General features: G+C 44.9%; 1 protein-coding gene, 1 long non-coding RNA gene and 1 other non-coding gene across 3 annotated transcripts; 2 read left to right on the top strand and 1 right to left on the bottom strand.

The window, feature by feature from the left end:
- The first annotated feature begins 83237 nt into the window (after nt 1–83237).
- LOC138448171 (U1 spliceosomal RNA) lies at nt 83238–83399 on the top strand. The gene has a single exon (XR_011260022.1). It is a non-coding gene; the product is annotated as a U1 spliceosomal RNA (small nuclear RNA).
- A 172031-nt stretch (nt 83400–255430) lies between these two features.
- On the bottom strand, nt 255431–791407 carry WWC1 (WW and C2 domain containing 1). The gene is made up of 23 exons (XM_069654296.1): nt 790401–791407; nt 578225–578334; nt 500381–500584; nt 497072–497148; nt 495621–495700; nt 468132–468261; nt 457935–458081; nt 450294–450367; nt 439960–440202; nt 397504–397593; nt 395411–395943; nt 369482–369575; nt 354614–354694; nt 353077–353163; nt 351082–351274; nt 345368–345514; nt 314416–314516; nt 313574–313706; nt 308727–308891; nt 307430–307522; nt 306950–307180; nt 279710–279831; nt 255431–256801 (listed from the first exon to the last, which is right to left on the bottom strand). The coding sequence occupies exons 1-23, from the start codon at nt 790517–790519 to the stop codon at nt 256735–256737; spliced, it is 3321 nt and encodes a 1106-aa protein (XP_069510397.1). The 5' UTR covers nt 790520–791407; the 3' UTR covers nt 255431–256734.
- Nucleotides 791329–807217, top strand: LOC138582717 (uncharacterized). The gene is made up of 2 exons (XR_011305064.1): nt 791329–791466; nt 806447–807217. It is a non-coding gene; the product is annotated as an uncharacterized lncRNA (long non-coding RNA).
- Nucleotides 807218–842046: the final 34829 nt, after the last annotated feature.

Genomic DNA, 842046 nt, shown 5'->3' with positions numbered 1-842046 from the left:
TTCAAAAATAGCAATGGTCATAATGATGACAACACAGGAAATGTCACATGTACTTTGACCAAATGACATCAAGTGAGATATGGCCTTCAAGAGATCACTGGAAAAGGACTGCCTGGTGTGGCATATGCCAGATCCTCTGACCCATCATTAGAAAGAAATGTACCAAATAAGTGAGCTCTGAGCATTGTGACTAGCTTCTTCCTCATTAACACATATTTTCCTCTTCAAACATGCCTGCTGATTATCACAAGAAGTCCAGCCAGCAGGGGGTTGAAACACGAAATACGCACTGAAAATCTATAAATCCTTCTATTTCAACAAGTTCCTGCTGTGGAGGAGCCAGTGTGAAAAGGCAACAAGGTGATACCACATCTGTATACCCCAAGGGAAGTGATGGCCACAAGTGCTCCCACAAATGCAGCTTTTAAGACAAACCCAGAACAAAAGTAATAGAGAAATATATTGCTGTGTTATAAGGCTGCTGACTGGCTATCTGGGGCAGTTGTTGGGAGCCTCCCTGAGGCTCATGGGCCTTTTCAACTGAAAGGCCCGGATGCGGCCCTGCCCTTGACACATCAAATATTTCAAAAAGTAACTAAATCTGCCTCATCCCAATGGAAGAGACAGCCGCAAGGGCTTCTGCAAATACAGAACAAAAGTAATATAGAGATAAATATATTGTCATGTTGGAAACATGGGGTAGTTGCTGTGCGCCTCCCTGAATTGCTGCTTGGCTTTTTGGCTGTTTTTCTCATGTCCCCTCTGGGCATCCTGTCCTCCCTTCACCATTCTTATGACACTGGTTGTTTTTTCGCCAGTCCCCTTTGTGCCTCCTGACTTCCTTTCATCTTTCTCATCCACTTCCTGTCTCCTCTCCCTTTCCCTCGCTGTCTCATTCACTACTTTCATTTTTCCCATCGTTTTGCCTGACTTCCAGATGTCTTCTCTTCCCTCCCTCTATTGAGGCTTCTCTTGTCCCCTCCCTCGCTTACTGCCTTCCTAAAGAACCCGTACTTACCTCTCGCCCCTCCCACACTCTCCCTCTCCCCAATGTGCACTTACCTGTCCCAGATCGCGTTGCTCTGATCCTTCAATCGAGCGTTAGTGCTTACTGCTGTTTTCAGTTTCAATCTGCGTCGATGCTAATGGAACCGGCCGGGGCCCCGGAGGGAACGCAGCACTGACATGATTTTAATATGGCTGTGATATGTTTTCCAGACAGAGCTTAACGTTGCAAGAGCAATGTTTTTTTCTATTTTTTTTTATTAAAAAAACCTTTCACATTCCAACATTTAATAAAAAAACAAGACAACTCAAAAAATCAGACAAACATATTACATAGTGAAACTTGTGTGTGTATGATTCCTAATTTTAAATATGTAAATGCATTATGGCAATAGATCATATGCCCTAACCAATGTCATCTATTCTCCTGAATGTTTCCTACAAAAAGCCATGTAGTGCTATTATCAATGATACACTATCTCCCCACATCAAACAAGTCCATAAGGTCTCCCCCACATGATTGAAGTCTGAGGGGACTACTGATCAAAAGTATTTCATTCTAGTGGCTTCTAAGCAACTACAGTCTAGGATCAAATGTTTCAAAGTTTTTTGAATGGACGTAACGTCACACAATCTACAGGTTCTAAATTCCATGAACTGCTCTAAAGTAGGAAAAAGATTGAGACAACATTAATTGTATGTTTACCGCACATATTTTGTGATGTGGAAACAGATGCACGTATGTTGGAATATTCTCCTTTTCTATGAAATTTAGCATATTAACTGTAGGGCTTATATGGTAATGTCCATCAATCGTAATGCACCAGCCCGTGGCAAATATTGTTTTCTTTTCTTTTAGCAGCAGATGGTCTCGAGTTCATCTCTGAGGAGTTAATAACTAATAACATCTAGAGTATCCCTGCACATAGCTCTAAGTGGAAAAATCATGTTTTTTATAGTTGGACAGTTGCCTACGTTGGATCTTTACCTTTTAGAGAAATTAAACCAAGCTCATACCTAATTATTCAATTCGGAACAGAGTTAGGGAAGCGCAAAGCCACTTTCCATACCACCCCCTGCATAGTGTTTAGATATATACCCAGATCAAGGGTGGACGAGTCTAACCCAAACAACATTGATGATTCCACTTTTGCCAAATAATACTTGATCACCAGGAGGAGGGAGAATTTATACAGATGACATCAATCTTTTCACCTGGCAGATCAAAGGCCTAGATTTCTCTATAAGGCACATTTTGCTTGCTGTCAATGAATGAGAATGTTTAAGAACATAGCGTAGGTAGCGTATTAAAGCCACCCTCTCCAGAATCTATTCTCCCACCTTCTATGTCATTGTTTTCGTTCTTGCTTTATTAGAGAACATAACGATCTTCAATTTCTCTCTGTTAATCAAAACATTGTTTCCGATGGGTGATAGGTGAACAGTCGGTCTGTCTTTGAAGACCTATGGGGGTTTTATCAAAGAAAATCAAATTGTCAGCAAATGTCAAGCTGTTTAACTACACATGTCCCAGCTTTACTGGAAATGTGATTTCCCGGACTGAAGGGTTTCTAAATCACTAATGTACAAGTTAAAGAGTGTGGGTGCCAAGACACAACCTTGTCTAAGGCCCACGAAGGTCTGAATCTGACCCGACACTGCACCCTCTATCATCATCCTAAATTTTAACTGAGATATTTCTGTGTAAGCTAGCCATTAGTTGTACTAATTTAGGCAGAACTGACCATCCCAGTACCTTATTCCATATTACAGATCTATTTACTCTGTTGAATGTGCTGCTCCTTTCGAGGGAGGCCATATGAATAAGTCCCAAGGCCCCCCTTTTTCACTGATTCCAGCAAGTGTCCCATGACACTGGCATTGAGGGCAGTACTTGTTCGTGATCTAAAACCCACCTGGCATCGATGTAGCACTCCCAGATGCGCCAGCGAGTGATTTAAGTCTCGTAATAAAAGAGAGGAGAATAGCTTACTGGCTGCAGCCATCAGTTTAATAGGCCTGTAGTTATTAGGATCACTGACCAACCCCTTCCTAAAGATGGGTACAATAATGGATTCGTGCTAAGAAGGAAACAAGACCTGGGTAGCATATATGGATGAAAACAAAACACCTAAAGGGAATACCCAAGCCTGTGGATAGCTCTTAAAAAGAACTGGTGCCAAACCGTTTGGGGCAGGTGCACAAGAAGCCTTGGTCTTTGAGATTGCCTAGAGAAAATCCTCCTTCCCCCACGGATATATTCCTGTTTCAGGAGCACCCCTTAGTAGAGAATCCTCCAAAACGACCCAATTTGTTCCTGTAAACGTATCCGAATAATATTTAGTCCAGGTTGATTCTGTAATCAAACTGGCCAGGGGAGATTGTACTGATCCCAGCCTGGACCCCACAGTCGCCTAAAATTCTGCAGTGTTAGAGTGAGTCAACTGTTGAATAATGGTTTGATAATCTTTATTGTAAATTTGAAATGTAAGTCTTTTAACCGCTTTCTTATAACTCTGCAGTATGTGTAGTTTGCCCTCTTAAAAGGCTTCTCTCATCGTGGATTTTATCTGAAGTTTTCTCAAAATGTTCTCCAATTTCCTTGCCCCTACTAAGCTTTTGTTATAGGCATGAGCATGTGTCTTGGCCTGCTGAAACATGTCCTTATCTAATTGAGCTATTAAGTTGTGTGTCGTGGTTATGTTAAAGTTATCGTTGGTGAAAAGTTTACAGCTGTTGCCATTCTGCTGATCTTCTAGTTCTATCATTCTTTGAAGTTACGACATGCTGTAATGTTCCACAGTCCTCCCCTATCAATATAAAGCGGAACCAGTGCTGGAGACATCATATGTGATTTTCACTTTTGCATCTAAAGTAAAATATAGAGGTGAATGGTCCCTAACACCAAGATCCTGAATTGACAAGGAACCACACAAAGGGCCTCATTACGACCCAGGCGGTAAGGGGTTAACGGCACCGTAAAAGGTGCTGGTGCCGTTAAACCCTTACTGCCTAATTACGGGGTCCCTTTGCGGGTCCCGACCTTAACGGCTGGTTTTACCAGCCGTTAAGGAAGGAACCCGCAAAGGGACTTTCGAGGTAATTACCGTACCGCAATTTGCTGTACCGTAATTACCGCCTTCCCCATTCCCATTGAGCCCTATGGGGCAAAAATGGGAATGGGGAATTACCGGCCTGCCAACATTGGAATGGGGCGGTAATTCCGCCATTCACCATGACGGAGTTGGTAAAATACCGGCGTCAACCATGGCGCTAATAGCACCATGGTTAACGCCAGGGTCATAATTAGGCCCAAAGACTGTACGTGGTGAGTAACTTAGATGTAATCTATGCAGGAGGACGAAGAACCTCTACTCCAAGATGACAGCTCCCCCATGTCCGATGTAGATGCTGGCAATAACAAGTGAAGACCCCATCATAGCCCACTAGGAATATAACACAACTTCTTCCTGACCACAGAAGCCGAGTGGAGGACGACCCTCCTACCTTGGTTGGCATGGGTGATTGTTTGCGAATAACGAGTCACCATGTGGCGGCCAGTGTGGGTAAGAGGCTTAGGGAGAAGTTATGGATAGGGAGGGGGGGGTTTAGGAACACCCCGGAAGGAGGGTTAGGTAAGGGGAGTTTAGGAAAATACATGGGATATAATATTAACATGAACATATATAGACTGACCCATGCCTTGTTTCTTCAATTAGGCTCTTGCGTCTTTCTGTAACACCGGATTCTCAGTAAGCCCTTCCTTAATCAAGGACATGAATTCCAAGCCACATGGTTGCTACCTCCTACCCACATATCCCTACCACCTTCGTAACAACACATAATTTAGCATAACCACATAGAAGCACATTTAGACACATAGAATAGTTATGGTAGCCACCAACAGTATTTTGCCACATATATTCGTCCCTTGGCACTCAAAAGCCAGCAGGCTGTGTGACCTAATAGCCCCAGAAAACATGCAAGCAAGCCAGCAATCTATATGTTCCCTTAAGCATGTTTAACCATGATACACAGTCCAGTCCTCTGTATCTAGCACTTTCATATTAGGGTCATATTAGTTAGGGTAGCTGACTCTAGGCCCAACTATGCTCGTACTCCAAACACATTCAGGCTCAAATTGCAATGTTCTGTTCTGTTTCCCCCGTTCATTTATCAGAAGCCTGAGGAGCCGACCTGCTCTATTCAGGCTTTGCAGTGTGCACATGGAAGCAGCAAACGCTGACTGGCTTCAACTCTGTGCCAGCGGTGAAATGCAGCGCAGTGTATGCAAGTCCCTGCTTGTGAGCGCAATGGAGCGTGAAGCTTCTTGAACGTCTCCGCCTCACCCACGTCTTCTTCCCATAGACGCCTTGCACCAGGTCTGTCAATCAGCCTGTGCAACCCTTGGCCCGTGCCTGCATCCTCCAGAAATCACCAGCAAGTGGCAGAGGTTGCGCTTAAGAGGCACACACATCAATGTTGCGTGCATGTTCAACATCACATGACCGGCCCCAGACCGCTTGCCCCATGAGATTTGTAGATCCAGGCCCCAAAAATCCATACAATTGGTGCATGAAGCTATCCAACATTTGACCCCTCAACATAGGGCCAACAAGAGTCCCAACTGGGACAGATTGTTGTTTAGTCTTGCCCCTTCTATACAGCTTGCGTTGAAGTTGACACCTACAAAAACATTCAAAGGGTATCCTAAATCAAGTCCCTGTGTGAATATATCTGAAAAACCCTGCGAGAATGTCGTTCAATGTCGTCTTCCTGGATTCCAGTAAAAACTATCAATCAATACAACCAATTTTGGATTTTCTGTTAAAATCACAGCCAGTAAACCGTCCGAAGTTGTCACAAGTTCCTCGTAATTCACTTGTAGACGAAGATTGATCACAATTGCAAGGCCTCTGGACGGCTGTCCTGTAATTCCTCTGGTAGCTGGTTTTGTAGAGGTAAAAAAAGATGTGTCCTACACATTGTCTCTTGAAGAAATAGAATCTGTTTGGCCTGGAATAATTTTGTCGAATTAGAAGCCTTATCTAGATTGTTAAAGCCACAATAATTCCAGGGAGTGAGAGATAACGTAAAAGCTGCTAAGGTGCTTGTCTTGTACTTGCAAACATGGAAATGCAGCCTCCAACCATGACCAATCTTGATTTAACCCTGTGATAACCCCTTGGTTTAAATTGCAGATTTGAGGCAATAATTGTGACAGGGACATTTAGATTTTTTTAAAAAAAATTTTGTGCATTTTTATAAACAACAAACAGCAACCATAAAACATTGTTCAACACATATCTCTGCATATGTGCTTATTAACAACTTCTAAGTCTACCCCCCCTAAACATAGCCTATGTGACCCCTCCAGTTTGTATAATCTAGCATGTCGCTTCTCTCTTTTCCAGTGCCCCACTTCCCCTCCTTTGCTCAAATTCGCAAGCAGTGTTACAGTCAACGCTATCCATCGCTGTATGTCCATGCTCCTATCTGCCCTTTGCTCTCTCAGAGCCTTCTCCCATGCCACCGTTTCCGCTCTGATCCTTTTTCCTAACTCCCTCCACCAACTAGCTGTGCTCGGCTCTTTATTGTCTTTCCACTTCATAGCTATACACCGCTTGTTCAGTATGTTCATCAAATCTTAAAGTTTATTCAACGGATTATCTTTCACGTTCTTCTTTTAACAACCTAGCATGCAAGCCTACGGTGTCTGGATATCCAACTCTATGCCGCCCTGGGCTGCCTTATATGCAATCCCTTTCCAGAGCCCTTGCATCCTCAAAACATATGTATAAGTCCAGCATTTTCCACCCTGAATTCTTGGGCATTCTTGCCTTTGAATGTTGCAATAACAGCAGGTGTGAGGTATGCTTTATGTGTGATGTACAATTGTATTAGCTGCAGCTACCATTCCTAGAGACCTTTTTATGGTACAATGTTAACTTTCCCCATTCACTATCCTCCAAAGACCTCCCCAGGTCCCTTTCCCATTTCTCTTTGCACTTCAGTTCCGATCACGAGGTTTAGCCTATCAATATCTCATACATTCTTGAAATGGCATGTCCGCCCTCCGCCACAGTGAGCAACAGCTCAACGTCCTCCTGACCTATAGTTTCCCCTGTGGTGTTTGGCCATCTGTCGCACTATCGCCATTAGTGTGTTGTACAACAGGAACTCGCCTGCGGGTAGGCCTGTCACTTCTTGTAATTCTCCAAACGTCTTCCACCCTCCCTCCTTCCACAGGTCCCCCACTCTGGCTACTCCACACATTTCCCATCGCGCCTTCACCGTGGCTCTGCTGCCCAGTTTCCCATTTAGTGCTGCTATCGGTATCTGTGGCGAAAGCGGATATTCTAGTCCCATGACTTTACAAGTCATATTCCAAATCTGGATGCCTAACTCCACCAGATACGGAATACTAGCTTGTTCCTTAGTGGGGATCCAAACAAGGTCCCTCATGTATCTCCCTTTTACCGTTGGTTGCAGCTGCATAGTTTCCGTCGTGGTATCGTCTGCCATCCATTGTAATACATGTTACAGCTGGCATGCCAGAAAATACAGCTAAAATATGGGTATCTTCAGCTCCCCCTGCACATACGTTCTTTGCAGTGTACTCAAGGCAGCGTTGTTCCTCCCGTCCTGCCATAGGAACCCTCGACATATTTTTTTCTAGGTCCTGGAACTACTTCCTCTCAATATAGTATGGGACGTTTCCAAAGCAATGCATGAGTTTCGGTAGTGTGACCATCTTCAGCAATGCTGCTCGACTCAATACTGACAAGGGTAGCTTACTCCAAAACTCCATAGACTTTACCAGCCCGAGCTTGACTCGCACGTGTTACATTCATGTTCTTGCTTCGGGTCCTGATAAATACTAATTCCCAGGTATCTAAAGGAGTTCCTGCTCCAAGGCAAGGGAAGGACTGGCAAGTCCTCCTCAGCCCGCTTTGCTGTAGCAGCTAGCGGAAATTGGCATGACTTATTTCTATTTATTTTAATTCCCGTTAACCTGCTTGAATTATCTAACACATCCATGATATATGGTAGGTTAATTGCTGGATCACTTGGATACAATAGCACATAGTCTACATACATGGATACTACATGCCTTACTCCTCCTATGTCTATTCCCATATCTCTACATTCCTGCTGCAAATATGCCGCCATAGGTTCAGCCGCTATGATGTATAGCATTGGGGACAGTTGGCACCCTTGTCTCATGCCTTTGTGCAACTGCAACGCTTCCGAGTATGTGCTCCCTGTCCTGACTCTGGCCATTGGCTCAGTATATATCAACCTCACCCATCTCATGTACTGCGGCCCAATCCCCATCCTCTTCATGGTGGCATATAACAACTCCCACTGCACTGAGTCACGTCTAAGGAAGCCACAGCACATTCTGTGGTGATATCCTTTGTACTGTGAATTACATGGTGTAATCTTCTGAGGGTCTCTGAAATATACCTGCCAGGTACATACCCTGTTTGGTCTGGATGTATCAATACGTGTATAACCTTGCGAAGTCTATTTTCTAAGATGGCTGTAAGAATCTTGCTGTCCTGGTTCAATAGCGACAGTGGCCTATAAGAAGCACAATCTGTGTCTATTTTATCTGGTTTGAGCAGTGGAATTATCAGGGCTTCTCTCATGCTTCCGGGAAGGATATTGTCTTCATACGCCTCCATTATACGCTCTAGCCAGTAATGGTGCTAGTACCTCTTCATAAGCTTTATAATATTTGCTTGGGAGCCTGTCCGTTCCAGGTGCTTTCCCCGTAGGCAGTGTCCTAATAGTAGCTATGACCTCTTCTGAACTGATGGGTGCCTCCAACAGCTCCACCTGGCTAGCGTCTAATCGGGGCAGTGCTATCAATTCAAAGACCTCCTGTATGTCTTCTCCCTCCCTCCCTTCATCCCTCCCTCCCTCACTCCCCTGAGGGTCTGCGTATAATGCCTTATAGTATTCAGTGAACACCTAATTTATGCTTGCCTGCATTTTCACCTCCTCTTGGTCTGTATTTTGAATGGAGCAAATTGGGGTTTTTGTGTCATTTTACCTGCACAGCCAGGCCAACATTCTCCCAGGTTTATCCCCTTGCGCATGACTTCTTTCCAGGTAGGTACTTTGCATAATTGAGCTTCCCCCGCCTGTCCCATTGTGCGTAGCATGCCTTTTTTTATATTTGATTACCTCGTCTACGTATTCTTTGTCATGACTGGCTTCCTTCTCCCGTGCCCTCAATTTCTCTTCTTTTTTCTCCAATTCCCTGACAATTACTTTCTGTATCCCCCCCTGATTCCGCTATCATTTCTCTCCTAATTACCACTTTATACGCCTCCCAAACTGTGCCTACCCTCTGCACACTCCCCTCATTTACCTTAATGTATTCTATTGTGCTCTTCCTCATATGCTCAGTGAATGCTGATTCCTTCAATGCTTCACTCCTCAGCCTCCAGGTGGGGATGGGCAGCCTCGATGCGCACACTCTCCACTGCGCCACAAGCAGTGAGTGGTCGAACAGTACTCTAAGTATTCCAACTCTGTGAATTCTAGCTCGTGTTCTCCCCCAGAGAACATGTATTCAATTTGTGTGTACACTTTGTGAGGGGCCGAGTAATGTGCGTATACTCTGTCCTCCCCATGATTCGCCCTGCACAGATCTTTCAGTTGGAAGTGCTGCAGTAGCGAGTTGAGCACCTTGGCTGAGGGGGTATAGGGGATGGCCGCGTGTGCATCTCATCTGACCTGTCCTCTGTGGGATCCACCGTACAATTAAAATCAACTCTCTAGAGCAACCTCTCATCTCTGTAGGGCCCCAGCCACACATACAGTGACCTGAAGAATACAGACGCATCATGGTTCGGGGCATAGGTGTTCACTATACAAGTCTCCTTGTTCTCCATTATCCCATGCAGCATTGCCATCCTTCCTTCATTATCTGTCTTTGTGGCAAGCACTTTGAATGGTATGGTAGGGTCCGCCCAAATAAGGACCCCCCCTTGTGTATGTCAAATATGTGGAGCCCACGCCCTCTCCAAGTTATTTTGTGTAACCAAGTGTGTCTCGTGCAGCAAAGCTATCCCCACTTTATTCCCCTTAATATACATATTTACTCTCCTCCGTTTCATATAGTTATTGAGCCCTCTGACATTCAGGTCATAATTTTAACCCTACTCACCATTGGATGCGATGTCTAAGGTTTTAGTGGGGCTTCCAGCCTGTAGCCAACCTTGGTAAGAGTTTAATGCACCATGCAGTCATATATGTTAGGCTCTCTTCCTCCCTCCCCCCCCCCCCACCCCACTGCAAACACACTCCAAACATAACTCGCCCCGATATGCCGTGCATGCAAGGACTTTCCCGTTTCCGCTCCATTCAACCTGGTCTTGAGACTAGTTTCCTGGTGCCCTGCAGGCAGGCCCTGTACTGCAGCCCCTAAACCTCTTCTCAGGGGGGGGATATTGAGTTCGCTCTGAGCGTTCCCTCTACCGGGTTTCTGTTACTCACGCTTTTGCTCCTGCTACTTCATCACTTATCTTATAGATTCCATGTTACTTGCAATTCCTACTCCTACATAGCATAGGTACATTTATCACTCAGTATATACATAAGTTCTCTGTCACTTCTGCTGCCTCTGTCTGCACCCGGATTCTGTCCACTGCATAGACGCGTTGGCTCGATTCTGCTGCCTCCGGAATCTGCACACTATCCATCCACTCCTGTGCTTCCCTTGGTGTCTCAAAGAAGAGGGCCTTTCCGTTGTGTTGCACCTTGAGCTTGGCTGGATATATTACCATGTATTTTAGTTCTGCTTTCCTGAGCCTGGCCTTTATCACGATATACTGGGCTCTCCTCTTCTGCACTTGGAAGGTATAGTCCGGATACAATGAAATCTTTGCTGACGCCCTTTGTATCATCCCTACCGATCTGGAGAAGGCCAGGATCTTCTCTCGGTCCTTATAGTTCAATACCTTGGCTATCACAGGTCTTGGTGGGGCACCCGGCGGCATGCTTCTCACCAGGGAGCGGTGCGCTCTTTCAATCGTGAACCCCTGCGTGAGTTGACCAGCCCATATTTCTTGCAGTAACGTGTTCAATATAGGTGGTCGGGTCCGACCCTTCAGTTCCTTCCGGCTTTCCGGTACGTTCTGCTATGGCACGGACATTTTGTCTCAATAATCCCACATCAATGCCCACCGCGTCAATCTTGGTTTCCAACGTTATTTGCAGCGCTACAATGGCTTCTAGGATTTGTCGGTTTCCCTCGTCCGCAATGTCTCCTGTGGGGGCTATATGCTCCTTTTCTTTATCGCCAATGCTTGCTTCCTGTCGACTGGACAGACCCTTTGTGAAGGTATCTAATATGGCTTGCTTGTTTTGGTTCTTGTTTGACTTGGTCGCCATTTTTCCTATTTGCCATGTTGTGCCCCCTACGTACCCTTGATCTCCAGGGTCCACTCCCTTATTGCAATCTTCTGATCCTTTTCTCATATAGCGTTTCCAACTCAACGTGCCAGGTGTGTTATGCTGTGCCACCCTTGTCTCCTGTTATTGCGACCTGCTTCATCCTTGATTTGATGAAGTCTTTTTTGTAGCCACCTTCCTTGCTGACCTTTTTCCCTGTGTGCCCAGGTCTATAACTCCTGGGTTCTTGTGTTGACTCTGTTGCGCCGGCTTTCTTGTCTTCCGACTTTTAGGGACAAATCACAGTGAGCCTCTCTGCCTCTACACTCGGGGGGGGGGGGGGGGGGGGTGTTCCTTCGGTTGATGGACTCAGCCAGTGTCCAGTCTTCTTCCCCTTGCTGTCTCCCGATCAGTCTAGTGCGGATGGGAGGGGGAATCGGAGTTCATCTGGCCTGCGAGTAGGGTTCCCCGTCTTTTTTCCGCCCTTTGCTTCCCTGCCCCCTGTCCGCTGTTTTGAACTGCAGGGTTCCTGTCTCCCAAACTGTTCTTGCCCCGCTCCAGCGGAAGAGAAGCCACCCTCTCATGGGGTATTGTTTATTGTGGGGCATGCGCTGTTGGATCTACTGCCTCGTAATCTCCCTCCCACCTCTGTTGTAGATGAACTCTGAAATGTTGTGTCCTGCACACGGTGGACCCTTTGCTTCAGTATGTGGGGGGGGGCGTGTTGTCCCTTTTCCGGAGCTTTAGCCGGTACGTCTTTCACCTTGTGACTCCTTATGCAGGGCCTGCTTGCCCACAGTCTCTGTTGAGGAGGCGCCTCTATCCTTTATTGCAATGTTCCCTGGACCTGGCGTCACCCAGAGGCCCCAGGCGTTATACACAATGTTGTCTATATAGGAGTGGTGGTGATGGGGGGCACCCTGCTTCATTGTTATCGTGCTGCCCAGTCTTGCTCAGGGCCCCCCCCACCCTCCACTCCTTACCGTGTGCTCCAGCATCCTGCATCACCTCCGCTCCTTGTGTGACGCGTCCAGCTCCAGCCGAGGGACGCGCAATGTATGGTCACCACTGTCCGGCAGCTCCACCGCTTGCGTCCGATGGCAGCCACCCGTAATGAGCCATGCTTCGCTCACAATATCCCCAGCCTCCTACTTAATTCTGCCGCTGTGAGTCCCTTGCTCTGCATCGTCCCGCAACGGCCACTGCTATACTGCGGCTGGTGTGGTTGTTTCTCGCTTCCCTCTGTGACTCCCCTGTTCACTGCATTCTACTCCGCACTAAGGTCTGCTGATTTGCTCATCAGCGTTGTTTTCAGCGGACTACGAATTACAAGGCTTCAATTCCTTACTGATGGGGCTCCCCAGCATCAGGAGTTCCGCCCCTGCCTGTGACTCGGCCGAGCGTCCCCAGTGGCTGTCTCTTGCCGATGCGTGTTTTACCCGCCAGGGGCGTCTCGTCACTCTGTTGTTGCCCTCCGGACCTGCCGCACCGCCGGTTATTGGCGTCCTTTGTTCTCCGTGTACCCCAACTCGCACGGCCAGCTAGCCCTCCACATCTGGTCCTCTGTCCCTCTGCTCTCTGCCACACTTTCCACGCAATGTTCCAGGGCAGCTAGGTGCAGTGCTAATCACGCAGCTTCACACAGGCGCTCCGGAGCTTCACCAGTTCTGCTGCGTCTCTCACAGCACTGCCGCCATTTTCTAACTTTCCGCTTCGGCGCTCCCGCAGCTCAGAGTTTCGTGTTGATCTGAGTCCTTTCAGGCAGTTTCACTCGGTGTGTAGCATCCCCATAGTTTCATACTGCAATTCACTTATTATTGCATGTTTCTTCGTCGTTGGTTCAGTTTACGGAGATTATCATTGTCCGGATCCGCAGGAGCTCGTAGAGAGCACATCCACCTCACATGGCTGTTTAGCCATACCCCCAAGGACAGTTCAGATGTTGTTGCTCATTATTTGCTTTAACTGTCTTTGTAGGAATTGTCTCTACGAAGGGCCTTGCCTCTGCCGTGTTGTTGATTTCATAGTGGTCAAATCCCAGGGATGTTAAAGTACCTTGGTTCTTCAAATACCTGTTTCGTTAGCAGATTAGAATAAAAATGACATACCAAGCTATCTTGGTTAGAAAACTCCATAGTCTGTCTCCAGAACGCAATGATCTCAAGGCTTGTATTACTTGAAACTGGTCAAGTACTTTCCTGTTCATGATTATCTCTCCATTGATATGTATAATGTTGGCCCGTCCAATTGATTAAGCCATGGACCTAATGAGTGTCCTTAAATCTTTCATCGTTTGTTCTTGGTTGACTAGCAGTTCGACGGACATCAAACATGTTGGATCAGTTAGTGGTATGGGACCATTTTGGGCCGATGCACCTGATTAACCCCCCATGTTTTGCCATTAGAAATGATGTTGACAGGGTCTGGAGTCAGATGCTCTGAAATAGGCAGGTCTGTGAGGCATACCAAAACCTCTGCTTGAGGATCCAAGAAAGATGTTATCTTTTGTTGATTGCTTTTATTTGCCTTTTTAGAGGTCACTGGTTGTGAATCTTGACTCATTGGGGCTACTTGTGGCTCCAATTGCAAGCTTCCAATTTCCTTGATAGTCATTGGAAAGTTCCTCCACCATCAGCAATGATCTTAAATTGTTGCTTCTGTTATTTTTTGCTGTCAAATATTTGGTTTTTTTCTTTTGTTGGCATATTTTTTTTTTATTTGATTTTCCGTCCCGAGGTTTGCCCAAGATGTTGTAGGAAGTTGAATTTTCCAAAGCAACTATGACACTTCGATCATCGTGAGTAGTGTCGATGATAGCCCTATGGGTTAGCAACAAAGGACTACTCCCAAGTTGACACTCAATTTGTGGAGATGGACTATTAGGTGTCAGACGTTGTGTTACCTACCACACTCCCAACAAGTATCCATGCCTGACATTAAAAGCAAACTTCCATTGTTCGGATCATTGATTTCAGACTGCGTCACCTTCTTATTCGTGGTGACTATATTCAACACTTTTTGAAGCTTACTATCAGTCTGTAAGATTGGACTATGATTATCTTGAACTGATTCCTTGATGTTATCATATAGTCAGAGGAATGACTCCAGCACCAGTTAGAGAGCTGAGATTGATACTGGACCCAGCGTATCCACATTAGAAAGGATGTTAGACGCTTGTCTATTTTGACTATTCTTTGGAGAGAAGAAATCGGAGGACTTGGGCCTGTCCAAGGTAGATGGCCTTTGTGTTTTGGTTGTCATCCGCCATTTGGACTTCATGTTGCTGCCATACAACTGATTAAGTTGATTTAGTTAGTGAACATTCCAAGCCACCTACTTCCTTATCCTTCAAATTGCCCATGTCCCTGCACAAATGCAAGAATGATTTGTCCAAGAGTCCACAAGGTCATGTTTAGCAGAGTTCAGGGCACACAATACCTCACTGGCAGTTTCTGCTCACAAAACCGCTCTATGCATATCATCAACCTCATGAATCTTAGCTGTAGTAGTACAAGAAGCAATGGACAATTGTACGTGCAGGTTTGAGTGGTGTTCCAATTGGTATCCATCCTCAAGTAGGAAAGTGGATTCCACAAGGGCTCCACCATCAGTGTTAGACAGCACTGAATTTGGTTGATTTAGTGGCCCTTTAATTGACATGGTGCCTGTATCCTCTGCCACACACAGATCTTGCCACAGTTTTGCTGCAAATGTAATTTTTGTTTGTTTTGTTTGGGGCGGATTGCTTTTCATGGGGATTTGACAGTGTGCTATTGAATTTAACCAATATCAGCGTTGTCATTGTTTATTTTTTTCATAGAAGATTTTTTGCATGCTCCTCTGGTCCATGTGGGGTGATAGTTTACTCCTCGAAGCTGTATCCATTTAATCACTGAAAAAGGCACTGTGGCATGATAACCACCTAAGTTTCTAAACTTAATAAAAATGATCTGCCCATACAATATTCAGAAAGAGAGGAGATTTTTTATCTTTGTTGATTCAACCCTCTTATCAGACTGTGACACAGTTTTATTGGACAAACTCGTAGAGCAAGCAAAAGTTTGTACATACAAAATGCACAGAGATCAAAGAAAAGTCTGTCAAAACGCAAGGCCTGCAGCAGCCCCACCGCCCCAGCAGTCACACAGCAAAGGCCTTACTCCCTACTACTTCGCAATAACACACAGCAATGTGGCTACACAAATCAAAACACTTGGAGCAACAATAATCACTGCTCCAATGATCCAAATAGTGTTTCTTCGATGTACAGGACACTTACTCAATTTGGTGAGATTCGAACAACCATCGGCTCTCCCGTTACTTCCATGCCCGGTCTTATGTTTAACAGGTAATGTGATCAGCGCGATTCAATGTGTGTGCCCTCTATGCCCTAAATCTACGGAACACGGGAACACACTCCGCCATGCTCCGCTCTTGTAGAGGAGTATTTGACCGTCTTCAGTAGAAGCAAGGATGAAAGACTGAGAATTCTGCAGTATTAGTACAATAATAGTGCTCACAAACGGGAACACACTCTCTTCACGCACTGCCGTGCTCCGCTCTTGTAAGGGAGTATTTGTTAGATCAGGACCGCCTCCAGTAGCAGCAATTGTTTTTCAACCACGTTTTAGAAAGCTCTCTAATGCTTTAAATATTGATTGTAGCTATGTCTTTGAAGCACTGACTTTACTTTGAAAATGGCAACCACATAATACAATTCTAGTATTAATTAACTAAACAGGAATTAATTGCATTTGAAGTCTTAATGTGTCCATGCAAAATATTCAATTAACACTTATTTTTAAATCTGGTATCGAGAATGGGGGTTCAGCAGTAGCGGAACAATTTCATGTTCTTTTTTATTGCCTCTCCGCTTCCCCAAAATGTGTGTTTGAAGGAGACAAATTGACCTTTCCTGCGCTACTGATCGTAGACCCATCAGGCACTCGCCATTCTGAAAGTGCTAGTGCACAGGTGGGCTCTGAATTACGTCAGGTCTGTCACAGAGTTGTCGATCAAATACATTACGGCTTCACACCCAGCCGAAATCGCACATGTTAACTCCTTATTCGTAAGCACTGCAGCTACTGGCTCTGTGCCAGATCTCACTTCGAGGCATCAGCACCTGAGGGAGACATAAAGCAACTTGATAGACACACGAAAGCGAAAGGATCAAACACCCAAATCTGTAGGCGGAAGGAGTGCTTAAAAAGCCATAGCCTACCAGCTAAATCGGTAGGTGTCATGCCCGCGCCGCTGGCGCACGCATTGGCAACCAGCATGGACTACTTGGTACTCATTTATCCTCCTAATACTCTTTGAACAACTCCAATTCACGCCTTGGTCTTTAATTTCCATTTGCTCGACTTTGGTTCTTTCTTATTTTATTCAACTAACTACACTTACCATAATGCACCTTGCTACAGTCCTCAATTCCTGGCTATACTCATTCATCGTTATTGGGACCACTATCCCCAGAAGTCCTAGCTGCCCGTGCTACTTCCACCTGCTCAGGACCAGAGAGGGAGGAGGCAGATTGTCTTCAGGTGTGCTGCTCCCGGTGCTGTCAATTAGCCTGCCTCAGAACAGGGCAGGGCTGTATATAAGCAGCTGCCTGCAGGAGCCACAGTGTCCTGCATCTTGAGATCTCCCCGTTCCTGTTTGCCTTGACCCTCGACTTTGTATGCTGTTCCTGTTGCTGCATTATCCTGTTTTTGATCCAGTGCCCTTCCGGGCTCCCTGCATTGCAGCCGATCACGCTCTGCTGCCTTCTACCTACAGCCCTTGTCCTCTTAGCTTCCTGCCTTGCAGCCTACTACAGTTATCTGCAGCCCTCTACAGTCAGCAGCCCTGCTACTCTGGGCTCCTTTCCTTGCAGCCTGCCTCACTCTGGCTGCCTACAGTCCTTGTCCTCTGGGCTCCCTGCCCTGCAGCCTTTCTCACTCTGGCTGCCTACAGTCCTTGTCCTCTGGGCTCCCTGCCTTGCAGCCTGCCTCACTCCGGCTGCCTACAGTCCTTGTCCTCTGGGCTCCCTGCCCTGCAGCCTGCCTCACTCCGGCTGCCTACAGTCCTTGTCCTCTGGGCTCCCTGCCCTGCAGCTTGCCTCACTCCGGCTGCCTACAGTCCTTGTCCTCTGGGCTCCCTGCCCTGCAGCCTGCCTCACTCCGGCTGCCTATAGTCCTTGTCCTCTGGGCTCCCTACCTTGCAGCCTGCACCTCTTCGCTGCCTACAGCCTTTGTCCTCTGGGCTCCTTTCTTGCAGCCTGTCTCCCTCCGCTGCCGACAGCCCTTGTCCTCTGGGCTCCCTGACTTGCGGCTTGCTACACTCCTCTGCCTCACAGCCTGTATTACACTTAGCTGCCTACAGCCCTGCTCCTCTGGGCTCCCGACCTCGTGGCCCTATTCTTTTGGGCTGTCTGTCTGTCGCCTACTACTAATCTCTCTCTGTCCTGTTCCTCTGGACTCCCTGCGTTGCTGCCTACTACAGTCCTCTGCAGTCCGCTACAGTTTGCCTGCACCTAGTGCCACTCTTGACTGCAGACCTGCTTCCTACTTTGCAGCCCTTCTGTTTTCCTGACTGCTGCTCCCTTGTTCTCTTCCTTGAGTCCTCTGTACTCCACCTTAGGTTATCTACTTCAGTCTAACTGCCTTTCCTTCATTTCCTTCTGCTAGATTGGTCATTGACTTCCTTTTCGCTGGATATTTCTGTTCTTGTCTTCTCATGTGTCTTTTGTAATCCCTTTGTACATAGCTTGCCCGTTGGTTTCCGGCAGGCAACCTCTGCCTCTTCCCTTGTCACGTTTTCAGTGTTACAGACACACACTACTGTTGTTCCCAGCCATGAGCATACAGCGTGGGCCTCTGTTATAGCAATCTGTGCAGAAGGCTGGAGTTTCCTAAGGTTCGTGGAACACTCTTTCCCATTTCAGCATACACTTCAAGAGGGAATCCAGTTTGTTTGTACCTTTGTATCTTTTGCCCGTTTTTGCTCACTGCTACAGTTTCCTACTCTTCTTTCTTGTTGAACTTCCTGCTGTGTGTGCTTATCTGCTACCTTTCTTCAGCACAGCCACCCAAAACCTACTGGGATGCCCTGTGCCACTCTTGACAGAGTGCCATTCCTGACAGAATGCAAGACCCAAAAGATTCTTGTTCCATTGGCAGGAAAGGCACACACAGACCAAAGATGCTTTCTTTTCGGTTCAAGAAACCTCTACAAAAATCTAAAGTTTTCCTAAGGACAGCAAACGAAAACCCTAGTTTAAAAGACAGACTCGTCCTAATAAACAAAAGTTTACAAGCACAGTACTACACTCACTGGCTCTCTGACGCTTCTATGTATAACTACTATGACATTTGCAACTATGATCCACAGTCTCTATCTGTAGAAGAACTACAGCAAGATAACAAATTCTTGCAGATTTTGTTAGACCAACCAGTGGAAAACACTCATGCGCTTTCTGGCATTACATTTGACACTGCTTCAACCAAAGATGTTGCACTCATTGTGGCAAACTCTCAACCAGAGTACGTTATTGCCAAAGTGACATCCTCAAGATCAGCTTGGCAAGCTACACAACCTCCCCAGACTACCGATACCACTCATTTAACAGGACAAGACATTCAGTATCCTGAAGTGAGAGCAGCTAGTCCTGGGTACAAAAGACCAATACTGACCATCGGTTGTCCTAATGCTTCCCCTGTAACTACTAACCACTATAACTCTAAGGTCAGTCTTCAGATTGTAACACCTGGCTTTTCTGCTACACCAGATTCCGAAGTTGTAGAACTGGCTAATGGAACATACCAGTTTCAAGAACAGCTCTTGAGCCTTAAAAGACAAACCCAAGACCTCTATGATGAATTTGTCTATCTGTATCATAAGAATCTAGCAAAGGGACACAATTTACCGGACCATCTGACACTATGTCCAACACCCGACATTCTGTCTTTAGAGTTTAACAGATTAATGCCTGTACTGGTAACACAGAAAAGGATAGACTTATACAGAGCAGATGGAAGACCTGAACTTGGCATATACATACCAGTTAAAGCTTGACACCGCTCATTCACTTACTAGCCACAGTAACTCAGGCGGTCGTTCAGATAGTGAAGAATTGACTCCTCCAGTGGGCCAGATCGCTCACACGGCCATTACACCAAAAATCAAGTGTAATCCTCTGACTGGAGATTCCGCTGAGTCAAAGGATTGTTCCGTTCTTGCCCTTGATGTCGGTCCTTTACTTCCATTTACAGCCTCTACTGAAGTGACCAGATCAGAGATGTACTCTGCTTCTATGAACATTGGTACTCCTGACCATGCGTCAGATCCTGAACCATACCCAGTACCTGTCTGGAATCCAACTTTGCCTACTGTCAATACCCCAGATCCATGTATCAACTTGGGCACACAAGACTTTGCAGTCCAGCCTTCGGGAAGCTTACCCTTTCCTGGTCCTACATCCACCATGCTACTTGTTACAAGATCTGCAAACCCAATCTCTGCTGCTCCTCCTGCTAGTACTCCTGAATCTGCTACTGATGCCGCATCTCAAATCACTCCTACTGCAGTCGAAGCACCCCCTTCCTCTCTGCCTGCAAGGACAGTACCTGTTGCAAAGCCAGTTAAAAGTTCTCCTATTAAGGCTACAGCTCCGGTAGATCCTGTTGGTGCCTCGGCAGCACCTAAACTACCAGTAACAACGCCATCAGTCTCAGTTGCGTCCCTGTCCGCTGGTGCTCCTGTGACACCTATACTTCCAGCTGTTACAGCATCTGAACTTTCTACTGCCATTCCTGATCTCCCTGCAACTCAAGGAGTTCCTGCAACATTTGTTACTCCTGAAGTCTCTGTCGCAAATCTTAATGTTGCCATTGCTGCTTCTATAGAACCTACCGCGGTGACTCCTGAAGTCTCTGCTGCATATCTTGAATTTGCTATTGCTGCTTCTGACTATTTGGACGACCGTCCTAGAGCAACCAATTCAGCTGAATCTCTGGTTCCACCTTTCAGCACTGTACCGTTGCCAGTCCTAAGGAAGACCACTTCTTTCAAAGCAATATATCCCATGGAGCCTGCAGCACATCTCCACAGTTCCTCAGTTCATGAACGCACTGTTTGGTTTTGGGTCCCTAAGAAGTTGTCTTTTCTGAATTCTACCTCAAAGGTTCGAAACATTGGTAATGTCTCCTCCCTTCAAGACTCTCACCTTGCAGCATTAAACAGTTTTTCGTGCTTCATGATGTGCCTTTTTGGTATAAGACTCTCTCGAGGTGTGACAGGCCTTGGACGTGCTCTTCTTGTTGGTCAGTCTTCAGGGGGCCTGGAGAGGGGCATACTGTCATGCCCGCGCCGCTGGCGCACGCATTGGCAACCAGCATGGACTACTTGGTACACATTTATCCTCCTAATACTCTTTGAACAATTCCAATTCACGCCTTGGTCTTTAATTTCCATTTGCTCGACTTTGGTTCTTTCTTATTTTATTCAACTAACTACACTTACCATAATGCACCTTGCTACAGTCCTCAATTCCTGGCTATACTCATTCATCGTTATTGGGACCACTATTCCCAGAAGTCCTAGTGGCCCGTGCTGCTTCCACCTGCTCAGGACCAGAGAGGGAGGAGGCAGATTGTCTTCAGGTGTGCTGCTCCAGGTGCTGTCAATTAGCCTGCCTCAGAACAGGGCTGTATATAAGCAGCTGCCTGCAGGAGCACAGTGTCTTGCATCTTGAGATCTCCCCGTTCCTGTTTGCCTTGACCCTCGACTTTGTATGCTGTTCCTGTTGCTGCATTATCCTGTTTTTGATCCAGTGCCCTTCCGGGCTCCCTGCATTGCAGCCGATCACGCTCTGCTGCCTTCTACCTACAGCCCTTGTCCTCTGAGCTTCCTGCCTTGCAGCCTACTACAGTCCTCTGCAGCCCTCTACAGACAGCAGCCCTGCTACTCTGGGCTCCTTTCCTTGCAGCCTGCCTCACTCCGGCTGCCTACAGTCCTTGTCCTTCTGGGCTCCCTGCCCTGCACCCTGCTTCACTCCGGCTGCCTACAGTCCTTGTCCTCTGGGCTCCCTGCCTTGCAGCCTGCCTCACTCCGGCTGCCTACAGTCCTTGTCCTCTGGGCTCCCTGCCCTGCAGCCTGCCTCACTCCGGCAGCTTACAGTCCTTGTCCTCTGGGCTTCCTGCCTTGCAGCCTGCCTCACTCCGGCTGCCTACAGTCCTTTTCCTCTGGGCTCCCTGCCCTGCAGCCTGCCTCACTCCGGCTGCCTACAGTCCTTGTCCTCTGGGCTCCCTACCTTGCAGCCTGCACCTCTTCGCTGCCTACAGCCCTTGTCCTCTGGGCTCCTTTCTTGCAGCCTCTCTCCCTCCGCTGCCTACAGCCCTTGTCCTCTGGGCTCCCTGACTTGCGGCTTGCTACACTCCTCTGCCTCACAGCCTGTTTTACACTTAGCTGCCTACAGCCCTGCTCCTCTGGGCTCCCTACCTTGTGGCCCTATTCTTTTGGGCTCTCTGTCTGTCGCCTACTACAAATCTCTCTCTGTCCTGTTCCTCTGGACTCCCTGCGTTGCTGCCTACTACAGTCCTCTGCAGTCCGCTACAGTTTGCCTGACCTAATGCCACTCTTGACTGCAGACCTGCTTCCTACTTTGCAGCCCTTCTGTTTTCCTGACTGCTGCTCCCTTGTTCTCTTCCTTGAGTCCTCTGTACTCCACCTTATGTTATCTACTTCAGTCTAACTGCCTTTCCTTCATTTCCTTCTGCTAGATTGGTCATTGACTTCCTTTTCGCTGGATATTTCTGTTCTTGTCTTCTCATGTGTCTTTTGTAATCCCTTTGTACAGAGCTTGCCCGTTGGTTTCCGGCAGGCAACCTCTGCCCCTTCCCTTGTCGCGTTTTCAGTGTTACAGACACCCACTGCTGTTGTTCCCAGCCATGAGCATACAGCGTGGGCCTCTGTTATCGCAATCTGTGCAGAAGGCTGGAGTTTCCTAAGGTTCGTGGAACACTCTTTCCCATTTCAGCATACACCCCAAGAGGGAATCCAGTTTGTTTGTACCTTTTGTATCTTTTGCCCGTTTTTGCTCACTGCTACAGTTTCCTACTCTTCTTTCTTGTTGAACTTCCTGCTGTGTGTGCTTATCTGATACCTTTCTTCAGCACAGCCACCCAAAACCTACCGGGTTGCCCTGTGCCACTCTTGACAGAGTGCCATTCCTGACAGTAGGGTTGGCAAGTATGTTCTAGTGCAGCTTCAATGTTCCAAGCAGGTGACGCTCTCTTTCACGTCTGAAAACACACAGTTAAGGACTGCTGTGAGAAAGAACGGGATCATGCCACCACCCTACCAATCGCTCCCCTGACATGAAGTACTAAAACCCCATCACAATTTCAATGGCCTAAAAATGTATGCATACAAATGCAGTTGGTAACAATGACATCCTTTACATTAGTAATTTTCAGGTATTCATTAACTGTGCAGCAGGAGGCACCGTTTATTGTCTATGCCCAATCCTGCCTTAGCTGTGTAGTCAGCCAGGTCATATCAACATGACCCACGTTTTTGACTGGGGGGAATTGGGGGTCTAAAGCCCAATCTCCCCAATGGCCGTTTTTGCCACTAGTATAAACAAGAGATCGATAGCTCTATTCAACAGTTATCAACATTAAACACATTGATATTCAATTAGCAATTTATTAAGACATTAAAAAATACATTTTATCAAAACACCATTATTTAAAACACTGTATAAAAAATACAATTCATAAATTGTGACAAACCCCACCTTCTAAACTAGGCAACGATCTTAATTGATCGATTTTCAGTGCAGTTTTAAAGGATCAAATAGCATCTCTTAAACACCATAGTCAATCTCTTGACGTATAACTGTTCTCAATAGTTATTTTTATAAACCATTGTCATATGCTCAACATGTTTCGGTTCTATAAAATTGTTAATGGAACCTTCATCAGGCGTACTGTCAAGATATACTATTAATGTATAGTGCTGGAGAATTCCCACAGCTTCTTGTAAACAGTGTAACCGTTGTTTTCTTCGTACAATAAAACCGTTGTAACTGTTGGTAAAAACAACAAAAGAGAAAATAAGCTCTAATTGCTATATTAGATCTCTAAGAATATTGACTATTCTAGAACGGGCCTAAAGGTAACTATACCTGGTCTATTCTGTGGAGTTCTTTAGGAAGCAGTCTTGAATATAGCAAGAGATGTCTTCACTTTGGTCTATTTCCCTCAGTTTGTAGAGATAATCCACCTGCAAAAAAAACATTTTGCTTATAGTATCCTGAGTGTTTATACTCTTAGGGACCACCAGTGGGGCACAGTAGCTCGTTTAACTACGTTTACTCTAAGTTTAAAATATATGATTCCGAATTATTAGTTAAAAGTTAATAAGGAAAATGTCAGTACCTGTAGCTGATGATACAGGTCTCAGCTCTGTTTATCCATGATCTGCTTGCTGATCAGAAAAAGGGATCTAGGGACTGTCTTGGTGGATCACTATTGGTTCTGTCTTTATTTTGCACCCATCAACAGAACAGCATAATGACCCTTTATTAGAGGACTGTTTATGCTAATTTAAGCTTGTTATAGCTTCTCGTTTCTTTTAAAGAAATGTCTTACCTCGATGCTGTATTTCAATGAAAATATAGTTATTAATAGAGAGAGATACATGAGGTCGTCTGGCCTACTAATGGTCATCTGTTTCCATCCGCCGGTCCCCGTGTGTATCTGTATCAAAGCAGAGTGAAAGGGTTCCTTATAATCGGATGTCTCGAAATCACGATAACACGGTCTAAATTCTACTTTTTATCGTGGCATTGTTGTATAAATCCGCAGTTACTTCATGCCCTTAGTTCTTACCTCGGGTATAGGGACTGGAAGGATTAAATCCGTTGTTAGGAGTTTCTTCGATTACTCGGTCATCCTGTTAGTTGTAAGTAGCTTCTAGTTGTTGGTCGCCATCTTTGGAGGACCTAATAAGGACACAAAGTCCTTTTTTGTGTCTACCGCGGGTACGAAAGATCGCCCGCTTGTATTTGAGAATACTCTCTATACATTATTACGCCTTCTGCGTGATAAAAGGAACATCCTTCCTCTCATTTGCAGTTCACCATGTGTCGATGGGAACACAATGCCCTCTAGGTACGGATGGTTCATTCTGTCGCTATAAGTTTATGTTAAACATAGCCGCCATCTTGAATGTGGATAGCAATAGTCCTATTATGGTTTTTACTCCCGAGTCCTATCTACTTCAGTTACCTAGGATAAGCACTCCTCCTAGGTTCATTCCAATTGTCAAAAAATGCCTGGCTCACATCTAATTGAACCTTCATGTAAATTGTCAGTCAGATCTCTGTTCACTTTATTGACCATGGCTCTACATTAGGACATTGATACAGATCAAGGATCATACTAGGGCTGCTCGTTCCTAACTATACTAGAATTTATGCCATTCAATGGCCTCATTAAGCCATAGCTTATCACTTTTAGTGAGGAATATAAGTCTTTGTTCTTTTTCTATTAAGACTTTTTTCTTTTTCATGATATCAGGGCCAGTCATAGTAAAAAGGATGGTCCATCTCAAATAATCTGCAGTGTGTTGGTTGTCCATAAAATGTTTAACCATAGGTGCTGACAAGATTTTGTTATTCAAACAGCTTCGGTGTTCAATAATATGTGTTTTGATTTTTCTGTTGGTTTTACCTATATATCTTTTACCACAAGAGCAAGTGATGATATAGATCACAAATTCAGTGTTGCAATTAGAAAATGTGTTTTGCATCCATTTCTTATCTAGAGCAATCTCTATTTCATTTGATTTTGTAGTATATTTACATGCACTGCAGTGCCCACATGGGTAATGTCCTATTACGGGACCTTAACCCCAGTTTTCTGTTAGTGTTTCTCTTTGTTTCTGGATCTATTTGAGTTTGCTGCTGCTGATGTGGTTCCCTATAGTAGTGGACTTTCTATAGGCAAAAAGGGGACAGGGTAACTGTACTTGTTCTTTTTCAAAGATTTTCCACTGTTTCCAGACTATATTAGTGATAGTTAAACTCAAGTTTGTGAAGGTATTAACACAAACTATTCAATCTTCAGGAGGTTTTTTAACTTTGTCTTCCAACAGTGATCCTCGATTATTATTGAACGCTCTTTTAGCTGCTCTCTGTGTTAACTTGTTGGGATAGTCTCTGTCTTTGAGTTTTCCTGAGAGTTCTTGCGCATCTGTCTCATATGCTTCTTTTAGGCTACTATTCCGTTCTAGCCGTAAAAATTGGCCGTACGGTAGATTTGTCTTTTAAGTGTTTTACATGATGACTAGTGTAATGTAGTAGCGAATTTCTATCAGTACTTTTAATGGTACGGTTTTACCAACAGGACTCCCTCTTGATGAAAAATAGTTAGGTCTAAAAATGTCATACTGTTTTTGTTAATAGTCATAGTGAAGAGCAAATGTCGATTACATTGGTTCAACCAAATAAGGCAACTGTCTGCTTCTTGAATCGTACCTTTCCATATAACAATAATGTCATCTATGTAGCGAGCCCATGAGATGAGGTTCGCTACAAAAGGGTGCATAGTATAGATGAATGCTTTCTCGAAATGTTCTACATAGAGATTGGCCACACTAGGAGCTATTGTGGCTCCCATTGCGGTACCCTCTATTTGCTGGTAGTAGACTTCCTGGAATTCAAAGAAATATTGTGTAAGTGCCATCTCAAGACACCATAATATGAACAACGTCGGTACCGGGTCATTGTCAGTCCGGGCCAGTAGTATTTCTTCAATAGTATCTAGTGTTGCCCTCTGTGGTATGTTCGTATATAGTGAAACTATATAGAACGTAATCAGAAAGTGAGAGGTGTTGTCGTATGGCTGATGTTCAAACCTCTTGATTACTTCTTTAGTATCTTTTAGGTACAATTTCATTTGGGATACATATATTTTTAAGTAATGGTCTACATATTTAGACAGGGGTTCTAGGATTGAATTAATCCCTGCCACTATAGGTCGTCCAGGGGGTTTGGATAAGGTTTTGTGTATCTTTGGAAAACAATAGAAAGTTGGTGTAATAGCTTCGTTGTTGACCAAAAATTCACCCTCTTGTCTACTTATCCAGTTCCTCTCTTTGACTTTTGTCACTTTAGATTCTATTGCTTCCAGGAGTTTACCACTCGGGTTTCCCGTTAATTTCTTATAGTACATAGTATTGTTTAGTTGGGTGAGGCACTCCTCTATGTAGTCTTTTTTTTTTGTCTTGAATTACTATGCTCCCGCCCTTATCAGCTCTCTTTATTATGATTTTATCAATTTTTGATAATGCAGTTAGGGCATCTGTTTCCCTCCGGCTTAGATTGTGGAAAGTCCGGCTGTTCTTCATTTCTAATTTCTCAATTTCCTGTAGAACTCTTTTTTTCAAAAATCTTAGATTCGGTAGAGAAGGGAGAGCTATGTGGGCAGAATGAGGAAGGATTCTTTAAGCCTGAATGATTAGTCATTTGTACAGATTCTCTTTCATTTGTAGAATCGGCAAAAAATTCTTTAAGATGTATTTTACGCATTAATTTATTGAAATCAACCCGAAATTGGAAAGGGTCGTGCTGTTTGCTGATCACATATCCAAGACCTTTATTAAGAACTTGTTCCTCAATTGCAGTGGGTTTGTATTGGGAAATATTGACTACCAGGGATTCCCGCTCCTGAGTTGGTGTTGATCGCTGTTCCATTGGCCTCGATCTATTGCCTTGATTATTTGGTCCTCTTCTAGGGTTCCCTCTGCCTCTTTTGTTGGTAGGAGTACAGTTATCTGGGTCATTGCTTGAACTGAATGAAGTCGCTCAACCGGACTCTCCGATTTTGTTTAGGTACATTTGCCATCTGGTTACCTGTGGTTTTATATCCCTCCGCTGTATAGGGGTAAGCTTTTTCAGGGGGCGTGGTCTGCACGCATGCTGTAAGGACAGGCTCCCATGGAGCTCCATCCGAGATCCTTGTAAGCGGAACTAATATTGCTTCAACTGGTCTGCGAACCGTGAATAAACCAAATAATATTGAAGGGGAACCACTTCCCAACACTCGACCTGATCCTTGGGACGAACCGGAGCGGGGAAGGCAGAAAACGAGGACCCTGAAGCTGAGCCCCTGGGACCCAAAAGATGGCAGCGCCCGCCGCGGAGTAAGACCAAAGCCGCGGCCGACCGAAATCACCGTGCTGAGCGCCGCTACAAAGGACACGTTCCCACAAAGAAGCTGACGGGGTGGACCGCTTGATCCCCAGCTCCACCCCAGCTCCTGTGGCTGTGCGGAGGATCCGCGGGGTCTGAGACTGAAGCCCAGCGGCAACAGCACATAAAGCAGCCCGAGGCGGGGCTGACTTGCGGCGCAGGACATCACGAACACCGGCAAACCCCGCGAAAAGGACGGGAGAGGAGGTGCAACACCTGCGGTGCAGAAATGGACCACGGGTAGACGGAACCTGCGGTGGTCACCCTGTCGAACTGAGCGAAGGGGGAGATTGCTGAGGACCTCGAGAGTGGTTGGCAGGCACGCCGGAGGAATATCCCCCCCCAGATCACCCGGATTAGGGGTACGGGAAACTTGCGGGAGGGGGAGGCGTACTGGATCCACGGCCCGACACCCTCCGATCAAGGAACGAACGAGGGGACAGCCCAAAAGGAACGTGGGGCTCACGCGTAGCAGAGAGGCCCCCTAAGGCTGAGGGAGCACTCTGGGGAACCATCCACAACCGCATTACTAAAGCTTTCAGAAAAGCTTCCAGCGAACAGGGAACACCTGGAAGCCTGATTCATAAGCGGCTGGGAAATACCAACCCGCCGGCAGCCCAGCGACAACGTAGGCGGGAGCTAGAAGACACCTGATCATACATTTAGGACCCACACAAGCTCATAGGAGAGCGCCATTTTTGACCGGTGCCTTTAAACAGCCTACGGCCACACTCACTGATAAAGGGACCGAAGATTGGCCCCTGGGGACATTCATTGCCGGATATAGAGGCAGAGGTGGGGCTTGATCCCCGAGGACAGTGAACCGCTGATGCCTATACCTGTCCAGATCAAACAATCAGAGCAGCTGAGGTTATACCCCAACTAATTGTCCTGAAAGCAAGGGAAGCAGGGTTGGGTGGTTAATGTCACATCTGAGCCACCTGACACTGATCTGCTAGGGGATCGTGATTAATGGGACATATCTGGTGCTTGAAGCACTGAAGAACGAAATAGGGGCCGCAGGACAGATCTGCATACCACACGGAACCAAACCTGCAGATCTAGAAGCAGGGGATGTCTCCCCCCAAAAGCAAACCGGAATTGGTCACAATGGATTCCTTCACGACAGTCAGACCCCAAAGACAGTCACAACAAGACCGGGAAGCCTCTGAAGAACCGTCCCTACAGGGGGAGGACCTCAGACATGCGCAAGTCCTACAAGTAATAGCGGCCCTCCGCACATCACTTGAAGGAAGGATAGAACAGGTGGAATCGGACATAGAGCTCATGCGCCAGGACGCCCGCAACCTAACAAAGGGTCACGGCGATGGAAACCACCCTGCAGGATAACGTAGAGAGTACCCGAGATCTAAAGATAATGGTCCAAGACTTGGAACAGAAAGTAGCAAGGCTGGAGGCACGCTCTGAGGATGCCGAAGGGTGAGCCCGCCGTAATAACATTCGTATGCTAGGGGTCCCTGAAGACTTGGAAGGCCCAGACCCGACAGACTTTATCGAAACATTGCTGCAACAGGAAATGGGGCTGGGGAATCTCTCCCAGGGGTTCTCCGTGGAAAGGGCCCACAGATCCCTCCAGAAACGTCCCCCGCCCGGATCCCACCCACGCCCAATCAAAGCCAAAATTCTAAATTTCCGGGACCGGGAAACTATATTGCGGTACTCCAGAGAAGGTGGAGAGATCAGGAGAAAAGATTCGACAATAGTTATATGCCCTGATTATACCCCTGCAGTGCAGCGAGCGAGAAACTCCTTCATCCCAATAAAAGCTCGACTAAGGAAACTCAACTTAAAATACATGCTACTCTACCTGTCACGCCTTAAGATTCTCTATAAAGGAAAAGCGATATTCCTGGAGACCCCAGCCGCAGCAAACATGTGGCTTGAACATAATAACCTGGCTGATGACAAGGAAGATCCACCAAGATCAGACCTGGGTTGACTACGCACCTGCCGTGGAGTGAAAGAAATTAGTTTTTCCCCACATAAAGAAAGACAGCAGGCAAATACACCACAACGAAGTCCTACTGTAATGTAAGCTAAATCGGACGCGAGCTCGGAGGAACACACGAGCGAAACAAAGGCAACCCATCCCACCAGAAACTGTGTAGGCAGCTTGCTTACACACAACCTGATCCGGAGGCCAGGAGTGGCCTGGAAGGCTAGGGACCCCCTGAGCGCTGCAAGTTAAAAGCAAGTGCTAGGGACAGTTCAAGTTGTTTTGTTTGTTTTCCCCATTCAATGCAATGGTAGTTATTCAAGTTAAAAAATCTCCAACAAGGGAAGCGGAAGATGCCGGGAGAGGGGAACAGGAGGGGAGAAAGCCAGGACCAGGTGAGCGTGCAGAAGAAACTGTTAGGTGCCGGACTGAAGCTGATGAAATCCTATTAATCCGATATGGCATCTAACGTTAAAATAAAGATAATGACTTGGAATGTGAGGGGCTTGGGAACTTACTTACGTCGGAACAGAATCAAGTCCTATTTGAACAGAAAAAGAGTGCAAATAGCACTGCTGCAAGAGACACGCTGCACGGCGGACTCCCTGGCTAAATTGGGGGAACATTGGGGAGGGCAGGGTATTGGCACCACTTACTCCAGATATGCTAGAGGAGTGTACACTTGGATCCACCCCCAACGCCCATTCCACTTAATCAGGTCCGAGATAGATCCTGAGGGCAGGTTTGCAATAATGTGGGGCCGATTGGAACAGGAAGAGGTATGTATAGTGAATTCCTACCTCCCCAATACTAACATTCCTGTACACTTAAACTCTATGTATGCCAAAATCGCACCATACAGACACGGTATCTTTTTCTGGGGGGGAGACTTCAATTCTGTCCGCGACCCGAAACTTGACAGGTCCTTGCCCCACCCGAAAGGTCCCTCAGCAGCAACGATAGCCCTATCCATATTAATAGACCGATTGAACCTTGCCGACACATGGAGAGAGCATCCTACCGACGCCCAGGGTTACTCATACTTCTCCTCCCCGCATGATCTTCACACAAGGCTAGACTATGTTTTCATAGGCAAGGAACACCTGTCACAAATAGAAGGAGCACAACACCTAGGGAGAACCATCTCTGACCATTTGCCACTCCTAGTAGAATGGAACCACGCCGGCCCTAGACCCCCCTATTCCTGTGTGGAGAATGCCGATAGACGCCCTGGGAGACCTGGCGCTCAGGGAGGAGCTACATGAATTCATAGATAGCTTCATTGAGAGGAACACTGGAAGTGTTGACCACCTGAGCACGATGTGGGACGCCCTAAAAGTAGCGACGAGGGGGGAAATCATAACGAAAGCAGGAGGCATTAGGAAACTACTGCGGGGAGAATTAGACCAATGGGAACAAGAGATTGAACAACTTGAGGCCACCCCGGACACTTACCAGAGAGAGGACAACCTCAAAGAACTTAGAGTTAAATGTGCTTCGGCATGGGATAGGCTAGCTAAATTCGACTATGCCACCAAGACTAATAGAATGCACAAAGAAGCCGACAGACCAACTAGAATGGTGGCCTGGCTGTGCAAGAAAGAACACCCCAGGCACACAATCACCACTATACAGGATGAAGAAGGTAAGGTAGTGCAAACACAGCAAGATATAAACGTAACCTTCAAGGGCTTTTATGAACACCTCTACTCTCACAGGAACCAGGTTCCCCGAGAACAAATCATAGACACCCTGGAGGAGATGGGGCTCCTCACACTGACCCCCGAACAGTCTGAGGCCCTGGACGCAGATATTACAGCTGAGGATATAACGGAGGCAATTAAGTCACTGGCCACCGGTAGGACCCGTGGGAATGATGGGCTACCCACTGAGTTCTATAAAGCATATGAGACCTCCCTAACACCCCTATTACACAAGGTTTTTCAAGAAGCACATGAGAGAGGGATACTGCCTGACAGTATGAGGGAGACCCTATTGATCCCGATCATCAAGCCTAATAAACCTGTTGACAAATGTGACTCGTACCGCCCAATAGCTATGCTTAATTACGATGTGAAAATATTGACAACGGTATTAGCAGACAGATTGGCCAGAATCATAGGGGACGTAGTGCTCGAAGATCAGTGTGGCTTCATACCAGGCCGGAACACGGCCATGAACTTACGCAGAGTGCAACAGGTTATTGTTTAGACTGAGGCTAGCACGGAGACATGTGCACTGTTGTCTCTCGATGCCATTAAGGCGTTTGATTCTCTATTTTGGGAATGGCTCGTAGCGGTTCTAGAGGGTTTCGGCTTCGGCCTGGGGTTCATTAGGTGGATTAAGATACTTTATACCAAACCTAGGGTCAGAGTAAAAACTGGAAAATACATATCTAAGGCCTGGGACATATGCAGGGGCACCAGACATGGATGCCCACTTTCCTCCATGCTTTATGTACTGGGACTGGAACCTATTGCTATCTATTTTCGAAAACAATTCTTCGACGCTGGGGTACGGCTGGAGGATATAGACCACATTATCTCTCTCTATGCTGACGACGTATTACTATATGTCAGGGACCCACACAACAACGTGCCCACGATGCTAGACGTCTTAGATAACTTTGCGAATGTTTCAGGCATACCATTTAGCAGGGCGAAGTCCTGCCTATTCCCTCTGGCAGGCCTCAAGGACAAGGATGTAGCAGAACCTCCTTTAGTGGGAATACAGTGGGAGCTGACCTCGTTCAAATACTTAGGGATACACATAATGCACACCCCCACACTAATGCACGAACATAACATGAAGGCCGCAATCCCTGTCTTGAGAAAATCCATGAACTTCTGGGGACGAAACTGCCCCTATCCAGGATGGGCAGAGCCTCAATAATTAAAATGATTGTCCTTCCCAGATTCCTGTACGGGTTCCAAAATGTACATTACTACATCAATGCGCCTTTTTTCCGCCTGTTAGAAAGGATACTCCGGGATTTCCTATGGCGGAAAGGAAGACGTAAAATAGCACTCACCACCTACCGTACAGCCAGGGGGGAATACAACTTTGAAAAATATTATTTGGCAGCACAGCTCAGCTTTGTCACCAAATGGTTAGCAGACGACGCCACATCCGAGATGCCCCTGCTGCAGTCCCTGATCTCCCCGTTGCATTTAAGGGAACTTATCTGGGCCCCCAGCCACCTGATGCGCGACGCCCCCTTCATGGCTGCCCTAGGACGAAAAATTTGGCACAGAACAGAAATACTTGCCTATGCAAAGCACCAGTACTCCCCGGACATACCATTGATCTCGGACCTATGCAAATCCGGCGTGGATCTACAACACCTCAGACACTGGGAAAAGAAAGGGAGATATTTATGGGGGGACCTATACGCTGATGGTACTTTTAAGGAATTTGAAACACTTCAGGAGGAAGACGGAGTCCACACAGGCCAGTTCCTGTGGTACCAAAGGATAGAAGAACTACAGCACGAACGAAGTGGACGACATAGCCGGAGGAACCAGAACCAAACCCCCTGATTATATTACTGTATAGCTTGGGAGAAGGATGGAGGCCGGTGTCCCAGATCTACGGCCACCTGAGTGACACCCCTAAACCACGAAGTGCCGATTTTAAAAGAAGATGGGAAATGGACATGGGCCGGGAAATAACGGATGGGGAATGGGAAAGGGCTCTGGCGTATCCCAAAACAGTCTCCAGAAACCATAGATTTAGACCAATACAAATGAACCTGCTGCACCGGACATACTTAATCCCATCCAGGCTGGCAAAATTCAATAAAGCACCACACTCCAACTGTGCCTGGTGTGGAATGGATAATGCAGACTTGATTCACATGTTCTGGTTGTGTACCAAAACGCAGTCCCTGTGGACCACCATACAGCAGACAAGCGACAAACTACGGTCGACCAGATACAAATGGACCCCGGAGGAATGCCTACTGGGCACGTACCCCAGGCCGGCCAAGCTTAAGCACCTGGCCAGACTAATGGACATTATGTGCATACTGGCAAAAAGGACAATCGCGATGTCCTGGAAGAAATCAGCTGGGCTCCAACAGAGTATGGTACAGAGAACTGGAACGCTGGGTGCGAGCGGAAACAAAGGCTTGGGAAGACAGTGTTGCCAGATCTACAGACGCCTCGAGTATGTCCCTAGTGGCCTGGAAAGAACTCACAGGCTCCCCGTTTTACCCCTCAGACGACAAGCCCCCATGAACAAAAACAAATCCATTGAAAGCGGATCTATGAACCAAATCGGAGGACCCCGAGACCAACCAGCCGCAACCTCACTGGGTCCTTACAGGCCCAAAGCCCCTCTTCCCCCCCCCCCCCCCGGCCAACCTAACCCCCCTTGGGCCACCAAACTGCCCTGGCATAATGGGAAGAACACTTGGAGACAGTTAAAGTTGTATTGTTAAATTGTTAATGTTTTATTTTGAAACGCTTATTATCCTCTAATCACAGACGTACTATGCGTCATGTAATTGTAAACAAATTAAAAAATAAATAAGGGTAAGCTTTTTCATGATGAAATTTTGACAAATCTTTTTTGAGCCGCTGAATGCGTTCACTGGTATTATTGGCTCTAAACTCACTCATCTCTTTTTCTATTTCCTCCAGTCGTTTTTTCAAGATGTCTAATGCTACCAGTTTTTTAATGTCCTCTTCTCCTTTTTTAGATATATTTCGATTTTGACCGCTACTTATTTCGCAGTGTCTATAATTAGAATGAGCCAGTCTCTACCACAGCGGTTAGCTATTTATTTATTTTAAAGTATTTTATTGGCATTTGCTTACAGGCATACATTTTGGTCTTGAAATGTGATTAGTTTTAGGCATAGCATAATGTCTCTTTCGGTGAGGTTTCGGGTGTCCTGGCGCATAAGTTGCATTTCAGCTTTCACTTCTTTGATTTTTGTGTCTATAAATGTGCGCAATGCAGCGATAGCTTCTAGAACCTGGCTGTTCTTGGCCTCCCCTTCTTTTGCCTGTTGGAGTTCTGAGGCGGAGGTTGGGGCTTGAGTTGGGGCTTGTGCTTTAGTGATAACGAATGCGTCCATAGTTGGTGTCTTTCCCTTGCTCCTAGAGGACATGGTGAGGTTACTACGGTTTGTTACGAGGTTTGGTTCAGTGGCCTTATGATCTAGTGCTTGTCCAGATTCAGGACTCAGGGCCTCGAGTCAAGGCGTATACTAAGAGTTTAAATTGTTGTAGGTCTGTGAGTGGCAGAGCATCAGGCCTCGATGTTGCAAAGGCCCTGTGTGCTGTGGTTTCTCCTCCGGTGCCTATGAGCCTTGCACAGGTCAATCCCGTTGCTGGGACCCGATATTTGGGTGTGGCGGCTCTACGCTCCGCTTCAGTGCCCCCTGGTCAGCCCCCGGGGCCATCCCCCTTCTCAGATCTTGTGGGCCTCTGTGTTGTTGGGTACTGTTTTTTCAGCACTTTTACGTGCTGCGTGCCAGCAGAGCGCCCCGGCTCACCTTAAGCTTGCCTGGGGATCTTGGCGTCGGGTTTGGGATGCGACGGCGCCGCAGGGTCTGCCCTCCTTCTCGCCGCGGGGTTGCGTTCTATTGCGCCCTTAACTCACCTCGGATCAGCTGGGGCTCTCTTGTAGTTTCCGCGGGGGCATTCCTCTTTTTCCTCTCAGCGCCGAATCACCCCCGCCGCATTCAGGATGGAGTCACTGCGCCTCTGTTATCACCAGCCGGGCTTCCTGTGGTCGGGTGTCCGGGTCGGCTTGACCGTCCCGCAGCAGCTGGTTGGGACTCCCACCGACGATGGCTCCTCCCGCAGGTCAGTCCCAGATATCCACCTCCTGAAGTATAGGTGGCGGGTGGTTCTCCGCTGGAAGACGCCAGCTCTGCTACTCGGCTGCCATTTTGAGTTCTTCTCCAGAGAGGAGGGGGAATCTGCTTGAGCGGGATCGCTTGTCTCTTCCAATTCTGATTTCTTTGCAAAAGTGCAGCGCCGTGTCGGGCGTCGCTTCCTCTGCCCCTGCGTCTGTTTTGTGTAGACGATGGTGCTCACTTGAACACCTAAAAAGGATCAGGATATGGCGCCTAGGCCAGAGCTCGGCTTCTCTGCCTCTTTACACCATGAGCTCCAGGCCACGCCCCCTGGTAGCTGGTTTTGTAGAGGTGAAAAAAGATGTGTCCTTCTCATTGTCTCTTGAAGAAATAGAATCTGTTTGTCCTGGAATAATTTTGTCGAATTAGAAGCCTTATCTAGATTGTTGAAGCCACAATAATTCCAGGAAGTGAGAGAACGCGGAAGAGTAAAAGCTGCTGAGGTGCTTGTCTTGTACTTGCAAACATCGAAATGCAGCTTACAATCTTCATTTGACCCTGTGATAACCCCTTGGTTTAGATTGCAGATTTGAGGCAATAATTGTGACAAGGACAGTTAGATTTTTTTTATGTTTTTATTGCATTTTTATAAACAAACGGCAACCATATAACATTGTTCAACACATATCTCTGCATATGTGCTTATTAACAACTTCTAAGTCTACCCCCCATAAACATAGCCTATATGACCCCTCCAGTTTGTATAATTTAGCACGTTGCTTCTCTCTCTTCCAGTGCCGGCCCCACTTCCCCTCCTTCCCTCTCATTCCCAAGCAGTGTTAGAGTCAACGCTATCCATCGCTGGATGTCCATGCTCCTATCTGCCCTTTGCTCTCTCAGAGCCTTCCCCATGCGCCCGTTTCCGCTCTGATCCTTTTTCCTAGCTCCATCCACCAACTAGCTGTGCTCGGCTCTTAATTGTCTTTCCACTTCATAGCTATACAGCACTTGGTCAGTATGTTCATCAAATCTTTAAGTTTATTCAACGGTTTATCTTTCACATACTTCTTTTAAAAACCTAGCATGCAAGCCTACGGTGTCTGGATATCCAACTCTATGCTGCCCTGCCCTGCCTTATATGCAATCCCTTTCCAGAACCCTTGCATCCTCAAAACATATGTATAAATCCAGCATTTTCCACCCTGAATTCTTGGCATTCTTGCCTTTAAATGTTGCAATAACAGCAGGTATGAGGTATGCTCTATGTGTGATGTATAATTGTATTAGCTGTAGCCTAGCATTCCTAGATACCTTTTTATAGTACAATGTTAGCTTTCCCCATTCACTATCCTCCAAAGACCTCCCAAAGTCCCTTTCCCATTTCTCTTTGCACTTCAGTTCCGATCGCGAGGTTTAGCCTATCAATATCTCATACATTCTTGAAATGGCATGTCTGCCACAGTGAGCAACAGCTCAATGTCCTCCAGACCTATAGTTTCCCCCGTAGTGTTTGGCCATCTGTCGCACTATCTCCATTATTGTGTTGTACAACAGGAACTGGCCTGCGGATAGGCCTGTCTTTTCTTGTAATTCTCCAAACGTCTTCCACCCTCCCTCCTTCCACAGGTCCCCCACTCTGGCTACTCCACACATTTCCCATTGCGCCTTCACCGTGGCTCTGCAGCCCGGTTTCCCACTCAGTGCTGCTATCGGTATCTGTGGCGAAAGCGGATCTTATAGTCCCATGACTTTACAAGTCATATTCCAAATCTGGATGCCTAACTCCACCAGATACGGAGTACTAGCTTGTTCCTTAGTGAGGATCCAAAGAAGGTCCCTCGTGTATCTCCCTTTTACCATTGGTTGCAGTGGCGTAATTTACATTAAGGCATCGTCTGCCATCCACTGTACTACATGTTGTAGCTGGCATGCCAGAAAATACAGCTACAAATTGGGTATCTTCAGCTCTCCCTGCACATACGTTCTTTGCAGTGTACTCGGCAACGTTGTTCCTCCCGTCCTGCCACAGGAAACCTCGACATATTTTTTGTAGGTCCTGGAACTACTTCCTCTCTATAAAGTATGGGACGTTTCCAAAGCAATGCATGAGTCTCGGTAGTGTGACCATCTTCAGCAATGCTGCTCGACCCATTACTGACAAGGGTAGCTTACTCCAAAACTCCATAGACTTTACCAGCCCGAGCTTGGCTTGCACGTGTTACATTCATGTTCTCGCTTCAGGTCCTGATAAATACTAATTCCCAGGTATCTAAAGGAGTTCCCGCTCCAAGGCAAGGGAAGGACCGGCAAGTCCTCCTCAGCCCTCTTTGCTGTAGCAGCTAGCAGAAACCGGCATGACTTATTTCTATTTATTTTAATTCCCTTTAACCTGCTCGAATGATCTAACACAGCCATGATATATGGCAGGTTCATTGCTGGATCACTTAGATACAATAGCACATAGTCTACATACATCGATACTACGTGCCTTACTCCTCCTATGTCTATTCCCATATCTCTATATTCCTGCTCCAAATATGCCGCCATTGGTTCAGCCTCTATGATTTATAGCATTGGGGACAGTGGGCACTCTTGTCTCATGCCTTTGTGCAACTGCAACGCTTCCGAGTATGTGCTCCCTGTCCTGACTCTGGCCATTGGCTCAGTATATATCACCCTCACCCACTCATGTACTGCGGCCCAAACCCCATCCTCATCATGGTGGCATATAACCAGTCCCACTGCACTGAATCAAATGCCTTAGTCACATCTAAGGAGGCCACAGCACATTCTGTGGTGTTATCTTTTGTACTGTGAATTACATGGTGTAATCTTCTGAGGTTCTCTGAAATATGCCTGCCTGGTACATACCCTGTTTGGTCTGGATTTATCAATACGTGTATAACCTTGCAAAGTCTATTTTCTAAGATGGCTGTAAGAATCATGCTGTCCTGGTTCAATAGCGACAGTGGCCTATAGGAACCACAATCTGTGTCTATTTTATCTGGTTTGAGCAGTGGAATTATCAGGGCTTCTCTCATGCTTCTGGGAAGGATATTGTCTTCATACGCCTCCATTATACACTCTAGCCAGTAATGGTGCTAGTACCTCTTCATAAGCTTTATAAAATTTGCTCGAGAGCCTGTCCGTTCCAGGTGCTTTCCCCTTAGGCAGTGTCCTAATAGTAGCTATGACCTCTTCCGAACTGATGGGGGCCTCCAGCAACTCCGCCTGGCTAGCGTCTAATCGTGGCAGTGCTATCAATTCAAGGACCTCCTGTATGTCTTCTCCCTCTCTCCCCTGAGGGTCTGCGTATAATGCCTTATAGTATTCAGTGAACACCTAATTTATGATTGCCTGCATTTGCACCTCCTCTTGGTCTGTATTTTAAATGGAGCAAATTGGGTGTTTTGTGTCATTTTACCTGCACAGCCAGGCCAACATTCTCCCAGGTTTATCCCCTTGCGCTTGATTTATTTCCAGGTAGGTACTTTGTATAATTGAGCTTCTCCAGCCTGTCCCATTGTGCGTAGCATGCCTTTTTAAAAATGTGATTACCTCGTCTACATATTCTTTGTCATGCCTGGCTTCCTTCTCCCGTGCCCTCAATTTCTCTTCTGTTTTCTCCAATTCCCTGACAATTACTTTCTGTATCCCTCCTGAATCCGCTATCATTTCTCTCCTAAATACCACTTTATACGCCTCCGAAACTGTGCCTACCCTCTGCACACTCCCCTCATTTACCTTATTGTATTCTATTGTGCTCTTCCTCATATGCTCAGTGAATGCTGTATCCTGCAATGCTTTACTCCTCAGCCTCCGGGTGGGGATGGGCAGCCTCGATGCGGACACTCTCCACCGCACCACAAGCAGTGAGTGGTCCGACAGTACTCTGGCTAAGTATTCCAACTTTGTGAATTCTAGCTCGTGTTCTCCCCCAGAGAATATGTATTCAATTTGTGTATACACTTTGTGAGGGCCGAGTAATGTCCGTATACTCTGTCCTCCCCATGATTCGCCCCCACAGATCTTTCAGTTGGAAGTGCTGCAGTAGCGAGTTGAGCACCTTGGCTGGGGGGGATAGGGGATGGCCGCGTGTGCTTCTCATCTGACCTGTCCTTTGTGGGATCCACCCTACAATTAAAATCAACTCTCTAGAGCAACCTCTCATCTCTGTAGGGCCCCAGCCACGCATACAGTGACCTGAAGAACACAGAAGCATCATGGTTCGGGGCATAGGTGTTCACTATACAAATCTCCTTGTTCTCCATTATCCCATGCAGCATTGCCATCCTTCCTTCATTATCTGTCTTTGTGACTAGCACTTTGAATGGTATGGCAGGGTCTGCCCAAATGAGGACCCCCCTTGTGTATGTCAAATATGTGGAGCCCACCATCACACCTCCCCACGCCCTCCAAGTTATTTTACTTTTGTGTAACCAAGTGTGTCTCCTGCAGCAAAGCTAGCCCCACTTTATTCCCCTTTATATACATATTTACTCTCCTCCGTTTCATATAGTTATTGAGCCCTCTGACGTTCAGGTCATAATTTTAACCGTACTCACCATTGGATGCGATGTCTAAGGTTTTAGTGGGGTTTCCAACCTGTAGCCAACCTTGGTTAGAGTTTAATGCAACATGCAGTCATATATGTTAGGCTCTCTTCCTCCCCACCCCTCCCCCACCCCACTGCAACCACACTCCAAACATAACTCGTACTGATATGCCGTGCATGCAAGGACTTTCCTGTTTCCGCTCCATTCAACCTGGTTGTGAGACTAATTTCCTGGTGCCCTGCAGGCAGGCCCTGTACTGCAGCCCCTAAACCTCTTCTCCGGTGGGGGGGGGGGATATTGGGTTCTCTCTGAGCGTTCCCTTTACCGGGTTCCTGTTACTGACGCTTTTGCTCCTGCTACTTCATCACTTGTCGTATAGATTCCATGTTACTTGCAATTCCTACTCCTACATAGCATAGGTACATTTATCACTCAGTATATACATAACTTCTCTGTCACTTCTGCTGCCTCTGTCTGCACCTGGATTTTGTCCACTGCTTAGGCGCGTTGGCTAGATTCTGCTGCCTCCGGAATCTGCACACTATCCATCCACTCCTGTGCTTCCCTTAGTGTCTCAAAGAAGAGGGCCCCTCCGTTGTGTTGCACCTTGAGCTTGGCTGGATATATTACCATGTATTTTAGTTCTGCTTTCCTGAGCCTGGCCTTTATCACGATATACTGGGATCACCTCTTCTGCACTTGGAAGGTATAGTCCGGATATACTGAAATCTTTGCTGACGCTCTTTGTATCATCCCTACCGATCTGGAGAAGGCCAGGATCTTCTCTCGGTCCTTATAGTTCAATACCTTGGCTATCAAAGGTCTAGGTGGGGCACCCGGCGGCATGCGTCTCACCAGGGAGCGGTGCTCTCTTTCAATCATGTACCCCTGCATGAGTTCACCAGCCCATATTTCTTGGAGTAACATGTTCAATATAGGTGGTTGGGTCCGACCCTTCAGTTCCTTCCGGCTTTCTGGTATGTTCTGCTATGGCACGGACATCATGTCCCCACCGCGTCGATCTTGGTTTCCAACGTTGTTTGCAGCGCTGCAATGGCTTCTAGGATTTGTCGGTTTCCCTCGTCCGCATTGTCTCCTGTGGGGGCTATATGCTCCTTCTCTGTATCACCACTGCTTGCTTCCTGTCGACTGGACAGATCCTTTGTGAAGGTATCTAATGTGGCTTGCTTGTTTTGGTTCTTGTTTGACTTGGTCGCCATTTTTCCTATTTGCCATGTTGTGCCCCCTACCTACCCTTGATCTCCAGGGTCCGCTCCTTATTGCAATCTTCGGAGCCTTTTCTCATATAGCGTTTCCAGCTCAACGTGCCAGGTGTGTTATGCTGTGCCACCCTTGTCTCCTGTTATTGCGACCTTCTTCGTCCTTGTTTTGATGAAGTCTTTTTTTGTAGCTACCTTCCTTGCTGACCTTCTTCACTGTGTGCTCAGGTCTACAACTCCTGGGTTCTTGGGTCGACTCTGTTGCGCCGGCTTTCTTGTCTTCCAACTTTTAGGGACAAGTCACAGTGAGCCTCTTTGCCTCTTCACTCGGGCGGTGTTCCTTCTGTTGATGGGCTCAGCCAGTGTCCAGTGTTCTTCTCATTGCTGTCTCCCGATCAGTCTAGTACAGATAGGAGGGGGAATTGGAGTTCATCTGACCTGCGAGTAGGGTTCCCCGTCTTTTTTCCGCCCTTTTCTTCCCTGCCCCCTGACCGCTATTTTGGAATGAAGGGTTCCTGTCTCCCAAACTGTACTTGTGACAATGGCTGATCTCTTCCTGGGGTCCACAAAGTTCTTGCCCCGCTCCAGCGGAAGAGAGGCCACCCTCTCAGGGGGTATTGTTTATTGTGGGATGTGCGCTGGTGGATCTACTGCCTCACAATCTCCCTCCCACCTCTGTTGTAGATGAACTCTGAAATGTGTCCTGCACACGGTGGACCCTTTGCTTCAGTATGTGGGGGGGCGTGTTGTCCCCTTTCCAGAGCTTTAGCCGGTACGTCTTTCACCTTGTGACTCCTTATGCAGGGCCTGCTTGCCCACAGTCTCTATTGAGGAGGCGCCTCTGTCCTTTATTGCAATGTTCCCTGGGTCTGGCATCACCCAGAGGCCCCAGCCGTTATACACACTGTTGTCTATTTAGGAGTGGTGGTGATGGGGGCACCCTGCTTCATTGTTATCATGCTGCCCAGTCTTGCTCGGGCCCCCCCCACCCTCCACTCCTTACCATGTGCTCCAGCATCCTGCATCACCTCCGCTCCTCGTGTGACGCTTTCAGCTCCAGCCGAGGGACGTGCAATGTATGGTCACCACTGTCCGGCAGCTCTGCTGCTTGCCCCCTCTGGCAGCCACCCATAATGAGCCGTGCTTGGCTCACAAGGTCCCCAGCCTCCTTCTTAATTCTGCCGCTGTGAGCCCCTTGCTCCTCATCGTACCGCAACGGCCACTTCTATACTGCGGCTGGTGTGGTTGTTTCTCGCTTCCCTCTGTGACTCCCTCGTACACTGCATTCTACTCCACACTACAGTATGCTGGTTTACTCATCAGCGTTGTTTTCGGCAGACTTCGAATTACAAGGCTTCAATTCCTTACTGATAGAGCTTCCCAGCATCAGGAGTTCCGCCCCTGCCTGTGACTCGGCTGAGCGGCCCCAGTGGCTGTCTCTTGCCGATGCGTGTTTCGTCACTCTGTTGTTGCCCTCCGGACCTGCCACACTGCCAGTTACTGGCGTCCTTTGTTCTCCGTGTACCCCAACTCGCACTGCCAGCTAGCCCTCCACATCTGGTCCTCTGTCCCGCTGCTCCCTGCCACACTTTCCACGCAATGTTCCAGGGCAGCTAGGTGCAGCGCTGCCCTCTTTGCTAATCACGCAGCTTCACTCAGGCGCTCCGGAGCTTCACCAGTTCCGCTGCGTCTATCACAGCACTACCGCCATTTTCTAACTTTCCGCTTCGGTGCTCCCGCAGCTCGGAGTTTCGTGTTGATCCGAGTCCTTTCAGGCAGTTTCACTCGGTGTGTAGCATCCCCATAGTTTCATACTGCAATTCACTTATTATTGCATGTTTCTTCGTTGTTGGTTCAGCTTACAGAGATTATCATTGTCCGGATCCGCAGGAGCTCATAGAGAGCACATCCACCTCACATGGCTGCTTAGCCACACCCCCAAGGACAGTTCAGATGTTGTTGATCATTATTTGTTTTAACTGTCTTTGTAGGAATTGTCTCTAAGAAGGGCCTTGCCTCTGCCGTGTTGTTGATTTCATAGTGGTCAAATCCCAGGGATGTCAAAGTACCTTGGTTCTTCAAATACCTGTTTCGTGAGCAGATTAGAATAAAAATGACATACCAAGCTATCTTGGTTAGAAAACTCCATAGTCTATGTCTCCAGAATGCAATGATCTCAAGGCTTGTATTAGTTGAAACTAGTCAAGTACTTTCCTGTTCATGATTATCTCTCCAATGATATGTATAATGTTGGCCCGTCCAATGGATTAAGCCATGGACCTAATAAGTGTCCTTAAATCTTTCATTGTTTGTTCTTGGTTGACTAGCAGTTCGACGGACATCAGGCGTGTTGGATCAGTTAGTGGTATGGGTCCATTTTGGGCCGATGCACCTGATTAACCCCCCACATTTTGCCATTAGAAATTATGTTGACAGGGTCTGGAGTCAGAGGCTCTGAAATAGGCAGGGCTGTGAGGCATACCAAAGCCTCTGCTTGAGGAGCCAAGAAAGATTTTAGTTTTTATTGATTGCTTTTATTTGCCTTTTTAGAGGTCACTGGTTGTGAATCTTGACTCATTGGGCCTACTTGTGGCTCCAATTGCAAGCTTCCAATTTCCGTGATAGTCATTGGAAAGTTCCTCCACCATCGGCAATGATTTTAAATTGTTGCTTCTGTTAATTTTTGCTGTCAAATTTTTGGTTTTATTCTTTTGTTGCCGTATTTTTTTTAATTTGCTTTTCCGTTCCGAGGTTTGCCCAAGATGTTGTAAGAAGTTGAATTTTCCAAAACAACTATGACACTTTGATCATCGCGAGTAGTGTTGATGATAGCCCTATGTGTTAGCAACAAAGGACTACTGCCCAGTTGACACTCAATTAGTGGAGATGGACTATTAGGTATCAAACGTCGTATTACCTACCACACTCCCAACAAGTATCCAGGCCTGACATTAAAAGCAAACTTCCATTGTTCGGATCATTGATTTCAGACTGCGTCACCTTCTTATTCGTGGTGACTATATTCAACACTTTTTGAAGCTTACTATCAATCTGTAAGATTTGATTATGATTATCTTGAACTGATTCCTTGATGTTATCATATAGTCAGAATAATGACTCCAGCACCAGTTAGAGAGCTGAGATTGATACTGGACCCAGCGTATCCACATTAGAAAGGATGTTAGACTCTCGTCTATTTTGACTATTCTTTGGAGAGAAGAAATCGGAGGACTTGGGCCTGTCCAAGGTAGATGGCCTTTGTGTTTTGGTTGTCATCCGCCATTTTGACTTGATGTTGCTGCCATACAACTGATTAAGTTGATTTAGTTAGTGAACATTCCAAAGCACCTACTTCCTTATCCTTCAAATTGCCCATGTCCCTGCACAAACGCAAGAATGATTCGTCCAAGAGTCCACAAGGTCATGTTTAGCAGAGTTCAGGGCACAAAATACCTCACTGGCAGTTCCTGCTAGCAAAACCGCTCTATGCATATCATCAACCTCATGAATCATAGCTGTAGTAGTACAAGAAGCAATGGACAATTGTACATGCAGGTTTGAATGGTGTTCCAGTTGGTCTCCATCCTCAAATGGGAAAGTGGATTCCACAAGGGCTCCACCATCAGTGTTCGACAGCACAGAATTTGGTTGATTTAGTGGCCCTTCAATTGACATGGTGCCTGTTTCCCCTGCCACACACAGATTATGCCACAGTTTTGCTGCAAATGTAATTTTTGTTTGTTTTGTTTGGGGCGGATTGCTTTTCATTGGGATTTGACAGTGTGCTATTGAATTTAACCAATATCAGTGTTGTCATTGTTTATTTTGTTCATAGAATATTTTTACATGCTCCTCTGTACCATGTGTGGTGATAGTTTACTCCTCGGAGCTGGAGCCATTTAATCACTGAAAAAGGCACCGTGGCATGATAACCACCTAAGTTTCTAAAGTCATAAAAAATGATGTGCCCATACAATATTCAGAAAGAGAGGAGTTTTTTATCTTTGTTGAATCAACCCTCTTAGCAGACTGTGACACAGTTTTATTGGACAAACTCGTAGAGCAAGCAAAAGTTTGTGCATACAAAATGCACAGAGATCAAAGAAAAGTCTGTCAAAACCGCAAGGCCGGCAGCAGCCCCCCGCAGCAGTCGCACAGCAAAGGCCGTACTCCCTACTACTCCGCAATACCACACAGCAATGTGGCTACAAAAATCAAAACGCTCGGAGCAACAATAATCACTCCTCCAATGATACAAATAGTGTTGCTTCGATGTACAGCACACTTACTTAATTTGGTGAGATTCAAACAACCATCGGCTCTCCCGTTACTTCCATGCCGGTATTATGTTTAACAGGTAATGTGACGAGCGCGATTCAACGTGTGTGCCCTCTATGCCCTGAATCCACGGAACACGGGAACATACTCCGCCATGCTCCGCTCTTGTAGGGGAGTATTTGACCGCCTTCAGTAGAAGCAATGGATGAAAGACTGAGAATTCTGCAGTAATAGTACAATAATAGCACTCGCACACAGGAACACACTCTCTTCACGCACTGCCATGCTCCGCTCTTGTAGGGGAGTATGTGTTAGATCAGGACCGCCACCCGTAGCAGCAATTGTTTTTCAACCACTTTTTAGAAAGCTCTCTAATGCTTTAAATATTGATTGTAGCTATGTCTTTGAAGCACTGACTTTACTTTGAAAATGGCAACCGCATAATACATTTCTAGTATTAATGAACTAAACGGGAATTAATTGCATTTGAAGTCTTAATGTGTCCATGCAAAATATTCAATTAACACTTATTTGTAATCCTGGTATCGAGCATAGGGGTTCAGCAGTAGCTATTTTAATGCCTCTCCGCTTCCCCAAAATGTGTGATTGAAGAAGACAAATTGACCTATCCTGCACTACTGATCGTAGACCCGTCAGGCACTCGCCATTCTGAAAGTGCTAGTGCAAAGGTGCGCTCTGAATTACGTCAGGTCAGTCAGAGTTGTCCATCAAATACATTACGGCTTCACACCCAGCCGAAATCGCACATGTTAACTCTTCATTCGGAAGCTGTGCAGCTACTGGCTCTGTGCCAGATCTCGCTCCGAGGCATCAGCACCTAGGGAGACATAAAGCAACTTGATAGACAAACGAAAGCCGTAGGATCAAACACCCAAATCTGAAGGCGGAAGGAGTGCTTAAAGAGTCATAGCCTACCACCTAAATCGGTAGGGTTGGCAAGTATGTTCTAGTGCAGCTTCAATGTTCCAAGCAGTTGACGCTCTCTTTCACGTCTGAAACCACACACTTAAGGACTGCAGTGAGAAAGAACGGGATCATGCCCGCACCCTTCCAATCACTCTCCTGACATGAAGTACTAACACCCCATCACGATATCAGTGGCCTAAAAATGTATGCAAACAAATGCAGTTGGTAGCAATGAAATCCTTTACATTAGTAATTGTCAGGTATTCATTAACTGTGCAGCAGCAGACAACGTTTATTGTCTTTTCCCTATCCTGCCACAGCTGTGTAGTCAGCCAGGTCATGTCAACATGACCCACATTTGTGACTGGAGGGAATTGGGGGTCTAAAGCCCAATCTGCCCAATTGCCGTTTTTGCCATTAGTATAGACAAGAGATAGATAGCTCTATTCAACAGTTATCAACATTAAACACATTGATATTCAGTTAGCAATTTATTAAGACATAAAAAATACATGTTATCAAAACACCATTATTTAAAACACTGTATAAAAAATACAATCCATACGTTGTGACTAATCCCACCTTCTAAACTAGGGAACGATCTTAATTGATCGATTTTCAGTGTAGTTTTAGAGGATCAAATTAGCATCTCTTAAACACCATAGTCAACCTCTTGACGTATAACTGTTCTCAATAGCTATTTTTATAAACCATTGTCATATGCTCAGCATGTTTCGGTTCTCTAAAATTGTTAATGGAACCTTCATCAGGAGTACTGTCACTAGCTAGTCTAAAAAGCAATTACAAGATATACTATTAATGTATAGTGCTGGAGAATTCCTATAGCTTCTTGTAAACAGTGTAACCGTTGTTTTCTTCGTACAATAAAACCATTGTAACTGTTAGTAAAAACAACAAAAGAGAAAATAAGCTCTAATTGCTATATTAGATCTCTAAGAATATTGACTATTCTAGAAAAGGACTAAAGGTAACTATACCTGATCTATTCTGCAGAGTTCTTAAGGAAGCAGTCTTGAATATAGCAAGAGATGTCTCCACTTCGGTCTGTGTCCCTCGGTTTGTAGAGATAATCAACCTGCCAAAAAAGCATTTTGCTTATAGTATCCTGAGTGTTTAAACTCTTAGGGGCCACCAGTGGGGCACAGTAGCTCGTTTAACTACGTTTACTTTAAGTTTAAAATGTATGATTCCGAATTATTAGTTAAAAGTTAATAAGGAAAATGTCAGTACCTGTAGCTGATGATACAGGTCTCAGCTCTGTTTATCCATGATCTGCTTGCTGATCAGAAAAAGGGATCTAGGGACCGTCTTGGTGGATCACTATTAGTTCTCTCTTTATTTTGCACCTATCAACAGAACGGCATAATGACCCTTTATTAGAGGACTGTTTATGCTAATTTAAGCTCGTTATAGCTTCTCGTTTCTTTTAAAGAAATGTCTCTTACCTCGATGCTGTATTTCAATAAAAATATAGTTCTTAATAGAGAGAGGTACATGAGGTCGTCTGGCCTACTAATGGTCATCTGTTTCCATCCGCCGGTCCCCGTGTGTATCTGTATCAAAGCAGAGTGAAGGGGTTCCTTATAATCGGATGTCTCCAAATCACAATGACACTGTCTAAATTCTACTTTTTATCGCAGCATTGTTGTATAAATCCGCAGTTACTTCATACCCTAGTTCTTACCTCGGGTATAGGGACTCGAAGGATTAAATCCGTTGTTAGGAGTTTCTTCGATTACTCTGTCGTCCTGTTAGTTGTAAGTAGCTTCTAGTTGTCGTTCGCCATCTTGGGAGGACCTAATAAGGACATGAACTCCTTTTTTTGTGTCTACCGCTGGTACGAAAGATCACCCGCTTGAATTTGAGAATACTCTCTATACATTATTACCCCTTCCACGTGATAAAAGGAACATCCTTCCTCTCTTTTGTTGTTCACCATGTGTCGATGGGAACACAATGCCCTGTAGGTACGGATGGTTCATTCTGCCGCTGTAAGTTTATGTTAAACATAGCCGCCATCTTGAATGTGGATAGCAATAGTCCTATTATGGTTTTTACTCCCGAGTCCTAGCTACTTCAGTTACCTAGGATAAGAACTCCTCCTAGGTTCATTCCAGTTGTCAAAAAATGCCTGGCTCGCATCTAATTGAACCTTCATGTAAATTGTCAGTCATATTTCTGTTCACTTTATTGACCATGGCTCTACATTAGGTCATTGATACAGATCAAGGATCATACTAGGGCTGCTCGTTCCTAACTATGCTAGATTTTATGCCATTCAATTGCCTCATTAAGCCCTAGTTTATCACTTTTACTGAGGAATATGAGTCTTTGTTCTTTTTCTATTAAGACTTTTTTCTTTTTCATGGTATCAGGGCCAGTCATAGTAAAAAGGACGGTCCATCTCAAATCATCTGCAGTGTGTTGGTTGTCCATAAAATGTTTAACCATAGGTGCTGACAAGATTTTGTTATTCAAACAGCTTCGATGTTCAATAATACGTGTTTTGATTTTTCTATTGGTTTTACCTATATATATTTTACCACAAGGGCAAGTGGTCATATAGATTACAAATTCAGTGTTGCAATTACAGAATTTGGTCTGCAGCCATTTCTTATCTAGAACAATCTCTTTCTTTTGATTTTGTAGTATATTTACATAACTGCAGTCCCCACATGGGTAATGTCCTAGGAAGGATGTTCCTTTTATCACGCGGAAGGCGTAATAATGTATAGAGAGTATTCTCAAATACAAGCGGACGATCTTTCGTACCAGTGGTAGACACAAAAAAAGGAGTTCATGTCCTTATTAGGAACTCCCAAGATGGCGAACGACAACTAGAAGCTACTTACAACTAAAAGGACGATGGAGTAATCGAAGAAACTCCTAACGACGGATTTAATCCTTCCAGTCCGTATACTGGAGGTAAAAACTAAGGGTATGAAGTACCTGCGGATTTATACAACAATGCTGCGATAAAAAGAAGAATGTAGACCGTGTTATCGTGATTTCGAGACATCCGATTATAAGGAATCCCTTCACCCTGCTTTGATACAGATACACACGGGGACCGGCAGATGGAAACAGATGACCATTAGTAGGCCAGATGACCTCATGTACCTCTCTCTATTAAGAGCTATATTTTCATTGAAATACAGCATCGAGGTAAGAGACATTTCTTTAAAAGAAACAAGAAGCTAGAACAAGCTTAAATTAGCATAAACAGTCCTCTAACAAAGGGTCATTATGCCGTTCTGTTGATAGGTGCAAAATAAAGAGAACTAATAGTGATCCACCAAGACGGTCCCTAGATCCCTTTTTCTGATCAGCAAGCAGATCATGGATAAACAGAGCTGAGACCTGTATCATCAGCTAAAGGTACTGACATTTTCCTTATTAACTTTTAACTAATAATTCGGAATCATACATTTTAAACTTAGAGTAAACGTAGTTAAACGAGCTACTGTGCCCCACTAGTGGCCCCTAAGAGTTTAAACACTCGGGATACTAAACAAAATGCTTTTTTTGCAGGTGGATTATCTCTACAAACCGAGGGAAATAGACCGAAGTGAAGACATCTCTTGCTATATTCAAGACTGCTTCCTTAAGAACTCCACAGAATAGACAAGGTATAGTTACCTTTAGGCCTGTTCTAGAATAGTCAATATTCCTAGAGATCTAATATAGCAATTAGAGCTTATTTTCTCTTTTGTTGTTTTTACCAACAGTTACAACGGTTTTATTGTACGAAAAAAACAACAGTTACACTGTTTACAAGAAGCTGTAGGAATTCTCCAGCACTATACATTAATAGTATATCTTGTAATTGCTTTTTTAGACTAACTAGTGACAGTACTCCTGATGAAGGTTCCATTAACAATTTTAGAGAACCGAAACATTTTGAGCATATGACAATGGTTTATAAAAATAACTATTGAGAACAGTTGTACGTCAAGAGGTTGACTATGGTGTTTAAGAGATGCTTATTTGATCCTCTAAAACTACATTGAAAATTTATCAATTAAGATCGTTGCCTAGTTTAGAAGGTGGCGTTTGTCACAATTTATGAATTGTATTTTTTATACAGTGTTTTAAATAATGGTGTTTTGATAAAATGTATTTTTTTATGTCTTAATAAATTGTTAATTGACTATCAATGAACAGTTAGTGTTTAATGTTGATAACTGTTGAATAGAGCTATCTATCTCTCGTTTATACTAAGTTTAATTACTCATTATAAGGTAGAGTTTCCACCTGGGTGGTATTTATGGGATTACCCCCTAAATTTAGCGTTTTTGCCACTAGTCATGTCTGATGGGGTTCCAATTCAATATGATGTTTGGATGCCCCCACTTACAAGTGGGAAAAACAGCCAGGCTACCGTGGCGTGCTTATGTTAGAATTAAGTTTAAATTATAACTGCAGATTTTCATGGGAACTGTCCAGCCAGCAGGGGCTGAAACATTAAAGCTCTACTGAAAAGCTGTTTGTCGCTCTTTGATAGCCAGGTGCTGAGGTCGGGGTAACCAGAGTGAAAAGGTAAAAATGTGCTAAAATGGTGTTGTGAAACACAAAGTGCCATATTTCCATATTCGGGCCTTAGATGGCTGCATTAACAGCTAAAACCAATAGCTTATTCAAGGTATGTGCTAAATGCTGAAAGTAATGTGTTGGTAGCGCCTCCATTACGCATTAGTGAGCTACAAGGAAAATGCAGGCCTAGTAGGGGTGGAAGGTTACATTATGCATTGTGCATAGACAGGCAGGGAGGAGGCCTCAGTTTAGTAGCTAATAGAGACTTGTATTGGAGTGTTTGGAGCATTATAGCACTTATATAGCACTTAGATAGACAATCTTTGAAGCACTATAGATACAGCTAACAGAGTGCAGGCCTGGTAAAGCTTGCTCACTAGGGGTTAATTGATTTCAGCTTCTCTTAGAATATTCTGTCTTTGCAACCGTGGCTCAGCCATGCTTCGTAAACAAATCCTATTTCTCTGAGAAGGCCTGGTACGGCCTTCCACACGCTGATAAGACATTCCAGTGCTTTCGCGGACAGGACTCCAAGGGAGGGGTAGGAGCAGGGAGCATCTCAAGAGAGAGTTGGGTTTTTCCATTGGCAAGCATATTTTGCACAGGGAATGTTCTGGCACTGTGCGTCATGCTGATTGATGGCACAAGAGCACAAAAGGTGCCAGCACCCAGAACTGGGTGGGAGATCAATCCGCGGACTTGCTTCGAGCAAGAGTGAGTGCCCGGAACATGATGAGGCCTCGTTCGGCACTTGGCAGCGCTGTTGTCTGAAGGGACTGGCAGCAGCTCGCTTGAGACAGCCAGGGTCTCCCAGCGCTGATTAACCATCTGAAGGGGCTTAAGACTGTGTTTCTCTAAGTTTTTGTGATTTCTCGAACTATTATTCTTGTTTCCCAAGTTACATTGCTAAATTTACTGTTATGTTATACTATGCTATATGCCTAATAAATGCTAAACTTATACTGAAGGTGTCATTTCTCTAGCATGAGTTCATTGCTTGGCACGAGCGGACCTGTAATTTGGGTGGAATTGGGTGATTTATGCTGATAAGGGCTGGTCCCTGGGAAGAAATACCCCTTTTCAAGACAGATGGAAGTGACGTACTGAGGGCACCAGCAAAAGGCTGACTGTAACATGCATGCTAAGCACATTTAATGTGCCAAATTAAAGGACGTTTCTGTGTAATAGACTGCCAACATAGGGCAGATGCACGGGGCCCGCCAGAGCCCTGGGGCCCATTTCAACAGTGCATCAGGGTTATATTGTATCAGCAAGTGCTGAAATTGGTCTGGATTTTTGAATTTTGCTAAAATCTGACGGTTGTCTCCATGACCATCAGTCTGGCTTCCAAGCTGCCAGAAGCAAGGAAACTGCTCTCCTGAACATCCGTGAAGACCTGCTCTCCAACCTTGACTCCAACACCCACTGTGTTTTCATCTTACTTGATCTCTTTTCTGCCTTTGATATGGTCAACCATGCCATCCTGCTCAATCGTCTCTGTGATAACCTGGGCATCACCGGTCAGGCCCTTGCGTGGCTGACTTCTTTCCTCTCTGACTGACTCTCCCTGGCTGTTTAACCAATACCTGGCACTTCTTGCCCACCGCATTGCAGCACTCTGCCCCAACTTCCAGTGCTTTACGGATGATACTCGGCTCATTTTCAGGCTACCCTCAGCCACCTCTTCCCCCTCTCTCATCTCTGTCTGTCCGCCATCCAGGAGTGGTGTGCTGCCAAGGATCTCTGCCTTATTGCCTGTAAGACTGAGATTCTCCTCATCGGCACACCCGCATCCTCCTTTCCTGTCTCTCTTTGGCCGCCCTCTCTTGTCCCTCTTCCTGCGCCCTCCTGTGAAGCCAAAAACCTTGGGGTTATCTTCGACCCCATACTCTCCTCACATCTCTGACGTCTCTAAGAAGTCACACTACCAGCTACACCTCATCAGAGGTATTCTTCCTCTCCTTCCCCCAGAGGCTCACTGTCTTCAGAGCTCTGGTTCTCTCTAGGCTGTACTATTGCAACAGCCTCTTTCTAAATCTGCCTGCCTCTACTCTCCGCCCTCTGCAACTTATTCAAAACAGGACTGCAAGACTTGTTCTTGGCCTCAAGCCCAGGGATCGTATCTCTCCAGGACTGAAATCCCTGCACTGGCTCCCAGTGGCTGCGAGGATTAAGTTCAAAACCCTCTGCATTGGCCACAAGGTCTTCTTGGGCCTGGGGCTTCAATACCTTCAATTCTCTCTTCCTAAATATCTTCATTCTCGAGCCCTTCGCTCATCCGCCTCCAACTCCCTCAGGGTCAGTTGCTTCTCCAAGCAACGAGTTGGCGGTAGATCTCTCTCTTTGGGTGGGTACTCCCTCTGGAACAGCCTCCCTGCCTCACTGAAACTTGAGGAGGACCATCTCTGGTTACGGAAGAACCTCAAAACCTTTCTCTTTGCTTCTGCTTTTTCTCCTCCTTTCCCCTGCTGAACCGCTGGCTGAAACTGCACTGGTTACCTGGCCACTCACGGATCTCGGGCCCAGGTCCCCTCCACCGCCAGTCTCACACCTGCACTGCTTTCCTGGCAACCCCTGCTCTCTGGACTGTTGCTGTATCCCTTCAGTCCCTCTACCAGCACTTGACACTAGATGTCTGCATTTGCATTATCTATTATCCCATGTACTGCAATCTCCTGTCCCCCTCGCACTTCCCCCTTCCCATGCACTTGCGCGATCTGAATGACACCTGGCCTATTAGGATCACTGTTTGTCTTCCCTCTGTTCCCCATCCCTTGCCTCGTCGCGTTTTGAAACACTTGTGTATAGGCGTTATAAATGCCATATCATATTATATCGATGTATTCTGAATCCAAGTCAAGCAAAAAGACCCTGCCCTTGACAATCTACCATGATATAATGCACCCAGAGTGATCGGTTGTTTCCATTGTTCATAGACATCTGGAGCTCAAAACACATCTGCTCCAGCTTGTCTTTTTTGTTTGGGCTATTAGGCGGCACTGATGGATCTGCTTATAAGGTGAAACTATTGGAATGGGACCATACATGTCAAACTTTTAGAAATGAAAATGCGCGTTGAACGTGGGGCCAGCCAGCCAATGGCTTGGTGTGGGGTTTTGGGGGCATTTAGCTTCCCCCACCCCAATTGAGGAAGTTGCAGGCATCAATCTGCAGTTCCGCTGAGCCCAGACTGATAAGGAAGGGGTGTTACAGCAGCAACAAATTGCAAGTGATAGAGGCAGAAGTCTGCCCAGCCAATATCCGTATACCCCAATGATGTAGTGAAGAAAGAGGTGGGTGCACATCCCAGGTCTGATCAGACCACCAAATGGACTAATACACCTACTACAGCAAGCTATATGTGACTCCTAGGCCACGCATCCAGCTTCTGGTGAGGCAATGATACATGTTTGCTTGTTATGCTTGTACATGTGCTCACCTCAAGAAGATGCAATGTTTGATTACTAGCAAGTAACCTATCAACTTTGACCGCTATTCTTACTTTTTATCCTCAGGTCAGTTGGTAGCAGAGAGACATCTTATGAATTTTTAGGGTTACTGAGGTCAGAGTGTACAAAGCAAAGGCACAATTGGTAGTGAGCTTGCAGACACTTGGAGGGACATTTTGCATGAAATGATCTCTCATGGGCCCCAATCGCGATCCACTTTTATAAATGTTCCTTCAGACGCCACAGAAAATTAGACGCTGGTTTCACCCATGCATAGGAGGTTAAGATAGGAGAGAGTTGAGATGTGAAGCACACATTAACCGCACATGGACATGCCAGTCCCTGTGTCCGTTTCCACCCACTAACCTTCCAAAACACACATCCATGCGATCTTTGTGAGCTAGCTCTGTGCTTTTACGGGGAGGCCAGTGTTATTTATAAGCAGTCTTCTGAAAGTTAATGGCTTTGTCTGCAACTATTAATCTGCTCCTGATGTGATAAAAATGTGTTAACCAAGTGTGTGTTCAACTACTTTATTTGTAAGCAGGGTGTGTCCTTCCGTTTGTTACTTATATGAATTTCTGTTTAAGCAATGGTAAAGCCATCAGTTTTGATGTATAAGAATTGGATAGGCATTTGCCTGTCTTAACACGCACATCAAGGATGACCATTTGCCAGCTGTTGCCGTATAATTACCAGTTAATACTATTATGACAGTGCCTGGAAAATGCCTATCCTATGCATATACAAAAGAAACCTGTTGGCTTTGCCAATGCTTTTTAATTTTTTCTTAAGCACAATTAAAGTGCAGTTAAGTTGTTTGCTGCAGTGAGTGAATGACTAGAAGCAGTTAATGAGTTTTTAAGACCTACAAATCGTGGGTGACGCATAAAGCTAATGCTGTGTTACACACGACTACAATCAGCCCTGTGTTCTTTCACAGTGTTTCTTTCCACAGGCATTTGTTTAGGCTTACATAGTGGTAATTATGGGCTTGCAAGTTCCACTGAGGATGGGGAAAATAAAGTTAATAATTATTCTAATTTTTGCTTAACTGCATTGTCCGGTTGTTTTTATTAGGTTTTATTAGGTTATGTGTGAAAAGAAATCTAGGAGATGGGATGCACAGCTAAATTCTAAATGTGTTCATGTGTAGTAGTCATTCAAAATGTTTCACATACTTCAGGTGCTAAGGGACCGTCACCAGACCAGAGGACCAAAAAAGTAAAACTACCAAAAAAGAAAGCCACTAAATCCTAGTGGATAGCCCAGACGTACTCACTTCAGTAAAGATAATTCTTTTTTTTTTAAAACTTTGTATTGTTTTCATCAAGCAACAACAACATAAGACAGTGGTTCATCGAGTCAGCCCCTGTTTTACCCCCATAACACATAATGATCTTGTTTCCCGTTATGATCATACGCTGAGTTTGCTCATCATCATCATGTTATTTATCAATATGCACAATGATATCCTTCCCCAACAGGCAGACACTCTTCAACATATAACAAGTGCATATCAAATCCCTCCCCAACTGTTGTCAGTATCCATCTTCAGATGAGGGCTCACTCTCTCGGACCTGTAGTATGAGATATTGCTTTGAAGAGCCCCAGATATCTTTAGGCCTGGCAGTGGGGTGAACTGTTCTCCCGTTTTCCATGTCCATTTCTTGCAATAAAGAATATACTCTTTCCACTGCCCCAATGTGGGAATTCTTACTCCAACCCACACCATTGCCACCCTCTGTTTAGCCGAAGGCATTAATAACCCGACCAGCTTGCGCACCCGTCCGGCAATCTTCTTCGTATATCCCAGTAGTGCCACTCTCGGGTCAGGTACCACCCTCTCTCCTGTTATAACACTCATTGTTTCAAAGACCCCTTCCCAAAACCGGAATATTGGCGGGTAGCCCCATGCTAATTGAAAAAAATCTGGCGGTGTATGTAATTTTGCCGGGGTATAATAGAATTGATGAAGATATTTCAAATGTATTAGCTTAAACCTACTATTAAGGGCAACCTTCCTCTTCTGCTTGCAACCATATTTCCACAGCGTCAGGCACAGTACCACCCATAGAGACCTCCCAGAGTCGTCAAGATGATTCTGCCCACTCCAATTTATTTTCGTGTGCTTTACAGTAGAGGTGGGGCACGATTTTACTGGTATCCTCCCTCTCTACCACTTCATCCAATGTAGTGGCTACATCCGGTTCCCCCGGAAATGTGGAGAATAGGTTCTTCAGGGAGTCCCTTAACTTGAAATACAAAAATAAGTCTAAAGGTCAGTGCTCCAGATTTTGGAGTGAGAGTGCTTTAATCCCAATTTTTAGAATTGGAGAGCAAATAGTAAAAATGTGTTTCTTCCTTTGCAAAACTGTAAAAGTGTCTGACAACGATCCAGTGTGTACTTAAATTAAAACTGTGTTCGAAAACATTAGTGACAAAGAACTTGTCGATGCATACTACCGAGCTTCATCTTCATTATACTTGGACACCAAAGAACTACCTCAGATGCCAGCTATTCACATCATAAATTAAGTCCTTCACTCTACAAGCCTCACTTTTCTGCCTCTCGTGCCTACTGTTGCTGCCAGGCACTACCTGCTTGACAACCACTGCATGTTTTTGTTCGCATCTCTCCTTCCCTTTGCTAATCGGTTTCCCCTGTCTCTCACTTTGATGTGCTGCCTCTCACTCTTAAGTGTTACTATGCCAAGTTGTGAGGTCTGTTGCTCTGTGTCTCTTCCTCTCCCATCTCTGCATTCTATTATTGCTGTTTCCCTCCTACATTGTGCTGTATTGGTTCATATAACTCCTCTTCCTCTCTCTCATGTCATTACTCTGGCTATATCTGTTTTTTCATTTTCTCTGTTGTGGTTGCTACTCCTCTTGATTTATCTTTCTTGCACTGCCTCTTATGTTATTGGCCTGCCTTTCTCTAATCTGGATTTTCTATTTCCAGATCTCCCTGTCTACTGTTGATCTGTGTTTTCTTATTTTACTGTCTCTATAAGTCTCTTTTGCTTTGCTTCTATCCCTCACTCCTATTGTGTGTGTGTGTCCTCTTATTTACCTCTGTTTCCCTTCTCACTTTCTTTGTTGCTCTCTTATGTAGCTCATTGGTCTCTCTCTTCCTGTTGGATTTCCTGTTTTGGATTGTCTAATGCATTCTTTGTTCTCACATACTCTCCCCCCCATGCACCCCTCACTTTGATCTCCTGTATTGATTGGGTTCATAGTTGCTCTTTAACTCCTTTTTGTCTTTTGACATAGCACCGATACATATTCAAAAAGCTGAAAATGCCTTTTCCATTTACAAATCCAGTGCAGCTTTACCATTGGGTGCTCCTTTTTTTAGATTTGTGCACACCTTCTTTTGGCCGTTAGGTTGGGAATTATATAGAGTTAGAGGTGTGTCTCACCAGATGCAGTACTTGCTTGAATGCAGATGCTTTACCAGCATATTGTATGCCATTACAAGTATACGAGCCCAGATAAAATGTGTGTTCTGAGCCAAGGAGAGTTGGAGGTGTTGAAGACCCAGGCTCCAGATGGCCTTGTGGATAATGTAGACAGTCTTGAACGTAATCCTTGCAGCCACTGGGAGCCAATGCAGAGATTTCTGTGCTGGAGAGATACAATCCCTGGGCTTGAGGCCAAGGACATGTCTCTCAGTCCTGTCTGGATGAATGGCGGAGAGTAGAAGCAGGCAGATTTAGAAAGAGACTGTTGCAGTAGTCCAACCTAGAGAGAACCAGAGCTCTAGAGACCGTGAGCTTCTGGGGGAAGGAGAGGAAAGGAAGAATACCTCTGAGGAGGTGCAGTTGGTAGTTTGACATCTTAGAGACATCAGAGATGTGAGGAGAAACGGAGAGTGTTGTGTCGAAGATGCCCCAATATTATTAGCCTCACAGGTGAGAGCAGGAAGAGGGCCAAGGGAGGCCGGCCAGAGAGTGACTTGAAAGGAGGGTGCAGGTGTGCCGATGAGGAGAATCTGTCTTACTGGCATAAAGGCAGAGATCGTTGGTGGCACACCACTCCTGGATAGCATACAGACAGAGATGAGAGAAGGAGGTGGCAGAGGGGAGCCTGACAACTAGCGGAGTGTCATCCCCATAGCACTGAAAGTTGGAGCATAGAGCGGCAATGTGGTGGGCGAGAGGTGTCAGGTATTTGTTGAACAGCCAGGGAGAGAGGTTAGACCCATGGGGAACACCACATGTAGAGAGTGAGATAGAGGTAAGGAAGGACCCAAGTTGGACCTGGGAGGGTCGATCGGAGAGGAACGAGGTCAGCTAGGCCTGGGCCTGATTGGTGATACCCAGGTCATCACGGAGACGATTGAGCAGGATGGCATGGTTGACCGTGTCAAAGGCAGAAGAGAGATCGAGCAAGATGAGGACAGAAGGGAGAGTAGAATGAAGTTTAAAGAGCAGGTCTTCATGGATGTTCAGGAGAGCAGTTTCCATACTCCTGGCTGCTCTGAAGGCAGATTGATGGTCATGGAGACAACCATTAGATTCAGTGTGAAGGTTAAGCCAGGAGATGGCCAGCTTTTCCAGGAGTTTGCCCAGGAAAGGAGTGATGGAGATCGGGCGATAATTATCCGGGTAGGAGGGGTCAGCTGAGGATTTCTTGAGAAGAGGGTGCTTTATTAAATACCCCTACCAAACACCCCTCCCCATCTATTCTTTGGGGGACATTTTTTGTTTTCCATGCAAGGTTTTCTACATCACAGTAATGGGATTCAGGAATGTTGTAGTGAAACCGGTGGGAAGAGCTCAGACACTGTTCTTGCTCAGTACTTTAGCTTGCTGCAAAAATGCCAAAATTACAGCATCTCTTTTCAGAAATTCAGGTACTGTCGTAAAACATAGCAGTCCTGCTAAGAAACGTGGCCATGATGCAATCAGCCCTGCTATGAATAATTGGCACTGTTCCATGACATGCGTATGGCAGCTCTTCTGATAAATCGGGCTACTTTGCCTGAATATATAGCAGTCCTGTTTAGACGTACCTGTACAATCTGTGCCACTGAAAATATATACAGCACTGTTTCTACCTGCATCCATTATACACACTTGCGGTGGGCGGATGGTCAGAAAGGGAGGTAAAGTAAAGTTCAGACTACATGGCCAGCTATTCCTTGCTCTCTAATACAACAAACTATGTACAGTGCCCTTTCATGCATGCACACGGACACATGCAATCTTAAGACAAAAAAACACATCTTCGTATAGAAAGAACACCAAAAGATTTTCCTTCTCACAAATGCCAAACAGCTGCTTGCTGGGAGGCTCGTCTAAAACTTACAGACATCAAATACAATTGAAAAGAAAACAAAGTATGAAATGCCCATGATGCTGCAACTGCGTTGCCTCTATTAAAGCTGATCAAAACGGAGGAAAATGAAGCAGAAATACTTTGCTAGTTTTAAGACAATTTCCATTTTACACAATACTACGTGTCCTAATGCAATGTGAAAAGCATGGCCATGATTCAAAATGCTTCAATAACACTAACCTATAAAATGCAGGCAGTTGAACAAAGTGAACAAAACAAAAATTCCCTTCGACATTTCTCAGAGTATTATCTTGTTAGAATTATAGAGTGTTTAAAAAATATAATGGACCCAGTTGCTACTTTCAAGGAACTGTGTAGATTGCTAATGTAAAGAGTGGGTTTGCAAGCTGCTGCTGGACAGCCTGTCACCAGTGACCTCCAAGATTTATGTTGGTGCTGCTTTAAATAGCCTGTTTGTAAGCTGGCTATTAGAGTACCAACGGCAACTCTTCTCGCAGTGGGGTGCCTATGATTAAAGTTTGATTATTTCAAGGGCCTTAGGTCTAGTCACCATATGTTTCCCAGGGTCATCCAGACTTGGACCCCTTGCTCACTGTGCTCAGAGAGGCACAGCTCCACCTCGCTGATAATGCCCCACAAGGCTGAAACACGTGTATGGGGTTGCTGTTGCTACTCTTGTTCAGAAGGGAATTGCCATAGCACATTGGTGCTGGACTGACCCTGTGGGCGGGACAAAGACTGATATGCAAATGGTTATTTCCCATCTGTGAAAGGTACAGTGAGCTAAAGTGTGGCTGCATGCTCTCATGGGTATGTTCCCAAAGAACAGGTCAATGGGCCGTGTTCGTTCTCGCAGAGAGGCGCCTATGACTAAAGTTTGATTAAACCAAATATTTTCTACAAGCCATAGGACGTGGACCGTCCAGTGATGAAACCAGACTTGTTGGATTTCATACATTTATGCAAAAGAGGCGTCAATTTAGCTAAGATTTTGTTATCTAAATTGAGAGACCAATATGAAGAGCATTATTCAGCCCCCCCTTTTAACCGGTTTTACTAATAGTCACTGTCTCCCTCAAAGAGCCTGGCAATCGACCATCCCACAGTGCTTGTCAATACACTTCTATGCGATGCAATGCCAGTTTCCATGCAAAGCACTTATAAAACGCATCATTTTTGGATAACAGCGACTTAATAGCCTGAAGAATCTCCTGCTAAGAAATGGGTTGAAATAGCGATTCCGTCTCCTCAAGATTACACCAGTACAGCGCTGCCTCATCAAGCACGCCACTGATCTCAGATCGTGAAGCCTGAGCCTGTGCGAAGTAAAGGCACGCATAGAATGCACACAATTCATGAAGGGTGGCTCCATCCACAAATTGTAATTCCCCCTCCGTGTTCTTGATTGACAGAATATTCTCCCTGGGCATTCCAGCTTTGGCGGCTCGTGCCAGTATCTACTGGGGCATTGACCTTACCCATATTGCAGAACAGCAGCTTTCCCCCGTGTAAACTTCCCTTCCCTTTGAGCCCCAGTTCTAAATTTGTCCAACTCCTCCCTAATCTCTTTTTGTACATTGGGGTCTGCAGACCTTGAATACATGCATCACTATCCGTTATTTCCCTCCGGATCTGTTTCAGTATCGCTGATTACCTCAAGATAGACTTCCCTCTTATCACCCATTTGAAAGTCTCCCACACTGTTGAATATGAAGCCACTGAACCCACATGTTCCCCAAACAATGCATTAGTCGCCTGTGTTATTTCAGTACAGAACACCTCATCCACCAGACTTTCACTCTTGAACACCCATGCTGGGCGTTCACCCCGGTGCCCTGGTATCTCCAAAGCAAGAACCACTGGCACGTGGTCAGAAAGGGTACATGCTAAAATAGGGACCTCTGTTACCCAACCTACAACCCTATCTGAGATCAGAAAGTGATCCCGTTGCGACGCCGACTGCTGGACCATAGAGGTGAACGTGTAGCCCCTCTGCCCCCTCATGCCTGGTCCTCTGAATGTCAATCAACCCTCACACCCAATATTTTATTTATGCATTTATTTTGCATTTGTAAGGTGCTTATACATCAAGTAAATTGTGTTTCAAAGCGCCCACAGGGCAACGCGGAGGGACCATGGGAGTGAAAGACAAATATAACAATGAAAGAGAGAGGCGGTCCTACTAGGCCTTGTGAGCATTCAGAGCATGCAAGTACAGAGAGAGGGGGATGAGGGAGGGGGCGGAATAAGTGCTAGGAGTGACAAGGAGGGAAGTGGTAGGGAGATAGTTGCAAACTGTTAAGTGACTGGCAGAGATCACTTGGTGGGAGTGGACAACTACCAGTAAATAAGTGTAGGCTTGTAATAGCACAGGTCAGTGGGCGCCTAAGGCAAGTGCTGGCCGGAGGCTGAAGGTGATTGGGGGTGGGATGCCAGGACCTGTGTAGACACATAAGGGCCCTGGTCACCAATCGCAGTGACTATGTGATTTAGCAAAGGAGGGAGGGGGGAAGAAGGAGGTGAAAAGGAAAGTCTTGAGGAGCTTCCTGAATTTGAAGAGATCAGGCACAAGGCGCAGAGGAAGGGGGAGGCTGGTCCAAAGGAGGGAGCCACCTGAGGAAGGAGATCGTCCACCAGCTCGCTGTTTAGCAAATAGCTTGAAAATCAGAGAGTTAGTGCCGGAGGAGCGTAAAGACCTGGAGGGAGTGTACTTGGTGAGAGCCATTTTTAGATAGCGTGGTCCCAGGCCCCAGACAACCTTATGGATGATGCAGAGGGATGTGAATTTGATCCTTGCAGCAACCGGGAGTCAGTGGAGAGTATTCAGGGCTGGGGAGATGCGGTCCCTGGGTTTGAGGCCAAGGCTAAGTCTTGCAGCTCTATTCTGGATTAGTTGGAGGGGCTGTAGAGAGGACTACCGTAGATTAAGAAAGAGGCTATTGCAGTAGTCAAGCCTAGAGAGTACCAGTGTTCTAGAGACATTGAGCTTCTGGGGAAATGTGCGAAAAGAAAGGATTCCTTTGAGGAGGAAGAGTTGAAAGTGGGCCTTCATGGCAAGGCCTTGGATGTGCGGGAGGAAGGAAATAGAGGAGTCAAAGATGTCTGGTTTTTGGCTTCAGAGGAAGAAGGGGGGAGATCCCATAATGGGTGGCCAGAGGGAGGGGAAGAAAGAGGTAGCAAGAATCCCAATGGGAAGGATCTCAGTCCTGTTGGCATTGAGGAGGCAGAGATCATTGGAGGCACCCCAGGACTGGATGGCAGATAGGCAGTCGGGAATGATGGGGGAGGTAAGGAGAGGATCAGAGGGAAGTTTGAAGCAGATTTGTGCATCATCTGCATATCACTGGAAGTTCAGGGAGTAGGTGAAAATTAGGTGTGCAAGCGAGGCAAGAGTCATATGTTAGTCATAGAAAATGTCCCAAAACAGTAGCACATATTCCTGCATAGATGAAAACTGCACTGGCTCCCTGTAGAAGCCAGAATGGAATTTAAAACAACACCATGACCCATACATGTCTGTTCGGAGATGCACCCAGATATTCATTCAGAACTCTACTAGGACTACTATATTGAAAGACTATGCGACTGACATGCCCTAGATTCAGAAGGGTGAAGGGAAAAGAATGGTTGTATCCTATGAAGGCTGCCGTGGCATGGAATAAACTACCAATAAATTTGCACTGTGATGGAAACCTGATTGCCTTCAAAAAAGCATTAAAGACCATTTCATTTTTTAAAGTATTTATATCTGCCTTATGAACTGCTGACCCCTCGGTCATTTTCTCTCATCTTTTTATTTGTCTTCTCTGCGCCTGATGCCTACGGGCTATGACACAATAAGTAAATAAAGATAGATGTTAAAGAACCAGGGAGAAAGGTTAGGGCCCTGGGGGGAATCACAGGTGGAGATAGAGGAGAAAGACCCTAGGATAACCTGGGAGGGATGGTCATTGCGTAAAGAGGTCAGCTAGTCCAGTGCCAGCTCTGAGATACCTTGGGTATTGGGGAGCCGTTTTATGAGGATGGAGTGGTTGACCATGTCAAATGCTGAGGATAGATCAAGTAGAATGAGAACAGTAGGAGAGTTACTCAAGAGATGCAAGCAGTTCTTCATGGGTGTTCAGAAGAGCAGTTTCCATGCCTCTGGATGCTCAGAACCCATATTGATGGTCATGAAGGCAACCAACCCGCTCTGTATGCTGTGTCAGTTGGGGGAAGGCCAGCCTCTCCAGGAGCTTACCAAGAAAGGGGATGATAGAGATGGGGTGGTAGTTAGCAGGACAGGACGGGTTGCAGAAGGTTTTTTTCAGGAGGGGGCGCACAAGAAAGGAGAGTGCTTGAGGGGGAGAGGGGAATGACCCAGTAGCAAAAGGGTGATTGCAGAAACCAGCAAGTGCAGGGGCAAGAGAGAGGTACTATTGTCCTTCAATAGTTCTGGAAGAACAGGGGGATACCTGTTTGGAGGAGGCCTTCATAGAACGGATGACTCTAGTGACCTCATCAGATGTGATAGGAGAGAAGGAGGAGAGAGAGAGGCAGAGTGGGATGGGACACCCTGGGTGGCAGGTGGGTGGAGGAAGGAGAGGGGGAAAGAGACTAGGATGCTCAGGATGTCCTGAGCTTTTGCAGTGAAGTGTGTGGCCAGTGCATTGCAGAGGGCCTGGGACGGAAGGGGTGAGGTGGAGATTGTGGAAGGGTTGGCAAGTTCCTTTGCAGATTTTAGAGTTCAGCCGTGTTGTTGGATGCACCAGAGACACAAGCCTTGATGTGCCCCTTTTCTTTGTGTGAATGCAACAGCCAAGTTTGTCAGAGGATGAGCCTGAGGCCTGCCACATCTGTTCTGCATCTTTGCACGGGTTTCAGGGCTGCAAGTTCAGAGTCCTACCAGATGTTATGCTTACAGGCTTGTTTCAGGGCAGATCCTCGTGACTGGGGCAAGAATGTCAAGAGTGTTTGTGATGGCAAGATGGAGGTTGCAGAGTGCGGTGTCAGACGTGGAGTCTGCAGTGGGGAGAGAGGGGGGGTAGAAGGTAGATGCGAAGGCAGCTGCTGACACTCGTTCCATCGGATGGATGTTTGTGAACTAGGTTGGCAGGGCTGGAGAGGTGCAGTCAGACGGTCGAGGGGGCCCAGATGAGCGGAGAGGAGAAAATGGTCTAACCAGAAGAGTGGGGTGGTGAGTGGGGAGGAACGCAGGAGGTCAGTGGATGATGGCATCAAGAGTGTTTCCAGCCAAGTGTGTAGGACCAGAAGGGAGAATGGAGAGGGAGAACGAGGTACAGAGGTCACGGAAGAGAGTGGATGTCGTGATTGAGGAGTCAAGGTGGATGTTGAAGTCACCCAGGAAAAGGAGTTGACAGGAGGGTAAATCGGCGCGTTCCGAGAGCAACAGTGTGGTAAAGCCAGGAGGCCTGTAAATAGGTGCAATGGTCAGGGAGGAAGTGGGAGAGATGGCCAGTTTGCAGACCAGCTCCCAAAGAATGAGTAAGGCTGGGTGGGTATGAGAGAAGAAGGGACCCACCAAGGAAAGATCAATGTAACACCACTGCCAGCGTGGTTGAATCCTACAATGTGTGAGTTGAATTTAAATTCAACCTATGGATCCATCACTGCGTTGAAGTCTCCAGCTCATATAATCATCCCATTGGGATTTTTGGCAAGTTGATGTGTTATCCACTGCAATGTATTCACTGTATCCTGATTAGAGCCATAATAATTAACCAGGGTAACTGCTTGACCATACAAAGCCCCCATCACTAGTAGCGCCTGTCTTTCCTGATCCTTGACCATCTCTGTCAATTGAAAACCCACTGAGCTGTGTATCGGAATACAGAACCCTCTAGAGTAGGAGGAATAAGAAGAGAAATACTGGTGGCAGCCTCAACCTTGCCCAAACTGTGTCTCACTCGATGTTATTAGATACACCTCCTGAAGCAAACGCCATGTCAATCCTATGCCTTTTCATCCATAGTAATACTTTGTGGGATTTAGAGTGGAAATTTAACCCCCTAATGTTCCATGTCATATTTCTAAGTGCCTTACCCATAATCGGCTATGTTACTCACAATAGTCCCCAAGTGTTCCCGCATGCTCCTAATTTCCAGTATGTCATTGCCCACAACAATGGGAGTCCAGAAATTGATAGTGAGATCCTCCGAATCGCCATCCATTCCCAGCAACAGCCCAAACCCACATCTACCCCCACACTGGCAACCCCAACATGCCAGTTATCCTTTCTCTGCCTAACCCCTGAAGAACCAACCCACACTCTACCATTTTCCCCCCACCAGCAACCACAACATGGCAGTTATTCCTCACCCCCTCCATTAACAGCAACTTTCATAGCTTCCACACAGGGGCCACTGTCTACTCAACCACCTCAGCACTCCAACAACCACTTTTCTTACCTCCCGACATCTTCATCATAAACATTACAATAGGCAGCATCAACCATCAGCCTATTTACATACTTCACATGAGTCACCCCCTCAGTCATTGTTTCATCTGTGCCCCTGGGTTCTAGGCAATGACTCAAGAAAAGTATTGGCCTCATCCAGGGTTTGGTAAAACAATACCCGCTCCTCATGTTCCACCCTCAGTTTTGCTGGAAATAGCATGGCATACTTAATGCCCCTTTCCCGGAGTCTCTTCTCAACATCAATGTATGTTTGCCGACTCGCCTGCACTTTATCCGAAAAGTTTGGTAAAGTCCTGATGGTATCCCCTTTGTACGTCAAGGAACCCTTTCCCTGGCCTTTCACAAAGCCAAGTCTCTCACTTGGTAATTTAATAGGCGAGCTATGATTGGTCTAGCTGTGGCTCCAGGAATCGGTTTCCTTCTGCTTGGTATCCGATGCACTCCTTCCACTTTGCAGACCTCAGAGAAGTCCTCGTCTTCAAGTGCCTCATGTAGGATTGATTCAAGCAAGGGTTCCATGGCTTGTTATCCACCCGCCTATTCTTATATTGTTTCATCTTCACCGGATTCCATATCCTGCTGCTTATCAGCTAGCTCCTTCATGGCCCTCTTGATTTGCACAAGTCTTGCAATGTAGTCACAGATTTATCCTCCACTGTGGAGATTCGTCCCTCAACCTCATCCAACCTTTCCCTGTGTCCATCCAAATGCAGCTGCATGTGGTTCATTTTACACGTACAGTTGTCCATTTTCCCATCCAATGATTGTATGCTAGCCTGTAGCTGGATGAACATGACTTTATTATCATTTAACGCTCCATTAGGTTTGAGGGATGAAGGCTGAGGTTTCCCACTCAGGGAGTCCTCTATTACGTTTGAGCTCTTTACTGTCCCACTGTATCAAAGGGGTCCCAGCTCGGTACTTCTCATCATTGCTGTCTCGTAGACACTCAGACACAAAGCACTTGAAAAATAATTTTTGAGGAACCGTTCACTGTGGATACTAAGAAGTAGAACTCAGCGCCCTCCTGAATTGTATCACGTTGAAATCAAGTTTTGTCGCATGAATCTGGTAACTAAACAGAGAAAAATGGTTCCTTCACTCTGTTTATTCGTGTTACTACTCCAGTCACTGATGCGCTGCCGGGGTATTTCTCTCACTGCCCAGACCTCCGGCGTTCCGCTGCTCCCTCCATGGATCTTCTCATACGCCGTACCCGGCCCAGAATAATCTGAACCTGGCACAGCAGCCGGCTGCCTATAAGAACGCTGCAATTACCCGCATTTGCCACAACATGTGTGCAATGAACTACAGGATTTCCCCAGTCTTGCAGGGAATACATTTTTTTCCCAAACCGGTCTCCTCAGCATTTCGCCGGCTGCCAGCGTCCTTGGTGATTTCACATGCTGCAAACGCCCACGTCTGCCCCATCCTTTAACCCTGACACTTATATATCGGATCCCATTAAGTTAGATTGTGGGGTTCCTCAGGGCTCATCATTGTAACCTTTATTGTTCAATCTGTATGTGAAAACTTTGATGAAGATTCTACAAAAGTTCCAGTTACAACAGTGTTCATACGCTGATGAGATGATGCACACATTTTTGTCAAGGTTTCTGGTCCCTGAGACAAATCAAGGGAATTTGACCCTTTTCCCCAAGGGGGAGCCCCTTCCTGTGAGGCTAGGAATGTGGGCCTGCGGCACAATACCCTCCCTGGGGGTAACAGCAAGTGAAACCTCGCCGGGAGAAACTCGCCCTTAGGGGACAAAGACTCCCGTTCCCACGAGGAACTCCCTAAAGCTACACATCATGGCCTACATGGAATGTTCTCAAATATCATAAACATCTTTACATAAAGACTGGGATGAAGAAACTCTGCAGAGATATAATTATCTTGCTGAAGAGAACTGTTCCCTTTAAATGAAAATACCCAATTGACTGAGACGAGTATGTTGATTGACATAACTTCAAGGAACCATGAGACAGAGGAAGGCCTAAGTTGGTCCGGGAAGACATCAAGCAACGTAACACTTGCAGGAGTCAGAGAGTCTGCAAGCTTGAAACTCGCTTGACTTCACAGAGCGGAATGCTAGAGCTGTGGCGTAGCATCAACGTGAGGATCCAGCAGGGCAAGTGCCAGAGAATAGTTGGTGGTGGAACCACAGAGAAATATCCGTGGTGAACTGCTGGTCCGACCAACTCTGCAGAGACCATCGTGCAGAAGAAGCCAGAATGTGTCTGGTTTCCCATTTGAACACCAGAGCACCAAGACGAAGCGACAAAGCAAAAGGAGATGAAAGACCAAGAGAAAACAAGCGCCAACTAGAGAAAAGTACCAGTGGTTGCATCTAAGCGAGATGGATTCCAAGGAGCCGGACTCCAGAAGACATTCTCCCATGAAGAGGAATTTTACCAGGAATATGGGAGTCATGGGTGGCCTTGAAGAGGGAATCATAATGTTATAGAGCAAACTTCGTCTCAGTACTAATTATTAAACTAAGTTGATCTTGAACCAAGAGAATCCAAACAGTGTGGAAGTGGAAGGTAGCCCAAAATGGGGAAGGCCATATGGGAGACCCCACGCAGAGCCACAGTTTTGGGCCAGTGAATTAACAGACCCTGGTGAGAGTGCGTTTTGTATGTGGACTGCTTCCCCCTTTGGCATTAACAGGCAGGCTACCCAGGGAAGTGGGAATACAAAAAAAGGCACCAATGTCTTTGCAGAAACCAGAACACTGATTTATTACAGACGGAGAAGTAGGCTCATTGCCAGCACAGTAAATTATGCACACTAGACATGGATGATTGTCTGCACTGGGCATCGGGCACAAGGATGGTCATTGATGGCAGGAGTACTGGCTAAGCACACCCATAGGGAGGGAGAGAGAGAGAAATGGGTGAGATTGAGTGACACCGAGAGTGAGTGAGAGAGGGGTGGAGAAAGAGACAGAAGGATACAGATAAACAGAAAGAGGCAGGGACAGAGGAGCACAAAGGGATAGAAATGGAGTAGGCTAAACCAGGAGAAGTGCACCTGCTAAGCGTCTCTGTAGCTTCCCTGCCCCAACCATGTGTCCATGCACTGCAGCCAAAATAAAGAGACCCAACCCCTTTTCTTGTCCACTTATAACGCTGTTACTCCACCCCTGCAGAACCGCCCAACAGGGTCCAAGGAGGAAAGGGGTGAGGATAACAGGGTGTAGGATGACACATGCAGCCACAGGTTCCCCCTCTCCAGAGGGGTGGAGAAGAGTTTCTCAGGAGGTCAACATTGTTCCCAGTGTCCAAGTGACAGGAACAGGGTGGAGATTTTCAGGGGTGGTAGGTTGCCTGATGCAGGCACAGCTCCCCCTCCACACTCCCTTCCACAGCTGTCCCAGGAAGGGACATGTAGGCAAACATCCAGGGACAAAAGCAAAGGAAAGAGCTGGAAGGGCTCGCCTCGCCCACCCTTGTGGTGACCACAGCTGTTCTGAGTCCAAGGAGGAAGGGGTGGGGATCACTGTAGCATAGGCAGCCCTCCATGGGGGAGGAGGAATCTGTTCCCAGGAGCACTGCAGTAGGTGCCATGATGAGCACAGCTGTCCAAGTGACCGAAAGGGGAGGAGGTCACAGGATGGGGACAGCTGGGTACACATGCAGGGACTGGGGAGGACTCCAGATTGGAGGGGGAGAGTTCCTCGGAAAGAGGTGATTCATTGGCTGTAAAACTGGCAGCTGTTCGCGGTGCCTGGGGTGGGAAAAACTTTCATGTAATACATTGAAATGCAACAAATCCCTCTGTTGGGGCCGGTGCTGTCACATACACTGAAATACATTTGTGGAAATGAAAAGTTATGGGATACATTAAAATACACTGTGACATGCAATACATTAAAATGCAACAATATAGCATTTAGACAGTCTAACTATTGACAGTTCAAGGTGCTCATGGAGTTACTATTGGTCCATCAGTTTACATTAAATGAATTTATGATATAACAAAACAAGTTAATCACAAGTGAATAGTAAAACATACACATTTAAAATTACAAGGCATAGGTGTATAGTAGTACAATGATTTGTGGAGGTGAAATGGAGTTGGAGGTTGAGTCAACACATAATAGAATGTTTGTTCAGAAAATATCAGAAGTCAGTAGTCATATTAATGTTTAGTACTCTCTTAATCTTGCCCTTTTGTGACACTACACAAGTGAGAATGTCGACATGTTTCTGTTCTTGTCTACTCAATAGTTGAATATTTTTCAGGAGTTTTCACCATATAGTTCCTAATGCTGTAATGGTACTGATCGCTCGGTTCTAATATTTCTTGTAAATGTACTTGACCTGTACTTGTTCTGTGGGGGCGCGCAACTCTGTAGAAAAATGTTGGAGGACTAGGGTATGTTCCTGGTAGTTGTTAGTTGCCCACTTAAGATTTGGTAGGCGGTTGTAGTTGTGTACGCTGGAACCCATGGGGTGTTAATACAAAATTGTGTATTCAGTCCTGGGTGCCTTCTAGTTGGCTTGTCTTCCAGGCGGGGAGATAACTCTCTTTGGAGGGTCCCTTTTAGAGGGTTGGGGTGAGCAGGTACTTATGTTCTTGAGTTGTGAACATGCTCCTTGAAAACCAGTGTGTTCAAATTATGCTTCAACTCTAACCGTTCGATGCTTATGAAAGATGCACTGCGTATACGGCTCTCTTATATGCAAGGATCAGATTCCTGATGAGTCTGTGCGTCTCCCGCACACCTAGTTGCCCAGTTATGCTTGTGTTCCAACAAAGCGGTGGCGTACAAAATGCAACATGTGACATATATAAGAAACACAGGTATGAAATAGATTACAATGCAACAAGTAACATATATCAGAAACAACATAGGCATCCACCTGTGGAGACTGCTATTTCCACAGCTTCCCTCTGGTCCTGGGCCCATATCAACTATGCTGGAGACCAGCGTCACACCTCAATCCAGGCCAGTCTGTAAAGTTCTTTGTTTAAGGAGTCCAGATTACAGGATGTGAGGGGGATATGAGCCCATATCATGTAGGGCCCACAGGTCTGGCAACACATTGACATGAGGCACCAGAGCAGTTTGCAGATGATAATTAGTGCATGCAGCCACCTGCTAGCATACAGGACATAACCAAAGCATTTTTCTCCAGAAGGAGCTGAATCAGTCTTTTATTCTATCCAAAAAGACTGGATGTATCCTTGGGGGTTGCTGAAGGGAGGTGATGTGAGCAATGTAGTCATAGATTTTATCAGAGGAGTCTGGAACAAATACACGACACTCTGATCCAATGAGTGCACGCACTTCGCCATGGGACGTCAATATCATGTTGACAGCCATACGGTTTTGGAGCATTCACTCTGAATAATTGGCTCATCTACAATATCACACGTATGCCCTTTTAGCTGTGTTTTAAAATATGTAAAGCATGCAAAAGAAATACAAAACATTCATTCAGCCTCTCCAATTTACTGTCACTAACTTTGCTTTGAGATGTCTTACCAAATGTTCTATCTCCCTATGCACACCAAACCAATGAGACTGAATGCAGAAAAATTCAATGAGACTAAATTCTACACTCTGAATAATGGCAAAACCTGGATAAATATAAACGCAGTTTCCCATGCACGTTTAACTTCTTAATTACTAATGCAGCGCCTAAGAACTGAATTATTTAATCTATGCTGCATAGTATCAAACATTTACTTCACACGCCCCTCAATTAACGGTATAATTACCTAGGTTGAGCTGGCGATATTCCCCAACTCGGCTTTGCAGTGAACCATGGTCATTCACAGATACGGTTGCTCGAGACATCAGCTTTTCTGACTGCCAACCCAGTCGAGAGACAGCCGCATCCCACCAGACAGTCGGTTTGCAAGCACTGGAGACTCAGTCTGCCCAGGAACCAGCAATTCTGCCTCCTTCGTCGAGTGGAAAAATAAATGCCCAGCCCTCTCTCTTCAAACCCTTTTCACAAAACCCTTTGTCGATAAAAAAAACTCCTTGACAAGATCATGCCACTAAAATAGCACGTGATTTCCTCTGTGCCTTTACCCGAAACACAAACTGTATTGCTGAATAGAACTTGTTACATTTACTTAACTTTATTACATTGATACTGCGCACCATTGACCCGGAGGCACGAGGGCGCAAACAAACAGAAACAAAAAACACCATAGTGCATAGAAAAATACAGCAAAATACACCTCCAATAAATGAAACAATCGATTGGTGAAATAGTTAACCATCACAAGATGGGTGTAGCCCTGTCCTGAAAGGATTGATTAATCATAATTCTCTAAAATTCAAATGGGAGGCATCAAAGTATCAAATTACAGTGTGAGGATTCCCTGGGAAGACATTGACACATACTTAAATACATAGGAAGATTGCTGGACCCATAACCTACGAGGACACAGTCCCTATTTAATTGAGAACACCATTCACTCAAGTCAAACCTGCGTAATATCATCAAGTCCGACAATCTGACAACTCCTGGCCCTGTTCTTTGTCGAAGCCATGCCAGCACCTTGTTACAAAGCGCTTCTCTTGGCATTTGTGTCTTTCTTATGTGTAAACTACGAGAAGTCACCCGATTGAGTTTAACACTCACCACTAAGGGTCCCTCGATTTGACATTACCACAATTTATCCTGCGCTTTTTGCCCCAGAACAACGTGATGTCTTTAGAAGAATGGATCTTCACATTCCTCATCTTATAACACAGCGCAAATTCAGCCTGCACGCTTAAAGTTTATTTTTGTTTCGTGACCACCAGACCATCTGTCAAACTGCATCCAATTTATATAATGGATTGATTTGCACTACACATTATTATGGAAATTATATGTTAAATGGGCTGAGGTAAATTAGTATATAAATTTCATGTTAGTATTATTTTTATAGTGCTCAGCCCATTATAATAGCATCATGGAGCAAAGTGATCATTTTATATTATGTATTCTGTGCATTGGCATCCATTTAGATTCAGCCTGAGACTCATACCTTTGTCCATCGATGAGTCTCACACCCTTGGCCTTAGTTAAAATTCAAACCTTAGTTAAAATGTGAATGATGAAATGCAGAGCCTGGACTGGATGTTGAAATGCGTAGGATACATTCTTCCTTCACCCACTCCTTTTTTTTCTGCTGGGACACCACTGAAATCACTGCAGGAAAAACAAACATGCCATAATCCCAATAAACCACATCTTAATAGTCAACAAATGAATAATATGAAGATAGTAATATTCATACACGAGGAACATTATGTATATATCTCTAGTCTTGCGTAAAAAGAAGAAAAAAAATTCTTTTTTTGTATTTTTGGGGAATTTTTTTATCATCTTTTTTTTTAATAAAATATTAAAGAAAAACATAGTCACTTTCAGAAAACATAAGTCCATAGAACTGTGTCATTGGCCTCAGTCTGATGTAAAAATCTTTTTGTTAAAAAATATAAGTTTGTAAAAAATAATAAAAAAAGAGTCTGCAGTTAATTCAAAAATCACCCGGGAAACCGTTCTTGGTGAAATGAAGCTCCATTCTCTGTAGATAGGACTTCTTTCGGGGTCATCGTCTTCACAACTTCCAGGGTCATCATCTTCACCCCCATGTTTGGTCCACAGGGCTTTCCAGGGGAATCCATTCCAGTGGCCTCCTCCGGGGATTCGGCACTCCAAAGATCTGGCGCACTGATGGGGAAAACAATTATTTTTCTAGAGTAAAAGGAAAAGACAATTTAAGAATCCAACACATCAACCATTTACTTTTCCCTTCTCACTGGGATATCTGAAATCAATATATTATGCACACAAATGCACCAAATAACATATATCATGCAGACAAGATATCTTTTTAGGACCATCTTAAAATAATATATATTAAGCACACCAATCCCACATGGTATCTTTCAGGCAACAGTCCCAAACAACACTCCTTTCTCTCAGTTACTTATTTACATTTTTTTCACTAATTTGATATATTTTCCCTTTTGATCTTTTCAAATCTAGTTTTGATACCTTCGCACTATTTACATCTATTCACCTGCTATGGTAATTCTATTTAATAGGCAAGTTCTTTACTTTTCACCCCCTGCTAGTCTCATCTCACTTTAGTGTTTTCTCCTCATGTTTCATGTGAAAGGGCTTGATTTGATTAACATGGACAAAACTGTTCCACTGTTAATTTGCCCATCTTTTTTTACCAATTCTGTAGACCACAGATACAACCTTATCTACAATTCTATGAGGCCTTTGCTATACTGCAAGAAATAGAGTTTTTGTGCTTATTTTTTCCGAAGTTAAACTTATGCACCTGGTCTCTCATTTCCTATTCTCTCACAGATGTCTTCCAATCGTAATATGTCTTTGCACTGTCAGCGGCCTTTTCCAAATTTCGCTACGCAAATGTAAACTGCAGGTGCTTTCTGAATTCTTCTACATATTCATGAATTGTGGACGCATTTACAAGAACCTCTTCATTTTTTCTATAAAGTATGTGTTGTGGCAAAACCATTTTTCTTCCTGTAAAGATTTCATGGGGGCTAAGATTTGTTGATTTAGATGGCGTCGATCTAAGAGCCATTAATACCAATGGAAGCAGCAAATCCCAACTAGACCCTACTTCAGCTACAAACGTTTTCAACACATCAACTATCCATCTGTTACACCGTTCCGCTCCCCCTGAAGAGGAGGGCTGGTAAGAAATGGGTAGCTTCCTCTTCACACCCAAGATTTGCCACATTTTTGCCGTCAATACACTAATGAAATGATTTCCACGGTCTGAATCTGTTCTTTGAAGTAAACCAAATCTTGAAAAAATATGATTTACTAGTAAAGTGGCCCCCGTTTGCGCACTGCAGTCTGGAGCTGGAATGCACTCCACCCATTTAGACATGAGACGAATGACTGTCAGCATGTACCTGTTTCCCCTTGCTGATCACCTCACAAGCCCTACATAATCGGACTATCAGAGTGTCAAACCCCGTTTCGCTAATGGTGCTCTATGAGCTTGTGACGCAGGCTGAAACTGTGCACACACACTAAACACCCTCCGGTGTAGAGCTCAAAATCTTGAGAAATGTGTGGCCAATAGGCATAATCTTTTAAAATGTGTGAAGGTTTCTGTGAACCTCTGTGTCCTGCAGTTATGGCATTGTGGGCATGAGATAACATCAATCCCCGAAATGACAAGGGCACTACCCATTGGATTTGGCCTGTCACAGATTCTCTAATCATCAGCCTGTCTTGTAACCTAATTCTCTTTTTTTTTTTTTTAATAGCACCCTCCATTCCTCTTTCTCTTTGCAGTCCCTCTTCAGTCAGGGGATTTTGTTCCGCATCTAGCAAAAGGTTGTGGAATGGGCCTAGAATAAGATCTTCCTTTTATGCCTTAATCAAGTCTTGATTTGGAGTATCAAAACTCCATTGTGGCACAGGCTGTTCAACTGTTTTCAGAGTTTTGGAACGTGTTATTGCATCCACCTGTATTTCATCAAGCTGGTGTTCAATAGAAAATTACTCCCCCATTACAGCTCCAATTTTGGCTAATTGATCTGCCTTCTCATTTCCTTCCTTATCCTCACCTGGTGTTTTCAAATGACCACGTATTTTCCTCCAATGTATTATCAGATCATTTTCTGAAACAAGATTGTCTATAGCCTGAATCATCTTGCCATGTTTAAGTGGCTTCTTGTTATAGGTGAGCATGCCTTTCACTTTCTAGCCAGGTAGATACTCCACACAATTATTTTGCGCATAATCAGAATCAGTGACTAGAATCATTTCTCTAAGTCTATTTTCTAAGCCTGTAGATATTACCTCATAAATAGCAGGCAGTTCTGCCACTTACCTGCTTTTGGGGCCTGTCCTTGTGCTTACTCTTGGAATGTTGTCACATTTAAACCATACATTTTCTAATCCTGCTACAAGTTCTTTTTCTGTATCATTCTCTACATGGTATGCACATCCATCTACATACACAGTTGGTAAATCCTTACATGTTTTTTCATTGAAAGCCTTGTGTGGGGATTGCTCAAACATGTCTAAAGCTCTGTGTCATCGGCGTACAGACAGCTGCACACACATGCAACTCTGATAGCCCTTGAGCAAATGTGCTGTTTTTATTTTGTCCATATCTCAATTCTATAGGAAATCCCTGAAGTGCTAATGTCCATGAAGTTATTCTTGACTGGGCCAAACCCTGTGATCTGATTTTCTTACTTTGCAAAAATTGCAGAGGCTGGTGATTTGTTTCTACAATCACCCTCTCCCCTTGAATTATGGGACGGAAATGATGTAATGCCCAGACAGTGGTCAGAAGTGTTTTTTCACATTCACTAAATTTGGTCTCCATCTGTGAGAATGCTTTGCTAGCATATGCATTGGTTTTTGCATCATGTTTTTGATATAACACTGCTGACATGCATCGATCTGTGAATCCTATTTCTGCAAAGAAATTCTGTTTTTTTTAATTGAATATTCCAAACATGGTGCTTTCATTAGACACTCTTAACATGGCCACTGCCTCCCTTTTGTTCCTTTTCCCATTTCCAGGGTACACCCTGCTTCTCGTCAAAGGTTTTGTAATTTCTGCACACTTATCAATACATTTTCTGTTGTAACTTGTCATTCCTAAAAAGCTCTTTAAACTTTTCAAGTTAGTGGGATCTTTTAATTGCTGAATGGCTTCCACTTTCTTCTGTTGTGGGTTTAAACCATGCTCTGTCACTTCATAATTTAGGAAGTTTACCCTTTTTCGCACTACTGTGCTTTTTGTAAATATACTTTTGACCCAGCCTTCTGTAGCTGACTCAGCATGTCTAATCACATTGAAGTGGCTTTTCAGTTCTTCATTGTTGATTAGCACATCATCCACATAGACTATTGTTCCTCTTTTAGCTGCATCCTGGAGTGCCTTGCACAGGAATATACCAAATTCACTCCCACTATTGACAGACCCAAAACGGGTCCAGGACCATGCATATTGTGATTTGTCAAATGAAAATGCAAAATGATTTTGAATATCTTCAGCTAGTGGCATACACCAGTATCCAGCTGTAAGGTTTAATGTGGTTAAACACCTTTGACCCATGAACTTGCGCAAGACCCTGATTAAACGGAAGAGGCCACCTTGAAACGGGTACCTTTTTGTTTAATTCTCGTAGGTCTGCACACAAGCGCCATTGGGTTTTAGTACACCTAATATAGGTGTATTTCTGTACTATGAATTGGCCTAATGATTCCTCTAGATTCTAAATTTTGATTATTTCAGCTAGTGATTGCAAACATGTCAGCGGTAACCTATATTGTCACACAAATACCGGCTCCCTACCATGTCCTTCTGGTAGTGTGATCACATGCAAATCGGTCAGCCCATAGGCATCTTTGGCAAAAACCTGTTTGAACTCCACAAATATTTTTCTCAAATTTCTTCTTTATTTGTGCAAGCATCTGCAGCTTGAATCTGCTCTTCCACCATTTTAGAAAACTCTTTAGAAGTCCTCCAAAGGAGGAACCTCTGTACTTTCCTCTAATCATGTGGCAGTGTCTCTTTGGAGAGTCGCTATACTAAAATATTTTGGAATATTGACCTCTATTTCAATATGCTGTTTTTTTCTTTTATATTGACTTAATTCAAACAGGATACAATCATCCTGATGACAGTATACCATTTCACTTGGCTCATAAGGGTACACAGACTGAACTTTAAAGATGCCTTTAGGCTTAGACTCCAATGATTCTGGTAACTCACCCTGTGCAGTCACATAGCTTTCAGGAATGTTCCCGATCACTGGGTTACTGAAATCGGCAGTCTAGTAAGATTTCTGTATTGCCATTCCTAATGCTGAATTCTCTTCAAAATGAATGTCTTGTTACCCTTTATTGTCCACCAGGATTTGAATGGGTCCATCCCCAATCTCTATCAGCGGTGTATATTTCTATTCTAACCCTTGCTGCTTTATGGATTCATTTAGGCATACAAATGCATCAGAATCTTCTGCTGTTCTTGCCTGTATGTTAATACTACTGGAAATTGTCTGGTAAATGTGGGAATAGTAACATACTTTTACACCTGAAGCTCGACTGCATTTGGCATCATTTGGGCACAATTGTAAGCTTGTCTTTTGTCTTCAAATTCAGGTGCGGCTCCATCTATGATGTGTTGACTCTTTATTTTGAACTTTGGGATCTCCTCCCTGTCAATAATTTGCCGGTGTACCTTTTCACTAATGAAACTCTTTCATGTTCAAGCGCTAAAGTGGCTTCAATCATTTCAGGATGCCCATTCACAGGGATGGGGATCCATGGCTGCTCTGCTCCCATGTGTGTTTCTGAGATTGTTGAAATGTATTTTCCTTGATTTACCTCTGGAGTGACATTTGGTTTGCTCTTTCTTCATTTATATAAAAACGCAACGTATTTTCATCTATTACTGTTTGCCAGTTTTTCTTGGGATCCAAATAAATCTCCAAAGACTGCTTCTCTTTTTCCCCTCGCACTTCATCCTGACACATGAGAATGACAGTGACACTAGGCACACAGCCCTTCTGAAGATATACTTCCACTGCACTTTCTGATTTAGCAACAGTAATTTCATGGGTCTCAAGGCCCTTTTAGCTAAGAACCATAATACTCCATTTACCCCATCAATGAGGGGCGATAACCTCTTCAGGCAATTCGTCCCCATGAGAAAGGGTATTTCATTAATGGGTGTGACCAACACTTCCTGTCTCATTCGATGCTTCCCTATCTTTATGTCAACCTCATTGACACCTTCGATAGGTATTTCTTCCCCAGTAAAATTGTGCACGGTGCCTTCATTTTTCCTCACCTTTAGCTGATTTTGTGGGGAGCTCCTTTCATTGATACTTTTCACCAATTCTTTTGATATTGTGGTTGCTTGGGCACCTGTGTCAATCATTGCAAATGCATTACATTTTTTTTTAATGGTGATAGGAGCATAGTACCTATCTTCAACCTCTTCTATTATGTACAAACAATTTGCATTTTTGCTAATTTCATGACTCTCTTCTTAGCTCTTTTATTCTTTGCTAGCCAAAAGGGCATGTGAAATTATATTTACCCTCCTTTTTTCACACTTAATTTGGAATTTCTTTGTCTATTCTCCTGAGCTCAGAACCCATTTGGAATGTAGCCATTGACTGCCCCCCTGACTTCGGACCACTAGTATTCACACTCCAATTTCTCATTGTACCTATCCCATTGTCCGGGTCCTCTCTACTTACTTCCACATTGCAGCCTATTGGCTGGGTATTTTCACAAGTATCACGTGACAGCATGTCAACTTCTGGCATGTGACTGTTACACTCACCTGGTCTCTGCAGAAGTGTTGGGGCATGGTTGCAGTCCTCTCTGAGCTTGAATCACTCCCTTCAGGCCTCTACCTCAGTAGAAAAGCTGTGAGCGGTCATACGTGGTGATACTGCCCCTGTGAATTATGGAAGATAAGCTCTCCGTCCTGCTACTTTTGGCAGGGGCGCATCGAGTGGGATCTAGTTCCTTCACTGATCCCTGATAAGGATTAGTCCAGTCTAGCTTTGACTATGCTTCTCCTTATGATTGGTAAGTCTTTCTTGAGCTCTTGTGATGCTGTGCGTTCTGTTTAATGTCTTTATATGTTGCTCCTATTTATGTCCGCAATAATGTCTCTCTTCTGTTTTCTTCCCTTAGATGGAAATTCAGCCTCAATGCAGCTGTGAAATGCGAGACGCGGCCGGATGAAAGATGGATGCTACCTCAATGTTCGACAGCAGGTAAGTGATGGTTTAAGGAAAAGCTTGAAGTATGGTGAAGCGCAACCTTAAACTGACTGTTTTTTCGATGTCTAACCTTGTCTTTTCCTTGCAGGCGGTGCTGTTGACGATGGAGTGCGTCGTGTTGCGTTGCCAAGATGAAGATTTCGGCATTCCAGAAAGTGTAAAGATGAATACTTGGTTCGCCGAAGAGATGTACAGGTAAGAACACATTCCCCCAGTTGGTAAGTATGCTAGCAGGATGTCCAGGAAGCAGGATCTTCAAAGGTAAGTCAGGCAACGGTGAACGTTATGCTGCTTGCAAGTGCAGAATAACCCGAAGCGTCTGTCTTGAGGATCGGGGCAGCTTATATAGCTGAGATCATGGGCACGCCCATTAGGGCCGGTTTACCAGCCACACCCTGCCACTCCTAGAGAGTGATCACGTGCAAAGGCAATCCATTAGCAGCCACACCCAAGAATACACTTGGAGCTGCTTAATGGATGGAATGTTCAAGGTTAATGCATCCTGCTATATGGATGGAATGTTCAACGTTAATGCATCTGAAGTGCTATGTCCATAAAAGCCTTTTGGTGTTAAATGGATGTTCTTGTTTACTTTTGGTCATGAGCCTGGTGCCAAAGGTGCCAGGACAGTGTCCACCCAGGTCTCCTGTACATGCGACCCCTGCATGCCTGTGCCCCTGACTTCATGACCATGACAGTGACACTTACCTGCATTTTGTACGCATCCTGTCATTTCTGTCCCTTGGAATATCCATGGTTCGAAATACTCAGGTGACTGACCTGCACCCGCCTTTTGGACAATTGTTTCTTCTGTGTGGGTATCAACAGTATTTTGATTATCAAGTAAGGATAATCTATCTGTTGATCCTAATTCTTCGTTTAGTATTTTATTTTCACATGCTCTTTTTAAATCTGTTTCTGTTCTTTGGGTTTTTCTTGTTCATTTTCCCACTTTTGTTCTTCATCTTCACACACCTGAATAGTCTGGTTCAACTCTAACCACACTCCCTTTTTGTGTTTGTTGAAATGTTTTCTCGTTTCTATGTCCGCAAGCAATTCAGTATTTTTATTCAAGGGCAATTCATGGGAATCTGCATTTTCATCTGTGCAGAGGTGATTTGCTAGTCACTTGTAGCTATGCACCAGATCACTCCTATGGCCTTCTGCACCTTCACTTGGCGGTTGCCTTTGGACTGCACATAATTTTCCGATCTGTTCAGACAACATTTTGACTTGGGCCTGTAAGCATTGAAACCTGTCCATGTCTCTGAATTCCTCTCTTTGTGGTCTGGGCCGATAATGATTAAACCAACCTGAGAAGGCCTTTTCTGATAGGAGATTGATTTCTATTTGTGTTACTGAATTTACGTGACACATGAGGTGGAGAACGTGGAGTGACCATCCTTTGACCAGGGTCAACCAGCGGTGGTGTTCTGACTTGAGTGTCGTGTAGACCGATGAGACCTCTGTCCCCAAGTGACGCACAGGGAAACTAAAATAGAAACCCGCTGCGCGACCTTTGAGGCCACAGGTGGGAGATGTCTTCCCAGATCCACGGAGCCTCTGGAACACCGATGATGCTGTCAAGAAGGAACGGGGTTAAGTACCAGGCAACCACAATACAGTCAGGTAAACAAAGGATCTAAAGCAAGGTTGTCCAACGTACGGCCCGCGGGCCACAATGCGGCCCGCCAAGGCATTTTATGTGGCCCACCAGGCCGTATGTTGGACAATGCTTGAGTTAAAAAAAAAGAAAACATTTTTTTTTTTTTTTTTTTTTTTTTTAAATGTGCCTGTGCGCAAAACTACTCTGTGCTCTGTTCGGGACACATAAAAGGGGGGAGACTTGGAAACATTGGCACAAAAGGAGCCGCTCTGTGCTGGATCACCATCCTTTCACCAGTAAACCCAATTCAATCACCATGGCCCCCTTACAAATCCCAGCCATGCTGCGATTGACCTGTGGATACATAAATAATCGTATCAATAAACTTTCTCTGCCTTTTTTATGGCGAATGCCAATTTCGCCACATTCATTTGGGTCAATTTTATTGCTTTTTTTACCACAAAAACCGGTGGCAGAACCCCTGCACCCTCACTTTCTATATACCTTACCCAAAATTACCATCTATTTTATTTTGGTAAAAAAGCGAAAAAAAATGCGGCAAAAAAATGTTTTGTCGAAATTGCCATTCAGCAAAAGTGGGCAATAGCAAATAATCTACACACTCAAGAACAACCTTTCAAAAATGCTCTCCAGAAATGTATAGAAAGGAAACAAAATCCAAATCCAAATCAATGGGAACCAAAGTTTTCGTTTGTTAGTGGATTGAGTTTGTTCACAAAATGGATCGGAGTACACTTCGAATAGTTGCTGCAGCTCTGGAGAAAATACGAGTGGTATGATAGGTTATTTATAACGCGCTTAATACCCATGCAGCAGTGATCCCAATCATAAAAGTGAAACAGGGAAGCCCAACAGGTATAACTTATTTTCACTCTTTTGGTAGCGCAGTCGGAGGGCAGCCTTACCCTTCAGGAGAGGTGTGAGCTGATACAGTTGCAACACAAAAAACAATAGTACTATGTTCCCAAAATACCTTAGTTCTTGTCTTTCGGATCTCAGCAGAGCCAGGCTTTTCAGCATCAGACCAGAAGCATGGGTGCCTTTGCGCTGGGCTGGGGTCAAGTCGGAGAGCAGCAGCAATGGGCCCCAATGATGCAGTTCTGTTTGGCAGTGGTGCTGATTTGTGGGTAGAAAACGCTGGGAACAGTAGGCCGTGCCAGGTGGATGGCACAGGAAGACTCAGTGACCTCTGGGCCCTGACAAGGGAATACTTGCCTTTGGCGCTGTGCAGGCTCGGCTGACACAACACGGCATATGGTTACGGCAAAGATGTCAAAGCTTCAGCATTGTCATTGAGCAGAACTCTGAGATTTAGGGGTGGTGGAGCGTCAAGGTCCAGGATGATTATGATGGTGTGAATGGGGCCAGCGCTGGGCAGCTACGCTCAGGAGGGCCATGGGCCCGTGTGGGGCTGACAGGCCAGTGGGCAGACTGCAACAGGCCTGCTCAAGCCATCCTGCTATTTATACAAATCTCGGGCCGAGCAGGGCCTGATGGGAGAAAGGAACTGCGCTACAATCTGCTCTTCTGCTGGGCTCTGCCTGCTGGAGCTTCCCCCTACACGCGGGACAGGCAGCTCTGCAGATGCTCAGAGCTTCCGGGGATTGGGGGGTTGGGGCTGGGTCAGGGCCTGCCTTCTCACCCTCGCTTAGCGGGGCTTCCCAGAACTGACCCAACCCCTGCCCTCTTGCATGCAACTCATACTTAGCTGGCAGGGGAGAATGTGATCTCAAGGGCAGATCTCCCAGGGTGAGACGTACCCATTGCACATCGGATTTGCTGACCCCTGCTATGTTCCCAAATGCGGGATACACGACTGCATTATGTCTGGTAGTGGGGGACTGCGTTCGCGCTCTGCCCCCCGATTTATTGATGAAAGAAAAGGTAAAGTGTGCACTAGGCCTGCTAGGTTGCATACTTTTAGATTGTGCTCACATTGCGTTTCTTCAATTAGGTTCACCTTTGGGTGATCGCTTTTCCACATTTTATCTGTTGAATTGAATTATGCTTCTTTCATCACCACAGAAGTAATGTCTATTACAGAGATAAGCTGCCATATGTATTGGGCACACTGCACATGCTCAGGCAGCATCAATCATGCTTTGTACAGGACAATGCTGGCCTAAATTGGGAACAGCCAGCATAGACATGTTGCTACAGAGGCATATTTTGGGTACAACCAGCATGACAATGTGTTACATCAGTGACAGTGCTTTCTTACACTGTGGACAAATTGATCATTAAAATGTGTTGTGTTGTAAAATGTTCTTTTCTGCTGTTGGTGACATGGAATTTTCATGTTCCCCTTTAGAACTGATTGTACACTTATGGCTTTTTGGTCACCTTTTCTGCTGTAAAATGCACCATTTCAACCCCATATTTGAAAAAAAAATCTTGGGGGGGAACCCCCCCAAACCCTCCCTAGAACCTTGTAGCTCCCTCGCTACGCTCGGTCGCCCCCACTATTTCAGAAAAATATTAACACATAGACACTGAAAGAAATCACAAGCAACTAACCTTTGATCACTGCCCATGACACCAAAAGCTATCCTTGGGACTGCATGGCCATCACTGCCTGTGATGCTATTGTGTCAAAGGTCACACAATATCGCTTTTTAATATACTGCTTTGGGTGAGGTTGTTGACTTTTGGCTCGCCGGCCCACTGGGTGACAAAAAGTTAATGCTTCGGCCCCACATTCAAAAAGGTTGGACAAGCCTGATCTAAAGCGTCTTACCTATCTGGTGTAAGGGTGACCCAGGTAACCTAGTAGAGAGGTTCGAGACTCGGATGATGCAGCGGTCCCTGGCAAGGTAGAACCGCAGGTTAGCGTGGATGAAGGGTAGCCACCTGTAGGAGAGAGGGCTTGACTTGAATCCCCAGAAGGGAAAGGGCGTAGAAGTCCAGCAAGGTACCAAGGGATGATCCAAAGACAAGTCGAGGTGAAGTCCAAAATATCCGGCAACAGGTTAACAGTTCCAAGCAAAGGTACAAAGGGGTGTCCGAGGGAGTCCGAGGTAGAGTTCCGTGATCAAGATAACAAGGAGCAAGTAGTAACGCCAAACAGGGTCTGAAGCCAGCTGAGAAGCAATGAGCGTTCTGTCCCTCCGAACTTTATACTGAGTGTCCCTGGGTCATGTGACTTCTCTGGGTCATGTGACATTCACCGAGATCACGTGATGAACGCCACAGTGTACCACATGACCGACGTGAAGACGTAACGCCGCCCCTTCTGCTATACGTTCTCCAAGGCAACTGCCAATGCAGAAAGGGTTGTAGTCGGGTCCGTACACTAAAGCTGGTACGGAGTTTTCGGTTCTGTGGGTTCACCGAATCACCTGAGCCTCGAAGCTTGGGAGGAGATGCTGGGGAAATGTGAGCAGTGTTCTGAGTGATCTGATGTGTAGTGGCCTGGTGTGCAGAGGATCGCCTAACATAGCCCCCCCCAAAGGCCCACGACCCCGTGGGCAGGACGGATGATCCTTATGGAAATGTGCTACTAACCGAGGGGCGTTCAGATCAGGGGCGGAAACCCATGAACGCTCCTCCGGGCCATAACCCTTCCAATCCACCAGATATTGGAGCCTACCCCTAAACCATCTGGAACCCAAAATGGCCGACACCTCAAAAACATCAGGAGAGGTCAAGGACACCGGTGCAACAGGGGTACGAAGACGGACAGAGTCATGACAAGGCTTGAGGAGGGAGACATGAAACACAGGATGGATACGCCAAGAACTGGGCAGCACCAGACGAAAAGCCACCGGATTCACAACCTGAGAGATCACATACGGGCCGACAAAGCGAGGTAACAACTTCCGACAACCCACTAGGCGAAGATGACGTGACGACAACCAGACCCTAGAACCCACCACCAGAGGGGGAGCAGCACTACGTTTGCCATCCACACGGGCCTTCATAGAAGCCTTTGCTTCGGTGAGATGAACCACGGTACTAGCATGGACAGCAGATAGATCCCTAAGACATGTCGTGGCCGCAGGGTTCGAAGAACTGGAAGCATCAGGGACCGGCAAGACCTTGGGATGTTGGCCGTAAAGGGCGTAAAAAGGAGAATAACCAGTAGCTGAATGAGCCGCATTATTATACGCGAACTCCGCAAGCCGTAAAACGGCCAACCAAGAGGTCTGATGTTGCAATATAAGGCAGCGGAGGTACTGTTCCATGGATTGATTCGTCCGTTCGGTCTGCCCATCGGTCTCAGGATGATAGGCCGACGAATACCTGGTATCAATGCCCAATAATTTCGTCAACGATTTCCAGAACCGAGAGGTGAATTGCGAACCTCGATCGGATATAATGACCGAAGGGAGGCCGAATAGCATGAACACATGTTCAAAAAACAAATCCGCCAAAACAGGGGCCGAAGGAATGCCTTTACAAGGAACAAAACGAGCCATTTTTGTGAACGTGTCCACCACTACCCAGATGGAATCAAAGCCTTTCGACTTGGGGAGATCAGTAACGAAATCCATAGTTAACGTATGCCAGGGCCTAGGAGGTACCGGAAGCGGAAGTAACAACCCAACCGGTCGACCTCTTCGATGTTTAGCCTGAGCACATACTGCGCACGAATTGACATAACACTCTACATCGCGCCTCATAGAAGGCCACCAACACCAACGCTTGAGCAGATCTAAAGTGCGCTCTTGTCCGGGATGGGCATTAAAGGGAGCATCATGAGACCACTCAAGGGCCAGATTACGAGTGTCAGGTGTGGGAAGAAACAGGCGTTCATGTACGAAAGGTAATCCATCAGAATACACCGGATCCCAGTCTCGTAATTGATCAGAATGATTGCTAGTCCAGGATCGGATCGAGTCTAAAAGCGACAATGAGGGTGTACAGAGACAAATCACATGACTCTTCCCGAGAACGGTGTCAGGGAAAGCAGGCAACTGGACCCCCCCCGGGGAACGTGACAAGGCATCTGCTTTCCCATGTGATGTGCCAGGACGATGCATAATATGGAAATCAAAAGCGGAAAAGAAAAGGTGCCATCGGACCTGTCTGCTATTAACGCACTTCAGGGAAGCCAGATCCTGTAAATTCCGATGATCTGAGTATACTGTGATGGAGTGCTTAGCCCCCAGAAGATGACGCCAAACACGGAAGGCATCCATGACAGCCAAGAGTTCTTTTTCCGTAACGGTGTAATGAGACTCAGTACTGGAGAACTTACGGGAATGGTATGCCACTGGATGTAATTTACCTGTAGTAGGACACGTTTGAGACAGTACCGCACCGAGAGCAAAGGAAGAGGCGTCCGCCTCAACTATGAACGGAAGGTCAGGATTGGGGTGTTGGAGTACCGGTGCAGTAGTGAAGGCGGTTTTCAAAGCCTCAAAAGCCTCCTGATGTTCCCTGTGCCAATGATAGGGTACCTGAGGACTAGTCAAAGCCGTGAGCGGTGCAACAATTGTGGAAAAAGAAGAAATGAAACGCCTATAAAAGTTGGCGAATCCCAAAAAGGCCTGCAAGGACTTGAGTGTTTGAGGTACTGGCCACTCTAATACTGCCTTGACCTTGGATTCGTTCATAGACAACGCCCCAGGGGTGATGTGGAAACCCAGACACTCAACAGATGCTTTATGGAACTGACATTTCTCCGGTTTGGCAAATAAGGAATGTTCTCTCAAACGGGATAGTACTTCTCGAACATGCTTTACATGGACATCAAGATCACGAGAAAAGATTAAGATGTCGTCCAAGTAAACAACCATGTAAACATCCAGAATATCCCTAAATATGTCATTCATGAATCGTTGGAATGTGGCCGGGGCATTACATAGGCCAAAAGGCATGACCAAATATTCGTACAAGCCGTAATGAGTACAGAAAGCCGTTTTCCACTCGTCTCCCTCGCGAACGCGTACTAAATTGTATGCGCCACGTAGGTCAAGCTTGGTGAAAACGGAAGCATGTGTTAAGTGGTCTAGAAGTGGGGTGATTAACGGGATTGGATATCTATCCTTTTTTGTGATAGCGTTAAGACGTCGATAATCCACACAAGGACGTAAATCCCCCTCCTTCTTGGGTACAAAGAAAATGGGACTTGCCGCTGGTGAAGTGGAGGGGCGGATGTGTCCTAAACGTAAGGCGTTCTGTACGTACTCTTTCAATGCTTGTTCCTCCGAAGGGGACAAAGAATAGATCCTGCCCGAAGGGACAGTGGAATCGGGAAGTAATTCGATTGGGCAGTCATATGGTCAATGTGGAGGAAGTACCTCGGAAGAGCCCCGATCGAAAACTGATTCGAATGCTTTGTATTCAGGCGGAATCCCAGATACCAACCCCCCAACAGTATGTGAATGCACGATCTCTGGATCGTCAACAGTGAGTTGGGCTAAGGCTCCCAAGGCCTGAGAAGGCGTGTCAGGGGCTTGATGGACCGGGAGACAATAATTCTGACAGACTTCGGACTCGAAGAGTACAGTGCCTGACTGCCAATTGATCAATGGATTATGTTCACGCAACCATGGAATTCCTAGTATGATACCGAATTGGGGTGTGGTAATCAAATCAAAACTTAAGGTTTCTGTGTGTGTTTCTTGTATGTTCAACAAGAGGGGTGCAGTCTGTTGTCTAACAGGGCCAGAAACCAATGCAGAGCCGTCTACGGCTTGGACATGTTCCGGTCGTGTTTTTACCACTAAAGGTAGGTTGAGGGAATGGGCCAAATCAATATCTATGTAATTCCCAGTGGCACCTGAATCAATGATGATATTGACTGCATGAAGAAGGCCTGTAGAGGGACATAGAGTAGCCTTTACAGAGATGGGTTGGACACGAGCAAAGGCAAGAGAGGCACCCGGAGAAGAAGATGGGACACTCGACCTGTTCTCCGGATCTAAGGTCGAGTCATCCGAAAAACCTGGCTCTTCTTGGGACGTCGAGGACACTCTTTTTCACGAAATGTCCAGTGGTGCCACAATAAAAGCATGCATTATCCACCCTTCTACGTTCTCTTTCTGATGTTGTAATAGGACTACGTAAGCCTCCCACTTGCATAGGTTCTTCTGTACTGGAAGCAGGAGTACTAGCAAGAGTAGGATGGGAAGAGACCCCCAATTCAGCTCTGCGCTCCGATCGTCGTGCATCTACCTGCAAGACGAGATCAACCAATTCTTGATACTGAGTAGGCATAGAAGGGATCACTGATAAAGCCTCTTTCATGGTGTTACTCAACCCCCTATAAAAGACCACCGCCCGCTTGTTTTCTGGCCATGATGTTTCCGCAACTAGTTGATTGAACCGGGTGATGTATTCTATCAAAGTCCTTCTACCCTGAGTCAATTCTAACAACTCCAAATCCCTAGACTGTACCTTGTGTCGGGTATCGAATACTCGAGACATTTCTAGAACCAATAAATCAAAGTCATAAAGGACTGGGCTATTATTCTCTAGCAGGGGATTAGCCCAGGCGGCAGCTGTTCCGGCTAAATGGGAGAGGGCGAAGGCGGCTTTAGTAGTGGAAGTAGGAAAAGCCAAAGGTCTGCATAAGAAATGTAACTTGCACTGATTGACAAAGGTTCTGAATTTCTTGGGGTCACCTTGATAGCGTTCAGGAGCAGCCAGAGGGGAAGGAGTTGGGAGAATCATTGGAGTTGGGACTGTCGAAGTAGCCAAGGGAGGGGGTGTAGTGGAGAAGCTGGCATCTCCAAACTCAGGGTCTGCAGGAAGGGAATGCTGAACACTCTGTATGGAATCCAACCTTTGGTGGATCACTGTGTTCGCGGCTGCCATATCTGCCCTTAATACTGTAATTGCCTGGACTAAAGCAGTCATGGGTTCTTCCGTGGATCCCTGCATCGTCAAACACAACTAAACGGCTTCTCAGTCTGTTCTGACTTGAGTGTCGTGTAGACCGATGAGACCTCTGTCCCCAAGTGACGCACAGGGAAACTAAAATAGAAACCCGCTGCGCGACCTTTGAGGCCACAGGTGGGAGATGTCTTCCCAGATCCACGGAGTCTCTGGAACACCGATGATGCTGTCAAGAAGGAACGGGGTTAAGTACCAGGCAACCACAATACAGTCAGGTAAACAAAGGATCTAAAGCGTCTTACCTATCTGGTGTAAGGGTGACCCAGGTAACCTAGTAGAGAGGTTCGAGACTCGGATGATGCAGCGGTCCCTGGCAAGGTAGAACCGCAGGTTAGCGTGGATGAAGGGTAGCCACCTGTAGGAGAGAGGGCTTGACTTGAATCCCCAGAAGGGAAAGGGCGTAGAAGTCCAGCAAGGTACCAAGGGATGATCCAAAGACAAGTCGAGGTGAAGTCCAAAATATCCGGCAACAGGTTAACAGTTCCAAGCAAAGGTACAAAGGGGTGTCCGAGGGAGTCCGAGGTAGAGTTCCGTGATCAAGATAACAAGGAGCAAGTAGTAACGCCAAACAGGGTCTGAAGCCAGCTGAGAAGCAATGAGCGTTCTGTCTCTCCGAACTTTATACTGAGTGTCCCTGGGTCATGTGACTTCTCTGGGTCATGTTACAGTCACCGAGATCACGTGATGAACGCCACAGTGTACCACATGACCGACGTGAAGACGTAACGCCGCCCCTTCTGCTATACGTTCTCCAAGGCAACTGCCAATGCAGAAAGGGTTGTAGTCGGGTCTGTACACTAAAGCTGGTACGGAGTTTTCGGTTCTGTGGGTTCACCGAATCACCTGAGCCTCGAAGCTTGGGAGGAGATGCTGGGGAAATGTGAGCAGTGTTCTGAGTGATCTGATGTGTAGTGGCCTGGTGTGCAGAGGATCGCCTAACAGGTGGGGACTGATTATATTGGCGAGGGACATAATTCATATTTTGTCTTTCATTTGGTGGAAATTGTTCCCAATGCTGGTTTCCATTTTCAATGACTCTATCCACATATCTGGGTCTTTCTTGGTGGCCATATACAATTGCATTAGGGTAAAATCTACTCTTGGCCCCTAGTGTCTGGTGTGGCCCCATTGTACATTTGATTTTCATTGTTATTTAGAGCTGGCATATTTGATTGTTACTTAGGCCTGGTATATTGTGGCAAAATCCCACTTGTGGGGAACTACCAAGATATCTAGGACTAATGTAAGAACTTCTATTGCTGGCATCAATGGATTGGAACATAGGAGTTTTGGGTGATGTCCTCTGTGGAGGCACGCCCCTTTGACTAGGTGTCATGTCATTCTTTGCCTGAGTTTGGGCTCATTCTAGTGGTATCTTTACAGATTTTACCTCCTAACTCGCTGGCGTGTATTCCTTAGACTTTGGTTTTGTCTCTTTATATTTAAGCCCCTCCTCTCTCTGACCAAATATCACTTCATACAGTTTGGGCCCCTGTTCTATTATCCATTATAGGGTTTTTTCCCTGTCAAATTCACAAATTAACTCAGAGACAATTTCTTTTTGGAGCCCATAAAAGTATGCAGTTTTAAATTCTACAGAGTTGGGGTTAAAGGCCACATCAAAGCATGAAAATGCTCTTTTTAAGATTTGAAAGAACTGGCCAGGTGACATATCTTGCTTTGCTGTCATAGCATAAACTGCTTTTTTGGCATCCTGTATAGACTGGTAAGGTGAGAATTGATGTCTAACCTTCTCAAAGTCTGCCCATGACAAATGTTCCTGTTCATTGAGACCACATATGATACGAGCAGATGCTGCATCTAGAGGGAGGTATATACTGTTCCCTAGGGATGTTAAGGGCTTTGAATATATCACGAACGGTCTCCAAATGGTCTTCCTTGCAACAATTGCCTCCTTTCTTGAATGGTTTAATCAAAGTCTTGATGGATTTCATAATTTTTATAGAGCTACATGGTGCATTATGGTGTGTCATTTTGTCACTCATTCCTGTTCTCTTGTGGGCAAGAATGTGTGGGAATATTTGCAGGTGATTCAGACCCCACCATTGGGTTATGACCAGGTCTGACCAAGGGAACAGCTGTTGGTACATTGTTTCCTTGGCTAGGGTTGTGATTGAGTTCAGCTCCAAAGAGTGTAGCACCATGTTGCTTTTCCTGAGATTTGATATTAGACAGTTGCTGTTCCAGGTTCTTGCACTATCCATGAAGCTGTTCTGCATCACGACAAAGATCAGAATTCTCATCCCTGACATTATTGTGTATTGCTTGCAATTCATTGATTTGTGTGGGAGAATGATTAAGTGCTTTGGCCTTTTTGTCATTTTCTTCCAGTAATTTAAATATCTCCTGTTCCATTGCATGAAGTTGTTTATCTTTCTTCCTGCCATCTTCTCTAAGGGCTTGCATTTCCAAAACAGCAACATCTTTATCTTGCTTTATATCATCCAATAGTGGGTTCATTCTTGCTCACTCTCATTGAGTTGTTTCTCTCTCTGAGCCAATTGAATAGCAAAAACGCTACATTTGGCTTGTAGTTCCATGTTTAGCTCCCTCTGCTTTAATTCCTCTTTTAATTGCTGCACCTGTTCACATTCATTGTCCCAACTGCGCTGTAATTTGCTAATGACTTCACTGTCTTTGCTTTGCATCTGTAAGAGGATTCAATTCAACACTACAGCTAAGTCAACGCCTAGTCTATAATACTGAATGAAAACCCTTATTGATATAACTTTATGTCCAGTTCATGCGTTCTGGATGACTACCCCTATATAACACCCCTCCCTTGGAATCCCCCTGACCCCAATGAGCCAAGAAGTAGTTCTGTTTTGCAAGTTTAAAGGTTTATTTGATAACTTAAACAATATATATATCACGCTTTATAATAAATTAATAATTGGATACCACACTTAATCTGGTATGATAAAGATTAACAACGGAGAATCTGGCACTAGCACACTTCTTGATAATCACTAAGGAGTTGACATGAAATGGATAAGATAGCAACAATACTTTTATGGTTTCCAATGGATGCAATGTGGAATGAAATGCAGTACAGAAAAGAACTTGATAGGATTTCAGCAAAAACAATGTAATCACTTTCTTGGACAATTCACCCCCCCCCCCTTTTATGCAATGCAGGGAAATGGAAGGAAGGCACACAATTCTCAGAAATGCAATTCAAAGGTAATTCAGTTCACCCAGCAACTTAGACTACAGACGTTGAAAACACAGGCCCAAATGCTTTTAAATGTGCTGGCAATGTAGAAAAAATATGCTAAAATGCTTTTAATTCCCTCTAGGAGGTTCAGGGTGAGTGAAATCAAGTTATTATTAGTCCAGGTTCACTTTAGCAAGTATCTAGGAGTAACTAGCAGGTTAAACGAATTTCTGGCAAATGGAAGGCAAGCAGCAGCAGATTTTAACATGTGAAGAAATTTGCAAATCGCGGCAAAATTCGCGAATGCGTGTTCCGCGATTGCGGTAAGACTATAAGGGGTAGGAATGTGGTTCGATTGGTGCGATTAAAAGCTAAGATTCTAAGCTTTCAGATGAAAGACAAACGGTCGCGGAGATATGAGCGATTTAGTGAAGGTCGTTTTTGGTTTTGCAAATTTTAAACGCAACACTTTTTCAGCTTTAAAAATGATGGCAGAATAACACAATTGCTAAGCTGCAGTTCTACTTAGATTAAAAATGGATTGAATTATATGATTTTAACTAAGAGATGTGTTCTGAGTTTTGCTGAGTACTCACAAGAGATTTTGAACCGGAAAGCGACTTGGTCACGGACTTCAGTCTGGTCAGGTCTTCCCGAGTTCCGCTCACAGCGCCTGGCCTCTGGAACTGCTCACAGCATCGGGGTCAGCACTCTGGATACAATGGCCTGGTCTCTGCTAGGCACCGGTTCGCTGGGTCGGGTCCTGCCTTCTCTTTGGATATTTCTGTCACCGGGTTCTTGCAAAAGTTCTTGGCAAAATTCAGACGGCGTCAGCCAGCTGTCTGAAGAGTTCAGTTGCAAAAAGATTTTCAGGCCTGTTGACAAATACTCTTGCTGGCAGTGGCCTTTTTGGTTAAGGTTCTGTAGTCTCTGTTTATCTTGGAGTCTAAGTGTTGGCTCCTTGAAGGTTGATGGAGGGAAGTATGGATTTTTCCGGCAGAGCGTCCCGCTGCAGATGGAAATGAATGTCTCTACCTAAGTTTCAGTGGTCCATTTATATGTTCTGCAAGTGGATGTGTGTGTGTTGGTCATAACTAAACTTGCCCCTCTCACTTGTCATTGGTCCAGCTTTCATTTCTCCCCTGATTGGGGGAGCTAAGTTGTGTCAGAGTGATGTCAGCCATTTATGATCTCTTGAAAAAACTCCCCTGTCATCTGTGCACCCAAATCTATATATGATCAAAATACATATTTCACAGTTACACAGTTGTTTGAAATTACATACCCATGTCACATATCACATGAGGTATACTCTGTCCCAAATCTGCTGTTTCTAAGAGCTTGCATTCAAAAATGGCAACTTTTAGCACTTTTTAATGTGCTAAACAACATTGGATCTTCATTAAATTTTATACAACTGTTCCTCACATATCTACCCACATACCAATGCATTTTCGTTTGTCTAGCTGAAACAGGGAGTCTGTAATATTAATAAACAGCAGGGTTTTGTCCCAGAATATCCCACAATTTGGAGTTTGGGCTTGAATTAAAGGTAAATTTTTTAAATTAAGTCTCTCAAAGTTATACATTTCTGTCATTTGATTACAAAGAGTTATCAGTGTTTTTGTAAAATATATATTTTACTTTCAATTCAGTCCTCAGAGTGTTGGAGTCCGCCTCCAAGACTTGGGTGGGTCAGTCACATGCATCCTCTGGCAGGCAGGCCTTTGTTGACAGTAAAACAGTAAAAATCAACATATTCCTTTCAGAGGAGAGGGGCCATTGTGTGGTCTCTGGGAAGCTGACATCAGGAGGCCAGGGAGCCACTTTGCATTTAATTAACAGAACCCTGTGATTTCCTGGCTTCTTGTGTTGAGTTCTGAAGTGTCAAGAGTTCTCAGGACAGGCAACCCCTTTGAACTTTTGATGAAATGAGACCCCTTTCTTTGCACTAGACAGTTTTGCAAGACAGCTCTCCTGTCAGAGTTTAGACCGCCAGCGCCACCCTCAGGATTTTGCGGTTACTGCATCCATCCTTGGGATTTTTTTTAGATTGATTCATTTCAGCAATTGATATTACATGGAGTATATTGTCCATGTTCAGGACATGGCATTGGTGTGTTTCTGAAGTAAAGTAATTCTGTGCCCATGATTTTGCCATATTTGACATTCAAGAAAAATGAATTCCCAACAGTTATGGGTTTGCTTTTGGCAACCAGCATTGCCCCTCTGAACAATATAGGCAAAATGGGATTTTCCTGTGCATTTTCTGGGGAGCTCTGGCCATTATGATGTTTTCAATGCCAGTACTGCACAGTTTTGAGGTAGGGCTCGGATGCATGGGTAAATACATCCCACAAGCCCCCCTCTTGCGATGGCCATTCTGTTTCCTGATGGGACTTGCAAGACCTGGGATGTTTCCTCATCTTCTTCCAATAGATGGCACAGTTCAGCATCTTTTCCTCCATCCGGTGGATCGATCGGTTCTCCTCGCCGGTCCTGATGGGAAAATTGGGCGGTACCCCGGGCCCGTTGCGTCTCTGCTCCCGGTCTCCGGGTCGTCCTCCTTGGCCCGTCTCCAGGTTTTCTTTCTCCTAGGACGACAAAGGAAGAGCGGGAATACCTACTCATAGACGTTTTTCCACCACTGTTGAGATAGTGGGGCAGCATATGCATTTCATCATAACGAAACATTACATTCTTATTTTGATAAAAAACAGTATAACTAAGAGACAGTTTCATGCAAATCACAATATTTTAGAGACTAGATGTGGTATGTTTTATGATTGGAACTGAATTAGTCTGAGACAGTACCCGCTAGGATTCCAGAGGATTGCTCCAGTTGTTGCAGAGCGTGCCTGGGATTGCAACACTTCAACTGGTTTATGTGGACCCACTTGTCTTCCCCCGCTGCCAAAGGACCTTTGGGGATGTGGATTTTGTAGGCCACAGGGGAGATCTTGTCGATGATCTCAAAGGGTCCCTTCCATGTAGGCAAAAATGTGCGCTGCTTTGCCTGGTTTCTTTGGAAATTGTATAGATAGACCCGGTCTCCCACCTGATATTCCTTCCTGGAAGTTTTCAGGTCATAATGGGTCTTCATGCTATCAGCTGATCTTTCTAGATTCCGCTGAGCATAAGCAAAAGCATGTTGAAGGTGTTTCCTTAAATTCTCCACATACTCATGAGTTGTGGAGGCATTTATCAGTGTCTGCTCTTGGGTCCTGTAGAGCAAATGCTGCGGAAGCACCATCTTGCGCCCAGTCATCAACTCAAATGGTGACATTTTGGTGGCAGATGAAGGGGTAGATCTGATGGCCATTAGGACCAGAGGTAATCGGATATCCCAACTTGGCCCAGAATCTGCCACAAACTTCTTTAATATGCTCACAATGGTTCGGTTAGATCTCTCTACTGCCCCAGAAGAAGCTGGTCTATAAGCAATATGCAGCTTTCTCTTGACCCCCAGTATCTCCCACATCTTTGTCATTACTTCACTGGTGAAGTGGCTACCTCTGTCTGACTCAATCCTTTGAGGTAGACCAAAACGGGAAAAGATGTGGTTAATCATCAGGGCAGCTGCGGTTTCTGCCTTGCAATTTGGGGCTGGGAGACATTCCACCCACCTGGTAAACAAGCATGTCACAGTCAACATGTACTTATTCCCCCTAGCAGAGCGAATCACGGGGCCTACAAAGTCGATTTGTAAATCTGACCATGGCAGTGTCATCCCCCTCTTTTGGAGAGGCGCACGGTGCGTGAGGGATGATGGCTGAAATTGGGCACACACAAGACACCCCTTCAAGTATTGGTCGAGGTCCTGCCCCATGTGTGGCCAGTATGCAACCTCTCTTAAGATTTCCAATGTTGTGTGAAACCCCCTATGACCGGCGGTGGCCGCATCATGGGCGTGACTTAACATCAGGCTTCGGAATGAGGTAGGAACCACCCACTGATCGTGGCCAGCTTTGCATTTCCTTACCAACAAACCGTCTTGGATCCGGAACATTTTTGGACATTTCATCAACACCCTTAGGTCCTCTTTCCCAATGTAATCGGTATCCTTCAGGGGAAGGTTCTCAGGGTCCTCAAGGTGCTGGTAAAATTTACCAATTATTGGATCCCCCTTCTGAGCAGTAATAAAATCAGCATCAGGGGTCTCCTTACTCCATTGTGCAATTGAAAGGTCGTTGTGAGCATTTGTCTGGGACCTAGTGATAGCAGTGACCTGGATTTCCCCCAACAGGGACTCAATCTCAATTAGATCCCCTTGGATGGCCCCGGTTTTGGCCAGCTGATCAGCTAAGTCATTTCCAGTTTTGTCTGGTCCCTCTACTTTGGAATGACCCTTGATCTTTTTCCAATAGATGGTCATCTCATTCGAGGTGACCAGATCATCAATGTTTTGGATCAACTTCCCATGTTTCAAGGGTTTGTTATTAGCACATAACATGCCTCTGGTTTTCCAATTAACCAGGTGCTCCACGAACCCATTCCGTACATAATCCGAATCTGTGATTATGACCAGTTCGTGGAGTTGATGCTGGACAGCAGTGAGGATGGCTTGATGCACAGCCATCAATTCTGCCACCTGACTACTTCGGGGACCAATTTTGTATCCAGCAGAGGGTTCTGGGGACTCATTCACCCATGCATTCCCTACGCCGGCCACCAGTTCTTTCTCCCCGTCGTTGTCAACATGGTAAGAGCATCCATCCACATAGACAGTGGGCATTCCCTCACACTTGTCTTCTTCAAAGACTTTGTGTGGGGAATTAAGGTATGCCTCCATGTTGTCCTTTATTTTTAGACTTTCGTCCTCGAGACAGTTTTCTCTGGCACAATCATGCAAGTCAGCCAGACCTTGCGTGAGGGGACTCTTCTTGTTTTGGCCATATCTGAACTCCACAGGAAAGCCTTGCATTGAGAGAATCCAGGAAGTAATTCGGGAATTACTCACATTTCCGGCCCGGATTCTGTCACTTTGGAGATATTGCAGAGGCTGGTGTGGAGTCTCCACTATGATGTGTTCCCCCTGGATAAACGGGCGGTAATTCTTCAATGCCCACACCGTTGCCAGGAGTGCCTTCTCACAATCGTTGAATTTTTCCTCCACAGAGGATAAAGTTTTGCTCGCATAGGAAATTACTTTATTGACCTTGTCATGCTTTTGGTATAATACTGCCGTCAAGCACATATTAGAGAACCCCGTCTCCAGGAAGAACTCCTTGTTTCTGACAGGGTAAGCTAGGCAAGGCGCTTGTGAGAGGCTTCTCTTGAGTTGTCTTACTGCCTCGGCTTGTTCTGGGCCCCATTCCCACTTGACCCCCCCCTTCAGGAGATGAATCAGGGGGTCTGGTAATCTCTGCGTAGCCCTCAATGAACTTTCTGCTGTAATTAGTCAGTCCAAGGAGGCTCCTTAGTTCTCGCAGAGTTGTGGGGTCTTTCAGTTTCTGAAGTGCTTCCACTTTCTTTTCCTGGGGACAGAGACCCTGAGGAGTAATCTCATGCCCCAAGAAATTAACACGGGTTCTACACCACTGTGCTTTCTGAAAGGAAAGTTTTGCTCCGGCGGCCCTCAACTGTGTCAGAACATAACGGATCTCCGCTATGTGTTCCTCCACAGATGAACTTTTGATGAGGACATCATCTACATAAGCCAGGTTACCCCTCGCACCCAAGTCGGGCATGGCCTTATGTAGGAAAATATTGAACTCATTACCGGAGTTGAGGTATTCGAAAGGAGTCCGGGTCCATGTGTACTGCTGGCCCCCAAAGGTAAAAGCCAGTTTGTATTGGTCCTCCCTGCTGACAGGCACGGTCCAGTACCCATTGGTCAGGTCTATTGCAGTGAATACCTGTGACCCCTGGATCTGGGCCAGCCCTTGGTCAATGTAGGGCAGTGGCCATCGGGAAGTATGGACCCGTTTGTTGAGCTCCCTGAGGTCGGCACAGAGTCTCCACTGGCCGTTTGGCTTCAATATTCCCAGCACCGGATTATTGAAGGTTCTGTGGACTGGACAGATTATTCCCCTGGACTCAAGGTTCTTAATTATTTCAGTAAGGGACTCCATTGATGCGAGAGGCAAGCGATATTGCTTCACAAACACAGGAGTCATGCCAGGGTCCGTGGGAATTGTGGTTGTGTGGATGTCGGTGCGACCACAGTCATATGAGTCTACCGCAAAGAGATCTTGGAAATCCAAGAAAACTTGTTTCAACTTTTGCTTTTGTTCCAGAGTCACACAGGCATCAGCTAGGTTGACTCTCTCTTCCACCATCTGCCTGAAGCCTGTAAAGACTTCTGGTTTGGCTATTTCAGCGGCCTCCTCCAGCTGGGTGGAGAAGTCCCTGGTCAGAGTGCTGATTTGGACTGGAGGCTTCAGGTGGGAAAGGCAGCCCTCATGGACCTGGAAAATCGCCTCATCCCTCCTGAAGTCACAAGTCACATCTTCCTTACCATAGGGGCAGGAAGTGTACCCCAGGAAGTTCCCCCCATGCCGGGTAAAAATCCTGTCTGGTGTTGTTTTGTCCTCACTGTCACTGTCAAAACAGTCCTTGGGGATTGGTCCTAACAGTTCATTTACTAGGTCGATGGAAAAATGTCGGTCATCAACCGCCATTCCAATAATGGTGCCTGCGGCTAGAATAATACTCTTTAAGTCGCTGTTATCCACCTCTATTAGAATGGTGTCATGTTCTATGTTGACTAATGGAGTTGGGTTTACCCCCAACCCTTGCTGTTGGAGAGAAGCGTTTAGATGTATGTAAGCATCAGGGTTTTGCAAATATTGTCCTCTTTTAACTTTCACTTCCAGGGAGAATTGTCGGGTCCTTTCTGGGATGGTGACCTCCTCTTTAATCTGGATTTCAACTGCATAAGGTAGCAATTGAGCTGACCTAAATGCTTTTTCTGGATCATCAAAGCCCATGGGATTATCCGCTAATCGGGACCAAGCTTTGAAGTTTATTAGGTCCAAACTAATGGCAAAGCGATTGAAAATGTCACTGCCTAAGTAAAAGGCGGCAGGGACGTCTCGCACGACCCAACAATTGTGGACTATGCTCTTGTTGCCAATGGAGATTTTGAGCATACACCTGCTTGGCAGGAGATGTTTGGAATTAGGCGCTTCCAGGTCCATTTCCCATTTGTCTATCAGTTTGAATGTGGGAATGGCTGGATCTTTTGGGAGTTGGCGGAACATGGCTTCGCTGATGAAGCTCTTACCGTTGTTCACACACACTCGAGCGAGAACCTTCCCATCATTTAACTGAACAGGGATGAACAACTGCTCTCCAATTTGCTGAATATCAGCCAGGCTCTGAGCTGATTTCACATCTTTCTGGACTATTGGAGTGGGAGTTTCTGATTGTGGATTAGTATAGAATCTCAGAGTGTTTCCTTCCAGCGTGGAGTAACACTTTAGACTGGAAGGCAGGTTGATTTTCAGAAATAGAGAGGACCCTCCATCACCAGTCTGTGGTCCTACTGCTATTACTGTCACGTCTGGAATTTGGCTATTCTGGAAGTGAAATTCTACTTGGTCAGATTTTTGTTCAAACATGTGGCAGGTGCCGTTTAAACTTACATGGTTGACACTCCGTTTTAATTTTATTGGTCGGCTAGTCTGGGTCCAGAGGACCTTGTTTGCGCAATCTATTAGGGGTGACAACCTTCTCAGGAGGTCATTCCCTAGTAAACAAGGGGTGCCCTCTGGGGTCACAACTATGACCGGGTGTTTCAACTTGTGTCGCCCAATTTTAATGTCCAAGTCTGCAGTCCCTTCGACGGGAATTTCCTTCCCGTCAAAGTTCTGGAGTTGTCCAGGAAGTGAGGTGAGAGGAATTTGGTAATTCCCTCCCCTTCCTGCATTCAGTTCATCAAAGGCCCTTCTGGACAGAAGGGTAGCTTGAGATCCAGTGTCCACCAGCGCTGAAATCGTACCCTGCCCCTGTACTTGTACCTGGGCATAATATCTTCCCTCCTTCTCCTCAAGGGGGCACAGATAATGCACATTTTTGGACAACTGGTGGGCTAACTTTCTGGTTTTGGACATCGCTAGCGAAGAGATTTGGGCAGAATTCTGTGGAGAGCCTTGGGAATCTGAAAGAGAAAGTTGGCAACTGGAGATCAGAGCCATTTTGGGTTCCCCTGGCTCCGGTTCTGGGCCGCCCCCCCCCCTTTTTGGAGGCAGTCACCAGGATGGGTTTGAACCAGGGGATTTTCTTGCTGTTGGTTCTGGGATGAGATAGTGGGCGGCGGTAGCTCAGTCTCCACATCTCCCCAGTCTGGATTTGCATCCCTAGGGACCCATTTTTCTTTGGGAGGAGTTCCCCCCTCTCTGAAGGAGAAGATCCTTTTCCCAAGATCCTCTGAGGATCTCTCTCCCTCAAATTGGAATATCTGTACCTCCTCCTCAAACTGAGTCTGTTTGGGTCTTTTGTTTCTCCTACCCCCCCCCCCCCTCTGCTCCTTAGGAGGCAGACTTTCAGGGGCAAGAGATTTTGTTTCCGGTTCCTGGGTTTCCAGGGGCTGTTTACAAGTGAGGAAGGAAGCTTCCTCCAAGGCTTTACACCCCCCTTCCCTTTGTGCCTCCTCCCTGGGAACCGGTGAGTTATCGGGGTGCTGCCCCCGTCATTGTTCTGGGGCACCAGGTCCAGAGTTGGGTGCGTTCTGCGCCGGCACGCCCATCTGAGGGTTCTGCTGAGCCCTCAGTATGTGACCCAGATCCCGCGCCATGTTTTGAACCTGGCGCTCTAACTGGGAAACCCACTCAAGCTGATACGGGGCCCTGTTTTCTCCCCTGGGCTGATCCCGGGAAGGGTAGCTATCCCTTCTTTGGTAGTACCCTTGGTTGGGAAGATTTGGGTACCCCTACACCCTTGGCCTCCCCTCTCCCGGATTAGGTTGTCTGGGCTCAGGGAATTGGGGAAAGAAGGATGGATGGTTTTGGGGCTGAAAGTCGGGTGGATATCTGGGGAAAAAATTCTGCCCAGGGTTTGGTAAATTTCTGCCCTCCTGCCCTCCTGTGGAAAGTTTGGAGGGAAGTTCCCTGGTTTCGGTGCTCGCTTGGATCCCCCCCCCCTTGGGCTGGGGGAGTCCACACATAACCCAGGATGGGTCGATTTCCCTTGTAACGGGGACTTACATAATCAGGAGAGCGAGGGACCCCATTTGTGGGGCTGCCTCCTTGGCTCCCTGTCTGTGACTGGCCCGAGGACCTTCTGGGCCTAGCATTATTAGGTGCAGGTAGGTTTTTAGGCCCCCCATCTCCAAATCCAAAACGGGGGTGACCTTTACCTCTGCCACCTTGGCAGCAGCAGGGGTGCTGTTGGCTTTGGGGTTTTTCTGGGCATTACTTTTGCTATCTACCGGTTTCTGCACCTCATAGATCCGGGTAGCCTGTTCAATGACCCAGTCTAAAGATCTTTTCTCGTGAAAATCCCTCAAGAGCTGGGTCAATATGTATTTGGGCAAGGCATGAAAAAATGTATTGATGAATTCTCTACTGTCTGTGCGCACCCTTCTGGTGGTCTGCGCAAAAGCACGTTTCAGTTCTTGCACAAATTTTTGTGGGGCCTGATCCTCCCCACATTGCAAATTGTAGGCTGCCTTGCGAGCCTCTTGAGGATTTCTGTGAACAGAAAAGTGTTTCAAGATGGCCGCCTTATAGGTGGACCATCTTAAATGATTTTGGTCCTCCAGCCCCGCAAAGAAACTGGAGTATTCCGGGGAGAAGGTCCACTTTACATATTGAATACAGCTTTGGCTGTCCTTCAAATGGAAAGTCTCCATCATTTGCTCAAACAACTCTAAGTGCTCCCAAACAGAATACTTAGCGTTCTTATGGTAAGGCGTGATGACGCTCCTGATCGCCTTAATCTGCTTTAAGGGGTCCTTAAGCAAGGCCCTTTTTGCCTTATTGGCCTTTTTGGTTCGGGTAACCCTTGTCCATTCATCCTCTGACTCAGAGGCACTGCTCCCAGAGGTTCCTGTCTGCTCTTCCAGGTTTTCCCGGATTCTGCGAGCCTGGGAATGGCTGGCAGAATGTGGGGACCTGGTCTCCTGTGTCCTGCGCAGTTCAGAGGAGTCTTCAGATTCCTCCTTGCTGCCAGGATTTGATGGGTACCCCCCCCACTGACCTAAATGGGCAGAGGTTTTCAGGATGCCCTTAATGGGCCTACTCTCCTGGGGTTCCCCACTAAATTGCACTGCGCTTGGGTGCCCATACCCGGATGCCCGCCCCTCCATACCTGGGTGGTACTGGCCTATGAGCCCCATACTTTTGTCTGGATAGTAGTCTGCCATCCCGGTGGCCCGGTGCTCATGTGCGCCGGGGAACATGGGGGTGGCAGAGTCCAGGGACTGAGAGGTATGAGGGCCTCTGGTACTAGGGCTCCTGAGGTTATGCTCCGGAGTTTCCCTTTCCCAGCGAACCTCATCTCTATCCGCCCCTGCTCCCTGTTGCAATGCAAGAGCCTGCATTTGTGCCTTCAGTTCATCAGTTAAGGCCTTACTGGACTCTATCAGTCTCTCCTGCATCGCTACCTGTTGTTGGAGCCTATCATTGTGTTGACAGAGGGCCTCATTTTCCCTCTGTGCTTCCTGGTTGGTCCTGGAGAACTGGGCCAGTCTTTGCTGCAGGAGGGTTACCTCCTGAGCTGTGTCCCTATTGGCCTGCTCCTCTCTTGCTAGAGCATCCTCCACCCTTCTGGTGTGCTCTACCAAGTTCTGGTTTTCTTTTTGGAGATCACCCAGCCCCTGGAGGGCCAGGTGATTTTCTTCAATTTCCTTTTTTAAGTGGCAGACTTCCTGGCCTAAAGTGTCTCTTTCCTGACTAAGAGCCTGCATCTGTGCCGCCAGGTCGTCCCTTTGCCTTTGGAAGGCACCGGCTTTCTGGCGCTCCTGATCAAACTCTGCCTGGGTATCCAGGTCTTTCAGGATCAGTTTATTGCTCTCCTCTTTCTCTCTGTCTGGTTGGATTTGCAGGGTGGCTACCTGCTCTGTGCATGCCCTGTTGAAATTGATCTGTTGCTCCAGCTTTTTCTGGCTCTGCAGTAAGGAATCCAAACTGTCTTGGTGCTCCTTCTGCAGGGCCAGAAATCTGGTATCCTGGTCTGTCTTTTCCTGTTGTAGGATGCCCATATCCTCTTTTATTTTAATGATATATTGCCTACTATCATTTTCTGACTCCTGGCTCCTCTGCAGCCTCTGCTCAGAAGAGGCCAGATCAGATCGGGCCTTCTCTACTGCTATCTGTTGCCTATTTGCCAGATCTTGGCTTTCAGTGCATTTATCCTGCATGTCTCCCATATATAGGTACAGGTATGCTGCTATCCTGGCAATCTTATTGTGTTCATCTTTGGCTTTAGGAGCCATATATAGTTCACTCAGGGCCACATGTAACGGACCCTGATCTCTCCATAGGTCTGACCCTGTTTCAGTGACCTGTCGCGTGATGGCCTGCACCCAGGCATCCTGGCCCTGTTCAGTCCATTCACCTCTCACAAATAGTTTATGTAAGAGGTGCTCTCTGGCTATTTTCATGTCTACTAAGGTCGTCATTCTAGAGATTGGTCTCTGTCCTGACTTACAGAAATTTGTATTTTATTTTTGCAAAACAGACCTTTTTCTTAGAGCGTTCCTATGAGGAGTGCTTTACAGCGTAACACAGCGTGGTGATCCGACCGGATATGTGTATCTGGTCAGCTGGCACGCTGTATTAATCTGCACAAATGGTAGATCTAACCCAAACGTCCGGCACGAGCCCCCAATTTGTAAGAGGATTCAATTCAACACTACAGCTAAGTCAACGCCTAGTCTATAATACTGAATGAAAACCCTTATTGATATAACTTTATGTCCAGTTCATCCGTTCTGGATGACTACCCCTATATAACACCCCTCCCTTGGAATCCCCCTGACCCCACTGAGCCAAGAAGTAGTTCTGTTTTGCAAGTTTAAAGGTTTATTTGATAACTTAAACAATATATATATCACGCTTTATAATAAATTAATAATTGGATACCACACTTAATCTGGTATGATAAAGATTAACAACGGAGAATCTGGCACTAGCACACTTCTTGATAATCACTTAGGAGTTCACATGAAATGGATAAGATAGCAACAATACTTTTATGGTTTCCAATGGATGCAATGTGGAATGAAATGCAGTACAGAAAAGAACTTGATAGGATTTCAGCAAAAACAATGTAATCACTTTCTTGGACAATTCACCCCCCCCCCTTTTATGCAATGCAGGGAAATGGAAGGAAGGCACACAATTCTCAGAAATGCAATTCAAAGGTAATTCAGTTCACCCAGCAACTTAGACTACAGACGTTGAAAACACAGGCCCAAATGCTTTTAAATGTGCTGGCAATGTAGAAGAAAATATGCTAAAATGCTTTTAATTCCCTCTAGGAGGTTCAGGGTGAGTGAAATCAAGTTATTATTAGTCCAGGTTCACTTTAGCAAGTATCTAGGAGTAACTAGCAGGTTAAACGAATTTCTGGCAAATGGAAGGCAAGCAGCAGCAGCAGATTTTTACACGTGAAGAAATTTGCAAATCGCGGCAAAATTCGCGAATGCGTGTTCCGCGATTGCGGTAAAACTATAAGGGGTAGGAATGTGGTTCTTGGTGCGATTAAAAGCTAAGATTCTAAGCTTTCAGATGAAAGACAAACGGTCGCGGAGATATGAGCGATTTAGTGAAGGTCGTTTTTGGTTTTGCAAATTTTAAACGCAACACTTTTTCAGCTTTAAAAATGATGGCAGAATAACACAATTGCTAAGCTGCAGTTCTACTTAGATTAAAAATGGATTGAATTATATGATTTTAACTAAGAGATGTGTTCTGAGTTTTGCTGAGTACTCACAAGAGATTTTGAACCGGAAAGCGACTTGGTCACGGACTTCAGTCTGGTCAGGTCTTCCCGAGTTCTGCTCACAGCGCCTGGCCTCTGGAACTGCTCACAGCATCGGGGTCAGCACTCTGGATACAATGGCCTGGTCTCTGCTAGGCACCGGTTCTCTGGGTCGGGTCCTGCCTTCTCTTTGGATATTTCTGTCACCGGGTTCTTGCAAAAGTTCTTGGCAAAATTCAGACGGCGTCAGCCGGCTGTCTGAAGAGTTCAGTTGCAAAAAGATTTTCAGGCCTGTTGACAAATACTCTTGCTGGCAGTGGCCTTTTTGGTTAAGGTTCTGTAGTCTCTGTTTATCTTGGAGTCTAAGTGTTGGCTCCTTGAAGGTTGATGGAGGTAAGTATGGATTTTTCCGGCAGAGCGTCCCGCTGCAGATGGAAATGAATGTCTCTACCTAAGTTTCAGTGGTCCATTTATATGTTCTGCAAGTGGGTGTGTGTGTTGGTCATAACTAAACTTGCCCCTCTCACTTGTCATTGGTCCAGCTTTCATTTCTCCCCTGATTGGGGGAGCTAAGTTGTGTCAGAGTGATGTCAGCCATTTATGATCTCTTGAAAAAACTCCCCTGTCATCTGTGCACCCAAATCTATATATGATCAAAATACATATTTCACAGTTACACAGTTGTTTGAAATTACATACCCATGTCACATATCACATGAGGTATACTCTGTCCCAAATCTGCTGTTTCTAAGAGCGTGCATTCAAAAATGGCAACTTTTAGCACTTTTTAATGTGCTAAACAACATTGGATCTTTATTAAATTTTATACAACTGTTCCTCACATATCTACCCACATACCAATGCATTTTCGTTTGGCTAGCTGAAACAGGGAGTCTGTAATATTAATAAACAGCAGGGTTTTGTCCCAGAATATCCCACAATTTGGAGTTTGGGCTTGAATTAAAGGTACATTTTTTAAATTAAGTCTCTCAAAGTTATACATTTCTGTCATTTGATTACAAAGAGTTATCAGTGTTTTTGTAAAATATATATTTTACTTTCAATTCAGTCCTCAGAGTGTTGGAGTCCGCCTCCAAGACTTGGGTGGGTCAGTCACATGCATCCTCTGGCAGGCAGGCCTTTGTTGACAGTAAAACAGTAAAAATCAACATATTCCTTTCAGAGGAGAGGGGCCATTGTGTGGTCTCTGGGAAGCTGACATCAGGAGGCCAGGGAGCCACTTTGCATTTAATTAACAGAACCCTGTGATTTCCTGGCTTCTTGTGTTGAGTTCTGAAGTGTCAAGAGTTCTCAGGACAGGCAACCCCTTTGAACTTTTGATGAAATGAGACCCCTTTCTTTGCACTAGACAGTTTTGCAAGACAGCTCTCCTGTCAGAGTTTAGACCGCCAGCGCCACCCTCAGGATTTTGCGGTTACTGCATCCATCCTTGGGATTTTTTTTAGATTGATTCATTTCAGCAAGTGATATTACATGGAGTATATTGTCCATGTTCAGGACATGGCATTGGTGTGTTTCTGAAGTAAAGTAATTCTGTGCCCATGATTTTGCCATATTTGACATTCAAGAAAAATGAATTCCCAACAGTTATGAGTTTGCTTTTGGCAACCAGCATTGCCCCTCTGAACAATATAGGCAAAATGGGATTTTCCTGTGCATTTTCTGGGGAGCTCTGGCCATTATGATGTTTTCAATGCCAGTACTGCACAGTTTTGAGGTAGGGCTCGGATGCATGGGTAAATACATCCCACACATCTTTATAGATCTGTGTAGCAGAAACCAAAGTTGTGTGCACAGCCTGATGATTCAGTCGTTCTCCTCTGTGTGTTCGGTCCCTCGTAGTAACCTAAGGAGACACATCTGCACAATGCTCCCCACACCAAAAATATTTTCAAATGCCTCCTTTTCTAACTCTGTGGTAATTCTGTTTTTCCATATTGTCCAAACTGCATGGGCATAAAGCTTTGCCTTAAGGTAATCTGAAAATTCAGAAAATTTAGCCTGAATCTGGGACATGGCGGCACTATTGCCAATGACCCTATAACAAGAGTCAAGTGGACACAGAGTACTGCACTACCTCGTAGCACTAATTCAATGAATGAGTGCACAATATGGTTATGCTTTAGGATGCAAGGCCATGCCTAGTAATTATTTTAACGTTTCCCGGCCAACGCACCAAATGTGTAGGAGATTTATTGGTTATATTTAGTATTTCATGGTATTTTGAGGTATTTTGCTATGTTGGTATTTTCTGGTATGCCTATTGGGCTATTTTATAGTGGTGAGACTAATTTTATAATACTGCCTAATGATTATTTCACCAGGGTCACTAACGGTAAAAAAATATCAGACTTAATACACTCTGAGTAATTGGCTCATACCCTTTTGTGTGTGTTTCAAAATATGTAAAGCATGCAAATGAAATACAAAACATTAATTCAGCCTCTCCAATTTTCTTTGACTAACTTTGCTTTGAGATTTCTTACCACACATTCTATCTCCCTATGCACGCCGAACCAATGAGACTAAATTACCTTTTCAAATTAATATTTTTTATCATAAACTAGAAGTAGCAAGTTACACAGAATGACCCATGCGCCCGCTTTGTAATTCAAAACATATGCAAGGTTTTTCCTGCAATGGACTTCCAACCCTGTATCTGCGATAATGTGCAGAGCCCTGCCTGTCATCAGCCTTTGAATTCGCAACAAAACTGGCAGAATAAATGCACTCTGAATAAGACCAAAACTTGGATAAATATAAACACAATTTCACATGCACTTCTTAATTACTAATGCAGCACCTAAAAATGAACTGAATCATTTAATCTATGCTACATAGTATCAAACATTCACTTCACCCGCCCCTCAATTAACGGTATAATTACCTATGTTAAGCTGGCAATATGCGCCGATTTAGCTTGGCAGTGACCCAGGGTCATTCACAGATACGGTTGCTTGAGACTGCAGCTTTTCTAATGACTGCCAACCCAGGTGAGAGACAGCCACGGCCCACCAGACAGTCAGCTTGCAAGCACTGGAGACTCAGTCTGCCCAGGAACCAGCAATTCTGACTCCATCGTCAGTGAGTGGAAGAATGAATGCCCAGCCCTCTCTCTTCAAACTTTTTTCACAAAACCCTCTGTCACTAAAAAACACCTCCCCTTGATCATCCCACTAATATAGCACGTGATTTCCTCTGCGCCTTTGCCTGAAACACAAACTGCATTGCTGAATAGAACTTGTTACATTTCTCCTGGGCTTCCTTCCCAGGAACAATGTGATGTCTTTAGAAAAATGGATCTTCACATTCCTCATCTTACAACACAGCACAGATTCAGCCTGCATGTTTAAAGTTTATTTTTCTTTCCAGACCACCATGCATTATCTGTCAATCTGCATCCAGTTTCTATCATGGATTGATTTGCATTGCACATTATTATGAGAATGAAATGTTATGGGAAGGGGTACATTAGTATATTAGTGTCATGTTAGTATTATTGAGTGCAACTCAGCCCATTAAAATAGTATCATGGAGCAAAGTGATCATTTCTAGCATGTGTTCTGTGCATTGGCATCTATTTAGATTCAGCCTGAGAATTATACCTTTGAGTCCATATATACGTCTTGCACCCTTGGCTCTAGTTAAAATTCAAACCTTAGTTAAAAAGTGAATGATGAAATGTAGAGCCTGGATGTTGAAATGTGGAGTCTAAATTCTTCCTACACCTCCTTTGCTAAATCTCACAGTCATTGAGATTGGCAATCAGGGCCCTTATGTGTCCATCTGGGCCCTGGCCTCACACCCCCAATCACTTTCAGCCTCCACCCACTACCAGCACTTGCCTTTGGCACCCAATGGCCTGTGCTATCAAAGACATGCACTTAGTGGCAGTCAACCACTCACCAAATGATCTCTGCCAGTCACTTAACAGCTTGCACTTCTTACTCCTAGCACTTACCCCCATCCCTCCCTCTCTCTCACTGCACTTGCACACTCTGAATGCTCACAAGGGCTAGTAGGACTGCTTCTCTCTTTCATCTTTTATATTTGCCTTTCCTTCCCATGTTCCCTCCCTGTTGCCCTCTGGGCGCTTTGAAACACAATTTACTTGATGTATAAACGCCTTACAAATGCACAATAAATAAATATCTCTAACAGCCTTGCTTGGTTCTTTCTTTGACTTCACGAACAACATGAAATATCAAGACCACCTTGTAGCACTCCCACACTTAGCCAGCTTCACTGCCTGGCTTAAAGGTTGACCATCCGGGTATACTCCCCTTCCCAAACAGCCTTTCACAATTACACGTGCTTTTGTGATCAATTTCAACTGATAGGAGATTTTAACTGCTTCACAGCATTCAACAACTTGCAGCTTCAAAACTTTCAAAAACATTTCAGGGAAACCAGGATTCACATTGATGCTCTTCAATACCTTTCTGTAAATGATGGTCCTCTCCTTCTGGATAACTACTCACAGAAGGGCAGCCTTTTTTTCCTCTCTTGGTTCCCCACTGTACAAGCAACCAAAGACTGATGTGGATAGTGTCTCTTCGTGCCTTTCCCCTGGGTTTGGCAATGTCTGCATATCCCACTTGTACCAGATATTGTATACAATACGGGCAATACGTTTCAGAGTTGGTATACTTAGCATTAACCCCCTTCCGCTGTTGGCAATATTGGTTAAAGGATATTTTTCTTGGTTTCAGTTTTTCTTGGTTTCGGCAATGCTTATCAACTCTTAACAAAGTCACCCCCACAGGTAGTTGGGTTTTCCATAGACTCACACTTTGAAAATTATAGTTTTTTGGCTTTGGTTTGCTAAAGTTTTGCTGCCTTCCCCTGATTTGATGTTTGAAACCAACTTGGGAATCACTTTCACTCACAGGGGAATACTGCTGCTGCTGTTTTGCAGTAGTCTGACATGTATCAGTAACGTGTGACTCACTTTGAGTCACACGCGAGTGCTGTTTCTGCGTCTTTCTACCAAGTCTGCTTCTACGCAAGTGCTGTTAACTCGCCGGGTGCTTGCTTTCACTACGCAAACGTGGACAAAGCGTTCCAAGGTCACTAACAAGCGGTGAACTCACTGGTTCAGATGCAAGTCTCTGTTCCCTCTGATCACAGGACTTCAGCTGTTGTGGCTCCACTCTAACTGGTAAAACCACTTCGGTAAATCTGCCTTCATCCACACCACTTCCAATTGGAGCACCTCACGCTCCTGAGGCTCTCTGGTGCACACCAGCCACCAGCGGCAGCCTCCTGCACAGTTCCTGCTGCACCACCTCTGCAGATCAGATCATATGGGGGAATGCTTTTCTCTGATACGCCTTCTGCTGTGCTACCTCTGCATTTCAGATTTCTGAGGGCACAGACCCTCTCGGGACTGGCAGTTGATAACTGTCCAGCAAGGGTCCCAGCATCTTCTCGCTCCTCCAGGTTCTGCCTGGGCTGGCTTTACAAATTACGCTGCTTCACTGCTGAATTCTACTCTCCGCCAACAATGCCAACTCTTTGGGGGGGTGCAGGGTTTAAGCCTATCGCTCACCACCGGGTGTGCGGCTCTAATGAACTGACCACTCCTGCAACATTGTGCCTCTCCAGCCCTATTCTTCATCCCTGTACGTTGGTGATTATGTGTTACGCTCACCTCGCTCCCACAGAGGCGTCGATCAGAACTGGATAGCTGCGGTCTCCACCAATGTGACGCCTAGGGCCGAGATGACGGACTGGACTGGCCCACCTAGCTGTTTGCTTGGCCCGTAGGAATATTCGTCTGCAAATGGAGAAAGGGAATTAACCACCCGTGGAGTTGAGCGTAAATCCCCCCACCCTTGCTGTTCTCCCCACAGATCACCTTTGATGTCCCCTCTTATAGTCTCACCTGATGGTTTGAAAAGATGAGCTCACCATCCTGCTTTGAGTGCAGGGGCGCGTTGATAACCAGTTGCTTCACTGGCTTGAAGGAATTGGTGAGTTTCAGAACAATATTGACTCTGAGATTCCTGGCAAGACGCTGTGAGTATAAAGTTCGTAAGAGTTCAAATGCCTGACTTTCACTCTTGTCCGATTCCTTGCAGGTTGCAGCTTGACCCTAATGAAGAGTTCCTCGTGGCAACCGGTAGTATTCTGGTAAGGATTTGTATTTTCCAACACAGTTCGATAAAATAATGTCAATATGTAATATGTTGCTTTCTCCCTTATTCAGGCGCTGAGAGAAAGTATGAAGTCTCAGGAAATAATACCTCCAGCGGTAAAATCAGGTAAGTCTATTGTGGTGAGGAGGGTTCCCCTTGTTAGTCCCTTTGTTTCACCTTGCTGTCCTTTTGTTTCCCCTTGGGGGCCGGGGTTCGGCGAAGATGCAGTGGAAGCTGCGCCGACCCGTGAAGAGGAATAGTACCCCCGGTGGTCAAATCAGTTAAGTCTATGGGGGGGTAACTAATATTCCTCTGTGTATTCCCTTGGCTCACCTTGCTGTTCTTGTCTTCTCCTTAGGTGCCGGAGTGTGGCGGGAACATGCAGGAGGATGCGGTGGAATGTGAAGATGCTGCAAAGGCCGGTGAGTTCAGCGCGGCGCTGCAGCAGGTGAGGCGACGTGCATAAAATAACTTCTTTCTTCCAGCGCGAAGGCGCGATGGATCGGGAATTCAGGTAAGGATCAAAGGTATTGCTCTTGTTCGAACCTTTTCTCCTTCTTTCTCCCTTTTTCTAGGAGCTCCAAACTCGAGGCAGGCATGGCAGAAGGCTGGATGCAGACTTGCAGGCACGGTGAGCGTTACGCTGCTGGATGCAGAATAACGCGAAGCGTGTGCTGCTCTTCGGGCGTGGTTTAAATAGCCTCCAAAGAAGTCCCAGGTAAGTATTCCTCCCCAGCCCCGCCCGAGTAAAAAAATAGTCCCTAAGTAAAGTAGTCCCTTCCAAGCCTCCTTTGGCTTGGAGCTCTTGCAGCATGGTCTGCATCAGGTAAGTTTGCAGCATGGTCTGCATCAGGTAAGTTTTAATCTATGAGCCTGGTGCCATAGGTGCCAGGACTGACTCCATATGAGCCTGGCGCCATAGGCGCCAGGACTGGACCCAAATAGCCCCTAGCAGGGGTTGTTGGGCTTGCTTATGATAACTTGATGCCTGCTTCCGGGGTTGCTGGACTTGGTCTGGGTCCCCAGGGGTAGGCATCATGACATTATGGTACTGGAAGTACCTAACACTAAAATCAGGTGTTCTAATTTCTGCTGTTTTACTTTTATACCTCAGTTTGTTCCTTATAACGTTCTTAAAAGGGACATCAGAAGAGTTACATTAGCATTGATTTTATAGGGGGAAGGCAATTATTGTATGGTGATGTTCTTCCCAAATGTCCGGTCACTGACCCTTTTGGTGTTAAGGGGTTTTTCATTTTTATCAATCTCCTGAATGTTTGATTGGTTAGTACAACAAGCCATTATATACTTGGGTATTCCCTAGAGGAAGACAAATACTGTGTCTCATCCCACAGATTCCTCTCACTCCTCACAGGTTATCGGGGTCAGGATCAGAAAGCATCTGCCTTTCCCTGTCCACCTGGGAGGAGATTTTAGGTAGGCGTTCTGATAACCGCAGCACTGGTGGTTCAGCGGGGGCATCTGGGTGTGGTGAATGATTCCTCCTCTTCCGCTCCCTCCCCTGCTAAATCCATGCAGCCCTCTAGAAGCCCCATACTTACTTGCCCTTGTAATTTGCATGCACCATCTGAAGGGCAGTCTCATCCAGGTCTGTAGATGCAGGCATAGCAGCAGCAGCAGCAGCGGCTGCATCATCCTGCATCTGCAGAGTCGTAAACTTCAGCTGCATTATTTTCTCTTTAGTTTCCTGCTCCTTCCTATGCTCACTGCAGTAGGGCCTTGCTTGGGCCAACATGGTGGAATAGGGCATGCCGTCCCACCCCACACACATTCTCTTGATTTATGCACTGGTCTTTGGCAGCAGACCCCCTACAAACTGGGTGACAATCCGGGCAGGGTCATCCATCCCAGAGTATTGCTGGAAGACCTGTTTTACCCTCTCAGAATACTCTGCAACATCTTCATTTTTATACCGCTTACATGATTTGATCCTTTCAAAATCGATGACTGCAGGGTAGAGTTCAGCTATTGCGTTTACAATTTCATCTAACTCCTGGGACAGGACACGATTAGCTGGAGTCACTCTGTAGCCTTCTGTCTTTCGAGGCCCAGATTTGCCTTGGTCATAATGGTGGCCAAATGGTCTGAGGACAGGAGTGTCCTCGGTAATTGTATCTGACGTGTATATGACTCCTGTATATGATTGCCAATGTTATACATTATTTGTAAATCTGTACTACGTCTGTATCCTAAACGATGCACCCGGATGCCCTTAGGCCAGGTGCGCTATATAAATAAAATAAATAAATACAATCCAAATACAAACTGGCATGTGTGAGCCATAGAAGGGGCATAGCTGGCTATCACATCCCTCAGGAACACAAACATTCCTTAGGGCTCTTCCTAACATTGGGGAACTGGCCTTTTAGGGTGAGTATCTCTGCTGGGGGCCAGGGCTGGTGGACTGTGGCTAATGTGAATGCCTGAGGGGGCAGCCACAGTAATCATGGGGGCCACCAACCCTTCTCTTCCTCTTCTGAGGAAGAGAAAGAGTCGGTGTCGAAATCCCTGGCCTTGTCAAACAGGTAATTAATGACATCAGCCTCCCTTACTTTGAGATAACACAAATCCTTAGCTAACCTTAGATTCCCTGCCGCTTGGGGTACTGCTCAATAACACATACCCTTTGACGGTTGCTTTTGTGAAGAATCCTACACATTCCTCACTAAACCCCTGCCTAAAGTCTCCACCCAGGTGGCCAGGGAAAGGCAGATGCTTCCTGACCTTGGGGGTGATGTCCTGCGGGAGGATCACCTGGGAGCAGACCAAACCCAGGGTGGTGAGGAGATGCTGTGGGATGAGATGCAGTATTTGTCTTTTAAAAGGGAGAAGTTTTAAAGTTGCCAAAGCCTGTAATTGCTTATTGTCAGTCTAACGTATCTGAACCACTTATAAGATCTGTGGCTCAACTACATTAAAACCTAAAAAATCCTTAACACCGGAAATACCATGTTAGGTACTAACAATCCTCTTTACTCTCAAAGGCTTAGTGTAAAAGAATCTAGAAATATTGCCTTAAGTAAACTGCAAATTCTAAAGGTTAACCTTTTATGATTTTAAGGGAAATAAAACTCCCCTTAAAGTCAAGAAGTTGCTTAAAAGGGCTGATTATGTTGTTAGGGATTACGAGTCCCATCAGTACTGGGACAAGGAAGAGGACTGAAGAGGCATGCTGTGGCAGTAGTCAGGCAATTAAGCCTAACAGCCCTACCTGAAGGAACCTGGAAGGCTAATGCTGCCTTTTCCCATGTGAGCCTGACTGTGAATATTGCTGTGCCAAAAGTGTGTTGGAGACTGAGGCAACGAGCTGTGGGCAAGCTGTGGGTCTCAGGAGCGAGAGAAGCTTTTTAGTCAAGTGGCCGGACTGGAGACACCTTCAGTGAGGAAGGGTGTTGGTCCCTGTGAAGCCAGAAGCAGTAAATGTTGTGCCCGAAGTCGTGGAAGTTGTGCAACCCGCAGAACAAGGATCATAGTAGGCGGTGCGTCGAACCTGTCGTTCTGATTCCTTGTGTGTGCACTGCCGACAACAGTAAGCAGTCCTATCTTCACTCGCATATAAGCAGAAGCGAGCTGAAGCGGTTTGTTGAACTTTAAACAGTGGAACAATCAGAAAGTAGCACTTGCACGTGATTAGTAATTTCTTTTTTCACTTGCCTGAGTAAACCCTGCTGAAAGCCATTGTTGAATACTTTAAACATTGTATACTATATGAAGAAGTGGTTGTGTGTTCCTAATTTCACTTTTTAAGGAAGGATTTACGCGAACCTTCAATGCTCATATAAGAAGTAAAGCATTTAAACATTGTATCCGCAGTTGAAGAGAGAGCAAGCATTCCCCAAGCCGAGAGTATTCCCCTATTAAGACTGAAAGCAGCCTTTCGTAAAGCCAGAAAACAATCTAGCTAAGACTGTAAGCCCAATTGAAGTTCATCCTTGCCTAAGATACAAGTGTGCAAGCATTACCCAGAGCCAAGAGTGTGTCACCAAGGTTTCTGGGTAATTATTTCAGCTAACAGAGGGCAGAAAGATTGAAGGCAAAGTTGGGGAAGGGAAACTTGCTGCTCATGAAAATGATTTGAAGTTGACTCAATATAAATTGCCAAAGTCTTTAAGCAACAGAGAGAAGTGAGTCATACAGGCAAACTTAAGTTGTTGTTGTGGCAGAGAGGTGAGAGGCAAAGAGGTTGCTCCCTGTGATGAGAGATATTCAGAGAAAGAGTGCCTTGCCTGTTGGAAAGTGTTGAAGTGCCTAAACCTAAATCTTCTCAGAACTAACACCTGTTCTGTATCACAAAGTACTGGAGTTGTGGTGGTATTACAAAGTACTGAGGCTGTGATGTTATATCTGGTTGTCAGTGGAAACAACATTTCAGTAGCCCAAGTGAAGTGGAGTAATATGAGACAAAGGAGAATGTTCCCATGGTAAACTTTAATAGAAGTGAAGTTGCTGAAGTAGAAGCAGCAGCCCTTTGAAGTCATCCTGACAGATACCTACGGTGAATTCTAAACTTGTGACTAATGACATGCTGTTAACCAAGTACTGCGTTGCACTGACAGTTGTAGAAGTTGCATTTCTTGTGAACCGAGCAAAATCTTGTTGGATTACCGGAAGTGGTGGTAAAGCATCGTGGCTGGGAATATCATTGGTGCTGTTCTGAGGAAGGGGAAAGTCCATACTTAACCAAGAAGAAAATATTTGCTATTGTTGGAACTTTGGTTAGCAAAACCTTTACCTTGACATTGAAACATCAAGAACTGATCTGAGACTGCTACCTACAGGGATTTTCTTGTTTCTTTCTTTTGTTGAAAATTGGAGTTTAATTCATTTTGGATCCTGGAGAAGGGAACTCACCCAAGTTATTTGGGAGGTTATCAAGAAACTGTGAATGTTGTTGATGTTAATTGAATTGCTGTATATTTTTCTTTGTATTTGATGTTTAGTCTGAGGGCCAGATATCCTGTGTTAGAGTGTTTCCCTGTAATTTTGGTTTGGCATGGAAATGTTCGGCAGAGTAGGGATAGTGAGGCATTTAATATCATTTATACTTTAATAAAACGGCATGCTTTCAACAATCATCAAACCGTTGTCTGCCTCGCATTGCTGACCCCTCACACTAGGTATGGTACTTCCCTCATAGAGGTAGGGTTAGTTAAGCATGTTGGTTCTTTTAGTTTCATAAAAGTCTTTGAATATGACCCAGAATTGTCTGAGTCCTCCTTCTGGTTTACCACACCTCATTCCCCACTGATCTCTCTTCATGTTGCAAAATGCTGAACACTGCAGCAAGGCTTGTTGGTGCCACAGATGCACAGTAATCACTCCAAATCATAAAAGAAAGTTTGCATTCAAGGCAATGAACCATTCATAGCCCACTACCAAGCTCATTTCCTCGAATGTTAATGTGTTTAAAAAAAAAAAGAAATTCGAAAAATGGGGTGCCGAAGACAATAAAAGTTAATATGTCTGGAATTGCAGTGTATTGGTGGTGGAGTCACACACTTTGAACACTTTTTTAGATTGAGATATTTTTGTATATTGTTTTTACATGGATATATTGTTATTTTTTAAACATACATTTGGAATAAAATATTATAATATAGGTTTTTGAATGAATCCTCCTCTCCAGGAAAGAGCCAATCCATATACTCGCACCTTTTATGGGGTGTAAAAAGAGTTCTGTGGCCAAATATATTTTACAATAAAATTTCATGTTATTCAGATAGGTATTAGCAACCTCTTTCCAGACCTTCTCCTTGTGTGCACTCAAAAGGGGGTTTCCTCTGCCCCTCTCTACGCTTATATTATCATCTGTTCTCAGTCTTTGACTGTCTCTTTCTTTACTGATTATCTCCCAGCCGTATTGGAGCAGTTTTTCGCCCTCTGGTATTAGGCACGATTGGGTGCACTACAACAACACTGACCTCCTGGCAACCCAACCTTTGGTATAGGTCTGTACTACACAGGTTGGTAGTGTGGTCGAGTAGCCAGGCTTATCTCAAGAGGGGTCAATGTGAGCTGTAGGGGAGCTACACGGAGATTCACAGTGACAAGTGTCCAAATAAACTTACACACAAGGTTTCTTGATTTAAACAATTATTAATTTATTTACCAGTCAGTTATAGTAAGCCTTCTTCAGAAGGGAGCAATGTTAAGTAACACACATATACACTTCAAAAATAATACACACTCTTAGTTTTCTAAATCAGGAAATACCCATTTGGGATGGCTCACCGACACTACCTACACCCTCAGGTGACTTCAATTGCTAGGGTGCTGTAGACATTAATATATCATGGTTTGCATTTAGACTTTCTTAGGAGAGTGTCAAAGAAAAGAGGGTTCAGAATAGAACAAGTATTCACACAATGAAGCATGTAAGTACTTTCAATAACCCCCCAATGTAAAATCTGTCAACCCTTTCCTGGAAGGAAGGCAAAAACACTTAAACAGAGGAGAGAAGAGTCATTCAGGGAGCCAGGCCAGCCAATGTTTAAGTTAACAAAAGTCAAGGTGGACTGAAGTACTTCTTGCAGGCAAGTAGAAAGTCTTTCACAATGTTTTAAAAGTCTTGGTAGAATAGAAGAAATAAAAGTAGGGCCACAAGCTGATTAGGCTTGTGAGGTAAAGAAGCTGATATCAACTCTACAAATGCAACCAAGCAAGTCTCCAATGAGGACAAGTGACTACACAACAAGAGGTAAGTTCTCTTAGACTGTACAGTACCTTTGGTTGAAGAAAAAGTGCAGCAGATGACTTCTTTTCCTGTGCAGCTCTGCATATCCTGCGGTTCCTGAGCCGCAGTCGTGGGGACAGGAGGGAGGACGTCTGGGGACTACTACACTGCAATGGGGTGGTTATCGCTCACAACTGGCAATCTTCAAACAAGTGGCACTTCAGTGTTTTAGCTCCTCGTGTCTAATGCAAATAGAGCCACTGCGGCTCCTGGCTGTCAAGATGGGCTTTCCTCACATCAGGGGTCCTGCACTCTGTTGAGGGGGCTCAGGCCTGGTCAGTCCTGCTTCCTGGGAGTCCGGAGGATCTTCCTCGAGCTCTTGGACAGCTTAAAAGCAATGCACACAAACTGGTGTACCTCTCCCTGGCTATTCGGTTCCAGCAGCGACTGCAGTGGAAATTTAACCAGCTCTGAGAGGATGTCTAGGTGGCTTACTTTGGAGTTGATTGGTCCCACCAACTCAAGGGGAGAAGTCATCCTTGCAGGTGCTTCTCTGTCAATATGAATTTGAAGTTTCAGCACAGAAGCAGGGCTTCACCGGGCAAACCAACGCTCCAGGGGTTGCAGCAGGCGTCCTCTTCAAGTTCTTATTCAGATTCCTTCATCCAGTAGTCGACTCTGCCTTCCAAGCCAAAAAGCATCACCTTTTATGCAGCCTGCTCCCATTCATTCCAGCCTAGCTGTCAGCCACCCAGCAGGGTGGCTGTCCTTGCCGGACAGCCAGCCAGCCAATCACCTAAGAGTGCATTCCTGTCTCCTAGGAGACTACGCACAGGGAGTTTCGGGCACCTTCCTTGCTTCCTGCCCCCGCCAGACACCCTGGAGCCAGAGGCGGGCTTCACTTGTGAATCCTGCCAAAGGCAAAATGAACAAAGGAATGGCAAAAAAAGAAGACCAGGTCCATTTTGATAATAATGGCACCCATGGGTGCTTTACCGTCGCTGTGAACGCAGCCCGCGGTAAAATCCCACAATGGTAGTAAAAAGTAAAGCACTGCCACTAGCCATTCAGTGAGGAAAGTGTGACATAAAAATGTTACATGAGAAGCTAGACAAAGGGGATACTAAGTAACCCCTCCATCACCCTATTGTAAGATAGTGTGTGCTGAGTCTAGAAAGTTACAAATGTAAGTAAAGTCAATTTCTCTTTACTGCTCTGGGACACAGTAGTTTAGCCCAGAGAAGGCATATAAACCTTTGGGAAATCTGAAAGACTTCCCTGTGCCACTGCACTGAAGGTGCTGTGTGACACAATGTAAATGATGATGCCTATGGAGTTTGTCAGACTCCACAACCAAATGAAAGTGTTCAAAATCACATTTAAATACATGAGAGAGTGGGGAAAAAGGGACTCACTCTCTCTAGGCTGCAAAAATCAAGTCCTCAAAATCCAGCATACTTGCTGGGGTCTCTGAGGTAGAGGCACATTTACACAATTAGCACATTTCTGAGAATTTTCCCTAACATCTGGTTTGGGTGTCTCCCTGCTTATTGCTCACATAACAACCCTCTCTTCTAGGCTCTTCGCTTCCTAAATTACATTGTTGTGTATTTGAAAACTCATCTTGAATACTGGGATGAGGTGACTGCTTCACATAATAACTCTCCTCCCTTACGTGTGCACTTGTTATTTGTCCCCAACTCCCATCACATAACTTTAGCCATTCTTTTTCATTCTTGTGACTGGGACAAGTATCTTCTGATCGATAATGATATCTTGCGGGCCTGGCACTTCTCCCGGTGCCCCAGGTATCTCTTCCTTGGTAGGGACAGGTGGTTGGGCTCAGATCACATTCGGGACCACACTCTCTCTCTGCTGCATCGCTTCTCTTACTCTGATCCACATCAGACTCCTGCTTCATACTATTGCTGCTTTTGTGAAGTGACCCTTGCTTCCTGTATGGGAGGTATAAGCACTGTTCCTGATGCGTCCTGCCCACCACGTCCAGCTTGTGGTCATGCCACCACCATGTTGCCTGATTGTCTCTCGGTAGACGCTTGATAGTTCCACCTGCGCAGGTTGTCCATAGTCTCCTTGCGTTCTCTCTCTTGCCAGAAGTCACAGGCTTTGTGCCTAAATTCTGCTCTACCTCCCATCCGCGTAATGATATCAGGGGGGTTCCCCCGTGCATCAGGCTTCTCATCTTCCCTCTTCCTTCTCTTCACAGTTATATATGCGTCTTGCATTAAAGAGACCTCTTCCTTTTCTGGCGCTATTAGGTTTTGGCTAATGTTGCCTTCTGCAAAAGGTAAGGATACCACATTCTGAGGTTTATCAGGTAGTCCCATGTAGGCAATTACCTTTGGTTGTGTAGGGAGTTCCTCACAGAAATGGGAGTCCTTATCCCCAAAGGGGGATACTCTCCCAGTGAGGTCCCACTACCCTCAACTCCTAGGAGGGCCTTGTGGTGCAGGCATATCTTCCTTGCCTCGCAAAGTTGGCTACCCATTTGAAGAAGGGACGAATACATGTGATTTGTCACAGGTTGTATTCCAGCTGTTTGGTCATGTCCACTCTCACCTTTTCCTCTGTACTCTGATTAGTTCCCTCTCACTCCTCCCAACTTTCTGATGTTCCTTAAATATTTCACTCCTGCCTCCGCCCTTTGATGTTACTTCTCCCCTCAGGCAACTCTCCCCATTTAGCGCTACTACGCGCCTCCTCTACACTCCTTCTCCACTCTCCAGAATACTGCTTCCTTCCTCCACTCTACTTCTCCCCTACCCCATGCTACTGCTCCCCTCCTCCACTGCACCTTAACCCTTTTCCCAACCTCTACTGCGCTACAATTCTGCACTCAAGGGGGGAGAGACACACACGCACACGTACACGTACACACACACACACACACACACACACACACACACTCTCTCTCTTTCTCTCTCTTTCTCTCTCTCTGCAGCACCTTCCACCCTCCTGCTGTTCTCTTGGTAATCCTTCACCACCTCTGCTGACCTCGTCAAAGTAACCCTCACTTCCTGCTCCTCCCTTATATCCTCCCTACTCTCTGTGGATTGGTCTCTTTCCTATGTTCAATCTGGCCCTGTCTTCCCCTTCGAGGCTTTCATGTGTACTGAAAATGCTTAATTAGGGGGCTAAGGTCCACTATCCTCGTTCGAGTTTACCGCAGAGCAGCCATGGCATCTCAAGAAGATAAGTGTCTTGGTTGCCAATAGAGGTCGTTATTGTAAATATTTGTGTGGTATTCAGTCTGGGGGAATGTGGATGCTTCTCCCCTTTCAGTCTGTGGTGGCATAGTGGGGTTAGAACTTGTTGCGCAGGCTTACTGTAAGCCTCTGAAGACCCTGTACTGCGTGTCTCCACGCTACATCTCTGATGGGCTGTAGATGCCGTGTCTGTATCACTGCTACCAGTGCACCATTGTGGTAGGGTCTATCTGGGGCAGATGTCTCTCTCTGCAGCATTTCTTCTGTTTCCTTTCTGGGTCTCTTTTCTTCTGTGTGGGGTATTGTTTCTGATGTTCTCACATAGTATTCTGCATGCCTTCTGGACCGACTTGTTGTCTCTGAAAAGAAGAGACACTGGCAAGTATCTTGTTGAGGAAAGGCTAGAACAGACATTGTACTGCACAACAATATACTGGTACAAGGTGTGGGTGGGACGAGACTTTGGACCCTCTATGCAGTCACCTGTTCACCTCAGGGGTAGGACTGGCTCTGCAGCTCTCTATATACCTTCCTCCCCCTGCTGAGTAGCTGTCACCCCCTTTTGTCAAGGCCAGCATACTGGCATGATCACATTGCTGGTCTGGTATCGCTTTCCTTGCCGGGGATGCTGGGCACTGGAAAACCGTTCCCGCTTGATGCTTCTTGACAGTTTATCGCTCCGATGATATGTCCATAGACGAAACATAGAAACATTTGTGAGCATCTCGTATAAGAGGCATGGCTTGAGAAAAAGGTCTAGAGCTTAAATATATGCTGGCACTGGGGGGGGAGCGGGATTGCATTTGGGGCCCTCTCAACTGCCACCGCCAATCTCGGAGGCAGGACTGGCTCAGGATTTCTCCCTGGTAGAGCTCCCATCCCAGCTCAGTGGGGTTCACATGCCCTCTGGACCAGGGTACTGGCCTGTCAGAGGGAGCATAGTCAGTAAGCAAAGTCCAAGCAAGGTCCATTCAGGGTGCAGACTCCCCCCCCCCCCCCACCCCCCAATCATTATTTTAAAATAATCAGTTGAGGTGGTGAACTTTACAGCAACATTTCTCAGAAAGAAATGGGTAAAAACATCTTACAGTTGGGATTGTAGAGGAACAAATGAAAAAAGTCTAATATATGCCAGGTAACCTGCAGTAAACAGAAGCTTTTTTATGTATTCTTCTTGAAACTTTATTTTAGAACTATTTGTCCCATAAAAGTACAATACAATGTAAACACATGAACATATATTCATCACTTAAAATTCATAAATATTTCATAACAAAAAAATATTTACAGACCTCTAATATTCCAATTTCTAAACTTAAATTCAATACAAACAGCTCCCATCAAACAGGTCTTTCTAGATAATGTAGTTTGAAGTTCAAAATCATAAACATTATTCAAATTGAGGTTTCATTACGTATTCCGTTTTGCTGATAGAACTACATTTGACAGCTTAAAACAAAAAATACAAGATTAGCATTTCATAATAATTATCTGACCCTGTAATATCTGAACTCGGGTACAAAGTAATAGTTATTAACATGAGGCTCATTCTAGGAACAAAGCGAATCAGTATTCATGTTCTGGAAACACACGTTGTTTGCAATTAACAACATAGGTTTTTTATTATATTCGAACTAACATGTCACACAAAAGTTGTATTATTGTTCAGATTATTATTATAACTACATTTTACACTAAAGCAAAAAGATGAATGACCAGTTGCTTATACGCGCTCTCCCTTAAAATTTCAAAGTTTCAACGTTAAGTTGATTATTTCAAAGTTGGAACAGAGCCGTTGAATTAGGAATTTTTTTTTGTTAAGTTTCAATAGTTAAAGTCCATCTTGAATATGTGCTCCAATGAACTGGCGAAAACATCCATTACAGGTTGAAAGTGTTTATTTTGTGAAAAGCTCAGCCGACTCGTGTTTCGACAATGATGTCGTTTTCAAGGCTGACCTAGTGAACTATCAAAGTAAATATGAGAATAATAATGGCAAACAATCAATTAAACAAATACAAAGAGATAGACATATCACAAAAAAGTAACGTGATAAATAATGAAACAATGATAAAGCAACAACACATCATAATATGATATAAACATACCCAATCAGGTGTGTGGCAGTATGGTTTTGCACGTACGGAGCATGAGAGAAAAAGAAAACAAAATACTACTTAGAATTTATAAAAACCGTGAAAATGTTGAATATAGGTAGTAATTTGGCATGTGCCCCACATCACCAGTGCGTGTGCCCCACTCTCAGCTTGCACCTAATAGTGAAAACCACAGGTGTGTATATTGAAAGATTTATGGTCCATGAGCATAACTCTTTTTTTATGGCACATTATTAGGTAGCAGGTGTTTGGAAAATTAACTCCTCATGCAATTTGCGCGTGTTAACAGATCCATGGGTTATGCGTCATGTATGTTAGTATATTAGGAAGTAGGCAAAGTAAAATCATGTACTGAGAAAAGAGATGTGACTCACCATGGAATGGTAATTAGGTACAGCGAGTCGAGAACTACTAGCGTGACATCCATCCTAATCTACTCCTATTACTTTATAATAGGGTTAAATCCCAATTCGAGTGCCTTCCGCGTGAGAAAGGGGGTCCACCGAGAATCCCTGTTTAAATACAGCTCGTCATAGACGGGCCAAAAAGTATAAGTTACTGCGCATGTGCAGGAGGCGAGAATGGAATAATAAATATCATTGCGCATGTGCTACAGAGGTTGCGCTATTCTAATCGACATGCTCAGTAGTTATAGTATGTGTCAAAGTCACGCATGCGTGTTTAATGTCTGTAGGTGTGTTTGTGTAGTGTCTGCACAAAAAGATTAGTGTTCGAATGTGAAAAGGTGCCTGACACGGAGAGGGTTGTTAATGTCTCATGGAAACGTAAAAAGTTGTAAATATCGATCGCTTTTAAATTAAGATTGGCAGTGGAGCTCCGCTGTCTGGTCATGTTGGCACACACGCTTAAATGTGACATATAAGTGTTCTCAAGTATAGTGAGAAAATGATAGTCTTCTTATTTGTCACTGGATAAGCAATGTAAGGAAGTTCAATGTAGTGCATGTTGCACAAATTATCGTATGATACGGTATATACCCACATCTACCGTCCTAAACGATAAGTAAAATTATAGTTTCTTAAAAGAGCTTGGCTATGCTGGTCGGGTCTAACATGGCAACATCTTTTTCAGAAATAAGTAATAGATGTTCTTTTCTCTACAACAAATTCAATGCGGTCGCGTCACCTTGGGGAGTGGTTTAGCCAAGTGAGAACCACATCTGAATGGTTTAAATAAAAGGAAAATCCCAAGTTCAGACTGCGCCCAGTTTGTTCAACAAGTGTTTTATTATATCAATGCCCTTTGCGATGACACGTGTTTCGGTCCCTCTTGGACCTTTTTAAAATCAGGGCTAGTTTTAAATATCAATCAAACAAAAATAAGTGGTCACAAAAGTATGAAGATTGGTTCCAAAATAATATAAACGCATGAAAAATGAAAGTCACAAAAATGTTCATTCACATGTTAAACCAGTTATAACAAAATGGTTGATGAATCAGAACAAGTCATAATAAGTAGCAACAGTTAATAAATCAAAGTAAACAAAAAATACCAGACAAAAAATGGAATGGGGAAAAGGGAGGATTGGTGGGGGACAAGAGATAGGCAAAACCACATTTTCGTTAGTCAATGTTACATGTAGTATCACATCATCAATCAAGGAAAATTAAATGTAGGTTGTCTCTTTTTACCTTGTTTTCATATATACTGCTCCTTAGGGTTAAAGTAAATAGTAGTCTCTCTTCAAGTCTCGGGTTAGATCCCTTCGAAAATAATACAAATCAAACAAATATATCACCTCCAATTGTATGTGTTAGATCACCATAGATATAAGCTCATACTACGAGATAGTATAAATTAATGAACGAGATAGTATAAATTAATGAACTCAAATATCTGTTACTTGATTGCCTTATTGATCATACTGTGTGTTATCCATCTATTTTATACATAGGTTTATGAGAACGTAATGCCCTTTCATTATCTTTCCGTTCCTTAACTGATTCAGTTTGTGGCTTCAAAAGTATTCTGACACAGTAAACCCGTGTGCGCGTAATTCGGCGTGCACAGCAAACAATAACAAAGTTGCAGAGCATCTAAAACTCAGTCGCGAGGACACGGCAAGTCAATCTATCCAGCGCAGCGTGTGCTACACCTGGGATGGTCTCTTACCTGTCAGCCTGGTTCTCGTGTCTAATCGCGTGCCGTGGATTCTCCTGAGGGGAAAGTGGTCTGCGCCTAGCCCCTCATTATTGTATTCTAGTTGTCATGGAAACGGATCCTTGCTCTGGTCCGTTTTTCTTTTTTGTGTAACAGCATTTTTCCTGTCTTCACATGGCGGCCATTTTAAGCTAGTGTTTGTATCGTTACTCTGATTAGTTACGTGCATGTTTCGTGATGTATTTACAATCTCTCATGATATATTATCAATAAGTGTTAGTAGTGTATTAGTTCTAAATTGAAGTCACCATATTATTTCTACACGGAACCTTTATGAGCAACCCTTGTTACTTACAATTACATAGTGGTTGTGTGTATGTTTGAGATGGGTTCTGGTCTCATTTAATAATTGTAATTAAAGCAAGTAGCAGCTTAGGGTCCATTGTCTACTAACGTTGGTGTAAGCTATGTCACTCACTATGAGTAGCCATATGAGCATTACAATTCTCATAATAAGGTAAACCGCTACGGTGTCGTACTGATACCTGTCCAGAAACAAAGATATACGTAACACATTGTACCAAAAGCATGCTAATTCATTTTAACAGAGAAGGGTTATACAAAAGTACAGGGTCCTCTAAAGAAAGGACACCATCTCATTATCCGTGTTTAGTACAAGTACTGTGGAGTTCAGTTTGCAAATTATTTTTGCTTCTGCTTGTCTTAATTTCTTTTCCTTATTTCCACCTCTTCTACCTAGTGAGATATTTTCAAGGCCAATAAATCGTAATTCAGCTTTGTTAGCCATCTGATGTTTTTCCTGCCAATGACAGGCCAATGGAAGCCTTGAGTCTTGGCTTCCAATTTTGGCTAGATGTTCTCTAACTCGTATCCTGAGTTCCCTGATTGTGCTGCCAATATAGACCAAATTACATATACAGATAATTCCGTAAACAACATAGTTTGATCTGCAGTTGATTGGTTGTAGAATCTTCAGTGTTGTATTGTTAGTGCCAGTAAATGTGTCCGTTTTGTTGTGGGCAAATTTACACATTGTGCACGTACCACACTTCCTAAAACCATTTGTAGATGATTTAAGCCAGTTTGTTGGTTCTTCGCCAGTCAGGTCTGGTAGGTTTGATGGACTCAATTTGTTCTTTATGGTTCGTGCCCTTTTGTAAATGATCTTTGGTTTATCATCCACATTATTCGCAATGTTCTCATCCAGTTTGAGAAGGTGCCAGTGTTTTGCTAGTATTTTGTATACATTTCTGTGGTCGCTAGTATATTTAGTGATGAAACCTATTGTTGGTTGCTCCATCTCTTTAGTCTTAGGTGTTAAAATTTGCTCTTGGATCAATGTTAGGCTTTTTTCTAGTGCTCTTTTGACACATTGTTCTGTATAGCCTATTTCTAGAAACATAGATGTTAGTAAATTACACTCTGTCTCAAAATGTTCCTTTGTTTGGCAATTTCTTCTTGCTCTTATAAATTCACCTGTAGGTATGTTCAAGATTGTTGGTCTGTAGTGGCAGTTCCCTGTGTGTAGGGTTGAATTCACTTCCGTTGGTTACCGATATGTGCGAGTTCTGATCTGATTATTGTCAATGTATATTGTGAGATCGAGAAAATGTATACTTGTCTCATTGCAGTTGCCCGTAAACTTAATTCCCATATGATTGTGGTTGATTCTGTCTTTAAAGTCTATAAAGTCTGTGGTTGAACCTTTCCATATTATTAATACATCGTCGATGTATCTCATCAAATGCACAAGTTAATTCCCATAAGCGTTATCTTTGTAGATTATTGTATCTTCGAACAAACCCATGAAAATATTTGCTAGGGCCGGGGCATATTTGGTGCCCATAGCTACGGCCTTTGTTTGTCTGTAGAAGTTGTTGTTGAAGTTGAAGGTTTTGCTTTCAAAGGCCAATTCCAACATTTCTTTCACCATTTGAATTTGTAGATACATCGATGCAGAATCCTCCTTAAAGGTGTGATTCAGGGCCCATGTGTGCTGGATCGATGTATAGAGTGCGCATACATCCAAAGTTGCAAGGTGATAATCATTTTCCCAGTTAATGCTTCTCAGCTTTAGAATAACATCCGTAGTGTCCTTTATGTATGACTTCAATCTCATTGCTCTTGGTCTTAAGATGTTATCTGTCAGACTTCCTTCTTCTCAACGCAGAGGCAGCAAAAACGCAGCTAGAACACCTCCCTCCCCGTCGGGTCTTGGTACCTGGGAGCAAGTAACAAAGGCCACTTTGACCCTTGGGGGAAAGAGGGTTAGGGTCCGATGGTTGGATGGGTAGAGGGTGTTTAGGGACACCGGAAAGAGGGAAACGGTGAGGTTATGGATAGGGATTTGGAAGAACAGGGTAACTTGCTCCTCAGCTCTGGCTCCTGTATCTGGAGTTCTCTGCCATGGCGCTTTTGCATTCACTAGCAATCTTTCTTATGCCAGATGAAATGGGCCTTTGTACTGGAGCCCCAGACCAGTTACTGTGTTCAGTTTACATTCAACTATGCACATTTATGCCAGTGAAGTTAGGCCTTTGTACTGGAGCCCTCAACCAGTTACTGTACTTGTTCTTCTATCTCTATCCTCACATTACTTCATAGAGGAAAGCACTGTCTGCATTACCATCATACAGAATGAAAGCACTGTCTGCATTAACATCATACGGAATGGAAAACTCAATACCCAGTTTCTAAACGTGCCCTAAAATAAACCATGGAAGTTGCACTTAGCTTCGGCACTGCTGTGTAGTCTTCTGGTCTCTTCGTGCTGCTAGACCCCTAGGCGTTCTGTACCTCACATGCACTGCAAGAGGCAAGAATAAAATCAGAATGGAAGCGTACATATAAGCGGAGTCGCTGTTTAGGGGTTAATAGTTCTGCTCTACAGTCTTTTCAGTCTAAACACATGTAGGAAGCATGCTTCGTCTAGGAACACAATCGCGTGTTAATGATGTCTCATGCTGGGTTATTGGACGGGCGCCATGCATTCCTAAACCGCTTCGGGCGCGGTTCCAGTTCGGAAATCCAAGCGCGACTTCCTCTAATAAAACTGTCTTAAGAATGCTGCCGGAACGTGCGCGCTTGGCTCAGCACTTATCTTTTCTGTCATGCGGGGCCTGGGGTGGGCTAACAGGCGGCGGGTTGCCCCGCGTAGGCTTGCCGTCAGGAGCTCTGGCTCTACACGTCCTTCCTCTCTGCTGGCCGGAATCGCAAGCGTGGGGCTTTGGGCGCGGTTCACGCATGCGCATTCGCGCGGGCGTGGCTGACTCCATCCCAGCAGGCCTGTGCCACGCTCGGCCTGCTGGGAAACGTAGTTCCTGGGCTGTCCTTCGTCCCGGAAGCTGTTTCCTGAAAAAGGGATAAAGGACACGCCTGGGGAATAATGTAGGATGAATCCTACGCACCATTAGGGCACCTACCACACTGCCAGAGCCCCCACCAGCCTCAATCCTGACAGTACTCCCCCCTCCCACCGGCAGGCCCAGGCTTAGATGGATTTGACAAATGGAAAAGGCGAAGGAGCCGAGGAGCATGGATGTTTTCAGCGGGCTCCCAGGACCTATCCTCCGGGCCATACCCCTTCCAATCTACTAAGTAAAAGAGTTTACTCCGGGTATAACAGGAATCAAGAATTTTGCGGACCTCAAACTCTGGGTGACCATCAACTAGAATCGGAGGAGGTTTCTTGGTCCGGGAAGTGGCCGGGGCTGGTTTGAGTAGTGCAATGTGGAACACTGGATGTATTTTCATGTGTGCTGGTAAAGTCAATCTTACAGCCACTGGTCCCACCAATGCTTGTACAGGGAACGGGCCGATAAACCGGGGCATGAACTTTCATGATCCCTGTAGCCGGAGATGACGAGTGGATAGCCACACCCTGTCCCCTACTTGGTATTGTGGACCTGGCCGCCTTCCTTTATCTGCTTGGTGTTTATAAGCTTTTTTCGCTGCTGTCAAGTTATCCTGTACCGAATGCCATATTTCTTCAAGATGTTTTTTCTTCTCGGCTGCCGCTGGTACTTCTGGTATGTGTCCTAAAAGGGCTGGCTGAAAACGGGGATGATACCCATAGTTACTGTAGATAGGGGTTGTCTTGGTTGATGTATGTATTGCGTTATTATATGCTATTTCAGCTAACCAAATAACGTCCGCCCAATTATCTTCTTTACCAAGAGTAAGGCACCGGAGGTATTGTTCGAGTGTTTGATTCAACCTCTCTGTTTGCCCATCTGTTTCTGGGTGATAAGCGGCGGAGAGTCGTATGTCCATGCCCACAGATCTACAGAAGGCCTGCCAAAACCTTGACGTGAATTGTGGCCCACGATCAGAGATGACCATGTGTGGTAAGCCATGCAGGCGGACGACATGCTGCAAAAACAAGTCTGCCAGAGTACTGGCTGATGGGGTTCCAGTGCATGGAATAAAGTGAGCCATTTTGGTGAGATAATCCACTACTACATAAATAGTGTTAAACCCTCGACTTAGCGGTAGATCCACAATTAGGTCCATAGATATGGAATGCCAAGAAGCGGGAGGCATTGGTAAGGGTTGTAGAGTTCCTGATGGTCGTTGATGATCTGATTTGTTTCTGAGGCAAGTTTCGCACTGGGTCACATATATATATGAACATCTTTAAGTATGGATGGCCACCAAAAGTGGCGTTTTATTAATTCAATTGTTTTAGCTTTCCCGGGGTGACCTACGAATTTAGAGGCATGACACCATTTTATGGCTTGTTGTCGCAGAGGCGTCGTAGGTAAATACAAGGCTGATTTTAAAAAAGGGTAATCCTTCCTTAATAGTTTGGTTTTTATTCTGGCTAGCCCATTGGACTAATTGCTGTGTAGACATCGCCTTTCTTACAGTATCGAAGACTGCATCCGCAACTACACTCCCGATTACACGACTGGGATCAACCATTGACTTAGGCTCTTCTACTCTTGCGGTGGATTGATCGGGATCCGGTTCCGGATACCTCGAGAGAATGTCTGCTTTTCGATTTTCAACTCCTGGGCGATAAGTGACTACAAAATCATATTCGGAGAACTGCATGGCCCATCTTAGCTGCCTGGGACTGAGAGCCTTTGCTGATTTCAAGAACTGCAAGTTTCGATGGTCAGTAAAAATGGTTACAGTATGTCGAGCCCCCATTAGGTAATGTCGCCATTAGTCGAATGCTGTCTTTATCGCCAACAGTTCCTTGTCAGCTATGGCGTAGTTTTGTTCTATGGGTAATAACATCCGGGAGTAGTAGGCAACTCGGTGTAATTGACCATTTTCTGTTTGTTGCGAAAGAATGGCCCCCACAGCATAACTGGAGGTGTCCGTCTCGACAATGTACGGTTTGGTTGGATCAGGATGCACTAGCACCGGGGCGGTAACAAAAGCCTTTTTTAAAGCCTGAAAGCCTGCCTCAGCCGCTTCGTCCCAGGAAAAGGTTACCCCTTCCGTAACAGTCTAGTCATGGGCTGTACCTTCTTAGCAAATCCGTCTATGAAACGACGATAAAAATTGGCGAAGCCAAAGACTGTTTGAATGTCTTTCACCGATTTCGGTGAGGGCCAATCCAGGATGGATTGTACTTTTTTCCTGTCCATGGTGACTCCTTGAGGTGACAGAATGAACCCTAGAAACTCCACAGTGGATTGATGGAACTCACACTTCTCGAGTTTGGCAAATAGTTGATGTTCCCGAAGCCTCTGTAGGACTGCCCGGACGTGTTTTTGGTGATCCTCCAAGTTTTGGGAATAAATCAAGATGTCATTGATGCAGACCACCGCGAACACGTCCAGGTACCCGCGGAGTACTTCATCCAGAAAATGCTGGAAAGCTGCTTGGGCGTTGCATAGGCCGTACGGCATAACCTGATACTCATACAGGCCAATTTTCGTCCGGAATGCCGTTTTCCACTCATCACCGTTGCGTACCCTTACCAGATGATAGGCCCCACGAAGGTCCAATTTGGTGTATATTGTCGACCCGCGCACCTGATCCAACAACACCCGTATCAAGGGTAAGGGATAGCGATTCTTGATGGTAATTTTGTTGATCGCCCTGTAGTCTATACATGTTCTGAGGTCTCCGGTCTTTTTGGGCACGAAGAATAAGGGGGAGGAGACTGGTGACGTAGAGTGTCGGATGAACCCGTTTGCCAGATTTGTTTCTATGTAATCTTTCAGATATTGGTTTTCTGCTTCTGTGAGAGCATATATCCTACTACAAGGAAGTACTGCCCCTGCTTCCAAATCAATCCGGCAGTCGAACGGCCGATGTGGTGGTAGGGTCTCGGTGGCGGCCTTGCTGAAAACATCCCAAAAATCTTGATATACCTGAGGTAGTTCTGGAAGTGCACTTCCTGCGACGAACTGCGAGACGGACACTGAACAATGTTCTTGACAGACGACGGAATTAAAAGTAACTGAACCGGCCTTCCAGTCCACCTGTGGATTGTGAAGTCGCAGCCAGGTCAATCCCAGGATAAACCCGAATTGAGGGGCCGCTATGACATCGAAGCTAATTATTTCTTGGTGTGTGGTACCTATTTTCAGATGCAACGGTTCAGTTTGCTGAGTCACTGGCCCTGAGACTAATGGGGACCCGTCAACGGACTTCACTTCTTCTGGTAGAGTCTTAGCACGTAACGGAAGACCCATTTTCCGAGCTAATTAGACATCCACAAAGTTACCTGTGGCGCCTGAATCCACCATCAAAGTAACGGGTACCCGTTCCTCTTGCCAGTGCAAATTCCCGATTACTGTGATATGGGCTTCTTGGGTAGTGTGCACATTAGCCAAAATCGGTGGGGTGTTTTCTGCTCCGCTCGCTCCTACCACCCTCATGGGCGAGCTTTCTCGTTTCCCAAAGGCCCTCCTTTAACGGGCTTGGTAGGACATTCCCGCACGAAATGCCCTGCTTTTCCACAATATAGACATAATTTGTCTCTGCGCCTCTTGTCTTTCTCCTCCTTGCTCAGTGGACCCCGCACCGAGCCGATTTGCATGGGTTCCTCTGTTCCCTTCTCCACTGCTCTGGTTAGTTTTTGCTGGTCCAACCTCACAATTGGCTTATTGTCCCATTTTCACCTGTCCTGCCGCCGCTCACTCTGTCTTTGATCCAGCCTGAGTGCTAAGTCGATCATAGTGGAACATTCATCTGGTTGGGGATCTGCTTGAGCCACGAGGTCCTTTAAGTCCTCACGTAGACCCTGATAGAACAGAGCCATTCTTTTTTCCTGTGGCCAGTCGGATTCCATTGCCAACCGGTTAAACGCTGTTACATATGAAACCAAATCTCTGTTCCCTTGTCTTAGAGTCAATAGTTCCCTATCCTTAATTAAGGTTGCAGCTCACCTATTGAAGATTTTGCCGAACTCCTCTAGGAAAGTGTCCCAACTATAAAGCAGAGCGTCATCTTTTCGAACTAGGGGTGTGGCCCAAGAAGCTGCATCTCCACTCAGATATGAGATCACGAAGGCTGTACGGGACTGTGCTGTACGAAACACTGCCGGCTTGGTTAGGAAATGCAATTGACATTGCATAATGAATTGGTTAAAGGTTTGAGGGTCACCATGATACCTTTCGTGCGCTGCTAGAGGCAGTTGAGGTTCAGAAGCGACCTGCACCTGAACCGGGGTTGGCGGAGGTGCCCTTGGCAGTGGAGTGGCTTGGGCTTGTTGGATAGTAAGGGTATGCACCTGACCCGCCAGATTCTGATAATCCTGCCTAGTTGCTATCAACTCAGCCTTGAGTTCTTGGAGTAGGGCTACTGTGTCTGCCATGGTTGTGCTGCCTAGGCGTCTGGTGAATACTTGGGCTTGCGATTCTGTCAGACTTCCTTCTTCTCAATGCAGAGGCAGCACAAACGCGGCTAGAACACCTCCCTCCCCGTCGGGTCTTGGTACCTGGGAGCAAGTAACACAGGCCACCTTGACCCTTGGGGGAAAGAGGGTTAGGGTCCGATGGTTGGATGGGTAGAGGTTGTTTAGGGACACCGGAAAGAGGGAAAGGGTGAGGTTATGGATGGGGAAGAACAGGGTAACATGGTCCTCAGCTCCGGCTCCTGTATCTGGAGTTCTCCGCCCTGGTGCTTTTGCATTCACTAGCAATCTTACTTATGCCAGATGAAATGGGCCTTTGTACTGGAACCCCAGACCAGTTACTGTGTTCAGTTTACATTCAACTATGCACACTTATGCCAGAGACGTTAGGCCTTTGTACTGGAGCCCTCAACCAGTTACTGTACTTGTTCTTCTATCTCTATCCTCACATTACTTCATGGAGGAAAGCACTGTCTGCATTACCATCATACAGAATGAAAGCACTGTCTGCATTAACATCATACGGAATGGAAAACGCAATACCCAATTTCTAAACGTGCCCTAAAATAAACAATGGAAGTTGCACTTAGCTTCGGCACTGCTGTGTAGTCTTCTGGTCTCTTTGTGCTGCTAGACCCCTAGGCGTTCTGTACCTCACATGCACTGCAAGAGGCAAGAATAAAATCAGAATGGAAGCGTACATATAAGCGGAGTCGCTGTTTAGGGGTTAATAGTTCTGCTCTACAGTCTTTTCAGTCTAAACACATGTAGGAAGCATGCTTCGTCTAGGAATACAATCGCGTGTTAATGGTGTCTCATGCTGGGTTATTGGACGGGCGCCATGCATTCCTAAACCGCTTCGGGCGCGGTTCCAGTTCGGAAATCCAAGCGTGACTTCCTCTAATAAAACTGTCTTAAGAATGCTGCCGGAACGTGCGCGCTTGGCTCAGCACTTATCTTTTCTGTCACGCGGTGCCTGGGGTGGGCTAACAGGAGGCGGGGTGCCCCGCGTAGGCTTGCCGTCAGGAGCTCTGGCTCTACACGTCCTTCCTCTCTGCTGGCCGGAATCGCAAGCGTGGGGCTTTGGGTGCGGTTCGCGCATGCGCGCGGGCGTGGCTGACTCCATCCCAGCAGGCCTGTGCCACGCTCGGCCTGCTGGGAAATGTAGTTCCTGGGCTGTCCTTCGTCCCGGAAGCTGTTTCCTGAAAAAGGGATGAAGGACACGCCTGGGGAATAATGTAGGATGAATCCTACGCCCCATTAGGGCACCTACCACACTGCCAGAGCCCCCACCAGCCTCAATCCTGACATTATCTAAATATTGAGAAATGTTTTCTGTTGCCCAAACTATTCCGCTGAGGATAGGTCGTCCTTCTGATATCTGTTCATATCTCTTATGTATCTTAGGCAAAAAGTACATGATAGGTGTAGTGGGTTCCTTGATTGTGACAAAGCTTCTTTCATCGTCCGTAAGTAGACCTTTGTGGTGCCATATCTTAATTTGTTGCTCCAAATTGAGTACTATTTTTTTCGTTGGATTAGAGAGTAGTGTTTCGTAACAGTCTGGGGTAGTAAAATGCTTTCTTGCCATCTCCAGGTAGTCTTCTCTATTCATAATGACTATGTTTCCCCCTTTGTCTGCTTCTTTTATCACAATTGAGCGGTCGGTCTCTAGAGTCCGCAAAGCTTCTTGTTCCTGTAAAGTCAAGTTATATTTCGTTCTAATTTGTTGTCTTTTCCAATCCGTCTGATACAATTCCTGTGATACTGCCTTGTAAATGGTATCTATGATGTTGTCTGCTGCAAATTGTGGTACAAATTTCGAAACTGGTTTAAGCTCTTTGGTTTGTAGCGTGTCTGATTCCACATTCAGATCTCGCAATGCTTCATTGATATCATAGTTCGTGGGCTCTGCAATGGATCTGAGTAAGTGTATTTCCTTGATGCTTAAATCAATCCGTTGTATCTTAGGTTGTGATTGGTAATTCCCTGGTGCTTTGGTGGCAAAAAAAATGTTCAATTTCAATTTTCGTACAAACTTAAATAAATCTATATGTAAGTCTGTCTCATTATGTTTCGCCGTAGGCGCGAATGACAATCCTTTGTTAAGTAACTTATTTTCTTCCGGTGTTATTTCTCTTCTGGATAGGTTCAGGACAAGATTTGTTGTTATTTGGTTTTGTCTAATTCTTTTGCGTTCGGTCTGGTGAGCCTTTTGTTTGTGTTTCCTTGTAATCCTGGATTTGTTAGATCTTGTACCCCCCCTCCTTCCTCTCCTCCTGGTGTAGTAATAGTTGTTGCTGTATTCACAGGTAACTGAAAACGGACTTGTTTGGGTGGGAAGTACCTATTACCTTTCTTATATATTTTTATTTGGTTCATGAAGCCTGAGGTTGTTTTCCCACTTGTGTTCGTTTTCTCTGTTGTATTTTCCACATTGAGTGCTTCCCCATCTGAGTCTGTTTCCGAACATGCAGACGATGTGTTCGGTGTACTTGTTTTTGATCCAAATTTCGTATTTTGATTGTATTTAGTTTGGAAGGTATAAACCCTGTCTTCCTGATAATCTCTCTCGTCTCTGTAGTGTTTTCTAAGTTTCACTTCATCCTGGTAATTCTTAAGAATATCGTGCATAGTATTATAGTTCTTCTCTTTAGTTGTTTCTTGTGAATTCTTTTCCGTAATCTCTTTCTTGATTTTTTCTATCAGTTCAATTGTTCTTTTGTGTTCCCGTGTTGCATGCTCTATCAGAAGTTCCACCATTTTATTTGAGCTTGCATTAAGGTTCTTCTCCCTTAAGTCTGCTAAATCATTATCCAAATCGTTACTAAAGTTCGGGAAAATCAAAATCCTTAGGCCTCTAGGGATTAATTCATTTTTGAGATAATTTTCGAGGGATACTATTTCCCAGTATTTGTCTATTTCCTTTTTAGACAGTCTCACTAGTTTGTGGAATAGTGCTCTCAGGTCATCCTGTTTCTGAATAGGGTTGAAGAAGGCATGCTTCATGTTCCCTTTAGGTGTGAAAAGATTGGCAGTTTCCTCCTGCCTATTTTTGAGATATTCAGCCATGTTTTTGCTGCTTTGTGTCTGCCGTAGACCAAAAACCCAAAATTATAGTTTCTTAAAAGAGCTTGGCTATGCTGGTCAGGTCTAACATGGTGACATCTTTTTCAGAAACAAGTAATAGATGTTATTTTCTCTACAACAAATTCAATGCGGTCGTGTCACCTTGGGGAGCGGTTTAGCCAAGTGAGACCCACACCTGAATGGTTTAAATAAAAGGAAAATCCCAAGTTGAGACTGCGCCCAGTTTGTTCAGCAAGTTTTATTATATCAATGCCCTTTGTACTGTGGAGTTCAGTTTGCAAATTATTTTCGCTTCTGCTTGTCTTAATTTCTTTTCATTATTTCCACCTCTTCTACCTATTGAGATCTTTTCAAGGCCAATAAATCGTAATTCAGCTTTGTTAGCCATCTGATGTTTTTCCTGCCAATGACTAGTCAATGGAAGCCTTGGGTCTTGGCTTCCTATTTTGGCTAGATGTTCTCTAACTCGTATCCTGAGTTCCCGGATTGTGCTGCCAATATAGACCAAATTACATATACAGATAATTCCGTAAACAACATAGTTTGATCTGCAGTTGATTGGTTGTAGAATCTTCAGTGTTGTATTGTTAGTGCCAGTAAATGTGTCCGTTTTGTTGTGGGCAAATTTGCACATTGTGCACGTACCACACTTCCTAAAACCATTTGTAGATGTAGATGATCCCTTTTCCCCATTCCATTTTTTGTCTGGTATTTTTTGTGTTTACTTTGATTTATTAACTGTTGCTACTTATTATGGCTTGTTCTGATTCATCAACCTTTTTGTTATAACTGGTTTAACATGTGAATGAACATTTTTGTGACTTTCATTTTTCCATCGTTTATATTATTTTGGAACCAATCTTCATACTTTTGTGACCACTTTATTTTTGTTTGACTGATATTTAAAACTAGCCCTGATAAGTAAAATTACACACACTAAATCAAGAATGTATAAAAATAAATTGTAAGATCCTACCAGAACATAATCCAACTGAGAATTCAATCTTAGATAGTGTTGTGAATGTGTATTAAACGTGTTGGTCGATGACCACAACGGCTACCCTAAGCGGAGAAAGTAATCACAATTATACATGCTAAATCAAGAATGCATTATATTCTACATTCTCACTTGGATATAATCCAATTATAATATAGTCCCAGAAGAGTGTTATACATGTGTGTTGACATGTCCATTGTGATAGGAACTTATATTGTAATGAGAGTTATAAGAAAAAATGCATCTCATCGTCAGTATTAAGGTCCTTAATAGTACATCGAAGAGAACAAATCAGTTTAGCTTCCATTTGTCTCAATTTACGGGTGATGTCACCCCCTGTTTTACCTAACTTGGCCTTGCTGAAACCCACAAAGCGAATATCAGCTTTGTTATCGGTTTGATGTTTGTCTTGCCAATGTGCCACCAAGGACAATCTAGTGTCCTGGCTACCCAAACTGGTCAGATGTTCACAAATTCTGAAACGTAGCTGTCTGATAGTGGAACCAATGTATACTTTGCTACAGACACAAATCAATGCATATACTACATAAGTGGTTCTGCAATTAATAAAGTCCTGAATCCGAATTTTTTCGCAATTAATGTCAAGTTGTTGAACCACATTATTGTCCACATGTTTACACATTGAGCAGTTGCCACATTTATGAAAGCCTGAAACTGGGGACAACCATGTTGAACTTAATTTGGGATCTATGGGCTTGTTTTGCAGAAATGAGGGACTGATTTTGTCCCGAATTGTCTCTGATCTGGTGAATATGAGCTTCGGCTTGTCCGCTAAGTAGCATTTAATATCGGTGTCAAGTAGTAAGATGTCCCAGTACCTATGTAGTATCCGATAAAGATGCTTAGAGTCCCTGGTAAACTTGGTTATCAGATCAACAGTAGATTGATGGCTAGGTGCATGCTTTCTAGACTCTAAAGTAATGGATCTGTCCATCATACTATATTTGTTTAGACTTTTGTTGATGTTATCTGTGGAATAGCCACGTTGTTTGAATCTGGAGGAAAGTAGTGTACATTCACGTTCAAAGTCTGAATCTCTGTTACAGTTCCTGCGAGCTCTATAAAATTCACCACTTGGGATAGTCCGGATGGTCGATGACCGATGACAACTGGTAGAGAACAGAGTTGAATTGGCCTCCGAGGGATTGCGGAATGTCTTAGTGTTCGTCCATCTTCAATGAAAATAGTGAGATCAAGAAAATCAATGGTGGTGTTGCTATATTGTGCGGTGAATTTGATACCAAACTTGTTATCATTGATGTACGTGAGGAAACTTTGAAGTTCCAGAGAAGAGCCTGACCAAATCATAAGAATATCATCGATAAATCTTTTCCAGATAACAATGTTTGAGATGTGCTGTCTGTTGTTAAGAATATGCAGCTCTTCCATTTGGGCCATAAATAGATTAGCCAAGGAGGGGGCATATTTAGCCCCCATTGCTACTCCTTTAACCTGTGTATAGTACTGGTCATTGAATAAAAATACATTGTTCTCTAAAGTGAATTGAAGAAACATCTTGAGCATAGTGTTGTGTGTTCTATATGAGGCAGATTCCCCCCGGTACGTGTAGTCCAGACTCACTATTGCCAATTGGTGGTCGATGCTAGTGTAGAGGGCAGAAACATCCAAGGTTACCAAAATGTAATGCGGTTGCCATTCTATCTGTGCGAGAAATTGTAATACATGTGTAGTATCTCTTATGTATGAAGACATCTGAATAACATAATGCTTCAGTGCATTGTCTAGGTACTTGGATAAGCCTTCTGTAGCCCAACCAATTCCACTTAAAATAGGTCTGACTTCAGGGAGGTGATTGTAAGGTTTATGTATTTTAGGTAAAAAATAGATGGTAGGCATAATAGGTGTTGAAATACTCAAAAAGTTTTTTCTTCATCAGATAAATAACCCAAAGAGTGCCATTCATTGATTATGGTCAACATTTTCTTAACTATCTCCTTGGTGGGATTGGTTCTTAGTTTTTGATAGCAGTTCGGAATATCCAAGTGTTGTTTGGGCATATTAAGGTAATCCTGAATGTTCAAGATCACAATATTACCTCCCTTGTCCGCTTCTTTTATGATGATAGTTTGATCTTTGGATAGTTTATTCAAAGCCTTTGACTCACCTGGGGTGAGATTAGAGAATGAATTTCTTGTAGGTAAAGTTTGTTTATCCATATGTCTATGGATGTCAGACAGCAGAGCTCCACTGCCAATCTTAACTTAAAAGCGATCGATATTTACAACTTTTTACGTTTCCATGAGACATTAACAACCCTCTCCGTGTCAGGCACCTTTTCACATTCGAACACTAATCTTTTTGTGCAGACACTACACAAACACACCTACAGACATTAAACACGCATGCGTGACTTCGACACATACTATAACTACTGAGCATGTCGATTAGAATAGCGCAACCTCTGTAGCACATGCGCAATGATATTTATTATACCATTCTCGCCTCCTGCACATGCGCAGTAACTTATACCCTTTGGCCCGTCTATGCCGAGCTGTATTTAAACAGGAATTCTCGGTGGACGCCCTTTCTCACGCGGAAGGCACTCGAATCGGGATTTAACCCTATTATAAGGTAACAGGAGTAGATTACGACGGATGTCACGCTACTAGTTTATATATTTATGTATTTATTGGAACGACATGTTTATTAATATAGTTTAATCTTCAACAGACGGCTATTTGACAAATACAAAGGCGACCAGCAAAATGCACGGATATAATAACCGGTCATCTTTAAATTCTCGACTCACTGTACCTAATTACCATTCCATGGTGAGTCACATCTCTTTTCTCAGTACATGCTTTTACTTTGCCTACTTCCTAATATACTAACATACATGACGCGTAACCCATGGATCTGTTAACACGCGCAAATTGCATGAGGAGTTAATTTTCCAAACACCTGCTACCTAATAATGTGCCATAAAAAAGAGTTATGCTCATGGACCATAAATCTTTCAATATACACACCTGTGGTTTTCACTATTAGGTGCAAGCTGAGAGTGGGGCACACGCACTGGTGATGTGGGGCACATATGCCAAATGACTACCTATATTCAACATTTTCACGTTTTTTATAAATTCTAAGTAGTATTTTGTTTTCTTTTTTCTCTCATGCTCCGTACGTGCAAAACCATACTGCCACACACCTGATTGGGTATGTTTATATCATATTATGATGTGTCGTTGCTTTATCATTGTTTCATTATTTATCACGTTACTTTTTTGTGATATGTCTATCTCTTTGTATTTGTTTAATTGATTGTTTGCCATTATTATGCTCATATTTACTTTGATGGTTCACTATGTCAGCCTTGAAAACGATATCATTGTCGAAACACGTGTCGGCTGAGCTTTTCATAAAATAAACACTTTCAACCTGTAATGGATGTTTTCGCCAGTACATTGGAACACATATTCAAGATGGACTTTAACTATTGAAACTTAACAAAAAGAATTTCCTAATTCAACGGCTCTGCTCCAACTTTGAAATAATCAACTTAACGTCGAAACTTTGAAATTTTAAGGGAGAGCGCGTATAAGCAACTGGTCATTCATCTTTTTGCTTTTGTTCTCTATATTCTGGGTACAAACAGACCTGCCCATTTATGACTAGAATACGCAGCTGGATTCCCTGCAGTTTTAAGTAGATTTGTGTCTAGCGCACGCACCGGGCTTTGGTCTGTTACCCTTAATCTATCTTTGATACATTTTACACTACACGATGTTTTAAACTATAGCTTCATTTCACGCAATTCTTGGGCAGTAGTTTTCTGTTACATAATTTCAGCAAAGACAAATCTTGATTTTTTTCCTCCTGTTATAATACCAAGACTTTCAACAAATGTTTTCCTTTTAGGAAGCGCGCACCTAGAATAAGAATACAGTGCCCATGTTTCTAGAGTCGTAGAGTTGGATTAAAGAAACAAAAAAACAGGGTGGCATTGTCTAAAGAAAATAGAAAGGCCATCGGAACCCTCTGGGGGACCATCAATGCTCAACTCAAAATATAAGTGTATGAGATTTTAACACCTTATTTCACACTGTAAAAATCTGTAGATATCAAAGCAATTTTAGAAGAAAAAAAATATATATGAATAAGTAATAAATATATGAACTGCAATTTTACCAATATATAAATTCCATATAGTCAAATAATTAGAAAAAACACTAGAAAGTTATCAAATCTTTCCAACAAGCCTCATATATAATACACAAGCATCTTTGCTTGACGCGTTTCGGTCATTCAACCTTCTTCAAAAGCATTCAATGCTACAAATGAATGATAATATACATTTAGTAGAATGTATAACACTCAAAAAGCTCACATTGCTAGGTTAGTTAGTAAAAGATACTTTATTGAAAATATTCATTCTTAAAGAGTTTCCTCCCTGGAAGAGAAGACAAGGAAACGCATGCCAACGCATTCCATATTATGTACCACTAAAAACATCTATCTGTCCATATGTGATCAATAACAAAAGATTATAGTAAACTATTATAGTTGCCTGAGAAGAGATCTCCAGCTCAGGTCTTTGTGAAAACTCTAGAACCTGTATACAGAGACTATGATTACTCGCTCATAGTGCAAAATCATAAATATGCCCATTTCAAAATCCCCTATACTGTCCATGTCTCCTCTTACAAATTCACAGGTTTACAGACTTTACCTGTTTGACATTTTTTTTTATAGTGTAGATCATTGCATCTACCTAAATGTCTGTGCGAGGATGGCGTACCATGGACAGCAGTGTGATGATCACGTGTGAATGCGGTCCCGTTGCCAAGCAACATCAACTATTGTACAACAGTATGCGAGAATGTCATAATGGGACAATCAATTGTCAGTGAATACATTACTTTTAGGGAGAGCAATATGGATCTAAATCCACTCATGAACAATACAGCTCTAAGCCACCATGTGTAAGCGGGTAGAAGTCGTGTTATAGAAAGGGATGTAATTCATTGTCACATCCAGAATGTTTTGTAGTTGCTGCAATTCAAGCAGGGAAATGTACCCCTCCTTTTAGATGTCAAGACAGTCTGTGTATCCCTGGTATAACATTCATGCTGTAATTAGTAACTGTCATAGATTATTTGTCCTACTGTAAGGGAAGGTATGAACACTTGAGAACAAATGTTTAATAGTTTGGTCTTGCATGATTATGTTCCTGTTTTTCAGCACATATTTCCTTAAAAAGGCACTCTACTTATAATATGATGTTACATATAAATGCAGTCAATAGCACCGAATCGCCCCTCATGCTGCTAGACATATCAGCCACCTTCGACACAAACAGACACACAACGCCAATTCAGAAACTGGAGGAATGCGGCATAATAAACTCTGCACTACAATGGCTGATATCTTTCCTCAACAACCAAAACGAAGGAACACACCGCCATTTACATCTAACACTAAACACATCACATGCGGAGTACCACAATGATCAAGCCTCTCCCGGCTCCTCATCAACATCTACATGTCCCCACTAATGACACTCATTGAAACCCATGGACTGACCGCCTACAACTATGCAGTCAATACCAAACTTATCTTCAAGATAACCTCCGCCCAAGACCGAAGCAACACCCTCAACAAATGCCTCATGGACATATACACCTCGATGACAAACAACAATCTCAAACTAAATTCTAACAAAACAGAAATAATGAACTCCCCTCCAGAAGATAATGCAACACAGACATACCAGAGCGGGCTGGCATGGGAACCCAACTGGAGACATCGTCAGTGATAAAAATAAATGGGAATCTTATGGGCAGCAGACTTTCTTGAGAACCACAAATCAACGCAATAGCAAACAAAATATTCTACCTCCTGCAACTAATAAGAGGGATACTCCCCTACCTCAGCTTCCCACACAGAACGTGTACGTGTACGAGCGCGATAGAAATAAAATATCAATATCAATAACCCTCACAATCACTTCATTGGTACTGTTGGGACTAAACTACGCAAACAGCCTCTACCTCGGAATGCCAGAACGCCTCATAAAACAACTACAACACATCCAAAACACTGCTGAAAGACTACTCCTGAGACTAAATAGTAGAGACTACATCACACCAGCCCTGAGAAGTCTACACTGGCTTCCAGCAAAAAAAAAGTCCTATACATCACCCACAAATCCCTAGATGGACAAGGAGCAAATTTCTCCAAGCTACAATTAACCGCTAGCAACCAGGAAGAAACCTAAGATCGAGCAGCGACGTGCAAATAGAAATGAAACGCTGAAAGAAAAGGAAATTTGGACCTCCCATACGATAGCCAAACTACGGAAGTCTGTACCGAAGGAATGACGGAAGACCACCTAACTTTCAGAAAACGACTGAAAACCTGACTATTGAACTCAATGAGACAAACATAAAACATCAACTCCACAAACCATACTCTTGGACCAAAGAAAACATGGGACAATCCGGCTCGAAGAACCAACAATAAAACAACCACACACCCACAACCATACTAACCACCCCCTCCTCTTTTCCACTCCTGCATACCTCCCACATGCACCACATGCCGAAATGGGCCAACAAAACTACACACAAAAACACACAAACCCACTGCTAACCACACCACAAGACCAGTTGCAAACAACCCAGACAATGGACGTTACCCCTCCGGACACAACAAGCCCATTGCACACAACAAAGTACACCCAGAAAGCTGACACACAGACACCAGTTTCTCCTGATTCTGTAAGCTTTCACCTAAGAGCACAACTTCTATCCTAGCCCTCTTCCCTCACTAACCAACCCCACCAACTTTTCTTACAGAGCCACCTGAGCGTCTGCAGACCATGCAACTGGCAGCGGTGCCAGGAATAAATCATCACAACAATAGTGTGGTGATTCAGCACTCTACAAAAGAGTTTTATGGAACGCTTCACGAATTTGCGTGCCATGCTAATCTTCCCTGTATCGTTCCAATTGCAGTATTGGCTGTGGCCACTAGGGGTCAGCTTATGCTAAGAATATCTTGTGGAGTCAGTCATGTGTCCTTGACATGATCGTTGGGTGAATTATTCCCTTATCTAACTTCAGCCGTCTAATACGCCTGTTTTAATGCGCGAAGTTTCTCTTTCTCAAAATTTTTTGCCACGCCTGCAAGGATTGGGCACTTTGAAACGACTAGGATGGTGATTTGGTTAAGTCAAAGATATGGCACGGTAACGTAGCATTTCTTGATTACTGAAGAATGCTGTATTTGGTGGGCTAGGGCTCAGGCCGCTGAGACTGGTCAAACATAAGCGATTTCCTATTTGCTTCCGATTGATGTTGATCAATAGACTGGCAGTCGGCTTGTGTTAATCAGGGAACGGTACTTACTTCCGCTATTACCAATCGATCGTATGGTTTTCTCATTCGTGTCACATACTTTTACTATTTCAATTTTAGATACAAATGACTACTGTTAGACCACTGCGCTACCGACTCCGCCTCTCTGGGGCTTTTCCATAAGCGTTTCATTTCTTCAGTAGCTGCCTCCATCCTAAATCGCATTATACAACAATGTGTCTTGATAACGAGGATATGTTAAAGTTAGTGAATTAGCATGCCTCGCTTTTGCAGCCATTGAGGCAAGATGTATTTCAATTCTGCAAATTGTTCCCTGAACTAAAGTTGTTTAATTAAAAGGTGACCTCTAGTGGCCGGCGATAAGACTGCAATTTGTCTATTTCGTTGTTTTCCTCCTATAAACCATAAGCAAACATGAACAATCCTGTTGTTTTCTGTTGCCAGGCATTGTTTATTCACGATTTGATTTACAATTGGCATCTCGATATTTTTCAGTTGTTTTAGTTCTTCACGTACATTAAACTTATAAAATATTTAGAGAATGCTTCTACTTTAGGAATGTGCTCAAACGATTTCGCAATATTTATTTCACACACTCATCGTCATCCTTGTCAGTGATCGCTTCTCATTAGTTGAAGTAACACCGATACAAAAAGGTTCAAACTCTAGCTGTTTTTGCAGTCAAACTAATTATGCATCTTTACAATCAAACGGCCACTCTTTGATTGGTGTGTTGCCGCGTGTGTGCCCGTCATCGGGCAGCGCCACAAGCTACAACCTCCTCCCTCCAGACCAACTCTTGTCTCAATCCTTCTTTCCATTCTGGAATGGAGGGATGTGATGATTCCAGTCCACCCACAGCATAGAGAGATCACAACTGCTGTGCCCTTTCTAGTCTCTCTTGACTTGTACAGAGTAAAATCATTACTCTGAAGTTACAAAAGTCTGACCAACCAGGGTGGACAGCCGCCCTATGTGAAATAATGTGGGTGAAAGAAAAACAACCTGAGGAAAACACGACTTTAGGAGAGTCACAGTGCCTCGAAGGTGGATGTGTTTATTCATCTGATCCAGAGAAGTCCACACGTGTTATTAGAATCTTGGCTAACCTGTCAGGCAAGCCTTCAGATCACTTGGGGGTAGCTCTTCACGATCTAGTAGATGAGTATCGATCGAGTTGGAATTCTCTACTGGGCTAAAAATGACAAAAGCTCATACATATGAATTTGGTATTAATCGCGCCATGGCAATAGCTAGAGACATTTTACACCGCAGACACTTAACTCCTCATTCTTGCCGCATCCACCTCTTACTCTGTATTCCCCATCCCACTTCCCTCTTTCTCGCCTTTCACTTCACGACAAAGTTTCCCCCAACACACGTTAGTTTTCACCTATTCTTACCCATCAACGAATACGGCTCTGTCCTGCCCTCCCATACTACAGTGCACAGTTGACAGGTCACAGCTGCTTACGTTTGGGACTCTGCCCCTTGACACACCCCTTTTACACATCCTGTTTTGAGTCTGACAACCTACGCACGGCAGGATCTGACTATCAAGAGAAACACTCCTACGCTGCACCTCCCATTGTGCCAAATTCCTTTTCTTTTACCTCTTGCATGTTTCTTGCCCGCCCTCTCTGCTTAAGTGTCATGGCCAAGGGATGGGTAGCCTTGTACCCTTTTACAACGTGGAGCACCCAATGACCACAAAAAAGACATGCCATCACCCAACTCGATCTGCCGACATACAGTCCCAAATTCTCTTCTCTCATTCCCTGTTAACACTAGGGGTTGTACATAATAGTAACATTAGTATTCGGACAAATACCGAATAGTTGGTCCAAGTATTCGGCCGAATATTTGGGCCAAATAGTTAATTTCCTTAATGTGCCTCCCTCCGGCAGTATATTATATATTGCTAGAGGTATGTAGCTTCCAGCAGTGTATTAAAGAATAACATACTGCTAGAGGTACATTATGGAAATGGTGCAGCACTTTCCTATGGATACATGAACATGTTCTGATTGGTTTAATAATTAAACTGATCAGAAAATACACCAATAGGAAAATACTGCGCTATTCGCATAATGTTCCGCCAGCAGTATACTGGATACTGCTGGAGGCACGTTATGGAAATACTTTCTGCACACCAGTGTAGTGGTGCTATGTTAACGCCAACTCCCCTGGTGTGCAGAATGCATTTTGCTCCCGGCGAGTCTTTAAGGCTTTCCTTTGTGGACCCTCTGAGTAAAACCCAATCAGCAAAACATGTTGGTTATTGGCTGCTTCAGTCTTCCCCTGGCAGTTTTCTGCTCGCAGAGCATCTCCAAGGGTAATCCCTTGGAGACTCTCTCTGAGCAATTAGTCCATAAAAGGGGGATGTTCAATAATTACAGCTCTCAAACCTTATCTGGGCCAATTTTCTTGGCCTGAACACCTACAACTTTACGTACATTTTAGCGATCACTATCTCCATCGTAATGTTTTCTCCCCTTTCTGTTCTTGCTGAAGTCATTTAGTTTTATTCCCTGTTATTCCCCCTCTTTGACATGTCCCCTCTTATCCTTTCCTTTTTCGTCCCATAGACCAAGATCGGTTTTGCACCCTCAGTGGGGCCACTGTTCACTGCTCACAGACAAGGTTTCATGGTGTCAAGACCCCCACAGGGTAATTTGTGAAGTGTAAAAGCCACATACCATTAAATAACATGGGCCAAGCACATCTTTTTAACATGTTTGTTTTTCTTCGGTTTGTAAATATATCCTTATTTACATAAATATGCCATCAATTAATAATACATTATGTCACAGATGGCATCAGACATTCTCAGACAAAGAGAATAGACATTAGGGGCTTTCGTAGTGTCTTAAATAAAATGGTTTGAGAAAGCGAGGAGGTGGAAACTAAGGGGATTCCTATGGCGTGCTCAACATCCACCCCAGCCCAGATGTCTTTAACCCCTAGAAAGCCCCCAACATATTCAAATGCAAGGTAACCCCACTGTCTGTCTTTTCTATTCTGGGAGGGAAACCTAAACGTTGTGACCTTTTCCATTTATCTACTGCCCACATTCATTTAAAGAGATTTTTCTTATTTTTGGTGCTGCCCAATGCCTGTTTTCACACTGCTTCTCTCTCCATCTCTCGCTTTCTGCTTCTTTTTCTCCCAGTATGTCCAGCTTTAGTTTCATTCCTCTGGGATCTTCGTACTCTCCCCTCCTTCTCTAAATCCACCCCTCTACTTCTTTACCTGTCTTTGCTCCTCCCCGAAAATCTCTTCTCCCTCTCCCTCTCTGAACACACTTCTTCTCTTCTCTTGAACACTATCGATGCCTCTGTGTCCTGATCTTCTCACTCTTTGCCTACTCTCCCAAATACCTTCCTCCTGATTCATTCCACCTTCACCAATACTCCCACAACCACCCTTGCCCTCTCTCACCTCTCTTCTATCATACACTTCCTCTATCATTTCTATTCACTCATTCTCAATTCCCTTACATTTATCCCCTTCTCTCCTTTTCTCTCTCTCATCTTTCGCACCCCCTCACCACACTACACACAATTGGTACCTCTCTCGCTTTCTCTCAAACACACACACATTACCTTATCTGCCAATGTTTCCTAAGCATTCTGCCCTGCATGGCCTCTAAGTCCAGCGCTGCACCACCTGACCTCAATTTAAGACCCGTCAATGGCCTCAGATCTGGCTGAGCATTTATAGCTCAGCCTACCACCATCCAGGACTCATCTAGGCTCCAAATGGTCTCCGCATCACATGTGCCCCTTGGCAAATCTCTGACTAACTGAATTGAGTGACCATCGTATTTTATATGCAGATATCCAATTAATGATTCCAAAATTGCTATTAGACCCACTTAGCATATTTATTTCGGAAGATCGACCAGGTGCTTCCCTCCGATGGAATACCAAAACTTGTAAAAACTTAAATGTAATCATCAAGAGGTTAATATATTGCGACAGCAACAATCATGAATCACAAACAATTGTCTTAACGATTAGTCAAATTTCATTAATTATTATAATAGCGCTCATGTATTTGGTAATTCAAAAAACTAAAGAAATAACAAAACCGCCGGTAGTCGCCTTAATGGCTACCAGAATTGCAATCTTAAGGAAACAAAAGAAAAACGAAATTCTGCAATTAAATGAAATGTGTCTATCTAATAGTGAATACTATAAACAGAAACGAAAAGTACTATAAACAGAAACGAAAAGTACTCAACAAATATGGTAATCGCATAAAGAATTATAGAATATACCTTCATAATACAATGAACCAAACAATGATAGCAGCATTGTGCAAAAATGACAGGCGTTCGATGTGGGCACTCCTAAGGGGTAACGACTTCCATCAAACGGTGAATCAAAGCTCGAGTATAAGTGCCGAAACATGGACACAATATTACAAAAAAAATTTGCCTTACCGGAAAGATTTAAATTACTTGTTGATAAATTTACAAATAGATTGTTGAATGAATTTGAGGGCTGGTCACTTGAGGATATCACATGGGCACTTGGAAAATTGAACAAATCAAGAGCGCCTGGTCCAGACTGCATTCCACCATGTGCTTTGAAAGAAAACGTTCAGTTATGGGCTCCGATATTAAAAACTCAATTTGATGAGATTATTTGCTCTTCTACTGTTCCTCCATCTTGGCTTCAATCGGTTATAGTCCCAATTCATAAGAAAGGGATCAAAACCAATCCAAGCAATTTTCGTCCGATTGCCTTGATGGATGCAAGTGCCAAGACCTTAGCTATCTTGTTGTTACAACAGATGAAGGCGGTAATTAAACAACGGAACATTCTATCGAAATTTCAGATTGGCTTTCGCGCCGGAATGGGAACTGCTTTAAATGCAACTGTTTTGGCGCACCTAATTGCACAAACGAATATTCCGAACACGGGTCCACTATATATGGCATCCGTGGATTTAACAGCAGCTTTCGACTGTGTAATTAGGACTCTTCTCTGGGCAAAGATGGATGAAATGGGGTTTCCGCTTCATTTAATAGCAATGTTGGCCAAATTGCATTACAACACCTCATATTTGGTCCGCATTAATAACTCTGGTTCAACTACAGTTCCGATTACTACCGAGGTGGGGGTAAAGCAGGGGTGCAACTTGGCAGCTACCCTGTTTAACCTATATATCTCTGATATAGAGTCAATATGGAACTCGGAATTAAGCTATCCAGCAAGACTGGCACATTTGCGTATTCAATGGATTGCATTTGCAGATGATGTTCTAATTTTTGACCGAACCCCTTATGGCCTACAAAGAAAACTGGAAATATTTGCAGTATATCTTTTTAAAAACAACCTTACATGCAATGTTGAGAAGTCAAGTATATTCATATTAAAAAACTTAAAAAAGAAATCTCCCAAAATGCAATGGTCGATAAATACCATCCATATGCCCATTGCATTAAATATGAGATATCTGGGATATGATATTATTGACTCACCTTCTAGAAAAACATGGTCCGCAAATTTAAATGCAAAAAAAAATGTTCTAGTGACACAAATGCGGATGGTATTTGCAAAGCATTGTAAATTTTCAATGGAACCACTTATTCAATTCTATATGCTGAAAGTGGAAGCAATTCTACTTTATGGATTGGATCTATGTCTATGTAACATAGACTTAATATTAGACCAAATCCAAGGGCAACTGTGGAAAGCGACTTTGAGACTGCCAAAATCACTCCCAAATTGTATCTTACGACAGGAGTTAGGAATTTCTGCTCTATCAACCAGGTACCATTGGCGACAGCTAACAAATTACGGAAAGATGTTGTTTCCACAGCAACACTCATTGTATGGGGAATTTCTAATCATGATTGGGAAACGAATACCCAAATCATTGTTGGAGTTCTCGGAATGTATGATAAAAATTCTGGCCGAATGTGGTTTAAAACCAACAGATTTAGAATTCCGTATGGGACTTGTAAAAAAACGCCTATACGAGCAGGATTGGGTATTAACAATAGAAGACATGCAAGAAAAGAAGTTATACACTGAAGCGGCAAAATTTGCAACAGCAAGAGTGCCCCGCAAACCTTATTTGATTAAATTCCCGGCGAACAAACAGAGACAAGTCTATCTGAGATTTAAACTCAATCTGTTTCACACCCTTGAGAATACCATTAAATGGAAAAAAAACTTTAATGTTGGACAAAAACCATGGTGTAGATTTTGTGGAGGTAAAATCTGGATAGAAAATCTGAAACACCTTACAGTATATTGTGAATACTTTGAAACTTTGCGATATATGTTAATTGGTCCACAGGTTCTAGGTATGACTGAGGAAGCAAGGGAATGGTGTTGGAAAAAATTTATGTGGGGATACTCAATGAAAGTAATTGTCTTATTGTGCGCATTTCTTGAAAAACTGGAATTCGAACTAGAGGAGAAAGAAAATATGAATTAATTTCTAATGTTAAGCTTGTTAATAATCTAATTGTAGAAGAAAAGTATGAATTTGCCTACACATGAGTAAGCCAAACGCGTGACCAAAGTATGAATTTGTTCTAGTTAATTGGATTTAATTCACAAATACGTATGACGATGCATAATGATGATTTTAATTTAACATAGCACGAACGTGAGTTAATTTTCTGATTTTAATAATGGAACATGATGATGTTGTAAACGTTTGTTAATCAAACTTTAAAAACAACTTTTAATAAAAAAAAAAATAAAAAAAAAAATAAAAAAAAAATAAAAATCTCTGACTAAGCGATCCCTCTGGAAGGCTTTAAGAAGACAGTTGGCCTCACTCATTCTCCATGTGTGCGATGGCCACCATGTGCTCAGTCTGCTCATTTTCTGGTGCCCTTCTTCCTTTGCTGCTGAGTTTTGCTTTCCCCTGGGCTTTGAGAGGATTTCTAGGTCTGCCATGTCCCCTTGCAGTCCCTTCTCACTCTCAGTTCATTTACATATGTTTGCTCCAACATGCCACTGGCATCCTTCTGGGACTGGTGGGTGTGTTGTTGGGTGTCTCATTCTTTTTTGGAAGGAAAAATCCAAGTTCATTCCATGCCTGGTCTAGATTCCATTCCTTTGGTCCCAGTCTGGGTTTTCTTGGTTGCGCCCAGGCACATTCTGGGAAGACAAAAGAGAGAAGGGAGGCTGACCGGTATTGTGGAAGTCATACAAATAGAAGTGTCCCTTTCATATAATGTATTAATACAGTTAAAGTCTATTAATACATTTTGGGTGTCGTGCCAATTGGCATCAGAGAACAGCAGTGAATGATATGATATGATATGATCGTTTATTTATATAGCGCCTATACACAATGTGTTTCAAAGCGCTTCAAGGCAAGGGAGGGAACAAGGGAAAATACAACCACATTTTTAGAGGCCATGAACAGTAAGGATGTGAAATTAACTATCGTACTCGGCCTGACGACATTTCAGATAGTGCAAGAGCTAAGACAGAGATAAGGAAGGGAGGGGGAGAGTGGGAAGGAAATGGAAACAGACAGGCGACTACCGTACTAGGCCAGACGACATTTCTGGTAGAGCCGGAGAAAAACAAAAGGTGATGGAGAGGGGTGCAGAAAGGGAGCGGAGGAACAAAACAAGCGACTGTCATACTAGGCCTGACGACATTTTAGATAGTGCTGGAGGGGAATGTATAAAGGTATGAGTGCCATACTAATCGGCATCAGAGAAAAGCAGTGTATGTTGTGAGAAAAATGTATCAAATGAACCCATCTCATAAATAATGTAATTAATTGAGATGGGGAAACAAAGCAACAACATAGACCAAACAGTCGACGATTAGTCATATATATCAATAAACAATATAAAAAAGTGGCTGTGTTGTAACAAAATATGCACATCATAATTTACCCAATATAAACAACCAACTGCAAATAAAATAAAATACGAATCAAAAATTGACACAAAATCTGCAAAAAAAATCAAAGGACAAATATTTGAAAGAAGTAGTAGCCCCCCAATTGAACAATTAACTGACAAGGTGTGTTCTTTGGATTCATCCGGCGTCAAAGCATTGAGTATATTTAGAGCCATGTTATTGGTGTCCATTATTTTGTACATCCCTTTAACAACTCAAAGGTGAGTTAGTCCCTGGTGGTCAGAGAGTTGAGACTAATTGGTCCCAGATAGTCTGTGTAAGCTTTTAGTTAGCTCAATACGTTTATGCAATAGTAGCCGGTGTATCTCCTTCATCAGGACAGGTGCATAAACAAATAATTCAATTGTGTAATGGGGAGTTGAATCCATACAGCTTCACTGTTAAGGCTGCAATTTGTCACTCTATACAAAGAGATATGAACAATATATCAGAAATCTTAATTATTAAGTATCTGGTGTGTCCATAAGTAGTGACATGAAATGTACATGTCTTGACCCAAATATAGGGTCTTAATAATGATAACATTTTGTTGCAGTGAATAACAATTATATGATCTTAGAGGTGAGGTGTTGACTTACATTTACCTCCTGTTTTAGTTTATTGGCTTGGTAACTAGCAATGTTAAATTAATCTTGGTCCATATTATTAATACATTGCTTTTAAGAGAAATTATTTGCAAGAAGGAAATGCATGGAGAATTATACATTTTTTGCAGCAACGTGAGGTGAGGACCAAAAGTAGAACGTACTTGGGATTGTTTTTTTAATTTTTATATTCCATCTGAAATATGAAAGGTTGAAAAGAGGTTGTGTTATGTGGTGCGATTTCTGGAGTCATCAAAACTATACAACGTTTCAGTGTAGAACAACTGATACCTCTTTTGCAGCATACGGTCACAGAGTTAGTATTTATTAGTGTAGATCATACGCCATTTGCAAGCTGATATAATGGTCAGGCACTGGATCATATTAAATGAGAAGATGCTTGGAAAAGTTCAAGACTTCCTCCTGAATCGATCGCTTCAACACCACTATCGCACGTGTCATTGAACACAGGGCCACCATATACAAAACCTTAAATAGAACAATTGTGATGATGTCATCATGCATCTTGGAACGTGGAAAGATCCACCATTTTGTCTAAGAATAAGCAACAGGTTATTTATTTGAAATACTTAATGAAACCTATGCTTTAAAAAAGAATGCTCAGGTCAAGAGTGAAGTACATAAACAAGATAAAAGGGGGTTGTATTGGGAAATATTGCTTGGTTCTGTACAGTATGTTAGCGCGAGAGGAGTTAATATTTTTTTACACTCTCTCTCTCTCAAAGGCTACCATAACAGAGTATTCCATTCTAATTGTTCATTAAATGCTGTGATATGCATTTGAAGCCGATATATCCATTGCTTTGCCTTAGTATTTTGTCGTGACTGACAGGTACCATCCATTAAAATTGTATTTATGATTCACTACAATATGTTGTCTTCATTGTGGTTCATTTGTAGGGAATTCAGCACCATTGGTGCCTCAACGATCTCACAACATAGCCGTGGCATTCTCCTATGATTAGGACTTGAGGGCCCCAGGTCCTATCATAATACGGCCACCCTCACGTTGCCAGGTATTATGGAAGTGACAGTGGTAGCAGCAGTCATATACAATGAACACTCGAACTGGGGGCAGCGACTACGCACCCCAGCTCCCTCACATCACATCCTGGGTAAGGCAGACTCTGGTATACACCCTGGTAGACTACCTAGCAGGGGCCAAGTCCTAAAAAAAAAAACAAGTGGGGGACTCATTAACATACCAATTGAATGTGGTGTCACCAGAAATTAGCGTATGAAAAAAAGTGGGAGGACTCCTAAAAAAGTTGGAGGACGCCATCCACATGTGTGTACTCTCGACTTGAGCCCTGCTGCCTACCCCAGGGCACGAGGGGTCCTGGTTCCCCCCTGACAGGGTAATGACCCTTACCATGTCACGTCACTCTTACCACCTGGTAGTGACAGTCCAGCCGGATAAAATGCCACCTCATTTCTTTTTTGATTTGGGTAACAGCACATTAATGCATGAAACCAATGCAGTTGTATATCTGACATGCTAGAAAGTGTTCTGGCATTGTCAAGAGGAGATGGTGTTCCTGCTCACTCTGGGATGGGAGGCCTACCATAGTGGAAGCCAGAACCATTCCTACACCAGAGGGGTAAGGTAGCACCTGGGAGGGAACCAGTCCCTCCTGTGATGAGTCAACTATGAGAGTCATGCACAAGGTTGTCATTTTCTGGCTAAATACTTTTATTAAATGAAAAATTGGTTGGGAAAATGCCTCTCTGCCCTATTCTAAAGAGGAGTTTCCCTACCTAAAAACCAAAACTAGGTATCTGTCTGTGTCAAGATGTCAATAACTGAAAACACGTCCTTGTGTCCAAAACATCCTATCCTGACCCTCACACTATAAACACAACCATAAATGGTGCAAGGAAATGTCTTCAACCTGATATTGGCAAAAGAGTGTTCTTATTTTCAGTTGTGAAGAATCGCTCGAACAAATTCTTTCCCCAAGCTGAAAGACCTTGGATCCAGAGGGTGTTCCCCTTTCCCTGCATTCTTAAGTAGGATGTTGATTGTCTATTTTATTCCTTTGTGTTTCTCCTTGATTCACAAGGTTCCTGTTTAGGCAACAAGTTCTGTAACAGACTTTCTTGGTCAGTTAATATAAAGTAATCATGTCTGAAGCTATCGAAAAAGTTGCTCCATTAAAAAGGAAAAAAGGAAAACCCTTGACTCATATCAACTCATGGCTCATGCTTCACCCCTGAACTTAGAACTATGCGTGCTTCAAAAAGATTGGCCGAAAATAAATGGCTAAAATCCTCAACATTGGCAAACAAAAGTCTGTTCCAGACACTAGCCAACAATTACAAAAGAGAGATCATTAAAGCTAAAAGTGAAGTATACAACCAGAGAATCCCAAAAGCGCAATCCAATTCCAGAGAACTATTTACTATTCTCCGTGGATTGGAATCTCCAGCACCTACCCCTGACCATGCTATCAAAGATGAACTTTGGTGTTCTAATATCAAAAATGCATTAGCAGACACAATCTCACTACTACAATGAAAAATGGAATTAAAGAAATCTAAACTTAGCCTTAACCCAACCCCTCCTACACCACCCTCCTCAATGGATCCACCTAAGGTTAATAAATACACATTCACGCCACTCTCTATCTTAGACACCATCAACATTATCAAATGTCTAAAACCCTCTAGATGCAAAGGTGACATCTGCCCTGCAACCCTGGTAAAAGAATGTGCGGTCGAATTTGCATCTTTTGTTATTAGCCTCATGAATAGCTCCTTTGCCACCAACTGAGTTCCGAAAGATCTAAAAACAGCTTTTTACCTTTGCTTGAAAAACCTACGCTAGACCCTAATATCCCTACTAATTTCTGCCCCATTACCACAGTACCTTTTTTACAAAAAAATACTTGATCGTGCAGATTATCTGCAGATCCAAAAATATCTAGAAGACAATCTTCTCCTGTACCTAAGACAATCAGGATTCAGTCCAGGTCATGGTACGGAAACAGCCCTACTAGATTTGAAAACACAAATGGACCAATATAAAGACAAAGGCAAACTGTGCATCCTTCTTTTGTTAGATCTCTGCAGCTTTTGATTTAGTCAATCACGACATCTTGTGTCAACACCTCGAAATTGCTGCCAACTTCTCTCCTGAATCCATATTATGGATCAAATCATTTCTAACTAATCAGACCATGAGGGTCTTCTCTGACATGTCAGCTGCACCCCTGTCCCTGTGACTGGTGGCGTACCCCAAGGTTCTTGTCTATAACCCACATTATACAATGCTTTTACTAAGCTCCTATTTGACAAACTTGACAAAATGGACATCACGTATATAAATTATGCGGATGATACTCAAATTCTCATACCGATCACTGGATGTTACGACACAGACTCCAAAAATGTTAATACAATTTACCTTGCAATCCAGGCCTGGATGGCTCTCAAGGAATTGTGCCTCAATGATGACAAGACCGAGTCTATCATCGGAAATAAAACCAAACTAAACAACCTCCCCCATTTGTACAAAATCATTCAACATTGATGACAACACCATCCCGGTCGCCAACAAAATAAAAACCTAGGGGGTCTACATCGACTCTTCACTCATTTTAAATAGACAGGTCAGCACTGTCGTCTCTGCAGCAGCTTATATGGCCCAATTGAGACGGTCCAGCAGAACTTTCCTCTCTACAGAAAACACTATCACCCTAGCCAGAGCCTTGATACTCTCCAGGATCGATTACTGTAACTCACTCTTTGTAGGAACAAGGACCAGAAATATCAAAACATTACAAATAGCACAGAACAATGCTATTAGAGCAGCCTTAAATATTCCAAGTCACCAACAAATCTCAACCATCAGAAGGAACATCCCCTGGCTCCCTGTCCACAACAGGATAACATTCAAAATCCTGATGATAACCCAGAAATGTATTGCAAATAAGGCGCCAAAATACCTTAGTAACCTTATTAGTAAAGCTCACTCCAACAGACTGACACGCACAGTCTATACTAATCTGCTCATCACACCTAGGTATAGAAGACAGAAAGCAGGAGGCTCAAGCTTCCCAGCGATAGCCCCCAAACTGTGGAATGCCCTCCCCTCTCAACTTAGAAATGACACATCCTTCTGGTCATTTAGAAAAAATCTAAAAACTCTTCTCTTCGGAACCGATCACCCTCAATAGTCACCCAATCGCCTAGATCAATTGCCTAATGCCTTCCATGTAAAAATATGATGTAATAAGGTAATGTAATGTATAAATATGTAAATATGTAAATGTGTAAAATTGTAACCTTGTAAATCTGTAACCATATTCTTAAGCAAATCTTTGCACCTAGTTGCCTTTGGGCTTCGCATGCTTTACAAATAAATAAATGCATTGGGGCTTGAATATGTGCTTTGCCTTTTCTGCATTCAAACAAACTGCTTATTGGAGTTTGATTCTGTACTTTGTCTTTTCTGCATTCAAACACACTTCTTGTAGTCTGAGCAATAGTATCGCATTCAAATTGTCATTGGCACGGTTGTCGGAAGGCCCTGGGGTCCCCAATGGCTCAGGGTAGACACACTGGTTCTCTCCAGCGTCACGGTCTGTTTCATGCCTAACTGGTGAAGCTCTTTCACTCGCTTCCCATTGTGGAGTTCACAGACATCCTTTTAGCTTCCTTCATGGCTCTGTGGTCAAACACCTGTTTCCCTTCAGGTCCCGCTCTGGAGAACACAGCCTCGTTGAGCTGCTGAACACCCAGGAACTCTATCATGGCTCCCAGCATCTCCACATCCATTCCTGCTCACGCACTGCGTTTCTCCTTCGATCTGTGCAGTTTTCTCCGCTCTGCCACACCAGTACATGTTTCTCGTGCTGCCAAGCCTCAGCATATGAGCCAACGTCTTCTCCTTCACTGCTCTCTCCAGTAGTATACTTGCCATCTTTAAATGTCCTACACATGGGTAATTTGGAAAAACAACTAGACTGCATGTTGTGCTTCGAGCTCTTGATACTCGGTACAAACTCCTTCATCCTTCTGTCTCAGTACTTGAGGGGTTCTGGGAGTTGAAGTCCATGGGTGCCATTGGACACATGGTATTTAAACAGTTCTTCTTAGTCATTTTAAATAAAGGTACCTCAGAAGCAAAAAGTGTTGTGTTGGAGCTCTTTGTGTTTAGGTCATAGTTGAGGATTTGACCAAATGGATATTTTAGATCTTTTCTAAAGGTAATCTAGGGGTGTTTCCTTTTCACATTACCATAAACCATGGATAATTGGGGAGTTGGGTCTTTGTTATTAAGCTGGGATTGATAAGGGAAATATCAAGTTCCTCTGGCTAGTCACCCTTACCTCCATGAGAGTCACTCCATGCACCTCTGTGACCCTCCCTCAAATAGCCAACCCAGGGTTTGGATGAGGACATGTCTGCCTCACCCTGGCCACGTGAGGGGAGGCTTCCCGGAAGCAGTGATGGCATTGCCAAATTCATCACACTCCCCAAGTGCCTGCCTGAATGTTACCAGCACTGCTGTGGATCACTCATACTTTCTAACAATATGGCTGCCCAGTTTCTTTCTGTATAAACCACCCATAAGAGAGCAGCCCTCCAGAGCCATTCAGCCAACAGCGCCAGCCATCCCAGTATTAGTGCCCATGGGAAGCTTTACCAGAGGACAGAAAGCTTATGCAGCCACCAGAGACACTGTGCACCAGCTGACGTATGTTCCACATTCTAATAGCTAAAATTGAGTTTTCTACAAACAATCACAGACGTCCCTCAGGGCAGCTTCCAAACAGAATGACTTACTTTTACCTGGTTACTTCAATCTTTGCTGCAACACAACCCTCTAACATAAACTGGGGTACAGAGGACAGAGAGAGTGAGAGAAACATCAGAGGGTCAGAAGTGTTAGGAGAGAAGGTGGGGTGGAAGGATGAGAGTAGCAGGAGGAGGGTAGAATTGCAGTACTAAATAGGGAGAGGAATATCTGGGCATCAGAGGAAGAAGACAGAATGGGAGTGGAGTGTCTGAAAGGCACACCCCTACCTCTTATAGAACTAACAGAAAAGATAGAGTAGGTCTAGTCTAGGAAGTTCCCGAGTGAGACTAGCCAGATAAGATGATTGCCTTTAGACCCTCATTTATAGTAAATTCAGAACGTAGATACTAAGATCAATAAGCTCTAGATACTAACTTGGGTATTAAGGATGCCCGGGTTAGCATTGAAACTGAATCTTCTAGATGAAGAGTGAGGGACGGGCCTTGGGACCCAGCCAAAAGTTTTAATAGAAACCCTTAAAGGCATACTCTAGTAAAAAATTTTATTTCAAAAATAGATAGGCCACATTAAAAAAAAAATACTAGCATCCTCCGTTTTAAAACTTCCTATGTAAAATTTTGAGCTATTCAAGCTCAAAATTCGAAAAAGCAAGCACAGGGGCGCCGCCATTTTGTGAAATGGAGGCCCTCCTGTGCTGGCTTTTGCTTTTGCGGCACTAATGAAGGAAAAGCCAGCCAGCTGTAGTAAACAAAGTCTACCGCTGGGTGGCTTTCCCTTCATTAGTGCCGGGACTCGGAGGACGCGGACCGGAGACCAGAGCAGGAAAGCTGCAGCTGAATCTCGGTAAGTGCTATTTATTTTTTTTACAAAAAATAAGCACTAGCTGCGGTTTTTTTTCTAAGTTTTCCGGGCTGGCGGAGCCCGGAAAACCTAGAAATAAAACCGCAGCTTTAAAAACGTTGTATTTATGTTTGCGGTCGCTTTTGAAGCGACCGCAAACATAAATACAAAGTTATTGTGTTGGAAAACGCTGCGGTTTTTCTTTCCAAGTTTCTCAGGCTCCTCCGGCTCAGAGGAGCCTGAGAAACTTGGAAAGAAAAACCACAGCGTTTTCCAACACAACCGCGTGTGTTTCTGCCTGCTGTGGCTATCACTTTGGGTCTCCGGTGGGAGCACCGGAGACCCAAACTGAAAGCCACAGCAGGCAGAAACACACGCGGTTGTGTTTACATGCCGCGTAGTGTTTCTACCTGCAGCTGATTTCCCATTTGGGGCTCTCGGGCTCGCCGTGGGGAGCCCGAGAGCCCCAAATGGGAAATGCTACGTTGTCTGCCTGAATCTTCTTTTCCATTTGGGGCTCTCGGGCTCCCCGTGGGGAGCCCGAGAGCCCCAAATGGAAAAGCAGATTCAGGCAGACACAACGCGGTTGTTTTCCGCAACGCCGCGTTGTGTCTGCCTGAATCTGGTTTCCCATTTGGGGCTCTCGGGCTCCCCGTGGGGAGCCCGAGAGCCCCAAATGGGAAATGCTACGTTGTCTGCCTGAATCTTCTTTTCCATTTGGGGCTCTCGAGCTCCCCGTGGGGAGCCCGAGAGCCCCAAATGGTAAAGCAGATTCAGGCAGACACAACACGGTTGTGTTGGAAAACGCTGTGGTTTTAAAACCGCAGCGTTTTCCAACACAATAACGTTGTATTTATGTTTGCGGTCGCTTAAAAAGCGACCGCAAACATAAATACAACGTTTTTAAAGCTGCAGTTTTATTTCTAAGTTTTCCGGGCTCCTCCAGCCCGGAAAACTTAGAAAAAAAAACGCAGCTAGTGCTTATTTTTTGTAAAAATAAATAAATAGCACTTACCGAGATTCAGCTGCAGCTTTCCTGCTCTGGTCTCCGGTCCGCGTCCTCCGAGTCCCGGCACTAATGAAGGGAAAGCCACCCAGCGGTAGACTTTATTTACTACAGCTGGCTGGCTTTTCCTTCATTAGTGCCGCAAAAGCCAGCACAGGAGGGCCTCCATTTCACAAAATGGCGGCGCCCTTGTGCTTGCTTTTGAGCTTAAATATCTCAAAATTTTACATAGGAAGTTTTAAAACGGAGGATGCTAGTATTTTTTTTTTAATGTGGGCTATCTATTTTTGAAATAAAATTTTTTACTAGAGTATGCCTTTAAACCATCTCTGGTATTGTCGTGTTCTTTGGACCATTCGATGGGTCACGCATAATAATCACTGCTCTGCGTTTTCTATGCTGTGATATCAGAGGGTGTGGTGGTAGTGATGTATTTTGACTTTAGGAAAGTACTTCTTGCAATGGAAAAAATAATGGATAGGCAATTTATATAATATTTAATATATTTTCCAATTAACAAATTGACCCTTTATCAAAACTTTGCATGGAACAAGCAGATATTCAGCATGAGGCACACCTTCTGTTTAATGATGTTGCTGTTTCCTAATAGATAAATAGCTGGTTTGAAAAGAAAATGTGTTCAGACCACAAAGAAAATTAACATGTAAGAAAAATTATACTTTATTGGAGAAGTAAAGGTTTTTTAAGAATAACAATGTGTTTAGGAGATGGTGTATAATTTTGACTGTCAGACACGTATTTCATTGTTGTGAAGAGACTTGTCACAAACTTATTTCAGGATCTAAGGCACTGGTATGAATGACAATTGGCATATTCTGCAGAACTCGATTTCAAAAGGAGAAAAATTATCCCTTGAGGAGTGCCAGAGAATGCACTGCTAGAATGAAAGTTGGGACAGCAACCTAGATGGAACCAGGACCCAAATAATATTGGATCCCTCCTAAGCCCAATCAGCTATCAGTGAACTGGTGAAGAAATCCATACCATTCTGATGGGAGCAACCGGAGTCAGGTGTTACAGATGCCTCAATATTACAGCACTCCTTGTGCAGGTGGCAACCAAACCACGAAGACCAAGCAATGTGGGAGGATACAGTGGAACCAAAACCTGAAGCCGGATGTCCTTGAAATGGAGGAAGAACTTCTGCGAGCTAAAGATGATGGAAAAACCCTTCACCAATAATGCTGCTGTGACCATACTGACCAATATGCGGTTACCTGTTATGGGGCCAACTCTTCTTACCAGAGCCAGTGGGATCTGTGCTACAGACATTGATGGGTTGTCTAAATTGGCGCCCAGCACCCAGGTGGAAAGGGTTTGGTGTGAGACCAGAAATCGCAAAGTAATGTGAGGGGTCACAAATGCGAGACGGACACAAAGGTAACGTTTTCTCAAGATTTGCCATTTATTTAAAATAAAAAGGGGTTTTGATAAATGCCTCACTTTCCCTAACCTAACAGAAAGGTGCCTACCTAGCAAGCTAATACTAAAGAAGAATGACCTAGTGTCCGAAATATCTCTGTCCCTCACACAAATTCATACAATAAAATCAAAGAAGGAAATTATGTCTGACATTTGGTTCCAGAGAGCTACCCCTTGCAACCAGGGTTGTATTCCTTTCCCCTGGATCAATTCAGGAATACTTAGCTTACAGTTCCGATTCAACAAAGTTCTGTTCATGGAAATAGAAAAGCCATTTTCAACCAGTGTCTTTCTCTGAGGATTTCACCTCAAATGATATCACAAATGTCCTTTTCACCACAGCTGGTTGATAACTCGCATGTCTTTCACAATATCCCTCTTGAAATGATGATTGATTTTCTCCCCAAAACACAAGTTCAAAACCAAAGGCAATCCTTCTGTTATCATTTAACGCATTCTTCAAAGAAACCACTTCTTATCAAGATGGCATTTCAATCTTCCTCAACACTTCTTCTTGAAATGAAACACTTTTGTTAGGATAGCAAAAAGCTACTTGCCTCAATAATGCCACTGCTCTTCAAACAAATGACACAGTACATGAATTCTCTCAATTCAACCAAGGTTCTTTCCACATCTTTCTGTCATAAAGATATCTAACCATCATCTTCTTTCCTGGTTCACTTGCCTGCCAGGACTAACTACTATAAACCCTTTCCTGGTGTACTCCCCTGCCAGGAAGAAAACTCCTACAACTAACTCCAAACATGATGTCAATATTGATTCCAAGGTTCTCCACACCAATCTTTTGATATAGTTGCACAATCTCTTGGATGTTGGCAATGTGAGATACAAGCTTTTCCCAAAGTATATCTCTGAAAAGGGGATTTATGATTGGGTTTCTTTGTTAAGGATTTCTCTCAACCTCTTGGCTAATGGTAATGCTGGTTATGAACTTTTCTCAGTGATTGTTTTGATATGGTATGCCAGTACCCTCTTGGCTGTGAGTAGTATTGGTTAGAGGCTTTCCCTACTGATAGTTCTACCAAGTCTTTTGACAGCCTCTTGGCTGTGGGTAGCACTGGTTATAAACTCTGCCCTCTTATTGTCCCTTATAAGGGAACCGTCTTCTTTGATACTTAGCCTCATTTCCTTTAACTTCTCTGGGTTCAGTAAATACATTTTGCTTTGATTTTTCAATTGTTTGGTATTCAAAATGATTGCTTTGAAACAGCTTTTTGAGTACGGAGTGCTCCGGGGTAGGCATTCACTCTCTGCCAACTCACTGGCTCCCTGTGGTGTCTCTCTCTGCTGTTAGGCTTCACAGAGGTGCTTCAGCGTCCGCTCTGCTTTCTCTTCCGTGGGCCTCAGGTAAGTTGCTCATTTGTCTTCAGGAGCGTTGACAACTCTGTTGATCTTCCGCGACTTTGTCGGTCTGCCACATGCTGTTCTGGTAACACGTCTCCTTCTCAGCAGGGCTTTTTCTTAATACGTTGCTTTCTGCTGAATATACTCTGCAGTTCGGCCTGCTTTCACCTTTTGGGGTGAATCCTGTTGGTTTGCTTCTCACTGTGGCTGCTCCTGCACGTTGGATGTTTTCAGCTTCTACTGCTACGCCTCCCGCATGGCCATTCACTGCTCCTTGGCTTTCTTCCTCTGCTTCACTTTCATTTCCTTCATTTCCTTTCTTCCCCAGCTGGGCCTCATCTCGGGATTTAAATAATCTGCTCGGGTGCTTTGAATGAGAGCAGCTAGATCTCACCTTTGAATATTCATCATTCCTCATCCCAGTACTTTTAGCATTATGGGAAATGAAGTTCATACAAGAATGTGTAACATTATGTTGTTTTGTATTCCTTTTTTTATATAAGTCAGACTGTTCTATGAACTAAGAGTTAGTAGAGTGGGGAAGAGTTAGTAGAGTGGGGGAGAGTTAGTAGAGTGGGGAAGAGTTAGTAGAGTGGGGAAGAGTTAGTAGAGTGGGGAAGAGTTAGTAGAGTGGGGGAGATTGTGGAAAGGGTTTGTAATTCCACATTAGAGTGAACATTTCTAATTAAGGCAGATTTATGACAATTCAAGGTTTTAATCTTTAATTCCTGGACCTTTGAGGCACCAACTTCGTTTTGTTTAGCTGACTTTTTTTAATGGGCTCTTTGAACATTCATATTAGAAGAATTGTTACATTGATAACATGCCATTAAATATCTGGGAATTATTTCATCTTCATCCTCAGAAGAAGATGAATACTGCGTCTTTACTAGTGGAGTCATCACTTCCCCTTGATAGCCATCTCCTATCATGTGATCCTTCCCCCTGATACCACCCCCAGGGTTAGGATCAGGTAGCAGCTGTCTTTCCCAGGTCACATGAGAGGAGACTTTAGACTGGTGTTTGGTGATGACGCTGCAGGATTCTTAAAAGTAACCAGGGGACAGAAGAAGGGCGAAGGAAAGCATGGCGGTCAATATGCTGAACGATGGCTTGCCACGATTTGAGATGGGGAAGAGGGCAGAGTCAACGGTTCATATGACTCCTTCTACGCAGGACGGGATAAAATGGCAGTCCACACCAACAAGCAGGAAGGTGGGGTCTTCACGCCTTAGCTCAACTTCAAGCTCCTGGGGCAGCCACACAGGGATTGTTGTAAAGTCAACCATCCCACTGTAAAAAGGGATGCAAATGAACACCAGCCTGACTTGCAGTTTCTATCTTCTAGGAGGGATACATCTAAGAGGGCCATCTTCACTGGAAATGGCATATTAACCAACTGGAAGCAAGAAGAAGGAAAACAAGAGGACAGTATTCTCCTTATCCAGTGGGAACCACAGAGATAAGAAAGGAACAGAATATCTTCCCAGTGATATTATTGTGATGAAAGTTACTTTAATAAGTCTGACATGATTGCCAGCACCACACCAGCACTATAGCAGCTTGATTTCCTGGTTCTTCTGGGGCTACATTGTTTGCCATCACTTGCACACAGTAGTTTGGTTGTGGCTGTTATGGTTGATGCATTTGTTGAATCTAGGAGGCAAGGAGAAAGATATTGGGTAGAATTGTGCTGTGCAGGCCTGGGGGATAGAAAGTGGCATGTCTGTAATTCAAGAAGGCACAAAGGGAAGGGGTAGGAACGGGGCCCTCTGAGCATCCAAACCCAACCTTTGGGGAAGGACTAGTTCTGGAGTAAACCCTTGCAGGCTTCTTACCCTAGGCTGAGAGGAGTTCCAATAGGGGCACACAGGCAGCATGGAAATCGCTTTACATGCACTTTATAGTAAGATTTGAGCTGGCTGTTGGGACCAAGGAACTTGCATTCCTTGGTACAAAGTCTTCTGTGAAAGAAGGAGTGATAATAGCCATAATCAACACATCATCACCAGATCGGAACTGGAAATATCAACAGGTCCAAGCCAAGGGAGGAGACTTGCAGAAGGTTGAACACATTAGAATGTAAAGGTTGTTTAAAAGACAGAGCAACCCTTGGGAAGATCCTACCAGAAGGAATATGAAATGCAAAATGGCAAACCCACTATTTATTGACTTTCAACTCCATCCCTGAAAGTCACTAGAATGCCACATTTCCTGGAAAGAGGAAGGACAAGAAAAACAATGCCTGTGTAACCTGCCAGGTAGTGTAACAAGACAACCAATTTGGTTTGGAGGAAGACGTTAAGTGCATAAGGTACTTCTGCCTTGAAGCCAGATTGTGTATGGAGTCAGATTAGAAAGGACATTGAGGCTGAGGAACAAGCCTATAAGCCCCTGAGCCTGGGCTGCTTCTGGGGGTTGAAGCATAGGCCTCTGAACGCTGAAGCTGGGCTACTCACTGAGAGACTTGGGTTCACTCCAAATCTCAAAACTAGTTCATGGGTTTTTATTGATATTCTTTCTCGCTCTCTCATTAAAGAAACCCTGTTGAATTCAGTCCCCCTACTATTATGCTCACTCTCACCTCTCCCTATCCTGCTCTTCTTTTTCTTTTCTCACTTTTCCTCACTCTTTCCTCTAATTTTCTGTCCCTCTGAAGTCTTTCATTCCTTTTAGGCCTTGTCTCCACCCTTTAAAGTTCCTCCTATCTCCACTACACTACTAATAACTGCTTCACACTACTATTCCTTCCACCACATTACTATTCCCTCTTCCATTCCACTCAGAATAATTTGATGAAGACCTCACTTCGCTCACTGAAGGGGAGAAGAAGTGGATTTATGCATTAGAGAAACACACTGCCGGTGTCCTGTTGGACATAGGGGATATGAAAAGCTTATTCATGGCTCTCATGGGGGAACGGGGTACCCTGGAGTTCAGTTGGATAAAAATACCCACGATGGAGCAGCTTTTAATAATTACAAGGTGCAGGTATGGGTGGCACTGCAAATTATGTATCCCAATACATCTGATATAAATTCTGTTCTAGCTAAAGCAATGACATTGGATGATGATCCGGCCACACATATCCACTTAATTCAGGATATTGGAAGGTCAGAGACAGGAGAAGTGTGAGATAAGCATGTGGTGATTATTATTATTTTTGTGTTTTTGTTTATTTGAATTCAATTGATTTAACAATGTTTACAAAAAAGGAAAAACGGGAATTTAAGTCCTTAATTGATGTATGGCATTGTCAGCTTTGTTTCTTATTCTGTTCAACCTGTATCCCGGTTGTCTAGGCAAAGTTTTATATGTTGACATTAGATTCAATTGGCTCGTTGGCTGCAGGCTTTTCCAATAGTAAGAAGATATCTTGAATCATGGAGACCGCCACTATGACCCATGTGGTTATTTTACCATCCATCAGGACTCTGCAGATGTCGTCTTCGTCCAATGTCATGTAGTTTTCCATTAGGGGCCATAGGTACTTTCTTCTTATTTCACTTAAGCCCTCACATGTAATTAGTAAGAGTTTTAAAGTCTCCGGTAAGTTACCATTTTCACAGAATCAGCAAATGTTTGTTTCAGATTTCTCACAAATTGCCTTATTCTCATGATTGTCTCCCTGTATGATCTGTCTGGGAATTTTTGTAAATAGCTGCGTAGGAGATTACATTTTGTTCCACCTGTGGGCAGGTCTCTTGCAAGTCTGCTAGCTGCTGCTGCCTCTGATGTGCCAATCCAGTCCTTTTCCAAGAGCTTCCTCTTTGCTCTTGTTGGATTTTGGATCAGGTCTTCTTCTGGACAGCTTATATCTTTCAAGATTATTCTCCTGTCCTTTATCCACTTTGACAACATGGTGTCTTGATCTACTTTAGCTTCCTCAGACAGGATTTTGAAGATAGGATGGACCTCAGGCAGCAGAATCTTTCTAAACAGAGCAAAGCGGTTCCATTCTGACAAAAGAGCCAAAGACGAGAGACTCATTTCTCTTCGAATGTGAGTTATTGGCATTGATTTTGATAAGTTTAGTGTTCTCCACCAAAATAGTCCTTCTACTTTGGCCCATGTTGTCAGAGGCAAGTTTGGTATAGCTTCCATTCCATAAATCAGGGCTGAGACTACTTTTCCTCTATAGAAGTTTACGAGCGCCGACATTGAACATTTTCCAAACTTTTTGTCCATTATCCTGGCCTGTGTTAACACCATTTTTGCTTTTGCCAGTAATGTATCTTGCACAGGTTTCTCGGAGGCACTGTTGTTAAAAGTTACACGCAGATATTTAAATGTGTCTACTGAGTCTATTTTTGCCGATCCGACCTTCCATGTGAAGTTTTTTCTTTGTTTACAGCCATGTAAGGCCATAACCTTTTGTCTTGTCCTGATGGATTTCAAGATGATTTTAGTTGACGTCCCTTTGAAATCTGTCCAGTTGTGTTTGGAGACCTATTTCTGTTTGGTCCAAAAGTATTATGTTGTTGGCATATAATAATCTGAGCACCTTAACTTTGCCAATTGAAGGAGGAAAAATTCTGAGTGACGGTTCAAAATCTGAAATGTGCGATATATAGAAGTTTTAAATTGTTGGTGCCAACGGGCACCCCTGTTTAACTCCACGATAAGTTGGAATTTCTGATAAGAGACTCTTCCTTGTTAGTTGTACTCTGATGGTGGTCTCAACGTGGAGGTCAACCAGAGGGTCCATGATATTAGACGGACAATCTTTGGCCACTAGTTTTTGCCACAGGAGCTTCCTATTGACCCGGTCAATGGCCTGTACCAGGTCCACGAAGGCAATGAAAAGCCTTTTTTCATGTTGGCTGGCATTTGCCTTCAGCGTGCTCAACAATAAAATGTTTGCTTGTGTTCCAACGTTTCTCACAAAACCCTCCTGGAGGGGATCCAGCTAGTTGTTATCGGCCGTCCATTGTTGCAATTTGTCCATCAGAAAAGTGGCAAAGATTTTCCCTATAACGTCCAAAAGCGAAATGGGTCTATAGTTCCTCGGATCTTCTTAGATCCAATTTTCAAAAAAGGGAACAATCGTCGCAGACTTCCAAGATTTTGGAATTTGACGCTGTTGCGACACTTTTCTGAATACCATATGGATGAAAAAGGCCCACTCCTCGGGGCTTGATTTGAGCATCTGATTAAATAGTCCGTCCGGACCAGGTTCTCTCGATTCATTCAATTTCTTTATTTTTTCTAATATGTCATCAATGTCTGGTCCTGGACTCCACCTCTTCTTGGATTGACAGGGTTTATATATGCATTGGTGTTGTCCTCTTCAAAAGGTATGATGAAGTAATTCTTCCATCTCTCTTCACCAACGTAATTTTGTTGTAAAATCACATGTTGTAATTATGGAAGGTTTGATTAAGGCTCAAAAATCTTTAGAGTTTCGATTCACAAGGGCCCCGAGCATGCTCTCCGAATCGTTTTGCAATAGAGTTCTTCTCCCTGTTTCGTATCCAAAGTTTATAAGCTTTGATCGCAATTTGAGCTTTTTCTTTTAGCGCCTCACATCCTGATTTTGCAGCTGCTCTTTTAATTATGCATACCTCCTTTCTCTTGTTCACTAAAACCTGGTCATACACGTGGCATTTTGCAAAGTCAGACTTTACTCCACCCCTCCTTTTTATGACACAGCAATCTAGTAAAGGTCTATAATCTACCTCTGGGTTTGTAAACTCGTGACCCACACCGTCAGTCCACCCTATGTAGACAATGGTGTTAATTGACAAATGTCTCCAGTTTAATTTTTAGACGATTACCACTGTTATTTTCTGCCACTTCAGCCTCCATATTCCGAGGAGTGGGTTGAGACCCCGCCTGCCACTCTGCCATTAAAAGGTTGTGGTCGCTATTTATGGTTTTGTTGATCTCAAATCTTGTTATGATCTGGTAAAGATCCCTCGAGGCGAACATATAGTCTAGATTTGCAGATTGATCCCCTCTTACCCAAGTACGCGTTATGATCTTAAACTTGGGATTTGTCCGTTCCAGAATCAACATGTCTCTTGAGCGCATCAATTGCATCCACAGATTGCCTCTTGTTTCTTGGGGCCTGCCCCATTACAAGCCTTAAAGTTGCCTTGAGTTTTTAAACACTTAGCGTTAAAGTCCCCACAAGTTATGATGTGGTCTACTCTGTTTTCTATGATTGAGTTATCCAAGATATGTGTTGCCATGTTCATAAAGGAAGCGTTTGTTGCCGCTTGCGGGTTCCAGTAGCAATTAATGATTAACACAGTGCTGACCTTGGCCTCCGCTGTAGCCCAAGGCGCAGTGTATCAATTGACTAAAACTGCCAACAATGAGGTGTCAGCATGTAAAATCGAAACTACCAACATTCCTGAGCCTGCTCCCAAGCCGATTAATAGGCCAGAAGTGGGGAATTCCTAATTCCCTCTTTTTGCCGGGGCAGCAGCCAGTTCGTATCCATCCAAACCGGGTTTCTTTAATAGCCACGTCTCTTGGAGACAAATTAGGTCATAAAGGCCAAAGTTCACGTCACTTTGGGCAGTTAAGTGCATGAATCCCCTTGTGTTCCAGAATGCAAATCTGATGACATCATTCCTTGGAGCTTGGTTGCTTCCAGCTGGTCCTGAATCAGTCTCCTGGAGCACAGTAGTGGGTGGCTATGACTTCCGAGATTTTGTGAGAGCCTTAGATACCGATCTCCAGTGTTCCTCACCATTATGTATTTCCGTTTCCTCTTTGTATCTTTTGATTTTGGTCTCTGAGTGGATTAAAGGTCATATTTAGTACTCGCTCTGTACCCTTTTGTGTTATTCCTTCGACCGATGAATCCCTGTGGCATTCGCGTGAAATGTCCTCACAGCATTTTGTGTTGTGCCTCGTTCTTTTGTGAATGATTCATCTGACGTTCTTTGTCTGACTAAAGATTTGTATTTTTGTAAGGGGCCATGTGGTTGTCGATTCTGATCTCTCCCATCTACCGACAGGCCTCCATTATGTTTTGTACTCTGGGACAGATCTTGTTTTCCATAATTATGTTAATTTCTGTATGGTCGTGATGCCTCACTGTTTGCATCTCTTGGGGCTTTATCGTTCCTTTGTAATAAAGCTGTTTTTTGATATTGTACACGTGGGGCCTGATTTCTCAGCCACAACGTCCCTTGTTGGCAGAGTTTTGTAACCGATGTGTTTTGTTACCAATCGGGTTTTCACCTCTATTTGGGTGCTCTGAATGTTCATACCCCTTTCTTCAACAGTTTATTCTCTCAAATCATACCCCAGCCTCTGTAACTTTTTAGCGTTGTTCAATAACAAACTTTTAATTGCTGGTGAGGTTATATGCAAATAGACACTGTCTGTCAGACTTCTTTGTGCAAATTCAATTATTTTTAGGTCCTCTGTGTGCAGCAATCCCGATTTCAAAGCGTGACCAAATTAGTTCACTGTGGTTCTTTTATTCAGGACTAGGCTATCCCCTTTTTCCAGGATTCTTTCTCCATCGCAGCAAACTTCTTCCCTAATGCATGTTCATGGATCACCTCGTTTCTACAGGAAAGGGCCATGAAAGTCTTCTCCGACTCAGCATGCTCTTCCCCTAGTCAGATCAAATGTGGGGTGCCTCAGGGCTCCTGCATTGCGCCCACACTCTACAACCTATTTACTAGGCCCCTTTTCAACCTTCTTGACACCCTGGGTATCTCATATACCAACTACGCTGATGACACCCAGGTGCTCCTCCCCCTCACAGGTGACTATGAGGCAGATAGGATCACCCTCAACTCCATCTACTGTACCATCCAAGCCTGGATGGCTGAAAATTGGCTATGCCTAAACAGTGACAAAACCGAGCTTCTGCTCATTGGGTCACCTACCATCCTGGGCAACCTCAACAAGAACTATCGCTCCTTCACCATCGATAATATACCCATCGCTGTGTCCCATACAGTAAAAACTCTGGGTGTCTACCTAGACTCTAATCTCACCATGAATAGACAGGTTAACGCCATTGCTTCCTCTTCAGCATACTACTCAAAACTGCTTAACGCAGTAAGACCCTTCCTAACGACACAGAACTGCCTTACTATCGCTAGAGCCACTATCGGCTCAAGACTGGACTACTGTAATGCTCTCCTCGGAGGCACCTCCAGCAAAAACATTGCCAAACTCCAACTTGTCCAGAACAATGCCCTTAGGGCTGCCACTGGATTCCGAAAAAAAGGACCACATATCAGACCTAAGGAGACAGGTTCACTGGCTTCCTGTCAGAGAATCATCTTTAAAATCCTCTCCATCACTCACAAATGCCTCCATGATCTGGCATCCCCCTACCCCGCCCAGCGCATCGCCTTCCCCACTTCCACAAAGCCATCTAGGCTAGCCTACACCAACATGATCAGCAAGCCCAAAACCTGCAGAGTGCGTGCAAGGGGCTCCAGCTTCACAGCCATCGCTGCCACCCACTGGAACGCACTACCTTCACACATTAGGGTAATCGACTCTCACCTGGGCTTCCGCAAGGCCATCAAAACCAGCCTGTTTGTCTGAAATGTCAGGCGCCGTATGCCCATCTGTACTCTGTAACCTAGCACATATAATGTAACCAAGTAACCGCATGTCCTAATGTACTCATGCCTACGTACACTTTCATGTAAACAGCGCCTCAATGCCTTGGGGCTTCAGTGCGCTTTACAAATGTAAAAATAATTGGTTGTTTTGGGGATGGAGGCTTAGGTCAGTTTTCGTCTTGTAACACTTTTGGCGATTTCTGCCAAAATTTGGATAAATCTGTTTTGTCGAGTGATGACAATAATCTCTGATCGGATCGGGCATCTGACTCCTGGGACACTCCTACTGTGCAGCGGCTGTTCTTTTCTGTTCTAATTCGACCATGTGTCTGGGGTTGCTGTTGGTACTTTTGTTCAGAGGAGAATTGCCTAGCATTTTGGTGCTGGACTGCCCCAGGGCAGGACAAAGACTGATATGTTTGGGATATTTCTTCTCTGTGAAAGACAGTGAGCTAAAGACTCTGGGCAAGTCTCTTGTAACCAGGACTAATGTCTGGCAGAGGGACTCCCAGGACCCCCCTTGTTAATTTGCACATTCAAGTAACGTTGGGTCTCACCCTAAGTTACTAGGGGAATCCAGACGTGGACCCCTTGCTCACTATTCTTAGAGAGGCACAGCTCCACCCTACTGATGAGGTCCAACCAGACCGAAACACGTTTCTGGGGTTGCTGTTGGTACTCTTGTTCAGAGGAGAATTGCCTAGCATTTCGGTGCTGGACTGCCCCAGGGCAGGACAAAGACTGATATGTTTGGGATATTTCTTCTCTGTGAAAGATAGTGAGCTAAAGACTCTGGGTAAGTCTCTCGTAACCGGGACTAATGTCTGGCAGAGGGACTCCCAGGACCCCCCTTGTTAATTTGCTAATTCGGCCATATGTCTACCAATCCCCACCAGATTTAGAGATTAGACAAGCCCAGTCACATTCAAAGTGTTAGAGGCCCTCATGTTGTCTTTTTCACATGTTATTTCCGCTATTTGTCCCCTCTTTTCTGCGCTGCACACCTCTCCTTTCTGACCTTCCGTTCCATTATGTTCACCTGTTTGAGTTCCTGTTGTGATGGAACTGTTTTTAAACTGAAAAATTGGTAGTAGGGGAGAAGGCTTAGATTTATCTGGAACCTATGGCTGAGTTGTCATTGTCCCTTGATCTCTCGTATTAGACTTCAGGCTTCTGTTGCAAGTATGTAGCCTTCTAAGTGCATCAATTTAGTGCGCATGAGCGCCGTCATGGAGAATAATCTTTTCCAGGCGTCTCTGTTGAGTGTCACTGAACTTTTGATTTCGAGGAGAAGTTACTGAAGTCAGGTTTTATTAAAGGCGTAGGTTCAATTGTGACTTGCTGGACCCCAGAACTTGTAAAATAGATCGTTTATTTGTTTAGTTTCTGGTCCACTGACCTTGCGGTCTCATCCCTGATATTTTTTCTGATTTATTTATCTCAGGGATGCCTGGTTTACAAGCCAAGACATCTTTTTGTTGGTTTGAGCCATTTAGTGTTTGCATATTGCTCTGTGCAGGTTCTTTTGTGGGACATTTTACTTCTAGGCTCTGTCGGGCTTGTTTCCCATGGTGCATTGGGTTATCCCTATTGCCGTCCTCCTTTCATCCTATCCCCATGACATGCCACTAGACTGTAATGTTGCTGGCGTCTTAGGTTTGCCAAAATGCCATCTCACTGGCGTCAAAGAATAACCCCACGTGGCAGATTCGGTTAACTTAAATGGTTGCAGCAGGTTTTCTGGTGGTTTTGATTCAAGCCCTTCCAGAATCTCGGCATCGGACAATTTGCCTGGGCTGGGAGATACCCCTTTCCCTATTTTGCTAAAGAAGTTCTCCAACCCATTAATACCAAGTTGTTTTGCTGGGAAAATGTTTCTTGATTTCAGAGCTTTGTCTGTTTTTTGCCCAGTTTTTAAGGTTTTATGTGACCTTTTTGGGGGGATTTTTCCAACTGTTGCAGCAATTAGTTGCATGGTTGTCTTCTCCTTTTGCCTTACTGATTTCCCATCACTTACTTCTGTAGCTTGCCCTCGTTCTTATGACCAGTTTGCTCTTGCTCTTTTTCCTTTCCATAGGTTTTAGTGTCTTTTCCGAAGACGCCATTTGATGTCTCGCTTTGTCTGTATCCATAAGACTTAGTCAATTTCTTATATGTCCTTCATGCTGTTCATGCCATACGTAGGGAGTATCCGCATTCCCATCCGATACGCTGCCCTCTGATATGTCCAGTTATGTAATGATTCGTCTGACTCATATTGGGGGCTTGCTAGTTTCTTTAATTACTGTGACTGGATGCACCTCTACTTGAATCTTTAAGACCGAGTTCGAATTCTCCTTCACGTTCTGTGTGGTCATAACTGTGTTTGAATGCGTTAACGCTATTTTCCATGTTTTCTGTATTTTCTCCTTCCTTTTCTAATGCCAAACTTTCTTTTTCACTCTTTAAACTCTGTTGATCAGCTTCGCTGGATGTAAAACGTACTACATTTGTCGTTTTGTCTCGCAAAGTGTCATTGTCAAAATCCCTTTCCTTTTCGACTTCAACCACCTTTCATTGTGTTTTAACGTCCTCCATGTTTGCCTGACTAGGGACCCTCACTTTTGCTCCGCCCCCCTTCTCTGGCTTAATCGCAATTCCATCCTTGCCCTGCAGTGATTATCCATGGCTGGTCACCGCCCACCACACCAGGTAAGGGTCTGCCGTCGAACTTGCGAAGGCATCCCCAAAGACCTTTGCAACAAAAGACACGTGCAAGGTATGTGGGGACCAGAGCGGGGGAACAGAGGGAGAGTTATTTACTTCAAGAGGCTTTCTCTTACCTTGTGCTTCGTTTTCTATGACCGGGATGCTCATCAACCTGTTCTGGTGTATGCTTACATCCAGAGCTGATTTTGTTCTTGGTTTCTATTGTGGACAATGAAGGGCTGCTGTGTGGTCCAGTCGCTCTTCTCCTATGAACCTGCCACTCCGGACATGTCTTCCTTCTTCTTCGGGCGGGCAGTGCTCCGCAGCCAGACTGCGAGACTGCATCACCACTGCAGCAGCTCCGCAGCCTGGTTAAGTTTTCAAGGAATCCGCCCACAACACTGTAGAGAGGGCAGAAACACTCATTCAGCAAGAACGTGTAGACAATGCAAGACTACACCACCTCTGCAGCAGCTCTGCAGCTGCTCTGCGGCCTGGTTAGGTTTTTCAAGGAATCTGCCCACAACACTGTAGAGAGGCAGAAAGACTTGTTCAGCAAGAACATGTAGACGCTGCGAAACTGCACCACCTCTGCAGCAGCTCCGCAGCCGCTCAGTGGCGTGGTTAGGTTTTTCAAGGAATCTGCCCACAACACTGTAGAGAGGGCAGAAAGACACGATCAGCAAGAACATGTAGACACTGCAAGACTGCACCAACTCTGCATCAGCTCTTCATTTTACCACATGCTACAGAAGGGGCTTCGGAAGGAAGTCCAGCATGATCTAGATAAAGTAGTAGGGATGGAGTCCAAGAGTTGGGCAGAAATTCAGGCACAGATTGTGCATTTTTGTAAGAAAAGGAAAAGTATAGGTTTTTGCGGCCTGATTCCACACCAGAGGGTGAGACACAGTATCCTCTTCCTTGTAACATATTTTCCCTAAGAACTCAACCCCCCCTCCTTTCTTGACACAAACCATTTCATGGACCATTCACCTTGAACGGCAACGGACGAACACCAGAGCTGTATACCTGACATGTCCCAACACAACACATCACATTATGATCAGGCAATTACACACACCCGACTTCCATCACACTTCGCCACACGGATAAAAGGCAGAGCACGAAAGCACACTCTGCGCGAGGAAAAACACACAAGGAAACAGCGGTTCCAAGATGGCAGTTTACTACAAGGAGAAAGACGCCGAGACCAGAGAGGGTTGCAAGGAGGGAAGTACCATTGTCCCATAAAGACCATTACTTTTGTGAGCCTTGGAATATAAGAAACCGAAGACCAGTTTCTAAGGCTGATCAAACCTGCGCAGTGTGTTGGTGGCTCTCCTGCATCGATAACCTAGAGGGGAGGAGCGATTGCTGCCGTGGTACTGTCCTTGGCTCCTACAACAAAGAAGCATTAGAAAACACAGCACAGCTGATGAGTCGGAGAGACTGATGGCAAACCAGCTTGTGTTTTGAACCAAGGTTGCAAGCGGCAACATTGTATTAAGAGAACAGTGTGTAAGGCGTTTGGGGTGAGTGACGCGAATACAGTTGGAAACCAAAAGAAGTAATTGAACCTTATACTTGAACTTTGGGAGGCCAAGAAACGATAACATACACAGAGTCATCCGGAGCCCTGTGGGTGCTCTTTCGAAAGTCTATGTTAGGTATCCAACGGATACTGAGTGTAAGAGAAAGAAATATTGAGATCAAAATGGTCATGCAACGGGTCAAGCTAAACCCTGTGCATATTCAAGAGTCTTTGATAGTTTAATGTACATCGCAATTGGTCCGAGTCCAGCTGAGGGAGACTAATTGAATGAAAGAAAGGGATCTGAGCCCGGCAGAGGGGCATCTAAGGTGAACCGAGAGTCACCCGAAAAATAATTCTCTGAACCTTGTTTTGAAAGGGATCTGAGCCCGGAGGAGGGGTATCCAACATTGAACCTTTATTTTGAAAAGGACCTGAGCCCGGCTCAGTGGGGATCCAGGTTAAACACCCAATTGAATACTGACAAAAGGAAAATAACATTTAAGTGTTGTTTTTGGTATAGCAGGCCCTCTACGTCACGAGACTTGCAAGAAGCAGAGAGACTTGGACACAGAAGGTCCTGAACTAAGAAAATGGAACTGTATCCTCATGCCGCAGAAGCCAGAGTGTGTGCTTTGCTCGAGTGACTTGCCTTGCCCCATGCTGAAAATGTAGAGAAATCAACAGCCCGAGCATCCGGACTTAATGTTTTGTGAACACGTCTTTCTTTTTCATGAACATTACCCCACATTATTTGTAAGTTAGTGGTAAGGATTGGCAATAGGTTTTTTAGTATAGGTCCTTTTATTTTTACAAGACTCCACTGGGACTGCATTATTATAATTTGATGGTCATAGCTTGCTCCCATCTGTAAATTTAGGTTTAGATATGTGTTTATCACACCCCTGTGCAAGTTCAATAAACACCCTTGAACTGTGGTCACTTGTATCTGCTTACTGTGGATACCATTCCTTCATTAAAGATGTAATGAATCTGCATGATCTTACATCCCCAGTAGTCTTTGCCTCCCATAAACTTGAACATTGCCTAAATGTACTACTGGTAAGTGGGGAAGGGAATTTTGATGGATACACAACCAATCTCTTGTACAGACCACTTTGAGACTTTTTTCAGTGAATCTTAATAATCCCAGAGAGCAGTGACTCAGTGCAAGATATTTGGCACCAGTCCGTAAGCCAAAGGAACTGGAGAAAATATCAGGCTCTGAATTGAGGAACGTATTTGCCTCCATTTATGTAACTCCTGAATGTTATGCCCTTTTTAAACATGGGGCTACACTTATGGATAATATATGCAACCTAAAGGCTCATCTGAGAGTAAAAACACCACAGGAATTTTCTAAATCTTGGTTCAGCCCTAAATTATCAGACTTGTAGTAAACTTGGAGGATTGGAGAGAAAATGGCAAAACTTCAGAATGGGTAAACAAGGTTAAGACCGCTTTAAAAAAAAAAAAGTATAAAATAGCCATTTTTAGAGCAAAGTCTGACTTCCTAATTGTAATGATAGACACGGCTGCAAACCATGCCCGAGAACCTTTTTTTCATCATCTCTAATTTTTTTCAGCCAAAGAATGCCCGTCTCGGGAGCGAATCCTCTGTACATCAGGCCAACACATTTAATGACTTTTTCCTGGACAAAATTGCATCTATTCAAGATAATATAATACAGGAAAGGTAAATCAAGGCAAAGGAGGCCGTTAGCCACCCCGATATGGGAATTCTGATGAGGGAAGGGATTTCCAAATTGTACCCCGTACTGTTTTAACACAATATAAGAAGAAACCATTTTACCCTATTAATGGCCCTCAGACTAATGACTCACTCTCGCCTCTTCTGGCTTGTGTGACAAAGCACTTATCATCAGATATAACCCCTTTTATGACCGGCTTTGTAAATTCGTCACTGAGTCAGGGGATAGTGCCGATAAATTGAAGCTATACATAATTTCTCTATTGCTGAAAAAGTCAAATCTAGATCCTGACAATCTGCAGAATTGCCATCTAGTCGCAGGCCTTCCCTGTCCTGGAAACAGTTTGGAGCAAGTGGTCACAATGCTGTTGCAGGAACATGTGGAAAGAGAATGTCTATTGGACACTCTACATTCGGCGTTCCGTCCAAAATTTGGAACTGAAACTGCACTGGTCGCGGTCTGGGACAAACTGTTGCAAGTGGGAGATCAAGGAGAACTGTTCCTGCTCGTAATGTTAGACCTCTCTGTGGCATTTGACACAGTGGACCACAACATTTTCATTGAGAGATGATCGATAACAAGGAATGTCAGCAAGCACCCTTAGATGGTTCTCCTCCTTTTTGTCAGGGCGAAAACAACGGGTGAAGGCAGGGAGGGGGTTCTTTTCAGATACCCTTCCGCAGTGTTGTGGAGTCCCACAAAGGACCTCGCTTTCACCATTGGTATTCAATCTTTATTTATGCCCCATAATGGACATCCTGAGAAGCCGCAAGGTTAGCTTTCAGTCGTTTGCAGATGACACGCAGCTGTACCTTAGGTTAAATGATATAGAGGAATCCCTTTCATGGTTCAGCAGCTGTGTGAAAGAGGTAGGAGGGTGAATGTCCACCAATTGGCTCCGACTCAATCCCAATAAGACTGAAGTAATTCTGTTCGGACCGAAGCACCTCATAGGAGAGAATAGATGTCCCCTGTCACCTTCTTTTTTGGGAGCAGAACTGAAGTATTCTTATAGGGTGAAGAATCTGGGGTGCATATGGCAGAGCGACTTGGGTTGTGAAGGTCAACTCACAGCCGAAGTTCGGGACCTTTTTTTTTTACAACTTACGGTGTCCCACAGAAAGATCATGCAGCAGTGGTAGGAGCCCTAGTAAAATCCAAATTGGACTACTATAACAGCTTATTGGTTGGAACCCCTGCCAAACAAATACATCAGCTGCAAAAAGCATGAAATGGTGCAGTTAGATTAGTGTTCGGGTTAAAGAAATCCACACCACTCTTAGGGCTACGCCGATCAATCCATTGGCTGGCAGTGGAGGATCGAATTAAGTTTAAAATTAGATGCATGATTTTTAAATGCTTGAACAATCCAGCTCCTAGGTATCCGGTGAATAAGCATAATTGTTATCAACCAATACGGATCAAAGGATAAGTACCTGCTGACCATCGCTCCAGCATGCTTTGTGTCCAGAGGCGACTGCAGATTAGCAGTATTCGAATCGAAATTATGGGATAGTCTTCCATTGGAGATAAGGAAATTAGAATCCCATTCAATATTTTGAAAAAAATTCAAAACATATCTGTTCAAATACATCTGAGAATATCGCATGAAGGGAGGGAGCAAATTAGATGACTTGATCCTTTACTATAGAGCTATTCATTTCCTTTAACAACTGCACCTTGATATGATTTAGTTAGTCCAGTAGCACAATACAAATAACTAAAAAATAAAACAAAAATAAGAACATGCACAAAAGGCAGAGGCCAAGCTTGTTCAGAAAAAGCTAGCGAAAATCTTTTTGGAAGGAGCAGTGATTACCATCTCCATGGGGGGGCAGCAGGAACAATTGGGACAACAGGGACATAGTGAATTGTGTATGACACAAGGTTGGATGGATGGGCATACTCCCTGTCCAAGACAAATTAGAGGGTTTCCGAGGGCTAGGGAAGTGGGTAATTTGGCGGGTTCTGAGGAATGGGGCCCTGGTTTAATGGGCAAATGGGAAATACCAATGGAGGGTTGTATGGGAGTCACTGTTGGTCATGCGGAAGAATGGGACATGTGTTACGAGATTGTTGAGACAGGCTACAGTATTTTAAGGTAGGAGTTCAGCAAATCCAATCCCCCATCCATGCCATATTCTCCAGGCTCTGTGCAATTGTAGCAAGTATGAGTTGAACTGTACCCAGCGGCTGCACAGACCTATGTGATTTAACTGACCATGCCAGCACAGGCACCAGTGCAGACTTGGGAGAAAAATCCTTTACCCCCAACGAACGGTCACTCACTACACTGGAGCAAGTGTTTTTCGAGGGAATCCTTTCCCACTCCCCAGTGCTAATATGCACCAAGGGTAGGACAGCCCACAGGGATCTTTGATGTGTTAGGTCCTGTCCATTACCACTAATCTGGCAGAGGATCCCCGGATAGTTGTGCAGGTAGGTGACCAAATGTTTTCATTCATGCTCGATACAGGGGCTACAAAGCTTGCATCAAGGAATGTGAGTGCCCCTTGTGAGGCAAAATGATGCACACAGGGATTCAGTGGGGCTATCCTGGTGGCTTTATACACTGAAGATCTATGTATTAAGATAGGTAGGTACAATGTATCTGTTCCTTTGTTGTATTGCATAGATACCCCAGACAAATCTCTTGGGCAGACATCTCCTAAGTAAGGTCCACATGTCGATCGCTTTCACGGAGGAAGGTATAGTATGCTCCACTCCAGGTTTGTATCTAGCAAGAGAAGTGGCACGTTTGCATGCATACTGTAGTGATAGCGCAATAAGGGGGGTACCTGCACATTCAACTTCGTTTCTTTATGGGGTAATGGTATTGTTGAGTTAGGTCCTGGGAATCAGAGATCACATGTGTAGGGTACTGATTGAGTTTTTGTTTTGGCCGGTTGTGTTGCAGGAGGTAATGCCAGGCACTATTGCTATTATTCTCCTCAAAGCAGTAATCATCAAGAAGAACAGGTTGGTTCTCTCAGGCACTGAAGAGGAAGGCAGAGAGAAGCACACAGTTGTGTGCATTAATCACACCTTATCGATAAGGGATGTGTCCGACAAGCAATTGTTCAAAGACACTTGAGAGAGGATTATTGATGCCTTGCCAGATAGCGATAGAGCAAAGGGAATTACCACATACCATGCTCATCTTTGGAAACACATCGCTACATTGGAAGGAGGACGTGGAAAAAGTACCGGGCCATTTATGGACCAGCAATCCTCATGATGTGGGGCTGCTAAAGAGTAGTGGAGCAGTGAGGATAAAATTGAAACTTGGTAAAATATTACCATGGATTAAGCAGTAACCCATGTCTAGTGAGATGGACAAATGGAATTCTGAGACGATTATGACGTTGTTGAAGCAAGGCATAATACAACCTTCTGTGTCCCCATGTAACACGGCCATCTAACCTGTGAAGAAGACGAAGGGATCTAGTTGGAGGATGGTCCAGGATTTGCACCCCCTCCAATAATATTGTTGAGATTGAATTTCCGGTGGTACTGAATCCTGCTACCATTCTCTGTAATATCCCTACTGGGTCGACCCACTTCATGGTGATTGATTTAACAAATCAATTTTTTCTCGGTTCCCTTAGGCCCCAATTCTCAGTACTTCGTATCGTGTTCAGAGATTCAAGCACATGAGGTTGCCCCTGGGGTACTGTGAATCTCCGAGTGTTTTCAACAAGGTGGTTAAAATGGATTTGGAAGTGTACATGTGTCCTCTACAGTAATCCACTACATGGAAGATTTGTTAGTATGTAGCACTTCAGAAGAGCAGTGCCAAGAAGATTCAGTAATGCTCCTCACCCTGCTTGTGGGGACGGGGTACAAAGTGGAGAAAAAAAGATGGCAGTACTTCCAGACAGAGGTAGTATATATGGGGCAAGTGATATCACTCGCAGGAATGAAGGTAATGCCAGAGAGAGCCACTGCAGTTCAAAATACTCCTTTGCCAATGACAGTGAAACAAATGCAGCAGTTTTTGGGACTCTGTAACTAGATGTTTTATCTTTGACTACTCTAGTCACTTGAGGCCCTTACTGCAGGGACTTAAGGAAGCACAGAAGGTGAGGAGTCTGACAGAATGGTCTGAAGAAATGGCGACTTGCTTTCGGGAACTCAAGGATGCAGTCAGCATTGATACAGTCTTGACGACCCCGAATTACAAAAATGCTTTTTATTTGTTTTCTCACTCAAACAGGAGGGTGATTACAGCAGTCCTGGCCCAGCATATATCGCTAGACCATTAACCTTTAACATACTATAGCGGCCTCTTAGACCAAGTGATGCAGGGACAGTTCCCTTGTGAGCAAGCTTTAACGGCAGCAGCTTTTGCAATTCAAAAATCTTCAACCATTACCATGGGTTGCATGGTGACATTGTATGTGGAGTGTGCGGTTTTTGCAGTCTTGGAAAAAGTCACGTCAACTTTGATGACCCAAAGAGTTTCAGGGATAGAGGTTATTCTATCAAATGCATCGATACATCACGGACAGTGTCACCTAGTCAATCCTATGACATTTGTAGCTGACCCAGTGAAACCTGATGACATCATCCATGATAATGCAACATATGAACGAGAAGAGGAAGAGTGGATGAGTGTTAAGGAGAATGCTTTGGAGGAAGGTGAGGTACTTATTATTGATGGGTCCTCGACAATCAATTCAGGACACTGATGAGACGCATACAGGTATAGCCATTGTGGGCCTTGTGGGTGGGGAATACCAGGTCAGACTGAAGAAATGGTTGCCTTTGCATGACTTGGTGCAAGTGGCAGAACTAGTGGCACTTATATAGGCGCTAGAAATGAGTAAAGGGAAGGCAGTCACAATTTATTCTTACTCTGTGTATGAAACCTCCACTGTGCATTCAAGGTTCCAGAGAAGAGGGTTTCAGAGATCTGATTCGACCCCTGTCCAGCATGCTGCGCTTCTATCGAGACTAATCGATACGCTAACCCTGTCCTCAGATGTAGGAATCATAAAGTGTGCTGGGCACACTAATCATACTAACTCAATAGCACTTGGAAATGATGTTGCATACAGGGCGACAAAAGAAGCTGCATATTTGCCATTTACAGATTCACAGAAAACGGGAACTCTACCAGCAGGTAGAAATGCAAGGAAAAGCACCTAAAGAGGAACAGGAGCTTTGGGTAAAGAGAGGATGTTCCCTCTCAAGCATGGATTTTCTGTGGAGACAAGAGCTAATGGCTATGGTAGTAATGCCTGTAGTAATGCCTGTAGCACTGTTTCTTGTGACTCTAGTGTAACTATGTTTACCATTGCACACTTCTCGATGACAAATTGCAGCAAAGCCCCAGGAAGAATGGGTCATACCAAACCTCCAGGAACAGGTAAGTAGATTTGTAGGGAATTCAAACCTGGAAACAACAGGAGGTCTGAAAGGGGAGTTTTGCCTAGGCCCTCATGGCCATTTCGGGTACTCCATATTGATGATTTTGTCTATCTGCTTGTAGTTTGAGGTTGGTCCCTGTGCACACTCTGAGGCTATGTCTGCAGCAACATTTCTGGTGAGGGAGGTATTTACAGGATGGGGAATTTGTGATGTCTTAAAGTCTGACAATGGATTCCACTTTGTTAATACCTTGTTCTCAGAAATCCCTTTGTTCTTGGGAATCAAGCACAGGTTGTGGTACTGTAAACCATCCACAGGCCAATGGCATCATGGAGTGGTCACAAGGGATTCTCAATGTCCGGCTGGCCAAAACGTGCAATGATTTAAGTAAAACATGTTTGGGCTGTCTGCCATTGGTTTTGTTTTATTTGAGGAATCAGCAAGGGAATGAGCACCACTTCAGCCCTCACGAGATTGTGACAGGGCATAGATTACACACACTGCTCTCACATGCACGCACACCATCAGATGCACACAAGTCAGCAAATGTCTTGGGTAAGGAGTTTAGGGAGTACCATAGGGTCTTAAACAAAAGTGTCAGAATTATATCTTCACAGGATGTGTCTTCTCACAGCCTACAGGAGGAAGCGGAAAATAATCCGGTGATCTGCACAAGCAACCATTATTCCCTGGAGACCTGATCTTCATTCGGACCTTTATACAATGCTGGAATGAGCAGCGTTTCATTGGGCCACACCGAGTAATTTTTGCAACTACTGTGAAGGTGGAGGGCAGTAAAAGCTTGGTCCATATCAGCGACGTACAAAGGGATAACGGCGCCCCTCCACTGGCACAACAGCAGGCTCAAAGTTAAGTATGCCCTAAGGATTTGCAGTTTATTCCAATGGAAAAGGGGGGTGTGCATAGAAACCAGAAAATTAAATCTGTTAAGATGAATAAGAAAATTTTGGATGTATAATGTATCTATTGAACGATAGTTTGTCTTTTTTGTTTATTTTGTCATCATGTTCAAAGATACCAAACATTATGGATGTGAATGGTTTAAATGTATCTAGTGACATATTATTGATGTCACAAATAAATGTTGATACTGATTTCTTGGACAGTGAGGACAATGCAAATTTAGACCTGATAGTAAATGCGCATGGTTTTGCAGTAGAAAATGTATCGTATATTGATATTAGGAGAGTTGGGACAGAGAGATCTGTAGTATTTTGCTTCATCTGCTCTTTCACCGCCCCCCCATGCTTCTGGTGTTCCTAGGTTGTTTATCCCACATTAGCAGGTGCACTGTGTCTAGTGCAGCTAGCTTTGTGCACTGTGCAAAGGTATTTCCAAGAGCAATTAGTCACAACATCCATTTTACCTGTTGACACAGAATCTTCAGCTAAAGATTGAAAAGAGCAGAAGAATGTTCGGTGTACACAAAGAGGCAAAAGGGGCTATTATCACCAAAAACTGATGGGAGCAATGGAGGAAGAGTTGCAGAGCTTGTGGGATGAGGGGATTCTCAGAAGAAGGAGTGGCATGCATGGCAGAAGTATTTCAAATATCTGACATGGCTCAAGGAGCCAGAAAAACATGTTAAGCTACAGACACAACCATTTTTCTCTGTTTTAAGGGTGATGGCACAGTGCTTTTTGGCACAAATGAAACTGCAGATACATGCTTTGCATCACCGACTCAGCTGGAGGTGCAGCTGCATTTCTGAACATCTTTTAGACTTATGGACCATACGCTTACAGGCAGTTACCTCCAGCCTGGCTAGTTGTGTGCAGTTTCACCATGTTACATGTGCCTGTCCTTGTTATTCCTGAGGGACACTTGAGGCTTGCCCGCCCAATGCCACATCTGTGCCCCCTTTGTCCCCTGTGCCATCACACATGGACACATCAATGACTCTGTCTTATAATGGAAAGGAGGGAATATTGCAACGGACCAAGCGTTCCAACTATCTTTAGGCGGCATCTTCAAAAGCTTTCATGGACATCCCGGAACAGTATCAGTTGTTCAATCATATGGAACTTTTCTTTTTGTCCCTCCTGGCACCTGCTGTCCAAGCCGCGGCAATTGCAAAGTGGCTCCAGATGACCTGCTACAAATTCCTGCTATTTGAGAATTCATCCGAATTAGCTTCCAGTGCCATCAAGGAAGAACTGCGGGCCCTTAAGGTCATTGCCTTGTAGAACAGGTATAGGCTGAAACTCCTAACAGCCATGAAGGGAGGTGTCTGTCAGAAGATAGGGAGCACGTTGTTAGGCAGAATCATATGCAGTACCCTTTGGGAACACCACACACAATTAAGACTACAAGTGCAAGTACAAATTCACCGTTGGTACAAGCACGTAATACACAGTAAAGTAGTAGCGATGGCTGAGCCAGTAATGACTATGGTTCAAGCAAACACTGATTCAAGGTTTCTGAGTAAAAGAATATACATTTATTTACACCATCAGTTATAAAACAGTTCACTAATATAAAGCAGCAGAAAATCACAATCTTAATACACTACACACCACCCAATCAATTCTGGACACGTTAAGCTCAAAATGAAGTGTGAGCAAAATGGCACTCCAGCAATTTAAAAGGGAGGGAAAGACAAGGTTATTCAAAATCAAGCAGCACCAACAAGTACTAGGCAGGGCAATCTAGAAAAGGCTTACTACAACTAGGATTCAAATCAATAGGCCTGGGCCAGTGTCAATGGTTCAGAGTCTTTGCATAGGATCACACATTTCAGAGTAGTTTGTGGTTAAGTATTTGCCAAGAGTTCGAAATGAAGTTGGTCAGAAGAAAAGCTATTTAAAGGAGGCGAGAAGGACAAGCACTCGGATTAGCAAAATATTTAAAAAACTTTCACTGCGGTCGGACGGAACGAACGACCAGATTTGAACAGTACCTTAGTAGAAGAAGAATGATGTAGCTGAAGCAGAAGTTCCTGGCAGGTCCTGCAGGCTCACGGTTCCTGAAGCGACTGTCGGACTGACAAGAAGGAGGAAGACTGGAGGGTCCTGCACTGCCCAGGGAAGAAACCAGCAGCAGAGCAAAGCGCCTAATAAAAGGTGCGCTCCTTAAAACCCAAACAGGGTCTGGTCCTCCTGGCTTTCCGGTTCACTGCAGCGATGCACAGCAAATTCGAGCAGGAGAGGGAGGCCTTTCTTGGCGTTTGGCGAACTGGTTGGTCCCACCAGCTCAAGGGGGGAAGATTCTTTGTAGATCTTCCCTGTCGTTGAAGTTTCAGGCAATTCGGACCCGCGAGCAGGGCTTCACCGGGAGGTTCAGTAGTTGCAATAGTCCTCTTCCTTCAGCTTCTCTTCGGTTCTATCGATCCAGTGGCGACTCTGCCTTACAAGTCCCAGAGACCTGCTTTTAAGCAGTTTTCCCCCATTCACACAGCCTGGCTGTCAGTCACACATCAGGGTGGCTGTCCTGGGAGGACAGCCACCTACCCAATCAAACTAGAGTGCGACTTGGGTCTCCAAGGAGACCCTGTGCAGGTGGCCTCAAACCCCTCCCTCACATCCTGTCCACCCAGACACTCAGGTGCCTAAGGAGGGCTTATATGCAGAAGCCAGCCAAAGGACAGCAAACAAAGGGACCAAACCTGGTTTGGCACGCAGAGTAAAACACGATAAAGACCTTTAAAAAAAGAAATGGCAAATAAACCCAGCCAGAACCAAATGTAATTAAAAGGGGTCCAGTGGATTAAAGTTCGAGGCTACCACCATAGCTGCTAACGTTACCAAGGCTATTTTCATAGTCCGCGGTAGGAAAAAAATGGTAGATACCACTGCCACCAGCCAAATCTCAGAGAAAGGGGAACAAAATAATGTTCCATGATAAACAGACAAAAAGGGATAACTATTAACCCTTCCAGTACTCTATGGAAGATAAGACTAGTAAAGTCAATGGCAAATGGAGTTTAAAGTTGGAAGTCTAAAAGACAACCCTGTGTCACTGCACTAAAGGTGCTGCGTGACACACAGTAAAAAGATGATGCCTATGGAGTAGGTGAAACACCACAGTCTATGAACACAAAAATGTAAAACACACAGCAAAACATATGTAAGAGTGGGAAAAAAGGCTTACACTCTTACCAGGTGATAAAAAAAAGACCTAGAAATCCAGCAAAGCTGCTGAGGTAAGGGAAATTAGCCATTCTGGAGAATTCTTCCTAACACACGTGCTGCACGTTTGTGCCTCCTAATGATTCAGGGAATGGCACCATGACACAGCCAATCGCCGCATTGCACAAGCTTAGAGTGACCATGGAGAATGTGGCAGGAATCCCAAATGGTCATTGGTTGGACTGTTTTTTTCTTGGGTACTGTCTCGGATGAGCCTAGCTGTGAAAATTCTAAAGTCAATTTTTGTCTTTTTCCTTATTATCTTTTGTTTCTGTACCAAAAGCAGCTGCCATAATGACTGTGACTCTGCCCAAAACTAGAACCACTACCATTTGATATCACATGGGTATTCAGACTGAAGCTGTCTTGTGTCCTCCACCAAGTTGGGATGATTGTGTAGAGCAGCGGGTGACCCTCAGAGGGGTAATCTTCTAAGACTGGCACCACATAGCAAAACACTTCCACCTATGACCAACAACGCCCTGGCTTTGGCGAGGACTTCCCTGCAGTCCACTGGCAACTCTTAACCTCCAAACTGTAAGGCTGCAGGAGCCGTGCCCTCAGGCTCAGCGATCCTGGGTCGTGATGAAGGATTGCACCTCCCTCTCTGGTGAGTAGATCTAGAAGTACTAGCAACTTTACTGGAGGTGTTGCAGACTGGCTGAGAAGGTCCGGATACCAAATCTGCCTCGGGCACGCCATGGTGATGAGTTTCATCTTGCATCAACACTGAGCGGGAGAGGAAATGGGGGGAAAAGCGTATAGAAGCAGACCTTCCCGAAGGGATGGAGAACACGTCCCCAAGCTCCTCGGTTGGTGGAATCTACTGGCAAATGTCTGGCATTTGGAGTTCGCCACTGTGGCAAAAAGATTGATTGGGGGTCTGCCCCATTTGACGAAACAAGCGGTCCACCTGATCCTGACAAGGTTCCCACTCGTGGCAGCAGCTCAGTTCCCTGCTGAGGAAGTCTGCAATGATGTTCTTGATGCCTGCCAGGTGGGGAGGGACGAGTAACATCTCCTTCTGGTAGCCCAGTGCCACAAGTCCTGAGCTTCCTTGGAGAGTGCCGGGGATCGAGTGCCCCCTTGCTTCCCAATGTAGAACATGGTGGTGGTGTCTGTGAAGAGCCTCACCCCCTTGCCCTTCAGAGACAGTAGGAAAGACTTGAGGGCCCAAAACACTGCGAGTAGCTCCATGATGTTGATGTGCAGATCCTTCTCCTCTGGAAGCCACAGACCGCTGGCGTGTAGACATCCGGTGCCTGCCCCCAAACCTTCCAGTGAGGCGTCCGTGGTGACTGTCTCCTGGCATGGCAGGGTTTGAAATCCTGAAACCTGGGCGATGTGGGAGTGAACCCCCCACCACTCTATCACCTGCCAGAGCTCATCGTTCAAAGGGATCTTGTCCGCAAAACTCCCAGACACCTGCATCCAACGCACATCTAAGAACTCCTGTAGGGGTCACAAACACAACTTGCAGAGAGGGACGAGGTAGATTCAGGAGGACATAGTGCCCAGCACTATTTGATGGCCCGCACTGTGGCCGTCGTCACAGATGACAGTCGTTGAACCTTCCCTTGAATGACTTTAAGCCTCCCCTCCGAAGGCGATGCTAGGCAAGTCACCTTGTTGAGTCTGGCACTGAGGAACAGGGCGTTCTGCGATGGTGTCAAGCAGGATTTAGGATATTTTACTGAGAATCCCAGCTCTGCCAGAAGTCAGACAGTCTCCTTCGTGTGCTTGTTGGCCTGATTTCGCGAGTGGGCGCGTACCAGCCAATCGTTCAGGTATTCTTATATCCTGGGTGGGTTGTGGGCCGGAGAATGATTCTTCGGAGCCGGCTGAGGTGGTACATGCAGATCTTTTGGTCAGACTATTTCATCGGTCTCATCCGGGAAAGTTGGGGCCAGGGAAGGTTCCTAGAGGAGGGGGTAATGTGAGAAAAAACGGGCTGTTGGATCTGAAGAGCCAGTCTAAAAGGCTGTTTGGGGCAAAATCAGGAAAAAAGACTACAATCCCCATGAGCATTTGGGGGTGGCAGTTGATCCGGAGTGAGGCAAGTCTGTGAAGTTCACTATTTAAGGCATCCCACGTCCCGTGCTGCATGTTGGTTATTGTTGGCATGGCAGGCACGGGCCGGAGGGAGCAGGTGTGGAGACAAGGCGTATGTAGGAGGTACACAGTTGGAACACCAATTGGATTAATCAAAAATTTCATTTCATATAATTCTTTCTAAATTGCCCTATAATCGAGGGTCGATGTCCAATTAGAAATATAATTATAATTATTTAACATGTGAATGGGTGATCGGGGAATACGACACATCATCATGATACAAACAATGACAAAGTGAATGGATGATGTGCGTGTCTTTTAACCTTTCCAATATGGCCGCTTTGTGAAACGATGTTAGAAAGAGAAGGAGGATTTGTGTAACCATGGTGATGCTATACATTGCATGGTGGATCCCCGCGACGGCTCATTACTGTTCAAGGCCGACGCGAGGAGACGGATTGTTACTAAGCAGTAGGTAAGCTAACAGCGGTGGGTCTCCGAACGAGGGGAAAGAGACGTTTTTGCACGCCCGCAGTCGGGCGTCCCTAGTACCCATATGGGAGTCCATTTAGACCGGGGACGGTTTGCTAACGAGGAGAATGTTTAACCAATTAAGGATAAACCGAAATTGATTATAATTCAAGGTGTGTTGAGTAACAAAATAGGACCACATAATGATAAACCGAAACTGATTATAATTCAAGGTGTGCTGAGCGACAAAGTAGGTGCACAGGACTTTAAAGTGGAGGGATATATTTATGGTCATATGAAAGGCTGAGTTTAAATAAAACTTTTTGGGAATTAATAGATTAGATTTGTGTGTGCTAATAACAATTAGATTGGAAATATTTTTTCTGCATTATTTTTACTTTAGGGAATTACCCGGGACTTATGGAATAAGACGGGTAAGAAATCTTTACTTAGTAATAAATGCACGTGTGAGTGCAGTAAATGGATGTGTGTCGAATGGAGATTTACTACAATCCACTAGAGGGGATAATACTGTAGATTATAACATATGATAGAACCAATATACAAGAAATACAAATGGGAACTTGTATTTAATATTGAAACCATAAATATAAAATTTTGGACTTATTTATGATTAATTATTCTAAAACAATATTTTCTTTGTTTCTCTGTTTGTTATTTTACCTTTATTATTTTGTTTTTCTACTTTTTCATTGCCCTTTTATAATTTTTGTTGTTTTGCATTTATTGTGACTTGGATGTACATATTGATTTAACTATATGTATTGCGGTGTAATGCAATTGTAAATTATTTATTATTTATTATCTATTTTTCAAAATACATGTGTATTAATATTACATAACCCTCTTTTTTGCCTGAACCTTTTTGGGTACAAATTTATGAACATTGTAAAACAATTATGCGAATAGAATATGATGTGTACCCTATCAAGCCCTGTTTTGTTTTGAGAAAGGCTCTGGAGTAGCCGAAACACGTGTTAACAAGAATTAAAGGACAAATAAGGAATAAAGGATGTTTTTTTTGAAGTTTTTGAACTAACAAGTGTGGCGCAATTCTTGAGTGGCAGATTATCCATTCATAATACGAGGCATACCAATGTTTCACAGAACGTAATGCTCAGAATACAGGATCAGTAATCAATGCATGACGTGAAGTAACGCTATGTTTGTTTGTGGCTGCTCATTTAGTCCATTTCATGGATGTACCAAGCCATTATGTTTCAAACCGACTTCTAATTCTATATCATGTTCTGGGGCCACGCTAATGAGTCACGTTCTTGAGGCATTACCAATTAAGAAGAGTATTGTGGCCTATATTTTTTTTACATGTGTACTTGTCAGTTATCCATGGCTCATGTCATTCATGCTTTATGTGCTTAAGTTTGTCGCTTATTCAGTGAATGTATATGAATGCAAGACACAGGAGTCTGTATCCTAATCAAGAAGGGTACTGATTAGCTAGGAATCAAGGGTTGAGACAAGTGTATACTATATGATCAGGTTATGTGTTATTCCCTGTGTTCCCCAGTCCTATCCTATTGTAAGTTTCCTAAGCCTTTTTCCGGCTACTCTAACCACCCCCTACCTATCCACAACCTCTCCCTAACCCTCTTCCCCCCTTTGGCACAGACTCCAAATCAGGAGTCTGTGCCAACCAAGATGGGAGGGGTCAACTGCATTTGGCTTCCATGGCCAGGAAGGAGTTGTGTGATACTACAGAGATGTGACATAATCGCCAACCCCAAATTGGGATAATCAAGCCACTCAAGCCAGATGGAGTCCCCTCCCCCTTTGATGGAGGTGTTAAAAGCCTTACAGGAGATTCCGGCAGAATTGGTTGAGTCTCAACAGGAAACTGCTACGTTGAAAACACAAGTTAGTGGGTTAGTTGCACAAGGTACACCACTGCATGGGGAGGCAGTGACAATGTTATCTGCAGGGTCATCTAATCGGTCTAATACCGTGGTGGTGCAACAACATTTGGGTGTTACATTGGCAGCCCCTGAGAGGTTTGCAGGCGACCCAAGAATGTTTTCTACTTTTGACAGAATACAAGTTAAATTTTCTATGTAAACCTACCGCTTTTGAGTCTGCCCAGGCCAGCACAGCTTTTATTATTTCTTATTGAACTGAAGACGCGATAGCATGGGCAATTCCACTTGTACAAAAGGATGAGCCAATCCTATATGATTGGGTGGGGTTTTCAGTAGAATTTGCACAATTATTTGACCAGCAAAATGTGTCCTTGGCTCAGGATAAGGAGTTACTAGCATTGAGACAGTGTACTAAGTATTTAGTAACTTATGTGACACAATTGAACCGTTTGGTAGTGGAAACGCTGTGGCCAGAACCCAAGCAAGCTGTGTTATTTTATCAAGGATTAAAGGATGTGCTTAGGGATGCCACAGCTCATGTGGAACCCCAGCCAGAGTATGCTAGAGATTCTTGAGATACAAGAGCGAGCACGCCAAAATCTGGATATGTCCAAGGTGAATTATAAGAAACAAGCAGATCGAAAGAGAAAATGTAGTCCTAAGTATGTGGTGGCTGATAGAGTATGGTTGTTCACACACATATTAAGTTGTTCGGATCTCGTAAATGTTTGCCTCGATTCATAGGGCCTTCTATACTGTGTTGAAATGTGTATCTGATACAGCAGTACGATTAAGATTGCCTTCACATATTCATCCAGTGTTCCACGTTTCTCTGGTTAATCCCACAGCTCCTGGTGTGGTGACAAGAAAAGCTCTGGGGGTAATGAAGGATGGTCAAGAGGAATTCGAAGTACAGCAGATTTTGGACTCCAGGTGGTGGGGTCTATGAATTTGGTACCTCATATCCTGGGTGGGTTGTGGACTGGAGGATGATTCCTGGGAGCTGGCTGAGGCGGTACACGCAAATCGTTTGGTCATACTATTTCATCGGCCTCATCCAGGAAAGCCAGGGTCATGGAAGGGCCCTAAAGAAGGGGGTAATGGGAGGAAAAAAGGGCTGTTGGATCTGAAGAGCCGGTCTAAAAGGCTGTTTGGGGCAAAATCAGGCAAAAGACTACAATCCCCATCAGCCTCTGGGGTGACAGTTGATCCGGAGCGGGGCATGTGTGTGAAATTTGCTATTTAAGGCATCCCTTGGTCCGTACTACCTGTTGGTGATTGTTGGCATGGCAGGCATGGGCCGGAGGGAACAGGTGTGGACACAAGGTGTATGTAGGAGGTATACATGCAGGGCCAGGTGGTGAAATTGACAAGACCCGGGGCCCGGCATTGAAACGCTGCATTTCCAAGCAGCGTTCCATTCTCATTGAGACAGAGCAGGAGTATGGCACAAGTCCATTCAATGCAGGACTATCTCTGCCTGGGGAGGAGCTGATGAGCCCCCACGCCCAGGCCTCAGTTAAGTGTTTATGGAACTAAGAGTATGCGCTATTGTTCTCTTTTGTTGGGTGCAGGACGCACCATTAGGAATCATTTACTGAATTTATCGTTTACAACAGTGTGGATTTGCATGCCTTTCCAAAACACACACGGTTTTAGTACCAAGCAGTGTGAACTAATATGAGGCATACCCATGTTTCACAGACCGTAACATTCAAAATACAGGAGCAGTAATCAATGCATGACGTAAAGTAACACTATGTTTGTTTGTGGCTGCTCATGTAGTCCATTTCATGTTTGTATCAAGACATTATATTTCGAACCAACTTCATGTTCTGGGGCCGCATTAAGAGAAGTTGAGTCACGCTCTTGAGGCATTACCAATTAAGAAGGGTATTGTGGCCTATATTTTTGTTCACATGTGTACGTGTCAGTTTTCCATGGCTTTATGTCATTCATGCTTTATGTGCTTAAGTTTGTCAGCTTCTGATTTTCAGTGCAGGCGGCCGACGCGAGGTAAGGAAGCCCTTCTGGGCATGCTTCCGATTTTGGAGCCAACTGGGCCCCCAGGCCCTCGGAGCGTCCCTCTCCCACCCCGCACCCTCTTCCGGTTTCCCGCTCCCCTCCCGCCTCCCAACCCGCCCACCCCCGCTCTGATTGGGCTGTGAGCCCCAGCTGGAAGCGTCTAGCGACCCTCCTCGCGGCGGCCCCTGCATTTCAGTGCAGGCGGCCGACGCGAGGTAAGGAAGCCCTTCTGGGCATGCCTCCGATTTTGGAGCCAACTGGGCCCCCAGGCCCTCGGAGCGTCCCTCTCCCACCCCGCACCCTCTTCCGGTTTCCCGCTCCCCTCCCGCCTCCCAACCCGCCCACCCCCGCTCTGATTGGGCCGTGAGCCCCAGCTGGAAGGGTCTAGCGACCCTCCTCGCGACGGCCCCTGCATTTCAGTGCAGGCGGCCGACGCGAGGTAAGGAAGCCCTTCTGGGCATGCCTCCGATTTTGGAGCCAACTGGGCCCCCAGGCCCTCGGAGCGTCCCTCTCCCACCCCGCACCCTCTTCCGGTTTCCCGCTCCCCTCCCGCCTCCCAACCCGCCCACCCCCGCTCTGATTGGGCCATGAGCCCCAGCTGGAAGGGTCTAGCGACCCTCCTCGCGGCGGCCCCTGCATTTCAGTGCAGGCGGCCGACGCGAGGTAAGGAAGCCCTTCTGGGCATGCCTCCGATTTTGGAGCCAACTGGGCCCCCAGGCCCTCGGAGCGTCCCTCTCCCACCCCGCACCCTCTTCCGGTTTCCCGCTCCCCTCCCGCCTCCCAACCCGCCCACCCCCGCTCTGATTGGGCCGTGAGCCCCAGCTGGAAGGGTCTAGCGACCCTCCTCGCGGCGGCCCCTGCATTTCAGTGCAGGCGGCCGACGCGAGGTAAGGAAGCCCTTCTGGGCATGCCTCCGATTTTGGAGCCAACTGGGCCCCCAGGCCCTCGGAGCGTCCCTCTCCCACCCCGCACCCTCTTCCGGTTTCCCGCTCCCCTCCCGCCTCCCAACCCGCCCACCCCCGCTCTGATTGGGCCGTGAGCCCCAGCTGGAAGGGTCTAGCGACCCTCCTCGCGACGGCCCCTGCATTTCAGTGCAGGCGGCCGACGCGAGGTAAGGAAGCCCTTCTGGGCATGCCTCCGATTTTGGAGCCAACTGGGCCCCCAGGCCCTCGGAGCGTCCCTCTCCCACCCCGCACCCTCTTCTGGTTTCCCGCTCCCCTCCCGCCTCCCAACCCGCCCACCCCCGCTCTGATTGGGCCGTGACCCCTTCATCACAGGTCCTCCCAGGGCAGCCCTCTGCCCGGCAGCCCCACCGGCTAAGGGTGGCTCCAGGAAGTGTCAGCAGGTGTCCGCAGAGGAAGCCAAGGAAGCCACCAGACACCAACAAAACTGTAAGTGCTGGCTTGGCTGGGGAGTAGAGCAATTACTCTACTCCAGAAAGCTCCTGCCACTCTCACTTACCTTTCAATGGCCTGCAGTCTAATGTTAACCAGCACCATTGCCCTAGAGAACCACACTGATTAGCCTGCGCCACATCTAGGCAGAAATGTGATTGTTAGCATATGCCGCACTTAGATGGCATCTCTAATAGCCTCTCTATGAAAAGTTGCATCTAGAAATGCGGCCAATAGCATCTCTGTGAAAAGTAGAATTTAGAAGTGTGCCCAATAGCCTCTCTGTGAAAAGTAGAATTTAGAAGTGTGCCCAATAGCCTCTCTGTGAAAAGTTGAATTTAGAAGTGTGCCCAATAGCTTCTCTGTGAAAAGTTGAATTTAGAAGTGTGCCCAATAGCCTCTCTGTGAAAAGTTGAATTTAGAAGTGTGCCCAATAGCCTCTCTGTGAAAAGTTGAATTTAGAAGTGTGCCCAATAGCCTCTCTGTGAAAAGTTGAATTTAGAAGTGTGCCCAATAGCCTCTCTGTGAAAAGTTGAATTCACAAGTGTACCCAATAGCCTCTCTGTGAAAAGTAGAACTTAGAAGTACATTTAGAAAGTTGCATTTAGAAGTGTACCCAATAGCTTCTCTGTGAAAAGTAGAATATAGAAGTGTGCCCAATAGCCTCTCCGGGAAAAGTTGATTTTAAAAGTGTGCCCAATAGCCTCTCTGAAAAGTAGAATTTAGAAGTGTGCCCAATAGCCTCTCTGTGAAAGTTGAATTTAGAAGTACATTTAGAAAGTTGCATTTAGAAGTGTACCCAATAGCTTCTCTATGGAAAGTTGAATTTAGAAATGTGCCCAATAGCCTCTCTGTGAAAAGTAGAATATAGAAGTGTGCCCAATAGCTTCTCTATGGAAAGTTGAATTCAGAAGTGTGCCCAATAGCCTTGCTGTGAAAAGTGGAATTCAGAAGTGTACCCAATAGCCTCTCTGTGGAAAGTAGAATATAGAAGTGTACCCAATAGCCTCTCCGGGAAAAGTTGAATTCAGAAGTGTGCCCAATAGCCTCTCTGTGAAAAGTGGAATTCAGAAGTGTACCCAATAGCCTCTCTGTGAAAAGTAGAATTTAGAAGTGTGCCCAATAGCCTCTCTGTGGAAAGTAGAATATAGAAGTGTACCCAATAGCCTCTCCGGGAAAAGTTGAATTCAGAAGTGTGCCCAATAGCCTCTCTGTGAAAAGTAGAATATTGAATTGTGCTCAATAGCCTCTCTGTGAAAATTTGAATTTAGAAGTGTGCCCAATAGCCTCTCTGTGGAAAGTAGAATATAGAAGTGTACCCAATAGCCTCTCCGGGAAAAGTTGAATTCAGAAGTGTGCCCAATAGCCTCTCTGTGAAAAGTGGAATTCAGAAGTGTACCCAATAGCCTCTCTGTGAAAAGTAGAATTTAGAAGAGTGCCCAATAGCCTCTCTGTGAAAAGTAGAATATAGAAGTGTGCCCAATAGCCTCTCTGTGAAAAGTGGAATTCAGAAGTGTGCCCAATAGCCTCTCTGTGAAAAGTAGAACTTAGAAGTACATTTAGAAAGTTGCATTTAGAAATGTACCCAATAGCTTCTCTATGGAAAGTTGAATTTAGAAATGTGCCCAATAGCCTCTCTGTGAAAAGTAGAATATAGAAGTGTGCCCAATAGCTTCTCTATGGAAAGTTGAATTCAGAAGTGTACCCAATAGCTTCTCTGTGAAAAGTAGAATATAGAAGTGTGCCCAATAGCCTCTCCGGGAAAAGTTGATTTTAAAAGTGTGCCCAATAGCCTCTCTGAAAAGTAGAATTTAGAAGTGTGCCCAATAGCCTCTCTGTGAAAGTTGAATTTAGAAATGTGCCCAATAGCCTCTCTGTGAAAAGTAGAATATAGAAGTGTGCCCAATAGCTTCTCTATGGAAAGTTGAATTCAGAAGTGTGCCCAATAGCCTCTCTGTGAAAAGTGGAATTCAGAAGTGTAGCCAATAGCCTGTCTGTGAAAAGTAGAATTTAGAAGAGTGCCCAATAGCCTCTCTGTGAAAAGTAGAATATTGAATTGTGCTCAATAGCCTCTCTGTGAAAAGTTGAATTTAGAAGTGTGCCCAATAGCCTCTCTGTGGAAAGTAGAATATAGAAGTGTACCCAATAGCCTCTCCGGGAAAAGTTGAATTCAGAAGTGTGCCCAATAGCCTCTCTGTGAAAAGAAAGTAGAATATAGAAGTGTGCCCAATAGCCTCTCTGTGAAAAGTGGAATTCAGAAGTGTGCCCAATAGCCTCTCTGTGAAAAGTGGAATTTAGAAGTACATTTAGAAAGTTGCATTTAGAAATGTACCCAATAGCTTCTCTATGGAAAGTTGAATTTAGAAGTGTGCCCAATAGCCTCTCTGTGAAAAGTAGAATATAGAAGTGTGCCCAATAGCCTCTCTGTGAAAAGTAGAATTTAGAAGTACATTTAGAAAGTTGAATTCAGAAGTGCACCCAATAGCTGTGAAATGTTGCACTTAGAATTGTGCTCAATAGCCTCTCTGTGAAAAGTTGAATTTAGAAGTGTGCCCAATAGCCTCTCTGTGGAATGTAGAATATAGAAGTGTACCCAATAGCCTCTCCGGGAAAAGTTGAATTCAGAAGTGTGCCCAATAGCCTCTCTGTGAAAAGTGGAATTCAGAAGTGTACCCAATAGCCTCTCTGTGAAAAGTAGAATTTAGAAGTACATTTAGAAAGTTGCATTTAGAAGTGTAGCCAATAGCTTCTCTGTGAAAAGTTGAATTTAGAAGTACATTTAGAAAGTTGAATTCAGAAGTGCACCTAATAGCTGTGAAATGTTCCATTCAGAAAGTTGAATTCAGAAGTGCACCCAATAGCTGTGAAATGTTGCATTCAGAATTGTGCTCCATAGCCTCTCTGTGAAAAGTCAAATTTAGAAATGTGCCCAATAGCCTCTCCGTAAAAGTTGATTTTAGAAGTGTCCTCAATAGCCTCCCTGTGAATTAGAAGTCTCTGAAAGTGCATGAAACCCATCATATCTCACCAACACGCTTACTCTCTCCTTACATCACCACTCAACTAGAACACAGAGATACTATGACACCATTCGGTATAACTGTTCTCATATCAACATTCGCTGCTCACTCCACATCATTCTAAATAATCACTGCTGGCTACACACCCCCCAGCAAGGCGTTCTCCTCAGGCCTAACGCAGCCACATCCGATCTGGATTAATCCTGCCAGAACGAACACATACTCCTGACCTCTCAACCACCACACCTACCGCTAGAAAGCAGCTATTACACTGATACTGCACGAGCTGTACACATACCTGGTGATCACACGCACCTGTTGACTCTCTCTACTCTCTCTACTGATATGAACATCGGTTCCCAAGGGCGTTCAACCTACCAGCGCCTTCAGACCATACCAATGGCATGACTCCAGTGTTCAAGTGTTTGTGGAGCAATATCGCTTGCCTCTCGCATCAATGGAGTCCCTTACTGAAATAATTAAGAACCTTGAGTCCCGTGGGATAATCCGTCCAGTCTACAGCACCTTCAATAATCCGGTGCTGGGGATTTTTAAGCCAAATGGCCAGTGGAGACTCTGTGCCGACCTTAGAGAGCTCAACAAATGGGTCCATACTTCCTGATGGCCTCTTCCCTACATAGACCAAGGGCTGGCCCAGATCCAGGGGTCACAGGTATTCACTGCAATAGACCTGACCAATGGGTACTGGAATGTACATGTCAGTAGGGAGGACCAATACAAGCTGGCCTTTACCTTTGAGGGGCAGCAGTACACATGGACCCAGACTCCCTTCGGATACATCAACTCCGGAAATGAATTTAACATTTTTCTACATAAGGCCATGCCCGATCTGGGTGAAAGGGTTAACCTGGCCTATGTAGATGATGTTCTCATCAAAAGTTCAACTGTGGAGGAACACATAGCAGAGATCTGTTATGTTCTGACACAGTTGAGGGCTGCCAGAGCAAAACTTTCCTTTCAAAAGGCACAGTGGTGCAGAACCCATGTCAATTTCTTGGGGCATGAGATTACTCCTCAGGGTCTCTGTCCCCAGGAAAGGAAAGTGGAAGCACTTCAGAAATTGAAAGACCCCACAACTCTGCGGGAACTAAGGAGCCTCCTTGGACTGACTAATTACAGCAGAAAGTTCATTGAGGTCTACGCAGAGATCACAAGACTCCTGATCCATCTGTTGAAGGGGGGGGGTCAAGTGGGAGTGGGGTCCAGAACAAGCCGAGGCAGTAAGACAACTCAAAAGAAGCCTCTCACAAGAGCTCTGCCTAGCTTACCCTGTCAAAAACAAGGAGTTCTTCTTAGAGACAGGGTTCTCTAATACATGCTTGACTGCAGTATTATACCAAAAGCATGACAAGGTCAATAAAGTAATCTCCTATGCGAGTAAAACTTTATCCTCTGTGGAGGAAAAATTCAACGATTGTGAGAAGGCACTCCTGGCAACGGTGTGCGCATTGAAGAATTACTGCCAGTTTATCCAGGGGGAACACATCATAGTGGAAACTCTACACCAGCCTCTGCTATATCTCCAAAGTGACAGGATCCGGGCCAGAAATGTGAGTAATTCCCAAATTACTTCCTGGATTCTGTCAATGCAAGGCTTTCCTGTGGAGGTCAGGTATGGCCAAAACAAGAAGGCTCGCCTCGCGCAAGGCCTGGCTGACTTGCATGATTATGCCAGAGAAAACTGTCTCGAGGACGAAAGTCTTAACATTAAGGACAACATGGAGGCATATATCAATTCCCCACTGTGGAAATCAGGACAGAAGCCGATGTGGAGTTTTTGTAGACCTTTATTACACACTGGTTAAATGTAATGTCTTAACCACGGTGGTTGGTCTCCAGGTTGTCCCACAGTTACCTCACTGTGAGTAAAAGGCACCAGGAGTTCCTCTCCCCTTGAAGTGTCTCCTGTTCTCACGGACACGGATAGGCCCACCAGTTGCTCTCACTCTCCTCTCCTTCTCCCTGCAAAAAGCAACAAAACTGCCATTAGGCCAGTCCCCTTTATACCCGGGGCTTGGAGGGAAATAGGGCCAATCAGGGACAACTTCCCTCCTCCCTTTCCGATTGGTGGGGACCATAGGCACCCACCCTCTATGAGTAGAGCTGCCCCCTCCCCTCCTCCTCCTTTCCCTTGGCTGCCTGGTCCCGGCTCCCCCTCCCTGTTGTCAGCCACTCCCTGGTTGCTATCCCACCTGGGTCGTGTCTGACACACGCCCTCTCCATAGGCCCCGCCCCCCCCAACATGGTGTCTCCCTTAAGGCATGCTCCCTGGAGGCCCGTCCTGCTCGAGGCCCCATGCTGCTGCTAGGCGTCTGCCCTGCTCGAGGTAAGGAGGGGGTTCTGGTTTGTCCCCCCTGTCTGGTTCCTGACCACGTGCATGGCGCTCCTCCGACGCTGAGCGGTCGGCACGAGCCGGGCTCTCGACTTCCCAAGCCCCGCCGCCGCTCGCCGCCGGAGGCCCGGGCCCTCGTGGGCGCATGCGGCACTGCGGCTGCAATGCCGGCACCGCCGCGGAACGCTGACAAGGCTTTACCATTGATAGGGACACCTCCCCGGCGCCCCCCATCAGCGCCGCACACGCCTGCGGTACAGCGGGCTCCTCTGCCCGGGCGTCCCGCATTCCGGCGGCCACCCTGCTCATATCCTCACATACCCCCACCACAGATCCAGGCCGGTCGGGCCGGATCGAGCACCTGGACAAGTAATCGGCCACCAGCTGGAAGCTGGCAGGTCTATGTAAGTTAATGAAGTCGAAGGGCTGGAGGGACAGGAACCACCGCAGAACCCATTGGTTGGTGTCCTTGTGTCTCGCCAACCACTGCAGCGGTGCATGGTCGGTATACAACGTAAACTTCCTCCCCAGTAGGTAATATTGTAAGGTGTCTACCGCCCACTTGATGGCGAGACATTCCTTTTCGATCGTGGAATACGCCAACTCATGCGGAAGGAGCTTCCGGCTCACAAAACAGATCCGCCGTAGGAACCCGTCCACCTCCTGCGTCAGGACCGCCCCAACCCCATGCCAGAGGCATCCGTCTGCAGGAAGAAATGCTTCCGGAAGTCAGGGAATACCAACACCGGGTGGGATGATATACTGCGCTTCAGCTCCTCGACGGCCAGCATGGCCGCGTGATTGGTCGACAGGTCCGGGGAACCCCCGATTTTTAACGCCTCAGTCAGCGGCGCAGCCAGGGAAGAAAAACCGGGAATAAAGCGTCTATAGTACCCTATAAACCCCAAGAAGGCCCTTATTTGTTTCCTGTTGGTTGGTACTGGGATCCCCTGAATAGCCTCTATTTTGGACACCTGTGGTCGAATCACTCCGCCACCGACTATATGTCCGAGGTACTTGGTTTCCTGGGTCCCTAGGACCGATTTCCCTGGGTTGATATGGAGTCCGGCCTGGGTCAGGGTGCTGACCACCTCGCGTAGATGGGTCAGGTGGTCACTCCATGATGCGCTGTATATCACAATGTCGTCCAGGTAGGCTGCAGCGTACTGGTCGTGGGGCTGCAGAAGGACGTCCATCAGCCTCTGGAAGGTGGCCGGAGCCCCATGCAACCCGAATGGTAGTACTTTATACTGAAAGAGCCCCTGGGGCGTAGCAAAGGCTGTCTTTTCTTTGTCAGATTCCCGTAGTGGGATCTGCCACTATCCCTTGGTGAGGTCCAAGGTGCTGAGGTAACGGGCAGCACCTAGCCTTTCCAGCAGTTCATCCATCCTGGCCATGGGATAGGCCTCGTAGTGAAATATCATGTTGAGCTGCCTAAAGTCCATACAAAATCGTACAGCCCCGTCTGGCTTGGGTACGAGTACGATTGGAGAACACCACGCACTGGTTGATGGTTCAATAATGTCCAGCCTAATCATTTCTTTGATCTCCTTCTTAATGATCAACCTTCGGGCCTCTGGGATCCTGTAAGGCCTCAGCCGGACTATGTGTCCGGTTAGGGTTTCAATACGATGCTCCATTAGTCTGGTCCTTCCAGGTAAATGGGAGAAGGCGTTGCGGTGGGGTTTGAGCGTCTCCTGGATCTCGTTCTTCATGCGTTCCGTGAGTGTTTCCCCCCACTGCACCGCATCCAATTGGCCGGTTGCGTAGATCACCCCCGTACCCTGGGTGGCCAGAACGTCGACCGGGGCATGCTCGGTCCATTTCTTCAGTAGGTTTATATGGTAGACTTTATGTGATGGGGTCCGGTCAGGTTGGTGTATCCGGTAATTCACTGGTCCCACCACTTCCTTCACTACATAAGGACCTCTCCACCGAGCCAACTGTCATGATCTCTCCTTCCAAAAGGTCAGGGTTTTCCCAACTCCCTTGGAAGCAGATCCATAACCCAGGTTCAGAGTGCCAACCAGTCCCAATTGGGACCTTTTGGACCCAGTCCTGGCGCCAGTGGCACCAGGCTCATAAATATGCCCAGTCCCAGCGCTGGAAGCGCCGGGCTCATAATGCTTGGGTGGACTTACCTTCAGCAGACCATGCTGCTTACTTGCCTGCCAGTTGAGCCTCTGATCCTCTTCTGTTTGGAACTACTTTTCCTGTTGGGTGGGGCTGGAGCCACTCCCTAGATTCAGAACACTGGAACTCTTCTGGAAGGCAGGAACTCTTTTCTTACCAGGAACTCTTTTCTTACTTAGGCGTGGCTGTGGAAGGAGACACCTAAGCACTACAGGAGGCTATTTAAACCACACCCGGTGGATGAATCTTGCTTTGCGTTATTCTGCAACCTCTGCAGCAGAACGCTCATCGTGTCTTCTGCATCCGGTCCTGGGCCTAAGGAAAAAGGCTTACCATCCTGAATCCAGTCTTCAGCAACACCTATAAAGACAAGAAAGAACAGGTTAGCATTCCGGCATCTGAAAGGCAAAGGCTTACCATCCTGAATCCAGTCTTCAGCAACACCTATAAAGACAAGAAAGAACAGGTTAGCATTCCGGCATCTGAAAGGCAAAGGCTTACCTACTCTTTGTGCGCTCCGGAGGTCTTCACACTGCATTCCGGCATCTGAAAGACAAAAGTTTACCAACTCTTCGCACGCTCCGGAGGCCTTCGGCGCTGCATCCCGCATCTGAAAGACAAAACAAGGTGCGTTTAAAGACATTGGGGAACTTTAATACTCACGTGCCATTACTCCTTTCCACATCTAATCCAGTGGGTATTCCGGCACCCTGCAGCCGCTCCGAACTCGTACCTGCAAAATAAAAAGACAGTTAGAGCGCATAGTGAAGCAGGCAACAAGCGCTTACTTACGTGCTTCCAGGCGCTTCTATTCATCACACGGGCTCCATCTTCAACTCACTTCAGCCCGGCATCCGCCATCGCCGGAACCCTGCAAAACAAGAGACATCATTACTAAAGACTTTAAAGACATTTGAATGGCTCGAAACTTACCGTTCGTGCAGTAAACGACGGACAGCAGTCCTCTGAAGTCAAGAGGCCTGCGCTACCTATCCAGTGAAGAAACTGGTTACAGCACCCTGCCCCGAGGCAGATGGAGAGCTCGGCATTCACTTACCTAAGACATCTTACTCTACACGTCAGGCATACAGTGCACAGAGGTCCAGCCCAAAGAGCCAACCGGCTGCTACACATCACCTTTGAAGATACGGTAGTCGCCCAGTCAAGACCGGCGCCTCTGCGAGAATCAGGTGAGCGTTACACCAACATTCTGTTCGTACTGGTGGGTAGCAACACCAGTACCTTATCCCCTGGTTCTAGCCTTCTTAGGCGACAGCCCTTTTTGTATGCCCTCGCCTGCCGGTCTTGGGCTATACCTAGATGGGTTTCTGCTAGTCCCCTCAAGGTAGACAGATGTTCCCTAAGGTCCTCGGCGTACTCGGTGAGGGATGTTTCCTTAGCGTTTTCCCAGTCCTCCTTGACCAGATCTAGGATTGTTCTGGGCTGCCTTCCAAACAGCAGCTCGAACGGGGAGAATCCTGTCGAGGATTGGGGAGTGTCCCTCAATACCATTAGGATCAGAGGTATGACCCTATCCCAGTCCTTCCCCTCCGGACCTGTTACCCTTCTCATCATTTTCTTTATCGTTTGGTTATACCTCTCCACCAACCCATCCGTTTGGGGGTGGTAGACCGAGGTGCGCAGCCGTCTGATCTGTAGTCTTTCACAGACTTGTCGCATGACAGCTGACATGAAGTTTGTACCCTGATCGGTGAGGATTTCTGTGGGTAGGCCTACCCGTGCGAAGTATGGGATGAGTTGGTCGCATACCTGGTTAGCCGACGTCCCCTTTAGGGGGAAGGCCTCGGGGTACCGGGTGGCATAATCCACTATGACCAGCAGGTATCAATAGCCACGACTGACTGGCTCGAGGGGGCCTACCAGATATATACCTATCCTTTCAAAGGGTATGGTGATCAAGGGCATCCGCTGTAAAGGTGCCTTGGCTGGCTTTTCCCCATTTGTCAGCTGGCAGGTTTTGCATCTCTTACAGAATTTCGCCACCTCCCCATAGACCCCTGGGCAGTAGAAACGTTTTAGAATATTTTGCTGTGTCTTTAGGGAGGCCATGTGGCCCCCACACGGGTGATTATGTGCCAACTGAAGGACAATGCCCCTGTGTGTTTTGGGCAGGAGTAGTTGTTCCCTTCGTGCTCCTCCCTCCTCTTGGTAGACCTGATAGAGCAGGCCCTGTCTAGATGTAAAACCGGCTCCCTTGGTCAGGTCTGGGTCCCCATCTGTGATGGCTCTTTCGCGGGCAAGTGTTAAGGTAGGGTCCGTCAGGGTTTCTCCCTGGATGGAATCCTCATGGTCCTCTGGGTTCCAGGCTATCCGTTGGGTGGCATACATGGATGCGCATTTAGCAAGGCGAGCTTCCCTTCTTTTCCTAGCGGGTCTCTCCCGTCCCTGGGTGTTCGGGGGGGATGGGTTCCCTGGCAAAGGGTGCTTCTTCCCACCATCCCTGGTCTAGGGCTTTGAGAGTCTGGTGGAAGTGGGGCAGATCGGTCCCAATCACCACTGGGGCGGGTAAGGCGGGGAGGACGGCAGCTCTCATCTCCGCGACGTTAGGGCCCACCTCTACTGTTATGGTTTTCATGGGGTAGGTCCTCACATCTCCAAGTATACATCGAATTGGGATACTAACATTGGGGAGGTAAGGAGAATCAGTTAAGGTTGGTAGCACCGCCATCTGCCGACTTCCAGTGTCGAGTAGGGCCCTGGCTGGGTTCCCGTCTACCCGGACGTCCATCTCGTAGAGACCTTGGCATCGTGGTCCTTGCTCCGTCCTCATGAATCCGATCTCCATCGGCTCGGTGCACTACTCGCAGGCTCTTGGTTGTGAGGGGTTCCAACAGTGGCATTGGGCTGCGATTGGAAGAACCGACTCCAAAGGGTTTACCCGCCCCCCCCAGCCTTTTGGTATGCTGATCCTATGTCTACAGCCTCAGATAAGGTGGGTCTGTGATGTTGTCGGACCCATCTTTGCATCGAAGGGGGTAGGGCCTCGACAAACTGCTCTAGGGTGACCATATCTAACACATCCTGTAGGCCTGTTCCCGGTGCTTGCAGCCATTTCTCGGTGAGGTCCTTAACACGGTAGAAGAGCTGTCGGGGGTTCTCCCCCGGTTTGAGTCTAGTGTCGCGTAGCCTCATTCTGTAGGCTTCTTCGTCAAGTCCCAACCGGTCCAACACTGCCTTCTTGATTTCAGCGTAAGGCGTGGTTCCGTTTGGGTTAACGGCCTGGTAGGCACCTTGCATGATGCCAGACAAAAGGGGAGCGACATACTGGCCCTAGCGGTCCACCGGCCACTGTGCATTTCGGGCGATCCTCTCGAATGTGGTGAAAAAGAAAGCCGGGTATTCGCCTTCCTTGAATTTCTGCAACACTGCGGAAGGGACCATGGGCTGGTTTCGGGTGCCGGTCACTGCATCCGTCAGGTGTTTTATCGTCTCTTGATGTTTGTCCTGAGATGTGGACTGCAGGGTACCCTGCATTTGTATTGCCTGCTGAAAGGCTTGGAGATCAGCGGCCGCCTGCTGGGCCTGAAGTTGGAAGAGCTGTTGTAACTGTTGTTGCCCCTCTGACAGGGTCTGTATTATTTTCTCCATCGCGTTCTCGTTGATCCTGCCGACTACGCCACTTGGAAATCAGGACAGAAGCCGATGTGGAGTTTTTGTAGACCTTTATTTCACACTGGTTAAATGTAATGTCTTAACCATGGTGGTTGGACTCCAGGTTGTCCCACAGTTACCTCACTGTGAGTAAAAGGGACCAGGAGTTCCTCTCCCTTTGAAGTGTCTCCTGTTCTCACAGACCCAGATAGGCCCACCAGTTGCTCTCACTCTCCTCTCCTTCTCCCTGCAAAAAGCAAAAAAACTGCCATTAGGCCAGTCCCCTTTATACCCGGGGCTTGGAGGGAAAGAGGGCCAATCAGGGACAACTTCCCTCCCCCCCCTTTCCGATTGGTGGGGACCCTAGGCACCCACCCTCTGAGTAGAGCTGCCCCCTCCCCTCCTCCTCCTTTCCCTTGGCTGCCTGGTCCCGGCTCCCCCTCCCTGTTGTCAGGTGTCCCTGGTTGCTATCCCACCTGAGTCGTGTCTGACACCCGCCCTCTCCATAGGCCCCGCCCCCCCAACATGGTGTCTCCGTTGAGGCATGCTCCCTGGAGGCCCGTCCTGCTCGAGGCCCCATGCTGCTGCTAGGGGTCTGCCCTGCTCGAGGTAAGGAGGGGGTTCTGGTTTGTCCCCCCTGTCTGGTTCCTGACCACGTGCATGGCGCTCCTCCGACGCCGAGCGGTCGGCACGAGCCGGGATCTCGACTTCCCAAGCCCCGCCGCCGATGCACGCCGTGTTCCCGGGTTGCTCAGCCGCAGCGCTAGTGGCCCGGGTCCTCGTGCGGCGCTGCGGCTGCACCGCCGCGGAACGCCGACAAGGCTTTCCCGTTGATAGGGACACCTCCCCGGCGCCCCCCATCAACGCCGCACACGCCTGCGGTACAGCGGGCTCCTCTGCCCGGGCGCCCCGCATTCCGGCGGCCACCCTGCTCATATCCTCACACCCACACAAAGTCTTTGAAGAAGACAAGTGTGAGGGAATTCCCACTGTCTATGTGGATGGATGCTCTTACCATGTTGACAACAAGGGGAAAAAGAACTTGTGGCCGGCGTAGGGAATGCATGGGTGAATGAGACTCCAGCACCCTCTGCTGGGTACACGATTGGTCCCCGAAGTAGTCAAGTGGCAGAGTTGATGGCTGTGCATCAAGCCATCCTCACTGCTGTCCAACATCAACTCCACAAACTGGTCATAATCACTGATTCGGATTATGTACGGAACGGGTTTGTGGAGCACCTGGTTAACTGGAAAACCAGAGGCATGTTATGTGCGAATAACAAACCATTGAAACATGGAAAATTAATCCAAAATATTGATGATCTGGTCAACTCGAAATGGGATAACCATCGACTGAAAAAAGTTCAAGGGTCATTCCAAAATAGAGGGACCAGACAAAAATGGAAATGACTTAGCTGATCAGCTGGCCAAAACCGGAGGCATCCAAGGGGATCTACTTGAGATCGAGTCCTTGTTGGGGGAAATCCAGGTCACTGCAATCACTAGGTCCCAGACAAATGCTCACAATGAACTCTCAACTGCACAATGGAGTAAGGAGACCCCAGATGCTGATTTGATTACAGCTCAAAAAGGGGATCCAATAATTGGTAAGTTTTATCAGCGCATGGAGGACCCTGAGAACTTTCCCCTGACAGATACCGATTACATAGGGAAAGAGGACCTCAGAGTGTTGATGAAATGTCCGAAAATGTTCCAAATCCAAGACGGTTTGTTGGTAAGGAGATCCCTAGCTGGCCATGATCAGTGGGTGGCCCTACTTCATTCCGAAGCCTGATGTTAAGTCACGCCCATGATGCGGCCACAGCCAGTCATAGGGGGTTTCATACAACACTTGAAATCTTAAGAGAGGTTGCATACTGGCCACACATGGGGCAGGACCTCGACCAATACTTGAAGGGGTGTCTTGTGTGTGCACAATTTCAGCCAATATCCCTCACACATACCGTGCACCTCTCCAAAGAGGGGGATGACACTGCCATGGTCAGATGTGCAAGTCGATTTTATCAGGCCCATGATTCACTCCTCTAGGGGAAACAAGTACATGTTGACCGTGACATGCTTGTTTACTAAATGGGTGGAATGTCTCCCGGCCCCAAATTGCAAGGCAGAAACAGCAGCTGCCCTGATGATCAACCACATCTTTTCACATTTTGGTCTACCCCAAAGGATCGAGTCAGATCGAGGTAGCCACTTCACTAGCGACGTAATGACAAAGATGTGGGAGATACTTGGGGTCAAAAGGAAATTACACATTGCCTACTGGCTAGCCTCTAGTGCTGCAGTGGAGAGATACAATAAGACAATTGTGAGCATATTAAAAAAGTTTGTGGCAGATTCTGGGCCAAGTTGGGATATTCGATTACCCCTTGTCCTGATGGCCATCAGATCTACCCCTTCATCTGCAACTAAAATATCACCGTTTGAGCTGATGACTGGACGGAGGATGGTGCTTCCCAGAGGCGTTGCTAGGGGGGGGCTTAGGGGGCTATAGCCCCTGGTCTTTTGGTTGTAGCCCCGGATAGAATCTCAGGAGCTACAGCCAAAATGCTAGCTAGCCCCGAGTCCTGACAGTTCCGACATCAGCGTAGCCCCGGGTATTTTCCAGACCTAGCAACACCCCTGGTGCTTCCCCAGCATCTGCTGTACAGAACCCAAGAGCAGACATTGATCAATGCCTCCACAACTCATGAGTATGTTGAAAATCTAAGAAAACATCTTCAACATGCTTTTGCCTATGCTCAGTGAAATCTAGAAAGATCTGCAGACAGCATGAAGACCCACTATGACTTAAAGACTACTAGAAACGAATACCAGGTAGGAGACTGGGTCTACTTATACAATTTCCAAAGGAACCAGGCCAAACAGCGCACATTTTTGCCTAGCTGGATGGGACCTTTTGAAATTGTAGACAAATTCTCACCAGTCACCTACAAAATCCACATCCCCAAAGGCAGTTTGTCAGAGAGGGACGATAAGTGGGTCCATATCAACTAACTAAATTGTTGCCATACTAGGCACACTCTGCAGCAACTGGAGGAGTCTCCTGGAACCCCAGAGGGGGTCACTCCAGCTCCCTAGAATTCCTACTATAAAATCTTCCATCTATATAGTCAATAAATTGCCAATAGAAAAATGTGTCCTGACATGACAAATGTATGTGTCCGCCCCACCACATCAGTAGTGGTGGTGAAATGTCTACAAATAGGTTTTTGCTTTGTCATCCTAGAATTGGAAACCATGGAGACTAAAACCAAGGAGGACCATCCAGGGACCGGAAGGAAAGATCCAAGGGGCCCGGGGTATCACTCCATACTCACATCAGGACTGGGCGAGGAGAACCGGTCGATCTATCCCTGATGGGAGAAGCTGATGAATTTTGCCATTTGAACCAAAAGAAAGAGACTGATCATCCCAGTCTCGCGACTTCTCTTGATGGATGGTCAATGCCAAATCGCGAGGGGGGGCTTGTGGGATGCATTGACCCACTAGGCTCTGCCCTGCAACATCACTGTGTGCTGCTGTCACCAGAAACAACAGAATGGCCGCCAAAAAGCCCTATGCGCGCTAAAAACCTCTGAGAAGTGCGCAGGGAATCCGGAAAAATAGGCTGCCAATCTATTTTGCCTGTGGCAGTAGTAGAAAAGGAGACCACACTGCCAAAACCTGTCATTGGGCTGCCCACAGACTGAAATGGAACTACCTGAAACGGCAGTGCTACATTGCCAGGAAAACCCAGAAGTGCTCTAAAATCCGTTTTTCTTTGGCTTTTGAAATTGCAAAATAATGGCTCCCAAACATCAGAAAAGAACCACTGGGTGTTAACCATCACCTTACCTAAGGAATTCTCAAAGCACAATGTCAGGAGAAGCACATTTCATCACAAAAATATCCACATTAAAAAAGGTGCTTGCCTGGGAAAACCTGTCAGATATGGGCGCAGTACCGCTGGCCGCCTGTGTCAAAGCTGTCATTTACTTACACTGGGAGTTTAAACTTGTCCATTAAAACCAAATTGTTGTAAGAAAGAGACTTGCCATCAAAAGCAGTATAGGTTGATACTATGCGATTTCTATGTTTTAAAAAGACTGGAATTAAAGATCTGTGTGTCTACATTTTGAAAATGTAAAGTTATTTAGCAAAGACAATTTTAAACAAAGTGTTTTAAAGTGAACTGATGTCAGCCACAGAACTTCAAAGGCAAATTCCACAGCGTGCCTCAAACAAAGGTGCCTTCCTTTTGCTCTCTGCCCAGGAACTCTCAGTTAGATGCTAATGAAAGGAGGAGGAGATTTTGCTCTGCTTCTCTGGGGAGAGACAATAGGCTTCCTGAACTGAAAGGGAATGCAAATTCAAGTGTCAACAGAAACTACTGCCAGGAGGAAGAGAGGCCGGGATTGCTCTTGGCCCAGCAAAACCTTGGGGCGGGACCAGACAGATATGTGTATCTGCAAACCACAAAAAGGTATCTTTTGAAAAAGACTCAGAGAGCACTGTGCAAGATTTGTAAAAATCTGTAAAATATAGGTTGTTAAAATGAAAATTCTGCTCACATTTTGAAACTACTCTGAACTCTGTGCTATGTTCAGAGACAGGACTACAGAAATTGCAATTTTGTAGCCATTGTGATGATGCTAGAAATATGAAACTTCACAGGATTATGCCCAGATGTCATGCACAGATATGTTAAAAATGTGGACAGACCTGACATTGGGTACCCAACCAAAAGTGCGAGAAACTGTCAAATCTCAACTAAAGCCCTCACTGAGATGGGACTCGGACGGATACTTGCTCTACTAAATCTGTGATGTAAATATGTATTGTTAGCAAGTTGGTTATATTGTAAATATGCTTTATGTGAAAAATAGATTTACTGTACAGAAACAAAGGGGAGGTACTCCCTGATTGTAAGATACAGCATCATCAAGGCACAAGAGTTCCTTCTCAAATCAGGAGAGGGGAAATACTCTAACCAATAGGATTCCTAGAGGGTGTGCTTAGTATAATTCAGCCTACCCACCTCTTAGGGAAATACATAAATAGGGACAGCTTAGGACCTAGAGACACATACAGATTCACCCATCAACTGATTGCTGGCGAAGCACTCTGCAGCAGAAACCCATATCCAAGACTCCAGAACTTTGAAAGCAGAGAGGCCCAATTCCAAAGCCGAACTCTTCTCAGCTTGGCCTTTTAAAATCCTGAAACCAGATTTTACCCCAGACCTACAAGGGGAACCAAAAGAATGGCCTGGCTGTGCTGTTTCTGCTTTCTTGCCGATAACTCTTGCTAAAATCCAGAGATCCAAACCAGTAGAGCAGAGCTGTAACCAGAACCAACCCATCAGATCCAGTCCAGAGCGCCGTGCAGTGTCCAGAGTGCCATGCTGAGGCAGATTCCGAGCGCCCTGAATCCTGTCCGGTGAGCTAGCAGAATTCCAGTCCAGAAATCTTTGACCAGATCCCTGACGGGTCCATTCCAAACAGTAGTAGTGAGTATCTATAGCATAGAATTGTCCCTACCATTCCAAACCCATTATATCATATCCAGAACTGCATTGTAGAAAATCTTTTGTCTTTCCTGAATCATCTTTACGCTGATATATTTGCTGAGGAAAGACAAGTGTCTCGGCGGGCAAAAGCCAGACAGAGGCATCACTGATCTGGTGGCTGTACCGTTGGGTATCTTATATCTTCATAGCCTCCCTAGTATAAGAAATTGTTTGTCATTTTTAAAAAAGTGCATCTTTCATTTGAAAATTTGGACTCTTTCTGAGAAAAAACGAACTCTACTAAAACCTTTGTATCTTCTGTACCATGAATGCTAGAAATGTAATTTAAGTGTCAAATTGAAGCTAACATCCTCAGCTTTCTAACAAATCCAAAACCGCATTCCAACTTAGTTTTTCCACAATCGCGTTTCTCGCACGTGGAAAAGTTTGCCGCAAATATTTTGTTTGGCTCAATTTCATCACGTGTAAAACAGATGTTCTTTGCATCCGAACTCAGAATTAAGTGTTCAATATGCTAGTGACTCAATAATCATTGCCAGTGTTTATATTAAACCATACAAAGCGGTTCCCACTAGTATTGACTCCAATTTAGTGAATTAAATCCATCATGCAGTGTTTTTTTCCCATTCATTCAAAGCCACATTTAAACCATTTTGACCTGTTTGCAATCATTCCTGTTTCTCTCTGAGTTTGCTGGGGGAAATTGGGATTGAAACTGTATTTGTTGAGTGTGTATTCCTGAAACCTGTTTTCTCTCCTTCCATCTCTGTATCTTGCATATTGGGGGGGAATGAGTAGTGTGCTGGGGGAAAGAGTGACATTGCATTTGACTGAACCCACGCAAAGCATTATTCTATGCTGCATTATTTTTCCTATCCATACTCCTTCTGAGATTGTTGATTGTAACATCACCCCATTGGTGATCATTGTATAAATATGAAATAGTGTTATACATATATATATTGTTCAAATCCATAAAACAAATCTTTTAACTTTGCAAAACAGCCTGCTTCCTGGTTCAGTGAGACCGGGGGTATTCAAAGAGAGGGGCGTGATATAAGGGCACATCATTCAGAAATAAAAGAACTTATAGACAAAAGTATATAATTAAGGGTTTCAATTGTGCATCCCATGCTAGGCATTGACTTAGGTGAAGTGCTGGGTTGAAATCACTTACATAACGTATATAGACCATTGTTGCCATATGAGTGCTCCTTTCCCATCGCACAACTGTAGGTTGCATGTAGCAGTTTTGTTGCGATCGCAGTCTGGTCCGTGAGACGGCTGTGTTACTCAGCCACCAGGCCTTGGCTTGCTCTCAGCTCAGCTGGGTCACGTTTCTAGAGTTTGTGTTCGTGGGTCATGGAGCTCTGAATTATTATGAATTTAAGGAGAATTATGCTTGTCTACTGCCTGTGTTACTTCAGTTCAGTATAAGGATGTCACTTTTCAACAGCGGTGGCATCGCTCCCCACAGTGCTCTGCAGGCTTCAGGTTTTCTGAGATGATTATGCCCTACTATGATTTTTTAAGCCGTGTGCCTGGAATATAGTATCCAGTGGTTAATGCTTTATGGCTTGGTCCAGTCCCTCGAGTGCTCCTGCCATTCCATGGGGTTAGTTGCATGTAAGCATCTGCAAGCCTGTAACGTGATGATCTTGCTTCTGGCATTTTCTGCATTGTTGCGATAAGCTAGTGGCAAAATAATAAACATGCAGATTGTATGTAAATGTCACCATCCTCTACCTCATAGAACTGTACATATGTTTCTTTGTGTATTTGGGTGTGAGTGTGTGTCCCGAATGTGCAGATGGCATGTGTGCTTCATGGCTGACTCAACTAGGTCGTGTTAACGGCTCAGCATGGCGTCTCAGCGCTTCAGTCAACTCTGTCCATGTAGCGGTTTCCAGTTCCATCTCATCACTTTTCATCCACTCTGGGTAATGTTCGTGCAGCTCCGGGGATATAAGGACGACTGAGAGGATACTTCTCATGATACTTCTCCATTGTGGGTGCAGTGGGTGTTGGTGCGTGCTTGTGCGATCAGTAGCCATATTGTGCTGTTTCTGGTGGTGAGAAGGATTTCTCTTAAGTCACTAATTTGTGAGCCCACAGAGGTTGGCATGGTATTGGACCATCATTTCTGATGCAGACATTTCAAAGATATTGACCCTGCAGAAAGTTGAGACCCAGACACTTATTTTCTCTGTCCCAGAAGGTAAACAAATGTATGGGCTATTCTTCCTTCTCAGTGTGCGCCACTGTATCAGGAACTCTCTTGCACCCATTCTGGAGAGGCCATTGCACCTTAGATGCCAACAGGGGGGTTGGGGAGAGAGAGAGAGGAGAAAGAGAGAGGAGGGAGAGAGATTGATTCCCTTCATCCATTCCGTTTGTTGTTTTTCCCCCAACGTGTACATCAATCCCAAACAAATCCATGTTGCACTTTTTATTGACTCTGGTTGGCTGTGGGTACCCTGTGGCTGTCTGGACAGTATGGAAACTTCTATTTTATGTCACCTTTTGGGTGGAGGAAACCAACCTAATGCAAAAGCCATACCAGTATCACTTGATATAATATTCTAAAATGAGAATAACTGAAAGGGCTGCCTGGCTCGGAAGCCTACAGATATTTCTAGTTTCTGCATGCTCAGCTCATGCAGTAAGGTATTACCATTTGGTGGTATTTCTCCCTCTGATATTCCCCAATCTCCACATCTTCCTCCTGAATCTTTACTGACCTTTTTTAAGAGTTTCACTAATTACCTATTTTGCTTTACCAACTGACTCCTTCCTGCTGCTCCTCTAGCTCCCATCCTCTTTCCTCCCCGCTCCAGAACTGAATGGGACCCAGGATTTATATAGTGCCTTAGCCCCTCCTTCCAGTCTCCCTCAAGAGTACAGAAACTCAGATATGCAGAGTTACCATACGGTCGTTGTGAATTCTAATTCTCTCGGCTGGTCTACAATAACTGGACTGGATCGTCAGGAACTACATCTGTCATCTTCGAGTTGCTAACTCCCTTGTCTGCCTTGACAGGGAGCATTGCTAGGGGTGTTTAGTAATTGTCATTTCTGATTCAGGCTCAATGGCTTTATGGGAGATGTAGTCTCAATTTAACCGACCCTGCTAAGCAATGAGGCTGCAATGCAGTACCTAGACCAGGCTACTGTCCTGAAGCTGAGGGGGATTCTAGGCCTCTAGGGTTACTGCACTGTTGGCACTGAAAGCCAAGCCAGGCACTTTGTAACGGTACTGAAACTCATAGTTTAGCAGAGCAGTAAAACATCCAGTATTCCAAAATACCAGATATGTTAACACTATCGTCAAAACTGTAATTGGTCCCATAGTCTGGATTCTACAAGCTAATCATGCAGAATCGGTTACATCTGCGGTCCCTTACTACATTTTAAATACAAAAAGAAATTACCACTCAGCTACAATGGGCAAAGCTGTTCCTCTAAAATTATGTTGTAAAGTATACAAGGATACAGACTAGGTATTTAAAAAAAATTAAATCCCCGGTCTGTCTGGGAAGGATCGCTCTAAACAGCGAGCCAGGAAAGCTCATCGTCCAGTACCATATTGCCCTTGGATGAAGGCACACAAAGGCTGCAGGATGAAAAGCGTCTGGGCACAAATGGGGCAGTAATAGACAGTTGTTGGCATGCTAAGAAAGTACTACCCTGGATGGCCACCGTATGTTAGCAGCTACCAGAAGAAAAGTCATGGAACTCTCACCCCCCCGCCCCCCGCCCCACCCAGTTCCGTCTTCATGGAGTTGTATCCTCGTCACTGCCACAGGATTGGCACAATTTACACATCTTGCCTTTGCCCCCACCAATGCCCCCTTAGTCAAGTATTATTCTACGCAATCCGATACATAACTTGGTTAGTTCTTTTATTTTCTCGCCAAAGTATGATTAAGAAACCGGTTTTCATTGTGTTATGATTGGCTTTACTTTACCAAGAGTCGCTTCATGTAACCATGCGGTTTACCACTGTGGCTGCCCTCAAAGCATTTTTCCGCATTAGTTTCTTCAATGGCGATTATTCCTTCCCTGATCCCCCATTAGCTTCTTCGATTTTATTTGGATAGAGAGCAAGTGTCCGAAGTTATTTGCTGCATCTCTAGTTTTCTGCTGGTTGACACAACAAAGAGTGCTAATGGGTGAGTAAACATAGAAAACGCACACAGCTGCTGTCAAGCAGGAAGTGACTTGACTGTTTATCATTTTTCTATCGTGCACTACTCTGCAGATTTATGCAATGTCAGCACCATAGATTTTTTGGTCATTTATATAGCACCGAAAACCCACAGGCATCGGGGCTCCTAAAACATAAACACACTGTTATGGAGTGAACACACTCCTCTGCGGTGCAGCCACACTATTCTCAAAGCGCCACTTGCGCTGGAATAACTGGAGGCCCACACCATGTCTACCAGTCTCAACTCAGTCTTTATTCAACTACTCCTTCTGGTCCCCCTCCACATCCCTTTACGCCCATGTCCCGCCCCCGCTTCCACATAACGCTGTGATTGAACTTAAAAATGAACATGACAGACACATGGACAGTGATATTCGCGCCTCAAAACACTTGTGTATAGGCGCGTTATAAATGCCATATCATAGACGAGACAACGCAGAGAGAGGGGTTTCTGTACCGCTCTGCTCAGGTTAGTATGTTAAGACGATAACTCCAGAATTGGCAGAAGGCAGGGAATGGGCAACATAAATGCCCTTAACTGCTTGTGTGTCCTGTCATTGCCTATGCATACATTCGATGTATGAAATAGAGACTACATTGAGTAATAGTTTTATTATTCCTCACATGGGACACTATAGCACCACATCTGGCTTCATAGGGGCAGGTGCTGGTTTTTTTACCACCCCATGCAAATAGACCTTTACTTGGCCCCATGATAGGCAAGTCAGATACCCTGGCTGGCTTGCTGTGCCTATTGAGGATTTATGTGGATGCTTAATTGTTGCCTTGCCTGACATTCTCTTTCCATAAAGCAAATTTTAGGTCCTCATAAGGAATGTATTCTTTCGAACATGTGCTTTCAATAATGTAGCTAAAACATACCCCTGTGTAGCAATAGCATGAGTCATAAGAGCTACACTGCTGGCTTTCAGAGATTAACCAATAAAACAAAATAGGAATTTGCTTTAGCTTTGGTCGCATTAAACTATCGCATGATCACTATAAAATAAGGCCTCCATTTCTCTGTGTGTTATGTTTTAATGCGGTGTCAATAGTAATCATATCAGGAAAGCTGTCAAACTACTCATCCTTCGAAGGCATTATGGCCTACCATGAGAATAACTGCTTTTATAGAGTTGTATTTCTTGATGCAGAAAGTGTATTTTAGTGCTGGCGACAGGAGGCATGACCATTACCGACATAAACCACACCCTGTAACTGGAGGGTCGCTCTGTGATGAGCCTATGGCTTTGATAGATTGAACAATCGTTGCAGAGGCCTTTGGGATAGATACAAATGACTCAGTGAGGATTTGATTGACGGCTTGCCGATAAGCCACTTTGTCAAGGCAGTTCCTTTATCACATACAAAGCATCCTTGGCCTTACCATCCTGCAAATAGTTTTTGCATCTCAGTACATAATTGTGTATCCCCTGTCACCTCCCATATCAGTTCCCTATAAAAAAAAAAATAATAATAATAATTGCCTCCTACCCGGCTAGTTCTTTCCTTTATGTACTTGGATTTTTCTACTCTTCCCTTGGCCAAGCCTTCAGGCTTTTTCTGTTTATTTTCAGCAATACCTGCCCATTCTAGAACCAGGTACCCTTACTTCTACTGTAGCCTCAAAGTGACAAACCCCAAACTGAACCGTATTCAACATTTTTAATGCAAAACTTTTATTCACTGTTTTCATCGTACTGCGCATTACCCTTCCCAGATGGTTGTCTGCTGCCCCTTACAGCATCCACGATCCCTCAACATCCAAGGCCATCATCTTCAAACCCTCGAGCCCTTGAAGGAGCAGGAGCTCTCCCCCTTAGCACTGCAGGAGCAGTGTTGAAAATGGCTTATATAACTACCTGTTGCAAGGTAAGCCGGATGGCCCCTCTACACTTTTAATGCCAAACAAAGTAATTTCTCTGTGTAGATGACGGATTCACCGCATCTTTAATCGCATTGCACTGCCAAAATCTGAAATACTGCAGCAGACCGCCAGCATCCAGATTCCCACCTATATCAAGCAGACCTCCATTACCTACCATGAGACAGAACTACTCTAAGATGGCCGCCCACCAAGCCTAACGAACATCAGCTTCCAGATTGCCTAAGCGGCACCAACGCGGCTACCAATTGGCCACTGCCCCATTCATTGTGCCCAATCGGAGCCGGCAGGCGAGAGCCGGCCCTCCAAACGAAGGCACGACACTAAGGCAACCCCTGTCTCGAGCCTGTCTTGAGCCCAAGGAGCCTTGGGCCAAAAGTTCTGCCCGTGCATACCCACAAGGTAAGCGAGGTCACAACTTCTATGCATCTGGATTATACGCCCATACAGACTAATTTGCCTACCCCCCCAGCTTTAACAACACATCTCTGGGAACCCGGACATTACCCACTCCTGTTACTCTATCCTGCCATCCATGCCCCCCGACCTCATACTTCTTCCGGAACGTTGTTGCTACTATTGTCAGTGATGATGACCTAGCTGATCCAAAGTTATGCTGCATTGTTAGCCTTCACATGTTGCAGAATATTTGAAACGTATGCTTTCTAACAACTGTGGTTTGAACTAAGGCTAGTCGAAACTATGCTAACATATTTATGAAATGCTTGTTCTTACCTATCACAATAATGTATGTCGCCACCGAGCCACACCTGCCTAGATACTGCCATATGTATTTTAATTGTGTACTTTAGGGCCACTTGTACTTCGTTCTACAAGTACAGTCATATATGGCCACATACTGCTAGATTTATCACCAGCTAGCTCTACCGTATCAGACTTCCAACTCCTAGCCGAGCATCTATACCATCTAGCTATTTACTATTTGTCACCCTCATCTCAGTATGTACACCCTGCCTATCTACATATGTATAATCGGCACTGTGCTCACCTTTAAGAGCATACTCTTTCTTCAAAGGCCAGAACCCATATCCCACACAATGGAGATCTTGCATACTGCCACACACCCCTCTCACCGCATCTTCAATGTAATCACTCACACAGCTAATAGTCAGCACAGACTCAGAACACGCACACACCCCATGATCATCTCTGCCACTACTACTCAGGTAGCACACAGAAAAACCTGCTTGGGGCCACACACTCACATAACAAATACCTGTCACCACAACTTAAATGTCCGTAAACACACCAATACTGTACTGATCCATTCTATGCCTAGACACCACACCAGCAAACAGCATACCTCCACACCTACAACTGACGCCCCGCCACCACAAACTAAGAACCATCAGTCTCTGCACCTCAAATGCACCCTACTCAATGTACGCTCGCTTAACGCGCATGCCCTAGAAGTCAATGATCTAATCACCAATCAGGACCTAGATATAATTGCTATCACAGAAACAAGGCTGCATGAAGCTTCCGGCCCCACCATTACATTAGCCCTAGCCAAAGGCTACTCAATCCTAAGACAAGATAGGCTATCCAAAATGGGAGGGGGTTGCACTAATCTTCAAAGAATCCTTAGCTATCAGACCCACTCCCCACCAATGGGAAGATAAGGTAGACATCCTATCAGCCAAATTATCACTCTTCCCCCAAAGACACTATAAACATTAATTTCATTTATCAACCTCCAGCCCCCCGCCCCCCCCAACTAACTTCCAAGGTCAAATCATCCACCTCCTCGGAAACAACATTAACAAAACTACTAAAACACTGCTCCTAGGCAACCTCAACCTTGGATTCAATGACAAAAATGATAAAACTGCCACATCTCTCACTAAAGACCTCCTAGACTTAGGATTCTCACAGAAAATCACATCGCTGACTCACGCTAAAGGCTGCATCATAGACTGGGTGGTAGACCACAACTGTGACTCAACCATCAATTCTAATACAGCCCTCCCATGGACAGACCACAACTGCCTACAATTCACTGTCCCTGTATCTCCATGCACCAAAGCCACTACATCAGCACCTGCTACCCTAGCTAGAAGTGCAAAAAAACTTGCTGCGGATAACATCTGTGCCTTTCTTGACCTCCCATGCTTATCACCACCATTCTCTACAGACCCTAACATCCTAGTGGAGATTTTCAAAGACACCCTTACCCATGCTGTCAACTTCGTTGCACCATTAGAAAACAAAAAGGGGAAAAAAATCTTTCCATTCCAATTCCTGGTTAACAGATGAGCTACAGAATTTACACAAATGCAAGCACCAGGTGCTTAAAACTTGGCAGGCTAACCCCTGTAACTTCACTAAAGTAAGCTTCCAAAACATTGCTAAAGAATACAAAGACTCCATCTTTAAGGCTAAATCCGAAGCCTACAATCATCGCATCACAGATGCCAACTCCCAAACGAAGGAACTCTTTACTATCTTAAAAGAGCTTACTATTCCCCCCATCTGCACCGAGGAGATCGATAAAGATGAAGCATGGTGCACCAGCATACAAGCGGCTATGCTAAAAAAAAAAAAAATAGACCTTCTCCAAAGTAAAATCTCAGAACATTACAATGCTCTTCAGATCCACCAGACCCAAACCCAGACTACCTCCAAAAGTAATCACACTCCCAAATTCAAGTTCTCTGAAATCACAGAGGCAGATGTCTTACACATCCTCAAACATCACAAACCATCACAATGCAAAGGCGATGTATGCCCCCCCAAAATCATTAAGGAATGTGCGGAGCCTCTCGCTCCTCTCCTTACCGCCTTCTTCAACGCCTCTTTCCAGACAGGCAAAGTCTCTGACAGCCTTAAACAGGCATGAGTGCGCCCGCTCTTAAAAAAAAAAAAACCTACGCTAGACCCCACTCAAACAAATAACTACCGACCCATTTCTCCTTAAAATCCTAGATACGCCGCCCACCTGCAGATCCAACTGTACCTTGAAAATAACTATCTTAGGAAAGAGACAGTCAGGCTTCCGCAAAGGGCACGATACTGAAACCGCTTTACTAGACTTAAAGAACCAAATCACTCATATCTTAGACAATTACAAGCCGGCCCTCCTTCTCCTCTTAGACCTCTCAGCAGCGTTTAACTTGGTTGATCACAACACCCTCACCAACCATCTCACACATGCTGCACACTTCTCTAATCAAGCAGCAACATGGATCACTTCCTTCCTCGAAGGAAGAGCGATTAAAGTCTTCTCCAATATTGCAAATGCAGAGCCTACTATCATTCACTTTGGTGTCCCACAGGGATCTTGTACTGCACCTACCCTTTACAATCTCTTCACTAAACCACTCTTTGACAAGATGGATGCACTTGGGATCACATACACAAACTATGCGGATGATACCAAAGTGCTCCTCCCCCTGACAGGGCTTTATCACCAAGATGCTGCTACCCTACTGCATATCTATTCCACCATCCAAGCCTGGATGTCCACCAATGGTCTCTTCCTCAATGTGGACAAGACTGAAATCCTCATTCTTGGTCAAAAGTCCACACTTACCAATCTTGACTCGCTCTACTCCAATTTCTGTATCGACAACTGTGTCATCCCAGTTTTATCTTCTGTTTAAACTCTAGGAGTCCACATTGATGCCACACTGTCTATGGACAAGCCAGTCAGCGCAATCGTCTCTGCCTGCGCTCTTAGCACTAAACTTATTAATGCCATTAAACAGTTCCTAACTAAGGATAACTGCCTCTCCATCTATTGCCAGAGCTACTATAGGAGCCAAACTAGATTATTGCAACACCCTCTTGGCTGACACCTAAAAAAAAAAAACGAACTAGACTCCAAACCACACAAAACAGCGCACTCAGAGGAGCCCTCAATATACCTAAAAGAGACCACATCACACAAGCTAGAAAGATGGCTCACTGGCTCCCAGTCAAAGACTGTATCACATTTAAAATTCTTACAACCACACACAAATCTATCAACCACTCAGCCCCATCAAACTTATCTGGCACGCTCTCCAGAACACACTCCACCAGGCCTACTAGGCAGTGCTACACTAACCAACCCAGGGCACCACACATCAGAAAAGCTAAAGCAAGAGGAATAAGCTTCCCCTATCTTGCCCCTAATCTATGGAATGCACTACCCAATGCTCTCAGATCCAAAACGTCTCTCTTTGCCTTCTGCAAAAATCTGAAAACAGCCCTATTAAACTAACTTACGTCATACAATTATGTTTTCCTCCAATATTAGCATACCATGTATTCTTAGCATGCTTCGCTATCTGCTTTCTATGTAACTAAGCAATGATAATTTCCTGTTTGTATCGAAGTCATGAACACCCCCTGTAACATGTGCCACAATGCCCTTGGGCTGCTTGTGCGCTCAATAAATGTGAATAAATAAATAAACCCAGGAGGGAAATAAACGTATGCCCTCCATGGCAGAAATAGTGCTGCCTTTGAAATTGTACGACCTCAAGCCCCAGAGCACTACCCATAGAGCTTCACAGAACCCCCACCTTTGCTTGGTTGATCTCCTTCCTGGAACGATCAGTAAACAGTTTTTTTTGCCCCCAAGAGACTCTACAAAAGCAACCTCTTCCACATTACTTTCAAATCCAGCCACACATTTGTCTTTAACCTCCACTACTTCATCACCTTCAATTCCCCCCAAAAACCATTAGTACTCCAATGATAGCCATTTGGGTAATATTGTTGTGTAGACTTTATTTCAGGACACTGAGTTTTAGAGGCTTTCATTTATTCAGGAAAATCATGAGACTGGCCTAAACTGGCTGTTGTGCACATGTGAGTGCTCTGCGAGCCCAAGATGGCTCCCTGTATGGTGGTTTTTGCTGGCAGTCTAGAACAGGTCCTGGCACTGGGCAGGCAACTACACTTCCTGTGTGGATGGGCTTGGGTGTTTGTCTGACAACCTGATTGGTTGTCTGCCAAAAGCTTTGTTTTAAATACATTAATGGGATTGGTGGGCTGGCAGGAGATGGAGCCTATGAGCGAAGGTACATATAGTCAAAACCCTGTTCCAACACGGAGTTCCACCGGATTTTTGGAAGGTAATCTCTGGTTTATCTGCTTGACAATTTTGCTGCCAAAACTATTGTAGCCAATTATGAGACCCATTCTGGTCATATAGGTGGGACTGCCGACTCTTACCCATGCTCCAGTTTCTATTTTTGAGTGAGTCCCTTTTGGGTCTTCCTTGTCTTGCTCCTCGTCTCCATCCTTAGACCATTTTGGGGCTCTCTTGATGTCCGTTTACTGCTGTTTATCACCTGGATCTCTTCTGCCTCATGTTGGAAGCTACAGACACCTGGAATTGTGTTGGGACCCCCAACACACTGTAAAATTTGCATCTCTGGGCTGTCCTGGTTGCCACCTCTGTTGCATGGGCCATCTTTTACTGGTGTTAAACCCATGTTTTCCTGCTGAGATCTGCAATGTGCGAGTTCCTCTGTCCTTCGTGAGCCATCTTCGTCACTGATTCCACTTTTGGATGGTGGGTATTGTAAGGAACTCATGGCGACTACAGTAAAGACAGACACAAGTGATCACAGTTCAAGGGTGTTTATCAAACTGTAAGTGCAGGGTGGAAAAACACCCAACCTAAATCTAAGATGGGAGCAAGCGTCGACCATCAAATGAAAAATAAGGCATTACTTGTGGCGTCTTGTCAAAGTACAAAGGCCTATACTACAACAAATCTATTGCCAATTTCTTACAACTAATTACAGAAAGAGTGTGGGATAGTGTGTTCAAATAAAGGAAAAGTGTTCACAAATAATAAGTCAGGATGTGATTACCTTGACGTCTCCCTTCCCCACGTTTTTCGCACGGGAAAAGGTGGGACTTTGGAGCACAGCACACGCTCGAGCCTTCCCAGCACGGACTGACAGTTCCATATTAGATTCTTCGTTGGTTAAGTCTCTTTTCAATAAAAGTCTCTTGCCTTTGAGGCCTGATGCTCTCAACAACAAACACCCATGGGTCCCCCTCTTCTGGGCGCTGACCCATCAAAAGTCTTCCACAACTTAACAAAAACAGTTCCTTTCTTAGTGAACTTTGGGTGGTAACTTTCCCAATCCCTGGATCTCAATCGGCCGTGCTCATACCCAAAATGACAAGTGTGACACTTCCCTCCCCTAGTCTTGCAATACTCCTCGCTTTCACAAATCTTAAACAGCTCTTTGGGGTTTGTCCCTGGTTGTCAGCTCTCCTTGCCAGGTCCACTCTCACCCATTCTTACCAACAGTTCCTGAAGGGTTCTTTGGAATTCGCCCCTTCTCACTAGCATCCCTCCACCAGGTTCACTCTTTCCAATCTTTACAATACACAGTTCAGGTGCTATTTTTCACCATGCAGGATTCACTTCCCTTAACTTTCATAATCATCTGTCGGTCAAAGACTTTTGACGGTACAGAGGAATTTACAAGACCCATGTATGACCACTTTGACCTTTCTTCGCCTCTTCCCAAAGCCTTCTGGTTACAGTAGTCTTTACCGTTGGGTAATCGCCCAGAGATTGAGTGAGCACCCACCTGGTGCCAGACTCCCCTACTGATGGTTTTCCCCCTTCAAAACATTTAACAGTTCTTTGTTTGTCCAAAGTTCAGCCACTTGCTACTTTTCGTTCAACACAGTTCATTTTCTTATCGGTTCTGATGAACCGCTTGGCCTTCTTTCTCCTGGGAGTCAAAGTAAGTACCACCAAGTCAAGCGTCTCTCCCCGGGTTGGTAATCAGCCAAGGAGGGTCACATGTACTGTAGACATCTACTGCAACACACATTGGTTATTGTTTGCAGACTTATTATTCCCTCTGTGGAGGCTTCACAGGCCTTGGTCGGAAAGGGCAAGGTCGACTCTCTCCTTGTCACCCTCTCGGTCTACACCATCTTTCTCCTCCTCTTCAACTGCCGTGCTGAGTTAGCGCTTATGTAGTTCAGTCTGTCTTGCTCATCCTGTGCGCCACCTTTTTTTGTATCCCTGTGGGAAAGGGAAGTCGAGGGGGGGGGGGGGGGGGGGGGGGTGTGTGTGTGTGTGTGTGTGTGTGTGTGTGTGTGTGTGTGTGTGTGTGTGTGTGTGTGTGTGTGTGTGTGTGTGTGTGTGTGTGTGTGTGTGTGTGTGTGTGTGTGTGTGTGTGTGTGTGTGTGTGTGTGTGTGTGTGTGTGTGTGTGTGTGTGTGTGTGTGTGTGTGTGTGTGTGTGTGTGTGTGTGTGTGTGTATATATATATATATATATATATATATATATATATATATATATATATATATATATATATATATATATATATATATATATATATATATATATATATATAAAGGGAGGGTCGGAGTATCCAAATATCCTACAGGGTCGGAAGGGACAAAGGTGTTAGATGGAATTATAGTTCTCACCATAGGGGCTTGGGTAGTTTCGGATGGGTGGTTTATGTAAGGTTTGTGAAATGATTAAGAGGGTGTATGGGAACTGTAGTTGTTGGTCAGCTTCAAGAGGGAATTCGGAAAATGATAATCCGAGGGATGCGGTTGGTAGGGTTTAGGAAACAAACAGGGATGGCCAGGATCGTGAACTGAACAGAGGGGATTATGGGAACAGTAGTGTTCTGTCAAGATAGATTGGGTGTTCGGGAATTAATTATCAGAGGGACGTGGAGAACAATGACCAGGAGTATTCTGGTGGGCAAAATGAAAATAAGGATTCTGAGAGAAGTTGTTCACTATTGTGATGGGATTGGGCTTTTGGTTGGTTTACCAGAGGTGTATGATATGATATGGCATTTATAACGTGCCTATACACAAGTGTTTCAAGGCACAACGAGGCAAGGGAGGGGGAAACGGAGGGAAGACAGACAACGATCATACTAGGCCAGGTGACATTCAGATCACGCAAGTGCATGGGATGGGGAAAGTGCTGGGGGGGCGGGGACAGTGCAGTATATGGGATAATAGAATAAATAACAATTAAGTAAAAAGTACAGCCAGCAAGTGGCAAGTACAAGGGTAAGTGCGACATCAGGAAGTGCTGGTAGTGGGACTGAAGGGATACAGAAAACAGTAACCAAGTGCTGGGGTTGCCAGGAGGGCAGTGCAGATGTGCGACTGGTGGGGGGAGGGGACCTAGGCCTGAGATCAGATGGTGGCCAGGTAACCAGTGCAGTTTCAGTATCAGTATCAGCCAAGAAGTCAGCAGGGAAGAGGAGGAGAAAAAGCAGAAGCAAAGAGAAAGGTTTTGATGTGATTCCGGATCCGGAGATGCTTCTCCTTAAGTTTCAGGGAGGCTGTTCCAGAGGGAGGCCCCAGCCGAAGAAAGAGACCTACCGCCAACTCGTTGCTCGGAGAAGCGACTGACCCTGAGGGAGTTGGAGGCAGATGAGCGAAGAGCTCGAGAGGGAAGATATTTAGGAAGAGAGAGTTGAAGGTAATGAGGTCCCAGGCCGCGGAAGGCCTTGTGGACAATGCAGAGGGTTTTGAACTTGATCCTCGCAGCCGCTGAGAGCCAGTGCAGAGATTTCAATCCTGGAGAGATACGCTCCCTAGGCTTGAGGCCAAGAACAAGTCTTGCAGTCCTGTTCTGTATGAGTTGCAGAGAGTAGAAGCAGGCAAATTTAGAAAGAGGCTGTTGCAATAGTCCAGCCTAGAAAGAACCAGAGCTCTGGATACAGTGAGTTTCTGGGGGAAAGAGAGGAAATGAGGAGGTGCAGCTGGTAATGTGACTTCTTAGAGACGTCAGAGATGTGAGGAGAGAAGAAGAGCGTGGAGTCGAAGATGACCCCGAGGTTTTTAGCCTCACAAGTTGGAACAAGAAGCAGGCCAACAGAGGCCGGCCAGAGCGTAATAGGAAAGGAGGGAGCGGGTGTGCCGATGAGGAGAATCTCGGTCTTACTGGCATTAAGGCAGAGATCATTGGTGGCACACCACTTCTGGATGGCGGACAGACAGTCGGAGATGAGAGAGGGAGAAGAGGTGGCTGATGGTAGCCTGAAAATGAGCCGAGTGTCATCCGCATAGCACTGGAAGTTGGGGCAAAGCACAGCAATCCAGTGGGAAAGAAGTGCCCGGTATTGGTTGAACAGTCAGGGAGAGAGGTTAGACCCCTGGGGGACACCACAGGTAGAGGTAGAGATAGAGGAGAGGAAGGACCCGAGTTGAACCTGGGAGGGTCGGTCAGAGAGGAAAGCAGCCAGCCACACCAGGGCCTGACCGGTGATTCCCCAGGTTATCATGGAGACGGTTGTGCAGGATGGCATGTTTGACTGTGTCAAAGGCAGAAGAGAGATCAAGTAAGATGAGGACACAGGGGGTGTTGGAATCAAGGTTGGATAGCAGGTCTTCACAGATGTTCAGGAGAGCAGTTTCCGTGCTTCTGGCAGCTCTGAAGCCAGACTGAGGATCATGGAGGCAACCAACAGATTCAGTGTGAAGATTGAGCTGGGAGATGGCCAGCTTTTCCAGGAGTTTGCCCAGGAACGAAGTGATAGAGATTGGGTGATAGTTAGCTGCGCAGGATGGGTCGTCAGTGGGTTTCTTAAGAAGAGGATGCACAAGGGAGTGCTTCAGGGGGAGGGTAAGACTGCAGTGGTAACAGAGTGGTTGCAGAAGTTGGCCAGGGGAAGAGCAGGGAGTAGGGGGACAAGGGGGAGAGGAAGAGAGAGTGGACACGATGTCCTGAGTTTTAGAGATAAAATGGGAAGCCAGGGCCATGCAGAGGGCCTGGGAGGGGGCAGGAGAGGTAGAGACTGTGGCAGGATTGGCCAGTTCCTTGCAGTGGTGGGCTTCTAATAGGGGCGTTTCATTGGGAGGAAGGGAGATAGCTGTGGTACAAGCTAGAAACGTTTCAAGGATCTCATTCTCCTCTCCTTCTTCCTCGGTATGATACCGCGTCTCAGCTGGGGCTTTCCCCCGGGCTCCCCAACCCAGGTGATCCTCCCTCGCTCATCCACCCATGGGGTTGGGATCTGAGAGCGCCAGCCCTCCCCAGACCACCTGAATAAGTTATCCCTGAGGTCTACTTGGGAGAATACCTTCAGGTTTCACACAGTACCAGTACTGTGAAAGATAATTGTTCTTCTTTTAGGTTGTCAGGGTCGTCATTGCCTCAGGGTTCAAGATCCTGGGTGGCTGGATCCTTCATTTTGCCCTATATAAAGAAGCATTTACTTACCCAGGTATTATGCTTTCCTTGAACAATGTTATCAGAAACCAACACTGTACATACTTACCTCTGGGTCCCTGGTTGGTGGGTTATGCCTGAGTCTCCATGGTCAGTCAAAGAATATTCCTGCAGGTGGTCCTCAACCACATTTCCCCATTGATTTGCATCAGGGGGCTGTGTCCTGCTTGGCTGTATTCTATCCTTAGACTGCTGGGCCTGGAACCTGGTTCTGGATCTCTTATTGTGGGTCTTCCCTGATGTCTACTGGGATGAGTGCTACCATCTGTGCACCTGTTTGGAAGAACTGGGACTTACTTGTGTTTTTCATCGCAACCACAGGTTGGTCTATAGACTTGGTTCTATTGGTTTCTATGGAGCACTGGAACTTCTACAAGCAACACTTAAGTACTTATCTGAACTGTGGGATTTTTCTAGGGTCACTGCAGTGCTCCATCAAGCTCTGGAGGTTTCATACTGTTCTCTTACAGGATTATTCAATGTCTGGTTCTTCTTTCTTAGATCATGAGTTTCTACTTCTTTCTCATTCTTTTCTGGACTTATTTTACATCAAATTATTCTTCTCTTTGTCCAACACTTCAAACTTTCTCCTGGGCTTATCAGGCCCTTGATACATAGCTCATAGTCTCTGGTTTCTCTCTGGCTTTTGCCCTTATTCTCTATGTCCACCTTCTGTTCAGGCTTTCCTTTTCTATGATATTCCTCTTCTCCGGTTAGACCTTCTTGGTCTGTTTGGATCTCAATGTGAACATTCCAGTCTTCAGGTTTGTTCCTTCTATTATGTTGTATGTCAAGAATGTGTCCTTGACTGGGACGAGTATGAGCACTTCCATAAAGTCCTCATTTACTTCCTTCAATGACAATGTTTTATCTCGACTGGGACATGTACAAGTGTTCCAGTAATCATTCTCTTCTGTCCCCCTTCGAGGCCTCCCATTTTCCCCTGTTACCTGCCGTGTTCAGGCAGAACGTCACTGGGTTTACTCTTTGGCTGGGACCTTCTCTCCATTTTGTCGGATTGGCCTCTTAGGATTCTGCTGTTCCTTTGTGTCGCTGTACAGGAGGATTTCCCTGTATTTTCCTCTGCTGGTAGATTCTGCTTTGAATATAGTGGAGTGGTAGCAGCGTCATTCGAGAGACCTCTGTCCCACCATGGCTCAGCTGTGGTCACTCCACCACTCGAATCCTCTCTCAGGATAAGGATGCCTTGCGTCCACTTTGGCAACTCTCTTCCTTTCAATTTCTCACCACTCTAACACTGCAGGTTGCTTCCTCTCAATCACACAACGCCAACCTCATTGTCACATAAGCAGGCAAGCAATTTTGTTTCTTGCAAGCTTCGTCTCTCCTCTCTGTTTTCTCACGCTCTGCGTCTAACACTATAGTTTGCTTCCTTTTAGTGACCGGACGCTGCGCGTCCAGACTCGTCTTTGCATAAGCTGGCAATCACGTTTGTAAGTCATGAGCATAGTCTCTCCTCCCCTTTCTAACATAGCCCTGGGACTTCCCCGGCGGAACCTCGTATTCCTTTCTTTGTGTTTGTTCGGTCTTCTTTATTCATCCACAGATCATCTTCGTCTCAATTGTAGATGGTTTTTCTTATAAAATAGAAATCAGAGTTTCGTGATGTAAGTGATTTCAATCCAGCAATCCAACTAAGTCAATGCCTAGTCTGGGCTGCCCAATGGAAGCCCTTATTAATATATTTCTATGTCAAATTCTTTGAATCTGGATGATAAACCCTTATACAACGCCCCTCTCTTTGAATCCCCCTGACCTCACTGAGCCAAGAAGTAAGTTTGTTTTGCAAATTAAAAGATTTATTCGAGGAATAAAACAATATATATATCCCACTGTTGTGAATAAATTAATATTTGATAGCACACTTATGAATATAATAGTGATAAACAATGGATAATATTACAATAGCACAATTCTTTAATCACTTAGGAGTTGGTATAGAAAGAATAAGGTAGCAGAGAATACTTTGTATGGTTTCAAGGAAATGCAAGATATGAAAGAATGCAGCACAGAAATAAACTTGATATGGTTTCAATCACAAGATAATATGGTCACTTCTTCCCCTGTGATTACTCACTCCCCCCCACTATGCAACATGAAGTGATGGAATTGAGAGCACACAGGTTTCAAGAATACAATCACTATACAGTCAAATTCCCATCCCCCCCCCCCCAGCAAGCTTAGAGAAACAGGGATAATTTTAAAACACACGCCGAATGCTTTGAAATGTTGTTGCAATGGATGAGAAAATATGCTAAACGCTTTTTAATTCACTAAAGGAGATTCAGGGTAGGTGATAGTTACTTTAGATTGGTACAGGTCAACACTAGCAATGATTCATGAATTTTTATCAGATTGAAAATGAAATTCAGCAGTTGCAAGCAAAAGACAGCAATTTTGACAGGTGGTGAAATGGAGCTAATTTTTCAATTCGCGGCACTTGTTCTGTGTGCGTATATTGCGATTACGGAAAAACTATAAGGGGTTGGAATGTCATTTTGGGTTTGTTGGAAAGCTTTAAAATGACAGTTAAATTTCACTTCTAGGACGTGCGGTTCAAAAGATACGGACGTTTCTGTGGAGGTAGATTTTCAAAAATAAAGCCAAGATTTCAGAATTACAGATGACGCTTTTACAGATTTGAAATCACAGGATGGACACAAAATTCTGAATGCAGTTCTGGACAGGTTGAAATGGATGGGATAAGATTACTTTAGACTAAGAGATTGGTTCTGTGCAGTTCTTAGACTGGATACTCACTCCTAGTTTTGGACTGGAAGGGAAATGGGCCTCGTCACCGATCTGGTCAGGTTTGGACTTCACTCGCCACAGGACGGTCTCAGGCACTGGTTCTGCTCCCAGCACGGCACGGCGGTCTGGCCTCTTGGACTGGATCAATCGGGTTCTGGATACAGCTCTGCTTTCTGGATCTGGTTCTGGCACAGGGTTCTAGCCAGTCGCAAACAGCACAGCAAGGCTGTTGAATAGTTTGGTTAGGTTGCTGGATTCTGAGGCCTGCTGAGAAGAGTTCAGCTTGTGGATTAGGCCTCTGCTTCTCCAAAGTTCTAGAGTTTGGGTTCTAGAGTTTTGGTTCGAGAGTTTGTCTGGAATCTGGAATCTCAGCAGTCTGGAGTCTTTGTCTGGATATGGTCGGGCAGAGTGCTGCGCAGGGATCGATGAGTAGTGGAAAAATGAGTGTGTCCATCTGTCCTGAGCAGACTCTTTTTATGTGTTTTCAAAGGGGGTGTGGAGGCTGCCTTTCTATGCCCAACCCACTAAGGATTTGATAGGTTAGAGGATTCTCTGTCCTCTGACTGGAGAAAGGAGTAGTGAGTCAGAATGAGTCAGAGTGATGCTGTAACGCTCACCTGATTCCCACGGAGGCGCGGGTCTTGGCAGGAAGGTGTCTGTGACTCGAAAAGTGATGTGCAGGACTCGATTGGCTTCTGGGGTCGAACCTCTTCGCACTGTGTGTCGGACTCGAAGAGTGAGGTTTCTGCAGGTGAAAGAATATGGGAGTTAATGATCTGGATCTCTCTCTCTCTCTCTCTCTCTTCCCAGCTTTTCCGTAGAGCCCCAGGTCAACTTGCTCACCTTAAATAGGTGAATGCTGGACTCTCCATCTGCGTCTGATGCAGGGTGCCATTGCCAGTTCCTTCACTGGTGAAACGTAGGCCTCTTGAATTCAGAGGATGATTACCGTTGTTATTTGCACGAGCGGTGAGTTTCTGGACACCTTTTAGTCTTTATAGTCTTTTGGTGCGTGGCACTTTAATATCAAATAAGACTTGTATAATACTTTTCCCCTTTTGTCTTGCAGGACTCTCGAGATGGAAGATGGAGTGAAGCGCCTGGAACTTCGTAAGTAAGGCAAGCGCTCTAGTGGTCTTTTTCCTTGCAGCCTTGTTTGTGCTGAAGAGACGCCGGAGTATCCGCAGGCGTTCTATTGCGCGGAGGGTGCATAAGTAAATACCTGTCTTTGTCTCCTCTTTTTGTCTTTCAGATGCTAGACAGCAGCGCTGGAGTTCGCGGAATGCCAGTAAGTAAGTAAGTACAATGCTTTTGTTTTCACAGGCGGCGATGCAGAATGAAGGATTCCGGAATTCACAGCGTGCCGGTAAGTATGGCAATGCTTTTGTCTTTGCAGGTGGAGATACGGCGTGATGAAACGGCCGCAGCCGATGGATCAGGTGAGTAAGCACTGCGTGTCAAGTTCGCCTTGCTAACCTGTTGTTTCTTGTCTTTGCAGGTGCTGCTGTTGTCTGGATGCAGAAATGGCAAGTAGGATTCTTGCAGGTTCAGGATCGGAAGAAGAAATGCAGAATAACGCGAAGCACGCTTCATCTATCGGGTGTGGTTTAAATAGCCTTGGAGTGATGAGGCGTCTTCTTCCACGGCCCCACCTAGGTAAGAAAAGAGTTCCAGTTTCCAGAAGAGTTCCAGTGCTGTATCCAGGGAGTAGAGCTGCCCCACCCAGGTAAGAAAGTAGTTCCTGTTCACAGATGGCTTCTAAGTGGCTGGTAAGTAAGCAGCATGGTCTGCTGCAGGTAAGTCCACCCAAGCATCTTCACACCTATTATGAGCCCGGCGCTTCCAGTGCCGGGACCGATGGTTTAGATGAGCCTGGTGCCACCGGGCAAGGTCCAAAAGGTCCCAGTGGGGACCGGCTGGTGCCTAGGATTAGGGGCCTGCTTCCAAGGACGTTGGGCTGGTCCTGGCTCCTTGGAAGCAGTGATCATGACAGTACCCCCCCTCAAGGCCCCTCCTAAGCGTGTCTTCTCCGGGGGTTTTGGCTTGTCGGGTGATTCAAATGGAATTTCTTGACCAGACGAGGTGCGTGGACATATTCTGAAGGTTCCCAAGACCTTTCCTGGGGGCCGTAACCTTTCCAATCAACCAGGTAATATAACTTAGATTTGGAGATTTTGGAGTCTAGGATGTTCTTTACTTCGAATTCAAGTTCTCCATCTACTAAAACCGGTTCTGGGAGTTCAGTCAATCGGGTTTCTGGTTGTACTGGTTTTAATAAGGAGACATGGAATACTGGATGTATTTTCATATGCGTAGGTAATTTCAATTTGACAGCCACCGGATTAATTATGGCAGATATGAGATAGGGTCCAAGGTATCTCGGGATGAAGGTGCGGGGTCCCTTTAGAGGCAGGTGCTTAGTGGATAGCCAGACCTGATCTCCTACAGCGTAGCGAGGAGCCTCTTTACGGTGTCGATCTGCTCCTCTTTTGAATTGAGCTTTAGCTCTTTGCAGATGGGCAGAGGCTTCCTTAAAAGCACGGGTGATCTCCGAGTGCAAGTGGTCCACAGCAGGTGCTTCGAATTCTTGGGGAGGATCCAGGTTAGAGGTTCTAGGATGGTGTCCGTATAATAGGAAGAAGGGAGTCTTCCCTGTTCCAGAATGAATTGAATTATTGTAAGCGTATTCAGCGATCCAAAGAATATCCTTCCAGGGGTTTTCAGTTTGTTGGAGCATGCAACGTAGATATTGCTCTAGAGTCTGATTTGTCCTCTCGGTTTGTCCGTCAGTTTGGGGGTGGTGACTAGTTGAAAGTCTTACATCAATTTGGGCTAGACGACAGCAACTGCGCCAGAAGTGGGAGATGAATTGACTTCCCCTATCGGAGACTAAAACCGAGGGAAAACCGTGTAGCCGAACAATATTTTCTAAGAATTCTTGGGCCAATACTGAGGCTGAAGGTAGACCCTTCAGGGGAATGAAGTGAGCCATCTTGGAGAATAGGTCCACGACTACTAAAATGGTAGTATACCCCGAGCATGGAGGTAAGTCCGTGATGAAATCCATGGACAGGGTATGCCATGGACAGGGAGGGATGTCTAGTGGCTGTAAAAGGCCGGCTGGTTTCTCCCTCTGACTTTTATTCTGGGCACACACACCGCAGGAGATTACAAAGTCTCTAGTATCCTTCTTCCATGACGGCCACCAGAAATGTCTTTTAATCTTTTCCATGGTTTTAGTAATGCCAGGGTGACCCTCCATTAGAGAATCGTGATAACAGGAGATTACTTGTTTTTGTATTTTCTCACAGGGTAAGTGCAATCGTCCTCGGAAATATGGTAGGTCTTGATCCACTGAGAATTCTTTCCCCTTTAATTGCCAATCTTGTAAATCGCCCGGAGTTAGGAGTGATTTAACCGTGGTCTTGATGTCTTCAAAAGATTGAGCGCTGACCAAACCCAAAATCCTTTGTTCTGGGATTATGGGTATTGGTTCTGGATTGGTCAAATGTTCATCTACTCCCATCCGGGAGAGGGCATCTGCTTTTCCGTTCTTACTGCCTGGTCGATAAGTAATTATAAAGTCAAATTCTGCTAGAAACCGAGCCCAGCGAAGCTGTCTGGAAGACTGAGCTTTGGCTGTCTTTAGATATTGTAAATTGCGGTGATCAGTCATTACGGTGACTGTGTGTCTGGCTCCTAGAAGATAATGCCGCCAGGCTTTAAAGGCCGATCTGATGGCCAAAAGTTCCTTGTCTGTAATTGAATAGTTGATCTCGGGAGGCGAAAACTTGCGGGACCAAAAGGCAACAGGATGTAGTTGGTGTGTGACCGGATCTCTTTGTGATAGAACTGCCCCCATAGCAAGACTAGAAGCATCCGTTTCCACGATGTAGGGGAGTTCTGGGCGAGGATGTTTTAGAACAGGCGCAGAAATGAATTTAGCTTTTAAGTTCTGAAAGGCTTGTTCTGCTTCAGAAGACCACGCAAAACGTTTCTTCTTTTTCAACAGGGCGGTGATGGGCTGGACTATCCGAGAAAATTCAGGAATGAATCTGCGGTAAAAGTTAGCGAACCCTAACATGCTTTGAACTCCTTTTATAGAGGTTGGTGACGGCCACTTGATGATTGCATCAACTTTCTTTGAATCCATATGGACTCCGTTAGGTGACAATATGAATCCCAGGAACTCGACTTCCGTTACGTTGAAAACGCATTTCTCAAGCTTAGCAAAAAGATTATGTTGATGCAATCTCTCGAGAACCTTTTTAACGTGTCTCTGATGTTCCTCTTCAGATGATGAATAGACGAGGATGTCATCAATGTAGACAACAACACACACGTCTATGAGTTCTCTAAGGACATCGTTCATAAAATATTGGAAAGCAGCAGGAGCATTACACAGTCCAAAGGGCATCACTTGATATTCGAATAGCCCGTACTTGATGCGGAAGGCCGTTTTCCATTCATCGCCCTCTTTTATCCGTACCAAGTGGTAGGCTCCTCTGAGGTCCAACTTTGTGTATATACATGCATCTTTGACTTGGTCCAGGAGTTCAGGGATCAAAGGTAATGGGTATCTGTTTTTAACGGTGATCTGATTCAGGGCGCGGTAATCTATGCAAGTCCTGAGGTCTCCTTCCTTTTTCGGGATGAAGAATAAAGCCGATGAAGCTGGAGATTTTGAAGGACGGATAAACCCGTTAGCTAGGTATTGGTCCAGATATTGTCTGAGATGAAGATTCTCTGGCTCGGTGAGAGCATAAATTCTGCTGCAAGGAGGAGTTGTTCCGGTTATCAGATCTATTTGACAGTCGTAAGACCTATGAGGAGGCAGGGTGTTAGCTTGATCCTTCTGGAAGATGTCTTGGAATTCCTGGTATTCGGGAGGTAATTTGGGAACCTCCTCAGAAGAAATTGCCGCCAGTGAAACATCAGGCCGAGGATAACAAGTGGTAAAACACTCTGGAAACTGAACCGTCTTTGCTCGCCAATCGATCTGAGGATTGTGCTTCTCCAACCAAGGGATTCCCAGAATGATCTGGAACTGAGGGGCCTTGATTACATCGAACACGATTCTCTCCCGGTGTCCATCTTGACTCACTAGCGTCACTTCCTGGGTGGCGTGCGTTACTGGTCCGGAGGCTATCTCCGTGCCATCCACAGTAGTGATGACGTCTTTTACTGCCTTAGGGACAAGGGGTAGATTCATCCTTGATACCATTTCACGGTCCACATAATTACCGATTGCTCCGCTGTCGATATAAGCTTCAATTGCATGCAAACGATCCGGACGTTCGGGACTAATGAGGACCATGGGTATCACGAAATGCGAGGTCACGGGACAGATCTTAACACTCTACTCTTGTCGGGCGAGGTCGTTTCCCTGTTCAGAATTTGTGGTACAGGTATCCGCGGCTCCTACAGCCTTCTTAGCTGGTTTCACTGGACAGTCCCGAAGAAAGTGTCCTGAGTTTCCGCAATAGAGGCATAGTTACAGCTGCCTTCTTCTTTCCCGCTCTTTCTGGGTTAAAGGTCCTTTCATGCCCCCTATTTGCATGGGTTCCACAGTGTCAGTTCCCTTAGTAGAGGCCTGTGGTTTAGAAAACACTCGGGTATCAAATCTGGAACAATCTGCCTTCCTGTTCTGTAGTCTGTGGTCCAATTGGACAACTAAGTCAATATAGTCAGAACATTCTTGTGGAGGATTCACAACTTGCGCTAACACATCCTTGAGCTCTCCACGCAGGCCTCTATAGAAAAGCGTTATTCTCTTATCCTCGGGCCATTGTGTTTCCACTATGAGTCTATTGAAGGAGGCTATATAAGTCAAAAGGTCTTGATTACCCTGTCGTAATGAAAGAAGTTCATTGTCCAAGGCCTGCCCTTGTGCATGTCTTGCAAACAGTTTCTCCATGCTGGACTGGAAGGCCTGAAAATCGTGTAAAACCGGATCATCCTGGGTGACTAAAGGGATCGACCAATCTGCGGCGCTGCCACTGAGATAAGAAAGCACGAAAGCCACCTTGGTCTGGTCTGTTGGGAATGCAGCTGGTCGACATAAGAAGTGTAGGCGGCACTGGTTGATGAACACTGCAAATTTCCTTGGATCACCAGAAAAGCGTTCGGGCGGAGCCAAGGGGACATTACTGGGCAGATTGATTCGCACTGGATTTGAAGATGATGCAGAAGGATAACTTCCTCCTGGGACGGACAAAGGTGTCTGTCCTGCCTGCGTTTGTAGCAACTGCCTAGCAAGGTCCTCTGTTCGCTCCTTGGAAATTATTAGTTCCCTTCTCAGAGAGTTCGTTTCCTGATGAGCTGCATGTACTTCTGCTCTTAATTCCCCGAGAAACTGGGCTAATTGATCGGTGTCTGAGGTTTCCATTGCGCCTGGGTAGGAGTTTTGTGGTGGGCTTCGCGTTCTGTAACGCTCACCTGATTCCCACGGAGGCGCGGGTCTTGGCAGGAAGGTGTCTGACTCGAAAAGTGATGTGCAGGACTCGATTGGCTTCTGGGGTCGAACCTCTTCGCACTGTGTGTCAGACTCGAAGAGTGAGGTTTCTGCAGGTGAAAGAATATGGGAGTTAATGATCTGGATTGTGGAGTGTCCCTCTCTCTCTCTCTCTCTTTCTCTTCCCAGCTTTTCCGTAGAGCCCCCAGGTCAACTTGCTCACCTTAAATAGGTGAATGCTGGACTCTCCATCTGCGTCTGATGCAGGGTGCCGTTGCCAGTTCCTTCACTGGTGAAACGTAGGCCTCTTGAATTCAGAGGATTACCGTCATTATTTGCACGAGCGTTGAGTTTCTGGACACCTTTTAGTCTTTATAGTCTTTTGGTGCGTGGCACTTTAATATCAAATAAGACTTGTATAATACTTTTCCCCTTTTGTCTTGTAGGACTCTCGAGATGGAAGATGGAGTGAAGCGCCTGGAACTTCGTAAGTAAGGCAAGCGCTCTAATGGTCTTTTTCCTTGCAGCCTTGTTCGTGCTGATGAGACGCCGGAGTATCCGCAGGCGTTCTATTGCGACGAGCGCGGAGGGCGCGTAAGTAAATACCTGTCTTTGTCTCCTCTTTTTGTCTTTCAGATGCTAGACAGCAGCGCTGGAGTTCGCGGAATGCCAGTAAGTAAGTAAGTACAATGCTTTTGTTTTCACAGGCGGCGATGCAGAATGAAGGATTCCGGAATTCACAGCGTGCCGGTAAGTATGGCAATGCTTTTGTCTTTGCAGGTGGAGATGTGGCGTGATGAAACGGCCGCAGCCGATGGATCAGGTGAGTAAGCACTGCATGTCAAGTTCGCCTTGCTAACCTGTTGTTTCTTGTCTTTGCAGGTGCTGCTGTTGTCTGGATGCAGAAATGGTAAGTAGGATTCTTGCAGGTTCAGGATCGGAAGAAGAAAGGCCGGAGCAGACTCGGTGAGCGTTCTGCTGCAGATGCAGAATAACGCGAAGCACGCTTCATCTATTGGGTGTGGTTTAAATAGCCTTGGAGTGATGAGGCGTCTTCTTCCACGGCCCCGCCTAGGTAAGAAAAGAGTTCCAGTTTCCAGAAGAGTTCCAGTGCTGTATCCAGGGAGTAGAGCTGCCCCACCCAGGTAAGAAAGTAGTTCCTGTTCACAGATGGCTTCTAAGTGGCTGGTAAGTAAGCAGCATGGTCTGCTGCAGGTAAGTCCACCCAAGCATCTTCACACCTATTATGAGCCCGGCGCTTCCAGTGCCGGGACCGATGGTTTAGATGAGCCTGGTGCCACCGGCGCCAGGACAAGGTCCAAAAGGTCCCAGTGGGGACCGGCTGGTGCCTAGGATTAGGGGCCTGCTTCCAAGGACGTTGGGCTGGTCCTGGCTCCTTGGAAGCAGTGATCATGACAGATGCTATGTTTATGGCTTGGCTGAAGTCCCTCCCCTTTGCTTTTACTTAGAAAAACAATTTTTCACAATCAAACATGTTTCCAAGATATACAAGTTGTTGAGAATACATGTACATATCACAGATTAATTAAGACAGGTCTCTGTTCAACCCTGCTCTTTAAAAGAGCTTGGGTTCAGAAATGACAACTTATTCTCGATTTTAGTGGGTTTCGCAATATTGGTTTTGCAACAAATCTTACACAGAGGTACACACCCTCTCTGAGCATATGACTGGAAGTTCATAGGTTTCTAGCATAAACACTGCATCCACAATATTAATAATTATGGGGCTTGGCCTCAGAACATCCCACGGCATCCAATTTAGTCTTGAACTGTGAATGCATTTCTCATATTAAGAATCTCAATATTGTACATTTCTGTCAGCAGGTTATAATTAGTTATCAGTATTCTTATAAAACATATATTTGCCTTCACTTCAGTACACCCATTGGTTTGTCCCCGCCCCTAGAATCTTGGCTTGACTCAGAGGTCACATGTCTTGTTTTTCCTAGAGCAGTGTTGACAGTTACACCCAAAATCAGCATATTCTATTCAATTGAAAAAGTCTATTGTCTTGTTTTTCCTGCCAACAGAGCATCAGTCCAGGGTGCCACTCTCCATCTGATTAACAGGACCATGCGATTTCCTGCCTTCTGGTGTAGAGGCCTGAGAAGAGTAGGTGTGAAGGGTTCTCATAGAAAAGCAAGCCTTTTGAAGTGTTAGCTAAATCAGATTGCCTTCTAGTCAATTTCAATAGAGTTCCTTGTGAAAAAAATATTTAACATTATAAACTGAAAATAAGCAACATATCTTTAATCAAGTCTTTTTCCACATTAAATCAATGTGTGGCACTCGATATGGCATTTTGATAGACTTCTCTGCTTTGGCTTATTTAGCTTCTGCAAGACAGCTCTCCTGTCAGGATTAGGAAACGCCAGCACCTGTCAGTAGCAAGCACCGGTATTGCACCCGTTTTTAACAGCTGTCTTAAATTAAATGTCTTTAAAAAGGGATTTAGCTTGGTAGCATAGGATTCTCGCCGATATTGTACTGACGTGGATTCTGCAGTAAATGATGTGGATCACCCAACAAGAAGTTGTATCCTTGTGGTGGTTTTGTGAGCCATGATTTTAGCAAGTTTGCCGATCAAGAAAATGAATTCCCAAACAGCTCTGGGTTGCTATTTCCAAGTGGTTTCAGGCTACTTTATGGGTATCCCAATGGTGGTTTTAGGCAGTGATCTCCTGTGCTCACTGACATGGCAAAAGTGGGTGGCAGCCTATTTTTCAGATTTTTACTGTGCATTTTTGGATGATCTCATGCGAGCAGCATGCTTTCCGGCGGCCATTATTATGTTTCCGCTGCCAGCAATGCACAGTTCTGTTGTAGGGCTTGGATGAGTGGGTTAAAACATCCCACAAAAGCCGCTCTTGCGATGGCCATTCTGATCTTTCATCGATGGAACTTTGCAAGACTGGGATGTCCGCATCATCTCTCCAGATTCCATAGATGGCAAGTTCCTTTTAACCCCCAGTATCTCCCACATCTTTGTCATTACTTCGCTGGTGAAATAGCTACCTCAGTCTGACTCAATCCTTTGGGGTAGTCCAAAACGCGAAAAGATGTTGTTGATCATCAGGGCAGCTGCTGCTTCTGCCTTGCAGTTTGGGGCCGGGAGACATTCCACCCATTTAGTAAATAAGCATGTCACTATCAACATGTACTTATTACCCATAGAGGAGCGAATCACGGGCCCTATGTAGTCGACTTGCAAATCTGACCATGGCAGTGTCATCCCCCTCTTTTGGAGAGGCGCACGGTGTGTGAGGGATGTTGGCTGAAATTGTGCACACACAAGACACCCCTTCAAGTTTTGGTCGAGGTCCTGCCCCATGTGTGGCCAGTATGCAACCTCTCTTAAGATTTCAAGTGTTGTCTGAAACCCCCTATGAACGGCTGTGGCCGCATCATGGGCGTGACTTAACATCAGGCTTTGGAAACAAACCGTCTTGGATTCAGAACATTTTTGGACGTTTCATCAACACTCTGAGGTCCTCTTTCCCAATGTAATCGGTATCTGTCAGGGGAAAGTTTTCAGGGTCGTCAATGTGTTGGTAAAACCTACCAATTATTGGATCCCCCTTCTGAGCCTAATCAAATCAGCATCTGGGGTCTCATTACTCCATTGTGCAGTTGAAAGATCATTGTGAGCGTTTGTCTGGGACCTAGGGATAGCAGTGACCTGGATTTACCCCAACAGGGACTCCATTTCTATTAGATCCCCTTGGATGGCCCCGGTTTTGGCCAGCTGATCAGCTAAGTCATTTCCATTTTTGTCTTTTCCCTCTACTTTGGAATGGCCCTTGATCTTTTTCCAGTAGATGGTCATCCCATTCGAGGTGACCAGATCATCAATATTTTGAATTAACTTCCGATGTTTCAAGGGTTTATTGTTAGTACATTACATGCCTCTGGTTTTCCAATTAACCAGGTGCTCCACGAACCCGTTCCGTACATAATCCGAATCTGTGATTATGACCAGTTCGTGGAGTTGATGTTGGACAGCAGTGAGGATGGCTTGATGCACAGCCATCAACTCTGCCACTTGACTACTTTGGGGACCAATCTTGTACCCAGCGGAGGGTTCTGGGGACTCATTCACCCATGCATTCCCTACGCCGGCCACAAGTTCTTTTTCCCCGTGGTTATCAACATGGTAAGAGCATCCATCCACATAAACAGTGGGCATTCCCTCCCACTTGTCCTCTTCAAAGACTTTGTGGGGGGAATTGAAGTATGCCTCGATGTTGTCCTTGATTTTTAGACTTTCGTCCTCGAGACAGTTTTCTCTGGCACAATCATGCAACTCAGCCAGACCTTGCGCTAGGGGACTCATCTTGTTTTGGCCATATCTGACCTCCACAGGAAAGCCTTACATTGACAGAATCCAGGAAGTAATTTGGGAATTACTCACATTTCCAGCCCGGATTCTGTCACTTTGGAGATATTGCAGAGGCTGGGGTGGAGTCTCCACTATGATGTGTTCCCCCTGGATAAACGGGCGGTAATTCTTCAATGCCCACACCGTTGCCAGGAGTGCCTTCTCACAATCGTTGAATTTTTCCTCCACAGAGGATAAAGTTTTACTCGCATAGGAGATAAATTTATTGACCTTGTCATGCTTTTGATATAATACTGCAGTCAAGCATATATTAGAGAACCCTGTCTCCAAGAAAAACTCCTTGTTTCTGACAGGGTAAGCTAGGCAGGGCTCTTGTGAGAGGCTTCTTTTGAGTTCTCTTACTGCCTCAGCTTGTTCTGGACCCCATTCCCACTTGACCCCCCCCCCCTTCAAGAGATGAATCAGGGTTCTAGTGATCTCTGCGTAGCCCTCAATTAACTTTCTGCTGTAATTAGTCAGTCCAAGGAGGCTCCTTAGTTCCCGCAGAGTTGTGGGGTCTTTCAGTTTCTGAAGTGCTTCCACTTTCTTTTCCTGGGGACAGAGACCCTGAGTAGTAATCTCATGCCCCAAGAAATTAACACGGGTTCTACACCACTGTGCTTTCTGAAAGGAAAGTTTTTCTCCGGCGGCCCTCAACTGTGTCAGAACATAACGGATCCCCGCTATGTGTTCCTCCACAGTTGAACTTTTGATGAGGACATCATCTACACAAGCCAGGTTACCCCTCGCACCCAGGTCAGGCATGGCCTTGTGTAGGAAAATATTGAATTCATTGCCGGAGTTGAGGTATCCGAAGGGAGTCCGGGTCCATGTGTACTGCTGGCCCCCAAAGGTAAAGGCCAGCTTGTATTGGTCCTCTCTACTGACAGGCACAGTCCAGTGTCCATTGGTCAGGTCTATTGCAGTGAATACCTGTGACCCCTGGATCTGGGCCAGCCCTTGTTCAATGTAGGGAAGAGGCCATCGGGAAGTATGGCCCCGTTTATTGAGCTCCCCAAGGTCGGCGCAGAGTCTCCACTGCTGTTTGGCTTCAATATTCCCAGCACAGGATTATTGAAGGTGCTGTGTACTGGACGGATTATCCCCCGGGACTCAAGGTTCTTAATTATTTCAGTAAGGGACTCCATGGATGCGAGAGGCAAGCGATATTGCTTCACAAACACTGGAGTCATGCCATGGTCCGTGGGAATCGTTGTGTAGATGTCGGTGCGACCACAGTCATATGAGTCCACCGCAAAGAGATGTTGAAAATCCAAGAAAACTTGTTTCAACTTTTGCTTCTGCTCCAGAGTCACACAGGCATCAGCTAGGTTGACTCTCTCTTCAACCATCTGCCTGAAGCCTGGAAAGACTTCTGGTTTCGCTATCTCAGCGGCCTCCTCCAGCTGGGTGGGGAAGTCCCATGTCAGAGTGCTGATTTGGACTGGTGGCTTCAGGTGGGAAAGGCAGCCCTCATGGACCTGGAAAATCACCTCATCCCCTCTGAAGTCACAAGTCACATCTTCCTTACCATAAGGGCAGGAAGTGTACACCAGGACGTTCCCCCCATGCTGGGTAAAGATCCTGTCTGGTGTTGTATGGTCATCACTGTCACTGTCAAAACAGTCCTTGGGGATTGGTCCTAACAGTTAATTTCCTACATCAATGGAAAAATGTCGGTCATCAACCGCCATTCCAATAATGGTGGCTGTGGCTAGAGTGATACTCTTTAAGTCACTGTTATCCACCTCTATTGGGATGGTGTCATGTTCTATGTTGACTAATGGTGTTGGGTTTACCCCCAACCCTTGCTGTTGGAGAGAAGCATTTAGATAAATATAAGCATCAGGGTTTTTCAATGTTTGTCCTCTTTTAACTTTCACTTCCAGGGAGAATTGTCGGGTCCTTTCTGGGATGGTGACTTCCTCTCCAATCTGGATTTCAACTGCATAAGGTAGCAATTGAGCTGACCTAAATGGTTTCTCTTGGTCATCAAAGCCCATGGGATTATCCGCTAATCGGGACCAAGCTTTGAAGTTTATTAGGTCCAAACTAATGGCAAAGCGATTGGATTGAGAATGTCACTGCCTAAGCAAAAGGCGGCAGTGACGTCTCGCACGACCCAACAATTATGGACTATGCTCCTGTTGCCAATTGAGATTTTGAGCACACACCTGCTTGGCAGGAGATGTTTGGAATTGGGTGTTTCCAGATCCATTTCCCATTTGTCAGTTTGAATGTGGGAATGGCTGGATCTTTTGGGAGTTGGCGGAACATGGCTTTGCTGAGGAAGCTCTTACCGTTGTTCACACACACTCGGGTGAGAACAGAGTCCTTCCCATCATTTAACTGAACAGGGATGAACAACTGCTCTCCAATTTGCTGAATATCAGCCAGGCTCTGAGCTGATTTCACCTCTTTCTGGACTACTGGAGTGGGAATGTCTGATTGTAGATTGGTATAGAATTTCAGAGTGTTTCCTTCCAGTGTGAAATACCACCTCAAACTGGAAGGAAGGTTGATTTTCAGAAATAGAGAGGACCCCCCCATCACCAGTCTGTTGTCCAACTGTTATTACTGTCACATCTGGAATTTGGTTGTTCTGGAAGTGAAATTCTACTTGGTCAGATTTTTGTTCAACCATGTGGCACGTGCCGTTTTAAACTAACATGGTTGACACTCTGTTTTAATTTTATTGTTCGGCTAGTCTGGGTCCAGAGGATCTTGTTTACGCAATCTATTAGGGGTGACAACCTTCTCAGGAGGTAATTCCCTAGTAAACAAGGGGTGCCCTCTGGAGTCACTACTATGACCGGGTGTTTCACCTTGTGTTGCCCAATTTTAATGTGCAAATCCGCAGTCCCCTTGACAGGAATTTCCTTCCCGTCAAAGTTCTGAAGTTGTCCAGGAAGAGAGGTGAGAGGAATTTGGTAATTCTCCCCCCCTCCCTGAATTCAGTTCATCAAAGGCCTTTTTGGACAGAAGGGTAGCTTGGGATCCAGTGTCCACCAGTGTCAAAATTGTACCCTGTCCCTGTACTTGTACCGGGGCATAGTATCTTCCCTCCTTCTCCGCAAGGGGGCACAGATAATGCACAGTTTTGGACAACTGGTGGGCTAATTTTCTGGTTTTGGACATTGAAAGAGAAGAGTTTTGGGCAGAATTCTGTGGAGAGTCTTGGGAATCTGAAAGAAAAAGTTGGCAACTGGAGATAGGAGAAGTTTTGAGTTCCCCTGGTTCTGGGCCGCTGCCCCCTTTTTGGAGGCAGTCGCCAGAATGGGTTTGAACCAGGGGATTTTGATGCTGTTGGTTCTGGGATGAGATGATGGGTGGCGCTAGCTCAGTCCCCACATCTACCCAGTCTGGATGTGAATACCTTGGGACCCATTTTTCTTTGGGAGGAGTTCCCCCATCTCTGAAGGAGAAGATCCTTTTCCCAGGATCCTCTGAGGATCCCTCTCCCTCAAATTGGAAGATCTGTACCTCCTCTTCAAAGTGGGTCTGTTTGGGTCCTTTGCTTCTCCTACCTCCTCTCTGCTCCTTGGGTGGCAGACTTTCAGGGGTAGGAGATTTTGTTTCCGGTTCCTGGGTTTCCAGGGGCTGTTTACAAGTGGGGAAGGAATCTTCCTCCAAGGCTTTACACCCCCCTTCCCCTTGTGCCTCCTCCCTGGGAACAGCTGGGTTATCGGGGTGCTGCCCCCGTCATTGTTCTGGAGCACCAGGTCCAGAGTTTGGGGCATTCTGCGCCGGCATGCCCATCTGAGGGTTCTGCTGAGCCCTAGGCACGCGACCCAGCTTCTGTGCCATATTTTGGACCTGGCGCTCTAACTGTGAAACCCGCTCAGGCTGATACGGGGCTCTGTTTTCTCCCCTGGGCTGATCCCGGGAAGGGTAGCTATCCCTTCTCTGGTAGTACCCCGGGTTGGGAAGATTTGGATACCCCTCCACCCTTGGCCTCCCCTCTCCCGGATTAGGTGGTCTGGGCTCAGGGAAGTGGGGAAAGAAGGATGGATGATTGTGGGGTTGGAAATTGGGTGGATACCTGGGGAAAAAGTTCTGCCCAGGGTTTGGTGAATTTCTGCCCTCCTGTGGGAAGTTATGAGGGAAGTTCCCTGGGTTAGGTGCTTGGCCGGATCCCCCCCTTGGGCTGGAGGAGTCCACACATAACCCAGCATGGGTCGGTTTCCCTTGTAGCGGGGATTTACGTAGTCAGGGGAGTGAGGGACCCCATTTGTGGGACTACCTCCTTGACTCCCTGTCTGTGACTGGCCCGAGGGCCTTCTGGGCTTGGAATTATTCTGTGCAGGCAAGTTTTTAGCCCCCCCCCCATCTCCAAATCTAAAATGGGGGCAACCTTTACCTCTGCCACCTTAGCAGCAGCAGGGGTGCTGGTCGGTTTGGGGTTTTTCTGAGCATTACTTTTATTTTCTATGGGCTTCTGCACCGTAAGATAGATTTGGGTGGCCTGTTCAATGACCCATTCTAGTGACCTTTTCTCATGAAAATCTCTCACTAGCTGGGTCATGATTTATTTGGGTAAGGCATGGAAAAAAGTGTTTACAAATTCTTTGCTATCAGTGCGCACCGTTTTGGTAGTCTGGGCAAAGGCACGCTTCAACTCCTGCACACATTCTTGTGGGGCCTGATCCTCCTCACATTGCAAATTGTAGGCTGCCTTGCGAGCCTCTTGGGGATTTCGGTGAACAGAAAAGTGTGTCAAGATGGCCACCCTATATGTGGACCATATATATATGGGCACCCAAGTACAGCGCAATTTAGTGGGGAACACCGCGAGAGTAGGCCCTCTAAGGGCATTCTGAAAACCTCTGCCCAGTTAGGTCAGTGGGGGGTACCCATCAAATCTGGGCAGCAAGGAGAAATCTGAAGACTCCAACGAGCATCACATAGCACAGGAGACCAGGTCCCCACATTCTGCCAGCCATTCCCAGGCTCGCAGAATCCGGGAAAACCTGGAAGATCAGACGGGCACCTCTGGCAGCAGTGCTTCTGAGTCAGAGGATGAATGGACCAGGGTTACCCGAACCAAGAAGGCCAATAAGGCAAAAAGGGCCTTGCTTAAGGACCCCTTAAAACAGATCAAAGCAATAAGGAGCATCATCACTCCTTATCATAAGAACTCCAAGTATTCTGTTTGGGAACACTTGGAGCTCTTTGAGCAAATGATGAAGACTTTCCATTTGAAAGACAGCAGTAGCTGCATTCAGTTGCCATACCCGGATGCCCGCCCATCCATTCCTGGGGGTTGCTGGCCTATGACCCCCATATTTCTGGCTGGATAGTAATCTGCCATCCCCTTGGTCCTGGGCTCATGTGCGCCAGGTTACCTGGGGGTGGCAGAGTCTAGGGACTGGAAGGGAAATGGGCCTCGTCACCAATCTGGTCAGGTTTGGACTTCACTCGCCACAGGACGTCTCAGGCACTGGTTCTGCTCCCAACACGGCACAGCGGTCTGGTCTGGCCTCTTGGACTGGGTCAAGCGGGTTCTGGGTCTGGATCTGGTTCTGGCACAGGGTTCTAGTCAGTTGGAAACAGCACGGCAAGGCTGTTGAATAGTTTGGTTAGGTTGCTGGATTCTGAGGCCTGCTGAGAAGAGTTCAGCTTGTGGATTAGGCCTCTGCTTCTCCAAAGTTCTAGAGTTTGGGTTCTAGAGTTTTGGTTTGGGAGTCTGTCTGGAATCTGGAGTCTCAGGAGACTGGAGTCTTTGTCTGGATATGGTTGCGCAGGAATCGTTGAGTAGTGGAAAAATGAGTGTGTCTATCTGTCCTGAGCAGTCTCTTTTTATGTGTTTTCAAAGGGGGTGTGGAGGCTGCCTTTCTATCCCCAACCCACTAAGGATTTGATAGGTTAGAAGATTCTCTGTCCTCTGACTGGAGAAAGGAGTAGTGAGTCAGAATGAGTCAGAGTGATGCTATGTTTATGGCTTGGCTGAAGTCCCTCCCCTTTGCTTTTACTTAGAAAAACAATTTTTCATAATCAAAGATGTTTCCAAGGTACACAAGTTGTTGAGAATACATGTACATATCACAGATTAATTAAGACAGGTCTCTGTTCAACCCTGCTCTTTCTAAGAGCTTGGGTTCAGAAATGACAACTTATTCACGGTTTTGCACCAAATCTTATACAGAGGTACACACCCTCTCTGAGCATATTACTGGAAGTTCTTGGGTTTCTAGCATAAACACTGCATCCACAATATTAATAATTATGGGGCTTGACCTCAGAACATCACACGGCATCCAACTTAGTCTTGAACTGTGAATGCATTTATCATATTAAGAATCTCAAAATTGTACATTTCTATCAGCAGGTTACAATTAGTTATCAGTATTCTTATAAAACATATTTGCCTTCACTTCAGTACACCCATTGGTTTGTCCCCGCCCCTAGAAGCTTGGCTTGACTCAGAGGTCACATGTCTTGTTTTTCCTAGAGCAGTGTTGACAGTTACACCCAAAATCAGCATATTCTATTCAATTGAAAAAGTCTATTGTCTTGTTTTTCCTGCCAGCAGAGCATCAGTCCAGGGTGCCACTCTCCATCTGATTAACAGGACCATGCGATTTCCTGCCTTCTGGTGTAGAGGCCTGAGAAGAGTAGGTGTGAAGGGTTCTCATAGAAAAGCAAGCCTTTTGAAGTGTTAGCTAAATCGGATTGCCTTCTAGTCAATTTCAATAGAGTTCCTTGTGAGAAAAAAAATATAACATTATAAACTGAAAATAAGCAACATATCTTTAATCAAGTCTTTTTCCACATTAAATCAATGTGTGGCACTCTATATGGCATTTTGATAGACTTCTCTGCTTTGGCTTATTTAGCTTCTGCAAGACAGCTCTTCTGTCAAGATTAGGAATCGCCAGCACCTGTCAATGACGAGCACCGGTATTGCACCCATTTTTGACAGCTGTCTTAAATTAAATGTCTTTAAAAAAGGGATTTAGCTTGGTAGCATAGGATTCTCGTTGATATTGTACTGACATGGATTCTGCAGTAAATTATGTGGATCACCCAACAAGAAGTTGCATCCTTTTGGTGGTTTTGTGAGCCATGATTTTAGCAATTTTGACAATCAAGAAAATGAATTCCTAAACAGCTCTGGGTTGCTTTTGGCAATCAGTATTGCTATTTCCAAGTGGTTTCAGGCTACTGTGTGGGTATCCCAATAGTGGTTTTAGGCAGTGATCTCCTGTGCTCACTGATATGGCAAAAGTGGGTGGCAACCTATTTTTCAGATCTTACTGTTCATTTTTGGATGATCTCTGGCGAGCAGCATGCTTTCCGGCGGCCATTATGATGTTTCCGCTGCCAGCAATGCACAGTTCTGTTGTAGGGCTTGGATGAGTGGGTTAAAACATCCCACAGTGAAAGCCATAACATGCTAGCGATTTTTCAATACATTTCTCGGGAGGAAGGCTCAGGGGCAGCGTGATCGTCTTGAAAGCAAAACGGCACGGACCAAAACAGGTTTGATTCTCGGGTCCGCACTTAGAAACCTCTGGGTATAAAGCACATAATAAATAAACAATTACAATTACCAGACATATTTGAAAAGCTATGGTTGTGTCCAAATCTTTTTGATTTTCTCAGTCTATTTGTTCTGAATAGGAACCCCTTTCGTTCCACAATGATGAAGTGAAGACATGATTTTTTCTTTTGCATAGTCCGATGGAATATTTAACTCATTTTAAACTGCTTGTTTGAAATCATAATTGCCAATTGTTTTAATCTTTAGTAATTCAATTTACATTGAAAGCACATATCTATAAAGATGATTGTATTGCACAATTACATATTATATAGAATAGTAATTTATACCCATTGATCAATGTATGGAGGTTTGTGTGAATTTGCAAAGATAACCTAATGTTTCAAGTTCTGAAAAACAAATCAATAGCGAGATTAAAATAAAAAGGCTGCAGTGGTAAGTCGAAATTCAACTGTAGTATTTGAGGTGAATCACACAGCATTGCGAGTTAGGGGATGTGAGGAATCCAAAGAATGTATCCCTTCTCGCCAAGGTGGCTCCGCAACACCCTCCCTAGGGGTTGAGGCAGGTGGAACCTCACAGGAAGATACTCCCCGTTTATGGACAAAGACTCCTGTTTCTCTGAGGAACTCCCCATGAAACCTCCCAACAATCACCAGGAACTATTTGGGGATAGTCTACTGAACTGATTGTGGTGAAAAACTATTCTTCAGGAGACAGTCATTCTCCTGCTTTTGTTGGTTATAATAGTGGTAGGGTTAGAATAGGTTACTTTGGACGTTGGAAAGACTCTTATTTGGATTCTGGCGACTGACCAGCAACTTAGTTTTGTTAGGTAGTGAAACCCTTTAGTATAGGGAAAGGTAGGCATGTCTTCTTTAAGTTAACGAAACTTTCAAGTTTGCGTCCTCCTACTGACTCGCCACAAGGACCACTGGAGTTGTACCCTTTTAATATTTCTAATTAAATACTTTGATTAAAACAGCATGTTTTTGGCAGATATTGTGGGATGGGATTGTTGTAATGGGACAGAGGATATTAAATCTGAGATATTCCTCAGTAGTAAATGAACCATTACAAAACAAATGAAAGGTCAAATAGAACATCTCTCACAATAATCATGTACTATGAAGAGCGATGCAGATCAGCTTCATAGATCCTGCCCTCGGGCTGGGTCTATAAAGCTTAATTATAACATTGGAATGCTAGTCAGCCATTGTACACAAAGGGTTAGGAGAGGGCCTTAATCTCTGTCAAAAAACCTGATGGTTATGTCCCAATATTCCACTTCGCTGCTCAGTTTCTCACTAAGGCAATGTTTCACCAGGACAAGGCATTCTGCAAGGTTCTGAGCACCTTCTACCACTGCTTCCTATGCTTCTATCCTGATTGGGACCATTCTCTTGTAATTCTGCCATATTAGAACTGCATCACAGCCCGGGGGTGCGGGGGGGGGGGGGTCTGTAACAGGTGTTCTCATCACTTACCTTCGTATTGCACCATCAGATTTGCCTTGAGTCAATAACTCGACGATAGCCAATAACTACTGTTACAGCCCTCCCACCCTGGATGGTCATGCCTCATTATTATGTCCACATAATATTTTCTGCACACTTCCAAGCCATTGTTAATCTTAACTATAACAATCTGGTAGGATAATTATTTATCCTTAAGCCATAACTCTCAATTCTTTCTATCCCAGTCAGATTGATTTCTATTGACCACCTTACTTGCATGCCTACCAACTCATCGAGTCTGTGAATAATAACCTCCTCTAAAGGCCTGTACTATTGGGTATAGACACCCTACTTCCTTATGCCGTTTTGTGCAGGACTGTAATTTCCCCTGCAATCCTCATCAGGTCAGAAGGGGCTTAGCACAGACAGTTCAGCATAAAGTTCTGGTAATGCTTTTAATGTGCAGGCCTGGGGATTTTATGCCCTAGCCTCTATGACTTATTCCATTCCTCCTTTGTGAACATTCCTGAATAAGAGGCGCATCCTTCCCGCAAATTCCCATCTCTTTCAGTGACAGCTCTGAATAGTCATGTAAAGATAAGTGATCATTAAACTGTGTCTCAAACCGTGAATTTCTACTCTGCCAATGTAAACATCTCTCTCCATGAATTTAAATCTACTCAATGCATACAAGCCTCAATCAAGGTTTCATATTCTAGTAGTTGTATATCTGGAAAAAGGTCTTCCAATCGTCTTATAATGGTCACCATCAATGGGGGAGCCAGAATGTCCATGGCATGGTGACGAGAGGTGGCGTGGGGGGGAAATGTACAATTGGATTTTTGTATAGTGCCACACACTGGAGTCAACAAGTTTCTGAGCACTTGTTAACAGGTGTTGAAATTACCATCATTATTACCGACATTTTTGGTCCTCAATGTACAACCTCCGAAAGATGAAGGCATGAGCCAGCCTGTGGAGATTAGAACCCTTGCCCATGTTGCTGCTACTCCCCATCAGAGGCCCATGCACTATGTGAAGAGCTATCCACCCACAATAACTCGGAGATAATGCTAGATTCTGCTTTTGGAGGACTCACCCTGAACATTTAGCACCACCATTTTGCCACTAGTAGCTGTCATTTTTAATTTTATTAAAATCAAAAAATTTGGGGAATTCCGGAACCAGAGAACATATTTATCAGACCCTGTAGAAAGTCCTTTGCACAGACGTGTGTTCATGCTGCTTATTAACTGTTTTCGGCCAGAAAAAGCACCTAATTTGTTTCAGCCCACAACTAGAGCTCAAAATCTGGCACATCCTCCACTATTAAACAATCATCTCAGTTTCGTCGCATAGAGGCCCAGATAAATTAACGTCCATAGAATATAACTTCCCCAATGCTTTATGGGAGAGAATTGATGGGATAGTTTCAAAGGTACAAGCCTGGGCAGCAGAATAGCCATTTTCACTACATGAATCCTCCTTAAGTGATCGATCATTGCATTTATTTGAAATCATTCTCGCCCTTGTCAATAGGGCATCATAATTTGCCTTCTTTGAATCTACCAGTTTACTTATCACCTGAGCCCTATCTTCTCATATTTGCTTGTAATGTTTTGTATCCGGGCTCACAATGTTTGCCTTACAAATGATTGGAGCCAGATCGTGTTATCCAAGCTTGGCTTACTTCGGTTTGTGCAGACATCTTCTAAAAGAAAGAGGTCAACTTTCTTTAAAACAAATAGACATACTGACCCAGCATTGGCATGGCGGTGGAATTGGGGCCCCAGATTTGAATTATATTTTTAGGCAGCACAACTACTCTTTGTAACCTATTGGATGCTAGGGTCTGACCACTAGCTGCGTGAGCACATTGAGATGTGTTCAGTGCGCCCTTTTTCCCTGCAGGGCACACTGGAAGGACAAGGACGCATGTAGATTCAACCCTGTGGCATGTACTATTCACGCTTGGAGCAGGGTTCTCAAACGGCTCCAGGCGCAGCCTCCCTATGCTCCAGTTCGCCAGCTTTGGAATATAGAATGTTTGGGGTCAACCTTTGATGATGCAACAGTCTCAGAGTGGAATGAATCGGGTATCAGCCATATGTTTGTTTTGTATCCGGACAATTTTTTTGTATCCCAGAGGCAATTTGTGGATAAGGTGATACGATATGATATGGCATTTATAAAGCGCCTATACACAAGTGTTTCAAGGCGCAATAATTTCAGTTGTAGGTTTCAATACTTTCGGATATGGGCTGCTTTTTAAGACTGGTCATCTTCTTTCCCAGCTGGGCCTACATCATTGCCTTTATTACAATACCTTCTAAATCTTGCTTTGGCAAGGTGCATTGTCTCTTCGGTGTATACAATAATCCTGCGAGCCTCCCCGAAGGTGGAATTGAAGTGCAAAGTGAAATGGGAGGAGGATGCGGGCTATACATTCACAGAAAAGCAGTGGGGGATATGTGATAGCCCACATAATGGTGCAGTTAATACCAAATTTAAGCTCATTCAATTGAAAACCCTCCATAGGGCATAGTTGGCCCTCTCACGCCTCTGGCTGTTCGATCCCACTAGGGATGATAGGTGCCGGATGGAGGCAGCTGCCTTAATCCATATTTATTTATTTAAATTTATAAAGCTCACAGCTGCCCTGAGGCATCGTGGCGCCGTCACAGAATATTCACTTGGGTACAGTTTCAACTGGTTGGTAAAGGTGACATAAGAAAGTTAGACAGTCACGAATGCAGTAGGTAGGTTCCCTGGTTACATTGGAACAAATAAGAAGGTAACAGTCTTAGTTGAATAGCCTCATTTTTAGAGCTTTTCTGAAGGCCATCAGAGAGTTTTCCTTTCTGAGACTGGGTGGTAGGGTGTTCCAAGATTTTGGTGCTAACACTTGGAAGCTGGTACCGCCGGCTTTGTTGAAGGTAGGGACTGTGAGTTTGTTTGTGCATTGGTCTTTTTTTGGTCTGTGTGAGGGCCTCTGATGAATTTGTTCCGCTAGATAGGTGGGGGCAGTTTGAGACAGGCACCTGTGTGTGATGGTTAGCACTTTGAACAGTATGCGTTCTTTAATTGGGAGCCAGTGAGCATCTTGTTTAGCCTGAGCGATATGCTCTCTCCTAGGGATGCTGAGGGCAGCTCTGAGCGCATTATTATGTGTGATTTGCAATTTGTTAAGGTTTTTGGCTGATGTACCTAGGAGCAGGACATTGCAGTAATCCATATGTGGTGGTCTTGTCCCTAAGTGCATGATTTTTGGAGGGCGGAGGGGCATGGTAGCGACTTTTACAAAGATGTTGGGCCACAGGATTTCTTATGAGTTGCTGTGCTGTATGTTTGGGTGGCTTCCGGGTTTACTGAAGGGATATCGGAAATTGCTAGCCACTGGCATGATAATAGCACATAGGTGTATTTTAGTGCGATGGGCGAGTTCTACTGCCCCTATCCCTATGTCATGGGTGAAAGATATGATTTGGTTTAGTGCCCTCGATAGGGACCATGGTATGCTTTGTGTGGTTAAAAATGTGTCCCAAGAATATCTGGGGCCCCTTGTTGGCTAACCTTCATGCTCAATGGCCTACTGATGAGGGGTAGGTGGGGTGTTTCCCCGCCCCACCAGGGACAGACAGGGTGGCCGGTGGCTGGTAGGGACGTGGCTGTCCTGGTGCGAGTGATGGGAGCAGAGAGAGCTAAGTAGAGTAAAGCATGGCTGAGCTTGTTACTCAGACAGGAGAGCGATGGGAACTGTACTACAATGTCAATGGAGGATACATCGCTGATGGTGTAGGACGGTGGGCTACAGCCCTTGCTAAGTACAGTGTGATATATATTGCATTGGAAGTACACCTGTGTGAGATGTGAATCTTAATAAAAAATATTTTTAAACTTTCTTTAAAAACAATACAGTGGAGTTGAGGTGAAAGTATGATGTGAAATATAAATGTCCCCATGGGGCCAAGGATCATGCAGTAGAAATGTCCACCACCTGCATTTATAGCCAACAAGTCCCTGCTGTTTGCCATCTATACCCACTCAGGTGCTGTGCTCCACTGTTCATTAAAAGTCAGCCTCACAGTTCCAGAGTTCAAGAATCTTTATTGGAGCCATGCACCAAACAGTGGAAACAACAATGAGAAATAAGTCACATGTATTCCAACACTTGGCAGCCTTACACGGCTCCTGCTTGCTGCCTAGGCACCACAAGCAGGAATTGGATTCATAAATGCGTTCTGCTGGATCCAGTTTCAGCATGTGGGTTTTGGGGGGGGGTGGGGAAGTATCTAGGGTCTAGAGGAAAAATAAGGGAACTTCAACAGGTTAAATAAAATGTAAAATAAAACCAAAAGACATAGTTGGAACACAGACATTTAGTTAGTAGCTGCAAGTAGAATTTTCTCAATAGCAGTTTAGTAGATGTCCAAAAAGCCAAATGACAGCAACTGGATCCAGTTTTTACCGGTCAACAGGGATTTTCTACCCACCAAAACAGGTATATTGCCTCCCTTCCCCTTTTTCTCTTCTCCTTTTTTACCTGAAAGGTGTTAATCAGTCCTTCCTAAAACCGAACCCCAATGATGGCTCAAGGATGTACCAGGTGGTTGAGTTCTGAGTTTCTGTGTGAAAGCTGCCTAAATATCAGGGTTTCTTTTGAATATTTTGCAAGATAAAAATAACCGTTTTAAAAAAATGTTTTAAGGCTGATCCAGCCAGTTCACCTTTCAGGAAACCATGAATGACATGAACGCCTTCCGCCAGCACTCCATCCTCTGCTGTGCTTTCAATGGGCATCTTGTAGGCACATCATGATGCGCAATGACCCGGGAAACACCTGCAAGGTCACCTCTCCGTCAAAACGGTCATAGCTCACAGAGTTCATTCACAGCACTTTACAGTCCAGAAATGTTCTGAATTGTGCAAAATACTTAAGAGGTGTCTCAAGTGGCGCATGGAAGCAGCTTCACATAAGTGTACATATATTTATATATATATTTATAATCTCGGTTTCCTCAATTTATTTTATTGCAGTAAAACCCCTATTAAAAAGGTACAGCTGTACAAAAATCTAAGCACATAACTGTATTTAAGAATACTACAGCACCACGTGCTGCCTCTTTTCATTAAAAATGTCTTTCCCAAAAATATTTTCCTAAATATACAAACTATACAAACTTGTAAAATTAATGCTGGTTTTCACAACAATGGTAGAATAAAACTAGAACAAAAATCCATACACAACCAGTCAGAGTTCTCCAATGTACAAATAGCTTGGTACCTTCATAACACCATAACATTTTACTTCAGTTACACCAAACTACATGTTTGCTTTCATTGGTGTCTGGAACTGAGAAAAACATGGAAAATACTTTATGGTGAATAAACTCAAACATCATCTGCTGACAGATTTGGAATGTTTATCCTCGGTCGGGTGAAAAAAGCCATCTTCTCCCTGAAAGAGAAAACATGTGGTCAATTAAAACAATGACAGAAAAGGCAGTAAAGCAAAACCTGAATACATAAGGACGCTTTGCAATTGGTGTCAGGGGCATGAACGTAAATAAGGCAATCAGCAGGCCGGATCTCAATATATTTGACCATTTACGATTCCGTACAAAGCCAAGGCAATGTGCACATCAGTCCTATTGTTTGATGAAGCACACGCCGGAAGAGGGGGGCATCATTCAGAGGTTTGACAAAGTGACCACCAACATGTTCCTGCCCGATAAAGCCAACCTTGGCTTGGGGGTATTCGTTCTGAATGGAGGGGGCGGGGGGCTGAGAGAGATTGATGCTGGCAGGCTGAAAAGAATATATATATATTTCTATGAAGGACATCTGCGTCGTTCACTGGCCGCATCTCGCCGCTAGGCAGGCAATCTGACATGCAAGCCTGTCCGCGTGGAAACCTGATGCTCCAGGTTATGCAGCTTAACAATGCGCGGTTCTCAGAGATGCGCTAAACCCGATGTTCCCATAATTAGTCTGACAATGGGCGCAATTCACTTGCACTGAACGCTCATCATGCACTTGCATGGACACCGGTAGGATCAACAATGCTGGAAAACGTGCCATGACGTTTCTGTCCTGCGTGCCCATCACAAATGACAAATAAAAACAGAACCGGACATGGTAATAGTGGTTACGTTGTAGGAGGTCTTCAACCTATATTCAGATTAGCACGCCCATTTACAATGCATTTTGAAATTTCCCATGGGACAAACTGACCCCAAACACTTCTAGGGCCCAGACGCCTAAGCATGTTACAGGACGTCCTGGATCACTGCCCAAAGCCCGACACGAGGCTCAGCTGTGTGGACTCTACTAAAAAAGAGGAGTTAAAACGTTTGTGGGCAAAGTATTCTTGAAACTAAGAGGGCACTTCGTCACAATGTGAGCTTACATATTTGTTTTTCTCGGAACAATTGGGATTATACCGGTCTGGAATTAACGTGCCAGTAATTCAGTTTATCGCCATGTTTCCGGACCAGCAAACTTTGCTGGTGGGGTGGCGGAATTACCTCCAGCCAAGAGTTGGAGGTAATTCCGCTAACCCACCAGCAAAAAATGCCGGTGTTATCGGCACCGATAAATCGTGACGAAATGTTCATAGGCGAAATGACCGGGACCTTTTTGACCGATAAAATGCCTTTTAATACGGTCATTTCTGCCACAAACATGACTACTGCCTGTGTGTCCCCTCTCCATCCACGCATCTTGAGGACACCACCCCCAAACCCCGTTGGCCACCTATCCCCTCCCCCACTTACACTGTTTAATGCGCAACACTGGTCAAGCCACCCTCTGTCTCCTGTTGGAGGCTGAAGAAGGGTAGTCTTGTTCAAACCCAAATTGTCTCCTCTCCTGCGATGCCCGTTCCTTTCACTGACATGGACGGGACCCGGCACTGCAGGGTTATTTTTTTAGTATATTCATCAGTAAGCAGGGGACACCCTGGCAAACCACGATGCCATTGTGGCGAATAAGTTGCGGGGGACCCCCACGCAGGCCTACGCCCCTTGACCGTTAGAATGGAATCGAATGGAATATATTTACCATACGGGATTTTTCATATGGTCTTTTTGGTTAATTCCGTAATAATACCAGCAACTCTGGGACTCCGTGGAATGAGGAGTAACTGTCCTTAGTGGCACTCAGCATCTACCGGATAACCGTGTGCTGGTAATGGTAATTCCGATTGGTGGTATCCCACCGGATTTACCAACAGGATACTACCAAATTTATAAGGAGACCCACTGTGACGTTAGGTCTCTTACTCCATCTTACCCCCTCAGTGGACTCTTCAGCCCAGGAAAGTTGGCTTACCAGGGTACTACCAGAGCCATGAGCTACTGGCCTTGAATGAACAGGAGTGATTTGTTCTCCAAAGTGGAAGTACAAGACTAAACCAATAATCAATGGGGAACGCTTATTCCCTAATGCTTGCATTAGAGTACAGTACAAATGAGAGTCAATCCGGTTTGGGGGCCTTGTGGGCTTTGACAGTGCTTTTGCCAAGTTGCCAGTAGGAAGCCCCAAGGACTACATTTTGTTTAACAAGCAAATGGGATATGGATCCCCCTGCAACTCTGGATGCAAGAAAAGGGGCTTCGGAGGGAGACAGCGAGGACAAAACTGAAAGCAAAGAAACAGAAAAAAAAGAGTGCTACCACTTGAGCTCACTGGTCTCAATTTGTGAGTTGAGATCCCAGTGAGACATTCCCAAGAACATGCCTACATGATTCAGTGAAGCGACATATATGCAGAGTGCCATGGAAGCAGATGGAACTAAACCACAACAAACAAACAGGGACTGACACCTCAGCAGAAGCGGATAAAGTCGAGGAGCCCCTGGGAGTTGCACTACGCCACTGTAGATCTAGAACCTAGACAGGCCTCCCAACCTGACCCCAACATGGCCGCTGGCCATTTCTAAGCTTTGTGTACAATGAACCCACAAGAGGAGAGGGCAAATAAGGAGAGAAGACTAAGTAGTGAAACCTACGGACTGAGCAGTAAGTTAACCAATTCAATGGAGTGATATAAAAAGGGCGGTAAACCTAGGCTACATAAAGCCAGTTGAGAGAACGATGAGGAGCACTGAAGGTTGAGGACATGCAGGCCATAGGGTGAGGCTAGGAACATCCCAAAAAAAGCAGGCCATAGGCTCCATCAGCACCAAAGGGGGAACAATTCTGGCGTCAAGGCAAGCAAGATGTGCTGGGAGAAAGATCTCTGAGGTCATCAGCCATATCTGGAGGTGGTATGGACTAAGGAGGGATCCACTCTGTCAACAGAAGGGGAGAACACTGCTTGCCACTGGGGAGGGCATCATATCTCTTACTAATGAACTCAGGCACTAATGAAGATGGTGGCTAAGCATCATTTCCCTTTAATGAGGAAATACATCAAAGCAGCAGCTAAGTGGTATATTTCTCTAACTGTAACTTTAGCAAAGCAGTGCCTGGGCGGTATAACTTTCAGACTTTTTAGATTAAGAGGTCTCAGGGCGACCAGTATCCCTCACGAGCAAGAGAATCCTGACACTTTTATTTGTCCCTTACTGATACTATGGGACTCATTACTGCATGTGGTAAGTGGAAGGAACACATGATTTGGAGTTACGTAAACCAAGTAGTTAATCCCCATTTTCGAGTCCTATTGGACTCCATTAGGGGCATTTTCGAGTCCTATTGGACTCCATTAGGGGCATGTGGTATTGGTTTATGCAGTGATGCAGCATGGGAACTACCATATCCTTTACTATTGCTGTGAAGGGGACATGATATTCCCGCACCACCAAGTGCAGTATAAGGCAAAGGTCGCCACAGGTGCTGTAAGAGACCAGGAGGAAGGGGTGTTGTTAAAAGCTTCTGTATGATTACATTATTGCATGCCTTATAGATGCAGTGCACATGTGGGAATAGCAGCCATCTTCGATATTAGCAGCCATACAGTAGCACAAAGCTCAAAAGTAATGCAGCAGTCAGCACCAAAGGCCTAGGCCGCTAACACCAGTAAAGGAATAGGTTGTATCCCAGGCACTGATGAGAAAGGCCAGAGCTACACAGATCCATAAAACTTTCATTGTCCTAAATGTTGCAACCTTTGCACCCTGGAAGAATGTGCCTCGCAAGGCCATGGGAGGAGGGTTGAGTGTCTGTACAATACAATCCCATGAGGAGGGCACGGGCCTCAAACCCCTACCTGTCCCAATTCTAAGTCTATGTTATGGCACCCAAATGCCCCAATTTTAGGACCTCTGAATTCCGAGGTACCAGCCAGAACAAAACCACTGATCGCAAACCTGTTAGACCCCCCTGATCAATCAAAAAGCTCAGAAAGCAATGCCTTCCTGCCTTCACTTCTAGTTCATATGATATTTCTTGCGAGGTGATGGGAGGGATGAAATTATAGCCCAGAAGGAGGGTGGAAGAACTTGGAGAGGTGCTGGCCAGTCTGGGAGTGAGTGAAGTGTGTGAGTTAGAATGACCTCGGCTTCCCCACCCCCTCCGGCCTGCTCATACCAGGTGCACTGTTACATAGATAAAGATGTGTTTTTTTAGTTTGCAACTTGATTGTCACTTTGCCACCTTCTGACCAATGACCACTGCAGCATCACCCACGTGGAGGATGATGTACGGACTGGGCCGGACCAATGGCCTGGCATCCCCTATGGAGCAGGTAACCTATAAGCAGGGCCGCACCAACTAGCCACACAGGTTTTTACTGTATGTAATGATGTCACTGATGACGCTGTGTACCTTTATAATGCAGCCAAGTTCTTTGTTGGCACGTTCCATTTTTGCGTGCAAATAAACATGTTATCCTTGCAATATTGGGCCTTTTTCCCCAGTGGGATTTACTTTTTCTGCTGTGAGCAACATTTAACCCATTATTTTTTTTTAATTCACGGGGGAAAGCCTCTTTACCCCCATTGATTGGTTCGGGCTCCCTCACGTCGCTCTGACACTATGGCATTTTTGGGGGAAAAAGTTATGCCCCTCCACTTAAAAAATTCACCAGCCGCCACTGGCCCTCGGACTGTGTTGGGAACAGGATGGGGAGAGCCCAGGGACTGGTGGGAGCAGGATGGGCGGGAACCATGGGATAGTGGTGGGAGCAGGTGGTGAGAGCCCAGGGTGTGTGATGGGGAGAGCCCAGGGACTGGGTAGGAGTGGGATGAAGGAGCTCAGTGAATGTGATGGGAGCAGGTGGGGGAGCCATTGGCATTTTGGGGGGGGGGGCCTGGCCTGTCCAAATTTTGCTCAGGCCAAAAAAGTTTGAAGACCGCTGCTCTAGTGGGCTTTCCTACATTTAGTTGACACACCAATACTTAAGTGTCTGCCCAGCCCTGATGAATGTGGCTTCTACCTTGTTAATACCACTGAAGAATTGAATTTTTAAGAAATGTTTAAAGAACTGGATACTACTCCTTAAAACAAACGAATACAAGTATCCAATAGAAATACATATATACTTATCCTCTTGTTAATGCTCTGTGAATAGAGAAACCTAATAAAAAAACTTTTTTCATCTATGAAGCAGGTTTTTAAAGAAATCCCAAGTAGGGATCACAAGAGGGCGAACTTCAACTCAGAATTAAATATCTGACCAAAATATCCCCTACAGAACCGATCAACCTGAGTTTACTAATGTGTGAATACATAAGAGTACACTCCGGTATGAGACCCTTCCCCCGGTCCTTTTGTGTCAAGTGGAACGTACCCTGACACGCCAGACCTGCAGTATACCATGGGGGATGAGGAGGACCCTGCACCAATAATTTCCTTGTTTTTATTTAGTTATTAAAAGGGTTTTCCCAAGGAAGTTCATAAAGCGCTTGACAAAAAAGTGGGTATTGAATCGAAAGGGTGGGCTGAGATTCAAACCATAATATTACACTATTTTAAGAGAATAAAGGAGTGAGAAAAGGAAACAGCCCAAAGGCTGCAGGCTGAGGAAGGAATACTAGTACAGAAGAAGCTAGCAAAAATAGCAGTTGAAGGGGCAGTAATATTAAGTGCACAAACTGAGGCAGCGGAGCAGACATCGGCACCTCCAGATGTGAGAATAGCTGCATTTTGGCCAGGAGGAGGACAAGGACAACAGGCAGGTGGACCGCAGTTCCCCTACCCGGAGTGGCAGCAAGGAGGTCAGCAGCGCGGGAGAGGTGGATTCAGAGTGGGAAGAGGGGGTATGGGTTCCCAGGGAGCAGGAATGGGGCCCTTGCAATGCTGGAGCTGTGGAAAGTGGGGACATTTCACAAGGGAATGCAGGGGGGTGGGATGCAACCCATATAGCCATTATTGTCCACCGCCCCAGTCCCAACCACAGGTACATCTCCCAAAGGCCAACCTCCATACCCTACGAGATACATCAGGCCTACACAACTGCCACCACTACCCCTAGGAGCAGAGTACAACATCCCCAAGTGACACAAACGTCAATGCCCCAACAGAATACAATTTATGGGAGTAGCATGCCATCGACCGACAGTGCAAATGGCACTGTTGTACCCTACCGAAGGGCGAGTCTGGTGGGAAATGACCCTTTCATGTTCCCCGGCACCAACATGCACCTACACTAGGACAGCCCACAAAGAACTCTTGCGTAGCCAGCCCATGACAGTCCACCCTGATGAGGAACTCTTGACACACAGGGCTTCTCTGGGCCTGTCGCGATGGTTCCATACACAAAAGAACTTGATATCAAAATAGGAGGGAAAATGGTCCATGCACCTCTGTTGTATTCTGAAAGTTCACTGATAAATTTGTTGGGTCGAGACCTGTTGAGTAATTTGAAAATGACGATTTCCTTCACAGACCAAGGAGTAGTGTGTGCCACCCAAGGCATGTGTTTCATAAGAGCGATGATCATCATACATGCAAGGGGAGAAGAGGCAGTGGTTTGCGGTATTCCCATTGACACAGACATATTTGTCTATGGCATAACAGTGCTTTTCAAGGCAGTACCCCAAATTGGCAAGGCTTGTTGGTGAGTGCTATCAGATTTCATTTTCCGGCCCGAGGTAACCCCTGAATTGGTGGCAGGGACAATACTGTCCCTGGGTTTACAGTGCCTAGTGGTATCTACTAAAAAAACATTGTCATCGGGACCGACCTCATAGGGGTGTGAATGACGCACTGTGTTGTGTAGTGACAGTGCCCCTCAGGTAAAATACTGACACAGATTTCTTTAAATACAGACCAGAAGATGGTGTGATTAAATTAGCGATTTCTATTCCTTGTGACATTATGGTGCAGTATCGAAAAGTGCAATGACCTCTGATGCCTAGAGTAGCACTGCCCCCCTTCACTTAGACATAGCAGGTCCCTGAAAGGCTCTGGACAACAAAGGCCAACGATGTTGGGCTCTTGCAAGGGGTGACCCCAGTTCGAATAATACTCAAGCCAGGTGCTGTGTTGCCCCCGAGTAAGGCAGTATCCTTTATCAAGAGAAGTGGAGGAGGGGATAAAAGACACTATCATGTCCCTACTAAATTGGGGGATAATTGTGCCATCTACCTCCCCATGTAATACAGCTATATACCTGATAAAAAAGGCAAAAGGGGGAGCTTGAGAATGAGTCAGGATATGCGCCTTCTTAATGACATTATCCAGGCAGCATTTCCAGTGGTCCGAAATCCTGCGACAATCCTTTGTAACATCCCTAAAGAGGCAACCCACTTTACTGTGGTAGATTTCAAGAAAGCCTTCTGGTCTGTTCCGCTGCACCCAGACTCACAATATCTTACAGCGTTTACTCATGGGGGGATGTGCTTTGAACATATACGACTGCCCCAAGAGCACTGTGAGTCCCCCAGCGTTTTCAACAGGATATTACACACCGACTTATGCAATATTCTGGTGCCTAGTACCCTCATTCAGTATGTTGACGATTTACTAGTGTGCAGTATCAGTGAGCACCAGTGCAGGAAAGACTATTACACCTCTACAGCACTCGGCCCACAAGGGATACAAGGTTGACAAGGCCAAATTACAGTACTGCCTCTAGGTGGCACTTTACTTAGGTAAATTGATTTCCGCGAATGGCAAAAGATTCATTCCCGATCGCGCCGCCTCTGTGCGCATCACCCCACAGCCCAAAGCAGTGCAGGAAATGCAAAAAATCTCTGCAATTATTGCAGGGCATGCATACTTGACTATGCAGCATACACCAGGCCCCTTTTACAGCCCCTCAAGGAAGCACAAAAGGGGGACAGCAGAATAGTGTGGATGGAGGAAATGCTTACAAATTTCAATAACCTCAAGGAGGTCATATCATCAGCATTGGTGCTAGCAAACCCAGACTACTTACAGGATTCTATTTATTCCCCAACTCCAACTGATGGCTGCAGTACTAATACAGAAAATCACCAGGGGCCACAAGCCATTGGCCTAGTACAGTGGTATGCTAGACTCAGTAATGCCGAGTCAATCTGTATATGAACAAGCACTTGCTGCTGCAGCCTTTGCCACTGAGAAGAGTTCAACTATCATTATGGGATGCTCCGTAACATTGTATGTCGAGCATGCAGTTTTTGCTATTCTAGAACGCTCCAAATCCACACAGTGAGTGTCCAAGATTATTTTGTCAAGCCCAAACATTCACAATGTATGATGCAAAACTGTTAACCTAGGTATCTTTTTAACAAAAATGTGTTATGTCGAGGACTTGGCTACCCATGAATGTGTAACTTTTGAGGGGGAGGAAAATGACATCCCAAAAGCACATGACAAACCACTAGAGGGGGCGTGGGGGTCCTCTTCATTGATGGGTCAGCAGCAATTGACCAGGACACAGGTTTACAGCACACTAGTGCAGCAGTGGTTCGCCTAGTAGATGGGGAATACGAACCTCTAGTGCAGAAGAGATTGCCAATGCACTTTTCGGCTCAAGCTGCCAAGCTCATAACGCTTATTGAAGTGGTACAAGTGTACCAGGGGTGCCACATGACCATTTATTCTGATTCAGCATATGTCACCACCACAGTACATGCAGGCCTTGCACAGTGGAGGAGGCAGGGATTCAGGAGAGACAGATCTCCAGTACAACATTCTGCATTATTGGATACGCTCATCCATGCACTTTCACAACCATCTGTAGTAGCAGTCGTAAAAAGCACCACCCACACTAATAACACAGACAAGGTCTCACTCTGTAACACTGCTGTGGAGGTGAAAACAGCAGCTTATCTCCCAGTACCACAGGTGCCAGGTTACCCTTTGCTAACGCACAATACTGAACAGTTGCCAGCACCCTACAAAGCCTTACCAATTGCACTGGTGACTGAGTTGCAGGGACAAGCACCACAAGAAGAGAAAGAGCTATGGGTGAAAAGAGGGTGTAAACAGCCCCTCACTGATCTGTTTTGGAGGCAAGAGATATCTGGGAAGGTGGTTATGCCACATGAGTTATTACTAGTTGCATTCAACCAGTTACACCACACATCACACGTTTGCAAACACATTGCAGCAGATATACAGGAAGGCCGGTTTGTCTCCAACCTGCAGGAAAATGTAACCTGGCTATTCATTGCACTACATGTCCGAGTTATAATACAGGCCTTACATTGAGAAGAGGCACACTGCCCCGCCCTACTGCGCCGTCTCACAAACTGCACATTGATTATGCAGACATGGGTGAAAGGTGCAATGGATCTCATTAACTTATTGTGGTCATGTGTCCCTTCTAGCGATGGGTGGAGGCGTGACCTTATGCACATCTAGACATTAAACGCGCTGCAGAATATTTAGTGTGTAAGGTTTTTCCTCGATGGGGCGTGTGCAACGTATTAAGGTCAGACAACAGCATGCATTTTTCAAGAGATTTCAGCATTACTGGACATCAGGTGTGCACCATTTACCACCCCCAGGCCAACGGAAACATAAAATGGATAAATGGCCTATTAAAGAGTAAGCTGTCAAAACTGTGCACTATGTTAAAGTAAATGTGGGTGCACTGTTTGCGCACACACAGCCCTGCAAAGACCACCATTTATCACCCGACGAGGTGGTAACAGGGCACCATAAGCACACACCACTCTCTCCTGTTAGAAATGCATCAGATGCTCATGGGGAAGCATCAATTTTGGGGGAGGTATTTAGCAGCGAATTGTCCTCCCTAACAAAGGCAATAAAATGTGTCACCCAACAGACTGTGCCACCCCAGACCGAGGAAGCAACTGGTGCTGCCAGAGACAAACCAGCAACATCACCCGATCCGATTTACATTAAAAATGTCATCCGCCGGTGGAACCCACCCAGATATAATGGCACCTTTCAGGTCATTTATGCCACTCCCTTTGCTGTTCAAGTGAAGGAGCTACATTACTGGGTGTTCCTCTCTGATGCCTGCAAAGCACTCCAGCCTGCACCTGAACATTAGAGTGCCCGATATACACAGCACCCAAAACACACCCTACATTATAGCTTGTGCACCCATTTTTCAACAATAAAGGGATATTACCTAATACTGACATAAAAACACTGCTACACAGTACATTTTGCATGGGGAGCACACTCATGCAATCCCCCATATTGTATCCAACCAGTATTCTCTCTCTTACTATTTTCTCACTATCTCTCTTTACCTTCCCTCTCTTTTGCATTTCCTTGTGTTCTAATAAGATTCCTTTTCAGGTGCGCTCCACAATGCACTCGACTGGCTCCCATACTTCCGTTTATATCAGAAAAGAAACTTGTATAATACCATGTCTAGGTTCTGATATTCTTATTTATGTGCACTGTATTATATTGCTGGACTGTTTGCCACGTTTACATTCGGATAAGACATATATTGGGGACATACTTTTATATGGGGAGCGCATAAAAAGGGGGGGGGGGGGGTATGCAAAGGAATGGTATCATTGATGGGTCTAATCAAGATGTGAATTCGTCCAAAAGTACAACATACATGTGTTCCCGTTTCCTTTAACACACAACAGTGTGGCCACAAATCAGATGGGAATGATGAAATGAAAAGTGATAATATTGTTAATAGCACCAATAAATCCGCCAAGATACCTCCTGCTCTCACTAGGTCCTTTGACAATGTATATAACATTTTTAGCACGTAGAAAGACGCAATTTAGGAAATACAAGTATGTGCGCTTGGTCTAGATACAATAGAAGATGTGCATCATCCACAATTCTCAAATAGTTGTTACGCAGACATGAGCTTGGTGGTGAAAAGAAGGGTGAATGGAAGTTTTGTGTGTTCATAGATACCACATGCATCAGGAGCACCCAAGGAGTTAATATCACAGGAAAAGGCTCAATGCTTAGTTCAGCTGACACTGTGTAGGCTGCGAGACACTTTCCAGGCACGAAATGTGCAATTAGAAACTATGGACCCTGATCAGCTGCAATGCACAATAAATCCTAAAACATCCAGTGTTGGAGGCCATACTGGAATTTACGAGGAGTAAAGCACGTGGACAACAGGTGGCAAGAAACATCAATGAGTTGCGCTGCAGGTGAGCAACTCGGATTCGGAGATGAAGCGTTGGCCCAAATGAATAAAGCATGTGCAGCATTCTGGAACAAACATATTGCAAAACTAAGGTGGATTGAAGCAATGGAAAAGCCAGTAACAGCAAGAGACTCATGAACTGTATTTTTACAATGAAAGAACTGTTTTCGTAGGCGCTAACGAAAGATGCAACAAAACATTACATATTGAACAGAATGTAATCTTTTTTATTTATTTCTATGCTTGTATATGTGATGTTAGTTTGGCTACGTGTATTGTCTTTATTACAAGGTATATTTTTCTATTGCACTGGATGTTAAATGTCATATTTTTACTGAATGCACCGACTGTTTTGTGAAGATATTGGAGGTTTTACTAATCAACTTTTCCAATGTCTCTCTAATAAATGTTTTCAATAAATATACTAATTCATCATCCACTTGGTTCATACGTTTCCAAATAACTTCAAATTCCTTTGTGAAGTTTGGTAATTATGTATTACCTAGGTTTTAAAATGGATACAAATTCAGATCGAGGATCCTTTTGTTGTGTAAACAAACTCCATAGGCAACACGATAAGCAGTCGCCAGTTAAAGCTGCATGGTTGACAGTCAATATAATGGGCAAAAACCTTTCAATCTAGCGTTAGGGCTATAGTTATGGTATAATTAAAAGAAATTCAACCTGTCCACAAGAAAAGGCTAAATGTGTGGGTGTTTAGATTCAGAACTTCCTTTTGGAACCCAGAGAAGTACCAACATTCTTACATATATTTCTTTAAGTTCAGCTTTCTGGGTAATTTAGATTATTTCTTGGAGAGCGAAGGCTGTTAGGTTAAATAGGCATCTAAATTTGAACTTTGACTTAATTAATGTGCTTCACACATAGAACATCCACAAAAAGTATACAATCATTATCAATCACCAACAAACGTAAGCCTTTTCAAAAATTCCTAGTAGCGCAGAATATTACATTTGTTACGTCAGAATTTTCTTTTGGGTGTTTTTGCTAATACACCCCTCTCCCCTAGTGTTTTTGCTGACTTTCTGGTCTCAAATTCTTTTTTTTCCAACACTGAAACTTTTCGCCACAGTCTCACTTCAGATTGCAAATCTCTTTTTGATTTTTCATTTAGGAAACCATAAAGCTACATAAACAGGGGTTCATCCAAAATGTCCCATTTTGTCAACGAATGAGATTCCTCGCCCAGAAAGTTTGTCAATAGTACAGGCCGAGGCAGCTATATACATTTTATTTGGTGGAACAGCAGTGTGGTCTTTTTACCTATGAAACGGTCCCATGCTCCTTATAAAGAGCAACATGTCTACAAAGTGTTTTAAAGCAATGTGCCTGGGGGATTTTCTTTGTGGTCCTTCTTTATAATTTTCCACATCAAAAAAGATAAAATTTTGGCCGGTCTGTGTATATGAGTTGTGGCTCCACCCACAAAGGCTCCATTGTATGGTTTAGGCTGGAAGAGGCTCTACCAGGTACCAAAAGTCACATTCATGTGTGTGTGTGTGTGTGTGTGTGTGTCTTTGGAGTAGGAGTCAGGCTGGTTTTTCCTCACTGGCCGTCAAAACCTCAAATTGTGCCAGGAGGATGACTGGAGGGCTGGGATATCCTTCAGCCATGTTGGGGTGAATGTGTGGAGACACAAACCCATTTATTGGAACCCACTTGGAACTACGTCTGTGTAGCTGGAGAGACTCCTTGCACCATGCTTTGCTGCATACTCCTGATGGTAAAGCTCTGCCCCTCTTTGCCCAAAGGAATCCCGTTTCTAGCACCCATCTCCCTTCCAATCTGATGGAACAGATGGATATTCTTGCTCTTAAGCCCTGTGTACTCCACTAGAAGCACCTGAACTATGTACAGACCCCGAGGTTGCGTGGAGAGCGCAGGTTCGGAGCAGCGCCTGGCCGTGAGAGATGGAGCAGGATCCCTGTTCTGTAGGCACTCCCAGTCGGGAGCTTTGCTCTGAGGCTGCCTGGCTAACTGGTGATAAGTGAGGCCCCAGCACTGCTCCTCGGTCCTTCACCACCCAATAGGATCCCACAAAGAGTGAGTGTGTCAGTGCTTGATGTCCAGCAGGGGTACTGGCTTGCCTTCTGGGGTACTAACCAGGAGGGGGGCAACCCCCCTCGTCTTCCCTCACTTACCGTTATGGTTCCTGGACATGTACATACAGAGGCTCGGCTGCCTGGTCTCCTTGCCTACTTGTGGATTGACTACAGGGGGCTGTACCTTCTGCTTGTCATTTGATTGCTATATGAGCCTTTGCCTTGGTGGGTGGGGGCTTGGGTGATGTCGCTATGAGCCAGCACCTTAGTAGAATGCCCTGTGCAGTGATGCTGGTTCTGATGCCAGGCCCTTGGGAGTTGTACTGATTGCATTCCTTAGTTAATCCCCTCATGGCCAGACTACCTTGGACCCTCCTTCCCTTTGGATCAAGCTCGCTTTCACCGGCCCTTGCCGACATCGGTGGACTGGACTGCAATTGGAGGCCTGCTGCCATGACTAAAGATAGTCCACGAAAATCCAGCCACCATACGCTATAATACTGGCGATGCCACGAGGAACCTCTCAGGGACTGGACAGCAGGGATGATGGCCCCCTCAGCTGCCCCGCTGGGCCCTTCCACACAAGATCTTATGCACGTGATAACTGACTCCAGGTTAAAGGTTAGTATAGCTCAGTGGCAACGCACTCATCTTGGAAGCAAGATGAAGCAGAGCAATACATGTTCGAATCCCGGGTCCACGCTTAGAAAGCGCTTCAGTATTAAGCGCATTATAAATAACCAATTATGCATGCATATACATCTAGGGAGGAAAAGATTGGCACCCACAGCATTGATGTGGGCCTTCTACGACAGGACCTCCATCCGATCTCTACCCGTCAACTGGCAGAGACATTACAGCGCACCAGGATCCTGGAAGAAAGAATGGAGGCTGCCGAGGGGAGGTCAAGACACAGTAATTTCTGAGTAATTGGCCTTCTCAAGAGAGAGACAAAGGACCACCTTTGTGTAAAGCCCTCCAGGCTGAGCAACTTCTTCTTAGTTGAAAGGGCTCATCGGGTCCCAGCTACACCTTCACCTCCTGGGTCCCCCAACCCCCCAAGGGCGATTGTCACCAAGATCTTGAAATTCAGAGATTGCAGCCCTATACTTCAGGCAGCACGCAAGGACGTCCCTATGGAACTGCAAGGTGCATGGGTCACTGTTTCTGGACTTTCCCAGCCTCTATATAAAAAGTCAGGTAAACCTTTAATGTAATCAAGAAACGCCTCCAGGCAATGGTTGTTAAATATGCACTTTACTACCAAGCCAACTTGAAAATCCTCCATGATGGTCGGTCGAGCTTCTTTACCAACTCCAAACAGGCATGGGAGTGGATTGAGCTGCACCATAGAATGAGACCAGATAGCCAGCAATGGAAGAAAGGGTTTCCGACTAGGTTCTGTTCAGATACCCCTCTGCTGAGATGCCATTTGTCATGTAGGTGGTGCCTGGTGAGATGGGGGCAACGCGAGAGTCCCTGAAAATGTAGTGCTATTTGCTGTCACTGGCCAGGTGGCCTCAGAGACTGCGACTGTTTAGGTTTCTATCCGTGACTATGTTTAGAGGGGTCGGGGGCAGTGCTATTCATGAGTCGCAAAGTGTTGGGTAGCGCCAGTGCACAATGGATAGCATATTGTCTTTCTACTAGCTCTTGTCCCTTTTTGAATTGTGTAGTTGAGTTTTTTCATTAATGTTTGGGAGACCGATACACTGAGTTCCATGGCTATATTGGGTGAGGGGAGTTGTTTTCTGGGGGGTTTGTTTTAATCTCTATCACCTTCAGTCATATGCTGTTTGCGGTTATGCTTCTCCACATGTGTTTACTACTGCCGATCTATGGGTACCGATAATGATCTCAGTTTCTCATGGAATGTCAACAGCGTCTGTGATGAGATCAAAGGGGGTACAAAGGTTGCAATTTATTAATAGGGATAAAGCATCTGTTGCATTCCTTCAGGACATATCTTGCTGGCAACGACTATGTTTTTTTAATAAGTCTAATTATGAGAGAGTGTTTCATGCAAGGTTTAGGAGGGGCTCTGGGAAAGGTCATGGCCCAGATTCGGAAAGACACCGTTTTAGCTCAAGATGTTGTTCCGAGTCAGCAGAGGGAGGTTTCTGTTGCTCACAGGTTTAACTAATGTGTGAAATTGTGGGATTACTCTTGTATTACAAGACCTGCTTGCCTGACATACATCCGACTGGTGGGTGAGGACTTCAATGATGTTATGGATCACGCTCAGGATAGGTGCACGAGTTCAGCGAATAGTGGGTGGCCACAAACTAAATTCTCTGACTTTGTTAGTGCCACGGAACTAGTGGAGGTCTGGAACTCACTATACCCCAATGAGCAGAGATTTTCCTACCACTTTGGGGCCCACTCCTCTCTCTGACGCACTGATTATTTGTTATGCCAAATACTGGTTTAGTAAGTGCCGCTGCTATGCAATACAACCCTTGAGATATTTCGTATCACTCCTAGAAGTTGCTGTCTGTGCATGATACAAATGATATGATAGTTATAACGCGCCTATACACAAGTGTTTCAACCACGGGAACCCATTTGCAAGATGTAATTCCATACTGTTAAGGGTTTCTGGATATAATGGGAAAACTTGCTGATTCTTTGGGAGGGCTTTAAGGAGGTGGTCTGGGAAGAGGCCATCTTGGTTTTAGCAGCGAGGGAAAACGAGACACTTGAAAAGTTTGTGAATATAGAAACAGATTTGACTTGGTTGGAGAATTTGTTCATATCCATCATCATCCCTCTAAATGCACATATCACTATTGCAGGCCCAAGCCTCCTATTCCAACTGTACGACCAGCACTGCCCGACAATCGTATCTAGCCACCTGAGCCAATTTGTAGGGGACTGGAGGTAAATTGGGTAGAATGCTAGCTTGCTTGGGGAGACACAAGGGGTCACCAAGCCTTGTACATGTGGTAAGATCGAACACCAGGGAAATAGTCTCAGGTGATAATGAGGTATGTGAGATAGTTGTGGATTTCTACAGGCAGCGTGATCAATTGACAGTGGGCCAAGCAGGGCTACTATATTCTGACCTACTCAAGGAGATCCCCTTACCTAGTATTATGCCACTGTAGAAAGAGTCCCTGAATTCCGATATCACTGAAGAGGAACTTTCGGCCAGAGTTCCTTCATGGCCCAATTGTTTCCATGCGGTCCTGTGGAAAAGGATGGGCAATAAGATTATGAGCCTGATGCTCTCCATGTTCTGGGCGAGCGGAGATAAGGGGGGGTGCCTCTGGACCTAAGACAGCCCAATATAATTGTGACACCTAAGAAAGGCAAACCTCTAGACAAATATTAATGTCGAGACAAAAATACTATAAAATATATTGGCATCACGCTACTTCAGGTGCTACCATCTTTAATATATCCTGACCAAAGCGGCTTCTAGCCGGATAGGGTTGGGCGCATATAGACCTGGAACAGCTGGGTCCCTTGGAGACCCTTTGCTATAGCTATGATTGATTTTGAAAATACCTTTGATAAGGTTTCCTGGAACTTTTAATAGGAAGTATGGGTTTTGGGGAGAAATGTTTGCAATGGGTTAAACTGCTGTACAAACACCCACAGCCAATACTCCAAGTTAAAAGGGTGGCCTCTCGCCCAGTTTGTCCAGAACATGGGATGCAGCAGCTGTACCCCCTCTTGCTGCTACTCTTTATTCTGACCATTGAACCACTGGGTTAAGTGGCTGAGGAAGGACCCTTTGTTGGAAGGCTTTGTGTGGCCCTTGGGGTGGGAGGACAGTGTCTCCCTATATGCGGACAACCGCCTCCTATTCCTGTGTAATCCACGGACGTCCTTTCCCAGAGTCACAGAGATGCTGCAGATCTATGAGCACTAGAGCAGACTTAGTGTGAACTGGAGTAAGTTGACTGTTCCCAGTGTAGGGTTGCCCAGAGGCATTCCCAGTAGATTGCATGCTTCAATTGGCCAGCGATACCTTTAAATATCTGGGCATCCAAGTATGCTGCACACCTGAGGCATTTCTCAATCATAATCTGACAAGTAACACAGATGTTTTGTGAGGATCTGAAAATGTTGTCAGCCCTTCCCCTGTGCGTGATTGGACGCACTGCCTTGTTTAAGAGGACTCTGCCCGGATAGCTAAACGTCCTGCTGAACACTCCAGTGTGCATGCCTATTGGGGTCTTTTGAAAGATTGAACAAGTGCCAAGGAGTTTACTATGGCAGGATTCCCAACACAGGATTGCTTTAGACACCCTGTAAACTTCGTTCTGGGAGGGTGGGATTGCCGTCCCTGACACAGAGAAGTACTATTGGGCTTCCCAGTTGGAGGTGGTCAATGAGTGGTTACATGCCATCAGTCCCCTTCCTCACATTAGCCTCGTTTCCACACACTGTATTGCGGTCATGATATTGGCAGACTACCTCTGCCATCACAGCAGGTTGTTTGCATGCATCATGTGGTCTCCAACATAATTGGGTTGCTGGTGGTGGTATCATGAAGGCCCTGCTATCGAATAATAAAGACCTTCCTTAAACTAGCAAGCTGGACTTCACCAGGAGTTGGGTGGGGCAAACAGGCTTCTAGGAGACGTGATCATTGAGGGTAGGCTGCAATCGTTAGCGACTGACCCAAAATTTTGAAATATCAGCCTCTGATCAATTTCACTATATGCAATTTAGACATGGTATGTTAACATAATTCCGTGGGCAATATGATCTTCCTGTGCGGTTCACACTGGAGGCAAATTTTAATGATGAACTCATACGGAAAAATGGTATTTCGGTGATGTACCTAGTTATTCTAAATTGTACCCCTCATGAAACACAGACAGAAGAGGGAGCTGGACGTATAGAAACAGAGGTTTGGCAAATTACCTTGACACCCCTGAGAGAAATAGCCATTCCAGCTCAAAAGTCCACCATAGAGTGTATTATACTTGCAACTTTCTATTCAAATGCGGCCAGGTCATTACTCCGGAATGTCTATGATGCTTTGTCTCAAAGGGGACCTTCTATCATCTGATTTGGGAATTTCAAGTAGTATAAAAATATGCGCGTTTAATTTCAAGACACCTGCCAAAAACTCTTGGCCAACTGGTGCAGACGGCCATAGACTAGCCCTGCTGGGTTGATGGGGCGAAGAGGACTATTCCCGTTATGAGAGACTCCTCCTGTCAAATGCCTCAATTATTGCAAAGCACAATATTGTGTTGCATTGGGGCACCCGCGACATGCCCACACACTGTGCGCACGTTCTTCAATCAACATACAATTATCCATATCATGTTCCCATCTGCAGATATCGTGGCTGCCCCAAAAATATGTTACAATATGGGATACACGGATGTATGGTGGTTAGTAATGCTGAGCACTGTACAAAAGATACCTGTTATATACATATGATGGTTATTAAGGAGGTTGACTTGTTTGATTCTTACTTTACTGATAGTTTCTCTTTGACTGTTTGCTTTTAAGTAACTGTTGCTATCGCTGGATGTTATGTAGAGGAGGTGCCAAAAGCCTCTAACCGACCCACCCCAAGCTGAAAATCTCCTATGGAAGATCCCTGAAGAATGCGAGAAAATGAATGAAAGAGCAGACTGGTGACATCACAACACTTAACGTGACACACTGAGAAAAAGGTAGTAGTGGAGAGTGTAAAGAGAACATATGGAACCTGAAGACGAAGTGAAAGAATAGAGTAACATGTTACGTGCAAAATGAAGATTACACGTGTGAAGACCACGGAAGAAAATGCAAGTAGTGATCACATAAGCTAGCTAGATTGCAGGCGGTGCTACTAAGGTATATATGAAGTATAAGAAACGCCAAGATATATATAAAGTATAAGAAATCTGGATGTATCACATCATGTTTTGAGCAAACTGGGATCCCATGAACGAAAAAGTCTGAAAGTGTGTCGCAGTTGATAAACGGTGGCTAACGAGCAAAAGAAAGAATCAAGGAGGCTTGTCTGGCCCAGTGTCAAGAAGGCCAGGGCAGCCAAGAACTGGTTGTCTATTCAAAGGATACAATTAATGCAAGGAATGAACCCAAAATCCCACCAAGGTGCAGCTAAGAGGCAATGAGTGCCAAGTTTTATTCGTTTAATATCAAATACAGAATTGAAGCTCGAAGTGTGGTCTTCAGACACGTGACCAAGATGGAAAAAGACTAGCAGATGACGTTGAGGCAAGCACATGCGAGTATACCCACACTCCCTAATATTCTCAGGGGTTGTGAAGCCTACAAGGCTGTGTTCGTGCTGGTAGAGAGTTTCCCAGACCCCCCCTCTTTTGCATACCAAGTAACTTTGGGTGTCACCCTACCAGGGGACTCCAGACGTGGACCCCTTGCTCACTGCTCTTAGAGAGACACAGCTTCACCTCACTGATGATGCCCAACAAGGTTGAAACACGTGTATGGTGTTGCTGTGATACTCTTGTTCAGAGGAGAATTGCCTAGCATTTCAGTGCTGGACTGACCCTGGGCAGGACAAAGACTGATATGTGGGGAAATTTCTTCTCTGTGAAAAGAACAGTGAGCTAAAGACTTGGTTGAGAATCTCCCAGGGGCCATCCACCCAAGAACAAGTCAATGGGCTGTGTTCGTGCTGGTAGAGAGTTTCCCAGACCCCCCCTGTTTTGCATGTTCAAAGGCTAATTGTCTGACACAGAGTAAGAGTGATGATGGATGTCAGGTTAATTGGGTGGGAAGCTATGGTCAAGGCCAGCACACCAGCACTTGGGTTGCCAGCGTGTGCGCTGCCAGGGAGTGGAATATTCTAGAAGGGTGCAAGTGTGCCAACCAATTATAGAGGGCCACGTAGCAATGAGCCCTATATTTTGAGAACCAATCGATTGTCGTGTATTTTGTGATGATGTAGATGACTTGCACGAGGAGGGCTTAGGTGCCCTCCTGACAATAGAGACCCAATCACAACTTCAACCCCCATAGAAAGTATACGTAGATGTTCCGTGTTACCCTATCACAACCCCACACATGTATTACAAGTTGCCACATAGTATGAAGGCAATGATGATGAATATTTAGCATATAAGTATGTCTTTTTTATGAAATGCGTGGAGATTATGCTGTGTGACATCTGCTGATGTTCGTTGTACTCGCCGTTTTAGATAATTGTTATTAAAACAGTGTACACCTTACCAACTTCTTGAGTCGACCTTATTATTGGTGTTTGAGTAATTCTGCATCCCCATCCTTCCCATAAGAGCACCTCGTCTTAAAAGCCCCTTTATCCGGGTTCAGTTGGATTTTGTCTTTTTGGTGTGAAAAAACTAATAAAGAGAATTGTTAAAAAATATATATGTTTTGAGGAGGAAATGGGGTGCATTCATGTCAGGCTTCAGGTGGGCAGGTGGAAAGAGGACAAAGTGCAGCGGGCAAATGGACGAGAGAGACCATTTCCGGCTTATCGTGGGAATCCCTCAGGAACCTTGCGAGATCATGCAGTAACATCACAGGACATGCACAGGAGTGAAGGGGGTAATGGAAGATGGTCAGGGAGGTAAAACACACAATAGGGCAGTGGGGGCCAAGAAAAGAGGAGGGTACACATGGTGAGGGCCCAGAAGGACTAGGGTTAATTTTAATTTTGTTACTGCAGGAATCGGCATACAATGTATTACCGTGGCAATGATCTTTGGGAATAGCATTCGGGGGAATAGAGAACGGCAGAATAAGTTCTTGTTACTGTGATAAATTATTGCAGGAATAAAAAGTGAAAAAGGTGTCTAATCAATAGCCTATAGACCACTGGGATTTAGCGATATAGTCTTTTACACCTGTACAGAGTTGGGTCCAGAACTTCTATGCAGGGGGATAGAGGTATTTTTTTTAATAATTAGCGGAAAATGTACAGTGGACAACGTTGAAGGCCATGGCCAGTGGACACCGAGGCCACTGGCTAAGTCACTCTACATTTTTTGACATTTTTGGCAACACACAGTGGCATGGCCTCAGGGCCACTGGAAAAGGCCGAAGGGAAGTGGACCCTGAAGCTACTGGCAATGGCTAGTGGGATCTGGTTAAGTAATAATGAGGTATGCGCCAGTAGGGCGGAGCCACTGCCCCCCCCCCTTTAAATTCATTGGCGCAACACAGAGTGGCCACAGCCTAAAGCCAGGTCTAGTGGGCCCCAAGCAAACTATAGCATAACAAAACCCTTAAAGGTAATTGAAAAAACTTTAGTTGAGGGGGAGTTTCAGTGACCTGATTAATCAACAAAAAAAAGCTTGCAATTCAGCAGACGTGGCAAGTGATGAGCATGTTAACTTGGCTCACCCTGCTACACAGCACATACATCATATGAAATAGGGTTTCGAAACGAGATACAAAATGTCACCATGGGGGACGCCAAGTTAAGAAGTACATCACGTCACAACCTCTGCTGAATTTCAAGGGTGGTGTTGCAATAAATAAATCACCTCAATTGTCGCTTAGCAAACATTTTTTACCGACACGCCCTCACGCTAGGTTTACTAATAGCTGGCAAATTGATGGTTGTATTTTGGACCGCAGTTCAGCTTAAGATCCACACAGGTTTCTCGAACAGAGGGGTTTTGTTCCTTGTCTTAATGTTCAAGAGATTAACGCCTCCAGGAGGCAGATGGCCAGCGCATACATGATATCTTTGGCTAGAGTGGCATCAAAGTATTGCAGAATAAAGGAACCCTACTATATAACAGCGCACCAAGCGATAATGGGCCCTTCCATTTTTTTTTTTTTTTAACGTTAAATAATATCACTGATCATACTTGGGAAGGAGTACAACAGTTGCTGTCCATGGGAAAGTTAAAGAAAGAGATCATATGAAGTCTTGATAGACTGGTGTGGGTAACTATGCTCAAGTATTGATCAAGTTAAGTCTACTCAATTGAATGCGTTTTTACCAACAATTACATCCCCAAAGACAATTTACAGTCATTGGTTCACGCTTGCGGGAACCCCTGGTGTGTGCAAACCTACTAGTGACTACATCAGTGCTTGGCTGAGATGGTGAAACTTAAAATGTTGTTCTAACTGCAAAGCATTTCATTCCTTTTTCTGCATTCAATGCCACAGCACGTGATCCTGTCCATATTTAAATTCTTAGAAGCCTTGTTGTGGACGATACAGGAACACGCCGTAAAGCGCATTGTAGCAACGCTTCCGCTGCTTGGTAGTCTCTGAAGGGAGTACACCTTTAAATTCTGAGCACTGGTGAGCTGCATGACGCTTGCAATATTCTCATCTAGCCATTGTACCTAATGTGAGATGAGCAGAAAGGGTACTGCTCCAGCACTAAGCGAGTAGACTGGAATGACAATACTTTATGACTGGATTGCACTCTTCCTTGCTGCCATACCTTTGTGTTGGAGGGAAACCTTATTAGCACACATTCTTTTTAATGACGTTGGTGATTCGCTCCTAGAAACACTTGTGTACAGGCGCATTACAAATGACTCTTCATATCATTCAGTTGTTATGCAAAACTAGGGCTCCCACTAAGTTGTAAACACACACACACACACCCGCACCCCCCCCCACCCCACCTCAGCCCACCCCACCCCACCAGTGGTTTACGTTGATGTGATCCCTCAATTGTGGGGTAATTTTCCTACTAGGCTTACAAGTTATTTTGTTAAAGTTAAAATAGTGCACATGCATTGAAAAGGATTGTATGGAATGTCATGGCTATTACTGCTTCTTAGATAGTGTAGATATACTACAATGGCTTTGGTGCCTAGTGTTTGCTGGAGGATTGCACAGGATATAAGATGGCTGATGACCTGTCTGCATAAATACTATTGCCTTACCTGAAAGACTGCACCTCCACGGGTTCCTTTCGATTCTGCCCTCGCAACCTATGCACATCCTTGGCAGCGGCTTTCATCATTTTATTTGCTCGCAACTCATGCTTCTGCTCAATTTTCTGTACCTGTAATCATACAGTAACACAATGCATTATGATGGGTCTTGTAGAAGGTGCTTTTGCTAAGAGCCAAGAAATAAACTGTTAATGTGCTACAAACAGTCGTGTTAAAAAAACGTAATATTGAAATCAAAGAATGCATGTATGTTCTTTTGAGCTTGCAATCGTGGATAATCATAGTGGTAAATTGGGGCTAGAGGTCAAGATGTACCATTGATAATGTGCTTTCATTCTGCTAAATAACTAGCAATGAGTAAAATTCTCTTTTCTTTCATTTTCTTCCCTTTCGCCTCTTGTCCTTGTTTCTACCTACAATCATCATTATATGTTTACTTGTTACTGTTTATTTCAATGTATATGGGTTAGATATGATTTATACTACAGCCTTGAGACATACCCATTGGGTCAAAACTCGTGTTGGCTGTCACAAATGACCTTTTTCCTTTTCTTTGCAACACCGAAGACCATTAAATCATGTATTCAGATATATGGAATGATATTTTCTGAATAATTTGGGTACATACCGTATTATATTTTTTCTTAAAATTGGCTGTGGAAGAGAACATTGATTGACTTAGCACTTTATTGTCACAGGATCTTTTTGGTATAAATATGAAACAAAAGAACCCTGATTCCGTCCACACGAGGAGGGATTTATGTAATGTACACATGAAGATTCTGCTGCGAAGCTGCATTTTTGAAGATCTTAGGAACAACTACTGCACATCATGCATGCATGCATGTAGGAGATTCCACTGATGCGAGGAGCATGGGTGTAGTCTGGTGTAGTATACATTCTTGGCCAGGTGTTCTTAAGCCATTTTAAAGTTTTTCTTTCAATAAGACAATATGATTGTAAGAAGGCAACACAGAAACGAAGGCCTATGACCACAGATATTTCTCTTCTGACACATTCATGCAAAACACAAAAACTGTGGTTTCCATTCTGAAGTAGACTGTTGGAAGTGGAGGTCAAAGTGTTTACTGACACTTTTACCGATCAGCCTCATGTTCCTCCATTTGTCAGGGGAAATTGGTAAAAGGGGTGGGTGTAAGCAGTCGCATTTGTCTTGTGTAGCTGGGAATGGAGGGGGGGGGTTGCTTACAGCTAGCATGAAGACTGATGATGCCAATAATGCTGTGGATTCCTAAGGAATCTGCCTGAAATTACCACCTGGTAAAAGCATTTCGATTCCAAAAGAATCCATTGTAAATGCCTCCCACTTTCATTGACTGTAGGAGGTATTTGCACTTTTCTAAGAACATAGTGAAAAGGTGCAGAGTAAAGGCGATTTAAACCAGTTTTCACTCTTCACTTTTCCACTATGTGGTGTAAAAGTGGAATATTGCATTGAGGGCACATGGTCCCCTTTGTGTGATTTACATCTGAAATGAAAATGACCCCATTGACTGACCGATTCTGGATTAAAAACATTGGGAGAAACGAAAGCATGGTGGTCTTCAAAGATAAACGATTAAATGCCTTGAAAATATTGGGCCAAATTGGACGTATAAAAAAAACTGATACTACAGTTGTAGGTTTGCAGCAGTACAATGTATATTATAATGCAGGCTATTAGGGTGTCTATTCAGTCCAAATGTTGCTGTACAATTTTAAGACACCCTACTTTTGTAGGTCAATTTACATAACACTCAACCTACTTTTCCTGCAGCTCCCAGGTCTTTCAGATCCTCCAGAGCATGTGGAGACCATGCATATTGTAGTTGGGCACATGATAAATTCCAGTAACATAACGTAACAGAAGTTGAAGCTTGCAAGTCAGGGTTAATAGATGGTTAACTAGCCAATATAGGGATATGGCAAGTCACAAAGGAGTTTGGTGACCAAAAAGAGGAATGAGGCAAAGTGTCTTTAGAAGGGCATGAAACTCAAAAAGGTGGAGTTGCAGTATACTTTTATGTATGGTAGGACGTTTTTTTATTCCTTATTAGTACCCGGCATTGCGAATTCACGGGATACACTTAATGTGGATTGGCTCGTTTCTGAGCCATACCACATTGTAATCTAGTGGACACATGTACGTGCCTGTGTTTGTTCCCGGCAGGGGGCGTGGCAACCCCTCAGCCAATGAGGAGGCTTGAAACAGGGCAATCCCCGCTCCAAGCCTCCACACAGCTGGAGGCTGCCATCGCCCCCTGCTGGGGATTCAGGTATGTATTTTCTTTCTTCCACCCCCTTCCTTGCAAATGATCCCCTCTCCGCCCTCCCAACCCCACTTACCTTCTTTTTTCGCCTTTTCTGGAGAGTAAACTTGCTGGGAACACTTCTGTCCCCAGCGCATCCACTTCCGATGGCCACCACGGAAAGGTAAAATTGACTCCATTTTCCCTTTCCCGGCAGCCATTTATTTTTACATTTCTTTATTTTTCGGTTCCGAAACGCTGCAAGGTTTTGGAACAGAAAAAATGCTATTAGTACCCCGCTCTACCAGGCCGGGGTACTAATGGCAATAAGCCCCTCGAGAGCGGGCCAATAGAGTCCACGGTAATGCCCCCAGAGCCTTCGTTGAGGCCCTCGCTATGCTCTGCCCTGTAACTATGGGCCCCGGGGGCATTACCTCGGGCGGTATTGGCCCACCGTCTCTGGGCTTATTGCCATATAAATACATGGCCACACATAGTCATTCCCTTTAATACCTCGTCTCTTGCTTAATATAATGTAAGAGTATTCATTTGCTGGTCCATATAATCAATATAGAATATGCTTGGATTCAAAAAAAGCAAAAATGCTGCTCCTTATGTGTTGCAAAAAATAGATTAAGCAGTTTAATTAAATGTATTGAAAAATAAACGTTCATTTTGTGTTTTAAAATAAGTAATAACATGCACATTCTTGCTCACATAAGTTAAACTCCAGCAGTGCACAAATGAAACTTTCTACCACAAGCAGCTCCTTGTCAATTATTGGCTGCAATGTGTCACAGAAAACTATTCTAAAAGCAAGGCATTTGAAAAGCTTTTCACAGCTTAAATTAAGTGCTGCAGTGACAGCTGAAATTCTCTGTTGGCTCAAGCGGGAGGCATTGTAATGTCTCAACTGAAGCGTAATAAGTGGTTACGCTTTGGTTGTGATGTCATTTTCTTATTACAGGGCAGTTGTGCTGTCACAACTAGCCTGTAATAAGAAAAGTTATTTCCAAGTCTTTAATACAAATATTGCACACTGCAATGTATTATAAAGGTTTCAAAGTACTCACAACAACTACATTTCAAGAATACCTTACAAGAATGATGTTTAAATAAATTCATAAAACAAAGCTAAACACTCCAAAAATAACTACATCAATGATAAGGTGGGAGACAGCTATTTTATGAATTGGAATATCATGTCCTAATGTGTTGTCCAATAACTGAACATTCTGCCTTTAAAAAAGTCTCCAGAACAAGAATTACAATGGCCAAAAGTATTAGTAAAATATTTTAGAAAAATCAACAAGACTGAAGTGTTTTACAACAGCAGCGTTTTGTGGCAATGTGATGTGGGCTGATGGCACAGTAAGCAAGGCGGTAGAAAGGAAGAACAGGAGTTGACTTTTAGCAATTGACTTGGCAATCTCTTTTTTTGGTAGTCTCAAATTTAAGATAGTCCTATTTTGAACAGGGAACCACCATGGGGTGTGTGTGACAGCCTGTAAGGTGCCCAGGCCATGACACTTCCACTTATGTGTACACGCGGTGCAATATGTGTCACAGGACTTAAGAGTCTTGTTGGACAGCAAGTCTGGTCATATATAGATATATATATGGTGGTAGTTATTGATCTATTTTCCTGTTGTGATCAGTGTCCTTCTGTATCTTGGCTTTTGTGTAAAGGCCAGTTGCGATTTCAAGCAAGTAATTTGGGCATGTGTGTTAATGGAATTAAGGATCCCTGAACTGCAAGTGCTACTGAGAAACTTGTTTAAATATGAAGGTATAGGGAAAAGTCTGCTTTTCAGGACTTCCATCAATGCATTTTGTCTTAGAGTTAAAACAATCCCTGGTCATTCCATCTCCCAAGGCATTTTCAGGATGTCATTGCCTACAATATGTGGCAGTATAAAAACATGTTCACACTGGTTGTGCCCATACATTTACCTGCCTGCTGCACCAATATATGCCAGTAATCCCATACAAGAACATTCTCATTTTTGTTTTTTGCATAAAGCCAGTAGTAATTATATCATTTAAAAGAAATAATTTGCCAGTTTTTCCACGTAAGAACCAAATTCCTGTTGGCTTTTCCATTAAAAATGCCCTGCCACAATAAGAAAACATGTTAAAACTGACTGCACAATGTAGGCCAGTCTACAGACGTAATAACACTTATGTCTGGCTTTACCCTTGTTACCCAAAATACAATGCCATGCCACAGTAAGAAATAGCTAAACTGGCTGCAACAAAAATCCAGTCTAGCCATGTAATAAGACTCATCATGCATACTTTCCCATAGAGAGACAGAAACAAATGCCATGCCATATTAAGACACAGCTAGTCTAGTGTGGTTGCATTAAAATGTCAGTTTAGCCACATTTTAAAACACTTATCACGGTTGCTTTACCATAGAAATTCCATGCTACAGTAAGAATGGCTAGATTGGCTGCACTAAAATGCTAGTCTGGCCGCCTAGTAACACTTATCTTCCTTGCTCTATCATGGCTACCCATTAAAAAATGCTGTTGTAGTGCACCACACCCCTCGCCCTCTGTTGAAAAACATCAGCTCCTTGGTCACACCCATTAACTTGCTCATTTACACACCATACACAAACTCATACACACACACACACACACATTACATAAGACATATAAAATGCATCTTAACTGCAATACGGGTCTAGACTCTGCTCCACTGTGCCGGAGCCTCCATGAATGCCTTCTGGCTCCTGCGCTACAAGAACAGAAATCAGGATGCAAAGATCGCTTCCTGGTTCATGCATATGCACGTAGGAGACGGATTGCTCCATTGCCAGAATCTCTCTGGATCTGTGGGGAGGCACGGGACCACCACCTATGCACATGAGACATGCAGTTCCCCAGCCTGCATCCCCATTGGGCCATGCCTCGTCCTTCCATAGTCCATTTTTCATGCGCCCTTGGGAATTAAACTGTTTCACTTTGACAGTTCATGCCAGCCCAGGACCACTCTCTCAGCTGCTGCAAGTAGTATAGGGAGCGCTCAGTGTTTACTTTGGGCTGGCGCTGCTCCTGCATGATGCGCATGAGTACTGGTTGTTCGGCATCAGCCTCAGCCATTATGGACAAACCGCCCCTGAATCCCATGGAGGGGGGTGCTAGTGTCGGATGGTCCCTTTGAGCAAAGTTACAGAAGATGCAGAAGCTCTGCATATATTTACATTTGGGCAGGCAGGGGATTGGAAATCAGGTTGTCTATCTTCTCTAAGACAAGTTCAGTCCTATTGAAGCTAGCCCCTGTGATGCCAATTAATCTTCCTATCCATCTCAGGCAGATTTAAAGTACCACACTTGCTTATCCTTTTTAAAACCTCTGCATTGCACTTTGCTGTATTTTTAGGTCACTATGGCCATTAATGCACACCATCAAGAAAATACCTTTGAAATTAATATAGTACTACGTACTTCTATGTATTTTATATTATGTACATTCTTTTCTATTGCTTCTTTTTGTAAAGGTTCAATAAAACCGTACACAATAAAAAAATTAAAAAATAATATAGTAATACCCAGTAAGACAGCCAGCTTACTTTGCTATGTTATTTGATATTTGTATAGTGCCTACTGCATTTCTTATGGCCTTGCAGTGCTGTGGCGAGGAAGGCGGTCCGGAAGACCATAGTTTGTGCAAACATGAAAATGAAAGAGCATTACGTTGCATGTGAACAGCAATGACAATATATGACTATTCCATTTCTAGCAGAGATGACTAGTTTAAAGACATTATAAAAGCCAGGCCAGGCAGTGTGTTCGGGTGTAGAGAGGACAGCTATGTCAGTGACTATGTGGTAGCTGGACCTACTTTTTCATGGGACTCAACTGCATTCTATAGTTGTAGCACAAAAGGGGTTGTGTGCTCTTGCATCTGTTCCTTGCACTGAAGACCTGTTTAAAGCAAGTACTAACAAAGGCAAATGCTTTGGAGAGCCCCCGTCCCCCATTTAACGGAGTGCGAGATAGACCGGAACAGGGGGATGTGTAATGCTTGCTTTCGTTAGGGTGCATGGGCCACAAAACCCACAAGCGGTGAATTTTGATTGCAGCATGCGACCATTCCTCCCTTTTATGGCTGCAGCATCTCGCCGGCTACCGGAACTTTCCCCGCAGCCACAATGCCTTCGCTGTTATCTGAAAATGAACCCTTGACAGACAACCAAAGCTTCGCCATTATCCGCTTTGTGTCATGGGCAGTTGTGGCTTTTGTTTCCAACAGCCAGACACGACATGGTAGACGCTGCGGCCAGCAGCGAATAGAGTTTCGGGAATCTGAGACTGGCTTCTCTCTGCACTTGAACAATGCACGCTGTCCCCCGCCCCCCCTCCCCCCCCACCGATTCCCTGCTGTCCGTGTTGCCATTTTACTGGGAGCGCAGATTCCTATCTCTGCGTAACGGGATCCGCTGGCTGACTCGCCATTCCACATGCCTCCTTGGAGCAATCAGCAGAAATGCACTTCACTTCACCGGAAGCGCGGAGAACGAAGGTCACGGAAATTCCCTTGTGTCTATACTTACTCAACGCTCCTTAGCACAAAGAAACAGCTCCGACTTTGTGTCTGTAGTGGCGTCCTAGGAGGCACAGTTATTTGCTGGGACGCCTAATTTGCACATGACCTGACATCACAGAGGTTGACGCATCACAGAAATAGTTTTTGATACTCAAGGGCATCTTGGGAAGTTGCATTCAAAGAAGTCTTCAAGAGCAAACCAAGCGACAAGTAAACTTTATGATGTGCCTACCATGCATCCATGGTCACAGTTACTTATGGCGAAATATGGGTGGGCCTTTTTTTGGACTAATGGGTAGTGTGTGCTGATGGACATGTAGTGACTTCTTATTTTGGTAGATAAGGTTTTCTATGTTAAACTAATTTGCGAAGTATTATGCACGTCGGTCAAGTGGAGATGCTGGGGTTTGAGACCTTTTGGCCACTCAGTCACTTTAACACATTTTCTCAGCTGACCTTGGCATAAATAAATATTATATATATTTTGTATTTAGGTATTCTGACTTTTCCACAAGTCTTTAAACTTTGACGAAATGGACCTTTCACATGTTTTCGAACAATCGTATCCCAAATGATTCTCTTATTAAGTCACATTTCATGTGTCCTTCTGTTTCAGACGTGCTTCCTCATTTTCTTTGATACATTTAAAAACTTTGTCCAAGTGACCAGAGCAATTATAAGTGTCATCCTTTCCCCCTGCATGCAGACCTGCCACCAGTCATTGCTGCCACATGTTCTGAACTCTTCGAGGAGCTCGCCGGCATCACTGCTCTGTGCACAGTTAACGCCCTGCAGAATATTACTAGGTGTTTGTGTTTCTTTTTCATCCTTTATCCTGCATAATCTGCAACCAGGCATTTGGCCGTCCTTTGCTCATATGGCTAATATTTCCAGGGTGGGATATAGATTTAGACAAAATCTCATGAATGTACATCTAATCCAGGTGCTTGGGCATTTTTTTCTTCACATTTTCTGGTAGGAGATTATAGGCCCTACCAACAGTGATTTCCTGATGGCAGAATTTCACCCTACCTGCTTTTTCTTGGATCCAGTCCTGTCTCCAGAGTTTGGTCTTTCTTGAATTTGGATTTGTTTGTAACTGATCCTCAGTCATGCCCAAGTGTCTTAAGACTTTGCCGCATGCTATTCTCCAGTCTTGTAGGCGTTTGTCCTGCCCTCTCATCATTCCCTCATGTAATGCTCCAAAACCTCGTACTAGGGCATCCAAATTGCAGTTATGGAATATTTTCTTCAGATAACATGCGCGTACAGAGAGATCAGGCCTAGTTCTCGTCTTATCACTGATGCTGGAATACAGTTAGGAATTTTCCACACCTTTTTCCAGAAGTGTCCTTCTAAAGAGTTCCATGTTTTCTCAGGGATTTGGCCAAACGCATTGGCCTCAAAGATCACTGTCGGAACAGCCTTCATTTTGTAGAAGGTAAGGGTCAGGATGATGAGAATTTGTCAAATTTCCTTTTAATCAGTCTACCTTGGTTAGCCATCGTCTGCATTTTAGATCTCAGCATGTTTACTTGGTGTACTTCTCTCAGGGACGAACTTATGCAGCTCCCCAGGTATGTGAATGATGTCACTTCGGTTAACCTGAAGTTGTCTACATACCATGCTCCGTTACATGGCTTCCTTCCCCTTGCAGACTGGATCGTCAGGACCCTTGATTTGCCCACGTTGACTTTCAGGATGTTCTCTTGTATGTATGAGTTCAGGGCATTTAGTTAATCCCACCGGGGTTTGATCTTTTAGGACCAAATCATCCACGTACATCAGGTGGTCAATGGCAGTCCCAGCGATGTTAGGGGGGGGGGGGGAGTTCCTAATTGTTTTCAGTGCAGCTGTGAGATCCGATAGGAAAAGGTTGAACAAAAATGAAGTCAATGGACAACCCCGTTTGTTGTTATTGAACAAGACTGGGTGCCCCCTTGGTCCATCTTTATCTATAATTCCATACCAGAGGGCAGGTCTTTAATTGCTTCCAAAACGACCCAGGGGCAGCCCCATTAGGCCAACTTGTTCCATATCTTGTTTTAATTTATTGAATCAAATGCCTCTGATAGAGCGATGAAGGCCAGCTACATCGTCTTATGGTGGCAAATGGACCGCTTTTTCAGCAGGTTGACTATGAACACATTCAGTGATGTATTCATACCTCATACGAAGCCTGACTGCCATTTCTCCATCTGCTCTGATGGTGTCCACGCATCCAAAGCCGCCAAAACCAACTTGGCAAAAACCTTCCCCATAACATCCAGCAGGGCAATGGGGCAGTAATTGATGGGTTTTGTCCTGTCGCCCTTCTTGAACATTGGGAGCACTATAGATATCTTCCAGGTTGGCACTTGCTTCAGTGATTTTACCCATTCAAATAGAATGCCCATACATTTTGCCCAGGGTTCCGGTTCCTGTTTAAGGATGGCATTAGTCAAGCCATCGGGCCCTGGAGCGCTCGAGCTGCTGGCTTTTTTGATGAAGGTGTACATGTCTTCTTCCTTGGTATGGAAAGTCCACTCTAGCCCACGATTAAGGGTCACAGTAGGAGCTCTGCCTTCTGGCTCATTAAAGCCTTTCAAAAAGTGGGATATCCATGCCTCTTCCTAAATTGCATCTGTTTGCAGAGCTGCTGTTAGGGAATTTTGTGAGTTAGGAGTTTCCAGACTTCCCATGTTTTTTGGAGATTTCTTGCATCATTGAATCAGCGTCTTCTTGTATCATTTTATATTTATAAGCTTTTACCAAGCTTTTATAGATTGATTTCCTTGCTTTGATCAAGGAAGTTGATGTTATAAGATTTCCTGCTTTGATTCATTTTTTTCCTCTCAGCGATGAGATCCCATTGCAATGAATGTTTGTGCTGGAAATCACTCCTTTGGCCCACCTTCCTCTTTTCAACGAAGGCCATCAGTAGCTTTGCGTACTCCAAAAGCGTAAACCTTTCTCCCCACTCTTTTTATGTGGGAGTTGCTCAAGGTTGTCAATTTCCTGATTCTCGCGGAGTCCCTTTTTAGTCGATTACGCCTTTGGTTAATTACCACTGGGAAGGTATAGTGAGGGGCTCCAACACAGGATAGCTTGATTATATTGTGGCCATTTAAGAGTGTCAGGATTACTTCAAGGGAGACCACCCATGGGAGGAGGTTTCCGGACACAAAGAAATAATCCAGCACCTTTAGAGAGCCTCCCCGCTCCCAAGTATGGCATGCTGCGATGTCTCCCCTTGTTTGCCCATTCACCAGTCACAGGACTCTGATTCTTCTGTCCATAGCCTAGCTTTAACTGATATTGTGGTCTTATGGCCTGGTTCATCTGAGCCTGCAGGCAGATGTTCTCCCAATGCATCCATGTTCAAATCCCCACATATAACGATCAGTGTGTCTGGTAACAGAACCATTAGGTTGACTTACAGTGACATAATCCCCTTGATGAATGCAGAAGTATCTATCCCCACTGAATTCCAATAAATATTGGATAGTATCAACCATTCAGGCTCATCGGTCATTATGCCCAAACATTTTTTTTTCAAATATGTTTTATTTGTGAATTCGCACAAATAGAGAATACATTACTAGCATTTCGCATGCCCAAACTTTTAATCAAGGTTACCTGCGTGAATTGGTTTAAGTTCCAAGTTTCAGAGACCTTGGGCCTCATTACGAGTCCGGCAGTAGCCGTGCCGGAAAACTGGCAGGCTGCCGTCAGACCCGTATTACCATTCTGCCCTCGTGATTGCCGGAATCACCGGGGCATTACAACCCCGGTCACCCAGTAATTCCTGAGGCGGAATTCTGTAAATCCCCATTCCAATGGAGTCCCATAGGGCTCCATGGGGATGGGGACCATGGAAACACTGGTTCCGTCTATGACAGAGCCGGTGTTTCCATGTCTGCCTGGGTGGTGTTAAACCCGCCAGGTCAGACCTGGCGGGAGTAACACCTCCCGCCTGCAGGACTCTGAATCAGCCGGTCCGGAAACAACAGAGGCAGCGGTATTGCCGCCACCATTCTTTCTGGACCGGCAGGGTCGTAATGAGGCCCCTTGTATTGATTTGTGTTTTTTTACAAGTGTTAAGAGTCCCAATGCTGGTCTTCCCCTTTGCCCTTTTGTGGCAGGGTTTAATAGAGTGATAGATCAATCAACAATTGGTGGGATTCTCAGCGTGGAATCCTGGAGGCAGAGTGGGTTGTAGTCATCCCACCTAAGTTTTTCTTTGCCAAACAGATGACCAAAACCCCTAGTATTCCAGCATCCAATGGCCCACTCTGTCGGTAAGGGAGTGTGGGGTGGTTAGGCTCTTATATTTTTTTTTACTACCAATGTTTCTGCCATCCAGCACCATGATTCGATCTTGTCACCACTAGGAGTTCCATTCTGATGAGTGGTGACTTTCCTTTGCGCTAAAGCAGAGTTGTCCACAAAAATACATAAGGGAGACATCACTCCACCCTCCCAGTCAGCTCCTTTTATCGCTTGCTTTTGGGTTCGTTTTCAATTTGACTTTTGTCTCGCCCTCATCCGAGTGGAATCGGTTTGTTTTTCCTAGTTTCGGGGGCCACCCTTTTGCTCCCCCATTTGTAGTTGCTCCCATTATTTCTGAAAGGGTATAACCCCCTAGCAGAGTAGTGCAACGCTTCCTCAATTATAGCATCTTATTAATTCATTTTCCAGATGTATCAGGACTTTATCCAGTCCTTCCGCACACAGGAAGGCCACTCTAGCAATGTTGTCTGTTATCATTCTTAATTTGGGGATTCGGTGGAGAATTTTCAAGACGTTTGCTCTGTTCAAGGTCAGGCCATAATTTGTCCGGGCGGTCCATTCAAGATTAAGGATTAGGTCCCAATTGTCACTTTTTCTGTGTCTGTTTCCCCTTAAAAGGGGCGTCTTACAATTCTAATTCTCGCCTGCTGGTTGTCAATGTTGATTGCAAATGGAGGAGAATACATTTGATGCACTTATAGTGAAGGATTGGCCCTACAGCTTGTGTCTGACTGACCTAGGTTCATTGAGGCTACAGACAAATCCAGGGCTAAGCGCTTCTGTTCCCAAGTTCTGAACCCATCCAGATCCATCATATCAGACAGAGTTGAGCCTCTTTTTTTTGGCAGTGGCCCTGGGCTACTCAAGCCCTCGCCATGAGCATCATCTGCTATGCGTGAAATAGTATCCGGGATCTCCTCCCTTTCTGACTCAACCAAGTATGTGGAGTAATCTAACATCCGTTCCATAAGCTCTTCCTCTCCCAAAGAGATTTCTACATATTTATGAGGGGAAGATTTTAGCACTTCAAGCCTCTTCCCTTTATCTTCCTGAGTTTTAGGGAGCGTTAGTTTCTTGAAGAATTGACGTGAGCTACTGGACTTGCCATTAGCGTGTTTTGCATGCTCTTTACAAGTTTCGGGTGGCTTGTCTATCAGGCTTTGTGGGTTTTCTTTTGAGCCCTTTTTTTGGTTCTTCAATTTTACAAACAGAGGGTAATCTGTGGAGGATTTGGATGGGAGAGCGACTGGAGGAGCACTTCCAGTCAGAGGTTGGGCAATGTCTTTATCTGTAGCCTTGGCAAGGCTTGCCTGTTCTACTAAGTCTTTTTCATCATCACTCAGGATAACAACCATAGGCTCGACTACCGGTTGTATGGCGTCAATTCTGACTTTAGGGCCTGCAATAGCCCCCCACTCCACTTCATTTTTCGTACCCTTGGGCGTACCTTCAAGTGGACTAATTTAATTTCTTGTTTCTGGGCCCTTCATAGCCTTTTCACTGACTCTGTTGTATGTTCCTGGCCCCCATCTCTTTAGGGGATTAGATGCAGACTTCGACCAGGATCGGGACTGTACTTTACCAGTTTTTCTTAGACCGCTGTGATGAATCCTTCCACGAATATCATTTTGGAGTGTAGCATAGCAATTACAGTAGTTTGATCCTTTAAATGATCATCAGTTGCCTCAAAGTTTTATGAAGGGGGCTATTATCAATGATAGTGCAGCCATAGTGCTGGCATTAATTGATGAATCATCTTTGGCCTTGCTATGCGTACGCTTCTGTTTTTATTTTCCTCTTTCTTCCAATGCCGTAGTCTAGCTTGACTCAGTATTTGGGTCCAATGACGTGGGGGTGGGCTGAAACGCTCTTGTCTGAGGTTTTTGAACTGGACTCAATCCGGCGCTTCTTTCGGCCCTCTTTTAGTTTGTGTTGAAGAGCACTTTCCAGGTCTCCCAGGGGCACCAGTGTGCGGCCTTGTCAGCTTTCCTCCTTGTTTTCTCCCTGCTGGTGTGGAGCATCTCCCTTTATAGTTTGGTCAGGGCAGGTAGGCGCCGCCATAGTGTTTCCCATAACGCACAGACTTCCCTCTGGGACCATATTGTTGGGCACAGTGTCCGAATCACTTTACTCTCCTAATTCTAGGGGTAGGTTTGTAACAGTACTTGAGTAGGGAGTTTCTCTCTTTTGCACGTCAAATCCAGAACTAACACTGGCTTCCATCACACTTCTTTCTAGCAGGTTCCAGCTTGCGAGTAGCATAGAGTCTTAAACTTCCACTGACTCTGCTCTTGGTATGGCCAGGCTTTGGACAAACATTTCCAGGCCTTGGGGCCAGCATTTCTCTAATGGAATCACATTGAACTTGGAGGGTTGGTTATACCCAGAGCAAATGGTTTCCATTGGGAGGGTCCTTTGCAAAAAGGTTGTTTAAAAAAAAAACTTCATAAGGTCGCCCCATGGGGCTCTCCGAGTTGGGATCAATGTTAAAGAATTCACAGAGACCCTGATTGCCTCAGCTGAAAGCACACTACCCGTAGTTGAGGGCATTCAGGTTTCTGATGCTTGGTACCCCAGTCTTGCAGCTGAACCTGGGGCCAATAGAACTCAGCAAACCTGCGTTGAACAGCATTTCCTGTGGTGCTGGGTCTGCAGAGTTGTATAGCTTTGTGGCCCCCACTTCAGGGTTATGCAACTCTGTGGCCCTCATTTCATGGTTGTACAATACTGGAGCCCTCCCTTCAGGGGCTCCACTGCTGTCCCGCTGAGCTCCCAGTCCGATTACACAGACTGGGAGGTCAGCAGGATATACAGACTATGCAGGTGCCTTTCTGCAAGGGAAATCCAGAGAAGGCTAAAACAAAAATGTAATCCAAGTGCAGTACTGCAAAAGCACATCACATTACTGGCTGAGAAATAAATGCAGCATTTTCACTGAAACTACCACCCATCAAAAGGTGGTGCACTGTGACAATTCAGACTCACTTTTCAGCAGGAAAGTGAACAGCAGATAATTAAAAGTATATTTTATTGATGACAAAGAAACAACTCTGTACTTTCAGCAAAAATGCAAATTGGACCCTGAAAACAACCGTGTGTCAAGGAATCAAGACTGATGTTAGAAAATGCATGCAATATGGGAGTCCATTTCAGCTGAGGACAAATGGTGTGGATCTGGGCACAATTCAGAACAAACTCCCCCACTACAAGTCTGGCTTTTACACCCACCAGTTGTTTACAGCTGCAACAAAAGTGTGGCTGCTAAGAGATGTTGAAAACAGACTTTCCCTAGACTTGGTGTCTTTGGAAGGGCAGTTCTGAGCAGGCTAAGAGCTCTAGATGGTGCATCCAGGTATTTAGAACTTCAGGCAACCAACTTCAAAGAGACTAATAAAACACTGTCAGAGAGACAAATGGTTTGGAGGAAGGGAAGCTCATATTGGCACATAAGAACATTCCCTTTGTTTAAAAGAACTATTGTAACTTTGGCCTTTTTCTCAGCAACCACAAGTCATATTGATTTAGATAATTTCCAGCCGAGTGGAGATATACACATTCATCCACCTGCAACTCAGGGAACTGCAATGGCCATCTAAAATGGGTTTCTGGCTGATCTGAAAATGTTCCAAATGTGAGAGTTAGTGTGCTGGTGGAGGGTAGAATTAGGGATATGTGGAATATATTTCATGGGCCTATTATGATTTTTTTAATAAAAAACAGTGGAAAATTGTCAAATGGCTGTGCAACATGGTGCAGACCTGGCAGTTTTATTAAATTCCCACTGATTAGCTGAATCAGATTATAATGTTATGGCAGTTACTAGTAAATCATAATGTTTTTGATACATAACTAGTTTTTGCCAAAAACTTGACATGAGAACAAATGGCGATTACAAATGGGAATTGCCATTTCTCTGCTCCAGACTCTTAAACCAATCCTTAGAGATGGGCTTGTGTTAGGAGGAGAAAGAAGGGTAACTGTCCAATCCCATTTGCGAGAACTCTTGCAGGGTACTCCCCAAGATTGTAAACTTGATGGTGTCATCACTGCTATATAAAGTGGCTGGGCTATGAGGAAGGGCAGAGCTGCTGAAACTTACCATGTGACAGCCTAAAGAAATCACCAAAGGAGATTGCAGAGTTTGCATCTGGGTGGAGCTGTATTTCTGGGAAGGAGTAAAAGCTGACTGGGTCCTATGGTGTGGTGCTGGGGGCCATCCTTGAGAGTAGAGTGACCAGACCCCTGCCCTATGCTCCAAGAGGTTCCTGAAATGTAGCTGGCTTTCCTGAACTTTAAACAGAGGCTTTCTATGTAAGTATCACTGAGCCCTGGGAAACCAAAAGGTGGGGTAGTCTGCTTGCCTGGAAACCTTTCCCTCTATAGTAGGCCAAGGGGGTTAAACTGTGTAGATCCTTAGCCTAATTAACTAAAAATATTAATTTAATTTATTCCACTTGGAACACCATGGGGTGATTTTTGTTAAAATTCAAAATTAACAAAGCTCATTCCCAGTGTGCGCTAAAAACTACAGACTATAATTTAATTGGGTGAGCCTATTTGTCCTGTTGCCCCCAACTTTTTTAGGAAGAGGGGTATTTTTGTCCTTAAACTACACACATTCTAAACTGCCAGCTTCCCCAACACAGGCCTTTAAGTGGAGGCTGGTCTGAAATCCAAAATTCTTCTATCATCCCAATTTTCCATCCAACTTCCCCAACACAGACCAAAGTTAGTGTGGGGTCTAAAAAAAACACTGCCAAATCACCTTGTGCCTATATTGAACAAAGGTTTGGGTGGAATCATGATTGTCCTATGCATTGATACAAATCTGTAACCCAACTGCTAGCCTTTTAAGTGTGCAGGAAAATCAAAATTGTACAGCATTGCAAATGTGAAGTGATTTTATGCATGGACCTGTGTTGATCATCCTTTAATTTTAAATTTTTAGAAAGAAAAGTATTGTAATTGTGTTTTTCAGAACCCATTGGTTCGATTCACTTGTGTAACAAGAAGTTAATTGTGAGCCAGTGTGATTTCTATTACCCGTAATTAAAATAAATACAAATATATTAACAATACCCGGCCTAGTTCTTGGCTCAATCTGGGCGAAGGAGGGGAGGGGTGAGATTTGTGTGACTCTATATGAGTCTTCAGTAAGGCCAGCGCTAAAAAACGTAAGGAAGTGTTGCAGGTCTTCTTGATTGGAGGGTGGGAGGGAACTCCCTAGGTTTGAGGGTGGTTTCAATATAATGCAACACTATGCTCCAAGATGTTCCTTTATAGCCCAGTGAGAACTGTCTGCTCCATTAACAAATTGTTGGCGATCATCAACTACTTCAGGCGTAAAACAGGAGGGATACAGATGCTTTTCCATTGTCGGGCCTATGCTACGGAATCCACTCCCTTTAGTACTTTGTCAGATTGATTCGAAGAAAGAAAAAAAAAAGAATTATTTTCTGTATCAATAAGTCCTCTTCTCCTTAGCACAATTGATACTGATATTTTATTTCTATCGCGCTCATACACAAGTGTTTCAGAGCGTGATAAGGCAAGGGAGGGGAACAAGGGAGAACAAAAACAACGATCTTACTAGGCCCAGTGACACTGAGAACGTGCAAGTGCATGGGAGAGGGGAAAAGTGCATGAAGGGGGGAGAAGTGGAAAGTGTGGCGCAAAGGAGAAACAGATAAATAATAAATAAATAATAAAGGCAACACACAGCGGTAGTGTGGCCAGCAAGTAGCAAGTGCTGGGTTAAAGGCAGCAGACAGGGTATGCCTGATAAGTGAAGGAAGAAAAAAAAAAGAGGGGTGGGGACTGTATGGGTACAGATACAGACCCCGGTGCAAGGAGTGGCCCGGAGGCAGTGTAAGAGGGTGGCAGGGTGAGCAGATACCTGGGCCCAGAAGACAGAGGGTAGGCCAGGTGCACAGTGCCGGGAGAGAACAGATAAGCAGGGGAGGCACGAAGCAAAGAGGAAGGGTCTTGAGGTCCTTCCGGAACCGGAGATGGTTCTCCTCAAGTTTCAGAGTGGCCGGGAGGCCGTTCCAGAAGGATGCCCCAGCCAAAGACCGATCTACCCCCAGCTAGTTTCTTTGAAAAATGACTGACCCTGAGGGAGTTAACGGTAGAGGAGCGAAGAGCCTGGGAGGTATTTGCGGAGGGCTAGCTGAAGGTATTTTGGACCCAGGCCCCAGAAAGCCTTGTGGACAATGCAGAGGGTTTTGAATTTAATGCTTGCATCCACTGGGAGCCAATGGAGAGATTTCAGAGCCAGAGAGATACGATCTGTGCTGGAGGCCAAGGACAAGTCTTGCAGTCCTGTTTTGGAGGAGTTGCAGAGGGTGGAGAGTAGAGGCAGGCAGATTTATAAAGAGGCACTCGCAGTAGTCTAGCATAGAGAGACCCAGAGCTCTGGAGACAGTGAGCTTCTGGGGGAAGGAGAGGAAAGGAAGAATACCTCTGAGGAGGTGCAGCTGATAGTGTGACCTCTTAGAGATGTCAAAGATGTGAGGAGAGAAGGACAGTGTGGAATCGAAGACAACCCCAAGGTTTTTAGCCTTACAGGTGGGAATAGGAAGAGGGCCAAGTGAGGCCGGCCAGAGAGTACCAGGAAAGGAGGGAGCAGGTGTACCGATGAGGAGAATCTCGGCCTTACTGGCATTAAAGCAGAGATCATTGGCGACCTACCACTCCTGGATAGCAGACAAACAGTCAGAGATGAGAGAAGGAGAAGAGGTGGTGCAAGGGAGCCTGAAAATGAGTTGTGTGTCATCCGCATAGCACTGAAAGTTGGGGCAGAGAGCAGCAATGTGGTGGGCAAGAAGTTCCAGATATTGATTGAACAGCCAGGGCGAGAGTTTAGACTCCTGGGGCACACATCTCAAGATAGAGATAGAGGAAAGTAAGGACCCAAGTTGGACCAGGGAGGGTCGACTGGAGAGGAAAGAAGTCAGCCAAGCCAGGGCATGATAAGAGATACCCAGGTTATCACAGAGACTGTTGAGCAGGATGGCGTGGTTGACCATGTCAAAGGCAGAAGAGAAATCAAGTAAGATGAGGACACAGGGGGTGTTGGAGTCAAGGTTGGAAAGCAGGTCTTCACAGATGAATCAGGAGAGCAGTTTCCGTGCTTCTGGCAGCTCTGAAGCCAGACTGATTGTCATGGAGACAACCAACAGATTCAGTGCGACGATTAAGCTGATAGATGGCCAGCTTTTCTAGGAGTTTGCCCAGGAAAGGAGTGATGGGGATTGGGTGATAGTTAGCCGGGCAGGAAGGGTCGGCAAAGGGTTTCTTAAGCAGAGGGTGCACAATGGAGTGCTTCAGGGCTGAAGGGAAGACTCCAGTGGTGAAGGAGTGATTGCAGAAGTCAGCCAGACCAGGAGCCAGAGTGCTAATGTGGTCCTTGGTGGTTTTGGAGGAACAGGGGTGAACGTGTTTTGATGAGACTTACATAGATCGGACTTGTCTAGAAACCTTTTCTGGGGAGAACAGGGGAAAGGCAGAGAAGGAGGGAGGAGAGGTGGCCAAAGAAGGGCCAAAAGGTAGAGAGAGCAGAGGGAGGAGGGGGAGAGGAAAAGAGGGGACAGGATGTCTTGAGCTTTAGAGATAAAATGAGAAGCCAGAGTTTGGCGAATTTGTTAGATGCCGCAGAGATGCAGGACTGAATGTGCGCTCTCTTCTTGGTTCCGGACAGAGAGCTGGTATTGCCTTTGGAGCAGGCGGCAGGCCATTTTGTCAGAGGATGTTCTGGATGCATGCCATTTCCTCTCAGCCACCATGCAATTGCGTTTAAAGGTGACAAGGTCAGAGTCGTTCCAAGAGTTGCACTTGGCTTTGGGCTTCAAGCAGATCCTCTTGACAGGGGCAAGAACATCAAGAGTATCAGATAAGGCAGAGTGGAGCATGGAGAGGGCTAAGTCAGGGTGTGAGTTCGCCAAGGGAAGATGAGGGGGCAAGAAAGTGTAGGCAAAAGCCTCAACTGACACATTTGCCAACATAACCCAATCCAATATGTAGGTGCTTATCCAGTCCTGGTTTTTTCCTTTGCATTCTGTGACCTGTAGTCCGAGTTTAGTTGTATAATGGAAAAGGTGGATCTACAAATCCCAGAATGCAAAGCAAAATAAACAGGACAGGGGAAGTACCTACAGACTGGAATGGGTCATGTTGTAAAGTATGCATCATGCTAGATATATCTGGGGTCTTTGATACAGTGGACTACACCACCCTTCTACACCGATTACATGTGGGCAACATTTTGCCTCCCACACTAAGGTGGTTCAATTTCTTATTGTTTGAATGCAGTCAAAGGGGATCATTACGACCTTGACTGTCTGGAAAAAAAGTGCCAGTATTTCTGTATACCAGCATTTTTCCAGACCGGCAGCGTCCAAGTTTGCCAGTGGGAGTTGACCGATTTACCACCAGCCAAAATCTTGAGGTAAATCAGGCCCCCGTAGGCAACACACACAAGGTATTTCCGGTAATGGTATTACCGGTGCCGGAAATGCCTACAATTACCCCCATGGAGTCCTACTGGACTGGGGAATGACGGCTGTTACCGGCACCTGGAATATCCCTTAATTACGGTAGGTCCGATTGCCAGTATCTCATCGGAATCACCGATCGAATACCGTCAAACTCATAATGATTGCCAAAGTGTAAAACTAAGAAACCTATGGCCCAAACCAATTCCATGGAGCGCAGACTACTCAGGACTTTCTTCGTGGCCCCTATCTCTGGACATTTATTTCTAACTATTTATAGGTATGGATAAAGTATGCAAACACTGTTTTAAGGATTTTACTTGGGCACCGTTTCTAGGGCCCAGGTACATCCAATACACTTGACTCACAGGGTTTCCTTCAAGTATAACTGGCTCTCCAAGGAGCAGAGGAGCTTAGGCCTCTCACCTCTCGGGGGTTGAGAAGGGCCCTCAAAAGGTAAAGCAAACACTTGATAAACACGATTGCATACACACACAACCCCACGCACATACACAGCAAAAAGAAAATCACCACTTACACAGTAAGTACAACTTTGTTAGATGAATGTATACAATAAGGAACAATGGTGTAAAGTTACATTTTAAAACGAGGGCAAAGGTCAGCACCTAGATCATTGGGCCAGGGTTTTCTGTACCCACACATGAGGCTAGGGATGACTCCAATATCATATTGCACACCAAACTGCATTCAAACATTTGGCTGCAAGCCATCAACTCAGCAACTCCCAAACATTCAGGAAGGGGTTTCACACAAAGCATCAATTCTTCATTCTGCCCAGACAGGAATTTACATAAGCCAGTGATCACTGGCTCAGGTGGATACAGCCCACAGCTTAGCGAAATAGGCACCCTGTGGCCATATAAAAAGCTTCCAGCTCCTGGACATTCTAAACCCTCCATGTGCCTCTGATGTTTGCATATGCTTGCAAGTGAGTGCCAGAGAAAACTTTAAGGTGTCATTGATAAGTATGCTCTCTCAGAGCAGGTGCCAGAGAGGTAAGATTGTGACTCTGCATGCTTTCCCTGAGGTAGCATCAGAGAAAACGTTGTGTCTGAGCAGATTTTTAAATGTCCATCCTATTTCTCTCCATCCATTTTATTTATTTCATTTGTCGATCACGCCCAAGCTCAGAAGTATCACAGCGCTAGTTAAGATTACAGTACAGTCAATAGTGTGAGAGATTGGACAAGCAGTTAGACATTTGTTAAACAGTAAATTTGTCAGCTTTTTTAGAAGAATTCGATAGGAAGGCTCTTGGATGCATGGCGGTAGAGAATTCCAGAGATTAGGGGCTATGATGGTGAAGCTTGCTCCTGCTGCTCTTTGTCTGGTGAATCTTAGTGTCACTAGGGATGTGGAAGAATGGAGACTGCGTGGTTTGGGTCTTTTGGAGATGCGTGGGGTGAGGTAAGTGTGTGCAGTGTTGTGAATGCATCAGTGATTGAGAGGATTTTGAACTCAAAACAGGCTTTAATTGGCAACCAGTGAGCTTTGTGTCTTACTAGGGAGATATGGTCCGAGCGCTCCATGCCCCAAACAGCTCGAAGGGCGTTGTTTTCGATAAGTTGTAGTTCAGTTACATTTTGGTAGAGGCAGTTGTAAGGGGACATGTATTTTCTGCTGAGGTTAATGAATTTAGTAGTATAAACTGCATAGGAACATGCTTGAACATGTCTTTGCATAGTTGGTTCTAAATCAAGATGTACTGTCAGAGTTTTCACATGGCTAGATGCAAGGGTGATGTTACCATCAATGGAAAAAGTGGCGAATGCTGGGTCGAGGTGTTTTAGTCAGTGTGGAGAGTATACAGTAAGGAGCTCTGTCTTATCATTCAAGCATAAGTGATAGTTAGCCACCCAGGCTTGGATGATACTATAGATCAGATTGATGTTGGCGGAGTCTAGGCTATAGTTTCTGGTGAGTTTTAGATTCCAATCCTCTCTAAATTATTGCAGGGCATCGTATACACCCCAGGTTTCTTCCTTTAGTAATCAGCACTCACTTCTCCCTTCGCTCCAATCTGGTTTCAGACCCTTCCATTCTACTGTGAAAGCAATTCTGGCTGTAAGTGACTCTCTCCTTTCTGCTCGTTATTCTAAGCTATCCTCCCCTCTTGTCAGATGCTTTTTACAGGGTGGACCATTATATTGTTCTTTCCTCTTTCCCGCCTTGATTTTTGGAATTCTGTTCTAGATTGGTTTCACTTCTATAATACGGACAGTACCTTCTCTGTTTCTTGGGCTGGCCAATACTCCCAAGTTCTTCCCCTCTCTCACAGTCTCCCCCAAGGTTCTGTGCTTGGCCCATTCCTTTTCACCTTATATACCTCTCCCCTTTGGAATGTTATTTCTGCATATGGATTCTCTTACCATCTCTATGCTGACAATGTTCAAGTATTTCTCTCCTTTTCCTCCTTTTCTGATTCTATTCACGCATCCCTCTTGGGCTGTCTCCCGTCCATCCAATCTTGTATGTACTTGCATTTCTTGCATCTAAACCCCTCTAAAATCGAGGTCCTTTTCTTCCCTGCTTCTGCTATTCCCACCTCCATCTCCTTTCCCTTACCTCCCCTCTCTCTTGCCGCCTATGCCCGCAACCTAGGTATTCACTTTGATTCTTTACTATCATTTTGCTCCCAAGTTTGCTCTATATCTAGCCCTGGCCGGTTCCTCACTTTTCGTGCTTCCAAACTTCTCATCACTTCCTTTTCTCATCTTTTGTACTGCTAGAGTCTGCTTCTTGGCCCCTTTAATTATCGCCTCACTCCTTTTCACTTGATCTATTCTACTTTAATTCGTCTTTGACCTCCTTCCTCACTGAGCACCCCTCCCAGGTTATCCTGGGCTCTTTCTCCTCTCCCACCTCTATCACCACCTGTGGTGTCTCCAAGGGCCCCAACCTTTCACCATGGCTCTTTAATATCTATCTTGCCCAGTTTGCTCACCTTATTTCCACTTTCTCCCCACACTTCCAGTGTTATGCAGACACTCAACTCTTCTTCAAACTTCGCTCTGATGCTCTCCCTACTTCCTTCACCATTCACGACTGCTTATCTGCTATCCAGTCCTGGTGTGCCTCCAATGATCTCTCCCTCAATGCCAGCAGGATGGAGATCCTTCGTATTGGGACTCCTGCTCCCTCTTTCCTCCCTTCTCTCTGGCCATCATCTATAGCCTCACCTCCTTCATCTAATGCCAGAAACCTTGGAGTAATCTTTGACTCCTCTCTCTCTTTCCCCCCTCACATCTTGGACCTTGCCAACAAGGCCCATTTTCAACTCCACCTCCTCAGAGTAATCCTTCCTCTCTTCACTTTCCCAGAGCTCAATGTTTCCAGAGCTCTGGTACTTTCTAGGCTAGACTATTGCAACAACCTCTTCCTTAATCTACCCTCTCCCTCTCCCTCTCCCCCCCTCCAGCTTATACAGAATAGGACTGCAAGACGTATCCTTTGGCTCAAGCCCAGGGACTGTGTCTCTCCAGACGTAAAATCTCTCCACTGGCTCCCAGTTGCTGTAAGGATCAAATTCAAATCCCTTTGCATCATCCATAAGGCTGTCTGGGGCCCAGGAGCATACCATCTACAACTTGCTCTCACCAAATACTCTCCCTCCAGCTCTCTACACTCCTCCGGCTCCAACTCTCTCTCTGCCAAGTGCTACTGTAAGCGGAGAGCTGGTGGCCGATCTCTTTCCTTGGCTGTCTCCCTCCTCTGGAACAGCCTCCCCATTCCTCTCCGTCTTGAGCCAGAAGCTCCTTCAGACTCTCCTCTTCACCTTCTTCCCCCCTCTCACTCCGCTAAAGCCCAAAGTCACTTTGGTGGTCTGGGCTCGTGTCCTTCTGGGTCCTAGTCTTCTGTCCAATCGCCTTCAGTTTCGTCCTCTCTGTGAGAATCCTGAGGGTATTCTCCCAGTAAGACCTCGAGAATCCCTTATTCAAGTGACTATGACATGGCCATCGCTGTTGGATCAAGTTCCTGGGGGTGAACCAGTGGGGGTGGATCTCCTGGGTAGGGGAACCCGGGGTTATGCTCAGGGAATACCCCAGGTGAGACGCAGTACCATCACAGAGAGGATGGTGATGGGAACAAAGTCCTTGAAGCTTTCATAAGCTATGCCCGCTCATCATCTCTTCCACCCAGTGAGTCTCTCTTACCCAAACCTAAAACCAATAACCCATTCACATCTGATAAATACCCCAAGAGCACGAATCCCATAAGGATCAAAAACCCTCAGAATTCTTGCTTGTCTGTTCCCCAACTAAATTCTCCCAGTCATTCTTCTTCCCGTCCCAATGACTGCTATCTTCTGCACTCCCAACCTGCTCAGATAGAATACAATTCCCACAATCCCCTATGTTCTGTTCTCCATCCCGGCCATTCTCGTCCATTTCACACCTTCCCTGTCCCGTAAGATACTCTGACATTCCAACTTCCTCCTTTTCCGACACAAATACTTTTACACACCCAAGACAACGAACTAACACTTTTGTGAACTGTGACCAAAACCGGACTAGTGTTAAACCCGTTTACCTGACATGTCCCAACCCAATGGTCAGGCAAAGTCAGGCAATTAACCTGAATCACACAAACCTGACAGCCCTTCCTTTTCGCCACAGGGATAAAAGGTGGAGCAAGAGAGTGCAGTACAAGCAAGGCGAGCATGGCAGACAGCACAACGGCACAGCTATGCAGGCGCAGCAGTTCAAGAGAAGGAGAAAGGCAGCAGGAATCGAGAGGGTGGCGAGGAGAGAAGTGACCTTGCCCTTTTGATCTCAGGCCTGCGGAACCTTCGTCGAAGAGAGCCTAAGACTGCGAACAAAGCACAAGTGTCTTGCGCCAGATGTCAATGGTACACGGGGTAAGCTTATGCCGATAAGCAGGATCAAGGGACCGGCCTTGACTCCAGGAAAGCCAAAAGCCAAGTGGTTCATCACAGCTGGTAAATCGATAAGAACCGGGCTGTGTTGAATGAGAAGTACAAAGAGGCAAGTTTGAACCAAGTTTAATGAACTATGTAAAGAACTCTAAAAGTGTTAAGGGGAGACCAGCTGAAGAGGGAAAACTGGCACCACGTGGGTGCTAATTCAAGAGACTCTGGCGATCCCCATCTGAGAAAAACTACGGGTACCAGAAGGCCGTATGAGAATCGTCGGAAGACATCAAAATGGTCATACAGGAGGTCTGCTAAAATCCCCATATAATCGAAAGATTTTGATCTACATCAGTGCAAAAGAAAGGGAAGTGAATCCCGCAGTGAGAGGAACCAAGGGAAGTGAATCCCGCAAATACATGCAATGTGAAGTTGGTAAGGGTCCAAGCCCGACCTAGCGAGATCCAGGGGTGAAGCTTTCACCAGAAAGTTAATTGAGAAAAGAACTGTTATAGAATATGTGAGAGCAATTTGTGAAGCGAAGGTTGAGAAGGGTCAGTGCCCAGAAGAGGGGGACCCAGGGGTGAAGCCATTACCCAGTGAACATTGGAAACAAACTTTCATTTGTTAAAGGAACTTTATTTTGAAAACAGAGAGGCCCTTGAAAGCGAGGAAATGGCTATCCGGGGTCTTGATGATATTAAAGAACTTTCTGGGGATTTGCACCCAGAAGAGGGTAATCCCGCGGTGAAAGTCGTCACCATAACCCATGGAAGAGAGACTGTGTATTTGTTTTGTTAGTTGAATACGTCGGATCCCTGAAGGCAAAAGACTTTCAAGAAAATGAGACTTGGCCATCAACGGTCCTGGGAGCTGTCATTAGAACTGTTGTCTTGTGCTGGAGAAGCCAGAGACTGTACTGTGCTCCAAACTCCCATCTTACCCAGTGTCCAAAACATGGGGAAAGGAGATCCAGGCTACCGCATCCTGACATATTTGAGAACACTTCTTTCTTTTCTTGAGAAATATCCCACACCTTTTCTGTATTAGTTGTAACGTTTGGCAATAGGTTTCTTAGTATAGGCCCTTTTATTTGACAACGCCACTAGGACTGCCTTATTTTCATATGATGGTCGAGGCTTGCTCCCATCTTAGATTTAGGTTTAGATTAGGTGATTTTTCAACCTTCATACCTCATTCATTGTTCAATAAACACCCTTGAACTGTGATCACTTGTGTCTGTCTTACTTGTTGCCACCATGAGTTCCTCACATCTCCCAACACTTGCCTTCAGGCTCCCACTTGGCCTATGCTATCCCACCTGCCCACACTTACTGTAGTAGCAGATGAAGGCTCTTCACATAGTGATCTCTGCCAGGCACTTACCTGCTATCTGCAATTGACTTTCTGGCACTTCCCCTGTGGGAACCTTTTGCACTTACCCCATTCCCTTGTCCCTTCTCACTCTCTGCACTTGCACATTCCGAATGCTCAAAAGGCCTAGTAGGACTTGCTCTTTCTTTCATCAGTGCTTTATTCTGCATATTTGTTCCCCTTGCCCTCTGGGCGCTTTGAAACACAATTGCTTGATGTATAAGCGCCTTACAAATGCACAATAAATAAAATACATTCTGTGCTCTTTCTCCCCTCTGGATTCTATCTCTACTGCCCTGTACCACCGCCACTGGTCGTCCATCGATGCCTGGCTTCTTTTAAATTTCGACTTTAAATGTGGTCATGGCTCAACTCCTCCCCATCTTTCCTCACTTGTTTCTTTCTACTCTCCTCTGTGTGCTCTTTCTTCACAATCTCTTTCTTCGAGCTGTACCACACACTCCTTGTGCTTTCTCTCTCTTTCACTCATTGCCCGTCTCTGAGCCCCAAAGCACTGGAATTCTCCCCTTCTCTCTCTCTACAGTCTCTACCTAGTCTTTCGCTCTTTAAAAATCCAGACTTAAAGATCACCTTGTATCCTCGTGATTTTCTTTGATAAATTTCGATTTTTTTGTACCATTTTGTTCCTCACGTAAAGTGCTTAGGTGCTTTATAAATGAAATAAAAATAAAACAATCAAATTTTAGGTTCTAAGAGTTGGGATCCGTCATTCTTGATGGCACCATTTATTTGGGAGTAAGCCTCCAAAGGGCCAGTACATTTGTGAGATTTCTGTTTTGCTGGTATAAGTGGGGAGAAGTATCTAGAGGGGAGTAAGCTTCGGCTCTACCAGAGGGCGTCCTGCAGGAAACTAAGGCAGGATGCTGCATGCGACTGTCCTCTGCTCAGTGACGGGAACTGCCATTCCACCCGTAGGCCCATCATGAACAAGCTTTGGGAGGCCTCCCAGCCCCCAAGGTAACCCAATTAGATGTCCCCAGCATCTGGCAGGGGACACTAACAGTAGGGCAGCTGGCTTTGGGGGCCAGCGGATGCTATTCCCAAGTCCTTGCGATGATGACAAAGTCTTCCTATGCATGATTGTAGATTTATTATTCTAGATAGCCATTGATTTATCAACTCCAGCTATATAGAGAACTCAGGTGAGATTTTCAGAAACCCATTGATGACGGTCAAGAATCATGCGAAGGAAAAAATACTGTTAATGAGTAATATCGCGTTGTTTTAGAAAACCTTTTTTGGTAGACAGAAAAAAATGTCATGGACAAATACATGGCAAATTTCTCTGTGCTCAATCATGTCAGATATCAACCCTGGGCATTTTCATAGCTCTGTACCGTTACATAAATGTACAGAACATTTCTTTGCCTACCTGTTTCTCTACTTGTGTGAGCAGAAGCTTGAAGCGGTCATCTTCCTTCACCAGCTGAGGCAGCTCATTTTCACCTTGGCGTTTTGCTTGCTCAAGCTGTTCTTTCAGCTCTTTCAGCTCCGAGATCTCCTGTGAGAGCTGATTATGCCATGTCTTTGTAGCCTGTAAATCCAATTCCAGGTCCAAGGACGTGCGAACTATACGCTCCGTGCTAAAGGTCTTCACAGTGGGCTGAAAGTATCATGGAGGGATTCAAGTAAGCAATCAATATGAAACGGTCAATTCATCTCAAACACATTAATTGTTTAGGTCTTCAATGTTCCTGCTATAAGCTGAAGGTGGAAAACAAAACTACACCATTGAGTTGAAATCATCGTTTTTATTTATGTAACGGTAGTGCTGCAAGCTAAAATTATATATATTTTCCAGTTATATAATGCTGCAGAACACTCTAAATGAGATTTAGGATTATAATCTTACCTGTTTTACCCGTACGCTCTGCCTCTCTGTGGCATTTCTAACAAATGGTGGCTTTTTGGCTAGCGTTGAGCTGTCGCTATCGCTGCGATTCAACTGAAAGGAAATTGAGAAACATTTTAATTATAATGCAAGACTGCTTTACGGTTGTGGGAAGGAACAAGATCATAATATATATATTTATTTATATTTATTTAATTCTGGAAGTGGTGCAGACTGGTGTGCCTTTTTTGTGCCCATCTTCTGGTACTTAATCTAAACCTTCATATGCGGTGTGCACTGTACAAGTTGACCATTACTGTCACCCATCACTTATACTGGCAGGAGGCCGAACGTGGTAAAAGGCAGGTAGGTACGAATTGTTAGGTTTTGCCGGTACACATATTCAGGTGTTTTGAACCACCAGACCTGCAAGGTTCACTACGTGGAGTACCGCATGCAACCTTGGGCAGGCACATGGCAGGAGTTCTATTTTTACTGTCATTTCCAAATTGATCTTAAACGACTAAGACTTTGAGAGTAAATTCCGAGCAACGCAGTACAGCACTTAGTGCTAGCGGCCACTACTGAAACCCTAGCCCAATAAACCTACCGCTTTGCATTTCCTTGCATATTGCTCTTGAGTTCTCTCCAGGAGCCATTCTTTTTAATGCTGAATCCATATACTTGCAGGTCACTCTCCTCTAGGGTTGTCGACTGTTGTCTTGATTCCCCATTTGGAGAAACCAGGTTTGTGCATTAGCCATTGTCAGATCAAATGGATCCTTACACTATTATGTACAGTGGGCACCACATGCATACCCCACCTGACTGGTGGAGACGTATCCGTGACCATCCAGTTCCAGAACCTGCTATACCAAAATTACCATTCCAGTAGGGTCACACTGTATGGTTCATATCATCTGGGAACGATAAATCGCACAGCCCTATCAAATACTGGGGCACCACAACTGTCCGGAAATTGTGTATATTGCCTCATGGGCGATTATTTAAGAAGGATTCTGTATGCACCATAAAACAAAAGGGGCCTTTCAGTCTGGAGAATCAGTGTGTTGTAAATGAGTACAAAAAATAAGAACACACTTGAATGTTGTGTAGGAATTGATCGCCATAAAACTAAAGTCCGGGGTACCTCTGACCTACAAGGACGGCACTTGTTGCAGATGTCCAAAAGCTTAAACAGAAATACAGAAAGCCTAGAACATATGAGAGATATCGATATATATGGAAATTGACCGAATTTTCAAACCGTATTGGTTAGATTTTCTGTAAATGCCCATTTCTTGTTGGCTCATCTTACCCGGCAAATGTATTGGCTCTGTGGCCCCGGAGAGAAGGTCTTGGAGCGGATGATGGTGCTGCCGCGAACAAACGGAGTCTGCATCGGGTTCGTAGGCCTCTTATCTTTGGGGCGCACCGCAGTGGGGGGATGAGAAAAGCCTTCGGTGTTCGTCTCTTTGTCCACCTGTAGAAAAAGTGACACTGCGTTAACCAAAAAGGTTTTCACTCGCTACATTTCTTAGGAGGTCGGAATCTATAATATATGATGTCATTGCTGTTTAATTAGTACATAACAAATACTTGCAAGCACCAGCAAGGTAAATTCCAACTTCAATGGCAGTATTGTGATTCACGCACTCTTATTTCAATGCCACTAATGTGCTTGCTCAAGCAACGTTTTAGCATGTGCAAAGGTACCAAAATACCACAGCACTTTTTGCTCATGTAACATACAACTGGGAACCCTTGCTATTTGGGGGTGGTGCTTCTTTAGCACCCAAGGTTGATGTGTGGATTTTAAAAGTTGTATATGTCAGACATTGGTTAACATGATCTTAAATCATCCCTTGGTGCGTTTTCCCTCATATCGCCTGTGACATCAGTGGCGAAAATCTAACACATCACCACTAATGATGCCAATGCTCACAGCACATGGTTGCGGGCATCAACCACTCTGATGAAAAATGCATCAAGTATTTGCCTTAATTGCAAAAGTACTCTTCCTTTCATGTTCAACACCGGGCTACTAAATTCAAAATCATTGTGCCATTTATTGTTGCCATATATTATTTGTGTAATATATTGCTGTCCTACTGTATCAGTGAATTGCTAAATTGTAGCATACACTGGAAAGTGAGAATGTCATGGTGATATACATGAGCATGATGGACCGGCTGTATTTACAAGCACAATATTGCATGATTCTGGAGTGCAGGAACATGTGAAGGCAAACAAGTGGCGACCAATAGTAGCAGGCTAACTTCAGGTTCAATAACTTGATGCACATAACAATGGATCATACATTCAAACTACACATCCTAGCTGGGTTCCAGTGCACCCACTCAGCACATGGCATTTCACATTATACTCATGTCAAACGTCATTGCCAATTTCTGTTATATCCTGTTGGTACGTAATCGCACGTTTCCATTATGCTCAGTCAATCCATCATTGCCCGACCTGGAACATCGTCTCAAAGCAGGTTCTGCCTACTACAGCCAGACCAAAGAATGCCAATGCTCCAGGTTGTTATCTAGGGCCTAGATGGGCAACAAAGACACAGAGGGCAGTGGACACCGCAGAAAATGCTCTGCACCCACACAGCGTCTGCTATTGGCATGCAGGTTAGCCGAAGTGGACCTGAATACCAGGCCTAGCCCACCTGCAACCCAGCACCAGAAACACCTGAATGTGGCTTCGGAACGTACTTCATCTGGGGACTTCTGGGATCATTCGTTTATTTAGCAATGGGGCAATAACCTAGTTTACCCTGGGCTTATTATTGGAACAGTGACAGAGACTGCATTGGTACTAGTGCCAGTGAAAATGTCCTAGTTTTGGCCTGGGTCAATATCAGACTTGTATGGGTGGAAGCACCCACGCATTAGCCACATGTTTGCTGCTGTTTGACTGATGCGAACCGCAGTATACAGCTTTGCATTGCACTGGCCTGGAGAAGCACACAAATCCTGTGTTTTTGCCATTGCTGAGAACACACACATTGGATCATTGCACCTGCATTTTCTATTTATGGCTCCCAAGAATGGCCAATGGCCAAGAATGGTTGGTCTTTGTGTTTTGACAACATTTGCACCAGTGTTAGGACTGAGACTACAAGCATGGCCATTGTGCCAGCCCTACCACTCATGCAAATTCATTAATTAGAAAATAATACAACCAGAACAAGGTTGGCACCTGGCAGCATGCCAGGTTATGCTTGCCATAAAAGAAGTCCTAACCACACATTCTTGACACATCCCAGTATATTCAGAGTTTGACACTATCCTTGCATATCTCTTGTAGCATATTATCGGTCAGACATACTGACTATAATCCCATTTTTGACAACCACACATATAATTCCAGAATAACCCCACTCTATCAACACACAATTTCAGTATATTTGTTTTCCAGTTGCACAATTCCAGGTTACTGCCGATTTGCACCACACCAGTATATATTAATTAATAGTGATATTCATATTTTAGCAGACAGTGGTAGATTTCCATTTGGTCAACTTAAATCTACTGCACAATATTCCACTCAAAAATCTCAATTGAGCTCCAAACGCCATGGAGAGTACGTTTCCACCTGAAATATCCTGCTTGCGGCGCGCGCGCCGCCCGAAAAGACAATAGATTTCAATTCAATACGCAGAGCATAATGGCAGCCAGAGTGATGAGGCTTGGGACCCCTCGCACGGAAACGTGTCATTGCCCTGAGGCAGGCAAAAGTGTGCCAGCGACAGCATAAGGAGATAAGAGCCGGACTGTTGATGGCACGAATACCCTTGCCAAAGGGTAGAAGCAAAATCAAAGGGGAATCCATCAGAAATGACCATTGTCGTATAGACACAAGTGAAGACAGTTGGGTGTTGGAAACAAATGTACTACAAAGGAAAGATCAATTCAGCATTCACTGTTCCTGAGCAGAACTTGCTAATTTCTCACCTTTTAAATCAATCTACAAAAGTAGCGAGTGAATAGAAGAATCAATTTCACTCCGTTTTACCCCATAACGTGCATGTTCTCTTCCAAATAACTAATGGCAATAGGTCCTGCTCCTTGCCACCCAAACAAATCCATTCAGGGGTTGGAAGACCCGGTGAATCCGGCAATGCGACACCCGCAGGGAGCAGCAGTGGGCATGGGAGAGTGTCGGGGCATTCGCTTCTAGCTTTCACTACGATCTGGGGGCTAACTGAGAAGCGTGCGTCTCTTGGGGCAGCATGTATACATGCACGCCCCCAAACACAGGACGCACATTGCACAAACTTAGTGTAAACTTAAACACCTGTGATCTCACACATATTAAAACCCCTCTATGACCAGATATACGGCAAGAAATATCACCCCTCTACCATATTTATAGATGCTTTAAGTTAACTGTATACCTACACAGCTGATTGCATTTGCTATTTTTGTGCATACAAAGCCTGTTGGCTGTATGTAGATTATCAAATAAATAAATAAATTTGCTAGTTTTAAATCTTTGGATGATTTTTAATTCAAAACGACCCAATGAATATGTCTAAGCATGGATTACAGCTTCGTGGCATGTACATAAAGCATCTGGTAAGCCCGCTAGAACTGTGCAGCCTCTCTTGCTAGCTTCATTTACTGAGCTTCTTGCAATTCATGAGCTCCAGCCCTTTACATAGGTGACCAATCAATGAGGCATTTTCATAAATAGTCTTTTAAACATAGAAAAGGCAACTATGTCTCTAAAAGTGGGAACAATGAAACAGGAGCGGGTGCTGGGAGACATATCTTTGTAGTCAAATAAGTGTTGTGTAAAGGATACACTCTGACACCACTTACTTTAAGAGGTCATGCGGGATGCACAAATGACCAGACTCGGGAAGTTTGCTTTCCAGAGAAGAGTCAATACAATAGTCGATATAAGAAAACAGAAAATACTTCAGGATAAGCAATAGAGCGTCTCATCCTGGAGTGAGAGGTCCACTAGTCCCAGGGGGTGGCCGCAAAAAACATTAACTAGCCAGATGTGGGATTTCTTGCATCTCACACACACGGATATTCAGCACCAATAGTCCTCAACAAGTACAGTTCTCCTCATTGGGTGATGATCCTCTGTTTCGCCTCCACCAGCTGCAGGTACAACTTCGGTTTTGTCCAGAGTTGTAACAGGATTCTCCTCTACCCCTGCACCCGCTTCATTCTAAGTTCCTTGCTTCACATGTTCACATGTTCCACGGCAAGTTGTGTGCGTCCTCCTTCGTTCTTGGCCTGCCTTGGGCCAACTTTGTCTACTTGCGCTTACTATCTTCATAAAAAAACTCATCCAGTCCTACAGCTCCATGTCCTCCAGTTGTTACCGCCTCTTCTTCAAATATCCCAATCTCCTCCTGACAACCCCTCCTACCGATGCCACTTCCTCCTCTTAGTGCAGCCAATGCCAATTATTTATCAACTACTCCTGATGTTACCTCCTCCCCCGGACTGTCACCTCCTCCCACTGGCTTCTTCTTCCCCTCTCGCCTCCAACACACTCAACAGTTCTTGTATCATGCTCTGAACCCCAACTGCCAGCCACGACTTGTGCTGGGCCTATTGGGGTGGGGGGGAGGAAATCATCTTTTCCCCTAGTAGGGACTCTGGGTGATGGTCTGCACCTGTGGTTCCAAGTGTCAGAGGGATGGGATTGGCCATTGCTTTCAGCCTCACTTGGGTCTATGTGAGCCTGAAAGGGCCAGCCTAAATCCATATAAAGACTGGTGGCCATTTTGGATTTCATGTGTGGGTCCAGACGGCCCGTGAGAGCTCATTATTGTAGGAACAAACGTGTGTGCTCTTGTTGTGCATGTACAGGCAGTTTGAGGAGGTCATGAGTATGACTAACCCCAATTGTGCTCAATCACAAGGACTCACTGACAGACTTTGAATTCAGCGGAGATCGATGGAGATCGATGGAATTGTGATGCATTGCCTGTGCGACACAAAAGGACGGACCTGTACTAGTAGCAATTTCTTTTAACCAACAAAATTCTCTTGGTACTAACGTTTACTAAATTCACCTTCTGTTTGCCATATCAGGAATGAAAAATAATAACTACATTAAACATGACGTTCATAAGACAAGTTTTCGCAGTGAGAACGTGATACACATACAGCACACAAACCTTACCTTTATGGCAAGTGAATCCGTGCTGTGCCCTTCCGTTGAGTTGTCTGTGTCCCATGGTACTTTCCCATCATGTAGGTCGTCTTCATTCTCACTGATGCCATCTTCACCTTGAAAAACACCCTCCTCGTCTTGCCTTGAATAAAAGAACCCATCTTTAGTTTAGGGGGGCTTGCACAGCATAGAATCCCTTAGAACCCCCCTCCCTGTACAACTATTGAAGGAAGGAGGGCCTGAGTGATTTGCGTGAGGTGCCCCTTCCTGCCCACGCTCTTCAGAAGAGGTGGGGGTTTAGCCCAGAAAGATGCACAGATTTTGAGAGGATGCTGTGAAAGGGAGGACAGGCACAGCAGCTTTCATTTTCATGTTCACTGGTAATTCAATTGTAAAGCTACTTATCCCTACTTTGGCAGACCAGACATCTAAACAAATTGTTTTACAGAGTTATCTACTGGCGGCCAAGAAGTGGAATAAAGGTATTCAGACTGCCCCTTTAATATGAGGAGATGCCATTTTTGTGAAACCGAGGCTGCAGTAATATCAGATGAGGTGAATTTGATGATGTGGAATTCAAAATGGCTACAACAACGATGATTTATATACAATAACTCAACACAGAAGCTTATTTGGGAAATCCTTGATTAGTTCGTCCATTAGAACTAGTTCATCAGCAAGTGTCAGTTCACCAAGTGGCTGTTGCTCAAATCTTCCAGACAACTCTGGTTTCCAAGCAGTACAAGCTACTAGGCCCAGGCCTATCCAACAGAAAAAGTGATCTGTAATGGCGTTTACTCTGCACCACAGAGCAACTATCCTGTGACGCGTTACTATGGCAGCATACGTACCAGCTCTCCTCTGTGGTTAAAGTGCTTCTGCTGTCCTCCAATCTCTTCTCCACAGCTTCTAGTTCCACAGCAGTCTGTTCCAAAAGTGCGCCCACAGAGTCCTTCAGAGCAAACAGGCAGGAGAGCGTTACTTTGTAAAACATTGCAAAGGAGTCATATGTTTAAACTTCTACAATAGTTCACATTACCATGACTAACTTCCATGTAAAGAGTCTTTTAGATTCATACACTCAAAACACTATTACACGGATAGACTCTTATAAATATTGTATCCCAATTTAAGAGAAATGCAATTATTATTCTGTGCAGCGGAGAAGCAGACCAGAGAATGAAATAGCCCAGCATGTCAAACTTCTGCGGCAATGATCAAGTAAATGCTCTCCTGCAGGGTACCGGGGTACCGGTTTGAATCCTAGAAAGGATGGCTCAGCCTGTCATTCTCTCGAGGTTTATGAAGGGACAATCAGTGAGTTGGTTATAAACACTAATCGTTTGTGCATCAAAAGACAAATGGGTGGCGATACCGTGTGTTACAGAGCTTAGAATTAGGACGAATCTGGTCGAATTACCATTATTATTATTATCATATGTGCTACATATGGAAAATTCGTTTTTGGTGCTACGCACACATAAAATGTGCATTTTATTTATTTGGAAATCCTTTTGTTATATTCAGTCGCACATTGAATAAAGAAAATTTCACAATTATAAAATGAAAACCAATTGTTAAATTTCGGTACGTCCTGTTGGAAAACACGTTCCCTTTCAAACAATTTCTCTGCTCATCAGAATTGCAATTAAGTTTTCAACGAACCTATCGGAACATGGTTAACCAGAGATGCACACCAAGAAAACAAAATCAACGTTTCACTACCCCAAGAAGCCCCTTACGTAGTAAAACATTATAATTGGAGTAAACAAAGTAGTCGGAGAAAGAAAACAATAGACAGTAAATGGGCAGGTAAAATCAATTAATGTTGAACTCCTAAAATAGTAGAGTTCAAAATAGGAAGTATTTCTAAAAAAAACAAAAAAGAGGTTTGCACGTAGCAGTTCTTCTAGGAGTTGCTTGAAATTCCAGAAAAGATCCCACAGGTGGGACAAAGTGCATGTCACAGATTCACAACTATCCGCTTAACGGTGGAGTCCATTGCACAATATTTAGATATTACTGCCAATAATCACCCAAAGGAAACCACTTTCCAGCATTTCTGAACGGAAACAATGAGTGTAAATAGCGTCAGTAATAAACGTCGCCCACAGACATTTGTTCATGCTTGATAAATGAAGCACAGTCTGGGCAAGATTGATTCCAAGAGAATCTTCTGGCCCAATGTTGCCTGCCTGACCCATGGGGCTGAGGGCCTCCTCCTGCTCCATGGAGCAGGGCCTGAGGGTGAAGGAGAAGATCCCCCCCCTGGTAATCGGGTAAGTGCTCACCAAACACGCATCAGTTAACTCTTTCTGCTCTATGTGATTGTAAGGTGGTCCTTTGGCCTTTATGGAAGGCCCTGCAGTCGAGCAAGTCTTTGCATTCTGAAAGAGCAGAATACGGCTCAGTGGCACAGTGAAGGGGAGAATTATCCACAGAGAGGCTGCTGCAGCAAAGAGCTCTCGCAATCAAATGCATGCATGAGACTTGCCATGAATCCAAGATGGCAGACTCGCCTTGCATAGGCTTGGTTCGTGGACTACTGAAAACCAGCTTCAGAATGAAAACTGCTGATGCAGGGATTCAATAAAGAGAGCCAATCTCACACCAGTTCATGGAATCAAACATGTGTGCAGACACTCATAGTGAGGCAGATCCAAGGGGAACAGGACTCTGTCACTTAAAAGGTGCCCCTAGGAAGCGCCTAGGCGAGTTTGGAGAAAGTGGGAGTATGAAGAGGTCTAGAGAAAGCAGAGCCTGGATGCAGAGAAGAGGTTGAAGGTGTTGTGGGTATATTTTTCTGCAATTATGGACTCACATTTCCTAAAGCCTCTAGGACTGCTCTATTGCTCAATACCTTTGATACATGTTTTAGAAGTAATTCTCCAATTTGCCTGCTGCATAGGTTGGTTGTCAGAGGCCCATGTGAAAGCAGCCATTTCCCGCTGTGAATTTATCAATGCCCAGTTGTTGACCTTGCTTCTAGTGACTGCACACCAAGCTGTGACAAAGTTTCCTGCTTGGATCTTTGGATGAAAAATCAGGTGACCATAGAGGCACTTGACCAAATGAAGGCAACAAATTCAGCTATTGGTGCACAATGTTCCATTAATTGGACCAAGTCATAGGTTCACCCCTGGTGACAATCCTCTGTATTGATAACGTAGTTTGTTGAGGTGAACCTAGGGATCCTCCGTCTACTGCCCGAGGAACCACCTTGCCCCTTTGTGGAAAGAGGAGACTGCGAGAAACATCATACACCTGACAGACTAGAGTATAGGCTGGGGCAGAGATACAAGCATCTGGAGCAGCATAAGGAGTACAAACTGAAGGACAGAGATAGGAGGAAGCAAAGAGAAGATGTAGACACGGCCCCTTTAAGATCAAGTTTATCCAGGATCAGAAAGGAGGCAGAGAAGCTTAGGTGCTAATGAATAGGGGCAGGTCCCTCAGAAAGGGAAAGGTCCAATATCACATCCAGCCTCCCCAGTAGAACCTCTGGGCCCAACACTGGTGGCTGGCATCCCTCTCTCGTGCTGCTGCCTAGACCTAGAGTGTGGGGGCATCCAGGCCTAAATATCAAGTATCAACCCTCTCTTTCCTTTGGGGAGCAGGAGCCCCCTTCCCACTGCTGGAGCAGTGGCCACCACCCCTGCAGTACAGCTGGAGCTTCATCCTTCTCTGAGGTATGCTAATATGGCCACTAGCGACTCTGTGAGCATTTTAGAGTCCTGCAACCCTTCGATGTGAAAATCTGCATTCCGCATTCTGAATTGCCCAAATTGCGCTTCCTGCCGAGTGAAGCTGTCCCTGGAAGCAGCAGACGTCTCCTGCAAGAGTATTGTGAATCTCGCCATTCATCACCACGAGGCTCTGCCACTTCAAAATGGCCGCTCGTGTTACTGCATGTACATTGCAGACCTAACTTCCTCATGCCACCATGAGCGCGATGTGATTGGCCTCCACCACCTACTTCTAAGCCTATGACATCGCCGGCAGGCGAGCGCCGGCCCACCAGCAAAGGCACATCTCTAAGGCTACGACCCCTGTCTGGAGCCTGATGAGCCCCCGCCCGCTGCTCTCCTGACTTCTCGTTCCCATCTCAGGCCTCAAAGAGGTAACCCCTCCACTACTGCACCCATACCTGATTGGTATTGCTATCCCCTACCCCTTTCCATACCGTGCACAAAGCCTTCCCGCCTCCTGGAACCGGGTCCCATATCTCCTCCTGCTGCCACCAGACCTATCCGCGCACTGATCACCAGCATTGCCGTACCCCCACCCCCTAACATGCACTGTCTTAGTGCTGGGGCCGGCAGAATTTAGATGCTAGTGCACATGCTTCTACGCACTACACCACCGCTCCCCCCCGGGATCCACAAGGTCTATTGGAATAGAGGCACGCATCCTAGACCCTCATCCGTCTAAATGAGCCTCACCCCCACCAGACTGTGCCTCACCACCAACACACATGCAACACTCAGCATGTTTTGCCACACATGTCTTGTTATTTGATTGCAGCGCCCCCTACCTACCTGTATTGCCATTTGCACGCTGCACTCTCCTTGTTGCACCTTGATTGTTTGCACTGCCATTGGTTTGTCTCTGCACCATCTGGTCTTTTACATTGCCCTAGCATACTCGATTTTAGCCATTTGTGTATCCTATCTGCAAATCCGAATTTAGCCATTTGTGTATCCTATCTGCAAATCCGAATTTAGCCATTTGTGCATCCTATCTGCAAATCCGAATTTAGCCATTTGTGTATCCTATCTGCAAATTGAACCACCCTCTGCTGCATTCTACTAGTATAGGCGATTTAGCCTGTGTGTGTTGCCCTAGCATATTCGATTCTAGCCATCCTGTATTAATCGCATTTGGCCCATTCTGTGATACATGCTCCCTGCTTAAGAGTAACATATTTAGGATGATATGATAGTTTATTTATAACGCGCTTAATACCCAGAGGTTTCTAAGCGCGGACCCGGGGATTGAACCTGTGTTGCTCCGAGTTGTGTTGCTTCCAAGCCAAGCACGTTGCCGCTGAGCTATCCTCTCAAGATTATCTCTAGAGCCCACATGCTAACGGCACAGAGTACTCACCTACAGCATGTACTACCTGCCACTCTACGCATGCCTATTAAGTGCGCTACTCACTGAAATTACCACACCTCACCTCCCTAGCGTAGAGCTTAACCACCACCATTACAATGCCACCAGTAGTCCTCTCGCCATGAACAACCTGCCCAAGCCTCCACACACCCCACAAAACCTAACAGTGACTGTGGTGCCTAACCATAACCTGAGATTGGTCAGACTCAGAGCCCGCACCCTCCCCTTCCAACACCATGCCACCCCAACACTCGTCCCACACAGAAACCGCCGACTTAGCTCATGCACCACCAAAGTAAATAAACACCACCACCGTGACAATACCTCTATATGCCGCAGCACTAAGCCCACTCATATCACACCTAGCAGCAACTCCTACACTCAATGTACAACCGCAACCAAGTCAGACTCTCCCACCATACCCATTAAGAACCTGTGCCCTACGCTATAGAAGTGCGCTTTAATCAATGCACGCTCTCTCAATGCCCACGCCCTAGAAGTAAATGACTTAATAACCACCCAAAACCTAGACATACTCGCTATCACAGAGACCTGGCTCAACGAAGCTTCCGGCCCAGCCATCACACTAGCCTTACCGCAAGGATATAACATCGTTAGACAAGACAGGACCGCCAAATCAGGAGGGGGGGTAGCCCTTATTCACAAAGAAACACTATCTATCAGAACCATATCCCACCAAGAGGAAGGGAATGTTGACATTCTATCAGTCAAACTAGCACTCTCACCAAACAGTACAATAAATATTCATATCATATACCGTCCACCTAGCCCCACCGCCAACTTCACAGGTCAAGTCAATCACCTCCTAGGAAACAATATTAAGAAAGCCACCAAATCACTACTTATAGGAGACTTTAACCTAGGATTCAACGATCCCAAGGACAAAACTGCTATTTCTCTAGCCAAAAGACCTCCACGACCTAGGTTTCTCTCAAATAATCACTTCGCCCACCCACGCAAAAGGACGCATCCTAGATTGGATCTTAGACCATAATTGTAACACAACCATAACCTCCAATGCTAGCCTCCCATGGACAGACCACAACCTTCTTCAATTCGACATCCCAGTCTCAATATGCACCAAAGTGCCTACCACAGCACCGGCGAACTTAGCCAGAAGTGCCAAAAAACTCACTGCGGACAACGTCAGTGCATACCTTAACCTGCCATGCCTCGCGCCCCCCTTCTCCTCAGACCCCAACATCCTTGCAGATATATTCAAAGACACCATTACCATGGCTCTCAACACCGTTGCCCCATTGGAAAACAAAAAAAGAGAAAAAAATCCTTCGACTCCAATTCCTGGTTCAGAGGAACTCCAGACTCTGCATGAAGACAAACGCTAGGCGCTCAAAAATTGGCAGTGCAATCCCTGTACCTCCACAAAAGATAACTTCAAATCCACAGCCAAAAAATACAAAGACGCCATCTTCATTGCTAAATCCAAAACTTACAACCACTGTATCTCTGCTGCCAACTCCCACTCCAAAGAACTCTTCAGTATCTTCAAAGAATTAACTGTACCGCCCACATGCCCTGATGAGATCGTCAAAGATGAAGCATGGTGCACATGCATACAATCAGCGATGCTTACAAAAATAAACCTCCTCCAAAACAAGATATCTCACCACTACAAAACTCTTCCTAAGCAAAGCCCTCATGTACAGTCACAACCAAATGTAAAAACAAGCAACATGCCTAAATTCTCGTTCACTGAAATCTCTGAAGCCGATGTCATTGACATCCTCAGACACCTCAAACCTTCACAATGTAAAGGTAATGTGTGCCCCCCTAAAATCATCAAGGGATGCGCTGAACCACTCGCCCCTATTCTCACTGCATTCATCTATGCTTCATTCAAAACGGGCATAGTCCCAGACAGCCTTAAAGAGGCCTGGGTGTGCCCTCTTTTAAAAAAAAAATAACGTTAGACCCCGCTATCCCCAATAACTACCAACCTAAAACAACTGTTCCATTCCTCCTAAAAATACTAGACAAGGCCGCCCACAAACATATTCAACTATACCTTGAATCAAACGCAATCCTAGGAAAAAGACGATCTGGGTTTCGCAAGGGGCACGGAACCAAAACCGCCCTTCTAGACCTAAAAAACGAAATCACTAACATCCTTGACAAAGGCAAGCCCGCACTTCTCTTTCTCCTTGACCTTTCAGCAGCGTTTGACCTGCTAGACCACATCACACTTACCAGTCATCTGACGCATGCAGCGCACTTCTCTAAGGACGCTGCATCCTGGGTGACCTCTTTCCTAGAGGGCAGAACTATGAAAGTGTTCTCCAACACAGCTCATGCAGCACCCTCCATCATCCACTGCGGTGTCCCACAAGGCTCATGTACTGCCCCCACGCTCTATAATCTTTTTACCAAGCCCCTCTTTGATAAACTGGACGCACTTGGGATCACATACAGAAATTACGCTGATGACACTCAGGTTCTCCTTCCCCTTCCGGGACATTATCATCAAGACTCCACGACCCTACAGCAAATCTATACCTCCAAACAAGCGTGGATGGCCACCAATGGCCTCTGCCTGAACGGGGACAAGACCAAAATCCTCATTCTAGGACAGAAATCCACTCTCTCCAACCTCAACCCGCTGTACCTCAATTTCAACATAGATAATTGTGTCATCCCAGTATTATCTTCAGTCAAAACACTAGGGGTTCACATAGATGCTACCCTATCTATGGACAAACAAGTCAGCACCATAGTCTCGGCCTCCATGCTGAGCACTAAACTCATCAATGCAATAAAACCATTCCTAACGAAGGATAACTGCCACTCCATAGCTAGAGAAACCATAGGAGCCAAACTAGATTACTGTAACACACTCCTAGCCGGCACCTCCAAAAAAAAACTATCGAGGCTGCAAACAACTCAAAACAACGCTCTTAGAGCAGCCCTCAGCATACCAAAAAGGGACCACATCACTCAAGCCAGGAAGACAGCCCACTGGCTCCCAGTCAAGGACCGCATCTCCTTCAAAATTCTCACAACCACTCATAAATTCATCAACCTCTCAGCACCATCATACCTATCTGATACCCTATGCATATCGCAATCCACCAGACCGACCAGATTACAATACACCAATCAACTAACAATACCTCGCATCAACAGGACAAAAGCAGGAGGTATAGGCTTCCCCTTCCTCGTACCTAAGCTCTGGAACTCTCTCCCCACTGACCTCAGAGCTGAAACATCTCTCTTCTCCTTCCGCTAAAAACTCAAAAGTACCCTTTTCAACTAACCTTGCTCCCCTAGTTACCTGTCCCTCAATGCATGTATGTAACAAAAGAACAATATCATCCATTGTAACTCCTACGGACGTGAATTGTATGTAACTAATTATAAGCAACACTGTAACAAGCGCCACATTGCCTTCGGTCTGCTGTGCGCTCAACAAATGTGAATAAATAAATAAATAAATAGAAGCAAGACAACAAGAACACGATTCCAAAGAGAAACCAGCATGAGAAGAAGAGGAAGCCCTGCCCAAAACCCCAGCAATCAAGAGGCAAGTGTAGGGACACGTAAACGTCCAGACTGACCAACATCCAGACTTAGCAACAGACACTTTAGAGATAGAAGCCTGGAATTTGAGAGACTCTTAATCTGTATGACATGAGGAAATCCGATGATTTAAACCTGGGACTTCTGTGGAACCACTGGAGAAGCCATCCTGATGGTTCTTTTTACAGTGGTTTCCTTTAGTTGGTTTAGTTTAGCGCCATTTCCCTAGTAATCCTGCCTGAGGAATAATGATTTGACTTTCTTGCATCTAGAGGTTTCACCAAGCTTGAGACATGCTCACAGATTCCAAGCCATAATCCCTTCACACATACCCCTGCAAGGTCTCCTGGCTTTTTGACAACAGGCAAAGGAAAAATAGAAAGTTGGTTAGGGGTGAAGAGGAAGGGTAGAGTAGGAAAGTGTAGCACCCTTCAGTTTTCTGTATATTGTATTTAATGACCATGCTGAATAAAAGTAATAACCTAAGCTGGTGTACGCTGCTCCTCCTCGGCTTTGTTGCAAAGCCCGTTTGCACACAAGCATACTGACCCACAGTGAGGCAAGGACACAATTCTGGAATCAAATTTACCCTCATCCTTAATTGAAGGGAATGGAAAACGGTTGGTGCAGTGTGATGAAAAGGAAGCATGAACTTGCTGGTCTGTCCATGGTATGGAAGCACAGTTAGGATTTTATTCACAGTTCACTCAATCCAGAATCTTTCACAAAATCATTAACCAAATGTGTAGCATCTGGCACCAGTCCTCGCACGGGTCAGGTGACCGGCATGCCTGACACCAAGTGGTCACATGACCATAGTTAATGTATATGTGCAGGAGGCACGAATAAATCAGTTCCCGCTATCCAGAAGTCCTGTGTGGGTGTGTTTATTGTGCGCTGCTGCGCTTCATCCCCACAGTGAAGAACACTATAATGGCGATGAGGCAATAACCCACAACCACCGCTGGCCCGGCGCGGTTACTGCAGCTCCTCGCCCACACCATACCATCCGCTGCAGCTTCACCTGGCCCCCTTGAGCACATAAGAGGGAGCACCTTGCTAGTGGTGCTGCAGGGGCCGGCTTTGAGTGGGAGGAGCATCCCAGACCAGCATTGGAAGACTGCCGGAAAGCACTAGAGGAAAGGCCTCATGCTTTGAGAGGTCCGGCTGCAGTCAGCTCACACACCAGCAAGAAAGAGGTGAGCCAGCCTCAGAGGGTCCAGTATAGCCTGCACTACAAGGGACTAGCACACCCCTCCAAGTGAGAAGGGCCTCACAGAGACCACAGCAATCCAGGAGGGAATACTGCGTTAAGCAGCATCAGTGACTAAGATGCAGGCCAGGCCCCAGCTGCCCCTGAACCACAAACAGCACGTGGGAGGGACGCTTTACCACTACCGTCACTGCTCCCATTCGACGCCTCAGACTCAGCCAGTCTGGGCCCATGGTCATGATGGATGAAAGAATTTGATGCACACCTCGACGTACTTGGCCCACAGGAAGACAAGCGCATCATAGGCCTCCTCACGCTCACTGCTGGTCCTGAGGTGAGGGACATAATTTTTGAACTACCGGAGGATGAGAATACAAAAACAAGGAGCTCAAGACTATCCTAAGGGAACATTTTGCCATTCACAAGATTGTAGATTACGAGAGGAACATGTTTCACACCACGAGGCAACTCCCAGGGGAGAGCATGGCCAAATTTATAGCACTCCTCCGCTCAAAGGTGAAACACTGCGAATTCCAACAGTACACAAACAACAAAGCCATCAATTTGCAGGTGATTGCAGGATGCAAATCCATTCCACTAAAGAAGAAACTGCAGCAGGTGCCACACTCAGTGGCCGAAATACTAATACTAGCAAGAACTATGGGCCTCATTGCGAGTTGCCCGGTAAAACCGGGTTCATTACCGGCATGCCGGAATAAGCGGGTCCGTGCACGTATGAACCTGCTAATAGCGGGTCATTACGAGTGCGCGAGCACGCGCGTTCCCCCATGCCGGTAGTGGCAATACCGCCATGCCGGTAAACGGCCTCCAAGCCCCCTATACCAGCAACGCGGGGCCCGCCCATTGCGCTACCGCCTCACACTAACCCGTAAATACCGTCACGGTAATACCGGCATGTTACCGTGTTCGCAAAAAACGGACCCGGAAATTACGTCATCGTGCAAGAACGGGAAATGGGCCGGCGGCCATCTTTAAAAACACAATCCATTGCCATCCTCCATTACTACCACTACACCCGTGTTGTTGAGTGCCAAAACACAACCAGGATGTCAAAGACCACCGGAAAAAGCACACAAAGGAAGAGGAAGCAGCGCTTTTCAGATGCTGAATTGACAATGCTAGCGGACACCCTACAACAGCATGCTGACATAATCCGAAGCACGGACCTGAAGCATGCGGCCCAAACGCGTAAAAAACAGGTGTGGCAGGAGGTTGCGCAGAGGGTAACAGCAGTGGGGAGCACCCCAAGGAGTGTCCGGGATTGCAGAAAGCGCTGGGACGACCTCCGCCTCCGTGTCCGGAAGATCCTTGCGGAGAACCGTAGGGCCGCAATGGCGACAGGCGGTGGCACACACTACCCTGTTAAGCTCACCACATGGGAGGAGATTGCAAGTGGATTCATCGACCCAGAATCCATAGAGGGGATCGGAGAGCAGGAGTTCGGGGCAGCTACTACAACAGAGGAAGGTGAGTGAACCATCACATCCACCAATAAAGAAACATGATGTGACACAAATGAGGTGGGAGTCCGATTAGGCAAGGCAATTCCTTTACCCAAGGCAACATCAACTCACCAACAGAATACTGATTGCCACCCCCTGCACCACACGCATGCTGCGTGAAATATGTAAACCCAACAGAGGTGCAACATGACCCATCCATGCCCATGTCCCCCCCACACCTAGACAATCCATTGCCACCAGCCATGCAATCATTGCCAACATGTCCCCTCAGTACACCAAATGCCACACAACATAAATGAAATCATGCCTGAATGTATCAAGATATTACACTGCAACAAATCACAGCTGCCATTTGGCAATCTCACTGATGACCTGCATCTCTTCTATCCCCCAGGCACTGATGAGGAAGGTGGAACCCAGGACAGGGGGGCAAGCACATCCAGTGCACGCAAGGGGACCAGAGCCACCGCAACCCCCTCCTCCAAAAAATTGCCTGCGACCACTCCCAGTGTGCCGCGCAAGGCATCATCTCTGCAGGGTGCACCTGCTGCGATAGTGCCAGCTGTACCGCCAGCCACCACGGACGTCGTGTCCACAGAGGTGGTCGAAGAATCTTCGGGATCGCCCAGCCCATCACCCATTGGCACCCCATCCTCCCCTGCGGAGACAGAGAGCCTGGATGACCCATGTCTCCATGACTCCGACCTAGGAGATTCGGACATCGGCATTTTCGAGGACGACAGTGCCCAGGACGAGGGCCTCACGCAGGTGCCTGCCACCACCCAGCCTTCCACCACCCTGCCATCCACCACCCTGCCTTCCACCACCCTGCCTTCCACCACCCTGCCTTCCACCACCCCACCAGCCACCGGTACACCTGCGACAGAAACCCCCTTTGAGGTCCGTCTGTCAAGGGTGGAGGCCCGCCTAGACGAGATGCTGCAGATTATGCGGCAACAGGTCGTTGCCGGTAATGAGGCCATGAAGGCCATAGCCACGGCCATTGCTGCAAATACAGCTGCCATGGAGGCGTCCACGTCTGCATTCAGGCAGTGCATGGGGTCACTGACCAAGGAACTACTAGCCAACATCAGGCAAGTGCAGCAGCCACACCATGGGTCTGCAAGGGGATTGACAATTGACACCTCCACCACGTCAACACCTTCCACCTCTGTTCAATCAAGCGCTGTGCGCTTAATGCGCAGGAGCGCACGGCGCATGGCCATGGCACCCCAGACCCAAAAGTCGACAAAAAGTGGGGTGGGTGAGGGAGTTTGTTGGGGGATTGTAGGAGGGGGGAGTGAGCACAGTTTTGCACTGTCATATAATACACAAGTTTCTGGAGAACAATCCATGGCTGGACATTGTTATTTTTGGTGTGCATCCATTTAATGTGTTACGGTGTTCAGTGTCCAAATTACAACAACATTCCCTTTGTGCATGTTCACATTAGCCCAGTGTCTGACTGACAAAAGTCATTCATGGTCCCTGTGTCTTCAAAGTATTCGTCAATTAGTGCTTGGCGTACAGCATGGCCGTCCCATGCATCACATACTGGCAGGGGGGCTCCTTCGTCTCCGTCTCCATCCCCTTCATCCTCACCCGGGCCATGCATGTCAATGTCAGGTGGCAGTGGTACATTCCTTCGGACGCACATGTTTTGCAGCATGACACAGGCCATGGTGATCTTTGCCACCTTCTCAGGCCTATATAGGAGTGCCCCACCAGACCTGCTTAGGCAGCGGAACCGCGCCTTCAACAGGCCAAAGGACTGCTCAATCACAACACGGGTACGAGTGTGCACACGATTGTACTCCTCTTCATGGCTGTTCTGCGGGTTCCGCACAGGGGTAAGTAGCCACGGCCTCAAGGGATATCCTCCATCACCTGCAAGCAGATATAAATAGGTGTGTGTCACTCTGAACTGACACCTTCAGGGAGCACGGTCATGGCAGCAGCTATTAGGTGTGAGCATGCACATGTCCCTGTACGTGTACCAAATAGTCACCTATATGGAATGTATACTGTAAAGAGGTGTGGAACACTGGATGGGGTTGAATAGATGATGCAGGTTGTAATCATGCATGCTGAGGCAGATGTGCTGTGGCAGTGCGACAATGTTTAGCCTCCAATTCATGCTGTATACTCTTTACTATGCATGGTCACACTGGCCGCATTGGCACAGTTGCCATCCTATTCAGTCATGCATTGCTTGCCATCACCATGGTGCCCCGGTTGTGCCTCCTACTTGTTGTCATCCATTTGCATTATTTGTGATATGTGGCCCAGTGATGTGTCATTTTCAGTTTGGCTGTGTCAGGTGAGGAGTGTTTAGCTCTGCATTCATTCTCCACTCACTGGCTATTGCCATCCAGGTGTACTTTTAACCCCCCCCTTTCCCACCCAGGTAAACTATCCCTCCCCCCCTTTCCCACCCAGGTGTACTATCTCCCCCCTTCTGTATCCGCACACCTGAGTACCCCACAGTATGGCCATGGGCCTGTTGTGCAACTCACCGAGCAGCCAGGCACGTGGTCCAGCATGTCGCTCCATGTGACGGGGTAGCGTGGAGTTGCGCAGTACCATGGCATCATGTGTGGATCCAGGAAATCGGGCGCAGCAATGGGTGATGATCTTGCTGGAGTCACATACCATTTGCACATTGATGGAGTGGTATTGCTTGCGATTGCGGTACACCGCCTCTATGGCATGGGGGACTACCAATTTCACATGGGTGCAGTCGATGGCACCGACACAATTGGGCATGCCTGCCAGTGCATGGAAGCCTACTTTGGTTTCGGCTATCTCCTGGCCTGTACGTGGTAGGGATATGTGGGTGCTTGCGTGCTTCAGGAGGGCATCCAGAACTTGGTTCAGCATGCGTGAGAATAGTGGTTGTGAAATGCCATGCAGCTGGCCCACTGTGTGTTGGTAGGTGCCTGTGGCCAGGAAGTGTAGCACAGACACCACCTTCAGTAGTGGGGGGATGGCAGTGCGTATTTGTATGTGGCTGGCAATGTCGTTCTGTATCATGTCCACTATGGTGGTGATGGTGTCACGGTCCAACCGGTACAGGGTGTGGATCTGCTCAGGGGTTAGGTTGAATGGGCTGGGTCTGGTGCGAGGGATTGGTGGCTGCCTACGAGGCGCTGGTGGCTGCGCTGGTGATAATTGCTGGGCCTGTCTCACCCTCCTTCTCCTCCTGCGTCTCCTCTGTGCTGCCTGTTCTTGCTGCAGTAGTTGTTGCTGTTGCTGCTGTAGTTGTAGCAGTATAGGCATGTCCTCCTGCGCCATGATTGCAAATGCTAGTGGTAGCATTTTGGTGTAGGAAGGGGTGTGGTGTGTAGGTGTGCTCCTTTTGTACTGGGCCACTCTGCATTGCCTACACCCGTGGGGGGGGGGTTGTGGTGTGTGGGTGTGCTCAGTTCATACTGGCGCAGCCTCCTTTGACTCCACCTGTGGGGATTGTGTGCACCTGTGGCAGCTGCCTTGTATCTTGGTTGCTGTTTGCGGGTGGTCCGCGATGCCTGTTTTTCCGGCATCATGCAGCCCGTTGTTACCGTGTTCGCGATGCCGGTATTTGCATGTTTTTTCGTGGGTTTTGTTTGCCCCCTATTACCGGCATGCCGGTATTTACTACCTACTATAGGCGTATACGCGCCTATGCCGCTATTAGCGGCACCGTAAATAACGGTGCCGTTAATACCGGGTTTGCGGGTCAGAATGCTACAGAACGTTAAATGATGCTGGTATTTACATATCGGCATCATTTTTCCCTTACCGGCATAACTCGTAATGAGGCCCTATGTCAGCACTGGACTTCTAAATATCCTCTTTAAGCAAAGTACACATATGACCAGCGGTGACAGTAAAAGAAGAGCGCATCGACAAGCTCTCGTCACAAGCCCACGCAGCCCATGACTCGAAAATGCAAAAACACCAGTGCTTCTGGTGTGGTTTCGATCCACCCCATGATGGATCGTGCCTCGCCATTGGCCAGGCATGCTCTGCTTGCGGGGGTGAGGACCATTACTGCATCATGTGCAAGAATCCGAAAGGTTCTCGAGATCACAGGGCCGTACAGAGGATCCATCGACACAAGAACACCCCTGCGGCCCGACAGGGAGGACAAAGCAAGGTACACCGAACAGAGATACAAACGAGATCGACGCCACGCACGACCAAAACACTCGCCCTTGGCAGACTCCTGCCAGAATGGAAGGAGGCAGATACACCACCTGCATGCAAACACTCCAGCCACAAGTGGCTCAGAATCGCAGTCCAGCACTGAACGATGGAAGAGAGTTTACCTGTACGCCCTGGGCAACCCAACAGCCTCAGAACACAGCCCCACACTGCCAATCACCATAGAGGGAAAACATTTCAAGTTCCTCGTCGACTCTGGTGCCACCATCAATGCAATGCCGTAGGCAGAATAACACAAACTTGAGCGAGCCCCAATGCTACGGAAAGCTGGCATAGACATATACACTTATGGGGCAAACGAGAATGCATACTTATCCACATCCTTGACACCAAAGTATCCAGTGGATGTGTTCTAAGCTTCAAGTCAGCCATACAGCTGGGTCTCATCCATATACTCTACCAGTAATGGCAGATAAATCTATCTCACCCGCGGCCAAAGGAGCGGCACAATTCCTCAACCTCTTCAAGGCATTATGGAAACTGAAAGTCCGGAAATCTGACTATACATAGACCACACTGTGAAGCCTGTGTCACAACACTACAGGGGGATGCAATTCAACATACAACATCTAATGGAGAAGGAGCTACTCATTTTGGTCACTCCCAGGAAGCCCACGACGCAAACCTGGCGAAAGCGTGCTGCACTCCACGAGGCTCGCCTTACACTTAACTGAGGGAAGTGTGCCTTCAACAAATCCACACTCAAATTCTTTGGTCACATATTCTCCGAGAAAGGTATCCAACTCGCCCCCAGACAAGATCAGAGCCTTGCCTCAGACACCTCGCCTGACAAACATTGCGCAGGTTCAGTCATTTCTAGGACTGGCGAGTTATTGCACCCGATAACTGGCCAACTTTGCCTCCACAAGTGCCCTGCTACGATCACTGACAAATGAAAGACTGCGCTTTCCAGTGGAACGAGGCACAACATACGGCGTTCAACTGAATAAGGAAGGACATCACGGCAGCCGTTTGCATGCCCTATTACGACCCGAACTTGCACATAGAAGTCACAGTGGACGCCGGCCCCATCGTACTGGGAGCCATCCTTGCCCAACACTTAGGAAGTGAACACGCACAAAGGAAAATAGTGTTGTATGCCAGCAAAAGCCTCACAGAGGCTAAATAGCACTACTTGCAAGCAGAAACAGAGGCACTGGCGGTTGTCTGGCCATGCAAACACTTCCACCTCTTCCTGTATGGAAAACCGTTCATCACAGATCACTAGGCACTTTTCACCCACTGCCCAATTACCCCCCCCCCCTTCCCGGATTGCTGGATGGGGACTCAAGAATATAGATATGACATTATACACAAACCCGGCAAAGACGGAAATCCTGCTGATTTTCTTTCCTGCCATCGTCTCCCCAGGCCACAAAGAACAGTGCAGACGGCTATGTGAACACCATCATTCACCACGAGGGGCACAGCGCCATACCCATGGAGGAGTTAGCAAAAGAAAAAGCGGAGGACACAACCTTGGCCCTTGTAACAATATGCATCCTTAACGGCAGATGGAAAATGGTCGAAGAGTCAGTGCACAGCCATCCCGCACTGGACATATTATTCAACACGCTGCCCAATCCAAGGATGAACTCTCACTGTCTCCATCATCCCTGGTGCTCAAAGGAGACCGTATAGTTCTGCCGGCCACTTTACGCCAAAAGGCAGTCGACATCGCCCATGAAAGTCACAGAGGGATTGCGTCGACTAAGTGCATGCTTAGGAGCAAGGTGTGGTTCCCGGTTATGGACCGACTCATTGAGTATTCTCAGCATATGTGGTGCCCAAGGTGGGGACGTCGTACATTGGGCACCCATTCATCAGAAAGGCCCTCACACACTTTGCCGAGTACATGAGGTTTCGCCACAGGAAAATCACACCTCTCTGGCTGCAGGCAAACAGAACCGTGGAGCAGTTCATGGCTAACATCAAGAGAGCTGTCAGGATAACGAACAACACTCACATGTCCATCGAACAGTCCCTGTGCCAACTCCTGAGGGACTACCGGAATACACCACACAACTCAACGGGAGTATGCCCAGCTGAACAGATGTTTGGTTGCCCGATACAGGCACGAATACCTCAGGACGTGCCACCCCAGGAGACGGAAACACAGGGCCCGTGAACCCACACTTTTGTTGGGTGACAGCGTATTAGCTCGGCAAATGCAATCTCACAAGGACACACCACCGCTTGAGCCTGTGGGATGTTTTTACCCATGCATCCAAGCCCTACCATAAAACTGTGCAGTACTGGCATGGAAAACATCATGATGGCCAGAACTCCCCAGAAAGTGCACAGGGAAAACATGAAGAATAGGCTGCCACCCATTTTTGCCTATGTTGTGAGCACAGGAGGGCACTGCCTAAAACCACCATTGGGCTACACACACAGTAGCCTGAAACCATTGGGAATGGCAATGCTGATTGCCAAAAAGCAACTCAGAACTGTGGGGAATTCATTTTCATAATCCCAAAAATGGTTGGATTACCAGTACTCACCACTATCAGAAACCCGGCGTTTTAAAACCACCAGACTTTTGTGTAAAACTGAACAAATGAAACAAAACCAGACCAAGGAAAGACTTGCTAAGAGGTGGATACAATGTAAGACTATATTCTGAAATGACTTGAAGGAAGTAATTATTTAATATATAGGTAAAAATTGTCAGTTTGTTTTGAATGTAGAAAACTGGGAACAAAAAGTGACATTTAGCTGAAACCTGGCTTAATGAAACTGAATGCTGCCTGACAACTACCCCCGACAGGAGTTGAAACTGGATCAACAGCCACTCTTCCCAGGCCTAGCTGCATCCTGCCGCCCCTTGCCAAAAGGAGTTGACACCTCTCTGATTAGATTAGGGGTGGAGCACCTGGGAACTGGAAGGGACCGAACAATGCAACTTCCTTGACTCAGGCAAATGTTATATTGGGGGCGTCGTAAAATAGCTTCCTCTTGGGAGAAACTGGGGGGCAGCTGTGCCTCTGTGAACAAGCTGGCTTGGGGGAAGTGGATAAACCAGTTATTCCACCATGTGATGTGGGAAGCCACAACCCTTTTTGACCAGGGCATAATTTAAAAAAAGATGGATAATTCATAGTACGGACTTGTCAGAATTATATAAGTAATACCATTATTCTTGTGATTTTTCGGTGCACATTTTAAGAGGCGTTAGGACCCTGTGGTGCATTCTGGGGGGTTGCTAGCGGAAAATAGGGTCTTACTCCAAATGTCTGCATGTTAAAAATCTGACACTTCATCAATTAATGTCCATACTCCTTGCGCACATGTGTGTAATTTTGGGTAAATGTCCGATATTGCAAAACCAGTTAAAAAGCGCAAAATGTTGTCATTTTTGAATGCAAGCCCCCAGGAAGATCAGAGGCGGACAAGCATGGACAATAAGGAATATATAATGTGTACATGTAATTTCAACAAATTGTGTATCTGGGAAAGATGTATTTGAATCCAATATAGATTTGTGGGCAAACTGACAAGGGGAGGTTCCTCTGACCATAAAACCTACAGCATCACTCTGACTCACATTTCCTTCCCCCAATCAAGGGAGAGAGGAGGAATTGGCCAATGATAAGTGAGAGGGGCAGGTTTAGTTATGACCAACGCACACACCCACTTTCCAAAACACATAAAAAGAGACTGCTGGGACAGGTAGAGACATTCAATTCCATTTGCTGCAGAGCATGCTGACCGACGACTTCACATCCAGAGATCCAGACTTCAAATCCATCAATCTCCAGAACCTGTAGTAGAAATTAACTCCAGAATTTGTAGCAGAGAGGCCTGAATCCACCAGCTGAATCCTCTTCAGCAGGCCTCAAAACTAACCAAACTATTCAACAGCCGGGCGAGATGTTTACATTTTTGCTGAGAATTTTTGCAAGAACCTGTAGCAGTACCCAGAAAGCAGTGTTACATCCAAAATCCAGAGAGGCTAGACCAGCAGAGCAGAGCTGACCCAGATCGCTGTGGGCAGAACCGTTGCCTGATTGACCCGCCGAGCAGACAGAACCGCAGCCGGACGTGTTGACCAGATCCGTGACGAGGCCTAGTTCAAATTTATATTGTGAGTACCTATCAGAACTGTGCAGAACCAATCTCTTAGTTAAAATAATCTAATCCTAACTACTTTATCCTAAGTAGAACTGCCTCCTAGAAATCGTGTCATCTGTCATTTTTAAAGCTGCACAACTGTCACCTGTCAATTCTGCAGCTGAAAGCTGTCACCTGTCATTTTGAGTTTACTTTAAATCTGAAAAACTACCTTTATTTTATCGTCTGTATCTCTGGAACCGTTTGGGCTAGGAACGAAATTAGAATCTAGGCTTTCCAACAAACCTAGAACCGACTTCCTATACTTTTGCCGTAATCGCGAGACACGCACTCGCGAAATTTACTGCGGTTTGCGATTTGGCCCGATTTCTTCATCTGTAGAAATCAGCAGCTTGTTGCTTCACTTTGTTAAAATCCGTTTGCAACCTGGTAATAACTCATAGGGCATTGCTAAAGTGAGCCTGAACTAATACCAACAAGCATCTCTCACTCACCCGGAACCTCTAGAGGGAATTAAAAGCAATTTTAGCACCTTTTCACCTCCTTGCAAACCACATTAAAGTAATTTGCCTGTGTTTCAAACTCCTACCCGTTTCCTCTAAGCTTGCTGGGGGGGAACTGAATTTCGTATTGTATTTGATTGCATTCCTGAGAACTGTGTGCTCCTCTTTCCATCTCCTTCCATTTCTTACATTGCATAGGGGAGGGGGGTGAATTGCCAGAGAAAAAGTATCTTTTGCTAAAATCATATCAAGTATTTCTGTACTGCATTTTATTCCTCATTGCTTTTCCCTTGAAACCATAAAAGTATTTTTGCTACTTTATCCATCCTATACTAACTCCTCATTGATTGTAAAGAAGTGTGCTAGTGCCAGATTACCCATTGTTGATCAACATCATATGTCTAAGTGTACTATCAGATATTAATTTATTAATTTATTATAAAGTGTGATATATATATATATATTGTTTAAATTTTCAAATAAACCTTTTAATTTGCAAAACAAACCTACTTCTTGGCTCAGTGGGGTCAGGGGGATTCTAAGAGGGGGGTGTTATACAAGGGTTGTCATCCAGAGTACTGAACTGGATATAAAAATACATCAATAAGGGTTTTCCTCAGCATCCCAGACTAGGCATTGACTTAGCTGTAGTGTTGATTGAATATCGCTTACAAGCCTCGACTACTGACTATCACAGGAGTGAAGGGCTCCATGATCACTGCGGAAAGAGATGGCTGGCGAGTGACCCGCAACAGTTAATTCTTCAGAAAGACACAAAAAGACTGGTCAACACATCATCAGGAACGGAGTGAAGAATAGTACTGCACCAGAGAAGAATCTGGATACACAGGGGACGAAGACGAGTCTGAAGAAGAAGTGCATGCTGAGGACGGCCAACAAATGGAGGAATACTCCTGCTTCCAAGACAATGGTAGACCCAGTCAAACCATGAGGAAGCCCCGGAGAAGGATCGAGAAGATGGGGTAGGACAATGTTATTTTGGGGGGGGAGGTGTAGCATCCAGCACCAGTTCTTGCATGTGACGGGTGACTGGCATGCTGGACGCCAAGTAGTCCAATGACCATAGTTAAGGTATATGCGGAGGAGGCGTGAATAAATCAGTTCCTGCTATACAGCAGTCCTGTGGGGTGCGTTTATGGTGCGCTGCTGCGCTATGTCCCCACAGTGAGGGACACTACAAAATGCACAAATGAAAAGGTTGTTCAACCAATGGCACAGTTCATGAATGAGTTCAGTTAGAAACCACATACAAAATACCTGCTTTGCAGGGGTGCCAAAGGTCACCTTGACACACTATTTGTTCAACGCAAACAATGGAAGCAAAATGTCACTATCACAGTACCGTCTTTCGCCTTTATTTTAGCTGATAATGCGATCATATTTTCTAATGATGCATTCAATTGCAATATCATTTTTTGACCTTTCATGTTAATTGCACGGTGGGTGAATAAATCCTACACTGTGTGAACCAGGCTTGCACATACAGGCATCTGAGAGGGTGTCTTTGCAATCGTTCATTCTATCAGACTTTGTAAAAATGAATCGCGCTGTAATTCCAATGGGAGACAGGAGGTTCAGGAGAAAGGCAGGGCCAAACTTGATCTGGTTCAGAAATATTTCACTCTACGAGTTTATTATGAAAACTCACAGCAGGACGCATAATAATAGATGTGTCATCCAAGAAAATTATAGGTCTGCTAATCCCAGCAGGGTCGACGCAGCTTGCCAAACAGCCAAGGCAGAAAAAGTAGGTGCCAATTATAATTGCATAACGATAATTACGGTTAAACTCCGTGTATGCAAGCACTAACAACATCAGAGGAAGAACACATTATAGCACGAGCACCCATACACAGTTTTCCATTTCACGAAAATCTCAATACAAGTACAGAACCTCAGAATGGTTTTAAACCCAAGTGGCCATTAACTCGGTCAGTTATGCCGTCACATTAAAGCTTGAAGTATTTATCAACAACATATTTCCTTTGTTTACATTTTAAAAAATGGTAGTGCAAAAAACTATACACAGTCAAACTAAGCCAATAAATAGAATTTGAATTTTGAAATAACAAAACAAGAGGAAGGCCGAGATCTAAAAGAAGGTCTTGGAAACAGTCCTGAACAGAGCAGCGCCAGCGTGCTCCTTCATGCACTGTGAAGAGCGTTCCAGACCTCGGAAAGCACACTTGAGAAGCTGCAAGCCTTCCTCTCACCCCAGCAAGGGTGGCAGAACCCCTTAAAATGGAGCAGTTGCAAGGATCTGAGGTTGTGCACAGACTTACTAGACGGGTCACCTATCCTTGCAAAGATCAAGTGGCCCTGACAGCCTAACTGTACAGCACACAGAAAACTGCTGGTAGGCACAATATGAGGTAATGAGCTTTAAATGGGAGACACACACCAGCATTCAATTGGCAGCTGTATTTCACAGTTAGGCTCACAGGTGGTTTTGCTTAAACTTCGTTCCTGTAGTGCAAGCATGGCAATGCAAGGGAGAGAATCAAGGTTTTGATTCCCATTGATTCTATGAATTTCGAATGTCTTCTGTTATTGCATTTTTCAGATATCCAAGCTATGTGTTTGGGGAATTCCACTGGTGCCATTTTCCATAGGTGGAATTGAATATGCCCTAATAGCTCATGGTAGGCTCTGGCCTGTGTGGTATGTAGGCTACAAGCCAGAGGGAAACAACTAGCCTGAAGGCCTCCTGAAGTAGGGCAGTGGCACTGAAACAATTTGGGATCTAGGTAACATTTTTCAGTGCGAAGTATGGCATGCCAAAGTAGTTGCTTATCTGTGTCTAAAGAACATTTATTGACACAGACTTGGGAATTGGGGGGGGGGGGGAGAAAGAGCCAACCTCTCTGCTCATTGAGCTGAACTCATTTGATATGAAGGGTAAGATGAGTAAGATGAAAGGAATGAGCGGAGGAGGTGAGGCGCCGGGGGGGGGAGGAGGGGTGGGACATGGCTGGCAATGGACAGCCAGCCCGAGCCATGGTAGCCATGATTCATGGTGGGTGCAAATGGCTTTCTAGGTTTTCTTCCGGGGATTGGCTGCCATAAGAGGCCAATCTCAGAAGAAGAAAAAACATATCCAAGATGGACGCCACCATAGGGAAAAGAGACGTAGTCCCTTTTCCATTTCTATGGCAGCAGTCAGAGCTCCGGTCCTGCAGTTAAATGGGGAGGGATGGGGCTTGGAAGGGGTTGGGATTGTTTTGCAGGGGTGGGGAAGTGGGGTGGCAACAGGCAGGGGTTCCCTGTTGCCTCCCCATATAAAAAGAAATAGCTCATATTTTGGTGCTGTTGCTCCTTTCATCCTCTGTGGGACCTGCTACTACATCCTGCGCTCGATCACAAGGGACTGCTGCCTTCTTATGGATCCAGGCAGGCTCCACTTGGATATCGCTACCCGTCGTATGATTACACCATGCTAAATAGCAGCATGCACATTGCCAAACTACTGCCTGCATATCTATACCCTGCATGGCGAGTGCGCGCCATGGCCATGACCTGTTTGTTGACTGGCCATACCTTTGCCGTGTACCTTTTCCACCTTCCAAGATGTCGGCCCGCAAAATGGTCCCCTTTGTGTGCTCCTGCCACAGCTGATGCTGTTGCGTGATTGGCCTTTGAATTGTAGAAAATGGCCAAACCGAACACCGGCAGGTGTATGCTGGCCCCCCTCCCCAAGGCCCAACTTCTAAGGCCCCTGTTTGTTCCCTGTTCATTGCCGGAGCGTGCCATGTCCCTCTTCTACCCCTCTGGTGCATGGATGAACTCTACCTTCCTGCCTCCACGCTCAATATGGTCCTCTTCACTCCCCCCAAACCCCTCAGGCTGGCTCCCTTGCTCCATCCACCTCGGCAGCGCTTCAAGCTGATCTCTCGCCTGGGGCATGCCTCACCCATCAGCACCGAGCCTGCTGCTTCTACCTACCGAGACTGCCTAACTTATGGACATAGACCATTAAGGTAACACCAACGCTGAGACTCGGAATGTTTCATGGACATTTGTATTGAGGCGTGCTCTCCATCTCGGCACCACCTTTCATCTGTATACATGCTCCTGGTCATTTAATTCTCGCTCGCTTGACCTCGTCACACCATACTCATCCTTCCTATCCTTACCGCTCTCTTTTTTCTCCTTTTCTCTTCCCCTCCTGGGGGACTGTATGCTTGCCTGTTGTCCTCTCCCTGTTGTTTGCATGTTTGCCTGTTTACTTGAATCCTACATCTTGCTGTCCCCCTCCTCTCTCTCCCCCTCCCCTTACTTTATCTTATGCACTTACTCTATCAGAAATGTCGCCTGACCCAGTATGATAGCAGCTTGTTTGCTTCCTCCCCTTCCAAATGTATTTGTTCCTGCCACTCCCCCTCCCGCACTACCTGAAATGTCGTCAGGCCTAGTACATTAGTCGCTTGTCTGTTCTCATCTCCTAACCACCCTCCCTCTCCTTCTTATCATTGTCAAAGCTCTTGCACTATCTGAAATGTTGCCAGGCATAGTACAATAGTTAATTTCGCATTCTTAATGTATCAAGGACTTGCAAGAATGTCATTGCATTTTTCCCCTTGTTCCTTCCCTTGCCTTGAAGCGCTTTGAAACACATTGTGTATAGGCGCTATATAAATAAACTATGAATATCAATACTGTTGGCAGATTGAGGGAGGTATTTTATTCGCCCAGAAGATATTGTGGTAGGAGTCACCTTTTTAGTGTTTTGTTTCGACATCCACAACCCTTCTATGAAATTGTGGACTTAAGTGCTAGAATGTAAATTGGTTTGGAAAGTCCCTACCCAAAACTGTTCTTACATTACTGTGCTCTTGAATAAAAGAAGTAGGGCTGTTGTGAAAAGCATCAACCACCAACAAGTCTTTGGTTTCCATCTGGTAATCATTTGTACATATCAACACCTGAATTTGGAGAAGCATGGCAGCAACAACACAAAATGCACACAGGAGCATGTAAACCTCACTCTGAATGGACTAACCTGGGCTGTAGAATCACACTTTGATTAACATAAATCAAAGCAATGTTCAGTCTTGCCAGAAACTAAAATGGGCCCGTTCTGAATAATATGTACTGTGCTGTTTTGAAACGTGCATTTAATCGTATTGGGGACTCTCTCTGCTGAGGAACCTTTTTAAATTCAATGTTATCAGTCAATTTCAGACATATAGATGGCTATTTGACATAATTGCCATATTCAATACAAATGCAGTATTAGGGGGGCAATGGTGACACGTTGAAGCTTTATGGTTCAAAGGAAAGAAAGTGCATGAAGTTATGACGTCATTCTGCTTATTTCTGATTAAAAAGGTAGAGAGCGTATTATTGCTCACTTACCCACGTCCTGAATGCTAACTCCAGTATGTGTACCCACAAGTGTGTCTGGCCCTTTCAAGTACAGCTCATAGTACTTCCCCTCTTGCAAAGGAATGCTTGTGCCACAGAATACAGTTACTTACCCAAGCCACCAAAAACTTTATTTTTTATTTTTTATTAAACAGATTATATGGTTTCCATATTTGAAACCTTTAACCTGATCATGTCCATTCTTCCATGATGTGTCTTCAGTTTGATGTGCTGTATCCTGATAGCAGAGCTTGGTAACACCTTATTGTACCCGGGTCATGTTGTTGATCGCCTCTAGTTTCTTGAGGATTAGAATCACTAGTCTTAAGAGTGCTAATGTCATTTTCATATTTTCTCCTTCTACTAGAGTCCTCCACCACTCATCGACATTCCTTGTCATGTGACTTCTAATGATGTCCCCTAAGCACTGCTCTCGCTCTTTCCTTAAACTGGTACACTGAAGTTTGAGATGTTTCAGAGATTCTGTCTCTCCTTTTATTTTACACATTCTGCAGCTATCACAGATGTCCAACCTTTTTCTTCTTTGTAATATTTCTCCCGTTGGTAAAATGTTCAATCTGAATCTCAGAAAAAGGTCTCGGAAGTACCAGTTAGGGAATAGAGTCAGATAGCTCAGGATCTGGTTCAGTTTTCGTGGTTGAGCCCAGACGTTTTCGTAAACTTTGTATTTGTGGTTGTCTTCTTGGGTTTCAATCCAATCTGCCATGTATAGTTTCTTTTTAGTTTTGTCTGGGTTGATCCATAAGTCGTCCTCTGACTCACTGAGGTTCACTAGGATCCCTCGACATTTCTTTTGCCAGTCTGTTAAGATTATGTCAGATTGGTCTTTTAGGGCTTTTTTCAGCACCCCAAATCCTCCCGTGGTATTTTCCTCAAGACATTTTCGGTAAAAGCTTAACATCTTCCATACCGCTATTGTTTTGAGTGATGTCAATGCCAGCTCTCTCCTTATTTGCTGTATTGGGACTGATTTGGGCAGCTGTAAGTTTTTCCTCCAAAACAGGCCCTCCAGGATTGACTATGTTTGAGCTTGTAGGGGGGTTGGTGATTCTACCCCATATGTTAATATTGGCACCACTTTCATCCTATAGAAGGATATTAGAGGTGATAAGGTGAATCTGCAGTATCTTTTACGCATAATTCTCCCTTGGGCTGCTAGGTTAGTTGCTTTCCTTTTTAGCCCCACTATTCTTGGCATGTTGTTTTTCGCATTGTCTATACAGGCTCCCAAGTACGTGAACGCTTCAACTTCCAAGATTTTTTTGTTTTTCAGAGACCATCCAAGTTTTTTCCCTCTGTTTTTGTTACCTCCGGGGCATAACTTCAGAATTCTCTATTTTTCTGGATTTATTACCAGATCGTTTACAGTCCACGTACGATTGTAATGTTGTGAGCTGTCTTTGCAAGCCGATTTGGGCTTGGTCCATCAGGACGATGTCATCTGCGTAAAGCAGTCTCCCAATCGGCCTTCCTGCTATTTTTGGTGGAAAGCAGCAAGTGGACTCAAATGACTCCACGAGGTCTGATGTGAACAGGTTATACAGTTCCGGAGCCAGCGGGCATCCTTGTTTTAAGCCCATTTTTATCTGAATTTCGTCTGTTAATGTACCCGCTGTGTCCAATCTGACTCTGATGCTTGTATCCGTGTACAAGTCTTTGATGTTCTCCACCAGTGACTGTGGACATTCCCAGCTTTCCATTTTCTTCCATAGTTTAGCTCTTTTTATGGTATCGAAAGCCTTCGACAAATCTACAAACGCCATGTAGATTCCTTGGTTTTTATTCCTTTGTGTTCTGGCTTTCATTAAGTTAATCAGGAAGATGTTAAGTGCTGTGCCTCTCCCTTTCACAAAACCCGATTGCCAAGGATCACGTCATGCACTTTGCTGTACCCAATGGTCTAATGCTTTCAGTAGTGTGGACGCAAAGACCTTCCCCACCACGTCTAGTAATGCAATTGGTCTGTGATTGTCTGCTGATGTTCTGAGACCCTTTTTAAAAATGGGCACCACTACTGCCTTTCGCCAGGAATCTGGAATTTTTTCTGTTGTTAATATGTAATTAAATAGAAGGTGAAGAAATTTAGCCCATTCGCCTGTGTTACTTTTCAGTATTACATTCGTCAGCCCGTCGGATCCAGGGGCTCTCGAGTCTTTCAGTTTTTTTAGGATGTTCTCAATTGCCTCAATACTGATATCTATTATTGCCTCATTTTTGTTTGTCGTTGATTTCCGCTTTGGGTCGGTATAACTTTCTCCTTGCAGCTCTGTGTAGTGCTTAACCCATGATGAAGCCCTAATTGGGTTCATCTGACTTATTGCTTGAGGCTTCTCCACTTGGTTGATGATTGCCCAGATTTCAGCTGTATTTTTGGTTCTTATTTTTCCCAGCATTCTTTCTGCATCCTGATTTAGCAAGGTCTTCTTGTGTAAATGTAACCAGTTTCTGTATTTTTGTTTTAGCTTATGTATCTCTTTACTCCAGTTGTCGTATTTAATTTTTTTTTGTCGTCTGATTCCTTAATGCTTTTTTCTTTTCTCGTATACGACCATCATACTGGTCTTGGTGGGGTGGTGTTTGATGGTTACTTCCAAGCTTCCTTTCTGTAACAAATGTTCTATAAAGCAGGGTGTAATCAATCCTTTTTTGACCTTGTTCGTTTTCAAGCGTCGAAATCATTTGTTTTAAATTATGGTTTAGTTCTCTTGTTTTCTCTGGTCTGATCCTTAGTTTAGTAAAAACTTTACAATTACACAATCATAACCATGAAGCACTCAATAATTGGCAAGACGTCCATGCACGAGTACTGTAAAGATAACAGCCTACAGAATTTGGATGCCCTTCCACATGGCTATTAAAAAGTGTCTTCTCCCTGATGCCGTCACAATCCATTAGGAATGGGTGTGGGGCGGGGCTGGGGGTTAGCTTCTCCTATCCTTAGCCTGGTTATGGTGGGATCTGAGGGGTTTAAATGCCGCCCCAAGACAAAACGAAACTGCATTTGGCTAACTGAGGCCTAAAAGTGTAGAACCCACACCGTTGACTGGCAGAGAATAGGCCAGCATGTCATTCGGAACTATGAAGTAACTGAATGTTGGTTTCAGAAAAAAGACAAATACAATTAAATGGGCCTGGAGTTTGAATGACAAAGCCCAAAACCAGAGGCCTACCTTCCATTACAGGCCATTGAGACACACATGTATTATTCCCAAAGTGAAAAGCTGCCATAGAAATGAATACATTATGCAGTTTGGGTTGAAAGTAACTCCCTGGCCTGAACCATTCAAATGTATATTATAATGTGAAGTTGGACACTGATGGCATGATGCAAGCTATTAAAGCAGGCCAATGTGTAAAGGAATTGCAGAATTCAAAAATACCAGTTTTCTGCATGTATAAAAACTGTGCTTATCCCAAAAGACATGTTCTCATGAGATTTGAAGTCCCAGGCACCTGCCCTGCCCTCTACCAATTATCTGAATATCAGGGAATGTCTTCAAAGCTTACAGAGCCAAGGAAGGGGGCGCTTTGACCGTAATAAGGTTTTATGAGGTGAACAGATGGCCACTGTGAAAACAAAAGAACCAGTTAATGGAAGTCCACTCTTAAAAATAAACAGAAGTAAAATCTGATTCCTGGTGATCTGATGGACAGGTTACAGGACACTGTGACATCAGTGATGGGGCAGAGTTATATCCTCTGCTCAAGGAAGATCAGGAAAGATGGGCATTAGGCCTGGGAGAAAGAAAAGAAATGTTAAGTGCCTTATGGCAGTCATGGGCCAACAAAGGCCAGATCCTGGGAACAAAAATATGGCAGTTAATTGAAGGGAAAACATACATGTCATTATTTTTATATAGGATTATATGGAGGATCATACGTTGGCCATTATCTTGGGAACCATAACTATCACAGTAATCATTGAAATATCTTTGAAAAGATCATGGAAAGCCCTGTGGAATGATGCAACACTTATAACATTCCCATCTTGAGAACTGAAGATATAAGTTGAAATGTTATGATAGCTTCCCTGAAAATGTTACAAAGAGGAGATTCAGGGAGATGATAGCTTGTGGAATTAGGTATTTGTGCACAAAATCTTGTGTTCATAACTGTTATATTTGTTGAATAAATTACAAATATCTGCAAATTGAACCTGCAACCTCATGCTGAAATGAGACATTTCATTAAGTTCCGGCATGATCAGACCAATGATGTATATATATTTTATGATGCTTATTTGTAGATTGAAAGAAATTGCCATGTTGTCGTGTTTAAGGTCATAACTGAATGTCAATTTCAAAGGGGTAGAGTCATAACTCTGAAGGATTGAGGCTTATTAACTAAAAGAACCAATCCAAAGAGAAGAGCCTAGGCCTTGTTTAAGCAGAGGAAAATAGATGCCCAATTGGAAATTATAGGCAATGAGCCGATCTTTTCTAATTTGGATATTTTGGGGTAGTGGTTACAGATTTGTAAGGAGAAGCACAATGGGATAAGGGGACAGCTGTTTTATATGATCAGAGTGGGACTACTGAAACATTTCTGGAAAACTAACATTGCCTGGGAGACCGCAATTGTAGGAAACCTAGAAAAGCAACAGACTAGGGATCCAAAATCAGGAAAGGCAAATAGGGGGGATTGCTGTGGGAGGCCTCCATGACTGAACCTGAAGAGGCCATCTAACCAAGTCCCGATGCGGCCCATGAGATGATTCAGGAGATGACAGTACCAAACCCAGAGATATTCCATGTAAGTAAACGTGTCCAATAGTACCAGGTCTTGTGGGGATGCGTTTGATTTTATACCTTCCCCTTAGTGATTTGTTGGGGCCAAGTAGATCCTTAGCATTTTTACTAAATAATATTTGAATTGACTGTAATATAATCGAAGGAAGCAGGGTGAGCTTGAAACCTACAAACTATGTCCGAGTGCTGATGAGAGGTATATTTAAAATAAGTGTGTACCCCTTAGCTTATTGTGGCCAACTCCTAAATCCCCTAAAGGGAACGGTTGCATGTAAAAACAATTCATAATGGTTTAGCACTCCCTGAACCCTTCCTTAAAGCACAGGGGTTGCATATCATAACTGAATATCTAGGTGTGTGGCATAGGAAAATTGTCATTGCAAAATTAAACAGAGTGAAGTCACTGATTTAAAAGCACATCTCTGCAGAAAGTGAGAAAGTGACTCCTAATAGAAGAGGGATTTTTCATTGCATAGGGGTGAAGGAAAAAAGGTTCCATATATATACAAATATGTTTTTCTTAAAAGTGCGTTGTGCTATAACACTGCTAGCATTGCCAAGAGTGCATGGAGATAAAGAGTGCTGCGCATGTCAAATTTCTTTTTACTAACAGAAAAGTGTTGCATGTTATTTAAAGTAAACTTCATGTAAAGTATATTGCCACGTGTATAATCCGTCGTGTTTCAAGGCGCTACCTTTTATTTAAAGTAAACCCCATGCAAAGTGTATTGTGAAGTCATGTCCAGGTGGTGCTGCACAATTCTGCACATTAAGAGTATTTTGTGAGTGGCCCAAGTGTATGAAGTATTCTATAGAGCTGCGTTTCTATGTAAACTGGATGGAAAAGAACCCAAGAAGGAAAACTGTACATGTTGTTGGGTTAAAGAGTCTCTGTTATCCTAAACCAACTGGAGTTTCTAATTTGTGTAAAAAAGTGAATTGTCAGGAAAGAAAAAACTGTTGGGCCATGGAGTGAGGTGGTGTGCTGCGTGATTTTGTGTAAATATACATTTGACATATCAATTGATAAATATATATTCTTTTTTTACACACCAGCCTGGTTGTTGGCTAACCTATTGCTAATGGGGGAGTGATCTACGTGGCATGATGTGGTTCACAGGCAGGGTTAGATTGAATTATATAAATAGGTATATTGGTGTGGCGCCTGGCAGTGAACAAGATGGCAAGCATCTACTGCTGGTTGGCAGCTCTGGGAAGACTAGCTACTCCTCAGCATCTTCTAAACATATTCCCCGGGAATATTAATTTGTCGTGGGGGGTTCTCTTCGAACATATGTTATTGTTATTCAACAAAATGCTAGTCCTTTTAACCACCTCAAAAAAATCAATGTCTGAGTCATATCACCAGGTTTAGACCTAAAGACCTTTCAAGCACAAAAATAACGCTACAGCTAATACATTATCCTACCAAGTTTACCTTACAGGCAAACACCTGCAAAAAGGTATGTTGCATTATTAGTGTTAGCAATAGTCCTCACCGGATTTTCAGCACTGGGTATTTCAGGGGCTCTGGGTTTCGTTTTCCTGCTTTTGTTCTTCAGATATCGGTAGCTGAGTAAGTTATACCAACGTGTTGACTTTTCTCCAGACCTGGAAACCTCAGCTAAGCTTATCTGAGCTCCGCCCTGTAGGTTACAACAGCAAATAAAAGGGTTACAATGAACGGCAACGGTTAGAACGCGTGCCAATTACGAAAATTACAACAAAAAAAGTGGCAATCGACAAAAAAGATAGCACTTTAAATAGAAATAGCGAGGAAAGCTAGAATGCAAAGACAAATCCAATTCTTTACAACTTACATACTTTGTTAACACGCACCAGTAGGAGTCACTGTTGCCAGTTTCAACAGACCCTACTGTAATTTACACAGCCTCATTAACAGGTATTTCTGAATAACATCACACACAATCTCTCCAATTACTTCTATAGACTCTTTATTTGTGGCATTATATTACTCCCCCATTTTGGTAAGGTTGAAACAAATAATTGCACTGCTGCAAATTATGAGACATACAGCGATGGAGTTACTTGGAGGGCTTATACTATTATTGTGCACAGTCTAACAAATCTGAATGTAAACTCAGGAGGCAGCCATGGAAACCAAAAGCAAAGATTAAAAGGAGACCTAATTACATGAAAACAACGTTGATTTTTTATTAGCCTATAATTATCAAGCAGTATATTAGAATGCTGGATAATTAGATCAGAAGCCTGAAACAATGGCACACCCTGGCTACCTTCATCCGAAGCTTGCCCCTTCCGCTCCCATTTTAATGTTATCTGGTTTTAATTCATCCTTTTACCTCCATCACTTCTTGGCACTGGAAGGGACCCAGTAAGAGGATTGCTATGATCATTCTTCGTCCTATTTAAAGGGCTTTTTACCCAACACATTCTTTCTGCATTTTCAAATAAGTATAACAGAAAACAAATCTGCCAGTCAAGTGACATCATATGCAAACCTCTTGGAGGTTGCAGGACTTTGCATTTGTCATGTATTGCTGCTTAATACATGTTTTTGCCATGCTTCAAACATATTATCAGGGGCATAATTATGCACCGTTTGGTCAGTGAGACAGTGGGTGATATGTTAGGCTATTTTATTTGCAAACCATATACATTCACTTACAGCCATCTTGGCACTGAAGAACAAGGTAGAGTGGCATTCATGTACCAGATCGTCAAATCGATATAGGTATGGACACAATAAAAAGGTTCTGTTTTTATTGATTTTCTAAAATAAAAGGAGTTGGTTTTCGCATTATTGGAAAACTGCAAAGAATGTAAACGTGGGTGTGAAAAATTGAAAAAATCCTTATGGCAAGTAGGGGTTGTGAAAAATTGGCTGATTTAAGTAGATGAGACGACTTGATTTGAAAGGCACTGTTAGCAAGTGGATAGATTTCTCCAAGAAGATGAATGGACAATTGCAGTAGAATGTTCTGTGGGTCATGGAGAAGGAGTTAAAAGCAATTTGCTGATGAACTTCACGCCTGCAAAGAAGACCAACGGTGGGCGAGATGTGGTCTCACTGACCTATGACAAAGTGCATCTGCAGCAATTTTATTAGGCTGCTTCTTTTGTGGTCCATGTCAAGAAATTCTCAACTCTACAATTGGCATATCATGGAGAATCTTATATCATAGTGTGATACTAGCGACACTGTAGTATAGGTCACATGACACTTTACGTACAAAAAGTCAAAAACATTGTCTACTGTAACTTTTATCATCATCCATGAAAGCTCACCAAATTTGTCAGGCAACTAATACGACCAAATCTGAATAATCATGACTTCTTTGGTGAAGGTTTATGAGTGTTTCCATGGATAAAAAGAATGTTCACAAAAGCAATGTGTTTTACATAGACCCACAAAAAACAATGTTGGGATTTTCTCGATTTTCAGCATACACCTAGCACTTACTTGGAACTAGTGCACGCCATAGTCCTTTCGAAAATGAGATCAGCTAAACTCGAGATATTCTCTTTTTAAGGAAGATTATTATATTCATGTATGTGCAGTAGGTAGGTCTGTTGAGATATGTTTGCACACTGTGTAGCACACATACAAACTCAAATCACCAAGAAAAGATACATATGGAACAATTGGGAACCACAGAATGTACATGCAGACAAACACTCCGATAACGTCAACATTCACCTTTCAAAGAAATAAATTATGATCCAAATATTTATGCATGCAATGCACGTTAAGAGTGACTCACATGTTAGCTGTAGATGTGGCATTCTCACACAAACATCAATCACAGAACAAACGTGTGGAAAATGACAGACAACCATACACATTGAGAAAAACTGCAGTATGAATGCAGAGAGAAACACTCAGCAGAGGTGATCCAGAGTCATCCACACATCCATTGCGGATGAGGCCTACTCACACATGCACAGAGACGCAACATCCCCAACATCCCATACCTTTGGAACAAGCGAATAAAGTAACAAAAATGTAAATTGAGGATGGGGAATGCGCATGCACACACATACATCCTCAGCAACATTATCTTGCTGGAACAAACACATGGACCCACCCATTACATGGGGTAGAGTCACCAATACACTTACAGAGGAGACGTGCCTATATAAACAAATACAATATTTGCATAGAAGATTATTGCGCTTGTCCTAGTTATATGAATTTGTACAAGTCAAAAACACATCATGGTATTATAGTAAACCATTTATTTGAGCATGCCCAGCTGACATATAGGGGATCACACTGACCAAATGGATAGGATCACAGATTGGGATAATTCCCAACCAGGTAAACATAGGATACATTATACTTATTACTAATTTAAGTAATAATATAATCGGGATTGGGTTATTATGGTAATGCAATTTCAAAATTTTAAGTGGAAATATATACCTACATATTTTACTATGACCTCATTTAAGAGGAATAGCAGTGTGGGTGTGATCCAGCAGACCACTTGGGAGATTTAGAAACTATAACAGGAACCACCACCATTATCAGTCTCATTCAACCATACAGATCGATAATATTTTCTGCTTTCATTAGTAACTCACCAATACATAATTTCTTCAATGTTAATCAACCGCCGCTATATAATAAACATTCAAAATGGCGGTTGTGCCATTAATATACGTGGCACGCCAATGAATGATGACCGGACATCCTCAATTAAGAACTGATTTTGAACGGAATTGAACCACTAATTAGGTAAGCAACATGTTTGCCATTATGGGATTACACTGGTGATACATAATCAAACAAATAATGGTAATTTGTTTAAAAGACCATACATCAAAGAACAATTAACAATCTTTTCAGACATGAAATAACTGATCAGCTATACAGTTTTTCGAGGTGCAATTAATGAATTATATCAAACTCAAGATTGTACCCCGGAAGAGTTAGGGGTGAGGAAAAATGTGAATCTCATTACACTGACATGGGGACATATATCATTAATAGAATTACAATGCTGTATATACAACATTATTTGGCCTATGGGAATAAAAAAAGATTTACGGTGAGTGAAACGAATTCAATATTATTAAGTAATATATTTTTTATTTTGGAGTTAATACGGAATGGCAACTCAAAGTTGAACACAACTTATAGCTAATGGGAGTACACCAACACCGATTTGTCTCACAAGCTTGGCCTTGATTCACGAGGCGGTGTAGGTGCACAACTCCTTTCAGTTCAATAATGAATGTAAAAGGAAATCTGCAGAAAGCAATATATAAACCATGTCACAATTTTGGTTATAGTACTCAAGGACAAATTAACTACGACATGATGCTAATTTATTAAGTCAACATTTGACTAATAATCATTTCTTTTATCTTTTTATCTCTATGTTTTTTTTTTCTCATGCTTCAGATTGGTTTTGTTTTACTTTATGATGCATTTAAAAACTTCTTGAAATTACTTTTGGAAATATTTGTGTTTGATGTATGGTCTTTGTATAACCATTGCGGAAATCTCCTCTTGGGAATTGTCATACTTTCTGGTGAATTACGGTTTTTTGTTACAAAATATGTAAAATATTTGAAAAATTCAAATGTTTACGGATTATGACAAATATATTTTAGAAGTAAATAATTGCTGTTAACGTGTCAGAAGCGCATTCTAAAGCCTCGAACACGACCTGTGGTCAAAACACGTGTCGGCGGGGCACACTCAATATTTGGTTTACTATAATATTTGACATGTACAAATTGCATTTAACTCTGACTGGGATTATCAAAGGACAAGCGCAATAATCTGGTATGCAAATAAATTACTAGTTTATTATTAAAAGACGTGGCAGAGTCTCTGCAAACCGGATATTGCAGCTATCCAGATCTAGAATGATGGATATTATCCAATGTATTTCATACCCAAGCACACGTACACTCCAGGCTAGCTCCAAAACACGTATGCCTATATAAACACACACCATCACCACCATTAACTTGCACAAAATGAATGTATTCGTCCATTTTATGGCCAGAATGACAGACACAACAATACACAAAGTGGACTCTATAGAAGAGATGTATGGAAACCCTCAGTGCCCGATTCTGAGGTGCATGCAAAAGAAACGAGTAAAGTGTTAGTGCATGAAGGATGAAAAGCACAATTTTCTGTCAAAGTGAAAATGCAGCGGACTGACAAATCCTTGACTTTTGCATGTGTCTGATTTATGACTTGCCAGCAGCCCAGAATCCATCAAGAATGCAGCGCAGGCACCGTGAGGGGATTCTCCTTCCAAAAACCCTGGGTTTGCACGTCAAAAAAGGAGCTAATATACAGCAACTGTGAGGATTCCTTAAACTATATTGCACACATAAGCTCTTTCGCAAAAATTGCTTTTCCTAGATGGCAGCACAACTTTTCAAGTTTACTGAAAGCATAAGAAAACTTTTTTAAATTAGAAAAGGGTCACTATGCCGCTGGTGCACAGGTTTCTATGAAAAGTATATTTTAGCAGCTTTTGCTGCTAGAAAACACTATCTCCCATCCAATTCTTCCACCATCTTAGAATGATGGTGTTGGAAACTGGAAGGGAGAATGTCTGCTGTCTTCACTACTTTTATCAAAAGCTCAGAATCGGCCATCACTGTGGAATAAAGGACACGATCTCTGACTAAACCTGTGAAATTAACTGTGAAAAACAAACATTTCAAAAAGGGGGAAATTAGTGAGAAAATAAAATGTTATCTTTTTTAAACAGTTATTATTTACACCCTGTAAAGTCTACAAAGGGGCTGGGGGAATGCCAATGTTACACCCAACACCCAGTCCAAATTTACTAATCCCAGCAGACTATAAATTGAACCTTACTCCACACCACACCATACTGCTACTTCACATGGCTAACTTTAAATCTTAGGTAGCATAAATGCATGCTATATTTAAATATAGTCTTGTGGTGCAGTAGTGTGTGGAAATGGGGGTGCAGGGATTTCTCTGGGCAATGCCTCCTCCAGGCAGCTAAGAATACCCAATGAGGAGATGGCCTACCTATGATGAGCTGCACGTTTGGGTGTAGCCCTTGAAGTACTGCAGTTAGGCCCCCTCCTGTACATTGTTTTCAGGTATCATATGCATTGCTTTAGGTACAGGAGAAAACAGATGTGCCCCCTTTACTCTTCAGTGCTAGTTACGATGTTCTGAGTTCGGAAACATGGCAGACACCAACATTTTCATTTCTCTTACCAAGCACTCTTCAAGGTGGGGGCTTTCAATTGTGCAGGCATCAACCCTCAAGGTCTTCTGCCGTAACGAGACATGAGAGATAGGCACACAGAAGATTTCATTGAACAGGAGATTGTCAGCGGAGTCCACAGATTTGGTGCGGAACAAACAGCTTACATTTTCATTAGATGGCAGGACAGCCACACGAATATACCTGCAAAAGTAGGATTTGTATGAATATGGCATGGCTTAACATGGCACAGAATTCACAGTTAAAAAACATCATGGAGGGACCCGATTATACAAGAAAGGATGATTTGGGTAAACAAACAACAGACATCACATCACGATCGTTTCCTGTAATATATTATGCTTTCAAAGTGATAATAAAACAGTTCCAGACTATGGGTCTGAAAACATAAATGTATATTTGCACAATTCTTGTTGGAAATGCATCAAACACTTGGTTTATATCCATAAAGACATATATGCATATATAAAAATACCAAATAAAATGAGTAGGAGCAAAAACATTTTTAGACACACAAAAAAGCTTACATGTAGTATCTCCTATATGAATCTCACGAGATAATCGCCAAGACAAAAAACACCATGCAGATCAAAAATCACATGACTATAAACAACACCACTAAACCATCACCATGTGACATTAGTGAAAAAATGAATATGCTCAAAACCACACAGATCCAATATTCGAAACAAAAGAAAAACACAATACTTGAACAACACCCAAATGTTTAGTGATTTTGTTTTTTTATATATGCATCAAAACCAATCAGAACGTTTAAAAACAGGTGGACAATGCAGCTACAAATTAATTGCCATCAATAAACCCAGAACCTTTGTCTCGAAGTGAATTATTATGAATTTTTAAGCATATTTTACAGGAAAGGCTCTTGATGTGATGTGTGCACAATTCACAGTTCACATAAATTAGAAAGCCTATGCTTTGAATTGAGGGAATATTATAAAAATTGCGTTTTAATAATTCAGTAGATGCAAAGTGTTGAAACTAAACATGACATCTGGCAATGTCTTCGTCCTTGATAGATGAGAAAATTAGCCGATCTTGAACTCGGTGAGAAAAGGAAGATACGTTTTCAGCATTTGCGTGCTTATGAAAGTACACGTTTAGGGGGGTGAAGGGAGGGGGAAGAGGCTTCCTTTATCCTGACAAAACCTACCTACCTTTTTTGCGAACTGCCACATGTGGTACAACATGATTGAAAGGGAGGAGAAGATCGCCATTTCTTGATGATTGGATTGCAGGTAACTTCACATCTTCTCCTCCCTGCGAGTCTATAAATGTAGTGTATGTATTTGCACGCTGAATGCATCATGCTGGCGTGTGGTGACCTGCCAAAGTGCCCTTGATCATTTGTACGATTTCCAGTTGGGTGTGGGTGATTGCCTCGACTATCGCTTACAAGGTACAATGCATTTATCCACTTTTCTGGGAACAACAGTGTCAGTTATATTTCCTGGCATTAAGTCGGTATTGGTTAAAAGGCATCTCTGTTGGGACTACTAGAAATGGAATTGTCATCGACTGTCAACCATCGAACTTTGAGAGGGAAACAGTGGCTTAAAAGGAGAATGATTCCTGTCAGCACTGCAGATCAATCAAGGGGAAACTGAAAAGAGTGCACCCCTAAAGGCTTCATCATGAAAGCGTCTTCATCTACTCCTGGATAAGAGGAGGACAGAGGCATACATGGTAAAATGCATGTGCTTGTGTGGGGTTAAGGGAGACATCTACTGCAACGTATTCATGGCAAAAATCACACCAATGGCTGCTACGGAAGGTCGTCCAGTCCGATAACGTCCATAAACTCACTTTTCTTGGGTTTGTCAACTTGAGCTAGCAGATGGTGAATGCTTAAAAAACAAAAACGATTCTCTGCAATGTAGCGGTAGATGGAGTGTTTGAAAGTACTATTTTCATAACGGGGACAATAAGCGAAATAGGCTACACTTCGATTCCCTCATACTTACACTTTCTGATCTTGTTCCAGGTAGAGGCCAGAGGAGTTACTCAATTGGACGACAAATATTGCAAATTGTGAATTTGTATCATCATACCTGGGAAAAGAAATGCATATTAATATGCAAAGCCTCAATGTTTACAACAAGAATATATGAACACACATAAACGAAGAATACATAAACACACAGAAAGAAAAATAGATTGTTGTATTTGATGATATGTTCCGATTAGTTCTTTAGAGGCTTTCTGACTGGCTTCTCCCGGAGGCATTCACAATCTACTGAAAACACCCAGTAGGGTTCATGGCAGCCCTTTTCTGTGAATGCCACAGACGTTCAAAGAACCGTGTCAATGGCTATCACTAACCCTTGTCTGCATTACGTAAGCTCTTTGCACTGCATGAAATGGATATTTCGCTTTCAGCCTTTACCACATGCTATATTCAATAGGGTAAAGAAAGCAACAAATGAAGACTGCAGTGCAACAATGAGAAAAGGTTCTGTGGAAGATCACAAACTATTGCACTATTGACAAGATGGCTAGAAATGGTGGCACTTGTAGTCCAAACATCTGGAGAGCCAAACTTTGCAGGCTCCTGAGCAACTGGCAAAGGTAGACATTTTTCAATGGGCAACTTACAAAAGATACCTCTGCATATTAAGCATATGCAAAAGGTCACCCTTTAATTATGTCTGTTGGCTGAAGAGCAGTATATTGCACAAAAAAAGGAACGCTTACCTTGAGAATCATATTTGGTATGAGGTGGTTTGATCTTGTGCCAACTTCAAAGACTCTCAAATGATTGAAGACTCTTCATCTTCTGTAAAGGGCCTTCTGGATCTAGGGCTCCTGTTACATTCGAAAGCCTATTGCTCACTATGTATCTCTGTGACTGTGAACCACCACGGTAGAGAGTTTTGCCTAATATTAAAGACTTGCTTTAAAGTTTCAAGTTCAGACCGCTTTCCTCTCAAGAGGTAGAACCTTGTATCTGACTTACTCAAGCAATGAGTAACATGGAAGGAGACCAGCTTTTAAAAAATCGTCAATTCCTTGATGCATTCATAGAGGCTTTTATTGTCATTAATCATTCAGTCCTATAATTCCATCATATATTATACCATGTCAGCAAGGCCCATCTGTCCCACAGGCAAGTAGATGCCCTGGGCCAATGAAAAGCCTGATCTGTGTTAGGTTGTTCAGGTTTATATAATACTGCTGCCAACACGGTCCCTGACCCTCATCTGATTTCTGCCGAACAATCAGCAAATACATTAGAAGTGCTTGAAAAGCGACCATGTGACCAGCTCCAGGCAGTGGAATACCATCTATCTAGCTTCTCTGGACCAACTACATGCCAAGAATCCTCAAATGTACTATACTGACCCAACTTTGCAACTTTAGGATAAAAGAACTGTGCCCTGTTTTGGAAAATACAGTAAAGAACGTTCCTGTTTCGATTGCTGTTGAAGTAAAATGTACGCAGACACAGACTACATGGATTAGTTTACCTCTAAAAGGCATCAGGTAAATTTAAGCACTTACTTCATTCCAATCTGAACTTTGGCTGTCCCAGCTGCCTCCACGTCATCTGCATCAGACATTGCGTTCTCGCACAAACTGGGCCTGCAATGAAAATAGGAAACCATGTGAACAACAGCAGAGAATGGGGTATAGGATGGACTGGGTGTACTGAACAACACCAGAACATTCTTGTTTCATATGTGACCGAGTCAGGCACAAGTATTTTGAAGTGAACATAATGCACCTTCACTAAAAATAAATCGTTTTTGTTTCAAGAAAACAAAGAAAAGTCGAACCCTCCAGGCAAATAAAATATAAAAAAATATACCTGTATCCTACTATTTCCATCTTACTTTTACAGGCAAGTTAATGCCCAGCATCTTGATGATTACAAACACTGATACTGTACTGCTCATTATTAAATCTTTGAAGCTTAGTCGAAATATGCACCCAAAACCCCAAGTTAAGAAACTGGGGACTGAGATGGGAATGGTAAAAGGAGGCGCCACAGTCCACTTAGCATCTCCTCCTCGCCCTCATCCCTGAGAAGGACCCTAGTCTTCTTATGAAGATGTTAACTATGGTTATTACGTGTGATCACATACAAATTAGGAGACCCACACTTCAAAAGAAACTCATGAGAGACATAAGAGCAAAACAATCTGGTCCGATTGTTATTCATAATAAAGATGGCTTTTTATGAGCAGGGCAGAAATCGGTAGGTAGCAAATTCATTAATTGATGTATCTATGCAATATTATTGATCATCTAATATTATGATTTGTTGTCTTATCAATTTATACATTCCATTTTAGCAATCATCATATGTTGCTATAATTCATCTCGTCAAAATGTGGGCATTCAAAGTAACAGTAGATCTTTAGGATCACACATTAAGTCGTAGCCAGAAGACCATATTAATTCAGCTGGTCTGGAAATGTTAGCCGGCAGAACAGAGAATATTATGGATATGCTGTAAAGGACTTGCTTCAATTGCCAAAACATACATGGTACTCCAATTAACACATTCTAAACAAGGTGGCTCGATTTCTCTTTTAGGTTCCATTTCTCGACATATTGTGACAAATTCCAGGGAATTCATATCATCTCCCCAAGGGTAGGCATCTCCTTTGGGACTAGAGAGGTGAGTCTGCTAAGCTTAACACCCCCTAGGGTACAGGACAAGTGGGATCTCAGTGGGGGTGACCCCCTCCCACCCCAGCTCCCCTTAGAGGACAGGCAATCCCAATTTAGGGATACTTGTTATCCTCCCAAAGGAAAACGGTTTTCTTGTTTATATGGGAATTTCATTACTCATAACTTCATACACGAGTTGTTGACTTGACTTCTGTCCCGGTCCATGCCTGAAATGCGGAAGTGGATAAGGAACCGTCCCTCTTTCTAGTTAGGACATACACATATGATCAGTACTGAGGAGAAGAGAACAATTTGCCCGTGTGTGAGTGTGAGAGAGGGGCGGTATGAAGAGATGACACAGACAACAGACATAGTTTGAAAATCTTTATTTTACTAGTCAAGATGGTTTAACGCCTAACTTGCCCGAATACTAAGGTGAGAATTTTCCCTTTCTGAAAGTAAACTAAGATAAGTCCAAGTCTGTCAGTCCCAAGTAAAATTCTGTGTTTCAAAACCTATGCTTGACCTCACTTCTATAAAATAACCATGTGTAGGGGACTTGATAAACTCAATAGTATTCAAAGTAAAAATAGTTTTGAACTGGAGCTCTTCTATAGTACCCTTGCCCAAGTTCAAGACACTCAGGTTTGCAAAGTTGCACAGGCTACTCAGGATTCACTTTTTTTTTATTATTGTTTTTGGGTTAATCAAATAAGACCTTTACAAAATCAAATTACATATTTACAAACTACATATATAAAATGGAAAGAATATACAAAGATATGCTATTAACTCATTCGATCAATCAATATGTAAAATACAATACAATTTAAAAATAGTAATTCATACACAGTAAAAGTATAACTGAGAAAGCTGAATCCAACCAACAATGCCAATAAATCATAATTTACACATTATTGTTTTGGAGTGGATTATCAAGAGCAGCTTTGATTTGACCTTGTAGGAAGAAAAGGGCAAAACAAGTTTTCGCAGCGGGCAAGTTGAAAATCAGGATACACTTAGTTATTCAGTCAACAGTACCTCTGACAGTTTAAGCTCAATTAATGCAAGAAAATCAATCAATTTCAAGGTAAGTCGTAGGCTATAGCCCTCCATGCATCGTTTCCACAATGATTCCATAGCAATATGGGATTTGTTTGATGAGCTCAAATTAAAGATTCGATCACGAGGTTCCTCAAAGAAATTACAATAAACCACCAAGTGCTTCAAGGTTTCACTCTCTTCATCTGAAACACAAAAAACTGCATGTGCCTGAACCCATAATTCCCCGGCATCTATACCAATATTTAGTTCTTGCATAAATTGGTATTTGGTTTAGCCTAAACCAAAGGTATATTTTCCTTGCTGTTGGAGAGCGGAATTGGATTAGATATTTTGGTCTATCGCCCCATTTCCTCCCAAAGAGATTGCATTCATAAAAAGATGGGTAAATCCCAATCAGATCAGACATAATGCACCAGTGATATCTTTGATATTTTTTCTTTTGGTTCGGCAGGCACATACTTATTGACTCTGGAGTTTCATTGATCTCATTGAGAGTTGACTTGAGTTTTAGAGTGAGTTTATTAAGAGAGCGAATATTGGGATCACCAAGAATTCTGTTGAGCTCCAGATACAGAGCGTTTGTTCGAGGGTCAACAATTTTAATATAATTTTTTAGGCTTCTCCAATTACGCTTTAGTGAGAGGGGCAGTAAGTTAATCTCATGGCATATCAGTGCATTCGGAATAGATAGTGCTAAACCTTAGACAGTTTTCGACAATTTGCCCTGTAGGGCATAAAGAAAAGCATCGACCTCGAAGGTGCACATATCCAGTGGCTATAGCAGGATGGGTTCTACTTTGAGTAAGAATTGAATAAGGGGTAACAAGGAAAACATACAATGTTTGTAAATTCACTTGTTAAAAGTTCACAGTACCCTATTTCTCAAAAGTTCTTTGGATTTTTCCGGGTTGCCGAACTCAAAGCCTTCATTTCAGACTCTTCAATGGGTTGCTCAGGCTTCCCTTTCCCAAGCTCAGACACTTTTGATTTCACAAAGTTCGGTTTTCAAAACACCAATGTTTAACTTGTCAGGTTCCACTTTACTTAACCCAAGAATTTAACTTAGTTCAATTTACAAAAACCAACAGTTCAACTTACTTCGTTAGGGGTTCCCTTCCCCGATAGTCAATGACTCCAGGCTTATTACACTTCAGCTTGCCACACAGTTCACTTACTCGGCAGGGCCTCTCCGGGTCGTGGCGCAGGTGTCAAACCACACGGTCCACCCATTAAAGGTTGCACAGCCAGGTGCCCTGGCTTTTAGCTGTGTCTTCTCCTTACAGTTCATTGACAAAAATGCAATTCTCGTTTAAATTTCACTTTCTTTCGTGCATCAATGTTTCACTAACATTTAACACTTTTCTCATGCATTTCACTAGTAACAATGTTCCTCTGGATTTTGCTTCCACGTCGTTTCCGCGCACAGCTCCCCTTCTCTTTTGAGGCTTTTTTGATTCATACAAAGGCTTTTGAGAACGTGTTTTCATACACAGAAGCACTCCAACTATGTACCACTTCATTGTTATATTAACAGCATTCAGAGGTTTTAACCAACACGTCTTTCTTCCTTAAGCGCATTCTCTGTTACTGTGTATTGACTCGCTCAAAAGCACACACCAGGTTTTTTATTGCATTTGACTTACCGGTTGCGTTATTTTGGCATTCCTAATTAACGTCTTTTCCCTCTGAGGTTAGGGTCTCACTGCATGCCCTCCTGACACTCCTGGGCTCCCTTCTAAGCCCAGGGGAACGAGCATTTTCTTGAAAACACTTCAAAAGGGAATAGCAAGCCTCCTGATGCCCTTTCATGTACTTCTCTGGCTCCATGGAGACAAGGCTCACTCGCTACGCTTCCTCTTGCTGCTTTAACTTGCAGACCCTTAGCGTCTCTGTATGCTGTCCTGCTCCAGCTGATCCTGTGTAAATCGGGCATTTCCTTCCAACTTGCTCTACTTGCTTTCTGGCTGTGTCCATTTTATACTCTTCTGAGGTTTTAACAGGTTGCAGGTGGGCATTCTTAACTTCAATTGCCTGACCTTGCGTGGACTTATTATTGGGACGTCTCCATCGAGTATCCTGGGCTTATTATTGGGACATCTCCATTGAGCATATTGGTGTACCTCAGTTTGAATTTTCTTCGTCCCAGTACTATAGTGATATTCGGTAGGGTAAGTGTGTATTACTCCTGGTCTCTTCTTCTTCACAGTATTTTGTATACTCTTAGGAGAAATAATGGGACATTTTATTTAGTTTTTCCATTTGTAAAGTGCACCAAAACCAGCGGGCATCTGGACATGACACTCCATTATCTGGGAGGTATTCCTAAGGGGGTTAAATGGGAGAAGGCCCTCAGAATACTCACAAGAGGCAGAGGGACCTCCTTGTTTGAGGTATGTCCAGGGACAGACCAATGCCTAGCGTGGTGAACTAACGTGCAAACTGGCCTTCGCCATTGTCATGATGCCTACCTCCAAGGAGCCAGGTCCGACCCAGCAACCCCAGAGGCAGGCATCATTCCCCCCCAGGGAAGTGCCAGCGGGCCCAAGCTGGGGCCCTTTGGACACAGTCCTGGCGCCTTAGGCGCCAAGCTCATGTTGGACCCCTGTCCTGGCGCCTTAGGCGCCAGGCTCATAAAGCTAGACATGTGTTCAAGTGTTTTAATGTGCACTTACCTGATGCAGACCATGCTGCTACATCCAGGCCCTCTTGAGGCCTGAATGGAACTACTTTACCTGTGGGACTACTTTCCACCTGGGTGTGGTCGGGGAAGGATACATACCTGATCGGTGGAAGGGTACATGCCTGGAACCTCTTCCAAAGCTATTTAAACCACGCCCGATCAGCAACTCACGCTTCGCGTTGTTCTGCTCCTCGCAGCTGGACGCTCACCGTGTCAGCTCCTGCATCTGGACTTCAGCCACGCCTGTCAGCATCCTGGGTCGCCTGCAAACGGAGATAAGAAGGAATTGGAGAGAAAGAAGACCTTACCTGCTAAAGCTGCATCACGGGGACATCACACTGACGATCCTGAAAGGGAAGACATCATTTTAAAAGCATTTCGTTTCGACCGCTGCAGCGCTGCATTTCACTCACCTTTCCTGGGCGCCTCCATCTTCAGCAGCGATCATCCGGATCCGCAGCCACTTCCCAGAGCCTAGAGAGAAAAAGACAAGAAAACAAGGTGAGAGAAGGAAGGGAAAAAGGAAAAGCTCAGTTTCCTTCTAAGACTTACCTGTTGGGTCATTCCCATTTCATTTCGGGTCCTGCCGCTTCCAGGCATTCCGGGCCCCGGCCCCAATAGGGAAAAAAGACAAAGACATTGAATGAGCGATTGCAAAGACATTACCTGAACGCTCATCCAGAACTTACACTTCGGGTCGGCGCCATATCTCCGGCATTCCGAACCCCGGCCCCTAAGGGGAAAAAGACATAAGCATTAGCGCTTGCTGCAATAAGACAATGAACATTATTATTAAGCTTGAACTTTTGAACTTGCAACAGAACTCTTACAGCGCCTCACCTGAATAGTCAAGCTTATATTGAACTCCCATAAAACCTCAATCCAGTGAAGTAACTGGGTTTCAACGCGCCCCTGCATCAGAAGCAGGATGGAGAGCTCATCCTTCCAAACCCTAAGGTGAGACTTCACAGGGAATCGTGGAAGGGTATCGAGGAGGGTTGGAAGGGAGTGGGAGGCTTGAGCATTATTCCGTCAGTAGGTAATACTCCCTTTTCATGCACAGGGGAATATTCCTGCGAGCCAGAAAAGCCAGAGTAGAGGGGCCCTTCCTGTCCATCATCAGAGTCCTGCGCTTCACCATTAAAAAAGCATCAGCACTCGAAGCCAGACCTGCGCCTCCGTGGGAATCAGGTGAGCGTGACAGTCATGTCATGGGTTTTGACCCATGTTGAATCAATAGACTGGGTAGATGTGGGGATGAGCTGTTGCCGCCCATTATTCTATGCCAGAACAAACTAAATCAATAGTCTGGGTGGATGTGGGGATGAGCTATCGCCGCCCACATTCACGCCAGAATAGGAGAACTGCGCAGTTGGCACGAGACCACTCCAAAGATACAACCTTCTTGTGGGGAATTCATTTTCTTAATCCCAAAAATGGTTGCATTGCCAGTACTCGCCACTATCAGAAAGCCGGCGTTTTAAAACCACCAGACTTTTGTGTAAAACTGAACAAATGAAACAAAATCAGACCAAGGAAAGACTTGCTAAGAGGTAGATACAATGTAAAACTATATTCTGAAATGACTTGAAGGAAGTAATTATTTAATGTATATGTAAAAATTGTCAGTTTGATTTGAATGTAGAAAACTGGGAACTGCTGCCAGGCCTGGCTGCATCCCGAGGTCACATGGCCCTGTTGATTAGATTAGGGGTGGAGCAGCTGGGGACTACAGGGAGTTGAACAAAGGCCTGTCCTGGACTCAGGCAAATGTTATATTGGGGGGCCGTAAAGTAGCTTCCTCTTAGGGGAAACTGGGAGGGGCAGTGCCTCTGCTAGCAGCTGAGCTTGGGGGAAGTGGATAAACCAGTTATTTCACCCTGTGATGTGGGAAGCCACACCCCTTTTTGACCAGGGCATAATTTTAAAAAGATAGATAACTCATAGTGCGGACTTGTCAGAATTATATAAGTAATATCATTATTTTTGTGATTTTTCTGTGAACATTTTGAGATGCGTTAGGACCCTGTGGTGTATTCTGGGGGGTTGCTAGCGGAAAATAGGGTCTCACTCCAAATGTCTGCATGTTAAAAATCTGACACTTCATCAATTAATGTCCATACTCCTTGCGCACATGTGTGTAAATTTGGGTAAATGTCCGATATTGCAAAACCAGTTAAAAAGCGCAAAATGTTGTCATTTTTGAATGCAAGCCCCCAGGAAGATCAGAGGCGGACAAGCATGGACCATAAGGAATATATAATGTGCACATGTAATTTCAACAAATTGTACATCTGGGAAGGATGTATTTGAATCAAATATAGATTTGTGGGCAAACTGACCAGGGGAGGTTCCTCTGACCCATAAAACCTACAGCATCACTCTGACTCACATTTCATTCCCCCAATCATGGGAGAGGGGAGAATCAGGCCAATGACAAGTAGAGAGGGGCAGGCTTAGCTAGGCCCAGGCACACACCCATTTTCAAAACACATAAAAAGAGACTGCTGGGACAGGTAGAGACATTCAAATCCAGTTGCTGCGGAGCGTTTTGCCGGACCACACAACATCCAGAAGATACCAGTTCCAGACTGACTCCAGCTACATACTCCAGAACCTAGAACTTATACTTTAGAACCTAAATCAGAGGCCTAAAACCACAAGCTGAGTTCTCTGCAGCAGGCCTCAAATCATTGCAAGCTACTCACAGCCGGGCGAGCTGCTTGAATCCCTTGCCAAGAACTTTTGCCAGGACCAGTGCAGAGATCCAGGAGCCGTGCAGAGACCGCTGTATCCGGACAGACCAGACCAGAGATCCAGAGTGACCCAGACTGCTGTGAGCAGAACCAGAGAGCTGACCCAGATCACTGTGAAGTACCGAGACCAGAACCGGAGTCCAGTCCAATACCTGACCAGATCCGTGGCGAGGCCTATTTCACATTTATATTGTGAGTACCTAGCAGAACCAATCTCTTAGTTAAAATAATCTAATCCAAACTATTTTAACCTAAGTAGAACAGCCTCCTAGAAATCGTGTCATCTGTCATTTGTAAAGCTTCCCAACTGTCACCTGTCATTTTGAGTTTACTTTAAATCCGAAAATCTACCTTTATTTAATCGTCCCTATCTCTGGAACCGTTTGGGCTAGGAACTTAGAATCTCAGCTTTCCAACGAACCTAGAACCGACTTGCTACTCTTTATACTTTTGCCGTAATCACGATTCACGCACTCGCGAATTTTACCGCGATTTGCGATTTGGTTAAAAATCCAGCCACGTGTAACCATCAGCAGTCATTTCTTTCCTTGCTAAAAATTCGTTTGCCTCTTAATCACCATCTCTGAATCATTGCTAAAGTGAGCCTCAACTCATGCCAAGTATCTCTCACTCACCCTGAACCTCCTAAAGGGAATTAAAAGCATTTTCAGCATATTTCTCACTTCATTGCCACCACATTCAAAGCACTTGGGCCTGTGTTTTAAAACTCATACCGGTTTTCTCTGAGCTTGCTGGGGAGGAACTGAATTTCGTATTGTATTTGATTGCATTCCTGAGAACTGTGTGCTCCTCTTTCCATGTCTTACATTGCATAGGGGAGGGGGGTGAATTGCCAGAGAAAAAGTGATTATATTATCTTATGCTAAAATCATCTCAAGTATTTCTGTACTGCATTTTATTCCTCATTGCTTTTCCCTTGAAATCATAAAAGTATTTTTGCTACTTGATCCATCCTATACTAACTCCTCATTGATTATAAAGAAGTGTGCTAGTGTCAGATTACCCATTGTTGATATACATTTTATTTATAAGGCCGATATCGATTATTAATTTATTATAAAAGCGTGGTATCTATATTATGTCTTATTTCTCAAATAAACCTTTTAAACTTGCAGAACAGAACTACTTCTTGGCTCAGTGGGGTCAGGGGGATTCCAAGAGAGGGGTGTTATATAGGGGTAGTCATCCAGAACTCATGAACTGGACATAAAGATATATCAATAAGGGTTTCCATTCATTATCCCAGACTAGGCATTGACTTAGCTGTAGTGTTGAATTGAATCTTCTTACAGTCACGTCGAGATGCCCATCAGACAAGAAACTGGAAACAATACGAAAAGAGCAGGGTGGGTCTTGCGCTGAAAGAGCGACAGTGGACCGAGGGCCACCGATATGCGAGGAGCCCATAAGATGGAGATGGTACTAGCTTTCACAACTGCATGGAAGACCAAAGACACACAGGATCCAGCAGGATCCAGCAATGGCACCTCTAACGAATCAAGGGATCACATTATTTCTCCCCATTGTGGAGCCCTTCCCCTTGAGGCTAAGGAGATGAGGCTGCTACCAGATATTCCCCGTAGGGGTGGTAAAATGTGGGAGGACCTCACAGGGAGCAACCTCTTTATAGGGATGGTGACTCCCATTCCATGGTTCAACTCCCTAACCCTCTTACCTTTGAGTCCCCGAAATCCCTAAGATCTGTACGAAAAGCCTCAGAGTACAGATCTTAGGGATTCCGGGAAGTTCATACCCAGCAACTAAGATGCCAGATGATGAAGCAAGTCCTCAGTTGAGAGGACGTTGAGGGAAAGTCAGAGGAAGCCTTGGGAGCAAGAAGGGGACCCAACCAATACAGAAGTGATAATCTGTTTTTTCTTTTTTTTTTTTTTTAACATGTTTTTATTAAGAGAGCAGGACTACAACATCACGGTATATATATGTAACAAAACGTAGTACAGAATTCTACATCATTCGGAGATAACAAAGCATTGGGTGAAAAAGAAGCCAATATAAAAATAGTACACAATACACATCAGGGTGAAGGTATAGGCGTTACATCAGAGTCTGAATCTGGTTAACGGTGGCGTGAACTCAGCAAGGTGGACCGGAAGGTCTCTTAACAGCGATACCAGTGAACTGGAGGCCCTGGAGAACCAAAGCGGGGTGGACAGTAGAGATGAAACAGCAGCGACAAATGCAGAAAAGTGGCCCCAACATCCCAGGAAGAACCAGCAATGCAGTCTCAGGAAGAAAGAGGTAATGGAACCCACGGTAGATCTGGTCAGGGTTTGTTGGAGAGTAACAAATGCTTTGGGAGTGATCCCCTTCATCTCAGTAACTCTTGAAGAGCTAATCAAAACATTGAGAGTAATCTCCCTCGTCACAGTGGTTGGTGGAGAAGTGCCAAGAGTGACATCGTCAGTGAGAAGTGTATCGTGAGTGATCTCCCTCGTCCCTGTAAATCTTGCAAAGCTGATCAAGGTTTTAGGTGGGATCTCCCTCGTAATGATTATAAAGATAAACAAAGCCTCACAAGTACTCTCCCTCATCTCAGTGAATGTTGTAAAGATGACCAAAGCCTCTGGAGTAATCTCTCTTGTCTCCTTGACTGTGGGAAAGTCAACCAAAATAAAATAAACCTGGAAGGTGATCTGCCGCGTCCAAGTACAATTTACAAAGTTTGTCAAAGTGTCATTAAACCATAGAAACTAGAAGGATGTGGAACATTTAAACTAAACCTGAGAGAAGCCTGGAGAAGAGCTCTAGGCTGCTTAATAATAACGGTTACCAAACATCCAAGTGAACCAAGAGACGGGAGGTATTCTCCTGGTTATATCACACAGTTTTTTAACTCAGAAGTCAGAATAGGATGAAGTTGATTCAGAAACTAGGGCAACATTTGCCAAATATATTATTAAGACATTTAACCATTGCACCCGGAGCGGGGAGTCATCCTCCTGGCATTCTATATCTTTGTGGAACATTAACTAATTGTTAAGACTTTTCAAACATAATTACCAAGGTAGATACCAGCAAACCAGGAGAAGGGAGTCATTCTCCTGGTGTTCTTTATGTTGTTTGTGTATATAGTGGAAGTCTCAAGTTTGTCCTTGGACTACTTAATATCCTCACCTGCTGAGTCGGGTGAGGCATCTTTCGTCGTCGTCTTCTTTTTCTCCTTTACAGTGCTTGCTGGAGTGGAGATAAGGTCTATCCCCGTTGGAGGCCATGGCGTTTGATTCAGTAAACAAATCGAGGATGGGGACACCCCACGGAACGACCCAAACTGGGAAAAAGCCTTCAGGCTGAAAAAACCCTGCAGGCAAAGAAGCGTCCTGTCTGAGATGCCGGTCGATGTCAAGGTGAGTAGACAGGGCGGCTTTAAAGAGGATGTACGAAGGATCACTGAGGAGGATTCAAGGGTGAATAATATGCAGGTAGCGAGTAGCAGAGGGTTCCAGTAGTGAACAAGCAGTAAGCAAGGGAGCAGAAGAAGAGGCAAGCAAAGGCGGGAGGAAGCAAGAGGAAAGCAGAAACTAGCGTCTTACCCAGAGAAAGGAAGGGTTGCGACGCGAGGCGCTGCCGGTCCAGAGCCGTGAAAAACAGTGGGTGGCAATGCTGGATTGAAGACTAGACCGCTGCTAACGCTTACAAGCAGAACAACTATCCCAGCCGCCATCGCCTCCAAATGCTCCAGCGCTGCGGCATGACTGGTAGATTTAGAGTTAGGTAGTTTTGGACAGAGGACTGGATGTTTTAATTTGGACAAACACCCTAACAACGAGCTTCAAAGTTTTCCTTAGGTAGGGAATACCCTTTAGAATAGGGAGAGTTAGGCCTTTTTCTTATTGATTAATAAATAAGCATTCATATCATGCCACCCCTATGTCCGGCTCCTTTCTCCAGCATGCCACACTACCCCAAAGCTTTTTATCTGCCAGAGAAGAACTGCAACGTAGTTCAAGGAATGCAGAGGCATCGGGAAATATGGGAGGTTAAGGCTAATACCATGGTGGGTTGTCCAGAAACATACCCGAGGGTGGGGTGAGAGTGACCATATCCCAAGGCAGATGCACAAAACCAAACCCCAAGGTGGGGCGAGATCAACCAGGCCCCAAGAGGGGGTATGAGAAACAGAGTCCAAGGTGGGTTGTGAAACGCAAATCACCAGGAAAGTTAACGATCATTGGAGAGACCCGAACAAGATTGCTGAGTAACGAGTCCATATTGACGAGCAAGAGACTAAACAAATACTATAATACAACTGGAAGAGGGGGAGAACAAGAAGAGACTTTTGTATTGACTGGAACTCTGCCAAAGGGCATGGAGCCCCTTTCTGCCTGTGATCAGGAGACTTCACAGAGTTCAGAAGCCTGTCACCATTCAAATGTTTGGTGGAAGAAATATTGTTTTTGTTAGAATATTTTTTTGTTTTGTTTAAAGTGGTAGAATATATTTCTGGATGATGGACTTTATTTGTAGGACATCCCGATGAGCACCCTTTTAGAGTTCTATTCTTTACAGTAGGACTCAGTAGATTAGGGATAGATTAGGGTTTTGAGGTACTATACAATAAAGAAAGACAGTGGCCATCTCTGGATTCTGACTTACCACAAGTGGTGTCAGAAGTGAGATGCGAACAACCAGATACAAAGCTGGGACACATTGAGACATCTTATTCCAACAGCTAGACTACCAGGATAGGCTAGCACTCAATCCATCCGTTTTGACTTCTTTACCCTAAAGGAAGTCGAGATAACCACTCAAGAAAGAAAACCGATTCCTACGGGTCTTAGCATTTCCCTTACCAAAGGCAGTTATTTGGGTCTGGCTTTGAAATTGGACTTGTCTGGAAACACTGTACATGTCACAGCCGGTGTCATAGACCCAGCGTACCCCGGGGAAAATACAAGTGGAGTTACACAATGCAGCAACACAGAGCTATACTGCGAAAAAAGAGGAACCCATTGCACAGGGAATTCTAGAGAAAGCCCTGGCTCCGGCTTTACACAAAGTTGAGAATCTTTCCAACACACCCAGAGACTTTGGAGAACCCGATAAGAATTTGGCCCTAGATTCTCTGACTGATGAGGAAGATAACACTATTTTAACTGACCTGGCATTTGCATAAAGAAATTACCAGAAACTGGTGCAAGCCTTCAAAAGAGCCGTCTCTGAAAGGAAGGGCCTTGAGGCGAGTGGACGTTTTTTTTTTTATGAAAAAGGACTACTGTAACAAGGAGAAAAACTGGTCACTCCAGACACCACTGGAAGGTGTCCAGGGAACTGGCACACTCCAGCCTAACGGCCGGCCACCAGGGCTGAACAAAAACTCCATACAAGGTTTTCAGCAAATTGTACTGGTCTGGCGTTTACACTGACCCAAAGCAGCAGATTAGTCAATAAAATTAGACATGCATGATAAATACATAGTCATCAGACTTGCATCTAATATTACAGTTAACACTGCCTGAAAACCCACTGTTCAGTAAAGCCAATATGGAGGAAAAACTTTCAGAAAAACAAACACTGTGTAAGGTGGATTCTGAAGGTCTTCTAGCCACAGGAATGACAATTACACTATATTTAACTAATGGGATTTAACTTTAAAACAGGGTAAAAACCTCAATTAAACAATAGGCCAGCATGATGAGTTCAAATGGTTGAAGATAATGTTACATTTTACTGCATTTCATACACTACAGGAGTCATTTTGGAAATAAAATGCTAATAAAAATTTCTAATTGCATGCAGGGGACGACACTTGCACTTAGGTGTTCCTGGTCCGTTGCATGCAATTTTCAACACTCTCACAGCAAAGTGTAATTATGAAGTATTAACAAAGGAAACATCAACTTTACTATTCACTTTTACTCGGAGATAAATGACTGTCTGCAAATTAGGACTTGCAGGCAGTGTTTTGTAAAATATTCCAATTGAATCCACCTGGTCTTTAGCAGGTGCTAAACAAAGGCATATTCCCTAGGAATCCTTTGGTTTTATTGTTTTTACTGAAAAAGCAGGAGATCTCTACTCTATGGAGTGGAGAATCAACAAGTAGTAATTTTCTGAAAGGACATAGCAGAGGACATCATTTTGTAAAGGTACCAAAAATATTTATTTAAATTGATACAAAATCATAACATTCAAAAATAATCATCAATTCATCTAGAAACATTCATTTTAGTACAGGTAAAAGCACAACTATAACCAAACAAAAATTGAAGAAGACAAGGAAAAGACAGATGACAACTCATTCTCACAAATCCAACACTCATTCTATCCTAATGCACTCATCCCTTTACAATTTGACACTCAACGTATCATATGCAAATTAATAAATATATCTACTAAATATTTCATCTCAAAAAAGCAATGACCCACAATTAATATGTCTTTCTTTTTTTGCTTTTTGTTTAGTCTTGGAGTGAATTTAAGTTGTTGTCCAAAATTGTGACATTTCCAAGACTCAAACAGGACGGATATATTTTTGAATTTGCTTAGGATGATACGTCGAGTGTCGAATTATATATGGATGAGTGCATTAGGATAGATTGAGTGTTCGATTGGCGAGAATGCGTGGTCATCTGTCTTTTCCTTGTCTTCTTCAATTTTCGTTTGGTTATAGTTGTACTTTTACCTGTACTAAAATGATTTTTTCTAGATTAATTAATGAATTGATGATTATTTTTGAATCTTATGATTTGTATCAATTTAAATACATATTTATGATACCTTTATGAAAATGATGTCCTCTGGTAGGTCCTTTCAGAAAATTACTATCCTTTGGTGTTATGCTTGCAAGAAAATCTCATGCAGGTTTAAAACGGACGGCTCTCCAAAGAACAAGGAGGAAAGCAAAGCAGATATAGGAACTCCGCTTTGCTGCGCTGCTACACCTTGGAAAGGCACAGAAAGAAGCTGAAGCAGAAAATAGAAGCGTAAAAGTAGATTTACCTGCTCATTTCCGACTATGCTCATTTGACAATGAGCCCCTATGTGTTCACTGTTTCAATTTCACTTCTATAAACTTACTGGTTATTAAATTCCCCGACAACAGTGATACAAATTAAACAGTCTCTAGATATCGCCATATAGGTTAACCCACACCGATGTTGGGAAGCTATTTTTGACATTCTTTGTGCATTGTTTGGCATACGGGTGGTCTAGGCAGTGTGTGGTGGGATACAGTTCCACTAAAATGAGCTCTACTTTCTACAAACGTACCTTTGAATGGATGCCTCATACACGCCACTGTCCCCCGCAACCGACTCATCAGATACTGCAGCAGAAACGCAAGTCACCTTCAATGCTCTCCCTCCTGAATGTAAACAAAAGGCAGCAGAGATAGTTAAGTTAGGAATTTAATCAACAAATCGAACAGAGCTGGAGTATGACTAGAACTACAAACATGCGACAGGTTTATGGTCTGCAAATGTGCTAATCAGAATTCCAACCAACGCTGGCTGCCCACACCCAGTACAGTCCCTGCTCCTCTCAAGTAATGTCTGTGCTTTAAACAATGATATAAACACAAAATAAAGTCCTTTACATTGATTATTGCCTCAGATTCATCCACTGTCAGGGACCTGTATGTAGGAAAAGAGGTTCCTCTGTGCATGTCGTAAGAAAGAGCTCCTGTATCTTGGGCTCCCAGAGCTAGCCTAGTTCGGCACCCTTAGACTCAATTACCAAACACAGTCTGTGGCTAATACACCACTAGTTCTCTGTGAATTACCATTACCCTGCTCGATACTCTACAGTGATCACCACTTATACATTTCTAGAAATCTCCAGAGATAGCTTTGCCAACTACGATAAAGGCCATAGGAAGATGTTTTCTAGCGCTCTGCTTTAATGCTTAATGGGGACTGTGTTTTGCCTCCCGTAATTAATGGGGACGTCAAATGGCGTTTCACTAAAAGAAGCGTGCAAGTGAATGACTAAATCCAGCTCATTACACCTAGACGACATACCTTCTAGCCGAGCAATTACCACATTAAAAACAGAAGCAACAATGCAGTTACACTAGGCCGGGCTTTCATCAATTGCACTGGAAACGGTTTGACACAACAGAGCCTAACGAAGATTACTCAAACTTCAGTGATTCCTTTTTTCTGCTCTCAATTTTCTCAAGTGATTATAATTTTATGTTGCTGAATATTTTCCCGTCGTCAGCTGCTGTGAAGATGTTTGTTTCCCAAAATGCTGTTTACAGATGAACACCCAATGCATTCAACAAATAGTCAGAAACCATTGTCAGTAACCAAGGTAAAATTGCTGGCTATAGTTGTGTAGCCAACCCATGCTTCAATGCTGACAAGACAGTCAACAAGATGCGAAAAGCTATTAAAAAAGAATAACACACAGAGACAGGCCTGGGCATCATTGGCATTTCAATTCATGCAGTGTCCAATACTGCAATGATAATAAACAAAGGAATGGTGTAGCAAGTGGATTTCAATGAGGACTCCAGAAGAGCAGCATGGCAATGCAGACGTCAAATGGGAGTCTATCGAATGGGAAGCGTCCAGATTTACATTATGGCTATAGGTATTCGGAAAAGCCCAAAACAACTGCTGCCATCTGAACCGGAAGCCCATCCAGGGACCAATAACCACTACACAACAGGATGGGCTGAACCACCATATCAAATGTAGAGGACACATAAAAGGATTAAGGTAGTAATAAGTAGGTCATCTCGAACTGCAGTCATTGTGGTATAGTGCCATGGGTCAATCTGAACGACATACAAAACAAATAGCAGTGAGGGAGGCAGTATAGTCCAGGTCAAGATGATGCTACTTTACTACAACTTGTACTAAATATTTGGATTATATATTTCAGATCACTAATAATTAACAATGTGTGCATATCTAAACGGACCAAAAGGCATTAATTCAATAAACAGCAATCCCTAATATTTTCTGGTATGGACCCCTCCAAATGATATGATATGGCATTTATAATGCGCCTATACAAAAGTGTTTCAAGGTGCGACAAGGCAAGGGAGGAGGAACAGAGGGAAGACAGAGACAGCGATCTTACTAGGCCAGGTGACATTGAGATCGCGCAAGTGCAGGGGAAGGGGGAAGGGGAAAAGTGCAGGGCAAGGGAGAGGGGCAGTGCAGTACAAGGGAACGACAGTACAAATAAATAGAATAAATAAAAGCAATAAGTAAAAGTGTGGCCAGCTGGTGGCAAGTGCAAGGATAAGTGCAGATGCAGACATCAGGTGTCAAGTGCTAGTAGGGGGCTGTAGGGATACAGAAAAAAGTCCCCCAAGTGCGGGGGATGCCAGGGAGGCAGCGCAGGGGTGCAACTGGTGGGGGAGGGGACCTGTGCCTGAGATCAGAGGGTAGCCAGGTGATCAGTGCAGTTTCAGTTTCAGCCAGGAGTTCAGCAGGGGAGAGGAGGAGAGAAGACAGAAGCAAAGAGGACGTTTTTGAGGTGTTTCTGGAACCAGAGATGTTTCTCCTCAAGTTTCAGGGAGGCTATTCCAGAGAGAGGCCCCATCCGAGGAAAGAGATCTACCACCAACTTGTTGCTTGGAGAAGTGGCTGACCCTGAGGGAGTTGGAGGCGCATGAGCGAAGAGCTCGAGGAGGAAGATATTTAGAAAGAGAGAGTTGAAGGTATTGAGACCTCAGGTCCCAGAAGGCCTTGTGGACAATGCAAAGGGTTTTGAACTTAATCCTCGCAGCCACCTGAAGCCAGTGCAGAGATGTCAGTCCTGGAGAGATACGATCCCTAGGCGTGAGGCCAAGGACATGTCTCGCAGTCCTGTTCTGGATGAGTTGCAGAGGGCGGAGAGTAGAAGCAGGCAGATTTAGAAAGAGGCTGTTGCAGTAGTCCAGCCTAGAGAGAACCAGAGCTACGGGTACAGTGAGCTTCTGGGGGAAGGAGAGGAAAGGAAGAATACCTCTGAGGAGGTGCAGCTGGGAGTGTGACTTGTTAGAGACATCAGAGAAGTGAGGAGAGAAGGAGAGTGTGAAGTCGAAGAGGACGCCAAGGTTTTTAGCCTCATGGGTGGCAGCAGGAAGAGGGCCAAGAGAGGTCGGCCGGAGAGTGACAGGAAAGGAGGGAGCAGGTGTGCAGATGAGATGAATCTCTCTGTTACTTGCATTAAGGCAGAGATCATTAAGGCACACCACTCCTGGATAGCAGACAGACAGTCAGATGAGAGAAGGAGAAGAAGTGGCAGAAGGGAGCCTGAAAATGAGTCATCTGCATAGCACTGAAAGTTGGGGAAGAGAGCGACAATGCAGCGGGCAAGAAGTGCAAGGTATTGGTTGAAGAGCCAGGGAGAGAGGTTGGACCCCTGGGGAACACCACAGATAGAGATAGAGAAGAGCAGAGGAAGGACTTATGTTGGAACTGGGAGGTTCGATCTGAGAGGAAAGAGGTCAGCCAAACCGGGGCCCGGTCGGTGATACTCAGGTTATCACAGAGACAGTTCAGCAGGATGGCATGGTTGACTGTGTCAGAGGCAGAAGAGATATCAAGTAAGATGAGGACACCTAGGGTGCTGGAATCGAGTTTGGAGAGCAGGTCTTCACGGATGTTCAGGAAAGCAGTTTCCATGCTTCTGGCAGCTCTGAAGCCAGACTGATGGTCATGGAGACAACCAACGAATTCTGTGTGATGATTAGGCTGGGAGATGGACAGTTTTTCCAGGAGTTTGCCCAGGAAAGGAGTGATGGAGATTGGGATATAGTTAGCCGGGCAGGAGGGGTCGGCTGTGGGTTTCTTAAGAAGAGGGCGCACAAATAAGAGAAAATACAGGGGCATATGAAGACAAAGACTGATCGGTCTTTGACTAACCAGCCTTGACACTGCCATGAAGTAAGTCAGTAACATTCAAAGGGGAATGAAAGCTGATAGTAAGAAACTCTACCCGTCATTAGAAGTTGACTTGCTAATACTTCTACCTATAGTGATACTCATGGTTTGGAACTCCAATAATCAGCAACAGTAATCCCTTGTATTCTCTGAAATATGATTTTGTGAGAAAGATGCTTATTTCATCACACAGCACCTGCGACACCACCATATTTAAGTAGCAATGGGTGGGGATCAATACCTGTGTACTGTTTATTCTCTTCACCAATACGTCACCTTAACTACTGGGACGACTACAGGGAATTCATCTCTTTTCAAGGGGTAAGTCACCCCCTTTGGGAATAGGAAGGTAGGCCACCACACAGCACACTCCCTAGGGGAAGGGCAATCAGTATCTCACTTGGGTGACCCATTCCCCCTTTATGGGACAAGGATTACAAAGATTAAGGATATTCGTAAGAACATTCAGGGGCGGTACCTGCCCTCCTACTGCACCTCTGAACCCCATAGATTCCGTTCCTGCTAGTAAAAACTGGTCTGATTTTCCAGTTTTTCTGAGCCTGATGGGCTAGCTGCAATTTGGCGACTCAAATCCGCCTCTCTGGATGACCCCATTCCTTTGACCCTTCTTAAGGAAATCTCGGCTGATTTGATCACTATGCTTACCTCCGCTGTGAACGCCTCTTTTCGGGATGAGCGATTCCTGCAACCCTTAAACATGCTTTGGTGATCCCTCTTCTCAAGAAGCCGATCCTGCGATACTTACCAACTTTCGTCCCATCTCGCTTCTCCCGTTCCTCATGTAGTTATTGGAAGCTTTGGTATCCCCTCTCCTCTCCTCCTTCCTCGAGACATCTGGGTTCTTTCACCATTTTCAATCCGGCTTCCAGCCAGGAAGAGGCACTGAGTCTGTCCTCAATTCTGTAACGGATGACCTGGCTCGTCTGGTGGATCAGGATGGAGTCAGAGCAGTGCTGCTCCTTGACCTGTCCGCCGCGTTTGACACGGTGGACCATTCCACCCTGATCACCCGTCTATCTTCGGCCGGTCTATCCGGACAGGTACTGAGATGGTTCATGTCATTTCTATCTGATCACTCTCAATCTGACTCTCTACCCTCCCTTTCTGTCCAAACCGATGGGGCTGGACTGTGGTGTCCCTCAGGGATCCGCTCTCTCTCCGAAACTTTTCAATGTCTACATTCGCCCTCTCCTGTCCCTCATTTGCTCTCATGGCTTTCGCTATTATTCTTATGCAGATGATACTCAGATTTTGCTGCGTTTAGATCTTACCCGCCCTGACATAGCCGCCCGCCTCAGTAAATGTCTTGAAGATCTGGGGATGTGGATGACAGCACACTGGCTTAAGCTTAATGGAAGCAAAACAGAGGTACTGCCCCCCCCCCTTCTGTTCTGGACGAATGACTTCTGGCCCTCCTCCCTGGGCCAATCTCCTCTCCCGTCTCCCTCAGTCCAGAACCCGAGGGTGCAAATTACTTCTTCCCTGTCGATGAATGAGCAGGTTGCTGCTTTCTGTAATGGTTTTCACTTCAAACTTCGCATCCTACGCAAGGTGCTCTCCTACATCCAGGAACAATTTCAGGCATGTGCTGTAGCTGCTCTTGTGCTGAATGCAGTAGACTACTGCAACTCACTATACCTAGCTCAGCCGCAGTTTCTTATAAAACGTCTTCAACTTCTGCAGAATGCAGCCGCTAGGGCTGTGCTGCGCCCCTCAGATAAGGCACACATGACCCCCCCCTTACTCAGACAACTCCACTGGCTTCCAGTGGAGCAGCAGGTCGTATTTAAGTCACTCCGTCTTGTCCATCATGCCTTTTCTGGCACAGGGCAGAATATCTTCAAAAGAAATTCTTACGGTACATGCCATCTCGCTGCCTGCGCTCTCAGTCAGCCTGCATAGTGGCAGTGCCACGCATCAGACTTTCCCGTGTTGGCGGCCAGGCTTTCTCAGTGGCCGCCGCCAGAGCACGGAATGCCTTGCCTGCTGCCCTTCTCACCACGGGGAACTATCTGCTATTCCATCGCCGTCTTAAAACCTACCTTTTCTAGTTCCCTTGTAACATGCTCAAGCGGCTAGCGCCATGATGCCTCTGGTGAACGTGCGCTTTAGAAATTCCCATAACATAACATAACAAGGAAGTCCCAGATGGAAACTTTAACTTCTCTCTTAACCCAGAGTCCCAAATGTATATTGGATTCATGGGGGCTGAACATCAGGGGCCTTTAAATGTGCCTGGTTTGACATTTTACATCTCTTGTTGCAGAGATGATCGCACAATGGCCAAGACCATTACCTGCAGGGAGAGAACCAGCCACCTCAGAAGGCTCAGTCTGAGCAAGGTTGTGCACAGCGAAGCCTGCGCTGTAGCACCGAGCCAATCCTAACTGGAAGCTTGACCACATCACATATGTGGTGGGAAGAGGAACCCCAGAGCCCTCAGAATGCTGCCCAGTCCAGGCATACGAGTTCAAACCACCCAGACTCCACAAGAGCGAGACTAAACCGCCCTGGCTGCGGTGCATCGACATACATGAATCATGACACCCTAAAAAAGCACTGCTGCAGAAAAATTGACAACCCAGGAAGCACGGTTCTGCAGTTAACGGAATAGCCCACCTGACGAAGAACACTGTTCCTTGTTAGCACAGGGGCGAGGGAGGAAGAGCTCAGAGGCACTCCTTGAGGGGGGGGGGGGGTGAGGATAAAACAAGGCAGGCTAACGAGCCTAAGGGCCCATATCGGGGCAACCGGAAACCTAAGATAGCAACATCCAGTTGGGAGTGAACCTGAAGAAAAGACCCTGTGAGGGGATTAGAGAGACTTGAGAGAACTAGAACCACCCAGGAGGGGTGAGCCTGAAAGAAAAAGTGCAAGTGGGTATGAGAAACCTAATAGGAATAGAATCACCTAGGAAGAGTGAGTCGGAAAGCAAGACCCTGCGAGGGGGCCAAAACCACAAGAGACCCAATAGGTCTGAAGAACCCAAGAGCACAGTCCGGCCTGAGAACTCTTAAGCCACTTAACAAGGGTGGGAAACCACGACCAATTAAAATTACCAGTAAAGGCAGATGGTCCATGCTGGACCAATAATATCCATTGCTTCAAAGGAGTTGAAACGCTCTGCAGGGGTGAGCAAGAGCCACTAGCTACAACAGTGAAGGAAATACAAGTTCAAGTGCTGCATTTAAGGTATTAACTTTCGCAGTTAAGCAAGACTTGGTTGAGATGGTTAAGAAGCCCCTTTTGTATGGAAAACCAACAAACGTTTTTTGAACTGTATAAACAGGTTGATGCCTGAAAAACCACAAGGAGAATTTGAGAGACATTTTGGAGGAGGTCACACAACAGCCAGTACAAGCCAAAAGAAATGGAGGAGTAAGAACACTTTTCTAGGCAAAGTAATTGAAATTAGTGGGAGGATCAGTTCATAGCATAGTACAGGTTTGGAAAGGGGACAGGGTTTATTAGTGTCATCGAAGAAGCAGGGAACGTGGAGGGGTTTTCTTTAATTTAATAAACTTGAGACCCTTGAAAACATGTCTTGTTGTCAGTGTAATATGTCTGACCTACCACCATCACCCGCCTAGAACTGAATCACTGCAATTTTGCCACGCTCAGCAATTGTTTTGTTCTGTGAAATCTCTAAGATTTACAACTGATTTTTCACTTAACCTTCATTGCCACTTTTTATCAATCTTGAAAGAAAGTCAAACCATTTGTTTCCCCATCCTGTTGCTATACCGCCATGCAGAACTTTGCACTCTCTCTATTGCAATCTCTACTGTACATGGGTATAACTTGGTTCGCTCAAGTCTTCCTGCATCTTCACTTGTTCGTCTTGAAGATGTTTTATGCTCAAGTACGAGCATATCCCTGGTATTCTTTATCCACTACAATGGCTACCCCTTAACCTCCAAACCTAATTTAAGTTTTGCTGCATATGATTCATGGCACTTACTGTGGAGTTTCCCCATTTGCCTGGGTGGAATATTTAGGGTCTCTGATGGTTCCAGGTGCACATAAAGCCAGATCTGAAGAAGAGCCTTGCCTGACCTCAGAGGTGAATGGTAGGGTAGCCAAGCGGGAGGGTTTCTCACCGGCTGCATGATACTGGGCACGGGTGGTGGGTGGAGTGGGAGGATACCTTGCAAACCACCCCATGCCCAATGACAGATACCAGGAAACAGAATGCATTAGTAAAAGTCTGAATTTGGAGGCAGCTTTTCATCTTTTATTAAAGGTTGGGTATGCACATTTAATTATAACAGGAGATTGTATTATAAAAGAATACCAAAGCACAATGTGGATTACACAACGTGCACTCCACAGGGCATTCCAAATGTTTGTAGGCCTTGAGAAAGGGATATGCAGTGCTGTACGTTTTGGCCTCTGTATAAAGCCATGTGAATGAATAAACCCCAAGGTTTGAACTTCAATATAGTAGTCTGTGGCGGCTTTGCTTGAAAACAGTTGAAGCGTTTATAGTCAGAAAGACATTGAATCTGGGTCAAGAACGTGTTTGTTTCATGTGTATATGGTGAGCATTGCTGCTAAAAGATTTAGTCAGAGATTTGTTGAGAACCAAATGCTGTGGAGTGCCTTTGAAGACAATTCACCAACAGTGTAAAGTTTAATTCTTGCATTAGCACAGTGAGATTCCTTTCATTTCTATTTGGGGTGAAAAGACTTGGCTTACTCCTCATCTCCTCTCTATGCGCCGCCTTCACCGATGTCTGGAGAGACTCTGGCTGAAAACTCCCCCACTCTCCAACCAAACCTCTTCTCTTACCACTCACTCTACAACTCTTGTCTTACCTCGGCTAAATCCTTCTACTACTCTAACCTACTCCAATCTCAAGCCACCCACCCTCGCCGCATCTTCCAAACTCTTTCTCGACTTCTCTCTCCTCCCACTCCTGATCCCTCCTCCAACTCCAAGCTCTCTCCTTCGGACTTAGCCAACTTCTTCTCCTCCAAAATTCTCACCCTCTGGCAAAAAATCAACACCCCCTCTGACTTCCCTTCTCCCTCTCTCCCCTCCCCTCTCTCATCCTCCATGTCCATCTTCTCACCCGTCTCCCTGTCCGATGTCTCCGCCCTTCTACCCAAAGCCCACCCCACGTCCGCCCCAACTGACCCTCTCCCTTCCCTCCTTATCCATAAGATCTACCCTCTTCTTATCCCCTATCTTAGCTCCTCCTTCAACATCTGCCTCTCCTCAGCAACCTTTCCTGCCGCGTTCAAGCATGCTACAATTATTCCTATTCTGAAGAAACCTTCTGCTGATCCACTTCTCACCTCGAACTTCAGACCTATCTCTCTTCTTCCATTCCTCTCTAAGCTTCTTGAGCGTCTTGCCTATTCTCAGCTCTCATCCTTTGTCACTACTTTCTCTCTCCTTCTGCCCTCCTAATCTGGCTTCTGTCCCAAACATTCCACTGAAACTGCTCTCACCTCTAGCCTTAACTCCCTCCTCTCTGCTCGCCATGCCAAGCAATCCTCCATCCTTATTCTCCTCGATCTCTCTGCAGCCTTTGACACGGTCGATCATCCCCTCCTTCTCCACACTCTTTCCTCCTTCGGGTTCAAAGGCTCTGTTCTCAACTGGTTATCCTCTTACATCTCTTCCCGCTGCTTTACTGTATCCTGGGGCGGCCGGACCTCTCCTACCGATCCTCTTGATTACGGAGTACCCCAAGGTTCAGTGCTTGGTCCTTTTCTCTTCTCTCTTTACAGCTCACTCATTGCACCTGTTATCTCCTCGTTTGGCATCTCCCACCACTTCTATGCCGACGACACTCAACTCTTCCTCTCTTTCTCCTCCTTCTCAACTGACCTTCACCAAAAACTCTCTTCCTGCCTTACTGCCATTAAGAACTGGATGTCCTCCTGCTTTCTCTCTCTTAACACTGACAAAACCGAAGTCCTATTCTTTCCCTCCAACTCTCTTCCTCCTTCCTCTCCTCCCCCGTTCATTCACTTTCCTCCCTCTAATCTCCCTATCTCTCTCCAAGCTCGTAATTTAGGCGTCCTCTTTGACTCCTCTCTCTCCTTCTCCCAACACATTTCCCTCACTTCTCGCACCTGTCGCTATCACCTCTTCAATATTCGCAAAATCCGTCCCTCCCTCACGTTCCACGCTACCAAACTCTTAATTTCCTCCCTCATCTTCTCTCGCCTCTTCCCTACTCTTTGGACTACCTACATCTCATCTTGCCCCCCTTAAATCCATCTACCACTCTGCTGTTCGTACCCTTTGTCTCCTTACCTCCCGTGACTCCATCTCCACCTCGCTATCCTGCCTTGGCTGGCTACCATTCCACGCTCAACTTAAATTTCACTTTCTATGCCTTGTCTTCAAATCCCTCCATGGTCTTGCTCCCCCTTACCTCTCCTCCCTTCTCACTTTCTACTCCCCCTCCCGTTCCCTTCGATCCGCTGACCATTTCCTTCTCACTGTTCCTCCTTCCCCCTGCGCCTCCTGCCGTTTCCGCTCCTTTCAACTCCTAGCGCCTCTGCACTGGAACTCCCTTCCTCTCGCAATCCGCTCCACCCCTACCTTCTCCTCTTTTCGCACTTCCCTTAAATCTCTCCTCCTCCATTCTCCTCCTTGAAAACCCCCTCCCCCTCTCCATCCCCTCCCTCCTCACTCTTTCCCCTTGACTATCTCTCCCCCCTCTCCTACCTCCCCTCTCTCTCCCTTCCCTTTCCCTCCTCCAACTCATCACCACTACTCCCCCCCCTTCTCCCCTCAGTTAATTGCTCTTTTCACTGTTTTGTTGAATGGATCATATTGAAATTTTGCTTCTACCTTTATATTGTTTATGTTTTATGTGCTAAGTTGTTCCACTGTATAGCGCCTTGGTGTAAGGCGCTTTATAAATCAATAAATACAAATACAAATACAAATACGAGTAGCTGTTTCCAACCTGCTTTGCTGATTCCCAAAGAACACTGCCGGAAACAGGCAAAGTGATAATTTGACACAAAAGTCTTTTTTTGGGGATAATCATGTTAGTTCTCATTGTCAACAGTTAATCTGAATCAAACAGGTACATTCACGATAGGTTACTTCTAGGGCTATACACATGCAAAAATTGGGAATCAAGATCTGTAAATAAATGTTACAAATGTGAAACAACCGTTTTCATCTTTTTTGGATGTTGATCCCTAGGCAAGCAACAGCTTTGTGCTGGATAAAATATCTCCTGCAAAAGGTTAGCTTACCTTAGGTCAAATGCAACCTGTCAAACTGTGTGCAGCATCATTAGAGTGCTAGATCCAGCCTAGCCGAAGAAAGCCAGGGGAGTGGCATTCCCATTAACAGTCCAAACGATCGAGAAGATGCGAAATGTGCACCACAATTCTTGCTTATAGACGGAAATGTGGTAGTGTTTCTCAAAACCATTAAGTCAAAAAATGTACCTTTTACTTTACTTTATTATATTTATATAGTGCAACCATGGACCCTCAGGCGTTAGGGGGCATAACAAGACGGACAGCAAGAAACAGATGGGGAAATAGGACAAGTCAGGGCACAGGACTAGTCGGATATGAAAGGGACAAGAGACACGTCCAATCAAGTTACGAAAACATTGAATCACTAACTATGAAACAGCGTGACAGGAGCGTTTGCCTAATACAATTGGTGATAGGACATCTGCAGGATTTGTCTATTTTGGCAACAGAGTCTGAACCTTCAAAAGCTGAGCAAGTAATGGAATTGGCATCACAGAATTTGTAGCAAAATGTCAGTAAAGACTGAGGGTTTGCTGAACCTCAACAAGATTTTTGAATTTGTTTTTAATTTTGGTAATAAAAACGTTTATTTTTTTCATCAATTAATGAGTCCAGTACTTGAATATTCATATCGTAGAAGTTATTAATTTCCCCCTAAAGCAACAGTCCCAAAATAGAAACATAAAATAGAAATCATTAATGTTTTTCAGACCCAGCACAAGCAATAATTTTGCCCAGACACATGCCAGATAAAGCAGGTCAACAAAATAAGGATGACACAAACTAGTAAAATGCAGGGACTTTTTTGTCAATATTAAAAATAAAATTGTCCTCGGTCCAAACCTATCCACTAAAGTAGCCTTACCACTTATAAAACGTAAAAGAAAATGTGCTTAAGTGTTCTACACTCAGGGTTTTTCACCATGGTCTATCTTGGGTGTTCCAAGAGTACTTCCTGGCTCCGAATCCACTGGTTATCCATAACCAACAGTTCTCTTTATTGAACAGTTCTTGGCAGTCTATCAAAATTCTTCAAGTTGCCCAGGTTCAACAATAAAAAAGTCTTAAGTTCCTGCAAAAACAAACTGTCCAAATTTCTGTAGGTGGAGGGATATTTCCCTGAACGGTCTTGACAACCGGCGTACCTTCAGTGTTTCAGGGTTTGCTCCAGGGACTGTGTGTCTCTTCGGCAGTGGTGGCATTCACCGCGGTTTGCTGCTCCCCTGGATTGCGTACTGTTAAGATGGATTTCTGAACGCTGTCCTGGAGGGGCAGAGGTTCAGAAGGCCAGCCTAGTTTCTTGGAACAGGGTAACCTCTGGACAAGCCAGACCAATCAAGGTAGCGATCGCGGCAGTCAAGACTAGGTCTCAAGAGGGGTGAGGGTGACTGAAAGCCCGCAATGAGCACACAAAGCAAGGACGCTTACAAATTACTCCAAGCAGGTGTTATATTAAAAATATAGACACATTTATTACAAGGCCTTTGTAATATTGACCATAGTAAAGAATCACGATAAAACTCAAGTAAACCAACACATCACAATCAAATACAATATATATACAATTACCGAAGGGTCTAAAGAGTTAGAAGCACGAAACATCCAGACCACCTAGATGGGGAGGAAAACAGGCAGTGCAAGTAATCGTTAGACCCAGTTCGCCTTCAGAGGCCACCTAACTAGAAGGAAGTCCGAGCCCTACAAAGAGTGGAGCCTTGTGCTCAAAAGTACCTGCACACACTGGTGCCAATGGGCCAAGGGGAGTCTCTTCAATGAAGTCAGGCAGTTCAGAGTGGTGAACAAAGGAGGGTGAACAGATCTCCGCTACTCAAGCACAGCCTCCACTTGCGGGCAGAAGCAGAGCACGAGTGCGAAAAAGGTGTGCTGTTTAACACAGCGAGGAAAAGCTACGGGCTATTGCAGGAGGGCGACCAGTTCCTAGCGTTGCTACTCACCGGTCTACGATGCAGGCAGACCCAGGCTTCTCCGCGTCAGTTTCAGTGCTGACAGGTTCAGATACGAGCAGGGGACGTCTCGGCATCGTGTAGATTCCGCGGCAGCAGAAGTTAGAGTTGAGGATGTCCCAAACGCAGTGAACCCACACAGTTTGTTACCACAGCAGGGCAACGAAGCGGCTGTGTGTATTTCAGCCCAATGTACACTTCTTACTTCAGACCTGGGAATGCCAAGTGTACGAATCGTGTGAGAGTGTCAAGGACTCAGAATACAGCAGCAACCTGATGGCGGTTACAGAGCAAGACTCCTGGGTAAGCTGGTCAGTCCACTGGATGGCCCAGAGACGCTTCCGAAGGCTTACGTGCAGGAGATGATGAAGATGCCGAGAATAGTTGTTCCCACTATTCCAAAGGGTCAAAGTACCAGTACAGGCCTTTTAGTTCGATTGCAGGATAGTTGGCTCCTGTATCCGTCGTTCGTGAGAACTCAGGAGATCGACATGGTAGTGGTGTTTCCAGCCTCCTCTTATCCAGAGTTCCCTTCGCGCCAAAACGGAGAGGACCTAATGGGAGATCTGCTCACAAAACACTCACACGATACGTGGACCTATCATGGACCACGGTGGTCCCAGGCATTCAAGACACACTAGACTCTGTGGCACCCAGGATGTGTATTGGGACCAGACATCCCAGCCCACATCCTGGAGGCACACACAAGGCATGCAGAAGCCCACAAAAGCATCTGTGTTTCGCGGGAAAGTACATGCCCAAATAAGGATGGCCCCAGGTTGGCTCGACCTGGGGAAGGTGAAGGGGCAAGACGGTCAACGGACAGGACAAAGAACCTCGTGGCATGGCCATTTTGGAAGCCAGGCCACCCATTTTGGCCAAACGCGAGAAACGCGGTTAACAGGGCAAAAGGGAGTTCAAAAACACAAAGAAACTATCGCTGCCACCAGTCCCGTCTGTGACATACTTGCAAAGTTCGTTAGAAATCCATCGTGAGTTACTAGGGCCTGTAGAATGACTAGAGACCCAAGAGCGCGGTAATGTAAGTTACGGTGCACTCTTGTGCCATGTTGTGCGAAAGCTGCAACATGAGAAAAGAACTACGGAAAACAACGTTTCCCGGTACTGACTGTCTTAAGGGCATGTCAGTTTCCCCGTAAGAATGGAGCGAAAGCCCAGGAGTGCGGCGGAAGGCTGCGCTTCTCTGGCAAAGTCTAGATCAGGGTGAAAACAACAGAAAAAAGTTTAGGGGTGCCACATGGAAGGAAAATTACCTACAATTAAGAAATCTTTCCTAACAGGTACGAGCGGTTCTCTTGCTTTTTTTTCTCCCACGTTGAGAGCAGAGGATTTACTCCTCCCTCTGTTCCTGGTTTCGGCATCAGGTTGGCACCAGGCCCACCATGTCCTTGGCGTGGTCGCACCTCCAGGTAAGTTTTGTTTTGTGTGGCCTTTACTTGTCAGGATCTGCACATTTTTCTGTCAGGCCGTGACACAGCCGGCTTCACTGTTCAGCATGGCTCAGCACCTCGGCGACGTCCCCATATCAGAGGCTCGCCTATGCGTATGGTTTCTCTCTCCATTCAAGGGTTGATGGTCCTTTATTCTTGTTCCGAGACTTCAATGGGGTGTATTGTTCACCGTCAGCTGTCGAGCCTATGGAGAGTTCAGCATAACCGTGAACCAAACACACAGCTGAAAAGGTTAGGGTTGTTTTGAGTCCAACATTTAGCAGATAACTTCTTTGGTATAGAAAGTTCCCTGTGTTTCAAAGGGGGTGGCCTCCCCATAGGGAAGAAGGGACAAAGTATCCAGATTCGTCAGTGAATGTTGGTAACATTCAATTGGAGCCTTAGCGAAGGAGCTTTCACTTTTTGGCAATTTAAATGTGGTTCCTATTTCCTAATTTGTAACACACACATCTGTCTCTCCCTTATCAGTGCCATCTAAGCTTGGCAAGTCAATGCTTAAAAACAAGTTATCAAATCCTTCTGTGATGGATTAGAGCAAATCATCCTTATAAAGTGCCTTGTAAAACGATTAAACATACTACATTCCAGTATTAGCAGTAGCTGTGCCCCCAGAGTGTCCTTGCTGAACTAATACTTGTAGACATAGAGGTTTTGGTCTTATTCAACAGCAGTGCCCTTGACTCCTCCACTTAATCCCAAAAATCTGCTTCCAAGAGTACACCACCCTTTAAGCCGGCCTATCATATTTTTCCACCAATGGATCCTTTGCTTTCAAGTACCAAAAATGTTTGCTTCTTTGTTTGGCTCTGTAAACACTCTTCCTGCTTCCTTAATAGACTTTTCAATTTCTTTACTTTTATTTGTTCTTTTTTTCCAGTGAGATATCACTAATAATTTTGTCTCTAATGGTCGATTTCAATGTGTCCCACAAAGTATAGGTTTCCAACATCAACTCCCTATTTTATTGCAGGAAATAAAGTCAAATTACGTTCCTATCCAAGTTATCGAGTCCTCATCTTTTAGTAAAGATGTATTAGTTTAAACCTGTACTTCCATCAACCAAAACATATAATGTAGCATAATAGGTATAGCTGAAAAGCATACTTAGACCCCTGCGGGGGCACCTAGAACTGACAAATGTTTACAGCTTCCCAACTCAATGGTGCTCGTTTGGTTGACCAGCTGAGTGGACCCATGTAGTGGATGCAATGGCCCAGACCAGCCGATATATTTTCAGAGATATCACTATGATCAACAATAGCAATCTGGCCCTTCGGCAGTGCCAAATTCCCCCCATCAGGTGTGCTCACCAATGTCAGTAAGCCATTTCTTATGTTTTACCAATACTCTAATTTATATACTATGTTTTTATATTCAAAACTACATCAAAGTCTCCTCCCAAAAGTAATTCCCTTTATTCAGTGACGCATTCTGTTAGCGGAGTGTTCAAGAATGCATCAGTATTATTGTTGGAAGCAGAACAGAACCCAAAATATAAAAGGCTATTCCTCAGTAGCCCCTTGCGTTGGTACTCAATGGCATGTTCCATTTGTAATTCCTCTCCCCACTCTGTACCACAGAATGTTGTGTAAGAGGATGTTTCATTCTTTAAATGGAGTTTCTTAGTCCCTATTGAATCTTTTTTCTCTCAGAGATGGCTCTTGTAAAACGCTGGACAGAACCTTTTTTCCTGTGGAGTTTCCAGAACCCTTCAAATTCAAAAGATCACTGTTACTTGTTTACTCCTACAAAAGTAAGTAAGGCTTACACGTCTGTTCTACCTCTAAATAAAATGGGCCACATTTTTACTACATTTTGCAAACAGGAAAAAGTACAGCACCACTGGTGATGAAACCTAATTGACAAATTACACAGCAGTAATACTAAGATAGGCAAACGCCCAAGAGTTAACACAAGATTTTAAGACACAGACGTATGTACATTTCATCCTGTTACCTATTGTGAACTGGGAGGAATCTGTCCCATTTCCTTTAATGGGATCAAGGAGAGAAATACTTTCACCAGGTCCATGATCGTGTGACCCCTGCGACCACTGCCACGAGGAACAGAAATAAAATGTGGCCCGAGAAGATCAGGAGACTTGAAGCAGGAGAGGATCTGCGGTATGTGGCAAAGGGTTTTCTCTCTCGGCATGCAGCCGAGAGAGAAAACCACAGTTGAGGCACTGACAGAACAGAACTTCATGCTTTAGAGATGTCGAAGGACCGCACACAAATGGGACTTCCTAAACAGCAATCTGCCTTCACTAACTACCATCATGCACGTCATTTAGGGGTCGCCAAGAGGTCTCGTTTGCAAAACGTTTTTTTTTTTTATTGAGGCTCGTGGGTTGTGGCCAGCAGCATGTGGCTCTTTGTTTCTGGAGTGGCTGGTTTTCTGATAGCTATAGCAGTAAGATAGCTCAGTGGGTTGAGCGCTCGCCAATACAATGTGTGTGTGATCTGCAGGGTGCAGTACTAACACAGGTTGGGTGATATTGTATGTATATTTGTTCTACATGAACTGCTTAAGCGTAAGTGCTATATAATAACACATCATTATCGTTTGGCCTTGGACGTCTGCTTGCATTCATGGTAATTTGGTAATGTGAGCCTACACGCACTGATATTAATGATGCATATGGTGATTCATTATTGTATGAAATGTATATCACTTTACAGTGATATTGAAACCATATTTTTCGTAGTGTACTTACAAACAGTGCTATGTGAAGCCACTTACTGTTTTGTCAAAGGGTGAAAGGTAGTCTCCCATCGCTTCCCGTGAGGTCACTTCGGGTGGGGTCAAATTACATCACTTACTGTAATGTTATCAGAGGCCAAAGGTAGTGTGATGTCGCTTCCTCTACCCCTGGCATTTTGGTGAAAAGACGTCCCCGACTACTATCTTGTGAGAAAAAGACTTCAGAGAATTTGCCGAGATATGAGACGCATACAAGCGATTGGGAGCTTGAGAACAAAGTCAGAGAGATGAAAGGCAGCTGGCTGCTCAGACCAAGAAGTAGAAGCTGTCGCAGAAGCACCCGGGGGAAATAGGAGCACCGAAGCAGAGAACACCGAGATAGAAAGATCGTCGACAAACACCAAATGAAGACTGTCAAACAAAAAAGTGCCGACGAAGGAGCGAGGAGGTGAAGAATGATGAAAGAGGTGGAAGGTGGCCCCAGGGTACAAGACTAGGAGAACATACAGAGAGAGCGAAGCGAAGAGCTGTGGTGCTAGCATTCAAAGAGCATAGCATAGTGGCACTGACAAGTTAGGCAAAGCTTCTCTGTTTTTATACTGCACCAAATCACCAGTGTATTAGTTTCAGAGTGCCTGATCCATTTCTGTTGCGTATTGTGCCCCTGCCCAGGGAGCTCCAGATCATAGTCTGTTTGGGGAATAGTGAGCAGAAATGTGGAATCCAAGAGGGGAGAGTGGGAAGAGAAGAGTGATATTTGGGAGATTGGGCAAAGGGAAGTGCTTTGTGTAAGGATGGGATGGTTGTGCGTTCGTCCAACGTATATGGATCATCTTCTGGAGAAAGTTGGAAATAGTTATCTGTGTTGCGATTGCCCAAGTCATTTGGTTCCAAGGCACTTTTGGAGGGCTACACATTAAATATTGAGCAGTGTTGGGGAATCCTGGTAGAGTTGTAGGTTTAATATTTCTGCTGCATCCATTTATATTACTGCAGGTATTTCCCAGATGGTACTTCTGGGACAAGAGAAAGGGAATAAAGAGTTCCAATTATTTATGGTTCTAAACAGAAGTGACAGTATTAATATTGTTAGCATACTTTTTTGGCACGGACCTACCTTTGTGAAGCAACGGAGCGCTGTAAAAATCATAGAGGAAGGACATGGTAAGGGAAGCAGAGATGCAGGAGAGCAGGCAGCGAACAACGGGGGTGGGGCAATTTGGCAGCAAGAGCTCTACAAGCAACCAGGGTTGGAAACCGTGGGGAGCCGTTCAACCAGCAGGAGATACGTTTGGCGGGGAAGGGCAAATTGTGGGTGGACCTGGCCATACAGATTAGTATGACCATGGGGGTGTGGTTAAAAAACCAAAGAGCACCCACAAGGTAAGCCCCTCATATCCAAACTCCAGTATAATAGGTTTAGCTTATAGGTGGCACTTAAGCTCCACCAATAGCCAAAAGTGAAAATGAACATATAAACTTAATTCTGAAAAACCTCTTAATGATATGACTGCAGATACACTATTTCAATATGGCTCTTCTATTGGGCAACCGTGCAATGAAACCATGCAGACACACCTTGCAGAAACAGGTAGCTCAATACTATTATTCTTAGGTAACAATCAACTGTAATTTGGGCAACAGGCCACTGTACTGATAAGGAACCAGCCAGAAGTGTAAAGTTCACTGCATTTTTCCAAACGTGCCGTTATCTATATAACTGTGTGGTAACAGGAAAAGAATTTACGATTCTGCTATCCTGTACATGTATTGGCCTTATTCAATATTGTGAAACCACTACCTTGTTTTATCAAACCGCAGGAATGTTATCATTTTAGGACTGAGTGAATGTACAGTCTACGCAATAGCAATAAATATTTGCAAAACTAAAGGCCAGAGGCAAGGAGAAAGCTGTTGTTGAAAGGCAAAATGCTCCCTTGGATTACTTGCATAGCTCTCAACCATTTGTGTCACAAAGGCGGGTGAAAACACCCGATTTTATTTTTGGCGGGTGAGAGGCCCATTGAAATGAATGTGCATGCAGGAGGCTTGGCGGGTGAGTCAGCTGTTTAGAAGGCGGGTGACACCCGCCAAAAGCGTGTGAGTTGAGAGCTATGTACTTGCCACCCCCGTTCTAAGGTGGATGGGGAGTATGCCTGCTTCCCATTTCAGCAAACTAGAGCCAACGTGTTAGAGAGGCATAAATGCCAGCATTTTCCATTCCATTCTGGAGACACTGGTCCAAATCCTGGTTTTAACTTTGCATTCTGGGGCTTGTAGTTTATAATGGGCAAGTCCAGGACTGCAAGTCCCAGAAAGCAAAGTTGAAACAAGTCAGAAATTACTCCTGGGCGGTCCTCTACGAGAACGAACGAAGACGGGACAAAGACTGATCGGCAACTGGATATTTCCCATCTGTGAAAGGTACAGTGAGCTAAAATGTGGCTGCGGACTCTAGAGTGGGTACCATCCCAGAGAACAGGCTCTGTTTGTTCTCATAGAGGGGCAACCATGACTAATTTATGGATTTTTTTCAAAGTTGAAAGAAGGACTGGGCTAATGTCGCCAGATTGGAATGCCTAATGTTGACATGCATGGAGAGGGAAGAGGACGTACAAGAGTTATAGCTACTTTTGATGGTAAAATGCACTACTTACCAAGTTTTCAAAATGGCCGTCGAGGTTTCAGATGCTCGGGAGCCATTTTGAAAAATAAAAAACGTAGTGCAGTTACATAAAGGTGTTGCTGTGCTCCAGGACATGAAGAAAAAACACTTCTGACACAGCAGGATGGTTGGCTGCCCCGGCAATTAGAAGGTACACGCTGCCTCCTATGTTCATGGCATGTGAAATGGTGTGTCAATAAAGCTGTGGCCGCACTATTGGTGTCCTTTCCACCATCATAATACAAATGCTCCAAAAAGAAAATCACCTCATTGCACGCTTGTATACCTTCTCTAACAGCACTGTTGGCACGCACACTAACAACCTGCATCGTGCTGGATGCGTATTCCCTTTTTTCTGATATTCCTCAGGTACTGCCCGAAAACAAATCTCCTTGCACTCGCCTCACACTGCTTATGGAGGTTGTTACTGTGCCAGCAAGCAGAGCCGGCCTTAGGGGCAACAGCGCCCTTGGCGGATTGGCGCCCCCCACTTTTTAAAACCTCGCTCCTGCGAGGAGGTAATTCTATAAATACAGTGCATCAGCACCCTATTGTTCCTAAATGCCGCGGGCGCATTGCCCAACAATGAGGCGCCTGCCGCCAATATGCCAGCTCAGAGGGGCCCTTGAAAGATTCCCCAGAGCTGACGTGGCGGGGGGCTAACAGTGCCTTTTGTTGGTGAAGGCGCCCGCGGCGGTGGGGCGCATTTGGTGACAATCGCCTGCAGCGCCTTCTCCCGCTACGCAAGTTCGGGGGAGCCCTTGAAAGACTTCCCTGAGCTGGCGTGGCAGGGGCCAATGGTGCCCTGGGGGACGCGATGCCCTGGGTGGTCTCCTGGCTCGCCCCACCCCTAAGGCCGGGCCTGCCAGCAAGTGCGGATGAACAACAAAAGTGAGGACTCGTAGAAACTGCCACCGGACAACACATTTACCACACATCTCAGAATCAGGCCTCGATTATTAAAATAAATAAAAAAGTCCAATGTTAATGGGAGGATTGGTAAATGGCACTATCCTGAAAAAAGGCAGGATACATTGTAGGAAGACTGTGCATGCAAGTTGCAAGAACGAGAAACACGCACCAAAGAAGAAATCAAACATGATCACAACAGTAGATTGCGTTATTGGCATATCATGGCTACTATCAAACAATGTGATGAAAAATACAGAAAAGGTAGTCTTTGACAGAGTGAAAAAAATATTTTTCGAACTTTTCTCGAGGGTTATTTATTTTCGCATTTATAGCAGCGCACAAAACCCCGAGGCATCAAGGCACTAGTTACAAGTTAGTGATAATGACGATTTGCCCTTTTATGAACTAATCAGACTAAAACGTATTGAAAAAGGTTTTAAATAATTGGAAAATAAGTAAGCAATAACTATGTGAACACATTCCTAGGTTTTTCTGCGAACACGGCTGATAAAAGAACTAAAGATACATCATTTAGTTACCAAGTACTGGAATCGGAGGTTTTTGTTGGCATGGTCTGGCCAATGCATGAAAGGACATTCTAATGAGGGAACAGGCTGATTTTCATGTTTTTCTTCTTTGTATTCCTCGGACGACCCCCTACAAAGATCTATTTTGTGGGGGCTTTTGTCCTACCTTCATTTCTTCGACTGTTAACAAGCTCGTAATAGACTCATTGTTTCGCATGCATATGCGGATGCAGTGGGGGGTTAGGAGGAGTCCCCTCGAGTACCCCTATCCCTGAACCTGTAGCTCCCGATTCTTCTTCCGCCGACTCTTGATGATCCTCTTGATCCCCCACAAACTCTAAAACAAGTCTCTTCTGAAGCAGCCCTCTCCCCAGTTATATTGCCCTCACAAACAAAACAGTAATGTCTACACAGCGTCACAATTAATTGGTATACCATCGATCTCCAGTTCAGCAGGGTCCCCATGAAGACCACTAGAATTCTAGAACTCTCTTGCCTTGGTGCCTAGACGAGAGCCTAACCACCTCAAATTTTGGAAATCCCTGAAAACCCTGATGTTGAGAAAGGGGAACCCTGCCGCGTAAGCATAACCTAGCCTAGGAGTCATAGAGGACTAAAAGAAATAGGGGAACTCTATTCCCCTCTGCCTTGGCCCATCCCCCTTGCCTGCCCATGCTCTTCACCGACCTCATACCCAGCCTCATCGCCCCTCAATGCAACCTCCATACCTGGTGTGCTGCCTTTCTTCCACTCCACCCTTAACAGTGTGTTTTATAACTGTGTTATAACACTGAAAGAAACCCAATGAAACAAAAATGAGCAGAATTACGTTCAGAGATTGCCCCCTACATGCACCCTTCCCTTTTTAATCCCCCATCCATTCACACCTCTCAACGGACATGCCCAGAACCGTAGTTACCCCCACACGTGTACAAATGTGCCTGCAGCAATTTCATGTTAATCGTGCTTAATTTCAGAATATACAGGCTAATCATTATAGTGTGGGGCTATGTGGCAGCTCTGAAAGGGGAGGTATGTCCCAAGCAAGCTATTCAAATAAACATTAGCACCCTGGTGGGGGGAGCCAGCCAATCAGGTGGCTAGGAACGCGGGCTGAAAATGGCGATCTCAGCCTACGTTTGCTGCCGCCTGACAGCCAGTTCCTCCAATGCCATCCTCACCCCCACCCGCCGCCCCCCCTTTTTGTATCCGTCCTACTTACCTTATACTGATGCTGCCACAGCAGCCGCTCCATCCCCTTGGCTCCTGCAAGCCGCCATAGAAAGGGAAGAGTGGTTCCATATGGAGCCCCGCTGTCCCTTTCCATGGCAGTCATCTTAAGACTATTTTCAGTCATTGAACGGGACGTGTGAGGCCTAGCACCCCGGGTCACTGCTTTGGTAACCCGGGGTGCTAATGGCCTTAAGCCCTGTGCTGGCTTTGCTCCGGCCCTTAACTTGGGATGCTGGGTGACAAAAAGTAAAGGAACAATACAGATTTGCCTGAAAAGTAGAGGATCATCATACCCTTTCGTTCCAAACCACTTCGACCTCTGCACCCCTGCCTGGCACAAATACTGCCATTTCCCCCCCATTATGTAACCAGCCCCCAGACCACAGTATCACCTCATCCATTGCTTATGGGGGCTGCTATATATTTGTATGAACAGCGGATTAGGTTTTCCTTGCAGTGATTCGTAAGGACTTAATATGTAAGTTGCAATGTCCTGTTCCTTAAGGGTGTTTAATACCTTCACCTTTTAACATTTTGCTCTCATCCACCCTTCCACTACTTTCTTGAATGAGCCTGGAAGCGTTTTGAATAACCCTCGTCCTTTACAAAACAGCAAAATATAACGGATAGAGTACCCCTTACCATTCGTTATAAGGAAATTGCAAGGCACTTCAGGGCTCTGCAACTAGAGGAACAAGGGAAAAGGCATACTCGAAGTGGTCTTTTTGTGTTGTTGCCCTGGACGAGAAGTGTTATCCGTTAAAAGGCATAGTGCTAATACAGAAGCAAATAGTGTGCCACAGAGTGTTTCACCTTCAACGGAGTGATGACGCATTTGTTTTCTGCACATTGCCGTCGCAGAAATGTGGGATAGACAGTTGTATTGGCATGAATTCATTTAAAACATTTGCTGCCTGATTTTGAACAACAAATTCCTGAATGTGAAAACATTCCTGAATCTAGACGAGTTCAGCAATTTTTTCAGATTTTCTTTCTCACGCATTTCCCACAGAATTATGCAAAAATGAGATGAACAAAACAAACTGAATGTGTTTGTTGCCAGCCAGTCATCAGCAATAGCAAACACTTTAAAATCAACCGGACAGAGACACTGCTGCTTATAGAAAAGAAATCGGAAATCTTCTGTAGCAATGACAACAAAAAAACACCAGCAATAGCATATTGTTGACATCTTATGTGGCCTCTACAGTTTACAAAGGAGTGTTAACCAATGAACACATTGCCATGGAGACAAAAGGCAGTGTCCGCCTTTAGAACTCTGACGTCAAGGCAGGTAAATCAGGGTGTTGGCAGTGACTGGTGTGGGAATACATTTGCTCAGTCTCTGTTATCCGATCAACCCTTTAGAGCCCTGAAATAACTGCAATTGGTAGAAAAGACACAGTACACGTCGCCCACCAAGCAAAAGTTACACATCAGGAAATCAACAATGAGGTCATCTATTTCTTCGCCTTCAGTTCTAATCCACGTTGATATTAAAATTGGTAAGAAACAGCAACATTATTTTAAAAAGGATATTACCTTACTTGACTTCCAGAAGGCTTCAAAGGAAATGGATCATCTTTGATAGTAGAAACATTTATGGGGCGCACAGAATATTTATAGTGTATGGTGGGATGCTTATGTTGGCTCGAGAGTTGGGACCTCATCTGCAATGATATCTACTAGTAATTAAAACTAGGACCACCACACTTCCCTTTAAAACAAGTAATGGTATCAGTGGATTCTTTTTTCTTTCATGTTTTCACTGGCACAACCACCCTCCCATATCTAAGGATGTAAAATGTTTGATTTTGACATGCTCAACCTTTTTGGGGGCTCTGAAAGTAATTGTTTGTTCCTTTCTTCACACTTGATTGAAGCAACTAAGACTATAGGTTTATTTCAGAGTGATGCACTAAATTAAACAGATATTATTTCTTTGGTATATTTTACGTAAAATGACAAAGTAAATATTGTCACTATAAAGCAAACAAGTAATATAATTAATATTGGGCCTCATTACACAGTAGGCGGTAACCATGGCGCTATTAGCGCCATGGTTGCCGCCGGTATTTTATCGTGTCCGCCTTGATGGATGCCGGAATTACCACCCTACTCCAAGGTGAGCGGGGGCGGTAATTCCCCATTCACCAAGGCACTTCCCCATTCCCATTTTTGCCCCCATAGGGCTCAATGGGAATGGGGAAGGCACTAACTACGGTACAGCAAATTGCGGTACCGTAATTAGCACCAAGGTCCCTTAGCAGGCCCGTTCCTTAACGGCTGGTAAAACCAGCCGTTAAGGTCGGGTCCCGCAAAAGGGACCTCGTAGTAAGGCGGTAAGGGTTTACCGGTACCGGTACCCTTATCGGTACCGGTAAACCCTTACCGCCTACCGTGTAATGAGGCCCATTGAGTAGCTTTTTAATACTCAAACATAATATGATCAGGACTGCATGTGCCGTTTGTAAAGTGTCTTTCTTGGTTCCCTCAATGTCACAGGGGGCCGGGGGATGGGGCACAGTCAGAAGCAATTCGAGAGCTACTCACTGGCAGCTGGTGTGCTGCCACTATGACCTGGGTCGCCTGTTGGAGGCCTCTGCTCTATAGTGCTGCTGGCAAAAGTGATGGAGGGGTTTGGGGCATGGAGCTAATGGGCGCCCTAGAGCCAATATGCCACGCATCGGAAGCATTACGAACAGTGAGGGTTGTCGACAGACGATCTGAGAACTTGGAAAAATCCATTTATAACTCTTCATTACAGGCTAACGTTGTTGCCGACAAGTTGGGAAGTGGCAGAATCGAAGGCGGAGCAGCAGATATTCAATGGAGGTGCCATAGATGCTAACTGACTTTGATTAATGAGGTTAAATCAAAAACATAAAGAATGCAGTTGGGCTGTAATTAATTGTAGGGAAGGATTACAGGTTTAAGGTTCTCCTAAATAAAATTACAATACAAATTTCAACTCTTATCAAAGTAGAAATCCGTCAAATCGTCATTTTGTTTAAACAGTTGCTGGCTATCATATACACATTTGTAAAAGTCAAATACCAATTTTGTGGCTCCAAAAAAGCGATCACCATCCCTAGGGATCAGGGATATATATTAACTTATAGCAAATTAACCAATCCCTATAGATTCTTATACGTATAGGCAGCACAGCATTCACCAATCTCCCTGAAAGAGAGAATTTTTCCACATTCAAGTCGGATTTAGATTTTCAAGCCCCCAAATACTAGCGATTCCAATCTCCACGAGTTTGAATGCCATGGAGTGATGGCTATGCAAAGGATTCTGCTATGTCATCTGTTTTGGAAAGGCTGCACAGATTTTGGAACTCTGATTTTAAGATTGTTGAGAAAACACTGATCTGTGGCAAATCCACGCACGGCCACGGATGACCATTGTTCCCCCTTCAACACCAAGAGCCGATTTGGCTCAATGCGTGTACTTTAAAAGCAATCTCACTTACACATGATAAAATAGGGTCTCTTGGTCTACTGGACTGGCTGCCACACATGGCATTCTCAACCATTTCTTTTATGTAACCCTTAATGTGCACAGGTTTACCTTGGCTCAGATGTTTGTCCTCTGCTTCGGTCCTTTCCAGTTTGTAGACGTCATTTCCAGCATTAAGACCAAGCTCTGAAAGGTTCATATTCAGGTCATTCTCCTCAAAGTCCATTTGGCTCAGAAAAGTATCCCCAGTCACCATGGGATCAATCACTAATGGGGAGCAGGGCGGAGAAGGGGAAGATAGTGATGACCTCGGGGACAATGAGGTCATCGATCGGGGCGTGCCAGAGAGAGATCTCAAGAGCTGAATTCTACTGCCGTTCTCTGTCCTCTGAGGTTTCGCCACCTCATTCTCGTGGATAGTGGTTATGTCACCAGAAGGCCTATACCCTACAGTCCCTTCTTGGAGTAAGAAGTCAGCTTTGCTCTGATACTCTGAGTCCAACTGTTCTAGCTGCTCATAATAGAGGTCAGTGAAACTGGCTGACGTTGAGGAGTCTTGGCTGGATGTGGCAAGCGAGCCTCGGCTTGACGTCAGGGATCCGGGACTGCTGCCTGAGGAAAGGGACAGCATGCTGGTGGATAAACTGCGGGATGAAGAACAAAAGAAGCATTTGTTTCATATACAGGAATGTACATTATGTTCAGGTGTTGTTTACTGGAAACTCTGGCAACCTTGACAGTTTATGCACTTGCCCATGGCAGTTGCCACCTGGAGGAATGACAAGCGGAGGGGTGGTCTACTGTCCTTCTGTTAGCAACAAACACACAACTAGTCAAGTGCTCCCAGCAAACACACAACTAGTCAAGTGCTCCCAGCAACTCACATTAAGTGGCTTATAGGTCTCACACAGCTCAGGCTGTGTCTCAAAATGACGTGCATAACCCTGAAAACACTGCTAGGCATTTCAGCATGTCGATCAATATAAAGTTGCGTTCGCATGACTATTGTCAACATCGCGCAATGGTGACACGCACACTAGTATAACTGTCTCTGCCTACAACAAAACATTTATTTATTTTGGTATTTTGTCAAGTTCTGATATGTCGCACTACAGTAAAACCTTACCACCTGCACAGTCCTGAAACAATACTTTCTATCATGTGGCACCAGCGTGGTAGATGCCCGGGCAGCTATGATTAACCAGAGGCGCGTTTTGCCTCGAGTGCGTGTCCATAACAGAGACACAGGTATGAGCCACAAGTGAAGCCCCTTGTATAAATAGGCTACAGCCCTCAACTGCACGCATACCAAGTTGCATGTATAGCCCAGAAATGCCATTCCATTGGGGCAGACGTCCAAATCCCTTTCCAATGAATGCGCAGTAATGTGACCTTGTCTCCCAAAAACCTGCACGATCCAGTGTTGCAAAGGGCTGGACCAAGAATGGGCTGGTTACCTGGAATACAGTTTAAATGACTAGTTGCATTCCAGCAACCTCCATCCACTCTTGTCCGGAGTAGTTTTGGAAACCATTTTGAATTTATGAAGTACATTTGCAAAACGGTAGAGTTATATAAGTGACCAGTGCAGTTTTGCTACTTGTCATACAGGGGAAAATACACATGGTATTCAGGATTGCAGCGAGTAGAAATGTGCACTGGTGTTCACGAAATGAACAGATTGAACACATTAGTAAGTGCAGGGTTGTGTATTTGGCCATCTGGGGTTGGTTTCTCTGCATAATTCAACACACTGTCTGCTACTTGAGCAAGGGATGCATCCATTTTGGAATCCTGCTACTGTTAGGCCTTTGGAAGTTTGCGCCACTGCTGCCACATGCCTCCTGGAAGATGTGTTAGTCATTGTACATAGTGACCTCTTGCTAGCATCTCAGGATACCAGGGCCACATTACAGATGTCTGGCACACCACTGGGTAAACATCCTGGGTATACTGCAATCATACAACCATGGCATGGTTTTACCCTCAACATGCACTGGAAGCATGCAGCTGGCTACAATGTTGTCATTTTTAGGAGCAGACGAGACTGGATTACACCTAAAACCTATCTGGTGGCAATAACCCCTATCGCCAGGTGATATTATTTCTCTGTAATGGGTATATCTAGCTTTGATCAATCTACTAACAGTGGAGATTAGGACATTAACTATACAAATATTTTTAAGGCAATCAACAAAACCTACCTTTTCAGCTGGGTATGCAACGTTGCAACTAACCGTGTTGTCTCTTCCAGGTCCCGGACGAGCTGATTTCTTTTGCTGTTGATTTTCAACCTAGAAAACACACCACATTTTAACAAAAGTGGAAAACGGATGAAGGGAAAAGATGAACACTGTGTGGCCTTGTAAATCCAGACCATTAAACGTGTCCAAGCGCATCCACTTTTAGAAGCTGAAGTTAAAAGCAAGACTAAACTCCTCCCCTTATACTGGCTAAACACAATCAAGAATGATCAATCTACTTCCGGTTCAATCTTTGCATCAAATTCCAGAATGTGAGATTTTGAACTTTGATTTATAGGCGATGAAAGATCCTCCAGCGCACCGGTATGTTCATCATTGGCATGCCAGTTGCGCCCGATAGCTTGATACAGGGGTGTTGATAGGTCCGGAAAAGATCTGGGGCTATGCTAATGTCGGGCCCGTCGGGACTCGGGGCTAGCTAGCCTTTTGGCTGTAGCACCTAAGCTTCTATCCGGGGCTGCAAACAAAAGACCCAGGGCTATAGACTCCCCAGCCCCCGACCCCCAGCAACGCCTCTGGCTTGATATACAGAATGATACAAGATGCAGTCCTGAATGGGCCACAACATGCTGCAGTACTTTAGTCTTTGGCATCCCATTATATAGTGCTAATCTCAAAATGGAGACAGAAGCACAAGGACCACACTTTCACACAAGTAATGGAAGAGATTTTAGGAAGCAAAAAAACAACCTACCCAAATAGCCTCCCACCGAGCTGCGCATTAGAAAATAGGTTCCTGTGTGTCATCTGCCCCGCTTCAACCTGGAGAAGCAATGGTGCACAAGATGCAGCTTAGCATCCATCCCAAGGTGGCATTAGTCCGGTGAAAATCTTAGCTGCAACATCTGCAGTATCTTCTCCACCCCAGAGAAGAACATGCATCCTGCTTTGAAATGCATCCCTCTCCCCTCATACCCCGATGACCAGACTGCGCAATCCAGGTTTGGCATTGGTGTGGGATAGATACAGTAAACGTACTTCGGCATATATCTGCTCAGGACTTGGAGAGGGCATGCCATATTCCTTATTCAGGGGACTGAAAAGAATTCTTGAGGGAAATACATAATCCAAAAGGTTACACATTCCAAAACTTGGGCTTAAAAAGGGACAGGGCTCTCCTTTGAAAGATAGGGTGCAGCATCCCACACGTGTCGTATAAGAAAATCATGCACACATACATCAACATATAAAGAAGATGAGCGACACATAATACACATTACAGCTGCATACAGTGGCAACCGGTCTATAATGGGTTATGGAAAGGTGCCCTTCGAGTATGGAGGAACTGCTATTGTTGCTATAGAGCTCTGCACAACAGCACCATCTTGTGCCAGCATGGAAAGGGCCATGCAGGCCCCTCTGTGAGAAAAATGCTGTCCTACCAGGGGACTTGCATGGCCACTGACTCTGCAGGTACAAAGTGGCATTAGTGAGCCTTTTCCCCATTAGAGGTAATGAGGGATTCCATTTTGACCATCATATGCTCGCCTACGGGAAGTCAAGATGCAGGACTCAAAAGAGGGAAGTGGTCAATCACTTCCCTCTCTGCTTCCTGTTTACTTTCATGGGCTGAAGAGGAGCCATTGCAGCGAGGAATCCAAGAGACTTGGCAGGGGAAAAGTAAGTTAATACAATAAATGTGTGCGCGTGAGTGCGCACACACAGCCGCTTGTTTGAATGTGTGTGCATGTATAAACGCACATGTGTAAATCCATGTTCTGAGGTCAGTCAGGGAGTGGGGAATTCAAATAGGGTAATATAGCAATTCTTGTGGGGCTAGGAGGCTTAATGAGGCAGAACTGAGCGCTAAGAAACGCATTTGGGCAGAACTGGGTCAGTAAGGGCCACATGGGGGGAAATAGGGGAGTGGGTCAAATGGGCAGAACTTCAGTAGGGACAACAACATGGGGCAGAACAGGCGTAGGGAGAGGGTCATGGGTCCAATCTCCAGCAGGAAGAATGACTTGGGCCAATACTTTGACAATCAGGAGCATGAAAATAGGCTATACAGTGGCATTGCAGGTACATATTCAAATAGGCGTCGTGATTTTATTTGGTGCATGAACATGTGTTTTACAGTGACAATGCTGACATATATTGTTGAGACAAGCAACATGACTTTCTTTTTGTATGACAGTATGTAAAGGAGACAAAAGGTGGCACATATTGACAGGCCCTATGATTTTCTTTGGACACAGCAAGTATGTGAGGGGAGCATCACTCGCATGTATTTTTTTAAACAGGCCTCATGATTTTCATTCACCACAAGCAACAGAAGCACTTGTTTTTCAGTTGCAATGCTGGCATATATTGTTAAAACAGGCATCTGGGCACAGCCAGAATGAAATGGAGGCAGTAGTGGCATATTTTCTTAAAATGGGCTTTGTGATTTTCTTTGAGCACAAGCAGCATACCAATATGTTTACTATGGCAAAGCTGCCATATATTGTTGAGATCGCTTGGTTTTCATTGAACAAAACAGGAAAATGTATCTTATATTCACAATACTGACGTTAGTCTCTTTGGTCACTGCCAGCAAGACTAGATGTTGGAAAATGCTACTGTGTGGAGTTGGTATCAATTGGATAATTGAACGTGTTCCCCTACAGAACAGAATGTATATCTTAATTGGATGTATGTGACTTATTCGAAACATGTTCACCTAATGGAGATTTTAACAAATCCATTCCACAGAAAAAGGAAATCTACTTTTTTTTATGGGTGTGGGGCCCTCGGCAGCCTCCCTCGCCCCTCCCTACCCTAACTTATACCCTTACCCCATACTGCACCTATTATGCATTACACATGTACAATTTCCCCTACCATTTTAAGTGAAATGAATTTGGTGAAGTCTCATTAGGTGAAATGGTATTTGAAGAAATCTACGGTAACGCTTTTAATCAGCTTTGTCCTTAAATGTTTGATATAAAATGCACCATTTCAACCCATTATTTCAAATATATGTTTCAGAGGCTAAGCCCCTGAAAACCACCTTAGAGGTGGAAGATCTTTCTCTGGTGTTCAGCACAAGGAGCCCACCATTATTAACAATGTATTTGTTTCCTTTTAGTCGTGTGATTCCACCACACCACCATACATTAAACTACCTGGAACTGACTGCATACAACAATACTTTCACTCTGTATGTGCCCATCTGGCATCTTTTCATAAACTAGCCTGGCATGGATGAGAGCCAGTTCCAAGATTCTCTTTTAATGTATTCACCCCCATCTGCTGTGATTGAAATCTACACAGAGACTGAGAACAGTTCTTGCAAAGAACTTTTGGAAGTTTCCTGTAGAAAACATTTCTCATCTTCAAGAGAATTTGATTCATACACATATATTTAACTCCTGCTTGACAGCTTGCCAAGAGTGCTCAATTTCTAGAAGTTTATGATCAAAGGTCCACAGTCCCTTTCCCTTTGCTTGCGGTTCCACTTAATATCTGTCATAAATTATCTGTCATCTAACAGCACTGCAGGTGCCTATATGCACTTTGCATGTGAACTTGGGGTCCCTGTGACATGTAAGATGTGTACTCAAGAGTATTGCTTGTGTGAAGAAAATAAAAAGTAAATTATTACATTTCCAGGTCATCCCGTTTCATTACGCAGTGAAGATCTCTACAATAAAAACATGTTCTTGCCAATCTGCCATTTCTAATGCAAGGTTATTGAACAAACCCTGGAACGTCAATGTTTGGAGCATATATTTCAGTGTTTTTCTTGTCTATTTGAAGTTGAGATTTGCTCTATGAAAGTTAGGGCATTACCAGTTCCCTCTTAAGTTTGGACTTCGACCCCTTGCGGTTCCATCTATAGATCCAGATTGGGGCCAGCTGTCACATATAGAACACCTCATGCAAACCACTGTAGAGTTGTGGCCCCTATGCAATAATCAAATACACTTTGAAATTCTTTTGATGCACCATCCTAAAACCCCACTCCAATTTTTACTCCCCATCCCATGCCTAATGTAATGGCAAGAATGAATGTGTCAGTACTACTTTCTGCCCCAACCCTGCTCAAGTATTGCAAGGGCAAGAAACATTACACACAGAGACAGCAGAACCGCAAGAAGAACCTACGGGTGGTTGATAATAGGAGTTAAAGCTGAGCTCCATGGAACAAGATGCTTAACTAAAATGAATGAACATGCAATCGACCATAAAGGATTAGTTAGGTTGTTTGACACAAGTAAGAACTAAGCGTAGTTTGCAGAATGCACAAATAGTGTGCAGGACAAATAGTGCAACACAATATAAAAATACAATAGGATCCTGTTTACCAAGAGAGGGACTCACTACACTGATAGGGCAGCCGGATTATATGTAGATACGATGCTGAATACACAGGCATTGATACCATCATATGGCAGACATACAAGATGGATAGATGCAGTTATAGGTGCCCAATATGGACACAGGAAAACGGAACTGCAGCCATTTTCCTAACACAGAAGTCGCAGCAAGTTTCAGAATTAGCAAGGCCTCAGAATCCAAGATGCTGAATTTACAAAAACACATGTATTCTAGAAACACGTGCACAGCCCAAACAGTAGCTCATGGCTAGAGCCAAGATCAGAAACTAGGACGGTAGTAAGTATGAACGGAACGCAGGCACAAGATAACAGTGCCAGGATGAGAAGCGGTACATGGATACCCAGGTGCAAAAGATCAGCAAGCCAAAAGACTATAGAAAAGGAAGTGACTAGTGTCCCCCAGTGGTCACAAAGAACACAACATGCATGTTGGAATGAGGTAAAACCTTAATAAATAGAAGGAAATTCAATCTGAAACATGGTACCCCAACACGCAATCCTGATTTTTGAAACACTGGATATTCATTATGAGCCAAAGACAGATTGGACACCTCGAGAACTCCCTCAGTACACACACACCAGACAGCACACAAGGCCAAGTTCAAAGGAAAAGGTTTGACCAGGAGTATTCTTTAATTGGAATTCCGGAAGACTACAGAGTTCTCTCCCCCACTTCTGTTTTGCTCATATCTTGTTGCCTTGTCAAAGCGTCCAAGGTTGGTAAGCTAAATGCCAGCCAACGAGAGGTCACCTTGCCAACCAATAAGCTTCTAGAAATGGTATCAATAGTAGAATGGGTCCATAGCTCGAACTATTAACCAACCCAACTTCCCTATAGGTTTTGTAAACTGATAGTGTAATGTGACATCATTGCTGATGTAGTTTTGGTACAAAAACTACCACCCGTCCATTTCTTAGTGAACCTAGAAATCGTAGTCATTTATGTAGACTCCTTAGCTATGTATTGTTCTTTGCGGGAACATTCCACTGTTCTTTTGATCAATAAACTGTTTTGAGATTGTTCTAGATCAAGTGTCTTTTTCTGCATTTTACTTCTGAAAAAAAATGTCTTGCCTCTCCAATTGACACACATATTTTCAGTATGTGAGTGTTACATTGAGAATTGCAGGTTCCTAAAGAAACACCTTGATCCCAGGGCCCGAAAGTTTGCAATAAAATCCTTCAGTATCAACTATATGTCAGCTGTGTCTTGAATGAATGGGAGAACATTTTGTATTCAACATTTATTCAAGGGTTGTTTGGCCTTGATAAGGTCACATTGGCTGCACTGAAAAATAAATTCCTTCGGCAGATGATGACTGCAGTTGCAAGATTCAGGTATTTTTCATCAAAGGGGCAGCTTGTGGATCCTAAGAGTGATGTTCAAGGAACACTTCAGATAATTTGACTATTCATTTGAGAGATCAGACTTCTTTCTCCTTTTCGGTATAAGAAAATACTTAGTTTGAACTTCGAGATCCAGCATCTTGAGCTTTAAGTCACTAGTAGCATCTTAACACACCTATTTGATTTTCTTGTGCAGCCAAATCCTTTATCTGATGCTCCTTAAGCTCATTGGTATTGATTTGCTGGGACAATAGGGCTATTCACTAGGTTAGAGGTTGAACGTACCTGCCACTATTTCCTCATCCCTTACAATCTCCATGTTAATGTCCTGCTATTCGACTGCATTCTGGTAGCTAGCACAGTTAATGTAACCATATGTGCTGGTCTGATTGATCAGACAGGGTGCCCATATGTGTTGCTGTGTCCAGCATGTCTTTGAAGCCCAACATCAAGCCGATGGGTCCTTATTGTTAATGTTGTACTTTGCATCTCGCTATTATCATCAATTTAACTGTCTAAGGGGCTATTAATACATGTTCATTTTCACACATTGTTCCAACCTTAGATTGAGTCCATGAGTTTAAAATGATTGTAGTGAATTTAAAAGGATTTTTTTTCCTAATCATAGCTAGCATTAGCAAAATGCCTTTGTGGCAAAGGAAAGCAACCTAATTTTATAAATGTTTGAATTCATCTGTGAGGGAAAATTGCATCTTCTCTGGGAAGATAAGTGCTAATCCAAGAATGTTTTGCCTATGCTTTGCTAGTAGAGGTCCTATAGAAAGAATTGGAAACACTAAAAGTTAATTGTTGAGAGATGTTGATATGCACCACTGTGCCATCATCAGACACTTAAACAACTTCTCTAAGACAAATGCAATACAAAGATAAGTCACAGACAGAACTCGGGTAATAATCAAACCTAGGATATTCTGGGGGCGAGGGGGAGGAGAGGGATACATCATGCCATCCATCTAACTATTATCATGTGCATTGTGCAAATATCTTTTAACTAAATTACCTGACCTAATAGGAGTACATTTACGGGTTTAGTGCAAATTGGCTTCACATTCTTACAAGTAATTTCCAGGAATGTTTCTGCTCTACTTTATTATACTGTTATGACATCATTGCGTATAGCCGGTCAGATAGCACAGCGAGTTGAGCTCTCGTTCTGACATCTATGCGCAGCCTGATGATGCAGGATCGAATCCCGGCAGGGCCAAATCAGCCTTTCGTCATTCTGAGGTCGATACAGTGTGTACCAAGCAGTGGGATAATAATATGAACTGGTATTTCAGCGCTTGGATACCTGCGGGTCTGTAGCTCTATATACAACTAGAGGTTATATATTTATTCTTGACTATACACTTCAAAGCAAAAAGGAGATTACATTCATGAACTATTTCTTATGCTATGAGATGTCTATGCTACACCAAATCACCACCATAGTTGCTTCAAAGCAATAGGCTTGTCCGTAAACTGGCATATTGACACTCGCTATGGGTATCCTTAGTCTTTGGAGGAAAAGGCAAAGGTAAGAGGGTTAGAAGGAGAGTGAAGATGCCGCCAGACACAGGGAGGTGATGTAGAAAGGTAGACAGGTTAAGGTGTGTTTCGAGAAAAGCTTGGCTGCATGTGGATCCCAAAAGTCGACCATATCTATATCATGACAGAGAGGAACCGTAAATAGCTTCACTTTTCCACAGCAGAATTTACAATGAGCAAAATGATACTTAGGGTAGACTAAAGTAAGTAAAGAATTAAAAGATGGCATTTCACGGGCATGTCATACCGAGGGGGTAATGACTCAGAGGAATTGGTGGTGTAGTCATAGGTTCCTCATTGTCTGAGGTAGGCGGTCACCCGCTGTTTTGTTTTTGAGCTGAAGCTGGGAGGGGCATGTTTTCACCAGAATAGTTCCATTTTGAGACCTTCTAATTGTAACATTCCATGTGTTCAGTTTCAGGGCACGTGGAATGTTACTGAAATACTTCATGCGCTTTCTAAAATAACCATAGAGCTCTTCAGCCGCATGTAAAACCACACCCAGCCAAAGCATCTGAATGTTAAGCTCTTTGCCTTTTGAATGTTAAGTCCAGTAACTTATTTCAGTCTAATGGAATGGTTCTTCTTCCAAAATAGCTACAGTGGCCCGGGTGGAGCCCTTTTTTTTATAGCTTTCCCCCATTTTCATATCTATGATGCATTTCTTTTTTAAAATGTATTATTAATGTTTTAAGTTCATTAGGAACTTTACACATGCATTTTCTTAATGTATATCAATATTGTCCTAAAATAATTACCATGAACCAGTCACTAAAAACTACTTATATTCAATATATTTTAAAATTAAAATTACATTCTGAATAATTCTAAATTGAAAAAAAAAATCTCGGGTTTCATCGTTAAGTGCAATTTACATCATTAAAATCAACATGAGTATAAAATCTAAATTAGTTGAATTACATATTCTGCAAAGTTCAAATAACATTTTAAACCAAAGCTATAATCGATAAAGTGCAAGGCGTAGCGATTTGTTCTCGGTATTCAAACAGTACTGCCAAAATTCATTGTCCATAAGGCTATCATAATGACTAACGAATCTGCCACGAGCACACATATACAGCAGTGGTCAAAGTGTACCAAAAGGAGTAGTGGAACTATCTTCCCTACTGGCACGCCCCCGCTGCCCACAAACACCCATTGCAATGCCCCCTCCCACACACAACACAAACCCTCAAACACACGCCCCTCCAGTTTAAGGGAACGTTCAGTGCGGTGCACTAAAGTGCAAGTTTCAACTTTTCCCTACACTTTTATTTTAAAATGAACCCATTCTGGAAATTGTTGCTTTTTAAATAAAAGTGTAGGAACATTAAAAAGCAATTTAAAAAAGTAAAGAAGCGCCGCTCCCAAACAACCCCGTCCACTTTGACCATTGATATACAATGATCCCATCTCTATACACTCAATCAATACATGTCTAACATTTTCCATTTTTGTCGGAATTTTACATATATGACAATATAATCTATTATGTGCCGGCAAACAAAGCTCGGGACCCAATACCGTCACAGAGGCAGCTTATTAATGCGCAAGAGTAACAAGTACCTACACAGTACATGATAAGAGCATAGCGATAAATTGCACTTTTAAAAAATATATTTATGTGAAAAGCACATGATTATTTGATTTAGCAATGGCCTCTGTGACGAATCACAGAGCCCATTGCTAAATGACGTCACTCTTTTTGCCAACAAGCACCATTCCAGTGGTAAATATACAACGTGACCAAAAGAGTTCACCTTCACCTGCCACTCTGAACTCCATTATGTCAGAACAACCAAGGTACTGTGCAGACCAACACCAGTGACAGGAATGTGTAATACTGGGACAAGGAGGCCACACGAGGATGAAGCAAACCACTGCCAACGTTGTAGTTGTTGTTTCTTTAAGGAAACTGACAGAAGAATAAAAAGGAACAAAGGACAACGATATAGTAGACAGAAAAGTAGTAGCATTAGTTGTCCTATCTGTGGTGGTGGTCGTCACAGTGGTGGACTGAACTGGAGAAGCCTGACCCGTAGAACACAGAGTGAAAGAAATAGCAGGAGAAGCTGTAACAGCAGAGTAAACGAGAGCCGAGACGAGAGTCAAAACACATAAGAAATTACAAACCCGGCACATCATTATTGAGACCGGCCTAAACCCACTGTAGGAGCTCAAGAGACGGCAGAAACCAGGGCTTCGTTCAGTGGTGACGCCTCCGTTTTTATAAAACTACAAGAGAGGCACACAGATGATGTACCTATCAAGGATGGGAGTGCAGCCTGTGCACGATTTGTGACCAGCCTCAGGAGTGGTGTCTGAATGCCGGGGTGTTCATGATCACAGACGGATACCATCCTCCGACAAAAGTGAGATAAGCATCCTGCAATGACGCGCAACCTAAATATTACAATAATGGACACCAGAGGTGTAGAAACTGGAGGGAGGTCCTAAGAAGGACTTTGCTGCGGACTGCAGACGCTGTGTTGGTGAGACATACCAAGGTCTTGAAAATGACACTTCTGCGCGCTACAGTCACCACCTGTACGAAACCTCAGAGTCTTGTGGTGATGAGATAACTTGCCTAGTGCAACCGGAAAAGCCTGGGACCAGGCGTTGGCTGCAGACACGGGCGAGAGACTATCAGTGGAACTCACTTTCCCACAACACACCAGTGAGTGGAGGGGCGGACCACAAGGTCGACAGTGGAGCCCGCTGGACGACGGTTTTAGCAAGTGGTGCAGAGGGCGATATTCTCAGGGAGCACAGAGGGTGACGTCGCTAGAAGAAGCAAAGGTGGTAGATGAAACCCAGAGGCGTTCGTCATCAAAGGCAGACACCACAGGGAATATCCATAAGTGGTGGGCAGCAACCGGCCCACTCGCGGAGCGAGAAAAAGAGCCCAAAGGACATTTATGTACTGGTGTCGGCGGCGCTGGGAGAATCACATGGGAGACCCACCCAAAGAGAAGAGAATCAGCTGGGAAGTGAGTGGCTTCATGAGGCCAACTAAAGAGGTTCTCGTCTGTCCTAAAAAGAGGCTTGTGAATGAGAGGGAGCACAGATCCTTCAAAGTAAACACATGAAAAGGGAATTGAATCATTGTGACTTGTAAAGTGTCCTGTGGAGTGAAAACATAACCACAGGTACCACATCAATAATAGATAAGCTCATTGTAGATCAGAATACTGATCATTCATAGCATGCTCCCCCTCGTCCCAGTGACTTAGAAAAGTATAAGTGGCAGTACTTGGCAGGAGAACAAACCACATCTGTCAGAGACCAGGGAATTGCCATTTAAACAACCTAGTAAGAGGAAAGATCAGGGGATGCGGATTGCCCACCCTGGCATTAACGTATTCTCTGTGGGGCGAAGGAAGCCACTTCCCCCAACAGGAAAAGAGACCAATAAAGAAGGAAACTCTTATCGTAAAGTTAGGGGAAATGTATGTTTTAAACACTTTGTATTTATCTATTGGAACTGTGTATTAGAGAACACCACCTGGCTGCAGGAAAACAGCCATAAAACACTTTATTTTTCCCTTGTGGAAGATTTCGTAGCATTTAGACTGTGAGGGTCAGAACAGGCTCTGGATACAGGACAGTGAATATTATTTTGGACATCCTGACAGCAACTGTCTCATTAGTTAGTTTTGTCTTTTGTATGCAGAACTCTGGTGTGAGGCTACTACTTCTGAATGGGTGTGGCCTTTGATGCCTGAGCCCAGAACAGCTTCCGGTCAAGTGTCTGTCAGGGGGAGGGCGTTGCTTACCTTCACAAAGGAATCAAAGAAGAGACCTGCCACGTGCCAGTATCGGACTGTCTGGTCAGACTGCACATCTCTTTCCACAGCTTAGCTGGCTCACAGGAGCGGATACATGGAGTGATATCAAATTGGGTGTGGCTGTAATGATTATGAGAAGTGCCATGCACCATGCCCTAACTCAGGCATGGTTTAGATTTAGAGTTCGCTCTGCCACCAGCATGGTCTGCTGATAATCACAATAATTTTGAACAGTGGTGCATATCTTAAATGCCACCCTTGTGCTGCAGTGACTTTGGCTATCATTTCAGCTGTCAATAGGGCACCTGTGACCTGAACGTTCACTGTGCCACTCTAGGGCAGACGCTGCAGTGTTATTACTGATGCAGCAGTGCACCGACTAACACTATGCTTTGGCATGGAGCTTATAAAAGGGAAATCTAATGAGCAGATTGCCCTTTCAGAGATGGAATTCCCTGCATCATTTTATTCATTCATAAAAATCAAAAAAGACAGGACTTGTACAACCTTGCCAGATAGCAATTCCTCACACCAGGTCAAACCCCAAGCAGGTCTAACTGTTGGGAGTAGGTTCCAGCGGAGGGTCAGGGAGCAGAGTGATAATTTAGAGAGGTGGTAGGGAGAATAGAATCAGAAAGGAAAACTAGTAGGGATTGGCAATTCTTCCTCTCTCCTTGCTGACCTAAACGACATACGTAAGATAAAACAGATGATCCTGCAGAACATCAAGGAATGGCTTACTCTTGGGGCATGGCAGCTCAAAAAGCAAAGGAAAGTCAAAGGAGCATAAGAAAGGCTCAGTACATCCTGGACCCTGTATCATTAGAGAGGAGTGAGGCAAATCCTCTAGGACTCTGGAAGAGTGACGGCTGGGACTTGAAAGTCTGATCACTCACACTGAGAACGGGAAAGACAGCGTAAAAGACCTTTCTGGAAAAATGCTATCCTACATGTTATTTCTTTAGAGAACATTCTGTTTATATTTAAGTTTGCCCACCCCATAGACCCTATCCTGATGATGTCACTGAAGAGATATATTTGCAGTCAATGGAGCAGGTAGACTGACTGCAACCGTGCAGACCTCATGATGTCACAACTTAGACTATGACATAGATGCGTTAGACATGAAGCACATATGCAGTCTTGCACAAATCTACGCAGACACTTTGACTAAATTGCCTTATCCACGAAGAGCATGCTTATGACCCACTTACATAGAGGACGGACACCCTCTTGCTATGCAGTAACTGAAAGTTGCACAAGAACACATATGAACTCCTTGCTGATGCTAAACACAACGGATATGGGAGGCCATGTAAATCAAGATGGAGGCCACAGCTACAATGAAATGACAGGAAGGTGCTGAAATGACTCGAGAATACAGAGGGAGTCCTGACATGCTGATTTTGCAGAGGTGTGCAGAACAGGCTGTCATTGCAGCCACTGTGCCAATTCTTGCCCAGGGAACCGAGGAAGAGAACGTTTCATATTAGCAAGATGAAATAAGACACCTGTGTGTGTAAAAGCTGAAAGTCCTCATAAATGCAAGCAAAAAAAATCAAGTTTGTGGTCCCTGCACACGCGATCTGAATCTGAGAGACAAAGACTCTTCATTTGACCCAAGCAGCAACAGTTGTTCCCATCCAACCGAAGGTAGGAGGATACAAAAGTAATACCAAGTTCAAAGCCGAATGTTCTGTCTCAAGACCTGGAGGATCGTAGATGGTAAATGTTTGAGTACAAGCAGCACCTTCGGGCTGTTTCACCACCTTGAATAATTGCACTTGGGCTGGTAACTTTCCAAAGCTCCAAAGCTGAGAAGACCCTCTTTGACCAATCCCCATGCAAATTCCACGCTAAGCTCACACTTAGTTGCACAACCCAATCACAGCACACTAACCTGACATACCTGTAGTTTCAACATTTATGAAGTTGTCACAGGAGGAGTCAACAGTTATGGTTCAACTAAACAAAGAACTAATCCACTATATCCTCCATATCTAACCTACTGTACTAACCAACCCAATTCCACCTTAGGTTTGTGGCAATGTATCTTTAATTTGTGATGTCACATGCCCTCAAATTGGGATGTCAAGCTTGTGATCGACGAGAAAGTATTGGAGAATTTTGTGTTGTCCATAAATTGATCCCGGTTAGGAAAGCTTTTACTAAACCGCATACTTTTGTCACATTGCTGGACGCTTCTGTTTTTGAGTGCAAGGAATTTCCTCGGCCCAATTCCTCTTGCTTGTGATCAGGGAGATTAATCATCCCTTGCCTTAATTCAACAAGCCATAACCTCTTCTGGCACAGTGGTAAGAGTCTCCCTGTCAGAGGAAAAATACAGTGTCTCACCCCAGAGAGTCTCCTCACTAACCTGGGCCCTGTCTCCACCCAGGTGATTCTCCTGCAGTACACCATCCACAGGGTTAGGATCAGGAAGCGTCTGCCTTCCCCCTGGCCACCTGGGAGGAGACTTTAGGCAGGGTTTCAATGAGGGATCTGCAGAAATCTTCACAAAGAGTACAACCATCCTTTATAAGCCAGGTACAAACCAACTATAAGCCAAAAGACTCCATGAAGAATAATTCAAGTGTCCCCAGTAGCAAGAGAAAATATAACACATGCATTAATATTAGCTGAATTCCCATAAATGAAAGGGGAAAGAAGTCCACACACAGTCCCATCACAAGTGACGCATAATTGGAGAACACAGATAGGACACCTGCCTTACTCCTTACACGTATCCCCAGACATGAGAACCCACACAAGGCCAATAACAAAGAGATCACCCTGGCTCATAGCCTAGAAATGAGGGATGCTATCTTCTTTAATTGAAAGGTAGGCAGTCTGTGGACCTGTCTCCCCCGTACTCCTGTATGGCTCATGTCTTGAAGGCCTATCAGTTGTCCAAGGTTGATTAGTAAGAAGCCAACCAATGAATATCTCTAATGTTACGCAGCTCATGAAGCAAGCTTCCAACCAATTACATATTGCAGAGATGATCTGGTCGCAGGAGGAGCCATCAGGCAAGCGTTACCCAATTAGAAATGTAACCCCTATATAACGTACAAGCACTCACCATTCATAATCCATGTACACTGTAGGGTTTGATTACTAAGATTACAGTATGTCAGCTATGACGAACATCGAACAAATGAATTTTATTTGTAATTTATATAGCGCGTTGTGCTTTGTGTGCTGTCCCTGCTTTATTCTGATGATAATGAAGCTGGGTTTGGCCTGGCACTTTATCTTTTTACGTTATTGAGTCCGGTTTTAACTGGCACCAGAACCTCTGTATAATTTGGGACTTCCCAGGCCTTCTTAACAATGCAATGAATTCCCTTGAGTCTTGTCGGTTCCTTAGGTTTATCTTGAAAGGGTTTGCATATTCCGGCAAACTAGAAGTCTCTATGGTATTCTGTATATTTCCCCTTCTCCCCTCTGTATTCTCTTGCCAGTTATTTGTGAAGGCTTCTTGGGCCTTCTGCTCCTTATCTTCTGTCGTTCTTATACACCATTCAAACACTTCACACACAGGGTTAATCTTCCCTTCTTTCCAGGAGAATACTGTGCTTTCTTGTAAGCATTTCCGACCTTCTTTGAAGTGTGTTTCAAACTCTCTTACAGCTCTCTTTCTCTAAATTTTAGGATTAGTTATTATTCTCTCAGTCACGTAGGCATTTCTTGTTCTTGAAACACTAATTGTCTCTTTCAGCTCTATTGGTTTGCAATTTAGGGTGAGTTATGCTTCTCGGTCCTTCACCCAGGCAGTTCATGTTTGTCAGACTTACTTTCTCACTTTTCTTGTTTCAGCGTTCTTATAATTCCCACCTTGGTTCCCGTTCCTCCCCAGTTCCCTGTTATCTTCTTGTTCAGGTGGGAATGTATCAGGCTTGCGTATGGTTCTCGTCTCTCCGGGCATTCTCTCTCCTTCATTCATCTCCTTTCCAGCATCTTTGGCCGACATGGCTCACCCTCTCCCGCAATTTCAGTATTCCTCACTGGGGAACCACGTCAGCTGTAGTGGTCTCCATTTGGCGGTCTTTGCATCATTGCCGGGGCAGCCTGCCCATCACTGTAATCTCATGGTTATGCCACCACCACCACCACTACTCCAGCTCCACTCGGGTCAGTCTCGCCTCTTTCGGTCTACACACAGCTTGCTTCTCTGTTGCCAGCTTTAGCAACTTTGCAGACTCCGTGCTCGTCCACAGCCCTGCCTCCAGATGGCGTAATGTTAAAAGGGGACCTCCCCTGCTTCACCATGCAATCTTCTCTCTTTGCTCCCTCTTTCCTCTCCGGAGTTAATTAATACTCCTCTTTAAATCCACTCATGTCAGGGGATCTATGCCATGGGTGGACTGGCAACCAAAAGATGCCCTGGAAATGATTTTGAAAGTGGCCCCATATTACACATTTTCGGCAAGCCCAACCGTTTTTCTATGGCAACATTTGTAAATACTGCACAAAAGAGGCCAAGGGAGTAGCGGCCTAGCGGGAAATCTCCAGAGTTCCATATAGGCCAGTCCACCCCTGACCTAGGCTTTTCAGTTAAGGAGCCAGCTGATCTTTTCCTTTGTTCCTTCTTCAAGTCTTGATAATTGGAAGTACTGGACATGGGGGACAGTCCCATATAAACCACTGTGATAAACGTGCTAGAGTGCTTGGACATCCCAAGATATGCCCTGTACTTGTACATATGTTGTATATATTCTTGTATATATTTCTGCCTGTGTGTTGCTGCCTCTGTGTTTTATATACTCATGCCAAATACTGTAATGAAGCTTAAGTTCTCTTGTGTACTCGTTTGCGCCCGGCTACCTAAGGGTTTGGCACGCATTACCAAATAAATAACTAAACAAATAAACTGTATGGCTTGGCTTCAGGAGTTCCTCACAGGAACGGAAGTCTGTATCTCATGCATGGAAACCTAGGGAGGAGGTTGTGGAGTGGGCTCACCTTCCTCGCCTCACACGGTGGGGTCCCCCTTGGAGAGAAGCGACGAGTTCCCTCGATTTGTCACAGTGCACACAAAACTGAATTTCAAAATAATGGATACAGTGAACGATTGAGGCAAACAGCAAAAGGGGATGCTGTCAATAATTGAATACAATGCACACTGAAATCAGAATTGTAACTCAAACAAAGAGGGCAATAATCCTTGTACACACATTTCCTTCAGTCTAACTGCAGAGGCGCAAAACATTCATAAAATGGGTGTCAACAGTAGAACAAAGGTACCCCCGATCAACAAAGCAGCTCTTCATTCAAGGCAGACAGTGGAATGTGAGTGACAGTATCTCTGGTTACCTTTAATGTCAAACAAACAATGGGTATCGAGCCCTGCCAAGGCCATTGCTTTCAGACCCATTGTTACTCAGATCTTTTGGAAATATGCACTTTTCTGAGGCGATACTCCTGTAAATATGCTTCCTTGTGCATTATTAGCACAGCTGCTGGCATGGTATTTGAAGCAAAGCAACCCATTGAGGGGGACATTTTTTTAATATGGTGACCAGCGCTGGCTAATGCAGTGCCAAAAAAGAATGACTCCTTCTGCTTGCTGTTCTGGTAAATTCTCTTTATACAATTAAAACACATAATAAATACAAGATACCGGATTAGAGCCCACAGAGTGAAACCAACATAGGACACTCAGATGTTGCTTGAGTGAATACGTGGACTTGGGATGTGCACAGTCTTGTGGTTGACAGTCTTGTGGTTGCTGAAAGAGCCTACCCGTGCCAGAATCTGGATATACACTGAATAGAATGGTCAAAGGGCTTCCTGAAATGGAGGCGATGTCAAGAAAGGGCATGCTCACAGACCTAAGTGTGGCAACTGCGTTGGGTCCAGCATTTGTTCTTGTGTGGGTGCAGCTGGAGAGCGTACTATGAGAAAACAACATTAAGGGTGCAATGGGGTCTAAATCAGAAAGGCATGGAATTTTGTAGTTTCCGCTCATATACTCAGAGGAGTAAGTACAGATGTTAAATGTGATTGCTTTGTTGGAATGGAAGACAGCAGATGCCTCTAGAAAGAGGCTGGAGGAACATTTGTGTTTGGAGGGCCAGCAAGACTCACATTGAGAAAACCCTAGCACACCTTCCCTGTTCTGTAAACTATACCGTCCTTCGACAGAAGGACAACCCAAAACATCTCAGCTCTCTTAGCGAAACATCTCCTCCATGCATGGGCCGATCATCCAATTCCAGTAAAGGACAAGGGCAGAGATGGATGTGGCCTGCACTTGCATCCATGGGCCAATTGAGCATGCTCCTTTAAAATTTCCTGGAAGACCCCAGACTATGACTACACCCTTCTCCCGTTGGTATCCCCTCTAGAATCAGTCCTTTGTCCTCTGTTAGGATTTCACTATCACCTCTTTCCTAATGAAACTCAAACCATTTTCACCTTTCCCTCCTTCACCCCTGTCAACTCACAAAGGATTACGGTCTTACTGCAATTCATTTAATTTGCTTTTTTCGATAAAAAATCATGAAAGCATAACACACAAAGCTCGGAAATTCATAGCACAAATAATACATATCAGAAATAATACATCATTAATATATATTTTCCTAAATGCGATCCACAAGATAAAATTCATTAAACAATTCAACCATTAACACGTCATAAAAACAATTAAGACCAATATGACTAAATACCATAGTCAGCACTCATCACAGCCAATATATTGCTTTTGAACATGCTAAGTCTTCTATTCCAAGCCCAATACAAGAATTTAGCTACAAAGTAGATGACATTAAGATTGTTGGTGTTCAGTAAGCCATGGCTTTGCCAGCTCAACGGATGTTTGCTGCCTAGAAAAGTGGAAATAAGTACCTGGCTCTCAAATCTCTGAAACCATTGCAGAACAATACAAAATGCATGATAGTCTCCTTGGGGGTGGGGGGATTGGGGGAAATTCTACCGGCCGGGAGGTTGCTAGCTACTTGCAAAATGTAAATCCTAAATTCTATGAAGAGTGTTTGAGCATATGGAGGTCTAATGGCATCTTGGTATTCATTTTCTCGCTAATCGATGTCCTACTTTGTTCACATCCCCAAACTCGCCCATGTTTCCTCACCTTCGTGCTTTTGTGCAATCATACTTACTGGAATTACTGTGCCATAGGTTTAGTTTCAAAGAACAGCATGATCGAAGGATGATTTGTTATATGACGTTAACTGGAATAGTATACATTTTAATGCAATTTGCATGTCTGAAAAAAATGTTGGTGAACCTGTGATAAACAAATAAAATGAATTACTCTCACAGCTTACTGGGGCCTGCCGGAACTCATCTTTGTGTAGGGATGTACGAAACTTGTATTTTCTTTTGTTTTATCTTTCAATTTTGTTGGTGCACACAACCTTCTCTGCCTCTGTAGGACACCTGACCTCACAGTGAATCCCTGCGCCAACATCATAATTCCCTATGCTGTGCCTGTTAATAGTTCATTATCAACATATGGTAACTAACTCCACTCTGGGTAGTCTTTTACAAAAAGATAACATATATTTCTGACCGCTTTGCCATGCTGATTATCTCCACTAAAGTAGTTGCTTGGGACAGGTTTTAGACAGTAACAGGTTTCTGCCAGTGAAATAGAAGCACTCCAAGACTACATTGTAGCTTAGCATCTTTATAGGGGGATTTGCTAGAAGACTTCCCAAATTAAATGAATATACCATCTGCTTTGCACTGATTGCTGCCTCCATTACAACATCGAATTGGGTGTGTACAGTTTATTCAACCCTCTGTACCATGCACCAAATGTAATTCCATTTCTTCTGGGTTTATCTTACTCTCTCCAGCCTCATTCTACTAGGCCTCCTAGTGAGTTCAGCCAGAACTGTGCGGTGCTACCACTCCTCCCTCTACTTGGCTAATCCTCTGCCTTCCTATGGCTCTCTCTCCATCTCTCCTAGATGCTATAACTGCTACACTCCTTCCTTCCTTCCTAACCCTCCTCTGAATGGTGTACCACACCCCTGTGCCCCACCTCAGAACACCTTCAAAAGCACTGACCTCCACCAGCTGGCGACTCTTAACACCCACTCAGCCAACAAACAATCATCTGATGTCTGTCTCCTTCGTGAAGACATTGACCTCAGCATTCTCACTCTTACTGAGACATGGTTCAATGCCAGCTCAGTCGCTGCTTTTGACTCCCTCCTCCCTGACGGCTTCAAGATCATCTCCAAGCCTCACCCTCACGGGGGGTGGCATTAATCTTCCCTGAGTGGGTTCCTGCTTCCATCTTACTTACCCAGCCCTACTCCTCTTTTGAAAGCCTGGTTTGCAAGTTGGTCACCTCTCCCACCTCCTCTATAACTATTGCTACCATCTATCGGCCTCTAGGCGCCACCTCTCTTCTCCTCTCTGAATGGGCGGACTTCTGCTCTTCTTTATTTTCCTCCACCTCTAACCTTCTCCTCTTGGGTGACTTCAAAATTCAACTGGACTCCCCTGGCTCTGCATCCACTCTATTCACAGACCTCTGCTACTCGCTTTCTCTCTCCATTCTCCCTTCAGGGCCAACCCCTACAGTTGGACAGACCTTGGATGCCCTCATTCACTCTAACCTCCCTCTCTCGCCTTCACTAGTCACCCCTCTCTCCTGGTCAGACCACTCTCTCCTCTCCTACCATCTGGGTCTCATTGGCCCCCCGACGGCCCCCAAAGGTCGCACCAACCTCTTTCACGAACACCCACCCGATAAAACTGACTGGTTGCCTTCCCCTCCATCTTCACCCCCCCCTCACCCATCCACTTCGGACTACCTCTGACTGCCCTCAGCAACCTCAATTTTTCCATCACTAACACTCTTGACATTCTTGCCCCAGTCATGAGGATCCGTCGGAAACCTGCCTAAAAGCAGAACACTTGGTACGACATCTAACTTGCAGCCCTGAAACTAAGTGCAGGGCAACAGAACAGAACATCTGACTCATCCTCTGACAAACTGGCCTGTCGCCTGCTCCGAAGGCAATGTAGACTCACCATCCATTCAAATAAAAGAGCCCACATTCAGGCACGAGTCTCCGGCGCATCCAATAACACGGCTTAACTTTTCAAAATCTACAGGGAACTAGTCAACCCCTCTGCAGTCTACTCCTCCCCTTCTCTCTCCCAGGCCCTCTGCAATGAACTGGCCTCACATATTGCCACCAAAAAACTCAGGACATTCTGACCACCCTTTCTACACTCACTCACAACCCATCCCACTCTCCCCACCACACTTCCCCCTCCCTCCTCCTTATCCTCCTTCTATCCTGTCACTCCTGAAGAAGTTGCCAGAGTTCTCCGTGTTCTTCTAAACAGGTCGCACCTTGCTCAGCCAAGACCATCAAGGATAACATTGGCTCCATTGCCCCTGCTCTCGCTGATTTCTGCAATCACTCCTTTATCACTGGACCTTCCCCTACTCCCTTTAGCACACACTTGTGCGCCCACTTCTGAAAAAGAAACATCCTCTGATACTAACTGCCCTGCCAGCTATCGCCCCATCTCCATCACTCCCTTCCTGGGGAAGCTACTTGAGAAGCTGGCTTTGTCCAATTTAACTCTTACTAAGAACTTGTTGGAGGCCTTCACAATCAATCTGGATTCCGAGCATCCAGAGGCACAGAAACTGTTCTTCTAAACACCTGTGAAGCCCAGCTGTCCTTATCCTTCTCGATCTCTCCTCTGCCGTTGACAAAGTTAACCAATCCATCATCGTACAAAGGCTCCCCGATACATTGGTATCTCAGAACGGGCACTGGACTGGTTGTCCTCTTTCCTCACTAACCGCTCTTCCAGAGTCATTCTGGGCCCGTTCTCCTTTCCTTCCATCTCCACCTGTGGCGTCCCTCAGGGATCCATACTCTCCCCCTGGCTCTTCAACATCTACCTTGCTCTCCTTGCATGCCTCATCTCCTCTTTCTCCTCCAACTTCCATTGTTACGCAGACGACAAACAGCTCTTCTTCAGACTACCTGATGACCCTCTTGCACCCTCCAGCATTCCTGACTGCCTATCTGTCATCCAGGCCTGGAGCGCCACCAATGATCTCTGCCTCAACACCTGTAAAACTGAGATTCTTCCCATTGGGACCCCTTGCTCCCTCCTTCTTCCCTTAACTCTGGCCTTCCTCCTTGCGCTCTCCCCTTGCACCTTCAACTTAAGCTAGAAACCTGGGATTCATCTTCGACTCCTCTCTTTCCTTCCTCCGTCACACTCAGGACATTGCCAAGAAGTCCAACTATCAGCTCTTCCTTCTCAAAGGAATTCTACCTTTACTCACTTTCCCTCAGAGGCTCAATGTGACTCAAGCCCTTGTAGTCTCTAGACAGGACTACTGCAACAGCCTCCTCCTGAACCTTCCTTCTTCCACTCTGCGACCGCTCCAGCCTATCCAGAATAGGGCAGCAAGACCTATCCTTGACCTTAAGCCCAGGGATCGCATCTCTCTCGCACTAAAATGTCTTTACTGGCTCCCGGTTGCTGCACGTATTAAATTCAAATCCCTCTGCATCATCCACAAGGCTGCCTGGGCGCAGGAACCACACTACCTTCAACTTTATCTCTTTAAATACTCTCCCCGTAGACCACTTCGCTCCTCTGGCACCAACTCCGGGTGTGTCAAGCGTTTTGCTAAGCAAAGGGTGCTCACTTTGCTCTGCGGGCTCCCTCCTTTGGAATAGCCTCCTCCTCCTCTGCACTTTGAGCAGGATCTTCTCAAATTCTCAAAGCTCCTTATGACTTTGCTCTTTTTTCCACCTCCTTCCTCCCGTCTGCTAATCTCATAGTTGCTGAATCGGTGTCCTTGACCCTTATGCATCCTCAGGGCCTTGACCTACCACACCAATTCTTCCCAGCTCCTGTCTTTTCACAGCACTTTTCATCTGCATACCCTCTGCTCTGGAGACTCACGCTGACACCTCTTGCGGCCCACGCCAACTAGCACTCAACATTCTAGTACTTCGTCCATGGCTTACCCACAGGTTCAGACTCCCCAGCACTTACCTGCTCTTCCCTCTTCCATTTGGCACTTGAACGTTCTGAATTCTCACAAGGCATAGGAGGTTCGCGCCCCCCCCCCTTCAACTTCCCCCTTTTCTCCTAAATATTGTATTGTAATGTTGTAATTGTACTTCCCACCCTCCCTTCTTCCCTGCCCTGTGGGCGCTTTGAAACAGTATATTCTTATTGTGTAAGCTCCTAACAAGCAAACAATAAATAAATATGGGATCTTCTCTAACAAAACCATTTGTCAGTCAGCATGCTTCTCTCCAAACAGGAAGCTGGTTCCTTTCCTCACCCTCCCCATGCCCAATGTCTTGTCCACTCTGCAGATTCTTGGGCTTTCTTGGCCTCTAAGTGAATTGTCCTAGGTCACACCTTACTGGAATTACAGGTATTAGGGTTGAGGAGGGAGACCTAGGTGTGGCCCTTGTTGCACCAGTCCTGCCATCATCTTGATGCCATAGAAATGAGAGGTGTACATCATTCCTGGCAGCCCCTCCCCATCAGCGATGTATTTCAGGTGTGAGAAATATAATTCACTTAGACAGCCATTTAGACCATATCCTGATGATATTGTTGAAGAGATACGTTTGCAATCGATGGAGCAAGTCGACTGACTGGAACCACGAAGAAAGCCGATGATATCACGACTAAGACTTTGACGTAGACTTGAATCACACACACATTCCTGCATGAAGTTACGCAGACACTTAGGCCGCACTACTCTTAGACACAAAAAACATGCTTATGACTCACTTAGCTAGAGGACAGACATAACATTGCTATGCAGTAACCGTAAATTGCACAAGAATACATATGAACTGCTTGCTGACGCTTAAATGCAAATAACATGAACGACCATGCAAATAAAGATGGAACCCACAGATGCATTGAAATGAATGGAAGACGCTGGAAGGGATTGGGAATACAGAGAGGCTCAACATGCTGACTTTGCAGAGACGCGCAGACCAGGCTGTCAGTGCACCTACTGTGCACAGCCTTGTCAAGGACACCGATGGAGGGAAAGATTCAAGTTAAATAGAAGAGATAGGAAACCTGTAACAGTAAAAGCCAAAACCCCTCATAAATGCAAGCAGGAAAATTAAGTCTGTGGTCCGTACACATGTGACTTGAAACCTCTGAGACAGAACCTATTCATTAGAGCCAGACAGAGGCCATTGTTCACATCCAACCGAAGGCAGGGTGATACAAAGGAAATACCAGGATGACAGCTTAATATTCTATCTCAAGGCCTAGAGGATTGGCGATGGTAACTAGTTAGGTGCAAGCAGCATCTCTGTGGTTGTTTCCACACCCTTGAATAGTTGCTCATGAGCTGGTACCCGTCCAAGACACCAAGGCTCAGGAAACCCTTGCTGACCAATCCCTATCCGCCTTTCACGGTAGCTCACACTTTGTTGCGAGGCCCCATCAGAGCGCTAACCTAACATACCTGTACTTGCAACATTTAGGAGGTGATCACAGGAGGAGCCACCATATATGGCATAGCCAATATGGATACTCAGTATGTAGTTTACCTCATTAACCTAATCTTATTATTCCCTTAGATTTTTGGCAAAGTATCTTGTGTTTTGTGACATCACAAGTCTCAAAAGGCCGTGATGAGCCTGGGTGTGACAAAGTATTCAAGAATTGGTTATTGTTCATTAACTTGATCCTTGTACCAAAAGCTTTCAATAAACAGTGAAATGTGTCACATTGTTGGACTCGTGTGTTTTTTGGTGTGGGGGATTTCCTCTGCCCAGTTCCTCTTGCTTGTAATTAGGGAGATTAACAAATTCCTCGCCTCATTTCCGGGTGATCGAAAACCTTCTTCTTTGTCGGACCTAGATGGGGGATTTCTAGGGTACTTACTCCATGACTCACTTGGGTGTGAAGTCTCACAGATGGGTTTGTGGATGCAGCCAGCAGGAAGAGCAGCAGAGGTGCTCCAGGGTTTTTATCAGGTAGGGACTTCTACCTGATTCTGCTCCCCTCCCACCTGATCTCCCACTACTCTGTCACATTTCTCCTCACAGTCTGGTCCTGCCTGGAAGTATCCTGCTCGGACTACCAGGCTGCTCTACATTTTCAGCTCGGTTTCTACTGTGCTACTTGATGTTCTCCAGTATGTACTCCTCTCTGCCCATTACCACCAGGTTTGTCCTGGTTTCTCCACCACCTGTTAGTACCGGCAACTCTCCATATTCTCTCGATTCTACCGTCTCCCTGATCCTGACTCTTTCCTGTCATACCGCACACTTACCTCAATTGATGTAACAGATGAGTCTAATCTCACAAAAACACAACTTGTACATCCCCCATGACAGCTAAACACACCTAGAAAGCAGACTTGCACAAGATGCTAGTTCCTTTTGGTTCTACAAGCACTACTTGTTCTAGACGTTCTACTCCCTATTCCCACTCTTCCCTCACTAATGCCCTTTCTTACAGAACCATGTGAGCACTTTGAGACCATGCCAATGGTAATGCTGCGCGGTAAAAGTGTACTTAACATAAGGTATCACCATCTCCCTTAATGTTACACTTTCAACCTCCTCCAAACTACTTTCACAATCCCCTCCACCATGTTGTTTCTTCCACCTACCTAAAATAGGCCACTCTCTCTCACTGTTTCCATTCTAGCCTCTGATGTTGTCACCTCCTTCTTCCCCTTAGGTTTCACCCCCTCCACCTGGAGGGGAAATCCCACCACCTCCTCCTGGTTTTCTCTCCTTTCCCCCGATTTTCTATCTTCCCCCTTCAAGTGCCCTCCTTTTGTTACTGCTGCCTCTCTCAATCCTTCTCCTCAAGATGTTACCACCTCCTCACCTGCCTCAAATCGTGCCACCTCCACCTGCCCACCTCCCCCTTTAGACCTTTGGATAACACCATCGCCTCCTGCTCTGCACTGCTTTCAACTCACCACACACCTAGGTCTCTTGAGCTTCCATTACTTCAACCATTCTCCAGCCTCCTGCTTCTGCAACCCTCACTGAACAACTGTGGCTGCATGCTTTTATACTGTGCTTTTATCTATGCTTTGCGGGACTTAAAGTGAAGGTCTGCACCTGAGTCTTAAGTGGGTAAGGGCTGGGATTGGTTGCTGTCCCGAGAACAGCTGGGGATGGTTTGGGGTTAAGGGCTGCACATAACCTAGAAATAGCCCATCAGCCATTTTGAAATTCATGTTTCCCTCTCTGACCTTCCCTGGCGTTGCCAGTGCTGAGCCTAGGTCCCTGTGCTTCCAATTAGTGAATTAGGTTCCGGAATCAAACTGGGTAAGGTTTGTAAACACTTAGTTTCTGTTTTCACCTTGTGTGGGTGGGGGGTGATATTCAACATTGTATCCTCAGCGCAAGAATCTCTTGCTGGTGTACAGTGCTTCTGTAAATTCGTGTCCTGTAAAGTTTACACAGCGTTTGGGAACATTTGCTTTTGTAGCATTGTGTACTCAGCACTGCAGACTTCACTGCAAGACCCACAATCTCTCTGAACTAACTTCTTTGATGTATCGTAGGAAGGGGCATCTGTGTCAACACACGCTACCCTTGTCGGGTGAACGGGAAACGATTGCTCTTAAAGGGAAAGGGGTCTTCTCCATGCTGGATTTCTGGGTCTGAAGCGAGGGAGCTTCAGATGGTCTCAAATGGGGATGTGCTGCTTTAGCATTCCTCTCAAGGTCTCACAAGGGGTAGGACCAAGGCTTTTAGAGCTCACCTGCCTTAACTGACGAAGGTGGATGCCAGACCTTAGAACTGCTCGGTTATGTGGTTCTGGGATTGTGCCCTTCCAACGGGGGATAGCCATGGGTCCTCGCCATAACATTCCCAGCCCAATATCCACCGGCTTATGCAGCCACCAAGCCCCTACCACCACCAATGTTCCCACCATTGGGTCCCCAGGATCAGGTTTCACAGGGGCTGGGGCACTGGGCAATACATGCATAGCACACCTGGTGCTACTTCGATCCGGACAGACAGTTCTGTGCATTCCTGGCTTTGCATTTTACACTAACTCGTAGTTTAAAGATCACTTTTGCCTTATGAAAAGGGGATTTGAAGAAAGGGAGCCCTTTGCTATATTTCCCAGGCGTCTGAGCTCAGTTTTGCTGCCCATAATTTGATATTTACCAATCAAACTATTTTACAACAAACTTAGTGAGAGGATGCTCTTCCCCCAGCGAGCTCAGAAAGCAGCATCATATGTAATGCAGGCTGCTTTCACTTGTGTACAGTTTTATGGCCACACAGAAATGTAGTGGCCATTCCATGAACTGCCATGCAGGTATATGGCAAGGTTTACCATTCACAACCGTAATGACTACTTGATGCCGAAGGTATTACCAATGTAAAGGGGCACTGTTATTTTGGTGGTGACCTACAACTAGTTTCCCTTGATTCTCAGACATCTAGCAATAGCATTATCCAGCTGCTGTTGCTTGAAATGTGCAAATGAGTCCCGGGAGGATAGCTCAGCGGCAACATGCTCGCCTTGGAAGCAAGAGGACAAGAAGCAATACAGGTTCGATCCCCGGGTCCGCGCCTAGAAACCTCTGGTATTAAGCACGTTATAAATAACCTATCATATCAAAAGAGGACTGTAAAAAGCATAGTATACAGCAAGTATAATTCACTATGCCTATGTACATGCTGTGGACCCCGGGGACTCGTACAGAAAGTGCTGCTCTCATGTTACTGCAATTTCTCCGCATGTCCACGATATCTACAGAACGTAGGTTTGCTGCATGAAGCTTATTTCACTTAAAATGTGCAAAATATAATGCAAACTAGAACAAATGTTTACTTGTTGTATGCATGGTTTATGCTGCAATATGGAGCCGTTCACACGTGTAGAGCGACTTCTCGATGGAATAAAACAACATAGAACTCTGGCCACCCATCCCCCATTCTAAGTGCTTTACATTGTAAGGAGGTTTGGAGTCATAAGAACTCCTACTCATTTCTTCTCTATCTGTACACATTGTGCAGTGGCAGGGGGTCATCCAGGCTCTGCTGCCCAACAAGGATCTGAAACATAATTGTAACTACCAAAGGACTGACTTTGCCTAAGGGGCAGTGGCGATTCCTCCTGCCTAGTGGATCCAACGTCGATCACATGATAGGTAACCAAGGAATGATATTCAACGTCCTCATGTCACTTTCCATAGCACATATCCAATGAAAGTAATGAGACAAAGCCTTGAGAAGATGCCAACCGTGCAATTCTATCCGCCCAATGAACCCGATGAGGCCGTCTTGTTCCAGCTCTTCCGGCTCTCCCCGTCGGGTTGGGTGTCGGTTTCTGCCCGCCGCATAGCAGAGGCATTACTGAGAACTTAATTAGGCTAATCGGTCCGACTACCAGGCCAGAGGTACTCACAGGCGACAGTGGGAGAACTTTATCGTAGGGACTCTCACGTGTCTTCATTTGACAAGTAGCCAGGTACTGCTTGACGTATGGAACAGCAGCTGGATACATGTGGGGAAACTGTAGGAACCGTGTGATGCCCACAGTGCAGCGGTCATGTGGCCGTGCGGAGTGGACTGTACACCGCACAATACACACATCGTGAATTTCAAGATGAAGAACGGATGCTACATTTGGACCCAGTGACAAAATGTGTGTCATGAAACTGGAAAGAGACGAGCAATTTTTCTGCTATCGCTCTTTAAATCTGCAGGTCCTCACTCAACAATGAATGAAAGGAAAGCATATCCCGTTCCATGAAATACCTGTGCGCGCACACATACACTCTTTAGGACTATGGAGGCAATAGTACAAGGTGTCATTATAAAAAAAAACTCCCATTTGTAAAATGCCATGGAATTATAAATTGGGATTGCATAGGATATTTACTTGCCAGGGAACAGAGCACGTTTTTAATGGGGTTAATATAGGGTACTTACCCTATGCAGTGCGGTGTACCCACCTCAGGAGGGAAACATTCTATGCCATCCCAACTCAACGTTAGGTAGGAGTTTAAAAACAAAACAGTACGCGTTTAACATTCCAAAGATTGTTGGCATTACCACTATACCCGTAGGGAGGCCCAGAGTGAGGGAAGGCGATAGGGAGAGGCAGTGTCCCCCCTCCCCCACTGTTCCTAAACCGGATTCACAAACGTGTCCACAGAGTGTGAATGCAGAGCCTTCGAAGTCCACATGTATGCAATTCGTCAGGGATTCTAAGCATGCAAGCAATGCAGAGGCGGCACTGGGCTGCCGGGCTACTACTGACGTGTACACACAACTTCTGGAGTAGTTTTAACTTCATGCAGATCACTGCATAACAAAACGCTTGCGCAACGACAACACAGGCTTCACTTATTTGTTAGTGCTATTTTTTAATACTCTGCGTAGTGATCTTAACATGAGAAACGCAGACTACTAACATGTACAATGCATGAATATCGTGTACAAGCTTTTGTTAGGATTATCCCCCAAAAAAGTGTAAATCAGCTCCGAATCAATGCCACCTACCTTTTCTGTGCCTCAGCCTCTCGTATCCACACGTGGGCAAGCGGATATCACATGCTTTGATCGTCACAGGGGTAAACAATCGGGCGTCAAACATCATCCTCCCAACATTTGCAACCAACACAATTTTAAGTCCATATTTTTGTCCCTCATTCATTTCAAACGAACACTTTGTAGTGGTCATTTTAAAACTCATGACTCTTCTCAAGATCTTTAGTAAAATGGCAGCAACTACACCCAGAATCTGAGCACTTTGCCAGAAGCGAACTGGGAATTAACAGAGCATATGAGTATGCCTAAAATGCACCCAGAAGCACCACAAAATGTGCACCATCATATAGGCAGACTACAACATTGGTTGGCAAGCCTGGCTAACATGCGGAATTCTGGCACAGCTGTAGCGGGCATATCTTCAGTATGTGTTTCATCATGGAGGGTGCACCTTTGCCTGGACTGCAGGCTTGTGTCTCTGCATGCTTTTGCTAGAGAAAGTTACGGGCATAGAAAGTGTTGTTTTGCAGCCTTTTTCCAACCCATTTTTCTAAACGCACACAGCCTAACACAACCACATTCATGGTAAGAATAGGATCTTCGAGTTCTTTGGTGATTACTACCTTTTAAAAATTCATACTAAAGCAACTAAAATCCCTTGCGTCATGTAGGACGATGAGTTCCTCTGCTGTGTGTGTACATTTCTGCGCTGTAGCTTTTTAGTGTAATCATCCATATTTCTTATTCTGTAGATCTCTGGGGGCAGATTACAGAAACTTTGCACCAGGGCAAGTGCACAGTGTCACGGTATTAGCAGTAGAGCAAAGGTTGCCCTAGTGCAAAAAGCATAGAGCCTGATTTGTAAAACTGTTCTTCGATGGGAAATCCCAATTGACTAATGCTTTGTAAATCAGGCCCGTTAGGGAGAATGTTCATTTCTGTGCCAATTACCTTTAACCTTAGAGACCCACGGCTCTTTTGCTGGATTCAGGGCTTTTTAATTTTTATTCCTGAGTGAGTGGGACCTTTTTCCTCACTCACTCATGTGTTTTTCTGACTATGATTTTCTATGTTCCTTACTGTTTTATGGAGTCTGGTAAACTCCATAGGCATCTGCTTTTCCATGGTGGAACACAGCACCTTTTGTGCAGTGCCACTGAGAAGTCCCTTGTCCATCTCTTAACGTTTAACTACATTTTTCTTGGGTGAACTACTGTTCTCAAGAATAGTAAGATGACCCCTGCCTTACTGACCTTTACTTTATGGGTCCAGCACACACCACCCTATGTGGAGTGCTAGGGGTTACATAGTAATTCCTTTAACCCATTTGTCACGTAATATTTTATTACACTAACTCACTTGAATGGCTGGTGGCAGTGGTTTCTTTTTCACTACCTTGTGACCTGTATTTGCAGGCTGATTCACCATTTATGGTTAGTTTCTTCTTGGCTTTTTACTTTTTTATGAAGTCCACCCAGGCTCCAGTGTGTCTGGAAAGGAAGGAAAGCGAGGTAGGGTCCCGAAACTTCCCTGTCCTTTGTCTCTAGGTGTGCCTGGGTGAAACCAGTTCCAATTGGCCGGCTGGCTGTCCTTAAGGACAGCCACCCTGCTGTGTGATTGACAGCCTAGGGCTGTGAATGAATGGGAACTTGCATAAAAAGTGAGGTTTTTGGGACTAAAAGTGTCTACCACTGGAGGACAACATCTGAGGCAAAAGACGAGAGAAGACGCCAGCAGCACCCCTTCTGGACCACAAAGTACCCGATGAAGCCCTGCAGCTGTGTTGATCAAGTTTTGAAATCAACAGGTAAGACCCATAAAGGATGGCTTCCTCCCTTAGGATGGTGGGACCAACTAGCTGTAATGCTCACCTGATTCCCGCAGAGGCGCCGGTCTTGACTGGGTGAATGCCGTATCTTCAAAGGTGATGTGTAACACACGGTTGGCTCTTTGGGCTGGACCTCTGTGCACTGTATGTCTGACTCGAAGAGTAAGATGTCTGCAGATAGAAAATATGGGATTAATGAACTGGGGTTATTGGGTGCCTCTCTCCTCTTCCCTTTCTCTTCTCCTGTAGAACCCCAAAGGTTAACGCCCTCACCTTAGGTAAGTGAACGCCGAGCTCTCCATCTGCCTCGGGGCAGGGTGCCATAACCAGTTTCTTCACTGGATAAGGGTGCAGACCTCTTGACCTCAGAGGACTGCTGTCCGTCGTTAACTGCACGAACGGTAAATTCTGGGCACTTCAAATGTCTTAAAAGTCTTTTGTAATGATATCTCTTGTTTTGCAGGGTTCCGGCGATGGCGGATGGCGGGCTGATGAGAGTTGAGGATCGAACCCGCGTGAGGAATAGAAGCGCCTGGAAGCACGTAAGTAAGCGCTTGTAGCCTGCTTCACGATGCGCACTAACTGTCCCTTTTATCTTGCAGGTACAAGTTCGGAGCTTTAGAGAAGCTGAAGGGTGCTGGAATACCCACTGGATTCAGCGTGGGAAGGAGTAATGGCACGTGAGTAATAAAGTTGCCCAATGTCTTTAAACGCACCTTCTTTTGTCTTTCAGATGCGGGATGCAGCGCCGAAGGCCTCCGGAGCGTGCGAAGAGCTGGTAAGCTTTTGTCTTTCAGATGCCGGAATGCAGTGCGAAGACCTCCGGAGCATGCGAAGAGTAGGTAAGCCTTTGTCTTTCAGATGCCGGAATGCAGCGCGAGGCGTTGGTGACAGCCGATGGACCAGGTAAGAGATGCGCTGCCACTGAAGACCGTAGTGCTAACCTGTTCTTTCTTTGTCTTTACAGGTGCTGCTGAAGACTGGATTCCAGGATGGTAAGCCTTTGTTCCCTTAGGCCCAGGATCAGAAGCAGAAGACACGATGAGCGTTCTGCTGCAGAGAATGCAGAATAACGCAAAGCAAGATTCATCCATCGGGTGTGGTTTAAATAGCCTCCTGTAGTGCTTAGGTGTCTCCTTCCACAGCCACGCCTAGGTAAGAAAAGAGTTCCTGCTTTCCAGAAGAGTTCCAGTGTTCTGAACCTAGGGAGTGGCTCCTGCCCCACCCAACAGGAAAAGTAGTCCCAAACAGAAGAGGATCAGGGGTTCAACTGGCAGGTAAGTAAGCAGCATGGTCTGCTGCAGGTAAGTCCACCCAAGCATTATGAGCCCGGCGCTTCCAGCGCTGGTACTGGGCATCTTTATGAGCCTGGTGCCACTGGCGCCAGGACATGGTCCAAAAGGTCCCAATTGGGACTGGCTGGCACTCGGAACCGGGGTTATGGGTCTGCTTCCAAGGGAGTCGAGCAAGTCCTGATCTTTTGGAAGCAGAGATCATGACACAAGCCTCGAGACAAACTATTTTGGCGCAACACCCCTGACCGACTTGCTTTCCAAGACTGCAGAAGCCCAATACCCAGGGTACCTGAAACACTTGTGAGTGCATTGTCTTCCGAAGTTCAAATCCGGCCAGATCTTCGCAGGCATCCAGAAGACCCTACAGAAGCAAGAAATCCACATCCAGAGTCCCCTCCCCAGAGTCCAAGACCGAGGGATTAAGGAAATCCTAACCAGAGCTTTTCGTTCTTCATTGGTGCTGAGAAAAAGGTGCCGAAAACGCAAAGAGCTGTTGAAACGACAGAAATCCATTGCTTCTGAGTCCCTCTCTCTCGAGTGCTGCCGCAGGAGCCTGCTAGACGTCCTCCCTTTCATCACCACCACCACCCAGGACCAGGAACAAGGGTCCACTGCATTGCATTGTGAATGCAACCAGCTGGAATGCTCTCTTAATTTTCAAGGTACTGTGGGGCTTGGGGTATTTTATCCTTTTACCATTTGGGTTGCTTTCTACCTTTGGGAGTGCGATTTAACCCTACACTAAGTTGACCTCAAATTACCTGCATTGGCCATACAGAGTGTACTTCCTAAAGGTGACCCCTCTTGAGTTGCCGTGATTTTCCTTTTGAACACTGACTATTTAAGAACCTTTTTCTAAGAAGAGGAGGATCAGAACTTTGAACATTAACTGCGGCTGTAAAGGCCTCCTTCTGAACCGGTTTGCTTTGGCAGTGCTTGTTCCCTTACAGGTTTCAAATGTTGAACACTGTAATGCTGGGATAATAGACTGCCTGCATCCCTTTGGGAGAATCAGTCTGTTCTAATCTAACCCTAACCTTTCCTTCCTTCAAAACTCAATATTGCAAAGGTGACACTATTTACATGTCATACTGACCTCAAATGACATCACCTCTGGGTGCTGGAACACGTGTAACATCTGAATGACTTACATGATTCAATTTAAAAAGTTAACAATACAGCAGGTGAGTAACAGCTAATTATTGATTTTAAAGAATGCTTTACATATCTTTGTGGGTAAATAAATAAATAATGTATTATAACCTTTAAGTGTGTGTTTACTTGGATACCTGCATTTACTGGTTTCATTGCACAGCTCTATAGCATACATTACCCCTCTTAAGATGAGCCCGGTTGCTTAGTCACACTACAACTTCTGTAGAACAGGCCTATATTAAAAGGTGGGTTACCTTTTACCAAGAGATGTCTTGTGTAGTCCCACACCAGTTGGAATACACTCATTCTTACCTAACAAGGCCCATATCCTTTCAATGCAATTTTGCACCAGGGCAAAATTTGCCCTAGTACTAATCCCATTCAGTATTAGCACCAGGGCAAACATTTCTCTGGTGCAAGAATGCTTTAAAAGAACAGTTTTTTTGCCCAAGTGCAAACTTTGCCCTAGTGATAATTTATTGTTTTGCTAACAGCCGGGAGGCATTGTGGCGCTGTTACATGGAATGGGCTTAATTGCAGGTGGGTTTAAATAGGTACATAATGTGTTACATGGATAGCGATATGGTTACATAGTGAGATGCATCTCATGACGTTACATATAGCTAATTTGGCATAAGTGCACATCTTGATCTAGCATGGAGACGCTGCAGGCTTTGCTGGAGGGGTTTAAGACAATAGCCTATAATACATAAATGCATAATAACATGCAAAGTTGCACTTGTCACAGTGCAAATGTTTTCTAATATGGCCTCAATGTTTTATGCACTAGGGCAAACTTTGCCCTAGTGCAAATACCATGCAACTTTGCACTTGTGCAACATATGCTAATCTGGCTCCTGGTCTTATTGCAAAGGTCACCACTTTATATGGACCACTGGCTCAGACATGTGCTAAGCCAAAATTCACACAGACATGTATTACATAAAATACATTTTATCTAAGTGTATGTTTATGGGGGTAGTGACAGACACAGCAATGTTACTGCTACCATTAGTAAATAGGAGGCAAGGCACTGGAGTGTAGTGGGTGTGCAGGCCCACATCCCTAGCTTTCTCAATGAATGCAGAATACTTCTCAACATTGATTGACCTTTTCTCATCTTCATTACACTGCCATTATGATGTGGAAGCAGAATCCTGGTGTTTTAGTCTCACAAAACCAATGTGGGACATCAGTCGATATGTGAAATATTACAGCATACAATCAGCGAATCCCAATATTGCTGCTGGCTGCCCGATGAATGGATGCAGGGGTTGCGGAGAACTTACTTGGCAAGCACTGTCAGTAATGTTGTGCTGAGTAGCCACACCAGGCCCAATTAACTCAGATTTCTGATGAGAACCATTTCACCGCAGCTTCAATTCTCAAGGTAGGACACCAGAATATTCACAGAAATTATGACCAAATACGGCAGAGATATGATAAGGGATTTATAACGCACCTGTACACAAGTGTTTCTAGGCGTGACAAGACAAGGGAGGAACGATATAGGGAGGGCAGGATAAAGAATCCTACTAGGTCTTGCTCCATTCGGAACGTGCAAGTGCAACAACAGAAGTGCAAGACAGGGGGAAGAGCAAGGGGGAAGTGCGATCAGGGCAGCATGGAAGTGAAGTGCAGCCAGGGCAACACGGCTTTAGGTAAGTGCAGGAGGATGTAGGGATTACATTTACAGCCCCTAAGTGCACGGTAGACCAGGGGTCAGTGCAAGGAAGTCTGATCGTGGAAGAGCCTGTTACCCAGTGAGACTCTGAAGGAACCAAGCAACCGTAGAACACGGGTAAGTTAGCAAGATGATATCTGATTACACCCCGACGAGGGACAGCTCTCACTTGGGGAGACAACATCAGCCCATCGGCTCAGTGACCTCAATCAAGTAAGGCAAGCCCCCATAACATTTAACACAAACTTACAGAGTGAGGGAGGGGGTCAGTATTGTGCGATAGCGACCAGCCAAACATTGGGGTGGGTCATTATGCCAAGTGATAATGAACCCTCCTGAGATCAAGGAAGCTATAAGCACACAGTGGTAGTGGCAATAAAGGTTTTGGAGATATGGTGGTGAAGTAAAAAATATTAGTTTAAGGTGTGCTTTGTAAATACACGAAATATGCTAGTAACTTAAACTTGGCTTCCTTTTGTAATATATAAACAACATGTCTTTGCCTGGTATGCATTTTAATTGTAAATTTGGGTTAACTGGAAAGGTTTTAGCATGAGCATGAATTTGAGCATGCATTAGGTGCAATGTACTAGTGAGCCTATTCTCTACAGAAAGGGAAAGCTTTGTTCCGTGCTTTATCCTTCGCTTTGTTGCATTACATTGGAGGCTGCCCAACACATTGAAGATGCAGTGAAGTAAAATAAAATATTGTCTTTTGTTGGATGCGAGAGAGTCAATGGCTTTGGGTGTTAATTATCTTTAAATACTTGTACTGAATTAGTGCAGTGCTCAAATGCTTCCTGGAACATACAAAGAGACGTGTGCAAGTATGCATAACGTATAGATACAGTAAGTGGTTACATGGTTGCAATACCTCTAGCATTTTGTGTTTGGGTGCGAGAGAGTCAATGGCTTTGGGTGCTAATTATGTTTAAATACTTGTACTGAAATTAGTGCAGTGCTCAAATGCTTCCTGGAACAAAGAGACGTGTGCAAGTATGCATAACGTATAGATACAGTAAGTGGTTACATGGTTGCAATAACCTCTAGCATTTTCTGTTTTGGCTATTAGCTGGCACATTAGAAGCACTTCGAACCCAAAATGATTATGAGTACAGCTGACGTGAGGAGGAGAGAAGCCAGAGGGTGCTTGTTTGGTTATTTACCCACTGATGACTGCCCATGGTCATTCAAATCCCTATGCCATTCCCATCCACTAACTGCCCTTCCATGCCCAACATACACGGCTTCTCTTTGTGCTAGCTCTATCAAGCAGCATAGAAAATAATTAGCAGGGTTAGTGTTTGTTATTTCTAAATAATCTGAGAGTTAATTACTTAGTTGTAGCTGTAAATATGCACCAGGCAAAATACAAATGTCTTAACCAAGTGTGACTTCAGCCACTTGAATGTATCTGTTCCTTGCACTAAAGTCGTGTTAAAAACAAACACTGACAAAGCCAACAGTTTTGGCTTGTGTATAGGTACTGGATACACATTTGTCAGGGACTGCCATCATATGTACAGGTAATCATACAATTGTTACGCTGTTGCCACCGTCTGGACAGGTATCACTAATTTGCCATGCCTGGCAAATGCCTACCCTTGTCAAAAGGGTTGGCTTTGCCAGTGCTTGCTATTTCAGGGGGAAAACCTTTATATTATGTGCTTTGCTACTGTCACACCGTTCACAGAATGCAATATCAGACATTCCTTTATTGTACAATGTTTTTTTAGGTGGCTATGGTACTTTCACTACGTTTCGTCAGTGTCAGGGTTCTCTTTTTCAAATGCCCCATTGACGCTTTAAGACAATGACTGTTTCTCACAATTCAATTTCAGAGCTGTCCTCTCAGTCTTCCTCAGGGGCAGTCTTTAGTGAACACTTTGGTACTTGGACTACATTTCCCAACATACAGCGCCAAGCCCAACTCAAGTACCCTTAAGTTCAGGGTCTCTCGTCTACTTGGTCTTCCTCATACTCCCTCTCCTTCTCCTTTGCTCATTAATTTCCAACATTGGTGGCAGTTCTGGCTTTGAAGGGACTAAGTGTGGTTATCAGTCAGGTGTCTCCAGCTCGCATCGAGCCTGCCATGATCACCCCACAACATCTGCAGTGCCCCTTACTCAACTGGGGATGGATGCCATCTCTTACATTCGCTGCCGACTTCCCACTGCAGCCTCTATGTCTCAGAAACTCTCATACACCCTCATCTCTCTGGGACAGTCTTCCATCTGGCCCAGGCCGCCTACCAAAGTAGAAGCAGCTCATGCTCACAGCTATCCTTGGGCATCTGTCCAGCAGGCTTCATCGGCTACCTCCTCTCACCTCACATGTACGCCTCACCAGCTTCTCTTGCTCTGCTGCATCTCTTCCCGACATATCTTTTAGGACTTAATCCATTTATTGAAGTACCATTGGCTGTTCTCACTGGATTGATTTGCATACTGGTCTCCGGCTTCTCCTCGTTCCTCAACCTTCTCGGCTTCTCACTTTGGGAGACATGGGGCCTCATTACACGGTAGGCGCTAAGGGATTACCGGTAAGGTCACTGGTGCCGGTAATCCCTTAGCGCCCTACTACGAGGTCCCTCAGCGGGTCCTGTCCTTAACGCCTGGTCTGACCAGGTGTTAAGGACGGGACACGCTAAGGGACTTCAGAGCTAATAACGGCAGCGCAATTATTAGCTCCTTCCCCATTCCCATTGAGCCCTATTGGGCCTCAATGGGAATGGGAAATGGTATTTGGCATGGGAACTTACCGGGTCCTCCAGGGTCGGAATGACCCGGTAAATCCCCATACCACCTACCCGGACCCGGTATGCGGTAAGGGAGGAGCCATGCCACTAATAGCGGCATGGTTACCTCCTAACATGTAATGAGGCTCATGGTCTAGGAAGGGGAGGTCAAACGCTCAGGGCACCATTGTGGATTTCATTGCCATTTCCAATTGGAGCTATTTAGAAAGAGGTCAGATTGATCTTTGCTCCTGGTTTATCAGCAGGGACTGCGTTTCTGCTTCCACTTGGGATTGCATGCAACAGAAGGGCCTCGTTGAATGTGTAGATGTGACAACAGATGAATGCACAACACATGGTTTGAGTCTCTGCCTTCTGAGCAAAGGATTTAACTTATGATTCTGCTCAGCCAAATACACAATGGAATTAGCTCACGATTCTGAATAAAAAGTAAGCACACTGAACATTCGCTGTCCAGCAGTGGCCAAATCACAAGATAAGTGTGACGCATTTAAATTACCTACATGGCCATTACAAGGTCACAAGGACATCTTAACAAGGTTGAAACACAAGGTTGAAACTCTGCTTTATTTGCAAATGGGATATGACCATTTGGAAACACACGGACAAACCTTGAAAAACTGCATTAAAAAGGTTGCATATCTTTTTTTAAACTCTTAGGAGACCTTAAGGTTTCACAAATCTTATCGCTGGGCCTATAATCTCATAGACCACACATTATAGTCATGCAGAAAACATGTCTAATTAGAAAAGAAAACAATTGTCTTAAAGCAGTCCTGAACGTTTTTGTTGGTTTCTGTTCTGCATCCATAGTGCTTGGATCTGTACATCCTACTAAAAGTAATGTAGCATGCATCATTTCACCCAGACTGTCGCAGCAAGCTACCATGACCTATTCAGGGGCACAAGTCTCTGCCTTGAGATTCCATCGTGGTAAATTCACATTTAAAAAAGTAGATTTAATGCCTAGTGGTGCTAACAGTTGATGTGTAACAGATTAGCAACCCCCAATCTGTCTTTTCACTGTGACTAAGTCACATGGGAATGACCCTTCAAGGGGGATACCAAGGACCCTCCCACAGTGTAGGAGGAAGTTAGAAGAGTCTTTCCCTAAGCCCTGTAGGACCCAATCAAACTCCCACTCATGGCTGGTAAGGAAATCCTCATTTTAGGTTTGGGGAGAACACTGAGCCAGTAACATCCCTGCCGGAAGTTGGGACGCCAAACCTTTCCTGAAGAGATGCCAAGACCTTAGACATTAGTCTAGCTCTCCTGCCCTGCACTGACTCAGCAGGGAGAGCAGATCTGGCAGCTCCAGGTGACGCTGCAATCCGGCGCGGCCGCCATCAACCTGCATACTACGAGCGCAGAGACTCGCCTCCAGCGTTCCAAAGCGAGCACAGTCCTTGCTTGCCAGCCGCCTCCGTTTCTAGACGGCTCTGATTAAAATTCTGCCAACTACCGACAAAGCAGCCCCTGCTCACGCGAGCCGCAGTGCACCTTCACGGTCCAGGATTCACTCAGGATCAAGACACCTCCTGGCACTATCTCCGGATGACCAGCACCCAGCGGCTGTTTTCCTCTTGCACGCAATCCCCAAGCTTGAGGATTTGCCGACATTGAGCACTCGGCTCATTCACCCCCAGATCAAGACAACACCTGCCATGCAGCTTGTCTGGACTTCAACCCAGTTGAGCGGATATTAGAAACAGAGGCACATACACCCAGGAGCCCGGTTTCCTCCAGTCTACACCTGGGATGATTACAAACCTTTAACCACCAAGAACTTTCTCTTCACTGCCTTGATGAAGGCGGAATACTTCATTTTTCCAAAATCCTTTTGGTTCCAAAATCCTTTTGGTTCCAAACCGCGGAAACGCAACAAATGTGAGTGGAGTGTGGGTTATTGAGATTCACCCACACACAGATTGTTTTTTCTTTTCTTTACCCTCTGAACTCATTCCCCCACCGCGTTGGCAAATTTAAGCCTCGGAAAACAAAGCCACATCAGAGGAAGAATAAAATGCTACCAGGACGTTATCTGCATTTTCAACCTAGACCTCTACTGGGAGCAACAAAGTGACACTCCCAAACCTAATCTGAACAAATTGTTGTCTAGCCTAATGCTTTGCTCGTAGCACTATGTTAGGACAGGAATGATTCTGTCTCACTTTTGCTGCTATCACAACTTTACATCTTCTCCTCGCTACTTTGGCTTATCATTCAATTTCCTTCTATGCATGCTTCCCCTTCTACCCCACACCACCGCCCAGATTTGAAACCTACATATCGTATGATTAAGGAATATGAATGTATAGGGTATGTGTTTTTGTTCCTTTGCTTGTTATTTGCTTTTTCTGCTTATGCCTTCAATGACAACAAACAATTTTCTGTTTCATGCTTTATGCTGTTAATACAAAACTATTTTGTACTTTTTTACATAGACTGTGTGTTTCTTTTCTCACTTCAGGTATCCCATCTGTTTAGCCAATACGACTAGATGTGATATTCACCGCAGCATTTATTGCAATAATTTTGGGTTAACAAAGGGTAGGTTACGGAATAATATTTACCCACCCGGTTTCTCAAAACCGAAACCCATGGCACAGCAACACTCTTCATTCTATGATTATTAGTCTAGCTATTGCCTGTGATGCGATCAAACTCTATTGAGACTCAGATATTTGATTCTATCGGGCTCCAAGTCACCAACATTCTGAACATTGTTGACATTCTTTGATTACTCCTGAACGCTCACACGCCATTAAGGAAACATGTGTTCACTTGGCCACCTTCAATGGCCACCTCCTCTAAACGCATCAAGCCTAAGTCTTGTACCCCCTTCTGTCATCTGATTATACTGTACTCCCATATGTTAACCTGTATATATGTATAGATTCCTTTGCTATTATCATCTTGTGTATTTGTGTATGTATATGGTATTACTATTGCAACTAAGCTTAGCAAATTCTTGTAACTGCTGCGCCTTGTTACCCTAGGGTATTCTGGCGCATTACAAATAATAAACAAACAAACAAACAAACCAACCTTACTCAAAGCTTTCCATTTTTTGTATGAACAAAATGTTTTGCTGACTCTTACACAATCCTAATGTATTCTGTTGTTCCCTTGGCCTGTGTCACTTCCCCATCTGAATAGTGGTGAAGGAATCGCAAGGACCTCCACCACCGGTGGTAGACCAGCCTGCAGGGAACCCTAGGGGTTTCCTGGTAGGCCTCTGCACAGTGGGCGTCTTGTGTGGCAACCTATTTTATTTCCAAATTCTCCCATAGGAAAAGGGTTGTGATTGCTGAAAATGTGCAATATGGGGCCACATTCAAACATTTTTCCAGGGACTCTTTTGGTTCCAGTCCACCCCAGTCCACCACACATCTATGCGCAAAGGTACAGATCTCACAACAACATACACCACATTTCACCTCTAGTAACTCTTTCTATTCCCATTTACCTCAAAGGGAAATTCACGTAGTTGCTCCCACTGCTCAAACATATTTTAACAGCAGTCCATCTCGCTGTCCATCCAATCTAAATATCAACTTGATTCTCCTAAAATCTAACCAGTACACGAAAAAAACATATACAAACAAAACAGGATTGTTTCCACTAGTTTGCAGCTTTTTAGCAATCCTTCTCCCTATGATCCCTGCCCGGGTTAAGGCTCATGAGGTCATGCCATTTGTCCCATAGGAATGATATTCTGTTTGCTTCTATAACTTCCAGGACCATTTGATCATCTTGAACTATTTAAAGTTCAAACTGATACACTTGGAAACACAGAGGCATTTGAGTCACTATTTTGTGGCTATCTGGGCACTGCACTGTCTTGTACTCAGTCTGAAAGTGCAGCTCAGTTCTAAAGTAATGTTGCGTGCCTCAGAAGTGTCCATTACGAAGAGAAACCCTGTGAATGAATGTACAGAATTTCAAAAATGTCTAAAATGATGTTATGCCTACTCAAGCAGTGCCTAGCCCACTTTTCTATGAATAAGCAATGATAGGGTGCTCCTGTTGCACACTAGGCAAGCCTCAGAAATGATCATGAATAATTGAATGAGGTGATCTTGAGAATGCGCCTACTACGTGCGGGTCATTCGGACTAAATATTACTATGGAAAAATGGCAGCATAGGATTGCGAGGATGCATAACTTGAGATTCACATCCTTTAACCTGGACATTGCTCAGACCAAGGTCGTGGATAATAATTGCAAGACAAAGGCACTCTGCACTCACTCTGGAGAGATCTTCAAATTTTGACAAATTAAAGTGCAATACAACCTAGATTTAATGGCGTTTTCTCCTGCCAGTACTTATTCAGACTGCACAGGAGAAATGAATCAATTAGCTTTATTTACAATAAATGTAGTAAATTCGTACACATCTGTGCAATAGGTAATTTTTGCTAACCTATTTTCCTTTAAACCAGTGACCGCGTGGCAATAGTGCAAGTCGTTGCCTAGAATTACACTTTTGAAATGTTTGTGCATTACAGAATCTTTAACAGCACTCTCGCCGCTCCCTCCTTGTCTCGAGCTCAAGAAAAACTTGCAGAGCCAACAGCGCACTAGAAAGTGCATCTGAGTGTAAAGCGCCACAGCATGCCAGTATCTCACCGTGTGCCATACCGCTTCCTATTAAGGTCAGTACTTCAGTGGAAATGCATCCCCAGAGCTCATACGCCAGGGCGGTTATTGCCTTTCTAACTCAAGTAGGCCAGATATACAAATATGTGCATAGCAGCAATGAGCCCATGTACACTTGAAAATTGCTCCTGAATTCACTCAATCAGTGGGAAATGTTATTTAGTCATGGATGCCAAAACAGTCGTATCCTACAGCCTGCCTGGAACCCACAAAAAGTCCCCGACAACTTGATATGCTATGGCATTTATAACGCACCTGTAAACAAGTGTTTCTAGGCGCAAACTTCCCCACCTCATTCTTATCGTGCAACCCTGAATGATCAATCACCAAATACTTTTTCAAAGAAAATAATATCAATTAACTTGTATTCAGTAAAAGGTATTTCAATTAATTCACCGGAAACATTTCCAAAAATGAAGGAGAAGAAAACATTTCCAAAAATGTAAGATTTAGAAAAACATAAAGTAACAACCTTTGCACCTTTTTTCTCAACAATAATTCAGATGGAGGTACATACCGCTCCGTTAGGGCCTTGCTTTGTGTGTCTCTAGCAGCCTGAAGGTCTTCCTCTAAACGTTTCTTTTCCAGCTGTAGTCTTTCCACTTCAGTCTGTGTCCATTTTTTAGGGCTAATAAATCGCATTTCTTTCAAAAGTTCTTCCTTTTCATTTATTAATATTAGCCTGTCCCGCTCCGAATCTAGCACCCCCGGCCACGCTTCACTATCCAGCTTAGACAGCTGTATCTTGATGAAAGCGATCCTGTGGAAGAAAACAAAAGACAGGTCATCTTACTGCAGCACTCCACATTCTGGCAATGTATTTGAAAAAAGGGAAACACGTGACAGTTTCTGAAGATGCACATTTTTGAACCCCCATCACCCATTAAACTGTATTGCGCCGCAGCATATGGCTTCCCTTATGATGGATGTCACGCTGATGGTGAAACCTTGGTATAGAAAGAATGTTGCAAGCTATGTTGAGGTTTGCGGGAGAGGAGGATAAGTCTTGGGCGCTGGAGCAGCTGCATACAGTGCTGAGAAACAATCTAGGTGACATTTGTGAACTCACCAACCCAACCAAGAGTCTCCCTTTATGTGCAAAACTGACTGGCAGGTACTGGGAGAGGAGATTTGTCGTGGAGCTGCTGAATGAAAGCATGTTTGTCCTACTGAAAGACTGGCAGATTTGAATTAATTTGCAGCCCAACATCTTCATCAAGTAAAGACATTTAAATGGATTCCCACTTATCATGACAGGATCATATTTAGCCATATCAGTCATCAAATAGCTCTTCTGATATTGTGCTTAGAGATATGCACTTGGAAAAACACTGTTAGTACTAAGATCCTTCAGGGATATGCAATGTATACGCTCATTTGAGGAATGAGGCAGCATACATGCGGAGGGACTTAAAACAAAAGTTTTAAAGCTGTAGATGCCAGCGGAGGTTTTGCTGAAAATATAAAGGTTTCTTTATGATCTAGATCAGATATTCTCACTGTTCAACAAAATCCCTCAGTTGCGGAATTGTATCCTTGACTTTGTTTTTTCAACAAAAAACAAATTGGATCTCTGAAGAGGCACGTCAATGATCCCTGCTCTAGAGTTAGAAAGTTACAGCAATTGTTAATTTATTGCCCAGGCATTATGATGAAGTGCACTGCCTGGTTCTGGGACTGCTTATGGGAGAATCTCGAGACCAGGTGCCTCCTCAAGACAGCAGCTGTTGGGCCCGGGGAAGCATGTGAAGGATCCCCTGGTCACCCCTCCCGGGTCCCCATTATAGAGCAAAAAAATCACAGTGCTCAATTGCAAGTCTTAGTTACCTGCACTGTCCCCAGAACTCTAATAGCTAAGGCCAGTCATCGTAAAAAAAAAACAAAAAAAAAACAATATACAATTTACCCAGACTGAACAATTTAAAATGTGTGGGACAATGTTAGTGGGCTTCCTCCTCAACTGACAGAACCTGAAGATCTTTCTATGTAGACCCAAGAACTTAGCAAGGGAAAATAAACACTTGATTCCACCAAAGCCAACACCATTCACGTGATACAATGTTGCCAACTTTTGGTTATTTGGCCGCAGTGTCAAAGAAGTTAATGGCAAGTGTGAGAGACTGTCCAAGAGTTCTGATGACAGGTGCTTGCTACAATGTTGCACCTTTGAAGGTTCTTCAGCTGTGGGTCTTATCGCACACATGATGCAAAGTCATAGAGTCATTGTCAACTGGCATAGCACTGTCACTACAAATTCCCTGTGAACCAACATCCTGTGCTCATTCGGACGATTCAGAAAGCTTACCACAAGATCTTTCATCTTGGAATTCACACTCTGAGGGGACAGGAGAGTCGGGTCCCACAAAGGCATCAGTAGAGATGGTCTGGAAGTGGAGACTATCATCAAAGACGGCAGCCCAGAGAGTCTGGAATGTCAGCTAACTAGGCTGCAGCCCAATTCAGCAGCTCACACCCTCTCCTTGTTTTGGAGATTTTACCATTGATTTTACCTCAATATGAGCAAAAACAAAACTGATGTTCGATTCTATTCCTAAGAAGACAAAGCAGTTTCCAGATTCCGAGGAGGCTCCTGGGCCCGGGGTCATCTACAACCTTCTTCTTAAAGTGGCTAGTGATGCAGGAGAGATGCGCATTTCTCGCTGAACTCAATTCAATAGTTGGACATCTGGAGACAAGGATGACGAAAGTAGAAAAGTAGAAAATGATACTAAAGGTCTGACGTCTGAGTTTAGCGGGAGCTTCAGAGGATAGAAGGATCTGCAAAAAGAGGTGTCATCTTTGAGAGCAGAAAACCTGAAGCCTAGGAAACTCCATTTATTCCTGGGAGGTCTACCAGAGAATCTGGATTTTGACAAAACTCTTGCAGAAATGGTCAAGCTTCTCCGGGAAAGAGACCTAGATAGTGCATACAGAGTGGGAAGACCTGTCAATGGAAAACCTCGACATGACATTTTTATCTAGGTCGAGTGCCAAAGAGAAGATTTTTGAAAGCTGCTATGGAGAAAGGGAGGATTCACATGGAGCACCACTTTATTTATATCCTGATTACCCAAAGAAATACAGGAGTCAAAAAGCTACCCATCTCTTCGACGCACAGGCGGTGCGGGATGCTACAGACAAGTTAAGTTTAACTTAGACGATACGTACTGTTAATGTTCCAACAGTGCCAGGAATACCACTTTTGTTGTTACTAACCACACCCCGTACAGAACTGTACCTTTCCTGCTCTGTACCGGACTAATGATTGAGTCCCTGGTTTATTGTTTGTTTTTTATATTTAATTGAAATAGTAATACATTTTGTTTTATCTGTATGTGTCCCACAACAGTTGTGTAATCAATTGGTTAGGCTACAAGTTAAACCTAACTGGTCTATAGCGTCCACGCACCTCCTGTACGTCAAAGAGAGGGCTAGCCTTTTGACTATGCTCCTGTATTTCTTCGGATATACATAAAGTGGTGCTCCATCATGTGGCCAGCGGTGCGCCGGGTGTGACATTACCGAGATTGTGTTTGTTTAATAAAGGGTTATGTAAGATTAGGTTAATTTCTTAAGCGCACGGTCGCCCAAGAGAATCAGGGCGCTACAGATGGTTTCCTAATCGGGAGTGGTAGTCCCTTCCAAAGGTTGGCTGCCGCGATGGAAAAGGCGCGGCGGCCTATCCTAGTGTGCCGAAAACTGGGTACTGTCAGAAGATCTACAGTAGAAGAGCGCAGAGCACGCCAAGCTTGATATCAGGAGAATTTAGATTGGAGAAATTCAACGCCTTGGGAATGAAAAGCACAGTAAACTATACACAGGGCCTTGAATCTAATGCAATGGCTGACCAGCAACCAGTGAAGGGAGCGCAACACTGGGATGATGATGGCTCCATAAGGAGTGCCAGTTGCCAACCGGGCTGCGCTGCAACCGCTGAATAAGGCCAATCAGCTGGGCTAAATACAGCGAGTTTCAGTAGTCTAGGCGAGATAGAACTAAAGCCGCAACCACCGGCTGACGGAGACGATACGGAATCATGGGGAGGACCCTCTTAAGGACCTTGAGTTGGTATTGGCCTGCCTGGCAGACGACCGTGACTTGGTTTGCCATAGACAAGTAGGCAGAGAGAATGACCCCCAGATTTTGGTTGAAGCGCAGCAGCCACTGGTGCTGGGGATTTTATCTGAACGCTCACATGGTGTGATTGGAATATATGCTTTTGGCTTCAGGGTAAGTTGTGAGGCTCTGTTGAGGTGAGAGGGGGGTTTGCGCAGGGGATTGAATAATGCCGATTGGTCGATACGCACAACAAGCTTTTAATGTAATGGAGTTTGAAACTAGGCAGAAACGTGGTATAGTTATATATTCAAGTGGAGCGCTGCACCATGTGTGAAAAGCCCTGTGATTGCGCTATTTGTTTAACGATGGGTGAAACGCAGTAGTCTCTGAAGCAAGGGATTTTAGCTAAGGGCTCCCTTGGTGAACACGCTTTTGGCTTTAGGTTAAGTTGTGTGGCTTTCACGAGGCGAGAGGAAGGTTTGCGTAGGGGACTGAATAATGCAGGTCTCTAGCAAAGTACAAGGACTTTGTATTATTGAGATGAGTGTGGGGCATGCATTTGGACACATGGAGAGTCCGTTTGACATTTTAATGATGTTGGCCCAGATGCATTCTGCTATCTATTTGGATTGGATGCGTTAAAAGGGACCTCTTCTAGTCACTGACCCGACTAGATTTAAACGTTACATTATTACATGAATGGGATTGCAGCCGTCACTCTAATTGCACATAGAATTTAAATGACACAATGAAGATATACGTGATGGTGCTAACATTGGTTGGCACATCTGCCATAGCATGTTTTAAGCACCACTAACAAGTGAAGCACGCAGTTCCGGAGGTAAAAATGGTGAAGAGATGGAAAGGGGGTTATCCAGGGACAAAATGCTGGTGGCTCGCAGGAAGAATATATATAATGCGGAGCTATAATTTATAACCACCCTATATATACAAATGAACGCACATGCAAATGCCACTGGTCAAACAAACGTGTTCTGATTTTAAATAATGATGGATGGAGGCCGTGCAGGACACACGTGACTTGATACATACATTGCCTATATTTATTTATGACTAGGTTTTAAATGTATGTTTTCGTTTAAATGTGTTTCTTTTGAAGAGTATTGAGGATGAATGGCAAAATATGTAAACTAGGGTTGTTTTCAAGCTCTTCAAACACAAATCATGACCATCAAACTTCCAGTGGAGATGTTCACCTTTTTAAGACGTCCGCGCTATACGTGTGGACCGTTCTGTGTGAGCCGCAGTGCTATTGGGAGATCATACTCGAGGATAGCTCTGAAACTGAACGTGGAACCCTGTGCTATGGAAAGTATGGAGGATTCCGCGATGATCTATGAGCTTGAAGGTTTGGGCGCTTTGAGAACTATTCTTATGAGCAGAATAGAGGTGAAATCGGAACTGCATTGCTTATGTTATGCCTAGCAGGAAATTAAGTCATATCAACATGGATAACAAGTTCAGAAAGTGAAGGCTTAACTATTTGGGATATGCAAATGGTTTGGGCCATTGAACCCGGTCTGTTGGGTTTGTTAACACATTGTAATAGTGGTTGGAATGTATTTTATGGGTGTGGTTTATGCGGGGGCGGGGGGGATATTAGGCTTTGGAATAGTTCTGAACACAATTGTAACTGTGTGGAGTCTGCGGCCTTGCATGATAATACCAGGAAGTCTTTTGGTGGTGTTTCTTGTAAGTTTGTCTGTGTTTCTGTGTAGTGAGGCGGCCAAATGCAGTGGATTTTTCATCATGATATCTCGGGGCAAGCACAGTCCGAAAGGGATTTCTTGGAATGTAAATGGGCTCAATGATTTGAATATACGCAAAAGGGTACTTGATCATTTGGATAGAATGAAAGCGGACAAATCCTTTCTACAAGAGACATTTTTGATGGACACAAATGTGGATGTGATGAGTAGGGGTTGGGTGTTCTCAGTATTCTCATCTAGTTACTGTTGAAATTCAAGAGAAGATTGTATTCTGTTGAGGAAAGGTCTGCCTTTAGGAGTAAAAAGCATGACGAGTGCCGGATCATTTATGTGTCAATCAAACTACAAGATTCCATCATTGGAATCTGCAATATTTATGCCCCAAATCGGGGCGGGTGGCTAAATTTTCAGGTCTCTCGCCCAATCTCTTCAGGGCGTTGGACATGTAGATATGTTTCTGGGTGGAAACTTTAATGAAACAATGGATCGTATGTAGATCGGAGTGGAGGCACTGAAAATTGTAGAGGCAGAAATCATATGTCTTTGCATGAATTGATTAAGTTCCATTTTGTGGATGTGTGGAGGCTAACCAATACAACTGGTAAATATTATACATACCTCAAAATGCCACAATGTTTTTTCACAAATTGCACACAACATTTCTTGCATGCATATGTGGACGCTATACTGACCTCTGATCATGCGCCAGTTCGGATATAGATGTCATTATCTTTCATAATGCCAAAATCAAATTACTGGAAGATGAATACTGCTTTCTTGAATGACACTAAACTGGTTGATAATATTGTGAAGGAGGCTGAATTCTTTATATCTGTGAATTGGTCTGCGATATCGACCTGAGAAGGATTTAAATGTTATATGCGCGGCTTGTTAATAGGTCTATCCAGCATAAGGAGTAAAATGTTGAAGTGCGAGTTGAAAGCCCGGCAAGCTCAAGTGCTAGCGCTAGAGAGGAGGTACGTGACTAATCCAACAGTAGAGACCGGCGAGGTGTTAACCCGTAGTAAATGTCAGCTGAACAATATATTATCTAAAAGGGCAGCAACACTCCTTTTTAGAACCAGGTGTAATTACTATGAAGGAGGTGAAAAATGTGACAGAATGTTGGCACACAACACTTGAGGGTCCAGGTAGCAGATCAAAGAATTAGCGCAATACATCAAGCCCCAGGAGAGCTAACATTTGACCCAGCTAAGATTAATACAGAATTCCATGACTTCTTTTCTGTATTATATATTTCTGAAGGTCTCTGACCCGATGAAAGCTTAAGGAACTACCTGAATTATTGTGGCTTGAATGAATTACAAAACTCTTTTAAAACATCTTTGGACCTAGCTCTATCGGTGGAAGAATTGATGGGGGCAGCATTACACATTAATGGTGGGAAGTGCCCTGGTCCGGATGGGCTACTTGCTGAGTTTTACTGAATCATGCAGAGAGTAGTTTATGAGATCCTGCTTGAGGTATTCATCGAGTCTAGCCAGATAGATGTATTGCCAGCATCGACAAAACCTGCATCAATCTCTGTATTGCTAAAGAATGCGAAACTGGCGACTTCTCTAGAGAGTTATAGGTCCATCAATTTAATCAATACTGATAATAAGATCCTTGCCAAAAAACTATCCTTGAGGGTCGAAAATAACCTGGAGAATCTAATCAATCCAAACTAGTGCGGCTTTGTGAAAGAAAGGAGCCTTTCAACCAACATGCAGAAATTAATACTGACATTGCAGGAATACAATAAGTTGGACTCTGGAGTGGCTGTGTTTTCATTGCACAATGAGAAAGCATTTGGCAGAATTGAGTGGCGTTTCCCGTTTGCAATTTTGAAACTCTATGGATTTGGTACAGAGATCGAACAATGGATATCGTTACTCTATTCACAGCTGCCGTTGGCTTTGAATAGAAATTGATGGTCATCTGAGCCATTTGAACTGGGTCACGGAACAAGACAAGGTAGCCCACTGTCGCCTCTGTTCAGTATATGTGAAGAGGATACATCGCAGTGAAGAGATAGAAGGAGTACAGTATGGAGATGTATTGCCGAAGGTATGGGTATATGCTGATGACATGCGGTTAGTGCTACAGACCCGGGGCCTCACTGTTGGCACTAATGCAGCAAATAGAAGACTTTCAGTCTTATCCAGGATACAAAACCAATTGGGTAAAATCTGAAGCAATACCGGATTCGTCTGCCTGCACCAGCACATGTCAGAGGGCTTGGATTTCATTGGTGTCCAGAACAAATTAAATATCTGGGTGTGTGGCTAAAAAATTAGATTTGTTGCATGGTAGGTGTTAACATGAAGAGCATAATATTGAAACTGAAGAAGGAACTGATAAGATGATCCGATTTAAAGTCATCACTCTGGGGGAAGGTTAATGCAATCAAAAGATCATCTGCATCACGCTTGAATTATGTGATGAGCACGTTACCACCACAATTAAAAAAGAAAAGTTTCAAGGAGATGGACAGCTTGTGCAAAACTTCCTGTGGGGAAAAAAAACAGCCACAGCTTGTGGAAGTTACAACTCCCTTTTGCGAGAGAGGGGGTCTCGGGATCCCAGATTTTGCATTGTGGCATCAATCATTTTCAGCCATCCCTCTGGTACCGTTCCTTGAGAGCTCGCCTGACGAGTGGGCAAGGGTGGAGACTAGTCTGAACACGCCACTTTCTCCTGAGGCACTCTTGATATCCATGAACATAAAGGATCATACAGCATCAGATTTTTTTTTTAGGAGAATGTGGCAGAATTGGAGAAGAGGACTGGGATTCGGATACTGTCCCAGCAAGGTCATCAATTTAGTTAAATCGATATGTCAGGAAACCGCTTTTCTGGTGAAGTGGGGTGTAGTGGATCAGAGATCTGATCAAAGATGATAAGTGGTTACCGTTCCATAATTTGGTTACCACAAAAGGCCTTCAAGCATGCACATACAGTGAATATCATACATTAAGGCTGGTATTGAGGGAGCTGAAAGTATCTGATGATGATCCTCTTAGGAGACAATCATTGACACTTAAAGCAAAGGGTCACTGTGCTTCTAAATGTACACATTCCTGATGAGTTCCAAGGTACCAAATGAACAACTGCTCGGGGGCTGGTCAGATTGCCTGGGCTCAGAGGTGAGGGCTGGGAGATGGGAAAGGATGTGTGGAAAGGTTGCCTTAACGTCGCTGAATCTAGGGGAGAGAGTCTGCCAGGTCAAAATAATGAACAATGTATACCGGACTCCAGTCAAAATGTTTGAGAGAGGTTTGAGTGATATGGACGTTTGTTGGGGCTGTGGTCATGTGGAAGGATCATTCGAACATATGATCTGGAAATGCTCAAAGGTGAGGCGGTTTGGGTTGGAAGTCACAAGAACCATGAACAGAGTTTTAGTAACAGATATGGATTTTGACTTTCAGACTACAGTAATCTGGGATGATAGTCTATTGGAAGATTTGAGCTACCAACAGAGGTGCTGTTTTTTTTTTTTAGAGCAGCTCTTTCTGCAAAAAAAGATCATTCTGAGGGACTGGAGAAGTGTCCCTGTCCTAGCAAGCCTGCTTGGATTGATGATTTATGCAGAATGTCTCAAATGGACAGGTTAAGTTTGAGAAAAAGGAGTAAATTGAACTTGTACGAAGGAATTTGGGGGAGGTTCTTGAAGCTGATGTAAATAATGGACTTGTGCATGGCCAGTCCATCCAATGTTTGTGTAAACGTTCATGCATCGCTGTTCTATAGTAAAGCCAATAAAAATGCAAACACAAAAAAATAAAAATAATAAGATGCTCCCTAAAACAATCTCAAATTACATCATTCTAAAACCAACCATTTATATACTGTGCATCCCAAACTGAATTGCCTCTTGGGGGTTACATAAAGGGAATTTGGTTAACCCATTCACCCTGTCATTTTTCTTAAAAATGCAAATTAAGTGTTGTAACTACCATAAAACAAAATCTTTTTAAAAAAAGATGGCAGCCCAACTAAATAAAGGCTTTGTTGAGCCCTCGAGCCCCAAAGTGAGGCAGATGCACACAGGGTCAGCAGCAGATCCCAGTCCCACCAATTGCCTAACCTAGGTGCAGCCATACATCACGAGCCCAACTCAGGGTGAGCACTATGCAAGCCATAGCCTCCAGCGTGCCAGTGTCGGTTGGAGCAGCAGAAGGCTCAAGTTTGGGGGTGGCTGGAGCATGGAGAGAGTGGAGCAAAGAGAAGTGATGAGGGAGGAAGTGGTAAGAGCTACAAGATTGAAGGGAAAACTGTGAAAGAGAAGGTGGTAAAACATGGAGAGGGTGACAGTCAGAAGGAGGTGTTAAGATAAAGGTTGCAAAAGTTTGCTGTAAGTCTCAGGGAGGAGGAGGCAACAACACGTAGAGGGTCAAAATCAGGAGAAGGTGATAAGGTCAAGGGTGCTGAGGGAGATGGCGAGATCCATGGGAGAGGAGTAGCTCAGCAACATTAGAGTACAAGAGTGAGTGACATGAACACGTCAACTATGTATTCACCTACTACATTTTCAGGAAGCAAACCCCAAAGTACTAATACACAATTCATAGATTCCATAATAAAAATTAATGTACTGCATATGGCTAAACACAAAGTAATAGTGCACGTCTGTTCTGCTAGTTGACATTGACATCAGTTATCGGTGCACAAATCCATTCAAACATCATCAGCAGGTATTCTTAGGACGATTTTAGTGTATAAACACTTTTACAGGATTGCCACCATGTGCACCATGTGTGCCTTGCTCTGAGACGAAGACTTGCGTGCACTGATAGATTACACAGTCATAGCTGCGTCAGTATTGATAAACATTCCCTACTATGGACAGGAAAGTTCCAGAACCAACTCTCCTTTTCCTTTCAGAACGAGCTGCAACAATAGCAGCGGACCCCCCAGGCGGAACAGTTGGCAGGATCTCCACAAAGGTCTCGATTGTATGTCCGATTTGTGTATTTTGTCCAAACATATCAGATGCTAAATGACACGATTACTCATAACAACAGAAACGGCAAATTTCTGGAAAAGCACAAATTACCTTCTCTTTGCTTCCTCATATCGAAGCCGTAATCTCACTTTCTCAGCCAACTGATTATTACTGCTGGTAACAAACTGGAAGAGAAAAAGTTATTAAACTCTATTAATTTGTCGAAACTGCATTTATATTTTACACAGCTTGTCTATCAGCATCACAATGGTTTTGCTATGCTTGGTTGAAATGAAGTGAGGTGATGTTGCCTTCTAAGACGGCCCGACCCTGGCCATAAGGACTACTTGCCCAAGTTAAAGACAGGAGCGCACCAAGGGCCCTTATCGAGGGCCGGGGCGGGGATCTGTTACCACTAGGATCGGCCCACCCTAGCAGGAAATTGCGCCATTAGCACCCTTGATCCTACGGCACAGGTGCTAAAGCTTCTTTTCAAATTAATAAAAGAAAAATATGGGGTTAGGAGGCATGCTCAGAATGGTTGTAAGAGGTATGGAGTGCACAGCGCCAAATGTGGGCTTGAACCAGTGAATACAGCCCACTGTCAGAGCAGCCTCCTTAGCTGTGCAACTTTCCCTGGGTGTTAATGAATGAAAATGCTCAGCTAAACCACACTGGTTAAATTCTGTATTACAAATGAATAGGGGTGTACCAAAATTCGTCTTCAAGTATATATTCGGCCGAATTCTGGGTGAAAATGAGATGAGCCGAATACTTAATTAATTTTCACTCGAAGCCAAATCCCTTAAAAAATACATTAAGTACTGCTTTCACTGAGTTCCTGGAATCATTCAGGCATGTCATGTTAATCCTTTAAAAGGATCATTAAACAAACGCGGTCACTTTTTTGATTGAGTACAGACAAAGCGGAGGACTGAAAGTCCCTGCCCTTTATGTGCTGGACAGACAGATTTAATCTGCTGGTGTGCTGGAGAGGGGCGAGCAATGAGATGCCTCTGTTTTCCCCTGTATTTTACAGTTGAAATCCCACCAATCTCGAGCCAATTAATATAATTAAGGGGATTCGTAGAACTGTTGCAAAGATCCCAAGAAGTTGCGAAACCGGAGTAAAATAGTTCAGGATGTAGTGTGCCTGCAGCAAAGAACTATATTCAGCCTGCAGGCCAATGTTACAAAGCAAGTAAGATGGCTCAGTGGGAAGTGTGCCTGCATCAGATATGTGATTGCAATATTGAAAGATAGGTTAAAGTTCCTGCCCCACCCTCCCCCAACTTTCTTGTGTTGTCAAATTGAGTCGCTTGGGTAAAAGTGACAGATGTTGCTAAAGACCGTGGCTATCCAATAGACCGAGATTTTTACAACAAAAGAAATTCAACGAATATGCCCCAACCTGTGGCAGCAGAAATATTCCTCTCAACACTAAAGTGTTAAAAAGAGGGATATTCGTCTAATAAAGATTAGGAGATACAAGTTAATAATTTAGAAAAAAATATCAAATTGATCTACAAGTGACTCAAATAAGTAAAATAAACATGTACATGCCAATTAAAGATCTGAAAATCATCACTGTTCCTTCCCTATGGGGTCAGCTGAGAACCATGGAGGACTCCTCATTCCCTGTTTTGTCTGGTGTCTTTTACCATGCCCAAAACACCACAAACCTACCCCAGCCAAAGTACTATCTATTAACGAAGAGAGCTTGTTCAAATGTCTCATCTCCTCTCAGAATCACTGGTAGAACGCATGGCTTTAGCATCCGAAAAAAAGTGTGTTCAGTAGCACTTGAGCAGTAAGTGGGGTGTCAATTGATGTAAACACTCCTTTGGTGCTTCAGTGCCTTGCTGGAGCCAAACGGATAAAGATGGGAAGGCGCAAAAGGAACATTTGAAAGTATGAGTAGGCACATTCCAGTCTCCCCTCACAGTGATTGCATACATGCATGCTGTACTTTTGGGCTAGTCTTCATTACTTGGGCCCTGCACAGCAAGTGACACCTATGAATGCACACAAGTACAAACTCTGTTATTGAACTGTTTATTTTCTGATAATGTAATACTTTCATGGTTTACACAAACATCTTCTGTAGACAACAAAGAAGAGAACTGCAATAAAAAATGGATGCACACTTTTTAAAGTCTGTTTTTAAATTACAAAGTGTTTTTCTGCTCTACATTACTATCTATTCATAAAGCAAATATTCGGCTCTGTATTTGGCTCTGGCCGAATACTTGTGCAACTATTCGGTATTCGTCCGAATACTTAAATCTAGTATTCAGCACACCCCTACAAATGAATGCTTAACACAAGGGATCTATGTGATCACTGCAACCCCTATAATTGCAATGGCCGAAAATGCTGACTTTTTTTGGGTGTGTTTATTTAACCCCCTTTAAACCACATAGATATGCAGGGGGAGACCCCCCGCTTTGCTCCCATATAACAATAATATCACATACCCCCATTACCAACACAAGTTGTAATATGGACCAATAAACTTCACTTTTTGCTCTGCCCGAATAGAATGCAAATACTGGTGCAGTGGAGATGGGGCATAGGGAAAAAATGCCTTGGACTAATGAAGAATTAAGGAAATTATTACAGGATCAGTAAGAGGAAAAAGAAGAGGTATTTGTTTTTCAATTTAAATTCTGTTGCTTTAGGCATTCTCTGAGGAATCTAAGGAACCCATGGTGGCAACAGTAAAGACAGACACACGTGCTCACAGTTTAAGGGTGTTGATTTAACTGTATAACTGGGTTGGCAAAAATGCCTAATCTAAGCCCAAATCTAAGATGGGAACAAGCTACGACCATCAAATAATAATAAGGCAGTCCTAGTGGCGTCTTGTCAAAATAAAGGGCCTATACTAAAAAGAAAACTATTGCCAATCCTTACAACTAAATACAGAAAAAGTGTGGCAGAAGGTTTCTTGAGAAATAAAGAAGTGTTCACAAATGATAAGTCAGGATGTAGTGGGCAGGGGTCTCCCTTCCCCACGTGGGATTCCGGAGCACAGCACACACTCAAGCTTTTGTCACAGTTCCATTCTCAGGTATCAGAACCTCTGGCGGTTAAGTCTCTTTCCTAGAAAAAGTCTCTTGCCTCCAAGTACCTGCTGTCTACAAAACAACAAAGAGTTCCTTTCCGTCTATATGTTGAGTGATGCCTCTTAACCCCTTGTCCCCCTCTTCCGGGCTCAGACCCCTTTGAATGTTAGCCTCCCTCTGCCGGGTTCACTTTGGCTTGTATTTCAAAGGATTTAAAACAGTTTTCTCTTTGACATTCACAAATCTTAATGTCTTTTTAAACAGTTCACTGTGTACATCTATCTGCCGAGTTCACTCTTGTCAACACACTGTTCATTGGGACTTCAGGCTTCGCCCCCTTTCCATCAGCATCCCTACGTCGGGTTCACTCTTACCAACTTTTGCCATTCACACAGTGCGGGATTCACTTCCCTTAGCTTTACCTTCATCGGCCGGTCAAAGGCATTTGACTATAAAGAGGATTTTGCTAGACCCCTATATGACCACTTTGACTCCTTTCTCGCCTTTTCCAAGGCCTTCTGGTAGCGTTAGTTTCAACAATAGGGTAATCGCGCCCAGAGTTTCCCCGAGTGAGCACCCACATGGTGCCTGACTCTTCCATCACTCGTTTTTCCCTGTCGTATCAATAGTTCTTTGCATTTTCCTCAATTAGCCATTTGTTGCTTTTGTTCAACACAGTTCGGTTTCCTATCGGCTCTCCCCTAGACTCACTGGCTGTGATGAACCACTTTGCTTTCCTCGTATCTGGAGTCAAGCACAGTTCCACGGTAGCAGTTGTCTTTCTCAAGTATGACACTGACACAAAAGGTACAATTTGTAAAACCTTTATTGAAGTTTCAATGGGGTTGGAGAAACTCCTACTTTGCCCTATAGCTAAGATGGGAGTAGTCTCGACCATCAAATCGTAAACAAAAGTCCTAGTTGAGCCTGTCGAATCAAAATGGCCTATACTAACAAAACCTAATGCCTGCCTTATATCTTGTACAAAAAGGAAAGTCAGTGTATAAAGAATAAATGTGGCTGAGTCAGCTCTCCTCCCCACATTAGACAGCACTGAGTAAGGCGGTCCCTGTAAACACGATGACACACTCTGGCTCAAGCTTTTAACACAAATGCAGTTCAAAACATGGATCGAGCCCCGACTGGCCTTCCACATTAAACTCTTACTTTCCAATTTCCTAAAACACAGTTCACCAAAAGGTGCACGTCGGTCCCCCTCTGGCGGGCTCAGACCTTTCAAAGCAAATGTTCACACCGCTTGTAGGGGTTCTCTTCCCCAAATTTCACTCCTGTCCTTCAGAGGTTCCCTTCCCCTAACTTATTACACTTCCGGTCTCAGTCGGGCTCTGACCCTTTCCTGATATCTTAGACTTACAAATGTACGTGGCTTTTTTCTACAAACCTCTGCAGGACTTCGACTTTCCAGCTTTCAACTCACACTCCTATGTTATATGCCCCAGTGTTTTCTGCTGTGGGTAGTTCACTGTATCTCACCAAGGTTCAACATTCATCTTTTACTTTCCCCTTCTCTCAGGGTTAAATTCAATCACCTGGGTTTTACAGTTTATTCACTTTATCGCTACAAACGTTTCATCTTTCACAGAGACTTTCGAGTGGGCTACTTCCTTTCGCCAGACCACTCCGTTAGTTAGTATTGCTGACGTTACAGCTATCATTACTCCAAGGTTAATTTGCAGGTCTGCCTTTCTTCGCGTCTCATCCAAACACGTGCAGCCTTCAACCATGAGAAATAATGGTGCCACTTCAATCTTTTTTTAGCACACACTGGTCTCTCATGTCACTTGCCAACTCACCGGCTGTGTGCATTTCTTTCTTTGCTTTACTGTCTTCCAGTTTACTTGTCAAAGTTAGTACTACAGGCTGGGCCTCGCCTCCCCACTGCAGCCTTCTTGTTTGGGATTTGGCCTTCTCCACTTATCTTATTCTGCCTTTTGGAGGCAGGGAACTCCTGTGGTTCTCCACCCGTGGCTCTCATCCCTCGGTCCGTTGCTCTGCTCCAGTAGGTTCACCTTTGCACCGGAGAATCTGCACTTACACGTGGTTCACCTTGCTCAGAGTGTGTCTCTATGTTCCTCCTTTTACCGTGTGAGGAGAGTTAATTGTTATCAGATGTACGCATTTAGAGTCAAGTGCCTGACTTAGCCTGACCCAATTAGCGGGACATGTCCAAAGTGATGTATAAGAGATAGCATTGTTACTCCTAGTCGCCCTCTTCCTCAGCCCAGTGTTTCTGTAGAAAGGGTGGTTTGGGGCATCAGAGAATACTATATAAAAGGAGGGATTATAGGTACGGGAAAGGGAGGGATAGCGTGTCTCACCTTCGGCTGCCCCACCCCCACTCCCTGAAGACCCCTCACCCAGGTGATCCTCCCACACTGGTCCACGCCCAGGAACTGGATCCAAAAGCGATGGCTGTGTCCTGGCCACCGGAATGAAAATTCCCCAAAGACTAGCGGGTTAGACACCATTTGGTTTCTCACATTGCTAACCATTTGGTAGACTTCCAACACCTCACCATATTAGGGGGACTTATCCATGGCTGGAAAAGGAAGGCACAACAGCTACACATTCACTATGAAAACCTTAGCACCTTACACCCCAAGCAACTAGTTAAAGGCCCCACTCACACAGCTGCAAACACATTGGATGATGTCTTTTGCAACATGAATTTCACCACAGTATCCTCGCTAGTACACTCTGTCCATCCTTTTCAGCATCTTCACATAAGCACCTCCCCTACAACGTCAACATATGTTCCCCAAACAACATAAATTAGGCATGGAAGAAATTCCAGCTAACCAAGCATTTTTAAAAACTACAAGCATCCAGACCACAGTCTGTCATTAGAAACCTGATGGGAACACCAGAGGAATGACTTAACTGATTCCCAATCATATGGAGGATTCACTTCAGAAATCAATGCACTGCCCACTGTGCCCTCCAGCGCAGGGGCTCAGTATCCACCCAAAGTAAATTAATTCACTACAAACTATTGGGATTGCTTTGATTTAGCAACATTCCTTGCAACAGTGCCAAGCTGTAAATGGGGAATGCCACAGAGGTTCTCCAATTGGAAGATGTCTGTACATGGGAAACCACTGAGCCTTCGGACAATCTCTGAAAAACTGGCTATTCAACTTGAATCAGCTTGAGAAACTAATAGAATCTGCAACCAACAGACACACACTCAGTACCATCTATCAATCAGAACCTACTTGCCCTATAATTACATGCCAGAAATCCACACATGACTTGTCAACCAACTACTATGTGAGATCAGACTATTTGCAGGCCTCCCCTAACCCTTTAAACCAAACTGGAAGGGCAAAAACCATAGTTAACGGAGACGATAACCACTAAACACGCCAAGAACACCAGACCAACAGTCTTGAATCAAAAGTCTACTTCTCACTTAACCATTCTTCATACCCCTCTAACCCACTCATTTTAATCTCTGCCCACCTTACACTATTGATATAGTTCCCTCTTGCATATGACATTCGACTGCCCAGAAAGGCACCACAAGCACAACGATTGAGAAAGACCACAGCTAACACCATCACTCAGCCCCCGAACCGGAGGTTAACTAGGTCCTCCCAGCGCTTATTTCAACTGATCGGGCTCTCCCCGCTAAATGAGACATATTCAAGATTCTCTTAGCCTCTACCCACCTAATTCAAACTAGTTTAAGACATGGTTACATCCAGCTTTAACACATCAACACCACAGGGTTCACATCTGTCTCTCTCTCTCTCTCTATGCCAGCAATAACCCCCACCCCCTTCTTTCAGGGACATGCACAATGAGGCTGGCAAAAATGCAGCTGTGTGCAAGAAAAGACTACTTTACACTCACCACAACAAGCAATGTGTGGCGGTGCCCGGGTTATAGTCGTTTCATGATGGCATTATGTGAGAAACAATTGCTTTAGGAAACATAACTAATGAGTAAGTGGGGTTTTCTTCTGCAACCATAAAGCCCCTCTAACAAAGATTTTATAACACATTTGTTTTTTCTTTTAAGGAAAACCCACGAACCAACTTTTTTCATTGCATATATGAGAAATCCACAAATAAAAATGGTCAAAAGCTAAAATAACTAGGCCCTCTTCAGTAGGCCACAGCAAATCTATTATCAGATCATGGTACAGTATAGTCCAGAACCTAAACATTCCTAATGTGTTTCGTAGCCACAAAAATGAAACTAACCTGTGAACGGTACCTACATGAATACGAATATAAATTGATTATTTGTTGAATTCAAAATGTGGAAAGTAGAAATAGTTCATAACAAATAGTAAACTTCTATTTAAAAATAAAAAAAGACACAGCCACCTAAACAACAAATGCGGAAAATCTGCCAGAAAAAAAATCGACCACCTCGTAAAAAAAAAACAAAACAAACAGAACTACACATAAAGAAACAACTTGCACACCCACCCCAGTCTATCTTGCTGCCAGACTATGCTGCATCATTCAAAATATTTAAAAAAGTTCAGTTCAATTTGTTCATTAATTGATGTAGGAACATTTAAACTCCAACCCGGTACCTTAGCAGAAAGAATGCCTTTGGTAGTCTTCTCTCGTCGACCTCCTCATGCCTGAAAACATATCAAGACATTATATACGTTCCCATTTAATAACGTTTACTTATTTGTACTCACATTTCCTGAAGTGTCAGTTTGGGAACTAACATCCAGATACTGTCTAGATAATGAAAGGTTGGAACTTTCCAAGGATGTGTTACTGGCCCAGAGCTCCGACTGCGATCCTTTGTCAATATGAAAGCCGTCCTTCAACTTAGCAAGACTCTGTTTGGGAATGATTTAACATGTTAGCATGTTTAACAACCAAATGATCCACTCCTGAGGAGAAATGTTAACATATATAGAGCATGTGGTTAATAAATGTTCTGCCTAGACTCAAAACTATCCTCCTCTGGATGGAACACCAACCGTGGGCTTCAGAGTACATATACATTGATGTGTTACAGCCCAGGACGGGGTGTCCTGGCTGTAACAAGTGTTCATGTCCCATCTTGAAATATGGCCCCAATGAATAGCAGTGACCCTGGCCATAGCTTATAGGCCAACATTCTGCGATGCAGGGACATTTGCACATTGGTCTCTGATCCAATAGAAGCGCAAACTTCTCCAGGCTGACGTATTGCAGCGCATGCAATCCTGTTCTACCTCTTTGGCCAGAAACCCAAGAAGACCAATTCTTGCAGTGTCCCTTGCACATCTCTACCTGATCTAATTACTCTATGTGATTTGCTCTCCAGAAACCCCCCACTCCATCTGTAACCTCCACTTCCATATACCCTGTGCACATCACCACCCAGATCACCTATGCAAAGTGCTGACCGTCCTTCACTGTTCTCTCGTCCTGGCCTTGACTTGCCCTACACGCTTTCTTCCCACCTGCACAGGTGGACAGCTAACAGTCATGGGAAATTTAAATTGCTGACCAGGCGAGAAGAAAAGCCTCTTTGCCCTCATGTACCAGGCAACAACCTCCAGGCACCTGGGGAACAATTCCCTCCTATCTAAACAGGACACCAGACTTACCATGCACCCTTGATGTTGTGGGGCATTTTTTTTTCTTTGAGCAACAGTTCATACCCATCAAAGGCACATTATCAAGAATGGATTGCGAAAGTTTCAATGTGAACATTTGGCGATAAGGACCTCATGAGTGAGGTTATCTTCCGTGACCAAGGGCAGCAATGCCATTACAAGCTGGTATGGAATGCACCTATGTCGTAATCCCCATTAGCATCACACCAAAACGTCAGTGGCGTTAATGGCATTTCTTATAGGGGTTTTTGTTGATGGAAATAAATACTTGAGTGTCAGCACGGGCAATTATGACGCAGGTAAGTCATATTTACTGTTAGAAAATGAGCGGTAGGGGTGCCAGGCTTGGTGGAGGTGGTAAGCAGTGGCTAGCAAGTATGGGTCAGAGAGCAGATGTCAACCTGCTTAAAATGGTGGCATGCACAATTACATACAGCGTTCAATCCAATCATTCTAATCAGGTCTATGCACCCACGCTGGGTGCTACTAATGTGTTATAGCCTGAGGGGATAGGGCAGGAAAAGGCTGGAGTAATGATTTGTTATTTATGTAATGATTTATATATATAGCACTTTTGCCAAAGTGCTTTATCTAGGACATATTTACATACAATTATCACCCAACCAAAGTTGGTACTCAATTTTCTACTTCTGAAGGGTGGAAGACTTAGCTGGCCTTGACGGGATTCAAACCTGCGACCTGCAGATCACACACCGATCACAACAGCCAGTGCTTAACCCACTGAGATTACTTATCGGTCTGGTACGTAGGAGTAAAAAGGTCGGAACCAGAGCTATTGGCTCAAAGAGAAGCCAACCGTCCCTTACAAAGGTAAGGACCATCTCTCCTCTGCCCCATAGCTAGTATTAGGGCCAGAAGATCCTGTTACAGTCCACCCACAGTGCTGGAATTAATTATCATCACTTTAATCCCCTGTTCGACAGGAACACCCACCTTACTAAAGAGACATACACTACTATGATGGTGGTCTCTCTGATGAGGAGGGTGCCAACTGCCATATCAGGAACCATAGTTAAGTTCATAACCTCTTAGTTTCCCTTATGCATGCCTTCTCTATACCCTACCATCTCCACATATGCTTTCCTCAATCGACACCCCCTTGGCACATGCACATAATTCTCTGCATGGCACGTACCCTGTGTAGTTCCTTTTTAGCCCTCAATTGCATTCCAGCCTCTACCAATGGGAGTTCCTCTACGCTCCTTCACAGACACTTGCCCAAGGCAGACGGTCAACGGGATCATGAAGAACTATTCGCTTCAACGCCATCAGGCACCCAGAGTCAGACCGGACCCATCACGGGGTGCAACTGGCCAGAAGGAACATGCCCTCCAGACACACTGACAACAACAGAACACCAACGTCCCCGTGTGATAACTTCATGGCTAGTCTATTTTTGACGTTATTTCACTGATTAGATTATCAGCCCTAGACGTATTGAAACGCCAGCAGGATGGAGTACGACTATGCCCCCATCTGATCCGTGTACCTTTACTGTTTGTGACTTCAGCGACTTTAATACAATACAGAACATTTAATTGGTATAGAAATCATTTTATTGAATGCTTGGCTGGGGGGCCCGATGTTCAAGGGAAACAAGACCCCAAACCTCGAAGTTTCTTTAAGTGCAGCAGGTTTCTGATTTGAAGTCTTTTAGCAAACATTGCACAGTGACACGGGTTTTGAATCATGTAAGCAGATATTACTGGAAAGTTTGAAACATTTTATTGCAGTCCACACCTTACGTGGTGCATCATCATTTCTCTGTCGAAGCCTAAAAAATATCATCATGGAAACACCAATCACAGATCGCAGAGAGCACCAACTACTTGTTTTGAAAACAAATGCAATGTCTTCATTCCAGCTGCCTTACATCACGTCAAACTGGAGTAAAAAAAATGCAATGCTTTCCCAGCAATTGGCTGGAGTGCTGCCTCGTTATTTTGAACATTAGCACACATTCAAACTGCTCAGAGGGTTATAAAAGGTGGGTGTACTTTATTGTACAACGAGGATGTCTCTCCCATCCTCTCTCCAAGCAGATGTGATTTTTCTCCAGATCAGAAATATACTTCTTTTCAACACACAATACAAATTAAAAGCATCTACAGAAGAGCTGGTCCATACACCAAAATGCTAGGGCATGAGAAGTGACTTCACCAGCCTGATACAATCACAGAAAGTGACATCACATTGCTTGTTGATGGTGACAATGTCACAGTAAGTGATGGCAAGGACTGTTGACCTGGATGGCATCAGAGGAAGCAACAGCACTCGTGTGAAATTACACAAGGCTTAAGAAATCAATGAAGCTACTATAAGAAAGATCAATATTTAGGATCCATTTATTAACTAGGAAGCTGCCTGGCTATGCCTGTGGAAAATCATGATATGCCCTTGTCAGGTGAGACCTCATTAGCAAACGGCACCTTCCATCATATGCGACCTTCCATCATATGCAAGTACAATATTGTAAGGCAAATTCTCTCCGAATTCAAAAGGAAAGACTTATCGCAAAATAAAAGTATAATGGCCCTAATTAGGACTCCGGCAGAAAACCATGGTGCTATTAGCGCCATGGTCGATGCCGTAGTCCACCATGGCGGAATGGGGAATTACCACCCCATTCCAAGGTTGGTGGGGCGGTAATTCCCCATGCCACCATGGCCCTTCCCAATTCCCATTTTTGCCCCATAGGGCATAATGGGAATGGGGAAAGCGGTAAGTACGGTACCGCAAATTGAGGTACCGTACTTACCTCGAGAGTCCCTTTGCGGGCCCCTACTTTAATGGCTGGTCTAGACCAGCCGTTAAGGTCGGGTCCCGCAAAGGGACCTAGTAGTAAGGCGTTAATGGTTTAACAGCGCTGACACCTTTTACGGCGCCGTTAAACCCTTAACGCCTGGGTCCTAATGAGGCCCAATGTATTAAAAGGGTGGTTTGGGGCATCAGAGAATCCTATATAAAAGGAGTATTAAAACATGAATTGAGTTTGGCATTTGCGTTTTTAGAGAGATTTGATCTCGGATCCAAGAAGCATTCTTGCTTCCCCCGTTCTCACAGTGCCACAAGTAAGCATTTTCCCAGTCTCCTGGTCAGTCTCTTAACCTTTCGGGGTGCTCTAGTCTGCCACACACCTATCATCGTGCTAGTCATTAGGTGACCCTGATAGTGAAGGTAATAGGCCTTCTCATTTTGGACCTTGCTCTTCTAGTCAGAGCCCACTTTGGAATCCCATTTTGACTTGGTTTAATTGAAGAGGCAGGCTAGCATTCACCTCAGGGATACACTCTACCCTTCTCTTGGACATTGCACTCCTGGCATTGTTCGATTTTCATTTCTCAATGTCTTGAACATTGTCAATTCTTTATTATCGACCACTGTGCACGTCAGACTTCCGTGAGTTTAAGTTTAGAGAATGCTGCACTTCATAGATTTTAGGATTAATACTTTCAATGACTCTTAGAAACCAGAGTACTTTATAGGCCTTCGTTTGAACCTTTGTAATGATTTGAAGATGTTGAAGTGCACTTCCTCAGCTCTGCTTTATATTCTAAGACAGAATTACCTTTCCCTTGTCTTTCGTTTCTCTGGCTTGCCCAGCACTTCAAGCTATCAAGCCTCTTTGCTGGGAACGGGGGAAATTCCCTCCTGCACCAATTGTTTAATACTTGGCTTGGGCTTTTCTCACACTTCAAATTATTGATGTAATATACATACATAATATGTCATAGGGTGTTTGAAACCACACCCTATAATCAAGGTAAAACCTATGCACCACTAATCTATATAAATGAAAATGTAAATGTTTGTTTGTTCAAAATCTTAAATCTCCGAAAGTTCTTCACCGATTGCTTTGAAATTTTGACACAACGTTGCATTGAAATAGGTGTGTGTTATTATATACCTACTATATATAGATGTCACACCTGTGACAGGTAAAAACATGCTTTTTCTGAGAAACAGCGCCATCTGTTGCACGTAAAAGCAACAGACGCTATACTAAATATTTTACAATTCCATTTCAATGTTTCCTATTTAGAATTGCTCAAACATGTGCCGAGGAAGAAGCAGAGCAAGGTGCAGCCAGACTTTAGGATGCAAGGTTGCAAGCACAGTGATCGGGTTCTGCAGCTTCAGATCTGCTTCGTTCTCAACAGAATGAACGCGACAGGCTGCCAAATGACTCTGTGCTCAGCAATCACGCCATTACAATCGCTTGCATTCCTGTACAACCCAGCTGATGATTATAGATTGAGCCGGCATGTTCTCATCGGCACTATGACTGAAGTGTGTCCTTATTGCAAGGCTCTGACATTTAATGGAGAAATTAAAGGAATGTGTTGCGCCGCCGGCAAAATTAAACTGCCTCAACTTGGAGAACCGCCTGAGACATTAAAAACTTGCCGGATATACTGCTGAATCAAAGCATTTCCTATCTAAGATCCTAAGATCAGGAAATACAACTCATGCTTCCAAATTACATCATTCGGCGCAGAAATCGTAGCAGCTCAATTCATGTCAACTTGCGTTTGCAATCACCATCAACAAAGCTCAAGGCCAATCTTTAGAATTGTGCGGTTTAGATCTAGACACGGATTGGTTCTCACATGGACAATTGAATTGTCACGTGTTCTAGAGTCGGCAAACCACCAAATCTCTATCTGCACAGACAATGGAACACCAAAAAATATTTTATAGCCACAAGCATTGTGAAATTAAACATATTAGAAACGTGCGCTTTCTCTTTTCTTTTGTTTCCATTTAACCAGACTGAGCCACAGCAATGCATGGCCCGTGACAGCTAGTGTCTAATAATTCCATTGCTAATGACTTCTGACTCGTTTGATGCATATGGCCCGAATTGCCCCAATTTTGGAAATTTGGAGTAAATGTGCCCAGAGGTTCAAACCCTGTTTAAGCCCAATTCTTAAAATGTTTCCATAGGCAAAAAAGGGCATCCTTTGAAAAGGAGTGCAAACCACTTGACAGATTTGCACCAAATGAGAAATGAATTGGGCACAAAGCAATACAGATGTGCTTTTTGGTGGTTTGGTGTAAATATGATCAGCATTATTTTAAAATTTGAAAAAGGGTGCATCACGAGTACAAAAAAAAAAGTCATATTTCTCCCACATTGCATTGCGCCATTGATTATTTTCAGAAATAAAAAACTACAATTTCTGTTGAAAGCGTCTAATGGAAAAAAATAAAAGTGCTCAAAAAGAAGAGGTTTCACATCAGGGTATGTGTGCGGAAGCTGAAAGAGGGTTAATTGGTGAGGTTTACACTTTGGGGAGGGATAGTGCGGATAGAGAGGATTATTTTACTCTAATCATTTTAGTCTGTGCGTAGAAATATCTCAAGATTACCATGGCTAGCAATATTCTCACAGTAATTTGAAGTGCGTTGCAGGAAGAAATTATGCAAACATTGGATTGAGAAAGGGGTGGAGGGAAATTTAACTTCAGGAGGAAGTGGGGGGGAAAAGAAAAGGAGGAGGGGTGCACATGAAGATTTGGGCGATGGCTTGGAAAGGTATTTCAATGTGATGGCATTTTAGTTTTCCCACGGGAATCGTGTGAGAATCCGGCACGCAAAGGATTCTCATGTGAATCAATAAGCAGAAAAAAAGAATCTTGGGATCTAATCACAGACAAATCCTGCACGAACAAATAAAGGACACAAACAGTTACATATTTATTGGAAACTGAGCCACTGTCTTATTGCTTGTGAAGTGTGTTTCCTGGTTCTTTATTACTACAGAGGGAATTGGTGCAAAGGGGCCCCTGGGCCACCACCTTTTATTCTAATTGGTGCAACTTGACCTTTGGGCCATGGTTATTTATTAATAAAGGCGACTCTGGCCACTGTAGAAGGCCAAGGGCAGTGAGCAACCGTAGTGTAAGATACAGTGTCACAAAAGAATTGAAAATTAGCAAAAAAACCTTACTTGAGAGACAATTAAAGTGAAACTATTTCTCACAACAAAACTTTGAATTTTGGGAGGTGCTGGAAGGGATTTCACCCTTAACTGTTGCGACAAATTGTTTCTCCTTGACCGTTTCTTAACTAATGTTTTTTTCACTATATATACTACACATATGCAGAATTGGCCATTTCAGCCAAGTCACCCACAGAGTAGCGCAACCCAGTAGCCATTACTGGAAGTTCACGTACAGTTCAGAGCGAAATGGGCAATGTATTGTGTGTATGCAAATTAGCTCAAAGGTCAAGTCTTTGCTACAGGAATAATTATGTCTATAGGGCAGTGCTATGTTAAACATTGCTTCAGCCAGTACTATATTGGATAAGCTTATGGTGTACAGAAGGCCCAGACAAATATTGTGATGCAATGATACATGTACAAAGGTCTAGGAGGCGGCAATTGTACCCCTTGGCTTGCGCATGTGAAAACGGTGCTATACAGCCTTAACGAAGAAGCAATAGGGTTGGACCCACAATCCATTGTGAAGGTTGATAAAGCTAGATTAAAGGATAAAGCTATTGCCCTATCCAGGAGTAAATTGGTGGAAGTGGCTGGTAGGCTAAAAACAGGCCCGGATTATCATGCATTTAAATCAGAATTTGGCCAGGAAGATTGCCTGGATCATCATAGGCAGGTGCTCTATTCATTAGCATTAGGATGGGGACATTGAATATTGCTGCCTTCACCATATGATGGAAAAATGGCAGAGATGTTCTGTCCCTTATGTAAGGGGGAAGAGACAATTGTACACTTTTTATCCTTGTGCGAGTCAATGAAACCGGTGAGAACACAGTGTTTGAAACCACTATTACATAGTGTGGGGATACGATCAGTGGTAGATGCTGTAGAATTTTGTAAAAGCACAGCTAATCCTTACACAGGTGTTAAATATTGGAAGTTATATTCATAGGGCGTGGCTATGCAGATGCAAAACTTGTACCTTACTGCAGTTGACGCATGACCTACCTAAAATGCAGTCAATCTGGGGCAGCGAATCCTTTCTCTCCCATATAAAGATGGGGCTGCGAGAGTACTGTCCCCATATAAAGGCGAGGCTGCAAATATACTCTCCCCAGTTTTATAATCTGGGATGTACGATCTCTGTATAGTGCTAGAAAGATGGCTTGCCTCCTCAATTTTTTCCCCAGTCTCACTTTTCTTCCCAACAATGATCTTCATGACTGCACCACGCCATCACATGGCATTATTAAAGGGACGTGGCTCTGCCAGCCCATTCACCTGGAATTGACACCAGGAGAAGTCTTTTTTTCTGCCGTCTTAGTCTTTTTAGGAATGGCATTTGCAACATATCAAATGCTAAGTGCAGCATCATATGCACAGGTGGAGCCATAACATGCCTAGTGCAGCTAAATATACAAGTCTAGGGTAGTGGCATGTTTTGCTAGTTAAAGATTCATATTCCAGATATAGTCATCATATAACAAGGCACAGTGTGACATGCAGAGGTGATGCCATCAAACTCAAAGAACTCGTCCAAATGCTCAAATTTGACAATTTTGAACCAGATAAAAAAGGAAAATAAAGAAAAAAATCATAGAACGGATAGGTCATCATATGAAAGAAAAGAAACAGACAGGTGCTGCCATCAAGTGGGTCCTGACAATCTGAAGTATTGATATCTTATCTCTGATAAAACTTCACAAGCCACGTACAATCATCATTCTTCACCCCTGTGCAAGCTTTACTTACCATTATAGTAGTTTTTGTGACCCTGGACAAAGATTTGCTGCTTGGCAACTACTTCAGTGGTGATTCGGAGCAGTAGAAAAGGGTAATACAGCAACATACGCAAGATACACAGTAACATGCCCGTGTTCAGCCATCATAGGTCTGGTGCAGCTCAGAGGCTTTTGAACATTTAATCTTATGCTGGATAAAAAACCCTTATGCAAGGAATAGTGAGGATATGCAAAGCATGGTCTCAACTCGGCCACATGTGGCCACAGCAGAAGCAGATTATTCCAATACAGGGCTGCAGCACAACCTTTTAGAGAAACCATGCAAGATGCAGTTCAAGCTCTCGCTTTCCCATATTTAATTACATCTATACTTGCTGCAAAGTCTTGCTGTTGGCAAGTCTTGTCTCTAATGCAGGAGTTCGCACACACACGCACGCACTTACTTCACTGGGCAATCCTGTCGAAGTGGCAGGGCCTACAGTAGTTGGATCATGTCAAGAACATGGAACAAGCCGTCCCTTTCAATGGTATTCACATTTTGGCATTTCAAGGAGCAAATCATCAGGGTCTCCATACCTGCTCGCTTTATATCGTGCAATGGTTACTGTGGGACAGTTTCCCGATGGGATGCGCAGCAGCGCTACAGCACTTGTTTGCTTGCTTATGCACAGCGTAACTGCACCACATAGACAGAAGAAGCAATTCCTATGCCAAGAGTTAAACAATTAGATAGTCTGGGTACAATGGGCACCTAGCACTTCCAACTAAAGAATGGCTCGTGGCTCCACCGTACGGCAGAGGCCACAGGAACAGAATAGAGAATTGTTCTGCACACTGTTCTATACCTGCCTAAAATCTGTGCTGAGAACTACATCAACATCCTGAATATCACTGTATTATGTCAGTGTGAAACATTCAGAATACGGCAGGTACCACTTTGGTGGTGAAACTCCATTTTAGGGAAAAATTTACAGTGGTGAAGTGGCAGGGTAAATGGTATTTAGAGGGATATACATGATTACAAAGAGAAAGGGCATTCTGGTACTATTGGCGGTGGCATTCCTACGCCGGTATTAACACAGAACTGATTTGGAATATTTGCCCTGTTGTATTATCTTCCTGTTCCTCACTTCTCTCTCATTTTTCCACTGGCCGAGATCCCTCTTCTGGATCTTTGTCTTCCTTTTTCTATGCTCTAGTGTCCCTATGTCTGGTGCTTCCCCCTTAACCACTAAGGCCATTCAGGTTCTCATTCTCCATGTAAGAAGAGTTTTTTTCTCAATTTTTCCCTCGGCTTCCAATTCCCAGAAGGCACATTTCAGTTGGCCTTGCATGGCTCCAATTATCTTTAACAGATCTGTTTTGCCCAGTATGACTTTTCCTCTTCATGTTTTATGGCAGCACCAGGATTTTCTAGGGGGAAGGGATGATATTCATGAAGGCTACAGTACTAAATGTAGCCCTCCATGCTGGAGCTGTGCCTACATTTCAGAGCCCAGTGATGACATAGGAGGTTCACACATTTGTCCTATTGGCCCAAACTGATGCATCATTTCAGTGTTTCCCGAATACCTGCATGAGTCCCCGTTTCTCCTTCTCCCCAGAGCTGATTGCTTTTTTGATTGCTTTCATTTCATTCAGAATGGTTTGCGCTTCATCGAGCTTGTATCCTCCGTGAGTGCCAGACATTTTCAGGTCGATTCTGCATGGGACAGGTAAAAGAAGCACACTTATAAATCACATAGGTAAAAATAATCACTAAAAGGCAGCTTGAAAAAAACATTAAAAATGGCTTTAAAAGTTCCCCTCATGCCTCTCCTCTCCACTGATGGCCCTGCTGGCCCTTCTGGCCAATGCAAAGGGGGTGGGGCAGAGAACATGCATACAATTAGAGGAGCTTAATCAGCAAAAGGAGTAAAGAGATACATTTTACATCATGTTTCCTATTGACTTACATCATATAGCTTTGCTCTGATTGTCTAACAGATGTTGACATTGACAGTACCCGGTATGCAGTGATTTTACTGAATGCAAAATAACCAACAACATTTTTACATTATCATACACACACATACACGTGGGGCAGGGTAAGGGGTTAAAACGGGTGGGGAGGGGGGTTGGTGTGGTATTATAGACTAAGGGAAACAGGGGGCTTGAGGTGGTGCCCCCACATTTTTCAAACAAAAAAAAACTACAAAAAATGTTGCATTCTTTTGTTCAAAATATTTCATTAATAAAGATTTCTTTATTTTTTCATTCAGTAAAATCACATGTAACCACAGCAACCATCTACAATTCTATATATCTCCTTTCACCTTACCCTCCTGCCCAGACACCACGAAACACATTGAAAAAACACTGACGACATGGAGACCAGAAGAAGGGCCTCTGACTTTTGGTATTTTCAAAGTAAACTCTTTATTAAGCATGTGTAATGAAAAACAGGGTTTAAGAAATAAAGCAAAGTATTCAAACATCAGTGACTTCAAAGTCCATCCCTGTATAAATAACGCTAACGTAAGGTGCACTTCACATATAAAGTAAAACGGTGCCCAAAATACTAAAAACCATCAATTAAACTCACCTGTCGCAACTAATCCTCAACTTAAAATGAAAGTTTTCAGAAACAAAAGTTCCCAAAAAGTGACTTGTCAGAATAGCCAAATCAAATGGTGCAATGTGGAAAATAAACTTAAAGTCCTTCCCTTTTGGAAAACTGTTGCAGGCAAAATACCTAACTTGAAGTCCTCTCCTAAATTACAAAAGTCCAGAAATTCAAAGAGGTCTTCTCCTAGGGTTTCATCAGGTAGACAGCCAACAGGGCCAATTACGTGAAGAACTCAACCCAGGACCTGTAGCGGTCTTCCAGGTGCAGGGCCTCTCAGGCGAGAGATCAGCTGGGTCCTGCGCCCTGGTTCTCCCTCTCTCGCTCCCTCCCTCCCTGCCTTCCTCCCTCCCTCCTTCCCTCCCTCTCCCAGCCTTTAGCTTCTGCCGCACTTCTACTCACACTTCTACTTCCAGAGGTCTTTTGTGCCAAACCTCCTGTTTGGGTCGGTCTCCTTCTTTCTCTATTTGACCCGGTCTTCCTCCTGGGGTTTTAGCAGTCTCTCTGGCTTCTGTCTCTTATCTCCTCTATGGGGTATTCTCTCTTCTTACTTGATGGCCCTTTTCTCTTTCCCTTTGCTTTGCTCCTCTTCTAGGTAGTTGGTGCGGCTCCTTGTTCCTTCAGCAGTTTATCTTATTTTACTTCTCTCTCACTCTCTTTGCCCCTCATGTTTTCTGAGGACCTGGATTTTTGCCCCTCTCCTCTTCAGAGGATCTTTGCTTTTGCCCCTCTTTGCTCTATTGGGGTCTTGGTTTCTCCCTCTCTTCAGTGGTCCAGTTGCTTTCCTGGTATCTCTACCAAGGTCTTAGCGAGGTTTTGTCTTCACCCCTTCCCAGGATTCTCAGGCGGGTCAGCTCTTCCACCATTTAGGCTTAGGTGATACTTCAGGGTTACCATCTTCCCTCCCCCTGGGTCAGCCAGTTTCCTCTAGGCTCCTCAGGTAGCTTCCAGAGAGGCAGTGCTCCAGGGTAGTCCAGTCTCCTTCAGGATACTGCTCCTCTTCATTCACCAGCATCTGGACAGTATTTCTGGGAACCTGTCCCTGATTGAGACAAGTTCAGAGAGCTGGTTATAATTTTATAGCCAGAACCCTCATCCTGTTGATTGTCGATTGTTGGAAATGCCCTGCTTGCAGGATTGGATGGCAGGCTGTTTCCACTCTGGCCTCCTGTGTTGGGCTCTCTTTCGTGATTGGCTAACTTGAAGTTCTGTTGTCTTAATTATGGTTGGACTCTATTATTATAGTTTCATCCTGGGACTCTTTAAAATATTATTTGTCCTGTCCTTGGGTTGAGGTTCCTATTTTATTAATTTAGGTGCCTCTATGGGGATTTGAACCTGGGTATTCCAGAGGTTCTATGGTGTTCCAAACATCCTGAACTTGTGCCGGCGATGCTAAAGGGAAAGGCTAGGGCAGTTCATCTAAGGTCCTGCAGCACCTCTCTGCCTGTGTCTTTCCTGTTGTCTCCTGCAGCACTGAGGATGCCACAGTCCTGACTCCTGGCGCTCCAATCCAAGAACACTGTAGTGTGGATTCCCCGCTGTCACTCTACATGGCGGGAGCTGCGTCATTGCTGCCCCAGTTTTCCCCGGCGTCTCAGGCATGGTCGTCACCCCTGCCAGGTAGCCAAAAGTAAAGTCTATTGTGGGAGTCGCGGCACTGCGACTCATCCCACACTATACATTATTTGCATCTACAATATTGCTAAAAAGTAGAAATACTTTACAACTCGAACTTAAATTGGATGTTTCAGGACAGTGCTCTGAATGTGGAGTGCTGTGAAGCTCTTTTGTATAACAGAACAAAACACGCATATGAGAGAGAACAGAGAAGTCCCCTCCTCGGATGTAAACATAGACCTGAATGATGAGTGCAGCAAGACTGCTGCGAGGGCCAGGATATTTAACGCTGAAAAGTAAGATGAGCTCCGCCATGTTTATTCAGACAGGGCTTCCTGTTACACTGCGGAATGTACTGGCAGTGCAGGTTTTCTCATAATCAGCTCAGCATAGGCTCTCCCGTTTCACTCACGCCACAATACAGGGGCGACGGGGCCTGGTTGATTTTGGGCGAACCTCTTCTGCCACGTCACCGTCAATTATGACAGGAAGTGCTACCTTAATATGCATGGTTGTCCCTAGCTATGCCAAGGGGTGATTATTTTCTGTGAACGCGCAAAACAGAAATGCAGTGGGGGTGGAGGGACATGGCAGAGGGATTCAGGAGGCCATGGTGCAAGTGGGAGTCCAGCCATGAGTAACATTTGCGGGCTGGCGTCCCCCTCTTTAAAACATTTTTTGTCCTCGTCAGCAATATTTTCACACACCACAGACTAATGAAATTGAGCGAGTGCCGGCTTCAATCTATTTCATGGTCGCAGGACATGCTGAAGTGTTTTCCTGTGGTCCTAAATCCTTAGTCATATCTGGACATCTGTTCTCTGTGTAACTCAAGCGCTTCGGTCTCCAAACCGGAGGAGCCGTCGGCACCGCTCGCGCACATGCACCAGTTGGCAAGGAAACAAAAGGCCCAACTGTTGTCAGGGTGAAACTATGCTGCAAAACGGGTTCGTCGACAGTCTTAGTTCTGATACAAGAACAAAAGGGAACATTCTCATTGAAACCTCATGGGAAAGAATTGTGAAAAGGTATCCGACAGGTGAGTCACCCTTGAAACATTTACAGGAACTACTCAACTGGGACTGCGCCAGCATCTAAAGAGGTGTGGTCTGAAAGGATAATGGGCTCCTGTGTGCACAATGCTTAGCAGAAAGCTCGTAAACATTACATTAATGAGTGACTTGCTCTTTTTACTTTGGCTGATAACAAACGGTCGTTTTTCCTTTCAAAACATGTTAAACTGTATATTTTTGGACTCTGGAATGTGTGCTAGATGCCATGCAGGCACTATTACATTTAACTAAGATGACAGAAGTACAGTTAAAGGGCTCGTTTAAGGTGTTTCTCTGATGAAACTGCGTGGTTCAATCCTTCATTGCCTAGACCAATTGACTTCACCAAGTAAAATAAAAACATGCTTGTTCGCATGCAGCTCTGTTTAAATATTAAGTACACATATGTATACGTGTGAGATAAAAGTACATGTTTATAAATACACAATGTAGTTTCCCATTACAGTTTTATATCTTGCACCAGTCTGGATGGCAACATGATGCTTTAAACATCCAGCTCTTGAGGAGTGCTTGCATGGGAGAAGATCAGTCTAAGGCCTAGCAGGAGTTGATTGGTTGCATGAGAGGAGAAGATCGCTCCAAAGCCTAGGGGATGGTGGGGGGAGTTGAGGGCTCGTATGAAAGGAGAAGAACGATTCTAAAGCCTAGGGTGAGTTCAGTGTTTGTATGGAGGAGAATTCTGCTCTAAAGCCTAGTGGAAGCTGGGTGCTTTCATGAGAAGGGAATATCGCTCTTAAGCACAGGGGAAGCGGATTGCTCACATTAGAGGAGAACACTGCTCCAAAGCCTAGGGGGAGTCGAGGGCACGTACGAAAGGAGAGGACTGCTCTCAAGCCTTCGGGGAGTTCAGTGCTTGTGTGGAGGAGAATTCCGTTCTCTAAAGCCTTGGGGAAGTGAAGTGGTCATATGGAGGAGAATTCCACTCTAAAAAGCTTAGGGGAAGCTGAATGCTCGCATGAGAGGAGAAGATGGCTCTAAAGACTAGGCGGTGTTCAGTGCTCGTATGAGAGGAAGAAACCGCTCCATTCAGTAATCAGATGAGGAGAATACTGTTCTAAAGCCTCGGGGAGAATTGTGGCAGCATACAGAGTGGGCAGTAGGTTCCCCTTAGCTAACAGAGTGCTTGATTTAATCCCCTATTTGGAGTGTTTTGATAAAGGAATACATATATTTATATATAATCTCAGAAACAAAAGTAGAAGGGATATTATGATTACAATGTGAAACCTAAAAAACGTTGAACATCACTAATTATGGTAAAACATGAAACCACAACTCACCCCTGCCATGTAATGGTCATAACCTCAGTAATGACATCACATATGACTTCCCCACTTCCGTTACCAGATATTTGAATTTTCGCATGTTTGAAGAATACTACACAAAGGGCTAACCCTGACACTTTTCCCCATACCTGGGTCCACAGGGGGCCTGTCCTGTAAAGACTCTTTACCGATTCGATTGTTTTACAGAGCAGTTGTTTACCCCCAAAGTGACGTAAGAGGAGACTTGATTAGACACCATACAATGCAATGAAAAACAAGAGAAAAGTTACAGGCCCAGGACAGCATCCATGGTGATGAGATGGGTGGGTGACAACAACTGGGCATGAGAGTGATCCACTCAGAAAAATGAGCTTTGGCTGAGCCGAGTATGAACATAGGGCAGCAAATCCTCAACAGTAGACCATTAAGAGAAAACATGTAGTTGCCATAAACCCTGAGGATAAACTCGCCACTCACATGATCTGAAGACTTGTGCCACTTTAACCAGATAGTCAAAGTCCCGTCAGAGCAGCCCAACCAACATAGAAAGCCCCAAGTGCAAAAGAACTGATCTTATAGTCACCCAGACAGATGTCCTTGACTGTGCCATTTGGGACATTGCAGACCACTGTCCCCTTCTCTGACAAAGTACCTTTAAACTTAATCATCAGACGCCATTCCCTCACTGTGGCAACCATCTATCAGCCACCTGGTCTGGTCTCCTCCTTCCACTCTGAGTGGGCGGACATCTCCTCTTCCCTCCTGGTCTCAACCACGCAACTCCTCCTTCAAGGATACTTTATCATCCACCTGGATGCTTCATGTCCTTCCTCCGGACTCTTTTGCATCCTCTGAGACCCTCTCACACTCTCTATCCTTCCCTCTGGCCCGACTCACTCTGCAGGGCACACGCTGAATGTTCTGATCTCTACAGACCTTCCCCTTTCTATACCTCTCACCACTCCTCTCTCACTTTCTCCTTTCCTCCCAGCTCACTCTCTCCACCCCTCAGGCTAAGCCAACTCCAGCACTGCCACCTACCTTCTCGGTTATCCAACCCATGAAGCGTGTGTCAGTTGAGGCTTCACCGCCACTTTCTCACCCTCACTCCTCCTTCGGCTGACTCACACCCTGACACAGCCCTTTCTATGCTCCACTCTGCTATATCTGATACTCTTAATGTTCTTGCCCCTGTCATGAGGATCTGCTTGAAGCCCAAAGCTAAGTGCAACTCCTGGTACGCCTCAGACCTCGTCACCCTTAAACGCAAGTGCAAGGTGGCTGAGAGGAAATGGTGTGCTTCCTGTACATCCTCTGATGAACTGGCCTGCCGCCTGCTCCAAAGGCAATACCGGCTCAAGAAGAGAGCATTCATCCAGGCCTGCATCTCTGCGGCACCCAACAATTTGGCCGAACTCTTTCAAATCTGCAAGGTCAATCCTGCTGCAATCTCTACCTCCCCAGTCCCCTCCCAAAACCTCTGCGCAGCCCTGGCCTCATATCATTTCTAAAACTCAGGATATCCTGTCCTCTCTCTCTTTCTCTCCTTCTCCTACCTCTACTCCCCTTTCTTCCTCTGGCCCTTCTGTGGGCACCTCTCCCCCCCCCTTCCCTGCCTTGCCCCTGTTCTCCCCAGACGAGGCTTCGAGCCAAGTCCGATCTATGACAGTCTCGTCAAAACAGGTTCTCCCCCGTTTCCGCTAAAACCATCAAGGACCACATTGACACCCTGGTTCCTGCTTTGGCTGACTTCTGCAACCACTCCCTCGCCAATGGAGTCTTCCCTCCCCCCCTGAAGCACTTGCTTGTGCACCCTCTTAAGAAACCCACAGCCGACCCATCCTGCCCTGCTAACTACCACCCAATCTCCATCACTCCTTTCCTGGGCAAACTCCTGGAAGAGCTGGCCATCTCTCAGTTTAATCTTCACACTGAACTGTTTGGTTGTCTCCATGACCCTCAATCTGGCTTCAGAACTGCCAGAAGCACGGAAAGTGCTCTCCTGAACATCCGTGAAGACCTGCTCTCCAACCTGGACTCCAATACCCCCTGTGTCCTCCTCTTACTTGATCTCTCTTCTGCCTTTGACACGGTCAACCATGCCATCCTGCTCAACCGTCTTCATGATAAACTGGGTATCGCCAATCAGGCCCTGGCTTGGCTGACCACTTTCCTCTCCGATCAACCCTCCCAGGTCCAACTTGGGTCCTTCCTCACCTCTCTGCCTGTGGTATTCCCCAGGGGTCTAACCTATTTCCCTGGCTGTTCAACCAATACCTGGAACTTCTTGCCCACCGCATTGTCACTCTCTGCCCCAACTTTCAGTGCTAAGTGGATGACACTCAGCTCATTTTCAGGCTCCCTTTCACCGCCTCTTCTCCTTCTCTCATCTCTGACTGTCTGTCTTAATGCCAGTAATACTGAGATTCTCCTCATCGGCACACCTGCTCCCTCCTTTCCTGTCGCTCTCTGGCCGGCCTCTCTTAGCCCTCTTCCTTCTCCCACCTGTGAGGCTAAAAACCTAGGGGTCATCTTCGACTCCACTCTCTCCTTCTCTCCTCAAATATCTGACGTCTCTAAGAAGTCATAGTACCAGCTGCACCTTCTCAGAGGTATTCTTCCTTTCCTCTCCTTCCCCAGAAGCTCACTGTCTCCGGAGCTCTGGTTCTCTCTAGGCTCAGCTACTGCAACAGCCTCTTTCTAAATCTGCCTGCTTCTACTCTCCGTCCTCTGCAACTCATCCAGAACAGGACTGCAAGACTTGTCCTTGGCCTCAATCCAAGAAATCATATCTCTCCAGGACTGAAATCTCTGCACTGGTTCCCAGTGGATGTGAGGATCAAGCTCAAAACCCTCTGCATTATCGACAAGGCCTTCTGGGGCCTCAATACCTCCAACTCTCTCTTCCAAAATATCTTCTTTCTCAAGCTCTTCGCTCATCTGCCTCCAACACTCAGTTCAACTGAACAATCTCCAGTTTCAGAAGCACCTCAAGACCTTCCTCTTTGCTTCTGCTTTCTCTCCTGCACTGGTCACCTGGCTACCCTCTGATCTCAGGACCAGGTACCTTCCCCCACCAGTTGTACACCTGCACTGCCTCCCGGGCAACCCCTGCACTTGGGGGCTGTTTCTGTAGCCCTACAGTTCCCCCAGTCTGCACTTACCCCGGCACATGCTACTAGCTGGCCGCACTTTACCTATTGTTTTTATTCATTGTATTTATTCTTACTGTTGATCCTATGTATTGCACTTCCTCCTCCCCCTCCCCCTCCCCCCTGCACTTTCCCTTCCCCCCTCCCCTGCACTTGGGCAATCTCAATGTCACTTGGCCTCTTAAGATCGTTGTCTCTGTCTTCCCTCTGTTCCCCCTACCTTGCCTCGTCGCTCCTTGAAACACTTGTGTATAGGCACGTTATAAATGCCATATCATATCAGTGCCTGTACAGACTGCGACAGGACCCCATAAGATCTGTCAAGGCAAGCCTGAAAACAGGTCTTGATGTAACCGAAGTTGGTTGCATAATAAATGGAGGCAGTGGCACCGCCCCTCGGTACCTCTTGTACCGAGGCAGCACACAACTCTGGCACTAAGAAGCTGGCTGTGACCCTAGCAGAGCAGGCAGCAGAATGGTTCAAAGAGCCAAAAGCTGGTAACCAACAGCTTGCATTAATTGAATATTACACAAGTTTCCCATCCTCCCTCACATGAACGGAGACTGCAATACTGGGCATGGCTTAGGGCCCTCGACTTAGTGATTTAGCTGGGTAAATAGTTTGATCTAGGTAATGCTCACAGGGAATGTGTCAGTACTGCACTCGGGGCATGGAATGGCTTATGAAACTGACCATTCCCACACTATGTGGAGGATCAGAAGGAGGACGCAGACGGTGTGAAGCCATGTGTACCATATACTTTATTTAACATAAGATAAGGTCTACCTTTCCCTATGTATATGGGGTGTTCCCACCCTATTTAAATAGCTAAGGTGCTCGTCAGTCAGAGTGAATGTCCAAAATAAGTCCAAATCTAACCTATCTGACCCTACCACTAGTATAACTAAGGACAGGAGAATGACTCCCTTCACCTGGGTGCTCTGTTTCTTCACAGGTTTTTTTTTCTTTTTTAAATGATATTGTTCTACTCAATAGACCATATGTAAATAGTCTCTACTTATCTTTTGGACTACGTTCTGCAGTTCTTGGGGACTGGTAGATTCCTTGTCCTCTTTCTTAGATATTATCTTTGTTCTGCTCAAGTTCCTTCTCTTTCTCTTGTAGGATCACAGTTCACCTCTTCCTGGGGTGCTCTTTCATGTGGGATAGTTATGTTTTTGACCTCACTGGTCTTGACTCCGCAAATGTCTCTTTGGTTTCTATTCTTTCTTATCTTTGGGATATTGGTTGGCCTTTCCCTTTTCCCAAGGCAATGACATTGTCCATTTCTCTCCCACTCAGTCGTTTGTCTGTTTCTCTATCACATTAATATAATTCAGACATAATAAGCTTCTAAATCTTTTCACAATAGCACTGGGATGAGTTTTGTTTAACTTATAGAGAGTTCCTTTTTAACTTTCCGGTATTACCGTATTACCTTCTGTCTTAAGGGTAACGGTGCTGCTACCTGTAGGACATTGGACTCTCTCTTGGTTTCTTGGTAGCTCTGCGGTTCACTTTCCACAACATCTGTTTCATATGTGTACCGGTCTCACCTTGTGGACAGAACTGTTGCTGTGGCTCACTTCGGGCATTGCTTCATCCCACTGGTGGTGGTGTGCGAGCCATCTGGCCACCATGATTGCAGCGTGGTCACGCCACCACCAAACTCTCGGTTCCAACTTGTTTGGATTTCCTCTGTCTTCACATGCCAGTCTCGCAGCATTTCTCAATCCATGCTGGCGCTGCTCTGGCTTCAGCAGGCTCTGCATTCTGCAACAGCTCTGCTGCCTCTCGATCTGTTATGTATGGGGGGCTACCCCTGTTATTCTCAGCTGCCAGCCCTCTCTCTGCCTCCTCTCGCTGGTTCTTTGGTTTGTCATCCCTTTCCAGCATCGGCAGTGTCCATTGGAGGGACTCTGATTTAAAGGGATATCCTCAATATCTTGTTGTCTATAATAGAGGTTCACTTTATCTTCATGAATCTGAGACCTTTCTGGTGTATTAGATAAATCCGTATAAACCATCACTTGGAGGGCATCAGGGAGTTCCTCATGGGAACAGGAGTCTCTCCCGGTGAGGTCCCACTTGCCTCGACCCCTAGGGAGGTGTTGCAGAGTGGGCTCACCTCCCTAGCCTCACATGGGGCGGCTCCCCCTTATGGAGATGGGACATATTCCCTCAATTCATTACAACTGCCATGAATATATGCTCTGTAGGCGATGTCCCATGAGGTGTGGACTACTTCCATGGCCCATATTAATCATAGCCTTTGAACCCACTGGGCCCAACCTGTGGACATACCCTGAAGGCAACACAAACCCTGAACATAATTGTGCTATTATTGTTTCCTTTCGGGTGTCAACTCCTTGGCAATCTCATCAATTAAGTCATTTGTGATGTAATGTATGAGAAACCTGAAGGTGTCTCACCCGCTGGTCCCCGGGGATCTGTCATCCAGGTGGCCAGGACACGACCATTGCTTTTGGATCCAGTTCCTTGGGGTGGACCAGTGGACCTGTGGGGGAGGATCACCTGCATGAGGTGTCCTCAGGAAGTGCAAGTGGGACAATGGAGGGTGAGACGCAGTATCCCCTTCCCTATAACACCTTTTTCCCATCCTACCAAGTAGTATATCTAGAAACTCCAGCCCCCGCCCTCCTTCCCGACACACACATATTCCCACTGACAGCTCACTGTGAAAGAAAACGGACTAAAATCCAAGCAGTATACCGGACATGTCCCAAAACAAGGGTTAGTCAGGCAATTACTGATAATTACACACAACTGACTTTAATCACACTTCCCCACATGGATAAAAGGCGCAGCACAAGAGCACACTCGGAGCAAGGTAAACACATGAGGAAGCAGCTGTTCCGAGATGGCAGTTTAATACGAGAAGAAAGACGGCAAAACCAGAAAGGGTTGCAAGGTGGGAATTGCCCTTGGCCTTTTCAGAGAAAGAAAATCACTACTTTCACGAGCCCTCGAGAATAAGAAACATGAGACCGGGAATTAAAGTGGAAGAAAGGTACATTGTGTGTCGAAGGTACCCGGGATTCTCCAGCATCGATAGCTGAGGCAGAGAGGAGCAAATGCCACCATTGTACTGTCCTTGGTGCCTACAAAAAAAGCTGCTCCACTAACATCAGCACAGCCCGTGAGTCGGGGAGACTGATAGCAGACCGGTCTGTGTTAGAGCCAAGGTTACGAGTGGCAACATTGTATAAAGAAATTTTCAAAGAACATAGTGTAAGGCGTATGTGATGAGCGACGCAAATATAATTGAATATCCAAAGAGTGACTGAACTTTTTAAATCCAAAATACTATTTACATGGTGGTCTGGCACCACATAGGTGCTCAGTCAAAGGTCTTGGTTAGGTATCCAACTGATAGTGTAAAATTGTGAACTGTGAAATTTAAGTGGTCCTGCCACAGGTCAAGCCAAACCCTGTGCACATTTGAAAGTTTTCGATAGATATACGAACTGTAATTGGTCCGACCCGGCTGAGGGAGACTAATTGTGAAAAGGGGATCTGAGCCTGGCTGAGGGGGCTCCAGCGTGAAGAGTGAATCGCCCTAGTTGAAAAGGAACATTTTCATTTGTTTGATACATCAGGCCCTCCGGATCAAGAGACTTTTGATAACTTAAGAGACTTGGGCATAGAAGGCCCTGATGCTTGTAATAGAACTGTGTCCTCGTGCCGAAGAAGCCCAAGAGTGTGCTAACCTCGAGTGAAATGCCTTGTCCCGTGCTGAAAATGCGGGGGAGGGAAGCCAACGGCCAGAACATCCTGACTTATTTTGTGAACACGTCTTTCTTTTTCATGAGCATTACCCCACACTATTTGTAACTTAGCAGTAAGGATTGGCAACAGTTTATTTTAGTATAGGCCCTTTTATTTTGAAGAGACTCCACTAGGACTGCATTATTATTATTTGATGGTCATAGCTTGCTCCCATCTGTAGATTTAGATTAGATAGGCATTTATCACACCCTTGATAAAGTTCAATTAACACCCTTGAACTGTGGTCCCTTGTGTCTGTCTTACTTTGATACCATGCCTTCCTTACAGATGTCAGAAGCGCAGGGAGGGTGGCAACTTGTGGTTATGTTGGCAAATGTAACCTGCATATTGTGGTAGGTTTTAGATACCACATTATTATAACATGCTTTACCCTAAAGTTAATCTCCGGTGAATTTGTAGGTTTTATTTATGCAGTTTATTATATACCGATAGAAGAGAACCATAGTTTACCCGAAGGTTTTCAGTCTTATTTTATGATTCTTTAATGCTATACCTTAAGCACATAGGCTCCCTTCCTGGATTGCCCACAAGACATAGCAGGTGAACCAGCTTTAGGCAAAGTGACCCTACGAAAGGGATCTGCAACTTTCGGCTCCCCAGAGGTTTTGGACTACAATTCCCATCAGCCCATTGGCAGCGTAAACAATGGTGAGTGATCATGGGGGGTTGCAGTTCAAAACATATGTAGAGCCACAGGTTGCAGACCCCTACCCTACCTGCAGTGCTGACTGATCATGGCCTGTAGCCATTTCCAATGTAATGTAAATGGGAAGGCCTTTCTCCATGTGACAGTGACTCTACTTGCAGTACCAGCAGTCCATGGCTTGCTGCATGTCTAGCAGGCATATCCTACGCGCATTGATCCTACCTGCAGGGTCACTGGATGCATAGCCTGTGGCCATTGCCCTGACATGGAGGATCTGCCGGGCATGCTCAGTGGACACTGCTCCCGAGACATGGCCAGGAAAGGAGACTATAACTGTAGTAGTCAGTGGGCCCTTGACCCTGTGCACTGCCATTGGCCAAGCCACTTGTAGAGTAGCCCTATGTGCAGTAGCCAATGGACATGTTTTTCAGCCAGGCACAGGGACCATACCTTCAATGCCTGTTGGCTCTATGTTGTTTGTTTGTGGCAATTTGCTCGATGCAGGTTTGTTTGCATTTATTTTATTTTGTAACACATTTCCCTCCCACATACAATGCGAGGAAGACCCCCTGCAACTCCGTGCCACCATAATTAAATACCTAAACCCACCCCCATATATATTTGCAAAGAGATATGCTACACATTTACAAAAAATCTGCCTCAGGCAAATGTGCCTGCAATGAAATGGGCATGAACAATGCCCGTTAGCTATGAAAAGAGGCCATGCTCTACAGCCACAGTGTTTAGGGCATGGCCTTCTTCCATGTCAAATGGAGAGTAATCAAGCACACAATGTTAATGGACATGTCCATGGGCCATCCTCAAGGCATATCAGCCCTAAAAGAATTGCCCACTGCACATTACCTACTATTATGGCCAGAGTACATGGTAGCTAGGTCACAGTAACCCTTGCTGTATTGCCCAACTGGGAATGGCCTGTGCCCATGACATTCAGACACTGACATTAGTGCATGTCCTTCTGCAATATCCGATGCACAGTGATATTACCTGTTTTGACTACCTGGAACATTGTCCCTACCTGAAGTGCCTGCTGGTCATAACCTCAGTCTTGTGCAGAGTGGCCCTGTCAGCAATACAAGCTGGGCATGGCCAAGCCATGCTCAATAGGCACTGGCAGAGGACCTGGCTTTTGTCCCTGCCCCCAGCATAGTAATCGTCCCCGCAGGATATGGCCAGGTACAGTGACCCAATGATCAGCCAAAATCTCCTATGCAGGGCGTAGCTGCTGCACCTTAATGGCAAACCCTTCCCTATTGAATACATTCTTGCTAAATTTCGTGTGCTTTTCCACCAAAAGCAAATTCAACGCACTGCAAAAGTAAAAGGAAAAACCTGCCATCTCAAAATCAAGGGCAGGCCGCTTCCTGACAACTTTTCCTCCACTTTTGGTGACATTGCGCTTTTGAGCTACTCGTCCCTTTCCCAAGTGCAGGACTTCACAACCTCTCCAAAACTATGTGCATGGTATATCCATTTTTAGAACTATGCGGTTCTGTCGGTGGGGGCCAAAGTTAAAAGCATCCCAACATTGCCTTTTCTCTAGCTGAACGTCACTAAACTCCTACGTTTGCAAACACGCCATCTGGATTTGAGAACCCATCATCTAAATTGCTCCCTTTTTGTCCTCCAAATTAGATTATTAAACCCCTAGGGAACACCCTTGCCAGCCCAGGGTCATTACATTTCCTTGAGGGCTGTGTAATCTAAAAGATTTCCCTTATCCAAGATGGCTGCCGTACTCATAACGATCAGTCTGACATCCACCTATCTTCCCACAGTAAGCATTATCTACATTGTCTGTTACTAGAGAGTAGTTGCTGCAGTTAGTGAGTGTAATGGGGAGAGAAGCCATGAACTGTAATGTGAGCATTGCCTGCTGATGGTCTGGTCACACTCTGCAATTTTGGTGAAATCAGGAAGCTCATTTGCTATGAACGGACCAGTTATTGTAGTGAGTTGGGATGCAGTGGCGCACAGGAAAGACCACTGGTATAGGAAACCTTGGAAATGGAATACTCAATAGTTCCTTGAAGCAAAACCGCAAAAAGAAATTACGCTAATCTTTTATATAACAAATTGCTGACTACCGAGACCTGCCTTTACAAACCTAGCTATGGCCCACATTTCCCACCTATTTTCTACAAAGGTCTCGATCCTCCCAGATATCTGACAGTGCAGGGTAACCTCGATCCTTATCGTTCATAGCCGTATGCATTTACTGATTGCGCCACGTAGACTGGTTAAGACCTAAGCAAAGACAGTAACATCAATCAAAGCAAAGTCTCCTTTGTCATTAACATGCTTACTGTCACAGCCGAACCTGCAGTTTATTTATAGGAGACGTGCTGGAAATATTTATTTTAATGCATGATCCTACGGGGAGCGGGCGTGGCCGAGGTGGAGGATGGGGAGTTTTAATGGGTGTTTGAATGGGCTGATCGTGCTAGTCCCACTTTTATGTTTTTGGCCTGTGCCAGGTTTTTATTTTCATCTGGTCACCCTAGTGAAAGGAGCTGTGTGCAGGGTCGTGGTTAGCTGGTGAGAAAATGTAAATGCAATACCTTGAAGGTGTGGGGGGACAGCAGCAGCAGAGCCTCAGGGGTGGGGTGAGGTTTTGAATACAGGCAGCCTCGCTGGCCGATCTCCCAGGCCTCGCTTGGGATGGACAGGAGACAGCAGAGCCCAGCAGGGAAGGAAAGGGTGTCTTGTATTGGAAAGCAGCCCGTCCAACACCAAACTCTTGAGTTCAGAAGCTAGCTATCGCAGGCACTGCAAACCCCAATAGTTTAGGGTTTTGTTTAGGTCTGGAATACCCATCTGCCTGGCCAAAAGAGGACAGCAGCTGGAAAATAGTGTGAGTATCGAGGCATATGATAGTAGTGCCTGCCAAATGCCAATCTAAAAACTATACACAACACAAAACTGTTGGATTTGCCAAGGATGGTTTTTAAAATGACTACTGCTTGTAAATCAAGTGGTGGAAGGCACATTTGGTAAGGACATTTGTATCACACCAGTAGCACATGTACAACTGCAGTTAAGCTATTTAATGTTACCGCTAGGTCGAACGGACTCAAAGAGATCCCATGAGATCTGATTTGGGCGGGGAGGGGCAGGTAGTGGGAGGGAATGGCCATATGGATTATCACAGCCATGTTCAGTCAATGGGTGGGCAAATAACCAAACAACCACAAGCTATGTGTCCCTCCTCAAATCTCATCTCCCTACTACCTGTTCTGTTAAGGGAAATAGAATTTGTATTTTTCAAGAGAGAGAACTGAACAACAGGCTGTAGGGAAAAAGAGTATCCGATTATTCATTTTTACAGGTAGTCTCCTTTTTACAAGAACCACAAAAGCTACGGAGAGTGCCAGTGTACCCTCAGAACAAATTGCTTATAACCGAGTTTGGGAATACAACATTGAGACCATCACAATGCTATAAGTTGCTTACAGATCAAAAGAAAAAACAGCTCAGATCATCATCCTCAAAGAACTGGTTGTGGACGCAGCAGAGAATAAGACCCTGACAATTCTTTTGTCGACAGAAAATGGTGGACACATGCAAAAACTTGAAACAACGGCTCTATGCTCTGAGTGGTTTGGCAAGGCCAAGACTGCAAGCACAATTATCAAAACAAGCCCCCAACAAAACCAAACACGGCAATCAGTCAGTCAGAAACCCCCACCTAAATGAATTGGCTTGAAAGCCTTTTAAGACCCCTTAATGTAGGTCATAATCTAAGAAAGTCAAACTACTCCCAAAACACTGATCCTACTGCGTAGCTATAAAGATACCCATCGGATGCGTTATGGCGGTGGTGTCAAATATACACGCTACCTGCAGGTCAGGAACAGGATAGTCAATTGAAGCCTACTCCTGTAATGAATATAGTTTAAGTTTCTAAGTGGTTCACAGACTGAAATTTAATGTGTTTAAGACTTTACACCCTGCGACGACGCCGGTACCATGGTCTTGCCAAGAAGGCACGGTAACCAGGTGTGGTAGGCCTACCAGGGACAAACCCAGAGCCAGTCCTGCCCCCCGAGGACGACAGTGTCAATTGAGGTGGGCCCAAATCCTACCCCCCTCCTTGTGCCAGCATGCTGTTATGCAGAACCATGTGTCTCACGCCATACCCCATAAACTAAATGCTCGCCTGTTTCTATATGTTCTAGAGACAACAGGCTTGATTGGAGCCCACAGAAACAACGGCAGCGAAAAAGTATCCTTCCCGTACCCTGCGTTGTACCACAGCAGAAATGTGGACTCAGCCCAGTGCGCACGACTCTCAGGTAACCCTTCCAGGGTACGTTCCGACGCTGGAGATACAGCAGAGAGCGCGAGCCACCAGCACCATGCCTAACACAGTGGCGAGAGCAAGCACACAGTGATCCTCTGTAACATAGGCAAATACACAAAGCGGCCAACAAGCACCTTCGACCACCAGGCAAAATGAGACAAAGTGTACAAACTATACTTACTTTGGCAGGGAATGGACAAATGCTCCATTGTACAAATGTGGACAGTTTACTTCCCTGGCTGCCATCGCTACACTACAGTGAGCCCACTCGGTAAAAGTAGGCTGGGCTTACCTCACTAATAAAATGGCTTCATTGACTTTAACAACCCCCATGCTCCCATGTGGCAAAAGCACAGGCAGATTCGCTAAAACAAGTGGTCAAATGGCAGGAGGAGGGGCGGAACATAAAAGGAACAGAATGGTGTGGATTGTTCGGGTGAGCGGGAGAAGGTGGCAGACCAAGAGACCAGCAGGAGGAAGTAGCAGCACAGGGTGGGGGTCATTTCCGGAGAAGGCGAGGTATTATATAGCGGGTGCAAACGGTACTGCAGTGGGAGTGTATGTGATAGTCTGGTGAGTGTTAGGTGAGATGGTGTAAGGTGTGGATACAAGGTGCATGTAACAGAGCGAAAGGAGGGTGACTGAGCAGAATGTAGGTGGAGTGTAGTAGTGTGGAGGGAAGAGGGAGAGTGGTAGTGTAGAGGAGGGAGTTTAGGGTGGATTAGTAATGTTGAGGAGGAAGTTGTAATGTGAAGCAGCGAGTAGCAGTGCGAAAAGGGAGTAGTGTGCAGGCGGCAGGAGTGAACATCAAAGGGTGGAGGTGGGGCCTAGAGGAGAGGGAGACATCAGAGGGAAAGAGGAGAGGTGAAGACAGTAGAGGTGGGTGGAATCGGAGAAACATAATAGTGACAGGAAAGAAGGAGGGAGAGGAGAACGTGAGCGTGGTAGACGGAATATCGAATCGAATTTGAGTCTGTGGCACAACCCCATCATTCTTTAGAACAATATCAACTTGATAGATTAGGGAAAGCTAGGAAGCCATGAAGCAGCAAAGTTTGATATGGCCCTGTGCCTTTAGGTTTACATTGCAGCTTATTTAGCCTATTAGTATACAGAGGGTGAAACAATTGCTATCCACTAACCGGGGGCTAAGAATGCTGGGTTAGGGAGGAGGTGCTTTTAATCGCGAGACCTAGGGACGTCCATAGGGCCCATTGAAAGTTCAATAAAATCCCCTGAACTGTCCACGAGCGTTGGAGTGTTTCTTGAGCCATGTGTGACAAACCTTTAAAAATATTGTACTTCACAACTTGGCAAGATTATCTATGCTGCATTGGCATAGCCAATAATTGAGTTCACCAGGAAAACCTACAGCAGAAGGATTCTGTGATGTGGCACTTTGGTGAATCTGCTTTAACTGTCTGAGTTGAATTGACTTAACCCTGCCCTGATCTGGGAATTATGGATCTTGCTACGTGCCAGTTTGTAGTTTTCCATGGTAAACTAAGAAGGTTGTGAAAACGTAGGAAATAATTATTTAGTTATTTATTCAGCAACGATATGCCTCAAAAACATAAGCAATTACTGAACGAATAGCATGGTCGGTATAGCCTCGGGGAAGACAAGGTGATCATTAGGGTCCCGAATGAGAGGAGAGAACGAGTTCCACAGAAGAGGAGCAAGAATGAAAAAGGCATGGAAACCAACAAAACCCACATAAAACAAAAGAGGCGATGGCTGGAAGGTTTGGAATTAATCCCAACCTCAGGCATTGCTCTGGGTAACCCTCCAGACCATTGTTCTTTACCTGCCAAGCAATTACAAAAGGGGAAATACCATATGCAAATCAGGCTTGGTCCCACCCCAAAGGGGCAGTTCAGCCCAAACTGCTCGGTCACATCCCTTCTGCACGAGACCACAAACATCCACAAACATGTTTTGGCCTAGTTGGGCTACATCAGTGAGGAGTAGTTTGGGCCACTAGTCCCAGCAGGCACAGGACCCACGTATGGGCATACCCATCCCACTCGGGATGACTGACGCAAAACAAAAAGAGGTGATGGCTGGAAGGTTTGAAATTAATCCTAACCTCTGGCATTGCTCTGGGCCACCCTCCAGACCATCGTTCTTTGCCTGCCAAGCCATTACAAAAGGGGAAAGACCAAACCCATCCAGTCTTTCAGAATTTGCATACATTTAGGTAATAACGAGCACAATATTTTTTCCAAATGGAATGCTTGAAACCTCTGGATTAAAATAAAGACCCTTCTGATGGAAGGCACAAAGAGCAGTACTGAGAGACGTTGACTCGATTCCCTGGTCCAGAGAAAGCAAAGGCCGGCAGATGTGCATGCACATCTGGGGATCCTAGCTCCCAGGCTGCCAAACAATTGACAATATTTTCGGCTTTTTAGTGCCGAATTGTCTTTGGAATTTTAGAATACCCTGACCCGTCACCCATAAAGTAATATTACCAGTGTAACCCAGCTTTCCTATTACATAAAGCAAAACAATGTACCCACCCATCCATCTATGCATGCAACAAAACAATGATTAAGCTTCACACAGCAGAGTGTGGATTACTAACATGAGGTCAAATCACACAGTAGGAATCGTTTAGGCTGTGGAGGAAAGCTGCCAATAGACTTATTTTGTATTATCTAGACTGGAGACCAAAACATTGGAAGCTACCACCAAATCCTGTGCACTGGCTTGCGTTTGCTGAAGCACCCACTATTGAGGGAGTTAGGGAACCTTACCCTACAGATGCTATCCGGGATATGAGGAGATTTAAAAGCATGTAGTTTGGTCCCTCCAGAGTTATCTGGATTGTGTTGTTGCTCATGAGAAAACCGTTTTTCCAAAAAAATCCGGAAATGTATGATTTTATTTTGTTGAAAATTTTATTTTATTTTGAACTATATACAAAGTAATATACATTAAACAAACATATACATTCAATAGAATTTATAATCATAATACAATAAAATTAATTCCCTACCCCCAATCCCCCAGTGCTCAAAGTTCACATTTGTATTCCATCAGCTAATATAAAGTAAGAAATGTACCCCAAATCTTTTCAAACAGTGCAATCTTCTTTTCTCTGCGGTAAAGAACTCTTACAATCTCCCCCAGATTATGCATCTCTGCAAGCCACAGATTCTGCTGTCTTCCACACTCTTAAAATTATTTTTTTTGCCCATCATTGCCTTTCTGGAAATCCATTTTTTCTGACTAGTAGTTAGTTCTCCTAACATCAAATCACTACCCATTATCAGAGTTTTGAAATCATATTGCAGTCTCTCACCTATAACCTTCGCACAGATGTTATCATATTCCGACCAAAATCCTCTAGCACGGGTGCATTCCCATAACATATCTTCTAGGGTTCCGTGTTCCTGTACACAGGCCCAACAGTCTGAATTATCACTCATAACACTCTTTTGCAATCGTTCTGGTGTCCAAAAGACCCGGTTCAAAATCTTGATCTGACGCGATCTTTCTGTTAACCCTAAAGAGCACAGTTTCACATTTTCACACAGTCGAGACCATTCACTCTCATTGATCTCGCTTCCGATTCTTCTGCTCCATTCCTCTCTTAATAAATCATTTCCTTTGTATGCAGCCACAACCATTCCATACACACGGCTGGCTAATCCACTCTCTCCTGTCTTTTGAGTTTTCTTGAACAGGAAATGTATGATTTGTATTTCAGAGAATCTGCACACAAGTGGAGGGGTACAGCACATCTCTGCAGATTTGTTCTTGCAGGATTTTGTGCACGTTAATAGCAAGAACCAGCTTACTTTGCCCTCATTCATTTTCAAGATTGTGGATAAAAGTGAACTGGGCAGCCCAGGCGCAAGTTACAAAGGATGCTCCTGTGTAGCCTGGGACTGTGCAATACGCCCAGGTAGAGAATGCAATTGAAATGGGAAAATGGGTACATTAAGTGCCCAAAGTTGAGTCTTTTCATCATTAGCACATTAAAAGCAACTAAAATGACATAACGTAGAACACAAATCTTAACTTGTTTAGTCGACATTATGAAGTCTTTTTTATAGCTCTGATTGTAATAATCAGTAGGACATTAAGATAAGAATCCATCCTAAAGTTTCTCTTTGTGTTTGGTGGTTTCTCTCCCCCTCCCTGTAATAATCGTCGGGGAATTGATGGGAAATATGCCGATTTTGGTGCCCGCTTTCCACAGGCCAGACATTGTCAAACGTCCAGTAACGGTATAATATGGACAGCGGCAAAACCTGGAGATAAGCCTCAGTGGAGCTTGGATTTGCAAAGTATTGTTTTTAAAATGACTACAGTTTTTAAATGAGGTGGCGTAAGGGGAGAAGGAAGGTAGGAAAGAAGGAAGAGAGCCTGCTGCACAGAGGAAGTCCCTTGACATCATTACACCTTGTTAGGGAGAATTCTCTGTTTAGGCTGAATTTCCTAACCTAGTGAGTCCCCCAGCAGCTTTGCTGGGTTTCTGGAGTTTGTTTTTTTTCTCCTGCCAAGAGTGAGACTCTTTTCTCCCACTCTTGGACATGATTTGTGGTGTTCCTTTGACTGTTAATGTGTTTTATGGGCTATGGGGTCCTTTACTCCATAGGGTCTCATGTGTTTTTACTATGTGTGTTACACAGCACCCTCTGTGAAGTGACACGGGGTGTCATAGTGACACCCCACCATAGACTCCATACCCTGGGACTGACTACTGTCTCCCAGGGCATGTAAAGTCACCTTTGGCTTTACTAGTCCCAAATTATGAACGGAAACCAGTACAAACCATCATATTGTGGACGTACTGGCTGGGGCAATTCAATTGCCCCGGGGTCTGTTAGTTGAGGGGGCACGTCTCCGTCTCCCCTGATCGAGTTTTGGCTGGTGGCAGTGGATACTACTTTTTATATTCGACCGCAAATATATCCCTATGGGATTTTCCCATTGTTCGAGGCTACCAACTTTAATTATTTAATTCTCATATCCTCGAACATACAGCCGGTTTATTTATTTAATATTAATTAGCTGGTTGGTATTTTTTGCCAGGACTCGATTCTAAAATGGCGTTTGTGTTCTCTTCTGTGACTCCAACCCAAGTCGAGCCCTTTGTTCCACTTTTAGCGGGCTTCTCCACAGAAGCCTCCAAAAGTGGTGCCACTCTGTCTGGGTACCACAGTGGGTGTGGGAGGGGGTTTAGGCACCCTGGACTGAGTTACCTTGGTAACTCAAGTCGCACTCTTGTGTGATTGGCCCAAGTGGTGAGCCGGCCGGCTCACCACTTAGCATGTTTGATTGACAGCTAGGCTGAGTGAATGGGGGTGTGCTGCATAAAAGCAGGGCTTTGGGGACTGGAACTTCAGAAGTCGCCACAGGACCTGAGAATCCGACGAGGGAGAAGCTGAGCCGACCTGCTATGACGACACCACCGGTGGAGCCCTGCGGAACCGACTCACCACTTCCCGACGACAGAGAAGATCTCCCGGCTGGAGAGTCTTCTTCCCCTGACTGGTGGGCACAATCAGTTTACCTTCTTTTCCTCGCATCCCAGGACGTCTTGTGGTCGAATTGACCGTGCTAAGCATCCCGGCAACCGGATAGCCACTTCCCACTGGACTGCGAATCAAAGAACCGCTCCTTTTAACTGAGAACTCTGCGGCTGGTTTCTTCCCTGGCAGTGCAACGGACTCCTGTCTTCCTCCCCTACGGGATCCTCTCTTCCCCCGGACGAAGCAACAAATTGCTTCTGCTGCCAGGAACAACTGCCCCCGCTGGAGTATTCTCACCACTTTAAGGTACCGTGTCTGCCAGGCCTCCCTTTCTAAAGATTGCTACAAGGTAATAATAATCCCTTAACCTTCTGGACTGGGCTGGCCGCCTTAACCATCTAACTGGTCCCTTTCTTTTGGTCCAACTCTTTCTGAACCTTTGAGACTTTTGTGCACTTTTCAACCGTGTGACCTTGGACATATTTCGCTCTGATCCTCTTAAAGTGGATCCGGCTTTCTGAAGTCTAACTTCACGGTTTGATTCTGCCTTCCTCTCTTGCTGTGTTCTCATGAAAGTGTTGGGATCTGTTTCAATTTATACTCTGCCTTTCTCTCCTTTTTAAACCGAATTATTAGAGTGCCATCTGCATTAAGCGCTCACCGCTGTCTGAAAATAAGTGGGGCTTTACTTAAGCCTTGTCTAATATTCTTTTAAGGGAGTGTATATCTTTTAGTTACCGTGTTTTTGAACTGCTTAATATTAGTGCCTGTGTGTTTTATTAGATGTGGTTTTAAATAAATAATTATATCTCTTTTATACCAAGCTCTGGTCAGTGTTTGCTTGTTCTAGTGTGTTCTTTTGACCTATTGTGAATACTCTGTATACTCCCTAACTCTTCTTGAGGGAAGTCTGACTGCTCAGCCACAGCTACCAAGTGAATCTGTGTGGTACAGAATGCTACCAAGTGGGTTTACTGCCAAACACCTGTAGTCTTAAATCTTTTGCAGTGGTCCCAGAGGGAACTGCACAGGTTTCTGCCTAACACACCTTATGGAGGTGGAGCATAGGTAAGTTGCAGAACCTGAAACTATCAACAAGGCAGAGAATGGTAGTATGAGACACCGGAGGCCTGGCGTGTGCAGATGTGAGAAAGGCATCATGAGGAAAGAGAAAGGAACGAGCTATCCAGTAGTGGCGTGACCACAAATACAGCATGGTGGGCAGGACGCCCAAACAACGACACCGAGATCCCAGTACAGGTAGTTTGGAAAGCTTTCGACCACCAACCCATGTGCATAGCAGTAACCCAAGAAGGAACTGGGAACGGGAATCCAACGAGCGAGAGGAACAAGAAAGCACACCCGAGCAAGAACCGAGACTCGCCACCATCCCCGGCATAGAGAGAAGAACCAGGGGGACCGTATGGCTGCCGGGGCACAGTTCTACTCTAGATCCAAAGAAACCCATCCCAGTCTTATGGACAAGAAAATAATACTAACACTGTATATTTGGAGTTTAAAAAAATGAATGAATAACTCGAACAGGGAAGAAGGTTATTATATGAAGAGAGAAACTCATCCCAATCGTAAGAGAGAACCCAGTTAAGAAGAGAAGTGAGAAGCCTTTAATGGAGGGGTTTAAGCAACCTAAGTGGGGAACAAGCAGAGACTGGAAACACCTTACCTGTGAGGGAGGGAAGAAACCCTATCACCACAGAATTGAAGTCTGGAGCAAGTCTAACATAAGCATATGTGTTGAAAAAACAGCATATAAAAATGTTGAATGGACCAGATGAAAGAAGAGACACTGTAAGACAGAGAAGTTATGACGAAGAAAGCATAAAAAGGGGTCAAGCTAAACCCATCTCAGGAAAGCCTGAATGGTAAGAGGCAAGAGTCTACAAGGGATGACCCGAGTGTGAGAAAGTATCTGAAGGGAAGCTATTGCAAATACAGAACCACAGAAAATATGAAACCCAAGACTATTCTAGAAGAACTACAAGAATATCCAAGGAGTTTATGCCAAGAAATATCTCTACCACAGAGACCGACTGTAATAAAAAGCCTATTGGAAGATAAAGAAATGATCAGGTGGAGATAAGACATTCTCGTGGTCTTTCTAAGTTAGCTAAATCTAGTGGTAGGGACAGATACAGTTAGTTTGGATGGAAGACATTTTTTACTTTGGACTTACTGACAACTGACGAGCACCTTTAGTTTCCTTATGTAGGTAGGGTATTCCCTTATGTGATAGTGAAAGTTACAAAGTTAGACCTTTTATTTATACATTTAATAAAAAGGTATTGAATCATGTCAGCAGCGTGTCCGACTCCTCCTTCTGACCTGCCATGTAGGGGGTACACTTCCAATGGACTAGACAGGCCTACAAGTCCATCTCTCCATGCCATAAATTGTTGTTATCCACATGCACAGAATACACTCTTTATTACTTACCAAGAGTGAATTATTACCCACCAACTGCTAGTGGCCAGTGCACATTTTGTGTCCTCTACACAGGTTTTGTGTCAACGCTTGAGATCTCACCACCTTTCCCTCCCTTGCTAGGACTGGGTCCACTAGATTCATTACCCTCAGGAATGCCTCCCAGACATTCCAAGTGAACTTCGAAGAACAGGCAAAAATATTTAAGAAACAATCTAATAAAACATGCTCCAGGGACTCCGTTCTTGATTGGTTTCACTCTTACCTCTCAGAATGCACTTTCTCAGTGTTCTGGGCTGGTCACTCTTCTTCTACCTTTCCTCTTTTACAGTGTTGCTCAAGGCTCGGTTCTTAGCCCTCTTCTCTCTTTATAATATCCTTTTTGGTTCTATTATCTCTTCTTTTGGTTTTTCTTATGCCCTCTATGCTCACATCTTTCTTTTTCTTCTTTAACTGAGGCTATTCCTTGTATTTGTGTCTTTTAGCCATCCAATCTTCAATGTCTTCTCACCATCTTCATGTTAACCCCTTGAAAACGGAGGTTCTGCTTTTCCCTGCCGCTACTCTCCCCTTGCTCCTCCTCTTATTCTTTCTTGTCCTCCCTCTTCTCTCCCTATTTTGCCTTAAGCTTGTAATCTTGGTGTTATTTTTGATTCTTCACAATATTTTCTACTCATATCTCCTGTATTTGACGCTCCTGTTGCTACCAACTCTTCAATATTCAAAAAGCTCATCGGTTTCTTACCTTTTCTTCTGCTAAGATTCTCATCTCATCTTTAGTCTTTTCTAGCCTGTTCTATTGTTCTCTTCTTTTTGGTCTTCCTGTATCTCATCCTGCGACTCTTCGCTCTATATAGAACTCTCGTGGTTCAATTTCCTCTGCTCACTTTGCATTGGTTTCCTTTTGAAAATTGCTGATTTTCGTATTGTCTTTAAATATCTGTGAATCTATATCTGTGGCAGAATTGATCTCAGTTCTATTAATCAGTTAATATTCGGCAGTGGTTACCTGCATCTTGCTAATTCAGTCTCGGAGCAACCATCATCTTCACCTAAATTTAAAATCACCTTACACCTGGGCCTAGTCTATACCAGGGCTGTAGTTAGAAATGGATCCAATATCTACACTAGCCTACTGGACCTTTCTCAATCCAGTGACGATAGAGCAACAGCTCATGTCCTGGGTCAATCGAAATTCTCAAGCTTGAGCTGGTGATAACATTTACACACCTCTGCCCTATCCTGAAAGGGCCAAAACGGAGAACAGACATGACAAACATTCTAATCTTGACAATATTACAGTACAGCATAAACACATGCGATTACAGAGATAATGGCAAAAAAACCTCTTCTCTCGGAGGAGAAGCAAAACTGTGAAATACGCACCGGGGAATATATCAACCATTGGACACTCGCAAACAAAATGTTTTTTTCTAATCCCATCTCAATCGACCCAAACAAACCTGACAAAATGTGACCATCTATAGGGACCTGAACAAAACCATTGTATCAATCCTTCATTCAACCCAACGTTCTGACATGGTTAAATCAATGGTGTTTAAGAAAGTGGTTTTACTGTATTTAACAGTATAGATCTCTCATCTAATCAGTCGAAATGGCCATCTCGTCAATACATCTTATTATTTTGTTCCCAACCTACCGCCGATGCAGCTTTGTGTAACATTTGTCATTTCACCACTAGGTGCCCCACTGTCGTTCAGCAGGGGTGTGAGCTCCAGCACAACACACAAAGGTATGAATGTGCATTTTAGGGTATATCGTACCCTGAAGCATTGGTCAACACGTGGTCAGGGCGCTTGCCTAACAAACCCCTCAGTCATCAGGTAGCCAGGGATTGAGTATGGTCAATTCTACCATCAGTGGGAGAAGGAGAGCAGCCACATACGCGGTAGTGTTCATAACACCAAATGTGCATTGAAAAAAAGCTTGGTATTGAAAATTAATTAGCAAAAGTGTATTAAAAAAGTTACTGTATTCACATAGGTTGGACAGTTACAAGGGGAACTGCAAGGTGGCTGGAACTCTAGGGCTTCTTATATGCCAGTAGGACCGAAGGAGTCTTCAGAATGCAATTGACTTGCAGAACTGCATTTCTGCTGCATCGTCAACCCTGACATTCTCTTCCCACGAGTCCCAGCCACAGCAAGCTCATCACTGTGCAAAGCTAATCCCAGGCATTGTGAACTGCCTCAAACCCCTGAGGGACGAGACCCGTTTTTCACATTTTGATATAACATGAATGTGACCGATCAGACATGAATTCAGCGCAGGTAATCAAAAACGGACCCCAAATGTCAAAATAGCTTGCAGATGTGCCCATAGTTTCACTGTTATGGGGGCACAGACTTGCAACTCTCAGCTGTTCAGTATGTTACCTTCTTACTGGTAACGGAGCATACACAATATGTGGTAATGTAAGGGCCCATTCCCAGTACCGTGCTTTAACTCCTCTCCTTTCCAAATTGTAATCACTGGGCCTAGAAGTGATTTGTCAGGATCTCCGGCTCTATGATTTCCCTCACTTCCTTAATGCCTCACCCAGTAACTGGATGTAATGTCCAGTAACACAATCCCTAATGGGTTCCAGGTAAGGGGCCCGGGTCATTGAATACTTACTGCTTCAGCGTTTGGTAACCATTCTCTTTGTACTGCAGATCCTGCCGCATGTAAACCACCTCTCGCTTGAGTTTATTGACCTGCAGAGATAGCAAGAGTCAAACATGCTTTGGGTACGCATGGACAGCGACATCATAAACTGCATTAATAACTACCAGACAAAGTAATATACACAAAGTGTGAGATGGGATTACAATCTGTGAACCACAACGGATTTATGGATTTAACAGGACATCAGGATCCATTAGAGGTTCACATTTCAGGAAAGAACATATGAGAAAATTCTGTCGAAAAATGTATCTGTTTTGGGCCAATTGTGTCCAATGTTTGTAGTTTTGGTAGATCATGTTTCAAATAGTAATTATAGCTTCCAACATCTCCTGTTAAGGGGCTGTGTGAGACCAAATCGCCATCTTCACAAGCTCATTAAGAAATGCTACCGATAGTGAGTGAAATGCACATAAAAATGGATTAGGGCGCGATTGAACAGACCTATTGTTTCAGTTCCTTTTCCGATGGCGCCAATCGTTTGATAATCTGGTAGCATTTGCCAGCCTGGACCACAAGCAATCATATCTCTATTTCTGATCCTTCAGCCCCCACCCGTTTGCCTTCCAAACGATTACCAGGCCTATTAGCATTGACTTTAACGGCTTATGTTTTTTAGAAACTTGCCATAAACAGAAACTGACAGAATTAATTCACACATACGCTAAAAATCACCTTAATTCACCTATTTAATATCCTATCTTAGAAGTGAGTGAAGCCTACCTTTAGATTGAATAGCAGTGAATTTCTCAAGTAATCTAGAACTGAGAACACAAGTAGCACAAGTAGGAGAGCACTGACAGCAGTACAGTCAGTACAGTGTCTAAGGGCTTCTTAAATGCAATATTTTCATGAAATGTAAGCATGGCAACAGTTATAAAATGAATAATAAAATGTCAAATTAGTTGGAATATTCTCGGGGATGCTCCAGATGATGTATATACTGGACCTTTTTTCAGGCCCAACACCAGACTGCTGTATTCAGCACAGAATAGGATCCCATAGAAGGCCTTCAGTACTATGAAGCAGGACTATACATCAATGCACAAGTTAAGCTCAGTTGAAAACAGAATAGGCAAACTCCACATTCAAAATCTACCAATCACATGTGTATTTATGTGGCGATGCCAATCAGATAAAGGTTTGATGAACAAACTACTTTCACCTTCGGTTCAAAAGCTGGATTACAACCAACAAAAGAGCCCCTCATAGCTGTACATGATACATTTAGGCAATTCTAGTCTGCGAAGCACCACCGATGTGAAAGAAAACAATCTTGAAGTTAAAAGTAATCTCCTTCAAGACTTGTAAATCCATCCAGCCTCATTTCTCCAGACCTTCACTAAATTGGTTACCTACATTATCAAGCAACTCCTCACAACAAGTGCAGTTAGATCACTTACCCGAGATTTGGTGGTAGCAATTTCGGCCTTAAGGATGTCAGGATCATATTTGGAGCTGGAAGAAGATCCAGAGGCCACTAGAAGAAAGTGACAACCAAAATTTACAACAACATTTCATTGTCAGGACTTAAGGAATTAGGCTTTATAAATAAACAATTTTAGAACCCTAGTCCAGATGCTACCTCCAAATAACTTGTAATTACAGATTGGCCCAGCAGAAAAATGCATAAAATACAGCAGATATTGACACATATTTGGTCTTACACTTAGAGGTCTAGTGTAAGATCAATATTGCACCAGTATTTTTTTTTTTATGTGGTCCCGCAGAAATCAGGATTTGGAAGGCTGGATTGAGGAGAGGGAACGGAAACCTTAAGCAGTGAACAGAGACTTTAGGGCAAGGCTGAAGGTTCGTGCAAAAAACTCCAATGAAGAATGTTCTTTCTGGTCAGTTTTCCAAGCCAGGAGATCATTTCAAATGCACAGGTTTCATCACCGTTTCCGGTGACTTCTTGCAGACCTTAATGCGCAGACAATGGTTGTGCAGCAATGGCTGCTCAAAAATCCCAAAGTATTCTCTCCCAATAAATGGGCCCGAAGGTCACTGACACACTGTTCCCACAGTCTTTACACTGAGTCTTTCAGTGGACCTCTTTGTGTGCACTCAAAAAGTAGTGTTAGGGGAATCAAAAACGTCGGGATACATTTTTGAATCTCCTTACAGTACTTTTTGTTTGCAATGTTTTTGCCCTAAAATGAAGGGGGACAACGACGTACGAATCATAATTTAAAATCCTATGTTAATGTTAAAAGGACATTTGTACCACGCACTATTACCACCGGAGTGGTCCCCTGGTGCTCTGGTGGATCTGAAATGTGAGAGGGTACGGAGGGTTAGTAGGGTATAGATCGATAAAGGTAGAGCGAGATTGGTGATATCCTGTTTGCAGCTTCAGTTCGGCGGGCACCGTTCCCTGAGCATGGGTGTGGTTTACGGATCAGTAGGCTCCCATGTGCTGTTGTGCGAGACTTTGTGTGATTTGTTTTGTTGTTGCAGTGTAGTGAAGTGTGTGAGGTGTGCTGTGCAAGAAAGTGGTAGTGTTTGTTTAGGGTGTGAGAGGTGTAAGCAGAGTTTAGTTTTTTTTATTTTGTTTAGCTGAAGCGTTAGTGGGGCTCTCTCTGTTTCGGACATCTGTTTTGGGCATCTCCGGCCTTGCTGTCTGCCGGAGCATTCTTTTGGCGGTTCATTCGTCTGGTTGTGACCGAGGTAGTGGCATGTCTCTGTGACTGTCTGGTGATCTGTGGGTGCGAAGGTGGTGTGAGCCTACCCTCCCAAATGTTTCACATCGCTAAGGTTGTAGGTTGCTCTTTGGTTGACAATGGGGTCTGCCTGCCCTTGCCTCACTAAGCTCCTGTGGTGCGGCACCTCAGACTAGAGTGGCTTTATTTATAAGGTAATAACTGATTTTAAAATGAGGAACTGATAATTAAACATGTTTTTACCTGATTGTAATATTATTCAGATAAACAAATACATGCCCAGATCATTTTGTGGTGAGCTTGTTCAACAATTTTACACATCCAGCAGGTTGCAGGTCCAGTATTTGGAAACGTAGTATAGCAACATTATCAATCATCTGATCTGAATAAACAAAGACATATGTTAGTCATCATCCAGTACAAGAGACCGATTTAGGTACGGGAGAAGTGTTTTTCCTTGGTGTATGACCGATTTCTATATTGTTGACTTACAACTCAGATGCTCATTTCATGACTTCTTAGCACCTTGAACACCGCCAATACATCAATTTCAATCCCTTTCCTTCCAACTTCCCAATGCAGATGTATAACCTCAATGATAAAGTACTTTCGTGGGTTCATATTTATTTCCCCAAAAGAACAAGATGAACATTCAGTTTACATGGTCATCCCATTCTCCATCTTGAAATCTCCCAATAGCTGCGTCTGCCATTTCCCTGCCGGAGATGTTTGTGCTTTCTTTTGGAAGAATAAATATTTGCGTGGCTCATGAACACAGCATAAAGAAACAAAACCGAGACATTACGTAGTGGTGATGGTAATGATCTGTTCCATGGCCTGTGGCACTGTGTGGTGGTTTTGGCCCTCCGCACTGTTGAAAGGACCTTGCCTCACTTGGACCGGTAAACCTGGATGGTGGGCTGCTACCAACCAGTACAGCTTGCTAAAAAGGCATTGTTTGCGAGAAGAAATCTTGCGAAAAACAATATTAATCTTCACCAACCACCACCGACATTGGAAGACGATCCTAAAAACATTTTTTGATCTAAGTTGTGGAATAACATGATTCAAACAACTGAACCTTCCAGTTAAAACACTGCTGCAATACTGGAAGAAAAAATGACCAGCAGATAACAATCTCTAATCTGAATTAATAGAGCATTTAGAATCAATGGCTTCTAGCACATCCACCGGTACTAAGCATGAGCAGCAAGGCTTGCCCGGGTCTAAATCCGTGTGTCCATATCGCACAAGACCTGAATGTCCTCAATTAGAATCACCAGACCCCTTTCTCAGCTAGAACATGGACTTTTAACAATACCCAATGCCTGCCCATTCATCCTGACTGTTTGGTTTCTATGCATAGCCCATCCCAACCATGCCTTTATACGTTTGATGTTTCTATCCCGGCACTTTGAAGTGGTACTGCGAGTGTCTGCCTTTAGAAAGTACCGAATAAAATAAATAAAAAATAGTATAGTATGAAATCTAGAGAGGGCGAGAGAGAGAAAGAGAGGGCGAGAGAGATAGAGAAATAGGGAGGGCGAGAGAGAAAGAGAGAGAGAGGAGGAAAGAGAGAGAGAAAGAGGAGGAGAGAAAAAGAGAAAGGAAGAGAGAGAAAGAGAGAAAGAAAGAGAGAACGAGAGATCGCAGGTGGGAACTCACACCAAAGTACCACAGTGAAGGAAAAAGTGTTATGATCTTAAGTGCACACAATCATTTTTCATGTATAACGTATTTCTTATATGGCGCTACTGTGTCTCAGAGCACTGGAATAACAGAAGACATTATTATCCCACAGAGGGTGGTACTCAATATATCGACCTCGGAAGGATGAAAGGTTAAGGTGTCCCTGCGCACAGATATCAGAGGCAAGCTGTTAGCTCATACCTAATTTAATATGAAAAACGGATGAAAATTAAACAACCAATTGCCCTGCAAGGGAAAAACACTACAGAATGTTTAAACTGTAAATACAAGCACGCCTCCTTTACACATAATTTTGACGCTCATAAAAATAGACTTATGTGAAAGGCAAACAATACTCACAACTGGTTTGAGAGCCCAGTTTGCGATTCCAGGCATCATTCAGTTGCCGATATTCCTGCTGGGCCAACTCCAGCCTCTGCTGCTTCACCTGGTAGATCTCCTTCTGGGCCACTAGGGAATCCTGGGCTAGCACCAGGTAGTCTTTGAGCATGCGCTCCTGCTCCCTCCTCCATAGCTCCCGGGGGTCTTCCAGCTGCGTGGTTCCTAGAAACGAAGGCGGCGAGACAGTCATGTGTGATGGCAATGACTAAAGGTTATCACTACTAAGACCTTTGTCATGGGTGTAACAAAGAATCAGCAAAATATTTATGTTCCCCTGTTTAACCCCCACCTATGCAAAATCTCTTCCAACATATACCACTTTCTCAGCTATAGCATGGACTTGTAACAATACTAAATGCCTGTCCATTGCTTCTGACATTCTGGGTCATATGTATAGACCCTCCCAACCATGGGCCTCATCACGAGTTTGGCGGTAGTAGAGCAGTATTTCTGCTGAAATACTGGCAAAATTGATTCCTATTACCGCCATTTGGCTGCGTGGGTTTAGCAGAGGATTACAAGTGGTGGCATGGTGGTATAAATCAACATATTCATAGGAATCCATGGGTTTTTTTAACAGAACTACTGCTGGCGCTAGATCTGCTATGATAATTCTGCTGAAAAATTGGTGATAGGTGGTCAGAATTACCTTCAGCTTTATGCTGGCAGTAAATCTGACCCCCTACTGCCAATCTTGTAGTTCGCCAGTGCGGGAATGTGGCGGGAATCAAATTATGGATCATTCCCAAAGATTTTTCCCACACCACCGACATTGTATGATGCTTCATGTCTTTATATTCTAAACGGTTTGATGGCTCAAAATGAAATAAGTGAGGTCGATTATTTTCCTATTATATGGTGCTCATAACACATAGCACCTTGAAATATTAGATCAATCCCACTACAAATGCATTGGTCTCTACATGCTCGGTTGCTAGCTAATTAAGTGGGTGAAATAGGTTGTACAGCCTCATCAGTTTGGCAGCATCTACCGTTTCCCCTGCCGGACATCCCAGGATTTCCAGTATATTACAGGTGGGGGAAAGGGCCATAAATTCCGGGATTGGCGGTATTAACGTCACTGGTAATACCGGTGATGGAAATACCAGCTGTTTTTTGAGGGTGGGAGCCCTATTTACCTCCAGATCTTTGCTCGAGGTAAATAAGTGAACCCCCACCGGCAAACTTGTAGTTTGGTGGAGCAGTAACAGTGCTGGTCACTGAATTACCAGCAGTTTTTCTGCACTGCCAAATTCATAATGAGACCCGTGGACATTAAATTAGGAAAAGCTTGCACTTCCGTCTGCATGACAGGCAGGGGTGGTCTGACAGTAAAAAGTGGCCCTGGAAAGGTTTTTGGAAGTGGCCCCACTTAACACGGTGCTTGCGAATGTAGCAGGCAAGACCGGCCCCTCAAAGTAAGCATTGCAGGGGGTTCTCCCCTGAAACAATTTGGAACAAATGGGTCCAAATTGAAAAAATGTGGTGGGGGATTCCACAACACAAGGGCCGGGGGGTGTTTGCTCGAGGGGGCGTGGTCTAGTGGGGGCGGGGCTCGTAGTGGACATCCAGCAATGCTGGAAATCTTAAAAAAAAAAAAAAAAGAATATATATATATTTTTTTTAAATCAAAAGCTTCCGCGACGGCAGCATTGCCTTTTACCGCGACTTTGGCACTGGTGTGTAATGCACAATGCTCGCTACATGTACAACTGAAAAGAACCAGTGAAAAAAGTTGCAGGAAAAGGAATTGCTGCCCTCGCGGGCGTTTTTCTCTCTTTTTTTTTTTTTTTTAAAGATTTCCAGTCCGGTTTAATGAGCTTGGGCGGCTGACTCTGGCCAGATCCCGAAATCCGGCTACACATCGGGTGACGGATCTCGGATCCGCCGAGAGCCGGCCCAATGACCAGCACTGATCCAAAGGTGAATTTGAAAGCGCATGTTTTCCTATACAAATATGAAAAATTAAAATTAACAAATAAACTGGCATGTAAGATTTGTTAAGAGTGAGCATTAACATACCGGAAGATGTATAACGCATTATTTTCATTAAATGGGAGGAGGGGAGATGGAAGAGGACGGCTGTGTGAAGGTCAAAGAGTGTAAGAGAAGCAAAAAACCAGGGTACCCACACCCAAAGGGCCCATGGTACAAAGGCCCACCAGGAAATCTCCAGAGTTCTCTATAGGGCAGTCTGCCACATATTCCAGGTGACTATAAGAATGGTATGGGATTCCACGGTCCAAGCTTAGATACACCTTCAGTGCCAATCAAGGCAAACACATTGCACGCCTGTTCTCATCACTGGCCCTGCTCCGAACCCGGCAGCATGACCCAGAGAGCGGCACCACAACCCAGAGATGTCCCCGCTGCAGTTGCCATCTTCACCACAGTCTCCGAGCCCTTCCACGCGGTTGGATGTGGTCTACCAGCAACTTCTTTTGATGGCACCCTGCCAGTTTCTCACATAAACCACTTCTTCCTCATTCGTTGGTCTAGGCTTCTGATCCAGTAACAACATACAATACGGCTCTAACCATACGGGTCTTCTGCCTTGTTATCAGGCAGGCTCCCCAGTGGCAATTGTTTTTCAGCTCGTGTTTGCTTTAAGCAATGTCTTGCCGTGGCGTTCACAGGCAACACCCGTTTCCCCACTCTATTCTTTGTGGCAAAACTGCTCATTCGAGATGCCAGGCATACTTAAGAACTTCAAAAACATAATTGGCATTTTGACCCGGGTTAAGACTAAGGATGGTTTGGGGCGGAGCAGAGAAACTTGGCTGGATAGTCAAATGTGTAACCGCCAGTCAAATACACTTTAAAATGTTGTAACATGTACATTAAAACAAACACATTTTTTCGATTTTAACAGCAGCAGCTTCATTTGATCTCTTCTTAGTTCCTTAGTTCCGGACACCATATTCCCCAAAGATCAACATGATTTAAATGTAACAAAAGAATATACTCCAGTACTCATATGCCTCCACCCGTGCCTCAATGCCAGGGGCCACCTTAAGCACTTTTTGGGCCCTGGGCACGGACATCTTTGGGCCCCCCCCTCCACCAAACCAAAGGAATTAAGGGATCAAGAATACTGGTCGCGCACCCACACATCGCGCTCACATCCTATAGGTTGATATGCTTTCTTGCTGCATAATAAGCACGTGTACCTCCCTTTAAGTACCCTTGCCCTCTTCATTCTTGCTCTAATCAGAATGATAAACAAGTAGAATTTGAAGACCAACATTAGCAGTCTACAAAGCGGTTACTTTTCTAGTGCATACAGGATACTTTTTATCAATAACATCCAGGAAGGTAGATGTAGTATTAATGTAGGACTGTATGTAAAAGGTTCATGTAACCCATAATAGACAGAGAACTCACACTAGCTGCCTCACAGAACGCAAAAGTGCTCATGCATGAACAGAGACCGCCAATTGGAAGGAAGGAGAATGCGACACATACCGTAGCATGGATAGTGGAGGCAGATTAGAAGCTACCAGGAAGGTGCCTTTATCCAGACAGACTGAGATTAGAAGTGGGATATGGTTTTCAAATAGTGTTTTAGATATCAAAGGAACCGATGCCTGTGGTGTGCAATATGAATATGCTCACGATTAAGACAGTGAAACCATGAATAAAGCTTTTGTGAAGATCATACCATGAGAAGGAAATCACTCGGAAGGGCTGACAATTTTGAATGGTTTACGGACTGGCAATACTGAGAGGTTAGGCAATACAAGATTAAATGAGATCCCCAAAATCACACATTGGTTAAGGGGTGAAGGGTTGAAGCTGGGATTTGTACCAACTCTGCAATTTCTACATTTGAACACTTTCTTTTCCAGTTCTTACCATGAACTAAAACAATCTAATTTTATTTTTAAAAAACAGACTTGGAAAGGACACAAATCACATTACCAAACATGACACATTTTTAAAAAAAAGTTATAGAAGGGCGATACCAATCCATGTGATTTAACACATTTAATCTGGGTTTGCCTTTGTATTTTAAATACTTCCAAAACAATGGCTTGTGGCATTTTCATTTATAAACGTGCATAAAAACCTTTCATTATTACCAAAAAGCAAACAGTTTTTTGTGTCAAACAAGCAGACCTTAAAATATGCTTGCCTGAGGCCTGCAACATATGGTCCGCTCTCCTCCATCTACCAACCCTTCCATCCAAATGGCCTACATAAGAAGAAAGATCACGTAACGGGCTAAACGATACCAGCAGCATGCAAGAAGGCAATCCTCACAGAAGACAGCACAGTAATGTAAGTTATATTAGTTGATTTGACCAGGATCACTGTATCGTCTGCTGGCAAATACAGGATACAAACAGGAACGCTGTCATTCCATAGTCTTGAATTTGGATACTTATTCACCTCTTGGACTAACAGTTTATGCCATCATTGGAGGCGATTGCCTAGGTTTTACAACACCCCATCTGAACAAACCAATTTCTAGACCATAAGGATGACATGTTCGTTTTTATAGCAACCCCCATCTGGTGCAGGTACATTGCTGATAATAGAACCTGTTGGGCTGCAAGACCAAGAACATACGCAGGCAGGTTTATAAACATCAGACATAGGAAAGGCTTGGCCAGCCTTACAGGAATGTGATATTCTAATTTTGCATATGAACACACAGCTCCGCAATGGGTGCCTCACACACTGAGCTAACTTCTGAACCATTGTGGCACTCAATTTATCAATATGCATTTCACCATTGCCTATTGCACATGATCAACATAATTCCCACAGGAAGGAAGGAATGCTACAGAGCTGTGCCATAGGGAACACACAAACTGTGCATACCACGGTGTACACAAAAAGCAATACATGATGAATTTATCAAGGCAGAATGCACTTGCCAAAACAGAAAGGCAATGGGTTTAGAGCCTCAGCAGCACCCCATAAAATATCCTGACGGGTGCTATTTAAGACTGGTGAACAATGGAATCTTACTTCTTCAGATTAGTTGGGCCCCCTCCAAGGTGAGAGCCCTGGGCAAGTGCCCATTTTGCCCTCCCACAAAAACGTCTCTGAATGTACGAGATATTAGATGATTTGACCAGATTCACTGTATTGTCTGCTGGCAGAGCCAGGATACAAGTATGAATGCTTTGGTTCCAAATGTGGATACTTATTCATCTCTTGGACTAACCGTGTATGCTCATCTGAACAAACCAATTTCTAGACCTTCACCATAAGGATGACATGCTCGTTTTTATAGCAACCCCCATCTGGTGCAGGTACATTGCTGATAATAGAACCTGTTGGGCTGCAACACCAAGAACATACGCAGGCAGGTTTCTAAACTTCAGACATAGGAAAGGCTCGGCCAGCCTTACAGGAATGTGCTATTCTAATCTTGCATAGGAACACATATCTCTGCAATGAGTGCTTAACACACTGAGCTTACTTTTGAACCATTGTGGTACTCAATTTACCAATATGCATTTCAAATGTGGCTATTGCACATGATCAACATAATTCCTGCAGGAAGGAAAGCATGCTGCAGAAGTAGTGCCACAAGGAACACACACAAAAACTAGAACTACCAGAGGGAACACAGAAAGCATTACATGATGAATTGATCAAGGCAGAATGTACTTGCCAAAAGAGGCAATAGGTTTAGAGCCTCAGCACCATGCCATAAAATATCCTGATGTGTGCTATTTAAGTCTGGTGAAGAAAGGAATCTTACTTCTTTAGATCAGGCAGCCTTGTGGGGCCGCCTCCAAGGTGGGAGCCCTGGGCAAGTGCCCCTTTTGCCCTCCCATAAAAACGTCTCTGCTCAATGCAATGTTTAGTTATTAGCACCTTTGCTATCATCGTTGTAATACACATTCATTCCTTGTGGACTACGAGTGGATCCGAGCTTTTCTCGTAATACTACTAACGTATGACATGGCTACTCCCCAAGACATCACATGAAAACATACCAGTGATCTGAGCAACTACTTGCAGAATTGCATTCATTTTGTACACTGACAGAAACGGTGAATTCTAGGTTAAACTGTCCTGCAATCAATCTACATTGCCACTACATTATAGAACAAGAAGTACAAACACGTGTGTCTGCCCTGAAGTGGGCTCTGCACACCCTTTGTCGCCTTGCATGCGTTTGCATGCATGTGTGGGGTTTCATTTAGTGGGGCTACAGCGAGAGTGAGGAAAGGGAGAGCTGGAGGAAGGAAGCAGGCAAGAGGAAGGAGATGTGCTCCGAGGGTGCAGTGGGGCGGGTCAATGTGCAATGAGCTGTTCCTTTAAGTGCAGGGTCATCAGTGCCTTCCTGAGGGTCCAGACACATGGCAGCCAGTCTGATGTGTTCCACTGCGATATTCCAGAGTCTGGATGCATAGCAGATGTTGGTCTGCGTTCTGCTCCTTCCCTTCTTGCTTCTCTTGGATTCTAATCTGCCATGTTGTGGCGTCTGGTGCTGTACATGCCTCCAGAGATGGTGAGTTTCTTCAGATGGCTTGCGTGGAACTTTGCTAGTCATTGCCCAACATGTGATGCCCGGCTGTATTGGCATCAACAAGACATTGCACACGAAATAACAGTCTCACTTTCCGGAATCATGATACCAGCAGAACGAAGAGCATAGGCAACGCCATCATTTAGGGCTCCTCATAGTACTGATGTCAACAGAGACCACTCTACAATCAATCTTTTATTGGGGGCTAGTTAAGGTAATGGAGATGGGGGTGGCCGAGTCGCTACCTGAAAGTGTTATAAACGCACTTGATAAACTAGAGTACAGATTTCCAGTTGCACTTCTTTTATTACCAATTGTGGTACTCTGTAAGAATAAATGTTAGGGCAGTCACCGAACTACCTCAGGACTAGAGGGTCAGCTAGTAGCAATTTCATACATTCCCAAACACATGGGGTGAAGGCTATCATCAGAAGCACTAACCTGCAGCATGCAATTATTGCTCTTAGACATCAGGATGAGTTATCTGAGCGAAAGTCAGGAGACACAGGTCGATGCACTTCACACAGAAGAAGTCTGGAGAGGCAAAAGGGCTGCAGGACGAGGAAGAAGTGGGCAGTACAGGCTCACGTTCCACGTCCAAGGGAGATTGAACTTGATGCTGACCATTTTGCTTCCATTTAGTGCCTCACATACCTTCATTAGGGCTTGTGATAAATTGCAGGATACAGTCACTTCTCCCAAGGATAGGGAGTTAAACCTGATACCCCCCACCCCCCTCCGCCACTGCTTTGGGGACAAGGACTCCGGGTTCAAATAGGAACTCCCTAAGTGACTCACAACCCACCATTTACAGCTACAACACAAAGAAGCCGAGAACAAGCTACTGTTTGTTATTGTGATATAACACCAGTAGTTCACTTTGAAGAAACGTATATTGCGAATACTGAGAAGAAGAGTGCTCGAGGGATAGAGAACAGTCTAGCAACAGAGACAAAGCACTCAAATGCTCTCCTGGGGAAGGCCCAGTTATACATCATAACAAGAGAAGGAGGAGATCTAGAAGGAAGGGAAGCCCAGGAGTTTCATTCCTGTGTTGCTGCGAAAGCTGAGAATTGCCGTAAAGAGCAGCATGCAGATAGGGAAGACAGCTGGCGTTCGAGAGGAACACGAGGACAGCCAGAAGCTGGAGAAACTGGGGGAAGGGAACCCAAACGAAGAAGCCGAACAGTGAGTGGTGGCGGGACCACGATGCAGTGGACTGTCCAGTCCAGTAACAACGCCAAACCACAGACATCCGGCATCACAGAATGAGTGCAGAGGGGGAGAGCGAGAAGGAGAGAAGAGCAAAGCCAACCTAACAGTACAAGAAGATTCCTGTCCTGCAGACATGCCCAGTGACCCTAACGCTGAGAAAAGGAGGTAACGTGGACAGCAGGAGACCCGGGAGGGATAATGAATATAAGAAGTATATGAATCATACTCGTACCAGTAAGAGTGAAGAGTGGAATTCCAGTGATAATCCCAGGAGAAATAACAAATATAATCATACTCATCCCAGTAAGAGTGAAAAGTGGAACCCAAGTGAAAATCCTTACACAGAATTTCCCTACTCGTCCCAGTAATAGAGAAGAGTAGTAGCAAAGTAAGAAACTTGTTGAAAGTTTTGTTAGCTGGCACAGCCAGGGAAGAGAGTGGGCATTAAAAAAGAGCAATATAGAAAGACAAGAAAGAAAGAGAAAGAACTTCAGAAGGGAAAAACACAGTATCAAGGACGCGTAAACAAATAAGAAGAATCCTAGATCTGAACTGTATGAACTAGTGAAAGTAGTTGCCAAGAACTACCTGCGAATCAACTACTAAACTGACTTTGCAGAGAAGCAGAAAACAGGAGAAGGGAGTCATTCTCCTGTGCCTTAGTTATTTTCTTAATAGTGGTAGGGACAGAATAGACTAGATTTGGACAGAGGGCAGTTCTTCCTTTTGGACTCGACGACAACGGACGAGCACCCCAGTTAGTGTAGGCAGGGACAGTTTAGATATATCTAGGAGTTTACTTATTTTAGTTTATAAAATAAAAACCCTTGAAATGGAAGACGCTCATGTCTGTCCTTATGACCCGTCATAGGCTATGCAAACCTATCAACCTTTACCCAATTGACTTGGGGAACTAATAACGATAAAACAGCGGGAATCCAGCGAACACAAGGAATGACTAGTTAGGTTCTCTGATTGAAACAGAAATGGGGAATACCTTATGGGACTGAGAGGAAAGTCCCAGCCCATTTGGTGGAGGCTAAAAAGGTCTTGGGATCACAGATGGGTAGAGTAACCTGAAGGAGGCAGACATGTATGTTGCTGTTCCCTTCAGTGAAGGGGAGAACCTGAAGGGGATACCCAGGAAGATGTCAGGATGGTGGAACTTTGCTAACGCTTGGTGAACATTACAGACACCCATAGATGAAGCTACCCATGAAGTATACATTGGATGGAAAGGTTGGCCAGGAGTGGAGACCCACATCTGCTGATCCTGAGGGAACTGGGAGGCCAAGAGCCTAGACTCTTCACCAGAACCCCCAGGAAAACGGCTGGAAGAAGACCTGAAGAAAATAAGAATAATGTTTTTTACTGCATTAGAAAAGTAATGGACTTCTGAAGAGAATGTTTTGGAATATCTGTTTTTCTGGAAGGCTAAAGCCATCTTAATATTTTCTGTATTCTGGATTTTCAGTTTGCCACCTGTTTGAAACCTTACTTCTTTAAAATTGGTTGTCAGGGACATTTTAGAGTAGGAATAACCACAGCAGAATAAAAGAAAACCTTATGGAGATCACTTTAGTTTCATTTGCCCTGACATATACATTGTTTGGTTATAGTAACATTTTATTTGTAGTGATACCCCACTGCTCAGCCTATTAGAAAAGGGACTCTTGAATGTGGACTCAATGTGCCTAGGTTAGGCACCAGCAGACAAACACTAATGCACTTGAATGGCTAAAGGCTGGACTGCACACACTCTCAATGTGTTGAATAGGCGCAATGGCTGATGCACATGGATAGCAAGTCAAACAGCACAGCAGCACCCAGTCCACAAGGGGAAGATAAGTTAAAGAACATTGCCTGAAAAGGAGCAAAAGCTTGGCAGTACTTTTTTTGGAAGCTAATTCACAGAATAACTTGATACTGGCATGGCGGGTGTCCTCACAGACTCTCCCACCTTTAGATCAGATTCCAAAAAGATCACCTCATCGCCATTGTTGAAATGGAAGTTACTTGTAAATAGGCAGGCCAAAGTCCAGAGATATACAAAATTCTAAATCTTTACTCATTTTAGTTGCATTTACATTCAAGACACCTGCTGGCAGCATTTTCACGCCAGTGTCTCAGCTTCCAGATGCCATAGTAGAAACATTAATACATCACACATTCCATACATCCATCACACTATCAGCATTCTGCATTGAACCAGAATGGGAAGATCCACCACTCAGGATTGAACCAGAATGGGAAGATCCACCACTCAGGAAGTCCAACCTGCAATTAAGAAGCCTGGGACTCCCGATGTAGTGCACATTTCAAACCCTGCAGTAGACAAAAAGTGTCTAAATCAAATTATTAATAAACACAACCAAATCTGCTAAACTGCTGGGCACCATTTGGTGATATCCCACCCATTACATCTTTAAAAATGTAATAATGTATCATCATTTAGGGCGGCATCGCTGACATTCAAATAGCCAATACAATTAGACGATTTAAACCTAAATACCAATCACAAATGCATCTATACTCCACAAACCTCACTCACCGATAATCAGTTGGTGGCCAACAATGACAGTTTTGACATTTGTCGACATTAGGGGGATTTTTTGGTGAGAATGAAATGAAAATGTGGATGATCAAAATTGTGAGACGACACGAGCCGGAAAATGCATGCATTCCCTCCCATACCAAAGATGGCCACTGAAGCATACTACCACACTGAATAAAAAGGGAATCCATTACAGCTGTTTCTTAAAGAGATCTTGTTGGATTTGATTGGCCACTAAACGTTGTGTTTCAGCACCAGAGTTTATATACGAATGGGGGCTTTTGGACACGTTGGCAACCAATATTTATCACAAATGCCAGAGGATAGGACCAAATATGATTTTATTTTTTTACTTATCAGAACGGGACATTTATTAGCATGACCATGACCTAAACAAAGCCAAACCCCACTATGGGAAACATGACAAGAGTGAGTTAAACCCAAAGAAAACTGCAACACTTCAGTGCCAGGTGGCTTCCTGTTGGAATAGCGTTTCTCCAGAATCCTCATATACACTCCAAGTCAAGGATTTAGTAGCTACTGCAAAGGACGGGAAATGCAAAAAACAGCTGGTTTACACCCGTGTTAGATCTCAAAAAGAAGAAAAGGCATGCTGAATGTATTTGGCTCAAAGCTAAGACGGATACAAATAAAGCAGCATGGCCATTTCAGTAAAGGGTTTACAAACTGGTGATTTATGAAGCAGAGAAACATTTCCTTAACAATCAAATCACTAATGCTGAAGATACCAAAACGTTTTTTGAGGTTTAAAAAAAAAAAAATGGGGAAACCCAAGTTTCTACTTCAATTTTTCATTCCTTGTAAGAAAAACTGCATTCGAACGAAGAAAGCATTTGCAAGCAAATTGGAATAGCGTGTGTGAAAATCTTTGATCTGTTCATTGATACACAGAATAAAACACTGGAAGCCAAGGAAACCTCTCCTCCACCAAAAATTATCTTTAAAAGCGATTACTGTGACTGATACAGAAAGGACACTGAGTGATAAGCCCCACTACCTGCTTTGGTGATACCAGTCCATCCATGCCCATCCTAGGGAACATAAAACGTGTAGCCTCCTTTTTCTCATGGTTCGTGAATGCCACTTTCCCACATAACATTGTTCAAGCCTCCATAAAAGGTGGTCATGGTTACCCCGCTTCCTGAAAAAGGCTAGTCTAAATCCCAGGTGGCCCACAAACCTAAGACAAATTATGAATGTCCGATTTCTTTTGAAGATCATTGACAAAATAATGACTATGCAGTTACTGGAACATCTGGGCCTTTCTTCTATTCTTCATTTGAGACAATCTGGCTTTGCCCTAATCATGGCACTGAGACTGCCTTACTAGATCTGCAGAATCGCATGTTGGACATATGGATAAGGGCAAGAGTGGGCTATTGCTGTTTGGTGTTGTTGGATCCATCATTGGTGTTTGACATTTTAGATCAAAAGTGCCTCGTGACGATGCTATTAACAACGGGAGAATGTTCAGAAAAGACTGTGCAATGGATTTGCTCCTTTTTAAATAACAGGAGATCCACGGTACATTGGGGTGATGCTGCTTAGGACCCGGCCCGCTACACTGTGGAGTCCCCCCCAGTGAGCAGGATTGTCGCCTGCGCTCTTCAATTTTTTTTTTCAGGATTTTCTGTAACCAATTTTTACTCTATATCTGCATCTAATAATAATTTTTCCACCCGAGCACTTAAAGTTGAAAGCATTTTCGATTTGTTTGACTCTAGGCGAGCTTTTATGTCGGAATAAAGAGAATCATCATACGTTGTATTTAACCGTTGGAACAATGATATTAATTTCCAGCCTACATGGGAGTTCAGGGATTTAAGGCCCAACTCGTACCCGATATTGAGCATTGAGAGGCTCATTGGAAGCCCTAGAGTGTTTTTCCATAGGAGACCCTCCCACTTTTCCCATGTGATGTTCCATAATTGAGGTTTGGCTTCCAGGCCATACAGTAACACTGGAATCACTTTGGCCCGGTAAAACCTCAAAACCGGTATTAAGGAGAATCTACCATATCTCTTCAGGATTTTCTTCATCTGGGAGGATAAGGAGTTTATTTTCTGTACCATGTCTTGTTCTACTTTACATAGTGCTGACACAGCATAGATTTTGGAACCAAGATAAACAAGTTCTTCCACCTTTGGTATGGTTTTGCCTCCCATTACCCATTGTCGAAATGCCACATTTTTATTTTTCAGCCTGAAGACCAACATTTTTGATTAGGTTGGATTTATAGCAAGACCATTTTCAATTGCATAACCGTGAAGCCCATTCAGAAGGCGATGTAGTCTGATAGCTGTTTTATCCAAGACTACAACGTCGTCTGCATAAGAGAGCCAGTGGAGTTTTACTCCATTTAACTCAGTGCTTGCTATCGCAAAAGGGGCTAGATAGTCGCCTATGTCTGCTGTATAGAGATTAAAGAACATCGGTGCCCCTAGGCACCCCTGTCAGACCCCCCAATTTACTCTAACCGGCTCGGACAGATGACCATCCTCGTCCAAACGTACTCTAATGGAGTTCTCTTTATGGAATTCTATGAGCATCCCCAGCAAACCCTCTGGGATTCCTTTTGCCCTGAGCCTTTCCCTATTGACCATATCAAAGGCCTTGGAGAAGTCGACCCAGGCAGTAAACAAGGGGGTAGAGGGTACAACATATTAGATTATAGTCATTACCAGTAGTGCCAATTGCACCAATTCAGTCTTTAACTCTGGGTACATACATTAAATTATTTCAGGTGCGTGTGAGTCAAACAGTCTAAAGGCCACCGAGACTGTAATGGGGAACAAATAACAAACAACTTGACTCCCGTAGTAACTCTTACAAATGTGTTCTGAGGCAAAAAATCAACATAACAAGTATTATAGTACAGATTCACTATGTTTGTTAAATAATCATTTCATTTCCAGCAGGAGATTTATATATGCGGAGATATCCATTACCAAAAAACAGACACTCCCCTAGTTTCAATTTTCATTTTTTAGTATGCAAAGGTAAATAAAGAGGAATGTCAATTCTAACACACCATTGACATCACAGTTTTCACAATTCACAAGTTAGCAATTCAAAAAATTAGCAATTCAAAAAACATAAACCACTAAAATGTGGTGGTGAGGTACATAGTTGTGTTATTGTCACACAAGAACGTGATCACATTTCCATAAACATTCAAAGTCTATAGCTTGACTCTAATAGGCTCCTTTGTATGTGTGCCGACGCGTTTCGGATATAATCTGTCCTCAGGGCCTGGTGCCTATTGTTCTTTATAAAGTTCTTTAATTAAGATGGAGGTCTTACCCGACATGGGAAACCAACCCTCCATCTTAATTCGGAGCAGAGATTTGGGAACTAGGACTTCTCGGATTTAAACAAAAGCATTGGCTAAGACCCTAAGGTTAGTAATGTTATATGTTATGTTGTAAGAACTTAGTAAGCGCACGTACACCCAAAGGCATCTTGGCGCTAGCTACTGGAGAGGAATCAATGTCCAACAAAAACCGATGCACCAAAAGAGAGAAACGGCCTAAAAAAAGAGTGGTTTTCAACAGCTGACGAAAAGTGAGGTGGTCTTCAGTTGCACGGAGAGCAATACGCAGCTCATTCTATGCTCTGGCGGCGGCCATCGAAAAGGCACGGCCTCCCATGCATCAGGTGATAGCGGGGGGCAATAAGAAGAAACGCAGACAGAGCGCTGCAGGCGGGGAGGGATGTAATGGATAAACTTTGCTTGTAGATACTCAGCACCCAAGCCATAAAAGGCACGATGCACCAGACACACAGATTTTAACAAGATTCACCTAGCCACAGGAAGCCAGTGCAATTTCTTAAGCAGAGGGGAAATATGGGATCCAAAAGGAGGGCGGAATATGGAGCGAACAGCAGCATTTTGAAGTAGTTGAAGCCTTTGGATCAGATAGCGAGGCTGGGCCAAGTAGAGAGAGTTGCAATAGTCAAGAGTGCTGAGAACCAAGGCAGCCACTACCGGAGCCTGGCATTCAGCAGGAATAAAGGGCAGAACTTTCCGCAAAATGCAGAGTTTAAAGTGCCCAGCACTACATACACTAGACACCCGATTCTCAAGGGACAAAGAAGCAGAGATTTTAACACCCAGATCACGGACCGATTGGACTGGAAGGGGAAGAGGGCCAAGGCTCGATGGCCAAAATTGCAGGGTCCAAAAAAGAAGGGGAGATGAAGTAGCCACAACTAGGACGTCGGTCTTACTGCCATTCAGTTTTAACCAGTTAGTCATCATCCAGTGCCCCAGATCCTCCAAGCAGTTCCTGAGTCGTACTGCGGTCTCAGCTTGAGTAAGGTCAAGGCGGACGAGGATCTGTGTGTCGTCCGCATAAGAATAATAGCGGAAACCATGTGACTGATTAAGAAGCAGAAGAGATCTAATATAGATATTAAAGAGGATAGGAGAGAGTGCCAAACCCTTAGGAACGCCACAAAGGAGCGTAACCAAATTGGATTGGAATGGGGGAAGAGAGATAGACTGGGAGCGATCAGACAGAAACGAGGTGAACCAATCAAGGACCTGGCCGGAGAGACCAGCGTTGGAGAGACGAGAGAGCAAGATGGAATGATCAACAGTGTCGAAAGCAGCCGACAGATCCAGGAGTAGGACTGCTCCAACACCACCCTTGTCCACCAAACATACCAGGTCATCAAGTACAGAGTTCAAGACAGACTCAGTGCCCCTCCCAGGGCGGAAACCAGACTCAAAAGGATCAAAGAAGTGAGAAGATTCAAGAAAATTGGAGAGAAGAGGAGACACCAAAGCCTCCATCAATTTCATAAGAAAAGGAAGAAGTGAGATAGGGCGATAATTAGACAGAACATCAGGATCAAGAGAGGGCTTCTTAAGAAAAGGAACCACCAGGGCGTGCTTAAGAGAAGGAGGAATAAACCCAGTGGAGAAGGAGGTATTAACAGCCGTGGTAATATGCTCAATCAGATCAGCAGATTCCTCCTTTAAAAGAACAAGAGGTATAGCATCGTTAGGAGATGCCGACTTCAATTTAGAAATGGCTGACAATACGTCAGAGTTAGAGAACTGCGGAAATGAGGACCAACAGGCAGTTGGAGAAGGACAGGCTGTAACCATTTTGGGAGCTGTGAGCGATGGCAAGCCAGCCTCTATGTGGGCACGAATAGTGGAGATTTTTTCAAGGAAGAAGATCGAGAGGGAGTCACACAGGCCCTGCGAAGGAGGGACAGAGGCCCTACTATTCTCAGGGGAAATGAGGGATTGAACAAGATCAAAGAGGGCCTTAGGTTTATTGAGGGCTAATTGAACTTTCTGGCTGTAGTAAAGCTTCTTAGCAGTAGTAAGAGCCTTATGATAGTCCAAGAGAGAGCAGCGAAATGAGTTCTTAGTGGAAGGGGAGTAATCCAAACGCCACTTTCTCTCTGCCTGACGACACTGCAGTTTCAGTGCTGAAAGATAATCAGTAAACCAAGGTTCAGGAGTGCGAGTTTTGAGTTTACAGAGTTTAATAGGGACCAGCAAGTCAGCCGATGCTAGAAAGGCGGCTTCAAGCTTGAGTAGAGAGCAGTCCACAGCGTTGCCAGAGTTGGCTAGCACAGCAGAGGTCAAATCAGGACTAGACACTCTCAACCAGCTATGTTTAAGGACAGAGGGTTTAATAGGACGGGGAGGGAGAACCTGAAGGGGGTAAGAGAAAGATATCAAAAAGTGGTCAGACCAAAGCATAGGACTAACAGAAATGGAGGAAAGAGCAGCCATGGGGCAAAAACCAAGTCAAGGATATTCCCAGGGATGTGGGTAGGTTCAGAAATCCATTGAGGGAGACCTAAGTCCTGCATAGAGGACAAAAAGTTAGTAACCGGACACATAGAGACAGTGTTCAAGGCAAGATTACAGTCTCCAGAAATGAGGAGACCCGGATGTTTAACTTGAAGCTTGAGCACAAGATTAAGAAATTGTTCACAAAACATGGCATCATACCCGGGTGGGCGATAAACCAGCAAACTAAACAGAGTGCACGCAGGGGAAATCAAAACACGACATAGACAACATTCCATTTTTAAATTATGATCAGGGATAGAATAGGAAGCTCTGAATTTAGTTTTAAAAATAAGGGCTATTCCACCGCCAGGGTGCGATGAAGGGCGGTCCACATGAATTATATCATAATCAGAGGGGAGTACCTGAACAATAGCAGGGCCAGAAGACTCTGTAAACCATGTTTCAGTCAGTAGCAGTAGGTCGAATTGATTGTTAGAAATGAGATCATGGCATTCCAGTGCATGAGCCGGCTACGAGCGGGTATTGAGTAGGGCACAGCGAATTCCAGCCGTAGAGCTCTATTTAGAGATAATAGATGTAGCCTTAAAGCCCATAGGCCAAAGGGTATTTGTAGGGGCAAGAGTGAGCAGCGACTTCCGATCATAGGAGAAAAGACCAGGTGCTACATGGGCCAAAGGGTCCTGGGAGTCCTGTAACATCTGTGTTTGATGATACACGCCCAGCAGTACATTTAGACCTTTATTTAATAATTAAATACTAAAAGATCCTTCAACATTTTATTTTCAGATTTCATATGACAACATTGAAAATAGAAAAGAACTGTAATGATTATTTAACAAACATAGTGAATCTGTACTATAATACTTGTTATGTTGATTTTTTGTCTCAGAACACATTTGTAAGAGTTACTACGGGAGTTATGTCCCCATAAGAGTGCGCAATGGGGTCTCCTGTTAGAGGTCGACCCAGGCCCCATACAACTGCTGGCCCCCACTTTTGCTTGCGTTTTCGCTCAATAGATTTAACACTATGCCATTCACAGCAGTGGACAGGCCCTTCCAGAAACCAGTTTGGCCTTGGGAAAGGAACTTCACCTGCCTAACCCACTTCTCCACTTCCCCCAACAGTAACTTCATGAATATTTTTCCATCAATGTCCAGGAGGGCACTAGGACGGTAGTTTGCTGCCTCTGTCCTATTACCCCCCTTGAACAGGGGGAAAGTAGTGGCCGAACTCCATAAGGGCAGTAGTTCTCTTCTCCTCAGAATCTCTTCAAACAGCCAGTTTAGCAATTTTGCCCAAAGGGCAGGACTACTCTTCAACACTTGATAGTTCAGCCCATTTGGGCCTGCCGCTTTTGAGACAGAGCGCCTCATAATTACATCTTCAATGAGGGCCTCATCAAATTCTAAATTCCACTCGACCTGTTTATTATAGTGAAAGATGGTTTTGGGTGGGTTCCCAAAAACTGATTGGAGATAACTAATACAATCTCTTTCTAACACTAAGTTACAGAGATGTTTTCCCGATTATCCTTCTAGCTGGTGGATGACTGACCAGAATTCTTTTGAGTCCTTTTTCTCAATCAACTCCAACATGCGTTCCCCATCCTGATGTAATCGTTCTATTTTCCTAGAGAACGACCATGTTTCATAGACCCTTATCATGGACTTTTCTTCTTTTTACCTTATCTCAATGTTACCATGGGTTTTTCTAATGGCTCTTAGATTCTTACATAGTCTTCTTTTCCTGATCATAATTTCCTCATCAAAAGCATGTCGATGAACCTGTCTAGGGCCACCTCCACTCCCACTCGGTGGATAGGTTGACCAGACAAACTTTGAGAAGCTTCCTGGGGAATGGTTTTTTCACTGTACATGCTCTGGCAGAGACGCCAACCTGTCGTTCAGTTTTTTCCCTTCGAATGTATATTTTAGAAGACAGACTCTGCCTAATTAGTTGGCTATCTCTTTCTTGTTGGTCCAATAATAGGTCTGGAAAAAAGGAGCTCAAGTTGGAGATGGTCACTACCCCCTCTTCCCCCCCTCACAGATATTTAACATCATCTTTTGTTAAAATAGAATGTTGGATAGAAACAAAAAGTCCAGGCTTGAGACTGAATTGCCTTGAATTCTCATTGGTCTTGAGGGAATATCTGCCGGAAGTGTTCCGTTTGCCATTTTTAGACCCCAATCCTTTAGGAATTCTACCCATAACCTTCCATTTTCCGTTATTCTGTGCCCAGATCCTTTGTTTGCTCTTTTATCAAATTTCTACATTGGGATTTCAAATCTTAACCCAATATTATTTCTGCTCCTGTATACAAGTTTCTCATTTTTCCCCCAAGGAGAGTGCTAGAGCATCTAAAAAGAACCCGAGTTCCGAACACACAAATATTCATAGTGATAGCGTAAAAAACAGACTGAGGTGGCTGGATAGTTAGCTTGTTCTAACAGAGCTCCATCAATATCATATCCAGAGTTTGACAGCTCGAGGCAAGACTGTTGATCTGCTTGACTCCAAAACTCTAATAGAGGTGCGGGGTGGATGCAGGTTCACAGTGCATAGCATTTATGCTTTGAAAATCATTAAATTCAAAGAAAAAGTATTATATAAACAAATTGTAATTATTTGTGCCAATAACTACTAACAAACTTAATTTACAAAATAAGGATAGCATAGACAAATGAGTTTAACTATTTCATATTAAAGTCAGGGGGCAATCTTTCTAATGGAGGATGAATGGATGTCCATTTACAGCTATGAGAATTTGATTGGGATAATTTTCAGAACTGGAGTCCAAGGGTGGGATGAGTCATAGGCAGACTAAGCTGGTCTTTGATTCGATGTATGGACCGCTGGAAAAATGTACTTTTGATTTTAGACTATTTTCTTGAACTCAAATCAGGCAAGTGCTAGCTGGTCACAGGGGAAGGCTGCAATAGACTCTAGGGCGTAGGGCAGGCCGAGCAAGAGGCTTTGGTGAGCATCACTTGTGTCAGTGCATTGATCTGGCCATAGCAATCCGCACAAGAGGTCAAAGCATAATGCAATTTTGCACTGAACATACACTGGCAAATCACTGAAGTTTTGTTTTCAGTTCACTGAAGAAAAGGTTCAGAAAAGAAGCTGGCATGCCATCAGTTAGGAAGTTGAGGAAGAGCTACTGTTGGGTGTCCTGACCCACGTTTGAGCTATCATGCTGCAACATTTGGTGCTGTGGGCTTAGAAAATCCAAGATGGCCAAAAAGCCCACATGTACGCCAGAATAAGAAAACTGTGCAGTACTGGCATGGAAAACATCATGATGGCCAGAACTTCCCAGAAAATGCACAGGGAAATGCATGAAGAATAGGCTGCCACCCATTTTTGCCTATGTTGTGAGCACAGGCGGGCACTGCCTAAAACCACCATTGGGCTACCCACACAGTAGCCTGAAACCATTGGGAATGGAAATGCTGATTGCCAAAAGCAACCTAGAACTGTGGGGAATTCATTTTCTTAAATCCCAAAAATGGTTGCATTACCAGTACTCACCACTATCAGAAAGCCGGCGTTTTAAAACCACCAGACTTTTGTGTAAAACTGAACAAATGAAACAAAACCAGACCAAGGAAAGACTTGCTAAGAGGTGGATACAATGTAAAACTATACTCTGAAATGACTTGAAGGAAGTAATTATTTAATGTGTATGTAAAAATCGTAATAGACTTAAACTGGGGGACAAAAAGTGACATTTAGCTGAAACCTGGCTTAATGAAACTGAATTCTGCCTGACATCTACCCCCACAGGAGTTAAAACCTGCTCAGCCACTCTTCCCCTTGCCAAAAGGAGTTGTCACCTCTCTGATTAGATTAGGGGTAGAGCAGCTACAGGGAGTTGAACAAAGGCCTGTCCTGGGCCCAGGCAGATGGTTTATTAGGGTGGTCGTAAATGGCTTCCTTTTGAACAAAGCCCTTCCTTGACTCAGGCAGATGGTTTATTGGGGGGGGGCGTAAAATAGCTTCCTCTTGGCAGAAGCTGGGAGGGGCAGGGTCTCTGAGCTTGGCAGAAACTGAATAAACTGGTTTCTACACCATGTGACCTAAAAAGACACACCCCTGTTAGCCAGAATATGATTTTAAGAAAGATGTATAACTCATGGTGCGGACTTGTCAAAATTAGCTAAATGATACCATAATTCTTGTGATTTTTCTGCCCATATTTTAAGAGGTTTTAAGACCCGGTGGGTGGTATGATCTGGGGGGTTGCTAGCGGAAAATAGGGTTTCACTCCAAATGTCTGCATGTTAAAAATCTGACACTTCATCAATTAATGTCCATACTCCTTGCGCACATGTGTGTAAATTTGGGTAAATGTCCGATATTGCAAAACCAGTTAAAAAGTGCAAAATGTTGCCATTTCTGAATGCAAGTCCCCAGGAAGAGCAGAGTTTGAACAGAGTATACCTCATGTGATATGTGATGGGTGCATGTAATTTTAAACAACTGTGTATCTGTGCAATATGTATTTGAATCAAATATAGATTTGTGGGCAAACTGACCAGGGGAGGATCCTCTGACCCATAAAACCTACAGCATCACTCTGACTCACATTTCCTTCCCCCAATCATGGGAGAGGGGAGAATTGGGCCAGTGACAAGTAGAGAGGGGGCAGGCTTAGCTAGGCCTAGGCACACACCCATTTTCAAAACACATAAAAAGAGACTGCTGGGACAGGTAGAGACATTCAAATCCAGTTGCTGCAACGAGCTCTGCCGGACCACACAACATCCAGAAGATACCAGATCCAACACTTAGACTTTAAAACTCCAAAGAACTTGATTCAGAACTCAAAGCAAGGGCCTAAACCCACAAACTGAGAACTCTTCTCAGCAGGCCTCAGCATCCAGCAAACCTAACAGTGGTAGCAGCATCCAGGAGCCGTGCAGATCAGCGCTTTGTCCAGAGAAAGCTGTGCAGAAAGATCCAGGAGCTGTGCACAGACGCTGTACCCAGAGATCCAGGAGCAGTGTCAGACCAGACCAGCAGAGCAGAGATCAGAGGCTGTGCGCAGAGACCGTCCGGGGCAAAACCAGAACCGAAGCCATCTTGACCCGATCCGTGAGACCTAGACCTTCCAAATACATTGTGAGTACAGCTAGGACGGTGTGAAACCAAATCTCTTAGTTTCCAGTGATATAATTCAATCTATTTAATCTAAGTAGAACTGCCTCCTAACTGTCACTTGTCAATTCTGCAGCCGCATAGCTGTCACCTGTCATTTTTAAAAGCTGTTACCTGTCAATTTGAGTTACTTTAAATTCGAAAAACGACCTTTACAAAATCGTTCATATCTTTGGAACCGTTTGGGCTAGAAACTTGGTTTAACTTTCCTCTGAAAGCTGGAATCTTAGCTTTTCAACAAACCTAGAGCCGACTTCCTGATACTTTTGCCGTAATCGTGATTCACGCATTCGCAAATTTTGCCACGATTCGCGATTTGGTTAAAAATCCAGCCACGTGTGAAAACAGCAGCTTCCTTGCTTTCCTTTGCCAAAAATTTCGTTTGCCTCTTAATCACCATCTCTGAATCATTGCTAAAGTGAGCCTGCACTCATCCCTAGTATCTCTCACTCACCCTGAACCTCCTAAAGGGAATTAAAAGCATTTTCAGCATATTTCTCACTGCATTGTCACCATATTCAAAGCATTTTGCCTGTGTTTCAAAACTCCTATCTGTTGTATAAGCTGCTGGGGGGGAATTGAACTGAATTCTATTTGATTGCATTCCTAAGAACTGTGTGCTCTCATCTTCATCTCCTTACATTGCATAAAGGGGGGGGGTGAATTGTCCAAGAAAGTGATTACATTGTCTTTTGCTGAAATCCTATCAAGTTATTTTCTGTACTGCATTTTCATTCCACATTGCATCTATTTGAAACCATAAACGTATTGTTGCTATCTTATCCATCCTATACCCACTCACCATTGATTATAAAGAAGTGTGCTAGTGCCAGACTATCCATTATTGATTACTGCTCAGATTAAGTGTGATATTCAATTTTTAATTTATTATAAAGTGTGATATATATATTGTTTAAATTCTCAAATAAATATTTTAAACTTGCAAAACAGAACTACTTCTTGGCTCAGTGGGGTCAGGGGGATTCCAAGAGAGGGGTGTTATATAGGGGTAGTAATCCGAACTCATGAACTGGACACAAAGATATATCAATAAGGGTTTCCATTCAGTATCCCAGACTAGGCATTGACTTAGCTGTAGTGTTGAATTGAATCCTCTTACAAAGTGGGGGCTCGAGCCGGACGTCTGGGTTAGATCTATCACTTGTGCAGCTTAATACAGTGTGCTAACTGACGGGAGACATACATCCGGTCGGATCACCACGCTGTTTTACGCTGCAAAGCACTCTTCAAAGGGACACTCTAAGGAAAAGGTCTGTTTTGCAAAAATAAAATACTAATTTCTGTAAGTCAGGACAGAGATCAATCTCTAGAATGACGACCTTGGTAGACATGAAAATAGTGAGGGAGCACCTTTTACATAAGCTATTTGTGAGAGGCGAGTGGACTCACCAGGACCAAACGGTCTGGTTGCAGGCCATCGCGCAACAGGTCACCGAAACAGGGTCAGACATATGGAGAGATCAGGGTCCATTATATGTGGCCCTGAGTGAACTATATATGGCTCCTAAAGCCAAAGATGAACACAATAAGATTGCCAGGATAGCGGCATACCTGTACCTATATACGGGAGACATGCAGGATAAATGTACTGAAAGCCAAGATCTGGCGAATAAGCGACAGATAGCGTTAGAGAAGGTCCAATCTGACCTGGTCTCTTCTGAGCAGAGGCTGCAGGGGAGCCAGGAGTCAGAAAATGATAGTAGGCAGTACATCATTAAAATAAAAGAGGACATGGATAGACTGCAACAGGAGAAGGCTGATCAGGATACCAGATTTCTGGCCTTGCAGAAGGAGTACCAAGAAGGGTTGGACTCCCTTCTGCAGAGCCAGAAAAAGCTGGAGCAACAACTGGACTTCAACAGGGCATGCACAGAACAGGTAGCCACCCTGCAAATTTGATTAGACAGAGAGAAAGAGGAAAGCAATACATTGATTCTGAAAGACCTGGATACCCAGGCAGAGTTTGATCAGGAGCACCAGAAAGCTGGTGCCTTCCAAAGGCAAAGGGACGACCTGGCGGCACAGATGCAGACTCTTAGTCAGGAAAGGGACACCTTAGGCCAGGAAGTCTGCCACTTAAAAAGGAAAATGGAAGAAAATCACCTGGCCCTCCAGGGACTGGGTGACCTCCAAAAAACACCAGAACTTGTTAGAGCACACCAGGAGGGTGGAGGATGCTCTGGCAAGAAAGGAGTAGGCCAATAGGGACACAGCTCAGGAGGTAACCCTCCTGCAGCAGAGACTGGCCCAGTACTCCAGGACCAATCAGGAGGCACAGAGAGAAAATGAGGCTCTCTGTCAGCCAGGGGCGTTGCTAGGGGGGGGGCTAAGGGGGCAATAGCCCCTGATCTTTTGGTTGTAGCCCCGGATAGAATCTCAGGAGCTAAAGCCAAAAGACTAGCTAGCCCCCAGTCCCAACAGTTCCGACATCAGCTTAGCCCCGGGTCTTTTCCAGGCCTAGCAACTCCCCTGCTGTCAGCACAATGATAGGCTCCAGCAACATGTAGCGATGCAGGAGAGACTGATAGAGTCTAGTAAGACCTTAACTGAGGAACTGAAAGCGCAGGCTCTTGCATTGCAAGAGGGAGCAGGGGCGGATAGAGACCAGGTTCGCTGGGAGAGGGAGACTCCTGAGCATAACCTCAGGAGCCCTAGTACCAGAGGCCTTCATATCTCTCAGTCCCTGGACTCTGCCACCCCCATGTCCCCTCGCGCACATGAGCCCAGGGCCATGGGGTTGGCAGATTACTATCCAACCAGAAGTATGGGGCTCATAGGCCAGTACCTCCCAGGAATGGAGGGGCGGGCATCCGGGTATGGGCACCCAAGCACGGTGCAATTTAGTGGGGAACCCCAGGAGAGTAGGCCCATTAAGGGCATCCTGAAAACTTCTGCCCAGTTAGGTCGGTGTGGGGGATACCCAGCAAATCCTGGCAGCAAGGAGGAATCTAAAGACTCCTCTGAACGGCGCAGGACACAGGAGACCAGGTCCCCACATTCTGCCAGCCATTCCCAGGCTCGCAGAATCCGGGAAAACCTGGAAGAGCAGACAGGAACCTCTGGGAGCAGTGCCTCTGAGTCAGAGGATGAATGGACCAGGGTTACCCGAACCAAAAAGGCCAATAAGGCAAAAAGGGCCTTGCTTAAGGACCCATTGAAGCAAATAAAGGCAATAAGGAGTGTCATCACGCCTTATCATAAGAACGCAAAGAATTCCGTTTGGGAACACTTGGAGCTCTATGAGCAAATGATGGAGACTTTCCATTTGAAGGACAGCAGTAGCTGCATCCAGTACGTCAAATGGACATTCTCCCCAGAATACTCCAGTTTCTTTGCGGGGCTGGAGGACCAAAATCATTTAAGATGGTTCACCTATAAGGCGGCCATCTTGAAACATTTTTCTGTTCACAGAAATCCTCAAGAGGCTCGCAAGGCAGCCTACAATTTGCAATTTGGGGAGGATCAGGCCCCACAAGAGTTTGTGCAAGAATTAAAGCGTGCTTTTGCACAGACCACCAGAAGGGTGCGCACAGACAGCAAAGAGTTTGTCAATACATTTTTCCATGCTCTCCCTAAATATATAATGACCCAGCTCGTGAGAGATTTTCATGAGAAAAGATCTTTAGACTGGTTCATTGAACAGGCTACCCGGATCTTTGAGGTGCAGAAGCCTATCGAAAATAAAAATAACGCGCCGAAAAACCCCGAAAGGTGGCAGAGGTAAAGGTTGCCCCCGTTTTAAATTTGGAGATGGGGGGGCCTCAAAACCTGCCTGCACCAAATAATTCACAGCCCAGAAGGCCCTCGGGCCAGTCACCGACAGGGAGTCGAGGAGGTAGTCCCACAAATAGGGTCCCCCGCTCCCCTGACTATGTAAGTCCCCGCTACAAGGGAAACCGACCAATCCTGGGTTATGTGTGGAATCCTCCAGTCCAAGGGGGGGGATCCGGCCAAGCACCTAACCCAGGGAACTTCCCTCCCAACTTCCCACAGGAGGGCCGAAATTCTCCAAATCCTGGGCAGAACTTTTTCCCCAGGTATCCACCCAATTTCCAGCCCCAAAATCATCCATCCTTCTTTCCCCAATTCCCTGAGCCCAGACAACCTAATCCGGGAGAGGGGAGGCCAGGGGTGGAGGGGTACCAAAATCTTCCCAACCAGGGGTACTACCAGAGAAGGGATAGCTACCCTTCCCGGGATCAGCCCAGGGGAGAAAAAAGAGCCCCGTATCAGCCTGAGCGGGTCTCACAACTTGAGCGCCAGGTCCAAAATATGGCACGAGATCTGGGTCACATACTGAGGGCTCAACAGAACCCTCAGATGAGCATGCCGCCGCCGAATGCCCCAAACTCTGGACCTGGTGCTCCAGAACAATGACGGGGGCAGCACCCCGATAACACACCGGTTCCCAGGGAGGAGGCACAAGGGGAAGGGGGGTGTAAAGCCTTGGAGGAAGCTTCCTTCCCAACTTGTAAACAGCCCCTGGAAAACCAGGAACCGGAAACAAAATCTCCTACCCCTGAAAGCCTGCCTCCCAAGGAGCAGAGGGGGGTAGGAGAAACAAAGGACCCAAACAGACCCACTTTGTGGAGGAGGTACAGATCTTCCAATTTGAGGGAGAGGGATCCTCAGAAGATCCTGGGAAAATGATCTTCTCCTTCAGAGATGGGGGAACTCCTCCCAAAGAAAAATGGGTCCCAAGGGATTCCAATCCAGACTGGGGAGATATGGAGACTGAGCTACCGACGCCCATCTCATCCCAGAACCCACAATACCAAAATCCCCTGGTTCAAACCCATCCTGGTGACTGCCTCCAAAAAGGGGGGGGCGGCCCAGAACCGGAACCAGGGGAACCCACAATGGCTCTGATCTCCAGTTGCCAACTTTTTCTTTCAGATTCCCAAGACTCTCCACAGAATTCTGCCCAAATCTCTTCTCTAGCAATGTCCAAAACCAGAAAGTTAGCCCACCAGTTGTCCAAAAATGTGCATTATCTGTGCCCCCTTGAGAAGAAGGAGGGAAGATACTATGCCCCGGTTCAAGTACAGGGGCAGGGTACAATTTTGGCACTGGTGGACACTGGATCCCAAGCTACCCTTCTGTCCAAAAGGGCCTTTGAGGAACTAAATGCAGGAAGGGGGGAGAATTACCAAATTCCTCTCACCTCTCTTCCTGGACAACTGCAGAACTTTGACGGGAAGGAAATTCCCGTTGAGGGGACTGCAGACTTGGACATTAAAATTGGGCGACACAAGGTGAAAAACCAGGTCATAGTAGTGACTCCAGAGGGCACCCCTTGTTTACTAGGGAATGACCTCCTGAGAAGGTTGCCACCCCTAATAGATTGTGTAAACAAGGTCCTCTGGACCCAGACTAGCCGACCAATAAAATTAAAACAGAGTGTTAACCATGTTAGTTTAAACGGCACCTGCCACATGGTTGAACAAAAATCTGACCAAGTAGAATTTCACTTCCAGAACAACCAAACTCCAGATGTGACAGTAATAGCAGTAGGACAACAGAATGGTGATGGGGGGTCCTGTCTATTTCTGAAAATCAACCTTCCTTCCAGTTTAAGGTGGTATTCCACACTGGAAGGAAACACCCTGAAATTCTTTACTAATCCACAATCAGAAACTCCCACTCCTATAGTCCAGAAAGATGTGAAATCAGCTCGGAGCCTGGCTGATATTCAGCAAATTGGAGAGCAGTTGTTCATCCCTGTTCAGTTAAATGATGGGAAGGACTCTGTTCTCGCTCGAGTGTGTGTGAACAACGGTAAGAGCTTCATCAGTGAAGCCATTTCCCGCCAACTCCCAAAAGCTCCAGCCATTCCCACATTCAAACTGATAGACAAATGGGAAATGGACCTGGAAGCACCTAATTCCAAACATCTCCTGCCAAGCAGGTGTATGCTCAAAATCTCCATTGGCAACAAGAGCATAGTCCATAATTGTTGGGTCGTGCGAGACGTCACTGCCGCCTTTTACTTAGGCAGTGACATTCTCAATCGCTTTGCCATTAGTTTGGACCTAATAAACTTCAAAGCTTGGTCCCGATTAGCGGATAATCCCATGGGCTTTGATGATCCAGAAAAAGCATTTAGGTCAGCTCAATTGCTACCTTATGCAGTTGAAATTCAGATCAAAGAGGAAGTCACCATTTCAGAAAGGACCCGACAATTCTCCCTGGAAGTGAAAGTTAAAAGAGGACAAAAATTGAAAAACCCTGATGCTTATATACATCTAAATACTTCTCTCCAACAGCAAGGGTTGGGGGTAAACCCAACACCATTAGTCAACATAGAACATGACACCATTCCAATAGAGGTGGATAACAGCGACTTAAAGAGTATTACTCTAGCCACAGGCACCATTATTGGAATGGCGGTTGATGACCGACATTTTTCCATTGATTTAGGAAATTAACTGTTAGCACCAATCCCCAAGGACTGTTTTGACAGTGACAGTGATGACCATACAACACCAGACAGGATTTTTACCCTGCATGGGGGGAACTTCCTGGTGTACACGTCCTGCCCTTATGGTAAGGAAGATGTGACTTGTGACTTCAGGAGGGATGAGGTGATTTTCCAGGTCCATGAGGCCTGCCTTTCCCACCTGAAGCCTCCAGTCCAAATCAGCACTCTGACCAGGGACTTCTCCACCCAGCTGGAGGAGGCCGCTGAGATAGCCAAACCAGAAGTCTTTCCAGGCTTCAGGCAGATGGTGGAAGAGCTTGTCAACCTAGCTGATGCCTGTGTGACTCTGGAACAGAAGCAAAAGTTGAAACACGTTTCCTTGGATTTCCAAGATCTCTTTGCGGTAGACTCATATGACTGTGGTCGCACCGACATCCACACAACAACAATCCCCACGGACCCTGGAATGACTCGTTTGTGAAGCAATATCGCTTGCCTCTCGCATCAATGGAGTCCCTTACTGAAATAATTAAGAACCTGGAGTCCCGGGGAATAATCCGTCCAGTTCACAGCACCTTCAATAACCCGGTGCTGGGAATATTGAAGCCAAACGGCCAGTGGAGACTCTGCGCCGACCTCAGGGAGCTCAACAAACGGGTCCATACTTCCCGATGGCCTCTGCCCTACATTGACCAAGGGCTGGCCCAGATCCAGGGGTCACAGGTATTCACTGCAATAGACCTGACCAATGGATACTGGACTGTGCCCGTCAGTAGGGAGGACCAATACAAGCTCGCTTTTACCTTTGGGGGCCAGCAGTACACATGGACCCGGACTCCCTTCGGATACCTCAACTCCAGCAATGAATTCAACATTTTCCTACACAAGGCCATGCCCGACCTGGGTGCAAGGGGTAACCTGGCTTATGTAGATGATGTCCTCATCAAAAGTTCATCTGTGCAGGAACACATAGCCGAGATCCGTTATGTTCTGACCAAGTTGAGGGCCGCCGGAGCAAAACTTTCCTTTCAGAAAGCACAGTGGTGTAGAACCCGTGTTAATTTATTGGGGCGTGAGATTACTCCTCAGGGTCTCTGTCCCCAGGAAAAGAAAGTGGAAGCACTTCAGAAACTGAAAGACCCCACAACTCTGCGGGAACTAAGGAGCCTCCTTGGACTGACTAATTACAGCAGAAAGTTCATTGAGGGCTACGCAGAGATCACTAGACCCCTGATTCATCTCTTGAAGGGGGGTCAAGTGGGAATGGGGTCCAGAACAAGCCGAGGCAGTAAGACAACTCAAAAGAAGCCTCTCACAAGCGCCTTGCCTAGCTTACCCTGTCAGAAACAAGGAGTTCTTCCTGGAGACGGGGTTCTCTAATACGTGCTTGACGGCAGTATTATACCAAAAGCTTGACAAGGTCAATAAAGTAATCTCCTATGCGAGCAAAACTTTATCCTCTGTGGAGGAAAAATTCAACGATTGTGAGAAGGCACTCCTGGCAACGGTGTGGGCATTGAAGAATTACCGCCCGTTTATCCATGGGGAACACATCATAGTGGAGACTCCACACCAGCCTCTGCAATATCTCCAAAGTGACAGAATCCGGGCCGGAAATGTGAGTAATTCCCGAATTACTTCCTGGATTCTGTCAATGCAAGGCTTTCCTGTGGAGGTCAGATATGGCCAAAACAAGAAGAGTCCCCTGGCGCAAGGTCTGGCTGACTTGCATGATTGTGCCAGAGAAAAATGTCTCGAGGACGAAAGTCTAAAAATCAAGGACAACACGGAGGCATACCTTAATTCCCCACACAAAGTCTTTGAAGAGGACAAATGTGAGGGAATGCCCACTGCCTATGTGGATGGATGCTCTTACCATGTTGACAACGACGGGGAGAAAGAACTGGTGGCTGGCGTAGGGAATGCATGGGTGAAGGAGTTCCCAGAAACCTCAGCTGGATACAAAATTGGTACCCAAAGTAGTCGGGTGGCAGAATTGATGGCTGTGCATCAGGCCATCCTCACTGCTGTCCAGCATCAACTCCATGAACTGGTCATAATCACAGATTCGGATTATGTACGGAACGGGTTCGTGGAGCACCTGGTCAACTGGAAAACCAGAGGCATGTTATGCGCTAATAACAAACCCCTGAAACATGGGAAGTTAATCCAAAACATTGATGATCTGGTCACATCGAATAGGATGACCATCTACTGGAAAAAGATCAAGGGTCATTCTAAAGTAGAGGGACCAGACAAAACTGGAAATGACTTAGCTGATCAGCTGGCCAAAAACGGGGCCATCCAAGGGGATCTAATAGAAATAGAGTCCCTGTTGGGGGAAATCAAGGTCACCGCTATCACTAGGTCCCAGACAAGTGCTCACAATGATCTTTCAACTGCACAATGGAGTAAGGAGACCCCTGATGCTGATTTAATTACAGCTCAGAAGGGGGATCCAATTATTGGTCAGTTTTACCAACACCTTGAGGACCCTGAGAACTTTCCCCTGACGGATACCGATTACATTGGGAAAGAGGACCTAAGAGTGTTGATGAAATGTCCAAAAATGTTCCGAATCCAAGACGGTTTGTTGCTAAGGAAATCCAAAGCTGGCCATGATCAGTGGGTGGTTCCTACCTCATTCCGAAGCCTGATGTTAAATCACGCCCATGATGCGGCCACCGCCGGTCATAGGGGGTTTCACACAACATTGGAAATCTTAAGAGAGGTTGCATACTGGCCACACATGGGGCAGGACCTCGACCAATACTTGAAGGGGTGTCTTATGTGTGCACAATTTCAGCCATCATCCCTCACGCACCGTGCACCCCTCCAAAAGAGGGGGATGACACTGCCATGGTCAGATTTACAAATCGACTTTGTAGGCCCCGTGATTCGCTCCGCTAGGGGAAATAAGTACATGTTGACTGTGACATGCTTGTTTACCAAGTGGTGGAATGTCTCCCAGCCCCAAACTGCAAGGCAGAAACGGCAGCTGCCTTGATGATTAACCACATCTTTTCCCGTTTTGGTCTACCTCAAAGGATTGAGTCAGACCGAGGTAGCCACTTCACCAGTGAAGTGATGACAAAGATGTGGGAGATACTGGGGGTCAAGAGAAAGCTACACATTGCTTACAGGCCAGCTTCTTCTGGAGCAGTGGAACGCTACAACCGGACAATTGTGAGCATCCTAAAAAAGTTTGTGGCAGATTCTGGGCCAAGTTGGGATATCCGATTACCTCTGGTCCTAATGGCCATCAGATCTACCCCTTCATCTGCAACCAAAATGTCACCATTTGAGTTGATGACTGGACGCAAGATGGTGCTTCCTCAGCATTTGCTCTACAGAACCCAAGAGCAAACGTTGATAAATGCCTCCACAACTCATGAGTATGTGGAGAATTTAAGGAAACACCTTCAGCATGCTTTTGCCTATGCTCAGCGGAATCTAGAAAGATCAGCCGAGAGCATGAAGACCCACTTCGATTTAAAAACTACCCGAAAGGAATATCAGGTGGGGGACCGGGTCTATTTATACAACTTCCAAAGAAACCAGGCAAGACAGCGCAAATTTTTGCCTACATGGAAGGGACCCTTTGAGATTATAGACAAGATCTCCCCTGTGGCCTACAAGATCCGCATCCCCAAAGGCGGTTTGGCAGAGGGGGAAGACAAGTGGGTCCACATAAACCAGTTGAAGTGTTGCCATCCCAGGCCCACTTTGCAGCAACTGGAGGAGTCCTCCGCAATCCCAGAGGGTACCGCTCCAGAGTAATTCAATTCCAACCCTAAAATATCCTACATATTTTATATATATAGCCTATCAAATTCTGTGTTTCTCAAGTTTATGTGTTCCTGTCGCTTAATTTAAAAAAATGTGCATGTTCATATCTGTTGAGTTCTAAAATATATATGCCACCCCACTATATCAATGGTGGGGGAGAAATGTCCATGAATAGGTATTGCCGCTTTTCCTTTGTCGTCCTAGGAGAAAGAAAACCTGGAGACTGGCCAAGGAGGACGATCCGTAGACCGGGGGCAGAGACCCAAGGGGCCCGGGGTACCGCCCAATATTCCCATCAGGACCGGCGAGGAGAACCGATCGATCAGTACCGGATGGAGGAAAAGATGCTGAACTGTGCCATTTGCAGAATTGGAAGAAGATTATGCGGACATACCAGTACGTGGGTCATAACCTTCTGTGCACCCGACTCCCCATCGACTCAAATTCAAAGTGCAGTCGCGTGGGGGGCTTTGTTGGGTGTCCTGACTCACGTTTGAGCTATCATGCTGCAACATTTGGTGCTGTGGGCTTAGAAAATCCAAGATGGCCAAAAAGCCCACATGTACGCCAGAATAGGAAAACTGTGCAGTACTGGCATGGAAAACATCATGATGGCCAGAACTTCCCAGAAAATGCACAGGGAAATGCATGAAGAATAGGCTGCCACCCATTTTTGCCTATGTTGTGAGCACAGGAGGGCACTGCCTAAAACCACCATTGGGCTACCCACACAGTAGCTTGAAACCATTGGGAATGGCAATGCTGATTGCCAAAAGCAACCTAGAACTGTGGGGAATTCATTTTCTTAAATCCCAAAAATGGTTGCATTACCAGTACTCACCACTATCAGAAAGCCGGCGTTTTAAAACCACCAGACTTGTGTGTAAAACTGAACAAATGAAACAAAACCAGACCAAGGAAAGACTTGCTAAGAGGTGGATACAATCTAAAACTATACTCTGAAATGACTTGAAGGAAGTAATTATTTAATGTGTATGTAAAAATCGTAATAGACTTAAACTGGGGGACAAAAAGTGACATTTAGCTGAAACCTGGCTTAATGAAACTGAATTCTGCCTGACATCTACCCCCACAGGAGTTAAAACCTGCTCAGCCACTCTTCCCCTTGCCAAAAGGAGTTGTCACCTCTCTGATTAGATTAGGGGTGGAGCAGCTACAGGGAGTTGAACAAAGGCCTGTCCTGGGCCCAGGCAGATGGTTTATTAGGGTGGTCGTAAATGGCTTCCTTTTGAACAAAGCCCTTCCTTGACTCAGGCAGATGGTTTATTGGGGGGGCCGTAAAATAGCTTCCTCTTGGAAGAAGCTGGGAGGGGCAGGGTCTCTGAGCTTGGCAGAAACTGGATAAACTGGTTTCTACACCATGTGAACTGAAAAGACACACCCCTGTTGGCCAGAATATGATTTTAAGAAAGATGTATAACCCATGGTGCGGACTTGTCAAAATTAGCTAAATGATACCATAATTCTTGTGATTTTTCTGCCCATATTTTAAGAGGTTTTAAGACCCGGTGGTATGATCTGGGGTGTTGCTAGCGGAAAATAGGGTTTCACTCCAAATGTCTGCATGTTAAAAATCTGACACTTAACAATTAATGTCCATACTCCTTGCGCACATGTGTGTAAATTTGGGTAAATGTCCGATATTGCAAAACCAGTTAAAAAGTGCAAAATGTTGCCATTTCTGAATGTAAGCCCCCAGGAAGAGCAGAGTTTGAACAGAGTATACCTCATGTGATATGTGATGGGTGCATGTAATTTTAAACAACTGTGTATCTGTGCAATATGTATTTGAATCAAATATAGATTTGTGGGCAAACTGACCAGGGGAGGATCCTCTGACCCATAAAACCTACAGCATCACTCTGACTCACATTTCCTTCCCCCAATCATGGGAGAGGGGAGAATTGGGCCACTGACAAGTAGAGAGGGGGCAGGCTTAGCAAGGCCTAGGCACACACCCATTTTCAAAACACATAAAAAGAGACTGCTGGGACAGGTAGAGACATTCAAATCCAGTTGCTGCAAGGCGCTCTGCCGGACCACACAACATCCAGAAGATACCAGATCCAACACTTGGACTTTAAAACTCCAAAGAACTTGATTCAGAACTCAAAGCAAGGGCCTAAACCCACAAACTGAGAACTCTTCTCAGCAGGCCTCAGCATCCAGCAAACCTAACAGCGGTAGCAGCATCCAGGAGCCGTGCAGATCGGCGCTGTGTCCAGAGAAAGCTGTGCAGAAAGATCCAGGAGCTGTGCACAGACGCTGTACCCAGAGATCCAGGAGCAGTGTCAGACCAGACCAGCAGAGCAGAGAACAGACGCTGTGCGCAGAGACCGTCCAGGGCGAAACCAGAACCGAAGCCATCTTGACCCGATCCGTGAGACCTAGACCTTCCAAATACATTGTGAGTACAGCTAGGACGGTGTGAAACCAAATCTCTTAGTTTCCAGTGATATAATTCAATCTATTTAATCTAAGTAGAACTGCCTCCTGTCACTTGTCAATTCTGCAGCCGCATAGCTGTCACCTGTCATTTTTAAAAGCTGTCACCTGTCAATTTGAGTTACTTTAAATTCGAAAAACGACCTTTACAAAATCGTTCATATCTTTGGAACCGTTTGGGCTAGAAACCTGGTTTAACTTTCCTCTGAAAGCTTAGGATCTTAGCTTTTCAACGAACCTAGAACCGACTTGCTACTCCTTAAACGTTTGCCGCAATCGTGATTCACGCATTCGCAAATTTTGCCGCGATTCGCGATTTGGTTAAAAATCCAGCCACGTGTGAAAACAGCAGCTTCCTTGCTTTCCTTTGCCAAAAAATTCGTTTGCCTCTTAATCACCATCTCTGAATCATTGCTAAAGTGAGCCTGCACTCATCCCTAGTATCTCTCACTCACCCTGAACCTCCTAAAGGGAATTAAAAGCATTTTCAGCATATTTCTCACTGCATTGTCACCATATTCAAAGCATTTTGCCTGTGTTTCAAAACTCCTATCTGTTGTATAAGCCACTGGGGGGGAATTGAACTGAATTCTATTTGATTGCATTCCTAAGAACTGTGTGCTCTCATCTTCATCTCCTTACTTTGCATAAAGGGGGGGGGGTGAATTGTCCAAGAAAGTGATTACATTGTCTTTTGCTGAAATCCTATCAAGTTATTTTCTGTACTGCATTTTCATTCCACATTGCATCTATTTGAAACCATAAAAGTATTGTTGCTATCTTATCCATCCTATACCCACTCATCATTGATTATAAAGAAGTGTGCTAGTGCCAGACTATCCATTATTGATTACTGCTCAGATTAAGTGTGATATTCAATTTTTAATTTATTATAAAGTGTGATATATATATTGTTTAAATTCTCAAATAAACCTTTTAAACTTGCAAAACAGAACTACTTCTTGGCTCAGTGGGGTCAGGGGGATTCCAAGAGAGGGGTGTTATATAGGGGTAGTCATCCAGAACTCATGAACTGGACACAAAGATATATCAATAAGGGTTTCCATTCAGTATCCCAGACTAGGCATTGACTTAGCTGTAGTGTTGAATTGAATCCTCTTACACTACAGATCCTGAGAGGGTCACAGCTCAACTTTGGCTGTGCAATTGGTAGCGCCACTCAGCAGAGGAACTGTGCCAAACAAGGAGCAGAGGGAGCAGTAGGCCTGAAGGAGCAGAAGCCAGACTGTTTCTGACACGACAGTACAGGTAGAATGGGTGACACACAGCTCGAAGCATAAAGGCCCATAGTCAGACCAGCTATACCTTAGCACCACTGTATAATGTATGATGTGTGAAGGCATTGTGAGTCAGACACAGACAACAGGTTCAAGGTTTATTAACAAAACCTATATTCAACTGAAAAGGCAGGGTGGATGAATGCTTAACTTGCCCTATGCCAAGGTGGGATTTCCTTACCTAAAGAAAACTAAGGCTAGTCTACGTCAGGAAGCACAAAGTAAAACAGCTGTGTGTCCAGAACCTATACTTGCCCTCACAACAAACTGCATACAATGTGTAGGGATATCAGCATCAAAAACAAATAGTGTTTAAAGTAAAGTTCAGAGCTTCTTCTAGCTCTGGTAGTCATCAAATGCCAGGGTTCCCTTCCCCAAGTGTTCAAATGTTCTAGTTTTCAAACAAAGAAAGTTACATTCTTCCAGCTTTAAGTATCACAACAAAGTCTTTGCACGACACAATTTTCTTTATAAATGTTTTTCAGTGGCTTTCCCATTCAGGGCTACCCGGTGTAGGTGCAGTTCTCAGACCACACGGTCCACACATTACAGGTCAGGCATCCGGTACCCTTCCTTGACTGCTTCGCCTTTGACACCAGTCCACTGCTTCTCGTCCGCAATGAGTTTGCCTCAGTCACATGTGTCACACACTCCTGACACGGTGTTGTGGCTTGTTAACTACACCTCCTTATACTTCCTTGGCTCTTGCCAATGCTGGTGTCCTTAAAATACACAGCTTTGCCACCGTTGTAGTGGTCACTCTTTACTGATACTCTGTGGTGTCTAGTTTGACCTCCTTATGCTTGCTCCACCTTCTGGTTTTTCCTTGACCCTCACCAAGGCTGGTCTCCTTATTATATACAGCTCTTTGCAGTCTCTTTGCTGTGGCCAGTCTTAGTTGTCTCATGCCATGCATTCAACTCCTAGCACTTGTTTCAGTTAATGCAGTTCATTATTTCCAAGTGATTAAAAACTTTCCTTTCAATAAAGTTCACAATTCTTTCTTTCATTCATTCATTCATTCCTTTCAGTATGCCCAAGTGTTTCTAACTTGTTGTCAATTCAATTGGTATTAAGAATGTTCTTTAACTTGCTTTCAATTCGTTCGTTATTCAAAATGCGCTTTAACTTCATTCAGCCTCACCGTCCTGCCAGCCCGGTGTTCCCCCTCTCTCTGGTTTCACTCATCGGTCAGTCTTATGGAACCTTGCATATCCTTCTGCCACCATGGTTTCCTGGTTCTCCATGCGGTTGCTTGCGTCTTCTCCCGGTGGTCTCCTTGTGGCACGTGCACACCCAGCAATGCTTCCTCGGCGAAGCAGAATGCTTAGGACCACTTCCTTCGGACCACTTCCTTCTCATGGCTTGCCACCAGCCTCCAGCTTCTACTGCCACTTCCTGCTGCATACACCCTGCACTGCTTCCCGGGCCTCCAGTGCTCCTCCTGCCACACTGGAGAGGTCTCACTGCATGCAGCTGTCTGCGCTTCCATAGCTGTTCATGCTACAGCAAACAACCTCATTCCTACTGAGCTTCCACTTTAAAACTCCTGCCTCAATTTCGAATACAGAAAAAACTAGACTGCTCACCAGTAAAGCGGCAGTCCCTTGTTGCTCTTGTTGTCCTCCTCCTCTTCCCAGTATGAAACTGATGTAATTTGGGGGATACTGTAGGGGAATCATAGTAAGACGGCTGACAACCTATAAAGGCTTGTGGATGGAGGGTTTGTGGTGAAAGGGAAATGGGGGATACCATGTCTTACCAAAGGACGTCCTCTCCACACTCCCGAAGGTCTCCTCTGCCGGGGTGATCATCCCTTGCATATCCAACCCCAGGGTCAGGATCCAAAAGCAATGGCCTTTCTCTGTCCACCTGAGAAGAGGATACCGGGGGAAAAGAAGTGAGGACGCCCTCAGGTTCCTCACAGAGGTCACATGGAAGGGCGGGGACATGGAATCTTGGATTTTCACGCAGCCAGATGTCAGTAGGTTGGACAGGGAGACAGCAGAGAAGCAGATGCAGTGAATACAGTATCGGTTTACCAGCCTACTGAAGCCTGGTGTAGTTACTACATTGGCCCTGCTTCAATAGCACTAGCAAATCTCACACCTGTGAGCAGTCCCCCAGAATGCAGAGTGTGCTGGACAACTAAGGCTGCACCACAGGGCCTATTGCCGCACCATGGGCCCAGTGCTACACCACAGGGTCCACTGTCAATTTGAGGAATGCCCAAAGGTGAAGGACTTTGTGTCAATCCCAGATCCAGAGTTAAGTGCAGCGCTGGTACATTGTGCTCCAAGGGAACTCACCACAGGCCTAGCTACTGATTTTTGCAGGACATCCCTGTGACATTTAACAGTTCCTCACAGCTATAATTCACCATCCTCTTCAATGTATAGGCCCAAGAATGCAGTTGTAAAATTGCACAAGGAAATTAACTAATGCTTATTGTGTAGAAATAGTTGCTTTGGTTTCCTTATCAGCATTTATCAACTGCTGTAGAGACACATGCAAGCCATGCACCAGGATCTTCAAAAGTTACACAGTGTGGGCATCACCACCACCAGCCAGGTATTGTGTGTGGCATACATCTAAGGCTAAAGCACAGGTCTACTCTTCATAGGGAAAGAGAACAAGTCCATTTGGGCCGTCTTCGCTAATGCGGACACCCTCACTTATCAGTGACTTTCTGGGAAAGGAGTGACTCACACTTGATGCAGAACATGCACAGAAGACTTCAGCACATGCACGCTGCTGCCAGATGCATTGCAGTGTCCTTTTTCCGAGCAATACCCATGGGCTTCGAAAACATGCGCCATTGTGGCGCTTGCCCCACCACCCGCCCCGCTGCCAGCTCACAGTGTCCTGCTGCTGGGAAACATCCCGCTACTGTACATTTTTCTGTCCCAATCACTGGCAAAATACCACGTGAACAAAGTACCCTGGTGCACGATCAAAGATTGCATTGTAAGGGAGACAGTTAAGAACCAGTGAAAGAAGCATATGGGCCTAATTCACAGAAGTGTTTTATAATGACAAAAGTCCATTGGAAAACGTCCTCTGAATCAGGGCCTATGTGTTTTGAACACCACTGAGTGACTGGCAGAAGAAAGAAACTGCAGAGAAAGATCATTATTAAAACTGGACAGTGAACCCTTCAGAATACAAATACAACTGCAGACCATCACTTTACACTAAAGAGAAAAACAGTTTACTTCCCAAGAACAGCTATTGCCAGTGAAGACTACACCAGGGACCTCCCACACCTATGACAAATGGCCAGATTCCTCGTACAAATGCGCAACACATCAAAAAAGGCTTGGACCAGGAAAGGCACCAGGAGCTTATGCCATGCAACATAGACCAAACTGTGTAATTCCTCCCAAGTCCAGGCAACCCAAAAATGCCATGGAAACAGTGGAACTGAACGAGGGTACCAGGCCTTCATCGGGCAGCAAGGACGCCATATTCATGCATTGCTTCTTTTGAGAAAGGCAGCAAGAGTGCAGGCATCTTCCAACACACTACAAGAAGGGAGGAAGGCAATCATTGCTTATGACAAAATAGGTGATGACTGAAAGGATGCATCTTAACCTCTAGCATTGCTCTGGGCAACAGGCCATCAATCTCCAGGCCATCACATATTCATCACTGGGGACATCACTGGTGCCTTTATTAATTACATCATATAGGACATCACTGATTAAATCGCTGATGGCATCATATATAAGATCATGCAGTAAGCATGTTATTTATAGGGCCCCTACGTGGTACATATGTGATTTCAGTATACTTAAGAACAATGAGAACATTGCATAGAACATTAAATGGCCACACATGCATGATATCAGTTCGGTACTTGTGAAACTTTCATTTGTAATATTTGGTAAAAGATGACATGTAAAATATAAATATGCAATATTTTATCAATGTCAATACTTTCATTGCATTGCAAGCAATTAAAATTGTACATTGCAAAGATTCTGCCTGATTGTGGCAAATATATGCAAGATATTCTTAATATAATATGTATACACAGTAGTTAAAAATATTGATATAAATAGGAACATGTTGAAATCTGATTGTTTGGGACACCTTGGGCCTATTATAACAGTAGTCTGTACACGTATAGTTTTCTAAATGCGACGAGAAGTGTTAAAAAACAAAGAATGTGTACGTAAACATGGGTACTATAAAGAAATCATTACTACAAATGTACATAGATCTAGAAAAGAAATGAAGTTTTGAAATTCAATATTTACTTGTAAACATGTAAGTAGATGTATATTTCTTTCAGTTTTTCTTCTCTAAATGATACATAAGGTAATATTAAACTAAAACACGTAACCTAGAAAAGGAGATCTTTTAAATAGTATTACATTTTTTTAATATACTCACTTTCAATGTGCTTCAAACTGTAGTCCATACAGTATATTTAAATAAATTACAGCTGAATAAAATGTACCTTATGATTACAGCAGCAAATAATGTAATATGATATTATGTGAATGTATTTTACGTTAAACAAAATAGTAGTACAATTTCTAAATGTTATTTATATAATCAAAGCTTTTATTCATCAAGTCATACATGATGTTATGCCTGATGCAATCACTGATGCGATCAGTGACGTAATCAGTGATGTCACAAATGGGCCATGACAATTTGGCCCATTTATTAAAATGTTCATGTCATCAACCAATCATTTTGTGGCATTATGATGCGTGGATCTGCACCTAGCCAATCTAATGGAATTATTTTCTCTACGAACGGAGGCTATTCAGTTCAAAACACAGTTCCATAGATGGCAAGGCATACCTAAAACTCAGCCTGACTAAAACAGAATTCATGCTCCTCGGCCAACCCTCCCAACACAATACCATTCATCGATGGCGGACAATGGTGGTTTTAACACCCTCTTAGTTGTGTTCAACTCAGAAAAACTGTCTCCCCTCAAAGCAGTCCTCCATGCAGCAACCAGCTTTTATCACCTATTCTGAAAACAAATATACCACATCACCCACAAACTCTGTGACCTTCACTGGCTCCCTATCCCAGGCAGGATCCTGTATTAAAGACAAGGCAACCACCACCATCCAGATGTGCACGCACCTACTTTTGGTTTTACCATATCCCCTTATTGGGTTATCTTTACATATTCTTCCACTGTTGGCTGCATAGCTTCAAAAGGCATTTCAAGACATCAGTGCCATCTTGGATTCCAGCTGTTGTCCGTTTACTGCTCTGTAGAATTTGTCTCTCCCAACATTTTGGGAGCATGATGCTTCAGTGTTTTAACTTAAGCACACTGTCCACAGTCACTTTCCTGTCGGCGACTGGGGGCATGCTGCAATTGTGGTCTGCAAGCTTGGTGGGATAACGAGCTAAAGTGGAGTTTCGATTTAAATGCCTGGAGTTCAGTCCATTAACGGTTTCCAGTCCATTAAACCGTTTCCACCATAAACAGAACAGTTTGGTAGATGTATGCTATGTCTGTAGTTTGTGACATTAATGGTTTTAGTGTGTTACCATGGCAAGACTGCAAGATCATGCTGGATCTACCCTCAGGGGGTGACACTGGGGAGCGGCTGGGCCATCCTGGAGTTCCTTGTCGCCGAGCTCCCTTACAAAAGATTATAATGAGCTATACTAATGCACCACAAACCCATTTTGGATATATTATGTCACATAGTTTAGTGGTTTCGACAAAAGGACTCAACCCAGGTTTAATTCAAATTGTTATTTATTAAGGTAATTCAACAAGGGTGGCCCAAACTTGAAAACAACTATCTTCTGGCTGTTCAAATAATGCAAATGCTTCTCAAAAGTCTCTCTGGATTCCAGCCAAGTGTCACTAACAGTCTCTTGTCCTCTTTTTGGCTTTCCATTGGTTTGCAGACTAGTTGTAGATTGGTCTACTCCATCCTAGTCTATCGGTTCACGATTGCACTGTTCCCAGTTTACACTCAAAATAGGCCAGTTCGACATGGACCACAACTTCCACCAAAGGCGAGGCTGGTTCGGAGGCTCCACATGCTGGGTTTTGGAGCTCTGCCACCTCCCTTCCTAGGGATTCTGGCCCTACTGCCTATTCACACTTTCTTCCTCGCTACCTGGATGCTTGCTAATTTCTAAACGGAACTTCCCTGCCGACTCCTCTTCTCCTGCACTAGACTCCTGGAACACCTCCTCAATGATTTGTCATGTGATTGTTAATCCTTGCACCACACTTTCACATCTCGCAGGGATGGGGTGCATTTCTCCATCTCTTTTTGCTTCTCCTCAGGAGTTCTTCAGACCCCTCTTCCTCTCCAGCACCTCCTTTCTTCAACTTGTTCCTTCTTAACTCCTCTTTCTGACCGTTCCCAGGGCCTTTCCTTCACCACCATCTTCCTCTCAGTTGCTCCTTTTTCCACATGCTCCACTGATTTTCTAGTGTAGTCTTGCATTGGACTGTTCAATTTAACTGTCTCTTAACTAAAGTTTTTTCTCTGAATATATATATATATATATATATATATATATATATATATATATATAGCCACTGATGATAATATCAGCATTGAGTGGCATAACCAAAGGTACGGGACGCAATGCAAAGTTTGTGTTCTTTGTTGTCACATAACACTCAAGTAATGTTGGTGTATTTCTTGTCCTCAGGGGTACATGTTTACCACTTGCATTTATGACACTGCAGAATGGGTTTTCTGTGAATATTAATGGCAGCTACCACCAGCTGCTTTTTCCATTGGTGGCATAGTCGTACCATGTTCATTCAGAATAACAATACTGCTAGCTGCAGACTTAATGCGGCGGTCACTGCTCTAGCAAGTTCCATAGGAAACCAGAAAATTGAATTGCTAATAACTTTTGACTTGCATGACAGATTTGGCTGATATTTTGCAAACAAAAGTCAGAGGTCCAGCCCCAGATTGGACATTTTGGGAAAGATTTGTTAAATAAAATGAAAAAGTTATTAAGAAAGCAAAAAAAAGCCTACTCCCATTCATTTCCCCATAGAGAAAAAGTCAAAATTTCTGCGCAGCACACAGCAAAATAACTGCTGAGCGGAATCGGACTGGGTATGAAATAACTTGAACAAACACGGCTTGAATTCCGAGAGGGGTCTGCGGTTATTCCATACAGTAGTTTTTAAAATGCTTGGCAGGTAAGGGAGTGCCCCATGTCCCAAAATGATAGCTATATGTGTGCCACAATGCATCAGCGCGGCTTTTCATAAATGAAAGACGCTTTTTTTTGCTCGATGTAGGAGATAACTGCGGTTATAACATGGGTTAGCCAAAAACAAAAAGTCCAAAATAAACCATTTGGAGAAGGAAAAAGGATAAAATGGCATCAAGCTAGAGGTTGGAGGGGGAAAGAGGATACCATGTGAAATTGTGGAGTTGGGGGGTGTCAGGAGACAGAGTTACAGTCAAACGTTGTACTGGGGAGATGAAAGTGGGTCACACAAATCGAACAGTGATAGGGGTAACGGGACAGGCTAGGGAGGGGAAAAAGCACCCGAGGGGAGTGTGGTGACCATGGCAAGAGGAGGGGGGCACTTGGTAAGTGCCTGTAAGGGTAGGGAAGAGTTTGGAATTTCTTCTAGCATTTTCAGATAACCGTGGTTATACCTGGGGATAACCGCAGTTATGGGCATAACCATGGGCATACCCATGGGCATAACCACGGGCATCAGAAAAGGACATTTTACACGTACGGTGGGAATGGGGGATAAAATACATTTGAGAGCCGCAACATGTAAAGTAAAACCTATTGGTGCAACATGGCCAGTGGACACAGCCAAAGGCCATGGCTAGCGAGCCCGAAGGAAATATTTAGGTGAACATGTACAATGGCCATGGCCAAAGGCCATGACTAGTGGGCCCTAAGGAAATCTTCAGGTGGAACATGTACAATGGCCACGACCGAACGCCATGACTAGTGGCGTTGAATAAACCAGATCAGATTTAACACAACAAAACCCTTGAAATTCAGCAGATGTGGGAAGCGATAATGATCTTAACGCGGCGCCCTCTCTGTTGCAATGCATATGAGCACATACATAACAGATTGGATTCACAATGACAAGCAAAGTTAGAGGCCAGAAAGATAGCTCAGTGGGTTGACCACTCGTGGCTGCGATTTGTGTATGAACACATCATTAGATCCTAGAGGTCATCAATGGGGAGATGCCGAGATAAGATGATCATCACTTCACACATTTCAAGGATTTTGTTGCATTAAATCTGATCACTTTAACTGTCCTGTAACTAAAGTTTTTTCAGAGAATATAGAATAAAAATACTGCTGCTGTTATTGCTCAATGGCGTAATACTGCTGGCTCAGCTGTGATTTTCCAGTGGGTATTCCTTCAAAAAAGTCATCAAATCATTTATTTCTCTTTTAATGCAACCATGCAAGTATACCGATGCAAAACCCTTCAATTCCCTAAACACACCCATATAACCATTCTCCTAAACCCATCTACCTATGCACCTAATCCCCTTCTACAGCCATACGCCCACCGAAACATCCATATATTGTCCCGTTTAGTATATGGCTGTCTTACGTTAATATCATGCTCTTGTATGCACTCTGCGTACAATGCTCCAGTACCCTAGAGGTTAGGTTTGTGCCTGACAAAAAGATGTTTTGAACTGATTGTGCCTCACTGTAAGGCGATTGTGTTTAGGAATTGTAGAGCAACACGTACGCTCTTTGTGCACATTGCTTGCACGCTTACTCACACACACGCACACTTGGTGTTTCCATCAGGTGTTCTTGGATTTCTTTCTCAACAATGTCCGCTGCGATCTCTGGTTACCACGTTCTAAATAATAAATGCAGAGGGGCCAGCGGAATCCAATTTGCTTATATTCTTTGTTTACTTAATAATTTAGTAAAAATGGCCACAGTTAGAAGCCAGGGAAAGGTGTACATTAATCACGAAGAAGGGCGCACACATTGCCTGGAAATCCCATGAGAGAAGGCGCCACAATGTACTGCTGTTGTGTATTTTATTGGGAGAGACACAGGGCCTGAATCACAGAAGCAGTTTGGAATATGGTGCAATCCCATAGGAAAACGCTCTGCGAATCAGGCACACAGTATCCACTGCTGGAATAATTTTCCTCAACGTAATAGTTACCATACCTTTCTAAAAAAAAGAAAAAAGTGACTTTTACAATGTTTCTTTATTAATACCTTAAACGCAAAAGTCGAGTATGTTCGTCCTGAATTCCCACAAGGAATCTTTGTAGGCTACTGCCACTTCCACGCTTTCACAGAAAACATAACTATCTATACAGTAGTTCGTTTTCTATTAATTTTATTACATTTCAATTGCATTCTCTGACCTAGAAAGATGAAGGCCTGGACTTCAGAGCAAATATGAGACATAATGTGCATTGCTGTGTGTCCCTCCCATATGTGCATTGCCCTTTCAAGAGGTGGCATGACTATGTCATGACACCATTCTAATAAAGGTAGCTCCTGCACGCACGTGTCTTGGAACGGCTGCAGACTCCATCAATGGAACTGTTGCGTCGGTCTCTCATTCCGGGCCCACACCGTATGATCATGGTCCTGTGGCCCTAGCCTGCAGGCCCACGCCGTGACACCCCGGTCCTGCAGATCCTGCTGGCATGGGACCCTCAGGCCAGCCTGGTGCCCTGGGACCCAGCATCCACGGTTTCCCCCGGCACCCAAGGCCTGTGTCTGCATGGCCCAGCAGGGTCCGCCCTGCATCACAGTAAATCCAGGGGATCCCGGCAACCAAAGTAGGTGCTGGACCCTCCAGTAATAATGGGCCCAGGCCTGTGTGCCCACAGGTTGCCCCACATCATGCATATACACATTGCCACTTACTGTGCTTTTTTTTTTTTTTTTAAACGTGGGCATTTTCACTGTGGCCGTTTTTTGTTTAACTTTTTTAAATATATTTGATACATTACTCACTGTAATCTTATTTCTGATGCTTGTAACTGCTTAGATTCACATGCTGTGCATAGGCCGACATCTAGTGGAAGCTGCGGAGTATTCGAAAATGGGCGTCGACACAGGGCGTGCCAGTAATACTATCCCTAATGTGACGTCCACTGTACCCATGATCCCTCACGCATCTAGGACCCTCAAATTGTATTTTTTCTGACATGAGGTAGCATGAGGAGTAGCGCGAGTACAGGTTATCCGAGCAGATAGATAGATGGATGGATAAGACTACAAGCATCCATGTGCCTTCTCTCAGAGGGGAGGAAGGGCGGGCGCATGTGAATCTAAGCAGATACAAGCATCGAAAATACAATTACGGTGAGTAATGTATCCCTTTGAGGCTTGTGGAATCTGCTTAGATCACATGCTGTGCATATATTAGCGAGCAGTGTTAGAAGAAGGAGGTGGGATGTGGTAAGGGTCATGTGTCTTAGAACCGCGTGTCCCACTTGAGTATCCGTCTTGGAATGAGTGTCAATGCAGTAGTGCTGAGTAAAAGTGTGAATAGAGCTCCATGTAGCTGCTTTGCAAATGGTGTCAATGGGTACATTTGCAATGAAAGCCAGAGTGGTCCCAATGCCTCTTGTAGAGTGGGCTCTTGGCGTAAAAGGCAGAGTCTTTTCAGAAAGGGAGTAACATAGCTGGATACAATTGACTATCTACTTGGAGATGGCACCTTTAGAGACGCAATCTCCCTCTCTGCCTGTAGCTACTGAGACAAACAGTTGGTCTGTTTTTCTTAGCGGCCTGGTCTTGTCTACATAGCAGAGGACCGCTCTCCGCACATCTAGAGTGTGTAGTCTCACCTCAGCGGAGCTTTTGGGTTCTTAGAAGAAGGCCGGAAGCTCAATAGACTGGTTGACATGGAATTTAGAAATGAACTTAGGTGAGAACCTGGGGTGTGTTCGTAGAACCAGTTTATCCTTATGAACAGTAAATAAAGGATCCTGCACTGACAGAGCCTGAATATCCCTGACCCTTCTTATGGATGTAATGGCTACTAAGAAGGCAGTTTTATAGGTCAGGTGTTTGAGACTGGCTTTATGCATGGGTTCAAAGGGTGGGCCCATGAGCTTAGCAAGCACCACATTAAGGTCCCATCCAGGTAGTGGGTTTGAAATTGGAGGGTGGAATCTCTTTACCCCTTCCATGAAGGCTTTAACCACTGGTACTTTCCACCACGAAACTGTTATGGGAGGTGGTGTAGGCCGACAGCGCCGCCAGGTGTACCTTGAGTGAATTAAATACCAACCCTGCATCCAGCACGTGGAGCATGTAGGTGACAATATTGGAAGGAGTGCAATCATCTGGGTTGATTTGCTTATTCTGGCACCAGATAACAAATCTCTTCCATTTATCAAAATAACAGTGCCTCGTGTTTGGTTTCCTAGATTCCTTTAGGATGTCTATGCACCTCTGTGGTAAGTTGAGATGTCCAAACTCTACGACTTCAGGAGCCATGCTGCAAGTTCATTGAGCCGGGTTGAGGATGCACAGTTTGACCTTGGTGCTGGGATAGTAGGTTGTGCCAGCATGGGAGTCTGATGGGTTCGCACGCTGCGCAGGTGTGGGAACCACGGTTGCCTCTCCCACATGGGAGCAACTAGGATGAGCGTCATCGATTCCCTGTGCATCTTGTTGACCACTTTCCTCATGAGAGTAGTTGGTGAAAATATCCCTGACCCGTTCATCCACAGGGCGTTCCCCTTGGAGCCTGTCTGGGGGAACCTGGATGCGAATCCTAGGCATTGTCTGTTTTCGCTTGTGTCGAATAGGTCTATAGTGGGGAAACCCCACTGTGAGAAGAGATCTTCTACGATTTCTCTTTGCAGACACCATTCGTGTTCTTCTGGGAGGGGATCTCTGCTCAAAGCGTCTGCTAGTGAATTGAGATCCCGTGGAACATGACAGGTAAATGTTCCGTCTGAGTGCCCATGTCCAAATTTTCTGGGCAAGCCTGGACAGATTTGGCGAACAAGTCCCGCCCTATTTATTTATTTAAAACATTGCTGTTGTACTGTCTGTTTAGATCTGTACCGACAGGTTCAACAGGTGGGGTTCGAACGCTCGAAGCGCTCTGAAGACTGCCAGAAGCTCTAGTAGATGGATATGATTCTTGGCCACTGTGTGAGACCAGAGACCCTGAGCTGTGTGGTGAAGGAGGTGTGCTCCCCACCCCGACAGGGACACGTCTGTAGTGACTACAGCTTGTATCTCTGGATCGTAAAAGGGTTTCCCCTTTGACAGGTTCTCTCTTGTCCACCAGTGAAGACATTGTACAAGTGTTGGCGAAAAGACCACTAGATCGTCCCACTGACCACTTGCCTGAGACCACTGTTTAGCCAACCATTCTTGCATGGGTCGCATGCACAGGCGCGCGTTGGGGGACCAGGTAAATACATGATGCCATCATGCCTAGCAAACGCATCGCTTTGCACACCCTTATCTGGCGACCGGACTGATAGAGGAATTTGCAGTAGTATATTCCGAATTCTTTCCTCTGATGGAAAGGCCAACCCCTCTTGAGTTTAGGACAACTCCTAGGAACTGTTTGGAGGTTGGAACCAGGCTTGATTTTTTCTCGTTGATAGAGAAACCCAATTCGAAGAGGCGGTTGATCGTTCTTTGGATGTTGGAACTGCAAATTACTGGGGTTTCTCCTGTGATGAGCCAGTCGTCCAGGTAAGCGTATACTGGGATTGTCTCTCTGCATCAGCGTGCCGCCGCCACCGAGAGTACCTTGGTGAATAACCTTGGAGCTGAGGCTATACCGAAGGGCAGCACCTTGAACTGGTAGTGCTGACTGTCCACCTTGAAGCGCAAGTATCTTCTGTGCGCTGGGAACATGGAAATATGAAAATAGGCATCTTTCATGTCCAATGTGAGTGGGATTACTTCTTGTAGAGTAGTCATGTGAAATTTCTGGGGCTTGACATACTTGTTTGCAGGGCGTAAGTCTAATACTGGGCGCATTGTCAAATCTTTTTTTGGCACAAGGAAGTGAGTTGAATAGATACCCTTAATCACCTGGTTGCCTGGGACGAGTTCTATCGCGTCCTTTGCGAGAAGATTGCCGATTTCCTCGAGGAGGATCTTCTGGTGGTCCAGGGAATGTATTTTTTGTTGTGGAGGGTGGTTGCGGGGGCGCTCTAGCAGTATCCTGCGGACACTGTGGACAGCACCCATCTGTCTGATGTGATCCCTTCCCATGCCTGGGAGAAGTTGGAAATGCGCCCCCCTACTGGGGATGCGTGGGAAGGGACCCTGAGCGGAATGTCACTGCTTTGCGGGAGGCGTACCGCCTCTGCCGGGGCTGCCTTTACCTTTACCACGGCCCCTCTTGTTACCTCTGCTGTAACTCTGGGTAGTCTGCTGGTTGCCACCCCATGATGTACCCTGTTCCTGTGTATAATTGGAGCGCTGTTGTGAATTTTGGCCATGTGAGCAACGAAAATTGCCATTCTTTCTTTGATTAGTGGGCTTATTCGTCAATTGTCCCAGGGACTTTAGAGTATCATACTCGTCTTTGGCAGTCTTTAGCGCGTCCTCTACCGCCAAACAAGACATTCGGTTTGACTGGCATGTCAATAAGGGTCTCCTGTGTTTCGGGTTTAAACCCTGACTGTCTTAGCCAGGCGTGCATCTTAATGACAGTGCTCTCTGCTATGAGTCGGCCTGCATTATCTGCGGCGCCAAAGGTTGTCTTGAGGATGCAACCTGACACGGCTCTACCCTCCAACGCGATCTGGGCCAACTGACCCTTTAGTGGTTCCGTTGCAGAGTCAATGAGAGCAGCTACCTGCTCCCACTGGTGACAATTATAGATTGCCAGCAGAGTGGTGGTGTTGGCGATTCTCGCTTGGTAAGCGGAAGTGGAGGCTACCTTCCTTCCTAACCCATAAATTCTCTTGCTCTCCTTGTCTGGGGGAGCCTCAGATGATGATAGCGGTGTCCCCGCTCCCTTTCTGGTGTTAGTAATTACTAAAGAGTCGGGCTTCAGTTGACCCCTTATGTAAAGAAGGTCTGACTGGGCGGCGCTAAACAACATCTCAATTCTGGGGTTTACAGCCCTGGTGAGATTAGGATTAAGATGGGAAGGATCAATTCTACGTTGGATAGATTTGAGAATAGGAATGGCTTGAGCAATGGGTTTCTTGTCTCCCACTAGCTCTTCTGCAAAGTCCATCTCCTCTTGTGCCCCCTGAGTGTCGATGCTGAAGTACTCTGCCGCTTTAGCCAAGACCTCATTTAGCAGGGGCTGGTTATCTACTGGAGAGTCGCTAACCTGAGGTTCTTTGTGTACAGGAGAGTCTATATTGTAGACCTCTGCAACTTCTTCCTCCTCCCCCATCCTGGCCCTCATCATCTCCATAATAATCTACCCCTGTTTGGTCGTCCAACAATTGGAAGTCTGGATCCTCAGTATGTTGTTGTGGATCCTCACTATACTGTTGATAAGGTTGTATATAGTAAGGATCTGAAATCGGGCCCTGAGTTGGAGTCTGAAACCAGGGTTCTTTTTACCAGAGGGCCGAGGGTAGCTGGATTCTGAAGGAGTAGCGCTGTCTACAGTGCAAGTGAGGAAATGTTCTGGGTTGTTAGAGTAGAAATCAGCCAGGGAAGACATTCTCCTCATTACCCTGTCTATATCTTCACTGCTCCATTCTCTGGAGCTGGGGATGACAACCTCTTGTGAAGGTTCCCCTCCTATTTCCCCAACGTGAGGAGTGGGAGGAATAGTTTTGGCCTTCGGGGCAGAGACAGGGGTCTTGGAACTTTCTTTATCTGAAGACTTAAGTGGCTGTGGTGCAGAAGTAGAGTGTACTGACTTTTTCTGCTGTTTACCCCCTTCCCCTTGAGTAGAAGAGTGTTTTCCTGAAGTTTTCACCTTTTCTAAGCTTGCACATCGGGGCTCGGAAGCAGACACTGAACGGGCTGCCGGAGCAGACTTCTGGTGTGCGGCCTGGGGGTGGAGGTCTGATTCGTCTTCTGACAAATGTACCTCCGTGACTTGGGGAAGCAAGGCACTCTTGGCAACTGTGGACGGTTGCCTCGTGTCGTGCGGCAATCTCGACCTGGAACGCCCAGAGGACACCGACTCCATGGACCGCTCTCTGCGTGCCTTTTTTTCCGAGAACTCGACACACGTGTCGAGTCACGGTTGGACTTAGAGTGTTTATGTGTAGTAGTGTGGGTAGCGCTCGTGTCGCCGGGTGTGTTCCCCATAACTGCCCAGCCGGACAATCCTCCGGGGTCGGGGACTAGCGCTTGGGCGTCTTTTGACACATCTGTGCCCTCGCCGTCCGAAAGTACGGCGTTGCTGCCATCACTGAAGGCACCCACCGCTTCCATGGCCTTGAGTGGCCTGGTGAACCCAACGTTTAGTGGAACGGCCCTTTAGTGTTTTCGCCTTAAACAGGCTACACGCTCTGCAATTCGCCTTGGGGTGATCCCTCAGCAAGCAGTGGTTACAGGTGGCGTGTTTGTCAACCCAAGGGTACTTGCGGTTGCACTTGGGGCAAAATTTAAATGGAGTACTCTACATATGCACCTAGTGGCACCGGGCTTGTGTGTGTAGGAAATAATAAGAGTGTAGAGTATGTTACCACCACCCACTCTCCCTACATTCAGGGCCGGGGCCAAAGGCCTTCCGATGCCCAAAGTCCGTTGTGCAGCTCTCGACGTTTGTTTTTCAGACCGGCGTCGATCTTCGATGTCTCGACGTGGGAGTGAAAGAACGGGGAAATTAATATTGATTTTTTGCAAAATGGCTGAAAGCCAGGGAACTCTGTGCAATGCTTCCGACAAGTATATATATGTATGTGCTGGGTGATTGGGGTAGGGGCTTAGGGGGTGATGGGTGGCAGGGTGAGGTAGGTTAGATTGGGGTTGGTGGGTAACACCTCCTTCGAAAAATAAACCACCACAGAGAAAATGCCCACGTTTAAAATAGCCGTACTGATAACACGTGAACCCATACATTTCACATAAACATGACATCCATAATATACTACTACTCTTCAGTTATGACAAATATATTTCGCTATACAGGAATAAAGTGCAGACAGTAAAAATAATTTCTCAAGTAAACACACAAAGGCACTTGTTAATGCAGCGACAACCTCACTTGCCAAATTGTAAACACCCGTGTTTTCTCTAAACTAAAATGAACAAACGGTGTAGCACACATGTAAAGGTGCACCCAAGAACACACAATTTGTTAGAATGATACTCAATAATGGAGGACTCCGGTGCACGTTGTTACTTAAGAATTGATGTAGTCACACTGTGTGAGACTACACAACACATCTGCTTGGTATTAGGTAACCCACCTATTGGTATAGGTCTATACTACACAAGTTGGTAGTGTGACTGAGCAGCCAGGCCTATCTCAAGAGTGGTAAATGTGAGCTGTAGAGCTCTACAAATGAAATCTGTAAATACAAGTAGTCAAGTAACACTTACACTCAAGGTTTCTGTTATAAATATTTATTTAACATACATTTTAAAATAAGCGTTCTTTACAAAGGCAATTAATGTAACAATGTAAATATACTTTAAAATTACTTTTCAGAATGCGAACCAGTTAGTGGATACTCTTTGGATATGCTTCTTACACACTTCCTACACCCTGAGGTGACTTCATTCACAGGGACAGTAATGGCATTTATGTATCAGACTAGTTACTTTGCAGATTCTGAGGTTGCAGAAAGGAAAGTTTTAAGGAAATAAAAAGGTTAAACAGGTTCTCAGTAAATGTGAGGACAACTAAATCTTCCAATGAAATCTAGACAAGCTTGTCCCAGCAGTAGCAGTCTAAAACAACTTACGACCTATGAGGGACAAACAATATCAACGTCAATGGACTAGAAGTCTTCCGGGAGCCAGGACAGCCAAAGTCAATTGGAACACAATCTATGGAGCTGAGGCACTTCATAGATCAGAAACAGCCTTGCACAAAGTTAGAGAGTTTGTAGAAAATCAAGCAGTTAAACATGTGAAAAGAGAGTTGGACTCGACTCTAAAAGTAAGCTAATGTAATTCCCAACTGAGAAGAGCACTGATAAAAAGACAACGAGGTAAATATCCCAAGTCCGAACAGTACCTCTGGTTTGAAGAAGAGCAGTCCAGCTGGATTCTGTCCTGCTAAAGGGGTGCAGACCCTGTGTTCCTGAGCCTAAATTGTGGGGACAAGAGGGAGGATATCTGGAGGGCTCCTGCGGCAGTACTTGCGAGGTCGTCGGCAGCAATGTGCTCTTTTCGGTTCAGCGGGACTTTGCTGTTTCAGCGATTAGCCAACAGCAACGTTGCAGATCTCAGCTACCGGTTGGGCTTTCTTCGCTCCTTGGGCCCTGCACTCTGGTGAGAGGACTCAAGATCTGGTCATCCTGCTTCTGGAGGGTCCTTGTAAGACTACGGATTACTCAACCTCTGGCACTCGGTTCTTGCAGCAGCAAAGAAGTACAGCCAGTCAGGGAAGATGATCCAGTGGAGTTCGTCTCGGGATCAGTGGTCTCACTAACCCAAGGGAAGAAGTCATCCCTTACAGAGCTCCTCTGTCAAATTGAAAAAGCAGTTTCAGCACAGCAGCAGGGCTTCATTGGTCAATTTAAAGGTCCAGGAGGATGCAGCAAGCTTTGTTCACGGTTTCTTCGTTGGGTGTTTATCCCAGTGGTCGACTCTGCCTATAGTCTCAAAACACTCGCCTTTTAAGCAGGTTCTCCCGTTCATGCACAGCCTAGGCTGTCAGGACTGGTTGTATTCAGGCAATCCTAGAGACAAAGGACAGGGGAGTTTTGGGAACTTCCCTCACATCCTGGCCTTCCAGACTAGAGCCACAGGCTTGTTTCAGGACTGAAACCCGCCAAAGGCAAGACCAACAAAGGGCTCGAATCTGTTTTGACGTACAGAGTAAAAGCCTCACAAACAGAAAATGGTGACAAAAGACCGGGTCATTTTGACACAATGGTCACCCATGGGTGCTGTACTTAGAATGTAGGATAAGGGGCTACTAGGTAACCCCAAAGCACTCTACATGATATGGTGTATGCTGGACCTACAAAGAGAAAAGGTAAGTAAAGCCAATTTCACTTTACTATTCTTGGGAACATAGTTCACACAAGAAAAGATATTTAAACCAGATCAGCAATCTAAAGTATTTCTCTTGGACACTTCGTACAAAAAGATGCCTATAGAGTTTCTCAGACTCCAAAATCAGTGAAAACACATTATCCACATCACGTCAAAACACAGGAGAGAGTGAGAAAAAGGGCTCACTCACCCCCGAGTTGAAATGAAAAAGTCCAAAAGGCCAGCAAAAGAGCCGGGGTTCTCCAAGGTTGATGGGAATGTTAAGTGACTTCAATTCAGCACTCCAACTAAGTCAATGCCGAGTCTGGGATGCCCAAGGGAAGCCCTTATTTATATATTTTTATGACAAGTTCATAGATCTGGATGATAAACCCTTGTATAACGCCCCTCTCTTTGAATCCCCCTGACCTCACTGAGCCAACAAGTAGGTTTGTTTTGCAAATTAAAAGATTTATTGGAAAAATTAAACAAGATATATATCACACTTTTATAAATAAATTAATATTTGAAAGCACACTTATGAATATGACCGTGATCAACAATGGATAATATTACACTAGCACACTTTCTTAATTACTTAGGAGTTGGTATAGAGAGGATAAGGTAGCTGAGAATACTTTATGGGTTCAAGGAAATGCAATGATGGAAAAGAACACAGCACATAAATAACTGAGATGGTTTCCACAAGAGATAATATGATCACTTTTTCTTTTGACAATTCACTCCCCCCCCCATGCAATATAAAGAGATGGAAAAGAGAGCACACAGTTTTCAGGAATACAATCAAAAGCAGTTCAGTTCCCCCCTAGCAAGCTTAGAGCAACAGGGATGATTTTAAAACACAGGCAAAAATACTTCTGTGATTTGCAAAGAAGTGAAAATATGCTAAAAATGGTTTTAATTCCCCATAGGAGATTCAGGGTAGGTGATAGCTACTTAAGATTGGTTCAGGTCAACACCATCAGTGATTCATGAGGGATTATCAGGTTGAAAACGGATTTCAGCAGTTGCAAGCAAAAGACAGCGATTTTGACAGGTGGAGAAATTTGATTCAAATTGCAATTCGCGGCACTTTTTCCAAGTGCGTAAAGCGCGATTACGGAAAAACTATAAGGAGTAGAGGATCTTCGCTTTAAAATGAAAGTTAAATCTCGTTCCTAGCACACGCGGTTCAAAAGATACGGACGATTTTGTGGAGGTAGATTTTCAGAAATAAAGTAAGATTCAAATGGCAAATGACACTTTCCCAGGTTTGAAATCACAGAATGGACACACGATTTCTATGCAGTTCTAAATAGGTTGAAATGGTTTGAATTGGATTATTTTAAACTAAGAGATTGGTTTTGCACAGCTCTGGCTGGATACTCACTCCTAATTTTGGAAGGAATGGGCCTTGTCACAGATCTGGTCAACAGATTTAACTGCGGTTCTCTCTTCTCTGCTGGTCTGGATCTCTGGTTCTGGCAAAAGTTCTGGCAATGCACAGCGGTCTGGTCTGGTCTCTGGTTTTGGCAAAAGTTCTTGGCACAGGGTTCTAGCAAAAATCACACAGCTCTTCCGGCTGTTGAATGGTTTGGTTAGGTTGCTGGATTCTGAGACCTCTGCAAAGGATTCAGCTTGTGGACCAGGCCTTTCTGCTACAAAGTTCTGGAATCTGGAGTCTGGTTTTCCAAGTTCTGGTCTCTGAATATTGTCTGGATTTGAAGTCGTCCGGCAAAGTGCTTCGCAAGAAAGTGGAAAGAACAGTCCCTACCTGGGTTTCAGTGGGTCTTTTTATGTCTTTTGAAAGACGGTGGGAAGGCTGACTTTCTATGCCCAACCCTCTGAGGATCCTGATAGGCTAGAAAATTCTCTGTCGCCTGACTGGGAAACTGAATTGTGAGTCATCCGGCATCCTTTTTATGGCATACAGAAAGAACACTCCCCTTGTCACTTTGCACACAAATCTATTTTTGACTTAAATGCATATTTATCTATGTACAATTTTTTCTAATATTATATGTCCAGTTAACATTTTCTGTAGCGCCAAACCATCCGATCCCTGTCTTTTTAAGATGTTGTGTTCACTTCTGACAGAATTCTGCCCATTTCATCCAGAACACAACCTCTAAACGCTTCCAGAATTTACAGAAATGTGCGCAAGGAATATGGGCATCAGATGATGAAGTGTCAGATTTTTAACATACATACATTTGGAGTAATACCCTATTTTCCGCTACTACCCCCCAGAACATACCACAGAGTCCTAACACCTCTGAAAATGTGCACAGGAAAATCACCGGAATCATGATATTATTGATATAATTTTGACAATGATGTACTATGAATTAACCATCTTTTTTAAAATTATGCTCTGGCCCATATGGGTGTGGTTTAGGTCCCAAAGCACATGGGGGGACTTCTGTCTGTCCCCGCCTCCATCCTCAGCTGGCTCACAGAGGCAGTGCTCCTCCCAGTTCCTTACGAGAGGAAGCCATTTACGACCCCCTGATTTAGCATTTGCCTGAGCCAAGGAAAGTTCATTGTTCCGTTTCCTGCAGTCCCAGGCACCCCTCCCCTTATTCAATCATAGAGGTGTGATCTCCTTTTGGTGGGAACAGCAGAAGGCAGCCAGGCCTGTGAATGCAGTGCTGGGCCAGTTTCAACTCCCGTCGGGGGTAGATGCCGGGCAGAATTCAATCCCTTTAAGCCAGGCTTCAGCCAAATGTCACTTTTGTTCCAGTTTTTCTTCATTCAAATCAAACTTACAATTTTCACACATGCAGCTAGAACGCTGATTCTAAGTTCAAAACTATGACATTTAAACAGTTGCAACCTATGTGACACTCAAGTATAGGTCACTCATTTATTTAAACATTTCGATTTTAGTGGCTTTAAATCCCATTTCACTTAAGCTGCTGACATCCACAGCTCAGCCAGTTTTGTTATGAACATTATTTTAGGCTCTTCATCTTTCCAGATTTGGTATGCACCCGAAAAATTCATTCTACCAGACGTCTGCTGGTGTTCAGTAAGATTTTTGAATATCTTGCAATGTTTGTAATAGACATTTTGAGCTTTCATTCAGAGAAAAAAGGTGATTTCAAAGCGCTTTTTGAGCTATCAGGCACTGCTGTTTTTCCTTTGGCACCACGTTTCACTCATGGCGCTTCTGGCCCGTCACGCTCGCACTGGTGGGTGGCGGGTCAGGAGACCATTTTGGTGTGTGCAAAAACTGCGCGGCTTTCCTGGATTCTGGCGCAAATGTGGGTTTTTCAGCCATCTTGGATTTTCTAAGGCCACAGCACCAAATGTTGTAGCATAATAGTTCAAACGTGGGTCAAGACACCTGACAGGAATTAGCACAGAAACGAGAATTCTCCCCATCACACATCAAAACTCAGCTTTATTCAAACAATGAATCATAGCTGGGACAGCATACAAGCATCTCGCTATCATAGATCCCAATATTTTCAAAGATTGCAAGCAATGTTTGTACCAAAATTACATGATCAGTCTAAAAAACCTACAGAGAAGTTGGGGTGGTTAATGGCTCAAACTACATATAGGATGTATAAGGGTTAGTTACTTTGTTGGTCTATGCCGACATGATGGCTCTGCCTCGACCCATCCCACTATAGACACTAATTCTACTACATCAGCACATGGACAGCTAATAGGTTGGCATTAACCAGCGCAGGCAGTGTGGAAGGAAGGCATGGTATCAAACAGTGAAGACAGACACAAGCGATCACAGTTCATGGGTGTTTATTGAACTTTAAGGGTTTGGATGAACTCCTATCTAACCCTAAATCTGAGGATGGGAGCAAGCTACAGCCATCAAAGTAAAAATAATGCAGTCCTATTGGGAGTCTTGTCGAAATTAAAAGGCCTATACTAATAAACCTATTGCCAGTCCTTACTTCTAAATACAACGGGTGTGGGAAAATGATGTATGCAAAAGAAAGAGTGTTCAGAAAATAATAGGTCAGAATGACTGAGTAAATATGTTCCCTTCCCCACGTTTTCAGCACAGGACAAGGTGGCACACTTGAGCTTCAAACACATTTGGCTTCTGTGGCCCAAAGATGCATTTCAGGAAATAAGCCAGGGCTTTCTGCAACAAGGTCTTTTCCCCAAAATAAAGTCTCTTGTTCGCAGGATGCCTGGACACATATAAAACAAAGTTTCTTCTCTTCTTCAGGTTTTTTCAAAGTTCACAAGTTTAAGGGTTCACAGTTTCCAATGCGTCTCCCTCAGCCGGGCTCAGACCGGTCGTTGACAATAGGGCTCCTTGATCGGGCTTGGACCATGGATCTCCCCTCGTTTGGGCTCGAACCCCTTTAGCACAAATGTTCACAATTGGTCTCCCTCATTCGAGCTCAGACCCCTTAAGCACAATGTTCACAATTGGTCTCAGTCGCTCGGGCTTGGACCACTTCTTCACAAGTTTACAGATCTCCTTCAGCCAGGTGAGGACCTGTTCACAATTCCTTTTTCCTTAGATAATCAAAGATGTTCGACTGTGCAAGGCCTTTGCTTAACCTCTGCATAACCACTTCAATGTATTTCACATTCATTCCTTTGACACTTCCACACACTGGGTTGCTTTCATTCTCGGAAATTCATTGGTTGCCGTGTTCACAGTTCTTTTGTATTTCGCCTTCATTCAGGGCATCGCCAGCAGCTTACAGTCTGCCTTCTGATTTCCTGGGGATACATCTCTCTAGCCAAGTCACAGCCTCTCTTCCAGCACTCAGTTGTGCCTCGGTTCCACATTCCACATTCCCCAAGGCTTCTTTCTGCACTCTGGCTTCCCTGATCCTCTCCGTGCTCTCGACTTCTTCCCAAAAGCTCTTTGGGTTCTCGGACCGCTCCTTAATGGTCACACACAAGGGTCTCCCTCAACCTCGCTCGGACCCCTCTCAGTTTTCCAAAAGAAATTGCTTTGAACTTCCAGTCTCAGAATGCAGTTCCTTGTATTTTTCTCACTTAACCAGCTCCCCAAAGACAGCATTCTCATGATTTGTGAGCAACAGGAGCACAAGGGGGTGTTTCACTGATGTCACAGTGCTACCACCTGCCGCTCAAAGGCTTGGGCTCTCCACTTTGATCCAGGGGAGGAGCTCTGATATGAATGCCACAAGGGAACCCCAGCTGCCCCTCGTCTGGCTTCCTGGAGGCACAGCTCCCACTCCACACTGCAGCCTCCCCTGCACTCACAGGTCCAGTGTTCTGGGCAGGTCTTCCTCCTCCAGGCCTTTCAGGTTCTCTCCAGGTTGAAGGGCCTCCCTCTGGCTTCACTTCACCCTCCAGCTTCCCCAGCTCACTCAGTGTGTTCCTGTGCTCTGCTTTTTATACTGGTAGGGAGGTTTAACCAGTTTCAGGTGTGGGTGGTTGAAAAGGGAGGCCTGACTCTGCCTGCTGGGATAGTGATAATGATGTGTTATTTATATAGTGCCTTAATCCCAAGGGATCCATGGTACATTGGCTCCTATGGGCAATCGGCATAGCTCCGTGCCTCTTCTTCATCCCAGTGTTTTTTTTAAATTGGTTAGGGGGAGACAGGGTAAGATTCACAATATCCTGCTAGGGTTGGGAAAGAAAAGGATGTTTGGTAATTAGGGAAAGTGGAATACTGTGTCTCACCCGTGGACATCCCACTCCCAATTCCAGAGGTCCCTCCACCCAGGTGATCCTCCCGAACTGGTCCACTCCCAGGGTGTGGATCTAAAGGCGATGGCCGTGCCCTGGCCACCTGAGCAGAGGATCCAGGGGGAAAAGAAGTGGGAATACACTCAGGTTTCTCACAGATGTGACAAGAGGACTTTCCATTGGTTGGCACCTAGCTTACCAACCATGGAAACTGACGAGATTTCAAGATATGAGCGAGAAATAAGTGAGGGAAGAGAGTTCCATAGTCTGCTATTCTTCCAATTAAAAAATACTCCTGATCATCCCAAGGTGATAAAGCCTTCCCTTTGCTTTGTACTTGGCCTTGAGTGCCGTTTGGGGCCTTTGTGTGCACTGAGAGAGTTATCCAGGTGTCTTATCTGTGTTTGGCTCATAATGAATAGCCGGTGTTCCTCATGTCTGGATCACGTGTTAGGGGACCATGCTTGAGAGTGGATTTCCTCCTATTTATTGAGGTTTTAGCTAATTCTGAGGTGCATGTTGTGTTCTTTGGGGCCACTTGGGGGTGCTAGTCAATTACTGTATGTAAGATCTTTTGGCTTCACTGATCTCGTGAACCTGGACATCAAGGGTTATTCGTGCTCTTATTAAAATGAATAAACTTTGGAGTCTATCGCTTATCGTCCTTGGAACTGTTACTGTGTTTTTTTGTGGTTAGCTGTTATCTTGTGCTCTGCAGAAGTTTCTAGAAAGCATGTGTTTTTGTAAATTCAGCATCTTAGGTTCTGAGGCCTTGCTAATTTCGAGACCTGCTGCACCCTCTGCGTTTAGGAACATAGCTGCACTTTGGTCTTCTTGCCTCCATACTGGCGACCTATAGCCAAGTCTATTCATCTTGTATGCCTGCCGTACAATGAAGTCGCTGCCCGTATATTCAGCATCTTATCTATCTATAATCCAACTGCTCCATCAGTGTAATGAGTCCCTTTCTTGGTACACAGGAATCGTCTGTCTTTTTATACTGTATTGCACGCTTTATACTGCACACTATTTGCACATTCTACAAACTACTTTTAGTCCTTACTTGTGTTGCACAACCTAACTAATTCTTTATGGCAGAAAGCACGTCCATTCACTTTTGTTACGTATATTGTTTCAGGGAGCTTAGTTTAATTCAAATTGTCGACAACTCCTAGATTCAGGGGGTGGTGAGGCTGTCTCAGTTTGTAACGTCTCTCGCTCTTGTGGTAATAGGGCAGGGCAGAAGGTGGTAATGTTGTATTCATCTGGATCAAACCACATGCTATTCTTTCGACCACCTGTGCCATACTAGTCTACATATCAGTTGTTGGATCATACAGTCATGGCATTTGCCACTCTTTAAGCCACTCAAGAGTGGCTTTCTATGTTTGACTGCTTAATTTGGTTAATACAATTCAAACAATCCCATGAAGGTGCTACGTACGTCCTATCCGGCCTTTTAGAGCGTCGGTCACCTATTCTTGGTCTCAAAATTGTAGCAATATCAGCTTTCCAACTCTAGAGCCATCCACCTGCTTTTCTGTGGTGTCCGTTTTTTGTTGTTGCTCGAAACACAAGGTTGCTCAACATTCCCAGTTCTGGATCCTCAAATAAGGAGCACCCTCCCAATATTTCTAAGTAGCTCTGCAAACCATCAGCCATTCTGTTTAATCTCCTTATTTCTTCTCTACATGCCTTTGCAATAGTCGGCGATAACCGAGGCAGAGGTAACTTGCCCAGTCCCACAGCATTAACAACAATGTTGTGCAAATGCATGGAGAATTTGGAAAAAAACAGGCATTTGTCATATTTAAATAAATTCCTCCATACAATTAGATATAGAAATAATTGCTAACAAGGATTGCAATATCATGCTACATTGCAACAGTCCACCTGACAAAATTGCAATACAATAGTAAGAGTTTAAATTGACTAGGTTACATAGATAATAAACCAAATGTGCAGCTATACTGAATGCTTTGCAGCACTCATCCTTTACTAAAAGTGTAGCTGCAGAGCATAGCTCAGACAACCCCATATCAGACAGGGATCACAGTACCACCAATGATTGCCATACAGTGGACCAGAGGTGGGGGCGGGGGGAAGGCATGCCGATTTCCTGGGGGTTGGGAGAACCCCAGATTGAAATGACCATAAAAATAAAAAATAGATGTTTTTGACTTAAAAAAAAAAAAAGGGATCATATCCCATCCTAACATGGCCCCCACAACACATGCCCACTGTGACGTAGGGGCCAGACCTAGGGTCAGTGAGAGTGGCTGACCCAGGAAAGAGACACCCTGGTAGCACGCTCTGTGTCCCTTTCCAAAGAGTGCACTTACATAATGTTCAAATCCAGTCACAGTAAAAGAAAACGGGACTGGGATTGTGCGAGGTAAAGATGGGGTACAAGGGTTGTTTTTGGAGTGGGTTGGGGAGCCCTGGGGTTGTGTTTGGAAAGGGTGGGGGCCGTGGGACTAGGCAGGGTTTGGGTAGGGGGAGTGCAGGGAGTGGGGTAAGAGGAGTGAGGCAGCGGGGAGCCCTGGGACTGTGTGGGAGCGGGGTTCTAGGAGCCGAAGTTCTGTGCTGGGAGCAGGGGAGGCCAGGGACTGTGCTGGAAGCAGGTTGGGGGGGGGAATCCGGGGTCTGGGCTATGAGTGGTATGAGGGAGCCCAGAGACTGATGGCAGCAGGTGGGGAGCCTAGATATAATTTAATTGTTTTTTATAATGCGCCTAATACCATAGCCTAGTTTGGTTTCTAAGCACAGACCCGGGATTCGAACCTCTGTTACTCTGCGTGGTCTTGCTTCCAGGACTAGCGCGTTGCTTCTGTGCTATCCCCATATACTGGGAGAGGGGTGCAGTGACGGCGTGTGATCGTTGATAGCCATTTGGACTTACTGGCCGTCCCACGTTTTGCTCAGGGGGGCAGAGGCCAAAAATCTTTAAAGACCACTGCAGTAGACAGACCAGGAGATGTTCTTGTTTTCACAAACTGGAGGGTAATAGATTGGAGAAGATCCAGATGAGAAACAGAGGGAGTTGTGTATAAGAGGATGACTGACATTGTTTAGAAGTGTAGGTGACCTGATGCAATATCCTGCTTTTGTGCCATTTATGTGAAAAACAGGTCCGTCCAAAGGTGGAAAACAGTCTCGGGAGGATAGCTCAGGGGCCACACGCTCACCTTGGAAGCAAGATGATGCTGAGCAACACAGGCTCGATCCCAGGGTCCGCGCTTCGAAACCTCTGGGTATTAAGAGAGTTATAAATAACCCATTGCAATTAACGAAAAAAACTGTTTTGTCTTGTGCATAGCGAAAATGTTTTCTTTATTGGTATGTATTGACACCACATTTTCAGGCACCCACACTATTGGCCCAATGTGGCGATTGCATGCTCAGGTTACCATTATTTACTAGGTTTCGTCATATGTTCACACACTTGCACGATATTGGAGGTACTGCCATCACATACTAAGGTATGGATATGCTATAGACAAGGATCGGTGCGTTGAAAGTACTACGGAGGTGATTTGCCACAGTAAAAAGCATAGTACCATAGCACAACATGTAGCTAGGTACTCACATCTTTGCCCATTATTTTCCAGAAAATACCCTGGCCACAGAACAGTGCAAATACAGAAATGTAGCCATTTTAAGTACAAATTGTGCCAGACAGGTTACCTAGTTTCTCAACTGGGACATAACTAAGGGAAACCCAGCAGCACCTTACATTTGTGAAAGGTGGGCAGATGTATCCGCTTTGCTGGTCGCATATGCTTCCCTGCTCCCAGAAGCAATTGAAGGCGCAGTAACAGTCATACTCAGACTGAAAATAACTGCCAATGAAGACGGCCCTGGCTACATGAGTCTCCTGGGATGCACCACCATAAACAATGCCATGCATACATACGTTTCCATACTTCAAGTGTGTGAAGTCGATACAGAATACGAATGGGCACACGCTGCCTGTTACATCTCTGCTGTAAAGAAAATCAGTGAAAATGGGCAATAGCAATCAGATGAGATTCCCAGGGCAACCAGACCCACAGGTTTTAAACAATTTAGTTTACAACTGTGGACCACTTAAAGCCTAGCCTAAAAAAGCGGTTTGCCCTTTACATGACACTTAAATTACATTCTTCAATTGCACAGAGACGCAGAGTCCCGTAACCCGGAAGCTCAACTGAATCCCGCGGGCTGTTAATTAGTAAGCAATGCATTTCTCATCTGCACAACGTATTCTTTTGCCCAAGACACTGGAGAGGGCCCGCAGCAGAAAACAACCCATTGCCGATGAACGCCATCCGCTTTTGCTAGATGACGCCCAAATTAATAACTTGGTGTAGCCTCAGTTATACACTGGGTAGTTCGTGCCTGTCAAGCAGTACAATTCTTAGCAACGTCATCAAGTGTGATAGCAAACGTTGCTCACAGAAACGCAACAAGAAGGCGGGAGCTTTGCGACTTCTGTCTGGCGAACCGTATTGAAGACACTTGGTTCTCTGGGCAACCAGATTCGGCGCGCTGGCCTCTGCTGGCATGAATGAATCTTGAAAGTGCGTCACGCAAGAATTCCGTCTCCCGAGCACAACGCGCCACCAGGCATCTGGCGTACACGCATTGGCGTGCTTTCAGCTACGCAATCATTACCCTGGTAACAACATACTAACAGAGAGCAGGGCCTCGTGGCATTTAACATGGTGTCCTCCTTGGACAACATCCGCCTCTGTAGCTCGGATCTCCAACTAATGTTATTCTCGGAGAAAATGGAATGGTAACGTTTACGAAAGTAAATCGTTGGTAAACATTCTAGTCATTTTTTTGGGCATTTTGAAGCCAATGGTGATGGCAAATTGCGAATATCTGAAAACCATTTTGCAGATAGCAACTACTGATCAATATGACATAAAAAAGAAATGCAATGCATACAATATAAACTATACAGAATTAACTGTGGTGAGGACTCAGCGTCTTGGCCCTTTTTTCAAGAAACCTAAAGTGCGCGATGAATACAAAACTTTGATCTATTCACTGAATCCGCTAACAGCCTATGTTTTGGTTTAAAAATAACGCTTTTATAAATCTTGAACTTGCATCATGAGGCAGGCAGGCCCAAATAATCTGAAAATAATTGTTTTGTATGTGGAAGGTTTATATATGTTGTTTGTCAAAGAACCCTCTCATAGCACAACTGGAACACAAATGCATCACTCCCTGGCCCATAAAACCTCTAGTGAATTCCAGTGCACTGAAAGCAGCATCAAAGTGGGTTGTATTGTCTTGCCACTACACATTGGTGTCAAGGAGGCTGACTATCTTCAGACTAAGGCTGTTTCTGGCCTTTACATTTCAGCAAAAGGCAGACAGCTAATGACAGTTCCTGTTCAGATACCAGGATCTGTCTGTGGCCATCCTGTATAGTCTGTGTTTTGCTTTCTGTGTCTTGGGTTCATCTCTCCCTCGTCCAGACTATCGTTTTTGTGGTGGTGGTGGTGGTGGTGTTACAGTCTTGATGGGATGGGGAGCCCACCCCACGTGGTGTACGGAAGTGTAGGAGATAGAATAAGAAAAGTAGCACGCGTGCCGGAAACGGGTCACTAAGACACATAATCTAACACAAGTGTCTGCGTGTTCTTGTGTGCGGCTGATAACAGATCGTTGTAATCCCGCTCGTGCATGCCAGCATGATCGTGGGACACCACATTGGCGACAAGGGGTGGATAGCGACCCCACTTGGTGGAGCCAGCTCCGGTCTCTGCCCGAGCAGCCGACAAACAGCAGAACGGCCAGTGCTGGCAGGCGACCCAGCAACAGGATAACAGTGACTATGCTCCAAGCTACACGGGAGCAGCACAGGTGGAGGGCAGAGCCCAGGAGGCACAAGTGGAAAAAATAAAATCAAAATTAAAAACCAGCAGGTGAGCCGGAACAAGTGCACTCCCCCAGCAACACTGCCAGCCCATGTCCCTGCCCTAGAAGCTTGGCATTACTACCCAAAGCCAGCATGGAGAACGAGAAGGGAGGGAGAACAACCATCCACACTGAAAAGGGGGAACAACTCTACCAAACACTGCCACTATCTAGACGTAGGGACGACATCTTCCCATGATGGACAGCCCTCAGGTAGGTTCAGCCAGAGGGAGCAGACCTAGGAGTGCAAGGGGGGCAGTCACAGTACCGGAAGGACTCATTCCTGGAGTGGATGTCACCCATGGTTCTTTCATGAGACCATTTGACCCATATATAACGGGGCTGTGCTGGGAATTATGGCTCCAGCAGTATGAGCTTAAGTGAGTTGTCTGCCTGCAAATGTTTTGTATGTGGGTGGATGCCCGCAGTGTAACTGCTCGGGCCCCCATTTTCACTGTTTATTCAAAACAAGGGCCCAAGCAATTTTTGTCCCTCGCTGCCAATGTTATGGATTTAGGGGACACCCCCGCAACCTCAGAGGCTGAAGATATCGAACATGGGGACCGTGGGACACTCCCGCACTTTGGTATTTGCGGACCAACATTTATCTGAACCCGGTGACCTTGGGCTCTTTAAGACGAGGTAGCAATATTTTTAGATGGATGGGGATGCAGAAGTTAATCAAACGATAATCAAACTGACTCAGACAGTTGGCAAAATGGTGCCGTTTTATTTGTAATTGTCTAAAACAGGGAGTTACAATGGACATCAACGGATTTCTCTCAAATAATTTAATAAAAAACAAGACTTTTATATCAAAAACTTATCATAAGTGACATCACACTATGTGGCAAACTACAAAAACCTACTTGCGGGATGGGATAGGATTACAGGGAACATCCAAGTATACGTTCGATGCTCAAGGGGGAAGTGATTGGGTTTCTACTAGGTGGGCCAATAAGCCCATCCCAAGTGCAAATCATCTTTCGTGCCACTCTAATACTCAACACTTCATTGGTTATACAAACTATAGGGCTCTCCACTACGTGGCTCCCTATCATTGGTTTGGCACCTTTGTACCCCTCTGGAATATTCCACATGCTAGCAGCACGCAGGCTACCATTCCAGATGCATGGTGGTCGGCGTGATCATGCCTCCCCTTCCAATTAGCCCCACATCTATCATCACTCTTGCAGTCTGCCAGTTAATTAAGCTTTCAACGTGGCCTTGTAGAGACTCTCTGCACCTGAGAAATAAAGGGAGTATCTGCTTGGTTTCAGTGTAGCTCGATCCAATGTCACTGACTGGGAGACCGCATTTTCAAGCTTTTTGTAGCATTTAATTCTATTAAATGATGAACTCTTTATGCCTTCAGTGTTTTTCCATTCCACATTAAACAGGAGTTGTTTCTTTCTCACGTTCATTGTAACTACTGGATGGGCACCCAGGCTCACGGTGGCCTCGTCTTCTTGGTGCTGGGTCAGCCAAGCATTTCTTGAATTTTTCTCTTGCCATCAGTCATTTTCCATCTACGGCACACTGAAAACTTCTTTCCAATCACAGATTTCAGCCTTGCTTTAAAGTTTATTGTGGAATATCCAGGTTCTACACATTGCGATGTATTATACATCGGCGCAACACTGCAAAACTATTCACTACGTAGCCAGCCTTAAGTTCCCTTTGTCTACTTGTGTTACTGCGTCTGCACAAGCGTAAACTGATTTCCATATTCTTCAACGTTTCTGTAGCATGAGCAGCTTCATCCAGAGCCCAAAATGTTGCTCATCTTTACCATCTTCTCTTCAGAGCTTATAGAATGTCTATATTCTTATGCCTCGTGCATCTTTTCCAGGTGCGTCATCATCTACTCCGCATGACGCCACCACTCTTTCTTGTTCTAATGCACACTTCCTCTGGAACTTCATCCAAAAGAACACTATGTCTTCATGCATGTATACAGAGTTCTCAATGGATACCTTGTTTCCATGATTCTCTGTGGTACAGGCATCCGTACTGGCACTCTACGTGTTGCACTTTCCGGCTCCCAACATGTAGGCAACATGGGGGTGGAGCTTTTGGTGGGGGTACTTGACTTCTCCTCTACAAATCGAAAAGAAAATTCAAACTAAATGGAAGTGACAGAATTCGGTCAAAACTACCATTCGTTCACATTTTTTCATTTGAGCTCCACGTCAAGGCAAAGAAATTCACAGAGGCAGAGGAGTTGCAGACGCTGCTCAACCTAGGAACATTAGCGTTGAGGCTATTTAACACCCTACCCAACAGAGGGCAACCCGATGACTACGAAGCAGTGAAAACTGAACCCAGATTATGAAGGTTTCCAACTGAGCATGGCCTGGCAAAGATCAAAAAGGAAAATCAATGATTTTCACACCCGCATCAGAGAAATGGCCCTAGCATGCGAGTTCCCAGATGTGGAATTTGCTGAGTGTCATCAAATCATTCAGGGATATCGTCGGAGAAGTTGCACAAGGCAATCCTGTTTGAAGAACATACTGCTAGATTGGATCCTCGCAATGGGTCAACAAAGAGAATGCACTGACAAGCAAGTTTCAGCGATGGAAGTAGCACTGAGCAGACTGCCAAGTGACACCTACAAGGAAGACGAAATTAATGCAGCTATCAAATCTAGGCCTGAAACAAGGAGAACTACCAACATCCCGCTGCGTCGGCAAAATAAGCGACAAGAGTCCTGCAAATCGTGCGGATAAGGAGATACCTTCTGAAAATGTAAACCTCTAAACCACTTAGCAGCAGTCTGCCTCAAGCAGTAAGACATAATCGTGTCCTATTCCATTTGGGAGAAGCCGCAAAAACCAAATTGGATAAACTGGAAAACATGGGGAACATTGAAAAGGCATCTAGCCCCAACCCATGGGTATGCCCCATGGTGGTAACACAAAAATCCAAGCAACGAAACGCGGTATGATTTGTATAGACATACACCTACCAAATGTAGCAATAGGGTGAGAACGCCACATAACACCAACCATTGACCAATTGATTGTGAATCCGACAGGAGCAACAGTGTTCAGCAAACTGGACCTATGTTTCGGTTAACAACAACAGGGTCAATTGGGCTTAAAAAGCCGGGAGTGCAACTGCCATCCCAAACCGTAGGGGCATATTGGTACACAAAAAACGGTTCTTTGGGGAAATATTGATCTGCTTGCAGGTGAAGGCAAGTAGAAGGGGTGATTGTGGTGATTCAAGAGTAGTCCCAAACATGAGACACAAGATGGTGAGCTGTTCTGGCCCTCTGGGAAGGCACCCGAACCAAGCCCTCGCCATTCTGCCTCCATGCAGGCTCCAGCGCTTCGCGCTCCACTTCACCAGCCCCTCCCAGCCTTTGAGCACCGCTCTGGGCCCTACCCCCTGAAGCCCTCTCCATGGCCCCTCGATCCAGCACACACACCCATGCTCATGTGCGCCTGGATTGGAGCCGCGCCAGCAACACCCTCCACTTGACACCATCCGTTTGGCAGCGCCTTTGATGAAGGGGCTAGCCACACCCCCTCTGCGCGTCACAAGTGGAAGATAATAAACCGCTGCTGCCGCTCACAACGCTACCAGTGTTTTCCAGTGAACAGCCAAGAAGGTATGAGACTTCCCACACTGCCTTCTTCTCTAGGACATTTGTCCTCCCCACGTACAAGCAGCCCTAACCCATGCTGCTTTTCCTTTTGGACAGGCCTGGACCTGCAGAGCTTTTGCCTTTTTCGGACCACACCAGATCCCTGGAGCATTAGCGAGCATCCAGGTAGGCGGTTTCTCCTTCTTTTCTTTCTTTTTTTCAAGCCACCCTGGAACAAGCCATGCCTATACACATGGCTTAAATGCATTCCTCTATATGGGTTCCTTTTTCACGCCGCTGAGCTTGTCTGGAGCACCTCTTTTTCTCCTTTTTCCAACCCCTCTCCCCCTTTCCCAACCCCCAAGGGGACAAGTTGTCTATATTTTAGCCACAGAACAAGTGGCCAGGCTCAAAAACAGCTAGTGAGCTTATCCATTCCTACATAGCATCTATCTAGCAATGCAACCTGATTCTGAGCAGGTTCTGGATGCAGCACTATGTAGCATTGCAAATTAAGGAATACTTATGGCTTTCTTGCAATGTTCTTTGTGCCTCCTATCCAGAATCCCATGCAGCCTGCCTTAGCTGCCCCACTTTGAGGACAGTTGGAAGATGTTATTGTTTAACACATGAAGCCTGTTTGTGTCCTAGAAGATGGTCTACAACCACTAGTGAACCATCAAAACCGGTCGACCAGACCTGTGTGGCTCCACCACAACACCACATGATATCCCCAAGACCAACAGTGGGCTATCACCTAAACTAGCAAGGAATCCAGAAAGCACGGGTTTCTCAGCACACCCCACACCCAGTGGGCTGTGTGTTTTTTAAGATCAATTCGGCAATCTCTACCTACGTTGTTTTATATTCTACTGTTTGGGCAACCACCCACATGAAAAGAGCACTGAGCCATCAGGGTGAATAACTATTTCCAAGAAAATCCTGATGCCTCTAGCCCAAGCATGTTAACCAAAACCTTTTGGTTCAGGACTACGAGATCTACTTCTGCTCTCGCACTCACTCACAACACTGTTGGTTGCCCCATCTCCACCTTTTAGGCTGTTGGTGATCGAACTGTATGTGGTACATAGTCAACCCACATGCAGAGAGCTAGAGTCGGTCTCTCCTCCCTTCCCTCCCAGATAGGCGTCACACCACCTGCTGTCTAGGGACGGGCTACCTCTCCCGGCTTGGTTCGGGTGCCTTCCCAGAGGGCCAGAACAGCACACCATCTTGTGTCTCATGTTTGGGACTACTCTTGAATCACCACAATCGCCCCTTCTCCCTGCCTTCACCTGCAAGCAGATCAATATTTCCCCCAAAGAACCGTTCCCTATGTTTCGGGTGCCACCAGCGATGCCTAGCCCGTGAATCAAGGTACATCACAACTTTCTCGTCCTACCTGGCCTCTGAAGACATCACAGGTTGAATTTTGGAATATCCACGGTGGCCAAGGTTTTCCAGAATGAGATCCGGAGAGTGCTATCTGACTTAGCCGGAACAACAAATATCAGCGATGACATCTTAGTCTATAGGAAGACTCTGCAAAAACACAACAGCCAGCTAGGGGCCACATTGCGACGACTGGAAGAATCTGGTGTAACGTTGCAAGCCGAGAAGTGCGAGTTTGGAAAGAGTGAACTCGCCTTCTTTGGATATTTATTCAATGCTGAAGGAGTGTCACTGACCAGGATAAAGTCACAGATATCAGAGGAGCCAAAGCCCCGACATCAGCATCCGGAGTCAGAAGCTTTATGGGCATGGACACGTACTGTGGCAGGTTCATTCCAGGTCTGGCCACAGTTGCTGCCCCGCTGAGAGAACTTACTTGAAAAGAGGTGACATAGGAGTGGGGTGAAGAGCAATGAAAGGCTTTTCAGCAGATCAAAGACTCACTAAAAGGAACAGCCAAAAGGGCATTGTTTAACACAGAGCACAGCACCGAATGGTTAGAAGAGTCCAGTAGGCATGGGGGCCATATTAATTAATTCACCGAAACAGAATAGAACTATGCTAATATCAAGAAAGAAGCTCTGGCAATATTGTGGTGGGGCCGGCAGGTGTACCTCCTTGGTCATCCAGCTAAAATATTCACAGACCACAAACCATTGATTCCAATATGCAAGGGATCAGCACCACACCCGCTAGCCTGATTGGAAAAGGGGATGCTACTGCTGCAGCCTTTTGGCAAAGAAGTCATATCGGGCGGGAGCAAATAACCCGGCAGACTACTGGTCTCAGCACCCATGATCAGCCACACAAAAAGAGCGAGAAAATACACAAGATACTAAAGAACACGCGTGCCTTGTAGTAGCGCGTGCTCACCCAAATAACATGACTCTACTAGAGATAGTCGTAGAAATGGAGAAAGACTTGTGCCTACATAGAGTGAAGCTAATAATATAGTCAGGAGAATGGAAGAGCCTCCGGTCAGCCATAACACACCGCACGGCAGCAGCACAAAAAAAGTTGAAAGGCCGGTTTGGTATTTAAAAGTAGTTCACCATCTCAGCTGAGGGCATCATTCTAAAAGGACACTACCCCGTACTACCCGAAGTCCTGGAAGAACAGGCACTCCGGCTAGCATGAGGGGGTAGTGAAGATCCAAGCATACCTAAAGTGCCAAATCTGGATGCCCAAGATTCAACAGAGTCTCCTTACCCTAATCAAGGCCTGTGTAGCCTGTCAACCTTCCCAACGGCAGATGCCCCTGGAACCCATAACCAGCCCCCAAGAAGCCAGAAAAGATTGGAGTTAATCAGAATGGACTTTTGCACAGTGGCCAATAAAAGCTATCTGTTGGTAGCTTTAGACGAATTCAGCTGGTACCCTGAGGTAGAACCTGTGAAGTCCAGAGATGCCTCTTTCATTATAACTGTGATGGAGAAAATGTTTGCCAAGCAAAATCAAGAGTGATACCCGGTCCCCCATTTACTAGCCGGGATTTGCGTATGAGAACCTCAACATACGTCGCCACAAAATCATACCATGCTGGCTGCAAGCGAACAAGGTAATACGGATCGCCAAGGACCAGCAACAGCCATGGCCTCCAGCATTGTACCGTTTCCTACGGTCCTACTGGCACCCCCCCACGCTGCTACTCAAATAAGCCCAAAACGCTCATGTTCGGAAGGCCAATTCAGATGGAACATCCCCTCCACCCAAACAGGGTGGTGCCAGAGGTGAACATTGAGCCAGTGGAGAGAACAGGGAAGCAGCATAATGAGAAAGAGTCATGCCCACCCAGCACAGCATCAGGAGCAAAAAGCAGGGGGGGGGGGGGGGGAACAGTGCTAGTAAAGAATCGGTCTCCACCCAAGAAAATGATGATACATACGAATCACACCCCTAGACTGTTGTGGAGATAGACCATAGCATGGTGACGGAGACCTGGGGATGAATGGTGGTCCCCGAAACATATCACACTTCCACAAAGGGCTTCCGCTGATGTGGGAAGAGAGTGTGGCTGAAACCCCAGAGACTGACAAGCTGCCAGTCTGTCAAGAGGAAAACCCAGAAGGAGAACACAGGAAAGACATGATAGATGCCCCACAGATACACGAAGACCCCATTCCCTGTGACCCCGAGCTGAGGGTGTGAACGCCCCCCCCCCCCGGTCGAGAGAGAGGATCCCGCTATGCGTGGAGAGAATGTCTCCAACCCTCATCAAGACTACGAGGGTACATACTCAAGGGGGTATAACACGGAGAGATGGTGTCACCATGATGGGGACGTCCGAGATCTTGTGCCATGCAGCACTGAACTAGACAAGTACTACACTCATGTTTTACAAATGTAAGTTTGGGAGGAATGTGGTGTTACAGTCTTCTGGACAGCATGTGATGGGAGGGTGAGCCCGCCCTACGTGGTATACAGAAGAGGAGATCAAATAATAAAAGTTGCATTCATGCCAAAAAAAGGGGCAGTGCAACACAAAACCTAACACGAGTGTCCGTGTATTTTTGTGTGCGGCTGATAGCAGGCCAATGTACTACCACTCATGCATGCCAGTGCGATCGCAGGACACCACAGTTGTGAGGAATACCATTTTGAGTATTAAAGTGTCTCCTATTCCTGTACATATTACCAGTCAGAAATCAACCGCTCTCAACTGACCATATCACCCTCCCCTCCTTTATCAAGTTTCTATTTAATTGCCACCCTTGTACCCCACCCTATGGCTAATAGATCGTAAATGCTGCTCAGCACTTTGCTATACTACTTGTGGTGATTTAATCCTAAAAAAGAATTTTATTTATTGACAAGCCTCAGAATATTTTCGATATTCTTATTACTGAAGGTGTTGCCATTTTATCAATGGTTCTTCAAAAACCACACAACTTTTGTCAATCTCTCCACTGCACATTAACAAGTTGGCTCACGTCTGGCCATACTAAATTTCTCAATTGCATGAAAACATCAAGGCATACATTTGTTTTCCAAAATTGATTAGCAGAGTTTGCTAACTAAATTGTTCTCGATTAGCAAACAAACATTTGATTAGCAATTTTGTACTAATATTGTAAATATCACCAGAAGATATTTGTATCAAAGAGATAAAATGAGCAACAATACAGCATGTTTCTGTACTGCTGAAGAAAGACTTGGTGAGAGGAGTTTCTGTAAAATGTAAAACGCTAGATGCATGAATGGACAAATTAATAAACTTGATAAAAAAAGGATCAAACAGTTTTCAGTCCAACGCTCTGTGCAGCTAGGTGCTGCACGGGGCAGTGTCCCACATATTATATGCTTGACCCATCATTTGGTGTGTAAGGAGAAGTTCAGAAGTTTCATGAATCAGAAGGTTCACAATGTTAAATGAAATTCATAACCCAAGACCAAGTACGTAGTATGGTTTTGCAGCAGGCAGGGTAATTGTCAACTTCAGGTGGACAATATGGCCATTGATATCAACTGTTTTCAATATAGTGTTACATGCCCCTTTCAGGGGGAGGGCAGGCTTGCCAACGATCCTCCAAAACTGGGTCAGGTAATCACAAGTGCAGCATTGCAGCTCTGCACATTCATGAAAATGTTTATCGCTATTAGCACTCAGAGATGCCAACTGGGCTGCTGATACTTTTGTTTGCATGATGTTAAGGGAACAAGGCTTTGTGAATTCATGCTTCCCTAAAAGGAAATTACCCATATATGTCTGTGATTGGAAATAACTATTTCCAGGACCAGCAAGTGAGCAAGGAGGTAAGCAGGTGAGTGGACAGGGTGTCGAGTTGTGGCACTCCAGTGAAGACTCGCCCTGGGGTACCACCTCCAATGATAGGGCATAGGCTGGCCAGAGGCACAGCGGCCCAGCATAACATTCAGGCAGCTACTTGTAGAGTTTGATTGCATTCCGAGCCTCGGCTGGGCCAGCTCTCTCCCGCAGGTGCGAATATATAATGCAGTCATAATCGCAGAGTAAAGCACGCTCTGGAGGCGAACTGCAGACTCTGGCATTGCAGTAGATCTACAGACTGGATGGAACTAGTGATCAGTACTTTGCATAAATATCTAGTTAGCTTTATGTATTTATTATGTAAGAGAAGGAAAGGAAGAGACTAAGCAGAGTGAATGGCGTAGCAGGCAGAGAACTGGGCAAACTAGGTTGAATATTGTAGTTTTGCAGCCATGCCACTTTCAGGTTAGTGGAAAGCAAAAGGGTGATCACATAGAATGTCAGTGAGTTGGGGGATCAGCTCATTGGCGGAGCACCAGTTGCACAGATTCATGTAATCAGCAGGTCACAGAACTGGGTTTGCTATCAAGAGCATTTGGCTGTGTCATCGAGTACATTTTCAAAACTCGTCAATATGATGCACTTCCCTCAACAAAATTAAATGTAGCTTACACTGAGATTTAGACACACTAACCTCAACTTTACTGAAAAACAGGCAATGCAGTGGTTTAAAGTAGCAATACTGTAAGTATGCCGTATGCAACAACTTACAATTTTTGGATTGGAATTGCAGGACTGCCTTATATTGGTCTTTGCCAGACAGAATATTAGTAAGCTTAGTAAAAGTATCATCCCAATTACTTTTGGTTTGCAATTCTTTGAATAGGGTTCATGTGTCAGAAAGGCCAAAACATCCTCCTACTCTTTCTCAGGTTCTGTTACAAATTACTGGCATAAACTTCCCCCTTCACCTCACACTATTTATATTTTTTCCATTTGGTAAAATAAGCTTAAAGTCTGGTTGTGAAACGGTTTAACACAACAGTTTTCTGGAGGTTTAAATTATTAATGTATGTATTGTACTGTTTTTTGTTAGCAAACATTTTGTGTTATTAGCATTTTCCATTAACACTCACAACTACCTTGTGAATAGTTCACACTTTAAACATGTGAACAGCACGTTAAATTGAATCTCATATACCCATTGAAAAAAGCCCAATTAGCTATGGATTAAAGTATTCAATCCTTAACACACAAAAAAAGAAAATGCCATCATCTTCAGTCAGGGAAAACTGGATATGCACTCTTCCAAGAGATGGTAACAAACCACTGTTTGCAGGCAATGTATAGATCGTGACTTCAACCAAGGAACAAGCAGATCCACAGAGCAGCAGTAATGATATGGTATATGACATTTATAACACGCCTATACACAAGTGTTTCAAGGCGCGACGAGGCAAGGAAGGGGGAACAGAGGGAAGACAAAGACGACGATCTTAATAGGCCAGGTAAAATTGAGATCGCGCAAGTGCAAGGGGAGGGGAAAGTGCAGAGGGAAAAGGGGGAAAAAAGAATAAATAAAAATAGTAAAAAAGTGCGGCCGGCAAGTGGAAAGTGCAGGGGACAGTGCATACATCAAGTATCAAGAGCTGGTGGGGACAGTAGGGATACAGAAACAGCCCCTAAGTGCAGGCGTTGCCCGGGAGGCAGTGCAGGTGTGCAGTTGGTGGAGGAGGGGACCTAGGCCCGAGATCAGAGGGTTGCCAGGTGACCAGTGCAGTTTCAGTCAGGAGATCAGCAGGGGAGAGGAGGAGAGAAAGCAGAAGCAAAGAGGAAGGTCTTAAGGTGCTTCCGGAACCGGAGATGGTTCTCCTCAAGTTTCAGGGAGGCTGTTCCAATGCCTCAAAATGACTCCTGAGCTATCAACAAAAAGAGCAAAGTTCATGCTTGCCAGTGACTACCTACAACGCCAACTGGAAGTTCTGCTGGGAACCGTCAATCCAATTTCTTCATGAAGATGGAAGGCAGAGAAAGGTCTTCCCAGAAACCGGACTGCTGCACTGCAGACTCCCGGTAGCCTACAAGGACTATCAAATGCAGACTCACATACAAAACAGCAGAACATTTGAAACACCCCTGCCAAAACAAACAATGCAAAACATGTGCACACCTCATAGCTAGAGAAGCAACATACAGAAAGCAACCAGTGTTTCAAACTATGACGTTATTTTATCCTTACATCCACCAATGTGGCATATCTGACTGAATGCGCCAAATGTTGAAATGCTATTTTCCATGATGGTGTTTCCATGCAGAAGGGTCCAGGCCTAGCAGTTAGGACTGGGCTGCGCCCATTGGTGGAAGTACCTGACTGATTTGCATATGGCTGGATCCCTTTTTCAATGGCTCAGACAGGCTAAAAGGCGGTGGTGTGGAAGGTTGCCCAGAGCAATTCCAGTGGTTCTGATTTTTTCAAAACCTTCCACCTACCCCTTTCCTGGATATGGTGAAACAGGGCAGACACTGAAAAAAGTATGAGCCCACAGAAATAAAGACACTGCCACTAGGGGACATTTTACAGAACCAGGAAGAGAGATTAAGGACAGGGATGTGGCAATCCTGACTGGGAACTCTGCAAGCTGGATTGATTAGGAACAGGCACTTGATGGCTCACTACGGAAATGAAACCCTTTTCACACTATCACCAGAGGCTCCATTGTAGGCTCTACCACTTTTTCGTGCTTGGTCAGGTTCAGCTACAGTGGGGTAGTCTTGTACAGCTTGCAATGATTGTTAGATGTTTTCGTACTGTGGCCCAGAGCGCGTAGCCAGTCCTGGAGAGGCCCTTCATAAGGGGCCTTGGACTCTGCTCAGGCAGGCAGCCCAGACCCAAAACACAAGTTATATGAAATGTACCTACATTTCTGGCAGTAGCACCCCCTGGCATGCTCACGAGCAGTACCTCTACCATTCATTCTAAAATGGACCGCTTCAGTCCGATGCTGGTCAAATGCCTGTGCAGTAAACATTGCAAAAGACATTTTTGTGGGAGATAACTACTACCTTTCTATTGTTAAGGCTTTGACAAAAGTGTGCCCATTTTGTAATAACTCATTTATGTATGTTACTTGGCAGAAAATGGTCAACAGAAACTTCCAAGAACAAAGAACTGTTATTATTTAAAAAAGGGCACATTTCAGAAAAAGGACTAGAATGGTTCAAACCGCATCAAAGAGAGGAAGAAAGGAGAGACTCTTAAAGTAGAGCTTGAATGAGCATGTGCGTAATACAGCAGAACCAACACAAGAGGCAGAACCGACGGTCAAAATCTTACGCCACCCGTTGCCAAGTTTGAATTTCATTTTCCTGAGTCTCTTAAAATTCATCACTTTGCCCACATATAGAATGTACAGCGACCTAAACACTACATTGTTTATATAGCCACCAGGTTTCTGCATCATGAACTGCCTGCAAATGCTAAACATCTGTAGTTATATCAAGAACATTATGGGCCTGATTCCCCATAATGGGAAAACTGGGTGTTTTCCAATGGGATTTCACCATTGTAAAATGCTTCTGTGAATCAGGCCAATGTGTTGTGCTCACTCTTAGTGGTTGACTTTCTCTATGACTGACGAAATGCCAATCTGTTTCAGTTTTAATAACTATGGTATTTGCAAAGTTCTGGGATTGTAAGAGTGACCATGGCCATCATTGGAGTTGGGAGAAAAAAAAAAAAGACACCTTCCTACCTTTGTGCAAAATGAGGACACAATCTTCCCCCACCACAATACAGTCCTGTGGTGCAGCATTTGTCAGGGTACCTCAAGATCCTCAAAAATTGCCTAGAATGGCCGTATGTACACTCAGAAAGACCGGTACCAAAAAATAGGCGTCCAGGACACTTCAACCGCTTGTGTTGGAATTCTGGAAAGTCTAGGGAGCATAAAGACAGAGATTTCCACTCTGGTAGGCTGTGTGCTATATGGAGTGGACATTGACTATTTTGTTTTCATTACTAATCCCAACATGACATCATTTTGCGTTTCATTATAATCACAGAGAGGTCTGTCTGAAAACCGCAATTCGCTTTTCCCGCCTTTATCTGGCTGACTACCAGTGTGATGCTACCACAGAAAACAAAATGTCACCCAAAACCACTCACCAGCATTGTGGTCAATGTAATACACGCCAACCTGCGGGTCATAGGCCTCCTCCCATCCCAGAGGCAGCTCATCGCCAATGCAGTCCGCGAAGGTTAAGGGCTTCGTATACCTGCAAGACAAAACAGCAACATATTACTTTGGCATATGTCACCCCCGTGACCTTCATTAAAGAGCTGCAGAGCTACAAGGTTTTCCGGTGTCCCGCCCTAGCAAATTGCTCGCTTGGTTTGTTTAAAAACAGAAAAGTCAACCTGGGAATTGTTTATTTACTCTTGTGTACTGAGGAGAGATTCCCATTATTGTCAGGGCTCTCCTGGGCTCAGCAGGACAGCGTGTACAGCATCATCTGCTTGTAAACAGTCCTCTGCTGCTACTAAAACACAGTTCGCATTTGGGTGTGGACAATTCCGGCATAAAAGAATAGCAGAACACAGAAAACATCGAGCCTGTCTGCCTTTCGGGTGCAAAGCTGCCTCTCAATACGTTAAGGAGGCATGCGCTCACTGACCGCAAAGCAAAGAAGACCACAGGATGTTGTAGAACGTCCATTTCCGCTCACACCATTAGGCAATAATGACGTAGGCACTACACACGACTAACCTACGTACACGTTAATAAAAACAGTCTTTTATGACCAATTGTTCCACATGGGCAAGCAAAGTTCGCAAATGCCAAAATTACAAGCCCTTGCATGCACAGCAGCGTAATGGGACAGATAAAAGGTCGGACAAACCGAACACTAGTGTGGCTTATAGGTTTGAATGCATTTTTTCTGCATGGTAGTTTTACTTGCATCAGCTCCCAGAGCCACCGTTTCTATTTCTTTATTTTATTTTTGTTGCTTGTATAGCGCGTCAAGCCCAGAGGCATCTGTGCGCTTGCTTACATGGAAATATCACAATTGTTACTCAGGTTGCAGTTATGTAGTCATATTCACGCACATACTACCAGTGGCTGATCACATACACACCTTGATGCATGTGCAATATGCCGGGACATGCATTAATATGGAAAAGCTTTGATCGCTTACTGGTGATCTGCATTAGATCGACTTCTACCCTTCTTCATTAGAGTCCTTATTTTAGGAGTCGTCGTCATGCCCAGGAAACAGACAAGGGTGGCAGCTCCTGCCACTGCCCTGGGTGCAAAGCAGCTGACCACACCACAACGGTTGCATGCCGCATGTCATACAGTATGGTGTGAGGTTAGTAATCCTGGACAGTAACGAGGGACAGTACACTATTCTCTTTAATGCATTGTTTATTTTTGACTATGGCAGTTTTAGCTCAGGCTTGGTAGCCACAAAATTAACATTCTGGAGTTTGTACTGCTCCCCCGCTGCCCCCACACAATGTATAGAAACACCCTTGCAAATAAGCTACCAAACTCCCAGGCTTCACCGAGCACACTCTCAACCCCCTCACAAGTCCAACATTACATTGTGCACACAAAACCTTGAAGACCTAACAATACTGTCACACATCCATGCCATCAAAAACCTTCTTCTTCTCCTGCTGCATCTCTCCCTCCATATGTTCCCACCGTCTTATCTCGCCCTCACTCATTTTCTTTCTTCCAGTAAGTGCTGGTCTAGATGCCGCGTGGAGGCACAGTACACCACTCTACAGACACACCTAGGGGCTCGGATACTACTGCTGTGGTGACTTTCGACAGTGAATATTGCTAGAAAATGATCAGTGCATGACCACCTTGAGGGTTGCTCCCCTTAAAAGAAAAACACAGTGTCACAGAGAGGAGATGCTCGCTAACAAACGAGTAAAACATTGAATACAAAATAAAAAAACTCAATACCAGAGAAGCATGCCAAACCAGATCAGAGGTTAATTGCTTTCAAGGGGGCATCCATTCAAAATTCAGAGGAGGTATAAAGCCATAGACCGATTCAAACAAGGCACAAAGACTGTCCCTAAACCCCCTTAAAATATAAAAGTAAATTTAGCTAGCACTGTAATGGCTGGGGGATCAACAGACAACTTGAGACAGATACTGGGGATCAACAGGTTTTATTAATAAAAATGCAGCTAAGGGTTTAAACTGGACTGGTAGTAAAGCTTTGAAACAAACAAAATAACCAGAGTTGAACAATTCCAGCCTCATTAAGGGCCACAGTGTCAGTCCATCCCCATCTACCCTTGGGCTCTTCCTTCTGGTGGTGAAATGCAAGTCGTTTACAGTTTGTGGGATTTCAATTATTCCATGTGCTTCTTTCTTGCCTTGGCCGAGTAGTAGTTGTTGTCGAGGGACCAGGATGCTGGTCTCTTAAGTGGTCCCTTGCAACTGTCAGTGCTCAAGGGATCTGGTGTGGGCCACTACGCCTTCCAAAGTGTAAGAGAAGCTACACCAGAAGACCCCAGGCATTTGGATGGGTCTGCCAATGACACTGTTGTACCGGAGCCCAATCCTTCAAAGTCCTTATAGTCATTGTACTTGTAGGTGCCCTATCAGGCAGAGTCCTTTAGTTCGTGGGGCCCACCCTAGTTTCCTTGCCTCCCTTTTCTTGGCCTTCCTCCCTCTCTCTGTTGCACGTTTTTCGCATTCCTCTTGCTGCCTCAATAGACTTCTCCCAATTGTCGACTCTCCCGATGTTCCACTTCTTTCGCAAAGAGCGAACGGGGGTGGGAGGGCAGAAGAGAAGGGGAGAAAGTGAGAGGGGAGACTGTGTTGGGCAGAAGGGCATTAAAAGTATTTTCCCAGCTTCCCCATTTTGGGTAATTTGCACCCCTCTTCTGATTTTATTAGATGGTGCACACCTATTAGGGCTTGCCGTCACCCAGTTGGTCGCCCCTTTCTGGGGGTTCAGGCTTTCAGTGACGGGGTCTTGCTTTCGAGGCTGTTGATAGGCTGGGGCATTTGGGGGATTCTCCAGTGTACCTCCTCTGGGCCTGCTTCAAACAGTGGCTGATGACACCAAACCTTCCATGGTCCCACCAGCCCCATCTCACAGCCTTCATTAAGGTAACAAACAGCATCAAATTGCAGCGCAACATCTAAACCGAATAAAACAGTAAACAGGATCATGGGTGACTGGTCACTTGATTAAAATGGACACACATGTTTTCTCAATTAAAAGGGTCAATACAGTTGCTTGTTTCTAGGACCTGACACACCATTACAGAACAAGGACAAAGTGGTAACAGGGCAGCTCAGTTCTGGTAGCCTTGTTGTGGGATGTGGCAGGCTTTAACGACGCTGATGCTTGCACTATGACTGTATTTCTAGCCCTTTTTGAAAAACTTCCATTCATAACTTCACATGTATTTTGCTCAGGCGAGATCAAAATGAAACAATTTAGGGGGCCCACGGCATTATCCAAGGCGAAATACCCCTCCTGTGAATACTATGGGAGCTCTATGTTTGAAACCCCCTCACTGAGATGGAGAGACTGGCAAAGTTCTTGCCCAAGTTGAGTGTGCAATACTGTATAAACATCCACTAGTATTCTAATTATACACATTCCTACCCAAGAAAGCCAATAACGTATAGCTGCTGTCATTTTTCTGAGTAAAGTTTCACTGCTTTGAATTAAAAAAATGTTCTTGTTTTTCAGATCTTTTTCGAAATGGAGTTAGAAAATTGCTATGAAGCACCAACCCACTAGTGAATGACAAACTTGTACCTATTGTGACGAATCTCTGGGGATGTTGTTACTGGTTCCGTAGGGGGAGCCCCCTTCCCATGAGGCCAGGGGGATGAGACTGCTACCAGATAGACGCCCTGGGGGGGTGGTACTCAGCGGGTGGCTTTCATGGGAGGGGAAACCCACTATGGGACCAGTGATGACTATTTTGGGAGAAAGCGGAATCAGGCCAAAACCTACACACCCCCTCTCGCTCCACCCCTACCCTCCTATCCAGTATACTTCTGTAGAACCCAGGGAATAGAAAGGACTGAGACAAGGCAGATTGGACGTAGATGTCATGAAGATCCAGGCCAAAGGAATGTGACAAAGAAGTAGTGCAGACCCACGAGGATCACAGAGGAACCTTTGTGAACAGTTTAGTCTTAAACTACAGACCGTACTGAATGCCGACATAAAAACTCACAACAGACTTACCTGTCAGTCAGATCCTCCCTGCAGGGACCGAGAGCGTGCTGTATGGTCACTGCAGAGAACAGCAGGGGAAGACCAGGACTTGGAACAGGAAGAAACACAGTGTTCCGGGGACACAGCAAGAGGATCACAAAGACGGCTGGGGAGAGCATCAGCAGCGCAGCACTGCAGGACCACACTGTCCAACTACGAGCTGCATGCCGAACAGGGACAGGAGACACAGAGCTGCTGCGGCAAGCCGAGAAGAGCCCCAGAAAGCCAGTGAGCCGAAGAAAGAAAAGAAAGGGGAAGCCTGTGACCGACTGGAGGGCTGCTGCCAAGACCTTGCAGGTATTTGGGTGGCAGAGTCTATGGTTGGGTGTCCCCAGAGTGCATAAAGAACCCTACAGTGAACCGCACAGGAAAAGTGGGGAAAGAAGGATAACCACTATGGGACATTAATAGAAGAACGAGCAAAGCAATATAACAAGGAGAATAGGGTCTGGAAAGGACAGATCACATAATAAGGATACCTAATCGTCCTCATGGCAGTACTTGGAGGGAAGACAACTCAGCGCTGTCAATTAAGAGGTGACAAAGCAATGAACTGTGAGAATAAGATATACAAAGACCATACTTGGCAGGAGAGTAAACCAAGTTCTATGTGAGATTAGTAGAACGTGAAGAGACCTGCGAGATTAATACATATGCAGAAAGTATTTGGTAGGAGAGTAATCCAAGTCTGTATGTGAGGTCAAGAGACTGAAGAGAACTGTGAGAGTGAGGCACACAAACACAGTGCTTGGCAGGTGAGTAAAGTATGTGTGTTGGAGCCTGAGAGACCTGGGAACCAGGTCCGACAACCAGGGTCAGGGACCTGCCACAGTTTAGAAAAGCACCCAAACTCCTCTTCTTCATCGCTTTGTCTGGTAGAGGAGAACCAGGTCTAGCAACCAGGGTCAGGGACCGTCCAGAGTTTGGAACAGCATCCAAACTACTCTTCTTCATCACAGTCCCTGGTAGAAGGGAACCAGGTCTGCCAATCAGAGTCTGGGACCCACCTGAGCCTGAAGAAGCATCCACAACCCTCTTCGTCGCAGTCCCTGGTAGAAGGGAACCAGGTCTGCCAACCCGGGGTCAGGGGACCCCTGCCGTATGGAGAAGCCTAAGGAAGGCTGGGGAAGGGAAACATGCTACCTCGACCCCCAGCAGTTTTGTCCAGGGGAAGGGAGCTATTCCTCCAGACTAGGAAGACCTTCCTTTGAGTTATTTTAACGGAGTGTGAGGGACAGAGCGAGGATTCCGATATAGGACTGAACTCTTTGCTTTTTGACATCCTGACTGTGACATCAGTAATTTTGGTTGAAGCAAGGATCCCCCTCTTGGAGTTAGTGCAAGATAGGCTTTTCTTTTCACTTTAATAATTTAACTAAACGTTTATACCAACCACAATGACCGCTCTGTGTCAGAGTCATAATTCTGCACCCTTACATTATCTATAAAAAGTAGCAGATCTAACACAAGGCAATACTAACCCAGATTGTTCCCTTCATGCCTTTAGTATGGTCCTTCAAATTGCTTGGAAGATTGATTAGGTTGAGGATGCTATAAAAGAAATCTACAGTGCAATGAGAAACCATTACTCAATAATTGCCTTGTAGTACAGTCACTGGCTACTAAATATATATATAACCAATAGACTTGGCTTACTTCATTGGAATACATGAAGCCGACTTTTGATTATATGAACAGTAACAAATGGTAGGCATGTCTGAAATAGCTTTGTTAGACATCCGTGCCTGCCTTCCTTCGGGGCGCTATGTAGCGGCCTTTCTAAGAGCAGGATGGCATTGGAATCATGCTTTTTACAATGATTAGGAAAGCATGCCATGGGTGTGTGCGGCCACGCATGCCTTGTAGCGTGGTGATCAACATTCCCAATGCAATGCTTCTTAAGGCGAAGGCATATAGCGTGCAGACTGGAGGAAGGCTCCAGCCTTCCCACAGATGATGCAATTCTTCTAGCACAAAGAACACATTCCCAGTGTATGTATTATATTGAAAAAAAAACGTTACTAAATGTATTCATGTTAATTCATTTGTTTGTAAGCAAAAAGATAAAAAACGTATCTTGTGGTTCAAAACAAGTTTACGGAGGCAGGCCTCTTGAATCGTGAAAATTCTTAACTTACATGCATATTTATCACTTTGTTACCCATGGGCACCCTCTTTTGGAAACCATGATGCTAGAGAGTTATTATCACTCCACGTGGAAGCGGCCGTGGCCCAAGCAGTGTTGAAGGCCGGTTATTCCGAGTTCCTGCCATAAGGAGCAGAGTTGCAAGGTAAACGGGTTTGGAGAGGCCATGAAATGAATCCACAGCTATTGCAAGCCCTCTTCCTACTTTGTTATGGAATGAGGCGGCTTTTGTGCCAAAAGCAATGTTTTGAGTTGACCTGATCGATAGCCGGTAAGATAGCTCAGAAGGTTGAGTGCTCGCTGCTGCGATATGAGCGTGATCTGCAGGTCGCAGGTTCGAATCCCGGCAAGGCCAACTCAGCCTTTCATCCTTCCAAGGTCGATAAATGAGTACCAATTTCGGTTGGGTGATATTGTATGCAAATATGTGCTCTGTAAATCTCTTTGGATTAAGGCGCTATATAAATAAAACACATCATCATTTTAAAAGGAAAAGCAATACTTGTCAAAAGGTGTACTTTGCAATCAACAGAGATTTGTTCAAAAGTTTGCCAAGTCTAACACTTACTTTGCATTGCATTCCTTAATCTGCATTTATCCTTTTTACCTCAATAAGAAGACCGTTCAGATAAGGGGTTGTCACCATCTCACTTTCTTCCTGCAACCTAAGTGGCGTAATGGCAAAATAATCGCACATAACCATGTCCCATCCATTTGCAATTTCACAACAATGCAATTACCCAACTATTCTTACTTACCGTTCCACTTTTAAAAACTGTTGGGGTGGAGGAAGTCTATAGCTCCCACTACAAGATGTTTTGTTTCTGGGCACCAATAATCGGAGTTACTTGTAGCCAATTTTTCAATCCTTAGGAGCACTGAGAGGCGAGCCAAACAGGCCAGATTCGTGCAACTGCACACATTTTCGGGGCAGGTTCCTTCTCCGGCTGAACAGTATTTTCTTGAAGCGTTTAAAGATATTGTTTTTTTTTTTTAATTTATATTCTCTGTGCCTATAAACCTTTAACTTACTCACACAGAGAGGATGGGAAACTACAGTGGGTGTCTTACAAAAATCTCAGGTATGTTCTAATACATTCTTAGCTTACGTGATGAATTCCTTCCATTTTCTTTTTTTGTTGGTGTCCTACTTCTCTTTCAATTACCTTTCGCAGTGCTCCCAGTTTCACACAGTGCTGCCTTTCAGACCCCGTTTCACTACCATTACTCTGTGGCTCACACATTTAATGGGGATTGATAGATACTGACATTTTCTCTTTTGGGTTTGCGGTTTACCTTGATATTGCATTTCCCATATTGCCTATGGTCGTATAGCCAGCCATTACGTTACGAGAGACTTTCCCAGATTCTTTAGCTCACTAGCTTTCACAGAGGAGAAATAGCCAAAACATACAAGTCTTTGTCCTGCCCTAGGGCAGTCCAGCACCAAAATGCTAGGCAATTCTCCTCTGAACAAGAGTACCAACAGCAACCCCAGATAAGTGTTTTGGTCTGGTTGGACCTCATCAGTAGGGTGGAGCTGTGCCTCTCCAAGATTAGTGAGCAAGGATTCCCCTAGTAACTTAGGGTAAGATCCAAAGTTACTTACATTATGCAAATTAACAAGGGGGGTCAGATAAGGGACAACTCGCTTTGTGCGCAACTTAGGTAAAGTGAACGCTGCAATAAATTACTCCGCTATTGACCCCCAGGGTCAGCTGCATCACTCACAAGTATTTCTATACATTATCCCATCCTGGTGCCTTTGTATCTTTCACCTCCTGATCCTTGTACTCATTTTTGGGTGCATAACCCCTGTCAATCTGAGAACGTGAACTTCCTTGCTCGTGATCTTTCTCTGTTGACATCTGAGGGAACAAACAGATTCCATAGGAAGCTATCCCGCTTTTACACACATTGGCCATGGGCACCAAGAGTCAGTACAGTGTCAGACTACTTGGCGTTGCTAAGCAGAATCACAAGGCCAGTGACCGTTTTGACACATTTCATTCAAAAACAATGTTTAAATTTAAAACACTAATAAGTGAGAACATGCACAGATTCTATGTTGTGTCCAAGATACACATATGCAAGCTACTTTCGAAACAAATTGTGATGTCACCTGACTTTTGCTTACTCAAAAACAGTTTTGTTGAATGTGGTGTTAGTAGCAGATGTGACAGACCACTCTTAGTGCCCACGGCCAATGCGTGCAAAAGTGGGCTAGCTTCCTGTGGAATCAGTTTGTTCCCTCAAGTTCCTGTCCTCATCCACAAGCCCCCCACAAAACAGAGGACTCCCATGTTCTAATCATATTGTACCCTCTGTTGACATCTGTCCAATCACATGATAAAGGCACTTGCTTGGACCTAGTTTTAGCTAGATGTGTTCATTTTGAATGTATGGACACTTTTTTGGTTTCATGGTCAGACAGGGCTTTCATAAATGTGGTATACCCTTCATATATCCTCACCCAAAACTGACCTTGAGAGGAAGATGGGTAGAGAAAAGAATACATTTGCTGTCCCCTATGGCAACAAACCACTTCTGGAACTTATAATTCCTGGGGTATCATCTACTTCCTGTTCTGCTTTTTAGAATTCCTCCTCTTTGGCTTTTTAGGATGCTATCGGTAAAGTTGCTCTTCTTTAGCTGCCGCAGTACAGGTCAAAGCTAAACATTTATCCTGCTTTAGCCAGGAGATTCTAGACCTTAAGCAGAAGTGGAGACACCTGGAGCCCCATATAAATGGTTTATTTGAAAGTAAGCTTTTAGCTCACATGCAGGCTGATGTTTGCTGCCAAGAGGGATTTTCTGGATGAGTAGGTCATCAAATCTAGTAATAGCCCTAACTTCTTGTTTTAGGTAGTGTGATGAATCCAATGGTGTCATCACGGAATCCCCGGCGGTAACCTCCTCCCATGCGGCCAGGGGACGGCAGCCGCTACCTGATCCTGAACCTGGGGGTGGTTATATGAGGGAGGATCACATGGGAGGAGACAACCAACGGAGAGATGTTTTGATTTTGTTGGACAAGACACAGTATTCACCCATTTTGCATGAAGACCCTCTATACCAGAGATTTCTGATGTCTAATTTCTATTGTCATTCACCTTTTGTTTCTAATGCGTTTTTATGTGAAACCTCTGAGAAAACCATTTAAAAGTTAAATGTCTCGTCTATGGACTCCGACTCCCATAACCACTCAGGTACTGAGACGAGGAGGAGCATGAGGGAGTTTGTGAAAAGTGACAGGAGCTCAAAGCACAACATGCAGGCTATTTGTTTTTCCAGGTCTTCGGTGCGTGGGACATTTAAAGATGACAACCGACCACATTATTGAAGCGATCAGTGCAAGAGAAGACGTCGAACCCCATGCTGAGGTTTACAAATGCGAGGCACACAGATAAGTGTTGTGGAATGGAGAAGGCTGCCAGGATATTAGGAGAAACACAGTAGGGCCGTGGATATGCTGGGGGCCGCGCAGGAGCTCCTAGACGTTGAGGAACTCAAAGAGGCAATGTTCTCCAGTCCAAGCCAACAAGAAAAGCCAGCAGGATGCTGGAAGAATGTATGCACACTACAGAGTAGAAAGCAGGTGAAGGAACCACACTGCAGAGGCGCAAGCAGAGTCGGAGACTTTGGAAGAAACCAGTGAGGCTGCCCAATGTAGCTGGGTACCCGGGGCATTCCAACACGCGAGCCAATAAATGTTTGAATGATACGAAACTGCTGATATCAGAAAATATCCAAAGTTTGTTTGAATGCAGACAAGGCAAAGTACAAAGGAAAACTCCAATCAAGTACAGATGCATGAGATGCTAGTGTGGGGAAAGGTTTGAGCAAATGTTACCATAGACAGATAAACCAAGCACCTCACTGTATATGCTATTGTAGTATAGCCAAGGAACTGTGATGAATAGTCCTGACAGGCGAGTGCTCAAGGCAGCTGAAATTGTATAAAGATTCCTGGCAGCAGAGTATACCAGGTGATCTGGAATAAAAACACAATAAAAGTACTGACAGGTGAGTATACCAGGCAGTTGGAATTTTATCAGGATTCCTGGCAGGGGAGCATAGCAGGCGATCTGCAAAGTTACAAGAAGCACTACAGAAAGACTGTTACAGAACCTGTTTAAACAAGAACTGTGCGAGTCCAGTGAAGACGCAAACGAACTGTTAGCTAAAGAGAAATGTTTGCCATCCTATTTAAAGAATCCAGGGGAACGGGACCACCCTCTGGATCCAAGGGTCTTTACCAAGAAGAACATTCTCTTTGGCGACATTTTCATACTTTGGTTTTGGACACTTTTGGTAACATCAAGATAAAGAAATGTCCTTGCCTGCTTTGATGTTTTGTTTATAGTGCGAGGGTGAGGGTAGGACGTTTTGGACAAAAAGACGGCTTTTCAGTTACTGACATCCTGACATGACAGATCCTTAGTTTTTTGGTTTCTAGGTAGCGAAGATCCTCTTTAGATCAGGGCCAGGGATGCGTTTTCCCAACCCATTTTTATTTAATAAATGTCTTTAACCAAAAACATGACAACCTTGTGACCGTCTTTCATTTCTGACCGCTCACAGTTGTTAAGAATTTCTAATCCCTGTCCTGCATGGAGGTGGATCTTACACCCTTGCTGGAACATTGTGGGGCTTTAAACCCTTTTTGCCAATGAAATTTACGTATTGAAGAGGAAACAAATACAGATTCAGGCCAAATGGTTTCACACAGTCTACGTTTTTACTTTTCCAGTAGTTCTATTATTCCATTTTCATTTTTTAATACATCTCCTGAAGATATCCAGCATTTATTGACTAAACTCTATCCTACAACTAACACATACAATGCGATTCCTGACTTACTGCAACAGAACACATCAAGGACGTAGCACCTTGGCTGTCCAAGTTTATCAACCCTTCCCCTTGTCTCTGGTTTTGTGCTACCTAATGGACACACTACTCTTCAAAAAGCAAGGTTAGACTCTACAGTTTTAATACTTTTAGACCCATTTATGGACTCCAGTAAATGGCTAATGTATTGGAGATGGTAGTAGTGAAACAGGTTCAAGCCCATTCCGACCACGTTAAAGCCCTGGATCCTTTTCATTCTTGGTTTTGGCCATTGCATGGGATGAAAACGACCACTTTTCCAATATTTTCAGCCAGGCTAACAAGGTTCAAAATTCTTTGTTTGTACTATTATACCTATCCGTGGGTTTTGATACTATGGTAACCATTTATAAACCATCATTTATTAGACACTCATGTTACACAAACAACTGAGGTCAGTGGTCATGCTATAGACTGCTTGTAGTCTTTTTGGCTGTTTGGGAACATCACGCCCAGGTTGGCCCTTTTTCTAATGTATTGCTTTTGACACTGCCCTGTTTGGTGCTTCAAGGGTCTCTCTTAACACTTTTTAACATGTATGTGGTCCACCTACATACTGCTCAGAAGCTTGGGATTTTAAAATCTCCAAATACAAATCGGATAAAGATTCTGTTATGGCTGGATTTTATAAAGCTAGCCTATGGCCTTGAGTGTGTTAAGGACAGGATGCAGGAGCGTGGGCTAAAGTTGCAATCCTAAAAAAAAAACTATGCAATTCTCTTTGGACATTTGAAGTATTTTGTGGCACTCATTTTCTACCAGGTCTGATGGGGCATCAAGTGATCATCTTCTACAAACCAAATAATATAGGAGCTCTCTGGGGATTTGACTTGAGCTTTAGGGCCCAGGTTAGTGCAGTGGTCAAATATTCATGTTTTTCTCTCCACTAACTGCAAAGGATTTAACAGTTTACTCCTAGTGCTGGGCATGGCATTGTGCTCCAGCCTTTGATAAATTGCTGCTTGAACTAGGTCAATGCAATCTTCTCCGTACAGAGCTGGATTGATTAAAACATTTTTGATCAGGTCTTTTCCTGCCTAGGGATTTGCACTGGCTGTCAGTTCACAGGAAGTTTGAAATTAAGATGTGTGGCCTGGTATTTAAATGTCTGCATGGCCTTGCACCAGCTTACCTTGCAAGTAACCCTTTTCCCTATGTTCTAGGTAGGACCCTCCACTCCTTCGAGGCTTTTGTCTTAAGGATTCCTCTCGCTAAATATAATACCAGGTGTGACAGGAGATTTTCTGCTCTGGGCCTGCCCTTGTGGAATGCTCTTCCTCTGCAGTTGCGTCTGCTTCCTACTCTGACCCTGTTTGGGGCCTTAAGACCTACCTTTTCGAATAAGCTTTGCATGCTCCTTCATTTGTGCACCCAGGGGAAATGTTCTTTGCTTGGCAATCTTTTGTTCTTATTCCATTAGCGGATTATAAGGTACCTAATCAAATCATTGACCAGATACCAGTTTCTAATTATGCCACTGTTCCTTAAAGAGCACCAAATCCCTTGCGCTGTCTCCCTAATCATTACAGTGGCCGCTCGCTTCCACTGTGCCCCTTGTCCATTACTGGCCTCCCCACCCGTCGTTTTTCCTCCATCCTTTAAATATGAGCTCTCGCTGCTCCTCAAATGTCCTCGTATCTTCACTGTGCCCCGTCCCACAGTATGCTCTCCCTTACAATGCTTCTTTGGCCTCAGTGTCCCTTGCCATGGTTTCCTTTGTCTTAAGCCTGCTCACCAGTTTACTGACCTGTGTGTTTCACCATGCTCTCCTGTCACTCACAAAGAGCCACCCCAGTGTTATTTACCAATGCCCCCTAATAAGGACATATTTATACAGCCAAAAGGGTCTGTATCTATATCAGCTAATGGGGGCATTATTACCTATATGGACCAATTGAGTAATGCTTATGCTTACGGTAGGGGGCCACAAAAATACTGCTCAGTGGGAGCGAAGATCATGCCTAGATGGCTTGATGAGCAGAGGTCAATCCAAAAACAGGTCGATCACAGCGAGTCCAGACGCATTCATTCATGTCAGAAAAAAACTAATATTCTAAATCAATTTTCAAAACATAATTGGTGTGAATTCTGCTTAGTTCAGTGAATATATGTAACATACATGACATATCATACCGTCTTGGTTCAGTAAGCCTAACACATTCCCCAAAAACCACAAAGTTCGAACACATAATACATTAACAAAAACATCTGCCGATTTAGAATAGACCCAACCTTGTATTGTCAAGTATGTCTAATAGAACAATCGACAAAGAACATGCAATGTCTCATAGCCATTTTGGCATAGTAAAACAAAAACAAAAAGTCAACAAAAGTGTGTTTTGGCCTATTATATTTTCTCACTTTATTATGTAATGGCCTTCATCAGGATGGAATTTGTGGAAGGAGTTATTCACTGCTTGCTGGGAGAGTCACAGAAAGCCTGAGATGCCACCAAAATGAACGCCAAAAGTGCGTAATGTCGGGGCAAGTAAATCGAGAGTCTTTCCCTCATTTAGAAATGGTATGTCATCCGGTCCCCATGGTGATAAACATCAATTCTCTATTGAACTGAAAGGTGGCATGTGGCGGCAAAACTTCACCAGTCTCGACACTTTCCCATTGTTTGAAAACATTTCTCCTCCGTCAGGCTATAATGCAGTGTGTGGCATTCGAGCTTCAACAATCCTCACACCTTCTCAGTACGTTGTACTTTTCACCGGCGTGATGCCCCTCACTTAGTCGTGCAGCAGCGTTCTTAATTGTTGAAGCTCGATCGCCACACGCTATACCACGAGTTTGGCCCTGGGGTGGGGAGGGATTTGCCTCCAGCATCATATTGGAGGTAAATCTTCCCACGTTCCGCTGAGAGATCGGCAAATTAGGCAGAATTACCCATCATCCTATATACTTCAAATGAATGGGCACTAACACCGCCACCACCACCACCAACACCAACACTTGACAGCTGTACAGGCTTCCAGCTTTCTCCAGCGTGTCTCTCTCTCGCTTCCTCCCTCTCTTTCCCACTAGTCTGTCTTTTACTTTAGGCTGGCGCCCCTCTGGGCTATAGTGGTGCAGAGTCTCTGAGGAACTTCCTGGCTGGCTGTTTGTCTTGCACAGTTTCTGATCTGAAAGCACACGAGAAACAATGGGGAAAATTTTGGCAAGGAGGCATGGCTGCAGATCAGGGTCTGCAGGCAAGCATTCCTAGACAATGGTGGGGGTGGGGTGGGCCGGGATTCGGGCACTCCCTGCTGACAATGTCCACCTCAGGGGTAGGACTGACTCTGGATGGCTCTTTGGTAGGCCTCCCATCCTGGCTGAGAGGGGTTCCCATCCCCTCGTGACAAGGCCCAATTACTGCCCTTGTTACGCGAGGCAAGGTGTGTCAAGCAGCTCACTTCCACAGGAGTAATACAGCTCCTCATAGCTGCTCAGCATACCAATTACAACCATTTTCTGTAAAATTCCTTTCCAATTGTAACAACTAAATGTGCTTGTAGGCTTTTTTATTGGGAAACTGCCTTGCCATGTCTACAGCCTAGCTGGGATAGTAAGATTCATAGATCTATTTGTGCAGGAATCCAACCCTTTGGCCTCTTAAGTACCCTAGGGCAGATTAACTTGACCCACAGTCCTTTAATGTATTTCCCGCAAAACTATCTATTGAGGCACATCTCCTCTCCATCAGCCAGTTGACATTAAAGTGCCTACTAAAGCTTTTTTTTTATTATTGCAAAGGCACAAATGCTCCAAAAAATAAATTGCAGCAGACTTTTGAGGCATGTTTTTTTCCCCACCCACACAATCCCACAGCTCTGCCCCTGATCATCACCTCCTGTGGCTGATGCCATAACGGCAAGCAGGGAGGGTCATGTATGGCCCCTTTCATCCTTGCGGCATGCCTCGGACACATGCATGCTCCCTTGCTGCTCCGAGTGCCAGCAGAGGCCGAGTCTCCGATGGCCTTCCTCTGGCACAGTGCCCCACACGAGGGCATGTAGGGCCTCTGTCCCGTAACATGTAGATGAATACTCTGTGGCATGTGGAGCGCTCCCAAAGGAGAGCGCCATGCAAAATCAGGAATATGTCACTGGCCTGTGCACAATGGAAGGGACTGTGACACAATGTCCATAAGCCTCCACTGCACGCAGGTGTCTGCGTTGCCCCAGGTGGGCACAAACAAGCTGGACGGGGTAAAAGGAAATGGGCCTTTAATTACACCCCTACTCCATTTTCATATGCAAAATACATTCAAGAGTGGACATGGGCAGGAATACAGACCCGGAATACATGTTGCAGAAACACTCCACCGCAACTGATTCGGCGTTTCTCCGAATCAGCTCTGTAGACAAATAGGGTGGCCTTTCCCTGTTGCTGCGGGCGTTTCACATGCATAGTTTTCATAACTTGCATTGCACACACAGTGTGTGTATTGCGCTTCGCAGCCTCGGGGTAATCGCGCTCTGTACGCATACCACTTAGAAGAAATAGCATGCACCAATAAAGGTTGCTAATGCACTACCTAGAGGCAAAGTTACACTATCCAAGGGATTAAAACGAGCAACGAAAATGCATAGCCAAGCAACTGTCACAGATGGCCCCGAGAACCCACACATTCCCATATAGGGGTTACACGTTTATATTTTGACTTCCATCGGGCATAGTGGGTGTCCCTCTCTCTCTAACCTATGGATGGGCAATCCCTCCCCAATTCAGATTTACCTCGAACTCGGATTGTTGCTAGTGATTGTTAACCCTGCCAAGCTAAACCTTAACTAGCCTTCACTGATGGTTTAACTTCTCTAGGGGAACCATGTAGGGTCCTAGCCCACAACTTTCCCCCAAGGTATGACGTAAGAGCTGTGGCTTCCAGACACCGCCATCTTCACCCTCACAGGTCTTTTTGCACTCTAATGTTCCTTCCCCTGTATACTTTCTATCACTTCCCTTTCCTACTCCCCTTCCTCCTACTCCACCTACCGTCTCTCAACTCTCTCCATGGTTCTTGCTCCACTGTCCCTCCGATGTTCCTCTCTCTATGGGCCTGCCTCTTCCCTTTGATCTTATATCCCACTACTCTCCCCTTCTAAATACTTTGCCTATGCCCACCACCACACCACTGCTACACCCGTCTCCAGATCACTTCTTATCTCACCTCCACACCACTACCACTGCCACCTCCATGCTTTCCCTCCCTTCACTACTCCCACATTTGCCCTACTATTACTATTTCTCTTCCTTCTTTCCAGAGTGCCTTCTTTTGCTCCCTCAGTCCCCCTTCCACTCACACCCTACTCTCCTACTACCAAATCTCACTCACACAACTTGCATGCACACTAACACAGTAAGACTTTCTCCTATCAGCCAATAACTCACCTTTTCTAGACATCGCCTCCATGCTCCTCTAAACCATCCTTCCACCTTCTAGTCTCTTGGACTGCCACCTCATCCTCTGCTGACTTCACGAGTACAACACACACCTTCCCGTTTCCTTTTGTCCCTTACATCCAACCCCTCGTGCCTTCATTGGTTCTCCTCGTCTGGTTCCCCGGGCCAATCTGTCCTCACATTCCCACCCAGGTGTTAGACATAGTTAAGCACATAAAAGAGGGTCCAAGTCCTGCCCCTTTCAATCATGCAGGTTCGGCGTGGATCGGTACTGGTGGCCAGCTACAATCAGGGTTCCAGTTTGGTGTCCAAAGCCATAATGTGACAGCTGCTTTTAAAGGGCCATGTCACGGCTCCAATGGTGGTAAGCGGCGGTTGTGGCAGATTGTCAAAAGCGGTGATACAGGAGAGCGTTGCTGCCATGGGGAGCAGCCAGCTATATGCAGCACTCGCGCTGGTTCCTTCTTTCATGCACAGTAGTTCTGTGGAATTACACTGCAGATTATGGTGTTCTAACATCAACAGTCTGTGACGTACCTCTGATGGGCTGCTCTCTCCTATTAACCACTGAGGTGGCTGGTTTTTGTAGTTCTCTAGAAAAGAAATGGAATATTGGCCAGCATTGGAAAACAGTTATGGGGTGATCAAGAGTGGTACCAAAGTATTATACGGGCACATAGGCAAGGTATAGTGACTGGAGCCTTCCCAACTCTAAGCTTCCCCCTCTGAGGTAGGAGTGGCTCTGGTTATTGCCCTGGTAGGCCTCCTACCCCAGTATGAGACGCGTCCCTGTCCCTTCTTTGCAAAGTCCGACTACTGATGCTGTATTTTAACAGAAGGGAAAACCAATTATAACAATTCAGATTAAATCTAAGACTGGTGCCAAAATAAATGCTATTTAGCTGTGAAATCATTTGAAAAATACCAAACTTCAAGATTTTGACTTGCCACTAGCGAGTGATTAATCGCTCAATGAGAGAAAGAAATGGTGTGCAGGGCACATGTGGAGAATTGGCATTCATGGTATAGGGGAGTAACCCTTTACACCTGGCTTGTAGATTGGCATGTTAAAAATGTTGCGGTTGCAATCGTAAGACACTGTTTTTCAACAAATTACTAAACTAGCTACATCTGAGACTGCTGCTACTTATGAAGTGTCTGCCGTTTACAGCCACCATATCACTCTTTGTCCAGATAAAGAGATGTGAAACGCAGGATCAGGCAACTGTTCCAGTATATGCTTTCCCAAACTACTAAACACACTACATCTACATTAGCAAGGTAGGGTCATCAGTATGGTCGTGCTGGGGATTAGGCTATGAAACAAGCAGACAGGGTTGGAAATTAAGATTGGAGAAGGCATTTAACAAGTGACCAGGAGCTACCACTGGGGAACAAGAAGCTAGTGAATAGCATTCTGAAAATCAAGCTTCAACATAAGATGGAAACATAATTGTGTCCATTATTTATGACCCCTTATGCTTCAAATGTCATATAGATGCGTCCCAATGCTTTTTCATAGATTGGCCCAAAAGCTGGACCAAAATATCTGGAACAAAGCCAAGTAACATTTCAGAACTGTATTTAGTATGCAGGCAGATACATTATGCATTATGCAATGTGTCGATTTCCTGTGAAAACACAGAGAATGTGACTTGCACGATTAAAATTAAAACCAACCTACATCTGGCATTTGATAGTGTGAACAGATCAAAACTATGTGATAAACTGACTGTCTGGAATTGCCCAGAGCAGCTTCTTCAGATCATCAGCGCTTTTCATGCTAATACCTTCATTTGTATATGGCTAAATAACCAAGCAAAATTATACTCCGAAATAAAAACAGAAAAGGGAGTAAAACAAGGATGCCCGTTAGCTTCCACAATAATTAATCTGTATGTAGAAGACTTGTCAATAGTTCTGAAGAACATGGCCGATTTCCCGCCAAAAATCAATGGTCATCATATTTCGTGGATCCTATATGCGGACAATTTGGTGCTCATCGACCGTTCACAAATAGGACTTCAGCGTAAATTGAACCAACCGAAAAAATACATGGTAAGGAATCAAGTAACAATCGATAGTAAAAAAAACTTTGTTCGTATGGAAAATAGGGAATGAAGTTCTGGAGCAAGTTGATATTTGGGTATTCATTTTAACAAGGCCTATGGAGAAGCAACTTGGTTAAACGTACTAAAATCAAAAATTAAGATGCTCCATGATCTATATGGGAAATTCACAAATCTACCCTTACTAATGTTCTATAAACAGAAGGTCGTACCAACAATGACATATGGCAAAGAAGCTGTTTTAGGCTTAATTTGGACCTCCTGGAATCTGCTTGAAGGAGCTTTTTGAAAGCAGCATTACGTCTACCTAAAGGTTTACCGGTGAGTGTTATTAGAAACAAATTGGGTCTTCAATCTTTACACTCGATTATACTATGGAAAAGCCTATCGCTCCTTAGAAAAGTCTCAATTAAAGATTTGGCTATTCCGTATCACATTCTATTTAAGTCTGTAAATGGAACTCAAGTGTGGCCCATGGACTTATGGCACAAAATGTTTTTGAACCATCTTGATGGCCTAGACGCAGACCTAGAAAGTCTAATTTCGAATCCTGAAGCAGTGAAAAGGAAGTTACAAAATAAAGACTGTATTGAAATGCTAAATCAAAGAGTGAAATACAAACCTCTTCCTTCGTATCCAAACGAACCACATGGGTGGAATACCTTACCAAAATATCTCCAAATATTTCCGAGCCGACAACATCGTAACCGATTTCTACACTTAAGGCTTAATCTGTATCATATGAAAGAGATTATGTTTAGAAGAACACAAAAAGGGACTGCATTGATAACCTTTGTCGCCTTTGCAATCATGCCACGAAAATAGAATCAGTTAAACATTTGTTAACTGTGTACCCTGGAGTAAAAACACAGGGAACTAAACACCTAGGAAAGTACATCACTGAAGCGAGATACTAGAAACCCATTTGGTGACTGAAGAGCCTTTTTATGCCTATACGGGAAATATGATGGAGTGAAGCATGTGAGTTGCAAAAAAGTATTATGGGAGATGAGTACGTTCTCGAATCGGACTGATAAATTTGAAAAGTGGGAAGTTGGATGATGTGTTTTTGTTTTAAATGTGTACAAAAAGGTTTTTAAGAAACTATAATACAATTAAAAAAAAAGGAAATGTGACTAATGTGATTAATTAAAAGTATAAAAACTTGTATAAAATATGGAGTGAAGTGGACATGAAGTGGACATGTTGGGATTTCTTGGTCTCATTACACTCACCTTCTCTTTCACTGCCTTTGTTAGACTTTAGCTAGGTGTTGCAATTGGTTTCCAGCATGCGCAAAATTAGTCAAGCTCTCGCTCACAAGCTTTTAAGACTTGGTTGGACTGTGATGATTAAATCTTGTGCTGCATTGAAAAACAGCTGTCGTCGTTGTTAGACTTTGGAGCTTGTTAGACGTCCGTCCCCAACATGTACAGACTAATTCAACTTCCCTCTGATCTACTTTGGTAAAGTTTGACCGAGTACTGGACTTCATTCATCAGCATGCACCACAAGGATTCAAGTCTATTCAAAGTCTCGAAGAAAATTACTCTGGTCACTCATGAGACTCATTCTCTTAATGCCTTGTCTACAACTTTCCCATTTTGTCTTGGAACTAGCTCTGTTTGTTGCCCGCTTGCCAGGGAACTTCAGCCGCGGGTTGTGTTCCTAGTTTCCTTCTGCTACTTCCTGTTTGAAAGGTCCACAAATCATCACTGACACGGTAATGTGATGACCATCATGGGTAAAATAGCCTGGAACATTCCCAATTCCTATGAGTGGAGTGATTTGCCACAGAACTTTCCCCGATGTGGATCTTGGGTAGGTATCTACATAAAAATATATCGCACCCTATTGTCTCAGTAGAAAAAGCAAATTTGGGGTGATCACTCAATTATTGCTTTACAGGTGACCTTAAGGTTGCATCAATCATCTACTAGAATTGTTTATAAACATTTTAGAATAATTGAGCTGGTTGGAGAGAGAAAACATTTTAAATAACATGTGCTTTTTAATTCATGTAAATAAAAAATAGAGAACATTAATACAAAAATACTTAGTGCTCAACATATATGTCCTTGATTAATTCTATAGTGGACATATCTTAATCAAAAAGAAAAAAAACATTTATCTTCATGATTCATCATGAAAAAACATTACACAATCTGACAAACAAAATTAAACATTTCAAAATGTGACATTCAGAGTGAGTTTAGAAAGGGAAAAACTTATTTAGTTCCCTAATTTGACCCCCTGTGGTAGATCTCTTGAAAAAGAGCTCCCTATTTTGTTTCCTTATAATTATTCTGTTGTGGAAGACAAGGCAGGGGTTAGTGGGGGCTCTAAGAATTGTTCTGAGGCTTTGATTTAGCCACGTATCTTGGTCTTATCTGGTAAAAGAATGCTTTGCCTACGTGGGGCTTGGTTTTCAACCAAACTTTCCACGTTTTGGCAGTCAATCTACTTTATTGTTCGTCCGCCTTCATCAGGGCGTCTTATTTGAAGACCCTGCCGATAGCTTAAATCCAAGTCTTGGGTCGTATCTGGTCTGGCGTCCTGGGCCGTCCCTCAGCCTAGTATGCGGCTGCCGTTACACTTTTGTGCTCCCAAAGTTCTCAAATGGGTGATCCAGAGTCCCTTGTCCTAATTCTTGTGACTCCTATCCCTGGCAGTGGGTCCCGGCTTCACAAAACCCCGGAGAGGTCAGGGGAGGTTGCTGGAAAAATGTCCCAGGTAGTGCAAGGTGTTGTCTCCTACTTGGAAAAAGGTCCAGAGGTGTACTCCTGCAGGTCTGCCCATGAATAGCTGTCCAGGCACGTTACCCCCGGAATGTTGTGGTCGTTCTGGTGTGGTCCCCTGCAGTCTGCGGGCCTTGTTCAGCCCTTCAATGCAGATGCACTCGTCTGTGTGTCTGTGTTAGATTATTGCTGCGATTTTAGGTAGGTAGCCACTGACACAGAATGTCCCTTTCTCTGCCACAGGTAATACTCTCTAGAAGTATTACCCAGATCTGAAATGATTAACAGAACTTACAAAAATGTACCTTTTCAGGCAAATCAACCCCTGCTCAACAAAGATATACAATGCTCTGAAGCAGAGCGGGCAACTTGTAAGCAATGGATTTTATCTTCACCTGTGCCACACCTACCAACTAACTAACCAGCGATAATGTCAGTTAAAGCATTCCAACTTACATACAACACTTAAGAACTCATTTTCCGAAGGCAGCTTTTCCTTATTCCATAAGGTTTCTGGATCAACACATGAACTATCAAAGGATACATTCATACAACTGGAAATTGTGCATTTTTATACTCATTGGTCTGCACTGGATATCAAGATAGAGACATACGGCTGCAGGCTCAAACAATGCTTTTGTCATCTCCGATTTCCCAGGCCTCAGTGTCAAACAATTAATAATGTCTTTCCAGTTTCTGTGATTAGGGTATTTGACCTAGCATCCCATTCTTGGTTCATCACTTTCATTCGTAAGTGTTTTGGAAATTGACAACTTCTGCCACTTTCGCCTAAATGGTCATGGGTGGTATAATTCAGCAGCCCATTCTACCAGATTATTATTTTATCCTTTGGCATATACGACTTGGCCAGTGAGGTAAAAGGGAAATGATGTAAAGGTTTTGAGTACTATAGCTATTGTTCACTTTAAACTGTGAGATGGGGTTCACTATTTGGAGCTGCACATTGCCACTAGCCACTATGCACCCAAAGTCTAATTACTGCAGACTCAATGGCTGCAAATGCATTTGATAGAGGTGTAGTGTCAGTAACCGTGGTGTCTGGTCAAAGGATCGAATCCAAAGGGTCGAATGGTCAAAGGATCGGCACCAAAGGATCGAAAACCAATGATCACAATTTATTTTTTAATTGTATATTTTTTTGGGGGGTTTTCGTTTAGTGAAAAAAAAAGTGGTTTTTACCACAAAAACAGGGATTGGGGCCCCCCTGGCCCCCCCAAAAAAAAAGTAAAAAAGAAAAAAAAAAAATTCGACCCTTTGGTTGTCGATCCTTTGACCTACAACCAGTAACAGTGAGGTGTAGCATGCATTGTCTAACAAGTGGGGCCCACTACAGTGAAAATACCATCTGTAAATGCCCACACAGCGCTGCTGAGTGGGCATTTACAGATTGTGGGTGGGCCTTGCCCGCTCAGGCTCTACCCTGTCTACTCATCTGAGAAGTAGGATTCGACCCAGTTTGAAAACACTTAGCCCTGGCATTATGTCAACGAGTGGTCTATACCTCCTGGCAGAATGCCCACCTTCAGAAGGATGGTGTTGACCGGTTACTGTCTTAAAGCATGAAGATGGGATCCACTATTTAGAGCTGCACTTTTTCCACTTGCCACTATGCACCCAAAGTTTAAAGGCTGCAGAATCAATGGCTGCAAATACATTTTATAGTGGTCTAGAGAGTCAGTAACCGTGCGGTGTAGCCTGGAATGTCTAACAAGTGGGGCCTGCCCTGTGGCGAGTCCTACCCAACAGAAAGTCTCCAAATCTGGACATCACTGGAGGGACCTGGCAGGTGGGTGGGTACTGTTTACATTGGTGTGCGCACCACAGAACTACACCCCCACCGCTCTCCCCGACGACCCCAGAAAGAAGTGCACATTCTGCTTTACAGAAACTTCTCAAAACACTTGCAGAGAGATTCCCGGCCAACAATTCAAAGGGATTGATGGACAGAGAGAAAGGCGTGCCTCTTAGCCTTTAAACCACAGAGCCGTGTGGAGTGGCATTACTTTATGTAATCCTACTTTGCCTGGCTGAACATTCTGACACTCATTTCCACGCCTTTAACCAAAAGAACACCTAAGCGTGACTTCCAAAGGGGTTTAAAGTTTCTCAGGAAATAATCTAAAACCTGCTCAAACATTTTGCATTCTGGAAACAATTAGTCTGCAGTTCCAACAGCAGTTAAGAAGTGTAACAATTCAAATATGTTTGGTCTCAAAGCAGATCCAAGTGGTACACAACACTGTTCAAAATACCACTACATATCAAAATAAACAAACAAACACGGGGCTTTTACCCCAAACCTCGCAGGTAAACGCATGCACATTTTTTGGGTGATCGGATCGTAAACAAATAAAATGGATGTCTTGAATATGATTCAACTGTAGCACAAATAGGAAATTGCAAGCCAACAATCACACGCTTGCAGACAGCCCCCTTAAGAGCTCGTAGACTATTATGAAGAGTAATACATCCACTGCATCATGTCTACAGAAGGGGCGCAATTCATGAGGGCCCCCTTCACAGCATTTAATATTCTGAAGCTTATGAGAGTGAACCTCTCAACCATCAAACATGTGTTGCAGTACCAGGTGAACATATATACATATCAATGCAAAACCTAAGTAGGCAGCAGAAGTAATTCCTCTCGAGTGCATTGCGACTTCACACAGTCACTCTGTGTTGTACACGCAAGTGCACGCAGACGTTGCATACACATTTACTTTGCAAAACATTTTTCAGAGACCATGGTCCTTGCTCTACAGTCACCTGAATTCATTTCAGCCTTCACATTCTACATTCACATTTTAAGCGGAGAGTTTTGTAAAATGAGTCGTGGCACAAATACGGAATACATTGCTTTGTGTGGCTCATTGTTTGTAAATGCCAGATTGTCCAGGTCGTGACCTTATACCCTGACCCAGACAATCTGGCCACAGGCTATACCTCACAGGCACCAAAGGTAGATCACTATTTTTTGTACCTACATTACACACTCGTCAAAAAATAAAACACAGGCTCATTTGCAAAACCATGCTTTAAGGTCCTTGCCAATGTTCCTTACACGAGTTTGGTTGAAATCCGCCCATGTTTTATTTTGTCAAAAGTGTCAAAATGTATGAACATACCATAGTCATATAACTTAGACCCTACTTGACAAAATCCATTCAGTCTTTACACAAACATTGAAGGTTGGGTATATAATCTTTCTAAAAACTTTTGTCCACATTCGTCAAACGGCAACAAGGTTATAAGACATCTAAAGATGTTGAGACCCCCCTCTAATTTAGCCCCCTCTTGAGAAAATCCCACCAAACCTTGCAAAAACATGTATATTTAGATTTGAAAATTGCTTTGCAAACCGTTGTGCAGATTCGTCAAATGGCATCACATTTATAAACCTTTACAATATTTTGGGACCCCGCTCTAAATTTGCTCCATCTTCATTAAACAGCTCCACACTTTCCAAAACCATTCAATATCAAGCCTAGAATAGAATTCCAAATCTTCATGCAGTTTCTTTGAGTGGCGCCAAAGTTTAAGCCATCCAAGAACTGCTTTTCACCAACCCTGTAATGTAGCAGAACTAGGCATAATGTCCCCGAACATCTGAAGTGTCAGCGAACGTCCGGAGCGTTTGCAGGCTTCTGGGGTGAAAAACACCAGTTTTTTTACTTCGTATGGCCATATCCCACCCCAATCACCCCTCAGCTCCCCAGAGATTGTTTGGTAAATTTGACAAGTGCAATGTTGTGTTTTTTTATTTGTTTTTACTGCGATGTCTGCGTACACCGGCGGATGCCCGAGAATCCAACACGGTGGGCGTTTCCAAAAATGTGACGCACTTCACGTGTTTCACCATCCAATCATGGGGCACGTCCGATGTCCGCGGACATCACGTCACCCTCTAGGCCAATCGAATGCCTGTCTGTGGACCTAACAGGGAAGTGGGTCCGCAGACCCAGATATCACTAATTTGTATGACCTACATTTTGGTCATTTCAACAAAAAAGAAACACTACTGGACGGATTTACACCAAATTTACAAAAGCACGCTTTCACGACCAAGCCTCCGCTGCTTCCGCAAATTTGGTGAACATCCATCCAGCGGTTTGGGCTGTAGGCGTGAGCAAAACCTTTCCCCCCAAAAAAATTATTTTAGCCCCCCCCCCTTTAACTTAGCCCCCCCTTGACTAAACCTCACCAAACTTGCCAGAAAAAGTTGGAACGGGCCATATACTTTTTTTGCAAAGTTTGGTAAGGATTCGTCCAGGGGGGGGCAAAGTTATAAGCTGCCCAAAAAGTGCTCTTCTTATGAGTTGAGCAACTTAACCATAACTACACGGCCGCTACCGCAGGCCGTGTAATATGTTTTATAAGGGCCCAATAGACCATATGTACCGTGGCACAAAAAGAAAGACAAAAGCCGGTCGACACTGTCCCAAGTGATTAATCCATACAATTGGTCATGCTTTTTTAATTCAATTAGAGTAATAGTGCTTCTTGATTTAATTTGCTAATCTTATTTTGGTAAATAGGTTTTGTTTTGCTTTGATGCTCCACTATTGCGTGCTTGCGATGGCATTGCCATTTTATGATTTGATGACTGGCTCAGTGGATGCCAGCATACAACACAGATTTGTCTTTGTTCACCCACTTGCATTGAAAGCTAATAATTCCAAGCAACATTTGACCCATTAATGGCAGTTTCTCAGGAATGTCACAAGTTCTCCGACACAGTACATACCCCAATGCTGGTATGTCTTAACTTTTTGCGGCAGCACTGCTTCCGTTTCATATATTTCATTTTTTAGCCCTCAGTCACTCCACATTTGGCCTTCCCCTCCAGTTACCTTTGGTCAGAGTGGAATGCAACTAGTCCCGCTATATTGCTCAAAGTTAACCTTATTCATCAGGACAGCCTAGTCCACATGCTTTACTCATGCAATTGGAGAGGGTTTGGCGAGTGTTAAAATCACAGTACCTGTGCTTGGAATACCAGTTTCGACAACTTGTGTCGGACTCTGTTGAAACACCAATCCAATGTGGTCTTCACATTTTGTCAAGAGATGGCACTAACGTCCAGTGGGGAATGGTCAATTCACCTACATTGCTTGGCTTTGTCCCGATTCCAGTCATTATGCCATTCCCACATTGGCAAAAGAATTCAGCAGTGTGAAAAATGTGAGCATTACTTACTGGTAATCTTCATTACTCCTAGTCCTACTCTTCCTCGTCCCAATACAACACATGAGATGTCCCAGCTGCCTGTGTACCTTTGTTCTATTTTCTTTCCTCTTCTTTGCCCTGCCCCTCCACCCAGCCTGACACACCACAGTTATAATAACCAATGAATAGCCCATTCAGCCAGTCAGGTGGGGAAAAGTACTGGGACGAGAAGAGTGGGACTAGGAGAAAAGAAGATTACTAGTAAGCAATACTTGCATATCCTCCCGGTCCCTCTTCCTCATCCCAGTATAACACATGAGGCACGGCAAAGGATGCGCTGAATGGAGCAAGTAGCATACATACACCTGACACTAGGGCGTGCACACCACCTCAGCACCACTTTATTATGCAACACAAACAAAATACAAATGGGTTCTAGAGAGTCACCAGGTACCAACACCCAGAATCCCAATACCAATGGCACCTGCTCGCGCCCAGTAGAGATTCAAGCGGTAGTGCCGCACAAAGGTAGTAGGGTCAGCCCACGTGGCAGCCCTGCAAATGTCACCAATGCGCCTATGCCCAGGAGGCCCCCATAGCCTGCATGGACCTCACTTCGATGCCAAGGGACACCAGCAGACAGATAGGCCAAGGCAATACCATCCCTCAACCATCTTCTAACGGTAGGGATGGTAGCCCTAGACCCCGGCTGACCACCCCCACAGGTAACTAAAAGACTATCTGCAGCCTGGAAGGAGCCAGAATGCTCCAAATAAAATCAGGAATGCCCTGCGAACATCCAGGTGGTTTCAGCTCACCTCGTCCTCAGAGGCAGGATTAAGAAAGCAGTGAGAACCACATCCTGGGACACATGGAACTTAGACACCACTTTCAGGAGATAGGCAGGTTTGCACCGCAGGAACAATGTGTCCTCCAGAACAAGCAAATACAGAGGCCTAGAGGTCAAGGCACAAATCTCACCCAGCCACGTGGCCGACGGGATAGCCATGAGGAAGGCAGTCTTGACAGACAAGATCTAAAGGGAAACCCCCCCCCCAGAGTTTCAAAGGGAGCAGGCTTTCACAACGAGAGGAAGGTGCCACGGGGGGCAACCCAGAGGCCGAGAAGGACCTCTCCAGAGAGGAACTCTGCAGCAAGCGGGAGACCATGGAACAATCCCCTGGGCCAAAAACCCGAGGAGCCCCGAAATGCCCCGGTTGCTGCTAATTGTGCCCGCATTGTGGACATAGCCAACCCCTGGTCAAAACACTCCTGCAGGCACTGAAGAACCCTGGGAGCTTCACAAGTGACAGCTGAGAGCCCATTCACAAAAACACCAAGCCTGGAATACACTCCAGGGCCTGCAATAGGACTTAAAGGTGGCGAGCTGCTTGTCCCTTTGGATAGAATCTGCTCATCACAGGACAGACCCCTCTCCCCACAGGTGAGCCCTCAACTTCCAAACCCCCCAGGACTGCACAAACCACTGAGCCAAAGGAACCGGGACTGGCCAGGTCGGAAGAAGGAAAACCGGAGTGACAGCCAGCTCCAAGAGTAGGGGAATCCAGCCCCTGCACAGCCAAAAGGAAGCCACCAAAAGTACTACTGTAAGAAGATTCAATTCAACACTACAGCTAAGTCAATGCCTAGTCTGGGATACTGAATGGAAACCCTTATTGATATATCTTTATGTCCAGTTCATGAGTTCTGGATGACTACCCCTATATAACACCCCTCTCTTAGAATCCCCCTGACCCCACTGAGCCAAGAAGTAGTTCTGTTCTGCAAGTTTAAAAGGTTTGAGAAATAAAACAAAATATAGATACCACGCTTTTATAATAAATTAATAATCAATATCGCCCTTATAATATAATGTTAATCAACAATGGGTAATCTGACACTAGCACACTTCTTTATAATAAATTAATATTAAATATCACACTTAAGAATATGAGCAGTAATCAACAATGAATAATGTTCTACTAGTAAACTGATTTGGTTACTCAGGAGTAGTATAGAGGATGAGGTAGCACACTTGTGAATAGGAACAGAAGAATAAAGGGGTAGAGAATGCTTTATACGGTTCAAGGAAATGCAAGGTGGAATAAATGCAGTACAGAAATAACTTGATATGACTTCAACAAAACAAGCAATCCCTTTTCTTTGACAATTCACCCCCCCTTTATGCAATGTAAGGAGATGAAGAGGAGAGCACACAGTTCTTAGAAATGCAATAAAATATAATTCAGTTCAATTCCCCCCCAGCAATTTAGAGAAATCAGGTATGAGTTTTAAAACACAGGCCCAAGTGCTTTGAATGTGGTGGCAATGAAGTGAGAAATATGCTGAAAATGCTTTTAATTCCCTTTAGGAGGTTCAGGGTGAGTGAGAGATACTTGGGATGAGTTCAGGCTCACTTTAGCAATGATTCAGAGATAGTGATTAAGAGGCAAACAAATTTTTAGCAAGGAAAGAAATGACTGCTGATGGTTACACGTGGCTGGATTTTTAACCAAATCGCGGTAAAATTCGCGAGTGCGTGAATCGTGATTACGGCAAAAGTATAAGGAGTAGCAAGTCGGTTCTAGGTTAGTTGGAAAGCTGAGATTCTAAGTTTCTATCCCAAACGGTTCCAGAGATACGGACGATTAAATAAAGGTAGCTTTTCAGATTTAAAGTAAACTCAAAATGACAAGTGACAGCTATGCAGCTGCAGAATTGACAAGTGACACTGGTGCAGCTTTACAAAATGACAAGTGACAACTTCTAGGAGGCTGTTCTACTTAGGTTAAAATAGTTTGGATTAGATTATTTTAACTAAGAGATTGGTTCTGCAGAGTTCTGCTAGGTACTCACAATATAAATTTGAAATAGGCCTCGCCACGGATCTGGTCAGGTTTTGGACTGGACTCCGGTTCTGGTCTCGGCACTTCACAGTGATCTGGGTCAGCTCTCTGGTTCTGCTCACAGCGGTCTGGGTCACTCTGGATCTCTGGTCTGTCAGAATACAGCGGTCTCTGCACGGCTCCTGGATCTCTGCACTGGTCCTGGCAAATGTTCTTGGCAAGGGATTCAAGCAGCTCGCCCGGCTGTGAGTAGCTTGCAATGATTTGAGGCCTGCTGCAGAGAACTCAGCTTGTGGTTTTAGGCCTCTGATTTAGGTTCTAAAGTATAAGTTCTAGGTTCTGGAGTATGTAGCTGGAGTCAGTCTGGAACTGGTATCTTCTGGATGTTGTGTGGTCCGGCAAAACGCTCCGCAGCAACTGGATTTGAATGTCCTCTCTAGCTTCCAGTGGCTCTTTTTATGTCTTTTGAAAGTGGGTGTGTGCCTGGGCCTAGCTAAGCCTGCCCCTCTCTACTTGTCATTGGCCCAATTCTCCCCTCTCCCATGATTGGTGGAAGGAAATGTGAGTCAGAGTGATGCTGTAGGTTTTATGGGTCAGAGGATCCTCCCCTGGTCAGTTTGCCCACAAATCTATATTTGATTCAAATACATCCTTCCCAGATATACAATTTGTTGAAATTACATGTGCACATTATATATTCCTTATGGTCCATGCTTGTCCGCCTCTGATCTTCCTGGGGGCTTGCATTAAAAAATGACAACATTTTGCGCTTTTTAACTGGTTTTGCAATATCGGACATTTACCCAAATTTACACACATGTGCGCAAGGAGTATGGACATTAATTGATGAAGTGTCAGATTTTTAACAGGCAGACATTTGGAGAGAGACCCTATTTTCTGCTAGCAACCACCCAGAATACACCACAGGATCCTAACGCATCTCAAAATGTTCACAGAAAAATCACAAAAATAATGATATTACTTATATAATTCTGACAAGTCCACACTATGAGTTATCTATCTTTTTAAAATTATGCCCTGGTCAAAAAGGGGTGTGGCTTCCCACATCACAGGGTGGAATAACTGGTTTATCCACTTCCCCCAAGCTCAGCTGCTAGCAGAGGCACTGCCCCTCCCAGTTTCCCCTAAGAGGAAGCCACTTTACCGCCCCCCAATATAACATTTGCCTGAGTCCAGGACAGGCCTTTGTTCAACTCCCTGTAGTCCCCAGCTGCTCCACCCCTAATCTAATCAACAGGGCCATGTGACCTCAGGATGCAGCCAGGCCTGGGAACACAGCTGTTGATCCAGTATGAACTCCTGTCGGGGGTAGTTGTCAGGCAGAATTCAGTTTCATTAAGCCAGGTTTCAGCTAAATGTCACTTTTTGTTCCCAGTTTTCTACATTCAAATCAAACTGACAATTTTTACATCTGCATTAAATAATTACTTCCTTCAAGTCATTTCAGAATATAGTTTTACATTGTATCCACCTCTTAGCAAGTCTTTCCTTGGTCTGGTTTTGTTTCATTTGTTCAGTTTTACACAAAAGTCTGGTGGTTTTAAAACGCCGGCTTTCTGATAGTGGCGAGTACTGGTAATGCAACCATTTTTGGGATTAAGAAAATTAATTCCCCACAAGAAGGTTGTATCTTTGGAGTGGTCTTGTGCCAACTGCGCAGTTCTCCTATTCTGGCGTGAATGGGGGCGGCGATAGCTCATCCCCACATCCACCCAGTCTATTGATTTAGTTTGTTCTGGGATAGAATAATGGGCGGCGACAGCTCATCCCCACATCTACCCAGTCAATTGATTCAACATGGGTCAAAACCCATGACACTACCACCTCTGACCCCTTGAGTTTCAAAAGAAGTCTGAGCCACACAGCAAGGGCCCCCCTCAGAGCACAGCAGGAGTGCAGCCTGGGAAAACTCAACTGGGACCGCTCGCACTGCAAGAGCCCCAGAAGATGCAACCAGTAGATGACCCACAGCAACCAGCATGGAAGGCCTGTTACCAGCGCACAACGGTGCCCCGTTGGCTCAGCAGGAGAGGGAGAAGGATCCATGAAGTTAAGTCCCTGCCATGGACAGGGAAAAAATAAAAACAGAGGTGTGTCGGGCTAGGGTGGGTCTTGTATCCCCAGGGGAGTAGCGGGCAAAATGGGGAAGGGAGGGGGAGAAAAGGGAACCTAGAAAACAGGTACTTTAAGACGAGATAAGAGCATCTGAGATGATGGGGATGCAGAAACTCAAACATCAATAATCAGACCAACTCAAGAATTTGACAAAAGTCAAAGCTGTTTTAATAACAAGTGCTCAAAACAGGGAGTACAGAGGACGCCACACAGGCTTCTCTCACTTAGAACTCAACGTGTTACATGAAAAAACACACATTTATAGTAAAAACTCATCATCATTGATGTCATACTACGTGGCAAATAAGAAAAACCTACGGGGGGGTTGTGGTTGGTGAACGGGGAACATCTACATATCCTTTCTATGGGCTACAGACATGTGAGCAACTAAGCCCATCCAAAACAGAGGTCATCTTCCGTGTCATGAAAGGCTTCTCAAACTATAGGGCTCCTTAATATGTGGCCCTCTATTATGGATTGGCACACTTGTACCCTTCTGGAACATTCCACTTGCTTGCAGCACGCAACTGGGACTCCAGGTGCTGGGGGGGTTTGGCCTGGTCATGCCTCCCCACCCAATTAGCCCAACATCCATCATCACACCTGCAGTCTGCCATTCAATTAATACCTTTGAACTTGGCATTGCAGAGGCTCACTGTGTCTGAAAATAAAAGTGAGTGAAGCATGATCTTATCTTCTGGTCTTGTTGTAGCTCGCCTCAGGGTTTATTCACATCCAACCATGTGACTGGAGACCACGTTTTCAAACTCTTTGTTGTATTTTAATAACATTAGATGAAGGAATCTTGGCACCCTCAATGGGCTTCATTACACCTCAAACAGGAGCTGAACTTGCTTCTCACGTTTTTGTATCCTCGAGTACATGGCAAGGCTCTCAGCGGCCCCAACTCTCGACATTGGGCCAGCTAAGCCTTTCTCAAATCTTCCTTCGCCGTCAGCTATTATTCTGCTGCGCCACACTTCCAACCTTTTCATTCACTGGGTCCAAGTTTGATAAAGTGCGTTTTGGAACATCCAGATTCTACATATTCCTATGTATATACATTGGCGTATCGCCGCAATCTATTCACTACATATCCAGCCTTATGATTATTTTGTCTACTTGCGTTACTGCGTCTGTACAATTCTAAAACGATTTTGCATTTTCTCTGGTGCTTCTCTGCATGTGCAATCTTCATTTGGCCCCTGAAATGTTGCTTACTTCACTATACCATTAACAGGTTCTATAAGGTCTATATTCTTACTTAATTTATATCTCTTCTGTGAGTGTCACCTCTACTTCATGTGATGTCACCAGTTCTTTCTTTCATCCATTTTCACACTTCTTCCAGAACGTCCTTCAAAAGGTCATCATTTCTTTGTGGATACCTATAGGGTTTTTTCAATGGATACCTTGTTTCAAGGACTTTTCACGTCATTGGCATTCTCACTGGTATTGCACATGTCACAATCTCCGGTTGCCAACATACTGGCAGAATAGGGGCAGAACGTCTGGTAGAGGTACTTAGCTCCTCCTCTACAAATAGAAGAAGGGTTCCTGGGGAGGTGGGACAACTCATGTGTTGTACTGAGATGAGGCAGAGGGACGGGGAGGCAATGGTCCAGACACTTGTTCGGTCACAAACTAATGGGGTCTTATCTTGCTTTGTGGCTCATGTCATTTTCAGATCATTCCTACATTCGCCACCCTTAATCATCAGCCACCAATCATACTTAGAAACAAGTAGTCCTTGTGGAAGTGTGCGCTTAGCTTCTGCTCGTCCCCACTAACCCTTCCCCCTTCCAGCAAAACATGATGTGTGCAGCAGAGATCCTTTGACCAACTCATCCATTCGTTGGGGAGGGTGGGTGGGTGCTGAAGGAGAAGGGATCCTTATATCGGGAGTTGCCCTGGCTGAGAAATCTGGTTTGTAAGCACAAATGCATCTGTACTGATAACATGTTTTATCTAACATCTCATGGTTTGATGGCAAATCTGGGCCTGAACAGCAGAGCAATGTAAATCAACGCAAATACAGAATGTTTGGGTATCTAGGACGTTAAGCCGACCTGGCCAACTTTGTAAGACACGCATTTGGTGAAAAGCTGCTTCTTTTGGGTAAGGTTGCATATAACCTCAGTGACTCAGTGCTGGCCAGGTTGTAAACCTATGCTTGTGGGGGGTTCATCATTTTGGTATAGCAATGCTCTAGGGTTTCCTTTCCCTCCTCTCACCCTTTCACTGTGCACCCCTCCGCTCTTACCGGCTCCCCTATTCTGTTGCCATATGTTATTGCCCGGTTACTGTACTTCCTTCCCGGTCTGTTCCCCAAGTTTGACCTCGGCCCGGTCTAGGCTCTCTTCTAGGGTTCAGAAGTGCATTTAGGCGTGAATACCACATTTCCCTTCCATTGATAATCTGGTCTCTAGTCCCCCTCTAGTTTCATCGATGCTTATACTCCTGGTGCTCAGGACCATTATTCACTTGTCACCGATACCTTTGCTTCAATTCTGGGCTTCATCATTTCCTTAAGAGACGCTAAGATCATTTAAACCCAGTCCCAATGCAATTCTGCTGCTTCTCTGTCGCTGAAACCTAATTGGTTTCTGAATTTGAGATGGAAAAAAATGCACCTGCTAGAAAACACCACCAGTGTTCCTTACAAAACAGTAGAATTGCAATAGACAGCCTTTACAAAAGCCTGAATGCCATCGCTTTGCTCCAGCAATTAATCACAATGGCCTTCGCGCATGCTCCAAATTACTCTGTTACAAAGGGCATTACAAATTAATGAAATTAAATGGGCTATTAGGAAACGCGTGTTGAGCGGCTATTCAAACACGCCCTGCTTGATAAATCCTTTTAGGGTATTGGATGAGGCACCAATCTAGGGCAAATGGGAGTAGCAGGACGCTTTCCAGAGGACCTACATTCAAGCAGGCCCATCTTGAGTAGAAATAGGAGAGTATAGTGGTTCTGGCTAAGAAGGCATTCCTGATACAGTGACGTGACCGGGGAGGTGTTGGGGAACAGGGAAGCGAGGCAGTCCTAGGGCAGCTGTATTTTAACCACTCTAGGGCACTGCTTCTATATTCGTTTTTTTAATACAGTGCCTGAACAATCCTGTTTTCTAATCACATTTGGACAGTGAACTGTTACTTATTGGTGCTGGACTTCACGTGCAGTGCGCGTCAGAGAAAATGGTCCCAACTTTAATATGCCGTGAAAGTCGTAGGGCAGTATACAATTGCTGTTGCGTTTGTCTTTCCCTAATCTGGCCTAAACACACTCAGAAACGAATAATAGGAAGCGCAGTTAGGCTTTAGCGGGGCCTCTTCTTCGAGGTTATACCAGTCCCCCCTACTGCTAAGGTTAGGGGAGTCTTGCAATATGGACGGTTAACTGCTCGGGGTCAGGATTTAGGAAGCACTTGCCCCTGGGTCATCTTTCTTAAAAACACAGTGATCCCCTTGGTGGACAATCACAATGAAGTGATGCACAACTGGCATAGTCCAACACAGAAAAGTGGAATTGTCATGAGATTCACCTCGTCACAATGCTCTGCATTGCGTCACAGACCACGCTTGCACTGAACGGGGAAAGAGGAAGTTCACTGAAGGTGAAGTGAAGATTCTGGCGCGAGCAACGAACAAAGACGCTACACAAACGTCGAAAGGGGTTGATTCCCCGAAAAACATATTTGCTCGTGAAAACGCGGAAAGGCATAATTTGCGTTTGTGACGGTCTATGAATTGCATGTGCATGTTGGATGACAAAGACTCCCTATGTGTGTCACACGTGAATGGCAACTACCACTCTGTGCATGTGTCAACGGGTATGATTAACACACAAAAAAAGGAATCGCCAGGGGAAAAGTCCTTGGAAGTCGAATTTAACATGGGACATTGAAAACCAAAAAAAGCGACACTTTGTTCCTGAAAGTTGAGTTAAAAGTTAGACTTTTTGTGAAAAAATTGGTTAAATCTGTTCCTAACGACTTGTCGAGAGACTGAATATGACTTACGCCTGTTTGGCGCAGGGAAAAGTGCTATTTCTTTGTGACTCATGGTGTGCCATCCAGCTTTGTAGGCGTGTGCCTATTTTTTGTTGCCCGACCACTGCCACTCTCCCACACACACCCATTTTACATAAGAAAGTAGGTTTGTAAAAAGTCAAACCTCCCTTTCAGTGCACACATTTGAGGATAATTGTCTGTGCATGTTGTGCAATAAAGGACCCATTTTGTTATTGCATTTTTAAGTTCAAGCACATCAAATGGACGGTCTCATTCTCTAAAGATGCCGTGGACAATTTGCGCATAGATGCAAATTAGACCACAATATTTGAATTATTTCCTCATTTGTTAATCAAATTACAAACCAAACTTCGTTTACTACGCCAGGTTAGCTCTTTTCGTTATAGCCAGTCTTTCTTCTCTTCACTGCTACTCCACGGGCGCTTTAGTCCCGCCACTCCTCCTCATGCCACAGCTCTTGCTCGGACAGCTGCCGTGCCTCTAGCTGCTTCAGGGCTGCTCGCTTGGGCTCACATTCTTTAAGTCATCCACTTAAATTAACAACAGTTCTCAGTTTTCGGTCTTTTGTCTTTTTGTTTTCCTAAAGAACAACTCCTTCAAGCTCCAATAAAGTTGGATGCTCATGGGAGGATTTCCAGGCACATTTGCAGTATCGGTCTTGGAATGATTCTATCTGAATTTTACCACTTCTTTATGCGTAGTCCATACATACACTAGTCTTAGAAACTAAAGTGCTCCTCAGCAACTCCTAGATTTGAGAGTCTCTCAATGTAGACACCATCCTTGGGTTTTGTACCTTTCGGGGTCTTCAACACCTTTTTGATACAAAAGCATGGATTGCTTTTCAGCTCCTCTCTGGTCTGTGATCCTTTTACTTTTTGCATTCAAGTACCTTTACAGGTCCTCAGAATCCATTACATTCTAATGCTTCTGTGGCTCAATGGAACTCCAAATTGAGGGGTTTTCCAGACTCCTCAGCACCTCATCTCAAGTGTTCATCAAAACATCTCAACGCCTCTTCTCGGAAGTAACCCTTTCGACTGTACAGCACATCATGGGTCAAGTGCTCCTCAAGACGTCTGGACCCCACTTTCCTCAAATGCTCTTCGAGAATGCTCAGCACCTTTTGGCTCAACTTCTCTTCAACAGGTTTGCCAACTCACAGGAAGCAACTCTCGGGAGGATAGCTCAGGGGCAACGTGCTCACCTTGGAAGCAAGACGACGCATAGCAACACAGGTTCAAACCACGGGTCTGCTCTTAGAGACCTCTGGGTATTAAGTGCATTATAAAAACCCAATTACAATTACAACTCCCCTCGGCCCAGACGGTCAGAATTCTGCTCCCAGTGTCTTTGCTCCTGTATTGAACAATGAGGACCAAGGTATGGTCTTCTTTGAGATATCCCTGGTCGATTTATCACACCACTCCTAGCACTGCAATAGGCCACCGTGAGATTCTTAAAGCAGTTGGCTGAGACTCGGGTCAAGCTTGCAGCTTGCTATCATCACCAATGACAACTGAGAGTAAATACTTTTGCAGTGTGTGATTTGGTTTTTTCCACACTGTCTTGCAGTTCTACTACATCTCTGTCACTCTTTAGCACATTGTTTGTGATGCACTGGAAAGTTAGCATGCTTGACTGCATGCTCGGCTCATGAACTATAATGCCTCATGGACCACCACAGTCTGCTTTCATCTGCTGGTAGGAGTACCAACTCCTCATGACCGGCGTGCAGAGTATCTTATTGGAGGTCCTCTGTTTTTAGCAAACACAAGTTAACCGGACTTCTTGTAACTTCGCCAAAATGGCCAATCACAATTTGCAAGAGCAGATTAACTTGCAAGCAATAAAATGTGCATTGTAATGGAAGCAAAGCCGAGCTGTCTTGGTGATCCACCCAATAGCAGTATCTTTTAGTGTCTCCAGGATAGCTACACTGTACATGCATGAGAAATATGGACACACAATTATGTTCAGTGGAGATTGTATGCATATTTGTTTTTTATTAACGTGTAGTTCAGTTTACATAATGCTTTTTACACACAGATTGAGAAGTTACAATATCAAAAATCATTCCAAATTTCACAATTCATAAAATACAATAAAAAATTACACAAACTCTTAAAATTAATTAATAATGAATACCACTAAAAAGAGGCAGTTAACAATATAATGAGATCTATATTTGTAATGTCACCGATTTCTCCAGTAGGTAGAACATTCATCCTGAAACAGAGGAACTGTGTTCGCCAGTAGGCATTTGGAAGGTTTTTCAAATATTTTGGGGTTGTGCCATAGCTCCTAATGTCCTAGAAAAGGTAGTCATATATTGTATGCCTTAGTATTGCCTTGTGCAGATCTGACCAATCTTTTCCAAACAGACACTGTTTTACATCATAAGGGTTAGTGGTTAGTGCCTCTGTCGATAACACAAGAGAGTAAGAATATTACCACAATTGAGAAAAAATGCACTAATAGTATTATATTTCCTACCGATTTCGGAGTTAAAGTATGTAAAGAAAGAGTTCTTAGGGGGAATTAAAAGATTCTTATAAAATTGCGGCAATTTTTATAGATGCCAGCCCTTTAGCGAGATCAGTCCCAGTTCATGTCTGATTGGGACAGGAACTCAATGTTTAACACCCTAGTCCATATTTTGCCCTCAATTCTACTGAGCTCTATGGTACCCATGAAATGGTTTACTTTAGACCCGCACATGAGGGATGGGACAACTTTACCCTTACAAAAGTCAGTTCATGAATGAACGTGGAATCTCCCATTACGATAATTAATTTTCTTCATCTGGGAGGTCAAGCCTATTGCCTTTTCTTCCAGCTCCAGCAATTGAGCTGCCTTTGTTGGTCTGTCCCTCAGATGGAAACCTAGATCATGTCAATTCCTAAGTCCTCATTAGTGGAAGTTTCCCATTTTACATTGAGTTTTAGGTAATTGTCACAGGAATATTTAAGGAAGGTGTTTATCCAATCGCTGGAATCCTATCTGGGTATGGTTGAAAAGGATTACATTGTCCGCATAAGTCAATCAACTATTTTTAAGGGGACCATTGCGTGGAGGAAACAAGGCTGATGTAGACAGCACATCCCCCATATCAGAGACCTAGAGATTGAATAAGCAGGGAGCTAACATACAGCCCGGTCACAGGCCGTTCTAAGTAGAATTTCATTAGATAAGGCTCCCTGTTGACTCACCCTTACCCTTACTCTGATCTTTGTCTCTGAATTAATGTATATCAACATATTCAATAAACCATCCGGAATGCCCCAATTCCTAATTTTAGACCATAGTCTCTCATGAATGGCCATACCATTGGCAGGCAAGAGGTCCATAAAGGCTGCAAAGCTCAGGAGAGCATTTTTCAGGGATGTTAACAGCACAAAAACATATCTTATAAAGCCATTCGGTGTGGTACTCAGGCTTTTTCTAAACCCTGTCTGATCTTTTGATATATGGCCTGTAGTACTGGCCCATTCTTCCAAATCTCAGAGAAGCAAAGAGGCAAATAATTTGCTATCCACGTCTAATGGATCACTAGGTCGGTAGTAAGTGGGAATTTCTTTATTTGCCTTATTATAAATCGGGATAATATTGCATAGCTTTCAGCTATCTGGCATTTTCCTTTTAAAGAGGACGTCCATCAACAATAAGTACAACATCGAGGCCCAGATATCAATTACATTCTTAAAAACATACTTACACAAAACCATTTGGGCCTGGTGCCATGGAGCTGGATGTTATTAGTAGCCTGATGGTTTCAATGACAAACTATCACCCAGTCCACCTTATGGAAATGTATTATGTTTTTTTTCAAGGTAGCCATATACAATTCGTTAAAGTGGGCTTCCCAAATATATACTGGTATGGGATTCGTTTGTATAATGGTTTGGGGAGAATCAAGGCTACGAACCAATGCCCAAAAATGACATGCATTCTTCCAAATAATTGCTCGAAGCGTTGATTCACTATTTTGCAGCATAATGCTACAATGGCCCATTTTACCAACTCCTATAGTCTTGTAACAGGCAAATTCGTTCAAGCTTAAGTTTTTCTGCTAATGCTAACTTTATTACTTTGATACTTTTCCATATTCCATATATGTTTTAGTCAATTAGATCTTACTGATCATTGGGTCAGAGAATTAGATTCAAACAATCCTCACACCATAAATGCATAATATGTTAAATGCACTTTGTGATAAAACCTTATGCATTAGAAAACACAATGCAAAGTCAATCTTCCATGGAGTTCATGTTGTAGACTGCACATCCTCTCCAGTGGCTGCATCAGAGAGGCGGTGAGGAGGAGGCATGCCACTGGAGAGTGTAGACGGAAAAAGACAGCAACAAGCAGCAATGCTCAAACTACTGAAAACTGTGCATGGTGCATACCAGGCATAAGGGTGTTGGAGAAGGAAGCAGGCACAAATGTGGCCTGGTGGTTATAGACTTTTATTGTCAGTACTAAAAGCTTATCTATCCCTATCTCTAAGAGAGGTTTCCCAGTCTCAGAACTAATACTAAAGAGCAGAATGTCCATCAAAATAAAGTCCACCATCCCGCGTCACAACCTACTTCTATTACTCACACTGTAACTAAAGGATAAACTAACCGAAAGTTCCTTCAAGAGAATAGCTCCCTTCTCCTGTTGTCTGGATAGCATCCAAAAGTATGTTTTCTTGCAATGGAAATGCCAGGGGGAATTCCTCCCTTAACCTGGCTTGCGGGTTTCACATAGCACTTACTGGTGTAGCTCTATACAGTTTTCAATAAAGCCAGGGGGAATGACTCCCCATGCGTCTCCAGTATAACTCCCAGTTCGGGGCCAGGAGAATGTCTCCCTTCTCCTGGTATTGCTTGGCACAATTCACAACAAGGCCAGAATGACTCCCTTACCCCGACGTCTTTAACACAAATCCTGGTTCAGTACCAGGATAATTACTCCCTTTTGGTATTGTTGGGCACAGTTCTCACTCACTGCTTTCAGCTTGATGTACACTTTGCCAGTATACTTTGTTGTTGGCTAAGTCTGTAATCTTGTTGGTGTCCCAAACCCTTCTCTGGTGGTCAGTAGTGTTCTCTTTCCCACTGTGATGAGGAAGATTTCCTCTTATGCTCTCAGTATCTGCTTTTGGGTCCCAGCTCCTTCTATGATGGTCAGTGGTTTTCTCGTTCCTGAAGCCGAGGAAGATTTCCTCTTACGTTCTGTTTCTGCTTTTGTGTCTGAGACTCTTCTCTAGTTATAACAATTGCAGGTTTCCCACTACTGAGGTGAGAAAGATCTTTGTGAACCAGCCTCCCTTTTATCCTTGCATCTCCCATACCTCCCGTTACCTTGTGTGGCATTGTGGTACGTCACCAGGACTTTCTGGGACTGTGTGTCTTCTCTCTGGCGCTGCTGGCTCCATCAGCTGTGAGGTACTTCTTTCATCTGTTACACGGCTCCACTCTCTTGCTTGGTCTGCTGCCTGGGTTTGCTCCTGCAGAACCTGTGGACTCCCCCCACAGCATTTCACCAGCATCCTCTTCCCTAAGGTCATTCAGTAGCATCTGGAGCTCTCGCACTGATGCGCCTCCACACCTGCTGCCAGACCCGGCGGGGTTTGGCAGGGTTTGACATGGTCATGCTTGACAAGGCTGGGCTTGACACATGTGTACCTTTTTATACATTGTATCAAATTCCTCGCATGTGGATTGTAAAAGTCCCTTTTCTGTTAAGGCTATTGGAGGGCCCTGTGGCCAACTCAGAACATCCATCTGGTGTGACCATAGCAACATCTTGGTAGGGATGCCTTCAGGTAAAGTAGTTGTGAGGATATGCTCTGAGGCACCCTTAAGTGAACGGTATCCCTGCTGGTGGATAGTGGGCAGCTGCTGCTACTGGATGATATTGGGGAAACACATTGAGAAGTGGAAGATGTAGTGATCATGCAGCAGTGGGCAAGTAGACAGTGGATGAGAATAGTACTAGAGGGAAGTTCAGAGTAGGTATTCCACAAAGAGCAGAATCCCGGTGGGGAAAACTCAGCATGCTAGGAGGGCAATGTACGATATCTCTAGGAGCAAGCCATGCAAATTACATAGGGCATTCACGAGCAAAAGCAGCAAGGGGCCAAATGAAAGTGGCACACCAAAGATGCAAAACCTCAAAAGGGTAAAATTACAGAAGAATCATATTGGGAAACATGGGAGCAAACACGAGTGGCCAGAATTACGGTGGGGCACCTAAGAGAAGTTTAGTATACGGTAGAAAGTACGATGTGGAGCAGGTTGGCCAGGGCTCCCAGCTTACTCTACACACTGAATCTGTTGGCAGTCTTCATGACCATCAGTCGGGCTTCAGAGCAACCAGAGGCACGGAAACTGCTCTCCTGAGCACCCGTGAGGATCTACTCTCTAATCTTGATTCCAGCTCTCTATGTCCTCATCCTGCTTGACCTTTCCTCTGCTTTTGATACAGTCAATCACACCACCCTGATCATTCTACTGCTTAAGAACATGGGCATCACTGATCAGGCCCTGGGGTGGCTGACCTCCTTCCTCCTGGACCGACCCTCCCAGGTCCAACTTGCGTTCTTACTCTCCACCACCTCTCTCCACATGTGGTGTCCCCCAGGGCTCTATTATCTCACGCTGGCTCTTCAATGTCTACCTGGGCCCTTTGGCCCACCCGATCTCCACCTTCTCTTCTAACGTTCAGTGTTATGCAGATGACACTCTGCTCTCTTTCAGGCTTCCCTCAGCCTCTTCTCCTTCCTCGCTCATTCCAGATTTTCTATCCATGATTCAGGATTGGTGTGCCTTCACTGATCTCTGCAATAATACCAGTAAGACTGAGATCCTCCACATCTGGACCCCTGCTCCCGCTTTCCCTCTCTCACTCTGGCCACCCTCTTTGAGCCCTCTTCCCTTGCCGTCCTGTGAGGCAAAATAACTTGGTGTCATCTTTGACTCCACTCTCTCCTTCTCCCCTCAAATCACAAACCTTGCCAAGAAAGCCCACTTCCAGTGGTAGTCGCAGAGGTAGTCTACCTTTTCCCTCCTTCCCCCCGAAGCTCACTGTCGCCAGAGCTGTGGTGCTCTCCAGGTTGGACTACTGCAACAGCCTCTTTCTCAATCTTTGTAACTCTACACTTCGCCCCCTGCAACTAATCGAGAACTGGGCTGTGAGACTGAGCCTTCGAGTCAAGCCTAGGGACCGCATCTCTCCCGACCTGAAATCTCTCCACTGGCTCCCGGTGATGACAAAGATCAAGTTGAAGACCCTATGCATCATCCACAAGGCCTTCTGGGACCAGGGCCATCACTATTTCCAACTCCCTCTGGCTAAATGCCTTCCTTCTAGAGCCCTTTGCTCAGCTACCTCTAACTCAGGGTCAGATGCTTCTCCAAGCAGAGAGTGGGGGATAGACCTCTCTCCTCTGCAGGTGCCTTCTTCTGGAATGGCCTCCCTGCCCCTCTCAAACTTGAGCCAGACCACCTGAAGTTCCGGCAGAGGCTCAAGGCCTTCCTTTTATCCTCTGCCTTCTCTCTCTCGCCTTTTTGCTAACTTACCTGTCTGCAGCGCTGACTGGCTGCTCGATACCCTCAGAGTCTCACTTGGTACCAGGCTCCCCCATAAGCCATCTTCCTTGCACTGCCTCCTGGCCTACCGCGCACTTAGGGGCTGTAACTGTAAACCCTGCAGCCCCCCTGCCTCCTTTGCTCTTACCAAGAGCTGTGTTGCCCTGCCTGCACTTACTCAGAGCCATGCTGCCCTGATCACACTTACCCGGTCTCCCTCCCTCTTCCCCCTGCAATGCTCTCTGCACAATCATAATGTCACAAGACCTAGTAGGATCATTTGTCTTGTCTCCCCTCCCTTATCTTGCGGCATCTAGAAGCACTTGTGTACAGGCGCATTATAAATACCATATCATAGTTGTCATTTCACTTTCTCACTTTGCCACCGTCAATATCTCTTTTTCTCTCTCATAGTCTCTCAAAAAGATACATTGTGTATTGTGTACAAAAATGACCTCAGAATTGTTAGTTGAGGGGAGAGGAAAGACCGGTGATTCGACTCATTACCATAAGAAGAGGGCTAATGGTTATGGGAGCAAGATGTGATGACAAGCTGGCAAGATAAAGGTGGAGTGTGGACAGCTTAAAGTACTTCACAATGATGGCTGCATCATCCCTTTAACTAGAGGAGGCTGCCGGAAGGCAAAAAGAAGGAGGATGAAAGCAAACTATTCTAGGTTGCAGGGTTAATGGTGGGCCTGGCCAGGATGACAATAACACAAAATTGCAATCTCATATTTGCAGTACCTCTGCTCATAAGTAGGTACCGATATCTGGCATAGCTCATTGGAAAGCTCTGTGCACGAGCTAAAAGAAGAATAAACTATGGCGAAAGGCACTTGGAGAAAGGGTTCCATCATAAATGAGAACACGCTATCGGTCTTGAAATCACAAGTGTATCCACCAGTTCTGTGCTGTAACTATTCATTTAGGATCTATGCTGATAACACTTATCAGGAAGCACCATACCTGTAAACATGTTTTTTTAAACCACATCAAAAACAGTTCGATCCTGATAAAAACAAATGATTATGATTGGTCATTTTGATTACGATAGGTCATTTATAACGCGCTTAATACCCAGAGGCTTCTAAGCGCGGACCCGGGGATCGAACCTGTATTGCTCCGCAAAGTCTTGCTTCCAGGGCGTTCGCGTTGCCCCTGAGCTATCCTCCCGAGACAATGCGCAGATACTTTCATTGTTTTATTTTTCTCGAAAGATTCAAATGCCTGTTTAATTGAACATGCATTCTATACAACAAATATCCTTTTGCATATAAATTGCACTTTCCTTTAACTCACCAAAATTCCATGGCTACAATTTTCATTTTTCACTGCTAGCACACACAGTGCATCCATGCTAATACAATTCACGTTTGCTTAAATATTGTCTTGGCACCGCAAGTTAGTGCAATTCATAAGTAAACGATTGTTTGTTATGCAGAATGCATATTCAGTTAAACAGTTTTTTGAGTATCAGCACATTGGTTTATATCATGAATGAGAACAAGATGCGTCACCCCAGTGGCAAGGTGAAGGCTTGCCCACATCAGGTGTTCGATTACAGCTTAATCTGTGCTCCCATATATTAGGGCCTATTCTCCCTCAACCTAGAGCTCCCTAGTTATGTCATGCCAGACAAGGAGAGGCATGCATTCGGATGAGAGCAAGAGGGGGATGTTGGAGTCAGTAGTGACTTCAAAGGCCGTGACCTTCGGCATAGGTAGTAGTTCCGGAGCTCTGCCGTTAGCAACATTAAGATCGAAGGCATAGGCACATGGTTGTGTAGCCTTTCAAGTTTCCAGTTCTGCAATGCCTTGCATGAAGAGGCTCTAACCAAAGGTGGCTGGACCCTTTGCCTCAGTGACACCTTGGGCAACAACCATAAATGAATATTGACACAATGGAGGGACATGGGATGAATAAATGGTTCATGAATAACAACATCTAATCTAATTCGACTGAAGTTCACTCGAAATACCCTGTACACACATCTTGAATACAAGAATATATACATTTAATCTCTGGCTATTCACGTGAAACTGAATCAATACATGTGTATATACAATAAATGTTCACAAAACCATATCAAACGTAAGCATTTATTTCTGTACATAAGATTGCATCACAATGGACAGTGACAAAACATATGTGGCAAATCATTGTTACATGAATCAATGAGACTAGCTAATATACAATAGACGAGTGAGGATATCCCACCCGCGCACTCATAGGGGCTGCGATGTCAGAATTTATTGGGGATTTTTTCTAAAGCAAAGAATGATCAATTCCACGGACACGTCCCGTTATAGAAGTTACTCTTGGCGGAGAGCAGGTTGCATGCTACCCAGTGGACATGATTAGGTCTGCTCTCCAGCCATAAAAAATGACTGTTCTGGGGTAGTCACGGTCTACAAAAGTCTGAGGGGAGGCCCTAGGCCGTGATCCCCTTGCAAAGGCAGGTGTGGGTACTGTGCCACTTGTTTATCACCAGCACTGCACCACTAGCCTCTGAACACCTCTTTCCTTTATTTTTATTTATTTAAATTGGTTTTTCATAACGCGCTTACCTGCAGTCTGCAAGTGACAAATAGGACCCAGTATGATGCAGTGAGAATTGATTGGCTACTGCGAGTAACCTGAGGTGTCCTCACTTCCTGCTCCCAGATATCCTCTGCTCAGGTGGCCAGGCCAGGGCCATTGCCTTTGGATCCTCACCCTCAGGCTGTATATGCGAGGGAGGATCACCGGGGTAGAGGAGACTTGGGGAATGGAAGGGGAATGTCCTTGGGTGAGACACGGTATCCCCATTTGCATTTCATGATGAACCTTCAGTCCCAGCAGCCTTTATGGGATATTTATTTATTTATTGTATACTTGTAAGGCGCTTATACAGGAAGCAAATACTTTTTTAAAGCACCCACAGAGCAACATGGAGGGGACAGGGGATGATAGACAATGTAATTACAACAATGTTAAATAATTAAGTACAGAACGTAAGTAGAGATAATGGGGAGGGGAAGACAAACCTACTATGCCTTGTGTGTGTTTAGAACGTGCAAGTTCAGAGGGGACAGGGGTATGAGATAGGTGCTGTGGTGCTCCTTTCCCCTCTTCTTCCTTTCAAGATGACCCTGGAAAATGTATTAACACTAGGAAGAGGTTAAATAGGAAGAGGATTCCTTATTTAGAGGAAGGTAAACACATATCAACCCCCTGATTTTGTTTCTGAAGCCAAGATATTAAGGAAACCACTGCGATTTGTGCATACTTCCCCAAAGTCACACACTCTAGTACTGGGACTCTGAAGAGGCGACTAGGAGTTGTAGACACTAACATGCAGTTACACCACTCTGGTACTGATATGTGGGAGAAGCCTGGAAATTATTGTGAAGGTCAGGCATGTCCAGAAAACACCAGTAAGTGTGGTCAGGCCACTGGCCTTCAGGATTCGCACCTGCAACCCGTTAACAGATCACAGGTGCATAAAAGGTGGAGCAGCCAGCAAGGAAGGGCAAACCAGCAGGGGAGAAGACGGGCCGGGGGAGACAGGCCCAAGCAGGGAGAATTCCTGCCAAGAAGGGGGCTACCGATGAGAGTTCTGCTTGGAGGCCAGGACACTGGCTATTACAGAGGAGAGAGTGTGAGAAGGCCAAAGCCGTTGGAGTCTCCCCTGCCTTGTTCCCACAGCCAGAGCTGTGGGGCACGGAAGAGTCCAGAGTGCTGCAGGCTACCGGTAGCATCCGTGTGTGAAGAGCGTTGCTAATGTTAACCCACAGCGAAGGTTGCTGAATGCAAGTACTGCTCGCGTAGCTCCCGAAAAGTGTGCGCTGAGCTGACGGGAGCCAGGAGAAAAAGGAAAGAGGATGCCTGGAGGAGTCACCAAGGACCAGTGAGTTAATTGAAGGAAACACTCGTACTGGGCGCTCCTGTGGCTACAATGGGGCCTATGTTATTGCTGGGTGAACTGGAAAACGTGTGCATGTAATGGTGAACCCAAAAGGATTTCTTTTTAATATATATCGAGCAAAAGCTGTAATATAAGCAAAATTTAATAAGCCTAAAAATATAAAGCAAGCATTATTTAATTCCAAACTAAAGGAAAGCTTTGATAAGCCTACAACTGAAATTAAAGCATGCTTGAAACACAAGTAATGAACAGTTAAAGACATAGAAGGAATCTTTATGAATAAAGTGAAGCAAATGATGACCACTTATGAAGATTTTGAAAGCAAAGTTGTGTAAGAGTGAGCACCATGGAGTATGTTGTGGGGAGGAACACACTGTGGCAAAGCCAAGAGACTGTCAAGGAGAATCGAAAGCAAATGTAAAGCACAGGTCCAGTGAAAGAGAAACCTGTGTGGGCAATAATGCCTAGAGTTATCCATTGTGTGACCTGTAATGGGTGGACCGTGTGGTCCGACAACTTTGCCTAGACCGAGGGTACAATACCTGGGACGGTCAAAGATAAAGAATCTCCACTTGTGAATGTGATTGCTGAAGTGAATGCAAAAGATAGCAAGCTACAAAAGCTATTGAAGAACTGTATAGTCAACCTAGAACTGGTTTTTCAAATTAAGAGAACTGATTGTGAGTTGACAAGCTGGAAGAGCTGATGCTTTAAGGAAAGAAACTCCGAGGCCTTTTTGGAACTGTGTTGTCATCTTGGGGAAGGGAACCCCCAGGTCTTTTGGAACTGCTTTGAACTTGGGGAAGCGGGGCTGGAAAATAAGCTGAGAGCTGGAAGTAGCTCAGAACTTTGTTTGGAAGACTATTTCTTTTATTGTCGACATCTCCACACATTGTTTAGCTTTAGTTGCGAGGGCAAGTATAGGTTTTGGACACAGACAGACTTAAGTTGAACTTACTGACTCAGACTATCCTTAGTTTCTTTACTTAGGGAAATCCCACCTTAGCATAGGACACCTTAGGCCTTACACCAAAGTGCCATTTAAGTTAATACAAGTATTTTGTTTGAGTATTTTGTCAGTGTCTTGCTTCATGATGCCTTCACAATACACCCAGGGAAGGTGCAGGTGCACCAAATTAAATATACCCATATAAGCATTTCTAGGCACTTTGAAAACAAACGAAACAATAAGTATGTAACAATGTAAACCGCTTAGATGAACTTAGCAGGAAAATACATTCTGTCCCCTCCAGTGAGACAAACCTAAATATGTTAAGAAATACTATTGTGTGGTGATCTAAAGAGAACAAGTAGTGAAGGAATTGAACAATCCTTTCCCAAAGGACTTAGATTGTATGTCATAGTACAATGTGAAGAGATTATTATACACAAGTTCTGATTTATCATTTTTTTTTATAACGCAAGTTCAAAACAGTAAATTAATGTGATGTGTATGGCGGAAACGTGCTAGCTTCACGCTAGTGGTTCAGAACATGGTTGTTTAATTCCTTATTGGTGTAATATGGTGTGCAGCATTTGATTTCCCAATAAAGAACACACTTCTGTTATTTTCAGCAGCCATTCATTTCTGTTAATGTCCTTCATCAAGGACAGATGGTTTCAAGTATCAACGTGTACATTCTGCTCACATCTCTACCATCATGTTTCTGGGGTCTCTACTGTCCCCGTGGATTTATAACATGCATGAAATCACGAGCAACAATAATGGAAGATATTTGAGGCCCCATTCCAACTATTCAGCGATAATACAAAGTTCATGATCCAATTATAAACCACCAGAGGCAACTACTGGAACCTCACTGGCTACTTACAAAATGGGATGATCCAGAATAGCCTCAGTTTAAAAAAAACAAATCCGAAAGATTGATCTGCAGCTTGTCTAGAACATGCAGAATAATTGCCCCGCTTCAGTGGATGATCCTCTGAAACCGGAGTCAGTCAGGAATGTGGGGGTCACTTTCCAACTGCATTTGCTGCAGAAAGTTTGTCACTCTTCAAATTGCAGCAGATCAAGGAAGTGGTCTGAATTTTTGTTCCGTCTAGAATGGATTACTGAAACAGTGTTATATGGACTTCCCACCAAGCAGCTATGCTTGGTCCACAAGAGCAGCACGGATGGTCCAAAGTCTTCTAAGGTCTCACTGGACAATGGCCGGGGATGGAAGGTAACATCTGCCAGCCATTTCTTTGACTTCTTGGCACAGGACCTTCTTGAATGCAGCCGCTAGGCTTCCTTTGATGGAAGTGCTCCTCTTACCCGTTCCCCCATCGTCTCTAATGCGGTCATCAGACCAAGCTCCTCTTCTGCATGGGGTACATTATAAAACTACCAATAAAGAATACCAGACTAGCCTACTACAAACTGTTTAGAGTGAAGACCCACAATATTGAATTTCCACAATGTTCTCCCCCGAATGACATTTTCAGGATATTGCTACATGTACAAAATCACCAATATATGCGCTGCTTATTTATAAAAAGGCTTTCATTCCTGGGGTAATTTTACATTTAAGATATCGATTGTGTAGAAGATTGCTTTACGGAAAAAGCCTGGGATAGGTTTTTCCATAGTGCATAAAAGGGCATAGAAAGGGTTCATTGGCATTAAAAGACCACAGTACGTTCCCAGGACACAACCTTGGCACTGTCATGTTGCATCTTGACTAAGAAAATAGAATGTATGGCAGCGCAAAAAGCCCCATGCAGGGACCATGGTCCTATTTTGGAAGAATTCTCCAGGCAAGGATTCTCAAACCACAACCCAAGTGCATGAACATTTCATGGAACGCACTTTGTTAATCCTGCACAAAGTGCAACAATAGTTTATTTACGTCAGAGATCAAAAGATGGTGTTCATTTCCCCCAGGTCCATACCTCAGAGATACCACACCGCATATTTCTGGGAGGTGAACATGGGGTTAGAAGCATCCTTACGCTGGTAGAGGAGTCACGAGATGCCATGCATGTGCGGACAGTAAAATCCTTGAAAGGGATCTCCACAGCGCCTTCAGTCAGTGAAGAAACAGTTCGGACCTCGAACAGATTCAGCGATTTGGTGGCTGAAGAAATATTATGCTAGGAAAAGAAACTATGCAATTTAAAAACATGCTACCTGCTCATACTTCCTGTCCCTTGACTGATGATGGCCTTTGTGAAATTAGGCAGAACAAACGAGGGACATAACAGACCCAAGTAACAACAAAAACAAAAAGCCCTCAGAATGGATTTGGAGGTTTAAACTACGGAAATGCACAAAAAGGTTATTTTCTGGTTTTGTAATTGGGGCAGTGTATTCTGGGTTACGTGTATGGAAAGTCATAGTCAATCTAGCAAAATGTATAAAGAACCGGGTCGTTGTTTTAGTTCCTAAATAATTCACTGTGTCCTGTGATAGAAACGATTGCCTAGGACGGTTTCAAGGGCAGACAGTCTTCTGTGCAGAAGAGAAACAATAATTGGTTGGTACTGCAGCAAGAAAAGCGAGAGTTAGCCCAAAAGTTGATCACAATATTTTTCCAAGTGTGCCAGAGTCCCACTGCAGCTCAGACAATTTATTAATTTACAGAGAATACAGAATGGCTCGAGTTCACAGACATTGCTGCCAACTATTCCGAAGCCATTCATACAGTGAAGGCATTTGGCCGGTTGCCCGGCAAGAACAAAACCTCATCCCTTACCGCTGGAATGCACCTCTAGAGCACGGAGCGTAGGAAACAAGAGTTATACAGAAGATACTCGAAACGCCTATGTCAACAGTAGCCCCATTACTGATGAGAAGGACAATGTTCAGATCTTACACAGACCTCTTCGTCAATCTTTCGTCAAAATCAACAGCGAGGAACCCAACGACCAGTTAATGATGCAAGTGGAAAAGCTAGTAGTGACTACACAACAGTGCCTGAAAAATAGACGAGCTGAGTTGATCAAGTGAAATATTATCTGAGGAGTTTAAGTGCTTAGGAAATAAACAACATGCATTTCAGCCCGGTTTATCACGACTCAAAAACTGGTTTCTTAAGCAGTGTAAATTATGAAAGAAATGAATTTCCTCACAGAGGGATACTCCAAGGCAGAGGCCTGGCATGCGCGTGCTGGGCATAGTTGTGAAGATGATTGGTACCAGCTGTGGATGCGTATGGGCCTATTAGGAATATTGTGGTCATGCTAAAAACGTGGTATTTCTAGGCAACACAACAGAGGAAGAGAAGGCAACAACGGTAAGGGCCGAGTACATAACCTGCACACACTGGGTATAGGAGATGACATCAAGGCCAACAGAAATATGCTCAAGCAGGTCAAAAGCAGGTGCTGAACCCTCCCCACTAGACCATCACGAGAGGTTCAAGGAGTGGATCTAGAAAAGTGGCACCGAGGCAGGAGCACAGCTAACAGGGCCAGAGTTTAAGAGCTTGCTGCACCCCGGACAATAACTGGTCTTCAGATCCTGAGCAACTGCGGGAGGGAACACACAAGGGCGGAGAGAGGATCCGAGGAGCTCTTCAAGCACTGGCAGCAGTCAGGAAGGTCATCCGATCATAAAAGAGATTCTGGTCTAGACTCGGACAAAACTCATAGTGGAATGAAAGCACTATCACCATAACAGAGTTTAAACGGTTTAATTTCGTATATCTAGGAGGGAGCTATACTCCCAAACCTACCCATATGAGTGGAAAGTGAAGCATACATAAAATAAAAGATACACACATCCCACATTTCATTACCTTTATGGGGGTAATCCCAAAAGGAAAGATTAAAAACTTTCAAAAATACTACACCCGGGTTGGACCACAACCATTATAGGAAACAGAGGTGCAGCTTAATAGAGTGTTCCAGTTCACAAGGACAGATCACCAAAGCTTCTATTGTATATGGTAACGGATTATATGTTCTGCTTATTCATGAAAAAGGCATCAGAACAATTGAGCTAAGTAACAGGATAGGTAGAAGTATATTGCTCCAAGGTTTGAGCATTTTAGAATGTGATTGCAACAAAAGAAGAGAGTGGTGGTGAAAAGACAGGGATAGGTTTCCTTCACTCTTCCCAATGGAAAATAACAGGGCTTCAAAAAGGTTCTAGGACATCAAAAAGAGCTCATGACATTCTAAGGTGGTATTTCGACTGAGAAACTGGGGTATTTTGCATTGCAAGGAGCCCATACAACATGCCCTTATTTTGCAAGAGGTCTCCAGCTGAGGACCTTCTCTCCTTTTAATGAGATACATAGATTTTCATTATTTTTGCATTTAGTATTTCACAAACGTACACACCTCGTAGTGGTGACTTTGGAAACATTTCCCAGATGGCAATACATTCCGAGAGCAAAGCTATTTCTGGCCCTTTAAAGATGTGCATGGAGGGGTTCGTCGTTGTCATATGATATAAATAGAGTGGTCTTCCTTCATCTGTAGACCATAATTCTGCTGGAACCCACTTCATCCTTAACAGATAGGATAGCAAGTCACAGAAGCAACACACATGTATAAAGAGAACCAGCATGAAATGTAAGGAGAAATCCGCTTTCCTCATTAAAATCAAGATTTTCCTCGTTTTTGAGGGACCCTATAACCTGCATCATCTCTCCGACGCTTTAACTGTCATTCATCCAACCTAGCATCTGGAACTCAACAGCATGGAATATATACAATAATACCATTCAGACCATTGTTCATTAATTTTCCTCCTGTCTGAAGCCCTCCAGAATTCCAGACACACCCCAGCAGGGGTCTAAAGGCTTGTCGTATCCATATGTACTCATATAAGCCTGGACTTGGAATGCAAAAACCCTCAATTATATGACAATTGTCTTAATGGCCAAAGCCATCAACAGATTTATCAAGCTAGTTCATGCCCACACTTCTCAATGATAAAATATAGTCAATAACTTAAAATGCATCCATAACTATGTTCCAACTTAAAGCATGGTCCTCTCATTTGGCTTATGTCCACACTGTATTTATTTTCATTACATTAAAACATATCAATAGCTGACCCTTCTGAGGCCAGCTCCAGTATCACAGAGGAATTCCCCGACTGCCCCTTAACAAGATCTCACTACCAGTAGATGAGAATCCAGTGATACTTCGAGATATACAGAAGGTCCAGAACAAAGACAGTTTTACAATGTGACCAAGGCAATGATGAGCAGGCCAGCACCTCAAAGAGACTCCTGAAACCAGTAGATGGAATCAGGAGAACACATTTCCATCACCACAAACATGTGGGGATGGATATCCTCTTCAACAATGCCATCTTCACTACAATAGACATATGGAGTGCAGAGCAAAGTAGGAGATCGTTACCCAAGCCAGACAGCACCAAGTTACATATGCTGATGAACTTGGTAGCCCATGGAACCATGTCGGCACATACATTAGAGGGCAGAGAAAAGGTTCATGAGGATTTACTGTACAACCAGACAGATTGCCTGTCCTTTCAAGCATTACCACGAGCATAGTGTAGTACAGATGGAACTGAACCAGAGAGATTGTCTGCATTTAGTACAGTGAGATCACGTACTCAAATTTGGGGCGTCACTTGTAACCTATATTACAGTTAAGATATTAAGCAGGTCTTATCCTGTGTGCAAGATAGAAAAAAAGACAAAAGAATGGCACAAAAGAAGGAGTCTTATGATGAGGTAGATTGTTAATGAGAGCTAAGTCTTTGTCATAGTCGCCTGTCAGAGGTATGAGGATCTGGGTGTCATCTGCATAGTTGGTATAGGCGACACCCACATCATCCAACAATGGTTTGGTGAACGCATTATACATAGTAGGTGATACACAGGATCCCTGAGGGACTCCAAAGGATATGGGGATGGGATCTGCAGCCGCTGATGCTGAGAACACTCTCATGGATCTATTACTAAGGAAGGATTTGATCCAGGCTGTTGCTTCTGCTGAGAAATGGGCCGCTGAGGAAAGGCGATTACATAGCACCTTGTGATAGACCAGATCAAGGGCGGCTGGCAAATCCAGCAAGAGGGCCGATTTTCCTTTGTCTTTCAGATCGTCAATCTGAATCTTCAGGTCAATCAAGGCTCTTTCTGTGCCATGTTGGGGTCTGAAGCCAGATTGGCGGAGTCCAAGAAGTTTATTAGTTTCCAGATATGAATGCATTTGATTATAGGCGGCTTTGTCGATTATCTTTAGTAAAAAAAGGTACTGTAGTAATGGGCCTGAAATTGGTGGGGATATTAAGGTCCAGAGAAGGTTTTTTTATTTTAGGAGTAGGAGGACCCAAGAATTTTTTAGATTAGTGGGGACAGTGCGGGTAAGGAAGGAGGCATTGATGAGCTTGGTAAGTTCACTTGCTGCTTCCTTTATGACAGATGCTGGACATGCATCACCTTGACAATTGGAAGGTTGGAGCGAGGCTTTAATGTTTTGCACTTCTCGGGTAGACACTGCTGTGAATTTGAAGTGGTTAAGTGGTTTAGGTGAGATAGGGTTGCGCTTTGGGAGGAGGGATTGGAGTAGGAGATTGAGTTTTTTGATAGCTATTTTCCTTTGGAACAAGGTGATTTTGTTAGATAATGCATCTTGATATTTAGTGCACCATATTTTGTCTTTGATGCATTTGTCAGTTGGCGGGGTTTGGGATTCAAGTTCTCCTAGAATGGTAAAGAGTTCACTCATGTTTGAGCTCGCTTTATCAATCCCTTTGTTGTAGGTATCCCGTTTTGCTGACAGAATTTCTTCTTTGTAGTTAGCTTAGATTTTTTGAAGGATAGCTTTATTGGCAGTGGAGGGATTATTTTTCCAGGTTGTTTCACATTTCCTTTTTTCATTTCTTAGGGCTTTACGCTTGGGCGTGAACAAAGTATTTAGGTGCGGTGTAGGTTTACTGTAGAAGAGGTTTCCAGCAGGTGCCCGGTACAAAGAAGGAACTGGTCTGTCTCAGCTAGTGACACAGAGGTAGAGAATTGCTGGTGAACTTGCCACAGATCTAAGCGTGCAGATAAAATGGGAAAGGGCCCATGTATTTATTGATGCTTACTATCATGCTTAATTCCACCAGACTCGGCCAGCTTCTGCATGCTGGACCAGAGATTGAACCCGAGATTGAACCCATGCAGCAGGCCATTTTGCACCCACGGGAAATGCGTTGCCCCAGAGCCATCCTCCCCTCCGATTTCACTGAAAGAGTTACTTTTGTACATATGGTGGCACTCCCATATCCATGTAACGTGCCTATGTCCTTTAATTTTCCAACCTCTGAATTGCATTTTACCCACCACCAACTCTTCCTTATTAAAAAAATCCCATTATCTATGTCCCCAATTTTGGCAATCGTTGAACACTGCTGTCCACAATTTCTTCTGACCCACATCCATCATATCTTCAGAGTGTGATGCAGTAGCGCAGATCCGCGTACATGCGCTTCATGTTGTGTTGTACATAGGTTTCTGAATTAAAAGGAGCAGTTAATACATATAGAAAAGGACTTCCCATTTGTTTTTATGCAACAGGGGTCTCGTTAATTATTGCGTGAATGAATTAGATTTCATCATTAAACTAAGCATTGTTATTATGTCTTCATAGCAATAAGGATTTTATATAATACTTTTTTTGGGGGAAACTTTCAACATTGCTTTGGGTAACAACCATCTGTTATCTGTCAATAGAGGCAAGATACCCCCTTCTGGGGGTGAAAATGCACTTTACAAATACACCCGTTATGTTAACAGTTATTTATTTCAATGCTCACGGTATGCGTGAACGCAATGCTAGGATGACAATAGTGTTCTTGGTAGGAAAGCTGGGATTTCTTGTTGCTTTGGCCAGTGTGTGCCCAAAGGCTAAATGTGTGCCTTAGTGAATGTGAACAGGAAGTATTAGCTTCATGCCAAGGTAGAGGATTGCAGAGCTTGTAACGTATGTGAAGACTCAACATCTACTCTACAGTTAACATTGAAGTGCGCCAGCAGGGTGCTAGCATGTGCTTGTAATGTCCGATTTTGTTCAAAATGTGAGAATCTGGCATAAGCACTTTGAAGTGACGAAAAGCAGGCAAATTAGGAACTTCACATATATTGTTTCAGGTAACTTCAATACAAGCCCGTTAGCATCAGGCAGCCATTCCTCTCTCGGCTCCACCAACCGTACCAATCGGCCTTCCAGAACCCTCCATTCTTGCCATTCCACATTACACTCACAGCAAGCCCACTACACACCTCCCTTTCACACACCACCTAAGTTTTCTGACACATACATGTTTTTCTAATGAAAATCCTCCCATAACATATCCCTCTAATCTTCTGGGACCTCTCCTCCTCCTCAACGATTTCCTCTACACATCTTCATGTTCTCTAGTACTCTCTCCACACACTATATCAGGGGCACATATTCCATGTCCAACCATCTTCCATCATAACGGAATTGTGGAACACTTGTCACTTGACATGGCTTTGTCCATTTTAAAAGGGCCATCTCTCAAAGGCGCAGGCAACTTAACTCTCAACAAATCTCACATTTTCAAACGGCTCTCTCACACACTCTTCCTCCTGTCATAATTCCTCTTGTTCACAAGCAGCCACTCTTCCACACACTTCCTCGCTTGCAAGACACAGTCCCACGCCCACCTGGCTCTTCTCATCCAGAGAGGACATAGCTTGCAATTCACTATCCTTCCCCCTGCTCAATTCGAAGGGTGTCACACCAGTGGAACAATGTGGCAAGAAGCGATGTGCTTCAACCCTGCTCCTCACAACACTCTCCCAATCTTCACCATTCACCCATGCCCACCTGATGCAATCCTTGATAACGTTGTTAAATCTTTCAGTGACACCATTGCTTTTTGGGCAATAGATTGAGGCAAATGTGTGGTCAATTCCATTCTCTGTCAAATACGGATACATTTCTCTCGATGTAAATTGCACACCATTGGCTGTGATAATTGTAGTGGGATAACCTTCCCTCTTGAATGCTAGCTCCAAAAAATCCAATCACCTCTTTGGCCAGTTTTGTTTTTGCAATTCCTTGATGCCCTTCATGGGGAATATCCATAATCTTCCCCACACCGCTCGGGGGAACAACCCTGTCCCGCCTCATCACAAACTCCCCATTCAAATATAATTCCTCTCTCACCATCCACATTCCTTCTAAATTTGACCATATCACAGATTTTCTTGCAATCATTCTTTTCTCTACTAGGTCAGCTTTCACTCTTTTATCACCTTCCATACTCTCATCCCGTTCATCCTTGGCAGTCATCTTTTGCTCCAGAAGCAACACGCAATCCGGATCCTGCTCCTGGGCATCTTCATCAGACGATATAGACAGTCAGCAGGAATGTTCCAGACGATAGAGACAGTCAGCAGGAATGTTCCTTTTCCCCGGAAGATATTCAACATTGAAGTGGTATTCTTGAAGACCCACAACCCATTTTCTTATTCTTGAGGAAACCCCATCCAATCCTTTCTTTTTCAACGTTTCTTTCAAGGGTTTGTGATCTGTCCTGATCATAAAGAATGAGCCCCACACACATTTTCTGAGTTTTCCTAAACACAATGACATTCTTCCTTCTCATCCACTTGTGTGAAAACAGCTTCAAGGTCTTTGTTGCTCGCACAACAGGGTGGCATTTGAGCCTTGCATGCATTACATGGTGAAGGTGGGTATCACCCTCTTAAAAGTTCCTAATAGAAAACGTGGGAGATTTTAAAGGTTATAAAATTGGAGGGATTCCAAGGTGCTATACCACCCTGTAATACAGCAGTATTCACTGGCGGCATTCCATGATAACAACGGCCGGGGTATAAACTCTACCAGGCCTGTAATTTGGTGGGAAATAAAATAGGGGGGGGGGGGATTTGTTTTACCAGCACGCCTGTAAAGAGAACCCTTGAGAACAGGTGTGGTAATTATTTCCTAAGGCACTTTGGCTGAAACTAGAAACAAATGGTGAGATTTAAAGCACACAGGCGAGGTACCATTAGTAAGACATGAAAGGATACAAAGAATAACTTATAGGGACGGTTGCCAGCCTTGCTTACAAGGAATCACTGAAAAACCAAAACTTTACCAAATCACGCATTTCAAAGCACTTTCTACCAGTAACACTGACCCGAAATGCAATGGAGTTTAAACAAAAACACACAGGAGCTGGAGAACTTCACAAAGACATGTTTAGAAAGATAAATCGATGCAATGCATTTAAAGGAAACTGTGCCAGTTCCATTAATATGACGCATGATCTGCCATTGGGTGGCATTAGAGAGAAGCATCGCAATTCTTAATCTGTAAAAGGAGACATCCCTGTGGCTTATTTCAATCCTTAGACCCTTTCCCCTCACTCACTGGACACACGGGCGTCACTTGCAACAGTGCCAAGAGTGACCTTTTGCTGATGGAATGTTTTACAAACCTAGCACGCAGCTTAGCATATGAACCTGCACGTGGGATAGGATAGCAGCAACTGGCCATGTGAGGCCTGCACCTTTCATTAGATTATAACTTGTCTAAATCACTAAATAGCATTTGAGAATACATTTGGCATAGGATTGCAGCAGATGGACCAGTAAAGCTGAACATACGATTTGGTGACTATACCATGCATATGAGACATTTCCTGTCAGCACCTGCACACGCAAGGCTGCATGTTCAAAAACAAAATCTTGGTGTCAACACACAAACATTGTTCAATTCAAAAACCACATCACAAGGCTTTATGAAATGGTTATGTTTGGCATCTCTCATCGAACGTTCTCTTTTTTAAATTATTTTAGCCATATCACTTATTACCCATTGATGGCAGAAAATGTTATTTATTGCCGCCTGCCTTCTTGTTGAAGTTTAGATTGAAGGTAAAATAAACACACTTGATCGATACAAGTGATAAACTCTGGAGGCAGCTCCTTATCAACTCCTTTGCTGCTGCATCTGGGAATCGAACCAGAGCGGACGTGAGGTGATAGGGGTGACGCACAGCAAACGACGTGGAGGGCACAGGTGTACTAGCATGGCCTCAGCCCAAGAAGAGGTCATCATCCCGTTTGGGAGGGTCAACTAGACCGAGTTGGAGAGGTAAAGTAGCTTCTTGTAAAGTACTGCCATGGCATTTACCTGTGGCTGAATGGAAAGTGTATGAGTGAAGCAATATCCAAGGTTTTTCGCGGTGGTTAGAGAAGAGTGGCAGAGGCCCATGGGGTCAGCCCCGCGGATGAGGTCAGAAGGTGTGCAGGTGAACCGATAAACCAAGTGCAGGACGGACAGTGGAGCAGGGTGTTGAGTTGGTGGCAGGGTTTGAGCAGAGTATAGGTGAGGTATGTGTTACAAGAGAAAGGACAGGTGAAACGGGCAGAGTGGGGAGAGGTTGGGAGCTGCAGAGTAGGAAGGGGATGAAAGCAGCAGAGTGGGGGGCTGTGTGGCAGAGTGGGGGGGCCGTGTGGCAGAGTGGAGAGTGGTTGAGAGTGGCAGCGTGGAGCGGGGGAAAGTGGCAGCATGAGGCAGGTGAAAGTAAAAAGGAGAGGTCAGAGGAGGTGCAGCAGGAGGAGAGTGAGTGTGGAACGCCAGAGGGACAGGGACGGAAAGTTAGAAGGAAAGAGAGAAGGAGGGTGCAGAGTAGAGAGGGAGAAGTAGGATTAGTAGGATAAATGCGAGCAAGTAAGTGAGGGAAGGAACTAGGGTGTTCCGCACCAGCACAATGCTATCCTTGAACTTTGGGAAGAGGTTAGGGTGCGCTTGGAAATTTCCAAAGAGGGTAAGCTACCTATAGGTCAGGGAGTGAGACCAAATCCTTATATGTTAGACAGTAGGGGTCAAGTTCGGCTCAGTCCCCCATGAAAAAGTGGCCTGGAATTCCAAATGGCAATTTGTCTATTTTCTCACAGACTGACTAGTACATGCGGGGGAGTTTTTTTTGTCAAATGTGTTCTGAATTGTGTTTTTTTAAAAGACTATTTGCACAGTAAAACGAGTCAAGGACTACTAGCTGGACCGTTAAGTAAAACATGAAACGGGACCACCTTAGTCAAAAACTGCCCACACTAATATGGTGGGCATGGCGTTCAGGCATGGCCTTCTTGCCCTATAGCAGGGGTCCCCAACCTTTTGTAGACAAGGAGCAACATGTGTTTATCAAATGGAGCGGTGAGCAACGTCTGTGTTTCGATGGAACACATCAGCGTTCTGTTGGTAGGAAAACAATTTCAACACAAGTTATACCTTAAAGAAACTTAATACTGCTAAGAGGCTATGTTAATGTGCAGGAACTAACAGTAATAAAGACCAAGTGTAATTCAGGAACAGGCAATTTACAATGGCCTTTAACTTAATTTGACCGTAAATTGGTGTTTTCACAGAATGTTTATGAAATGTAATGGCAAGCAGGATATTTGTAGAGACTTGAGGCCAGTGAAACTGTTTACAAACATGGCCACATTTAGCATTACATAGTGCTTGGAGTTCTCCCATAAGAAATCTTTCGGACATTAAGTGGCAAATGTATTTGAATTAAGCACGTTCTGTAAATAGCCCCTTTGAAACCTACTTAAATGCACCATTGGAATGTTTGGTTGATTTCAACTGTTGCTGACCAGATTGCGTACCTTTTGCAGCCAGCAGCTCACCTACTGGTGCCATGCAACTTAGTAGCGCATCGACCATAGAGTGGGACTGGCCAAAAAAGTGCAGATTCATTGAGGGGGATTTGTAATGCTAATTAGAGCAGCAGTTCTATGGTTTGCACTGGGATGGCCTATTTCTGGGCCTCATGTATGCCTCAATCACTGCTTTGCTAAGTAAGTCTATTTACATTGCCTGCTCACATCCCTCACCCTCATCACAACTATTTATCTTCTCCTCCCTACCATTACTGAATGTTCTATCATACTCTGCATTTGCCTCACTGACATACAAAGCACTTTGACACCATAACCTATGGCAGGAGGCACCATACAAATGCATTGACCAACCAGTGTGGGGGCAACAATAGACTGTTACTTATATGTATTTATATTTATTTACCCCCATAACAACCGCACAAGCATGGTTGTTATGGGGCTAGTCTCTTGTGATGGCTTAAGAATCATCTCAATCATCCTCATCCAGGCTCTTTGTGCACTTTAAACCTACCCATCCCACTTTACCCCTTAGACCATGCTGCTGATGCTTCGAAAGCTAATGGCATGTCAGGTCTGTCTTCCAGAGGAGGCTGTTTGGCTAGTTTTCCTGCACAGTCCTAACACAGGCTACATTGCCATTGCAGTCTCATTCGTGCAGTGCCTCCACCTTCTTGGCCCCCACTCCATGAGCAACATTTTAGGGTGCTGCGAGCAACATGTTGCTCCCGAGCTACATGTTGGGGATCACTACCCTATAGGTTAGTGTAAGCCTGGTGGAGGTTACTGATTGCTAGTTATAAAACTGGGGGTTAGGGAAGACTGGGTTGGGGAGGTGCAGGCCCACAGGAGGTCAAGAGAGGGAATCTTCTAAGAGACATTTTTATTAATTTTTAAACCTTGAACTTTTTTTTCGGCGTTTGCAAGATTTTTAAGCCACCACATGTTGTACTTCCTCCAAGCTTTACTTCACTGCCATAGTTTCAGCTTATAGGCACGCCCATTAGCCAAAACTAAAAACACAATTTTATGGGAATGAGTTCTGTAGTCTGCTCACTCCACATTCAAAATACGTAGCAGAGCTTGCTGTGTCAGGGTGGTAAACCTGTCAGCGTGGACAGGGATCCCGTCCGGCCTGGGGCATGCAGCCTAGTAGGCCGTGAGCCACAGCCACCACTCTCCCAGAATCGGGGTGGGAGACCCCAGGCCCAAAAATCCAATTTTTTGCAGTGAGTGTTGATGTGATTATCACTCCATCACATGATGCCGTCGAGTACATTTTCTAGCCAGAGTTCGCGTTCATCTCTTTCAATACTACAAGTACATTTTCTAGCCAGAGTTCGCGTTCATCTCTTTCAATACTACAAATACCAAAGTGCACCGGTGCGCTACCAAGAAAAGCCAGGCTCGAACAGTGGGAATGGAATCAAGAATGAAAATGGACTGGGATTTTGCCTGCACAACAGCGATGAGACACTCAACACCTGACCTACCATCCCAAGACAGGCCCCAGCGAATGTTGGGGCAACAAAAAATTAACAGTGTGTGAGAAGAGACTGCAGGGGAGCAGAACCAGAGACCAAATCTCCCCTACCCGAATCAGAAACAAAATTGAGCAGCTCATGAAGAAAGGCACCTGTGAAACAAGCAGCCAACACCTGGGTGCTTTTTGGCTAACATAATGAAAATAGTGCAGGGATTAAGGTTTATTTTAAAGTTTCATGGCTGTGTAGCCCAGCCCCTACAGAAAAGACAGGCACAGATTGGTCATTAGTCTCAGCTGAGTGTTGGAACCAATAAAAGTGCAAGGAACTAAATCCACAGTATAAAAGAGGACGAAATGAGAGGCAGAGTATGGGCTGCAGAGGTGAGGTCAGGAGGCACGGAGGTGGACTGACAAACCAGGTGGCGGACTGACGGAGTTGAGTGCTGAAGAGTTAGTGGCAGATATGGAGCAGAACACAGGTATTGATTGTGAGCGAGTGGTACCATTTGTATGTAGTGTTGTGTGAGAAGAAGGGTACAAGGTGAGTGAGAAAGAGTGAAGAGAAGATAGTGGTAGAGATAAATGCATGGGAAATAAGAGTGAAAGTGAGACAGAGTGTAGGGTGAGAGGGTGGGGAGAGAGTACATGGTGGTAGTGAGAGTAGTGGTGATGGTGCAGTGAAGCAGGATGGGAGAAGATAGTTGCAAGAGATCAGCAGAGAGCGTGTGTTAAAGTTAGAGCATAGAGACAAGCATATGCCTGGGAGTCTAGCAGGACATTGCGAATAACGCATAGTCCGTAAGCAGGCTTTGCCAGCTAAGCAGAACATGCAGACAACTTGGTAGCGAAGGCAAAGCAAGGTCACACAAATATTAGCGAAGGATCTCACAGCGGAGAATAGTTATAGTATTGTCCACTGAAGGGCGAAAGGGAGTCGGAGCACATTGCAGGTGCAGTGACAAGAGGTCTTGAGGAATGTCTGTGAGGAGAAGAGAGCTGGTTTTCTCCACTCATTGCCACCTTCACTTATGCTCTGCTCTTCGGCCGAGGGCAGCCATAACAAAGGGAGGCGACGAAAAGACCCCATAAGAATAAAGAGGCTTGTAAGCAGGAGAGCAGTTAGAACTTGGATCCCCGGGTGCAGTAGTCTCACTGAACGAAGGGAGGACACTCTGCTCCAGACCCTGTTATTGTGAGTTATACTTGTGCCTACCTGCTGTGGGACAAAGCAGTGTTGCAGAGGCTAAGATGAAGGGGTCTCCAATAACAGCGCTGACAGTGAGGTGCATTCTAGATTATACCCTCATATAGGTAACCTTTTGTCGACTTGGTGTTTTTATATTCCTATTCCTGAGCGTGCAAGCATATAAACCATATAGAAACCTATGAATGTGTGTATGGCATAATAAACGGCCTGTAACAAGCATTTTTTATTTCATCATTGGTTGTTAGGAGTCTTATTTCTTGCCTCTCTGAGTCCAATTGTTTATTGTGCAAGACTGGCAGGTAACTGGTAAGTCTAAGGTGTTCCCCGAAAAGTGCAAGGTGAGAGCACAACAGGGTCTTTCTGCCCCTCCTCGTACGTGTTTTCCTGGTTCACAAGGACATCCAACTTCTCCCAGCTTCCTCCGTCAGCAACGGGTTTATGGTGCTGAGGAAGGCTTCATTTGGTCTGCAGCGGCTCTGCAGCACCAACCGTCCTTCTGGAAGTCGTTGGGCTTCCCCAAGTCTCAGGACCACTTGTCGCCTTAGTCTGCCAGTCTGCCATCCCTTCCTCTGTCTCAGGACCGGCTCCAGAGCTCTTGGCTTCTTCCTAGACGTCCCGGCTTTTTCCCCAGTCTACAGAAGACACAATGCTTTCCCTTACAGGTCTTCCAGGGTGGACTGCTCTCTGTAGGAAGTGCTTCTCTCCTTTTTTATTTCGTAGCCAAGTTCGGGTAGAATGAATCAGATGGTCTGCTCACCGTGGTTCCGCAGGGTGCTCTTCCGCACTCTGCGCATCTTCTCCATCTCAGTACATTTCTATAAGGTGTCCTAACTGTTCTTTTTCGTCTCAGTACTATTTAGGGGAGGGCAAAGTTCTACTTGCTCACATTCATAAAAGTATGAGCGATTTCAGGATTCGGGAGAGGGTGAGAGGGTGCGGTAGCTGGGACAGGGGCAGGAGTAGACTGCATGTCTCTTAGGGCCTCATCCCTCATCGCGTGAGTGTTTTCCCGTCCCATGTGATCCTCCCGCACTGCAACACTCCCCCGGGGATTATTGGACTGAGCCTGCACCGCCCTGGGCACAGGAGAAGGGCTCTCCCCTATGGGAGAAGGGATGACAGCCAAGGATTCGTCACAGTATGCCATCATAGAAATAGTTTATTTTTCTACACGAACCATTAGATGTGTTAAAGACAGGGTAGCAGATGTCGATTATAAATAGTGACTCTCTTGGTAAAGCCACAATATTGTTTGGAATGGCTATGCAGAGTATGCTCTATAATTGCCCCTTTCCCCATACATCTTGATAAGGCTGGAAGCTGCACAAGGTCACGTCGACTCCCCTCTGGCCTCCTCTTTGCAGGAGGTGAAATTCCAAGAATGCGGACGGACTCCTGTTTACATTCCCTCCCGCTGTGTATCCAGGATACGGAAGCAACCTGCCACATTCCAGCGAGCCAGTGAACCTCTGCCCTCCCGACTAGGCTGAGGCGGCCAGTTACCTGGGCTGGGGCGCCCCACTCCCCCCCAGCCGATAAGCGCAGTAATGATTACCTGCTGTTGGCCAGCTCGTGGCAGGGCGGAAGGCCACCGCTGCTGTGGCTTCACTCACCCGCTTGCCCTGCATAACACAAGCCGCATCGTAAGCAGCTTCAAGAGGTGTTTCAAGTGGCCTAGCCACAGGTGTTCACAACAAAAAAGGCCCTTTTTTCACGACATGTAAAGTTACATTTTTACAACGTGGTCTTCTCGGCTGGCCTCAAACGTTGAGGACATTTGCTATTGCGTTTCACTTTTCTTCCGCTGCGCCTTCCTCCCAAAAGGTCAGGTGATTTTCTTTACGTTCTGAAAAACACGACCTCTGTTTACCTACGGGATTTACCTATGTTTGTGCAGCGCCCTGTGAGCTGGTTGTTTCATTTCGTTTGTTTAATTCACGACGCTCCTCAGACCTTTATAAATTGTCCAGAGTTGCTTTAGGCTATGCTTGACCTTCTTCTGTGCGTTGTAACAGGCTCTCGAAGCTCCTAGAAGCTCAAAACAGCTCCCCGTTTGGATAAAAGAATATATACACACACACACACACACACACACCCCAAATCCCCCCCCCCCTCCCTCCCCCTCATTTTGGGACACAGCCAAGAAGAACGTCCATGCTTTGAAAGGCTACCCAAATCACCCATCCGCCTTCCCGTTTATGTAAAATGATCCAATCCCGGATGGTTGACAAAGCATCTCACTTTTCAAGGTTGATACAACCATGCAACCCATGTAGGGTTTGGTAACCATACATATGTCATTGCATGCCGGGGAGATTTTGGCTGTAGCCTCCCACATAGGCAGTCAGTTTCTGTTAGTCCTAAGTATTAACAACTGATTATTTATACATTGAAAATCGTCCTTGGAATTAAAATTGACAAGATTGGTTTGAGTATGTATATATTATCCAATAGTTTTATTAGGCAATAAAGGTTTAAATGAGGAAGGACACCAGGGGATAAGATAATGGGGCTCAATTCGAGTTGGGCCGTATTCCGTCGGTAAATCTGCCGGAATACCGCCTAATGGATTTAACTATAGTGCCACTTGGCTCGGCGGTAATACCGGCAGATTACAATTGGTGGTGGCGGTGTTAATCCCCCGACTCCATGGGGGATTTTAGTGGAATTACTGCAGCAGTAATTCTGTCCAGATTTGGCAGGAAGGTGGCAGATTTACTTCCAGTTTATAGCTGGAGGTGAATCCTCCAATAGTTGGGCGGTGTGGCCAAAGTATTACCTCTGCATTGTTACTGCACCGCCCAACTCGTAATGAGGCCCAATGGGCTGACACCTAAGTTCATAGGGACAAGAAAATGGGGACCTTTCAGCAGAATGCCAGGTCGGTACAAACCTGTATTATATGGCTTGCCACTGAAGGCATTACAGTCATTAGCACCACAAGGAAACATCTGGGGTGCTAATGGCTGGTCTGGAGGGGGAAATGTTTGATTTTGATTTGATTTTGAGGGATTTCTAGAGCAAACCATACAGAATGAACCATATTCGGGCGCAGATGTTAACTATTACTGGAATGTTAGACTAAAGAGTACGGGCAGAGGTAGAACTCTAGTTCTATCACTTTCCTCCTTATTTTAATAGGAAGGTTTTCAGTTTTTTCCTAAATATATCCAGCGTTTCGCACATTCTAATTTCAAGTGGGAGTTCATTCCAGACTTTTGGGACAAAGGCTCCAAAGCTTCTGTCTCCTCTTGATACACATTTAGTTCGAGGAGTACAGATCCAGAGTTTCTCCTTTGAACGTAGGTTCCTCTTAGGATGATAGAATGTGATCTTGTCAGCCAAATACACGGGTGCATACCCTTTCAAACATTTAAAGACTAGGCAAGCCGTCTTAAACTTGATTCTGTCCTCCACATCAACCAGTGGATGGATCTCCGCATAGTTGATACATGATCTCGTTTTCTGAGGTTCCCAATTACTCGAACTGCTGCATTCTGCGCCTTTTGCAGTCTGTCCATCTGTTTTTGCAGGATTCCCGCTAGCAGACTGTTACAGTAATCTAGGTGGGGGTTAGTCACTGCCCCTACCACAGCTGCCCTGTTTTCTGTTGGGATATAAGGCAGTATACTCCGCAAGGATCGCAGTGCAAAGTGTACTGCTTTTACCTTTGCTCCCACCTGACTCTCACTTCCCAAATTTTCCTGCCACCAAGAGCCTAAGTTTTAAAACTTTTTTAGCATACTGCAGTTATTCCCCTAAAATCAATGGAGGAAAATGTCTTTCTTGTGATATTTTATTCTTTGGGCTAATTAGTATGATTTCTGATTTAGCTGCAGGTGGTTGTCAGTCATCCATTCCTTGAACTCTTCCATACACTGATTAATTCTTTCGAATGTGTCCTCACTATTCTGGAGTTCCATATAAAGTTGTGTGTCATTTGCATATGAGTGAAACAACAAACCATATTTTTTAAATATTCGAAAGACTGGACGGAAGTACAGATTAAAAATGAGAGGAGATAAAGAGGAACCCTGGGGAACCCCGCATTCCAACTCAACCAGCTGGGAAATAAATCCATCCAATATAACTCTGCGATCTATCTTGAAGAAATGATTCAAACCATCTCGCCACTTCTTTGGATGCTTTTCCCACTTGCCCTATTCGTTGTGCCATTATCTTATGGTTCACGGTGTCAAAGGCCGCGGATAGGTCCAACATTAGTAATACTGATGAGTTTTCCCCCATCCGCCGCCTTTAACAAATCGTCTTGCACGGCCAGCAATGCTGACTCCGTACCATGATTTGGCCGAAAACCCGACTGCAGGTTATCTAACAGTTCTTCCTGGTCTACAAAAGCTTGGAATTGGGAACAAGCCACTTTTTCCAATATTTTTGTTGACCGAAGGGTGCGTGGAGTAAATGGCTCCACCTCTGCTGGAACTGGAAACATTTACTCAGAGAACACCCTCCTCCTCGTGAGGAGCAGAAGAGGTGTGGCGTGGCGCGGCGCAGACCACGTCATGAAACATTGCATCTCTTTATGGCACCCGAAACCAACAATTTGCATAAAAGCAAAGCATTTTGGGAACAGAAGAATGGCCACAATGTTTTATTTGAAATAAATCTGTGCTAGTGATTCAGCAAGAAACCCTTTGACTAAGTAATAGAAGTTGGGCTCTGCACATTTCATGGATCAGAATACTCACCCTAAGAAAAATGTCTAAAATGCAAGACATACATACCAATTAGGACAGCTTTTTAACAGGATGTGGAGCTTTGGCTATTTCTATATTGAGTGCTTTCGATCTTCCATGGCAAGTCTTCTGAAGTGTTGGCTGCTCGTCTGTGAGAGTGCATCTCGGGAACAGCCCAAGGACTTTCCTGGGCTAGCACCGGGCCTCGGGATGAGTAGAGCTCTGGCAAGACAAACTTTGCTGGAGCTCTGCTCCGTCTTCTTCTGGCCCATTTCCTGTGCTGCTCCACCATAAAAAAAACTACAACAAAGATGGCCACCAAGGAACTAGGGAAAGGGCGCTCTCATAAGTGGACCTTATCTCCTTCCATGGTGGGCGGTGGGATTAGGGGCAAACACAGAGAAACAGATATGAGTAATTAACTTTTTATTATTATATTCATTTGGCAGAAGAGTTGTGAGGGAAGGCAGGGACCAGACGGAAACGGGGGAAACGAAGCAGGGCAGCAAGAATATTGCCCAGAGTGCGGTCCTATGCCATTGGATTCAGCCCATTTTCTGATTGTCCTGGTTGGCAGTTCACTCCAACCCATGTGCTACAATTAAGCATTAATATACTCATCCATGAGCTGTACAGGGTGTTAAAGGCCTGGGGCCTTAGTTAATGGGCCAAGGCACAACAAGGAACTTAAACAAGAATGATTGATCTATTACCACAACCACACAGTGCAGCCAGGGATAGGTATTATTACTCAATTAGCAAGAGAAAAATGCAAACATTTAATATGGGCGTTAACTGTGTGATCCATGCCATCAGTTTGAAGGGCAATAAAACATGGCCACAATGGAGATGGAGTACAGGCTTAGAACAGAGCCCCTTTTCCATTTCCATGCCTGCTGACGTTGTCAGGCAGCATGGAGTGAAGCGGTGTGGCCGAGATGAGGTTCTGATTGGGAGACCATCAACTTCTAAAAAGTAAGGATTATGGAAATGGGCGGTGCGAGTGGGTGGGGAAGTGGAGATGGCGTGCTGTGGCAAAGCTGAACAGAAGAAGGTCTAGGGGACTCAGCCAGCTAGGAATGAGTGTTTTCATCATAAGATGATTGGCTAACAGCGCTCCCACCATTGATAATTATAAATACAGGTCCTGAAGGAAGAGGGAAGCTGGAGGTTGAATGGTGTACATTGATCATCAAAAGCAAACAGTTTGCTCCATCAGTAGTTCAATACTATCCCATCATCTAGGCCTGCGTTACACTTCAATGCCTTTGCTGCTGGCGTGTACTAGTCATGGTTTGTAAGCAACCCTTATCTGACTTGCAAAACTAGGATATTATCATCTTTATAAGTATGAGCATAAGTATGTGCAGTATCTCCAACCTGCAACAGGAGTGCAGTGGGGGGCAGATAGGGATGGAGGAGCTGTGATTTTCATCCCAAATAACATACAAGGATACACCCCACTGTCACTATGGTGAAAGAATGCGCTTGCTGTATGTGTGTTAGAATGGATAGCCTCCGTGTAGCGGTAGGATTGTACCACAGACCTCATAGGTAGACTAGCCCGTCCCTTAACTGTCTCTAACCCCACTTACCTGGGTGCAATCCTGTTGAGCCCTGCTGGGATGTGGGGGAAGGGAGGATAAGGCAAATATTTGGGCAGGACTTTCCCCAAATACCCCCCAAGGAAAAAAGACATTAGGTTAAAGTAACTGGCACACAAAAGGAATGGCGGACTAAGGAATGCTGGGGTACCGTTCATTTAGTCGTTATATGCTCATATATACTTTCCTCTTCTGGTACTCCAGCAGGGTTTTTGAGAGTTTCCTAAAATAAAAATAAAAAGCGGGTTGGAGGGGGGGACTCACGAGACACTATATACATATAACCTAAGTAGCTGCATATCTAAACCTTGAACAAAAAAGTACAAAACAAGTCTCCTTAAATCTTAAAAATGTTTAAAAAAAGGCTTTATAAAATATATACAAAGTCCATACCGTGCACTGTACAAAAAAACTGTATATAAAAAAACTCTTTCTTTGGAGACAGCTTGGCCTTGCTGCTGCTCTTTCTTGATGTTCTTCTTGAGCTTGATGTTCTCTTGAGACGGTTCTGGCCAGCAGTTCTGATTTACAGGCAGTAGGCAGATGGCATCAGCAGCAATCGTGTGTGTGTGGGGGGGGGGAGGGAGAGTCTTTTATATGGCTAGGCTGCTTATGCTCAGAGCAGCCCAGCAGGTAGCAGAAGCATAGGGGTGGGGTGGGAGTCCCTTATTTAGTTGGCCAGGCTACATATGTCAGATGCAGCCTGGCATTGTCTGCAGCAGTGGGGGGCGAAGGAGCACAACACTACTCAACCTGGGCCATGTATGCCAGATGTGGCCCATGGAGTTGAATTGGGTCCCCTCCAAGTGCCCTGTGCCTGTCAGCGGAGGGCCTCTCAACAGGCCCAGGCATTGCCGGTGAACCAGTCCCTGAGCAGAGCGCCTGTCAACACGCTTGAAGGAGGTTTAAAAACTGTTGAACTCGGAGCTCCGGTGTTGCCGGCTCAATGTTTTTTAAATTAGAGTAAAGGACCATAAAGGATCCCTCGTGTGATCAAGCACGAGGGTTGTTGCTCTTGTTTTACTTTTTTTTTTTCCTCTGGTGAAAGGATCCCTACGCTCCTTTACGCGCCGGGATATCTTGTCATTTTTTTAGTTTTTTTAATCCCCTTTGGGGGTTACACCAGCAATATTGAAAGTCCAGGCAATCTGCCAATTGCCTGCAGACTAGCTGCGCAGAGGCACTGTTGGGTCAGGATTTAAGAGGCCTGACCAACAAGCTGCTAATTGAAACAAGGAAACACGATTGCCCCGTAATCTACCACCTATCAGCGAGATCCACCATATAACACAGGCTATTAGCAAAACTGTTATGCATCAATTGCACATTTAATTCCTATCCAACCCTAATACCATTATAATTTCATTTGGTCAATCTCTTTACAATACTAACGTACGATTATATAAAATACTAAATTTTGAAAACAAAATAAGATTGTACTCACCTAAAAAAAAAAAAAAGAAACCACAAACTTGCCAGGTTTAGTCGTCATTGCTAATAGGCTAACATCAAACGTTTCCCAAACACCATCTTACAGAGTCTAATCCACCTCTCTTACGGCAAGGATACAGAGCTTTAGGCCAATCAGAACACAAGATGCAGGGTGTCCAGTCATAATTTCGAATGAAAATTTTCGAAAGACAAAAAAGTCGAATCAAAAATGTTGAAAAAAAATGTCGAATTATTATTTTTTTCGATATTTTTTTTTGGCTCTAGTTTATATAAAATAATAGGTAAAAAAAAAAAAAAAAAGGGGGGGTTTAAGGGGTAACCCCACCATTTCGAAAAAAAACGTCATAAAAAAAAATCCTCCGATCACAAAAAAGAAATGTTACCCAGTACGTAATACAACCTGCACTTAAAAGGGACTAGCACTCAGAATAAATCAGACAAAATATTCATGCAGTAGTGAAAATGTTTATAAAGCACGGTCATGGTTAGAAAATGCCAGGTTTTCGATCTCAATTTGTTGTGTAATAACGTATACCTAGATCAACAAGATTGGAAGGATATCAAAGTCTCCACTGAGTATGGTCCCAAATTAAAACACACACCATGAGTCTATTGTACACAAGTGCTTGCTGGCCTCATATCTCTAGTCTCCTCAGTCAGTAGAGCATCAGTGGGTGAAATAAGGTTGCAGTAAATGCTAGCCATTGACTTTCGTAGGATCATGGATCGGAATATTTGCTGGGCATAGTCCAACCTCACCCCTATTCTCTGGACCCCCATCCTTCTACATTATTGTGGATCACCTTGCCTTCCATAAGGCTGGCGGGAACAGGCGTACACACCAGCAATTCTCTGACCCTCAATGCGCTACTTCATCTGCCAACCAGTGCTAAGGGACTCATTTAGTGGTGCAGGTTTTCACTCTCAAACGGTCCCTCCATTACCAACACGTGTTACCACTACACAAGACTCAAAGCAAAAATCCAACACTGTGTGCACCAAAGAGAGCACAAATTGAGTTTACATTATATCCAGAACCAAACTAGCTCTGTCTGAAAAAGACCTGGGAAAACAATGACCCTTTCCGTTTCTTTGTAAACTGAAGGGCATTTGTAGAATCTCGGCCGCAGGAAAGAAACATTGCGCGAGGCAACGTACTATGGCGAAGACTACCCCCCGAATTTACAATTGACAGAGCCGACGTGTGGCATTGCATCCAGCCTTTCATTAAAAGATAGAGCTTGCCACGCTCTGTGGAAAAGTTGCATTTTTGGCTGCTATGTAAGGAAGCCATTGACTCACATAGTTTGAGGGCGGATAACTAGCCCGAAGCATACCCAACTCTGCCCAACCCCTGCCTATGAAAAAAAAGAGCTGGTCTTCTCTTGTCCTCGGGTGCGCACAAGCGTCACAGTGACGTGAAAGTTAACTTAATGAAGGCCTAATTAAGCCCTGCAAAGTGACTCTTACCCTAGACACAGCCAATATGTTTGCCTGAATTACATTCTAGAGTGGAAAAACTCCCTTTTGCTACACTGTCAAAAAGATTTCCGGAGCGCCAAGAGCCCGCCAAAATGGCAGAAGGTGCTATGTAATACCACTCTGCATAACCTGACAAACAATGTATTCCACCATGTTCTATTTTTCTTTCGATGAGGACAAAATACACGTTTCTTTTAACTAGGTCGCAATGTATAGTTGAATTTGCATGTCTTGCAATATCCCGTGTCACACCTACATGGGGTGATGCAGGTTTTGCTTTGTGGGGTCACCTAGGTGCAAGAGGCAGGGGGCATGGAGGTCCATTGTGGCCTGGTATTTTAAGTCCTTTCTCTCTGTGGTACAGGATCATTAAATCGTTTGAGAGGTGTTGATAATGGATCATACCCACAATGTGAAATCGGTACGGATGGCTGAAGAGCTCTCTAAATGATGTTTTTTTTTACAGAATGGGCCGTCTTAAAGAGAAGGACATGGATTCCATTTAGTTATTTATTTGCATTCCTTATATAGAGCAGTCTACATTTAGAGTGACAACATACATTACAAATCACACTTAACACCTTGGGTGACTGAAGAATGACTTTATTATAAGTATATTTATTATGGGTAGACCCATCCGTGTGGGTTGGACCTTGTTTACAGATTTATAATCAGCACTTTATTTAAGAAATCGTATATGCTGAGAAGTGTGACATGAACTGCGACTCTGTATGCCTTAACTGGTTGGGATGTGAATTTTCATGGGTTTTTCAGAGATCTTATAGATTTTATTTATTGTTTGTTTGTTTCTTTATTTGTAATGCGCACCAGACCCAAGGGTATCAGTGCGCAGGAAACATGAATGTTTTCAGCTTGGGGTTACCTGGTTACCCAAATATAATACAGTCACAGTCCAGGATTGATTACAACAGCAAGGTATATACATAAAGTAAGCAGATTGGAGGACGGTGCATAGAAAAGGGGGACAGCAAGATATAGTCGCTTTACAGTTTGTCTATTGTCAAATTTTCATTATGTCATTTTAGTAATTTAATTCAGTAATTTCTGTATGATGTTTATAATGTATTTTGTATTGTTTTTATATAATGTTCTGTACCTTTTCTCGAAATAAACATAATGATGATGATAAAGTCGGTTGCAGTTAAAAGAAATTGTACCCACACCAATGCAAGAACTAGTCATAGAATGCACGACGCATAACACGTACAGTAATTTGTCTACATTTCCATTGGCAGGTATGATGCAGACAGTTAAGTATCATGGGGAAATTCATGGTCATGGGAGAGGGGGTTGCCGGCAATAAATACACAGCTTCCATCTAAATAGAGAATCGGTTTACATACTTTTTATAGTATAGTGCCAAAGTACAACATAGGTACAGTAAGTCTGCATGGACAGTGGATATTAGAATGCTTTGGGGTTTGGAGGACCTGTTACATTGTGGGTAATTGAGAAAGTGTCCATTCTAGAACTGAAACATTTCTTCCAGCAACGCAGTGGCGTTTTAATTAGGAAGAGCTCCGACAGTGAAAGGGCTACATGGCCGAGGTCTATACACAGATACGCTAAAGTAGACCTCACGTGTATGCGTATCAATTATAAATGGGGGAGGTTGCAAGAGACGTCTTTCCCTCTACAAGTGAAACTGAAGCGGGATAGCTGGAATGTAACCAGTGGCATCCCTCAGGGCAACCATCCAAACAAGCAATTCATTCAAGTCAGGCTTGGTCCCACCCGAAATTGATCAAATTCCTTTGGACCTTGAAATAGTAATTGAGAACAAATTTAAAAGTAGAATGTACCATTAACCTACAGATGTTTATTCCAGTTTACATGCTCAAAGCCGAAGTGTGCAATAGTCACGACACGATTACTAAAGTGGATTCCCTAAGAGCTAAGAGAAATTGGAGGACCCACTCTGATTATATTTTGTAAACAGAAAAAATGAGCACCAAATTTAAAAACAGAATTTACCAAGAGAAGTTGCTCCGCAAGGCACTGCCCCAGGCCAACAGTACACAAAGAAAGAAGCTTCGCCAAGCTAAAATGTCCAAACAGAAATCTGGCATAATCTGGTTCATCTCAAAATATTGTTCACATAATAAAAATGTGAACATGTTCTTTTACTTTATACTTGAATGTTCCATTAATGTATTAAAGTCCTAACAGATTTAGGTGAATGGTGAAATATGAAATTTACCTGAGAAAATACATTAAAGAACTAGTCAGCTTGAGTCACATATTCACCAAAATTAGAAAAACATTGTTTCCAGAAAGTATTAATTTAGTTGCAATAAATGTCAGCTATGGCAATTTGCATGTCAAAAAAGATATTGGATGAGATTTCACTCGTCAACACATAGTCTAAAGCAATTCATGAAGTGTGAAACACATTTTAGGTTTACACCATCCAATTTATCTGTTCAAAAGGATATGTAGAGATCTCTATCAGAAAGCCCAAAATCTGAAGCACACACGAAATATAAGAAATAGAGATTTACAATATTCATCATCAACCCGCTTCAGTTAGCAGTACCAAGATGGTGATTACACATCCATTTCTTTCTATGGATTGGAATACATTGCACGGGAAGAAGGAGGCGGAAACATATAATACAGCTACAGCAGACAGAAGCTAAATGGATCTTTAAGATGGATGCAGTGAAGACTGGACTTAATTACTCAAATTAATGTACTGTGTTTTAAAAAAAATAATTGATTTACTCATAGTAAATATATGTTATCAGTGTATTCACTCTGGATTATACATTATTGATAGAATATCAACTGACGCAAATATTCTTCCACATTGGTCATAATTGCCTTAAAACAGCAAATGGTATCCCTCATTTAACAGTTGTTCAATCATAAAAATATCATCCACTATGCAATATAATGTTGAAAACAACATACTAATGGAAAAAACAGCCATACAACTTTTGTGAATATGTACATAGTAGAAATGCATTAACATGCAAACATTAAACAATCTCAATTGGTTTGTTCTACCAACAAATCCTTCTTCCCCATCAACACTTTGGCATTCTTCCTTTCCACTAATGAAGGTCTGGCAATACCCTGGCGTGCTCACAATATATCAACACATTTCAGTCAAGGCAAGGCACCATAAGACCACTATGGTGGGAATGGGCACAGTATGAACATTAATTAGCAGAACATGTCAATTTTAACAGATCACAAAATTAAATGATCAAATTGCTAAAATTGAAATGTCACTGATTATACTATAAAACTAAGTTCATATTTTCTAGTATATCCTATACAAATAGTAGGCTAAAAAGTGTACATAAGTTTATAGATTCAAGACTTTTAAAAAGTGATCCAACAAGATAAAGTTTGAATTATACCGTTTTGAAGAGGGAGTCGGGATCCTGGGAGCACCCCCAACCACCATCATCAGAAGGAAGGCCAGAAAACACTGCAACCACTCATTCTATTTCGAATGAATCTCAAATGTACCAATGATCAACAAATACACCGACAAGTATCCTTTTAGCCAGCCATACAGACCATGCAAATCTATCCATGCACGAGTGAAGAGCCGCATGCCATGGTCAGGACACCTAGATGGGCAGCGTGGACTAAGCACCAAGAAGCCACGTTGCTGAAGTCATTAAAGACACCACACCATAGCAGCGTTAGACATGAAGCATGCATGCAATCTGCACTGCGCAGCACATACACGCAATCTAATACATGAAGAACAGGAGTGTACAGTTCTATAGTTCGAGGACAGACACATATTCGTACTGTCATTTCTTTTATTATTTTTGCCATTAGCCAAATGCAGTAACACAGAAACTGCAAGACACAAGAGATCATGAGCAAGCTTGCTGATGCTTAAAGCCAATAGTCACGTGAACATACAGGAGTAAACATGGAACTGGGGCAAACCACGTATAGCTAACTCAGAGAATGTAGTATAACCTTGACAATGTAGAAACCGCATTATAATGTTTAGGAACATTGCATCAGGCCTCAAATCATTGAGCAGGAGACGAGCTGAGCTGATTGAGCAGACAATGGACAGTAATCTGTGGTGAGAAAGGGGAGCCTATCCCAGACAGTCAGACGCAGGCTGCAACAAAATGTGCAACAAGTGTTGCTATGAGCCTGACATGGTCTATAGGCAAGGGTGGTGCACACAAGTTACAATACAGACACAATCGTTCACACCACCTTGAATGCTGCAAAGTGAGCTGTTTATGTACCCATATAGGCTATTATGCTCCCGACAGCCAATCCCACACAGCAATAGGTTTTTGGAGAAAGCCCCAAGTGATGACGGAGCAGCAATGTGTTTTCTGGACAAAAATGGTCTGCGTGCCATTTTCTGTGTGACATGCTAGAATGTTTTTGAGTTCTTGTATGGATCCCTGTTGGTTTTGGCGGTCATAAACCACAGTTTGAACTTGCTGTTGACTGAATCCGCCGTGTTACTGGGGGAGGGAGTTGGGCCCTCCAAGTCCATGAACTTCCAGCATTGCTCTGGCATACCTGGGAGTTATCCCCAACAAGTTGGTAGCAGAGTTGATGGTTTGCTGCTCCAGCCTGGCACAGGGTCGTTTCCCCCGCCGCAGAACCTGAGAGGCTCCAGAACCATCGCATATTTTGAAAAGATGGGGACGTGTACCCGTGAAAAGGCTGTCAGTAACCAGTTTGGAAATCATCCTGCACAAATTCAGCAAGGAGTCCAGGCAGAGCAGGTCGGGGAAGTGGGCACCTTCTGGGGAACATGGCAGCCGAGCAGCACCAGCAAACCATGGAGTGTAAGCACTGACACACTCGAACAGAGGGAGGGTATTGAATATTGTGGAGTATTATTTAGTATTTTCAAAGTACTGTATAGCATTGTCAAAGTTAGCAGGGACGTGAGCGGAGGTAGATGTCCTTATTCTAGGTTTATGGCACATTTGAGTTTAGAGGTAAGCGGTTCTGGTGAATAATCAAGTCTATCGATTCGATGGCACGGATGACAGAAGTTATGTAAATAGTTGTTTTCCTGTCGGTTGAGCATTTTAGTTTGGATCATAGATGACAGTATCCCCCCGTAAGGGTTAGCAAGGGAACCTGGCCTAGATTGCGGACAGTGAGTCGACTGGTTAAGTCTCCTGGAGTGAGATGTTTTGCACGTTAGGCGATGCAGTGGGTACAGTTCGATCACAAGAGAATATTGGTAAGGGGCGTGGCTAACCGCCATGCTGTAAGGACACATTTCCAACTGCTCCCGCATGATCCGGCATACTTCTATACAAAGTAGCAAATCCTAGCATCGCTGTAACCTGGAAAAGTAGGGTACGAGGGCTGCATCCCCCGCGAGCTGCACAGCACAAGATCAAGAGGAACGGAGGGGGGTGTAGCGGAGAATGGGCCCGCCGACAAGGACACCCGTGTACAACTGGCCGGGAACCAAGATGGCGGTGGATGCCAAAGCTGCACTTTGCTCCGGACCGGAATTAGCAGCAGCATCGCCAAGAGGGTGCTGAGGAGATGAGGCTTCCAACAACATCCCCCAATACAGCAGTGAGGGACGCAGTGGAGAGTCGAGTGTAGCAACATCTGCAAGCTCAGCTGCAGCACAGTCTGCAGGGGCCAAAACACTTAAGGAGTCGAGAAGGCATCTGCACACCACACCGCGGTGAGTAGTGTTAGATCAAGGCAGGCATCTGCAAGGGGACCAGCACGCGATGCAACCCAGAGACGTGAGCAACCAGTGTAGGCATGCACGGGAAGCACCCGGGAGCAAACTGTCAGCGGGAGAAGAATGCTGATCCTCCAGGCGGACTGCAAGCAGGTAAGGAGAAACCCCATTGTGCGGGCCAGCCGCTAAATGGGTCTACGCTGCAAGGCACGGAAGGGCTGAGCGAAGGTCGTGGCAGCTCAGGGAATACCATAGAAAAGGAGGAGGTGAGGCGGTGCACCTCGAGGAGGAGAGTGGTACACATCCCCCTGAAAGGAGCCAATGGTGTAGGGAGTGATCCAAGTAAGGATACATCTGCTGGGCGGAGGATAGAGGGACCAGAGAGAGCAAGGAGCACACATGTGAAAAGAGGAAGGTATCACAGTGGGGCCCCATGCAGCACGCCCACAACAAATGCCAGGCAAAACATGTACCCAACAAAAGCGGAGCAATAAATAATGTCCCATTAGCCCGGAGTGCATGGAGCCCTACACCCAAAACCCTATGCGAAGGCGAGTGGAAACTGCCTTTAGTCCTTTGTTGTGTTAACTGGCAGTAAGACACAATGTCCACCACACGCCTACACAGCATTGTGTGACCAACAGTGAAGGGAAAGCACAGGCTAACTGGAGGCAGCAAGGCACCACATGTTTGTGTTGAATCAGCGTTTGTGGCAGGAACATCAGGCCAAGGGATGACTAAGGCCCAATCCTGAGTAAGGTGATACTAGCCTCAACAGATACTCGCCCCCCGAACCGGATGGGACAATACACCTGATAGGAGGCGAGCCGCAAAAGAACAGTAAGCACATCCACATGCCTTTCAAGGCCCACAAAAACAGAGCCAATCAACCCACATTGGACACGCATGTTAATGTCACAGGCGCACGGGGCTCAGTGACAACGGCCACCCTACCTCACCAGAGCAAATTGGTACAGATGAGCGGGAATCAACAAGTACTCGCAGCCATAGCAGCATTGAAGATCACGCTGAAAACCAAAATGGGTGCCATCAGTATAGACGTAAAGCTGCTAAAACAAGATGCCAGGGTACTTGCTGAAAGAACTGGAACATTAGAGAAACGGGTGTCAGAAAATAAGTCGAGCCTTAAAATGGAAGCAGAGGATATATCAATCTTGCAACAACAAATGAAGAGTCTGGAAAGCAGGGTGGAAGATGCATAAGGGAGGGCGAGAAGAAACAACCTCCGTATAGTGTGACTTCTGGAAGAAACAGAAGGGTCTAACTCCACGAACTTTGTTGAAAACATGCTCCTGCAGGAAGTGGGCAGGGGCACCCTCACCCAGGGATTCACAGTTGAATGAGCACACAGGTCCCCCAGGGCACCACCACAGCCCATTATAACCCAGATCCTGAAATACAAGGACAGAAAAAAGATCCTAGAATTTTCCAGGAAGGGTGGCAAGATGCAGCATGCATCAGCCCAGTTCACAGCGTAACCAGATTACACTTTACAAGTAAAAAACTGATGATGAACTACTCCTCAGTGAAAAAGAAAATTACGCATATCTAATCTTAAATACATGCTGTTGTACCCTGCGAAAATAAAGGCCATACACAATGGCCTAGACCTATTCTTTGACGCCCCAGAGGAGGCGCACAAGTGGATGGATGAGACATGTCTGCCGTCAAATGCAGAGGCACAGTTAAATGACACAGAGGTTGAGTGAAAAGAGTGCCTCGCAGATGACATAATGGGTGCAGTAGAACCAGTGCTAGACTAAGCAGAACAATAATAGACCCACGCCGAAAGTATTATTTGGCATGAACACTGATACAGAAGCGGGAGCACTCGCAACGCATACTCAGGTAAACAAAAGCGAGCGTTAGGAAAGTGAGCCATTTACCCAAGCAACAATTCAGTTTGGATACTATCGTTTACGAATCCACACGCTGCACGACCAGAGCCTGAGGACAAGATTAGCGGGCTCGGGAACGAGAAGCAGGAATGCCTGAGCAGGAGGTACATAACTGGGCAATAGTTTGGGGGTGGAGGGAAGTTGGGGCGGGGGTTAGTTGGGGGCCAGCCTATGCAAGCATGTGTAACACACACACACAATAGACCAGAGCCCATCAGAGCACGCCACTAAGCCTCAACATGATGGGGGCACTTAAGACAATTACATGGAATGTCAGGGGTCTTAATAATTACATAAAGATGAACAGGATAATGGCATACTGACTAAGGAAAAGGGTTGACTTAGCGCTCCTACAGGAGACGCACCTCACGTAGCAGAAACATAGCACCCTCGCCAACAAATGGAGCGGCAAAACACTGGGATCTCCGTATTTGGCATACGCAAGAGGGGTACTTATCTGGATGGAGCTGACAGTGCCATTTAGAGTGCTCAACACTGTCTCAGACAAGGAAGGTGGATGGTCCTAGTACATGGCTTCCTGGAAAACAGGAAATGTGTATTCTCAACACGTATACCCCAAACCACGATTCAGCAGCCTATTTTCACTCATTATACCCCAAGATTGGCCCATATAGGAAGTGTGCTTTAATTTGAGGGGGAGATTTTAACTGCATTCAAGACGCTAAACTGGATAGATCAGATGACAAATATACACAAGTAGCCACTCCATCTGTGCAGCTGGGGATATACACGTTATACACCCAAACTAGGTTTACACACGAGGCTGGACTATGTATTTACGGGCATGGAGAAACTAGGCGTGTTCACTACTGTGGAACACAATGCACGGGTGTTATCGGACCATGCACTGCTACTGGTCACATGGAGGGCACACCCTCCAAGAAAGAGCAGGCATACATACCTCTTGGAGGCTTAGAGGGGAATCACTGAAAGATGAGGTCTTTAGGGAACACCTCAGGAGAAGCATCAAAGAATCCTTTAAGCATAATACCATAATACCGGGAGCGTGGCATCGACAGGGATGCTCTGGGAAGCCTTTAAGGTGGTGATCAGAGGGATAGCAATAGCTGACGTGGGTGGAATTCTGACAGTGATAAGAGGAAGATCTAACCAAGGCAGAAGCCACCTCAGAAGGCTTTGAATGGGCTGGGCGCATGACCGACACCCAGGCACAAGAAGCCCAAAGGCTGCAACAGGGATGCTAGAGTTGTGTTGGGTATCTAGTCAATTCATCTAAAACCATTCCATCTAATACCATTTCATCTAAATGTTTCCATCTACAAAGTTTCCATCTAATGCATGTTTTTGGGGGCTAAAGGGTTAATTTCTGTTCAGGTGTATTTTAAAGGGTAACATACAGAGGTTTGGGGGGTACCCCCAACCCCCAAAAAATGGAAAAAAGAAAGAACAACAATGAAATGCATTAGATGGAATTTTTTTTAGATGGAAACATGTTGATGGAATGGCATTAGATGCAATGGTTTTAGATGAAATGACCATAAACAGAGAGGCACCAAGTGCAGGGGGACAAACCTGGCAAATTGCTTGCCTGGTTATATAAAAGTGAAACGAAGCGGGATATGATGCATGCGATAGAAAATGAAGAAGGGCTGTACATGCCAAAACGAAATAAACACACGGTTCTGCGAATATTACAAAGAACTGTACACAGATACATCAGACCCCTGAAATAGTGAGTTTAGACCCCGCCGCAGCGGAAAGTCTGGAGGCCCCCCATTACCTTAGAGGAGCTGCAAGCCACCATCAGGCAAGACCACAGGCACAGATGGGCTACCTGTCGAGTTTTTATAAAGAATACCTGATGGCAGTAGCGCCCCCGTTGCTGGCGATGCTGAACGAAGCATACACTGAGGAGGCCCTTCCGCTAACATTGAGAGAATCCATAAATTATATTGCCACTTAAACCAAATAAACCTGAAACGGACTGTGGGTCTTATAGGCCACTGTCGCTGCTCAACCAAGATGGGAAGATACTCGCCACCCTATTAGCCAATAGACATAGCCCAGCTCATACATACTGATCAAATGGAATCTATGCAGGTTACATCACACACTAGACTACACTAAAGATAACACTTATCCATATGTGGTGGCCTCACTAGACGTGGTTAAGGTGGTTGACTGTTAGATGGCCGTGGCTGCTGGTGGCACTACAGAGATTCGGTATGGGACCGGCATACATCAGATGTGCACGGCTGCTGTACAGCCAGCCGGTGGTCAGAGTTAAAACGGGTAACGAGATCTCGGAACAATAGGCACTAGAGACGGGCACAACACAAAGTTGCCTGTGGTTCCCCCATGTTTATACTGGCCCTAGAACCCTTATCAGTGTACCATTGGAAAGAGTACAAAGATGTGGGTATACCCATACATGGCAGATGGAATCTGATTTCCATGTATACTGATGACATGCTTTTATATATCCAGCACCCTGAGACCAATTTGCCATACATACATGAGGTGTTTGAGCAGTATACTGAACTCTTGAGCATTACGATTAGCAAACACAAATCATGTCTGTTCCTGCTAGCGGGATATAGCTGTAAACCGGCAGAATTTGTGCCCGTGCTACCACTGAGATGGGATGTACACACATTCAGATACCTTGGCATTGATATTTATCATGCTCCAAGACAGAACACGTACAGAAAACACAGAAAGCGATGTACAGAGTGGAAAAATCAATCGGTTTTTAGTCTAGACTGCCTCTCTCACGAATGGGTAGGGAAGTGGTTCCTTTCACAGACGACATTTCACTTTCTATAGGAGATCACAATCGGTCTCTGCCTTTACTTTACTCTCGACAGACACCTGTAAACATACCAGGGCGAGACGTTATGAGCAGACAGAACATGACTATTTCATTCACAGACCAGGGAATAGTGTGCTACACAACAGGAATACACATGCTCAATGTTAGAGAGAGTGTTCAAGCTTATTGTGGATGCAGGGTACAGAGGGGGGGTGCCAGTGGATGAGGGGATATTGCAGTACAGGACTGACATTGTTATTGCGTGGCTCCCAGGCATCGCAGGGAAAATGTAGTGGGTCCAAATGAGTACCTATTCAGGGATGAGCTACCATTGGACCAGGAAGAGGGAACCATAGTGGCAATAAAAATCAAGGCAGTGGTGGTGAGAGAGGAATGGATAGATGTGCATGGGATGGATGACACAGGGCGAGCATGGAGAGCAGTGATCGCAGTGGCAGAGGGGTGAAGGTTAACCACAGTGACAGACGAAGAGCTATTCGGGGAGGAGAGGTGAGAGGTAGAGATGGTGTTCAAGAAGAGTGTGACTTACTGGTTGAGGATACACTACAAGAAGGTATCGCAGAGGGTGGCATTTCGCTGGAAGCCCCACGCCCTTTCTGCAAAGAGGATCTGGCCATGGTGCACAGCACCCTGTGGACAACCAGTCATTATATGATGTGGGGCTCTTGAAGAACAGAGGGAGTGAAAATTAAGCTGAAACCAGGAGCAATTTTACCCACTCACCAAAGAGGGCATTTATGACATAATCTCAGCACTAATAGAGAGGCATTCTGGTACCATCAGAGTCACCATGTAACACTGCAGTGTACCCAGTGAGAAAGGCAAAGGGGAGTTAGGGGCGCCATGGCGTTTCATACAGGATTTAAGGCCCCTTAATCACATTGTAGAATCAGAGTATTCTTTGGTTGCAAATCCAGCAACAATTTTGTGCAGCATTCCGTTCGAAGCTGCCTGCTTCACAGTCATTGACTTGAAGAATGCATCCTTCTCAGTAACACTACACCCAGACTCGCAAGACTTGACATCCTTTGTGTATTGGAACCCGGAAGTGGAAACATACAAGAATTCCTCAGGAGTACTGCAAGACTCCATCAATCTTTAACATACTGATACAGATGAATTTGTGCAACATACAGATGGAGGGCACAGTTTTACAGTATGTAGATTGACATTTTGATTTGCAGTCAGACAGAAAAGTGTAGAGAGGACTCATTGTACAGTGTTACCCTACAAGGGATACAAGGTGGACAAGGCCAATTTACAGTACTGTCAGAAGAAGTGTTGTACATTGTCTGTCGAATCTCCCAAAATGGTCCACAGATTACCCCAGAAAGGGCAGAGACAATAGGCAAGACAACCAAACCCACAACAGTGAGAAATGCAGAAGTTCTTAGGGTTGTGTAACTAATGCAGAGCATAGGTCTTTGACTACAGTACATATACGAGGCCTCTAATGTGTGCTCAAAATGAAGGACAGAAGGGGCACAAGACACTGACATGGACAACAGAGATGACTGATGCATTTGACATGTTGAAGGAGGAAATATGCACAGCACTAGTGCTAGGGATGCCAGTTTACAAAAATAAATGTGTCCTGTTCTCACGCACTGATGGTGTAGTGATGACAGCAGTAGTAACACAGAAGACAAGCATGGGACACAAGCCAACAGCCTACTACAGTGAGAAGCTTGACCCAGTAATGAGAGGACATTAACAGTGGGAACATGCTTTGGCAGCTGCCACCTTCGCAGTGAAAAATCAGCAACAATAACAATGGGGTGCACTACTGCTCTTTACGTGGAGCATGCCATCTTTGCTATACTGCAGAAGCCAAAGACCAAACTGACCCAAAGAGCATCAGGGTACGGAGTGATGCTATCAAACGCTTCACTGAAGATAGTGAGGTGCAACTCGTCAACCCAGCAATTTTCCTACCAGATGTCCTACAAGAGGGTGAATATGTACACGACTGTGCAGAAAACATACTGGCATTCAGTGACACTTTCAAGGGAGATGAGGACGGAGACATGCTGTACATTGACGGATCGTCAACTATTGACCAGACAGATGGGGTCAGACATACAGGAACTGCAGTAGTGAGGTTGAAAGAAGATGGAACAAGTGAGGTAGTCATTGTGCGATTACCATCCCATTACTCAGCACAAGTAGCAGAACTAGTGGCCCTAATACTAGCATTAGAGCAAAGCAGAGACAAGGGAGTGACAGTGCACTCGGACTCAGTTTATGTGACATCAACAGTACACGCAGGACTGGCACGATGGATCAGGAGAGGATTCAGAAGGGCAGACAGGACACCAGTACAGCATGCACTTTTATTGGGCAAGGTGATGGAAGTACTTGATTACTCAGCAGGGATAGCCATAGTGAAGTGCCAAGCACACACTACAGGGGAAGATCCTATCTCTAGGGGGAACGAAGCAGCAGACTTTGAAGCAAAATGTCCAGCATATTTTGGAGAACTATTAGAAATAGAGGCAGTATCACATGCTCGAGAGTGCACCAGGAACAGGGTACTAAAGGAAGGGAACAATGCACTGGCAGAAAAACAGATTATGGAACTGCAGGGAGCTGCACCCAGGGAAGAAAAGGAATTGTGGATTAAAAGGGGATGTGCAATGTCGCCAACAGATGCCCTATGGTGGCAGAATAACATAGGGCATGTGGTCATGCCACTAGCATTATTGAACACTGCACTGACACAACTGCAACACACACACACACACATGGGCCAAGAGGTCATTGCTGCCCACATTGGAGAAACATGGTTCTGTCCTAATTTGGCAGACGCATGGCTGAATTTTTAAGTAACTGTTTGACGTGTAAACAGTTTACAGCATGGCACACCTTGAGAGGAGCCAAATCCCTGCCAGTAGGCCCATTCCACCATTTACACGGTGACTACAATGACATGATCCAAGTGTGTCAAGGCTACCGCTACATTATTTACTTATTTATTTATTTATTTAGCATTTGTAGCGCGCGCCAAACCCTTAGGTATCTGGGTGCTGGAGAGCAGGTAATATACATTACAGGGTTACAACAGGCATCCATAGAAAACAATGGTTAGGCATAAATCATATTATGCATATGTACAGACATAAAATATTTACATATACATTTTTCCGTCAGTACATAATCAATAATATTTACATGTGCAACCTTGTTAACATAGGTAATACGCAAATGAGGTAGAGCAGATATATTCACAGGAACAGATTATGTAGGATGAGACTGAATATTTAAGGCCCAGAGGCTGCACATTGGAGGTGAGGAGCCAGGCTTTACGTTTTCTGCGGAATGAGGTGTAGGACGGTCAGATCTAATGTCTAGTGGTAGGGTGTTCCAACCTTTGGCTGCCAGAACTGGGAAGATACGTCCCCCAGCCTTTCTTCTTTTGAATTTTGGAACATAGAGAAGGAAGGCTGAAGTGGAGCATGTGGTCTTGATGTTTTAGGTTGAAGTTAACAGGTTGGTAAGATATTTAGGAGCTACGTTAATGAGGCATTTGTGGGTGGTTGCCATTGTTTTTAATTTGATCCGGTCCTGAACTGGTAACCGGCGCACGTTGAATCCGATTTCATGCACAATCCTTGGGTAACCCCACAGGGAACTGGGACAGGGGTGGTGTTAGCTAGAGTTGAGAGAAAACTCATGGTACGCTCGGAGAGGAATGAATTTATCCAAGCAATGGCATTGGGTGAGAAGTGTGCAGCACTGTCCAGGTGGTGGCATAGTATTGTATGATTTACTAAGTCAAATGCCGCAGAGAGTTCTAAGAAGTAGTATGGCTAGATTTCGGTTGTCAATTATGGTGGGCATTTGTTTTTTTTATGTCGAGGAGTGCCGTTTCTGTCCCGTGTCTGGGTCGGAAACCTGATTTGCGTAGGCCGAGGAGATTGTTATTTTCCAGGTGTTCCTGGATCTAGAGGTAGGTAGCTTGGTCAATGATTTTTAAGAGGAAGGGGACCGTCGTGTTGGGATTGTAATTAGTAGGGATGCTGGGGTCAAGGGATGATTTTTTTTTAGAAGCGGTACGACCCAAACTCATTTCAGATTCTTAGGGACTGTACCTTGTGCAAAAGAATTGTTGATGAGAGAAGTGATGAATGGGGTGAGCTCTGTGACACAGTTTTATGATAGGGGCAGGACATATATCGCCTTGACACCTTGACGGTTTGAGGCTGGAGATTAATTTGATGACCTCAGTGGTGGAGACTGGCCTAAATTCGAAAGGAGAGGGTGAAGGCTCTCTTGTGATTGGTGGGTCAGTGTTAATGGCTGGCAGTGTTAACTTGTCTTTTTTGTTTGCAATTTTGTTTTGGTGCATAGTTATTTTGTCAAGGAGTGCATGCTGTATGTTAGCACACCTACTGACCGGACATGATAGTGGTTGTGGTTGTGAGGACATTCTCCAGGTGAACAGAGGCAGGTTCCTACTCACATGCTGACGCACACAGTGGCCCCCCGCAAGCAAATGGAGTATGTGAATGCCTGAACAGTCTCCTGAAGGAGACCATATCCAAAACACAGCAGAACGCAAAGAAAAATTGACTGCACTGCTTACCTCTCGGCTTGTTTGCATTGCGCAATAGCCTCGGTCCGACCAACCATTAAATGCCCGTGAGGTGGTGACAGGACGGTGCATGCATCTCCCACTGGCTCCACCCACAAGAGCATTGAATGAGTAAGAATTGTGCAGATGTGTTAGGACAAGAGGTGTACGAGTACCTTACTTCCTAATTGCTAGTGCCTCTCATTTCTTGCCAGATACAACGACACCACTGTGGGCCCAGAAGACAGCAGAGAGCAACTACGACACATACCACAAGATTCTGGACTTAAAAATCCAGTGACTGTAGGAGACAATGTGCTGCTAAGGAAATTCATTAGGCGCTGGAATGCGCCACGATTTACAGGTCCTCTCATTGTAGAAAAGGTGGCAGGCCATGCTGTCAAGCTACAAGGGAAGTTGGTCTGGAACCACCTCTCTGAAATCAAGCCCCACAAAGCAACAGTCTCACCTGGCAACGAGTTCAACAGGGCCAATGTTCAGCAGCTAGAGGAGACACTGTAAGAAGACCTAGTAGATTCAGAGCATGATCCCCTGAGTATATTACCTTTAATCTATACAGTATTTGACAAAACATAACCACAGCTCGAGCACGGCGATCCCCCTATTCTCGCCACACTGAGCGACCCATCAGTAAGGAAAGTGTGGGAAGAAGTATTTATATTTGCCAAAATTATTATTTGGTCCGCGGGCCTTAAGAGTTACTTACAATACTAAAACAATAATGCATTTCTTCATGCATTCCAGGCGGGAAACTATATCTCTAAGCTGCAGGAGGATCAGCGGCAAAGGTAAAAATGAGTGAAATAATAAAGAATATAGCTATCCAGTGGTTTATGATTATTCCTAGCAGCATTGTTGGGTTTATATTTTGGATGATCTCATTCGTTGCTAGTGCTACCGCTGTCTCCTCTACGAACATTCCCACTACTCAAGCAGGTGGAACGACCAAGTCAGGTGGACAGGAGACCACTGCAGACAACGTAAAGAGAGGTAAGCACAGTGTTGACACAGACATGAAAGGGGTAGACATGTATGTCACCGACACTGCTTGAATGTCTGATAACATGTGGTACAAACACATAACCAAAGTAGGTAAGAAAACTACTGGGGAGAGCCGTTATGTCTGCTCCCTCATCCCCTATGCCACAAGTGCCTCCAGAACGTTTATAGCAACTCAAATACCAGCAGCAAGAGCACAATGCTTGATGCATCTCTCAATGGTAACAACTCGAGGAAGGTTCCAGGGGAGGACAGCAACACAGATGGATGTCCAGGGAAATGTTCCCGTATGAATATAGTTACATAAAGACATTACACATGATGAAAAATGATTGGCAGTTCGATGAAGCCATACAGTACATAACAGATGGGCCCGAGAAGGGAGAGACAAATGCCATTACCCTGAAGGAATTGCCGTGTCCATGGATGAGAGTGAAAGAAACAGGAGAACCTGGATGGTGGGAAAGACAGCAGATACTGGTGTATGGCCAGGTATACACAAAGCATGGATGGAAGGATGGAGTGGTGGGGAGCAAAGCACTGACACTATCGTGATCACAAGTGAATAAGGTACAGGAAGAAAATGACAGGTACCTAAAGGAGTGGGAAGTAAGTGCATAATTACTGACATGGGTGGAGAATGAAGCTGCACCAATGCAAATACTACCCCTGAATACACCAGCACTGTTTTATCAGAATAACTGTGAAGTAGAGATTAGTGAGAATGTCGGGTGCAGAAGCTAAGAAAAGCATGCAACAATGAAGGCAGGAACAGCAGTGCCGATGCACCACTACTCGGCTGCAGATAGAAGGCATACAAGAAGTTGCCACCCAACTGGGAAGGCGTTTGCTTGATGGTGCATTTCAACATGCCATCATTGGCTGTGCCACAGAAAGATGTGAATCTTGATTAGTTCCCGAAGATGGACACCAACAAAAGCAAGAAGACATTGGTGCCAGAGGACCTACCAGGCAAGGAAAAAAAGCCAGTTGAAATGAGTAGAATAAAGAGGTGGAAATTACTTCTCGGAATCATCAGAAACAACACTAGATGAAGTGCCAGCAGAACATAAACTGTTCAGCATGAAACAGATGTTCTTTGCATCAATAATACCATCCGTACAGTCATACACATATGCGACATGGCTACAGATTACCCGTTGGGAGCTGATGGTGACAATCAACTCCACAGTGAACAGGTTCAACGCAATAAAAGAAGAGCTCCAAGCAGTAAGGTTGGTGGCACTCCAGAATAGATATGTTCTGGATCTGCTCACAGCAATGGAAGGAGGGGTTTGCACAAAAATTGGGAGTTCCTGTTGCACATTTGTATCTGCCAACGATTAACACAACAATACCCCTTCAGAAACAGTATTTCAACTATCTAAGAAGACGGCAGAGGAAGCTATTGGGATGCAGGTCCTTATGGATGTGAACATAGGAGGAGCAAAGGACGAGATTGTGGCAGAAAGAAACAAGATAAGATTGAGAATAGCGACCTGTGTATGGTTCCCGCTTGGAGCGATGAAGTTGGACAACCCGTTGAATTCAAAGTATTATGAAGGAAAATGGGTGTGGTGCAACCCCGAAGGAGTGTGACATTATATGAACTGGTCTTTCGATGATCATACAAACTACTATGGACACCTTGGAGCAGTAACAATGCTATGGCAGACAAGAGCGAAAGGATTGACATATAAGGATGTGGTCACAAGCCAACCAGAGGGATGACTGAAGGAGTCAGGATCCTGGGACAATGACTAGTGAAAAGGCCAAATAACACTGCAAACACCCATTCAATTTCAGACGAATCCCAAATGCACCAATGATCGACAAATACACTGAGAGGTATCCACTCAGCCAGCTCTACAGACCAGGTGCAGTGCAAATCTATCCATGTTTGAGTGTAGAGACACAGGCCATGGTCAGAGACACCTATATGGACAGCCTGGACTAAGCACCAACAAACCAAGAAGCCACATTGCTGACGTCATTAGAGATACCACGACATAGCGTTACATAAAGCACACGTGCAATCCACACTGCGTAGCACAAACACGCAATGGAATTCATGAAGAACATGAGCGTACGGTTCTATAGTTAGAGGACAGATACATATACATATTGTCATTGCCTTTATTATTTTTGCCATTCGCCAAAACCAGTTATGCGGAAACCACAAGACACAAGAGATCATGAGCGAGCTTGCGATGCTTAAAGCCAATAGTCACATGGACATCCAGGAGTATATATGGAACCTGATCAAACAAAGTATAGCTAACTCAGAGAATGTAGTACAACATGGACAATATAGAAACTGCATTATAAGATTTTGGAAAATTACAGCAGGCCTCAAATCATTGAGCAGGAGACGAGCTGAGCCAATTGAAGCTGGACTAGATGCAAGACGAGTGAGGCGAGGCCCACAGCCAAGGACAAGAGATATGAAGACATTCCAATCCACAGACGACAAAGGGACCATATGCACAGAGATGGAATACATCCTCATATTTCAGAGCTACAAAGCACAATTTCGTGGTCCCTAGACACGTGATGCAGCTGAAGCAGACGATGGACAGTGATCAGTAGTGAGAAAGAGGAGCCGATCGCAGGCAGCCAGACGCAGGCTGCAACAAAATGTGCAACAAGTGCTGCGACGAGCGGGACATGGTCTCATTGGCAAAGGTGGTGCACACAAGTTACAATACAGGCACATAATCGTTCACATCACATTAAAAAAGGTGCACAGTGAGCTGAGAACCATTTCAGGTCCCAGGCCTGGGGATGTCAGCTCTAACCAGTCACAGTTCAGCACTCTAGGGATGGGTAGCAATGGACAAGAACCAATGGTAGGCCCCACTGCTCTCCTACAATGTAGTAAGTTAGATTTTGGGGAAGGGACAGGCCAGCCACCTGACATGTAAGAACCAGTAGAATAACATTTATATGTACCCATATAGGTTATTATGCTCCCGACGGCAGATCCCACACAGCAATAGGTTTTTGGAGAAAGGCCCAAGTGATGACAGAGCAGTGATGTGTTTTCTAGACAAATCTGGCTTGCGTGCCTTTTACTGTGTGACATTCTTGAGTTCTTGTATCGATGCATGTTGGTTTTGGCTGTAATAAACCGCAGTTTGAACTTGCCATTGACAGAGTCCTCTCTGTATACTGGGGGAGGGAGTTGGGCCCTCCAAGATCGCGAGTTATCCACAACAGTTTCAAAAAAGTTTCTAAAATACCACATGAAACAGCTAAACAAATAGGATTGGGAATAGGTTTTCCAAATGGTAAACATTAAACATACTAAAAAGTGGTCCATTATAAGATGGTGAAAAAATAAGCTTTTGACACACACATGCTACTGGGATAGCACGTCTTTACTTTTTAAAATATAAATAAGGCTTCCAGTTTTCCATCTTTACACATAAATACAGACGGAAATCAATCTGTTTTCCGTCTGTATTGATTTATAAAAATTGAGAAAAAATCCCTGAAAAACAGGTCTTTCTGTCCGGTTCTCTATGATGTCACTCATACATCGCAGGCCAATCGTATTGCAGATTGGAAGCATGGGGAGTGTAAAGGTTGTATAAAAATAGCATGCAAAGTTCTTCGAATTGCTGACAGCATACATCTTAAGCAGCAGCAGTCAAAGGAGCAACCGTTTGATGTTATGGAAAAAATGGAGATAGCATTTCTTTCCTATATGGCTGCATGTGCGCTAGAATAAATGCAGAAAAATACTGGTTGCCAATTATCCATTTATGGGACAAAAATAAATGTGGATGAATATAGAAAAAAAGCCCCAAAAATAAATATAGCTAAATACAGAGGGAAATGGCAGAAAGATAAATACCATAAAATGGCACCATCCAGTGAAACCGTATAGTGAGCACCAATACACACATAAATAAGAAATAAAGTTATGAGGTATGTTTCCAATATACAATAGTATTAGATACATTTTTGCTATTACATTCTACTTTAGATATTAATGCAATATAAATGTTAATTATACACATTTGGCTACATAACAAATATCTTCTACACGGCTAATTTAAGCCCATATTGAAATTTGAAGAGTTTAAGTAGGAACAGACAGCTGAAAAATAACCATTGAATATCTTTCAACAATTACAAAAATTCTCGTTTGTAGCTAAGTGCAAGCAAAAACAAATCCACAGTATCAACTATCAAAATTAATACAAATCCTAACTGTTTCGCCTTTTTTCGGTGCACAAAGGTATGCTAGAGAAGCGAAATTAGGAACCAGCGATACAAGTCTGTCATATAAATTATTTTTTCATTTGTTAAGTCTTGCAATAGGATGGATCAATTCTCCTAAAATAAAAGGCAACACCTTTCATTAAAGAAATCAGATGGATATATCATAATTTTTTGTAACTAAATTACAGCAACTCAAACGTCAAGCAGTTGTTTAATTTGCTCGAGGTATGCACTTGAAGTGATATTAATGGAAAATTACACTAATTGTTTTTATGCTTTTCTTGTTGGCCCTTTTCTCTCTCAATTTTGTTATAAAAGTATTCTCAATTAATCGATATCAAGAAGTTCCTTCATAAAGTGCTCTATGTGAACCACTGGATTCGTTTACTACTAGTTTGTAAACATTCAGGTTTATCATATGGTATCATCGCTTTGTAAAAGCTATTAATTTATAAACTGCTGGATTCATCTATTACTATCTTGTAAACGTTCAGGGTCACTATAGGCTATGAACTTTAGAATCCATTACCGTGTTAACCACTCTGTTGATCAATCAGTATATGTTGCAAAACTTCAGGTTCATTATATAAAGTAGGTTGATTATTAATTCGTTAAATAATTTCATAGTGTGTTCATTCAGTCTAATTATAAACGTATACAGGTTAACATTTGTTATCCAGTACAGCGAGACTGGGGGTACTTGAATCGTTCATCTCTACTGCCCATGTAGGGTTCAATACCACAGCTATCATCAATATGCAGCAGGGACATAGCGTGTATCAAACTACCTAAATGGAACAGTGCCCATAATTGGGCCCCAAATCGAGCTTGTCTCATCAGTGTCTATTTCGCTATAACCTCACCGCCTGCCATACATAGCCCTTTGAGGCCCACTCCTTCTCAAAACAGCACGTTTGTTCCAGAAACCAGGAGATTCCCCTCGAAGGACTCTATCCTAGGTTTTTTGGTTCTCAACCCGCGTCGTTGCCAACTTGTGAGGGAAGAGCAATAGTAACTAGAGAACGACCAACATCAAGATACTAACAGATCCCAAAATCGATCTAACTCCAACCAGAAGCATCCGACTGACTTGTCAAAGGACCATGTAAGGAGGGGAGCAACCAGGGTTTCAGGCTGCTCTCCTGGAACATCGCTGGGGTGATCAGACATTTAGAAGATGCCATGTGAATTGAGTTTATTGTAGGTTATAACATAATAGCCTTGCAGAAGACTTGGGCCTTAGGATCTGTTAGGTCATATGGCTGCCAGTCATTTTGTGTTCTGGCCATCAAGGGCCGGAAGAGTAGGCAACGGGGGAGGGGGGCTATTGGTTTCGATACAATCTTCCATGGTCTAGGAGGTGAAGTTTGTGGATATTCATTCTCCCGATGTTCTTATGCTTTACATCAAACTCAACCTCCTAGAGACATTGTGCCCAATTAACAGTTACTACAACAGACCCGCAAGTTCGAATGGTATAGCCTGCATGGAAAGTATCCAAAAGGCGCTAGCCGCCAATGAAGCAGCTGGTTTCAACACTCTTTCATAATGATGGCGGGTGACTTTAACCTCCAGTTGGAGCCGATCGATCGGCTCGAAGGTCTTTTGACTGATCAAGACCAAGTCTGGGATATTGCCGACCTGGCAGCACCTCAACCAATATCAGTGTATCCCATAGTGAGAAAACCTCTACTATTCTGTACAACCTTAAACTAAGAACCTGCAATGGCAGGTTTGACTTACATCAACCCGCCAACACAACCTTTATCGGGTTAAAGGGTTGCAGTCTAATTGATTATACACTAATCTCTGCATCGGCTGGCAAATTTAGAGTCATCAACCGGTCCGAAAGCGACCATGGCCCCCTTGTCACCCACATAATCTGGGCTATTCCAGGGATTGGATGGAAGATCCCAATGCAGGGAGTGCACCCCAAAGGGACCATGGGACCTGTTCCAAGACCGGTGAAATGTGCCAAGATTTCAATGCCCGAGAGGAAGCAGAGAATGTTCGCCTCGATCATAGACAACCTCGAGGCAAGCTGTAATCCAGACAATGGGCCTGCCTTGGACTTGGATGAGTTTGAAAAAAAGTAAAGTTAATGCTCAGCTGCATGCTTCAGTGCCAGTGGCCAAATTTGTAAACAAACCGACACCGGCCTTGTAGAGTTGCAAAAAGAGCAATTGAAAGATGCACTAGAGACCCAACGGGAACCGACAGACCAAAGCTCCATCTTTTGTGATCTCAATATAAAACCCTGATGCGCATAAAAAAGACAGAACCCCTAAAGGGGAAATGGGAGGGCCTTTACAGAGCCCACCATCTAAGGGACATCATCCAGTTTTGGAAACTGATAGCTGACAGTGATTATAAGGGGGAACTGTAACGCTTACCTTGTCCCTGCAGGAGTGTAAATGGTCCAGAACTGCGGTGATCAGGCACCACTGGTTAAATAGGACTTTCCCCATGTCATAAAGGAGAGAGAAAATAGAAGGGGGAAACCGGGATCGATACAATGCAGTAAATCTACTATGGCTCTCCCCTCTTCCCACCCGACTGGCTCCCCTATAGTTCCTAAGACCCACACTCCTCACCTGTGTTTTGTTGTTAGGGGGCTCTCCATTCTGCTTTTCAGGCCGGGGTGCATTGGTGGTGAGGCTCAGAAGATACTCCTGCTGTAGAACGGGAAGAGCCTCTGAAGGTAAGTGTTTAAATTCTTGGAGGGGTCTTTAGTCAGAAGAGCGCTGAAGTCTGAGAGAAAAAAAGGTTCCGAGGTTGTAGAGATCTCTCTTGATGATTTAGCAACCCTGTTTTTCTTTTGCAGGTTCTCTGAAGAAAGGAGTTTCAATTGAGGAGCTTGGGTGTCAAAGAAAAAACATGAAGTCTTCTCTGGAGGTAAATATGCGCGCAGAGTTAGGGAAAGGCATGTGGCCCTGCGTGCCTTCGTTATCCAGCTATGGGTTTTCTCTTGAGGTAAGTGTGCGCGCGTAGTTCGGTAAAGGCGCACAGCACAGCGGGTCTTCGTTATTAAGCTATGGCTCTTTTCTGTGAGGCTTTGGAATGCTTGGAAAATGCTTTTCGGAGCTTCAGGTAAGTATGCGCGTATGGTTATTTTCATTCACTACTAGTCTTTAGTGTTCTTTAATTAACTATGGTACCTTTGTCTTTGTAGGTTTTCGGAGCTTGGTAAGTTTTAAGATGAAGCTGCGGCTGTGGGCGAAGACTGCTGACTGAACTGTGGAACTACGTAGAACGAATTCACCTGTCAGAGGACTACTGCTGCGGAAAACTCTGGTCAGGTACGTTGAAGACTAAGGTCTGTGGATTTTCTGTTAGCTATTCGAGTTTATAACATGACTCTTTTCTATTATTCTACAAGTCTGTGAGCTGAGCGCCGGTAGCGTTACACCGCTGTAAGTTGAACTAATGCGAAGCACGTGTTACTGCGGGGTTGGGGCTTTTATAGTCCTCTGTGCCCAACAACTAGTTCTCAATGACGATTTAGACAGTGACACGCAGGGCGGCCATCTTAATGGGATTGGTACACCATTGGATCTCTCTGGGAGCCCATTGTCACCTTGGTACTGGGGAATGTGAGAATGCCATGTTAAAACCCATCTATCCCCTACAGATCTGTACCAAGACTCCTTCCTGGCCTGGACACCAGAACCTAACCCAGAAACCCTGGAAGTGATCATGAAAGGAACCTCAAGTGGCCTACAGTATTGGCAGGGACAGATGGGGGGGCCCACTTTAGTGATCTGTATTCCGTAGACTCCTTTTTGACCAGTTCCTTAAACTTAAATGGTAACACAAGCTTAAATGATCTGTGTATCATCCTTCAGGATGTAGAGGACGCGATAGCCTCTACAAAAAATGGCAAGACGGCAGGCCTAGACCTAATTCTGTCTGATCTTTACAAAGACGAGGCTCTCATCTGGGCCTCTATACTGTGCTGGGTTCTTAATGCAGTACTGCATCTGAGTAGTATACCAGATTTATGACGCAGGGCGGTTATGATCCTGGTATATAAGAAAAAGGCGGTAGTGCCAGTCCTGCCAACTTTAGACCAATTTCCCTGCTAGATGGGGGCTAGGAAGTTGTTTGGAAACACAATTCTGAACTACCTCCAACAATGGGTTGAAAAGAATAGGATGATTACTGTCCATCAGGCAGGGTTCCAAAAGGGTCATGGGACAGTGCCTTATGCAATCCTTCATCTTTCAAAAATACTCAGTACTACAGAAAAGACATCTGTATATAGTCTGTGTAGACCTCCGGACAGCATTCGATTTTGTTCTTCGAGGACAACTATGGAAGGTGCTGGTGAAGCGCAAAGTACCAGAGTATTTGATTAGTATCGTCACTCTATTCAAATACTGAGTCCTGTGTTTGCTATAATATGAGGCATGATCAAGCAACATACTTTGAGGTGCCACCAATATATATATATATATATATATATATATATATATATATATATATATATATATATATATATATATATATATATATATATTGACAAGCTATTAAGGGGGGGCAAGAATTGCTGGACCTGAAGCAATCCCTAGCAATCTTTCTAAGGAAATCTAGCGAGCTGGGACTCCAAATTAATGTTACAAAAGCCAAGTTGATGGTAACAAAACCGAAAAATTGAATGAATGTCTCGCTTTAACTAAAAAAATCAATGACACTGTAATCGAACAAGTCAATAGCTTTGACTATCGACTTGAGATTTCAGGCAAGTCCAGGTTGGACCAGCCAGATTAATAGGGCTGCCGTCACGCTGAATTCATTTTGTAGGGCAATTTGACCCTTTTCACCAATAATGGGAGTGGGCAATTACACCCGCATTAGAACTCTATCAAAGGCAGGTGGTTTCAGCCGCCCTTTATGGTTCAGAACTATGGGGGTTTGAGAATGCTGAGCCAATTCTTAAAAGGGAAAACAACTTCTTGAAGAAACTGTTATTATTACCACCTAGTGCTCTGCCCGCACTAGTCCATTTGGAGTACAGCACCCTTCCTTTGACCACTGATATAATGTTTCTGCCTGTCTCGCTATGGTTCATAGGCTGGTCAAAACCGGCTCTGGAACCATGCAGAGACGCTCTTTTACATATCGTGTCATCTGAAGGAGCCAGTGGCCTGAAATTAGTTTCCCACATAAAAACCGTGTTATTCTGTCTGAATTCGGGGGACTTTTGGAGCGACCCTGGAAGCCTTGGTGCATCAAGCTGGAGCCAATTTAAGCCGCTTATAAGACAGAGCAGGGGACCTGCTCCTCATCGAAGCTTCAAAGCTAAAGCTGGGCCTGGACTATCTGGATAAGAGACACAGAGAGCTTCAAAGTCCATCTGGATCAGATCAGCCCAGTCTATGCATGATCACTATACATGAGGCTTAGACTAGGGATCCTGTCAATTTCTGCCATTACCTCCAAATGGAAGAGCTCCGACCCAGCTTGTTGTCCATCATGTGGGCCTACTAAGGAGACAATACCACACTTCCTTTTATTTTGCAAGCCCTACCAGCTGCTAAGGTGGTTATATCTGAGACCCGTACTGTTGGAGGGAGGCATCAAGACAGGTGGGCACGCCTTAGAATTTCTGGTCCAAAGCAACTCCACAACGGCATACTCAGTGGTCCACTACTTGCAGAGCTTGGTTGCTGAGGAGAAGGAAGGTAGCATTTTAACCGGACGCAAGGCTGTGAGCATTTCTCTCCTGGTGCCACAACGGTTTTTGGGTATGGTTAGACCTACTTGATTGTTATAAATGAGGCCTAGTGTTGTTGTATGAATTGTTTTTAGTGTTACATTTTAGACTTCTAATCAGATTGTTTGTGGTATTTTAACAACATGTTTTTTTAATGTATTTTACCCATTTTACCCCAAATTACTGAGCATCGAATAAAGGTTTAGAAAAAGTTTTTTTTTAAAGCATAAACTTGTACTGAAAATATTTATTTTTTCACATTAAAAAAAACAAAACAAAAAACGACCATTCACTAATAGGTTCTATTGATAAATATCAAAAATGTAAAAGGTCTTCTTGATATAATTTTGATTTCTTTATAAAGGATGTAAAATCACTAAAACATGATGTGACAATTTGTCATGAATTGGGCACAGCCATACTTAAGTGTTTATGTAAATCTTTTTTTCCCCCATAATCCTGTGTGCACTAGTGCAGAAGTAACCACATACTTGTGTGGAGAATCCTGTGGACCCCCCCCACTAAAAAAAAACCCTGCCTAAACTCTCCTCCCAGGTGACCAGGATTGGGCAGACGCTTCCGGATCCCAATCGTGGGGTTGATGTACTGCGGGAGGATCACCTGGTTGGAGATAAAGCCCATAGCAGTGGGGATATTTCACAGGGTGAGACACAGTATTTCTCCTTGAAGAGGAATACTCTTACCACAGACAAAGGAGGAAATGGCTTATTGCCATTTTGATAGATCACGGCCTTCTACTAAGGATGAAAAAGTAAATTCCAAAGAAATGAATCAATGTAGTGTTGAACCCAAAGAACAAACCTTTTATAACCAATATACCCCACAAGGCCTACAGTATACCAAAAGAAACTGTGGAAATGTGACTTTTCCTGCTTCATCTGTCTCTCAAAAGGTTAAACTGTATAACTCCTCTTTCAACAATATCAAGGGAGGAAAACTCATCCTTAAACCTTTGAAAGAAGTGAAGAAACTGAATGTTTCAAAAAGGTGGATTGCATGTCCTAGAATCCCTCAGGGACTGTGAAGAAGAGAGCTGAGGAGGCATGCAGGAGCCAAGGACAGGCAGACCTAATAGCTTTTGGAAAGGTCAGGCAATTAGTTCTAGGGCCCTGCTGGGAAGCAGAGGTAGCCAACAGCCGCTTCTTTGGTTGTGGAGGCGGAAATTCACTACGTACTCTAAATCATCAGGAATACCATGCCGGTAATTGTAGGCAGTGTAGTTCACAGTTGCGTACACATAAACGCGAGTAAAAGTTGTTCGTAGAAGTGGGAAGTCATTCTAACAACAGAATTGTAACACACACTTATATCAAAGCTAAAGTACGCACGTGGAGAGAAAGCATCTCTTTTCCCCATTGTTAGACGTAACTTGTTGCGTGGCTTCCATTAACAAGGAGAACGTTGCCGGTAAACTTTATGAAGCAGAGATCGACTTTCCCAAAATGTTACAAGCACAGTTTAACATCAGAAGAGGTTGCGCATGAAACAGTGTTTCCCCATTACCTTGGAAGCATAACACTGACCGAAAGGAGGGAACGCACATCTTTTGAAGTGTCAGTTCAAGATCAAAATGAAATCGTGTGTGCCCAATTACGTTTCTATTAAGAAATTTGCTTCTTGTAACATACTGAACAATGATGTAGAAGTTTAAGAACTGAACATCATTGTTTTAGAGTGTCGGAAGCTGTTGTAACCAGAGAGTCCTCTGAAACAAGGGTGACAAGGTTATACAAGGCTGAAAGAGTGGCACTTCAGCTTCGGGGTAACTACTGAAGGAAAAGGTGTGAACGGGAGCTTGGTACTTGTTAAGAAGAACTTATTTCAAATCTGTAGAGCGGAGACTGTTCAAGTTGAGAAGACATAGCCAGGAAGCTAAAGACAGATTTTGTGGTAGTTGCAAGACAGAAAGGAAAGGCAAAGAGGCTGCCCTTTCTTGCCATACAAGAGAGATGAGTACCTTGCCAACTTGTAGAGGTCCAAGAGTCTTGTTGAAGTTGCCTAAAATTCTAAGTCGCAGTAGCAGCAGTAGAACTGTGGTTGCCAATACCTTTGTCAGAACTGTAGCATTTGAATGTAGTAGGGACAGAAGTTACCTCTGGGGCAAAGGAGCTTCCTCACACAGTATCATTAGCACAAGGGAGTTGCTGGAGAGAGCAACTCCTAAGAAGTAGCATCCTGACAAACTGTATGTAAAAGGCACCACAGAAGTTGCAAGCAGAAGAGTTGTTGTTAAACAGAGGTGATACATTTGTCTTCAACTTTACTCATTCTTTCCTGGAAAGAGATTATCCAGGAATACCATTGGTGGTGTTATTTTCTTCGTGGCACTTGGAAAGGGAATCTTTTCATCAATCGAAGAAGGAACTGTTAGCAGTGGATTTTTATTTGTTTCTTTGGAACTTTTCAAGACTTGGTTTAAGACTTTCTTTTCCTTGGAAGAAATTGACTTTGGGACATTCCCGGGAGAGCAAGAAAGGCCTAGGAGAAGTATAAATCATCCAAGTCGCTGATTGTCTGGTAACCTTTTATTTATGTTGTTTCTATGTTGCTTTGAATGTTTATGTTGTTTAGTGTGAGGGTTAGTTTTGTGTACGCTAGGAGGTTCTCCCTTAGCACCTCGACTGGGTACGGAATCCCTGGTAGAGTAGTTTTAGCTAGGGTTTATTTTCTAATTGTGTTTAAAATAAAATGTTGAAACTTGAGAAAACTAAATACAGTTGTGAGTCCCACATTACTGACCCTCAACACGTGTTTCAGACTCTTAGGCTTCATCAGCAAACAGTATTTTGGATCGGAGTAACTTGGATCTACAGGCCAAAGGTGGTCTGTATTAATGAGAAATTGAATATGTTGCCACACAATTTAAATGATACACATGCTGGGCTTTCGGGTAACTTGATTTTTATGTGAGGCCATTTTAAAATGTTACTGAATTACTCCATTCCTAATTTCAAGGCAGACAGATTGTTTGAGATGATGCAAGTGACCGTATTTCAGGTGTTTTTTTGGCAAATTTTTGTAGAGCTGATCAACTACTAAGGTATATTTGCCTGTCAACATATTGATGGATATACAGGATAATGTATGTCGTGGACTATTATAATGCAATAATACATTGTATTTAGCATCCCATCTTACACCAGACAATGATCATCACGTCCACCCTGTTCTTTCCTCACAGACCATACTCCACTGTTACCCCCAGTATTATTGATACACTATTACATTAATTAACTCTGGCAAGAAAGAATTCCTGGTTACTGGCTTTCTGCCTTGTACCCAAATCATGCAAAATGTCTGCATTTCGATGATATAGTGTGCATTTAAATATACCTATATTTTAATTCAACAGTGATAATTATGAATACCACAGTAATTACCATTGTTTACTTCTGAAATATTATGTGCCGCTAGTGCACCTCAGTGGCTACCACTTTAAGTAGGTTCAAAGATGGGATCAGCCTCAGCCCTGATAGCATTTGAATGCGTGACTTGCTGTGGGCGCTTAAATAACTCTCACTGGAACCATAAATAGTTGAACTTCATACTAATCAGTAAATACCAATAAACAACATCAATACAAATAATGATTACTGAATTGTACTGGCCCACAATAACACCAAGACCCTCATTATGGAATATGTACTGTCCAACAAGGCATATTGTAAAATTTACATGGAAAATCCATGCAAAAATCGATTTATCAAGATGGACAGGGTCAATCGCCTCATTTTTCTAGCCCAATTTATTTATTTATTTATTGTTCACTTGTAGGGTGCTTATAAAGGGAGCAATAACTATTTCAAGGTGCCCACAGGGCAACATGGAGGAGGGTACATGGGATGATAAACAATTACAAATTTCAATTAAAAAAAAAAACAAAAAAAAACATTATATATATATATATATATATATTATGCAGTTGCTGGGACCAATCGTGCCTTGATTTTTCATTTTTGCTGTAAGGACACTCCATCCTCAGCTGCTCTGGTCCTGTTTAATATGAGTGCGGATGGGGAAGACGAACCTACTATGCCTTGGGAGTGTTCAAAAGGGAGAGGGAATGAGATAGGTGCTGTGATGCTTGTGGGTGAGCAGCAGGTGAAGTGCAATGTAAGCTAAGTGCAAGCCACCAAAGGTGGTGGGTGAGTCAAGTCAAATGTTGAGGATAGACAGAAGCTGGGATAAGGTGTGGGAGGTTAGTGACCGATGATGCAGAAGGGCCCTGCACACCAATCTGGCGTCTGTGAGACTAGCAGAAGAGAGGGGGGGAGAGAGGCGAAGAGGAGGGTCTTGAGGATCTTCCTGAATTTAAGAAAGTCCTGCAAAAGACGAAGAGGGAGGGGAAGGCTGTTCCAAAGAAGGGAGCCAGCTGATGAAAGGGATCGACCACCTGCCCTCTGCCTAGGAACCCGCTTTACGCACAAGGAATTGGTGTCAAGAGGATCACAGAGGTCTAGAGGGGGAATATTTTGTAAGAAAGAATTGCAGATAGCATGGTCCCTGGCCCCAGACGACCGTGATGCCATGTCCACTTGCTGGCCCAAAGTCCCAAAGGGAGGAAATGCCTCAAAATGGCAGATGTGGGATGTTTAATACCCTGCACCTCCGTAAGGGGCATCTTTTCGTACCTACTCACAGGTTAGATGGGGTACTCTCAAAGTGGAATTCGGCAAGATCCACAGGTGCCTAATGCAAAACCCACCCACAAAATCTGAGAACGTTTTGGGCAAGTTTTGCAATGGTGAATCGGGAAGTGGAGCATAAAGACTGAATTAGCAAGTGGCAAGCCCCAAGGTAAACGCGGCCATTCCCGATTGCCGTCGCCCAAACACTGCCAGGAGTACATGAAGGATGGTGTGCACCATCCATCTTTAGATTCTTCTTCTGCTGGGCCGTCTGTACCACCGATTTGCTTACTGGGAGCCTAAATAATTGCCTGATTCACAGAAGCATTTTATAATGGCGCAATCCGATAGGAAAACGTTCCGTGAATCAGACCGTTCGTTTTAGTCTTCAACGTCTGCCAATTCTAATTTTATCTTTTATTTGCTAAATTTAATGTTGCTTTGTTTGGCACCAACTTGCAATTTGAATCACTTCAAAGCACACATCAGGGAAAAGGGTGGGAAGAATGAAATAAGAGGGAAGTTTGAAGAGTACGTTCCCGATATGCAGATCAGAAAGTAGTTGAGAAAATAGTACATTTCCATTTTCACACGTGGTTTCAGGACCAAACCAGTCCAATTAGGTTATAATAAAGATTACTAACATCCAACTTAATGAATACCAACGGTTTCCTTAAGCACCCTCTTGTTAAATAGCAATCCAAAAGCCTAATTTTAAATGGGATAGATTCCATGTAGCTTTGGCGATTGATTAACTGAAGAGTGGCTTGCAATTCCAGTGGTAAGATTGCTTGGAGCCTACCAATAAATATAACTCATTTATATTTCAATTTTCTAGGTTTCCATAACATCTGCCATTTCTGCCCTGCTGCCTCTTGTGCCCTTACTACGCTAGGGTTAGTAAATGCCTCCAGATTTTCAGCCTGAACTTTCCTTTAACAATCAAAAGCATTCTGGGAGTTACAGTGTTGGTCCATGTGAATTGATAACACTAGTGCAATATTACAATGATTTGAAAAAGGAAAGAGGTACTGGAAAGAAGGTTACTCATTGGCACAGAGTTGTCTGGTATCCCCAAGTGTGGTACAGAAAACAGGTCAGCTGCCAGACTCTTAGCCATTATATAGGATTTACGAGGGCCTTTAAATAGGGCCCTTAAATAGGGCCCTGGCCATTACCCTGCAGTATAGCCTATGGAGCATGTACTTAATGCTATTAGCACCCAGGCTTGCCATTCCAGTAAAACGGGGTGCCGATAGCAGTGTCTTTCCTATGAATGAACGGGACGCCGTTATCATTCAAAAAACTGTCTAGCTATAGCCCCCACAGAGCTGAAAGACAGGGCTTCAAGCGGAGCCCCTTTTCCATTTCCATGGTGGCAGGAAAAGTAAGACGGAGCAGCAGTAGTCGCAGCATAATGCCACTGCCACAGCAATCGGGTAAGTGGGGGTGTGAGGGACGTGGAAAAGGAAGTTAAGGGAAGGGTGGGTGAGGGTTAAGATGGCAGGGTGGGGGAAGCAACGGCCAGGTTGGTCTCGACATGGGCTTTGATCCTAGGATTCAGCCCGCAATCCAAGCAACCTGATGGGTCGCTTTCCCTCCCCGGATGCTAATAATGCTTCCAACTCAGCAATAGAAACAACTCCTACTTGTAGAACAAAGACGCTTTTCTCGACTAAGAAATACTTCACATGACAGGGGGGAAGCCAATATAAAGGACACGATTAAAGACTTGTACTCTCACTTAAAAATATCTGTTAGTTTAATAGAAGGACAAAATAAACATGTTATATTAATTGGCAGTGCTTCCTTTATTTCAAGCCCACACCAAGCTCTGGAAACAGCCGTGGGGAAGGTTGAGGTAATAGAGAGAAAGACGCTTCAGGCAGTAAGGGAAAATAAGAGTGGAGACTAAAGCGCCACAGAGAGTAGCTATCGCTGCTTCAACCAACACGCAGTTCCTCTAGAAGGATCGAGACATCCATTGCAAGGAATCGGCACATTTTCAAATCTAAGTCTCACTTTCAACTTCACAGAGAACTTTCTGGAGTCTTCACAAGATCCTGTGTCTCAATTGACCGAATTACACATTGCAGGTTATACCGCGTAAAAGCGACTGTTGTAGCTTTCTGGCACATGATCAGATTGCAAGCAAATTTTAGAATGGTTGGGTTAATATCTAGTTTGATTTTTCTTTCCAGACCAAGATCTACCCTATGTTACTCCATCATTCACGTCAAGAGGTTGAGTGGATTTAAATTTCTGCTTCTAAGTTTCTTACCAGAGGATGCTATATCAAGACCATACTTTAAAATACTGAGCTACTTGGTAGAAAATTAAAAGGCAGATTTCACAGCACAGAGACCTCGTTCTTTATCTTCTTTATCTTCGTCGGAGGCTGCTCAGAGTAGTGCATATACGTTTGTTTGAATAGTGAAAGTATGCTTTTCACTTTGAAACCAATATTAAATGGTGCACTGAACAGAAATGAACAAGATCCTGTGGACTGTAGTTTAATGATAATCCGGTCTACAGTATATGACCTATTAAATCTGCTGTAGAGTAGCCAACTGATTAAAACTACATCGCGTTTTAGACGCAATGCATAAAAAAACTATAAATTGTGCTGAATCCTCCAACTTCGGGATGGGAGCTTTAAGAGCGAGCCACACACCTTGCAACTGCAGGCGGGGGCCTGGGAGGCGTGGATGCAGGTGGACAGACCTTCATCACTCGACCATGACGTCTAATAGAAATTGCTCTTCACCAGAATACCATAGGTTCTGGACCCCTAGGGTTGCAGCCCCCGATGCATCGTTCCTCATACTCACATCGGCCTCGCCATGCACATGACTCTTCTTACGAGTCTAGCACTGGCCTGACAGAAAAGCTTTCCATGTCCCTGTAAGCCAGACCTGTAAATTAACAAAAAGCCAATACAATAGTTAGATACAGTAGCTGTCCACAGACAGAAGCACAAATGCATATTTTAGCAGATAGCGAGAGAGAAGGCAAGGAAGGCTAAGCGGACTTGGCTAATGAACTTCACACCTCTGCCAGAGTAGTCTCCAGCAGGTCACTAAATTGGATTTCTTTGGGGGTGGGTCCTGAAGCCGTCAAAGTGACAACACTTAATATATATATTTAAAAAAAAAACTGGGGGGTAAGGTAAGAAACCTGAACTCCAATGACATGGTCAGAAACATTTCACATGCCACCAAACCAGGGGTGTTGCTAGGTCTGGAAAAGATCTGTGGCTATGCTAATGTCGGGACAGGCGGGACTCGGGGCTAGCTAGTCTTTTGGTTATAGCCCCCGAGCTTCTATCCGGGGCTCCGACCAAAAGACATGGGGCAATAGCCCCCTCAGCTCCCCCTAGCAACGCCTCAGCACCAAACTAACATGGCATAAGAGGGGCAACGTGGCTGGAAACGTCAAGAAAGATGTAATAGAAAGATTTAGTAGCCCCTCTCGGTTGCCAAGTTAAACCCATCCCATTGTGTTCTCCCATAGTACATAAGGATCATACAAACACAGACCCCGGAACAGAATAAAATAAAGGGAGTCGGAATTCAATGGAGGCGGCCAACTAAAATCACCCCAAGGACAAAGCAGTTGTCACTGAGGGCGCTATCTGCAGTCCCCAGAGTAGCAGGGGACAGGTCTTCTGAATGGGAGGTCAGCCCAGAAAAGGCCCCCTGTCGATCTGGCCGGAAGCAGCCCTCTCACTGCTGCTTATCTCAGCGTGTTCAGCTTCTTTCTTATGGTCCTTTGCTATCTACCAGCCCCTGTGTACCGTGGGCCATCGCTCTCACCACAGCTGTGCACAGGCTATGGCCGCTGTGCGTGCGCAGGTCTGATGTTCTAGGGGGCTAAGCACCTGAGCAAGACTCCTTTGCCACCAGATTGGTATTGGTGGGTGTTCGATTTGGGCACACGTGTCGAATTAGTGGCAGTCATGCCACTGTTGATGTGACGTGAATGGCACCATGAGTTGAGTAATTGCGATACCTGGGCCCTGACTGTGTGAACTGTACAGTGCGGAAAGTGTTCTGTGTGGGACAAGAACGCTCCAGCCCTGCAGTATTATTATTATCCCGCATCTAGGCGCGTTTCACGCCAGGTGTCAATCCGTACCTCAAAAAGATCAAGTGCAAAGTCTGTCCTGTTGGGTTTCGAACCTACTGCGGGAGGGGGCCCACTTACCTCTGAAGCGGGTCCCAGCCTTCTGATCGCTAGCCTTCCAGCACACTTGGCACCAGGCCTGTTGCGAAGTCATCAAAGGGCACTGGTAAGTTTTATAACGTACGTTTATTTAGGTTAATAAGGGAAAAAGACCCCCAACAACAACAAGGGCTCCCTACAGTGACAGAGACAGATTAACTGACAAATTCAGAACACTGAGAACATTACAACCTGTATGACCTCATTGGAACCAGGGGTACATAACATTCCATGCAATCCAGCTTCACTGTGCTGGGTGGCTCAGGCTGCTATGTGAGCAGCAACATCACAACACATCTCCCTTTCTTTTTTTTTTTTTAAATAAACTCTTTCACAACAAGATGTTTCACTCGTTACCTCTCTTCACTGTGGCAACACTATTCATATTCCAAACCTGGCCACCGGCCACACGCACAGCACCCTTCAACACAGCCACAACTCTTACTGGGTCTGAATACAACAGATCACCCTTCTTTCTCACAACTCCTTTCTTTATCCTTACCAAGTCACCACACTCCACATGCAATTCCTTCCTTCCTCTCCTCTTGTTTTCCCGCATGACCCACTCACTCTTCTTCTTTTTGAGAGATCTTCTCACCTCTTCGACAACTACATCAGATTCCCTGCTTCTGCCTAACCAAGGCGGGCACGCCATGGAATAAGGTTTTCGACCTCTCATGAGCTCGAATGGACATAGTCCGGTGGTGGCATGGGGTGCCATACGTAACGCCCACATCCTATTCTGAATAGTTGCCAACTTGTCAAATCCACACTCTTCCCCCATGCAGATGCTTTCCATCACACATCTGTTGAGCCTCTCAACGACTCCATTAGTTTCTGGATGGTACAAAGCTGCCCTCTTATGACTCACACCACATTTTTCTAAATACTTGGGAAAACATCCACCAGTAAATTGCGTACCATTGTCCGTAAGAACACTTCCTGGGAGACCCTCACTTGCAAAAATCTCCTGCAACACTTTAACCATATTTTCTCCCGTTATCTCCCTCACGACTCTAAAATCCGCCCACCTACAAAATAGATCAGCCACCACAACGACAAATCTTCCCCGACCATATCCCAAATCAACAGGTCCTAGTATGTCCATGTCTATATCATTCCAAACCCTTGAAGGGACTCCAACATCCACTAGGGGTTGCTTCTTAGCTTCTACCCCCTTACCACTTCTGAGGCAAAATTGGCACTCACCCAACCGAACTTCAACTTCCTTGTCAAAACCAGGCCACCAGTAATCCGTTCTCAATACTCCCTTGGTCTTTGCAATACCTATATGACCACTGTGCTCCATATCAATAATCCTTCCCCGAATCCCCTTGGGAGCCACTGCCCTTTCCCATCTAAACAATATTTCATCGGCAACCAACAATTCATCTTTTACTTCCCAAAAGGGTTTTTCTTCCTCTAATAATGATGCTTTGCTTGGCCAAACTGCGGACTCAACATACGCCATTACTTTTTTTAATATCACATCCTTCCTTATCTCCTCCAACCACTCTTCCTTGGATACGATACCTTCTGTACTTACAAACACCATCTCCATGTCATCATCCTTTATCCTGTCCCGGGAATAAACCTTTACTCTCGACAGGCTGTCCGCTAATATGTTTTCTTTCCCAGGAATTACTTCCATAACAAACCTGTGGGCTTGCAACCTGGTAACCCATCCAGCCAGCCTGTGTGATATTTTGTCCAGACCTTTCGTCTCAAAAATAACTTTTAACGGTTTGTGATCCGTGCGGATCACAAATTCCCCACCCCAGACAAAATTTTTAAACTTCTCCACCGCCCAGTAACACGCAAGGGCTTCCTTTTCAAGAACCGAATAACGCACTCCCGCACCTTTCAAACCACGTGAAGCATGAGCTATTATAATTTCCGATCCATCATCTTGTCTCTGTGCTAGAACAGCACCCAGACCGCCTTCACTCGCATCCACCGTAATAATCGTCAACTTCCTAGTATCAAAACATCCCAAAGGTTTCGCCATATCAATTTCTTCCTTGATCCTGGCAAACTCTATGTCACATTCACGACTCCACACAAAATCCACACCTTTCCTCAATATTTTTCTCATCTCCATGACCTTTGCAGCATAATTCTCTACAAACTTCTGATAAAACTCTGCCATGCCTAAAAATGAACGAAGTTCACTCTTGGTCGTTGGCCTTTCAATTTCTTTTATGGAGTTGATAATGCTTTCCTTGGGCTTCACCCCCTCAACCGATATCTCATGACCCAGGTAATCTACCTTGGATACTGCAAATTTGCACTTCTCCCTCAAAGTGATGCCTCTATCCTCAAAAATCTTCAGAACAGCATACAGATTTCTGTCATGCTCCTCCAACGTCTCACTGCATATCAGCACATCATCCTGGAAGCAAAACACTCCCTTTACACATCCAAGCAGCCGATCCATAATCTTTTGAAATACTGATGAAGCTGACGCCAGCCGGAACGGCATCCTTCTAAATTGAAATACACCCTCATGCGTTATGAAAGCTGTAACTTTCCTACATTCTTCCGTCAACTCGACCTGATGATATGCCGATGCCATATCAAGTTTTGAAAATACTTTCCCTTTGCCCACCATGGTTAACATCTCACCCATGTTTGGCAAAGGATGCCTGTCAACCATAACGCACTTGTTGAGCTCCTGCATGTCTATGCACAACCTCAAATCACCTGAATTTTTCTTTACTACAACAACTGGCGACACCCATTCCACGCCTCCTGCTCTCTCGATCACACCCATTCGTAGCAGCTTCTTGAGCTCATCTTTTACCCCTTCTCTTAAAGAGAACGGTACTGACCTAAGTTTTGCAACGACGGGCAAACTACCCCTTTTTAAAACAATCTGGTGTTGAAACCCTTTCACTTTCCCCAAACTTTTCTCGAAAACTCCTTTATGCTTTATCACATACTTGCTTGATTCTGTGCACGGCAATGACACTTGGAGCACCTGTTCAGGATGATTGGGGTCCAAACGGATACCCAGACTCTTCTGTTCTCTCCATCCTAATAATGATTGCCCCTTCCTAGTGACATAAACTTTGCCTTTACAACTTCTTCCATTGAACTCAAACTCACTCCACTCATAACCCAGCAAATCAATTCTGTCTTGATTGTACCCTCCGGGACTGATGTCCGGACGAATCAAACGATTTACCACTCCACACATCTCCTTTTCAAACACATTTTTGGATACTAAAGTTATGTTCGAGCCTGAATCTGCCATCATAGACACATCACGACCATTCACTTTCACCGTCGCATATGGTCGCTCACAGTCATCCTGATCGCCACCCATCACAACATTAACAGTATTAACGATGACATTCGGCACTGGAAGCATCACTTCTTCGTCCGACGATTTGCCGTCTTCTTCTTCATTTACATAAAGGACTTTTCTTTGACTTGACTGCCCAAACTGGTAGTTCTTACAACAGTTCGCAAAATGACCTCTCCTCTTGCACTTTGCATATGTTGCCTTGCGACCAGGACATACAATGGATGAAGCAAAATGCGTCCCACTTGCACATCGAAAACACAGTCTATCCTCTCTTTTCTCAGATCTCTGCACCGTCTCCTGGTTCCTCTTCTCCTCACCCCCAATTTTATTCGACTGCTTGCTGCTTCCTCTTCTTTTGCTTTTATTATCTCCTACATTCAATACTTCACTTTTGCCTTCCTTAGGATCATTAGTTTCATTTTTTGACAGTTTCGCAACACAAGCCAATGAGTGTTCCACTCGTTTCGCCAAATCTAATACCTCATCCAGGTCGGGGTCATCCCTCAACCACAACTCTTCGCGTATTTTATTAGATCTGCAGTGTGTCATAAACTGGTCACGAATGTGTTCGTCGAATGTTCCTTGGAACTTGCAAGTCAATGCTAAGTGTCGCAGGGCCGTTACATACTCCTCAACTGACTCACCCTGGGCCTGCATCCTCATGCGGAAATTATATCGTTCTAATAGTGTGCTGGTTTTGGGGTTAAAATGCTTGTCCAGCTTCACTAAAGCTACGTCGAATTCATTCCCAGCATCACCCTCACTACCATCTCCTGTTGGTTGTGGAAGAGTCTCATAAATTCTTTGGCCTTCATACCCCAAGAAATGCAATAATAGTGCCAACTTCCTTTCGCCAGAATATGACGTTCCGCCAGCAGCCTTTAAATAATGTGCAAATCCTTTGCGCCATTGAGCCCATGGTATCTTTGCAGCTCCCGGTATCGGCATAAATACCGGTGGTCCAGGTATCCCTGGCAAACCTGCCATGATTAGTTCTCAGGAAGAACACTCCTCTTAGGGACACTCCAGACCTGTCCTCTGTCTGGCTGCTCGTCCTTCTCTCTCTCTCTCTGCGTCTCTGGGGAATTTTTCACTCCTCTGCTTGGCCTGTGCTCCCCTCCTCTGTTTATCCTCTCCGCATAGGAGCTGCTGGTTGTCTCTCCCCCTCGTGCACAAGTTCAGTGCGAAAGCGGCAGATCCTACCAGTCTTGACCCTTCTGTGTGAGCCCACTGGACGATGAATTATATAGCAGATGCACGCACTTTCTTCCTCTGCTTCAGGGTTGCAGTGCGCATTAACTAGCAGATGTGGATTTCCACTATTAAATGCGCTTGCGCTAGACACTGCGTGGTAATCTTCCTTGGTTCTCTCACGGCTCTTCTCCGGAGAATGCGCTTATACCAGGTGCTGCGTGGTAATTTTCTTAGGCTAACCCACGGCTGCTTTTCTCTGGAGAATGCGCTCCTACTAGGCGCTGCGTGGTAATCTTCCTCGGGTCAACCGCACCGCGCTTCTACCAGGCGCTGCGTCCCTTTCCTTCCGTAACTTTACATGCATGCCGAAAAAACTTTTAAACCTCACGCGGGCCTCAGTAATCACCGTCCGGGCCGCAGGTGATGGCCTAACCCACACAACTAGGACGCGGTGCAGGAGGCGCGATGTAACGCGATGACCGGGTTGAAGCCAGTAGTTCGCAGGGCCAGGCGGGCGGCGCACTTACTTGATATGGAAATGCTGCCGGAGTTTTGGTGGCCACTCGACGCTGTGCCACAGCGAAGCGACCAGCACACAATGGGGCTTCAGTTCCGCAGGACATGCCTCGGTCCAGCTCCAAACTGCCACTACCACGCTGGGGGGAAAAAGCGGAGCGGCAGTGTCTTAAGGAAGGTTGCTGGGGGTCTTCACACATCCCATCCTCGTCGCCATTGTTGCAAAGTCATCAAAGGGCACTGGTAAGTTTTATAACATACGTTTATTTAGGTTCATAAGGGAAAAAGACCCCCCAACAACAACAAGGGCTCCCTACAGTGACAGAGACAGATTAACTGACAAATTCAGAACACTGAGATACATTACAACCTGTATGACCTCATTGGAACCAGGGGTACATAACATTCCATGCCATCCATCTTCACTGTGCTGGGTGGCTCAGGCTGCTATGTGAGCAGCAACATCACAACAAGGCCTTAGAGCCCCTTCACGGTGCAGAAATATGGGCCTTCCTCCCTTTAGGCATCAGCCACCCTTCGAACCCCATCTGCTTCTGTTGCAGCCGAAACAAGCTGTCTTTTCAGGCCTCTCAGAGCGGGACACCGACAGCAAAGGTAGGAACAGTATAATGGTTACTTCCCCCCCAAGCGCTGCACACCCCAAAAAAGCCTTCCGCAAAGGTGTGTGGCCCTAAATCTCCCGAAAAAGTACTAGATCGTTCAGTTCAACTTACACAGACAAGAACGTTGGTGCCAAATGGTGCACTCCCCACTGAATCTCAAAAGTGTTTTCATTGGCCAATAACAAAACAACTTTGTCATACGAATACAGCCGTCTCAGAAGTCCAAAATCACAATGGCTATTTCTATTTAGAAACTGTATGAAGTTCCATTTATGCAGGGATGTCTAGAAGGAACATGAAGGGTGGCAGTTCTGGGCAGAAGAATCCCAGAAAATCTGAGGAATGTCCCTGCCCGCCAAACCCCCTCTAAAAAAAAATACAAAAATTACATTGGTTTTCATATTGCGCTTCATGGCAGAGTCCAGTCTCAAAGCGCGGTGCCAGATTTCAAACCTGTGCTGCTCAGCATTATCTTGTTTCCAAGACAAGTATGCTACCTCTGAGCTATCCTACAAGCCCATCTGCTATTGTCCGTTTACTGATCTTGGGTAACATGCGTGTAGTAGGCAGCCCGGTTGGAGTTGCATTTTCAGAAGCTTCCAGGAAAGTACGTTTTTTGGTTCCGCTCTCAGGCTTAGGTTACTTATTTATTTATTGGGTATTTACAATGTGCTTATGCAGAATGTGTTTCGAGGCACACCAGTTCCGTAGCTGGAAGCCTCTGAGTTCGCAGCGTTTGGACCCCATGACGGCTATGGCATGCGTCTGTGCATGTGCAGTCGATTACTTTATTTCCTTCAGTCTTGTATAGCAAAGCTTCTGCCATTTCCAGGATGTCTTTGTGCTTCAGGTCTGGACAGAAGATTGAACAAGAGTATGGGAGCCCCTCTACCGAGGACGAACATGGTTCAAACAACCGTTCTATGGAATTTCTTCCACTCAAGAGGATCTACATCCACGTCTGAGCTTGCAGCACACTTCACAGAGGAGACATCTTGATTTGCATAGGAGTCTGATCCCACCGATTAGGGCAGTTCAGCTCCGACATGCTATGCAATGCTCCTCTGAACAAGAGTACCATCAGCAACCTCAGACCTGTATTTCGGCCTTGTTGGGCCTCCAATGTGAGGTGAAGCTGACAAAATTGGTTGTGCCGGGCTGACAGCAACTTAGGGAGCATGGCAATGTTGCATGGCTGCTATAAAGAGGAGTGCAAATTGGAAGGAACAAAGCTTAGTGTACTGGATGTTTCTCTAAGTATTTGAGGTAGGTTGACTGTCGGGACTTAGCCTGTATGCACCCCAAGATGGGCAACCAAGTTATGCATTTGCAGCATTACTCTGGAGTATCTAGCATGAAGTGTTAGTAGCTGTGGTCTCGTGTGGCGAGTGCGGACAGGATTTTGATGTCTAGTGTGGGAGTTGATGTCATGTAATTTAAGTTTACTTATATAGCGCCGGTCTGCCACTATTGGTGGCCTCTCTGCGCTTGGCTCTGTAAGAAAAAAAAAATGGGCTGGGGTTCATTAGTGGGACAGTGGGAAAGGCAGATGCGAAACCTGTGAAGTTGATGGCTGCAGGTCATAAATACCCAGTTCTGGAGTGCCGGAAAGATTGCTGTTGTGCAATATATGGACTAATAAACAAAACCGTAGTTTCTCCATGAATTATTAGGGAGCCACTGGCGATTCGTCCTACTTTTTCCTTTGATGGTGAACACCCTTGAATTAGGCGTATTTGGGGTTTGGGCGTTCATAGAATATCAAATGATTGGGTGTGCTTAACGGGGGATTCATTTGCTATAGTCCTCATCAATGTCCTTGCCATATCAATGACATGTTTTAGTATGAAGCGTCACAAAGTGTACAGATCGAACCCAACTTGTACGTCTACATATTCATCTACTTTGTAGCAAAAGCATCCTCCCCCCTCCCCCCGTCTCCGCCCCTCAGAATAAACCCGTTTTTTTTTGTTGCTTTATTCATGAACTTTCAACCCCTTGGAATGTAAGTGATGTGCTTTTTCCGGGTACTTTGACCCCGGCTCGCATTCCACGCGGGTTAAAGTCCCTGGCTACAAGCTGCAAGCCTGGCATGTGCGTGTGTAAATGATCCCAGGAAAGGGGGATTTCTGGCCTTAAATCAGAATTCAAGATCTGTGTTGACTGGACTTGACATAAAAGAGCCTCCACCTACACCTGCATACCCCCCCGCCCACCCTGCCCACGATCTACAGCTTTGTACAGAAATTGTGAAGCTGGCACTGAATAGGTCAGTGAAGGTCTCAATGCATCATCGCAGTAAAAAAAAAGGGCACAAGGCGCACACGTTGCTGAATCGATAGCGCAGTTCACAGACAGAGGAGATACCAGTAAATCGATAGAAATCAAACACTTATATCGACAGGAAGTCGACGTGTCGTTTAGCCATGTGCAAACCTACCTAGCCAACCCCCTTCCCCCCCGCCCCCACTACACTGGAAACGTTAAGCGAGTACACTTATCGACCGATTGGTGCAGCACTGCCGGCCTCAGAAAACTTGCTTTTACCGTCTCGTATTTTGAAAAAATAAGCAAGAGAAACCACAACAGGAACAGGTCAGATCTCTTTACAGGGAACTAAACTGCACAGGCAAAAAGGAAGGAAACTTATTTTAATACAACTGTAAGACCCAGCACGTCAGCGGCCATGACAATGTGTTTACATTGGTTAAAATTGAAAGGGGTCGAGGACGGATGTGTGTCAGCTGCATTGAGCTGGCGGCATTACCATTATATGTATACTAGGATCCCACTAGAGCAGGGTTTACAGCCGACCCACTTATGGGCAGTTACTTTCTGATTGGGGCTCTTGTGGTTGCCCCACGTCAGGAAGAACTGTGCGTTCCAAACATCTGATGATGTTGCAAGTGTGCATGCGCGTAGACAATGAGCGGTGTTATGTGTGGGTCTAGTGTTTTCACACGAGAGCATGTCATGACATCGTCATGACACCTCTCTAATAAAAAGGGGCTCTGCTGGCACAAATGTCTGCATCATATCTTTGTGTGACTGTTGCTGCATGATCACGGCCTGATTCAGCAGCGCGGCCCATGTGCACGTGGAGCCGCGGCTACCAGCACATGGGTGAACTCCGAACGGGTGAGCTCTCGTCCGGTGATCCAGACATTGCAGGGTGTCCCCTGTCCACAGTTTTCTGCTTGCCCCCTGTGTGGCTGACCGGTCGGATGATCCCGACACCATCAGTGGCCTGCCCCGGTGACCGGAGGCAGGCCACCACATTGGCAACGAGGAGTCTCGACCCGTGCACATCTGTGTGCGCCCCCCCCGAGGTTTTTCTTTTCCATCGCAGGGAAGAGGCACAGCGAAGGAGCCATGTGTGCGCCTGCAGCCAGGCAGCACGGTCTGCACTGCGAGGGGGGCTGCCGGAAGGGTAACAAAGCGAGACCGTTACCTGCAGCGGAGGAGAGGCTGTGGCGTGAGTTGTGTGGAGGGCATGCAGCATTGGCCACCACCCAGGCCACAAGACAAAGAAAGGGGGCAGAACTCATCACCTGCAAGCCTGTGCGCAGATCAGGCGGCCCCATCAAGACCCGGGCCGCTCGGGGTGACGCTTGGCTCTGGGCCGAGTTCGGGATTGAAAGGGAGGCGTGGCCTCAGCAGCTTTCCCCGATGACGGGAGAGGGGGTGTGGCAGCACCGCCTGGGCCTGTGGTGGGGAGTGATCCCAACATCCCGCCGGAGTGTGGGAGGTGAGCACACAACATCAAGGCCCGAGCTGCAACGGGTGAAAACAGCAAAAGGAGGGGATAATTCAAATAACTTCATCTTGCCCGTAGTGTGGCCAGCAGGGGGCATGGCCTCATCATCGCAAGCCCCGGAGACAAAGGAAAGGGGCGTGGCCTGTGGATCTGGCCCGCAGCGGTGAACGGAATTGAACATACGAGGAAGCTGGCCCCAGCTAAGAGGGTACAAGGGGCAGCCCATACACGACAGGAAGGGAGAGAAGAAAAAATATTAACAACATATGATCCTATTCTCTCCCTTTCCACAGCGGGCCACCAGAAAACAAAGGGGGAGGGGAGAAAAACTGTTTTTCTTCTCCCTTCCACAAAGATGTGTCATTAACCCCTCTGGGGTTCTACATCTGCCTAGGCCCAGAGGGTAGCGGCTCCAACCACGAGTGCTTATGCGCCCTCAAAGACATCCACAAGGGGGCAGATAACCTGAGAGCCACCGGCAGTTAGTAAGCACTCATCATGTCAGATGACGAAAATGGGGTGGTGGGTCGACAAGGAGCACAGCTGGCGCCATTACCTCAGTTTGACGTGTTGAGTGCACCAGCTAGTTTAGGACCCAGGTGAACAGACTGGGTAGAGAACCTGGAGCTGTACTTTGAGGTGGTGGGTATCAAGGACAGAGAAAAATGGCCAACCCTCTTGTACTCTGCCGGACTGGCCATCCAGAGGCTGTTTAGGACCCTACAGCCCGTTGACCAGTCCTATGGCGCGGCCGCTGCAGCCCTGAATGACTATTTCAGACCTATGGTCAACAGGGACTACAAACGATTCCGGATGAGTTACACAAAACAGGAGGAAGGGGAGAGTCTTGACGCATTTCATGGAAAACTGCGGGGCATTGCCCTGTCCTGTGCACTGGGCAACTTTGAGGAGGATGAGATCAGGGCGCAGATCATCTACGGCTGCAGCTCTTCGAAGCTGCGCAAACAAGTCCTAAGGGACCCAGTGCAAACCCTCGAACACACATTGGCACTAAGCCGGGCCCAGGAGCTGGCGGAGGTACGGACATCGGCCATGGACTCCTCCAGACAACACCTCAAGTTGGCGGTCCCCATGCAACGGATCAAGCTGTAGGAGGTGGCAGCGGTCTGGCAAGGAGGTAGGCTGATGAGGAGAGGGGATTGGCCACCGAGAAACCCCCAGCGCCACCATATGACATAAGTGCGGGTGGGATCTTCCACATCCGCAGGACTGCCTGGCTAAGGGACACATGTGCGGGAGGTACAGGAAGGTGGATCACTTTGCACGGGTGTGCCTCGCCCCGATGCCGGCGAGCATGGTGGGGACACCGGGGCAGAAGTGATTTGAAGGGAAGCGTGGGGAAGAAGATCCCCATGAGTGGCATCTGTCCAAGGGGCTAAAAACCTGACGAGGTGGGGTGGTATGATGTTGCCGAGGAGGAGGGTGAAGAGAACATATTCTTCTTGTCCTGTGGTGGCACCGACAGACAGTTCGATCCTGAAATAGTTGGAGGAGGAAACAGCCCGCTGTCGGGCCCCATGTTGTGAAGACTGGAACACACCTGTTGTTGCGGTGTTTAAAGTTGCAGGGCCAACTAGTTAGGAAGTGGTTCCCGGACCGGAATGCACCCAATGTTTGCTGTGGTTCTGTAGGATTAGAATCGATACGCAAATTGGAATGCACCATGTTTAGACCCTGTGAGGGTGCTGTTTTGTAGAATGTGGCGATTTTTGCTGTTATAATAAAAGAAGGGATGTTATGTGTGGGTCTAGTGGTTTCACACGAGAAAGCGTCATGACATTGTCATGATGCCTCTCTAATAAAAGGGGCTCTGCTAGCACGCACAAGGCAGTGCAGCAGAGCCCCAGGAAGCGGCAACTTGTGTCTGCGTCAGTTCTTTGTGCGACTGTTGCCGCGTGATCGCGGCTTGATTCAGCAGCGCGGCCCACGTGCACGTGGAGCCACGGCTGCCAGCACTGGGGTGAACCCCGAACTGGTGAGCTCTGGTCCGGAGATACGGACATTGCAGGGTTTCCCCTGCCCGAGGTTTGCTGGGTGCCCCCAGTGTGGCTGACCGGTCGGGTGATCCCAACACCATCAGTAGCCTGCCCCGATGACGGGCCACCACAAGGGGCATGGTTGCTTAACATTTCCATGTGGGCGCCTGAGCGCCAAGCAAAGATGGTAGCAAACCGTGGAGAAGTAGGCCGATTGAGGTCATTAAAGAACAGCTAACAATATTGTAATGAATGGTGGGATGCGAGAGTGGCTTTCCAACCCATTGGGTCTTTCAATACAGCTTGGCAGGGCCACACAACTGACAATTTAAGTCCTCCGGAGCAATGCATCTGAAGCATGATACTTGTATGGAAAGGTGTCTTGGGTACTAGGCCATTCGCACGAATGCTGGTTTGGGCATACATGGTTGATGACAAAAAGACCTCCACCTCACATATTTGTTTAGATCGGCTCTACTTATTTTATACCCTTTCCCAAAAAGGTTCAATTATTCACCCCCTCCTCCATACCCCCAGACAGCTCTCTTCATGGTCCTAGACATTGATCCCTTTGACTTCATTTCCTTCCTTTACCCATTCTTGTTGCTAAACTATTCCGCTGTAAAACCTTTCCTCTCCCTCAATACCAATAAAAGGATTGTTTGTCCCTCTGCTCCATTGTTTATTTGACCAACCCATCATTTCTCTCCTCTACCTTGTTTTCACCTTCAGCCATCCCTTTAAACTGCTAAATCCCTAAGATGTTTTCCAATCAATTCCCCACTTCCATATCCAATTCATAATCCCCCTCCTAACAAAAAACAGCCAGTGTAAACTGTTAATGGCAGAAGGCACACTTGGTTAACACATTTATTTATCAGTGAGCTCATTTCCAGCCGCAAATAACGTCATTTACATATAAAATGACACATTCTGATGTTATTGAGTGCTAGAGCTAGCTCAAAGAAATCAGAGGAAGGGGTTTTGAGTAGGGAGGCTGAGCTCCTATGGTCAAAAGGCTTAGCATGGCCATGGGCAGCCAATGGGTGGGTAATTTGCCAATCACCACCCACAAGCTCTGTGTCCCTCCGCATATCCCATGTCCCGCTATCGGAACTACAGTGCAATCATTTTTGCTCATTGATGGAGCTAAAGTGCCAGCTACTACCTTCAACTAAAAAGGCCATAGCACTGTAAAACGACATCCATGCTCATGCCTTCTACATATCTGAGCAACGGAGCTGAGGTTCAGACATTTCCCCTGCCTGCCGTGGGCCTTGCCCTGCACCTAGTCAAGCAAGGAGTTATTGGAAGGCAGAGACTGGGGTAAAACCTATCTTAGTGCAGCCCTCTGTGAATAAAGGCTGCACACTAGTGTACCAGTGACACTCTTACCAGAGCCCATTAGCTGCTGTTTGCATCAGACGCGCTGGCAAAGCATTGCCCCAAGGAGCCCATATCACAGATGCCCAACTGCCCTCTATCAACTGTGTCAGATGCAAGTTGAAAAATACTAAGAGCAGCCTCTGGGTATTTTAAGAACAAAATGTTTAAATGTGAATAATCATGAAATCGTTCTTACGAAACCTTTACATTTCCCAATTTTGTACCGTACACATGTGGTTACGCTTTCCTATGCATTCATCCGTGGAGTTTAAGCAATCAATTTGGTAGCAGTACTGTTTTTATAATGTGCTCATCTAGTCTTTTTTGGCTGTGCTTACATACGTCACTGGAACAGATAAGAACGCTACGTGAACATCAGAGGACGTGGCTCCCCTTGACGGAAAAGGGTGACATTTTCGGCCCCAAAGGGCCCCTCAGCCAAGACCGTTTTTATGCAGAGAGAATTGGAGAGGCCGTCACAAACACTCCCATTATGCAGAATTTCCCAACCAAGGACCACCAGGCCTTTTTGAGACATCCTAGAGAGCCTACCATTGCTAAGAGCACAACAAGAAGAGGTCGTATTTAATCGCTCAAAGCACAATTGAACTGTCAGTGAACTCTCTCGCTGGTTTATCATCTGTACCTACTAACCCCACAGACTGGTTCACCAAAGAAACAAAAGTCAGACAATTCTTACACAAAGTGTGGAAGTGGAAGGCAGGCCAAAATGGGTAAGGCCGTGTGGGGAGACCCAAGGCAGAGCCACCGTTTTGTGTCAAGGAATTAACAGACCCGTGTGAGTTGTGTATGCGCACTGGACCCCCCCCCACCACCACCCTCCTCCCTCTGGCAGTAACAGTCCAGCTACCCAAGAAAGTGAGAACATAAAAGAAGCCACCAACGTCTTCGCAGAAATCAAGAAACACATTTATTACAGACAGGGAAGTAGGCTCATTGACAGCAGAGTAGGTTAGGCACACTAGACATGGATGATGGTCTGCGTGGCCATGTGGGCCCAGTGAGGGGCGTTGATGAGAGGAATAGTGGCTAGGCACACCCAGAAGGAGAGTGAGGGCGAGGGAGAGAGGGAGAAAGTGAGGGGGCAAGGGAGTGAAAGTGACGGGCTCAGACAGTGAGAGAGGGGCAGAGGTAGGTGCAGGGCACAAGGGGATGGAAAGGGAGTAAGCCAGATTGGGAGAAGTATACCTGCTTGGGTCTCTGTAGCTACCCTGCCCCCACCCACATGTCCAGCACTGTAGCCAAGCAAGAGACCCAGCCCTGGTTCTCTGTCCACTTACAAGGCTGTTGCTCCACCCCTGCACTGCCCGCCCACAGGGTCCAAGGAGCAAGGGGGTAGGGATTATGGCAGGGAGTGGGATGACATATGCAGGTAAATGTCCCCTGAACAGCTGTCACCTCCCTCTTCCATAGGGGAGAAGAGTTACTTGGACCCTGTGAAATATTTTCACAGGGGCCAAGTGACAGAAAAAAGGGTGGGGATTCACAGGGTGGTGGGGTGGTAACACTTGGAGATACAGAACCCCTCCCCCACGACTGTCTCAGGAAGGGGGTTAAGGAAACAAGTGGTCAGGTGCATGACAGGTGGGCAAACATTCTGCTATGGACACATTGGTGGATGCGCAGCCCCCTCTGCCACAGCTTTCCCAGAAAGGGTAATGAAAGGACGAAGGAAGAAGGGGGCAGGGACGTGAAAGGTGGTCAAACATCCAGGGACAACAGTAAAGGAAGGAGATGGACCGGTGCCCCTCACCCAAATCTGTGAGGATCACAACTGTTCTCATGAGCCCAGGGGGGAAGGAATGGAAACCGCAGACCATAGGCAGGTTCCCTTGCGGGAGCAGGAACGTTTAAGTGACAGAAAGGGGAGGAGGAGATCACAGGATCTGGACAACTGGGTACACATGCAGGGACTGGGGAGGGGAAGAGTTCTTCAGGAAGAGGTGATTTACTGGTTGTACAACTGGCAGCCGTTAGCTGTGTCTGGGGTGGGAACAAGTGTACAAGATGAATAATACAGTGGGGGATGAAAAATCATGCAATACATTAAAATGCACCATGTGACATGCCATACATGAAAATAAATTACAATGCAACACACGTGACCTATATGGGACACACAGGTATCCACCCGTGGAGACTCATTTCCACAAAAGTAAGACTTTTAAAGTTTCTTTTAAAGATGAACAAGAGCAAACAGACATGGATGAAACAGGTCTCCGTCCTAAATCATCTCACACCCCAAGAGAATTCACTACCCAGTGAAATAATTACATTTGAGAAATGTGCGTGTTGAATGACCTCACATCTCTCTGCAGCAAACATGGCAACTTACAACAATCTGTCTAATGAGAGGATGGCCTCAAACAAACCCGACTGATAAAGGAGGAGGATTGTAGTCATGGATAGCGAACATTATGGGAAGATGGTCCTCAACAATGACAGACTACATGATTTTGAAACATAATCCCATACCACAGAGATTAAAAACACTGGCTAGTCTTTTTGCTATGAATAGGGATTGGATCTCACGCAAGGAATAAGATTTAGAAAGCTGAACGCTTTTCCATTAAAGACAGAGTGGTTTCTGAATTAAATTAAATGTCTATCTTCAAGAGCTGTAAAGTTGTGTACTGCATCAAATGTCCTTGCAAAAAGAGGTATGTGGGTCAAACCCTGCGTTGTACCTCACTTCATTGACATGAACCACTCCACTGACGGTATGGTCTGGTGGGTTCTTGAAAGGGTGTTCAGCAGCTCCAACCCTGATCAAGCCCTTCGATTTAAGGAACAGACTCAGGACCCACATTTCAGGTCTTAATGAAGATTTTCAGCCACCGCGATGAGCATACTGCATGGAACCCGAGGTCAGCAATGCCTTTACAATTTCAATTTTCTTTCCGTTAACCATTTCACATTATGCCTGTGAATTTGCTCATCAGATACCTCTCCCTCGGTTTTCTGTACACTTTTTTTCCAGCATTTGGTTAACCTCCTTATAACACCCTGAACATGGTGGAGCTTTTTCTAGTCCCTGCACACAAATTGTACACACACTGTATGCTGTGCACCCCTTTGACTTGTCTACTTTGGTGACTCTTGTTCACATCATTAGATCCAAGACGTGACGTTCTGACATCACTGCCACAGTCACTGTGCAAACAAAGTCTACTTCTACATAAGGCATTCCCCCAACCTGTAGTCAGGTAAGCGTCCTACCTGCTGTTACATGAATCCCTCACCACTCCAACATGTGAGGTCAGAGAGACCGCTTCACCAGAGCCAGATCTCCTCATAATCTGAGCTTCTTAGTTTTGTCGCAGCCACCACCTAAGTTCCTTAACCTTCGCTAATTTAGTTAATGTTTTCCTGGCTAACTTCTAGGTCATTCTCAGACATTTTGTCTCTGCATAAAGGCTACATATTAATAAGGTACGTCCTTCCCTAGTTGTATGTTGGTTCTTTCATGTCCAACCCAAACTCAGATATTTAAACTTTATCTCGATAAGGATTCCTCAGTTGAACCTTATTGTCGGGAATCGTTCTCAATACAGCTAATCGCTGTGCATAACTAGATGGATGACAACCCTATTTTCGGTGAGCCCCCTCGCCTTTTTACTTCCTTTCCTAATTTTAATAGTTACTGCTTTTTCCTTCCCACATCGATATAACTCTGACTCCGCTCCATTCTTCGCCTTCACTAAAGGCTGGTCCTGGGGAAGGCGCGTTACCAGTTGGTACCGAAACTTTCCCGAAATCGTAAATATGAACATTTGTCTTTGTGCTGCCTCTGGTGATGTATGCATTTTTGTTTTATTACCATTTCCTGGCACGTGTCAAATTACCTGCTTTTGATTCATTTAGTTTGTATGCTTTTCAACTAAAGTTCAAACGGATTCCAAATGTTCCTGATAAAATGTAATGATATGTGGATGATGATGCTTCCATTAATTGTGCCTATTAACTGTGACTCAAATTGTTGATTTGGAATTAAGTGCAGCTTCCAAACAGGAACAATCCTCGTGCAGTTTAATGTGACTGCATGCATGCCACTTCTTAGCCATCAGAAAATTCCAATAAAATGCTCAATTAAACACATCACACAGTAACCCAAAGAAAACTGGCTGCATTACGGATTTCACGCCTCTCAGTTATGCAGCCCTTTCATCACATTCCATGAGCGCTGAATGAAACAAATTCCACAAGGCTCAGGAATGCCCTTAGAATGACTCGAGTGTTCCCGCCAATGGAATGTGTCAGTACATTAAAGTCGACTAACTGTAATTAGAGTATTGACCGTTCAGCCTTCAACACAGCTTTACCATCGACGGAGATTTTGTATATCAATAGTGGTATCATTAGTCGACACAAACAAAAGCCTACTGAAGAGAAAAGGCGTTCTTGCGAAAAATTACAAGACCTGTTTTCACTGTAACTATCCTATCCATAACATAGCCTATGACCAAGGACATTACTTCAGATAGTGGCAAGCGTCTGTGTATATGCATGTATTTATTTGCTGCATCCCAGAGAGCTGGTGGCCAAAGGCTGCATGACCCCCCCCCATACACCTCCCTGTCCACACAGAAAGGGGCACAGGAGCAGCTAAAGTAAGGTGAGCAGCACAGAGCCACAAAAATAATGATCCATGGCTCATCCTAAATGTCTTCAGCTCCAGATCGCTTTAAAAAATTGCAATGTACTAGGAACCCGCTTGTTAACCTACCATGTACATACACAACGAGGAAGCCCACCTCGAAAGTAATGCGTCTCTGGCCTCCATGACTACTACTTATTTCCAACCCTGACAAAAACTATATAGACTGAAAAGAAGGGCACCGAGCCCAGACGATTTCCTGCTCTAAGAAATGAGAGTTCAGTAAATCTCAGAACTCCAGCTCTCGTTCTACTACCATTGATGCCCAATCAGTCCATGATCCTTTATAAAGAGTGGTTTCATACACGCCACTCCTTTTTGAAGGCTGCTCCGTGCATTTACCACCCGGATGCCCAATGTCCAAATCTCATACAATTGGCGCAACCCATGAATTGGTTGCCGGTCACACTCACTTGACAAAATCCTCCTTCACATAGAGCATGAATTGGGCACGTCAATATTATCTAAATCCTTGGGCTCCCTGCATCCATTCTGACGAGTGTCATGCCCCATAACAAGGAGACACCTAGTTATTTTGCCCTGTTCTCGAGATACAAACAGGATGTTCCCATTTCCTTCGAATTTTTCCTTTTGTAATTTATTTTAATCTCATGCAAATAATCTGCTTTAGTAAACCAGTCTATAATACTCAGAAGAACCTGGATAAATAGACTTTCAGAGAGGCCCAATATATTCCAATCAAAATTATTTTATGAAAATAAGCATCATTTAAGCATTGTTTCAACAAAGGGCAACTGACAATGTTGCAGCCACTCCCACGTGTTATGTCGGTCAGCCAATATTCAACATGGTCTCTTACAAGGAGAGCAAACTCTTGGCATAGCACAACATCTTCATCTGTGTGGCATTCTTCTTCATTCAGCCACCACTCCATCCTTGTGTCTTTCCAAATAACATATGAGAGGATACATTTTGAACATTTGTACCGCGCTCCAACCAGACTTTACTGTATACAGGCACAGATGGATAGAGAGCCTCAAGAGGAGGTACTAGACACCATGTCTACAGATGCTGACACCGAGCAGAGCAAATCTATTTGAACAGGTAGGTTTTAAGAGGATTCCTAAACTGGAATAGTGACTGGCAAGATCTAATCGCCACAGGTAGCCCGTTCCAAAGTTTGGGTCCAAAAACTCAATCTCCCATCACCTCTGGAGACAGATTTTGTACATGGAATATTCAGCAGAAGGTTATCTTTTGAGCGTAATGGTCTGACGGGGTGATATCGACAAACCTTGGCACTGAGATAGTCACAGACCGTGGACACCATTCTCTTTCTGTTTTTATACTCTGGGGCGAATTCATTGACACATTTATAAATTAAACAGGCTACTTTAAAAATTGTATTCGGTCCTCAACCACCAGCCAATGCAGAGATCTTCGAAACAGCGAAACCCGATCCTTTTTACCCAGCCAGCCCACTAGTCTCACCATAGCATTCTGGGCCTTCTGCAGTCTATATATCTGCTTGGCACGTATACCCGCCATCAGACTATTGCAGTAGTCCAGGTGGGTATTCGTCATGGCCCCCACAAAAAATGCATGGTCTTCTCATGGTAGGAATGGTAATACATTCCTAAGGAGCCACAACGAGCAGTAAACTGACTTGACCATAATCCCCACCTGGGCTTCATTGCCAAGATTCTCCTGCCAGACACAACCCAAGTTCTTAATTTGGGGTGCAAATTGTAGCTTCTCACCGAGAATGTACAAGGGAAAGATTCCTTGGCATTCGCAAATTTCACCGCTTGGGCCTGAGCAAAATGATCTCCGTTTTTGATGCGTTCAGCTGGAGCTTGTCATTGGCCATCCAACAATCAATGTGGACCAGGCACAGATTAACTCTGGTGAATGCGTCCTCAATGTTCCTAGTCTCAATATAGATTTGCGTGTCATCGGCGTATGAGTGGAAACACGATCCATAACACCTTACTATATTACGGACTGGGCGCAAATAGAGATTAAAGCTTCAAGGTGCTAGAGCACATTTTGGTAGCAGTGGAAATGGTTACGGTCTATCTACCTAAGCCCAGAAGCAGACTTCCAATTGACTGCTCACCCCCCCGCACAACATTAGATAGACGATCGCAGGGCTTCCTGTGGAGAGCGGAGCGTAGAAAACACTTCTTAAAAGAGACGGTTGGCATGCGCCCCTTTGACGAAATTCCTGTCCGGTCCTTGCAGGTTCCCCGTGGATGAAGGGCAAACGGGTTGATTGGCGGGATGCGTGGGGACTTCAGTTGAGCTATAGGTAAAATCCCTCTACCTAACTCCTTACCACGAAGACAACTGGCCACCACTGCAATCCAATCCCACTTTAGAAGCAGCAACATCAAACAACCTAACACAAGCAAATAGAAGAAGGATGACCAACACAAACAACAAACAGACGACCGACGCAATAAACCCCTACATCACCAAAGCAAGAGGAACTTCCAATCAACAACCACAACTCCCGGAAGACGAACGCGATGAAAACACAAAAAACCCAAGACAAAACCTAGAAGAACTCTTCGAAGATGCTGACAACCCGAATCCCACAGCCCAACAAGCAACCGACCAGGAAGGAAACCTCAACACTGAACAGAAGAGTACCTTGACAAAGCCCAAACCAAACAACACCTCCAAACTCCACTGCAATCTAATAAACGCAAGATCCATGTCAAAACACTCAACAGAGATCTTCGACCTACTCGACGACAACGGCATTGACATCCTGTTCATCACAGAAATATGGCTGGACGACAACTACAAAATCCCACTCCAAAGCGGCCTTCCGACCGACTTCAAATGCCTACAAATAAACAGAAAAAACAAAAAAGGAGGAGGCATCGCTATAGCATTCAAAGAATAACTGAAAATAAAAAACTGACAAACCCTCAACATCCTCAACTGCGAAACCATGGTAATACAACTAACAGCGTGCCCAAAAAAAAACATCCCATTCATCCTGGTATACAGACCGCCAACATATGATGCGACATTAGTCGATAACTTCATTGAAGCCATCACCAACTTAACCATCAACCACAAACACCTACTCACTTCAACATCAGGTTTGAAGACAGCCACGCCAACTCCCAAAACTCACTAATTGAACAACTCAGCACCATGAAACTACGACAACTAGTCAAAGGAGCAACGCACTCGGCAGGACACACCCTAGATGCAATTTTCGCCAAAGAAAAACTCATCACCACGACACCTCTGATATAAATACTGTGGAGCGACCATCTCATCATCCCATTCGTGATCACTCTGCCTACCCAAGCCTACATCCAACATCCGAAACTCACAACCACCACCAAAAGAAATTGGAAACACGTCAAAGAAAGCAACCTATTTGAACAACTGGAATTAACGAAACCCTCAACTACGGAATTGGAGCTAGCGGACCTAGACGGGAAAGCAGAGATACTGCACAAATGGATCGCAGATACAATAGACAAGATCACCCCAGAAAAACCGTTCACCCCATCAAAAAAAAAGAGCAATGGCAAAATGGTTCACCCCACTATTAAACGACATGAAAAAGGAAAACAAAAAGATGGAATTGGAATGGAGGAAAGAATACAACCCAGAAAAAAGAACACTGTACCAGAAACAAATCCGGAACAAGAAGGAAGTTCAAAAGGCAAAGAGAAGACATTATAATGACAGAATCAACGCCACCAACACACAAAAAGAAATGTTCAGCATCATTGAAGAAATGAGAAACCCACCAGGCTGCGGTAACACCCCAAACCCCTCAGAAAAACTATGCAACGACCTGGCAGACCACTTCAAGAAAAAAAATCAATGACATCCGACAAACCAACCACAACACACAACACACAACCCAACAAACCTAACACGAAACCACAGCACAAACTCCAAACCTTTCCTGAAATATCAGCAGAGGCATTCGCAATGCTGGTTAAAGGAAGCAAGAAAGTGGGATCGCCCATGGACCCCTGTACCCCAGACATCTACAAATCAATCCTCGCGCAATGATCGCCAGCAAAACACTACCGAAACCTTCTAAATCTATCACTATCAACAGGGACTCTACCGAAGATCTTCAAATCAGCATACATCAAGCCACTCTTGAAAAACACAAGTAGTGACGTAGATGACCGCTCTAACTACAGGCCGATCTCCTACATACCCTACCCAGCAAAACTTCTAGAAACCTACGTATATAAAATAACCCAATAACACGTAGAAAAACATCACCTGCTGGACCAACCTCAAATCGGTTTCAGACCAGAGACAGGAACGAAAACAGCACTACTATCCATCTGAGATGACCTCAAAACTAACAGACTCAAACACTACCTCAGCCCTTATTCTGCTCAACCTCTCCGCAGCCTTTGACACAGTTAGCCACGACACCCTGACCAAAAGATTAGAAGACATAGGCATAACAGACACAGCACTGCACTGGACCAAATCATTCCTAGTGGACAGAACAGAAACCATATGGATAAAACCTTTCAAATCCACTCCACGAGCTAATGACTGGAGTGCCACAAGGATCCTCACTATCTCTGCTATATTTCAACATCTATCAGACTCTGGTCATCAGAATCTTCAAAAGATACAACATATCATGTTACAACTACGCAGATGACACTCAGATCATCTACAAAATCAAAGACACTGATGCCAACCACTCAACCCTAACTGACTGTCTAAAAGAAGTCTTCAACTGGATGGATGCCAACAACCTGAAAATCAACCCAGGAAAGACAGAAATCATGATCGTATCCAAAGACCAGGAGAACGAAACCACCATCCCATTGCCTACGGAAATGGGAAATGCACCAACACCATCGAAGGTAGTAAATAATCTGGGAGTCCTAATGGACAACACCCTAACCATGGAACCACAGATAAATGCAACAGTGAAGAAATGCTTTTTCCTCCTCCACACAGCAAGGTGAATTGTACCTCTCCTCTCCTTCACGCACAAAACTCTCACTATCGTCGCCCTAATCATGTCAAAAATCAACTATGCAAACAGCCTCTACCTCGGAATACCAGAATACCTCCTGAAGAAAATGCAACAGATCCAAAATGCAGCAGCAAGACTACTCCTCAAACTATTCAGAAGAGACCACATCACTCCAGCCCTAAAAACACTACACTGGCTCCCTGTAAAACACTACATCACCTTCAAAACAATGTGCATAACACACAGGGCAATCAACGGACAAGGAGCAGAATTCCTACAAAAGAAAAGAACAGTCTAAAAACCAATGAGACCCCCTCCGATCAAGCAACGAAATCCGCTTGGAACTCAAACCATACCTTAAAAAAAAACTTGGAGGCACCTCCTTCTACCACTTAGCTGCAAAAACCTGGAACAACATCCCAAAAGAAATAAGAAACACTGAAGATCACCTAAAATTCAGGAAATCCCTAAAAACATGGCTCTTCAACACCACAGACTAAATCTGGAAACCAAAAAAACCGGAAAAGGGATGACTAAACCGGAAAGGACACAGACATCCCCGACCCAAGAGGGCAACCCCACGGCACCTGGACGGGTGACACCGGATAGACTGGAACACGGGCGGCAAGCACAGAAACCGAGTCAACAACCGAGACAATCCCACCAACACTTTCGCCCACCCGTTAGTTACCACCAGGCACCACAGTGATGTGGAATTGTCGAGATATTGGCAATCACCACAGTACCTGAGTGGTTGGACATTGGCAGGTGCACTGGCCACAGGAGTATGAAGGGAGGATAAGGGGAGCATTGAGAGAGCATGTTAGAGGTGGGGGCCAGAGGAGTAAGAAACTGTATATGCCGATCGGACCCAGATCAGGACAGAGCCGCAACAGGGGAGATAGCGAGCCGAGCGCCTCAACTCAGGATAGAGACGCAAACTAACCAACCCTACTAACAATTCCCCTTTCGGCATACACCTCTCAAACTCCAAACCAAACACCACCAAAACCTACAGCACAACAAACCGCACAAACTTCACTATATCGCAACAACAAAACAATAACACATAGTCTTGCACAACAGTACACGACGACTACCGGCCGCAAACACCCCAGGCCCAGCCAATGGACTCACCGGGCTGAGGCTGCCAACAGCACATCACTGCTCTCTTGCACTTTTCCTGCTGCATCCCACTAACTCAACCTCCCCTCCTCTTTCAGAGCCGCCAAAGCGCCAGTGGACCACTCCGGTGTTGATAGTGCGCGGTACAAATGTCCTTTAACATTAACATCAGGGGGAAAGTGATGATCCCCGAGGTACCCCACAACAAGGAACGATCAGTTGAGAAGTGTATCCCCAAATAGTACCCGCTGGGATCTGTCCACCAGGAAGGATCAGCCCGCTCAGAGACCCTTCCTACTCTCGGGAGACGGTCCAACAAAATGCCATGATCCACTGTGTCAAAGGCTGTGGAAAGGTCTGGCATCAACAAAAGAGTTGATCCGCCACCATCCGCGACCTCCACCAGCTCATCATGCACTGTCAACAGGACAGTCTTGGTCCTGTGCTTTGGCCAAAATCCCAATTGAAGTTCGTCCATCAGTCCCTCAGTCCAACAGAGGACATCTTACAGATCCCACAAGTCACTGCTCAGACCCCCAGATCAGGAATTCCATTCTGTGTTCACGTTTCAGGCTATACCAGAATTTCTGGTGGCTGATTAACCTGGAAATCCCTCCTATAGATGCCTCTTCCAAACCTGGTCTTAAAGCTTCCATGATGGTCATCAAGCATCCGTCATGAGAGTCTATAAGTGAACTCCAAGCTCACACAGCATCTCAGTGAATCTGTTCACTGTGGCCTCCTCTTTCACCTCTTGTGTGTTACGGGGTCCAAAGTCTTTTAGAGCCACGTTTTTCCAAAGCAGTAGACACAGAAATTACCAAATCAAACATGCTACATAAAAATGCTAATTCTAATCATTCAATTAATATTATTCCTCGTGTGTTATTTCTGACCGATTGAGACTTCTTTTAAAGATCACTTTTGATGAACAACCCCTGTGTCCTTTGAGGACTTGCAACACAACCATGCACCCTCCATTGCTATCCACCTCAAAGAGTTATCATAGGTTAACTTTGTGATAAAGTAAATGTTCATTATGGTCATCGCTTTTTCGCACCGGCCTTGTACCTGCATACGAACAAGCCATTGGACCACGTGTATTTAAAGAACTTTGTCTTCAAAAGGCACCTGCTGACCTTTGTATAGTAGAGCTTTTCAGAGTTTTGCCCAGTTGATCATTTCAGTAGGACATTGATCTGAAGTAGTGATCTCTACTTTCCAGGATCATGACATCATTAGTTTACCCATCGCCACAGGTTTCAATACCACAGAGATTCACTTCCTTTCAAAGAACAGGTGATAGGTAATTTAGAAAGATAAGCCTTGGACTCAGATTACTCAGCAAGACCAGATAAAATTTCCATCACACATCAGACCACCATTTTTCCACCTAATGGACAGTCCCAGAAGTGGCAAAGGTAGGCAGCTCCATGCAGTTTGCATCTCCAGGGGATGTCATTTTCTTTCAGAATCTTGGCGGCCCGGTCTGACATTAGGATGTGCTGATGGATGAAGATCAAATGCAAGTGAGGGTCAATTTCTGAAGGATTGAATGTAATTGCAACCAATCCTCAGGGAAATTGCTAACTTAAGCTCTTCCTGCCAAGGAATTCTGTGTTTATAAATTAAATTATTAATATCATTTGACATCAAGCAGTTATTTTTAATTAACCTTATGATTTATTTTCTCCACCGTTACCTATCTGTACCACATTATTATCTGTTTAGTTAATAAAGCGCATGGATGGATTATTCCAATCAACGGGTGATGTACTGTATGCATACTCAGCGCATCCTGCAGGGGTCAAAATTGATCAGAGCTGGGAGCTATTTAGCCTGCTTACCTGTAAACCAACAGCTAGCAGTAGCTACTTTTGACTCCCCAGGTACGTGGTGCCATACAAACATAGCTATGTGATATTAACTGTGTAGGTTTGGGAATGTGCATGAAAGAGACTTCAGGACACACGTAAAGGACATTTAAAGTGCGTTGGATAAAATAGAATAGGCAACATTTTCAATTTGCATCTTGAGCAAAGTTAGATTTGCTGCAGACTGCAAACTACCTCCTGGCACCCCAGAGGTGGCTCCTGCCAGATTGCTTATGCCCGATACCAAGGAGCAGATTTTTGCTGGTCAGCAAATCCCAATTTCGATCCCTGCCCTATGACACTGCTCACAATAAAATTGTAACAATCAAAAACCTTGAACCCTTTATGGACCACTCCATCATATTATCACCCAAAGTAAAAAACACCATAAAATGTTTTTTTGTACTCCAATCTAATCGGCCTCATCATGAAATACTAGACATTCCCACAAAGAAACATAGCAGTAATCACACTAGTGTTATCCAGGCTAGGCAATGCCAGCATATCCTACATGTATGTGTGTGAGGGATGAAGAGTAAGACTGGGAAACAGTAAAAGGTCTGTGTTGAATAAAGACTTATTATCAAAACAAAAAGAGGAATTGGGGAAATCCTGCGATAAGAGGGGTTTCCCTGCCTCAACAAAATGAATGCACGTCTGTCAGGATTTCTAAATCAAAAGGAGATCTCTGCCCTGCGTATAAAATCCTAAACTGACGCTCACACACTAAACTCAATATATACATGACATGGGAATGTCGGTTAGCTGAAAATCTGCAGCTTCCTTCCAAAGTACCAAACAAAGTCTCTAAAGTGAAGAAAAGAAATGCAAATAAAGTTCCGCTAGAGAAGGGGCCTTCAATTCCTGTAGGGTTCTTCTGGCTATTTAAATGTCCCAAAATCCACAATCCCAGGGATGATAGTTCTTCCCTTGAGTTCTCTCAATTTGCACAACCCTTTACAGTACTTTCTCTGGACTTCTGATGCCTTTTGCAGAATGGGGCATGGTTCTTCCCTTTTGGTCCACAAATTAAGGTGGTCGCGGGTAGAATATCTTTACCGGTTTTTTCATCTTTTCCACAACTGCTGGGGTCTGTGCCCCATTTCTCCAATCCCTGGTTTACTCGAATGCCAAAGTTTTATTTTGCTACTTGGGTGCGGGTCCCAGACTTGCTGTGTGCCTGGTTTACACTCCTGCCAGGGCTTTTTAAGTTCACTCTATATTCAAGTGCAAATCCCAAGTTCACAATCTTAATCAACATTCACTTACTTCTGTATCCAGGTAATGATATTTTTCATATATGTCAGGCCACCAACCCTTCTCCAATCTTGTGTGGGTTTCTACTCTCCACTAACAGTATGCAGCATCTGCCCTGAAGCACCCCGGTATCCCAATCTCCTTTTCTGAGCTTCCCGGTCTTCTTTGGCAGCTTTTGTAGCCTAAGCGTCTCCCCTTTCCTCTGTTGTCTGGGAGTGAGGCTAGTCAGCTTCTCGGGTTCCCGCTTCCCCATCTCTTTCGCTGGGTCGGCTCCTGCTGCTCCTGTTGGCAACGCATCAAACACTCTTCTGTCCAACTTCCTTGGACACCATTCTCACCAGTTTCCTTGCTCCGGTTTGCAGCTTGCTTTCCTCCTGTGTTCCAACCAGCTTCGGGAGGACTGAGTCCCCCGTTCTGTGCAGGTGAATTTTTGAATGTCCTGGCACCTGTTAACATCCTCCAATGTTTAGACCGCAGCGTTGGCTTGCCGATCCTAGGGATCTTCATCACTCCATCCTGCTTCCTCGTCTCAGTGTTATAAAAGCGGGAGGGGGGGCGATATACATAAATCCTAGCACTTGTTGTCTCAGTGTTATAAAGGGTGGGGGAGGATGGACACAAGTACCAGCACTTAACATCTTCTAACAACTAGAACATGAAGGTGGCTTGCCACTTTGTGATATTAATTCCTCCTTCCTCCTGGAAGTCTTATAACCCGCACTACAAAGAACCCAAAATGCTGCAGCCAGACTCCTCCTCAGACTCCAAAGAAATTAACACATCACTTGGCACTCCAAATGTCGTACTGGATCTCAAACATAAGATGCAGTTCAAAATCATCTGTATAGCCCACAGCACATTCCAAGGAAGGGGTCCAGATCCATCAAGAAGAAATAAATTGACTATAAATTGACCAGAACGATTCGATCCACTACGAATGATAAAACCGGAAATGCAACTGCAGTTCTTTCTCCTCATTTCTGTAAACCAAGCTTTGGAACTCAATTCCAAAGTATCTCAAAGCAGAGGAAAATGGTCTAGTTTTTGGAAAATACCTCAAAACCTGGGTATTTACAAAACTACAACTGACGTACTAAGCCTTAAAGACTGGATCAGATCCAAACAAACTAGGCCAATCTCTTAATTATCATCCTCAATCTAGTTCTACCAATAACCTTATCTTCCATTCCCATTTGACTTAACCTTGCTTTCCAAGTGCCAGATCCTTATTTAATAAATCGCATGCCACTCAATTTGTTTCAGTGACGGAGTCTTCATTTTCTCTGTCTCACCAAAATCTGCATCTCTCCCTATAATACAGCCATTCCTGCCTCTTTTTTCCTCCAAGTCCAATTTCTACCACTCCTCCATCCATCTGGTTGTGGTGAAAGAGTACATATTCTCTCCCAACCCTCTTCATTACTCTACAAATCTGCTGGTCCTTCTGTCTCTTTCCCCTCTTTAGAGTAGTACTTTTCATTGTTTTTAAACCGTTTCCAATGACCTATCGTGCTCCTGGACCACTTTTTTAATTTATCTCTGATCTTCACACTTTACACTCTACCCTTCTACCCTCTTCTCATCCCTTTGTACTTGACTATTTTAACCCACATCTTGACTAGTCATTCCTACACTACTTTTCTTCCACTATTGGACTCATACCATTTCTCTGCACTGTCCCCCCTCTCATTCCTCCGATTCTTCTCTTGATCTTTTTTCTCTTCTTCCATTCTTTGTAACATCTTGGTCTCTTCCTACCATGTTTACTCCTCTGATCATTTTCTCTTGGCTTTTTCTATTCTTTTCGCTCCTCCCCCTCCCTTACCCCCTTTACTTGTTTTTACGTCGTGATCTCTGTTCTTTTAATGCGTCCTCCTTCACATCTTCTTTGACTTCCCTCTCAATCTTTCTCTACTCTTACTGTTTATTCTTCTCTTGATACTTTTCAAGGAGCTCTTACATTCACCCTAGATTCTCTTTAACATACACACTGTCGAATCCCAGGATGTCGTCACTGCTTCCGTAGGGGGAGCCCCTTCCCATGAGGCCAGGGAGGTGAGGCTGCTACCCGATAGTCCCCCTCTGGGTGGTACTCAGTGGGTAGATCTAATAGGAGGAGAAGCCCACTCTGGGACCAGTAACTACTATCATGGGACAACACATGTCCACCTTACACCCCCACCTCTCCTTCACCCCTACCCCCCTACCTCTACCCTCCTATCCTGTATACTTCTGTGATACAAAAGAAGCAGGAATGACTGAGACGGGGAAGAATAGGGATGAGTACAATGAAGATCTGAAACAAGAACTGGGACGAGGTAAAGGTGCAGAGCCGCGTGGGTAACTCATGGGAATCTAACTGAACAGTCTAGTCTAAAGTCACAAAACTTAATTGTGAGCGGCATAAAAAGTGATGAGGGAATCACCCAATCGTCAGAGACTCTGGACAGGAACCGCGAGAGGGAAAGACGCTGGCAAAGAGAGCAGCAGAAGAAGACCCTGGGCGTGGAGAAGCTGGGGTGGCAGTCTCCACCAGACACAATAGTTAAACCAAAGGGCTGGCTGGAGGGCACGCCAACAGCACAGCACGGCAGAACCAGGCAATCTGCCTGCGAGAAACATGCCGAAGAGGATCAGAAGCCGCAGAGCCATGGCAGGGAGCCAAGGAGAGCCACAGAGTGCCGGTGAAGCAGGAGAACAGCTGGGGAAGCCTGCGACTGAACAGTGCGCTGCACCCAAGACGGGTGGCTGAGCCTATGGTTAGCGGTCTCGAGTGGGTGCAGGAAACCCTAAATCCCACAGCAGAAGGAAAGCGGGGCATAAAGAATAATTGCTACAGATCATTAAAGGCAACTTTATTAGGATGGGTTTGGGGCCCTTACGAAAAGGAATCACATACCTTAACAGAAGTACCCAATCTTCTTCATGACAGTACTTGGAGGGAAAGCAACCCAGGGCTCTCACATAAGAGAGGGGGAAGCAAAGGAAACTGCAATTTTGAGACAATTGACTGCAACACTTGGCAAGAGAGTAAACCAAGTCTGTAGGTGAGGTCAAGAGGCTTTCAGAAGAACTGTGAGAATGAAACACACAAGACCAGTCCTTGGCAGGAGAGTAAACTAAGTCTGCCTGGAAGAATAAAAGAATATAAAGAGAACTGTGAAGGCAATGCAGATGAACATAGAAATTGGCAAGCAAGTAAACCAAGTCTATCTTTGGAACTAAGAGACCCGATAGAGAAGGATATCAGGTCTTCTGTTTGGAGAAACATCCAAACAACTGTTTCCTTCTACCAGGTACTGTGATGAAGAAAACAATTTTCCCAAACAGGGTCAGGGACCCAGTACAGCTTGGGAAAGCACCAAAGCTACTTTTTTTCGTTGCAGGTTTTTTTTTCCACTTGAATACAGGTTTATGCCAGCCACCATGACACCTGTGTCAGAGTCTTACTTCAGGACCCTTAAAACAATCTTTCACTCCTTCTTGTAAACCCCTATGTCCATGGCTTTCTCCTTTTCTTGTCCTTCGCACTTCCCTACAGAAACTGGAATGCTGGTGGCACAAAGTCCCGATTCCCTCTTGGCCATGATCTCTTGTCTACTTCTCACTCTTTCTATGACTTCTGGAAGGTAAACAGCAATACTTTTGTACACTGACTCCATCTTTCTCTCAACACCCTCGTCAACTCTACAAGCTTCTTAATTCTATTCTCTCTCCTCATCCACCTGACCTTTCCCACTCTCCTGATCTCTTTACTTCCAATCTCCCTCACTATTTCACTCTCTATGCTTCTTTCCATCCTTCCTCCTCTTCCTCTGCCCCCCTTCTCTCTCACCATGTCCTTCCTTTTCTTCTTTTTCTCCCCTCCCTGAGACGTATACTGCTTACTTTCTTACCCGGGCTCACCCTACTGCCTCTCCCTCTGATCCTATTCCTTCAACATGAATTCCTGTGGTCTATCCTAAAACTCTCTCATATTATACCATTCTTCGTAACCCCTTTTCTTTTGTTTTCCCCGACTCCTTTAAATAAGCTATTGTCATACCTAATAAAAAAAAAAATCATCGCTGGACCCTTCCCTCCCTGCTAACTTCAGAACATTGTGCCCACTTCCTTTCCTATCCAAACTCCTAGAGAGGATTGTCCATCCATTCACAAATCTCATCCTACCTTCATCTTCATTTTGTTCAATCTGGTTTTAGGTCTGGCTACTGCACGGAGACTGCCCTTCTGCACGTCTTGGACTTTCTTCTTTCTGCTTGGCACAATAACTCTCCTCTATCCTGATTCTACGTGATCTTTCTGCAGCTTTTGACATTGTCGATAACCCCCACTTTGGTATCTACTCTTTCCTCCCTGGTCATTTCTGGGTCTTCGATTGCTTGGTTCAAATCCTATCTTTCTGGCTGCACTTACTCTGTGGCTTGGGTGGGACAAATTTTTGCTCTATACTATTCTTCTCACTTCTCTTATTTCTTCGTTTAACCTCTCCGGTCATTTCCATGCTGATGACTGAAATATTTGTTTCCTTTTCCCAATAAACCGAATCTCTTCACTCTAAAGTCTCATCTCGCCTTTCTTCGATCCAAGCTTGGATGGACTCACTTTCTTCATCTAAACCCTTAAAAAATTGGAAAGTCTTTACTCCCCCCCCCTCTTCTATTTCTCCCCCTCCTTCTTCCCTTCTTTTCCCTTATTCTCAGCTTCCCCTTTCTTCCTCTGCCCGCAATTTAGGGGTCCTCTTGGCCCCTCTGTTTCTTACTATTCTCATTTTTTTTACAGCCATAACTGTCACTTACTTCTTTAGAATCCCATTCATGTTTGTCCTTTCCTGTCTTTTCACGCTACCAAACTCCTTATCTTTGCTTTAATTTCCTCTCGTATGGACTACTGTTCTTCCCTGCTAACTGGATTACCTGCTACCCGTCCTGCCCCTCTTTGTTCTATAAACAACTCTGCGATCAGTGTACTTTTTGGACAACCCCCTCAATCTTCTATCCTGCTCTCTCTACTGTTGCCATTATCTCATTCGAGTCTAGCCTTCCGTTTCATTTTCTTTCTATCATTTTCAAATGTCTCCTTATCTTGTTTCTCTGGTTTCCTTCTGTTACCCAGTCTAAGCTCTTCATTCTGAATCCACGTTTTGTTTGGTGGTTCCTAAGCCCCCTTATGCTTCATTCCGCTCCCTTTCTTTTTCCCTTCTTGCTCTACTCCACTGGAACGCTCATACTCTTTCAATTTGTTCTTCCTCTACTGACTGTCTCTTTAGTAGCCTTCTAAAGTCCTACTTTCTAGCCTGGTCTTCTGCTTTGTGATTTATTCCTCGATGTTCATCAAATGATTGCACGGTTATTATTTAACTTTATGGCGCTTTGGCAAAAGCACAATATAAATCCAATAAGATGCAATATAAATACAAATCTCAAAAGAAAACCTTTCCCAGGCCCTAAACCAAAGACTCGTGTAAACAAGCAGACAAAATGAAAATACAACCCTCAAAAGATATAGCACTTTGGACAATCTACAAAAGAAAAAAGCATTATAGACCTGGATCCAAAGGTTTACCGGAAAAAAGAATAGCTGTAAGATAAAACTTGCCATCCAGGACGAAATAGACATACCCCTTTTGGGCTAGTCTGACCAATAAATGCCATAGGACTGTGCACACATTAATTATGAAACTATGGAGATCGGACTCATTTCAAGAAAATCTCCTTTAATACTGCCACAAAATGGAACCCAGATAACCAAGTGAGAAGAATTCTGCACACATCAATTACTGCGCTGCAAACTTCAATACTGGTGCATCTACGGTAGAACCCGATGCGTGATGCACCAGTATTGAAGTTTGCAGTGCCTGTATTTCTCATGAGTCTGAAGGGACTCAGCCATCACGATATTATGCAGCTCTGAATACAACAGATAGTTATTGCTCTGATTTGAAAAAGGCACACTATGAATGCCGAAACACGTGTTATCGTAAAGGGCCACCAATAAAGACTTAGCATACCAAATGAACCAGCCTTCTTAAATCTATTCATTACTGTGGCGCAGTAATTGATGTGTGCAGAATTCTTCTCAATTCTGACAAACAGAGTAGGGGAAGTCTTTGTCTCCGTTCCCTGCACCCACCATTGCAACACTACTAAAACCTGTACGTATCATTATAGTCGCGGAGGTCAAAGAGTGATCTTGCTGAAAAATTCCCAGTTTCTTCTTTTTTCAGATAACTAAGTGCTCTACATACTGATGGACAAAAGCATCAATGTGACGTCAACAGCAGTCTCAAACAGCACCTTTTAGAATTAAACTCTAACAACAGAGCACATCATTGTTCCGAAATGCCGTCTCATTTTTCTCCCCAACAAACTGACTCAGTTCTTCGTCCAATTGCACGTTTACACTACACACAATCCACTTCGCACATGGGAGCTTTATGCCTAATAATACCACATTAAGCTCAGAGCAATAGCCCAGCTTACATCTTTAACTCTATGTAGCCCGAGGCGCGGCTAGTAGGAGCTGTGTACTTGAGGGAACAGCTAGAAATAAAGGCGCAGACACCAGGGTAATAAAAGTACTTTATTGAATGTTTAATTTATGTGTGTGCATTCAATACGTTTGGCTTTGAATCATGGGGCTGGATGGCACGTTAATACAGAAAAGAAAGGAAAACAAAGGAACCCTACTCAAGAATGGGCTGGCCAGGGGAGAAAAGAATCCTGAAAGGATTGCAGTAAAGGGAGAGTTAGAAAAAGACAGTTGGAAAAGGACAGGAAGAAAGAGAGAAGTAAAAGACACCAGAGAAGGAGAAAAAGAGTTACCTGGGGCCTCCGCCTCAAGCAGCCCCACAGGCATCTGGGCATGTTGGCCATGTGTGGAGCCCCCTGAAGAATGAGCCAAGGGGCCAAACTGCTTATGCCAGTGTCAAACTGACTGCCACGGGGCCCTGGCGGATGTCAACCAACAGGGCCCACCCAGAAGATTTAAAAAGGGATGCAGGCACGGCGCTGATCTTTGGTGGACCCCATTCTATCCATGCCACCCAGATAAATGAAAGAGGTCATGGAGAGTTGTGGTGATGGCGGGCGGGCCCCCACTTGGGCAGGGGTTTGTCCAGAAGTCCAGCAGAGCACAGGTGGCCTTATGTGGTGAACCGGGCCACCCTGAAGAAGGGAACCGGGGACAGGCCCCCAGCCAGCCCTCCGGGTGCCAGGATCACCATAGGCAGCCCTTGAAGGTACTGTTAAGGGGTTGACTGACTGCAGCATTCACCCCCATTGTGACATATGTTAGGATGTTATTACGCACCTCGTTCCATTCTGGAACCTCCCCAAGTTTGGAAATGACACGAGGCAGAGCCGTTGCGAGTGAAACGGTGTGAAGTACTGTGTAGTCACCTCCTGTACCCGGGGGTCTCTTTCTGCCCATTAAACTGCATTCACACATCTACTTACTGGTATGGCTCTGTGTGTACGTTTACGACATCTGGCAATGAGAATGGGATCAAAGCAGAGATACCCCCGATGTTGGACTTCGGTGTGTAGTGTTGTTTGAAGCTGTGCGTTGAGCATCAGCAGCTGGAACAGCACGGAAGCACCACCGACCTTGCCAGGTGAGCACTGCTGTCTGTGGGTAGTGGCCAAGATTGGGACACTTTGAGCCCCCAGCCCCATCAGTGCAGGGTGCGCGAGCCCTGAAGGTGCACTGGCTCCTGCGCAAGCTCCTTTCCCGGCAAAGCACAGACAAGCACAACATTAGAGGAAAACGTGATTGTACTTGCGGCCATATTGTTTGGAGCTTCGGCGTAACCTAGGAAACCAGCCTGACAACTCCCCAGAGGGTTCACGATCACTGCAACACCTAAAGGGAAGTATCTCACAGTTTGGCCACGATCTACACATGCACAATAAAGAAAAATAACATTGTGGACAACACTTCAACAAGGAAAGACAGCTTAGCAAAATTAAAAAAAAAAAAAACGAAAAATCAAAACAATGCACAGAAGAAAAATAAAGAAGGGGTCTACGTCTATGAAGAAATATGATTCAGCGCTAGCTAAACTTGAGGAACATTTTGGCAACAAGACGAATGTAGTGTTAGAAAGGTACTATTTCTTTTCTCGAAAACAAAACAAAGGAGAATCAGTTGATGGCTCTATAGCTGACTTGAGGGGCCTTGTCATGCCCTGTAAATTTAATGCCATCCTAGAGGAACACTTGAGGGATCAGCTTGTACACACTGCTGATGCTCAAACCCAACAAAGGCTATGGCACGCCAAGGATCCAACAATGGAACAGTCCATTGCATTGCAAAAACAATTGAACTTGGGAAAAAGTGCATGAAAGCTGCGCAGCAAGAGACAGCTACAGTGTGCAGAGTGGAAGAATGTGATGACGAAGCCGATGGCCTCATGGTCGCTCTAGTAAGGAAGGGTTCAATGCCCATGACAAGTCACAAGATCAATGTGGTTGACAGGACAGAAAAAAAAGAGGTCGAGATAAGTTTCCTGATGAGAGTGAGCGTCACAATTGAGGTGTTACAGATGTGGATGAACAAGACACTGCAATGGCAGGAAGGGGTGCCCTGCTACAAATGCTGAATGCTATAGGCATGGTGTGCTGGGACATTATGGGAGGGCCTGTAAAAATCCGAGAGCTAAGGGACATCGCACCATAAGGGGTCTAGAAGAGGTCGGCTGGCCCAGCAGTCTATGCATGATCATAAATGAAGCAAACAAAGAACCAGCATGCATTCTCAAAATTGATGCATCAAGGAAAAGAGGACCTTGGGAGAGTGTATTAGTAAACAAAGTTCCATTGGAAGTACTGGTAGACACTGGTTCGCCCTATACCATGGTAGCCATGGCTACATTTGAGGACATTTTGTGGATCCGCACAAGATCTAAAATTGTCAAATGTGAAAGCCACTGGCTATGGCCACAGCCCCACAGAGATTCTTGGATTCAAATGGGTGCACCTTGAATTTGGGTGCAGGGAAACTTATTGCAAACTGTTTGTGGCTCGGAAAGGATTGCGTGTTCTCTGCAGCGACGAACAGGCGGCCCTAAAACTCAGAATTCACTACAGAGAAGAAAAGCCCATCGTGAAGCAGTTTCGTCGGGTGTTCAATGACACTATCGGGAAACTCAAAGGATTCAAACACTGTATTGTTCTAAGAAGGGGAGCAAAGCCAACTGTACACAAAGAGAGGAACATTCCTGTGGGCACGAACGAAGCGCTGCAAAATGAATTGGAGAAACTCTGCAGACAGGAAATCCTAGAGAAGATCAAGTGTTCAGATTGGTTGTCTCCGCTTGTCATAGTTCAGAAAGGTGATGGCTCAATCCGTATGTGTGTGGATCTCAGAGACCTCAATTCCAACATTTGGGTAGACAGACACCCCCTACCCAATATTACCAAGCTATTAACAACAATGAGGGTAGTCAAATACTTCACCACATTGGATTTGTCATCTGCCTACCATCAGGTTGCATTAGATGAAGATTTACACATCAAACGTCCTTTGTGGCACATTTGTGAGCGTACAAATATAAACACATGCCTTTTCGGCTAGCTTCAGCCGCTGCAGTTTTCCAGAGGCACATGGAACAGTTGTTTGGAGGATTGGAAGGGGTGTATTTTTTCCAGGTTGCCATCTTAATAACGGCATCCATGGAAAAGGAACATGATGCAAACCTTCTGGGGGTATTGCAGGTAATAAGGGAGAAAGGGCTCACCCTCAATATATGTAATGCTCACCTTGTATCCACGGGGGCGTCACCCAGTCTGGACTGCTGCACTCTTGGACCTTTCCCCTTTGACCCTCGTGTGGCTGAAGACCAGGTCTGAAATACAGGAGTAAAACGTAGCTCAATTGTCTCTGGTGGCCCAGGACCCGCCTCCCTTCCGGACCCTAGAACACCCTTGGCACTTTTCTCACCTTGCTTCTTGATTTGGAGCACTCGCCATCCTGCCTCTCTGAGCAGGGGCGCGTTGGGTTAGTTGTCACTGCCTAGTTACTTCACTGGAGCAATACTACGGGTCCAGGCCAGCTGCGACTCCATGGCTTGTGAATGCATTCTTGTTTTGTAATTCTCCCTTCTCTCCTTTCCTTAAATGGTAGGTGTGGATGCTGTTCTTGTTTTGTAATTGTCCCCTTCTCTCTCTTCCTTATATTGTAGGTGTGGATGCTGTTCTTATGATGTCACGCAGGTTTGTGCACAAGATGGTTAGTTAGCGCGAAGCACGGAGCTATGTGCTTCTTTGTGCTAACCTTTTTGTCTTTCTGCAGGTAGCAATACTGTCCGGAATGCGTGTGCCGAGCAGATGAAGAGTGGTAAGTAGAAAAGAGTGGACCACTTGCTGGTACTCTGGATTCGGGCCCGGGCCTTCCACTCAATGCAGGTAAGAGATGTTTTCTGAATGTCCAAGTAAATGCTTACTAAGTTGCTTGTCTCTGTCTTTTCCTTTCTAGAGTAGCGGCTTTCTGATGGACGAGATCCACAGAGATGGTGTCTGTTCAGGATCCTGGAGCGGAATGCTGGGGCTGCTCCCAGAAGGTAAGCAAACTCTAATGATGTCTCCTTTTGTTCTCGCAGGTGATCAGGGCCGGCGTGTGGATAAAGATGCTAGCTGACCGCGGTGAACGTCACGCTGCCACAGGCAGAGCAACGCGAAGCGTGTGCTGGAGTCTGGGCGTGGCTTATATAGCCTGCAGGTATCCCAGGTATCCCTGGGCCTGCCACACCCAAAATGCTAGACCGCATGGTTCAGTTCAGGAACTGAGCCATGTGGAAGCTTCCATGTTGTTGCGCAATGCCCTATGGGCCCAGATTACTGCCTTATCACATGAGCCTGGCACCAAAGGCGCCTGGACTGACTCCAAGTGAGTCTGGGAGCAAATGTTAAGGCCCCTGAGGCCTTGATGGGGGTACTAGATGCAGCCCATCTGGTTAGGTAGTTCCAGCCAGGGGCTGTGGTCGTGACAAATAGAAAAATGCAAGGTGAAAGTAATAGAAGTTACCTATCTAGGGCATGTTATCAATGATGATGGGATCAAACCGAAGAAAGAACTGGTGGAGACAATAAGTAGTATGCCTATTCCCACTAACAAGGAACAGCTTGGGCCCTTTTTAGGATTAGTGGAGTGCTACTCTAATTGTTTTCGTGTTTCACTAAGAAAACCCAGCACATGAGGATGCTCATGAAGAAAAACCTGGTCCGGCCCTTTCCAGGAGGAGTGGGAGACCAGTAGAGCACCAACCCTTACAATGTTTAATACCGCTGCCACCAGTATAATCACAGTTGATGCAATCAATGTGGGATTGGGGTGAGTGCACACACAGATCCAAGAAGGTAGAGAGGTTACCATCAGTTTTGCCTCTCACGGGTTGAAAGGTGCAGAAACAAAACTACCCCACCATTGACAATGAGGCTTTGGGTGTGAAGTGGGTGTTGGAGCACTTAAGAATACTTATTTGGGGGTTGCCCATTGTAGTAAAGACAGATCACAAACCACTCATCCACATAATGAATTCTAAAAGCCCTCATCTGGTGTCACCAGGAATCCGCAGGTGGATGCTGGAAATCATACAATAAAATGCAAAAGTTGTGTATACTCCAAGTAAGGGAAAGACTATTGCAGATTGTTTCTCCAGATTACCTTGGGCTGATGGATCAGAGCAAGAGAACAGTATTGCCCAAGTTCAGCCGAGTATAGCAAAGGAAGATTGGATTCAAACTCCAGCCGAAGACCCCGAACAGTGCTTGCTGAGACTAGCTCTTTATGAAGGTTGGAAAAGTGTGGGAAATGCCCTTCCAGACTTCAATAAGTTTTGTGACGAGATTGCAGCCAGCACAGAGTATGTGGTGAGAGGAGATTGCATAATTCTACCAAAGTCCTTGAGGGGGAAGATTCTCAATTTGGCACATGAGGGCCACTTAGTAAGGAATCTCACCAAGAGAAGAGTGAGGGAGAATTACTGGTGGTGGGGAATGTGGAGTGAAGTCAAAAATGTGGTTAAGTTATGCCAGACCTGTGCAGTTAGCGAGTCCAAAAAGATGAATGTAGCACCTCTCCAGCCAGTACAAGTGCCAGGGTCTGTATGAAAGAAGTTGGAGATAGATATTGCGGGACCCTTTGAAGGTTTGGAGCCATGGAAAGTGCACATAGTGGTCCTCGTGGATTATACGTCCAAGTGGGTGGAGTGGTGTGTCATGGAGGAAAGTGTGACTGCCACAAAAATTGTGAAGTTCCTGGAGGCCGTGTTTACCAGAGAAGGGGACCCTGAAGAGTTGATCACAGATAATGGGGCACAGTTCCTGTCGGACTGCATGCAGATGTTTCTGATGGAGCGTGAGATACCACACACATCTTTATACCATCCTGCGGCTAATGGGCTGGTGGAGCGCATGAATTGTTTTATGATGAGGATGATTCAGTTGGCTGTAGCAAACTCATTGCCCTGGAAGGAGACTCTGAGGGAATCACTGAATGCATATAGGATGACGCCATATTCTGTGACTGAAATTGAACCTTTCGTCATGATGAGGAATGGTGCTGTGTAGTAGGCAAATGTCAAGAAAGTGGATAAGAATGAAATCCTTCAGAAAGTGAGGGAGAAAAAGGAAAAATACAAAGACCATTATGACCGGGTCAAAGCTACTTGTGAAGTTGATTTCAAGGAGGGAGAGTGGATCAGAGTTCATGAACATCGAAAGGTGATGAAAGGAATGTCTGAATTCAGGAAACCACAGAGGACTGAATGCACTAGGAGGAAATGTGGTTCTGGAAGATGGCAAAGTTTGGTCATTTAACGAAATTGTCCATCCTACTGAGACTGTTTTTGAGACTGTACCTGAGCCAGCGATTCCTTATGATGGGGACAAGCCACGATGTTCACAGTTTTGCAGAGAAGAGATTCAAGCTGATGGTTCGCAGAGATGAGAAGCAAGCTGGTAGTGCAGGGTCATCAGCTCGGAAAAGGAAGATTCAGCCCAACTTCAGAAATTATTTTGTGTATTATTAAACCCTATGCTTTGTTCTAATTTTCCCCGCTTTCCCTTCCCTCCTTCCTCCCTCTACCCTGCTCTTCCTTGACCCTGCATTATTCAGAGGGGGAGATGTTATGATGTTATTACTCACCTTGTGCCGTTCTGCAACCTCCCAAGGATTCAGAACGACAGGAGGGAGAGCCGTTGTGAGTGAAACAGCGTGAAGTACTGTGTAGTGACATCCTGTGCCCGGGGGTCTCTTTATGGCCATTAAACTGTGTTCACAAGTCTATTTACTGGTCTGCCTCTGTGCATATGCTTATGACAACATACTGTTTATATAGTGTTACATCTTGTATATATGGTGTATGTCAATGTATGCGTACTTATATGTATATATTTAAATATTGTTAAGTAGGATTTTAAGTAGGGAAAAGTAAAATGGGGATACATAGAAAGAGAATGTTATGTAGACTTAAAAGTTAAGCAGGGGTAGGCTGTTAACTATATATGGAGAGACATTAAGAAAAATGGGGTACAGGGGAGGTACCCTAGCGTGAGGTAGCAGGACAGTGTGGCTGCCTGCTTTAGGCCATCTAGCAAGATGGGACCACCCAAATAGGCCTTCCTCTGGCCTCACACTCTGTGTGGGTGGTACCCGAGTGTAGTCAAGGGGTCTGTTGCATCAGGCTCACTCTAAGGGTCGCGGAGACCCCTCCAAGAAAGGGTGAGCAGACATAGCAGGTCCCCATTTAGTTAGGTCTCACGCCAGGGGAATCCTAGGGAATTGGAAAGGGAAGAGTATTTAAAAGTATGTGTGCATCATAAATAAAGAGGGGTCCCCGTGGGAATCCCTATAAAAGTTCACTCTGGTGTCCGTTAGTCATCAAAGAACTCATGGTGTAGCCCATCTCCTATTTTAAGCAATTTTATTTTTAGCAGGTGCAGTGCCCCTCCCTACCCAGCGGGCTACAGATGGTGGTGGTGGCGGCATCCATAGGAACTGTCCCTGCTGCGGTGAAGGGAAGAGCACACCCTTGCACAGACCAGGGCCGGAAAACCAGGAGCTACATCCATCTCACCCAACCCCCACGCCAGCAGCTAATGCAGCGTCATATAAAAGATTTATTGTTCTCCCCTCTTGATAAAACACAAACCCAAGTCTTACTCACAAACCAGATATAACCGTAGTCACACTCTGGACTTGGATAGGTCCAAATTGAACTAACGGTTTTGCATCTGCTTCTACCTTACAGCCAGATTCCATCTGCAATGCCCCTTTCAAATCACACATTGAGTAGTGCATTGTTTTTGTTGCAAGCCTTACTCTTTTTATACAGAGTCACATGGAACAAGGTCTGCTATGCAGGAGTATATGACAACATGCTTCCAGCCCAGTGAAAGATGGAGAACTGAAGATGAAACAGCAACCTCTGCACCCCTATTAATCCTACCCATCTGCCTAACCACCTACTCTCTTAGGTGGAGGATAGTGCAGTGCACTGGGCAGGGTGAAGTGGCTGCAGAAAGCCCGACTCCTTCAGAAAAGGGCAGCAGAATGTGGAGAGTCTCTTAGCTTTCTCCTTCAGCATTCACACCTAGTTGCACTTACTCTGTCATGGAAGACACAGATGGAACTAATTAAAGGTGATACACCTTCTGCTGCCATCCTGGACACTTTTTTTGCTCTGACAGAGCCCTTATCCTAGTGTCTATATAATATAGTATAATATAATAGCTATGGGTGATTACAACCAGACATAGGAAGCAAAGGAAATAGAAGCACAGTGGTTTCACACTTAAAGGAATAGTTTGTTCAGAAATATTATTGGCCAAAAAGATGGCCAATAATAAAACAAATATATAATATATATATATATATATTTTATATAAGTGTATATGTAAAGTTTCGAGCAAATGAAGCTCAAACTTTAAAATTGGAAGCACTAGGGGGCATCCATTTTGAAATGCCATGGTGTTTCTGCTTACAGCAGCTTTCACTCTGGGGCTCTCGGGAGCCCGAGAGCCCCAGAGTGAAAGCTGCTGTAAGCAGAAACACAACACGGGTGTTTAGAAATGCTGCGGTGTTTCCGGGGGGAGCCCGAGAGCCCCAAAGTGAAAGCCGCTGCAGGCAGAAACACAACGCAGGTTTTTAGAAATGCTGCAGTGCTTCTCACTGCGGCAGCTTTCGCGTGGAGTCTCCTGGACTATCCCAACCCTGAGGGAGTGCAGGAGACTCCAAGCGAAAGCTGCCGCTGTCAGAATAACAATGTTGTTGTATTTGTGATTGCCGTGGTTTTCCAACCACGGCAATCACAAATACAACAATGTTATATTTTTAATTGGTGCGACTCGGCTTTTTGCCTTCATTTTACGTTTTCTGTGCTTCCCTGGGCTTGGGGAGCACAGAAAACGTAAAATGAAAGTGAAGGCAGCCTCCTCAGCTCTGCTCAGGCTGCAGTAAGCAAAAGCTCCCAGTAGGGGGCTTTTGCTGCTTGTTTAGTGCCACAAATACAGAGCCGAGGAGGCTGGCTGCAATCACAAAATGGATGCCCCCTAGTGATTGCAATTTTAAAGTGTGAGCTTCATTTGCTCGAAACTTTACATAGACACTTAAAAAAAAAATATATTTTACATGTTTGTTTTATTATTGGCCATCTTTTTGGCCAATAATATTTTCGGACCAAACCATTTCTTTAATAAAGAATAGGGGTTGTCTTGAGCCAGTTGCATAATTGACCCATTTCTAATCACAATGCACCACTACATTCTCTATGGTTTAAGTACTCGCTTTTCATACCAGTGTATTTAAAAGCAGGTCAGCGGCTTTAACACATAATAGAATGCTGTATCTCTACTTGCTACTTACGTCTAACCTGCAGAGCCAGTTTAAAAAAAAAAAAAAAAAAAAAGCACATTGAAATCAATTACCCAAAGGCTGGAAGCAGGGCGTGATTAAGGGATGGATGGTAAATTACCGATGCATGTTTTGAGGAATAATTAAAGCCTTAAAAAGGTGTTTAAAATAAATACAAGACACATTCATAAAAACAACTTTAAGCCCATGGATGGGGCTTCAATCTGTCAATTTACAACACCTAAACTGCTTTGAGTCCACGTAAATTAAAAATCAGGTTATTGTACACAAATTATCTGTGTGCTTATTTACTACACGTTCCCGCAGTATACGATGGTGTGTATGGGCTCATTATTTAGAGAAGTTACTGAAGTTGCAAAAAATACCCTAATTATGCAGTTACTGAACACCCTTCGGAAGGGACTTCCTGCTATAAGTCGCAACATACTGCGATTACGTATCAATGCTAGAATGGAGTGAAAGATTTTGTATTAACCAGCCAAGTTCCTGATCTAGTTCCTGAGAACGCTCCGACGGCAGGATGAGGAAGGCCGATGGTCACTTGGAAGTAGAACCGTCCAATTTTCTTAATGTAGCAATATGTTGTTGCTAAAACAGAGCTTTTCAGAAAGCAGACAACTCTTCCATTCAAAAAGACAGATGCAATATGACAAGACACACTTCAATAAGACTTCAGTCTACCAACCCCTTTGGGTAATTTCCACATATTGACAAGCTCCGATAGGCAATGAAAAAACAACCATTATAGGATTCCAACAAACAGAATTCCTTACTCCATGTGTGATTTGAAAGTGACATTGCTCATGGAACCTGGCATCAACTGGGACCAGAGTCCCATCTGGATTTATACTAGCTAAAGTTCCATTGGTGGGTCTGGCAAAAAATCTGGTAGGAATCATCTTTTAAATTACTTTGGCTTTTGGGAAGAAAAACAACATTTGTCATATTTTTGCATTGTATACCGTACTCAGGCCAACTATCAATAATAGGTTTTCTCTCACATAGTTCAGATGGCCACCAATTCATCCTAGAATCAGAGATGAAAGCCATGGTGCTCACCGGCCCACAATAATGCATGGCTGCCTTCCAGTCAAATGCTCTGGCCAATGTGAGGAACCTGAGGGCATCCTCCAATCTACTCCTCTTGAATCTTTCTCACAGGTGGCATGGGAAAGACCATCGCCACAGGTGCATATAAGGAGAAACCTGCCTGGGGAGAAGGATGCAGCAACCCGATGCAGAGCAGGCTGGAGAGGAACCGGTGAAAAGGACGCAGAGCAGTGAAAGTATGAGCCAAGTGAAAGCCAATAATGAGAGCTTGTGAATCGCGTGAATATTTAATAATAAGCACTATCGGATAGTGCAAAGAAAGGTGGTGACAAGGAATAAACCCCACAAACTGAGCAATGTGAAAGTCACATTGTGGCAGAGTCAAGAGACTGCCAAGGAGATACAGAATTGAATATGGACTAATGAGACAGTTTCAGAGAGGAAGCCTGTCTTGGCAAGGAAGTCCAATGAGAACAAATGAACATCACAAAGTGCCATGGGTTATTGGTTGCGTGATGTGTAATGGGTGGACCGTGTGGTCCGACCACTGCGCCCATACCGAGTAACCCCTAGTTGGAGAGAACCAAGAAGAGTCAATAAACTGAAGCGGTTTTGCCTAACAGATGTTAAAGCTATTAAGGAAAGGAGCAAGCTATGTGAATTGTTGAAAAGCCTGAAAGGTTACAAAGTGGCTTTGGCATCCTTATTGAAAGCAGAGAGAGTTGAACTGACTGACTTTGAAGCTGGAAGAGCTGCCTTCTTGGGGAAGGGAACCCCGAGACTTGGGAACTGTTTTTGAACTTTGCAAACTGGGTCGTGTTTGGGGAAGGGAACCTCGGGCCGCTTGGGACTGTATTGAACTTAGGGAAGGGAACCCAAAGACCTTTTTTTGGAACTGTTTTGAACTTGGGCAAGGAGAAGCTGAAAAGCAAGCCAGGAGCTGGAACAAACTCAGAACTTTATTTTCAACAATGTTTCTTTGGTTGCTGACATCCCTGAACATTGTAGATCTTTAGTTGTGAGGACAAGTATAGGCTTTAGACAAAGACAAGTGGAACTTCATGAAACAGATTATGCTTTGTTTCTTTAGGTAGAGAAATCCCACCTTAGCATAGGGCAAGTTAGGCCTTTGCTCCATCCTGACATTTAAGAAATCAACCATTTTATTTTAGAAATAGCGAATCTGTTGTCCGTGTCTTATTTCATGATGCCTTCACACCAAGAATACTTCATATCCAGAGATCACATATAGGGAAAGTGAATATTTACTGACATGGCTTTCGAACATGTAATGGGGCTCTCAGCAAAACACGGACAAAGCAAAGTTGTGTCTCTTGTGCATTTACCAGGCATTCACCTTTCACTGGAATCCACCTTCATGTCCAGGAAACCTTTTACATTTCAGACCATCCCATCCTTTCAAGGTCTAGACTGGTTTATTCTAGAATATTCTACAGACTATAATAAATACTATGCTATACTACACTATTCTAGATTGGGTCTAGACTCTCCAGAAACCATTGGCCTCATTACGACCCTGCTGGTCCGTAAAGAATGGTGGTGGTAAAACCACTGCCACAGTTCTTTCCGGACCGGCTGATAGTCCTGCAGGCGGGAGGTGTCACTCCCGCCAGGTCTGACCTGGCGGGTTTAACACCACCGGCCTGCAGGCGGACATGGAAACACCGGCTCTGTCATAGACGGAACCAGTGTTTCCATTGTCCCCATCCCCATGGAGTCCTATGGGGCTCCATGGGAATGGGGACTTACACAATTGCGCCTCCGGAATTCCCGGGTCACCGGGGTCGTAATGCCCCGGTAATTCTGGAAATCACAGAGGCGGAATGGTAATACGAGTCCGGCGGTAACCTGCCGATTTTTCCGGCTCGGTTACCGCCGGACTCGTAATGAGGCTCCATTTCCTGGGGTTTCAGAATCTTTACCTAATAGATTCCTTCATATGGCCGTTTCATTGTACAGCCAATACACAGCACAGTTTAATTATCTGGTAATTTAAGGAGTGGTTACTTATTCTAGGGCAGGAGTCTGCAACCTTTGGCTCTCCAGATGTTTTGGATTCCAACTCCCATCATCCCTAACCAGCATAGTCAATAGCCAGATATCATGGGACATGTAGTTTGAAACATCTGAAAAGCCAAAGGTTGCACCCCCCTACTCTAGAATAAGTAAACAGCAACTAGAATGACATGAATAGGTCTACCGAAAAAAAGCCTTCTGAAATACCACATGCAATAAATACATCCAGCCTCATAATGCGGTGGGTGGTAAAAATTGGCACTATTTGGAAATGCTGCAGATTTCCTCATTACTGCCAAACTCGTAATGAGGCGCTTCGATTCACCCCAGCCAGTCAATGAAAGGCACGTGAACATATTTGTGAAGGAAAAGCGGTACCAAACAGAATAAAGTATATCATTTATCCTATCCACTGTTTACAACATAAATAATGAGAATATACCCGGTACCACGATTTGTTAGATTGTTAAAAGTGTTACTGAAAAAGGACTTGCAGCTGATGACAGAATTAGTGGTGTATTATTGTTTCAAAAACATATTTCTGCTCTTGCGTCAAATATTATCCAGAGTTTGAAGTATTTTATTTAAGCCACGTTTGTTTTTTAAGTCACGTCATCCTCTGTACCCTAGATAAATATAGTGACCGGCATAAAAAAAAAAATAAGTCCCTATGGGCCTCATTCTAAGTTTGCTATTCCAGAACCAAGGGTGCTGGTAAGCTCAACAGGCACAGTTGTTGCCGGAGCGGCAAACTACGCGTTTCCCTGCTGTGGCTGCTGTGCCTGACAAGACTGCACCCTGCCAGGTGCAGCGGCCATAGTAAGCAAACAGTTCAGGGAAACACTGTCACAGTTAGCAACGGTGCCAGCGTTTCTGTGTCCCCACTCCCATTGAGTCCTATGGGACTGTATGGGAACTTGAAATTTACTGGTGCCGGAGTTCCCGGGTCGCTGGACTCTTAATGAGCCGGTGGCACCGGAAAGTCAGGTGCCTGCAAATTATTATGAGTCCGGCAGCAACCTACCGGTAGCACTGGCTGGGTGACCGCCAGACTCGTAATGAAGCCCCATGTCTATTTTTAAGACCTCAAACTTTATGGAGGAGCAAAGCTTTTCAGTACACAGTTACTCGTGCTAAGGTAGCATGGCATCAGCCGATGCAAGTCGACTAGGTATTAGTCCAACTTATCCAAGTATGCCTTTTAATCCTGTGTATTTCCACAGGTCCGATGCCATTGTTTGAAAGTCCATTTGGGAGTCCCAGAAGGAACAAATCTGCTCAACTATGAGGATACTGTGCTGTAAAAAGTAACATTTGAGGATTCCATGCGCCTTGGCCTACATATTAAGGACATGACCAAGCATGTGAAATGTTAACTCCTGCTCCTTAGATGTCGAAACCTTTCCCATGAGAAAGCCATTTCCACCCTGTGAGCCATTCACTGGTCAGTTCAAAGTGCTGCTTAGTCACAGGTGACAAACAAAAGGCACTGATGCTACCAACTTAAAATAAACAATCGATGCTGTAATTTTAACTAATAAGGACTTCACCTCCCCACCCCCGACCACTGTCAGAAATGAACTCCATTAGATTGCTTTCCATCAAGTATTTCCTACAAATACAGTCAACCTTGAAACGCACGAACAAGTGGACCCAAAAGATGTTTATTATAAACTAAACTAAAAAAAAAAGCGGGCCGAGTAGGATTACAAGTACACAAGCAAAACGCATCTCTAAAGTTAAGTCAACAAGCCCAGTCGTACGCTTGCTGCTCACTCCTCATTAGTGGTCCACCCAAGGGACCGGACAGATCAGACGATTGTTCTGCATGATCTCTGAGCTGAGAGACCAGCAAAGGTTTGCTCGCTCAGGGACCTTCAGGGAGGAGTGGAACGTACTCAGCAAAACGTTTAAACTGTACCTCGGGCTGCCCAGACACCGATGCATGCTGGACTCCCCTCCGATGCTGGACACAAGGAAGAGAGAAGGGCCAGAAGCAAATAAACAGGACCAGATTCCTAATGCGTTACAAAGGGTCATTTCATTTACACAAACATCAAGATGTGAACAATGATTACGATATCATAGCTCAGGGTAGATTCTTAGCATTTTTAGTAATCTGGCCCTGTTTTTTTTTTTTTATATTCTACTGCGTGCTACACAGATGAATTCTGCTTCTTTATTGGCGAGAGAAGGATGTGTTTATGCGTTATCAAATTCCCATTGCCATTGGTATCCTTGGCCAGACTCCATACTCAATTGAGGGAGCAGGGCGAGGGGGACTTGACAAGGTGGTATAAACCAGGAATAGCTTTCTGTGATCTGCTGGGCTTAGAAAAGATCAGGGTGGTAACTAGCTTCTGATGCCACTGAACCAGCTTTATGAGAGCAAACTCTTACTTGCGCAAGGCACACATCCACATTACATACATAGGAATATAACTCACCTACAAATACCAAGGAGTTGGACCCTCGATAAGCATACTAGGTCAATCACAGAACTTGAGACTATGCTTGCAATGTGGAGACCACACAGCAACATCTACCCAATGAGAAGAATAACTAGAGCGCTAACCTTGTCTCTTCGCCCTGCCTGACCCCCGCATGCCGGGCACTTCGCGGCGTGAAAACGAGGCTGAGCCTCGCATTTGAATCCAATTTCCCGCCGGCAGGCGGATCCGACGGCGGCGCACACGAAGGACACACAAAGGCCTGTTCCTGCGCCTGTTCCGAGCATTCTGAGCCGGGGCCAGAGACGCTGCCCCTCACCAGATCCTTCCTGAACACCATCTGAACATTCTGACCACAACCATATAACTGCCCAGGGCATCCGTTAAATCCTGCATTTACCGATGAGGCGCCATCGATGATCCATCACAACCATGCACCTGTATATCCAGTCGGCCATGTGAGTAAACTGTCACCCAATCCTAGGCGCTACCTAACGCACGATGCACTACTCTGGACCTAGATGCTGCCACACTGCATCATGTGCTGCATTTGATTTGTGTTGTGCCCTATGGTCGCTAATTGACCTCATTTGAACTGTGTGTGCCCTATGGTCGCTAATAGACCTCACTTGACCTGTGTTGTGCCTTAGAGTCGCTAATAGACCTCATTGACCTGTGTTGTGCCTTACCTGTAGTCACTACTGCACTCTTGCTAAAAACCTATGAATTTCACTGCCCCCACCATCAGAGCCAAGCCACCTACAATGGCCACATTTAGAGGCGCCACTCTAACTATGGCTACCCTCCTCCCGTTGCTCCGCGCCCACACAACCACACCACTTTACCCAGACCTACTATCTCCAATAGAATGGATAAACAGATTTGCCCGCCCACCTTCACCATGCATACCCTGCCCCACACCCCTTAGAAACACAAGACTAGGTTCTCGCCTTGTTGTACCCTCTACCACATGCCGGAACGCAGCCCCACTGACCATAACTAGAAACGATAGACTCAGCTATAGTACGAATCTTGTCACAAAATTCACTAGAATGCTCACCAATCAGACTACGAACCCCAAGCAGCCTACCTCACTTTCTAAACTCCCACCCAGTCACAACCCTACTACACCGCACTCGCCACCACACACGAAAACTAACCCTCCACAGACTTCTATCAAGGGAGCCCTCATCAACGCTCGCTCATTGGTTGCCCACGCGACTGATGTCGCCGACATTATCTCCACTAACCACCTAGACTTTATCTCCATCACGGAGACATGGCTCCACCCAGCAGCCGGTCCCACAATAGCGCTAGCCACTCCAGACAACTACAACATCATCCGAGCTGACAGGAAAAGTGGAATAGGCGGAGGAATAGCAATTATTGCAAAATCCACCCTTAACATCACAGAAGTAACCAGCACAACCCTACCTTCTGCCGAACTACTATCTGTCAAACTCCCATTATCTGACACACAAACCATCTTGCTCCATATTATATACAGACCCCCAGGACCCCCCTCTACCTTTGAAGAGGATATCTCTCTCCTACTCACTACCAATTTGAAACCAAAATCCCTAATCATCATTCTGGGAGATTTCAACCTGGGACTCAACGACCCTAATGAAAACCAAGCCACTTCCCTAAACGACACGATTACTCATCTAGGCTTCACCCAACACATTAACCAACCTACACACACAAAAGGAAGATCCTTGGATTGGCTTGCAGATGCTAATTGCAACCTTTCACTGACTAACATCACACCCTGTGCTTCGACTGACCATCATCTCATTACCTTCTCCTTACCCAGACCCCTACCATCTATCACACAACTCACAAAGTTACCTCAAATAATCTCCAGAAACAACCGCAACATCACTATAGAGAACTTCAAACCTCTTCTCGCGCCTATCAGTAAAGCTAATCTACCCACGCAAAAAAACAACCCAGCAGCCATAGTAGACCTATATAACAAGACTTTAGAACTAGCCCTTAACCAAATAGCTCCTCTCAAACAACGAAAAGCCAAGCCTATTGCCCATTCCAACAAATGGTTCTCAGCAGAACTAAAAGCTCTCCGCAATATTAAAAGAACTGCAGAAACTAGCTGGAGAAAAGCCCCTTCTCTCTCCACTAAAGACAAATCGCTTCAGCTGCCTCCACCTACAAATCCGCCATCTTAAATGCTAAGAAAGAGACCTACAATATGAGAATACAAAATGCCAAATCTGGCACCAAAGAACTTTTCTCTATACTAAGAGAACTTGAATCACCACTGCCCCCTACAGAGGACTGCATCAAAGACAAGGCCTGGTGTAACAATATCCAGCTCGCCCTTGCTAACAAAATTGCCCTCCTACAAACTAAGATAGAAGCAAAAAAAGCTAGCCTTGCCTCTAAACAGAACCCCAGCAGCAAAATTAACCACACTACCCCTATCTGCCCATCTTTCCACTTCTCACCAGTCACAGAAGAGGAAGTAATCAAGATAATCGCCAGCCTCAAACTATCCAACTGCAAAGGTGACATTTGCCCAGCATCCGTCATCAAAGATGGTGCTAATGAGTTAGCCCCTCTCATCACCTCTCTGATAAACTCCTCCTTCAAAAACTCAGTGGTCCCCAACAACCTTAAAGAAGCGTGGGTCCTACCCCTGCTCAAAAAACCTAACCTAGATCCCAACATTCCCACAAATTACAGGCCCATCACCACAGTCCCATTTCTTCTCAAAATCTTGGACAGGGTAGCCTATCTCCAAATACAACAACATTTGGAAGATAACAACCTCCTAGGCCTGCGACAATCCGGCTTCAGACCAAGGCACAGGACTGAAACTGCCCTCTTGGATCCAAAAATCCAAATGGATGACGCCAAAGACAAGGGCAAACTGGCCATTTTGCTCTTGCTGGATCTCTCTGCTGCCTTTGATCTGGTTGACCACCAGATCCTCACTCAACACCTCTCCTCGGCTGCTGCATTCTCCCAGAATGCCACTAAGTGGATCCAGTCATTTCTGTCTGACAGGACGACTAGAGTCTTCGCCTCCACTGCGGCTGCGGACCCTATCCCAATCACATGTGGAATGCCACAAGGCTCCTGCATTTCTCCCACACTTTACAACATCTTCACGAAGCTCCTATTTGACCGTCTTGACGATCTGGGTGTCAGCTACACTAATTATGCTAACGACACCCAGGTCCTCATCACGCTCACTGGTAGCTATGAGGAAGATGTTGCAAAGCTTAATGATATCTACTTAGAAATCCAAGCCTGGATGGCCACACACAGTCTTTGCCTTGACGACGATAAGACAGAATTGCTTATCGTAGGCTCCCAGGCGCGCCTCAACAAACTGGACCAAAGGTACCATTCCTTTACTATTGAAGGCAACATCATAAAAGTCTCCAAAGAGGTTAAAACACTAGGTGTATACCTCGATTCTACCCTATCACTAAAGAAACAAATAAACTCTACCATCGCAGCTACCTCATACACCAATAAATTGATCAATGCCTGCAGGCCTTTTCTCTCCACCTCTAGCTGCCTCACCCTATCTAGAGCGCTGATATTGTCTAAATTAGACTATTGCAACACACTCTACTTAGGCACTACCACTAAAAATTGAATAGACTCCAGATCCTGCAAATTAATGCACGAAGATGTGCCCTCAACCTCCCGCACAAGTGCCTATCACACACTGCCCCACGGTACCTTTCTGACAAATTTTCTAGACACTGCCCCATTAGACCCACCAGAACACCTTACCTACACCAACTAAAGATCCCGAATTATAACCTAAAAACAGCAGGGGGCTCCAGTTTTCCAGAGCTCGCAGCACAATGTTGGAACACCCTCCCCACTACAATTAGATCGCAAGCCGCATTCAGAGCCATGGTAAAATCATTGCTACTAGCCTAAACACCCAGATTCTCACCGTCATGACCTGCTAGCCGCCGCTCTCCACCTGTAGTAATGTTTACTCTACCTACAGCATAGTCAGGACCAACCTGTAACTCGGTCCGCATTAGCCACTGTAACTTTTATTCCTCATTCCATATTCTCTGTACATACTTTTCTTTTCTTGGTATATTCTACTCTTGTATGTAAGCACTCAGAGCTTGGACTAATGTACGCTCTGTCTGTTGTAATATGATGTTCGTGCAACGATATGTAACCCTGCTGTACACATGATTATGCGCCCAGTTACCTGAGGGTTCGGATGCGCTTTATAAATAAACAAACTAAACTAAACTAAACTAAACTAAACACTCGAGTACAAAGAGTTTCTGCTGCCTCTTCCCCGAAAAACTGGGAAAATGCAAGTTTCTCAATGTTTCCCCTTAAGGTTGGAGATCTTCCAAGTTGCATTGAGGATCCCCGATGAGACGCACTGAAGACTGAGCGTGTCCATTTGTATTTGATTGCATTTCTAGAGCGCTATACGCCAACACGCTTTAACAAAGTGGAAAGAAGCAGTATAAATCAGGTGCAAAGGAATGAAAGAAAATCAGCAGGAAAGCAAATGAGATTTGAGAGGAGAGCAGATTTTGAGGAAATGAGGATGAAGAACAGAGTGGGAGTGCATTCTTAGGAGCCAAGTGGGAAAAGGAACGAAAACATGATTTTGCACATGGAGGGCGATGGACCGATAGTAGAAAAAGAGACCCAGAGCGAAGAGAAAGGAGAAGGGAATAGAAAGAGATCAGCCAGGAGAGATGGGGAGGGGGCAGGCCATAGAGGCATTTGAAGGCAGAGAAAATTAAACAGCAAGCGTGATGGAGTGATGAGAGTACAGGGGAGATGGAGTCACGAGAGGATAAAGAAAAAAAGACGTCGAATGGATGAGTTATAGATGCAGCAAAGAGGCGCCAAGTGGATTGCAGGGAGGCCAAGAAGAAAGCAAGAAGAGTACAACCAGTGGGAAAAAAAAGAGATGAGACGAGAGTTTTAGTGGCTTGAAATGAAAGTAAGGGCCATGCCGTCCGAATATTAAAACGTTGGGTCACAGGTGAGGGGAAAATTGATGAAGAGGGTATTTGTATTTCTTTATTTGTATAACGCGCCTGTGCCAAAGGCATTTGGGCACATAACTGGAGTTACAGTGGCAAATATTACAGAATACAGAGGCAAGATACAGAGTGCAGAATATATGTACAGTACATAGTATATAATATATGGGTGTAGAAAATATATACAGTCATAGTTACTATATAGTAATATAGCGTTAACTTTGCAGTCTCCTGAAAAAAGGCTAGCGGCTGCATTTTGCGTAGCAAGGTACACTTGTCACAGAAGTACCATTTTGCACAGGCTGCTTATTTTATAGAACACTGGAAAAACACTGAAGCAATATGCAGGCTTACATGCCCTTGTGGGCAAACATGGACCGGATTAGTCTAATTTGGTGGAATTAGAATTTGTTGGTAGCCCTGTTGCGTGTCGGGGTGCTGGTAGTGGCTGCAGGAGTCGATTCATTTTGAGAATCAACATAACTTTTTGGACACAACTACTGCTTTTGCTGTTTCCAGCAACACCAAGTACCAGAATGCAGTTTCCTTTAGAGAATATCGTACATTAGCACCAAGGGAGGAGGTGCCAGCAAAACAGCACTCGAGGAATAACCAATGTAAACCGGCTTTGCTTTCTGGCGCCTGCTCCTGCTGCTTCCCTTCACCACCACACCCCGCTGAGAAAATGTACCTTTCACTACGTTACGTCATTCTGAGTCTGCCAGAATGAAGACTAAAATAGGACTCCTTTGACAGATCACCTCAGTACCCACATGTTTCAGCCAAAGCTGCACCCGGCGAGGATAACTCGCCTGGCAGGCCATTTCCACATGTAAAAGGTGCCACCAAATTTTTGCTTCACTTGGGTGCCTAAACGGGTAGGCAGTCCATTACCTGCCAGGACGGTCCACCAGGCCAGTCATTATCGCCACATTATACCTACAAAACCGATGCCTTCAGTTGAACTCATTTTAACTTTCTTGGAAAGGGACTGCCAGCAATTGAAGAATATAAAGATTTTAGGAGAACTTGCTGGAAATCAATAGCAGCAGGTTCAGTTTAAAATCCTCGGCGTTCTCATAGACGCAGCAATTAAGCATCATACCTCCAGAGAGTGACAGCAGGCCATGGGCAAGGGGCGGGGCCTTATGCTTTGTTACCAAGGACTGGTCAGAGGCCCTTCCAAAAGGCCTTCAGAAGCATCTCGCTTCTCAATGTTGACTCATAATACATTTATGCATCAATCTGTTTTTGCTTTGATGAATTGTATAACATAATCTCTGTACGATTTATGGGTCCATATAATTTCTATGTATGTAGAAGTGTACATTCAACTGAGGAGAGTAAAATAAAAAACACTCCCAGTTTCATATTAACCAAGTGTTTGTGGTATATATATCTCTTCTCCTTGGTGCTTTCTCATCTTTCCCCTGGATATGTATAAATAAAAGATATAACAGGAGAACAGATATACATCTAATTTTATTTGCATCTGAACTAATTGCAATTAGCTTTGACTGTTTAAGTCAGGACAACCCCCCTTGTGTGTTCTTGTTATTGATAGCCCTTAGTCCTGAGCTCATTTTGGGCTTTCCCTCCCGTATATTTTTTTTTTTTTTTTTCTTTTTTTTTTCATATTACATTTCAACAAGAGGCGATCATTCCCCCTTATCAGATGAAATGGCTAGGTGGCTACTCTGATGCCCCCCACACCACGGAACCAAGGAATACATAGTAATCAATAGAAGAGCGTGTGGAAGGCATCAGGGTAGCCACCTAGACATTTCCTCTGATAAGGGGGAGTGATCTCCTCTTGTTGAAATGCAATATGACTCAACATTGAGAAGCGAGATGCTTTTGAAGGCCATTTGGATGGGACTCCGTCTAGTCCATGGTAACTAAAACATAGGGGGTTCCAGTGATAACGTCCCTGCAAAAAATGTCACCCAAAAAATTGGCGTTTTTTGCAGGGACATTATCACATTGAACATGCGCGGGACACCTCTGCAACCATCAAAAAAATGTTTTCCCAAAGGGAGAGGGGGACACCCCTTGACCCCTGCTCCCCTTGACCCCATATATATGGTCACCATATATAACACTGCCACAACCTTTTCTCCGCGACATTTTGTATGGCGACCATATATATATGAGGCTAATATTACCGGACACCTATTCTTTTTCATGAAAGGCACACAGCACTGAAAGATGGCGGTACACCCATAGTGTAGCCCACTTTTGAAAGCGCTCACTAAGCAGAGGAATGTCATACTTGCTAAGAATTGAAATCTGCATATACTGCCTTCACACACACACAACATGCGTTTGTCCTATCGATTTCCATGACCAGATTCAAAATCGCCCCCGCTGCTTCTCTGTCACCATGTCCAAACGCGGAGCTCCATCCTTCCTTGTACTTTTCCACATTAGCCCACACGATCCTTTGCAACATTTCATAAACGTGCTCAACTTTCTGAGATTCCTTTGCACTCGAGTAAGTTTTATGGTTACATGAAAAGGAGAAATAATAAATGTGTCCAAGTGTGTCCTCAAACACAGAACACAGGAATCCGCGCTGGGGGGAATTGATTGCACGCACGGAAATATTGTTGGATGGCAAAATGTGGAGACTGGGGCGACCACGCAAGGCTCCTCTAGTTCAACAGTGTTCCTGTGCACAACAGTCATGACTCCTGCCACGGCGAGACAATATAACTTGCAAGCACGTCAAAAGAGGTCCTCTATTTCTGTCAGAGCCAATCTTATTATGATGCACTGAATGCGCTCCTCCCGCCAGGGCCGGCCTTAGCAGTGGCAATGCCCAGGGCCGTTTATAAAAAATGCGCCCCCTCCCTGAGAGGGGAGGTATCAGCACCCTATTGCTATTAAATGCACCCCGGGTGCCTGACGTGCCTTCTCCAACTACATCAGCTTGGGGGGAGCCCTTGGAAGACTCTAATGGCGCCTTGAGGGGCATGGAGGCCCAGGAGGTCGTCCAGCCCGCCCTGCCCCAAGAACGGCCCTGCCTGCCGCATCAGGGAGAAATGGCGAGTGCATGAGAAAAGACAGTGCTTGCTTGCAAAAATAGTGATGCTTTACATAAAGAAAACTATAACAAATAAGTAAAACACAGAGATTTCAAAGTGTAAATATCTGTGAGCCGCGGGCAGGTCCCTGGGCAGGTAGATGGATGATCTACACAAAGCTGGGATTCGTCTTTAAAGTAGCTTTGATTTTTACCACCTCTGCACATGACATATGGCACAAGTTCTGCAGGAGTGACTTGGCTTGGAATCACGGGGGAGAAGTAACGCCTAACGAGAAAGCCCCAGCTCCCACAACAGAGCAATCACTGGCCGGTCAGGTCTGGCTAATAGGGATGCCCTGGCGTTATTAGACCTTTAAGGCAGAGGGCCATTACGCTCACGCTTTGGAGGCTGCATACCGACTCAGCTGATTGGCTACCTCTGCCATCCAGACATGCCTTTCTAACCCATCCAACAGGCTCCACTGGGGGATACTGCAACCAATTGTTTTAAGGTTCACAGTATTTTCAAATCATGTTTCTTTCCACCCTTTGACAATGATCACTTATCCCCATTTCGTTGAATGCTAAATGGTTGATCATTACATCCAGTTTTACGCTGTTTGAACATGATGTCAGGTTAGTAGTTTTATTTTTATACTGCGCTAAACCACCACTACAGTAGTCTCGCAGCCCCTAGGCTTGCCTGAGAGTTTGGCATATTGTCCCCGGGCCCGAGGTAGCCAGACCGTAGTGTGCGGAAGAAAAGGGGGCGGTGATGGGAGAGGGAAGCAGTGCTGCAGACGAATGAAAAGACGGATGAAAGGGGGCGGGGGGGGGGGTCAGCAGGAGAGAATGTTTTATGGTTGTATGGGGCCAAGTCATCAGGCGAGCCATAGAATTTCCACCCAAATGCCAAAATCTCACATTTCAACCAATTTCAGAGCTGGGCGGGATGTGAACTGAAGCAAGTCGTGGGTTCTGTACATTGCCCCGCTTTGCTATCCAGCCCCCTGCTGACTTGGCTAACTCTTCTCAGATTCCTGACCTATGCTGACAAACCTGCTATTACATTGTAGGGAAGAGGTAATGTGGAATGGGCGACTACCAGACAGTTTTTGGTTGTGCGCACGTGTGTACATTTCTCAAGGTGTGACAAAGTCAGCTGCTGACCTGGCAGTCTGGTCCAGCGGTACTGCTCATGCCCGAGTACAGTGCATGAAAGTCCAGGGATGTCTGGACCATACTGCGTATGCAGCTCTGTGTTCAAAATTATCATATGTATGCGAGTTTAGTCTCCCTTCAGTGTTTTTCCCTTTTGCTTTCCTTTTTTTCCCCCCTCACTCAACAGGCGTTTTGCGCTTTGTAAAGGCAGTTTATTTAACCATTGTGTGCTTTCTACAAATCATCTTTGTTGCAATGTTGATACTGTTTCAAGCCTATCCCATAGTCAAATGCAAACAATGAACTCTTTCTGGACCATGTTCTTGCTGCATTCTACTCCACGGTGCATCCTTGCTCTGTGACCCTCAGCTCAAACACTTGTAATGAGCACAGAGGGTGGGCATGCAACCAATCAGGTTGCTTGCATCACAGGCTGAATCATGATCAAAGCCCACATTCTGAGGAAGCCCTTTAAGAGGAGGTAGCAATACTTTGAGATGGATGGAGATGCAGGATATACTCAAACATCAATAACCAAACTGACTCAGTAAGTTGGCAAAGTGTGTCCGTTTTAATATCAATTATCTAAAACAGGGAGTTACAACAAACATCAACGAATTCGCTCGATCTTCACACTCAATGTGAACAACATTAAAAAAAAAACATCTTTTATAGTAAAAACTGGTCATCATTGACATCAATCTACATGGCAAACTACAAAAACCTACCTAGAAAAGTGATAGGCTTACAGGGAACATCTAGGTATACGTTGCATAGTTGTCAGGGAAGGTGATTGGGTCGCCAACATCAGGTGGGTCAACTAAGCCCTCCTCTAGTGCAGGTTTCTATGAACATCATCAAATGCACGACGTCCCACTGGTTATACAAACTACAGGGCCCTCTATTATGTGGCCCTTTATAATTGGTTGGCACCCTCACACCCCCCCTATAATATTCCACACGTAAGCAGCACGCAGGCTGGCACCCAGGTGCTGGTGGGCTGATCATAACCATAGCTTCCCACCAATTATCCTGTCATCTATTATCACTCTTGCAGCCTGCTTGTCAATTAAGGCTTTGAACTCGGCTTTGGAAATGTTCTCTGTACTAGAGAATATGAGGGAGTATAGCATACTCTGTCTTCTTGGTTTCAATACAGCTCGTCCGACTGTCCATTTCTATCTGACTACGTGACTGCAGACCATGTTTGAGTCTTGCTGCATTTAAAATACTATTAAATGATGAACCTCTCACGTGTTCAATGTTCTCGCTCCTAATCCAAGACAGGAGTTTTGTTCTTTTCACACGTTCAGTAACCATTGCTCGAATATTCAAGTCCACGGTGGCCTCGACTTCCTGGTCTTGGGCCACCCAAGCCTTTCTTTGATTCACCTACATGGTTAAGTTTTCAATTTCTAACTGCGGCACACTGAAAAAGTCTTTCTGCTCACGGGATCCAGCTCTGCTAAAGTACGTTGTGTAATCATCCATAGTCCTTACATTTCCTATGTATATACGTTGGCGCATCGCCTCAATCTATTCACTACATAGACAGCCTTTAAGAATACTTTGTCTAATTGCGTTACTCCATCTGTACAATTGTAAAATTACGATATCTTCTTCATTATTTTTGTAGCATGAGCATCTTCATCTCATCCCTGCAATGTTGCTCTTCTTTAGCACCTCCTCTTTAGAGCATATAGAATATTTATGTTCTGTCGTCTCTGCATCTCTTCTGGTTGAGTCAGCTCTGCTTCTTCATGACGTCACCAATCTTCTCTTTTGCTCAGTTTTCACACTTCCATCGGCATTTCATTCAAATGGCCATCGTGAATGCATCTATGGTTTTCTCAATTGGAATCTTACTTCCGGGATTCTCTTTGGTATAGGTATTTTCACTGGCACTGCACATCTCACACTCTTGCTCCCAACATATAGGCAGCATGGAAGAGGAGATTTAGTTGGGGGTACTTGGCTCCACCTCTACACCGCTATCTTCCTACCTGCTCCCCACAACTCTTGCCCAATGGGCCCCCTCAAATCTCTCATCAGCACACCCCCCTCTCAGCCCACATATCTTTTTTCCCTTGGGTCTCGCGCCACTCTTTCATCGCTCCCAGCTGCTACAGAAACTGAAGAGGGGCTCCAAACAGAGCATGGCTTCCATTCACACAGTACACAGTGGCCATATTGAGTGAGTATTTGTGTCAACGAACGAGTCACACCCTTGCTGCAACCCATTCATTAACACAAATAATGTTCTATCCGCATCCTGGTTTTTAAACCATGGGTGCTATTAGCCGTAATACATGGCTGTGGACGTGATCAGCCTGGTAATTGTGCCTGCTGTCCATTGTTAAGGCCCGAGCAAAATAGTCACTATCCATTTATACCGGGCAAATAGCTGTGAACACTGCTTCCCGGCACGATATATCAAAACGATTATAGCAAAATAGTCCACCACTGAAAAAGAGAAGAAGGTCTTCAAATGTTTTTTCAATGGAAATATCACACCCGAACACTGTGGGGGAGGTGCTGTTTGTTACAAAGGCTAATCACTGCGATTGCCCCTCTATCTTATGGGTAGAAAGTGTCAGTGGTGCTGGCACAAGCAGAGGTTGTATAGTGTAGCAGCATGGCGCCCAGTAGATACCTTCAGCAGATGGGTAACCCTGAAGAAGAGAGGGGATACTACTGGGCATCAAGACACTCAATGGAAAGTTTGTGATAAATTGTATTACCCCGATTCATGCAGTCGCAGGACAGTAAACCCAGGTCATCGTAAAGATACGTTATTTGGCATTCCTGACAAAGCAGACAAGGCCATTTATGTGTCGAGTCAGTTAAGGTGATCCATGTGTCTCAGGAAAGTGTACTTAAATGTTGTTGGCTGCGACTACATTACGACGGCATTTTGAAAAGCAAGTGTGTGTCAAGGGGTATATTGTATGCCTAAGTAACAAGTATACTAGCTCCTACCACCATCCACTGTGGAATGCCCCAGGGATCATGTACTGTGCCTGCACAGAATTCATTTACTAAGCCACTTTTTGACATGCTGGACATGCTCGGCATAGCCTACACAAACTATGCCGACAACACTCAAGTCCTCCTCTCTCACTGGCGCATATGACCAAGTCACGGCTGCACTCCTTCAAATCTACACTATCATCCAAACTTGGATGGTAGCCAGCGGTCTATGCTTAAATGGGGACAAAACTGAGATCATCCTCTTAGGTCCCAAGGATATACTGCCCAAACTCGACCTGAAATATTAGAATCACTTCACCATTGATAACACTAACATATCTGTCTCCAATTCAGTAAAGACCCTTGGAGTCTACATTGAATCTACCCTCTCTAGGACGCGACAGGTTAGCGCCATTGCCTCTGCCCACACTACCAAACTAATAAATGCAATACAACCCTTTCTCATCACTGAAAACCGCCTCTCCATCGCCCGTGCCACAAAAGGAGCAAAACTTGATTACTGCAATGTTCTCCTTGCAGGCACCTCAGCAGAAAACTTCAACAGGCTCCAAATAGTACAAAACAACGCGCTCCGTGCAGCCCTCTGCATCCCCAAAAGAAACCACATCTCTCAGGCCAGGCAAGCCGCTCATTGGCTCCAAGTAAACGAAAGGATCAACTTTAAGATCCTAACGCACAAATGCATCAATCTCACTGCCCCATCCTATCTATCAGAAACCATATCCAGAGACACCACCACACGCCCAAAAAGAAGTCACTACGCTAATCAACTCCGCCATCCCATCTGTCAAAAGAGCAAACGCCGGAGGAATTGGCTTTCTTCACATTGCACCCAAACTCTGGAATGACCTACTGAATGCTCTCAGAGCTGAACCCTCATTATATACCTTTCGCAAATCCCTCAAAACCTCTCTGTTGTACTAGCCACTCCACCAATATATATATATATATGTAGTAAATAAGCAGAATGCACCAAGATGTAATGTATCCTCTGACTGTTATGTAACCACCATCCTATGGGACCACCAAGTTGTAATGTAACCTCTGTTTGCTATTTAACCACCAAGCTCTCTATATCCTCTGTAACCACCAAGACTTTCCGTAACAGGGCCATGATGCCTAAGAGCTGCTGCGCGCTTTAAAAATTGCTAATAAATAAAAATATGTTGATGAATGTAATTGCTCAATTTTAACTGTTGTATACGTAGTGTCTGTTTAATGAATCTGTTTTATATGTAGTGTAAAAAGTTAGAAATAAACTAACACTAATTTAAATACATTTTAAAACAATGAAGGTTATACTAAGTGGGATTTCAGTGCTCTCCACTCGTAGTATTATCTGGGGGTTTAACACCTCCTACTCTGTACATATAGCAAACTGGGCAAACACCCCAAAGTTGGCATAGGATTAGTTATTCGGTTTTATGAATATTAGCAGAAAATACTTCATAATATGGGCTGCATTAAGCCTGAAAATGTAATGAATCCAAGGTGTTGTAGCCTTGTCAATAAGTTTTGGGACACATTACCTTTGATGTGATGTGGCATTTATAACGCGCCTGGACACAAGTGTTTCTAGGCGCCACAAGACAAGGGAGGGAAGACATAGCGAGGACAAGATAAACAATCCTACTTGGCCTCGTGTCATTCGGATCGTGCAACAGCAAAAGTGCAAGGAGGGAGTGCAAGGGAGAGGAAAAAGGGAAGTGCGATCAGGGCAGTATGGCTCTGGTAATTACAGGAGGCAGGGGGGGTGTAGGGGAAAAGCTACAGCCCCTAAGGGCGCAGTAGGCCATGATGCGGTACAAGTAAGACTGGTTGTGGAGGAGCCAGGTACCCAGAGAGACTGAGGGAACCAAGCAACCAGTCGGCCCAGCAGACGGTAAGTTGGCAAGGGAGCGGGAGAGAGAGAGAGAGAAGGCAGAGAAAAAAAAAAGGAGGGCTTTGAGCTGCTTCCCGAACTTCAGGTGGTCCGGCTCAAGTCCAGAGGGACATTGAGAGCTTTTTTTTTTGTTGCAGGAAGGAAAACCAATCCTGGGGTAGTATTACATAATCTTTTCACTGGTGCAAGTGGAATTCTGCTCCGTATTAGCACTTAGAAATTGTTCAGTTACTTTTTTGGGACCATGGCAACTTTCTTTAAGATCAGGTTAGTTTGCAGCAGTGCTTTGATGGAGCCCTTTGCAGCACAACATGGCATTTAACATGTCAAACTGTTAAGACAGTTTTTCTGAAGTCCAACTAACGGCTTAGTAAAACCATTCAACAGGCAGTACACGGCTGTACCACCTGAGTATATGGTACCAAAGACAGAGCAGCCAGGCTTATCCTAGGAATGGGAGAGGGCTGTAGAATCAGTACAAAGTAATTGTAATACAAATATGGCCCAAAGAAACACTGGCACACTATGTATTGTAAAAATAAAGGGCTTATTTAAATACAAGCAGATCAAGGTAAATCTTGGGTAAATAAGTACTATCCAATTATATTTAAACACATTATAAAAAAACAACACTAGGCTTGCAGGTACACAGACCAAAGCATACAACCTAATTTGGAACATCTTACAGTAGTTCTGGGAAAGTCAAGACCAATAGTTATTTTTGGATTACTTACAGTAATACAGGGTAGTAAACCCTAGCAGTAGTACTGTGCAACTCAACAAGGAATCACATAGTAATTCAACTGGACAATATACTTATCTGATCTAGTGAAACACAGATTCTAGGAACAGTATCAACTTTTAACTAAGTTTTGTATAACACAGTTATACCAGATTAGCAAGACCCTTGTTTGCGCAATATTCAATTACAGTTGCTTTTCAATTCATAAACTTAGGGAAGCAATAACTTGTTAACTTATTTTTGGATGGCACACAGCTATGCAGGGTAAGTAAAACCTATATACTTTTGTAGGGAGCTACCATCAACCTTAAAGTTAAGTATGACCTAGGCAGACTTATTCTGTACAGGCTAACAGCAAGTAAGGGGAAGCAAGACCCAATCAGGGACACTCCTACAATCATCCTAACTGGAATAATAAAGTGAAACAAACAAATTACTTTCGGGAAGCGGGGAACCCAATTCACAGGTAAGTTAACCTTCCTTCTACTTTCTGTTAGAATGGCGAGACAGTTTCTAAGGAAAGTAAGACTTGAGAATACTTATTTAAGAAGGCACACAGCTTATTCAAGGTAAGAAAATCCTACATATACTTTTCTGAATGGTGGAACATATCTAAGGGAAGTAATAACATTTTGTAACTATTCACTCAGAGTTTAAAGTTACCAACTAACTCATTTACAAGTAAACTTTTGAAGACTTGTTTTACTTTTCAAGGCAGACCCTGTATCCAGCCCGTCCCAATTCTAGTACATGCATTCTCTCAGAGGCAGATGAGGGACCCTAGTGGTCTAGGAGCCAGCTGTAGGCAGGGTGAGGTAAGGCTCAGTTGCAGGCAAAGTTCAAAGTAGAGGAAGCATGTTCAAACAAGTAAGTATTCTACTTTAGAGTTAGTTGAGGGTCCAGGGACTTCAGAGAAGACACCCTAGGAGGATTTCAGCATGGGGCCTGGGTGACCTGGACAAGAGGCCTCCCAAACACAGACAACACCCCAAAACTATGCAGGAATCACAAGAGACTTATGGTAAGTAAATACCCAAGCTAGCACTATACCTCATCACAGAAGAGGAGCTAGCAGCAGGAGGACTTAAGGAATGCAGCACGTTGGTTTTTGGCTACAGATTGTGGTCAGGAGGACAGAAGACAGGACCCTGGATGGGCTTTTTCTGCAGGGATTGGCACAGAAGGCTTCAGGCAAGGGTTTCTTCATGACTGAATGCGGCTCTGTGGATTTGGCACCTTTTCAGGAGCACAGAAGACAGAATATCGATGGTCGGATTCTCGTCGTTTGCAAGGTACATCACTCTGGTGAGGGGACTTTTTTTTTTTTTTTAAGACTTGAGTCACGTCTCTGGAGATCCAGCAAGATGCCCATTAAAGTTCAGCAATATTAGGAATTCAGAAGACCGTGCACCACATAATGGCTCGAGGACGCCGGGTATTTGGGTATTGCAGCCCCGCAAGGTCGCAGCATGACGTGGGATGGCTCAAAATGCAGGTATTCTTGGGGCTAGTGGGTCTCACCAGGCTCTTGGTAGGGGTTGTCGTTTTCATAGTACCCAGGTAGATTGGAAGGAAGGATAACAGCAGGCTCTGTTTCAAGATCAGGCTCGCTGGTCGCTGGAAATCATCTTAGCCATGTTTTCACATCCCTCTTTGGATTTGGTTCCAGTGGACGATTACCTCTTCAGTTTCCAGGATCTGACTTTTATGCAGGAACCCAGCCAATCAAACAGCCATGCAACGTTCAACTTGGGGGGTTGGCAGTCCTTTCAGGACAGCCAGCCTCCCAGTTTGAACTGGATTCTTGCAGTCAAGCTGGACGATAAAGGGCAGCAGAGTTTTGGACTCCTCCCCCGCTTCCTGCCTGGGTGAGCAATTCACAGGATTCCCGCCTAAGAGAAAGTTAACGCTAAGGATTTTCCCACCCTGAATGTCACGGGAAGGAGCAAGAAATGCTAAAATGGCAAAAAAAAGACCGGCCATTTTGGTAAAATGAGCACCCATGGGTGCCTTTACCATGGCTGTGGAAACAGCCCGCGGTAAAGGTGCACCGAATTAGTTAAAAGGCTCAGCCACCAGCCACTAAAGGTAAGCTTGTCCCTGTAACATAAATGTTACAGTTACAAGGAGAAAGGGGATACATTGCATCTCCTCAACACTCCGCATACAGTGGGGTGTGCTGGTTTCACATAATAAAATGTACAAAGGATCCAAAGAACCTTTCTACCGTCGAAAGCTGTCGTTTTCACAAGGTTAGCCAGATACATTTTAAAGGGGAGCCCATAAGAGCAACCCAGCAACACTGATATGTGCCAAAAGTTGTCATAGAAGATACAAATTTAAAAAGTCACTATGGAGAGTCTTACAAATGACATTCGTATAAAGAGTAAAAGATTATTTGAGTGTGGAAAAAGGTTCCCACTCACTGAGGTTCAGGGAAAAATAATCCACCAATAAAGCAAAAAGTTCTGGGGTTGACACAGGTCAGGAAGATTGATCATTGCTATGAAAACCTTACCCAACACAAACAGCTTGTATAGAACCGAAGCCTGCAAGGATGGGCAGGTTTGGTGGGAACCTTCTGATAAAGCACTGACATGATAGCATAGGAGGTACTAGAGGGAACCTTGCTGTCCCTATGCTTTATAAAATATGTGCACATGCATGTTCAGTTCCACCAATGTCAGTTGGACATAGATTCGGCTATATGCAGTTGACACCACAATCCAGCTGTGGGTGGAGAGTGGCACTGGCTCGTACGCTACATCACTGAACTGTCGGACATGGACAGAGGAAACCTTCCTGTGTCCCACGCAATCGATAACAGGGGTACTTCTGCATGTGCGTGCACCGCACCCAGAGGCCTATGTGGCTCAGCTCCATAGGTACCCTACCACTTCTAGTTCAGAAAGTGAAAAAACCTGGAGGACTGGTTCAATGCAAATATATCCTTTAGCATTGAGATAAATTAGATGGTTACAATGAAGAACCATAGACTTTCTACACTAACAATCCTCCCTACCCCTTCCCAAGGCATGCCATTGGTTAGAGCGTACAGTATCAAATCACTGGTCTTTTCACAACTGTAGCATCATAGCATCATTTGTGCCTGTGTATCCCAGACTCCAATTCGACAGTTACCAATAATTCAGAGAAGGCCACCTTGATGTTCCTGACCATGATCCAAATATGGGATTATATTGCATGGCTTGAAACTCTTCCATTGACTTTCAGTGTTGCAGGGCATTAACCTCATGGTGCAATAGGAGGAAATTCTCCCTTTCCATGTATCAGAAGGTTGGCTGCGGAAAAGAGACAATGCTTTGCTTTGCTGGGGCCATACAAGAAAGAAAGGACATGGAAGCCAAAACATCTAGACATAGGGAGCACTACGCTAGAACAAAATGGAAAAGAAACAGATCTCCCAACCCTTGTTCCTAACTTGAGGAAAGACATGGAAGCTGTCCGTTTCAAGCAAATGTTTTGGACATACATGCCTTCATTGGAACCACCTCCTTAACTCCCATTCTCTGCCTCGGAAACCAAGTTCCCGCAGTTTATCTACCAATGGTTTTCCCTGGTGTACCTAAGAGGTCTGCATCTACAATCCATGCGCCTATAATTTTCAGGATAAGACTCCAATCATGGGTGGGACCAAAGAATATCAACAGGGACGAGAAGGGGCTGCGTCCCAGAGCGAGGTCTCATCCGTCTGACATTTGCAGGATCCTCAGAGTGGGCACTTGGTGCGTGTACTCCTCACCCCATGCATCACCACAGGCACTTCGAAGGGGCTGTAAAATAATATATTGTGCGTTTTACGCAACTCATCATATGAACACAATAATTAACAGAAGAGTAAAACACCACCAAGTACAAGAAAGGAAATTCCCTGCTTAGAATTTACAAGCAAAATATAGGCCCTGCTTATTTATCATTTGAGCTCAATAGAAACGTGATGGTGTTGCTTTGACCTAGAAAAGAAAGAGGTGGTGCAAAGATAAATAGTTGACAAAAAAACTCCTCACACACCAAGAATGAGAATTATTCAAGGACGTGATACTTCATATTATGGGCAATTTCTTTTTCCTCCAATTTGAAGCAGTCCTATTGTGCTGATTCTAGCCCTCTTTCAAGCGTCAAACCGGAAAGTGCTATTCCGTTCATTACACAAGCAACCCTTCTACCTGCATGCCTCCAAGCAACTTATCAAATGGATGTTTTTTTTAAAGTCACCCTATACACTGCACTGTAAACTAATCTTATTAGCGATGGGGTTTAAGTGGATCAGATCTCAAGTGTCGGAAACCCAGCAAAAATTACTTGTGGTCAATGATCAGGTTCACATTCAAGCATTTTTAGCTGCTGTCGAAGAATAATTGAACATGTGTACTTGATTTGCATTCAAAATGCAATCCTAAAAATAATAGCGACAAAATATAAAGTACGATTGCCCATGCTGTTCTGTTCCAGTGGCTTTGTACTGAATCAAATAGCAGGAGTGCATTGGTGCTATTTTTTTTTAACTTGAAAGTATGAGCTAGGCTGGCCAGAATTTCCACCCTTCAACTGCACACTGCATAGATTTCTGCAACAGATGGATCTACCCACAGCAGTATCTTCTTTGTTAGATAAAGAAAAGGGGGGTGTTGGAAGTCTTTTGAATGGGGTAGCCATGGTATTTCATGTGAAATTATGTCAACAACAAATATATATATATTTTATTTTTTGAAGGAAAAAACGTTAGTTGCAGGGACTTTAAGGTGAGAACTTAATGCAACAAGGCCCTGGAAATTCAGATAAAGCCACCTTAACTGTGCGCCCCCTGTTGCGCAGACTATGACCACAATGATGACATGACAGATCACATCACTGATGCCATCACTGGTGACAACACTAATTGCATTGTATATAACAGTTTACAACAATCATGGAATTAGACATATCATCATTTAAACGTTAGCTCATGAAAACCATGATTACCTTAATAACAATTTAGGCCGTGGACTTGGTCATGACAAAGCCTGGGGTCACTGGCCAGCACCAAATGCATTAGCTCGTGGTCACTTCATGTTCAAAAACACCAATGTGCATGGTTAAAATCCATGCCTAGTAGCCTGTCACTATTTTAAAATATACAGTGGACAACGTTGAAAGCTGTAGCCAGGGCTAAAGGCAATAGCTAGTGCCCATTAATATGTCAGGATATACAGTCGGCACAGCCAAAGGCCATCGCCACTGGCTATTATTGTGTTGAAAACCACGGTCGAAGGCCATAGCTAGTGGCTGGTTAGTGTTGTGTAATACACAGTGGGCATGGCCCGAGGCAATCACTTATTGCATTTTATTATTTTAAAATGTACAGTGGACATGGCCAAAAGATGTACAAATTGATCAAGGCCAAAGGTCATGGTTAGTGACCCATTTCTATGTTAGAATATATATATATATATATATATATATATATATATATATATATATATATATATATATATATATATATATATATATATATATAGGGCACAGTCAAAGATTGTGGCCGCTGGCCAGTATTGCGCTAAAGTTCATGGCTAGTGACTGTTCAGTGTATATAATATACAGTGGACACTGTTCATGGCTGCATCCATTGCTAAAGGCCAAAATCTATGGTTGGTAGCTTGATAGCGTTTTAAAATAGTCAGTGCACATGGGTGAAAGCTGTGACCACTCTCCATAGCTGAAGGCCATGACTAGTACCCACTCATGTGTTAAAGTATATTTGGCCATGCACACGGACCATGGCTGAAGGCCATGCTTAATGCCAGTTACTGTTGTAGTGTAATTAGTGAGGTCATCAGTGATGTGATCTGCGATGTAATCATTGTAGTCATAGTCTGCGCAACAGGGGGTGCGAAGTTAAGGTGGCACTAGCTGAACCTTGAGGGTTTTGTTGCATTACGTTTTCACCTTAACCTCCCTGCAACTAAAGTTTTTTCCTTGAATTTCAAGGGGTTTGTTATTCCATAGATTTTTAGAACGATTCCAGACCACTAGCATGGTCCTCGGTTTGCAGGCTTTGGAGAACTCACAATGTTTTTAGGCAACGCGCAGTGAGATAAAATGATTTGCCATGGAGCACACACTTTGGTTAAGCAGCGTTCTCCAAGCGGTACACCCCTTTTCGGCACCATTATTTTGGCGTGGGCCGATTTGGCATGCCCATTCCGCTGCAGCGCCCATTTCGGTGCACCCTTTTCAGCGCTAAAGCCATTCTGTTGCAGTTATTTTGGTGCCAGGAATGTTTGGACGTGGCCGACATTTCAGCCACGTCTAAATGCCCTCATGTTAAATAAGATCACAAGACTGCACTGCAACAAACTTCACCACCTCGGACTTGTGTGCCTTTTCGTGATTTTTTTAATCACTTTATTTAAGCAAACAGATTGGACACAGGCTTTTCTTTTAATTAAATTTAAAAAAACAATTAAACATAGAGCTTCGAATCCTGGTCTGCATTTAACCACTGGGCCCCAATGGCTTGGTGCTTCATGCGGCATACATTTCATACTTAGCCTATAATATGTTCAATGATAAAAGGTTTGGTATGAAACTTGTGAAAATCCAAACAATTACATCATTGTAGCATAATGGTTAAGTGCTGCGTCTCAAAATCCTTAAGGCGAGGGTTCTCCGATAGCAGTGTACAACATAATTGTCATCGTGATTTTTTTATTTCATTTTTTCCGTTTTATAAAAATGTGGATGTGTGTGTTATGATATATTTAAAACTAAGAAAACACACAGCATTCAGGACCGTGGACTGTCTGCCATCCATGCAGTAACCGGGACTGGCCCTGCTTAGTTTTAAAGTGAGGAAGGATCCAGCGCCCTTAGGGCATGTTTCTTCAAGTGTTCTTCTAAGGGGGGGTGGGGGCGGGCCCATGTATTAGGCAACATGGCCTTAGCGGGCTGAAATCTTCCAGACTTTGAAGGTAAGCAGAGTTTGTCCCGGTTAGCGCAGGGATAGGGAAACCCACTGTTGCTGTATACATACATATTTGTTTTATATGTTTCATTATGACTGGGACTACAAATACCAGAATGCAATTCTGCAAACGGAAAATAATGGTCTTGAGTACAAAACCATCAAGGACCGACAGTAGCACGGTTTTTAAAAAGTAAATCATTCAGATGCCCATTCGGTCAGTAACTGGGACTGACCCTGATTGGCTTCAAAGCAAGAAAAGGGCTGACCTATTCCTCTAAGTGGTCTTGTAAGTTAAGCTAATTTATCATCCAACATGGCCTGAGGAGGCTGGCCCCTTACTCACTTTGAAGCTAAGCAGAATCTGTCCTGGTTACAGCATGAATGGGAGACTTGGATGGCAACTGAGACACTGGCCATGGCCAGCGATTTTTTCACCCAGACGTCACTATAGTTGTAAAAATACCTTTCAAAAAAATAATTTAAAACATTTTACCGCATGTAGCAAACTACAAAGTCCCGCGGTTATCTGTAGTCCTTTGTAACTTCGGATATAGCCGCGAATATCTGCAAAACAGCTGGAAATAAATGCTTCTCTGCACACCCAGGACATCACCCACCCTCATCTGTGCCAGCTGCCCCCACTCCCCGGACAGCCTCCTCACCTCCCCTGCCCTCTCCCTTTCACCCCAGAGCACACATTGCTTCTGTGACGCAGTTTGCTTTTAGATGTCAGCTATTTGCGGCTATTGCTGAGGCTACAGAAATCTTTGTGTTGCAAACTCGGTCCCTGGACCCACTCCAACTCCCACATTTTACCCAGTGCTTTCTAGTCATCCCCATACCTCTACCCTGATGTCATTTGTATGTTTTTTGACCCATCGATAGCTTTTTACTGCGTTTCATTTTCCCATAGCCGCGAATATCTCTTGCATCAAGAGAAAAACACAATGGCTGCCATTTTATTTCTGAAAACCATGATCCTGCAATGCACCATGGGAGATAGAACTATAATTTTTGGGGAAGGGACACGCCAAAAGTCTGTGGCTTATTTTATACGGGGAGATGCGCACATTGACAACAGGAACTCTTTGTGCTTTACAAAGGGAACAAAAAGGAATGTTCTTTGAAAAGTTTATGCTCTAGTGGGGGCCATAATCTTCATCCATGTGGACTTCATGAGATCAGCCGACCCTACCCCATGAAGTTTAATGCGAGAAGCTAAGCTACACGGGCATGGCTCTCACACGCCCTGCTCTGCACATTTCCTACCTACTCATCCAGACTACTCCTGAAGTAAGAGTCATTGAAGCAAAGAACTCAAACCCAGTGGTACTGCCCTTGCTGGGAGAGTTAGTGGAAAGATCACTATTGGCAATCTACTCCTTGTTCCCCACACATTCCAGGCACACTTCAGATGGGTCTCCAGGTGCAATTTGGAACAGAAAGCACTTGTTACCGAAGGATTTCAAGAATGGAACTGGGGGAGGGGGAAATGCAATGTGTGCAACTCATGAACAGTAAGGATTGCCGCTTATCAATTTACTCCCCTCAAGTGGCCATTGGAACAGGAGTTCAAGGCAGAGGTGGACTGGCCTATAGGGAACTCTGGAGATTTCCCAGTAGACCTCTGCACCCTGGGCCTCTTGTCTGCTAACCTACACTGTTTCTAAATGTTCTCATAGGAAAAGGGTTGGGCTTGCTGAAACTGTTTAATATGGTGCCTCTTTTGGTTCCCAGGCCACCCCTGGTTGAAGGCTTGATTTGAGTACATCATCACTGAACCCCTCCCTTGTCAAAGTGATGGAGTTGCGGCACGGGGAGATCAGAGTTCAGATCGCCAGCTTGCCCCACTTGTCCATGTTCGGGGATCCTGGTGGACACATTGTGGTTCAGTTCCCTCATCCGCCGAAAACGAGGCTCAAGCAGTGGGCAACTAGCCATTGACATTTGAAAAGCCGATTGCGGGGCTTGTTGGGGGGCACTCTACCCAGTCGCTGCTTGCAATGGAATTTGCGGGTTGCAGTGCATGTAATTATATATAGATCGTTTTAAAGGTACACAGAAAACATGCATTTAGCATGACACTGCAAGCTTTTTCCACGGAATTAAACAGTTTAAAAAGGTTTGAAAAGATAATGTTAGAAAAAGTGAGCAACAAAAACTTCAGAAATTATTATCCTGTGCTCTACACAAGCAGTCCATGCAACCATAAACAATTGTGAAACTAGTCATTGTGGCGCTGCCCGATGACGGGGCTACGCGGCGGCGTGACGTTTCACGCTGCCGCGCTAAGTATAAATAAAGGGGGCGTTCCCGGCCGCATTAGAGCGACCGGGAAGCCCGAACACGAAGGACTGGTGTCTGTTGGTTCCTTCATGTGTCGGGGGCTTGCGGCATCGCGTGGGGGCTCCGACCCGCCCCCAACAGTGGCGACGAAGCGGTGAGGGAGACCCGGGCCCGGTGGTGAAATATCTGGGAGATTAATTTTTCTAAACGAAGCGGAACGGATTTTCGTTTCATCTCATGCCGGGTCGCGGGACGCACACGTGGCCGGCGGCCATTTTGTTCAGAGGCCGTGAAACTTCACGAGGCTCCGGTTTGGAGCGTGGAGTTCCGACAGGCCTAATTTTTTGACACATTAGTAGCAGGAGGCCTACCCTGCACGCCCATGTCTGATTTGTGGATTTTAACCTGTTTTTGGGTCTTTTACGTCGTGTGAAAGCCAGGAGAGGACTGATATGACAGGGCCAATCCACCATCTTTGGCTCAATTTTTGGAACTTCTAAGTCCATTTGGAGAGTGGCAACGTGGATCCACGGTGTTCTTTGCCCCCTTCATCACCAGAGTGCCGTGGATTTTTCTTCTTTGTCCTCTTCATCATCAAGCCTGGCTGCTCTGGATAACTGTGTTTTGGACATCCACTGGTGCCTTATCCGGATACCTCCCTGTGTTGGAACTGTTGTGTACCCGGGAAGGAGGGGTGAGTCGCACTGTGTCGGTGGGTGTCTGAGTTGCGGCCCTCAGGACAGTAGGTGGGGGTGCCTGTGCGCTCAAGCCCATGGGCGACTCTGAGGATTTGGACAGTGGTGGTGCAGCAGCGTCCCTCCCCCGCGATCGTGGCCAGGCAGCGGCTCAACAACAGGCCGCCCTACCTCCCGTGATCCAAGTCCTTGCAGGACCGCCACCTGGACAACCGGGTTTTCCCATTATGGCTCAAGCAAGAGCACCCGCGGCCCATGCCGCCTTGCAGCCGATTCCGGAATTCGATGCGTCAGGCCCACCATCGAGCATGGGGCCCCGATGGAGAAGATGGGTGAGTCGCCTTGACATGTATTTCAGGGCTGCTCAGGTGACGGATGATGACAGCAGAATTGCCACCATGCTGTATTCGGCAGGGCCGACAGTCCAGGAGATATTTGAATCACTTGCTCCCGTCAACAACTCTTATGATGCGGCCAAGGCGGCCCTCCTCGCACACTTCCTTCCCCTTGCAAATGTGGACTATGAGAGGTTCGTCATGCTCTCGGCGAAGCAGAAGGAGGAGGAGACGCTGGACACTTTTTATGGTCGCTTACGCCGCCTCTCCCTCGGTTGTGCATGGGGGGATGCAGACGACATGATACGCACCATGCTAATCCAGGCATGCTCCTCCGGCAAGCTCAGGAGGCAAGTCCTGAGAGAGCCGGGCCTCACGCTGCCCCATATTTTGGAGCTGGGCAGGTGCCACGAGGTAGCAGAGGCACGGGCCAACAAGATGGAAGCTGGGTCTCGGTCGGTGAGGTCGGAGGAGGTGTGTGTCATGTGGCGGGGTGGCCGAGGAGTGAGACGCCCGGGTGGAGGACCCCGAGACAGGGCTCGGAGAGCCGGGGAGTCGTGCCAGAAGTGTGGATACGACCTCCCTCATATGGCAGAATGCCCGGCGGCTGGAAAAACCTGTGGGAGGTGTGGACTGGCCGATCACTTCTCGAGAGTGTGTCGGGCAGCCATGCCGGTGATGGTGCCGAGAGGTCAGGCACGGACATGGGCTCCGCGCCAGAGCCAACAGCCCAGTATTGCCCAGGTAGAACAAGGGGAAGTTGAGTCCCATCCGGAAGGAGCCGAGGAGGAAGACGAGGAAAACATCTTTTTCGTCTCAAGCGTGGGAGTACTTAAAGGAAGAAGCCGGAGACAGCCGAGATGTATGGTCGAGATCAATCACTCCCCAGTCCCAGTGCTCGTTGACACCGGCGTCTCTGTCAATGTGATGGCCAGAGGGCATTATGACTCCCTCAAACCCCTTCCGGGTCTGGTCGCACCGAAGGCCCGCATATTTGCGTTTGGGGGTCAGGAACCGCTACCGCTCGACGGTGCCTTCATGGCAGACGTGGAACATGATGGCTCACAAATCAGGGCCCGATTTTATGTGACCCCGGTGAGCAACAATACCCTGCTCAGTTGCGCAGCTGCGGAGGCCTTAGGTATCGTCAGCTTTGCATACTCCGTCCACCTGGAGGACATTAATGATCTCCTCGACAAATATGCTGCACTCTTCAGTGGGATCGGAAAGATGATCGGGGAACCAGTTCGATTACACATCGATGAGTCAGTACAGCCCATCGCATTGAAACACCGACGAGTACCTTTTCATTTAAGGGAGCAGGTCGATAAGGAGCTGGACAATTTGGTGAGCTTGGACATCATCGAAAAGGTTGAGGGCCCAACCCCCTGGGTGTCCCCGATCGTGGTGGCCAGAAAGCCCAAGCAACCCGACTCGGTACGCATCTGCGTGGACATGAGGCTCCCCAACAAAGCGATCAAAAGGGAACACCATCTTACTCCAACGATCGATGATATCATTGCTGATGTTCAAGGGGCTCGAGTGTTCTCGCAGCTGGACCTCCGAGCCGGATATCACCAGGTCGTCCTTCATCCAGAGTCCCGGTACATAACAATGTTTACCACCCACCGGGGACTATATCGATACAAGCGGTTGAGTTTTGGAGTGTCGTCTGCCGCTGAAGTGTTCCAAAACATCATCAGGGGCGCCCTAGCAGATCTAGAGGGCGTCCTCAACATCAGCGATGATATTCTGGTGTTTGCCAAAACCGAAGTGGATCACATGAAGAGGCTCGAGGACACTCTGAAACGACTTCAATCGTTGGGCCTCACCCTGCACAGGGAGAAGTGTGAATTCATGCGCCCCTCTATTGAATTTTTTGGCTTCATATTCAAGGAGGGGGGGGTGTCGCCAGACCCGAAGAAGGTGCAGGACATCAAAGTGGCGAAGGCCCCCGAGTCTGTGACGGACGTGAGGAGCTTCCTGGGGATGGTAACGTATTGCGGGCGGTTCATCCCAAACTTAGCCTCAAGATCCGAACCACTCCGGGCGCTGACCAAGAAGGAGTCACCATGGCATTGGGGCCCTCTCGAACAGGTCGCCTTTGAGGACATTAATGGTGCCCTCACAACGGGAGATACTATGGCGTTTTTCGACCCCGCCTTGGAATCGGAGATTGTGGTGGATGCGAGTCCTTTCGGGCTGGGGGCAGTGCTGACTCAAGTGGACCGCAGCGGGACTATTCGACCTGTGGCCTATGCAAGCAAAGCGCTCACCGAAACGGAACAGAGGTACTCCCAGATCGAGCGGGAGGCCCTGGCAGTGCTGTGAGGCTGCAAGCATTTCCGGCTCTATGTCTTGGGACGTCCAGTGACGGTGGTGACTGATCACAAACCGCTGCTTCCGATTCTAGTGGGCTCATCGTCAAAGCCACCAGCTAGAATTGAGAGGTGGATGCTCGCCCTCCTCGAGTATTCAGTCACCCTGGTATATAGGCCGGGGGCCAACAATGCCGCGGACTACCTGTCTCGTCATCCGGGAGTAGGTGGGGGAGATGGACATGACACCTGCGGAGAAGAGGCGGACAGTTATGTACGAATGGTGGTGGAGGCGGCAACGCCAAATGCGATGTCCCTAGAGGAGTTGGAGGCTGCTGCGGCTGAGGACGAGTGTTTTCGGATCTTGAAGGACACAATGCACAATGGGTCCTGGAAGTCCGTCCTCGGAGCCGTGTCCGGGCGCACCCAGGAAGCCAAAACAGCGCTGGAGCAGTTGTGGAAGGTGAAGGAGGAGTTGTCGTTCTCCGACTCAGGGCTGTTACTCTGGGGTGACCGGATCGTCATTCCACGGTCGAAGGTGAGCGACGTGATCAGTCTCACCCATCATGGACATCAGGGTGCCGCTAAGACCAAGGCGCGGCTCCGCTCGAAAGTCTGGTTTCCGGAGTTGGAAAAAAGGGTGGACGACTTCGTGGCGGCCCGTGTATGGTGTCAGGCGGCCTCTCCGCTGCAACGAGAACCTGCAATTGAGGCAATGCCCCGTGGCACGAGGCCCTGGGAGATCGTCCACTCTGACTTTGGCTCAACATCAGTGGGCACTCACTTCCTGGTGATAGTAGATGAACACTCGAGATACCCGGAGGTTGAGTTCGTCGAGTCGGTGGCTTTTGAGCATGTGGTGGTGGCCATGGAGAAGATATTTGCGGCCCATGGTTTCCCCCACACTCTATGCTCTGATAACGGATCGCCCTTCCAAAGTGAGCGGTTCTCCGAGTTGATGGAGAGCTGCGGAATACAACACAGGAAGATCTCCCCCCTGTGGCCCCGTGCAAACGGGGACGCCGAGAGACTAATGAGGACCCTGAATAAAACGTTCCGAATTGCTCAGGGGCAGGGGCAATCCTTACAACGCGCCCTCTATCAGTTTCTGCGGGTGTACCGCACCACCCCACATGCCGCCACGGGAGTGGCACCCGCCGAGGCATTATTCAAGAGGTGCCCCAGGGGACTGCTGCCGGAAGTGGGGGAGAAAGAACCAGGGGTCATCGATAGTCCGCTGGTGGAGGCTGAAAGACGAGTCCGAACGGAACAGGAGAACCTGCGCAGGGGTCTCCAACCTCAAAGACTTGAACCGGGGGATGAGGTCCTGATCCGTAATCGACACCCTCACGGGAAGCTATCGCTCCCCTATGAACCGGAGCCTTTGGATGTAGTGGCAGTGAAAGGATCCATGGTGACGGCCTCGGATGGACGGTCGGCTGTCGCCCGAAACGTGAGTTTCTTCAAGAAACTGGGTGATTCACGAACTGAGACCCCGCCCGAACCTGATCCACCAGACATGCCTGCTGACGGAGGTCTCTGGGGCGAAGGACCCGAATCCCCAGTCCGGGGAGACGCGGCGGAAGGACATCACGTGCCGGAGGTAGGCCGGAGGTACCCCCAGAGGGCTGGGCGAGGGAAACCTGCCTACCTCAGCGAATATGTTGTGGGACGATTGAGTAGTGAACTGGGGTGATAAGATCTGGGTGGATGACATTAAAGGGGTTTTTGTTTTGGGTGTGCAGTAGTGTTTATGTTAGATGTGTGGTTTTCCTGGTTAATAAAGTTACTGTTAATCTATGTTCGTGTTCCTCCCGGAAAAGGAGGAGTGTGTGCTGCCCGATGACGGGCCTATGCGGCGGCGTGACGTTTCACGCCGCCGCGCTAAGTATAAATAAAGGGGGCGTTCCCGGCCGCATTAGAGCGACCGGGAAGCCCGAACACGAAGGACTGGTGTCTGTTGGTTCCTTCATGTGTCGGGGGCTTGCGGCATCGTGTGGGGGCTCCGTCCCGCCCCCAACAGTCATGTCATGCTTATATCGGAAGTGCAGGCGAGCTTTAAAATATCAATGCGCATGCTCAGTAAGAATAAACTCGAGAAGTGGGGAACAGAAGCCAACATCTGCTAAAAAAACTTGCTCCGTGCAAGCATCGTAGATAGAAGATTCCGAATTTCTGATCACAGGTCTCGGCGCTGTTTTATACATCACAAGGAAGGGGAGGGGAAAGTGGTCATGTCTGAGCCAACGAGACCCAAATTAATTCCAGGCTTCCCCACATAGCAACATGGCGTGATATGGGGCAAATTCCCCTATCCCTTTATGTCCCCGTGCATTTCGTCGTTATAGGACCTCTGGCTCTGCCCGCTCACAGCATTTCAACTCTCACACTGCCCTCCGAGCGCGCACTTATGAGTCCTAGCCGAGGCGCTCTTTTGCCCATTTTCGAATTCCTGTTTGACGATAAAGTGCCCGATTGTGCGAGTGATGAAAGGAACCGACGTTTCTAGGCTCGCTGCACAGACACAGGCCGCGCGGCCGGAGCTCCATCAAAAGGAGTCGGGAGGCGTCGCCCTGGCAACCGCTCTCAATAATTTAGGTCTCCGTGGCCCTCCTCCCCGCGCGCTGGCAGAGGAAGCTGACGTGACTTATTGTGCGGCCTATCTTCAAGCGCGCGGCTGAAAGGAGGGGAGCCCGCGTGGAATGCCGGGCCCCCAGCAGACAAACTCGCGGGACGGTGGAGTGCGCGGCCCGCAGAAGCCAGCAGCTTACAGCAGGAATGCAGAAAGACGGGGCGGGCGGCATCTCGGCTACCCGGGCGAAAAGAATGCGCTGTTTTCGGAAAAATAACAAGCACACGGGCAGCAGTCTTGAAAGCCCGAGAAAAATACCTTTATGAGGCCTACTCACATTTAGTTTTTAAGCTTCCAGAGCCGCGCAGGACCTTTCTGTAGGCACTTCTCGTGGTCATTGCAGATAGCTTGGGAATGTGTTTACAAAAGCGAAGACGCCTTGAAGCTCACCCAGCTCCCTTCTTCAGATTTATAAGTTTGCAACAGAAGGTAAATGGTTAAGAAGAACACATGCTGCGGCATGTGAACAGACTCGTGTTTTCAGAGGAAATGTTACAACCCTCGCCATCTGAACAAAATACTGATGTGAATTAAGGTGTGGTTACTTTTATATCCTATCGGTCGCCTTGCATTAATGTTCACTCCACGTCACCGAGGCTCCCTTTTACCCAAGTCGTGCACTCTTCTATACACACCAGTGGCATTGGCTGATTATTTGCACTTTGACCAATGAGAGTTGACCAAGACTACATCACCCAGAATGTTTTAGGATGCAGAATGAAAAGCGGTGTTCTGGTGAGCTGCAAGCATACGGACATTATAATAATTCACAGCTTGACTTTATTTGCCATTAGGTGCTTATCAGAGTTGCCGCCATTAACCAAATGGCTTTCAATTAAATGACCTCAGACAAATGAAAAACTGACATCCTCTCGGGGGATGCAAGAGGAAAAAGGGGACATAATGCGTTTTGCATTTTTTTCTCCCACGTCTGCCAACTCTCCTGCGGAATGGATGGGTTGCCATGCCAAGTACAGCAGAAACCGTATATTCATGTAAATTCTGCCAACGGTGGCATGGTGATACATGTTTGATGTGCCCGGGAATAATCTGCGCCAACAGATACCTGGGACAGTCTCACAGAATAACTATTGGGGAGGCCACGTGGCAGCTCGCAAATTGTCAATGTAGGTGATGGGTGGTGCAGGTTAGTGCCGCGCCGAGCCGGAAAGATTTGCGAGGCCCAACAGGGCTTTTGCCATGGTTTCTCCCCAGTGTTGGCATGCTCCAGGCATTGTGTAGCAAGCAAGCACGTTGGGGAATAAACATAGGGCATGCTATTGTTTTGAGAATTATCTTTTGGAGGAGAAATGGTGCAATTGCGAATCTGCAAAATCTGGAACCACGAGAGCAGCATTGTAATGCTTGCCCTGCCCCTCAACTGACAACAGCAAAAGCTGTGGATGAAAATGCCCGGTCCATTTCTTCCCCTCACCACAAATCCTTCTAGGCAATGTTCCCTTGCATCCTTTTTAGCCCTGAAGGACTCCTGGCACAATGCATCAGCAGCCAGCAGTTGTGGGTACTTTAGGGGGAACAAATGGACTAAGTATGCAATGACACCCACAGAACTGGCTTCTATGTGTGTGTCCTTCCACACGAGGAAGTAGAACTTTGCATCCAAAAAGAGCCCCTTGCACAGCGCGCAGCAGCAGAGAGGCACTAGATCCCTTCACCGCCTCCGTTACCTGCCTCATCTGCTTCCCCACCTCAAACCTTTGACCGCAGGGCTGGGGACACAGGCGGATTCCACTCCGTCTAGGGCCAGGCCAGGGCAGGGCAGGGGAAGGGATATATAGCACGCCCTGGTGGACATGGGAGGATGGAACCGAGGTAAAGTGGCATTTGTCCGGAACATAAAAGGGGTTCCTGCAACATGATTACATTGGTTTCCGTCTGTGGGAGTGATTAAACATTGGGAACCAAGGACTCCTTTGCCAGTCATAGGCGCAGTGATTAAAGCGCCCCATCTCCTTAACAAGTACATGCCAGGGCGTTGGTTGGTCCACTGTCAGGAGAAGACCTACAATCCCAGATAGGGTATGCCAATGGATAGCTTCCAATCCAGTGAAATGGACAGAATCAGAGTATTGGAAGCTCTCACCTCGCTAAGCCACCCCCCACCAACCCCTACCGTATTCCTCCCACCCCACCCAAGGATAGTTTAAGTCAGTTTGTGTGTTCCAAGACAAACATGAAAATAGGCGGGTTTCCTTTGAAGGGTTGAGAGCCACCAGTGCCTTTTTATCTGTACGTTTACTTGCTACATGCAACAAAGTTGATGATTGGGTTATATGTACTTCAGCTAAAACAAGGATACAGCATTTCCCTTATTCGAATTGATATCTTTTGAGCTTTCGTCGTGCTTAACCAAATAAAACATGAATCAAAAATAAATACATAATTCTGCTTCCATGAAAACACCATTAGGCAGATAGCAATTTCCATTGACAATCCAAGGGTATGCAGTGAAATGTCCAGGTTTCATGACTGCTCAAAGGCAGCCTATGTTGTTTTCTTTTGTAAAAATGCATAACTAGGAACCACCAAACTACTCACCAAATTGACTGTAGGTTTTTAGAAATTATCAGTTTTAATTATTATTGTGATATAGTTAAAATAAACTTTACACACATATCAATACTAAAACATACTTCATATATCAATAACGCTTAATTCATTATCCTAAAACACTAAACCCCTTCAATATGCACTTTAAAAAAAACTCAATTAATACAACTCATACATTATCTACCCACAATATCAACAATTCATCAAATTGACCTTTGCAACTTTTCCACACTTTATCAATTAGAATAAAATACTCCTTCTATACCATTTCCCTAGAATAGAGAGAAGTTCCTTACGAGTAATTCACGATAATTATAGGTATCTCATTCTGCTTTATACCCACCATGATCCAGAACCAGTCTTCTTGTTCAACTTTCAGTCAACATCTACCCAGACTCTAGGTACTGCCAGTGTTAAAGCTAAACTGTGACCCGATAAACATCTCCACCAGAAGGTTTCATAAAAATAAAATAAAAATAGCCATCAAAACCTCGTCATGATTTCCATTAAAAAAAATTATATATATATATATATATATATATATATATATATATATATACACATACATACATACATACATACATACATACATACATACACACACACAGCAAGAAGTTAATACATGCATTCCTGTTTCAAGGGTTCAGGCAGGTCACATGTACGACAGATATGCACCCTCCTATCGCTAGGATATTTAATTTATTAAACCACATAAGCATGATTACATGCCTAAGCTTGGGGGAAGGAAATTGATAAATATACTTTTGCAGTGTTTTATATTGAATGTACGTTCTCGCATACACGCTCAGTGGTTTTAGCTTACCGATATGATCATGGTTGTCTACCCAATCCCATCTCACCACCAGCTTTTTAAAAATTCTAATCAACCCAGGCAGGTGTCCATCCAATCACCTGATAAAAACTTCATTGTATTGCTTAAATATCTTTACTATAGTACCGAAGTCCTTTCACACACCATTTCTTAATTTCTCTAATAGAGGATTTCTTCTGCCATTGACATTTTAATAAATAATGTACCCAGATTAATTTTAATTAACAAAAAAATTGAAGTCAAACCACGCTCAATTCTAATTGCTTCCACCAGGGTAGCAGATGTCAGTCCTAGGATTTTCCTCCAGATTAGTGCTTCCAACACATTAGCCCGGCATTCACAGTCAAGGTAGGACATCTTAAGGGGATAAGTTATATCCGCAACCAATGTTTGCCTATAAACCTGAACTGTACCAATTAGGCTATAGCCCACACTATTTGATACAAATTGTTTTATCATAACCATAATGGTGAAGGCCTTAATTTTCCTTTTCTGCAGGACATCAATATCACCCCTTCCTTCTTCTAAATCATAACGTAAGTTAAGTATACTTTCTCACTCTTTCTATAGAACACCAGTGAGTAAATTGCTGAGGCTTACTTATTTTACTGAAACACAAACTTTGTTTTCTCCATATTAACTTTTGACCGATTAGCTTTAGCATATTCCAGTATGGCACCAACACTTCGGCATATGTCCACAAATGTATGGTCTAGTATTACGTCATCCACATAGGCGAGCCACACCACTGTCATATTGCCCAGCCTAGGCGGGAACGTTCTTACCAATCCCAAAGCAGTTCCTAGATCTGCTAAAAAAAAAAAGTTGAAAAGAAGGGGGGCCAGAACACACCGCTGCCTGACGCCATTCTAACCTCAATCACTGCAGATAACTCACCCAGCACGAACCTTATTTTAGCTCTATTGTTATAGTAAATAGTTTGCAGGGTTACAATAACCCACCAGGAGCGCTCATGTTAGTTAGTTTAGACCACAGGCACTCCCGATCAAACACAGCTGAAAAGTGTATAAATACTGCATACAATGGAGACGCATCCTTGTGTCTTACTTGTCCTATCAATGAAGAATAATGATATTGATCATTGTTGATCGTCCTCTCCTAAACCCTGTCTGGTAGGGACTCAGCACCTGTTCTTTACCAGCACACGTAGAATCATACTTGCACATGCCATCTTGTAAGGATAGGTAATTAAGTGCACAGCTGTTAAACAATGGCGAAAAGGATTAGCCAATTTAATCCAGCCCTAATTTCAAGATGGTGGCCAAGAGGCTAGGATTTTTAAAGTGCCCATCTGTCGTTTGTGTTACATTTTCTAGATGCGTTTATGTCAGAATAAATAAATATACCCAAAGGCTGTGAAATGTGCTCTCGCCACTCATCATTTTCTAGTGATATTTGATCCTTGGACAGAAAAAGAAATGATGGACAGAAAAAGAAATGATGTCCTGTGTGCATATACAGAATTTAGGCGCCAAGTGACCTTGTGTATGACTGGCAAGTAGCTTGCAACTTGAATTTGTGCACCCTGATTACATGTGCCTCAGACTGGTCTGTTCAAAACACACACACTTCCCTACAAACACCAGCCAAACTCTACTCCCAAGAGTTTGTCACACGACCCACCGCCATGCCCTCAACGCATCCAGACTCATTATGACAGACCTCATCAGGAGAACTACACTTGAGACTCCCTTCGGAACACGAACACCTATACTGTGAGTCATCAACACCACAGGTTTTTACATCCTACCCCTACTACTACTAACTTTACCTCTGCCCCTTTTACAAGATATATATAGCTCCAAGGGACTGTCAAACTGCACAGGTAACGCTATACAGCAACACATTTGCATTTCAGGGGAGGATGGCAAAATTCATTTTAATTTTTCCCATAATGTTTCGCCTGGACTGTAACACATACCTGGGTTGCGTTTGTGAAGGTAGGCCCTTCTATTGGTTTATCTGCCTTGCGCAATATGAATGGGAGATGTGTGTAGAGGAGGAGTGGTGCAACAGAGAACGCATACACATATGTACGCTGTACAAAGTTGGCCATTTTACTTGATTGTTCGAAGCATGCCATTGCACGTGCTATGCATGTAAATTAAGAAGTATACGTGTGCATTGTGCAACCAAGTGCTGCACAAGTCCGTTTATCTGGCAATATAGCACAGTGCATTATGCGAGTTTCCTTTTCTTCTCCCTGCTCCCTATTCACCAAACATGAAAAGCTCATGGTATTTTGGTTCCAACCTGTGACACCACCACCACAGTGGCAATTAAGACAGCGAGTGGCATGTATGACCTGTTATGGAAAAGAATAGCATATTTCTAGCACACCTTTCATGCTGGGATCAAACAAACTGTACCAGGCCTCGCCTCCGTCCGCGTGCAGGACCTTGCATTCCTTTCTCTGCCCTCACCTCCACCCTCCCACCCCCACCCCTTCATTCTCCAACTTCTCCCCCATCCTTGCTAAAGCCAGAGCCCAGCCCCTCTCCCGCAGCAGGATGTTGGATTACAGGTCTCGTTTTTTTTTTTAAAAGGTAGGGCACTTTCCATTTTGGCTCCGATTTTTCATTATATGGGAGAGGTGTGCAGCACAGAAAATGATTGTACTGTGCTGAGAGGCATTCCTCTGCTTGTTGCCGCAGAGAATAATATTTATATCTGCTGTACCGAGTTGCCCATGATACAGTGCTAGAAATGCAACACATTTACTGGGGGGAACAGTCACCTCTTTGGAGGGTTGGGGCCAAGGGGTGTGCACTCCCTACCCCCCCCCCTCCAACCCCGCAGCTTGCACAACACATTATCTCTTCATGGTACCCAATCCTGGTGGCGATTTGCATAAAAGTAAAGAGCATTATGGGAACATCATAATTTCCAGAATTTTAAATGTTAAACATATCTTATAATAGTGATTCGGTCAGAAACCCTTTAAAGCGAATAATTAACCCTTCTGTTTTGATTGGTCACAATATTCACCCTAATAAAGAGATGTCTGCAAATTGCAGGACATATGTGTCCGTTTGTACATGGGGGAATGGATTTGGAGTTGGCGTGGGTCCCCAGTCACAGTGGCATTTTGGGTAATGAGTTGGTGGATCTGGCGGCGGGTGAAGGTATGAGGAGGGGAACGGTTGATGTGAGGTTGCCTTTGAGTGTGGATGAGGTGAAGGCTGTGGTGGTGAGACGGGTCATGGATGAGTGGCAGGAGAGGTGGGTGAGTGGGGTGAAGGGCAGGTGGATGTTTGGTGTCCGAGGGAAAGTGTCGGTGAAGGTGGACGCGGGAAGTCTGGAATGGAGGAGGGGGAAGGCGGTGATGCTGAATCGGTTGAGGATAGGGCATGTGGGGCTGAATGACTGTCTGCATCGAGTGGGGAAGAGTGAGTCGAGGGACTGTGCAGTGTGTGGGGTGCCTGAGACTGTGGGACATTTTTTGCTTAGATGTGAGAGACATGTTGTGGAAAGAGAATTGACGAGGGTTCGGTTGTCTGCGCTGGGTGTGGTGGAGATGAGTGGGAAGGCTTTGCGGGAAGGTGACGGGGTGAGAGGCAGGAGGAGGAGCAGTGTGTTGTTGGATTTTGTGAGACAGACGGGGCGGTGGGAGGAGTTGTGAGCTTATGTGGGCTATGTGTTGATTGGTGGGTTGGTGCACATCATCCTATTGGATGGGGAAGCGCCTGCGTGGGTCCGCCCACGCATTCGGTAATTTAGAACAAGAAGAAGAAGAAGACAGCTACAACGCTGTATGTGAGGCTTTGGCAGTTTCTGTATGCAGTGCCCACTCCGGTTGAAGAGTGGTTTATTTGTGCGTGTGGGTTACAAGTGCGTGCAATAAGTACAAAATGCAGCATCAGAGCTGGTTGGTAGATTTCTGTCCGACGAGCAAACTGCTTTTAGAAGACCCATATGAAAGCGGTCTGCCCGTTGAGCCACAAGATCTGGGACAGTCATGTGCTAGCCCCTGGGTCTGGGTGGGGTGGAGTGGAGTGGCGCTCCGGCAAGACATTTTTTCCCATTCCTTGAGCCGATTATATACACAAGATTACTGGGCAGCATATTTGGTTGAAGGATCATTTGTTGCCGTTCTTTTGACAAATTATGCCACATATATATGTAAGAGGGATTAAGGGGGAGGCTTTTGGGGGGTCTCCCCCCTCAAATGTATGCGACAAAATCAACCTGTCAACAAATAATTAGATGAATTCTCCTTGAACCAAACGCATTAGATGAAATCGCCCTAAACCATTTTAAAATGTATGGATTTAAAAACAAGAATTCGCATACCCCCGTCCCCATGTTAGGCGTACAATTAATTTCTTTTTCGTCCGAATGATAAATGCTGTTCATTTTCCCATGTAACATAATTTCATCAACTAGGCATCCACTACCACCGATAAACGTGCATTTTCTCCGCTGCTTGTCCACACCCAGCGACTGAACGGTGATAGCCAAGCACAAGAATGCTTTTTTCAATTAACACACCTAAAAATGTTCGAACACGTTCCAGAACAAAAGAACATTTCTCCTTAAGAACACATTATGCCCAAAAATAAGACCTATTATAGCAACGAGTGGATAGCTCACGGGTTAAGTCATTGCCTGTGGTATGCGACCAGCCTGCAATTTGCAAGTGTGAAACCCAATACGGCCGACTAATCCCTTCAACCTTCCGATATTGATACTATTGTCCAATTTAACTCTGCTCAATGTAACAGCGAGTTTTACTGCACCAGTGCATGATTCGGGAGTGAACAGCTAAATAAAAATCTGATATTATTGTTTTAGACATTCTGTGAAATGGTCATAAAAAAAAGATATTTCATTCACTGTCTCCATAAAATGCCACTGACCTTCTAAATTTCGACAAACTAACAGGTGAATTATGGGTAAATCTTTAAGTGCATATTGGCATTTTAAATGAATGCCCCCTCGTTTCACATTTGGATTAAGAATTTCCAGAAGCAAAATATTCTTAGGCAAGAATCCAACTGGTTGCGGGCACCGGGATGCATATTTAAAAATGGTACACGGTTGAAAGAAGTAGCACAGATGAGAAAAGGGCAGCCAGTTCCCCAGGCAGAGTTCAGTAGAGAGACGAGCTCGTGCCCAACTATGCAACATTTAATGACAGTGCACTGCTCCTTGCACTACTTCCCACCTGGCACGAGACTGGCGTACAGGGAGTCATCCAGTATCCTCAAAATGCAGGGTAAGGCCTTTTGCTTCAAGCTGCCACTCTGGATGCACATTTTCTTGCTTTGGTCACATGTAATTATAGCTAATGAAATAACAACTATTGAAAAAATAACTAATACAAAACAAATAATTCCAAAATAACAAATTTCGTTTTGTTATTTTTGTGTGGGTTCCCCACCCGCAAATCCCCTTTTTTTTAAATAATACTTTTCCCCCCACCCCCAAAACCACTATTCGCTCTCACAACCAGAACCCAATTAGCCTCCCTGATAATTGCAGAGGCATGAAAGCGCGCTAGGACAAGATCTATGGACGGTTGAGAAGATTGCAGCTTGGACCGAGAGTTGCGGCCCTGCCACCCATTAGTTTGGAAATTTAACTGGAAACAGACCTGGAACGGAGCATCCGATTAGGGAGATAACCGACACATTTGTAGCAAAGGTATTCAGCCACTTGAGCCTGGAGGGCTCGTGAACCAGGTAGAAAGATTTAAATGTAATGCGCTGGGCTACCGGTAGCCAGTGCAACGTGTGCAGCACAGGGGTGATGTGTACTCCATAGGGAGACCCAGTGGCAACTCGGGCAGCAAGATTTTGTAAGCGCTGAAGCTGCTGCACCAGCCCTTTGGGCTGAGCAAGCTAAAGCGTGCTGCGCTAGTCCAAGCGACTAAGGACAGGGCAGCTATGACTGGTGGCCTGAGTTTAGGAGGTATAAGGGGGAGCATTTTCGGCAAGATCTTCAGGTGGAAGTGTCCTGCTTTGCACACAGCCGAAACCTGGTGCTCCATAGAGAGAGTACAGGAAACCACAACCCCACGACTCTTTACCATTGTGACAGGGATGGGGAGGGAACCAAGAGTCAAACACCAGGGGTGGTGGGTTATTCATGGGTTCATCGTACCAAAGAAAAACCTATGTTTGCCAAACAAATATAATTGTCGACGATTAGAGACTGGACACAGAATGTAAGTGTTCACTGGAAGATATCAAACGATGCACAAGATTCTAGTTTTAAGGCAATGAGATCTGTTTTGATAAATTAATGGTGAATTAGTCACTGGGTTTTTCCATGGTTGTGTCCAGAATGCCAGAAACATTTTCATAGTTGCACCAGAATATGGTCACCTTCATATCTACTATTAGGGAAACTTGCAAGACATATTCACACGAGGTGTCGCGGGAGTAGAACATCGATATTACAAAAACAAAAGTTGGGTGACCAATATTTACAAATGCATGCCAAGGAGATCAATAGCTGAGTGGGCCACAGACCTATGCATGCAAAGCCTGTAGAGTCCTTTCAGTCAGCTGGGGCAAGCTGTTGAAAAGCAAGCGGCACGCTGGGACTTGCGGTCCTCGTCTTTACAAATACAGGTGCGTCCATGACTCTGGATAACATTGTCAAGTGGGAGTAGTCTACCCCCATTTACTGAAATAGTTCCCATTATGAGTATGAATGTTTTTTTTTTTTTAAAGTATTGATATTTTATTTCTATCGCGCTCGTACACAAGTGTTTCACAGCACGATAAGGCAAAGGAGGGGAACAGGGGAGAACAAACAGCGATTTTACTAGGCCCAGTGACATTGAGAACACGCAAGTGCATGGGAGAGGGGAAGGGGAAAAGTGCATGAAAGGGGGGAGAAGCGTGAAGCAGAGGAGAAACAGATAAATAACAAATAAATAATAAAGGCAACAAACAGTTTTAGTGAAGCCAGCAATTTGCAAGTGCTAGGTTTAAGGCAGCAGACAGGGTAGGTCTGATAAGTGCAGGAAGAAAAAATGGGGGGGCTGTATGGGTACAGATACAGACCCCAGTGCAATGTATGGCCCGGGGGCAGTGCGGGAGGGTGGCAGGGTGAGCAGGTACCTGGGCCCAGAGGACAGAGGATGGCCAGGTGCAACAGTGCCGAGAGAGAACAGATCAGCAAGGGAGAGGGGGAGCGAAGACAGAAGAAAAGAGGAAGGCCTTGAGGTGCTTCCGGAACCAGAGATGGTTCTCCTCAGGTTTTAGAGTGGCAGGGAGGCTGTTCCAGAGGGAGGCCTCAGCCGAAGACAGATCTACCCCCAGCTCGTTTCTTTGAAAAACGACTGACCCAGAGGGAGTTGGAGGTAGAGGAGCGAAGAGCTCGAGAGGGGAGGTATTTGCGGAGGGATAGCTGAAGGTATTTTGGACCCAGGCCCCAGAAAGCCTTGTGGACAATGCAGAGGGTTTTGAATTTAATCCTTGCATCCACTTTGAGCCAATGGAGAAATTTCAGAGCTGTAGAGATACGATCCCAGGGCTTGAGGCCAAGGACAAGTCTTGCAGTCCTGTTCTGGATTAGTTGCAGAGGGCGGAGAGTAGAGGCAGGTAGATTTAGAAAGAGGCTGTTACAATAGTCCAAGCTAGAGAGAACCAGAGCTTGGGATACCATGAGCTTCTGGGGGAAGGAGAGGAAAGGCAGAGTACCTCTGAGGAGGGGCAGTCGGAAATTTGACTTTTTAAAGACCTCAGAGATGTGGGCGGAAAAGGAAAGGGTGGAGTCAAAGATGACCCCGAGGTTCTTAGCCTCGCAGGTGGAGTTAGGAGGAGGGCCAAGGGAGGCCGGCCAGAGAGTGTGGGGAAAGGATGGTGAAGGTGTGCCGATGAGGAGGATCTCCGTCTTGCTGGCATTCAGACAAAGATCATTGGCGGCACACCAATCTTGAATGGCAGTTAGGCAATCAGAGATGAGAGAGGGAGAGGTGGTGGCAGAGGGCAGCCTGAAAATGAGTTGAGCGTTGTCAGCGTAGCAATGGAAATTGGAGCAGAAAGTGGCAATGCAGTGGTACGAGAGTTGCCATGTATTGTTTGAAAAGCCAGGGCAAGAGGTTAGACCCCTGGGGAACACCACAGGTAGAAAGGAAGATAGATGAAAGGAAGGACCTGGGAGGGTCGATCTGAGAGTACAAGTACAGTAAGGAAATATTTTAACTCTTACCAAAATGTATTTAATTCCTACTTCTTTGCACCTAGAAATTCATGCAAATGAAAATATGCCTTTTTTTTTTTAAGTTCCTCTTCAGATCAGGCAGTAGTGATTTTGGAGCCTGTACCGTTGATCTGGAAATTTGCGTGGGGCTATGTGGGAGGAAGCTGAAAGCAGGCTATTTCTCCATTATCACCTACGCTCATTAGGGTAGTGATTTAACACTCCATTTGTTTTGCTTTTGAGGATATTTGCCTGTTTTTAGAGCGCAAAAGAAGCTGGAACACCACTTTTCAGTAGGGCTTGGCACAGGTGTTCCTTTTGTGGATTACCACCACACCCAGAGATCAAGGTTAGCAAAAAAGCAACGGATAATCAAAGAAAGCATTGAAGTGATTGCAGCAGACCTCACAGAGGATATGTCCAAAGCAGTCTGTACTACGTTGGTTATTCAGCAAGGAAGGCAGCACAGTTGCCCAGAAATCCCAGCTACTCAGCCCACTTCCAGACCAATACAAAGTTAGTATGTGGCAGTGTGATCAGTCCTTTCCCACAGTCCCCCCTTTGAAGACTTGATTTGCTCCCAGCTATGACTGCTCCAAAGAAATGGTGCGATCGATCCCAAACATAAAAAGGCATAGTAGCCGTGGGCACCACCATAAATAGTTAATCTTAAATAAATCAGTTGAAATCTTAATCTACATTTGTTGCTTGGTGCTGCCAGAAAGAAAGGACCCTGTGACACATGGATCCTGAAAATACCTTAGGCAGGAAAAAATGAGGTAGAATCACCTCACTATTTCTGGCGCTCTCAGTTGGCTCATTGCGAGTAGAAATGTATGCATCTTTAACTGTATTTTATTGCATTTCCATATTATTATTGAGTATCTCCTTTAGTACTAATGTACTTGTAAAGATTCCAAAATTAAAAGGAGTGATTTCTCTGTAGAAATACAGGAAATGTTTATTCACATCCCTGTAGTTTGTTTTTAGGCAGTCAATACACTCAGTCTGTTTTTGTACAGAAAAAGCCAATGCATTTCGGTGTGTAACACACCATCTTCAGGGCTATAAATCACACATTGTAATGTTACAAAGAGATTGAATAATTATGTAAAATAAACAAACGAAAATGAAATTGTAGTACATACCCAAACATTGAAAAGAATTCCGCCACCCAGGGTAGATAAGGAAAAGAAAGAAACCTCAATCAATACAATGGTGCAGTGTGGTGTATAGTTGAATAACAGCGTTACATTGGAGTATCCAGAATTCGTACCTCTGTAAAGTAGCGAGTCATCCAACTGCCTTGTGTTTCCCAATATCTCCTATGGTGTTACCATCCAAACAGTGCCTAAAAAATGTAATTCTAAATCAAATCGTATGTTCGTGAAATCACTCAAGCAGGCAACGCTACGCGTCTTACCTTCACTTTGTCACAACACTCGTGTTGGAAGGACAGTCGCAAGAACGCGCGGCTGTAGGAAGTATTTATGTGTTGTCATGGAGACTAAGAGGTGTCACGCTGAGGCTCGCTGGAGCCGAAACATATACGCCTTGCGTCCCAACCCTCCATGGCAACGAAGGGGCGGGCCGGTCTCCACAATGACAACCGCCAAACTAATGCGGAACGGTCAGTATCAAACCCTTTACACAAGCGTGCTTCAAACCGATTCAGTCACTTAAACACTAGCATGAGTGATGAAATTCTGTAATGTAACATATACAACAGATAGTCTAAGCAGTGTTTGATTAGTAAAAAGAACGAGTTCCTGGTCGCAGTACTATATGTAATGGTCCATAGAGATAAATGCGTGTTGTCATGGAGACAAAGAGGCGTCACGCTCAGGCTCGCAGGGTACCCATTGAATTGTAGAACTGGTTGAATCTGTTTGTAACTAAAGCATTTGTCCCTGTGGAGACTGCCCCGCCCCTCTGCAGCCATGGAGGGTTGGGACGCGAGGCGTAGACGCTTTGGCCCCTGCGAGCCTGAGCGTGACACCTCTTAGTCTCCACGACAACACAAATACTTCCTACAGCCGCACGTTCTCGCGGCTGTCCTTCCATTACGAGTGATGTGACAAAGTGAAGGTAAGTCGTGTAGGCTAATGCAGCGTTACCTGCTTGAGTGATTTCACAAACATAAGATTTGATTAAGAATTACATTTTTCAGGCACCGTTTGGATAGTAACACCATAGGAGTTATTGCGAAACACAAAGCAGTTGGATAACTCACTACTTTACTGAGGTACAAATTCTGGATACTCAATTTAACACTATTCCTACACCGCACTGCATCATTGTATTGGTTGAGGTTTCTTTTTTCCTTATCTACCCTGGGCAGCGGAATTCTTTAGAATGTTTGGGTATGCGCTACAGTTTCATTTGTTTATTTTACATATTTATTCAATCTCTTTGTAACGTTACAATGTGTGATTATAGCCATGAAGATGGTGTGTTACACACTGAAATGAATTGGCTTTTTCTGTACAAAAATAAACTACTGAGTATATTGACTGCCTAAAAACAAACTACAGGGATGTGAATAAACATTTCCTGTATTTTTACAGAGAAATCACTGCTTCTTATTTTTGAAATATTTACAAGTACAATTGAACTCAACAATAGTACTAAAGGACATACTCATCAATAACAATATGGAAATGCAATAAAATACAGTTAAAGATACATACATTTGTACTCGCAATGAGCCAACTGAGAGCGCCAGAAATAGTGAGGTGATTCTACCTCATTTATTTCCTGCCTATCGATCCCAAACGTATCATTCCAAAAGGCTTGGCTTGTAGGTGTTGTTTGGTTATTTGCCCACCCATTGACTGCCCCTGCCAATCCCTGTGGCCATTGACACCCAGTTCATGTCCCAAAACACCTCCTCGTGGGAACTCTTTGTGCCCTCTGTATTCACGCCTTACCATCAAATGTTGCACCCGAAGGGCCTGCAAGTGTTTTTTCAAAGCAGTCTTCTGAAAGTTAATGACTTAATTGAAGTTGTAAATATGCTACTGGTGTAATAAACATTTCTTAACCAGGTCTCACTTTTGCCACTCTATTTATAAGCACCATGCGTGTCATTCAGTGATGTCCTGTTAAAACAACAGTTTTGGCTTACTTATAAGGATTAGGCATTTGCCAGGCATGGCTATTAGATGCCGACACAATAGCACCAGTTTGCACCTGCTATCATCAATAGCCAGTTAATACCACTACGGCAGTGGCTGAAATGCCTTTCCCATGCCTACACAAAAGCCCAATCTGTTGGCATTGTCAATGCTCGTTTGGAATTGCTTGTGGGAAAGTACTTGCTCTGGGATATATCCCATAATTTATAATGTTTGCTGTACTTGGGTAGTTCAGATTCTGGGTACTGTTCTGCAAACTCTTTAAATGACTAAACAAGACAATGAGTGAGCGGTGTGTCCCTTTAACAAGTCATTAAACAACTGCTCACACTAATAGCATAGGCTCCTTTCCATGAAGGGCAAACCCTTCCGTTTTTTCTGGGAATTCTGGAACTTGTACCTTTGCCTTTTCCATTTTGAATTTAAGAGTAACTCAGAATTCCATGAAGATAAACTGGACCGAACATCTTTCTCGGCAACGGGATGGGGACATTTGAGAGCTATGAAATGAATTGCTTTGTTTGTTCAGGAATTGTACTTGATTCAGCACCTCCACCGCAGCTTGCATAGCACACAGTAATGTTAACTCACACCATCTAGAGATATTAGTGGCTCTGTCAATTATCAATGTTACTTCTGTGGATCGACCATTCTACAGGCATGAAAACAGATCTGATGATAGGGTTAGATTTTATTTTTACAAATCTAGATTTGGCCACCACTCCGAGTCTCCTAGGCTTTAATTGTGTTTTTGTATACCACAGCAATGAAGCTCAATAAGTATACAGTACAAAACAGCACCAGTACCAATAAACAAGACCACTACAGCTTTAAGCAGCAATAAAAACACAATTTCAATTACTATGTGATGTTCTAGAATCAATATATCGCTTACATACCAGCCAAATTATGTTGTACCTTTCAATTTTATCCGGTTACCCAAAGATGTTCTCACCAAACCGACAACAATCTAAAAAAGCATGGCCCCATCCACTACATTGGGGGCTGTGGCATATTGAAACCTAGCCACCTGTATCCCAGCTACTGCCAGGGCTATACACATAATCTTACATAGTCCACCTACTGGTCATGCGGAACCACCACAAATGGGATGAGCTTGGTTGATATTAAGAGTGGCGTCTGTTATTAAAACCTAGAAAACTTTGAATAAATCAAAATAGTCCAACTTCACCTTAAGAAAGGGCATGCTACAAACATCTAAACAATGCCAACCTCTTCTTGATGGTCAAAAGCATACAGTGAGTTGCCCCCATGGTTCCAGCATCACAGGTATGTCTGGTGTTATATACTGGTGTAACATTGCAACAGATTTGGAAGCCATGAAAAAAAAAAAGAATATGCATAAGCCAGTTGGATGCCTCAACAACATCTCCCCGTACCATCTTGTCTTGCTTCCGTGAGCAATTGGCCTCCGACCCATCAAGATTATTACACACGGAGGATTTAAACTTAGCATACATAGGTGTTATTTTGGAAGGTGTAGGTAGGAAAAAGCTAAAGTGGAGAAGTGTAATCAATGTGCAGAGGCCAGATACTGTATAGAAAATCCACTTAGCTGCAGGTAATTAAAGAACCTGTCTTGCAATTAAGCTGTTCCTCGTTAAAGAAGTTTTGAAGCATTTACAACGGCTGACATTTTTGACGATCGCTGAGAAAGTATAATACACCCCGTGCTCCTTCCCCTTAAGCACTTGGTCTTGGAATCTACACACATATTTTATGAAGAATTCAGAGCGTCTTTAACTAGACCATCTTAAAAAATGTAATATTGTTTAATTGAAATACATAAGAACAATGAATGCCCAAATATTGGGTGATATAATACAATGGGGAAAAAAAGCACAGAACACCCATTAAGAGGTTACACGTTTTGCTTAATGCAGACAAAAAGTAGACATGCAAAATGTGTAAGGCTGCTCCTTCTGATGCTAATGGCAATTTAAGGCATTGCAAAACACAGAAGGAGGATCACCTAGCCAGCGTGGCATCAACCAACCAGGGCGAGTGATAGATGATCCCATTTGTTCAGCCACCGAAGTGTCTTTATCAAGAGGTTCTCCTAGCGATAGTGAAACATTGTGAGGGTCACTCCAGGTAAACAAATTCCTAGATAATCAGAATGATCCTGAACCACAGGAGAGTTCCACCCCTTCCCGTCCACTAATGTGTATCGCATCTCATCAGGATTGGGGCAATAGCCTGAGACTTGCCCAAACTCTGATGTAACATCTCAGATAGCCTTAATTGCTGATAAAGGTTTACATGTATACCCGCCACCCTAATCAGCAGACACGGTTGCTTTGACCTCAGTGTCATGTGTAATGCGTAGGGTGACATCATGGAGTACACATGTCTTAATCTAGGATTCTAAACAGAGTGCAAAAGGCAGAGGAAAAATAAGACAGCTTTGTCTAGTGCCGCATTGAAAAGAAAAACTTTCCGAGAGATAACCCTCAGTACCAAGTGTACCTTTTCTGCAGGCTCATCAAGAGCTCCGTCGTGGTCATCTGATTTAATAACAATAATGATGATGACCTTAAAGAGATGGGTGCAGTCCAAGGACAAGCCACATGATCAGAGGAGGTATGACCATTTGGAAAAATTGTCCGCTATAGTACATATCGTCTATCTGGTCTAGATAACAATTCCACCATTTCAGAGCTGCATATGTTTTTTAGCTTTCCATGGAGCCTTCAAAGCTGGTGAGCTAGTCACTACCTCCATATCCAACAAGGAAAAGGGTCTTCGGAACAGGGATCTACAGTTTAGGAGTTGGGTAGCTGTTCCGCCTCTTGCCTGCACTCAGCCTGTTTTTCCGTTAAGACATAGGCAGAAGTCACTGCTATCTATATTTAGGAGGATGGCACATCACTCCCACAATTTCAGCTTTAAAAACAGCTTAATTTGGCTTCACGCATAGTTGGGCTGAATTCCATCAATTGTTCTTTGCACTCTATTAGGATAGGAGCAGCCACCTCGGCCGCAGAGAATTACCCCCAAAGCTTAGATTCCATTGTTCAAATTAAAACAAATTCTTACGAAGGCTAAGGGCATACAAAATTACTATAGAAATATTCGGTTACATCCCGAACGTACTAACAACAATACTGCTCAAGTTCAATTTTCACATTAATCGGAGGTCTTTCGTTTCACCCCACTTAGAAAGATAGCCTATGCGTTCAAAGCACAGAAAATATCAGAATCGTGGGGGATTCTTCATTAGGATGGCGTATTCTGACTCAGGAAACACGATTTCCGCTATCAGCACAAGTGGTGCGGTACATTCAGGGCACAAAATGTGCACTCGCCTCTGGTTAGTGATAATTGACCCTTGATGAGTAAAACAATGTTCTGTGTGTATGTAGAACTGAGGTGGTGAGGGACTTTATGGTTTTCTTACCCCTGACACATAGGATGTGTGCAAGTGGCCTGCGCATCCGGCAGCTGTGCGCTACATCGATGTCTGTTCTAAAACAAGTCACCTTTCCCAGAGAGGATTGTGCTATACATCAGTGGTCTTGACCTTGCTCATTTGGCTACAATGATTCCTCACCGAGTGGCTCATCTTCTCTACCGTTGACTGTGATCTGGTCTCACATAATGCCCGGGAATGGTTAGGGACCTGGCCTAAATTCCTGGCCATCGAATTGACCAGCCAGGATTGCTCGAGGACATGTTTTGCCAGACGCAGAGTGAGGGACGCTTGAGAAGCATCACCCAGGGTCTCTTAAGGTACTGAGAGAAGCATGAGCCACAGAGATGCAGAACATATTTGTACACAGGGTGCTACAGTCTCTATAGGTGAGAGTCTATCATTGGTCAAGAATGAGTTAGTGGTGCTACCATGAACTACTTATGTGGGCTTCAGGGGAAGCATCGTTATCCAGTAGAAAAAGTGATGCTGTTGGGGTAATCAGAGCCCCCAACAATGAATTTGCCTGAAATGTGTACCCCCCTCATGGTCTTGATCAGTAATTTAACTCACTTTACTTTGCCTGCAAGGGTGGTGGCAGCTGGTCAAAGGACCCTTTGGGTGCTCACCGGACGGCACTGATGGAAGTTTACGGGGAGCAGGTGGACAGCTCCAGGCCCAGAGATCAACATTGTTTGTGAGGCCAGAGCCCCATCCATTAGGTGCGGGAGAGAACGTTATTGCCACACCACACATTACATTGTTTTTGAAGGAGGAATTCAGAATGTAGTTTATTTATTATATTTATATAGCGCTGCCCGTGGGCATAGAAGCGCTTGACAAGAACAAACAACAACAAAAAAACATCAGAGAAGTCAGTAACGTTATTCAAGGTTCAGAATATAGCAAGGTCAGTAAGGCAGTCCAGTTTTACAGCTAGTAAGGACAGTGGACAAATGTTGACCTTATTTAACACATTGTAGCCATTTTGAGCTTTATGTAATATTTCTCTTGATAATTGTGGTACATTTTTTGGTTTTGTATTCTGTAAACTCCAAGGGCAATATGCTGGTTTAAAATACAAGCAGCCAATAGTGCTTGAACACCTGAATATCTCTGTACCGTTTGCTGGCAGGGATGGCCAGAATGTATTTGTAGTGATGGAGCTGGGGAGGTAGAAACGAGTAGCAGATTTTTAGGAGATTGTCCCTATTCTTGCTTCTTTCGGACAGAGTGGAAGGTGTAGGGGGAAAGCACATCAATACTGTAGGAGTTACAAGAGAGAAAAAAGCCACAACACGATTGAGCACAAGGCAGGTGAGGATCATTCAATAGAAAAAGAGCTGAAGACCAAGGAGAAGAGTACACAGAAACAAGAGAAGTAGTGGCAAGGGCGTGGGCACATTAAACCAAGCGAAAGTGGAAATGGAAAGGGGACTGAACGGCGAGAAGCTAGTGGAGGGGAGATATGGGAGAAGGAAGCCAGAAAAACTAGCAGTTAATGACTGAATGAAGTAATGAAAGGATATAGGCATGGAGGCTGAGATGAAGCAAGGAGCATTTGTCAGGCTGAGAAAGGCTCAGTGTGAGAAAAATAATCAGTGGCAGAAAAAGTGAAGGGCACATTTGCAGATATTGTAGAATTGATAAATGAATGAGCAAGAGACATGGGAAGTGAAGGAGAGAGAGAAGAATCAAACATAACCGCGACGACAGAGGATAAATAGGGAGTGCAGCTGCACAGTGCCCTCAAAAGATGACCCACTTACAGTGTTGCTTCCAGTGGCGGCTGTGCGGCGAGTCTTACAGGCCCATACCCGTCATAGAGGTTGCTGACATTATCAAATGTCTGGGAGAGCGGTTTTTGACCCCTTTCCTCCCTGGGTCCAAGGACAACCCTGAAACAGCCAGAGGCAATTTGATGTCAGACCATCGCTTGCTGAAGATGTCTGGTATGCGCCCCATTCTTGATCCTGATCAGTAAATGTGTGGACGCTGCTTTGTCCCAGCTCGGGAGCCAGTGGTCAATTCTAGAGGGTCAAAAGGACCCTCTGTGCTCATCTGCTGAAGCAGATCCAGGACAATCACAGTGGCAGGACCGGCCGCTTTGGGCTCACAGATCACAAGTAGCTGTTGGAGGAAAGCTGTAGGGTATGTTGTGCATTACCACAGATTGCATTGTTCTTGACTGAGGAATTGGGACTGTCGGGGACAGATTGTAAATTACATTTTTTCAAACGTTTGGGCCATTTCTGAGAATTTTAGGTGACAGTGTACGATTTTTTTGTCAATCATTTTCTTAGTAACTGTAGAAATATTTCTTGTTGGTTTTTCTTTCTGTAAACACCAACTTTAGAAAATGGTGGTCCAATATAAAAACGCAAATAATGGCCTCCGATGCTTAACGATATCCATATTGTGTGATTTTGAGGGGCGAGCTTATAGGGGAAAAACTGGGGTGCACGTCCTGTTCATAGTTTCACTCACTGCCCAGCCCCTCCCCCCCCCCACTCCTTACAGCGAAGGTATCCTCCCCGCCCATGAAAACTGAAAACAGACCATTGCCAGCGTAACACCATGCTCTTGAGACCCAGTAACCAAAGTAGACATGTCCTCCTAGGTCAGCTTTTACAGATGTGTGTCGTCTTTGTAGGTTTTATATGCATATTCTTCCATTGCCAAATGATCTAAAGGAGTGTCCAGGCGTATTTAGCACTCTTAAGAAACAGCTGCTGAACGGTCCCATATCAGGAGCATCACCTCATTCAAGTCCTCGCTTCAGAGTTAGAGGTTTGGATGCTTCATTTGAGGGTAGGAGTGGGCGGAGGTTGCAATGATTCCTTATGGGAATTCAGGACAAACACACTTGCACTTAAGAGGATTTAATATTAACGTGTGGCCTACAGAGGCGTGCTGGGGGTGGAGGCGGCCCAGGGGGCTACAGCCCGGGGTCTTTTCATTGTCACCCCAGACAGAAGCACAGGGGCTACAACCAAAAGGCTAGCTAGCCCCTAGTCCTGAGAGTCCCGACATTAGCTTAGCCCCAGTACTTTTCCAGCCCTATCAACACCCCTGCCCTATAGGTCCTAACATGCAATGTGCTCTGGGCTAAAAAGCCAGGATTGGATGAAGGCCGCCCTCAAGACATGTTGCCAGCTGGGAGCTACCCAGAAGAGACGAAACAAAAAATGCACTACAGGTGAGCTCGCCAAAGGTTCCCCGACATTGTTAGAGCAATTGAAACTTTCTTTCACTGTCTCTTCTAGGTCATCGAAGAGCAGTTCTGTGGAGAAGTACATACTTGTAATTGATAGAAAATGGGGAATTTCAAAGCTTTTTTCCCCTAAAGAAGGCTGAATTCCAAAAAATAAACAATGGAATCGGATATTGCTGAAATGAAGATAGCTACAACATGTTCTGTTGCCAAAGAACAGGATAAGAGCAGTCCCCGACGACTCTCATCAGTCCATCTACAATACTTGCAGAGCCCAAAAATGCCTTTCCAGTACTAATACTTGTTTACACAAAACCGCATCAGGTGGATCGGCTAATTGCACCCTTCCGAAAATTCCAACGCCCACAGCTAGCACAGGTGGAGAGCAAAAGTTCCCCTAGCCTGTCTCCAGTGTCAGGAAGGGACGCCACTGGAAGACAGCGACCTGTGCTTCTCCGACCGGTCTATCGCCTGGACCCTACTTACCTACCGAGTGCACTTAGGTTCCTGCAAGGCTGATGTTTCAATACTTCCACCCAAGAATGACCAGAGGATTCCAACGCAGGGGCATCACTTTTCTAGCCCTCGGCACGACACAGTAATGCATTATAGGCGTTGCAGTCCGTCAACGTCAACAGGGGGAGTGGGAAGAGAATGATTTAAGTAGCATATATATATATATATATATATATATATATATATATATATATATATATATATATATATATACACACACACACACACAATATTTTGTACAATGCCCAGACTATAAAAGTGGTGTAATGTTAAAAAACAGTTCTCTATGCACTGTAGAAGCATTCGACATAGAGACATTTTCAGAAGAAGACGGTTTATTTTAGCTATTGTTGCCAAAAGCACTTCCCCGTGGTCTGCACCTGTTATGATATGGCATTTATAACGCGCCTATACAAAAGTGTTTCAAGGCGCAAGAGCATCAGTAGGGGATAACCATGTTTTCAAAACTGCCACATCAACAAGTCAAAACACTGAAAAATAGGTTTATTCCAGGGTTACTGGTATTGAAAATATAAAATGTTTCTTGCTTGTCTTGGGTTGAGCTGCAAGATATATTGCACAGAAGTGAGCAACGGATAACAAATTTTCTGTTGTGTACCCAGAGTCAGCACAGGGTTCAAAATTGAGGGGAGCAATTTCGCACTTACTTCTACCCTAGGAGAGCCTGGTTAGCTTAATGCCAACAGCTACCAGGAGCTACTTTTGGCTCCCCAAGCCAACTGCTGCATTACAAATATGCACGTGACATTAACTTTGAATGTAAATGAAGAATTAGGACACATTTAAATATAGTGGATCATACATTATGGGCAAAAAGTTAAAGTGTGCCGCTCATGTGGAAGTGAGATTGGTGCTGCTCTGGGACTCGCTCCTGGTTCCCCAGTGGTAACTCCGGCTGTGTGATGCCCAATACCCAGAAGCTGGTTTTAGCTCCTGTGCACCGAATCCGAATGTCAAACCCTGAAGCTGAATGGCCTATTGCAAATATAATAAACTACAACTGCAGATTCAGGGGCTTCATCGCCCCTCAAAGTGGTAGGAAAAACATACCGTTTATTTAGCTCATTAGCCATTGAAAAATGAACCCGTCTTTTCACATGTACACCATAAATATGAAAGGCAGTAAGAGAAGGTGGTTTTATTGGGGTGAATGCATCAACTCCTCACAATACGCTATCATAACTGGCCTATCAGATCTTCCAGGGCACTTGCAGACCACGCAAATGGCAGCCGTGCGCAGACAAGAATCCCAGCAACATAGCATTACTGAGGTAGTCAGAGAAACATAGGGAGTGAGATAGACCTGTAACAGAACCCTGCAGGAGGGAATTGTGGAGGGTGTTGTCTGCACCTCATCACATCCCTGTGACACTACAATGAACATTGTCAAGTTTTTGAAATTCCTTTTCGACCACCGATGCAAACAGAACACACAAGTAAAAGAAAGTGTTGGCTCATATCAAAAAAGGGGTGCAGTACGAGTCTGGAAAGTTCAGATTTGAAGTCCATAACGTACAGAATCTCATGTTCCCACTTTGAGATGTTGTACTAGTTTTCACATTTTAAAGTAGAATTGCTTTGCATTTTGGTGCTTGTAGTTTTAACTTTACTATTCTAAACTGAAATCTATTGGACGGTACATTCATGAAGTCGGGATGACATCTCAGCCTGAGTGAACTCTAGCTGGCTTGATCTTAGCCTGGGAAAGATGGAGGCAGTCCCGCTAACGCCAAGAAGAAAACTCCCCCACACCCCACCCTCACTTTTGTAAAATGCGCCAAGTTGTTATCCCAGGTTAAATTCTTAGAGCTCATGTTTGAGTTGTTGAAGGTCCAGACCATTTCAATATGATAATATGCCATCATATTATCAGGTGGCTATGTGGGGTTCGTCAATTTCATGCCAATGGACAGGTGCTGTGTTGCTGCAGGAACCTTAATTAGTTGCTTGGAATACTATAACACACTGCTGGGGGCTGGTGGGGGTTCACTTCAGGGAAACTTGTTGGTAGATTCCAGGTAACTCAAAACTGATTGGTTACTGGGTGTAGGAAAAGTGATCACATCCATGCTGCTCCCAGGGACCTACTGTGGCTTGCAGCAGAATAGGGAATGCAGCTTGAAATTCTCGGCATCATCTTCAAATGCATTCATGCGCTGCATCTGCCTACTTTAATGATGGCCTCCCCTGGTAAATCCCAGAATGAAACATTGGTCAATGGAGAATCACAGACTATTCTTTCCTAGGACTCGTATAAGAACAGAGGAGAGAAAACACCTTCGGTCTTGGGGCAGAGGCGTTGCAATACATGATCAGACTCAATTCATGGGAGTGCACACATTTCTAGTTTCAGGCACCCCTAAAGATGTTCAGGTGTGCGTTACGTAGGGGGTTCTGTGGAGTTAAGGTCACCAATCTGAGGGATTTCACAATTGCGATATACATTTTTTTTAACTAAAAATAAATAAAGTTCAGAAGTGCAAGGAAAAAAAACATGATAAACAATACAGGCGGGTCAATCTCTTTTGCCCGTTCCACCCACTTGGCTGTCAACCTGCCCTCAGCGTCTTTCCACACCAGGCCGACCGTTGCACTCGTTTTTTGTACAATTAGTGCACTGTGAACCCCTTGACATGTGTTGGACGTGCCTAACCCTTTCCACACCAGGGCGACCGTTGCACTCCTTTTTTGTACAATTAGTGCACCGGTTTCAGCACTGGTCATTAGGAAGTCTTTCACGTGCACTGCGATACTCGACGACAGGTTTCGAGCATTCATTAAACCCCAGGGTTGCTCTGCTGAGTGCCGACATCAAGTTTGCCAAGGTGCCTTTCATAATAAGCGTATTTGCACTCTTGCTTGAAATGGTAGATTGGCATTGGATAAAATGCCAAGACAAGGCCACAGCTACAGCAACATTAGAAACACTGCTTTCCCATAAAGAATACTCTTTAGGAATCAATAAGAGCATGGCGGTGGGAAAAAATTGGCAGTAACGGAAATGCTGCCACGTTTCCCGCACCACCATACTACGAGTATGGCCCTTAAGTGGGGGGTTGGGGGGGGGATTCATTTACCTCTGGCATCATGCTAAAAAGGTAAATCCTCCCACTTTCCGCCAAAAATCAGCAGACTCGGCGGAATTAGCGCAGCAGTAATTATGCCAAAAATGCCCCATAGGGTCCAAGGGACTCAAAAAATGAGGATTAACCCGGCCACCGCCACTTGTAATCCAGTGGTTTTTCCACTGGAAAAGTAGCCGAAAGGGTAATACAGTTGGGCGGTATTCCACCACCAGATTTACTGCCAGAGTACTGCCCAACTCATAATGCGGCCCGTTGAGTGGGCACAACCACATGCTGGCGACATCCCACCACTAGGGTGTAGAGCACAAACAACATTTCGCAAAGTTAAAGTTTTTGTAAATTAATGACATTAAAAAAAAATTTTAAAAAATCGCAGCGGCTCCCTCAGCGAGTTACTGCACTGGATTCTAAAATTTGGGAGTGGCTCGAAGGACAGGAAAAATCCCAGCAGTTTGGTGGCGATAAAAGGAGCAACTATGTATTGATCAGCTAATGAGGGCTATAAAAAGATAGTACCGGCCAGGGACACAGGATCGGGAACATATCAGATCCCTGGCTCCCATAAGGCATACAGCAACCATTGCCACCTCTTGCAGCTTCGTAGCGCTGCAAGCAGAAATCGCTAGCACAACAACACAGTGCTGCTCATTTAAGCAACCTCGCATGGATGAAAGGTTAAATCGACCCTGACACGGTCACTCACGTGGCAGCGGATGCACTAATCCACGGAGCTGCACGTGACACGCTCGGTTCCATGTATTATTAGGTGTCTACACCAGCATCTACTCTAAGAAGTAAACACAGCCGGGCTAAATTCCACGTGCATTTGATTTTGGATTCACTAAATGGCGAACACTTGCGATAGTGTCAGTGCTGTAAATGTCAGTCCATTGCACAGAGCAAGCATGCGTTCTCGAGTAACACACAAAAAAGAAAATATACCAACTCAAGTGTGGCCTTCCATTCCCCTGTCCCAGGCGCACACTGACAACCTAGCGGCACCCAGATACCACATACAGATGGCAGTCAGAGACACCTAAATCCCATGTTCCATAAACCACTTAACAGCTCGGTATACACTGGGACGTTTTCTGAAATAGTATTGGATACACAAAGGCAAAGCTGGAGACCACGAACAGTGAACGGGTGCAGATGGGAAACACGCAACGACCCCGATCAGCTGTCAAAGCCTATAGCCAACATCATTACGCCTCCCCAGGGTGCACGGACCTCCTGCGTAGCAACCGACCACAAACAAAACTTCGGCATCACAAGTTGGGGCGAATAAACACGGAGCACCACCCCCGAACCGGAAGCTCAGCAAACAACCCAAACTATCGGCCTTCACAGAGCAGGACTCGCCTATGCGTCCACCATCTAAACAGAGCCATCAGACGCCCATTGGCTGATGCCCGAGAACTGCAGGGTGAACAGAACAACCCTAACATCGGACAACTACGTGGAGAAGCAGAACGGAAGCAGGTAGAATGCACAAGATAGTCTTAAATGATAACGCAAGACCAGCACCCATTATACTGCACATTGCTGCCCGCAGAGGCAACCCAGAACAGTTCCCGTGGCCGGTTCAGTGGTTTCGCGGTTGCCAAGCAAAGCGCAGGCGAAAACACCCCGCCTCCCACGGCCGGGTAATGGAGGGAAACCGGTCTCTCTGCATACCTGTCTCTCGGATCAATCCAGCTGGTGGTTTTGTTTTTATGGTCGATGTAGTACACCTTCCCGTCAAAATCCACAGCTTCTTCCCAGCCCTCTGGCAGAGGTAGCTCCTTCCTCGGCATCTCCACCACAGTGCGATGTTCCCCATAAAGCTCCCAAAATATTCCTCAGGGTCAGAAAATGAGATCTGTGGAAGTAGCGCCGGGGAAGAGGGGCTGCCTGGTCCCCTTCCAGACCACTTCAAAGAAAGGGCGATCGGATCCGCCTTTGCATAAAAGCCCCCATCGAGACCTGAAGGGCATACGTATATAAATAAGTAAATATGAATGTAGATTTCTTCTTGATATAGCGCCAACATGCGCCTCCAAGTACCGTTCCTGCGCAATGAACTTGCCGAGACACAGGCGACAACCGTTCTTGCTGTTGGCGTCTCCCAAAGGGACCGATCCGGGAGTTGTCACTTGGCAGGCGGCGCCGAAACCCAAGGGGTGTGAAAGTTTCCAGGTGCCATAGCGCCTCTTTGGCGCAGCATCGCGAGCCACCTGCCTGGGTAGCTCCTGGCCACAGGTACGCGCTGCCTGCAGCCTGCTGCCACGGGCAAGCCCGGAAAGGAGGAGGAGGAGGAGTGTTCCCCAGCGAGTCCGGGGAGCGCTGGGACTGCTTCCAGGCTGAACAGGTCCACCCCTCGCCGATGCAAACTCAAAGTACTACTTTCTTCCGCTTTTTCTCCTTGAGTTTCCTCCTGTTTTTCATCGCCCTTTTTCAGCTCCACGGTGTTGCGGGCTCCTCCATGTTGATCCCTTTTTAATCCCCCTCCGCCCAGCCCAGCATAAGCTTCTGCCAAACTCTGCTCCTTTGTGTTCCCGGCTCTTTTCTTCTGCCTCTCGCTCCCTACGGAAGCCCGGCAGGGTCAAGCTGCAGTCGCAATCGCGGCGTTGGTCGAGGGGGGACCCTTGCTGGCTCTGCGCGTCTCGGGGCTGCTCCGGGCTCTCGCTCACCCTTTCCCGGTCTTCACCGGTTTGTTTGGCTCCTGCTCTCTGGATGCTGAAGAGGCAGATACGTCATTCAGGTGATTACTGTAAGTAGGGTAATAGAGGTGCACGCAGAAAATTCGACGGCGCCAATACTGGTACGATACCCGGGGACATTACGTGCGCAACAGGGAGTCGGAATTCCTGTTAGTGGATCGTGTTGAGTGATATGATGAGCTTGTTTTAAGTAGAAGATGTTTATCAACGGCAAAGGATGAAGGCTTGAGTTGTCTCCACCGGAACTGAACGCCATTGTTTTTTTTATATATACCCTGTTGCAGTGTAAGGAATGTTAATTTAGTAACTTGTTGGGATCCCAGATATAGACCCGCCCCCCTTATTTCTGACTTCATGAGTCAAGCGTTTGTTTAGTAATTTGAAATGAATATTTTGAATGGGGCCCTTGCTTGTAAATTCAAAAAATCTCATAGGTATTAAATGGGAACACTGCGCCATATCTTTAATTATTAGATAGGTAAAGAGACATTTCAGAACACATTAGGTGCACACTGGGATCTACCTCAAAACAACCAGCTGTGTTTGGTTGCATACAGCAAAGTCAAAATCACAAATTCAAGGGATTCCATAAGTACAAGTCAAATCATTGTATACAAATGTATTCTATTGAAGAATAAACATGTTTAAAGTAAATCGAAAGCAAGAGTAGATCTCCTTATAAGAGATAGTCTGTATCCCTATTCCCAACTCAATGGATATCTTTCAGATTAAAACATGAAATTAGTTATTACATATACCATTTTTTCAAAATAACATAATAAAAAAGCATTGTCACATGACAATGTAGGTCCTGCAACATAATGTTGGATTTGTCCCTTCACCTGTTTTTCACTACTTGTGCGTCAATAATCACAGAAGGCACACGCTTCTTCGGGGCCTCTTATTCAATTGTCCAAAGTGGTTACTGCAACATCACATTTTAGGTTTATTGCAGTAGTTGTTTATTATTTTTCGCAGCACATTTCTTGTGCTTCTTTTTAGTCCACTATAACGGTAAGTCCCCACCTGCTGGAAATTATCTGTGTTTAACTTTATATTTTAGAAGTCTTTTATGAATTCTTATTGCATGCTTGTGAACCTGAAATATTTCAAAAACAATACGGATTCCCGCGTGCTTTTGGCAGACAGCTCATGGTGCAACATTAAGCCAACATTATGTTGCAGAACATACACTTTATTATGTAGCAGGACAATGCTTTAAGTTTTCAAAAAGTATGCTATATGCAAGAATTTAATTTTTGAATCTTAGATACCCTTAGAGATGTTAATAAAAGATACAGAGTATCCCTTGAAAGTAAACAAGACATACTGTTAAAGGATAGTTCCGGGACTTTTTTTTATTGTCCCTACGGTTCGGCCATGTGTTTTTAAGCATAACTCGGTAGATCGTAGAAAACTTTCCTATGGACCTTACCCGACTTTTCGTCCATTAACGCACTCGAAATCAGCCGCCATTTTCTGATAATCCTATCATTTCCCCCCATCGCCCTGGCTCACCTGCTTTTGCGGCACTAAATCAAATCCCCCGCCCCTGAAACAGACTTTATCAAAACATTCATATTCCCCGCCTCTATCCGTGACGTGACTGAGCTGCGTAGGCAAACGCGCCGAGGCGTCTTCTACGCGACTCCACACAGAACCCGGAAATCAACACAGATGAGCTCACACAACACAGCGCGCCACAATTGGGAATATGAAACTGTACTTTTAAATTAAGCCGCAAGATTGTAAATTTGGTAAAGTACATTTATTTGACATCAAATGTTTTGAGAATATTCAGCGATTTTCATTTTTATTTGCTCACGTTCCAAAAAGTTTGTTTTGAGTCATGCGATGTTCCTTTGCTGTACACAGGGTCTTAGATCATCTCACAATACAGCGCCACAATTTGGAATATGAAACTGTGGTTTAAAAGCAAACGGCAAGATTGTACATTTGGCAAAGTACATTTATTTGAAATCAAATGTTTTGAGAATATTCAGCGATTTGCATTTTTCTTTGCTCTCAATCCAAAATAGTTCGTCTTGAGGCAAGCGATGTTCGTGTGCAGTACACAGGGTGTTGGTTTACGATAAAATAAGCTCTTCGGTCGCACTGATAATCGCATGGCTGTTCCAACAACGAGGCACGAGGCCACCACAACGGTCTGTATGTTGCATCTAGCCATTAGTACCGCGTAAGGGCATACTTGTACTTGGCGATCGTCCCATAAAATGGTCAGGGTGGTAACGTTGTTCACGCAGAGAAGCAGCTGGCGGTTGAAAAAGCCATCCGCCGGTGTCTGGTACTCGTGACACATACAATAATGAAGGATGTACCTGTTTTAAAAACATAAAAAATGAAATTAGTCTCACCATCAGATCTTTATTAAAATTATTCATTTTATATATTAGGTCGGGAAATTATTTCATAGCTAGGACAGTGCAACTGGGTATTGTACGTCAAGGGGGGGCTGTAGTATACTGAGACAGTCGCCCAGTGCAGCGGTTGACAGGGAGGCAGTGCAGGTGGAGAGTGGAAGGGCCCAGGACCGAGGCCGCAGACAGTGGACCAGTTGTGGCAGGGGAGAGGGAGAGAGAAAGCAGAAGCAAAGAGGAAGGTTTTGAGGTGCTTCCATAAAAGGAGATGGTTCTCCTCAAGATAGTGCGCGGTACAAAACAATATGCCACATAGAACGAACAAGTACAACTTAACCCGTCTTTAAAGCTACTGTATAGTAATTAAATTGTGGTATAAACGCATCTAAAGAGTTACTTACATTATATTTGCATTTTCCATTGTGTCTGTGCATAGGGCAGCCCCGAAATACCACTCCTTCTATGCCGACGTTATTTCTTCTAATGAACGAACATTAAATGGCTTTCGTTTCTGAAATTATATTAATTATCGTTTCTTACGTTATTGCCCCACATCCCCAAAAAGAAGTCTTTCGGGATGGTCCCGGCCTGTCAAGGTCAAATAACAATAGAACCTTATACTGAGTCGTGGGCCATTCCGGCACCCGAGCAAAAAATCAAAGCAGCTGACCTTCACTTTGAACGAGCACACATTCCTAGTTAGCTACATTCAGTGTAAGGCCATCTCACAGGACTTGAAATTTACACTCCATCTTTGCATTTTGTCTGCGTGCATTTGCAGCCCCAGAGAACCATAAATACGGAGACATTCTATATTTTTTGAAAAATGATCTATATTACTGTTTGGTTTAATTTAATGCGCAAATGAACAAGGTTGGATAGACACATTGCATGTACATTGAGCAATCACTTTTATTTACACAATACATAGTTACACATATTCAATGGGCCTGCAACATGAGGAGACTCCAGAGCAAAGTCACAGGTGACACCCGGGTGGTTCGCACAACTGCACGGTGAAGGGAGGGGCAACGGTGGAGAGACACATTGCATGTACACTGAGCAATCACTTTTATTTACACATTACATAGATACACATATTCAATGGGCCTGCGACATGAGGAGACTCGAGAGAACAGACAATCAAATTACAATCATTTAAACCGTGATGTGTATTTCTCAATGAGCTCTTCTTTAGGTGGACATGGAACAGAGGCAATGTTGGGTGGCAATGCAGTTGTCCCCTGCACAGGTTCGTTCACAACTCCATGTATGTGCCTATCTAGGACATCAACAATAAGTCTCTCAATAAACTCATATTGCATATCCTGAAACACTGGTTTGATCACCCATTGTTTACTTCTTTTAGTGAAGGCCTTATTGTAGCGAAGCGTCCCTAAAGTTCCGGTCGTCCTACTTTGTTGACGGCCAACATTATGGTTATGTACCAAGACCGCTAGAAGAGTCCGATTTATCATGCCCTCCATGCCAAAATGTAATCGTTTTGGCCTGTACTTTAGGCACATATTGTGGAACACCTCCAAATCTCCTGTGTGGCAGAATTCCGTGAGTCCCCTCAAATCTCTTGTTATAGTTTTATCAAATACAATCTTTTCAATGGCTTTGTGAGTGGAGTGGGTGATGAAGGAATCAACCACTTCTTCTTCCGTGCCTCCTCTGTGGACAAATGGCCATGTTCACAATTGTGGAAATGTTGGTTTGTGGTCCAGCGGTGAACGTTGCTACAGTGTAGCATTACTGACCGCCATTTTTCCAGTAGAATTTCCAACGACCCTCCACATGTTTTTGAGCTCCACCAAAGATGGTTGCTGATTGACTTGGACCACTGTGAAATACCTTGCATATCTTTTTTTTACCTGCAGCCGACATTTTTTTATTGATTGTTTTTGCAAGATGCCAAACGTCAAATTGGTGATTTATATTTTTGTACTCTTCTCTCATTGTCTTGGCAATTGAAACGTGTCTGTCCGTGGCTATCAGGTCGATCACCATTCCCCGCGATTGTAGTTCTTGCAATGATGCTACAAAGCCAACTTTCTCCATGGCCACTGAGGATGTACTTTGTGACACCTGCACGACCACCGAACTCACAATTTTCTTACTTTCCATGTCCTGAAAGTGGTAGGTGCAGTACTTGGCTGAAAATCCTGGGCTGTCGCACTGTCCATCACCGGCTAGCCTGAACCGTTTGCCCGCGAATGTACTATCAATAGAAATTTTTTCCATTCTCCAAGCTTCGCTAATGGCTGGAAATAGATAATCGGTTTGGTATTTGTAGAACTGAGTTTTCGCAATGAAATGGATTCCCACAAACTGAAAGAAAGACTCTAACTTTTTAAAACTTGAACCACTAAAAAGTGCAGCCGCTGCACAAAGTAGATTGCCTGCTGGCAGTTGCCCCAGCATGGGTTGTGCAGACCATGAGAAAGGATGATATTTTGTACAGGTGGCATGTATTTTAAGGTTAGTGCCTCGAATTGCACGAGTCACATTAATCAATGGCTCCCCACATACTTCCCCACCAACCGAGTGCCCACATTTCATCCGAATAATAATATCAATCAAACAACTATCGAATACAATGAATTTGGCCCCTTTCCTTATACTGTCACTCTGCATCCCAGCTGGTTCGGCCTGTAACGTTGAGGACATGTCACTCACTTGAAAGGTAGAATCTCTGATATCGTCTTCCGCTATGTTCAGTGATATTGATGGTGTTTCATTGTCGTCCACTTCATTCTCTTCATTGCAACATCTGTTCCTTCTCCGGCGATGGGTGAATAAAACAATTTCTTCAACTTTCTCGCGGTCTTAGTTTTTGCGGGTGTGGATTCTGTGAATTGATCTCCGACTGCATCCGAACTACCAGGAGGACATTCACTATCAATGGCTGGATGTGGTATAGCTCCGTTGTCAATCACTTCATATTCTTCCCATTGGCACGATGCATCTCCAGTCTCAAGTCCCTGCCAAAAGGTTTGACAAGCAACATCTCTCGTTCGCTTCACTGTGTAGATCTAGTTCGTACACCCACTCTCAACTAGAGGACAGATTGGAAAAGGGATGTTCAGTTTAAACACAACTTACAGTATTGAACTATTAACAGTGAAAAACAACATAATATAGTGACCAGGACACTAACCTTCTTTTGCTTTCTTTTCTTTGAAACTTTCTTGCCTCGAACTTCAACATCAGGACGCTGTTGCTCCGACTCGTGTGTGCATGTCTCCACTTCCTCTTGCGCTGCAACGACTATATTTTCATGATAAGCACATCCATCACGCACTGACGCTCCATCGACTCCCTGAAACATAGAACTTTCATTAGTATGTATAATAATATCGAAAACACAAAATGTACTTGGGGACCAATACCCACGTACATCTCAATAGCAAACACGAATGAACGCTTTGTGTAGAACATTCAAACGACAATTATTCACGCATTGTTGATCTAGTTAGATGGAACTGTCAAGATCCATACCTCGGGCTCCTCATAGACTTCCATTGATGATATTATTGAAGATGATGCTTCAGTAACTCCCTGAAACACAGTAATTGCATTAGTATGGTTTTCTATTTTGTTAAAAAGAACATAAACTTTGTGCAGGCGTCAACGGCTCATCTAAATAGACCTGCACAAATGATCAGTTGTCTAAAATAAATAATGGATATGTAAATATGATTCGATTTGCTCGATCGTTGGAAGTGTCACCACCCAGAGATCTGCATCAACTACTAGGGGTGATGTTCTTGTAGAAGAAGCTCCGTCATCTCCCTGAAACATAGTACTTGCGTTAATAAAGAAGGAAGTATAGCGGATGTAATCACGTCATATGATTTCGCTTGATCGAACTGTCAGTATCCATACCTCGAAATGCATAAGAACATCAAGGGACGATGTAACTGCGGTGCACACTTCTGCAAGCTGTTGCGCCGACCCGTAACTGCATGCTCCCCCTTCTTCTTGGACTAGTGCTCCATCGACTCCCTGAAACATAGGACTTTCATTAGTAATGAACACAATATTGAAAAAAGAAGACACATAGGAGGGCGACGACAGAAGGACATATCAATGGCTAAAAACGAAAGAAACATTGTGTGTAACAATCACGCTACAAGAATGCAAGATCTGATGATCTCCATCGATGGAACTGTCTGGAAACGTACCTCGAGCATCTGAGTGACATCAACGGTTGTCGTCAATGCGTTGGACTCCTCAGCATCTCCCTGAAAGACAGTACTTGCATTATTTTGGATAACAATAATTATAACTGAAAACAAAGACTAGAGGACGAGTACAAGGGTGTACCATTAGGTAAAATAATTACACAATAAATTAAAACTATTGATTTACATGCCTAAAACAAGTCAGTGGCAGAATAGCTAAGTAAGATTACCCGATAGGCGCTTGAAGTGGCTGATGACTGCAATAACGACACGGATGGAGAATCTTCCGCCTTCATATTGAGTGGATACATAAATGGGGAAATTATTGTTAGCTAATGCTACACACTACCGCAAGGCCGAGAGATAAATACGTAAACTTGACTCACCAGTGGAGGGATGTGGACGAATAGAGTGGGAATAGCGGTTGAGAGCAATTTTCGCCTCGCTCGCGGTGTGTTCTTCTTTATTAGCAATGATGTGGACTACATGTCTGAGCTAAAGTGCCTGCTGCAGATGCGGTATCGATCACCCCTCTTGTCCGCAAAGACTTCTAGGACTCTACTTTCAAGCTCAGACGGTGGATATCCGCAAAATCGGACCCATTCTCTTATCTGATCTATTGTCTTAGGGAAAACATGCATTATAGTACCTTCAGATTTATTATGGGTCTTCGAAGGGCAACCACCAATGGAACAGGCAGGCATTGTGGAAAGTTCTGAAAAGTAAAGATCAACAATTCTCTATGAATACCAATGTGTTAAAAAATTAAATGACACATAAAAGGTTCAATGCAAGGTTCGTTTTGGTTCTTGGAACTATACACGTTAGTCACATGTCGATAATTATTTGAATAACTTTAAAAAAATAGAAAGATAATTTGACTAAACTCAGAACATGTGACTAGTTCCTTGCATGTACTGTCTTGAACGAAAAGAAATTGGACGCAAAATGATTATGGTACATGGCCTTACCTTGACGAACAAACAGGTAGATGCAGGGATCAGAGTAGTTTCTTGTCGTAGAACAGGGAGCAGTTCACAGGTTGCAAACTGACGAGTTTCCTCGAAGTGGTCACGGAAGTTCACAGAGACGAAGAGCAGATAACCAGCACCTTCACGGGTTGACTAGCAAAGCGCAAAGAAGTTCTCATTAGAAATATGAAGTGGGTTATAAAGAATTCAAAACAGGGGTGTGTTTGTGAATGAATGACGTGTATATGTCGTGGCATTATGCGGTTTGCAGGGGGCCGTCCAGCGTGAAGGGGGATGCTTGGCAGGAGACACGGGGTCTGGAGGTAGACATGGGAACAACAACCCATGCTCTATAGACCACTTTGAAGTGTACATGGTCTTTGGCACCTCTTGGCCTTTATCGCTCCCTGACAGCTCCACTTGAAAGCACAAGTACCCCGGTGCAAACTGCCTTTGATAGGGCGGGGGGGGGTGGATTGGGGCGGTGGTCGTGCAGACAAGACACAGGAAGACTCGTGAATGGAGACACACTTATGTGGATTGCAGGGGGCTGTCCAGCGTGAGGGGGAATGCTTGGCAGGAGACACGGGGTCTGGAGGTAGACATGGGAACAAAAACCCATGCTCTATAGACCACTTTGAAGTGTACATGGTCTTTGGCACCTCTTGGCCTTTATCGCTCCCTGACAGCTCCACTTGGCAGCACAAGTACCCCGGTGCGAACTGCCTTTGATAGGGCGGGGGGGGTGGATTAGGGCGGTGGTCGTGCAGACAAGACTCGTTTGCCGCAGGGCCTCACCAAGTAAGAGGAAGGCTGCAGGATCTAGTACATGGAAGGCAGGGGGGTGAGTTTATAAATACCTCACCCTCCCAGGAGAATATATGGGTGCAGTTCACCCTGGAGACCCTGGATGCCTAGGCAGGTAGTCAGCAGCAGGTTGTCCTGTGGTGGCAAGGCGGCACGGGCCAGAGGGGGTCATCTCTGTACCCGGTGCCCAAAATGATGATTTATTATGATCAACCATATTGATTATTTACCTATAACCATGTTTTGTATCAATAAAATCCAACGGCCTTCCTTTTATTGCCAACGCTTGAACAAAGTGGTGTGGTAAGTATTTTTGGGGGAGGAGGCAAGGCCGGGAGGCTTGATGCCAACCCGCAAAATAACATATGTATGTCTGCTGCATATGGGTTCAACGGTTATGTGGATTGAAGGTGGGCGGCCAGCGTGAGGGAGGATGCTGGCCGGAGACATGTGGTGTGACAAGACAAGGCACAGGAAGACTATTCAATGGAGACACACTAGATTCATTTAAAAAATCAAAGCAACCATTGTTAAAATATATGTTGGGTTTTATTTTAGATCTTAATTTCAATTGAACATAAATAATAAACATTACACATTGTAAAGTTCCGGTTGCAGCACATCCAGGGAAAATCCGCGGTATTGTCCACTGTCGCTGGGGAAATGTTGTCTAATGGCAAGTACCGCACAGGCAGGTATTACTCTCCGAACGCGGTGTCTGAGCCTCCCGTGAAGCCACCAAGTGAAGCAACGATAGGCCACCAGCCTGTACCACCTGTGAAAACAAAAGATGCAAACTGTATTAAAATGACAAAACTTTCTTATCACTGTCGATTCAGGTAAAAAATGTCATTCTGCTTTGAAAAAAATTCTATCTAGAAAATGCACAATATGGAACCAATTTACATGCATTCGAATGATATGTAGATGTCATTTTATATGTGGGAGACGACCATGACATAGTAGTGGCATCACTGACATCAAAACCAGAGTATACTTACTCGTTACTCGGATTACGCAGACGAACAGTGCCGCGAAGTTCGTGCATAAGCACCATCATCATCCTCAACACGGTCCGTGAGAGGCAGGCTTCCCTGAACTCTGGCAGCTCGGTGATGCATTGCGGACTTGGCTCGCCTTCCGAAATGTAGGCCAAGCACCCGGAATTTTCACGGCAGCAGCAGTTCTCCTCCTCAGTTGGCATTAGCTCACACCGATGGCACGTGCACCAGGTGGAGACGCCGTCCATGCGACATGGTCCAGGCTCTTCATGTCGCATGGACGGCGTCCGTTGACTGGTCCTCCCAACTGCCGTCCGAATCCCCATCGTTTTCGCGTGCTTGCCTTTCCAGTAGTTCTTGCTCGGTGTACTCGGGCTCGTACATATACGGCATTATTGTAGCCATTGTGTGGTAAAGAAAGTAAAATAATTTACAGAGATGGTACAGGTGTTCACAAGGCCTAGAAGCGGCGAAGGTAGCTGACCAGAGCACAGAAACGAGTCACAGAATACTCAAAGTAACACAGAGAGAGTAATGGAATCGAAAATCTGCTGCTGTGTGTTGTGAAACGGTGTGTTTATACTTATTGAGGAAAGAGGCATCCTGCCATTTCCATGGCGACACTTCATTAGCTGAGGTGCAGCGATTGTTGACACGAAACGTGCTTTGGCTTTGGGAAATGGGCGGTACGCGTCTGCTGATGTCAGGCTCAGGGGCGGGGGATTTGATTTAGTGCCGCAAAAGCAGGTGAGCCAGGGCGATGGGGGGAAATGATAGGATTATCAGAAAATGGCGGCTGATTTCGAGCGCGTTAATGGACGAAAAGTCGGGTAAGGTCCATAGGAAAGTTTTCTACGATCTACCGAGTTATGCTTAAAAACACATGGCCGAACCGTAGGGACAATAAAAAAAGTCCCGGAACTATCCTTTAACTTACGGAGAGATTTTTTTTCTACAAAATAGTACATCTGTCTGTTTTCAATTTTTTTACTGGTAGATATAGAACTTTGTGCACTTGGAATCCCTTGTCTTTGCCTTTCATTATATGGACTAACCCAAGGGGTTATAGGAGGGTGTTGGTGGTAACAGTGGCAGCTGCAAAGGCAAGATTTGGATGTCAAACAACTTTGACATCTTTATTTGCACGACAATCACATTTAATGTGAAATTACCTTTCAGATTCTGATTTTCATGTCAAGTCTGGGAGAGAAAGGGATTGTTTCACAAATAATCTGAAACGTGTATCGTAAGCGCTTTTGTGATGTGCTGAATTTTGCGACCCCTAAAGGCCTCCTATTTTACTAAGTTAAACTGCACATTTCCGGAAGGACCAGGAAGAAGTTTTGGGGTCGCTGTCCCAACACAAATGCACTCATTGTCTCCCAACATCCACTTGGGGGCTGGGAGCACAATTCAGCATGATGTGCATTAATGGGCTTGTTGTGTTAAACTACAGGAACATACATTTGTTTCCCTTACAAAGGACTAGAAATGTATGAGGCAGCAGTGGCTCAGCTGCACACAGTACAAAAAAGGTTCAGAAATGACCCTTCTATGCATTACACTTTCTCCCGCGCGTACTCTGAACAGATGAAGGTGAATACAAGGGAATGCCCTTGCATTTTTGTTTAATTTTTATATAGGATGTGAGTAGTTAATTGGGCCCCTTTTTTCGTGATGTAACATTTTGGAAGATGGGCATGCCCCCTTTGTGTCTTCAGTCCTGCCACCTTTTGATACAGTTTTGATATCAATTTAATATAAATTGTATATAAAAAAGATATCAAAATGTTTTGATATTGATTTGCTATACAATGCATATTTGATATCAAGTGTGTAATTTATATCAGTTTTGATATAAAGTGAATATAAATTATATATAAAAATGATGTAAACACGGCAGCAGTGTGTTGTGGTGTTGCTTGGTCAACTATGGAGGGCTTAGTGAGCTCTGAAGGCAGGGACTGCGAACTAGGGTTTTTTGTCGTGATGCAGCGATGACGTCGAAGAGGGGTTTGGCCTTTAATATGATAGGAGGCAGAACATTATATAAACATTTTTTGATACTTTTTTATGTAAACGTATATAAAAATAATATTTCTTATATAAAACGGTATGTTAAAATTTAATATTTTTAATATAAAATGTATATACAAATTAAAGTGCAAACTAATTTTCGATATACACATTTCTATTTTTTATATAAAATGAATACAACAGTTTTTATATAAAGTTGGCCCAAACATTTTTGGGATATCATCATTTTTTAATATCAATTTTGATATAAAATGTATATCAGTATTATATGAACTAGACATAAAGTCTATATATAGTATGGATGAGGTCGTAGCATTCCAGACGATTAATGGGTTCTAAAAATAACCCTCTAGAGTTGAATTAGGTTTAATCACCTAGTAACACAGGTGTAGATTTTATATAGACTCTAAATAGAGGCTGTCAGCCCGAAATACAAATGACAGAATGCAATTGATGTGGAACAGAGTCTGTACAAAAGTCAAACTATTTTGTTTGACAATGCATGTTTCTTTTAAATAATGAAGGCGGTTTGTTTATAACTAAAGTTTCCTCAAGTATTGCTATGGCAAAATATAAGTGACAGAGCACAAAGGGATTGATCACGAGTTGGGCGGTATCGCGGCTGGAATACTGGCAGACTTTATTTGTGTTAGCGCCCACCTGTCCAGCGGTATTACCGCCAGATCACGGGTTGGGCGCTAACCATTAGTCCTCATTCCCCATTAGGTCCATGAGGAATTTTCGGTGCAATTACCATGTGGTAATACCGCCGCCGATAATTGCACCAAAAATGGGCATTTTTACAGCATGTTTACCACCAGCTCTGCGCTGGAGGTAAACACGTCAGAGTTGGGATTGGGCAAACCCTTAAATGTGGTGGTAACACCGATACTGCCACATTTACTTGTGCGGAGGCACAAACTGTCTCCACTAGCATTACATAAAAGTCTGCTGATCTGGACAGTATGTGCACACAGCCCAGTTCTCTTAGAATGAATGCTGTTTAAAAGGGCTGCAGGGGCATGCAGAGAAATGACAATGCTGCTCAGTTGTTTAACAGGACCGCTGTGGGGAGGGTATTTTATCTGCCAAACTCAAGACTTTTACATTTTCACCTAGTGCAGCAGAAAAGACAGATGACAGGCAGAATAAGGCCTGATGAGCTGGATGAGCTGAATGGGTCATATGGGGAGGGGTCCTGCAATACACAATATTGTTATCTATGACTGGTAAGATGGTGGCTATGTAATTTTAGTTTTGTTATAAAGGTCTATTTTTACAAAGTTAGCACAAATATATTTATGTTTGTGGATAAGGGATTGTACATAGGCATGAGCCACACTTTTTAAAAAATACAGCAAACTGCGAGGTTCTGATAAGGAAACAGCATGCGAGTGATTGTAGGCTTTTCTGTTTAAAAAGCAGAGTTTGGAAGTCAGCCCGCAGACATATCGCTTTGGAGTTTCGGGAGATCCCCTGCAGTGTGGATAATTGGTTTGAACTGCCAGCAGCTAAGCATGGTAGCCTGTTATCTGAGAGCCTGGGCCAGTGGTCCCTCCCTCGAAGGCTTTTAGTCTCTTTTAGGCAGGTTATTCGGAGAAAGTAAAAAAAGGTGCATTGTATTTACTTTTAAATTAAACAACTGCAGGCATTTAATGCCAAATTTGCAGTTTAAAAAAGTATTTGTAGAATTCTGTGATACTGTATTTAGCCCTCTAAATATGTTATTAGGGTTGAACTCTGTATTAACAGGGCTTAAAATTTCAGTGTTAAAATGTTGTGCAGATTATTAAGAATGTTTTCGGTAATATTTAGTCACAAGGCTCTTTTAATGTTTAAATGAGTGGCACTATGTTTCAAGCAATTTTATGAGGGTGTTTCAAACCCTAGAGGATGTGAGCAGTTTTAGCCTGTTTTGAAGTATCAACCAGCACAAAAATATAAAAGCTATATTTGCAATTTAGACTTAGGGCGCGGACAAATGCTACAGTTGACATTATTTTGTTTTGTGCAAGCAAATACCTCTGTCTACTAGGAAAGGGTTAGAGTGTTAGGACTCAATTTTTACATGTGCAAGCTGAAATATGTGTTTTGTTAATTCAGAGCTAGATGAGTGATTGGGTGTGCTAGCAATTTAAATGACTGTTTTTAACTTTTTCTGTGTTTCATAGAATATTGACAGTGCTTACAGTGAAGATTGCCCATGCTGAGAGCGCTGGACAGTCTTGATTCTATTAAAGGCAAGGAGGCGAGCATTATGCTTTCTTCCTTTATTACTGCCAATCAGCACTTTCAAATTGAAACACATTTTTTTTTACAAACTTATCAACATTTTGTTCATGTCCCTTTTCTTGAACCAAAAGGGTTGATAGTTTATATGCTCTTCCCCACAAAAAAATGTCTTTGGACTACTAACTCCCATGCTTCCCTGCTTTCTTGTAGTCCAGACTGAAACCGCCCCTTGTCCAATCAAGCTCTGTCCTCTGCTGTATGACCCCCTTCCATGAGACAATCCTCCTCTTTCTTTGTTGCTGCCATGTAAGATAAGTACCATTTCATAACTATGCGTGTGAAGAATTATCATGATTTCTTTATCTTAATGTCTTTAGCGAAGCGCAGTTATCATACTTATTAGCGCGCGTAGTACATAAAAAAGAAAAATAAAAAAAATTAAAAAGTAGTAAAGTTAACGAGATTTCATTCGCGTATTCGCTTACCTTCGCCGACCGAAGGCGGGGCCGGAGCCGTGGGTGAACGCACCCGTGTTAGGCAGCCGTCCCACCTCCTTATCCTCTCGTCAGCGCACGGCCCGTGCAGACCTCTAGGACCTCGCGGGCGCTGGCGCGGGAAGGTGTTTTCCTCTCGCAGCGAGCGCACAGTGCGCAGAGGTCTGTTGGACCCCGTGGACACCAATTCATGAGGAGTCAGTTTCCTCCCGTCAAACACCACGCAAGAGAGTGCCATATTTTGGAGTTTAGCACCGGCAGACATTCCATCCAGTGGCAATCTTTATAGAAAAGCACAGAGTGCTAGGACTCGGTATTTATATGTGCAAGCTGCAATGTGTGCTTTAATTCTGAGTTAAATGTGTGATATTGGGTGGTAGCATTTTAAATTATAGTTTTTAACTTTATCATTTTCCTTTCCACAATATTGACAATGCTGACAATGCAAGGTTTGAGCTAACCTTGTTAAAGATCACAGAAGAAGTAGAAACACTAGCGCTACAATCTATTTTGTACGAACTGCAGGCATTGCAGAATTTTTAAAGGTAACTGTATTAAAAATATTGGGTGCTAATCATTGAAATTACAGTTTGTATCTTTCGCTGTGTTTTATAGAATATTGACAATGCTGACAATATGAATTTATATTTGGGCTGGCTGGGCCCGTCACGGTTTATGTATGTGGCGAAGTGCGATAGCCATGATTCTTGAATTTAAATGGATTGAAATTTCAATTTCTTTCATGTTCTGTGCTTGGTTTTTACTTTGGATTTAATATGTTTACACTGACATTGCAACATGTGGTGGACTGCTACAGTTGTAATATTGTTGGTGAATATTGTAAGCGCTGATGCTTGTGTAAAAGATGTTCTATTCTGAATCGATATTTATTCTTGTATTTTTAATTATAGCATGTACTGCAACAGATGGATGGCACAGCCAGCAGAGTCTCTGGATGTGGATTGTGGCAACCGACAACCGACAGCCATTGGATTTATGGTGATTGATGCATTTAACGTAATACACCCCGTCTGGAGATTAGGGCATCTGGTTCAACAAATCCCAGATGTTTTGAGGGCCAGAGGATGGGCTTGCATATTTTGTCGGATCAGCAAGGACTGATGGATTGGGTGTCCTAACACATTGGAGTTGTTCTTTAGATTTTGCAATAGGCATATGTGGCTTTTCTGATTCCACAATGCGCCTTGGTAATCACTGTCTTGAGAATGTCTTGATTTATGGATGCAGGCCCAAAGAACTACCACAGATTTTGCTGCTTTGTTGTCACAAGGGGGTATACATTTGGCACAGCACCGCTGTCAAGGCTCAATCATGGAATGCTATAGATAGTGCTATTAGTCCCCAATTTAAGTGTGAAGCATTTTGCAGGTTCATGGGGTGGGTTAACCACATCTAGCTACTACTAAGCTGTGGGAAGACATGTTTCTGATGTTTACATATGTTTGTGTTTCATGTCAAACTCTGGGCATCGGGTGTCAATGATTGCACAGGATTCTAAAACTAATAGGGACTTGCTCGCTATTAACACAACAGCAAAACATGATGGATTGTTTTGAAACTTATTTCACCAAAGTAACCAGGAGTGACATTTAGATGCATGGTGGCTATATAAAATAATGGCAAAAATAAATGATCATATCAAGATTTCACTATAAAAACAATTTCTGCCTGATAGCATTTAATTTGTGGAGCTGGTGCTATACATAGGTATATGCCAGTGACAGGTGCGCTAACCCAAAGAGATCTAATGCCCTAGTTTAGCAGCGCTGTACCCAGTAAACCTTGAGAAGCCACTCGCGATTCCACAATATAAATATGCAAATGGGGATTTACTTTTGATCGCATACTTATGAAATGACCCCACGGTTCAACTGAACACCAGTTTGATGGTTATAAGGTTCATGTGTCTTAATTTTCAATGTGCCAGCAACCTCACAACATACATACAATACAGACACGATAGGGCATGTTCCTGCTGCACTTTAATTTTACATACAGAGTAAGGTTTAAATACAGCCTACTGTGAAATGCATCCTACCCTGTGACTAGCGATCTCAGAGTAAGGAATACATTTCTTTTTGTGGCTGCAAATTTTAACCCTTACTTATAGATCTCTAGTCACGGGTTAGGATGCATTTTACAATGTATTATTAGCCTCCTGACACAGTTGATTTTATTTGATACCGCTGTAAAGCACTTAAATGAGTAGACAAATGCTGTGGATATGGATTGCATCATCAGGCTTAACGTGATCATTTTGTGGGGCTGCTACCAAAGTTTGTCAAAAGCAGTATCTGTTTGGTAAAGGCACATCACGATACAAGTATATTCACAGACAGTGCCCGTCAATAATACGTAATGATTTTTATAATCCCAATGTTGAGAAGAAACTGTTAATAAACTCTATGAAAACTTTTAAAATAGCTATTCAAGGCTGCAAAAAGAATTGTAACCCTTACTCCGAGATTTCTAGTCACAAGGTAGGATGCATTTCACCATTTTTTATTGTCCTCCTGGCGCAGTTGGTTTTGTATGATACTGCTATAAAGCACTTAAATGAGTAGTGTGAGAAACCTGAGGGTATCCTCACTCCTAAACCCTCTGCATTCTCTTCTCTGGAGGCCAAGGAAAGGCCATCACTCTTGGATCCCAACCCGGAGGTGGAGAAGCAAGGGAGGATCACCTCGGTGGAGAGTTCCTGGGGATTGGGAGCAGGGTTTACCCAGGCGAGTCATGGTATCCCCCTTTCCCTATTGATGACCAACCTAACCTTTCCTTGACCTTTATGGATTATTGTAAGTCAGCTCCCTTCATTTCCCTTCATGTGACAATTGACAATACTGAGACAGAGAAGAGGCAGCTGAGAGTAATGAACACTATGCCATTTCACCACTTTAGTACTGGGACAAAGAAGATGCCTGCAAAGTGTTGTGTGTTTGCAATCTGTTGCTTGCTTTTCATTCTGTGCCACTTTACAGTTTGTGCCTTTCTCCCACTCTGCTGCAGTCACACGCACTAGCCTGAGTTTCTCTCTCATTGACTTTCACAAACTTATCGGGCAGCGTTGCATTGACAGGAGGTCCCTTCAGGGTTCACAAGGTTGAGGTCAGGGTCTCACCACCTGCCCCATCAGACATCCTTGAGGCCGGCACAGGTCCCAAGGGAATGAGCATTTCAGTATACGCTACCAGCAGGATGCAGGCAGCCTCATTCCGGCTCCTTGGAGACACATCCCCCTTGCCACGCTGCAGCCCCTCACAGACACCAGGCTAGCATATCCACATGCCATTCTCTTCCAGCCTTTAGCTCCTGCCCCCTCTGCTCCTTGGCTTCTCTGGTCCAGATGGCATCCCCAGCTTGCTCACTGCTTCTGGCAGAACCTGGCTTTGGACTGAGAAGTGATCCCCTGCTGGACTCAGTCACGCAGCCTTCCTTCTGCTCTACCAACTGCTTCTCCGTCTACTCTCTCAGCAGTCTCCTTTTACAGCCCTGTGTTGTATCAATGTGCTGCAGTTGTGTGGTCAGGGCTAGCTTTGCCTAACCTCCAATACTCCAATTAACAGGACATGCCTGTCCTTCAGTCCTGAGTAAGTGAGTTCTTAAAGGTACAATGTACCTTTTCCTTCTCTGCTCTTCCTTTCCGATAACCTGTAGGGGATAGTCAATTAGAGTCAGGTGTGCACAGTTGTAGTCATGGCGGTTTGAATGTTGGTACATCATGTTTTGCCTTTGATGATAGATTGAGGGGCAGGAACTGGTGTCTCATGTTTCCTGAAGATAGTGAACATTCCCTGACGTCTGATTTGGCATTTGTGATCCTAGTATTAAAGTAAGTGGATTTGGCTGACATGATTGCCTGTTTGTAGACTTTGGAAGCTTTGGCGAATTCCCTTTTAGCCAAGCAGACTGGGCTGCCCACTTTTTATTTTGTTGTTTGAGTAGCTCAGGGGTGTACCAAGAGTTGGCATGTCTAATGTGTTTTGCTTTCCTTGCTATTAGTGGGGCAGTGTTATCGACAGCCTGCTTCAGCATGGTGTTTTATAGGACTGTGAGTGTGTTGGGATCCTTGGAAAATGGCGGTTTGAACTCCGCAATGTCTAGGAGGGGACTGAGATTGTCCTTTGTCAGCTTTCTTGAGCTACGTGCAAGTGCTGGTGGCAGTGAGGTGGTAGCGTGCTTGTGTTTCTTGGATGAGGGATGGAGAAGTGGATGGTATGGTGGTCTGACCATGGGCTTGGGGAATTGGATGTGATGGACGACTGACAATTAAGGTCCAATACCCAGTCCAGAGTGTAGTCTTTGTTAGGCGTGGGGCTGGTGATGTGATGTGTGAAATCTAGGGTGTCTAGAGCTTCGGCAAGGGTCTTGGCTTGCTAGTCTTCCGGGTCATTGAGGCCTAGGTTCAGGTCGCCTAATAGGATGATTTTGTAGGAGTTCTTAAGATTGTCATCGAGGAGATGGAGGAGGTTTTCCTGGAAGCTGGATAGGGGGGGCAGGGGGTGGTAGATGATGTGTGTGATGGCGCAGGTGGGAGATATGGCTAACTTGAGAGATAGAATGTCCTCATTACCTCCTAGGTTGGAGTTGATTTTTCGGAAGGGAAGGGACTCCTTGGCTATGAGTGCTACCCCTCCACCTCTGGCATTGGGGTGGTCCTGTTGATAGATAGTGTAGCCAATGGGGAGGGCTAGTGATAATGCAGGGCCAGAGGCTTCCTGAAGCCAGGTTTCTGAGATGGCTAAGGCATCCAGGTTGTGGGAGGTTATCAGGTCATTGATATCCAGGGCATGGGCTGGAATGGAGCAGGCATTGATGAGGGCATAGTTTAGGGGCAGCATAGTGGGACTCTATTGCATGTGTTCGGGTGTGGTGGAGTGTACAAAGGCTTGGGCTGTGGTTGTAGGTTAGACAGTGGCATTTGGCCTACATTGGGATATAGGAATATGAACATTTTGCATAGCACATTGGGCGGTAGGAATTTCAACATTTTGCATAGCATACTGGGCGGTAGGAGTAACAATGCTCTCCGAGGTGAGGCCTCCCTCAGCACCTTCCACAAAGCCATAAAAACCACCCTCTTTACATAAGGTGCGTCGCACTAGTTTGAATACCTCACATTTCACCCATTGCATATGCAGGAATGTTATGACCAATTGTACCAGTCTTAATACCAGTATTATGCCTTGTAGTAGTACTCAGAATCTGCCATTGAATGTTACTATTCCTGTGCCCTTGTAACTAAACTCTTGTACGTAACAGCACCTCAATGCCCCTGGACTGTTTGCGCGCTATATAAATAAATAAATAAATAAATAAATAAATAAATAAATAAATAGATAGCGCACTGGGCTATAGGAGTAATAGCATTTGGCATAGCGCATTGGGCTATAGGAGTAACAACATTTGGCATATAAAACTGTGCAATAGGAATATCAATATTTGGGATAACGCATTGGGTGGTAGGAGGGGTCTTGGCTAACTGCCATGTGAAGTGGACGTGTCTGAGATATGGTCCTGCTGATCCGACAAAAGAGTTGATTGAAAAGTTGCAGAGTTGCTACGAAAACAGAAGATTGATCGTACAAGACCCTCATCAGTCGGTGTGTGGGACTTATTGAGCCCGGGAGTGCCCTGTTTGTGAGATATGCTGTGCACAAGTGCCATTCAATGAAGCTGGCCTGGAGAGATGGCAGCGATCATGGAATAATATAACAAGCCTGCAGAGCTGTTCTTACTGAGCTGCGGGGAAACATCGCCCGGTCTGATACACGGACAGCAGCAGCGGATACCCCCGAAGGAGATCTACCCAGAGGAACGTGAGATACCTGTCCAGCTGAACGACTGGGTCAACGAAAGCCTGTGTTCCCAGACAAGTGACGGCAAAGGTGAGCCCGGGTGGGCAGAGTCACCATTGAGCAAGGTGGGTATGCTGCTGTAGCTAGGCCGTGGACGAGAGAGAAAACAGCAAAGCCTGGAGATAACAGATATTCCCCGGTTGTACCATAGCGAGACAGGGGGACTAACGCAAGAGCAAAGTGAGAATCTCCCCTTTACATCACAGGGGGACGGAATAACTGAATGGAACTGGCAGGAGCACCTTAATTTAGCCATATCTAACCAACAAGTGTGACCACGGCATTGCAAAGGGACCCGTGATTTGTGCGGGAAGGAGAGTCGTGCCCTCCCTCTTTATTGCTGTCAACCACGAACACTGCTACTCCCTCTTGCCAAGTAACAAGCAGGCCAGGAAAAGGACAAAGAGGCATTCACTTTCTTATTACATGAGTCCCTCAGCGGTGGTAACGAGCGCAGTGATTACGCCCAGACTAACAAAGAGGGGCCGAACAAAACAATGCTAATGGCACAAAATCTAGTAACCAAATGTCAGCACGGGAACCAGCAGAGCCTGGAATAAGTGCTGGCTGGATGTTGACCACCTTATAAACATATCGAATAGTGACTCATTGCAGTCCTGTCTACTGTGGGATGCATTGACCCACTAGACTCTGCCCTGCGACATCACTGTATGCTGGTGGCACCAGAACCAGCGAAATGGCTGCAAAAAGCCCTATGCACGCTAAAACCTCTGAAAATTGCGCAGTGAAACCAGAAAAGTTGGCTGCCAATCTACTTTGCCTGTGTCAGTGGTGGAACAGGAGACCACACTACTAAAACCTGTCATTGAAGTGCCCACAGAGGGAAAATGGAAACTACATGAAAGGCAGTGCTTCATTGCAAGGAAACCCAGAAGTGCTCTGAAATCCGTTTTTCCTTGGCTGCTGAAATCACAAAATAATGGTTCCCAAACATCAGAAAAGATCCAACATCCTTGCTGGGCGTTACCCGTCACTTTCTTTAAAGAATCCACATAAGCACAGAATGTCAGGAAAAGCTCAATCCATCATAAGAATATCCACATTAACAAGTGTGCTTATCTGTGAAAATCTGTAAAATATGGGCGCAGGACCGTCGGCCGTCTGTATGAAAGCTGTCAGTTAATTACATTGGAAGCTTAACTTGTGCAGTTAAAATCACATGGTTGATATTAAGTGACTTGCTATCAAAAACAATATAGGTTGCAACGATTTAATCTCTATGTTTTAAAAAGACTGGAATTAGAGATGTGTTACCTGTTGTGAAAATGTAAGTTTATTTTATCAAAGACAAATTTAAACAAGTTGGGTTTTAAAGTAAACTGATACTAGCCAAAGAACTTCAAAACAAATTCCACCGTTTGCTCCAAGAAAAGGCATGTCTCTTGCTTCTCATCACAGGCCAGGAACTTCCAGTCAGGTGTTAATGAAGAGGGGAGGGGATTTTGCTCTGCTGCCCCTGGGAGAGACAAAGGACTCCCTTTGCTGAAAAGAATATGCAGTTGCGAGTGTCAACAGAAACTCCTGCAGAGGAAAGCGGCGGGGATTGCTCTTGACCCACCAAAACTTTGGGGCCGAGACAGACAGTTATGTGTATTCCTAAAGCACAAGAAAGTATATTTTTGAAAAGGACTGACAGAGGACTGTGCAAAATTGTAAAATACCTTATAGTTAATATGAAAATTCTGGTCACGTTTTAAAACTACTCAGAACTGTGCTATGTTCAAGGAGATGACTACAGAATGTGTGGTTTTGTAGCAATTGTGTTGATGCCAGAAACATGAAACTTCACATGATTATGCCCAGATATCATGCGCACATATGTGTAAAAATGTGGACAAATCTGACATTGGGTAACAGGCCAAAAGTGCGAAAAATGGCCAAATCTGAACCCAAGCTCTCACGGAGACGGGGCTGGGATGAATACCTGCTCCACCAAATCTGTGATATTAATATACTATTGCTAGCCAGTTTGTAAAATTGTAAATATGTCTTGTATGAAAAATAGATTTTCAGTGCAGAAACAAAGGGGAGGTTCTCCCTTGATCATAAAATACAGTGTCATCATGACAACCTGTTTTCTTCTCAAATCAGGGGAGAGGAAAGACCCTAGCCAATAGAATACCTAGGGGTGTGCCTAGCAGAATTCAGCATACCCACCCCTTTAGGAAATACATAAATAGAGATAGCTTAGGACCTAGAGCAGGGGTCTCCAACCTTTACGTTAGCTAGAGCTACTTGTAGTGGAGGCCAACAGTGGAGAGCTACTAGTGGGCGATATCCGGGTGTGGATATTTATAAACCTCTGAATTTTCACCAATATTTTTTGGGCCCAATTACTTCCTCTCTATAAACAGATGGAACAACATATGCATTCACGATTATATTAAGAACTTCAAAACCTCTTTGTTGCATTATTATTTATTAGTAGCTGTCTCAAAAAGACAGATTTGTTGGACTACCACACAAATATCCTGTAATTTATGTGCCCTTCCTTTGCGTTTTATGCAGGCTTTCTACATGCTAGGCACACTATTGTTTTCCAAATGCGCATTTCACACTTCCATAAAAAAAAACAAAAGAAATTTCCAAATTTAAAAATGCTGCTTGCGTTTACTAGTTTTGGTTGAAATGTTTTTTTTTTGTCAGACACCACACATAGGGCCTCATCACGAGTTTGGCGGTAACCCTTAAATCCGGCAGTCGTGCTATTACCGCCGGATTTAAGGGTCCGCCATATCAGGGCTTCGGCAGATTTCTCCCCAGCTCTGAGCTGGGGGGAAATCCGCTGAAAATTTGTGCAATTACTGCCGGCGGGAAATCCGCCAGCGGTAAGAGTGCGAAAATTCCCCATTGAGCCCAATGGGGAATGGGACATTCCCGAATGGGCTCAGTGGGGAATGGGGAATTCCATTACTGCCAAACCTGTGATCCGGCGCTAATAGCGCCGGGGGGTTTGGCGGTAGGGCTAATACTGCCGGTGGTAATACCGCCCAACTCGTGATGAGGCCCATACTCTGTTATATGTGTGCACCTCTGTGTTTTAGCACAGGTTATATTTATAAAGATGTTATATGCTTGTCAAACTGGTTAATCACAAATAAATGCTTCTGTTGTGCTGACAGCAGTTTTTAGGAAATTAAACTGTGGGTTCATGGGTGCCAACCTTTGATTTTCACTGCAGGGGCAGAAATATCCCCACCTCCATACTGAATATAAGCAAGTAACCAGCCCAACCCATGCCCTGACCAAACATATTTTATAGCACTTTTTCTATGATTCCAGTGCTATGCGGACGACACTCAGCTCATTTTCAGGCTACCCTCAGCCACCTCTTCTCCCTCACTCATCCCTGACTGCCTGTCCGCCACCCAGGAGTGGTGTGCTGCCAATGATCTCTGCCTTAATGCCAGTAAGACCGAGATTCTCCTCATTGGAACACCTGCTCTCTCCTTTCCTTTCACTCTCTGCCGGCCGCCCTTGGCCCTCCTCCTGTTCCCACCTGTGAGGCTAAAAACCTCAGGTCATCTTCTACTCAACACTCTCCTTCTCTCCTCACATTTCTGACATCTCTAAGAAGTCCCATTACCAGCTGCACCTCCTCAGAGGCATTCTTCCTTTCCTCTCCTTCCCCCAGGTGCTCAATGTCTCCAGAGCTTTGGTTCTCTCTAGGCTGGACTATTGCAACTGCCTCTTTCTAAATCTGCCTGCTTCTACTCTCCGCCCTCTGCAACTCATCCAGAACAGGACTGCGAGACTTGCCCTTGGCCTCAAGCCCAGGGATCGTATCTCTCCAGGAGTGAAATGAGGATTAAGTTCAAAACCCTCTGTATGGTCCGAAGGCCTTCTGGGGCCTGTGCCCTGGGCTTCAATACCTTCAGCTCTCCAAAATATCTTCCTTCTCGAGCTCTTCGCTCATCCGCCTCCAACTCCCTCAGGGTCAGTTGCTTCTCCGAGCAACGATTTGGTGGTAGATCTCTTTCCTCGGCTGGGGCCTCCCTCTGGAACAGCCTCCCTGTCTCCCTGAAACTTGAGGAGAATCATCTCCAGTTCCGGAAGCACCTCAAAACCTCTTTGCTTCTGCCTTTTCTCCTCCTCTCCCCTGCTGACTTCCTGGTCGATACTGAAACTGCACTGATCACCTGCATTGGTCACCTGGCAACCCCCCCTGCTCTCAAGCCCAGCCCCCCCAGTCACACAGCTGCACTGCCTTCCTGCCAACCCCCCGCACTTAGGGACTGTTCTGTAGCCTTACAGTTCCACCACTAGCACTTGACACCTGATGTCTGCATTACCCTTGCACTTGCCACCAGCTGGCCGGACACTACTGATTGTTATTTATTATCCCATGTACTGCACTGTCCCCTTCGCCTCGCCCCCGCACTTTCCTCCTTCCCCCTTCCCATGCACTTGCACAATCTGAATGACACCTGGCCTAGTAGGATCATTGTCTGTCTCATCTAGGCTCCCCCTCTCTTGCCTCGTTGCGCCTTGAAACACATGATATGATACAGCATTTTATTTTGAATATATAACATCTCAGCATCGGTCTGTCAACCTGCTGAGCTACCCTGGTAGGCTTCTACTGTACAGCGTGTCTATGGATCGCTTAATGTACTAAAAGTGGGTAATGTGCCATGGAAGTGATTTAAAGTGGAAATGGACAGTGTGGAGTTTGGAAAGAAACCACATGAAAGAAATTGCACCATTTTTAAAATATTATTTTGAACATGTCCAGGCGAGCAGCAGTGCTACTGTGATATTTTCATTGCGTGGTCACAATGATCCTGATCCTGCCCCAACCCCTATGACATCTCTGGCAAACAAGAGCAGCTTGCTTAAGCAAGACAGTGTCGGGGGCGAACAAGGCCAACTCTGGTACTACAGGCGGCCTGCAGTCGCAGAAAGTGATATTGACATCTGTCAGGGAAATTGCAAGCAGCTCCATGTGGCACAGCAGCCAAGCTCCTGATCAAGGAAAATAACCGCAAAAACACAGCATTGAATAATTTAACTTAAAAAAGTGTTTCTTTTTCAGAAGCTACTAGTCGCCCTCGACCATTTGGCGACCTCTGACCTAGATACACACACACATTCACCCACCAACGGATTGCTTGTGGAGCACTTTGCAAGAGAAATCCATATCCAAGATTCCAGACTCCAGATTCCAGAATTTTGAAATCAGAAAGGCCCATTTCCAAAGCTGAACCCTTCTCAGTTTTGCCTTTAAAAATCCAGAACCCAGATTTTACCCCAGACCTCTAAGGGGAACAAAAGAACAGCCTGGCTGCGCTGTTGCTGCTTTCTTGCTAAGAATTCTTGCAAGAATCCAGAGATCCAACCCAGTAGAGCAGAGCTGTGACCAGATATCTGCAAACCAGAACCAACCCGTCAGATCCAGTCCAGTCCCACCGTGCAGTGTCCAGAGTGCTGTGCTGACTGCAGAACCAGAGTGCCTTGAGTCCAGTCCAGTGTGCTAGCTGAATTCCTGTCCAGAAAATCTCCCTGACCAGATCCCTGACGTGTCCATTCCAAACAGTGGTAGTGAGTATCCATAGCATAGGATTGTCCCTAGCAAATATCTTATCCATAAGTAATCCTACCCAAACCCATTCTCTTATATCCAGAACTGCATTGTTAGAATTTCTTTATCTTACCTAAACTCTTTCTCTTACCTAATAGTCCTTTGTAATAGTAGTGTTAAAATCATCTTTTCGCTAATATATTTTCTGAAGAAAGGTGAGCGTCTCGGCAGGCTAAACCAACCAGTGATTTCCTGGGCTGGTGGCGGCACTGTCGTGTAGTTTGCATCTTCATAGTCTTCCCTAGTGTAAAGAAATCTTGTTTGGTAATTTTAAAAAGCGCATCTTTATTTTGCTATTTTGACTCTTTCTAAAAAAACGACCACCACAAAAACCATCATAACTTCTTCACCTTGCATGCTAGAAACGAAATTTAAGTGTTAAATTGAAGCTAACATCCTCAGCTTTCCAACGAACTGCATCCCAACTACTTCTAGTTATTCAGCAATTGCGCTTTCCGCGCACGGAAAAGTCTCTGCACATTTTTCCTTTGGCTCAAATCTCTCATGTGTGAAATAGCTGTTCCTTGCATCCAACCTCAGTATTAAGTTTACAATCTGCTAGTTACTCAATAATCATTGCTAGTGTTTGTCTGATACCATACAAAGCGGCTCCCACTAGTATTGAAACCAATTTAGTGAATTAAATCCATTTTCAGTGTTTTCCCATCCATTCAAAACCATTTTGACAAGTTGCAATCATTCCTGTTTTTCCCTGAGTTTGCTGGGGGAATTTGGGAGTGATACTGCGTTGTTGAATTCTGTATTCCTGAAACCTGTTTTCTCTCCTTCCATCTCTTGATATTGCATATTGGGGGGATTGAGTAGTGTGCAGGGTGTAAGAGTAATCACATTGCATTTTGATTGAACCCACATAAAGTATCATTCTATTCTGCATTATTTTTCCTATTATTACTCCGTGTGAGTAAAGAGAGTTGTTGTGACATCACCCCATTGGTGATCCTTGTATAAATATTGAATAGTGTGATATATATATATTGTGAAATACATAAAATAAATCCTTTTAACTTTGCAAAACAGCCTGCTTCCTGGTTCAGTGTGACCGGGGGATTCAAAGAGAGGGGCATTATATAAGGGTATATCATTCAGAAATGAAAGAACGTAGAGACATAAATAATTAAGGGTTCCAGCTGTGCATCACACGCTAGGCATTGACTTAGGTGGAGTGCCGGGTTGAAATCACTTACACCACAGGGGACATTCTATTTCTACCGGCCTATATGGAGGCCTATGTAAAGGGTGACACAGAGAACTAACTAAGCCACTAAAACTCCTAGCACAGAACCCAGGTGCGAAAAGTGATACAGTGAAACTCCTAGCACAGAATCCAGGTGCAAAAAGCAGGGCAGTGACTACAACACCAAAGGGATGCTCCACAGAGCTCACTCTATTAGCTTGATCAGGTGACAGAAGGCAACATAACTGATGGCAGCAAAACATAGTAAAGCCAAAGGCAAGCAGATGACTATGGAGGTATTTGCAAAGGGTCAGGAAAGCCCGACTGATGATAGAAATAAAAATGGTGAGGGGGGACAGACTGAGGGCCTCAATAAAGCATTAGACTATGGAAACAGCAGATTCTAAATGCCATTGCTGCACTGCAAGCCACTCTAGAATCCAAAGTAGACGAAGTTAGGATCGCTGTTGGCTTATTGAAGCAAGATGTGTGTGGTCTGACAGAGCACACAGGCAAGCTAGAAGTACAGGTACAGGAAAATACCTCAGAGAGGATGCAAACATCCAAAGAAGTGAATATTATACAGCAAAAAGTAAAATTGCTTGAGGAAAGAGCAGAAGACGCTGACGGAAGAGCGCAATGTAATAACATCAGGATCATGGGCCTACCTGAGGGAATAGAGGGGTCAGACCCCACCAACTACATATAGAATCTACTGCTACAGGAATTAGGCCCTGGCAACCTAACACAGGGGTTCACCATAGAGCGAGCACACCGCTACCTAGTAAGAAGACCACCACCAGGAGCTCCACCCAGGCCTATTATTGCTAAGGTCCTTAATTATAAGGACAGGTCTTCTCCAGGAATGGGGGCCACATACAGAGGGCCTCCGCCAAGCTGGCAATATTTACGGATTATACCTTAGAAATACAGAAAAGGCGAGCACAATTTATCTCAACAAAAGAAATACTCAAATGAGCTGGTGTTAAATACATGTTAATTTATCCAGCTAAATTGAAGATCCTCCACAATCGAAAGGCCTTGTTCTTTGAAACGCCTTCTGAAGCACAAGACTGGATGGACAGTGCACAGAATCAAGCATCTGAAGTGTAAGGGCATGATAGGGGCACAAGCTTGAAGGTCCTCTAGCGTCCAACAGACAGATTTAAAGGATGAACAAGTAATGATCGAGGGTCCCAATGCAAAGGACCGATGCAGAACACAGTCTGATATAAAAAGAGTGCATCAACTCTGGAGCCCTAAGTAGCTGTTCAACGCAGGAGCACCTCGGATCAGACACAGAAGACTAGTAGGAGACAACCAGGAAGGTCCTTCTACTACCCCACACACTTTTTCTCAGGGTGCTCTTATCGTACCCACCCGTTGGGCACCAGGAGCCTCGTCAACCAACTGGGCATTTGGGGAGTGGAAGCAGGAGAAGTCTAAGCATGCATCGCGATGCTCGACAGATTCAGTTGGGGCTAGTTTGGTTATATGTTTGGGGATGGGGGCTTTTCAGTAATGGGAGAGGAAGGAAGGCTGATATGAGAATATGTAGCCCACACTCAGAAAAAGCCAATGCCCTAAGCAGGGCAGTAGCATCTATTGAACGTATGAGATGATTTACCCGATGAAAGGGTGCATTAAGCTAATGACCTGGAACATTAGGAGTCTGAATAACTATGGTAAAAACCAGAGAGTAATCATGTACCTACAAAGACACAAAGTGGGGATTGCACTGTTGCAAGAGACCCATCTCAATGAACATAAACAAAAGAACTTAGCTGGAAAATGGGGTTGGGTTGTTGTCGGCTCTACTTACTAAGCATATGCAAGAGGGGTGCTTACATGGATAGCCCCATCAATCCCCTTTAGGGTTCTACAGACTAAAGGTGATGATGAGGGGAGGGTGGTCATCGTAAATGAAATGCTGGAAAATAGAGAAGTGAATATTGTTAACACCTACGCGCCAAATCATGATGCCACCATTTTCTTTAAGTCACTATATCCAAGGCTAGGACCTTATAGGAATGGAGTCATGATATGGGGTGGAGATTTCAATTGCACCTTGAACTCCACAATAGACAAATCTGAACATAGGTTCAAGAGACTGGCCATCCAGCAAAGGTCTTTAACTCTCTTCTGTCTCAATTTCAAATAGTAGACATATGGAGAACCCTTCACAATGGGGTGAGGGATTACTCTCACTTATCTGCCCCACATAAAGTATACACCCGATTAGACTATTTGTTCACATCACAGGAACACATTACAGAATTTGTAGAAGCAGAATATTTACCTAGGGTTCTCTCCGACCATGCTCCACTCCTAATTAAATGGGCGATCGCCACTCCGAGACCGCATATACCCAGCTGGAGACTCAGGAATGAAGCTCTGCTGGACACATCATTCAAAGACCATGTCAGGAAATGCACGATAGAGTTCATGGAAGTCAACAAAGGTAGTGTTAAACAGGTGGGCACTGTATGGGAAACATATAAGTTAGTGATCAGGAGCGAAATGATAGTCAATGCTGGGGGAGTTAGGAAAGCTATAACTTCAGAGACAGAAGGAACCAAATTAAAAATTGCAGAACGTAACAGAAATAGTGGTGGGTAAGATAATATAGAGGAAGAGATGAGACTGCGTCAGACTTGCCTAACCCAATGGGACTGGCTGGGGAAATTTAGTTATGCTAAATTCCTAGAGAGAACCCACTCACAAGGAGACACACCGGGTAAAATGTTAGCCTGGCTGTATAGAGGCAATAATAAAAAAGCTCCCATATACTCCATTCAATCGGTAGAAGACAAAGTAGAACACATGCAAGCAGGGGTCAACTCAGCATTTCAGAAGTATTACAGTGAGCTATATAGGGACTCTCATGTAGACAGGGACAAAGTGCAACAACAGGCTCTGGATCTTATACATCTGCCATACATAGATGATCAACAGAGAGGCGTGTTAGAGCCTATAACCGCAGAAGTGCTAGCCATGATAAGATCCATGGCCTCTGGCAAAACCCCAGGCACGGACGGCTTACCTGGAGAATACTATGAAGAATACGCCAGCATCCTGGCGCTGGTCCTGGCAAGGGTATATGATGAGGCATCTGAAATAGGGATCGCCCCAGGAAGCATGAGAGAGGCTTTAATAATTCCACTACTAAAACCAAACAAAAGTGCAACTGACTGCGGATCTTACAGACCTTTGTATTTATTGAACCAAGACAGTAAGATTCTCATGGCAGTACTGTGTTACGCTCACCTGGTATCCACAGGGACGCCACCCAGCCGGGTTACTCGCTGGTATGCTTCTCAGCTTGGCCCTGATGTGGTCTGCGGGGAAGGTTCTGCCTGAAAATACAGGAGGACTGTGTTCAAGACTGACCGACTGGGTAAGCATCCTCTCTCCACCCCCATATGATTTCAGTCCCTCTGGTGCCCTCTCCTCACCTTGTGGTAGAATTAGGCGTGCTCTCCATCCTGCCTTCTTTGCAGGGGCACGTTGTCTGTCATGGGCGAGTGTGGTCAAGTTACTTCACTGACGCCGGCCCGTTTGATATTGTTCAGGTAGCTCTTATTGCTGTTCTTTAGTTTTGTTGCTATCCTGCATGCCTTTCTTTGTTTAAAATGTCTATTTTTTTCTCCCTTAGGTATGCAGAGCTTCAGCACGGTGAACTGGCTTGGTTGAGCCCCGCTGGTAAATGATGGCGCATTAAGAGCGCTATGACACGGTAAGTAAGCGCTATGCGCAGCGCTGCAAAGTCTTGCCTTTGCTAACCTGTGTTTTCCTTCCTTATAGGTCGCGGTGTTCTTCAGCATGAGTGGAATGTCCGGAGTGGTGCCAGCCGAGGGCGACCTGCCAGGTAAGCCTTTTTGAGCAGTTCGTAATTTGTAAATGTCTCTATTGCTGTCTTTAATGTTGCCTCTATCTTCCTCTTTCGGGTTGTTCTGTCCGGGAGGCGTGCAGATTCGAGGAAGCTGTTCTCAGTAGCTGCGAGTGATTTAAAAATGAAGACTGCAGGTAAGATGCTGCTGCTAATGATGTTCCTTTTGTCTCCTTGCATGTTTGCTTCTCCGAGGTTTGAGAGAATAGCTGGACATAGTGAGCGTCACGTTGCAAGCTGCAAAGTAACGCGAAGCATGTTGTCTTGCTCGGGTGTGGTTTAAATAGCCCCAACAAAATAGTCCAGGTAAAGTAGTCACTAGGCTACCACACCCAAAACACTAGACCGCATAGCTTGGTTCTTAGGAACCAAGCTATGTGGATGCCTCCATGTTGGCTGACAACACAATAAAGTAGTTCCCAAGCACATTGTTTTTCATGGTGTATGAGCCTGGCGCCAGAGGCGCCAGGACTGGCCCCATGAGGGCTTTTGAAGAGGATGCCAGGATCTAGAGGCCCGAGTCCTGACTCCACCTGGCCAATGGGTTTGCTAGAGGGGGTTTTGGGCGAGGGTTGTGACATACTGGCAGATAGACTGTGAAAAGGCCCTAAGATCATACACCCTGATCAAATTGGGTATGTGCCTGGGAGAAATATATCTTCAAACTTAAGAAGGCTACATCATGTCATAAACAGTAGTAGAGACAGACAGGAATACTGTACAGTGGCTTCATTAGATGTGACTAAAGCATTTTATTCAGTGCATTGGGACTGGCTCTATGCTACAATGATCAGAATGGGATTAGGACCGACTACATGAAATGGATGAGACTACTATATACCAAACCAATGAAGAGGGTCAGGACAGATGCTACTTACTCAAATAGTTGGGAGCTGCAGAAGGTCACTAGACAGGGTTGTCCACTATCCCCAATGCTGTACATAATTGCGGTGGAACCTGTAGCAGCATTCCTTAGACAGGAATATAGACACGCAGGAATATACATAGACGGGGTTAAACATATAGGATCCATGTATGCAGATTATACATTGATATACTTACAACAGCCTAAAGAGAATGTACAGTATGTGTTGGAAGTGCTGGCCAATTTCAGTACACTAAGTGGGAAATAAACAAGAATAAATCCTGCTTATTCCCGCTGGCACAGTTAGTGGCAAAGGGCGACACAGAGCTACCGGTTCTGCCCCTGCCTTGGAGTAGGACCTCCTTTAGATATCTCGGGCTAAATATATAACATGACCCCAAGCAGGAACACAAATACAATACCATAATTGCAAGAGAGGAATTGATCAAGTCCATGCAATTCTGCAGTAAATTGCCCCTGTCGGTGGTTGGTAGAGCGGCCCTACTAAAAATGGATGCGTTACCTAGACTAATGCATTGCTTTGGAAATATCCCATATAACATACCAAGGAGATTCTTTCTAGGATTAGATAAGGAATGCAGGTGCTTTTTGTGGCAGGGTGGCAGGCACAGAGTCGCCCTTAACGTGTGGCAAAGACCCTATGCACAGGGGGGCGGAGGATCCCCAATTTTGAATTGTATTTCTTAGCATGCCAGTTGCAATATGTGGTATGTTGGATGGCAGACAACCCCACTGCAGACACTACACTCCTACAGCAGGCAATAAAACAGCTACACCTGAGAGACCTGGTAAGGGTGGCCCCACAGGAGTTACACCCGTACCCAAAGCTAGAGATATTAGGCATTCAAATATGGTAACTGACCTGTAGAACTATGGGAATCTAAGGCCTGATTTCCCCACAGATACCACTAGCGGCAGTAATGACAGATAACAGGGGTCTACGAGCTGGAGTGCGAGCACACTGGGAGTCTTGTGGAGTAGCGACAATAGGGAACCTGCAGGGGGGGAGTGACAAGCTGCTAGATTTCTCATAATCACAAGCAGTCACTGGTATACATGAAGGCCAATTCTTATTGCATAGTGCCATACTAAACACAATAAAGGGTAGGTGGCCAGTTGCCACGCAAGCCAGGATAGAGAATGAGGATATAGAAACTATAATAAATATCTCTGAGGGGGAACACGCCATATCCAGACTGTACGAAGTCCTAATAGAGCATAACTCGAGGGAAGAATTGAAATGAAAGGCGAGATGGGAGGGAGAACTGGGGAGAATCTTTGAGGAAAAAGAACGGTGTAACATAGTCTCATATCACAAGAACATCTCAAGAAATGCTAGACTACAGTTGCTTCAATTGTACATCACACAAAGGGAATATTTCACTCCAGAAGGGATAGCCAGGTTTAAAGGTGCCAGCAGACAGATGTGTCCCAAATGCAAAAAAGAAAACTCAGGTATGACACATATGTTTGGAGAATGCAGTATTATATGGGACTTTTGGGAGAATATTGCAAACAAGGTGGCCCGGGGTGCGTAATCCTGGATATAAAATCCCCTGAGGCATGCATGCTAGAGCTGTTTAAGAGAGGTACCAAACAGAAAGCAATGGGAAAGATCAAAGATCTCATATATGTACTGGCAAAGCACAGCATAGCTATGCAATGGAAGGCGGACAAAGCACCAATTGTTAACAGATGGTGGGAAGATTTGCGGAAATGGTCAACTGCGGAAACCAGGGTTTGGGAGAAGGCTATTGGAGAGCAAAAACAAGAACCTGGAACAAATATACTGCAATGGATAGCCCTCACAGTAATATTATTCAGCCAAAAAGAGGGGGAAGCATGGGCTAGGCAGTACAAGACAAGAATGTTGCAAGGGTGTTCAGGTCTACAATGGAATGCGTGACAATTTACAAACAGGCTTTCGGAGGGGGGAGGATGGTAGAGAGTTTAATCAGAATTGAAGGGGTTTTTGTAATGTAACAAATTTCATATTCTCGTAATGATACATGTACACTGTTTATTAAAGTCAATAAAAACATTTTTCTAAAACGCATTGGGCGGTAGCATTAAGGATACAATCGGGCATCACACACCGGACCAGGACACTTGGTCTTATCCTATGATGTGGCGCTCAATTGGAATGCTTTTTCTTTAATTTCAATTAATTGAAATTGAGCCGATACCCGACCCGTCTCACACACCCTTTTACAAATACCCCGGATCACAATGGACCATGAACCAGGCCGGTTGGTGAAAATACAATATTTATTTATTTTTAAAGCTCACAAAAATCACACACATTTTAATATTGGGCAGCAATCACCAACGGGGTGATAATTACAATGGGAATGGAAGCAATGCACTTGGTTAACCCTCTACATGAATATATCCAACGCACAATGAAATAGGAGCACTTTTTGAATTGGGATAGATAGCACCCAAGTTAAGGTTTCCCCCTGCAATGCCCCCCCAACCCACAAATAATCGAATTCTGAGTGGATAGAAAGAAGCAGCAGGGATTTTAAACCCTTTGCAAAGGCCTGAAAAGACACTCAGAATTTTATAAATAATGAAATATATGTGTGTTTAAAAAATGCTATGTATATGTTTTATCAGAGTATCAGGGATGTTATATCACTAGCAACCATCAGGCAAAGTATTATAGAAGCATACAGTTCACAAAGCAAGTTAAAATTGAAAAACCCAGTGCAGCCGAATTGCATTTACACTTTTTTAGCTTTAAATGTAAAAAGGGTTTTGGGAAAAAACGGGTTAAAAACACTGACAGGGTGATTCATGGAATAACTGTGCGCCGAAATTTGTGGCGCAAGCATGAAAAACATAGCGCATGTGTGCGAAACACACGCATGTGCCCGTTTCCCGATTCATGGAAGGCACTGCGCCTGGCTTACCTGGGACCTGTGCCGAATCCACGTGTGGCGCGCACTCGCCACTGCGACATCCTGAAAACTGTGCGCGGGTCACTCAGTGAAGGCACACAACGTCCAGCGCACACACCTAAAAAGGGGGAGGAACAGGCAGAATGGGGAATAACATGTGAAAATGTGTGCGTAACGGGGGAAGTTCAGCAGCAAAACCCCTGCAACGCCCACACACGCGCTAACAACACGTATTCATGGAATTGAACAGGGCAAAAATGCGCACGCCAAAGAAGGCAGAAGCGCTCTCCCGCAGCATAAAAGTGCGTGCAAACAACAAACAAGCATATACAGCTACGATGAATGTCCCATTTCTCGCAGCAGTGATCCTGGGACACGGCAGGAGGAGGATAGACAGACCCCGCATTTTCTTACCCAGGACCAGCCTTTTTGGGATGCCGGATGACCAGGTCTATGGCAGGTATAGGTTTCCACCTTATATCATCCTGGACCTGGTCACTGAGTGGGAGGATGACCTCACATCAGCCACCTTGTGCTCCCAAGCACTGAGTCCCTTGGAAAATGTGCTCAATGTCCTGCATTTTTTGGCCATTGGGTCATTTCACTGCCATAGTTGGGGGCGTCTCACAGGCCACGCAGTCACGCTGCCTACACCAGGTGTTGGCAATCATGACTGCATGCCCCTCAGTCTGCAGGCACATATACATGCCCAGAACACCCGCAGAAAGGCAGGCCGTGATCTAGGACTTTTATGGGGTAGCACACTCCCCCAAAGTGCTTGGTGCCACTGATTTGATCCATGGGGCCCTATGTCCACCTAGGGCCACTGAGCACATCAATTGCAACCGCAAGAACTGGCATTCCATGAACGTGCAGGTTATATGTGATGCCAAGGGAATCATCACCTCTGTCTATGCAAACTATCCTGGGTCCACCCATGACAGCTTCATATTTAGAATGTCAACCCTACACCGGGACCTGGAAGCTGGGAGGCATGGCAACAATGGCTCATTAGTGAGTACAAATGCCTGTGCACATGAATGCATGTCACACACAGACAAATACACAAACCCAACTAATGACAACCATTATCACCTCCCCAGGGGACAGTGCCTACCCTCTGAGAACCTACATAATGACGCCAATACGGAATCCCACCAAACCACCCCAGGTAAGATACAACCCAGCCCATATTGCAGCCCCGGGGCATAGTGGAGTGCACATTCAGAGTGCTCAAGTCACGTTTCTGCTCCCTTGACCGCTCTGGTGGGCAGCTACTATATGCGACCCCAGCAGTGTGCAGGATCATTGTGGCAGCATGTGCCCTGCACAACGTTGCAACCTGGCGGTGCGTACCGGTGGACATGGTGGTGCCCCCACATCATCCCCAACCACACGCATGGCTAGTGCTCATAGCAGGGTAAAGGGCACATGGTGAGGCAGCCCGGACCCAGCTTGTGGCTACATTTTTCACCTAAACTCCCCCCCTGCAGAGTGCACACAGGCCTGGCACTTTCCTGGTGACAATCGTTGATGACAAAGGGACAGTCAACTGTCACAACCTTAACACCCTGAGAATGTGTCCTTAGAATTGCAGCATGGTGTGCATCCCTAGCCACTGAAACAAACACAAACCCGTATGACCAAAAGGCACACATGAAAGCTACAGATTCCACCCCCCCATGCAAAATAGCACATCCAAATGCTGGTATATCACATAAACCTCCCTCAACCCCATGTCACCCACCCCACACACCATGCCATGGCATGCAATGTGAAAACATCTATAAAAATATCAACACACATGACACAACTGTCACAAAGTGCAGCGTTACAAATGGAAACGGGCCACAGACAATCCCCTCAGACACGGACTCTGAAGAAAAGAGTGAGCAAAAATATCCAACCAATGTGAAAAGGACGTAAATGCATGCCACCAAAGGGGTGAACAACAAAACCTCAAACCTTTGGTGGTATGCATTTCAGGGAATTCCAAAAAAGAAAAGAAAATGTTGGTGCTGCGGGGTGTCACCCGCAATACCCCGCTCACTACAAAACACAGTACAGTGAGTGGCATTTGCGGGCTGGAAACTCCTGCAGCTGTATTAAAAAAAAAGGAAAAAATGAGCCTGCAGCGCCAGTTCACGATCACGAAAGTCAAAGTGAACTTGTCCAGCAGGTACACAGCATGTCTCAGAAGGCAAGTAGTGTGTGCATGGGGGGATGTTGGGGTGGTGTCGGGGATGGGGGTGGGGTGTGTCTTGTGTGTTGTGGGAGTGTGTGTGCAGAGCTATTCAATGTACGTTAGCATGGGAAATGCATGAACCTTCAGTGTTCAACATATTGCCGATCCTGTGACACATCATAAGCAAAACCAACACAGAACTATCAATTTACCAGCATAAGATATCATGAACACAGGACCCAACCGTGAAAATGTCAGACAGTGACAAATCACCATAGCACAAGTGCCACAATGTGACATTGCCACCACACGTCCCCCTTCCATCATGAGAGTGGCTTCGACAGCCAAAGGAGACATGGGACCGCATACAGCATGAAGTACATCAACAATGTATACAGTCAAGGCAATACATGAATAAGCAACATTAAATCATGCACAGTCAACAATATAAATATACTCACCAAAATGCAGACAAACCATGCACTGGAGAAACCATCATGAATCCCTACTAGGGGTGTATACACATGTTGGACTTCAGACTGGCCACAGATATAATGGAAGCCCAATGCCTATGTGTAAGTTACTGTCACACAGTGTCATCCTTGCAAGCCCATGGAAAGGGGAAGCAGGAGTGGCATATGTGTCCGGACCCAAAGCCACAAACACGAGACAGCCCTGTATGTGCCCAGCCGGAACACACAGTGGATGCCTTCGGATGCCACAAAGCACCACACTGTGACATGAACGCACAAGAGGCAAAAAAAGAAAAAAAAAGAAAAACGGCTGTAGTCGACCCAGGGGTAGGGGGGGTCATCCAGGAGGGGGGAGGTGTATCCACATGTGTTGAGGTTGAGAAAAAAAAAAGAAATCCTCCATGGCCTCATCGTCTTCACAGCACGACCTGAGTGAGAGATAAGTCGTCGTCTTCACCCGCTGGTTGTACATCAGGAGGTGCACGTGGCACAGGTGCCTGACAACGCATAGCCCCAGCAAGCCCCTCCACGGCAGCAAGCATGCAGGCCTGGTGAGCCTGGTTCTGCAGGAATATGGCATGGAGGTCGCCATGCAGCACCTCACGTGTTACACAGAGTTCCTCCTGCAAGGACTCAGGTGTAACACAGAGCTCTGCCAGCGAGGCCTCACGTGACAGACGGTTCTCCTCCCGGCTTGCATGGAGTTCAGCCGAGATGGTGTGTTCCAGCTTCTCCATCCTCTGTTCTCCCTGTGTCCCCTGGCTCATAATGAGTGTAGCCAGAGTAGTTATGAGGGAGGTGTTGTCTTCCCTCAGGGCTTCCCTGTGGGCCTGTGCCTCAACAGCAATAGCTGAGCGCAGAGCCACCAGTTCAGCCCGGCGGGCGCTGTTGGAGGGTGCCGTGCCCAGTCTGAGTGAGCGGCGCGTGGACTGCGTTGCCTGCTGCTGGAGCTCCACCTGCCTATCAGGGGGGAGAATGGAATTGGCCACATGTTCCATGCCTTGAGCCAACATCTCAATCGCTCCCCCTTGTTGCTGTGCAATGGCATACATGGCATTCTCCCACCCAGTGTTCTCCGGTGGCGCACGGCCACCACCTTGCTGGACAACACACCTGTTGGGACCAAGGAGACATGGACCTTGCTATGCTGGCACTGCCTGTGGCTGCAGGACTGCATTCCTCCATCAATCTGCTGCCCCAGGAACAGGAGCAACTGGTGTGGAGTGTGACCCTGCACCCGTAACCACCACAGGTGGACATTCCAACACTGACTGGCCTCTTGAGGGCTCAACCCCCACTGCAGGTGTGGCGGAAAGAACAGCGTCCACTGCAGAATCACCCACCGTCGACGGCACTGATTGATGAGTATCCGATTCAACATCAGTCAAAGAGATCCTCAGAGCCGTACCAAGAGGCAAACCTGGACAAGATGGCCTGGAGCACCAATGGAGGTTTCCGGCCTATCACCCCACGACCACCACTGGTGCATGGTTGTTGACCTGAACTCTCCACCCTGTCTGCCATCTCCTCCTCCTCTGCTTCCGGTGCCTCATGACCTGTAACAAAATAAAAAAAAAACATATGAGCACACATGTCAGCAGCACATACCACACACATAGACAACACAATATTGACAGCCAACACATGAGGCAGCCATGTCACACACACGACACAAACTCCGGCATGCATGCAGTGGCAATTAAATGGAAGGGGACCCTGAAAGCAGACATGGATGCATGTCAAATGTGAAACCCACATATGTACTGCATGTTGCATATCACCTGCATCACACACAACCTTCTGGCAGGCATAGATCTTTGCCAAAAATTACAGATGGCAACAAAGAGATGGCATGTAGCATAGCCATGGCACAATTCCCAAATAGCCACGGCAGTAAGTCAAATAGAACTGTCCATGACACATGTAAAATGCATGTCAACATGCACTACTTGAAAATAATTATTTTAAAAAGTACATGTGTCACAGGATGCAACCACGCAAGTGCATTGAAATACAGTGAAGGGAGGCACATGGATACATACATGCCAGGTCACTTTGACATCACACAAGTGAGTAGGCGTGTTGAGTGAAACATGACTCAGAAGTTTGTGGGTGCAATGCAGCACATGTGTACGTCCTCAACTATCAACAGAACCAAAAACATAGTGATGTCAATCTCGTGACATGACGGCAGTGTAAGGGCAAGTGCAGTCATCATGTGCAAAGTGTTGGTGCTGGGTTGTAATTTTTATCAAACGCTGACTTCAGGGTTGGCAGGGTTGTAAGAAATAGGATGCAGCAGTTGCGCGTATCTTAGGAGAATAAGGTGGATCTCAAGTAGGATAGTTTCTGTTATTGTAACGCTCACCTGATTCTCGCAGAGGCGCCGGTCTTGACTGGGCGACTACCGTATCTTCAAAGGTGATGTGTAGCACCCGGTTGGCTCTTTGGGCTGGACCTCTGTGCACTGTATGCCTGATGTGTAGAGTAAGATGTCTGCAGATAGAAAATATGGGGTTAATGAACTGGGGTTATTGGGGTGTCCCTATCTCTTTCCTCTTCTCCTCTCCTGTAGACCCCCAAAGGTTAACGCTCTCACCTTAGGTAAGTGAATGCCGAGCTCTCCATCTGCCTCGGGGCAGGGTGCTGTAACCAGTTTCTTCACTGGATAGGTAGCGCAGGCCTCTTGACTTCAGAGGACTGCTGTCCATCGTTTACTGCACGAACGGTAAGTTTCGAGTCGTTCAAATGTCTTTTAAAGTCTTTAGTAATGATGTCTCTTGTTTTGCAGGGTTCCGGCGATGGCGGATGACGGGCTGAAGTGAGTTGAAGATGGAGCCCGTGTGATGAATAGAAGCGCCTGGAAGCACGTAAGTAAGCGCTTGTTGCCTGCTTCACGATGCGCTCTAACTGTCTTTTTATTTTGCAGGTACGAGTTCGGAGCGGCTGCAGGGTGCCGGAATACCCACTGGATTAGATGTGGAAAGGAGTAATGGCACGTGAGTATTAAAGTTCCCCAATGTCTTTAAACGCACCTTGTTTTGTCTTTCAGATGCGGGATGCAGCGCCGAAGGCCTCCGGAGCGTGCGAAGAGTTGGTAAGCTTTTGTCTTTCAGATGCCGGAATGCAGTGTGAAGACCTCCGGAGCGCACGAAGAGTAGGTAAGCTTTTGCCTTTCAGATATCGGAATGCTAACCTGTTCTTTCTTGTCTTTATAGGTGTTGCTGAAGACTGGATTCAGGATGGTAAGCCTTTGCCTTTCAGATGCTGGAATGCTAACCTGTTCTTTCTTGTCTTTATAGGTGTTGCTGAAGACTGGATTCAGGATGGTAAGCCTTTGCCTTTCAGATGCTGGAATGCTAACCTGTTCTTTCTTGTCTTTATAGGTGTTGCTGAAGACTGGATTCAGGATGGTAAGCCTTTTTCCTTAGGCCCAGGACCGGATGCAGAAGACACGATGAGCGTTCTGCTGCAGAGGTTGCAGAATAACGCAAAGCAAGATTCATCCACCGGGTGTGGTTTAAATAGCCTCCTGTAGTGCTTAGGTGTCTCCTTCCACAGCCACGCCTAAGTAAGAAAAGAGTTCCTGGTAAGAAAAGAGTTCCTGCCTTCCAGAAGAGTTCCAGTGTTCTGAATCTAGGGAGTGGCTCCAGCCCCACCCAAAAGGAAAAGTAGTTCCAAACAGAAGAGGATCAGAGGCTCAACTGGCAGGCAAGTAAGCAGCATGGTCTGCTGAAGGTAAGTCCACCCAAGCATTATGAGCCCGGCGCTTCCAGCGCTGGGACTGGGCATATTTATGAGCCTGGTGCCACTGGCGCCAGGACTGGGTCCAAAAGGTCCCAATTGGGACTGGTTGGCACTCGGAACCTGGGTTATGGATCTGCTTCCAAGGGAGTTGGGAAAACCCTGACCTTTTGGAAGCAGAGATCATGACAGTACCCCCCCTCAAGGCCCCTCCCAAACCGGGCTTCTCCGGGGGTTTTGGCTTGTCAGGAAATGTTCGGTGAAATCTTTTGATTAGGCGAGGAGCGTGGACATATTCAGCAGGTTCCCAGGATCTCTCTTGGGGGCCGTAGCCTTTCCAGTCAATTAGGGAGAATAGTTTAGATTTGGAGATCTTGGAGTCCAGAATGCTTTTGACTTCAAACTCGAGTTCTCCATCCACTAGGATAGGTTTTGGAGATTTGGTTAGTCGGGTTTGAGGTTGCACGGGTTTTAATAGAGAGACGTGGAAGACCGGATGTATCTTCATGTGCGGGGGCAAGTCCAACTTGACCGCTACTGGGTTTACTATGGTAGTGATGGAATAGGGACCAAGGTATCTTGGGTTGAATGTGCGTGGCCCTTTTAGAGATAGATATTTGGTGGATAACCAGACTTGATCCCCTACTTGATAGTGAGGGGCTTCCTTCCGATGTTGATCTGCTCCTTTCTTGTATTGTTCTTTAGCCCTTTGAAGGTGAGAAACAGCTTCCTTAAAGGCTTGGGTGATTGTAGAATGCAGGTAGTCTACTGCTGGTGTTTCAAGATCTTGGAGGGGATCCAACTCCGAGGTTCGAGGGTGACTGCCGTACAAAAGAAAAAACGGGGTTTTCCCAGTTCCCGAATGGACAGAGTTATTGTAGGCATACTCGGCTATCCAAAGGATATCTTTCCAAGTTTTTTCAGTTTGTTGCAGCATGCAGCGTAAATACTGTTCCAGAGTTTGATTGGTCCTCTCGGTTTGTCCGTCGGTCTGAGGGTGGTGACTGGTCGATAGTCTCACACCAATTTGAGCCGACCGACAGCAACTTCGCCAAAAATGAGAAATAAATTGACTACCTCGATCCGAAATTAGAACCGAAGGAAAACCGTGCAGTCGGACGATGTTTTCGAGAAATTCTCGGGCCAGAGTTGCTGCTGTTGGCAAGCCTTTGAGCGGAATGAAATGCGCCATCTTGGAGAATAAGTCCACGATTACTAGAATCGTATTGTATCCGGAGCATGGAGGTAGATCGGTGATGAAGTCCATAGAAAGCGTATGCAAAGGGCGAGGTGGGATGTCAATAGGGCGTAAGAGGCCTGCTGGTCTTTCCTTTTGACTCTTGTTTTGGGCGCATACTCCACAGGACATTATAAAGTCTCTGATATCTTTTTTCCAAGACGGCCACCAGAAGTAGCGCTTGATCTTTTCTGAGGTCTTGGCTATACCGGGATGACCTTCCATTAAAGAGTCGTGATAACAAGAGATTACTTATTTCTGTAAATCTGTGCTGGGTAGGTATAATCGTTCTTGGAAATACAATAAGTTGTCCTTTACTGCAAAGTCCTTTCCCTGCAGATGCCAATTCTGTATGTCTGCTGGAGTTACAAGTTGCCTGGTTTTATCCTTAACTTCCTCTATGGATTCTGTGGCGATTACACCCAGAATTCTTTGTTCGGGAATGATTGGTACAGGTTTAGGGTTGACCAAGTGTTCTTCCACTCCCATCCGAGAAAGGGCATCGGCTTTACCGTTCTTTGTACCAGGTCGATAGGTAATTATGAAGTCAAACTCGGCAAAGAATAATGCCCAACGGAGTTGTCTAGAGGATTGGGCTTTTGCGGTCTTCAAATATTGCAGGTTTCGGTGATCCGTAATCACAGTAACGGTGTGTCGGGCCCCCAGCAGATAATGCCGCCAAGCCTTAAAGGCAGACTTGATAGCCAGAAGTTCCTTGTCAGTAATCGTGTAATTGATTTCAGGAGGCGAGAATTTGCGGGACCAAAATGCCACGGGATGCAACTGATTGGTTACCGGGTCCTTTTGTGATAGAACTGCCCCCATGGCAAGGCTTGAAGCATCAGTTTCCACGATGTAGGGGAGTTTGGGGCGAGGGTGTTTTAAGATTGGTGCAGAGATAAATTTAGTCTTCAAATCCTGGAAAGCTTGTTCCGCCTCGGTAGACCATTCAAAACGTTTGTTTTTCTTTAACAAGGCAGTGATGGGCTGGACTATTCGAGAGAATTCGGGGATAAACCTGCGGTAAAAGTTAGCGAAGCCTAACATGCTTTGCACACCTTTTACGGAGGATGGTGATGGCCATTTGAGAACTGCATCAACCTTCTTTGAATCCATACGCACTCCGCCAGGTGATAATATGAATCCCAAGAATTCAACTTCAGTCATGTTGAAAACACATTTTTCCAACTTAGCGAAAAGTTTGTGTTGACGCAATCTTTCGAGGACCATTTTCACGTGTTTCCGATGTTCAGATTCCGATGAAGAATAAACGAGGATGTCGTCAATGTAAACAACAACACATACATCTATGAGCTCTCTGAGGACATCGTTCATAAAATATTGAAAGGCGGCCGGGGCATTGCAAAGTCCGAAGGGCATGACCTGATATTCAAATAGCCCATACTTGGTGCGGAAGGCCGTCTTCCATTCATCGCCCTCTTTTACTCGTACCAAGTGGTAAGCTCCTCTAAGATCCAGCTTTGTATATATGCATGCTTTTCTGACTTGGTCCAAGAGTTCAGGGATCAAAGGTAACGGATATCTATTCTTAACGGTGATCTGGTTCAGGGAGCAATAATCGATACAAGTTCTAAGGTCTCCTTCCTTTTTTGGAACGAAGAACAAAGCTGAAGAAGCAGGGGACTTGGAAGGACGAATAAACCCATTTGCCAGGTATTGATCCAGGTATTGTCGAAGGTGAAGGTTCTCAGGCTCGGTGAGGGCATAAATTCTACTACAAGGAGGAGTAGATCCAGGTATCAGGTCTATCTGGCAGTCATAAGACCTATGAGGAGGTAGAGAGTTAGCCTGATCCTTCCGGAAAACATCTTGGTATTCTAGGTATTCGGGAGGTAACTGGGGAGTCTCTGAAGAAATTGCAGCCAGTGCAACACCAGGTGGAAGGTGACAAGTAGAGACACATTCTGGAAACTGGACCGTTCTTGCTCGCCAATCGATCAGAGGATTGTGTTTCTCTTACCAAGGTATTCCTAGAATAATCTGAAACTGAGGGGCCTTGATCACATCGAACACGATCTTCTCATGGTGTCCATCTTGACTTACTAGCGTCACCTCTTGAGTGGTATGCGTTACTGGGCCGGAGGCTATCTCCGTACCATCCACCGTAGTAATGACGTCCTTTACAGCCTTGGGACAAAGAGTTAGATTCATCCTCAAAACCATTTCATGATCCACATAATTGCCGATGGCACCGCTGTCGACGTAAGCTTCAATTGCATGTAATCGATCCGGATTATCAGGGCTAATGAGGATCATAGGTATCACGAAATGCGAGGTCACGGAACTGGTTTTCACGCTCGGCAAGAGGACCTCTATTCTTGTCGGGCGAGGTCGTTTCCCTGCTCAGAGTTTGTAACTTTGGTAACTGCAGCTCCTACTGCCTTCTTGGCAGGTTTCACCGGACAGTCTCGAAGAAAGTGCCCTGAGTTTCCGCAATATAGGCATAATTGCAACTGTTTCCTCCTTTCCCGCTCCCTTTGTGTTAGAGGACCTTTCAGACCCCCTATTTGCATGGGCTCCGCGGAGTCTACTCCTTTGGAAGGAGTTGGCGGTTTGGTAAATACTCGAGCATCACACTTGGAACGATCGGCCTTCCTGTTCTGCAGCCTGTGATCTATTTGAACAACCAAGTCTATATAATCCGAACAGTCTTGTGGGGGATTCACTACTTGGGCTAAAACGTCTTTGAGCTCTCCCCGTAGACCTCTATAAAACAGCGTAATCCTTTTGTCCTCAGGCCATTGAGTTTCCACTATTAGTCTATTGAAAGATGCAATATAAGCCAAAAGGTCTTGATTACCCTGTCGCAACGAAAGAAGCTCATTGTCCAAGGCCTGCCCCTGTGAATGTCTTGCGAACAGTTTTTCCATACTAAGCTGAAAGGCTTGAAAATCATGGAGAACCGGATCATCTTGATTAACTAGAGGGATCGACCAGTCTGCCGCATTGCCACTAAGGTACGAAAGTACAAAAGCTACTTTTGCTTGATCAGTTGGAAAGGCTGCTGGTCGGCATAAGAAGTGCAACCGGCACTGATTGATAAATACTGCAAACCTCTTTGGGTCACCAGAAAATCGTTCGGGCGGAGCCAGAGGTACATTCCCAGGTAGGTTGATCTGCACTGGATTCATAGAGGATGTTGAAGGAAGATTTGCCCCTGATGCGGGTAACGGGGTCTGTCCGGCTTGTGACTGTAGCACTTGTCTAGCAAGATTGTCTGTTCTCTCCTTGGAAATAATTAGTTCCCTTCTTAGAGCATTCGTTTCCTGACGAGCTGCATGCACTTCTGCCCTTAGTTCCCCAAGTAACCGGGCTAGGGGGTCAGTATCCGAGGTTTCCATAGCGCCTGGGCGAGAGTTTTGCGGTAGGCTTTGCGTTCTGTAACGCTCACCTGATTCTCGCAGAGGCGCCGGTCTTGACTGGGCGACTACCGTATCTTCAAAGGTGATGTGTAGCACCCGGTTGGCTCTTTGGGCTGGACCTCTGTGCACTGTATGCCTGATGTGTAGAGTAAGATGTCTGCAGATAGAAAATATGGGGTTAATGAACTGGGGTTATTGGGGTGTCCCTATCTCTTTCCTCTTCTCCTCTCCTGTAGACCCCCAAAGGTTAACGCTCTCACCTTAGGTAAGTGAATGCCGAGCTCTCCATCTGCCTCGGGGCAGGGTGCTGAAACCAGTTTCTTCACTGGATAGGTAGCGCAGGCCTCTTGACTTCAGAGGACTGCTGTCCGTCGTTTACTGCACGAACGGTAAGTTTCGAGTCGTTCAAATGTCTTTTAAAGTCTTTAGTAATGATGTCTCTTGTTTTGCAGGGTTCCGGCGATGGCGGATGACGGGCTGAAGTGAGTTGAAGATGGAGCCCGTGTGATGAATAGAAGCGCCTGGAAGCACGTAAGTAAGCGCTTGTTGCCTGCTTCACGATGCGCTCTAACTGTCTTTTTATTTTGCAGGTACGAGTTCGGAGCGGCTGCAGGGTGCCGGAATACCCACTGGATTAGATGTGGAAAGGAGTAATGGCACGTGAGTATTAAAGTTCCCCAATGTCTTTAAACGCACCTTGTTTTGTCTTTCAGATGCGGGATGCAGCGCCGAAGGCCTCCGGAGCGTGCGAAGAGTTGGTAAGCTTTTGTCTTTCAGATGCCGGAATGCAGTGTGAAGACCTCCGGAGCGCACGAAGAGTAGGTAAGCTTTTGCCTTTCAGATATCGGAATGCTAACCTGTTCTTTCTTGTCTTTATAGGTGTTGCTGAAGACTGGATTCAGGATGGTAAGCCTTTGCCTTTCAGATGCTGGAATGCTAACCTGTTCTTTCTTGTCTTTATAGGTGTTGCTGAAGACTGGATTCAGGATGGTAAGCCTTTTTCCTTAGGCCCAGGACCGGATGCAGAAGACACGATGAGCGTTCTGCTGCAGAGGTTGCAGAATAACGCAAAGCAAGATTCATCCACCGGGTGTGGTTTAAATAGCCTCCTGTAGTGCTTAGGTGTCTCCTTCCACAGCCACGCCTAAGTAAGAAAAGAGTTCCTGGTAAGAAAAGAGTTCCTACCTTCCAGAAGAGTTCCAGTGTTCTGAATCTAGGGAGTGGCTCCAGCCCCACCCAACAGGAAAAGTAGTTCCAAACAGAAGAGGAACAGAGGCTCAACTGGCAGGCAAGTAAGCAGCATGGTCTGCTGAAGGTAAGTCCACCCAAGCATTATGAGCCCGGCGCTTCCAGCGCTGGGACTGGGCATATTTATGAGCCTGGTGCCACTGGCGCCAGGACTGGGTCCAAAAGGTCCCAATTGGGACTGGTTGGCACTCGGAACCTGGGTTATGGATCTGCTTCCAAGGGAGTTGGGAAAACCCTGACCTTTTGGAAGCAGAGATCATGACAGTTATTGACCCAACACTGACTCTGAGCCCGACACAGGTCCAGACTGCAGGAACTAATCTACTCCTGCCATGATACCTTGAGACTTCCCAACCCAGCGCAGTTAAATAATGAACTACGCAACAATAACAGAAACTATCTTACTTGTAATCCAGCTTATTCTCCTAAAATATGAGCAACTGCTGCATCCTATTTCTTACAACCCTGCTAGTACTGAAGTCAGCCTTTGATCAAAATTATTTTTCATTTCAAGACGACACCTTACTATATAAGGTAAACTTAAATACCTTCTTACCATCACCGGTGCCCTGACGACAGTTCGGTCCCTTCAGACAAAATGCCTCTACAACGCAACATCTGGTGGTTTTCTACTCTTTTCCGTACCAGAAACACCCATTGTTTTGTGTCGACAATAATTGCGTACAACTACCTTTCGAGTAGTACATGAAAATGCACCGAATATTGCTACTAACCCACACAAAATGTGTACTCACCTATGTTGCTTATTAATTGTACCTTGTAGGCCCTTTTTCTTGGCCTTTTTAGATGTTCGTCTTATCATTAATTAAACTTTTATTTTTATGACACTCCTACTCCTGTGATCTTTGGGCTAGTATTTGTTGAACCTAGCCTCCGCTGCAGTTCTTATGCACTTACAGTGCATCTATGAATAGGGGTAGCCTTTGACTTTCTTTCCTGTCCTGCTTGTAACAGAGGGAGGCCTGTGCTTGACACAGACAAGGACACCCTAAACATGTGCGTGATGAGGAAGTGACCCTGAGTGAGCATGATATGGATGACCAAATACCATGAGACTGATAAAATACTGCAGATGTAGTACAATGAGTAGCTTGCCACGGACCCCTAGGGGCTTGCAGGGAATGCAATGGTCCATGAATGAACACTCATGTCCACTCTGAGCCTGTGCCATCTGCATGGTCCAAGTGAGACACCCTGCATCAAGGACAAAGGATGTACCCCACAGTACAGGTTTGGCAGGGTTGCACAGGGAAGTGTTCCTGTACACAGGAAACGGGAACAGGCCATTGCAGTAGTCCAACACGGAAATCACAAGTACCATTGAGACAGTGAGCTGCAGGGTGGTGGAGAGGCAAGGAAGCATGCCCGTGAGGAGGAGCAGCTTGCAGGGTGACCTCACATAGCTGTCAGTCATGTGACGACATAGGCCGAATGTTGGGTGGAAAAACACCACAGGCTAAATGCAAACATGTCAGTAAGCTTGAACAGTGTAAAAGACTGTAGGGGGTGTCTGTACTCCTGCTCTCTATATGGCAGAGGAGAGGCAGAGAGGACCCCAGCCAAGATTCTCTATAAGGTAGCAATGGACGAGAAATCAAGGCCTAGCTTCTCAGGGGGTGATGCATGCTGGTTCTTAAGTACAGTGTAGTCCCCAAGCCCACACAAAGGAATGTCCACACACTGTATTAGTTAAAACACAGTTTTTATATAATTAATATTCAAGGTTATGTACACTATCACAATAACTCACTTTGTGCTCAGAAAATCTACAATGGCAAATATATACAGTTCTAAAGTGGTACCACAATTATTATCAGATCTCATTAAAGTGCATCAACTATACTCTGGTCAAATGTCACACAGATCAAGGAATAAAAGTAACCAACAATAGATAGAGGAGCAAAGCAGTTGGTTGAACATGGCCTCTACAGTTAAACACAGTTCTGTGTGGAGATCCCCCCACCTGGGCAACCTGTAAAGTAAGGATGTATCACAAGCCCAGTCCATATATTGTTCTATAAGTCTTATTTCCTTCTAAAATAGTTCTACAACCCCAATGTACCTGGAATAGCAGAGTTCGTCGTCTGGTCATCGAGGGATCCTTCTTGAGTGACTCCCTTTAAGGCAGGAGCCACGGATCGTCGAGATCCCACAAGGAATAGGGTTCAACAACGACAGTGAGGTGGCAGCTTTGTTCCTAGTGGTGCTCGGCGACGACGGAGCGTTGGCATCCTGCAAGGAAGAGGCGTGCAGGGCACCTAAATGATAATAGTTCAGGACCGCAAAGAGATTGTGAAGAACTGTGGCCCAGAAAGGGCGTTGAGTCGTCCGGCGTCTCTACGGTCATCAAGTGGTGGGAAACCCACTGGCAGATGCTCCTCGGTGCGTCGGCGGCCTCGACTTTCTCAGGCGGGACAAAGTGGTTGACGGTGCAGGCGAGAGCATCCTTGGATCAAATGTTACTTAGGAAAAGGGAGCGCGGCGGCTCCAGTCAGCGACAGCGGTCGTCGACTGTGATGGACAACAGTGTCCGGGTGCTTCTCCTTGTGATTCTGAGGCTGTCCCCATCTCCGGTCGGCAGCCTTTCGTAGGTCTGTCTACCAGGGAGATTTGGCAAAGATCAGCTGGTGCACGATGGTCCCTCATAGCTCAGGAAGAGGGTGCCTCACCAGGTCCTCTCTGGGTCAGTCATTGGAGACACAGCAGCTTTCAGATCAACGAAGTACTGCAGCAGCAATACTTCTCTTCCAGCAGAGCTTCAAGGTTAAGCTTCAGTTTCAACTCCAGTTTCTCTTCAGCTTCTGAACATGAATTTTATCATTGAGAAGCCCCCAGATATACTAGTTGATCTCCCATTCATTCTGCTCAGGCAACTAATCGGTCACGTCACACACTCCATTCACCCAGGTCCCACCCACAACATACAGTCACTCGGAAAGCTCCAGGCAGTCTGGCTGGCCTGTATTTCACAACAACACCATATATGGAACTTCCACCCAACAGCCAGTCGGGCGAAAGGACAGAGTGAAGGCTTCCCTGGACTTTGGGAAAACAATGTAATAGGCAAAAGAAAGCAAGAGGCCACAGGGGCCATCTTGTTTCCTATCAGGAATCAACTGATTACAATGGCAGGGCCTGGGTATCCCAAAATGGAGGATACTCAGGGCACTGTCAAATTCAGCATGGAGCTGCCACCAGCCCATACCCTGCTCTGTGGGCCACACACAGGTGCCCAAAACATACACTAGGGGCACAGGGTTGTACCCTCACCCATGGGTGCCATAAGGGTATCCCATGTGTCTGTACACCAAACCAAAAGAGAAAGCTGCACCGACAGGAGTCAACTCCTGTGTGGAAAACACGACGGCACACACGATAAAAAGCAGTAAAGGACAAGGATATGGAGGCCCTGTCCCTCCGATGCATTTCCAGCATCACAAACATGGACAAGAGAGGCTGCAGAGTGACTTGCACGTAAGTAGGGTGCATGTGTGGTGATGGGGACTGCTCCCGTGTGATGCACATGGTTGCATGCAGCGTGCATCACAACAAGCACGCATCGGTCAAGCATTGCATGTGTCAAACATGGCACTCTTGAATACAGAGCCTGAACTGGCAGACAATTACAACACATCACACAAGCAAAACACACATGGGCTGGACACACACGCATCAACACTCATTGGACGTTGCGTCCTAATACAGCATTTCTCCCACTCCTTGGATTGGTCCATGATCAATGAACTCTGCAGCGATTTCCTCGTGTGGAGTGAGTTCATCCTCCTCTGGTGGTGGCCACTGCCAGTCACCAGAATCAAGGTATAATTAGAGGCCCACTTTTGTTTTGCACAGCGCGGGAGGTCAGTCCA

Source organism: Ambystoma mexicanum, chromosome 3q (genome assembly GCF_040938575.1).
Source record: "Ambystoma mexicanum isolate Mex_15411 chromosome 3q, UKY_AmexF1_1, whole genome shotgun sequence".
Lineage (NCBI taxonomy): Eukaryota > Metazoa > Chordata > Amphibia > Caudata > Ambystomatidae > Ambystoma > Ambystoma mexicanum.
Note: the sequence above shows the minus strand (reverse complement) of the source record. Positions and strands in the feature narration are given on the sequence as shown.

Bases quoted from the DNA above. Each gene is read 5' to 3' on its own strand.
- WWC1 (XM_069654296.1), bottom strand. From the start codon at position 790,519: ATGCCGAGGAAGGAGCTACCTCTGCCAGAGGGCTGGGAAGAAGCTGTG. The intron at 313,707-314,415 runs GTACGTATGCTG...CTTTTATTCAAG, and splicing joins TTAACCACAGAGGAGAGCTG to GCAAGACGAGGAGGGTGTTT. The intron at 279,832-306,949 runs GTAGGCAAAGAA...GTATGATTACAG, and splicing joins TCACACAAGTAGAGAAACAG to GTACAGAAAATTGAGCAGAA.